Source organism: Phymastichus coffea, unplaced genomic scaffold (genome assembly GCF_024137745.1).
Source record: "Phymastichus coffea isolate CEN01 unplaced genomic scaffold, Cenicafe_Pcof_1.1 PCOF00008, whole genome shotgun sequence".
NCBI lineage: Eukaryota > Metazoa > Arthropoda > Insecta > Hymenoptera > Eulophidae > Phymastichus > Phymastichus coffea.
The window spans coordinates 790,251-1,897,500 of record NW_026706819.1 but is presented as its reverse complement, the minus strand read 5'-3'; the positions used below and the strand labels follow the sequence as shown (position 1 = coordinate 1,897,500).

At 40.9% G+C, this 1,107,250-nt stretch overlaps 5 protein-coding genes and 1 long non-coding RNA gene across 13 annotated transcripts in view; 5 read left to right on the top strand and 1 right to left on the bottom strand.

Moving 5' to 3' along the window:
* LOC131669597 (prefoldin subunit 2) overlaps nucleotides 1-124,616 on the top strand; it is a 136,566-nt gene extending 11,950 nt beyond the window's left edge. For 3 of the 5 annotated variants that reach the window (XM_058944599.1, XM_058944608.1, XM_058944616.1), the window contains exons 3-4: nucleotides 89,266-89,389; nucleotides 124,424-124,616. In XM_058944599.1, the coding sequence (XP_058800582.1) occupies nucleotides 89,266-89,389; nucleotides 124,424-124,585 (286 nt within the window). In that variant the 3' untranslated portion in view covers nucleotides 124,586-124,616. Of the gene's footprint in view, nucleotides 1-48,367; nucleotides 48,574-48,687; nucleotides 49,089-89,265; nucleotides 89,390-124,423 lie in introns of those variants that run through there. The other 2 variants (XM_058944621.1, XM_058944592.1) reach the window with 2 other exon arrangements.
* On the bottom strand, nucleotides 34,964-38,905 carry LOC131669587 (uncharacterized). Of its 2 annotated transcripts, XM_058944579.1 has the most exons (5): nucleotides 38,776-38,905; nucleotides 38,137-38,699; nucleotides 36,959-37,593; nucleotides 36,350-36,772; nucleotides 34,979-35,690 (listed from the first exon to the last, which is right to left on the bottom strand). In XM_058944579.1, exons 3-5 carry the CDS (start codon nucleotides 37,554-37,556, stop codon nucleotides 35,137-35,139), a joined length of 1,575 nt encoding a protein of 524 aa, XP_058800562.1. In that variant the 5' UTR covers nucleotides 37,557-37,593; nucleotides 38,137-38,699; nucleotides 38,776-38,905; the 3' UTR covers nucleotides 34,979-35,136. The 2 variants fall into 2 exon arrangements, with proteins under 2 accessions (XP_058800552.1, XP_058800562.1); XM_058944569.1 differs by lacking the exons at nucleotides 38,137-38,699; nucleotides 38,776-38,905 and having other exon boundaries at nucleotides 34,964-35,690; nucleotides 36,959-38,079.
* LOC131669578 (uncharacterized) lies at nucleotides 41,179-44,003 on the top strand. The gene is made up of 2 exons (XM_058944558.1): nucleotides 41,179-43,470; nucleotides 43,570-44,003. Exons 1-2 carry the CDS (start codon nucleotides 41,319-41,321, stop codon nucleotides 43,986-43,988), a joined length of 2,571 nt encoding a protein of 856 aa, XP_058800541.1. The 5' UTR covers nucleotides 41,179-41,318; the 3' UTR covers nucleotides 43,989-44,003.
* A 230,156-nt stretch (nucleotides 124,617-354,772) lies between the features above and the next one.
* LOC131670253 (uncharacterized) lies at nucleotides 354,773-355,360 on the top strand. Its single transcript, XR_009302433.1, has 3 exons — nucleotides 354,773-354,809; nucleotides 354,923-355,178; nucleotides 355,252-355,360. It is a non-coding gene; the product is annotated as an uncharacterized LOC131670253 (long non-coding RNA).
* Nucleotides 355,361-398,296: 42,936 nt separating this feature from the next.
* LOC131669972 (alkyldihydroxyacetonephosphate synthase) lies at nucleotides 398,297-945,790 on the top strand. Of its 3 annotated transcripts, XM_058945225.1 has the most exons (8): nucleotides 398,297-398,564; nucleotides 555,012-555,218; nucleotides 618,521-618,908; nucleotides 721,411-721,500; nucleotides 779,525-779,805; nucleotides 779,900-780,188; nucleotides 873,009-873,318; nucleotides 944,873-945,790. In XM_058945225.1, the coding sequence occupies exons 3-8, from the start codon at nucleotides 618,901-618,903 to the stop codon at nucleotides 945,644-945,646; spliced, it is 1,752 nt and encodes a 583-aa protein (XP_058801208.1). In that variant the 5' UTR covers nucleotides 398,297-398,564; nucleotides 555,012-555,218; nucleotides 618,521-618,900; the 3' UTR covers nucleotides 945,647-945,790. The 3 variants fall into 3 exon arrangements, with proteins under 3 accessions (XP_058801208.1, XP_058801217.1, XP_058801199.1); XM_058945234.1 differs by lacking the exon at nucleotides 555,012-555,218; XM_058945216.1 differs by lacking the exons at nucleotides 555,012-555,218; nucleotides 618,521-618,908.
* A 10,539-nt stretch (nucleotides 945,791-956,329) lies between these two features.
* On the top strand, nucleotides 956,330-960,175 carry LOC131670057 (piggyBac transposable element-derived protein 3-like). The gene is made up of 3 exons (XM_058945382.1): nucleotides 956,330-956,660; nucleotides 957,039-957,788; nucleotides 960,045-960,175. Exons 1-3 carry the CDS (start codon nucleotides 956,330-956,332, stop codon nucleotides 960,173-960,175), a joined length of 1,212 nt encoding a protein of 403 aa, XP_058801365.1.
* The last annotated feature ends 147,075 nt before the right edge of the window (nucleotides 960,176-1,107,250 follow it).

Genomic DNA, 1,107,250 nt, shown 5'->3' with positions numbered 1-1,107,250 from the left:
CTTACACTTCTCGAACATATAATCGAATACGAGCTTTACCGGACACCTTGGCGAAAAACGCGGCTGTTGATTGTCTACATACATCCGATGACTTCTTCCGATAATTTAGGTTGCCGAAACTCTATGTCACTTATGTTTAACCACATATGCCCATGTACCGGCTTTACTGGACACCACGATGGGATGATTCTTCGGTCTAGTAGAAAATTGACTTGCCTAGAGAATCCCGATAGTACAAGGAAATTGAATACTGTATGCCGCAGGGTTATAGGCTATGTAAAAAAAACAAAATTTATTAGACTTCTCGAACATATAGTCGAATACGGGCTTTACCGGACATCTTGGTGAGAAGAATTGCTTATGAATTGCATTATATATGCTTATGCTCGATCGCTGCGACCGAGATTTATGTCTATCGATACTTTCTTATATGAGTCTTGGCACTTGCGATTTAGAGGCTTTACCGGACACCTTGGTGAAAAACGCAACTGTTGATTGCCTACATGCATCCGATGTCTTCTTCCGATAATTTAGGTAGCCGAAACTCTATGTCACTTATGTTTAACGACATATGCCCTTGTACCGGCTTTACCGGACACCACGATGGTAACATATAATCGAATACGGGCTTTACCGGACACCTTGGTGAAAAACGCGGCTGTTGATTGTCTACATGCATCCGATAACTTCTTCCGATAATCTAGGTTGCCGAAACTCTATGTCACGTATGTTTAACCACATATGCCCATATACTGGCGTTACCGGACACCACGAAGCGATGATTCGACGGACTAGTAGAAAATTTATTTGCCTGGAGAATACCGATAGGACAAGGAAATTGAATAATGTATGCCGCACGGTTGTAATCTATGTAAGAAAAACAAAATCCTATACACTTCTCGAAAATGTAATCGAATACGGGCTTTACCGGACACCTTGGTGAAAAACGCGACTGTTGATTGTCTACATGTAGCCGATGTCTTCTTCCGATAATTTAAGTTGCCGAAACTCTGTGTCACTTATGTTTAACCACATATGCCCATTTACCGGCGTTACCGGACACCACGATGGTATGATTCTTCGGTCTAGTAGAAAATTGATTTGCTTAGAGAAGACCGATAGGACAAGGACATTGAATACTGTATGCCGTACGGTTGTAATCTATGTAAGAAAAACAAAATCCCTTACACTTCTCGAACATATAATCGAATACGAGCTTTACCGGAGACCTTGGCGAAAAACGCGGCTGTTGATTGTCTACATGCATCCGATGACTTCTTCCCATAATTTAGGTTGCCGAAACTCTATGTCACTTATGTTTAACGACTTATGCCCATGTACCGGCTTTACCGGAGACTACGATCGGATGATTCGCCGGACTAGTAAAAAATTTATTTGCCTGGAGAATACCAATAGGACAAGGACATTGACTACTGTATGCCGTACGATTGTAATCTATGTAAGAAAAACAAAATCCTCTACACTTCTCGAACATGTAATCGAATACGGGCTTTACCGGACACCTTGGTGAAAAGCTAGAATTTTGACTGTCTAAATGCACCCGATGCCTTCGTCCGATAAATCAGATCGCTGAAACTCTATGTCACTTATGTTTAACCACATATGCCCATTTACCGGCGTTACCGGACATCACGATGGTATGATTCTTCGGTCTAGTAGAAAATTGATTTGCTTAGAGAAGACCGATAGGACAAGGACATTGAATATTGTATGCCGTACGGTTGTAATCTATGTAAGAAAAACAAAATCCTATACACTTCTCGAACATGTAATCGAATACGGGCTGTACCGGACAACTTGGTTAAAAACGCGTCTGTTGATTGTCTACATGCATCCGATGACTTCTTCCGATAATTTAGGTTGCCGAAACTCTATGTCACTTATGTTTAACGACTTATGCCCATTTACCGGCGTTACCGGACACCACGATGGTATGATTCTTCGGTCTAGTAGAAAATTGATTTGCTTAGAGAAGACCGATAGGACAAGGACATTGAATACTGTATGCCGTACGGTTGTAGTCTATGTAAAAAAAAGAAAATCCCTTACACTTCTCGAACATATAATCGAATACGAGCTTTACCGGACACCTTGGCGAAAAACGCGGCTGTTGATTGTCTACATACATCCGATGACTTCTTCCGATAATTTAGGTTGCCGAAACTCTATGTCACTTATGTTTAACCACATATGCCCATGTACCGGCTTTACTGGACACCACGATGGGATGATTCTTCGGTCTAGTAGAAAATTGACTTGCCTAGAGAATCCCGATAGTACAAGGAAATTGAATACTGTATGCCGCAGGGTTATAGGCTATGTAAAAAAAAACAAAATTTATTAGACTTCTCGAACATATAGTCGAATACGGGCTTTACCGGACATCTTGGTGAGAAGAATTGCTTATGAATTGCATTATATATGCTTATGCTCGATCGCTGCGACCGAGATTTATGTCTATCGATACTTTCTTATATGAGTCTTGGCACTTGCGATTTAGAGGCTTTACCGGACACCTTGGTGAAAAAACGCAACTGTTGATTGCCTACATGCATCCGATGTCTTCTTCCGATAATTTAGGTAGCCGAAACTCTATGTCACTTATGTTTAACGACATATGCCCTTGTACCGGCTTTACCGGACACCACGATGGTAACATATAATCGAATACGGGCTTTACCGGACACCTTGGTGAAAAACGCGGCTGTTGATTGTCTACATGCATCCGATAACTTCTTCCGATAATCTAGGTTGCCGAAACTCTATGTCACGTATGTTTAACCACATATGCCCATATACTGGCGTTACCGGACACCACGAAGCGATGATTCGACGGACTAGTAGAAAATTTATTTGCCTGGAGAATACCGATAGGACAAGGAAATTGAATAATGTATGCCGCACGGTTGTAATCTATGTAAGAAAAACAAAATCCTATACACTTCTCGAAAATGTAATCGAATACGGGCTTTACCGGACACCTTGGTGAAAAACGCGACTGTTGATTGTCTACATGTAGCCGATGTCTTCTTCCGATAATTTAAGTTGCCGAAACTCTGTGTCACTTATGTTTAACCACATATGCCCATTTACCGGCGTTACCGGACACCACGATGGTATGATTCTTCGGTCTAGTAGAAAATTGATTTGCTTAGAGAAGACCGATAGGACAAGGACATTGAATACTGTATGCCGTACGGTTGTAATCTATGTAAGAAAAACAAAATCCCTTACACTTCTCGAACATATAATCGAATACGAGCTTTACCGGAGACCTTGGCGAAAAACGCGGCTGTTGATTGTCTACATGCATCCGATGACTTCTTCCCATAATTTAGGTTGCCGAAACTCTATGTCACTTATGTTTAACGACTTATGCCCATGTACCGGCTTTACCGGAGACTACGATCGGATGATTCGCCGGACTAGTAAAAAATTTATTTGCCTGGAGAATACCAATAGGACAAGGACATTGACTACTGTATGCCGTACGATTGTAATCTATGTAAGAAAAACAAAATCCTCTACACTTCTCGAACATGTAATCGAATACGGGCTTTACCGGACACCTTGGTGAAAAGCTAGAATTTTGACTGTCTAAATGCACCCGATGCCTTCGTCCGATAAATCAGATCGCTGAAACTCTATGTCACTTATGTTTAACCACATATGCCCATTTACCGGCGTTACCGGACATCACGATGGTATGATTCTTCGGTCTAGTAGAAAATTGATTTGCTTAGAGAAGACCGATAGGACAAGGACATTGAATATTGTATGCCGTACGGTTGTAATCTATGTAAGAAAAACAAAATCCTATACACTTCTCGAACATGTAATCGAATACGGGCTGTACCGGACAACTTGGTTAAAAACGCGTCTGTTGATTGTCTACATGCATCCGATGACTTCTTCCGATAATTTAGGTTGCCGAAACTCTATGTCACTTATGTTTAACGACTTATGCCCATTTACCGGCGTTACCGGACACCACGATGGTATGATTCTTCGGTCTAGTAGAAAATTGATTTGCTTAGAGAAGACCGATAGGACAAGGACATTGAATACTGTATGCCGTACGGTTGTAGTCTATGTAAAAAAAAGAAAATCCCTTACACTTCTCGAACATATAATCGAATACGGGCTTTACCGGACACCTTGGTGAAAATCGCGGCTGTATGTCACTTATGTTTAGCGACTTATGCCCATGTACCGGCTTTACCGTAGACTACGAGCGGATGATTCGCCGGACTAGTAAAAAATTTATTTGCCTGGAGAATACCGATAGGACAAGGAAATTGAATACTGTATGCCGCACGGTTATAGGCCATGTAAAAAAAAACAAAATTTATTAGACTTCTCGAACATATAGTCGAATACGGGCTTTACCGGACATCTTTGTGAGAAGAATTGCTTATGAATGTATCGGTGCAACCGAGATTTTGGTCTATCCATACTTTTTTATATAAGTCTTGGTACTTGCGATTTAGAGGCTTTACCGGACACCTTGGTGAAAAACGCGACTGTTGATTGTCTACATGCATCCGAGGTCTTCTTCCGATAATTTAGGTTGCCGAAACTCTATGTCACTTATGTTTAACGACATATGCCCTTGTACCGGCTTTACCGGACACCGCGATGGGATGATTCTTTGTTCTAATAGAAAATTGATTGCCTAGAGAATACCGATAGGACAAGGACATTGAATACTGTATGCCATACGGTTGTAGTCTATGTAAAAAAAAGAAAATCCCTTACACTTCTCGAACATATAATCGAATACGGGCTTTACCGGACACCTTGGTGAAAAACGCGGCTGTTGATTGTCTACATGCATCCGATGACTTCTTCTGATAATTTAGGTTGCCGAAACTCTATATCAATTATGTTTAACCACATATGCCCATGTACCGGCGTTACAGGACACCACGATGGTAACATATAATCGAATACGGGCTTTACCGGACACCTTGGTGAAAAACGCGGCTGTTGATTGTCTACATGGATCCGATGACTTCTTCCGATAATCTAGGTTGCCGAAACTCTATGTCACGTATGTTTAACCACATATGCCCATATACTGGCGTTACCGGACACCACGAAGCGATGATTCGACGGACTAGTAGAAAATTGATTTGTCTAGAGAAGACCGATAGGACAAGGACATTGACTACTGTATGCCGTACGGTTGTAGTCTATGTAAAAGAAAGAAATTCCCTTACACTTCTCGAACATATAATCGAATACGAGCTTTACCGGAGACCTTGGCGAAAAACGCGGCTGTTGATTGTCTACATGAATCCGATGACTTCTTCCGATAATTTAGGTTGCCGAAACTCTATGTCACTTATGTTTAACGACTTATGCCCATGTACCGGCTTTACCGGAGACTACGATCGGATGATTCGCCGAACTAGTAAAAAATTTATTTGCCTGGAGAATACCGATAGGACAAGGAAATTGAATACTGTATGCCGCACGGTTGTAATCTATGTAAGAAAAACAAAATCCTATACACTTCTCGAAAATGTAATCCAATACGGGCTTTACCGGACACCTTGGTGAAAAACGCGACTGTTGATTGTCTACATGTATCCGATGTCTTCTTCCGATAATTTAAGTTGCCGAAACTCTATGTCACTTATGTTTAACCACATATGCCCATTTACCGGCGTTACCGGACACCACGATGGTATGATTCTTCGGTCTAGTAGAAAATTGATTTGCTTAGAGAAGACCGATAGGACAAGGAAATTGAATACTGTATGCCGCACGGTTGTAATCTATGTAAGAAAAACAAAATCCTATACACTTCTCGAAAATGTAATCGAATACGGGCTTTACCGGACACCTTGGTGAAAAACGCGGCTGTTGATTGTCTACATGCATCCGATGACTTCTTCCGACAATTTAGGTTGCCGAAACTCTATATCAATTATGTTTAACCACATATGCCCATGTACCGGCGTTACAGGACACCACGATGGTATGATTCTTCGGTCTAGTAGAAAATTGATTTGCTTAGAGAAGACCGATATTACAAGGACATTGAATACTGTATGCCGTACGGTTGTAATCTATGTAAGAAAAACAAAATCCCTTACACTTCTCGAACATATAATCGAATACGGGCTTTACCCGACACCTTGGTGAAAAACGCGGCTGTTGATTGTCTACATGCATCCGATGACTTCTTCCGATAATCTAGGTTGCCGAAACTCTATGTCACGTATGTATAACCACATATGCCCATATACTGGCGTTACCGGACACCACGAAGCGATGATTCGACGGACTAGTAGAAAATTGATTTGCCTAGAGAAGACCGATAGGACAAGGAAATTGAATACTGTATGCCGCACGGTTGTAATCTATGTAAGAAAAACAAAATCCTATACACTTCTCGAAAATGTAATCCAATACGGGCTTTACCGGACACCTTGGTGAAAAACGCGGCTGTTGATTGTCTACATGAATCCGATGACTTCTACCGATAATTTAGGTTGCCGAAACTCTATGTCACTTATGTTTAACCACATATGCCCATTTACCGGCGTTACCGGACACCACGATGGTATGATTCTTCGGTCTAGTAGAAAATTGATTTGCCTGGAGAATACCGATAGGACAAGGAAATTGAATACTGTATGCCGTACGGTTGTAGTCTATGTAAAAGAAAGAAAATCCCTTACACTTCTCGAACATATAATCGAATACGAGCTTTACCGGAGACCTTGGCGAAAAACGCGGCTGTTGATTGTCTACATGCATCCGATGACTTCTTCCTATAATTTAAGTTGCCGAAACTCTATGTCACTTATATTTAACGACTTATGCCCATGTACCGGCTTTACCGGAGACTACGATCGGATGATTCGCCGGACTAGTAAAAAATTTATTTGCCTGGAGAATACCGATAGGACAAGGAAATTGAATACTGTATGCCGCACGGTTGCAATCTATGTTAGAAAAACAAAATCCTATACAATTCTCGAAAATGTAATCGAATACGGGCTTTACCGGACACCTTGGTGAAAAACGCGACTGTTGATTGTCTACATGTATCCGATGTCTTCTTCCGATAATTTAAGTTGCCGAAACTCTATGTCACTTATTTTTAACCACATATGCCCATATACTGGCGTTACCGGACACCACGATGGTATGATTCTTCAGTCTAGTAGAAAATTGATTTGCTTAGAGAAGACCGATAGGACAAGGAAATTGAATACTGTATGCCGCACGGTTGTAATCTATGTAAGAAAAACTAAATCCTATACACTTCTCGAAAATGTAATCGAATACGGGCTTTACCGGACACCTTGGTGAAAAACGCGACTGTTGATTGTCTACATGCATCCGATGTCTTCTTCCGATAATTTAGGTTGCCGAAACTCTATGTCAATTAAGTTTAACCACTTATGCCCATGTACCGGCTTTACCGGACACCACGATGGGATGATTCTTCGGTCTAGTAGAAAATTAATTCGCCTAGAGAATCCCGATAGTACAAGGACATTGACTACTGTATGCCGTACGGTTGTAATCTAAGTAAGAAAAACAAAATCCTCTACACTTCTCGAATATGTAATCGAATACGGGCGTTACCGGACACCTTGGTGAAAAACGCGACTGTTGATTGTCTACATGTATCCGATGTCTTCTTCCGATAATTTAAGTTGCCGAAACTCTATGTCACTTATGTTTAACGACTTATGCCCATGTACCGGCTTTACCGGAGACTACGATCGGATGATTCGCCGGACTAGTCAAAAATTTATTTGCCTGGAGAATACCGATAGGACAAGGAAATTGAATACTGTATGCCGCACGGTTGTAATCTATGTAAGAAAAACAAAATCCTATACAATTCTCGAAAATGTAATCGAATACGGGCTTTACCGGACACCTTGGTGAAAAACGCGACTGTTGATTGTCTACATGTATCCGATGTCTTCTTCCGATAATTTAAGTTGCCGAAACTCTGTGTCACTTATGTTTAACCACATATGCCCATTTACCGGCGTTACCGGACACCACGATGGTATGATTCTTCAGTCTAGTAGAAAATTGATTTGCTTAGAGAAGACCGATAGGACAAGGACATTGAATACTGTATGCCGTACGGTTGTAATCTATGTAAGAAAAACAAAATCCCTTACACTTCTCGAACATATAATCGAATACGAGCTTTACCGGAGACCTTGGCGAAAAACGCGGCTGTTGATTGTCTACATGCATCCGATGACTTCTTCCCATAATTTAGGTTGCCGAAACTCTGTGTCACTTATGTTTAACCACATATGCCCATTTACCGGCGTTGCCGGACACCACGATGGTATGATTCTTCGGTCTAGTAGAAAATTGATTTGCTTAGAGAAGACCGATAGGACAAGGACATTGAATACTGTATGCCGTACGGTTGTAATCTATGTAAGAAAAACAAAATCCTATACACTTCTCGAAAATGTAATCGAATACGGGCTTTACCGGACACCTTGGTGAAAAACGCGGCTGTATGTCACTTATGTTTAGCGACTTATGGCCATGTACCGGCTTTACCGTAGACTACGAGCGGATGATTCGCCGGACTAGTAAAAAATTTATTTGCCTGGAGAATACCGACAGGACAAGGAAATTGAATACTGTATGCCGCACGGTTATAGGCCATGTAAAAAAAACAAAATTTATTAGCCTTCTCGAACATATAGTCGAATACGGGCTTTACCGGACATCTTTGTGAGAAGAATTGCTTATGAATGTATCGGTGCGACCGAGATTTTGGTCTATCCATACTTTTTTATATAAGTCTTGGTACTTGCGATTTAGAGGCTTTACCGGACACCTTGGTGAAAAACGCGACTTTTGATTGTCTACATGCATCCGATGTCTTCTTCCGATAATTTAAGTTGCCGAAACTCTATGTCACTTATGTTTAACGACTTATGCCCATGTACCGGCTTTACCGGAGACTACGATCGGATGATTCGCCGGACTAGTAAAAAATTTATTTGCCTGGAGAATACCGATAGGACAAGGAAATTGAATACTGTATGCCGCACGGTTGTAATCTATGTAAGAAAAACAAAATCTTATACACTTCTCGAAAATGTAATCGAATACGGGCTTTACCGGACACCTTGGTGAAAAACGCGACTGTTGATTGTCTACATGTATCCGATGTCTTCTTCCGATAATTTAAGTTGCCGAAACTCTATGTCACTTATGTTTAACGACTTATGCCCATGTACCGGCTTTACCGGAGACTACGATCGGATGATTCGCCGGACTAGTAAAAAATTTATTTGCCTGGAGAATACCGATAGGACAAGGAAATTGAATACTGTATGCCGCACGGTTACAATCTATGTTAGAAAAACAAAATCCTATACAATTCTCGAAAATGTAATCGAATACGGGCTTTACCGGACACCTTGGTGAAAAACGCGACTGTTGATTGTCTACATGTATCCGATGTCTTCTTCCGATAATTTAAGTTGCCGAAACTCTATGTCACTTATTTTTAACCACATATGCCCATATACTGGCGTTACCGGACACCACGAAGCGATGATTCGACGGACTAGTAGAAAATTGATTTGCCTAGAGAAGACCGATAGGACAAGGACATTGAATACTGTATGCCGTACGGTTGTAGTCTATGTAAAAAAAAGAAAATCCCTTACACTTCTCGAACATATAATCGAATACGGGCTTTACCGGACACCTTGGTGAAAAACGCGGCTGTATGTCACTTATGTTTAGCGACTTATGGCCATGTACCGGCTTTACCGTAGACTACGAGCGGATGATTCGCCGGACTAGTAAAAAATTTATTTGCCTGGAGAATACCGATAGGACAAGGAAATTGAATACTGTATGCCGCACGGTTATAGGCCATGTAAAAAAAACAAAATTTATTAGACTTCTCGAACATATAGTCGAATACGGGCTTTACCGGACATCTTTGTGAGAAGAATTGCTTATGAATGTATCGGTGCGACCGAGATTTTGGTCTATCCATACTTTTTTATATAAGTCTTGGTACTTGCGATTTAGAGGCTTTACCGGGCACCTTGGTGAAAAACGCGACTTTTGATTGTCTACATGCATCCGATGTCTTCTTCCGATAATTTAAGTTGCCGAAACTCTGTGTCACTTATGTTTAACCACATATGCCCATTTACCGGCGTTGCCGGACACCACGATGGTATGATTCTTCGGTCTAGTAGAAAATTGATTTGCTTAGAGAAGACCGATAGGACAAGGACATTGAATACTGTATGCCGTACGGTTGTAATCTATGTAAGAAAAACAAAATCCTATACACTTCTCGAAAATGTAATCGAATACGGGCTTTACCGGACACCTTGGGGAAAAACGCGGCTGTATGTCACTTATGTTTAGCGACTTATGGCCATGTACCGGCTTTACCGTAGACTACGAGCGGATGATTCGCCGGACTAGTAAAAAATTTATTTGCCTGGAGAATACCGATAGGACAAGGAAATTGAATACTGTATGCCGCACGGTTATAGGCCATGTAAAAAAAACAAAATTTATTAGACTTCTCGAACATATAGTCGAATACGGGCTTTACCGGACATCTTTGTGAGAAGAATTGCTTATGAATGTATCGGTGCGACCGAGATTTTGGTCTATCCATACTTTTTTATATAAGTCTTGGTACTTGCGATTTAGAGGCTTTACCGGACACCTTGGTGAAAAACGCGACTTTTGATTGTCTACATGCATCCGATGTCTTCTTCCGATAATTTAAGTTGCCGAAACTCTATGTCACTTATGTTTAACGACTTATGCCCATGTACCGGCTTTACCGGAGACTACGATCGGATGATTCGCCGGACTAGTAAAAAATTTATTTGCCTGGAGAATACCGATAGGACAAGGAAATTGAATACTGTATGCCGCACGGTTGTAATCTATGTAAGAAAAACAAAATCCTATACACTTCTCGAAAATGTAATCGAATACGGGCTTTACCGGACACCTTGGTGAAAAACGCGACTGTTGATTGTCTACATGTATCCGATGTCTTCTTCCGATAATTTAAGTTGCCGAAACTCTGTGTCACTTATGTTTAACCACATATGCCCATTTACCGGCGTTACCGGACACCACGATGGTATGATTCTTCGGTCTAGTAGAAAATTGATTTGCTTAGAGAAGACCGATAGGACAAGGAAATTGAATACTGTATGCCGCACGGTTGTAATCTATGTAAGAAAAACAAAATCCTATACACTTTTCGAAAATGTAATCGAATACGGGCTTTACCGGACACCTTGGGGAAAAACGCGGCTGTATGTCACTTATGTTTAGCGACTTATGGCCATGTACCGGCATTACCGGAGACTACGATCGGATGATTCGCCGGACTAGTAAAAAATTTATTTGCCTGGAGAATACCGATAGGACAAGGAAATTGAATACTGTATGCCGCACGGTTGTAATCTATGTAAGAAAAACAAAATCCTATACACTTTTCGAAAATGTAATCGAATACGGGCTTTACCGGAGACCTTGGCGAAAAACGCGGCTGTTGATTGTCTACATGCATCCGATGACTTCTTCCCATAATTTAGGTTGCCGAAACTCTATGTCACTTATGTTTAACGACTTATGCCCATGTACCGGCTTTACCGGAGACTACGATCGGATGATTCGCCGGACTAGTCAAAAATTTATTTGCCTGGAGAATACCGATAGGACAAGGAAATTGAATACTGTATGCCGCACGGTTGTAATCTATGTAAGAAAAACAAAATCCTATACAATTCTCGAAAATGTAATCGAATACGGGCTTTACCGGACACCTTGGTGAAAAACGCGACTGTTGATTGTCTACATGTATCCGATGTCTTCTTCCGATAATTTAAGTTGCCGAAACTCTGTGTCACTTATGTTTAACCACATATGCCCATTTACCGGCGTTGCCGGACACCACGATGGTATGATTCTTCGGTCTAGTAAAAAATTTATTTGCCTGGAGAATACCGATAGGACAAGGAAATTGAATACTGTATGCCGTACGGTTGTAATCTATGTAAGAAAAACAAAATCCTATACACTTCTCGAAAATGTAATCGAATACGGGCTTTACCGGACACCTTGGGGAAAAACGCGGCTGTATGTCACTTATGTTTAGCGACTTATGGCCATGTACCGGCTTTACCGTAGACTACGAGCGGATGATTCGCCGGACTAGTAAAAAATTTATTTGCCTGGAGAATACCGATAGGACAAGGAAATTGAATACTGTATGCCGCACGGTTATAGGCCATGTAAAAAAAACAAAATTTATTAGACTTCTCGAACATATAGTCGAATACGGGCTTTACCGGACATCTTTGTGAGAAGAATTGCTTATGAATGTATCGGTGCGACCGAGATTTTGGTCTATCCATACTTTTTTATATAAGTCTTGGTACTTGCGATTTAGAGGCTTTACCGGACACCTTGGTGAAAAACGCGACTTTTGATTGTCTACATGCATCCGATGTCTTCTTCCGATAATTTAAGTTGCCGAAACTCTATGTCACTTATGTTTAACGACTTATGCCCATGTACCGGCTTTACCGGAGACTACGATCGGATGATTCGCCGGACTAGTAAAAAATTTATTTGCCTGGAGAATACCGATAGGACAAGGAAATTGAATACTGTATGCCGCACGGTTGTAATCTATGTAAGAAAAACAAAATCCTATACACTTCTCGAAAATGTAATCGAATACGGGCTTTACCGGACACCTTGGTGAAAAACGCGACTGTTGATTGTCTACATGTATCCGATGTCTTCTTCCGATAATTTAAGTTGCCGAAACTCTGTGTCACTTATGTTTAACCACATATGCCCATTTACCGGCGTTACCGGACACCACGATGGTATGATTCTTCGGTCTAGTCAAAAATTTATTTGCCTGGAGAATACCGATAGGACAAGGAAATTGAATACTGTATGCCGCACGGTTGTAATCTATGTAAGAAAAACAAAATCCTATACAATTCTCGAAAATGTAATCGAATACGGGCTTTACCGGACACCTTGGTGAAAAACGCGACTGTTGATTGTCTACATGTATCCGATGTCTTCTTCCGATAATTTAAGTTGCCGAAACTCTGTGTCACTTATGTTTAACCACATATGCCCATTTACCGGCGTTGCCGGACACCACGATGGTATGATTCTTCGGTCTAGTAAAAAATTTATTTGCCTGGAGAATACCGATAGGACAAGGAAATTGAATACTGTATGCCGTACGGTTGTAATCTATGTAAGAAAAACAAAATCCTATACACTTCTCGAAAATGTAATCGAATACGGGCTTTACCGGACACCTTGGGGAAAAACGCGGCTGTATGTCACTTATGTTTAGCGACTTATGGCCATGTACCGGCATTACCGGAGACTACGATCGGATGATTCGCCGGACTAGTAAAAAATTTATTTGCCTGGAGAATACCGATAGGACAAGGAAATTGAATACTGTATGCCGCACGGTTGTAATCTATGTAAGAAAAACAAAATCCTATACACTTTTCGAAAATGTAATCGAATACGGGCTTTACCGGAGACCTTGGCGAAAAACGCGGCTGTTGATTGTCTACATGCATCCGATGACTTCTTCCCATAATTTAGGTTGCCGAAACTCTATGTCACTTATGTTTAACGACTTATGCCCATGTACCGGCTTTACCGGAGACTACGATCGGATGATTCGCCGGACTAGTCAAAAATTTATTTGCCTGGAGAATACCGATAGGACAAGGAAATTGAATACTGTATGCCGCACGGTTGTAATCTATGTAAGAAAAACAAAATCCTATACAATTCTCGAAAATGTAATCGAATACGGGCTTTACCGGACACCTTGGTGAAAAACGCGACTGTTGATTGTCTACATGTATCCGATGTCTTCTTCCGATAATTTAAGTTGCCGAAACTCTGTGTCACTTATGTTTAACCACATATGCCCATTTACCGGCGTTGCCGGACACCACGATGGTATGATTCTTCGGTCTAGTAAAAAATTTATTTGCCTGGAGAATACCGATAGGACAAGGAAATTGAATACTGTATGCCGTACGGTTGTAATCTATGTAAGAAAAACAAAATCCTATACACTTCTCGAAAATGTAATCGAATACGGGCTTTACCGGACACCTTGGGGAAAAACGCGGCTGTATGTCACTTATGTTTAGCGACTTATGGCCATGTACCGGCTTTACCGTAGACTACGAGCGGATGATTCGCCGGACTAGTAAAAAATTTATTTGCCTGGAGAATACCGATAGGACAAGGAAATTGAATACTGTATGCCGCACGGTTATAGGCCATGTAAAAAAAACAAAATTTATTAGACTTCTCGAACATATAGTCGAATACGGGCTTTACCGGACATCTTTGTGAGAAGAATTGCTTATGAATGTATCGGTGCGACCGAGATTTTGGTCTATCCATACTTTTTTATATAAGTCTTGGTACTTGCGATTTAGAGGCTTTACCGGACACCTTGGTGAAAAACGCGACTTTTGATTGTCTACATGCATCCGATGTCTTCTTCCGATAATTTAAGTTGCCGAAACTCTATGTCACTTATGTTTAACGACTTATGCCCATGTACCGGCTTTACCGGAGACTACGATCGGATGATTCGCCGGACTAGTAAAAAATTTATTTGCCTGGAGAATACCGATAGGACAAGGAAATTGAATACTGTATGCCGCACGGTTGTAATCTATGTAAGAAAAACAAAATCCTATACACTTCTCGAAAATGTAATCGAATACGGGCTTTACCGGACACCTTGGTGAAAAACGCGACTGTTGATTGTCTACATGTATCCGATGTCTTCTTCCGATAATTTAAGTTGCCGAAACTCTGTGTCACTTATGTTTAACCACATATGCCCATTTACCGGCGTTACCGGACACCACGATGGTATGATTCTTCGGTCTAGTCAAAAATTTATTTGCCTGGAGAATACCGATAGGACAAGGAAATTGAATACTGTATGCCGCACGGTTGTAATCTATGTAAGAAAAACAAAATCCTATACAATTCTCGAAAATGTAATCGAATACGGGCTTTACCGGACACCTTGGTGAAAAACGCGACTGTTGATTGTCTACATGTATCCGATGTCTTCTTCCGATAATTTAAGTTGCCGAAACTCTGTGTCACTTATGTTTAACCACATATGCCCATTTACCGGCGTTGCCGGACACCACGATGGTATGATTCTTCGGTCTAGTAAAAAATTTATTTGCCTGGAGAATACCGATAGGACAAGGAAATTGAATACTGTATGCCGTACGGTTGTAATCTATGTAAGAAAAACAAAATCCTATACACTTCTCGAAAATGTAATCGAATACGGGCTTTACCGGACACCTTGGGGAAAAACGCGGCTGTATGTCACTTATGTTTAGCGACTTATGGCCATGTACCGGCTTTACCGTAGACTACGAGCGGATGATTCGCCGGACTAGTAAAAAATTTATTTGCCTGGAGAATACCGATAGGACAAGGAAATTGAATACTGTATGCCGCACGGTTATAGGCCATGTAAAAAAAACAAAATTTATTAGACTTCTCGAACATATAGTCGAATACGGGCTTTACCGGACATCTTTGTGAGAAGAATTGCTTATGAATGTATCGGTGCGACCGAGATTTTGGTCTATCCATACTTTTTTATATAAGTCTTGGTACTTGCGATTTAGAGGCTTTACCGGACACCTTGGTGAAAAACGCGACTTTTGATTGTCTACATGCATCCGATGTCTTCTTCCGATAATTTAAGTTGCCGAAACTCTATGTCACTTATGTTTAACGACTTATGCCCATGTACCGGCTTTACCGGAGACTACGATCGGATGATTCGCCGGACTAGTAAAAAATTTATTTGCCTGGAGAATACCGATAGGACAAGGAAATTGAATACTGTATGCCGCACGGTTGTAATCTATGTAAGAAAAACAAAATCTTATACACTTCTCGAAAATGTAATCGAATACGGGCTTTACCGGACACCTTGGTGAAAAACGCGACTGTTGATTGTCTACATGTATCCGATGTCTTCTTCCGATAATTTAAGTTGCCGAAACTCTATGTCACTTATGTTTAACGACTTATGCCCATGTACCGGCTTTACCGGAGACTACGATCGGATGATTCGCCGGACTAGTAAAAAATTTATTTGCCTGGAGAATACCGATAGGACAAGGAAATTGAATACTGTATGCCGCACGGTTACAATCTATGTTAGAAAAACAAAATCCTATACAATTCTCGAAAATGTAATCGAATACGGGCTTTACCGGACACCTTGGTGAAAAACGCGACTGTTGATTGTCTACATGTATCCGATGTCTTCTTCCGATAATTTAAGTTGCCGAAACTCTATGTCACTTATTTTTAACCACATATGCCCATATACTGGCGTTACCGGACACCACGAAGCGATGATTCGACGGACTAGTAGAAAATTGATTTGCCTAGAGAAGACCGATAGGACAAGGAAATTGAATACTGTATGCCGCACGGTTATAGGCCATGTAAAAAAAACAAAATTTATTAGACTTCTCGAACATATAGTCGAATACGGGCTTTACCGGACATCTTTGTGAGAAGAATTGCTTATGAATGTATCGGTGCGACCGAGATTTTGGTCTATCCATACTTTTTTATATAAGTCTTGGTACTTGCGATTTAGAGGCTTTACCGGGCACCTTGGTGAAAAACGCGACTTTTGATTGTCTACATGCATCCGATGTCTTCTTCCGATAATTTAAGTTGCCGAAACTCTGTGTCACTTATGTTTAACCACATATGCCCATTTACCGGCGTTGCCGGACACCACGATGGTATGATTCTTCGGTCTAGTAGAAAATTGATTTGCTTAGAGAAGACCGATAGGACAAGGACATTGAATACTGTATGCCGTACGGTTGTAATCTATGTAAGAAAAACAAAATCCTATACACTTCTCGAAAATGTAATCGAATACGGGCTTTACCGGACACCTTGGGGAAAAACGCGGCTGTATGTCACTTATGTTTAGCGACTTATGGCCATGTACCGGCTTTACCGTAGACTACGAGCGGATGATTCGCCGGACTAGTAAAAAATTTATTTGCCTGGAGAATACCGATAGGACAAGGAAATTGAATACTGTATGCCGCACGGTTATAGGCCATGTAAAAAAAACAAAATTTATTAGACTTCTCGAACATATAGTCGAATACGGGCTTTACCGGACATCTTTGTGAGAAGAATTGCTTATGAATGTATCGGTGCGACCGAGATTTTGGTCTATCCATACTTTTTTATATAAGTCTTGGTACTTGCGATTTAGAGGCTTTACCGGACACCTTGGTGAAAAACGCGACTTTTGATTGTCTACATGCATCCGATGTCTTCTTCCGATAATTTAAGTTGCCGAAACTCTATGTCACTTATGTTTAACGACTTATGCCCATGTACCGGCTTTCCCGGAGACTACGATCGGATGATTCGCCGGACTAGTAAAAAATTTATTTGCCTGGAGAATACCGATAGGACAAGGAAATTGAATACTGTATGCCGCACGGTTGTAATCTATGTAAGAAAAACAAAATCCTATACACTTCTCGAAAATGTAATCGAATACGGGCTTTACCGGACACCTTGGTGAAAAACGCGACTGTTGATTGTCTACATGTATCCGATGTCTTCTTCCGATAATTTAAGTTGCCGAAACTCTGTGTCACTTATGTTTAACCACATATGCCCATTTACCGGCGTTACCGGACACCACGATGGTATGATTCTTCGGTCTAGTAGAAAATTGATTTGCTTAGAGAAGACCGATAGGACAAGGAAATTGAATACTGTATGCCGCACGGTTGTAATCTATGTAAGAAAAACAAAATCCTATACACTTTTCGAAAATGTAATCGAATACGGGCTTTACCGGACACCTTGGGGAAAAACGCGGCTGTATGTCACTTATGTTTAGCGACTTATGGCCATGTACCGGCATTACCGGAGACTACGATCGGATGATTCGCCGGACTAGTAAAAAATTTATTTGCCTGGAGAATACCGATAGGACAAGGAAATTGAATACTGTATGCCGCACGGTTGTAATCTATGTAAGAAAAACAAAATCCTATACACTTTTCGAAAATGTAATCGAATACGGGCTTTACCGGAGACCTTGGCGAAAAACGCGGCTGTTGATTGTCTACATGCATCCGATGACTTCTTCCCATAATTTAGGTTGCCGAAACTCTATGTCACTTATGTTTAACGACTTATGCCCATGTACCGGCTTTACCGGAGACTACGATCGGATGATTCGCCGGACTAGTCAAAAATTTATTTGCCTGGAGAATACCGATAGGACAAGGAAATTGAATACTGTATGCCGCACGGTTGTAATCTATGTAAGAAAAACAAAATCCTATACAATTCTCGAAAATGTAATCGAATACGGGCTTTACCGGACACCTTGGTGAAAAACGCGACTGTTGATTGTCTACATGTATCCGATGTCTTCTTCCGATAATTTAAGTTGCCGAAACTCTGTGTCACTTATGTTTAACCACATATGCCCATTTACCGGCGTTGCCGGACACCACGATGGTATGATTCTTCGGTCTAGTAAAAAATTTATTTGCCTGGAGAATACCGATAGGACAAGGAAATTGAATACTGTATGCCGTACGGTTGTAATCTATGTAAGAAAAACAAAATCCTATACACTTCTCGAAAATGTAATCGAATACGGGCTTTACCGGACACCTTGGGGAAAAACGCGGCTGTATGTCACTTATGTTTAGCGACTTATGGCCATGTACCGGCTTTACCGTAGACTACGAGCGGATGATTCGCCGGACTAGTAAAAAATTTATTTGCCTGGAGAATACCGATAGGACAAGGAAATTGAATACTGTATGCCGCACGGTTATAGGCCATGTAAAAAAAACAAAATTTATTAGACTTCTCGAACATATAGTCGAATACGGGCTTTACCGGACATCTTTGTGAGAAGAATTGCTTATGAATGTATCGGTGCGACCGAGATTTTGGTCTATCCATACTTTTTTATATAAGTCTTGGTACTTGCGATTTAGAGGCTTTACCGGACACCTTGGTGAAAAACGCGACTTTTGATTGTCTACATGCATCCGATGTCTTCTTCCGATAATTTAAGTTGCCGAAACTCTATGTCACTTATGTTTAACGACTTATGCCCATGTACCGGCTTTACCGGAGACTACGATCGGATGATTCGCCGGACTAGTAAAAAATTTATTTGCCTGGAGAATACCGATAGGACAAGGAAATTGAATACTGTATGCCGCACGGTTGTAATCTATGTAAGAAAAACAAAATCCTATACACTTCTCGAAAATGTAATCGAATACGGGCTTTACCGGACACCTTGGTGAAAAACGCGACTGTTGATTGTCTACATGTATCCGATGTCTTCTTCCGATAATTTAAGTTGCCGAAACTCTGTGTCACTTATGTTTAACCACATATGCCCATTTACCGGCGTTACCGGACACCACGATGGTATGATTCTTCGGTCTAGTCAAAAATTTATTTGCCTGGAGAATACCGATAGGACAAGGAAATTGAATACTGTATGCCGCACGGTTGTAATCTATGTAAGAAAAACAAAATCCTATACAATTCTCGAAAATGTAATCGAATACGGGCTTTACCGGACACCTTGGTGAAAAACGCGACTGTTGATTGTCTACATGTATCCGATGTCTTCTTCCGATAATTTAAGTTGCCGAAACTCTGTGTCACTTATGTTTAACCACATATGCCCATTTACCGGCGTTGCCGGACACCACGATGGTATGATTCTTCGGTCTAGTAAAAAATTTATTTGCCTGGAGAATACCGATAGGACAAGGAAATTGAATACTGTATGCCGTACGGTTGTAATCTATGTAAGAAAAACAAAATCCTATACACTTCTCGAAAATGTAATCGAATACGGGCTTTACCGGACACCTTGGGGAAAAACGCGGCTGTATGTCACTTATGTTTAGCGACTTATGGCCATGTACCGGCTTTACCGTAGACTACGAGCGGATGATTCGCCGGACTAGTAAAAAATTTATTTGCCTGGAGAATACCGATAGGACAAGGAAATTGAATACTGTATGCCGCACGGTTATAGGCCATGTAAAAAAAACAAAATTTATTAGACTTCTCGAACATATAGTCGAATACGGGCTTTACCGGACATCTTTGTGAGAAGAATTGCTTATGAATGTATCGGTGCGACCGAGATTTTGGTCTATCCATACTTTTTTATATCAGTCTTGGTACTTGCGATTTAGAGGCTTTACCGGACACCTTGGTGAAAAACGCGACTTTTGATTGTCTACATGCATCCGATGTCTTCTTCCGATAATTTAAGTTGCCGAAACTCTATATCACTTATGTTTAACGACTTATGCCCATGTACCGGCTTTACCGGAGACTACGATCGGATGATTCGCCGGACTAGTAAAAAATTTATTTGCCTGGAGAATACCGATAGGACAAGGAAATTGAATACTGTATGCCGCACGGTTGTAATCTATGTAAGAAAAACAAAATCCTATACACTTCTCGAAAATGTAATCGAATACGGGCTTTACCGGACACCTTGGTGAAAAACGCGACTGTTGATTGTCTACATGTATCCGATGTCTTCTTCCGATAATTTAAGTTGCCGAAACTCTGTGTCACTTATGTTTAACCACATATGCCCATTTACCGGCGTTACCGGACACCACGATGGTATGATTCTTCGGTCTAGTAGAAAATTGATTTGCTTAGAGAAGACCGATAGGACAAGGAAATTGAATACTGTATGCCGCACGGTTGTAATCTATGTAAGAAGAACAAAATCCTATACACTTTTCGAAAATGTAATCGAATACGGGCTTTACCGGACACCTTGGTGAAAAACGCGACTGTTGATTGTCTACATGTATCCGATGTCTTCTTCCGATAATTTAAGTTGCCGAAACTCTGTGTCACTTATGTTTAACCACATATGCCCATTTACCGGCGTTGCCGGACACCACGATGGTATGATTCTTCGGTCTAGTAAAAAATTTATTTGCCTGGAGAAGACCGATAGGACAAGGACATTGAATACTGTATGCCGTACGGTTGTAATCTATGTAAGAAAAACAAAATCCCTTACACTTCTCGAACATATAATCGTATACGAGCTTTACCGGAGACCTTGGCGAAAAACGCGGCTGTTGATTGTCTACATGCATCCGATGACTTCTTCCCATAATTTAGGTTGCCGAAACTCTATGTCACTTATGTTTAACGACTTATGCCCATTTACCGGCGTTACCGGAGACTACGATCGGATGATTCGCCGGACTAGTCAAAAATTTATTTGCCTGGAGAATACCGATAGGACAAGGAAATTGAATACTGTATGCCGCACGGTTGTAATCTATGTAAGAAAAACAAAATCCTATACAATTCTCGAAAATGTAATCGAATACGGGCTTTACCGGACACCTTGGTGAAAAACGCGACTGTTGATTGTCTACATGTATCCGATGTCTTCTTCCGATAATTTAAGTTGCCGAAACTCTGTGTCACTTATGTTTAACCACATATGCCCATTTACCGGCGTTGCCGGACACCACGATGGTATGATTCTTCGGTCTAGTAAAAAATTTATTTGCCTGGAGAATACCGATAGGACAAGGAAATTGAATACTGTATGCCGTACGGTTGTAATCTATGTAAGAAAAACAAAATCCTATACACTTCTCGAAAATGTAATCGAATACGGGCTTTACCGGACACCTTGGGGAAAAACGCGGCTGTATGTCACTTATGTTTAGCGACTTATGGCCATGTACCGGCTTTACCGTAGACTACGAGCGGATGATTCGCCGGACTAGTAAAAAATTTATTTGCCTGGAGAATACCGATAGGACAAGGAAATTGAATACTGTATGCCGCACGGTTATAGGCCATGTAAAAAAAACAAAATTTATTAGACTTCTCGAACATATAGTCGAATACGGGCTTTACCGGACATCTTTGTGAGAAGAATTGCTTATGAATGTATCGGTGCGACCGAGATTTTGGTCTATCCATACTTTTTTATATAAGTCTTGGTACTTGCGATTTAGAGGCTTTACCGGACACCTTGGTGAAAAACGCGACTTTTGATTGTCTACATGCATCCGATGTCTTCTTCCGATAATTTAAGTTGCCGAAACTCTATGTCACTTATGTTTAACGACTTATGCCCATGTACCGGCTTTACCGGAGACTACGATCGGATGATTCGCCGGACTAGTAAAAAATTTATTTGCCTGGAGAATACCGATAGGACAAGGAAATTGAATACTGTATGCCGCACGGTTGTAATCTATGTAAGAAAAACAAAATCCTATACACTTCTCGAAAATGTAATCGAATACGGGCTTTACCGGACACCTTGGTGAAAAACGCGACTGTTGATTGTCTACATGTATCCGATGTCTTCTTCCGATAATTTAAGTTGCCGAAACTCTGTGTCACTTATGTTTAACCACATATGCCCATTTACCGGCGTTACCGGACACCACGATGGTATGATTCTTCGGTCTAGTCAAAAATTTATTTGCCTGGAGAATACCGATAGGACAAGGAAATTGAATACTGTATGCCGCACGGTTGTAATCTATGTAAGAAAAACAAAATCCTATACAATTCTCGAAAATGTAATCGAATACGGGCTTTACCGGACACCTTGGTGAAAAACGCGACTGTTGATTGTCTACATGTATCCGATGTCTTCTTCCGATAATTTAAGTTGCCGAAACTCTGTGTCACTTATGTTTAACCACATATGCCCATTTACCGGCGTTGCCGGACACCACGATGGTATGATTCTTCGGTCTAGTAAAAAATTTATTTGCCTGGAGAATACCGATAGGACAAGGAAATTGAATACTGTATGCCGTACGGTTGTAATCTATGTAAGAAAAACAAAATCCTATACACTTCTCGAAAATGTAATCGAATACGGGCTTTACCGGACACCTTGGGGAAAAACGCGGCTGTATGTCACTTATGTTTAGCGACTTATGGCCATGTACCGGCTTTACCGTAGACTACGAGCGGATGATTCGCCGGACTAGTAAAAAATTTATTTGCCTGGAGAATACCGATAGGACAAGGAAATTGAATACTGTATGCCGCACGGTTATAGGCCATGTAAAAAAAACAAAATTTATTAGACTTCTCGAACATATAGTCGAATACGGGCTTTACCGGACATCTTTGTGAGAAGAATTGCTTATGAATGTATCGGTGCGACCGAGATTTTGGTCTATCCATACTTTTTTATATAAGTCTTGGTACTTGCGATTTAGAGGCTTTACCGGACACCTTGGTGAAAAACGCGACTTTTGATTGTCTACATGCATCCGATGTCTTCTTCCGATAATTTAAGTTGCCGAAACTCTATATCACTTATGTTTAACGACTTATGCCCATGTACCGGCTTTACCGGAGACTACGATCGGAAGATTCGCCGGACTAGTAAAAAATTTATTTGCCTGGAGAATACCGATAGGACAAGGAAATTGAATACTGTATGCCGCACGGTTGTAATCTATGTAAGAAAAACAAAATCCTATACACTTCTCGAAAATGTAATCGAATACGGGCTTTACCGGACACCTTGGTGAAAAACGCGACTGTTGATTGTCTACATGCATCCGATGTCTTCTTCCGATAATTTAAGTTGCCGAAACTCTGTGTCACTTATGTTTAACCACATATGCCCATTTACCGGCGTTACCGGACACCACGATGGTATGATTCTTCGGTCTAGTAGAAAATTGATTTGCTTAGAGAAGACCGATAGGACAAGGAAATTGAATACTGTATGCCGCACGGTTGTAATCTATGTAAGAAAAACAAAATCCTATACACTTTTCGAAAATGTAATCGAATACGGGCGTTACCGGACACCTTGGTGAAAAACGCGGCTGTTGATTGTCTACATGCATCCGATGACTTCTTCCCATAATTTAGGTTGCCGAAACTCTATGTCACTTATGTTTAACGACTTATGCCCATGTACCGGCTTTACCGGAGACTACGATCGGATGATTCGCCGGACTAGTCAAAAATTTATTTGCCTGGAGAATACCGATAGGACAAGGAAATTGAATACTGTATGCCGCACGGTTGTAATCTATGTAAGAAAAACAAAATCCTATACAATTCTCGAAAATGTAATCGAATACGGGCTTTACCGGACACCTTGGTGAAAAACGCGACTGTTGATTGTCTACATGTATCCGATGTCTTCTTCCGATAATTTAAGTTGCCGAAACTCTGTGTCACTTATGTTTAACCACATATGCCCATTTACCGGCGTTGCCGGACACCACGATGGTATGATTCTTCGGTCTAGTAGAAAATTGATTTGCTTAGAGAAGACCGATAGGACAAGGACATTGAATACTGTATGCCGTACGGTTGTAATCTATGTAAGAAAAACAAAATCCTATACACTTTTCGAAAATGTAATCGAATACGGGCTTTACCGGACACCTTGGTGAAAAACGCGACTGTTGATTGTCTACATGCATCCGATGTCTTCTTCCGATAATTTAAGTTGCCGAAACTCTGTGTCACTTATGTTTAACCACATATGCCCATTTACCGGCGTTACCGGACACCACGATGGTATGATTCTTCGGTCTAGTAGAAAATTGATTTGCTTAGAGAAGACCGATAGGACAAGGAAATTGAATACTGTATGCCGCACGGTTGTAATCTATGTAAGAAAAACAAAATCCTATACACTTTTCGAAAATGTAATCGAATACGGGCTTTACCGGACACCTTGGTGAAAAACGCGACTGTTGATTGTCTACATGTATCCGATGTCTTCTTCCGATAATTTAAGTTGCCGAAACTCTGTGTCACTTATGTTTAACCACATATGCCCATTTACCGGCGTTGCCGGACACCACGATGGTATGATTCTTCGGTCTAGTAGAAAATTGATTTGCTTAGAGAAGACCGATAGGACAAGGACATTGAATACTGTATGCCGTACGGTTGTAATCTATGTAAGAAAAACAAAATCCTATACACTTCTCGAAAATGTAATGGAATACGGGCTTTACCGGACACCTTGGTGAAAAACGCGGCTGTATGTCACTTATGTTTAGCGACTTATGGCCATGTACCGGCTTTACCGTAGACTACGAGCGGATGATTCGCCGGACTAGTAAAAAATTTATTTGCCTGGAGAATACCGATAGGACAAGGAAATTGAATACTGTATGCCGCACGGTTATAGGCCATGTAAAAAAAACAAAATTTATTAGACTTCTCGAACATATAGTCGAATACGGGCTTTACCGGACATCTTTGTGAGAAGAATTGCTTATGAATGTATCGGTGCGACCGAGATTTTGGTCTATCCATACTTTTTTATATAAGTCTTGGTACTTGCGATTTAGAGGCTTTACCGGACACCTTGGTGAAAAACGCGACTTTTGATTGTCTACATGCATCCGATGTCTTCTTCCGATAATTTAAGTTGCCGAAACTCTATGTCACTTATGTTTAACGACTTATGCCCATGTACCGGCTTTACCGGAGACTACGATCGGATGATTCGCCGGACTAGTAAAAAATTTATTTGCCTGGAGAATACCGATAGGACAAGGAAATTGAATACTGTATGCCGCACGGTTGTAATCTATGTAAGAAAAACAAAATCCTATACACTTCTCGAAAATGTAATCGAATACGGGCTTTACCGGACACCTTGGTGAAAAACCCGACTGTTGATTGTCTACATGCATCCGATGTCTTCTTCCGATAATTTAGGTTGCCGAAACTCTATGTCAATTAAGTTTAACCACTTATGCCCATGTACCGGCTTTACCGGACACCACGATGGGATGATTCTTCGGTCTAGTAGAAAATTAATTCGCCTAGAGAATCCCGATAGTACAAGGACATTGACTACTATATGCCGTACGGTTGTAATCTAAGTAAGAAAAACAAAATCCTATACACTTTTCGAAAATGTAATCGAATACGGGCTTTACCGGACACCTTGGTGAAAAACGCGACTGTTGATTGTCTACATGCATCCGATGTCTTCTTCCGATAATTTAAGTTGCCGAAACTCTGTGTCACTTATGTTTAAGCACATATGCCCATTTAGCGGCGTTACCGGACACCACGATGGTATGATTCTTCGGTCTAGTAGAAAATTGATTTGCTTAGAGAAGACCGATAGGACAAGGAAATTGAATACTGTATGCCGCACGGTTGTAATCTATGTAAGAAAAACAAAATCCTATACACTTTTCGAAAATGTAATCGAATACGGGCTTTACCGGACACCTTGGTGAAAAACGCGACTGTTGATTGTCTACATGTATCCGATGTCTTCTTCCGATAATTTAAGTTGCCGAAACTCTGTGTCACATATGTTTAACCACATATGCCCATTTACCGGCGTTACCGGACACCACGATGGTATGATTCTTCGGTCTAGTAGAAAATTGATTTGCTTAGAGAAGACCGATAGGACAAGGACATTGAATACTGTATGCCGTACGGTTGTAATCTATGTAAGAAAAACAAAATCCCTTACACTTCTCGAACATATAATCGAATACGAGCTTTACCGGAGACCTTGGCGAAAAACGCGGCTGTTGATTGTCTACATGCATCCGATGACTTCTTCCCATAATTTAGGTTGCCGAAACTCTATGTCACTTATGTTTAACGACTTATGCCCATTTACCGGCGTTACCGGACACCACGATGGTATGATTCTTCGGTCTAGTAGAAAATTAATTCGCCTAGAGAATCCCGATAGGACAAGGACATTGAATACTGTATGCCGTACGGTTGTAGTCTATGTAAGAAAAACAAAATCCTCTACACTTCTCGAACATATAATCGAATACGAGCTTTACCGGAGACCTTGGCGAAAAACGCGGCTGTTGATTGTCTACATGTATCCGATGTCTTCTTCCGATAATTTAAGTTGCCGAAACTCTGTGTCACTTATGTTTAACCACATATGCCCATTTACCGGCGTTACCGGACACCACGATGGTATGATTCTTCGGTCTAGTAGAAAATTGATTTGCTTAGAGAAGACCGATAGGACAAGGAAATTGAATACTGTATGCCGCACGGTTGTAATCTATGTAAGAAAAACAAAATCCTATACACTTTTCGAAAATGTAATCGAATACGGGCTTTACCGGACACCTTGGTGAAAAACGCGACTGTTGATTGTCTACATGTATCCGATGTCTTCTTCCGATAATTTAAGTTGCCGAAACTCTGTGTCACATATGTTTAACCACATATGCCCATTTACCGGCGTTACCGGACACCACGATGGTATGATTCTTCGGTCTAGTAGAAAATTGATTTGCTTAGAGAAGACCGATAGGACAAGGACATTGAATACTGTATGCCGTACGGTTGTAATCTATGTAAGAAAAACAAAATCCCTTACACTTCTCGAACATATAATCGAATACGAGCTTTACCGGAGACCTTGGCGAAAAACGCGGCTGTTGATTGTCTACATGCATCCGATGACTTCTTCCCATAATTTAGGTTGCCGAAACTCTATGTCACTTATGTTTAACGACTTATGCCCATGTACCGGCTTTACCGGAGACTACGATGGTATGATTCTTCGGTCTAGTAGAAAATTGATTTGCTTAGAGAAGACCGATAGGACAAGGAAATTGAATACTGTATGCCGCACGGTTGTAATCTATGTAAGAAAAACAAAATCCTATACAATTCTCGAAAATGTAATCGAATACGGGCTTTACCGGACACCTTGGTGAAAAACGCGACTGTTGATTGTCTACATGTATCCGATGTCTTCTTCCGATAATTTAAGTTGCCGAAACTCTGTGTCACTTATGTTTAAGCACATATGCCCATTTACCGGCGTTACCGGACACCACGATGGTATGATTCTTCGGTCTAGTAGAAAATTGATTTGCTTAGAGAAGACCGATAGGACAAGGAAATTGAATACTGTATGCCGCACGGTTGTAATCTATGTAAGAAAAACAAAATCCTATACACTTCTCGAAAATGTAATCGAATACGGGCTTTACCGGACACCTTGGTGAAAAACGCGGCTGTATGTCACTTAAATTTAGCGACTTATGCCCATGTACCGGCTTTACCGTAGACTACGAGCGGATGATTCGCCGGACTAGTAAAAAATTTATTTGCCTGGAGAATACCGATAGGACAAGGAAATTGAATACTGTATGCCGCACGGTTATAGGCCATGTAAAAAAAACAAAATTTATTAGACTTCTCGAACATATAGTCGAATACGGGCTTTACCGGACATCTTTGTGAGAAGAATTGCTTATGAATGTATCGGTGCGACCGAGATTTTGGTCTATCCATACTTTTTTATATAAGTCTTGGTACTTGCGATTTAGAGGCTTTACCGGACACCTTGGTGAAAAACGCGACTTTTGATTGTTTACATGCATCCGATGTCTTCTTCCGATAATTTAAGTTGCCGAAACTCTATGTCACTTATGTTTAACGACTTATGCCCATGTACCGGCTTTACCGGAGACTACGATCGGATGATTCGCCGGACTAGTAAAAAATTTATTTGCCTGGAGAATACCGATAGGACAAGGAAATTGAATACTGTATGCCGCACGGTTGTAATCTATGTAAGAAAAACAAAATCCTATACACTTCTCGAAAATGTAATCGAATACGGGCTTTACCGGACACCTTGGTGAAAAACGCGGCTGTTGATTGTCTACATGCATCCGATGACTTCTTCCCATAATTTAGGTTGCCGAAACTCTATGTCACTTATGTTTAACGACTTATGCCCATGTACCGGCTTTACCGGACACCACGATGGGATGATTCTTCGGTCTAGTAGAAAATTAATTCGCCTAGAGAATCCCGATAGTACAAGGACATTGACTACTGTATGCCGTACGGTTGTAATCTAAGTAAGAAAAACAAAATCCTCTACACTTCTCGAATATGTAATCGAATACGGGCGTTACCGGACACCTTGGTGAAAAACGCGACTGTTGATTGTCTACATGTATCCGATGTCTTCTTCCGATAATTTAAGTTGCCGAAACTCTGTGTCACTTATGTTTAACCACATATGCCCATTTACCGGCGTTACCGGACACCACGATGGTATGATTCTTCGGTCTAGTAGAAAATTGATTTGCTTAGAGAAGACCGATAGGACAAGGACATTGAATACTGTATGCCGTACGGTTGTAATCTATGTAAGAAAAACAAAATCCCTTACACTTCTCGAACATATAATCGAATACGAGCTTTACCGGAGACCTTGGCGAAAAACGCGGCTGTTGATTGTCTACATGCATCCGATGACTTCTTCCCATAATTTAGGTTGCCGAAACTCTATGTCACTTATGTTTAACGACTTATGCCCATGTACCGGCTTTACCGGAGACTACGATCGGATGATTCGCCGGACTAGTCAAAAATTTATTTGCCTGGAGAATACCGATAGGACAAGGAAATTGAATACTGTATGCCGCACGGTTGTAATCTATGTAAGAAAAACAAAATCCTATACACTTCTCGAAAATGTAATCGAATACGGGCTTTACCGGACACCTTGGTGAAAAACGCGACTGTTGATTGTCTACATGCATCCGATGTCTTCTTCCGATAATTTAGGTTGCCGAAACTCTATGTCAATTAAGTTTAACCACTTATGCCCATGTACCGGCTTTACCGGACACCACGATGGGATGATTCTTCGGTCTAGTAGAAAATTAATTCGCCTAGAGAAGACCGATAGGACAAGGACATTGACTACTGTATGCCGTACGGTTGTAATCTAAGTAAGAAAAACAAAATCCTCTACACTTCTCGAATATGTAATCGAATACGGGCGTTACCGGACACCTTGGTGAAAAACGCGACTGTTGATTGTCTACATGTATCCGATGTCTTCTTCCGATAATTTAAGTTGCCGAAACTCTATGTCACTTATGTTTAACCACATATGCCCATGTACCGGCGTTACCGGACACCACGATGGTATGATTCTTCGGTCTAGTAGAAAATTGATTTGCCTAGAGAAGACCGATAGTACAAGGACATTGACTACTGTATGCCGTACGGTTGTAATCTATGTAAGAAAAACAAAATCCTCTACACTTCTCGAACATGTAATCGAATACGGGCGTTACCGGATACCTTGGTGAAAAACGCGACTGTTGATTGTCTACATGTATCCGATGTCTTCTTCTGATAATTTAAGTTGCCGAAACTCTATGTCACTTATGTTTAACGACTTATGCCCATGTACCGGCTTTACCGGAGACTACGATCGGATGATTCGCCGGACTAGTCAAAAATTTATTTGCCTGGAGAATACCGATAGGACAAGGAAATTGAATACTGTATGCCGCACGGTTGTAATCTATGTAAGAAAAACAAAATCCTATACAATTCTCGAAAATGTAATCGAATACGGGCTTTACCGGACACCTTGGTGAAAAACGCGACTGTTGATTGTCTACATGTATCCGATGTCTTCTTCCGATAATTTAAGTTGCCGAAACTCTGTGTCACTTATGTTTAACGACATATGCCCATGTACCGGCTTTACCGGAGACTACGAGCGGATGATTCGCCGGACTAGTAAAAAATTTATTTGCCTGGAGAATACCGATAGGACAAGGAAATTGAATACTGTATGCCGCACGGTTATAGGCTATGTAAAAAAAACAAAATTAACTAGACTTCTCGAACATATAGTCGAATACGGGCTTTACCGGACATCTTTGTGAGAAGAATTGCTTATGAATGTATCGCTGCGAACGAGATTTTGGTCTATCTATACTTTCTTATATGTGTCTTGGTACTTGCGATTTAGAGGCTTTACCGGACACCTTGGTGAAAAACGCGACTGTTGATTGTCTACATGCATCCGATGTCTTCTTCCGATAATTTAGGTTGCCGAAACTCTATGTCACTTATGTTTAACGACATATGCCCTTGTACCGGCTTTACCGGACACCGCGATGGAATCATTCTTTGTTCTAATAAAAAATTGATTGCCTAGAGAAGACCGATAGGACAAGGACATTGACTACTGTATGCCGTAGGGTTGTAATCTATGTAAGAAAAACAAAATCCTCTACCCTTCTCGAACATGTAATCGAATACGGGCTTTACTGGACATCTTGGTGAGAAGAATTGCTTATGAATGTATCGCTGCGACCGAGATTTTGGTCTATCCATACTTTCTTATATAAGTCTTGGCACTTGCGATTTAGAGGCTTTACCGGACACCTTGGTGAAAAACGCGACTGTTGATTGTCTACATGCATCCGATGTCTTCTTCCGATAATTTAGGTAGCCGAAACTCTATGTCAATTATGTTTAACCACTTATGCCCATGTACCGGCTTTACCGGACACCACGATGGGATGATTCTTCGGTCTAGTAGAAAATTAATTCGCCTAGAGAATCCCGATAGTACAAGGACATTGACTACTGTATGCCGTACGGTTATAGTCTATGTAAAAAAAAGAAAATCCCTTACACTTCTCGAACATATAATCGAATACGGTCTTTACCGGACACCTTGATGAAATGCTCGACTTTTAATTGTCTACATGCATCCGTTGTCTTGGTCCGATAATTCAGAACGCCGAAACTCTCTGCCACTTATGTTTAACCACAACAAGTTGTTGGCCAACTTTTCATAAGCATAATCCCATGTACCTAAAATATATAGAGCCATGTACCGGCGTTACCGGACTCCACGATGGGATGATTCTTCGGTCTAGTAGAAAATTGATTCGCCTAGAGAATCCCGATAGTACAAGGACATTGACTACTGTATGCCGTACGGTTATAGTCTATGTAAAAAAAAGAAAATCCCTTACACTTCTCGAACATATAATCGAATACGGTCTTTACCGGACACCTTGATGAAATGCTCGACTTTTAATTGTCTACATGCATCCGATGTCTTGGTCCGATAATTCAGGACGCCGAAACTCTCTGCCACTTATGTTTAACCACAACAAGTTTTTGGCCAACTTTTCATAAGCATAATCCCATGTACCTCAAGTATATAGAGCCATGTACCGGCGTTACCGGACACCACGATGTGATGATTCGACGGACTAGTAGAAAATTGATTTGCCTAGAGAAGATCGATAGGACAAGGACATTGTATACTGTATGGCGTACGATTGTCCCCTATGTAAGAAGACATAATCCCTCACATTTCTTGAACATATAAATGAATACGGTTAGGTATTTAGGCCACCGAATCTCTTTGTCTCTTTAGTTGAAGCACACATGACCATGTACCGGCTTTACCGGACACCACGATGGAAAGATCCATCGGACGAATAGAAATTTAATTTGATTAGAGAATACTACATGATAAGGAGATTCATTACTTTATGTCGTACGGATGTCCCCCTATCTAAGAAACCAAAATCCTTTTCACTTTTAGAACATGTGGTTATATAAGGTTTGGTCGGAGACCGGATTTATAGATGTCATAAGATTTTCGCTATGTGTTCATAAGCACGATGCCATTTACCTGATGTACATAGGGCCATGTATCGGCTTTACCGGACACGACGATGGGAAGATTCGTCTTGGAAGACGAGTAGAAAATTGATGTGCCTAGAGAATATCGATAGGTCAAGTAGATTGAATATTGTATGCCAAAACGGAGCGTCCCTATATATGAAAACAAAATGTTATATGCTTCTAGCACAGTAGGACATAGACCAGATGTACCGGACACCTTGGTTGTAAGCCCGACTTATGAATGTCTAACTGCGTTCGAACTTTTCATTCAATAATTCAGGTTGAGGCAATTCTGCTCCACCTTCCATCATCTATGAGAATACTAGATTCTTATTTGTATAACAAATCACGCCCAATAACCCAATATCCCAATAATTAACCTGGTTAACTTCATTCAAGCAAAATTATTTATAATGGCTATTTCTATTCATTGGGATTTTAGTTGAAACGAATCTAAGACTATTCCTGAATGTCATCCTACTCTGCCTATCCGTATTTGTGTAGATGTCGGTTTAGAATAGTTTCTAGTTTACAATAGATAATATTTTGAATTTTTTTATTTAACACGGACTGGATTCCTTAATACGTTGAAAATTATTCTTCAAGTTTTCAATACCATAACAATAAGCGCTGGAATTTTCTTTTTAACAATATATTCGGCGATCCCTAAATGAAAAAACGGCAAGTGCTACCACGTTTATTTTCAAAAATATATATCCCTCAAGCTCTAATCCCAATAACGCAACGTCGTTTCAAATGTTTTTCTCAAAGAAAAAAATAACACAAAGCGACGCCTGCGGATAATTATTTACGTATAAAATTAACAGCGCGTTTTTTTATTTGGTATAAAGCCAGAGTGATTTTTGATTCAGTGGTTTCGTTGAAGACCTCTTTGATTCAGTCCACCGCTGTATAATTACTTGATATTTCTATGGTCACAACTATATTACCTATAAAAGTAGAGAAAATTTTGAAAAAATAAATGCGCCAGGAAGCAGAGGTAAGCTAACATTTAATATATGTAATATAAAAAATATTTTTTTCTTTATTGAAAATCAATCGATTTTTCTAGTTTGGACAAGCACAGAAGGAAATATATTATTGAAATCATTTCCTATGTTTTTACATCATCAAGCCAGGTTATCCGCTGAACAACTCAATCAGATAATAGCATACCATGCACTCAATTTTGTTGTTGTAATGTACGTGTACAAAATTATTATATAGGCCCGTTATGCACATTGGTCGTGAGCTCCGTCCGTAATGATATCCGAATGTTTACTAACCGTATCGTTCCGTGATATATTACTCAATAAGAATCATTATTGGCTGTACCGCGCCCGCCATATTGTCTGGCTAATGACATTCGTATTCAGGAGAACTTGTCATGAGTACAAACCCGCCATATTTTTAAATTATTGGCCGGTCGATCAGCCGTGTCGGCCGTTTTTCAAATAGAATAAGCAAAAGTGCTCGTCGTGCCTAGCCTTTCAGAGAATGAGCGGAGATCACGGGTGGCCATGCTCCGCTGTGTTTGACATAAAAAGAAAATAAGGGCTCGCCGCGCCTGGCTGTTTTCAGCATGAATGAAGATAAATCAGAGCATAATTGTGTTGTTCGAGAAGCAATAAATAAATGTTTCCTTAAATATCAAATTATTTTACCTGAGTCAATTCAAAAATTTTTTCGTATGTTATGAAAATTTAAAAAAATAATTTTTATACCAAGATTTGCTTATTGAAGAAAATATTTTGCTAATAAACTTTTATTTACAGAACTCTAATTATTTACATAAATCTAAAAATAGTGAATGCAGATTTTATAAGATACATCAGTCTTTAAACATAGAATATTTAACTGATAAGGGGCCTCTCTACCCCTATATAGATATACAAACGAATGGGACAATCTTTGCTCCATAATTTTGACTTAAATACTGATTGAAATGATCTCAAAAAATATACATCGATAGATTTTGTCAATAAAAGTACGATGAACTCGTTTTGGATGATTCGGTCCGCGGATTTTGCTCACAACTCACAAACGTCAACAAAATATAGTTTGAGGTTTGTATACATTTTGAAACAAATGAAAAATTGCAAGCAGGTCAGTAAACGACGTTTGTGAGTTCATGTTCATAAATTTATTTTGAAAAAACCCGCAGACCGAATCATCCAAAATGAATTCATCGTACTTTTATTAACAAAATCTATCGATATATATTTTTAGAGATCATTTTAATTAGTATTCAAGTTAAAACTATGGAGCAAAGATTGTCCCATTCGTTTGTATATCTATATAGGGATAGGGGATCCTTAATGATATGTTTCTTGAAAGTTTTTAATTTTCTAATTTTAATTTTCTTGAATAAACTTTCAACATCAGCTTATTCATATATCATAATTTTTCTATTGATATGGCAATGAAAAGTTGTATGATATATTATGGCTGAGTAGAGCGAATTTCGGACAATAACAATTTTCTGCAGTATAATTTGTGCTTCCACATAGTTGCTCTTGAAAAAAACCCAAAGCAGTTATCACATTGAACTTTTTGAACTGGATTTAATGCATCTACTCTAATCTTCATTGCAGGCATTATCGTTCCCGTTATATCTTTGTATTTTGCAAGTCCTTGGTTCCTAATGAAATTTATCGCTAATCTTTTTGACGATTTGTTTTCATTCTCAATTAAAAACATTTTTACCACATCATTATCGATGTGCTTATTACTTAGGTGTCTGCTAAATTTTTTTACAAATTTCTGGCAGAATATGCAAAAAGTATTCCCATCTTTTGACTTTTTTTGATATCTTTTAATTACTAGCGGATGCAGTTTTTCTAACTTTATATATGCACGATCAATCTTTTGATCTAATTTCTTATACATGGAAAAACCACAAAATTCCTCTTCAAAGTCGAACATTATTGTATATTCCATATGAGGACTTAGGCAAACACTGGAAAATCCAATTGAATATGGATTTAACAAACTTTCTGAAAAAAACAATAAAATTATCAAAGCTGTTAACAAATAATAGTTAGCTAGATATTGTTATGTTACAAAATTAGATAATTATTCTATACCAATATTACCATGATAATTCTTTTAAGTTGTTACTAGTGGTAGGAGATCTAATTCTTCAATGTATATAGTAGATAGATTGATATTATGTAAAGTAAAATTATCAAATTGCTAAGGCTTTTAGTTTGAAATACATTAGATATCATTGCTTTATTTTTGGTATTTGCGTTCTCTAGTCATTCAATTTCTTTCATTCAAAGAGGCTTACAGATTCATAGTGAGAAATTTAATCTTAAAATTTTTTATCTGTAGCACAATATGTTTTTAGTAGTGTAATATTTCAATACGATTTGAATTGCAAATTCGATTTTTATAAATTTATCATTTATTAATATGTTGTGTTCTTTAAATATCTTGTACAATCTAAAATATTCACTCGGCATACTGATATAATTAGCTACAAGATGGAAATATTGATCTAGTATAAAGTACCTAATTTTACAGTATGACATATGTGGGATATAACATGTTATATGGTGGATTTTATAGCATGAAAAATGATTTGATGAGGGTATACATATTTCAACATAAATCCATTGCTTTTTAATATAATAAAATTGCATATACTTACTCAAATTTAATTGAATAGAAATATCATTCTCAACGCAGCATTGGATGAAGTCATGGAAATTTGGCTTATCAGTTTTCAGATAATTTTTAATAATTGATTCTAACCAATATAACTGTTCAATTTCAAACTTTAAATATAATTTATTAATTACTATTACAATATCTGTACCACTCTGAGATGATTTGAAAATAAATTGATCAGTAGAAAAATAATTACTCAAAGTTTGGCAAACTTGTAGTCGAATACTAGAAAGAATATTTTTTGAAAATATTCTAGAAACACTCAGCGCTATATAACTGCTGTGAATAGATATGGTATTTAGGTTCAATTTCAAGACCTGTTCTGATGACATCTCTGAGAAATTATTACTTATAATATTGCTTGGCTGAATATCATCATCCTTATTTTGACTCGTTATTTTTACTGAAATTATAAAAATTCAAACTTATTAATATAATTGCAGATTGATTATTCCAAAATTATCCACAAAATCTTATGTATTAAAAATGTATTAAAATTATCTTATCTATTAAAACTTATATGTTTTTAATTAAAAAATGTTAATTAAAATTATATGTTAAAATTATGTCACCATATAAACAGACGTACTTGAATTTTTCTTCATAAAATATCCTTTACCATTTTCTTGACAAGTTACACATTCGCAATATTTGTTTTCAGCACCAAAATAATTTGAAGAGTAGTTACATAAAATTTCTTCACCAGCTTGAATTTTTCTAATGGTTTTTATTTTCACAAAATTTCTGGATAATGATATATAACATGAATTTGCATTACAATCATGGTTGATAAATGCTACCGGACCAAGCAGGAGCATATCTAAATTTTTTCTTGAACTCTTCATCACAGAAAAATCTAATTTTTCTTTATCTAAATATACTTTGGTTTCAAAATCTAAATTCTGGTAAAATCCTACTATGCATTTTAATATTGTGTTTCTTGGAATGTCTCTTTTCGCTGTCACTTTTAAACCTTTGTGATTGTCCCCCTGGTACCTGTCACATTCGACAATATCAAATGGAGCCTCTGTTGAAAATGCCTCTAGGTAAGCAGTCATGACAGGATTAATCAAAGCTCTGTAAGGAATACTGAACGTGTACAGAAGCTTATACTTTATTGACAATTCTATGATTTTCTCTCTTAGTTCTTCTATTTGACTAGATTTTAGTGGTACATATCTGAGCATCAATTGGAAAACCTCCTTCAGAACATTACCTGAAATGCTAGTATTTCTACATATTTTTTTGGTTTCAAATCCAAGATACATATCCAGAATTAATGATTTACACAAATCATCTATTCTCATCATGGTCTGACAATTCATTTTTTTTGTTTATTTTCACACATATTTTAACTATTTATCCAATGTCATATTATCACATAATAATAACCCAAAACAATCTTATATAATCAAACTAAAATAAAAATTGTCAAAACTGAGAGTGCCTTTTCCAAAATATAAAAATTAGCAAATTTGCAAAAAATTCTGGCACTAATTGTTTTTTTTAATATTCAATTTCATAAGTAACCGAAAAGTTATTATAAAAAAATATTCAATTTAAAAATCCAAGAAAACTTGTTTGTTGCAATAAAATATTGGAAAGTATTTATTATATTCTATATTTTTTTATACCATCCATGAATCCATGGTATATAAGAAAGTCTTCTCTGTGTCAAATTTTGCTCGGTTCATCCGCAACCGGTCTAGTACGCTAGACTAATATATGTAAATAGTTAACGGACACTTTCAATAACAATTAACTTACAATATATCAAAAAGTTGCTCCTGAAATGCTCCCTACAAATATCAAATTGCTCCCAAAATTAATTTTTTTTTTCAAAAGTTACAAACAATTTTCCGAATTTGTTGAAGAATCTTGTTTCCTCATTGGATTCTCATCACTGTATGTAGCAAACTTCTAATTCTCATTCATTACAATTTCTATGACTTAATATATAGTTCGTGGTTGCATTTTGGCGGTTTTGATCGTTTTCTATGTCCATTTTTGGAGCATTATAAAACTTTTTTATTGCTCTTGAATGCTACTTCCATTTTGTTATAAAAGAACCACCTAATTCACGTATAGAAATGAATTGGGTTTCTTGAGAGACATAAATACTTAACCTGAGAAATATAGATAGTAATTCCATTGTTCTATCTGGTAAGATTTTTGTGCTGTTTATTCATAGAGGCAAAGGGCCTTAGATTACAATATTATTTTTTATTTTCCAGATGATTCAGCAGAAGATTTGTTATAAAAGAACCACCTGATCAACGTATAGAAATACTGAGAGGATTGGGTTTTATTGAGAAACATAAATACTTAACCTGAAAAATATGGATAGTAATTCCATTGTGCTATTTGGTAAGATTTTTGTGCTGTTTATTCATAAAGGCGCTTTACCTTAGATTACAATATTATTTTTTATTTTTCAGATGATTCAGCAGAATATTTGTTATAAAAGAACCACCTGATTAACGTATAGAAATACTGAGAGGATTGGGTTTCTTGAGAGACATAAATACTTAACGTGAGAAATATAGATAGTAATTCCATTGTTCTGTCTGGTAAGATTTTTGTGCTGTTTATTCATAGAGGCAAAGCGCCTTAGATTACAATATTATTTTTTATTTTCCAGATGATTCAGCAGAAGATTTGTTATAAAAGAACCACCTGATTAACGTATAGAAATCTGAGAGGATTGGGTTTCTTGAGAGACATAAATACTTAACCTGAAAAAAATGGATAGTAATTCCATTGTGCTATTTGGTAAGATTTTTGTGCTGTTTATTCATAAAGGCGCTTTACCTTAGATTACAATATTATTTTTTATTTTTCAGATAATTCAGCAGAAGATTTGTTATAAAAGTACCACCTGATTAACGTATAGAAATACTGAGAGGATTGGGTTTTATTGAGAGACATAAATACTTAACCTGAGAAATATAGATAGTAATTCCATTGTTCTATCTGGTAAGATTTTTGTGCTGTTTATTCATAGAGGCAAAGCGCCTTAGATTACAATATTATTTTTTATTTTCCAGATGATTCAGCAGAAGATTTGTTATAAAAGAACAACCTGATCAACGTATAGAAATACTGAGAGGATTGGGTTTTATTGAGAGACATAAATACTTAACCTGAAAAATATGGATAGTAATTCCATTGTGCTATTTGGTAAGATTTTTGTGCTGTTTATTCATAAAGACGCTTTACTTTAGATTACAATATTATTTTTTATTTTTCAGATGATTCAGCAGAATATTTGTTATAAAAGAACCACCTGATTAACGTATAGAAATACTGAGAGGATTGGGTTTCTTGAGAGACATAAATACTTAACCTGAGAAATATGGATAGTAATTCCATTGTTCTATCTGGTAAGATTTTTGTGCTGTTTATTCATAGAGGCAAAGCGCCTTAGATTACAATATTATTTTTTATTTTCCAGATGATTCAGCAGAATATTTGTTATAAAAGAACCCCCTGATTAACGTATAGAAATACTGAGAGGATTGGGTTTCTTGAGAGACATAAATGCTTAACCTGAAAAATATGGATAGTAATTCCATTGTGCTATCTGGTAAGATTTTTGTGCTGTTTATTCATAGAGGCAAAGCGCCTTAGATTACAATATTATTTTTTATTTTCCAGATGATTCAGCAGAATATTTGTTATAAAAGAACCCCCTGATTAACGTATAGAAATACTGAGAGGATTGGGTTTCTTGAGAGACATAAATGCTTAACCTGAAAAATATGGATAGTAATTCCATTGTGCTATTTGGTAAGATTTTTGTGCTGTTTATTCATAAAGGCGCTTTACCTTAGATTACAATATTATTTTTTATTTTTCAGATGATTCAACAGAATATTTGTTATAAAAGAACCACCTGATTAACGTATAGAAATACTGAGAGGATTGGGTTTCTTGAGAGACATAAATACTTAACCTGAGAAATATGGATAGTAATTCCATTGTTCTATCTGGTAAGATTTTTGTGCTGTTTATTCATAGAGGCGCTTTACCTTAGATTACAATATTAATTTTTATTTTATCAGAAGATTCAGCAGAAGATTATGTAAATTGTCAAGTAGACAATCAAATTGCTTCCTGTAATACTACAAATTATGATTTATATGATTCTGAATCCGAATCGGTCACAAGTGGTTCAGAATATGTACCTGATCCTGGAGATGAACAAATTTCCACTACTGATGATAACAGTGGATCTGAAATATCGTATATTGAAAAACGGAATCATACAAAGTTTGATCACAAGAAATATAAAATGTCTCTTAGCAGTGAATTGGATTTTTCAGATAATGAAGACCGTAATGACTTGATGAATATTCGTGAACCTCATTTAGCTGGAAAAGTAAAGAATTTCAAAACGAAGCCATGTATAAAAGTATCAAATAAGCATGAAACCAGTGAAGATTGTATATCTGAGTCATCATCAGATGATGATTCAATAAGTAGCAAAATTCTTAATTTACCAGCCAAGCAATCATGTAAAAATCAATCTGCAGCTGGGCATTATGATTTATCGTCAGATGCTGAATCAATAACTAGTAGTATTCTTAAATCGTCCACCATTTCGTCACCTATGCACCAAACAGTTGATGATACTGAACTATCATCAGATAATGATTCTGCAAATAGTAAACTTGATTCGTCTAAAACTATAATAGGTAGAGGAAAACCTTGTACAGGTAGAAAATTAGAAAGTTTGTTACCAGAATTAGTTATAAAACTTACACCTATAGATGCAGATATACCAAAGACTAAGATGTATACAGGTGAAGCTGCAGGAGGTAATATGAATATTTAATTTAGAACAAGGTAAGAAATGGACAGCAAGGAGTAAAACAAATAATGAAGCTTAATCTTTAACAGGTGAAAATTCTAAATGTTGTCCTATAGTAGCTTCTACAAAGAAGTTTATGATTGAGAATTCTTCTCTTAAATTAAACAAATCAAAAGCTGTGAAAAAAACTAAAAATTGTAAGAAAACTTCCAAGGTTACTTTTGCCAAATCAAGTACTGTTACAACAAATTTTCTTGAATATTCTGAGTTGCTTGATACAAATACAAATAATCATGTTGATAAAATTCAAAATGATAATGTGAATGTATCTTCAGACCTGAGTAGTTTAGAAAACTCTTTTGTAAATATTAATTTGAAGTCAGTTGGGCAAGCTCTAAGAAATAGAACATCTCAAGTTCTATTATGCAGCAACGATGGATGTAAAAAGAACTGTTGTTTTTATTGTGTAGTAAAACGCATAGAGGAAAATGATTCTAATCAACGTGTCTTGTACACAAAATTACCTGAACACTACGTATCAAAGCATTCAAATGAGAGAGTAGTGATAAAACTTAAAAGACTGAAAAAAAAGTTAGCTATTCATAAAGAAAATCCTTATACTGCTTCAAAAGAACAGCAACAAGGATGGATGAAAAAGCGAAAAAAAATTCTGGACTTGTTGAGAATAAAAGCAAATCATTTAAATAATTTAAATGCAGAGGATGGTAGTCAATATGTGGTTCGCCGTAGACCAAAGGTAGAAGGCAAATTATTGTCTAATTATCTTCCATGTTACAATTGTACCCAAGTATTTTCTGTAAGTTCTCTACGTAAACATACACAAAAATGCACTGGACTCTCATTCAAAAAAAAACATGTTATAAAGTCAAAAGGAAGAGAAACTAATGGTGCTTACCATGAGTTAGCCAATGAATCTGCTATTAAAATTATATCTAAAATGAGGGAAACTCAAGCAGTTGAACAAGTAAGGTTTGATGCAGCTTTTTTTATGTGGCTCAATGCAGAAGCTAATAGAACTGAAGTAAAAAAACACATTCATCCTAAAGTTAGAGCTAATATAAGCAGATTAGGCACATTAATGATGGAAATAAAAAAAATCAATGAAAATATAACAGAGCTTAGCGATATATTCAATGAAGAACATTATAATGATTTTATTGCAGTTGTTAAGATTATGGGGAAGCCACATCCAGATACTGCTTTCATGCAGTCACCAGCTACAGCAAATGATATGTTCAATTTAATAAATCATGTATGTGAAATCTATGAAGTTAACCTTGGTCCAAAGAATGAAAAAGAAAGATTGACAGTTCAAGCTTTTCAACGTAAATTAAAGAAAATGTGGCAATATGATATAGGCAGTACCATTTTGGAAACCCAAGCCAGAATACGAAGAAACAAAGTCATTGCCTTAACTATGCAATCTGATACTGCTAGTTTATACAAACATTTGCAAGAGGAAATGAGAACTGCAGATTATGAATTAAAAAACAAATACTCTGACCAAGCATATGAACGATTGAGAAATGCTACTCTTTGTTATTTGCAAGCAACTAATGGTAGGCGACCTGGGGAGACAGAGCGAATGGAAATTGTGGACTATCAACATATGCAAAGTGATAAAAAGGAGTGCTTGATAATTATACGTGGAAAAAGAAGCAGAGGTGTTCCTGTTGTTTTTGATATAAATATCAAAGAATATTTAAATACATTAGTATCGTGTAGAAAAAGAGCAAAGATATCAGAAATAAATCCATATATATTTGCCACTATCCATGATGTAGCATCGGAAGATTTTGGATATGTATCAGCATGCACTTTGATGAACAAATTTTCTGAGAGCTGCAAAGCAGAAAATCCTGAAACTCTGAGAGGCACTCGTATTCGTATGAAAATTGCAACAGATGGTATGGAAAAAGGAATTCCAGAACCTGAAGTGCAAAAATTGTGTGAATACTTGGGTCATACGCCAAATATACATAAACAAAACTATAGGCAGAGTGTTTTTAACACAGACATAGCTATATCAAGACAAATAAGAGAAGCTCAAGGTCTTAAAATTGATAAAAGTGCTACTTGTGATAAAAACGTTGATCTGACTTATCAAAAAAATCTTTCTTCCTTTAATGAAAATACTATTGATTCTTCAAGTGCTGACATGAATTTTGCAGATTCTATTGATTCTTTAAGTATTGAAACGAATGTTGAAGATCCTATTGAAGATCACAGCAGAGGCCATGGCAATACTAATGATAAATCAATTTCAGGTAATAAATGTTCCTTATGACTACCTTCATTCTAGAATACATTTTAGTTCAGTTATAAATTTTATTTTAATTTTCCAAATGTTCGTTCTTGATCAACAGAAGCATCTCGACCTGCACGATTAGCTTGGAGGCAGAAACAAATAGATGTCCTCTTAGCGGCTTTTCCAAATGCATTGGATTTGAAATATAAAGTTCCATCTGTTAAAGACATTAACACATTTATAAGCAAGACTAAAGATCCAATATTAAAAATGAGATCTCAAGGCCAAATAAGGTCTTGGATGCATCTTAAAAGAAATGAAAAAAAAACTGAATCAGATTTGCCAGAAAGAGATCATATACCGAGTTACATTTACAGTTACTTTGCAAAGTACATTGATGCAAACAAAGTTCCTTCACACAAAAAATGTGGAATATTCTTAGCCAGGTCTCCATCTAAATCCAATATTACCACAGCTAATATACAAAATTGGGTGAGTTTAGCTATCAGAAAGAAAACAAATGTTAAAAATAAATAAAAACTCTAACTTGATATTTTTCTTTAAATATTAAAAAAAAAATTTCTTTAAAAAATTGCTTTAAAGTTTCGTTTTTCTTATATTTAATTATATATTTTTATTTATTATTCCTTTAACTAGTGAGTTTCACTTTTTTATCTAATGCTTTTAGATACAATATTTATTAAAATAGTAGCAACATCTTAAGTCATTGTAAACTTTACATTAGATATAGTAATTTATTATATCTTTTAAGTTGTGATATTTAAAGAATATAAGTTACTTATAGTTTTATCTCTATTCATTATAAAATATTCTCTGGTAACCGTAGTTCATTACAAGTGTATTATGAAAACTTTATGTTTGAAAATTTATCACTATTGTATGGTTTTATATCAAAGTTGTTTATTATAAGCCTGTAGATCAATAAAGTTTCAAGAACAATTGCTTTTTAATCTATTCTTCACACAAATCCCTTTAAATAAATTAAGTTGGAAAAAACATCAGACGCTTAAATAATTAGTGAAGTATGTACATTGTTTACTTTCAAAATGTAATTTTGTGGCTCTTCAATTTTACACTTAAATTTCATTAATAAATTTTATACGTACAACTTTAATCTATACATGTAAATAATTTTAAATAAAATAAATTATTTTCAGTGAGAAAATTATCTTGATAATAAACTGTACAAAAATAAAATAGTAACATTTAGTATAAAATTCGAGAGAAAATTGCTAGCTACACATTGGAAACAAAATAAATCATATGAAGTTTATTAACATTAAAATGCTTGTAGCAGTCAATGAAAATTTTGTTTAGTTTTTTTTTCAATGTGTACAATACATGAAAAATCATATATTTATCTTTTGTTTATGCAAATTATTTATTATCAATTTAAATAATTATGTATAGAATATTAGCTATTTTTAGAATAAAATAATGAATATTCAAATAATTTAATATATAATATAAATGAAATTTAAGATAAAATGTATATAATATATAATAAAATATATATAATAAATTAAGTTATTTATTTAGTCAATAAAACGTGATTTTATTTAAAAGAACGAATTATTTATTTAGTCAATAGAACGTGATTTTATCTAAAAGAACGAACGATATGTACGTATATCTTACAATCATAACATGGAAACTAAGGATTTCCACACGTGAAATAATACAAATCTTGCAGGTCTTATAAGTTAGCGCCCAAAAATGAAAAATTTTGGAAAATCGAAAAAACAATTATACCATTAGATTAGTCGTCTTATAACTAATTGTTCCATGCAAATTGCATTCGATTGCATTTCGATTTTCCAAAATTTTCATTTTTGGGCGCTAACTTATAAGACGTTTATATTTAATCAAAAAATTGAAATAACACAACTTGTATTGTAAGCAATTTAAAACGAAAAAGACGATTTGCGCGTGCGCAAGCATACGGAGTTTACGCAACTGATTGGTATATGTGTGTCCATGTGTTTGTTATTAGATATTATTTAAATTTTTTCATAATAAATAATGTTTTTCGGACATATAACGAGGCAAATTTTTTTAAATAGTGAGCAATTTTTTAAGAGCTTAAAATAAAACATTTTATTTTTATAAATAAAGTTTTTTTTTTTAATAGTCAAAAAATTAATTTATTTACTTATTTTATTGTATATTGTTAGTCCGTTCGCTTGTATCCAGTATTTACCCATAATATTCACGGCATTGGTGAAATGTAGTTGACGGCTCACTTTCACCAGGATTATAGGAATAGAAATATTAATATTGTAATGTACAACAATCTAATTGGAGTTTCTTAAACAATAAGAGCAGGGGTACGTGGGGTAATTCGGGGAGCACGCGCGCTGCCCTGGCGGTTGGCCGCGGGCTGGCAAGCATAGGCCAAAATGGTATTTTATTTATAATTGCTTGATTAATTAAGTTATCCATGATTTCATCATGAGTGCCGTTAGTTCGTCTTATGAACTAACGATTAGGGTACAAATTATTTTTTTAAAACAATTTTTTATTTATTTTAGCGCCAATTATGATTTGGGTGCTTGACTCAACACCCAAGGGTTATTTTATTTTTTTAAGGGTCTTCTTTGAGGACTAATAAACAAAAGATAATGAAAAAAGTTGATCCTTTTTCGATAAACTATTTAACGGCATCATTAGTTTATCGATTATCTAAATAAAATTAATATGGGTGCTGTCTTTTAAGACCTGCAAACATTGAATATTTCGTGCCTTTGGGGATCTTCATATGAAATTAATATATATATTAAAACTTTGAGAACTCCATATTGACGAAAAGTTATTCAGGTATTAAGTTAACCTTGTTTACTCAAACTCCTACTAACTAGCGTTACCCCAAGTAAATTCCATCAGGTGTTAGTACTATTCGTTCCCTGCATGGTTCACAGTTGACACAGTTAGGTGCCCCTTAGGCAGTCGAGAATTTTTTATCATTATCCCGATAAAAAATTTAATTTCATTATTTGACAGGTTTTTAGCAAGTTCGCTAAACTGCCTGATTGGAATATTGGCACTTTGGGGAGCTCGCCAAACTGATCAATTGAATAATGGCAGTTTAAGGAGATCGTCAAACTGCCGAAAAAATCGCTGAACTGACCAATACTTGAAAAAATACTCGCTGAAGTGACCTTTTCCAATATATATATATATATATATATATATATATATATATATATATATATATAACTTTAATTTTTTAATCGACGGTCAGTTGAATTTTATACTTCAATGATTTTTCATTTTTAGTGATAAAGACTGAAAAAGAGTTTAAAGAATTTGAAGCTAAACGAGGAGTTTTTAGTACTGTTCATGACTCAGTTTTGGAACGATTTTATAACTCTGAAGAGAAAGATGCTGATGAAAATGTTTGCAAATTTAAAAGAAAAAAGAAATTGCTGGAGAACAAAGAAAAAAAGGCGCTTCGTGTGGTAATTTGAATATTTTTATAGCCTAGTTTTAAGCTATAGTTTTAAAACCTTAAACTAGTATAAGTAACATGAAGTTAAATAACATGTGCAAATTCTTTTTTTGTAAATATATTATCACATCTCATTCTAGGTACACGAAAATAAAATCCAAAAGAATTTAATAGAAGAGAAAATGAAAAAGTTTATGTCAACTAAAACTCTATTACTAAAGGAGTCTTCCATATCACATGACATTATCTCCATTTGTAATTCATCAGAAAAGAAAGAAGTATGTACAAAATTCAAATGAACAGTGTTTACAGATGAAGATAAGCCGATTAGAAAAAGAAAATTTCGATTTACAGAATGAAAATATTAAAATAAAAAATAATTATGATATTTTGCAAAAACGTTTAGAGACTTACAGAATCATTAACGAACGTTTACAAATTCAACTTCTTTGTTGCGAAAGAAAAATGTTTGAAATGGAAGGAAGTAAAAGGAAATGTAATTCAGTGTCACCAATGAAGGTAAAGATTTACCATAAACATATTCAAATTATTCAAGCTTAAATTACTCTATTATTCAATTTCAAATTATAAAATACAATATAAATTTTGAAAAACGATAATTGAATACTAATGATTTGTAATACGGATGAGCGCTCGTACAAATAATGTCAATGTGGTGATTCGATAGGAAGTTTATGCGCGCGCTACTTTAATTAGCCACTTGCCTATTGTATAGTTCCTATTGTACGTATAGCCTATTGTATAGTAGAGCGATCTGACAAGAAAAGTTATGTGCAAGAGTCGTTAAATTTTCTTTTTTCGCCTTTACTAAGCTCTTATACACAAGGCCCGAAGGTGTCACTTTCTCGCGGTAAATCCGACCGTGTCGGAACCTTTTTTGCCCCGTTTTTCCTTTGTTTTTTTATTTGGTAATGGTGAAGTTTTTAGGTTGAATTTCCATGTGGATATCCAACTGGATATCTATGTGGATTGATATGGATTATCAGGATGGGTTTTTCCTACAAAATCTAGGCGGATTTTTATTACACTATTTATAAAAAATCAACTCTTTTGTAAAATTATTGATTTAAATACCTTTTTTAACTATAAAATATTGATATTAATAAAAAAAGTTAGTGAACTAATCGTGTCTTGAGCTCAGAATCTTTTGTTTTCCAGCCTCATACTTTAGCGTCTGAGCTACCTATCTTAGATTAACTTGGTTACTTTAGAGTAGTTGGTGTACATTAAAGTGATTATCTAATTACATTATTTATATATCATGATGTTTCTGCGCAAAAAATAGAGACATACAGGAACAGAATAAAAACATGAAAATAAGCTTTGGACATTAATTAATTACACTATTCGCAAAAATTATAATTTCAAATATATAAATTCAAAATGGTTTATTCAAAATTAACATGAGTATATTATTCTTTTTAAGGACGACATTGCTACAATTCCTCTGACCTCTACTCCAAAGAAATCGCTATCTACTGAAGTATTAGTACATAAAGATAATTGCTTTGACAATAATTCACCACCTCCTATGGAAGATTTAGATATCGTTGATGACTGTGATGGTATTAACAAGCAACAACAGTATTTTTCGTATAGAATTGAATATAACGCCGAAGATACGAAAAAGAAGTAATATAAATATTTATAGTATTATACATAATTTGCTTGTAAATTATATCATAAACGTTCTATAAAATTGCCATGTTTAAAGTTACTCTATTATAATACTTAAATATCTTATAGGGAAATTGGATTTTGATCTGAATATTATTCCACAATCAAAAAAACTACCTGCTATTTCGGAATGTACAATTACTAATGATTCTGCTGTGGTTCATTTTGATAACACTGACAATGATTCACTACCTTGTCAATCTCCTCTTTCTTCACAAGTTCAGTCATCTCACAAAGAAATAGATATATTGTCGCATAATTTACTTCAGAAAAAGCAAAATCTCAAGCACAGGAATACTGGTATTGTAAAAAGTAATGTATGTTCTAACAAAAAAGAAGACTATCAAATTATTAGTGATTTGAGGAGCGATGATGATGATGATAAAAATGTTTCGGTATCTTCTACTGATTGCTTATACTTTTCTAAATTTGGGCATAAAGAAAGCTTTACGAATAATGACGGTGTTACGGTTGGTATAGATATTTTATTTATTCTGATGCTCACATGGTATTGTGAATGAGAATTATTATTAAAGTATATGTTATTATTATACTATTTCCATACTAGTTATATATGGTTAAATAATGATTTAAAAATTTTATATGCTGACTGGAAGAACTTCTTAAGCGTCAACAATGAAAGCAAGTTTACCAAGCAAATATTGAGAGCTATGCATAAAAATGAAAATGGGCAATACCATGAGGCATTAAGCAAGAGGTGCGTGTCCGATAAACTAGCATATATACGCCAAATGGCGTAAATCGAAGAAAACCCTTAACCAAATTAGAACATATAACAATCGAAAGTAGGGTTCTCAATTAAAATATTATCTCCTTTTCTAGATATTATAAGATTTTCTTTTGCAGAATGCTTATCTTACTATTGCCAAAAAATACTAAAGTTAGATAAAGATGCAGTGAGAAAAGTCTCAATAAAGAAAAATTCATTTATTACAGAAGATATCAATACGTCAATCAAACTAATCAAAAAACAAAATGAAAATTTCTAATTAATTAACATCAATCTATTATATTTATTTTAATATTTGCATATCAAAACTATTTTTTATTTTTTTAAAACTTATAAATATCTTTCTATGAAAGCTATTGTGATTTACTAATTTTTAAATTACTTTATGAGAGTTAATATATTAAAAATTTTAATATATTGCAATTTATTTTTATAAAAAAATAATTTTTGTTTGTAATTCCAAACATGTATTGATGGATAAACAATATTAGATTATCTTTTTTAATAAATTATCAAATAGTTTACATTCTAATTCAATTGTTATTATTAAAAAAAAAATATATATATACATTATTTATTACTTTCACTACTGTACGAATACTGTCTCCAAATTACAAACCTAATATAAATATTATTTTCTAATATCCATTTGGAAATCCACCTGGAAATTCTACGTGGGTTGCACATGAAATCTACCCAAAAATCCATACTAAAAATCTAAGTAAAATCTGTATGGAATCCACTTAACATCTATACGGAAAATATATGAAATCCACCTACATTCGGCGAGAAATCCATCTGTAATTTAGCTGGAAATCCACCTGGATTCGGCCAGAAATCCACCTAAAAATCCATCTGCATTCTAGCTGGAAATCCACCTAGATTCGGCGAGTAATCCACCTAGAAATCCACCTGCAATCTAGCTGGAAATCCACCTGGATTCGGCGAGAAGTCCACCTGGAAATCCACCTGGATTCGGCGAGAAATCCACCTGGAAATCCATCATGGAAATCCAGCTGAAATCCAGCTAAAATCCATATGGAATCCGGTTAAAATCTATATGGAATCTATATGGATTTCCACTTGGATTTCTATTATGGATTTCCAGCTGGATTTTTTCAACAGGGCATGGTAAAACATGGAAAAAAATTATTAATCGATTAAAAAGGAAATGTACCTCAAAGTACTCCAGAACCTAGAAAATGAGCTCCCGGAGGCTTCTATAGAATGAATACTTTCTTAGTAACAAAACTTTTAATTTTATGTAACTTTTTCTCTGGGTTGACAAATAAATATGGATGGCAGTGTACATCATCGGAACTTTACATCAGATGAATTCTCTTGTCAACTTATCTATTTGTCGATGGTGTACTTTTATTTTGAAAAATATGATCATATGGCATAAAAGGGCTTTGCGAAATATCTGAGTTTACAGTAGTTTTTTGTAAGGCAGTTCGTATCCTACTACTTCGCGTATTGAACGTAGAATAAGATGGGCTCAATACATTTGAAAGATTTATATTATTCTATGTACTAAAAGTCGCTAAATGTAAACGTTAAATTTTTTGTTATACAGCGCTCGATATTAAACTAAATAGCACAAGTCTACAAAATTTTAATGCTTGATTTAACGCAATAACATCAGATACGTATTCCGAAGGTTTTTGATGTACTAAATGAATCCAATTTTAAAATTGAGCCATTACGTCAGGATTCCGAGATATTGTAATCTAAAAACGAAAAAATCGCGATTTTCGACCATATTCAAGGTTATAATACAGTGCGAATTACATTTTTTTTCTCAAAACGGGTTACGCCATTTCAAAGTACTACTCTCGCCCTTCACAACTCATTTTTAATGTTTTAGATATACCTATTTTTCCTAAAAATATCGCAAATTGAAGATTAATAATTTATTGATTTCGTCACAGCCTTAATAACTTTTTCGTACTCATAAGGTTTATAGCTACGGTGCGGGAAAAATGTTGAAACTCTAAGGGGTCCCGACCCGCGTTGAATCAGAATTCAGTGTCAGATTTCGAAAATTAAAGATGGCGGATCCAATATGATGGACGATATATCGAAAAAGTCATTATTTTACAAAACGAAAAATGTTATCGTATTTCTCGTTTAAAACAAATGAAAACTGTTCCTAGTATTTTTCTGATTCGTCACATATAACATTAAATACCGATCAATGGTCATAGTTGTTAACTATCTAAAAATATTTAGTTCATTTTAAGTCTTAATCTTAATGATATGAAACATTAAAATACTCAAGTTTATTTCACAATATTTCTGAAGAAAAAAATCGCATTGAAAAGTAAAAATTGGATTTTGAAGGATAAGGATAGTATTTGAGGATGGCTTGACTCGTTTTTGGACAAGAAATGAATTTGCAGTGTATTATAACCTCGAATATAGTCAAAAATCGTGTATTTTTACTTTTAGGCTAGAATATCTTGGAATCCTGACGTGATAACCCAATTATAAAGTCGGATTTGAATTCAGTGCTCTATCAACCTTTGAAAAACATGACTAGTGTTCTTGCTTAAAAAACCTTGTTGACCTATGTAATTAATCATTCACTGCAGTAGTATAGCAATGTATGTTCCAGCACATCTGCGGGGGGTCCGTAACCCTTTGGTCCCTCCTGGCTTAACCCTTTCATGTTAATAATAATTGTTATTGTTAACAATTATTATTAACAATATTCGTGGGGTCCCTGGTTTAACCCTTCTATGTTAATTATTATTAATGTTAAAAATTGTTTATAATTTTTTGAGGAAGGTTTCTAGGGCTCCTAGTCCTTAGGGAGCCTACACCTAGTGCTTTCTGTCTAATTTAATTTAAATATTTTTTAAATAAAGTTATAAATATATTATTGACAATTTACTTGCTACATTGAAAATGAATGAAGTGAAAATGAAACGAATAGAAAATAACGACGATTGGAAAAAATGAAGAGACAGACCGGAGAATCGAACCGGAGTCCACTGGGTTGGTAGACTAGCGCTCTATCCCTAGAGCCAATGCCACATGTACCTTAGAGGATGCATATTGTATATATTAGCTACACGCGCATACATTTGGTATAGGGCCCGAGCGTGCGGAGGAGGGGGGAGTGCATGCTGTCTATAGTTCTGGCCTGATGGGGATGCGCTACTATAGTACTAGTAAACGTGTGCTCTTTCTCTCTAGCTCTGACTCAGCGTGGACCACAGAGCGAGGAGGGGAGCGCATGAGCAGCTATGCTTACTACTTACCCTCTTATCTTAAGTTGACTGTGTATCATAAATGTAGATCACAGCTGGTTTGAGGGTGATCAAGTTTCTCCACTACTTTCAGAAAGAGAGAAAGAGAGAGTATCTATGCTTACTACCTACCCTCTTATCTTATGTTACCTATGACTATCACAAATGCAGATCATAGACGGTTTAAGGATGATCAAACAAACTCATTAGCGCGGACGCGTGACCATCTGCGTTTAATGCGTTTATTGCGGATGACCATAAAGTCATCGGCACGTCGCTCAAGATTTATGAAGTTTTTAGAAAGTGGCGAACTTTCTAGCCCACATGGGGAGGAAAAAGGCACGCCAAACGTTCACTCAAAGAATGTCTACGTTTGTCTGTAGCGTTACGTAACTATAGCAAAAAATCGTACCTGATAATAGTGTGAGCGTTCGGTAGGATTTTCGTTGATCAGTCTTAAGGGAAACTTCAAGCTGTTCAAGTGAAGTGGTGATCCTTTATTATTTAAACATTTCAGTAAGTTTTTTTATATTTTTTATAAATTTATTTAATAAAAAAAATGGACATCATCAGAGCGTGTTAATTCTTAGAAAATGTAAGTATAATGTTTAAATAATTTAAAAATAATTTAAATAAATTTTAAAATGTTTTTTTAATAATAATGTTATTACTCAATTTCAGTTTACTAATCCTATCGTTCAAACTATAGGAAGAGAGCCGTTATATCGGCTATTAATTGTAATATTAATAACTGTAAGTATTTTTTCTCATTATATATTTATTAATTTCTTTATTTATTGTCATTTATTTTTCAGTTACAAAGATTTGTAGACGAGAGCAGTCCTCAAGCTCTGCAAATTCAACAAATAAAGGCTATTGTTCAACAAGTAAGTATTATTATAATATTATATCATTTTATATTTTTATTAATATTTAATTGTCTTTTCTCTTTTTTCAGTAGATCAAGGAATCCATTGCAGCCAGAATGATGGCGCAACAAGTCGCGTATCAAATTGACAAGATTGTCAATGATCGCGTGAAAGCGAAGTTGGAGCAGCGTAAACGTGCGGACGCTATGAGGAAGCATCAAGAATCCGCTCTATTAGAGCGGAAACGGAAAGCGGACTTAGCTAAAGCAGAGTAAGACGAACTTGCTGCGAAAGTTAAGCAAAGGCTTTCCAGCATAAATGAGAGAGCTGAACCATCAATAACCTCCATCATGGTGAATCAGGATAATGTACCATCTTCGATGATGTCAACATCATCAGCGTCGGTAACATTATCGTCATCATCAGCAACTTCAAGGTCAACATCACTAGCGACGTCATTGTCATCAACAGCAACCTCATCGTCATCATCTACAGCAACATCCGCAGGCTGTCAAAGAGAAGATGCACAAGTCGATATACCACTCGATTTGACTGCTACTGTAAGTACTTAAATTATAGAAATAAGTAAATATTTAATAAATATAAATTAAAAATAATAATTAAAAAATTTTTTTTACAGAGAAATATTCCTACAGTGAAGAATATCGTGTTCGACGAAAAGTTATTTTGATTCCGGTCCAACCAACAGTGAGGAAACCTACTCGCCCCTCGAAGGTCGTCGGATCCAAAAAATTGAAATAATAATAATATTAAAAAAAAATACTAAATTTTCTAAAATTTATAAAAAAAAACTAATAAAATAAACAAAATTAAAAAATCAATAATGCATTAATTTACTTTTGCGAGAACACATGCGATGTATATAGTAAGTAGCATACAGTGTAGAGCCCTATAGAGCTTGCGTGTAGCTATAGTTAGCTTGGAGTACAGTAGTTTACTTCTATACTAGAGATGTCAACTCCAGCGAAGAAGAGAGGGAGAGAGAGCATGCGTTTACTACTATAGTAGCACATCCCCAATCTAGAACTATAGACAGCATGCATACTATGGTTCACGTTGCGCCAGAACTAGAGAGAGAGTTACATGTACTGTTATGATTAGGTATTGAGTAAAGACATATTTAAAATTAAATGCTTTTATTCATAAAATTTAACATAATGTATAGTATGTTATACATTTTAATTTGTTTAGCTTATATTTAATTGTATTAATTACATTTTATTTAGAGAGTGATGGAAGCAGAGATAAATCTTGATGTTGAATTGCTATACGAGGTCTGTACGGAAAGTATCGGGCCTACCTTTATATTTTCTCTGTCCGGAAAGTATTGGGCCTACCTTTACATTTTCGTGCTAGCGTTATTCTTTATCATCTGGTGGCTGGCATCCTTGAAAGTAATTTCCACTTGATTGAATAACACGGTTCCATCGATATTTCCACTTTTCAAAACAGTCCTGGAACTCACTTTTAGGGATAGCCTTAAGTACACTCGTCGCATTATTTTCAACCGTTGTTTTGTCATCGAATCGGTGTCCTTTGAGTGGTTTTTTTAGTTTTGGAAACTGCCAAAAGTCACAAGGGGCTATGTCGGGACTGTATGGAGGTTGGCGAAGCACTGCGATATTGTGTTTGCTCAAAAACTGCTGCACAAGATTGGATGAATGCTCTGGCGCATTATCGTGATGGAGAAACCAGTCACCACTTTCCCAAAAGTGCGGCCGTTTTCTTCTTACTGCATCACGCAAACGTTTCAAAATTTGAACGTAGTATACTTTATTGATTGTCTGACCTGTTGGTGCATATTCGTGACGTACAACACCTTCACAATGGAAAAAAACAATCAACATTAACTTAACATTGCTCCGACTTTGACGTGCTTTTTTTGGTCTTGGCGATTCAGAATGCTTCCACTGTGAAGATTGTTGTTTTGTTTCAGAATCATAACCATAAACCCATGATTCATCACCTGTAATAACTTTTCTAAGCACATTATCATCATTATTGACCATTTCCAGATTGTCCAGAGCGATTTCTAAGCGAATGTACTTCTGCTCTGCTGTGAGCAATTTTGGGAGGAATTTCGCATACATGCATTTCATTCCTAAATTTTCGGTTAAAATTTCTGAAATGATAGTTTTTGGTATCCCAAGGTCTTCTTCTAGTTCTCGCACAATCATACGACGATCTTGTTCGATTGCAAGTGACACCCGCTCAATATTATCTGCGGTTTTTGTCGTCGAAGGTCGGCCGGAACGAGAATCACTATCGACAGAAGTGCGACCATGTTTGAACCGTTTAACCACTTTTTTACTCGTGTTTTGCTCACACACTCGCTTCTGAAGGCCTTTTGCATTATTTCACTAGTTTGCGAACTCGTTTTTCCGTGTTGAAAGCAAAATTTGATGCAAATTCGTTGATCTTGTTTTTCAGTCATTTTTGACAATATCAAAATCCGACGAACGCGAAAAAGGCACTGTAAACAAAGACACGTTGCGCATGAACTATACGTCCGGCAGGTGTCAGTAAGTAACTAATAGATTCGTGAGGCTTTACTGTTGACGTTTCTGTCCGGTAGAGGTCGCTCGAATACTACGGTGCGAAGATATAAACGTAGGGCCGATACTTTCCGGACAGACCTCGTATGGATTTCATCACTATTATTAAAATATGATAATGAATAAGGCTGATGCGCATGAACTTCATAATGAGCTATACTATAGACTCATCGAAAGAGACACCTGAATGAATGTCTAGAATTCTCTCAATTTTGTTGTTGTTTTATACAGCACACTAATATGCACAATATTTTCTTCCACGATTTTCGACGACTTTTTGTCTCAAGCTTTTCAGGAATTGAATGTTCTGAGATGTGAGCGGTCTGATAGCTCGCTGTTGACTGGTTGTTGATTGACATTTTTGTCTCTTAATATAGCCTCGACTGGTCTTTGTATTGTAAATAATGCCAATTAGTTATTATTATAGTCTTTATATGTGGGTAAAATTTAAAAAATTGCTAAAATGACATTTTTTTTTAAATGAAAAAAAATTTTTTTTAATTTTACTTTACATCTTTTTATATGTTTATATATATATCATAAATAAAAAGAAAACAAGAATGGGCGAGCTATTTTTGAATTTTTTTAAAAACGGCGGCGTAAAAAAGTCTTTTAATTTCTTTTTTTTTAGAGTTTCAAGTTTAAACTTAAATATCTCAGGAACGACTTGATGAATTTGAAGAAATCCAACGGCATTCGAAAGGTACGGGTAAATACTATTATTTTCTGCATTTTAAAATATTTTTAATACTTTTTACTTTATTTTTTTGCAGTTACAATTTTTTACTTAGAAATTTTTACCATAAATAAATAAAGTTAAAAAATTGTAAATTATACTATGTAATATTGAAATACATAAAATTGCAGTATTTGCTGTCGCCTTTAAAATGCCGTTCACATATTTCAAATTCATCAAACAGTTATTGAAATACTAAACTTTAAAATTGGACTGCTAAATTTAAAATTTACTGCCAATTTTTTATAGATTTTTCATAAATTAAAATTAAATATAAATGTTCTTGTTTATCGTAAATATGAGTAAAAAAGGTTTTCAAACACATTCATTTGATATAAATTTATATTTATTAATTATCTAATGAATGTATAATACATGATGTTCACATAAATTAATTATATTTTTCGCTTTTTAGAGCAGCTTTTCTTTACAACCATTTTTCTTTTCATGCACACTCTTTTCTTTGGTTGAAGGGTAATTTCTCCCTTTTCTACGGGAAAATGAATACAAACTTCTTCGCAAGAATAACAACTTAAAGATCTAATGAAAATTTTATCTGGAGAACTTTTTTTCCAAACTATTTGATGTACTTCAGTCAGATGTGGAACAGATTTAGCATGTTTAGTAGGAATTTCTTTTATTTTATCTATTTCCTCTTGAGATACTTTCAGCAAAAGTACGTTTGGGCATTTGGTACTTAAAACATTAACAAAGTCGTCACAAGAAGTAATATCATTACCATGACGTACATAAATATCTGCGAGTCTTTTTAATGTCCCTCCAACTCCATCCATAGGACCTTTACCATGTCCAGTCTCCGTAAAATTCCACGTGACCAATATTATGCTTGGACTTAATTTTGGAATCAATTTGGTAAGTAGATATAATGTGTACCGGTATTTATATTGACCGGAAATTCCATCAGATATTATATGTAATGTGTCAATTTCAGGACTATCGTTGATTTTAAGCAAAATTGGTTTCAAATGGGCTCAAATAGCATAAGACGCGTGATCTATACAGTCAGAAACCGTAGTAAAAGATTGTACAACAACTTTTTCATTCTCTTTTCTGTATTGGACTCCAGTGTGTAATGATAAAGGTACTTTCGAAGCTCCGAAATGAATTGATTGTATTTCTGTACCGTATTGACATAAATAATTTTCAGAAAAGTCTATCGTTAAGATAGTTTCATTATTTTGTAATAAATCTCGTTTGAAAATAATTTGACTTTGCTGATGATTATTATTAAACTCATGTTTTAAATAGGGCTCAAGTTGAATCATAAACTCAGATATTACTTCTTTGATAGGTTTACAAAACTGTTCTTTTCGGATTAAATTAACAATCTTTTCTTTACCCTTAATTAATCGTTTTTCTGATATTCTAACCCACTGAAAAAAAGTAAGTAAATCTCCGTTAATTTACCCGCTAATTGTTATATTTAGTTTATTTAAACAATTATCGCAATTTCTTAGCATATACTCAATATTTTCAATATCACAGCATATTAATTCTGATAGATCATCAATATTTTTACAACTAATCAATGATTTGTTATGCAAAGCATCAACGAGAAATTGCATATTTGAATGTTTAACACACGCACATGTTTCTCGATCTGAACGTTGTGAAAATGATATCCATGAGGGCCGTAAACGTGTGAAAGCTGTATACGAAATTTTAGACGAATATTTTATTTGGTATTTTTTATGCAAATCCTTCAAAGAAGCTGAAGGAATACGTTTTTGAACACCCAATTTATAATCTTTTTTTCCTGGACACATTCTCGTATTATCATCCTGTTCCAAAAATTTAAAAACTTGATTCGCTTCTCTTTTACTTAAGCTATCATTCACTTTTCTGTCAATGAACCATTTTTAAATTTCTTCATGTCTCTATAATTCACAATTCCTTTACATTCTTTGTAACTGGTCGCTCGATTAAGAGCCTTTTAAATAACTGCAGAATGGTCCAAAAAGCCAACGACAGCTCTCCGTACTCCGAATTGCACTAGCGCAGCGAATTGTAAAATAATTTACAACTAACAACTATTTATTTTAATTTTTTTCATATGCTGTTACGCGATGAGCACCAGCGTTACAAATTTACTAACTACTAATACCTGCTATTCTTCCACTGACTACTCCGAAAAGTCAATATATGAATTCAAGCACAGGAAAATAATCAACGCTGCTAAAGAAGGAAAAACCATCCTATGTACGCCTACATGATACAAGAAAAATAAGGAGTCATCAAATGCTGGACGTACACGATATGGAACTCCAAGATCTACGTCCGAAAATGCACATACCATGCCTCAAATAATTATTTTAATCTTACGTAAGCGTATCGGATATTTTCTTCATGTTGCCTACACACAGAAAATATTTTGTAATTTTGCCTATGGAAAGCAGCGATAACTTTCCTAATTTAATTAATATGCGCAATAATACTCGAAAATTTCGATAATAAAAATATGTAAAGATCGTCTTGATATTTATCTCGAATTTATATACCGAGAGATACAAATTAACCTCTCGCTATTATTTAATAAAATCCATATTAATATTCGTCTCAATTTAAATGCTGCTCGATATGCATATTCATATTCTACGCTAGCCACGCCCACTTACGTCTAAGCCTATGCGAAAAGAACGAGATAGCTTAATAGATAGAAAAGGACGGCGTATCACACTCGGCTTGCCTAGTAGATAGAGACAGAATAATATCTTGATCGATGCGATAGGGAAAGATAACGTCATGAGCGAAAATCATCGAAATCAAATTGTATTGCGACTATGAATATTCATGACTAGGAGAAAGTGGAGAGGGAAGAATTAGCAAGAGTTTGCCGATGGCTTTAGTCAAGTACAGACGTATAGTTCTGTCTCTTTGAATCATTTTGCAGATCTTTTCCTCGTGACTTTCCAAAGTTCAAGTGCCTGTGCACCATAGCTTGCTCGTGCTCACCGTGCCTAAATTTTGAGATTAATTGTCACATTATTGGATGGAATAGGCATTACTGGCGATAAGAGATTATTTTGAGCGTATTCCAGCTTTACATAAAATTAGAGTGAGTACCGCACGACTTATCGTTACCCAGACTTTTGCCAATTTCATTTTATTATTCATCTCGATCCGCATAAATGTGCCGTATACCAGCGAAATAACTGGCTTAATGAATAGTGCGAGGAGGAGTACGTAATAGCGCATTCGCGTTCGAAAACTCGTCGTGCCTATTTTTATATTACGAAATCTTGTCTATTTTGTTATTAATAGTTTTAAGATAGAGCCTATATCCTTAGACTAACATTTACGCAAAATACTATCGTCATTGTATGTTATCTACTCTTCACATTTACACAATCTCTTTGTTTAATAAATCGGCTCAATTAATTTTGAATCTAACTGTATGATATATTCTAAACCTCCCGCCTTGTCCTCTATCCATCCGACCTTGGGTTTCGCTCCAGCTTCGACAGAGAACCAGCGGAGTTAGTAAACATATAACCGATTTTGATCCGACTACTTGATATCAAGGTAAGCCACGACCAAGCATCGATTGAGCTAAGCCGCGGATAAATATCGCGGATAAACAAATCTGTACACCTATTGATTCGAGAATAATATTTTGTCAGCTTCATAGTTCAAGGGGATTAGCCTGATGAAATGCCAAATTACTCTCTATAAAATTATTTACAGTACGGGTTGAAAATTCCTAACGCCCGCCCTTACTACTCAGGGTGGCACTTCCCTGAAGAATTAATCCTGCTTAATTAGTAGTGCCTGGCGCCCAATAATCTAATAAATTAATTATCGCAATTTGTGCTTTTTTTCGATACTTTCGTCCACTATATAGGTTCCGCCATTTTAAATTTTCAAAATCTGATATCAGATTTATAAAGAGCGATCTCGAAAACCCGTATATACAAATCTTCTACAAAATATTATGGAGTGAAGTATACTTATAGTTATTTTGTGTTAGGGGTGGTTTGCCCACCCTTAGGGATAGTATCTATGAAAAAACCGAAAAACTTAATTTGTTTATTATAGATGTTTACAAATTTTTTCCAATTCTTTTAGTCGTTTAAAACTTTTTTATTATATAAGATTTTGTTTTCGATATTTCCGTCCGCCATAATGGTTCCGCCATTTTAGGTTTTCAAAATCTGATAACAGATTTGTAATCAGCGACCTCGAAAACCTCTATATACCTACTTTCTACAAAATATTATGTATTGAATTGCATATTTATAGATATTTTGTGTTAGGGGTGGTTTACCCCCCTTAGGTTTAATATTTATTAAATCACCGAAAGACGTCAACTAAATTTTGTTATTATGGATGTTTAAACCTTTTTTCCAATCTTTTTTAGTCTCTTTAAACTTTTTTATTATAAAATTATGCCAAAAACTATATGTTTTCAACCCCTAAAAAATAGGGAATGCTACCCTTACTCTTCAAATCACCATGAAATACTTGTTTCTTTTATAAGAAATAACCTCAAATTTGTTTCACTGAAAAATATTAATTTTAAGCCGAGATATTAAAAAAACGCTTTTTGGGGGTTAACTTTTAGGGGAGATTTTTACACCGTAAAAGTGAAAATTAGCCGATAAAAAAAAATACGTGTCTCTTATTTTTTTATGTTCTACAATATGTATCAAAATCGGTGAGTTCGGGTTGGGTACCTTTCCTTGTCGGTGTCGAAGGGCTTGTTACATACCAGTATGTGGCATTCTGTAGCATTAATAAAATTGAATGTCTTGTGAAAAGTTAAATTTCTCATAGACTTTGGATTTTTGTATAAATTCTGTAGGTACATAGCTAAGTCATAGAGATGATGTACGAACCGCTTGGCTGGACTAATGTCATCGATAGTTTTCTGCCTGTAGATTTGGTAATGTGAATTAGTCATCATAACTACACATAACGAAAAAACCAACACTATCCGGTTCGTGATGTTGATACACGCATTCATCATTAGGCACCGGCTTCAAGAGAATCTCGAAATCGGCATACACAACGTACGGCACAGGACACTCATTTTTCAAATTCTCAAATTGTAAAAATTTGTCTTTCTCACCAGAAAGCACAATTTTACATATATTCACATTTTTACAATCAATATCGTGTATTTTAAATCTTTCTTTAGTTCGAAAATAGTTGAGACAATGATCACAAATATGACTTACATCTTCTAGATATCAATTGTCGATACATCAGTCGAGAACAAGTCTTATCCATACATAGTTACTTTATAAGGCATATAAGGACGTTGTATTTGATTTTCATTCTTTTCAGCTTCTTATCAACGTAATAGTTCTCTACTGGAAGAAGGTTCACTTGTTTTTCCTTCTTTTCAGCGGTCAAATGCCGATGTAAAACTTCGTTGATGCCACTTTCCAAATTTAGAAAATACACATTTATTGAAATATCATTTTCTTTTTCAAATTTAACGACTTGCCTCGGATCCACAGGAAATGTAAAATTCCTAAAATTATACTAATATAATAATAATATGTGCTAATGCAACGTATCTTCGCTGACACGATTTAGATTCATTGCAATCGGATTGCTGAGAGGATAGCCCATTAGAAACACTCATCATCGTCATAGTTCTGCACATTTAGACAAGCCCTCCTTTTTCTAATAGGTTTTGGTAACTTACTGTAAGAACCAGCCTTAATAGGATTGTATTTACTGATATTGACACTTAAATTTAGTATAACGCAAAGAGACCACCATGAATCTTTTTCTTGAAATTCTTCCATACTGGTGCTAGTAGGCTCGAGTACATTCTTAATATACCATTTGTTTATATTCGTAGTTATGTATATCGGCATCATCTTAGTATTGAAATGCTTTACATCGAGTGTTTCCTCGTCATTCTTTGTAACTGCATACTCAGCATCTAATACAATATTAACTTTTACAGAATTACGAGGTGTGATCAAAAAGTAAGGTGAATTTTTATTTTTCTCAAAAAATATTTATTTATTCATCAATTTTTATTTTATCTCCTTCGAAGTAATCCTCCTCGGATATAATGCACTTGTGCCAACGCTTTTTCCAATCCTCAAAGCATTTCAAAAAATCATTTTTTGTGATCTTGTTTAGTTCATCCTTCGATGCCGTCTTTATCTCCTCAATCGTGGCAAAACGCCGTCCTTTCATGGGCCTCTTCAGTTTTGGGAACAAGAAGAAGTCACAGGGGGCCAGATCTGGGGAATACGGTGCCTGTGGCATCGTTACTGTGTTGGTTTTAGCCAAAAATTCGCGCACAAGCAACGATGTGTGAGCAGGGGCATTATCATGGTGCAAAAGCCAATTTTTATTTTTCCACAAATTCGGACGTTTCTGGCGGATTGCTTCGCGCAAATTGCGCATAACTTGCAGGTAATATTCCTTATTTACTGTTCTACCCTGTGGCAAGAACTCATGATGCACCACGCCCCTGCAGTCAAAGAAAACTGTAAGCAAAACCTTTACATTTGATCGAACTTGGCGTGCTTTTTTTGGTCTTGGTGATCCAGAATGCCTCCACTGGGACGATTGAGTCTTAGTCTCGACGTCATAACCGTATACCCATGTTTCGTCACCTATTATAACCCTGTTGAGTAAATCTGGATCATCGTTGACGTCATTCAGTAGCTTTTGGGCGATGCTCATGCGACGTTTCTTTTGGTCGAAATTGAGCAATTTCGGAACAAACTTCGCTGACACACGTCTCATGTCTAAAACACTCGTCAAAATTGATTGGCACGAACCAAATGAGATGCCAATATCATCAGCAATTTCTCTAATGGTAATTCGACGATTTCCCAACACTATTTTCTTCACTTCTTCAACATTCTCATCAGTTGTTGATGTGCTGGGGCGTCCAGAACGAGGTTCGTCGTCGGTGTCTTCTCGGTCTTCTTGGAAGAGTTTATACCACTTGTAAACATTTTTTTGGCTTAAAGTAGACTCACCGTATGCCACTTTCAGCATTTCAAGTGTTTTGGAACATTTGATTCCATTTTTCACACAAAATTTAATGCAAACTCTTTGATCCATGTTTTTAGACAGCAGCAAATCGTGGAGCACGCAAAACACTTCTAACCTTGATGCCTCTCACAAACAAACCAAACATACTACAAAGCTGAAATTTGGAACGTATGTTCTAGACGAGTGTACCGACATAACCAAATAAAAAAGTCGAAGATCGAACGGACGTAGCCCGCTAAATTTCAAAATTCACCTTACTTTTTGATCACACCTCGTATGTCGCTTCAAGACTTCATCGATTTGAGCATGAAACAGTTGTTTGGCATGTTTCAAAAGCATAGCCAAATCTAAATGCTTCAGATTAGTAATTACACCAGTCTTGATTCTAACTTTGAAATCACTGTTAATGTCACTCAAACGAACTGTTACATCTTTGGTTACATTGATCGTTGTACGTGAAGCATTGGATGGTTCCATACAAGTACCAATTCCACTTAGAAGTTCGTGTATTGGTGATGATGATAATGATGATGATGATGATTGCGAGGCCCCAGTTTCTTTACGCGATATTACAGCATTAAGTTGCGTAGTAATGGACTGCGTTACAAGTTTAATTTTATAAACATTGAGTAGATGCAAAATGCTTCTAATTGTACACATAGCTGCTTGAAATTTTTGTCTGCTAGCTATTGTTAAGTTTGACGTTTGAACAAGTTTCTCAGCTTTCTCCAAAGTCAACGAACCCAATTTCAACCTTCCGATATCTTCAACGGTAGCATCACCAGCCGTCGTAAAGGGATATGCGTGCAAAAGTATTAAAGCAATATCCTTAAAATACTGAGCCATGATGTGGAATTGTAACGACGCTTAAATAATATTTCATTGTAGTTCACGCTGATACAAACGAGGGACTCATCAAATTTAGCAAATTGATCACATTATATCCAACACTAGTCGAATCTGAATGGTTACAAAAACACTCTGGTGGGAGTCAGCGAATTAGATTGTTAAAAATTATGGGGGGGGGGGGAGGTATTAAGAAATATTATTTTAACAGGAACAAAGAAATTTTATTCATCAAAAAAGAAATGGTGGGAAATAGTAATTGCATGCTGTTTATAAAATGTTCTGATTCAAGTGTTTAATGGTTAATCAGTCAAGATGGAGTTTGTCGTAGACGTACAAGGCTTCAAGACGAATTTGTATTTAAGGAGGTCGTTATCGTTTCTATAGAAGAAAATGCAACTCCTTCAATCTTCCTATTAAACCTCTTTATCCGTGGAGCTGGTTATTGAAAAAAAATCGTTGGCTGCTGAAGAACTTTTATGGCATTCCATGGGAATGTGGTAATTTACCTTACGACAAACTTTGGAAAATAATGAGAAAAGTTCTCTTTGGAGCTACTATTTTTGTTAAGGGCATTCAAAAAGCAAATTGGTTAAGGTCTTTGCTGACCAATGTAATGTAAGTTTATTCTTTCTCACAAAGATAATTATAAAGTCATCTATATATGATATTATTATTTTATTTTTGTAACGAATAACTGTGATTGACATTGAAGATTTAGATTGTCCTTCACTCAAGAAACTATCAAACTGGAACGAAAGCTCGTTCCTTAACCATTTTTTTTTGGTGGGCAAGTGAGGCGCACTCGCTCATGGCAATTGAGGCGGGAAGGGGGAGAAGGCAAAGAAATGAAGGTGGTTAGGGAATTATACACAAACACAAATTTTGCATTTAAACAAATCTAATTAAATCAAATCAAATCAATTTACACTTATACCTCAAAACCGTACATGGATAACCAACCGCATAATAATAAACCGCATTACAAAATAAACTCTTAAAATCAGCTTTTACAAATTCTTAATCTAATAAACACAACGGTGTTGCGAACACGTCTTAACACTAAAGAATAATGGAGAACAAGTTAACTAACTAATCACGCTTACAAATCTATACAAAATATAACGCGCGTCGCCCGACAGATGACCACCTTCACGACAAATCGACTTAGGCTACTTAGCTAAAGGGGAACGTCGCCCGGCCAAGAATCGCTTGGACGATTTCTCCTTCAGCGATTTATGATACCGATCGTAATTAGGGCAGGTAGCCGGCGTGTGCTACCTACCTACTTAAAATTACGCACTGTGCCATCGTCGAAGAGAGAGAGAGAGAGAGAGAGAGAGAGAGAGAGAGAGAGAGAGAGAGAGAGAGAGAGAGAGAGAGCAATATTTTCCTTGGATTTTTTATTTTCCAAAATACGTTTTGGATGATAAATGTTGTAATAATGGAAAGAAGGGAAATAGAGTGTGACGTCGAAGTCACTCTCAGGTACGCTTGGAGTAAGCGTAGACTCAGGGTTGCTCCTATTTGGCTTGTGCGTAACACTTTAGCCGGGACGAGCAATATTGTTGCTCCAGAAACTCCTAATTATGGGGATAATAATAACCAAATGTTATTATGAGCACACCAGACTTCTAGCTTAATGTGCTCTTAAGGGAGCTTGAATGGAAATCCACCAGACTCAGGCTTAATGGATCTCAGAAAAGTGATAAATATTACAGAAGGAAAAGATAGCCAAATAAATTTTGTAACTTACTCTTTTTTATTTATTTCGAAGTAAGGAACGTACGTTTTAGATGTGTGAGTCTCTAAAGTGAAGAGAGAGAGAGAGAGAGAGAGAGAGAGAGAGAGAGAGAGAGAGAGAGAGAGAGAGAGAGAGAGAGTGAGAGAGAGAGAGAGATTAACTTGCGTGACTTGACTTATAATACTGGAACGGGAGGCCTGGCTGTGCCCTGCGCACGATGTTGCTGGTCGTCGCTGGGCAATTCCTGCCGGCTTCCCAAGTAGCGTCCCGAGCAGATGCAAGAATAAGTCGTCCTCTGTCCTCTCGGCCCTTGGCGGTGTGTGCGTTCGGCTGGCCCTTTGTCCTCAGCTGCACTTTGACTTTTTCACCGCTGGCCGTCTACCGTCTTACTTTGTTCGACTCGGAAAACCTTCTCTCTGGCCGTTCGACTTACTACCGTCTGTGTCGCTCGTTTTTCTCTCTCGCGATCGACAGCTTCTTCGTCGTTCTTCTCTTCCCACTTGACCTACTTATTAGGCGGCGCGCGACCAATGCGCTAATTGGTTCGCGACGTGCACCTGCCTAATCTTGCGTAGGGCATGCACGCTCCCAACTATCTCTCTCTCTCTTTCTAACACCTTTATACTGTCGTCAGCGTAACAGCTTCGGGCCTGCACGGCCTCGTTCGGCAATCTTCGTCGGCTGAAACAAAGACCATGCATTAGACGCATTCTTAAATGCCCCTAATGCTGGCCACCATGCTTTGCCGAGAAAGAGGGGAAATTGGGAAAAATTCCGACGAGAACAGGCGCAACGCTTGCTCTCGTCACAAAACCAAACTTTTTCTTTATGTAGTAACCATACCGACTGTCGCTTAAATCCATCGTGTGCCTACAAAAACGCACTTGCTATCAACGAATGGATGCTTGGTCGTCAAGTAAACAATTAGTTATCATTTATAATTACACTATTATTTTATGTATCAGAGTTTATGTAACTTAAAATAAAAACAAAATGAATATTGATTTATTAAAAAAAGTCTTTTCGACATGATTTTAATCGCGAATTTAATTTAATAATTAATAGCAGCCGTCAGCAGACTAGTGAGCGACGATCCCTTTATTCGGATATCTGTTTCTAGCTCGCGACGCGGATCTCGCGGACAGACAACCATCGCGGTGGGAGAAAAAGAGTAAGCCCGATAAGGCAGTGCGTATTAGACCGAGAACGAGTCGTTAGAGCAGCGGAAGTAGTTCTCGCGTTGGTGCTGTACCGAGTGACACGAAGCGAACGAGAACGACCAAGCTCGTAGATTAACCAAATGGATCCCCAGATACCCGAGCTATGGTCTGCAAGAGCGAAGTTGCCAGAACGAGCAGTGCGTTTACGCAGGAGTTAAGAGCTGTGCAACAGTGGTATGATGCAAAACGGTGCGTTTTTATCGGCGCCAAACATAGGAGTACTAGATCGATTCGTGTCTTTCTCTCTTCTACTTTCTTGATGATGCGTACGAGAATTGCGACCCGCTATAAGTGATATTGCGCCCGGCGATTGCGGCGTGGTTAAGCACGCTTACTAGCTTATGCGCATCCCGCGCGCCGGTTCAAGTAACACTCATTATTCGCTACATCTCACAACATGGCGTGAGTTAATATCGAGTTATCTCGTGCGGTGCGCGCATCATCCCGTTCGCTTCGCACACCTACCTTGTAATTCGAGTGCCTGCGCTGCTCCGATCTGTGCGACGCCTGTGTGTCATCTCATCTCTAAGCCGAGGCTTGACTGCTCCCGCCTATCCCTCAATAATTGATTATCTCTCCATTCTCTAAGTCAGTGTTATCCGTATGGTAATCTTAATATTGATATAAAAAATATCAGTTTTCAATGCCGTAATGACGTGTATGCTAATTTCTAACAGGCATACTATTTGCTCTAATCATAACGGCAAATACATAACTACGTACACATACGAGTAATAAAATGGTTAAATTAACTTTTTTGCTATATTTAACCACCTGTAACATGACGAAGGATTTTTTCTGCACAATTCTGACCACAGTTCCTAAAAGAGCAACTCTTAGGATGCAAAAATCACTATTCAAAATTAATTTTATAATTTTTGCAACAGAGATATGATTGTTTGAAAAATATTGGATTCGAATACTCTACTATAGGCTTATAATAATACGAAACTTAATATTACCGTGCTCTCGAAACTCGATGAGCAGTGCCCGACTGGGCGTCGGCATGATGTCGGCAAATTTTCTGGTTTGAGGATTTCTCAAGAATTGACATGTGAATTCCTACTGGTTTAGGAAATATCGAGTTTGAGGTTACGGGGTTCCAGCAGACTGAACTCTGTGCTATACGCGTACTCTCGTACTTCTGATGCTATTATACGTGTGCATTTATAGGCGTGAGAAGTGAATATTGAGTTTTGTGTTATTATAAGTCTGTAGTAGAATTTTCAGATCTAACATTTTTCAAACGACTCCGTTGAAAAAATTATAAAATTAATTTTGAATAGTACTTTTGTAGCCTAAGAGTTGCTCTATTAGGAACTGTGGTCAAAATGACGCAGAAAAAATCCTTTGTTACAGGTAGTCAATTATAGCAAAAATGCGTGTTTTTAACGCATTTAGGTTGACATCTGGAAAGCCAAGGGTGATTGAGTAATTCTGAGTCCAGATTCGGAATCAGCGCATGAAAATTTATTAAGGACTAATGCTGGTTTCAGTATCATTACTTTTGTAGTAAATTACGTATACGTGTAATGATGCCTGATCTTTATTCCAATGAGCGGATTGTATCGCATCCTGTACGTAAATCGAGTATTTTTCAGAAAAGTCCAAGGTCACCAAAAATTCTCCAGGTGCAAGTAAATTTTTTACTTCATTTAAATATTTTCTTTGGGATTTGGCAATAAAATCATGCTTCAAAATATTAGGTAATGTTTCTTTCAAGTTCTTCAAAAAAATATCAACATTTTTAGTTACACGAAGCAATTGACACCTGTAAATAAAATATTCGTATATTTCATAAAAGTAAAAAAAGACCATTGAAAAATTGCGTATGTATACATTTAAATGTTATAACAGGAAGAGAAATCGGACGGTGCAATACCCCGCTATAATTAATTTAAGATTAGTGTCCAATGGATGTTGTAGTAGCTGCGGAATGGGCTGCTGTAGTTAAGCGAAACCCGACCTGGTAGCTGCAGAAATTCCTCTTACACGGCCTTCTTGCCGTTGGGCCCACGGAGGCGTCGTGCATCGATTCGTTGCTGATGAAAACGCGGAATATAGAAACGGCCACGCAATAGAATAACACCAGGAGTGTGGAGGATTGGGCACAAGTAAATGAAGCACAAAATCGCAATAAAATAGATTTATATATGTGAAGAACAAAGGAAGATTGCACGCAGCGTAAGTGCGAGAGAGAGAAAATGCGCAAGCAAAAAGAAAAATAATGAGAGAGAGAGTGGTCGGACTGACACTTACATATAAGAGGCGCATTCGCTGGGGCTGTCGTAGCCGTCGCTCTCGTGCGACGACAATGCCGGCTCGCCCAAATGCACCTTAAGACACTTTTAACGAATACGCAAATTAAAGAAACAAAAGAAAAGCTTACAGTTTTGCGTTGACGCTTTCCATCAATCTTGACTGATTTAAAATCTTTGATACCTGGCATCACTCTGCTCACAATATCAGAAAGATAAAAGATTTTGACTTTTTCGATCAAAACTGAACTCATACATTTTTCTTTTTTCGTATCAGGATGACTGCAGTAATCTTTATCTTCTTTCAATTTTTTAGCTGTAGCAACTAAACGTCTACTCACGCCGAATTCTTCTGTAAACTCGTACTTTCTATATACTGATTCTGTTCAAGATGCGTTCCCTTTGGTTTATTTATATCTCTAAATTAACCAGAATCCTTCATTTCATACAACCGTATTTTATATGAAACACAAACAAATAAACCATACAGACAACTAAACCTTTTATCATATTTTTCAGATGTACAATATAACTTATTTGTAACACAATTATAATTTTTCTTTTTATAAGGATTGCAGCATTTATGAGGAGGCGTTATGATGAAAACAAAACAACTAATGCTCGCAAAATAACGAGCTCAGCTGAGCACGTGTCGCGCGAGATTTTCATTTGTTTTTGCGTCGACTGAAATATTGGCGCGTAGCAATAAGTGTAGTTTAAACTATGCGAGTTTGAAATACCTCTGTATTATTTACGAATATTAGAAATTATTGTTTGTGAGAAATAGTATGACAAAATTAAATTTTTTTATGATGCTTACATCTACAAATTAAAATAAATGCTTCACAAACTATAAAATTACAAAATATTTTTCCAAAAGTTTTGTGATTAAAGTAATGAAATTTGTTAAGAAAAAATTTACAAGTGCCAATAATTACCGAATAGACAGTAATTAATTTTATAAAGTTTCACTTGTTAGCTTGAAAAACTGTGTAGGGTAGAAGTGTGTCTGGAAGCTTAGCGCCAGGGGCTTCGCTGCGACAAGTACGTGCGTCGCGGCCGCCGCTTATCACAATAAAATGTTTATATCTTTTTTCCGGAGCGAGTGCACTAAAATTTGATTCCGCAGTCGTCTAGAAAATAGTTTAAGGAATATTTATGACAAAAATTTTTTTCTACAACACCGAGAAGTTAGTTAAATTGCAATTTGTTTATAACAAATTTGATTATTTATTAATAAATAATATTTTTTTGATATGCATTGAATTGTGTTATATTCTCCTACCATTACTTAATACACCATAAAAATTTCATATAATTTTATAAATTATTCACCGAGATATTGCAATTTGAAAAAAAAGCCTTTGAACATTTTAATTGTTTATAACATTTCGAAAAATCAAAATTTTCATAAACTGTTTTAGCTCATCATTGATGATATATAAACCTTCCGATATCTGCAAAACGATATATCAAAATTGACTGGTCGGTTGTAGGTGGTCCACTTGAGAAATTTTGACTCATGTATGGAAGATCATGGGTGTATATGAAGTATAATATAGGACTGAGAATGCTTCCTTGACGCACCCCGGATTTTATTGGGTATATTTCAGTTGTTCAATTGTTTATTATTACTTTAAAAGTTCTAGAACTAAAATAGGATTTTAGTAGTAAGTAGACATTTTTTGGTATAATTTTATTAAGTTTATATAAAACTCCTTTGTGCCATACTTTATCAAAATCTTAAGCTACATCAAGAAAGACTGAAATACAGTATTAATTATTTTCAAAATTTTTTCTTATTTTAGTAGTAACTTTATTTATTTGTTCTATTGTAGCATGATTATAACGGAAACCGAATTGATGTTGTGGTATTATTTAATCTTTTAAGTATTATTTTTTTCCCAAATTTTTAATTGTGTAAACAGTAGACTGATTGGCCTGTAGTAGCTGATATGTTGGAGCGGTTTATCTGGTTTGAGTATAAGTATTATTGATGCCATTTCCCATGCAGTAGGGAAGTATTGTAAACGAAGTGTTAAGTTTAACACGATAGTTATGTATCTTACTTTTTTAATAGGAGGTTCTTTTAGTAAGTTTATATTTATGTTACCATTTCTGGGGCTTTTTTATTTTTTCAACGACGTATGATGTGGTTTACTTTTTTTACTTTACTATTGCTGATGGTATGAATATTATTATTTTTATAACTTTGCGTGCAATTTAGTAAAGTTTTTTCTTCTTTTTTTGACGTTTTGGAGGATTAAGTACATTTTGTAAATGTTCAGCAACTGTGTTAACTTTAGCTACAGGGTGTCACAAAAGTAACGATATACTCAAAAAATTTTCCAGCTTACAATATTTTTATAAATACTGGAGGTCACTCTTATAGTAAAATTCAACGAGGAATCTAATGGTGACCTTGGATTTGACCTTGGGCTTGATCTTCAAAATCATTTCAAGGTTAACTTTTTTTTTAAATGGGAACTCCTAGTTTTTATTTCAGAAATGGAAAGAGCAAATAATTTTACGTTCAGATATGAACTTGACCTTGGGTCAAAGTAACCCCTGAGGGTTATTTCAAGGTCATATTTGATTTTAATGACGAATCTCGAAGTAAGTCGCATTACGATCTTGCAGATGGAAGTTATAGGGTTTGGTCCAAGAAATTAACTAATGATCTTGATCTTTTCCCCAGGGTCATTTTTTCAGGTCATTTCAAGATCAACTTTAAGCTTTTAAATGGGAACCCCTAATTTTTATTTCAGAAATGGAAAGAGCGGAATTTGGAAAACTTTTCTCGAGGTTTTCGGGGTTATTTAAAAGTAATCTGCTATCAAAATTTCGATATTAAAAATGGCAGCCGTGAACAGCTGATTTCATCAAAAAATGCACAAATCATTTTGAATATTTATTCTCGGAAATTTTTGAAGTCGCTGAAAATGAATAAACTATTGGACTTTAGAAATGAATGGAATATCAAAAAGCGGATTCAAAATAGCGATTATACACCCTAGATTTTACCAAAAAATTTAAGTAAAATTAAGAAACCTTGTCCACCCTAAATTTAGTATTGCTTGTGTGTAAAAAATAAGTTGATTAGTAAATCATGATAGCATTCAAAAGCTCAAATTTACATTTTATTTTCAATAAATGAATAATTCCCAAACCACGAGCTCCCGAACCTCCCAAACCCTATCCACCCCCAGTTAAATATTGTCTGTGTTTTTGAATATCAAAATTATGATAATTATTCATTTTCAGTATACTTAAAAACTCTGGAGTATGACTTTCTAACTTGATTTTAGCATTGTTTGATGAAATCAGATGTTCACGGCCGCAATTTAGTATTCGCCATTTTGAGCATCTAAATTTTGATAATAGATTCATTTTCTACAACCTCAAATTTTCAGTAAAATAAAATTTAAAGTTTCTTATTGTACTTAGTTTTTGTACTTGCCTTTAATTTCCAATAAAAAATGGCTTCTGTTTGTTTAAGTGAACGGTCTGTCTTGTTTAAGTAGAGCGGACACCTATTCTGATGATTCGGGGATGGGATGATAGGGAAAAATCTCTAAATCAAGTACGACAGCTTTTCAATGAAACTTTTTGCATAAATGCTACACTCATTTCTAAGATGACTGTATCAAGTTTAATAAGAAAATTCATGAACACAGGAAGTGTTAAAGATCTACCTAGAACAGGTAAGCCGCGATCGACAACCAACAAACAAACGCAACTTGATATTGCACTTTCTTTTGTAGTCTTTTGTAGAAGATCCCTATCTTTCTACTCGTGGAGCAGGATTGCAACATGACGTAAGTCATATGTCTGTGCAAAGAACTTTAAAATCAATACCTTTTCATCCTTATAAAATGCACTTACAAGGGAACCACCCCAATCCTCCGCCTCCGATTTTTCTGCAATTAAGGTATATTATAGTTCGTATAAAAATAAAAGACCCGTATTTTTTTTTATCGGCTGAAAAAGCTATCTAAGGGAAGAAAACCCACCCCCAAAAAACAGCCCCAAAATCAGTTCTATAGCAATATCTTTAGTTGTAATGAATATTTTTTTATGAAACAAAAAAACCCAATATAATTATAAAAAAAGTAACAGACACACATCAATTTGGTCCCCGGGAGTTGCAACCCCTACGTTGTATAAAGGAAAAACTGTATTTTTAAGTGTATTTTTACCTTACAAAATCAAAAAATTATGTTAAAAAAATTTTAAAAATGATATTCTAGTAGAAAATGATAACACAAAATTGACGTGTTTCGGGGTTTTCCTATTATCTATTGAATTCCGGTTGTAGGAGTTCGGGGTTAGAACGTGGCAGGGTAACCAGCTCGAGGATTGATGAAATTCGGGTGTAGAAGTTCGGGGTTAGAGCGTGGCAGGGTAACCAACTCGAGAGTTAAGTTAATTGGGGTTACAGCGTGGCAGGGTAACCAGCTCAAGGATTGATGAAATTCGGGTGTAGGAGTTCGGGGTTAGAGCGTGGCAGGGTAACCAGCTTGAGGATTGATGAAATTCGGGTGTAAGAGTTCGGGGTTAGAGCGTGGCAAGGTAACCAGCTCGAGGGTTAAGGAAATTGGGGTTAAGAGTTGAGGGTTACAGCGTGGCAAGGTAACCAGCTCGAGGGTTGATGAAATTGTGGTGTAGGAGTTACGGGTTATAGCGTGGCAGGGTAACCAGCTCGAGGGTTAAGGAAATTGGGATTAAGAGTTGGGGGTTACAGCGTGGCAAGGTAACCAGCTCGAGGGTTGATGAAATTGTGGTGTAGGAGTTACGGATTATAGCGTGGCAGGGTAAATACCTCGAGGTTTAAGGAAATTGGGTTCGGCGTGGTAGGGGATCAGGGTAACAAATGAATGCTCTGTTCACTCTCCAATCAAGGGGTAGCAGCCCCTGTCGACGGATACTGTATATTATTGTGTTAGATTTTAAACGGAATTTCATAAACTTCATTTCTTCTGATAAAAGTTTGCAAGAAAATATTTGAAAACATAGCTTTTCTTTCAGGCGACTTAGGGGGTTGCAACCCCTGTAAAAGAAATCCATATATTTAGCTGAAATTTTTTAAAAGAATTTTTTAGAGTTTGTTTCGTCGAAAACTGTGCATAAAATACGAAAATTTCGTTATAAAATGGTGTTGAGGGGTAACTTTCGGAAGTAGCTTTCACCCTCTAAATAGTTTATTTGGGAGAACAAAAGTATACATGTGTTTGGCTTTTTTGAGCGACATAGAACATGAAATAACCAGCATTATCTGCGATTAACAACTGCTTATATTGTATTAAAAACATTAAGGTGTAGTTCACCCTCGAAATAATATATAATAGGAAAACCCCGAAACACGTCAATTTTGTGTTATCATTTTCTACTAGAATATCATTTTAAAAATTTTTTTAACATAATTTTTTGATTTTGTAAGGTAAAAATACACTTAAAAATACAGTTTTTCCTTTATACAACGTAGGGGTTGCAACCCCCGGGGACCAAATTGATGTCTGTCTGTTACTTTTTTTATAAGTATCTTGTGTTTTTTTGTTTCATAAAAAAATATTCATTACAACTAAAGATATTGCTATAGAACTGCTTTTGGGGCTGTTTGTTGAAGGTGGGTTTCATCCCTTAGATAGCTTTTTCCGCCGATAAAAAAAATACGGGTCTTTTATTTTTTTATGAACTATAACATATCTCAATTTCAGAAAAATCGGAAGCAAAGGGTTGGGGTGGTTCCCTTGTTAATGCAAGAACTAAATGAAGATGATCCTGATCGGCTTATGGAATTTTGCGAAGAAAAAATGACGAATATTGATAATAATAATGGTTTTCTTTATAATACTGTTTTTTCGGATGTAGCTACTTTTAAATTAAATGGACATATAAATAGACATAATTTTCGTTACTATTCTGACGTTAACCCTCATTGGATGATGAAAGCACATACGCAATATCCTCAAAAACTAAATGTTTGGGCCGGTATTTTAAATAATAAATTAATTGGTCCTTTTTTTATTGATGGCAATCTAAATGTTGCAAGTTATGAAACAATGTTACGAAATGAAATATTACCGGAAATTAAACGAATATTAGATGAAAATTTTGAGAACATTTGGTTTCAACAAGATGGCGCTCCGGCCTATTATGAAAAAGACGTTGTAAGATTCTTGAATGAAACATTTCCTAATAGATGGATTGGTAGATGAGGAGAATTTGAGTGGCCATCGCGTTCATCAGATTTAGCTCCTTTTCGATTACTTCTTTTGGGGATATTTGAAAGAAACAGTTTACAGAACTGAACCAAGAAACTTAGAAGAATTGAGGCAGAGAATTATTCAAGAAGCAGCACTTATAGATGCTGAAATACTAAGGAAGGCGGTGGATCACTTTTATGATAGGATAGCTTTTTGCCAAGCAGCTGAAGGTAATGTTTTCGAACATATGCTCTAATGAAAATACACTATTTTAACATGAGAGGCAAGGGGACACATCATTAAATAATCATGAATTATTATTATTGAAATAATGAAATATTTCACTATTCATCTATTTGTACTCATCTATTGTATCTACTCATCTATTGTATCTATTCATCTATTGTATCTACTCATCTATTGTATCTACTCATCTATTGTATTTCCAACTATTCTATTGTATCTACTAACGCTTTTGAAGAATAAAATTGTGAATATAATGATGTTACATTTTTCTTTATTTCATCCTTAGTTTTAGCATAAGACATTATTTTATTCACTTAAATTACGTGCAGTTAAATATTTATTGTTTCTTACAACTTGTTGTTTAAACGTAGAATATTCTTTTTTTAATTTTTAATATCGTTCATCCATTTATTTAATTCGTCATTAAAATCAAATATGACCTTGATCTTACCCTCAGGGGTTACTTTGACCCAAGGTCAAGTTCATATCTGAACGTAAGATTATTTGCTCTTTCCATTTCTCAAATAAAAACTAGAAGTTCCCATTTGAAAAAAAAAAAGTTGACCTTGACATGACCTTGAAGGTCGAGCTCAAGTTTAAATCCAAGATCACCATTGGATTCCTTGTTGAATTTTACTACAAGAGTGACCTTCAGTATTTATAAAAATATTGTAAGCTGGAAAATTTTTTGGGTATATCTTTAATTTTGTTATACCCTGTATATTTGTTTTAGCCCGTATCATAATTTTGTGAGATAGGGGGAGACTATTTTTGTGGTTGTTTTATTTTTTAGTTGCTTTCTAGAGCGAAAAATCAGTGGCCTCACTAGCGCTTAAATTTTTTAAGTAGTTGTTTATATTTTAGTGTTTTTCTTCATAAAAAAATTTTTTTTAAGTTTTTTAATAGACATATTATATTTTTTTATGACTTCGTAACGTAGTTTGCTAGTATATTTTCCTTAATTTTCTTTTTTCTTTTATTTTGTTCGATACTATTTTAAAGTTAGCGAAATTTACGTTCTGATTTAATAAGTATATTGAAGTTGCATTTTTAATAGCTTTATAAATGTAGATAAGCTATGGCGGTTCTACGAGGGGGGGGGGGGGTTCAATAAGTCTTTACAAAATCCAAGAGGTGGCGCTCGTCACGCTTAAATTATGTTTTTGGCCAGGAATACTACTAACTAGATATCGTACAAAGTTTCAGCTCGATTCATTAAGTCGTTTTTTTGTCAGCGTTGGTTGAACAAAAAGTTATTGGTTTATTTGAAAAATGGAAAAAACAGAGTTTCGAGTGGTGATAAAACATTTTCATTTAAAAGGCCTTACACGAAAAGAAATCACAGTTGATTTGTATGCCGTTCATGGCAAGTGTTTAAGACTGTTTGTAACTGGGTAAATGAATTTAAACGCGGCTGTACAACAACTAAAGATTGACCTCGTTCAGGACGCCCCGTAGAAGTGACTACGTCCGAAATGGTCAACAAAATCCACGATATGGTGTTGAGTGATAGAAGATTAAAAATTGCGAGAATTAGTTGAGGCCACAGGGGTATCAATGGGTACAATCATTTCAATTTTGCATGAAAAATTAGGGATGAAAAAAATATCAGCAAGGTGGGTGCCACGTTTGCTCACTGTTGAAAACAAACGAACCCGCGTGTTCACCTCTGAGGATCTTTTGGCACGCATATGTCGTAATCCGGAAGACTTTTGGCGTCGGCTCGTAACTGTAGACGAAACATGGGTACACCACTACACTCCTAAAACCAAAGAACAGTCCAAACAATGGATTACCGCAGGAGAGTCAGCCCCAAAGAAAGCAAAGATAGTAAAGTCAGCTGGCAAGATTATGGCCACAGTTTTTTGGGATACGTATGGAATCATCTACATCGACTACTTGGAAACGGGCCAGACGATCACTGGACAATATTATGCGTCATTATGAGGTTAGCTGAAAGAAAAAATCAGAGAAAAACATCCTCACTTGAACAAAAAAAATGCCTCTTTCTTCAAGACAATGCTCGAGTTCACACGTGTACAGTTTCGATGGCAAAAATTAACGATTTAAAGTTCGAATTAATTGACCATCCATCATATTCGCCTGATTTGGCTCTCAGTGACTTTTTCTTTTTTCCTAACCTCAAAAAATGGCTTGCCGAACAACGATTCACGCCGAATAAAGAAGTCATCGGCTAAACAAATGCCTATTTTGAGGATTTTCCGAATTCATATTTTTGTGATGGCTTAAAAAAACTGGAAGGCCGTTTAATAAAATGTATCGACCTTCAAGGAGATTATGTTGAAAAATAAAAATAATTACATACGCAAAACTTTTTTTTCCTTCTTTTTGTAAAGACTTATTGACCCTCCCTCGTAAAACACTTGGAGCTCCCGATGACGCAATCCGTGTTTTAAAACCGTCACAGGGTTTTCACGAAGATGGATGCAGTTATTTGCAAAAAAATGTATTATTGTTAGTCAAGACACCGCTGCAGAGCAAACCGCCGGTCCGTTAAGTACGTATGATAGTACATGTATTCGCTTTAACGTCAGATGATTTATCCTAGTTGTCTTCTATCAAACGGAGTTGAACTCACCTTAAGTCACGTGTCATATGACACTCGACGAGTTTTAAGTTTGAGCGACTTTACTCCTAATCTTCTTAATCCCCTAGAGTTAATCAGATTAAAACCTAAGCCTTTTCCAATTACTTAAGCTACTAGGAAATCAAATGAAGTAAACGGCGAATAAATTTAATAAACTTTAATTAACAAAAATCACTACAGTCTTTGTAGGGCCGAAAGACTAACGCTCGCGAATAGGATTTTACAATTAACTATTTTCCGTGAGAAAGAGAGAGAGAGAAGATTCGAATATTACCGCGAACTAACGCTCGGCGCGAATACAAAAAATAACAATATCACGAATATACAAAATATCGAAAGTATTTTGTATCGCTTAATATGACGGGAGATGCACCTACCATGCGGTGCAATTACGGTGATCAGCCGTAATTGTTGTTGTAAAAATTTCAACTGCCGCTGCCCCTCTATTATCAACTGCGCTGCCTCGATCTGCCTCAATATATCTTTGTTGCTGCTTCTGTACTGCTGCTATTATCTGTCACGAAAATGCCGTTGCACTCACGCACGTAATTGACCCAAAGAAAACTTTACTGTTTGCGAAACAAAGTGCAAAACACAAAACGGCGGTAAACTCTCGTTAACAGCTGAGACGAAACTGCTTATTCAAAAGATCGCGCGCCCCCTCTCTCTCTTAACTATTAGAACTAACGCGCGAGAAGCAGAATCGCGAACGGTTCGATTAATTAAATCGACTACCGTTGCAAAATAACGCAATCCGTGTTTATGAACCGTCACAAGGTTTCAGCGAAGCCCAAGAGATGCTATGAAAATGACGTTCACGCTAATTTCCTCTTTTTTTATGTCTGTGTTAGTCTTTTCCAGGAAAAGGGCGGCTCGAAGAGTCACACTAGAGGTTCTGCGTCGTACTTGAGAGGAATGGTGGCTTGCTCCTTCAGGATGAAATCGCCTCCAGACTTCATTTTATTTCGAATAATCAATCCCTATGAGCGGCACTTTCTCAATGAAATTTTTCTTGTTGAGTATAGGCTCCGCATCTTGACTGTAGTAATAATTTTGAAAATTCGCAAACATATCGTAAAGCATGGTGTATTGATATTGATTGATGTTAAGATTAAGATTTCCATATGAGTAGTACTGCGAATTGAGAAACCGTTTGACGGTGCTGATATTGCAGTGATAAAATTCACTAGCATTGACAGATTTCTCATCCTTCCGTTTAGTTTGAAAAGCCAATACGACAAAGCGTGATTTTTCTAGTTGATTGGAAGTTTTGACGATACAAACGTGTCTCCTTGTGGCCGGTAACTTTGGATATTCCCAGGAACGGAATATATATAATAATATATACTCAAAGTGATTAACTCACTTGACTTGTGACACTCGATCTATCTTAGGTGTGAGTGACCTAATGCTTAATCCGACTAATCCCCTAGGCGAAATCGGATTAAGAATTAATCCTATATAGATCTGTTAAGCTAACAGAAAACGAAATGACGTAAACGGTGAATAAAATTAATTATGTATAATTAATAAAAAAACTAAAGTCATTTACGGGCCGAAACACTAACGCACGCGAAATAGGATTTACAATTATTTTTAATAATTCGGTGAGAGCGAGAGAGAGAATTCGAACTTTTGCCGTGAAACTAACGCTTGGCGCAAATACAAAAAAAATACGCTCGCGATTAACAAAATACTTTCGGAAGTATTTTGTCTCGCAATAATAAAGGGAGATGCACCTACCCTGCGGTACAATTCAACCGTAATTGTTGAAGAAAACCAACGGTCAATGCTCCTCAAATATCAGCTGCGCTGCCTTACTCAAAAATCTGCTGCTGCTTGCTGCTGCTGCTGTAATGCTGCTGCTGCTGCTGCTGCTTCATCGCTACACTCACACATGTTACAAAATCCCAAGACAACTTTGTATTAAAAAAACGGCGAATAACTGTGCAAACTAATTGGCGGTACTATTCCAGTAATAGCTGAGGCTTAACTGAATATTTAAACTCTTGCGTGCCCCCTCTCTCTCTTAGTCGTTCGAACTAACATAGCGAGTATACGAATCGCGAACGGATCGATTAGTCGTATCGACTAACGTTGCAATATATATTATTTTCAATAAGAAAATGTTTTAGTTCTATGCTTCTTTGCGCTAAACCATTAGCGCTTAAAATTGCTATTTTTATTTCTACGTGTATCAAACTTTGTTTATGAGCGTGATGAGCAGATTTAGCATCGTATCCATTCGGTTCATTATCTGTGTCATGTTTACTAATATATTGTTATTGTTATTGTTTACTTTTGATTGGGGTGTTTGAAGTATCTGTGTTCCTTTTGATTCCTCTTTCGTTGTAGTTACATTACCGTATGCGGCTTGCGTATATGAAACGCTTGGCCTAACAATGTTTTCCGTATTTATTATTTGTTTTGGTCTTAATGCCGGGAATAATTTTTGCTGCAAAATTTTTCTTGTACTGCATGTTTTATAGATAGCTACGTGATTATTAGCGCAGTCACCACATTTAACATCTTTTTTTTTCGTTTTAATTGGGCAAGCTAACGTGTAGTTATTGCATACTTCACGCAAACAGGTATTCTATAGCAGTAATTTTTTGTGTCCGTATTTCTGGCAACGCATGCATTCTGAGATTTTTTTATGTGGTTCTTCGAAAAATATTATTTGATTCATTAATTTGTTAATTTTGTATATTTTTTTATTGTTATTATTTGTTTTTATTTTTATGAAAAAAATTGGTAGTGGTTGATTTGTTATTTTATGTTTAATGTTAAAAATTCTTATTACATTGTGGTTTTAAGATTCTATTTCATTTTTTAGATCATTTACTTTAACTGACGGGTGCATATTTTTAAGTACAGCTTTGAAAGGTTTGTTTTCTTTATTTTGAAAGGTATAAAAATCCATTCTTTTATTTTTAAATTCAGTTATTGTATCAATAAATACTTCCGGGTTATTTATTTGAAATTTCATTTCATTATTGTTCAAAACTTTAATCGTTTACTAATTTTTTACGACTTTCCCAAGATCTTTTAGAGGAGTAATATTTAAGTGTTATAAATTTGTTGCTCACTTCTACATGTGTATTGCTCGAAGATCCTAGCCAGTAGCCTTTGATGTTTTGTTGTCTTTTTTTATTCTGTTTACTCGCATATCTCCTGATTAACCTCATTCTCTCATCAAGCCCACTTTTATATCCCCTGATTAATCCCAACAGCATACCTTCTGATCAATCTCACCTCCTGATTAACCTCACTCGCATATACCCTGATCAAGCCCACTCGCATACCCCCTGATCAACCTCACCCCCTTATCAACCCCACTAGCATACCCTCTGAATAACTCCACTCGTCTAGTTAACCCTTATAAACGTAAGCCCCCATTTCATCCCCAAAATAGTTTCACTTCCAGAAGGCTCAACCCAATAAATGGTTATCGGACGGCTTTACCCCCAAGTCGGTAACCACTTGACAAATATTTCCGTAGACAGAGTAACCCGCAGAAAAGTTCACCTCTATACAAGTTGATTCAGAACAAGTGATGTATGTTTATTTATTTTATTAATACAATATTAATACGTTTGATGGTATCATCATATTCTTCTTGAAATTCAATCAAATTTTTAAAGTTAATAATTGTATTGTATATAAGATCCGTCTTCTTCTCACTGTTGATATTGTGAATAACAATGATACTCTATAAACAAATGCTGCAGGCATAGTAGTGTCTTGCATCATGCACATTTCATATTTGCTATATTTTCACAAATCTTGCAGATAGGATCTTCTTCAATTGTAAAGCAATATTCTGCAGGATTATCGAATTTAACCCATAAAAGGACGGAGGTTTGGAACGATTGAGAAGACAAAGAAAAAATCGCGGGAAGAACTCAAGGCTATACCAGAAAGTGCTTACCAGAAGTGCTTCGAGGATTAGAAAAAACGTTGGCACAAGTGAGGTATGAGGCATATCTGAGGAGGATTATTTTGAAGGGGACAACATAAATATTGATGAATAAATAAATATTTTTTCATAAAAATAAAAACTCACCTTACTTTTTGACCACACCTCGTATGAGGTTTATATATAAGATTCACAATGCAGCTTAAATACAATTTTCATAGAACGTTTCGATGTACGTTTGTTCTAAATGAACATTTGAACAAGAATGAATGTTTATATGTATTTTAAAGAGTGAAAACAATCTTTACGAATTTTTTCTGAAAATTTATTTTTATGAATGTTGTAAAAAAATTGACTTGAATATTCAGTGCAACGGAAATCGATTAAAGGTATCGACTCGTTCGCGATGCGGTAGCGATCGAGGCGCGCGAGCTAACTATTTGGTGAGAGAGGGGGCGCTCGTGGAAAATAGTTTAATTTCATCCCAGCTGGTGACCAGTACGTTATTGTGTTTTTTCGTGCGTAAAGTTCTTGGTGTTTTGTGAATGATAGCAGCAAGAGCAGCCCAGAACTTAAGTAGCCCTTGCAATAATCTACAACAATAAAGACAGAAGCAGCAGTCTAAGCCAACAACGACAGCAGCGGCAGCGGCAACCATAATATTGTTGAATGAACGATTACAGCTGATCAACGAAGGGTAGATGAACCTACTTTATTCGTGAAATTATTTTAGATTAGTATTGCGTGATAAGTAGGGTTAACGCCGAGTAGTTTATTACAGAGCCGTTCGTTGGCGTCAATTTATTTATTTTGTGTTTTCTTTCTCTCTCTCTCTCTCTCTCTCTCTTTCTCCCCGCCTGAGTTTGTAAACCTATACGCGCCCGCGGAAGACTTTCGGCCTGCATTAGTGTATTCCGTACTCAACCTATTAAAAGGATTATAGTTTTAACTTGCCACATTGCGTTTTAACTTCACCTTTACCTATGGTAAGCTTGATTCCCAGAAATATTTGAACGATTTGGTCTAGAGGATTGTAGCAAGTAAATATTAACATCTACACACCATACGGAAGACAAGTATCACAAGCCAGGTGACTTAAGGTGAGTTTAGCTGAGGGAGATACATGAGGTTGGAGCTTGAGTCAGACGTAAAGGCGAGATCACGTATATCCTACACGTGCTTAACAGAGTGGCAGTTAGCTCTGCACCGAGGGATATTGTACAAATATTTTCCCCGTTTGCTTGGCTTATTCCCCCTCTGTTACATGGCACCCAACTAATATTAATACCTAAAATAGGCATGTAGATTTGTTCGTTGGAGGAAATCAACGCACGGGAGAGACAAACGATTGCGCGAGAGTTTAGGAAAGTTTAGGCAGGTGATAGCGTTAGGTTTGTATGGTACGTACTGTGTAAAAGGGAAAAGAAAGTCGCTCTGACTTTGATTTAATTGTAAAGAGTATTGTACGATAGGGCCGAAAGAGTGATTAACCTAAAGGTTAAAGCGATCCCAAATCGCCGTTAATTAGCAGGTGCTAACCCAATCCGTTTTAAGCCACATTGGATGAAAAAAAGGGGGGGGCGGAAGCACCTAAGAGACAATAGGAGCAGAGTACGAGAACCAGGCGTGCAGTCCATAAAATTACTAATCCGACGGAGCAAGCAAACAGCTGGATATAGGTAGGATTTTTTGATTATTTTTGCTATATTGGATTTTAAGGGGACTGCACGCGCTCATAAACCTCGCGAGTTTGCGCCTTGGAAATAAAGGTAGTTAAGGGAGTAACACTAATGAGTGTAGCACCCCGTTCATTCCTTGGGTGATAGGAGACGGTACAGGTCTATTAGGCCGAAATTTTTAACCTCGTTCACACCCTATACCCGTGCGGAAGCAGTATGGCTCTACTGACAGCCCAGGTGGACGCGTGGGCGTTAGAGCTGACCTCCGTACAACACGAGCATTACCTGGTGGAATTGGAGCTGGACAAGGATGGCAGCGTGATCCAGCAAACGGCCTGGTTAGGAAGATGGTTGCTGGGGGAGTATAGCGACTCAGACTTTGAGGAAACCACGCTAAGAAAGCAGGTGGCGGGACGCAGGATATCCACCCGTCAGGAGTGGCTCGACACGATCTGCGATGAGTTAGTAGCTGCAAGTGCAGAGGACCTGAACGAACATCATTTGAGGCACATTAACAGGGAGGGTATTGCCTTGGCGAATTTGTCAAGGACGTTCACTTACCTGGATGAGAACTCAAAAATGGAAGCCGGCCGCCAAAAAGAGGCCATCCACTTGGAAGGTTTCGACGCTCAGGACCAAGAGGAAGGGGGCAAAGTGTGGAGCAACCAAGAAAGAAGAGCGCAGAAGTCCTGTGCTCGGAAGGCGCTGCAAACGGAATTATCGTGAAGCAACGCCTTCCGGGAAATAGAGCATCTGAAGGAGGGGATCGACCGCAACCGAATGCTGGTGAATCGTATCCTCGAAGCGCTATAGACTCTTCAGAATATGCAGGTACGGTTCAGAATTGCGCAATCCTCCAATTCCGACAAGAAAATAGAGGAGTGACTGGAGGGTATAGAGCAAATCTTGCGAAAAATGACGTCAGAAATATGTGATAGCCCTTCAAAACAGCGCAAAAGTCGATGGCGTGAGAGAAGAAGGAGTTCACCTTCTCTCGGATCTTCAGGCGAGCGGCGAGAAGGTGTGAGGCGAAAGATAGACTTCACTAATACCTCTTCAGTGTTTCGCTTGTGGCAATCTGGGATCTAGCCGAACATTCAGCCCAGATTCCAGCAAGGAGAGCGAAGAAAAGAGGTCATCTTCGCGTCTTTAGTGAGTTCCACCTCTCGCCACCAGTCGTCGACAGAGAAAAGTACATTGTTGGTGACCTAGAGATCCGAATAAATCCTAAAAGGGTATCAAGGAAACCCGGGACCGAGCAGTTGGACAGAGCAGTTGACCAATAAGCCCGAAACCAGCTCTCGGCAGACCACTGGTGCGGTCGTTATCCTGGAATGACCAGGAGGCCGTATCCAGATAGTGGAGGAGGGGAACGACCCGATCCATAAAGGAAATGAGGGATCCGAGGATCCGAAAAAGTCGGGTAACATCACACAAGACGCTCTCATGCCGAAGCAGACCGCGGGTAAGTATAAATCCACCGCCGTAACGGCGGCTCAAGGAATACAGCCGCTAAACAGAGCGGCGGCCACAGGTAGAAAGGAGTCTCGCGGATATAACCTTGAGGATGAAACCAGATGGTGGTTGCGGGTAGACATAGGTGACTTTAGAATCAAAACACTCTATGATTTCGGAGCCTCATCTACGGTATGGGTCAGCTAGAACTTAGGTTGGTATCGGAAATGGAGCACGTTCGAATGTGTCCAGGGCAGGCGACGTAAGGCTCGCTGATAGACGTCAATGTCTCATCATCGGCTACATGGTTTTACCGTTTAAGGTGGGGAGGAATCACCAAGAATATAAGGGTCGCCACTGCTCACGGATGACTGCTATGTTGGCGCGAATTTCATACGAGAGTTCCGCGCAGTCTTGGATCCCGATGAGGACCATTTGTGGTTGAAAGACGCTCAGGTAAATTTAGCGATGGAAGTGATGAATATAGATGGTGCATGCCTCACAACGGTAGGACTGTAGGAAGCCACGTAGCAGCAGCTGGAAGAAGTTGAGAGCGTCGTTAATAGAATGATACTGAATGGAGGAGAGGCATTAGGCTGCGTCGTGGGGGTTGAGCACGAAATAGATGTAGGAGGTGCATTAAGCAGAAATATTATCTCGTATCCATCAGGGTGCGAGAGAAGATGCTCGTGCTGGTTAAAGATATGCTGGAGAAGAATGTGATTGAGCAGCGACCAGCGGGTGGTCAAGTCTAGTGGTAATAGTGAAAAAAGCTGATAGGAACTATAAGTTCTGCGTAAACTATCAAAAGATGAATGCAGTGACCAGACTAAATGCCTATTCCCTACCATTTATGAATCCTAAATTCCCCTTAAGGAAGAGTCAGGCCAATTTTAGCGTTTACAATACACGGTTGGAGCTTTTCTAATTCAGAAGGATGCCTCTTGGTCTGTCATATGCGGGAAAGATCTTCCAGAGGTTGATGGACAAGGTGATAGGCCCAAATATGGATCCATTGGCTTTCATATACATCGACGACGTGGTCGTCATTTCGTCGTTTTTTGAGGAGCATAAACGGCACCTTGAACAGGTATTGAAGCGGATTTTGGGTGCGGGCCTAATCATCAACAAAAGGAAGAGTCACTTCTGTAAAACGGAAGTAAGGTACTTGGATGTCCTCGTGAACCAGGACGGAGTAAGACCAGACATCGAAAAAGTAAGGCTGATATTGGAATATCCAACACCACGGACAGCGAGACAGTGAGACATTTTACCGCTGATCGTGAGCTACGCTACATGCAAATCCGTTACTAGCTCAGACCATCGAGAACTTTGTGACTTAACTGAATGAGTCTGCAGTTAGAATCTGTAAGGAGGCAAAGCGCCGCTCAGTAATAATAGTTAGGGGTGCTTTGCGTGATTTGTCGTGTTCATAATTTCATCGTGACGCGAGGATCTGTCGATGCCTGGAATAGAGAGCTCCGACCGATGTTTTATAGATGTTTTTTTTAGATGTTTTATACCCGATTTCGCCAAGATCGCTAAACGTATAAACCGCCTAATAAAAAAAATGTCTGCTTCGTCTGGGAGGAGGAGCAAGAGTGAGCTTTTGCGACGTTGCAGGCGATAACTTTCACCTCAATACTGCAACCTCCCAACTTATACGGTCAGTTTGTCATACAGACTGACACGAGTGATAGTGGGGTCGGAGCGGTCCTACCACAGGATGTCAATAGAGAGGAGCGCGTGATCGAGTATGCCAATCGATCCCTAAGCAGTACTGAGAGGAATTATACAGCCTCCGCGAAAGCGTGCCTAGCAGTGGTTGGGCCATCGGAAAATTCCGGCTCTACATTGAAGGGCATTACTTCAAGATCATTACTTATCATAGCTGCCTTAAATGACTCCACAGTACGAGAAATCCCATATGAAGGCTAACGCGTTAGGTATTAGCATTACACGGCAATGTTTTTGACATTGAATATCGAAGAGGGGATCTCAATTTAGTGCCAGACTTTTTATCTAGATTCTTTGAGGAGGAGGGGACTAAAGTGAGTGCCATGACTAGTCAGCCGAAAACAGCGGACACTTGGTACTTACAACAATACCAAAAGGACCCGCACTTGCATCCCATGTGGAAGGTGGTCGGTGGGAGACTGTACCATTATCAGCCTGACGAGGAGGGCACAGATTCTATCGACAATGAAGAGGCGTGGAAGCTAGCCATGCTTAGAGAGAAAAGGCACCAGATGCTCGAAGGAGTTCACGATGCTCCAACGGCGGGACACCAAAGACGTGAGCGAACGTTTTCCAGAGCTAGGCGTTTGTACTCTTCACTTAAAAAGTATGACCAGGTCAGGGAGTACATCAAGAGTTGTACGGTATTTCATCAATGCAAGGTGGAGCAAAGAGCACCCACGGGCTAATGGATCAAGTTCGCGTTAAACTCAGCAACTCATAGCGCCACCAGATATATAAGGATCTCAAATCTTATTATGGTCCAGGAGAGGAAGAAGATGAGGAACAAGAAGATCGGGAAGCAGCAGAATCACAGAAGATGGACTGGCGGAGGCGGATGATTCGGTTGAGACGTGTGTACATCCTAGTGAGGATTTATCGAGGGAGTGATTACCGTAATTGCACCGAAGGGTGGGCACACCTCCCTTTTTCTGCGCGACAAAATATTTGCGAAAGTATTTTGTCAATTGTGACCGTTTTTTGTTCGCGCCGAGCGTTAGTTTTCGCTGTAGAATTTTGATCTCTCTCTCTCTCTCTCTCTTATTTTGTTTCCTTTTAGTTTAACGGATCCGTCATCGGTTATTTTTTAAACTGATTCCATCTAGAGGATAGTTGGAGTAAACATTAGGTCACTTACACCTAAGATAAATCGAGTATCACAAGTCAGATGACTTAAGGTGTGTTCAACTCTGTTGGAAAAGAAGACAACGGAACAAAAGTATCAAACGTAAAGGCGAATACACGTATACTCATACGTAATTAACGGAGCGGCGGTTAGCTCTGCATCGTGGGAGTTTGTTCTTTAATAAACCCGTTTTATACCAGCTGATCTATCCCATTACAGTATATTATTTTGAAACTTAACGTGGCATATTGTAAGATTTGTCAATTAAGTAATGAATCTATTATGTATACATAACTATAGAATAATTGAAAATTTTCCCGTTTTTTTTATGACACAGATTTTCCCTGATCTTTTATAAGTTATCTTACATATTTTTTTAAAAATTGTTAGCAGTCTTATACTAATAGAATTAATGTTTTTTCAGAGTTGTTGTAGATACACTGAAAATTGTTGATCCTCATAGAAAATGTTACAGGATGGTAGGCGGAATATTATGTGAACGTACCGTACAAGAAATTATGCCTGTTCTTCTTGGAAATAAAGATCAGGTATGAAATTTTCACAATGTTATGTATGTGTGTACAAGTAAAGTGTCATCCTATGTATAATTAATTCCCTAGATTGTTTTATATTCGAGCTTACTAAAATGTAAAAGAAAATAATGGCACATCTAAGAAGTGTAGTTTTTCGTATAATAGGATACATAAGAACCCTAAAAAATATGGCGTACATAATTTGTTTTAATGTCATCATAGAAAAACAAATGAATAATAAGGTTTTATTTCGACTACGTAAATATAATTCAAAAGTTTATAAGTTAATAAAACTTATTTATTGAGTCAACAACTATATTTAAGAATATAATAAACTATTTTATATGTAATTATAATACAATCATAGAAATACATATAGCATTTTTATTGATAACTTGATCTTTATACATTAATTTTTTGTTTATAAAACTTTTTCTATTTTTACACTTTCTTTTAATTTAATATCATTTTTGGTTTTAACAAAGTTTTTGCAACAATAATTTTTTTTATGATTTGCCTCTTTCCTATTTATTAAAAATTTTCTTATTGATTCTCATGAAAGTTAATTTTATAATGTTGCTAAATAAAAATAAACGCATTTTGCTCATAAACGTTAGTAACTGCAGCATTTCAGTCATATATTTTTTTCATAACAGGCGCACCAGTATAACCAATATTGCTTGAAAGTATAATTATTCAATAAATTCCTATATGATTTTTAAAAAGGTAGAAACAAAGATATTTTTTTATCGATTTAGGAATTAAAATGTTCTGTATAAGTACCGTCAACAATTGCAACATTTTTACATAATTGTAGTAAATTTTGATTATTTATCATTAGCCATATGTACAAAATCTATGAAACTTTGCGACTGATTATATTTTAACGGGGATATGTCATCACTTAATAGGCCAAGCAACAGGGATTTGTTCGTGACATATATCTTTACAGATTACACAAGCCGACAAGGAAAAAAACCCAGAAACCAGACAGTACGTTCCCAAAGGTTTTTGGTGCGCTGAAACCGAATCTGACCTCAGAATTGCTCCATCACCCTAGGTTTTCGAGAAATCCTAACCTAAAAGTTCAAAAAACACGATTTTTCACTATATTTCGCGTAGTATTACGTCGTAAGCCAATTTTATTTTACAAAACGAGTCATGCTATCTCAAAGTACTACTCTTACCCTTCAAAACCCTTTTTTCAGATTTAACAATCTTTTTTTTCCATCGAGATATCGTAGATTTAATTTGAGTGATTTAGCGATTTCGTTAAGCACGAAATAGTGGCGAATTTCCGAATAAGGAGTTATAGTGTAATTATATGTTTTTTGGGTCACTGAATCCAAATTTAACGTCAGAATGACTCTATAATCTCAATTCCCTTAACCCTAGAGCCCCATAACCTGCGACGCTGTAACCCCTGACCGATATACCCCAATTTCCTTAACCCTCGAGCCTTTTAACCTGCTGCGGTATAACCCCCGACCCTCATATCCCAATTTCCTCAACCCTCGAGCCTTTAACCTGCGAAGATATAACCCACGACCCTCACACCCCAATTTCCTTAACCCTCGAGCCCTATTACCGCGACGCTATAACCCCCAACCCTCATACCGAAATTCGCTACGCAGAATACCTCAAGCCTCCAAATTATATTCAACCCCCGAGCCCTGCAAGTCTGCAACCTCAGACTCCTTTGCCAGAATTTCCTCAATCAGCATTTCAAGCTGCTATCGTATAACCGTATGTCTCTACATTTCAATCCCTTCAATATCCAAGCCTTGTATTCTACGCAGCTTTCAATTATGCGTGTTAAATCTCATTTATTCAGTTTGTGAGTTTTGCATCTGAATATCTGCAACCCTACAGTTTTTCACTTCTTTTTTTTATGAGAACGCTGTCGTTTATCTTGAAATGAACGTTTAAAAGATTTGCGTCTATGATGATCTGTCAATGTATCGTGTTGGTGTAGAGCCCAGCAATAGTCAGCCATCATGCTCTCATTCCATCTACCTCGATAATGTTCCTCTTTGTTTCTGAAATCTTGATGAAATCTTTCACCCATTTCTTCACTGAACGCCCCAACATTGTCCGGAAAGTATTCCAAATGTGAAAACAAAAAGTCTATTTTCAGGCTCATCAAACACCCTAATTTTTGAAAATTCTGTAGCATTGTCGACACAATAGTTTTGTATTTAGGGTCCCGGTGGTTTCCGAGAAAATTCTCGGTGACACTTTTGAGACTTATCCAAGCATGTCTCTCATTAGTCGTCATTGTCAAGAGGAATTCATCATCTTTCATAAGTGCTCGAATGTCTGGCCCTCCAAATATGCCTTCATTAATTTTCGCTTCAGACAATTTAGGAAATTTGCCGTGAAGATACTTGTCACATTCGCCTTCCTTATCTAGTGCCTTGACGAATCGCTTCATCAAGCCCAGTTTTATATGGAGTGGAGGTAACAAGATATGTTTAGTATCAACAAGGTTCTTATGGACGACATTGTGTGATCCAACAACCATTCCGATTCTTTTCGTCCATTCTTTCCGAACCCAATGTTCTTCTCGTGTACGACTGTCCCAGAGACACAAAAAACAGGGGTGCTTCGTATTTCCAGATTGCAAGCCAACTAATATATTGATCATCTTGAAATCGCCACAAACGAGCCATTTGTGTTCATTGTAATTGATTTTCTCAAGAAGGATTCGAAAGTTATCGTGAGACTCTTTCATCACAGTGGAATGAGCAATGGGAATAGCTGCATACTCATTCCCATTGTGCAGAAGTACTGCCTTGAGACTTTGTACAGATGCATCCATGAAGAGTCGCCAGTTCTCTGGATTATAACCTCCTTGCACTCCATATAAACTGATGAGATGCTTTATATCGTTGCAGTAAACAAGGTTATCCACGCAAGTAAAATATGGCCGAAATTTAATATCTCTCTTCCTGTAAATAGAAACTTTTGTCTCAGGTAATAAAAGATTTCTTTCTTTTAGTCTTGAAGCTAAGAGTTCTGAAGAATCTTTCGGAAGATTCAAATCACGGATCAGATCATCCAAAGAATTTTGGTCGAAAAGTTTAGGCTTTTCTGAGTCAGAAAAATCTTCTTCATCACTACTGCTGCTTTTGTCTGTTACCGGAACTTCTATTGGTTGAAGTTTTTTTGGCTCAGAATCAGAATTTTTTTTTCTTTCTATTTTTCCATACTGAACTGCTGTTACACTAGAAACGTTCGGATAAAGGAGAGAAGCTTTGTTATTATGATTAAAACCTAAAGTATCACATTTACAAAAGTAACAGTCATCATGGTGATTTTTAGGTTCACGCCATATTGTTGGTTGGAGAACAACTTCGGTTTTAGTTTTATTCCAGTTTTTCAAACTTCGGTGACAGTCTTCACAAATATATTTAGGAACCCTTTGTTTGTCTAAATTCTTCATAGGTGTCTCGTAACATTCTTCAAACTGATCTTTAATGATATCAGTGATTGATCGACGAAGTCGAGCTACCTCAAATTTACCGCAGATATTACAAAAGAAATCGATTTTTCCTTTGCATGGAATTCTACATGCCGACATCTTCAATAACTTATAAGTTAATTGGAAATCACGAGTAATATTATAAACTTATTCTAATAACGAAATGGGTAAATATAATTAAATTTCTAGAAGACAAAGTAATGATAAAGATCAGTAAAATTACTGCACGCAGTGTTGTACGAGAAATAATACAAAAAATTCAATTCCAGTGACTTATCCGTTAGCCTGCCGCTCAAACACGATCCCTAACACGGATGAAGAATGAAGCACAAAAATTTGTAGTTTTTGAGCAATGTCATACACGGTTATCCTCAAGTAAGGAAATGTAGGCCCTAAGTGAACCCGATATCTGCTAACGTAGATATTTTCTTCATCGTTAGTAGACCAGAAAAATGTAAGATTAAAAATCCTATCTGATCGATTTCGCAAGTTATAGACACTTGTATTTAAACGTAAATTATACTTGTATACGTAAGTTGGATATGAATTTTCCTATCACAGACACAAATTCTTCTACCTTCTTTTACCGCAGAAATGACGTCTATCGTTGTTCCATTGACCCAGCGGTATTCCCCGTCCACCAAACCCGAATTTCTTTAACCCTCGATAGGACCGGGGGTTATAGCTTCGCAGATTAAAGACTCGAGGGTTAAGGAAATTGGGGTGTGAGAGTCGGGGGTTATACCGCAGCAGGTTAAAGGGCTCGAGAGTTAAGGACTTTGGAGTATGTCGGTCAGGGGTTATAGCGTCGCAGGTTATGGGGCTCTAGGGTTAAGGGAATTGAGATTATAGAGTCATTCTGACGTTAAATTTGGATTCAGTGACCCAAAAAACATATAATTACACTATAACTCCTTATTCGGAAATTCGCCACTATTTCGTGCTTAACGAAATCGCTAAATCACTCAAATTAAATCTACGATATCTCGATGGAAAAAAAAGATTGTTAAATCTGAAAAAAGGGTTTTGAAGGGTAAGAGTAGTACTTTGAGATAGCATGACTCGTTTTGTAAAATAAAATTGGCTTACGACGTAATACTACGCGAAATATAGTGAAAAATCGTGTTTTTTGAACTTTTAGGTTAGGATTTCTCGAAAACCTAGGGTGATGGAGCAATTCTGAGGTCAGATTCGGTTTCAGCGCACCAAAAACCTTTGGGAACGTACTGTCTGGTTTCTGGGTTTTTCCATTTTTTAAATTTTGTCGGCCTGTGTTATCGATGGTATTATCGTGAAGAGTATGTCGCTTCCTTTAATTTGACATATTTATAAACGAAATTTTAGCAGGAAATTTTTTATTTATAGTTATAAGCAAAACATTACTTATTTTTTGTTTTTTTACTATAACTTTGCAAATAATGTAGCGATTGTACCTGTGCCAATAAAAAATATGTTGATAATTGAATAGCGAACATAATGAGCTGTCGCGCGATTTTGTGACATTATTAGAAGCCGAGAAATCTCGATAAAACCGGAAAATTTTGCACTTTTAAAAAATTTCGATCCGGCTCAATTGTCAATTTAAAGACCCGAGATTTGAAAAGATAGTAGCTGGATGTATTTGCTTTAAGTGCGCCAAATTCTGATTTTGTACAACAATTAGTTTTCACGCAATTAGCGTTTAAAGAAAGGGTTGGGTCTAGTGGGGTACCATAGTCGAATTCGCCCTCGGGAAAATTGGTATAAGTACGAGGGTCGTTTGAAAAGTCCGTGCAAAGTCAGAGAGGTGGCGCTACTAGTGTGTATCAAGGTTATTTTCAGTTAGTGGCATATCTTGGAAAAGCACACACCAAGTTTCAGCCAGATTGGCCAATTACTTTACGTTTTACATTCGTTTCAATCAAAGAAATCGAGTGGTTGTAAAAAAATGGACGAAAAAGAATTTCGTGTATTGATTAAACATTACTTTTTCAAAGGCAAAACGCCTCAGGAGATTAAACAGAAGCTTGACAAACATTATGGCGATTTGCACGTTCGATTAGAATGGTTTATAAGTGGTTTTAAAATTTTCGGAGTTGCCATATGAGCACAAAAAACGCTGAACGTTCTGGACGCCCTGTTGAGGTTACCACTTCAGAAATCATTGAAAAAATCCATGATATGGTGATGGCTGACAAAAGAGTGAAGGTGCGTGAGATTGCTAGTACTGTAGGCATCTCGAGCAAACGGGTACATAATATTTTGCACCAACATTTGGACATAAAAAAGCTATCCGCTATATGGGTGCCGCGATTGCTCACGATTGACCAAAAACGAGATCGTGTGAAGTGTTGCAAGAATGGTTTGCAGCTGTTCCAGCAAAATCCGCAAGACTTTAGGCGTCGTTTCATCACTGTAGATGAAACATGGATACATCACTACACTCCTGAGACCAGAGAATATTTTAAACAATGGGTTACCAAGGGGGAATCTGCTCCGAAAAAGGCGAAGACAATTCCTTCGGCCGGGAAGGTTATGGCGACTGTCTTTTGGGATTCGCAAGGAATAATCTTCATCGACTCGATTTGAAAACCGAGTTGCTAGAGAGACGTCCATGATTGGCCCACAAAAAAGTCCTCTTCCACCACGACAATGTGCCAGCTCACGCCTCAGCAGTTATGGCCACAAAACTAATGGAGATAGGGTTCCAACTCGTTTCACATCCCCCCTATTCTCCAGACTTGGCTCCGTCGGACTACTATTTGTTCCCTAATATGAAAAAATGGCTGGCGCCGAAAAGATTTTATTCAAACGAGGAAGTGATTGCAGAAACGAATGCCTATTTTACAGACTTGGACAAATCCTACTATTTGGAAGAGAATAACAAACTAGAGTAGCGTTTGATGAAGTGTATAAGCCTAAAAGGAGACTATGTTAAAAAATAAAAAAGATTTATTAAAAAAAATCAAACAGTTTTTATTTTTGCACGGACTTTTCAAACGACCCTCGTAGGTGTGTTTCTTATTCCATATGAAAAATGGTATTGCTTCATCAATTTTCGTCCTCAAAAATCCACGCGCATGCGCAGAATCTCAATTCTTCGTGTTTTCGATTTTTTAATCATATGTCCCTCAATTTTTGTCTCAAAAAACATTTTTTCTTTCAAATTACAGGGTTTTTTAAATACTACAAAATTGTCAGGCTTAAAAATATTTTGGTGTGAAATTTAAATTTTTTAAGCGGTTTGAACATTTTAAAAATAAATATCTGAAAAATGAAGAGAGACAAATCTCTAGAAAAAATATATTGCATGTATTTTTGCTCCATAAGTATGTATGAATTTTTTTAGATTTTTAAAATTGGTGGAAAGCGATCAAAAAATTTTAAAACCGTATTTTTACTTATTTTTGCATATACCTCAGCTCTATTTGATCTGTACTTCTTCCAAACAAGCCATTTAAACTTATTTTCACTTATTTAACCATTTTTCTATACTGTTAGTATGATATGAGCTGTATGCAACAAGGTAGGCCAATTTTCTAGAAATCTGGTTAGCAAAAGTAGCCTGTGATTCAAACTGCTAACGAAGGTAGTTTGCGTACAGAAATATTTACAACAAGAAGTAATTTTTGTTTAATTCTTATTAAAATAAAAGCATGCGATAAATTATTGCATTAAATCAGGTATCGATAATACTTTACACTTTCAATATCAATAAAAATCAAAATTTTATTACTAGTAATCAATCCGTCTTCATCACTATTTTCTTCAATAACTGGCATTACTTCCTCTCTTGCGTAAATTTTAGTGAGCTTTTCTACAGGTCTTACAATTTTCGCCAGATATCTGGTAAAATACGAGGGTGGGTCAATAAGTCCTTAGAAAATGATAGAAAAAAAATTTTTATTATTTATCAACATAATTTCCTTTTATCTCGTGCAACGGTTGTCTATTTAATTAATCGAACCGTTCGCGATTCTGCTTCTCGCGCGTTAGTTCTAACAGTTAAGAGAGAGGGGGGCGCGCGATCTTTTGAATAGGCAGTTACGCCTCAGCTGTGAACGCGAATTTACCGCCGATTTGTGTCGCACTTTGTTGTCCCCGAAAAATAAAGTTTCTCTGGGACAAATACGTGCGGGTGTGCAACGACGAAATTGAAGCAGCAAGCAGTGATACAGAAGCAGCAGATTGCAGCTGATAGAGGCAGTATAAGGCAGCGCAGCTGATAATCTAGGGGCAGCGGCAGTTGATATTTTTGCAACAACAATTACGGCTGATCACCGTAATTGCACCGCATGGTAGGTGCACCTTCCGTCATTATAAGCGATACAAAATACATTCGGTTGTTACGTCTCGTGCATCAACTACGAATAGCTAATGAATGAGACGTTCCAATATATTGACTAGTGGTCGGATATGTCTCACTTATAATAAATATATGTCGAAATGTATGTTTGATAAGTGTACTACCTTGATAACCGTAGCCTTTAATTGTTGATAAAATGTAGCAGGCTCTAACTGCTTGTTGAATTGTATGAATGTAGCAGGCTCTAACTGCTTGTTGAATTGAATAAATGTAGCAGGCTCTAACTGCTTGTTGAATTGAATAGGATAGGTTGTAGAATAATACTTGCACGAATATTACTTTGTAACAGTCGCGAGTTTATTAATTAAAATGATCACCAATTGTCGGACCGGTGTGTACGGAGTTGAGTCTTACAGGTACTTATTGACAGACTGACGGACTACTGATCAACTCTGCTTGTAATGATGTTCATTGCTTTTTATATGTTAATTTTCAGGTCAGTATCGAATTGTGACATTTTGTTTTTTGCTGAATATACATTCTTGTGCTCGGTGGCTTTATTTCGGAGTGCTATTTGTTTCGCGTTTTGTCAGCTTTCTGCTGACGTGTGAATATTTTAGCAGTTTTGAATTTCCTGAATATGCATTTGTTACAAAAGAGGATGTGTCGTAAGGTGTAACAACTTTATTTCGGAATATCATTTACCTCGCGTTTCGTCAGCTTTCTGCTGACGTGCGAATAGTTTTAGAAGCTTTGAATTTCACGAGTGTGCAGTTGTTACAAAAAGGATGCGTCGTAAGACGTAACACGGTATTTTGTCAAATCGTGTTAGCGTTATTTTTTGTATTCGCGTCGAGCGTTAGTTCGCAGTAGAATTCGAATCTTCTCTCTCTCTCTCTCTCTTTCTCACCGAACATAGTTAATTGTAACATCCTATTCGCGTGCGTTAGTCTTTCGGTCCTACAAAGACTGTAGTGATTTTTATTAATTAAAGTCTGTTAAATTTATTCGCCGTTTTCGTCATTTAATTTTCCTAGTAGCTTAAGTAATTGAAAAAGGCTTAGGTTTTAATCTGATTACCTCTAGGGGATTAAAAAGATTAGGAGTAAAGTCGCTCACACTTAAAACTCATCGAGTGTCACAAGACACGTGACTTAAGGTGAGTTCAACTCCGTTTGATAGAAGACAACTAGCATAAATCATCTGACGTTAAGGCGAATACACGTACTATCATACGTGTTTAACGGAGCGGCAGTTTGCTCTGCATCTTAAATAAATTTTTCATTTTTCAGATAACCACCCCCATTACATTCGATACACTTTTTTAAGCGTCCTTCAAGTTTTTTTAAGTCATCAGAAAAAAATAATTTTGGATGTTCCTCAAAATAGCCATTTGTTTGTGTTATGACCTCCTCGTTCGAGATAAATCTGACAACACTTTTTTAGGTTTGGGAAAGAAGTCACTAGGGGTCAAATCTGGCGAATACGGTGGATGGTCTACTAACTCGAACTTCAAATTCCTTAATTTTAGCCATTGAAACTTAGCAAGTGTGCACTCATGCATTGTCTTAATGAAACAGAACTTTTATTTTATTCAAATGAAGACATTTTCCTTTATTTTCTCACTCAACCGGTCCAACAACGACGCATAATACTCTTCGATGATTGTTTGTCCTTTTTCTAAATAGTTGAGGAAGATAATTCCACGTGCATCCCAAAAAACAATGGCCATAACCTTACCGGCTGATTTTACTGTCTTCGCCTTCTTTGGAGCTGGTTGATTTTTCACAATCCACTGTTTTGACTGTTCCTTCGTCTCAGAAATGTAGTGGTATATCCATGTTTCATCTACAGTTATGAACCAACGCAGAAAGTCGTCCGGATTACGGTGGATATGCGCCAAGAGGGCCTTAGCGACCACCACTTGACTGTGTCTGTTCTCGACTGAGAGCAAACGCGGCACCCATCTTGCTGAAATTTTTCTCATGTCCAATTTCTCATGCAAAATCAAAATGACTGTACCTTTTGAAGCCCTGTGGCCTCAACTATTTCGCGCAATTTTATTCTTCGGTCACTCAACACCATGTCGTAAATTTTATTTATCATTTCCGGAGTGCTCACGTCTATTGGACGACCTGAACGATGTTCATCTGTAGTCGATGTACGGCCACGTTTCAAGTCATTTATCCAATTATAAACAGTTGCAAATACAGGGACAGATACACCATGAACTGCATCTAACTCAGCTTCGATTTTTCGGTGTAAGGCCTTTTAAATAGAAATGTTTTATCTCTGCTCAGAACTCACTTGTTTCCATTGTTAACAAAAAACAAAAGTTCACTTTGATCGACGATAAAAACAGAACTACTCGATGGATTTGGCTAAAACTTCGGCAGCACTCTATTTAATAGTGACGCTTGCTGATGCTACATAAATTGGGATGCTTTGAGCGCCATCTCTTGGATTTTCTAAGGACTTAATGATCCACCCACGTATTATTGCAGCGACATGCGAGTAATATCTAATGGTTCTCAATGCATGCTCGCAGCAACACCTTTTTATATCATTACGACCAATAGTATTAGGTGTATATTCTATGAAACAACTTTAAGTCTTCCTAGAAATGTGTCGTCGAGATCGAACCTTTTATTATTTCTTCCATTGATTTGCTTGTTTGCTTAGTAGAATTCGCATCTGCTATTAAATATTGTACATCGATTTGGTTATCATCTATCATAATTTCAGATAGATATGAAATTGCTCGTTACATATGATATGTGCCTGTGAAAAAAATGTTCATATTCTGCTCAGTTATTTTAGGAAAGTCATTTAACTCATTTTATGTTAAATTTATGAATATCGTTTTCTTTCGACTCCATCCTTCATATTTCGCTTCCTTAGCTAAGCTGTTTTCGTGCATATTTTGTGATAGAATCGATCTATAACCAGATCTGATAAAGAGATTTTAGATACTATTATTTTTCCATTTTCATTTTATTCCAATTCATTTACCAAAAACATGCAATTTTACAATAAGTTCCAACTCGAGGGAGCAATCGATTATCTCATTGGTAATGTAATATCTTAAACTTTTGACTTATAATTCTATGACCAGCTTCAACAACAAAATGACAGATAGCAACTATTCGAAACCAATTTTCTTCTTAGAAAGTTAAGTGTTTACGTTGACCTTTCAGTGCAGGCATCAGTACTCAATATTTTTTTCTAATTTACTTACAACGTCGCAAAATCCTTTATCTAAGATAATAACTTCACCTTCTCAAAGCAAATTGTATAAGTCATTATTTTCATTAAATAAACAGCTGCATAATTCTCATAGTACGGCTCCGTAACATTAACAACAAACCCAACCCGTGCGTTCCACATATCGTGAAAGGCTTACAAAGAGGAACTTTCTTGTGAATTCTGGTGAACAGCTGCTAAGATGGTTATAACAGTAGGATCATGTTCTTTGTATTCGATCCGCGTTGACGATGAAGATGTCTATCACAAGCTCTTCGAACTAATCTGAGCAATGTGTCGTGAGTGCCTTTTAAAAGGAAAGCATTCAGCGTAGGGTCTTACCGCTGCTCTGGTGTTGTTTTGGCATTCGCCTAAGATCATTAGCATATTAACAATTTCATTGAACTGATAAGTTGAAAATTTTGTTTATAATAAGAAAAACTGTTTTCTTTACCTTGAATTTTTCTTTAAATTACAACTATACTAAAATAAGAAAATGACAACGAAAAAAGAAGGAATTCTTAAACATTGTGATTTAAATTGAAGACCACGTGAAATCAATTTAACTTCTGTAAAATCAAAAATGATAATTATGCATACTGGCGAGTTCAATTGTTAAATAATTTCTTTTAACTTTTCGAAAGTACGGCCCCGAATAAATTGACAACATTAATATTTAGCATTCAATTTCCCACTCCCATTGAGATCTGAGATGAAATTATCATATTTACTTCAAAATTCATTTTTGACCACTAAACATTCATTAACAGATGTTAAACAAGCACCCCAGTAAGGGTAAGAGGACTCATGAACCAAACACCCCAAAGGGAACATAATCCTAATACTTCGACGCCGTTGTTCTTAGGTAGCGCTAAAAATGGGAAATTATTTTTTCTTCAATATCAATATTTCCAAGGTCATTTCCACATTGGATTTGAATATTCATCACAAAAGTATACCAACTACGATTATTCTATTAGAAAATACAATAAAATAGCAACCACAGTATTTCTTCCATTTGACTTTAGAATAACCTTATATGGATCATGAAAAAAATTTTGAAATACCGTTTTGGACATAAAATTTTCTGCTCTTTTTGAATCCGTTTCGAAAAATAAGTGTTCCCATTTAAAAAAACACTCTAACCTTCACATGACCTTGATAGTTGAGTTCAAGGTAGAAAACCAATTACACAGAAAGATGGACTCCTGTGTCCTAGACAACAAAAATTGTAGGAACAATTTTTTCTGTTTATGGCTTAATTTACAGGTTTCTAAATTTGTTACATTCAAATGGTCGACCCTGTATAACTTTACGTTATATTTATATCATTAACATTTTTATAATGTATATTATAAGATAAGTGTAGTACATGAATTTAAGAAGATACGAGGGGGGTGGGGGGTCAATGAGTCTTTACAAAAAGAAGGAAAAAAAAGTTTTGCGTATGTAATCGATTGTCGATATTTTATTAAACGGCCTTCCAGCTTTTTTAAGCCATAAACAAAATATAATTTCTGAAAACCCTCAAAATAGGCATTTGTTTCGGCGATGACTTCGTCATTCGACGTGAATCGTTGTCCGGCAAGCCATTTTTTGAGGTTAGGAAATCAGAAAAAATTACTGGGACCCAAATCAGGCAAATATGGTGGATGGTCAATTAATTCGAACTTTAAATCGTGGATTTTTGCCATCGAAACTGCACACGTGTGAACTCGAGCATTGTCTTGAAGAAAACGGCATTTTTTTTTGTTCAAGTGAGGACGTTTTGCTCTGATTTTTTCTTTCAGCTAACCAAATAATGACGCATATTATTGTCCAGTGATCGTCTGGCCCTTTTCCAAGTAGTCGATGTAGATGATTCCATACGCATCCCAGAAAACCGTGGCCATAATCTTGCCAGCTGACTTTACTATCTTTGTTTTCTTTGGCGCTGGTTCTCCCGCGGTAATCCATTGTTTGGACTGTTCTTTGGTTTCAGCAGTGTAATGGCGTACTCATGTTTTATCTATAGTTACGAGTCGACGCCAAAAGTCTTCCGGATTACGACGTATGCGTGCCAAAAGAGCCTCAGAAGTAACCACGCGGGTTCGCTTGTTTTCAACAGTGAGCAAACGCGGCACCTATCTTGCTGATATTTTTTTCATCCCCGATTTTCCATGCAAAATTGAAATGATTGTACCCTTTGATACCCCTGTGGCCTCAACTAATTCTCGCAATTTTAATCTTCTATCACTCAACACCATATTGTGGATTTTGCTGACCATTTCGGGCGTACTCATTTCTACGGGGCGTCCTGAACTAGGTTCACCTTTTGTTGCAACTTTAGGGGCAGACTTGCCATGAACGGGGTTCAATTCAACTGTGATTTCTTTTGGTGTAAGGCCTTTTAAATGAAATTGTTTTATCACCGCTCGAAACTCTGTTTTTTCAATTTTTCAAATAAACCAATAACTTTTCGTTCAACCAATGCTCATAAAAAAACGACTTAATGAAATTTTCCTTGGATTTTTTATTTTTCAAAATACGTTTTGGATGATAAATGTTGTAATAATGGAAAAAAGGGAAATAGAGTGTGACGTCGAAGTCACTCAGGTACGCTTGGAGTAAGCGTAGACTCAGGGTTGCTCTGATTTGGCTTGTGCGTAATACTTTAGCCGGGACGAGCAATATTGTTGCTCCAGAAACTCCTAATTATGGAGATAATAATAACCAAATGTTATTATGAGCACACCAGACTTCTAGCTTAATGTGCTCTTAAGGGAGCTTGAATGGAAATCCACCAGACTCAGGCTTAATGGATCTCCGAAAAGTGATAAATATTACAGAAGGAAAAGATAGCCAAATAAATTTTGTAACTTACTCTTTTTTATTTATTTCGAAGTAAGGAACGTATGTTTTGGATGTGTGAGTCTCTAAAGTGAAGAGAGAGAGAGAGAGAGAGAGAGAGAGAGAGAGAGAGAGAGAGAGAGAGAGAGAGTGCGTCTTAAAGAATGCTAATTCACTTTGCAAAATAATTCCATATTATTCCTGACTTCTAATAATGCGACTCGTGACAAGATCAATTTTGCAATAATATTTTCGGTTAAGCCGCGAACGTAAGTTCATCCACCACTGTATTTCATAGCGCGTATGAGAACCTGTTGAATCGTCATTTCTAACCAAATTCCTGATCAAAATTGATTTAAACGTCTAATTGTGAAATATCCTTACTTACAAAATTTGTCGAATTCAATTATTTGCATAAGATTCTGTATCTCTAATTGGGCAGTAGGACTACGTTCTTCAATTTTGACATTAGCGGCAATAAATTTTGTTTCTATATTTGTCATCATTGTATTCGGTAAATAATTATTAATATTTTCTTCTCCAATTTTCTTGTGTGATGTTGGGGTCACTCTCAGGTACGCTTGGAGTAAGCGTAAACTCAGGGTTGCTTAACGACTTAACGATTTCGCTGAAACTTTGTACGATATCTAGTTAGTAGTATTGCTTGCCAAAAACATCATAATTTAAGCGTGACGAGCGCCATCTCTTGGATTTTGTAAAGACTTATTGACTCCCCCCCTGTAAATTAACGTAAATAGTTTAAAAGAATGCTTTTTTATCATTTCATTTCTAAAGTTCGATTTGCATAACATAGGTTGATTATAGATAAAACGAAATTTTCCTTGGATTTTTTATTTTTCAAAATACGTTTTGGATGATAAATTTTGTAATAATGGAAAGAAGGGAAATAGAGTGTGATGTCGGGGTCACTCTCAGGTACGCTTGTAGTAAGCGTAAACTCAGGGTTGCTCTTATTTGGCTATCGTGTAACACATAAGCCGGGACGAGCAATATTGTTGCGTGGAGAAAACTATATGCTAGCGCGGTATGTAATAACCAAATGTTATTACGAACACGCCAGACTCACGCTTAATGAATTTCCAAAAAACGGATTGCTTAACCTTTTGAGGACGGGGATTTTTACGTTAAAATTTGACTTTTTTTTGCACAATATTTGTGCATAAAATGAAAGAATATGTCACGTGGAGTGCCTGACAAAATTGGTGGCCGATATATCAACCAGTCCCGTCCTTAAAAGGTTAAAGAAAGAAAAGGATAGCCAGATATAAGGTTTTACTTACTTTTATTTTATTTAATTATTTATTATTAAGACTGCGCTCTCTCTAAATCCGGCTAGTTTCCTTCGGACTGACGATATTTCTTAAAATAGTTTTGGCTCCTTGAACTTGAATCTGAGTTTATTAATTTTCACTAAACTTCTCTAATAACTTGAACTTGAACTTGCTCTAATAACCTTTAGGACTTGAACTACCTCTCTGGGTCTTGTGCAGCCCTTTTTATATTAGGTGGGTGTTTGGGTGATGAGTCCCTCTCTCAGCCTCTCAGTTTTGGGAGGAGTGGAACAGGCAATGATGTGTTAATTGGTCCGTTCGTTTCTTCTGATTTTCCTAGTTGGATTTTCGGGCCCTGATTGGAGCGGGGGCGTGGACAAAATCTAGAGCGCGGACGCAAGATTTACAGGCCTTAGCTCGTAAGATGGCTCTTCAAGTATCATTCGGAGCCAAGATTAATTAAAAATTTCGTAATTATTAATTAATTGAAGTTGGAACAACCATAATCGACCAATACATAACTTATACACTACTTATATTAACAATCAATATTATAATTAAATTCGCCGATAAATACAGTTATCAATAATTATCTAATAATAAAATATAATAAAAATAGTGCGATACTTGTTATCTCGCACGCCATGTTGTAGAAATTCGTAGATTAATTTCTTATAATAAAAGTTCGCTAAATAACAGTGAATTCATTAAAATTAACATATTTTTTTATTTTTTTTCTATTTTCTGCTTAAACTAAGCTCCGGAGCGAAAACTCGATAAGAGGTTTTGAGAGGCCAAAATTAGTTTTGATTTATTGTTGAAATCAAAATATTCAAGTTCAAAAATATTATTTCATAATTTCTAATGCCTAATTTAATTGGAAAGAGAATTAAGTTTTAAGGGAAAGAGATTAGTTATGATGTGAATAGGATGCAGACGCCATCCCATGGCCCTCTTCTCTCATCGGCATGATAACGCTTCACGGTGTATACACCATGATCGTAGGCTCCTGTCAATACATGCGCGTGGGACAAAGCAGGATAGAGCGTCGATTGTAAGGCCGAGTACGCAGGCTTGGGCCACTATCAATGTTTATATAAACACTTTATTTCGAATGCGTCTTCATCGTGGGAAATCAGGAAGGTTCCCACTCCGTTCGTCATATTTTTTGCTTTGCTCCTGGATGCATATCCGAAGCTTTGTCCATTTATTAATTAAATTAAAAAATTAAAATAAAAGAGCAATACGTATTATAAAATATGCCGTGCGAATTACTTTGTTTCATTTTCTGAGTCGATTTCATTTTCTTTTGTTTTTGTTACCGGGTGTAAGTTTCTCGAAGTTTGCCGTATCAACGATAGCGTCTGAATTTTGTGTTTACGTTTCGGAATACATTTATGCTAATTATTTTCTTTTTGTTTAATTTTAATTATTATAATAAATTTTGTTAATGGTATTTTCTATCACGCTCAATGATAATTCATACATTGTCTTGCCTTGATTTCTCCTTGTAATTTTCTCTCTTAATATTTAGCGATAGTTGCCTAACAATTTAATTCTAAAATAACGATATTCAATGCCTGGCGCTCAAAAATTTGATTTTGCTACTTTGTACATAATAAAATATAATACCACATTACAGCCTTCTAATCACAAACTATCTAATTTGAACGGTCGATTACTTTTAAAGTTATTTAAGAAATTTCGATTTACTTGCATCATATTTGTTAAACCCAGCAATATTGGCAAATAAAAAGATCGTGGTCTAACAGACGACATTAAAATGTGCGTTGGTATACTAACTCTATTATCTCATTTTATCATTGAATTGACATGAGTTTTCTCCCGTTGCTGGAGAATACGACGAATTCTTTAGAAATTAGGGCCCGGAAGGCCAAGCTGCTTCGCGGGGGACGCGAAAGGCAACGTTTCGACGCACGCAGGAAGGAATAGGTAGGAATGGTCAACACAATTATCACTCACAAATTCGTTTAATACATATATTTATCTATACAGTCTAACAAGTCTAATCAGTAATTCGACGTGACAACAATCGCGCTCTCGCACCACCGCAGCCGCGAGTTCCTGCGGAAAATCGCATGGAACTCGGCTGGCGCGACGGTTACGAGCTATTCTCTACGTTCCTCTACAGGCCCTCAAGTGAAAGAACCGCTGAGCCTCCCTATCCTCCGCGGGTTGCCGGCGACGCGATCTTACGAAAGAGAGAGAGAAAAACTTGACCAACCTTGAGGGAAAACTGCTCGATGTCCCCTGGTTGTGCAGATGCTAATAGCTCGTTCAAGGATCTTCCAAGCTTCTCTCTTAAAAAAAACAGGTCTCGTGGCAAACACCTACACCACGTTGCACACGCGTCGCAGAATAAATCTCGCTCACGCTTTCACAAAGGCCATAAACCAAGCAATCAGACGGCGCGGACAAAGCGTGTCGCACTCACTCGTTGTCGCAGTCTACTGCCGGGCACCGAGCGCCCCCCACCAAAAACCCTTGAGTAGCGGGCAATTGGCGGCACCTCACGCGTGCCAACCCTGCCGGCGTCCAAGTCATATTCTTTCTTTTCTCTCTCGCTCTCTCTGTCACCGAGAAGGGAGAGACGTTGACGGAGCCAACGGCGCGACCCGTGGCTATCATCACAGAATCATTCTTTACTTTGCGTTTATGCGTTTTAATAGCTATATCTAAAAATAGCATGAGTGTTTCAGATATATAATCTGTTATACGTTATTTGGAAATTCAGACAGTGAATTGTATTTTGTCAAATCAAATTTCACTACGCGGATATCTTGAAGTATTATGTGAGCCGCCATTTCCACGATTCTTTTCTTTTTGTCTTTCTCATTATTTGGTTTTTAGTATGCCAATGATTTTCGATACATTGACGTAATATACTTATGAAACAAATAAACCGATCGTTATTTGTTTTTTTTTATTGCAATTTCATCACCAAAGTACTCAAATAGCTGATGTTCTATTAAGTGTAGTCGAGGAAAATTAGTTTTTTCATGGAATTCTGTGTAATTATTCAATATATATTTCAAAATAAATTAACACTATTTTCAATAATAATATCAATAACAAGTGAAATTAGACTAGACATATCCTCGCTAATTCATGCACCTCTGACATCGTTTGCGCTATATGCATAAAATGTAGCCTGACAGCTAGCATTGTAAAATACGTCGTTATTTAAATAATACTTATCTTCAAGACCTTTCAATTAACTTACCCTAGCGAGAATTATTTTGTTTGTTGTAGTTTCCGGATAAACTTTCAGTTGATCTAAAATATTATTAACTGTCGATTGTTTCAACAAGCGACTAACCTCAATTTTATTTTGAATACTATTAGAACAGAAAAAGCACTTCTTACAAGGGAAGGCAGGGAGGTGCCCGTCACCGATTTTCTTTAAACTTTGCATACGATTAGAGTATCAAAAAATATTAGACACGTATTTTTTTTTAGCGGCCCATACGGTAATTTAGGTGGTAAAAACAGGGTTGCCAATTATAATTATCTACATACGCTTGAAGTGCATAAGTTGGCGAGACGCTGAATTCAAATTATCATATCTCGGTGAAAGAAAAAGATACCTGAACGATTCAAAATTCATTTTGAAGGGAAAGACTCTTATTATCTTATGATCTTACATAACCTCAAATATGTATAAAAGTCGTGTTTTTTGAACTTGAAAAGATTTATAGCGTTTCTTTTGTAATGTTTTTCGTTCTTTCAAATGGGAAACTCAGTTTTTTGGGTCCAATTCCAAAAACTGGCCCAAATCTGGCTCAACTTGAATATTTCAAATGGAAACTACTGTTGCTTATGGCAGATTCAAATTATGGGGGAAATTACACGTTCAAACGTGATATCAAATTTTACCGAAAAAATTTGTATTTTGAGTCCCAAAGTGGCACCAAAAATAAAAACCTGTGGTTTTTGGGACTTTTTGAATTTCACAAACTTCGCTTGTTTTTGTTTCTTAATTTTTTTCTATTGTTTATTATAAATATTATGCAAATTTTTTTGAAAAATGATTTTTACGCAGTTTTTCTGTCTCAAAAAATAATTTTATTTTAGTTAAAAATTTTTCTGAAAAAACTATTATCAACCAGTTGACAGTTTATTATGATTTCTGTTATTATTATTATTATTATATTGCTATTATTAGGAGATGTATTATTATGAATTGTTATTGATTTTCTTATGTTCCTTATCGTATTGTATACTGTAACGGGGTAAAACCGTTTAATTATATTTTATTCGCGCAATTAAATCAAAGGGGCGAAAGTAATTATCTATGCTCAGAATGCAGTCCGGAGAGCATGTGAAGACAGGTGTCAGTCAACCAGTAATTCTTATTAACCTATAATAAATTGAGTGGAAGCTATGAGGTATGAGCGAGTCGAAAAACACTTGTTAGTAACAAGAGCTAAACCTTTTATTATTCCTCAAATACTACATAAGTTCGGCCCGCGCGTTTGTTTACATCGACACTCGCTCATCGACAACGTACAGTGTCGGGACGCTCGCTGTGCTTTGTTAATAACGCTATTACATGCACGCTTCGGGAACGACAATTTATTCGTTAACCATGCAACCGCGATCGCGGGATTAAGCTGGCCAGCTTACCTTATTATTGCAGGCGTACGGAAAAAACGACAGTCACACACTGCACGGAATTGTTTTTGTTCGTCTTTGTCGCCGGTCGCGAATGCGCGCACACACGGTTTCGCCCTCGATGGCGAAACCACACACACTCTGCCGATCTCCTGGGGGCCGGTGCTTCCTGGCTGGCTCGGGTCTCTCCCTTAGGCTGCTGAATGGCACCTCGACGACGGCAGTCACAGCTAACTGATACTCCTGTGCGTCCTTCTTTTTAATGAGTGGGCGATAACGGCACGTAAATTGTCGGTAGCGAAAAGAAAAGCGGGCGAACACAATGATGGTCTAAGCTTCACTAGTTCGGTTTCAATCGCGCGCGTTCCGTTTGCTCGCGTGCCGAATTCCTTCGTTACGAATTTCGTCCCCCCGGCAGGTGCTGCCCTCCCAGGCAGCAATTAAGTTAGGTTATCAGCGCTAATTTGACGTTTACCGTCACAATACCTATAATCCATATATTACGTTGATGTGCATATGAATATAAAATCTTATCACCAAATAAATAATTTTGTATTTTGACAGCATTACTTATATATATAACAATAATAGTAATAAAAATATGCAGACACTTTGTTGTTATTCTTTTATTGACCACTGCAAATGCGGAAACCGCGATTGATTAATCATATTGATACTAATATGCGGAAGCAGTGCCGCAATAGTTAATCCTTAGCCGACACACTTCTGGCGTCAATCATAGCCGACACACTAGGGCGTTTTTGACCCCAGCCACATAATCGTCTATTATAAGTGAACTAAGATATTTTTCACCGTAAAAAAATTCACAGTTGTACATTAACTACCCCTTTACAAGACTATATAAGTGCGATACAAAAAATTTCCAATTTAATTTGTTAAAAAAAATATAGATTACAAAAAACTCAGAAAAATGACCATTTTTACTTAAAAATTCATAACTTATTCAATTTTGCGAATTGGACGCTCAAATTTCAGCAAGATTCTCTCGAAACATGTTGCTTCATATATAAAAATATTGTGATATTGCCCGCTGAAAAAAAGGTATTTATTTTCAAGAATGAATATCAGAATTTCAGTCATTTTTCAAAAGTACATTTTTTCATTACAAACCTCATTTCATACTGAAAATTCACAAAAATAAATCGAGGGATAAAGAAAAATAGTTAAGGTAATTGAAAAAAATACTTTATTAGAACTCAGGCGATGAAAATATTATTAATTACATGCCCGAACACGTTTTGCAAAACATCAAACGGTGAACTTCGCAAATGGGGCGCTGACAACTTACGCAACCCTCATTCGTTTTTCTGTCGATTTTTCGCGAGCAGTCTGCACATCTCAGTCTCTTCGGGAATTTGACTCGTTCATATTCTCCTTCTTTGTGAACGTCTAAGCCCAGAATCCCGGCAATACCGACTTTCAAATCACGGCGTAAAGTAACCGTGTCGTTGTACTTTTTCATCAAATACGGTTTGATCAGGTATGATGAAAGTTTCTCAAGGCAACTTATAGCAGTACACTTGTCATTGGAATTATCAGCTTTGAGTTTGCACTTCAATAGAATACGCGAATTCACCGCAGCCTGGTCAAGCATGCCGAAAAAAATTCTCATTGGCCAGCGGTTCGTTCTTCTCGACACCGTATATGAATGACAAAGCTGGTCAAAAGTGTCTGTTCCTCCTTTTGTTTTGTTATAGTGATGAATAATTTTAGGCTTACTATCTATAACTTCTGTTGTGTGCAAATATGAAGAAAGTAGCAATACGATTTCATTTTTCTTTGGCGTAAAGCTGACCAGGGTAAGATTATCTGTGTAGCAGAACTTAGACTCTGGCGGTGACTTGGAAGCAACTCTCATTTCAGCTGGAATCTCTCTCTTATTCTTTCTCATCGTTCCAGTAATCGTCATGTGGTATGGTGCAGGCAGTATACGCTGAACTAAAGGTACCGACATGAACCAATTGTCACAAGTCACTGTTCGATGGGAGCCATGAATAGGAGTAGTAACGACACGGAAAAAGTACTCGTGGATCTTTTCTTCTCGCACGACAGCAGATCCCTTGCCTAAATAGGGTACTCCGTAAATCTGAAATAAATTATATTGATTCTAAAAAATTGCTTTATTGCTTTCTCAAAACGACGGCGAAATATGTTGTATAAAAGTATATTTACCAAATATGAGGTCTCTGCATCGTTTAGCGTAACTATTTTCAATCCATATTTATCTGGCTTATCCTTCATGTACATACGAAACACACATCTGCCTCGAAAACTCAACAACTGCTCGTCAACAGTGCATTTATTGCTCGGCGTATAATACTGTTGACAATTGGTCATGAATATATTCCATATTTTACGAACTGCAGAAAATCTATCATTCGCATCTCGCAATTTCTTGTCGTCAAACCGCAAACAAGATCCCAGAAATATAAATCTCAGCCTTGGAAAAACGCATCTGTAGAGCGTTATGCCGTTTTTTTTATCCCAAAGTCTGTCATTATCTACATCGGCAGATTTTCAAAGCCCTTGATAGTACAAGACGCCAATGTATGCTCGAATCTCATCACGATCAGTCAAGTGATGATAGCTTTCTGCTTTGTCTGCGACAACCAACTCCAAACAGATTTCTTCGATCTTTTTATTCGTGTGCTCCACAATGATATCAATCATTTCATTGTTGAAAAGAATATCCCAAAACTTTTCAATAGAATCAAGATTTTTTGCTTCACCATTAGGTCCAGGTACATGATCAGGTAAAACATCGCTTACTCGATCTGCAAAAACAAATTAAATTTTCAAACTGCGCCCCATTTTCCCTCTCTCTCACTCTGGCTTTCTCTCACTCTGGCTTTCTCTCATCCCACTTATATTCCGTTTCTTTTTCTTTTTACTTATGTCCCTTTAGTGTTCCCCTTCCCCCTCTACTCTCACAATGTCGCTTTCTCTTTTATTACCTGCCGCTCGCTCGCTCTTCGTTTCAGGCGCTTGTATACCCCCGCTACCTGCACCGCCCTTCTTTCTAATCTTCCCTACTATGCGTATTATATATCTATAGTACTAACCAGAACGACGCTCAAGAGCTCTTGTCTTCCATTTGAAGCCATCTTTGCCTTTTAAAGTGGAGCTCGGCCGTCCTCGAGCCCTTGACTCCAAAAGACGCTTGTCCAAAGTGGCGTTTTCCATGTCCACATCCAATTCCGAGGACGCATCCGTAGCGTTGGAATATTCCGATGCATGCTCAGAAACTTCACTTTCACTCCCTTCGTCCCCTTGAGCCTCTTCGTTCTCGGAAGGAACTTCTTGCGTCTCATCGAGCAGCTCTTGTCGAATCGTGCGACGTCGAAGATTATAGGCCATCTTAAAATATTCAAAATACTATTAGTTTATGAAGAAAAAAAAATCACACTTTCAAAACATAGTTTACTCACCTTGTTTGACAATTTGCAGCACAAAACAACGCGAAACAAAAATTAAAAGAAAAAATCAATTTCAGCCGTAGCCAACACTCTGGGGTCGTTGATGACCCCGCTCCAAATTACTCAGGTGTCACAGACAGACTAACGCACTTGACTGGAAACTATACTAAGTGAAAGAGCTACTCTCCAACTATAACTAGATGGCACTATGGACCAGGATTCGAACATTAAATGGGGGGAAATTTGAAAAGCATAAGGCCCGGTCGCGAACGACCCCAGTGTGTCGGCCAAGGGTTAACCACTGGATATTTTTGACAATGTTGTTCGGTTTTTGTTAACTTTATAATATTATTTTATTTTGCTCATAAGGAAAAATATAAAAACACGTTTTATGAAAGGTCGAGTTTAGTTTAAAATTGTACTTGTATCACATAACACCTGTATATATTCAGTAAGTGCCAATGCATTTAGATATACAATTCATATAAAAGATTGTTCATAAAATTGTTAAGACTACTTGAAAATAATTAGTTTTATATCATCGAAAATTCTGTGCTCAGGATTTGATTGCGTGACTTATCAAATCAGACTTTTCACTATTCGTACATATTGGATACTATATATATATTTAAAAAATGCCTGTTGATGCAAAAGTTGTAACAACCTTACTTTCAATGACATTTGATCGGAGCAATAATGGCGAACCAAAGTTTTTAATCAGTGACAAAGAAATGCAATTGCACAACATACTGGAGAAAATAATAAGACAGCATGCAGAAAATTCTGATGTTGATGTTCAAGAAGAAACGACATTGTATTTTTGCGATGAAAATGAAATTTATCCAGAAGCTATTGAGTACATGGAAAACGAATAATCTGAAGATTTTCTAGCAGAATTAAATAATCCATGTGAGTAAGACAAAATTGACTTTAAATATAAAGAAGAAGCAGTAAAGTTTTGGTTGAGTGGAAAAGGTAAGCCTTATTCATTTAATACTGTAAAGCACAAATACAAACAAGTAACTAGCGAGCGACAATTACGACGATGGAAATAACAAGTTGATCAGGAGGCAGTAGATATGATAAATTATTCAAGATATCAGAATATGTTTTTAATAATTTTAATGAAGCTATGATATCGAAGATGACTGTACATGATATTGATTTGAAAAAATGGGCTTTACAAAAAAAAGCTGAAATAGCTATGCCTTTGTTCAAAGCATCGAATTGGTGGATCTGGTAATTTAAAAAAAAACATAATATAGTATCTCGAAAAATCACTAAATTTGTTACAACAGATTCATTGAAAAATATTGATGAAATTGAAAATCAATGTGAAACTTTTAGAGTTGAAATTAAACAATTGCTTACAAGATACGGTGCAAGCAATGTATATAATTCTGATCAGAGCGGATTTAATTTGGAGATTCACAGTGGTAGAACATTAAATTATAGAGGACTGAAAGAAATTCAAAGTATACCACAATCACTGTCTTCCTTAACACACAGCTACACTATTCAACCTATTATATCAGCAGAGGGTAATTTGCTTTCACCTTTATTTTTAGTATTGAAAGAAGCAAGTGGAAACTTTGGGCCTAGAGTTAGACAGACATTATTTACACCAGAAAATGTATTAATACGAGCTTCTACATCTGGAAAGCTTTCTAAGCAACTGCTTCAGACGTGGATGCAAGAAGTATTTTTAAAAAATACTGGGAATTCATCGGTCTTACTTTTAGACACTTGAAGTGGGCAATGTAATAATACCGTACAAGAAGTTGTACCGGAACAAGTAAGTTTAGTGGTAATGACAATACCGTCTGGCACTACAGGTAAAATTCAGCCTTTGGGTGTTTATGATTTTCGATTCTGGAAGAATTTTGTAAGAAAGCTATCTGATTTTATTATTTTAATGTAATACAATATCAATTTACACGAAAGAAATTTTATCATAAAAATGCAATCCCTCGTATATAAGTAGTTATCTTCTCCGAGGTATCATAATACTTTTAAGTATGCATGGTTCAAAAGTGGTTATATTGATAGACCTCCAAAATTTGATAATCCCGTTGAATTTTGCTTTGCCATAAAAGAAGAACCTGTATGTACCTACGAAGATAATATTGTAATTATAATTTATAGTTGGTGTAAAAAAAAGTTATGCTTCAATCATTTTTTTACAGAGTATCATTATTGTAAGAATTATATACTATAATTATATAAAATAATTCTCAAAAATATCAAACATATGTACGGGATCAATAGAAAGTTGTATTTTATATATGTTAATATGTATATGAATGTAATTATTAAAAAAAATAAATAAATAATATTTATAACAAACAAAATATATAATAAAATGTTTTTTTATGGCCACTTTGGGACTCAAAATACAAATTTTTTCGGTAAAATTTGAGATCACGTTTGAATGTGTAATTTCCCCATAATTCGAATCTGCCATAAGCAACAGTAGTTTCCATTTGAAATATTCAAGTTGAGCCAGATTTGGGACAATTTTTGGAATTGGAACCAAAAAACTGAGTTTCCCATTTGAAAGCACGAAAAACATTACAAAAGAAACACTATAAATCTTTTCAAGTGCAAAAAACACGACTTTTATACATATTTGAGGTTATGTAAGATTATAAGATAATTTTTTTCGGTTAAACTAATTAATATATCTTAAAGTATGAGTCTTTCCCTTCAAAATAAATTTTGAATCGTTCAGATATCTTTCTTTCACCGAGATATGATAATTTGAATTTAGCGTCTCGCCAACTTATGCACTTCAAGCGTATGTAGATAATTATAATTGGCAACCCTATTTTTACCACCTAAATTACCGTATGGGCCGCTACAAAAAAATATGTGTCCAATATTTTTCGATACTCTAATCGTATGTAAAGTTTGAAGAAAATCGGTGACGAACACCTCCCCGCCTTCCCTCGTTAAATAATTATAAATTTCGCCCGTCTTCTTTGCTTTCTCGATTGTATCGCCGCGATTCTTTTGAGGCTTGCACAGCTAATTTGATATTAGCTTCTATCGCGTACAATACTCAAGAAACTTGATGAATAATTATATCCGTGAAATCCTTTAAAAGCTGAACTTTTTGATCATTTCTCTTGTTACTTGCCTGAATTAGAATCTCAATCCCACGTTTTTAGACAAGATATATTTTGCAAGATCCAGTGATTGGCTTGTCACACAATATAATATATAATTGTCATTCAATTGTTTCGCTTGTGTCTCGTTTCGTTCAGACGTGGACGCTTCTTGTATTCGGTTAATATCACCTTCGCCGAAAGATCCATCGTCATAACTAAGTAAAAGAACAATATTAATAGTAAAATTATAATTCAGTATGTATCGGTTATTTTTAAATTAAAACACATGTAAAATACTGTGCCTTATGTATCTGTCGTAGGACTTTTCTACAATACTGGTTTCATCCAATCCTTCTTCGTCACATGCCATATCCACAACTATTTGTAATTACTACTACAATAATATTTTTACTAAGAGATTTTTTATTCAACGATTTTAATAATTACTTTCGATGAAAATACTTATGAATACAGTTTGTTTGAAAATTAAATTTGGCACACTCAGCGTGATTGTAACATCTCCAACAACTCTCTAACGACTAAACAGTTAAGCAGTTCAAAATGACCGTTGGCATTAGTTTGTCTTTCGAATGTTGGAACACAGCTGGACCTGGCTCAGAGAGAAAGTGAAAGAGAGAGAGAGGAGATTGATTGATTGATTGATTAATCTTTATTAAACCATGGGGTAGGACCCCGTGTGGTTGGAAGAAATACACAGTTGACAATATATAATAGTAAAAGTGACAATAGCAGTATTGTAAGCGTACAAACGGCATGTTTTAGCAAGCGGATTGTTGCAAGACAGCAGTCGAATCTAGTTGATACATAGAAGTGCAAGGCAGCGCAAATGTACATGTAGAGACTAAAGCTAATTATATAATCTAAGAATACAAATAAGAGAACCTCAGAGAGGTGCGCACGAGCTTAATATATAAACTTAATTTAACGCAGTGGGAGGGGGGCATATTACAGTTTAGATTGGAGGGAGAGATTTGGTTCATCATTCAGGAATCGATAACGCAAATATCTGCCGCCCACCAGTAGATATGAAGGGTTAGGAGCGAACGCAGAGACGTTGTACGGGCGTGAGATATGGGGTAGGTAAGCGAGGGAAGCAGTACCTGTCATTTGCTCCTGTGCAACCCGGATAGCAAATCTGTCAATTTCAAGGAGGAAAAGAAGATCAAATAACCAGTATTTGAATTCAGTGAGTCGTTCCAAGGAAAAAGTGGTCACTGCAAGTTGGTTTAGGAGATCCATACCTCTAATTGCGAATGATCTCTTCCAGGACTCAGTGCGTGGAGCACGAAAGTGGAAGGCCGCGGGTATATTGCGAATAGAGCGGCGGGCGATAGTAAGTTGGTTCAGTAGTGATATGTGGCCAGTCAGATACGACGGACCATTGTTACAAACGACCTTATAAAATAGTTTTGCGAGGGCTAGTTGACGTGTCGATGAGAGTGTGAGCCAACGTAGTTTCAGACGGTGGAACGTAACATGAGAGGTGAGGTTATTATTTGGTAGGAATGGGATGTTACCAGAGACGAATCGGACACAGGCATTTTGCGCCACCTGGAGGTCACGAGTACGTGTCTTGTCAAGATCCATGAAGACGGTGGACGAGAAGTTTAGCAGAGGGAGTACCAGTGACTCAACCAAAGTCTTGCGGAGAGCAAGCGACAAAGAACGGCGATAGAATTTAAGAGAGCTGAGAGAGCCGTAAACTTTCCTCACTACGTCTGAAGTGTGTGACTTCCATTGGAGCGTGGGAGAGAGGGTGACCCCAAGGCTCCTTGCCGCCATCACGAAGGGGATCTTATGTCCGTTGACAGTGATGCAAGGCAAATTGGTGAGGTCAAGGGCAGTCACATACAATTCGCTGCCCAAGATCATAGCCTTCATTTTGGCAAGGTTGAGATCAAGGCCATTGCTCAAGGCCCCATCAGCCACCGCTTGTGCATCTCGCTGGGCCTCCACGATGCCACGCTCAATGTCCCGCGGGGAACAATGCACATATATTTGCGTGTCATCCGCATAGATGATATACTTGGCAGATAACAAGACCAACGGAAGGTCGTTGATGTAGATTGCAAAGAGTAGAGGGCCAAGGACACTCCCCTGCGGGACACCGGTGGAAGCGCGGAGCCACTCAGAGACAACGCCTCCCTCATCTACTACCGCCTGAAGGCGATCCGCCAAATAGTTGAAAAACCATTTGAGTGCTTTGTCGGAGAGGTTTATATTGCGCAGTTTGGTGATCAGTCGCAAGTGGCAGATGCGGTCAAAGGCTTTTGAGAAGTCAAAAAGGACGAGGATGGTGAGAAGCCTGTTTTCGGTAGCAAACCGAACATCGTCGAGAAGACCAAGGAGCGCGGTCTCGGTAGAATGTCCTCTTCTAAATCCGGCTTGGCGGGAGTCGAGCAGGTGATGCTGCTGAAGGTAGGCTGACAATTGACGATGGACGAGGCGCTCGAAGAGCTTCGAGGGCTCACATAGCTTAGCAATAGGTCGTGTGTCCGAAAGGGAGGTAGGAGACTTCACTTTGGAGAGCGGGACAATTTGCGTGCGCTTCCAGAGCGTGGGGAAAAGTGAGTTTGTAATTGAGTGATTAAAAAGCATGGTGTAGTACGGAAGGACAGTTTGCGAAACCATCGAGAGCATTCTCAGCGAGATCCCGTCCTCTCCTTTTGACTTTGAGTGGGCATCCGCGAGAACATCCTCCACGTCCTTGACTGACACCTGGTTTAGATTGAATTGGGGAAATGAGAATGAGCGAGAGAGTGGTATCGATGTGAGATTGTCGAAGCAGGAAAGAGTAATAGGCGGAAGCTGGTTAACGATTTTGGCGAAGTGAAAGTTTAACGCTGTGGGTGAGAAAAATGATAGTGGAGACGGCATGGATTTTTGTGCAATGTCGAGACAGCGAAGCTCTCTCCATTTGGTCTTGGGATCTGTGGCAGATGCAAGTTTGGCCGAGATGTGGTTATTTTTTGCAGTGTCAAGCTGATTTGAAACACGGTTTCGAAGGTCTTTGTACCTCCGAATGTCACCTGGAAGCGCAGTTATTTTTGCTCGCTTGTAAGCCGCCGTGCGAGCACGCATGAGGATGCGAATGTCGGCTGAAACCCACGGCTTAGCCTTGGCAGACAGTTTTGTCTGGCGAACCGGGGCAAGGGTGTCAAAGGCTTTCAGCACGGCGTTTGAGAGGAAGCGTTCGAGTGAATCCAGGGACATTTGAGTTGGATCAGTAAGAATAGTCTGCGGTGATGGATACTGTACGGCAACGCCCTCGGCAACCAGTAAATTTAGCTGCACTGTGTCAACACTTTTCAGTTTGCGAATGAGGATGGTTTTCGTGGCTGAGGGGGGAACCGTGGCGTAGATAGAAAGCTCGATAAGGTCGTGACAGTCAATAAATGGGGCCGGCGTTTTTGAAAAGGAGCGGATATCTGTGTCATTTTTAATTAAGAAGAGGTCCAGAAGAGTGTGAGAAGCATGACCATCCTGGAATCGATGACAAGTAGGCAGCATGGAGACGACTTTTAAGGCGTAGCACTCAATTTGTTCTCGGAGCACGTTGACGTAGTGTAGTGTGTGCGATAAGAGATTGCAGTTGAAATCCCCACAAATTATCACGTCATGATAATTTGGGAGAAGAGGGACAATAGTTTGGAAAAAATTCAGTGGAGCCAACGCAGACGGGCGACGATAGACTACAGCAAGTAGAAGTTTTGCATGTTGTTCTCGTAATTCCACCACCAAAAATTCCGACGCATTGTAGTCATCAGGATGCGATTTGGCAATTATGCGAACGGAGAAGTTGTCACGAATGTAGAGAGCAACACCACCACCTTCCATGGCTGAGCGATCATGTCGAAATAGGTTGAATCCAGAGAGAGAGAGGTGAGAGTCAGCCACAGTATCCTTTAGGAACGTTTCTGTGATGGCAACAGCGTCATAGTGTGAGTGGGATACTCTGTCCTCAAGAAGGGCGAAATGGCCGCCGTGGTTCAGGCGATTCACATTTGTGTGTGCTACACAGAAAATGGGAGGGGGGGCAACAATTGGGGGCTGTATTGATCCTGAGGGTCAATCAATGGTAGGTGGATTTCCCATAGTGCATTCAGTTGGAAGGGATGCATCTTCTGCAATGTGGGAAAGTTGACGGTAGTTCGTCCCACTTGAGAGTGAAGGCTCCACCGTATCCATTGCCAGTGAAGACATTCGTGGGGCAGCATCGGGACTGATGCTCGGATGATTTAGAAGTGGGGGTTGGCCAGTGTGAGAATTGGAGGATGCTGTAACAGCGGATGAGGGATGAACAGGCAGAACGGGGAGCAGATGCGGACCAGAGTTTTGCGCCGTTTTCCGGCCATGGTTTTTCTGCATGCATTTTTGTTGGTGCGTGGCTTGCAGGTGCGGTAGCTGGGGCTGTTGGAGTGGCTGATGCTGGGGTTGGGCATGGAGCGTATGGGGCTGGTGGTATTGTTGCTGCAGGGACGGGGGTTGTTGATGAAACTGTTGAGACAATTGGGGTGGCGGATGCTGTAGTTGCTGACCATGCAGAGGTTCCTGTTGTTACTGCCGTTGAGGTGGTTGCTGCTGCTGTTGCTGTGGTGGTTGTTGCGCTTGTTGGTATTGTAGTAGCGAAGGTAACTGATGCGGGTATTGATGCTGATTACTTTGTGGTTGCTGCAGTCGCTGGGACTTTCGTGGAATGAATGGTCGAGAGCCACGAGTAGGGGTAATAGCATTGAGTGAGAGGTTTGCTGAGCGGTTTTGATTTTGATTGGGGGGGAGAAGGTGTAAATCCTCCTCGCAGAGAATCGGCAAAAGCTCAGAATTAAATGTCGGTCGCACGAAGATACGCAGATTGCGGACTACAGGACGGAGATAGCCAAGAGATGTGCAGGCAGCTCTAGTTTTTGTGAGGATATCGTAGATGACTTTGGGGTAGACTGGGCGCACGTAGACAGGGGTGCTTCCACCGCACCCAAAAATGGATAGGGCGGTGAGCTCACGAATACGAGCTGTTGCAGCGATAACGCGATCGCGAGAGGAGGTTGATGAGAGGTAGAATGATAAGGTGATAAAAGGGGGGCGTGGGTGAGAGGACTCTGCGGGGGCGTCGACATTTTGTTGAGCATTTTGGTAGCGGTTTGGCTGATACCATTCTCGGGTGGCCTCGATAGCAGGCATGTCATGGCCGTGGCCAAAACCAAGGGCGCTTAATATATAGCGAGCGGCATCATACAGTGAGCCATTAAACTGCGAGGGGAGCCCGCGAACCATAACCTCTGGGGTATCAATGTGTGCAGCAAGTTTATTGTTGATCTCGTTTTGTTTGACGGAATGCTGGAGAGTGGAGCTGATAGAGTTGATGTCGCTTCTGAGGTCTTGGAATTCCTCGAGGAAGCCAACAAACCAAGTAGGTGGTTTATCAGACATGATTGGCTCTGATGTAGGCTCAACCTGTATAGTCTGGTGAGAGGCAGTAGAGGAATTTTCCAACGATGCAGGCGAGGATCTGTCTACAGTTGTAGAATTGCGGCGTAACAATGGAGGACCCAGGCAATGGAGTTTCGGTACGTGTAAGCTAGACAGAGTGGGCGAGGCGAGCCGCTTCTTGGAGAGATAAGGCAAGAGGGACGCACCAGTGGCCGGTGGACCTACTGGTGAAGACTGGGGAAGAGCCTCGACGACAGACGCCAACGACGAGTCACTACTACTTGTATGTTGATGACTCCTGCAGATGAATGGTTCAGATCCCCTGGGACGCAGTGACGGCGATACACAGTCGATATGAAGGAGCGCGTTACATTCAGTGCATAAAAGAGTATTGTCGATACGGCGCAGGGAAAACAGGCATTTAGCGCATTGACTGGACATAGAACCAGGCCGGTGTAGACAGACAGGGGAAAGCTACTTGAACGAGAGATGCTGGCAGAGGCAACAATTGATTGTCCGAACGTAGAGAGTTTGACGATTTTCGAATTTCGCGGGTGATTGCGTGCCAAGCAGACTCTAGCCAGCAACTTTTCCCAGCTGAGCAGGTATACAAACGTACAGGCTAAATGTAAACATAAACACAGTATATGGAAACTCAGCAATACTTATGAGAACGTATTATATGAAATGCACGATAACGCAAGGGAACGCAAGAGAATATAATAATGCAAATTTATGCAACGCATATAAGGATGCAGATAGGCATGCACGAGATTTGTGTTTTTTCTCTCTCTCTCACCAACATGTAGGTAGAATGCAGTCGAGAACAGCTACGGCAGGTTGGAGCAAAGTCGAGTGTGTTCAATGAGTGCAGCAGCAACGATATGCAGCTAATGCAGTGGACGCAGATGAGAGCGTAGTGTGTAGTAGCACAGATGAAACCGTAGTGTGTAGAAGCGTAGGTGTGCAGAAGCGTGTGTGTGTAAGGCGTTGTTGCTTAAGTTTGTAGGTTATGTTGTGTAGCCGGGTATTTAATCGCCTCCGTGGCTCGAAAAAGGCAATAAAAATTGCAATTTATTGCCCAGGCATGAGAGCCGCAGTTGGCGAATACCCTGCAAAGTGAGTTTTCACTCCAAGAAGGAAAACAAAATGAGTAAGGCAGAGTATTGACGGAGCAGAAGAAAGAGGTGTTGTACGTACCACAGAGAGAGAGAGAGAGAGAGAGAGAGACAGGGGCAGAGAGACAAACAAACGGAAAGATAGGGACATAGAGTATGAATGCTTATTGGATGCTCTAAATCTCGAGATAATTCAAGTACATTTATGCGTTTTATAGAACGTTGAATAATATTTCTTTAATACATAATTATAACTTACAATATGATCATATTCTTATAATACGCAAAATAAAAAAGAAATTAGTAAAATTGTTCAAATAGTTGAAAAAATAATCGTAGGTAATCCAGAATACGCTATAGTATAAGCTATGCATTGCAACGGTAGTCGATTTAATTAATCGAACCGTTCGCGATTCTGCTTCTCGCGCGTTAGTTCTAACAATTAAGAGAGAGAGGGAGCGCACGATCTTTTGAATGAGCAGTTACGCGAACTCAGCTGTGAACGCGAATTTACCGCCGATTTGTGTCGCACTTTGTTTTCGCCGAATACATAGTTTTCTGGAACAATTTCGTGCGTGAATGCAACGGTATTCCCGAGGTAAAAAGCAGCAGCAGTGCAGAAGAAGTATCGTAGCTAATTGGAGGCAGTACAAGGCAGCGCAGCTGATTAATCGAGGGGCAGCGGCAGTTGATAACTTTGCATCAACAATTACGGCTGATCACCGTAATTGCACCGCATGGTAGGTGCACCTTCCGTCATTATATGCGATACAAAATACATTCGGTATTTTGTCAAATCGTGTTAGCGTTATTTTTGTATTCGCGTCGAGCGTTAGTTCGCGGTAGAATTCGAATCTTCTCTCTCTCTCTCTTTCTCACCGAACATAGTTAATTGTAACATCCTATTCACGTGCGTTAGTCTTTCGGCCCTACAAAGATTGTAGTGATTTTTATTAATTAAAGTCTGTTAAATTTATTCGCCGTTTTCGTCATTTAATTTTTCTAGTAGCTTATGTAATTGAAAAAGGCTTAGGTTTTAATCTGATTACCTTTAGAGGATTAAGAAGATTAGGAGTAAAGTCGCTCACACTTAAAACTCATCGAGTGTCACAAGACACGTGACTTAAGGTGAGTTCAACTCCATTTGATAGAAGACAACTAGGATAAATCATCTGACGTTAAGGCGAATACACGTACTATCATTTTACGCTAAACGGAGTGACGGTTTGCTCTGTATCGTGGGAGTTTGTTCTTAAATAAATTTTCCATTTTTCAGATAACCTCCCCCGTTACAGCATGTATTATTATATATGCGCGGCTCGCCTCCGCCGCTGCTCTCCCTACCACTCGACTATATCGGTCCGTTCAGCCGAAAACGTTGGGCTTCCGCGTTATTTCTGGTCCATTTCTTATTTTTTTTTCTCAAAATCAGAATATATATTTTGAATCGAAAAATGTCTATCTTTCGATACCGATTTTGAATATAAAATTGAATTATCCGTATCGACTGGGGACGCCTTGGAAAATTTTGCATTAATTTGTTTAAATGCTAATTGCGCGAAAACTAATTGTTGCACAGAATCAGCATTTTTTCGCGCACTTTAGTAAATACACCTAGCAACTAGCATTTCAAATCTGGGGTCACCAAGATGACAATTGATAGAGAAACGAATTTTTTTTTAAGTGTCAAATTTCATGGTTTTTCTGAGTTATCTTTGATTGTAATAATATTACAAAGTCGCGCGACAGCTCATTTTGTTCATTACTCAATTATCTACAACTTTTGTATTGGCACTGGTAGAATCGCTACATTATTTGTAAAATTATAGTAGAAAACAAAAAAATAAACGATGTTTTTCTTCTGAATTTTTATAAAAAATTTCCTGTTAAAATTTAGGAGTTTAAAAATACATTTAATTGAAAAGGGTGACATATCCTACACGGTAGTACTATCAGTTACATGTAAAGATTTATGTCACAAAAGCATGTTATTGGTAGCTATTGTATGATCTCTAATACTCATAATGTTCAAACTACACTGAAAATCAAAAATATCTATTGTCTTGAAATATCTGGAGAATTACTTATATGCATAGAAAATATTTCATGTATTTATGTATGATTTTTCACCTGATATTTATAAATATAACTATTTTCTTATTTTTCAGCTCATGAATGTTATAAAATCTTTAAAAGAACAACTTTCTAAAAAAGGTTCAGAAATAAATGATTACAAAAAAAAATACAAGATACGTATAAAAATGCAAGACTATAAACAAAAACAAGAAAATTTTACTGAATCGAAGAGAAATGCTGTTGTAGTTTTATAAATAAGAATAAAATAAAAATATTCGAAACCTATATATTTAATTTCTATTTGAATTTAATAGTATTGTAATGACCCCCCCCCCCACCGCCACCAAAGTCATGAATTCAAACCTACGACGAAAAATGAGGGTTCCCATTCAAATAGTAAGGTTGTCCTTGAAATGACCTTGAGGGTGGGGTGGGGGGTTTTTCAGATCCCATAAATATCCCATCATCTGAACGTACAATTTCATGTAGAATTCAAACCTGCGACGAAAAATTAAGGGTCCTATTTAAAAAGTAAGTTTAACCTCGAAATGACTTTGGGGGTAGGGTGGGGGTCATTTGAACCCCACACCTATTACATGATTTGAACGTAAAATTTCCCGCCCTTTCCGAATCCGGGATAAAAAATAGGGGTTTCTATTTAGAACAACAAAGTTGACCTTCAAATAACCTTGAAAATCATTCTCAAGGTGAACATTGATCTGACAAGAAGAGGAACCCAACCCTACTGTCCTAAATAACTTTTATATGAACAATTTTTTCGTACACGTGAACTTTTCGAGATATTCAAGTCTGTCAATAAAAATGGGACACCTTGTATATATATATATAAATATGTATGATTTGAAATATAATCAAGGATGGACTTTACTCTAGTTTCTTTTGGCTCGAAGTTTTCCATAAGTAGAGCTTAAGTATTTTCGTTGAAAGGATGTGATTCATCCCAAGTTTCTCATAGCACTAAATGTTCTATGAATCGAGCGTAAATTATAATAGAAAAGGGAAGGATTACTTAGCTAATCACTAGAGAAAAACAACTTAGGTATAAGCCAAGTTTATTCAATCTCGAGTGCTCACTTTGCAAGGAGAGAATACCAGCCTGTACAAAATTCAGTGTATTTGTACACAAATTTTCTCGCTCATTTTAGCAAGGTAGCCCTCTTCATGCTATTTACGCAAATGTGGAAAATCATTTTCTCTTGTTTACAATAAAATAGACAGGGTTAAAGAAAATTTAATTCGTATAAAAAATACAGAAGGTGATACAGTGTAACAGGCTACCGTTTAGTCGCTAAACTCAAGCAATGGTAATTGCCGTAACGGCCAACCGGTGCTCTGCTAACTGCGTGCTTGGAGCACGCTAACTCACCTTATGCCGGTGTGCGCTTGCGCTGAATTCTCGTAGCGAACCAACTCCTATGCTCGTACTTGCTGCTAGAGGTGCTGGTGCACTCGCTTCCCAGCGCTCTGTCGACTGCAGCCGATAACTTGTTCGATGAACGACTCTATCTATTGCGCTCGCGATCTATGCTGAATTCTCGGCGCGCTCAAAACAAAACATAAACACCGGTGCAAGGTGAGACGAAATAATAAGGTTGTCTCGTATTACTCACAAACCACTTTATTACCTTAACCAAATCTCATACACGGGAAGAGTAGCCGAGAGTCTTGGCGATGTGTACAAGGATAATTGAATAGGGAGAGAGAGAATGAATTCCGCAGACGCCACGGACTAATCGCACGCACAACAATATCAACAAAATTCACCGCGCACGCTGCGCGGGATCGCACGCAAAATCAACACAAAAGTGCAGTGCACTTACCGCAAGGATGATTAGGATACGGTGGCCAACCGTATCCGCTTGCAAAAGCAAAGAGCTGCCGCTGCAACCTGCTTTGGCTACAGTTGTTGGGCTGCGCTGTGAATGCTGCTGTAGGGTTGTTGTTGCAGCCGTTGTTGCTGTGCAAGAGGTGCAGGACACGCACTCAACTCACAACACTCGGCGCAGAATATCTTTTAATAGCTCCTATAAGTCCCTTGACACTGCTGTGCAACAAAGTAACTCGGCGAAAGACAACGATGCAGCTAGGCTGACGAACTCCGCTATACTAACTCGCCAGCCCTCCCCTCCCGGTCGTTGCCCCTAACGCGTTCGATCTCTCTCTCTCTAACCTAAGCCGATCACGGCTATTTCACATAGCCACGCTTGACTGTACACGCGAGTCGTTACGATTTTCGATAATCGTTGCAACAGATAATTTTACATAATTTACATTTATCGCCAAAATCGGAGTTAAAAGTTATTAACTAATGAAGTTAGTTGATACAATAGCGCAAAATTTACAATAAAATAATAAAAAAATTTTACATATAAATATAGTTTATCGCTTGTAGACATAATTTCAAAAAAGAATTACTTAAATTAGTTAATATTTGAATAATAATGAATTTTCGTATTTTTTCATAATCTTATAATGTAAATATAAAATCGGTTAATTAAAATGAATAAATTATCACAATGTTGTCATTATATACTGAAGTAACGTTTTTGATTCATATACTCTTATTTTTTTACATAAATTATTAATTGTTTATTTATTGGTAATAGTTATAACTAAGTTATTATCAATGAAACGAACTCTTACTCATCTTTCTAAGATAGGAATCTTGAGTTTAGAGTATATGCTTTATTACAATAATTAACACACGGAAAAAAAAGTAAGCATAGAGCAAGTGCGTAATTTCGCATCCAACGGCAAGCACAGAAGCCTAGACCTCAGATAGGTAAAGGTTCGACTAATTGCTAGTCGGCACCCACTGTACTGTCGTTAGCTGCAGAACTATAGTATGGGCAGGTCACTATGCGGACGCAGGCCAACTCGAGCGCGCTAGACTTAAATTTGCTCCAGTACGGACTTGGCAAGACCCATGGCTGATACGCTTAGTATGGTCTAAAGTAGCCCGATTTTTACGATTCGAAAACGGAAATGTTTATTTTTTTATATAGAAGCTAACGTTTTATATTTAATTAAGAATAAATGATTCATTGAAGTAGTCAATTATTTCGATATTTCTTGATTGACCTTTTTGGAGAGCAGGTCAAAAACGCCCGACCGCTGGCCGGGTCCACAGCAGGGAGCCCGGCCGAGTGGCCGCTATCATTTGATCTTGAAATAATTGACTACTTCAATGAATCATTTATTCTTAATTAAATATAAAACGTTAGCTTCTATATAAAAAAATAAACATTTCCGTTTTCGAATCGTAAAAATCGGGCTACTTTAGACCATACTAAGCGTATCAGCCATGGGTCTTGCCAAGTCCGTACTGGAGCAAATTTAAGTCTAGCGCGCTCGAGTTGGCCTGCGTCCGCATAGTGACCTGCCCATACTATAGTTCTGCAGCTAACGACAGTACAGTGGGTGCCGACTAGCAATTAGTCGAACCTTTACCTATCTGAGGTCTAGGCTTCTGTGCTTGCCGTTGGATGCGAAATTACGCACTTGCTCTATGCTTACTTTTTTTTCCGTGCATTTACAAAGTTTATAAACGAATTAAGTTTACACATTAAAATTCAATACTATTCAATAGTTAAAAATACTTGAAAATATTATAATCTTATTCTATGCCCTGAAATCTCTATAAAAAATACTTTGTTTCATTGAAATTACTCTTAATAACGCATTTTAATTGAACAATAAAAATTAGCATATCTATATCTATAAGTAGAGTGACATCACGCTCCTTATGTGGTCATGAAATTTAGCTCTAGCTCTAATACAATCATATAATATATGAGGTGGCGCCGTTTAATATACTGATTGATAGATGTAGATTCATGAGTTTTGCGGGTTGCAGTAATATAGAGAAAATAAGAGAATAGTCTACTTAAGAGCTCATAGATAGAACCGTTACAGAAGTAATCCCCACTCAATTGAATAACATGGTTCCAGCGATGTTTCCACTTTTCAAAACAGTCCTGGAACTCATTTTTAGGAATAGCCTTGAGTATGTTTATCACATTATTTTCAACCGTCATTTTGTAATCGAATCGCTTTTCTTAGAATGGTTTTTTGAATTGTTGAAACAGCCAAAAGTCACAAGAGGCTATCTTGGGACTGTACGCAAGTTATCAAAACAATGTGATACTGTGTTTAATCAGAAACTACTGCAAAAGATTTGGAAAATACGCTAGCGCATTATTGTGATGAAAAAGCCCGTCATCACTTGACCATGAGCGAGCTACCTCAAGTAACCAACCTGCCTCTAACCCACCAAACCCCCATAAACCACCCTTACCGAACCACATGCAGGCTAACCCACCTAATCCTGGGAAAAGCAACTTTAGTCGTTTGTTATTTCTTATAATAATTGAATTTTACACCATAAGCGAGTTATCCCAGCTGAATCACATACCTTTTATCCACCTACCCCTAACCTATCTAACCCCCACCCTTATAAATCACCCTTACCGAACCACATACGGGCTAACCTTATATAAATAGCGAAAAATAAATGTATTTCTTGAATAACATTCATGTTGCATAACAATATGTGCCAAATATTACAAATTTTATGTAATAATTATTATTTTCTTTTCATTATAAATACGAAAAAGATAAAAATAATTAATAACGGCTTATTAGTATAAGATTTGAGACTAAAATAAATTGTAAATAATTATTAACTATTTTGTTTTTTCGAAATTAATAATAACAGTTATAGTATCAGTTTTTTAAAAATATTATTTGCATTGTATTACATATAGCTGTGTATAAAAGAGTAATAATGTAACACGTACGTTAATAATTTAAGCCCGAACAACGTTGCGTCACAAATTATTTAAGGGGAAAGGCTCGGAAGGCACACTCGCTTCGTTGCGGAAAATTAACGAGGGCTATGTCGTCCGGTAATATCGATAATCGTAATTTAACTAATTACGAGAGAGACAGGTTAAACAGAATAAACTCATCAGTTCAGCTATTTTACACTTAATTACAACAATAACGTACATACAGCGTTCGACGTGTGCGTCGGCCGAGTCCGGGCTAAGTTCGTTCCGTGCGAATTAACGCACAGAAGACAGAACATCACCTTACAACTTGTCCCGCGAATTCCGCGAGGGCGATGCGAGTTCACGCATGCAACCGCTCGTCCGCGTCCGGCTTATACGATGCTCGAAGAGAGAGAAATCGAGGCATGCCCCGAGAAACAAAAAAGGTACCAGACCTTGGGAGGGAGTGCTGCTGCAGAAGTCCGCGTCTTCTGGGCCAACGATGTCGTCCTCGAAATGCGGGTTTCTGGATGGATGCAGATGGTCCTGTCCTCCTCTTCTATTCTGTTCACTCAATATGCTTATCGCACACACTTCTCGGTCGCGAGGCTCAACTCTCCAAATTAATTGCTAGTCGAAGCCGCACTGACTGCGATCTCGCGCCTTCCGCGACGTCTTACTCGCCCCCCTCCCTATAGGTACTCAAAAACGGCCGAGCGCCGCCGGCTACGCACGCATGTGCGACTCATGCCGGCGACACTACTTCTCTCTCTCCTCCTCTGCTCTCCGCTCTTGCCCTATCCCTCCAACGCCAGGCATCTCCGCCGATCAGGAATCAAACCTACAACAAAGCCACATCGTGCGTCGATACTCGATTTTAATCAACCAAGACCGATGTGGCAGCGGCTCAGGGGAAGGCACGCGGAAGAGAGAGAGAGGCGGACAGGGCGATCGAACTCAACAATCGACTCGCCCGTCACAATAATAATAGTTATTATTTTTTAAACGTAAAGTCAATTCGTAATATAGAAAAATAACAAGTAATAATAGTTAAAAATTATTAATTTCAAAAGTAGAAGTTTAATATAGTTATTATTTCTTTTTTAATCATTCACAATTTGTCAATGAAAAAAGAAATTATAACAAATAATTGATTATATTAATAGTTATAAATAGTTATTATAGTCTTAATTCCTATACTTATAAACTGTTTACTTTTTTCAATTTTCACTTGTGGTTTAGTTTACTTTTTTTTGGTACTTTACTTTGCTGTACACTTTATCTTATTTACAATTTTGTCTTATCAATTGCTCGAAGAAGATAAGTTATATCAAATCTACGCCCCTTACGATAATAAGACATCCGATACATATTTCATTATTCATAGTAGTTAAAGAAAAGTCAAGTATTTAAATTTTTTTATAGTGCTGGATTTATAAATAAACTTATTTCTATATTTACATACAAATTTCCCGAACACAAAAATATAGTACACAACAAGAAGAAAAGTTTTTGTTTACTACGTAAGTATTTATGTCACTTATCATATATAATTTTATTCAAATATTTTGATTTGTAAACATGTGAAATATAACTGATAAAAACGTATGATCGAATTCTATCTATAGAGTAGGTTTTCTTTTGTCTTTTGTAAAATTATTCAACTGCAAAAAAGAATATTTATATCTTGATTTTGTTTTAGATTAAAACATGAAGATCAATCCTTTGAACATAGTCAATTTATTATTAGCATATTTTCAAAGTTTACAAAGACCAGATAGCGAGATTAATTTCAAAGAAATTAAATTGTCAGAAAAGTTGAAAGAAATATTAATAGATACCGTGTATGAGTTAATGATATTGATATGATTGTTGAAGAGACGTTAGATTTTCATGAAGATTATAAAAATACTGATGCTAAAATAATCGAAGATGAAGTTTAACATCACTTTCCTCATCCTGATTTTGCACCAACAAATTAGTGCACAAATGATGATGAAGAAATCACATTTTATTATAAACAAAGAGCCGTAGAATTTTAGAGGAGCGGAAAAAACCAAAACTTAAAACTGGATACTATACAACATAGATTCAAAAAAGTTTCATCTGTAAGTCAACTTAAACGTTGGGTGAAAACAATTAATAAAAATGGAACTTACCGAGAAAAAATTGCGCAAATTTGCCAATACACGTTTGATAATTTAAAAACCGCTATTGCAGCTGGCACGATAATGCATGATCGAGATATACGGAAATGGGCATTGCAAGCTTAAAAAATTGATGACCATGAAGATATAAGATTTAAGGCTTCTCAAAATTGGTTACTAAAATTTAAAAAAGCTTATAGAATAGTATCCAGAAAAATAAATAAATTTATCACCAAAAAAACATTAGAAAGTAAAAAACTACGAACTAATGCTGATGCTTTTGTAGCTGATGTTAAATCATGTATACCACAAATCGGCATTGCAAACTTTTATAATTGAGATCAGAATGGTTTCCAATTAGAAATGCACTCGGGAAGAACATTAGTAATTGAAGAAGAAAAGCAGGTGCAATGTCTGGTACAGTCGGTTTCATCGACAATGCACAGTTATACAATTTAGCCAACTATATCAGCAACCGGGAAACTTTTATCACCACTTCTTATAATATTAAAAGAAAAAAGTGGTCAATTCGGTCCCATAGTGGAATCTTCATTATTTAGACCAGAAAATGTGCATGTGGAAGCATCTAAATCTGGAAAATTAACGACAAGTTAGTATATTTTTGTTTATTATAATGCAATAACATAAAAAAATTTTGACATTTTTTTATTTTAGATCATTTTAAAATTTGGTTGAAAAAAGTTTTTTACCCAAATGTTGGACCTCAATCTGTACTTTTACTCGACTCTTGGAGTGTACATTAGGATAAAGCTGTAAGGGAAACGATGCCGACAAACAAAATTGTTAATATAAAAAAATTTCCACAGGAACGACAGGGAACACCGAACCACTCGATGTTTATGGATTTCGTATCTGGAAAAACTTCGTTCGACGTTAATCAGATCAAGTAATTTTGATGGATTATAAAATGAATCTACATTTAAGAAATAACATCATAAAAATGCAGTCTCTTGTCCATAACCAGCTTTCTTCACCAAGATATACAAATATTTTTAAATACGCTTGGTATAAAAGCGGCTACATCGTTGAAAAACCAGCTAAAACAGATAACCTTGTTGATTTTATTTTTGGAGATTCTTGCAATATACATTGCGAAATAGAAGCATGTTCAAATGTTGCTATGATACGGTGTGGTTGGTGTAAAAGATCATTATGTTTCAAACACTTTTTCAATGATTATCATTTCTGTAAGGAATTCGTTGAATGATACATTTTAATTTACCAATAAATAAAAAAAGAAAAAGATGAAAATTATTATGAAAAATCAAAATATATGTAGTATCGCGTACGATGGCTCTTAAGTAAATATATTTATGTATCTACATACGAATATAAATATATATGTATAGATCTATAAATGATAATTAGACCTCGTGTTATTCTCGTGTTTATTTTTAAGACATATTTCTCGCCATTTTGGTACTATTAAAATAAAATGTACTAAGCATATTTTTATTTGACATAAATTATATTTGAGCTATAGATATATTTTATCAAAAAAAATGGGATACCCCACGCACGGTGTAGAAATCAATTATTTTAAGAAAAAGCAACTGATAAACTCAATTCTCCCAAAGTTAGGTCTATTAGCCTACATTTGGTTGGGTAAAGGTGGTTTATGGGGGTTTGGTGAGTTAGGGGCAGGTTGGTTAGTGGAGGTAGCTCGCTCATGCATAGGATTAAATTATTTCAAGAAATAACAAACGACTAAACTTGTTTATCCCAGGGTTAGGTCGATTAACCTGCTGATAGTTTGACGGGGGTAGTTTCTAGGGGGTGAAACAACCCTTAAATATATTTTTTTTTAAATCCGGAAACACGTCAATTTAATTTTGTTATTTTCTTATTATCAGTGCGATTTTTAAATCACTCGAGCTGATTTACTATATTACGTGTCGTAAAACAGTACAAGAAATAGTGTATTTACCTCTATTAAAAAGGGGGTTGCAACTCTTTGGTATAAATGTTATGTCCTTAAAAGTGCCTTTTTATAAGAAATTTTTTAACGTTGAGATTACTGAAAAATATTCATTTGATGCTGAGAAATATTAAAAAACTGATTTTAGGGGTTGATTTTCAGGGTGGATTTCACCCCTTAAAAGCCCTTATGGGCCGATAAAAAAAAACACGTATCTAATTTTTTTTCAAGTACTACAACATATCCCAAAATCATTCAAATCGGTGAGGTAGGGTTGGGGTGGTTCCCTTGTAAGTTGTCCTGAGCGATGTTTAAGCTAAGTTTTTTTAGCTCTGCGCCGAGAAATTTTGAAATGAACTTCATATACACGCGTGTCATTCGTAAATTTGAGGTTGAAATTTCTCAAATTATAGTTTTTGATATTCCAAGGTCTTCTTCTAGTACCCGCATAGTCGTGCCATGATCTTGTTCGATTGCAAGTCGCATTTACTTAAAATTATCCAATGTTTTTGTCGTCGTAGGTCGACCAGAACGAAAATAACAATCAACAAATGTGCGGCCTCCTTTGAAACGATTATTCCACTCTTATATATGTGTTTTGCTCATACGCTTATTCCCAAAGATTTTCTGCATTATCTGAATAGTTTCGGAACTCGTTTTTCCGAGTTGAAAGCAAAATTTGATGCAGATTCATTAATCTAGGTTTTTCATTCATTGTTAACTGTCACAAAATCCGTCGAACTTAAATTAGCTTTGTAAACAAAGACACGCTGCGCAAACAATCCATTGGTTTTAGGCTTTACTATTGACGTTCGTGCCTCATAGAGGTCGCTGGAACACTATGGAGCAGAGGTATAAAGGTAGGTCCATTATTTTCCAGAAAGATCTCGTATAACAAGTGAGCTACTTCTTATTATGTCTCCCTTTCCCGTCTTCTCGTTATAGATTTATAATCCAAGTACTCTGCTTTACCTTATAACTTAAGTTCCTTCCTACATCATGGTGCCTAAAGTAAGTGAGAGCAGGCCAGAAAAAGTGATTAAATGTGCTCATATATACTCACTATTATCACGCAAGAAGGAGCTGCTCCTCGTTTCACTGTCATTCACCTGTTTGCGGATTGGACGGATATGCGCTGACTCGTGCGGTCTTGATGTTTGAAAGGCTTTACGTGCAGTTTGTTTTTTAGTCTTCATTTGCGGTAATTGAGTAACTTGGTGTGTGGTACGTTTTCGTTTCCATGTTCTCTCTCTCTCTCTCTCTCTCTCTCTCTCTCTCTCTCTCTCTCTCTCTCTATGTATCTATCTATCTGTCTTGCTACTACTAGAGTCTCCATTAACCTAACGCTTTATTTCTTTATTTATCAAATAAATTATTAGTTAACTACGCCTTTCTTGCTCCGACTTATATCGCCCTTCTTGTTTCCATGCTAACGCACATCCTGGGTTGTTCGACGTTATAACATTAGCATTGTACTTCTCGATGCTCTACGTCATGTAATGCGGCGCTAAGCCGAGACGGCGACAATCTGCGACTTTTCCCTAATGAAAAACCTTCAAATACTTTATAATAAAAGGTATTAGTTTTTTCAACAGCTAAAACCACGTTACAATATTAATTTATTTATCAGAAATACAATAGATGAAATGAAATTAGTTTAATATAAAGAATGAAAGAAAGAATGTCAGAAGACCTTGTGAGTACCTTATAAAGGTGAAATTTTCTGCTCTTTCCGAATGTGCGGTGAAAAAAAGGGTTTGCTATTTGAAAAAACAAAGTTGACCTATAAATGACCTTGACAATCAAAGTCAAGGTCAAAATAAGGTCAGTACGACATATCTCTTTAAGATTAGTAACTTTCATGTGAACCATTTTTTATGTTATCTAATATTTTATATTTTTAAACGAATAGACAGGTGATCTGAACTACCCTGTATATATGTATATATACACATACGTATATACATTTTATAACGGGTTTTATGATTCCTTCGCCGTTATAATCGAGAGGATTATTTGGTTGACTACTCGGCAAAAATTATCACTTAAACGCTACAAGGCAAGTGCAATGTCATGTGTGTGGCCAAGCCTCATAACTCGCACTTACAATATATTCGCCTTGTGGCCCGCGTAGAACGTCGTGGATTGGCGTAGCTGAAAGCGCTAAATATGTATACACAAGCGCAGTGAAACCGCTGGGAAATGGGAAAAGAATCAGACAATTGAGAAAGACGCATTAAATGCAAATAACATCGGCTTTATACAAAAGAAAATATTTAGAGGATACAAGGCATCATGCGTAAGCAGCGCAGCAAAGAGAGAGAAAATGGATAAGCGGAGAGAGAGAGCCTAATCACGAGATGGTACTTACATGCTCGTCAATCATGCCCTTTGTAAATAGCGATGCCCTAGTATCTACACTAAGTCTCCTCGCTGGCGTTCTTAGCTAAGTCTGTACAAAGCACTGCCGTACAATAAAGGAAAAGGCTAAAGTTATCCGTACTAGCAGAAACACGTGTTGTCGACCTCAAGTCCACCAGCTAATTGCCACTCGTGGTGTCCCTTCTTTCCCTCAGTCTTAGTCGCACACATCCTGACCTGTTCAAACACTCAGCGCGACGTATATGTTAGGGCATATTTCTCTCTCTCATTCTCTCTCTCATTTTCTCAAACGCGACTCTCTGTTGCTCTCTCTTACCTTTCGGCTGCATCGGCTGCTGCTATATATATTAAGTATAATATAGTATAATGTAATAATATAATATTTATATTAATACATAAGGGGGAGAGAGAGAGACATAACGAATGAAACTTAAATTCGTTATAATATATACGTGATTAAATATTCATAAAATAAATTACATCAACAAATGCAAAAGTCATGCAAATAATGATGATGAAAAGGATGGAAGAAGAATATTTTAAACGCCAAAACAGCTTGAGCGTTGAATTTTTTGTAGTACAAACCCTTAGTATCTGCTTATTTAACCAGGAGATAAACTAGGTGTTCAGGAGTCATATGAGAAAACAAGTATTATATGTAATTAATAAAAATCATTCATGTGTTTAGCTGTTTTGAAATTTTCGTTAGAGGAACTCCACGTGCTGGATAAAGCAATAACATTAAATAAGATTAAAAAAGATCTCGGTACTGTAACGGAGTGTGAATTCCGTTTTATTCCTGTGTCTCGCGCGATGCGCAGTCGTGCCGGAATGCGCGCGGCAAGATCGAAATATTCAAGTTTTGCTAACCGGAGAGCAGAAGGGGACAGGAGTCAGTCAACCAACTTACTACTAATGACAACAATACGTTAACGTTTAAATCATACACGGACTCGTTTATTCATCAAGTAATTCACAACACGTCTGGCTCGCGCATTTACGCTTGTACGGCGCGCGCGACAATATCATGCATCGCTAGTTTGTTCACAATCTTTCGTTCGTGACATTCGCTTGCATGCACGCTACCGATTTTCTCATAATTGCCGGTACGAGGGGAGAGCAATTAAGCGGGGTCGTTTAATAAAAATCGCGACGCAAAGCTGGCCAGTTTACCTTATTTAAATGGTCGCACTATCAGAGGGAGCAGGTTATTATCGCCTCCGGTATCTCAGGTTGCCATCTCTCTCTCTCAATAAAGTATTTATTCTATATGGTGGAGGGGTTCCATAACGTCGTGGCTGGCCTACGATGGTGGTGTCACCACTCACTTCAAACGACAACAACAATGTAAATTATCGGTAACCTCGCTTCCGCACTCTTTTTAAATGTTCGTGTTTGACTCCTTTGCGCTTCCTAACTCTTGGATGGCTAATCCTCGACTGGTTCTTTTACCTTCGCGCGCGTTCCGTCCCGTATCGTACCGAGTTCCCGTTTTCCGCTTTCCCCGGCCGATAGGTGCTGCCCTCGTAGGTAGCCGCGTGATCGAGACGGTAGCGCAAACAAGACGTTTACCGTCACAGTACACATCTACCTACTATTTAAAGAGGATTCTGATTTACCGTACGACAGCGAAACTGAAAAGGATAAGACAAAAAAAAAGAAACGAAAAGACGGCAAATAGAAATGCCAGCGTTAAATAAAAAAAAGGAGAGCAAAGGTAAAGTAATAAAAATAAAATCAAATATATATGCTCACTTCAATCTCAACAAATTTAAAGGTTCACCTTAACTATAGAAATTCAAACGCTAAACAAAAATTACACATATTCACAAAAAAAGTAGATAGTTCCAGGATAAAGACCATAATTTTCTTATGTATTTTTTCCTGCTGAATTAGAATTTGTCGTTAAAAATAGGAATTTGGCATCAAATTTTGAAGATAACCTCAAAAGTCTGTTAAAAATCCGTGTTTCTGTGGTAAGAATTTGAGAACAAAAAAATCACATCTAAAACACTTTTTTATTTATGTACTTTAGCCTGCTGAATCCGGAATTGTTGTGGAAAAAGTGGTTTATTCGTGGAATTTCGCAAACAACCTTAAAAAACTGCTTAAATGTCTCCTGCACAAGGACTGCTTGTGATTGAAGGACTTATGTAAAGGATTTCTACACCGTTTTTTATTATTAGAATGTACATCTTTTTTTACCATTCAGCAATAGTCCGCCATTATGTTCATGTTTCATTTTCCTTGTTACCTACGCTTAAATTGCTTCTTATCCTGATGAAATTTTTCACCTTGTTTGTCACTGAAATTCCCTAGGTTCGGTGGAAATTCATCAATGTGCGAATCGAGAAAGTGGAGTTTTTAATTCATTAAGCAACATAAATTTTTAGAATTTGCGAGAGGGGACAGCCACCGTGCGCCTTGGGCTGGTCTCTGCTAATTTTTCTGGGTTCTTTCTCGGTAATAAAGCCGGCGCTGACTTTCACAAGCCGAAATTCACTCTGGTTCGGGAGGTTAATATAAATAATCGAACATTTTAATTAACTTATATTACATATGGCGATCCCATTTATTGACGCCTTTTCACAAATATCGCTACAAGATCTACTTCACCGCAGTGAGCGCGCTCGCTCAACCTTTCCGCGACCAGAGTTCGCGAGATCACGCGAACGAGATCGCTCGGCGTGCGCGATAAATTTCTCACAATACGCTAATGTCTGTAATCGAGCGAGAGCTGGCGCGAGAGAGATTAACTGGCTTTAGACCCACCGGATGCCGACGGTCCGTCGACAGAGAGGCGACGCCGGCGAAAACGTAGACCCGCAGGAAACGGTGCCTTGGCGACGATGGAAGCTGCTGCAGGAAGGGCCACAGCACGGCCTTTGCCTCGTAGACGGCGAATGGTCGCTGCGTGTACTGGTTCTGCTTCGGATAACTGGCTTCCTGGCAAACGTGGCAGTCGCACCGATGGCAGTCGTTTCTTTCTAGCCAAAATCTCGTTTCGTCCAGTCTTCTCCTAGGCGGCCCTGATTACTCTGCCTCGCGCCACCGCGCTCCCACTTCTCTCGCTCTTCTCGCTCTCACTCGCACTCACGGCGACACCTCGCCGATCGTCGCGCGCTCCTCTCTCCATATCCTACAACGACACAAGTATGTAGTCGCTATATAGCGTACACTTGGTCACTGCGTTCACGCGAGGAGAGTGCCGCACACAGGGCTAGCGAACATCGCTATAGCCCTGTCACAGCCCCCCGCTAAGCCGCGGAAGCCGCAGGCACCCGTGGATTACCCAACGCAACCCTCCTCGCTCGAACACAGGACCAGCGAAAAAACGACTTAAAACTATAGTACAAAATGAAAATCATAAAACTTCAATAATTCAGCTCGCCAAAACCATCAAAATCAATAAAAAATAAAAATAAACAACCTTATATAAACATACCATACACAAAACAAAATAAAAAATAAAATAAAATAAAGCAACATAAAACCCTTTAAAGTGAACAGATTTGGTACCTCAAACGTCTCATGCTTTATCTGGAGCTGCGCCCTTGCCAATCGCCCTGGCAGCGAGCTCGCACGCCTGGCGTTGGATCCTGGTTACTTCTTCCCGTTATTCTGGCGTTAAACGTGCTAACTCTATCAATATTGCTGCTACCGGATCACGATTCACACCTTCCCTTAACTCATCCGTAAAAATAAAATAAACAATACGAACATCACACTCACACAAACATCACACAACAGACAAATCACTCTCGGCTGCTACCTTTCCTCGTACCTCGAGGAAGCACGTATCTTTTGAGTTCCGATACATGAGCCATTGGTTCCTGTTTGTTGTTATTCGTGGTCAACATATAAATTCCCGGAGAAACCACTCGCAAAATCTTATACGGACCGGTATATCGCGGATCCATTTTTGCGTTTTTCCCCGCACTCGCGCTTGACAGAGTGTGTGCTCGCCTCAAGACTAGATCGCCGACTGAAAATTCTACGTCTCGTCGTTTTTTATCGTAGTGTTTCTTCTGACGGTTTTGCGCTTCTTCAATATGTTTAATCACAAGATCGCGTAACGCATCAAGTCTCGCCATACGCTCGCTCCAATCCTCGATCGACGAGCGGATGATCGGCGTTCGCGTTTCTACCTCACGACGCAGGCTTTTAGCCTGCTGCGGTTCGCGGCCAAAATTCAAAAACGCCGGCGAGACTTTTGTGCTCGCCTGTGTCGTCGTATTCAGCGCCTGCCTGAATTCATGCAAATACTTATCCCAATTCCTGTGATCCTGATCGACGAACATCGCCACCATCAGATTCAGCGTCTTAATCGCTCGCTCGGTGAAATTCGCCTGCTGATGGTACGGTGGACAAAGTACGTGCTCAATCTTGTACTCGTCTAGCGTCGCTCGAAACTCATTCCCACAGAAATTCTTACCATTATCCGTGACAATATACCCCGGTATCTCCCATCGATAAGAAATAAGCTCTTCAAGAGCTTGCGCGAGAGCTTTCCCCGTAGCTAACACAAGAGGTTTAAACTCCACGTATTTCGTGAACAAGTCCTGAAACACGACTAAGTATCTGAACCTATTCTTACTCCTCGGAAGTTCAATCACGTCTTCCGCTTTTACCAACCACGGTTGCTCAACTACCCGCTTGCTCATGAGGCCCATCAGAAATTGTTGTTCTATTTTATACCGTTGGCATTTCTCGTACGATTGCACGAATTCCGTGATGTCATAATATATTCCGGGCCATGAATACTCTCTCGCGACTCTATCGTAGGTCTTATTCCTTCCTGCCGACGGCTCGCAGTGTGCATCTCGCATCACTCGAGCTCGGTGTCCTAACGGTACCACCAAGCGCCAACACTGCTCACGGTTTGTAACCGGATCAAGTAATCTATCAGACGAGAATCTATACAGCATTCCGTCCTCCACTCGCCAATTCCGAAATTTATCCGGTCTCGCAAGTACGTCCTTCATGCGCTGCAATTATTCAGGGTCTTTGATCGTCGCGAAAGCTGCTACTTCTTCGCCGTTCTCATACGCACAGGATAACGCGTCCGGCGTATGATGCAGGCGACCTTTCCTGTACACGATTTCAAAATCGTACTGTTGGAGTTCTAGAACCCACCGCGCCAACTACTCGCCGCACCAGACGTTCCACTAACTCGCGCTGCGAAGATCGCAACTCGGAAAGCCCCGCGACTTCGGCTCTAACGCGAACACGCGCAAACCCAGGATCACTCGGGAACTCTACTCTTTCACGCTTCAGCTCCACGAACCAGTGCCACAGGCCATCCTCTATATGCCATCTCCCATTCGCATGATCCGTGCCAATGCCGAACTCCTGAATGAAGTCCATCCCGATTATCATGTCGTATTGCACTGGTACATTCACGACTCGCGTCGCGATTATTTGTGACACTCCGTCGATTTCAACCCTGAGCCGAAGTTTTTCCACGATCCCGGTTTTCGCTCCCGAAAACCTGAAAAACGCGAAGTCGCACGGCTCAATCCTGTCTACGAAGTCGCCGCGTATCCGCGGGTCCACGATAGTCACCATCGCTCCTGAATCGTACAGCGCACTGTATGGCTTCCCCGCGATGTGGACTACCAGCAGCTCGCGATTTTCCACCGCGTCCACTTTTGGTTCGCCCACGCAAACACGAGCACAAGTCGCGAGAGACCCGTACCGGTCTCCGATGACTCACCTCGCTTCTCGCTTCCCCGACTATCCGTCAAATCTTTGCGTGTCGACTCGCATCCTGCGTCATCCGTCGCTCCCAATCCCGATGCGATCGGTGTCACCCTAACTGCTACCTCTCCGCTCAGCACCATAAACTCCCTGAACGAGGTGACGAATCGCGCCGACGTCTCGTCTACACCATTAAAGTCGTCAGTTTTTGAGTTTCCAGCCTGCTGAGGCGATCTCTCAGTCCGAGTTTGTTTCGGAACCGGCCGCACCCGCGCCGCATCCCCCTCTGAACTTCTCGAAGACCGCGCGGTCTCTGCAGTTTCCATCGAGTTCCTGTCCGGCTGATCCACCCCGCGCGTTCTCGTCGATTCACCTCTCGACCCACGCCCGGGCGTCGGGCTCCCTTGGCCATCTCCTCGATTTCGCTCTAATTCACGTGAATCCCCTGCCTCCAACGCTCGCTTTCCTCGCTCGCGCTCAGGACCTGCTTCACGCATTCTTAGCCATTGTTCGTTAAATTCGATCCAGTCGAACTCTTTCCTCGAACTCTCCTTGATTCTACCTTTCGCGCCTTAGCGTTGCATAGAGGCCTCTGTTTTCGCGTTATTCGCGCCCAATCTAGCTTCATTTCGCTCCACCTGCTGTTGAAACTCTACGGACTTGCTATAGAACAGCCTCATGAACGCGACTTTTGCCCCGTTGGGTGCCCTATTACGCATAACTAAGCGGAATCCGTCGGGCAACTGGATCCCGCTTTTAAGTTTTCCAGAGCTTTGAGCCACACTTGACATTGCGGACATGTTTCCAACGTCTTATTTTCCTTACCGCAGCCTTGGCACGTTAACCCCGCTCTACTTCCTTGTGAACACCGGTTCGCGTAATGTCCTAGCTGTTGGCATTTGTAGCAGCGCACTGGATTCTTTCCCCGATTACGACTCGCACTTTGGTCAGAAACCCCTCTGCCACTCGAGCCTCCAGCCCCCAACGGCTCCGAATTTGTTCGCGTCGACTTCAAGTTCTCTGGGCTTGGGCACTCGGCCTTCCGATGTCCCAGCCCCCCGCATTTGTGACATACGCCCTGAAAGGTCACGCGCCCTGCAGCGTTCCTCGCAACAGAGCTCGCATTTCCCCTGGGCGGGCCCCTCTGCGAATGAACTAGCTGTGATAACACGGCCACTATATCTCGCGACAACTTTTTTGACGAATCCACATCCTCTCGTTGAGCTACACCTTCACTATCCGGATTGCGGCTTCTGTCTACGGGTTTTGTTGCCGACTTCTGTGCACCGAACACTTGTCATTAGCAGACTTTGTCGTGCTCTGAAATGTTGGATCTGCCTTTACGTTTCCCACACATTAAATGTTCTTTGTTTCACGTATTGTTTACACTTAAAGATAGAGTCAGCTACGAAGTGGTTCATTTGTAGTAGAAACAAGTAGCAGCGGAGTTGTACGGTAGCCTTTCATACTGAGTGCCTCTGGCTGATTTTGATTTGCAATGGATTGTTGCATTGAGTTTGGCCGTAATGTCGCTCACGGGGCCAATTGTTGGAGCCAAGGGTTCTGCTGGTAATTTTTGTGATTGCGTTGTAGTTTGAACGTAGTCAGGTTTTATGGTTCGTCACTCTGTGCACATCTGTATTTTGTTTATTGTGCTGTATCTGCCTGCCTGCTTTTATAGCATTTTGGAGTTGGTATAAAGACCGTTGGAAAATCCCTCTATGGCTTCACTGTTTAATTTAGGTAATTTGACGATAGTCATATATGGATTTGTATGACCTTGGTAGTATCAATGATATTATCACGACTCCGTTGACTTGACTCCATTTATATAGTCTAAAATAGGTTCGTTACATCTACGAATTAGGGCAGTTAGTTCACCCCGGTATTTGCGTTGATGTTTGGAGCAAATACTCTTTTTCAGTGGTTAATACAATCGTCGAAGTCAACAAATTATAGCCCTTGGAAAGCTACGTATGCTTTGTTTTGAATTTTATTAGTAAGTAGCCTAACGAAATCTGCTAATATATACTCTGTTTGTATATGTACTAATGCTTTGGCACGACGGATGCTTGCAAAAATAGCGGCAAATTTGTACTGTCAAAAGTCGAGATGTACGAGAGTGCTTATTTCATTGCACAGGTGGATGGTAAAACGTTAAGGAGATCTCTAAGGCTACTTTTTTCTTATAAGAGAGATAGTCTTATGAGTTGAGCGCTTAGGTATCAAAAGGAGAGGAATTAGCAGGCTAACCACTGAATAAAGAAATTAGTCTCAGGAGATTGCTGAGCCTTTATTTCTAATCAATGCTCGCGCTGCTAAGCAAGGTAGGATAGTGAATCCTCTTGCCGCAGCGACGAGCGAATTTACACTTGCGAAATCGGCTCCTTTCTACACTTGGTAGCCTCTACAACGCTATTTTTGCAATTGATACAAACTTTGCACATGTTTTATCGCAAAATGGCTCGATCGAATTTGCAATTGTATGATTTGTAACGGGGGGGGAATCTTGCAAAAATGGGAAATTTATTTATGAGCAAACTCCCACGATGCAGAGCAAACCGCCGCTCCGTTAATCACGTATGTAAGTACGTGTATTCGCTTTAACGTCAGATGATTTCTCTTGGTTGTCTTCTATCAAACGGAGTTGAACTCACCTTAAGTCACATGTATCGTGACACTCGATGAGTTTGAAGTGTGAGCGACTTTACTCCTTCTCCGCTTAATCCCCTAGGCGTAATAGGATTAACACCTAAGCCTATTTCAATTTCTTAAACTATTAGGAAAATCATATGACGAAATCGGCGAATAAGTTAACAAAGTTTATTCATAAAAAATCTATACAGTCTTTGTCGGGCCGAAAGACTGACGCACGCGAATAGGATTTACAATTAAATAATTTTCCGGTGAGAAAGAGAGAGAGAAAAGATTCGAATATTGGCGCGATCTAACGCTCGGCGCGAATACAGAATTATCAACGCTAACGCGGCTGAGCAAAATAATAAGTATATTTTGACATGCAATAATAAAGGGAGGTGCACCTACCCTGCGGTGCAATTACGGTGATCAGCCGTAATTGTAGATGTCAGCAAAATATCAACTGCCTCCGGTCCTAGGTTATCCGATGTGCTGCCTCGTACCACCTATCAGCTCCAAATCTACTGCTACCGTAATGCTGCAATATGTTGACTACGTTGTTGCACTCGCGCACGTAATTGATCTAAAAAAAACTATCACTCGGCGAGAAAAATAGTGTAACCAAAATTCGGCAATATCCACACGTATCAACAGCTGAGACGTAACTGCTAATTTGAAAGATCGTGCGCCCCCTCTCTCTCTCAATACTTAGAACTAACGCGCGAAATTCAGAATCGCGAACGGTGCGATTAATTGAATCGACTACCGTTGCAGATTTAAAAAATTAAATATGAAATAACGAGTTTTTTAACATTAATCGTTTCTCAAGGAAAAATCGCCTTTCAGAGTTATAAGTAATACAATTTGATAATCAATTAACGCCAATTTTATAATAAATTTTCGGAAAATTTTTACATAAAAAAATCGCTTGTGATTAGTAGAACATTATTCAAATTAAAAACGATTAATATAGCTATCCAATTTTTAATAATAATTAAACAACGAATTTGCAAATTTATTTTTTAGCCATTTAAAAATCAGCAAATTAGTGACAATCATTGTCATTAAGTTTACAGATATATACAATCGACTCGCTATCTAACAATGCAATTTTAATTATTTAAATAAATTATAACTTTTTTATTTATTGATAATTCAGTGAATAATCAGTTACCAAAGTGTCAAATTCTTGCTTCTCTGTTTCAATACGTCACGGACGTAATCGCATATTCGAATTAACAATATAAATATTTATTGAAAAATAACTAGGAGGTTAGATTTCACTTGAGGGAAGTTGGAACGTGTCTTGGATGTGAGCGCGAGTTTTGGCGAGAAAGTCAAAGAGGAAAAGTGTTTGAGGAGAGAAATAGAGGCGAAAAGAGCGTGGAGGTGGAGGAGAAGTGGAGAGGAGAGAGAGAGGCCAGGAGAGGAGCAGGAAAAAGCAGAGAGAAAGGAATAAAGAAAAAAAATAAAAGTTGAGGTTAAGAGAGAAAACCAGAAAGCGGGAAAGACAAGCAGAGAGGAGGGGCGGTAAGAAGTAAAGGCAGAGACAGAAAAGGTAAGACAGGGAATAAAGGTGGGATCACGGGTAGTTATAGAGAATCGAATTAAGGCGTACGAGATAGGATGGAAGATTTGTGACAACAGAAAAATTAAGAGATAAAGGTGGAAGGTTGGATAAAAAAGGCCCAGAGGAGGAAAAGAAGAAAAGAGTAAAGGTGGCGAGGGGGAGAGAGAGCGGGGAGGGGCTGAGGGAGAATATTAGAGGAGAAATGAGGGAGGCAAAGAGATGCAAGTGTGAGAGCGAGGGAAGCGAGATGGACGGGGAGGGGGGAGAAGGACTGGACAACACGATAAGAGAAGGGGGAAATAGTAGTGGTGCAGAAGAAATAATGGAAAAGATACGGACAGACATAAGGGAATTAAGAGAGGTATGGGAGGAGGAAAGGAAAGAATGGACAGAAATGTTTAAAGAAATAATGGGAAATATGGAAAGAATGGACGCAGAGGGCAAAGAAGAGAAGAAAGGTGGGAGAAGGAAATAAGAAAAGTTAGGAAAGAACAAGAGAGAGAAAGAGAAGAAAGAAAGAAAGAAATGAAAAAAGAAAGAGAAAAAGCAGAACGTAAGGAAAAGAAACTGCAGGAAAAATGGGGAGAGAAGATGGACCAGTTGGAAGAGGAATGCGTGAAACTAAAAGAAAGCATAGAAGGAGCAAACAAGAAGCAAAGAGGTACAGAAGTAGGCAATAAGGAAGAATTAGAGCATATGAGAGAAAAAATGGATAGAGAAAGTAGGATAAACAATATAATAGTGACAGACCTAGAGGGGGAGTTAAGATGGGAAAAAAAGGGGGAGGCAGAGGTCTGGTTAAGGGAGGTACTAGAAATGAAAGGAGAGATAGTGAATCTGAGAAGAATAGGAGGAACAACGGAGAGAGATGAGCGGAGAGAAAGAAGAAAAAACATGTGGCAAATTAGATGCGCGTCATGGGAACAAAAAGAAGGAATTATGAAGAAGAAAAAGAATTTGGCACAGAAAAAGATATACATAGATCAGGACTGGACGTGGAAGCAGAGAAGGATAAGAGAGGAAGTAAGAAGGAAAGCGAAAGAAATAAGAAGTAAAGGTAAAGAGGTAAAGATGTGGCATAACGGGGTGAAATCAGATGAAGAAGAATGGTGGTGGAGCGAGAGAGAGGGAAAAATGGTAGGAAAAGGGATGGAAGAGTTTCGAAAGCAATGGGGATAAAGGAGAGAGAGAAAAGAGAGGGGAGAGAGGGGGGAGGAAGGCAGTAAAAATACTATTCTGGAACGTGGCGGGGGTGAGGAGCATGGAGGAAGATGACTGGGAATATGTTAGGGAATTTGACATAATAGGGCTAACGGAAACCTGGGTGAAGAGGCAAGGGGCAAGAACTGGTGTGGAGAAACAACTGAAAGGGTACAGTATAGAGTGGAGAGGTTCAAGAAGAGAAGGAAGAAGAGGGAGAAAAATAGGGGGAGGAATAATGGCGGTAAGAGAGAGGAAAGGTAAGGTTGAATGGAAGAAAGAAAGGACAAGTGAGGTAATAGTAGGAGAAATAAAGATCGGAAGGAAGGAATACATGATAGCATCGGTGTACACGCAACTATGAATACCTAAGTGAAGAGATAGAAGAGAACAGAGGAAAAACAATAATTATAGGAGGAGACTTCAACGCAAGATCAGGAACCGAAGGAAGGGAATGGGAGACAGAAGAAAAACTAGAAGAAATTAAGGCCAAGGATAAAGTGTTAAACGCAGAGGGAGAAGAAATGATAAAATGGCTAGGAGAAATGGGCTTAGTGATAACGAATGGGAGAAAAGAAGGAGATGAAGAGGGAGAAATAACATATATAGGAGCGAGAGGAATGTCAACGATAGACTATGTAGTAAGTAACGAGGAAGGTGATGAGGCGATAAAAAAGGTTCAAATAAAGGAGAGGGTAAAGTCGGACCACTTACCAATAGAGGTGGAATTGGGAGACAAAATAGCGGAAGAAAGAAAAGAAGAGGAAGAAAGAATGATAGACGACTGGAGTGAAGAAGGTATAAGGGAGTATCAGAGATGGATAGATGCAATAGAGGGAACAGATAAATGGAAAGATATAAAAAATAGAGTGAAGAACGCAGTTGTAAAAAAGAAGATAAGGAAAAAAAAAGGATAAAAAAAAAGCTGGTGGAGAAAAGAATGTAAGGCAAAAAGGGATAGGGTGATGGCAGAGTTAAATAAGGTAAGAAAGGGGGAAGGAGACAGAAGCAAATATTTAGAAGCAAAGAGAGAATACAGAGAGGAAATAAGAAAAGCAAAAGAAGAGGAAGGGAAAAGATTGGCAGAAGAAATAAGAACAGATAAGACGAGAAGAAAATTCTGGGATAAAGTGAATAGCAATAGGAAGAAAAGAATTGGATTAGATGAAAATATAGGAAAAGAAGAATGGATAAAGCACTTCAAGGAGCAACTGGGAGAGAAAGAACAGGAAGAAAGTAAAGGGGAAGAAACCGAAGACAGCGAAGGAGAGGAAGGTGAAGAAATCAAAAAAAGAGAAGTAAAAGAGGTAATAAGAAAAATGAAAAAGAAAAAGGCGACAGGAGAAGATGGTATAGCAAATGAAGCTTGGGTGGAAGGCACGGAAAGCTTGATAAAAGATATGACAAAATGCTTAAATGGAATATGGAACGGAGAAGGATATCCGGAAGAATGGAGAAAGGGAATAATAGTACCAATATATAAGAAAGGGAGGAAAGAAGAAGTAGGAAACTATAGAGGAATAACGCTGATGGACACGGGATATAAAATATATGCGGAAATACTGAGAAAAACGCTGGAAAGAGAACTAGAAGCTAAAGAAACGCTAAGTGATACGCAGATGGGATTTAGGAAGAAAAGAGGAACAATGGACGCGATATTTATGTTAAAAACAATAATAGGGAAGGAAATAAAGGAAAAAGGAGGAAAACTGTTCGTATTCGTTGCAGACATGAAGGCCGCTTTTGATAAAATAAAGAGGAAGAAAATATAGGAAACAATGAAAGAGAAAGGGATAAATAGAAAAATTAGGAAAAGAATAGAAGAAATATACAAGAAAACAGGGAGTAATGTAAAAGTTGGAGGAGAAATAATTGGGGAGTTTGAGACTTTCAAAGGCGTTAGGCAAGGGTGCCCTTTGAGCACCACGCTATTTAATCTTGCCTTCGCCGACCTGGAAGGGAAGATCAAGCAGGTGTAGGAAGGAGGGGTAGTGATAGGAAGGAAGAAAATATGGACATTAGGATACGCAGATGATATAGTGATGATGGCAAAGAGTGAAAGTGGAATGAAAGTAATGCTGAAAAAATTAAAAAGATACCTGGAGGAAAGGGGATTAGAGTTAAATGTAGGAAAATCAAAGATGATGAAATGCAGGAGAGGAGGAGGAAGGGGGAAGGAAGAAGAATTCGGATGGGAAGATGAGAAGATAGAGATGGTGAAAGAGTACAACTACTTAGGATATGTGATAAGCAGAAATAACGGAAACAAAAAGCAGATAAAGAAGGTAAAAGGGAAAATAAATATGGGACTCGGAAAGTTATGGGGGCTAGGAGAAAAGCTATTTAGAGAAAACTGGGAGCTAAGGATGAACCTGTTCGATGCTCTGGCGAAAAGCGTGATTATGTATGGAGCAGAAATCTGGGGATGGAAGAGATATGATGAAATAGAAAGACTACAACTAAAATACATAAAGTGGGTTTTAGGATTAGATAGAAACACGCCAAGTTACCTAATACGATGGGAAACAGGAAGACAAGAAATGAAAGAAACAGCATTAGAAAGAGCAATGAAGTATGAAAACAAAATAAGAGAAGAAATAGATGGCTTAATAAGAAAAGAAGCATGGAGAGAACTAAAGAAAAGGGAAAGAAATGAAAAAGATAAAAAGGGTAAAAAGGAGGAGAGAGAGGAAAGGCTGGTAAAAAGCAAAATTTACAGAGAGAGAGAAGAGGGAGATGAAATGAGGGAAGAGTTTTGGGAAGAAATAAGAGATGAACTGAAGAAAAAAGATGAAAAAGAACTAGAAGAAAAGCTAGAAAAATCAAGATACATAAACGAGTGGAAAGAGCTGAAAGAAGAAATGAAAAGGTATAGGTTAAAGGAAATTCAAGGAGAGGGAAGAATAAAAGGCCTGCAAATAAGGGAAAGGTTTAGGCTAGGTAGTGAAACGAGAGGAAGCAAGTATTGGGAAAAAGAAGAAAATAAGAGATGCAGAATGTGTATGAAAGAGGAAGAAAATTGGAAGCACATAGTAGAAAAATGTGAAAAAAGCAGAATGGAAGGGGAAGAATGGGAAAAAATAATAATAGGAAGCAAAGAAAAGATAGCGTGGATGATGGAGTTGAAATGGAAAAGAAGAAGAAATGAAGAGAAGAAAGAAAAAGAAAAGCAAGAAGACGAAGCTACAAGACCCTAAGGAGAGACGGAAACAGAAGACAGAGAAGCAAGACTCGCAGACACATCGACACACACACACTGATACACACAAAACACAAACATACGCGCAATCATAAACATACTCATGCACACACACACACACACAAGACACAAGTAACAGCAACTACATAAGCGAGAGAAAGCAGTATTGGAGGACGGAGCAAAATGGGAAAGAAGAAGATTCCAAGAAGAGAAAGAAAAAGGCAAATTATAAGATACTAAGGAAAAATAAGTGAGGTTGAGGAAAGGAAAGGCAGAGGGAGCAATAGGAAACAAGAAAAAGGTGTCAATGCCTTAATAACGAGAAAGATAGAGGAAATGATTAGCAGGAATGAGAGCAAAAGCAAAGGAAAGGCAAAGGTGAAAAGGCAAAAGAAAATATGCAAGAAAGAGAAAAACAGAAGAGAGGAAAAGGCAGATCTTGGAGAGAGAACGAGGAAGAGAAGAGTAATCAAAAGAAAAATGAGAAGAAAAGAGGAACAGGCAGGCGTAGAAGACGAGGCCACAAGAGTTGCAGACACACCTACAAAGGCACATATTTACACAACATATACACACACACACGCACGCACACATACATAATCAACTACACAAACTGGATACGAGACACAAATAGTAATATAAGAGATGTAAAGTAATGTAACATATAAGTTGTAAATAAATAAACTAACTAACTTGAAAAATAACTAACACTATTAACTTGTAATTTAAATTAAACCAATAAATACAGACTTGAAAATTATAACAACATGAAATTCAAGATCAGCGCATCAAAATTAATTAAAAAAATGCATTTGTTCATTTGAAAAACTTTATAATTGTCGATTTTCTATTGTAAATAATAAATTTCCCACGGTCGTGACGTCACGCTCCTTATATGGTAATGTTTTCGCATTTAACATATTTGCATATATGTGAGAAAAGCGCCTTCGTTCAATTACAGCTTTTCTTTGATTGTCTCGTGCACGACGGGTTGCTATTTTGCAGAGGGAAAAAAGGGACAAATCAGACTGGACCGTTACAGTATTAAAAACATAAACGTAAGATAAATAGAATCTAATGCCAAATATGAATTCAGCAACCCTTAAAATATAAAAAGAAATTAATTTGACCGTATGAATCATCGCAAAATATTGTTCTTTCGTTAATTTTATTTATTTTTTGAGGTTAGGATCGAACAGTGACTAAATGGAATCAATCTGAAATCTGATTTGAATTTAACATCTTCGAAAACATAGTAAAATATAAAATATAAACATAAAATAATGAAAATTTCGAGTTCTATAACTTTTAAATCAGTACATACGAATTCTGAGCAGCACGGTAGCATGTTTAACGCGATACGTCCAATATATATTATTTGCGTGAAGAGAAAAAAAATTAAGAAAAAGGGGAAAAAGGAGAAAAGAAAGAAAAAGAAATAGAACTATTAATTAGAACAATGTTAAAAATAGCCGTCTTTTAGTGTAGTTTATGATTAGTAGAAATCAATGATATTCTGCAACGGTTGTCGTCGATTCGATTAATCGATCCGTTCGCGATTCGGTTATACTCGCGACGCTAAACCGAACGACTAAGAGAGAGAGAGAGGGCGCGCGAGAATTCAAAAGTTTCAGTTAAGCCTCAGCTGTTACTTGTGTAATACCGCCAAATAGTTTTCCTGAGATTTGTGATACGTATACAATTGTTAGTGAGTAAGCAATCAAAAGCAGCAGCATCATAGCAGCAAGAGAGCAGCAGAATTGGTTGGAGCAACAATTGTTCGTGAGCGAGGCAGCGCAGCTTGTTCCCGCAGGGAGCACCTTTGAATTTGCTGGATAAACAATTACAGCTGATCACCGTAATTGCATCGCAGGGTAGATGCACCTCCCTTTTTATGCGCGATTGCTATTTTTGTATTATCGCCGAACGTTAGATTTCGTGGCAGAATTTCGAATTCTCTCTCTCTCTCTCTCTCCTCTCTCTCTCTCTCTCTCCCCGTATTACTGTTAATAATTGTAAATCCTATTTGCGTGTGTTAGTCTTTCGGCCTGTAAAAGACTGTAGTTTTTTAGAATTAAACGTCATTAATTTTATTCGCCGCATTACGTCATTTCGTTTCTTATTAGTTTAACGGATCTATTACGGATTAAATTTTAAGCCAATTTTATCTAGGAGATTAGTAGAAACAAGCATTAGTTCACTCACACGTAAGATAGATAGTATCACAAATCAGGTGGCTTAAGGTGAGTTCAGCTGTGTTTGAAAGAAGACAACTAAACGAAAGTAAGTAAGTACGCGGAGAGGTCAATAAGTCTTTACAAAAAGACGGAAAAAAAAGTTTTGCGTATGTAATTCTTTTTTATTTTTCAACATAATCTCATTGAAGGTCGATACATTTTATTAAACGGCCTTCCAGTTTTTTAAGCCATCAGAAAAATATGATTTCTGAAAACCCTCAAAATAGGCATTTGATTCGGCGATGACTTCTTCATTCGATGTGAATCGTTGTCCGGCATGCCATTTTTTGAGGTTAGGAAATAAGAAAAAGTCACTGGGAGCCAAATCAGGCGAATATGGTGGATTGTCAATTAATTCGAACTTTAAATCGTTAATTTTTGCCATCGAAACTGTACACGTGTGAACTCGAGCATTGTCTTGAAGAAAGAGGCATTTTTTTTGTTCAAGTGAGGACGTTTTTCTCTGATTTTTTCTTTCAGTTAACCTCATAATGACGCATAATATTGTCCAGTGATCGTCTGGCCCTTTTCCAAGTAGTCGATGTAGATGATTCCATACGTATCTCAAAAAACCGTGGCCATAATCTTGCCAGCTGACTTTACTATCTTTGCCTTCTTTGGGGCTGGTTCTCCTGCGGTAATCCATTGTTCGGACTGTTCTTTGGTTTCAGGAGTGTAGTGGTGTACCCATGTTTCGTCTACAGTTACGAGTCGACGCCAAAAGTCTTCCGGATTACGACATATACGTGCCAAAAGATCCTCAGAGATGACCACGCGGGTTCGTTGGTTTTCAACAGTGAACAAACGTGGCACCCATCTTGCTGATATTTTTTTCATCCCCAATTTTTCATACAAAATTGAAATGATTGTACCCTTTGATACCCCTGTGGCCTCAATTAATTCTCGAAATTTTAATCTTCTATCACTCAACACCATATCGTGGATTTTGTTGACCATTTCGGGCGTACTCACTTCTACGGGGCGTCCTGAACGAGGTTCATCTTTTGTTGTTGTTCGGCCACCTTTAAATATAAACAGTCTCAAACACAGGGGCAGATTTGCCATGAACGGCGTTCAACTCAACTGTGATTTCTTTTGGTGTAAGTCCTTTCAAATTAAAATGTTTTATCACCGCTCGAAACTCTGTTTTTTGTATTTTTCAAATAAACCAATAACTTTTAGTTCAACCAACGCTCACAAAAAAACGACTTAATGAATCAAGCTGAAACTTTGTATGATATCTAGTTAGTAGTATTGCTTGCCAAAAACATCATAATTTAAGCGAGACGAGCGCCATCTATTGGATTTTGTAATGACTTTTTGACCTCCTCGTATCAAACGTAAAGGCGAATACACGTATAATCATACGTGTTTAACGGAACGGCGATTAGCTCTGCACCGTGGGAGTTTGTGCTTTAATAAATTACACAGGCCCACAAAAAAAAATGAACTTGGATGTCCATCGACAAAACCGATGTACTCCTACGTATTTTTGCGCGCTGAGTCCGAATCTGGCATTCGTTTAACCTCAGCACGTCGGGTTCAAGGGCATTTGAAGGTCACATTGCAGAAATCAGCAATAACTAATACAAGACATCTGTCTGTTAAGTTTTTGGGGTCGCTGAGTTTAAATCCGGTATTTGTTTTTCTCCATGAGGTAAGTTTGAAAGTTAGTTCAAGGTCAAAGCTGTTTACTCTAGGAAAAATGAATTTTTGACTGCAGATTCTGAAAGAGCGGGAAATTTTACGTCCAGATACATATTCAATTTTTTTTAATATAACCCTCAAGGTCATGTGAAGGTCACTTAATCTTGTTGGATGGAGGATTCGTATGACAATAAGATAATGGAATTTCATGGGGCAAACTACCATGTCGTTATGTTTTCAGGGTCGCCGAATCCAAATCCGCGGTGTTCGTTTGTCTCCATCAGGCCGCATTGAAGGTCGTTTAAAGGTCAAATCCTCGACAATTAGTGAAATCGAGTCAAGTTATCATTCTAACATATTTTTTGAGCATCTGAACCCAAATATAAAGACCGCTTAATATCTCAGGGTCAAAATCAAGGTCATCCCAAGGTCAAATATACATTTTTTTTATTAAAAAAAGGAAATTTTGACCACAGTTGCATGAAAAATAGAAAATTTCACATATTAGTGAATTATGTGCCATAAATTAGTATTTGAGAAAAATACTGAAGCTGACTAATCGTCGCATGACAAACAGCCACATATGGAGACATGGGTATCATGTATTACAAAACTCATGATTTTCTTTTTTTTCTTGTTCTTTTATCTTCGAATGATCTATGTAGGGGATTCCGCTTTCGTTTCTTTCCGTCGATAATATGTTCTCTTTTCAATGTCCAACAAAAGTCCGCTATCATATTTATGTCCCACCGGCCCTGGTATCGCTGTTCCATTACTTTAATATCTTGGTGAAACCGTTCCCCTTGTTCTTCGCTATAATCTCCAAGATTTTGTGGAAAGTAGTCTAAGTGTGAATGAAGAAAGTGTAGCTTGTAATTCATCAAGCAACCCAAACTATTGTAATTTTTAAGTAAGTCTTCAACTAGTTTTTTGTAGTTCTCGCTCTTGTGATTCCCTAAGAAATTTTCCACTACATCCTTGAAGCTAATCCATGCTGCTTTCTCTTTATCGTCCATCTTGTCTATGAATGCTTCATCCTTTAACAATGTGCGGATTTGGGGACCGTCAAATATACCTTCTTTCAATTTAGCGTCAGATACTCTTGGAAATTTTGTTCCCAGGTACGAGAAACATAGCCCTTCTTTATTCAACGCTTTAACGAATTGTTTTATTAAACCAAGTTTAATATGGAGAGGAGGAAGAAGGACCTTGGATGGCTCTACTAATGGCTTGTTAATGATGTTATCCTTACGGGGTTCGAACGTTGATCTATCAGGCCATTCTGCTTTTACATAATGATTCTTACGATCCCTGCTATCCCACATACACAAGAAACATGGAAACTTTGTGAAGCCTGATTGCTGACCTAGCATGATGGTAAGAATCTTGAGATCACCACAGATTAGCCAGTTGTGTTTCTTGTACTGTATTTTATTTAATACCAACTCAACATTTTTGTAATCTTCTTTCAGGGTAACCGAATGAGCCAGAGGTATTGCAGAATATTTATTAGTGTTATGTAATAATACAGCCTTCAGGCTTCGCTTAGAAGAATCCAGAAATAATCTCCATTCCTCAGATTTATAAACATCCTTCTTAAATTCGTTCATCAGATCCTTAACATTGTTGCAAAATACGAGATCATTCTCCGTAGAGAAATATTTTCTGAAGTCTTTTTCTCTATTCCGATAGTAAGAACATTTAGTACCTTTCGCCAGTAAATTTTTTTCCTTCAACCTCGAAGCAAGCAACTCTGCTCCCTCCTTTGATAAGCCTAACTCTCTAACTAGGTCATTAAGTTCTTTCTGATCAAATTCTCCTTTTATCTTTGTTTGTGATCCAGATGGCACATACTCGTCATTACTCTCGTCCGTTTCTTCTCTTTCACTCTCGGCCTCATCAGAACTAGAAATCTCTAATTCAGTAAGTGCAGAAGAAAGGTCACTTTCTACATCTGTATCTCTTTCTTCTGTTGGAGCTATAAACGGCTTGATTACACTAGACACACTCGCGTATACAATTTTGTGGACATTAGATGAGTTAAAACCTATAGTTTTTGTCATACAAAAATAACAATTCTCTACATTTTCTGGCTCACTCCAAACCATAGGTTTGACAAATTTTAATGGAGTTTTGTCCTTTTTGTACCGGCTAAACATCAGCCTACAGCTATTGCATATCAATTGTGGCAGCCAATCTTGCTAACCATCAGTGACTTTACAACCGAAACACTCATCGTATACTAGTTTCAAATCATCTGTGAATTTGCGAAGATCCGACTTTTTCAAAAAGTATTTGCCACACACATAGCAAAAGGAATTCACTTTTTCCTTACAACTTTGAGAATTAGAGCGTATTCTTGTATTGTTGTACTCTACAGAGACCAAGTTTCCAACCACTGTAGAGCTGCAGTCGCATGATGACGACGATTGCGGACCTGCTTGCTCATACTGACCAATCGCCGATACTGGGCATCCGAAACCCTGCATCGTACCTCTTCGTGTGCCAACCATGACGGCATCATGCCTTCACCCCAGGGTTTTGCCGGAAAACAAAAAGCCAAAAAAAAAGCCGTTTTCCGCCGTCACCACGTGGAGGTACCCTGGGTTGCGGCACACGATTATTTCGGGAGTGTGATCAAAAAAATAAGTAACGATCACAGCTAGATGTAAGATTTTCCATTTTCTCTGAATCTGTGGTCAAAATTTTCTTTTTTTAATGAAAAAATGTATATTTGACCTTGGGATGACCTTGATTTTGACCCTGAGGTATTAAGCGGTCTTTATATTTGGGTTCAGATGCTCAAAAAATATGTTAGAATGATAACTTGACTCGATTTCACTAAATGTCGAGGATTTGACCTTCAAACGACCTTCAATGCGGCCTGATGGAGACAAACGAACACCGCGGATTTGGATTCGGCGACCCTGAAAACATAACGACATGGTAGTTTGCCCCATGAAATTCCATTATCTTATTGTCATACGAATCCTCCATCCAACAAGATTAAGTGACCTTCACATGACCTTGAGGGTTATATTAAAAAAAATTGAATATGTATCTGGACGTAAAATTTCCCGCTCTTTCAGAATCTGCAGTCAAAAATTCATTTTTCCTAGAGTAAACAGCTTTGACCTTGAACTATCCTTCAAACTTACCTCATGGAGAAAAACAAATACCGGATTTAAACTCAGCGACCCCAAAAACTTAACAGACAGATGTCTTGTATTAGTTATTGCTGATTTCTGCAATGTGACCTTCAAATGCCCTTGAACCCGACGTGCTGAGGTTAAACGAATGCCAGATTCGGACTCAGCGCGCAAAAATACGTAGGAGTACATGGGTTTTGTCGATGGACATCCAAGTTCATTTTTTTTTGTGGGCCTGTGTTACTCTTGTACTAGCTCATTCACCCCGTTATATGGCGCCCAACTGGTATTAAGACCCGTTACGTGCGAATAGGATTTTGCGTCGAAGGTAATCGACGCACGAGAGAGAGACGATTGCGCGAGCGCTTAGGAAGATTCGAGCGGGTGTTAGCGTGAGATTGTAGGGATCTACACAGTCGACCGATGCTAAGCGAGCATTTCCATTCGCCGCCGCGTTGCTGCGGCCGACTTGGATATTCAACCAGTACCGCTCTACCCGCCTGTTCGGCAGGTTGCTCCTTCCTACGCTCGTGTACCTGTGTTAAATAAAGTGTTAACCTTTTTCTGACCAAGTACTGGCTGTGGCTACATTCATTCCTCTCCGGAACACCTCAATCTCTATCTTTGGACGACGCTACCCAACAAGATTGTGAGCGGTACGCCCTCTGCAGGGAAAAAAGGGAATCACTTTGACCTTTTTTCTTATAAATTATTTAATTTATTCTAATAAGGTCTGAAAGTGGTAATAATTAATTAGTAGGTCGAAAAAATTTCAAATATTTGTTATTGATTATCAGGTGCTAGCCCGTTCGAGCCACAGTTTGGTGTATAAAGGGGGGCCGGAAGCACCTAAGCGACGATAAAGCAGAGAGCGCAACCCAGGCTTGCAATTTAGAAAATATTAGCCAGGCGGAGCAAGCAAACAGCAGGTTCCGACCTTAGGTAGGATATTTTATCTTATTATTAATAATTTGTGGAGACTGCACGCGCTCATAATCTCGCAAGTTTGGGCCTTGAAAAGCAGGTATTAAGGGTAGTTACACTAATTAGTGTATACCTCGCTCATGCTTTGAGTAATAGGAGACGGTAGTGGTCGAATACGCCGATAATTTTTAACCTCGACCGCATCCTACACCGGCAAGACGGCTCTGTTATCAGCCGATGTCGATACATGGGCATTAGAGCTGACCTCCGCACAGTGCGAACGCTACTATGTAGAATTGGAACTGCGTAAGGATGGAGGTGTCATCCATTCGCGGCTAGACTAGGGAGATAGTTGCTGGGTGAGTACAGCGTCGTAGATTTCAAGAAGACCACGCGCAGTAAAGAAGTGGCGGGACACAGGAGACGCACCCGACAAGCGTGATTTGACACAGTCTGTCACGAGTTGAAAATCCTCAGCGCAGAGGAAAACAGGGACCATCCTCTGAGACTCATGAATAGGGAGGGAATAACCTTGACAAGTATGTCAAGGACATTTGCCTACCTGTATAAGGACTCGGAGGTCGAAGCCAGCCGCCAAGAAGAGGATGAAAAAGGTACTCCACACCCAGGAACAGGAGCAGGGGAAGAGGAAACGGAGCAACCCGGATCTAAGGTCGCAGGAGTCCTGGATCCGGAAGGGGCCCCAAGGAGCATTATCCTTAAATAATGCCTTCCGGAAAATAGAGTACCTGAAGGAGGGAGTCAATCGTAACCACAAGTTGGTCGATCAGGTTCTAGAGACCTTTCAGACTCTCCAGGACAATACAGGTGTGTGCGGAGCACGAGGCGCAGGACTTGCGCCAATGAATACGAGAGCTGGAGGACGGAATGCATGAAATGGCCGATGCAGCCCGTTCTTCCCAGCGTGACTCGATTCAACCGCGCCCCAGACGCAATGTGGACTTCCAAGACACATTCAACTGACACTACGATTCTGAGATTCCGGAAAGCACACCGGCTCCTCCAAGACCCATCTCCAAAAGAAGAGATGTCACTCCACTAGAAGCCCTCCAATGAAGAGGAGTTGAAAAGGATCAAGAGAATTACGGGAAATCCGCAACGGATCGTCCGGCACCGGTCCTCATTTATCCTCAGAGCTCTCCACAACCCGAGATGTTGGAAAAATTATCCACGGATGGAAATTGAGGTTTGCGGGTAGTATAGCACAGAGCGTGGACACGTTTCTGTCACGGCTAGAAGACCTGCGTGTGGGCGCTGGATTAACCGATGACGAGGTGCTTTGTTCCGTATCAGAGATCCTCGAAGATAACAAGAGGATCTGGTATGATAACAATAAGCACCAATGGTTAAGTTATGCCGAATTCGTTGCCGACGCCTAAGAATGGTTCGGCACCAGTACGCAACAGAAACAAAGGCTGTTTCAGGAAGCGCAGAACCGATTTCATGGCGAGGACAAATTGGTGAGAGACTACGTATCCAACCTGGTGGCTCTTGTCAATAGAGTGGAACCACTAAGCCCTTGGAGAGGTTATTAGACGTGCTCCATGCAAACCTCCTTCCGAACATTCAGATTCAGCTGCGTCGTAGCGAGTTGACGTCAATACGCGAGTTTAATAGAAGGGCGACCGAAGTACAAAATACTTTGTCTTACGGTCGGCGTCCACGCATATTCACGGGCCTAAACTCGACGATCTTCCCTCAACACGCATACCAGCCCAGCAAAAAAACGGCTGGTAATAAATTCCAAACCGCTGCAATAGCCAACAAAGGGAAGGCACGTGCGAAAGAGGTAGATCCGCAACGCGGACAAGGCGTGACGAACCCTGCCAGGAGGGCTACCGAGCAAGCAACGGTATCGACTACGCAAACCTCCACTTCTGATAAGATAATAAAGGAGCGTCTGGAGGGCATGGAGAGAATCTTGCGCAAATTGGCCAAAGAAAGGCAGGATAGCCCTCCAGAACAGCGCAAAAGCCGATGGCGTGGGAGAAGGAGGAATTTTCCTCCTCCCAGGTCTCCTGGCGAGCGGCGAGAAGTACAAAGACGAAAAATCGACTTCACGGAGCCTCTCCAGTTTTCCGCTTGTCGCAAACTAGATTTCAGTCGTAAGTTCTGCCCATATTGCAACAAGGAAAACGGCAAGGAGAGCGAAGAGTAGAGGTCATCTTCGCGCTTTCAGTAAGTTCGACCTCTCGCCGCCGGTTGTCGACTGGAAAGAGCAAGTCCAAACAGGTCCTGGTAGGGCATCCAGAGAGCCCGGGACCTAGCAGTACATAGAAGCAGAAGGCAATTGAGCCTGATGCCAGCCCTCGGCAAAGTAAGGGGGTGGTCATTCTGGAAGGACCAGATGGCCACATACAAATTGTGGAGGAGGGAGAAGACTCAATAGATATGATGATCGAGCAACCCAAAAACCTGAAAGATTCGAGCCCCTCCGTACAAAAAGCTCCCCTGCCGAAAGAGTCCACAAGTAGGAGCAAGCCTATCGTCGTAGCAGCAGTGGAAGGGAAAAAGCCGCTGAGAAGTAAGACGAATGGAGGAGAGAATGTGTCTCGTGGATATAACCCAGAGGATGAGACCAGATAGTGGTTGCGGGTAGACATAGATGACTTTAAGATTAGAGCACTCTATGACACCGGTGCCTCATCTACGGTAATGGATCAGTTAGGGCTGAGATTGGCATCGAATCTGGAACTCGGACTTAATGTGATCAGGGCGGGCGATGTAAGACTCGTCGACGGGCGTCCATACTCCATCATTGGTCACTTGATGTTCCCCTTTAAGGTAGGGGGAATCATAAGAAAGATAAGAGTCGCCATTACACCACTGCTCACGGATGACTGCTATGCAGGCGCGAACTTTATAAGAGAGTTCCGCGCAGTTTTGGATCCCGATGAGAATGAATTATGGTTGAAGGACGCCCAGGTAAAAGTACCTATGGAAGTGACGGGAATTGATGGTACGGCAATTCTTGCACCGGTAGGACTGTGGGAGGCCACGGAAATACAGCTTGAGGAAATCAAAGACCTCGTTAGAAGATTGATTCCTGACGGAGGAGATGTTTTAGGCTGTGCTGTGGGGGTTCAGCACGAAATAGATATTGGAAGTGCTCAAACCATCAAACAGAAATACTATCTAGTTTCTAACAGGGTGCGAGAGGAAATGCCCGCGCTGGTCAAGGATATGCTGGAAAAAGATGTAATCGAACCAGCGACCAGCGGATGGCCAAGTTCAGTGATGATGGTAAAGAAGGCTGATGGAAAGTATAGGTTTTGCGTGAATTACCAAAAGGTAAACGCAATAACCAAACCAGACGTCTATGCCTTACCATATATGAACGACATCCTAAGACGGATGAGGGATCAAAGTTCATATCCACATTTGATTTGAGTAGCGCGTACCATCAGATTCTTCTAAAGGAAGAATCGCGCCCGATATCAGCGTTTGCAGTACCAGGGTTGGGGCATTTTCAATTCAAGAAAATGCCCTTCGGACTGTCTTACGCGGGAGCGACCTTCCAGAGGTTGATGGATAAGGTGATAGGCCCGGTTATGGATCCATTTGCTTTTGCCTACCTCGACGACGTAATTGTGGTTTCGTCGTCATTTCAGAAGTATAAGCGGCAACTGGAAATGCTATTAAAGAGAATTCTGAGTGCGATTCTAACCATCATCAAAACAAAAAACCACTTCCGAAGGATGGAAATAAGGCATTTGAGAGTTCTCGTAAACCAGGATGGCGTAAGACCAGATCTCGAGATGATACGACCGATACTAGAGTATCCAACACCCCGGACTGTCAAACAGGTTGAGTGATTCATGGGAATGATGTCGTGGTATAGACGTTATATACCCGATTTTGCCATGATCACTGAACCTATCAACCGCGTGACGAAAAAGATTGTACTACAAACTGACGCCAATGACAGTGGGATCGGAACAGTCCTCACGCAGGATGTCGATGGAGAGAAGCATGTGATAAAATACGCCAGCCGATCACTCAATAACGCTGAGAGGAATTATACGGTCTCCGAGAAAGAGTTCTTGGCAGTGGTATGGGCCATTGGAAAGTTCCGGCCGTACATTGAAGGGCATCACTTCAAGGTCATCACTGATCAAAGCACAGGTCTGCAAAAAAGAAGTTTTGTGTTATCGCAAGAACGCTATTCATGTATTCCGAAGGTTTTTGATGCGCTGAACAAGAACCATGCATCAGAAATGCTCTATCACGTCACGTTTTCAAGATATTCTAACCTAAAAGTGCGAAATACACGTATTTTCGCTGTTTTAGAAGCTATGTTACAGCGAAAAACATTTTTTTTTGCTAAAAACGAATCGAACCATCTCAAAGTACCGCTTCTGCCCTTTCCAATGCATTTCTCAAGTTTAACAAATCTTTTTTTTTCGCAGAGATATCATCGAATGAAGTTCACCACTTCAGCGATTTCATAACAGTCCCAACAATACAAATATGACAGCCCCACGAAAAAGTCATATGTGAACAAAAGTGCAAAAGGTAATACCATTACATTTATGTTTTTGGGGTCACTGAATCCGAATCCACGTTCATTTGACCCTATTAGCTCAAGGGTCAAATTCAGATCAAGGTCAAATCAAGATTATCCCATTAATCTTGGTCCAGGTACGGTTTCTATAGGTTTTTGAAGTCGCTGAATTCGAATCTGGGGTGCGTTTGACCTGGTCGGCTCAAAGTCAATGTTAGGTCAAGGTAAAATCCAAAAAATGCATTCAATGAACCCGAATTTAAGGTTTATCTGACCAATAACCCCCTAATATTTCTATGGCAATGTTAGCAACCCCCTAATAACCCTCTAATAACCCCCCTAATATAAACTATGCTATGAACCCCCTAATAACACAATTACGATTCTATAAACCCCCATTAACGTAATGACAGTGCTATCAACCCCGTAATAAACCTCTAATAACCCCCTGATATAAACTATGCTATGAACCCCCTAAAAACCCAATGGTAATCCTATCAACCCCTTAATAACCCCCTGATGACGCAATGACAGTGCTATCACCCCCCTAGTAACCCCCTAATAACCTCCCTAATATAAACGATTCTATGAACCCCTTAATAGCGTAATGGCAATGATAAAATGCCCCTAATGACTCAATGTAAATCCTATCAACCTCCTAATAGCCCCCCTATATACTTCCCCCCTAATAACTCTCGAATATGAACTAAGCTAATAAGCCCCTAATAACGCAATGAGAATGCTAGAAACCCCCTAATTACCCAATAGCAATGCTATTAACCACATTCTGTCAGATACTTCAATGTTATCAATTTTCTGATTTGTGAAATCGTTTCCTTTTTTCGTCTAGGCTTCTGGTTCCTGACTTTGTCTTATGCTGTAGACCATCATCTTCACGTTTAAGAGCCCAGCAGTAGCCAGCTAACATATTAACATTCCATCTACCTTGATACCTTCTTTCCATCTCTTGGATTTCTTGGTGGAATCTTTCTCCTTGCCCCTCACTTAGGGCTCCACGATTCTCAGGAAAAGAATCTAAATTAGAATTCAGGAAGTGTACTTTTAAGCTCATGTTACAACCCAACTCTTCGAAACTGGTAAGCATATTTTGAACGACTACGTGATATTTTTCTACTTTTCTATTTCCCAAAAATCCTTCTATAACCACTGCAAAATTCATCCATGCAGCCTTCTCTTTTCTTGTCATCGTTTGTTGAAAATCAGCCGATTTCATCATCTTTCTTATATCCGGACCTGTGATAATATTTTCCTTTATTTTTGCATCAGATAATCCTGGGAATTTATCCAATAAGTAGTGGAAGCATTTTCCATTCTGATCAAGGGCTTTGATGAATCGCTTAATCAATTCTAATTTTATGTGGAGGGGAGGTAAGAGTATTTTTTTTGGATCACACAAGGGTTTTTTGAGAACATTGTGTGATCCTGACTTCAGAAACGTGCGAAGTGGCCACTTAGATTCTTCCCAATGACGTGTAGTAGCTCTACTATCCCACAAACAAATGTAACATGGGTATTTGGTATACCCCGACTGCTGTCCAAAAAGTATAGTTATTACTTTCAAATCACCACATATGAGCCATTTATAATCTTCATATTTAATTTTCTCAAGAACTATCTGCATATTCTCGTAAGATTCTTTTAGATATACTGAATGGGCGAGTGGAATCGAAGCATATTTATTTCCATTGTGAAGGAGGACAGCCTTCAAACTTCTTTTAGAAGAATCAGTGAAGAGACGCCATTCAGTAGCGACGTATATCAAGTCTAATTTTGTCATTAAGCCAGTCACGTCATGACAGTAAATCAATCCATCTTTCTCTGCGAAATATCTGATATATTCTTGCTCTCTGTTTCTATACCAAGAAAAAGTCGTTTTTGGAGCCAACAGATTCATTTCTTTCAACCTAGAACCTAACAATTCTGATTTATTTTTTGGCAGGTCCAAATATTTAACCAAATTATTTAGAAGAGCTTGTATAAACAATTGAGGACTTTCGGTTGTATCGAAATGTGCACTATCATCTGACAGCGGATCTTCGTCGTACACCTCGATATCATTTATTTCGTCTGGGCTCCTGGAAGTAGTAGGTAAACATTCTGCTTTCTTTAGGGGTGATTTCTCACAGACAAGAGTCCCCCGTAAAACTGGTTTAGTAACAGATGAGACATTAGGATACAAAATTGCAGATTTATTCTTACTGTTAAAACCTTTCAGGTCAATAGAACAAAAGTAATAGTCATGATGATCACGTGGCTCACGCCAGATCATCAGAGAACTGAAAGGCAATTTTTGCGAAGAGTCGTCTTTATTCCAACGACTTAATATTGTATGGCAACTTACACAAATTGTGTTTGGCACCTAAGATTTGTCTACATTCACGATAAAATAGCCGAAATAGTTTTTGTAAGCAGTTTCGATTAAAGGCGTAATGTTTCTCCTTTGGTTTTTAGTAGCATAAAGTCCACATACGTTGCAGAACTTGGTAGGATCGTTCATGCAACTCCGGAGAGACATTATAAAATAGATCTTAGGAACACGAGGACGATGAAGATTACTAGAAACTTCAACTGGGATTCTCAACTATCCTGAAAGGGACTGTCGAGAAAATGCCGCTCGATCACAAGAAGTACGCCGAACCTTTCAACTATTCTGAAAAGGACTGTTGAAAAGATGCTCGTAACGTGGACCAAAGCAGAATTCTCAACTATCCTGAAAAGAACTGTCGAGAAAATGCCGCTCGATCACACGAAATACACCGAACCTTTCAACTATTCTGAAAAGGACTGTTGAAAAGATGCGCGTAAGGTGGACCAAAGCAGAATTCTCAACTATCCTGAAAAGGACTGTTGAAAAGAAGTGCGTATAATCAACCGAAACCGGACTCACAACTATCCTGTTGTGAAAATCCCGCTTGATCGAAAGGAGTAACGTTTGCCTTTGCACTATTAAGGGGTTGATAGGATTGCCATCGCGCTATTAGGGGGTTCATAGCATAGTTCTTATTAATGCGGTTATTAAGGGGTTCACAGCATAGTTCTTATTAATGCGGTTATTAAGGGGTTCACAGCATAGTTCTTATTAATGCGATTATTAGGAGGTTATTAGGGGTTGATGACACTGCCATTGCATTATTGGAGGTTGATAGGATTGCCATTGGGTTATTAGGATGTTTATAGAATAGTTTATATTAGGGGGGGTTATTAGAGGGTTATTAGGGGGTTGCTAACATTACCATAGAAATATTAGGGGGTTATTGGTCAGATTAACCTTAAATTCGGGTTCATTCAATGAAATTTTTTGGATTGTACCTTCACCTAACCTTGACTCTGAACCGACCAGGTCAAACGCACCCCAGATTCGAATTCAGCGTCCTCAAAAACCTATAGAAACAGTACCTGGACCAAGATTAATGGGATAATCTTGATTTGACCTTGATCTAACTTTGACCCCTGAGCTAATCGGGTCGAATGAATCGTGGATTCGGATTCAGTGACCCCAAAAACATAAATGTAATGGTATTACCTTTTGCACTTTTGTTCACATATGACTTTTTTTCGTGGGGCTGTCATATTTGTATTGTTGGTACTGTTGTTAGGAAATCGTTAAAGTGGTGAAATTCATTCGATGATATCTCCGCGAAAAAAAAAAAGATTTGTTAAATTTGAAAATTGTGTTGGAAAGGGCAGAAGCGGTACTTTGAGATGGTTAGATTCGTTTTTAGCAAAAAAAAAATGTTTTGCGGTTTAACATAGCTTCTGAAACAGCATAAATACGTGTTTTTCGCACTTTTAGGATAGAATATCTCGAAAATGTGACGTGATAGAGCATTTTTGATGCCAGGTTCGTGTTCAGCGCAGCAAAAACCTTCGTAATACATGAATAGTGTTCGTGCGATATAAATCATATTGACTTGTGTAGTTGCCTGAAATAGCTCCACAGTATGAAAAATCCCACCGGAAGACTAGCGCGGTGGACGCTAGCATTGCAAGGCAATATCTTCGATATTGAATATCGAAGGGGAGATCTGAATGTGTTGCCGGACACATTGTCTAGGGTCTATGAGGAGGAGGTGATTGAAGTGAGTGCTGTAAATATTCAGCCAGAGGCCACTGAAGCCTGGTATTTGCAACAATACTAGGACGTATGCGAAGACTCTCACTCACACCCCACATGAAAGGTAGTTGGAGAATGGCTGTATCACTATCAGCCTGATGAGGACGGTAAAGGATCTATCGACAACGAGGGTATGTGGAAGCTTGCGGAGCCTAGAGAGAAAAGGCACCAAGTGCTCCAGGAGGTTCATGATACTCCGACAGCAGGGCATCAAGGACGAGAGCGTACATTTTCCAGGGAAGGCGCTTGTACTACTGGCCTAAGATGTATGATCAGGTCAGGGAGTACGTAAACAGTTTCCCGGTATGTCAGCAGTGCAAGGTGGATCAAAGGGCACCTTGGGGAGTGATGGGTCGTAGACAAGTGTTACGACCCTGGCAGGTGGTGACCGTTGATATCACTGGCCCGTTCCCCAAAACCTCTCGAGGTTTAGAGTATGTCCTAGTCTTTGAGGACCTTTTTACTCGTTGGCTGGAGTGCGTTGTGATATGCAAGGCCAATGGGAAGACGATCGCAAGGGAATTACATGAGCGGGTTGTCACTAGGTTTGGCGCGCCAGAGGCATTCTTATCGGATAACGGAACCGAATTCAAGAATCAGGAAGTCGATTCATACCTCCAAATGAACGGCATTTAGCGCGCCTTGACTCTCGTGTACCATCTCCAAGCAAATCCCACAGAGTAAGTAAACAGGACGCTCAAAACAATGATCACGTCATACCTGAGCCGTGATCATAAGAGATGGGAAGAACACCGTTAGAGTTCAACTTCGCGTTGAGCTCGGCAACTCATAGTGCCACCGGATATAGTCCTGCGATGCTCATCTTTGGGAGTCAGCTGGTACCTCTTTTGACGTTCAGAAGATTCCAAAATCAGCAGGCCCTTGAGTGTTCGGAGAGTCAAGCTGTGGTAGATTGGGCTGAACATATGGAGAAGCTACTTAATTTATGTTAGCGGGCCAACTCCAATTCAAAAGAGGAAGCGGCGCGTCAGGCGGGTTATTACGACCGGAAGAGACGGTAACCCGAGTTTGAGGTCGGATATTGGTTATCGAAGAGGAACAAGATACTTTCTTCGGCTGCCCGAGGCATATCAGCCAAATTGCCGCCGAAATACGCCGGTCCGTACGTGTTTGAAGAGGTTTGCGGATCCAACACGTACAGACTGGATAATCAGTTGAAGATCCTGCCTGAACTCTTCCATGCCAAAGACCTTAACCCATTTCTTCCCAAGGCGCCATTTTATAGTCGATTTGTTTTTGACCGAGGAAAACCTCAAAATAATCAAAAATGTATACTAGAAGTCACTTTTCTATTGTAAAATTTCCCGCTCTTTACGAATCTGCAGTCAGAATTAGGATATTTTTCACGGAAAATTATAAAATGGCGTCTTGAATGTTGATGAAAATTTAGTATACATTAGAATTTTTCTTTCAGAAATTAGTTGCTGAAATTTATAGAATCAGGATGAAAATGTAGATTTACATTGAAAATGTTAGTTCTTTGATAAACCTAGGCATTACGAATTTTCCTGGAACATTTTTCCAAGATGGCGGCCAGCAACATGTTGACAAGCGGGGAAATCTAAAATTTTCTAAATAAAAGCCGATTTAGAGAATGAATATATACTACCTATACTTTCGATGTCGCTGAATACAATGCTAATGTCAATTTCAATTTTACAAAATGGCGGATCCAATATGGCGTCGGTAATACCAAAATCAGTTTGTGTTGATAAAATCGCAAATCTAAGTGCTACATTTTGTCTTGAATTTTTAGCACTTTTTCTAGTATTTTCCAAAATAATTGATGCAATAGTGGAAGAAATTATTCATCAAGCGTACCTGTTTTTTCAAGATGGTAAGAGTCAAAACAATTTGCACATAAATACTCTTGACATTGTTCGCAATAAATATTCGTACGTTTCTTGCAGTCATTGCTAGCTTTGCATATTCTTCGTGAAGATTTTGTGGATTTATTATGGATATGATGATACTCACTGAAACAAGTTTCACAGAAATGAGTTTTGCACTCATAGCAATAAAATATTGTTCTTATGGTACACTTTATACACATTCGTCTACGATCAGGTATTGTGAGTTTCAAATGCTTTGATAACTTTTCAATCGGTTGCTCTAAATAAGACTTTGCAACACTTTTTGCAAAATCTTTACTAGACATTCTCTTTTTGTTCACCATATTGTACAAAATCAAAGCATTTGTCAGTGAAGACTCGATCAATCTACATAAAATAACCCATGTCCATTTCTTTGAACCAATATTCGTTTTTAGATCACTGCAGTATTGATCATGAAGATCAACTCCTTCCATAAATTTGTTGTATGTCTTGAATGCTCCAGGGAATTCAATTGGTACTTTACGTTTAGCTGTTTTATCGAATCGTTCCATTGGAATAGTAGGTGTAACGCCAACGGCTGTAGATAATATGGACACTGGTTTCGAGTCCATTACCGTAATGTAATTTATACCACTGGTTTTATCATGACTTATAACATAAGATCCTCTAACAGCTTTCTTTTTATCTAGTTTATGTTTATCTATCAATGTCTTCTGTTCGGGATTTTTGATCAATGTTTTCGAGTTTTTACTTGATTTATCAAACACTTTTGGAAACATCTCCTTTGTAAAAACACGATCATCTCTAACCGTACCTGTTGCACGCAGGTTTTGTTTTTTCAAGTGTAGCAGTAAATCAGGGGATGTGAAAAATCTATCAAAATATAGATGATATTTAGCTACATCATTCTTATCGACCGATGTTAGAAAAACATGAACATATTCATCACTGCCCGAGATCCTAAGCTGCATTTAGAGAACTTCGTGTCACTTTGACTATCATTTTTTCCACAATAGATATCTATTTCTAAAACAAATCCATTAGAAGTACAAAGGGCCCATAATTTTATTCCAAAACGTATTGTTTGTCTTTGATGAATTGTTTTAGAAGCGTGCGACCGAAAAATTTAATCATCATTTTATCTATTGATAAAGAAGAGCAAAAAAATCCAAACTGTTTTACATTTTCTCTGAAAATGTTTAAAATTACACGAACTTTCCAAACTTTGTCATTATCAGTCTTATCCGAATTTTTCGAAGTTTTCAAATTAGACTTAATTTTTTCAAACAAATTTCTATTCATCGTTTCTGAAACAACATCGGAATGCCACATTTCATCAGTCGACCAGTAATCTCTATAGCTTTTACGAATATTGGAAGTGGAAAAAATGATAATACCTAAAAATTTGTTGAAATGATCTGGATCTAATTCAAATCCATTTTCAGTTATCGCTTCAATAATGTAATCTCTCATTCTATCACAAAAAAACATTTCAAATAATTCTCGAGGTTCCTTTCCTAGTACATTTTGTTTTATTGCTTCAAAATTATATATTTCTGATTCAAGTTGAACATCGTATGGTCTTTCTTGATCTATCCATTCGTATTTATGTGAGGCTTCTAACTTTTTCTCGTTCGCGGAAAAATTTTGACACACTTCTTCATAAGATAAGGCTACTGCATCAGCGAATCTAGAAGTTCCATCAGCTTCTACGTCAATATTATCATCATCGGGTACCCACATAACTTCATGATCATTTTCATCTTCATCACTATGATCATTGTTTTCTATAATACTGCTATCAACACTGGCATTCCTCATCGACTTACGTTTCGGCATGATTTTGCCAGTTTTATGAAACTTCTTTTAGAGTCCAACTCTGATAAATATTTATCTTGAAAAAATACTCGGTGAATAGTAAAGCTCGCCAATTATCCTGAAAAGGACTATTGGAGAGACAGCCGAAGAAAAGAGTGAATATGCTCTAACTATCTTAAAAAAGACCGTTATAAAATACACACTTTACAATACTCGAGAAGACAAAGGATTTATCCAACTGTAGCGACAAAGAATCCAGAAAAAAATATAGTAATTAGATTCGCAATTTTATCAACATTACCTGATTTTGGTACTACCGACGCCATATTAGATCCGCTATTTTGTAAAATTGAAAACGGACATTAGCATTGTATTCAGCGATATCGAAAACATAGGAATTGAGTACCCATTCACTGGTGCTTATCATTTTGGTATTAACGACACGATATTGGATCCGCCATTTTTAAAAATTGAAATTAAAATTTAAAATCGGATTTTATTTAGAAAATTTTAGATTTCCCCGCTTGTCAACATGTTGCTGGCCGCCATCTTGGAAAAATGTTCCAGGAAAATTCGTAATGCCTAGGTTTATCAAAGAACTAACATTTTCAATGTAAATCTACATTTTCATCCTGATTCTATAAATTTCAGCAACTAATTTCTGAAAGAAAAATTCTAATGTATACTAAATTTTCATCAACATTCAAGACGCCATTTTATAATTTTCCGTGAAAAATATGCTAATTCTGACTGCAGATTCGTAAAGAGCGGGAAATTTTACAATAAAAAAGTGACTTCTAGTATACATTTTCGATTATTTTGAGGTTTTCCTCGGTCAAAAACAAATCGACTATAAAATGGCGCCTTGGGAAGAAATGGGTTAAGCTATATTATGGTCCGGGTGAAAAGAAAAGTGAGGAACCGACCGTCAATGAACTTCGCGAGCCTCGCGAAGAAGGACCATTGGAGGCGAACGATTCTGCGAAAGCGTGCGAAAATCCAGGCGGGGATTTATCAAGCGAGATGATTGTTCTAACAGCCCCCACTGCCGTAGATAACAATCTCACCGAGGCGTCGGATTTACCAGTATCTGCCCCAACCAAGAGAGGTCGACGTCGACCTCGGAATGTTCCAGAGACGGTTAACGGTCAGACAAAAGGTGACAACTCTCCCTTAAAGGAATCTAGAGGGAGAGGTAGGCCTCGAAAGTCCGTGCCCGTCGTACAAAGGACGGTTGGGCCGATGATCTCGAATAAGAAACGAGAAGGGAGCGGTAACCGAGAAGGGTCAGGGCGTTTACACGAGAAATAGCGAGAGAACGCGTAACTCGGTGGGATCCGGGGTTTAATGGGATTTCTCTTCACGCAGGGAGTTTAGTCCAACATTTTTTGTTTGGGATATTACAGATAGACCGGCGAATCGTCGTGAAGTAAGAGACCTTCAAGGTGGGCACTCAGATGCTTTTACACTTGCAGCTAGGACCTGATTCAACGCAGGTAATTCAGGATCTGCGTAGCTTCGCCAGGGTTCAGTTGGAGGGGGTCACCCGAAGGGAGAGCCACCATTGATCGGTAGCAGACGTTCTCCGGGATGGCACATGAGTCACCCCGAAGAAAGCTTCCTGGGACGCCTCGACCCAGACAGACCAACCACTGGGGTGACCAACTTCCAGCGCTACACGAAGAAGGCTACACACTGGCGCTACCCAAAACATCGAGCGCCAAGTGTAGCCAAGATATGATGTAGGCCCTGGAGGGCAAACAATAAAGTAGCCCTAAATAAATGAGAAAAGCTATTAATCATTTGGTTCCTTTCCTCCCTTTCTTTCAAGTTCCTGATGACGGCAGATCGCGAGTTTGCGTCCTACCCGGGTAGTCAGGACTTGGAGGGAGCTGCAACGGTAGTTGATTAGATTAATCGATCCGTTCGCGATTCGGTTATACTCGCGACGCTAAAGCGAACCACTAAGAGAGAGAGAGAGAGAGAGAGAGAGAGGGCGCGCGAGAATTCAAAAGTTTCAGTTAAGCCTCAGCTGTTACTTGTGTAACACCGCCAAATATATTTCACTGTGTTTCACCGTTGTTAATAAAAAGTTTTCCTGGGATTTGTGATACGTATACAATTGTTAGCGAGTAAGTAATCAAAAGCAGCAGCATCATAGTAGTAAGAGAGCAGCAGAATTGGTTAGAACAACAATTGTTTGTGAGCGAGGCAGCGCAGCTTGTTCCCGCAGGGAGCACCTTTGAATTTGCTGGATAAACAATTACAGCTGATCACCGTGATTGTACCGCAGCCGTAATTACCCTGCCACGCTCTAACCCCGAACTCCTACACCCGAATTTCATCAATCCTCGAGCTGGTTAACCTGCCACGCTCTAACCACGAGCTCTTAACCCCAATTTCAACAATCCTCGCTCTGGTTACCCTGCCACGCTGTAACCCGTAACACTTGCACCATAATTTCCTCAACCCTCGAGCTTATACCCCAATTTCATCAACCCTTGAGCTGGTTACCCTGCCACGTTGTAACCCGTTACTCCTACATTCCAGTTTCATCAACCCTCGAGCTGGTTACCCTGCCACGCTGTAACCCGTAACTCCTACACCCCAATTTCATTAACCCTCGAGCTGGTTACCCAGCCACGCTCTAACCCCGATCTCCTGCATTCCAATTTTGTGAAATTCGGAACCCAGCTCCCTGTCATTCATAATCCCAATTTCGAAATATTTATAGTATCTTCAAATAAAAGGACATATGCTTATTTTTTATAGAAGATAATGTTTAATTAATTACGTATATTTATGTATAGGTAGGAAATAGCAAATGCAACGACGAAATCATGAAAATTTTTGAAGTTCGAAATAGCTACGGGGAATTTCATTTTTAAATCATTATGTTCAACCAATATTACTACTATCCCTGAGGAAAGTCGATTATTATGTTATTACGAAAAAATTCATTAGACAAACTAATTTTACCATACTAATAGTTTCATGTATGTATTTCGCGAGGCCGTTTTAGCCAGTATAAAAATACTGACATAAGATAATGGTACTCTCATTTTCCACCTTAAACACACTCGAGTATGTGCGTGGCAAAACAAAATCAAACTGTGGCATGACGTGGAAACCACAATCAACGAATGTGGTTCATGTGGTTCAAATAGCAAGATTGGAACTGCAACTGTTTTTTTCTTTAATAGAAACCACAATGAACGAATGTGGTTCATGTGGTTCAAATAGCAAGATTGGAACTACAACTATTTTTTTCCTTGATAGAAACCACAATCAACGAATGCGGTTCATGTGGTTCAAATAGTAAAATTGGAACTGCAACTGTTTTTTTCCTTGATAGAAATCGCAATCGTTGACATATGTGATAAGCCTAGATCTAACAGTGGAGGAACCTCGGGCACCTTGATTTGAAATCGGTTTGTGTGGTGCCAACTTCAAAACATGTTTTGTTCACTTACAGTATATATAAGCATATTCGATCAGCATACTTCAGTAAATTAGTAATAGAACTTTGCTTTACATCTACGTTTTTGAATATCAAAATTGTGTTAGAATGGCAATTGAAATTCAAAACGTCATTCAAAAATTACTGAAAACATTCCACATAAGTACAGTTATAGAAAGCATACCTATATTAAACGATGCAGAGAAGCAGCTACTCAATTATGTTGATGATATATTGAGAAAAAGCATTGAAACGAATTCAGGTATTGCATGTGAGACAAGTGAGAACTTATGTTTCCTAGATGATGATTTTGATATTAATCCAGAAATAATTGACGACCAATTTGAAGAATTACATAGTGTAGACTATGCCGAGGTACCTACTTGTACGGTAACAAATACGGTACTCGACGATGGATATAAATGAAAAGTTGTTGAATACTGGGAAAGTGGTAAGAAAAAGGAACTGTCTTAACGTTCCGTCCAGAGTAAATATAAACAACTTTCGTCAGAACGTCAGTTGAGAACATGGAAACAGCAAATTTTGACAGGCGGGACCTAAAGAGAGAGTCTGCTTAAAGTTTCAGAATATACTTTACAACAACTAAAAGATGTTTTAGATTGGAAGTTAACAGTGCATGATTTAGATCTTAAAAGATGGGCTTTACAAAAAAAGTATGAGTTATATATGCTTTGGGTTAAAGCTTCACCCAATTGAATATTACTATTCAATAAAAAGGATAAAATTGTTTCGCGTAAAATAACTGAATATGTGACTAAAGTATCTGTTGAAAATGAGGCTAGTTTAAAGTTAGATTGTCAACATTTTATCAACCTCATAAAAACAGAATTATCAACAAAAATTGCATATATAATTCCAATCAAAGTGGATTCAATTTAGAAATGCATACTGGCAGAACATTGAGCGAAAAAGGTAATAAGACAGTCGAGTCAGTAGTACAATCAGTATTATCGACTACGTATAGTTATACGATTTAACCGACAATATCTGCAGAAGGTACATTGCTATCACCCCTTTTTATGGTATTAAAAGAAACAAACGGAGAGTTTGGACCCATTGTTTCTAAAAAATTATTCAATGCACCTAATATATTTTTGCGAGCAAGTGCATCAGGAAAGCTGTCGAGAGAATTACTTCAAACATGGTTGCAACATGTATTTTTTCCTAACTGTGGGAAAACAGCAGTTTTATTACTAGACACATGGAGTGGACAGTGTGAACGAACTGTAAGAGAAGTGACACCAGCGGATACAAATTTTCGATGGATGACAATTCCTCAGGGTACGACAGGCAAAATTCAACCACTGTATGTATTCGGTTTTCGATTTTGAAAAAACTTTGTAAGAAAAATATCTGATGCCATTATTTTATTCGGATCAGACATCAGTTTATATGAGAGGAATAATATTATAAAATTACAGTCTTACACACATAATCAATTATCTTCACCTAGATTCAAAAGCGTATTTAAATATGCTTGGTACAAAAGTGGGTACTTGGATAAAAAACCTGATTCGTTCGACAATCCTGTTGAATATTGCTTCGAAATTTTAGAACAGCCTATCTGCGAGATTTATGAGAAAATCGCAATTATAAAATGTGCATGGTGCAAGAAACTAATATGTCTACAGTATTTTTTTCAGTATCATAATTGTTCACAATATGTACAGTGACAATGAGCGCGGATCGTCTTTTTATATTCAAAAAATGTAATCTCAATATCAGATGAAATGAAGAATTAATATAACGTAAATATAACATGAGAATAACATAAATTTAACATTATCCTCTACAAACATATCGCCTATGACCTTTTCTTGAGAGATATAACAAATATGTCAAAATTGGGATTATGAATAACAGAGAACCGAATTTCAAACTAGAAAATTGGAAAGAGCAGGGTAATCAGATCGAGAGTTAATTAAATTGGGGTGTAGGAGTTACGGGTTACAGCGTGACAGGGTAACCAGCTCGAGGGTTGATGAAATGAGGGTGCAAGAGTTACGGGTTACAGCGTGGCTGGGTAACCAGCTCGAGGGTTAATGAAATTGGGGTGTAGGAGTTACGGGTTACGGCGTTGCCGGGTAACCAGCTCGAGAGTTAAGAAAATTCGGGTGTAGGAGTTCGAGGTTAGAGAGTGGCAGGGTAAGAAGCTCGGCGGTAAATGAAATTGGGGTGTAGGAGTTACGGGTTACAGCGTGACAGGGTAACCAGCTGAAGGGTTGATGAAATTGGGGTTAAGAACTCGTGGTTAGAGCGTGGCTGATTGACCACCTCGAGGGTTGATGAAATGAGGGTGCAAGAGTTACGGGTTACAGCGTGGCTGGGTAACCAGCTCGAGGGTTAATTCAATTGAGGTGTAGGAGTTACGGGGTACAGCGTGGCAGGGTAAATACCTCGAGAGTTAAGGAAATTCGGGTGTAGGAGTTCCGGGTTCGAGAGTGGCAAGGTAAGCAGCTCGACGGTTAATGAAACTGGGGCGTAGGAGTTACGGGTTACAGCGTGGCAGGGTAACCATCTCGAGGGTTACGTAAATTCGGGTGTAGGAGTTCGGGGTTAGAGCGTGGCAGGGTAAGAAGGTCGAGGATTGTTGAAATAGGGGTGCAGGAGTTAAGGGTTATAGCGTGGCAGGGTAACCAGCTCAAGGGTTGATGACATTGGGGTTAAGAACTCGTGGTTAGAGCGTGGCAGGTTAACCAGCTCGAGGATTGATGAAATGAGGGTGCAAGAGTTACGGGTTACAGAGTGGCTGGGTAACCAGCTCGAGGGTTAATGAAATTGGGGTGTAGGAGTTACGGGTTACAGCGTGACAGGGTAACCAGCTGAAGGGTTGATGAAATTGGGGTTAAGAACTCGTGGTTAGAGCGTGGCAGATTGACCAGCTCGAGGGTTGATGAAATGAGGGTGCAAGAGTTACGGGTTACAGCGTGGCTGGGTCACCAGCTCGAGGATTAATGAAATGAGGGTGCAAGAGTTACGGGTTACAGAGTGGCTGGGTAACCAGCTCGAGGGTTGATGAAATTGGGGTTAAGAACTCGTGGTTAGAGCTTGGCTGGGTAACCAGCTCGAGGGTTGATGAAATGAGGGTGCAAGAGTTACGGGTTACGGCGTGGCAGCGTAACCAGCTCGAGAGTTAAGGAAATTCGGGTTTAGGAGTTACGGGTTACAGCGTGGCAGGGTAACCATCTCTAGGGTTAAGTAAATTCGGGTGTAGGAGTTCGGGGTTAGAGCGTGGCAGGGTAAGAGGCTCGAGGATTGTTGAAATTGGGGTGCAGGAGTTAAGGGTTATAGCGTGGCAGGGTAACCAGCTCAAGGGTTGATGACATTGGGGCTAAGAACTCGTGGTTAGAGCGTGGCAGGTTAACCAGCTCGAGGATTGATGAAATGAGGGTGCAAGAGTGACGGGTTACAGCGTGCCTAGGTAACCAGCTCGAGGGTCAATGAAATTGGGGTGTAGGAGTTACGGGTTACAGCGTGGCAGGGTAATCATCTCGAGGGTTAAGTTAATTCGGGTGTAGGAGTTACGGGTTATAGCGTGGCAGGGTAACCAACTCAAGGGTTGATGACATTGGTGTTAAGAACTCGTGGTTAGAGCGTGGCTGATTGACCACCTCGAGGGTTGATGAAATGAGGGTGCAAGAGTTACGGGTTACAGCGTGGCTGGGTCACCAGCTCGAGGTTTAATGAAATTGGGGTGTAGACGTTATGGGTTACGGTGTGGCAGGGTAACCAGCTCAAGGGTTAATGAAATTGGGGTTAAGAACTCGTGGTTAGAGCGTGGCAGGTTAACCAGCTCGAGGGTTGATGAAATGAGGGTGCAAGAGTTACGGGTTACGGCGTGGCAGCGTAACCAGCTCGAGAGTTAAGGAAATTCGGGTTTAGGAGTTACGGGTTACAGCGTGGCAGGGTAACCATCTCTAGGGTTAAGTAAATTCGGGTGTAGGAGTTCGGGGTTAGAGCGTGGCAGGGTAAGAGGCTCGAGGATTGTTGAAATTGGGGTGCAGGAGTTAAGGGATATAGCATGGCAGGGTAACCAGCTCAAGGGTTGATGAAATGAGGGTGCAAGAGTTACGGGTTACAGAGTGGCTGGGTAACCAGTTCGAGGGTTAATGAAATTGGGGTGTAGGAGTTACGGGTTATAGCGTGGCAGGGTAACCAGCTCAAGGGTTGATGACATTGGGGTTAAGAACTCGTGGTTAGAGCGTGGCAGGTTAACCAGCTCGAGGATTAATGAAATGAGGGTGCAAGAGTTACGGGTTACAGAGTGGCTGGGTAACCAGCTCGAGGGTTGATGAAATTGGGGTTAAAAACTCGTGGTTAGAGCTTGGCTGGGTAACCAGCTCGAGGGTTAATTAAATTGGGGTGTAGAAGTTACGGGTTACGGCGTGGCAGGGTAACCAGCTCGAGAGTTAAGGAAATTCGGGTGTAGAAGTTCGGGGTTAGAGAGTGGCAGGGTAAGAAGCTCGACGGTTAATGAAATTGGGGTGTAGGAGTTACGGGTTACAGCGTGGCAGTGTAATCATCTCGAGGGTTAAGTAAATTCGGGTGTAGGAGTTACGGGTTATAGCGTGGCAGGGTAACCAGCTCAAGGGTTGATGACATTGGAGTTATGAACTCGTGGTTAGAGCGTGGCAAATTAACCAGCTCGAGGATTGATGAAATGAGGGTGCAAGAGTTACGGGTTACAGAGTGGCTGGGTAACCAGCTCGAGGGTTAATGAAATTGGGGTGTAGAAGTTACGGGTTACGGCGTGGCAGGGTAACCAGCTCGAGGGTTAAGTTAATTCGGGTGTAGGAGTTCGGGGTTAGAGCGTGGCAGGGTAAGAGGCTCGAGGATTGTTGAAATTGGGGTGCAGGAGTTACGGGTTATAGCGTGGCAGGGTAACCAGCTCAAGGGTTGATGACATTGGGGCTAAGAACTCGTGGTTAGAGCGTGGCAGGTTAACCAGCTCGAGGATTGATGAAATGAGGGTGCAAGAGTGACGGGTTACAGCGTGCCTAGGTAACCAGCTCGAGGGTCAATGAAATTGGGGTGTAGGAGTTACGGGTTACAGCGTGGCAGGGTAATCATCTCGAGGGTTAAGTTAATTCGGGTGTAGGAGTTACGGGTTATAGCGTGGCAGGGTAACCAACTCAAGGGTTGATGACATTGGGGTTAAGAACTCGTGGTTAGAGCGTGGCAGGTTAACCAGCTCGAGGATTGATGAAATGAGGGTGCAAGAGTTACGTATATCAGCGTGGCTAGGTAACCAGCTCGAGGGTTAATGAAATTGGGGTGTAGGAGTTACGGGTTACGGCGTGGCAGGGTAACCAGCTAGAGAGTTACGGAAATTCGGGTGTAGGAGTTCGGGGTTAGAGAGTGGCAGGGTAAGAAGCTCGAGGGTTGATGGAATGAGGGTGCAAGAGTTACGGGTTACAGCGTGGCTGGGTAACCAGCTCGAGGATTGATGACATTGGGGTTAAGAACTCGTGGTTAGAGCGTGGCAGGTTAACCAGCTCGAGGGTTAAAGAAATTGGGGTGTAAGAGTTACGGGTTAGAGCGTGGCAGGGTAAGAAGCTCGAGGATTGTTGAAATTAGGGTGCAGGAGTTAAGGGATATAGCATGGCAGGGTAACCAGCTCAAGGGTTGATGACATTGGGGTTAAGAACTCGTGGTTAGAGCGTGGCAGGTTAACCAGCTCGAGGATTGATGAAATGAGGGTGCAAGAGTTACGGGTTACAGAGTGGCTGGGTAACCAGCTCGAGGGTTGATGAAATTGGGGTTAAGAACTCGTGGTTAGAGCTTGGCTGGGTAACCAGCTCGAGGGTTAATTAAATTGGGGTGTAGAAGTTACGGGTTACGGCGTGGCAGGGTAACCAGCTCGAGAGTTAAGGAAATTCGGGTGTAGGAGTTCGGGGTTAGAGAGTGGCAGGGTAAGAAGCTCGACGGTTAATGAAATTGGGGTGTAGGAGTTACGGGTTACAGCGTGGCAGTGTAATCATCTCGAGGGTTAAGTAAATTCGGGTGTAGGAGTTACGGGTTATAGCGTGGCAGGGTAACCAGCTCAAGGGTTGATGACATTGGGGCTAAGAACTCGTGGTTAGAGCGTGGCAGGTTAACCAGCTCGAGGATTGATGAAATGAGGGTGCAAGAGTGACGGGTTACAGCGTGCCTAGGTAACCAGCTCGAGGGTCAATGAAATTGGGGTGTAGGAGTTACGGGTTACAGCGTGGCAGGGTAATCATCTCGAGGGTTAAGTTAATTCGGGTGTAGGAGTTACGAATTATAGCGTGGCAGGGTAACCAACTCAAGGGATGATGACATTGGGGTTAAGAACTCGTGGTTAGAGCGTGGCAGGTTAACCAGCTCGAGGATTGATGAAATGAGGGTGCAAGAGTTACGTATATCAGCGTGGCTAGGTAACCAGCTCGAGGGTTAATGAAATTGGGGTGTAGGAGTTACGGGTTACGGCGTGGCAGGGTAACCAGCTCGAGAGTTACGGAAATTCGGGTGTAGGAGTTCGGGGTTAGAGAGTGGCAGGGTAAGAAGCTCGAGGGTTGATGGAATGAGGGTGCAAGAGTTACGGGTTACAGCGTGGCTGGGTAACCAGCTCGAGGATTGATGACATTGGGGTTAAGAACTCGTGGTTAGAGCGTGGCAGGTTAACCAGCTCGAGGGTTAAAGAAATTGGGGTGTAAGAGTTACGGGTTAGAGCGTGGCAGGGTAAGAAGCTCGAGGATTGTTGAAATTAGGGTGCAGGAGTTAAGGGATATAGCATGGCAGGGTAACCAGCTCAAGGGTTGATGAAATGAGGGTGCAAGAGTTACGGGTTACAGAGTGGCTATGTAACCAGCTCGAGGGTTAATGAAATTGGGGTGTAGGAGTTACGGGTTATAGCGTGGCAGGGTAACCAGCTCAAGGGTTGATGACATTGGGGTTAAGAACTCGTGGTTAGAGCGTGGCAGGTTAACCAGCTCGAGGATTGATGAAATGAGGGTGCAAGAGTTACGGGTTACAGAGTGCCTGGGTAACCAGCTCGAGGGTTGATGAAATTGGGGTTAAGAACTCGTGGTTAGAGCTTGGCTGGGTAACCAGCTCGAGGGTTAATTAAATTGGGGTGTAGAAGTTACGGGTTACGGCGTGGCAGGGTAACCAGCTCGAGAGTTAAGGAAATTCGGGTGTAGGAGTTCGGGGTTAGAGAGTGGCAGGGTAAGAAGCTCGACGGTTAATGAAATTGGGGTGTAGGAGTTACGGGTTACAGCGTGGCAGTGTAATCATCTCGAGGGTTAAGTAAATTCGGGTGTAGGAGTTACGGGTTATAGCGTGGCAGGGTAACCAGCTCAAGGGTTGATGACATTGGAGTTATGAACTCGTGGTTAGAGCGTGGCAGGTTAACCAGCTCGAGGATTGATGAAATGAGGGTGCAAGAGTTACGGGTTACAGAGTGGCTGGGTAACCAGCTCGAGGGTTAATGATATTGGGGTGTAGAAGTTACGGGTTACGGCGTGGCAGGGTAACCAGCTCGAGAGTTAAGGAAATTCGGGTGTAGGAGTTCGGGGTTACAGCGTGGCTGGGTAACCAGCTCGAGGAATAATTAAATTGGGGTGTAGGAGTTACGGGTTACAGCGTGGCAGGGTAACCAGCTCAAGGGTTGATGACATTGGGGTTAAGAACTCGTGGTTAGAGCGTGGCAGGTTAACCAGCTCGAGGATTGATGAAATGAGGGTGCAAGAGTTACGGGTTACAGAGTGGCTGGGTAACCAGATCGAGGGTTGATGAAATTGGGGTTAAGAACTCGTGGTTAGAGCTTGGCTGGGTAACCAGCTCGAGGATTAATTAAATTGGGGTGTAGGAGTTACGGGTTACAGCGTGGCAGGGTAACCAGCTTGAGGGTTGATGAAATGAGGGTGCAAGAGTTACGTATTACAGCGTGGCTAGGTAACCAGCTCGAGGGTTAATGAAATTGGGGTGTAGGAGTTACGGGTTACGGCGTGGCAGGGTAACCAGCTCGAGAGTTAAGGAAATTCGGGTGTAGGAGTTCGGGGTTAGAGAGTGGCAGGGTAAGAAGCTCGACGGTTGATGAAATTGGGGTGTAGGAGTTACGGGTTACAGCGTGACAGGGTAACCAGCTGAAGGGTTGATGAAATTGGGGTTAAGAACTCGTGGTTAGAGCGTGGCAGATTGACCAGCTCGAGGGTTGATGAAATGAGGGTGCAAGAGTTACGGGTTACAGCGTGGATGGGTAACCAGCCCGAGGGTTAATTAAATTGGGGTGTAGGAGTTACGGGTTACAACGTTGCAGGGTAACCAGCTCGAGGGTTGATGAAATGAGGGTGCAAGAGTTACGTGTTACAGCGTGGCTGGGTAACCAGCTCGAGGTTTAATGAAATTGGGGTGTAGGAGTTACGGGTTACGGCGTGGCAGGGTAACCAGCTCTAGATTTACGGAAATTCGGGTGTAGGAGTTCGGGGTTAGAGAGTGGCAGGGTAAGAAGCTCGAGGGTTGATGGAATGAGGGTGCAAGAGTTACGGGTTACAGCGTGGCTGGGTAACCAGCTCGAGGATTGATGACATTGGGGTTAAGAACTCGTGGTTAGAGCGTGGCAGGTTAACCAGCTCGAGGGTTAAAGAAATTGGGGTGTAAGAGTTACGGGTTAGAGCGTGGCAGGGTAAGAAGCTCGAGGATTGTTGAAATTAGGGTGCAGGAGTTAAGGGATATAGCATGGCAGGGTAACCAGCTCAAGGGTTGATGAAATGAGGGTGCAAGAGTTACGGGTTACAGAGTGGCTGGGTAACCAGCTCGAGGGTTAATGAAATTGGGGTGTAGGAGTTACGGGTTATAGCGTGGCAGGGTAACCAGCTCAAGGGTTGATGACATTGGGGTTAAGAACTCGTGGTTAGAACGTGGCAGGTTAAGAAGCTCGAGGGTTGATGGAATGAGGGAGCAAAAGTTACGGGTTACAGCGTGGCAGGGTAACCAGCTCGAGGGTTAAGTAAATTCGGTTGCAGGAGTTCGAGGTTAGAGAGTGGCAGAGTAAGAGGCTCGAGGATTATTGAAATTGGGGTGCAGGAGTTAAGGGTTATAGCGTGGCAGGGTAACCAGCTCAAAGGTTGATGACATTGGGGTTAAGAACTCGTGGTTAGAGCGTGGCAGGTTAACCAGCTCGAAGAGTGATGAAATGAGGGTGCAAAAGTTACGGGTTACAGCGTGCCTGGGTAACCAGCTCGAGGGTCAATGAAATTGGGGTGTAGGAGTTACGGGTTACAGCGTGGCAGTGTAATCATCTCGAGGGTTAAGTAAATTCGGGTGTAGGAGTTACGGGTTATAGCGTGGCAGGGTAACCAGCTCAAGGGTTGATGACATTGGAGTTATGAACTCGTGGTTAGAGCGTGGCAGGTTAACCAGCTCGAGGATTGATGAAATGAGGGTGCAAGAGTTACGGGTTACAGAGTGGCTGGGTAACCAGCTCGAGGGTTAATGAAATTGGGGTGTAGAAGTTACGGGTTACGGCGTGGCAGGGTAACCAGCTGAAGGGTTGATGAAATTGGGGTTAAGAACTCGTGGTTAGAGCGTGGCAGATTGACCAGCTCGAGGGTTGATGAAATGAGGGTGCAAGAGTTACGGGTTACAGGGTGGATGGGTAACCAGCCCGAGGGTTAATTAAATTGGGGTGTAGGAGTTACGGGTTACAACGTTGCAGGGTAACCAGCTCGAGGGTTGATGAAATGAGGGTGCAAGAGTTACGTGTTACAGCGTGGCTGGGTAACCAGCTCGAGGTTTAATGAAATTGGGGTGTAGGAGTTACGGGTTACGGCGTGGCAGGGTAACCAGCTCTAGATTTACGGAAATTCGGGTGTAGGAGTTCGGGGTTAGAGAGTGGCAGGGTAAGAAGCTCGAGGGTTGATGGAATGAGGGTGCAAGAGTTACGGGTTACAGCGTGGCTGGGTAACCAGCTCGAGGATTGATGACATTGGGGTTAAGAACTCGTGGTTAGAGCGTGGCAGGTTAACCAGCTCGAGGGTTAAAGAAATTGGGGTGTAAGAGTTACGGGTTAGAGCGTGGCAGGGTAAGAAGCTCGAGGATTGTTGAAATTAGGGTGCAGGAGTTAAGGGATATAGCATGGCAGGGTAACCAGCTCAAGGGTTGATGAAATGAGGGTGCAAGAGTTACGGGTTACAGAGTGGCTGGGTAACCAGCTCGAAGGTTAATGAAATTGGGGTGTAGGAGTTACGGGTTATAGCGTGGCAGGGTAACCAGCTCAAGGGTTGATGACATTGGGGTTAAGAACTCGTGGTTAGAACGTGGCAGGTTAAGAAGCTCGAGGGTTGATGGAATGAGGGAGCAAAAGGTACGGGTTACAGCGTGGCAGGGTAACCAGCTCGAGGGTTAAGTAAATTCGGTTGCAGGAGTTCGAGGTTAGAGAGTGGCAGAGTAAGAGGCTCGAGGATTATTGAAATTGGGGTGCAGGAGTTAAGGGTTATAGCGTGGCAGGGTAACCAGCTCAAGGGTTGATGACATTGGAGTTATGAACTCGTGGTTAGAGCGTGGCAGGTTAACCAGCTCGAGGATTGATGAAATGAGGGTGCAAGAGTTACGGGTTACAGAGTGGCTGGGTAACCAGCTCGAGGGTTAATGAAATTGGGGTGTAGAAGTTACGGGTTACGGCGTGGCAGGGTAACCAGCTCGAGAGTTAAGGAAATTCGGGTGTAGGAGTTCGGGGTTAGAGAGTGGCAGGGTAAGAAGCTCGACGGTTAATGAAATTGGGGTGTAGGAGTTACGGGTTACAGCGTGACAGGGTAACCAGCTGAAGGGTTGATGAAATTGGGGTTAAGAACTCGTGTTTAGAGCGTGGCAGATTTACCAGCTCGAGGGTTGATGAAATGAGGGTGCAAGAGTTACGGGTTACAGCGTGGCTGGGTAACCAGCTCGAGGATTAATTAAATTAGGGTGTAGGAGTTACGGGTTACAGCGTGGCAGGGTAACCAGCTCAAGGGTTGATGACATTGGGGTTAAGAACTCGTGGTTAGAGCGTGGCAGGTTAACCAGCTCGAGGATTGATGAAATGAGGGTGCAAGAGTTACGGGTTACAAAGTGGCTGGGTAACCAGCTCGAGGGTTCATGAAATTGGGGTTAAGAACTCGTGGTTAGAGCTTGGCTGGGTAACCAGCTCGAGGATTAATTAAATTGGGGTGTAGGAGTTACGGGTTACAGCGTGGCAGGGTAACCAGCTTGAGGGTTGATGAAATGAGGGTGCAATAGTTACGTATTACAGCGTGGCTAGGTAACCAGCTCGAGGGTTAATGAAATTGGGGTGTAGGAGTTACGGGTTACGGCGTGGCAGGGTAACCAGCTCGAGAGTTAAGGAAATTCGGGTGTAGGAGTTCGGGGTTAGAGAGTGGCAGGGTAAGAAGCTCGACGGTTGATGAAATTGGGGTGTAGGAGTTACGGGTTACAGCGAGACAGGGTAACCAGCTGAAGGGTTAATGAAATTGGGGTTAAGAACTCGTGGTTAGAGCGTGGCAGATTGACCAGCTCGAGGGTTGATGAAATGAGGGTGCAAGAGTTACGGGTTACAACGTTGCAGGGTAACCAGCTCGAGGGTTGATGAAATGAGGGTGCAAGAGTTACGTGTTACAGCGTGGCTGGGTAACCAGCTCGAGGTTTAATGAAATTGGGGTGTAGACGTTATGGGTTACGGTGTGGCAGGGTAACCAGCTCAAGGGTTAATGAAATTGGGGTTAAGAACTCGTGGTTAGAGCGTGGCAGGTTAACCAGCTCGAGGGTTGATGAAATTCGGGTTTAGGAGTTACGGGTTACAGCGTGGCAGGGTAACCAGCTTAAAGGTTGATGACATTGGGGTTAAGAACTCGTGGTTAGAGCGTGGCAGGTTAACCAGCTCGAGGGTTAATGAAATTGGGGTGTAGGAGTTACGGGTTACAGCGTGACAGGGTAACCAGCTGAAGGTTTGATGAAATTGGGGTTAAGAACTCGTGGTTAGAGCGTGGCTGATTGACCACCTCGAGGGTTGATGAAATGAGGGTGCAAGAGTTACGGGTTACAGCATGGCTGGGTAACCCGCTCGTGGGTTAATTAAATTGGGGTGTAGGAGTTACGGGTTACAGCGTGGCAGAGTAACCAGCTCGAGGGTTGATGAAATGAGCGTGCAAGAGTTACGTGTTACAGCGTGGCTGGGTAACCAGCTAGAGGGTTAATGAAATTGGGGAGTAGGAGTTACGGGTTACGACGTAGCAGCGTAACCAGCTCGAGAGTTAGGGAAATTCAGGTTTAGGAGTTACGGGTTACAGCGTGGCAGGGTAACCATCTCGAGGGTTAAGTAAATTCGGGTGTAGGAGTTCGGGGTTAGTGCGTGGCAGGGTAAGAGGCTCGAGGATTGTTGAAATTGGGGTGCAGGAGTTAAGGGTTATAGCGTGGCAGGGTAACCAGCTTAAAGGTTGATGACATTGGGGTTAAGAACTCGTGGTTAGAGCGTGGCAGGTTAACCAGCTCGAGGGTTGATGAAATGAGGGTGCAAGAGTTACGGGTTACAGCGTGGTTAGGTAACCAGCTCGAGGGTTAATGAAATTGGGGTGTAGGAGTTACGGGTTACGGCGTGGCCGGATAACCAGCTCGAGAGTTAAGAAAATTCGGGTGTAGGAGTTCGAGGTTAGAGAGTGGCTGGGTAAGAAGCTCGGCGGTAAATGAAATTGAGGTGTAGGAGTTACGGGTTACAGCGTGACAGGGTAACCAGCTGAAGGGTTGATGAAATTGGGGTTATGAACTCGTGGTTAGAGCGTGCTGATTGACCACCTCGAGGGTTGATGAAATGAGGGTGCAAGCGTAACGGGTTACAGCGTGGCTGGGTAACCAGCTCGAGGGTTAATTAAATTGGGGTGTAGGAGTTACGGGTTACAGCGTGGCAGGGTAACCAGCTCGAGGGTTGATGAAATGAGGGTGCAAGAGTTACGTGTTACAGCGTGGCTGGGTAACCAGCTAGAGGGTTAATGAAATTGGGGAGTAGGAGTTACGGGTTACGGCGTGGCAGCGTAACCAGCTCGAGGGTTAATGGAATTGGGGTGTAGAAGTTACGGGTTACGGCGTGGCAGGGTAACCAGCTCGAGAGTTAAGGAAATTCGGGTGTAGGAGTTCGGGGTTAGAGAGTGGCAGGGTAAGAAGCTCGACGGTTAATGAAATTGGGGTGTAGGAGTTACGGGTTACAGCGTGACAGGGTAACCAGCTTAAAGGTTGATGACATTGGGGTTAAGAACTCGTGGTTAGAGCGTGGCAGGTTAACCAGCTCGAGGGTTGATGAAATGAGGGTGCAAGAGTTACGGGTTACAGCGTGGCTGGGTAACCAGCTCGAGGGTTAATTCAATGGAGGTGTAGGAGTTACGGGGTACAGCGTGGCAGGTTAACCAGCTCGAGGATTGATGACATTGGGGTTAAGAACTCGTGGTTAGAGCGTGGCAGGTTAACCAGCTCGAGGGTTAAAGAAATTGGGGTGTAAGAGTTACGGGTTAGAGCGTGGCAGGGTAAGAAGCTCAAGGGTTGATGAAATGAGGGTGCAAGAGTTACGGGTTACAGAGTGGCTGGGTAACCAGCTCGAGGGTTAATGAAATTGGGGTGTAGGAGTTACGGGTTATAGCGTGGCAGGGTAACCAGCTCAAGGGTTGATGACATTGGGGTTAAGAACTCGTGGTTAGAGCGTGGCAGGTTAACCAGCTCGAGGGTTAAAGAAATTGGGGTGTAGGAGTTACGGGTTAGAGCGTGGCAGGGTAACCAGCTCGAGAGTTAAGGAAATTCGGGTGTAGGAGTTCGGGGTTAGAGAGTGGCAGGGTAAGAAGCTCGACGGTTAATGAAATTGGGGTGTAGGAGTTACGGGTTACAGCGTGGCAGTGTAATCATCTCGAGGGTTAAGTAAATTCGGGTGTAGGAGTTACGGGTTATAGCGTGGCAGGGTAACCAGCTCAAGGGTTGATGACATTGGGGTTAAGAACTCGTGGTTAGAGCGTGGCAGGTTAACCAGCTCGAGGATTGATGAAATGAGGGTGCAAGAGTTACGGGTTACAGAGTGGCTGGGTAACCAGCTCGAGGGTTGATGAAATTGGGGTTAAGAACTCGTGGTTAGAGCTTGGCTGGGTAACCAGCTCGAGGGTTAATGAAATTGGGGTGTAGAAGTTACGGGTTACGGCGTGGCTGGGTAACCAGCTCGAGGGTTAATGAAATTGGGGTGTAGGAGTTACGGGTTATAGCGTGGCAGGGTAACCAGCTCAAGGGTTGATGACATTGGAGTTATGAACTCGTGGTTAGAGTGTGGCAGGTTAACCAGCTCGAGGATTGATGAAATGAGGGTGCAAGAGTTACGGGTTACAGAGTGGCTGGGTAACCAGCTCGAGGGTTAATTAAATTGGGGGGAAGAAGTTACGGGTTACAACGTTGCAGGGTAACCAGCTCGAGGGTTGATGAAATGAGGGTGCATGAGTTACGTGTTACAGCGTGGCTGGGTAATCATCTCGAGGGTTAAGTTAATTCGGGTGTAGGAGTTACGGGTTATAGCGTGGCAGGGTAACCAACTCAAGGGTTGATGACATTGGGGTTAAGAACTCGTGGTTAGAGCGTGGCAGGTTAACCAGCTCGAGGATTGATGAAATGAGGGTGCAAGAGTTACGGGTTTCAGCGTGCCTTGGTAACCAGCTCGAGAGTCAATGAAATTGGGGTGTAGGAGTTACGGGTTACAGCGTGGCAGGTTAACCAGCTCAAGGGTTGATGAAATGAGGGTGCAAGAGTTACGGGTTACGGCGTGGCAGTGTAACCAGCTCGAGAGTTAAGGAAATTCGGGTTTAGTCGTTACGGGTTACAGCGTGGCAGGGTAACCATCTCGAGGGTTAAGTAAATTCGGGTGTAGGAGTTCGGGGTTAGTGCGTGGCAGGGTAAGAGGCTCGAGGATTGTTGAAATTGGGGTGCAGGAGTTAAGGGTTATAGCGTGGCAGGGTAACCAGCTTAAAGGTTGATGACATTGGGGTTAAGAACTCGTGGTTACAGCGTGGCAGGGTAACCAGCTCGAGGGTTGATGAAATGAGGGTGCAAGAGTTACGGGTTACAGCGTGGCTGGGTAACCAGCTCGAGGGTTAATGAAATTGGGGTGTAGGAGTTACGGGTTACGGCGTGGCCGGTTAACCAGCTCGAGGGTTGATGAAATGAGGGTGCAAGAGTTACGGGTTACAGCCTGGCAGGGTAACCATCTCGAGGGTTAAGTAAATTCGGGTGTAGGAGTTCGAGGTTAGAGAGTGGCAGGGTAAGAAGCTCGGCGGTAAATGAAATTGGGGTGTAGGAGTTACGGGTTACAGCGTGACAGGGTAACCAGCTGAAGGGTTGATGAAATTGGGGTTAAGAACTCGTGGTTAGAGCGTGGCAGGTTAACCAGCTCGAAGATTGATGAAATGAGGGTGCAAGAGTTACGGGTTACAGCGTGCCTGGGTAACCAGCTCGAGGGTCAATGAAATTGGGGTGTAGGAGTTACGGGTTACAGCGTGGCAGTGTAATCATCTGGAGGGTTAAGTAAATTCGGGTGTAGGAGTTACGGGTTATAGCGTGGCAGGGTAACCAGCTCAAGGGTTGATGACATTGGAGTTATGAACTCGTGGTTAGAGCGTGGCTGGTTAACCAGCTCGAGGATTGATGAAATGAGGGTGCAAGAGTTACGGGTTACAGAGTGGCTGGGTAACCAGCTCGAGGGTTAATGAAATTGGGGTGTAGTAGTTACGGGTTATAGCGTGGCAGGGTAACCAGCTCAAGGGTTGATGACATTGGGGTTAAGAACTCGTGGTTAGAGCGTGGCAGGTTAACCAGCTCGAGAGTTGACGGAATAAGGGTGCAAGCGTTACGGGTTACAGCGTGGCTGGGTAACCAGCTCGAGGGTTGATGAATTTGGGGTTAAGATCTCGTGGTTAGAGCTTGGCTGGGTAACCAGCTCGAGGATTAATTAAATTGGGGTGTAGGAGTTACGGGTTACAGCGTGGCAGGGTAACCAGCTTGAGGGTTGATGAAATGAGGGTGCAAGAGTTACGTATTACAGCGTGGCTAGCTAACCAGCTCGAGGGTTAATGAAATTGGGGTGTAGGAGTTACGGGTTACGGCGTGGCAGGGTAACCAGCTCGAGAGTTAAGGAAATTCGTGTGTAGGAGTTCGGGGTTAGAGAGTGGCAGGGTAAGAAGCTCGAGGGTTAATGAAATTGGGGTGTAGGAGTTATGCGTTACAGCGTGACATGGTAACCAGCTGAAGGGTTGATGAAATTGGGAATAAGAACTCGTGGTTAGAGCGTGGCTGATTGACCAGCTCGAGGGTTGATGAAATGAGGGTGCAAGAGTTACGGGTTACAGCGTGGCTGGGTAACCAGCTCGAGGGTTAATTAAATTGGGGTGTAGGAGTTACGGGTTACAACGTTGCAGGGTAACCAGCTCGAGGGTTGATGAAATGAGGGTGCAAGAGTTACGTGTTACAGCGTGGCTGGGTAACCAGCTCGAGGTTTAATGAAATTGGGGTGTAGACGTTATGGGTTACGGTGTGGCAGGGTAACCAGCTCAAGGGTTAATGAAATTGGGGTTAAGAACTCGTGGTTAGAGCGTGGCAGGTTAACCAGCTCGAGGGTTGATGAAATTCGGGTTTAGGAGTTACGGGTTACAGCGTGGCAGGGTAACCAGCTCAAGGGTTGATGACATTGGGGTTAAGAACTCGTGGTTAGAGCGTGGCAGGTTAACCAGCTCGAGGATTGATGAAATGAGGGTGCAAGAGTGACGGGTTACAGCGTGCCTAGGTAACCAGCTCGAGGGTCAATGAAATTGGGGTGTAGGAGTTACGGGTTACAGCGTGGCAGGGTAATCATCTCGAGGGTTAAGTAAATTCGGGTGTAGGAGTTACGGGTTATAGCGTGGCAGGGTAACCAACTCAAGGGTTGATGACATTGGGGTTATGAACTCGTGGTTAGAGCGTGGCAGGTTAACCAGCTCGAGGGTTAATGAAATTAGGGTGTAGGAGTTACGGGTTACAGCGTGACAGGGTAACCAGCTGAAGGGTTGATGAAATTGGGGTTAAGAACTCGTGGTTAGAGCGTGGCTGATTGACCACCTCGAGGGTTGATGAAATGAGGGTGCAAGAGTTACGGGTTACAGCATGGCTGGGTAACCCGCTCGAGGGTTAATTAAATTGGGGTGTAGGAGTTACGGGTTACAGCGTGGCAGAGTAACCAGCTCGAGGGTTGATGAAATGAGGGTGCAAGAGTTACGTGTTACAGCGTGGCTGGGTAACCAGCTAGAGGGTTAATGAAATTGGGGAGTAGGAGTTACGGGTTACGGCGTGGCAGCGTAACCAGCTCGAGAGTTAAGGAAATTCGGGTTTAGGAGTTACGGGTTACAGCGTGGCAGGGTAACCATCTCGAGGGTTAAGTAAATTCGGGTGTAGGAGTTCGGGGTTAGTGCGTGGCAGGGTAAGAGGCTCGAGGATTGTTGAAATTGGGGTGCAGGAGTTAAGGGTTATAGCGTGGCAGGGTAATCAGCTCAAAGGTTGATGACATTGGGGTTAAGAACTCGTGGTTAGAGCGTGGCAGGTTAACCAGCTCGAGGATTGATGAAATGAGGGTGCAAGAGTTACGGGTTACAGCGTGCCTTGGTAACCAGCTCGAGGGTCAATGAAATTGGGGTGTAGGAGTTACGGGTTACAGCGTGGCAGGGTAACCAGCTCGAAGGTTGATGAAATGAGGGTGCAAGAGTTACGGGTTACAGCGTGGCTGGGTAACCAGCTCGAGGGTTAATGAAATTGGGGAGTAGGAGTTCCGGGTTACGGCGTGGCAGTGTAACCAGCTCGAGAGTTAAGGAAATTCGGGTTTAGGAGTCACGGGTTACAGCGTGGCAGGTTAACCATCTCGAGGGTTAAGTAAATTCGGGTGTAGGAGTTCGGGGTTAGTGCGTGGCAGGGTAAGAGGCTCGAGGGTTGATGAAATGAGGGTGCAAGAGTTACGGGTTACAGCGTGGCTAGGTAACCAGCTCGAGGGTTAATGAAATTGGGGTGTAGGAGTTACGGGTTACGGCGTGGCCGGGTAACCAGCTCGAGAGTTAAGAAAATTCGGGTGTAGGAGTTCGAGGTTAGAGAGTGGCTGGGTAAGAAGCTCGGCGGTAAATGAAATTGAGGTGTAGGAGTTACGGGTTACAGCGTGACAGGGTAACCAGCTGAAGGGTTGATGAAATTGGGGTTATGAACTCGTGGTTAGAGCGTGCTGATTGACCACCTCGAGGGTTGATGAAATGAGGGTGCAAGCGTAACGGGTTACAGCGTGGCTGGGTAACCAGCTCGAGGGTTAATTAAATTGGGGTGTAGGAGTTACGGGTTACAGCGTGGCAGGGTAACCAGCTCGAGGGTTGATGAAATGAGGGTGCAAGAGTTACGTGTTACAGCGTGGCTGGGTAACCAGCTAGAGGGTTAATGAAATTGGGGAGTAGGAGTTACGGGTTACGGTGTGGCAGGGTAACCAGCTCAAGGGTTAATGAAATTGGGGTTAAGAACTCGTGGTTAGAGCGTGGCAGGTTAACCAGCTCGAGGGTTGATGAAATTCGGGTTTAGGAGTTACGGGTTACAGCGTGGCAGGGTAACCATCTCTAGGGTTAAGTAAATTCGGGTGTAGGAGTTCGGGGTTAGAGCGTGGCAGGGTAAGAGGCTCGAGGATTGTTGAAATTGGGGTGCAGGAGTTAAGGGTTATAGCGTGGCAGGGTAACCAGCTCAAGGGTTGATGACATTGGGGTTAAGAACTCGTGGTTAGAGCGTGGCAGGTTAACCAGCTCGAGGATTGATGAAATGAGGGTGCAAGAGTGACGGGTTACAGCGTGCCTAGGTAACCAGCTCGAGGGTCAATGAAATTGGGGTGTAGGAGTTACGGGTTACAGCGTGGCAGGGTAATCATCTCGAGGGTTAAGTAAATTCGGGTGTAGGAGTTACGGGTTATAGCGTGGCAGGGTAACCAACTCAAGGGTTGATGACATTGGGGTTATGAACTCGTGGTTAGAGCGTGGCAGGTTAACCAGCTCGAGGGTTAATGAAATTGGGGTGTAGGAGTGTTGGGTTACAGCGTGACAGGGTAACCAGCTGAAGGGTTGATGAAATTGGGGTTAAGAACTCGTGGTTAGAGCGTGGCTGATTGACCACCTCGAGGGTTGATGAAATGAGGGTGCAAGAGTTACGGGTTACAGCATGGCTGGGTAACCCGCTCGAGGGTTAATTAAATTGGGGTGTAGGAGTTACGGGTTACAGCGTGGCAGAGTAACCAGCTCGAGGGTTGATGAAATGAGGGTGCAAGAGTTACGTGTTACAGCGTGGCTGGGTAACCAGCTAGAGGGTTAATGAAATTGGGGAGTAGGAGTTACGGGTTACGGCGTGGCAGCGTAACCAGCTCGAGAGTTAAGGAAATTCGGGTTTAGGAGTTACGGATTACAGCGTGGCAGGGTAACCATCTCGAGGGTTAAGTAAATTCGGGTGTAGGAGTTCGGGGTTAGTGCGTGGCAGGGTAAGAGGCTCGAGGATTGTTGAAATTGGGGTGCAGGAGTTAAGGGTTATAGCGTGGCAGGGTAATCAGCTCAAAGGTTGATGACATTGGGGTTAAGAACTCGTGGTTAGAGCGTGGCAGGTTAACCAGCTCGAGGGTTGATGAAATGAGGGTGCAAGAGTTACGGGTTACAGCGTGGCTAGGTAACCAGCTCGAGGGTTAATGAAATTGGGGTGTAGGAGTTACGGGTTACGGCGTGGCCGGGTAACCAGCTCGAGAGTTAAGAAAATTCGGGTGTAGGAGTTCGAGGTTAGAGAGTGGCTGGGTAAGAAGCTCGGCGGTAAATGAAATTGAGGTGTAGGAGTTACGGGTTACAGCGTGACAGGGTAACCAGCTGAAGGGTTGATGAAATTGGGGTTATGAACTCGTGGTTAGAGCGTGCTGATTGACCACCTCGAGGGTTGATGAAATGAGGGTGCAAGCGTAACGGGTTACAGCGTGGCTGGGTAACCAGCTCGAGGGTTAATTAAATTGGGGTGTAGGAGTTACGGGTTACAGCGTGGCAGGGTAACCAGCTGGAGGGTTGATGAAATGAGGGTGCGAGAGTTACGTGTTACAGCGTGGCTGGGTAACCAGCTAGAGGGTTAATGAAATTGGGGAGTAGGAGTTACGGGTTACGGCGTGGCAGCGTAACCAGCTCGAGAGTTAAGGAAATTCGGGTTTAGGAGTTACGGATTAGAGCGTGGCAGGGTAACCATATCGAGGGTTAAGTAAATTCGGGTGTAGGAGTTCGGGGTTAGTGAGTGGCAGGGTAAGAGGATCGAGGATTGTTGAAATTGGGGTGCAGGAGTTAAGGGTTATAGCGTGGCAGGGTAACCAGCTTAAAGGTTGATGAGATTGGGGTTAAGAACTCGTGGTTAGAGCGTGGCAGGTTAACCAGCTCGAGGATTGATGAAATGAGGGTGCAAGAGTTACGGGTTACAGCGTGCCTTGGTAACCAGCTCGAGGGTCAATGAAATTGGGGTGCAGGAGTTAAGGGTTATAGCGTGGCAGGGTAACCAGCTTAAAGGTTGATGAGATTGGGGTTTAGAACTCGTGGTTAGAGCGTGGCAGGTTAACCAGCTCGAGGGTTAATGAAATTGGGGTGTAGGAGTTACGGGTTAGAGTGTGGCAGGTTAACCAGCTCGAGGATTGATGAAATGAGGGTGCAAGAGTTACGGGTTACAGAGTGGCTGGGTAACCAGCTCGGGGTTTAATGAAATTGGGGTGTAGCTGTTACGTGTTACAGCGTGGCTGGGTAACCAGCTCGAGGGTTAATGAAATTGGGGTGTAGGAGTTACGGGTTACGGCGTGGCAGGGTAACCAGCTCGAGAGTTAAGGAAATTCGGGTGTAGGAGTTCGGGGTTAGAGAGTGGCAGGGTAAGAAGCTCGACGGTTAATGAAATTGGTGTGTAGACGTTATGGGTTACGGCGTGGCAGGGTAACCAGCTGAAGGGTTGATGAAATTGGGGTTATGAACTCGTGGTTAGAGCGTGCTGATTGACCACCTCGAGGGTTGATGAAATGAGGGTGCAAGCGTAACGGGTTACAGCGTGGCTGGGTAACCAGCTCGAGGGTTAATTAAATTGGGGTGTAGGAGTTACGGGTTACAGCGTGGCAGGGTAACCAGCTCGAGGGTTGATGAAATGAGGGTGCAAGATTTACGTGTTACAGCGTGGCTGGGTAACCAGCTAGAGGGTTAATGAAATTGGGGAGTAGGAGTTACGGGTTACGGTCTGGCAGGGTAACCAGCTCAAGGGTTAATGAAATTGGGGTTAAGAACTCGTGGTTAGAGCGTGGCAGGTTAACCAGCTCGAGGGTTGATGAAATTCGGGTTTAGGAGTTACGGGTTACAGCGTGGCAGGGTAACCATCTCTAGGGTTAAGTAAATTCGGGTGTAGGAGTTCGGGGTTAGAGCGTGGCAGGGTAAGAGGCTCGAGGATTGTTGAAATTGGGGTGCAGGAGTTAAGGGTTATAGCGTGGCAGGGTAACCAGCTCAAGGGTTGATGACATTGGGGTTAAGAACTCGTGGTTAGAGCGTGGCAGGTTAACCAGCTCGAGGATTGATGAAATGAGGGTGCAAGAGTGACGGGTTACAGCGTGCCTAGGTAACCAGCTCGAGGGTCAATGAAATTGGGGTGTAGGAGTTACGGGTTACAGCGTGGCAGGGTAATCATCTCGAGGGTTAAGTAAATTCGGGTGTAGGAGTTACGGGTTATAGCGTGGCAGGGTAACCAACTCAAGGGTTGATGACATTGGGGTTATGAACTCGTGGTTAGAGCGTGGCAGGTTAACCAGCTCGAGGGTTAATGAAATTGGGGTGTAGGAGTTACGGGTTACAGCGTGACAGGGTAACCAGCTGAAGGGTTGATGAAATTGGTGTTAAGAACTCGTGGTTAGAGCGTGGCTGATTGAACACCTCGAGGGTTGATGAAATGAGGGTGCAAGAGTTACGGGTTACAGCATGGCTGGGTAACCCGCTCGAGCGTTAATTAAATTGGGGTGTAGGAGTTACGGGTTACAGCGTGGCAGAGTAACCAGCTCGAGGGTTGATGAAATGAGGGTGCAAGAGTTACGTGTTACAGCGTGGCTGGGTAACCAGCTAGAGGGTTAATGAAATTGGGGAGTAGGAGTTACGGGTTACGGCGTGGCAGCGTAACCAGCTCGAGAGTTAAGGAAATTCGGGTTTAGGAGTTCCGGGTTACAGCGTGGCAGGGTAACCATCACGAGGGTTAAGTAAATTCGGGTGTAGGAGTTCGGGGTTAGTGCGTGGCAGGGTAAGAGGCTCGAGGATTGTTGAAATTGGGGTGCAGGAGTTAAGGGTTATAGCGTGGCAGGGTAATCAGCTCAAAGGTTGATGACATTGGGGTTAAGAACTCGTGGTTAGAGCGTGGCAGGTTAACCAGCTCGAGGATTGATGAAATGAGGGTGCAAGAGTTACGGGTTACAGCGTGCCTTGGTAACCAGCTCGAGGGTCAATGAAATTGGGGTGTAGGAGTTACGGGTTACAGCGTGGCAGGGTAACCAGCTCGAAGGTTGATGAAATGAGGGTGCAAGAGTTACGGGTTACAGCGTGGCTGGGTAACCAGCTCGAGGGTTAATGAAATTGGGGAGTAGGAGTTCCGGGTTACGGCGTGGCAGTGTAACCAGCTCGAGAGTTAAGGAAATTCGGGTTTAGGAGTCACGGGTTACAGCGTGGCAGGGTAACCATCTCGAGGGTTAAGTAAATTCGGGTGTAGGAGTTCGGGGTTAGTGCGTGGCAGGGTAAGAGGCTCGAGGATTGTTGAAATTGGGGTGCAGGAGTTAAGGGTTATAGCGTGGCAGGGTAACCAGCTTAAAGGTTGATGACATTGGGGTTAAGAACTCGTGGTTAGAGCGTGGCAGGTTAACCAGCTCGAGGGTTGAAGAAATGAGGGTGCAAGAGTTACGGGTTACAGCGTGGCTAGGTAACCAGCTCGAGGGTTAATGAAATTGGGGTGTAGGAGTTACGGGTTACGGCGTGGCCGGGTAACCAGCTCGAGAGTTAAGAAAATTCGGGTGTAGGAGTTCGAGGTTAGAGAGTGGCTGGGTAAGAAGCTCGGCGGTAAATGAAATTGAGGTGTAGGAGTTACGGGTTACAGCGTGACAGGGTAACCAGCTGAAGGGTTGATGAAATTGGGGTTATGAACTCGTGGTTAGAGCGTGCTGATTGACCACCTCGAGGGTTGATGAAATGAGGGTGCAAGCGTAACGGGTTACAGCGTGGCTGGGTAACCAGCTCGAGGGTTAATTAAATTGGGGTGTAGGAGTTACGGGTTACAGCGTGGCAGGGTAACCAGCTCGAGGGTTGATGAAATGAGGGTGCAAGAGTTACGTGTTACAGCGTGGCTGGGTAACCAGCTAGAGGGTTAATGAAATTGGGGAGTAGGAGTTACGGGTTACGGCGTGGCAGCGTAACCAGCTCGAGAGTTAAGGAAATTCGGGTTTAGGAGTTACGGATTAGAGCGTGGCAGGGTAACCATATCGAGGGTTAAGTAAATTCGGGTGTAGGAGTTCGGGGTTAGTGAGTGGCAGGGTAAGAGGATCGAGGATTGTTGAAATTGGGGTGCAGGAGTTAAGGGTTATAGCGTGGCAGGGTAACCAGCTTAAAGGTTGATGACATTGGGGTTAAGAACTCGTGGTTAGAGCGTGGCAGGTTAACCAGCTCGAGGATTGATGAAATGAGGGTGCAAGAGTTACGGGTTACAGCGTGCCGTGGTAACCAGCTCGAGGGTCAATGAAATTGGGGTGTAGGAGTTACGGGTTACAGCGTGGCAGGGTAACCAGCTCGAGAGTTAAGGAAATTCGGGTGTAGGAGTTCCGGGTTCGAGAGTGGCAGGGTAAGCAGCTCGACGGTTAATGAAACTGGGGTGTAGGAGTTACGGGTTACAGCGTGGCAGGGTAACCATCTCGAGGGTTACGTAAATTCGGGTGTAGGAGTTCGGGATTAGAGCGTGGCAGGGTAAGAAGCTCGAGGATTGTTGAAATTGGGGTGCAGGAGTTAAGGGTTATAGCGTGGCAGGGTAACCAGCTCAAGGGTTGATGACATTGGGGTTAAGAACTCGAGGTTAGAGCGTGGCAGGTTAACCAGCTCGACGATTGATGAAATAAGGGTGCAAGAGTTACGGGTTACAGAGTGGCTGGGTAACCAGCTCGAGGGTTAATGAAATTGGGGTGTAGGAGTTACGGGTTATAGCGTGGCAAATTAACAAGCTCGAGGGTTGATGGAATGAGGGAGCAAAAGTTACGGGTTACAGCGCGGCAGGGTAACCAGCTCGAGGGTTAAGTAAATTCGGTTGCAGGAGTTCGAGGTTAGAGAGTGGCAGAGTAAGAGGCTCGAGGATTATTGAAATTGGGGTGCAGTAGTTAAGGGTTATAGCGTGGCATGGTAACCAGCTCAAAGGTTGATGACATTGGGGATAAGAACTCGTGGTTAGAGCGTGGCAGGTTAACCAGCTCGAAGATTGATGAAATGAGGGTGCAAGAGTTACGGGTTACAGCGTGCCTGGGTAACCAGCTCGAGGGTCAATGAAATTGGGGTGTAGGAGTTACGGGTTATAGCGTGGCAGGGTAACCAGCTCAAGGGTTGATGACATTGGGGTTAAGAACTCGTGGTTAGAGCGTGGCAGGTTAACCAGCTCAAGTGTTGATGACATTGAGGTTAAGAACTTGTGGTTATAGCGTGGCAGGGTAACCAGCTCAAGGGTTGATGACATTGGGGTTAAGAACTCGTGGTTAGAGCGTGGCAGGTTAACCAGCTCGAGGGTTGATGGAATGAGGGTGCAAGAGTTACAGGTTACAGCGTGGCTGGGTAACCAGCTCGAGGATTGATGACATTGGGGTTAAGAACTCGTGGTTAGAGCGTGGCAGGTTAACCAGCTCGAGGGTTAATGAAATTGGGGTGTAGGAGTTACGGGTTAGAGCGTGGCAGGGTAACAAGATCGAGGATTGTTGAAATTAGGGTGCAGGAGTTAAGGGTTATAGCATGGCAGGGTAACCAGCTCAAGGGTTGATGAAATGAGGGTGCAAGAGTTACGGGTTACAGAGTGGCTGGGTAACCAGCTCGAGGGTTAATGAAATTGGGGTGTAGGAGTTACGGGTTATAGCGTGGCAGGGTAACCAGCTCAAGGGTTGATGACATTGGAGTTATGAACTCGTGGTTAGAGTGTGGCAGGTTAACCAGCTCGAGGATTGATGAAATGAGGGTGCAAGAGTTACGGGTTACAGAGTGGCTGGGTAACCAGCTCGAGGGTTAATTAAATTGGGGTGTAGGAGTTACGGGTTACAACGTTGCAGGGTAACCAGCTCGAGGGTTGATGAAATGAGGGTGCAAGAATTACGTGTTACAGCGTGGCTGGGTAACCAGCTCGGGGTTTAATGAAATTGGGGTGTAGCTGTTACGTGTTACAGCGTGGCTGGGTAACCAGCTCGAGGGTTAATGAAATTGGGGTGTAGGAGTTACGGGTTACGGCGTGGCAGGGTAACCAGCTCGAGAGTTAAGGAAATTCGGGTGTAGGAGTTCGGGGTTAGAGAGTGGCAGGGTAAGAAGCTCGACGGTTAATGAAATTGGTGTGTAGACGTTATGGGTTACGGCGTGGCAGGGTAACCAGCTCAAGGGTTAATGAAATTGGGGTTAAGAACTCGTGGTTAGAGCGTGGCAGGTTAACCAGCTCAAGTGTTGATGACATTGAGGTTAAGAACTTGTGGTTATAGCGTGGCAGGGTAACCAGCTCAAGGGTTGATGACATTGGGGTTAAGAACTCGTGGTTAGAGCGTGGCAGGTTAACCAGCTCGAGGGTTGATGGAATGAGGGTGCAAGAGTTACAGGTTACAGCGTGGCTGGGTAACCAGCTCGAGGATTGATGACATTGGGGTTAAGAACTCGTGGTTAGAGCGTGGCAGGTTAACCAGCTCGAGGGTTAATGAAATTAGGGTGTAGGAGTTACGGGTTAGAGCGTGGCAGGGTAACAAGATCGAGGATTGTTGAAATTAGTGTGCAGGAGTTAAGGGTTATAGCATGGCAGGGTAACCAGCTCAAGGGTTGATGAAATGAGGGTGCAAGAGTTACGGGTTACAGAGTGGCTGGGTAACCAGCTCGAGGGTTAATGAAATTGGGGTGTAGGAGTTACGGGTTATAGCGTGGCAGGGTAACCAGCTCAAGGGTTGATGACATTGGAGTTATGAACTCGTGGTTAGAGTGTGGCAGGTTAACCAGCTCGAGGATTGATGAAATGAGGGTGCAAGAGTTACGGGTTACAGAGTGGCTGGGTAACCAGCTCGAGGGTTAATTAAATTGGGGTGTAGGAGTTACGGGTTACAACGTTGCAGGGTAACCAGCTCGAGGGTTGATGAAATGAGGGTGCAAGAATTACGTGTTACAGCGTGGCTGGGTAACCAGCTCGGGGTTTAATGAAATTGGGGTGTAGCTGTTACGTGTTACAGCGTGGCTGGGTAACCAGCTCGAGGGTTAATGAAATTGGGGTGTAGGAGTTACGGGTTACGGCGTGGCAGGGTAACCAGCTCGAGAGTTAAGGAAATTCGGGTGTAGGAGTTCGGGGTTAGAGAGTGGCAGGGTAAGAAGCTCGACGGTTAATGAAATTGGTGTGTAGACGTTATGGGTTACGGCGTGGCAGGGTAACCAGCTCAAGGGTTAATGAAATTGGGGTTAAGAACTCGTGGTTAGAGCGTGGTAGGTTAACCAGCTCAAGGGTTGATGACATTGAGGTTAAGAACTTGTGGTTAGAGCGTGGCAGGTTAACCAGCTCAAGGGTTGATGACATTGAGGTTAAGAACTCGTGGTTAGAGCGTGGCAGGTTAACCAGCTCGAGGGTTGATGGAATGAGGGTGCAAGAGTTACGGGTTAAAGCGTGGCTGAGTAACCAGCTCGAGGATTGATGACATTGGGGTTAAGTACTCGTGGTTAGAGCGTGGCAGGTTAACCAGCTCGAGGGTTAAAGAAATTGGGGTGTAGGAGTTACGGGTTAGAGCGTGGCAGGGTAAGAAGCTCGAGGATTGTTAAAATTAGGGTGCAGGAGTTAAGGGATATAGCATGGCAGGGTAACCAGCTCAAGGGTTGATGAAATGAGGGTGCAAGAGTTACGGGTTACAGAGTGGCTGGGTAACCAGCTCGAGGGTTGATGGAATGAGGGAGCAAAAGTTACGGGTTACAGCGCGGCAGGGTAACCAGCTCAAAGGTTGATGACATTGGGGATAAGAACTCGTGGTTAGAGCGTGGCAGGTTAACCAGCTCGAAGATTGATGAAATGAGGGTGCAAGAGTTACGGGTTACAGAGTGGCTGGGTAACCAGCTCGAGGGTTAATTAAATTGGGGTGTAGGAGTTACGGGTTACAACGTTGCAGGGTAACCAGCTCGAGGGTTGATGAAATGAGGGTGCAAGAATTACGTGTTACAGCGTGGCTGGGTAACCAGCTCGGGGTTTAATGAAATTGGGGTGTAGCTGTTACGTGTTACAGCGTGGCTGGGTAACCAACTCGAGGGTTAATGAAATTGGGGTGTAGGAGTTACGGGTTACGGCGTGGCAGGGTAACCAGCTCGAGAGTTAAGGAAATTCGGTTGCAGGAGTTCGAGGTTAGAGAGTGGCAGAGTAAGAGGCTCGAGGATTATTGAAATTGGGGTGCAGTAGTTAAGGGTTATAGCGTGGCAGGGTAACCAGCTCAAAGGTTGATGACATTGGGGATAAGAACTCGTGGTTAGAGCGTGGCAGGTTAACCAGCTCGAAGATTGATGAAATGAGGGTGCAAGAGTTACGGGTTACAGCGTGCCTGGGTAACCAGCTCGAGGGTCAATGAAATTGGGGTGTAGGAGTTACGGGTTATAGCGTGGCAGGGTAACCAGCTCAAGGGTTGATGACATTGGGGTTAAGAACTCGTGGTTAGAGCGTGGCAGGTTAACCAGCTCGAGGGTTGATGGAATGAGGGTGCAAGAGTTACAGGTTACAGCGTGGCTGGGTAACCAGCTCGAGGATTGATGACATTGGGGTTAAGAACTCGTGGTTAGAGCGTGGCAGGTTAACCAGCTCGAGGGTTAATGAAATTGGGGTGTAGGAGTTACGGGTTAGAGCGTGGCAGGGTAACAAGATCGAGGATTGTTGAAATTAGGGTGCAGGAGTTAAGGGTTATAGCATGGCAGGGTAACCAGCTCAAGGGTTGATGAAATGAGGGTGCAAGAGTTACGGGTTACAGAGTGGCTGGGTAACCAGCTCGAGGGTTAATGAAATTGGGGTGTAGGAGTTACGGGTTATAGCGTGGCAGGGTAACCAGCTCAAGGGTTGATGACATTGGAGTTATGAACTCGTGGTTAGAGTGTGGCAGGTTAACCAGCTCGAGGATTGATGAAATGAGGGTGCAAGAGTTACGGGTTACAGAGTGGCTGGGTAACCAGCTCGAGGGTCAATGAAATTGGGGTGTAGGAGTTACGGGTTATAGCGTGGCAGGGTAACCAGATCAAGGGTTGATGACATTGGGGTTAAGAACTCGTGGTTAGAGCGTGGCAGGTTAACCAGCTCGAGGATTGATGACATTGGGGTTAAGAACTCGTGGTTAGAGCGTGGCAGGTTAACCAGCTCGATGGTTAATGAAATTGGGGTGTAGGAGTTACGGGTTAGAGCGTGGCAGGGTAACAAGATCGAGGATTGTTGAAATTAGGGTGCAGGAGTTAAGGGTTGTAGCATGGCAGGGTAACCAGCTCAAGGGTTGATGAAATGAGGGTGCAAGAGTTACGGGTTACAGAGTGGCTGGGTAACCAGCTCGAGGGTTAATGAAATTGGGGTGTAGGAGTTACGGGTTATAGCGTGGCAGGGTAACCAACTCAAGGGTTGATGACATTGGAGTTATGAACTCGTGGTTAGAGTGTGGCAGGTTAACCAGCTCGAGGATTGATGAAATGAGGGTGCAAGAGTTACGGGTTACAGAGTGGCTGGGTAACCAGCTCGAGGGTTAATTAAATTGGGGTGTAGGAGTTACGGGTTACAACGTTGCAGGGTAACCAGCTCGAGGGTTGATGAAATGAGGGTGCAAGAATTACGTGTTACAGCGTGGCTGGGTAACCAGCTCGGGGTTTAATGAAATTGGGTTGTAGCTGTTACGTGTTACAGCGTGGCTGGGTAACCAGCTCGAGGGTTAATGAAATTGGGGTGTAGGAGTTACGGGTTACGGCGTGGCAGGGTAACCAGCTCGAGAGTTAAGGAAATTCGGGTGTAGGAGTTCGGGGTTAGAGAGTGGCAGGGTAAGAAGCTCGACGGTTAATGAAATTGGTGTGTAGACGTTATGGGTTACGGCGTGGCAGGGTAACCAGCTCAAGGGTTAATGAAATTGGGGTTAAGAACTCGTGGTTAGAGCGTGGCAGGTTAACCAGCTCAAGGGTTGATGACATTGAGGTTAAGAACTTGTGGTTAGAACGTGGCAGGTTAACCAGCTCAAGGGTTGATGACATTGAGGTTAAGAACTCGTGGTTAGAGCGTGGCAGGTTAACCAGCTCGAGGGTTGATGGAATGAGGGTGCAAGAGTTACGGGTTACAGCGTGGCTGAGTAACCAGCTCGAGGATTGATGACATTGGGGTTAAGTACTCGTGGTTAGAGCGTGGCAGGTTAACCAGCTCGAGGGTTAAAGAAATTGGGGTGCAAGAGTTACGGGTTACAGAGTGGCTGGGTAACCAGCTCGAGGGTTAATTAAATTGGGGTGTAGGAGTTACGGGTTACAACGTTGCAGGGTAACCAGCTCGAGGGTTGATGAAATGAGGGTGCAAGAATTACGTGTTACAGCGTGGCTGGGTAACCAGCTCGGGGTTTAATGAAATTGGGGTGTAGCTGTTACGTCTTACAGCGTGGCTGGGTAACCAGCTCGAGGGTTAATGAAATTGGGGTGTAAGAGTTACGGGTTACGGCGTGGCAGGGTAACCAGCTCGAGAGTTAAGGAAATTCGGGTGTAGGAGTTCGGGGTTAGAGAGTGGCAGGGTAAGAAGCTCGACGGTTAATGAAATTGGTGTGTAGACGTTATGGGTTCCGGCGTGGCAGGGTAACCAGCTCAAGGGTTAATGAAATTGGGGTTAAGAACTCGTGGTTAGAGCGTGGCAGGTTAACCAGCTCAAGGGTTGATGACATTGAGGTTAAGAACTTGTGGTTAGAGCGTGGCAGGTTAACTAGCTCAAGGGTTGATGACATTGAGGTTAAGAACTCGTGGTTAGAGCGTGGCAGGTTAACCAGCTCGAGGGTTGATGGAATGAGGGTGCAAGAGTTACGGGTTACAGCGTGGCTGAGTAACCAGCTCGAGGATTGATGACATTGGGGTTAAGTACTCGTGGTTAGAGCGTGGCAGGTTAACCAGCTCGAGGGTTAAAGAAATTGGGGTGTAGGAGTTACTGGTTAGAGCGTGGCAGGGTAAGAAGCTCGAGGATTGTTAAAATTAGGGTGCAGGAGTTAAGGGATATAGCATGGCAGGGTAACCAGCTCAAGAGTTGATGAAATGAGGGTGCAAGAGTTACGGGTTACAGAGTGGCTGGGTAACCAGCTCGAGGGTTGATGGAATGAGGGAGCAAAAGTTACGGGTTACAGCGCGGCAGGGTAACCAGCTCGAGGGTTAAGTAAATTCGGTTGCAGGAGTTCGAGGTTAGAGAGTGGCAGAGTAAGAGGCTCGAGGATTATTGAAATTGGGGTGCAGTAGTTAAGGGTTATAGCGTGGCAGGGTAACCAGCTCAAAGGTTGATGACATTGGGGATAAGAACTCGTGGTTAGAGCGTGGCAGGTTAACCAGCTCGAAGATTGATGAAATGAGGGTGCAAGAGTTACGGGTTACAGCGTGCCTGGGTAACCAGCTCGAGGGTCAATGAAATTGGGGTGTAGGAGTTACGGGTTATAGCGTGGCAGGGTAACCAGATCAAGGGTTGATGACATTGGGGTTAAGAACTCGTGGTTAGAGCGTGGCAGGTTAACCAGCTCGAGGATTGATGACATTGGGGTTAAGAACTCGTGGTTAGAGCGTGGCAGGTTAACCAGCTCGATGGTTAATGAAATTGGGGTGTAGGAGTTACGGGTTAGAGCGTGGCAGGGTAACAAGATCGAGGATTGTTGAAATTAGGGTGCAGGAGTTAAGGGTTGTAGCATGGCAGGGTAACCAGCTCAAGGGTTGATGAAATGAGGGTGCAAGAGTTACGGGTTACAGAGTGGCTGGGTAACCAGCTCGAGGGTTAATGAAATTGGGGTGTAGGAGTTACGGGTTATAGCGTGGCAGGGTAACCAACTCAAGGGTTGATGACATTGGAGTTATGAACTCGTGGTTAGAGTGTGGCAGGTTAACCAGCTCGAGGATTGATGAAATGAGGGTGCAAGAGTTACGGGTTACAGAGTGGCTGGGTAACCAGCTCGAGGGTTAATTAAATTGGGGTGTAGGAGTTACGGGTTACAACGTTGCAGGGTAACCAGCTCGAGGGTTGATGAAATGAGGGTGCAAGAATTACGTGTTACAGCGTGGCTGGGTAACCAGCTCGGGGTTTAATGAAATTGGGTTGTAGCTGTTACGTGTTACAGCGTGGCTGGGTAACCAGCTCGAGGGTTAATGAAATTGGGGTGTAGGAGTTACGGGTTACGGCGTGGCAGGGTAACCAGCTCGAGAGTTAAGGAAATTCGGGTGTAGGAGTTCGGGGTTAGAGAGTGGCAGGGTAAGAAGCTCGACGGTTAATGAAATTGGTGTGTAGACGTTATGGGTTACGGCGTGGCAGGGTAACCAGCTCAAGGGTTAATGAAATTGGGGTTAAGAACTCGTGGTTAGAGCGTGGCAGGTTAACCAGCTCAAGGGTTGATGACATTGAGGTTAAGAACTTGTGGTTAGAACGTGGCAGGTTAACCAGCTCAAGGGTTGATGACATTGAGGTTAAGAACTCGTGGTTAGAGCGTGGCAGGTTAACCAGCTCGAGGGTTGATGGAATGAGGGTGCAAGAGTTACGGGTTACAGCGTGGCTGAGTAACCAGCTCGAGGATTGATGACATTGGGGTTAAGTACTCGTGGTTAGAGCGTGGCAGGTTAACCAGCTCGAGGGTTAAAGAAATTGGGGTGCAAGAGTTACGGGTTACAGAGTGGCTGGGTAACCAGCTCGAGGGTTAATTAAATTGGGGTGTAGGAGTTACGGGTTACAACGTTGCAGGGTAACCAGCTCGAGGGTTGATTAAATGAGGGTGCAAGAATTACGTGTTACAGCGTGGCTGGGTAACCAGCTCGGGGTTTAATGAAATTGGGGTGTAGCTGTTACGTCTTACAGCGTGGCTGGGTAACCAGCTCGAGGGTTAATGAAATTGGGGTGTAAGAGTTACGGGTTACGGCGTGGCAGGGTAACCAGCTCGAGAGTTAAGGAAATTCGGGTGTAGGAGTTCGGGGTTAGAGAGTGGCAGGGTAAGAAGCTCGACGGTTAATAAAATTGGTGTGTAGACGTTATGGGTTCCGGCGTGGCAGGGTAACCAGCTCAAGGGTTAATGAAATTGGGGTTAAGAACTCGTGGTTAGAGCGTGGCAGGTTAACTAGCTCAAGGGTTGATGACATTGAGGTTAAGAACTTGTGGTTAGAGCGTGGCAGGTTAACCAGCTCAAGGGTTGATGGCATTGAGGTTAAGAACTCGTGGTTAGAGCGTGGCAGGTTAACCAGCTCGAGGGTTGATGGAATGAGGGTGCAAGAGTTACGGGTTACAGCGTGGCTGAGTAACCAGCTCGAGGATTGATGACATTGGGGTTAAGTACTCGTTGTTAGAGCGTGGCAGGTTAACCAGCTCGAGGGTTAAAGAAATTGGGGTGTAGGAGTTACGGGTTAGAGCGTGGCAGGGTAAGAAGCTCGAGGATTGTTAAAATTAGGGTGCAGGAGTTAAGGGATATAGCATGGCAGGGTAACCAGCTCAAGGGTTGATGAAATGAGGGTGCAAGAGTTACGGGTTACAGAGTGGCTGGGTAACCAGCTCGAGGGTTGATGGAATGAGGGAGCAAAAGTTACGGTTTACAGCGCGGCAGGGTAACCAGCTCAAAGGTTGATGACATTGGGGATAAGAACTCGTGGTTAGAGCGTGGCAGGTTAATCAGCTCGAAGATTGATGAAATGAGGGTGCAAGAGTTACGGGTTACAGAGTGGCTGGGTAACCAGCTCGAGGGTTAATTAAATTGGGGTGTAGGAGTTACGGGTTACAACGTTGCAGGGTAACCAGCTCGAGGGTTGATGAAATGAGGGTGCAAGAATTACGTGTTACAGCGTGGCTGGGTAACCAGCTCGGGGTTTAATGAAATTGGGGTGTAGCTGTTACGTGTTACAGCGTGGCTGGGTAACCAGCTCGAGGGTTAATGAAATTGGGGTGTAGGAGTTACGGGTTACGGCGTGGCAGGGTAACCAGCTCGAGAGTTAAGGAAATTCGGGTGTAGGAGTTCGGGGTTAGTGCGTGGCAGGGTAAGAGGCTCGAGGATTGTTGAAATTGGGGTGCAGGAGTTAAGGGTTATAGCGTGGCAGGGTAACCAGCTTAAAGGTTGATGACATTGGGGTTAAGAACTCGTGGTTAGAGCGTGGCAGGTTAACCAGCTCGATGGTTAATGAAATTGGGGTGTAGGAGTTACGGGTTAGAGCGTGGCAGGGTAACAAGATCGAGGATTGTTGAAATTAGGGTGCAGGAGTTAAGGGTTGTAGCATGGCAGGGTAACCAGCTCAAGGGTTGATGAAATGAGGGTGCAAGAGTTACGGGTTACAGAGTGGCTGGGTAACCAGCTCGAGGGTTAATGAAATTGGGGTGTAGGAGTTACGGGTTATAGCGTGGCAGGGTAACCAACTCAAGGGTTGATGACATTGGAGTTATGAACTCGTGGTTAGAGTGTGGCAGGTTAACCAGCTCGAGGATTGATGAAATGAGGGTGCAAGAGTTACGGGTTACAGAGTGGCTGGGTAACCAGCTCGAGGGTTAATTAAATTGGGGTGTAGGAGTTACGGGTTACAACGTTGCAGGGTAACCAGCTCGAGGGTTGATGAAATGAGGGTGCAAGAATTACGTGTTACAGCGTGGCTGGGTAACCAGCTCGGGGTTTAATGAAATTGGGTTGTAGCTGTTACGTGTTACAGCGTGGCTGGGTAACCAGCTCGAGGGTTAATGAAATTGGGGTGTAGGAGTTACGGGTTACGGCGTGGCAGGGTAACCAGCTCGAGAGTTAAGGAAATTCGGGTGTAGGAGTTCGGGGTTAGAGAGTGGCAGGGTAAGAAGCTCGACGGTTAATGAAATTGGTGTGTAGACGTTATGGGTTACGGCGTGGCAGGGTAACCAGCTCAAGGGTTAATGAAATTGGGGTTAAGAACTCGTGGTTAGAGCGTGGCAGGTTAACCAGCTCAAGGGTTGATGACATTGAGGTTAAGAACTTGTGGTTAGAACGTGGCAGGTTAACCAGCTCAAGGGTTGATGACATTGAGGTTAAGAACTCGTGGTTAGAGCGTGGCAGGTTAACCAGCTCGAGGGTTGATGGAATGAGGGTGCAAGAGTTACGGGTTACAGCGTGGCTGAGTAACCAGCTCGAGGATTGATGACATTGGGGTTAAGTACTCGTGGTTAGAGCGTGGCAGGTTAACCAGCTCGAGGGTTAAAGAAATTGGGGTGCAAGAGTTACGGGTTACAGAGTGGCTGGGTAACCAGCTCGAGGGTTAATTAAATTGGGGTGTAGGAGTTACGGGTTACAACGTTGCAGGGTAACCAGCTCGAGGGTTGATGAAATGAGGGTGCAAGAATTACGTGTTACAGCGTGGCTGGGTAACCAGCTCGGGGTTTAATGAAATTGGGGTGTAGCTGTTACGTCTTACAGCGTGGCTGGGTAACCAGCTCGAGGGTTAATGAAATTGGGGTGTAAGAGTTACGGGTTACGGCGTGGCAGGGTAACCAGCTCGAGAGTTAAGGAAATTCGGGTGTAGGAGTTCGGGGTTAGAGAGTGGCAGGGTAAGAAGCTCGACGGTTAATGAAATTGGTGTGTAGACGTTATGGGTTCCGGCGTGGCAGGGTAACCAGCTCAAGGGTTAATGAAATTGGGGTTAAGAACTCGTGGTTAGAGCGTGGCAGGTTAACCAGCTCAAGGGTTGATGACATTGAGGTTAAGAACTTGTGGTTAGAGCGTGGCAGGTTAACTAGCTCAAGGGTTGATGACATTGAGGTTAAGAACTCGTGGTTAGAGCGTGGCAGGTTAACCAGCTCGAGGGTTGATGGAATGAGGGTGCAAGAGTTACGGGTTACAGCGTGGCTGAGTAACCAGCTCGAGGATTGATGACATTGGGGTTAAGTACTCGTGGTTAGAGCGTGGCAGGTTAACCAGCTCGAGGGTTAAAGAAATTGGGGTGTAGGAGTTACTGGTTAGAGCGTGGCAGGGTAAGAAGCTCGAGGATTGTTAAAATTAGGGTGCAGGAGTTAAGGGATATAGCATGGCAGGGTAACCAGCTCAAGAGTTGATGAAATGAGGGTGCAAGAGTTACGGGTTACAGAGTGGCTGGGTAACCAGCTCGAGGGTTGATGGAATGAGGGAGCAAAAGTTACGGGTTACAGCGCGGCAGGGTAACCAGCTCGAGGGTTAAGTAAATTCGGTTGCAGGAGTTCGAGGTTAGAGAGTGGCAGAGTAAGAGGCTCGAGGATTATTGAAATTGGGGTGCAGTAGTTAAGGGTTATAGCGTGGCAGGGTAACCAGCTCAAAGGTTGATGACATTGGGGATAAGAACTCGTGGTTAGAGCGTGGCAGGTTAACCAGCTCGAAGATTGATGAAATGAGGGTGCAAGAGTTACGGGTTACAGCGTGCCTGGGTAACCAGCTCGAGGGTCAATGAAATTGGGGTGTAGGAGTTACGGGTTATAGCGTGGCAGGGTAACCAGATCAAGGGTTGATGACATTGGGGTTAAGAACTCGTGGTTAGAGCGTGGCAGGTTAACCAGCTCGAGGATTGATGACATTGGGGTTAAGAACTCGTGGTTAGAGCGTGGCAGGTTAACCAGCTCGATGGTTAATGAAATTGGGGTGTAGGAGTTACGGGTTAGAGCGTGGCAGGGTAACAAGATCGAGGATTGTTGAAATTAGGGTGCAGGAGTTAAGGGTTGTAGCATGGCAGGGTAACCAGCTCAAGGGTTGATGAAATGAGGGTGCAAGAGTTACGGGTTACAGAGTGGCTGGGTAACCAGCTCGAGGGTTAATGAAATTGGGGTGTAGGAGTTACGGGTTATAGCGTGGCAGGGTAACCAACTCAAGGGTTGATGACATTGGAGTTATGAACTCGTGGTTAGAGTGTGGCAGGTTAACCAGCTCGAGGATTGATGAAATGAGGGTGCAAGAGTTACGGGTTACAGAGTGGCTGGGTAACCAGCTCGAGGGTTAATTAAATTGGGGTGTAGGAGTTACGGGTTACAACGTTGCAGGGTAACCAGCTCGAGGGTTGATGAAATGAGGGTGCAAGAATTACGTGTTACAGCGTGGCTGGGTAACCAGCTCGGGGTTTAATGAAATTGGGTTGTAGCTGTTACGTGTTACAGCGTGGCTGGGTAACCAGCTCGAGGGTTAATGAAATTGGGGTGTAGGAGTTACGGGTTACGGCGTGGCAGGGTAACCAGCTCGAGAGTTAAGGAAATTCGGGTGTAGGAGTTCGGGGTTAGAGAGTGGCAGGGTAAGAAGCTCGACGGTTAATGAAATTGGTGTGTAGACGTTATGGGTTACGGCGTGGCAGGGTAACCAGCTCAAGGGTTAATGAAATTGGGGTTAAGAACTCGTGGTTAGAGCGTGGCAGGTTAACCAGCTCAAGGGTTGATGACATTGAGGTTAAGAACTTGTGGTTAGAACGTGGCAGGTTAACCAGCTCAAGGGTTGATGACATTGAGGTTAAGAACTCGTGGTTAGAGCGTGGCAGGTTAACCAGCTCGAGGGTTGATGGAATGAGGGTGCAAGAGTTACGGGTTACAGCGTGGCTGAGTAACCAGCTCGAGGATTGATGACATTGGGGTTAAGTACTCGTGGTTAGAGCGTGGCAGGTTAACCAGCTCGAGGGTTAAAGAAATTGGGGTGCAAGAGTTACGGGTTACAGAGTGGCTGGGTAACCAGCTCGAGGGTTAATTAAATTGGGGTGTAGGAGTTACGGGTTACAACGTTGCAGGGTAACCAGCTCGAGGGTTGATTAAATGAGGGTGCAAGAATTACGTGTTACAGCGTGGCTGGGTAACCAGCTCGGGGTTTAATGAAATTGGGGTGTAGCTGTTACGTCTTACAGCGTGGCTGGGTAACCAGCTCGAGGGTTAATGAAATTGGGGTGTAAGAGTTACGGGTTACGGCGTGGCAGGGTAACCAGCTCGAGAGTTAAGGAAATTCGGGTGTAGGAGTTCGGGGTTAGAGAGTGGCAGGGTAAGAAGCTCGACGGTTAATAAAATTGGTGTGTAGACGTTATGGGTTCCGGCGTGGCAGGGTAACCAGCTCAAGGGTTAATGAAATTGGGGTTAAGAACTCGTGGTTAGAGCGTGGCAGGTTAACTAGCTCAAGGGTTGATGACATTGAGGTTAAGAACTTGTGGTTAGAGCGTGGCAGGTTAACCAGCTCAAGGGTTGATGGCATTGAGGTTAAGAACTCGTGGTTAGAGCGTGGCAGGTTAACCAGCTCGAGGGTTGATGGAATGAGGGTGCAAGAGTTACGGGTTACAGCGTGGCTGAGTAACCAGCTCGAGGATTGATGACATTGGGGTTAAGTACTCGTTGTTAGAGCGTGGCAGGTTAACCAGCTCGAGGGTTAAAGAAATTGGGGTGTAGGAGTTACGGGTTAGAGCGTGGCAGGGTAAGAAGCTCGAGGATTGTTAAAATTAGGGTGCAGGAGTTAAGGGATATAGCATGGCAGGGTAACCAGCTCAAGGGTTGATGAAATGAGGGTGCAAGAGTTACGGGTTACAGAGTGGCTGGGTAACCAGCTCGAGGGTTGATGGAATGAGGGAGCAAAAGTTACGGTTTACAGCGCGGCAGGGTAACCAGCTCAAAGGTTGATGACATTGGGGATAAGAACTCGTGGTTAGAGCGTGGCAGGTTAATCAGCTCGAAGATTGATGAAATGAGGGTGCAAGAGTTACGGGTTACAGAGTGGCTGGGTAACCAGCTCGAGGGTTAATTAAATTGGGGTGTAGGAGTTACGGGTTACAACGTTGCAGGGTAACCAGCTCGAGGGTTGATGAAATGAGGGTGCAAGAATTACGTGTTACAGCGTGGCTGGGTAACCAGCTCGGGGTTTAATGAAATTGGGGTGTAGCTGTTACGTGTTACAGCGTGGCTGGGTAACCAGCTCGAGGGTTAATGAAATTGGGGTGTAGGAGTTACGGGTTACGGCGTGGCAGGGTAACCAGCTCGAGAGTTAAGGAAATTCGGGTGTAGGAGTTCGGGGTTAGTGCGTGGCAGGGTAAGAGGCTCGAGGATTGTTGAAATTGGGGTGCAGGAGTTAAGGGTTATAGCGTGGCAGGGTAACCAGCTTAAAGGTTGATGACATTGGGGTTAAGAACTCGTGGTTACAGCGTGGCAGGGTAACCAGCTCGAGGGTTGATGAAATGAGGGTGCAAGAGTTACGGGTTACAGCGTGGCTGGGTAACCATCTCGAGGGTTAAGTAAATTCGGGTGTAGGAGTTCGAGGTTAGAGAGTGGCAGGGTAAGAAGCTCGGCGGTAAATGAAATTGGGGTGTAGGAGTTACGGGTTACAGCGTGACAGGGTAACCAGCTGAAGGGTTGATGAAATTGGGGTTAAGAACTCGTGGTTAAAGCGTGGCAGGTTAACCAGCTCGAAGATTGATGAAATGAGGGTGCAAGAGTTACGGGTTACAGCGTGCCTGGGTAACCAGCTCGAGGGTCACTGAAATTAAGGTGTAGGAGTTACGGGTTACAGCGTGGCAGTGTAATCATCTCGAGGGTTAAGTAAATTCGGGTGTAGGAGTTACGGGTTATAGCGTGGCAGGGTAACCAGCTCAAGGGTTGATGACATTGGAGTTATGAACTCGTGGTTAGAGCGTGGCAGGTTAACCAGCTCGAGGATTGATGAAATGAGGGTGCAAGAGTTACGGGTTACAGAGTGGCTGGGTAACCAGCTCGAGGGTTAATGAAATTGGGGTGTAGAAGTTACGGGTTATAGCATGGCAGGGTAACCAGCTCAAGGGTTGATGACATTGGAGTTATGAACTCGTGGTTAGAGCGTGGCAGGTTAACCAGCTCGAGGATTGATGAAATGAGGGTGCAAGAGTTACGGGTTACAGAGTGGCTGGGTAACCAGCTCGAGGGTTAATGAAATTGGGGTGTAGAAGTTACGGGTTATAGCATGGCAGGTTAACCAGCTCAAGGGTTGATGACATTGAGGTTAAGAACTCGTGGTTAGAGCGTGGCAGGTTAACCAGCTCGAGGGTTGATGGAATGAGGGTGCAAGAGTTACGGGTTACAGCGTGGCTGGGTAACCAGCTCGAGGATTGATGACATTGGGGTTAAGAACTCGTGGTTACAGAGTGGCTTTGTAACCAGCTCGAGGGTTAATGAAATTGGGGTGTAGGAGTTACGGGTTATAGCGTGGCAGGGTAACCAGCTCAAGGGTTGATGACATTGGGGTTAAGAACTCGTGGTTAGAACGTGGCAGGTTAAGAAGCTCGAGGGTTGATGGAATGAGGGAGCAAAAGTTACGGGTTACAGCGCGGCAGGGTAACCAGCTCGAGGGTTAAGTAAATTCGGTTGCAGGAGTTCAAGGTTAGAGAGTGGCAGAGTAAGAGGCTCGAGGATTATTGAAATTGGGGTGCAGGAGTTAAGGGTTATAGCGTGGCAGGGTAACCAGCTCGAGGGTTAATGAAATTAGGGTGTAGGAGTTACGGGTTACAGCGTGGCAGGGTAACCATCTCTAGGGTTAAGTAAATTCGGGTGTAGGAGTTCGGGGTTAGGGCGTGGCAGGGTAAGAGGCTCGAGAATTGTTGAAATTGGGGTGCAGGAGTTAAGGGTTATAGCGTGGCAGGGTAACCAGCTCAAGGGTTGATGACATTGGGGCTAAGAACTCGTGGTTAGAGCGTGGCAGGTTAACCAGCTCGAGGATTGATGAAATGAGGGTGCAAGAGTGACGGGTTACAGCGTGCCTAGGTAACCAGTTCGAGGGTCAATGAAATTGGGGTGTAGGAGTTACGGGTTACAGCGTGGCAGGGTAATCATCTCGAGGGTTAAGTTAATTCGGGTGTAGGAGTTACGGGTTATAGCGTGGCAGGGTAACCAACTCAAGGGTTGATGACATTGGGGTTAAGAACTCGTGGTTAGAGCGTGGCAGGTTAACCAGCTCGAGGATTGATGAAATGAGGGTACAAGAGTTACGGGTTTCAGCGTGCCTTGGTAACCAGCTCGAGAGTCAATGAAATTGGGGTGTAGGAGTTACGGGTTACAGCGTGGCAGGTTAACCAGCTCGAGGATTGATGAAATGAGGGTGCAAGAGTTACGGGTTACCGCGTGCCTTGGTAACCAGCTCGAGGGACAAGGAAATTGGGGTGTAGGAGTTACGGGTTACAGCGTGGCAGGGTAACCATCTCGAGGGTTAAGTAAATTCGGGTGTAGGAGTTCGGGGTTAGTGCGTGGCAGGGTAAGAGGCTCGAGGATTGTTGAAATTGGGGTGCAGGAGTTAAGGGTTATAGCGTGGCAGGGTAACCAGCTTAAAGGTTGATGACATTGGGGTTAAGAACTCGTGGTTACAGCGTGGCAGGGTAACCAGCTCGAGGGTTGATGAAATGAGGGTGCAAGAGTTACGGGTTACAGCGTGGCTGGGTAACCAGCTCGAGGGTTAATGAAATTGGGGTGTAGGAGTTACGGGTTACGGCGTGGCCGGTTAACCAGCTCGAGGGTTGATGAAATGAGGGTGCAAGAGTTACGGGTTACAGCGTGGCAGGGTAACCATCTCGAGGGTTAAGTAAATTCGGGTGTAGGAGTTCGAGGTTAGAGAGTGGCAGGGTAAGAAGCTCGGCGGTAAATGAAATTGGGGTGTAGGAGTTACGGGTTACAGCGTGACAGGGTAACCAGCTGAAGGGTTGATGAAATTGGGGTTAAGAACTCGTGGTTAGAGCGTGGCAGGTTAACCAGCTCGAAGATTGATGAAATGAGGGTGCAAGAGTTACGGGTTACAGCGTGCCTGGGTAACCAGCTCGAGGGTCACTGAAATTAAGGTGTAGGAGTTACGGGTTACAGCGTGGCAGTGTAATCATCTCGAGGGTTAAGTAAATTCGGGTGTAGGAGTTACGGGTTATAGCGTGGCAGGGTAACCAGCTCAAGGGTTGATGACATTGGAGTTATGAACTCGTGGTTAGAGCGTGGCAGGTTAACCAGCTCGAGGATTGATGAAATGAGGGTGCAAGAGTTACGGGTTACAGAGTGGCTGGGTAACCAGCTCGAGGGTTAATGAAATTGGGGTGTAGAAGTTACGGGTTATAGCATGGCAGGGTAACCAGCTCAAGGGTTGATGACATTGGAGTTATGAACTCGTGGTTAGAGCGTGGCAGGTTAACCAGCTCGAGGATTGATGAAATGAGGGTGCAAGAGTTACGGGTTACAGAGTGGCTGGGTAACCAGCTCGAGGGTTAATGAAATTGGGGTGTAGAAGTTACGGGTTATAGCATGGCAGGGTAACCAGCTCAAGGGTTGATGACATTGGAGTTATGAACTCGTGGTTAGAGCGTGGCAGGTTAACCAGCTCGAGGATTGATGAAATGAGGGTGCAAGAGTTACGGGTTACAGAGTGGCTGGGTAACCAGCTCGAGGGTTAATGAAATTGGGGTGTAGAAGTTACGGGTTATAGCGTGGCAGGTTAACCAGCTCAAGGGTTGATGACATTGGGGTTAAGAACTCGTGGTTAGAGCGTGGCAGGTTAACCAGCTCGAAGATTGATGAAATGAGGGTGCAAGAGTTACGGGTTACAGAGTGGCTGGGTAACCAGCTCGAGGGTTAATGAAATTGGGGTGTAGAAGTTACGGGTTATAGCGTGGCAGGTTAACCAGCTCAAGGGTTGATGACATTGGGGTTAAGAACTCGTGGTTAGAGCGTGGCAGGTTAACCAGCTCGAGAGTTGACGGAATGAGGGTGCAAGCGTTACGGGTTACAGCGTGGCTGGGTAACCAGCTCGAGGGTTGATGAAATTGGGGTTAAGAACTCGTGGTTAGAACTTGGCTGGGTAACCAGCTCGAGGATTAATTAAATTGGGGTGTAGGAGTTACGGGTTACAGCGTGGCAGGGTAACCAGCTTGAGGGTTGATGAAATGAGGGTGCAAGAGTTACGTATTACAGCGTGGCTAGGTAACCAGCTCGAGGGTTAATGAAATAGGGGTGTAGGAGTTATGGGTTACGGCGTGGCAGGGTAACCAGCTCGAGAGTTAAGGAAATTCGGGTGTAGGAGTTCGGGGTTAGAGAGTGGCAGGGTATGAAGCTCGACGGTTAATGAAATTGGGGTGTAGGAGTTACGGGTTACAGCGTGACAGGGTAACCAGCTGAAGGGTTGATGAAATTGGGGTTAAGAACTCGTGGTTAGAGCGTGGCAGGTTAACCAGCTCGAGGATTGATGAAATGAGGGTGCAAGAGTTACGGGTTACAGAGTGGCTGGGTAACCAGCTCGAGGGTTAATGAAATTGGGGTGTAGAAGTTACGGGTTATAGCGTGGCAGGGTAACCAGCTCAAGGGTTGATGACATTGGGGTTAAGAACTCGTGGTTAGAGCGTGGCAGGTTAACCAGCTCGAGAGTTGACGGAATGAGGGTGCAAGCGTTACGGGTTACAGCGTGGCTGGGTAACCAGCTCGAGGGTTGATGAAATTGGGGTTAAGAACTCGTGGTTAGAGCTTGGCTGGGTAACCAGCTCGAGGATTAATTAAATTTGGGTGTAGGAGTTACGGGTTACAGCGTGGCAGGGTAACCAGCTTGAGGGTTGATGAAATGAGGGTGCAAGAGTTACGTATTACAGCGTGGCTAGGTAACCAGCTCGAGGGTTAATGAAATTGGGGTGTAGGAGTTACGGGTTACGGCGTGGCAGGGTAACCAGCTCGAGAGTTAAGGAAATTCGGGTGTAGGAGTTCCGGGTTCGAGAGTGGCAGGGTAAGCAGCTCGACGGCTAATGAAACTGGAGTGTAGGAGTTCGGGGTTAGAGCGTGGCAGGGTAAGAAGCTCGAGGATTGTTGACATTGGGGTGCAGGAGTTAAGGGTTATAGCGTGGCAGGGTAACCGGCTCAAGGGTTGATGACATTGGGGTTAAGAACTCGTGGTTAGAGCGTGGCAGGTTAACCAGCTCGAGGATTGATGAAATGAGGGTGCAAGAGTTACGGGTTACAGCGTGCCTTGGTAACCAGCTCGAGGGTCAATGAAATTGCGGTGTAGGAGTTACGGGTTACAGCGTGGCAGGGTAACCAGCTCGAGGGTTGATGAAATGAGGGTGCAAGAGTTACGGGTTACAGAGTGGCTGGGTAACCAGCTCGAGGGTTAATGAAATTGGGGTGTAGGAGTTACGGGTTATAGCGTGGCAGGTTAACAAGCTCGAGGGTTGATGGAATGAGGGAGCAAAAGTTACGGGTTACAGCGCGGCAGGTTAACCAGCTTGAGGGTTAAGTAAATTCGGTTGCAGGAGTTCGAGGTTAGAGATTAGCAGAGTAAGAGGCTCGAGGGTCAATGAAATTGGGGCGTAGGAGTTACGGGTTATAGCGTGGCAGGGTAACCAGCTCAAGGGTTGATGACATTGGGGTTAAGAACTCGTCGTTAGAGCGTGGCAGGTTAACCAGCTCGAGGGTTGATGGAATGAGGGTGCAAGAGTTACGGGTTACAGCGTGGCTGGGTAACCAGCTCGAGGGTTAATGAAATTCGGGTGTATGAGTTACGGGTTATAGCGTGGCAGGGTAACCAGCTCAAGGGTTGATGACATTGGGGTTAAGAACTCGTGGTTAGAGCGTGGCAGGGTAATCATCTCGAGGGTTAAGTTAATTCGGGTGTAGGAGTTACGGGTTATAGCGTGGCAGGGTAACCAACTCAAGGGTTGATGACATTGGGGTTAAGAACTCGTGGTTAGAGCGTGGCAGGTTAACCAGCTCGAGGATTGATGAAATGAGGGTACAAGAGTTACGGGTTTCAGCGTGCCTTGGTAACCAGCTCGAGAGTCAATGAAATTGGGGTGTAGGAGTTACGGGTTACAGCGTGGCAGGTTAACCAGCTCGAGGATTGATGAAATGAGGGTGCAAGAGTTACGGGTTACCGCGTGCCTTGGTAACCAGCTCGAGGGACAAGGAAATTGGGGTGTAGGAGTTACGGGTTACAGCGTGGCAGGGTAACCATCTCGAGGGTTAAGTAAATTCGGGTGTAGGAGTTCGGGGTTAGTGCGTGGCAGGGTAAGAGGCTCGAGGATTGTTGAAATTGGGGTGCAGGAGTTAAGGGTTATAGCGTGGCAGGGTAACCAGCTTAAAGGTTGATGACATTGGGGTTAAGAACTCGTGGTTACAGCGTGGCAGGGTAACCAGCTCGAGGGTTGATGAAATGAGGGTGCAAGAGTTACGGGTTACAGCGTGGCTGGGTAACCAGCTCGAGGGTTAATGAAATTGGGGTGTAGGAGTTACGGGTTACGGCGTGGCCGGTTAACCAGCTCGAGGGTTGATGAAATGAGGGTGCAAGAGTTACGGGTTACAGCGTGGCAGGGTAACCATCTCGAGGGTTAAGTAAATTCGGGTGTAGGAGTTCGAGGTTAGAGAGTGGCAGGGTAAGAAGCTCGGCGGTAAATGAAATTGGGGTGTAGGAGTTACGGGTTACAGCGTGACAGGGTAACCAGCTGAAGGGTTGATGAAATTGGGGTTAAGAACTCGTGGTTAGAGCGTGGCAGGTTAACCAGCTCGAAGATTGATGAAATGAGGGTGCAAGAGTTACGGGTTACAGCGTGCCTGGGTAACCAGCTCGAGGGTCACTGAAATTAAGGTGTAGGAGTTACGGGTTACAGCGTGGCAGTGTAATCATCTCGAGGGTTAAGTAAATTCGGGTGTAGGAGTTACGGGTTATAGCGTGGCAGGGTAACCAGCTCAAGGGTTGATGACATTGGAGTTATGAACTCGTGGTTAGAGCGTGGCAGGTTAACCAGCTCGAGGATTGATGAAATGAGGGTGCAAGAGTTACGGGTTACAGAGTGGCTGGGTAACCAGCTCGAGGGTTAATGAAATTGGGGTGTAGAAGTTACGGGTTATAGCATGGCAGGGTAACCAGCTCAAGGGTTGATGACATTGGAGTTATGAACTCGTGGTTAGAGCGTGGCAGGTTAACCAGCTCGAGGATTGATGAAATGAGGGTGCAAGAGTTACGGGTTACAGAGTGGCTGGGTAACCAGCTCGAGGGTTAATGAAATTGGGGTGTAGAAGTTACGGGTTATAGCATGGCAGGGTAACCAGCTCAAGGGTTGATGACATTGGAGTTATGAACTCGTGGTTAGAGCGTGGCAGGTTAACCAGCTCGAGGATTGATGAAATGAGGGTGCAAGAGTTACGGGTTACAGAGTGGCTGGGTAACCAGCTCGAGGGTTAATGAAATTGGGGTGTAGAAGTTACGGGTTATAGCGTGGCAGGTTAACCAGCTCAAGGGTTGATGACATTGGGGTTAAGAACTCGTGGTTAGAGCGTGGCAGGTTAACCAGCTCGAAGATTGATGAAATGAGGGTGCAAGAGTTACGGGTTACAGAGTGGCTGGGTAACCAGCTCGAGGGTTAATGAAATTGGGGTGTAGAAGTTACGGGTTATAGCGTGGCAGGTTAACCAGCTCAAGGGTTGATGACATTGGGGTTAAGAACTCGTGGTTAGAGCGTGGCAGGTTAACCAGCTCGAGAGTTGACGGAATGAGGGTGCAAGCGTTACGGGTTACAGCGTGGCTGGGTAACCAGCTCGAGGGTTGATGAAATTGGGGTTAAGAACTCGTGGTTAGAACTTGGCTGGGTAACCAGCTCGAGGATTAATTAAATTGGGGTGTAGGAGTTACGGGTTACAGCGTGGCAGGGTAACCAGCTTGAGGGTTGATGAAATGAGGGTGCAAGAGTTACGTATTACAGCGTGGCTAGGTAACCAGCTCGAGGGTTAATGAAATAGGGGTGTAGGAGTTATGGGTTACGGCGTGGCAGGGTAACCAGCTCGAGAGTTAAGGAAATTCGGGTGTAGGAGTTCGGGGTTAGAGAGTGGCAGGGTATGAAGCTCGACGGTTAATGAAATTGGGGTGTAGGAGTTACGGGTTACAGCGTGACAGGGTAACCAGCTGAAGGGTTGATGAAATTGGGGTTAAGAACTCGTGGTTAGAGCGTGGCAGGTTAACCAGCTCGAGGATTGATGAAATGAGGGTGCAAGAGTTACGGGTTACAGAGTGGCTGGGTAACCAGCTCGAGGGTTAATGAAATTGGGGTGTAGAAGTTACGGGTTATAGCGTGGCAGGGTAACCAGCTCAAGGGTTGATGACATTGGGGTTAAGAACTCGTGGTTAGAGCGTGGCAGGTTAACCAGCTCGAGAGTTGACGGAATGAGGGTGCAAGCGTTACGGGTTACAGCGTGGCTGGGTAACCAGCTCGAGGGTTGATGAAATTGGGGTTAAGAACTCGTGGTTAGAGCTTGGCTGGGTAACCAGCTCGAGGATTAATTAAATTTGGGTGTAGGAGTTACGGGTTACAGCGTGGCAGGGTAACCAGCTTGAGGGTTGATGAAATGAGGGTGCAAGAGTTACGTATTACAGCGTGGCTAGGTAACCAGCTCGAGGGTTAATGAAATTGGGGTGTAGGAGTTACGGGTTACGGCGTGGCAGGGTAACCAGCTCGAGAGTTAAGGAAATTCGGGTGTAGGAGTTCCGGGTTCGAGAGTGGCAGGGTAAGCAGCTCGACGGCTAATGAAACTGGAGTGTAGGAGTTCGGGGTTAGAGCGTGGCAGGGTAAGAAGCTCGAGGATTGTTGACATTGGGGTGCAGGAGTTAAGGGTTATAGCGTGGCAGGGTAACCGGCTCAAGGGTTGATGACATTGGGGTTAAGAACTCGTGGTTAGAGCGTGGCAGGTTAACCAGCTCGAGGATTGATGAAATGAGGGTGCAAGAGTTACGGGTTACAGCGTGCCTTGGTAACCAGCTCGAGGGTCAATGAAATTGCGGTGTAGGAGTTACGGGTTACAGCGTGGCAGGGTAACCAGCTCGAGGGTTGATGAAATGAGGGTGCAAGAGTTACGGGTTACAGAGTGGCTGGGTAACCAGCTCGAGGGTTAATGAAATTGGGGTGTAGGAGTTACGGGTTATAGCGTGGCAGGTTAACAAGCTCGAGGGTTGATGGAATGAGGGAGCAAAAGTTACGGGTTACAGCGCGGCAGGTTAACCAGCTTGAGGGTTAAGTAAATTCGGTTGCAGGAGTTCGAGGTTAGAGATTAGCAGAGTAAGAGGCTCGAGGGTCAATGAAATTGGGGCGTAGGAGTTACGGGTTATAGCGTGGCAGGGTAACCAGCTCAAGGGTTGATGACATTGGGGTTAAGAACTCGTCGTTAGAGCGTGGCAGGTTAACCAGCTCGAGGGTTGATGGAATGAGGGTGCAAGAGTTACGGGTTACAGCGTGGCTGGGTAACCAGCTCGAGGGTTAATGAAATTCGGGTGTATGAGTTACGGGTTATAGCGTGGCAGGGTAACCAGCTCAAGGGTTGATGACATTGGGGTTAAGAACTCGTGGTTAGAGCGTGGCAGGTTAACCAGCTCGTGGGTTGATGGAATGAGGGTGCAAGAGTTACGGGTTACAGCGTGGCAGGGTAACCAGCTCAAGGGTTGATGACTTTGGGGTTAAGCACTCGTGGTTAGAGCGTGGCAGGTTAACCAGCTCGAGAGTTGACGGAATGAGGGTGCAAGAGTTACGGGTTACAGCGTGGCTGGGTAACCAGCTCGAGGGTTAATGAAATTCGGGTGTATGAGTTACGGGTTATAGCGTGGCAGGGTAACCAGCTCAAGGGTTGATGACATTGGGGTTAAGAACTCGTGGTTAGAGCGTGGCAGGTTAACCAGCACGTGGGTTGATGGAATGAGGGTGCAAGAGTTACGGGTTACAGCGTCGCTGGGTAACCAGCTCGAGGGTTGATGAAATTGGGGTTAAGAACTCGTGGTTAGAGCTTGGCTGGGTAACCAGCTCGAGGGTTAATTAAATTGGGGTGTAGGAGTTACGGGTTACAGCGTGACAGGGTAACCAGCTGAAGGGTTGATGAAATTGGGGTTAAGAACTCGTGGTTAGAGCGTGGCAGGTTAACCAGCTCGAGGATTGATGAAATGAGGGTGCAAGAGTTACGGGTTACAGAGTGGCTGGGTAACCAGCTCGAGGGTTAATGAAATTGGGGTGTAGAAGTTACGGGTTATAGCGTGGCAGGGTAACCAGCTCAAGGGTTGATCACATTGGGGTTAAGAACTCGTGGTTAGAGCGTGGCAGGTTAACCAGCTCGAGAGTTGACGGAATGAGGGTGCAAGCGTTACGGGTTACAGCGTGGCTGGGTAACCAGCTCGAGGGTTGATGAAATTGGGGTTAAGAACTCGTGGTTAGAGCTTGGCTGGGTAACCAGCTCGAGGATTAATTAAATTTGGGTGTAGGAGTTACGGGTTACAGCGTGGCAGGGTAACCAGCTTGAGGGTTGATGAAATGAGGGTGCAAGAGTTACGTATTACAGCGTGGCTAGGTAACCAGCTCGAGGGTTAATGAAATTGGGGTGTAGGAGTTACGGGTTACGGCGTGGCAGGGTAACCAGCTCGAGAGTTAAGGAAATTCGGGTGTAGGAGTTCCGGGTTCGAGAGTGGCAGGGTAAGCAGCTCGACGGCTAATGAAACTGGAGTGTAGGAGTTCGGGGTTAGAGCGTGGCAGGGTAAGAAGCTCGAGGATTGTTGACATTGGCGTGCAGGAGTTAAGGGTTATAGCGTGGCTGGGTAACCAGCTCGAGGGTTAATGAAATTGGGGTGTAGGAGTTACGGGTTATAGCGTGGCAGGTTAACAAGCTCGAGGGTTGATGGAATGAGGGAGCAAAAGTTACGGGTTACAGCGCGGCAGGTTAACCAGCTTGAGGGTTAAGTAAATTCGGTTGCAGGAGTTCGAGGTTAGAGATTAGCAGAGTAAGAGGCTCGAGGGTCAATGAAATTGGGGCGTAGGAGTTACGGGTTATAGCGTGGCAGGGTAACCAGCTCAAGGGTTGATGACATTGGGGTTAAGAACTCGTCGTTAGAGCGTGGCAGGTTAACCAGCTCGAGGGTTGATGGAATGAGGGTGCAAGAGTTACGGGTTACAGCGTGGCTGGGTAACCAGCTCGAGGGTTAATGAAATTCGGGTGTATGAGTTACGGGTTATAGCGTGGCAGGGTAACCAGCTCAAGGGTTGATGACATTGGGGTTAAGAACTCGTGGTTAGAGCGTGGCAGGTTAACCAGCTCGTGGGTTGATGGAATGAGGGTGCAAGAGTTACGGGTTACAGCGTGGCAGGGTAACCAGCTCAAGGGTTGATGACATTGGGGTTAAGCACTCGTGGTTAGAGCGTGGCAGGTTAACCAGCTCGAGAGTTGACGGAATGAGGGTGCAAGAGTTACGGGTTACAGCGTGGCTGGGTAACCAGCTCGAGGGTTAATGAAATTCGGGTGTATGAGTTACGGGTTATAGCGTGGCAGGGTAACCAGCTCAAGGGTTGATGACATTGGGGTTAAGAACTCGTGGTTAGAGCGTGGCAGGTTAACCAGCTCGTGGGTTGATGGAATGAGGGTGCAAGAGTTACGGGTTACAGCGTCGCTGGGTAACCAGCTCGAGGGTTGATGAAATTGGGGTTAAGAACTCGTGGTTAGAGCTTGGCTGGGTAACCAGCTCGAGGGTTAATTAAATTGGGGTGTAGGAGTTACGGGTTACAGCGTGACAGGGTAACCAGCTGAAGGGTTGATGAAATTGGGGTTAAGAACTCGTGGTTAGAGCGTGGCAGGTTAACCAGCTCGAGGATTGATGAAATGAGGGTGCAAGAGTTACGGGTTACAGAGTGGCTGGGTAACTAGCTCGAGGGTTAATGAAATTGGGGTGTAGAAGTTACGGGTTATAGCGTGGCAGGGTAACCAGCTCAAGGGTTGATGACATTGGGGTTAAGAACTCGTGGTTAGAGCGTGGCAGGTTAACCAGCTCGAGAGTTGACGGAATGAGGGTGCAAGCGTTACGGGTTACAGCGTGGCTGGGTAACCAGCTCGAGGGTTGATGAAATTGGGGTTAAGAACTCGTGGTTAGAGCTTGGCTGGGTAACCAGCTCGAGGATTAATTAAATTTGGGTGTAGGAGTTACGGGTTACAGCGTGGCAGGGTAACCAGCTTGAGGGTTGATGAAATGAGGGTGCAAGAGTTACGTATTACAGCGTGGCTAGGTAACCAGCTCGAGGGTTAATGAAATTGGGGTGTAGGAGTTACGGGTTACGGCGTGGCAGGGTAACCAGCTCGAGAGTTAAGGAAATTCGGGTGTAGGAGTTCCGGGTTCGAGAGTGGCAGGGTAAGCAGCTCGACGGCTAATGAAACTGGAGTGTAGGAGTTCGGGGTTAGAGCGTGGCAGGGTAAGAAGCTCGAGGATTGTTGACATTGGGGTGCAGGAGTTAAGGGTTATAGCGTGGCAGGGTAACCGGCTCAAGGGTTGATGACATTGGGGTTAAGAACTCGTGGTTAGAGCGTGGCAGGTTAACCAGCTCGAGGATTGATGAAATGAGGGTGCAAGAGTTACGGGTTACAGCGTGCCTTGGTAACCAGCTCGAGGGTCAATGAAATTGCGGTGTAGGAGTTACGGGTTACAGCGTGGCAGGGTAACCAGCTCGAGGGTTGATGAAATGAGGGTGCAAGAGTTACGGGTTACAGAGTGGCTGGGTAACCAGCTCGAGGGTTAATGAAATTGGGGTGTAGGAGTTACGGGTTATAGCGTGGCAGGTTAACAAGCTCGAGGGTTGATGGAATGAGGGAGCAAAAGTTACGGGTTACAGCGCGGCAGGTTAACCAGCTTGAGGGTTAAGTAAATTCGGTTGCAGGAGTTCGAGGTTAGAGATTAGCAGAGTAAGAGGCTCGAGGGTCAATGAAATTGGGGCGTAGGAGTTACGGGTTATAGCGTGGCAGGGTAACCAGCTCAAGGGTTGATGACATTGGGGTTAAGAACTCGTCGTTAGAGCGTGGCAGGTTAACCAGCTCGAGGGTTGATGGAATGAGGGTGCAAGAGTTACGGGTTACAGCGTGGCTGGGTAACCAGCTCGAGGGTTAATGAAATTCGGGTTTATGAGTTACGGGTTATAGCGTGGCAGGGTAACCAGCTCAAGGGTTGATGACATTGGGGTTAAGAACTCGTGGTTAGAGCGTGGCAGGTTAACCAGCTCGTGGGTTGATGGAATGAGGGTGCAAGAGTTACGGGTTACAGCGTGGCAGGGTAACCAGCTCAAGGGTTGATGACATTGGGGTTAAGCACTCGTGGTTAGAGCGTGGCAGGTTAACCAGCTCGAGAGTTGACGGAATGAGGGTGCAAGAGTTACGGGTTACAGCGTGGCTGGGTAACCAGCTCGAGGGTTAATGAAATTCGGGTGTATGAGTTACGGGTTATAGCGTGGCAGGGTAACCAGCTCAAGGGTTGATGACATTGGGGTTAAGAACTCGTGGTTAGAGCGTGGCAGGTTAACCAGCTCGTGGGTTGATGGAATGAGGGTGCAAGAGTTACGGGTTACAGCGTCGCTGGGTAACCAGCTCGAGGGTTGATGAAATTGGGGTTAAGAACTCGTGGTTAGAGCTTGGCTGGGTAACCAGCTCGAGGGTTAATTAAATTGGGGTGTAGGAGTTACGGGTTAGAGCGTGGCAGGGTAACCAGCTCAAGGGTTGATGACATTGGGGTTAAGAACTCGTGGTTAGAGCGTGGCAGGTTAACCAGCTCGTGGGTTGATGGAATGAGGGTGCAAGAGTTACGGGTTACAGCGTCGCTGGGTAACCAGCTCGAGGGTTGATGAAATTGGGGTTAAGAACTCGTGGTTAGAGCTTGGCTGGGTAACCAGCTCGAGGGTTAATGAAATTGGGGTGTAGAAGTTACGGGTTATAGCGTGGCAGGTTAACCAGCTCAAGGGTTGATGACATTGGGGTTAAGAACTCGTGGTTAGAGCGTGGCAGGTTAACCAGCTCGAGAGTTGACGGAATGAGGGTGCAAGCGTTACGGGTTACAGCGTGGCTGGGTAACCAGCTCGAGGGTTGATGAAATTGGGGTTAAGAACTCGTGGTTAGAACTTGGCTGGGTAACCAGCTCGAGGATTAATTAAATTGGGGTGTAGGAGTTACGGGTTACAGCGTGGCAGGGTAACCAGCTTGAGGGTTGATGAAATGAGGGTGCAAGAGTTACGTATTACAGCGTGGCTAGGTAACCAGCTCGAGGGTTAATGAAATAGGGGTGTAGGAGTTACGGGTTACGGCGTGGCAGGGTAACCAGCTCGAGAGTTAAGGAAATTCGGGTGTAGGAGTTCGGGGTTAGAGAGTGGCAGGGTAAGAAGCTCGACGGTTAATGAAATTGGGGTGTAGGAGTTACGGGTTACAGCGTGACAGGGTAACCAGCTGAAGGGTTGATGAAATTGGGGTTAAGAACTCGTGGTTAGAGCGTGGCAGGTTAACCAGCTCGAGGATTGATGAAATGAGGGTGCAAGAGTTACGGGTTACAGAGTGGCTGGGTAACCAGCTCGAGGGTTAATGAAATTGGGGTGTAGAAGTTACGGGTTATAGCGTGGCAGGGTAACCAGCTCAAGGGTTGATGACATTGGGGTTAAGAACTCGTGGTTAGAGCGTGGCAGGTTAACCAGCTCGAGAGTTGACGGAATGAGGGTGCAAGCGTTACGGGTTACAGCGTGGCTGGGTAACCAGCTCGAGGGTTGATGAAATTGGGGTTAAGAACTCGTGGTTAGAGCTTGGCTGGGTAACCAGCTCGAGGATTAATTAAATTTGGGTGTAGGAGTTACGGGTTACAGCGTGGCAGGGTAACCAGCTTGAGGGTTGGTGAAATGAGGGTGCAAGAGTTACGTATTACAGCGTGGCTAGGTAACCAGCTCGAGGGTTAATGAAATTGGGGTGTAGGAGTTACGGGTTACGGCGTGGCAGGGTAACCAGCTCGAGAGTTAAGGAAATTCGGGTGTAGGAGTTCCGGGTTCGAGAGTGGCAGGGTAAGCAGCTCGACGGTTAATGAAACTGGAGTGTAGGAGTTCGGGGTTAGAGCGTGGCAGGGTAAGAAGCTCGAGGATTGTTGACATTGGGGTGCAGGAGTTAAGGGTTATAGCGTGGCAGGGTAACCGGCTCAAGGGTTGATGACATTGGGGTTAAGAACTCGTGGTTAGAGCGTGGCAGGTTAACCAGCTCGAGGATTGATGAAATGAGGGTGCAAGAGTTACGGGTTACAGCGTGCCTTGGTAACCAGCTCGAGGGTCAATGAAATTGCGGTGTAGGAGTTACGGGTTACAGCGTGGCAGGGTAACCAGCTCGAGGGTTGATGAAATGAGGGTGCAAGAGTTACGGGTTACAGAGTGGCTGGGTAACCAGCTCGAGGGTTAATGAAATTGGGGTGTAGGAGTTACGGGTTATAGCGTGGCAGGTTAACAAGCTCGAGGGTTGATGGAATGAGGGAGCAAAAGTTACGGGTTACAGCGCGGCAGGTTAACCAGCTTGAGGGTTAAGTAAATTCGGTTGCAGGAGTTCGAGGTTAGAGATAAGCAGAGTAAGAGGCTCGAGGGTCAATGAAATTGGGGCGTAGGAGTTACGGGTTATAGCGTGGCAGGGTAACCAGCTCAAGGGTTGATGACATTGGGGTTAAGAACTCGTCGTTAGAGCGTGGCAGGTTAACCAGCTCGAGGGTTGATGGAATGAGGGTGCAAGAGTTACGGGTTACAGCGTGGCTGGGTAACCAGCTCGAGGGTTAATGAAATTCGGGTGTATGAGTTACGGGTTATAGCGTGGCAGGGTAACCAGCTCAAGGGTTGATGACATTGGGGTTAAGAACTCGTGGTTAGAGCGTGGCAGGTTAACCAGCTCGTGGGTTGATGGAATGAGGGTGCAAGAGTTACGGGTTACAGCGTGGCAGGGTAACCAGCTCAAGGGTTGATGACATTGGGGTTAAGCACTCGTGGTTAGAGCGTGGCAGGTTAACCAGCTCGAGAGTTGACGGAATGAGGGTGCAAGAGTTACGGGTTACAGCGTGGCTGGGTAACCAGCTCGAGGGTTAATGAAATTCGGGTGTATGAGTTACGGGTTATAGCGTGGCAGGGTAACCAGCTCAAGGGTTGATGACATTGGGGTTAAGAACTCGTGGTTAGAGCGTGGCAGGTTAACCAGCTCGTGGGTTGATGGAATGAGGGTGCAAGAGTTACGGGTTACAGCGTCGCTGGGTAACCAGCTCGAGGGTTGATGAAATTGGGGTTAAGAACTCGTGGTTAGAGCTTGGCTGGGTAACCAGCTCGAGGGTTAATTAAATTGGGGTGTAGGAGTTACGGGTTAGAGCGTGGCAGGGTAAGAAGCTCGAGGATTGTTGAAATTAGGGTGCAGGAGTTAAGGGTTATAGCATGGCAGGGTAACAAGCTCAAGGGTTGATGAAATGAGGGTGCAAAAGTTACGGGTTACAGAGTGGCTTGGTAACCAGCTCGAGGGTTAATGAAATTGGGGTGTAGGAGTTACGGGTTATAGCGTGGCAGGTTAACAAGCTCGAGGGTTGATGGAATGAGGGAGCAAAACTTACGGGTTACAGCGCGGCAGGGTAACCAGCTCGAGGGTTAAGAAAATTCGGTTGCAGGAGTTCGAGGTTAGAGAATGGCAGAGTAAGAGGCTCGAGGATTATTGAAATTGGGGTGCAGGAGTTAAGGGTTATAGCGTGGCAGGGTAACCAGCTCAAAGGTTGATGACATAGGGGTTAAGAACTCGTGGTTAGAGCGTGGCAGGTTAACCAGCTCGAAGATTGATGAAATGAGTGTGCAAGAGTTACGGGTTACAGCGTGCCTGGGTAACCATCTCGAGAGTTAAGGAAATTCGGGTGTAGGAGTTCGGGGTTCGAGAGTGGAAGTGTAAGAAGATCGAGGATTGTTGAAATAGGGGTGCAAGAGTTACGGGTTACAGCGTGGCAGGGTAACCAGCTCAAGGGTTGATGACATTGGGGTTAAGCACTCGTGGTTAGAGCGTGGCAGGTTAACCAGCTCGAGAGTTGACGGAATGAGGGTGCAAGAGTTACGGGTTACAGCGTGGCTGGGTAACCAGCTCGAGGGTTAATGAAATTCGGGTGTATGAGTTACGGGTTATAGCGTGGCAGGGTAACCAGCTCAAGGGTTGATGACATTGGGGTTAAGAACTCGTGGTTAGAGCGTGGCAGGTTAACCAGCTCGTGGGTTGATGGAATGAGGGTGCAAGAGTTACGGGTTACAGCGTCGCTGGGTAACCAGCTCGAGGGTTGATGAAATTGGGGTTAAGAACTCGTGGTTAGAGCTTGGCTGGGTAACCAGCTCGAGGGTTAATTAAATTGGGGTGTAGGAGTTACGGGTTAGAGCGTGGCAGGGTAAGAAGCTCGAGGATTGTTGAAATTAGGGTGCAGGAGTTAAGGGTTATAGCATGGCAGGGTAACAAGCTCAAGGGTTGATGAAATGAGGGTGCAAAAGTTACGGGTTACAGAGTGGCTTGGTAACCAGCTCGAGGGTTAATGAAATTGGGGTGTAGGAGTTACGGGTTATAGCGTGGCAGGTTAACAAGCTCGAGGGTTGATGGAATGAGGGAGCAAAACTTACGGGTTACAGCGCGGCAGGGTAACCAGCTCGAGGGTTAAGAAAATTCGGTTGCAGGAGTTCGAGGTTAGAGAATGGCAGAGTAAGAGGCTCGAGGATTATTGAAATTGGGGTGCAGGAGTTAAGGGTTATAGCGTGGCAGGGTAACCAGCTCAAAGGTTGATGACATAGGGGTTAAGAACTCGTGGTTAGAGCGTGGCAGGTTAACCAGCTCGAAGATTGATGAAATGAGTGTGCAAGAGTTACGGGTTACAGCGTGCCTGGGTAACCATCTCGAGAGTTAAGGAAATTCGGGTGTAGGAGTTCGGGGTTCGAGAGTGGAAGTGTAAGAAGATCGAGGATTGTTGAAATAGGGGTGCAGGAGTTACGGGTTACAGCGTGGCAGGGTAACCAGCTGAAGGGTTGATGAAATTGGGGTTAAGAACTCGTGGTTAGAGCGTGGCAGATTGACCAGCTCGAGGGTTGATGAAATGAGGGTGCAAGAGTTACGGGTTACAGCGTGGATGGGTAACCAGCTCGAGGGTTAATTAAATTGGGGTGTAGGAGTAACGGGTTACAACGTTGCAGGGTAACCAGCTCGAGGGTTGATGAAATGAGGGTGCAAGAGTTACGGGTTACGGCGTGGCAGCGTAACCAGCTCGAGAGTTAAGGAAATTCGGGTTTAGGAGTTACGGGTTACAGCGTGGCAGGGTAACCAGCTCAAGGGTTGATGACATTGGGGTTAAGCACTCGTGGTTAGAGCGTGGCAGGTTAACCAGCTCGAGAGTTGACGGAATGAGGGTGCAAGAGTTACGGGTTACAGCGTGGCTGGGTAACCAGCTCGAGGGTTAATGAAATTCGGGTGTATGAGTTACGGGTTATAGCGTGGCAGGGTAACCAGCTCAAGGGTTGATGACATTGGGGTTAAGAACTCGTGGTTAGAGCGTGGCAGGTTAACCAGCTCGTGGGTTGATGGAATGAGGGTGCAAGAGTTACGGGTTACAGCGTCGCTGGGTAACCAGCTCGAGGGTTGATGAAATTGGGGTTAAGAACTCGTGGTTAGAGCTTGGCTGGGTAACCAGCTCGAGGGTTAATTAAATTGGGGTGTAGGAGTTACGGGTTAGAGCGCGGCAGGGTAAGAAGCTCGAGGATTGTTGAAATTAGGGTGCAGGAGTTAAGGGTTATAGCATGGCAGGGTAACAAGCTCAAGGGTTGATGAAATGAGGGTGCAAAAGTTACGGGTTACAGAGTGGCTTGGTAACCAGCTCGAGGGTTAATGAAATTGGGGTGTAGGAGTTACGGGTTATAGCGTGGCAGGTTAACAAGCTCGAGGGTTGATGGAATGAGGGAGCAAAACTTACGGGTTACAGCGCGGCAGGGTAACCAGCTCGAGGGTTAAGAAAATTCGGTTGCAGGAGTTCGAGGTTAGAGAATGGCAGAGTAAGAGGCTCGAGGATTATTGAAATTGGGGTGCAGGAGTTAAGGGTTATAGCGTGGCAGGGTAACCAGCTCAAAGGTTGATGACATAGGGGTTAAGAACTCGTGGTTAGAGCGTGGCAGGTTAACCAGCTCGAGGGTTGATGAAATGAGGGTGCAAGAGTTACGGGTTACAGCGTGGATGGGTAACCAGCTCGAGGGTTAATTAAATTGGGGTGTAGGAGTAACGGGTTACAACGTTGCAGGGTAACCAGCTCGAGGGTTGATGAAATGAGGGTGCAAGAGTTACGGGTTACGGCGTGGCAGCGTAACCAGCTCGAGAGTTAAGGAAATTCGGGTTTAGGAGTTACGGGTTACAGCGTGGCAGGGTAACCATCTCGAGGGTTAAGTAAATTCGGGTGTAAGAGTTCGGGGTTAGTGCGTGGCAGGGTAAGAGGCTCGAGGATTGTTGAAATTAGGGTGCAGGAGTTAAGGGTTATAGCATGGCAGGGTAACCAGCTCAAGGGTTGATGAAATGAGGGTGCAAGCGTTACGGGTTACAGCGTGGCTGGGTAACCAGCTCGAGGGTTGATGAAATTGGGGTTAAGAACTCGTGGTTAGAGCTTGGCTGGGTAACAAGCTCGAGGATTAATTAAATTTGGGTGTAGGAGTTACGGGTTACAGCGTGGCAGGGTAACCAGCTCGAGGGTTAATGAAATTGGGGTGTAGGAGTTACGGGTTACGGCGTGGCAGGGTAACCAGCTCGAGAGTTAAGGAAATTCGGGTGTAGGAGTTCCGGGTTCGAGAGTGGCAGGGTAAGCAGCTCGACGGTTAATGAAACTGGAGTGTAGGAGTTCGGGGTTAGAGCGTGGCAGGGTAAGAAGCTCGAGGATTGTTGACATTGGGGTGCAGGAGTTAAGGGTTATAGCGTGGCAGGGTAACCGGCTCAAGGGTTGATGACATTGGGGTTAAGAACTCGTGGTTAGAGCGTGGCAGGTTAACCAGCTCGAGGATTGATGAAATGAGGGTGCAAGAGTTACGGGTTACAGCGTGCCTTAGTAACCAGCTCGAGGGTCAATGAAATTGCGGTGTAGGAGTTACGGGTTACAGCGTGGCAGGGTAACCAGCTCGATGGTTGATGAAATGAGGGTGCAAGAGTTACGGGTTACAGAGTGGCTGGGTAACCAGCTCGAGGGTTAATGAAATTGGGGTGTAGGAGTTACGGGTTATAGCGTGGCAGGTTAACAAGCTCGAGGGTTGATGGAATGAGGGAGCAAAAGTTACGGGTTACAGCGCGGCAGGTTAACCAGCTTGAGGGTTAAGTAAATTCGGTTGCAGGAGTTCGAGGTTAGAGATTAGCAGAGTAAGAGGCTCGAGGGTCAATGAAATTGGGGTGTAGGAGTTACGGGTTATAGCGTGGCAGGGTAACCAGCTCAAGGGTTGATGGAATGAGGGTGCAAGAGTTACGGGTTATAGCGTGGCAGGGTAACCAGCTCAAGGGTTGATGACATTGGGGTTAAGAACTCGTGGTTAGAGCGTGGCAGGTTAACCAGCTCGTGGGTTGATGGAATGAGGGTGCAAGAGTTACGGGTTACAGCGTGGCAGGGTAACCAGCTCAAGGGTTGATGGAATGAGGGTGCAAGAGTTACGGGTTACAGCGTGGCTGGGTAACCAGCTCGAGGGTTAATGAAATTCGGGTGTATGAGTTACGGGTTATAGCGTGGCAGGGTAACCAGCTCAAGGGTTGATGACATTGGGGTTAAGAACTCGTGGTTAGAGCGTGGCAGGTTAACCAGCTCGAGGATTGATGAAATGAGGGTGCAAGAGTGACGGGTTACAGCGTGCCTAGGTAACCAGCTCGAGGGTCAATGAAATTGGGGTGTAGGAGTTACGGGTTACAGCGTGGCAGGTTAACCAGCTCGAGGGTTGATGAAATGAGGGTGCAAGAGTTACGGGTTACGGCGTGGCAGCGTAACCAGCTCGAGAGTTAAGGAAATTCGGGTTTAGGAGTTACGGGTTACAGCGTGGCAGGGTAACCATCTCGAGGGTTAAGTAAATTCGGGTGTAAGAGTTCGGGGTTAGTGCGTGGCAGGGTAAGAGGCTCGAGGATTGTTGAAATTGGGGTGCAGGAGTTAAGGGTTATAGCGTGGCAGGGTAACCAGCTTAAAGGTTGATGACATTGGGGTTAAGAACTCGTGGTTAGAGCGTGGCAGGTTAACCAGCTCTATGATTGATGAAATGTGGGTGCAAGAGTTACGGGTTACAGCGTGCCTTGGTAACCAGCACGAGGGTCAATGAAATTGTGGTGTAGGAGTTACGGGTTACAGCGTGGCAGGGTAACCAGCTCGAGGGTTGATGAAATGAGGGTGCAAGAATTACGGGTTACAGCGTGGCTGGGTAACCAGCTCGAGGGTTAATGAAATTGGGGTGTAGGAGTTACGGGTTACGGCGTGGCCGGTTAACCAGCTCGAGAGTTAAGAAAATTCGGGTGTAGGAATTCGAGGTTAGAGAGTGGCAGGGTAAGAAGCTCGGCGGTAAATGAAATTGGGGTGTAGGAGTTACGGGTTACAGCGTGACAGGGTAACCAGCTCAAGGGTTGATGACATTGGGGTTAAGAACTCGTGGTTAGAGCGTGGCAGGTTAACCAGCTCGAGAGTTGACGGAATGAGGGTGTAAGCGTTACGGGTTACAGCGTGGCTGGGTAACCAGCTCGAGGGTTGATGAAATTGGGGTTAAGAACTCGTGGTTAGAGCTTGGCTGGGTAACCAGCTCGAGGATTAATATAATTGGGGTGTAGGAGTTACGGGTTACGGCGTGGCAGGGTAACCAGCTCGAGAGTTAAGGAAATTCGGGTGTAGGAGTTCGGGGTTAGAGAGTGGCAGGGTAAGAAGCTCGACGGTTAATGAAATTGGGGTGTAGGAGTTACGGGTTACAGCGTGACAGGGTAACCAGCTGAAGGGTTGATGAAATTGGGGTTAAGAACTCGTGGTTAGAGCGTGGCAGGTTAACTAGCTCGAGGATTGATGAAATGAGGGTGCAAGAGTTACGTATTACAGCGTGGCTAGGTAACCAGCTCGAGGGTTAATGAAATTGGGGTGTAGGAGTTACGGGTTACGGCGTGGCAGGGTAACCAGCTCGAGAGTTAAGGAAATTCGGGTTTAGGAGTTACGGGTTACAGCGTGGCAGGCTAACCATCTCGAGGGTTAAGTAAATTCCGGTGTAGGAGTTCGGGGTTAGTGCGTGGCAGGGTAAGAGGCTCGAGGATTGTTGAAATTGGGGTGCAGGAGTTAAGGCTTATAGCGTGGCAGGGTAACCAGCTTAAAGGTTGATGACATTGGGGTTAAGAACTCGTGGTTAGAGCGTGGCAGGTTAACCAGCTCGATGATTGATGAAATGTGGGTGCAAGAGTTACGGGTTACAGCGTGCCTTGGTAACCAGCTCGAGGGTCAATGAAATTGGGGTGTAGGAGTTACGGGTTACAGCGTGGCAGGGTAACCAGCTCGAGGGTTGATGAAATGAGGGTGCAAGAGTTACGGGTTACAGCGTGGCTGGGTAACCAGCTCGAGGGTTAATGAAATTGGGGTGTAGGAGTTACGGGTTACGGCGTGGCCGGTTAACCAGCTCGAGAGTTAAGAAAATTCGGGTGTAGGAGTTCGAGGTTAGAGAGTGGCAGGGTAAGAAGCTCGGCGGTAAATGAAATTGGGGTGTAGGAGTTACGGGTTACAGCGTGACAGGGTAACCAGCTGAAGGGTTGATGAAATTGGGGTTAAGAACTCGTGGTTAGAGCGTGGCAGGTTAACGAGCTCGAAGATTGATGAAATGAGGGTGCAAGAGTTGCGGGTTACAGCGTGCCTGGGTAACCAGCTCGAGGGTCAATGAAATTGGGGTGTAGGAGTTACGGGTTACAGCGTGGCAGTGTAATAATCTCGAGGGTTAAGTAAATTCGGGTGTAGGAGTTACGGGTTATAGCGTGGCAGGGTAACCAGCTCAAGGGTTGATGAAATTGGGGTTAAGAACTCGTGGTTAGAGCTTGGCTGGGTAACCAGCTCGAGGATTAATTAAATTGGGGTGTAGGAGTTACGGGTTACAGCGTGGCAGGGTAACCAGCTTGAGGGTTGATGAAATGAGGGTGCAAGAGTTACGTATTACAGCGTGGCTAGGTAACCAGCTCGAGGGTTAATGAAATTGGGGTGTAGGAGTTACGAGTTACGGCGTGGCAGGGTAACCAGCTCGAGAGTTAAGGAAATTCGGGTGTAGGAGTTCGGGGTTAGAGAGTGGCAGGGTAAGAAGCTCGACGGTTAATGAAATTGGGGTGTAGGAGTTACGGGTTACAGCGTGACAGGGTAACCAGCTGAAGGGTTGATGAAATTGGGGTTAAGAACTCGTGGTTAGAGCGTGGCAGGTTAACCAGCTCGAGGATTGATGAAATGAGGGTGCAAGAGTTACGGGTTACAGAGTGGCTGGGTAACCAGCTCGAGGGTTAATGAAATTGGGGTGTAGAAGTTACGGGTTATAGCGTGGCAGGGTAACCAGCTCAAGGGTTGATGACATTGGGGTTAAGAACTCGTGGTTAGAGCGTGGCAGGTTAACCAGCTCGAGAGTTGACGGAATGAGGGTGCAAGCGTTACGGGTTACAGCGTGGCTGGGTAACCAGCTCGAGGGTTGATGAAATTGGGGTTAAGAACTCGTGGTTAGAGCTTGGCTGGGTAACCAGCTCGAGGATTAATTAAATTGGGGTGTAGGAGTTACGGGTTACAGCGTGGCAGGGTAACCAGCTTGCGGGTTGATGAAATGAGGGTGCAAGAGTTACGTATTACAGCGTGGCTAGGTAACCAGCTCGAGGGTTAATGAAATTGGGGTGTAGGAGTTACGGGTTACGGCGTGGCAGGGTAACCAGCTCGAGAGTTAAGGAAATTCGGGTGTAGGAGTTCCGGGTTCGAGAGTGGCAGGGTAAGCAGCTCGACGGTTAATGAAACTGGAGTGTAGGAGTTACGGGTTACAGCGTGGCAGGGTAACCATCTCGAGGGTTACGTAAATTCGGGTGTAGGAGTTCGGGGTTAGAGCGTGGCAGGGTAAAAAGCTCGAGGATTGTTGACATTGGGGTGCAGGAGTTAAGGGTTATAGCGTGGCAGGGTAACCAGCTCAAGGGTTGATGAAATTGGGGTTAAGAACTCGTGGTTAGAGCGTGGCAGGTTAACCAGCTCGAAGATTGATGAAATAAGGGTGCAAGAGTTACGGGTTACAGCGTGCCTGGGTAACCAGCTCGAGGGTCAATGAAATTGGGGTGTAGGAGTTACGGGTTACAGCGTGGCAGTGTAATAATCTCGAGGGTTAAGTAAATTCGGGTGTAGGAGTTACGGGTTACAGCGTGACAGGGTAACCAGCTGAAGGGTTGATGAAATTGGGGTTAAGAAATCGTGGTTAGAGCGTGGTAGGTTAACCAGCTCGAAGATTGATGAAATGAGGGTGCAAGAGTTACGGGTTACAGCGTGCCTGGGTAACCAGCTCGAGGGTCAATGAAATTGGGGTGTAGGAGTTACGGGTTACAGCGTGGCAGTGTAATACTCTCGAGGGTTAAGTAAATTCGGGTGTAGGAGTTACGGGTTATAGCGTGGCAGGTTAACCAGCTCAAGGGTTGATGACATTGGAGTTATGAACTCGTGGTTAGAGCGTGGCAGGTTAACCAGCTCGAGGATTGATGAAATGAGGGTGCAAGAGTTACGGGTTACAGAGTGTCTGGGTAACCAGCTCGAGGGTTAATGAAATTGGGGTGTAGAAGTTACGGGTTATAGCGTGGCAGGGTAACCAGCTCAAGGGTTGATGACATTGGGGTTAAGAACTCGTGGTTAGAGCGTGGCAGGTTAACCAGCTCGAGAGTTGACGGAATGAGGGTGTAAGCGTTACGGGTTACAGCGTGGCTGGGTAACCAGCTCGAGGGTTGATGAAATTGGGGTTAAGAACTCGTGGTTAGAGCTTGGCTGGGTAACCAGCTCGAGGATTAATATAATTGGGGTGTAGGAGTTACGGGTTACGGCGTGGCAGGGTAACCAGCTCGAGAGTTAAGGAAATTCGGGTGTAGGAGTTCGGGGTTAGAGAGTGGCAGGGTAAGAAGCTCGACGGTTAATGAAATTGGGGTGTAGGAGTTACGGGTTACAGCGTGACAGGGTAACCAGCTGAAGGGTTGATGAAATTGGGGTTAAGAACTCGTGGTTAGAGCGTGGCAGGTTAACTAGCTCGAGGATTGATGAAATGAGGGTGCAAGAGTTACGTATTACAGCGTGGCTAGGTAACCAGCTCGAGGGTTAATGAAATTGGGGTGTAGGAGTTACGGGTTACGGCGTGGCAGGGTAACCAGCTCGAGAGTTAAGGAAATTCGGGTTTAGGAGTTACGGGTTACAGCGTGGCAGGCTAACCATCTCGAGGGTTAAGTAAATTCCGGTGTAGGAGTTCGGGGTTAGTGCGTGGCAGGGTAAGAGGCTCGAGGATTGTTGAAATTGGGGTGCAGGAGTTAAGGCTTATAGCGTGGCAGGGTAACCAGCTTGAAGGTTGATGACATTGGGGTTAAGAACTCGTGGTTAGAGCGTGGCAGGTTAACCAGCTCGATGATTGATGAAATGTGGGTGCAAGAGTTACGGGTTACAGCGTGCCTTGGTAACCAGCTCGAGGGTCAATGAAATTGGGGTGTAGGAGTTACGGGTTACAGCGTGGCAGTGTAATAATCTCGAGGGTTAAGTAAATTCGGGTGTAGGAGTTACGGGTTACAGCGTGACAGGGTAACCAGCTGAAGGGTTGATGAAATTGGGGTTAAGAAATCGTGGTTAGAGCGTGGTAGGTTAACCAGCTCGAAGATTGATGAAATGAGGGTGCAAGAGTTACGGGTTACAGCGTGCCTGGGTAACCAGCTCGAGGGTCAATGAAATTGGGGTGTAGGAGTTACGGGTTACAGCGTGGCAGTGTAATACTCTCGAGGGTTAAGTAAATTCGGGTGTAGGAGTTACGGGTTATAGCGTGGCAGGTTAACCAGCTCAAGGGTTGATGACATTGGAGTTATGAACTCGTGGTTAGAGCGTGGCAGGTTAACCAGCTCGAGGATTGATGAAATGAGGGTGCAAGAGTTACGGGTTACAGAGTGTCTGGGTAACCAGCTCGAGGGTTAATGAAATTGGGGTGTAGAAGTTACGGGTTATAGCGTGGCAGGGTAACCAGCTCAAGGGTTGATGACATTGGGGTTAAGAACTCGTGGTTAGAGCGTGGCAGGTTAACCAGCTCGAGAGTTGACGGAATGAGGGTGTAAGCGTTACGGGTTACAGCGTGGCTGGGTAACCAGCTCGAGGGTTGATGAAATTGGGGTTAAGAACTCGTGGTTAGAGCTTGGCTGGGTAACCAGCTCGAGGATTAATATAATTGGGGTGTAGGAGTTACGGGTTACGGCGTGGCAGGGTAACCAGCTCGAGAGTTAAGGAAATTCGGGTGTAGGAGTTCGGGGTTAGAGAGTGGCAGGGTAAGAAGCTCGACGGTTAATGAAATTGGGGTGTAGGAGTTACGGGTTACAGCGTGACAGGGTAACCAGCTGAAGGGTTGATGAAATTGGGGTTAAGAACTCGTGGTTAGAGCGTGGCAGGTTAACTAGCTCGAGGATTGATGAAATGAGGGTGCAAGAGTTACGTATTACAGCGTGGCTAGGTAACCAGCTCGAGGGTTAATGAAATTGGGGTGTAGGAGTTACGGGTTACGGCGTGGCAGGGTAACCAGCTCGAGAGTTAAGGAAATTCGGGTTTAGGAGTTACGGGTTACAGCGTGGCAGGCTAACCATCTCGAGGGTTAAGTAAATTCCGGTGTAGGAGTTCGGGGTTAGTGCGTGGCAGGGTAAGAGGCTCGAGGATTGTTGAAATTGGGGTGCAGGAGTTAAGGCTTATAGCGTGGCAGGGTAACCAGCTTGAAGGTTGATGACATTGGGGTTAAGAACTCGTGGTTAGAGCGTGGCAGGTTAACCAGCTCGATGATTGATGAAATGTGGGTGCAAGAGTTACGGGTTACAGCGTGCCTTGGTAACCAGCTCGAGGGTCAATGAAATTGGGGTGTAGGAGTTACGGGTTACAGCGTGGCAGGGTAACCAGCTCGAGGGTTGATGAAATGAGGGTGCAAGAGTTACGGGTTACAGAGTGGCTGGGTAACCAGCTCGAGGGTTAATGAAATTGGGGTGTAGAAGTTACGGGTTATAGCGTGGCAGGGTAACCAGCTCAAGGGTTGATGACATTGGGGTTAAGAACTCGTCGTTAGAGCGTGGCAGGTTAACCAGCTCGAGGATTGATGAAATGAGGGTGCAAGAGTGACGGGTTACAGCGTGCCTAGGTAACCAGCTCGAGGGTCAATGAAATTGGGGTGTAGGAGTTACGGGTTACAGCGTGGCAGGTTAACCAGCTCGAGGGTTGATGAAATGAGGGTGCAAGAGTTACGGGTTACGGCGTGGCAGCGTAACCAGCTCGAGAGTTAAGGAAATTCGGGTTTAGGAGTTACGGGTTACAGCGTGGCAGGGTAACCATCTCGAGGGTTAAGTAAATTCGGGTGTAAGAGTTCGGGGTTAGTGCGTGGCAGGGTAAGAGGCTCGAGGATTGTTGAAATTGGGGTGCAGGAGTTAAGGGTTATAGCGTGGCAGGGTAACCAGCTTAAAGGTTGATGACATTGGGGTTAAGAACTCGTGGTTAGAGCGTGGCAGGTTAACCAGCTCGATGATTGATGAAATGTGGGTGCAAGAGTTACGGGTTACAGCGTGCCTTGGTAACCAGCTCGAGGGTCAATGAAATTGTGGTGTAGGAGTTACGGGTTACAGCGTGGCAGGGTAACCAGCTCGAGGGTTGATGAAATGAGGGTGCAAGAATTACGGGTTACAGCGTGGCTGGGTAACCAGCTCGAGGGTTAATGAAATTGGGGTGTAGGAGTTACGGGTTACGGCGTGGCCGGTTAACCAGCTCGAGAGTTAAGAAAATTCGGGTGTAGGAATTCGAGATTAGAGAGTGGCAGGGTAAGAAGCTCGGCGGTAAATGAAATTGGGGTGTAGGAGTTACGGGTTACAGCGTGACAGGGTAACCAGCTGAAGGGTTGATGAAATTGGGGTTAAGAAATCGTGGTTAGAGCGTGGTAGGTTAACCAGCTCGAAGATTGATGAAATGAGGGTGCAAGAGTTACGGGTTACAGCGTGCCTGGGTAACCAGCTCGAGGGTCAATGAAATTGGGGTGTAGGAGTTACGGGTTACAGCGTGGCAGTGTAATACTCTCGAGGGTTAAGTAAATTCGGGTGTAGGAGTTACGGGTTATAGCGTGGCAGGTTAACCAGCTCAAGGGTTGATGACATTGGAGTTATGAACTCGTGGTTAGAGCGTGGCAGGTTAACCAGCTCGAGGATTGATGAAATGAGGGTGCAAGAGTTACGGGTTACAGAGTGGCTGGGTAACCAGCTCGAGGGTTAATGAAATTGGGGTGTAGAAGTTACGGGTTATAGCGTGGCAGGGTAACCAGCTCAAGGGTTGATGACATTGGGGTTAAGAACTCGTGGTTAGAGCGTGGCAGGTTAACCAGCTCGAGAGTTGACGGAATGAGGGTGTAAGCGTTACGGGTTACAGCGTGGCTGGGTAACCAGCTCGAGGGTTGATGAAATTGGGGTTAAGAACTCGTGGTTAGAGCTTGGCTGGGTAACCAGCTCGAGGATTAATATAATTGGGGTGTAGGAGTTACGGGTTACGGCGTGGCAGGGTAACCAGCTCGAGAGTTAAGGAAATTCGGGTGTAGGAGTTCGGGGTTAGAGAGTGGCAGGGTAAGAAGCTCGACGGTTAATGAAATTGGGGTGTAGGAGTTACGGGTTACAGCGTGACAGGGTAACCAGCTGAAGGGTTGATGAAATTGGGGTTAAGAACTCGTGGTTAGAGCGTGGCAGGTTAACTAGCTCGAGGATTGATGAAATGAGGGTGCAAGAGTTACGTATTACAGCGTGGCTAGGTAACCAGCTCGAGGGTTAATGAAATTGGGGTGTAGGAGTTACGGGTTACGGCGTGGCAGGGTAACCAGCTCGAGAGTTAAGGAAATTCGGGTTTAGGAGTTACGGGTTACAGCGTGGCAGGCTAACCATCTCGAGGGTTAAGTAAATTCCGGTGTAGGAGTTCGGGGTTAGTGCGTGGCAGGGTAAGAGGCTCGAGGATTGTTGAAATTGGGGTGCAGGAGTTAAGGCTTATAGCGTGGCAGGGTAACCAGCTTAAAGGTTGATGACATTGGGGTTAAGAACTCGTGGTTAGAGCGTGGCAGGTTAACCAGCTCGATGATTGATGAAATGTGGGTGCAAGAGTTACGGGTTACAGCGTGCCTTGGTAACCAGCTCGAGGGTCAATGAAATTGGGGTGTAGGAGTTACGGGTTACAGCGTGGCAGGGTAACCAGCTCGAGGGTTGATGAAATGAGGGTGCAAGAGTTACGGGTTACAGCGTGGCTGGGTAACCAGCTCGAGGGTTAATGAAATTGGGGTGTAGGAGTTACGGGTTACGGCGTGGCCGGTTAACCAGCTCGAGAGTTAAGAAAATTCGGGTGTAGGAGTTCGAGGTTAGAGAGTGGCAGGGTAAGAAGCTCGGCGGTAAATGAAATTGGGGTGTAGGAGTTACGGGTTACAGCGTGACAGGGTAACCAGCTGAAGGGTTGATGAAATTGGGGTTAAGAACTCGTGGTTAGAGCGTGGCAGGTTAACCAGCTCGAAGAATGATGAAATGAGGGTGCAAGAGTTACGGGTTACAGCGTGCCTGGGTAACCAGCTCGAGGGTCAATGAAATTGGGGTGTAGGGGTTACGGGTTACAGCGTGGCAGTGTAATAATCTCGAGGGTTAAGTAAATTCGGGTGTAGGAGTTACGGGTTATAGCGTGGCAGGGTAACCAGCTCAAGGGTTGATGACATTGGAGTTATGAACTCGTGGTTAGAGCGTGGCAGGTTAACCAGCTCGAGGATTGATGAAATGAGGGTGCAAGAGTTACGGGTTACAGAGTGGCTGGGTAACCAGCTCGAGGGTTAATGAAATTGGGGTGTAGAAGTTACGGGTTATAGCGTGGCAGGGTAACCAGCTCAAGGGTTGATGACATTGGGGTTAAGAACTCGTGGTTAGAGCGTGGCAGGTTAACCAGCTCGAGAGTTGACGGAATGAGGGTGCAAGCGTTACGGGTTACAGCGTGGCTGGGTAACCAGCTCGAGGGTTGATGAAATTGGGGTTAAGAACTCGTGGTTAGAGCTTGGCTGGGTAACCAGCTCGAGGATTAATTAAATTGGGGGGTAGGAGTTACGGGTTACAGCGTGGCAGGGTAACCAGCTTGAGGGTTGATGAAATGAGGGTGCAAGAGTTACGTATTACAGCGTGGCTAGGTAACCAGCTCGAGGGTTAATGAAATTGGGGTGTAGGAGTTACGAGTTACGGCGTGGCAGGGTAACCAGCTCGAGAGTTAAGGAAATTCGGGTGTAGGAGTTCGGGGTTAGAGAGTGGCAGGGTAAGAAGCTCGACGGTTAATGAAATTGGGGTGTAGGAGTTACGGGTTACAGCGTGACAGGGTAACCAGCTGAAGGGTTGATGAAATTGGGGTTAAGAACTCGTGGTTAGAGCGTGGCAGGTTTACCAGCTGGAGGATTGATGAAATGAGGGTGCAAGAGTTACGGGTTACAGAGTGGCTGGGTAACCAGCTCGAGGGTTAATGAAATTGGGGTGTAGAAGTTACGGGTTATAGCGTGGCAGGGTAACCAGCTCAAGGGTTGATGACATTGGGGTTAAGAACTCGTGGTTAGAGCGTGGCAGGTTAACCAGCTCGAGAGTTGACGGAATGAGGGTGCAAGCGTTACGGGTTACAGCGTGGCTGGGTAACCAGCTCGAGGGTTGATGAAATTGGGGTTAAGAACTCGTGGTTAGAGCTTGGCTGGGTAACCAGCTCGAGGATTAATTAAATTGGGGTGTAGGAGTTACGGGTTACAGCGTGGCAGGGTAACCAGCTTGCGGGTTGATGAAATGAGGGTGCAAGAGTTACGTATTACAGCGTGGCTAGGTAACCAGCTCGAGGGTTAATGAAATTGGGGTGTAGGAGTTACGGGTTACGGCGTGGCAGGGTAACCAGCTCGAGAGTTAAGGAAATTCGGGTGTAGGAGTTCCGGGTTCGAGAGTGGCAGGGTAAGCAGCTCGACGGTTAATGAAACTGGAGTGTAGGAGTTACGGGTTACAGCGTGGCAGGGTAACCATCTCGAGGGTTACGTAAATTCGGGTGTAGGAGTTCGGGGTTAGAGCGTGGCAGGGTAAAAAGCTCGAGGATTGTTGACATTGGGGTGCAGGAGTTAAGGGTTATAGCGTGGCAGGGTAACCAGCTCAAGGGTTGATGACATTGGGGTTAAGAACTCGTGGTTAGAGCGTGGCAGGTTAACCAGCTCGAGGATTGATGAAATGAGGGTGCAAGAGTTACGGGTTACAGCGTGCCTTGGTAACCAGCTCGAGGGTTAATGAAATTGGGGTGTAGGAGTTACGGGTTATAGCGTGGCAGGTTAACAAGCTCGAGGGTTGATGGAATGAGGGAGCAAAAGTTACGGGTTACAGCGCGGCAGGTTAACCAGCTCGAGGGTTAAGTAAATTCGGTTGCAGGAGTTCGAGGTTAGAGATTAGCAGAGTAAGAGGCTCGAGGGTCAATGAAATTGGGGTGTAGGAGTTACGGGTTATAGCGTGGCAGGGTAACCAGCTCAAGGGTTGATGACATTGGGGTTAAGAACTCGTCGTTAGAGCGTGGCAGGTTAACCAGCTCGAGGGTTGATGGAATGAGGGTGCAAGAGTTACGGGTTACAGCGTGGCAGGGTAACCAGCTCGAGGGTTGATGAAATTGGGGTTAAGAACTCGTGGTTAGAGCTTGGCTGGGTAACCAGCTCGAGGATTAATATAATTGGGGTGTAGGAGTTACGGGTTACAGAGTGGCTGGGTAACCAGCTCGAGGGTTAATGAAATTGGGGTGTAGAAGTTACGGGTTATAGCGTGGCAGGGTAACCAGCTCAAGGGTTGATGACATTGGGGTTAAGAACTCGTGGTTAGAGCGTGGCAGGTTAACCAGCTCGAGAGTTGACGGAATGAGGGTGTAAGCGTTACGGGTTACAGCGTGGCTGGGTAACCAGCTCGAGGGTTGATGAAATTGGGGTTAAGAACTCGTGGTTAGAGCTTGGCTGGGTAACCAGCTCGAGGATTAATATAATTGGGGTGTAGGAGTTACGGGTTACGGCGTGGCAGGGTAACCAGCTCGAGAGTTAAGGAAATTCGGGTGTAGGAGTTCGGGGTTAGAGAGTGGCAGGGTAAGAAGCTCGACGGTTAATGAAATTGGGGTGTAGGAGTTACGGGTTACAGCGTGACAGGGTAACCAGCTGAAGGGTTGATGAAATTGGGGTTAAGAACTCGTGGTTAGAGCGTGGCAGGTTAACTAGCTCGAGGATTGATGAAATGAGGGTGCAAGAGTTACGTATTACAGCGTGGCTAGGTAACCAGCTCGAGGGTTAATGAAATTGGGGTGTAGGAGTTACGGGTTACGGCGTGGCAGGGTAACCAGCTCGAGAGTTAAGGAAATTCGGGTTTAGGAGTTACGGGTTACAGCGTGGCAGGCTAACCATCTCGAGGGTTAAGTAAATTCCGGTGTAGGAGTTCGGGGTTAGTGCGTGGCAGGGTAAGAGGCTCGAGGATTGTTGACATTGGGGTTAAGAACTCGTGGTTAGAGCGTGGCAGGTTAACCAGCTCGAGAGTTGACGGAATGAGGGTGTAAGCGTTACGGGTTACAGCGTGGCTGGGTAACCAGCTCGAGGGTTGATGAAATTGGGGTTAAGAACTCGTGGTTAGAGCTTGGCTGGGTAACCAGCTCGAGGATTAATATAATTGGGGTGTAGGAGTTACGGGTTACGGCGTGGCAGGGTAACCAGCTCGAGAGTTAAGGAAATTCGGGTGTAGGAGTTCGGGGTTAGAGAGTGGCAGGGTAAGAAGCTCGACGGTTAATGAAATTGGGGTGCAGGAGTTAAGGCTTATAGCGTGGCAGGGTAACCAGCTTAAAGGTTGATGACATTGGGGTTAAGAACTCGTGGTTAGAGCGTGGCAGGTTAACCAGCTCGATGATTGATGAAATGTGGGTGCAAGAGTTACGGGTTACAGCGTGCCTTGGTAACCAGCTCGAGGGTCAATGAAATTGGGGTGTAGGAGTTACGGGTTACAGCGTGGCAGGGTAACCAGCTCGAGGGTTGATGAAATGAGGGTGCAAGAGTTACGGGTTACAGCGTGGCTGGGTAACCAGCTCGAGGGTTAATGAAATTGGGGTGTAGGAGTTACGGGTTACGGCGTGGCCGGTTAACCAGCTCGAGAGTTAAGAAAATTCGGGTGTAGGAGTTCGAGGTTAGAGAGTGGCAGGGTAAGAAGCTCGGCGGTAAATGAAATTGGGGTGTAGGAGTTACGGGTTACAGCGTGACAGGGTAACCAGCTGAAGGGTTGATGAAATTGGGGTTAAGAACTCGTGGTTAGAGCGTGGCAGGTTAACCAGCTCGAAGAATGATGAAATGAGGGTGCAAGAGTTACGGGTTACAGCGTGCCTGGGTAACCAGCTCGAGGGTCAATGAAATTGGGGTGTAGGGGTTACGGGTTACAGCGTGGCAGTGTAATAATCTCGAGGGTTAAGTAAATTCGGGTGTAGGAGTTACGGGTTATAGCGTGGCAGGGTAACCAGCTCAAGGGTTGATGACATTGGAGTTATGAACTCGTGGTTAGAGCGTGGCAGGTTAACCAGCTCGAGGATTGATGAAATGAGGGTGCAAGAGTTACGGGTTACAGAGTGGCTGGGTAACCAGCTCGAGGGTTAATGAAATTGGGGTGTAGAAGTTACGGGTTATAGCGTGGCAGGGTAACCAGCTCAAGGGTTGATGACATTGGGGTTAAGAACTCGTGGTTAGAGCGTGGCAGGTTAACCAGCTCGAGAGTTGACGGAATGAGGGTGCAAGCGTTACGGGTTACAGCGTGGCTGGGTAACCAGCTCGAGGGTTGATGAAATTGGGGTTAAGAACTCGTGGTTAGAGCTTGGCTGGGTAACCAGCTCGAGGATTAATTAAATTGGGGTGTAGGAGTTACGGGTTACAGCGTGGCAGGGTAACCAGCTTGAGGGTTGATGAAATGAGGGTGCAAGAGTTACGTATTACAGCGTGGCTAGGTAACCAGCTCGAGGGTTAATGAAATTGGGGTGTAGGAGTTACGAGTTACGGCGTGGCAGGGTAACCAGCTCGAGAGTTAAGGAAATTCGGGTGTAGGAGTTCGGGGTTAGAGAGTGGCAGGGTAACCAGCTCAAGGGTTGATGAAATGAGGGTGCAAAAGTTACGGGTTACAGAGTGGCTTGGTAACCAGCTCGAGGGTTAATGAAATTGGGGTGTAGGAGTTACGGGTTACAGCGCGGCAGGGTAACCAGCTCGAGGGTTAAGAAAATTCGGTTGCAGGAGTTCGAGGTTAGAGAATGGCATAGTAAGAGGCTCGAGGATTATTGAAATTGGGGTGCAGGAGTTAAGGGTTATAGCGTGGCAGGGTAACCAGCTCAAAGGTTGATGACATTGGGGTTAAGAACTCGTGGTTAGAGCGTGGCAGGTTAACCAGCTCGAAGATTGATGAAATGAGTGTGCAAGAGTTACGGGTTACAGCGTGCCTGGGTAACCATCTCGAGAGTTAAGGAAATTCGGGTGTAGGAGTTCGGGGTTCGAGAGTGGAAGGGTAAGAAGATCGAGGATTGTTGAAATAGGGGTGCAGGAGTTACGGGTTACAGCGTGGCAGGGTAATCAACTCAAGGGTTGATGACATTGGGGTTATGAACTCGTGGTTAGAGCGTGGCAGGGTAAGAAGCTCGAGGATTGTTGAAATTAGGGTGCAGGAGTTAAGGGTTATAGCATGGCAGGGTAACCAGCTCAATGGTTGATGAAATTAGGGTGCAAGAGTTACGGGTTACAGCGTGTTTGGGTAACCAGCTCGAGGGTTAATGAAATTGGGTTGTAGGAGTTACGGGTTACAACATGGCAGGGTAACCAGCTCGAGGGTTAAGTAAAATCGGGTGTAGGAGTTCGGGGTTAGAGCGTGGCAGGGTAAGAAGCTCGAGGATTGTTGAAATTGGGCTGCAGGAGTTAAGGGTTATAGCGTGGCAGGGTAACCAGCTCAAGGGTTGATGAAATTGGGGTTAAGAACTCGTGGTTAGAGCGTGGCAGGTTAACCAGCTCGAGGATTGATGAAATGAGGGTGCAAGAGTTACGGGTTACAGAGTGGCTGGGTAACCAGCTCGAGGGTTAATGAAATTGGGGTGTAGAAGTTACGGGTTATAGCGTGGCAGGGTAACCAGCTCAAGGGTTGATGACATTGGGGTTAAGAACTCGTGGTTAGAGCGTGGCAGGTTAACCAGCTCGAGAGTTGACGGAATGAGGGTGCAAGCGTTACGGGTTACAGCGTGGCTGGGTAACCAGCTCGAGGGTTGATGAAATTGGGGTTAAGAACTCGTGGTTAGAGCTTGGCTGGGTAACCAGCTCGAGGATTAATTAAATTGGGGTGTAGGAGTTACGGGTTACAGCGTGGCAGGGTAACCAGCTTGCGGGTTGATGAAATGAGGGTGCAAGAGTTACGTATTACAGCGTGGCTAGGTAACCAGCTCGAGGGTTAATGAAATTGGGGTGTAGGAGTTACGGGTTACGGCGTGGCAGGGTAACCAGCTCGAGAGTTAAGGAAATTCGGGTGTAGGAGTTCCGGGTTCGAGAGTGGCAGGGTAAGCAGCTCGACGGTTAATGAAACTGGAGTGTAGGAGTTACGGGTTACAGCGTGGCAGGGTAACCATCTCGAGGGTTACGTAAATTCGGGTGTAGGAGTTCGGGGTTAGAGCGTGGCAGGGTAAAAAGCTCGAGGATTGTTGACATTGGGGTGCAGGAGTTAAGGGTTATAGCGTGGCAGGGTAACCAGCTCAAGGGTTGATGAAATTGGGGTTAAGAACTCGTGGTTAGAGCGTGGCAGGTTAACCAGCTCGAAGATTGATGAAATAAGGGTGCAAGAGTTACGGGTTACAGCGTGCCTGGGTAACCAGCTCGAGGGTCAATGAAATTGGGGTGTAGGAGTTACGGGTTACAGCGTGGCAGTGTAATAATCTCGAGGGTTAAGTAAATTCGGGTGTAGGAGTTACGGGTTACAGCGTGACAGGGTAACCAGCTGAAGGGTTGATGAAATTGGGGTTAAGAAATCGTGGTTAGAGCGTGGTAGGTTAACCAGCTCGAAGATTGATGAAATGAGGGTGCAAGAGTTACGGGTTACAGCGTGCCTGGGTAACCAGCTCGAGGGTCAATGAAATTGGGGTGTAGGAGTTACGGGTTACAGCGTGGCAGTGTAATACTCTCGAGGGTTAAGTAAATTCGGGTGTAGGAGTTACGGGTTATAGCGTGGCAGGTTAACCAGCTCAAGGGTTGATGACATTGGAGTTATGAACTCGTGGTTAGAGCGTGGCAGGTTAACCAGCTCGAGGATTGATGAAATGAGGGTGCAAGAGTTACGGGTTACAGAGTGTCTGGGTAACCAGCTCGAGGGTTAATGAAATTGGGGTGTAGAAGTTACGGGTTATAGCGTGGCAGGGTAACCAGCTCAAGGGTTGATGACATTGGGGTTAAGAACTCGTGGTTAGAGCGTGGCAGGTTAACCAGCTCGAGAGTTGACGGAATGAGGGTGTAAGCGTTACGGGTTACAGCGTGGCTGGGTAACCAGCTCGAGGGTTGATGAAATTGGGGTTAAGAACTCGTGGTTAGAGCTTGGCTGGGTAACCAGCTCGAGGATTAATATAATTGGGGTGTAGGAGTTACGGGTTACGGCGTGGCAGGGTAACCAGCTCGAGAGTTAAGGAAATTCGGGTGTAGGAGTTCGGGGTTAGAGAGTGGCAGGGTAAGAAGCTCGACGGTTAATGAAATTGGGGTGTAGGAGTTACGGGTTACAGCGTGACAGGGTAACCAGCTGAAGGGTTGATGAAATTGGGGTTAAGAACTCGTGGTTAGAGCGTGGCAGGTTAACTAGCTCGAGGATTGATGAAATGAGGGTGCAAGAGTTACGTATTACAGCGTGGCTAGGTAACCAGCTCGAGGGTTAATGAAATTGGGGTGTAGGAGTTACGGGTTACGGCGTGGCAGGGTAACCAGCTCGAGAGTTAAGGAAATTCGGGTTTAGGAGTTACGGGTTACAGCGTGGCAGGCTAACCATCTCGAGGGTTAAGTAAATTCCGGTGTAGGAGTTCGGGGTTAGTGCGTGGCAGGGTAAGAGGCTCGAGGATTGTTGAAATTGGGGTGCAGGAGTTAAGGCTTATAGCGTGGCAGGGTAACCAGCTTGAAGGTTGATGACATTGGGGTTAAGAACTCGTGGTTAGAGCGTGGCAGGTTAACCAGCTCGATGATTGATGAAATGTGGGTGCAAGAGTTACGGGTTACAGCGTGCCTTGGTAACCAGCTCGAGGGTCAATGAAATTGGGGTGTAGGAGTTACGGGTTACAGCGTGGCAGTGTAATAATCTCGAGGGTTAAGTAAATTCGGGTGTAGGAGTTACGGGTTACAGCGTGACAGGGTAACCAGCTGAAGGGTTGATGAAATTGGGGTTAAGAAATCGTGGTTAGAGCGTGGTAGGTTAACCAGCTCGAAGATTGATGAAATGAGGGTGCAAGAGTTACGGGTTACAGCGTGCCTGGGTAACCAGCTCGAGGGTCAATGAAATTGGGGTGTAGGAGTTACGGGTTACAGCGTGGCAGTGTAATACTCTCGAGGGTTAAGTAAATTCGGGTGTAGGAGTTACGGGTTATAGCGTGGCAGGTTAACCAGCTCAAGGGTTGATGACATTGGAGTTATGAACTCGTGGTTAGAGCGTGGCAGGTTAACCAGCTCGAGGATTGATGAAATGAGGGTGCAAGAGTTACGGGTTACAGAGTGTCTGGGTAACCAGCTCGAGGGTTAATGAAATTGGGGTGTAGAAGTTACGGGTTATAGCGTGGCAGGGTAACCAGCTCAAGGGTTGATGACATTGGGGTTAAGAACTCGTGGTTAGAGCGTGGCAGGTTAACCAGCTCGAGAGTTGACGGAATGAGGGTGTAAGCGTTACGGGTTACAGCGTGGCTGGGTAACCAGCTCGAGGGTTGATGAAATTGGGGTTAAGAACTCGTGGTTAGAGCTTGGCTGGGTAACCAGCTCGAGGATTAATATAATTGGGGTGTAGGAGTTACGGGTTACGGCGTGGCAGGGTAACCAGCTCGAGAGTTAAGGAAATTCGGGTGTAGGAGTTCGGGGTTAGAGAGTGGCAGGGTAAGAAGCTCGACGGTTAATGAAATTGGGGTGTAGGAGTTACGGGTTACAGCGTGACAGGGTAACCAGCTGAAGGGTTGATGAAATTGGGGTTAAGAACTCGTGGTTAGAGCGTGGCAGGTTAACTAGCTCGAGGATTGATGAAATGAGGGTGCAAGAGTTACGTATTACAGCGTGGCTAGGTAACCAGCTCGAGGGTTAATGAAATTGGGGTGTAGGAGTTACGGGTTACGGCGTGGCAGGGTAACCAGCTCGAGAGTTAAGGAAATTCGGGTTTAGGAGTTACGGGTTACAGCGTGGCAGGCTAACCATCTCGAGGGTTAAGTAAATTCCGGTGTAGGAGTTCGGGGTTAGTGCGTGGCAGGGTAAGAGGCTCGAGGATTGTTGAAATTGGGGTGCAGGAGTTAAGGCTTATAGCGTGGCAGGGTAACCAGCTTGAAGGTTGATGACATTGGGGTTAAGAACTCGTGGTTAGAGCGTGGCAGGTTAACCAGCTCGATGATTGATGAAATGTGGGTGCAAGAGTTACGGGTTACAGCGTGCCTTGGTAACCAGCTCGAGGGTCAATGAAATTGGGGTGTAGGAGTTACGGGTTACAGCGTGGCAGGGTAACCAGCTCGAGGGTTGATGAAATGAGGGTGCAAGAGTTACGGGTTACAGAGTGGCTGGGTAACCAGCTCGAGGGTTAATGAAATTGGGGTGTAGAAGTTACGGGTTATAGCGTGGCAGGGTAACCAGCTCAAGGGTTGATGACATTGGGGTTAAGAACTCGTCGTTAGAGCGTGGCAGGTTAACCAGCTCGAGGATTGATGAAATGAGGGTGCAAGAGTGACGGGTTACAGCGTGCCTAGGTAACCAGCTCGAGGGTCAATGAAATTGGGGTGTAGGAGTTACGGGTTACAGCGTGGCAGGTTAACCAGCTCGAGGGTTGATGAAATGAGGGTGCAAGAGTTACGGGTTACGGCGTGGCAGCGTAACCAGCTCGAGAGTTAAGGAAATTCGGGTTTAGGAGTTACGGGTTACAGCGTGGCAGGGTAACCATCTCGAGGGTTAAGTAAATTCGGGTGTAAGAGTTCGGGGTTAGTGCGTGGCAGGGTAAGAGGCTCGAGGATTGTTGAAATTGGGGTGCAGGAGTTAAGGGTTATAGCGTGGCAGGGTAACCAGCTTAAAGGTTGATGACATTGGGGTTAAGAACTCGTGGTTAGAGCGTGGCAGGTTAACCAGCTCGAGGATTGATGAAATGAGGGTGCAAGAGTTACGGGTTACAGAGTGTCTGGGTAACCAGCTCGAGGGTTAATGAAATTGGGGTGTAGAAGTTACGGGTTATAGCGTGGCAGGGTAACCAGCTCAAGGGTTGATGACATTGGGGTTAAGAACTCGTGGTTAGAGCGTGGCAGGTTAACCAGCTCGAGAGTTGACGGAATGAGGGTGTAAGCGTTACGGGTTACAGCGTGGCTGGGTAACCAGCTCGAGGGTTGATGAAATTGGGGTTAAGAACTCGTGGTTAGAGCTTGGCTGGGTAACCAGCTCGAGGATTAATATAATTGGGGTGTAGGAGTTACGGGTTACGGCGTGGCAGGGTAACCAGCTCGAGAGTTAAGGAAATTCGGGTGTAGGAGTTCGGGGTTAGAGAGTGGCAGGGTAAGAAGCTCGACGGTTAATGAAATTGGGGTGTAGGAGTTACGGGTTACAGCGTGACAGGGTAACCAGCTGAAGGGTTGATGAAATTGGGGTTAAGAACTCGTGGTTAGAGCGTGGCAGGTTAACTAGCTCGAGGATTGATGAAATGAGGGTGCAAGAGTTACGTATTACAGCGTGGCTAGGTAACCAGCTCGAGGGTTAATGAAATTGGGGTGTAGGAGTTACGGGTTACGGCGTGGCAGGGTAACCAGCTCGAGAGTTAAGGAAATTCGGGTTTAGGAGTTACGGGTTACAGCGTGGCAGGCTAACCATCTCGAGGGTTAAGTAAATTCCGGTGTAGGAGTTCGGGGTTAGTGCGTGGCAGGGTAAGAGGCTCGAGGATTGTTGAAATTGGGGTGCAGGAGTTAAGGCTTATAGCGTGGCAGGGTAACCAGCTTAAAGGTTGATGACATTGGGGTTAAGAACTCGTGGTTAGAGCGTGGCAGGTTAACCAGCTCGATGATTGATGAAATGTGGGTGCAAGAGTTACGGGTTACAGCGTGCCTTGGTAACCAGCTCGAGGGTCAATGAAATTGGGGTGTAGGAGTTACGGGTTACAGCGTGGCAGGGTAACCAGCTCGAGGGTTGATGAAATGAGGGTGCAAGAGTTACGGGTTACAGCGTGGCTGGGTAACCAGCTCGAGGGTTAATGAAATTGGGGTGTAGGAGTTACGGGTTACGGCGTGGCCGGTTAACCAGCTCGAGAGTTAAGAAAATTCGGGTGTAGGAGTTCGAGGTTAGAGAGTGGCAGGGTAAGAAGCTCGGCGGTAAATGAAATTGGGGTGTAGGAGTTACGGGTTACAGCGTGACAGGGTAACCAGCTGAAGGGTTGATGAAATTGGGGTTAAGAACTCGTGGTTAGAGCGTGGCAGGTTAACCAGCTCGAAGAATGATGAAATGAGGGTGCAAGAGTTACGGGTTACAGCGTGCCTGGGTAACCAGCTCGAGGGTCAATGAAATTGGGGTGTAGGGGTTACGGGTTACAGCGTGGCAGTGTAATAATCTCGAGGGTTAAGTAAATTCGGGTGTAGGAGTTACGGGTTATAGCGTGGCAGGGTAACCAGCTCAAGGGTTGATGACATTGGAGTTATGAACTCGTGGTTAGAGCGTGGCAGGTTAACCAGCTCGAGGATTGATGAAATGAGGGTGCAAGAGTTACGGGTTACAGAGTGGCTGGGTAACCAGCTCGAGGGTTAATGAAATTGGGGTGTAGAAGTTACGGGTTATAGCGTGGCAGGGTAACCAGCTCAAGGGTTGATGACATTGGGGTTAAGAACTCGTGGTTAGAGCGTGGCAGGTTAACCAGCTCGAGAGTTGACGGAATGAGGGTGCAAGCGTTACGGGTTACAGCGTGGCTGGGTAACCAGCTCGAGGGTTGATGAAATTGGGGTTAAGAACTCGTGGTTAGAGCTTGGCTGGGTAACCAGCTCGAGGATTAATTAAATTGGGGTGTAGGAGTTACGGGTTACAGCGTGGCAGGGTAACCAGCTTGAGGGTTGATGAAATGAGGGTGCAAGAGTTACGTATTACAGCGTGGCTAGGTAACCAGCTCGAGGGTTAATGAAATTGGGGTGTAGGAGTTACGAGTTACGGCGTGGCAGGGTAACCAGCTCGAGAGTTAAGGAAATTCGGGTGTAGGAGTTCGGGGTTAGAGAGTGGCAGGGTAAGAAGCTCGACGGTTAATGAAATTGGGGTGTAGGAGTTACGGGTTACAGCGTGACAGGGTAACCAGCTGAAGGGTTGATGAAATTGGGGTTAAGAACTCGTGGTTAGAGCGTGGCAGGTTTACCAGCTGGAGGATTGATGAAATGAGGGTGCAAGAGTTACGGGTTACAGAGTGGCTGGGTAACCAGCTCGAGGGTTAATGAAATTGGGGTGTAGAAGTTACGGGTTATAGCGTGGCAGGGTAACCAGCTCAAGGGTTGATGACATTGGGGTTAAGAACTCGTGGTTAGAGCGTGGCAGGTTAACCAGCTCGAGAGTTGACGGAATGAGGGTGCAAGCGTTACGGGTTACAGCGTGGCTGGGTAACCAGCTCGAGGGTTGATGAAATTGGGGTTAAGAACTCGTGGTTAGAGCTTGGCTGGGTAACCAGCTCGAGGATTAATTAAATTGGGGTGTAGGAGTTACGGGTTACAGCGTGGCAGGGTAACCAGCTTGCGGGTTGATGAAATGAGGGTGCAAGAGTTACGTATTACAGCGTGGCTAGGTAACCAGCTCGAGGGTTAATGAAATTGGGGTGTAGGAGTTACGGGTTACGGCGTGGCAGGGTAACCAGCTCGAGAGTTAAGGAAATTCGGGTGTAGGAGTTCCGGGTTCGAGAGTGGCAGGGTAAGCAGCTCGACGGTTAATGAAACTGGAGTGTAGGAGTTACGGGTTACAGCGTGGCAGGGTAACCATCTCGAGGGTTACGTAAATTCGGGTGTAGGAGTTCGGGGTTAGAGCGTGGCAGGGTAAAAAGCTCGAGGATTGTTGACATTGGGGTGCAGGAGTTAAGGGTTATAGCGTGGCAGGGTAACCAGCTCAAGGGTTGATGACATTGGGGTTAAGAACTCGTGGTTAGAGCGTGGCAGGTTAACCAGCTCGAGGATTGATGAAATGAGGGTGCAAGAGTTACGGGTTACAGCGTGCCTTGGTAACCAGCTCGAGGGTTAATGAAATTGGGGTGTAGGAGTTACGGGTTATAGCGTGGCAGGTTAACAAGCTCGAGGGTTGATGGAATGAGGGAGCAAAAGTTACGGGTTACAGCGCGGCAGGTTAACCAGCTCGAGGGTTAAGTAAATTCGGTTGCAGGAGTTCGAGGTTAGAGATTAGCAGAGTAAGAGGCTCGAGGGTCAATGAAATTGGGGTGTAGGAGTTACGGGTTATAGCGTGGCAGGGTAACCAGCTCAAGGGTTGATGACATTGGGGTTAAGAACTCGTCGTTAGAGCGTGGCAGGTTAACCAGCTCGAGGGTTGATGGAATGAGGGTGCAAGAGTTACGGGTTACAGCGTGGCAGGGTAACCAGCTCAAGGGTTGATGACATTGGGGTTAAGCACTCGTGGTTAGAGCGTGGCAGGTTAACCAGCTCGAGAGTTGACGGAATGAGGGTGCAAGAGTTACGGGTTACAGCGTCGCTGGGTAACCAGCTCGAGGGTTGATGAAATTGGGGTTAAGAACTCGTGGTTAGAGCTTGGCTGGGTAACCAGCTCGAGGGTTAATTAAATTGGGGTGTAGGAGTTACGGGTTAGAGCGTGGCAGGGTAAGAAGCTCGAGGATTGTTGAAATTAGGGTGCAGGAGTTAAGGGTTATAGCATGGCAGGGTAACCAGCTCAAGGGTTGATGAAATGAGGGTGCAAAAGTTACGGGTTACAGAGTGGCTTGGTAACCAGCTCGAGGGTTAATGAAATTGGGGTGTAGGAGTTACGGGTTACAGCGCGGCAGGGTAACCAGCTCGAGGGTTAAGAAAATTCGGTTGCAGGAGTTCGAGGTTAGAGAATGGCATAGTAAGAGGCTCGAGGATTATTGAAATTGGGGTGCAGGAGTTAAGGGTTATAGCGTGGCAGGGTAACCAGCTCAAAGGTTGATGACATTGGGGTTAAGAACTCGTGGTTAGAGCGTGGCAGGTTAACCAGCTCGAAGATTGATGAAATGAGTGTGCAAGAGTTACGGGTTACAGCGTGCCTGGGTAACCATCTCGAGAGTTAAGGAAATTCGGGTGTAGGAGTTCGGGGTTCGAGAGTGGAAGGGTAAGAAGATCGAGGATTGTTGAAATAGGGGTGCAGGAGTTACGGGTTACAGCGTGGCAGGGTAATCAACTCAAGGGTTGATGACATTGGGGTTATGAACTCGTGGTTAGAGCGTGGCAGGGTAAGAAGCTCGAGGATTGTTGAAATTAGGGTGCAGGAGTTAAGGGTTATAGCATGGCAGGGTAACCAGCTCAATGGTTGATGAAATTAGGGTGCAAGAGTTACGGGTTACAGCGTGTTTGGGTAACCAGCTCGAGGGTTAATGAAATTGGGTTGTAGGAGTTACGGGTTACAACATGGCAGGGTAACCAGCTCGAGGGTTAAGTAAAATCGGGTGTAGGAGTTCGGGGTTAGAGCGTGGCAGGGTAAGAAGCTCGAGGATTGTTGAAATTGGGCTGCAGGAGTTAAGGGTTATAGCGTGGCAGGGTAACCAGCTCAAGGGTTGATGAAATGAGGGTGCAAGAGTTACGGTTTACAGCGTGCCTAGGTAACCAGCTCGAGGGTCAATGAAATTGGGGTGTAGGAGTTACGGGTTACAGCGTGGCAGGATAATCATCTCGAGGGTTAAGTAAATTCGGGTGTAGGAGTTACGGGTCATAGCGTGGCAGGGTAACCAGCTCAAGGGATGATGACATTGGGGTTAAGAACTCGTGGTTAGAGCTTGGCAGGGTAACCAACTCAAGGGTTGATGACATTGGGGTTATGAACTCGTGGTTAGAGCATCGCAGGTTAACCAGCTCGAGAATTGATGAAATGAGGGTGCAAGAGTTAAGGGTTATAGCATGGCAAGGTAACCAGCTCAATGGTTGATGAAATTAGGGTGCAAGAGTTACGGGTTACAGCGTGTTTGGGTAACCAGCTCGAGGGTTAATGAAATTGGGTTGTAGGAGTTACGGGTTACATCATGGCAAGGTAACCAGCTCGAGGGTTAAGTAAATTCGGTTGCAGGAGTTCGGGGTTAGAGCGTGGCAGGGTAAGAAGCTCGAGGATTGTTGAAATTGGGTTGCAGGAGTTAAGGGTTATAGCGTGGCAGGGTAACCAGCTCAAGGGTTGATGACATTGGCGTTAAGAACTCGTGGTTAGAGCGTGGCAGGTTAAACAGCTCGAGGATTGATGAAATGAGGGTGCAAGAGTTACGATTTACAGCGTGCCTAGGTAACCAGCTCGAGGGTCAATGAAATTGGGGTGTAGGAGTTACGGGTTACAGCGTGGCAGGATAATCATCTCGAGGGTTAAGTAAATTCGGGTGTAGGAGTTACGGGTTATAGCGTGGCAGGGTAACCAGCTCAAGGGATGATGACATTGGGGTTAAGAACTCGTGGTTACAGCTTGGCAGGGTAACCAACTCAAGGGTTGATGACATTGGGGTTATGAACTCGTGGTTAGAGCATGGCAGGTTAACCAGCTCGAGAATTGATGAAATGAGGGTGCAAGAGTTAAGGGTTATAGCATGGCAAGGTAACCAGCTCAATGGTTGATGAAATTAGGGTGCAAGAGTTACGGGTTACAGCGTGTTTGGGTAACCAGCTCGAGGGTTAATGAAATTGGGTTGTAGGAGTTACGGGTTACAGCATGGCAGGGTAACCAGCTCGAGGGTTAAGTAAATTCGGTTGCAGGAGTTCGGGGTTAGAGCGTGGCAGGGTAAGAAGATCGAGGATTGTTGAAATAGGGGTGCAGGAGTTAAGGGTTATAGCGTGGCAGGGTAACCAGCTCAAGGGTTGATGATATCGGGGTTAAGAACTCGTGGTTAGAACGTGGCAGGTTAACCAGCACGAGGATTGATGAAATGAGGGTGTAAGAGTTACGGGTCACAGCGTGGCTGGGTAACCAGCTCGAGGGTTAATGAAATTGGGGTGTAGGAGTTACGGGTTACAGCGTGGCAGGGTAACCAGCTCGAGAGTTAAGGAAATTCGGGTGTAGGAGTTCGGGGTTCGAGAGTGGGAGGGTAAGAAGATCGAGGATTGTTGAAATAGGGGTGCAGGAGTTAAGGGTTATAGCGTGGCAGGGTAACCAGCTCAAGGGTTGATGATATCGGGGTTAAGAACTCGTGGTTAGAACGTGGCAGGTTAACCAGCACGAGGATTGATGAAATGAGGGTGTAAGAGTTACGGGTCACAGCGTGGCTGGGTAACCAGCTCAAGGGTTGATGAAATGAGGGTGCAAGAGTTACGGGTTACAGCGTGGCTGGGTTATCAGCTCGAGGGTTAATGAAATTGGGGTGTAGGGGTTACGGGTTAGAGCGTGGCAGGGTAAGAAGCTCGAGGATTGTTGAAATTAGGGTGCAGGAGTTAAGGGTTATAGCATGGCAGGGTAACCAGCTCAATGGTTGATGAAATTAGGGTGCAAGAGTTACGGGTTACAGCGTGTTTGGGTAACCAGCTCGAGGGTTAATGAAATTGGGTTGTAGGAGTTACGGGTTACAGCATGGCAGGGTAACCAGCTCGAGGGTTAAGTAAAATCGGGTGTAGGAGTTCGGGGTTAGAGCGTGGCAGGGTAAGAAGCTCGAGGATTGTTGAAATTGGGCTGCAGGAGTTAAGGGTTATAGCGTGGCAGGGTAACCAGCTCAAGGGTTGATGACATTGGCGTTAAGAACTCGTGGTTAGAGCGTGGCAGGTTAACCAGCTCGAGGATTGATGAAATGAGGGTGCAAGAGTTACGGTTTACAGCGTGCCTAGGTAACCAGCTCGAGGGTCAATGAAATTGGGGTGTAGGAGTTACGGGTTACAGCGTGGCAGGGTAACCAGCTCGAGGGTTGATGAAATGAGGGTGCAAGAGTTACGGGTTACAGCGTGGCTGGGTAACCAGCTCGAGGGTTAATGAAATTGGGGTGTAGGAGTTACGGGTTACGGCGTGGCCGGTTAACCAGCTCGAGAGTTAAGAAAATTCGGGTGTAGGAGTTCGAGGTTAGAGAGTGGCAGGGTAAGAAGCTCGGCGGTAAATGAAATTGGGGTGTAGGAGTTACGGGTTACAGCGTGACAGGGTAACCAGCTGAAGGGTTGATGACATTGGGGTTAAGAACTCGTGGTTAGAGCGTGGCAGGTTAACCAGCTCGAGAGTTGACGGAATGAGGGTGCAAGCGTTACGGGTTACAGCGTTGCTGGGTAACCAGCTCGAGGGTTGATGAAATTGGGGTTAAGAACTCGTGGTTAGAGCTTGGCTGGGTAACCAGCTCGAGGATTAATTAAATTGGGGTGTAGGAGTTACGGGTTACAGCGTGGCAGGGTAACCAGCTTGCGGGTTGATGAAATGAGGGTGCAAGAGTTACGTATTACAGCGTGGCTAGGTAACCAGCTCGAGGGTTAATGAAATTGGGGTGTAGGAGTTACGGGTTACGGCGTGGCAGGGTAACCAGCTCGAGAGTTAAGGAAATTCGGGTGTAGGAGTTCCGGGTTCGAGAGTGGCAGGGTAAGCAGCTCGACGGTTAATGAAACTGGAGTGTAGGAGTTACGGGTTACAGCGTGGCAGGGTAACCATCTCGAGGGTTTCGTAAATAAGCTCGAGGATTGATGAAATGAGGGTGCAAGAGTTACGTATTACAGCGTGGCTAGGTAACCAGCTCGAGGGTTAATGAAATTGGGGTGTAGGAGTTACGGGTTACAGCGTGGCAGGGTAATCATCTCAAGGGTTAAGTAAATTCGGGTGTAGGAGTTACGGGTTATAGCGTGGCAGGGTAACCAACTCAAGGGTTGATGACATTGGGGTTATGAACTCGTGGTTAGAGCGTGGCAGGTTAACCAGCTCAAGGGTTGATGAAATGAGGGTGCAAGAGTTACGGGTTACAGCGTGTTTGGGTAACCAGCTCGAGGGTTAATGAAATTGGGGTGTAGGATTTACGGGTTACAGCGTGGCAGGGTAACCAGCTCGAGGGTTAAGTAAATTCGGTTGCAGGAGTTCGGGGTTAGAGCGTGGCAGGGTAAGAAGCTCGAGGATTGTTGAAATTAGGGTGCAGGAGTTAAGGGTTATAGCATGGCAGGGTAACCAGCTCAATGGTTGATGAAATTAGGGTGCAAGATTTACGGGTTACAGCGTGTTTGGGTAACCAGCTCGAGGGTTAATGAAATTAGGTTGTAGGAGTTACGGGTTACAGCGTGGCAGGGTAACCAGCTCGAGAGTTAAGGAAATTCGGGTGTAGGAGTTCGGGGTTCGAGAGTGGCATGGTAAGAAGCTCAACGGTTAATGAAACTAAGGTGTAGGAGTTACGGGTTACAGCGTGGCAGGGTAACCATCTCGAGGGTTAAGTAAATTCGGGTGTAGGAGTTCGGGGTTAGAGCGTGTCAGGGTAAGAAGCTCGAGGATTGTTGATATTGGGGTGCAGGAGTTAAGCATGGCAGGGTAACCAGCTCAATGGTTGATGAAATGAGGGTGCAAGAGTTACGGGTTACAGCGTGTTTTGGTAACCATCTCGAGGGTTAATGAAATTGGGTTGTAGGAGTTACGGGTTACAGCGTGGCAGGGTAACCAGCTCGAGGGTTAAGTAAATTCGGTTGCAGGAGTTCGGGGTTAGAGCGTGGCAGGGTAAGAAGCTCGAGGATTGTTGAAATTGGTGTGCAGGAGTTAAGGGTTATAGCGTGGCAGGGTAACCAGCTGGAGGGTTAATGAAATTATGGTGTAGGAGTTACGGGCTACAGCGTGGCAGGGTAACCAGCTCGAGGGTTAAGTAAATTCGGGTGTAGGAGTTCGGGGTTAGAGCGTGGCAGGGTAAGAAGCTCGAGGATTGTTGAAATCGGGGTGCAGGAGTTAAGGGTTATAGCGTGGCAGGGTAACCAGCTCAAGGGTTGATGACGTTGGGGTTAAAAACTCGTGGTTAGAGCGTGGCAGGTTAACCAGCTCGAGGATTGATGAAATGAGGGTGCAAGAGTTACGGGTTACAGCGTTCCTAGGTAACCAGCTCGAGGGTCAATGAAATTGGGTGTAGGAGTTACGGGTTACAGCGTGGCAGGGTAATCATCTCAAGGGTTAAGTAAATTCGGGTGTAGGAGTTACGGGTTATAGCGTGGCAGGGTAACCAACTCAAGGGTTGATGACATTGGGGTTATGAACTCGTGGTTAGAGCGTGGCAGGTTAACCAGCTCAAGGGTTGATGAAATGAGGGTGCAAGAGTTACGGGTTACAGCGTGTTTGGGTAACCAGCTCGAGGGTTAATGAAATTGGGGTGTAGGAGTTACGGGTTACAGCGTGGCAGGGTAACCAGCTCGAGGGTTAAGTAAATTCGGTTGCAGGAGTTCGGGGTTAGAGCGTGGCAGGGTAAGAAGCTAGAGGATTGTTGAAATTAGGGTGCAGGAGTTAAGGGTTATAGCATGGCAGGGTAACCAGCTCAAGGGTTGATGAAATGAGGGTGCAAGAGTTACGGGTTACAGCGTGGCTGGGTTATCAGCTCGAGGGTTAATGAAATTGGGGTGTAGGGGTTACGGGTTAGAGCGTGGCAGGGTAAGAAGCTCGAGGATTGTTGAAATTAGGGTGCAGGAGTTAAGGGTTATAGCATGGCAGGGTAACCAGCTCAATGGTTGATGAAATTAGGGTGCAAGATTTACGGGTTACAGCGTGTTTGGGTAACCAGCTCGAGGGTTAATGAAATTGGGTTGTAGGAGTTACGGGTTACAGCATGGCAGGGTAACCAGCTCGAGGGTTAAGTAAAATCGGGTGTAGGAGTTCGGGGTTAGAGCGTGGCAGGGTAAGAAGCTCGAGGATTGTTGAAATTGGGCTGCAGGAGTTAAGGGTTATAGCGTGGCAGGGTAACCAGCTCAAGGGTTGATGACATTGGCGTTAAGAACTCGTGGTTAGAGCGTGGCAGGTTAACCAGCTCGAGGATTGATGAAATGAGGGTGCAAGAGTTACGGTTTACAGCGTGCCTAGGTAACCAGCTCGAGGGTCAATGAAATTGGGGTGTAGGAGTTACGGGTTACAGCGTGGCAGGATAATCATCTCGAGGGTTAAGTAAATTCGGGTGTAGGAGTTACGGGTTATAGCGTGGCAGGGTAACCAGCTCAAGGGATGATGACATTGGGGTTAAGAACTCGTGGTTACAGCTTGGCAGGGTAACCAACTCAAGGGTTGATGACATTGGGGTTATGAACTCGTGGTTAGAGCATGGCAGGTTAACCAGCTCGAGAATTGATGAAATGAGGGTGCAAGAGTTAAGGGTTATAGCATGGCAAGGTAACCAGCTCAATGGTTGATGAAATTAGGGTGCAAGAGTTACGGGTTACAGCGTGTTTGGGTAACCAGCTCGAGGGTTAATAAAATTGGGTTGTAGGAGTTACGGGTTACAGCATGGCAGGGTAACCAGCTCGAGGGTTAAGTAAATTCGGTTGCAGGAGTTCGGGGTTAGAGCGTGGCAGGGTAAGAAGATCGAGGATTGTTGAAATAGGGGTGCAGGAGTTAAGGGTTATAGCGTGGCAGGGTAACCAGCTCAAGGGTTGATGATATCGGGGTTAAGAACTCGTGGTTAGAACGTGGCAGGTTAACCAGCTCGAGGATTGATGAAATGAGGGTGTAAGAGTTACGGGTCACAGCGTGGCTGGGTAACCAGCTCGAGGGTTAATGAAATTGGGGTGTAGGAGTTACGGGTTACAGCGTGGCAGGGTAACCAGCTCGAGAGTTAAGGAAATTCGGGTGTAGGAGTTCGGGGTTCGAGAGTGGGAGGGTAAGAAGATCGAGGATTGTTGAAATAGGGGTGCAGGAGTTAAGGGTTATAGCGTGGCAGGGTAACCAGCTCAAGGGTTGATGATATTGGGGTTAAGAACTCGTGGTTAGAGCGTGGCAGGGTAATCAACTGAAGGGTTGATGACATTGGGGTTATGAACTCGTGGTTAGAGCGTGGCAGGGTAAGAAGCTCGAGGATTGTTGAAATTGGGGTGCAGGAGTTAAGGGTTATAGCGTGGCAGGGTAACCAGCTCGAGGGTTAATGAAATTAGGGTGTAGGAGTTACGGGTTACAGCGTGTTTGGGTAACCAGCTCGAGGGTTAAGGAAATTCGGGTGTAGGAGTTCGGGGTTCGAGAGTGGCGGGGTAAGAAGCTCGACGGTTAATGAAACTGGGATGTAGGAGTTACGGGTTACAGCGTGGCAGGGTAACCAGCTCGAGGGTTAAGTAAATTCGGTTGCAGGAGTTCGGGGTTAGAGCGTGGCAGGGTAAGAAGATCGAGGATTGTTGAAATAGGGGTGCAGGAGATCAGGGTTATAGCGTGGCAGGGTAACCAGCTCAAGGGTTGATGACGTTGGGGTTAAGAACTCGTGGTTAGAGCGTGGCAGCTTAACCAGCTCGAGGATTGATGAAATGAGGGTGTAAGAGTTACGGGTCTCAGCGTGGCTGGGTAACCAGCTCTAGGGTTAATGAAATTGAGGTGTAGGAGTTACGGGTTACAGCGTGGCAGGGTAATCATCTCGAGGGTTAAGTAAATTCGGGTGTAGGAGTTACGGGTTATAGCGTGGCAGGGTAACCAACTCAAGGGTTGATGACATTGGGGTTATGAACTCGTGGTTAGAGCGTGGCAGGTTAACCAGCTCGAGGGTTAATGAAATTGGGGTGTAGGAGTTACGGGTTACAGCGTGGCAGGGTAATCATCTCGAGGGTTAAGTAAATTCGGGTTTAGGAGTTAAGGGTTATAGCATGGCAGGGTAACCAGCTCAAGGGTTGATGAAATGAGGGTGCAAGAGTTACGGGTTACAGCGTGGCTGGGTTATCAGCTCGAGGGTTAATGAAATTGGGGTGTAGGGGTTACGGGTTAGAGCGTGGCAGGGTAAGAACCTCGAGGATTGTTGAAATCGGGGTGCAGGAGTTAAGGGTTATAGCGTGGCAGGGTAACCAGCTCAAGGGTTGATGACATTGGGGTTAAGAACTCGTGGTTAGAGCGTGGCAGGGTAACCAGCTCAAGGGTTGATGAAATGAATGTGCAAGAGTTACGGGTTACAGCGTGGCAGGGTAACCAGCTCGAGGGTTAATGAAATTGGGTTGTAGGAGTTACGGGTTACAGCGTGGCAGGGTAACCAGCTCGAGGGTTACGTAAATTCGGTTGCAGGAGTTCGGGGTTAGAGCGTGGCAGGGTAAGAGGCTCGAGGATTGTTGAAATTGGGGTGCAGGAGTTAAGGGTTATAGCGTGGCAGGGTAACCAGCTCAAGGGTTGATGACATTGGGGTTAAGAACTCGTGGTTAGAGCTTGGCAGGTTATCCAGCTCGAGGTTTGATGGAATGAGGGTGCAAGAGTTACGGGTTACAGCGTGGCTGGGTAACCAGCTCGAGGGTTGATGACATTGGGGTTAAGAACTCGTGGTTAGAGCTTGGCAGGTTAACCAGCTCGAGGGTTAATGAAATTAGGGTGCAGGAGTTAAGGGTTATAGCATGGCAAGGTAACCAGCTCAATGGTTGATGAAATTAGGGTGCAGGTGTTAAGGGTTATAGCATGGCAGGGTAACCAGCTCAATGGTTGATGAAATTAGGGTGCAAGAGTTACGGGTTACAGCGTGTTTGGGTAACCAGCTCGAGGGTTAATGAAATTGGGTTGTAGGAGTTACGGGTTACAGCATGGCAGGGTAACCAGCTCGAGGGTTAAGTAAATTCGGTTGCAGGAGTTCGGGGTTAGAGCGTGGCAGGGTAAGAAGATCGAGGATTGTTGAAATAGGGGTGCAGGAGTTACGGGTTATAGCGTGGCAGGGTAACCAACTCAAGGGTTGATGACATTGGGGTTATGAACTCGTGGTTAGAGCGTGGCAGGGTAAGAAGCTCGAGGATTGTTGAAATTGGGGTGCAGGAGTTAAGGGTTATAGCGTGGCAGGGTAACCAGCTCGAGGGTTAATGAAATTAGGGTGTAGGAGTTACGGGTTACAGCGTGTTTGGGTAACCAGCTCGAGGGTTAAGGAAATTCGGGTGTAGGAGTTCGGGGTTCGAGAGTGGCGGGGTAAGAAGCTCGACGGTTAATGAAACTGGGATGTAGGAGTTACGGGTTACAGCGTGGCAGGGTAACCAGCTCGAGGGTTAAGTAAATTCGGTTGCAGGAGTTCGGGGTTAGAGCGTGGCAGGGTAAGAAGATCGAGGATTGTTGAAATAGGGGTACAGGAGATCAGGGTTATAGCGTGGCAGGGTAACCAGCTCAAGGGTTGATGACGTTGGGGTTAAGAACTCGTGGTTAGAGCGTGGCAGCTTAACCAGCTCGAGGATTGATGAAATGAGGGTGTAAGAGTTACGGGTCTCAGCGTGGCTGGGTAACCAGCTCTAGGGTTAATGAAATTGAGGTGTAGGAGTTACGGGTTACAGCGTGGCAGGGTAATCATCTCGAGGGTTAAGTAAATTCGGGTGTAGGAGTTACGGGTTATAGCGTGGCAGGGTAACCAACTCAAGGGTTGATGACATTGGGGTTATGAACTTGTGGTTAGAGCGTGGCAGGTTAACCAGCTCGAGGGTTAATGAAATTGGGGTGTAGGAGTTACGGGTTACAGCGTGGCAGGGTAATCATCTCGAGGGTTAAGTAAATTCGGGTTTAGGAGTTAAGGGTTATAGCATGGCAGGGTAACCAGCTCAAGGGTTGATGAAATGAGGGTGCAAGAGTTACGGGTTACAGCGTGGCTGGGTTATCAGCTCGAGGGTTAATGAAATTGGGGTGTAGGGGTTACGGGTTAGAGCGTGGCAGGGTAAGAACCTCGAGGATTGTTGAAATCGGGGTGCAGGAGTTAAGGGTTATAGCGTGGCAGGGTAACCAGCTCAAGGGTTGATGACATTGGGGTTAAGAACTCGTGGTTAGAGCGTGGCAGGGTAACCAGCTCAAGGGTTGATGAAATGAATGTGCAAGAGTTACGGGTTACAGCGTGGCAGGGTAACCAGCTCGAGGGTTAATGAAATTGGGTTGTAGGAGTTACGGGTTACAGCGTGGCAGGGTAACCAGCTCGAGGGTTACGTAAATTCGGTTGCAGGAGTTCGGGGTTAGAGCGTGGCAGGGTAAGAGGCTCGAGGATTGTTGAAATTGGGGTGCAGGAGTTAAGGGTTATAGCGTGGCAGGGTAACCAGCTCAAGGGTTGATGACATTGGCGTTAAGAACTCGTGGTTAGAGCGTGGCAGGTTAACCAGCTCGAGGATTGATGAAATGAGGGTGCAAGAGTTACGGGTTACAGCGTGGCTGGGTTATCAGCTCGAGGGTTAATGAAATTGGGGTGTAGGGGTTACGGGTTAGAGCGTGGCAGGGTAAGAAGCTCGAGGATTGTTGAAATTAGGGTGCAGGAGTTAAGGGTTATAGCATGGCAGGGTAACCAGCTCAATGGTTGATGAAATTAGGGTGCAAGAGTTACGGGTTACAGCGTGTTTGGGTAACCAGCTCGAGGGTTAATGAAATTGGGTTGTAGGAGTTACGGGTTACAGCATGGCAGGGTAACCAGCTCGAGGGTTAAGTAAAATCGGGTGTAGGAGTTCGGGTTTACAGCGTGCCTAGGTAACCAGCTCGAGGGTCAATGAAATTGGGGTGTAGGAGTTACGGGTTACAGCGTGGCAGGATAATCATCTCGAGGGTTAAGTAAATTCTGGTGTAGGAGTTACGGGTTATAGCGTGGCAGGGTAACCAGCTCAAGGGATGATGACATTGGGGTTAAGAACTCGTGGTTAGAGCTTGGCAGGGTAACCAACTCAAGGGTTGATGACATTGGGGTTATGAACTCGTGGTTAGAGCATGGCAGGTTAACCAGCTCGAGAATTGATGAAATGAGGGTGCAAGAGTTAAGGGTTATAGCATGGCAAGGTAACCAGCTCAATGGTTGATGAAATTAGGGTGCAAGAGTTACGGGTTACAGCGTGTTTGGGTAACCAGCTCGAGGGTTAATGAAATTGGGTTGTAGGAGTTACGGGTTACAGCATGGCAGGGTAACCAGCTCGAGGGTTAAGTAAATTCGGTTGCAGGAGTTCGGGGTTAGAGCGTGGCAGGGTAAGAAGATCGAGGATTGTTGAAATAGGGGTGCAGGAGTTAAGGGTTATAGCGTGGCAGGGTAACCAGCTCAAGGGTTGATGATATCGGGGTTAAGAACTCGTGGTTAGAACGTGGCAGGTTAACCAGCTCGAGGATTGATGAAATGAGGGTGTAAGAGTTACGGGTCACAGCGTGGCTGGGTAACCAGCTCGAGGGTTAATGAAATTGGGGTGTAGGAGTTACGGGTTACAGCGTGGCAGGGTAACCAGCTCGAGAGTTAAGGAAATTCGGGTGTAGGAGTTCGGGGTTCGAGAGTGGGAGGGTAAGAAGATCGAGGATTGTTGAAATAGGGGTGCAGGAGTTAAGGGTTATAGCGTGGCAGGGTAACCAGCTCAAGGGTTGATGATATTGGGGTTAAGAACTCGTGGTTAGAGCGTGGCAGGGTAATCAACTGAAGGGTTGATGACATTGGGGTTATGAACTCGTGGTTAGAGCGTGGCAGGGTAAGAAGCTCGAGGATTGTTGAAATTAGGGTGCAGGAGTTAAGCATGGCAGGGTAACCAGCTCAATGGTTGATGAAATGAGGGTGCTAGAGTTACGGGTTACAGCGTGTTTGGGTAACCAGCTCGAGGGTTAATGAAATTGGGTTGTAGGAGTTACGGGTTACAGCGTGGCAGGGTAACCAGCTCGAGAGTTAAGGAAATTCGGGTGTAGGAGTTCGGGGTTCGAGAGTGGCAGGGTAAGAAGCTCAACGGTTAATGAAACTAAGGTGTAGGAGTTACGGGTTACAGCGTGGCAGGGTAACCATCTCGAGGGTTAAGTAAATTCGGGTGTAGGAGTTCGGGGTTAGAGCGTGTCAGGGTAAGAAGCTCGAGGATTGTTGATATTGGGGTGCAGGAGTTAAGCATGGCAGGGTAACCAGCTCAATGGTTGATGAAATGAGGGTGTAAGAGTTACGGGTCACAGCGTGGCTGGGTAACCAGCTCGAGGGTTAATGAAATTGGGGTGTAGGAGTTACGGGTTACAGCGTGGCAGGGTAATCAACTCAAGGGTTGATGACATTGGGGTTATGAACTCGTGGTTAGAGCGTGGCAGGGTAAGAAGCTCGAGGATTGTTGAAATTAGGGTGCAGGTGTTAAGAGTTATAGCATGGCAGGGTAACCAGCTCAATGGTTGATGAAATGAGGGTGCAAGAGTTACGGGTTACAGCGTGTTTTGGTAACCATCTCGAGGGTTAATGAAATTGGGTTGTAGGAGTTACGGGTTACAGCGTGGCAGGGTAACCAGCTCGAGGGTTAAGTAAATTCGGTTGCAGGAGTTCGGGGTTAGAGCGTGGCAGGGTAAGAAGCTCGAGGATTGTTGAAATTGGTGTGCAGGAGTTAAGGGTTATAGCGTGGCAGGATAACCAGCTCGAGGGTCAATGAAATTGGGGTGTAGGAGTTACGGGTTACAGCGTGGCAGGGTAACCAGCTCGAGGGTTAAGTAAATTCGGTTGCAGGAGTTCGGGGTTAGAGCGTGGCAGGGTAAGAAGCTAGAGGATTGTTGAAATTAGGGTGCAGGAGTTAAGGGTTATAGCATGGCAGGGTAACCAGCTCAAGGGTTGATGAAATGAGGGTGCAAGAGTTACGGGTTACAGCGTGGCTGGGTTATCAGCTCGAGGGTTAATGAAATTGGGGTGTAGGGGTTACGGGTTAGAGCGTGGCAGGGTAAGAAGCTCGAGGATTGTTGAAATCGGGGTGCAGGAGTTAAGGGTTATAGCGTGGCAGGGTAACCAGCTCAAGGGTTGATGACATTGGGGTTAAGAACTCGTGGTTAGAGCGTGGCAGGGTAACCAGCTCAAGGGTTGATGAAATGAATGTGCAAGAGTTACGGGTTACAGCGTGTTTGGGTAACCAGCTCGAGGGTTAATGAAATTGGGGTGTAGGAGTTACGGGTTACAGCGTGGCAGGGTGACCAGCTCGAGGGTTAAGTAAATTCGGTTGCAGGAGTTCGGGGTTAGAGCGTGGCAGGGTAAGAAGCTAGAGGATTGTTGAAATTAGGGTGCAGGAGTTAAGGGTTATAGCATGGCAGGGTAACCAGCTCAAGGGTTGATGACATTGGGGTTAAGAACTCGTGGTTAGAGCGTGGCAGGGTAACCAGCTCAAGGGTTGATGAAATGAATGTGCAAGAGTTACGGGTTACAGCGTGTTTGGGTATCCAGCTCGAGGGTTAATGAAATTGGGGTGTAGGAGTTACGGGTTACAGCGTGGCAGGGTAACCAGCTCGAGGGTTAAGTAAATTCGGTTGCAGGAGTTAAGGGTTATAGCGTGGCACGGTAACCAGCTCGAGGGTTAATGAAATTCGGGTGTAGGAGTTACGGGTTACAGCGTGGCAGGGTAATCATCTCGAGGGTTAAGTAAATTCGGGTGTAGGAGTTACGGGTTATAGCGTGGCAGGGTAACCAACTCAAGGGATGATGACATTGGGGTTATGAACTCGTGGTTAGATCGTGGCAGATTAACCAGCTCGAGGATTGATGAAATGAGGGTGCAAGAGTTACGGGTTACAGAGTGGCTGGGTAACCAGCTCGAAGGTTAATGAAATTGGGGTGTAGGAGTTACGGGTTATAGCGTGGCAGGGTAACCAGCTCGAGAGTTAAGGAAATTCGGGTGTAGGAGTTCGGGGTTCGAGAGTGGGAGGGTAAGAAGATCGAGGATTGTTGAAATAGGGGTGCAGGAGTTAAGGGTTATAGCGTGGCAGGGTAACCAGCTCAAGGGTTGATGATATTGGGGTTAAGAACTCGTGGTTAGAGCGTGGCAGGGTAATCAACTGAAGGGTTGATGACATTGGGGTTATGAACTCGTGGTTAGAGCGTGGCAGGGTAAGAAGCTCGAGGATTGTTGAAATTAGGGTGCAGGAGTTAAGCATGGCAGGGTAACCAGCTCAATGGTTGATGAAATGAGGGTGCTAGAGTTACGGGTTACAGCGTGTTTGGGTAACCAGCTCGAGGGTTAATGAAATTGGGTTGTAGGAGTTACGGGTTACAGCGTGGCAGGGTAATCAACTGAAGGGTTGATGACATTGGGGTTATGAACTCGTGGTTAGAGCGTGGCAGGGTAAGAAGCTCGAGGATTGTTGAAATTAGGGTGCAGGAGTTAAGCATGGCAGGGTAACCAGCTCAATGGTTGATGAAATGAGGGTGTAAGAGTTACGGGTCACAGCGTGGCTGGGTAACCAGCTCGAGGGTTAATGAAATTGGGGTGTAGGAGTTACGGGTTACAGCGTGGCAGGGTAATCAACTCAAGGGTTGATGACATTGGGGTTATGAACTCGTGGTTAGAGCGTGGCAGGGTAATCAACTGAAGGGTTGATGACATTGGGGTTATGAACTCGTGGTTAGAGCGTGGCAGGGTAAGAAGCTCGAGGATTGTTGAAATTAGGGTGCAGGAGTTAAGCATGGCAGGGTAACCAGCTCAATGGTTGATGAAATGAGGGTGCTAGAGTTACGGGTTACAGCGTGTTTGGGTAACCAGCTCGAGGGTTAATGAAATTGGGTTGTAGGAGTTACGGGTTACAGCGTGGCAGGGTAATCAACTGAAGGGTTGATGACATTGGGGTTATGAACTCGTGGTTAGAGCGTGGCAGGGTAAGAAGCTCGAGGATTGTTGAAATTAGGGTGCAGGAGTTAAGCATGGCAGGGTAACCAGCTCAATGGTTGATGAAATGAGGGTGTAAGAGTTACGGGTCACAGCGTGGCTGGGTAACCAGCTCGAGGGTTAATGAAATTGGGGTGTAGGAGTTACGGGTTACAGCGTGGCAGGGTAATCAACTCAAGGGTTGATGACATTGGGGTTATGAACTCGTGGTTAGAGCGTGGCAGGGTAAGAAGCTCGAGGATTGTTGAAATTAGTGTGCAGGTGTTAAGGGTTATAGCATGGCAGGGTAACCAGCTCAATGGTTGATGAAATGAGGGTGCAAGAGTTACGGGTTACAGCGTGTTTTGGTAACCATCTCGAGGGTTAATGAAATTGGGTTGTAGGAGTTACGGGTTACAGCGTGGCAGGGTAACCAGCTCGAGGGTTAAGTAAATTCGGTTGCAGGAGTTCGGGGTTAGAGCGTGGCAGGGTAAGAAGCTCGAGGATTGATGAAATGAGGGTGCAAGAGTTACGGGTTACAGCGTGCCTAGGTAACCAGCTCGAGGGTCAATGAAATTGGGGTGTAGGAGTTACGGGTTACAGCGTGGCAGGGTAACCAGCTCGAGGGTTAAGTAAATTCGGTTGCAGGAGTTCGGGGTTAGAGCGTGGCAGGGTAAGAAGCTAGAGGATTGTTGAAATTAGGGTGCAGGAGTTAAGGGTTATAGCATGGCAGGGTAACCAGCTCAAGGGTTGATGAAATGAGGGTGCAAGAGTTACGGGTTACAGCGTGGCTGGGTTATCAGCTCGAGGGTTAATGAAATTGGGGTGTAGGGGTTACGGGTTAGAGCGTGGCAGGGTAAGAAGCTCGAGGATTGTTGAAATCGGGGTGCAGGAGTTAAGGGTTATAGCGTGGCAGGGTAACCAGCTCAAGGGTTGATGACATTGGGGTTAAGAACTCGTGGTTAGAGCGTGGCAGGGTAACCAGCTCAAGGGTTGATGAAATGAATGTGCAAGAGTTACGGGTTACAGCGTGTTTGGGTAACCAGCTCGAGGGTTAATGAAATTGGGGTGTAGGAGTTACGGGTTACAGCGTGGCAGGGTGACCAGCTCGAGGGTTAAGTAAATTCGGTTGCAGGAGTTCGGGGTTAGAGCGTGGCAGGGTAAGAAGCTAGAGGATTGTTGAAATTAGGGTGCAGGAGTTAAGGGTTATAGCATGGCAGGGTAACCAGCTCAAGGGTTGATGACATTGGGGTTAAGAACTCGTGGTTAGAGCGTGGCAGGGTAACCAGCTCAAGGGTTGATGAAATGAATGTGCAAGAGTTACGGGTTACAGCGTGTTTGGGTATCCAGCTCGAGGGTTAATGAAATTGGGGTGTAGGAGTTACGGGTTACAGCGTGGCAGGGTAACCAGCTCGAGGGTTAAGTAAATTCGGTTGCAGGAGTTAAGGGTTATAGCGTGGCACGGTAACCAGCTCGAGGGTTAATGAAATTCGGGTGTAGGAGTTACGGGTTACAGCGTGGCAGGGTAATCATCTCGAGGGTTAAGTAAATTCGGGTGTAGGAGTTACGGGTTATAGCGTGGCAGGGTAACCAACTCAAGGGATGATGACATTGGGGTTATGAACTCGTGGTTAGATCGTGGCAGATTAACCAGCTCGAGGATTGATGAAATGAGGGTGCAAGAGTTACGGGTTACAGAGTGGCTGGGTAACCAGCTCGAAGGTTAATGAAATTGGGGTGTAGGAGTTCGGGGTTCGAGAGTGGGAGGGTAAGAAGATCGAGGATTGTTGAAATAGGGGTGCAGGAGTTAAGGGTTATAGCGTGGCAGGGTAACCAGCTCAAGGGTTGATGATATTGGGGTTAAGAACTCGTGGTTAGAGCGTGGCAGGGTAATCAACTGAAGGGTTGATGACATTGGGGTTATGAACTCGTGGTTAGAGCGTGGCAGGGTAAGAAGCTCGAGGATTGTTGAAATTAGGGTGCAGGAGTTAAGCATGGCAGGGTAACCAGCTCAATGGTTGATGAAATGAGGGTGCTAGAGTTACGGGTTACAGCGTGTTTGGGTAACCAGCTCGAGGGTTAATGAAATTGGGTTGTAGGAGTTACGGGTTACAGCGTGGCAGGGTAACCAGCTCGAGAGTTAAGGAAATTCGGGTGTAGGAGTTCGGGGTTCGAGAGTGGCAGGGTAAGAAGCTCAACGGTTAATGAAACTAAGGTGTAGGAGTTACGGGTTACAGCGTGGCAGGGTAACCATCTCGAGGGTTAAGTAAATTCGGGTGTAGGAGTTCGGGGTTAGAGCGTGTCAGGGTAAGAAGCTCGAGGATTGTTGATATTGGGGTGCAGGAGTTAAGCATGGCAGGGTAACCAGCTCAATGGTTGATGAAATGAGGGTGTAAGAGTTACGGGTCACAGCGTGGCTGGGTAACCAGCTCGAGGGTTAATGAAATTGGGGTGTAGGAGTTACGGGTTACAGCGTGGCAGGGTAATCAACTCAAGGGTTGATGACATTGGGGTTATGAACTCGTGGTTAGAGCGTGGCAGGGTAAGAAGCTCGAGGATTGTTGAAATTAGGGTGCAGGTGTTAAGAGTTATAGCATGGCAGGGTAACCAGCTCAATGGTTGATGAAATGAGGGTGCAAGAGTTACGGGTTACAGCGTGTTTTGGTAACCATCTCGAGGGTTAATGAAATTGGGTTGTAGGAGTTACGGGTTACAGCGTGGCAGGGTAACCAGCTCGAGGGTTAAGTAAATTCGGTTGCAGGAGTTCGGGGTTAGAGCGTGGCAGGGTAAGAAGCTCGAGGATTGTTGAAATTGGTGTGCAGGAGTTAAGGGTTATAGCGTGGCAGGATAACCAGCTCGAGGGTTAATGAAATTAGGGTGTAGGAGTTACGGGCTACAGCGTGGCAGGGTAACCAGCTCGAGGGTTAAGTAAATTCGGGTGTAGGAGTTCGGGGTTAGAGCGTGGCAGGGTAAGAAGCTCGAGGATTGTTGAAATCGGGGTGCAGGAGTTAAGGGTTATAGCGTGGCAGGGTAACCAGCTCAAGGGTTGATGACGTTGGGGTTAAAAACTCGGGGTTAGAGCGTGGCAGGTTAACCAGCTCGAGGATTGATGAAATGAGGGTGCAAGAGTTACGGGTTACAGCGTGCCTAGGTAACCAGCTCGAGGGTCAATGAAATTGGGTGTAGGAGTTACGGGTTACAGCGTGGCAGGGTAATCATCTCAAGGGTTAAGTAAATTCGGGTGTAGGAGTTACGGGTTATAGCGTGGCAGGGTAACCAACTCAAGGGTTGATGACATTGGGGTTATGAACTCGTGGTTAGAGCGTGGCAGGTTAACCAGCTCAAGGGTTGATGAAATGAGGGTGCAAGAGTTACGGGTTACAGCGTGTTTGGGTAACCAGCTCTAGGGTTAATGAAATTGGGGTGTAGGAGTTACGGGTTACAGCGTGGCAGGGTAACCAGCTCGAGGGTTAAGTAAATTCGGTTGCAGGAGTTCGGGGTTAGAGCGTGGCAGGGTAAGAAGCTAGAGGATTGTTGAAATTAGGGTGCAGGAGTTAAGGGTTATAGCATGGCAGGGTAACCAGCTCAAGGGTTGATGAAATGAGGGTGCAAGAGTTACGGGTTACAGCGTGGCTGGGTTATCAGCTCGAGGGTTAATGAAATTGGGGTGTAGGGGTTACGTGTTAGAGCGTGGCAGGGTAAGTAGCTCGAGGATTGTTGAAATTAGGGTGCAGGAGTTAAGGGTTATAGCATGGCAGGGTAACCAGCTCAATGGTTGATGAAATTAGGGTGCAAGAGTTACGGGTTACAGCGTGTTTGGGTAACCAGCTCGAGGGTTAATGAAATTGGGTTGTAGGAGTTACGGGTTACAGCATGGCAGGGTAACCAGCTCGAGGGTTAAGTAAAATCGGGTGTAGGAGTTCGGGGTTAGAGCGTGGCAGGGTAAGAAGCTCGAGGATTGTTGAAATTGGGCTGCAGGAGTTAAGGGTTATAGCGTGGCAGGGTAACCAGCTCAAGGGTTGATGACATTGGCGTTAAGAACTCGTGGTTAGAGCGTGGCAGGTTAACCAGCTCGAGGATTGATGAAATGAGGGTGCAAGAGTTACGGTTTACAGCGTGCCTAGGTAACCAGCTCGAGGGTCAATGAAATTGGGGTGTAGGAGTTACGGGTTACAGCGTGGCAGGATAATCATCTCGAGGGTTAAGTAAATTCGGGTGTAGGAGTTACGGGTTATAGCGTGGCAGGGTAACCAGCTCAAGGGATGATGACATTGGGGTTAAGAACTCGTGGTTACAGCTTGGCAGGGTAACCAACTCAAGGGTTGATGACATTGGGGTTATGAACTCGTGGTTAGAGCATGGCAGGTTAACCAGCTCGAGAATTGATGAAATGAGGGTGCAAGAGTTAAGGGTTATAGCATGGCAAGGTAACCAGCTCAATGGTTGATGAAATTAGGGTGCAAGAGTTACGGGTCACAGCGTGGCTGGGTAACCAGCTCGAGGGTTAATAAAATTGGGGTGTAGGAGTTACGGGTTACAGCGTGGCAGGGTAACCAGCTCGAGAGTTAAGGAAATTCGGGTGTAGGAGTTCGGGGTTCGAGAGTGGGAGGGTAAGAAGATCGAGGATTGTTGAAATAGGGGTGCAGGAGTTAAGGGTTATAGCGTGGCAGGGTAACCAGCTCAAGGGTTGATGATATTGGGGTTAAGAACTCGTGGTTAGAGCGTGGCAGGGTAATCAACTGAAGGGTTGATGACATTGGGGTGCAGGAGTTAAGCATGGCAGGGTAACCAGCTCAATGGTTGATGAAATGAGGGTGCTAGAGTTACGGGTGACAGCGTGTTTGGGTAACCAGCTCGAGGGTTAATGAAATTGGGTTGTAGGAGTTACGGGTTACAGCGTGGCAGGGTAACCAGCTCGAGAGTTAAGGAAATTCGGGTGTAGGAGTTCGGGGTTCGAGAGTGGCAGGGTAAGAAGCTCAACGGTTAATGAAACTAAGGTGTAGGAGTTACGGGTTACAGCGTGGCAGGGTAACCATCTCGAGGGTTAAGTAAATTCGGGTGTAGGAGTTCGGGGTTAGAGCGTGTCAGGGTAAGAAGCTCGAGGATTGTTGATATTGGGGTGCAGGAGTTAAGCATGGCAGGGTAACCAGCTCAATGGTTGATGAAATGAGGGTGTAAGAGTTACGGGTCACAGCGTGGCTGGGTAACCAGCTCGAGGGTTAATGAAATTGGGGTGTAGGAGTTACGGGTTACAGCGTGGCAGGGTAATCAACTCAAGGGTTGATGACATTGGGGTTATGAACTCGTGGTTAGAGCGTGGCAGGGTAAGAAGCTCGAGGATTGTTGAAATTAGGGTGCAGGTGTTAAGGGTTATAGCATGGCAGGGTAACCAGCTCAATGGTTGATGAAATGAGGGTGCAAGAGTTACGGGTTACAGCGTGTTTTGGTAACCATCTCGAGGGTTAATGAAATTGGGTTGTAGGAGTTACGGGTTACAGCGTGGCAGGGTAACCAGCTCGAGGGTTAAGTAAATTCGGTTGCAGGAGTTCGGGGTTAGAGCGTGGCAGGGTAAGAAGCTCGAGGATTGTTGAAATTGGTGTGCAGGAGTTAAGGGTTATAGCGTGGCAGGGTAACCAGCTCGAGGGTTAATGAAATTAGGGTGTAGGAGTTACGGGCTACAGCGTGGCAGGGTAACCAGCTCGAGGGTTAAGTAAATTCGGGTGTAGGAGTTCGGGGTTAGAGCGTGGCAGGGTAAGAAGCTCGAGGATTGTTGAAATCGGGGTGCAGGAGTTAAGGGTTATAGCATGGCAGGGTAACCAGCTCAATGGTTGATGAAATGAGGGTGTAAGAGTTACGGGTCACAGCGTGGCTGGGTAACCAGCTCGAGGGTTAATGAAATTGGGGTGTAGGAGTTACGGGTTACAGCGTGGCAGGGTAATCAACTCAAGGGTTGATGACATTGGGGTTATGAACTCGTGGTTAGAGCGTGGCAGGGTAAGAAGCTCGAGGATTGTTGAAATTAGGGTGCAGGTGTTAAGGGTTATAGCATGGCAGGGTAACCAGCTCAATGGTTGATGAAATGAGGGTGCAAGAGTTACGGGTTACAGCGTGTTTTGGTAACCATCTCGAGGGTTAATGAAATTGGGTTGTAGGAGTTACGGGTTACAGCGTGGCAGGGTAACCAGCTCGAGGGTTAAGTAAATTCGGTTGCAGGAGTTAAGGGTTATAGCGTGGCACGGTAACCAGCTCGAGGGTTAATGAAATTCGGGTGTAGGAGTTACGGGTTAGAGCGTGGCAGGGTAAGAAGCTCGAGGATTGTTGAAATCGGGGTGCAGGAGTTAAGGGTTATAGCGTGGCAGGGTAACCAGCTCAAGGGTTGATGACATTGGGGTTAAGAACTCGTGGTTAGAGCGTGGCAGGGTAACCAGCTCAAGGGTTGATGAAATGAATGTGCAAGAGTTACGGGTTACAGCGTGTTTTGGTAACCATCTCGAGGGTTAATGAAATTGGGTTGTAGGAGTTACGGGTTACAGCGTGGCAGGGTAACCAGCTCGAGGGTTAAGTAAATTCGGTTGCAGGAGTTCGGGGTTAGAGCGTGGCAGGGTAAGAAGCTAGAGGATTGTTGAAATTAGGGTGCAGGAGTTAAGGGTTATAGCATGGCAGGGTAACCAGCTCAAGGGTTGATGAAATGAGGGTGCAAGAGTTACGGGTTACAGCGTGGCTGGGTTATCAGCTCGAGGGTTAATGAAATTGGGGTGTAGGGGTTACGGGTTAGAGCGTGGCAGGGTAAGAAGCTCGAGGATTGTTGAAATCGGGGTGCAGGAGTTAAGGGTTATAGCGTGGCAGGGTAACCAGCTCAAGGGTTGATGACATTGGGGTTAAGAACTCGTGGTTAGAGCGTGGCAGGGTAACCAGCTCAAGGGTTGATGAAATGAATGTGCAAGAGTTACGGGTTACAGCGTGTTTGGGTAACCAGCTCGAGGGTTAATGAAATTGGGGTGTAGGAGTTACGGGTTACAGCGTGGCAGGGTGACCAGCTCGAGGGTTAAGTAAATTCGGTTGCAGGAGTTCGGGGTTAGAGCGTGGCAGGGTAAGAAGCTAGAGGATTGTTGAAATTAGGGTGCAGGAGTTAAGGGTTATAGCATGGCAGGGTAACCAGCTCAAGGGTTGATGACATTGGGGTTAAGAACTCGTGGTTAGAGCGTGGCAGGGTAACCAGCTCAAGGGTTGATGAAATGAATGTGCAAGAGTTACGGGTTACAGCGTGTTTGGGTATCCAGCTCGAGGGTTAATGAAATTGGGGTGTAGGAGTTACGGGTTACAGCGTGGCAGGGTAACCAGCTCGAGGGTTAAGTAAATTCGGTTGCAGGAGTTAAGGGTTATAGCGTGGCACGGTAACCAGCTCGAGGGTTAATGAAATTCGGGTGTAGGAGTTACGGGTTACAGCGTGGCAGGGTAATCATCTCGAGGGTTAAGTAAATTCGGGTGTAGGAGTTACGGGTTATAGCGTGGCAGGGTAACCAACTCAAGGGATGATGACATTGGGGTTATGAACTCGTGGTTAGATCGTGGCAGATTAACCAGCTCGAGGATTGATGAAATGAGGGTGCAAGAGTTACGGGTTACAGAGTGGCTGGGTAACCAGCTCGAAGGTTAATGAAATTGGGGTGTAGGAGTTACGGGTTATAGCGTGGCAGGGTAACCAGCTCAAGGGTTGTTGACATTGGGGTTAAGAACTCGTGGTTAGAGCTTGGCAGGTTAACCAGCTCGAGGGTTAATGAAATAAGGGTGCAGAAGTTAAGGGTTATAGCATGGCAAGGTAACCAGCTCAATGGTTGATGAAATTAGGGTGCAGGTGTTAAGGATTATAGCATGGCAGGGTAACCAGCTCAATGGTTGATGAAATGAGGGTGCAAGAGTTACGGGTTACAGCGTGTTTGAATAATCAGCTCGTGGGTTAATGAAATTGGGTTGTAGGAGTTACGGGTTACAGCGTGGCAGGGTAACCAGCTCGAGGGTTAAGTAAATTCGGTTGCAGGAGTTCGGGGTTAGAGCGTGGCAGGGTAAGAAGATCGAGGATTGTTGAAATAGGGGTGCAGGAGTTCAGGGTTATAGCGTGGCAGGGTAACCAGCTCAAGGGTTGATGACATTGGGGTTAAGAACTCGTGGTTAGAGCGTGGCAGCTTAACCAGCTCGAGGATTGATGAAATGAGGGTGTAAGAGTTACGGGTCTCAGCGTGGCTGGGTAACCAGCTCTAGGGTTAATGAAATTGGGGTGTAGGAGTTACGGGTTACAGCGTGGCAGGGTAACCAGCTCGAGAGTTAAGGAAATTCGTGTTTAGGAGTTCGGGGTTCGAGAGTGGCAGGGTAAGAAGCTGGAGGATTGTTGAAATTGGGGTGCAGGAGTTAAGGGTTATAGCGTGGCAGGGTAACCAGCTCAAGGGTTGATGACATTGGGGTTAAGAACTAGTGGTTAGAGCGTGGCAGGTTAACCAGCTCGAGGATTGATGAAATGAGGGTGCAAGAGTTACGGGTTACAGCGTGCCTAGCTAACCAGCTCGAGGGTCAATGAAATTGGGGTGTAGGAGTTACGGGTTACAGCGTGGCCGGGTAATCATCTCGAGGGTTAAGTAAATTCGGGTGTAGGAGTTACGGGTTATAGCGTGGCAGGGTAACCAACTCAAGGGTTGATGACATTGGGGTTATGAACTCGTGGTTAGAGCGTGGCAGGTTAACCAGCTCGAGGATTGTTGAAATTAGGGTGCAGGTGTTAAGGGTTATAGCATGGCAGGGTAACCAGCTCAATGGTTGATGAAATTGGGGTGTAGGAGTTACGGGTTACAGCGTGTTTGGGTAACCAGCTCGAGGGTTAAGTAAATTCGGTTGCAGGAGTTCGGGGTTAGAGCGTGGCAGGGTAAGAAGCTAGAGGATTGTTGAAATTAGGGTGCAGGAGTTAAGGGTTATAGCATGGCAGGGTAACCAGCTCAATGGTTGATGAAATGAGGGTGTAAGAGTTACGGGTCACAGCGTGGCTGGGTAACCAGCTCGAGGGTTAATGAAATTGGGGTGTAGGAGTTACGGGTTACAGCGTGGCAGGGTAATCAACTCAAGGGTTGATGACATTGGGGTTATGAACTCGTGGTTAGAGCGTGGCAGGGTAAGAAGCTCGAGGATTGTTGAAATTAGGGTGCAGGTGTTAAGAGTTATAGCATGGCAGGGTAACCAGCTCAATGGTTGATGAAATGAGGGTGCAAGAGTTACGGGTTACAGCGTGGCTGGGTTATCAGCTCGAGGGTTAATGAAATTGGGGTGTAGGGGTTACGGGTTAGAGCGTGGCAGGGTAAGAAGCTCGAGGATTGTTGAAATCGGGGTGCAGGAGTTAAGGGTTATAGCGTGGCAGGGTAACCAGCTCAAGGGTTGATGACATTGGGGTTAAGAACTCGTGGTTAGAGCGTGGCAGGGTAACCAGCTCAAGGGTTGATGAAATGAATGTGCAAGAGTTACGGGTTACAGCGTGTTTGGGTATCCAGCTCGAGGGTTAATGAAATTGGGGTGTAGGAGTTACGGGTTACAGCGTGGCAGGGTAACCAGCTCGAGGGTTAAGTAAATTCGGTTGCAGGAGTTAAGGGTTATAGCGTGGCACGGTAACCAGCTCGAGGGTTAATGAAATTCGGGTGTAGGAGTTACGGGTTACAGCGTGGCAGGGTAATCATCTCGAGGGTTAAGTAAATTCGGGTGTAGGAGTTACGGGTTATAGCGTGGCAGGGTAACCAACTCAAGGGTTGATGACATTGGGGTTATGAACTCGTGGTTAGATCGTGGCAGATTAACCAGCTCGAGGATTGATGAAATGAGGGTGCAAGAGTTACGGGTTACAGAGTGGCTGGGTAACCAGCTCGAGGGTTAATGAAATTGGGGTGTAGGAGTTACGGGTTATAGCGTGGCAGGGTAACCAGCTCAAGGGTTGATGACATTGGGGTTAAGAACTCGTGGTTAGAGCTTGGCAGGTTAACCAGCTCGAGGGTTAATGAAATAAGGGTGCAGGAGTTAAGGGTTATAGCATGGCAAGGTAACCAGCTCAATGGTTTATGAAATGAGGGTGCAAGAGTTACGGGTTACAGCGTGTTTGAATAATCAGCTCGTGGGTTAATGAAATTGGGTTGTAGGAGTTACGGGTTACAGCGTGGCAGGGTAACCAGCTCGAGGGTTAAGTAAATTCGGTTGCAGGAGTTCGGGGTTAGAGCGTGGCAGGGTAAGAAGATCGAGGATTGTTGAAATAGGGGTGCAGGAGTTCAGGGTTATAGCGTGGCAGGGTAACCAGCTCAAGGGTTGATGACATTGGGGTTAAGAACTCGTGGTTAGAGCGTGGCAGCTTAACCAGCTCGAGGATTGATGAAATGAGGGTGTAAGAGTTACGGGTCTCAGCGTGGCTGGGTAACCAGCTCTAGGGTTAATGAAATTGGGGTGTAGGAGTTACGGGTTACAGCGTGGCAGGGTAACCAGCTCGAGAGTTAAGGAAATTCGTGTTTAGGAGTTCGGGGTTCGAGAGTGGCAGGGTAAGAAGCTGGAGGATTGTTGAAATTGGGGTGCAGGAGTTAAGGGTTATAGCGTGGCAGGGTAACCAGCTCAAGGGTTGATGACATTGGGGTTAAGAACTAGTGGTTAGAGCGTGGCAGGTTAACCAGCTCGAGGATTGATGAAATTGGGGTGTAGGAGTTACGGGTTATAGCGTGGCAGGGTAACCAGCTCAAGGGTTGATGACATTGGGGTTAAGAACTCGTGGTTAGAGCGTGGCCGGGTAATCATCTCGAGGGTTAAGTAAATTCGGGTGTAGGAGTTACGGGTTATAGCGTGGCAGGGTAACCAACTCAAGGGTTGATGACATTGGGGTTATGAACTCGTGGTTAGAGCGTGGCAAGGTAAGAAGCTCGAGGATTGTTGAAATTAGGGTGCAGGTGTTAAGGGTTATAGCATGGCAGGGTAACCAGCTCAATGGTTGATGAAATGAGGGTGCAAGTGTTACGGGTTACAGCGTGTTTGGGTAACCAGCTCGAGGGTTAATGAAATTGGGTTGTAGGAGTTAGGGGTTACAGCGTGGCAGGGTAACCAGCTCGAGGGTTAAGTAAATTCGGTTGCAGGAGTTAGGGGTTAGAGCGTGGCAGGGTAAGAAGCTCGAGGATTGATGAAATGAGGGTGCAAGAGTTACGGGTTACAGCGTGCCTAGGTAACCAGCTCGAGGGTCAATGAAATTGGGTGTAGGAGTTACGGGTTACAGCGTGGCAGGGTAATCATCTCAAGGGTTAAGTAAATTCGGGTGTAGGAGTTAGGGGTTACAGCGTGGCAGGGTAACCAGCTCGAGGGTTAAGTAAATTCGGTTGCAGGAGTTAGGGGTTAAAGCGTGGCAGGGTAAGAAGCTCAAGGGTTGATGAAATGAGGGTGCAAGAGTTACGGGTTACAGCGTGTTTGGGTAACCAGCTCGAGGGTTAATGAAATTGGGGTGTAGGAGTTACGGGTTACAGCGTGGCAGGGTAACCAGCTCGAGGGTTAAGTAAATTCGGTTGCAGGAGTTCGGGGTTAGAGCGTGGCAGGGTAAGAAGCTAGAGGATTGTTGAAATTAGGGTGCAGGAGTTAAGGGTTATAGCATGGCAGGGTAACCAGCTCAAGGGTTGATGAAATGAGGGTGCAAGAGTTACGGGTTACAGCGTGGCTGGGTTATCAGCTCGAGGGTTAATGAAATTGGGGTGTAGGGGTTACGGGTTAGAGCGTGGCAGGGTAAGAAGCTCGAGGATTGTTGAAATCGGGGTGCAGGAGTTAAGGGTTATAGCGTGGCAGGGTAACCAGCTCAAGGGTTGATGACATTGGGGTTAAGAACTCGTGGTTAGAGCGTGGCAGGGTAACCAGCTCAAGGGTTGATGAAATGAATGTGCAAGAGTTACGGGTTACAGCGTGTTTGGGTAACCAGCTCGAGGGTTAATGAAATTGGGGTGTAGGAGTTACGGGTTACAGCGTGGCAGGGTGACCAGCTCGAGGGTTAAGTAAATTCGGTTGCAGGAGTTCGGGGTTAGAGCGTGGCAGGGTAAGAAGCTAGAGGATTGTTGAAATTAGGGTGCAGGAGTTAAGGGTTATAGCATGGCAGGGTAACCAGCTCAAGGGTTGATGACATTGGGGTTAAGAACTCGTGGTTAGAGCGTGGCAGGGTAACCAGCTCAAGGGTTGATGAAATGAATGTGCAAGAGTTACGGGTTACAGCGTGTTTGGGTATCCAGCTCGAGGGTTAATGAAATTCGGGTGTAGGAGTTACGGGTTACAGCGTGGCAGGGTAATCATCTCGAGGGTTAAGTAAATTCGGGTGTAGGAGTTACGGGTTATAGCGTGGCAGGGTAACCAACTCAAGGGATGATGACATTGGGGTTATGAACTCGTGGTTAGATCGTGGCAGATTAACCAGCTCGAGGATTGATGAAATGAGGGTGCAAGAGTTACGGGTTACAGAGTGGCAGGGTAATCATCTCGAGGGTTAAGTAAATTCGGGTGTAGGAGTTACGGGTTATAGCGTGGCAGGGTAACCAACTCAAGGGATGATGACATTGGGGTTATGAACTCGTGGTTAGATCGTGGCAGATTAACCAGCTCGAGGATTGATGAAATGAGGGTGCAAGAGTTACGGGTTACAGAGTGGCTGGGTAACCAGCTCGAGGGTTAATGAAATTGGGGTGTAGGAGTTACGGGTTATAGCGTGGCAGGGTAACCAGCTCAAGGGTTGATGACATTGGGGTTAAGAACTCGTGGTTAGAGCTTGGCAGGTTAACCAGCTCGAGGGTTAATGAAATAAGGGTGCAGAAGTTAAGGGTTATAGCATGGCAAGGTAACCAGCTCAATGGTTGATGAAATTAGGGTGCAGGTGTTAAGGATTATAGCATGGCAGGGTAACCAGCTCAATGGTTGATGAAATGAGGGTGCAAGAGTTACGGGTTACAGCGTGGCTGGGTAACCAGCTCTAGGGTTAATGAAATTGGGGTGTAGGAGTTACGGGTTACAGCGTGGCAGGGTAACCAGCTCGAGAGTTAAGGAAATTCGTGTTTAGGAGTTCGGGGTTCGAGAGTGGCAGGGTAAGAAGCTGGAGGATTGTTGAAATTGGGGTGCAGGAGTTACGGGTTATAGCGTGGCAGGGTAACCAACTCAAGGGTTGATGACATTGGGGTTATGAACTCGTGGTTAGAGCGTGGCAGGTTAACCAGCTCGAGGATTGTTGAAATTAGGTTGCAGGTGTTAAGGGTTATAGCATGGCAGGGTAACCAGCTCAATGGTTGATGAAATTGGGGTGTAGGAGTTACGGGTTACAGCGTGTTTGGGTAACCAGCTCGAGGGTTAAGTAAATTCGGTTGCAGGAGTTCGGGGTTAGAGCGTGGCAGGGTAAGAAGCTAGAGGATTGTTGAAATTAGGGTGCAGGAGTTAAGGGTTATAGCATGGCAGGGTAACCAGCTGAATGGTTGATGAAATGAGGGTGTAAGAGTTACGGGTCACAGCGTGGCTGGGTAACCAGCTCGAGGGTTAATGAAATTGGGGTGTAGGAGTTACGGGTTACAGCGTGGCAGGGTAATCAACTCAAGGGTTGATGACATTGGGGTTATGAACTCGTGGTTAGAGCGTGGCAGGGTAAGAAGCTCGAGGATTGTTGAAATTAGGGTGCAGGTGTTAAGAGTTATAGCATGGCAGGGTAACCAGCTCAATGGTTGATGAAATGAGGGTGCAAGAGTTACGGGTTACAGCGTGTTTTGGTAACCATCTCGAGGGTTAATGAAATTGGGTTGTAGGAGTTACGGGTTACAGCGTGGCAGGGTAACCAGCTCGAGGGTTAAGTAAATTCGGTTGCAGGAGTTCGGGGTTAGAGCGTGGCAGGGTAAGAAGCTCGAGGATTGTTGAAATTGGTGTGCAGGAGTTAAGGGTTATAGCGTGGCAGGGTAACCAGCTCGAGGGTTAATGAAATTAGGGTGTAGGAGTTACGGGCTACAGCGTGGCAGGGTAACCAGCTCGAGGGTTAAGTAAATTCGGGTGTAGGAGTTCGGGGTTAGAGCGTGGCAGGGTAAGAAGCTCGAGGATTGTTGAAATCGGGGTGCAGGAGTTAAGGGTTATAGCGTGGCAGGGTAACCAGCTCAAGGGTTGATGACGTTGGGGTTAAAAACTCGTGGTTAGAGCGTGGCAGGTTAACCAGCTCGAGGATTGATGAAATGAGGGTGCAAGAGTTACGGGTTACAGCGTGCCTAGGTAACCAGCTCGAGGGTCAATGAAATTGGGTGTAGGAGTTACGGGTTACAGCGTGGCAGGGTAATCATCTCAAGGGTTAAGTAAATTCGGGTGTAGGAGTTACGGGTTATAGCGTGGCAGGGTAACCAACTCAAGGGTTGATGACATTGGGGTTATGAACTCGTGGTTAGAGCGTGGCAGGTTAACCAGCTCAAGGGTTGATGAAATGAGGGTGCAAGAGTTACGGGTTACAGCGTGTTTGGGTAACCAGCTCGAGGGTTAATGAAATTGGGGTGTAGGAGTTACGGGTTACAGCGTGGCAGGGTAACCAGCTCGAGGGTTAAGTAAATTCGGTTGCAGGAGTTCGGGGTTAGAGCGTGGCAGGGTAAGAAGCTAGAGGATTGTTGAAATTAGGGTGCAGGAGTTAAGGGTTATAGCATGGCAGGGTAACCAGCTCAAGGGTTGATGAAATGAGGGTGCAAGAGTTACGGGTTACAGCGTGGCTGGGTTATCAGCTCGAGGGTTAATGAAATTGGGGTGTAGGGGTTACGGGTTAGAGCGTGGCAGGGTAAGAAGCTCGAGGATTGTTGAAATCGGGGTGCAGGAGTTAAGGGTTATAGCGTGGCAGGGTAACCAGCTCAAGGGTTGATGACATTGGGGTTAAGAACTAGTGGTTAGAGCGTGGCAGGTTAACCAGCTCGAGGATTGATGAAATGAGGGTGTAAGAGTTACGGGTCACAGCGTGGCTGGGTAACCAGCTCGAGGGTTAATGAAATTGGGGTGTAGGAGTTACGGGTTACAGCGTGGCAGGGTAATCAACTCAAGGGTTGATGACATTGGGGTTATGAACTCGTGGTTAGAGCGTGGCAGGGTAAGAAGCTCGAGGATTGTTGAAATTAGGGTGCAGGTGTTAAGAGTTATAGCATGGCAGGGTAACCAGCTCAATGGTTGATGAAATGAGGGTGCAAGAGTTACGGGTTACAGCGTGTTTTGGTAACCATCTCGAGGGTTAATGAAATTGGGTTGTAGGAGTTACGGGTTACAGCGTGGCAGGGTAACCAGCTCGAGGGTTAAGTAAATTCGGTTGCAGGAGTTCGGGGTTAGAGCGTGGCAGGGTAAGAAGCTCGAGGATTGTTGAAATTGGTGTGCAGGAGTTAAGGGTTATAGCGTGGCAGGGTAACCAGCTCGAGGGTTAATGAAATTAGGGTGTAGGAGTTACGGGCTACAGCGTGGCAGGGTAACCAGCTCAAGGGTTGATGACGTTGGGGTTAAAAACTCGTGGTTAGAGCGTGGCAGGTTAACCAGCTCGAGGATTGATGAAATGAGGGTGCAAGAGTTACGGGTTACAACGTGCCTAGGTAACCAGCTCGAGGGTCAATGAAATTGGGTGTAGGAGTTACGGGCTACAGCGTGGCAGGGTAACCAGCTCGAGGGTTAAGTAAATTCGGGTGTAGGAGTTCGGGGTTAGAGCGTGGCAGGGTAAGAAGCTCGAGGATTGTTGAAATCGGGGTGCAGGAATTACGGGTTATAGCGTGGCAGGGTAACCAACTCAAGGGTTGATGACATTGGGGTTATGAACTCGTGGTTAGAGCGTGGCAGGGTAAGAAGCTCGAGGATTGTTGAAATTAGGGTGCAGGTGTTAAGGGTTATAGCATGGCAGGGTAACCAGCTCAATGGTTGATGAAATGAGGGTGCAAGTGTTACGGGTTACAGCGTGTTTGGGTAACCAGCTCGAGGGTTAATGAAATTGGGTTGTAGGAGTTAGGGGTTACAGCGTGGCAGGGTAACCAGCTCGAGGGTTGATGACAATGGGGTTAAGAACTCGTGGTTAGAGCGTGGCAGGGTAACCAGCTCGAGGGTTAATGAAATTGGGGTGTAGGAGTTACGGGTTACAGCGTGGCAGGGTGACCAGCTCGAGGGTTAAGTAAATTCCGTTGCAGGAGTTCGGGGTTAGAGCGTGGCAGGGTAAGAAGCTAGAGGATTGTTGAAATTAGGGTGCAGGAGTTAAGGGTTATAGCATGGCAGGGTAACCAGCTCAAGGGTTGATGACATTGGGGTTAAGAACTCGTGGTTAGAGCGTGGCAGGGTAACCAGCTCAAGGGTTGATGAAATGAATGTGCAAGAGTTACGGGTTACAGCGTGTTTGGGTATCCAGCTCGAGGGTTAATGAAATTGGGGTGTAGGAGTTAAGGGTTATAGCGTGGCAGGGTAACCAGCTCGAGGGTTAAGTAAATTCGGTTGCAGGAGTTAAGGGTTATAGCGTGGCACGGTAACCAGCTCGAGGGTTAATGAAATTCGGGTGTAGGAGTTACGGGTTACAGCGTGGCAGGGTAATCATCTCGAGGGTTAAGTAAATTCGGGTGTAGGAGTTACGGGTTATAGCGTGGCAGGGTAACCAACTCAAGGGTTGATGACATTGGGGTTATGAACTCGTGGTTAGATCGTGGCAGATTAACCAGCTCGAGGATTGATGAAATGAGGGTGCAAGAGTTACGGGTTACAGAGTGGCTGGGTAACCAGCTCGAGGGTTAATGAAATTGGGGTGTAGGAGTTACGGGTTATAGCGTGGCAGGGTAACCAGCTCAAGGGTTGATGACATTGGGGTTAAGAACTCGTGGTTAGAGCTTGGCAGGTTAACCAGCTCGAGGGTTAATGAAATAAGGGTGCAGGAGTTAAGGGTTATAGCATGGCAAGGTAACCAGCTCAATGGTTGATGAAATTAGGGTGCAGGTGTTAAGGATTATAGCATGGCAGGGTAACCAGCTCAATGGTTGATGAAATGAGGGTGCAAGAGTTACGGGTTACAGCGTGTTTGAATAATCAGCTCGTGGGTTAATGAAATTGGGTTGTAGGAGTTACGGGTTACAGCGTGGCAGGGTAACCAGCTCGAGGGTTAAGTAAATTCGGTTGCAGGAGTTCGGGGTTAGAGCGTGGCAGGGTAAGAAGATCGAGGATTGTTGAAATAGGGGTGCAGGAGTTCAGGGTTATAGCGTGGCAGGGTAACCAGCTCAAGGGTTGATGACATTGGGGTTAAGAACTCGTGGTTAGAGCGTGGCAGCTTAACCAGCTCGAGGATTGATGAAATGAGGGTGTAAGAGTTACGGGTCTCAGCGTGGCTGGGTAACGAGCTCTAGGGTTAATGAAATTGGGGTGTAGGAGTTACGGGTTACAGCGTGGCAGGGTAACCAGCTCGAGAGTTAAGGAAATTCGTGTTTAGGAGTTCGGGGTTCGAGAGTGGCAGGGTAAGAAGCTGGAGGATTGTTGAAATTGGGGTGCAGGAGTTAAGGGTTATAGCGTGGCAGGGTAACCAGCTCAAGGGTTGATGACATTGGGGTTAAGAACTAGTGGTTAGAGCGTGGCAGGTTAACCAGCTCGAGGATTGATGAAATGAGGGTGCAAGAGTTACGGGTTACAGCGTGCCTAGGTAACCAGCTCGAGGGTCAATGAAATTGGGGTGTAGGAGTTACGGGTTACAGCGTGGCCGGGTAATCATCTCGAGGGTTAAGTAAATTCGGGTGTAGGAGTTACGGGTTATAGCGTGGCAGGGTAACCAACTCAAGGGTTGATGACATTGGGGTTATGAACTCGTGGTTAGAGCGTGGCAGGGTAAGAAGCTCGAGGATTGTTGAAATTAGGGTGCAGGTGTTAAGGGTTATAGCATGGCAGGGTAACCAGCTCAATGGTTGATGAAATGAGGGTGCAAGTGTTACGGGTTACAGCGTGTTTGGGTAACCAGCTCGAGGGTTAATGAAATTGGGTTGTAGGAGTTAGGGGTTACAGCGTGGCAGGGTAACCAGCTCGAGGGTTAAGTAAATTCGGTTGCAGGAGTTAGGGGTTAGAGCGTGGCAGGGTAAGAAGCTCGAGGATTGTTGAAATTGGGGTGCAGGAGTTAAGGGTTATAGCGTGGCACGGTAACCAACTCGAGGGTTAATGAAATTGGGTTGTAGGAGTTACGGGTTACAGCGTGGCAGGGTAACCAGCTCGAGAGTTAAGGAAATTCGGGTGTAGGAGTTACGGGTTATAGCGTGGCAGGGTAACCAACTCAAGGGTTGATGACATTGGGGTTATGAACTCGTGGTTAGAGCGTGGCAGGGTAAGAAGCTCGAGGATTGTTGAAATTAGGGTGCAGGTGTTAAGGGTTATAGCATGGCAGGGTAACCAGCTCAATGGTTGATGAAATGAGGGTGCAAGAGTTACGGGTTACAGCGTGTTTGGGTAACCAGCTCGAGGGTTAATGAAATTGGGTTGTAGGAGTTAGGGGTTACAGCGTGACAGGGTAACCAGCTCGAGGGTTAAGTAAATTCGGTTGCAGGAGTTAGGGGTTAGAGCGTGGCAGGGTAAGAAGCTCGAGGATTGTTGAAATTGGGGTGCAGGAGTTAAGGGTTATAGCGTGGCACGGTAACCAACTCGAGGGTTAATGAAATTGGGTTGTAGGAGTTACGGGTTACAGCGTGGCAGGGTAACCAGCTCGAGAGTTAAGGAAATTCGGGTGTAGGAGTTCGGGGTTCGAGAGTGGCGGGGTAAGAAGCTCGACGGTTAATAAAACTGGGGTGTAGGAGTTACGGGTTACAGCGTGGCAGGGTAATCATCTCGAGGGTTAAGTAAATTCGGGTGTAGGAGTTACGGGTTATAGTGTGGCAGGGTAACCAACTCAAGGGTTGATGACATTGGGGTTATGAACTCGTGGTTAGAGCGTGGCAGGTTAACCAGCTCGAGGATTGATGAATAGAGGGTGCAAGAGTTACGGGTTACAGCGTGCCTAGGTAACCAGCTCGAGGGTCAATGAAATTGGGGTGTAGGAGTTATGGGTTACAGCGTGGCAGGGTAATCATCTCGAGGGTTAAGTAAATTCGGGTGTAGGAGTTACGGGTTATAGCGTGGCAGGGTAACCAACTCAAGGGTTGATGACATTGGGGTTATGAACTCGAGGTTAGAGCGTGGCAGGGTAAGAAGCTCGAGGATTGTTGAAATTAGGGTGCAGGTGTTAAGGGTTATAGCATGGCAGGGTAACCAGCTCAATGGTTGATGAAATGAGGGTGCAAGAGTTACGGGTTACAGCGCGGCAGGGTAACCAGCTCGAGGGTTACGTAAATTCGGTTGCAGGAGTTCGGGGTTAAAGCGTGGCAGGGTAAGAAGCTCGAGGATTGTTGAAATTGGGGTGCAGGAGTTAAGGGTTATAGCGTGGCACGGTAACCAGCTCGAGGGTTAATGAAATTGGGGTGTAGGAGTTACGGGTTACATCGTGGCAGGGTAATCATCTCGAGGGTTAAGTAAATTCGGATGTAGGAGTTACGGGTTATAGCGTGGCAGGGTAACCAACTCAAGGGTTGATGACATTGGGGTTATGAACTCGTGGTTAGAGCGTGGCAGGTTAACCAGCTCGAGGATTGATGAAATGAGGGTGCAAAAGTTACGGGTTACAGAGTGGCTGGGTAACCAGCTCGAGAGTTAATGAAATTGGGGTGTAGGAGTTACGGGTTATAGCGTGGCAGGGTAACCAGCTCAAGGGTTGATGACATTGGGGTTAAGAACTCGTGGTTAGAGCTTGGCAGGTTATCCAGCTCGAGGTTTGATGGAATGAGGGTGCAAGAGTTACGGGTTACAGCGTGGCTGGGTAACCAGCTCGAGGGTTGATGACATTGGGGTTAAGAACTCGTGATTAGAGCTTGGCAGGTTAACCAGCTCGAGGGTTAATGAAATTAGGGTGCAGGAGTTAAGGGTTATAGCATGGCAAGGTAACCAGCTCAATGGTTGATGAAATTAGGGTGCAGGTGTTAAGGGTTATAGCATGGCAGGGTAACCAGCTCAATGGTTGATGAAATTACGGTGCAAGAGTTACGGGTTACAGCGTGTTTGGGTAACCAGCTCGAGGGTTAATGAAATTGGGTTGTAGGAGTTACGGGTTACAGCATGGCAGGGTAACCAGCTCGAGGGTTAAGTAAATTCGGTTGCAGGAGTTCGGGGTTAGAGCGTGGCAGGGTAAGAAGATCGAGGATTGTTGAAATAGGGGTGCAGGAGTTACGGGTTATAGCGTGGCAGGGTAACCAACTCAAGGGTTGATGACATTGGGGTTATGAACTCGTGGTTAGAGCGTGGCAGGGTAAGAAGCTCGAGGATTGTTGAAAATGGGGTGCAGGAGTTAAGGGTTATAGCGTGGCAGGGTAACCAGCTCGAGGGTTAATGAAATTAGGGTGTAGGAGTTACGGGTTACAGCGTGTTTGGGTAACCAGCTCGAGGGTTAAGTAAATTCGGTTGCAGGAGTTCGGGGTTAGAGCGTGGCAGGGTAAGAAGATCGAGGATTGTTGAAATAGGGGTGCAGGAGTTCAGGGTTATAGCGTGGCAGGGTAACCAGCTCAAGGGTTGATGACGTTGGGGTTAAGAACTCGTGGTTAGAGCGTGGCAGCTTAACCAGCTCGAGGATTGATGAAATGTGGGTGTAAGAGTTACGGGTCTCAGCGTGGCTGGGTAACCAGCTCTAGGGTTAATGAAATTGGGGTGTAGGAGTTACGGGTTACAGCGTGGCAGGGTAATCATCTCGAGGGTTAAGTAAATTCGGGTGTAGGAGTTAGGGGTTATAGCGTGGCAGGGTAACCAACTCAAGGGTTGATGACATTGGGGTTATGAACTCGTGGTTAGAGCGTGGCAGGTTAACCAGCTCGAGGGTTAATGAAATTGGGGTGTAGGAGTTACGGGTTACAGCGTGGCAGGGTAATCATCTCGAGGGTTAAGTAAATTCGGGTTTAGGAGTTAAGGGTTATAGCATGGCAGGGTAACCAGCTCAAGGGTTGATGAAATGAGGGTGCAAGAGTTACGGGTTACAGCGTGGCTGGGTTATCAGCTCGAGGGTTAATGAAATTGGGGTGTAGGGGTTACGGGTTAGAGCGTGGCAGGGTAAGAACCTCGAGGATTGTTGAAATCGGGGTGCAGGAGTTAAGGGTTATAGCGTGGCAGGGTAACCAGCTCAAGGGTTGATGACATTGGGGTTAAGAACTCGTGGTTAGAGCGTGGCAAGGTAACCAGCTCAATGGTTGATGAAATTAGGGTGCAAGAGTTACGGGTTACAGCGTGTTTGGGTAACCAGCTCGAGGGTTAATGAAATTGGGTTGTAGGAGTTACGGGTTACAGCATGGCAGGGTAACCAGCTCGAGGGTTAAGTAAATTCGGTTGCAGGAGTTCGGGGTTAGAGCGTGGCAGGGTAAGAAGATCGAGGATTGTTGAAATAGGGGTGCAGGAGTTAAGGGTTATAGCGTGGCAGGGTAACCAGCTCAAGGGTTGATGATATCGGGGTTAAGAACTCGTGGTTAGAACGTGGCAGGTTAACCAGCTCGAGGATTGATGAAATGAGGGTGTAAGAGTTACGGGTCACAGCGTGGCTGGGTAACCAGCTCGAGGGTTAATGAAATTGGGGTGTAGGAGTTACGGGTTACAGCGTGGCAGGGTAACCAGCTCGAGAGTTAAGGAAATTCGGGTGTAGGAGTTCGGGGTTCGAGAGTGGGAGGGTAAGAAGATCGAGGATTGTTGAAATAGGGGTGCAGGAGTTAAGGGTTATAGCGTGGCAGGGTAACCAGCTCAAGGGTTGATGATATTGGGGTTAAGAACTCGTGGTTAGAGCGTGGCAGGGTAATCAACTGAAGGGTTGATGACATTGGGGTTATGAACTCGTGGTTAGAGCGTGGCAGGGTAAGAAGCTCGAGGATTGTTGAAATTAGGGTGCAGGAGTTAAGCATGGCAGGGTAACCAGCTCAATGGTTGATGAAATGAGGGTGCAAGAGTTACGGGTTACAGAGTGGCTGGGTAACCAGCTCGAGGGTTAATGAAATTGGGGTGTAGGAGTTACGGGTTATAGCGTGGCAGGGTAACCAGCTCAAGGGTTGATGACATTGGGGTTAAGAACTCGTGGTTAGAGCTTGGCAGGTTAACCAGCTCGAGGGTTAATGAAATAAGGGTGCAGGAGTTAAGGGTTATAGCATGGCAAGGTAACCAGCTCAATGGTTGATGAAATTAGGGTGCAGGTGTTAAGGATTATAGCATGGCAGGGTAACCAGCTCAATGGTTGATGAAATGAGGGTGCAAGAGTTACGGGTTACAGCGTGTTTGAATAATCAGCTCGTGGGTTAATGAAATTGGGTTGTAGGAGTTACGGGTTACAGCGTGGCAGGGTAACCAGCTCGAGGGTTAAGTAAATTCGGTTGCAGGAGTTCGGGGTTAGAGCGTGGCAGGGTAAGAAGATCGAGGATTGTTGAAATAGGGGTGCAGGAGTTCAGGGTTATAGCGTGGCAGGGTAACCAGCTCAAGGGTTGATGACATTGGGGTTAAGAACTCGTGGTTAGAGCGTGGCAGCTTAACCAGCTCGAGGATTGATGAAATGAGGGTGTAAGAGTTACGGGTCTCAGCGTGGCTGGGTAACCAGCTCTAGGGTTAATGAAATTGGGGTGTAGGAGTTACGGGTTACAGCGTGGCAGGGTAACCAGCTCGAGAGTTAAGGAAATTCGTGTTTAGGAGTTCGGGGTTCGAGAGTGGCAGGGTAAGAAGCTGGAGGATTGTTGAAATTGGGGTGCAGGAGTTAAGGGTTATAGCGTGGCAGGGTAACCAGCTCAAGGGTTGATGACATTGGGGTTAAGAACTAGTGGTTAGAGCGTGGCAGGTTAACCAGCTCGAGGATTGATGAAATGAGGGTGCAAGAGTTACGGGTTACAGCGTGCCTAGGTAACCAGCTCGAGGGTCAATGAAATTGGGGTGTAGGAGTTACGGGTTACAGCGTGGCCGGGTAATCATCTCGAGGGTTAAGTAAATTCGGGTGTAGGAGTTACGGGTTATAGCGTGGCAGGGTAACCAACTCAAGGGTTGATGACATTGGGGTTATGAACTCGTGGTTAGAGCGTGGCAGGGTAAGAAGCTCGAGGATTGTTGAAATTAGGGTGCAGGTGTTAAGGGTTATAGCATGGCAGGGTAACCAGCTCAATGGTTGATGAAATGAGGGTGCAAGTGTTACGGGTTACAGCGTGTTTGGGTAACCAGCTCGAGGGTTAATGAAATTGGGTTGTAGGAGTTAGGGGTTACAGCGTGGCAGGGTAACCAGCTCGAGGGTTAAGTAAATTCGGTTGCAGGAGTTAGGGGTTAGAGCGTGGCAGGGTAAGAAGCTCGAGGATTGTTGAAATTGGGGTGCAGGAGTTAAGGGTTATAGCGTGGCACGGTAACCAACTCGAGGGTTAATGAAATTGGGTTGTAGGAGTTACGAGTTACAGCGTGGCAGGGTAACCAGCTCGAGAGTTAAGGAAATTCGGGTGTAGGAGTTACGGGTTATAGCGTGGCAGGGTAACCAACTCAAGGGTTGATGACATTGGGGTTATGAACTCGTGGTTAGAGCGTGGCAGGGTAAGAAGCTCGAGGATTGTTGAAATTAGGGTGCAGGTGTTAAGGGTTATAGCATGGCAGGGTAACCAGCTCAATGGTTGATGAAATGAGGGTGCAAGAGTTACGGGTTACAGCGTGTTTGGGTAACCAGCTCGAGGGTTAATGAAATTGGGTTGTAGGAGTTAGGGGTTACAGCGTGACAGGGTAACCAGCTCGAGGGTTAAGTAAATTCGGTTGCAGGAGTTAGGGGTTAGAGCGTGGCAGGGTAAGAAGCTCGAGGATTGTTGAAATTGGGGTGCAGGAGTTAAGGGTTATAGCGTGGCACGGTAACCAACTCGAGGGTTAATGAAATTGGGTTGTAGGAGTTACGGGTTACAGCGTGGCAGGGTAACCAGCTCGAGAGTTAAGGAAATTCGGGTGTAGGAGTTCGGGGTTCGAGAGTGGCGGGGTAAGAAGCTCGACGGTTAATAAAACTGGGGTGTAGGAGTTACGGGTTACAGCGTGGCAGGGTAATCATCTCGAGGGTTAAGTAAATTCGGGTGTAGGAGTTACGGGTTATAGTGTGGCAGGGTAACCAACTCAAGGGTTGATGACATTGGGGTTATGAACTCGTGGTTAGAGCGTGGCAGGTTAACCAGCTCGAGGATTGATGAAATGAGGGTGCAAGAGTTACGGGTTACAGCGTGCCTAGGTAACCAGCTCGAGGGTCAATGAAATTGGGGTGTAGGAGTTATGGGTTACAGCGTGGCAGGGTAATCATCTCGAGGGTTAAGTAAATTCGGGTGTAGGAGTTACGGGTTATAGCGTGGCAGGGTAACCAACTCAAGGGTTGATGACATTGGGGTTATGAACTCGAGGTTAGAGCGTGGCAGGGTAAGAAGCTCGAGGATTGTTGAAATTAGGGTGCAGGTGTTAAGGGTTATAGCATGGCAGGGTAACCAGCTCAATGGTTGATGAAATGAGGGTGCAAGAGTTACGGGTTACAGCGCGGCAGGGTAACCAGCTCGAGGGTTACGTAAATTCGGTTGCAGGAGTTCGGGGTTAGAGCGTGGCAGGGTAAGAAGCTCGAGGATTGTTGAAATTGGGGTGCAGGAGTTAAGGGTTATAGCGTGGCACGGTAACCAGCTCGAGGGTTAATGAAATTGGGGTGTAGGAGTTACGGGTTACATCGTGGCAGGGTAATCATCTCGAGGGTTAAGTAAATTCGGATGTAGGAGTTACGGGTTATAGCGTGGCAGGGTAACCAACTCAAGGGTTGATGACATTGGGGTTATGAACTCGTGGTTAGAGCGTGGCAGGTTAACCAGCTCGAGGATTGATGAAATGAGGGTGCAAAAGTTACGGGTTACAGAGTGGCTGGGTAACCAGCTCGAGAGTTAATGAAATTGGGGTGTAGGAGTTACGGGTTATAGCGTGGCACGGTAACCAGCTCGAGGGTTAATGAAATTGGGGTGTAGGAGTTACGGGTTACATCGTGGCAGGGTAATCATCTCGAGGGTTAAGTAAATTCGGATGTAGGAGTTACGGGTTATAGCGTGGCAGGGTAACCAACTCAAGGGTTGATGACATTGGGGTTATGAACTCGTGGTTAGAGCTTGGCAGGTTATCCAGCTCGAGGTTTGATGGAATGAGGGTGCAAGAGTTACGGGTTACAGCGTGGCTGGGTAACCAGCTCGAGGGTTGATGACATTGGGGTTAAGAACTCGTGATTAGAGCTTGGCAGGTTAACCAGCTCGAGGGTTAATGAAATTAGGGTGCAGGAGTTAAGGGTTATAGCATGGCAAGGTAACCAGCTCAATGGTTGATGAAATTAGGGTGCAGGTGTTAAGGGTTATAGCATGGCAGGGTAACCAGCTCAATGGTTGATGAAATTAGGGTGCAAGAGTTACGGGTTACAGCGTGTTTGGGTAACCAGCTCGAGGGTTAATGAAATTGGGTTGTAGGAGTTACGGGTTACAGCATGGCAGGGTAACCAGCTCGAGGGTTAAGTAAATTCGGTTGCAGGAGTTCGGGGTTAGAGCGTGGCAGGGTAAGAAGATCGAGGATTGTTGAAATAGGGGTGCAGGAGTTACGGGTTATAGCGTGGCAGGGTAACCAACTCAAGGGTTGATGACATTGGGGTTATGAACTCGTGGTTAGAGCGTGGCAGGGTAAGAAGCTCGAGGATTCTTGAAAATGGGGTGCAGGAGTTAAGGGTTATAGCGTGGCAGGGTAACCAGCTCGAGGGTTAATGAAATTAGGGTGTAGGAGTTACGGGTTACAGCGTGTTTGGGTAACCAGCTCGAGGGTTAAGGAAATTCGGGTGTAGGAGTTCGGGGTTCGAGAGTGGCGGGGTAAGAAGCTCGACGGTTAATGAAACTCGGATGTAGGAGTTACGGGTTACAGCGTGGCAGGGTAACCAGCTCGAGGGTTAAGTAAATTCGGTTGCAGGAGTTCGGGGTTAGAGCGTGGCAGGGTAAGAAGATCGAGGATTGTTGAAATAGGGGTGCAGGAGTTCAGGGTTATAGCGTGGCAGGGTAACCAGCTCAAGGGTTGATGACGTTGGGGTTAAGAACTCGTGGTTAGAGCGTGGCAGCTTAACCAGCTCGAGGATTGATGAAATGTGGGTGTAAGAGTTACGGGTCTCAGCGTGGCTGGGTAACCAGCTCTAGGGTTAATGAAATTGGGGTGTAGGAGTTACGGGTTACAGCGTGGCAGGGTAATCATCTCGAGGGTTAAGTAAATTCGGGTGTAGGAGTTACGGGTTATAGCGTGGCAGGGTAACCAACTCAAGGGTTGATGACATTGGGGTTATGAACTCGTGGTTAGAGCGTGGCAGGTTAACCAGCTCGAGGGTTAATGAAATTGGGGTGTAGGAGTTACGGGTTACAGCGTGGCAGGGTAATCATCTCGAGGGTTAAGTAAATTCGGGTTTAGGAGTTAAGGGTTATAGCATGGCAGGGTAACCAGCTCAAGGGTTGATGAAATGAGGGTGCAAGAGTTACGGGTTACAGCGTGGCTGGGTTATCAGCTCGAGGGTTAAGTAAATTCGGTTGCAGGAGTTCGGGGTTAGAGCGTGGCAGGGTAAGAAGATCGAGGATTGTTGAAATAGGGGTGCAGGAGTTAAGGGTTATAGCGTGGCAGGGTAACCAGCTCAAGGGTTGATGATATCGGGGTTAAGAACTCGTGGTTAGAACGTGGCAGGTTAACCAGCTCGAGGATTGATGAAATGAGGGTGTAAGAGTTACGGGTCACAGCGTGGCTGGGTAACCAGCTCGAGGGTTAATGAAATTGGGGTGTAGGAGTTACGGGTTACAGCGTGGCAGGGTAACCAGCTCGAGAGTTAAGGAAATTCGGGTGTAGGAGTTCGGGGTTCGAGAGTGGGAGGGTAAGAAGATCGAGGATTGTTGAAATAGGGGTGCAGGAGTTAAGGGTTATAGCGTGGCAGGGTAACCAGCTCAAGGGTTGATGATATTGGGGTTAAGAACTCGTGGTTAGAGCGTGGCAGGGTAATCAACTGAAGGGTTGATGACATTGGGGTTATGAACTCGTGGTTAGAGCGTGGCAGGGTAAGAAGCTCGAGGATTGTTGAAATTAGGGTGCAGGAGTTAAGCATGGCAGGGTAACCAGCTCAATGGTTGATGAAATGAGGGTGCAAGAGTTACGGGTTACAGAGTGGCTGGGTAACCAGCTCGAGGGTTAATGAAATTGGGGTGTAGGAGTTACGGGTTATAGCGTGGCAGGGTAACCAGCTCAAGGGTTGATGACATTGGGGTTAAGAACTCGTGGTTAGAGCTTGGCAGGTTAACCAGCTCGAGGGTTAATGAAATAAGGGTGCAGGAGTTAAGGGTTATAGCATGGCAAGGTAACCAGCTCAATGGTTGATGAAATTAGGGTGCAGGTGTTAAGGATTATAGCATGGCAGGGTAACCAGCTCAATGGTTGATGAAATGAGGGTGCAAGAGTTACGGGTTACAGCGTGTTTGAATAATCAGCTCGTGGGTTAATGAAATTGGGTTGTAGGAGTTACGGGTTACAGCGTGGCAGGGTAACCAGCTCGAGGGTTAAGTAAATTCGGTTGCAGGAGTTCGGGGTTAGAGCGTGGCAGGGTAAGAAGATCGAGGATTGTTGAAATAGGGGTGCAGGAGTTCAGGGTTATAGCGTGGCAGGGTAACCAGCTCAAGGGTTGATGACATTGGGGTTAAGAACTCGTGGTTAGAGCGTGGCAGCTTAACCAGCTCGAGGATTGATGAAATGAGGGTGTAAGAGTTACGGGTCTCAGCGTGGCTGGGTAACCAGCTCTAGGGTTAATGAAATTGGGGTGTAGGAGTTACGGGTTACAGCGTGGCAGGGTAACCAGCTCGAGAGTTAAGGAAATTCGTGTTTAGGAGTTCGGGGTTCGAGAGTGGCAGGGTAAGAAGCTGGAGGATTGTTGAAATTGGGGTGCAGGAGTTAAGGGTTATAGCGTGGCAGGGTAACCAGCTCAAGGGTTGATGACATTGGGGTTAAGAACTAGTGGTTAGAGCGTGGCAGGTTAACCAGCTCGAGGATTGATGAAATGAGGGTGCAAGAGTTACGGGTTACAGCGTGCCTAGGTAACCAGCTCGAGGGTCAATGAAATTGGGGTGTAGGAGTTACGGGTTACAGCGTGGCCGGGTAATCATCTCGAGGGTTAAGTAAATTCGGGTGTAGGAGTTACGGGTTATAGCGTGGCAGGGTAACCAACTCAAGGGTTGATGACATTGGGGTTATGAACTCGTGGTTAGAGCGTGGCAGGGTAAGAAGCTCGAGGATTGTTGAAATTAGGGTGCAGGTGTTAAGGGTTATAGCATGGCAGGGTAACCAGCTCAATGGTTGATGAAATGAGGGTGCAAGTGTTACGGGTTACAGCGTGTTTGGGTAACCAGCTCGAGGGTTAATGAAATTGGGTTGTAGGAGTTAGGGGTTACAGCGTGGCAGGGTAACCAGCTCGAGGGTTAAGTAAATTCGGTTGCAGGAGTTAGGGGTTAGAGCGTGGCAGGGTAAGAAGCTCGAGGATTGTTGAAATTGGGGTGCAGGAGTTAAGGGTTATAGCGTGGCACGGTAACCAACTCGAGGGTTAATGAAATTGGGTTGTAGGAGTTACGAGTTACAGCGTGGCAGGGTAACCAGCTCGAGAGTTAAGGAAATTCGGGTGTAGGAGTTACGGGTTATAGCGTGGCAGGGTAACCAACTCAAGGGTTGATGACATTGGGGTTATGAACTCGTGGTTAGAGCGTGGCAGGGTAAGAAGCTCGAGGATTGTTGAAATTAGGGTGCAGGTGTTAAGGGTTATAGCATGGCAGGGTAACCAGCTCAATGGTTGATGAAATGAGGGTGCAAGAGTTACGGGTTACAGCGTGTTTGGGTAACCAGCTCGAGGGTTAATGAAATTGGGTTGTAGGAGTTAGGGGTTACAGCGTGACAGGGTAACCAGCTCGAGGGTTAAGTAAATTCGGTTGCAGGAGTTAGGGGTTAGAGCGTGGCAGGGTAAGAAGCTCGAGGATTGTTGAAATTGGGGTGCAGGAGTTAAGGGTTATAGCGTGGCACGGTAACCAACTCGAGGGTTAATGAAATTGGGTTGTAGGAGTTACGGGTTACAGCGTGGCAGGGTAACCAGCTCGAGAGTTAAGGAAATTCGGGTGTAGGAGTTCGGGGTTCGAGAGTGGCGGGGTAAGAAGCTCGACGGTTAATAAAACTGGGGTGTAGGAGTTACGGGTTACAGCGTGGCAGGGTAATCATCTCGAGGGTTAAGTAAATTCGGGTGTAGGAGTTACGGGTTATAGTGTGGCAGGGTAACCAACTCAAGGGTTGATGACATTGGGGTTATGAACTCGTGGTTAGAGCGTGGCAGGTTAACCAGCTCGAGGATTGATGAAATGAGGGTGCAAGAGTTACGGGTTACAGCGTGCCTAGGTAACCAGCTCGAGGGTCAATGAAATTGGGGTGTAGGAGTTATGGGTTACAGCGTGGCAGGGTAATCATCTCGAGGGTTAAGTAAATTCGGGTGTAGGAGTTACGGGTTATAGCGTGGCAGGGTAACCAACTCAAGGGTTGATGACATTGGGGTTATGAACTCGAGGTTAGAGCGTGGCAGGGTAAGAAGCTCGAGGATTGTTGAAATTAGGGTGCAGGTGTTAAGGGTTATAGCATGGCAGGGTAACCAGCTCAATGGTTGATGAAATGAGGGTGCAAGAGTTACGGGTTACAGCGCGGCAGGGTAACCAGCTCGAGGGTTACGTAAATTCGGTTGCAGGAGTTCGGGGTTAGAGCGTGGCAGGGTAAGAAGCTCGAGGATTGTTGAAATTGGGGTGCAGGAGTTAAGGGTTATAGCGTGGCACGGTAACCAGCTCGAGGGTTAATGAAATTGGGGTGTAGGAGTTACGGGTTACATCGTGGCAGGGTAATCATCTCGAGGGTTAAGTAAATTCGGATGTAGGAGTTACGGGTTATAGCGTGGCAGGGTAACCAACTCAAGGGTTGATGACATTGGGGTTATGAACTCGTGGTTAGAGCGTGGCAGGTTAACCAGCTCGAGGATTGATGAAATGAGGGTGCAAAAGTTACGGGTTACAGAGTGGCTGGGTAACCAGCTCGAGAGTTAATGAAATTGGGGTGTAGGAGTTACGGGTTATAGCGTGGCACGGTAACCAGCTCGAGGGTTAATGAAATTGGGGTGTAGGAGTTACGGGTTACATCGTGGCAGGGTAATCATCTCGAGGGTTAAGTAAATTCGGATGTAGGAGTTACGGGTTATAGCGTGGCAGGGTAACCAACTCAAGGGTTGATGACATTGGGGTTATGAACTCGTGGTTAGAGCTTGGCAGGTTATCCAGCTCGAGGTTTGATGGAATGAGGGTGCAAGAGTTACGGGTTACAGCGTGGCTGGGTAACCAGCTCGAGGGTTGATGACATTGGGGTTAAGAACTCGTGATTAGAGCTTGGCAGGTTAACCAGCTCGAGGGTTAATGAAATTAGGGTGCAGGAGTTAAGGGTTATAGCATGGCAAGGTAACCAGCTCAATGGTTGATGAAATTAGGGTGCAGGTGTTAAGGGTTATAGCATGGCAGGGTAACCAGCTCAATGGTTGATGAAATTAGGGTGCAAGAGTTACGGGTTACAGCGTGTTTGGGTAACCAGCTCGAGGGTTAATGAAATTGGGTTGTAGGAGTTACGGGTTACAGCATGGCAGGGTAACCAGCTCGAGGGTTAAGTAAATTCGGTTGCAGGAGTTCGGGGTTAGAGCGTGGCAGGGTAAGAAGATCGAGGATTGTTGAAATAGGGGTGCAGGAGTTACGGGTTATAGCGTGGCAGGGTAACCAACTCAAGGGTTGATGACATTGGGGTTATGAACTCGTGGTTAGAGCGTGGCAGGGTAAGAAGCTCGAGGATTCTTGAAAATGGGGTGCAGGAGTTAAGGGTTATAGCGTGGCAGGGTAACCAGCTCGAGGGTTAATGAAATTAGGGTGTAGGAGTTACGGGTTACAGCGTGTTTGGGTAACCAGCTCGAGGGTTAAGGAAATTCGGGTGTAGGAGTTCGGGGTTCGAGAGTGGCGGGGTAAGAAGCTCGACGGTTAATGAAACTCGGATGTAGGAGTTACGGGTTACAGCGTGGCAGGGTAACCAGCTCGAGGGTTAAGTAAATTCGGTTGCAGGAGTTCGGGGTTAGAGCGTGGCAGGGTAAGAAGATCGAGGATTGTTGAAATAGGGGTGCAGGAGTTCAGGGTTATAGCGTGGCAGGGTAACCAGCTCAAGGGTTGATGACGTTGGGGTTAAGAACTCGTGGTTAGAGCGTGGCAGCTTAACCAGCTCGAGGATTGATGAAATGTGGGTGTAAGAGTTACGGGTCTCAGCGTGGCTGGGTAACCAGCTCTAGGGTTAATGAAATTGGGGTGTAGGAGTTACGGGTTACAGCGTGGCAGGGTAATCATCTCGAGGGTTAAGTAAATTCGGGTGTAGGAGTTACGGGTTATAGCGTGGCAGGGTAACCAACTCAAGGGTTGATGACATTGGGGTTATGAACTCGTGGTTAGAGCGTGGCAGGTTAACCAGCTCGAGGGTTAATGAAATTGGGGTGTAGGAGTTACGGGTTACAGCGTGGCAGGGTAATCATCTCGAGGGTTAAGTAAATTCGGGTTTAGGAGTTAAGGGTTATAGCATGGCAGGGTAACCAGCTCAAGGGTTGATGAAATGAGGGTGCAAGAGTTACGGGTTACAGCGTGGCTGGGTTATCAGCTCGAGGGTTAATGAAATTGGGGTGTAGGGGTTACGGGTTAGAGCGTGGCAGGGTAAGAACCTCGAGGATTGTTGAAATCGGGGTGCAGGAGTTAAGGGTTATAGCGTGGCAGGGTAACCAGCTCAAGGGTTGATGACATTGGGGTTAAGAACTCGTGGTTAGAGCGTGGCAAGGTAACCAGCTCAATGGTTGATGAAATTAGGGTGCAAGAGTTACGGGTTACAGCGTGTTTGGGTAACCAGCTCGAGGGTTAATGAAATTGGGTTGTAGGAGTTACGGGTTACAGCATGGCAGGGTAACCAGCTCGAGGGTTAAGTAAATTCGGTTGCAGGAGTTCGGGGTTAGAGCGTGGCAGGGTAAGAAGATCGAGGATTGTTGAAATAGGGGTGCAGGAGTTAAGGGTTATAGCGTGGCAGGGTAACCAGCTCAAGGGTTGATGATATCGGGGTTAAGAACTCGTGGTTAGAACGTGGCAGGTTAACCAGCTCGAGGATTGATGAAATGAGGGTGTAAGAGTTACGGGTCACAGCGTGGCTGGGTAACCAGCTCGAGGGTTAATGAAATTGGGGTGTAGGAGTTACGGGTTACAGCGTGGCAGGGTAACCAGCTCGAGAGTTAAGGAAATTCGGGTGTAGGAGTTCGGGGTTCGAGAGTGGGAGGGTAAGAAGATCGAGGATTGTTGAAATAGGGGTGCAGGAGTTAAGGGTTATAGCGTGGCAGGGTAACCAGCTCAAGGGTTGATGATATTGGGGTTAAGAACTCGTGGTTAGAGCGTGGCAGGGTAATCAACTGAAGGGTTGATGACATTGGGGTTATGAACTCGTGGTTAGAGCGTGGCAGGGTAAGAAGCTCGAGGATTGTTGAAATTAGGGTGCAGGAGTTAAGCATGGCAGGGTAACCAGCTCAATGGTTGATGAAATGAGGGTGCTAGAGTTACGGGTTACAGCGTGTTTGGGTAACCAGCTCGAGGGTTAATGAAATTGGGTTGTAGGAGTTACGGGTTACAGCGTGGCAGGGTAACCATCTCGAGGGTTAAGTAAATTCGGGTGTAGGAGTTCGGGGTTAGAGCGTGTCAGGGTAAGAAGCTCGAGGATTGTTGATATTGGGGTGCAGGAGTTAAGCATGGCAGGGTAACCAGCTCAATGGTTGATGAAATGAGGGTGTAAGAGTTACGGGTCACAGCGTGGCTGGGTAACCAGCTCGAGGGTTAATGAAATTGGGGTGTAGGAGTTACGGGTTACAGCGTGGCAGGGTAATCAACTCAAGGGTTGATGACATTGGGGTTATGAACTCGTGGTTAGAGCGTGGCAGGGTAAGAAGCTCGAGGATTGTTGAAATTAGGGTGCAGGTGTTAAGGGTTATAGCATGGCAGGGTAACCAGCTCAATGGTTGATGAAATGAGGGTGCAAGAGTTACGGGTTACAGCGTGTTTTGGTAACCATCTCGAGGGTTAATGAAATTGGGTTGTAGGAGTTACGGGTTACAGCGTGGCAGGGTAACCAGCTCGAGGGTTAAGTAAATTCGGTTGCAGGAGTTCGGGGTTAGAGCGTGGCAGGGTAAGAAGCTCGAGGATTGTTGAAATTGGTGTGCAGGAGTTAAGGGTTATAGCGTGGCAGGGTAACCAGCTCGAGGGTTAATGAAATTAGGGTGTAGGAGTTACGGGCTACAGCGTGGCAGGGTAACCAGCTCGAGGGTTAAGTAAATTCGGGTGTAGGAGTTCGGGGTTAGAGCGTGGCAGGGTAAGAAGCTCGAGGATTGTTGAAATCGGGGTGCAGGAGTTAAGGGTTATAGCGCGGCAGGGTAACCAGCTCAAGGGTTGATGACGTTGGGGTTAAAAACTCGTGGTTAGAGCGTGGCAGGTTAACCAGCTCGAGGATTGATGAAATGAGGGTGCAAGAGTTACGGGTTACAGCGTGCCTAGGTAACCAGCTCGAGGGTCAATGAAATTGGGTGTAGGAGTTACGGGTTACAGCGTGGCAGGGTAATCATCTCAAGGGTTAAGTAAATTCGGGTGTAGGAGTTACGGGTTATAGCGTGGCAGGGTAACCAACTCAAGGGTTGATGACATTGGGGTTATGAACTCGTGGTTAGAGCGTGGCAGGTTAACCAGCTCAAGGGTTGATGAAATGAGGGTGCAAGAGTTACGGGTTACAGCGTGTTTGGGTAACCAGCTCGAGGGTTAATGAAATTGGGGTGTAGGAGTTACGGGTTACAGCGTGGCAGGGTAACCAGCTCGAGGGTTAAGTAAATTCGGTTGCAGGAGTTCGGGGTTAGAGCGTGGCAGGGTAAGAAGCTAGAGGATTGTTGAAATTAGGGTGCAGGAGTTAAGGGTTATAGCATGGCAGGGTAACCAGCTCAAGGGTTGATGAAATGAGGGTGCAAGAGTTACGGGTTACAGCGTGGCTGGGTTATCAGCTCGAGGGTTAATGAAATTGGGGTGTAGGGGTTACGGGTTAGAGCGTGGCAGGGTAAGAAGCTCGAGGATTGTTGAAATCGGGGTGCAGGAGTTAAGGGTTATAGCGTGGCAGGGTAACCAGCTCAAGGGTTGATGACATTGGGGTTAAGAACTCGTGGTTAGAGCGTGGCAGGGTAACCAGCTCAAGGGTTGATGAAATGAATGTGCAAGAGTTACGGGTTACAGCGTGTTTGGGTAACCAGCTCGAGGGTTAATGAAATTGGGGTTTAGGAGTTACGGGTTACAGCGTGGCAGGGTGACCAGCTCGAGGGTTAAGTAAATTCCGTTGCAGGAGTTCGGGGTTAGAGCGTGGCAGGGTAAGAAGCTAGAGGATTGTTGAAATTAGGGTGCAGGAGTTAAGGGTTATAGCATGGCAGGGTAACCAGCTCAAGGGTTGATGACATTGGGGTTAACAACTCGTGGTTAGAGCGTGGCAGGGTAACCAGCTCAAGGGTTGATGAAATGAATGTGCAAGAGTTACGGGTTACAGCGTGTTTGGGTATCCAGCTCGAGGGTTAATGAAATTGGGGTGTAGGAGTTACGGGTTACAGCGTGGCAGGGTAACCAGCTCGAGGGTTAAGTAAATTAGGTTGCAGGAGTTAAGGGTTATAGCGTGGCACGGTAACCAGCTCGAGGGTTAATGAAATTCGGGTGTAGGAGTTACGGGTTACAGCGTGGCAGGGTAATCATCTCGAGGGTTAAGTAAATTCGGGTGTAGGAGTTACGGGTTATAGCGTGGCAGGGTAACCAACTCAAGGGTTGTCGACATTGGGGTTATGAACTCGTGGTTAGATCGTGGCAGATTAACCAGCTCGAGGATTGATGAAATGAGGGTGCAAGAGTTACGGGTTACAGAGTGGCTGGGTAACCAGCTCGAGGGTTAATGAAATTGGGGTGTAGGAGTTACGGGTTATAGCGTGGCAGGGTAACCAGCTCAAGGGTTGATGACATTGGGGTTAAGAACTCGTGGTTAGAGCTTGGCAGGTTAACCAGCTCGAGGGTTAATGAAATTGGGGTGTAGGAGTTACGGGTTATAGCATGGCAAGGTAACCAGCTCAATGGTTGATGAAATTAGGGTGCAGGTGTTAAGGATTATAGCATGGCAGGGTAACCAGCTCAATGGTTGATGAAATGAGGGTGCAAGAGTTACGGGTTACAGCGTGTTTGAATAATCAGCTCGTGGGTTAATGAAATTGGGTTGTAGGAGTTACGGGTTACAGCGTGGCAGGGTAACCAGCTCGAGGGTTAAGTAAATTCGGTTGCAGGAGTTCGGGGTTAGAGCGTGGCAGGGTAAGAAGATCGAGGATTGTTGAAATAGGGGTGCAGGAGTTCAGGGTTATAGCGTGGCAGGGTAACCAGCTCAAGGGTTGGTGACATTGGGGTTAAGAACTCGTGGTTAGAGCGTGGCAGCTTAACCAGCTCGAGGATTGATGAAATGAGGGTGTAAGAGTTACGGGTCTCAGCGTGGCTGGGTAACCAGCTCTAGGGTTAATGAAATTGGAGTGTAGGAGTTACGGGTTACAGCGTGGCAGGGTAACCAGCTCGAGAGTTAGCGAAATTCGTGTTTAGGAGTTCGGGGTTCGAGAGTGGCAGGGTAAGAAGCTGGAGGATTGTTGAAATTGGGGTGCAGGAGTTAAGGGTTATAGCGTGGCAGGGTAACCAGCTCAAGGGTTGATGACATTGGGGTTAAGAACTAGTGGTTAGAGCGTGGCAGGTTAACCAGCTCGAGGATTGATGAAATGAGGGTGCAAGAGTTACGGGTTACAGCGTGCCTAGGTAACCAGCTCGAGGGTCAATGAAATTGGGGTGTAGGAGTTACGGGTTACAGCGTGGCCGGGTAATCATCTCGAGGGTTAAGTAAATTCGGGTGTAGGAGTTACGGGTTATAGCGTGGCAGGGTAACCAACTCAAGGGTTGATGACATTGGGGTTATGAACTCGTGGTTAGAGCGTGGCAGGGTAAGAAGCTCGAGGATTGTTGAAATTAGGGTGCAGGTGTTAAGGGTTATAGCATGGCAGGGTAACCAGCTCAATGGTTGATGAAATGAGGGTGCAAGTGTTACGGGTTACAGCGTGTTTGGGTAACCAGCTCGAGGGTTAATGAAATTGGGTTGTAGGAGTTAGGGGTTACAGCGTGGCAGGGTAACCAGCTCGAGGGTTAAGTAAATTCGGTTGCAGGAGTTAGGGGTTAGAGCGTGGCAGGGTAAGAAGCTCGAGGATTGTTGAAATTGGGGTGCAGGAGTTAAGGGTTATAGCGTGGCACGGTAACCAACTCGAGGGTTAATGAAATTGGGTTGTAGGAGTTACGGGTTACAGCGTGGCAGGGTAACCAGCTCGAGAGTTAAGGAAATTCGGGTGTAGGAGTTACGGGTTATAGCGTGGCAGGGTAACCAACTCAAGGGTTGATGACATTGGGGTTATGAACTCGTGGTTAGAGCGTGGCAGGGTAAGAAGCTTGAGGATTGTTGAAATTAGGGTGCAGGTGTTAAGGGTTATAGCATGGCAGGGTAACCAGCTCAATGGTTGATGAAATGAGGGTGCAAGAGTTACGGGTTACAGCGTGTTTGGGTAACCAGCTCGAGGGCTAATGAAATTGGGTTGTAGGAGTTAGGGGTTACAGCGTGACAGGGTAACCAGCTCGAGGGTTAAGTAAATACGGTTGCAGGAGTTAGGGGTTAGAGCGTGGCAGGGTAAGAAGCTCGAGGATTGTTGAAATTGGGGTGCAGGAGTTAAGGGTTATAGCGTGGCACGGTAACCAACTCGAGGGTTAATGAAATTGGGTTGTAGTAGTTACGGGTTACAGCGTGGCAGGGTAACCAGCTCGAGAGTTAAGGAAATTCGGGTGTAGGAGTTCGGGGTTCGAGAGTGGCGGGGTAAGAAGCTCGACGGTTAATAAAACTGGGGTGTAGGAGTTACGGGTTACAGCGTGGCAGGGTAATCATCTCGAGGGTTAAGTAAATTCGGGTGTAGGAGTTACGGGTTATAGTGTGGCAGGGTAACCAACTCAAGGGTTGATGACATTGGGGTTATGAACTCGTGGTTAGAGCGTGGCAGGTTAACCAGCTCGAGGATTGATGAAATGAGGGTGCAAGAGTTACGGGTTACAGCGTGCCTAGGTAACCAGCTCGAGGGTCAATGAAATTGGGGTGTAGGAGTTATGGGTTACAGCGTGGCAGGGTAATCATCTCGAGGGTTAAGTAAATTCGGGTGTAGGAGTTACGGGTTATAGCGTGGCAGGGTAACCAACTCAAGGGTTGATGACATTGGGGTTATGAACTCGAGGTTAGAGCGTGGCAGGGTAAGAAGCTCGAGGATTGTTGAAATTAGGGTGCAGGTGTTAAGGGTTATAGCATGGCAGGGTAACCAGCTCAATGGTTGATGAAATGAGGGTGCAAGAGTTACGGGTTACAGCGTGGCAGGGTAATCATCTCGAGGGTTAAGTAAATTCGGATGTAGGAGTTACGGGTTATAGCGTGGCAGGGTAACCAACTCAAGGGTTGATGACATTGGGGTTATGAACTCGTGGTTAGAGCGTGGCAGGTTAACCAGCTCGAGGATTGATGAAATGAGGGTGCAAAAGTTACGGGTTACAGAGTGGCTGGGTAACCAGCTCGAGAGTTAATGAAATTGGGGTGTAGGAGTTACGGGTTATAGCGTGGCAGGGTAACCAGCTCAAGGGTTGATGACATTGGGGTTAAGAACTCGTGGTTAGAGCTTGGCAGGTTATCCAGCTCGAGGTTTGATGGAATGAGGGTGCAAGAGTTACGGGTTACAGCGTGGCTGGGTAACCAGCTCGAGGGTTGATGACATTGGTGTTAAGAACTCGTGATTAGAGCTTGGCAGATTAACCAGCTCGAGAGTTAAGGAAATTCGGGTGTAGGAGTTCGGGGTTCGAGAGTGGCGGGGTAAGAAGCTCGACGGTTAATAAAACTGGGGTGTAGGAGTTACGGGTTACAGCGTGGCAGGGTAATCATCTCGAGGGTTAAGTAAATTCGGGTGTAGGAGTTACGGGTTATAGTGTGGCAGGGTAACCAACTCAAGGGTTGATGACATTGGGGTTATGAACTCGTGGTTAGAGCGTGGCAGGTTAACCAGCTCGAGGATTGATGAAATGAGGGTGCAAGAGTTACGGGTTACAGCGTGCCTAGGTAACCAGCTCGAGGGTCAATGAAATTGGGGTGTAGGAGTTATGGGTTACAGCGTGGCAGGGTAATCATCTCGAGGGTTAAGTAAATTCGGGTGTAGGAGTTACGGGTTATAGCGTGGCAGGGTAACCAACTCAAGGGTTGATGACATTGGGGTTATGAACTCGAGGTTAGAGCGTGGCAGGGTAAGAAGCTCGAGGATTGTTGAAATTAGGGTGCAGGTGTTAAGGGTTATAGCATGGCAGGGTAACCAGCTCAATGGTTGATGAAATGAGGGTGCAAGAGTTACGGGTTACAGCGTGGCAGGGTAATCATCTCGAGGGTTAAGTAAATTCGGATGTAGGAGTTACGGGTTATAGCGTGGCAGGGTAACCAACTCAAGGGTTGATGACATTGGGGTTATGAACTCGTGGTTAGAGCGTGGCAGGTTAACCAGCTCGAGGATTGATGAAATGAGGGTGCAAAAGTTACGGGTTACAGAGTGGCTGGGTAACCAGCTCGAGAGTTAATGAAATTGGGGTGTAGGAGTTACGGGTTATAGCGTGGCAGGGTAACCAGCTCAAGGGTTGATGACATTGGGGTTAAGAACTCGTGGTTAGAGCTTGGCAGGTTATCCAGCTCGAGGTTTGATGGAATGAGGGTGCAAGAGTTACGGGTTACAGCGTGGCTGGGTAACCAGCTCGAGGGTTGATGACATTGGTGTTAAGAACTCGTGATTAGAGCTTGGCAGGTTAACCAGCTCGAGGGTTAATGAAATTAGGGTGCAGGAGTTAAGGGTTATAGCATGGCAAGGTAACCAGCTCAATGGTTGATGAAATTAGGGTGCAGGTGTTAAGGGTTATAGCATGGCAGGGTAACCAGCTCAATGGTTGATGAAATTAGGGTGCAAGAGTTACGGGTTACAGCGTGTTTGGGTAACCAGCTCGAGGGTTAATGAAATTGGGTTGTAGGAGTTACGGGTTACAGCATGGCAGGGTAACCAGCTCGAGGGTTAAGTAAATTCGGTTGCAGGAGTTCGGGGTTAGAGCGTGGCAGGGTAAGAAGATCGAGGATTGTTGAAATAGGGGTGCAGGAGTTACGGGTTATAGCGTGGCAGGGTAACCAACTCAAGTGTTGATGACATTGGGGTTATGAACTCGTGGTTAGAGCGTGGCAGGGTAAGAAGCTCGAGGATTGTTGAAATTGGGGTGCAGGAGTTAAGGGTTATAGCGTGGCAGGGTAACCAGCTCGAGGGTTAATGAAATTAGGGTGTAGGAGTTACGGGTTACAGCGTGTTTGGGTAACCAGCTCGAGGGTTAAGGAAATTCGGGTGTAGGAGTTCGGGGTTCGAGAGTGGCGGGGTAAGAAGCTCGACGGTTAATGAAACTGGGATGTAGGAGTTACGGGTTACAGCGTGGCAGGGTAACCAGCTCGAGGGTTAAGTAAATTCGGTTGCAGGAGTTCGGGGTTAGAGCGTGGCAGGGTAAGAAGATCGAGGATTGTTGAAATAGGGGTGCAGGAGTTCAGGGTTATAGCGTGGCAGGGTAACCAGCTCAAGGGTTGATGACGTTGGGGTTAAGAACTCGTGGTTAGAGCGTGGCAGCTTAACCAGCTCGAGGATTGGTGAAATGAGGGCGTAAGAGTTACGGGTCTCAGCGTGGCTGGGTAACCAGCTCTAGGGTTAATGAAATTGGGGTGTAGGAGTTACGGGTTACAGATTGGCAGGGTAATCATCTCGAGGGTTAAGTAAATTCGGGTGTAGGAGTTACGGGTTATAGCGTGGCAGGGTAACCAACTCAAGGGTTGATGACATTGGGGTTATGAACTCGTGGTTAGAGCGTGGCAGGTTAACCAGCTCGAGGGTTAATGAAATTGGGGTGTAGGAGTTACGGGTTACAGCGTGGCAGGGTAATCATCTCGAGGGTTAAGTAAATTCGGGTTTAGGAGTTAAGATTTATAGCATGGCAGGGTAACCAGCTCAAGGGTTGATGAAATGAGGGTGCAAGAGTTACGGGTTACAGCGTGGCTGGGTTATCAGCTCGAGGGTTAATGAAATTGGGGTGTAGGGGTTACGGGTTAGAGCGTGGCAGGGTAAGAACCTCGAGGATTGTTGAAATCGGGGTGCAGGAGTTAAGGGTTATAGCGTGGCAGGGTAACCAGCTCAAGGGTTGATGACATTGGGGTTAAGAACTCGTGGTTAGAGCGTGGCAGGGTAACCAGCTCAAGGGTTGATGAAATGAATGTGCAAGAGTTACGGGTTACAGCGTGGCAGGGTAACCAGCTCGAGGGTTAATGAAATTGGGTTGTAGGAGTTACGGGTTACAGCGTGGCAGGGTAACCAGCTCGAGGGTTAAGTAAATTCGGTTGCAGGAGTTCGGGGTTAGAGCGTGGCAGGGTAAGAAGCTCGAGGATTGTTGAAATTGGGGTGCAGGAGTTAAGGGTTATAGCGTGGCACGGTAACCAGCTCGAGGGTTAATGAAATTGGGGTTAAGAACTCGTGGTTAGAGCGTGGCAGGTTATCCAGCTCGAGGGTTGATGGAATGAGGGTGCAAGAGTTACGGGTTACAGCGTGGCTGGGTAACCAGCTCGAGGGTTGATGACATTGGGGTTAAGAACTCGTGGTTAGAGCTTGGCAGGTTAACCAGCTCGAGGGTTAATGAAATTAGGGTGCAGGAGTTAAGGGTTATAGCATGGCAGGGTAACCAGCTCAATGGTTGATGAAATGAGGGTGCAAGAGTTACGGGTTACAGCGTGTTTGAATAATCAGCTCGTGGGTTAATGAAATTGGGTTGTAGGATTTACGGGTTACAGCGTGGCAGGGTAACCAGCTCGAGGGTTAAGTAAATTCGGTTGCAGGAGTTCGGGGTTAGAGCGTGGCAGGGTAAGAAGATCGAGGATTGTTGAAATAGGGGTGCAGGAGTTCAGGGTTATAGCATGGCAGAGTAACCAGCTCAAGGGTTGATGACATTGGGGTTAAGAACTCGTGGTTAGAGCGTGGCAGCTTAACCAGCTCGAGGATTGATGAAATGAGGGTGTAAGAGTTACGGGTCTCAGCGTGGCTGGGTAACCAGCTCTAGGGTTAATGAAATTGGGGTGTAGGAGTTACGGGTTACAGCGTGGCAGGGTAACCAGCTCGAGAGTTAAGGAAATTCGGGTGTAGGAGTTCGGGGTTCGAGAGTGGCAGGGTAAGAAGCTGGAGGATTGTTGAAATTGGGGTGTAGGAGTTAAGGGTTATAGCGTGGCAGGGTAACCAGCTCAAGGGTTGATGACATTGGGGTTAAGAACTAGTGGTTAGAGCGTGGCAGGTTAACCAGCTCGAGGATAGATGAAATGAGGGTGCAAGAGTTACGGGTTACAGCGTGCCTAGGTAACCAGCTCGAGGGTCAATGAAATTGGGGTGTAGGAGTTACGGGTTACAGCGTGGCAGGGTAATCATCTCGAGGGTTAAGTAAATTCGGGTGTAGGAGTTACGGGTTATAGCGTGGCAGGGTAACCAACTCAAGGGTTGATGACATTGGGGTTATGAACTCGTGGTTAGAGCGTGGCAGGGTAAGAAGCTCGTGGATTGTTGAAATTAGGGTGCAGGTGTTAAGGGTTATAGCATGGCAGGGTAACCAGCTCAATGGTTGATGAAATGAGGGTGCAAGAGTTACGGGTTACAGGGTGTTTGGGTAACCAGCTCGAGGGTTAATGAAATTGGGTTGTAGGAGTTAGGGGTTACAGCGTGGCAGGGTAACCAGCTCGAGGGTTAAGTAAATTCGGTTGCAGGAGTTCGGGGTTAGAGCGTGGCAGGGTAAGAAGCTCGAGGATTGTTGAAATTGGGGTGCAGGAGTTAAGGGTTATAGCGTGGCACGGTAACGAACTCGAGGGTTAATGAAATTGGGTTGTAGGAGTTACGGGTTACAGCGAGGCAGGGTAACCAGCTCGAGAGTTAAGGAAATTCGGGTGTAGGATTTCGGGGTTCGAGAGTGGCGGGGTAAGAAGCTCGACGGTTAATGAAACTGGGGTGTAGGAGTTACGGGTTACAGCGTGGCATGGTAATCATCTCGAGGGTTAAGTAAATTCGGGTGTAGGAGTTACGGGTTATAGTGTGGCAGGGTAACCAACTCAAGGGTTGATGACATTGGGGTTATGAACTCGTGGTTAGAGCGTGGCAGGTTAACCAGCTCGAGGATTGATGAAATGAGGGTGCAAGAGTTACGGGTTACAGCGTGTTTGGGTAACCAACTCGAGGGTTAATGAAATTGGGTTGTAGGAGTTACGGGTTACAGCGTGGCAGGGTAAGAAGCTCGAGGATTGTTGAAATTGGGGTGCAGCAGTTAAGGGTTATAGCGTGGCACGGTAACCAGCTCGAGGGTTAAGTAAATTCGGGTTTAGGAGTTACGGGTTACAGCGTGGCAGGGTAACCAGCTCGAGGGTTAAGTAAATTCGGTTGCAGGAGTTCGGGGTTAGAGCGTGGCAGGGTAAGAAGATCGAGGATTGTTGAAATAGGGGTGCAGGAGTTCAGGGTTATAGTGTGGCAGGGTAACCAACTCAAGGGTTGATGACATTGGGGTTATGAACTCGTGGTTAGAGCGTGGCAGGTTAACCAGCTCGAGGATTGATGAAATGAGGGTGCAAGAGTTACGGGTTACAGCGTGTTTGGGTAACCAACTCGAGGGTTAATGAAATTGGGTTGTAGGAGTTACGGGTTACAGCGTGGCAGGGTAAGAAGCTCGAGGATTGTTGAAATTGGGGTGTAGGAGTTACGGGTTACAGCGTGGCAGGGTAATCATCTCGAGGGTTAAGTAAATTCGGGTTTAGGAGTTACGGGTTACAGCGTGGCAGGGTAACCAGCTCGAGGGTTAAGTAAATTCGGTTGCAGGAGTTCGGGGTTAGAGCGTGGCAGGGTAAGAAGATCGAGGATTGTTGAAATAGGGGTGCAGGAGTTCAGGGTTATAGCGTGGCAGGGTAACCAGCTCTAGGGTTGATGACATTGGTGTTAAGAACTCGTGGTTAGAGCGTGGCAGCTTAACCAGCTCGAGGATTGATGAAATGAGGGTGTAAGAGTTACGGGTCTCAGCGTGGCTGGGTAACCAGCTCTAGGGTTAAGGAAATTGGGGTGTAGGAGTTACGGGTTACAGCGTGGCAGGGTAACCAGCTCGAGAGTTAAGGAAATTCGGATGTAGGAGTTCGGGGTTCGAGAGTGGCAGGGTCAGAAGCTCGAGGATTGTTGAAATTGGGGTGCAGGAGTTAAGGGTTATAGCGTGGCAGGGTAACCAGCTCAAGGGTTGATGACATTGGGGTTAAGAACTAGTGGTTAGAGCGTGGCAGGTTAACCAGCTCGAGGATTGATGAAATGAGGGTGCAAGAGTTACGGGTTACAGCGTGCCTAGGTAACCAGCTCGAGGGTCAATGAAATTGGGGTGTAGGAGTTACGGGTTACAGCGTGGCAGGGTAATCATCTCGAGGGTTGAGTAAATTCGGGTGTAGGAGTTACGGGTTATAGCGTGGCAGGGTAAGAAGCTCGAGGATTGTTGAAATTGGGGTGCAGGAGTTAAGGGTTATAGCGTGGCACGGTAACCAGCTCGAGGGTTAATGAAATTGGGGTGTAGGAGTTACGGGTTACAGCGTGGCAGGGTAATCATCTCGAGGGTTAAGTAAATTCGGATGTAGGAGTTACGGGTTATAGCGTGGCAGGGTAACCAACTCAAGGGTTGATGACATTGGGGTTATGAACTCGTGGTTAGAGCGTGGCAGGTTAACCAGCTCGAGGATTGATGAAATGAGGGTGCAAAAGTTACGGGTTACAGAGTGGCTGGGTAACCAGCTCGAGAGTTAATGAAATTGGGGTGTAGGAGTTACGGGTTATAGCGTGGCAGGGTAACCAGCTCAAGGGTTGATGACATTGGGGTTAAGAACTCGTGGTTAGAGCTTGGCAGGTTATCCAGCTCGAGGTTTGATGGAATGAGGGTGCAAGAGTTACGGGTTACAGCGTGGCTGGGTAACCAGCTCGAGGGTTGATGACATTGGGGTTAAGAACTCGTGGTTAGAGCTTGGCAGGTTAACCAGCTCGAGGGTTAATGAAATTAGTGTGCAGGAGTTAAGGGTTATAGCATGGCAAGGTAACCAGCTCAATGGTTGATGAAATTAGGGTGCAGGTGTTAAGGGTTATAGCATGGCAGGGTAACCAGCTCAATGGTTGATGAAATTAGGGTGCAAGAGTTACGGGTTACAGCGTGTTTGGGTAACCAGCTCGAGGGTTAATGAAATTGGGTTGTAGGAGTTACGGGTTACAGCATGGCAGGGTAACCAGCTCGAGGGTTAAGTAAATTCGGTTGCAGGAGTTCGGGGTTAGAGCGTGGCAGGGTAAGAAGATCGAGGATTGTTGAAATAGGGGTGCAGGAGTTACGGGTTATAGCGTGGCAGGGTAACCAACTCAAGGGTTGATGACATTGGGGTTATGAACTCGTGGTTAGAGCGTGGCAGGGTAAGAAGCTCGAGGATTGTTGAAATTGGGGTGCAGGAGTTAAGGGTTATAGCGTGGCAGGGTAACCAGCTCGAGGGTTAATGAAATTAGGGTGTAGGAGTTACGGGTTACAGCGTGTTTGGGTAACCAGCTCGAGGGTTAAGGAAATTCGGGTGTAGGAGTTCGGGGTTCGAGAGTGGCGGGGTAAGAAGCTCGACGGTTAATGAAACTGGGATGTAGGAGTTACGGGTTACAGCGTGGCAGGGTAACCAGCTCGAGGGTTAAGTAAATTCGGTTGCAGGAGTTCGGGGTTAGAGCGTGGCAGGGTAAGAAGATCGAGGATTGTTGAAATAGGGGTGCAGGAGTTCAGGGTTATAGCGTGGCAGGGTAACCAGCTCAAGGGTTGATGACGTTGGGGTTAAGAACTCGTGGTTAGAGCGTGGCAGCTTAACCAGCTCGAGGATTGATGAAATGTGGGTGTAAGAGTTACGGGTCTCAGCGTGGCTGGGTAACCAGCCCTAGGGTTAATGAAATTGGGGTGTAGGAGTTACGGGTTACAGCGTGGCAGGGTAATCATCTCGAGGGTTAAGTAAATTCGGGTGTAGGAGTTACGGGTTATAGCGTGGCAGGGTAACCAACTCAAGGGTTGATGACATTGGGGTTATGAACTCGTGGTTAGAGCGTGGCAGGTTAACCAGCTCGAGGGTTAATGAAATTGGGGTGTAGGAGTTACGGGTTACAGCGTGGCAGGGTAATCATCTCGAGGGTTAAGTAAATTCGGGTTTAGGAGTTAAGGGTTATAGCATGGCAGGGTAACCAGCTCAAGGGTTGATGAAATGAGGGTGCAAGAGTTACGGGTTACAGCGTGGCTGGGTTATCAGCTCGAGGGTTAATGAAATTGGGGTGTAGGGGTTACGGGTTAGAGCGTGGCAGGGTAAGAACCTCGAGGATTGTTGAAATCGGGGTGCAGGATTTAAGGGTTATAGCGTGGCAGGGTAACCAGCTCAAGGGTTGATGACATTGGGGTTAAGAACTCGTGGTTAGAGCGTGGCAGGGTAACCAGCTCAAGGGTTGATGTAATGAATGTGCAAGAGTTACGGGTTACAGCGTGTTTGGGTAACCAGCTCGAGGGTTAATGAAATTGGGTTGTAGGAGTTACGGGTTACAGCGTGGCAGGGTAACCAGCTCGAGGGTTAATTAAATTCGGTTGCAGGAGTTCGGGGTTAGAGCGTGGCAGGGTAAGAAGCTCGAGGGTTGTTGAAATTGGGGTGCAGGAGTTAAGGGTTATAGCGTGGCACGGTAACCAGCTCGAGGGTTAATGAAATTGGGGTTAAGAACTCGTGGTTAGAGCGTGGCAGGTTATCCAGCTCGAGGGTTGATGGAATGAGGGTGCAAGAGTTACGGGTTACAGCGTGGCTGGGTAACCAGCTCGAGGGTTGATGACATTGGGGTTATGAACTCGTGGTTAGAGCGTGGCAGGTTAACCAGCTCGAGGATTGATGAAATGAGGGTGCAAAAGTTACGGGTTACAGAGTGGCTGGGTAACCAGCTCGAGAGTTAATGAAATTGGGGTGTAGGAGTTACGGGTTATAGCGTGGCAGGGTAACCAACTCAAGGGTTGATGACATTGGGGTTATGAACTCGTGGTTAGAGCGTGGCAGGTTAACCAGCTCGAGGGTTAATGAAATTGGGGTGTAGGAGTTACGGGTTACAGCGTGGCAGGGTAATCATCTCGAGGGTTGAGTAAATTCGGGTGTAGGAGTTACGGGTTATAGCGTGGCAGGGTAAGAAGCTCGAGGATTGTTGAAATTGGGGTGCAGTTGTTAAGGGTTATAGCGTGGCACGGTAACCAGCTCGAGGGTTAATGAAATTGGGGTGTAGGAGTTACGGGTTACAGCGTGGCAGGGTAATCATCTCGAGGGTTAAGTAAATTCGGATGTAGGAGTTACGGGTTATAGCGTGGCAGGGTAACCAACTCAAGGGTTGATGACATTGGGGTTATGAACTCGTGGTTAGAGCGTGGCAGGTTAACCAGCTCGAGGATTGATGAAATGAGGGTGCAAAAGTTACGGGTTACAGAGTGGCTGGGTAACCAGCTCGAGAGTTAATGAAATTGGGGTGTAGGAGTTACGGGTTATAGCGTGGCAGGGTAACCAGCTCAAGGGTTGATGACATTGGGGTTAAGAACTCGTGGTTAGAGCTTGGCAGGTTATCCAGCTCGAGGTTTGATGGAATGAGGGTGCAAGAGTTACGGGTTACAGCGTGGCTGGGTAACCAGCTCGAGGGTTGATGACATTGGGGTTAAGAACTCGTGGTTAGAGCTTGGCAGGTTAACCAGCTCGAGGGTTAATGAAATTAGTGTGCAGGAGTTAAGGGTTATAGCATGGCAAGGTAACCAGCTCAATGGTTGATGAAATTAGGGTGCAGGTGTTAAGGGTTATAGCATGGCAGGGTAACCAGCTCAATGGTTGATGAAATTAGGGTGCAAGAGTTACGGGTTACAGCGTGTTTGGGTAACCAGCTCGAGGGTTAATGAAATTGGGTTGTAGGAGTTACGGGTTACAGCATGGCAGGGTAACCAGCTCGAGGGTTAAGTAAATTCGGTTGCAGGAGTTCGGGGTTAGAGCGTGGCAGGGTAAGAAGATCGAGGATTGTTGAAATAGGGGTGCAGGAGTTACGGGTTATAGCGTGGCAGGGTAACCAACTCAAGGGTTGATGACATTGGGGTTATGAACTCGTGGTTAGAGCGTGGCAGGGTAAGAAGCTCGAGGATTGTTGAAATTGGGGTGCAGGAGTTAAGGGTTATAGCGTGGCAGGGTAACCAGCTCGAGGGTTAATGAAATTAGGGTGTAGGAGTTACGGGTTACAGCGTGTTTGGGTAACCAGCTCGAGGGTTAAGGAAATTCGGGTGTAGGAGTTCGGGGTTCGAGAGTGGCGGGGTAAGAAGCTCGACGGTTAATGAAACTGGGATGTAGGAGTTACGGGTTACAGCGTGGCAGGGTAACCAGCTCGAGGGTTAAGTAAATTCGGTTGCAGGAGTTCGGGGTTAGAGCGTGGCAGGGTAAGAAGATCGAGGATTGTTGAAATAGGGGTGCAGGAGTTCAGGGTTATAGCGTGGCAGGGTAACCAGCTCAAGGGTTGATGACGTTGGGGTTAAGAACTCGTGGTTAGAGCGTGGCAGCTTAACCAGCTCGAGGATTGATGAAATGTGGGTGTAAGAGTTACGGGTCTCAGCGTGGCTGGGTAACCAGCCCTAGGGTTAATGAAATTGGGGTGTAGGAGTTACGGGTTACAGCGTGGCAGGGTAATCATCTCGAGGGTTAAGTAAATTCGGGTGTAGGAGTTACGGGTTATAGCGTGGCAGGGTAACCAACTCAAGGGTTGATGACATTGGGGTTATGAACTCGTGGTTAGAGCGTGGCAGGTTAACCAGCTCGAGGGTTAATGAAATTGGGGTGTAGGAGTTACGGGTTACAGCGTGGCAGGGTAATCATCTCGAGGGTTAAGTAAATTCGGGTTTAGGAGTTAAGGGTTATAGCATGGCAGGGTAACCAGCTCAAGGGTTGATGAAATGAGGGTGCAAGAGTTACGGGTTACAGCGTGGCTGGGTTATCAGCTCGAGGGTTAATGAAATTGGGGTGTAGGGGTTACGGGTTAGAGCGTGGCAGGGTAAGAACCTCGAGGATTGTTGAAATCGGGGTGCAGGATTTAAGGGTTATAGCGTGGCAGGGTAACCAGCTCAAGGGTTGATGACATTGGGGTTAAGAACTCGTGGTTAGAGCGTGGCAGGGTAACCAGCTCAAGGGTTGATGTAATGAATGTGCAAGAGTTACGGGTTACAGCGTGTTTGGGTAACCAGCTCGAGGGTTAATGAAATTGGGTTGTAGGAGTTACGGGTTACAGCGTGGCAGGGTAACCAGCTCGAGGGTTAATTAAATTCGGTTGCAGGAGTTCGGGGTTAGAGCGTGGCAGGGTAAGAAGCTCGAGGATTGTTGAAATTGGGGTGCAGGAGTTAAGGGTTATAGCGTGGCACGGTAACCAGCTCGAGGGTTAATGAAATTGGGGTTAAGAACTCGTGGTTAGAGCGTGGCAGGTTATCCAGCTCGAGGGTTGATGGAATGAGGGTGCAAGAGTTACGGGTTACAGCGTGGCTGGGTAACCAGCTCGAGGGTTGATGACATTGGGGTTATGAACTCGTGGTTAGAGCGTGGCAGGTTAACCAGCTCGAGGATTGATGAAATGAGGGTGCAAAAGTTACGGGTTACAGAGTGGCTGGGTAACCAGCTCGAGAGTTAATGAAATTGGGGTGTAGGAGTTACGGGTTATAGCGTGGCAGGGTAACCAGCTCAAGGGTTGATGACATTGGGGTTAAGAACTCGTGGTTAGAGCTTGGCAGGTTATCCAGCTCGAGGTTTGATGGAATGAGGGTGCAAGAGTTACGGGTTACAGCGTGGCTGGGTAACCAGCTCGAGGGTTGTTGACATTGGGGTTAAGAACTCGTGGTTAGAGCTTGGCTGGTTAACCAGCTCGAGGGTTAATGAAATTAGGGTGCAGGAGTTAAGGGTTATAGCATGGCAAGGTAACCAGCTCAATGGTTGATGAAATTAGGGTGCAGGTGTTAAGGGTTATAGCATGGCAGGGTAACCAGCTCAATGGTTGATGAAATTAGGGTGCAAGAGTTACGGGTTACAGCGTGTTTGGGTAACCAGCTCGAGGGTTAATGAAATTGGGTTGTAGGAGTTACGGGTTACAGCATGGCAGGGTAACCAGCTCGAGGGTTAAGTAAATTCGGTTGCAGGAGTTCGGGGTTAGAGCGTGGCAGGGTAAGAAGATCGAGGATTGTTGAAATAGGGGTGCAGGAGTTACGGGTTATAGCGTGGCAGGGTAACCAACTCAAGGGTTGATGACATTGGGGTTATGAACTCGTGGTTAGAGCGTGGCAGGGTAAGAAGCTCGAGGATTGTTGAAATTGGGGTGCAGGAGTTAAGGGTTATAGCGTGGCAGGGTAACCAGCTCGAGGGTTAATGAAATTAGGGTGTAGGAGTTACGGGTTACAGCGTGTTTGGGTAACCAGCTCGAGGGTTAAGGAAATTCGGGTGTAGGAATTCGGGGTTCGAGAGTGGCGGGGTAAGAAGCTCGACGGTTAATGAAACTGGGATGTAGGAGTTACGGGTTACAGCGTGGCAGGGTAACCAGCTCGAGGGTTAAGTAAATTCGGTTGCAGGAGTTCGGGGTTAGAGCGTGGCAGGGTAAGAAGATCGAGGATTGTTGAAATAGGGGTGCAGGAGTTCAGGGTTATAGCGTGACAGGGTAACCAGCTCAAGGGTTGATGACGTTGGGGTTAAGAACTCGTGGTTAGAGCGTGGCAGCTTAACCAGCTCGAGGATTGATGAAATGAGGGTGTAAGAGTTACGGGTCTCAGCGTGGCTGGGTAACCAGCTCTAGGGTTAATGAAATTGGGGTGTAGGAGTTACGGGTTACAGCGTGGCAGGGTAATCATCTCTAGGGTTAAGTAAATTCGGGTGTAGGAGTTACGGGTTATAGCGTGGCAGGGTAACCAACTCAAGGGTTGATGACATTGGGGTTATGAACTCGTGGTTAGAGCGTGGCAGGTTAACCAGCTCGAGGGTTAATGAAATTGGGGTGTAGGAGTTACGGGTTACAGCGTGGCAGGGTAATCATCTCGAGGGTTAAGTAAATTCGGGTTTAGGAGTTAAGGGTTATAGCATGGCAGGGTAACCAGCTCAAGGGTTGATGAAATGAGGGTGCAAGAGGTACGGGTTACAGCGTGGCTGGGTTATCAGCTCGAGGGTTAATGAAATTGGGGTGTAGGGGTTACGGGTTAGAGCGTGGCAGGGTAAGAAACTCGAGGATTGTTGAAATCGGGGTGCAGGAGTTAAGGGTTATAGCGTGGCAGGGTAACCAGCTCAAGGGTTGATGAAATGAATGTGCAAGAGTTACGGGTTACAGCGTGGCAGGGTAACCAGCTCGAGGGTTAATGAAATTGGGTTGTAGGAGTTACGGGTTACAGCGTGGCAGGGTAACCAGCTCGAGGGTTAAGTAAATTCGGTTGCAGGAGTTCGGGGTTAGAGCGTGGCAGGGTAAGAAGCTCGAGGATTGTTGAAATTGGGGTGCAGGAGTTAAGGGTTATAGCGTGGCACGGTAACCAGCTCGAGGGTTAATGAAATTGGGGTTAAGAACTCCTGGTTAGAGCGTGGCAGGTTATCCAGCTCGAGGGTTGATGGAATGAGGGTGCAAGAGTTACGGGTTACAGCGTGGCTGGGTAACCAGCTCGAGGGTTGATGACATTGGGGTTAAGAACTCGTGGTTAGAGCTTGGCAGGTTAACCAGCTCGAGGGTTAATGAAATTAGGGTGCAGGAGTTAAGGGTTATAGCATGGCAGGGTAACCAGCTCAATGGTTGATGAAATGAGGGTGCAAGAGTTACGGGTTACAGCGTGTTTGAATAATCAGCTCGTGGGTTAATGAAATTGGGTTGTAGGAGTTACGGGTTACAGCGTGGCAGGGTAACCAGCTCGAGGGTTAAGTAAATTCGGTTGCAGGAGTTCGGGGTTAGAGCGTGGCAGGGTAAGAAGATCGAGGATTGTTGAAATAGGGGTGCAGGAGTTCAGGGTTATAGCATGGCAGAGTTACCAGCTCAAGGGTTGATGACATTGGGGTTAAGAACTCGTGGTTAGAGCGTGGCAGCTTAACCAGCTCGAGGATTGATGAAATGAGGGTGTAAGAGTTACGGGTCTCAGCGTGGCTGGGTAACCAGCTCTAGGGTTAATGAAATTGGGGTGTAGGAGTTACGGGTTACAGCGTGGCAGGGTAACCAGCTCGAGAGTTAAGGAAATTCGGGTGTAGGAGTTCGGGGTTCGAGAGTGGCAGGGTAAGAAGCTGGAGGATTGTTGAAATTGGGGTGTAGGAGTTAAGGGTTATAGCGTGGCAGGGTAACCAGCTCAAGGGTTGATGACATTGGGGTTAAGAACTAGTGGTTAGAGCGTGGCAGGTTAACCAGCTTGAGGATAGATGAAATGAGGGTGCAAGAGTTACGGGTTACAGCGTGCCTAGGTAACCAGCTCGAGGGTCAATGAAATTGGGGTGTAGGAGTTACGGGTTACAGCGTGGCAGGGTAATCATCTCGAGGGTTAAGTAAATTCGGGTGTAGGAGTTACGGGTTATAGCGTGGCAGGGTAACCAACTCAAGGGTTGATGACATTGGGGTTATGAACTCGTGGTTAGAGCGTGGCAGGGTAAGAAGCTCGAGGATTGTTGAAATTAGGGTGCAGGTGTTAAGGGTTATAGCATGGCAGGGTAACCAGCTCAATGGTTGATGAAATGAGGGTGCAAGAGTTACGGGTTACAGCGTGTTTGGGTAACCAGCTCGAGGGTTAATGAAATTGGGTTGTAGGAGTTAGGGGTTACAGCGTGACAGGGTAACCAGCTCGAGGGTTAAGTAAATTCGGTTGCAGGAGTTAGGGGTTAGAGCGTGGCAGGGTAAGAAGCTCGAGGATTGTTGAAATTGGGGTGCAGGAGTTAAGGGTTATAGCGTGGCACGGTAACCAACTCGAGGGTTAATGAAATTGGCTTGTAGGAGTTACGGGTTACAGCGTGGCAGGGTAACCAGCTCGAGAGTTAAGGAAATTCGGGTGTAGGAGTTCGGGGTTCGAGAGTGGCGGGGTAAGAAGCTCGACGGTTAATAAAACTGGGGTGTAGGAGTTACGGGTTACAGCGTGGCAGGGTAATCATCTCGAGGGTTAAGTAAATTCGGGTGTAGGAGTTACGGGTTATAGTGTGGCAGGGTAACCAACTCAAGGGTTGATGACATTGGGGTTATGAACTCGTGGTTAGAGCGTGGCAGGTTAACCAGCTCGAGGATTGATGAAATGAGGGTGCAAGAGTTACGGGTTACAGCGTGCCTAGGTAACCAGCTCGAGGGTCAATGAAATTGGGGTGTAGGAGTTATGGGTTACAGCGTGGCAGGGTAATCATCTCGAGGGTTAAGTAAATTCGGGTGTAGGAGTTACGGGTTATAGCGTGGCAGGGTAACCAACTCAAGGGTTGATGACATTGGGGTTATGAACTCGAGGTTAGAGCGTGGCAGGGTAAGAAGCTCGAGGATTGTTGAAATTAGGGTGCAGGTGTTAAGGGTTATAGCATGGCAGGGTAACCAGCTCAATGGTTGATGAAATGAGGGTGCAAGAGTTACGGGTTACAGCGCGGCAGGGTAACCAACTCGAGGGTTACGTAAATTCGGTTGCAGGAGTTCGGGGTTAGAGCGTGGCAGGGTAAGAAGCTCGAGGATTGTTGAAATTGGGGTGCAGGAGTTAAGGGTTATAGCGTGGCACGGTAACCAGCTCGAGGGTTAATGAAATTGGGGTGTAGGAGTTACGGGTTACAGCGTGGCAGGGTAATCATCTCGAGGGTTAAGTAAATTCGGATGTAGGAGTTACGGGTTATAGCGTGGCAGGGTAACCAACTCAAGGGTTGATGACATTGGGGTTATGAACTCGTGGTTAGAGCGTGGCAGGTTAACCAGCTCGAGGATTGATGAAATGAGGGTGCAAAAGTTACGGGTTACAGAGTGGCTGGGTAACAGCTCGAGAGTTAATGAAATTGGGGTGTAGGAGTTACGGGTTATAGCGTGGCAGGGTAACCAGCTCAAGGGTTGATGACATTGGGGTTAAGAACTCGTGGTTAGAGCTTGGCAGGTTATCCAGCTCGAGGTTTGATGGAATGAGGGTGCAAGAGTTACGGGTTACAGCGTGGCTGGGTAACCAGCTCGAGGGTTGATGACATTGGGGTTAAGAACTCGTGGTTAGAGCTTGGCTGGTTAACCAGCTCGAGGGTTAATGAAATTAGGGTGCAGGAGTTAAGGGTTATAGCATGGCAAGGTAACCAGCTCAATGGTTGATGAAATTAGGGTGCAGGTGTTAAGGGTTATAGCATGGCAGGGTAACCAGCTCAATGGTTGATGAAATTAGGGTGCGAGAGTTACGGGTTACAGCGTGTTTGGGTAACCAGCTCGAGGGTTAATGAAATTAGGTTGTAGGAGTTACGGGTTACAGCATGGCAGGGTAACCAGCTCGAGGGTTAAGTAAATTCGGTTGCAGGAGTTCGGGGTTAGAGCGTGGCAGGGTAAGAAGATCGAGGATTGTTGAAATAGGGGTGCAGGAGTTACGGGTTATAGCGTGGCAGGGTAACCAACTCAAGGGTTGATGACATTGGGGTTATGAACTCGTGGTTAGAGCGTGGCAGGGTAAGAAGCTCGAGGATTGTTGAAATTGGGGTGCAGGAGTTAAGGGTTATAGCGTGGCAGGGTAACCAGCTCGAGGGTTAATGAAATTAGGGTGTAGGAGTTACGGGTTACAGCGTGTTTGGGTAACCAGCTCGAGGGTTAAGGAAATTCGGGTGTAGGAGTTCGGGGTTCGAGAGTGGCGGGGTAAGAAGCTCGACGGTTAATGAAACTGGGATGTAGGAGTTACGGGTTACAGCGTGGCAGGGTAACCAGCTCGAGGGTTAAGTAAATTCGGTTGCAGGAGTTCGGGGTTAGAGCGTGGCAGGGTAAGAAGATCGAGGATTGTTGAAATAGGGGTGCAGGAGTTCAGGGTTATAGCGTGGCAGGGTAACCAGCTCAAGGGTTGATGACGTTGGGGTTAAGAACTCGTGGTTAGAGCGTGGCAGCTTAACCAGCTCGAGGATTGATGAAATGAGGGTGTAAGAGTTACGGGTCTCAGCGTGGCTGGGTAACCAGCTCTAGGGTTAATGAAATTGGGGTGTAGGAGTTACGGGTTACAGCGTGGCAGGGTAATCATCTCGAGGGTTAAGTAAATTCGGGTGTAGGAGTTACGGGTTATAGCGTGGCAGGGTAACCAACTCAAGGGTTGATGACATTGGGGTTATGAACTCGTGGTTAGAGCGTGGCAGGTTAACCAGCTCGAGGGTTAATGAAATTGGGGTGTAGGAGTTACGGGTTACAGCGTGGCAGGGTAATCATCTCGAGGGTTAAGTAAATTCGGGTTTAGGAGTTAAGGGTTATAGCATGGCAGGGTAACCAGCTCAAGGGTTGATGAAATGAGGGTGCAAGAGTTACGGGTTACAGCGTGGCTGGGTTATCAGCTCGAGGGTTAATGAAATTGGGGTGTAGGGGTTACGGGTTAGAGCGTGGCAGGGTAAGAACCTCGAGGATTGTTGAAATCGGGGTGCAGGAGTTAAGGGTTATAGCGTGGCAGGGTAACCAGCTCAAGGGTTGATGACATTGGGGTTAAGAACTCGTGGTTAGAGCGTGGCAGGGTAACCAGCTCAAGGGTTGATGAAATGAATGTGCAAGAGTTACGGGTTACAGCGTGGCAGGGTAACCAGCTCGAGGGTTAATGAAATTGGGTTGTAGGAGTTACGGGTTACAGCGTGGCAGGGTAACCAGCTCGAGGGTTAAGTAAATTCGGTTGCAGGAGTTCGGGGTTAGAGCGTGGCAGGGTAAGAAGCTCGAGGATTGTTGAAATTGGGGTGCAGGAGTTAAGGGTTATAGCGTGGCACGGTAACCAGCTCGAGGGTTAATGAAATTGGTGTTAAGAACTCGTGGTTAGAGCGTGGCAGGTTATCCAGCTCGAGGGTTGATGGAATGAGGGTGCAAGAGTTACGGGTTACAGCGTGGCTGGGTAACCAGCTCGAGGGTTGATGACATTGGGGTTAAGAACTCGTGGTTAGAGCTTGGCAGGTTAACCAGCTCGAGGGTTAATGAAATTAGGGTGCAGGAGTTAAGGGTTATAGCATGGCAGGGTAACCAGCTCAATGGTTGATGAAATGAGGGTGCAAGAGTTACGGGTTACAGCGTGTTTGGGTAACCAGCTCGAGGGTTAAGTAAATTCGGTTGCAGGAGTTCGGGGTTAGAGCGTGGCAGGGTAAGAAGCTCGAGGGTTAAGTAAATTCGGTTGCAGGAGTTCGGGGTTAGAGCGTGGCAGGGTAAGAAGATCGAGGATTGTTGAAATAGGGGTGCAGGAGTTACGGGTTATAGCGTGGCAGGGTAACCAACTCAAGGGTTGATGACATTGGGGTTATGAACTCGTGGTTAGAGCGTGGCAGGGTAAGAAGCTCGAGGATTGTTGAAATTGGGGTGCAGGAGTTAAGGGTTATAGCGTGGCAGGGTAACCAGCTCGAGGGTTAATGAAATTAGGGTGTAGGAGTTACGGGTTACAGCGTGTTTGGGTAACCAGCTCGAGGGTTAAGGAAATTCGGGTGTAGGAGTTCGGGGTTCGAGAGTGGCGGGGTAAGAAGCTTGACGGTTAATGAAACTGGGATGTAGGAGTTACGGGTTACAGCGTGGCAGGGTAACCAGCTCGAGGGTTAAGTAAATTCGGTTGCAGGAGTTCGGGGTTAGAGCGTGGCAGGGTAAGAAGATCGAGGATTGTTGAAATAGGGGTGCAGGAGTTCAGGGTTATAGCGTGGCAGGGTAACCAGCTCAAGGGTTGATGACGTTGGGGTTAAGAACTCGTGGTTAGAGCGTGGCAGCTTAACCAGCTCGAGGATTGATGAAATGAGGGTGTAAGAGTTACGGGTCTCAGCGTGGCTGGGTAACCAGCTCTAGGGTTAATGAAATTGGGGTGTAGGAGTTACGGGTTACAGCGTGGCAGGGTAATCATCTCGAGGGTTAAGTAAATTCGGGTGTAGGAGTTACGGGTTATAGCGTGGCAGGGTAACCAACTCAAGGGTTGATGACATTGGGGTTATGAACTCGTGGTTAGAGCGTGGCAGGTTAACCAGCTCGAGGGTTAATGAAATTGGGGTGTAGGAGTTACGGGTTACAGCGTGGCAGGGTAATCATCTCGAGGGTTAAGTAAATTCGGGTTTAGGAGTTAAGGGTTATAGCATGGCAGGGTAACCAGCTCAAGGGTTGATGAAATGAGGCTGCAAGAGTTACGGGTTACAGCGTGGCTGGGTTATCAGCTCGAGGGTTAATGAAATTGGGGTGTAGGGGTTACGGGTTAGAGCGTGGCAGGGTAAGAACCTCGAGGATTGTTGAAATCGGGGTGCAGGAGTTAAGGGTTATAGCGTGGCAGGGTAACCAGCTCAAGGGTTGATGACATTGGGGTTAAGAACTCGTGGTTAGAGCGTGGCAGGGTAACCAGCTCAAGGGTTGATGAAATGAATGTGCAAGAGTTACGGGTTACAGCGTGGCAGGGTAACCAGCTCGAGGGTTAATGAAATTGGGTTGTAGGAGTTACGGGTTACAGCGTGGCAGGGTAACCAGCTCGAGGGTTAAGTAAATTCGGTTGCAGGAGTTCGGGGTTAGAGCGTGGCAGGGTAAGAAGCTCGAGGATTGTTGAAATTGGGGTGCAGGAGTTAAGGGTTATAGCGTGGCACGGTAACCAGCTCGAGGGTTAATGAAATTGGTGTTAAGAACTCGTGGTTAGAGCGTGGCAGGTTATCCAGCTCGAGGGTTGATGGAATGAGGGTGCAAGAGTTACGGGTTACAGCGTGGCTGGGTAACCAGCTCGAGGGTTGATGACATTGGGGTTAAGAACTCGTGGTTAGAGCTTGGCAGGTTAACCAGCTCGAGGGTTAATGAAATTAGGGTGCAGGAGTTAAGGGTTATAGCATGGCAGGGTAACCAGCTCAATGGTTGATGAAATGAGGGTGCAAGAGTTACGGGTTACAGCGTGTTTGGGTAACCAGCTCGAGGGTTAAGTAAATTCGGTTGCAGGAGTTCGGGGTTAGAGCGTGGCAGGGTAAGAAGCTCGAGGATTGTTGAAATTGGGGTGCAGGAGTTAAGGGTTATAGCGTGGCACGGTAACGAACTCGAGGGTTAATGAAATTGGGTTGTAGGAGTTAGGGGTTACAGCGTGGCAGGGTAACCAGCTCGAGGGTTAAGTAAATTCGGTTGCAGGAGTTCGGGGTTAGAGCGTGGCAGGGTAAGAAGCTCGAGGATTGTTGAAATTGGGGTGCAGGAGTTAAGGGTTATAGCGTGGCACGGTAACGAACTCGAGGGTTAATGAAATTGGGTTGTAGGAGTTACGGGTTACAGCGTGGCAGGGTAACCAGCTCGAGAGTTAAGGAAATTCGGGTGTAGGAGTTCGGGGTTCGAGAGTGGCGGGGTAAGAAGCTCGACGGTTAATGAAACTGGGGTGTAGGAGTTACGGGTTACAGCGTGGCATGGTAATCATCTCGAGGGTTAAGTAAATTCGGGTGTAGGAGTTACGGGTTATAGTGTGGCAGGGTAACCAACTCAAGGGTTGATGACATTAGGGTTATGAACTCGTGGTTAGAGCGTGGCAGGTTAACCAGCTCGAGGATTGATGAAATGAGGGTGCAAGAGTTACGGGTTACAGCGTGTTTGGGTAACCAGCTCGAGGGTTAATGAAATTGGGTTGTAGGAGTTACGGGTTACAGCGTGGCAGGGTAAGAAGCTCGAGGATTGTTGAAATTGGGGTGCAGCAGTTAAGGGTTATAGCGTGGCACGGTAACCAGCTCGAGGGTTAATGAAATTGGGGTGTAGGAGTTACGGGTTACAGCGTGGCAGGGTAATCATCTCGAGGGTTAAGTAAATTCGGGTTTAGGAGTTACGGGTTACAGCGTGGCAGGGTAACCAGCTCGAGGGTTAAGTAAATTCGGTTGCAGGAGTTCGGGGTTAGAGCGTGGCAGGGTAAGAAGATCGAGGATTGTTGAAATAGGGGTGCAGGAGTTCAGGGTTATAGCGTGGCAGGGTAACCAGCTCTAGGGTTGATGACATTGGGGTTAAGAACTCGTGGTTAGAGCGTGGCAGGTTATCCAGCTCGAAGGTTGATGGAATGAGGGTGCAAGAGTTACGGGTTTCAGCGTTGCTGGGTAGCCAGCTCGAGGGTTGATGACATTGGGGTTAAGAACTCGTGGTTAGAGCTTGGCAGGTTAACCACCTCGAGGGTTAATGAAATTAGGGTGCAGGAGTTACGGGTTATAGCGTGGCAGGGTAACCAGCTCAAGGGTTGATTACATTGGGGTTAAGAACTCGTGGTTATAGCATGGCAGGGTCACCAGCTCAATGGTTGATGAAATTAGGGTGCAGGTGTTAAGGGTTATAGCATGGCAGGGTAACCAGCTCAATGGTTGATGAAATGAGGGTGAAAGAGTTACGGGTTACAGCGTGGCTGGGTAACCAGCTCGAGGGTTAAGAAAATTGGGATTAAGAGTTTGGGGTTACAGCGTGGCAGGGTAACCATCTCGAGGATTAATGAAATTCGGGTGTAAGTGTTCAGGGTTAGCGCGTGGCAGGGTGACTAGTTCGAGGTTTTAAGGAAATTGGTTTCGAGGTGGTAAGGAATCAGGGTAACAAATGAATGCTCTGTTGACTCTCCAATCAAGTGGTAGCAGCTCCTGGTGACCGATACTGTATACTTTTGTGTTAGATTTTAAACGGATTTTCATAAAGTTGATTTCTTCTGAAAAAATTTTGCAAGAAAATATTTGGAAACATAACTTTTCTTTCAGGCGACTTAGGGGGATGTAACCCGTGTAGACGAAATCCATATATTTAGCTGAAATTTTTTAAAAGAATTTTTTAGAGTTTTTTTCTTTTTAACTGTGCATAAAATACGAAAATTTCGCTATAAAATGGTGTTGAGTGGTAACTTTCGGAAATATCTTTCACCCTCTAAATAGTTTATTCGGCAGAACAAAAGTATACATGTGTTTGGCTTTTGTGAGCGTCATAGAACATGAAATAACCAGCATAATCTGCGATTAACAACTGCTTATATTGTATCAATAACATTAAGGGGTAGTTCACTCTCGAAATAATAAATAATAGAGAAACCCCGAAACATGTCAATTTTGTTTCTTCATTTTCTACTAGAATATAGTTTAAAAAATTTGTTTAACATAATTTTTTGATTTTGTAAGGTAAAAATTCACTCAAAAATACAGTTTTTCCTCTGTACAACGTAGGGGTTGCACCCTCCGGGGACCAAATTGATGTGTGTCTGTTACTTTTTTTATAAGTATCTTGTGTTTTTTGTTTCATAAAAAAATATTCATTACAACTAAAGATATTGCTATAGAATTGCTTTTGTGGCTGTTTTTTGGGGGTGGATTTCATCCCTTAGATAGCTTTTTTGCTGATAAAAAAAATACGGGTATTTTATTGTTTTACGACCTATAACATATCTTAATTGCAGAAAAATCGGAGGCGGAGGGTTGGTTTGGTTCCCTTGTAAGTAAGCTCATTTCCTTGAATTTTTTTTTTTTTAACCTCTTCCCGACCATAGTTTCAGATATACACCTAATCCCTTTTTTACGGTTTCTAGTATAAACCTTTACCCATAGTGATTGCTTCTATTTTCTGATTGTGTTGTTGAGTTTCATCCAGTTGTTTTCGTGCGACATTTATGTTACATCATTGATAGCCTTTGTTATACCAGCATGACCTCCACCGAGAGCGCCAGTCGCACTTAAACTAGCAAATAGTGAAATGAGAAATGATTGCGCACCACCAATTTTTGCTGAAACTGGTAATATTCGAGGTACGATAACACGAATTTTATCACCAACCATATTTACAGCTTCTTTTGCAGCTTTCAAAGCTGAGCGAATAACTATGATTTACCTATTAGTTGGTATTGCTGCAGCTTTCGAGGCAGTGCTCACAATTTTTTTTCAGTATAATACTCTTGTTCTTCCGTTTCAATCTAGTATCATTTTTTTTCTTTCTACAAACGGTCTTTTTTTCTTTTTAACTTCTTTCTTATTTTATTTTTCATAGTAGAGCCTCATTTCCTCTATGCATAGAGACCCATACCGAATGTATTTTTAATCTTTATAACGTTTACTACAACGTATGCTTTTTCACCAAAGTTGCTATCCGTTGCCAGCATTATTCAAAGCTTTATTAGCTAAAACTCTATCTACTTCGTTTCTGGCTGCAATGTCTTCTCGATTTCGCGAGTACGCAATATCGTGTTCCTTGTTCGCTGCGTCAATAGCATTAATACCCGGATCACCACGTGCTAGTCGTTCCTTTAATCACATTCCTTCCGTACAGTACTAATAATCTCCTAGCAAATAAAATTCGAAAGGAAGCGAGTTGATGACAGTGCCACGTCCTCGATGTTTGACATATCTGTATGACTGAGCTCTGCGATATATCATCCCACATATTTATGCTCATGGCTCAGTAGTAGTTGAGATAACGAACGATACACATGAATTTCGAGGAGCAGTCACTGAGACTCCCAGTCGCAAAGTTTGACGGAGTGGTGGATCAAGAGAAGCGACAAGTGGCATGGGGAGTTGCTGCCAAACAGTATATGAACAATATTCTGTGGTCCATCAAACTGTGAAAAAACAAACAGCTTACTCAGTCTGATTACTCATCCGAATGTCCTGCGGTTTTATAATATCTACGTCTACTCCAAGTCACTCAAAATTTCTTGAGAAACTTTTGAAGCCGATAGATGGAGTCAATTACTTTCCTTTCAGTGAACATGAGACACTCATCTCACCGGATAAAGCTAGACCTAACTCAATCATAATACTTGATCACATTGCCACTGAAAAACAAGATAAAGTTAGAGCATTCTTCTGTCCGGGTAGACATAAAAATGTAGATTTTTTTTTATCTGTGTCAACCGTACGCGAGAATTCCAAAACATTTGATCAGAGACAATGTTAATTTGTTGGTGATATTTCGTCAAGATGATGTCAATTTACGACACATTTACGATGATCACATAAATTCTGAAATGTCTTTTGTTAAATTCAAAGAAATTTGTGCAAGATGTTGGCAAGATGACAACTATGGTTTTATCGTTATCGATCGAGATAAAGCAATCAGTCATGGCAAATACAGGAAACTTTTTGACTGTTTTGCTATAAATATAACTTCCTAGTCGTTAATAGATCATTATACATTGTGACTTTCAAGAGTCAACATGGCTGAATTTGAGCAAGAAAAAAATATATTGATACAGTTGGCCAAAGCTCGTGGAGCCATCAGACGCAAGCAAAAATTGTTAAGTGAAGGAAAGGCCAATTCTAAGAAGACACTTGACGAGACCTTCAAACCGATCATTGATCCTTTAGAAAAACGTATTATAGCATAAATTCAAATTTATATATTTCCATATGTGAGTTTAACAAATAAAAAAAAGATCAATCACTGGAGAAATTATGCTATCTCGATATAAAGTCGCCAGAGTCAACACATCAATGGATTATGTTTATTCGAACGATACTAACGAGTTGATTGATCGGCTCAGATTGCTAATTGCAGAACAATCAGCTGGTAATCCAAGTCACGTAAACGAAATTCACTCGATCATAGAAAAACTACGCGAGGAAAGGTATATACGAAGTGTGTTCAAAAAGTAAGGTGACTTTTCAAATTTCACGGACAACGTACTTTCGATTATCGATTTTTTTATTTTGTTATGTTGGTACACTCTTCCCGAATATCTGTACCAAATTTCAAGTGTATAGCATTTTTTGTTTGGTTGTGAGAGGCGTATAGGTTATAAGTGTTTTGCGTGCTCGGCGATTTCTTGCTATCGAAAAATATGGATCAAAGGATTTGCATCAAATTTTGTGTCAAAAATAAAATAAAGTGCTCCGAAACACTTGAAATGTTGATGGTGGTATACGGTGAAACTGTTCTGAGTAAACAAAATGTTTACAAGTGGTACAAACTCTTCCAAGATGGCCGGGAAGATGCCAATGACGAGCCTCGCTCTGGACGCCCAAGCACGTCAACAACTGATGAAAACGTTCAAGCAGTGAAGAAAATTGTTCTGGAAAATCGTCGAATCACTATTAGAGAAGTTGCTGAGGATGTTGGTATATCGCTAGGCTCGCGCCATGAAATTTTTTCTAACGTTTTGGGCATGAAACGTGTGTCAGCGAAGTTTGTTCCGAAATTGCCAAATTTTGACCAAAAGAACCGTCGCATGAGCATCGCTCAAAAACTGTTGAATGACGTCAACGACGACCCACATTTACTCAAAAGGGTCATAACTGGTGACGAATCATGGGTATATGGTTATGATATCGAAATCAAAGTCCAATCGTCCCAATGGAAGAACCCAGATGAGCCAAGACCGAAAAAAGCACGCCAAGTTCGATCAAATGTCAAAGTTTTGCTCACTGTTTTCTTCGATTACCATGGCGTGGTGCATCAGGAGTTCTTACCATATGGACGTACGGTCAATAAACAGTATTATCTTGAAGTTATGCGCCGTTTGCGAGAAGCAATACGAAGAAAACGCCCAGAATTGTGGAAAAACAATTCATGGCTTTCGCATCACGATAATGACCCTGCTCACTCATCTTTGCTTGTGAGAGATTTTTTGCCCAAAAATAACACCACAATCATGCCTCAGCCACCATATTCACCGGATTTGGCCCGATGTGACTTTTGCTTGTTCCCAAAACTAAAGAGACCTATGAAAGGACGGAGATTTGCAACGATTGAAGAGATAAAGACTGGATCACTGGAAGAGCTCAAGGCTATACCGAAAAGTGCTTATGAGAAGTGCTTTGAGGATTGGAAAAACCGTTGGCATAAGTGTATTGTATCTGAGGGGGATCACTTTGAAGGGGACAACATAAATATTGATAAATAAATAAATATTTTTACTTAAAAATACAAAGTCACCTTACATTTTGAACACACCTTGTATACTGGACTTCGTAACATTCTAATCAATATCATAATGACCGTTGATATGTTCGGAAGGTTAGTTGAAACGAAAGGAAGGTACTCGAGATCCTCCAGGTGTTGATTTCAAGGTTCATACAGATGGACAGTATAATGTAGACAAAGGACTCTACAATACAGCTGATTCTAAAGAATTAAAAGATACAGTAAACTTGAATATATTCAATGAGTGATAAACATTACAATCAAGCAAATCGCTAATATTATAACAGCGTTACGTCAAGAATTGAACAAATTGGATACTTAAGAGGATTTTTATAGAGACGAGATTAATCAACAGATATTGAGACTCAGTATCGACATTACATCTATAAAAGAAAAATTGGATGGTGGTGGTGGTGGTAGTGGTAAAGTACTGAACGATGGAGCATCAAAGAGTAGTTGAAGAGTTACACAAGCTAATTTGCTGCAACTATCCACGTCGAAAACTTGATGTCCGGGGAATAAATGAGACTTAGCAAGCAGATCTCGTTGAAATGTAGTCATAATCTCGAGAAAACATGATATTCCGATATTTATTGACGATTACAGATATTTTTTCTAAGCATGCATGAGTAGTTCCAGTGAAGAGTAAAATAGGTCAAGACGTGTCGAAAGCATTTGAATCGATACTGAAAAAAGGTCGTACATCAAAGAATCTACATACCGATCGAGAAAAAGAGTTTTACAATAAACATTTCCGATAACACAGTCCAAGATTTTTGCACAAGCAAACCATACATGGTTCCCCGAAGAATTTTTGGCGCTGAAACCGAATCCGGCCTCAGAATTTCTCCAACACGTCAGAATTTTAAGATATCCTAACCTAAAAGTGCGAAAATAGCGATTTTTGCCTATATTTGAGGTTATGTAGCAGTACGACATTCTCTATAAACAAAAAACTATAAACGACATCTTAAAGTAGCAACCTAGTCCTTTCAAATGCCGTTGAGTTTGCTCAAATAGCTTATTTTTTCTTTGAGATATTGTATTTTAAAGTTTTTCGATTTCATAAATATTGTACCTCTCAGAACATATTCGTACAGCTTTGAAAGTTTCGACGTCGAATTTTATGTCAAACGACTTTAATCAACTACTGTTCTGCAAGAAAAGTAAGATATATACCATAGACAGGCTAACCTACCTTTAACCTAAATTATATCATTCCCACAAATCTTTACAACCCTCATAAACCGCCCTACCAACCCCCAAGCAGGCTAACCTACCTAACGCTGGTTAGAACGAGTTTAATCAATTGCTTTTCTATGAGGAACGTAAAATCTCAACCAGATAGGCTTACCTGTTGTCTCCTTGATGTACTCTATCATCAAAAAACCCTACAACCCTCAGAAACCCCCTCTACCAACCCCCAAGCAAACTAACCCATATAACCCTTGGTAGAGCGAGTTTAATCGACTGGTTTTCTGTAAAAAAATGAATATCTCATTGACATTGTCTCTGATATACCCCTCCTCAGGTAGGGGTGGTTTATAAGGGCTGTAAGGGTTTGTGGGGATGACGTAATTGAGGTTGAAGTTGGGTTAGCTTGTCCATGGTATATATCTTAATTTTGTTGTAGAACAGTAATTGATTGAAGACGCTTGATACAAAATTCGACGTCGAAACCTTCAAAGCTATATGTTCTGAAAGGTACAATATTCATGAAATGATAAACTTTGAAATTTAATATCTGAAAGAAAAAATAAGCAAACTGAGCAAACTCAACGGCATTTAAAAGGACTAGACTGCTTCTTTAATATGTCATTTGTAGTTTTTTACGTGTAGATAATGTCGTGGTGCTACATAACCTTAAATATAGGTAAAAATCGCTATCTTCACACTTTTAGATTAAGATATCTCAAAATCCTGACGTGCTGGAGCAATTCTGAGGCCGGATTTGGTTTCAGCGACAAAAATTTTTTGGGAAAACATATATGGTTTGCTTGTGCAAAAAATTAAGGTATTTTTGTAGGACTGTGTAATCGATGAAAAGGTATAACATGATTTTATATTCAACGTTCAGCAACCTCAAGTCAGCTATCTGTGAAAGATTTAATCGCATCCTCAAGAATAATATGTGAAAAAAGTTCAGTCTCCGCGGTAATTACAAGTGGTTGAATATACTACCCGACTTGATAGTAGCTTACAATAATAGAAAGCATCGAACGACAGGAATAAAACCATAGATGTCACTGTAAATAATGAAAATGAAGTGAAAAAAAAATTTTTAAGCGATAGACGCTTGTTTAGTGAAGTCAAATTCAAAATTGGCGACAAGGTTCTCGTGAGCAAGTCAAAACATGTATTTAAAAAAGGCTATAAACCTTATTGGTCTACCGAGATCTTCACTATCAATCGAGTCATCAAAATCAAGCCGACAATCATCTGAGAGATTATCAAGATACACCCATTGCTGGTGGGTTTTACGAACAGGAACTTCAAAAAGCCATTTATCAGGATGTGCACTTAGTTGAAAAAGTTTTCAAGAGGCGTGGAAATAAAGTCTATATGAAATGGCTTGGATTCGACAACTCTCACAATAGCTAGATCGCTAAAGAATTGAATCGCTGAAAAAAAATTTTTTTTTCGGTCAAATGAAAGCTCCAACCTTTGTTCTCAACAGTGAGGTACTGCCATTCTAAATAACGTCGCTTGTATTTTTTACAAATAATAATAAAGAAGATATAACGAACTAATACCTCTCCTCAGGGAAATTTTTCTTTATTAATAAAATCTTATTCTATATAGACATCTGCTATTTCTTGTTGACGTCGAGTTACATATTTGAGAGGTTTGCGTTTCTGATCCACTCTAAAATTGGAAAAAGAGCTATAATTAATACTAAGCTGATATTTAATAGAATGAAGGAGAGAGAGAGAACTGTATTACGATGTCTGTGATGAAGTTGTTTGTCCAAGGTACTTTTGAAATTGATTATACGAGAACTGTCCGAAAAGTATCGGGCCTGCGTTTATATGTCTGCACCATAGTGTTCGAGCGACCTCTACCGGACAGAAACGTCAACAGTAAAGCCTCACGAATCTATTGGTGACTTACTGACACCTACCGGACGTATAGTTCATGCGCAGCGTGTCTTTGTTTACAGTGCCTTTTTCGCGTTCGTCGGATTTTGATATTGTCAAAAATGACTGAAAAACAAGATCAACGAATTTGCATCAAATTTTGCTTTCAACTCGGAAAAACGAGTTCGGAAACTAATGAAATAATGCAAAGGGCCTTCAGAAGCGAGTGTATGAGCAAAAAACGAATAAAAGGGTGGTATAAACGGTTCAAGAATGGTCGCACTTCTGTCGATAGTGATTCTGGTTCCAGCCGACCTTCGACGACAAAAACCGCAGATAATATTGAGCGGGTGCGACTTGCAATCGAACAAGATCGTCGTATGACTGTGCGAGAACTAGGAGAAGCCCTTGGGATACCAAAAACTATCATTTCAGAAATTTTAACCGAAAATTTAGGAATGAAACGCGTGTATACGAAATTCATCCCAAAATTGCTCACAGCAGAGCAGAAGAACATTCGCTTAGAAATCGCTCTGGACCATCTGGAAATGGTCAATAATGATAATAATGTGTTTAGAAAAGTTATTACAGGTGATGAATCATGGGTTTATGGTTATGATCCTGAAACAAAACAACAATCTTGACAGTGGAAGCATTCTGAATCGCCAAGACCAAAAAAAGCACGTCAAAGTCGGAGCAATGTGAAGTCAATGTTGATTGTTTTTTTCGATTGTAAAGGTGTTGTACATCATGAATATGCACCAACAGGTCATACAATTAATAAAGAATGCTACGTTCAAGTTTTGAAATGTTTGCGTGATACAGTAAGAAGAAAACGGCCGCACTTTTGGGAAAGTGGTGACTGGCTTCTCCATCACGATAATGCGCCAGCGCATTCATCCAATCTTGTGCAGCAGTTTTTGAGCAAACACAATATCGCATTGCTTCGACAACCTCCATACAGTCCCGACATAGCCCCTTGTGATTTTTGGCTGTTTCCAAAACTAAAAAAAACACTCAAAGGACACCGATTCGATGACAAAACAACGGTTGAAACAATGCGACCAGTGTACTTAAGGCTATTCCTAAAAGTGAGTTCCAGGACTGTTTTGAAAAGTGGAAACATCGATGGAACCGTGTTATTCAATCAAGTGGGGATTACTTTGAAGGATGCCACCCACCAGATGATAAAGAATAACGCTAGCACGAAAATATAAAGGTAGGCCCGATACTTTCCGGACAGACCTCGTATGATGATTATGTCTCTATATCTCTGCTTTTTTTATCGTACACTCCTTTTTCCTATGTATCTTTGTTCTTTCAATCAAGGCATTCATGACTGCCGGAGTAGTTCGAGCAGTACAGTCTTCATTTCTGCATCTTTGTTTCAACTGTAACAATCTCTTTGCATTCAGTCTTTTCATCAATTGTCGGATAATCGATCTGATCAATATCTTTCAATTAATCAGATTTAGTTTCATATTTAAGTCTAGACAAAGCTTTTTGATTGGTTTGGAAGCACTTTGATAGTAACGTATTGAAGCCATAATGTAGAGACTGCTACTGCTGGTGCTGTTGCTGTTGAAAGAATTATGTTTGAGTGCATTTAAATTCGCTTATGTAGCCTAGTCCCTACTTTTTTCTTTTCACACCACCGAAAACGCTGCGTAGATGTAGTCCCCACTCTTGCTACATCGCCAAAAGCACACGCAGTTATTGCTATTATTCTTTAATGTTAATACGAAGAAATATTTCTTTATTAAAGTGATGAGAGCTGTAACCTCGCTCTCATCAGTGAAGCACTCCATTTATCATTGTTCCTCCAATCATTTATTTATAAGATTACAAAACTACTGTACACAGAATTTAAATTTGTCTCCTTCGATTTAATCGATAAAGAGCCTGTAGTGCTACATCTTGTCGAGTAGTTCATCATACAGATTGTTGTTCTCCACCAATGCTCTGGAAATACGGTTTGGGAAAAAGACTTGAAACTCTCCTTTGAGCTCCGCTACAACCTTAGTTCTAAATTGGGTAGTGACCTGTCTCAGCATGGTTATGATGTAGAGAGTATCATTCTCCACGTCACTAAAGTCCTTCATGGGAAGAAATGGACCCATAGTAACTTTTTTCAGGGTTTAGAAATCCATTTTATAACGAGAGAAATTTATTAGAGCTCTGCTTATTGCTTTGATAGCGTTCTCGTAGTCGACATTACCCTTACTCTAATTCAGAGTTAGTATTTACTTCTTGAATCTCTTGGTTGGAGGTTCTTTACTGCTGCTGCTGCTATTTCTACTGCAGCTGAAACTCGTCCTTATTGCTGAAATCAGAGCTAATAATGCTTTGGCCGGCCGCGCGTCGCTTTTCTAGCTAACTCCCCAGTCCTCGACATGGAACCACCGATTCTGTTTGTTCCTCGCCATCACTCTCTTTTATCTTGCATTAAAAGTGTGCGGTCATTCTATCTTTGAAATCAGCTGGTAAGCGACACCTACAATGTTTTCAGGGAAGTATATCTGAAGAACCGACCATTAAACAACGTTTGTCATCGCGTAGGCTTAACGCGACCTTTTCTTCCCGCTCCATCCGAACCCAATGGAGCTTACTACGAATGGTAAATTGCTCTCTTTTGATTATTTCTTCTTCCTCTAAACAGCGTCGGTAATCCTAGATGTTAATGGTGTTCTTTACGGTATGTGACTTGATCCCCTTAGCCTTCTTAATTGAATCCTGACCTTGTATGTTGGTAACATACATTTTACTGTGAAGGCCGATAAATTCAAGCATAAGTTTACCGGCACACTTATCCTTCATTACCCCAAGAACTTTCTTATTGACTAATGGAAGGCCACATAGATTATTTTTAAAATAATCTGACGTATCGAACTTGTAGAGATTATGTTTCATCATGTCGTAGACGTTCATTTTCTTCAATTCGTTGATGAGGCTGTCAATATCTGTATAGAGTAATTTACATTTATCGCCAAACGTCTCTTTCAGGAAACTGTAATAGAAATCATAGACTAGAACTTTACACAAGTTCAATACATAAAGTCCCACGTATATGTGTTAGTCAATGAAAATGCTTGTCCAGAACAGCTGAATCGCTACCAAGTTCTCATCGAAGATCGAGCTACTATGGAAGTTAGGTGCAGCGATACGAGCCTCAGCACCATAATGTTTCTCCCACTTACTAACGAGTCTGACGTCAACGCTTTTCTTCTCACACTTCATCGTCTTATCGTATACTGCTTTGATCATCGTCTTATAGAAAAATTTCTCGAACTCGTTCCGAGATTGCTTTCTCTTCTCTGTATTGAGATCAACGTAAGTCTTGAGCCAGGGACTCTGCTTGAGGCTGATCGCTCGATGTATTTTACGCAGCTTAAGTTTATTGGTAAGAATTTGTATGAGTGCTCGATAGTGGATGACACAGCGCTCCTTGTGATAGAGAGTAGTGAGAAGCTTCTGTGTGTATCCAGGAGAATCTCGATATTGCGGACATAGAGGAAGATTCTCGTGCGTATCGTGTAGTTCCTCGGGACATTTCAAATCAACTTCCAGGATGTAATCGATAGGACTGGATATGGAAAAGTCGAGTGTCTACTAATGCTTAATCCACTGAAAGTCTGCATAGGGTAGAAATTGCGTCATTGCCCAGACGTAAATTGTTCACGTGATAATACATCACATACTTTGTCTCCTTCTCTTCATTATAGTGTCTTCCCATATACGGATTGTTGGCTTTGGCGTAATTATTGGAACACTGACTGACTCCTCCTCGAATTTTCTTTTCGATAAACAATACCATATCGATGTCTGTTAGCAGTTTCAATTGAATATTGGTACACTCAAGCATAGCGTCTCAAGTTAGTCTAAGTGTTGTGCAATAGTGCGCAGGATCGAGGTTGTAAGCCTCGAGACAGATCTTGCGGAAACTCTCAAAAACGTCCACGAGGAGGAGTATTTTCGTCTTGAGATAGAGATCCGAATACTGTCAGAGATTCTTAATATTGCACATGTGCATATTCTGCATCGCTTACATCTCCGTTGGTGAGTCGACTATGAAAAGCTTCCATAATTGATAGGTGTTCCTGTTTCAGCTTGTCGAGACTACTCACGAACTCGTAAGGAACTCGTTTTTTTTCTGCGCAATAGTTGAATTTCATTAAGAGAATAGCCATCTTTCCCAAATTCTCGTTGACCAATAACCAATTTATTCAAGTAGGACCATAACTTGTCCAATGATGATGGCATGAATCGAAATGAATCGATAAATCTGAAGTGAACCGCCTTATATTCAATGTACTTGGAGAAATAAATATACTTTTCTTTATTTTCTGCGCGAGAAGTGTAATTCGACTCTTGAAATTATTTGCAGTTGCGACCTCTTTGATGATGAAGTCGTATCCGGTGAGATTGTGAAATACTATGGGGATGAATGATGCGTTTCAATAGTTGAGATTACAGAAATTGTGGGCAGCTCCCCTGTAACTGAAATAAAGAAGATGGGCAAATAAGTAATTAAGTAAGAATCAGGCGAGGGAGGCCTAAAAGTTTATTTCATTTTAAAACGGTTCATCTTTATATGATTCACTAAATGTTTACTAATGTTTATCTTCATTGAACTAATTGTTTTGAACTTAAATATGAATAAATCGAAAACATAAAATTCAGCAAAAAATAAACAAGTTTTTAAAAATAATACATTTTATTAATAGAATTGGAAGTCTATTTTAATCTTTTCTATGTATTTTATTTTTGAGCATATTTCTTAATTCAGTCTTCAAAGGATCTTTATTTTATATTCTTAGAATTATCTTCGAAGGCTACTTACTCTTCCATTCTTAAAATAGCCTTCGATGACTATTTACTTTTGTATTCTCAAAGTAGTTTTCGAAGACTTCATACTTTTGTGTATTTTTCTTAAAATAATTTTGAAGTCTTTGAATTTTTTTTCTTTATTCTTAAAATAAACAATATTATCAGTATTAATTTTTACTTTGAGATTTATATTACTTTACTTCAATATTTTGCAACAGTAGTCGATTCAATCAATCGATAAGTTCGCGATTCGACATACTCAAAGTTCGAGAGCCAATGATTAAGAGAGAGAGGGGCGTGCGCGAGTTTAATTTTCAGTTAAGCCTCAGCTGTTGTTCGGGAAACCATCAAAATTTTTACCTGGTTTGTTCTTCCGTTGTAAAGCCTAAGTAATAATACAGGTATCCCTCGTTATTCGCGGTTTTGGTATTCGCGATTAACCTTATTCACGATTGCTCGAAATGCGCCGTCTCTTGTTACGAGGGTGATCCGATAAGTATTTAGCCTCACCGCCCGATTGCGCCACTCTCGCAAAAGAAATATTCTATCACGTAGTACAACCTTCTCGATGGTGACTGTCAAGATTTCGAAGGAGTTTCTGCGTCGTTTTGTGACAGTCGACGAAACATGGATCCACTGGTATACACCAGAGACCAAGGAACAGTCGAAACAGTGGACTTTACCCGGCGAAAGTGCTCCGAAGAAGGCGAAGACTGCCCCATCGACCGGAAAGGTGATGGTCACCGTTTTTTGGGATTCACAAGGTGTAATATACATCGACTACCTGGAGAGGGGAAAAACGGTCACAGGGTTGTACTATGCCGAATTATTGGGCCGATTCGACGTCGAATTGCAGAAAAAACGGCCCCATTTGGCGAAGAAAAAAGTGCTCTTCCACCATGACAACGCACCGGCTCACACCTCCGCCGTCGCCATGGCCAAATTGGTCGAATTAGGCTACGAACTGCTATTCACATTCCTATTCACCGTATTCTCCAGATTTATCCCCGTACGATTTCTTTTTGTTTCCAAACTTGAAAAAGTCACTCGACGGGCAGAAATTTGAGTCGAATGAGGAGGTAATCACTGCCACGGAAGCCTACTTTTCAGACCTTGAGGCAACGTATTTTTCAGACGGGTCAAAGAAGTTGGAGCAGCGCTGAGCCAAGTGTATCGAACTAAAAGGAGACTATGTTGAAAAATAAAACGCCACTTTTCCAAAATTTTCATTTTTTTTTGTGGGCTAAGTACTTATCGGACCACCCTCGTATACACGGAAAACTGCCTTGCTATTCGCGGTTCGGATCGCAGCAAATTTCACTTACATTGTGAATTTTTGTAATCACAAAAGTTTGAAAATATTTTGTTCTGCACGTTTTTCATCTAAATTTTGTTGTAAAATGGCAACTATTCATAAAACACCTAAAACATCTAAAACACCTAGGAGTAAAAAAGTGATGTCTTTAGCAGATAATTTTAAAATTTTGAACCTTATCCGTGATGGTGAAAAAATTGCTTGTATTGCGAAAAAATTCAGTGTTAACGAATCAACTATTCCAAATGCGAATGCGATCTTGCATGTCTTCTCTAGTTGTAGGCTGTTGTTCAAGAACAACATTTTTTAAATAGCTCCACAAACAAAAGTCTTAGGATGTATGATTAGGTGAATTTTCAGATCAATTAACCGGACCACCTCGTTCAATCCATCTACCATTATAATTTTCATCCAAAAAAGCCTGTAGAATTCGAGCGAAATGTGGTGCTGCATTTCCTACTGAAGCCATATTTTTTGTCGTGTTTGTAAATCAATATCTCCCATCATTCCAGATAACTAATCTCATATTAACTGTAAATAGTGTTAACTTTTTCCTTAAAAAAATAAGAGCCGATCAAATAACCATTGATTTTTCGACATCAAACCGTCAAACTCCAACACCTCTTATGATTTACAGTTCTATGCCAATGAGGATTCACATTCGACTAGTCGTGGGAATTATGCTTATTAACTTTTCCGTCACTTTGTAATTTAACTTCATCAAAAAAAGAACAAAGTTAACACTAGATTTACCAGATTAGTCAAAATGACTGGTTTTAATTTTCTCACTAAAAATTTACATATTACAAATACATTTTTACTGGATCTAATATGATATTTTTTCCACGTTTTAGTTAGTAATAAATTTTATAAATAATTTTTTTTTCTATATTCATTTTCAAGAAAAATAATTCTGTGCTATACCAATTCATACTAAAACCAGTCAAAATGCCTGGTGCCAATAATAAAGGAGCGCGCGCAAATAAACATAAAAATTTTTATAATTTTGATATCAGTTGATACTATGCATCATATAAAAATTATTTAGCTATTCATTAATATTCATATGCAGTGGTTGTGCATAAATTATTACGTTTGAATACTCCGTGATTATTTTGCTATTGTACATTGTGCATTCAGGTAAGAAAAATAATACAGGCACCCAAAAAAAAATGTTAAGTCCCGCCAACGAGAATACTCATTCCTTATATATTTGTTGTCGCTGAATTCAAATTCGCCAGTTATTTTTGTCCATCAGGTCCCAAGTGTTTTTAAAAGTTATGTAACGGTCCTATCTATGAGCACTTCTCTTATTTTCACTGGATTACTGCAACCCGCTAAACTCATGAATCTACATATATCAATTAGTATATCAAACGGCGCCACCTCATATATTATATGATTGTATTAGTGCTAGAGTAAAATTTTATGACTTTATAAGGAGTGTGACGTCACTCTACTTCTTGATATAGATATGATAATTTTTATTACTTAATTAAAATGCGTTATTAAGAGTAATTTCAATGAATCAAAGTATTTTTTATATAGATTTTAGGGCATAGATTAAGATTATAATATTTTTAAGTACTTTTAACTATCAAATAGTATTGAATTTTAATGTGCAAATTTAATTTATTTATAACTTTGTAAATATTAACTATTGTAATGAAGCGGATACTCTGAACTCAAGATGACTATCTGAGAAACATGAGTAAGAATTCGTTTCATTGATAACAACTCAAATCATAAAATTTATAATAATAGAAAGAAGGGAAATAGTGAGAGTTGGAAATTCACTTAATTTTAATTATATTCAGCAACGTTTTGTCAGCACATTTGCTCATCTCTTTAGACTTTATTAACAGAAAAACAACAAATTATGAACCATAAAGTTACAAATGTAAATTTAATGACATATAATTATATGTACACTCCCGCCCAATAATCTTTGCTCACCTAAGAACAAAACGAATATAACTTTGAAACTCCATATCTCGGCTGGAAATACACCTACAGAGCTCTGCGGGGGCTCATTTGAAAGGGTTTTTCGAGCACTTTTCAATGTTGTATATTAAAATCATGCTTAGATATTTCCCTTGCAGATAGGACGGCGAATATCAAAACAAAAATTACGAAATTTTTGCTTTTTCTTTAACCGCTTGCCATTTCGAGAAAAAAAATCGTAGAAAAATTCTAAACATAGCATTTTTTAGCTCTTTTTCTGCATTATCCAAAACACTCATTCAAAAATAATTTTCGTCTAAATTCAGCGATTATATGAGCATTTCATTCAAAAACAGCATCTATATTCATTGCTCTGTATCTCGGAAAATTCGAATTGTAGAAAAAAATTTTCTTGGAAGAAAATGCTCTATTTTGTAAGTAGAATACGTGAACGAAATTTCATAATCATATGAAAACATTTTTTTTCAGTCGTAATATCAAGTAGTCTAATTTTTTCAATATTTCACTTTGGAATAATAAAACAGATCATTTATACTCGAAGCTATTCTATTAATTGTAGACAAATTTTAATTGTATGCAAATCTCGATCAACGAAAAATCTAAGTAGAAAAATTAATCTAATCTACCAAAACTGACATAACTAATGATTAGTGAAAAAAATTTTTTTTTAATGTTGTTCTAATCTTCTAAAAAATTGTTTACCATAGTAACATATTATTGAAGTATGGCACCGAGAGATTTTAGTAAACGTTATCAAGTTATTGGATTTCACATAAATGGTAAAAGCAATCGCAAGATTGCTAGTATTCTCAATATTCCTCGTCGAACCGTAGGGCCAATCGTATTTAATGCAATCGTATTTAGTGCATTTAAATGGGCGATTCAACAATTATTGACTAATAATACTTAATCGAATAGTTTTTTGTAGATTTCAATTTATAATGAGCCTAGAATGTATCTATTTTTGTAGTTTTATTATATTTCAAATGTTCTGATGATCCTTTCACAATTAATGTTGTGGTAGAATTTATATCAATAGCTTATTCTCGTGCAATTAAATGAAGTTAATACGTAATACCATGTTGCCATCATAATCAATTAATGATTAATTTCTCTTCCTTTGGCAAGCGCCTTTTTGAAGATAAAATAAATAAAATATTTTCCGTTCTGTATTCAAAGTTCGTCTGCATCAGATTAAAAGTTTGAGTCTGATATAAAAATTCAATACTACAATCTTATAAGTTTTGAATCAATTCAAAAGATTTCTAGTAACTTCTGAGTACTTAATTGCAATATCAGTCTATTGTAATTTAATTTTTTTCCTATAATTATTATTAACTGAACGCACAGTATTTAATAAGTTTGAATAGGAATCAATTGATGTAAATGAGAAAAACTATTTTTATTTACAGTCTATTGTACAGAAGAAGTTTATTATTAATCCTACAAGTAGACTTTTTACATAGAACTACATCATAACATACTTCTTATTATTAACATTTCATTACATTATTGAATTTCAATCATACTTGGCAAATGAGATACATAACGACCATTCCTTGCGTTAATTAACATAACTTTACATTTTAAATCAGTGATGGATCTAAGAGTTATCATATCATATTCAGAGTCAATTTTTTTATATTATTGATATTTTTGAATGGATTGTCTGGATACATGTGGAACAAACGCAAATGTAAAAATGCTTCACTGTTCCACTCTAAAATTTTCATAATACGGCCATACTATTGAAAATCATTCACATTGAATGGTAATCAATCCTTTCCTTTGAAATGAAGCATTCAATGTTGCAGTGACGATTAGAAATAAAATAGTTTTGAATGGTATCTAATGGCAATTGTAATTAACAGTAAAAATTCTTAATTAGTATCAATCATAATGAAACATTTTGAATGATCCTTATGATCAAAATCAATTCAATCGTTCTTTATCGAATCGTATTTTATTGTTTTTAAAAGTCTTGTAAGGAAAAAATTGACCAATCGTACTTAATAGAACAGTTTTTTTTATTGATTCCAATAAAGAATGAATAGGCGCTCTGTTTAATCTTATTTAATGATATTTAATATTCGATGCGACAGTGATTTCTTAACAATCTACAAATTGCGTTACAAAAATATCAAGTTTGTCTTACAAGTAAAAATAATACAAATATGTACATTACGAAGCTTACTACTCGTAATTATGAATGTTTTTATACATTATTGTATTTCAATATTATTTGCTAAGTGGGATAAGTATCGAGCATTCCTTGCATTTATTAACATAACTTTAGATTTTATATCAGTGATTGGTCTCAGAGTTACAAAACCATATTCAGATTTAATTTTTTTTATATGAGTTACAAATTTAAAAGGGTTTTCTGTGAACATGTGAAAAAAACGCAACTCTATATATGGTTCATAGTTCCAGTCCACAATATTTACAATGCGACCGTACTCTCCAGAGTGCATTTGTACGACAGTATTATTAGTCTTTTTCGTTTGATTATAAGTTTCACTGTGATAAACCGAACTTTTATAAATAAACTTTTTGTATGTGACACAGTTACCAATTCCAGATATATTTTTTATTGTGCTCTTACCACAATAGATAACGTCTTGGCTATGATGGAAAGATTTGCTAAATCTAGTTGGATGAAATAAGTTTGAACAGAAGCGGATAACTTCTTCCGATTTTGTCAATTTACTCGTATTATCTGTCTTGAAAATGAGAGTTTGTAAATGCTTTCTTGCTATTTGCCTATCCATACATCTTGGTCCACTGACATAGGTTTTCAAGGTGTAAATATTACTTTCGAAAGGGAACGCGGAGTTGCAAAATATTGGTCTAGTTTTGCGAACGGAGGCAATAATGTGTAGCATGATATGAATATTATATGTGATTTTATCGTTTCCGTAATGCTTGGCATAATTGACAACAAAAGTCATCAAATCAATTGCGCACTGATCTAGTTCTTCATCGGAAACACTTGCCTTTAATAAAGTATATGAAGCTTTGACAAACAAACTGAAATGATCTAAAGCGTCTGTATTTAAAACGTTGCACAAACAAGGAAGACTATAATGTACCAGCCAATGTTTGAGTTCTGCGCCTTTTGGTTTAGCTGTACCCTTTAAAATGCCACTTCTAGGCAATCTATGAATTTTGTCAGTCGGTGTAATGTTTAGAAAACGCTTCTCAATATATTCAATTTGAGCTTTGCTGAGTTTGAACTCTGAGTCGCCATTTTTCCACTCATTCCAAATTGTTAGGGTCGATCCCAATAACATAGCATGAAGCTCTTCGTATGGGAAAGACCAAACCATATCAACATATGGTTCATCTTGTAGTGCACATGGACCTTTAACTCCGTTACAAATGTTGCCATCTTTGGCCATCCGAACATCATTCAAGTGGCTGACATGGGTTCTTTCACCGCCAGCATCTTGATCAACAGGATATCTAACTCCGTGAACACTTTTAAAATATGTCCCCAACTGATAGCACCAACTGCACCCATAATAACCATTGAACTGTATTCGATTTTGTACGATAGCTCTGGCAACCGCCTCAACAATAAATGCATGAGTGACAAATTTGAATGTTATCATTTGACCATTATATTCTATGTCTATTCCTTCTTGAAATAATGTTTGCATTTGATTTACATACACCTGTTTCAAGTATAAATTTAATAGATGACTTTTTGGTTCAGTGCTGGTTAAAAATAGACCACAGACTAAGACGTTTTTGAATCTCAATTTCAAAGATAGGTCATTGAGTATCATTTGCAGAGGCCAGAATCCAGTTTTACCGCTTTTTGTTAATGGTGCACCATCGGTACTGACATTCAAAGTTAATAAGTACTCGGATTTGTTACACGAATTTCTCATGATAGTTTTATGGATAGATCCACTGTTAATATCTTCATAAATATTATTTTTACCATCTCTATTTCTTAATTTATTCATAATATCATTTTTCAGTTCAGAATTCGACAACAACAGCTTCATTTCATACTTTAAATTCATTGATAACAAATAATTGGACGATGCATTCGTTATTTGTTGTTTTTTTTACAATCATCACAGGAAGCTTCTTTATACCTTTTTGGTTTATCCGCCTCAACTGAATAAAGAACTTGTTTCGTGCAATTGCTGCAGTAATAATGATAAGTCATGTTTTGTGCTTGAGAAGAAAAACATTGATTCATCGTGTGCTTTGAAAGATTAATATTTCTAAATTGTTTACCAGCTAAGACTTTTATAAGTTCGGTTAATTTAACTTTGGCTCCGTCGTCTAGCTTCGCATCCAATGAAAATGCTGTTATTAGAATAATAACGTCACGGACTGTGAGCTGTGACTCTGCGAACATGATTTGATTGAACAAATTTTTATTTTTATCACTCAGCGGTACTTTTTCATCAAGACTTTCTATCTCAGATTCAGACTCTGATATGCCTGAACTATCATCAGATAAAGAGTATAGATTTTCCTCTTCTTCTTCTAATTTTTCTTCATGAAATTGACTTTGAAAAGGATAATAATCATTCACAGAACCATTTCCTTTTACTACTTTATCAGCAGATTCGTGAGAAATAGAACATGGAGAATATTCTCCATCAGATGCTGTTTTATTACTCATGCAATCATTATTATCTGTGTTTTCGTTCTCACCAGACACTCTATCCTCTTCGTGAAACGAAGGTTTATTCTGATAATTATTAACTGAATCATTATTAGAGGAGTTTTCCGTAGTAAAATTAATTTTCTCTGGTGACTTATTCACACTGACAGACGCATCAGCGTGGGCAGCAGAACTTGTAGTAGCCTTTGAAATATCTGTTGAATGAATTTATTATAATAAAATTAATTGATTTTTTTAATCTGTCACTATACCATTAAAAATTAATACTAAAAATAAATGTTAATATTCATTCGCATACAAGTTCATTCAGACTTATATAAAGTGCAACGATTACCGAAAATCGTTCGACTCGCGCGAGGTTAATTAGCGGCTGATCGAGAAACGCCGCGATCGGTTCGCGAGAGAGAGAGGGCGCGTAGGGGCAATGACCGGGAGGGAAGCGTTCAACAGGCAGTATGACTATGACACTCAGTCTGTCAGCGTCGAGCTAACCCTTTTCCCGAGCCGTGAGTGCGTTTTCTTTTGGTGGTGCGAGAGCGTAGCGAATTTGGGTGTGGTGCGTTGGGTGCAACAGCAGCAGCAATAGCTATAGCAGCAGCAGCAGCAACAGCAACAACACCAATAGCAGCAACCGCAGTAGCAACAGCAACAACAGCAACAATAGCGGAGGGCGGCGAGTAGCGGAGCAGCTAACTAGCGACGCGTGCTTCGGATACGGTTGGCCACCGTATCCTCATCGTCCTTGCGGTAGGTGCACCTTCCCCTATTCTCGTTAATAGCGTGCGATCCTGCGCAGCGTGCGCGAAGTAATTGTTTGTTGCGCGCGAGCGGTTAGTTCGCGGCGATCGCGGTTTTCTCTCTCTCTCTCTCTCATTTAGCATATATTGTCATTTGCGTCCGCATGCGCAAGACTCTCGGCAGATTCCCCGTGTATTTGATCTAATCGAATAAATCGATTAATAGTTTTACATAAACGAGTCATCGTTATTTGTTCTTTCCTTTGTCCGGAGGTCGTTTCTGTTTACATTCGATTCGAATTCGCCGGTAGCGTAGCACGGATCACGCGAATACCGGTAGGCGGGAATCGTCAACAGAGTTTCCAGCAGCGGCCGCGCGAGCGCCACTAAGCAAGGGCGACAGCGCCGCCAAGCGGCGAGTTGGGGGAGCCCAACTCGGAGTATCGAAGAGACTCTGCGCAGGCGCACTCCAAGACAAGGTAGGTTGATGTGCTTCGAGCACATAGATAACTAGGCGTCGTTTAGTCATTTTATAGGTACGTTCAAGAGATATTTTAGACTAAACGGCAGCCTGTTACAAAAGATATTAAATACTACTAATTACTAATATTAAAGCAAATTAAAGTGCCTAGTTGATTTGAGCTTTAAAATGCAATTTTGAATGATGAAAATCACCTGTTTTGAAAAAATTATAAAAAAAAAGTGTATTTAATTTGGTTTTTCTCAATGTTTACAGCCAAAATATAATTTTGAAAAAGTAACTAGTATTGGTAGAAAACACTGAACCACAAGTATAATAAGGAAACATTGAATTAATAATATAATATTTCATTGCAATCTGCTCATGTTTATTAGAAAAAATTATTGTTCATTAAAAGTAATTTACGACCATAGAAATAGATTTGATTTTTTTCATTTCTATTGGAATTCATCTGGATGAAAATAAGAGTTGCTGCAAATATTTAAAAATTGAATTTCAACTACATATAATGGATAGGAGCATGTTTCCATATACATTTCACAATATGGATCCATTATAATAGAACTTTTGATTACTAAGGTTTTTACATTAAAATAAAATTACATAATCAAAAAAGACAAGTCTAATGTAACGTTTGAGTATTTCTCACGTTAATAAAAGTTCGGACTCTTTACAGAAAATTCGCAATAACGTTTCCGAAAAAAGCAAGAATTTTACACGCGCGCAGTCTGAAAAATCAAAAGGAAATCTTTCGAGTGGCAAACCACGACGTTTGCCAACTCGATGAATCGTTTTCGAGATGTAATTGAGAGCAATTGCATCTATCGGGGAAAGGCCCGACAGCGCCGCAATTACTGCTCAATCTGATCTCTCAATAGCAAGTGTATTTAGAAGGGAAGATCTCTAAGGCTGCTTTTTTCTCATGAGAGATATGGTCTCATGAGTTGAGCTCTTAGAGATCTATAGGATGGGAAGTTAACAGGCTAACCACTGATTAAGAAATTCGTCTCAGGAGATAGCTGAGGCTTTATTTCCAACAGTGCTCGCGCTGCTAAGCAAGGTAGGAGAATGAGTCCTTTTGCCGCAGCGACGAGCGAATTTATACATGCGAAATGGGCTCCTTTCTACGCTTGGTAGCCCCTACAACGCTATTTTTGTTTTTGACGCAAATTTTATACACGTTTTATCGCAAAATGGCTCGAACGAATTTACAATTATGTGATTTAAAAAATGAAACTGGAAAAGATGAATTTTTTAATATAAATTGCATTTCTAGGAAAAATCGCCTTTTAAAGTTATAAGCTATACAATTTAACAATCAAATTACGCCATTTTTACAATAAAATTATGGAAAATTTTTACATGGAAAAATCGCTTGTTGTTAGAAGATTGTTATCCATATAAAAGATGATTAATTTTGCTCTTTAATTTTGAATAATAATTAAAAAACAAATTTGCAATTTTCTTTTTTAGCGGTTTAAAAATCAGCAAATGAGTAACAATCTCAATCATCAATTTTACAGATACTTATGATCGATTTTCTATCTAACCGTGTCATTTTAATTGTTTAAAAAAATTATAAATTGTTTATTTATTGATAACTCAGTTAATAATGGGTTATCAAAGTGTCAAATTCTTGCTTTTCTGTTTTAACACGTCGAGATTGTAATCGCATACTTGAAATAACAATATCGTTGTTTATTGCAAAATAACTAACAATGTTAACTTGTAAATTAGATTTGACTAATAAATATCTATTTGAGAGTTAAATTAACATGAAATTCAGGATCAGCGCATCAAATTTGACTAAGAAATACTTTTGTTCGTTTAAAAAACTTTATAATTAACGATTTTCGGTTGTAAACAATAAATTTTCCCACGGTCGTGACGTTACGCTCCTTATATGGTAATGTTTTCGCAGAGTTGCCCTAACACATTTGCATATACGTGTGAAAAGCGCCTACGCTCAATTACCGATTTTCTCTAATTGTTTCGTGTATGACGGGTTGCCGTTTTGCAGACGAAAATAGGAGACAAATCAGACAGGACCGTTACACTAAATTCAATTCTTCAAACTAATAATCAAGCAATCAAAAATAAAAAATAAACCTTGCTCTTTTCTGATTATAAACCAACCAATGATGGCTTAAGATATTAACTCTGACTAAAGACATTAATGACTTAAAATTAACATGCGTTCTTACGGGAAAGAGCCGTTTTTTATGTTTTCAAATGTATTAAAAATTCAGAACTTTATAGCAAAAACAATTAAAAAATACGTAGAAAATTGTTCCAGATCAATACGCATTATCAAAATCATGATTCAGAAGTTGCAACAAATAGAAATTAAATAAATAATGTCCCAAACATATGCTCGACTGTTGCTCCCGCGCAACGCCGACTGACTAAAGCGTTTCTATGATTTTTTCTAATAATTATTACCAGTTTAAAAATAATATGCATGATGCAACGATGTTAACATTTTTTTCGGATAAACGGAAATAAATATCGGATTCTGGTAAAGTCCGCAAGAAACTTGCACGAGTAATAAAACAGCATTTAAGTGATATGATGCTCCAAATGTTTTCGTTTTAAGGTATGAATGATTTTCTCAATACGACAAATTATAACACAATAATCGTTTATTCAATGCGCGAGAGCAGAAGTTGAGAACCCCAGGGCTTTGGTACTACTTTAATAGAGTTTAATTATCTTTTAAAAGGCGTTGAAGTGCGATTCACCAAAGTTTTGATTGGATTCACGTTTATTCATGCCTTTTAAATACTTATCAAACTTTTAGAATTCTACTCTTTACTATTTCTTATTATTACCATTGCAAATTTGTACATTAAATTACATTTGAAACTGATGAAATATTTTTTTCACGGCTAGATTTTCTTTGGCTTCCACTTATTGTATCGAAATTTTACAATTGTCAAGATAAGATATTTTGTTACTTTAACCAAGCCCCTACGTGTCGATTCAGAGAATTTATTTTTCATTTCTGACATAGTATGCAATAAGAGAAATATGATTTTGTTTCGTATAGGAAAGAAGTTGGGAGTCGACATTTGTTCCCACTAGCAAGTGAAATTTTGATTCAAAATTTCGTCGGAAGGGAAGAAAAGTTTTTCTTCATCCAAGAAAATAATACCTGAAATTGTAGATTTCTAGGCAAACAAAGTGGCTTTCTTAAGGAGTATTTAAATTATTCTTATCGCTAATATAAACAATCATTAAAAAGTAAAACTTGAATGAATTAAACCTATATGGATACCTTATTACCCTATGTTTGTCTACTAATTTATGCTGTAGAAAAATTTACATAAATCTATTATTTTCAAGCACATTTGATCTTTGTTAATAATGGACGGATTATCGATTTGACAGTCTAATAGTTTGTAATAAACTACTTTTATAGCATAGTTCTCGTGGTGAATTGCAGAATTTTTTCGAATTATACTTCTTTCCACAATCTAGAAATAGTTTTCTTTTATTATGCTTATTTCCAGCAATAAAAAAGCTTGCAAAACATGTCCTCTTCATTTCAGCTAACTTTCGACAGTCCAATTATTTTCATAACATACTCATATAATGTCATTTGTTTCTTTCTGTTAGTTTAATGCATTTAATCAAATAACATAATTTATATAAAAATTTATATAAAAATTTATATAAAAAAACAAATAAAAAAACTTTTTATACTATTAAATTTCATCCGATAGTCGCTAAGTATATAAATTTTTAGGTTAAACATTTTCCTATGATAATAACACATTAATTTTGGCTGAAATTTGTAGTTAACATTGTCCCTTTCAAAACATTATTGAACATGAAAAAATTATTATTATTATTATAACGTAGAAATACAAAAGATTTGTATTATAATTAAAGATATTTGAACGATTATTTGGGTATTGGTAGTATTGTTATAGATAAGCGTAATCGATTTTGAGTCAAATAAAAATTGTTGTTTTTTCATCGTTATTTCATAAAGCATTCCATATTCTTTTAATTATTGTTTTCTCCCTAGTACGTATAGCTAATATATTTTTAATTTTAGTTATTGATGAACAAGTGGAAAAATCAAGAACCGAACCAATAGCTAATGCAAAAGATCTTCCGACTGGATATACCAGAAAAACGGTGATGTATGTATATGAAATTAAAATGATCTACAACTAAAATAAAAAAAGGGGGTGATATTAATTAAAACAACTTAATTTGTACGTATAATGAATAAACAATTAACGTCCTTTGACAGGTTCACCTTGGTAACGGTCAATTCATATCAGCGACAACACTTAGTAATGTTCATAGTGATTCACATACCCCGGGGCGACTGGTTGGTAATTTAATTGTAGCTGTGTTCAGCGAGTCGGTATTGAAAGATAGTACAAAAACTGGGCGCCCCAGCAATCGAAGCAAAGGAAAAACCGCACTTTCAGAAAATGATGGCAAGGTCGCTGTTTCAAACAAATCAAAAAAAATAGATGCTACACTTCTGGAAGCATGCAGAGGTAAATAATGAGTTTATGTATATGCAAATAAATCTAATGATACGTCTAGCATGAATAATTGTATACTTTTCAGCGTATTATAAATTTTGGTTGGAGACTTCTTATAAGTCTTACTTGAGTCAAAAAGATCAACTTCGATTTGAACCGTCTGTAGAGTACAACAGATTCGACAAGTATGTCACAAATAGGATCTCGAATCTAAAAAAACCTAAAGAGCCTTCTAAAACTAAGGTAACAATATACAAAATTATATGAATTTCCTTTTAAAAACTTATATTTTAATATGATTAAACATAAAATTGGATTAATAGATTAAGGAATTAGATGAGTCTGGCGAGACGGAAGAAACTGTAGAGGAAATAAGTGATAGATTTACGGAAACGCTTCCACGATCCTCTGCTATACTTTTTGTTAGTCCTCCGAAGGATACTGGTTCTGAAAAAAATTCAGAAGTAGACGAGGAGGAGCTACATTCTGAAGAAGAAACCCTTGACCCGCTTCAGGACTGATATGGATCAATCACTGAATGTTTTTTTATTGTTCCTTATATACACCGTACATGTATGGTCACTTTAATTTAATAAAAACTAATGAAGTAAATCTACTGTTGGACGCTATAACGGGGTTTTGACCCAGCGCGGGTCACTCGTTATATAAATTACGAGGGGAATAAACAGCTCGGTGTGGGCCTCGTAATAGGCTGCGCAAAGCCTAGCCCAGCGGCAACAGGAACGTCGTGGTGCAGCGTCTGTTACTTTGGCCCGCGGAGAGCGTCGTGTAGTCCTATGGGCGCTTTGGAATAATCACGAAATTTAGGTGCGAAAGCCGGACGGAACGGGATTGATTACGATAGGTAAAAGGAAGCGCAAGAGAAGAAAACAGATATACAAATAGCATCGAGTTTACTACGGAAAGTAATACAAAATTAATACGCAGCGTAAGCGGGAGAGAGAGTGGCGAAAGCTAGCGAGAGAGACATGTATTCGAGAAGGTACTTACAATAATATCTCGGCGTTAGCCCTGCAGGCGATGTCCTCAGCCTCGCACGTGGCTCGCGATGACGCGCAGTGTATAGCTCGGGTGCAGTCAAGAAACGGGCGGCCTTAAAGGCTCGCACGCGTGGTCGCAGGAACTAGCCCGCCAAAGGCACTAGGGGCAATCTCGGCACCGGTATCTTACACCGAGTAGACACTCGCGTACTCGCAGGCAATCGAAATGTCAGTCACAAAAGTTAGCCGCGAAAAGTCGGATAACAAAGAGATCGCAAGCACGAGTATAGCCGCTCGTCACACGTCCACGTGCTTCGAAGTTGCCGGTACAAGAGCGAAGTCCTTATCGCGCGCCTCTCCGAACTCTTCTCTCGCACGCGTCGCGCCGGCCTCCCGAATTCTCTCTCTCTAGCTCGCCCTCTATTAGCGCTCTCTCTGACTTACCTTTGGCTGCCATACATGTGGGATAAATATAAGACAATTATATACATAAGAATAATTATAATTATGTATGGGGAGAGAGAGACATAACGAGGGTCTGGCCACTCGTTATAACGCTTCCCATAGCGTAATTTCAAAACATTGATTACATATTATTTTCTATTTTATGGATAAATAATATAGAATTTGATTCTATGCATGAAAAATATGGACTTCTATCTACATAAATTCACTGTGAGCGACTGATTATGATATTCAGTATCATTGAATGCAATTAAAAACGTTTGAAAACTAAGGTTATCGATTAAAAATGATTGAAATTCACTAATTCTGCAAACGCAAAAAAAAGTTGAATTCGATACAAATACGTTCACTCAATTATTTCCTTTCATATTCGCTATGATTGAAAACTATTTGATTGGCTATTATTTATTCGTTTAAATTAGATTTTACCATTAAATATTACAACGATATTGATTCTGTTACACCAATGAATTCCTATCTGCGATACAAAGACGAAAAAGTACGATTAATGACGATTGAACAATACACACATCAGTATTCTATTCAATTCTATTGAAAATCGTTTATTAAATAGCAACCTTTCGTATTCAAAATGATTCATAACCAAACATTTTCAATGGAAATTAATCTTAACCAATAGCCTCAATCATAAGCTATTGTAATCAATCGCATGATCATGAATAGATTTCAATAGTAGGGGTGATCGGCACAATCTTCCGCAAATAGGATTCAATAGTCATTTTTACGTTCCACATCGAGGATTGAAACTCATTGACTTATTTTTAATGGTTTCCAATGGAACTTTTTCAGCAATATATTCATGCCTTGCGTGGCACTTCTAGTTCATGCACTCAATAGAGAGCAATTAGTGCCAAGGAAATAAAAGATTCATTGAAAGATATAACTTTTCATTTCACACTATCATCATGCCCCTGCCTCCAAAAATATTTAAATAGAAAGTATAGAATTCTAAGCTTGCTTCGTTTATGAAAATGTTGTAAAGACGAGCAAGAAGGGAACGGAAGGGAATTATATTAAAAACGTTGATTTCTTTAAGAAACATTTTTGAAAGAAACCGAACTAGCAATATGATTCATATTGTAACACAATTGTGAATGTTTGGATTGCAAAAGATGGTTTCTAACCTTTTCAAAACTTTTTATCAGTTTATCACTCAACCATTTAATCTTTGATTTTGTTAATTAAACTAGATTTTAGCTGACATTATTTTGCAAAGCTAATAAAAAAGCTAACATACCAGATTCTTTGTTCTTTCATAGTTATCCATAACACGTGCTGGAAATATTAAATAACGATAACAAAAAAGAGTTATTATTACACTATACAATAAATAAATGTTCAAATCCAGAATGAATATACTATTTACTCATTTAGTTGAAAAAAGTCCCAGTGTCAACTACCAAAACTGATGGACACTGCACGGCGGGTGCACAATTGAACTGAACAAGAATGCTTTAGTTTACTTTAGTTAGAGATAGTCTAGTTAAGTTGACACAAAAAAAAATACGCCATCAATAATATGAAAATAAAACGATGCTAGATACGTTCGACACTACTACTTAAGCTTATGCTTTCAGCTTGATTTAGGCTTGAAAAATGTAAAGACGTGATTTTTCTAAATAGCGAAGTTCATCAATAAGAAGATTATTTTACTCTTATTAATTCGTAATACGAGCAGGACTGTTTAATTGTAACTTAATTTAATTTTATAACTAGAAGGGTGCAGTTTGAGTGATTATCATATTGTATTCGTATTACAGGTTGACAAGGTACTATATATGAAGCTGTTAATAAATTGATATTTTTTCGCACATTCAAATCTGCCTAGTTCTGTCACCTTCGTTTAGTGATTCACGCATGCGCTTTGATCATGACTGCTCCATAGTTAATAAAAGAATTGTTTTAATTGATTACACAGGTATACAAATAATAAGACATTTTCTGTATCACAAGGGAGCTATAGTGTTCCTAAAGAGTTTTGATGCGCTGAATCCAAACCTGGCCTCTGAATTATTGCATTATGTCAGATTTTTGAGATGTCCCAACCTATAAGTGCAAAAAGCACTTTTTTTTAACATATTTCAGGTTTTGTAGCATCGTAAATAAATTTTTTCACAGAAAACTATTTAAAGCATCTTAAAGTACTGATCTTTCCCTTTCGAATGTCGTTGAGTTTGCCTAAATATCTTTTATTTTTCGCCAGGTATCACATTTTGAAATATTTATATTTATGAATTTCTTTTCTCAAAATTTATTTGCTCGTAATTTTGAAAAATTGAAATTCTGATGGTAGATTCGTATTTAGCGACCTGAAAAAACCCCGAGTTCTATTTCTAGAACACAATTTATGATTTGAAAAATTTTTCATTCGGGCATTTTGAATTCGCCATCTTGGATCTTGCAAAAATGTGTGCTTCAAAGTATTAATGGATTGTCGAATTTTGAGAAATTCATAAATATATATTTCAAAATATGATATCTTGTCGAAAAAAAAATATTTGGTCAAAATCAACGGTATTTGAAAAGAAAAGATATGTACTTTAAAATGCTTTAAATAGTTTTCTGTAAAAAAATTTATTTACAAAGTTACATAACCTCAAATATGTCAAAAAAAATAGTGTTTACTTTAGTGTTGTACTTTAAGATTAGGCTATCTCAAAATCCTAACGGGATGGAACAATTCCCAGGCCAGATTTGGATTCAGCGCACCAAAATCTTTTAGGAATACTAATGCTCGCTTATAATACAGAAAATAACCTATTATTTGTATACCTGTGTAATTAGATAAGGGGTTGGAAGTTATGATTATTGATTTTCAAGGTCGTCTTATGTGGAGGAGTAACTATTCGATAGATAGATGTTGCAGACAGTTATTATTACAGTTATTAATTTTATTTTATATTTATAAGTATGCAGTCTCAGCCATTAGTATATTCTACTTATAACATCCTAGTCATTAGTATATCTACTTATTAGGTCCCCCTGCTAAAAAAGTTCCATTCATTCCTATTCGGGATCATTCATATTCAATGGTAATCAATGAACTGAATGGTTCAATGTTCCGATGACGATTGAAACTGAATGATTTTCAATAATACTTCATGGTAAGCATAACTAATAGTAAAACTTACCATTAAATTTAATAGAATTCAATCTTTCTGAATAATACTTTGTATAGGAATGGTTTCAATGATAATCTATCCAATTGCATTGAATGAATATCAATCACAGTTCAATAAAATAATTAATCAATGATATTTTATTGTATATCTTTCTATGAATTTTAATAATTTTTCGATACAATAATTGTCCAATCATATTTTATTGAATCATATTATATGGATATTAATTTTTATCCAATTACACGGTTGGTCAATAATATTTTATAGAATGGTTTTCCATATATGCCAATATGAGCAAAAGCAATACTGTAACTTTAGCAATATTTCATTTAATAGTTTTTTTTTTAATCTTAATGATTGGTCAATATAAAAATAACCCAATCGCATTCAATGAGGTATAGTATTCTATAATTTCTTATGAAAGGCAAACAAAAAAATTTCAAATATTTTCAATTGAATATTTTTTAATGAAATCTAATGATTGGTAAATGCAAGTAAAACTCAATCGTATTCTATTGAGAAGTTGTTTGTATAGTTTTGAATAATCCTTCATTCTACAAACTTATCAAATATAATTTTATTCTATAATTTTTCATTAGATGATGAAAGAAAAAATTTCCATAATTGAATGATTTTTTATAAATTTGAATAGTTGTTCGATACTATAATTGAAGAATCGTATCTTATGCTTTGGATATTATAATTTTATATAGGTCATGAATAAAAAAACTCCGTATATGATTTGATTGAATAAACTTTTATCAATTTTAATAGTTTTTAAGTAAAAACATATTCGAATATAATTTTTAATGGGTATTCGATTTTTTTTCAATTGTAAATAAATGGTTTTTTATGTACATCAACAAATTACAAAAATTGACATGAACATTATTATTGGATTTCAAATGAATTGGGCATTTTGCATAAATATCTAGCATTTCTAACGTCTACCAAAATTATTTTGCAATCTATTTCACCAATGGGTTTGATGAGATCAATCTCGTTTTCGCTTTGAATTTTTCGGATATGAGTCACTCCTTCAAAACTATTGATAATTATTCAACGCCACAAAAATCCTTGATTAAGCAATAACAAACTATTCATACCTATTCAATGAGATTAATTTCTGTTATTGCATAATATTGGATTGATGTGATCTTCACATTAAAAACTATTCAAAATTATTCAACGTCAGAAAAAAAGTTGATCATGCGATAAAAGACCATTAATACCCATTCAATTAGATTGATATTTTCTATTGCATATTATTGAAATGTTAGGACTTTCATATTCAAAACTATTGAAAATTATTCAACGATACGAGACTTGAATGTTGCAATAACAAACCATTGATATCAATTCAATCAAATTGATTATCGCATTCGAATGGTTTCAAATCTTCGATTTGACCACGAATTTTACCATTGAAATCGATTGGGTAACATACATGAGAAATTTCATTGAATCCTATTGAAAACCATTACTTTAATAGTATATTTTTCTATTGATAATGATTAATCTCGATTAGGAATCAATAGTAATCTATATTATTGGAACCAATAGTATTTAATATCTTGACATTTCTTGTTGGATGAGGAATCATATTCAATGGTCATTTGGAGTGTTCAGATCGAAGATTGAAAACCGTTCAGAAATTCTTCAATGGTTTTCAATGGAACTTTTATAGCAGGGCCTACATTTAAATTGGTAAATAAATATATGATATTTTATTGTAAATTCAAACTGCTTAGTTCTCCCATAATCGTGTAGTAATTTGCGCATGCGCTCTGACCATTTCTGTTGCATAGGTAGTGAAAGAATGGTTTTTATTAATTATTTGTTATTTTTATTAATAATTTCGAAAAAGTAAAAATGGTGCAGTTAAGATCAGCTGGGAAGCAATTTTCTGGTACATTTATAATGGGAAAATATAGATAATTAATGATGTTATCGCGTTGGCCTCAGCTTGTAGAATGTATCTTAGTTTTTATTTTTTTTGTTGATAATTATAAAAGTGCAGTTTGAGCTGTTAGCATATTTGGAGGATGCAGTTAGAGCATAGATGTTTTGACTGGTATTTTTGTTTAATTTTTAATGTGTTTGTCGGCTGGGGTAAAGTGGGTGAGGACAATGTTCGGTGAGGATTGGTTATTCGCTTCGTGCATGCGGTGGGAGGGGATAGAGGAATCTATGACAGCACCCGGGGTGGCGAAATTAGTCAGTTTCTCAGGACAATATCAATACTAAAGTAACTGTTGAAATTGTTTAATATGGGGCATGCAAGTTGTTGTATCGTTAACTGTAAGAATAATGGTAGAAATAGTAAGTGTAATTTTTACGCGTTTCCAAACAGTAGCTGGAAAGTAGAGCAAAGAATGCAATGGATAGCAGCAGTCAGAAGAATCAAGTATGTAACATAACCAAACGTTTTTCGTATGTTTTAGTTTGTTTTTTAATTTTTTTTTAATGTGTTTAGTGACATGTATACAATCATGTGATTATGAATTAATGTTGGTGACAATATTAATATTTATATATTTTTCAAAATTGTTGTAGCTCGGATGGATTATGTTGGAATCCAAAACCATGGGATTATATATGCAGTGAACATTTTGTTGATGGGAAAAAGTCGGATGATGAACTGAGTCCAAGTTATGTACCACAGATTTTTCCTGACGTTTATCAAAATAAATTAATTAATTCTACAGAAATGTCCGATAGGTAAGACGTCTACATTTGCATTTTATCAGTTGTAAATGTTTGTTGTATGAGTGTAGTGCTTAATATTTACTTTTTACAGGCATAGACGATACATTAACAGACAAAAATCCAGAAATTATGTCATTAGGTCTGAATCATGTAATGCTGTTTTATATGACAATAACGTAGATGTGAGTAATGTATTAATTGCTGATCCGATAGAAAATAATGAAACCACGCACATTGACCACGCATGCCAAGTATACATAGATTCTTTAAGCAGTGAATGTGAACCATATAAAACGTTTACATGCAACAGGTACATATATACACTACCGTCCATAAAGATTTGCCATCCCCTTGCTGAAATCATCAAAACTTTAGAGTTTTATGGCTCAGTTTCTATAAGAGCTAGAAAATCCTGCGGGGTCTCATTTGAAAGGTCTTGCCAAGACCTTTCAAATGTTGTAAAACATAATTGATTTTATTTGTTTTTTGTACAACTTGTGACGTCATAAACAAATTGTTTTTTTTTAATTTTTTCATATCAACTTCGACCCCGATTATACTAGTTACTTACTAATTTTATTAAATATATGTAATTTCAGTTTTTTTCTAAAAAAATTTCAATTCTAAAAAACGTGAAAAAAAAAATTTTTTTTTTTAAATTCTGAGTGGCGCATTTGATAGATCTTGCAAAATACTACATTTTTTCTTCTGAGAGTTTTTTCTTTAGAGTTGAAAATACAAAAAATACAGCCCATTTTTTGAAAATCTTTGTTTTTGTATAAAACACCATATAGCTCATAAAAAATAAAGGTAAAAACATTTACCGGATGTGGATTTTGTAGCTTTTTGAAAGCTCTATCGAATGGCTTATACAGTTTTTCTATCGTAGAATCCGTTATATAAATAAATCGGGGTCGAAGTTGATGTGAAAAAATTTAAAAAAAACAATTTGTTTATGACGTCACAAGTTGTACAAAAAACAAATAAAATCAATTATGTTTTCCAACATTTGAAAGGTCTTGGCGTTCTTATCACAAGGTCGTACGGTTAATAAGGAGTATTACCTTGAAGTTATGCGACGTTTGTGTGAAGCAATCCGATAAAAACGCCCCGATTTATGGAAAAACAATTCATGGCTTTGGCATCACGATAACGCACCTGCTCACTCGTCGTTGCTTGTTCGTAATTTTTTGGCCAAAAACAATACCGTAGTCGTGCCCCAACCTCCATATTCACCAGATATGGCTCCGTGTGACTTTTTCCTGTTCCCAAAGTTGAAGAGACCCATGAAAGGACGGCGTTTTTCCTCGATTCAAGAAATAAAGGCCGAATCGCTGAGAGTGCTCAAGGACATACCAAAAAGTGAATATCAAGAGTGCTTCGAAGATTGGAAAAAACGCTGGTATAAGTATATTATATCTGGGGGGGATTACTTTGAAGGGGACCACATTGATGTAAACGAATAAATAAATATTTTTTTGGAAAAACGACAATTCCGGGTACTTTTTGAACGCACTTCGTATATGTTTTGCAAGTGCAATTAGAGCTTGAAATTGTTTTTTTACATTGTCAATATGAACACCAAGATAATTAATCTCATAAATTATTCTATATTTGTTTATTTTACTTAAAATACTAGTTTATAATTGTGTAATTTCAATGAAGTGGTTAAATTTTATTACTTTAGATTGTAGGTTTCAGATTCAACGTTGATTGGCCTCTTAATTGGTTTATTAACCCTGCATATTAATCATCAGATTTAAAAAATTCTTTTTTCAATTAGTATACCAATGCATGGCATTAATTTTTATTAAAACGTCTAATGACATTTGAATCTGAAAAATAAAATGTACAAATATCGAATAAATTATACCATCAATTATTTTAATTTACAAAGGCAATCTATTGACAAATTTGAACTTTTATTTGTAGTTGTAAATCACATATTCAAAATTATATGATTTTTCTCAACCCATTGCACTTAAAAACAAACTTGTCTATATTACAATTATGATGTTAAATATAAGTTGTAAGTTTTATAGTAAATAGCATAGTATATTAAATAAATATGATCATGTCTTTTTTCAGATTTTTTCATTTAAAGCTAAATTTGTATTTAATTATAGTAACTTTAATTTAAATTTATTTAATAATAAAACTGACTGTTATTATAATAAATATAATGATAAAACAGGCAAATTTTATGATAACTGTGAGTGTCATTATTAAATAACACACAGTATATAAAATAAATCTGCTTCTGTCTTTTTACAGCTCATTAAAGATTGATCAAATATTTGTATCATATTATTTTAATATAATTTATTAAAATATAAAATTATATTTGTATATAATAAAGTAATTATATGGATTAAGAAAAGCCATATAATGGTGAATATATGATTTAGAAGTATGAATAGAGATTAAAATTACTTTTTTCATAGCCACTGTAAAATTGAGAATAATTAGTGTGATATATTTGATATTTATGCATTTTACTTAAAGTAGTAATTTATTACAGTATGATTTCAATAAACTGATTAAGTTTTATTTCTTTAGATTGTAGATTTCAGATTTAAAGTTGATTGGCTTCTTAAGTGACTCATTAAATTTGCATATTGATCAGAACATTGACATAAATCTTTTTTAAACAGTAATATACCATCAATTTTTATTAAAAAGTTCAATCAAAGTTTAATATAAAACCTTTAATCTGAAGTTATAAAATTCAACAACTTAATAAAAAATATATAGTTATAGTCTTGTACCATTTAAATAAAATTTATAAATATGAAATTTGATTTTTTGGATATTTTTCATTTTTATGCTAATATGTATCTGTGGAATTGTTTGTGACGGTAAACGTCAGATTAGCGCCAACAATATAACCTAATTGCTGCCTGGGAGGGCAGCACCTACCGGGGGGACGAAAAACGTAACGAAGGAATTCGGCGCGCGAGCAAACGGAACGCGCGCGATTGAAACCGAACCAGTGAAGCACTGACCATCATCACGTTCGTCCGCTTTTCTTTTCGCTATTGTCGATCCGTGTGCCGTTAAAGCCAATTATTAAGAGAAGAACGCTCAGATTAGTACCAGCTAGCAGTGATCGCTGTCACCAAGGTGCCATTCAACCACCAAGGGGAGAGACCCGAGCCGACGGAGAAACGTCACCCGCGAAGAGATCGAGAGAGTGTGTGTGAGGTTTCGCCATCGAGGGCGAAACCACGTGTGCGCGAACTCGCGATCCGCGACATAAACAATAAGACAGTTTTCTCGCTGTGCGACTCGTCAGTGCCACCTGCGTACGCCTGCGATATTAAGGTAAGCTGGCCAGAAAAAATATTGATTTATTTATTAATACCATCAACCACAACCAAAATTATTTTTTTATTTTTTTTGTTTGATAAAAATTTTTAAAAATCGATTTTTTCAAAAAGGGCTCAGGGATTTTTTTTAATTCTTTCTGGGATCTTCTAATTATTAGTATTTTTACCGAAATATGCAAAAAAATTGGAACCTGCTTTCACTTTTATTTAAATGTCGCTCAGACCCACCGTGACCTCACAAGATCAGGTGATGCTTCAGGATGGTACATACTCATTTCACGTTGTGCTGCTGCTAAGAGTGTTCTTGTATTCTGGCATTTCATATCTTTGTGTTGAACAGTAAAATGACGAGCATATGTATTTGAAGAGTAATACCCTCTACAAACGAAACAAATCACTCTCTTTTTTAAATTCACATATCTTATCGAAACCTTTGATTTACTATCTTGATTCAATTTTTCACAGTTTTTCTTTTTTGTCAATTTGTTATCTTGATTCGACTTTTTATAGATTTTTTTTTTTTAGCATCTTCCGTTTTTTTTACTTTTTAAGAAAGTATTAAATGTTGGAGTCGGTTGTTTCATGTTTTTTAAATAGTTGACGTCATTTCCAATATTTTTGGCTAATCTTCTTTTAACAATCCATACTTTGTCGGGATTTCTCTCTTCATCGTTATTGTATCGTTCATTTCCAATATTTGTTAACAAATTGAATAAATCTTTTCTAAGTTTTGTCTGTGCTGGCAAGCCTTTTATTTTCTAAATAGTTTGCTTATCTCCATGTACACGTATTAAATGCCTATCTAGTCGTCGGAAACGTTTATCACAATAACAGCAGTAATTATCCTTATAAAAATAGTCACCACCTTCTGAAGAGCAAGGAATAGAAGGCTCAGCTTTCCGAAATGCTGCAGATGATTGTGGTGGCGTTTTGTTATAAGAATGATTTTTGAAAGATAGATTTTCTTTATTTTGATCTGTTTCTGATTCACTTTCTTCATTACTTTCTTCATCTTCAGCTTCAGCTTCGCTATCATCTTCATAATTATCATCGTCACTCTTTTCCTCTTTGCTAATTTCATTCACTGATTCATTTCAAATCATTCATTTCAAATCACAAAAGCTCAAAACGAGCAAAGATGACAGATATCGCTGAGGAAAAATTTAATTAATAAATCTGATAGTGCTACGTATATGGAATTTATGACAAAAGAAAGAAATGATCGTGTAATGTTACTTTAAAAAGATGGATTCAAGTCAAATGTATACTACGAACTAATGGAACTTCAAATGATTTTAACAATGATTTTTAATGGGCGTCGTCCAGGAGAAACAGAGCGCACAAGACTGTGGAGTTTTCAACGCTATTTATATGTTGATAAAGAAGACGACTACTTCCAATCACTCAACCCGTCTGAACAGTTACAAGCTACTAAATATTCTGTAATTATTGGTCAAGGGAAAAAAATTGATGACATCGATTGTACTTTTTATTTAATTAGTGAAGATGTACAAGCTCTGAAATTATTAGAAAAATTTAGAAAAGAAGCAAAAATCCATCCTAAAAATCGCTACCTTTTTACTATGAAAAATGACTCTGATGATGTACGGATGAAGTATATGAAAGCCAATCAAACTAACAAGAAATTAGTTAATCTTTGCAATAAAACGTACGAGAAATTAAAAAATCCTGAAATAATATTAGCTACAAACAATCGTAAAACTATTGTGACTGACTTCGCTAATAATCAGAAAGCTGAAGATTTGGCTTTAATAACAAGCCATTTGGCGCATACTGACAAGATTCATAAAGGTACTTATCGCCAAACAACAGTTAATCGTCGAGTTAAGGTAACGACTATTTTAGAAAGACGAAGTCAACAGCCGCAAAATGAATATTTTACTGCTTCAAATGGTTCATTCCCTGAAAATGATGATCTATACGAGAACAATAACGAATCAACTGTAACGTCGGGCCGTTTATTAGAAATAAATTTTTTTTTCCTCATGTACTTTTGTGTAGCTTAAATTTTAACTCGGTAAACTAGCGAAGGAGAGCCTTCAGCTGAAGCAGCTGGAGGACACGTGAAAATAGTCGTCCCTTTATCGCGCGCTTTCCGATGTTTACCTTGCACGATCATAAAGTTTTTGAGTAGGTTTAGATAAAGAGTAAAGGAGCCGCGGAATTCCACCTGCATCCTGTTACTCGATTTCACCCAAAAGATTTCCACTTTTAGAAGTCAAAACTTTTGCTATATAAAAAAACCTTAATAACTAATTTTACATAAATGAATCGGGAAAATAACAGCATGATAGAAAAATTTCGCAGCTTCTTGAAACCTCCCACACGCTTTTTGATTGGAAGCATAGTTGCCGCGCAATCATTGAAAATAACTCGAAGTTTTTAAATTACAAATTAGAAAAATGAGGTAAATAGTCGAAAACAGTTACTTGAACGAATTTTAGCAAATCAGTTATACAGTCCACAATTAAATAATACCCTTTTTTCGTTCGAATTTATTTAAACAACGAAGTGAGTTAATTAATTAAGTTACTAATTGTAAACATGTAGGATCAACAGATTTTCGCGTAAAATATGTTAAATAATAAGGAACTTACGTTATTTTTAAGAATTAATTGTAATAATTTTATATAATAAATAACTTAATAATTATAAGAGAAACTGTACTAAAAATGGTACTTGGAGAGTCATCTAGCGAGATAAGGCCCAAACTCTTGAACGCGCGCCCCCAATTCTCACCACGCCCCCGAACCAATTAGGGCCCGAAATCCGAAAGAGAAAAGGAGGGAAAATCTCGGTTAGCCAATTAGAATTCACTGGCATTTCCACTCTTCCCAAATTTCGAGGGACTGAAAGAGGGATTTTCCTCCCAACCACCCCCAGGGTTTAAAAGGGCATGCGCAAGCGAAAATCGCTCTCTCACGCTCTCACGCTCCACACAAGCTTTTAAGTGCATCTCATTGACCAAGTGCCAGGTCCAGATTGACTTCTCCAGTACCAGTTAACTAAATAAAAGAAAAGTAAGTTGAAACAAAATTTTATTCACTATCTCTCCTTTTCCTCTTCTTGTTAGAGTAGCTGATCGAAACTCGTGAAAAATAGGTCTTCGAAAAAGTATTTCAGCAGGAATTGGGATACTTTTTCAATAAGACAGTCGCGCCGTTAAACTAAAATAAAATACTTTTATGTGATAATTCCGGCAAGGTTTGGGATTTTCGCATCCAAGTCCCGATTCCATTGGACCCTGGTGTTTGATGGAAGGCTTGTAGTCCAGTTTAATTTTTTCACTCTTTCTACGCGAAACGCGAAGTAGAAAAGCTCTAATTCTCCAATCGCTCGTCCCGGTTTAAGCGTACGCACGCAAACCAAATAGAGCGCCTGAGATTACGTCCACCTCAGACGTACCTGAGATAGTGACCCGGACGTCACACAACTAAAGACTTGGTTGTGAAAAGCACAGATAAACAGCCAGCAAACTTTTCTAAGTCAAAGGACAGAAAACGAATACTTAAATTTGAATCTTCATCTGAAGATGAAACTCTTGTAGGACAAGATAATAAAGTATTAATTACAGAAAAATCAAATGAAGATCCCAAAAAAAGCACAAAGGTAAAGGAAACTAATTTTTGTTATAATTTAGTTAGTTGCTTATTGTAGTTTATTTTTAACAAAAATATCTGTAATAATATTAAAATAATTATGGTACTTTAATAATCTGTTATTTCATCAATGATATTTTCATTTCAGGAGACAAAAGGTACTCGTTCTGGACTAATGATCAACAGCAAGATTTTGCAATGGCTTTTACAAAGCAATTGAAACAAGGGAAATATGCAAGCGCTACTAAAATGCGAATCGCATTTAAAAAGTTCCCCAGATTAAAAGAAAAAGGTGAAGGAGCAGTTAGGACCCGTTTTAGCAATATTTTCAAAAGAAAATCTGTGAAAATTCAAAAAGAAATACGCGATTAAATTTAAAATGTTTAGACGCTGTTAAAGCAAATTTAGCAGAATTTGTATTCGAAAAAAAACGAAAGGTTTAATTATAGTTTTAAATTCTTTCTTAGAACATTGTTATATTTATGTTTATTGAAGAAAAAAGTTATCTTATGTTTATAAAACCTATCAGTGAAAAAAACACTGAAGCAATCATAAAAAATTAAAATTTTATTTTTATATTTTAAAGATTCTTAAATGGAATACATGTTGTTTCATTTCTTTAAATTTGCACCATGTACAGTTAGTACTTACTTATTAAAAAAAATTATTTATTTTATTTTAGCATTACAAAAACATTTGCTATAAAGAATATATCTATAGTAGATAAGCAATGTATGTTCTGGGACACAAAGGAACCGACAAAGGATGCCGCCAATGTATAAGGATACGTGTATGTTCTGGGACACAAAGGAGCCGCCCGATGAAGGTGTGAAGGTAGTGACACCTTTTAATTTATGGTCAGACCCCATGGTGAGTGTCTAAAAGGCATTTGATGTACCTTTGACACCTTCCGCGTGCCAGTGGGCCCCATGCTGAGTGTTAAGGGGCATTTGATGTTGGTTTGACACCTCGCGCGCACCGCCAATGTATAAGGGATATGTGTATGTTCTGGGACACAAAGAGGCCGCCCGATGAAGGTGTCGCGACAGTGACACCTTTTAATCGTGATAAGGTGAGACCCATGCCTAATGATCGATGCATTTGATGTTCGTTCGACACCTCCCGCGTGCCAGTGGGCCCCTTCGAGGGGGGCCAGTGCCCCCCCCCCCGCTCTCCTTCGATAGTAGGACGCTTCACCCACCCACCCACCCACAGAGGTTGTTAAGGTAGGAAGCTGTAGAAGTCGATAGGGTGTTTGGTAAACTATATGCTTGTGCTGGCTGAGTGTGGACCCTCGGAGAGGGGGTAGTGTCTCTAGCTTGCTAGGCGCGTACGCCGTATAGTGTGGATGCTGTTCTCTCTCTCTCTCGCTCTCCTTAGTAAGCTTATGCTGACTAAGTGTGGGCCCTCAGAGAGGGGGTAGCGACTCTAGCTTGCTAGACGCGTACATCGTATAGTGTGGATGCCGTTCTCTCTCTCTCTCTCGCTCTCCTATAGTAGGGCGCTTAGTAAGCTTATGCTAGCTGAGTGTGGGCCCTCGGAGAGGGGGTAGCGTCTCTAGCTTGCTAGGCGCAGCCACCACCTACCCACCCGCCCACCCACCTCCTAGCTTTCGTCTGACTACTCCCTCTTCAACCTACAGCGCCGAAACCGCTGCTTTCAGCGCCACCATAGTGCTTAAAAGCCGTGCTCGATTGGAAAAGAGCGCAGTCTTTCGAGACAGCCCGCTTCACTAGCTTTCTTAGCAGTGACAAGCAGTAGTAGTAGTAGTAGTAGTAGTAGTAGTAGTAGTAGTAGTAGTAGTAGTAGTAGTAGTAGTAGTAGTAGTAGTAGTAGTAGTAGTAGTACTAGTAGTAGTATACTAGTTATCCCACGTGCATTTTCATTACAATGGCTTCTATTTCTTATTTTGAAAATACAGTACGCGATTTATGGAAAGCCTATTACAACTCAGACGCTAATAAGGATGATTTTATTAGATGGAAAAATATAATAATTACCGCTTTGCATTCTCTTGAAGAATATATGTTACGGCCTAACTTAAGTAGAGCAATACGACAGAGATGTCAAACATCCGCCACTCATTTGAATTCAATCGAAATTAATTTAAATAATTCCATAAAAGTCGGAGGAAATGTTAATTCATTATCAGTCATTCCATACTAAATTGAAGGACAGTGACATCTGTAGCAGTTTTCTGTTTTACTGGAACTCCCCAAGCATATTTAGAGAACGTATCTATAATACTAATCTCATATATAAACAATGGTTAAGGAAAATCCCTCATGTAATTAAAACAACACTCTTGAAATTTCAACGTTTCGCCATAAATTCATGGCCTCTTCAGGAAAACTTTATTAAAAAAAAAAAAAAAAAAAATTATGAACAATTAAAAACTTTTTTTTAAGCAATTCGACATGATCATAACACTACAGTACACATCTAACAATAATAATAAAATCATTCGTACTCACAACTATAGAAAACCTAAGTCATAGTAATGTTAATTAATAAAATATTTTTACTATTCAGAAACAAACCGAAAAGTCAGAGATATAAAATGAACTGTGAATTTCAAAGTGGTACAACTGTCTATATACTAGAAATGTCAATATAGTAAGCAATTAAACAACCAATCAGAGTCAAGCACGAAACGGAGATGCCCGAACAATTCGAATCACACAAATAAAAGTCAATGACAAGAGCACATCTCTTTTACAACATTTACAATCCGATAGTATTGTTTATTGAGAAGCTTCACATCTTCTTTTCTGTTAATCGCGTTATCACTAATATTAATATTAATCATCTCAGATGTAATTCTTTTTTGTAATTTGATTATCTATCCAAAATAACTGTGTTTTCCCAATCAAATTCATGGTTAGGAAAATTCTCTATGTGAGAAGATACTGGTAACTTATTTTTTCCTATTGAATCTTTGTGTTCTTTAATTCTCTTTTTTAAACTACGTTTTGTTTCCCCCACATAATTCGCAGGGCATGATTTACAATTGAATTTGTAAACGACTCCAGTTTCATCCCACTTTGACAATTTGTCCTTGCCTAGTTTAATTATATTATTGAGTTTTTTGCTTAAAATAGGAACACATGTGATTTTAAATTTCTTAAAGATAGAATTACAATTATAATAAAAATTCTCACATAACGGCAGTGGTAGTATAGTGTCTTGATTATATTGTTTATTATTGTGAACTGATTCAATAATACCTTTGATTTGTTTGTATCTATGTTGTCTTAGTCTACGATTGATATTTGAGTTTATGAATTTAATCGGATAATTATTTTGTAAGAATGTTTTTTTTATTTGTTTTTTTTATCACAATTCTATTTATACTAATTGCTATCAGAAACCACTTTCGGCAGGCAGACTATTGAATTACAATTCTAATCACACTATTCAACAGAAGGAAAATATTATTTCTAATTCAGTTGATAGAGCAGTACGTTTATCAGATCCGACCTTTCATGATGCTAATATTGAACAAATAAAAAAAACATTCTTACAAAATAATTATCCGATTAAATTCATAAACTCAAATATCAATCGTAGACTAAGACAACATAGATACAAACAAATCAAAGGTATTATTGAATCAGTTCACAATAATAAACAATATAATCAAGACACTATACTACCACTGCCGTTATGTGAGAATTTTTATTATAATTGTAATTCTATCTTTAAGAAATTTAAAATCACATGTGTTCCTATTTTAAGCAAAAAACTCAATAATATAATTAAACTAGGCAAGGACAAATTGTCAAAGTGGGATGAAATTGGAGTCGTTTACAAATTCAATTGTAAATCATGCCCTGCGAATTATGTGGGGGAAACAAAACGTAGTTTAAAAAAGAGAATTAAAGAACACAAAGATTCAATGGGAAAAAATAAGTTACCAGTATCTTCTCATATAGAGAATTTTCCTAACCATGAATTTGATTGAGAAAACACAGTTATTTTGGATAGAGAATCAAATTACAAAAAAAGAATTACATCTGAGATGATTAATATTAATATTAGTGATAACACGATTAACAGAAAAGAAGATGTGAAGCTTCTCAATAAACAATACTATCGGATTGTAAATGTTGTAAAAGAGATGCGCTCTTGTCATTGAAATTTATTTGTGTGATTCGAATTGTTCGGGCATCTCCGTTTCGTGCTTGACTCTGATTGGTTGTTTAATTGCTTACTATATTGACATTTCTAGTATATAGACAGTTGTACCACTTTGAAATTCACAGTTCATTTTATATCTCTGACTTTTCGGTTTGTTTCTGAATAGTAAAAATATTTTATTAATTAACATTACTATGACTTAGGTTTTCTATAGTTGTGAGTACGAATGATTTTATTATTATTGTTAGATGTGTACTGTAGTGTTATGATCATGTCGAATTGCTTAAAAAAAAGTTTTTAATTGTTCATAATTTTTTTTTTTTTTTTTTTTAATAAAGTTTTCCTGAAGAGGCCATGAATTTATGGCGAAACGTTGAAATTTCAAGAGTGTTGTTTTAATTACATGAGGGATTTTCCTTAACCATTGTTTATATATGAGATTAGTAATATTTCGAAGGAAAATAAAATAGATTATAACGTATCTATAATAGTTAATAGATAGAGAAAACCTTCATTCTCTCTAGAACAGCTTTGCATCTCAACAAGATCAGCTTGCCACGTCTCATCTATTCCGCGTATATCGATTTTTCGACGAGGATAGTTTCGACGTGCTGGTTTATGTAACTCATCCACCACTCTTTGATGTTTCTTTTTTTCAATCTATTTGTTATAATTGAATGAAAAGTCAGACGGCGTAATCCTTATTTCTTTCTCCTTATTATTATCATTATTTGTTTGTAAATATTGAATCGCTTCTCCATACGATCGTAATTGTATTCTTATTATATTTAAAGATTTTTTAAGATTATTTATTGTAGTCGTAAGCGTATCAACGTTAGCTTCACTAGTTTTTTGCCGATTATTTATTGTAGTCGTAAGCGTAGCGACGTTAGCTTCAATAGTTTTTTGCAACGTTCGTAAGTTTACAGCATCGTTACTCTCCTGAGGATCGGCTATATAACAAATTCTTTTGTCATTCGCGGCGTATTGTCCGTCTTTAGTGATGTTATACCCTATACCAGGAGGACCTTGATTACCCTCCTTTTTTTTCAATATACGTCCAAACACATCAACACTCATTTTATTACTGAGGAATATTTAGGATTCTCTTAATATATATAGCCAGCTTCGCGTAATTCTTCAATGATTGAATGAATTTCATTAATATGACTAGGATTACCAGCGGTTTGTTCGGCGATAAGCAATCTCAATCGATCAACGAGCTCGTTTGGATCATCCCAATATACATAATCAAATAATGTTCCTTTTCTTGCTATTTTATAGTTAGGAAAAAGACCTCTTCCATCAATAGTCAATTTTCGCTTCTTAGCACTACCACTTAAAGATAAATTTGGACCAATATACTTTTTGAATTTATTTACATGCTTATTGCGATATTGTCCATTTGTTTCATATCTCTTACGATGAGCGTTAGTGATTTCAAGAATTTTCATATAATTTTCAATATCCGATGAACTGATTAATTTAGAATTAGGTTCTTTACGAAAGAGAAGTTCCATTAATCCAGGCGTCTTGCTGAATGCTTTATCATTCACAGTCACATTATCGTTTTGGAAAGAAATTGGAGAATTGCCTATGACATATGTATTTTCATGCAAGCGAACGTCAAATGTCTTGTCTAAATTACTTTTCTGTTGCGGTTCATGCAATAGTCGAATATAGTTTCCTACAATCGAGTCATCCAATAGCTGTTTTTGTTGTTTTGTAGTTACATTTGAACTAACATTGTCTAAATTTATTGCAGTTCTATCAAGTGTTGATTCATTAGTCTTACTAAATTCGTCTTCATCACCATCATCAGTAGCATCATCAATAGACATAGCGGATTCAAATGTAAAATCAAGCGGATGTAATGTTGAATTTAAGTCATTAACAGTACTATTGAAATATCGAGATTTATAGGGAGTGTCAGCTGTTGTTTTTGACTTGAAAACTTTATCGAACGTAATTTTCTTCTCCTTGTTCGTTTCCTGTTCAGTATTATCGTTAGTTTTATCAATAGCTACCTCCACAAGTTTCTTCAATGGATCAACCATAGGTTTAAAAGTTTGATTCAATGTATTTTCTAAATCAGCTTTGTCACGTTTTATTAGTTGATACTTACGTCTGATGGTATCACGAGCCTCAGATAATTGCTCGAGCATCTTCTTTTCTTTTTCAAAATTAGCCATGTTGACGCTTGCAATTTCTAAAGTTAAATAATCTTCATTCGTTCACTCCGTTATATTTATAGCAAAAGAATCGAATCCTTTTCTATGCCGTCCATGATTGATTGGTCTATCTCTATCAATAACTATAAATCCATGATTATCGTCTCTCCAACATTTTGAACAAATTGCTTTAAACTTCTCAAAAGTCATATCTGAGTTAACATGATCGTTGTAAATATATTTAATATTCACGTCATCTTGTCGAAACAAAACTAGTAAACTCACATTATCTCGAATGAGATGCTTCGGTATGCGAGCGTATGATTGACAGAGATAGAAACTATCTACTTTTTTATGTCTTCCTTTACAGAAGAATGCTCTCACGTTGTCCTGCTTTTCAGTGGCTATATCGTCAAAAATCATGATGGAATTTGGATTAGCTTTATCCAGTGAAACAACTGCCTCATGCTCGCTGAATGCATAATACTGTATACCATCAATCGGTTCCAATAAATCTTTTAAAAACTTATACTTTGGTTGGTTGAGAGACTTTGAATAAACATAAATGTTTTCAAATCTAAGTCCATTAGGATGTGTGATTAGTGTTAGCAAACAGTTAGTTTTCCCACAGTTACTAGGACCACAGAAAACTGCTCGTATACTGTCAGGCAGTAGTTCACCATGTTTTTTTCTCGTTTTTCCGTCTCAACCACATTATCAAAATTTATGACTTGCAACTTAAGTGGTTGCTCTTTGAAGTCCATATTGTTTTCTAATCACCGATCGAACGACGAATGAGACTACTAACTATAAAAAGACTGTTTATATATTTTTAGTTTCATTAAGACTTTGTCTTCTGATGAGGTATGATCATTTGTTACAAAAGAAAGACTGGTGGTGCTGGCTTAGTGAATAAGTTCATTAATAACTTACCATTCGAAGCTCATTTGCCTGGTTATCAGTATTGCGGGCCGGGAACTAAATTGAAAAAACGACTTGCTTGTGGTGATCCTGGAAAAAATCCGCTAGACGCTGCTTGTAAAGACCACGATATTGCTTAATCTCAAAATCGAGAGAACATTGAGGCGAGAAACGAAGCCGACAAAATTCTAGCTAAACAAGCCTGGGGGCCAGGTACTCATTGGGTAGCATATAAAAAGAAAGGCGATGAGGTTATGTATTTTGATAGTTTTGGTAATCTACAGCCGCCTATAGATCTATTGTTTTATCTCAAAGTTAATAGAATCATGTATAATTATATTAGATATCAAGATTTTGATACATATAATTGCGGCCATCTTTGTCTCAAATTTCTTTTAAACAAACTATAGAAAAGACAACTAGTATAAAAAGTACTCATTCGACAAATGACTGTTATTTGATATGAATCTGTCATGGAGAATACACTAACATTGAGTCTCTCGGGAACATCATCCGTACTCGAATCATATTATTTTCCACCGATCGAATTGATAGCAAACAAAAAATACGTTCTTGGTCTAGTTGAGCTATTGACGTTTAATTCAATACCAAACATTGACGTTGGTTGTAATAAATTTTACATTGAAGGTCAAGAAGCTATCACTTTACCGACTGGTAGCCACGAAATAGAAGATATTGAAAGCTTTCTCATAGACGAATTAGCACCTAAAGGTATATCGCTTAGCCTAAAACCAAATAATAATACTTTACGTAGTGTCATTCAGTGCAGTCAAAAAATACATTTTGAACCAGAAGATTCTATTGGATCAATTTTAGGCTTCACTAAACGCACGCTCGTTGAAAACGAAACACATAGTTCTGACTTACCCGTCACTATACTCAAAGTCAATGCTTTACGTGTAGAGTGTAATATTACTACAGGCTCTTACATAAACGATCGCAAAGTACAAACTATACATGAATTTTTCCCAGCAGTCCCACCTGGATATAAGATTAAAGAAGTTCCCTCTCACGTCATTTACCTTTCAGTTACTGTAAGGAGCATTGATCATTTTCAAATTCGTATAGTTGATCAAGACGGAAACCTAGTTAACTTTCGAGGAGAAGTCATCACAGTGCGAGTACATATAAAGACCATATCTTAGTAATGGGTATCATTTACAATATAAAGAGCGGCCGAGGCTATATTAAAAGACAAAAATATCGAACAGCAACCAGTCAACAGCGAGCTATCAGACCGCTCACACCTCAGAACATTCAATTCCTGAAAAGCTTGAGACTAGAAGTCGTCGAAAATCGTGGAAGAAAATATTGTGCATATTAGTGTGTTTATAAAACAACAACAACAATATGGAGGGAATTCTAGACATTCATTCAGCTGTCGCTTTCGATGAGTCTATAGCTTATTATGAAGTTCATGCGCATCAGCCTTATTCATTATCATATTTCAATAATAGCGATGAAATTCATATAGCAATTCAACATCAAGATTTATCTCTGCTTCCATCGCGCAGTATGATTCATATTTGTGGTAGGTTAACCAAGCCGGATGGTACTACGCCAGTGGAGAACACTTTATTAGTCAACAACGCCCTCTGTCATTTGTTCGAGGAAATACGATATGAAATAAATGCTATTGAAATTGATAAAGTGAAAAATGTAGGCTTAACAACTCTCATGAAAAATTGGCTTTCACTCAATCCATGTCAGAGCTCTATCGCTGAAAATGCCGGTTGGAATGGTGATAACAATGAAGTTTTAATATGTAATGCTCTAGGTTTTTTTGATGTTACTATACCTCTCAGTATGTTGATGGGCTTTGCTGAAGATTATCGGAAAATTGTAGTCAATGTCAAGCATGAACTTATTCTCACAAGATCAAGAGATGATTTGAATGCTATTTTGTGTGCTCCAATAGGGAATCCTGCTGCTTCAGAAAAAACAAAAATTACTTTAACTAAGGTTGAATGGTTGATGCCATATGTGATGGTTGCAGACAAAGAAAAAATCAAATTACTCAATCAGATCGGACGAGATCGTGCAATTACAATGAGTTATCGTACTTGGGAAATGTATGAGTATCCAAAATTACCACGTACATCAAAGCATGTTTGGAATGTTAAGACTTCCAATCAATTGGAAAAGCCTCGCTTTGTTATTTTAGCTTTTCAAACTAAACGTAAAAGTTCGGCGAGTGTTAATTCTAGTAATTTTGATGATTGTAATATTAGTAATGTGAAGCTATTCCTCAATTCACAATGCTATCCGTATGGAAATCTCAATTTGAATATCAATCAAAATCAGTATGCTGTTCTCTACGATATGTATACTAATTTTCAAAACGCTTATTATGGTAAAGAAAACGAGCCGTTACTCAATAAAAAAGATTTCATTAATAAAGTGCCGCTAATAGTTATAGACTGCTCCAAACAAAATGAAACATTAAAAAGCGCGCCAGTCGATGTTCGTCTAGAATTTGAAACTCGGACTGATTTTCCTGAAGATACTGCAGCCTACTGCTTAATATTACACGATCGTATTGTACAATATAACCCGATTAGTGGTGATGTTAAAAAATTAGTTTGAAATTAACAAGACATTATGTAATGAATGTATACAATGCTTTTCAATAAAAGAGAAAATAAATTATATATATTGTTGGAATTTAATAAAAACTACCTATAACCAAACTATATAGTGACTATGACGCCCTATACTTTCAATTGGTGAGGTATGGTGACTATGGCGCCCTCTACTTCCGAATAGTGAGGTATAGGCTTTATATAGAACAAACACGTGCCTCTACTCTCATAACGGTTTTAGGAACTACTAGAGTTCACATTAACTTCAGCATCTTTTCAAATGGATTTCGTAATAGATTTTCAAGGCTTTCAAAGTTTAAACGAGACTTTTGTTTGTAAAGAACTTGCATATCTACCATTAGATGTAGATATTGTTCCAACTGTGTTTTTCTTCGAACCACCATATCATTGGTTTCAACTTCCTTTCAAGTATCCAAAAGTGAATCATTTCTTAGAAACGTGTCATCATGGTTTATTATGGAGATCCGGTCTTATTCCATATAAAAATTTAGCACGTGTACTAAACAATCATTTAAATAATTCTAGAAATATTTATGTAAAAGGATTAACAAAGAAACAATGGTTACAAAAAATTTTACCTGAAAAGTAAGTATTTTTATTTATTTATTTTTTTGTTAGAAATTAAAATCATTATTAATTACAAATTTTTTTCCTTTTTTAGAAAAATTTTAGAACTTGAAAGCGAGATGAGATGTCCACCAATGAGCGCATTACCTTACTCTTTAGAAACAATATTCAGTACATATCATTATAATAAACCAGCTAACTTTGTATGTGCCGTTACAAATGCACAAAGATTGTTTTCATGGATAAAAGCTAGACTGAAGCAATCTGAAATGGAAGGTATTGATGAAGTTGACAATATTACATATAAAAATTCAACTCAATATTTCAATATAGCGATGTCAACTACTGAAAATAAAGATTATAGACAGACTGTATTATATTCAATGTATAATTGAATGAACAATAAATTAATAATTAAACGAAAATTCTATAAGTTTTATTAATTAATATTCGAATTAAAATCAACTGTGAGGTTGAAAGGTTCCCGAAATCTAATGAAAATACTATAGCGCTTGCTTAGAGAAAGAGAGAGAGAGCAGCATATAGTTTACCAAGCTATATGCTACCCTCTCTCCAAGGGCCCAAATACCCTACTATTAAAGGAGAGCGAGAGAGAGAGAGAGAGAGAGCAGCATCTACACTATATAGCGTATGCGTCTAGTAAGCTAGAGACGCTACCCCCTCTCCTAGGACATGCATCTAGTCAGCATGTTTACTGTTGAAGGAGAGTGAGAGAGGAAGGGAGAGAGAGAGAGAGATATTTTTTTTAAATTTAAATCAATTTATTTAATTTTATTATATTACATTAAATTTAAGTAAATTACAAAAATTTTTTAATTTTTTAATTATTTTTCCTACCACATGGTTTGGCAGCTCGTGTAGGTTTCCTGTTAAAACAAGAAAATACACTAGGGTCCTGGATTATTTTAATATATTTTACCTTAGGTACCACTTTCTGCTTGCTCGTGGTAGGTAAAATTATGCAGTTGCTGCTGCTGCTGCTGCTGCTGCTGCTGCTGGTAGCGATGACTGCCGGTGGAAGGGCATTTTCGATGCTGCTCATGGGGCATCTCGATGGTTCACTTCGATCCACAGCATCAGTAGCAACATTCATCTAAAAAATAATATTCATTTTAAAAAAATTTAGTTATTAAATAAAAATGTATTTATCTATAATAATAATAAATAATCTTACCTTAAGAAATTTCTTCTTTGGTGGAAGAGATGTAAACGCTGCTAACGGAACAGCGTTTACACATCTTTTTTTGGCTGCTTTCACGGCTGTTGTTTCGCTCGCAGCCCTCGCAGCCTTTTCGGCTGCAGACTTTGCAGCCCTCGCCGTCTTCTCGGCCGCAGCTTTAGCAGCCCTTTCAGCCCTTTCAGCTGAATATTTTGCAGCCTTTGCTGTTCTTTCAGCCACGGCCCTTTCGAGCTCAACGGCCCTCTCGCTTGCGGCCCTTTCAGTTGCAGCTTTTTTGGCTGCAGCTCTTTCGGCCGCAGCTCTTTCGACCGCAGCTCTTTCGGCCACAGCTCTCTCGACCGCAGCCCTTTCTATTCTCTCAACATCGCTCTGTAACTAAGAAAACAATATATATATATATATATATATATATATACTTATTTAAAAATACTTATTTAAATATAATTATTTATATACATACCTTTATAACTACTTCTAATATATGTTGAATATGTCGCCTATGCGACGGCTCCGTCACGATTATATTTAGCTGAAAAGAAAAAATAAAAAGATTAAAAATAAATATATTTGATAAATAAAAAATACTTACCACTCTTAAAATGGCAATCATTAAACAATAAAATATGCTAGTTGGTAAACTAGCTAGCAGGATCGGAGGAGTCTGAAAAAATAAAAAATTTATTATAAAAACTATCTTAAATAATTAATAGAATATATAGATAAAATACTTACATTAACCATGAAAATAATCATGGCATTTATTGTACTTATTATTTGTACACTATCCATTTTAATATTTTTATAAAAAGCAAAGAATAGTTTTTAAAAATATTAAATGCTTCGTCGATGTATACTTCTTGAGCACTACCGAACGATTGACTCCGGAAAAGATTTTCAGAAAAATCAGGATGATTCCTACTCTCCAAAGGAAACTCTAGTTAAATTGATAAAAATCTTTAAAGGAAGAAGAACATTGATTTCGCTTTAGACGCTTAGCATGTTGGAGGATGTTAACGCAACTAAACAAGGCTAACTCAAAAACCTTATCTCTAAGGCAAAAAAAAAGCAATAAAATGACTAACAGACAATTCGTCATTAAGATAACTCTATCTCCAATCACCTGCTGCGTACATACTTTCGAACGCATCTTCAATGAAAAAGGAACATCGAATACGTTTTAACCCTCAGCATGAAGTAAAGCGTTATTGGAGAAAGTGCAAGCTGGTGTGGGTGGTCGAAAGTTTCCTAAATTATAGATGTGGCCCTGAAAAGGGACAGTGCACGCTGCTAGAACGCATCTTCATTTAAAAAGTAACATCGGTTATACTTTAGACTCTTAGCAACGACTTCTACAGCAACCTACCTTAACAACCTCTGTAGGTGGGTGGGAGAGTGGGTGAATGGGGGGGGGGGGGGGCACTGTCGAAGGACTCACTGGCTTCTGTCTCAGGACATACGCATATACCTTATGCATTGGCGGTGCATCTTCAATGCATAAGCTACATCCATTACCTTTTAGGTATTCAGCGGCAGGTGTCAAAGGTACATCAAATGCCTTTTAGACACTCAGCATGGGGTCTCACTCTGTCGAAGGAGCCCCATAGCGCCCTACTATCGAAGGAGAGCGAGGGAGAGAGAGAGAGAGAGAGAGAGAACAGCATCCGCACTATACGACGTACGAGCCTAGCAAGCTAGAGACGCTACCCTCTCTCCGAGGGTCCACACTCAGCCAGCATAAGCATATAGTTTACCAAACACCCTACCGACTTCTACAGCATCCTACCTTAACAACCTCTGTGGGTGGGTGGGTGAAGCGTCCTACTATCGAAGGAGAGCGGGGGGGGGGCACTGGCCCCCTTGAAGGGGCCCACTGGCACGCGGGAGGTGTCGAACGAACATCAAATGCAACACTCAGCATGGGGTCTCACCTTATCGCGATTAAAAGGTGTCACTATCGCGACACCTTCATCGGGCGGCCTCTTTGTGTCCCAGAACATACACATATCCCTTATACATTGGCGGCGCGCGCGAGGTGTCAAACCAACATCAAATGCCCCTTAACACTCAGCATGGGGCCCACTATGGCTATTATCTATAATTTGATGTACGATGTAATAAAAATAAAAAATATAGAATTACTTATAACATTTTAATATCATTTCAATTTATTTACTTATAAAAATAATATACAAGTTCCAATTTTACTAACTTTTATATGACAATATACAAGATTTACAGTCAATAAATATAACCACTTGGAAACATAAATTATGTTTTTATTCTATAATCTGTATTATAATTTTCTATTATAGTAAATTAAAACAGTCGAATGCATAAATATTTGAATCCATCTTTTCAAACACGATAAGTAATTGCTTAAAATCATTTATATATTTTTGATAAACTCATCTCTCGACAATACTTACGGTGATGCCATAAGGTTTTTTTTAGAAAAATAGGCCCAGCAATTATTACATTAAACTTTATCAACCTGCTGAATTGCATCAATTCTAACCGTCATTGCTGGAATCACTATTCTAGTTAATTGTTGGTAGTGTGCAAGGCCTTGATTGCGTATGAAGCTTATAACTAACGTTTGAAATTTGCTGTTATGACTATTCATCAACTTATCTACAAGGTCCATTTCTTGATGTGAAGTTTTCAAATGTCTTGTGAATTTTGTGACAAACTTTTCACAAAACAAACAAAATATATATCCATTTCTATATTTTATCTTATAATAATCAACTATTAATTGGTTAATTCTAACTATTTTCACATATGCACTATTTAGTTTATAATCTGTCATGACAATTAGCAAGTTATTATTTTGTAAAGAGCTGAGTTTCAAACAACAAATAGTTTCCATACTACTGCCATTATTTATATCTTTATCTATCATTTTAAAATGTTCCAATTTTGTTTTCTCGTATGTAAGAGGCAATGCAACATCTAATCTATTATTGTATATATTGGAGCTGTCCCCATTTACATTATTACTATGAGAAATCAAACTTACACCAGCTGTAACCAATCAAAAAGTTTATAAGTTTTTTAAGTCACATTTAAAAGGAATAAAAAACAATGAACATGCACTCACATGGACTAGTCAATTCTTTAATACTTGTAGAGGCTTGGAAATTAATTTTTTTATCGTTCAAATTAGATTGTCTTGGTGTTAATAAATCTTTAGTAACTATTAGGTTGAGAGGCTCATTGTTAACATTATTTACAATTTCTGATTCTTAAAAATATTAAAATAATATCATGTTTTTGGTTATAGTTACAATATTAAATCTGATAGTTACAATAGAAATACCTTCTGCAAAAAATCCATTTCCATTCTTTTCACATGTGTAACATTCACAGTTTTTCAAAAAAAATTTTTTAATCCAATTTTAGAGCCAACCCGTTGTAAAAAAATAATCAAACAATCATCTCAGGTGGTAACACACGTGTGTTTCGTTGGTAAATATCCAACCTCATCAGATCTCAATTCGCCAGTCACAATCAAATCAAATATCACAATAAAGTCAAAAATACATTATTAAACTCATCTTATAACTTAACATTCGTTCAAATACTCAAAATTCAAATCAGACAACGACTATGAAATAATTATTATTATTATTTAATAATTAATAATTATTTGCTATTTAATTTAATTATTTATTTATTAATTATTTAATTATTTATTATTAATAATTATTATTTCATAGTCGTTGTCTGATTTGAATTTTGAGTATTTGAACGAATGTTAAGTTATAAGATGAGTTTAACAATGTATTTTTGACTTTATTGTGATATTTGATTTGATTGTGACTTGCGAATTGAGATCTGATGAGGTTGGATATTTACCAACGAAACACACGTGTGTTACCACCTGGGATGATTGTTTGATTATTTTTTTACAACGGGTTGGCTCTAAAATTGGATTAAAAAATTTTTTGCTGAACAAAATGGAGAGTGCTAAGAATAACATAATTCACAGTTTTTATTCTTTTGTCCAAAATAATTCTCACCATAGTAGCAAAATAGTTCTTGTCCTTTATTGATATCCGTGATTGTTTTGATTATAAGTAATTTCTTTGAACATACTAAATAAGTGTATTTAGGTTGACAATCGTGATTCAAAAAGGCTGCTGTTCCTAACATGAGAACAGGATTTTTCAATCTTGAACATTCAATGATTGAGAAATTAAAATTTTTCTTTTTCAATAACTCTTCTCTTACAGGATTCATTACTTCACATACTCGTATACCTGATAAATCTTAGTTGAACACCTTTTAATATATCATTTTTAGCAACAACTTTGAGCCCATTATTCTCACTCTTATATGTGCTACATTTTTCAATTCTTACTGGAGATTAAATTGAAATTGTTTGAAGGTAAAATCGTATAGGCTCATTAACCCAAGTAGAATATTTTATATTGAAATGGTAATATAAATTGTGCTGACTGAGTAATGTTTTTAGAGATTGTGAAACATTATTATAATCTCCTTTTCATTCAATGACATATTCTTAAAAATGATCTTTTCAACTGCTATTTTATTATGTTGTGTGAAATTATTAATTGGGTGGATTTTACGAGTCGTAAAACCCAAATATGGATCTAAAATTAAAAACTTCATCAAGTCATCGACTTGCATTAGCGACCAACTATTCATCCCAATTTTTTTTTGCGATTCAGTTTTTAGTTGTACTTCTGATATTATAACTATTTTTAAAAAACTTATAACAATCGTATAGCAAAGGTATATCTGAATAAAAAAATATGAAACTAAATAAATAGTTCATGATATTAATTTAATTACAATTAAAAATTATTAACTCCTTCAGGTTATACCTTTCAAATCTCAGGATAGATTAAATCAACATATGCAAAAAAAATTATATCATCACGGTGAAATTGAAAAATTTAGTTTGAGGCTACTATTACTGATAGTTATTTCTAAAAATATAATTACGATCAAAATAACATTGATTGAAAATGACTCATACCTATAAAACGTAGGTAAAAATGAATGCTTACCCTAGTAAATTGTAGTGTATTATACAGTCTACTAAAAAGCTCAAGACTATATTTTATTTCAACTAAGTTTATATATAGCGACAGATACGTGAGCGTAGCTGGAACATAATAAAAATCTACGAAAAAAAAATACAAAAGGATTATGCATCGTTAGCATATTAACGAACACTCATGTTTTTGGTTCTAAAATTTAAGTATCATTAACAAAAACACGGAGCCAAATGATTTGGCACAATGCTTCCTTGAAAAATGAAAAATGTAAGGACAACACTTATTTGTCGACACTGTTATATGAACTGTGGGGCAATCTGTCAATTCATTTTGCCTCCAAGCAGTCTCATTGACGATTCATTTCTCTCTAATTGTCAGAAACTAGAAGATATGAATAAAAAACAAGGTAGCATTGAAACCGATAATTCCAACTTGCTATAACCTATTTATTGTTACATCAACATCAATTTTTCAAAATGGGTGAGTTGGCTAAAATTGAGTTACAATTGAGAGACATTGAGAAATATTCGCTATATTTTTTGCTTCAATTATCGCGTACTTTCATTAATTGTTTCATCAAATACTTTTTTTGTGATGAACCGTTAATCAAAATAGGGAAAGAGAATCTGTTAACGCGAGTGGGTCCATCTGAACTGTTTTGCAAGTCTCATGTCGACAAAAAAGTACCAGATGATATAAATCATGTAGATAACAATATTCCAAAAAAATCAGCTAGAAAAAAATCATATTCGTCGAACGATCTTTCCGATCTTGCATCTACCAACGTTAATTCGTTAAAGCAACTTCAACCATCCAAACGTTTGAGAAAGTCGAAAGTCATGCAACGAGTAAACTTGAAAAAGAAATTATCAACTGTTGTTGCTAATTTTGAAAATTACGATGACAAGTATTTGGTAAAAATTGGTAAAAAGAGATTTCAACAGTTAATAAAACGACATCACAACGTTCGTTCGAAGCAATCAAAACGTTGCAGTGAAAGTGCGCTTAAGCAATTACAAACTGGAACTAGTAATTCAGGAAAGTCGCTGATTACTGATCAAACTCATGCGTTCGATCAAGATGCATGCAAAAATTTATGTGATGAACCGTTAATCAAAATAGGGAAAGTGAAGCAGTCATCAAAGACTGCTGTCGATAAAAAAGTCAAATTGAAATCATCAACTTTTATCGAAAATTCAGATGATGGGAATTTGAAAAAAGTTGGCAATAATAATGTGCGACAATTGGTAAAAAAAACATAGCAATATTCGAAATAATCGAGTAAAACGTCAACCAGAAATGTGCAGTGTTAACAAAAAATTGACTAGGACAATCTCCTTTGAAACGACTTCGAAAAGTCATAATCTAACTGATCAGAATACAATTGATTATGCAGTAGAAAAAAGCGATGGTAATCAGCCTGATGACGGTAGTATGATTTGTTGTTCAGTCGCAAGTAAATGTAAAAAAAATACAGATAAATTGAGAAAAGAAAAATTAAGAATGAATGATTTATATCGATTCCTTGAAAATCTCCGTCATTCAATTTCTAGAAAGATCCTGAGCAATATTCATCGTAAGAGAAATTCATTGTTATTAAAATATTATCAAGAATGTGAAGATGGTCCTGATTCGTTATGTGTTTGTTGTGATAATTTGTTTTTTAAAAAGAGTTTGGTTGCATTTAATCGTGAGAAAATCATTAGTTGTGTCGAACAAAAAAATGTAGACGTCGATGCATTTATGAAAGCAATTTCGAATAATTCATCCGATTTAGTTTGCTCGACGTGCAAGAAATATATTTTCCAAGGAAAAATTCCTGCAATGTCTACCAATGACAATAATTTGTCATTTCCAGTATTACCTAATTACATTCGTGATTTGTCCAATATTGAAGAAAGAATGGTGTCGCCGTATCTCTGTTTTATGCAAATTATAGCTTTGCAACCATATGCTGTTCAATCCTAGTTATCATTGAAAGGGAGTATAATCAATATAGAAATTAATGTCAATGAAATGGTTCATGTCCTGCCACGAAAATTCAATGATTTATCAGTCATTCAAATAAAATTGAAACGGCATTTAGAGCATAAAAGTAACTATATGTATGAAACCATTCGTCCAGCAATCATATGTCAAGCTTTACGATTTCTACTTAGTTCTCCTCTTTACATCGAAAACAATATTCAAGTTGATCAAAGTTTTTTTACCAGATATGAAAATTCAATAGATGATCGAATCGAATTTATAGTTGATGAAAACGATATCAAGAACAGTGATAGGGATGATTTGTCATCATTACCGCAAGCAGAAATAGACGGATCAGTAAATAACAGTCAACCAATGTTGAATAGTGCAAAATCTTTGCTAACAGAAACTTTCGATTCAGATAATCATGATTGCAGCAATGATGAAGTTTTGATTGTTGATCATAATAAGCAATTAACAACCGATATTCAAATTATCGCACCTGGTCAACATAAAATTCCTTCTTCCTGGCACAATATAATGAACTTCGATGAATTATGTTTTCCCAATATTTTCGGTGGATATAAATATGATAAGAATAACATTTTGAGTTATACGCAACGAATCAAATCGGAAATAAGGCGAGATGATCGACGATCATGTATTCCTCGACGATTATTATTTATGGCAAAGAAAAAATTAGAACTTTCTGTGAAATCATCGATGTATACTTGTTTGCGAAAAATCAATAAAAACCGAAAATTAACTTGTAAAAACATCAAGGAAAAAACGTTTATTGATGATATAATTAGACAAGATGAAGGATATAAATTTTTGAAAACTGTCAGATCATCACCAGCTTACTGGGAAGAAAGTAAAAAAAATGTGTTTGCATTAATTCGTCAGTTGGATACACCAAGTTTATTTTTGACATTATCTGCTACTGAAAATAAAGATTTTGTCCTACTCAAAATGTTACATAAAATTAAATTTAAAAAAAATATCAGTTACGAGAAAATCATTGATATGGATAAGTCTGCACGTGAGGAATATATTAGAAATGATCCAGTTACATGTGTTAGATATTTGCAAAACAAATTCATCAAAATAATCGAACTTCTACATAATTCTGACGGTCCTTTCGGTGAACATCACGTTATCGATTATTATTATCGAGTTGAATTTCAGGGTCGTGGTACTCCTCATATTCATTCATTATTGTGGTGTAATAACGCCCCTATTTTTGTTCCTTATGATAAAGAATCGGAAAAAATGTGATTCTATTTATTAAAAAGATTATCACTTGTTCCTTTGACAAATCGAATCCATTAATGATGTTTCAATTTCATAAACATACCTTCACTTGTAACAAAGGACGTAAAAATTTAAAAGATATTTGTCGATTCAATATTCCAGTTTTTGTTATGGATGACGATGTTATTCTTTATCCCTTTGAGACACAAACCAAGGAACAACGATCTAAAAACAGTGATAATCTTTCTAAAATAAAATTATTGATGAATGAGTATTTCTCAGCAACAATTGAAGATACATTTGAAGAAACGTTAACGAAATTGAATATGTCAAAAATCGAGTACGTCAACGCTATTAGGTCGTCGCTTATCACTGAAAAAATTTTTTTAAAACGTTCCAGTCGTGAAGTTGGTCTGAATAACTATAATCAAATTATACTAGCTTTAATTATGTCTAACATGGATATTCAATTTGTCCTGAATCCATATAGCTGTGCTTCATATATGGTTAATTATCTAACCAAGATTGACGCTTGTGTTTCAAAATTATTAAAGGAAACTTGGAAAGATATCGATTCTGGTAATCTCACCATTGCTGAAAAATTACGCAAAATAGCTAATGTTTTCATCAATAGTAATATTATGTCAGTTCAAGAAGCAGTATATCATATACTATCTTTACCTTTGCAAAACAGTTCAAGAAAAACAGTATTCATTAATACAATGCCCAAAGAAAATCGTACTAGAATTATAAAAACGAAAAAAGAACTTTCACTATTGGTAGACGATTCTGAAGATATTTTTGCTCCCAGTATCATTGACAAATACGAAAATCGATCTACTATACTTGAAAATGTTTGTTTAGCTGATTTTGTTGCAAAATTTAATACGCATGGTAATCAGAATCAATCAACTAATGATGATGATATGAATGAAGATGATATGCTTGATGGCAATGAATGTATGACATCTACTTTGCGAAAACGAACACAAGTGATTCGTTATCGTAATTATAAGTTGGAACAAGATTCGTTGAATTTCTATCGCGAACAAATTTTACTGTATGTACCATTTAGAAATGAAGATAAAGAAATTATTGCAGTTGATGTAGAGAAATCTTATGAGATTAACAGGTCCATTATTGAAATTAATCGCAAAACATACGTAAAAATTGATGATCATATAATCGAAAAGGCAAGTACAGTTGTAGAACAAACGATCGAGTCGGAGAGTATTATTACCCATGATCCTGAAGCTGATTTAACCGAAACTGATATTTTCTCAAAAAAACGGAAACCTGATAAGAAAACTGGAAAATCATATTGACTTAAAGTGCCTAAAAAAATTGAAAAAATGTCAATTAACAATCTTATGTTACTACTTAATGATCAACAACGGATAATAGTTATGCATGTTTTAAATAGCTTCAAAACAAACAAGTTACCATTGAAGATATTTTTGAGTGGATCGGCAGGGGTCGGGAAAACATTAGTGATTAATATATTGTACAATATTTTGAATGCATATTTCGACACGGTACCGGGTGAAAAAAACGATAATGTAAAAGTACTATTATGTGCATTTTCTGGTTTAGCTGCCTATTTAATAGATGGTATGACCTTACATTCAGCATTTTCACTTCCATTCAATCAACATGGACAAATTCCCGCATTATCGAATGAAATAGCCAATACTATTCGATGTAATTTAATTCACTTGAAATTATTGATTATCGATGAAATTTCAATGGTTGGTTGTAATATTTTGGCAAAAGTTGATTCAAGATTGAAACAGATTACAGGCAGAAATGAATCATTTGGAGGTATTAGTGTAATATTAGTGGGTGATTTAAATCAACTACCACCAGTACAAGATGGGATGATTTATAGTTCACCTAAGATATCTTTATTATCGAAGTTTGCTGGCAACGTTTTGTGGGATGAATTTCAGTTGTTTGAATTGACGCAAATAATGAGGCAAAAAGATGACATGGCATTCATTACAGCTTTAAATAATCTTGCTAATTGCTCGATGTCAGTAGAAGATATTCGATTACTTCAATCACGAATGATTGACGAAGCCCAAGTACCTACATATGCTATCCGATTGTTCTATGAAAATGCAAAAGTTGATGCTTACAATATTAAAAAAATTAAAGCAACTCAAGGAGAAACATATTTTTCCAAGTGTCTCGACTACGTTTGTAATAGCGTCAATATGCAGAAAAAAGAAGCTATCATCGAATCATTGAAAAACAAAAAAAGGAAAGATACGGGTGGATTACTCCACACAGTTTTATTGAAAATCGGGATAAAGTATATGATTACAACAAATATTGATATTGACGATGGTTTAGTTAATGGAGCATGTGGTACTCTCTGTCACATTACTTTCGATGAAAATTCGTCGGAACCGGTTATCGTTTGGTTAGAATTTCATGACACAAAAATTGGAATGAAATCTCGATCTAAATATGCTTCTTATATAAAATTAAATAAGTTGAATGTGACTTGGGTACCTTTAAAAAAAATTGATGTTAGAATTACTAATAGAGGAAGCGTTGATTGTTTTCGTCAACAACTACCCATTGTTCCTGCTGAAGCTATGACCATTCATAAATCTCAAGGGCAAACTTATGATGCAGTATGCATTCATCTTGATGAGAAAAAAAAATTGAGTAAATCATTATTATACGTTGCATTGAGCAGGGTACGAAAAATCACTGATTTATTCATTGTAGGAACATTTAGTCCTTCGATAAACCAAGAAACAGAAAGTCATAAGAATCGTCGACAATCAGCTGATGGTAGCCAATTTGTATTATCGCCTCAAGAAGTTATGAAGAGCATGCGTTTAGCAAAAAAATTGCAGTTGGCTTATTCACTTGAAATAGCAGGTGAAAAAATAACAATAATTTACCAAAATGTGCGTTCGTTGAATAAAAATTTTAATAATATTTTATCGGACAATTGGTACAAACAAGCTGATTTATTGATCTTCGTAGAAACTGGCTGTTTATGTACTGATAGATTTCAAATTAATGGTTATAAAATCGCTTTTAGATTTGATAACAAGATTAATCGAAAACCACGCGGAATTATCTGTTTCGTCAAAGAGCATTTGATTTTGAAAGTCCTCAAACATTCTTTCCAAGATTTGAAAAATAAGCAATATAACGCTAGTTTGGATTTAGTATTATTACAAATTAATGATTATCAAATTTTGACTGGTTACAAGTCGCCGTCAATTAATGAAGATATTTTATTCACGGAGATGATGAAATTCAATATGAATGATTCAAGAAAAAATTCCATTTTTTTGGGTGACTTTAACAGTGACGTATTTAGAAAGGATAGTTCATTTGAAAATTGGTTGAATCAACAACACTATCAACGAGCGATAGAGCCAGGTATTTCAACGACTAATTTCAACACTCAGATAGATGTGATTTTTGTTAATAATAATGTGAAGTATTATCAAGCTGGTGTCTACGAAACATTTTTCTCTGATCATAAACCAATTTTTATCGGCGTTAATGAAAATGAATTATCTGTCAACAACAGTCAAAATTCCTCTGTAATTATCCCAACTGGAAAATTAATACCAACCGTCACTTTACCAACGGACGAAATATCATCATCTATGCGTTCTTCATTAATCGAAATACAAGAAAATAATTGTTATGCTACAAGAAATTCCGAGTTTTGTTATAGTGGATTAATTAATCGTGACGGTATCTCGTGTTATGCGATCTCAGCAATCTTGGCGCTTTTAAATTGCCATAATTTGAATAAACATTATGTGGCGCATCAAGATGATGTTTTCACACAGATAATGAATCGTTATAAAACAAGTCAATTAGACATCAGAGATATTCGTTGTTCCATAGGTTCAAAATATGCAGAGAATATTCAACAAGATGTTGCTGAATTTTTAACAGATTTTCATCCGTGTTCAATGCTTCTTCAAAAGGTGGCATTGCATAAATTAAAAATTATGAAAAAGTGTTACAATTGCAATCGAATTAATCACTCAGAACTTATTGATAATTTTATTGCGCCTTTAATATTACCATCAGTTATATCTATAAACTATAATGATGCTCATTCTTTGAATTGGCGGGATTTATTTGATATCAACTATTGCTCTGAAAAAAGAATAAATCAGCAATGTTCATTGTGTAACAACAAACTATCTGAAATAAATACCATCGATATTAGTGATGACAATGAACTGATCATTCTACAATTGATGAGTTTTATTTATTGTCATCAATCTAATTTGGTGCAAAAAATTAAAAATTTGGATGTGTATAATATCGATCAAGTGATCCCAATAGGCAATTTTCAATATAAAATTACTAGTATTATTGTGCATGAAGGCAACTTATCACATGAAGGTCATTATTACCTTTTGGTTAACAATGATGTAGATTGGATTAAAATTAATGATGCTACTGTAGATCGACAATTAATTAGTGGTGCTGTTAAAAATCCTTACGTGATAATACTGGAAAAAATCACATGAAGATAAAGCGGTTGATTAATGAAAATAGCGTAATGAAACTATAGCAATCAGAAATGCAACATGGAATACAGAAGTGATCAAAGACATATTTGCGCATTAATGAGTAAGCAGAAATGAAAAAGAAAGTAAATTGGCACGAAGAGTATTCAATTGTCGAAAATAAAAGGTATGCAACGAACATCGAAATGTCAAACACAAAATTGTTATGCTTCGTTTCCAAATACTATGATGATCGTATTAGTATCAAAAAAGTACAGATCAACGGCACGATCAGTATACAATTGACGGAGAAAATAAAGGAATTCATAATCACTAGTAAGATCGACTGAAAAAGCGTTCATGGAGCAGGAAGCGTTCAACGAATTTTAAGGCATTGATGATATCAGAAGAAATGATTACATTGCTCAACGGATTTTACGGCATTGATGATATCAGAAGTAATGATTACATGATAATCATGAAGAAGTTCATTTTCATTTACGAACGAGAAAAATCAGATTGGTACTGGAGCTTTTTCAAACGTAGTACATCAGAGATATCTCATTCAGATAGCGTATATTTCAGCATTACCTACTGAAGGTGGCAGGCCCCATCGAAGTGTCACCCTTACCGATCTGTGAACGTAGACTCTTGGGTAAAAATATACACTCTGGAGTTAACGACGCTTACGACACAGAAGCGGCGAGGCTATCGATACTGATTCACCCTGCAGTCATGATAGACTGGCAGAGAAAATTGGGTTCAATCTTATACTCCCTTAACAAAACAAAGGAAAAAAAATTGGTATCGTGGTGAAGTCTGTTCAGAAGATAACCGGAAGATGCCAATAAAAGAAAACGATCGGACAATGCAGTAAGAGAAGACGAGACTGATCGTGAAACACTAATCACCGTATGATGGATGGGGAATGTACGGTAATGGCAGAGGCCAGAGAGCAGCCAATCGACTGGGCAACGGCCACCATCAAAGTAATGTCTAGCGACGGTGCCGGTGGTGGTTGATTTCACAGGGCCACTTGACAGAGGGAACTCTGTCTACGTCCATTAAAAAAAAAAGGGATCTCGAACGTTCGTAAAAAAGCGAAATTTCGGTATTAAGTTTGTAATGCGAAAAAAAAACTGTAGCGCGCGGACCGTTCGGCCGATCGTTCAGAAAAAAAAGCCATGTATCTCGGTCGTGTCTCGAAAATGTGTGCAAAGTTTCAGGGACTTAGTCCAAAAACCGACGAAACGCCGAAGGGATCTCGAACGTTCGTAAAAAAGCGAAATTTCGGTAATAAGTTTGTAATGCGGAAAAAAAATTGTAGCGCGCAGACCGTTCGGCCGATCGTTGAGAAAAAAAAAGCCATGTATCTCGGTCGTGTCTCGAAAATGTGTGCAAAGTTTCAGGGACCTAGTCCAAAAACCGACGAAACGCCGAAGGGATCTCGAACGTTCGTAAAAAAGCGAAATTTCGGTAATAAGTTTGTAATGCGGAAAAAAAACTGTAGCGCGCGGACCGTTCGGCCGATCGTTGAGAAAAAAAAAGCCATGTATCTCGGTCGTGTCTCGAAAATGTGTGCAAAATTTCAGGGACCTAGTCCGAAAACTGACGAAACGCCGAAGGGATCTCTAACGTAACGCCGAAGGGATCTCGAAAATTTGAAAAAAGCGACGCCACAAAAATGAGACTTTGTAAGCTTGTCAAAAATTCAAAAAAAAAGTTTTCAATAAAATACATTATGATATACTTAAAACTAATTTATATGTATTAAAAGCAAAAAAATCTAGAAGGTTTGAAGCAAAAATGAAAAAATTGAAGCGAAAATGGTGATTTCTAGCCAAAAAACCGAAACAATGCTTCCTTTTCAAGGAAGCAAAATCATAAAAATGGTTGTAATTATTTTTTTACGTACATTTTCCATCCATTTTGTAAACAGGGTAGTATCAATTATTGAGAAAAATCATGTGCAAATTTTCTATGTAACAAATTTTCAGTTTTGAGAATTGTTAACATTAAAAATTAATAGATTACTATGACTTACTTTTATTATAGTAGCAGCGGAGGTACAAAAGCGGAAATGACTGAGAATAGATCCCTTCTCCGAAGATTTCCGGGACGTCCCGGAAATAACAGTTGCATCTAGAAAAAGTCCTCGAAGTAACTGTTATGCATATATATGCACACACACACATATATTTTCGCTGATATTGAATTTACATGCAACTGAACTTTATACGGCTCAAGAGTAACAGATGTTTGTCTTAAAACAATACATTTAATGAGATAACTATGGCCATTCCTTCTATATTCCTCAACTTGACGTACGTGTTCACTTTCAACTAATTTTCTTCCTTTTTCTTCAGTACAGGGTTTAAATTTAATTCTATGTAAAATGCTCTCAAGATCAGTCCTTATAACAATTATATCTATGTCCATAACCTTAACCTTCAAATTAATATAAATATTATTAACCTCTATTACATATTTATCCACTTTTATTTTACGCCGCTTACTTATAAACAATTACTTACTTTTATCGTATCCACGTATATCTAACAAGTTCAGTAACAGCAACAAATAAATATATCTTTACATTTTAGTATCGTGAATATTAGTACTGGTGAATGTAATCGTGTAGCAGATGACAAATGGTTAACGAAGCCCGACATCAACTTTCAAATCAAGATAAATTCAAATTTATAGGCATATCAAGCCAACCAAAAGGAATAACTCAATAAGTTATTGTTTTGTCTTTATATAATACTATGTTTTTTATTCGATTATTTTGTTCAATATTTATTATAATTACTTTTTCGTAAAAGCCTATAGTAATCGTATATGAAGTGTCCTGAAAAAATGACATATCCAGATGGCGCTACCAGCATGCACGAAGCGAATACCGATATTCCACAATGTAAGAGCATTTAGGGTCTGTGCACGAAAGAAGGAATAAAAGGAACAGAGAGGAACAAAAAGGAACAGATAGCTATTTGTACTTTTTTGTTCCACTCTGTGTGTATTTTTGTGTAATGCTATCTCACGTCTCCTATATAAACTTTGTAATTTCAGGTTTTATTATTGTTAATTATTAGTGTTAATAAATTCTATAATATTTAAATAAAATTTCTGTACATAATTAATTGTAAGTAATACACTAAATAGATTCAAATTAATATCGTCGCTAATTTTTTTTAAGTAAATAATGCAAAAAGTGTTAAAATTATATTTTTTTTGTGATTTTTTTAGCATCAAAAAAATGAATGAGCAAGAATTATTAACAAATTTAAAAGATTCAATGGAAAAACTTTTTAATGTATGGCAAATGGAAAAAAGAAAACGTTGGATAAGGAGAAAGTGGCTTGTAAGCACCTTTTAACAAACGGAGGTTAAGTTTAGGATTTTTTAACACTATTTGCATTATTTACTTAAAAAAAATTATCGACAAAATTAATTTGAATATATTTAGTGTATTACTTACAATTAATTATGCACAGAAATTTAATTTAAATATTATAGAATTAAAAAATCAACAATAATAAAAACAAATTACAAACCCGATTAGCACCAAATGTTTTAAAAATGTCTTAAAAACGTTTTCTGGTAAATTTTGAAACGTTGATGACTTTTAGTGAAAAAAAACATTTTTAAAACGTTTTTAAAACGTAATATATGTCCGCGACTAATACGTTTTGAAAACGCTTCAAAAACGTTTTAAAAATGTTTTTCATGAAATTTATACAATAAGCCGGTATCACAATACATTTTGAAAACGATTTAAAAACGTTTTTAAACGTTTTAAAATAGGTGTTACAACGTTTTATCGAAAATGTTCTATAATAGGCTGGTATCAGAGTACGTTTTAAAAACGTTTTGAAAAAGTTTTAAGAATGTTTTTCAGAAAAATATATATAATAGGCTGGTATCAAAATACGTTTTAAAAACGATTTTAAAACGTTTTCCAGAAAAACGTATACAATGAACTATTAGAATACGTTTTGAAAACGTTTTAAAAACATTTTCCCAAAAAAATGTATACCGTAGGCTGATAACACAATACGTTTTGAAAACGTTTGGAAAAGGTTATTAAACTGTTTTTCAGAAAAATTTATACAGCAGGCTGGTATCAAAACGTTTTCAAAACGTATTGTGATACCGATCTACTGTATAAATTTTTATAATAAACGTTTTTAAAACTTTTGTAAAACGTATTCAAAATGTATTACTCGCGGACATATATTACGTTTTAAAAACATTTTAATAACGTTTTTTTCACTAAAAGTCATCAACGTTTAAAAGTTATCCAGAAAACGTTTTTAAAACGTTTTTGTGTTATTGGGGAAGTTTATATAGCAGACGAGAGATAGCATTACACAAATACACACAGAGTGGAATAAAAAAGCACAAATAATTATCTGTTCCTTCTATTCCTTCTTTCGTGCACAGACCCTTACTCTCGTTCATGCATTTCCATGTAACTTGGAACACAAGTTGGTTTATTAGTCGTTATTTGTAGTAGCTTTTTTTTGTTAATTTTTAACCGGTGTTAGACAATTGTCACACCGTAGCACTAGTAAATACACAAACAATATAAGTGTATATACGCAGATATATACATATACGCGCACGCAAGCACGTGCTATTGCCTACGTATTTGCGTTCATTAAGTCGATAGCATAGTATTCCATTCCAATATGAAAGATGATCATCCTTATCAACCAACTCAGGTGCAAAGCGTAGTGCCAAAGTTCAGGTTAGTGTATTTTTTGTTTTGTTTACGATTTCCTTTTCTTTATTTTCAAAATAGGTTAAGTTAGTTCCAGTTAAGGTCACATCGTTGTTCTTTTAGTTTTTGATACGCTATTTTTCTCTTAGTTGTGATATATTTTTATCAGTAAAGGAAGATTCGTTTTATAAACATATTATATTTCTCTTTCTCATGGCGAGTTTTATTTAAATGTATTTTAGAATCTAACACATTTGATTTTACTTTTTCTTTGTGTTTTTTATTTTTCTCTAAAATAGTTATACTTAATTAATGCAACATTTTTATGATTTGATAAATGATTAAATTTGTATAAAAGAATATGTGAATCTACTAATGTTATTTTCAATTATTAATATGTGTAATTTTAAGTAGATGTAATTTTACATATGACTAGAAAATGAATGCAATCAATGAAAAAAAATTTTAAGTACCTGTATTAATATTCCTTTAATATACCAAGTAAACCAACTTAAAAAAAATATCAAATCATCATATGTCCTAACTTTCTCATCGCACAGATAAAAAATACAGAATATGTTTGTTGTATTGAATTTTTATAATTATTAATAAATTTTGAAGAAATTAAAAATATTCAGGAACAATGTTAAAGTCAAAGATTAATCTTTTTTCAATGTTTTACTGATGGGTTTTCAACCTCCTCAGAAAATATTCTATAATTAAATTTTATTATGTCAAAAGTTTTGTTTTATATTATTGAGAATGTAGTTTGTACAAAAATTATTAATATAACAATTTAATTATAATACATTTGCTGAAGAGGCTGAGAACCTATCAGTAAAAAACTTGCAGTGTTTGATTTAAGGGTGTATTACTTTAAAGTTTTTAAAAAAATACATAGATGTTATTGTGTTATTTTTAAACTTTAATGAGTATTTTATAAATCTCATTGAATTATTCTATTTATTAAAACTTAAATTTCAATTGTATCTTGTATAAAAAAATGATTGAAAAGATATAATTCTATGTTTATGTTGGTAGGTTTTAAATTAAGTATCATTTCCTTCTTTTAGTTTATTTTTGACAGGATGCTTACATTCAATTTATTCTATACTTGCTGGATCTTTTCATTATAACACTAAATAAATATGTTTCAAGACATTTTATAAAAAGGAATGAATATGCAATTTTATAATGTAAAATTTAAAGGATGCAGAATAAATTCAGTATATTCCCTGTAAATAATTCCAATACAATCTATATAGAGTTCTTAAAATTTATTTTCATTTTATAGAAAAATTATATCATTAAACTAATTTGAACAATGTGGATTAAGACATCTTGAATTCTATATAGTATGCAAATTCTATGACAACAAATATGTAGTTATTAAACAATTTTGTTTGATTGTTCAAAATGATTGAGATTTGTTGAAAAAAAAAGTTCCGTATAGATTTATCTAGTTTATGAAAATGTCCAAATTACTCAGTTTTATTTTACCCTAAGGACACATTGTACAGGTATATCCCATTTAAAAACCTGTACTGATTCTGCTCTAAATCCGATGACTGATCTAATTTTGATAAGAATGATAAGATTGAATTAGAATAAAATCGAAGCAGATTTTAATTAAATTATAGTATATTTCCCTTTGAAAATATTTAAGATAATTTTTTGCAATAATTATATGGAAAAATTGAAATTTTCATAGATTTCTTTGAACGTTAATGGAAATTTTGTAATGATACATATTTTTGTAATACTTCTTTTACAAGTTTTAAAAAATAAACTAACAATAACAACTTAACAACTATTCAGCATAATTTCAACAATAGCTGATATTTTTTCACCAGAATACATAAAAAATTTGTATTTTATATTTTATAAGAATAAAAATTTTTTGTACGACTATATTGATAATGATAGTAGATCTATGCAATTCGTTTAAATGTGGAATTTTACCTCAATCCTATTTCCTGTGAAGTCTGAAATATATCAGCAAAATTTTGAAATAATGTGGAGTAGTTATTAACTGTTTTATTATAGGAATATGTTCAATGACAAATATTTATACAATTTACCTTTTGCTTTTAATGAAAAATTGTTAAGAATCACCTAAATTACTATGTATTCTTAATCAATTTTATTCAATAATTTATTTTATCAGTGTTGCACCATAGACCATTTTTTTTAGTGTGAAAAAATCAAATATCTCAACTCAGAGTGAAGCCAAAAGTATGAGACGAAAAGCAAATGAAACCGACACTGATGTGCAATCCGAGAAAAATACTATAGAGACGATAGTTCTATTATATGACCTTTGAAACTTGGTGCAACCAAGGATTCTTTTTTACTTCTACCAGTCTCAACAGTTTCAAAATTAATTTCAAAGCGGAGTATTTTATGCAATGTGCTACTACAAATCCAAATCTGGTATCAAAAATTATCTAACATTTTTTTAGTGCTGAAAAAACGCCTACAAAGCCTAACTTATATTTACGCTTATTTCAATATTGTTGACTTCGGAAATTTTAGAAAAATAAGAGATAATTTATTGAAATGTAACTTTTAATACTCCCGACAATTCAATTTTGAAAAAACACTGTAGAAAGTGCAGTGAAATGTAGAAATAGTACATTATGATACAAGTGCGGGAAAATAGATTCTGGTCTCGTGTGGCGTTTACGCCCGAGCGAAGCGAGGGTAGAAAAGTACATGAGATGAGAAACTCTTTTCCGAACATGTGCCGTACCGTATTTTTTGATACGACGTGTGGAAAGTGCGATGTTCAACGTACATTTTTTACTGAGCGTGTGGAAAAAACGCACTTTCCGCATGGAGTGTCGAAAAATGATTATAGGCGAAATAAAAAAATTCTAAACTACATTATACATACATGGAAAATTCTACATATCCTTTAAAATGCTTACCATACGTTGATATTAATTGGTAAAAAAATCTGATCATGTTTATATTTGCCTATAATTTCGAATCTAATAACGTTACAGATTTTTAGGTGTTAAGCTATATAGGTAATGGGCAGCGCACGATATTAGTTTTTCTTATCCAAATAAATAGAGTCGTCAGCTGCACCTATCCGATTCATTTCTTTATTTTTCAAATTAATATTGGTATATTTAAAGCTTTTCATAAGATATTCAATATCAACAGATATGTGATTTTAACTATTTTTCAACTATTGTTTTTTTCAGTTATTTATGCCCAACAATTTAGAGAGTTTGTTAAAATTTGTAAATTAAATTTTAACTATTTTTTAAAATGTATTGACGGTACCGAATGTACCGAAATCAATTCATAAAATTTGATATAAAATATTAATGTATTATTCTTTTTATTGTTGATAGTATTTATTCAAATTTATAATCTTGTCTAATTTATAATGGCTCATAACAGTAGCCAATCAAATCCAGTGCCGTCTTTACGCAAAGGTAAAGTACGCTATCGCCTAAAGCCCCAGGTCCTTTGAGGTCCCTAGCGAGACGAAAATTTGACATTTTTTTATTGCAAAATATTTAAATAGCAGGAAATTTTTGAAGAACTGCTAAAAATTATGTGGAATGAATTTTATTTCTAAAAAGGTATAAAAAATTATTTGATCAAATAATTAATTTTTTTATTGTTTATAATTTTGTCCTCGACGTTTTATTAGCAAAAGTTTCAATGATGTCATTGAAATCGATTAAATCCAAAATATCTGACTCTATGTACATCAATGTTAGTGCATTTAAGCGTGTATCTGACATTGTACTACGGTGATCATTTTTCAAATGTTTGAGAGCTGAAAAGGACCTTTTCCCGCTACAGTTTGTCACCATCACGCACAAAAATATCCGCAAAATTATCTCTAAAATAGGAAATATAAATCTCAGGCAGCCTTCATTGATTTTAACATATAAATCTTTAAAGGATAAATTTTTGTTGCACCTGTCTCAATCAAATAATGTTTAAATTGAATGCAGTTATTTATTAAATTTTTTTCACATACATCTTTTTGGTATTTGCCCGCAAGTTTCACGGAGTTGTCTTTAATTTCATTATCATTCAACATTTACAATTTCCAGAAAAAGCTAAAGTTTCCATGCAATTTATTGTACGCTTCCATTCTTTGGTTCAAATTGACGGTCAAACTGTCAATGATTTGATAAAATATTTCTATTTCTAGTTTGTCAATTTGTGAAAAAGTTTTGTCTGCGCTCGACTCTTCAAGTCGTCTTGAGCCGCACACTACGTGTTCTAACACAAGAGCTTTTAAAGTTGAAGAGCTTATTCTTTTGAAGGAGAGCAAGATTTTTTGCTTTTTGTAAAAACTTCAAATTTATTACGTAAACTCGTATACCTTACCAAACTCTTCAATATATTGACAACTGTTATCAAATCAATATGATGTATATTGATTACGTTATCAAACCTTCTGTATGGTTAAATTGTTTATATGAATTCTGGATAAAATATCGTTCCAAACTATTAGCAGAAAAATATTTTGAAATTGAGTGAGTTTATTGTATAATCTTAACGCTTCAGCGCGGTATTCATCTTTTGCCGATTCGTCCCCCGATAACAAAACGAGAACCGATAAAATTTCATGATGACTATCATGTACAGCAGATACGGCATCATGACGAGCCTGATCATCATGTTTTAGAGAGTGACTTCCATATTTTCAAAATTGATCCTAAAGAATTTGTTAGCTTTTTCCATCTGCGAGTTGAACCCGATAAAAAACATATAATTCCTGAATCAAAGCGAAAAATAGTATTACTGTTAAATTACAAGCTGCTGCTGAAGATCCTACTGAATTCAAGCTATGTCTGCGCATGGAACGTAATCAGCAGTATTATTACATTTCTTTATTCTAGCGTGAATCCGGAATACTCCTGACATATTTTTTGCATTATCGTAAGATTGCCCTCGACAATCGACTACAGGTACCTTTTCCTTATCTAAAAAATCTATAACAGTTTTCTCTAAATATTCGGAATCGTGACTCTTAATTTTAATAAATTGAAGAAAACGTTCTATTGGACCTTCATTCGTAACAAATCTTATTATAAAAGGTAGTTGATTTCTTTTCGACTTATCAGGTGTTGAATCTACAGAACATACTGTAATACTTTGCCTCCTTGAGTTCGGTTAGAATATACTCCAAAACTCTATCTCCTATAAGTTGTATCAATTTCTCACAAATATTTTCAGATAAATAAGATGTATTTCCGTGGCCTTTATTCCCATAAGTCTCTAAATATTAAAGGGCTGTAATCACTGAGTAGTTCTATTATTCGTAAATAATTGTCACTTTTTTAACCTAAATCTTGATTTTCCCCTTGAAAAACTAAGCCTCTGGATGCTCAAAACTTAATAGTTTTGATGAGATGCTGTCAAAACTCTCTCCAGTATAATGCTTTATGTTTTGCTTGATGCATAATTTGATCATCAATACAACCTGCTGCACTTTTACGCTGACTATAGGATATCAAGTATTCTTTGTGTTTATTACCGTCTTCTTGTTTGACACGTCTCAAGCCATTTTTCTAATCGAAGAATCCGGAAAAGCTAAATTGACTATTTTTTGATGAAAAGAGCCTACATAAAAAACAATATACCGGATGTTCCAGACCATCCGTACAGCCATTTTAAAATCGAAAATTCGTGTTTTTGTGAAAAATGTTTCAGATGAAAATTGTTTACGACAAAGGGGGCCATCTATCTGTATAATTAGTTTTGACCTTGAACATCGTTTTCAAGGTCATTTGAAGGTCGAATTGTTTTTTTAAATGGGAACCCCTATTTTTGACATCGGATTCGAAAAGAGCGGCAAATTTTACGTCCACAAAGATATTTAAAAATTTTTTTTCATGGCCTTGAGAAGGTCGATTTAAGGTCAAATGCTTGAAAATCTGCCTAAAAGCGTTTTTTTAATTTTTAAGATATCGAAAAATGACCTCTACAAAATTTGTTCAGAACAGAGTGGGCCACCCAATGCACCAATAACCATTGACCTTTAACCTCATTTTGAAGGTCATTTCAAGGTCGAAGTGTTTTTTGTAATGGAAACCCCTCTTTTTGACCCCAGATTCGCACATAGCGCGAAATCCGACGTTTGGATAAGGTATTATTATGTTGAGTTTCGATTGATCCACGACGTTTATCGCTAAGGTCATGTGAAATTTAGATCCAATATTATTCGCGAAACATTTACAAAATGTTTTTGACTTCCAAGATCATTTCAAGGTTGCAAAAAGTAGTACATAAATTTTAGTGATTAAACATTTATTTTCTTTTTATTGAATTACAATGACGTTACCTTTTTTGTCAACATGAACAAGAATAACAGAAAAGTAACCATAAATGAAAAATTTAAACGACAATGTTTAATCTGATCCCTAGCTAGATGTAGTGCTCAAAAATACCTCCATTCTGTTGGATACAGGCCCTTACTCCTGTCGGAAAGCAATCAAATGCTCGAAGAACTTCATCGTTGTTTAAGGATCGAATGGCTTCAGTGATCCTATAGATCATATTATCTCTTGTCGTTGGCCGTTAGCCGTAAACTAAATCCTTTATTCTCCCCCACAAGTAATAATCGAGTACAGTAACGTCAGGTGATCGGGGTGGATACTCCACAGGACCACCAATACCAATCCATCTATTCGGAAACATATTATTCAGTAATCTTCGAGCGGTCATCGAAGTATGCGCTGGGCATCCATCCTGTTGGAACCACATTCCAAGACGTTCTTGCAATGGAATATCTTCTAAATTTGCAGGAAGATTCCTTCTAATTAATTGTCTGTACCGTGGACCCTTTAAATTCTGATCAAAGAATACGGGACCCACAATGTGTCCTAGGTAAATACCGCACCAAACATTCACTTTCCACACATGTTGATGATCAACTTGTCTTAACCCATTAACGACCAAAATGCTCAATTTTGTTGTCGAGTTTTAATGCGTTTTTTTCGGTAGTCATAGGCCTAAGAAATTTTTGCAAACACGTATTTGGATGGGAAATTTAACGCTCTTTCAGAATCTTTTTTCAAAATTGCGATTGATTGCGTTATAAAAAAGTTATAGCCAATTAAACAATAAAAACCTGAAAAATTTTGCGAAAAATCAAGTTTGCGATTTTTTTTAGCAATGTTACCGCTAAAAAATCATCAAACAAATATGATCAGAGGTGATCACGACTATCAAAGTATCTCCAGGAATTTTGGTGGAATTTTTGAACCATTTCTTCCAACAAAATGGTGGCAAAATAAAAAAAAATCCATAAAAAACATTTCTCATTTTTTATCTCGGAAACCATTAAGTTCAGATAAAAAGTTCAATGAACAAAAAGTCTTAGAATTAAACGAGAAATACGCCTGAATTTTTTCAGAATTTTCTAAAGCGGTTTTGAATTTTCGGAAAATACGGAAAATCCATTTTTCGAAAATCATCTCCAAAAATTCTGAAAAAATTCAGGCATGTTCCTTGATGAATTCTAAGACTTTTTGTTCTATAAACTTTTTCTCCAAACTCAATAGTTTTCGAGATAATAAGTGAGTTAGGTTATAATCCTAGCAGCGTTAATATTTTTGATACAGAATAAAGAACAGCCATTCAACAATAATATAATAATGTTTTGCCTTTTTATGTGTATACAAGTGCAGTTTGTATAGCGTATACTAATATACACATATCAAAAAAGCAATTCAGAAAATTGTATGTGAGCTCATTTTTATTACTTACTAGTCTCTTGTTATTTTGAGACCATAGAGTAAATCGAATCGAAAAGATTATTTTCGCTTTCTAAAGTCTAGGTTTGACAAGAAGCATTGAAAACTGTAGTAATTATTTTCATTAGGTATTTTTATTATTTTATATAATATGTCGCAAAAACGTAAAAGACGTTCCACTCGCTCCCATGAAATGTACGAAATTGATACTTCAAAGAACTCTTACGATGATATAGTTACCTTTCCAAATCCTGACAATTCTGGTTCTGATGGATCAGATTTCGATACTGATTCGGATGATGAAATTTATAATATAACGTACACAGAAGCTTGTAAAACATATACTGAAACTCAAACTAAATTAGAAAGAACGCATGAACTCCAGTGGATGGAAGGAGAAAAAAAGTATAATGATAATTTGAAAGACAAAATTTTATTGAAAGACTCGGTAAAAAATAAAATACAAGAAATGGAGCCAGTAGAACTGTTTGAAACATTTTTCTTAACTTAAATGAAGCAATATATTATAGATGCTTGCAAAGAAAATAATTTTGATTTAAAGTTAAAAGACTCAAATACATTCGTGGGAATAATCATTTTGGCTTCATTCAACAAAAGGAAATCTCAGAAGGATTACTGGTCACGTGATCCCTTTTTATCTTGTAACGTTGTTTCTTCTGCTATGTCACGTAATAAGTTTGAAGAGATCAGATCAAAATTAAAATATTCACAAATGAAAGATAAAAATCCAACTGACTATGCTTGGCATGTCCGTTCACTATTAAACCTATTTGAAATTAATATTATGAAGTTCGGTGTGTGGAGAACTGCTCTTTCCATCGATGAAATGATGGCTAAGTCTTATGTGAGGACGGTTCTAAAACAATTCATTCGAGAAACACCCATACGATTTGGTCTCAAATTCTGGGGTCTTTGTACTTCCGATCGTTTTGTATTAGGTCTTGACTTATACTGCGGAAAAAATTCGACAACGGGAAGTAAATTTAGTAAGTGTGCATTAGGTTCTCGCGTTGTCATGATTTTACTAGAAACGTTTTTTCGTGTTATACCTCCGGGCAAAATATCTATGTTCCATCTTTATTTTGATAATTATTTCACAAGCTTAGATCTCGCTGTGCATTTGAAGAAGCTTGGGCTAAAATGTACAGGTACTATTAGAGAAGATAGAGTCAAAGATAAAAATGTTTAAATAAAAAAGCTCAAAGAGGTGAGTATGCCGTGAAGCACTATAAGAACAGTGATATAAATTACATCACTGATGGATTCAAAACCAGTTTCGATTATTTCTACTGCTGCAGGGGTAACTCCATTATCCTTTTCAAATAGATACAGTAAGCAAGAAGGAAAAAAAGTTGAAATACCTTTTCCGAGGGCTATTAGCGTCTATAACAGTTTTATGGGTGGCAATGATGTCCACGACAGACATTGTAACAATTTACTTCCGAGTATTCGTTTAAAAAAGTGGACGTGGGTAGTTTTTTTAAGACTAAATCAAGCTTCGATTGTAAGTGCTACTGTACTATTCAATGCTGTCAATGATGAGAAAAAAAGGGTTGGAACAAAAGATGTTGCACTTTTAATAGCTAAATATTACATTGCGCAGAGACAATGCAAAAAAGAGAAACACAATATGTCCAAACAAACAAAACTCAAACTTTGTTCTTATTGTCCCGTAAGAATGAGAATTATCTGTGAAAAATGTGATTTATCGATTTGTGTTGAATGTTTAAAAAAAAAATTCGTATTGCAGTGAGAGGCAAGCGGACTCACTCAAATCAAGCACCCCAAAGGAGACAAAATTCTACCACGTCCTCCTCGTTATCTCTGGGTCATGCTAAGAGTAGAACGTTTTTTATCTTGAAAACTATTGAGTTTGGAGAAAAAGTTTATAGAACAAAAAGTCTTAGAATTCATCAAGAAACATGCCTGAATTTTTTCAGAATTTTTGGAGATGATTTTCGAAAACTGGATTTTCCGTATTCTCCGAAAATTCAAAACCGCTTTGGAAAATTCTGAAAAAATTCAGGCGTATTTCTCGTTTAATTCTAAGACTTTTTGTTCAATGAACTTTTTATCTGAACTTAATGGTTTCCGAGATAAAAAATGAGAAATGTTTTATATGGATTTTTTTTTATTTTGCCATCACTTTGTTGGAAGAAGTGGTTCAAAAATTCCACCAAAATTCCTGGAGATACTTTGATAGTCGTGATCACCTCTGATCATATTTGTTTGATGATTTTTTAGCGGTAACATTGCTAAAAAAAATCGCAAACTTGATTTTTCGCAAAATTTTTCAGGTTTTTATTGTTTAATTGGCTATAACTTTTTTATAACGCAATCAATCGCAATTTTGAAAAAAGATTCTGAAAGAGCGTTAAATTTCCCATCCAAATACGTGTTTGCAAAAATTTCTTAGGCCTATGACTACCGAAAAAAACGCATTAAAACTCGACAACAAAATTGAGCATTTTGGTCGTTAATGGGTTAAGACAAGTTGATCATCAACATGTGTGGAAAGTGAATGTTTGGTGCGGTATTTACCTAGGACACATTGTGGGTCCCGTATTCTTTGATCAGAATTTAAAGGGTCCACGGTACAGACAATTAATTAGAAGGAATCTTCCTGCAAATTTAGAAGATATTCCATTGCAAGAACGTCTTGGAATGTGGTTCCAACAGGATGGATGCCCAGCGCATACTTCGATGACCGCTCGAAGATTACTGAATAATATGTTTCCGAATAGATGGATTGGTATTGGTGGTCCTGTGGAGTATCCACCCCGATCACCTGACGTTACTGTACTCGATTATTACTTGTGGGGGAGAATAAAGGATTTAGTTTACGGCTAACAGCCAATCGCAATTTTGAAAAAAGTTTCTGAAAGAGCGTTAAATTTCCCATCCAAATACGTGTTTGCAAAAATTTCTTAGGCCTATGACTACCGAAAAAAACGCATTAAAACTCGACAACAAAATTGAGCATTTTGGTCGTTAATGGGTTAACCATTGAGGATTAGTTTGTGACCAATATCGAAAGTTCCAAGTGTTCACCTCTGCGTTACTTTTGAATGTACACTCATCAGAAAACAAAATGCTTCTGTGAAAGTTGTGTGGTTGTTGTTCAATCCAATTACAAAAATCAAGTCTACGTTGCATGTCTTTTACATCTAAATTTTGGTGAAGGATCATTCTGTAAGGGTGAAATTTATTCTCTTTTAAAATACGATAAATTGTCGTTTTACCAATCCCTGAATCAATTGATCGACGAGTTAAAGAATCATGAGGATTCACGTTAAATGATGCAATAACATCTGGTGTTTTTTCATCTCTGATTCGACGTCTAATCTGTCTTCCTTTATTGTGATGAGGTTGGATGATACCTTCGTTTCTTATTCGCCTAGATAACTGTGAATAAACGTTTCTTGAGTGAGCCGTCCGATGAGGATATCGATCGTGCCACACTCTGGCAGCTTCAGAAAAGATACCTCCACATTCACCCAAAATTAGCATTATATCATGCGCTTCCTGATTCGAATACACCATGGCTTAAATGAAAATGAATTGTACGTAAATAAATAACAAAATTCATAACTTTCGTAACTTCAAGAACTGCTTACTTGAAAATAAGTAAATATCATATCATGTCACTTGTAATTCCTTTTTTTCACAAAACTTCAAAAGTTTAAGATGCACTAATTTGCATTCTCCCTAATCAATTTTTTTTTTATTATCGTCGAATCAATAATAAGAAACATTGTTTCTTATTTCAGGAGCAAACAATCTCGAAAAATCAGGATTTTTTTTTATTCAAAAAAATTGTGTGGCAAAATTTTGAATTTCAAACTTAAAAATTTTCAACTATTTCATTTCAATTATTTCAACCAAAACGTTCGTAAATACGTGGAGAAGTTTTTCCAAAAAGAAATGATTCGATATCTTTTATTTGTAAATAGATACAATGACTTACAAATACCTTAAAGAATATTCTCCTAAATTTTTATTAAGATATATCGAAGAAATGAGATTTGTCGACGATAAGTAGGTACAGCGAGTTGAAAAACTTTATGTTCACGTTATTCTCGAAAAATTTTGTTTTTCGTACATAATTCCAAAACTACCAACGATATGAATTGGCTTCAATGCAAAAAAGATGAACAATAAAATAATATAATGAAATAATAATAATTTTTTATTCGTTTGCTTTATTTAAGAAACATTCAAAACGCAGTGAGTGGAAAAAACTGTACCTATGTCTCTGCTTGCTCCTCATTTAAAACAACTTGACTTTCGGTTTGGATAACCCGTTGCTTTATTATTCAAACAATCAAAGGTGACCTTGAAATAACCTTAAAATGATTTAGAAGGTCAAAGATAAGGTCACTGTAACATGCTCCCAGTAGAATTTAATAAATTTAGCCCGAAACATTTTGTAAATGTTTCGTAAATACTATTGGATTTAAATTTCACATGATCTTAGCGATGAACATCGTGGATTAATCGAAACTCAACATAATACCTTATCCAAACGTCGGATTTCGCGCTATGTGCGAATCTGGGGTCAAAAAGAGGGGTTTCCATTTAAAAAAACACTTCGACCTTGAAATAATCTTCAAAATGAGGTTAAAGGTCAAAGGTTTTTGGTGCATTGGGTGGCCCACTCTGTTCTGAACAAATTTTGTAGAGGTCATTTTTCGATATCTTAAAAATTAAAAAAAACGCTTTTAGGCCGTTTTTCAAGCATTTGACCTTAAATCGACCTTCTCAAGGCCATGAAAAAAAATTTTTAAATATCTTTGTGGACGTAAAATTTGCCGCTCTTTTCGAATCCGATGTCAAAAATAGGGGTTCCCACTTAAAAAAACAATTCGACCTTCAAATGACCTTGAAAACGATGTTCAAGGTTAAAACTAATTATACAGATAGATGGCCCCCTTTGTCGTAAACAATTTTCATCTGAAACATTTTTCACAAAAACACGAATTTTCGATTTTAAAATGGCTCTACGGATGGTCTGGAAACCCGGTATACAATCTGTAGATAGCGGATACAGTAACCGATCAATTTTTTCATCATTTGTTAATTAACGATAAAATAAAGGCGATGGTAAATATCTAGTTAGTTTTTTCTCTTCACTCCCGGCATATTCACATGCAAATTTTTCAAATTTTCCATCTATTTTGACAAAATGTAGAACCATTACTCAAACAATACAGAATTAAATTATTCTTCATGTTCCAAAGAGCTGGGTCAGTCTCAGAAATTTCTATTCCGTTTTTATTTTCCAAGTTTCCTGTTTAAAAACAAATATTCAATGTAACAACACGAGTAATTCCCATTCAACTAATTATTTATAAATAATTATTGTCTAAAATATTTTCATAAATTATTTGATAATAAAATAATAAAATTTTTAATTTACAGGAACTGTTTCCTGTGTTGAAACGAAGCTTTGATTCTAGACTTGACTCTCGACATGGTCTTTTGGGCAAGATCTTCTTCAAAGTAGCATTTTGTGAAAGATCTTTCTCAATCCCGGCTGTTTGTTCGTCTTGATGTTGTTCGAAACTTTGCTGCTCAGTGTGATTTTCTATTCAATGACATTCATATGATCACTTTTATTATCAATTGTATCCACATTCTGATACTGATCATTTTCATTACTGTTATTATCGTTTTTTGGTTCAGTTCTACAAAATTGCGATATCTTAGGTAGTTTTGCTATTTCACGTTGCAATTGTTTTGCTTTCTTCGCTTCTCGTGACTACTTAAACATTTTCGCTAACTGCTCATTTAGTATGAAATAAAAGACTCATTTTAAATCAAATACTTAAACTGTTGTTTCAAATATTAACCAATACTCTCGCAGAAAAAAAGAAAAGAATAGAGGTACTTGGCATGACTAGCCGGCTGTCATACCAAATCTTTACATGGTCGAGTTTGTGTGGGGTCCTTCTCTAACTCCCCACTCGTGCCATGTGGGTTCTTGCGCCACCTTCTTGGTTGAGCGCCCAGCAGCGAGGAGAAAAGCAAGTGCGCAGGCGTAAACGAGACGAAGCGGAAGCACATGACGACGTTTCTTCTTTTTATGATTCTTCTTCCGGACGCCGTCGAGCTCGTTTCAGCTCCGATAGAGAGACGCAAATTTTCTCTCTTTCCGTCCGTCGAATTTACTTCTCCGCGCTGTGCTTTTTTCGCTGTCACCGTCACTGGGGATTCTGATAAACTATTCTTTGTTCACTGTGAATAAAAAGGGCGTTCATAGTTCCAGCATATCTGAAGTTTCGTTTATAACCTCGCCTTCCTTCCCGCGCGAGTAGATTAGTTGAATTACTAAACGTGTTTTGGTTTTCACGTGTCAACGTGCTACCGCTTGAGCCTGCGCAATGAATAACCTAAATGCGGTGGACTCATTTGAAATGATATGTAGACTGCGTAAACGTTCAAAAAATGAAATATTATTGTAAATAAAATGAAAATTAGTAAAATAAAAAATCCTTAATACTTGTTTAAACAAAATTTTATATGTTTTTTATTAAACATTTAATATTTTAATGCTGCTATTTAGTATTGTCATTCAGAAATGCAGGCTCAAAGAAAATATAAAATAAAATAATTAAGTTATAAATTCAAATCTATTATATAAATATACAAGTAATTTATGAAAAATTGTAAAACCTATACTTTAGTATGATTTCCGTCGCCTTAAGAGAGCCTCATTTCGATCATGCCTAGAACCCGACAGGCTTAAAAGACCGCACTAATTAGATCACGAATGAAATTACTTCATTTCGCAAGTCATTACTTTTTTATGTTGGAATTGAATGTAATTAAAACTATGTTAAATTTCGATGCAGTGAACAAAAAATATAAATGCTATCCTGAAAATATCGAGTAATAAATTGAATAAGAACTGAATTAAGAATCCTGATAAAAATGTGTTATTGAATATTAATCAATAAAATTAGCATAAGTTTCAATAATTTTCAATAGTGAAACTTAATCCCATATAACCCAATTAAAATCTATTGAGATCGTATCAAGGAACACAATTATTAAACATTATTTAAATTGATTATATTGAAAACTATTCAATTGATACGATTATCAATAATGAATTGAGTGAAAATCAACCTAAAAAATTATTGAATAAGTCATTCATCTCCAATTAACCCTAATAAAAATTGTAAAAATGAAGAAAAAGGTATTCGAACTTTTCTCTTAATCTTGATTTTCAGCGTATGTACTTGGTTTCGAACCCTCAATCTTCTACATATAAAGTTAAAACTTAACTGCTACTACGTTGGTGACTTTCAGAATCAGTTTGGATCGGAATCATATTTCACAACAGGACTAATGAAATAATACACTATATTATCAAATAATTTTCTTGTAAATTTATATCTTCTTAAATATAAATATTTATAAGTGATTCCAGATTTCAGGTTTTAAAAGCTTGCTGCGCAGACGGATCAACCAATTTTTGCCAACGATTTTTTTTTACAGTAAATATATATACGAGGTGTGATCAAAAAGTAAGGTGAATTTTTATTTTTCTCAAAAAATATTTATTTATTCATCAATTTTTATTTTATCTCCTTCAAAGTAATTCCCCTCGGATATAATGCACTTGAACCAACGCTTTTTCCAATCCTCAAAGCATTTCAAAAAATCATTTTTTGTGATCTTGTTTAGTTCATCCTTTGATGCCGTCTTTATCTCCTCAATCGTGGCAAAACGCCGTTCTTTCATGGGCCTCTTCAGTTTTGGGAACAAGAAGAAGTCACAGGGGGCCAGATCTGGGGAATACGGTGCCTGTGGCATCGTTACTGTGTTGGTTTTAGCCAAAAATTCGCGCACAAGCAACGATGTGTGAGCAGGGGCGTTATCATGGTGCAAAAGCCAATTTTTATTTTTCCACAAATTCGGACGTTTCTGGCGGATTGCTTCGCGCAAATTGCGCATAACTTGCAGGTAATATTCCTTATTTACTGTTCTACCCTGTGGCAAGAACTCATGATGCACCACGCCCCTGCAGTCAAAGAAAACTGTAAGCAAAACCTTTACATTTGATCGAACTTGGCGTACTTTTTTTGGTCTTGGTGATCCAGAATGCCTCCACTGGGACGATTGAGTCTTAGTCTCGACGTCATAACCGTATACCCATGTTTCGTCACCTGTTATAACCCTGTTGAGTAAATCTGGATCATCGTTGACGTCATTCAGTAGCTCTTGGGCGATGCTCATGCGACGTTTCTTTTGGTCGAAATTGAGCAATTTCGGAACAAACTTCGCTGACACACGTCTCATGTCTAAAACACTCGTCAAAATTGATTGGCACGAACCAAATGAGATGCCAATATCATCAGCAATTTCTCTAATGGTAATTCGACGATTTCCCAACACTATTTTCTTCACTTCTTCAACATTCTCATCAGTTGTTGATGTGCTGGGGCGTCCAGAACGAGGTTCGTCGTCGGTGTCTTCTCGGCCTTCTTGGAAGAGTTTATACCACTTGTAAACATTTTTTTGGCTTAAAGTAGACTCACCGTATGCCACTTTCAGCATTTCAAGTGTTTTGGAACATTTGATTCCATTTTTCACACAAAATTTAATGCAAACTCTTTGATCCATGTTTTTAGACAGCAGCAAATCGTGGAGCACGCAAAACACTTCTAACCTTGATGCCTCTCACAAACAAACCAAACATACTACAAAGCTGAAATTTGGAACGTGTGTTCTAGACGAGTGTACCGACATAACCAAATAAAAAAGTCGAAGATCGAACGGACGTAGCCCGCTAAATTTCAAAATTCACCTTACTTTTTGATCACACCTCGTACTAGGGAGGTATCCTCTTGCTTGTTCCGCTCGCCAACCTCCTGGACTGATGAAATAACAAATTTATAAATAAATATTCATATATTTATAATATTCATTTGTAAATTATACATAAATTTAGTAATAATATTCCATTGCAAACAATTTTGACGTTATTCATCATCATGTATTGATTGTTTGAAAGACATCCCCCATCATGGAAGTTTCCAGACTTGTATATAACACCGTGCTTATAGTGTAGAAGCTAAAATATAAATTTAATTTTTTTATAATAATAAACATTAATGAAGCAATTACGATATTAATAGAAAGGTATTATTATTACGATATTAATAAAAAAGTAGGTCATATACGTAGGTTACTGGCACCAGGAAACGACCAAAGTTGAATTTTATTACGATCCTCATTAAATAATAAATAAAAAATGAATGTAACGTTCACCTGTAGTTGAAATTATCCTGCTGATGCAGGCATATTTTTTCAATATTATTATTAAAACGGTCCAGTCTGATCTGTTCTTTTCTTTCGCTTTTCACTGCACAATGGCAACCCGCATCCGAGACTGAGAAAAAGCGCTATCAAAACTAAAGCGTCACCTCACATACGCTCTTAGATGTGTTAAGGTACTTGATAAAAATCAAGACCATATAAGGAGCGTGGCGTCACAGGCGTGGGAAATTTATTGTTTACTATGTAACGGAGAATACCGGCCGTACCCGTCTGGGTTGCTCGCGACCGTCCGCACAAATTATTTATTCGGGGATTCGGGAAGCAACAGACGTTCCCACGACTGAATAACGCGTCGAGCATAAACACGTTAAACGCACAGATTCGAAGTCGGGATGAGGAGTGATACAGCGGCGAATAAACACAACAGCGGATTAACACTAATCCTTTAATCGTCAACAATGAGTTACAAGACAGCGATCTCGCGCTTATACACTACGAGCGGCACAACAATGAATCCGAACGCAAAAGGTGAATCGGTGGCTGATCAGCCTGCCGATTCTCTTTATAAATTAAATCGCTACAATAATGCCCGACAGAATACTTTCCGCTGTTAAACTACCAACGGGATAGCCAGCAGATCTGCCGTGCTACCACCTATAAGCTGGCGCCCAAACATGCAAGAGAGAGAGATAAGAGGAAAACACGGCACCGACCTCGACCTTCAGCCTTTCTGACGGCTAGAACGCTCCACCGCGTGACGTCACTGGTGCGCTCCTCGCTGACCGTCTCGCTGATGTTTGTTGTCGTCGCTATCTATCTCCTCGCTCGTTCTCTCGCTTGCTCTACGATGGTGCTCTCTCAATCCGGAACTCGCTCGTTGATTGCTGCTGTTGTTGTCTCCGCCTCCTCCCTGTTGCTCGGTGCTGCAGCACGTCAAGTTCCTCGCGCGCTCGCCCGCGCACCTCGCCGGTTACCCGCACGCACCGGTGCCGGGTATCTTGTGGGACACGGCTGGGCGCGACCCAGCCTCACGCTCTATCACTCGTCCGCGCACCAGGCGTGTCTCCGGAATGAACAAGACGTCGGCGAGGTCGCGAGGCCAACTCGGAAAAAAAACGTGACCTTTCGGTTTATCCGCGCGCGCGACTTTCTCCGCTCATTGCCTAGCAGAGACTCTCCGAATTTTCCGCGGCGATCCGCAATTCGAGCGCTCCCTCTCTCTCTCTCTCTTTCTCTCTTTTCCTCTTCTTCTGCGCCATCTCTATCGCTCCAGTCGTCAGCTCAGCCCGTGTTCAGCACCTCGCAAACAAAAGGTCCAAGCATGAGTGTGTGTACCAAACGTACACACTCTCAGCCTGGCGCGGCGCACGGACATTTGCGAGAGCTAAACGGACGAGATCGGCCTAGCCGAGATTCTCCGTCACAATTATTTAAAATTAACAATTGCAAGCTTAAAAACTGAACAAAAATACTTTTTCAGTAAACTTCAATGTGCTAATCTCGAATTTAAATTTATTATGTTCATTTATTGAGTAATACTTAGTGTAATTTAATTTCCAAGTAAATATCACGAATAATTTTGTAATAAACGAATACAATGCGAATTGAAAAATGATACACCAAAACTAGCACCTTAAGGATGCTCACTCGGGTAAGAGAGAGAAAGATAGATCTGTGCGAGAAAGAGAGAAAATACGCGTTTACATTTGGCAACGTTGCATCGTTGTACGTATATAGCGTTATATATAACCGATACATAACTGTATACATATCGCTAATAGCAGTAGATTACGTAAAATCTAAATGTTATAAAATAATATTATAAGTGCTATATGTTTATTAATAATGCCAAAAGACGTGGAGAAATTTTTTTGGAAAGGCAAAAGAGTGTCTGAAAAAGTTTATCGACACCGAATGAAGCAAACAGGAATTAGGAAAAAATCTTCGTAATGTTTATAGGACGAAAAATCGTTCAGATAACCTCCAAAGATTTTCACTTTATAATTTAGATGGTCGTCGTATTGTTCATTTAGAAACTCTTGCAAAACAGTTAAACTGTCGAAAATGTAATAATGTGCTGTCTCTGTTAGATATTCAGGAAAAAAAGTTTGGCTTAGCCTTTAAAATTCATGTTTTGTGTCGTAATTGTCAGAGCATCAACGAAGTTTATTCTGACAAATAACACATTATAACTGAACGATCGTACCAAAAAGTGCACTTTGACTGTAATACGAAATCAACCATTGGTAATTATATAAATAATAATCCTTAATATATTAATATTAATAATAATAATAATAATAATAAACAATAATTTTTTATATAGATGTTTTAAATGGAGGTATGGACTACACTCATCTAAATACAATTTTTTTTTTTTTTTTTTTTTATGGTGGTAAAAAAACAGGATAAATCCTCATGGACCAGAACGGTTGGAGTGTGACGGCAGTTTACCGAAGCTACCCACCTACACTCTCCCACCCGCCGTGTGACGTGACTCGCTGATCCTCTCAGACCGGGCTGTTTCAAGCGATCTATCAATCGAGCGCAAGGAGCCTCCAGGTCGTCGAAGACCAGCTGACCGCCCAAATCCCGCTTCTCTTCAACCGGAGGGTAAACCGTCCGGGGAAGAGTAGTAAAGTCCACCTACACCATACTCCAGCGGGGAACCGCGTAAGCATTACTTCCCGCTGGAGAACCGCGTCAAGTCCTCTCATTGTCCACGGGTCCTGTATCGTTTCATTACGTCCGTTTATTCACATTCATCCATTTGTTCATACCATTTACTCTCGCATTCTTCTCGTCTAACACTCGACTTCCAGGCAACCGTCCGCCTTTTTCCCTCGTAGGATAGTCTCAACGTACGTTGCCGTTACCGTCCAGTAGTCTTTGTCTTGTAGCATCTTTGCCACAATGTTGTTGGGCGTGATGTTTCCAAGTGTCGTCTCCAGTCTTTGCCTTTCGTCGTTCCAGTGTGAGCATTTGAAAAATGTATGCTCTGCGTCATCACTTTTGTGTCCACAGTATTTACAGTCGGCGCTGTTAACTTTGTCTCTGTCAAACAGATATTTCCTGAAGTACCCGTGGCCGGTAAGAAACTGGGTCAGGTAAAAATTCACTTCCCCAAATTGCCTCTCCGTCCACGGTCTCAGGTCGTCGATGAGTCGTCTAGTCCATGCTCCGTTCGTGCTTATCCTCCATTGTTTGTTCCAGTCCGTCATCGTCCTAGTTCTTTCGTCCTGGGCGGCTTCCGTTCTGGTCATGTCACTGTTTCGTTCGTACACGCGTTTCCGCTCTCTGGCGAGCATGTTTATCGGGATAACCCCCGCCACCACCAGGACAACCTCAGCCGAGACTGTCCTGTAGGCGCAGGCTATCCTCAGTGCTCCCTGTCTTTGTACGTTTGTCAGTCGTTTGCAGTATTTCTTGACCCCCAACGCGTTGGCCCACACCTCCGCCCCGTAGAGCATGATCGAGTGGGTCGTTGTCATCAGTAGTCGTCTCTTCCATTGTCTCGGTCCAAATGTATTTGCCATAAGACGACTGAGAGCGAAAGTCCTCTCTGTCGCCTTCCTCGCTGTCTGTTGTATGTGCGGCCAGAAGGTCATCTTCGTATCTAGGGTCACCCCCAGATACTCGACCGCCCTACTGGTCCGCAGCGATACCTGTCCGACTGTCATGGGAATCAGGGTATTAATCCTGCTTCCCGTCAGAAGGATGAGTTCTGTCTTGGCCAGGGCAAGGCTAAGTCCGCGTTCAGTCATCCATCTATTGATTCGTAACATCGCGCGGTTCAGAAGCATTTGCGCCAGCTCCGGGGTACGGGCTATTATCACCACAGCCACATCATCGGCGTAGGCAACCAGCTCCACCCCCGGTGGCATCGGTAGTCTTAGTAGTGCGTCGTACAGTATGTTTCAGAAGTCGGGTCCAAGGATTGAACCTTGGGCGACTCCTGCTGTGATTCGTCTGGTCACTGTTCTGTCGGTCGTCTCGTATCGAATCCATCTGTCGTGTAGGTACTCCCTCATCACCCGCATCAGGTATTCGGGAACCCTGAAAGTTTGTAGGGCCTCCAGAATATCCCCCCACCGAGCGGAGTTGAAGGCATTCCTGACATCGAGAGTCGCGAGAAGTACTATTGGCCTCGCTCCGTAGCACACGCGCCCCGTCCGCCGAAAGGCGTCGGTCACTTGTCGAATCGCCCCTATAGTTGAGCAGCCCCGTCTGAATCCGTACTGGTTTCCTGCAAGTCCTCGGTTTGCAGTTACCGCGTTCGTCAGTCTTGGTTTCAATAACGCTTCGTAAAGTTTACCCGCTGTGTCTAGAAGACTCAGGGGCCTATAGGAAGACGGACTATTCGGCTCTCCTTTTCCTTTATGCAGGAGAACCAGTCTAGCAGTCTTCCATCGTCTGGGAAAGATGCCCGCACGTAAGACCGCGTTATACTTATCCAGGAGGAGTCCTGGACGTACGCCCACGATCTGCTGGAGGATCTCTCCCGGGATACCGTCTGGTCCGGGTGCCTTACCAGGCTTGATCGTGGACACAGCCTTGGTGAGCTCTGCCCCGACAAACTCTGGCACTGTCGTCTCTTGTTCGTTCGTCATTTCTTCCGTCTCTGGTTGGTTTGGGAAAAGTCCATCTACTATTGCTTTCATGGTGTCTTTGTCTTTTGGTTCAGAAGGGCCAAGGGCCCCCAGTTTCTTGGTCACAATCTTGTAGCTAAGTCCCCAAGGGTCCCGCTCCACTTCTTCACACAACTGTCTAGCGCATCGGTTTTTACTGTCCTTTATTTTAGTAGTCAGTCTCTTACGTGCCATCTTGTACGCTGTCGATAGTTCGTCCGCGTCTGGTCTGCTCTTTTTGCGTGCGCGGTTCATCCTCCGGCGGCAGGCAATGCATTCCCCACGGAGGAGGCCAATCTCGTCCGTCCACCAGTACATTGCTCGTTTGTACGTTCGGCCCTTGCGTCGAGTCATCGTGGCGTCGCACAGTTCCGTTATCAGTTCCATTGTCTTGTCCGTTATCCATTCGGCACGCTCCCGCAGACCAAGCTCTGCCGGGACAGACTCGGCGGGTAACGGTGCCTCCCTTAGCAGTTTGTCAAACAGCTCTGTATCTTGTCGTCGTAGGTTCCAATACGTTGAAGTCCTGTCTCTAGTTTGTCCGTTTCGTACGTTCGTCGATTGATCTGTCACCTCAAAGACGATGTGCTGATGATCGCTGGCTGTATAGTCCTCGGTCACCCGCCATCCTCTTATCCGTGACGAGATCCTGTCTGACGTCATCGTCACATCGGGTATTGAGTATCCGAAGCCCGGTCGTCTATAGGTCATTGTCGTCCCTTGGTTGACCACTACCAGATCAAGCCTTGCGGCCATCTCCAGAAGCAGCCTTCCTCGTTTGTCCGTCGTTGTCATACCCCACTCGACCGCTCTCACGTTCATGTCTCCCGCGACGACAAAGTCACCCGGGAGACCTGTGAGGGCGTCTTCCAACTTACCGACTTTTTCCTCGTACACTGCCATCGTGCAGTTTGGGGTCAAATATACGCTGACGTAGGTGACGGAATCAACCCTCACCCACGCGTAATCTTCCCCTCTGCCAGACGCTTGTATTCTCCTAGCCGGTTTGCCTTTGACCCATATGGCCGACGTACCGAGGGTATTCGAGAACCAGCCGTTCTGCTCTCGTAAGTCCCACAGTTGCTCGCTCAGTATCAGTATGTCTACGTTTCGTTCCTTCGCTGTCTGTGATACAAGCAGCTGAGCTGCCTCACACCTACGCAGGTTTCCTTGTAAGATTCCTGTCATTGTCGTGTCTGCTTCCGGCACTCCTCCAGCGCTGCCCGGTAGGCCGCGCACGCTCCCGTTCCCGGGACGTGCGCCCTCTCCGTTGCACGCGCCTCGGAACATAGGAAGCACGTCTGTTGTTTGGTGGGGCAGGCTCTCCCGACATGGCCGGTCCCCCCGCACCTCCAACAGCACTGTCCTCTGTCAGGTCCTGTGCAGTCCGTTCGTCTATGTCCGTATCCGAGGCACCGGTAGCACCTCGGGACCGTCAATCTTTCTCTCAGCCGACAGTTGACCCAGCCGATCTTGATTCTGCCCTTCTTGAGCAGTTTGTGGGCCGTGTCTCTGTCTGCTTCGAATACTGCCATACAAACGTCGTGTTTATTCGGTCCGAAAATGTGGATCTTATAGTCCGCATCTTGTCCTGTTTCTCGTTTCAATGCGTTCTGTACATCATTCGTGTCTGTAACACAGTCGAGGTCTAGTATCTCTAGCGTCTGTCCGTGTGTCATGTCTCGTACATTACCCTCATTTCCAAGAGTAACCTGGAGTTTCTCCTGGAACTTCCGTCTTGCGTCTGCGTTACAGCGAAAACGCATGAGGAGTCCTCCGTCCTTAGTCTTTCGATATCCCGAGATACTCACTTTAGAGCCCTCGGGATTAATCTCCGTCTTTAGTCGGCGCAAGGTATCCGCGTACGTTCGTCCGTCGTTTGGCCGCACCAGTATAACGTTGGTCCCCCCCTTCCGGCGAGGACCAGCCGCCCTGGGCCGGTTCTTGTCTAGTTCGGACCGTTTGTTCCCGTGGGTAGGCGTCGCCGCTGCGGATGTCGAAGCTAGTGGCCTCTCCCTCCGCGCGCCCAGCGCCACCACAGGGGTAGTCTTTTGCGTCTTCTGTTTGAGAGAAGTCGTCTCCGTCGTTTGATCATTAGTCTTCTGTTTAGACTTCCTCTTTTTTCTGTTCGCGGAGTTCACCGTGGTCCAGCCCGACTCGTCCGCAACCCTTTGATAGGCCACGGCTTGCTCAGGGCTGGCCCCCGTGTCCTCCCTCTTTCTTTTCTGTCTTTCTGTCCTCCTATCGTTTACGGACTCCAGGAGGGAATTTAGGCGGTCGCATTCACTCCATGCAATCTCCACCGCCTCCCTTATTACAGCCATACCAGTCGTTATGTCCGTACTAATATTTCTCTGTATCTTAGTCCGTGCCTCCATCTTTCCGAGCGCGGCATCAATGCGCCTGAGCTGCGTGCGAAACAGCTGGAGGTTTTCTGTCATATGTACGTTGTCATTGTCCACGTCTTTCATGTCGGCGTCAGTGTTGGAGGTCTGCTTTTCGGAGCCCTCGTTTTTCCGCGCAGGTGGCACTTGTATGCGCCGCAGCGGTACCGTCACGTCTCGTGTATCATTAGTTCTTGTCGGTGTTCGTCCTGTCGTCGGTTCTTGGCCCTCAGCGGCAGAGACGTAGCTCACCCCGCTGCCGCCGCTTGACCCACTGTCCGTCCTCTGTCGTCTCGGTATGTTCAGTAGGTTCGTGTCGTTTTTTCCTGTCTTTCTCCCCATTCCCGTGCACAAAGTGCGGCCCTCAAAATCCGTGCCGCTGCCCGTGGCCACCGGGGCTTTCACCCGATCGGAACCCGGGGTGGATTCCTCCTGAGAAGGAGTTACCACTTGAGGTACATCATTGTTTTCATTGTGCATATTCATGTTGTTGGTTTTGTCCCGTTGTGCTGAAGGTCCCTCGTGGTCGCGACTCCACGAACCGCGCTGGGACAACGCACGGTCCCTGAGGTCCCCCCCCTGTATGTATACCCTGTGTGTTCAGCGTTCCCCCCTTGTGGTGTGTGCGTGTATGTGAAAGCACCATAGGCGAAACCGGGCTTCATTCACGGGGAGAGTCCGTTTAGAGATATCCCCTTCTCTCGCTTTCGGGCGGCTTCGTTTATAGGAGTCCCCGACCATTCGCTTTTCGGTAAGACCCGTTTATAGGGTCACCGAGCATTCACTTCTCCGGTTTGCCAGAAGGCGTGTGTGTGTGAGTGTTTGCGTAGTGTGTGTGTGTGTATGTGTATGAGTGATTAATGGTTGGACACATCGGCAGAATACCATTATCTTTTGCGTCATTTGTGAGCCATATCTTCCTCTTGGCCGTGTCCGTTATAGCGTTGCTGCTCAGAGCATTGACGCGACGGACAACGTTTCCACCGGGCACGTCGTGGACGTTGGAAGCTAGCATTTGCCCAGTGAGGTGTTACCACTCACTGGACCAGCCCGGCCATCTAAATACAATTTTACCCTCATTGCATATATCACCAATGAACTGGAACACTTTTGAAACGCATCAAGAAGAAATTGGACCTATCATTGAAAGCATGGTTATAGAGAGCTGCACGAAAGCTACACAAGGAGAAAGGCAGCTGATGATTGAAAGTTCAGAAGATCTGAAAAAGTTATTGTGAGTTGATTTGATATGGAAATAATAACTTCATTAAAATTTATATTAAACTTTTTATGATTTCTTAGTAACAATTTTTCAAAAAATAAATTATTTTTAATCAAAATTGTTACTATTAATTCTACAAAAAAGAAACAAATTACTTAGAAACAAGTTAATTATAATGCATTTTTTAATAATTTATAAAAATAAAGAAAATTTGTTACAGCATTTTAAATTTGAAATGCATTAGATAAATTATTGTTATTGCATAATTTATTACTAGCTCAGAAATTGTAATAATTATTACATTGTTAAAATTGAATTGTATATAAAACAGGTAAATGAAGCATTTTAAAATTGTATGTACTGCTGTTCATTTATATTGTGACGGCTAGCCGTAACTTAATTTTTTTTAAAATTTAATTATTAAATATGACGAACGGAGTGGGAACCTTCCTGATTTCCCACGATGAAAACGCGTTCGAGATAAAGTGTTTAAACTTTGATAGTGGCCCGAGCCTGCGTACTCGGCCTTACAATCAACGCTCTATCCTACTTTGTCCCACGCGCATGTGTTGACAGGAGCCTACGATCATCGCGTATACATCGTGAAGTGCTATCACGCTGATAATGGAAGGGGACCATAAAAATGCAATCTATCTTTTTTTCCCACCGAATTTTAAGAAAATATCCGTAATATTAAATAGATTTTCATCAATTTTGTAAGTTATTATAATGCGCATCTTTTTGTCACCGAATAACCAATAAATAATTTTATATTAGAACAATAATGTATTTTATAATAAATCGTAAAAGGTTTGGATTTAAATGTTTATAATAATCACTATGTATAGTTAAAATTAATTAAGTTTTGTACGATTTTGTATAAGTAATTATAAACTATAGCGTTACTCTTGCTCTTAAAAGTGGCACTCCTAGAGCCATCTCTGGAAAAAAGGGCCCAAGTTAAAAAGGGACCGCCCTTTCTCTCTCTGAAAAGTCACGCCCACAGACCAATAAAGAAATCCTAGATATGATTAGAAAATTTCCCACCAATACAAAATTTGGCCGTTATCGCTTCATGGGCCTGAGGAAAGGGATTTCCACCCTACCACCCACTGCTTATAATAAGCTCTGTACAAGACTGGAGGGCAGTAGTGGAGTGGGCACCAGGAAGTGCCTAACAAGAAGTGATTACCAGTGAGTGAGTGCTGGAGGAAGCATTAAAGAAGAAAAAGTCAGCCAAAATTCAATTAAGAAGCCACCCAAGTATATTGAGAATATATAGAGAGAGAAAGAGGCCAAAGAGCAGAGAGAGCGCAGCCTTAATAATAAGTAATTAGAAAAAATAAAAGTAAGTAAAATCTTATATCTGGCTATCCTTTTCTTTCTTTAAGCAATCCGCCCTTTTTTTGGAAATTCATTAAGCGTGAGTCTGGTGAATTTTCATTAAAGTCCCTTAAGAACACATTAAGCGTGAGTCTGGTGTGTTCGTAATAACATTTGGTTATTACATTCCGCGCTAGCATACAGTTTTCTTAACGCAACAATATTGCTCGTCCCGGCTTATGTGTTACACGATAGCCAAATCAGAGCAACCCTGAGTTTACGCTTACTCCAAGCGTACCTGAGAGTGACCCCGACGTCACAATATTATATGATTATTGATAGACAGTCTTTATAATGTCTTTCATTTTTAAATTGCAAATGTATGTATGAATGAATCCATAACTTATGAATTTGAGAAAAATTAATGATATTTAACAGGTTTTTAATATTCATTTCATAATAACTTTTTTTTAAATAATTTATAAAATGTTATTTACTTATATTATGTACAAAATGTTGTTTATTTATATTGTATACTTGTTGATAGACAGTCAATTGTAATGTCTTTCATTTTTAAATTGTAAATGTATGTATGAATGTATGCATAAATTATGAATTATGATGTTATGTGGCATCCCACACACTTAAAGAGGAGGAGACGCGAGAGTGTCAGGAGACACACACACGCGTGAAACTAGCGTAGCCGCGAAAGAGGGCCGCGTTTCCCCGAAAATAGCCGAATCAACGACACGTGACTCGAAGCGAAATGAAGTGGACCTCGCGGCAACCGACGAGCGAAAGCTCGAGGCTTTTATGTACGTGCGTTCGACTAGTGCGTATCGCTGCATCACTTCGGTTATCCAGCGAAACTGCACTACGAAGCGTTAAGGATTGGCATTCTCGTGAAGGACCAATCCAGCAGGCCTGCTCCCGGGTTTCGTGCGGCGACGAGCCTCTCCTGCGAAAGCGATCTCCAGGAGATAAAATATTTCGTGCGGATTCGAGAGTCCCACGGCGACAGAGCTCTACTTGTACGGCTACACGAGTAAGCCTCCCGTAAGTATCATATCTTGTTGCTCTCTCTCACTACGCACGGCGATTTCCTCGTGACCTTCTCGCGAAGCTCACTTGTGGCCTAGCGCATTGGCCATATGTACAAGTTGTCGAGACTGCGAATAAATTGCAGAAGTTACTGAGAGTACTTCATCCGCCTTGTTATTCCTCGACCTAAGACCTTGTGCCAACTCTCTCATTCCTTGCCCGGAAGCTGACGGGACTATCCACGCCGCCTCCGCGGGTCGACCAGCCTTCTGCTGATCGGCATTATCTGAGCTAGTCTGGTGCTAGCTAAAGCCCGTCGTCGTTATAAGGTGGCCAAACTTCTCCGGCAAAAGAAGTTACGGGTTTCAGTGGCCGACAGCCTTATTTCACTGGCGCCCAACGTGTGTGTAACAATTTAAATTGCCAAAGATTTTCATACTTTTCACATTTTCATACCAAAATTCAAAATTCAAAAGTTCGATATTTAACAAAAGTAATAAATAGTAAATCAGATAAAAGTAATTTCGAAATTACTCCACATTTTTTTCTGCTTTCAAAAAGAATAATTACATTTTTTTTTCTCAAACAGAACCATTCCACATTTTTTTTTTGAAAAATAATTCTCTTTCTGAAAAATAATTCCAACAGACAAAGTCAACTTGAACGAATAGCACACAGGGCTGTACGATCGGAAACACGTAGCGTTCACGCGACTCGAGGTTTAACCGAGAAAAGGAATTATATAATAGAGACTTCCATGCAAATGAGAAAGTAAATAAGACGAATAACAATTCCTCGAGTCACGAGAACAACACGTGTGACGTAATATCATACGATCGCTCAGCTCAAAATCTTCACTGTATATATATTGTTAGATGTAAAGTGGATTGCGGACGATCAAAATATAGTCGCGCAAAGCGCGTGGTGCGAAGCTTTGAGAAACGACGTGTGAAGGTAGAAAGGTTGTGACAAAGATTTCAAAAGAGTATTTTTTGGAGCATTGCTTATTGAGAGAAAGAAGGGTTCAACGATATAAGATTGATTTCCTTTAGTCGAGCGCAACATTGCTACCCAAACACGAACGAAGCAAAGTAGCTATCTCACCGAAGAAAGCCCCCAAATTGCCGAATCGGACGATATCACGTGTGGAAAAAAAAAAAAACGAATACATTGAACGACGTACGTCGAAAGTCGAAAGTATAGCGTACTTACACGGTCAAGGTCTTAGCCCGTGTATTGCGCATTAGTCCAACAAACATTTTTTCTATTATTCCCCAATTTAGTTAACCGGCCGAATTTTTATTTACCGTTTGGATAAACGGAACTATTATTAACTTGTATTTTAATGCGTATCGGATAATTGAGTTACGTATCGAATTTAACCATTTTTTTCTCATTGTCTCCTTTTACAAGCTAACACATTGTAAAGTTGAGTGCATATCGATATAGTCTGATAATAATATCATATATTGTAAGGTAAATAAGAATATTTTCGTTTGGTGTGTGGTGGTGCATGCTTCTGCCGCCGAGCACAACATACAGTTCGATCTTATATGCATCGCCCAATCACTCAAACACACACATACATATATACACTATACCTGGATACACTACACTTCGCTTACACAAACGAAGTATCCCCCACCGTTCTCAAGCACTTGCTTCGCTGCAAGCACACAACGAAGAAGAGACCGAGCAGTGCGCGCGAAGAGTCGCGCACTGCGAACGTGCCCCTTATAAACACATATAAGTGGAGCAGTCCGTACTATTTTTTTTCTTCTTTCCTCGGTCCCCGAGGGTACGAAAATATAAAGGCGGTAAATGGTGCAACCACCGTAATTGCCATATAGATTCCCCTTCTCAGTAAGAAAGATTATTCATTGGAAGAAAGAGATAGGAAAATAGGAAGCAAAATGGCAAACTACCTGGACGAGGCAACAGCGACGACACTCGCTAAAAATCTAATAGGTAACCCTTTGACTAACGCACTGAATGCTCTCGGTTTACGACACGACGGTGGGTTAGCCGCGAAGCGCGCTAGAATCACGAATCGCGTGCAAGGGAACTACAACGACGATGATTTCGAGGTAGGATCAAAAGGTGATAAAGCACACCTAGAGGACTTGCTGAAGAATTATTTAGAAAGCGTAAAGCAAACAGGGGGGCAATCGAAACAAGCAACACAGTTGAGATTAACAGCTTCGATGATAGAAAGTTTCGTCGCGAATATCCCCGACAGCGAATTAATTGACCACTTGACAGAACTCGACCTTTTGACGGCAGGACCGGCTAAAACACAAAGACTAAGACTTACTAAGAGAATGAAAGGGACGTACGAAGTCGACGACTTCGATACGGAGAGCGCACTTACGGAGAAGGATAGGAATACAAAGCGCAAATTTTACTTATCAACCCAGTTCGGTGAGTCAGAAAAATCAGAAGGCAATACAAAAACTGATCCAACAACACAAACAACAGTCGCGAGTTCTTACGACCGCGCATCATCGCCGCATCAAGCAGACGAACAAACGTACAAGGTGACAGACGCGAGCGGAAACGAAATCACGCTTGCACGAGACGAATACGAATTATCTTTCGGTACTGCTGATCAAAAACGAGACGCTTTGGCGCGCATTCTGGCAGCAACGCAACAACACGACCTAAATTTGGAGAATTTATAAATAACAAGCGATAACACACAGAAAGAACCGCAGGAAAATGATCCGGTAATAGTGATCGAAACCGCCGATCATTCCCCAGCAACCACGGCACGTTTACCACCTTATGCTTCACCACATTTCGGCCGATGGCCTGCGGCGAACAATACTTACCAGCCGAAACCGCGCGACCTTTCAAAAATAATGCCAGGGTGGGGTTTAAAATTTAAAGGTACATGTAACGAAGACGTAAGAACGTTTTTCCGAGACATTGCGCGAATGCAAAAATCAGCTGACCTGACAGACGCAGATTTAGCACGCGGCTTTCATATGCTACTTGACCAAGGAGCGGCGCGGCACTTCGAAAATAACGATCAGCAATGGAAAACGTGGTCAGTAATAAAAGAGAAAATGATTAGACAGTACACAGACGAGCTATACACAGAAAAGAAAAATGACGAGGCGCGTGCGCGCATGCAAGGCACAAATGAACCTGTGCAAGAGTATATAGACGCACTGCTACTAATTTTTAACGAAATGGACGAGAAAATTTCGGATGACAAACAAAAAGAACGAATTTATCGAAATATCCTCCCTCAGTATATGCCTCACCTTCGCGGCCACATGTCCAAGTCACTCACGGATTTTATCGAAGTAGCCGTAAGCATTGGAAAAGCATTCGAAGCGGGAGAACAGTCGAAAACAAAAGCTTCTACGGATGAAGCATGCGCGACCGAAGCTGACCCGTTAAAAACAGTACAAACAGAATTACAAACGATAAAAGACCAATTGGCAGCAGTTACTTTCGGGAATTATCGCGATAGAAGCAAAGAGAACCGAAATTACAAAAAGATCTCCCACAAGTGCAACAAGCAATGCTTTCACCACATGGTTTTTTTCGGGAGACACGGAAAAAAAGGCGAAAATCGCAAACGAAGTCAATCTCGCGATAGTTTATTGAGCGATCGTAGCAGTAGACGCGGAAGTTTTTCCGGCAGCGAAAGCGGCTGGTCAAGCGTGTCCGAAAGTATCCATCGTAGTCGCGATAAGGAGAGAACCTCTAGGAAAAGTAGACACGACAAACCACCTAAGGAGAACCGGGATGGGGAGAAGAAGGAACATCGAGACCCCAAACCTAAAGACGATCGCGAGAATAGGAGCAAAGAGAAACCCCGCGACAAAATCGAGGATCGCAGAAAGGACAAGCGCGACCGCGGCGATAAGAAAGATCGAAAATCAAAAAACTAAGTGCAGATGACGACACTGCGAGCGTCGCGTCATCAACTGCTACAAATAAAGCTCGCATCAAAAAAGCAAAAGTTCGTTATCGTGACGAGCCGCAAAAAGGCGAAAAATTGAAAATTTATCCCCGGTATTGGCTAACAGTGCAAATCGGAAAATCGGAAATAAAAACCTTATTTGATCCGGGGGCGACTCGCACGATTATGGGAGAAATAGCCGCCGAAGTATGCGAAACTAATAAAATTAATATTGACAATAACACTGTTAATTTCGTCAAAATGCCCAACGGTAAACTGGAAAAAACACAAGGCGAAATCAGAACCACAATAACAATCGACAAATTAAAAGCAAAGACAAGAATTTTAGTAGTGCCAACGTTACCGTACGGTATGATTTTGGGGATGGATGTTATACGGCCACATAAAATCAACATGAAAACGGAAAATGATTCGTATAATTATAAAATCGACGGCAAAACGATTGAACAGAAATTCGAGTTATGTACATTAGACGTTTTACCTAACCCCGACATAAATTTTGACGCTTGTACATTAGACGTAAAACGCGAAGAACTACCGCAAGCGAGCGGTCTATCTAGATTAACCGATAGTCAAAATTTAAAATTGAAAAATTTATTAGACAAATTGCTACCCACCCCAACCAAAAAGCAAAAGGAAAAATTACCTTACACGAACTTAGTCGAACACGAAATTAAACTACGCCCGGGGGTAAAACCCGTTAAGCAAAGATACTTCCCCTTGTCACCGAAATTAGAGAAAGCATTGCACGACATAATCGACGAGCAAGCAGCTCAAGGTATAATAGAACCGTCGGAGTCTGAATGGTCATCACCGGTAGTGATGGTTAAGAAAAACGAAAACGCTTACCGCATGTGTGTAGACTTGCGAAAAGTCAATGAAGCGTCGGAAGGAGACGCCTACCCATTACCATATATGGATGTAATTTTAAACAAACTGCGGTCAGCGCGTTATATAACATCGATCGATTTATCATCAGCTTACCATCAGATAAGATTAGCCAAACACAGCCGCCCTATTACCGCTTTCACGGTAGCAGGGCGAGGATTATGGCAATATAAAAGACTTCCAATGGGTCTCAAGGGCGCGGGCGCAGCCTTTCAGAGACTTATAGATCGCGTAATCAGCAATCTCGAACCCTACGCTTATGCATACCTCGACGACATTGTCTTAATTTCGGAAACGTTCGAGGAACATTTGGAGCGGTTGGAAATATTAATTTCGAGAATTAACGATGCAGGATTAACAATAAATCGTGGTAAGAGTCACTTCTGCCAATCAGAAATTAAATACTTAGGGTTTATTGTGAACGAACACGGGATAAAAATCGACCCAGACAAAACTGCATCAGTCGAAAACTACCCCCGTCCTAAAACTCTGCGCCAACTGCGAAGGTTCCTTGGTACGGCCAGTTGGTATAGAAAATTTATACGCGATTATGCGAAAATAGCACATCCACTCACGCAGTTAACAAAACAAAACGTAAAATTCGAGCGGAAAAATGAACACCAACAGGCGTTCTCGAAATTGAAATGCCTCTTGGTAAATGCACCTATGCTACATAGACCAGACCCGAACGGTGAATATTTCTTACATTGCGACGCGAGTAACGTCGGAATTGGATATGTTCTAACACAAAAAATAAACGGCGTGGAATATGTTATCGCCTTCGGTAGCAGAGCATTGAGAAAATGCGAATTAAATTATTCCAAGACCGAGAAAGAATGCCTTGCCGTTCGAGTAGGAATCGAGAAGTTTAGGTGTTACCTAGAAGGCGAGAGTTTCACAGTAATTACGGATTACAGCGCGCTGAAGTGGCTTTTCGAAAGGAAGCAGCCAACAGGCCGCATAGGCCGCTGGATAGACGACCTTCTCGGCTCAGATTTTAAGATCGTTCACCGCAAAGGGGTTTGCAACGTAGTCCCGGATGCATTAAGCCGTATATACGAAAATACCGATATAACTGCAACTCATGCCGTCGCAGCAATCGATTTAACGAACTATACGACAGACAAATGGTATATTCGACGATTCAATGACGTTACTGTTAAGCCGAAATTTTTCAAAGACTGGAAAACGATAGGAAACAAATTATACGTGTACAAACCCAAGCACGACATCGAAAATAATCTCCCAGATTTTAAACCTTGGAAAATCGTCGTGCCACGCGAACATAGATTACAAATTTTACGCGAGAATCACGACAGCCCGTATGCAGGACACCTGGGAACCGAGAAAACATACGCCCGAATACGAAATGATTATTTTTGGCCAGGGTACTACCGAGACACGCGACGTTACGTCAAATATTGCCAGATCTGCCAAAAATGCAAAGCAGACCAGCAAGGGAAAATCGGACCTATGAACACACGGACAATAACATATCCATGGCAAGCCGTTGCTACAGATTTACAAGGCCCTTTCCCCGCGAGCCCGGAAGGTTACATGTATTTATCAGTTTTCATTGACTTATTTTCGAGATATGTGATTTGCAAACCACTAAAGGATAAGACAGCCGAATCTGTCAAAGACGCAATCGAAAATACGGTAATAGCCAACCACGGGTGCATGCAAACACTAATTTCAGACAATGGTAAAGAATATGACAATAACACTATCGACGAATTCCTACACGAGAGCGGAATAATACACGAGAAAACAGGCGTACAAGCTCCCAAGAATAACCCAACGGAAAGAGCAAATAGAACAATTAAAACAATGATAAGATCGTATGTCGAGAAAAACCACTCTCAATGGAGCAAATTTATTCCTCAATTTCAATTCGCCTATAACAGCAGTAAAAATATAACAACGAACAAGACTCCCAACTTTTTAGTATACGGACGCGAACTAACACCTCCGCAGTCGTGGCGACAAAACATCGAAAATATACGTGATTCACTCCCTCAGCTTAAAAACATAAACGATTCCCCAACCACTCAACCACCCACACAAAACACAACAGCTAACACACAAATCAGCAACACAAATCAATCGGCGAAACGTATGAGTGATTTACAAAAGTCCCACAAAGACACAGCCGAGAAAACTTTGGCAAAACAGAAAAAGACAAGCATATACCACGACAGTAACAAGCGCGAGTATACATTTAAAATCGGACAAAAAGTATTACGCGAGAATATGCAGTTATCCGATAGCGCGAAAAATATAAGCGCGAAACTAAACACTAAATTTGTTGGACCATGCATAATAACGGGTATAGTAGGTAGGAACTTATATAAATTAAAACAAGACGGCGTAGAACTACGTAACGCATGGCATTCGATGCACCTGAAGAAATATGAAATAGAGAAATCATCGAGCGACGAAGACGAAAAAGAAGGCAAGAAAGAAGATACTCCACCTGCCAAGTGCCCAAGAGGTCGTCCACGTAAATCTCCGGACAGAAACAGCGATTCCGGCAACGGAATAAAGCCCAAGCGGGCACGCGGACGTCCGAAGAAAAGAGTCACCGAAAATAACAAAACGCTCGCCTCCACAACAAAAAGAAAACGAGGTAGACCTCGAAAGGTAATTTCGAGCGCGGTGGCAAGCTTAAAGTTACATAGACTATACACCAGCCGTACCTGTACAATTCTCCAAACGACACAAAATTAAATTCGATCCAAAATTCTGCAAATATTAAGCGTCCGAAAGGAAAAATCGAGCTTAGTTCATTTATTTCACGGCCAAGAAGCGAATATTTTCGGAAAAGCCGCAGCAATAGACATCAAACACAGGCAATGCAAACAGAGAATTTTCCCCTCCTACTCTAGTATACAAGCAGTGAGAAGAAAAAGGCGCATGCGCTACTCAGACAGGCAGCCTCGCGGAGCAGAGTAGCGGGCATCACCGGCTCACAGCAACGTGGACCGCCGCATCAGTTTTTTTTTCTCTCTACCAGAACGTAACCTCGGTAGTGCGCAAGTGCTCAAAAAAAAAGAAGGAAAAAGAACAGTTGAACAATAAAACAGTTCGCGAGTGCGCGGGTGTCACGTAAGTAAAACACGAGAGTGCACGTAAAAGAACAAGTGAGAGGTTAGGAAATGGCGTCGCCTAGCAACAACAACGATAGCGACGCTACCCTTTTCAACACGTCAACTGCGTCAGACGAATTCGAAAATAGATTTCCTGGCAGACGCCAGATAGGCAGAGCCGCTGCTTATTACAGTCCACGCCGTCCAGGAACGGCAAGCACGCACTCGCAGAATGAAACCGGTGCACGCCAAGGTCAGTTCGAAAATGTCGACGAAGCCGGCTACAGCGGAGAGGATATCAACAGGCACACACATGAACAAACCACGAGGGGATACGGGTGCGCAGTCTGTTACATTGGTAGAAAAGGATACAAGCTTCTGACGTCACGCGGCAAAGCATATGTCGTACCGATGCGAGGCACCGTCGATTTCATCGAACTTCCAGAGACGACAGACATCAATGTCTTGGAAGATTTCATCACACAACTCCCAAGTTTACTTGGTATGAGCGAGGCTGAGGCACGCACCCCTGGCCATTGCTTACAAGAGCACGACGACACCGGTGACACTCACACCGTCGAGCCAGAGACCGACACCGTTACAGTCGACACCGAAAATAACACCCTCACGACAGACGAAGTCAATCAAGACGCAACAGACCGCGAGCTGCCGAGAGTACGCTGGTCGGTGATTCCCACGGCTCAAAGAGAGAACCACCCGGTCCTCCGAATGCTTCGCCAATTAGACATCAATTCACTATCAAGAAGCGCTAGAGAAGCTGCCGACTTGGCCGTCAGAGCACCACCAGCAAGAGCAGATATAAATCCGGTGAATTACATCCGAACAGCAGTATACCGTGACCCATTTCGACAAGAGCAATACAAGCAAGATTATAACAATAATCCAGCAAAACGGGCACGCACGATCAGAAATCTACTGACTGGTCGTTTCCAACATGCAAGAGGAGCAGTACAAAAGGAATTGCTGGCAGAAGGGAAGAGAAGGTATGATACAGACGCAGGTTTCCGGCGCTCAATCGACGAGGAACGTCAGCGCGTGCAAGAAGAGAGGGCAGCTCGACGTATTAATGCGAACTAAGAGTGCAGTGCCATGTGTGCGAGTTTGCGAGCGATACGTCCTAGTGACGATTACGAAAATAAGTTCCTTTTTTTTTGCAAATTTTTTTAGTTCTGTAATAGATTATAAAAGACGTTTTCCTTTCAGTTTCAAAAAAAAACAAAAAAAAAAAGAGAATTTTTAGTTCAAAAAAAAAGTAATAGAAAAATAATTATATAAGTAGCTTGTAAACCGAAATTACATATATACTTGAGTGCATCGAATGCGTGTGTAATGGGCAATGGCCTCGAAAAGGCAAGAGTGTGGGCTATGGCCATAAGAGGAAAAATTAAAGAGGAATGAAATAAAAATTTTCCCCAGTCCCTCAGTATGAAAGCGTGACACAAACAACACACACACAATAACGCGCATCCGAAATTATCTTTGGCACTCGACAATATTTTTTTAATTATTTATTTCCAATACCCAGCGTTTCATTCGAAATTATACCATGTAAGCGTTGGAAGAGCGGGAAAAGAGAGAGAGAGCAACACCGTCGGTGCTGCAATAAATATATAAAAATTACTCGATTTTTCCTTTCAACATATACTTGCCTTATTTATTTTCCTTTCAGTACCGCAAATTGTGATAAATAATTTCGTCCGCTATCAACATAACATTTTTTTTGGAAAAATAAAAAAAAAAAAGAGAATAGAGTTATACAGAGTTCCTTTTTTTGTTAGTTTCAAATCCCAAGTTGCGGGCAATCAAATACATCTTCACAGATGCAAGCATAAAGCAGCACGGGGACATATCACGAGCGACACGCGTGTGGGAAAAGCCGCCGTTTTTCCCCAAGTGAGGGGGCCTTGTTATGTGGCATCCCACACACTTAAAGAGGAGGAGACGCGAGAGTGTCAGGAGACACACACACGCGTGAAACTAGCGTAGCCGCGAAAGAGGGCCGCGTTTCCCCGAAAATAGCCGAATCAACGACACGTGACTCGAAGCGAAACGAAGTGGACCTCGCGGCAACCGACGAGCGAAAGCTCGAGGCTTTTATGTACGTGCGTTCGACTAGTGCGTATCGCTGCATCACTTCGGTTATCCAGCGAAACTGCACTACGAAGCGTTAAGGATTGGCATTCTCGTGAAGGACCAATCCAGCAGGCCTGCTCCCGGGTTTCGTGCGGCGACGAGCCTCTCCTGCGAAAGCGATCTCCAGGAGATAAAATATTTCGTGCGGATTCGAGAGTCCCACGGCGACAGAGCTCTACTTGTACGGCTACACGAGTAAGCCTCCCGTAAGTATCATATCTTGTTGCTCTCTCTCACTACGCACGGCGATTTCCTCGTGACCTTCTCGCGAAGCTCACTTGTGGCCTAGCGCATTGGCCATATGTACAAGTTGTCGAGACTGCGAATAACTTGCAGAAGGTACTGAGAGTACTTCATCCGCCTTGTTATTCCTCGACCTAAGACCTTGTGCCAACTCTCTCATTCCTTGCCCGGAAGCTGACGGGACTATCCACGCCGCCTCCGCGGGTCGACCAGCCTTCTGCTGATCGGCATTATCTGAGCTAGTCCGGTGCTAGCTAAAGCCCGTCGTCGTTATAAGGTGGCCAAACTTCTCCGGCAAAAGAAGTTACGGGTTTCAGTGGCCGACAGCCTTATTTCAATGAGAAAAAAATGAATTATTTTTTTAAAGATTTTTAATATTCAATTTTATAAAAAAAATAATTCATTTCATAATACATTTTTTTTTAATAATTGACAAAATGTGAATGATCTTTTTAAATAATTTTGTATATTTTATATAAGAAATTATGCAATATTTTGTATCAATTTCAAATCTATAAATAAAATATTTACTTATTGAAAGATTGAAATGTTACACGTTTTTTGAACCTCCTCTTTTCAGACCAGAGAATTTACAGAATGATTTTATTTTCCGTGATACTTCAACTGCATCCGCTATTATGTCAGGTATTGTGTCGTCAAAAAGTGCAGTTCGTATTGCCGCTTCATTCGACATGGGGTGGACAATTAAAGTCTCTGGAAGGAGCTATGACAGCCTATCTGGAACAGGAGGTTTCATAGGACATTTCTCAAAAAAAAATGATATCCCAAGTTATTCTAAATCGGAAGTGACTTATATGTGATCGTGGCCATCCAAAAAGTGACCATGATTGCAAATTAAATTTCGAAGGCAGTGCAAAGGCAATGGAGCCTAAAGCTGCTGCCATGCTTGTTGCTCTAATACAATTTTCAAAAATGCATTGTTGAAATTGGTATATTCGTGGGCGATAATGACTCAAGTGCTATTTCTGCCGCTCGAAATTCAGTAGAAGATGAATTCGTCAAACACGATGATATTAACCACACCGGCAAAGGGATTGTATCTGAATTGTACAAGATTATAAAAAGCCATAAAGAATTAAATTTTAAAAGTATCAAATACGAGTAAAATAAATATCTTGACAGATGTTGTAAGTACTGTGTATCACAGAATGCAGGGGATAAATTAGCATTAGAACAAGCTATTAAAAATATTCCAAATCACTGCTTAAATAACCACGAGAACTGCAGAGGATGGTGCAGGTATGATGCAGATAATCCAGACTCGTATGAGCATTCTGTTATTAGACAAGGTTTCTCTGATCCATGTTTATACGAAACTTTAACTAATATATTTAATTCATTGGCAAATAAAGCTAGTGGATTTTCTGCGGGAGTTTCTAACAACCCTAATCAAAGCTTCAATGCAATATTCGATAGCAAAGCTCCTAAATCTCGACTTTATGGAATGACCAACTCGTATAATATTCGTGTTGGTTTAGCTGTAAACAAAAAAAATGACGGAGAAAAAAGTATTGTTGATTTGAACAAAAAATGTAATTTATCTCCCGGTAATAAAACTATGAGGTACACGGACACAACAGATAAAAAACGTAGTCGCAGATACAGGAAAATTATTTTTAACACAAAAAAAGTGATCTTCGCAATAAAAAAGAATCGAGTGAAGGCCCAATGTACGAATCAAATATGACTTTGTTGACTTCGCCATTTGACGTATTAAAGTAGCATTTATAGATGGAAACGCCGAGACAATTGTTATTTTTTTTTTATTTAAAGACAGGAGGTCTCGTTAGCGATGCTGATATTCTTTAGATAGCATTGAAACATAAAGAATATGAATTTTCTATATACGAGGTGTGTTCAAAAAATACCCGGAATTTTTAAATTTCGCGGGTCTGGAGAGTCCAGTTATCAAAATTTTTTTTATTGTGTTGGTATACATGCCCCTGAAGTATGATAAAATTTTCAGCTATATTCACTCTTTACTTTGTCTACGGTAGTCGCTAAGGTTTGACGTGTTTTTATGAGCTCGGCGATTTTCGTTTTTTAAAAGAAGTGGATCAAAGAATTTGTATTAAATTTTGCGTAAAAAATGAAATAAAGTGTAACAAAGTGTGTGAAATGTTACAAAAAGTCTATGGTGAGTCTTCTATGAAAAAAACAAGTGTTTACGAGTGGTATAAGCGTTTCCAAGATGGCCGCGAAGACGTTGAAGATGACGAACGCTCCGGTCGACCCAGCACGTCAATAATCGATGAAAATGTGAAAAAAGTAGAAAAAATGGTTCTGAATGATCGCCGAATCATAATTAGAGAAGTTACTGATGAAGTTGGCATATCAATTGGCTCATGTCATAACATTTTTTCAAATGTTTTGGGCATAAAACGGGTGGCAGCAAAATTTATTTCAAAACTGCTGAACTTTTATGATGTCGAAACCAAAGCACAATCGTCCACCTGGAAGCATTCAACGTCACCAAGAGCGAAAAAAGTACGTCAAGTTTGATCAAATGTGAAGGTTTTGCTTACAGTTTTCTTTGACTGTAGGGGCGTGGTGCATCATGAGTTCTTATCACAAGGTCGTATGGTTAATAAGGAGTATTACCTTGAAGTTATGCGACGTTTGCGTGAAGCAATCCAAAAAAAATGCCCCGATTTATGGAAAAATAATTCATGGCTTTTGCATCACGATAACGCACCTGCTCACTCGTCGTTGCTTGTTCGTAATTTTTTGGCCAAAAACAATACCGTAGTCGTGCCCCAACCTCCATATTCACCAGATATGGCTCCGTGTGACTTTTTCCTGTTCCCAAAGTTGAAGAGACCCATGAAAGGACGGCGTTTTTCCTCGATTGAAGAAATAAAGGCCGAATCGCTGAGAGTGCTCAAGGACATACCAAAAAGTGAATATCAAGAGTGCTTGGAAGATTGGAAAAAACGCTGGCATAAATGTATTATATCTGGGGGGGATTACTTTGAAGCGGACTACATTGATATAAACGAATAAATAAATATTTTTTTGGAAAAACGATAATTCCGGATACTTTTTGAACATACCTCGTATATAAGGCTTTCCAAAAAAATCTCAGATAAATTTAGTCAAATACATGGACTGAGACTTAGTAATAATAATTTGCAGTTACATGTAAAGTCAGTATCTACTGTTGATTCATAAGAGGGATTAATTAGTGTATACGAGTTTTTAGATTTATTTAATAGAAAATGTGTATTGGCTGCTCATAATTATTCTTTTGATTATCCAAGATTAATGAGAGCTATTGAAAAAACGTACACTGATAAATATTTTTCGTCAATAATTTACTGATTTATAGACATAATACCTGCTATTAAAATGGTTACTGGTTTTAAAACACAAGGATAAAACAAATTAGAATATGTTGCTCAACATCTTCAAATACGAGGGGGGTCAATAAGTCTTTACAATATCCAAGAGATGGCGCTCGTTAGCTTAAATTACGATGTTTTTGGCAAGCAACTCTACTAACTAGATATCGTACAAAGTTTCAGCTCGATTCATTAAGTCGTTTTTTTTTGTGAGCGTTGGTTGAACAAAAAGTTATTGGTTTATTTGAAAAATGTAAAAAACAGAGTTTCAAGCGGTGACAAAACATTTTCATTTAAAAGGCCTTACACCAAAAGAAATAACAGTTGAGTTGAACGCCGTTCATGGCAAATCTGCCCTTGTGTTTAAGACTGTTTATAACTGGGTAAATGAATTTAAACGCTGCCGTACAACAAAAAATGAACCTCGTTCAGGACGTCCCGTAGAAGTGAGTACGTTCGAAGTGGTCAACAAAATCCACGATATGGTGTTGAGTAATAGAAGATTAAAATTGCGAGAATTAGTTGAGGCTACAGAGGTATCAAAGGATACAATCACTTCAATTTTGCATGAAAAATTGGGGATGAAAAAAATATCAGCAAGATGGGTGCCGCGTTTGCTCACTGTTGAAAACAAACGAACCCGCGTGGTCACCTCTGAGGCTCTTTTGGCACGAATACGTCGTAATCCGGAAGACTTTTGCCGTCGACTCGTAACTGTAGGCGAAACATTGGTACACCACTACTCTCCTAAAACCAAAGAATAGTCCAAAAATGGATTACCGCAGGAAAACCAGCCCCAAAGAAGGCAAAGACAGAAAAGTCAGCTGGCAAGATTATGGCCACGGTTTTCTGGGATGCGTATGGAATCATTTACATCGACTACTTGGAAAGGACCATACGATCACTGGACAATATTATGCGTCATTATTAGGTCAGCTGTAACAAAAAATCAGAGAAAAACGTCCTCACTTGAATAGAAAAAATGCCTCTTTCTTCAAGGCAATGCTCGAGTTCACACGTGTGCAGTTTCGATGGCAAAAATTAACGATTTAAAGTTAGAATTAATTGACCATCCACTATATTCGCCTAATTTGGCTCCCAGTGACTTTTTCTTAATTGCTAACCTCAAAAAATGGCTTACCCGACAACGATTCACGTCGAATGAAGAAGTCATTGCCGAAACAAATGCCTATTTTGAGGGTTGCAGAAATAATTTTTATTTGATGGCTTAAAAAAACTGGAAGGCCGTTTAATAAAATGTATCGACCTTCAAGGAGATTATGTTGAAAAATAAAAAATTACATACTGTAACAGGCTACCGTTTAGTCGCTAAACTCAAGCAATGGTAATTGCCGTAACGGCCTATCGGTGCTCTGCTAACTGCGTGCTTGGAGCACGCTAACTCCCCTTATGCCGGTGTGCGCTTGCGCTGAGTTCTCGTAGCGAACCAACTCCTATGCTCGTACTTGCCGCTAGAGGTGTTCGTGCGCTCGCTTGCCAGCGCTCCGTCGACTGCAGCCGATAACTTGTTCAATGAACGACTCTATCTATCGCGCTTGCGATCTATGCTGAATTCTCGGCGCGCTCAAAACAAAACATAAGCACCGGTGCAAGGTGAGATGAAATGATAAGGTCGTCTTGTATTACTCACGAACTACTTTATTACAATAAACAATTCTCATACACGAGACGGGTAGCCGAGAGTCTTGGACGCACGCGATGTGTACAAGTATAATCAAATGGGGAGAGAGAGAATGAACTCCGCGGACGCCACGGACCTATCGCACGCACAGCAATGTCAACAAAATTCACCGCGCACGCTGCGCGGGATCGCACGCAAAATCAACGCAAAAGTGCAATGCACTTACCGCAAGGATGATTAGGATACGGTGGCCAACCGTATCCGCTTACACAAGCAAAGAGCTGCCGCTGCAACCTGCTTTGGCTAATGTTGTTGGCCTGCGCTGCGAATGCTGCTGCGGGGTTGTTGTTACAGCCGTTGTTGCTGTGCATGAGATGCTTGCTTTACATCTACGTTTTTGCGCAATTGAAATTCACAACGTCATTCAAAAATTACTGAAAACATTCCACATAAGTGTGGTTGTAGGAAGCATACCTATATTAAACGATGCAGAGAAGCAGCTACACGATTATGTTGAAGATATATTGAAAAAAAGCATTGATACGAATTCAGATATTGAATGTGAGACAAGTGAGAACTTATGTTTTCTGGATGATGATTTTGATATTAATCCAGAAGTAATTGACGATTAATTTGAAGAAATACATGGTGTAGACTATGCCGAGGTACCTACTTGTACGGTAACAAATACGGTACTCGACGATGGATATAAAAGAAAAGCTGTTGAATACTGGGAAAGTGGTAAGAAAAAGAAACTGTCTTTAAGTTCCGTCCAGAGTAAATATAAACAAGTTTCGTCAGAACGTTAGTTGAGAACATGGAAACAGCAAATTTTTACAGGCAGGACCAAAAGAGAGAATCTGTTTAAAGTTTAAGAATATACTTTACAATAACTAAAAGATGTTTTAGATTGGAAGTTAACAGTGCATGATTTAGATCTTAAAAGATGGGCTTTACAAAAAAAGTATGAGTTAGATATGCCTTGGGTTAAAGCTTCACCCAACTGAATATTATTATTTAAAAAAAAGCATAAAATTGTTTCGAGTAAAATAACTGAATATGTGACTAAAGTATCTGTTGAAAATGAGGCTAGTTTAAAGTTAGATTGTCAACATTTTATCAACCTCATAAAAACAGAATTATCAACCAAAATTGCAAATAACATATATAATTTCAATCAAAGTGCATTCAATTTAGAAATGCATACTGGCAGAACATTGAGCGAAAAAGGTAATAAGACAGTCGAGTCAGTAGTAGTGATGGGCGATTATAATCGATTGTTCGATAATCGGTCGATTATTCTGCTCGAGAATCGATTTTTTTGTCGATTATTTAGCAGTTCGATTAATCGTCAATCGATTCTTTCGAAGTGATAATCGTTTCGTGATATCGCGCATGCGCAAGTTACTAGCAAAGTGAAAGTGTAAAAAAGACTAGCAATAAGCAAAGACTAGTACTAGAATAGACGACGCCACGCCGGCCGACTCCAATTTTCCATTGTTGTAATGATTCAACCAGAAGAAAATAATTATCGCTTTTTTTTTAAATTTGATGGAGACGTAGAAGATTCTCCATTCATTGTCAATGGATTGTCGCGTCGAGAATACGTTTGGTTCAAAAGTAAGTACACCATAAAATTGAAAATTACAAATTAACCTCAAAATATTTCACTTTTACATTTCAGATAAAAATGATTACGTACTTGACTACGTCAAACGGAACTTTTACAGCCCAGGTGAAGGCCCACAAACATTATACAAATCATGTGATGATGTAGACTAGTATGTACATACAATTAGATTTTTGATATCTTGTTAGCCTACATCTATTTGAAATACAGTACCTAATTAATTATTTATAGTATAAGAGTCCCCGTTGGAAATCCTGAATTTGATCCTGATGACACAATGTTAAATCGAACACCAAAAGATGTAGTTAAACAAAAGCCATCGGTGCCATCACTGGGAATCAAAGCATCATCTGTGACTGAATCTGAAAAATCTGTGCCAACTGGAGATAAATCTAACTCTGGCAATGTAAATGCTGTACTCAAAGAGTGTTCAAATGTCGATGAGCTACAACCAAAGTCACAGTAAGTTAACTTTAACTTTTTTAATACTTGAATATTACTCAAACATATACATTTTTTTTCTTTTAGAATGACTGGACGAAAAAGTATTATTTGGCAACATGTTTATACAAGCAAACAAGAGAAAGATAATGTCATCTGCAAATACTGCGAGAAACCTTTGAAAACATGTGGAAACACAGCAAATGTAATGAATCATTTAAAAAATCAGCATCCATCGGTGTTCAAGGAAAATGTTTTTAAAAAAGGAGCTAATAAAAGAGCTATTGACGTATCTGAACCTCATTCTCAGCCAAAGCAAAAATGTCTGTGAGTATAGTTCATAGATTTGAACATTTACTGTTCATCTTATACATACTTGCTTTACAAAATTTTAGTGACAGTTGGTTACAAAGTTTTTTTTATTTTAATTCTTAAATGCTTGCAGGATTCCATCAAAATCTGTTGGAATAAAAGATGCTTTCGACAAAATCAACTCCATTCAAGGTACGTAGAATATATTATAACGGGGTTCCTGCTCAGCTTCGCTCGAGCGGGACACGCTATATAAAAGTAACCCCGGAAAAGTAGATGAATGGCTCTCCAGAGCTGATCGGCACTCCTGTACCGAACGTCCTGGGTCCAGCAGCTCAGTTGCCTCCTTCTCGAGTCGAAAACTTGGCCCGCGGAGAGTGTCGTAAGCTTTCGTATGACAAGGCGCGACAGCCAAGGAGAAGCTAAAGCGCATAATCGCATGTACGACTAGGAATCGAGGGAAAATGACACATAGCAAAGGAGTGAATTGAATTCATTTATTTACAACACAAGCATAGAATAGCGTAGTTCGCGCGCAGTACAAATAGCAGCGTGGATAGCCTCGCGTCAGATTTCAGTGCAGCCGACGAGCTGCGCACACGCTACGCAGCGAGGACTTGCACGCGCACGCCCTGTTAAGAGCGGCTAGACACAATGGCGACGGCCAACCGGCGCGCACCGTTTGAACGAGAAACCTACATCGCTTATTCGTGTCGGCTCTTTAGCCGGTCGAAATGTCTCGGTCACTCGACTTAGATGAAAACGGCAACCGCACTTGCTCGTTGTAAATCGGACGAAGCGACAATACGCGTATAACGGAAGCCTGTTCGTAGGCCGAACGAAAACAGAAAAGAAATAAGCAACTATGCGGTAAGGTATCAACAAGGATATGCAATTTAAGCAACGCAGGAGGAGAGAGCCATAGAGAGAGAAGCCAAGTTAACAGACTGGTACTTACAATGCTGGAACTGACGAGTCGCTCTACAGTAGATTCGCAAGTAGTTCTCGGCGCGCTCGCTTACAAAGGATTTGTTAATCGCGTTATCGCTTCTTGCGTTTACGCTTTTTCTCTCTGCTTCTATCACCGAGTGTTCGCTGGGCTTTTCGGGAACAGCGTCGATGGTTGTCACGTGTGTGGCTATTAAACCTAATTGCTCTCTCTAGTAATTAGCGAGCTCGCGTTGCCGGTTGCTTGTTCGTTGCCGGTCGGAAGCAGACTTACTTTTTGTCCCTACTCTCTCTCTCTCCTCGAAGGGCTCGCCTCTCCGCGAGGTTCGCGCCGCGAGTCGATATCGATAATCGAACTATAATCGCGTCACTTACCGGTTCGCTGACGTCCACGCTGCAATTATTTAAACATGCTTACATGATAATTAATTATTATAGATAATTATTATTTGATGGCTTCCTGGGGAGAGAGAGACATAACGAACTTACATGCCGTTCGTTATAATATAAAATATGATTTATTTATATTTCACACGTATGTTTTTTTTTTGTAGAAGGCGGCTCAGACGCTAAACGCGTTACATATGCTATTTGCTTTATGATATGTAAAGACACGATGCCACCATCTATAGTGGAGAAAGAAGGCTTTAGAACGCTGATGCAGGTTACGAAGCCATTATACCACGTTCCTTCAAAAAAAACCATTATGAATATCCTTCAAGTCAAATATCTACAAAAGAAAGAACAATTTATTGAAGAAATAAAGAATGAAAAGATCATGCCGTGGTACTGCATAACGACAGATAAATGGACTGACAACTCTAATCAGAACTATATCGGTGTTACTATTCACTATTTGGATCAAAAAAGCTTAGAGTTGAAAAGTAGATGTGTAACGTGTGAACCTATATCGTGTCGTTCAGATGCTGCGAGTCTCGAAAAATTATTACGGCAAATATTTGACGAATACAGTATTAACATTGAAAGAATTTCTTCAATCATCACTGATGGAGAAGCTGCACTTGTCAAGGCCGTTTGTAATATAGTTAGTTCAGAACGACATGTAGTTTGTGGCGGTCATGTTGCTGCCCACTTAATACCAGACGCTACGAAGAGTAACATTCAAGTAAAAAATGCTATTGAAAAAGTGAAGACGATTGTAACGTTGATAAGAAGGAGCAATCTTGCATCAAAGAAGTTGAAAGAACTCCAGATGAAGGATGGCACAGATGAAAAAGATGTCAAGAAATTGAAACAAGACTGCCCCACTCGATGTACATCTACATATGATATGCTCCAATGTTACAATGAACTCGAGCCATTTTTATACTCAGCTATAGCTGAATGTGATAATCCCGTAGATGTACTCAATCGAACTGAGTTGAAAATTCTCGATGATGTCTTGCCGATGATGAAAGCTATTACTACTGCTATCACTGAAATTAGTGGGGACAATTATCCAACAGCAAGTATAATAATACCTATATTTAGGTGCTTGGAACAAGAAATCGAAGATTACATCCCTCAAACAGAAGCAGGAAAACAGCTAAAAAAGGATCTCAAAGCTTCAATGGCTAAACGGTTTGGAGCAATCAAATCCGTTCCCAGTTTAGTAGATGCTACGTTACTTGATCCTAGATTTAAAAAGTTGCACTTCAAGAATTATTAAACTGTTTCTCGAGGACTTGATAGGATCAAGGAGAAACTCGAGAAAATTTCTTCTTCACACTCGACAAACAAAACTGCAGATTCACAAGCAGATGAAAATAAAGTAAATCGAAAAAAGTCGCTTTGGGATCACCATGATGCAGTGAAAAACGCTTCTCAAGTACATAGTAATTCAGCGTCATCTGAACCAACCGACCTTGAAGTGACCAGATATATTTCAGCCCCGTATCTTGATAGAAAGGAAAATCCTCTTTTACATTGGCATGCTAACAAAAAGCTCAGTCCATTTTTAGCTGATTTAGCTTTAAGAAAAGTATCTGCTTTGGGAACAAGTGTACCATCGGAACGGTTATTTTCCAAAGCTGGAAACATTAAAAGAGATAGAAGGAATAGACTCTCCGGTAAAAACTTGAAAATATTACTATTTTTGGGGTGCTTATCTCGTTGTGAATGGTTCTAAGTAAATTGTGACTATCATTGCTTTTTTTGTGCATGTATGATTGTTTTATTTATTCTTGTTCGATGAATCTATTCATTCTATAATAAAAATTTAATTTATTTTATTTATCTGTAATAAAATTGGATGGTTGGTTGGTACTTTTACTCTATACCATTCTTTTTTTGATTTTTATGATGATTTTCTTGCATCAACCTATTTTCTTCTCAATTAAAATTGGTTTGAAAATCTAGAGTGCCAATGAGTGGAAATACGTATAGCATAGAATTCTATCAATGAAAAAGATTAACGGAAAAAAAGATTTTATTTTCAGTTTTATGCCCTGAACGTGTGAAAACCCTCCACACTCATATCACATTGTAATCGAGGAAATTATCTATTCGACCTTTCGAGGTAAGTTACAACTCATTTTTTAATATTAAACTAAGTAAATTAAACTCTTTGAATTACATTATTGACTTGAATATGTAATCAATAAAATTTTAAATTTGAATTCTTGCGCTCTTTCTTGCGCGTGCGCATGCGTATGCACCTATATCTTCGTCTATCTTCGTTGCTAAAACTAAACACTTACCCCTTCTTTTCATACATTTCAAATTTACCGGTTAACAATTGAACGATAGAATTAAACTGCATCATTGAATCTTTATAATTGTTGATTATTTGAGGACTGCACTGAAAATGGAAGGAGCCAAACATCATAAGCACGTTGTTCTTGATAATGGTAAATGAATGAGCATTTTTATTATTGTTTTTAACAAAATTTTGAAAAAGCATGTATAACCTCAAATATCTTTCCAGAGTCTGACGGCCCTCCAAGGGAATACATAATCTATTTTAGTATTAACATCGAAACTAATATTAAAGTAATAATTCCATATGTCCGGGAGTATTTGCAGTTGAAACACAATAATGAATTGGCAATAGAATATTGTAAAAAGAACTTCATGCCTCGTGAAGGAATTAGATCAATTCACAGATCAATTGACAACGTAGAATATCATTCACTGTACGCTGATGAAGACGCTTCAATATAAAGTGTGCAATTCGTTAATTTTGTCTTTATTGTATGCTGGCAAATAAAATGTAAAGATAAATGCCTTTGTTTTTATTATTTGACTTGAAATTTCCGCCGATTAATCGATTATCTTCGATTTTTTTTTAATCGATTACCCGACATCGATTAATTTCAAGTCTCGATTTTAATCGATCGATTATTTTTCGTATAATCGCCCATCTCTAGTCAGTAGTACAATCAGTATTATCGACTACGTATAGTTATACGATTTAACCGACAATATCTGCAGAAAGTACATTGCTACCACCCCTTTTTATGGCATTAAAAGAAACAAACGGAGAGTTTGGACCCATTATTTCTAAAAAACTATTCGATGCACCTAATATATTTTTGCGAGCAAGTGCATCAGGAAAACTGTCGAGTGTCTTACTTTAAACATGGTTGCAACATGTATTTTTTCCTAACTGTGGGAAAACAACAGTTTTATTACTAGATACATGGAATGGACAGTGTGAACGAACTGTAAGAGAAGTGACACCAGCAGATACAAATTTTCGATGGATGACAATTCCTCAGGGTACGACAGGCAAAATTCAACCACTGGATGTATTCGGTTTTCGATTTTGGAAAAACTTTGTAAGAAAAATATCTGATGCCATTATTTTATTCGGATCAGACATCAGTTTACATGAGAAGCATAATATTATAAAATTAGTCTATCACACATAATCAATTATCTTCACCTAGATTCAACAGTGTATTTAAATATGCTTAGTACAAAAGTGGGTACTTGGATAAAAAACCTGATTCGTTCAACAATCCTGTTGAATATTGCTTCGAAATTTCAGAACAGCCTGTCTGCGAGATTTGTGAGAAAATAGCAATTATAAAATGTGCATGGTGCAAGAAACTAATATGTCTATAGCATTTATTCATAGAGTATCATTATTGTTCACAATATGTACAGTGATAATAAGCGCGGATCGTCTTTTTATATTCAAAAAATGTAATCTCGAAATCAGATGAAATGACGAATTAATATAACGTAAATATAACATAAAAATAAAATAAATTTAATGTTATCTTCTACAATTATTTCGCTTATGTCCTTTTCTTCAGAGCTATTACAAATATGTCGAAATTGGGATTATGAATAACAGAGAACCGAGTTACGAACTAAAAAATTGGAAAGGGCAGGGTAACCAGCTCGAGGGTTGATGAAATTCGGGTGTAGGAGTTCGAGGTTAGAGCGTGGCAGCGTAACCAGCTCGAGGCTTAAGGGAATTGGGGTTAAGAGTTCGGGGTTAAAGCGTGGCAGGGTAACCAGCTCGAGGGTTAAGGAAATTGGGGTTTAGAGTTTGGGGTTACAGCGTGGCAGGGTAATCAGCTCGAGGATTGATGAAATTCGGGTGTAGGAGTTCGGGGTTAGAGCGTTGCAGGGTAACCAGCTGGAGGGTTAAGGAAATTGGGGTTAAGAGTTCGGGCTTACAGCGTGGCAGGGTAACCAGCTCGAGGGATGATGAAATTCGGGTGTAGGAGTTCATGGTTAGAGCGTCGCAGGGTAACCAGCTCGAGGGTTGATGAAATTCGGATGTAAGAGTTCGAGGTTAGAGCGTGGCGGCGTAACCAGCTCGAGGCTTAAGGGAATTGGGGTTAAGAGTTTGGGCTTACAGCGTGGCAGGGTAACCAGCTCGAGGGTTGATGAAATTCGGGTGTAGGAGTTCATGGTTAGAGCGTCGCAGGGTAACCAGCTCGAGGGTTGATGAAATTCGGGTGTAGGCGTCAGGCGTAAGATCGTGGCAGGGTAACCAGCTCGAAGGTTGACGAAATTGGGGTGTAGGAGTTCATGGTTAGAGCGTCGCAGGGTAACCAGCTCGAGGGTTGATGAAATTCGGGTGTAGGCGTCAGGCGTAAGATCGTGGCAGGGTAACCAGCTCGAAGGTTGACGAAATTGGGGTGTAGGAGTTACGGGTTATAGCGTGGCAGGGTAACTAGCTCGAGATTTAAAGAATTTGTATTTGGGGTGGTAGGGGATCAGGGTAACAAATGGATGCTCAGTTCACTGTCCAATGAAGGGATAGCAGCCCCTCGTGATGGATACTGTATACTTTTGTGTTAGATTTTAAACGGAATTTCATAAACTTCATTTCTTCTGAAAAAATTTTGCAAGAAAATATTTGAAAACATAGTTTTTCGTTCAGGCAACTTAAGAAGTTGCAACCCCTGTAGACGAAATCTATATATTTAGCTGAAATTTTTGAAAAGAATTTTTTAGAGTTTGTTTTGTCGAAGACTGTGCATAAAATACGAAACGTTCGCTATAAAATGGTGTTGAGGGGTAACTTTCGGGGGTAGCTTTCACCCTCTAAATAGATTGTTCGGCAGAATAAAAGTATACATGTGATTGGCTTTTTTCAGTGTCATAGAACATGAAATAACCAGCATAATGTGCGATTAACAGCTGCTTATATTGTATTAATAACAGTAAGCGGTAGTTCACCCTCGAAATAATAAATAATAGGAAAACCCCGAAACACATCAATTTTGTTTTATTATTTTCTACTAGAATATCATTTTTTAAATTTTTTCACCATAATTTTTTTAATTTGGAAGGTAAAAATACACTTAAAAATACAGTTTTTCCTCTATATAACGTAGGGGTTGCAACCCCCGGTGACCAATTTGATGTGTGTCTGTTACTTTTTTTATAAGTATCTTGTGTTTTTTTGTATCATAAAAAATTATTCATTACAACTAAAAATATTGCTATAGAACTGTTTTTGGGGCTGGGTTATGGGTATAAAAAAAATACTGGTCTTTTATTTTTTTACGAACTATAACATATCTCAATTGCAGAAAAATCGAAGGCGGACGGTTGGGGTGGTTCCCTTGTTAGTTTGATATAATGATATTGACGTATTATTTAATAGTTTAGACATTATCAAATATTTTTAGTTAATTTTTTCTGTTTACTTTTACACTCTTTACTACTCATTCATACGAATCTGAAAAATTATAATAAAATTTATTTTTGTAGCATTCTGCTCATTTACTTTTTAATTTTTTGTTCATTTGCTGTTTTATTTTTTCTTGCTGATTGTATTTATATTTTTCCCGTAAAATAAGTTGTCTTAATGAATTTCATTCACTTCATCAATTCTATATTTTCGTCAAGATCTTAGAAAATGTTATATCTGGTTTTAGATTTACTTTTCTGGCGGTATCAAATATGCTTTCTGTACCGTGTCTTTTGTATAATAACTGCCCCTATTCCATCACAAGGCCTTTTACCGTGACTTGTGGCAAAGAGATGATAGGATTCAACAGTGATTCTAAAATCTTTTTCATTGTGACAAATATTTGCAAAATTATTTCTATGAAATAAAATATGTCATTTTCATTTTTTAGAATTCGAATATTTGATTAATTATTATTGTATAAAAATTTTTGAAAGTCCACTTGTTTTTAAGTAAATAATCTTTTTCAAATGTGGATAGCTATTTTTTGTAATTGCAAAGACTTTTTTCTAGAAATCGTTTACTTTATATGCATTGTGTTTTAAGTAATCACTTATAACACAAAAAATCGCTTTTTTTATTCCATCGTCGCTTCGGTAATACAAAATAAATGGATGTAGTATCGCATGCATCTTGTTGTAATAAAATGCTGCTACTGAATCTTGAATTACAAAGGTGTAATCTTTCGCGAAATCCATGTTTAAAAGGATATCTATATATCCAAATTATCTCTGAAATACGTATAATAATTTTTCTGAGTTTTGCTCACATAATGATGCTTTCTTGATTGTAAAATGAGGCTTTCTTGATTATAAAGAAAACCGACTTGAGCGAATTTTAAGAATGCGCCTAATGTGATTTCTTTTCTTTCACCGCTTAATAATGATCGATGAGCCGACAGAGGAGCTAGCGAGGGTGACAACGAGTAAGAAAAGGAGAGAGCGAAGAAAGAGAGAGATAAGGGATGAAGTACCGGTATTGGGCAACGGTTCACGGTAGGCGCGTGACTGATTAGCCGATGGTCGATTAACCGATTAGAGAATGCCACGAGTGTTGAGAGAAGAAAGAGTTGAGCGGCAATTAAGGACTAGTTGTGTGAGGGAATAATTACTCGTAAGTACGAGGTGTGTGAAGAGTTAGAAATCAGCGATTGAGCGAGAGCAAAGACAGTCAGTCAGGTTGGAGTCAGTCAGGAGAGGTCATCCGAAGTAGAATCAAGCACGAGGAGTGAGAAGAAAAAGACAAGAGGCAGCGAAGAACATGAAGTCCAGGAGGAAGCTGCTCACCGGGAAGGTGATAACGCACCTTCAAGGAATGGTGGCCAGCCACTTCACGCTCACCGAGGAGTCCTGCTGCGAAACTACGGTCAAGTGTCCTTCCAGATTTTTCTCTCCCTCTCTCTCAGACGTGGCGGTCGTCCTCGCCCGTATCCAGGTGCCGTGATAGTAAGGCGTCCACCCGCCAACTATTGCGACGGTTCTCCGTGCCGGTATTCGCGTCGTTGTTGTGGTGATATTACGCCAGGCAACGTGCTGACTGATTGTTGGGCTTTCACTTGTACAGTAGGTTAAGTTAATGCGTAGAATATAAAATTGAGATTTGGAATTAACGGGTCTACCTCTTTATTTTTTTTTCTTACTCTAATCCTCTCTCAATTACTTAGAGCAATATTGCCTCTCTTCCCTGCTTCAAATAATTGGTGACGTGTCGTACTTTCTCGTTACATGGCATCCCTTGTGGAGAAAGGTAGTTGAGAGAAAAAGAGAGAGATAAAAATCGCGGAAACAAGTCCGGTAGTAAGGCAGTTTGAGCAACGAGTTACAACGGAAAACAACATTCAATAACCGATTGTTGGTAGTGAATCTGCAATAGCTGCCACATCCTTGGAAGCTCAAACGCTGCATTAGAGAGAGTAGGCAACACAGGCGAGAGCTGATGTTACTGCTTCCCTCGTGTAAGCGCAGCCGCCGGGTGATCAGGTAGCCGAGCCCGGTAGAGCAAACGCATCTTCAACGGCAGTAAGCAGGCCGTCGGAGATTGCGAATGGGCAAGCAGATAGAAGGAATGCTATCCACCCGTGCGAGCGTAGTGCGGGAACGCTAAGCTGGTTATGGGAGACAATGACAACTGTACCGCGATGGATGTACAGTAGAGAGGTTAGTCAAGAAATTACAGACGGCGAAAACACTGTCTATAGGGTAGAAAAGGAGGCAATGCACCGCAGAGCGACTCAGGTCGAGGTACAGGCTTCATTGCCGCCTCATGCCGAGCCACCGGCTGATCATGCGGCTTTAAATGCTCCAACGATTGTACTCGGAGAATCGATACTCGATAGTGCGCGAGCGAACTCAAATAACTGCGCGTTTTACAAAGAGGAGTTGAGTAGATCGGGAAGCACAACCTACCAAGTTCCGAGAGTTAACTCGTGGGTTGAAGATTGGGAGTGCGGAGTACGTCGAAAGAAAGTGAAATGGAAGGTAAGACCGTTAAAAATCGTGTAGCGTAACCGAAACATGCCGATAACCAAGCACGTTCAGGTATTAGCGACACAAGTACGTGTTGCTCGGACACGGAAAGTTGCGCTACGGAAAATGATATATTACGAAAGAAGAAGGTAGTTAAGAGGAAAAAACCAAACATGGTTAGCGACCTTTCTAAAGTAAAATACATCAACGGTATACCCGCTGACGGAGTGAGCGCTCTTAATCCTTGGTCTTTACGTTTCTCGAACAAAGACGATCTTAACGCTTTGAATTTCCTAGTAGGTATAGACGATTGCCAGCGGTATTATGGCATACCTGACGCGGAAATGCTAATGGCAATAGGCACTGCGTTTCGTAATAGACCTCGCATATGGTACGAGATGAATCGCGCGAACTGGTTCTTATTCAAAGACTTCCGGAAAAGTTTTTCCAGCGAATTTTGCCGTCGCTTCAATAGAGAGCAGCTCTACCTAGAGCTTAGGTAAAGGAAACAGGGTGAAAAGTAAAAAATCGCTGATTATATAGGAGCCTACCAGACAATACTTCGGCGTTTCGACCCACCGGTATCGAATAGGTGGCAGTTAGCGATGATCATCGAAGGTCTCCAGAGTAGAAGTGCTACTTGGAAACAAAAATATTTGTGAACCTAAACGATTTGAAAAAAACAGGTATGGTGCTGAAAGCTGGTGCTGGTGCTGAAAAATTTTAGAACATTTTTGATACCAGATTTGAATTTGTAGTAGCAAATTGTACAAAATACTGTGCTTTGAAATTAATTTTGAAACGGTTGAGACTGGTAGAAGTAAAAAAGAATCCTAAAAATTTGGTTGCACCGAGTTTCAAAGGTCATATAATAGGGCTATCGTCTCTATAGTATTTTTCTCGGATTGCATATCAGTCTCGGTTTCATTTACTTCCCGGCTTATATGTTTGGCTTCACACTGAGCCGAGATATTTGATTTTTTCACACTCAAAAAAAATTGGTCCATAGTGCGTCGTCTCCGCGGGGACCGGAGCAATCACCTTCTGCATCGCAATCTCTTCCCACGAACTTTGACTGGCTTCCCTGATCAACGCGCGAAAATACTTCTCGCGCTTTCTCTTACCGGGGCAGTGGCAAGATTTTTTCCTCTTTGGCTCATCAGTCGTAGATCCAAGGTTTTTCTTTGCCGTTGAACGTGCAACACCCTTGTCTTCGGGCACCTCTCCAACTACCGAAAGCACCCGGACTACCGGAGCCACCTGCGGAACCTCCGAAACCTTTCGTCATTTGCTGCCCTGTGGTATGCCTACCGCGAAGGAAGAGCCATCGTAGCGCAAATAAAAGGATCGCGGAAAATCAGGGCGCGTAACTACCGGCACCTCTGTTAATGCGCGTTTCAACCTTTTGAATGCTATCTACTGTTCGTTCCCCCACTACCACGGTTGGTCCTTGCGAATGAGTTTAGTCAACAGAACTTTAGTCTCGCTTTCATGTTTGATAAAACGCGCGTACCATGCTACTATATCGAGGAAACGACGCAACTGAACGATATTAAGCGGCGAAAGATATTCGACGATTAGCTTAACCTTTTCGTCGTTCGGACGTAAGCCTTTGACATCTAGCCGGTATTCTAAATATGTTATCACTGTGACCAGTCTGATTTTTTTTAATTTCAATATTCAACTTGAGGTCGCCTAACATTCGCGGTCTTCCACCTGAGATACCTGGTACGAATATTGTCGGCAACTTTAAATGGTCTTTAAAGCGCAAATTTAAACGTGGCCCTGCTACCAATACGTGTACACCGCACTCTAGCAGCGCTGTCTAGACCTGTCCGCCTATACTCACGTTAATGAAAAATCTGTTTTCAACTAATAAGATTAATGCTTCATCTGATTTTCTCTTGGAAGGCTTAGCTAACCCTGAGCAACGCTCGGGCTCTCCCCTCATCAAAACGAACGGTGCGTTGGTAACGACGACCGTACGACTTCCCAACAAACGACTCTCATCCCCAATTATATCTCTATAAAATATCGTCGCGGACTAAAGCGATGCCTGCTCCTACGGGAGCGTGGCACTTTTCCCCGTTTTGTCGCGCATCAAACTAACAAAATCGGCAGGTCTATCTTTATTTTCTTAGGCGAGAGCCCTGGCTTAAGCCTACCCCGCTGTGCGCGAAACACACCTGCTTCTCAAAAACTCATTTTCGGACGCGGTATGTTTTGCATCGGGCTTTCCCATTGCAGGTTACGTCGCGTACCATCCTCGGCGGGCGAACTTACCGCTACACACGAATCGTCGAACCTAGCCGGTTACCGCGCGCCATTTGGTTCCGACCTTTCGCGTATTGTCGCGTCTCGGTGCTCGCGATTTGCCTCGGCGTTATGCTGTCTCGTAGCGCGATCATTTACCTGTTCGATCCTATTTTCAGTCATACTGAGGAAATTTTCGCGAATAAAACCTAACGTTCGAAGCTTATCAAACACCTGAGAAGTGACTTCTCTGTTCTTACAAACTTTGTTTCGCACGTATCCGAATCTTCATATTCGACAAAAATAACATGTTTAATCCTACGCCTTTTACCTAAGCGTTCCCTATCAGCTTTTGCTACGAGAAGTGCCGCATAACTGGCAACTTGTGCTGAGTTGTCGTCTTCCTCTGTAGCTAGTTTTCTCTTTAAAGTGCTGTTCCTCGTTAGCACTCTTTCTACCTCTAAAGCCTGCTTGATCCTTTTTAAGTAGGAGTTCTCGAGCGGTCGACGGCCACCGCGAAAGGGATCCCTATCTTACTTGATTGCAAGTCGGACGGTCCCTAAAAATAAAACCGACGGTTACACAAACTTGACATTCTAGTGTAGCCTCTGCCGAACGCCTAGGATAATTGTTTGCATAATGCTCGGGTTACCGACATTTATAGCAAACTACGTTCTGCCCTACTCTAGCTACTGTACAATAGGTCCTCTTATGCCCTACCTAGTTGCAGTGGAAACACGTAACTGCAAACGGACGACTGCGGTTGCTTCTGTACATGTCCGACCTCAGGTCACGATGCTGAGGAATCGGGCTCGGGACTACCATGGTAGCCGGGGCTTCTACGGCAGCCGGGGCCTGTACCCCCTGTTGAAGAGGTGCGGCTTCAATTGCAAGTTGGTTCGTCGCTGGCGGCTGCTGCTTTTCGGCTGTTGCCGCAGCAGTTTCGCATCTCTGCTTTCCGCCCCTTTTACCTGCCTTCTTCTTCGGCTACGCTTTCCTCTTTACCGGATCTAGCGCGAGTATCTCCTCTATTGAATCACTCATATTCTCCACTGCGTCCACCGATTTTTGCTTACCGGAAAGCTTTGTCGATTCCGAATAAGCTGATTCTGGAATCAACATTTCGTCGACTGCCGATGGCCGTTGCCACCTTTTCCAGCCAGCCATACGGTTTTTTCTAATGCTTAAAAAACGTCTACAAAGCCTAACTTATATTTACGCTTATTTCAATATTGTTGACTTCGGAAATTTTAGAAAACTAAGAGATAATTTATTGAAATATAACTTTTAATACTCCTGACAATTTAATTTTGAAAAAATGCTGTAGAAAGTGCATATATATATATATATATATATATATATATAAATCCACACACACACACACACACACACACACACACACACACACACACACACACACACACACACACACACACACACACACACACACACACACACATTGGAGCTGGAAATCGCTAACTCAGGGACGACTCCAACCTATACAAAGGCCGGTAAATCGTCAATAGTCGACCTTACTTTCGTTGATCCTAGATTAATGGGCGCGGGGATCGACTGGAAAGTTGGCGATCGCTACACGGGCAGCGACCATCATGCCATCGTGTACCGGCTCCATACGATGACCGGCAGGAGAGTGGGAGGGGTTACACGACAGAAAGAAAGGAGATGGGCAACAACAACCTTCGACCAAGAGACCTTTCTCTATTCTTTAGAAGGGACAATGGTCGACGGAACGTCGGAAGAAAGGGCTCAGGTACTCACCAAAGCCCTAACAGCGGCTTGCGATGCCTCCATGGTCACACGAGTCAACTCTCGTGGCCGTCCACCGGTGTACTGGTGGAACGAGGACATCGCCCAAATAAGGCGTGAGTGCCTGAAGACCCGAAGGCTGCATCAGAGAACTCGAAACGGGCCGCGACACGAACAGCTATCCGCGGCCTATGAGAGTAAGCGAAAGGAGCTGAAAGCCGCCATCAAAATAGCCAAGAGAAGGTGCTGGCAGAGCTTCTGTGAAGAAGTGGACCGTGATCCGTGGGGCAGACCATACAAGGCGGTCATGCACCGGATCAAGCCCAGGGGACAGGTTCCACCTTCCTGTCCACTACTGCTGGACAGGATCGTGCAGCACTTGTTCCCCAATCATGAACAGCGGGTACCTGGCACTGGACTGAGGCTGATGGCGGTAGGCGATGAAGCCGAACTGCCAGAGGTTAGCGAAGCCGAGTTGAGAGAGGCGGCCTCTAGGATATCCGTGCAAAAAGCGCCAGGACTAGACGGGATCCCGGGGCTGGCCATTAAGACCGCGGCGCTGAACGCCTCCAGTTTATTTCGGCACACGTTCAGCGCTTGTCTGGCAGAAGGGTTTTTCCCACTACAGTGGAAGGCTCAGAGGTTGGTTCTTCTCCCTAAGGGAAATAAGCCTCCGGAGGAGTCATCCTCGTACCGACCGCTGTGTATGCTAGACATAGTGGGAAAGCTCCTGGAGCGGGTAATCTATGCCAGACTGGAGGCGGCTATACAGCGGGCAGGTGATCTGTCCGACAACCAGTTCGGCTTTAGGAAGGGTCGCTCAACTACGGATGCCATAGGCAGGGTGGTGGCCGTTGCCACAAATGCCATCAACAGTGGCCGGAGCGCAAGGCGTATGTGTGCGATCATCGCTTTGGACATTCCAAATGCGTTCAACTCGGCAAGATGGGACAACATCATGATGTCCCTAGAGTGTTTCAGGGTGCCACTCTACTTGAGGAAGATCATCTCGAGCTACCTGACTGATCGGACCCTGTTCTTTAACACCGATGAGGGCATGCACTCCTATAACATCTCAGGAGGCGTGCCACAGGGCTCGGTCCTCGGGCCACTACTGTGGAACATCGTGTATGATGGACTGCTGAGACAGCAACTGCCAGAGGGAGTTTCGATGGTGGCTTTTGCTGACGACGTGGCGCTAGTCATCGTCGGGAAAAGCATCGAAGAGATAGAATATCTCGGAGATGTTTCTACCGAGGCAGTAGCCGGTTGGTTGAGAGGCCAGGGTTTACATCTGGCAGCGGAGAAGACGGAAGCGTTGCTCATCTCTAGGACAAAAGCAAGGAGGTACGCCACCTTCATGGTAGAAGGAAGACAAATACGGTTGGTAGACACTTTAAAATACCTAGGTGTTACTCTGGACGCGCGCCTATCGTTCAAGGAACATTTGGTGAATGCGGGCTCTAAAGCCGTAAACGTCGCCCGGGCGCTAGCGGGCATCATGCCCAATATAGGAGGACCAAAGCAGCCGCGTCGGTTGCTTCTTGCGTCGGTGGTGAGTTCCGCCATTTTATACGGAGCTCCAATTTGGGCAGATGCTCTGCACAAGTACAAAAGCTATTGCGACCCATGCCGGGGAGCCTGCAGGGTGGTCGCGCTGAGGGTTGCACGTGCCTATCGAACCGTGTCCGATATTGCCTTATCCGTTGTTGCAGGAATCCCACCAGTGGACCTGCTAGCAGCCGATAGGGCTGAAAGATACCGTGGAGAATGGCGTACAGGCGGAGACCGACGAGACGTACGATGGACAGAGAGGACGATGATAAAGTGGCAGGGTAGATGGGACCTAGCCGCGGAGGGTCGCTGGACCCATCGCATCATCCCAGACGTGAGAAAGTGGACGAGCAGAATCTATGGCTTTGTCACTTTCCAGCTAACGCAGGCGCTAATAGGCCATGGCAACTTCCGCAGCTACCGTCACCGTATTAGGGTGATAGATAGCCCGGAATGCCCGGCCTGTCCTGGCGCAGACGAGGACGTGGAACACGTGTTGCTTCAGTGCCCTCGGTTTGGGAATGAACGGAGTCGATTCCAGGCACTGTGGAAAGGACCTCAGACTCCTGAGGGTGTTGGCACGTGCCTCCTGGAGTCCCAGGATGGATGGAATGCGGTGACGACCCTCGTAACGACCATCGTCGATCGGCTGGGTCTCATCAGGAAGGAGGAAGAAAGAAGAAGACGATGAAGAAGAAAGAAGAAGCCATCGAAATTAGATAGGTGTCGAGATGTGCGGTAGATGCCCCGACTTAGGAGGGGCTGCTACAGCCGATGCCGTCCCTCGCGAAGTAATGCCTCACGGCGGTTCCCGTGGGGGACAGGTAAAATAAGAGTTGGGAGTTTAGTGGGTATGCCAGTCCTTGTACAGGCTGGAGAGTCCCACACACGGTGAGTCCCGATGGCTCACTATGGTGCGTAACGCATTCTCCAACTCTTCGGAAAAAAGAAAAAAAAACACACACACACACAGAGAGGTAATTCTTGGCTATTTCGATTGACTTGTAACCCTTAGGTTACGGATTTTTTTTTAATTTGGCAGAATTGTTGTACACATAAAAGTGAGATTTTTCCCAAATTTTGAAGGCGATACATTAATTATATTAAAAGTAATTAACAATTAAACAAAAATGATAAAAAATTTAAAACGGCTATATTTTAAAAACTAATAAAGATATCGAAGTCGGATTTTTTTGAAATATTTATAATGCCTGAAAATTTCGAAATAATTATAACAATGAACAATAAAAAATTTTTTTCGCGAGTTATTAACTTTTTGTTTAAACAATTGCTAATATCTTAAAAAGTATTTTTTTTTTAAATTCTTGCTCCTCCGTGTTCCTGAGGATTTTTGCTATCGAAAACAATCATAAAATTCAAGGGCCCGATATATCAGAAAGCGTAGCCTTAATCAAAAGAAGACGCCTCGGCGTAAGGCTGCGGTAGCGCTCCAGCGGATTCACGGTCGAAAGGCACTTTAGCTTTAATCTAAAAAATTAATAAAGATACCGAAGTCGGATTTTTTCCAAAATACTTATAATACCTTAAACTTTCGAAGTAAGTACAACAATAAACAATAAAAATTTTTTTTCGAAAGTTATTAACTTTTTGTTTAAACAATTGCTAATATCTCAAAAAGTATATATTTTTTGAAAAATTCTTGCTCCTGCGTGTTCCTGAGGATTTTTGCTATCAAAATCAATCATAAAATTCAAGGGCCCGACATATCGGAAAGTGTAGCCCTAATTAGAAGAAAACGCCTCAGCGTAAGACTACGAAGACGTCCCGCTGCCACTGTGACGTACACCGAGGCATCTTTTTTTGATTAGGGCTATGCCTTCCGATATGTCGGGCCCTTGAATTTTATGATTGATTTCGATAGCAAAAATCCTCAGGAACACGCAGGAGCAAGAATTTTTCAAAAAGAAATATACTTTTTGAGATATTAGCAATTGTTAAAACAAAAAGTTAATAACTTTCGAAAAAAATTTTTTCTTGTTTATTGTTGTAATTATTTCGTAATTTTAAGGCATTATAAGTATTTTCAAAAAAATCCGACTTCGATATCTTTATTAGTTTTTAAAATATAGCCGTTTGAAAATTTTTTATCATTTTTCCTTAATTGTTAATAACTTTTGATATAATTAGGACATCGTCTTCAAAATTTGGGAAAAATCTCACTTTTATGTGTACAATTGCGCCAAATTAAAAAAAAAATCCGTAACCTAAGGGTTACAAGTCAATCGAAATAGCCAAGAATTACCCATATATATATTGTGACGGTAAACGTCAAATTAGCGCTAATAGTCCAACCTAAGTATTGCCTGCGGGGGCAGCACTTACTGGGAGACGAAAAATGTAACGAGGGAATTCGGCACACGACGAGGCGGAACGCGCGCGATTGAAAACGAACCAGTGAAGAATCAGCTACCGATACGGAGGCCATAAAAGTTGAGGTTCGCGACCTAATGCCCGTACGTGTCCCAGAGATCAACAAATAAATGTTACTGAGCTATACGGAGTGCCGACCTGAGCCAGCGGAAGCAGCGTCGTTCCCTGCGGAATCCAGTGTGTGTGTGTGAGGTTTCGCCATCGAGGGCGAAACCACGTGCGTGCGAATTCGTGATCCGCGAAAAGAACAGACAAACTTTACCTCTACGAGAGTACGAGTTGCTCATCCGTTCACCGCAAGACTGCTAAAAGGTAAACTGGCCAGCTTAATCTCGCGATCGCGATTGCATGCATGATAACTAATTTTCCGTACTCGAAGCGAAGCGTGCATGTAATAGCTCTGCTAACAAAGAGCGGCGAGCGATCCGACTCTGTTTGTCGTCGTCGTGCGAGCGCCACTGTAAACATAAACACGCGGGCCAATTCTAGTGTAGCATTTGAGAGATAATAAATGATAGGCGACAACTCGCGCGAGGCGAGTTTGTCCCGTAGGAAGGCTCTCTTAACAGCCGAGCGGCCTCGGACTCGGGTGGTAGTCGGGCTTTCGGGCTCCCCGGCCCGTTCGCGTTTCAATAATAAGTTTACGTTAACTTCGAATCGATACTCAATATCGTTCTCGTAAAACAAATAATTAAACGTTTATAACATTTCTCGGTTATTTACTTTAAGCAAAATCGTAATGGCTACTCTCTCCGATATAGCGGGGAAGCATATGAATACACTTAAACTTGTTTTACAATCATAATATTTATTCTAATTTCTTTCGCAACATAAGTAGGTTGAACAAAATAGTAGTAGCATATAAATTCGCAGACGCGTAATTTTTGTCTCGCGCTGTCTAGGATTTTTCCCGTTACATAAAATTATAATAGTATTACTTACTATATATTAGTACAATCAATGCAATTTGGTCCAAGTTATTAGTTGGTTTGTGATATGGCCAATCACCTTTCCGTTTTATCTGGTCAAATTCAATCGGTCCAATGAGTTTTTACTATGGTGTGGTAATGTGCAGGACAATGATAGTCGCTATAACTTTATTTCTCTAGTATCCTCTTGATCCGACAACACGCAGGAAAATAATGATTTCCGTGATTTTCTATTTATACAAAATTATTAAAACAATCGTGCTTGATACTTCTAATACACTCAGACTTCTATTACAGTTTTAATTTCCGTAGAAAAATATGCGGCCTTCTTAATCGAGCGCTCGCTTCTAACTGACTAATCGTACCATTCTGCTTTCGCCGGTTTATTATATAGCCTTTGTCCTTAGTATGCTGTCTCTCTCCGAAGCGTATACGCTTCGGACGTTTACGCTTCTCATGGCGGGTCGTCTTACCTAGCTAAGCACGCAGACTGCAGCGTGCAGTCTCAGCATGCCGGCTCAGCGCGAATCAGCCTCCGCCGCACATTCCCACCGAGTTGTGCACATGAGTAGCGTCAGCTATACTATGTCCGAACGGAAGTCTCGGGTCCGAAGTAATTTTAAGCAAAATACAACTATAATGCAACGAAGCATCACGTAACAATAAAAGATTCCGTCAGCGATATTAACCTTATACACGCCGTGTTGATTTCACTCCTGTAGTTAGTTGGTTGACTGACACCCATTCCCTCAGAAAAGTTATATTTCAATAAATGATCCCTTATTTTTCTAAAATTTCCGTAGTCAACAATATTGAAATAAGTGTAAGTAGAAGTTAGGCTTTGTAGGCGTTTTTTCAGCATTAGAAAAATGTTAGACAATTTTTTATGCCAAATTTGGATTTGTAGTAGCAAATTGTACAAAATACTGTGTTTTGAAATTAATTTTGAAACGGTTGAGACTGGTAGAAGTAAAAAAGAATCCTAAACATTTGGTTGCATCAAGTTTCAAAGGTCATATAATAGAACTATCGTCTCTATAGTATTTTTATCAAATTGTACATCAGTCTTGATTTTATTTGCTTCCCGGCTCATATTTTTCGCTTCACTCTGAGCTGAGATATTTGGTTTTTTCACACTCAAAAAAAAAAAAATAGTCCATAGTTCGACGGTGGACGAAGTGGCCGAGGCCGCACAACCGGTAGCCATGAAAGATCAGGGCTCTTAGACTCCGGTAATTAGAAGCTGCAGAGCAGGAGAAGAAAAGGTGCGGTCTCTCTTTAACTAATCTATATGCGGTAATGGTACTTCGCATTTATGTCCTGAGAATTTCGGTTAATTCTGTCTAGCCCGGTTATTCTTTCATTAACTTACCTTTAATTACGTTCTAATTGTTACCAAGGGTAGACATCAGTAGTAAATAAGATATTTTTAAGAAATTTAGTTAAGGATGATAGCGTCTGTGCCGAGTTGCTGATCGCCAGTCGAGAGGGAAGAGTTGAGAGAGAGTCAGGCTGTTTGCAGGTGTGAATTTTAGCCTTGCGAGGAGGTGTGACGGGAGCAGGCGACAACGTTTTGTCGTGCGCCGCTCTCTTCCTTTCCTCTACTATTGGCTGGCCTAGCAACGGACGTTAGGCGCATTTTCAGAATGCGTCTAATGCAGTTTGTTTTCTTTCAACGGCCAATAATGGTCGAGGAGGCGAAAGAGGGGCTAGCGAGAGCGACAACGAGCAAGAAAAGGATTGAGCGAAGAAAGAAAAAGAGATAAGGGATCAAGTGTCGGTATTGAGCAACGGTTCACGGTAGGCGCGCGACCGATTAGCGGTTTCGCGTGCTGCCGTGAAATTATGTAAAGAGGGGATGCGACGAGCGTTGAAAGAAGAAAAAATTGAGCGGCAGGAGGTCAAGAGGGGATTTACAAGTAAAAAACACTTTTTCAAATGGATATATTTAAAAGAATTTATTATATAACTTATTACATGCGCTGTACTCAAAAATTAAAATCGTCAGTTAATCAGAAAAAGTGACAGTTAATCCAAATAAATTTCTCAACGTTATAATAACAATGGAATAAAGGCCAAATGGCCACACAAGTAGAGGACACAATGTTTACACCCACACAAAACAATATAGAAAAATGGACAATTGCAAGTGGAAAATGACAAAGAAGTAGCCCAGACATTCAAATACCAAACAGAAAACGGTAAGCCCAGCTATCAGATTACTGGCTCAGTCAAACCACCAATAGATTCGAGGTTCTTGAAGAAAATCTAAAAACAGAAGAAAACATGGTAAATAGTGATATAAACTCCCTAAAAATTAAATCACCTGCAATTTTTGTCTACAATATATAAGACACGTCCACTTGAAAATCTCTTAAATGAAATAGCAAAAGATAACTACACAATAAAAGTTATAGGACAAAACAAAATAAAAATCCAACCCTCAACAGCTGAAAAATATCTGCCTATAGTTAATGAATTAAAAGAATAAAACACTCAATTTTACACCTAGCAACGAAAAGAAGATAATGGGCTTAAAGTAATTTTGAGAAGTATGCATTCTTACGTGAACATTGAATATTTAAAAACTGCCATTGAGGAGTTCGAACATAAGATAATAAGCATCCGGAATATTAGGCACCGGGTGACAAAAATACTGTTACCACTATTTACTGTAGAAATTAAATATGACTACAAAAGCCAAGACATCTATAAAGTTGTAACACGTACGTTAATAATTTTTTAATTCCGCGTAGAAAATAAGCCCAAACAACGTCGCGTTACAAATTATTTTAAGGGGAGAGGCTCGGAAGGCGTATTCACTTCGTCGTGGAAAATTAACGAGGGCTTAGGTCATCCGGTAGTGTCAATAATCGCGGTTTACCTAATTACGAGAGAGACAGGTTATACAAAGAAACACATCGTTTCGAATAGTTATTTACATTTTCTTACAACTCTTATCCTACATGCGGCGTTCGACATATGCGTCGGCCAACTCCGGGCTAGTCTGTTCCGTGCAAATTAACGCACAGGAGACAGAACATTGCCTTACAATTTTCCCGCGAGTTCCCGCGAGTGCGTTACGAATTCACGCACGCAGCTACTCGTTCGCGTCCGGCCGATACGATGCTCAGAGAGAGAGAGAGAGAGAGAGAGAGAGAGAGAGAGTTCACGTCCGCTGGGTCAACTAGTCCTCGAAAAGGTGGATATCTATGGAGGCGCAGCTGGTCTTCCTCTTCGATACTATACACTCGATAGAAATTAACTGAATGTCAAAAGAGAAATTCCACAATGTCATAACTGTCAAGAATATAGGCACACCAAAAACTATTGCTTCAAGAGTGTAATATGTGTAAAATGTGCAAAGTAGCACGCAACAGAAAACTGTATTATCAAAGAAAAAATTAAAGAAGTAAGATGTGCAAATTGCCAAGGAAACCACACTGCAAGCTATAAAGGATGTCCAATCGTCAAACAACTGCAACAAAAATTATTTTCCAGGCTGAGAGAAAAAAGTTACATTAAAAACAGTAATCAAGAGCAACGAAACATAAACACTAATACTAATTCAAATTTAAATGCCAACAATATCAGACCAAACATAACATATGCCTAAGTAACATCAAAACAAAACAATCAAAACATTACAACAGCAGAAACACAAGATTTTAATTCACAGGTAGAGCCAAATATTAACTCAAACGACTATAATAACACAAACATACTTATGATGGAACAGCTGATGGGAAGAATAGACACAATGTTAAATCTTTTAACTCGCTATTTGGAATGCAAATAAACTTATGCAGAGGCCTCTGGAATTAAAAACATTTCTAATCTACGAAAACCTAAACATCATGTTGATTTTAGAAACGCACTTTACAATTAAGAACTATCTTAACATACCAAACTATACTGTACGTAAAACAAATCACCCGTTAAATAAAGCACACGAAGGTACTGCGATCATAATCAAAACAAAAATAAATCACTATATCTATTCACACATTAGCGAAATCAACCTACAAGCAACCAGTGTAAACATTACAAATAAAAACTGACCGATAACAATATCAGCTGTTTACTGTCCTCTAAACAAAACAATTACTACAGAAAACTGGACAGACTTTTTCAAAACTTTAGGAAAGCAGATGGCAATTACAATGCAAAGCATCCGTGGTGGGGATTTAGATCATCAACTCTAACATTTAGAAGCAAAGTACTCTATGAAATAGTACGAAAAAATAATTTCATTCCAACATCAACTGGCAACAACAATAATAATCAACAATAATAATAATAATAATAATAATCAACTTCAACATACTGGCCTACAGACATAAACAAGCTTTAATTGACTTTGCTATAGTAAAGAGTATAAACAAGAATTATTTTGAAGTGTCGTCATGCTTAGACTTGTCATCAGAATACTCGCTGGTACTAATTACATTACACCAATAAGTGTTTAAAAATGAACACAAATAAACTAAAGTTGATTGGAAAAATATGCCTCCTATATAGAGGAACGCATAACGTGCAACGTTCATCTTAAAACAGCTACAAATATTGAGGACAGTATAAATTCACTCAATCTGCTACTAACTGAATCAATAAGTAAATGCTCTACAGAAATAATTAAAAATAAAACACAACAAAACACGTCTAATAAAATAGCCCAAAAAATAAAATAAAAAAGATCGTTAAGAAAAAGATATCAAATAACCAGATCAAGCCAAGATAAAACAAGAGTATATAAAGCATCTAAAGATCTAAAAAAATTGTTATATGAAGAAAAAAATATACAAACGCAAAACTATCTCAGAACACTGAGTCCAACAGAAGCAACAGACTACTCTTTATGGAAAGCTACTAAACGTCTTAAAAGACCAACCACATTTATATCACCTCTCAGAAAACCTGGCAGAAACTTGGCAATATCGAACGAGGAAAAAGCTGAAACGTTTGCAAATCATTGAAGTATATATTCACGCCTAACCAAAGAATAATCTCCAAACATGAAGAAGAAATCTTACTGAAATTTTCTGACGTCCAAGATAGTTCATTGATCGAATCGATAAAAATAAAGGAAGTATTGCAAATAATTAAAATTATTAAAAGTATAAAAGCTCCGGGATTAGATAATGACATAGGAAAAATGATTAAAACTTTACCTAAAATTGCAATAAGATACTTAACAATTGTTCAATGCATGCTTGCGTCTCTGCTTTCCTTCTCAGTGGAAAGTAGCAGAGATTGTCTTAATACTTAAACCTGGTAAAGAACCAGAAATGGTGACTTCATATAAACCGATTAGCCTTTTGTCAGTAGTCTCTAAAATTTTTCTATAATTAATAGTAACTAGAATTAACCCAATAATAATAAATGGAAAACTTATCCTCGATCATCAATTCGGTTTCAGGTGTAATCACTCTACGATCGAGCAAGTAAACAATAGTATCTGTTGCGAGGAAAGCCATCGAAGATAAACAACACTGCATTGGTATATTCCTGGATGTTGCACAATCTTTCGACAAGGTTTGGCATAAAGGACTACTTCATATGTTGAAGACTTTTTTTCCGAAGCCCTACTACAAATTGTGTCAGTCATATCTACAAAATAAAAAGTTCTAAGTTAAAATAAATACATACATATCAAAACGTCAGTTAATAAAACGTGGAGTACCATCAGGCAGTGTTCTAGGCCCAACATAATATTTATTGTACACATCAGATCTACCAAAGTCTACAAATATCTTGACAGCAACTTACGCACACGATACTGCAATATAAACAGTTCACTCAGAGGCTAAAATAGCATCCAAAACGTAAATTAAAGTAAATTAAAGTAAATTAATGCATACATTTACACTTCAAAAAGATGTCTGTTGTAACGGTCCTATCTATGAGCTATTTTCTTATTTCATTGAATCACTGCAACCCGCTAAACTCATCAATCTGTTCACATTAATTAGCATATTAATCGGCGCTACCTCACGTATTATTTGATTGTCTTAGTACTAGAGTCAAATTTCATGACCATATAAGGAGCGCGCGTCACATACTTATAGATATAATAGTTTTTGATGTATAGATATAATGTTATTTGAATAAAATATGTTAATTAAGAGTAATTTTGATGATACGAAGCATTTTTTATATAGATTTTAGAACATATATTTAGATTATAATAATTTTAATTGCGTTTAATTATTAAATTATATTGAATTTTAATATGCAAAATTAATTTTTTTAATACATTGTAAATATTAATTATTAGAAACATGCTAATACTCTAAATTTATAATGAATATCTTAAAAACATGAGTAAGAAGTGGTTTCATTGATAACAGTTTAATTATAACTGTTATCAATAAATAAATAATTAATAATTTATTTAAACATAAAGTTGTATATAGATCGAAAGCGTTAATTTTTTACATAATAATGACAGCTTTATAATTTATAAATCTTAATTAATTAATCTAGTAATTACATTATAATATTATAGAAAAAACCGTTACAAGTATGAAACTTTATTATAATTCAAATGTTATTAACTAATTTTAGTATTAATTTTTATAAATTACTTCTACAATGAATAAACTATTAATTTATGTAAAATTTTATTATTTTTTTATTGTAAATATTGTGATATTACATTAATTAACTTTATTAGTTAATAACTCTTGACGATACTATTTGTGATAATTATAAATTATACTAAAACGATCAATAACTAATTTTGTAAAGTTTACATATTTTAAAATTTTAGTATTAATGTTTACTCACTTGTAAATTTAGAAAATTCATTTCTCAAAATTGCGAATAATTCTCGAAGATTCGAAGAGAGCTGTCCTGCGAAAATAGACGGGAAAATCTATGTATAAATACGCTGATTTTTGCAGAGGCTAGCATTCACTCCTAGCCTTCCAAAGTGAGCGCATGAGATTGAATAAACTTCGCTAATACCTAAGTTCTTTCTCTCATTGTGATTAACCGAGCAAATCCTCTCTCTTCCTATTGTAATTCATGCTAGACTTATAGAACATTTCGCGCCATAAGAAACTTGAACTGAATTATATCCTTTATAAGAAAGACTTTAGCTCTGCTAATGGGACAATTCGCACCATAAGAAACTAGGGCAAAGTCTGTCTTTTCCTTGAAATTTTACTTACATACTTATATACATTATTTGTTGATTTATTTCATATTAATAATTAGAGTAAAATTGAAAGAAACGAATTTTTACTCATTAACGCGACAAGACCACGAGAGTACGAACTATAAAATAAATTATAAATGATACGAAAATCACACTGCCTCCGTATTAAATTAAACGAAAAATTGATTCCGTAAAGTAATCAAGTAAAATATTTCACGATAATGTCCCTGCTCACTCATCTTTGCTTGTGAGAGATTTTTTGGCCAAAAACAACACCACAATCATGCCTCATCCACCATATTCACCGGATTTGGCCCCATGTGACTTTTTCTTGTTCCCAAAACTAAAGAGACCTATGAAAGGACGGAGATTTGCAACGATTGAAGAGATAAAGACTGCATCGCTGAAAAAGCTCAAGGCTATACCGAAAACTGCTTATGAGAAGTGCTTTGAGGATTGGAAAAACCGTTGGCATAAGTGTATTGTATCTAAGGGGGATTTCTTTGAAGGGGACAACATAAATATTGATAAATAAATAAATATTTTTTCTTAAAAATACAAAGTCACCTTACTTTTTGAACACACCTCGTATAAAGCTATGCTTAAACCAGTCTGGACTTGTGGCATTTAGCTATGAGAAGCTGCTTCAAGTTCGAATAATGAAATCTTGGAAAGATTTCAATCGAAAGTTTTACGCAATATAATACGGGCCGAATGGTTTGTATCGAACGAAATTATCCGAAACAATCTACAGGTTACAATAGTCAAAGAAGAAATTAAAAATTTCTACGCAAATTATAACTACAGACTTCAAAACCACCCAAACAAACTTGTCAACAGACTCCTGAAGACATCTATCACAAACACCAGACTTAAAAAACATAAACTTATGATACGCAAATAAAATAAATTAAACTGAACTGTTAAAATCCATTGTAAAACAAAGTCAGAATACACGTTGGAGTATACTGGCTAAATGTTAATATACAGGGTGACCCATTTTAATCGCTACACCTGGATTTTTCGAATTCCAAGACAGATAGGAAAAAATGGTTCAGACAAAAGTTGTAGGGGACGAAAGGGGCCAAACAATGGTTCTATCAAATTTGACCTTGAACTTGACCTTCAAGGTTATTTCAAGGTCAAGTGGTTTTTTTGAATAGGAACACCTATTTTTGACCCCGGATTCGGAAAGAGCGGAAAATTTCACGTTCAAAACCATATTGAGACATTTTATTCACGGTCATTTCAAGGTCAAATCAATGTCAAACTCCGAAAAATCCATTTTAAGTCGTTTTTCCAGGAGTGACAGGCTTAAGTGGTTCAAATTGATCGTTGATTGAAAACGGAAACCCATACACCCAAAACTTTCACATCCTAGTAAACAAAAATCGAACTTGCACATCCGAACCCCACTCTCTTCATAGCCTCACATGCTAAAGTGTTACACCAGACATCCTCCAGTCCCACACATCTCTATCCCATGTATGATGTTTGTTTAACGGAAACTTCATGATCATTGAAGCTTCTGTTGTAAATGTGTCAACCTTACGTTTAGTGCTACCCAGAAACAATGACGTGGACGTAGTAAGCTCTGTTTCCTTTGGGGTGCTTGAGTGAGTCCCCGTGCCTCTCACTGTTCAGGGTGCTTGATTTAAGTGAGTCCCCGTGCCTCTCACTGTTCGGGGTGCTTGATTTAAGTGAGTCCCTTCGCCTCTCACTTATGTGTTTATCTAGTCTCGAAGCAAATGTTTGAAACTACGACCATTTGCTTCCAGGCACATAGTCAAACGCCTTTGGAAGTGTCGAACGGTGTTTAGCAAAGTTTGCCTTGGAATGGCATCGCAAGCTCGACGAATTCTGTCCATCATGTCTAATCTTGTAGTGGGCCTTTCCGCAAAAACGGCATTTTTTAAGTACCCCCATAAGTAAAAATCTGGTGATATAAGCTCGGGTGAGCAAGCAGGCCATTCAACCGGACCACCTGGACCAATCCATCTGTTACCGTACTGATTATTCAAAAAAGTCCTGACAATTCGAGCGAAATGTGGTGCTGCGCCGTCCTGCTGGAGCCACATTCTCCGTCGCGTTTCTAAGTCAACATCTTCCATCAATACAGGTAGTTCATCTCTTATTAGCGTTAAATACGTGTGTTGATTAACATTTCCTTCGAAAAAGTAAGGGCCAATCAAATATCTATTAATAATCCCACACCATACCATAATACGTCTTTGATGGTTTACAGTTCTGACTCAATGAGGATTAACATCAGACCAGTAATGACAATTATGTCTATTCAATTCCCCATCACTTTGAAATTTTGCCTCATCAGAAAAAAGAACAAAATTAAAAAAGTTTGGATCATTTTCTATCATTTGTAAAGCCCATTGGCAAAACACAATACGCTGTTGAAAATGAGCAAACTGTAGCTCTTGGACCAGAGTAATATGATATGCATGATATCTAAGCACCTTCATAATTCTTAAAAATGTACTTTTTGGAATACCGATTCCCTTTCGACTCGACGAGCGCTTATCTGTGGGTCAAGATGAATTATTGCCAGAATAGTCACAACCCGATTATCATTTTCATCATATTGATGGCGCCCACGTTGACGAACCATGTGTCCACCACGAGCTCTTTGAGTTAAACGTCTGATAGCTATAGCGTCGGGGTGTCGTCTGTCTTGATAGCGTTCAGCATAATTTCTTGCCGCAGCACGATAATTATTTCGGCTTTCTCCTAAAGCCAACGTCATGTCAACGATCTCGTTGGGCGCGTAGTCAGCCATTTCAGAGGCAGCTATTAATTATTATTAAATTTGAATAGTGAAATGGTATAAAAAATAATAATAATTATAATATTTACCCGTATACGGTCGCGACCAAAAAAGAAAAATGTTCCTAGATTACGGTAACTTTATCTGACTAAGTGTATTTGCCACAAGTGTTCCGATTGTCACACTTTTGTAATTGTAAGTTTTATAATAAAGTAATAATCATTAAATTATTTCTAATTTAAATTGCACATAATACTAAAACTTGCTTTTATTTTAAATATTGTGAATTATTTCTGTTCAAACTTAAAAAATACTAATATTGATAATGTAATCATTAAAAGCACATTTACAAATAAATTCTGTTCAGTCAAAGATTCTTGTAATAATATCTGAACTGCTTACCGATTTTAATTTTTTCCGCACATTTTTAATATTAAACTTTATTTTTAATAGTTTGATTCTAGAAAAAATAGCTTGGATGCTTTTTGTACAAAAAAGAAATGTTGCATATTTATTGTTTCGAAAGTTATGACTATTCTTTTTCAACAATCACATTATTTACAGCTCATATTTTCAATTTTCTCATAACTTTCGAAAAAATAAATAAAGATACAACATTTCTGTTTTTTACAAAAAGCATCAAATTAGTTTTTTATAAAATTTACAATTAATAAAGTGTGACAAACGTTTTTCTTTTTTAGTCGCAACCACATACAGGCGAATATTATAATTATTAATATTTTTGATACCATTTTACTATTTAAATTTAATAGTAATTAATGGCTGGCTCTTAAATGGTTGACTATCAACCTAAAAAGATTATTGACACGACGTTACTTTTAGGAGAAAGCTGAAGTAATTATCGTAGTGCGACAATCGGAAATCAGTATTTCAAGGTAGGGGCGAAGGGACTCACTTAAATCAAGCACGCCGTACAGTGTGAGGCGAAGGGACTTACTTTAATTAAGTGATGTAACTAAATCTACGATCAGTTTGAACCACTTAAGCCTGTGACTCGTGGAAAAACGACTTAAAATGGATTTTTCGGAGTTTGACCTTGATTTGACCTTGAAATGACCGTGAAAAAAATGTCTCAATATGGTTTTGAACGTGAAATTTTCCGCTCTTTCCGAATCCGGGATCAAAAATAGGTGTTCCTATTCAAAAAAACAACTTGACCTTGAAATAACCTTGAATGTCAAGTTCAAGGTCAAATTTGTTAGGACCATTGTTTGGCCCCCTTCGTCCCCTACAACTTTTGTCTGAACCATTTTTTCCTATCTGTCTTGGAATTCGAAAAATCCAGGTGTAGCGATTAAAATGGGTCACCTTGTATATACGTCTAACAGTACGGTTTGAACAGTCGTGCGAGTAAGACGTGTTGTTGTTTGCTCCGACTGGTGACTCTACTGCTTGTGTGTGCGTCTGCCGCGGCCTGTCTGCGGCGCTCTTTGCTTGCCTAATCTCTTAATATAATACTATTAGTGCTGATATCAAAAACCACGAGTACGAAAAGTTAAATAACCTAATTGTTATAATTCCACAATGAGTAGTACACAAGACTCGAATAGAGTTAGTGACTCCAACATTACACTAGTACAAAGTTCTAACAATCAACAAAAAAAATAAAAGTCCAATTTGATTCTCCAAAGTTGTCTCTAACAGCAACATGTTTCCTAAAAAGAATCTCGCGATAATCATTGACACAGTAGAAGGTATAGAAATCCATAAGTATTTGAAGGCTATAGCTATTAAAACGTCACCGATGAATATAATTGCTGCGTCAAAGATTTCACAAAACCGATTTTGTTGCTACTTGAATCAAGAAAAACTAGTCGAAGAATTAACAGCTGGTGGAAATGGTACTATTAAAATAGATAATCACATATTGAAAATTCGAGTCTATGTCACCAAAACCACAAGAGTAATCTTATCAAATGTCCATCCCAGCATTCCACATAACGTAATCACCTCAGCTTTAGAAGACAAAGGAATTTCCCCAAAGTCCAGCATGAGCAGCATCAGGCTTGGATTCTCGGAAATCGGTTACACGCACATATTAAGCTTTCGGAGACAACTTTACATCGACCCAAACGATGTAAATAAACTTCCTAAGGAGCTTATTCTCAATCACGATGACTCGATACACCACATTTATATCACCACCGAGAAGATTACTTGTTTCACCTGCCACGAAGAAGGACATATTACTAAATACTGTCCAAAAAACAAAGGTACACAAAAAGTTAATAATGTGCAGCCACCTCATAATAACGAAGAACTGTCATCGACAACGGTAAATTCGACTGCTGCCGATGGAAACGAAAGGAATGTGGCTAAAGTTAATAATGATGATAAATCGGAAGAAATACATACACAGGAAGCCAATGAATTCAGTAAACAAGCACAACAACAGCAGCAACAGCCAGAGTTCAATGGCCAACAGCTGTTCGCCAAACCTCACCTATTTAACAACACTCTCGTGACCAAACGGCCGTTATCCACAAGCTCCAAGTCGAACGATGGATCTGAACGGAATAACGAACAAGCAACACTTAAACCAGACGCACTGAAGATCACAACACCGAAGAAGAAAAAAAAGAAAATAATCAACACCAAAGAGTCACCAAGTAATCTACAAACCCTTATAGACACTGCCGCCACTAACTTCACTGAAACAGAAATGGAAACATATCAGATCACAACTGCTGAACTTGGAAAATTTTTGTCTCAGACCTTTGGCTTGGAGTATAAAGAGGTACCTACTTTAGCAGAAAATCTCACCACGAATACTAATGCTCTAATAATAATGCTCACCAATATACATAAATACATCTCCGGAAGAAATATTAAAAGAAGAATCACTAACATCATCAAGCAGTTAAATGATAAACTTGAAGACATGGAGTTAGACGATGAAGAGTCAACGAATAGTGAATTCTAAAGTCCAGTAGACTGAAACCTCCTTTTCTTCTTGCATTTATATACACAATGACTGTAAACGACAACAAAAAAACTTTTTCAACGAAACTCAGGATCCTTTATTGGAACCCACGTAGAGCGTGCAACAAGAAAGAAGAGATAGAGAAAATTATTCAAAACGTGGATGTTTTTGTTTGTGTCGAGTCGTGGCTGAAAGATAGTGATGACTTCTTGTTCGCAAAATTCAACACCTTTCGTAAAGACAGAGAATATACAGCCGGTGGAGGTATTTTATTTCTTATACGGAAAACTTATAATTACGTCGAAGCTAAAAATATTATAAATGTTAACGATTACACTGAACTTTGCGGGATTGAGATCACCAACATCCATGAACCAATCTTAATAATAGCATGTTATAAACCACCACACATTGTGTTGAATGATCAGGAGTGGAAAACTCTACTTGATTACATGTGTACGCTATGTGCGATCAATTATAGATTATGACTCGTTTATTTATTATCCTACTCAAAAAGGAAAAAGAGAAAAGCTTGAAAAAATTCAGTTTTCAGCCATCAGAATGGCAGTTGGAGCTAGGTTGAGCACGCCCACCAATGTCTTGCTAGCTGAATCTAAGTTAACAATGTTACAACACAGATCAAAAATTCTTTGTATTAACTTTCTCCTGAAAGTATTTAGTGTCAAGCGCTCAATAACAAGAAAAACTATTGAAAAATATATTATAAATGTTGGCACCGATACAAAGAAGAAAATAAACGTCCTGAATGAGTGTATTAAACATGTTGTTTGTATCAGTCACTTAATACATGATGATAATTTTTCTAGCCTTTATAATTATGATAATAGAATCATGGAAATTCAAATCAATACCAATGATCAATTCGGAAACGAACTTAAGAATAGTGATAACCCAGACAACATTTTTAAACACACCTTTGACAATGTTCCGTCTATCAAAATATTCACAGATGGTAGCAAACAGGAAGGCCGCCCGTCAGTTGGCAGTGCTTGCTTCTGCCCTGACTTAAATGTTATCAAAACGAAAAGTGTCATCAACAAAGCATCTACTAGTATATTCACCGCTGAGTGCATGGCACTATCGGATGCTATGGATATTGCTCTTGAATTTATAAATTACGATATAGACATTTTTACTGACTCTCTGAGTGCTATACAAGCGTTAAAAAATCCGAAAAACAAAGTTGACATTAATTACCATATTCTCGAAATAAGGGAAAAATACCTTACGTTTAACAACAAAAGTAACGGAAAATTTACGGTCACCTTTTATTGGATTCCAGCGCATGTTAGAATCAGTGGCAACGAGCTCGCTGATCAACAGGCCAGAAAAGCCACAGAAGCATTGCTATTTATCAAGAGCATACTGTATAGCGATTTCAGACCATTCTTTAAAGCTCTGATAAATAAATCAACCATCAAAAAAATTAAGGAAGATAGCTTACACAAAGGCAAAACTTATTTCGAAAATTATTACGATGAATGTAGTAAACCCTGGTTTACCAAATACACATTAAAAAGAGATTTCATAGTAACACTTTGTAGATGTCGTAGTAACCACCATAGTTTACGCGAATCTCTTTATAAAATTAAGGTAATAGAAGATAATATATGTGAATGCAAATGGGGGGTACAAACCCTCAACCACGTAGTATGGCAATGTCCATTGTTTGAAACACAGAGAAGCAGCTTAATTAAATCATTGGCAAAGGCCAAGATGTACCTCCTATTTGACATAAAAACTTATTTGAGCAAACCCAATATTAAAGTTATGTACTTAGTTTATAATTTTATTGAAAAATGTAAAATAAAAATCTAAGGCTTCAGATATATGTACAAAAACAAATGTATACTCGTACATATTTATTGTATAAGTATGTAATCCACTCCTTTTTACATTTATATCATAAATATTCCTGTATTAAGCTAAATAACTATGTATATATTAGTTAATAAAGCTACGAATTAAAAAAAAAAAAAAAAAAAAACAGTAATATCATTTGCTTATTGTCTCAATCTATGAGACAGATTGTAAATATTTTTGGAGTAAATAAAAAAGAAGAAAAAAAGGTTTATACATGAATGGTTTTAGAACAAATACATGCTTGTTCCGGAAAATACTAATATATATATATATATATGTGTGTGAAAAATTTTAGCTTGATCGGATGACTAGTTTTTGAGTTATCTTTCCCACTAGTTCGAAAAATGGTGTTTTGAGAAAAACGTGATTGAAAGAAGAAATACGTTTTACACACAACTAATATGATTTACCGACTAATAAGCGATACCCGCGCTATACGAGGTGTGATCAAAAAGTAAGGTGAATTTTGAAATTTAGCGGTCTACGTCCGTTCGATCTTCGACTTTTTTATTTGGTTATGTCGGTACACTCGTCTAGAACATACGTTCCAAATTTCAGCTTTGTAGTATGTTTGGTTTGTTTGTGAGAGGCATCAAGGTTAGAAGTGTTTTGCGTGCTCCACGATTTGCTGCTGTCTAAAAACATGGATCAAAGAGTTTGCATTAAATTTTGTGTGAAAAATGGAATCAAATGTTCCAAAACACTTGAAATGCTGAAAGTGGCATACGGTGAGTCTACTTTAAGCCAAAAAAATGTTTACAAGTGGTATAAACTCTTCCAAGAAGGCCGAGAAGACACCGACGACGAACCTCGTTCTGGACGCCCCAGCACATCAACAACTGATGAGAATGTTGAAGAAGTGAAGAAAATAGTGTTGGGAAATCGTCGAATTACCATTAGAGAAATTGCTGATAATATTGGTATCTCATTTGGTTCGTGCCAATCAATTTTGACGAGTATTTTAGACATGAGACGTGTGTCAGCAAAGTTTGTTCCGAAATTGCTCAATTTCGACCAAAAGAAACGTCGCATGAGCATCGCCCAAGAGCTACTGAATGACGTCAACGATGATCCAGATTTACTCAACAGGGTTATAACAGGTGACGAAACATGGGTATACGGTTGTGACGTCGAGACTAAGACTCAATCGTCCCTGTGGAGGCATTCTGGATCACCAAGACCAAAAAAAGCACGCCAAGTTCGATCAAATGTAAAGGTTTTGCTTGCAGTTTTCTTTGACTGCAGGGGCGTGGTGCATCATGAGTTCTTGCCACAGGGTAGAACAGTAAATAAGGAATATTACCTGCAAGTTATGCGCAATTTGCACGAAGCAATCCGCCAGAAACGTCCGAATTTGTGGAAAAATAAAAATTAACATTTGCACCATGATAACGCCCTTGCTCACACATCGTTGCTTGTGCGCGAATTTTTGGCTAAAACCAACACAGTAACGATGCCACAGGCACCGTATTCCCCAGTCTGGCCCCCTGTGACTTCTTCTTGTTCCCAAAACTGAAGAGGCCCATGAAAGGACGGCGTTTTGCCACGATTGAGGAGATAAAGACGGCATCGAAGGATGAACTAAACAAGATCACAAAAAATGATTTTTTGAAATGCTTTGAGGATTGGAAAAAGCGTTGGCACAAGTGCATTATATCCGAGGGGGATTACTTTGAAGGAGATAAAATAAAAATTGATGAATAAATAAATATTTTTTGAGAAAAATAAAAATTCACCTTACTTTTTGATCACACCTCGTACATAAGTCCATTCTACAGTCTGTTGTATCTCTATATTTAAAAATAAGAGTGGTAGGGATGAATAGGTAGCTTAATTCTTCAATTACGCAAGAGAATCAAAATACCGCTGGAGACTACAGAGTAGCTGCCGTGGCGGGGTGACGCATCTCTTGCTATAACTCGAAAAGTATATTGAATATCATTTCCAAATCTTTTCTAACGTATTCTACAAGACATTTGAAACATTTTAAGTCAAAACAAACGATTTTGTAAAATTTTACTTGTACATCCCTTCTTAATCCATTAACGACTAAAACCGTCAATTTTACATAATGATTTCGATGCAAAATTTCATGCATGTAATCGGGTCATAAATGGGTTTCATACATGATTTTTTATGTATTTTTGTCTGCGGAATTTGAATATGTGGTCAAAATTGAAAAATTTTGCCTTTAAAAAAAATATGCTCGTTTTTTTTGCAAAAAATAACAAAAAATTTGTCATTCTAAAAGTTTACGATTTTTTTCAGACATAAAACGCGACGATATATGAAGTTGCGTTCAACCATTGATGCACAAAATTACTGAAGTTTAAAGGGTAATTTTTATAATTACGATTTTTTTACAAAATGGCAGCTACAGGGCCAAAACTACATAAACGTCACGGCAAAACTTTACCATTTTTTCTCTCGAAAATTATTTACTTTAGTAAAAATTTTCAAAAAGTTAAAATGACTTAGAATTGATGAAAGAACATAGAAAATTTTTCCAAAGTGATTTGAGAAAAATTTTTTAAATTTCGATTTTTCAGATTTTTGAAAAAAAAAAACAATTTTTTTCCAAAAATTCTAAAAAAATTTTCTAGTATTCTTTGATCGATTCTAAGACATTTTTATTCTTTATAATTTTTTATAAAAATTCATAGTTTTCGAAAAAAAAAACAGATTTTAAGCATTCACTTTTAGCACTAGTAAGAAATGAAATTTTACAAATTGCTTACATGAGATTTATATTGTAACGGGAGTAATTTTCTTCGTAAGCGAATCACTGTCCGTTAACAAAATATCTATGTCGTCGTTGTTTCCTTCTTTTCGGCTAGCTCCGTGCCGGCAGCGCAACCTGAAAACGAGCGCGAAAGCACGGGAAAACGAAGAAGAGCGACGGTTGCAGGTTCTCAGAAAACGTTACGAAGGAGAAGAGAACGTAGAGAAAGATTTGGTGTAATCGAATAATCTCGCCGTCTTACTCAGTACAACCAGAACGGATTTTATTCGTTATTTTATTTACACACTAGTGCGCATTCCGCATCGACCGAGAGGTTCACGGCGTACGGTCTACTTAACGTACGCGTGAGAGAGAGACAGGTGGTACATTTTCAAGTGGCGCGCGGTCGGCGCAGTTCGTGTACGCTTAATAGGACTCGCACTCGCAATCACGTTACAACAGAGGGGGACTTACTCGGTCGGTCGCAGTCGTAGGTAGCTTTTCCCTGTAACCCGAATCTAGTTGTGCGAAGATCGTCGCCCAATACTGTTGAGATCGGGAGGCCTCCGGGTTGATCCCCGTGTGTTGTGGGCGACGGGTCGAGACTCCTCGCTCTGCTGGTAGCTTTCGGTTCGGTCGCCCCCGTATGCTGATCGTAGCAGGATGTCGATCCCGATCACAGTAATCCTTCCGCACAATTGCTTAACCTCAATCAATGATGACACTACTCCACTCGATTCTCTACACCCAAAAGGTCAAATCTACAATCGATCCCCGAACACGTGCAGGTCGCTTGCCGGTCTCACGTGTACTCTCTCGAATCGGCGCGTCCTAGCTATCTCTCTCTCTTTATCGCTGCGCGGGTCTATTGCGCATGGCGCGCTATTTTAAATCTCGCTCATCTACCCCTTAACGAGCCTACTCGTTACAGCCCCCCTCTAGTCCAGACTTATCGGAAGTTTGGATGATACCGATGAGGCGAAGATGAGCGATGGATGGCTATGGATGATTCTGGGGTATAATAATACTGCGATTTTTCGTGATCGAATGGAATTGCTTTATTCAGGAGGGGAGGCTAAAGGGGTCGACTTGGTTTCCCCATGGGCGGGTGGTTCAATATGTTTGGGCATCTGCTGGATCGGGTCACGCCCGGATGTCCACACCGGGTACACCCCTGTGCCTGTGAGAAGGAGAGCCCCTCCCTCCTGTTATTGGGGTCGCAATGGTTTGGATTCGGCTTCCGGTCTGGATCGCGGTTACGCCGACTCCGCTTCCTTTGGAAGTCTTCGGGCAACGCCCGTCCGCGTTGCCCACTCTGGCTCCATTCTCTGTCAGGGGCGATGGTGATATTCACCGTCCCTCCCCTGGATGAAGATGCCTCCACGTTGATGTTGGCGCTGGAGGTTGGCCCGGAATGATGGTGGTGGGTCTCGTCCGAGGCCCCTCTGTGGTCTCCACGAGCCCGATCCTCTTGTTCCTGGGCTCGGTCGGCTCGAACCTTCCTAATGGCCGCGGTGTAGGATCTCCAGATGGCGACCTTCTCCACCCATTCCCCGGCCATTTGGATAGCGCCGGCATAATCCCGGAACTCGGCGAACCTCACGGTGGTGTTGTGAGTGAGGAGTCGCACAAAGTTCCAGGCGCTGTCCACTTCTTGGAGGGCATTGTGGAGGATCCTCCACTTTTCCTCCAGGGAGGATTCCATTGGCCAGGCTAATGGGGAGGTAGGCCAGTCGTCCCGATTATATGGGCGGCCTCTCCTGGGGTGCCACGGCCTCTCTGGTTGTGTGGTAACGGAGTCCTCCGATCCCGTGCTTGTTGGTTGTCGGCCCGGTGTTACGGCCGCCGCGCGGGGATCGTTGGTGGGCTCCCGATCGACCGCGGAGCCCATGGAGGAGGAAGGAGCCCCTGCGTAACCAGATGCCTCGAAGGAGGGGGCAGCCTCTGTGTTGGTCGCTGCCTCTGCCGTCCCCGTTCGCCTCATCCCCATTGGTGGAAGTGGGCGTTTAGGAGCTAGTTTTCCCCTGCTGGCAGGCATCGGCAGGAACTTCTCCCACAGTTCCTTCAAGCCGTCTGATGGAGGCGGCGGGGCCAATCCTGGTCTGTGCGTGACCACAGGGATTCCCGGAGCGGGGTCCCTCACCTCGATGATGTGGATTGGGCGACCTTTCGTCCGACCGCCTGGAGCGAGCATCGACTCCCCTTGGTCGTGGGCGCGTCCGAGTTGGGCGAGGAACCGTACTTGCGTGTGTACGATGAGTTCCCTCGCGACGCGCCCAAGGTTGACTTCGCCCAGTTCGTTGAGGGCCGTGTCGGCCACGCTCACCATCGTTTCCTCCACGCAGACCGCGTCCTCGAGATCTCGGGCCCTGACCAGCCTTCTCTTCATCCGGCCCAGGATCTCTGTAATCCTTGTCTGCGCCGAGTCCGATAGGTGGAGGTATCGGAGTTTTTCCTCCATCCAATCCGCATTCCTCCTGATCGTGGTTTCCATCCTAGGGTTGGGGGAGGAGGAGGACATCGGGTTGAGGTAAATGAATGATATTTGATATGAGTATGATTCATGATATGGTGTGTCTGAAAATGGTAAATGGTTACATTATACCGATCGCCGGTACCCCGGGGTGGGTATCACAATTACGAGTTCATGCTACGATTTCCGAGGTCGTCCGCGTTTTCGTATGGGAGGCGCGTCTCCCCGCTTTTCGCTCGACGCCGCGCGCTCGACTACCCGACGCACCACCGATACGGCTTTCCTTGGGCGACCCCTGCCCCTCTTTTCAGGGATTGGGGCGCCCTGACTCCGTGGTCCTTTAGGAGGTCGCCCACGTCGTCGCCGTCTGGGTGTATTCCCCACCTCGGAATCCTCGGCTTCCGGTCGTGGAAGTACGTCGGCTGAATCCGGAGTGCGTTCGGAGCCATCCCCTTCGCGATTTCCATCATTCGATTCGTCGCATGTCGCTGGCGGGTCGCACTTCGCCTCGACGTCCCTCGGAGGTCGAATGTCCTCGTCTTCTTCTTCCTTGGTCGCCTCGTGGAATGGTTTAAGATCTTCGGCGTGAACCGTACCCTCGATAGTCTCCTGGTGATTGGCTATTCGGAAGGTATTTGCCCCCGGTTTTTCGATGATGACGTATGGGCCTTTATAAAACGGCGCCAAGCTAGCCGAGATCCCCTTCGCCGCGGATGAAAGGACGCGGTTACGGTACCACACCCAGTCGCCTTGAACGGGACTTGGCGTCGCTTCTGATCGAACATTTTCGCCTGGCGTTCCTGTTCTTGCCGCCCCCTTTCCGTAACCGTTTCGAATAACTCGGGTAGATGACTCAGGTGATCCGCCCAGTCTTCCCGCGACTGATCTTCTTCGTTTTCTGCCCTTATTGCTTCCCGTTCACACCGGATCGTCGCGGGCGGCACCGGCTGCCTCCCATAATTCAACATGGCGGGGCTAACCTTGGTCGAGCTGTGGACGGCAGTGTTAAGAGCAAAGCAGAGATCGCGAAGCTTCTCGTCCCAATCCTTGTGCTGCTCCTCGAGGTATGACCTGATCATAGTCTTGAGGGTACGGTTGTATCTCTCCGTCGGATTCGCTCGTGGACAGTAAATTGGCGTCAGGCCCCGCGAGATGCCGCTTCTATTAAGGTATTCTTCCACCAATTTATTTTTAAACTCGGTGCCGTTGTCTGATAGGAAGACCTCTGGCGCGCCATACCGTGTAACTATTTGATCGTGGAATTCTCGTATGATATTCTTAGCCGTGGCCTTTCGAAGGGGTATACATTCTACCCATCGAGTGAATAGATCTACGGACACCAAGATGTATTCGTGCCCTCTTGAGCTTCGAGGAAAGGGTCCAGCTATATCTGCGGCTACGATCTGCCATGGTTTTTCCATTTGGCGGCGCCCCATGGTGCCGTAGGGCGGGCGCTGCTCCACCTTACATTGTTGGCACACCATACAGTTCTTCACGTATTTGGCGGTATCATCTGTGAGGGTTGGCCAGAAGTAAAAGCGGCGTATCCGGGCGAGAGTCTTTTCTCGCCCAAGATGCCCAGCCGCCGGGGCGTCGTGGCACTCAGCCATGATGGATTTCCTCTGTTCCTTGGGCACGGCTAGCTTCCATGCCTCTTCCTCGTCGCTCAATTCGCCGAGTTGTGCGTCTGGGCGGTAGGTATACAAATTTCCCCCCATGACCTTCCATGTCGGGTTCTTCTCCGGCTCGTCCGTCACTGCCTGCAGGGTCTCCAGAAACCACTTATCCTGGGTACATTCACTCCAGGTCAATGCGCACAGAGTCGAGCCTTCCTCGCCATCTTCTTCGTAAGCTCTTGAGAGGCAGTCGGGTACGTGATGCAGGGCGCCTTTGCGATGTTCTACCTCAAAGGTGTATCCCTGTAGTTTAAGCGCCCAACGAGCCAAGCGGCTTGTCGGATTCTTCATGCTCCTCAGCCACTTGAGACAACTGTGGTCGGTTATCACTTTGAAGTGATAACCCTCTATGTACGGCCGGAACTTCTCGATGGCCCATACGACTCCGAGACATTCGCGTTCAGAGACCGAGAAATTCCTCTCTGGTTGGCTCAACGTACGGCTGGCGAATTCGATGACTCTCTCACTTCCTTCCACTATCTAAGTCAGCACCGCTCCCAAGCCTGTATCGCTCGCGTCGGTGTGTAATACGAAGTCCCCCTTCGGGTCAGGCGGTTGGAGTACAGGTGCCGTCGTCATCAATCTTTTTATTAGCTCAAATGACGCTTGTTGCTCGGTACCCCACTCGAATGGGTATTTCTTTCTCAGGAGCCTGTTGAGGGGTTCTACGATCGTGGCGAAGTCGTCCACAAATTTCCGGTACCATGAGGCCATGCCCATGAAGCTACGGAGTTTCCTTATGTTCCTGGGGACAGAAAACTCTAGGATTGGGCGTACCTTCTCGGGATCGGGGCGTATCCCGTCTCGATTCACTAATACGCCCAAGTATCGTACCTCCGACTTGCAGAAGGCACTCTTCTCCAAGCTTACGCACATGCCGGCTTCCTTGAGCGCCTCTAATACCTTTCGCAAGTGCTCCTTGTGCTCTTCGAATGTCGATGAGACAATAATAATGTCGTCGAGATACGCGAAGGCGAAAGGATCCATGTTAGGGCCAATTACTGAGTCTATGGCCCGTTGAAAGGTCGCTCCGGCGTATGAGAGGCCAAATGGCATCCTCACAAATTGGAAGTGGCCCATGCCTGGTACTGTGAACGCCGTCATTGGGCGGGATTCCTTTTTCAGGTTGATTTGATGGTAGGCCGAATTGAGGTCGAGGGTCGATATGAACTTGGCGTCTTTTAGCCTGCGTAAAATATCTTGCATGAAAGGGATGGGGTACACGTCCGGTTTCGTGACTGCGTTTACCTCCCTTAGATCCACGCAGAACCTCCAGGCTCCGTCCCCTTTCTTGACCATCACCACGGGGCTTGACCATCCGCTCTTGGATGGCTCGATGACCCCCGCCTTCAGCATCTCGTTAACCTGCCGATGCATTTCCTGTTCGACGTTCGGCGAAACCGGATAATACCTCTGCTTAATCGGCCGAGCGCTTCCGACGTTGATTTCGTGCTCTACCCCGATAACACAGCCTAGGAATTTCCCTGGCTTTGGCAAGATCTTGGAGACCATCTGGCTAATCTCGTCTCGCTGGGCGTCCGTTACTTCCGCGATGCTCACCGATGCTAGTTGAGCCAGTCCTTCGATGCTCGCCATCTCCATGCGTATCTTGACCTTTTCGTCTTTGAGGAAAAGTTCATTTTCTTCCGAGTCTATCACGGCTTTGAACGCTTTGATGAAGTTGACTCCAGTGTAACACTCGTCCGCTAATCTTGGGACGATCGCCACACGGATTTCCCTTGTCACTCCACCTACTGTCATGGATATGAGAATGTAACCCGTTATGGATACCTTCGTGCCATCCGGCAAACGGCAGGAACCCGCATCTTTCACCTCTAGTCTCAAACCCAAGTGCGAAGCGATTTCCAGTCCTAAATTACCCATCGCAGTGCAAGATGCTCCCGAATCGAATAATGCTCTGATCCGGAACCCCCCTATTTTGATGGGCAAATACCATCTCGTCTCATCTTCGGGTTCGTATTCTTTGTTCCTAGGTCTCCCTCGACTGTCGCCTTTGGCCGATCCGATAGCCGGTGGGGGCGGTCCTTTCTCCCTGGGCGCGCATTGGTTGGCTTGCTTCTTGCAAATTCCTTCCTCCGTGGCGCCCAAGGACTCTTGGCCATCCTTCCCCTCCTCCGGGTTCTCCTGTGGACCTGCTCTCGCGACGTCTAAGTCCCTATCCGTGGAACTCGATACCTCCATACCCTTAGATGGTCGATTTATTAACTTGGATTCGCTCTCCTCGCTCGTTCCCTGCGTGCTGATCTCGGTCGAATAATCACCTCTCACTCCTGATACTTTCGCCAGCGCCTCGGCAGGGGTAACTGCCTGGTTCGCCTGCGGGATATCCTCGTCCCGCTGACTATCGGAGTGAGGGATCCTCTCTGTTTCTGGAACGGTAGGGACCCCCTCTAACCGTCCCTTGTCTCGTTTCCCGACTTTGGGCTCTCTTTGCAGTCTGGGCAATGCTTGATGCTGAAGCCCAACCTGCCACACTTTATACACGTAAGTGGTTTTGAGAAATCGATCTCTCGTCGGGGCCCCTTTGATTTCATCTTTGGGCTTCCGTTTTTCTCGGGGGTTTTCGGTTTCTCAGCAGGTGGGACCGGGCGTTGACTCCTCCGGTCTACTATCTTCGAGATTAGACTCTCCAATCCCTGCATCATCGCGGACAGGAAGGCTTGCTCCATCAGGCCCGCTATTTCCGGTACTGTTGGTTCTTTCTTCCCCTCCTCGTCCTCTTTCCCACCCGACATGCCCGCTACCTTCGGCCTACGGTTACTCGCCGTTGCTTCTCCGCTCGTGGGTTGATACGCCCACTCAGGGAAGAGGGAGGCCTTGGGCTCCAGCAGCGTCCGTTTTTGTCGGGCAAAAGTGATGTCGTTCTGCGCTTCCGTCGCTAACTGGCATAGTTCCCTAACAGATACGGCGTCTCTTCTCTTCACGTGAATCTTTATCTCGGGAAGTAGGTTGGAGTACATTAGCTCGAGTATCTCTGCCGGTGGCATCGGTGGATGTAGCTTACTCACCATGGCCTGTAGTTTCGTGAGGTAGACCTTAGCTGGCTCGTTTTCACCCTGGTATCTCGATTGAGCTTCTCTTTTGAGTCTCTGCTGCTGTTGGATGCTAGTACCGAACCATTCTCTCGCATCCGAAATAAAGTCCTGGTAGTCTATCCAATCCTTGTTGTTATTCAGGTACCAGGTGTGGGCTACCCCGGTAAGTACATCGGGTAGCCCGAGGAGCATCTCTTCCTCTGAGAGACCAGCTGTCAATCTTTGGGCTTCGAGTTTTTCCAGGAAGACGTCGACGCTCTGGTCGTCTCCTCCGGAGAACTTGACTCACCAGCCTTTCACGATCCTTCCCACGTCTCGTGTAGTTGACAGGCCCATCGTCGTGTTTTGCCCGTAGCTGCCTGTATGTCTTGCGAAGCCACCTTCAGCAGAATTATTCACTGTATTCTGCTGTCCACTCCCCCCCGAGGGTTGTATTTGGGGGTCTCCCGGTATTCTGGGGTTCCATCGTGGTTGTTCCGTTGGTAGTGGTCTTTGCGGAGTGCTTCCTGGTATTATGGTGTCATAGTGTAGTGTCACCGTGTCCTGGAAGTTCACTGTTTTGCTGGGCTGCTGTTCCGTTTCTTTGCTTGGTGACGATGGTTGGTTTTCCTGGAGTAAGTATATCTCGTTTTCGATATTGCCTATCCTTTGCAGAGCCCTAGTCATCCTTGATGTTTCCGTGGCTTGGGTAGCGCATATAGTTTGTGCCATTTGTGCTATTGATAACACGTACTGACGCTCTCTTTCCATAGCCTTTTCGACTCTTCTAAGTCGATTTATCCATTCGTGCATAACTTCCTTGATCTCTACGGGGATTGTAACGGGCTTGCCCTTTTCATTATATAGCGTGGGCATCTCCGTGTCTGACGCTATCGAAGCTTGGTCTTCTTCGTGTTCCTCGCTTCTTGAGATCCTTTCTGCCCCTTTTGATAGGGATTGGCTCGTTGATAGATTGAGCTTGATTGCAATCTCATCATCGGTGAGTAGCCTATATAGAGGGTGGTTTTCGCGATCGGTTGCTCCTGTGTCTTCCAGTGTTTTGCATTCCTTGGAGATGTAGGCGTATCTCAATTCATTTCTTCGGATAGGGTCTTGGGCGATTTCTTGAGCTGTTGTTTCGTCAAAGTCAGCCGCTGTATAGTCGCCCATTAACCAACGCTGGAGTCTCTGTGCCCTGGTTGTCTTTTCACCGTCGCTTCTTAATTCTAAAGTTGCCAGAGTCTGATGTAGTCGATCATCATCTAGGTTATTTATCCACTCCTCTATTTCTGTTTCTGTGTCGTCCATGTCCTTCATGTTTGACATTCTTCTATCTATTATTATCGGTGGGTGTACGTTGAGTTAGATTGCGATGTTTGTTGTGTGTGTGTGCTTTTATTTTTCTGATTTTCGGTATTATTTGCCGAAATAACAAAAAAAATTTTATCCGAAGTAAGAAAAAAAAAATTTTAATCTGTTATGGTAATCAAACTTTTATTATTACTGTGGTATTCACCATGAGGTTTCTTACTTCGCCTTTTCTACGCTGATTTTACAATTATCCTACCTATTAATTTTCACTTACTGTTTGTAGGTGAGAATTTGTTAGTTTTTCTTGGCGTAATTATTTATATAAATTTTGTCGTCGTACAGTGAGCAGTTTTCTATTTTTAGATTTTCTATTTATAATTTTAAATGAAAATTTTAATATTTTTGAAAAGGAAATTTTATTGAAGCGAACAATTTTTCGCGCCGTGATATTTCTGCCGAGAGAGCGTGCTTAATTTAATTCAGTTTGTTTTTCAATGAGGGTTAATTAGGTATCAAATAATTGATCTTAATATTATTAAATCTTATTCATTAAATGATAACTAATAATCACTATTTCTTATTGAATACGAATGTATTTATCTAGATATTATTTGCTGCTCTATGCTATGCGGCTAGCCTGTTGCCGCTGTGTTTTGCTCGCTCTCTCTCTTCGTGGCTTGTGACGTCACGGCGTTGGAGTTTCTTGAGCACGATGTCGCGGTATAAGTTTGCGCGCTCGCTTTTCGTGCTCACTGTATCCTTCTCTGGCCTCGGAATTTTGTTTGGGTTAGTAAACACTCTCGGTCTTACAATCGTTTGTATATACACTGTGTTTATTTCGTGGCCAGAGTACGCTCGACAAATTTTATTGCTCTGAAACCTCGTGGTGTTTCTTTTTACACACACACACACTATTTATTTAATTTAGCGCGAGTCTCTCTCTCTCGGAATTTTTGTCGCGCACGCCTTATCAATTCTCTTGTCGGGGTTCGTCCTTTTTCTTCTGCTTTGTTTTCGTTTAGTTGGGCGCCACTGTAACGGAAGTAATTTTTTTCGTAAGCGAATCACTGTCCGTTAACGAAATATCTATGTCGTCGTTGTTTCCTTCTTTTCGGCTAGCTCCGTGCCGGCAGCGCAACCTGAAAACGAGCGCGAAAGCACGGGAAAACGAAGAAGAGCGACGGTTGCAGGTTCTCAGAAAACGTTACGAAGGAGAAGGGAACGTAGAGAAAGATTTGGTGTAATCGAATAATCTCGCCGTCTTACTCAGTACAACCAGAACGGATTTTATTCGTTATTTTATTTACACACTAGTGCGCATTCCGCATCGACCGAGAGGTTCACGGCGCACGGTCTACTTAACGTACGCGTGAGAGAGAGACAGGTGGTACATTTTCAAGTGGCGCGCGGTCGGCGCAGTTCGTGTACGCTTAATAGGACTCGCACTCGCAATCACGTTACAACAGAGGAGGACTTACTCGGTCGGTCGCAGTCGTAGGTAGCTTTTCCCTGTAACCCGAATCTAGTTGTGCGAAGATCGTCGCCCAATACTGTTGAGATCGGGAGGCCTCCAGGTTGATCCCCGTGTGTTGTGGGCGACGGGTCGAGACTCCTCGCTCTGCTGGTAGCTTTCGGTTCGGTCGCCCCCGTATGCTGATCGTAGCAGGATGTCGATCCCGATCACAGTAATCCTTCCGCACAATTGCTTAACCTCAATCAATGATGACACTACTCCACTCGATTCTCTACACCCAAAAGGTCAAATCTACAATCGATCCCCGAACACGTGCTGCTCGCTTGCCGGTCTCACGTGTACTCTCTCGAATCGGCGCGTCTAGCTATCTCTCTCTCTTTATCGCTGCGCGGGTCTATTGCGCATGGCGCGCTATTTTAAATCTCGCTCATCTACCCCTTAACGAGCCTACTCGTTACAATATATAATGTGTATAAATAATCTTTCCACAACATTTTTACATAATCTTTTCGAATAAATTATTTTTAAGCAATTAAATACTTTTTTAAGTATATCGTTGTGTATCGGTCTTATCTATGAGCTAGTTTATTATATCACCGAATCACTGCAACCAGTCTAACGCATCTATCTGTTTATTCAAATTAATACATTAAGCGGCGCTACCTCACTGTTTACTCGATTGTATTCATATAAGAGTCAAATCAAAATAAATAGCGTGACGTCACAAAGTAATAGATATAGATATAGTGATTTTTGTTATTAAGAAAAATTTATTAATCATAGATAATTTTAATATAACAAAGTATTTATTATATAGATTTTAGTACGTAGATTCAGAATATAATAACACAAATTGCATTTAATTATTAAATAATAATGAATTTCAATATGCAAAGTTGATTTATTTATTACGCTAACAATATGAAGTATTAGAAAAGTGTAAATAATACATATGCAAAATGAATAAGTATAGAACATGAGTAAGAATTGGTTTCATTAATAACAGCTGAATAATAACTGTTATTAGTAACTAAACAATTAATAATTTATTTAAACAATAAGCTGTATATAAAACGAAAGTATTAATTTTATACTTAATAATGATAACTTTATGATTTAGGAATCTTAGATAATTAATCTAATAATTGCATTAGAAGATTAGAAAAAACCGTTACAAATATGAAAAATTAGTTATAATTCAAATGTTATTAACTAATTTAAATATTTACTTTTAGAAAATACTTCCTAAATTAATCAACTATAAAGTTATATAAAAATTTAATAATTTTCTATTGTAAATATTGTAATATCACGTTAATTAACTTTATTGGTTAATAACTTTTGACGACACTATTTGCGGTAATTGTATATTGTATAAAATCAACAAATAACAAATGATGTAAAGTTTACATGTATTAAAAGCTTACTATTAATGGTTATTTACTTGTAAATCAGAAAACTCATTTCTCGAAATTAGCGAATGTCTCTCGAATGTTTGATGACACCTCTCCTACAAAAATAAGCGGGAAAATCTGTGTATAAATACGCCCACCTCTGCACAGGCTAGCATTCACTTCTAGCCTTGCAAAGTGACCGCATGAGTCTGAATAAACTTGGTTAATACCTAAGTTCTTTCTCTCATTGTGATTAACTGAGCAAGACTGTTCTTTCCTTATAATTCGAGCTCGACTTATAGAACATCTCGCGCTATAAGAAACTTTGGCCGAATTATATCCTATCCAAGAAAGACTTTAGCTCTGCTTATGGGACAATTAGCACCATAAGAGACTAGGGCATCGTCTGACTTTCCCAGAAACATTATACTTATTTATATATATTTGATTTGTTTATTATTATTAGAGTATATTTGATTTATTTATTTATCGACAAGTAGAGTAAAATTATTAAAAACAAATTCTTACTCATTGGCTAGATACGAGAGTTCGAATTATTATTATTTATAAGTGATACGAACATCACAGTTGTAAAGTTGTTAACTTTCGTAAAATTTTACTTACAGTTTCAGCTCTGCTGTTTTAGAAATAAATTCTCATATTAAGTTTTTATGTGTAGAAATTAAGTTCAATCATTATTATCTCTTACTTATTATATTTACACCTTTAAATGTCACGAAAACGAACTAAAGGGGCTGTCCCTTCTGATTTTGAAAAAGACTCTTTAGAGGACGAAAACGATTTGATACCAAATGCAGATAATTCTGGATCTTCAGATGATTCTCATTCTGATACTTACTGTGACGTAAATTTACCGTCGATCACTTATAAAAAAGTTTCAAAAATTTATCAAGCGAATCAAGCTATGCTTAAAAATGATCACAGATATGTTTGGAAAAATGGTGAAAGGAAATATTCTAATGAAATTTCACACGAAATTTTATTGTCTAAATTTGTGATAGATGAAATATAAAAAAGTGTGCCAGTAAAATTTTTTAACACTTTTGTTTCAATTGAAATGAAACAATACATTATAAATGCATGTAAGGAAAATGGCTTAGAGTTATTAATGGCTGATTGGAATACGTTTATTGGGATCATTATAATAACTTTGTTCAATAAAAGAAAGTCTGAAAAAAATTATTGGTCGGCTGATCCTTTTTTATCTTGCGATATAATTTCTTCAGCAATGTCACGAAATAAGTTTGAACTTATTAAGTCTAAATTGAAGTACTCAAAAACCAAAGATAATGTTCTAAGTGACAAAGGGTGGTATGTTCGTGAATTGATGAATTTGTTTTAAAAAAATATCCTGAAGTTTGGCTTTTGGCGAACTGCTCTGTCAGTAGATGAAATGATGACTAAATCCTATGCTAAAACGTCGTTGAATCAGTTTATACGTGGAAAACCTACGCGATTTGGACTTAAGTTTTAGGGTCTTTGCACTTCAGATGGATATTTATTAAATTTTAACTTATATTGTGGAAAAAATTCCTCTGTAAGAGATTAATTAGCTTCATGCACATTAGGTTCTCGTGTCGTATTACATTTATTAAAACCTTTTTTTGAAATGACAGCTCCTGGGAAAATTTCTCAGTATCACTTTTATTTTGATAATTATTTTACAAATTTAGATCTTATTGTACACTTGAAGACACTAACATTGAGGTCTACTGGCACTATTCGAGAGATTCGTGGAAAGGAGAAAAATGCTATTGACAAAAAGGCTCTGCGTGGAACATATGCAGTGAAGCATGAACAAAACAGTGGTATCAATTACATTACCGTAATGAATTCAAAATTAATGTCTATATTATCTACGACTGCAGGAGTAACGCCATTACAGCCACTGAAAAGATAAAATTCAATTCAAAAAGCAAGAATTGAGACACCAATTCCGCAAGCATTTCACCTTTATAACCAGTTCATGGGTGGTGTTGATGTACACGATGCGCACTGTAACAATTTATTGCCAAGCATTCGATCAAATAAATGAACCTGGGTAGTTTTTATAAAACTAATCCAGGCTGCTATTAAAAATTCTGTTGTACTATTCAATGCTGCTGCAAGTTATCAACAAAAAGTTGAAACCAAAGAATTTGCAATGTCAATAACACAAAGCTACATTTGCGACACACGTCAAAAACAAAAAAATCATTCAACAAGACGAGAAAAACAACAACAGAAATATTCTAATTGTCCAATCAGAACATATATTTTCTGCAATGATGCGATATGTTTTTTTGCAGTCTATGTATGAAAACATATCACGAAAACGTCTGAGTGAGAAGCAAGGGAAATAACTATAAAAAATCACCCCGATTAGTGACAGGCAAGGGGACTCACTATAAAAAAGCACCCCGATTAGTGAGAGCCAAGGGGACTCACTATAAAAAAGCACCCCGATTAGTGAGGGGCAAGGGGACTCACTATAAAAAAGTCATTTTAACTTTTTGAAAATTTTTACTAAAGTAAATAGTTTGCAAGAAAAAAAATGGTAAAGATATACCGTGACGTTTATGTGGTTTTGGCCCTGTAGCTGCCATTTTGTAAAAAAAAATCGTACTTATAAAAATTACCCATTAAACTTCAGTAATTTTGTGCACCAATGGTTGAACGCAACTTCATATATCGTCGCGTTTTATGTCTGAAAAAAAATCGTAAACTTTTAGAATGACAGATTTTTTGCTATTTTTTTAAAAAAGAAACCGGCATATTTTTTTTAAAGGCAAAATTTTTAAATTTTGACCACATATTCGGATTCCGCAGATAAAAATATATAAGAAATCATGTCTGAGACCCATTTATGACTCGATTACATGAATGAAATTTCGCATCGAAATCATGATGTAAAATTGACGGTTTTGGTCGTTAATGGGTTAAGTTAATGCGTAGAATATAAGATTAAGATTTAGAATTAACGAGTCTACTCCTTTATTTTTCCTTTCTCTTTTCGTAAGCACTAACTATATTGGCCATTACTAGTTTAAGTGCTTTGTTATCACTTTTTAAATGTGAAATTTTATTAACATCTAATGAGGTTACAAAAGAATGATTGATTTGATCATTAATTTTCTAATACACTATTCAGCTAATTTTTCATAATATTTTAGGAAACGATCTTCATCTAATTTTTATTTTTTTATATGTGTATAAGAAGTTTAACAAAATCAAAAAATTTTTCAGACCTCTTTTTCCAAAATGTTTTCGTGACTTTTTGTCATAAAACCTGCAGTCCTACTATTCGATGTTGATTGATCACTAATACTTATCGTAGTGAGCTGTTCATTCAGTATTTACTAAATTATCAATATTTTCTGAATTAATGGAGACATAAAATTCTATTTTTTTTGTTGACTCGATCAACTTTGATACTCATTTTGATTTTTTTGTAACGTTTTCAACTATCCTGGTATTTTTAAGTGACAATCAATACGTACCTTTTGATCTGATCGTGTTAGAATCTAGAAATGATTGTACAAGTTATCACATATCTGAAGACTTATAATGTTTAGTCCTTTTCTTACTGGACAAGATTTAATCACAACAATTTTTCTGATATTGAGTATATTCTACTGAATAATATATATTTATAGAATGCACAGATATGCCTAATAGTTTTGACCAGCAAGTTTTTTTTCTATATTTATGGTTTTTTTCATTTTGATGTAAATTATTCATATAAAAAATATTTACTTTAAAAAATATGTCATCACGACATTATCTGTTAATTAAATAACCAATTAAACATTTTTGGAAACTCATATTAAACGAATACAATGTATTTTCTGTAATAAAATATAGTAAAGATCTGATATTGATCGATAAAGACTTTTGAGCCATTAAAATTATTAGTCATCACTCACATCTGTACGTTGTAGTTTTCAAGCTAAATAAATCGTATTAGAATATTTATTCTCGTAAAGATTATTTAAACACTGCTTACGAAAACAAATTAAATTTTAAGAGATTCAAATTATGAAGAACTTCGGATTATTTCAAATTAATGCTCAGCTTCATTTAAAGATAGCAATAAGGTGTAACGATGAACATTATATTCGCGCTCTATCTCGTCAGGACGACTGCCCGCGAGGGGCAACACCTGCCGAACATGAGTTCAGGGTACGCTCTGCGCGGGAAGAGTGAGATAGAGCTAGTGAAAAGAGCAGAGACTAGGATAGTTATCTGCGGCGGACGGTTGTGGCCCTTACGAAGTGCGAACGTTTTGTCCCGTCTTAAAAATGTACAGTTGTTTTGTTAGGGACTATAGCTGAGAGAAGAAAAAGGCATTCTAAGAAGACGCACGCAAAGGATACGGCGGACGCTTGAATCGACATCGGCAACTTCCTCAGTGAGACCGGAATACGAGTAAGGTTAATCTGAGCGTCGGCGTAGATAAGAGTCGTAGTAATAAGGTAAGCTGGCCAGGTTCGCGTTAATATTTTTGCGCATTTAGACGAAGTCGCCGACGATCTCACGTGAGATTGTGAAACGATAAAAGACGATCGCGCGTATTGCGTAGCGAAAGTGAGCAAGCATGACTCACATGCGGTAACGAATAAAATGGCGGCGCTCATATATACCATGTGTGGAAAATCGCGGTAGTAGCGCAGGTCCTAAACTTATACGCGAATAGTAAATGATAAAGAACGCCTTCGAGACAAGTAAATTATGTATGTGATGAAATCATTGACTGACCCAATATTCGAATCCCTTTCCCTCGTCGGTGCGTTTGTGTTGGCAAAACGACTCCGCGCTTTCGCGCCCATTTCTAGCTAGCCGAGTTCTAACCCAAATACCTCCGAGCGAGGCACAGCCTACTGAATAAAGTAGCGGTGGCAAACAACGGGAACTTCGCCCGGAAACGAGCGTCTGCGACCGAGGTAAGGTAGCAGCGAGACAATTGCTGCAGAGAAGATGCTCGAGATTGCCCGAGGGGGCAATCTCCTACAAGTTCGTCAATCACCGTTGAAACCTGCGCCATTGTATGGCGCAGTGGCAACGTTCGCGCAGCTCGCGCTTATTTGCGCATATATACACGCGAACGCGCAACCCGTGCCCGGAGTAGCACGCACATTAAATGAGCATCCCGTTACAAAGGATTCATCAAATATATCGATTTGTTCCACTTCATAGTTCCTTTCTGGTATACAAGTCTCATTGGGGCTAGAAATATTATTTAACACATCAAGTTCTGATGAATCCTTCAAGTTTCAATGTTTGATTTCTCTTCATCAAACTCGTCAGTTTTCTTAAATGATAAATTTTGTAATAATGGAAAGAAGGGAAATAGTGAGAGATGGAAATTCACTTAATTTTAATTATATTCAGCAACGTTTCGTCAGAACATTTGCTGACCTCTTGAGGCTCATTTCTCTCGTAGTCAAATTATTATAGGTCAGCAAATATGCTGACAAAACGTTGCTGAATATAATTAAAATTAAGTGAATTTCCATCTCTCATTATTTCCCTTCTTTCCATTATTACAAAATTTATCATTTAAAAAAACTATAAGGGAATCAAGACAGTATGTTACTCGTCAGTTGTCTTTACATTTTTCTTAGACTTGTTTGATCTTTTTGAATTTTTTAAATATGCAATTTTTTGTAGCGTGATCTCGGAAACTGGAGATTTCTATACTTCGGTCATTATTTGTTTTTGGGCCTTAGTCAATTTTTATTTGTAATAGATTCTCAACCAATAGCTCAAGTATTCTGAAAATATAAATCAATATTTTAATAATTGTAAATATTTTCAAATAATGTCATAGTTTGTGCCCTTTCTAGTGACTATATTAGCCCTAAACTATATATTATATTATAGCCCTAAATATATCACGGTGCGCTGGAAGTGCCTTTAAATCGAAGGTGAAGAGCACATCCAATTTTATTGCATAAATAGATTCTACGGTACTTACTGAGTAACTCTCTGCAAAAATTAAAATAATCCCCAGGGCCGTTTTTATTTTTTTTTAGTTTTAAGCTTAGAAAATCAAATATTGAGACGTACACAAAAATTTGACGGAGCGTGGTCGGTGAAATAATTCGATGATGTAGAAAAAAATCGTATAACATTTTATTAACTGAATAATTAACATCTGCGGACTGTATGTGCACATCTATATCAAATCTATACATATATACATATGTGTGTATATTTGAAATATATACATTAAATATCCAATAACAAACTATAACAAACAAAGAATAACGAACTATATATGTTGACTATTATATTCTTGCACCGCTTTGAGTAAATTGGCAGCATAATTTTCGTGGGATTTATTCAACTTATATTTCTTCCAAGTGTTTTCAAAATCAGAGTGAACAGACTCCACTGCTTGTTCACTGAAATAACCGAGTCCTCTTTGAGCTTTATCACAAAAATATTTGACATGAAAGAACACTGCGTGTACTTTTGGAATGATACTTATATTTAAATCTTCGTAACTTTTTTTAAAATTATCGATGTATAAACTGAAATTTGGATCAAGTTCAACTGTAAAACAAGAATCGACTACTTTGCAAAAATCTTCGAAGCACTTAACAAATTTCAAACAACCAATGTCTGCAATCGAGCGCAAAATGTCTACCTTCTTTAATAGACTGTGACACGCATTTCCAGCAAAACTAGAAACTCGAGTTCATTGGTTGTTTGAAATTTGTTAAGTGCTTCGAAGATTTTTGCATAGTAGTCGATTCTTGTTTTACAGTTGAACTTGATCCAAATTTCAGTTTATACATCGATAATTTTAAAAAAAGTTACGAAGATTTAAATATAAGTATCATTCCAAAAGTACACGCAGTGTTCTTTCATGTCAAATATTTTTGTGATAAAGCTCAAAGAGGACTCGGTTATTTCAGTGAACAAGCAGTGGAGTCTGTTCACTCTGATTTTGAAAACACTTGGAAGAAATATAAGTTGAATAAATCCCACGAAAATTATGCTGCCAATTTACTCAAAGCGGTGCAAGAATATAATAGTCAACATATATAGTTCGTTATTCTTTGTTTGTTATAGTTTGTTATTGGATATTTAATGTATATATTTCAAATATACACACATATGTATATATGTATAGATTTGATATAGATGTGCACATACAGTCCGCAGATGTTAATTATTCAGTTAATAAAATGTTATACGATTTTTTCTACATCATCGAATTATTTCACCGACCACGCTCCGTCAAATTTTTGTGTACGTCTCAATATTTGATTTTCTAAGCTTAAAACTAAAAAAAAATAAAAACGGCCCTGGGGATTATTTTAATTTTTGCAGAGAGTTACTCAGTAAGTACCGTAGAATCTATTTATGCAATAAAATTGGATGTGCTCTTCACCTTCGATTTAAAGGCACTTCCAGCGCACCGTGATATATATTATAAGCAGCTGTTTAGTATTTATTGTTTCATCTTTTTCTATTTCTTAATCCTTATTTTCACCATCAGCAAAATTAGTTTTTTCGTCTTTTCCTTCTTTTTTCTATTACTAGTACGACCTGTAATGCTACTTTTCATCAAAACAGTAGGCTCAAATAGTCCAAGTAAAATGTTTAGAAAATTGTAAGACTTATAAGACGATACTACAGTATCATTAATACTGCTTCATAGATACTTATTTTAACATGAATCTGTGAAGAAAATAATAATATTAATAGATAAATAATTGCAATAAAGTATATGACGTAATAGTGAACAGTTGATGATGTAAATACTTACGTTATCATCCTTTTTAATAAATTAAATGGGTAGATTTTTTAGTTTTGGATCGAGAGTATTTTTTCTTGAAGCATAAAATTTGTTTTTTCGATCCACTAATACTCAAAAATTGATAAAGTGATTAACCCTTTCAGGGGCACATTTTTCTGCTGCACTTATCCTAGACATGAAAGTGTATATATATATAAAGGTTTTTGGGGTCGTTGATTACGAATCTGAACTCCTATTTTCAAAATGGAAAATGGCGGATCCAATATGGCGTACATAATTTTCAGACATTAGCTTGTATAAATTAAAATTTGTATACTTAGATTTTTGGAGTCGCTGATTACGAATCTGAATTCCTATTTTCAAAATGGAAAATGGCGGATGCAATATGGCTGGTGAAACATTTGAAATTAGAAAATAATTTTTTTTATATGATAGTCTGAGGAGTCGCTAATTCTGATTTCAGCATTCTAGAAAATTTTCTACTAGTTACATATATTTGTAATTATTTTTTAGTTTTGCAATGTAGAGTAACTGATGACGGGTGTAGTCCCGAATTTTCAAAATAAAGATTATGAATCTAAAGTAGTGAATAAATATTTGGAAAATTCTACCAACAGACTCTAATTGTAGCTTTGCTCAATATGAATTTGATATTCAGTACCATGCTGCAGTAATTTTTTATTTATAATATTCAGCAAAGCAATTTTTCTTCGCATTGATGCATAAAGTCACATTGCATGTTGTGCAGTAGAATTGGGATCGAACTCGACTGTTTTTAGTACTACAAAACTCACAATTTTTGTAGAGTCCTTCATAAACACCAGGCAAATGTTTCTGTACTGACGTCCTGATACTTTCAGGTGTTTTGATTTTTTTTGAAGCAGGAGTTTTGGGATTATTTGAACATGGTCGTCCTCGCTTTTTTTGACAATTTAGCTCTATCAACTCATTTACAACTAATAAACGAAACTCTTCCAATTTCAAATCTTTATCAGGATTGAGTAATTTGAAAATTATAAAAGAGTTGACAAGAGTGACATCTATGAAGTGCCATAGTAGCAGTGCCACCATTTTCTACTTTTTCTTGTGCTTTCATAGAATGATTTCATCTGATCTGAATTGTCAACACATCCCATATGATATAACGGGCTTATTACGTTGTATCTCGAGAGACGGAGGCCGTTATAACGTCGGAACACTTGCCGGCTCCGACTTTACATCCGCTCTGCTGCACGGCTAGGTGTCATTCAGGGAGCGGGAATCGAAAGAATAACGCGAGGGAGATCGGGTAGAATTTCTCGTATATTATCACCAAGCAGAACAAAGGAGAATTACCGAGGTTGAGCCGCAAACGCTAGCGTGGACAAACGAACGAGGAGAGCTTGGATTACTCTTGCAAACAATCTTACGCGCGCACACACTCACTCCTCACTCTCGGCGTAAGTCCTGTCGTGTGCCTCGGCGAGGGTGCGGACACGACGGACGACGGTGTACACAAAGGGGAGTACTCACGGCGCTCAGTCTAGTCGCAATTGCGTATACGCTAACCGTGGCTTCTGGACATTCGGTGCCGGTGCTCGCCTACTGCGATGATCCGGCGACGAGAGGGTGGATCGGGCTGTTGCTGGCAGAGATCGACTAAATAACGGGTCGGCCAAGAGCTTCGTCGTAGGCGGAGAAACACTTGTTGCGCGAGCGCGGGAGCGAAGCCTAGGTTAGGTTTAGCGGTGTCAATGCTAAGGCAGACGACTCGGTAGTGGAGCCGGCCTGCTCTTGCGGGGGGTCATGTCGGTTCGTTACCGACTGATGGGGCCTTACGCATCCCGTTACCCCCCCCCCCCCCCCCTCCCTAGACGTCGCTTAATTATAAGTGACTCAATAACTAAATGGGAGGCGTAAAGAAAACGCATGTAGATTGTTGGCAGTGGGAGAAAATAGCGCTTTATTTTATATTTTCGTCGCTCAGTAGAAGTGGCGCCTAGGGTATTTATAATGGTTGCTCCGATTCGGGCACATTCTGCCGGTCGCTACTTGTGGCTCGCCGCAGATGATGCAGCTGCGTTGCGTTATCCTCGGCGTGCGCCATCGCTGCTGGTTCGGTGAAACTTCTTCTGCTCCTGTTTGATCTTGGAACTGGGCTTGGAGTTGCTGCTCCTGTCTGGCCAGCTGTTCCGCTCGTTCTTTGGCCTGTCTGGCCATTTCCTCAGCCCGCGCTCTCTTTGCTTGGAACGCTTCGATCTCCCGTCGGCGCTCCTCTTCCCTACGCTGTCGTTCTTCCTCTCTTTTGCGCTGCTTTTCTCTTCGCTGGCGCTCGTTCTCGCGGTCGACTTCTTCATAGTACGCGTCGATGGCCGAGATCTCGTTTTCCGTGTGGAACACGATGTCGTCCCACGCGCCGAGGGCCTCCGCGGCGTCAGCGTTCGCCGTTAGCTGGCGGAATTGACGGAGCGCCGAGCGCTCCAGGGTTTTTGTCTGCCTGTACATCACCTCCAGGCGGCGTAACTTGGCGTCCATCTCCTTTATACGTTGTTGGAGATCCGCGGTGAGGTGTGAGATGTCCGGTAGTGGGACGACCTCATTTTGGAAGGTGGTAGTCTCCTCCCATTGCGTCGCCTGGTTCTTCTTCCCTGATGGGGAAGCCGGGGCGGCGATGAGCTCGCCTGTAGCGAGGGCTGGGAGCTCTTTGGCTCCAGCTGCGATTGCGATCGAACTCGCTGTCGATGGGCCGGTCGCTCCCTCGTCGTCGGAGATTTCCTCGATGACGATGGAGCTTCGAGTTCGCTCCATCTCCTCCTTTTCCGCCTTTTTGTCGGCCTCGTCCCATGCCGTCATCGACATGGTCAGCAAGGCGTTGACCTCCTCGCTGATCTGGTAATTGAGGAGCTTCTTGCAGAGCTCCTCGAACATTAGTCTGGCCTTCCTCGTATCTTGTTGTTGCATCTACGGAAAGAACTCTCAGGTTAGGTCACAATATGGGATTTAGATCTTGTGATGTGCCTGTATGGTGCATCGTCGCTCGTGGTTTTTGGGTCAGTGGTTTCGTCTGGCCGTTTGCTTTTCGCTTTGCGCGCTTGTGTTTGAATGGGGCGCCTGACGATGTATTATACTTTACGGGGCCGGCCCCTTTTACGTTTCGCGGATACCGGGATCGTGGTTTCATTCATACCGGGCTCTTCGGGAGCCGCTACGCGTTCGCTTATTGTTTGTTCTTCCTGAGTCGCTGTTTCATTCGGCGGGTCGCGCTTCGCCTGATTGTCCCTCGGTGGTTGTGGCTGTTCAGCATCCTGGTGCTGGTCTTCGATTTCTTTGTATTTTGGTTGGGGATCTTCTTCTCCGAAATCGTAGATTTCGTTGAACTTTTTCAGATCTTTGGCCGGAATTAAGTCTTCTATTTTTCCTTCAGCGTCCTGTAGTTTGTACGTGTTTACCCCACGTACTTGAATAATTAAGTAGGGGCCACGGTACGATGGGGCTAGTTTGGCCGATATGGCTTTTCCAGCTGAGGATTGTACTCTATTTACGAGCCATACTACGTCGCCTTCTTTCAGCGGTGGGTCGCGTCTTCTTGCGTTGTAGTAATTTTCTTGTCTCTCTTTTTCTTCGTTAGACTTTTGTGCTGCTTCTTGTAGCGTTTGTGTTAGCCCCTGCATGTGCTCGTACCAGCGGTCTGCGAGTGATCGCTGTAGCTCGTCTTGGGCTAGACGGTCTTGTTGCCTACGGAATTGTTTAGTCGCCCATACGACTCCGAGGCATTCCCTCTCCGTCACGCTGTAGTTGCGTTCGGCTGGGTTTAACTTTCGACTCGCGTATTCTATAACGAATAGTTGGTTGCCGACTTCCTGGAGCAGTACTACTCCTAGCCCTGTGTCGCATGCATCTGTGTGGATGGCAAACGTACCGCCAGGTCTCGGGCGTTGCAAGACTGGGGCTGAAATCATTATTGCTTTCAGCCTGTCGAACGCGGTTTGTTGGGATTCGGTCAATTCGAATTTCCTACCTTTCTTTTTTAGTGCCGTGAGTGGTTCTGCTATTGCCGCGTAGTCTTTTATGAACCTACGGTACCAGGAGGTCATACCTATGAACTGTTCTAGTTGGTGAAGGGTTTTAGGGGCCGGATAGTTGACGACTGGTGCAACTTTCTCAGGATCCGGCCTGATCCCGTCCCTATTCACCAACAGTCCTAGGTATCTGACCTCCGATTTGCAGAACTCGCATTTTTCGCGGTTTACTGTGATGTTGGCGTTTTTTAATTTTCGAAGGACTATTTCGAGGTATTTTTTGTGGTCCTCGAAATTCTCGGTGACTATTATAACGTCATCTAGGTATCGAAAGACGTTAGGTTCGAGTTTGAATCCTATTATGCTGTCTATTATTCTCTGGAATGTTGCTCCCGCATTGCACAGCCCGAATGGCATCTTATTGTATTGGAAAAGGCCCATTCCTGGTACGGGGAATGCTGTTATGGGACATGATTCTAGAGACAGTGGGACCTGGTGGTATGCTGAGCTTAGGTCAATCGTGGAGATGAATTTGGGTTGACTTAGCTTCTTTAGTATGTCGTCCATAAACGGGATGGGGTAGGCATCCTTTTTGGTGACGGCGTTAACTTTGCGAAAATCTATACAGAGGCGGTACTTTCCTTCTACTCGCTTGATTAATACGATTGGGCTAGCCTATCCGCTTTTGGATGGTTCTACTATCCCTTTTAATTGTAGATCCATCACTATTTGATGGATGATCTCCTCAATTTTCTTGAATACTTGGTATCCTCTCTGCCTTATAGGCTTTGCATCGCCGACGTCAATGACGTGCTCGAAACCTTTCACACAGCCCAGTTCTACGTCTGCTTCTCCTAGAATGCATACTAGCAGCTCCTGCAGTTCCTTCCTTTGATCATTGGTGGTATTTGCTGTACCGATGGCTGCTAGTGATGCTGTATTTGCTTCTAAGGTTGAGATTTCTAGGTCGACTTTTTCGTCTGAGTTTTTGGATCTTAATTGGTCCGAGTCTGGGTCTATGTATGAGCAAAAGGCTTTGATAAAGTTAACGCCGAGTAAGCAGTGTTCGTTTATGTCCGGTACTATTCCTACCCGGATTTGTTCGGTAACGCCAGCCACTGTAAAGGGTAAGCAGACGTACCCTAGCAATGTACACTGGCTGCCGTCTGCCACTTGGACTGTGGACAATTGTTCGTGTTGGAGTCGTAGACCGAGATGCGATGCGATGAGGAGCCCCATGCTGCCCATGGCTTTGCTGGAGGCTCCGGTATCGTACAACGTCCTAATTTTGAAATCGCGTATTTTTACGGGGAGCCACCATCGAGTGTGATCCTCGGGATTGTATAGCCGGCTAAGTTTTTTTTCCCATTTTCTGTTTTTTCCTGAGTCGCTGATAGCTTTAATTATTTTGTCTTCGAGGATGATTTTTTCCTGTGTGACTGTATCAGCTTCAGAAGAGAAAATATTTGATGGGAGAGTCTTTGTAGCCGTTGGCTTCTCCTTGGTTGGCTGATTATCTGGGACCTCGGTCGGAGTGAGAGCGCTAGGGGTCCTGTCTAGTCGCTCTTCTTTTCGTTTTTTGACTCCCTACAATCTGGGCATGAATATTTGCTGTAGCCCAGATTTCCGCAATTGTCACCTTTGAGGGGTCCGTTGAAGCGTCTTCTTGGCGCAAGTCCTGTCGTGTGCCTCGGCGAGGGTGCGAACACGGCGGACGACGGTGTACACAAAGGGGAATAAAACACTCGGTAGTGGAGCCGGCCGGCGGCTCCTGCTCTTGCGGGGGGTAATGTCGGTTCGTTACCGACTGATAGGGCCTTACGCATCCCATTACAATGAGCATTATAATCCTTCGCCATTTGAAGACAAGCTATAGTCTTCAGTGAACTATCTTGTTGTCTTCTCTCTACCTCAGACAAATCAGATGGATCATGAAAATTTGATAAAAAATGAACTGGTTTTTTGTCTACCCATTTCAAATATCTGATGCCCTTATTTGACGTACGATATTCGCTGTCACCCATCTTCATGTCTTTATCTTTTCCTTGATTTTTAGGAAGATCTTTTCTGTCCTTTCGAATTGTCCCCCAGGCAGAAATTTCATCTTTCAATAATGTTATCATCAAATTAGGACTTGTAAAGTAATTGTTAAAATAGATATGGTAATTTTTATTTTTCAGAGTTTGAGATAAACTCATGATAACTCTTTCTCCTAAATTTTTCTCAGTAACATTATTAATTTTTCCCGTGTAAATTTGAAATTCACATACGTAGCCATTCACATCTGACCTTACCCCTATCTTATATCCTCGTTTTATGGATTTCTGAGGCATGTATTGTTTCATAGTATTTCTGCCTTTGAACTTTACCATCCTCTCATCTATAGATTGCTCTCTGGTTGGATCATAATATTGCATATAAGTTTCAAAAATTTTGTCAATAAATGGCCTTATTTTGTATAATTTGTCGAAATTAGCTTCTCTTTATTTAGGTTCTTTAGTTTGATCATTCAAATGCAAATTACTAAGCAGAAAACAAAATCTTTTAACCGGCATTCACGAGCTTATGTAAGCATCATTGAACTTACGATTTAAAGACCAATAATCACGATAAGACGGTAAACGTTTGACACTCATCATTATCTTCACTCCAATAAATTTCTTTATCTTATCTGCAGTCACGAGAACGTCATTCTTAATTTTATTCTGTGGATAATATAGATTTGTTTGTTGAACCATGTTTTAGATATTTTCTACTGATAAGAGCATCAAGAAAATATCCCCAGGTGTTCTGACAGTATCAGGAATATTCTTTGGCCCAACGTTCTGTGTGAAAGGTAAGTTATAGAAAGGTAAAGATTGGTTTGACCAAGTTTCATCTGATGAAATTTTACTGTTTTCGAACCTAGGAGAATCATTCTCATAATGTTTTCCAGAGTCTACGTTCAGGTCACAACCTTCTTCATCGCTTATTTCATTTCCATCGACAGATTCATCGTCTGATGGGATTTGATCTCCTTCATATTCTTCTTCAGAATCACTCATTTTTTTTCAAAATTATTTGTTTTTTTTTATTCGACTAATCAATAAGAAAATTCAATACAAAGTTAAAACTAGGATCACACTATTTTGACCGTTAGCCTGCCACTCAAACGTGATCTCTAACACGGCCAAAATTTCTTGACTCATCGAAATTGCTTGCCTCTTTTATTCAACTAATCAAATAGGAATATATGACAAACTGAAAACTATTATCACACTATTATGACCGTTAGCCTGCCACTCAAACGTGATCTCTAACACGGACAAAATTTCACATACATGAAAGCTTGTTTTTTCTTTCTCAGATATTTTTTTTCTAGTATACTAAAAATCATCATAAAAAAAATTTTATCCATCCTATTGGGATAATTCGGATGCAATCAAATATCTAGCCGAAAAGAAATACATAATAATAAGTACATTTTATGAAAACTTTACCACCATATTTGAACCACCGTTTTGAGTTTTCTACGCCCAAGACTCATTTCATCATTAGCGACCTCAAAATCAAGTGATAACAGCTAAGATAACACAATTTTGTGAATTTTCCTTACAATCAGGCTGTAATCAGCACCTTCAAAAACCCCTATATAGACACCAGCTCAAATAATTAAATTTTTTAGATTTTCCTTACAATCAGGCTGCCATATTAGATCCGCCATTTTAAATTTCCAAAATCTGATACTGAATTCGTAATTAGCGACCTCGAAAACGCATGTGCAGGCAATACTAGCTGAAAGAATTGAATTTTATGAACTTTTCTTGCAACGAAGCTGCCATATTGGATCCGCCGTTTTAAATTTTCAAAATCTGATACTGGATTCGTAATCAGCGACCTTGAAAACCCCCTTATACCAAATATTAGCGAATTTAGTCGTAAAATGAGATCAAACCCAAATTTCATTAAAAATCTCTCCTTTTTTTGTTTGTTAATTGTTTATAATGAATTATACAGGGTGGACCATTTTAAGTGAGCCAGTACGTTTTCTCGGAAACTAGTGGGGATAGCGAAAAATGTTTCAAACAAAAGTTGTCCAACTTGGAGGGGGACATACCCTCATGACCTTACCTCTGTCCTTGGATATAAGGTTCAAGGTCATTTCAAGGTCAACTTTGTTTTCTTAAACGGGACCCCCTATTTTTGACCCTGGATTTGGAAAGAACGGGAAATTCTACGTTCAGATGACCTATTATACATGGGGTCTGGGGTGACCCTCAAGGTTATTTGAAGGTCATTTTTATTTTTTTACGAGTGTAAGATTTACGAAAAATTGTTTCATACAAAAGTTGCTCAACTTTAGGACATACCCTTATGACCTTGCCTGTGACCTTGGAGGTCAGGTTCAAGATTATTTCAAGGTCAACTTTGTTTTTTTAAACGGGGCCCTTTATTTTGACCCCGGATTCGGAAAGACCGGAAATTCTACTCAACGTCTTGTTTAGCCGTCACGTGTGCGGTCTATGTTGCCCTGTTTATTCATGGTCGTAATGTGATGAAGAAGATAAGTGATTAAAGTATTTTGAATTTACTATTTATTTACCAAATTAATCAATTGTTAATTACATGTGAAATATTTTACAGTAAGTGTTCAAAGACATTTCCTTCTCTTTGAATGCATAATTCAATTCTCCGATGAAAATTATCTACTGTCCTTAGTAGTACATCCTGCGGTATGTTCTGACATGCGATCCTGATCCTATCCATCATGTCTTCTCGGGTAGTTTGTTGTTCTTGATAAACGACATTCTTCAAGTATCCCCATAAGTAAAAGTCAGGAGATGTCAAGTTGGGAGATCGTGGTGGCCATGCAACTGGTCCACCGCGACCGATCCATCTACCATTGAATCTGTTGTCCAGGTAAGCTCTAACATTTCTGTGGAAATGCGCAGGAGCTCCATCTAACTGCATCCACATTCTCAGTCTTGTTTGGAGGTCAACTTCTTCCAGTAGTGCATCTACTTCATTTTGTAAAAATCGAGAAAAGTTTTCCCCATTGACATTTCCCTCAAAAAAGTAAGGTCCAATCACATGTCCATTGATAATGCCACACCACACGTTGACGCTCCAACGATGCTGATGATCTATGTGTCGATGCCAATGAGGATTTTCAGCTGACCAATAATGACAGTTGTGCCTGTTGAGTTCCCCATTATTTTTGAGTGTAGCTTCGTCAGAGAACATGACATTACGGAAAAAAGTTCTGTCGTTTTGAATCATTTCTCTTGCCCAACGACAAAACTCCAGTCGTCTTTCCATGTCATCTGGTGTGATGGCTTGAGTGAGAGTGATGTGATATGGTCGGAATTATTGGCTTCTCAAAATTCTCAAGACAGTTTGTTTTGGTATGCCAGTTTCTCTTTGAATTTGTAATGTACTAATATGGGGATTGTCATGAATAATTGCCAATATCACAAGCACGCGAACATCATTCTCATCGTAAGTATGATGTCTTCGCGTACGAAATAAATGTCCTTGTTGAGCTTTCACATGAACCCTTCGAATGGTGTTACGATTAGGGTGTCTTCGATACGGGAAACGTTCTTGATAAAGTCTTGCAGCTCTACGATAATTCCCTCCGGCTAGACCAAGAATAATAATCATGTCAACACGTTCACGCGCAGTATAATCCGGCATACTCCGAAACAAAAAGCTTTTGATTTAATTTTTAATAAAAATTTGTAACAAAAAATTCTCTTCAATTCACGGTAAATGTTACTTTTATAGGGTAAAATGGATGGTTAAGCTAGAAAAGCATACGGTCTTGCGCTAGCAAGACGCTTAAAAAAACAAAGTTGACCTTGAAATAATCTTGATCCTGACCTCCAAGGTCACAGGCAAGGTCATAAGGGTATGTCCTCAAGTTGAGCAACTTTTGTATGAAACTATTTTTCGTAAATCTTACACTCGTAAAAAAATAAAAATGACCTTCAAATAACCTTGAGGGTCACCCCAGACCCCACGTATAATAGGTCATCTGAACGTAGAATTTCCCGTTCTTTCCAAATCCAGGGTCAAAAATAGAGGGTCCCGTTTAAGAAAACGAAGTTGACCTTGAAATGACCTTGAACCTTACATCCAAGGACACAGGCAAGGTCATGAGGGTATGTCCCCCTCCAAGTTGGACAACTTTTGTTTGAAACATTTTTCGCTATCCCCACTAGTTTCCGAGAAAACGTACTGGCTCACTTAAAATGGTCCACCCTGTATATAGTGCTATTCTGAATTTTGACCTAAGAAACCTGTTCCCCAAGCATCCAGTGTTCAAACATAAAAGATTAAAGCGATCTAGAGCTCAGATTATTTAATCTATAAAGAAAAAACTGAGGAAAAATAGTAATCTGGCACCCGCCCCTGAAAGGGTTAATGCATATGTTAATTATTACTACGAAAAAGGATAATTATAGATAACATATAGACAAACCCTCGGAGCCTTTAATTTTTTTATTACTCGAGGTTTTGTCGTCGAAAAAATTTTTTTTTCGTGGCTGTAAAATATATAAATCTTTGTTCTAACTGTATAAGTAGCCAACTAAATCATATTTGTGAGTTAAAATATTATTTAGACATATCTGAAAAGATTTTAAACATAAAATTACTATTAAATTGCACATCTTTGAGCGTTACTCTTAATTTTTTGTTTCCTTTTCCTCCCATAACTTTTCAAGGAAGATTCGATACGTTATGAAAACTTAACAAAATGTTATTTTTATTAATAACTTTGAAGTCATTACAATTATATAAGTGTGCTCATAAATGTCGTGACGAGGTACGCCCTGTAAGTAGTGTTATTCTGTCTTGGTTTGTTGACTTTTTTTTACATTTTCGCTTATAAGTTTTTGAGAGATGTAAAAATTATAATTTTGATTTTGATTTTGATTGAATAATTTGTTTGCAAATAAATAAAAGTGCATCTTCAATATCATTGTTAAATTCAACTTTTTTATATATTCATGCTTTTTGGTAGACATAGCTTCAATTTTGAATTCAACTCACTAAAACATCTTGAAATCGATAAAGCTTCATTGTAGAATTATATTACCAAAATCCTGTGATAGGTGTTAATTCGCGTGAAGCAAATTTTCCCCGTAATTCATATACCTTTTCAATAGCCGAGCCGCCTCAGACTCGGGCGGTCTCCAAGCTTTACTAGCACCCCGGCCCGTACACGCGTCAATAGTAAAATTTTTATTAATTAAAAACGGAACGCATGATATCATGATTCACCCACTTAAATTTTATTGTTAATTAATCGCCCTAATTACATCTCAATGGTGATCGGATTTGCCTATCGCGATGGAGAATTAGTATATTGACATGGTGAGCGTGAGAAAAGAAAATAACGCTCGGTGTATTTCACCGATTTTCTTCATTTTTGATATGTTGTAGTACATCGAACAATACTTGACCCATGTCTTTTCATTTGTGCTAATTTAGCAGTTCAAGGAGTGAAAACCACCTTTTATGTTAACCCCTAATAACTGTTTTTCTTAAATCTCTAGGAAACTCTTTCGAATTTCTCGATGAAATAAAATAAATATTATTTGTTATTCAAAAGCAAGTATATGTGTATTATTTTCAGCAACAAAGTTTACATTCTCTTGTTTTTATAAGAAAAAATGATATATTTTGACACTTTTTCCTATATAACAATTCTAAAATTTGTCAAATATGAAAAAAAAATCATTGAATTATAAATAAAATCAAGAAATGAAATAAATATAACTGAAAATTTATCCAAACTATCTCTTAAAAAAAGTGAATTATCCCTAACTAAGCTATATTAATGAATTAATGTGTAACAGAGAGGCGCGTCGTCGCCGCGCTTTTGCTATCAATTCTTTATAAGGGTACTTATAAGGAATTGGTAGCAAGTATCTTAAAAGAGGTACTTTCGCTGTAAGTAATCGAAGAGAAAAGAGAGGAAAAGGTCCATAAATAATTACACCCACCGTTTATCAGAATGCAAAATCTTATTAATAATCATTAACAAACAACGAACGAACAAACTCAATGTAGACCTCTTGCCACTAACAATAAGAAAGAACAGAAACAAACGCATACGAATACAATATTCGTGACGAACAAATTAGGTGTGGATTGCCCTACGGGTGAACGCCTTGGCAGTCCATTACCTGTCGTTCGCATTTGAACTACTAAGCCGCTGCTCGGAACAGAAAGAAATATCTGGTAGCATGAACGCCTGGGTATCGAATGTTACCGGACTTCAGTCTACCGCGATCGCAAGTCTGCCATTGCGAGAGAGATTAGAGGGAGAAAATGAAAACCTGACCTTGGTTTCTTTCGAGTGGGCTGACGTGATAAAGTAAGCGACCGTGTGAAACTACGTTAGTGGTACCTCTTTTTCTCTAGTCAGCAGGTGTTCAAACCGCGAACCTTGAGGCAAAGGGGCAAATTCCCTTGTATTTTGTGGGAAGCTGGACGAAAACTTCTATTGCGTGCGATCACTATTCTTTGATTGGCTTTTTTCTGCAGGGATACACTCATTGTTTTTCTACCTCTCGCAGCGGGGGCTCCACATACAATGTCAGCGGCTCTCAATCACTCACTCTTTCGCAGCTTTCCTACTTAGTGTACTTTTTAGGCGGCATGTGACGCAATGCTTATCGGTCGTGCGTCATGCGCATGCCTAGACCTCCATCGTGCGTGCACTCTCTTTCTCTCTCTCTCTCTGGCTCGCTCTCTCTTATTCTTTCATGCTCCCACTACTAGAGCCCTTCGAGTCTCTTCCGATGCTCCTCGGCAATCATCGACGCTGAAACTAAAGGCCAAGTGTTAGGCGTATTTCAAATATACGCCCAAAGCTGGTCACTGTGCCTTGCCGAAAAAATAAGGGGGAAGAGGGAGAAAGACAAGGACACTCCTTGTTCCGTTACAAATGTTCCGAATGAATATCGTTAAAATCAACGTATTATTCAAGTTCTTATTAAAATTTATGTGATCTGGAATTTTCCAGAAAAATGCCCGTGTAGGAGTAACACACTCCCAAAATTAGAACACCAATTATATATTTTTGTAATTTCTCAGAAAACTCTTCAAGTTTCTAAATAAAACAAAATGGATAATAATTGATATTGGATGGCAAGCATTTATGCAATATTTTTTAAAAGACTTTTCCCATGACCATGGACAGGTAAATTTTATTTTAAATTGTGTGTTGTGTGCGTATATGCGCGTGTGCGCGCGCGCGCGTGTGTGTGTGTGTGTGTTTATAATTTCATGATTTCTCTTTAAAATTGTTATAGCGAAAAAGCTGACGAAATATTTATTAAGAAACTCTTTGTTTCTTTGTAATTATAATGTCAAAGTAGTTATTTTTAATAGAAACTGTATATATTGCAACGGTATTCGATTCAATCAATCGATACGTTCGCGATTCGGTAGCACTCGCGATGCTAGAGCGAACATCTAAGAGAGATAGAGGGGGCGCGCGAGAGTTTAACTTTCAGTTAAGCCTCAGCTATTGATTAGAATACCGTCAAAATATTCTATTGTGTTTTCGCCGTTTTCCGATCCAAAGTTTTTCTGATTTTGATTCGTGCGTGAGTGATAGCTATGTAACGAAAGATCGTTCGTTATCAATTTTTGAAGGTGGGCAAGTGAGGCATACTCGCTTATAGCAATCGAGGAGGGGGGAAAGAGGGTGGGCGAGGTAAGAAGTGAAAGTAATCAAAAATCACATAAAATCACATCAAATTGAAATCTAATCTAATCAAAATCAAATCAAGTTAAATCACACTTAAACTTAAAATACCGCAAATAAACAAACCGTATAACTATACTTATAACGAGTTTTACAAGCCCTTAACTTCTAATGAACATAATGGTGTTACAAACACGTCTTAACACTACAGAACACAACGGTGTTCTTAACACCTATTACAATAAAAGAACAAAGAACAAATTACCTAATTATCGCGCTTACAAATCTAACCGACTTATAGATATGTCGCCCGGCAGTGACCGCCATGATGACGAACCGACTTAGCCTACTTAAACTAAAAGAGAAAGTCGCCCGGCGAAAGGATCGCCTGGACGGTACGCTACCTTAACTAACAACTTTACTGCCGACCGTAGTTAAGGCAGGTAGCCGGCGCGTGCACGCCTTACTACCTACCTGACTCTTACTACCGCTCGCTTACTACCTGACTCGACTACCTGCTGTGCCATACCGCTGAAGAGAGAGAGGAGAGAGAGAAAGAAATATTACGAGCCTTGACCTTATCTATGCAGGAACGGGATGCCTGGCTGCGCCCTGCGGATGGTGTTGCTGGCCGCCGCTGGGCAACTCTTTGCCGGCCTCTCCGGGTAGCGTGCCAACCAGATGCTGGAAAAGGCACTTGTCCTCTTTTTCTTCTCAGCTCCTTGGCAGCGTGTGCGTTCGGCTGATCTTTTGCACTCTCAACTACTCTGCTGACCGACTAACGATCGTCTAGCTGCTCGTTCGACATTGCTTCCGCAATCGACAGCTTCTTCGCTCGCTCTTTCTCTCTCCACTTGACTTACTTATTATGCGGCGCGCAACCAATGCGGCAATAGGTTACGTATCGCGCGCCTTCCTAATCCTATGCGGGGCACGCACGCCTCTAACTCTCTCTCTCTCTCTCTTTCTAATACTTATACTTTGTCGTCCACTTGATGACTTCGGGCCGGCTCGGCCTCGCTCAGCAATCTCCGTCGGCTGAAACAAAGACCATGCATTAGGCGCATTCTTAAATGCGCCTAACGCTGGTCACCGTGCTTTGCCGAGAGAGGGGGAATTGGGGAAAAATACCGACAAGAACAAGCGCATCGCTTTCTCTCGTCACAGCTAGGTGCGAAAAAAGCAGCAGCCTATCACAGAAGCAGCAATTCACAGCAGCAGCGGAACAGCAGCATTCTAGCAGAGCAGCAACCGATCTTCGTGACTGAGACAGCGCAGCAAGCTCTCCAAGAGCACCAGTAGTTTTGCTGATTAACAAGTACGGCTGATCACCATAATTGCACCGCAGGGTAGGTGCACCTCCCTTTTTCTGCACAACAAAATACTTGCGAAAGTATTTCGTCATTTGCGAACGTTTGGCACCCATCGCGCCGACAGCTTTCTCATGCCCAAAAGAGATCGATTAGTCTTTTGCCCGCAATATCAAACATTTTTTAAATAAGAATTTTAGCCAGAGTTGACCCAATAATAATTAATAGAAAGCTTATTTTAGCTCATCAATTTGCTTTAGATGCAACCACTCCACAAGAGATCAGGTTAACAGAATAGTTTCAACTGCAATAAAATCTATAGAAGAAAAAGAATATCGCATCTGCATATTCCTAGACGTCGCACAAGCCTTTGATAGGTCTTATAACGGGGTTTCTGCTCAGCTTCGCCTGGACAGGAACAGTTATATAATATCTAAGTCGCGGGAAATAAATTAGGTTGCTCTCCAGAGCGGCACGGTGCTCCTGCACCGGGTGTCCTGGGTCCAGCAGCTCAGTTGCCTCCTTTTCAGTCAGAAAGCTTGGCCCGCGGAGAGTGTCGTAGGCTACGCGTGAAGATGCGCGACGGTCAAAGAGAGAGAGTCGCGCGTGTACAGTCGCATACACAATCGCAATTCAAGGAACGGGGAGTCGGCGGACAATAAGCACTCGAATAGAATTAAAAGTAGAGGCGTATAAATTTTAATCAGCAACAAAGGAATACATAGTATCGAAACGCGTTGATATAAACAATATTAATCGCAACGCAACAAACTCGCAATAGTTTGACAGTGAAGCGAACGGAACTGCGCACGCGCTACGCGGTTAGGGTTACGCAAGCACTCGCTCTGTTGTGAGCTGTGCACACTGGCGACAGCGAACCGGCGCGCACCGTTCGAACGTGGAAGCGACAGCGCTTAACCTCGTCGAAGCAAGTAACAGCGAAATCGCCTCGTAGGAGCCGGGTGTTCGCGAACGGCAAACCGCACTTATTCGTCTCAGATACGAAGAATATATAAAAGCGACAGCACGTTCGCGGAGAGAGAGGAATTGCCGGTACCAACCGTGGCCGCGGCGCAACGTGTATAAAAGAAAAGGCGAGCGTAAACGCGCGGCTTAGTTAACGCAAAAAGGGAGAGAGCGGTATAGAGAGAGAAGCCAGGTACTAGATCTGGTATTTACAGTATAGCCGCTTGTACGCCTACTCTAACCCGCAAACCGAGGGCACACGATAGCGGGCTCGCTTCTGCTGCGTATTCGCTTCCGCTGGTCGGCTGACTCGCAATAACGCCTCTCTTCTGGTGTATGCAGCGTACGTAGGCGCGTGTAAGGCTGGATGTCCGCGGTAGGCCTCGGCTCGCCAGAAGGAAGTCGAAGAATACTCCTGATGACTCGCGCGAGGAACGTTAACCCGTCAATCGTCGAAAACGGACTATATCGATTTTCGAAACTCTCTCTCTCTCCTCGCAAGGAAGCGTCTCTCCGCGAGGTCCGCGCCGCGAGTCGACATCGATTATCGTACGCAAGTCGCGTCGCTTACCAGTTCGCTGAAGTCCGTAATGCTGTAACTATTCAAAGAATATGGTAATTTATAATGATTATTAAATATATTAGTTACTGGCTTCTTGGGGGGAGAGAGACATAACGAATATACAAACGATTCGTTATAGTCTGGCATGAAGGTCTTTTACATAAATTAAAAAGATTTTTTCTAGAATATCCCTACGAACTACTCAAGTCATATCTTCAGAATAGAAAATTTCAAATGAAAATAAAACAAAAAAAAAACATTAAAAAAAGTAGAAAATAAAAACAGGAGTATCGCAAGGTAGTATACTAGGATCAACTTTGTATTTGTTATTCATTGCTGATTTGTCAATTTTATTTAATTTTGTATCTGTACGTAATGATAAATTTCTTGTAGATATATAGTATAGATGAATGCTTTTATTAAATATTGGAAAATAGTAATATTATTCCCAGATATCAATTTTTAATAAAATAAATTGTTCTGATTGTGAATAGCACTTTTCTAACTCAAATACAAATTTCAATTCTACTCGTATTAGCATAAAATTAATTGACCAGTAGTAGATATGCTTATATTGTTGACATAATTGGTTCTTTTTTATCAGATAAGAAACAAAAACAAAGTATTTTTAATTGACCTTTGTCCCAAATTCTAACAAATGTAGACTATTTTTATCAATCAGCTTACTTTCGTTTCTTTGAAACAGTTGTATTTAAAATTTATCGCCAGTTTACAACCACTTAGAGCCAATATCTTTTTTTTTACAATATAGCACAGTGTGAGCTAGACCATTTGAAAATTGTTTAAATTTATTTAAACAATTGTTAAATTGTTTAAATAGATTAATAATTTAACGAATAGTAATATTATTACAATAATAATATTATATTAATAGAATAATAATAATACAGGGTGACCCATTTTAAAGGAACCACCCCGAATTTTTGTACGGTTGGCATTCTACAAAAAAAAAATTGTTCAGACAAACGTTGTTTAGAGTAATGAGGGACAACTTTCCCAGAAATCGGATTTAACCTTGAGATTTATTTTCAAGGTCATTTAAAGGTCAAATTCATTTTTTGAATAGGAACCTATAATTTTTATCCCGGATTCGGAAAGAGTGAAAAATTTTACGTTCAGATAAGGTATTATGTGTGGGGTGTGGTTAACCCCCCCTCCCGCGTAAGGTCTTGTAGGGGTCAAATTTATTATTTTCTTCATCTACGCACAGGGACGACCGGGCTAGTGTAAGATTAATTTTAATAACCCAAAAACTCAAATAACCCAATAAACCAACCCCAATAAACCCAATAACCAAATAACCAAGTGATTTTTTAAATAAGAACCCCCATTACTTATCATGGATTCGGAAAGAGCGAAAAATTCTACGTTCAGGTTAGGTATTATGTGTGGGGTGCGGTCAACCCCCCCTCCTATCCCACCGGAGCAAGGGTGAGGTTAATAATAATAATAATAATAATAATAATAATAATAATCGGCTGGGTCAACTGTCGGCTGAGAGAAAGATTGACGGTCCCGAGGTGCTACCGGTGCCTCGGATACGGACATAGACGAACGGACTGCACAGGACCTGACAGAGGACAGTGCTGTTGGAGGTGCGGGGGGACCGGCCATGTCGGGAGAGCCTGCCCCACCAAACAGCCGACGTGCTTCCTATGTTCCGAGGCGCGTGCAACGGAGAGGGCGCACGTCCCGGGAACGGGAGCGTGCGCGGCCTACCGGGCAGCGCTGGAGGAGTGCCGGAAGCAGACACGACAATGACAGGAATCTTACAAGGAAACCTGCGTAGGTGCGAGGCAGCCCAGCTGCTTATATCACAGACAGCGAAGGAACGAAACGTAGACATACTGATACTGAGCGAGCAACTGTGGGACTTACGAGAACAGGACGGCTGGTTCTCGAATACCCTCGGTACGTCGGCCATATGGGTCAAAGGCAAACCGGCTAGGAGAATACAAGCGTCTGGCAGGGGGGAAGATTACGCGTGGGTGAGGGTAGATTCCGTCACCTACGTTAGCGTATATTTGACCCCAAACTGCACGATGGCAGTGTACGAGGAAAAAGTCGGTAAGCTGGAAGACGCCCTCACAGGTCTCCCGGGTGACTTTGTCGTCGCGGGAGACATGAACGCGAGAGCGGTCGAGTGGGGTATGACAACGACGGACAAACGAGGAAGACTGCTTCTGGAAATGGCCGCAAGGCTTGATCTGGTAGTGGTCAACCAAGGGACGACAACGACCTATAGACGACCGGGCTTCAGATACTCAATACCCGATGTGACGATGACGTCAGACAGGATCTCGTCGCGGATAAGAGGATGGCGGGTGACCGAGGACTATACAGCCAGCGATCATCAGCACATCGTCTTTGAGGTGACAAATCAATCGACGAACATACGAAACGGACAAACTAGAGACAGGACTTCAACGTATTGGAACTTACGACGACAAGATAGAGAGCTGTTTGACAAACTGCTAAGGGAGGCACCGTTACCCGCCGAGTCTGTCCCGGCAGAGCTTGGTCTGCGGGAGCGTGCCGAATGGATAACGGACAAGACAACGGAACTGATAACGGAACTGTGCGACGCCACGATGACTCGACGCAAGGGCCGAACACACAAACGAGCAATGTACTGGTGGACGGACGAGATTGGCCTCCTCCGTGGGGAATGCATTGCCTGCCGCCGGAGGATGAACCGCGCACGGAAAAAGAGCAGACCAGACGCGGACGAACTATCGACAGCGTACAAGATGGCACGTAAGAGACTGACCACTAAAATAAAGGACAGTAAAAACCGATGCGCTAGACAGTTGTGTGAAGAAGTGGAGCGGGACCCCTGGGGACTTGGCTACAAGATTGTGACCAAGAAATTGGGGGCCCTTGGCCCTTCTGAACCAAAAGACAAAGACACCATGAAAGCAATAGTAGATGGACTTTTCCCAAACCAACCAGAGACGGAAGAAATGACGAACGAACAAGAGACGACAGTGCCAGAGTTTGTCGGGGCAGAGCTTATTAAGGCTGTGTCCACGATCAAGCCTGGTAAGGCACCCGGACCAGACGGTATACCGGGAGAGATCCTCCAGCAGATCGTGAGCGTACGTCCAGGACTCCTCCTGGATAAGTATAACGCGGTCTTACGTGCGGGCATCTTTCCCAGACGATGGAAGACTGCTAGACTGGTTCTCCTGCATAAAGGAAAAGGAGAGCCGAATAGTCCGTCTTCCTATAGACCCCTGAGTCTTCTAGACACAGCGGGTAAACTTTACGAAGCGTTATTGAAACCAAGACTGACGAACGCGGTAACTGCAAACGGAGGACTTGCAGGAAACCAGTACGGATTCAGACGGGGCTGCTCAACTATAGGGGCGATTCGACAAGTGACCGACGCCTTTCGGCGGACGAGGCTCGTGTGCTACGGAGCGAGGCCAATAGTACTTCTCGCGACTCTTGATGTCAGGAATGCCTTCAACTCCGCTCGGTGGGGGGATATTCTGGAGGCCCTACAAACTTTCAGGGTTCCCGAATACCTGATGCGGGTGATGAGGGAGTACCTACACGACAGATGGATTCGATACGAGACGACCGACAGAACAGTGACCAGACGAATCACAGCAGGAGTCGCCCAAGGCTCAATCCTTGGACCCGACTTCTGGAACATACTGTACGACGCACTACTAAGACTACCGATGCCACCGGGGGTGGAGCTGGTTGCCTACGCCGATGATGTGGCTGTGGTGATAATAGCCCGTACCCCGGAGCTGGCGCAAATGCTTCTGAACCGCGCGATGTTACGAATCAATAGATGGATGACTGAACGCGGACTTAGCCTTGCCCTGGCCAAGACAGAACTCATCCTTCTGACGGGAAGCAGGATTAATACCCTGATTCCCATGACAGTCGGAGAGGTATCGCTGCGGACCAGTGGGGCGGTCGAGTATCTGGGGGTGACCCTAGATACGAAGATGACCTTCTGGCCGCACATACAACAGACAGCGAGGAAGGCGGCAGAGAGGACTTCCGCTCTCAGTCGTCTTATGGCAAATACATTTGGACCGAGACAATGGAAGAGACGACTACTGATGACAACGACCCACTCGATCATGCTCTACGGGGCGGAGGTGTGGGCCGACGCGTTGGGGGTCAAGAAATACTGCAAACGACTGACAAACGTACAAAGACAGGGAGCACTGAGGATAGCCTGCGCCTACAGGACAGTCTCGGCTGAGGCTGTCCTGGTGGTGGCGGGGGTTATCCCGATAAACATGCTCGCCAGAGAGCGGAAACGCGTGTACGAACGAAACAGCGACATGACCAGAACGGAAGCTGCCCAGGACGAAAGAACTAGGACGATGACGGACTGGAACAAACAATGGAGGATGAGCACGAACGGAGCATGGACTAGACGACTCATTGACGACCTGAGACCGTGGACGGAGAGGCAATTTGGGGAAGTGAATTTTTACCTGACCCAGTTTCTTACCGGCCACGGGTACTTCAGGAAATATCTGTTTGACAGAAACAAAGTTAACAGCGCCGACTGTAAATACTGTGGATACAAATGTGATGACGCAGAGCATACATTTTTCAAATGCTCACACTGGAACGACGAAAGGCAAAGACTGGAGACGACGCTTGGAAACATCACGCCCAACAACATTGTGGCAAAGATGCTACAAGACAAAGACTACTGGACGGTAACGGCAACGTACGTTGAGACTATCCTACGAGGGAAAAAGGCGGACGGTTGCCTGGAAGTCGAGTGTTAGACGAGAAGAATGCGGGAGTAAATGGTATGAACAAATGGATGAATGTGAATAAACGGACGTAACGAAACGATACAGGACCCGTGGACAACGAGAGGACTTGACGCGGTTCTCCAGCGGGAAGTAATGCTTACGCGGTTCCCCGCTGGAGAATGGTGTAGGTGGACTTTACTACTCTTCCCCGGATGGTTTACCCTCCGGTTGAAGAGAAGCGGGATTTGGGCGGTCAGCTGGTCTTCGACGACCCGGAGGCTCCTTGCGTTCGATTGATAGATCGCTTGAAACAGCCCGGTCTGAGAGGATCAGCGAGTCACGTCACACGGCGGGTGGGAGAGTGTAGGTGGGTAGCTTCGGTGAACTGCCGTCACACTCCAACCGTTATGGTCCATGAGGATTTATCCTGTTTTTTTACCACCATAAAAAAAAAAAAAAAAAAAAAATAATAATAATAATAATAATAATAATAATAATAATAATAATAATAATAATAATAATAATAATAATAATAATAATAATAATCGCTGTCCTCGTTAAACCGGGGACACACGCGTCGTACTCCGATATCGTCCGAAAAATCCGGACAACGATCGATCCGAAGGAGAGTCACGTACAGGTGACGACCCTGAGGAAGACTAAGAACGGTCTGTGCCTATTGAAGCTGCAGGTAGACGCAGACAAACCAGACGGACGCGACGTGTTTGAGCGACAGATCCAGGAGGCCATCGGGGAAGCGGGCAGTGTCAGGGCTATGACTTCCAAGGTACAATTGGAGATCATGGATCTGGACTGCGTTGCGACTCCGGAAGACGTGACGGACGCGCTCAGACGAGAGTCTGGGCGAGACACAGACTTTCGGGTCCACATTTTCGGTCCTAACCGCGCTGAGCAGTATATGGCGGTCTGCGAAATGGAATCGCGAGAGGCCGAGGCGCTGCTGCGGCGCGGTCGGATCGGAATTGGCTGGGTGCACTGCCGCGTCCGAAAAAGACTGACGGTGACGAAATGTTACAGGTGCCTGGGCTTCGGCCACGTGAAGGCCGAATGTACGGGCAAGGACAGGACAAAATGCTGCCGCAAATGCGGCGCATCCGGACATTACGCGACGGAATGCAAAGGAGAACCGGTCTGCCCACTGTGCTCCGAGGCCGGGCATGGGGACGTCGCCCACCTCGCCGGAAACGGCAGGTGTGCCGTGTTCCGGGCCGCGCTGGAGGAGTGCAGGAGGCGTGCCGGAAGACGGACAGAGTAGTACAAGGAAACTTGAATAGAAGTAGGACTGCAGACATGCTCCTACCGCAGATAGCCGACGAACATGACGCGGATATTCTGATCCTGTGTGAACCATACAGGAAAAGGATGTCCCAGACATACATTACAAACAGGACAGAGACCACTGCTATCTGGGTAAGGGGCGCCGCTCAATTTAGAGTCTCCAACCGCGGAGTCGGGGACGACTACGTCTGGGCTACAGTCGGCGCTGTCACTTATGTCAGCGTCTACTTGACACCCAACTGCACCGCGGCGGAGTTCGAAAGGAAGGCGATGCTGTTAGAGGACGAGATCAGGGACCTGCCCGGAGATGTCATCGTTGCGGGGGATCTTAATGCGAGGGTGATCGAGTGGGGAATGAACGAAACGAACCGACGTGGACGACTGCTGCTGGAAATGGCCGCAAGGTTGGACCTAGCAGTAGTAAATACGGGACACACGCCGACGTACAGACGACCAGGGATTGGAGACTCCATCCCTGACGTGACGATGACGTCGGACAGAATCCTGTCACGGCTGAGGGGGTGGCGGGTGGTCGAGGACTATACAGCCAGCGACCATCAATACATCATCTTCGAAGTGGCGGGACGGACAGAAACGAGAAAAACGAGAATCCACCAACCCCCGCGGTGGAACCTTAACAAACTTGACCGACAAAAATTTTCGGAGGAGTTGACGGCGGCATCAGCCCCGGGGTCGAAGATTCCTCCTGAGCTAACGGGCCGGCGAAGAACGGAAAGACTGACAGACGAGACGGCGAAATTAATAAACAACTTGTGCACCAGCACAATGACGAAACGACGACAGATACAAAAAAGACGACCACAATACTGGTGGACGGACGAAATAGCCGAGCTACGCAAGATATGCCTGGCAAATCGGCGACGTGCGACGAGGGCTGGAGGTGGACCCGAAAGGGAAAACCTTCAGGCCATATACAAAACAGCACGGAAGACGCTGACGAAAGCAATACGGGACAGCAAGACGCGATGCTGGAGGAAGCTCTGCGAGGAGGTGAATGAGGATCCCTGGGGAACCGGCTACAAGATTGTGACCGGGAAACTAGGGGCCCGAGTCTCACCGGAACTTAAAGATGCCGAAACAGCAGGACGGATTGTTGACGGATTGTTTCCGACGCACTCGATTAGGACAAACGTGATGGATGACGTGGACGCACAAATGCCTCCCGCTTTTACCGCTGAGGAGCTCATCAGAGCAACGAATGCGATGAAGACGGGTAAGGCACCGGGACCGGACGGAGTACCATCCGAGATCCTCCGGCTCGTGGCTCGTCTACGGCCGGAGATACTTCTCGACCTGTACAATACGTGCTTGACGACAGGAACGTTCAGCGATCGGTGGAAGGAGGCGAGGCTCGTTCTTATTCCAAAAGGTAGGGGCGACCCTGGCACTCCTTCGGCCTACCGGCCGTTGAGTTTACTTGACACTACTGGTAAACTCTTTGAACAATTACTCAGACCGAGACTGACGGACGCGATACAGGCGGGAGGGGGTCTCTCAGGTTTGCAATTCGGCTTCAGGAAGGGTCGGTCGACGATTGGAGCGATCCAAAAGGTGATTGATTCTTTCCTGGAACTAGACAGACACTGCCATGCGGCGCGACCCATTGGGCTGCTAGCGACGCTCGACATCAGAAATGCTTTTAACTCGGCCAGGTGGGTGGATATCTTGGAGGCGCTGAAAAGCAACTTTCGGATTCCACCGTACCTGGTTCGGGTTGTGGAGGATTATCTGAGAAACAGACGAATAACGTACGAGACGATCGAAGGACAGGTAACGAGACAGGTCACCGCTGGGGTGGCTCAGGGCTCGATACTGGGACCCGACTTTTGGAATGGTCTATACGATAGTCTGCTTCGGCTTGGGATGCCACTCGGAGTGACCCTCGTCGCCTACGCTGATGACGTGGCGGCGGTGATCACGGAGAGATCTCCCGAGCTGGCGCAGCTGACGTTGAACCAGACCATGAGACGAGTTGGACGATGGATGACAGAACACGGACTGCAACTCGCAACAGAAAAGACGGAACTTATGCTTCTCACGAGAAGACGCATACAGACGATACTACCCATGAGAGTGGGTACATACGAAACGGAGACCAAAGGGGAAGTCAAGTACCTTGGGGTAACCCTCGATACGAAGATGACCTTCTGGCCTCACATACAGAAGACAGCCCGAAAAGCGGCAGAGAGGATAACATCCTTGAGCCGCCTGATGGCAAACACGACGGGTCCGAGACCAGGAAAGCGGCGACTGCTAATGGCGACAGCTCACTCGATCCTCTTATACGGCGCGGAAATATGGGCAGATTCCTTGAAGACAAAGAAGAACTGTAAGACAATGACGATGGTACAGAGACAGGGCGCTCTGCGAATCGCTTGCTCCTACCGAACAGTCTCTGCGCAGGCTGTCCTGGTGGTGGCGAGCGTAATACCCGTGGATCTTCTTGCCTCGGAACGCAAAAGGATCTATGGCAGCAGCGCAGACATAGGACGAAAGAACGCGGCAATCGTTGAACGCGAAAGGACGATCGACATGTGGCAAGACCGATGGACAGAAGAACGAGGTAGCAAATGGACGAGACGACTGATACGGGACGTGAGACCGTGGCTTGGAAGGAATTTTGGTGATGTGAATTTTCACGTCACCCATCTCTTGACGGGCCACGGGTACTTTCGACGGTACCTCCACAATATGAACCGAGTACGAACACCCGACTGCAAGTATTGTGGACACGAACGAGACGACGCGGAACACACGTTTTTCGGGTGCGACCGCTGGACAAGACTCAGACGAGAACTAGAGACAACAGTTGGCAACATCACCCCCGATAACATTGTAGAGGTGATGCTGCATAAACCCGAATGGTGGCGTTTAGTCGCTACCTATACGGAAACCATACTAAGACGTAAGAACGCGGACGACTGTCTGAAGGACGACTGAGCAGACGGATTGACGCGACGTAACGACGCACGGAAAAACGATACGAACGAAGGAACACAGACAGAACTCCCAATCAGAAGTAATATCAACATAGTCCCTGGCTGGGGGAAGGACAACAAGGAGATGGCGGTTTAGTGGGTAGGCCTGTCTTTTTTTTTTTTTTTTGGGGAGTCCCACATACCTCCTTAGATCAAGACTAAGGGGAATCCGCAAAAAGGATTCCGCAACTCCTTGTAAAAAAAAAAAAAAAAAAAAAAAATAATAATAATAATAATAATAATAATAATAATAATAATAATAATAATAATACAGACGATACTACCCATGAGAGTGGGTACATACGAAACGGAGACCAAAGGGGAAGTCAAGTACCTTGGGGTAACCCTCGATACGAAGATGACCTTCTGGCCTCACATACAGAAAACAACCCGGAAAGCGGCAGAGAGGATAGCATCCTTAAGTCGCTTGATGGCAAATACGACGGGACCGAGATCGGGAAAACGACGACTGCTAATGGCGACAGCTCACTCGATCCTCTTATACGGCGCGGAAATATGGGCAGATTCCTTGAAGACAAAGAAGTACTGTAAGATAATGATGATGGTACAGAGATAGGGCGCACTGCGAATCGCTTGCTCCTACCAAACAGTCTCTGCGCAGGCTGTTTTGGTGGTGGCTGGCGTAATACCCGTGGATCTTCTGGCCTTTGAACGCAAAAGGATCTACGAGAGCAGCGCGGACATAGGACGAAAGAGCGTGGCAATCGCTGAGCGCGACAGGACAATTGACATTTGGCAAAGCCGATGGACAGAGGAACGAGGTGGTAACTGGACGAGACGATTGATACGGGACTTGAGGCTGTGGCTCGGAAGGAAATTTGGTGATGTAAATTTCTATGTCACCCAGCTCTTGACGGGCCACGGATACTTCCGACGGTACCTCTACAATATGAACAGACTACGAACACCCAATTGTAAGTACTGAGGACACGAACGAGATGACGTGGAACACAGGTTTTTGCACTGAATGCACAGGCAAGGACAGGACGAAATGCTGCCGCAAGTGTGGCACATCCGGACACTACGCGACGGAATGCCAAAACAAGCCGGTCTGCCCACTGTGCTCCGAGGCCGGGCACGGCGACGTCGCCCACCTTGCCGGAGGCGGCAGATGTGCCGTGTTCCGGGCCGCGCTGGAGGAGTGCAGGGGGCGGATCAGAGGATGGACAAAATAATTCAGGGAAACCTGAATCGAAGTAGGACTGCAGACATGCTCCTACCTTAGATGGCCGACGAATATGATGCGGACATCCTGATTCTGAGTGAACCATTCAGGAGAAGGACGACCCAGACATACTTACATTACAAACGAGACAGAGACCACTGCTATCTGGGTACGGGGCGGCACCCAATCTGGAGTCTCCATCCAATCCTATCTGACATCCAACTGCACCGCGATGGAGTTCGAAAGGAAGGTGGCACTCCTAGAAGACGGGATCAGGGACCTGCCCGGGGATGTCATCGTTGCGGGGGATTTTAACGCGAGGGTGACCGAGTGGGGAATGAACGAAACGAATCGACGCGGATGACTACTGCTGGAAATGGCCGCAAGGCTTGATCTAGCAGTGGTAAATACGGGACATACGCTGACGTATAGACGGCCAGGTGTTGGTGACTCTATCCCCGACGTTACGATGACATCGGACAGAATTCTGCCACGGCTGAGAGGATGGCGGGTGAACGAAGACTACACAGCCAGCGATCACCAATACATCGTCTTTGAAGTGGTGGATCGGACGGGAACGAGACGAACGAGAACCCTTCAACCCCCGCGGTGAAACCTACGTAAACTCGACGGACGAAAATTTTCGAAAGAGCTAATGGCTGCACCGGCTCCAGGGGAGAGAATTCCCCCAGAACTGACGGGCCGGCAAAGAGCGGAAAGACTGACAGACGAGACAGCCAAATTAATAGACAGCTTGTGCAGAGGCACAATGCCGAAACGTCGACAGATACAACAAAGACAACCACAATATTGGTGGACGAACGAAATAGCCGAGTTACGCAGGATATGCCTGACAAATCGGCGACGAATGACAAGGGCAGGGGGCGGAGCCGAAAGGGAAAACCTCCAAGCCATATACAAAATAGCACGGAAGACGCTGACGAAAGCAATACGGAACAGCAAGACGCGATGCTGGAGGAAGCTCTGTGAGGAGGTGAACTAGGATCCCTGGGGAACCGGCTACAAGATTGTGACCGGGAAACTAGGGGCCCGAGTCTCACCGGAACTTAAAGATGCTGAAACAGCAGGACGGATTGTTGACGGATTGTTTCCGACGCACCCGATTAGGACAAACGTGATGGATGACGTGGACGCACAAATGCCCCCCGCTTTTGCCGCTGAGGAACTCATCAGAGCAACGAATGCGGTGAAGACGGGTAAGGCACCGGGACCGGACGGAGTACCATCCGAGATCCTCCGGCTTGTGGCTCGTCTAAGTATATTTGGTGTCCCTTTTGTTTTATTAAAGAGAATGCTTTGTTGTAATAAATAAATTAATTTTTATGAAAATATGAGATATATTAAATTGACTGCTTCTATAGATTACTTATTTACTTACAGAAATTTCTTTATTTGTACTTACAATTTTCAAAATAAAATTATTAAATATGAATGCTAAACCAAAATTTACAAGATTATAATTAATCTCACACATATTAATTTATTTCATTTTAATGTTCTGTAACGAAAATTGTTAATCGTGCAGATCGGTCGATTCGGTGAGCATGCTCGCGAGGGTAGCACCAACCTGCACGCATGTGTGACGAGAATATTTCTAGACGGTATGGTGCAGCGTCATGCGTGCGGGCATGTCTGATGAGAGAGAAAGAGAGCCCAACGATTTCGTCGATTTTCGAGCTAGCTTCGAGCAAGACGATGTGACCGGTACGACACCGTACTAACAGCTTTGGTGTCGAGAGAAAGAAGAAAAGAACATTCCTAGGGACTACGACTTAGAGGACGAAAGGTACACCTGGATCCCGCAGGACTTTCTTTTTCGTTACCCCTTAGAGAGTATCTGGCGCAGAAAAATCAGAAAATTTTATTCATCCGGTTGAATTTGGATTCAGAGCCAAATTTAACGCGAAATACGAAGTCGAAGGCTGTTCAAATATAGGAATAATCAGACGTTTGTGGTGCAAAAAAAATTAGGCGTATAGCATTTTGTTGAAGATTATCATTATTATACAAAATATGAAAAGTAAATATAGAAAATGTAAATAAAATTTCAATAAAAATGACTACAAAAAGAAACTATTCTTAAATATTTAAATATAATAAGTTGTTATAAATATAATAAGTTATAAATATTTAAGTATGTTATAAATATTTAAGTATGTTATAAATATATAAGTTAAATAAAGTAAATATATATGTTTCAATATATAAGTTGTAACGGGGTTAGATATTAATGTGTGTGCTACGCTGGGCACGGGTTGCGGGTTCGCGTGTATGTGCGCAAATGAGCGCGTGCTGCGCGAACATTGCCGCTGCGCTACACAATGGCCTAGGTTTCAGCAGTGCTCGACGAACTTTTAGAAGATTGCCCGCTCGGGCAATCTCGAGCACCTTCTCTGCAGCAATCCTTCCGCTATTACCTTATTTAATTATACCTTATTTTATTTTATTGCATACATAAATTACTTGTCTCTAAGGTGTTCTTTATTGTGCACTGTCCGCGTATAAATTTTAGGCCTGTGCTGCTACCGTAATTTACTGCACATGGTGTATACGGACGGCGCCATCTTCTCCGCTGTCGCACTTGAGTGACGCTAATTCACTTTCACTATGTAATACACGCGATCGCCGTTTATTGGCTTGCGATCTCACGTGAGATCGCCGGCGACTTCGTCTATACACGCGAAACTAATAACGCGAAGCTGGCCAGCTTACCTTATTACTACGGCTCTTATCTACGCCGACGCTCGGATTAGCCTCGCTCGTATTTCAGTCTCACTGGGGAAGCTGCCGGTGTTGATTCAGGCGTCTGCCGTATTCTTTGCGTGCGTCTTCTCGGAATATCCTTTTCTTTTCTCAGCTATAGTCCCTCACAAAACAGCTGCACACTTTTAAGACGGGACGAATCGTTCGCACTTCGTAAGGGCCACAACCGTCCGCCGCAGATAACTATCCTAGATTCTGCTCTTTTCGCTATCTCTATCTCACTTTTCCCGCGCAGAGCGTACTCTGAACTCATGTTCGGCAGGTGTTACCCCTCGCGGGCAGGCGTCCTGACGAGATAGAGCGCGAATATAACGTTCACCGTTACAAAGTATGTTATAAATATATAAGTTGTTTTAATGTAATAAGTTGTTGATAAGTGATTACTTTTATTTTTGAAATTGATAAATTTTGAATTTATTAAATTTATTAATTTTAAGTAATTAATGTATATAACAAAAAATTAATTTTAACCTATTTGAAATAATTTAAAAATGTTAAAAAACTTAATGTTTTGTTTAACTTTATTTTATTTATAATGCAATAAATTTTTTTTATATATCGAATTTTAAAATTGTCATAGCGTAAAAACTGACGAAATTTTTTTTTTATAAAAAAAGGGGTTTGCTGTCTTTAGATGTAGAAATATTGCATAAATGCTTGCATTAAACATAAACTATTATCCATTTTGTTTTACTTAGAAACTCGAAGCGGTTTCTGAGAAATTAAAAAATACATAATTAGATTTATAATTTTGGGGTTGTGTTGTTCATGTGGGTTTTTTTTCTGAAAAATTCCGGATCACATAAATTTTAATTATAAACTTGTATATAATACGTTGATTTTGATGATATTAACCTGAAAAATTAAATTATTAAAATAGCTTAGTTAGGTTCACCCTTCTTAGTGATGTTTTAGATACATTTTTAATTATATTTATTTTATTTCTTATTTTTTATATAATTTCTTTTCAGATTCGATAAATTTTATAATTGTTATATAAGAAAAAATGTCATAATATATAATTTTTCTCTTATAAAAACAAGGGAATGCAAATCTTATTAGTGAAAATAATACACACATACTTGCGTTTGAATAACAAATAATATTTACTTTGTTTCACCGAGAAATTCCAGAAAAAAAGTTTTCGAGAAACGTAAAAAAAATAGTTTTTGGGGGTTAACTTTAGAAGTAGTTTGCACCCCTTAAATCGCCGAATTAGCAACGTATATATACGTATTATTCATATTTTATATTGAAGCGATTTAGTATGCGTGAAAAGACTGACAATGAAATGAAATAAAATAAAAACAACAAATTGATCAGTTATTGACTGTGGACATATATATATATATATATTTATTGCAACGGTAGTCGATTCAATTAATCGAACCGTTCGCGATTCTGAATTTCGCGCGTTAGTTCTAAGTTTTGAGAGAGAGAGGGGGCGCGCGATCTTTCAAATTAGCAGTTACGCCTCAGCTGTTGTTACGAGAGGATATCGCCGGATTTTTATTTGCAAAGTTTTTCTCGCCTAGTGATAGTTTTACCAAGAGTAATTACACGCGCGAGTGCAACAAAGTGATCGGCAAATTACAGCATCACGGTAGCAGCATATTTGCAGCTGATAGGCGGTACGAGACAGCGCAGCCGATATAACAGTTCCGGAGGCAGTTGATACATTTTATTGGCATCAACAATTATGGCTGATCACCGTAATTGCACCGCAGGGTAGGAGCACCTCCCTTTATTATCGCGTGTCAAAATATATTTATTATTTTGCTCAGCCGCGTTAGCGTTGATAATTTTGTATTCGCGCCGAGCGTTAGATCGCGCCAATTTTCGTATCTTCTCTCTCTCTCTCTTTATCATCGAAAGTGAATTAATTGTAAATCCTATTCGCGTGCGTCAGTCTTTCGGCCCGACAAAGACTGTATAGATTTTTTTATGAATAAACTTTGTTAAACTTATTCGCCGATTTCGTCATACGATTTTCCTAATAGTTTAAGAAATTGAGATAGGCTTAGGTGTTAATCCTATTACGTCTAGGGGATTAAGCGGAGAAGGAGTAAAGTCGCTCACACTTCAAACTCATCGTGTGTCACAAAGCACGTGACTTAAGGTGAGTTCAACTCTGCTTGATCGAAGACAACCAAGTTAAGTCAGCTGACGTTAAGGCGAATACACGTACTAACATACGTGTTAACGGAGCGGCGGTTTGCTCTGCATCGTGGGAGTTTGCTCTTATATAAATTTCCCATTTTTGCAGATTAATCCCCCCGTTACATTATATATATATATATATATTGAATGATAAATGCTTACTGAAATGTTTTATAATTACATCGCAGATGCGAATAACATGGATATGGAAATAATGGAACAAAATCAAATTATACGTTTGCGAAAATATTTGAAATAGGATAATCATGTATATCGAGATACTAGAGTTATACGATTTATAAATAGAATGAATTATACTATATCACATAAAAAACTAGACCTATTATATAGCGAAACTGCTCATACCGACAGTAATTACACGAATATAAAAAATATACGAATAGTGCCAGCCGTTATACGAGGTGTGTTCAAAAAGTAAGGTGTCTTTGTATTTTTAAGAAAAAATATTTATTTATTTATTAATATTTATGTTGTCCCCTTCAAAGTAATCCCCCTCAGATACAATACACTTATGCCATCGGTTTTTCCAATCCTCAAAGCACTTCTCATAATCACTTTTCGGTATAGCCTTGAGCTCTTCCAGCGATGCAGTCTTTATCTCTTCAATCGTTGCAAATCTCCGTCCTTTCATAGGTCTCTTTAGTTTTGGGAACAAGAAAAAGTAACATGGGGTCAAATCCGGTGAATATGGTGGCTGAGGCATGATTCTGGTGTTGTTTTTGGCCAAAAAATCTCTCACAAGCAAAGATGAGTGAGCAGGGGCATTATCGTGATGCAAAAGCCATGAATTGTTTTTCCACAATTCTGGGCGTTTTCTTCGTATTGCTTCTCGCAAACGGCGCATAACTTCAAGATAATACTGTTTATTGACCGTACGTCCATATGGTAAGAACCCCTGATGCACCACGCCATGGTAATCGAAGAAAACAGTGAACAAAACTTTGACATTTGATCGAACTTGGCGTGCTTTTTTCGATCTTGGCTCATCTGGGCTCTTCCATTGGGACGATTGGACTTTGGTTTCGATATCATAACCATATATCCATGATTCGTCACCAGTTATGACCCTTTTGAGTAAATCTGGGTCGTCTTTGACGCCATTCAACAGTTCTTGAGCGATGCTCATGCGACGGTTCTTTTGGTAAAAATTTAGCAATTTCGGAACAAACTTCGCTGACACACGTCTGATGCCCAAAACGTTAGAAAAAATTTCATGGCACGAGCCAAGCGATATACCAACATCCTCAGCAACTTCTCTGATAGTGATTCGACGATTTTCCAGAACAATTTTCTTCACTGCTTGAACGTTTTCATCAGTTGTTGACGTGCTTGGGCATCCAGAGCGAGGCTCGTCATTGGCATCTTCCTGGCCATCTTGGAAGAGTTTGTACCACTTGTAAACATTTTTTTTACTCAGAACAGTTTCACCGTATGCCACCATCAACATTTCAAGTGTTTCGGAGCACTTTATTTTATTTTTTACACAAAATTTGATGCAAATCCTTTGATTCATATTTTTCGATAGCAAGAAATCGCCGAGCACGCAAAACACTTATAACCTTTACACCTCTCACAACCAAACAAAAAATGCTATACACTTGAAACTTGGTACAGATGTTCGGGAAGAGTGTACCAACATAACAGAACAAAAAAATCGATAATCGAAAGTACGTTGCCCGTGAAATTTGAAAAGTCACCTTACTTTTTGAACACACCTCGTATATTAGATAAGCCAATAATAGGGTAGTTTCTTGGAACCGATTTCTGTCTTCATCAATGATGCGCTTGGATATGGAAGTAGATGCTGAACAAAAGATGAAACATATTCATAAATCAAGTGGGGCTTAAGGATAAAAAAATATCACGAAATTAGTAGTTATGAGAGGGCGCATCAGATATTTGATTTGAGCCGGGAAGCGTGGATCCATCACCGACTATTACTAAGTTTCCGAGAACAGAGAATTCGTCGTGTTAACCTATGGCCACTACTTGAGGCACCGACCAGCGTAATTTTAGGAAGTGAAATAAAGTGTAAAATATTAATTTAATTTATTCTGTGACCAGAGCCACCCACCTTTTCCTTACATGCTGTTATGTATTTTCAGCCACAATCATGAAAATAGTGCGATTTCTAACCTCGGTACGAGTTTAAAAGTTAACGGAGTTTTTTGTGAATTTTTAGACGGATCCAAAATTTCCAATTGACCCGATGTATGTTCTCGATAATTCGAAGAAAATTAAAGGTCAATTAAAATTCTATTTTCGCTAACATTTCCTCGTGCCATGCTCTGGGAGAAAAGTTACTTACAAGAGTTAGATCAACCAACCTCTACCTACACACGAGAGTAAGGACGAACGGTTGAAGCTGCGTCGCCATTTTTGAGCACACTGTTTGGAAAACGTAAAACTCTGCGCCGGTCACAGTCAATAGACGCCTTTAGTTTTATCAAGTTTCCCGATTCGAATCCTTGACGAATACTGCAACCTAACGAGAGCAGTCTAGCGCCCATTATAAATCGGGGAAACAAGTCACTCGGAGTGAGCCGTGACGCAATATTTTATCGATTAAACTCCAAAAATTCGTTTGTCAAAAAGTTTAGTTCAATTTTTCAAATTAAATTTTACTCCAATTTCTTTACATAAACATATGTTCTTTTGTAAGTGACATTAGTATTGATCAAAAGTTAGTGTAGAGTAATTATGATTGGACAATTTTTTAATTTCAAATTCGTACGAACATTTACCATTTTATTTTTAATAATAAATAATATATTTATCTCCTTATAAAAAAGTAATGGATGCCATATAGAAGTATTTTATTTGTAATCTGGCTGACTGAGATATGTTTCCGTGATATATTGTTGTGTGCAAAAAACGCATAATGCATAATGCTTAACGTGACACAAATAAGTATGTATGTGGGCTTTCGAGTTGAGATTGTAGTAATAAAATTTCAATTTACCATAATAATTCATACTGATCATTTTAAACGCGATGAATATAAAAGAAATAGATTGCAGTTTAACACTCATTTTATGAAACTACTATAAGTAAGTAAATTATTTTGTAAATATAAGAAGCTATGTTTTGAATTTTTTCTAATTATTTTCTATTATTTTTTATTACTAACAGATGATCTGATTTTTGAATATGTAAGGTTGAAATAAATCTAATGCCGTAATATTTATTAAAAGAGTGAAATAAACATTTAAGAATAATTTGACCCGCATAATTGAAAAAAACTAAAAAATTATTATTTCTTGCAGTTTTGTAGATGATAAATCATGAATTTGGAAACGTGAAACTATTTTAATATTACGAAATTTTTCGCTATAATATGTGTTTTGTAAAAAAAATTTGAAATATCCACCTTTAGAAAAGTATATTGGTACTAAATATTTTAATCAATATAACCAGAAATAAAAAATAAGATAAAGAGCGTGCGAAGCGTGTTTGATATCATTAGTAGAATAAAAAACTAATAATTGAAGTAAAAACTTTCATTCAACCAAATTCTAACTTTTTTTATGAACTTTTATTGTGAAAATTATGTTTATCAAGTACTATAAGCAAATACTCGATAATTGAAACCAATAAATATATATTATTTAATGGGACTTCCGGTCGAAAGCTCGGACGGAAAAGACATGTGTGGTGTAGTATAGCAATTCAGGTGGTGATATTAAGATAAAGGAGAGAATAAACAATCGAAAAGTGGACTAGCAGGACGAATGAGAGGGTAGGTTGCGAAGGAGTGATAAAGAAGTGAAAGATAAGGGCGAGTAAGAAGAACATGAGTGAAAGTACAAAGATCAGCAAAAGTAGCGGTAGCGAGCAGGAAGGAGGAGGCGAGTAATGGAGAGCAAGAGTGGACAAAGCGGGGTCGGGGCAGACCAAAGAAAGTAGGAAACGAGAAGAAGGAAAACAGTGGGAAAAAGGATATAAGAAAGTTCATGCAAAGGGAGAAAAATAGTAAGGAAATAGGTTTTGCAAAAAGCGTTAAATTAGTGCATACACCACCGGGGAAGCCAGATGAAAAGTCATACGGTAACGTAGGGAAAAATTACAGTGAAATAATTGAGCAGGCAGAGAAAATAGAGGCCGACGATGATGAGGTAGCTGAGGAAAACGAACAAGATGAGGTGGGGAAGGAGAAGGATGGTGAGTGAAGGCGAGAAGAAAATTCGGCGAAAGAAAAAAGTGAGGAAATACGGAAGGAGCTGGAGGTAAGAGACGCTTAGGAGTTGAATGGAAAAGAATGTGAGGCCAATAAAGAAGAAAATGAAGCAAGGATAATAGGAGACCGAAGGACAGATGTAAACACAGACAAGAGTACGGATACAAGCGAGGATGAGAGAAGCAGAGTAGGAGAGAAATTGAAGAAACTACAGGATAGAATGGGGGAGATGGAAGAACAAAGAAGAATTGATGTACAAACAGTAGAAATGGCGAAAAAAATGAGAAGTTGGATAGAAAAAGGTCAGAATTGATAAAACAAATGGGAGAAAAAGAGAGAGTACAAAAAGAGAGGTTGAAGGAAGAAATAAGAAAAATGGTTAGATGTGGCAAGTGTAGGAGGGAGGAAGAAAAGCAGGCAAACGAGAGCGCAGAAAACAAGAGCTGCGAAAAGCAAGAAGAGGATGCGGCATAATGAGCAGACGAAGGGCAACAAGTAAACGCGGACAAGAACGGCGTGGAGGGAGAGAGAGAGCTGGAAGTGAATAAGCCGGACGCGATGAAGAAATCGGAATACGAGTTTGAGATGAAAAAGAGGAGAGATAGGAAGAATAATGTGTTTATCAGAGAAGTAAGGACATCGGGAAGAAGATGGAAGGAAGAAGCAGAAGAAATAATAATGGGCACTACAAGAAGACAGTTCGAGGAGGATTCGGCCGTTGAGAGGAGGACTACTTTTGACATTTGAAAACTGGAGAAAAATTGCATTTACGGAGCAGGAGGATATTTTTGAAAAAATAGGAATAAGCGTAGAGAAAGATAGAACATGCAGAGAATTAGAAGTGCAAAAATGGATTGAGATGGTAGCAGATGAAGAAAGGAAAAAACAAAAACAAGTGCAGGTGGGCTACTTAAAAATAAGAATCAACGGAAGAATTAGCTTATGGGATGAAAGAACAGGAGGTCTCGTAGAGGCAAAAGAGATAATGTTTTTTCAGGGCAGAAGATAAAAAGAGAAGCAGCGAGAACGGAGAGGGATACCGCGGCGGGCAATCACGGAACAGTTCTACGACAGGTTTTAGAACGAGTAAGAAAACAGCAATCGAGGAAAAGGAAAAGGCAGCTTGGAGATCCGGGAAGATGACAAAACGACGGAGGGAACAATGAGAGAAGCAACGACGAGCGGAGAGATCGGCGAACAACGAGAGGTAGGTTATAAATGCGTATCATGGAATGTAGTCGGGAGTAAAAATATATTAAAATGCAAAGATTTTTTTAATAAGTTTGACAATATTTTATCACAGTAGACGTGTTTAGAAAAAATTAAAGAACTAAATTTAATTAAAAAATTGAACAAAAAATATAGGTGGGAAATGAAGGCGGCGATCAAAGTGAAAACGAGAGAGCGCGCTAGTGGGGGGTTATGGTAGGAATTAAGAGGGATATAGGTAAAAACGCGGAAATAGAATAGGAATATGGAATAGTAATATGGAATATTTAGATGGAGAAAGAAAAAATTGATGTTATAACGATTTATAACAATGCGAAAACGAGCAGAATGGTCAGCAAACTGAAAGGGGTAATAGAGATGAGTTTAGTTGAAGGGAAGAAATTTATTATAGCAGAGGATTTCAATGTAAGAGAGGGAAGCGAACAGATAAGTAAGGGTAGAAAGAGGAATTCGGAGGATAAAAAAACGACGTAGGAGAGAATAAAACTGATAGAAAGTCTGAAGTACTGTAACGCGGAAATAAAAAACGGATGTATAAATGGAGACGAAAGGGGGAGAATTACTTTTATTGGAGATGCGGGCTCATCGGTCCTCGATTTGGTAATAGAAGGAGGAATTGGATTGACAAAGATAGTGACGGGGATAGAAATAGTAACATTGATAGAATCTTACCACTTACCAGTAATTTTCGAGTTGGGGAAAAGCGAAAAAAGGGAGGAGGAAGGGGAAGGAGAAGCTAGAGAAAGACTTTTATGGAGGAAAGAAAAGGCAGTGGAATATGACGTTTTGATGGAGAAAAAATTGAGGATAGAAAAACTGAGGGGCAAAACACTGCATGATAAGTAGAATAATTTGGTAATGAAAATAAAAGTAACAGCTGAAGAATTGAAAATGAAATGTAGGGATGCATAAAAGAGAGTATGGTAAGAGTTGAATATATGGAGAGCAGACAGAACGGTGAAGAAGAGAGAGATTTGGAAAAGAGATAAAAACAAATTAAAAGAGATGATAGCGAAAAAAGTAAGAAAGACAAACGAAAAAAAAATCGAAGTCATGGCAACGAGCAGGAACATGGGAGAATTCTGGAGGATAGTAAATAAAGAAAGACCGAAGAGAAGCAGAAACAATTAAAAGAGAGGAATGGGCTGAACACTGTAAGAATTTACTAGGAATAACAGGGGAAGGAAGGAGGAACCCGAATAAGGAGGGAAACATGAACAAGGGGGGGGGGGCGAGAATGAGAGGGGAAGCGTGAACCAGGTGAGAGAAGCGAACGAGGAGACAGAAGAGGGGGAGGTTGAGGACATGTTATATAGGAGAATAAGTGAGAAAGAATTTAGAGATATCTTGAAACAACTGAAAAACGGAAAAGCAACGGGTCAGGACAGACTCTCCATTGAATTCATAAAGGGACTACTAGATATTTGGATAAAAACAATAGTAGAAATTTTTAATGAATTATGGGACAGGAGTGAGATTTTACAGGGATGGGAAATAGCACGAGTTTACCCAATATTTAAAAGTAGTAAAGAGAAGGAGGCTTGAAATTATAGGGGGGTCTCTCTGCTAGACGTGAGCTATAAATTAATGGCGAAAATAATGGCCGAAGAATCAGTGAATGGGCAGAGAGCAATAAGGTATATAGGGAAAGTCAAGCAGGATTCAGAGGAAGAAGAGGGACGAGAGAGCACATTTTTGTAATGAACTCGATTATAGGCAATAAACTAAAAAGGAAAGGAGGGACATTGTATTTAGGATTCATTGATTTCAAAAATGCGTTTGATAGAATAAACAGAGATAAAATGTTGAAAAAATTACAAAAGAAGGGGATAAGAGGGAAAATGCTACAGATGATAAAAACAATTTAAAAATCAACAATGAATGAGGTAATAGCTAATGAGGGGTTATCAGAGAGTTTCGTGACGCACCAGGGGGTAAGGCAGGGGTGCCCATTGAGCCCAAACCTATTCTGTTTGTTCATGGACGATATGGATGATATTTGGGAAAAGAAAGAAATCGGAGGAACGGTAGTGGGAGGGAAAAAATTCTATTGTTTAAAGTTCACGGACAATATTGTAATTGTGGCGGATAATAAGGAAGGAATGAGGGAAATGTTGTAAGAAACAGAGATTTACAGTGATGGGATAGGAATAGAAGTTAATACAGAGAAAACTAAGATAATGATTTGTTGTGAAGGAAAAATAAGTAAAGAGAGAGTCTTCTCATACAAAGGCAGAAAAGTGGAGGTAGTTAGGGAATTCAAATACTTGGGGTACTGGTTTACTCAAAAAAATGTGAATACGATAAATATAAATAAAATAACAGAGAAAGCAAGTAGGGCAATTAATGTGGTGTGGGGTATGAAAAAAGGACAAAAATAGAAAATCTAAGGAAAAGGCTATATCTGCTGGACAGTATAATAAAAGCGGGATGTTTATATGGGGTAGAGATTTGTAGGTGGCAGATATGGGATAATCTTGAGAAGGTACAAAGGAAATTTATAAAAATGGCTATGGGATTAAATAGTAACACGCCAAATTATATAGTTGCCATGGAAGCAGGTAGGGCGACAATGGAGTTGCAGACAACTACGAGGGCAATGGATTATTTGGTTGAGATAAAAAAAATGGAAGAAGGGAGATGGCTAAAAATTTGTTTGAGGGAGGAAGTGAGGAGCATACTAAATAAGAATCCGACGAAATGGGGGAAGAATGTACTAATGTTATTGGAAGGGGTAGGGAATGGGGAAATTCTAAAAATGATCTGGGACAAAAAACAAGTTCTAAAAATAAAGGGCAAAATAGCGAGAGGAACAGAAAGAAAAGCAGAACAAGAACTACAAAGCCTGTGGGGCAAAATAGACGGATTAACATATAGCGAACTTTATAAAAAACTGAAAGAGACGGTGGGGGAAGAGGCTTATTGGAGGGACAGGAAGATTCCGGGATGGATAAAAGAACAATGGGCTAGAATAAGATGTGGGAACGTAGGCAGAGAACGGGCGAAAGGGTTTAAAAAAAGTGAGTGCAGATTCTGTGGAAGAAAAGAAGAGAGCTTGGAACATATGCTAGAATGTAAGAGGGCAAAAGCGGAAATAGGGGGTAGATGGGTAAGGGCGTTTGAGAAGCAGGAAATTACTGGTGGGGGAAGGGAAAACAACAATAAACTGATTGAAATATTAAAAGAGAGTCCCAATAGAGTAATTTGTAACTATGTATTTATTTTCGAGAAGTTGGCTAAATCGAGGAGAGATAGTGAGCATCCTGAATAAGAGCAGAGGTAATAGGGTAAAGAGCAAATAATAGAGAGGGAAGGTATTCATGTACAGATATTTATATTGTTAAAGCGTATTATAAGCGGATTATATTGTAGCGAAGCGGTTGCGCGAAGGTAGTTTTTAAGCGTTTAGACTTTAAGAGATATTGTAAAAGAAAAAATTTTGTAAACGACCGCAAAGGCTATACATGAGCAATAGATACTATTACTACTACTATATATTATTTAATGAAATATTGTGATAAATATATAGATTTTACGTTCAATTATTTATGAAAAAAAATTTAAGGTTATAATAATGGTATTCGAATTACCTCTAAGTAAACAATTAAATTTAAGATAATAAAATATAATTTTAAAAATATAATTTTAAGAATTTATGATTTGTACTAATTTCCTAAATGCAAAATTAGTAATGGATAGTAAATACAGTGTTTGTGATTTTCAGTACAGAATTGACGGCAGTTTCATCATTTCACTCTATACACAGTTTTTTTTATCGAAGTTATGGCAATGCTTTGGATCATAGTTAGCCAAGATAGCTTTTCCCATATGATTACAACATAAACTTTTTTATCCTAATATCAGGTACATAAGGATAAAACATTTTGACTTTTGTGTCACTGAATCGTACAGCAGTAAATTTTGGCTTTTGAAAATCTGCTATTGATGAACTGGCATTTTTATTTCCACTTCCACTCATGTTATTCAAATTTTCAGTAGATCTATAAAAAAATATATCTATGTACTACTTTTCACTATGCGCTACACAGTTTTTTTTGATACGTTGAATAAGTATAATCAAATGGTCGATATTTACAATAAGTGAACGGGTCAGATATAATCTCTGCAAGTTTAAACTTGCGCCTGCGGTGTACCTAATACCATGTGTAGCTATTACCATGGGGATGCGCTGCAATGGTGCAGCCATGAATCTTCGAGAAAATAAACATAATAATAAATACGAAAATAACATAGTCATTTTGTCTTTCAGGAAGTGCATGTATTACATGCGCGTGTTTGGATATTCGTACAAAAGAATATAAATTTTTTTATAACCAAGCATCGTTTTTTAATTAAAAGTTAACCTACTTACCATCGCCAAGTTATTTAGAAATAATAAGAGATATTTTGTTTCAAAATGTGTAGACGATTTATCAAATTATGTTATGCTAGGTTGTTCAATAAGTTCGCGGAACGACATCTATACGTCAATAATTGAAGGAAAACTTTAACGTCATTTTGAACGTTTATCTATTATAAGATCACACCAAAAATTTCAATACGATCTGTTGATTAATTATTTGCGTACAGTCATTTGAAGTAATCGCGTCGTGCTTTTGTAAAAATAGAAAAACTTGAACATCGTGTTGTTGTTAAATTCTTCGTAAAAAATGGGTTAAAGCCAATGGAAAATTATTCTGAAATGGTTGAAGTGTTAAGAGACTCGGTACTTTTCGAAACAATGGTTTGTAAATGGGCCGGTTTAGTTAAACATGGCCGTATGACCCGTGTGAAGGACGACCGAAATGGCCTCAACACCAGAAAGCGTCTCAAAATTCACGATATAATTTGGAAAAATCGTCAATTGACAGAAAGAGATTTAGTAAAAACCTTAGATATTTTATTAGACATAGTAAGCAACATTTTAAGTGGAATGTTGGGTTTCAAAAAGCTGTTAGCACAATGGGTGCCACATTCCCTAACAATGCAACAAAAATACGTGCGACTTGGACTCAGCTACAGTTGGATGAGTTTAGAAAAGATAAAAAGGGTTTTGTTCATCGTTTCATTGATGTGAATGAGACTAGGATAACTAACTTAGGACTACCACTATGATCCTAAATCAAAACAAGAGGCTAAGGAGAGGTATGGACCCGGTTCTTCGGCCTCGAAAAGAGTTCGTACTCAAACATTGGCTGAAAAGTTGTTAGCTTCTGTTTTTTTGGATGTAAAACACATTTTTGTTTATGGATTACCTTCAAACGGGTAAAACAATAATCTCGGATAATTATTGTTACCTTTTGGACCAATTGGATATATAAATTAATGAAAACACTAAGATTACAGCTCAAAAAAATTGTTTCCATCAGAATAATGACCTGCTCAAATAGCCTAAAATATCATCCCAAAAATGAGCACATTTTCAAGGAACGAAAAGGTAATAGCTGCCGTAGAATGGTATTATGCAGATCTACCAGAAAGCCTCTATAAGGATGAGACTCATAAATGGGAGGATCGTTGAAATACATGTATCCAAGTTCAGGCAGGTTATACTGAAATATAAAAATATATTTACAAGTAAAAATTCGTTTTTCCATTTCCATTCTATGAACTTATTAAACAACCTAGTAGAATTGAAAAAGTTGAAGATTTTAACCTGTTAACGTACACAGGGTGGTTTTTCGAAACTTGAGCTCAAATTATTTCTATGTGATGAATTTGAACGAAAAAAATTCAGAAGGGTATTGAATATCTAATCATATTGGTTAAAAATCTTGGCAGAAAAAAAAACAAAAAATGCTAAATTTTTTAATTGAATTATTTTAAATAGACTTTTCGATCGTTTAATATTTTTCTATATGTCTAAAATCTCTTTATATAGCGGCTTCCATTACTAAAATAATTATTAGGAAGTTTACCTTACAAGGAAAGGTACCCAACCCGAACTCACCGTTATTGATAATCTTGATACATATTGCAGAACATAAAAAAATAAGAGACAAGTATTTTTTTCGGCTAATTTTCACTTTTAAGGGGTAAAAACCTCCCCTAAAGTTAACCCCAAAATCGTTTTTTTTAATATCTCGGCTTAAAATTAATATTTTTCAGTGAAATAAATTAGAGGTTATTTCTTACAAAAGGAGCAAGTATTTCATGGTGATTGGAAGAGTAAGGGTAGCATCCCCTATTTCTTAGGAGTTGAAAACATATATTTTTTGGCATAATTTTATAATAAAACAATTTAAATCGACTAAAAAAAATTCGAAAAAATGTTTAAACATCCATATTAACAAAATTTAGTTGACGTTTTTCGGTGATTTAATAAATATTACCCCTAAGGGGGGTCAATCACCCCTAACACAAAATAACTGTAAATATGTAATTCAATACATAATATTTTGTAGAAAGTTTGAATATAGAGGTTTTCGAGGTCGCTGATTACAAATCTGTTACGGGATTTTGAAAATTTAAAATGGCGGAACCAATATGGCGGACAGAAATATCGAAAAAAAATTTTATATAATAACGTCTTAAATAACTAAAAAAATTGGAATGAATTTGTAAACATCTATAATAAACAAATTAAGTTTTTTGGTTTTTTCATAAATACTACCCCTAAGGGGGGGGGGGGGGTAAACCACCCGTAACACAAAATAATTATAAGTATACATTCCCGCCCAATAATCTTTGCCCACCTGAGAACAAAACGACTATAACTTTTAAACTCCATATCTCGGCTGGAAATACACCTACAGAGCTCTGCGGGGGCTCATTTGAAAGGGTTTTTCGAGCACTTTTTAATGGTGTATATTAAAATCATGCTTAGATATTTCCCTTGCAGATAGGACGGCGAATATCAAAACAAAAATTACGAAATTTTTGCTTTTTCTTTAACCGCTTGCCATTTCGAGAAAAAAAATCGTAGAAAAATTCTAAACATAGCATTTTTTAGCTCTTTTTTTGCACTATCCAAAACACTCATTCAAAAATAATTTTCGTCTAAATTCAGCGATTATATGAGCATTTCATTCAAAAACAGCATCTATATTCATTGCTCTGTATCTCGGAAAATTCGAATTGTAGAAAAAAATTTTCTGGGAAGAAAATGCTCTATTTTGTAAGTAGAATACGTGAACGAAATTTCATAATCATATGAAAACATTTTTTTTTCAGTCGTAATATCAAGTAGTCTAATTTTTTAATATTTCACTTTGGAATAATAAAACAGATCATTTATACTCGAAGATATTCTATTAATTGTAGACAAATTTTAATTGTATGCAAATCTCGATCAACGAAAAATCTAAGTAGAAAAATTAATCTAATCTACCAAAACTAACATAACTAATGATTAGTGAAAAAAATTTTTTTTTAATGTTCTAATCTTCTAAAAAATTGTTTACCATAGTAACATATTATTGAAGTATGGCACCGAGAGATTTTAGTAAACGTTATCAAGTTATTGGATTTCACATAAATGGTAAAAGCAATCGTCAGATTGCTAGTATTCTCAATATTCCTCGTCGAACCGTAGACTACAATGTAAATAAATTTAAAAGTAGCGGCAGTGTTGAAGACAAGAAGCGCTCTGGTAGACCGCGGAAACGATTGCTTTTACCATTTAATAATAATAATAATAATAATAATACCCGTGGATCTTCTTGCCTCTGAACGCAAAAGGATCTACGGGAGCAGCGCAGGCATAGGACGAAAGAACGCGGCAATCGTTGAACGCGAAAGGACGATCGACATGTGGCAAGACCGATGGACAGAAGAACGAGGTAGCAAATGGACGAGACGACTGATACGGGACGTGAGACCGTGGCTTGGAAGGAATTTTGGTGATGTGAATTTTCACGTCACCCAGCTCTTGACGGGCCACGGGTACTTTCGACGGTACCTCCACAATATGAACCGAGTACGAAAACCCGACTGCAAGTATTGTGGACACGAACGAGACGACGCGGAACACATGTTTTTCGGGTGCGACCGCTGGATAAGACTCAGACGAGAACTAGAGACAACAGTTGGCAACATCACCCCCGATAACATTGTAGAGGTGATGCTGCACAAACCCGAATGGTGGCGTTTAGTCGCTACCTATACGGAAACCATACTGAGATGTAAGGACGACTGAGCAGATGGATTGACGCGACGTAACGACGCACGGTGAAACGATACGAACGAACGAACACAGACAGAACCCCCCAGTCAGAAGTAATATCAACATAGTCCCTGGCTGGGGGAAGGACAACAAGGAGATGGCGGTTTAGTGTAGGCCTGTCTTTTTTTTGGGGAGTCCCACATACCCCCTTAGATATCAAGACTAAGGGGAATCCGCAAAAAGGATTCCGCAACTCCTTGTAAAAAAAAAAAAAAAAAAATAATAATAATAATAATAATCATAATAATAATAATCAATAACAAACGATATACGAGATGTGACGGAACTGCTGCGGCTCATACAAGAGACGGCAACGAAAATGGCCAAGGCAGCAAACATACAAAAGAACATGAACATGACAGTGAAGACGGGAATTAAGACAATTCTTGAGACTGTGGACATCGCGCTGCACAAGCGATCGGACACAGTTTCGGAAAGACGTTTCCAAGACAACAACAATACAGACAGGACAGCGGCGAATAACGAAGAAACGCTACGGACGAAACGAAAACGTTCGCCGGTTGGAACCACGCCGGAGCCCTCACAAAAAAGGCCACCAACGATCGAACCGACCAAGGACTGGCAGACGGTAACACGAAAACGATCAGACAAGACAAAAAAGAAAACGGACGTAAAGAATCGGCCTGACAGAGGGATACCAGCCCACCGGAAAAGGGGTCTGGCTGTCCTGATCAGGCTGGGCACGGACGCGACGTACTCTGACATAGTACGGAAAATACGGACGACGATCGACCCGAAGGAGAGCCACGTGCAGGTGACAACCCTGAGGAAGACAAGAACGGCTTATGTCTTCTGAAGCTACAGGTAGACGCAGACAAGCCGGACGGACGTGAGATGTTTGGACGACAGATCCAAGACACGATCGGGGAAGCGGGCAGTGTCAGGGTCGTGACCTCCAAGGTCCAATTGGAGATTATGGATCTGGACTGCGTTGCGACTCCGAAAGACGTGACGGACGCGCTCAGACGAGAGACGGGACGAGACACGGACTTTCGAGTCCACATTTTCGGTCTAAACCGCGCTGAGCAGTATTTGGCGGTCTGCGAATTAGAATCGCGGGTAGCCGATGCATTGCTTCGGCGTGGTCGGATCGGAATTGGCTGGGTGCATTGCCGCGTTCGGAAACGACTGGCGGTGACAAAATGTTACAGATGCCTGGGTTTCGGCCATGTAAAAGCTGAATGCACAGGCAAGGATAGGACGAAATGCTGCCGCAAGTGTGGCACATCCGCACACTACGCGACGGAATGTTAAAACAAGCCGGTCTGCCCACTGTGCTCCGAGGCCGGAGGCGGCAGGTGTGCCGTGTTTCGGGCCGCGCTGGAGGAGTGCAGGGGGCAGATCAGAGGATGGACAAAATAATTCAGGGAAACCTGAATCGAAGTTGGACTGCAGACATGCTCCTACCTTAGATGGCCGACGAATATGACGCGGACATCCTGATTTTGAGTGAACCATACAGAAGAAAGACGACCCAGACATACATTAAACGAGACAGAGACCACTGCTATCTGGGTACGGGGCGGCACCCAATCTAGAGTCTTCAATCGCGATGTCGGGGACGACTACGTCTGGGTCACAGTTGGCGCTGTCACTTATCTCAGCGTCTACCTGACTCCCAACTGCACCGCGATGGAGTTCGAAAGGAAGGTGGCACTCCTAGAAGACGGGATCAAGGACCTGCCCGAGGATGTCATCGTTGCGGGGGATTTTAACGCGAGGGCGACCGAGTGGGGAATGAACGAAACGAATCGACGTGGACGACTACTGCTGGAAATGGCCGCAAGACTTGATCTAGCAGTGGTAAATACGGGTCATACGCTGACGTATAGACGGCCAGGTGTTGGTGACTCTATCCCCAACGTCACGATGACATCGGACAGAATTCTGCCACGGCTGAGAGGATGGCGGGTGAACGAAGACTACACAGCCAGCGATCACCAATACATCGTCTTTGAAGTGGTGGATCGGACGGGAACGAGACGAACGAGAACCCATCAACCCCCGCGGTGGAACCTACGTAAACTCGACGGACGAAAATTTTCGAAAGAGCTAATGGCTGCACCGGCTCCAGGGAAGAGAATTCCCCCAGAACTGACGGGCCGGCAAAGAGCGGAAAGACTGACAGACGAGACAGCCAAATTAATAGACAGCTTGTGCAGAGGCACAATGCCGAAACGTCGACAGACACAACAAAAACAACCACAATATTGGTGGACGAACGAAATAGCTGAGTTACGCAGGATATTCCTGACAAATCGGCGACGAATGACAAGGGCAGGGGGCGGACCCGAAAGGGAAAACCTCCAAGCCATATACAAAACAGCATGGAAGACGCTGACGTAAGCAATACGGGACAGCAAGACGCGATGCTGGAGGAAGCTCTGCGAGGAGGTGAACGAGGATCCCTGGGGAACCGGGTACAAGATTGTGACCGGGAAACTAGGGGCCCGAGTCTCACCGGAACTTAAAGATGCCGAAACAGCAGGACGGATTGTTGATGGATTGTTTCCGACGCACCCGATTAAGACAAACGTGATGGATGACGTGGACGCACAAATGCCCCCCGCTTTGCCGCTGAGGAGCTCATCAGAGCAACGAATGCGATGAAGACGGGTAAGGCACAGGGACCGGACGGAGTACCATCCGAGATCCTCCGGCTTGTGGTTCGTCTACGGCCAGATACTCCTCGACCTGTACAACACGTGTTTGACGACAGGTACGTTCAGCAACCGGTGGAAGGTGGCAAGGTTCGTTCTTATCCCAAAAGGTAGGGGCGATCCTGGCACGCCTTCGGCTTACCGACCGTTGAGTTTACTTGACACGACTGGTAAACTCTTTGAACAACTACTGAGACCGAGACTGATGGATGTGATACAGACCGGAGGAGGTTTATCAGATTTGTAGTTCGGTTTCAGGAGGGGTCGACCGGCGATTGGAGCGATCCAAAAGGTGGTCGATTCTTTTCTGGAACTAGACAGACACTCCCACGCTGCGCGACCTATAGTGTTGCTGGCGACGCTCGACATTAGGAATGCTTTTAATTCGGCTAGGTGATAGGATATCTTGGAGGCGCTGAAAAGCAACTTCGGGATCCAGCCATACCTGCTTCGGGTTGTGGAGGATTACCTAAAAAACAGACGGATAACGTACGAGACGATCGAAGGACAAGTAACGAGACAGGTCACCGTTGGGGTGGCACAGGGGTCGACACTGGGACCTGACTTCTGGAATGGCTTATACGATAGCTTGCTTCGGCTTGGGATGCCGCTTTTGAAATTATGCTAATTTATAAAAGCAGAAAAATAAATAATCTTTGATTGAAACATAAAACGAAACGTTATTTGTTACATACAAAATGATTGAATAAAATATCGGTAATATGTCTATACTCGTGTCTACGGTAAAGTATAGGCCTTCGGCCTGTCTGGAGTCGTTTGGTTAAAAAACACAACCATTTAACCTGTTTGTTGTTTAGAGATTTAGGGTTTGAGGCTCTTTAGTTCACATGTACAGGCTACAAAGATCACACATTTGTAAACAAGTTTTTATGAAAGTTAAAGTTTTTTTTCGACATTTTCGTCCACCACATTGGTTCCGCCATTTGGAATTTTCAAAATCTGATATCACATTTGTAAAGAGCCATCTCGAAACCCCTATATACAAACCTTCTACAGAATATTATGGATTGAAGTATACTTAGTTATTTTGTGTTAGGTGTGGTTTACCACCCCCCCGCTAGGGGTAGTATCTATGAAAAATCCAAAAAACTTAATTTGTTTATTATAGATGTTTACAAATTTTTTCCGATTTTTTTAGTCGTTTAAAACTTTTTTATTATATAAAATGTTTTTTTCGATATTTCCATCCGCAATATTGGTTCCGCCATTTTAAATTTTCAAAATCCCGTAACAGATTTGTAATCAGCGACCTCGAAAACCTCTATATACAAACTTTCTACGAAATATTATGTATTGAATTACATATTTACAGTTATTTTGTGTTAGGCGTGGTTTACTCCCCTTAGGGGTATTATTTATTAAAACACCGAAAAACGTCAACTAAATTTTGTTAATATGGATGTTTAAACATTTTTTCGAATTTTTTTTAGTCGATTTAAATTGTTTTATTATAAAATTATGCCAAAAAATATATGTTTTCAACTCCTAAGAAATAGGGGATGCTACCCTTACTCTTCCAATCACCATGAAATACTTGCTCCTTTTGTGAGAAATAACCTCCAATTTGTTTCACTGAAAAATATTAATTTTAAGCCGAGATATTAAAAAAAACGCTTTTTAGGGGTTAACTTTAGGGGAGGTTTTTACCCCTTAAAAGTGAAAATTAGCCGAAAAAAAATACTTGTCTCTTATTTTTTTATGTTCTGCAATATGTATCAAAATCATCAAAATCGGTGACTTCGGGTTGGGTACCTTTCCTAGTTAGTATGAAAATTTATTATTTGAACAAACTGATGACTGATAAGAAAATTCCGTTTTGAAAATTGCACGAATTTTTTCCTCGAAAATTATAAATTTTTGAAAAAATTCCTAAGATCAAAAGTTTCTTCAAATTGATTAAAGAATATCCTCCAATTTTTTTAGAGTGGTCCAAGAAAATTTTTGAATTTATGAAAAGTAATGGATTGAAAAGTTCAAAATTTGATAAAATTTTCAAATTAGCCGAGGATATTTTTTGACTTATTCTAAAATATTTGGGTTCCTAGAAAATTTTCTGTTCCTGAATAATTTTCGAGCAAAAAATTTACGTTGAGTAAACTTCAAGAATTTTTTAATCAATTTGAAGATAATTGGTGAAAAATTATTCTAGAATTATTTTAGAATTTTATTATAAAATTATAAAACTTTCAAATCCGTGACTTTTCAAACTTCGAAAAACTTTCTCGGGCCACTCTGAAAAAATTTGAGAATAATCTTTAATTAGATTGTAACGGGACTTCTGTACAAGGTATTTTGAATAAAAGCCGAAACATAAGATTGTAGTTATTCGCGGAAGAAAATTGTGTATAGTGGGCATTGACACTATCCTGCGCAGCACTATGCTGAAGCATAGTGCCGTGAACTACGCGAAAATTAGCAGGAAAATAACGAAAAGGGAACGAGGCGCTATCCAATAATTCGATCGAATATTACGGGAAAAACAGGAGCAGTATGATTAATAACTCGGCATAAATTCCGGGTAACCAGTGTTCTGGATCGACAAAAGGAAAATTAATACGAGAAAAATGTAGAGATTCGGCGCAAAGCAAGGTTAGTATTACTTGAGCACTCGCAAACGCGCGCTCAAAATAAATAGGCATTGCGCACGCGCCGCACAAGCCAACAGAATTCAGGCTCATGCCGCTTTGTGAACTGCCGCCGATAGAAAGCGAACTAGCGCGTCGTATACGTACGGGTAGGCGGACGCGCTTACTCCATCGCCCTCACGAAGGCAATCGCCTTGACGATAGTCAATCGGCGCAACAAATGTCGATACGTAGCGCAAAGGAAATATATTGGGTGTCCCATTTTAATTTTCACAGCTGAATATCTCAGAAACAAGCCCTGAAAGTTAAAAAATGATTCATATGAAGGTTGTTCAGGATCGAAAGGGCCATGTGCTGATAAACTTGGATTTGATCTTGAAAGCGACCCGTCAAGGTCATTTCAAGGTTAATGTTGTTTTTGAATAGGAACCCCTATTTTTAACCACGGATTCGGATTTCTCGTGAAATTCTACGTTCAGATCATGTAATACGAGGGTGGTCCGATAAGTACTTAGCCTACAAAAGAAAAACGAAAATTTTGGAAAAGTGGCGTTTTATTTTTCAACATAGTCTCCTTTTAGTTCGATACACTTGTCCCAGCAATGCTCCAACTTCTTTAACCCGTCTGAAAAGTACGTTTCCTCGAGGTCTGCAAAGTAGGCTTCCGTGACAGCGATTACCTTCTCATTCGACTCAAATTTCTGCCCGGCGAGTGACTTTTTCAAGTTTGGAAACAAAAAGAAGTCGCACGGGGCTAAATCTGGAGAATACGGTGGATGGGGCAGCAGTTCGTAGCTTAATACAACCAATTTAGCGATGGCGACGGCGGAGGTGTGAGCCGGTGCGTTGTCATGGTGGAAGAGCACTTTTTTCTTCGCCAAATGGGGCCGTTTTTTCTGCAATTCAACGTCGAATCGGCCCAATAATTCGGCTTAGTAGAGCCCTGTGACCGTTTCGACCCTCTCCAGGTAGTCGATGTAGATCACACCTTGTGAATCCCAGAAAACGGTGGCCATCACCTTTCCGGCCGATGGGGCAGTCTTCGCCTTCTTCGGAGCACTTTCACCGGGTAAAGTCCACTGTTTCGACTGTTCCTTGGTCTCTGGTGTATACCAGTGGATCCATGTTTCGTCGACTATCACGAAGCGACGCAGAAACTCCTTCGGATTGCGCTTAAACAGCGTCAGACATTGCTCTGAAGTTGTCTCACGGTTGCGCTTGTTGTCCGGAGTGAGCAAACGCGGCACTCATCGCGCCGACAGCTTTCTCATGCCCAAAATTTCATGCAGGACATGACCCACACGGTCTTTTGAGATGCCTACGATCTTAGCTATCTCGCCCACCTTCAATCGTCGATCTGCCAATACGAGATCGTGAATTTTTGTCACGTTATCCTCCGTGGTAGCCGTTTTCGGAGCACCTGGACGTGGCTCTTCAAAAATCGACGTGCGACCACGTTGAAACTCGTTAAACCAATTTTTGACGATCGCCATTGAAGGAGAAGAGTCACCGTACACAGCATCCAAGCGCTTTTTGATTTTGCTGCGCGATTTCCCTTCCAAAAACAAGAATCGAATCACCGACCGATACTGCTCTTTTTCCATTTTTCAAAAATCAACGGACACACTTGCTTTCACACGCTCCCAAAAGTAAACTACAACTCCGATCCGGCTGAAATCTTGACAATAACCATCGAGAAGGTTGTACTACGTGATAGAATATTTCTTTTGCGAGAGTGGCGCCATCGGGCGGTGAGGCTAAGTACTTATCGGACCACCCTCGTATGTGTGGGGTCCTGGGGCCGCCCACCCGCCAATTTCCTTTCCCTCAGAAGGTTATTTTCAGGTCAATGTTGTTTTTTCAATGAAAACCCCTATTTTTTACTAACAATTTAGGTTCCTTGTCAAAATCTACGTTCAGATAAAGCTACATGTATGGGGTACGGACAATCTCTCCAATAACCCCCTCTCCCAGATCATTTCAAGGTCAGTTGCGTTTTCAATTGGAATCCGTATCTTTGTCTGGAGATTCAAATTCTGCATACAATTCTACGTTCAGACGATGCTTCGTAAATAAATGATGAATCTTTGATACCCTTATTTTCAACTTTCTAGTATATTTTAGGCTGTTTTTTGGTCTACACTGATTTAAGCGTCTACGTGGCTCGATAACGTACTCGTATGAACTCACATAGTTAAAACTGGCCCTTAGCTACTTAAATTTATAGCTTAAGCATACCCCCCATCTGTAAGGTCTTACAGCTCCTAGGAAAGGGTTTGTATGTTTAAAGACCTAGCTAGTTAAGGCAGGATCGTGTAGAGATCCAGCCAGTTAAGGCAAGATCGTGTAGAGATCCAACCAGTTAAGGCAAGATTGTATAGGGATCCAATCAGTTAAAGCAAGTCAATAAAGCTTTTACTAGTAGCTGGCCTATTCCATCTCACATTATGCAGAGCTTCATGCAGACCTGTCACGAAGCTACTGCAAAGTATTATTTTATTATTCTAGGTCAAAAATAAGAACACCCATATTTTTTATTTTTCTCTCAGATTCATATTTGCGTCAATTATGCAATCGGAAAATGCATTGCTGAAAAGAGAAACTTGAGTAAAATTTTTTGATTGTATTTTGGTTATTCAATATTTCTTTTATTATTCGGAACGGTAAAATAATTTTTATGTTACTTATAGCGGAAATGAAGCTCTTTAAGTCTACATTATTAAAAATGTGCATAAATGCATTTTTCGGCATAAAATGTATTTTTTCAAACAGTGCATCTTTAAAAAAAACTGTTTATCTCAAAAAGGCCATCTTTTTTTTCTTTTAAATTTTTTTTGTAGATTCTTTGTACCAGGACCTATAAATCTATGTATTCTAAATTTGGTGTTTTTCCCTCAGATCGCTTAAAAAATTAAAATAAAGAAAAAATTCATTTTCGCGTCAAACACAATAAATTATTCAGCAATTCATATTAGCGCCTATGTAAGTAAATTGGAAAACAATTATTTCGATGTTAATATCTGCTTAATCAAAAAGACATTCTTTCATTCGGTCATTTGTTAATTACTTACGTACGTACTTCATAAACACAGATGACCGAATACATAACCGAATAGAGACCCCGACGTATGTAAATATTCACCGCTTCTATAGAATTCAGCGTTAGTGTAAGCTTGATTGTCTTGTTGTCAACATGGCAGGTCTTTATTCTGCAATGAGATTGAAGTACCCAGACTATTTCAATATTCACGAAAAGAACGTGTATCAGTGTAGAAGTGTAAAATTTCAAAAAATTGGTGATTATGCTAACTATTTGCAAATAAAGCTCCAGAATGATGAAATTTATGCGACTGTTAGTGTATGTAGCAATTGCTACAAACGTATTGTGAATGACCACAACTCAACAGAGCTAGATGATTACAATGAACAACAAGCAGATCAACCCGAAGAAATGCAAGTTGATGATACTGATTGTGATTTTCTACTAGATACATCGGCCTGTATTGAAGAATTTAACAATGAAATCATCTGCCAGTTAAAATATCCAGTGTCGCTCTTACATAAAACGCATTATCTGTCAAATACTAATGTTGTAAGGTATGTTCTTCAAAAAAAGAGACAACTTATCTATTCTTATACTGAAGCAAAAACAAGCGAAAAATTACAAAATATACGGTTTGAAAATTGAAGAGACAACAAGTGATACGAATAATTTTTCTAATGAACTACAAGAAAACTTTTCCAAAGCTTTTAATAACTGTTCAACGATCTCTAAAAAAAATAAGACTTCTGACAATTGTAGCATCTGTATTATCGAAGTTTCTAAACTAAATGAGTAACTAAAATTTAACTAAACTAAATTTACTAAAGGAGCCCAAATCCGTAATAAAAAATGGGGGTTTCCATTGAAGAAACAACATCGACCTGGAAATAACCTTTGGGGGGGGGGGGCAATTGGCGGATGGGCGGCCCCAGGACCCCACACATGATCTAAACGTAGAATTTCACGAGAAATCCGAATCCGTGGTCAAAAATAGGGGTTCCTATTCAAAAACAACATTGATTTTGAAATGACCTTGACGGGTCCTGTTCAAGGTCAAATCCAAGTTCATCAGCACATGGCCCCCTCGATCCTGAACAACCTTCATATGAATCATTTTTTAACTTTCAGAGCTTGTTTCCGAGATATTCAGCTGTGAAAGTTAAAATGGGACACCCTGTATAATGCGGTAGACGTAGTAACAGGCAAATAAAAAAAATAAACAAAGCAAGCGTGAGAAGAAAGAAAGTGAGAGAGAGAGAGAGAGAGAGAGAGAGAGAAAGAGAGAGAGGGAGAGAGAGAAAGAGAGAAAGCCAAATAATAAGCTAGTACTTACAGTGCTGATCGCCCGCTAAATTCGCAGAAATACAACAGTGTACTCGCTTCACGAGAATAGCCTCGCCTGCGTATACGTTTCCTCTCTTGCGATTTTGTCTATTAGCGCATGCTGGGGTTCCCGATGATCACTGCTAATGTTGCTAGTTGCGCGCGTGGCTGTTTTTCACCTGTCATCGCTTCTATGCATTAGCGTCACTCTTCAACCATCCGCCGTCCTGACAAGGTGTACGCCTGTTGCCGATTGAAAACTAATTAATTCTGATCGCGCCTATTATCTCTTTCTCTCTCCTCGAGACAATCGCATTTCTGCGAGCTCCGCATCGTGCGTTCACAATCGACTACGGAACGATTGACGTGTCACTTACCAGCTTGGTGACACATGTACTGTAAACATCTTATATGAAGAAATACTCGTACATCGTAATATTATAAATATAGTTATTATTGGTTTTGTAGAGAGAAAGAGAGACATAACGAACTACAAGCCTTTCGTTATAAGGTTTAAGATAAATTTGTTCCTAGGAAAGTTCTACACAAATCTATAGTTTTTGAGGAAAAAATTCGTAACATTTCCAAAAAAAAATTTCATATTTACCGACACTTTCATTTAACAATAAATTTTTCTGTTCAGGCAAATTTATTAATATTTATTTTAGACATCGAGGTCATGATATAAAGATGTTTTAAGCATTTAAAAAATGTTATGGGATCGAAAATTCTATTTGAAAAAAAATTCAATCGAACAATTAAACTTTATTTAATTATTTTTGATTTTTCGATGGCGAAACTTTTTTGCCGAGATTTTTATCTAATGCTATAGGAAAGAATACCCTTGAAAACTTCGGGAACATTGATTCCTGGATTTTTTCTCTTCAAATTTATTACGCGATAATAATTTGAACTCAGCTCTCAACAAATCGTTCTTTAAGCGTTAATGGGTTAATCGAAAAAGTTGAAAATAATTTAAAGGTAAATATTGGAATATTTTTGGTCTATTTAACTTACTTTTGAAGTACATTATTTTTTTATGAATATAAAACTTATATTTCATTTTCAGCAAGCATTGGAAGATACTTGTTTTGTGATCAATTTATATAATGATTCAACTGCTATTAAAAGTATTTAGATGCCAATGAAACTGATAATTCATCCTATTCATTAATAACTCACGACGTGAGCAACGCAGATGAATATACAGTAATCAAGATAAACGTCTATGCTCATTGATAATAATATAATCTATAAAATCCGTCTTCAACAAAATGTAAGTTATAATCAATATTGCCATTTAGTAATAATGTATAATAGTTTTTATTAGCTGTTTGAATTTTATAAATTACCATTTTCGTTAATTATTTTGTTAATGAATAATACAATGTCGAGGGTTGTTCTATAAATCCGTGACTTTAAATAAAAAAAATACTATTTATTTAAATTATTCCAATTTATTTTTTAACGTAGTTTCTTTTTAAATCTATATATTTAATAAAGTGGTGCTCAAGCTTTTTAATGACCTCTGAAAAGTAATTTTGTTAAATATTGTTATGCAGGATCGATAAATAAATCTTAATTAATTTAATGTTTCATACTTTAAATAATAAACGATTTAGAATTTATTATATAACTACAATGTTAAGTATTTTTATTTTAAGTTACGTTTCATTACGTAATGTATATATATATATATATATATATATATATATATATATAAGAGCCATTACGAGATGCGCTCGCTCTAGGGCAACGTGGCAGACTAACTAAACTGCTCGCGCTCTATTTACACATACATACGTCGCTGCGTGCGCATCCTCATACTCATACTCGCTTGTATACAATATATAGATACACTCTTTATATAGCATACACAATTACTTCAAAACCAACAAATTTCATCAAGCTTCTGAAAACGCTCATTTGTCTCAGCAATTACCTCTTCGTTGGATGAAAATCTTTTACCCGCAAGCCAAATTTTCATTTCAGAAAACAAAATAAATCGGAAAAGGCCAGATCTGGAGAGTAAGATGGATGAGAAAGTATTTCGTAGTAAATCAAATAATTTAGCCATTGCAATGGAACTTGTGTGAGCTGGTGCATTGTTGTGGTGGAAAAGAACGTTTTTTTAACCAGATGGGGCTGCTTTTCCTTCAGTAAGGGATTAAATTGGTCTAATAATAAGGCATAATATTTTCCTGTAATAGTTCTGCTACTTTATAAGTAATCGATTAATATTATACCACTTGAGTCTTAAAAAATTGTAGCCATGATTTTTCTGGCTGATCATATCGTCTTTGCTTTTTTCGGCATAGATTCATCTGGCTCAGTCCAGATTTTCGACTAATTTTTTGTTTCTAGCGTATAATAATGATTCCATGATTTATCAAGAGTAACGTAGCGTCGTACAAACTCCTTTAGATTACATTGAAACTTGCTCAAACATTACTCAGATGCAACCACACGAGCTCGCTTGTTATCAGCTGTAAGCAAGCGCAGCACTTATCTTGCAGACAACTTTCTCATATCAAAACATTCACATAAAATGTTCCACGTGCATCCGACTGAAATGTTAAGAACCTCACGAATATTATGCACTTTCAATCGACGATCGGCGAGTGCAATATCATGAACTTTATCGATTATGTTTGAAGTAGTCACCTCTTTTAGACGGCAAGGGCGATCAGCATCGTTTGTGCTCTTACGGACACGACGAAATATAGTATACCCTTTTCTGAACCATGTCATGCGATTGAGCAGAGTCTCCATAATATTTCTTAAACTTTTCTTCGGTTCTTTTGATTAATTTTTACCGTAGAAAATAATGTTTAATAAGCATATGAAACTATTTTTTCTCAATGATTTTGTCTACACTATGAACAACTAAATTCAAACGACTGTAAAAAATTTCCAAACCAACATAATGACTTCAAACTTTGTGTACGTATTTATACTTGATGGCACTATCTTAAAGTGTATAATACGTTATGATAGTATCATCATCTTCCGAAAAGTCACAAACTTATTGAACGACCCTTGTATGAGTGATTGAATGCTGAGTAGATGGAGTATGCCGTGTATTAAATTTGTTATGGAGATACCATACGGCGTTTGAAGTGTATGTATTATTGTGAATGTAAGATTCAAAAGACCAGCAAATCTAAAAATAGAGACGTTAAAAATTATATTTGATAAACTGGAATTTATGTCAGTAATATTTTACAATTATTATCTCTTTCCTAACAAGTTGGCTGTTCAAACTATTGTTTTTTTAACCTCAAATATGTGAAATTATCTTGCCGATAGCTAGAATAGCTTTATGCGCACTGAGTGTTTTGAAATCCTTCAATCTATTTGCGTTAAACTGTTTTGGACGAAGAAAATCTGTTATTTTTTTATATTCGACCACTCGAACAGATCACTGCATTCTTGAAAAATATCACTCACTTTCAATAAGTTTATTTTTTTAAAGTTAATAATTATATTTAATCAATTCTTGTTATAGTCAATTCAACAACTGCAAGTTTGGTCATGTGTATTACAAGATAGAAATACAAATACATGAAATGTCTTACATTTTTGGCAGTGAAAAAAGCTTACATATCAGCAGCGTATAAGAGAGAATATGCACTGCGAAAACAGAGAGAGCTAAGTAACGGGCTGATTCTTATAGTGATAGCGAAAACACAGCCTTGAGGAAAATAATCTCACCGACCGGTCCACGATGTAGGTGACCGGTCGCGGTGTCGAGTACAAGCTGAAGGGTGAACGACACGAGAGCTAGCACGCACGTAGCAATATTCACAAGCTCTCACCAGCGACAATTACCAAGATCTCAAGCGAAGTACTAGCGAGAAAACAAAAGTTGTCTGTAAAACGTAACTCAGCTTTTTCGATACAAAAAAATTGCATATAGCGCGGACAACTACGGATGCGTGCTCAAGGCTCAACTTAACAACTTCAATTGACGTGGAAAGAATTATCTTCTTTTCTTCAACCAGTCGCGCTCTGTCTCTCCCTGTCTCTCTCTCTCCCTCTCTCTCTCTCTCTCTCTCTCTCTCTCTCTTCCCTTCAACGTCTCCGCCTTCACTTCATCATCAGAGTACGTCCTATCACCTGGTCGTTACCTGGTCTGCAATTTTCCCCCATTCATTTCCTCGATGTAACACCCACCCTTACTTCCTCTTTTGATCCACAATCTACTTTCACTGTCACTTTTTCATTTCTCTAGGCTTTACGAATTAATTCTTAATTTGAATTTACTTGACCACCATGTTTATTAATTTGTTCGCTGGCTCCAGTTACCCTCTTTGACCGGTGATCTTATTTAGCACTTATTCTGGCCTCTTGAGCATAATGTATTGTATTATGTTTGCCTGTTCACAACTAGTCACTTAAACTCATCCTATTCCATCTTATACGCCTCGACTTGTGATCTAACCTATCTTGTCTCTTAACCTGTTCTAAATCAATTTATTTCTATCCTTTCCACCTCATGCGAATATTGTATCATTTTTATTTCTATGTATGCGTCATAATCTCACACTCATACTCTTTAATTGTTATGCTTAACCTATGTTCATCTTAAATTAATATTTAGTTGTATAATCTCATCGCCTATTACTGCGCTCTAACTTATTGTATCTGCTTTGTATTCTGCTCATAGCCTACGGGGTTATACCCCACGGCTCAATAAAGCTTATCTATCTATCTCTCTCTCTCTCTCTTATTTACCTTATCGACTGTTCATGAAAGAAAAAGATGTAAATACATATATCATGTAATAATACATGTATAATATGCAGGTTATTGGAAGAGAGAGACAAATGAGATTAAACCTCTTATTATGTATATGGATATTGAGAAACTTATGGTTAGTTGATTTTGTTTTCAATCTGACATAACAGTATACAATTTTTGCGTGTTTTTATATTGTATGATGATATTTGCTTAAATAATGGAAACACAGGCTTAACAATTAGCAACTCATAAGGAGTTGTGCGTTTCCTCCGTGCTCTTGCTCGTCATGACCAGCATGGCTGCTGCATAGTTGCAGCCAGGGCGGTGAGCCCCGCAACTCGGAGATCATCTCCGAGGCTGAATTGACTTCAGACCCCTGGAGATGGTCGCACAGCTCGGAAATTGCATAAGGCATAACCGAGGTTGTTTGGGCAGCTCACGAGCAAGCCTGGAGGAGAGAACGCGACAGATGACGTTAAAAGGAGAAAGATGAGCACACGTGGGTGCGTACTGTCCATTCGGTTCTATGGCCACACCTACGACTGTGAAGGAAAAGGGGAGAGGAAATGGATAAGCTAGGACGAGAAAAAGTAAAGAAAAAATTGGTCACTCTGAGCTCAGCTTCGGTTCAGGCAACTTTGCTTGACTGGCTTGAGCGCGCGTGCGGTCTTCATCCGTGTATCCATAATAAAGCATTTGTCATAAAATTGAATAATTATCTTGCTTACTCCCGCTCACCCAACCTCCACAAGGTAACTACTCAAGACATTATTGAGAAAGTTCATGATATTGTACTCACCAATTATCGATTGTAAGTGCGTGAGATTAGTAAGTCTCTTAACATTTCAGTATGATGCACATGGAACATTTTACATGAATGTTTGGGCATGAAGCAGTTGTTTGCAAGATAGGTTCCACGCTTCCTCACAACTGATAGCAAAGGAACTCGTCTAAGCAATGTTTGAGCAGGTTTCAACGTAATCCAGAGGAGTTTTTGCGATGCTACGTTACTGTTTTGAAACATGGATTCGTTATTATCCACCTACATGGCATCTATTATACCATCATGGCTACAATTTGTTAGGACTCAAGTGGTATAATATTAATCGATTATTTTCAGAGTGGAAGAACTATTACAGGAAAATAATTAACCTTATTGCTCAAAGTTGTTATCTTTTATACTGAGTTGAATATTTGAGAAGATGAAGGAAAGGGATGAGGCTACTGCAGACAGGTGCGCTCTAAAGGCAATAACAACAACAGGAGTTTTATTATAATAAATTAGGCTTATTTAATCATTCAGCCGGCATAAAAACCCCAGCGTGGAAAAAGCCATTTGAACTTTACAATAGTATTGCAAATAAATTAACTACAAACAGAGTAAAATACCAAATTGAAATGAACGCGCGGTGAATAAATGGTGTGCAACACTTATAATTTGTCGCACAGAAATGAGTGGCCAATCTTTATCTTACCGTTTGATTGCAAATCACACTCCGATTATTGGGGAGGGTACCTTCAGAGGAAAGGCACGGTATAGCGCCAACGTCTTTGGAACGGGTACAGCCCTTGCCACATCGTCGCCTGAGACTAAGCATAGGCCAGAAGGCCGCAGGATTGAAGGTTATCCCGGAGAATATAGCGGATTCTCCGCTTGAAGGGACGGCACTTCCGCCCTCAGCCCCTAGCGACGTCGTATTCGGCTAACAGCGACAATTGACGAAGACACGCGCGTGGACACACACATGCACACACCGTCCAATAGCGCACAAAACAGTTAATCTTCGGGCCGCGCACAGAAACGGTCTATCGTTCGATAGTGCACGAAATAATTACACACGGAACTCTTGAATTCGACGGACGACCGTTCGCAGCGACTTCCTTACTAGAACTGCCCAGCACTTCCAAGTTTGACGGATGTCATAGCTGCTCCTACGAAGCACTGGCCCATTAGTGCAGCGTGGAGGGGGTTGGGGTGCAGATTTCAACTAGTCTTAGAACCTTTCGCTGCCTTTTCTCTTCCCCATCCTTTTAATGGCGGTTTTTCTCTGAATTTTCCCCAAATGACCAGCTGAAGACAATGTGAGCTACACGTATCTCGTGCGCTTACAGTCTTCCATATTAAGCAGATGGAAATCACATGCAGACCGCCTATAGTGCGAACACTTATTATTGGATAGACTCGATGCCATACTGAAGGGAAAACAGTTCCGTTTAGCGAAAAGAGTTCTTTTCCACCACGACAATGCATCAGCTCACACGAGTTCCATTTTAATAGCCAAATTATTTGATTTACACTACGAAATGAGGCCTGCAATGGCTCGCCGGTAGGGCGACGGACTCGCACCCGGTAGGCCCGGGTTCGATTCCCAGTCCCTGCTGATTGATACAAGCATCACTGAAAAAAGTTTCATGTGCTTTGTTCTCAAACACATTGCAAGCCTTCGTCGCTGATTAGCACTGATGGAGCATAAATAGAGCGACGTTAAATAAAAAAAAAAAAAAACACTACGAAATACTTTTTCATCCATCTTACTCTACAGATCAGTCCTTTTCCGATTATTTTTTGTATTCTGGCATGAAAATTTGGCTTGCAAGTAAAAGATTTTCATCCAATGAAGAGGTAATTACTCCGACAAACGGCATAGAAAATCTTGACCACCGCTATAACAAATGTATAGAGTTAAAAGGGAACTATGTTAAAAAATAAATTGAAATTATTTAAATAAATAGTGTTTTTTATTTAAAGTCACAGACTTATTGAACAATCCGCGTAGTACTCTACTACAATATTTTATAACGGTTTATAAATTTCATTACGTTATAGAGAGGAAATTACTATGAATTATTATAAGATATTAGTATATTATAAGGTACTTACATTTTCCTCAGCCATGCCTTCTTCAAAGGCTCAAGCTTTGAAATTCGTTAATGCAACCCGCGTTAGTTGTACTCTAGGCACAGCGCACACGCACACTCTATCCACTTAGATGCTGTCGGGAACCGATATCGATGGCAAGGCTAAAATCGCTATTCTTCTTAATAAAAAAACCACACGAAATCGACAAGGCCTCAAATGCAGCGCGTCAATCGACACTTGTTCGCGGCTTCGAGTAGAACGGCTAATTGTCGCTCGCGGTGTCCCTTCTCTCACCTCAGTCTCAGTCGTGCGTGTCCTGACCTGTCAAAACGCTCTCAGCGCAACATATATGTTAGGGTATATGGCTCTCTCTCTCTCTCTTTCTCGTCGAATACCTTATGTGATTGCATATAAAGGATATTGACATCATTTATATAAATGATATTGGATGATATGAAGGTAGAGAGAGACGTAACGAGTTTAGAAATGAACTCGTTATAGTTTTTTCCATGAAAATTACCTATATGTATAAATTTTAATATAGTGATATGTTTTAAAAATTTTCGCTATATTTAAAACATAAAATAATTTAATTAAAATTGAAGTCAAAATAATCTCATCTTAAAATTACTTTGACGAGTATGCAACTACGTAATAAACATCACTTTTCTCTCATTCTAAAAGTTTAACTGAAATTGGAATTGACCTAGTTGTAAGAGTTGACAGTTTTGATTCCATCTCTATTTTTGGTTTCTATAATATTGTAAATCAAGGTATTATTCATATATGCAAGATAAATATTCATTTTTTTTATCTTTATACATTAATTTTTTTAGAAAAATATGTGACATCTAACATTTTATACTTCATTTTGCTTTTAAATTTGCACCATATAAAAATATATTTTGGAAACGAACTTGTGGAAATAGTTTCAAAAGAACTCTGCTTTTCGCCTTCTATAAATCTTGTTCTAGTAAACGGTATTTTATTAGAAATTATGATATACAGAGTCAATAATAATAACGTATACTCTAACACACAGCACTTTATTATTATTTATTTTCACCTAGAGTTTTATAAGACACTATCTATTAATAAACCGAGTGGCGAATTCATCATAAAAAGATATGCAAAGAGTTGCTGAAATAATGTTACATTACGAGGTCTCTGGAAAGTATGGGGTCCACTTTTATATCCGCCTGCTGGCGTTATGCTTCGTCATCGGGCAGGTGGCATTCTTTAAAATAGTCCCCATTTGATTAAATAACACCGTATCAAAGATATTGCCTTGAGTACGCTAGTTGCACTATTTTCAACGGTCGTCACAGGGGCTATATCGGGACTATAAGTAGGTTGTCCAAGCAATGTGATACTGTGTTTACTCAGAAACTGTTGCGCAAGATTCGATGAATGCGTCGACGCATTATCGTAATGGAAAAGCCCAGTCACCACTTAACCAAAAGTGCGGGCGTTATCTTCTTACTGCTTCACACAAACATTTCAAATTTTCAACGTAATGTTCTTCATTGATTGTTGTAGATGTATATTCGTGGTATACAACACCTTTACAATCGAAAAAAACAATCAACATTGACTTAATATTGTTCCGACTTTGACGTGCTTATCTTCGTCTTGACACCAGAGTTCTTCCACTGTGAAGATTGTTGTTTTGTTTCCCATGATTCATCACCAGTAATTACCTTTGTAAGCACAGTATCATGGTTATTTACCATTGATAAGTTGTCTTAAACGATTTGGAAGCGAAGCTTTTTTTGCTCTGCACTAAGCAAACTTTGTATACACGCGGTTCATTTGTTAAATTATTGTTGAAATTCCTTAAATTATAGTTTTTGATATTCCAAGATTTTCTTCTAATTCCTGCACAGTCTTACGACGATCTTGTTCGATCGTAACTCGCATCCCTCAATAGTATCCAATGTTTTTATCGTCGAAGATCGGCTACAATAAGAATCACTGTCAACAAAAATGTGGCTTTTTTTGAAACGATTATACCACTCTTTTCAGATCTTCTACGTTATCTGAATAGTTTCCGAACTCATTTTTCTGAGTTAAAAGCAGTAATTGATGCAAATACGTTGATGTTGTTTTTCAGTCAATTTTAACAATCACAAAATTCGCTGAACTCAAAAAATAACTTTGTAAATAAAGACATATCCGGCAGATGTCAGCAAGCAAACAATAGGTTCGTGAGGCTTTACTGTTAACGTCCATACTCTGCAGAGGTCATTCGAACACTATGGTGCGGAAATATAAAGGTAGGCCCGATATTTCCCGAACAGATCTTGTATAATAATGGCTGTTTACATACAAATCTGTTTAATTCTTGATGGTTTGACTCAAGACTCAAGATGACTAAAATGGCTTTGATTAATGCATTTACTGAATCTAAAGGCGCAATTACCATAATGTATACTTTTTACATGTATAGGCGCTGATGCAATTAGGTGGCGACATATACACTGCAGTGCAACTGCATAGGCAACTTGCAAACATATATACATAACATGGATACACACGTGCACTGTTGCTGTAGATTATATTACATCACTGTATGTCATACCGCATGATTAAAATGGTTTCTATTATTGAAAGTTCCAGGAATATCAATGGAAAAGAAATTAAAAATCATAATTATGCTGTACGTAAAAAAAGATTAAATTACTTATTAAGACTAAAAAATATTTTAGACCTTTTATATATAAGCAGAGTAACAATTATGGAAAGCAGTAGTACTAGTAGCAATAATACAAAAGAAGAAAAAAGCACTCCCTTTAAAATATATGAATTGTCTTGACATGTGAATTATCAATCTAACGATAACTGACAAAGCAACTGCTAAGCACGAAAAAAATAGGAGAAAAGAATAATTCACTTAAAATTGTGTGTGGAGTTAGATATATATTATTGTTGAAATATCGATCATACACAGCTCATATACACTATAGCTAAGACGCGCAAGGCTTATGTCTGCACGTATGTGAGTGGGGGGAGAGAGCCGCTTCCACTGCGCCTCTTGGCTAATATAGTTCCGGCCTTCTAACCGTTCACCTCGTGTTTTCGCTCCGAGACTGAAGACGTGCTTTTGATCTTCAATAAATACTTTTGATAACAAATACTCACGAGATTATTTCCGAACCTGACTACCAATAATCCCAAAAGGTTATGGGCCCAGCACGTTTCCACCGCGCGGAAACTCGGCTGAAGTAGTCGCGGGAAAGTGATTTGACGAGTTGACGAGAGTGAGGTGCAGTGACTGTGACTACATTGCTGGGAGCTGAGGTGTGTGCGAGTGGGTAACGAGAGAAAAGGACGAGAGAGCCTCACACACACGCTGCCACAGGCTCGAAAATGGCAGAGTCACAGGAGATGCAGCAAGAGAGAGAAAGAGAAGAGACGGCTCAAATTGCAAAAGGTAAGAAAGTGAAAAGACGCGTAGAAAATAAAAACAGTGACGCGAATATTAAAGAAAGGTTTACGATCGATCGAGAGACGCAAAATTTGACGAGTGACAACGATGCGAACAAATCGAAAAGTCTCCGTGGAATTTGAAATTCCAAGAAGCGAGAAAAGCCGGTAGGCAAAATGGCGCACAACAAAGGGACACGCGGTCGACAGGCGGCAGCCTGTTAGAGTCGGACAAGATGTGCGCGCGCACCCAGTGAAGAAAGACAAGACGAGATTTGAAATACTAATGCATGCATTGACTTTGAAATTGAAATAGAAATAGAAAGTGAAATTTGAAATTTGAAATTGAAATTGAAACTGAAAATATTGACGTGATTAATAAAAGTGCACTTAAAAGTTATTCATGAATAATAATAATATATATATTGAATGTGATTCTCAACCAGACAAAACGACTTATCTGCTGTTGACTCGCACAGCTGACATAGAGCATGGTTGGAAAGAAAAAGGGTATAGAAAGGTCAAAGTAACAATGACAGAAACGACCATCATATTTACTACACCCGACTTTGAAGAGATAGAAACAGGTGTGTAACTAAATATATATACAAATATACTACTATTTAAATATAAAACTAGCTAGAAATTAAAATTTGAAAGTGGCTGTACATAAATAAATTATGTACAATATGTTCCGTTTAGTTTAAAGCTGCGCAGCGCGGAACATTTTGAATTTGTCGCGATGTGAACAATACTGTGTGCGTACGCTCATGCCGTGGCAAGAGTAAATGCTTCGAAAAACTTGTTGTACGGATTTCGTGCTTTTACTCATTCTTTCATTTAACATACTCGATGTTCGAGATATCAAATTGAAGAATACTAGACATTGAATTTGTTAACTAATTGAATTTTAATTATTCAGATATCCATAGATACACTAATGATGAGATTAGAGTACTGACTGAAATGATCCGAGCTGAAGAAGAGCATCACCGATCACTTCTAATCAACATCGAGGAAATAAACTCTGCCTCTATTAAAAGAATGAATGATGTTGACGAGAAAAGAGACGAGCAAAAGAGAGACGTGATTGATGTGAGAGACGGAGACGAGAAAAACAATGACGAGGAGAATAATGATTTGAGATTGACGAGGGATCAAAATGACGAGGAGAAAAGTAATAAAAGGAAAGGTATACCTAAAATCAAATCAAATGAAAAATGCCACTTAAATATAACTAACAAATGTTCAATGTCACTAAATACTAACACCACAGAGAAAGTGAAAAGAAACGAGGTAAAATTTGACGAGAAAACACTTGATCAGTTGCCAAAAGAATTGGCAAATGAGATTAAAAAATTATGTCAAAATGTAAACTCAGGATTATACGCCCATGACCTCAGACTCCTAGAGTTGAGACTTGACATCAACAAAGTGGAAGATGACATGGAACGAAAGTACCGAGAAGCTAATAAAATGAACAACAAGATTAACCAAATAAGAGATAGACTGGAAGAGTGTGAGGAGAATGTGAGGAGAATAAACCTAGAGGTAAACGATTTTTCCAACGATTATGACGAGGCAAATCTAAATGAAAAAGAGACTAGTGGTGAAAAAGAACCATATTTTAGAAATGTAGCAAGTAGTTCGAGACGTGACGGGGATTTATCAGAAGCTATCAAAGACGAGTTGGTGAGACTAGGAATATCCAGCATTAATAACGCGAATACTAGTATAAATGATTCGAATTTAATAAAGGTAGAAGTCTCGAATAAAGACGTGAATACGCGACGAGATTATAAATTGACGAGTAAAATTAAATTTGAACATTTCAAGGATTACTTCACATCTGAATTAAGATCTAAAGATCTATTATATATTATTGACGAAAAGGTTGGAACCAAACATAATAATGACGCGGATACGAGAGAAAAAGATGAGTTTAAAGTACGTGACATTCTGATAAATCATTTAGATCAAAGTTACCATGAAAGGACAATTGATATTAAAGACCCTGTAGAATTATTGAAAAGAATTGAAGAAATTAAAAGATGCGAAAATAATACAACAACAATTTCTATGAGAAAGAGAATGTATGCTATTAGATACGATCCTAGCAAAGATTCGGCTACAGACTTATGGGATAGATTTGAGAATCTATTCAGAGAATATAATAATGTTCAGGGCGCTCAGCCATAAATCGAAGACGAGAAAAGAGACGCGTTTTATACTGCAATCGTGACGGGTTTACCAGAGATTAGAACGGCTGATTTCATGAATCAAAGAACGACGGGAAAGAAAATGTCTTATGAAGACTTGAAATTGTATCTCATGCAGGCTGAAGCAGAGAGAGGAGGAGTGCCAACTAGAGGCGGCGGAGCAATGTCAGCCTCTGTAAAAAAGGACTACTGCTACAGGTGCCACGACAGAGGGCATACTATATGTGTGAAACTTGTCCCCATAAAAACGACAGTAGGTTTGACGGTCCAGATGGACTACGAAAATGCTACTGCTGCAACAAATTCGTGCACCACAAATATGAGACGTGCCCTCAAAATCCACGCAAACAAAGACGTGATACGAGACGCGACAACGAAGGAAATGGAAATTATTCCAGGTACAGTAGCCAAAATAATTACAATAATAGAGGCAGAGGTCACAATAAATACAACGGTTTCAAACGTAAATTTGATGATGACGAGAGTTATGACGAGAACAATAAGAAAAGAAAATTTGACTCATCATCAAATAGAGGTAGAGGTAACAACAATTTTAGGGGACGAGGACTCAGTCGAGGCCGTGGAGGACGAGGAAGAGGTCGATCGCAAAACAATTCAAACTCTCAAAAACAAAACGAAGCTCAAGGTAAGAGCTTCTCTGCCTATAAAGTGACCTTTGCCAGTGATCAAAATTTAGAAATTGTTGATAACCATATGAATAAAATAGAAAAATTTATTGTTGATTCTGGTGCTACTGAGCACCTTGCGAAATCAAAATTGATTTTTAAGACTTTAGACGAGAATGTAGTACATACAGTTAAATGTGCGAATAAAAACGAAAATGCGAACTTGAGAACGGAGGGAGTAGGTTTGATTGAAACAAGTAATGAAAGAGATGAGATTATACTCGTACAAATAGATAATGTAATATATGCAGAGTCATTATCAGAAAACCTACTTTCTCTTCGCAAGTTCACTGATCAAGGACTTAGTGTTTATTTAGACAATAAGATAATTGATATATATGACCCTATATTAAATAAAACATTTATCTCGGGAATCTATCAGAAACCATATTGGATAATAGAGTTTGAAATTAATAAAAATGACCTGGTAGAAAATTGTGACGAGAATAGAGATAGGTACAAACAAATTGTTGCATTCTTGGCGACAGATAGCAATGGAGGACTCCTACATATGACTAGAAGCGTGACGAGAAACTTAAAACAATTAAAAAGCATAGATTCTAAAGATGATGAAAATAATGATAGTGAACTTAGAAAGGACAAGACTACACCCGAAAATGAGAACGAAAGAGAACAAATAATAGAGAATGTCCCAAGATTTTCAACGACAATTTGTGACAGGAAAATAGAGGAGATGGACGTTGAAAATGAAGATGAAAACGAGATAATAGAAATAGAAAAGGATCTCAATCACATAGAAATGACTAATTGCTATAAAGATAAAGCCAAGCTTTGGCATGCGAAATTAGGTCATGCGTCTTTAAACTATTTAAAGGCAATACAAAATCAATTCCCAGAAGTAAAAGAATTAAAAGACGTGATATTTGACGAGAAAATATTAGACTGCGAAATTTGTATGATAGCAAAAATGAATAGATTACCTTTTCAAATGACGAGACAAAGAGCAACTCAACCACTAGAAATCATCCACGCAGACACTATGGGCATGATAAGTCCTGCCTCTTATCCAAAGGGATACAAATATATATCTGTGTTTGTAGATGACTATTCGAGATTAGCATTGACTTTTCCAATGAAAGCAAAAGATGAGACAGGTACTTGTTTTGAAGAGTTTGTGAGAAGTGCAAGAAACTTGTTAGGATACGATGCTAAAGTATGCTATTTGAGAACTGATCAGGGAACAGAATTTGTAGGAGGTTACACCAAAGAGGTTATGGACAAAATAGGAACAGAGTATCAATTAGCTTGTCTAGACACTCCATAACAGAATGGAGTTTCAGAAAGATTTAACCAAACAATTCAAAAGAAAGTTAGATCTTATATGTTTGACGCGAAGATTCCGGAAAATATGTGGGATTTGGCATTGGGAGCCGCAACGTATGCGTATAATAGGATACCACACAAGTCAAATGATATGAAACCACCTTTGAAAACATTTGCACCCAAATACAATATTGATTTTAACCAAATTAAACGATTTGGATGTCTGGCTTATAGCAAAGTACATAGAAAGAAAGGTCCAAAATGGAGACCAGAAGGGAGACGAGTTGTATTAGTAGGATACAAAGAAACTGGGTATATTTTCTTGAAACCAGAAGATGGAAAACTGTACAAAAATAGAAATGTGAGATTTAATGAGAAATTAGTTTATGGAGATAAGTATAGTATAATCTGCGTAAAAAATTGGTTGACAGATTATGAAGAAATAAATAAAGAAAAATGGTTTGTTGAATTTGAGAAAGAAATTGAAAATGAGACGGGAAAGGCCTTAGAAACGGAGGGAGAGCAGAAAAGAAAAAGGGGAAGACCAAGAAAAGAAAAAATTAGCAAAGACGTGGCGATAAAAGAAATACCAATAAATGACGTGAGCTTTACCTATTTCACAACAATAGAGAAGACTGATACAATCGACTTGAAAAGCACTGAAAAGGATAAGAACAAGACGATGAATAGCTGCACAATGGACGAGGCATTTCATGCGCTGTTAGCAAAGATTAACAAAGATCCAGCTACCTACAAAGACGCCATGTCAACACCAGACAGAGACGAGTGGTAAAAGGCAATTGATGTAGAATTAAATGCAATGAGGAATAAGAATGTCTGGAAAATAGTTCCAAGACCAATAAAATCACAAGAAGGAGGAAAACCGAATATTATAGATTCGAAATGGGTCTTCAAAATCAAATCAAATCCTGATTTGAGTCCGTTGTTCAGAGCAAGATTAGTGACGAGAGGATTCAAAGATCACAACCAGTATGATTTCAGAGAGACTTACGCCCCAGTATCAAGATTATCGTTAGTGAGAGGTGTGCTAGCGATAATTAACAAACACAATTTACATGCTATACAATTAGACGTGAAAACAGCATTCCTGAATGGAGAAATTAAAGAAGAAATATATATGGAAATACCAGAAGGTTTAAGATATGATACAAGAAACAAATCAAATTATGTGTGCAAGTTGATGAGAGCACTTTACGGCTTAAAGATTAGTCCAAAGAGATGGAATAAAAAAATTGAGAGAATCACTCGAAAGTATAGGATTAAATGGTAATGACTTAGAACCTTGCCTATTTACATGGTCAGATGGAAATTCCTTTTTGATGCTGTTAGTCTATGTCGATGACATTTTGGCTGCTAGCAACAATATTGATAAACTGACGGAAGTAAAAGAGAAAATGCTAAAAGAATTTGAAATGACAGATCTAGGAGAACCCCAAAAGTTCTTGGGAATAAGAATTAGACGAGATAAGGAAAAGAAAATTATGCAACTGGATCAAACAGAATATATAGACAATATGTTGAGAAAATTTGGATTTGAAAACATGCATCCAACAAGGACTCCAATGGTCACCAACCAAGTAAATAACTTGAAAAGAAAGCTGAGAGAAGAAGAAATTGACGAAACAATATTATTAAGCACAAAGAGTGCGGAAAATGTACCATATAGAGAAATGGTTGGAAGTCTCTTGTACTTAGCAAATGCAAGCAGACCAGATATATCATATGCAGTTAATGTTGCCAGTAGACATCAAATAAATCCTACAATTACTGATTATGAGATGGTAAAAAGAATTTTTAGATATTTAAAGGGGACGAGACACTATAGCTTGACTTATAGAGGAGAAGAAAATGACATGCAAGCCTATGCTGATGCAAGCTATGCCGACTGTAAAGGCTCTTTAACCACTTGTGGCTTCGTTATTAAATTATATGGTGATCCTATAAGTTGGAGAACACACAAACAACCTCACGTAACTCTGTCTACATGTGAAGCAGAATATATCACTATGAGCGATACGTGTCAAGAATTGGTTGGTTTGGACAACTCTTTAAAGTTGATTTTGAATAAATCACTTGCTCCCATGACACTGTGGTGTGACAACAGAGCAGCAGGAAAGAATACTGAGATGGACGGGGGAAACAAATTAAGACATGTAGTTGAGATTAAAGAACATTATGTTAAAGAATGCGTTGAGAAAGATTTAGTTAAAGTAAAATGGGTCGAGAACAAGAAGCAACTTGCTGATATATTCACTAAGTCCTTACCCTTTCAGTCTCACATTGATTTAACGTATAAAATAATGAATCTGAAAGAATGAAACCTAACATGTTTTCTTTTGATTTGTTATAGAAAATAACCATAAGAAGGAGACTAGATAAAATCCAGAGACGAGATTAAGCGAGATGAGAAGAAAGGACGAGCCAAGATATTTTTATATTCAGATTAGAGCAATGGCCTAGATTACTTGTTTATTTAATTGATAATAATTTATTTAGTTTCATTTTGCTTTATAAGACAATATTCTTTCAAATAAGATCGAGACGAGTAAATGAATGATTTTGATAAGCTTGATATATTGTGATAAAGACTTGTGATTTCTAGATTTAACTTTGACAAGCTGTGATGTTCGGGAGGGAGTGTTGAAATATCGATCATACACAGCTCATATACACTATAGCTAAGACGCGCAAGGCTTATCTCTGCACGTATGTGAGTGGGAGGGAGAGAGCCGCTTCCACTGCGCCTCTTGGCTAATATAGTTCCGGCCTTCTAACCGTTCGCCTCGTGTTTTCGCTCCGAGACTAAAGACGTGCTTTTGATCTTCAATAAATACTTTTGATAACAAATACTCACGAGATTATTTCCGAACCTGACTACCAATAATCCCAAAAATTATACATAAAATATAATTGATGTTACATATTTTAGCAGAGAAATTGAAATGTCATAATCACGATAACCCGCAATTATTTTAACTTTCTCATATAAAGCACTATATTATTATAAGTATGAAATAAGTAATGAAATCGCATAAGAATTAAAAGTTTTACACTCACTTAAACATGATTAGTCATTTGAGTGCATATACTCGTAAACTGTGAAGTATTATTCATATATGATAGTTCTCTTGAAAAATTGTAGATAATATCGATTAAAATCGTACAAATGCGCTGTGATAATTAATCGTCGAAAAAATTATAAAAATGTCATGTACGAAAAATAATTTTTTATGAATGAAACTAATAAAACTTGTGCATTTAATGAAATACGTTAAAAGAAAACTGATGAATGCAAGTAGTAGTTAGCTATGCTGATTCAAAAACATGATTACCCAACCTAAGAAACTGCCGATTCTAAAATATTTTCCCTTCTGAGCCGTAATTTCTATTTTAGTGGAATCTACTCCTATATGGAAAAATATAGCAGCCATTTCGACGCGCAATGATGGCAAACCTCCCATTTATGGATGTTTAAGACCAGTCAATATCGAAAACATTCAACGCATTGCTTGACTATTTTTCGTACTTGAATCTTTCCATCACAAATTCAATATTAATTTCTAATTGTCTACAACGTTAATGATATACCGGCATGGTACTATTACGGTGCACATCTCTAATTATAAGATATCTCACGTGATTATTCGAAGGGAGTAAAGTATTTTCCATCGAAAGTTAGTTTTGATTTTTCCGGTTGTCTTCCTCTACAAATGAGCCAGAATTCATCAATAAATGAACTAAGTTAGGAAAACATGATATTTTTTAATTTTGTAAGCTCCTTAGAAATATTACTTAGTTCACGAAGTCGTTTGAGTTACTTCACGAAGGATTGTTCTTGGATTAATAATAAAATTTTGTATTCCGCCTCGACTCATTCTAATATACTAACTTCTCGTTCATGATATTTATTAGTAGAGCGAACATATAATAAATATGTGATCGTATTTATCAAAGTCCAAAATGAAGAAAATCTAGCAAAAAGATCATTAACAAAGGTGTTCAACAATAAACATGTATTTTACCTTAATCCAGCTCAATTTTGAATCTCGGAATTCAAGACATGTAAAGGCCATTCATTTTTGGATAGAGCGAGCTATGAAGGACCCTCGAATCACATATTATTTTACAAAATTTCGATCGGAACTTGACCTCGAGAAAGAATGTTGCTGCATTTACTCTCAATCTTCCGTGTCTTCAAACAATAGCATCACACAATGCTCGAATTTTTGACACTTTATTTGTTTCATCAACTTTCAAGGTCTTAAATTGATTTTTAAGCCAATGGAAAACGATCATAAAGTCAGACCAGGTAATACTTTACCAGTAATTTAAATAAGTTTACATAGTTTATATAAAGTCGGTGCACCACAGTATTCAAGCCTAGAAGTAGTCGTTGTGTCATGTATTTTTGTGATGTAACTTGTAATTTCGCACAAGCGAGACGAACGATCATTTACCCATTGAAAACTATGCAACAAACAACACCATAACCGTTGATGATAGCATTGCAACATCGGTGTAATTTGATGCTAATCGTATTAATCGATAGAAGTCATCTCTGAATCATCACTTCATGAATACTATTCAATTGATTAATGAATGACATCCACATTAAACGCAAGCTTTAGAGTATTATATTCGACCCTGGTGACCTTGCTCTTCCAGCACTCTTACATAATGCACTTTGCGAACAAAATTAAGTCTTAGTAAGCCAAGCAAATCAAAAGTTGTTGCAACTTCGAATAGTTATTTTTGTAATCGTAATGGTTACATTTATTTTCTTATTGGAATACGTAAATTTATCTTATTTGGTATCTCAAATTATTCCTAAAGTTTTTATCAAAGTTTCACTCTCAATGACGTGATCATTGTTATAAATTTTTTCATCAATATTATAGAGAGCATGTTGATGATTAAATGCCTACTGGCGTATGTTGAATCCGCCATGCTTCAATAACTCAATTATATCATTCCATATTTTCAAAATGTTTTTTATGGCATCGACACCGTTAATAGATCGTTGACGTACAAATCAGGTTTCAAAACTGTAGTAACGAGTAAAAAATCAAAATCTTTGTCGTCAACTAATTGTTTTAAAATATGAATTACCATGAACGTAGCAAATGATATTGTAATGCTACGGTGTTTAGTTAACATGTTTGTGTTCTATTTTCATGGTTCCAAAATAAGCACTGGAAAAGTCGATCATCCAGGTGTATTAAAACTTGTCGAAAAATTTTTTCAATATCGGCACTAAGTATAAAATAATGCATGCGAAATCTATAAAAGAGTTTGAAAATTTTATTTTGAATTGTAGGTCCGATAAACAGGGTATCATTTATTTTTCGCTTATATCTTCAAGGTTAATTTTATCTGCTGCTGTTTTTTCTAAGCAACCGATTAAATTTGTAAATTTCACTTGCGTAGGTATGTTGCTTTGTATATCGGTTACAGCTTTTCATACATTTTTAAAGGTGTGCCAATTACTGTAATCGCTTCCGAATGTAAGAAGATCCGCTGGATGTTCTTAATCTCGCCATCTTTACCCACGGAAATCCTCAAGAAATGATCCACGCACTTACTTTGGTTTCTCAGGTCGGCTTTTGTTATTAAGGTTCGTCAGTTGACATCCTGCTGGACATATTTACGAGGGTGGTACGATAAGTACTTAGCCTACAAAAGAAAAACGAAAATTGTGGAAAAGTGGCGTTTTATTTTTGAACAGAGTCTCCTTTTAGTTCGATATACTTGGCCCAGCGATACTCCAACTTCTTTAACCCGTCTGAAAAATACGTTTCCTCGAGGTCTGAAAAGTAGGCTTCCGTGGCAGCGATTATCTCCTCATTCAACTCAAATTTCTGCCCGGCGAGTGACTTTTTCAAGTTTGGAAACAAAAAGAAGTCGCACGGGGCTAAATCTGGAGAATACGGTGGATGGGGCAGCAGTTCGTAGCCTAATTCGACCAATTTGGCCATGGCGACGGCGGAGGTGTGAGCCGGTGCGTTGTCATGATGGAAAACACTTTTTTCTTCGCCAAATGGGGCCGTTTTTTCTGCAATTCGATGTCGAATCGGCCCAATAATTCGATATAGTACAGCCCTGTGACCGTTTTGCCCCTCTCCAGGTAGTCGATGTAGATCACACCTTGTGAATCCCAGAAAACGGTGGCCATCACCTTTCCGGCCGATGGGGCAGACTTCGCCTTCTTCGGAGCACTTCCGCCGGGTAAAGTCCACTGTTTCGACTGTTCCTTGGTCTCTGGTGTATACTAGTGGATCCATATTTCGTTGACTGTCACGAAACGACGCAGAAACTCCTTTGGATTGCGCTTAAACAGCGTCAGACATTGCTTTGAAGTTGCGCTTGTTGTTCGGAGTGCGCAAACCCGGCACCCATCAGCTTTCTCATGCTCAAAATTTCATGCAGAACATGACCCACGCGGTCTTTTGAGATGCCTATGATCTTAGCTATCTCGCGCACCTTCAATCGTCGATCTGCCAATACGAGATCTTGAATTTTTGTCACGTTATCCTCCGTGGTAGCCGTTTTCGGAGCACCTGGACGTGGCTCTTCAAAAATCGACGTGCGACCACGTTGAAACTCGTTAAACCAATTTTTGACGGTCGCCATCGAAGGAAAAGAGTCACCGAACACAGCATCCAAGCGCTTTTTGATTTCCCTGCGCGATTTCCCTTCCAAGAACAAGAATCGAATCACCGACCGATACTGCTCTTTTTCCATTTTTCATAAATCAACGGACACACTTGCTTTCACACGCTCTCAAAAATAAACTACAACTCCGATCCGACTAAAATCTTGACAGTAACCATCGAGAAGGTTGTACTACGTGATAGAATATTTCTTTTGCGAGAATGGCACCATCGGGCGGTGAGGCTAAGTACTTAGCGGACCACCCTCGTACGAGGGTCGTTTGAAAAATCCGTGCAAAAATAAAAACTGCTTGATTTTTTTTTATTTTATCTTTTTTATTCTTCAACATAGTCTCCTTTTAGGCTTATACACTTCATCCAACGCTGCTCTAGTTTGTTAATCCCTTCCAAATAATAGGATTTGTCCAAATCTGTAAAATAGTCATTCGTTTCTGCAATCACCTCCTCGTTTGAATAAAATCTTTTCCCCGCCAGCCATTTTTTCATATTAGGGAACAAATAGTAGTCCGACGGAGCCAAGTCTGGTGAATAGGGGGGACGTGAAACGAGTTGGAACCCTATCTCCATCAGTTTTGCGACCACTACTGCTGAGGCGTGAGCTGGCGCATTGTCGTGGTGGAAGAGGACATTTTTGTGGGCCAATCGTGGACGTTTCTCTAGCAACTCGGTTTTCAAACGATCCAATAACGATGAATAATATTCGCCTGTAATGATTTTACCCTTTTCCAGATAGTCGATGAAGATTATTCCGTGCGAATCCCAAAAGATAGTCGCCATAACCTTCCCGGCCGAAGGAATTGTCTTCGCCTTTTTCGGAGCATTCACCCTTGGTAACCCATTGTTTAGACTATTCTTTGGTCTCAGGAGTGTAGTGATGATTCCATGTTTCATCTACAGTGATGAAACGACGCTTAAAGTCTTGGAGATTTTGCTGGAACAGTTGCAAATCATTCTTGCAACACTTCACACGATCTCGTTTTTGGTCAATCGTGAGCAATCGCGGTACCCATCTAGCGGATAGCTTTTTCATGTCCAAATGTTCGTGCAAAATATTATGTACCCGTTCGCTCGAGATGCCTACAGTACTAGTAATCTCACGCACCTTCAATCTTCTGTCAGCCATCACCATGGATTTTATCAATGATTTCTGAAGTGGTAACCTCAACAGGGCGTCCAGAACGTTCAACGTCTTTTGTACTCATATGACCACTCCGAAAATTTTGAAACCGCTTATAAACCATTCTAATCGAAGGTGCACAATCACCATAATGTTTATCAAGCTTCTGTTTAATCTCCTGAGGCGTTTTGCCTTTGAAAAAGTAATATTTAATCAATACACGAAATTCTTTTTCGTCCATTTTTTTACAACCACTCGATTTCTTTGATTGAAACGAATGTAAAACGCAAAGTAATTGGCCCATCTGGATGAAACTTGGTGTGTGCTCTTCCAAGATGCCACTAACTGAAAATAACCTTGATACATACTAGTAACGCCATCTCTCTGACTTTGCACGGACTTTTCAAACGACTCTCGTACTTCTTCACTGAAGAAGAAGGAGAAGAACCATCACCGTTACTTTATCAGTGAATTCTGCGTCACTGGTCATTTGTTTATTGAGGTTTGTTTCTCTCGCTATTTCTCTCTTTCATCATGCCAGACTAGTGTCCGTATTAGATTTAAATTCGGTTAATATTAGGTCGCACGGCGGTTATTTGTCGGCTACCTAGTACCTTCCTCTATTGTTCGAGCAGCGGTTCATTAAATTATGTTGCAGCCGAGAGGTTGCAACTACCATGGCGCAGACTCGCCGGACAGTTCTAGTACTGCCATCTATTGTACCCGACAGTATATATTATTGTTAGTCATTGTCTAGAATTTAATAAAATCAATATCGTTTATCCCTAAAAACTACAGTCTTCGTTGGGTCGAAAGACTTGCGCACGCGTATAGGATTTACAATTTTACAATAATACGGGGAGAGAGAGAATTAAAAATTCTACCGCGGAAACTAACGCTCGGTGCGAATACACAAACGGTCGCGATTGAGAAAATACTTGCGAAAGTATTTTGTTACGTAGAAAAAAGGAGATGCATCTACCCTGCGGTGCAATTACGGTGATCAGCCGTAAGTGTTATTGACAAACGAATTCCCCTAGAAAGGCTGCGCTGATTCTCCTTGCTACTAAATCGGCTGTTGCTGCACAATGCTGCTGCTTACTTGCTGCTGCTGTGATTGCTGCTGCTTTTATTCTGTTTCCTAGCTATCACTCGCGCACGTATCAAAAACCAGAAAAACAACTTTTGGAAAACGGCAAGAACAAGAAAACTTGACGGTCCTATCGACAACAGCTGAAGCTTAACTGAAAATTTGGAGTATCGCGCACCCCTTTTCTCTCTTAGACGTTTGCTGTAGCATCGCGAGTGCTACCGAATCGCGAACGTATCGATTAATCGAATCGACTACCGTTGCACAATCTTAAAAAATTTCTACTATTCATTATATAAAAAATTACAAGAGATCTTTCCTTCTTAACATGGATCATGTTTAAAAAAAAATTTTTAGCTTGGAAAAACTTGTTTTTTTAATTATTATTTTAAACAAATGCAATTTTAAACATGAGGCTCCACTTTTCTAAAAAATAAACTATATTCGTGTTCAACATTCTCAAAAATTATTATTAACTTGTTTTTAGTGACTAGATAGAAGTTGGTCAATAAAATCGGAAATTTTTCTCTTCTCTATGAACTGCATACCGTGCGGTCATCTTGAGGACTCCAAGAAAATTATAACTCGTGAAAAATAATAATCTTGTATAGGATACATACGTATATAACATTGAAATTTGATTGCTTTGAAAATTCGAAAGACATAATTAACTAGTCACAATTTTATATTTTAATCAATATTAGTATGTAATTTGTCAGTAATATACATGTATTCAATTTTCCAATAATGTTTCATATTTTAATATATATTATTTATGTATTTTTGATACCAAACTTAAAAACGATAATAAGTGCTACTTGTTAACTGTAAGTTTAAGTACATAAGTCTTATACTTTACTCCACCATTAAATTAATAAAAATATAACCCATAAAAAAAATTTTAAGTACTAAAAACAAGACTAAAGACAAGGTTCCTATATGTTTTTGAGATGGCTAATTCCGAATCCGAGGTCGTATTAATCTGATGAGGTCAGATTCAAGGTCATTTCAAGATCAAATACGTAGAATTCATGAAAACTAACTTGAAATAAAGTGTCTGTATGATTTTTAGGGCGCTAAATCCAAATCTAAGTTCAATTTAACTTTATCAAGACATGTTCAAGAGCATTTCATGGTCAAATACACAAAATTCATTAAATATTACTTGAAATAACGGGTCTACAGGTTTTTCGAATAGCTGATTTCATATTTGAGGTCGTTTTGACTATTAGGTAAGTTTTAAGTTCATTTTAATTTCTCATTAAGCTCTTTATTGTAGTACATGTACTTTTCATTTATACGCATATAAGTTTTACAGAATTTCTAGTAGGTTAGCTTTTAAAGGCTAAAACGGGGTTGTTACTAGCCCGCGTTATTTCGCGAGAGAACAGAAAATATTAAATGCAGCTCGAGGCTATGCTCGGATACTCAGTTATACCTTAAGGCCCGCGGGAGCGTCGTGGATCCAGCAGCTAATCTTCGTATCAATTCGTCGACGGGAAAACGTGGAAGGTTGTAGAGATAGGTGTAAATAAGAGGAAGGCGTACATAAGATAAAATGACGTTTATATAATATAAGGGTTTACAAGGAATGCAGCGTAGCGTTAAACAGGAAGAGAATAACAAGCCAGCGAGAGAGAGACAGAAGACACGAGAAGGTACTTATATAGGACGACAGAACCACAGACTAGTCCTACTTGACGCTCAATCACTGCGAATCTGGCGACTGCCTAGTACCCGCTTACTCCCACGCTCACTCTCTCACACTGCACTCTCGATACGCAAATTGCGATTGATAGTTTCTCCTCTGATCTGCCACAAGGCCAAGTAGAGAGTCGGAAAAAGTAGTTGTCAGTCTTCAATACGAAAGCCGGCCGGCGAGAACACGTGTACTTTCGGACGCGGTCAACAAGCTAGTGTCGCGGAAGAGCCCCCCCCACTCTCTCTCCTTCTCTGCCGAGCATATGTCGGTTCTTATCGCTTCACAGTCTCTGCTCTCGCACATGAACATACCTTCCGTTTGAGCCTACGCAAGTCTATCCTCCCTCTCGCTAGTTCGCGTTGTATTGTATGTATTCTCTCTCTCCTACCTTATACTCTATTGCCCGCTGCTGCTGCGACTTCTAGACATCGTACGTAAATTAATGCTATATCAAATAAAGAAGTATGTGTAAGCATATAGGTACATAAATAAATATAGTCGTCTGAGAAAGAGAGACATAACGAGCGATTTATCACACGTTATAAGGCAATAAAAGAAACATCAATCTTGGTATTAAAAATGACTAAAAAAATTGTTTGGATTTGAAATAAAATGTGAGAAACATAATTACGTACTAAATATTGAATGTACTCCTGTAGGAAAATGTTTAAAATGTTCAAGAATAGTAACATTGCAACAAAAATGTGAGGTCCTACTATATGGAAGAAATCAATCGACAAAGAAGATAGTTATTTTTGTAATACCAATATTCATAAGATAAATAGCAAAAAAGTGGCAAATTAATTACGTTAATGTTGAGAGTGAAGTGAAGCCAATATATATAGCACTGAATAATGTAGAAAAAGAAACGTTGCAATAGACTCAACTGAGGCTATGGATATTCAGCCTATTTTTAAAGAAGATGGAAATTTAGAGACCTATAAGAAGAAAATAATGAAGTTCCTCATAAAAAAGATAGAGAAGAGAAGATTGAAGTGACAAAGATGTATACAAGAGTCGTTTGAAAAGTCTTTGCAACAATGAAAATTATTTGATTATTTTAATAAATATTCTTTTATTTTTTAACATAATATCCATTTTTTTCTAATCCCGATTTTCACCGTGTTATCGTTATATATTTTTATTAAAAATGATATTAACGCGTCCACGATTGTTATACTTTCGATCTATGTGCTCATTTTTTTTACCGTTGTATACATTTGCAGAAACGTAGTCGAAGCAGTGACAAATTCTTGCAAATTTTAGAATACCCCGAATCTTTCATTAGAGCTTACTTTTTACAACCATCATACAATATATATAAGGTTTCCAACATTTTTTTGAATGCTAATTACGAACTTATTATTATTTTTGTAAAATTAATTTATTTAAACAATTGGTTTGAACAATTTTTCTAAAAAAATCGAATTTATGCAAAATTTCAATCAGAATCGTAATCTACGGGAAAAAATGCATATAAGACATACATAATCGATACCCATTGTTTAAATAGTTATGCAACAAATAATAACATTAACCTGTTAACCAAGCGGGACGTATAAATACGTCCAAAGTAAACAATATCGTGTCCGGATAGGACATATGAATACATCCTCGATATTTATATTGCGCCCTGGAACGGGCGGGACGTATATTTTACTACAACTATGGTAATACGTCATTCATACACGTCTTAGTGGAAAAGGACGCACCCGTTATATGTTGCGTAATTAGAAAGGGATTTCCCTGGTTAATAGGTTAACAAATAATAATAATAACAAAAACGAAACTTTTTACTTTTTATTTAATGTGCATGTTTTTTATTTAATGTGCATGTTACACATAGTTTCCAAGGTTTCTGCGGTCATTGATGTCGAATTTCACATTATTTTATGCAAAAATAATTTTTAAGCTGTATGTTTAAACAAAATTTGAACAAAAATCTAATTTTTGAAATTCCGTACGAGTTTGGAATTCACGTAAAGAACTGTAAAAAAATGTCTATTGTTTACCATTTTAACTTGACAATATAATAATAAACTTTTATATTTATATAATCAGCTCAGGTGAAGAATTTTATGTAATATTCCATGATAACTGAATCTCGATGTACGAGATCTGTCCGGAAAGTATCGGGCCTACGTTTATATCTTCGCGCCATAGTGTTCGAGCGACCTCTACCAGACAGAAACGTCAACAGTAAAGCCTCACGAATCTATTGGTTACTTACTGACACCTGCCGGACGTATAGTCCATGCGCAGCGTGTCTTTGTTTACAGTACCTTTTTCGCGTTCGTCGGATTTTGATATTGTCAAAAATGACTGAAAAACAAGATCAACGAATTTGCATCAAATTTTGCTTTCAACTCGGAAAAACGAGTTCGAAAACTATTGAAATGATGCAAAAGGCCTTCGGAAGCGAGTGTATGAGCAAAACACGAATAAAAGAGTGGTATAAACGGTTCAATGATGGTCGCAATTCTGTCGATAGTGATTTTCGTTCCGGCCGAACTTTGACGACAAAAACCGCAGGTAATATTGAGCGGATGCGACTTGCAATCGAACAAGATCATTGTATGACCGTGCGAGAACTAGAAGAAGACCTTGGGATACCAAAAACTATCATTTCAGAAATTTCAACCGAAAATTTAGGAATGAAACGCGTGTGTGCGAAATTCATCCCAAAATTGCTCACAGCAGAGCAGAAGAACATTCGCTTAGAAATCGCTCTGGACCATCTGGAAATGGTCAATAATGATAATAATGTGTTTAGAAAAGTTATTACAGGTGATGAATCATGGGTTTATGGTTATGATCCTGAAACAAAACAACAATCTTGACAGTGGAAGCATTCTGAATCGCCAAGACCAAAAAAAGCACGTCAAAGTCGGAGCAATGTGAAGTCAATGTTGATTGTTTTTTTCGATTGTAAAGATGTTGTACATCATGAATATGCACCAACAGGTCATACAATTAATAAAGAATACTACGTTCAAATTTTGAAATGTTTGCGTGATGCAGTAAGAAGAAAACGGCCGCACTTTTGGGAAAGTGGTGACTGGCTTCTCCATCACGATAATGCGCCAGCGCATTCATCCAATCTTGTACAGCAGTTTTTGAGCAAACACAAAATCGCATTGCTTCGACAACCTTCATACAGTCCCGACATAGCCCCTTGTGACTTTTGGCTGTTTCCAAAACTAAAAAAACCACTCAAAGAACATCGTTCGATGACAAAACAACGGTTGAAAACAATGCGACAAGTGTACTTAAGGCTATCCCTAAAAGTGAGTTCCAGGACTTTTTTGAAAAGTGGAAACATCGATGGAACAATGTTATTCAATCAAGTGGGGATTACTTTGAAGGTTGCCATTCACCAGATGATAAAGAATAACGCTAGCACGAAAATATAAAGGTTGGCCCGATACTTTCCGGACAGACCTCGTATGGACCACTGGATTAAAAATAATTTTATAAAATAATTTGTCATGAAAATGAGTGAAAACAGTGAATTCCAAAATTTCATACTTTTGTAAGACTATAATTGGACAACATTGGGCCTTCAAAAAACTGTTAATCCAAAACTTCTAAATTTTGAATTCTATAGAGTTTTCAGTTTTATTCTATCAAAATGTCAAAACGTAAAAATTCAACACCACGAACTGCTACAAAAAAACGTCGAATAAGTACGATTGAAAATACTGACAAAGAAAATCTTGTTGAGTCAGTGTTTATCCCGAATCCGGACGATTCCGGTGAATCTGATCGCAGTGATGATTAAGATGTATCCTCCACTTATTCTGAAAGTAGTGCATGTACGACATGTAGTGCATGTGAGACGAAATGGACATCGATTTTTAAGAAGTTCATCCCATTTAGTCTTACCAAAGAGTTTCAGAAAATTACTCTTCAATGCAAAAAAAGTTAGAAGAAGAACATGAGTATCGTTGGGTTAATGGATAAGCTAAATATCATGATCATTTACATAATGGTAATTTGTTATCCCAATATCCCAAAATGATAAAGTAACAATACTGTTCAGTCTCTTCACAGAATTGTTTGAAATGTTTTTTACTAAATATCTAAAGAAATACATTATTGATTCGACTATTGAACAAGGATACGAGCTAACTCTCAATCGTTTCGAAACATTTCTAGATGTCATATTTACAATGTTCAACAAGAGATTGTCACAACGAGATTATTGGTCTACAAATGCCTTATTGAGATCTGACGTAGTAGCATCAGCTATAGGGCGTCGTGAATTTCAAAATATAAAATCTTATATAAAATTTCATACATTTACTGATCAATATACAAATGACAAAGCTTGGCGTGTTCGCCAAATTATGAACATATTCAATAAAAATATCAAGCGCTTTGGTTATTTCTGTACTGCTCTTAGTATTGATGAAATGATTATTAAGTTCTATGGTGAAATTAGTTTCAAACAATTCATCAAGGCTAAACCGATACGATTTGGTATAAAAAAAGTGGACATTGTATGGTTCAAATAATTATTTGTTCAATTTTGATATATATTGTGGTAAAAATTCTAAAGATGAATTATGCAGATGCTTCATGACTTCTTGAAAAAGACATCACCTCATCATAGATTCAAGTACCATATCTATTTTGATAAATTATTTTGCTGTCGTAACCTACTTGTACATTTGAAGAAACAGAACTTGAGAACGACGGGTATTGTGAGAATAGACAGAATCAAAGATACTAACAATATCAATGCAAAAGCACCTCGAGGAATCCACAATGCAAAACACGAAAAGAATAAAGGCATGAATTTCATACAGTTGTTGATTTAAAACCAGTGTCGATTCTTTTTACAGCTGCAGATGTTACACCTGTGTCAAATGTAAAACGCTACAACAAGGACAAAAAAGAAAAAGTTACAGTAACTTTTCCCAATATAGTTATAAGATATAACAATTAAATATTTTTATACTCTCCACCACTATAGGTTCAATAAACTAAATTACAAAGTTATTGAGACTGACACCCAAACTCCAACTAAATAATCATATACAATTAATTATGGCGACGTTTCGCTGGTTTGCCTTCCAGCCTCCTCAGGTCATTTTATTAAATTGTGAACTGATACAAAAATATACATTATGATAACTCAGATAAATAAACATTAAAAATCAATAGAACAGCAAAATCAACATACCAACGACACGTGGAAATTCAAATTCTCAAAATTCATACTATCATTGCTAATAGTCCAAACATTAAAGTAATTATTGTCATTAAATTTAAAAATTAGAGACATGTTAAACATCATAGTGTTATACTTAGCAAAAAGATAATATAAACTTATTCAACAACCAAGGTATTCAAAGTCACAAATCATACTGAGAATTTTAATATATCACGTGTAATTAATTAATTAATTTACCACTCGACGTAGATATTATTCGTTGACAAGCTACGCCACTAAAACAACTCCGCACAACTTCGCCGACATTGACATGGAATCAGACCAATGAAGTGGAACCAGGTAATAATAATAGACATACAGCCAGGAATAGAGAATCGAAAATAGCACAAGTCACTTCAGACGATGACTATTCCTGAGCTCAGGCGCCACGTTCGCTGTCATACAGCAAACCTCGTAAAATGCGTACTAGACAGTCAAAATGATCCGACAGCAACTCCGAATCACCATCAGAAATTGAATGAAAGACTTGCAGGCGACCGAAACCACTACTCAAGGAGCGAGTAACCTGAGGTGTAACCAGGAAAATACATTGATCAGAGCGGATACAGTTCTGACTTCGCCACAGTCAAGCCGACCAGAGCTAAGTTTGCGGCGATAGATGAGCCCGTAAAAAGGAACATACCGGACAATACAGACAAGACAAGTTTAGACAAGAGTTACATTCTTGCTGCAAAACCCTCAAAGGACACTGCAGAGATAAACAGAGCTCAACCAGTTTGGCATAAAAAGCAGTATTTAGACGAAAAAGAATGTTCCAATGACGTTGAGAAAGACATAGAAACTCATAATCAACAACGGAAAATAGTACGATCAGACCGAATGAGTGGGGAACATAGAGTGAAAAGACATACAAAAGTAAGAGAACCTCACAAAAGTTATTCACGTCGACCATCTAGCTCCTTTAGCTCATCAAGGGAAACTCATAGTGATAATGATTACCACCGACGAGCTAGACAATCAGAAAGGATAAGTCGCGTAAATAAATACTTAGAATCATACAGTGAAGATGATACATCTGACGACAGTCATTACTCTAGAGCGACACAACGATCAGATCGCTCAGACCGTAGCTGATCACGAAATACTCGTCAACATAGAAAAAACAGAAGATACTCGTCGGAAAGCGAATCTGACATTGAACAACGGAACAGACGTTCAAAACACCGAGTAAACTATCGCTCTCGATCACGGTCACGGTCACAATCCAGACACAGGAATAGACATACAGGCTACCAATATTCTCGTGAACAATGGTGAGAACCGACACGATACTACTCTGACACCGAAAGCTCGGACTCATCTTCACAAACAGAATATGAGTCAAGACACTGCTCGCTCAGGTTAAGAAAACGTGACTATGATACTACCCGACAAGACCTCCGCAATATTAAATTCCTAGAAAGCCGTAAAATAAGGTTGAATGGCACAGATGGACCTGAAAAATTCATTAGCCAGATCGAAGACCAGAAAAGACGCGTTAGAATGTCAAGTGATGATTTATTGCAAGCAATAACGGCCGTGTTCTCTAAGGAGGTTAACTCATGATATCGAGGAATCTCAAAGAAAATCTATTCATGGCAAGATCTTAAAAGAGCCTTACGGGATCACTACGGCAGACGAATGATTGATGATGACATTGAAGAAGAACTCAGACGCCGAACACAAAACGAAGGCAAATCAATAACAGGTTACCTGAATGCCTTCTGATATATAGCCATCCATTTTAAACATCCTATTTCCCTGCGACAACAAATAAAAATCGCTAGACGAGGACTTTTTCCGGTATACCGGAAATACATGTCAAACAAACAGATAGAGAGATTCAGTGATCTGACATATTATGACCGAAAATGGGAAGATTTGAAAGAAATGGATGAAAAATATCATCCACCCTCGACCAAGACACATTTTTTAGTGGCAGCATCAAAAACAAATAAAAAATCAAGTAAAGCCTCAGCTGTACAAAAAATTGGGATAAAACCTGAAATAACACATGAAAACACTCAAAACAGTAATGGAAAAGACAATATAGGTAAAACAAAACAAAATTTGAGAGCAACAAAATTTGACGAGTCCGCTGCTTCCTCCCGATTCCTAATAATAGGCCAAAATGACCAAAAAGGGGAAACCGCCGTAAAAATGGCCTCCCACATAGAGATTGACACAGACTCGGAAGAAAACACTTGTCCAATATGGGAAATATCATCATATGCTGATAGAAGAAGAACTGACCATTCATGAGACGAAGATGAAGACATTATCGAAAGAAGTACCGCTAAAATGAATAGACAGGAACTGTCCTGGATTGATGAAGAACCGTTTAACTAATTGCTAAAGCGTTTTAAGGATCATGAAATGTTATTATTTAACATTAATGGGGAGATACTAAAGAGTGAACATTTAGTGGAAAATCTAGCATTTCCGTCGGTCGAACAAATGATATTGACAGAAAAAACTGACCATCAAACCCCAGCAATGGCAAAAGAAATAATGAAAATTCCGAACAGCAAAGTAAATACTGACACACTTGAAATAAAACCTGAAGGTGCGTTTATAGGAATACCAAAAGGAATATTAAAAACTGTTAAATTTTTAGACAATGAAGAAATGAAACAAACAAGAGATGAAGTACCGACGATAACTTCAGAATCAGACCTGCAAACAACTAACGTACCTGATAAGGGACTACAGGAAACCGTAGATGATAATAAAGTCAAAAACATGACAATTATATTGACCGTACCCCCACAGTCGATAGGAGGATTGAGTTCGGACAGTAAATGTTTCATACCAATTATTATTGGTAATGTAGCGTATGACACCTTAGTTGACTCAGGGGCGGAACTCTCACTAGTAGGACCGGAAATATTGGATAGATTTAAAGAGAGACTAATCCCGAATTATATAACAATACAAGGAATTGCTGAAAAAACAGAAAAAACTATAGGCGAACTTCTCTTACAAATTGACTTTGACGGACACACGCAGAAATTCAGGTTTAAGGCAATTAAGACAGATGTCACAACGGGAAGCTTTCTTTGCAGAATGCGCTAGCCTCACGAAAATCACACCTGACCAAACTAAATGTATTAAAGAGATAACAGATCGTTTAATACCACCAATGACTGACAAACTAGGAAGAACACCAATAGTGAAACATTTAATAGATGTAGGTGATAGCTAACCAATAAGACAAGGATTACGACGAATGTCACTAGCAATACAGAAAATAGTGTAAACTGAAATCCGAAAAATGTACGAAATGGGCATTATCCGACCATCCAAAATCGCTTGGCGTAGTGCCCCAGTAATGATAAGAAAGCCTGACAGTTCCTGGAAATTTTACATTGACTTTCGCGACTTAAATAAGGTCACAAGGAAAGATGCATATCCACTACCTAATATGGATTCGATACTAGACAAATTACGACACGCCAAATTATTATATTAGTAAGATTGACCTTAAACAGGTCTACTTCCAAGTGGTCCTAGATAAAAATAGCTGCGAATATACGGCTTTCGCAAGCCCAGGAGAAGGATTGTGGGAGTTCGTAGTTATACCATTTGGACTCGTCAATGCCCCAGCGACCTTTCAACGATTAGCTGATGCATTATTTGGTCCTGGCTTGGAACCTCAAGTATTTCCTTACCTTAACGACATCATATAGCTACTGAGACCTTTGAAGAACATACGAAATACTTAAAATGAGTATCACGGCGAGTTAATGAAGCTGGATTACAGATAAATGCAAAGAAATATGAATTCGGCTGTACTCGCCTAAACTATCTAGGTTTTCTACTAGACCAAGAAAGATTACGATCTGACCCAAACCGGACTAAAACAGTACTAGAATTTTCAGTACCTAAAACAGTTAAGCAACTACGTAGCTTCCTAGGGATGGTCGAGTGGTACTCTAGATTCATAAAAAATTGTTCGGAAATAACGATACCGTTGCAAAAACTTCTGAAGAAGCATCAAGTATTTAACTGGGAAGCTGACAAGCTGACCAACAAGAAGCGTTTGACAAGCTGAAACGAGCATTAACAGAAGCCCCAGTATTAGTAAGACCAGACTTCGCCCAGCCATTTACGGTTTAAACAGATGCGAGCGATTTTACAATTGGGGCCGTATTGACTCAAAACTTTGACGATGACGAAGACCCGATAGCATATATTAGCAGAACACTGACTGGACCAGAAAGAAACTACTCTGTAACAGAGAAAGAATTATTGTTAATCGTATATGCCATTAAGAAACTAAGACCTTATCTTGAAGGATATGACTATACAGTTATTACTGACCACTCAGTCCTATTATACCTGTTCAATATAAAAGAACCGAAAGGTAGATTAGGAAGATGTGACCTAATGTAAGAACGTGTGACCTTTAAACACTGTAAAGGCACAATGCATAAGGTACCAGACGCCCTGTCACGAATCCATAAAGAGACTAATAAAATCGCAACCTTCAGAACAGTACAAGACAATTGGTATCTGGAAAGACGTAAAGACGTAAAAAAAAACCGGACAAATACCCTGACTCTAAAATCAAAGATAACATGCTATTTATAATAGACCAGACCCAATTATGGTCTCTAACAAACGGAGAGACGAAATGGAAACTAGTGGTACCTGACGAATACCGAATAGATGTCATGAAAAACGCACACTGCCTTCCTGTAGCGGAACATCTGGGCATAGAGAAGACATATATGAGAATCACTACTGAATATTATTGGCGAACAATGTATACTGATACTGGTACCTACAACTTCGTCATAAAGTGCCCATTATGTCAAAGACTTAAAGCCAACCAATTAGATCAACAAGGCCTTATGGGACGACGAAATATAGACCAACAATGGGCAATAGTAGCGGCTGATACTATACAATTCCCTCGAAGCAAGTCGCAGAATAAATACCTTCTAGTTTTCCAAGATCCTTTCACACGTTGGATAGAATTGAAACCGGTACGCTCCGCGGACGGAAAAACCGTCGCGAAAGCGCTAGAAGAACTCATATTCAGATGAGAAACACCTGACTACCTACTGACCGACAACGGGAAAGAATACGTCAATAAACACTTAGACAGCATGTTACAGGAATATGGCATCAAACATAACACGACGGTACCATATCATTCACAGGCCAAACCGATTGAAAGAAGTAATAGGACGATGATAGCGATGTATGTAGAAAATGACCACCGAAATTGGGATAAACACTTTAATGAGTTCCGACACGCTATAAACTCAGCAGTACAATCAGCCACACAAGCGTCCCCAGCATTCCTAAATTACGGCAGACAACCGAGACCAGTAAGAAGTTTACGAAGAAAAGTAGAATCAACCGAACTAGAACTGACACTGAAACCAGGAGAGTGGACGGAATGGCTGGAAAGATTGAAAGACCTGCATGAAATGGTTGAAAGGAATCAAGAGAAAACACACGATAAATCGGCTGACCGATTCAATATAGGGAGAAAAGAGACTAAATATAAAACCGGTGACCTAGTTTTGGTGAAAACGCATTACTTATCAAATGTAGCAAATAAATTTTTGATTAAATTAGGTCAAAAATAGTAAGGACTTTTCAAATTACTAGATAAACTCTCAAACACTGTATTCACCATTGAGACACTGACAAAGAAAAAGGTCCGTAAAGTTCATGTCGAACAACTGAAATCATTTAGAAGCTCCGACAAAAACAATTATGACCTTAGATTGAACCAATCAAACAACTAAGTAACCAAGATCAAGCTAAATGAATAGGAAACTAACACGTACAACCTCAAAACTAGAGGAAGTACAAATATAAAAAGAAAATAGAACCAATCTGACCAATCTAACCATACCCTGTGTCGTCCGATTCATGAGGGTTTTATCTCGTGTATAACAAGGTTACGGCGTTGGGATCAATTACGTGCATGTCGGTAACTGACTTCCTTGTGTACTATCCTGTAAGGACAGGCTAGCCTCTCCAGGCTAAGGGGGTGGTGGTCTAGTCGTTGACTAAGCTGCACCCCTCGCCCTACCAGCAGATAAGTGCATGCACTGTGCTGTCCTGACCTTGACCAGTGACCCTCGTACTAATTTGACTTGTTTTAAGATTTACCATGGCTCCAACAACTCTCGTCGCCAAGAAAAAGGGTCTGAGCCTGATGGTGACCATCATGAGGACCAGAACGCGGAAACCCAGACCGGCTCAGACCCGGGCTGCCTCGGAGGAGTCTTAGGCGAGCCTGCGTTTGAAAGCTCTTTCGACTATGCCTGGAGGCCAGAGAAGAGTGGGGGCTCAGACCACCAACGAGCCCCACCCGACAGAAGATCCGTCGGCCTGGTACATCCAGGACATGGTCGAGGATATCAAGCAAGAAAAGGCTCGCCTCTGGGAGACCGAGACAGCAGCTGAGGAGGATGTGGGTCCAACACCATCTGGTGAGGAGCGCGAACGCCTCATCCGCTGGGCCCAGATATTTAGGGCTCGGGTCCCAGAACCTGATTGAAGACCCGAGGAGAGAAAGCGGATGTGGATAGTTCGAGCCATTGAGGAGGAAGAGGCGTCGACACCAACAAGAACGACGGACGGCGCGACCGCGGAAGGCCCCTCGGGGTGTGGATCACCAAAGTCCTACAGCCTGACCACTAGCTCGGGAGGTTCCCAGCTGTCGCTTGATGGGCAAGCGGAGGATGAGTTGGCGGAGTACTTGGGTGACCAAGGTGGATGGCCAGCGGTAGCAAGCAAAGCGGAAACCTCCACCGCCAGACCACTCCGACCGGTAACACCACCGCCGGTGCTGCGACGTCCTGGCCAGGCAGGAACAATACCACCGGTCACTCCTGCCACACCACCGGTCACCCCTACACCACCGCCGATCACCTCCGCCGACACCGCCCAGCCGTCCGGACCCAGGCTAGCTGCCTGTGACCTCGACACCTGCCCCACAACCGCTAACCAACTGACCAACGATCACCCAGCTACTGACCACCCCCAGGAAGGATCCCGTTGACCATCCGCAGGTCCAGGGCCTCCATTACAGGACGGCCAGCAACAAACGCCGCAAATACAATCCGCGGCACCATTTGCAGCTGGATGACCTGGTAGGGACAGGGGATCCCTCGGAGGAGGGGTCCGACGACGATCTACCCGGACCTCTGACTAGCCGCGCAGCAACACGACCAGCTTCTGCGGCCAGGATGCCATCCTGGGACCGACTCCCTCGCCGGACCGGAGCTGGGTTCGGGCAACTACGGGAGATTCTAACCGACCCGACGGTTGATCCCTCCCTCCGAGCCTGCTTCAATTGCTGGCAGACCGACCACAATTTTGGGGGCTGTCCTCGTCCCAAAAAAGGACAGTTTTGTGGAAATTGTAGTTGACGGGGAGTCGAGGTTTTCGACTACCCGAGGTGTGCCGACACATACCATCGTTGGCACGGTTCTTCGAGCTCGAATAACCCAGTGGAGACGGTCATCACTTTACCGAGACCTCGACCGACCTCCAGCCGCCGGAGTGGGTAGGATGACGTGGAGAGACCAGCGTCCACTTCGTCCGGGTCCCGTTGGGATTGGAATCCCGAACAAGAGCCTCGCCATCGAAACCAGACAGCCCAGCAGTGCTCGCGCCCTCGGGAGACGGAAGACCCTCCCCCGTCATACCAGAAGACAACCCGAAGCCGGGCTCAATACCGTGAGGGGTTGAAGCGGGAGAGTTCAACCGCCAGCACCAGACCTCCCGCTTCATCTGCCAGACTATCGGTGAAGGAGCGGGCGAAGAACCTGTCGTGAAGGCCCCAAATCAGGGCCTCCGAGGATGAGGCCGACGCCGACCTGCGCCTGAGGGAGTTTCAACAAACAGCTCTAGCGTGCCCTCCAGGAAATGGAGGCTATGGAGAAGCGCGATCGCTCCCGCAGGCGTGGATACCAGTAACTGGCCAACGTCAACCATCACAGTTTTTTTGTTTTGTTTATTGTTTTTTTTTATAACAAATGCCAGGGCCAAGCCCTTGTTTATAATGACCGACCTGCCTTTTATTTTGATATTGTTTATAGTATTGAGTTGTGTCGAGTTACGCTGACCATCCGCTAATTAAACCGCCAATGTATACGTATTTTGGAACAAATGAAAATTAAGAGTGACTAATTTGCATAATTTCACGCCTCGCTACCCTCCCTTCCCTGCATGCTGATATTATTTTCAGCCTCGGTCGGCTAATAACGGGAAGTACTTGTTCGCCATTTTCGGTTCCGACATTAGGTAACATACGCGCGAATTCGAACGAATCTCCGACCCGAGATAAAAAGTCACAACCTAAGTTGCTGGTATTTCAAGGACACGAGAGGACGGAAAGAAACGATCTGTTGGACGCTAACGCCCTGATACCAAGGAAATCGCGAGTCGACGTACACCCGCCCACTCTGTGCTGTTGCACCGTGGGCGAAAATAAATGCGTCGCGATATTCTGGCCCTATCCGCCGATCCGACGATCGCCCTAATTAGGTACGGTGGTCCGGCGCCCTAATAATTAATCGGGGAAAAAGGACCAATCAGGCCTTGTGGTGAAAGCGCTTCGAGTGTGTGGCTGAGACCCCCCGAAATTCCCCGCCACACACGCACATAATAATATTTCTGAACTGGATAGAGAATATTTTAATAAAAACAGAGTAATAGGGACCAAATTATAAAGGAAACATATATTGAAAAGATAAATGGAATTAGTAATAAGTATATTAAGTTATTAAGAATGTAAAGTTATTTAAGAAATTTTAAAATGGTATTGTATTGTTTGCTAAGCATTTGAGTATCTTCTTATCTATTAATAGTATTATCATGTGCATTTATGAATATCATTTCAGAAGTAAGTCTTTTTTTCTTTTTAATCTCTTTGTCTAAAATTTTTACATTATTAAAATCAAAACTATGGGTCAGATTAGTGTGTTTCAAGGCCTCCTTCGCATATCAGCAGTAGTTTACAATTAATAGATAAACTAAAATCTCTATTTATTCCATATGATCACATTTTCGTTTCTCTTGATATTTCATCCTTGTTTATTAATATTCCAGAAAGTCTGACTATCAAAAGTTTAGATAAACGATTTAACCAAATCCATTTTAACTCTAAGATTTCGTTTACTGATATTGTTGATGATGTGAAGTTTTTGTTTCAAAATACATTTTTTCAATTTAATAATGTCATTTATCAACAAATTTTTAAAACACCTATGGGATCTCCAATTTCTCCCTATTTGCTGACATAGTGATGAAAGATTTAGAAACTTATTGTCTTGAAAGGTTGAAAGTGAATTATGACTGCATCCCTGTTTTTTACTTCAGATATGTAGACGATACAATTATGTGTATAAAAGAAGAGCATCTAAAAGTTTTTTTAGTCGTTTCTAATGAGTATGATAAAAATCTTAAGTTTACACATGAAATAGCAGTAAACAATAAAATTGCGTTTTTAAATGTATCAATGTCAATTATAAATAATAGAATTTTAACTAACTAGTATCATAAACTAACTAGTTCTGGCAAAGTATAGAATTTTAATTCCAATCATACTATACAGCAAAAACGTAATATTGTACACAATATGGTTGACAGAGCAATAATGTTGTCTCACAAAGAATTTCACACAATTAATATCAAGATAGTTAAAACATTTTAATTGATAATAATTATCAGCAGGATTTTGTTGATTTAACAATCTCGCAGCGCATTCGAAAATTAAAATTTAAGAACATGAATTTATACAGTTCGTTAGAAAATAAGAACTACAGTTCTACATTCACAATTTCCATACCGTATAATAAACTATTTTTCAATTCTTTGAAATTTACTCTAAAAAAATATAATATACGTGTATTTTCACTTATGAGCGAAAAAATTGAATAATCTTGTAAAACTAGTTAAGGATCGTAATTACAAATGGTCTGAGACTTGCATTGTACTCGTATACAAATTCCAATGTAATCAGTGTCCGGCTATTTACAGACAAAAAGAAAATTGAAGCATAGAATTAGCGAGCATGAAAATACCTCTACAAAAATAATGTTACAAATTCGAAAACACCTTGTTGATTAGATTAATAAGAGATTAAAAAGAAAAAAAGATTTATTTCTGAAATGATATTCATTAATGCACATGATAATACTATAGTAGACAAGAAGATACTCAAATGCTTAGCAAACAACACAATAGCATGTTTGAATTTCTTAAATAACTTTACACTCTTAATAACTTAATATACTTATTACTAATTCCATTCATCTTTTCAATGCATGTTTCCTTTACGAGGAATAATTTGGTACCTATTACTCTGTTTTTGTTAACATATTCTCTGTCTAGTTCAGAAATATTATTATGTGCGTGATATATTAAAATTCTCAGTATTTGTAACTTTGAATCCCTTGGTTGTTAAATAAGTTTATATTGTCTTATTGCTAAGTATAACACTATGATGTTTAACATGTCTATAATTTTAAAATGTAATGACAATAAATATTAAAAATGACGAGAAATACACTCAACATCATACTGGAAAGGAAAAAGATCCAATATCACAAGAGGTTGTTAGTGATTAGCATTTAGCATCATAGCTAAAGAAAAAGGCTAAGGAAGCTAAAAAAATGAAATGTTCGTGCTGCCGCGACGGAGATAAGAAATATCGTAAATATTTTTATAATAAAATTTATATATATAAAAAAGGTTCATTTTCGTTAATATACTGCAATGATGTATTTGGATTGATGAATGAGCTCAAACGAAGATATTACAAACCAAATGAATGGAGGATTTTGATTGATTTGTTGACAAGAAATAGAGGTTGGGTTTTGGATCATAATTTTTCGTTAAGTGCATATTTTTTGGACATATGCGTATTTATGAAAAGCTAAAGACCTTAGCTAACTATTAATGACATAACAAAATCGATTCCGTGAAAGAGATTAATTTTTTTTTATTAATTCTTGGACATGGTCATTTTTAGCCAAAATCTATTTTGGTTCAGTTGCGGAGACCCTTGCAAAATAGTAGTTGGTGTTCGTCAATTTATGTGACAAAAGCTCAAAATAAATCAGGCAGAAGTTCGCATTGTCATCAGATGGTTGGAGCCTCGTTTGGCTTGGCTTGGCGCGCTTAGCCGATGGTTTAGCCGGAGTTGGATTGGCGCTCTTAACTGGTGGTTTTCGCTGGAGTTGGATTGACGCACTTGGCTAGAGTTAGTGTGGCGCACTTAGCTGCTGTCGCTTCCTCGGCTACATTGATCAGTTGTTTAGCATTTCACTTATCTGCTTTCTTCTTTAAATCAGAAAGAATGTCTGGAGAAGTCAGGTCGAGCTCTCCATTGATTTTCGGCCGCAATTTAATGGTTTCTTCAGTATCACACCGCGTAATGGACTGATGTCATTCAAGATTGAAAGATTGTTCACTGACGTAGCACGAGAACCCGAAGTAGATGGCTTTGAAGTTACCGGCTCTGGGATTTATCCGACAGTTTCAACATAATCTACTTCACTGAAAATGTTTGAATTGATAACTGCTGTGCGGAAATCAAACTTGATTCTCTTTGATGTCAACGTCAGATCGTGCGCTTTGTAGATAAAGGTAAATTTCCATTAGCGTCGACTGTCAACGTCATGATAATCATGGTGCCTCGTTCAGCGGTCTGTACCTTACCAACACGCCGTATGCCCTTCAAGGTGATCACTCGGCCAGTTTTTGTTGGAACGGTAAAAAACCCCGATTCATCCATATTGTAGACGTGCATAGCTGGAAAATGATACTTGCGTCGATTATATGTATAATGGCGTCGAATTGATCGAAAAAATTCTGTACCTTGGCTTTGCAAAAAGTCTTTACGCAATTCAATGATATGTGTTCCGAAATGGGTAAAATCAGTTGAGGGTGTCGGCGCATGAACTTTTTGGTACATGCCATTCCATGCCCGCTTTTTGATCCTCTTTCCAACTGTTGAGAAAATAAACGCCAAGCTTAACAGAAAACTGATATGCTGACTAACGGTACTTCATTTAAGAGAAGTCCATAGTAGTGAGCGGAACATTTCAAAATGTATATGACCAAGTCGTTCTTTTCGGCTGTCGAGAAGAGCTGATTCGATGGTACGTGCTTGTTACACGAGGGTGGTCCGATAAGTACTTAGCCTCACCGCCCGATAGCGTCACTCTCGCAAGAGAAATATACTACCATGTAGTACAACCTTGTCGATGGTTACTGTCAAAATTTCAGCCGAACCGGACTTATAGTTCAGTTGTGACCACGTGTGGAAGCGGGTGTGTTAGAAAAATGGAAAAAGAGCAGTATCGGTCGGTGATTCGATTCTTATTTTTGGAAGAGAAATCGCGCAGCGAAATCAAAAAGCGCTTGCATGCTATGTACGGTGACTCTTTAACCTTCCATGGCGACCGTCAAAAATTGGTTGAACGAGTTTCAACTTGGTCATACGTCGGTTTTTGATGAGCCATGTCCAGGTGCTCCGGAAACGGCTACCACGGAGGATAACGTGACAAAAATTCAAGATCTCGTATTGGCAGATCGACGATTGAAGGTGCGCGAGATAGCTGAGATCGTAGGTATTTCAAAAGACCGCGTGGGTCATATCCTGCGTGAAATTTTGGGCATGAGAAAGCTGTCGGCGCGATGGGTGCCGCGTTTGCTCACTCCGGACAACAAGCGCAACTTCAGAGCAGTGTCTGATGATGTTTAAGCGCAATCCGAAGGAGTTTCTGCGTCGTTTCATGACCGTCGACGAAACATGGATCCACTGGTATACACCAGAGACCAAGGAATAGTCGAAACATTGGATTTTACCCAATGAAAGTGTTCCGAAAAAGGCGAAGACTACCCCATCGGCCGGTAAGGTGATGGCCACCGTTTTCTGGGATTCACAAGATGTGATCTACATCGACTGCCTCGAGACGGGCAAAACGGTTACAAAGCCGTACTATGTCGAATTGCAGAAAAACGGCCTCATTTGGCGAAGAAAAAAGTGCTCTTCCACCATGACAACGCACCGGCTCACACCTCCGCCGTCGCCATGGCCAAATTGATCGAATTAGGCTACGAACTGCTGCCCCATCCATCGCATTCTCCAGATTTGGCCCCGTGCGACTTCTTTTTGTTTCCAAACTTGAAAAAGTCACTCGCCGGACAGAAATTTGAGTCGAATGAGGAGGTAATCGCTGCCACGGAAGCCTACTTTTCAGACCTCGAGGAAACGTATTTTTCAGACGGGTTAAAGAAGTTGGAGCATCGCTGAGCCAAGTGTATTGAACTAAAAGGAGACTATGTTGAAAAATAAAACGCCAATTTTCCAAAATTTTCGTTTTTCTTTTGTAGGCTAAGTACTTATCGGACCACCCTCGTATATTCGAAGAAAATCCAATTAAACGCCATTTTAAATGGTTTCGATATCTTAAAAATGTTATTCCACTTTCTTTACGTAGCATTGAAGAGTGGTTCAGGAAATCGCATACTTTGGGGCAGTTAATTTTGTGAACAGCTTATTCCCAGAACAACGTTTAATGGCATCAAGCAGCTTATGAAAACCCATATGAGACAATTTTTTTCGAACCTCGTTTTAAGAATGTAATAAAGGAACCACTTGTTGATCCATCAAAAATTTTTATACCACCTGTGTATATTGAATTGAAACGTATGAAAAAATGGATAAAATCTTTAAACAAAGATGGAAGATGCTATAAACATCTCCGAAATCAGTTTTCCAAATTGAGTGATGCTAAAACAAATGAAGGGAGTTTTGATATACTTTATATTTATAAGGTGATAAATGATGATAATTTTGTTATAAAAATGAATATAAAAAAGAAAATATCGTGGTTGTGTTTCAAGGATGTAGTAAAAAACTTTCTGGGAAATCATAACAGTTCAAACTACAAAGAAATAGTGTCGAATTTGTTAAAAAGCTATTAAAATTAAGGCTGTTTAATAAGTCTGAAACTACACTTTTTACATTCCACGTGGACAATTTTCCTGAAAATTTAAGTGATTACAGCGATGACCAAGGAGAGGAATTCTACCTGAATATCAAGGAAATGAAGCTTAGTATGTATTAAGGAAGATGGGATATCAAAATGTTAGGAGATTACTGCTGGTTCTCGAAAAGATATTTATCACTAAAACAAAAAAAAAATAGAAGAAAAATTCACTTCGTAGGTTATTTGACATCAAAGGTATTCAATATCATAAAAAAAGAATAATAAATTTGAAACCATTTTTTATAATTCCTGAAGGTGCGAATCCTCTTTACCGCTTAAAATACAGCAGATTATGATATATTTTGAATATATAAATTTTATTTTTTTGTTATTACTTTTTTGATTCTGTATTTTTACTTTGTACATATCCATGTTAACGTGTGAAAATATATTTTATACTATATCATAGCTTATGTAAGCGCGTGTCCAACTATGTCGGTCTATTTATATCGGAGACATTAAAATGAACTTGAAACTTACCTTATAGTCAAAATGACCCCAAATACGAAATCAGCTATTCGAAAAACCTATAGACTCGTTATTTCAAGTAATATTTAATGAATTTTGTGTATTTGACCATGAAATGACCTTGAACATGTCCTGATAAAGTTACGTTGATCCCGGATTTGGATTCAACGCCTTCACACAGTTTGATTGCTGTTAATAGTTCTCGTAGACTTTTTACTGATTTGCAATTTCTAGGCTTCTAGTTTTATAATATCACATGATCAATTATATATATAAGTCCAGAAATTGCAAGCCCGAAGCATCTTGAAAATTAACAAGAAAATTATAGCGACGACAGAGATTTCATCTCAAAGTTCCATTACGCATCGATGAAAAAAATATCTAGATTGATTGGAACTCAAATGTTATCCCATCAACATAAACACTATAGTTGCTTTGTTTACTTTTGAAGGAATGAAAAGTTGCAATCACTTGAAAAGTACTGTTGACAATTAATTTTCCCACGGAGAAAAACAAGATCTTACATTTTCAAAATCATAATCGCAATGAATTAGCGCCATTTATTACACAGTCCTACAAAAATACCTTAATTTTTTGCACAAGCAAACCATATATGTTTTCCCAAAGAATTTTTGGCGCTGAAACCAAATCCGGGTAGGTTAGCCTGTTTGAGGGTTGGCAGGGGTGGTTTTTAAGGGTTGTAAGGATTTGTGGGAATGATATAATTTAGGTTAAAGGTAGGTTAGCCTGTCTATGGTATATATCTTAATTTTCTTGCAGAACAGTAGTTGATTGAAGTCGTTTGACATAAAATTCGACGTCGAAACTTTCAAAGCTGTACGAGTATGTTCTGAGAGGTACAAAATTTATGAAATCGAAAAACTTTAAAATACAATATCTCAAAGAAAAAATAAGCTATTTGAGCAAACTCAACGGTATTTGAAAGGACTAGGCTGCTACTTTAAGATGTCGTTTATAGTTTTTTGTGTATAGGGAATGTCGTAGTGCTACATAACCTCAAATATAGGCAAATATCGCTATTTTCGCACTTTTAGGTTAGGATATCTCAAAATCCTAACGTGTTGGAGAAATTCTGAGGCCGGATTCGGTTTCAGCGCCAAAAATTCTTCGGGGAACCATGTATGGTTTGCTTGTGCAAAAATCTTGTCGGACTGTGTTATTTATGTCGACGTAAAGAGTGTCTTGAAATCAGTGGAAGATGAACACATTATTGAAAAGGATGAAACTTACAGTATTGGTTTATACGTCAAGTGCAGCTTTGACGACAATCGATTCATTTACAAGATCCATATAAAGGTGACAGATGACGCTTATCACCTGCAGAATGGTTCATTCTGTAGCAACCTCAGATTTATTGACTGATTTGGACGAGAGATACAAGAATGCCAAAGAGATGCAACTTTTAGATCGAGAGGCATTTTGATTCTTTATAGATAAAACCTATCACATTTTTCATAAATTTTTCAAAGAGGGTGGATGAAAAATCAGAGATCATTGCCATCTAACGGGCCAGTAAGTAGAAAAAGAAAAAAAAATGCTTAACTATTTTCCTTGTATTATTTACCTACTTTTTTATTTTAGTAAGGTAGAGCGTGTAAATAAAGCACGAAAGATAATACACAGAAATTTAAGAATTATGAGCAATTGATCAATCATTTCATTTTCATGATTGAATCCTACAACACAATTTCCTACTAATAAGAGATAATTAGACGGGCGGTAACGTAGTCTCCGTCGAAGTCATGTTTTCGTAGTCCATGTCCGTTCCATGGGTGCCTTATCTACCACTAATACTACCTCCAGTAGACACTCAGTGACCCTCGGCCGAGGCAGTGATAGTAGATACAACGGTGGAATGTGGGCACCTCCTTTTGTCCAATCAAGAACGGTCCGATCCGCTGGGTTCGTTCTGCTCGTCTCACGGCTATCACATAAGATCCGGCTCTCTCGCGCGCCACGTATGTGCGTTACACGATAATTATTCGTCTCTCTTCTTTCTCAACTATACTGACCTTGCTCCGTCGACCACTCGGCTTCTACTGCAACGAGCAAGAAAATTTTTACTCGTATAGGATTGTCTATCAGAAAAAGATCGTGACATGAAAACTAACTCGTCATAATACAGAATCATCTAATGTTGAATATTAAGATTTCTCTAACATTCAGGGTTATCAAATGTATTATAATAATAGTAAAGTAAATAGAGCAGATGGTGTAGTTATCTACACAAGCATCGACATCATGGAAATAACGGAAATAAAAGAAACAAATAGTACAAAAACATTAATATTGTCATTACACTTGAAAATAAAAAAGAAATAGTTATACTAGCAGTTTATAGATCACACTATATACATAAAATAGAATTCTTAACGAATCTATAAGGAACTAATTATAAATAATAAATGATATAAAAATAATATAATAACAGGTGACTTCAATTGCAATATATTAAAAGACGAAGTACTAGATCAAGAATTCCTTTAAATATTACGTGAACACGGCTATGGACTAGGAATTTACAATGTAACTAGATTCTTTAATGATATTCACAGTAAAGTTTCGTGCAATGATAATTTTTTCTTAAAACGTTCTTAACATAATTGAATACAAAACATATTTACTCATAATACCTTTCAATGATCATTACCCAATAATGTTCATACACCAAAATGTGCATATAGAAAGTAGAAGAAAAATTCATAGCACTAAGCAATAGACCATGCAACCAAGAAAAAATTGGATAACTACAGCTCAGCTACTTGCATATAGAAAAAATAGAAAAGTTATGTTAAATATGGACAAATAATTGTGATAACAAAATAGAGAAAAATAATTACAATGATTATGCTATATTACTCAATAAAGAAATAAATAAAGCCTAGGAAGAATAATATAAAAACTTTTTAAAAGAAAACAAAAATAATACTAGGAATATAAATTACATAATAAATAATAAGAACAAGATTACAGACACCAATGTAATAGTTGAACACATGAACGAATTTTTTTGTTACATTAGCAAAAAGTTAAGTAAAAAATATATAAAGCTCACCGATTTTCGGTTTGATGGCGCCTCGTTGCATATTGTAATATAGCAGTAAAGACAGTTGAAAATTAATGGGAAAGTAGAAAAAAAAGTTAAATAGGAAGAGTTAAATAGGAAGTAGGAAAAAGGTAAAAAGAAGAAGTGGTTGTCTAAAGAAGTTAAGGACAGCGTGAGAGAAAGGCAAGGAGAGGCGGGAGAAATGGTGAAAAAAAAGAAATATGAGCAAAGACGTTTAGGAGGAAAAGAGGAAGACCGGCGGAGAAAATACAAGAAAAGGACGAAATGGAATCGGAACAATGTATTAAGAAATTTTGGTAATAGCGGAGAGAGATATAAACGAAGAAGGAAAAATAGACAAAGAAATGATGACGATAAGGTAATGGGACAAGAGGGGGGGGAGGAAAAAAATTAAGGAAGAGAGCTATGGAACAGAAGAGAAGGCAAATATGGTCGAGAAATCGAAGAAGCAGAGAAGATGTCAGTTAGTAAAGAAAAGAAGTTTGGTAAGGAAGAGAGCTTCATGGATGATTAGCATGGAATCAAGAAAAAATAGAAAATTTTAGGGAAGAACTGAAGATGAGAGGAGAGGCCGGAAAATAGCTGAGAAAAAATAAGAAAGACACTGGTGGAAGTTGAAGAGAAAATAGGAATGACAAAAATAATAGGAAGAAAGCAAGAAAAAAGATGAGCGGACAAGGAATGGAAAGACAGAAAATATAAAAAGCAGAGTAAACTACCATGAAAGTGATTAAACAGCTATTTGATAACAAAAGGAGCGAAAGAAAGGGATAGATACAGTGAAAAAGAAAAAAACATGAAAAAATATTAAAAGGTAAAAAGAAAGAATTCGCTAAAGAAAAGTGGTAAAGAATAGAGAAAAGTAAGAAAAAGGCCCAGTTTTAGAAGGCTTTGAAGAACTTCAGGGGAAAAAGAGAGAGAAAAGGGAACGAACTTTGAAAGAAAAATAACTGAAACACTTCAAGCTTAAAAAGGAGAAGAAAAAAAAGGACACCAAAACAGACAGAGAAATTAAGGAGAGGTCAGGCAAGGAAAAGAAGCAAAAGAGGAAAAAGAGAATACGAGGAATTGTAGTCAGTAGGCTCTGCAACGATTACCGAAAATCGTTTGACTCGCGCGTGTAATTAGCGGTTAAGCGAGGTGAGCCGCGTTCGGTTCGCGAGAGAGAGAGAGCGCGTAAGGGGCAACGACCGGAAGGGGAGGCTCCGAGCGCCAGTACGACTGTGTCACTCAGTCAGTTAGCGCGCCTAACCTCCGTCCGTGTTCCGGAGTTTTTTTTGTGTTTGCCATTGACATTGTTCCTGGTGATACTGCGAACTTGCGTGGGTGAGTGCTAGCAGCAGCAGCAGCAGCAACAGCAGCAGTAGCAGCGGTGACAACTGCAGTAGCAGCAACAACAGCAATAACAGCAGCACCAGTAGCAGCAACAACAACAGCAGTCGTAGAAATCGAGGCAGGGCAGCAAGCAGCAGAGCAGTCTAATAACAGCGTGTTATTCGGATACGGTTGGCCACCGTATCCACGCCGTCGTTGCGGTAGGTGCACCTTCCCTGTTTCTAATTGTTGTTAATTTGGCGTGCGAATCCGCGCAGCGAGCGCGAAGAATAGATATATTGCGTGCGAACAGGTAGTTCGCGGCAATCGCGGTTTTTTTCTCTCTCTCTCGATTAGCGTGTATTGTCATTCACGCGTGCGCGCGTCAGTCTCTCGGCATACCCTCCGTGTAATTGATTTGAGTAAATAAATCACCCTTTGTTCCGTATAAACGAATTTATTAGTCGTTATTTCGTCATTCCCTTGTCCGAAGGTCGCGCCTCGCATTGTTTACATTGGTATTCGAATTCGCCGGTAACGCAGCACGAAGTGTGCGAAACGTTAGGCGGGAATCCTCAATTTAGGTTCCGATAGCGGCCGCACGAGCGCTACGAGCAAGCAGCGACAGCGCCGCCAAGTGGCGAGTTGGGGGAACCCAACTCGGAACTTTGAAGAGACCCTGCGCAGGCGCACTCCTAGGCAAGGTAGGTTAATGCGCATCGAGCGCATAGATAACAAGGCTTCATATAGTTAGAGTACGGGCACTTTCAGGAGATTACCGACTAAATGACAGCCTGTTACATGGCGCCCAACTAGAATTAGGACTCACACACGAGGGAATTTGCACGAAAAAAAGAGAGCAACGCGCGCGAGAGAGAGACGTTTGCGCGCGTGCGTAATAAGGTGCGAGCGGGTAAAATAACGCGTGGCTCGTTCGGTACGTGCTCTGCGGTAGGGGAAAGACGCCTCTCCGACCCAATAATAACTGCTTTTGTGAGCCGAGAGCACACTAACCCCAGGGGTCGAAGAGACATCCGTAGTCGCTTTAACTTGAAAACAAAAGGTGACTAATTGTATTTAGGTTAACTTTTTGCCTTTTTAAGTGTTTCATTACACATTAAAGTAGTTAAGTGGGGGTTAGTCACCGAGCGACAGTACCAGCAGAGCGCGCAATAAGGGTGTGTGTAGGGTTAGACTAACTAACCCGGTGGAGCTAACAAACAGTTAGCCTCCACCTATAGGCAGGTAGCTGCGAAGCGGAAGTTAGTACTTCCTTAGACTACGCGATACCTGCACACACCCACAAGCCACGCGTATTGTTGCCTTGTAAATAAAGGCGTAACTGGGTAGTTAGCGATAAAAATCGCAACACCCCGCTCGCGCCTTGGGCGATAGGAGGCGGTAGCGGTCGAGTACGAAAACTAACCTCAACCGTCACCTACGCCCTAACATAAGCGTTATGGAGGATACCGCCGACGCGATAACCCGGTGGGCTTCGGAACTGCCTTCGACACAGCTGGACAGATACCTGACGCAACTGGAGTTGCGCACAGATGGTCCCAGGCTGATGCAGGCAGTCCGATTAGCGTATTGGTTGCTAGGCGAGTACATCGACCTAGACTTCCAAGGAGCGGCGTTGGATAGGGAGGCCACACAACGCAGGCGACGGAGCCGAGAGAGGTGGCTGGAAACCAAGCGACGGGAGTTGGAAGCAGCCGACGCCGAGGATCTGGTCGCCCACCCACTCATGCTGCTATATAGGGATGAGGCGGTGGAGGCGAACCTAACGCGGACTCTCGCCGTCTACGAGAACTTGGAAGAGGAGAGCCAGAGCGAGATGGGGGAGCGAGAGCCCGCAGAGGAAGGGGGGACCGGCGAGGTCAAGGGGCCCACGGAGGGGGTCGGTAGTGAGCACAAGGGCTCCACCGGATCGCCGGATAGGCGAAGAGCCCGTCGCTTCGAGAACGCGGAGCTACAACCTCCAGAGGAAGAGGAAGAGCGGTGCGTGAACGAGCGACTAAAGGAGGAAATCGAGTGCAACCGGGTCGGGATAAACCGCATATTGGAGATGCTGGAAAAGCACGACCAGGTATGCGCTCGGTGGAGCGACCAGTTGACCGCTCTGCAGGTGGAGTTCCAGCAGTTTAGAAGCAGGGACCCCACCAATCGACGAACGGTCATACCAGAGCGGCCCCGGAGGACCGTGGACTTCCAGTCCACATATACGTGCCACTACGACCCAAGGGTACCAGGTAGTACCCCGGAACCCCAGCGACCGACCCCTGGCGAACCTCGAGCGGCTCCCCAAAGGCAGGTGCCTTCAAGGACGGAGCAGCCACCGAGAAGAGGTCCAAGAGACTCCGACGCTGATGAAGAGCAGATGATTCCAGAAGGATCCGCCTGGTACGACGCCAATGCGGCGTCGGGGTACTACGCGACTCGGGACGCGGGTAGGATTGTGAGAGGGTGGAAGCTGCGATACTCTGGTACGGCTTCAGAGTGCGTAGACACCTTCTTGTCTAGGCTAGAAGATCTGCGCGCGGGTTCCGGGCTAACTGACGGCGAAATCTTGTGCTCGGTATCAGAGCTCCTCGAAGGCGTTGCGAGGACCTGGTACGAGCTTAACAAGCTTAAATGGAGAAACTACGCCGACTTCGTGGCAGGCGCTCGACGTTGGTTTGGGTCGAGTGAGCTTCAGCAACAGAGGTTGCTGCAAGAGGCCCAAGCTCGGTACCAGGAGAAAGGAGAGCTGGTACGAGAATATGCCTGCCACCTTCTCTTCATGTTAGCCCAGCTGCGTCCGCCGTTACCAGAGCAGAGGCAGTTAGATTTGTTATATGCAAATCTCCTACCCGCCATCCGGATGCAACTGCGAAGGAACGCGTTCTCCAACGTGGACGAGTTTCACGCCCGGGCGACCGAGATCGAAACCGCTTTGCGGGACGACGAGCGCCCGAGGACCAGGTTGGAGCCAACATCCACGTTATACCCCGAGCACATGGGGGTGTCAGCTAAGGCACCACCGCCCCGGGCAGGACCCCGAACGGCGGCCATGTCCAGCAAGTCTCGGGGTAGGGAGCAGCGGCAACCCGAGTCGCCGGTTAAAACCCCGGCCAAGAGACCCGAGGACCGGCCCACCATCGCTGCAACGCAGGCAACAGACCCTATTGAGGATCTGTCGTCGCAAATTGCGACCCTGCGGCGCGATATGGACCGGTACTTTAAGGAGAGGAAGGCTAACTCTCCCAGGCGGCCGAGAGGTCGGCCACAAGAGAAGGGGAGGAATAAAACCCCCCCAGGGTCTCCTGGCCAGCGACGAGAGGGTCAGCGGAGGAAGATAGATTACTCCCAACCCATCAGGTGCTCGTCTTGTGGCAAACTGGGCTTTACCAGAAGGTACTGCCCGGATTGCAACAAGGGAAACGGGCAGGGAAGCGGAGGACGGAGGTCCCCTCCGCGTCCCCAGTAAAGGTGACCTCTCGTCGCAGGTCGTTTGGACGTGGCAGGGGCCCGTCAACGACCTCAGGGTTCAAGGAGGTCTCGACAGGGGTATCGGACCCCACGAGACCCAGCAGTGCAGCGGCGTTAGAAGCGACAGCGACCGAACCGATGCCTGATCTGGGTAACCGGGCATTTTGTATCCTCGAAGGGTACGGAGGCCGGATTCAGGTGGTGGAGCAGGGGTTTGAGTGGGCCGGAGAGGAGACCACCAGACCCAAAAGCTCCAGGAGACCACCTGACACTCCGGAGGATACGCCGGCGACCCAGACACCTGCGGGCGAGAGCACGTCGACGCGAGTAGCGGCTGCCCAAGGCAAGAAGAGCCGTGAAAGCCTCCCGTCCACAGAGGGGAGAGAGACGGCGAAAGCTCCCCGCAGGTACAGACCCGAGGATGAGACCAGGTGGTGGCTTCAGGTGGGAATAGGTGCCTATAAATTAAGGGCACTCTGCGACACCGGGGCCTCATCAACGGTAATGGGTCAACTCGGGCTTAGGTTGGCATCCGATATGGGGCTGGGCCTGGACGTCACGCGAGCGGGAGAGGCGAAGCTCGCTGACGGTCGCCCATGTCCCATCTTGGGTCATGTGATTTTCCCCTTCACAGTAGGGGGAATCACAAAAGATGTAAGGGTCGCTATAACGCCATTGCTGTCTGACGACTGCTACGTCGGCGCGAATTTCGTGAGGGAATTCAGCGCCAACCTGAACCCTGACACGGACCAGCTGTACTTGGCGAAAGCCAAAGTGGCGGTACCGTTAGAAGTGGCAAGCGTCACTGGTACGTCGTGCCTCGCACCCGTAGGCCTGGTAGAAGCCACGGAAGCACAGCGTCAAGGAGTGGCTAGCCTCGTCGATGGATTAATTCCAGACGGAGGCGAGTGTTTAGGCTGTGCTGTGGGGGTCGAGCATGAGATAGACATCGGAGACGCTCGACCCTGTAAACAGAAATACTACCCGGTCTCCGACAGGGTGCGAGACGAAATGCACGCGCTGGTCAAGGCCATGCTGGACAACGACGTCATTGAACCAGCAACCAGCGGGTGGTCAAGTCCAGTGGTGATGGTTAAGAAGGCAGACGGCAAATATCGGTTCTGCGTAAATTACCAGAAGGTAAACGCAGTAACCAAGCCAGACGCCTACCCATTACCCTTCATGAGTGACATCCTACGAAGGATCAGAGATGCTAAGTTCATCTCGACACTGGACTTGAGTAGCGCGTACCACCAGATACCTCTTAAAAAGGAGTCGCGCCCAATTACGGCGTTTACAGTCCCCGGCCTGGGGCATTTTCAGTTCAAGAGAATGCCCTTCGGATTGTCCTACGCCGGCGCGACTTTCCAGAGGTTGATGGACAGAGTGATTGGCCCGGATTTAGATCCTTTCGCTTTTGCGTACCTCGACGACGTGATTATTATCTCGCCGTCTTTTGAGGAGCATAAGCGACACCTGGGATTGGTTTTACAACGAATCCTGGGTGCGGGCCTCACTGTGAATAAGACCAAAAGCCACTTCTGTAAGTCGGAAGTCAAGTACCTGGGGGTCCTGGTGAACCGTGAAGGGGTAAGGCCAGATCCAGAGAAGATCAAGCCCATCATGGAGTACCCAGTACCACGGACGATCAGACAGGTGAAGCGATTCATGGGGATGATGTCGTGGTATCGTCGCTTCATACCCGACTTCGCAACAATCGCTGAACCGATAAACCGCCTGACGAAGAAGAGCATCCCGTTTGCTTGGCAGCAGGAACAGGAACAGGCTTTCGCACGGTTGCGAGACGCAATGGTCTCGGCACCGATCTTGCAGTCGCCAGATCCCAACGCGCAGTTCGTGCTACAAACGGACGCGAGCGATAGTGGGATAGGCGCGGTATTGACGCAAGAAGTCGATGGACAGGAGCGCGTAATCGAGTACGCCAGTCGCTCCTTAAACAGTGCGGAGAGGAATTATACAGTCTCCGAAAGAGAATGCCTGGCAGTTGTATGGGCTATCGGGAAGTTCCGGCCCTATGTTGAGGGGCACCACTTCAAAGTCATCACCGATCATAGTTGCCTTAAGTGGCTCCACAGTATGAGGAATCCTACAGGAAGGCTAGCGCGTTGGGCGTTAGCATTACAAGGGCACGTGTTCGATATAGAGTATCGAAAAGGAGACCTCAACGTGGTGCCAGACGCTTTATCTAGGGCCTATGAGGAGGGGGTGGTAGAAGTGGGTGCCATGACTCATCTGCCGGAAACTGCCGATGCCTGGTACCTTCAGAGATACAGGGAGGTATGCCAGGACCCACATTCTCAGCCTACCTGGAAGGTAGTGGGTGGGAGACTGTACCATTACCATCCAACTGAGGAGAGCGAAGGGTCCATCGACAACGAGGAAGCCTGGAAGCTAGTGGTTCCTGCCGAGAAGAGGCATCAAGTACTTGAGGAGGTGCACGATGCGCCAGCAGCGGGACACCAGGGGAGAGAACGAACGTTCTCCCGGGCTAGGCACCTGTATTTCTGGCCAAAGATGTACGATCAGGTCAGAGAGTACGTGCGGAGTTGCCCGGTATGTCAGCAATGCAAGGCAGAGCAAAGGCCGCCTTGCGGGCTGATGGGTCGTCGAGAGGTCTCGCGACCCTGGCAGGTGGTGGCCAGTGACATCACTGGCCCCTTCCCAAAGAGCTCACGAGGGTTCGAGTATATTTTGGTCTTTTTAGACCTGTTCACTCGGTGGGTGGAGTGCGTGCCCGTGCGCAAGGCCAACGGAAGGACCATCGTACGGGAATTGCACGAGAGGGTGGTCACCAGGTTTGGGGCGCCAGGGATTTTTCTTTCGGACAACGGGACCGAATTTAAAAATCAAGAGGTCGATGCCTACCTGTCAAGGAACGGCATCCAGCGCGCCCTTACCCCAGTTTACCATCCCCAGGCAAACCCCACGGAGCGAGTGAACCGAACCCTCAAGGCCATGCTCATATCGTATGTGGAGCGGGACCATAAGAGCTGGGACGAGCACCTGCCTGAGTTCAACTTTGCGTTGAACTCGGCAACTCACAGCGCGACAGGGTATAGCCCGGCCATGCTGGTCTTCGGTAGACAGCCCACTCCCCCCTCGACCTTTAGAAGGGCCCAGGATCGGTTGGCTCGGGAAGCGTCCGAGGGCCAAGAACTGACCGAATGGGGAGAGCACATGCGCCAGTTACCAAACTTGTGGGAACGCGCTGGCTCTAAGTCTAGGGAGGAGGCGGCTCGTCAGGCGGTCTACTACAATCGGAGGAGACGTCAGGCCGACTTTAGGGTTGGGGACTGGGTGTGGAAGCGGAACCGCATCTTGTCTTCCGCAGCTCAGGGCATTTCGGCGAAGTTGGCACCGAAGTATGCTGGCCCCTACGTGATTCTGGAGGTATGTGGGACGAATACCTACCGCCTAGGTAACCAGCAGGAAGAGTTGCCTGAGCTGATCCACGCCAAGGATCTCAAGCCCTATTTCGGTCCATACTCTGATGAGGACGACGAGGAACCAGGAGGCGGAGACTCAGCACCGTTGGACGAAGAGGAGGGCGTAGGCGACCCGCCAGCGAAGATCGAGGAATCCAGCGAGGATCCGATACGCGAGCGCGTCGCGAATGCAGCCCCCTCGAACGAGCGTGAGAAACCCGCGGCGGCTCCGGAAGTACCGACCGAGGCGCCGGTTAAGCGAGTACGAGGAAGGCCGCGCAAGGACCCCACGCGCGAACCTCGGGAACCAGGTAGAGACGACCTGGATGGCAATGCGGTAAGGGGAAGGGGCAGGCCACGTAAAACCGCTCAGCACGTGCGGAAGGTGGTGCTGCCAGCTGCCCCCGCAAATGGGCCATGTTCTCGAGGAAAGCGCCGGGGACCGGGACGTCCTCGTAAAGAATAGCGTCGAGCGTTACACGGCGACGGGTAGGTTAAGGGCTGAGCCTGAGAAATCCCTTGACCCCACTTCTTCTCTTTTACAGATGGAGAGGAAGCTGGTCATCAGTGAGGAGGCCCTCGAGACGGCCACCCAGCTGCTGCTCGACCTGGGGTTGGGCCCGGGCGCCGATCGGCTGATTGGCGATCTAAGAAGATTCGTCCGGGCCCAGGTCGAGGCGACCGCTCGAGAGGGCCGCTCACGTCAGCGGGTGGATGACTTCCTCCGGGAAGGCATGAGGGCCCAAACCTCGAGGCCTACAACCCGGGAAGCATCCACCCAGACCGACGGTCCATCCGAAGAGGGCCGTCGGTCTCAGTCCACTACGGACCAGGGTGTGCAGACCCAAGGGTCGAGCACGGCCACCGTGGAGAGCTCGACCCAGTGCCCCGGGCCAAGGGAGGCCTGCGGCCGTCAGCACTGGGTCTGCACCCACCCACGAGTTCCCCAGCAGGTAGGTCTCGAGAACACCTGGAGGCACGTGAGATTGGGCCTCCAGGAGCTCGAGAACGCCTGGGAGTTCGTCGGGGAACTCCAGCGCCAGGTGCACGCGCACCTGGGAGAGTTCCTCGACTTCCGAGGTGCCCAGGAACTGCTGGGGGAATGGGCTCCGGTAGTCCGGCGGCAGAGGGCCTACGGTGAGGCCCTCCTGCACGTCGACCGGGGGCTGGAGTCCCCAGAGGCCGCGGGCCCGCCGGCAGTGTTGCCGCCGGCGGCCCCGACAAATAGGGACGCGGCCAGGGCTCCGGCCAAGCCCCCGACAAAGACCCAACCGAAGAGGGTCTCGGGGGCCCCCGGCGCCGGACAGGAGTTTGTGGTCCGAGTGGACGGGTCGGTTTCCGACCCGACCGTGGTAGTGCGAACCGTAGGGGGACGCACATCCGCCACGGTGGGCGGCGTTACCTTCATCGCCGCCCCGGCGTCAGCAGCCACGCCGCCCCAACAACCGTCCGGAAGCCAGGGCCACGGGGCGGAGCCCAGCCTCGCCAGGAGACCGGGCCGGGGCTGCTACATTTGCGGCCATCCCGGCATCACCACAACATCAAAGTGCCCCAACAAGGCGGAGCACTGGCGCTACCCCAGACATAAGGCGCCAGGGGGCTCCGGCAGGTGACGGGGGGGCATTGGTGGCCCGGGATGGGCCAATAAAATGTGTAAATTGAGGATAGTTGATATTGATTTCTCTCCTTTTCCAATCCTATCCTTGGGGCGCGAGTCAATAGGGTAGTTCGATCCGGTAGTTCGAAGCTAGGAGGGGGCTGCAACGATTACCGAAAATCGTTTGACTCGCGCGTGTAATTAGCGGTTAAGCGAGGTGAGCCGCGTTCGGTTCGCGAGAGAGAGAGAGCGCGTAAGGGGCAACGACCGGAAGGGGAGGCTCCGAGCGCCAGTACGACTGTGTCACTCAGTCAGTTAGCGCGCCTAACCTCCGTCCGTGTTCCTGAGTTTTTTTTGTGTTTGCCATTGACATTGTTCCTGGTGATACTGCGAACTTGCGTGGGTGAGTGCTAGCAGCAGCAGCAGCAGCAACAGCAGCAGTAGCAGCGGTGACAACTGCAGTAGCAGCAACAACAGCAATAACAGCAGCACCAGTAGCAGCAACAACAACAGCAGTCGTAGAAATCGAGGCAGGGCAGCAAGCAGCAGAGCAGTCTAATAACAGCGTGTTATTCGGATACGGTTGGCCACCGTATCCACGCCGTCGTTGCGGTAGGTGCACCTTCCCTGTTTCTAATTGTTGTTAATTTGGCGTGCGAATCCGCGCAGCGAGCGCGAAGAATAGATATATTGCGTGCGAACAGGTAGTTCGCGGCAATCGCGGTTTTTTTCTCTCTCTCTCGATTAGCGTGTATTGTCATTCACGCGTGCGCGCGTCAGTCTCTCGGCATACCCTCCGTGTAATTGATTTGAGTAAATAAATCACCCTTTGTTCCGTATAAACGAATTTATTAGTCGTTATTTCGTCATTCCCTTGTCCGAAGGTCGCGCCTCGCATTGTTTACATTGGTATTCGAATTCGCCGGTAACGCAGCACGAAGTGTGCGAAACGTTAGGCGGGAATCCTCAATTTAGGTTCCGATAGCGGCCGCACGAGCGCTACGAGCAAGCAGCGACAGCGCCGCCAAGTGGCGAGTTGGGGGAACCCAACTCGGAACTTTGAAGAGACCCTGCGCAGGCGCACTCCTAGGCAAGGTAGGTTAATGCGCATCGAGCGCATAGATAACAAGGCTTCATATAGTTAGAGTACGGGCACTTTCAGGAGATTACCGACTAAATGACAGCCTGTTACAGCTCATAATCAGAAAAATAATAGACGAAGTGATCAATAGATTGAAAAAGGAGAAGGCAGCTATGCAGAATGAGATACCACGGGAGATATTCAAGAATTTAACGAAGGGATGACTTTAACGAAACTTTAAGAATTAACGAAAATGATGAATGAAGTGTGGAAGAAGAGAGAACTACTTGACGAAAGGAAAAAGGTTCACATTTTTTTTTATCTGCAAGGCAGGAATAATTGAGAGGGATATCATCACTATAGATATATACATCAGGGATATCATTACTATAGATATATACATAGGGTATATTAACTGGTATGGATACTAAACAACAGACTGAGAGTATGCATCGAAGAAGAAGGTATACTGAAGGAGAGTCAGGCGGACTTCGGAGCGGGAAAAAGGGTAAGAGATGACTTATTCAATAATAGCATTATAGGAAACGAATTAAAGAAGGAAGGAAGAGAGTTTGCCTGATATTCATAGATTTCAAGAGAGCGTTTATATTGCAACATAGCCAACAAGATTTTTTTGAACTGAATTCCAAATACATCACCTAAAAGTAGAATTCTTATACTTGAAAATCTATCTTTCTGATTTAAAAATTTTTTTTTTTGTCAATTTATCCTTAATTGAAAATTATAATCTCAACTAACTTCTTATACCATGATCTCATTGAACAAATGATTAGACAATAAATCATACTATGATTCTGATTTTGAGGATGTTGAACACTTATAAACCATCAATATTTGGGGAAGGCCGTCAATTTATTGTGTTTTTCAACCCAACTCTAAATTAAACATTTTGTCAATAAACCCCACGCAAGTTAACTAGAGTAATGCTGAGGGCCAAACATGAAATTCCACACAGGTTAACCCCGAATATATGTAGAACCTCAAAAGCGATACAATTGTCCTAGTCTACAAACCTTGTACTCACGATATCCGGTTACATTCATCTATACATTCCGAAATCTTATAGTCTTTTATCTTCTTATGACTACGTTTTCGTTTTCATTTAAATAACTGTACGAAAGATACGAGGGTGGTCCGATAAGTACTTAGCCTCACCGCCCGATGGCGCCACTCTCGCAAAAGAAATATTCTATCACGTAGTACAACCTTCTCAATGGTTACTGTTATGATTTTAGCTGGATCGGAGTTGTAGTTTATTTTTGAGAGCGTGTGAAAGCAAGTGTGTCCGTTGATTTTTGAAAAATGGAAAAAGAGCAGTATCGGTTGTTGATTCGATTCTTGTTTTTGGAAGGGAAATCGCGCAGCGAAATCAAAAAGCGCTTGGATGCTGTGTACGGTGACTCTTCTCCTTTGATGGCTACTGTCAAAAATTGGTTTAACGAGTTTCAACGTGGTCGCACGTCGATTTTTGAAGAGCTCGTTACCTCATGTTACCTCGTTACCTCACGTTACCACAGAGGATAACGTGACAAAAATTCACGATCTCGTATTGGCAGATCGACGATTGAAGGTGGACGAGATAGCTAAGATCGTAGGCATCTCAAAAGTCCGCGTGGGTCATGTCCTGCATGAAATTTTGGGCATGAGAAAGCTGTCGGCGCGATGAGTGCCGCGTTTGCTCATTCCGGACAACAAGCGCAACCGTGAGACAACTTCAGAGCAATGTCTGACGCTGTTTAAGCGCAATCCGAAGGAGTTTCTGCGTCGTTTCGTGATAGTCGACGAAACATGGATCCACTGGTATACACCAGAGACCAAGGAACAGTCGAAACAGTGGACTTTATCCGGCAAAAGTGCTCCGAAGAAGGCGAAGACTGCCCCATCAGCTGGAAAGGTGATGGCCACCGTTTTCTGGGATTCACAAGGTGTGATCTACATCGACTACCTGGAGAGGAGCAAAATGGTCTCAGGGCTGTACTATGCCGTATTATTGGGCCGATTCGACGACGAATTGCAGAAAAAGCGACCCCATTTGGCGAAGAAAAAAGTGCTCTTCCACCATGACAACGCACCGGCTCACACCTCCGCCGTCGCCATGGCCAAATTGGTCGAATTAGGCTACGAACTGCTGTCCCATCCACCGTATTCTCCAGATTTAGCCCCGTGCGACTTCTTTTTGTGTCCAAACTTGAAATAGTCACTCGCCGGGCAGAAATTTGAGTCGAATGAGGAGGTAATCGCTGCCACGGAAGCCTACTTTTCAGACGTCGAGGAAACATATTTTTCAGACGGGTTGAAGAAGTTGGAGCATCGCTGGGCCAAGTGTATCGAACTAAAAGGAGACTATGTTGAAAAATAAAACGCCACTTTTCCAAAATTTTCGTTTTTCTTTTGTAGGCTAAGTACTTATCGGACCACCCTCGTATGTACAATTGTTATCTAATCGTGACATAGTCTTTCTAGGTAAGAAAGCTAATTTTGTAATCTTATTGATTGATGAAAAATCCATTCTATAAAAAAACAAATCAATAATTAATTGAATATATAACTATATGCTACTACTAGCATATAGTTAGAGAGCTATATAAGAGCGCCCTACTGTCGAAGGAAAGAGCGAGAGAGAGAGAGAGAGAGATCGAGAATGCAGCATCCACGCTATACAGTGTACGTGCCTAGCCAGCATATAGCTTACCAAACGCCCTACCAACTTCTATAGCGTTCTACCTTAATAACCTCTAGGGTGGCTGGGGGGGGGGGGGGGTCGTGACTAGGTCAAGGAACGACTCTGGAAGGTCGTCGGGAGTCACCATCCACTCCCTAACCACAGCAGCATCCACGCTATAAGGTGTACGCACCTAGCAAGTTGGAGGCGCTACCCCCTCTCCGAGGGTCCACACCTAGCTAGCATATAGCTTACCAAGCTAGAGACGCTAGCCCCTCTTCACCAAAACGCAATACCTTTATCGGGTGGTCTCAGGACATACACATATCCCTTATACATTGGCACTGCTATAACGCATTTTCAATGCAAAAGATATATCAATTGCGTTTTAGACGCTCAGCATGAGGTCTCAAAATTTAGACGCCTACCATGAGGTGTCACCTTATCACGATATCGCGATACCTTCATCGGGTTGCCTCTTTGTGTCCCAGAACATACATATATTCCTTATACATTGGCGCATCCTTTGGTAGCTCCTTTGTGTCCCAAAACATACATTGCTTATCTACTCAATTTGTTAATTTATTTTATGTTCGCGATATGTATTATTATTTAAATAAAAATTAATATTTATTACAGACAAACAAACATTATAAGCAAGTAGCAGAGCAGGTTTACGAAAATTGAAAACATTAGACTTAGAGGGCGCGTGACGTCACACGTATATAGTCGCCGATTTGCATATATGTACTCGTAAACAACTCTAGGTCTTTAGGGGATTTAAGCTACAGCATGTTTTGATTTTCGTCTTTTAACATTGTTTTGTACATGATACTTTTTATAAAATGTATCTCGAACTAGCAAGACAGTTTAAATGTTAGCCATGCTATATTAACTGTATTAATTGCAGGATATGTGCAAATATATACAATTAAAGCGAAAAAGAGAAATAACTATAAAATTATATCTAAAATGTAGCGCAAGAACAATGAAATTTTAAAGGATAACCAATTTCAATAAAATAAACAATTACATTGGCTTATCAACCGTAAGAAATATTAAAATAGTAGAAATTAATAGCAAATTAATAAACTATATGCGAGAACTAAGAATAAGCAAGGCGATATCCGCAATTCTAGAAAGTTCTCATGCGAACTATGAAAATTTTGTATAAATTTGGTGGGGCGTAGCGGCGAACCCTCGCTCGTGTGTAAATATGCCTGCGTTTGCCGCAACAAGGACTCTATCCTATCCTTGCACGCGACGCGGACGGTGACTGGTGATTTAATAAATTCTTGGAGCATGCTCTGATCTAAAATTTAATTGTCACTATGTTATTATTAGCACTCTCCATTTTGTTCAGCAAAAAATTTTTTTAATCCAATTTTAGAGCCAACCCGTTGTAAAAAAATAATCAAACAATCATATCATTAATTGTCACTACTTCGCCTAACGACCATCCTTTCCTAAAAGCATCACAAGGACAACTCGTGGGGAAATATACTTCTCTACGAGATAGATCCTTTCAGTGTTTTCTTACGAAATATATTTAATAATTTGATAGTCGAGAGAATCTGCATAAGAATTCTCGGCATATGTTCAGGTGCCTCGCCTGACGTTAGGCCGGATCTTGTGTGGATTCTTGTAAGACGTTACGAGAGTATATTTTGTTTGCCTAAACCCGAGATTGCTCTCGTCAAATCGAATAAATAAGGTAGAGAATGACCCTAAATCAATGTTACGGTACTACCTAGGCTTCTTTTCCTGCGAGTGTTAATATTGTCTGGGACATACGTCCTACCATTGTTAAGAGTTTCTCACGTTTATATTAACGTGGGGACCTATTAGCTAAACTTGGTTTATTAACTATAGACCGTATCAAATATCATAAGATAAACTCGATGAAAATATTCTTTTTTTTTTAATGTTATTATTCATTATACAAAAGTAAATATGTTGAAGCGCGAAAACTCAAATTCTCACTTAACACCATATCAATTAATATCGGGTATGAACTATTAAAGAAGATGTGTAAGTTGTAGTCACTTAGGTGAAACTTTTACAACATTCAATAGTTGTTTGCAGATTTGTCTTTGTATGTACATTGAGACAGGTTTTTTAACTTTCAATCGCCTAGGCTCCGTACAAATCTGCCTTAAACGTATACAAATCAACGTATTGTACAGTAGATCATGTAACTGTCTCCTAACCAAGTCTTTTTTTTGCAAGGGGATATCTTAATTAATTTAAACCTGTTATACGTTGATAAAGTTAAATTATATTTGATTTGATTAATTATTAATTATAACTTTGATAATTATATTTATATCAAGTACAATAATTTTTTGCCTTTCCAGGTTTATTCAATTCCTAAAGTATAGATACCGGAAAAGAGTAATGACAATATTTTAAATAACGAAAGCTGTCAAAAAGATGTTCCGAAGATTGAAAGTACTAAATCATTTAGTGAAGTACTGATGCCTGAAATTTTTTTTGACATTATCCAGACGCCAGTCCTGGCTGAATTATTACTAATGATTCTTCGATATTACAAGAGTCAATCACATAACTACTTTAAATATGTCATAATTTATAATCATTGTTTATAGCATGTTTGAAGATCCAATTTTTCTGCAATTAAGATACGAGTTCGATCAAATTGTTAATCATATGGCAGATGTTAAATTTGATGTAACGTATCTGAGTTGTACTGAATACGTAGAAAAAATTGAAAATCATGAACAGGTAAAAAATGTTCTATTAATTTAATAATATTAATCAAAGTAAAATATTTAAACTTTATATGCCTATATATCTGATGTAGTGCATCAATATTTGGATCATACGTTGAAGTCCTAGGCACAGAAAAGCATAAAATTGAACAAAATACCGTACTTTAGTAAAAGTCTCATAATTGATACAGACATTATTAAACAGTTTCTAATACCTGTTACAAGTATAATCTTTAAGTGCGTAGTAAAAACTAGCTGTCTGTCTCAAAATAAATCTGCAATGAGATAATTCGTATGCAGTGGAAGATTTATTAAAATATATGCGTTTATTTGATTGATAAAACAAAATTGACACTTTCACGAAATAAATGTCGCCAATCATGGGATAAACTAATATTTTAATATGTTACGTAAAATTCTTAATATCAAACTTTCATTAGATAACATTAAAACAGAGAACATTGAAGGTATTTCAATTTATATAGAAATAATTAGCCATAATTATATTTCTTCAACGCCTAATTAATTTTTTATTAATCATAAATATGTATAACTGTAAAAACTTGTCATTGAAAGAAATTAAAATTCTTTAGTCTTAAAAAATATTTTGAGTCTTCGAAAGTAATATATTCACAAAGGTGAGCAATCAAATTGTATTATTATATCAATTTAATATGTATTAATCTTACGTTAAATATTATGAAATAAATTTGTAAACAATATGAAACAATAAATAAAAATGTGGATAACTGTGTTACTCTACATCTTCAATATTTTTAAAACATATTTGATTTTATTATTTGTTTAACAAATATTTTTGTAAACGTTACCCCAAATATTTATTACTACTAATTTATTTTTATTAATATTAATTCGTTATACGAGGTGTGTTCAGTAAGGTGAATTTTTAAATTGGACGGGCTGTGTCAATTCGATCATCGATATTTTTTTTTTATTATGTTGGTATATACGAGGTGTGATCAAAAAGTAAGGTGAATTTTGAATTTTAGCGGGCTACGTCAGTTCGATCTTCGACTTTTTTATTTGGTTATGTCGGTACACTCGTCTAGAACATACGTTCCAAATTTCAGCTTTGTAGTATGTTTGGTTTGTTTGTGAGAGGCATCAAGGTTAGAAGTGTTTTGCGTGCTCCACGATTTGCTGCTGTCTAAAAACATGGATCAAAGAGTTTGCATTAAATTTTGTGTGAAAAATGGAATCAAATGTTCATCTCATTTGGTTCGTGCCAATCAATTTTGACGAGTGTTTTAGACATGAGACGTGTGTCAGCGAAGTTTGTTCCGAAATTGCTCAATTTCGACCAAAAGAAACGTCGCATGGGCATCACCTAAGAGCTACTGAATGACGTCAACGATGATCCAGATTTACTCAACAGGGTTATAATAGGTAACGAAACATGGGTATACGGTTATGACGTCGAGACTAAGACTCAATCGTCCCAGTGGAGGCATTCTGGATCAACAAGACCAAAAAAAGCACGCCAAGTTCGATCAAATGAAAAGGTTTTGCTTACAGTTTTCTTTAACTGCAGGGGCGTGGTGCATCATGAGTTCTTGCCACAGGATAGAACAGTAAATAAGGAATATTACCTGCAAGTTATGCGCAATTTGCGCGAAGCAATCCGCCAGAAACGTCCGAATTTGTGGAAAAATAAAAATTGGCTTTTGCACCATAATAACGCCCCTGCTCACACATCGTTGCTTGTGCGCGAATTTTTGGCTAAAACCAACACAGGAACGATGCCACAGGCACCGTATTCCCCAGATCTGGCCCCCTGTGACTTCTTCTTGTTCCGAAAACTGAAGAGGCCCATGAAAGGACGGCGTTTTGCCACGATTGAGGAGATAAAGACGGCATCGAAGGATGAACTAAACAAGATCACAAAAAATGATTTTTTGAGATGCTTTGAGGATTGGAAAAAGCGTTGGCACAAGTGCATTATATCCGAGAGGGATTACTTTGAAGGAGATAAAATAAAAATTGATGAACAAATAAATATTTTTTGAGAAAAATGAAAATTCACCTTACTTTTTGATCACACCTCGTATGTCCCTCACTATGCTCAGTTTCAGATAGTTTGTATGTTTATTTTTTTTTTGCTAGACAGAAACATTAGACATATTTTTTGTGCTGGATGAAAAGTAGCCTTAGAATATCTCCTCTCTATAAAATTATTAATTGCCTAGAAATAGTATTGAATATTCGTTGCGGCGCTGTCGGGCTTTTCCCGATAGATGCAACAATACTCAATTATATTTTAAAACGGCTTATCGAAACAACGAATATTGTGTTTGCTATTCGGTGAATATTGAAATTTCAATTTATATAGAATATACGAGGTCTGTCCGGAAAGTATGGGGCCTACCTTTATATTTTTGTGCTAGCGTTATTCTTTATCATCTGGTGGGTGGCATCCTTCAAAGTAATCCCCACTTGATTGAATAACACGGTTCCATCGATGTTTCCACTTTTCAAAACAGTCCTGGAACTCACTTTTAGGGATAGCCTTAAGTACACTCGTCGCATTGTTTTCAACTGTTGTTTTGTCATCGAATCGGTGTCCTTTGAGTGGTTTTTTAAGTTTTGGAAACAGCCAAAAGTCACAAGGGGCTATGTCGGGACTGTATGGAGGTTGTCCAAGCAATGCGATATTGTGTTTGCTCAAAAACTGCTGCACAAGATTGGATGATTGCGCTGGCGCATTATCGTGATGGAGAAGCCAGTCACCCCTTTCCCAAAAGTGCGGCCGTTTTCTTCTTACTGCATCACGCAAATGTTTCAAAATTTGAACGTAGTATTCTTTATTGATTGTCTGACTTCTTGGTACATATTCATGATGTACAACACCTTCACAATCGAAAAAAACAATCAACATTGACTTAACATTACTCCGACTTTGACGTGCTTTTTTGGTTTTGGCGATTCAGAATGCTTCCACTGTGAAGATTGTTGTTTTGTTTCAGGACCATATCCATAAACCCATGATTCATCACCTGTAATAACTTTTCTAAGGACATTATCATCATTATTGACCATTTCCAGATTGTCCAGAGCGATTTCTAAGCGAATGTTCTTCTGCTCAGCTGTGAGTAATTTTGGGATGAATTTCGCACACACGCATTTCATTCCTAAGTTTTCGGTTAAAATTTCTGAAATAATAGTTTTTGGTATCCCAAGGTCATCTTCTAGTTCTCGCACAGTCATACGATGATCTTGTTCAATTGCAAGTCGTATCCGCTCAATATTATCTACGGTTTTTATCGTCGAAGGTCGACCGGAACGAGAATCACTAGCGACAGAAGTACGACCATTCTTGAACCGTTTATACCACTCTTTTATCCGTGTTTTGCTCATACACTCGCTTCCGAAGGCCTTTAGCATCATTTCAATAGTTTCCGAACGCGTTTTTCCGAGTTAAAAACAAAATTTAATGCAAATTCGTTGATCTTGTTTTTCAGTCATTTTTGACAATATCAAAATCCGACGGACGCGAAAAAGGCACTGTAAACAAAGACACGCTGCGCATGAACTATACGTCCGGCAGTTGTCAGTAAGTAACCAATAGATTCGTGAGGCTTTACTGTTGACGTTTCCGTCCTGTAGAGGTGGTTTGAACACTATGGCGCGAAGATATAAAGGTAGGCCCGATACTTTCGGGACAGACCTCGTATGCGTGTCAACTTCTTGCTACTCTCGAAAACGCGATTACAAATATAACAGAAAGAGTCCAAATTATTTACTTGACTAATGCGAGATAGAATCAAACGTTACAGTATGTTTAGTTTTTTTTGCGAGATAGAAACGTTAGACGTGTTTTTTATGCTTGGCGATTTTCTGCTGTCGAAAACAATGGATCAAAGAGTTTGCATAAAATTTTGTGTAAAAAATGGAATTAAGTGCTCCAAAATAAGTGGTATAAGCTCTTTCAAGTTGTCCTAGAAGATACCGATGACAAACCTTGCTCTGGACGCCCCAGCACTTCAATAACTGATGAAAGTTTTGAAGAAGTGAAACAAATGGTGTTAAAAAATCGTCGAATCACTATTTGAGAAGTGATTGAAGACATCGGTATCTCTGTTGGCTCGTGCCATGCAATTTTTCCTGAAGTTTTGGGCATGAAACGTGTAGCAGTAAAATTTGTTCCAAAACTACTTAATTTTGAACAAAAGGACCGTCAAAGGAGCATCGTTCAAGAGCTGTTAAACGACGTCAATGATGATCCTGATATGCTCAAAAGAGTCATAACTGATGACGAATCATGGGTTTATGGTTTACAACGTCGAAACCAAAGCCCAATCGTCCCAATGAAAGACTTCAAAAGAGCCAAGACCGAAAAAAGCACGTCAAATTCAATCAAATGTCAAGGTCGTGCTCATTGTTTTCTTTGATTATCGTAGCGTAGTAAATCAAGAGTTTTATCACAAGGCGATACGGTTAATAAAGAGTATTACCTTGAAGTTATATACCGTTTGCGAGAAGCAATAAGAAAAAAACGTCCAGAATTGTGGAAAAGCAATTCATGGATTTTGAATCACGATAATGCACCTGTTCATCGTTGCTTGTGTCGAACTTTTTGGCCAAAAACAAAACCACAATCATGCCTCAAGCACTATATTTATCGGATATGGCCCCTTGCGACTTTTTGCTGTTCCCGAAACTCAAGAAATCCATGAATGGATGGAGGTTTGGAACAATTGAGGAGATAAAGAAAAAATCACTGGAAAAACTCAAGACTATACCAGAAAGTGCTTACCAGAAATGCTTTGAGGATTGGAAAAAACGTTGGTACAAGTGTATTATATCGGAGGGGGATTACTTTGAAGGGGACAACATAAATATTGATGAATAAATAAATATTTTTTCATAAAAATAAAAATTCACCTTACTTTTTGAACACACCTCGTACATTGAGATACATATTACATATTCGATCATTTTTTATAATAAACATTGTTTTTATAATAAATAAGTAGGACTGATAAAGGTAATTGTTTTCAGTCTATCAATTGGTGGATATGCATTAGTTCAGTTGTGACAAGTAAATTTTCTCTGCTAGACAAAATTGTATAAAAAAGTATATCTCTGTAGCATTGTAGCAATTAAACTGACTTCTGGAGAGAGTGAGAGAGAGAGAGAATGGACAGAAACCTTAGAGAACACTGCCCGTGGCCAAGAATGGTTTTCTGTACGGGATATAAATGTGTGTGTGAGGAGACTAGGGCATTTTCGGTAACCTATGTAATTTAGTAGAGTACATGCCACAATCTTAATGTCGCTACGATTACATCGTAGCCTTTCCTTTGTTACGGACTCTGCTTGCGGGACCGCATCAATTGTCCGTTTGCGTGCTGCCGAGTCGACATGTTTGTAAGTGTTGGTTTTTGCCTCTCTCTTGCTCTTTCTATTTATCGTTTAGCTGCTCTTACTTTCAGATAACTTTATTGCCAATGACTATATTGCGTGGCACTTTTATACATTTCTTCAATCTGAAAATATATACTACTACTTTATTTACATCAATGCCCGTGCTTATTTAGGTAACAATCCACTCTCTTTATTTTCATCATTTTCCCACTCTGGCGTGCGCACATTAATTTACGAATATCGACAAAACTCTCGGGCGCTAGCACGAATGAGAAAGCAAGGAGTAGTGGCTGTTAAGTATTAATCTTCGGACTATGATTACCGTTACAAAGTATTTATAAATTTATTCTTATATGATTGATGCGTTCTATATTTCCTTACACGATAAAATGTTTTATAATAAAATGATTGGTTTATTAACTAAAAAGGAATTTTTTCTGTTACCTTAAAGATTTATTTGTAATAAACCATGAGAAAGAGATTTATTTATTAAAGTTTTTTGAATCGAATAGTACTATTTTTAATTTTATATCATATGGGTTTTCAGGCAAAAACTTGCATAAGAGTTTACCCATAGTCAATTAATCAATCATCACATCATATTTTTTTTTTTTTTTTTTTTTTTTTTTTAACGTCGCTTTATTTATGCTCCATCAGTGCTAATTAGCGACGGAGGCTTGCAATGTGTTTGAGAACAAAGCACATGAAACTTTTTTCAGAGGTGCTTGTATCAGCAGGAACTGGGAATCGAACCCGGGCCTACCGGGTGCGAGTCCGTCGCCCTACCGACCGAGCCATTACATATATAATTATATATATATTATAATATATATATAATATATATATTATAATATATATATAATATATATATATAATATATATTATATATATATATTATATATATTATAATATATATATATATTACATTATATAATCATCACATCATAAGAATGTCTGAACCTGATTAAGATTTTATTCGAAATACGTTAGCTAGGACTTACTTAAAAATTTACATCAATTATTATGTAATATCTTTTGTAAGTTCTTACTTTAATTCTTACTCAAGTTCTTACTCAAGTTCGATATTTTCAGTACTGTGATCAAAACGTAACTTATGTATTATATTGTTATAGCAAATTAAAGATCTTATGCGCCAGATATTCAATATTTCCAAGTTATAAAAATAATGAAACAATGCCACTTCACTGTTATACGAGGTGTGATCAAAAAGTAAGGTGAATTTTTATTTTTCTCAAAAAATATTTATTTATTCATCAATTTTTATTTTATCTCCTTCAAAGTAATCCCCCTCGGATATAATGCACTTGTGCCAACGCTTTTTCCAATCCTCAAAGCATTTCAAAAAATCATTTTTTGTGATATTGTTTAGTTCATCCTTCGATGCCGTCTTTATCTCCTCAATCGTGGCAAAACGCCGTCCTTTCATGGGCCTCTTCAGTTTTGGGAACAAGAAGAAGTCACAGGGGCCAGACTGGGGAATACGGTGCCTGTTGCATCGTTACTGTGTTGGTTTTAGCCAAAAATTCGCGCACAAGCAACGATGTGTGAGCAAGGGCGTTATCATGGTGCAAAAGCCAATTTTTATTTTTCCACAAATTGGGACGTTTCTGGCGGATTGCTTCGTGCAAATTGCGCATAACTTGCAGGTAATATTCCTTATTTACTGTTCTACCCTGTGGCAAGAACTCATGATGCACCACGCCCCTGCAGTTAAAGAAAACTTTTTTTGGTCTTGGTGATCCAGAATGCCTCCACTGGGACGATTGAGTCTTAGTCTCGACGTCATAACCGTATACCCATGTTTTGTCACCTGTTATAACCCTGTTGAGTAAATCTGGATCATCGTTGACGTCATTCAGTAGCTCTTGGGCGATGCTCATGCGACGTTTCTTTTGGTCGAAATTGAGCAATTTCGGAACAAACTTCGCTGACACACGTCTCATGTCTAAAACACTCGTCAAAATTGATTGGCACGAACCAAATGAGATGCCAATATCATCAGCAATTTCTCTAATGGTAATTCGACGATTTCCCAACGCTATTTTCTTCACTTCTTCAACATTCTCATCAGTTGTTGATGTGCTGGGGCGTCCAGAACGAGGTTCGTCGTCGGTGTCTTCTCGGCCTTCTTGGAAGAGTTTATACCACTTGTAAACATTTTTTTGGCTTAAAGTAGACTCACCGTATGCTACTTTTAGCATTTCAAGTGTTTTGGAACATTTGATTCCATTTTTCACACAAAATTTAATGCAAACTCTTTGATCCATGTTTTTAGACAGCAGCAAATCGTGGAGCACGCAAAACACTTCTAACCTTGATGCCTCTCACAAACAAACCAAACATACTACAAAGCTGAAATTTGGAACGTATGTTCTAGACGAGTGTACCGACATAACCAAATAAAAAAGTCGAATATTGAACGGACGTAGCCCGCTAAATTTCAAAATTCACCTTACTTTTTGATCACACCTCGTATGTCAGCTAGAGAATAAGAAAAAGAGGGGATTTCTGGTTATTTTAATAGGAATTGGAGGGAAGAAGAAGAAAGGTCAGTTCGATATTTCGAGATTATCGTAATTAAATGTATTATCTGATTTATTTGCTTAACAATTATACAAGCTGACAGCCAAAAGAACCTAGAATATATTGACGCGATGAATCCAGGTTACATGACACCTTGAATACAATTTTTTTTTCTAAACCAGTCAAACTATCTTAAACAAGCACTCTTACCCTACATAATCCATTTTTTTAATTAAGAATATTTTTCTTCTTCACGAAGTTATCATTGTTTGAAATTAAGCATTTTGTTCATTTCCAGATAGCATTATGACACTGTCTATTTTCCAAATACGTATATATATAGCAATGCGAAGTTATACCTTGAGACCTTTATACCCTAATTTTCATAACCATTGAGCTCCGTAATTTGTGTTGCTGCTATCCTGGACCTTAAAACCCTCAACTCTTGAACTCCCGAGCCCTATAACCTGCAATCATATAACCCACATACCCTCATTTTCATGTCCCTCAAGCCCTGCTTCTATGCTATAACGTACGATCCTTATACTCTAAATCTCTTAACACCCGAACTCTGTAACCTATAACCATATAACTTCTAACCCTTCAACCCTTCAAATTTATAATCCTCGACCCTTATACCATAATTTCGTTATTTTCGACATCTGACGTTGAATACGTGATCCGCAACTCCTAAAACTCATGTATACATTTTTTAGGTCAAATTCAGTTAGTTATGAATTTTTTGGTCCGGCATATTGGATCTGCTATTTTGAATTTTCAAAATCTGATTTCATTTTCATGACCAGCATTCCGAAAAAGCTGAAATCATGTATTATTTTTTCGAATGAATATTATACTTTTTCATCAAAACAGTGTACAGTGGTTGAATAAAATACGAAGTATATTGAATATCCAGTTGTGTATTAATCAAAATTGTTCTGAAGATAATGCTTCTGTATTCCTAGTTATACGACTAGGTACGAACTGTAGATATTACTATCCATGTTAGAGATCGTGCTTAAGCAGCGAGTTAATGGTTAAGTATAAAAAATGGCGAGAATTCCTTGCAAAGATAAAGTAATGTGCTTCTGTTAATCTTGCATTCGATTTAAAATTATCAAATATCGTAAAGAAATGAATGATACCACTAAAAAAAAATAAAAAATCCAATAAGATTTCTTTAAAATATCAAGGAAAATCGTGGATCTCTAACTCTATTTGTGAGAACTGTCGGTGAATACTAAGTAGGATACGATATTGTGATAATTAAGACAACAGTAAAAATATAACTTATCCCGCAGTTTTTAATATTTTGGGTTGAAAATTTTTTTACATGTTCTTTGAATTATTTTGAACAACAATACATATAGATTAAGCTGTAGTTGGTATAGGTCAGAAATTAAAAATTTTAAACAAAAATTTTACATATAAAACCATATCAATCACTCCCATATCGATATATTATCACCAGGCTGGAATTGAACTTGGGGCTCCCTTGAACGCTATTTGGAAGTTAAGAAAATGCCTAATTTCAATGAATGATTACTTCATAAAATAAAAGAGATATTCATAATCGAAAACATGCGTTTTCTTGGACAAGAGTGCTTCTTTAAGATGGTTTGACCCGTTAGAAAAAAAAATATATTCAAGATGGTACGTAACCTAAAATATAGTTTAATATCGTGTTTTGGTTCTTTTAAATTAGAACACATGGTGTCTCATTTTAATCTGTACAACCAAATATTTCCGAATGCAAGTCAGATGTAAAAAAATGGTTTAATTGAGTATTGTTCATGCCGATGCGGGTCAACTTTTGGTCACCTTCAATTTGATCTTGAGATAATTTTTTAAAGTCATTTTAAGATTAAGATCATTTTTCAAAACAGGAATCCCTATTTCTAATGTTGGAATTGCATAGAGCGGGAAATTTATGTCCAAAACCGTTCTTAAAATATTTTTTTATGCGACTTCACAAGGTTCAATCAAGATTGAATGCTTAAAAAATGGTTTCTGTGGGGTGCGACGCAATGGTACCGCATGAAAGCTGAATCGCTTTAAGTAAGATCAATTTTTCAATTTCCATGAAAATCACTAAATAAAATACTGTCTTGGGAGTTTTCGCGGTCATTTATCTACAGAAGTTCCAGCAACATTTTTTTATTGGCTTTAAACTCTTTCTGATAATACTGGGTCCGTTTTTTTAGCGTCACAGAAAGAACGACGCAGATGTAATAAGGTGTGTTTCCTTTGAGGTGTTTTTTTAACGAATTTTTTTTTGTGAGTTCCCTTACAATTACTGCGGTTGACGTTATTTTTCTGCGGAGTAAATGCTCAAAGTTACCACGTTGGCTTCCAGGCACAGGTGTAATCGCCTCTGGAAATTATCCACAGTCCTGAGCAATGTTGATCTAGCAATAGATGCGTAAGCTCTACGAATTCTATGCATAAAATCTTTCCTTGTTGTAGATCATCGAGCAAAAACTACATTTTTTAGGTACCCCTACAAGAAACATTCTGGCGAATTAGCAGGTCAGTTAACTGGACGTTCTTGTCCAATCATACAAAATATAATGCTACACCATCTTATTGAAGCCACATTCTTTGTCTTATAGCTATATCGACATTTTCCAAAGATACTGGCAAGTGATCTGTTAGTAACTCTAAATACCTGTTTCTATCAACATTTTGCTTAAAGAAATATGGATGTATCAAATAACCATTAACTATTCTACATTATAGTATGATGCTCCACCGATTATAATCATCCATCGTTCTTTGCCAGTGAGAGTTCAGATCTGATCAATAATGGCAATTTTGCCTGATTATTCGCCCATCGCTATAAAAAATTTGGCCTCATCCGAAAAACAGACGTATTTTAAAAATTCTAGATCATTCTCTATCATTTTTAAAGCCCAGTGATAAAATTCAATACGTAATTGAATATGGTTCGCCCTTGATTCGTGAACTAAAGTTATAAGATAGGCATGATTATTAAGAATTCTCAGAATCCTTGAAACCGTCGCACGTGTAATACCCATATTGCTTTCAATTTGGCTTGTGTTAATATGCGAACCAGGGTGAACAATTGCTAAAATAGTCACGATATTAGCGTCGTTTTTATCCTATTCATGGTGCCTGCACTGAAAAATAAGATTGCCAGCGCAAGCTCTTTGAGTTATAGTTCTAATTGTCATATCAGAAGGATGTCTCCTTTGTGAATACAACTCAGAATATCGTCTAACTGCTACACGATAATTACCATTACATTGCCCTAAACCCATTGTCATGTCATATATTTGATCCGCTGGATAATCAGCTATAATATAATTTTATATATAAACGAGACAATTGATAGAGATGTAATTTTTTACATATTGAGAACAAGTAGCCCTTAGTTTCTTGGAAATTTAACTTAAGTTAAAAATTCAATATAAATTTTTAAAAATTCAATTTTTGTTTATTTTCAACAATGTAATAGTTAACATTTATATTTAAAACTTTTATTTTGTTAATCTTCTTAACACTTATTAGATTTTAATCCAAAGTTTTTTAACATTGTTATTCCGGTAAAATTGTAAATACTTCAAAATACTTTATATTTGGAAAAAATAAATCCAAATGAGCTACATTGGTATAATTATGTTGATTTTACAATATTTAGTAAGCAACAAAAATCACTTATATGTTTTAGTAAGTACATAATAATTAAGAACAAATAAAGAAAATAAAATTGATTTAAAAAATTTTTGTACATATGTTTTGTGGTACGCTAGAAATCTGACGAGTTTGTCATTTGAAACTTATAAAATCAAATATATATAAAAATATATATAAAATCAAATATACTTATAAAATTAAATAGCAAAATACTTGGAAATGGTGGGCTTTGGATGTGCATTGCTAAAAATTGCCAAAATTTTGTTGTCTATAAGCTAAAAATACATGACTAATGAATTTGGGGATTAGTGGGTACTAGTTTGGGGCGTGGAAGCTTACTCATTTGAGAATATTTGTGATAAAAATAAAAATCTTTTACTTTATTTTTTTAATGTAACGTTTAATCTCATAAAATTATAAATTTGCGGATGTGCAAGGGTGATTTTTTGAGTTTTAATAAAAAAATGGAGGGTGATGGCCCCGAATTATGTTTTAGTACATCAATATTCATGAGTTGACGGGTCTGCTCTTAGGTACAGACTTCTTTTTTATTGTGTCTGTGAATTATTCATCTAATCCAATAGTTGAAATGATAATGGTTTTAGGGCAATGTAATGGTAATTATCGTGCAGCAGCTAGATGACATACTGAGTTGTATCTATGAAAAAGACATCCTTTAAATGGTTGGATTTATCAAGATTGTTCTGCTTGGGACAACTATGACATTTCACGTTCAGACCATTTTTTAAACATACGACCTTGATTGAACCTTTTAGAGGTCACAAAAAAATGTTTGAATAACGGTTTTGGACGTAAAATTTTCCATTCCTATCCGATTCCAACATCAGAAATAATGATTCCTATTAAAAAAAATTATCTTAACTTTGGAAAAACCTCAAAAAATTATTGTATCTGGCTTGCATTCGGCGATATTTGACTGTATAGATTAAAATGAGACAGCGTGTATATCGTGAACCTTAGGTTTTGGAACAATTCTAAGGCCATATTCGGATTCAGCGCATCAAAATACTTTGGAAATATGTTGTCGCGTTTCTGGGTGTTTCCCTTCTTGAAATTTTATCGGCCTGTGTTATTTAACAAATCACATTGGATATCTTACTGATTCAAATAAAATTTGAAACTTATAAATAAAATAAATAACATAAAAATGAAACTATGCTGGCTTTTTATAATCACCTGTGGCATTGTATAACATTTGTTGTGCTTATTGTAGTAACATCATCTGGGAACGTAGAAGAGGTTTTTGTCTAATTATTCGCAACGCTGGCCGAGTATGATTTTGTGTTGTTTTGGCATTCCGCACATATACTAACAGGGAAATAAATGATTGACAACATCGTTGACGTCATTACTAAATGCAGTTGACTCCGTAACATCACTAGGGTTTGCCTCCTACGTGATATTTTGCTCTTCACCAATGTCAAGATCCTTGGGAAAATGATAACTAACAACATGAAACTACCCATTATAGAAGTTGCTTCGTCGCCTAATTCTAGTCAGTTGTTCGAGTTGCTCCATCGCCTCCGACTCTTGCGAACAGAAACTAAGAAAAAAAAGGTAACCACCGCCTCGATCAGCTCCTGATATGCCTGATGCTAGAGCGCATATGTTTCACGCGGCTGAAAATGAGCGCAAAAGCATGAAGCAAATTAAGAGAAAATAAAAAAAAATCAAGAAAAAAGACCAAATCAATTTTTGGTCCTCTACTGCGAGCTTTCATTAGTAAGATGTTAAATAGACGAACATAAAGTGTAACACGAATTAGAATAAAAACTGCGATCTTCATTTTGTCTTTCGATAACAACATAAAATAAAATAATATTCGATAGATTAAAGATTACGCAAAAACATAAATATTACCAGGTAGTTGCACTTGTTGATTATGGCGAGAGAGAGAGAGAGAAACAGTGTGTTTGCGAGCTAACGACGGTTGTATCGCACCATGAAACCAAATGCTCGAGAAAAAATAAAAACATCTCCTACCTGGCGTCCAACATCGTTTCTGTAGATAGTGATGCTGCTTCAGCTTGGTAGGCGTGCAAAAGTTGTAGGTGGTATTAAATGACTCACCGGTTTCCTCCTATTCATAGCATCCGGAGAGCGACGGTTTAAACAACGTGTTTCTTACTCCTGAGAGTACCGGATATCTAGCTCTCGATGGACGCACAATCATTCAACCAGTCACTTTACGAACTCGGCAACATCATGCATGAACAGGATTGCACCATAAAAAAAGTTTTCTTCGAACAAGAAAAAAAAGTAAACGGCGAGAGAAACCGAAAAATGGTTAAGAAAAATCGATGCGGGTTAGTTGCTTATTACACGTGCAAGTCTTAATAAACGCACACGTCCATGTGTACATATGTGTGTGTATATGTATGTATGTATATGTGTATGGATTATAGATTTATCATATCAGAAAAAGAAAAATACGTTTTCGCATATAAGCTAAATTCAACAAATTTATCAACTAATAATTGAATAAGAACGTTTTTTACTGAATAGTTGTTAAAGAGGGCTCCGGGCAATTTAAAAAGCGTTTCATATTATTGTAACTCGCTCACATTTTGAAAATTACAGATGGATTAAAGTGAAAAACTTTGGAATACTTTTTTACCCCACTGAAAATAAATATACAAATTTTGTTTAAATCTTAGATAAAAATTGTAGAAATTTCCTTCGAATTTTTCTTAAAAATTGATTAAATAAATATACATCCATATATATAAAATAACCCAAGCAACTTCTATGTAAAAGGAAATGTATATGGAAAATTAATAAAAAATAAAAGAAAATAACTGACCTTATCGAGACTAGAACCGGAGACCCTCGTGTTATCAGACTTGTATTTTATCACTTTGAGACGAGGGAGGGATCGGGGAAAATAATTCGTTAATTTCTCTCTTTACTCGCCGCTGTCACCAGCGGCGCAACCAGCCTATTGTACTGTACGGCTTTTCTTTGTTGTTGGGCACCAGCTAACGTTCTCGCATTAGGGGGACTGTTAGCGCCGCAAGATGGCTGGTTTCACATCTTTTTTTGTTCATGTATTGAACATTATTCCCGTGACTTTTTTTGAAAGCTTGAGAAAAGGCATTGGCATAGGAAACGTCTAAGAATATAATTAATAAAAAGCATGATAAATACACGTACCTGCAAAGTGATATACGAGGTCTGTCCAAAAAGTATCAGGCCTACTCCTGCGGGGTATGATTAGTGAAGCCTCAGTAAACCTATCGGTTGCTTGCTGACATGACGTATGAACTATACACCTGCCTGACGTTTAGTTCATGCGTAGCGTATCTTTGTCAAAAAAGCTATTTTTGAATTCGACGGATTTTATGATTGATAAAAATGATTAAAAAATAAAATCAACTCATCTGCATCAAATTTAGTTTTCATTTTGGAAAAACGAGGTCTAAAACTATTCGGATAATGCAGAAGACTTTCGGAAATGAGTGCGTGAGTAAAACACGAATAAAAGAATGGTATAATCGTTTCAAATAAGGTCGTACATCTGTTGATAGTATTCTCAATCTGGCCGACCTTCGATGACAAAAACATTGGATAATATTGAGTGAGTCCGACTTGCGATCGAATAAGATCGTCGTATGGCTATGCAAGAACTAAAAGAAAATCTTAGTATACTAAAAACTGTAATTTAAGAAATTTTAACCTCAAATTTACAAATGACACACGTATGTGCGAAGTTCATTTCATAATTGCTCAAAAAAAACTTCGCTTCGGAATCGCTTAGGATAACTTAGTAATAGTCAATAACTGTGATACTGTTCTTGAAAACCTAATTACTGGTGATAAATTATGGGTTTATGGTTATGATCCTGAAACCAAATAATAGTGGAAGTACTCTGAATCGCCAAGATCAAAATAAAAAATACGTCAGTGCAATGTTAAGTCAATGTTAATTATCTTTTCGTTTGTGATGATATTGTGCATCACGAATATGCACCGACAGATCAAACAATCAATAAAGAATGTTACGTTCAAGTTTTGAAATATTTATACGAAGCAGTGAAAAGAGAATTCGCGTACTTAAGATCAAGTGGTGACTAGCTTCTCTATCGCGATAATGCGCCATCGCATTCACTGAATCTTGTGCAACAGTTTCGGAATAAACACAGTATGGCATTGCTTCGACAACATTCGTATTGTCCCGACATAGCCCCCTGTGACTTTTGGCTGTTTCCTAAATTCGAAAAAACCATTTGGAAGACAGCGATCCGATAACAAAATGATGATTGAAAATAATGTGACGTGTGTAGTTAAGACCATCCCTGAAAGTGAGTTCCAGGACCATCACTTAGTTCTAAAAATTTTAATTATTGATTAGACCTATGTACAACTTCCTTGTTGAACTAATATGATGATTGAACAATTTCTTTTCCATTTCGTATTTTTCATTTCCATTCTATAAGCTTCTTTTTCACAGTCAAAATTGTAACAGTTATCACCTCCAGAAAATTTTGAGTCATCAACGTCGTACGTTGTTTAGTAAAAGCAGATTTGGAGTAACTGCTTATTTCTTCTATCATTTTCCAGAAAGTTTTACGGTAATTAATACCTACGTAATCATTTAATTTATTTAACGCGTAATTGACAACACAATTCGAAAGAACAAGTTTTCCTTTCGGACTGAAAGCTATAAGAAATCAAAACATTGCCGCTATGAAAAAAATCGTGCGCTATTACATATCATTTACTATCAGTATACTGTAAACATTTTTGAAAAGCTACATAGGCTTTCCACTTATATTTCGTATTTCCTTTATTAACAAGTAAATTACAAAGCGTTCGGTGGCTTGGTACGCGAAGATTGGTTAGTGCATCGCTAAGCTCTGTAAAAGATAAGATGAGCTTTTGCTTGTAAAACGTACGTTAATAATTTAAGCCCGAACAACGTTGCGTCACAAATTATTTAAGGGGAAAGGCTCGGAAGGCGCACTCGCTTCGTCGCGGAAAATTAACGAGAGCTATGTCGTCCAGTAATATTGATAATCGCGGTTTGACTTGTTACGAGAGAGACAGGTTGCATAAATAAACTTATCGGTTCGGATATTTTACTCTTTATTAAAATAACAATATACATATGGCGTTGACGTGTGCGTCGGCCAAGTCCGGGCTAAGTCCATTCCGTGCAAATTAACGCACAGGAAACAGACCTTCGCCTTACAACTATCCCGCGAATTCCACGAAGGTGATGCGAATTCACGCATACAGCCACTCATCCGCGTCCGGCCGATACGATGCTTGGAGAGAGAGAAATCGAGGCGCGCACCGAAAAACAAAAAGGGTACCTGACCTTGGGAGGGAGCGCTACTGCGGAAGTCCGCGTCCACTGGGCCAACGATGTCGTCCTCAAAGGTGGATTTAGATGGATGCAGCTGGTCTTCCTCCTTGATGCTGGTCGCTCGATGGCAATCAACTACAAACACTCGTTTTTGTCGCGAGGCTCAACTAGCTAATAATTAGTTGCCGGTCAAAACCCTACTACTGTCCGATCTCGCGCCTTTCCCAACGGCCGAGCGCCGCCGGCTACGCACACATGTGCGACTCATGCCGGCGACACTACTTCTCTCTCTCCTCCTCTGCTCTCCGCTCTTGCCCTATCCCTCCAACGCCAGGCATCTCCGCCGATCAGGAATCAAACCTGCAACAAAGCCACATCGTGCCTCGATACTCGGTTTTAATCAACCAAGACCGATGTGGCAGCGGCTCAGGGGAAGGCACGCGGAAGAGAGAGAGAAGCGAACAGGGCGATCAAACTCAACGATCGATTCACCCGTCACACCCCCTCCCAAGTCCAACGATATCCCCGATCATCGGTGGACGACCACCTCGACCTCCCCAGCACCGCCGCCACCGGTCCCGGGAATTCAGAGGGACATAAAACGGAAATATAACGAAAGGGTAACACTCGCACACGTCAACCATCAGACTCAACATTTACTCTAATTAAAATTAACTTTCACCACTACTCACTCCATTTGCCTTAGTCGGTACTCCGGCCATCAGGTGTGCTGGCTTGCAACGCAAAGCGTGGCAGCCGCACCATCCTGATGTACTCGGCCGTGGTGGGGTGGCTAGGATTAACCGCTCCAGCCAGTCTACCTAACTCTTCGGCCTGTTCGTCCGTCCATGGCTCCCCAAGCGTCGATCCTAACACCTCCGCTCGGGGTTGAAAAGGCTCCTCAGAGGGACCAGGGGCAGGATCAGCCCTCTCCGCATCATCGCCGGATCCTTGCGGAGTGCGCCGCAGGGCAATCTCGGCGTCTCGCTGAAGAGAACTCGCAGCCTGGTGTTCTTGCCGCGCATCCTCTCGCAGCCTTAAGACTGCAGCGTCCGGACCGGCCTGCTCAGCTTCGAGAGCTCGTTTCCTCTCTATTTTCTCTCGTCGGAGACGGCCACCACATCGCTGCCTCTTCCTACGCGGCTCGGTTCCAGTCCCATCTTCGGCCTCCTCGCCACGAGCCCCTCCACTCTTCTCACTCGGCGGTCGAGGTCCATCCGCCTCCCTGGGCTACTGCTCCCCAGACGCCCTCGCTACACCGTCGGCCCCCGCCTGAGTCCGCAAATACTTGGCGTAAGCGGCAGCGCATCGCACGTTATGAGCGACCGTCACGTCCAGGCGCCCACAATTCCGACAGCAATCTCTTGGGCTCAGCGGCTCCGGGCACCTCGAGCGGCGATGCTCCTCAGTCCTGCAGTTGAAGCAGGTGAACGGCCGCACGTCCAGCTCTCGGTCGAACGGCACCGAGCTCAGGCCGGCCAGAAAAGTGGCCGTCAATCGGCCCATCACCACGTCCTCTTCCCCGGTCCTTACAGCTGGAGTTCCGACGGAAAAGGCGTCCCGCAATTGGGGCCGCGAGCTCTCCCCCGAAGCGATCGGCCTCTCTTCCCCGCCTCGCCCAGGCTCGGGCCGGACAGCAGCGGGCAAACACGGAGTCCCCGGCGGAGGCGACCTCTCCTCATGCGTCTCCCAAATCAGTCGGCGGTGATGGGGAAAAACCCCCAACATCGGCTGGGCCCCGTCCGTCTCTCGGATCCACCGTCCAGCCCGGAACACCAGACGCGGTGGCTCGACCACCGACATCTGACCAGCTAATCCACGAGGCTCCAGGGTAGGCTCCGCGGAGACCCCTCCACCACGGCCACCACGGCCATTCGCCACCGCCGTCTCAACGGAACGTGGAGTCGAAACGCGCACCTCTCTGGGGCGACGGGGGCAGTGCAGTCCACGGGCTCGTCCTATCTCCAGCCAACGCGGGCGCCTCCCCAACGCCATCGCTTCCGCGGACGCCTCGCCATGGAAACGGTGCGAATTTACGCCCACATCTCCCGGTCTAGCGTCCTCGGTACGGTGGTGGCCGATCCTAGCCTCCGGGCTACTTCTTAACGGCCGCTCCGATCCCTCCACGTCGGCCTCAGTCAGAGGCGAGACCCAGTTGCTCGCCGAGAAATCCGGGCCCTTACTCTTCTTCTTCTTCTTTTTGCTGCTGCCTCGTTGCTCCTCCGCGGTCCTCCTCCGCTCGTCCTCCAGGTACCCGGAAGGCGGGATGTTCGACGGCGGCCCCTGCCGGCGGAAGCCGAATCTAGGGTCCAGCCGTTGCTGGTGCACCGGTACCCACTCCATAGGCTCATGGACATGCTTCACCGGTCGCACCACCGCCTTCGCCGTTGCCGAGTTTGCTCCAATTCCCGGAGCCAGCTCCCCCGCCAACTGCAGCCGTCCGTTGGTGAAACCCAACTCCTGGGGCCGGTCCGTCGCTGTGGCCGATGATAGGCCAGGCAGGTCCGCAGAGCCTCTGGGGCTCGACGGACGTGCGAATTCACGCACAGGCGTCTCGCCCCCCAGCTCCTGTGGCTGCGCCGGAGAGCTCCTTAGCAGGAGCTCCTCTAGTTCCATTTCCGCCGCGTTACTATCGACGACCAAGCCGGCCGCCTCTCCTCTATCGGTATCCGGTTTCTCAGGCAACCCCGGACCCACGCTCAGGACGCGATAGGTCGAGAGCTCCGCGACCATGGCCACGGCCCGCCTCAGCACCCGCGTACCCCGCGTTTCTCGGGTCCTGAGAGCCACCTCTCCGGTCGTGCGCTCCAAGTCGCACGGATCCGGGAGCACTTCTTCTTCGCCACCCTCCGTGGGACCGGCAAGCGACTGCTCGGGCCGAGCCAAAGGCAACGAAGACTCGGCCACGCTTGCCTCCGTATTCTCGGGCTCCGGGTCCGCCGTCCTATCTCGTCCGGGGGAAGGCTCGCTCCCGACGCCTATTTCGGCCGTCAGAGCGGCCAACGCCGTGATTTCGTTCTCCATCCTGTAAATTTAAGGCTTATTAGTTATTTGGTCTTTCTTCGTTTCTCTTCTTCGGTCAAAATCAGTAATAAAAAAAAACAATTAAAAGAAAAAAAACGAAAATACAATCTAACCCGTCCACTTCATTACCCGACGGCGGTCGGTCGCCGTTCGTTGCCCATACCGCGCGGCGGAATGTAACGCTTCAAGTCCTTCACATGGACCATCGGGATCCGATAGTTATTATCAGTCTCCAACTCGTATATTACGTTCGAGACTTTCCTTACTATTTTATACGGTCCGGTGTATTCGGGGTCCAGTTTCGCGTTCCTGCCCATCGTAGCACACGACAACGAGTAGTTCCTCCACCAAACTAAATCACCTACGCCAAATACTACGTCCCTTCGCCTCTTGTCATACTCTCTCTTCAGTTTTTCCTGCGGTTTCTCGATATGACGTCCCACCAAGTCTCGCAAAGCATTGAGTCTTTCTAATCGGTCCTGCCAAATTTCGGGTTTGATCCTCATCACGGGAGAACGTCGCTGTATTTTCCTCCTTAAACTTTTCACCGGCCGAAGATTCCGACCGAAGTTCAGGAACGTCGGCGTAACCCTCGTAGAAGACTGGGTCGCGGTGTTAATCGTGTGCCTGAATTCGTGCAGGTAGCGGTCCCAAGTCCGGTGATCGTTGTCCACGAACATAGCTATCATAGTCTTCAGCGTCCAATTAACTCTCTCTATTGGATCACTCTGCTGATGGTAAGGGGGACAGAACACATGTTCAACGCCGTATTCTCGGAGCGTATCCTGAAACGCCTTGCTCTGATAAGCTTTCGCGTTATCACTAACCAAGTACTCTGGCGTTTCGCATCGGAACAGGATCATTTCCTCAAACGCGTGCGAGAGCGACTTTCCGTCCGCAGAGCTCAACGGTTTGAGCTCAACCCATTTAGTAAAGAGATCCTGGAAAACTACCATGTACCGAAATCGGTTTTTACTTCGCGGCAACTCTATCACGTCCGTCGCAACTACCACCCACGGCCGCTCAATCATCCGTCTTCCCATCAATCCCTTCGGTACTTTCTGCTCGACCTTATATTTTTGGCAAACCTGACACTGATTTACGAACGTCCGCACGTCATATCGCACCCCTGGCCAATAATATTCCCTTATTACCCGATCGCACGTCTTGTCCTGTCCAAAATGTCCGGCCGAAGGCGCACAATGGGCATCCTGCAAAACCTTTTCCCGATACTCGAGCGGAACAACCATTCGCCAGCTCTCCTCACGATTGGTAACTGGATCAAGCAGATAGTCTGTCATATAGCGATACAACAGGCCGTCCTCTACCTTCCAATTTTTATATTTCTCCGGCCACTCCTGGACTTCTTGGCATCTTCGCTGGTACCAAGAGTCCTTGATTGTCGTAAATTCGCCGATCTCTGCCTCGTCCTCAAACTCGCGCGAGAGTGCATCCGGGACATGGTGCAAGGCACCCTTCCTATGCACTATCTCGCAATCGAGCTGTTGAAAATCCAGCACCCAACGCTCGAGTCGGCCGGTCAAATCTCGCTTGCTTAACAGCCTCGTCAACGCGCTATGATCCGTTACTACTACAAAGTGAAATCCCTCGATATAGGGCCAAAACTTCTTAACTGCGAATCGAACCGTCAAGAATTCAATCTCGCTTACCGTATATCGTTTCTCATGCGCGTTTAACATACGACTCGCATAGCCAATAGGGTGCTCCCCATCCTCAAAAATCTGCACCAAACACGCTCCCACCGCGTATGACGAACCATCGCAATGCAGATAAAACGTCCGCTCAAAGTCCGGTCTCGCCAGCACAGGAGCCTCAGTGAGCGCTCTTTTCAGTCGCTCAAAGGCCTCCCGTTACTCCTCGCCCCAAACCCACGACTGATCTTTCCTCAATAATTTCGTGAGCGGTACCTTTATATCGCTTTCGTTTTCGATAAATCGCGCGTACCAACCCACCATACCCAGGAATCTACGAAGCTGCTCTATCGAACGAGGCGCCGGGTAGTCCATAATCGGCTGAATCCGATCCGGGTCCGGGCGCAGGCCCTCACCGTCCAACCTATAGCCAAGATAGGTCACCTGCGTACAAAAGAAGTCCGACTTTTCGAGGTTGATTTCCAAACCTACCTCAACTAAACGCCGCAGTACTCTTTCTAACCACTGCATGTGGTCCTCGAAATTCGCGCTCACCACCAATAAGTCATCCATATACCAGAAAACGTGATGCGCAAACTTCGGTCCGATTAGAGCGTCCATGAAGCGCATAAACGTCGCGGGCGCGTTTACCAGGCCGAAGGGCATTCTTTCGAACTCCCACAGCCCCAACCCGGGAACCGCAAATGCCGTAGTTTGCTTACTTTTTTCGTCCAAAGGGATCTGCCAAAACGCCGACCTAAGATCAACCTTCGACAAAAATACGGCGCCACGCAATCGATCCAGAATCGAGTCGAGACTAGGCATCGGGTACGCATCGATCTTTGTCACTTTATTCACTGGACGGAAGTCCAGACAAAATCGATACGTCCCGTCTGACTATCTGACGGCCGGATTATCCCTGCATGCCCAAGATCGGTGGCAACATCCGGCGTATAGGCGTTTTAATCGGTCTCGCATCCCCCACATCTATCACGTGTTTAATCAAATTCGTCACAGCCGGAGCAATTCCGGGTTCCGGCACGATGCGGTGCACCAACGCCAACACCCGCTCACGTTACGCGCTTACGTAACTCACGAGTCCCGCACACTCAGCGAATACGTGCGCCGTCCCGTCCTCATTATTTGCGAAGGAAATCCATTCTCGCGAGCCCCTAGGTCGCCATTCCCATCTCTCGATGCTGATATCCTGCATCCACGCATTCCAAAAATCCGCGCCCAAGATTAGGTCATGCGCACACTGCGCCACAGCACACGCGATCAACGTCCCGTTCTTTCCCCCTATCTCGAGGTACAATTTCAGATCGCCCAACGGGTCCGGTTCCTCACCCGACACTCCTCTTACAAATATCGTTGGCGGCCTCAACCGCGACCTAAACCTATTTGCCAATCCTGGGCCCACAACCGTCACCTGCGCACCTGAATCCAACAAGGCAAGATAATTGTTCCCATTTATCTTGATGGCTAGAAAAAATCTATTCTCCACTACGGCCACCTGGGCTACGTCATCATCTTCACGCGGGCTCGCGAACCGAACATCCGAGCCTGCCTCGGCTCTTCCCTCCGCTACGACGGAAGGCGTCTCCGCCACCCTCGCACAGCTCGCCGGATCCTCGCCCACCGATCCCCGTCGCATCGCTCCACTGCCCCGCTCACCGAGAGCCTTGGCGAGGCTCGCGGTGATTCCATTTCCCCGCGCTCCCCTCGCGCTCCATCCGACCCCTCTTTTACCTGAGGCGCACCCGAGGGCCCCAGGGAGCGTCGCGGCGACTTGTCGGCCACGCGCTCAACCCGCGCTCGCTCGGATCGCTCACTCATCTTTAACGTATCCGAGAGCAGCGGGGAGCGTCGTGGTGACTCCTCAGCCACGCGCTCAACCTGCGGTCGATCGGTTCGCTCACTCTCTACTCCGAACTTCCCTTTTCCGACAGTACGATCTTCCCCTCCTTCGCTTCCTACCGCTTTCCTGAACTAAACATCCTCGAGATCCGACACGTTCAACCGCTCATAACGGTGCGACAGACTATCCCAAAATTCCTCTCACCTACCTTTAGCTATTTCTGGATGTGCGCCTCCAGCTCCGCGCGCCGGCCTCTCAATCGCGCCATTTTTATTCTGGTCCTTCGCCTCGGCCGCAAACAACAACGCAGCCTCCCCGGGCTCGACCTCCTTACTACCATTGATTTCCCCGTTACCGGTTCTCGTTGCGCGAGCCACCCTGTTCCGGTGCAACTCAAGCGCCAGCCGCGCTTGCCCGAGCAGACTCAAGCAGGGGTCGACGAGCGAGTTTCGGCCCCCGCCTGCGAGTTTCCCTGTTGCGCCAGACCATCCGCACACGTGGGGCAGTTCTGGAAGACCACCCCCGCGGTCCCGCAAACCTGGCAGCTAACCACGGCCCCCGGACACGCATTAGCAAAGTGTCCGGCCTGCCTACATCGATAACAGGTGGGGGGCGGCTTACCTCCCTCTCGATTAACGCGATTCGGACACAGCGAGTTCCTATGTCCCCTGCCTCCACACGAGAAACAATTACCTCCGAACGCGCGCGAACTCACGCCAGCGCCCTCACCGCCTCGCTGCGCGCCCCTCTGCTGGGGAACCAAACTTGGCGGAACCGAAGGTGCGGAATTATTCGCACTGATTCCCCCGCCAGCTCCGGAACCCGAGGTCGGCCCCCCACCCTCGCCGGGCTGCGCTGTAGCCGTGAGCACCTCGCTCTTGGACGCGTCGCTACTCTTCCCTTTTGACCGCCTCCTAGAACGTCGCGCACCCGATCCGTCCTCCGGTGTCACCTCGGCGCCCTTTTCCGCCTCTAACACAACGGATCTTGCCACCTTTCTCGCTGATCCCGCCGAGCTTCGATACGCCGCGTCCTGAACCAGCTTGCTGTCGGCCGCTGGAGATGGCCGCCACCTCTTCTCCCTTGCCCGCTGACGCTCGAATTCGCAGCCTACCCTCTTCAGTTCCTTGAGCGTAGCGAACGACTTCCCGTACAAGTACCTCGCGAAGGTGGGATGCAAACCTTTTTTGCAAATCGCCACCTGCCTTCTCTCCGAAGGAGGTCTATCAAAACGGCGAACGATACATTGGAAGGCGGTCAGGTAATCACCCAGCGTCTCTCCCTCAGCCTGTGTCCTTAACCGTAACTCCTGGTATAAATCCTCCCGCTTATAATGCCTTCCGAATTCCTCCTTTAAATCGGCGAGAAACTCCCCGAGGGTTCGCCAAGTATTTTCATTATTCTGGTACCAGAGCGCCGCCTTTCCTGTTAATATTATGCCCACCGCCCGGAGTACTTCCTCATTTCTCAACCTGTAAAAATCCTGACATTTCCTAATATCGCTTGCGAAACCGTCCACATCCGCTCCCCCGTCGCCCAAAAACTTCAGCGACCAAGAGCGAAAGGCCTTCACCGCGTCCACCGGCTTATAACGTCGGGGCAAACGCAGGCCTGAGCGCCTGCATGTACTCCGGCGCTTCGGTCTGCGACTGACCAACCCCGCCTCATCCGGCCCGTCCTCATCCGAACTCGGGGACTCGCTCCAACTATCTTCCCATTCGCTTGCCGATGGGCACCTCGGCCTGTACTTCTCCCTAGATTCCCCTGGGTCGGCAAACCGTGGCCTGTCCCGCGGCGACGCTCCCTCGGTTTTCACCGCGTGATTCTCTCGCGCGCCGCCCTTCGACAGTTTCCTAACTAAGTCTTCCCAATTCTTCATGGCCTCCCCAACCTCGCGTGGCAATGCCGGGGTGCACGTTCTCCGGTCGAACGACCCCAATACTCCCTCCTCGGTGGCGTCGTTTTCCACTTCGGAGAAAAATTCGTTCTCCGAACCCGGCTCACGCGAGCTACCTTCCCACCGCCGGCGCGACGCAGAGCGAGACCGTCGCTCCTCTCGCGCCCGTCTACGTGGCGTCCGAGTCGCCGTCATATCCTCGGCGCGCGGCGCATCCCGCCTACCCGCCTGCATCCCCAACGCGGCCTCTTCCACGCGCTCTCTGATAATGCTGCACGCACTTCCCTTCGCATAACTAAGCCAGGCAGGTTCGCGACGATATTCCACGCCTGTCCGAGAACGTTCGGCCCTCCCGCGACACCCTGGTACGCCACCTCTCCGTGAGACGCCAACTCTTTCCTCGCATCGGCGAGAGCCGTCGCCCCATCATGTGACTTAATTTGGGCATTATCCTGCCCGACCTCGCTCCTATACTCTGGCCCGCTTCTCTACGCCGCTACCGGCGGAGGCCGCTCGTCCGAGGACGCCAAGCTCTCTCGCCTGCGAATTAACGCAGGCTCGATCTCGCCTTTCAGATGTCCGTTACTCCCCTCGCCTCTATCAGGCTGCAGGTCCATGTTAACCTCACGCGATTCCTCCCGCAGAATGGCCTCCGGCGGGCCCGGCATAACGCCCGACTCGAAGTCACTAGGACTCAGGGACGGATTAAACTCCGGCCGTTCACGCGAGATCATGTAGCGCAGCATGCGCTCCTGAAGTTCTCCGAAGCCACCCATCACGCTAAGGCCATAGCTCTTAAGGAGACTCAGTAACTCCGCGGGCGGCGTTTCATTGATTCGCCGCTTAAGAGCCCGTACCAATCTATCCTTTAATATTTCGCGCATAATCGGGTCCGCCGTCCCGCTTGGCGGCATCCTGACAAGCCCCCTGCTTCTCGCACCGCCCGAACACCCAATCCACTATCACGCTCGCGATGTGGGCACAACCGACGACCGCGTCGCGCAACTGTCCAATTATAAAAACGAAATTAAACAAAAAGAAACACTAATAACCAACACTAACTTACCCCAAATTATCGTCCGGCCTACTCTCATCAACGGCGGATGCGACTTCTACGCATTCGCTTTCTCTCGTTTGTCCGTTACACTCGATCAATAATATAAAATAATTTTTCAAGCAGTGCGAATTATGCGCACTGCTCTGCGTCCTTAATCTCAAAATATAAACACAAATACTAACTACTCTCTCTCGCCGCGGCTCCCAGGCAAGGGCGCACCTTTTATAATCCGCTAATCAAAACAGATTAATACCCCATGGCCATACCGTTCAAGTATCTAACTAACCGCGCTGACAACAACCGCTTCTTAAATAGACTCGTCTATCCGTCCTTTTACTGGCCGTATACTATGGGTATGATGAATAGTGGCCTTCGACACGTTAGGTCGATGACTCACTCGCCCGTGCCTGCGTGTAGCGACGACAACACAACCATGCTACATTTTCGACCTCGTATCTCTCTCTCGATCGGCGCTCTCTGTGAACTCGAGATGGGGAATGTAAACAAACACCGTTCGAGCCGTGACTAAACGCAGCTCGGCCGATCGTTCGGTCACCTCTCCTCTCGGCCTCAACCGACCTTTTCAAATTCCTTTGTCTCCTCGAATTACTTTTCTACTTTATAAATTCACGTCCTGTCTCTCTTTCTCGCGATCATCTCAATCCCGATTTCCGCACTTTTCCCACAAGGGATGCCATGTAACACGTACGTTAATAATTTAAGCCCGAACAACGTTGCGTCACAAATTATTTAAGGGGAAAAATAATCGCGGTTTGACTAGTTACGAGAGAGACAGGTTGCATAAATAAACTTATCGGTTCGGATATTTTACTCTTTATTAAAATAACAATATACATATGGCGTTGACGTGTGCGTCGGCCAAGTCCGGGCTAAGTCAACTAGTGCAAATTAACGCACAGGAAACAGACCGTCGCCTTACAACTATCCCGCGAATTCCACGAGGGTGATGCGAATTCACGCATACAGCCACTCATCCGCGTCCGGCCGATACGATGCTTGGAGAGAGAGAAATCGAGGCGCGCACCGAAAAACAAAAAGGGTACCTGACCTTGGGAGGGAGCGCTACTGCGGAAGTCCGCGTCCACTGGGCCAACGATGTCGTCCTCAAAGGTGGATTTAGATGGATGCAGCTGGTCTTCCTCCTTGATGCTGGTCGCTCGATGGCAATCAACTACAAACACTCGTTTTTGTCGCGAGGCTCAACTAGCTAATAATTAGTTGCCGGTCAAAACCCTACTACTGTCCGATCTCGCGCCTTTCCCAACGGCCGAGCGCCGCCGGCTACGCACACATGTGCGACTCATGCCGGCGACACTACTTCTCTCTCTCCTCCTCTGCTCTCCGCTCTTGCCCTATCCCTCCAACGCCAGGCATCTCCGCCGATCAGGAATCAAACCTGCAACAAAGCCACATCGTGCCTCGATACTCGGTTTTAATCAACCAAGACCGATGTGGCAGCGGCTCAGGGGAAGGCACGCGGAAGAGAGAGAGAAGCGAACAGGGCGATCAAACTCAACGATCGATTCGCCCGTCACATGCTTAAAAGGGACCGATTGCCCGAGAGAATATATTAGCTGAGCAGTTTGCTCGACTTTGGGCAAGATCGGTGATTTGTCGTCTTTTTATATCCAGTTGCTGGTGATGATATCCCTCCGTTCGTATAGGCCAGGAATCCTTAGGGAGCTTAGAGAGATGATGGAAATCCGCTTTCCTCAGCTCCCATGCCTATGCTCATTCCCCTAAGTTTAGTTTAAATTGCAGGCTTTATTTTTTGTTTGCGTCAGTGGGTAAAGAGAGATCTACGCTCAGGGGGGATAGGCTCAGTGGGAAGGAGGGAGGCATGTGTATCAGCTCAGTAATTTGAAGTACGTGCATTTTAAGAAGAGCACTTTGAAATGATGCTTAATCTGACCTTGTACATTATATGCTTCATGTACCGCAGTTTGTCATTCGTTACCACTGACGAACGCGACAAAGTTAAGCGTGTCCGCTAGCGCATCTGGTTTCAGCGCGTCGCTTATCGTTTGGCGTAACTCACGATGCAATGCGAGTGGGCATCAAGTCTACTTGCGCGTAGCGCGTTTTATATGTGCTTTAACGGGCCACATACTATGTGGTAAATTTAACGCCTATTCTGTACCAAGAACGAGACACACGTATGTCGTACATTGTAAAATATATCGATCATCCGCCGCAATTTACACGTATTGTCATTTTGGTTACCACCCCGCCTTTTTCTCTTTTTTCTCTTACTTTGTTCCTGGAGCCCAATCCCTCTAGGTTTTTATCCCGAGTCATCACGTAGCTTACGACACTCTCCGCAGGCCGACTCCGCGCAGCTGGAGGAGGACTGAAGGAGTTACACTGTAGCTGCTGGACTAGGACAACCTTCGCACAGAAGTGCGTGTCGCTCCGGAGACTATCTCATCTACATTGTCTACGAACCCAAATCAACACCACTAATATATCGGATTCTGTCCATGCGACCCGACGGTAATAACCTTACCGCTGAATTATAGTTATATTTAATTACTATAAGATAATCACGCAACCGATTTAATTACCTATAAATTATATATATCGCGCTAATATATTCATAAAACGCTTAAATAATTTATAAAAATAAACATTAAAATTTAACAAAATAAGATGAAAGACATTTTGGATTTAACGATTTTCAAAGAAGTTGATGACAGAATCAAGGACTGGATTAAATTACTTCCCAGTGGATACATTAAATAGTATCATAGATGACTTAAAACTAAATCATGATAAAACAATGTATAAACGCGTGAATAAATGATATAATAGATTAAAAGGTAATTACGCACATGATAATTTCAATAAAACGATCGATAACTTGATGCTACAAGTGAAAGTAAGATACGATAAGCTATGTATAACTCTTGTACAATCAGATATAACCATAACCATTGCACGACGATTTTGTAATTGCGATTTTGTAAACACAATTTCATTGAAGCATTGAAGGACACAAAGGATGTAAACGATGAAGGGGATATTGAACAAGAAGACATGGTTTTAACGCCAATTTCAAATATAACAGGAATAGCAATAAAAAAATTCCACAACAAACAATATAAACCCAGTGATAATACACACGGTACAAATGATGACGACGACAAGCTTCGTCAACACGCCGCCAAGAATGACAACAACACAAATGCCCGAAAGAATGATCTGATGTAGACTATTATCCAGAAAGGAGCAGTATATATCAGAATCAACGGCAAGAGAACTCAAAAAAGGTCATATTAAAGCGAATATGTTCGAAAGGAAAATCAATGAATTGCAAAATAATATGTCGAGCTACAAAACGAAAACGCAAAGCTTGAAAGCCCAATTGAAAGCTTGCATCAAGAAATAAAATCACAATCGAAAATCAATAATGATGGGAAAATAACAGAACAAGACAAAAATGTCAATTTCAGAAAAACTTAGAGCCTCATCAACCCAGAGTTCGATTTAAATACAATAATGGAAAGACCGGTATTGAATCCAAACATAACTTTATTTTACCAAACAGCATAAATAATATACGAGCCCAGACAAGAAATCTAAGAAAAACAGTTAGAGACTGGAAAATTAATTTTTCCAATGGCGCAACTTAGTATCGAAGAGTTCTTGGAGCGAGAGGAGAAAAATTGCTGTTTGGATCGCATAACTAAGGACAACATTCTAGATTCATTATCAAAGCTCTTCAGAGGCCAAGCGCTTCATTGGTATTGCTTCTTAACCCATTAACGTCCAAAATGTCAAAATTTCTTGCACGTTTTCAAAGTGATTTTTCCTATGTAATTGGCGTTCCTATGTAATAAAGTGAACATAGCGGCCGAAACGAATTTTTATTTTTTCAACTTTATCAATTTTTTTCTCGAAATCTATGGACTTTAGAAAAAAATTCATAAGAACAAAAATGTCTTAGAATCACTCGAGAAATATCCTAAAATTTTTTCAGAATTTTTGGAGACATTTTTGAAAATTCCATTTCCCAAGTTTCCCGGAAAATCAAAAATTGTCTCAAAAAATTCTGAAAAAATTTGAGAATGTTCCTCGAGCAATTCTAAGGCATTTTTGCTTTTATGAATTTTTTTCTAAAGACCATAGATTTTGAGAAAAAAGTTGATGAAGATTGAAAAAAAAAAATTCGTTTTTTCCGCCATTTTGTAAAGAAGCGATGGTTCAAGGTAAACAAAAAAATTCCCTGTTAAACTTCAAATCCCATGATCACCTTTGATCACGGTCGCAAGGTGATATCTTCACCGTAACACTTCGAAAAAAAATCCTAAAAATTTTTTTTTTCGAAAATTTAGGTGTTTTTTATGTTTCAATCGAGCATATCTCTTTTCCTGTGAGTTTTATCATGATTCTGGCAACGGATTCTGAAAGAGCATGCAATTTTACATCAGAATATGTGGTTCAAGAATTTTTTCAACGCCAATTACATAGGAAAAAATCACTTTGAAAACGTGCAAGAAATTTTGACATTTTGGACGTTAATGGGTTAAGGCCAACTTGAAATACGTACCAGGATTTTCGAGACGCAATGCTAACTGCTTATAGCAAGTCACGCCGTTATAACCGAAATTTATCCGTGGAAGCGTACTTGTGGACCCAGGGGTTTGATGAGCCAGTCAGAGATTATCTCGTAGCTATGAATACGATTTTCAGCCGTTTTGAGATACCTTATAGGGTTTCCGACCAAATTCATTTGGCAATTGACAACATGATTCCTAGACTAAAGAAAAAGCTGAAAAAGCAGCAATACATCATCGTGTCGCTAATTCAGCTCTTCAGCCGAGCTCAAGAGGTGGAAATCGCCGAGTCGGACAAACATTGGAAGCCGCCATCGTCTCCCGAGCAAAGTTTGCTGCCGGAAGCGGCCTAGAAGCCTAAGGCAAAGGTAATGGCAAGACTTTGCCTATTGCAAGCACGGATACCACGCCCACCTCAACGAAAAGTGCAGCGCCATTGAGTAGCCAAGGAAGAGGTTACAATAGTACTTGTGGTCGAGGAGGTCGGGCTAGAGGACGAGGGAACCCTAAGGATGGACGGGGGAGTGAACGGTGATCCGAGAATCATGCGGAGGTTGTAACCTTGTGCTCGGATAACAACAAAAATAAGACTCCAGATCCAGACACTGATAAGTTACTCTGCTGGAATTGCAGCTGACTCGGCCGCATAAAAATACCTGCCCGAAATGTTCAAAAGTTAAACAGCAGAAAATCGCCAACAGGAGCGAGTAGACGAAGTCCCAATTGCTCCCCTAATTCTAAGGTCAGCGATCAGTAGAAACCGACGGTAAGCCGACACGGACTGTTGAAGCGATTTCGCTGTCGTCAGACTAAATTACTGCGACGTGATCCTTGGTTGAGGCTTATCCTCGATGGTGGCTGACCTTACAAATAGGCCATTTCGCTTTTAAAGCCCTTTACGATATCGCAGCTTCTTGAACAATGATGAGCCCGATTGACCTTCAAATAACTACGGCCCTGAACTTTCTGCTCACAATGTACGACGGCCTAGGAGCTCGCACGATAGATGGACATTACATGCCGATCATTAGTACAATTACCTTTCTCGGTTGGAGGGGTATCCCATGTGATATATGCCCTCATATCAAGAGAAACAGAATTCGAATATACTCTGGGTGGAGATTTCATTCGTGTATTTTCCGCCTGTCTTGACCTAGAGACGAATACCTTACGGGTAAAAGGGTATGAGCACCAAGTGCCACTCAGTCTCTCGTTCTTGTGTCTACCCACGTCGCATGCTCTATCATTCTTAGGGATTGAAGAGATTACTCCGGAACACCGCGAAAAAATCGACTAAATCATGGAAAAAGTCCTGCCAGAAAAAGAAAACGGCCATATTGAAAACATGATGGATCACCCACGACATCGATGTTGGAAACGCCCGACAGATTAAGCAGAAATATCCCGTTTCTTATGTTATCGAGATGAAAATGCATGCGCTAATATACCAGACGCTAAAGATGAAAATACTTCGACGCTCAAGAAGCGAATGATCGAGCCCAGTCGTCATGGTCAAGAAATCCGACGGCTTGTATCACTTTTGCGTGGATTATCGTAAGGTCAACACAGCGTCTAAGGTTAGCGTTTATCTACTTCCCTATATGGATGCAATACTGACGAAATTGCAACACGCTAATCCTCGACTGTTCAGGAGTCTTCTATCAGATCCCTCTTTCGGAGCGATCGATGCTAATCGCCGCCTTTACCGTCCCAGGCCTAGGATTATTGGAATTTGTGTGAATGCCCAAGGGAGTAGCGGTTGAACCTGCGATCTTCCAAATGTTGGCAGATAGGCTGATTCCGGGATTGAGTCTTACGCCTTTGCCTCTATCAATGACTTAATCATAGCAACGGAAATCTATGAAGATCATCTCAAATAGTTAACTTGTATTCCCATAAACATCAAAAAGGCAGGCTTGTTCATCAGTCATAAGAAATTACGCATCTGTATGTACGCTACTTAGATGTCTTAGTCAATAAGAGCGGGACTCATTCCGATCCCGAAAAGATTCGGCCCATTATAGACTATCCGCTGTCTAAAAACCTTAAGCAGTTGCGTAGGTTCTTAGGCATGGCATCACGATATCGGAAATTTCTGCTCGATTTCGCAAGCATAGCTAATAGCTAATAATAATAATAATAATAATAGCATAATAATAGTGGTGAGGGCTCTATTATGTGGATCACACCCACAATAGAGAAACGCTAACTTCTGGCGTTCACGTCGCGTCCGCTGGAAACGTCAATATTGCGTCGATGCTCTCTGCAGCAGCGCTATAATAGAGATGGCTAACGGAAGCACCGGCTACAGCCGCCAATAGTGGTCGGCAGTAAGGCTGTACACAACCACTCATCACACAAAATCTACACATCTGATTGACTGTCCGAAAATTCTCTGGGAGCATGAATGAAGGGCCCTATAAACGGATATTTTTTCCAAGCGGGTTATAAATGAGTGGGCTCTATAAACGGGCATCTCCCGAATGGATGTGAAACCAGAGGAATGACGGATTAGTCGATCAGACACAAAGCAGAAATTTACCAGACGGTGGCGAGAGCAATCACGAGAGAGTTTACCCTAGATAGTGTGTGTGCCGACTCTGGAGGGTACAATCGTAAAACCAATCTTTAACTCCTGGGTCGCCAGTAGTTGGAGGGGGTTGGACCCAGCTCAGCCAGCATGGGAGGCTCGCCCTACACAATAAAAAAAACGCCTAATAAGCGCCAAATCTCGCTCTCTGTAGTAATGCCGATTGACGATCGGAAGGGCCCTTGCTGCAGGGAGGGGGGAGGGGAGGAACGGTCGAGGCCACCGGACCCTAGGCACGCTCGGTCAGAGGGTCTACTCAGGAAAGATTGCAGGACCCACTATACCTGGTAATTAGTTCTGACCACTGACACATTATACACATAGTAGATGGAAGGAGATGAAAATGAAATGAAAGGTAAAGAAAATTTTGCAGGTACTAGAGTGCCACCTGCGCCCATCGACTCAGGAGAGTCACTGGAGCTGCCCGGCTCCCCCGTTACACCAATAGGAAACCTGGCTGGTGGACAGGTAATTGCGACAGGAAAAAGGACAGGGTCGACGTCACCAGAATCCTGGGACGCTGTGGAGAGTACGAAGGTGGTCCGATGAGTACTTAACCTACAAAGAAAAAACGAAAATTTTGGAAAAGTGGCGTTTTATTTTTCAACATAGTCTCCTTTTAGTTCGATACACTTGGCCCAGCGATGCTCCAACTTCCTCAACCCGTCTGAAAAATATGTTTCCTCGAGGTCTGAAAAGTAGGCTTCCGTGGCAGCGATTACCTCCTCATTCGACTCAAATTTCTGCCCGGCGAGTGACTATTTCAAGTTTGGACACAAAAAGAAGTCGCACGGGGCTAAATCTGGAGAATACGGTGGATGGGACAGCAGTTCGTAGCCTAATTCGACCAATTTGGCCATGGTGCTTTGTCATGGTGGAAGAGCACTTTCTTCTTCGCCAAATGGGGCCGCTTTTTCTGCAATTCGACGTCGAATCGGCCAAATAATTCGGCATAGTACAGCCCTGTGACCATTTTGCCCCTCTCCAGGTAGTCGATGTAGATCACACCTTGTGAATCCCAGAAAACGGTGGCCATCACCTTTCCGGCCGATGGGGCAGTCTTCGCCTTCTTCGGAGCACTTTCGCCGGGTAAAGTCCACTGTTTCGACTGTTCCTTGGTCTCTGGTGTATACCAGTGGATCCATGTTTCTTCGACTATCACGAAACGACGCAGAAACAGCGTCAGACGTTGCTCTGAAGTTGTCTCACGGTTGCGCTTGTTGTCCGGAATGAGCAAACGCGGCACTCATCGCGCCGACAGCTTTCTCATGCCCAAAATTTCATGCAAGACATAACCCACGCGGTCTTTTGAGATGCCTACGATCTTAGCTATCTCGCCCACCTTCAATCGTCGATCTGCCAATACGAGATCGTGAATTTTTGTCACGTTATCCTCTGTGGTAGCCGTTTTCGGAGCACCTGGATGTGGCTCTTCAAAAATCGACGTGCGACCACGTTAAAACTCGTTAAACCAATCTTTGACGGTCGCCATCGAAGGAGAAGAGTCACCGTACACAGCATCCAAGCGCTTTTTAATTTCGCTGCGCGATTTCCCTTCCAAAAACAAGAATCTAATCACTGACCGATACTGCTCTTTTTCCATTTTTCAAAAATCAACGGACACACTTGCTTTCACACGTTCTCAAAAATAAACTACAACTCCGATCCGACTAAAATCATGACAGTAACCATCGAGAAGGTTGTACTACGCGATAGAATATTTCTTTTGCGAGAGTGGCGCCATCGGTGAGGCTAAGTACTTATTGGACCACCCTCGTAAGATGCGAGAGCAACTGCTCACTATACACAGCGTCCTAGGTCAAATGACGGAGAAGACGAACGTCCAAAGAAACGTGTGCGGCGTGATTACGAACGGTATGGCCGAGATATATGAGGCTGTATAAGTTTGTATGTATGAACTGAAGCGAATGCGACAGATCAGACAAAAGACGAACGTAACGGAAAGATGAGCGAATGTAATGGAGGAAACTCCAGGACATAAAAGGCGACGGCTAAAACAGACCCCAAACCCAGACCAAGTGATAACGAAAGACGGAGAACGCTCCTAGACGTTGCTGCCACACAGCAAACGCCGAGGGTGAATGCCGGAAACCAACAGACACCTGACGAGGGGCATACCACTCAACAGACTCCTTCGGAGGATGTTGAGATGAGAGCGGAGGTGTCAGAGAACTGGGCCACCGTCGTAAAAAAGAAAAAGAAAAGAAACAAGAAAAAGACCGACAAAGAGACGGTACAAAAGACGACAGACAGACACAGAAGCCGAGGATCGGAGTGTCCCAATCTGAAAACCAGGCGCGGGACCATTCTGGTCAAGCCGGCGGAAGGACAACTGTACGCCGATGTCTTACGGACTATCAGACAGAAGGTAGACTCCAAGACAGAGAAGGTAAACGTTCGGACGATTAGAAAAACCAAGGATGGTGCTGTATTAATGCGGCTGGAAAAATCGCAAGGACAGGACCTCCGAAGGACACTTCAGAAAGTATTAGGACATACTGCGACAGTAAAAGACTTAACTTCCAGGGTGAAGCTGGAGTTTGCTGACTTGGACTGCGTCACGACGATACAGGACTAACTAAATATGGACTCGGAGCGGAAAGTGCATCTCTTTGCACCAAACGCATATGGGAATGCACGAGCGATTTGCGAGTTCGACACGACGGAAGCAACGAAACTGATGGGCAGGGAACGCATCAAAATAGGATGGATGAATTGTCGAGTTGGACTACGCATTCATCCTCAAAGATGTTTCAACTGCCTCGGGTACGGACATTCGTGGAGAGAATGTAAAGGGCCGGACAGAAAGAACTGCTGCATGAAATGCGGAAAGACGGGTCACGTGGGCAAGTAGTGTAAAAACACTACTGACTGCTTCCTCTGTAAAAGGATAGAAGGACAGAACCTGGCCCACGTGCCTGGATCAGGCGGGTGCGCCGTATACAGAGCAGCACTGATGGAACTGAAGACGAAACAGAAAAAATGACCCTGACGATACTACAATGCAATGTGAACAGGAGTAGCGTAGCACACATGCTCCTCCCTCAAATTGCGATGGAGATGAACACAGACGTGCTTGTTATAAGCAAACAATACAGGAACAGACCTGAGCCATCGTGGTTCGCTAGCAAATCGAACACGACGGCGGTGTGGGTACGCGGAAACGAAGCGATGCGAGTCTCGGCAAGCGGGTCCGGGCGGACTATGTTTGGGTGAGGGTGGGCACTGTCGTTATCGTCAGTTTATATCTGTCACCGAACTATTCCGCGTTGGAGTATGCCAACAGACTCACAGATATCAAAAACGCAATGAGGAATATATCCGGAAATACGATCGTGGTGGACGATTTTAACGCGCGGGCGATTGAGTGGGGTATGCCCACGACAAACAGATGCGAACGGCTACTACTAGAGATAGCCGCGAGACTGGAACTAGTAGTGGTAAACGAGGGAAAGACGGCGACATTTAGACGACCGGGGTGGGGTCAATCTATACCAGACGTGACCTTGGCCACAGACAGACTACGAGTACTGACGCGAAGAAGAGGATGGAAAGTGATCGAGGAATATACAGCCAGTGATCACCAATACATCATCTTTGAAGTAACAGACGAAAATACGACTAGACGAAGAGGTAACGTGTTACCCCCTCTACGATGGAACACGAAACACCCGGACAGAAAAGAACTCGACAGACTACTGCAAAATGCAGAGCCTTTTACGAAAACCACTCGAAGTGGTATGGACCGTGACACGGTGGAGAAGTTAGCTGAGGAGGCGGAAAAATACCCCCGTCACCTATGCGACGCTACGATGCCGAAAAAACGATACGGACGCGACCGGCGACAGATGTACTGGTGAACGCAAGAAATCGCAGACATCAGACGCGAATGTCACCGGCGACGTAGACAGGCACAAAGACAAAGAAACAGACATGACGAAGAAGCCTCAGAGGCATACAAACTTGCCAGAAAAAGGCTGAGATAAGTTATAACGGCCAGCAAACGACAATGCTGGACACGATTGACAGACGAGGTGGACTCGGACTCGTGGGGGATGGGTTACAAAATTGTGACCCGGAAACTAGGCGTCCGAGCTCCATCGGAGACAAAAGACGCTTGGATAATGGAAAAGATAGTTGAGAATCTTTTTCCAACGCATCCTGACAGAATCGATGACACGAACACGGACGAAGAAATTGCTTCACAAGGGAAGAGCTCATACGAGCGACAACCTTGCTGAAGATGAACAAGGCTCCTGGACCAGACGGTATATCGGGTGAACTGCCACGGTATGTAGCGACTCGACGGCCCGACATACTCTTGCTGTTGTACAGCGGGTGTTTTCAGTAAACTCTGGAAGAACGCGAGATTGGTACTCATTGGCAAAGGCAAGGGAGACCCCGATAAGCCGAATTCATATAGGCCCTTGAACCTCCCCAACACGACCGGCAAATTATACGAACTGCTACTGAGACCAAGAATGACCGCGGCGGTGCAAGCCGCTGGCGACCTATCAGACTGACAACATAGCTTCCGAAAAGCACGCTCAACGATAGGAGCAATCACAGACGTGAGACAGGTAGTTGACAGAATGAACGAGATTTGCTACGGAGCCAGACCTATAACGCTCCTAGTAACATTAGACGTTAAGAACGCCTTCAACTCTGCTAGGTGGGTGGATATTCTGAGAGCACTAAACGGCTTTCAGATGCCCACCTACCTTCTAAGAGTCTTGAAGGATTACTTAAATACCGAAGACTGACGTATGAAACGACGGAAGGACGGAAGTACCGGAAAATTACAGCGTGGGTTGCACAAGGATCCATATTGGGTCTCGGCCTCTGGAACGTACTGTACGACGGACTAATAAAGCTCGACATGCACCCGGACACGCGTCTGGTCGCCTACGCTGACGACATAGCAGTCGTAATAACAGCCCGCGACACACATTTGGCTCAGCTCAAGCTGAGCCAGGTGATGAGGCGTTTGGATGGGTGGATGACAGAACATGGACTGAGCCTGGTTCTTTTTAAGACAGGCTTACCTATACTGACGAGACAGAGAATAGACACGATAATACCGATGACCATAGGTACGGAACGACTGGAAACCAAAAGTGAGGTAAAGTACCTGGGGGTGACTCTAGATATGAAACTGAACTTTTGGCCCCACATACGAGACGCGACCGCCAGAGCCAGCAAAAGGACCAAGGCCTTGAATTAGCTGATGGCAAACACGAAAGGACCGAGACCGAGTATACGAAGACTGTTGATGGGCGTAACCCACTCCATTATGCTTTACGGAGCAGAGGTATGGGCCAACTCGTTACGGGTGAGGAGACGCGCAAAGACTATGATGAGCGTACAAAGAACGGGAGCGCTAAGAATCGCGTGCGCGTACCGAACAGTCTCGGAAAACGCGATATTTGCGATCGCGGGCGTTATCCCGATCAACCTCTTGGCAGGCGAGAGGAAACGTATTTACGACCGAAGTGCGACCGCAGGGAGGGTCGATGCTGCAACAGAGGAACAAACGAAAACGACAGAACAATGGCAGACAAGATGGACGACAGACGTTCAAGGACGATGGACCCAAAGACTGATACCAGACGTTGGTCCGTGGAAAGACAGAAAACACGGAGAGGTGGATTTCTATCTCACTCAGTTTCTGTTTCACGTTTTTCGTGTGCGACCGTTGGGCCGAGCAAAGATTGAGACTGGAGACAGAATTAGGGACGATTACGCCAGAAAACGTGACGAACGTAATGTTGACAACAGCTGACGCATGGCGCAAGATCGCGCTGTACGTTTCGAATGTGTTACGAAACAATGAGACGGATGGATACTTGGAAAATTGAATGAATGAGAACATTCAGAGCCTACTCGGAAATGAATGAGTATTAAAGGGATGAATGTGTGCTTGGGCACGCAATGACAGCCGCCCAGTCTGAAGTAATGTGATAAACAGTTCCGGGCTGATTGTGGTGCGAACAAGGAGAGATATGTTTGGTGGGTATTGGTGGCCTAAGCTACTGAGTCCCACACTTGGCGGGCTTCCGTCAGTTGTCCGTAAATGGATTCAGACTCTCCTCAAAAAAAAAAAAAAAAATAGCATAATAATAACATAGTACACCTCCGCTTACTGGGTTAATCAAGAAAAATGCACAGTATTTGTGGACTGAAGCACAGTAAGAAACTTTCAATTGCATAAACAGAAGTAGAGCCAACCATTATAATCTTACCGAATCATTATTTTCAAAAAATATAGTCAATGATCCTAAATCTAAATGTTTGTCGGAAAAAGATAATCTCATCCATGTGATTTGGCAGTGCAATCTGTACAAAGAAACTCGGAAAACTAATTAAATCATAATATAAACTTAAGTTATCACTTTATTTATATATCGAAATGATTATTGCAATACCTTACATTGAAACCTGTAAAAGTATCTGTGAATATCTTAAAAGCTGTTCAGTCAAATTTTGAAGTATTCTACAGCCTACTTCAATTTTAGCAAAGCCGATTACTCTTCTATAAACTCTGCGCTCTCATCAATAGATTAGGATATTTTTTTGCAAATAGTCAGCATCACATTGACACCTTACTGGATCAATTTTACGTGAAATTATTTGAAATTATTAGTTGCAATACTCCGTTAAAATGATCGTCTGTCTCTAGTTTTCCAAAATAAATGTCGGAGGAATTGAGATGTTATTTTTCAAAAAAAAGAAGTCGCATCATCATTTCAAATCAACGGGCTGTGGACATGCATTGCAGGAATTTAGATTGCTGAGAGCCTCGTGTAAGCGTCTCTTGTTGCGAGATTATGGTCTGTACATTAAGAACACCGAGAACTCATTGACATCGGATCCTAGTTTATTCTAGAAATATGCCAACAACAAGGGAAAGCGCAATGATTATCCGGCTAGCATGTCTTTGGATGATTTCACGGCTACATCTGGTTTGGATATTGCCAATTTATTTACGAAGCGATTCTCTTCAGTGTTTGTGGCTTCAACTGTCGATGGTGATCTCTCGGGACCTGCTTTTGATTTAGAATCTTCCTCTAGTTTTGCCCTTACTCATGAAGATGTGAAGACAGAGCTCTCTCAAATCAGGCCTTCAGGTGGAGCTGGTCCGTCAACATTTGTCGTCAACTGTTTGGAAAATCTGGCTCAACCATTACTGATTATTTTTAATTCTTCCCTCCGTACAGGTACTTTTCCCTCCTCCTGGAAGCATTCCTTCATTATTCCTATATATAAAAAACGTGGCGATAGAATGATTGTTTCCAATGATCGCCCGATACCTAAATTGAATGTTTTTTCAAAGTAGTTTGATTACTTGGTATCCCTTAAATTATCATATTTTCTTTCCCGCTCCATTAATGTCTCCCAACATGGATTCATTCTATCTCGCTCGCCTATTACCAACCTTGCTCAGTTTGTCGAATTTTTGACAGACGCCTTTGATTTTGATATGCAGGTGGATACAGTCTATACAGACCTTAGCAATGCATTTGACTGTGTCAATCATGCCTTATTATTATTCAAGCTATCTTTCTATGGGGTTCATGGTACATTACTTGCATGGTGTTCTTTTTACTTGATAGATCGTGTTTACTCTATCACGCTTTAGCAATTTATCTCATCCGCGTTTACGGCTGTATCTGGTGTACCCCAAGGCTCTCACCTTGGTCCGTTATTCTTTATCATATCCATTAATGATATTTTTTCAGTCATCAAATCTTCTAAGATACAATCTACTTCTACTTCTACTTCTAATTCTACTTCTACGCGGATGATACAAAGTTGTTTAAGCCAATCTGTTCCATGAGTGATGCAGACGAGGTACAGTCTGATCTTGAGATGTTTCGGGTTTGGAGTGAGTCGAATAATCTGACTCTGAACATTAAAAAGTGTGCAACTCTCTCCTTTTGTCGCAGCAAACCAGCTATATTATTTAATTATCATTTTGATTCTGTTTCCATAGGTAGAGTAGCGGAGTTTAAGGAGTTTTATTCGATCCTAAACTTTGTTTCGAGGCTCATATTAATCATACTTGTCTTTCGGCGTCTCGTGCGTCATCTCTTATTTTCAGACAGTGTCGTGGCTTCAGGCAGCCTGGTTCGCTTGTCATACTATATAATTCTCTTGTTCGCTCCAGGCTAACATTCGCGTCAATAATTTGGTCTCCACGTTATGATATTCACACTAAATCTTGAGAGATCATTCAACACCGCTTTTTGCGCTTTTTGTCGAATAGATTTGGTCATGACATGGACCCTTACTCCCAAGATTATACGGAACCAGTGAAATCTTTTAATCTTAGCTCGATCTCTTCCTTTATCAAATATTAATCTGCTCTGTTTTTATATAAATTGTAACGGGGGGATAAATCTGCAAAATGAGAAATTTATTTAAGAGTAAACTCCCACGATGCAGAGCAAACCGCCGCTCCGTTAACACGTATGTTAATACGTGTATTCGCCTTAACGTCAGCTGACTTAACTTAGTTGTCTTCGATCAAGCAGAGTTGAACTCACCTTAAGTCACGTTCCTTGTGATACTCGATGAGTTTTAAGTGTAATCGACTTTGCTCCTAATCCACTTAATCCCCTAGCTATAATCGGATTAAAACCTAAGCCTTTTTCAATTGCTTAAACTATTAGGAAAAATTATATGACGAAATCGGCGAATAAGTTTAATAGATTTTATTAATAAAAAAATCTCTACAGTCTTTGTCGGGCCGAAAGACTGACGCACGCGAATATGATTTACAATTAAATAACTTTCGGTGAGAAAGAGAGAGAGAGAAGATACGAATATTGGCGCGATCTAACGTTCGGCGCGAATACAAAAAATTAACGCTAACACGGTCGGACAAAATACCAAATGTATTTTGTCACGCGATAATTAAGGGAGGTGCACCTACCCTGCGGTGCAATTGCGGTGATCAGCCGTAATTGTTAAAGCAAATTTAAGGTGCTCCTCAAATCAGAATCACCTGTGCTGCCTCGATCGCAAATCTGCTATATAATAGCTGTTGCTTTTGCTGCTGCTTCCGTGATGCTGCTACTATCGCTACTTCCTCGCTCACCCTTGCACACGTATCCAAAATCCAAGTAAACTATTTATTGGCAAATCGGTGAATCACTGCTAAACTATTTTGGCGGTACTACACAAGTAACAGCTGAGACGTAACTGCTAATTCAAAAGATCGCGCGCCCCCTCTCTCTCTCAATACTTAGAAGTAACGCGCGAAAATCAGAATCGCGAACGGTTCGATTAATTGAATCGACTACCGTTGCAGCCCCCTCCAAGTCCTGACTATCCGGGCAGGACGAATACCCGCGATTCGCTGCCATCAGGAACCTGAAAGTAATAAAGAAGGAAAGGAAACAAAATAATAAGTCCCTTCTTTATTTCGGCTAATTTATTTGCCCTCCAGGGCCTATATCATCGTTTGGCTACACCTGGCGCGCGATGTTTCAGGTAGCGCCAGTGTGTAGCCTTCATCGGGCACCGCTGGGAGTTGGTCACCCCAGGCTCCCCACAGATGTAGCAACCCCTCAGCTGCGACCGAGATTGAGCAGCCTCCCGATCTTGTGATGGCTGCTCAGCAGCCAGAGGGGATTGCTGGGCACTGACTCCCTGTGAGGAGGTGATGGTCACGCCTCCCACCGTGGCGGTCGCACGTCCATCCTGCGACCTGACCACGATGGTAGTATCAGGAGCCATGCGCCCGTCCACATGGACCGTGAGCGTCGGTCCAGCGTCAGTAGCTCCCGGGGCTCTCTTCTCTTGAGCCGGCGCCGGGAGCGCTGCGGAGGACTCTTGTCCGTTATCCACCTGCAGCAGGGCCTCTCCACAGGCCCTCTGACGCTGAGCCATCCCTGCCCACTCCCCGAGCAGCTCTTCTGCGCCCTGGTGGCTCAAAAAGCGTCTCAGGTGCTCCTGAACCTGAGACTGGAGTTCCTGAGTGAACCGCCATGCACTCTCCACCTCGTTGATCCCCAGACGCACGTGTCTGAAGTCGAGGAGGAGAGTAGGTTGCTCAGGGATCCGGGGATGATTGCAGACCCAGTGCGAGGCCCCACAGGTTTCCCTGGGTCCTGGGCATTGGTTCGCACTGTCCGACGTAAGGGTTACGCCGGACTTGAGGGTCTGCACCCCCTGGTCCACTGTAGACTTGGGACGTTCGACACTGTCCTGGTCCTCGGTCTGTGTCGAAGCGTCCCGAGAAGCCTTCTTCGGGGCGACCCACGACGAATCCCGGAGAACCTCTGCCACCGAGGCATTGCGTTGCTCCCTTCGGGTGGTCCTTTCCAACTGGACCCTGGCGAAGCTCCGCAGATCTTCAATTAGCTGCGTCGCATCAGGGCCCAGTTGCAGATCTAACAGCATCTGCGTGACCACCTCGAAGGTCTCCTCTTCGACGACGATTCTCCGGTCCATCTGAAACATCCAAAAACAACAAATTTCGGATAAATCTTCCTGCGCGAAGAAAAACCCTAAAATAAGCCGCATCCCACCGAGTTATACGCTCCCTCGCGATTCTTTGTGGGACCATCCTGGCCCTCGTCGGTTACCGCTCGGTTTTATCGGCCCAACTGTCCTTTATACGACGGGCACGGTCTTTCGATGCTTACCTCTCCCTCTATTCTCTTTCACGGGAGAGTTGTTGCCCCTCGCTAGACCGGTGACCGTCTCTGGAACCTTTCGAGGTCGACCTCGACCTCTCTTAGTTGGGGCAGATACCGGCAAATCCGACGTCTCGGTGGGAACTATATCTACGGCCGTGGGGGCTGCTAATTGGATCCGCTCGCTATCCGATAAATCCCCTCCCGGATTTTCGCGCGCATTCGCGGAATCGTTCGCTTCCTCCGACGGCAGTTCATCTGGCGGCTCGCGAGGTTCGATGACCTCCTCGCTTTCCCCATCCTCACCCGGACCGTAGTGTGGTTTAAGGTCCTTGGCATGGAAGAGTTCAGACAGGATCTCCAGCTGGTTGCTTAGCCTGTACGTGTTGGAACCACAAACCTCTTCAATCACGTACGGGCCGGCATATTTCGGCGCTAATTTAGCTGAAATACCTCGAGCAGCTGAAGATAGAATCCTGTTCCTCTTCCAAACCCAATCTCCGACCTTAAACTCGGGTTGCCGTCTCTTCCGGTCATAATAAGCCGCCTGACGCGCAGCTTCCTCCTTTGACTTGAAGTTAGCTCTCTCCCATAAATTAGGAAGCTTCTCCATATGTTCGGCCCAATCTTCCACAGCCTGACCCTCCGAACATTCAAGGGCCTGCTGATCTTGGGTTCTTCTGAACGTCAAAGGAGGTACCGGCTGACGCCCAAACATGAGCATCGCAGGACTATATCCGGTGGCGCTATGAGTTGCCGAGTTCAACGTGAAGTTGAACTCTGACAGGTGTTCATCCCAGCTCTTATGATCACGGCTTACGTAAGACGTGATCATGGTCTTGATTGTCCTGTTTACTCGCTCTGTGGGATTCGCTTGGGGATGATACACGGGAGTCAAAGCGCGTTGGATTCCGTTCATCTGCAGGTATGAATCGACCTCCTGATTCTTAAATTCGGTTCCATTATCCGACAAGAATACCTCTGGCGCACCAAACCTAGTGACGATCCTCTCGTGTAATTCCCTTGCGATTGTCTTCCCATTGGCCTTGCGTATCGCAACACACTCTACCCAGCGAGTAAACAAGTCTACAAATACTAAGATATACTCAAAACCTCGAGAGCTTTTGGAAAATGGACCAGTGATATCACCGGCCACTACCTGCCAGGGTCGTGATACTTGTGTACGACCCATCAGCCCGCAAGGTGCTCTTTGTTCCACCTTGCACTGCTGACATACCGGGCAACTCTTTACGTACTCCCTGACCTGATCATACATTTTAGGCCAGTAGTACAAGCGCTTAGCCCTGGAGAACGTACGCTCTCGTACTTGATGTCCTGCAGTAGGAGCATCATGGACTTCCTGGAGCACCTGGTACCTTTTCTCCCTAGGCACCGCAAGCTTCCACGCTTCATCGTTGTCGATGGACCCTTCACCATCCTCATCAGGCTCATAATGATACAGTCTCCCTCCCACCACCTTCCAAGTGAGGTGAGAGTGTGGGTCTTGGCATACTTCCTGGTATTGTTGCAAATACCAGGCGTCAGTGGTCTCCGGCCGACCATTTATAGCACTCACTTCAATCCCCTCCTCCTCATAGGCCCTAGATAAAGCGTCTGGCACCACATTGTGATCCCCTCTTCGATATTCGATATCGAAGACATTGCCTTGCAATGCTAGCGCCCATCGCGCTAATCTTCCCGTGGGATTTCTCATATTGTGGAGCCATTTCAGGCAACTATGATCCGTGATGACCCTGAGGTGATGCCCTTCAATATACGGCCGGAACTTTCCAATGGCCCATACCACTGCCAAGCACTCTTTCTCGGAGACCGTATAATTTCTCTCGGCACTGTTGAGTGATCGGCTGGCGTATTCTATTACACGCTCCTCTCCATCGACATCCTGTGCGAGAACTGCCCCGATTCCACTGTCACTGGCATCAGTTTGCAGTACAAACTAACCGTTCGAATCGGGTGATTGCAGTATTGGGGCAAAAGTCATCGCCTCCTGCAATCTCGTGAAAGCTCGTTCTTGCTCCTCCTCCCAAGAGAAACGTACATTCTTCTTTGTCAGGCGGTTTATAGGTTCAGCGATCATGGCAAAGTCGGGTATAAAACGTCTATACCACGAGGTCATTCCCATGAACCGCTTCACCTGTTTGACAGTCCGGGGTGTTGGATATTCTAATATCCGGCGTATTTTCTCGGGATCTGGTCTTACTCCGTCCTGGTTCACAAGAACTCCCAAGTACCTGACTTCCGTCTTACAGAAGTGACTTTTATCTTTGTTGATGGTTAGGCCCGCACCTAGAATTCTTTTTAATACCCTTTCCAGGTGCCGCTTATGCTCCTCAAAGGACGACGAAACCACAATTACGTCGTCAAGGTAAGCAAAAGCGAATGGATCCATATCCGGGCCTATCACCTTGTCCATCAACCTCTGGAAGGTCGCTCCTGCGTATGACAGTCCGAAGGGCATTCTCTTAAATTGAAAGTGCCCTAATCCAGGAACTGTAAACGCTGATATTGGACGCGATTCTTCCTTTAAGGGAATTTGATGGTACGCACTGCTCAAGTCCAAAGTAGATATGAACTTTGCATCCCTTATTCGTCTTAGGATGTCGTTCATATATGGTAAAGGATAGGCATCAGGTTTGGTAATTGCATTTACCTTTTGATAATTCACACAAAACCTATATTTTCCATCTGCCTTCTTTACCATTACTACTGGACTTGACCATCCGCTGGTCGCTGGTTCGATAACATCCTTTTCCAGCATATCTTTGACCAGCGTGTGCATTTCCTCTCGCACTCTATCTGAGACTGGGTAGTACTTCTGTTTGATGGGTCGAGTATTTCCAAGATCTATTTCATGCTCAACCCCCACGGCACAACCTAAAGCCTGACCCCCGTCAGGAATCAATCTTCTGACGAGGTCTTCAATTTCTTCAAGCTGTGACTCCGTGGCTTCCCATAGTCCTACCGGTGCGAGAAATGCCGTACCATCAATTCCAGCCACTTCCATTGGTACTTTCACTTGGGCGTCCTTAAGCCATAATTCATCCTCATCGGGATCCAAAATTCGGCGGAACTCTCTTATAAAGTTCGCGCCTACATAGCAGTCATCTGTGAGCAGCGGCGTAATGGCGACCCTGATTGTCTTCGTGATTCCCCCTACTTTAAAAGGGAACATCACGTGACCAACTATAGGGCACGGGCGTCCATTAGCAAGCCTTGCATCGCCCGCCCTGGTCACATTCAACCCGAGTCCCATCTCCGATGCCAATCTCAGCCCTAATTGACCCATGACCGTGGATGAGGCGCCTGTATCATAGAGTGCTCTAATTTTAAAGTCACCTATGTCTACCCGCAACCACCACCTGGTCTCATCATCTGGGTCATATCCACGAGTCCCATCTTCGCCTCCTTTCATCGTGCTTTTCAGCGGCTTTTTTCCTTCCGCTGCCGCGACGACGGTGGGCTGGCTTCTACTCGTGAATCCCTTCGGCAGAGGAGCTTTTTGTGTGGAGAGGCTCTCCCTGGAGTCTTCCCCCTCCTCCACAACCTGTATGTGGCCATCTGGTCCTTTCAGGATAACCACTCCCCTATTCTGCCGAGGGCTGACATCGGGTTCAATTGCCTTCCGCTCTAATATACTGCTAGGTCCTGGGCTCTCTTGATGCCCTTCCAGGACTTGTTTGGATCCCTGGGTCGCCGATAACTTGCTGTTTCCCATCGGCGACCCGCAGCGAGAGGTCGAATTTACTGGAGGCGCGAAGATGACCTCTTCTCTTCGCTCTCCTTGCCGTTTCCCTTGTTGCAATCTGGGCAAAACTTGCGACTAAAACCCAGTTTGCCACAAGCGGAACACTGGAGAGGCTTAGTAAAGTCTATCTTCCGCCTCTGCCCTTCTTGCCGCTCGCCAGGAGACCTGGAAGAAGGAGAATTTTTCCTTCCTCCACGCCATCGGCTCTTGCGCTGTTTTGGAGGGCTGCCTTGCTTGTCAGTGGCCAACTTGCGCAATATCCGCTCGATGCCCTCCAGACGTTCTTCCATCTTCTTATCAGAAGTGAAAGCTTGCGTAGCCGATACCGATGCTTGTTCGGTAGGCATCCTGGTGGGGTTCTCCACGCCCAGTCCGCGCTGCGGATCTCCCTCCTTCTTCGCACGCGCCTTCCCTTCGCTTGCCATTGCCGCGGTTTGGGATTTACTACCAGCCGTTCTTTTGCTCGGCTGGTAGGCATGCTGAGGGAAGATCGTCGAGTTGGGGTCAGCAAATACACGTGGACGGCGACCATAAGATAAGGTATTCTGTACCTCGGTCGCCCTCCTGTTGAATTCGCGTATCGACGTCATCTCGCTCCGACGCAGCTGGATTTGGATGCTTGGAAGGAGGTTTGCATGGAGTAGGTCTAATAACCTCTCCAAGGGCATGGGTGGTTCTAGTCTATTGACAAGAGCCACCAGGTAGGACACGTAGTCTCGCACTAGTTCGTCCTCACCCTGGAACCGGTTCTGGGCTTCCTGCAACAGCCTTTGTTGCTGTTGCGTACTTGTGCCAAACCAATCCCGGGCGTCCGCGACGAACTCGTCATAACTGAGCCACTGGTACTTGTTGTTATCGTACCAGGTCCTCGCGTTACCTTCGAGGATCTCTGATACGGAACAAAGCACTTCGTCGTCAGTTAGTCCTGCACCTACGCGCAGATCCTCCAACCTCGACAGAAACGTATCTACGCTCTGTGCCCTACTGCCCGCAAACCTCAATTTCCATCCGCGGACAATTTTCCCAACATCTCGGGTTGTGGAGAGCCCTGAGAATATCTGATGTCCGGTGCCAGATGATCCCCTTCGACTCCTCTGTCGAACGGGTGCGGATCTCCCATAAACTTCCGGATCCTCTTCACCTCCTCTTCGTTGGAGGACTTCCGGTGTGGTGACGTCCCTTCTCCTAGGTATTGGTTTTGGAGGTGCCGGTGTACTCCCGGAATCCCCGAGTCGTAGTGACAGGTTAATGTGTCCTGAAAGTCCACATTACGTTCGGAGCGCGGTTGAACTGAGTCACGCTGAGAAGCACGGTTAGCACTGGCCATGTCATGCATTGCGTCTTCCAGCTCTCGAATTCGTATGCGTATGTCCTGCGCCTCGCGCTCCGCACACACCTGTAATCCCTGTAGAGTCTGAAGGGTTTCTAGGATTCGACCTACCAACTTTTGGTTATGGTCTACTCCCTCCTTCAGATACTCTATTTCCCGGAAGGCTTCACTCAAGGATAATTCTTCCTGAGGTTCCTTCCGAGTGCAGGATTCGTGCGACCTGGAATCCGGATTGCTCTGTCTCCTCTTCCCCTCCTCCTGCTCTTGCATGCGGAGGGCCTTCTGAATGAGTTCATTCTCTTCTTGGCGGCTGGCTTCACCCTCAGAGTCCTCGTCCGAGCAGGTGAATGTTCTTGACATATCAGTCAATGATATTCCCTCCCTATTGATGATCCTGAGGGGATGGTCGCTGTTATCATTCGCGTTGGAGTTTTCCAACTCGTCACAGACTGTGTCGAGCCACGCTTGTCGGGCTCGCCTCCTGCGCCCCGCCACCTCTTTGCTGTGCGTGGTCTCTTGAAAATCTGTGGCGGTGTACTCACCCAGCAACCATCTCCCAAGCCTAGCCGCCTGTTGGATGACACTTCATTCCTTGCGCAGTTCCAAATCTGCTAAATAGTGTTCGCGCTGTGCGGAGGTCAGCTCTAATGCCCAATTGTCGATTTGAGCTGACAACAGAGCCATCTTGCCTCGGCACGGGTGTAGGATGCGGTTGAGGTTTAAAATTTCGGCCTAATCGACCACTACCGCTTCCTATCACCCAAGGTATGAGCGGGGTGTACACTACTTAGTGTTACTACTTTTAATGCCTCCTTTTCTAAGGCCTTTTAAAAGGAGATTATGAGCGCGTGCAGTCTCCGCAAACTTTCTATAAATATTATAAAAATATCCTACCTAAGGTCGGAGCCTGCTGTTTGCTTGCTCCGCCTGGCTAATATTTGAACTGCACGCTTGGGTCGCGCTCTCTGCTTTATCGTTGCTTAGGTGCTACCAACCCCCCTTTATCCACCAAACTGTGACTGAAATGGGTTAACACCTGATTATCCCGTACGATCTGAAATCACTTCGACCTATCAATAATTATCGCTTTCGGCCCTTTTTACAATAATCTTAACAATTTTTAACAAAAGGTTCGAAGTGGTTTCGTTTTTTCCCAACAGAGGGCGTACCGCTCACGATCTCGCTCTACTACCCGCTCAAACCTTCCTAAGCGCTCGCGCAATCGTCTCTCTCTCTCGTGCGTCGATTACCTTCGACGCACAATCCCATTCGCACGACACGGGTCTTAATACCAGTTGGGCGCCATGTAACGGGGGAGATATCTATAAAATGAGAAATTTATTTAAGAGTAAACTCCCACGATGCAGAGCAAACCGCCGCTCCGTTAACACGTATGTTAATAAGTGTATTCGCCTTAACGTCAGCTGACTTAACTTAGTTGTCTTCGATCAAGCAGAGTTGAACTCACCTTAAGTCACGTGCCTTGTGATACTCGATGAGTTTTAAGTGTAATCGACTTTGCTCCTAATCCACTTAATCCCCTAGCTATAATCGGATTAAAACCTAAGCCTTTTTCAATTGTTTAAACTATTAGGAAAAATTATATGACGAAATCGGCGAATAAGTTTAATAGATTTTATTAATAAAAAAATCTCTACAGTCTTTGTCGGGCCGAAAGACTGACGCACGCGAATAGGATTTACAATTAAATAACTTTCGGTGAGAAAGAGAGAGAGAGAGAAGATACGAATATTGGCGCGATCTAACGTTCGGCGCGAATACAAAAAATTAACGCTAACACGGTTGGACAAAATACCAAATGTATTTTGGTATTTTGTCGATTAACGGTTCGATTAATTGAATCGACTACCGTTGCAAAATTATGCCACAACTTTGTTGACTCCGCTTTCTCTTCAAACCGGATTTTATATACTGTCCCATCGCGTTTCCTTTCTTGAACGCCCATATTCATTTTATATCCGTCCTCAAAAGTCTACTCTCAATCATACCTCAGTCATGGATCGTTCCTGTAACATTATTAACCTTCTGTCTACTCCCGTTAACATTCATTTTACTTCCATTGGTGCATTCAAGAAAGCTGTTGGGTTGGAGCTTTTTAAGTATTGCTAATGTTTTATATTTTTTCTTCTTTTCATATTTTCTTCCGTTATGTTTTCTAATTTATTAACTGCCTCTTCTTCCTTTTATACTGTAATACTCTTAAGTTTTTATTAATTTCTATTATTTGTTAATTTTGTTTTTATAATTTCAATTTATGTTCTTTTTGTACTTTTTTTGTTTATTAATTGTATTGTTAATTTCTTTTTATTCATTATTCTCTTGTTATCTTTTATTAAAATTTTTTTGTTTCTTTTTCTTAATTCTATGTATGGTTTTATATATTTGTTAAATGGAGTTTCTTCCGTATAATAAAATATTAAAAAAAGAAAAAAATATAGTACCTGCACGCATACCTAGCTGAAAAATTTTTATGAAATATATATAATTTTTCTAGCAAAAATATATCTTAAAATGTATTAACTGTTTACTAAATAAAAAAACATGTAATCCCTTGATGTTTATTCCAGCATACTCGTATATTTTTACTTTTAAAAATTAGCATTTTTAAATTTTCGAAATAAACATGATTTTTATTTTTTGTTTTCTTTTTGCATTATACTTTGAAGATTTTACAATATTTTTTCAATCTCACTATCAAAACTTTTTTATTCAAACACTATAATTCTTTTATAACATTATTTAGAAAACGAAAGTTCAAATAAATCCCAAATATTATGGTTGTAAAATTTACCTGAAAAAATTTCTGGGTTACACAGGATCATGAGATACTGACAAAAAAATATTTAATTTACAAGAAACTTTTAACAAAACAGTAGAACCTAATGTAATTGTATGTTCAAAATGTTTCCTGATAATTATAACATTCTTGTATCGAAAGAAACAGAATGCTCAATGTATATCGATACCATGTGACGGTAAACGTCGGGGTTGCGCTACCGTCTCGATCGCGTGGCTGCCTGCGAGGGCTGCACCTACAGGCCAGGGGAAATAAAAACGGGAACTCGATCCGAAATGGTGCGGAACACGTGCGAAGAAGGAAGGACTAGTGGAGGAATAACTCTAGCACCGATAGCAGCGTGAGTGCGTGCGGCAGTTATAGCAAAGAGTGTAAATATACGAATTCGTGGATGGCCAATAGGTTTTATTGTTGCTGCTGTCGTGATAACGCAGCTAACACGCCATCGTAACGAGCTGGTCCGACGGAAGCAGCAGGGCGACAGAGAAAGCCTCGTGTTTTATTTAAAAAAGCGGCAACCTGAGCTACATGTTGAGAGGCAACGCTGAATTGCTCTCCCTGATAGTGCGACTAATCGTATAAGGTAAGCTAGCCAGCTTTGCGTTATTTTTGCTAAACGACCGCGCGTAATATATTAACTCTCTTCTCACGTCTGCGAACGTAAAGAAACCGGTAGCAAACGAGCGTGCGAGCGAGTAATTCGAACGAACGACTGAACGAAAAGGCGACGCGTAAGATTGTCGCGCACATCGAATAAACGTTAATGCGCGGGCCAAATATGTTGTAGATATTATAGTAAATAAATTAGTCTAAGTGTGATTGAAACATTAATTTACTCTTGTCTTTTGCTATTAGTAAGTTGGTTGACTGATACCCGTCCTTCCCGACTCCTCGGTTAGTTAACAAAATAGATTATTTCGATCTCATCGCGCGCATTCCAGAACGACTGCGCATTAGGTGAGACAAAGAAATTAACACGAAACTATACCCCGTTACAACCAGTACTGGAGAACTTGTGAAAATTATTTTCTAAAACTTCTCCTTTTGATTCTCAATCATCTGAAATATCCATAATTAGTCCAGGATACGTTTATGAAGAACTCTAACCAAAGAAAAAAGTTAAATTAGTTAATTGAAAATATGCTATCCACTTATAAGTATTGTTGCATATGTAGGACTAGAAGAACATACTTTCCTGTCGGCAATAAATATTGTAGTAAAATCTTATTAAAAAAATATTTTATCAAGAACTGAAGAGTATCGAGGTTTATTTTTCCACTTCCAGACTACTTGAACAACTGTCTATCCGAGTCGATTCTAAAATTCACGACAAAATTCACGACAGTGGCGCAAGCACGAAATATCTTTTTGTTCAAATTAGCGAATAGTAATTCAAATAAAATTATTTATACAGTTCTAGGCCTTCAACGTCAGCAACAAGTTTTAGATTTCTCTTGGTCTATTTTGACAACTTTAAAAAAATATGTGCTTCTATGCGTTTTGATGTTAATGTATTAAGTAAAGAAGAATTATTAAATTATCATACTCCTTTTTCTAACGTATTACATAATATTTAAGATGATCAATTGGCTTTAATTGTGGCTCAAGCTTATCTTCGGTATGAAGAGGGAGTTAGTAACAAAAATAATAGTAATATATCCCGAAGGTTTTTGATGCGCTGAATCCAAATCCGGCTTCAAAATTCCTCTATTACGTTCTTGAGATATCCTAACCTAAAAAATAAAAAAACATCGTTTTTCGTTTTGTTTGAATTTATATTACAACCCGAATTAATTTCTTTTCTTAAAAACGGGTTTTACCGCATGATAGTATCGCTCTTATTCTTCTAAATCCTTTCTTAATGTTTTAACAATTTTTTCTTCTTTAAAGATATTGTTAATTGAAATTTCGCATTTTGTTGATTTCGTTAAAATCTTTTAATGAATGAGATTTTTCTAGAAAATAGATAACATTACGTTTTTTAAGATACTTCGAAGAATTTTAGCTTGAGATTCTCAGAGAGAATTCTATGTCTTTGAGAATTCTACCATAATTTAAACGTTTGGAGATTTTCCAACCTAAAATTTTCCTAACCTAAAATGTGTAAAACACTATCTTTTGGTTAGTTAAGAATTATACTTTATAGAGACTAACACAAGTATAAATAGACACTGTTACCTACGGGAGCTAACCCGACAACGGGTTAACCTAAGTCCGCTCTAACTTACACGTGTAATGCGGTACATTACAAGGCTTTGTCTGAGAGTGTTGGATTATTCGCAACACCTCAGAAAAGCCATCCCCGTCCCTTAGTGGCGGGGTAGATCTTTCTCATCAATCAATGCTAGCCGACTTAGTGGGGGGGGGGGGGGGTAAATAGCGACGAAAGTAAAAGATAAAATGAGGGCGCTGTACTTTTCTAATTTACATTGTAAGTACAGTAGTAAATACAATACTAGGATTTCTTCTCGGAAAGAGAAGAGGAATAATGATCTTTGACCGCGAAAAGACGTTTCTCGTCCATTTTGCCGTTGATCGCTAGATTGAGAGGAAGCAATTTTCCCAGATTCGCTGCCACAGTTCCCGTTTGTCGAGTTCTTCAGCAGAAATCTGTAAGTAGGCAAAGTACCACTCACTAATACTAATTGTGAAGTGCGGTACGTGACTGTTCTTGTGCAAATAATACCATCGAGAAGCATGGATCCGTTGACGCCGGGAATTTAGTGCTCCGATCAAGTTGCGCTGACCATCCGTTATTTTCCGAATTAGCGTGAGTGATAGGTTCGAAAAAAGTAGGAATTTAGATATTGAGGTAGTAAATTACAGTTATGAATTTGGGGATCGAGAGTGTTAGACTGTCGCAGATTTAATTCGCCGGGACATGTGGCTCTGTTTCACTGCGCATTGAGTCGTGTCAAGTCGCGCTGACCATCCGCCATTCCGACCGTTACTGTACTTTAATTTGAGAATAAAGGTAAGTCAAATGTGACCGATTTTCCTAATTTTTATGCCTCGTTAACCCTTCCTCGCCTGCATGCTGATATTATTTTCAGCCGCGGACGGTTGATAACGTGAATTCTTTGTTTGCAATTTCTGGTTCCGAAATTAACTAACTTACGCGCGAAATCGAACGAATTTCCGACCCGAGACGAAGAGTCATATCCTGAGCTGCCGGCACTTTAAGGACGCGAGAGGACGAATATAAATCGAAAATTGTTAGGGACCATCGGCCTAATACCAGGAAAATCGCTGTGACAACGTCAAGTTGCCCATGCTACGCAGTTGCATCGTGGGTGAACAAAGCCAAGCCTTACGATATTCAGGCCCTACCCCGACAATCGCCCTATTTTAGAAACGGCGGTCTGGCGCCCTTATAATTAGTCGGGGGGAAAGGGCCAATCAGGCTTGTGACGGAAGTGCTCCAAATGTACTTACTCTAAATATACTCTAAATATTTTAACTCAAATATGCTTGAAACCACAAATATTAAATTTCAGACAAGTTCAGGTAAACTCGCTGTAACCTGCGAGGGCTAAACCCACGACAGATTAACCTAACTATGCTGCAGCCTGCAAGGGCTAAGTCCGTGGTATTTTCAGGTTTCTTATTTCGTTTTATCATTAATTTTCGGACTTGTTAAACCTTTTCCTCTTCATATCCAAGCTTTTTGTTCCTGACATTCTCTTGTGCTCTACTCCATCATCATAACATTTCATCGACTTTGATACATCCTTTCCAACTCCTGGATGTCTTGGTGAAATCTTCCTCCTTGCTCTTTGCTCAGATCATCAAGTTTTTCAGGAAAAGAATCTAAATGAGTGTTTAGAAAGTATATTTACAAACTGGTGTTATATTCTAACTTTTTGAACTGTACATTCAAAATCTTCCAATTTTATCAGCTTTCTTATGTCTAGGCCTTTGAAGGTTCCTTCTTTTATCTTTGCATTAAATAATCCTAGGAATGTATTTAAAAGGTACTCAAAGCATTTTCCATTAAGATCTAGCGCTTTGACGAATTACTTCATCAATCCTAATTTTATATGCAAGAGAGATAAAAGTATCTTTAATCGCGTGTGTGCGTATGTGCGGGTTCGGACGCTCGCCAGTGGTCAGCAGCAGTGTGTATGGTGCCCAGGATGTCATTGATGGTGCACAGTAGCCTGGAACAGCTGATTGCTGGCTTCCTCCGATTTCCTGGTCACCCCATTATGTGACAGCTTACCCGGAATATCTATTGCATCACTGCAAGAGGATACCAACATAAATAACTTTGCATCATCCGTGTAAAAAGAGATTTTAGAGGATTTTATGACAAAATAAGCGTCATTAATAAAAATGATAAATAATAATGGACCCAGGTGAGAGCCTTGCAGCTTTACTAAGTACACACTACTAGAAAGATAAGAATTATATCATGCAAGCAATATACCATTAACACCATAATACGAGAGTTTAGCTGACAGCAGGGCATGGTTAACGCAATCAAATGCACTGCTGAGATCAGTATATGCCACGTTCACCTGAGCATCCACCTGAAATGCATCCGTGACATACTCAACAAACTCAGCCAGGTTAATAGTAGTTGAGCGATTAGGGACAAATCCATGCTAAGAAGTATTTATGGAACGCAGAAGAAAAGACGACAATTTCAATGTTACCAAACTATCAAACAACTTAGAAAGAACATTAAGCTTAGATATCAGACGATTGCTTGCTATGTTACTTTTATCACCACGTTTCTTATAAACAGGAATAGCATATGTTTGCTTCCAACAAGAAGAAAAGATGCCCGTACGAAGGGATAGGTTAAATATAAAAAGTCTTGATTCCAACAGATTATCTGAGCAGTTCACAATAAATGCAGAATGGACATCATCTGAGCCCGCACTAAACGAAGGTTTAATTTGAAACAGCTCCTGCTGAACATCATCAGTGGTAAAAATCAGATGAGAGAGTGAGAAGCTATAGTACGCCACATCGGAGAAGTTATTACAACTAGGAGTGACATTGTATACAGAAGAGTAGCGCCTAGCAAATAGATTAGCAATATCTTGACCATTGCTAGCCGTGTAATTATCCAAAAACGTGGTATCCGAAAAGTCGCCACAACCACTTTTTCGACCGGCAAATTTTCAAAATATGCCTGGATCAGACAATAAAGACTCCTCCATCGACTTTATGTACAGTTTATGATCACTTCAAGTCAACCACTTACAAGCCGCTCTATGCAATCTAAATTCTGTCAGAGACTGAGCACATCCTGTTGTTTTGAATTCAAGGTGAGCCTTCTTCTTCTCAAAAATAGTGTCTCTCAATTCACTAGACATCCATGTCGGAGAAAATGACTTGAGCAGCGTATTGCAGCTGATTATTTCAAAAATTTTATTATGAAAATTCTTAACAAATGCGTCGATGTGTGACCGATCACTGAATACTAAATTCCAACCTAAGTTAGACAGCGTACTATGTATGATCTGATAGTTTGCTTTTTTAAAGTTGAATGAAGTAGAAGATCTGTATAATAAAGTAGAGGGCGATAGAGCAGTAGAATATTGAATGTCCACTATATGTGGCTCATGAAATCTGTCAGAGTGTGCTAGTGGATCCAGCGGTGAATAAGATGAAGCCTTATAGTTGCCAAATGCCAGATCTAAGTTATTACTGAAACTATTAGCTGACAGCACCTGTTGCGGATGGCATTGCCACAAGCAACCGAAGAGAGAGCGAAGCATGGGTCGCGTGCTTCCTATCTGCCAAACAAATGCGGCCGCGACGATCACGGCAGGAAACCTTTCGGTTTTTTGCTAAACTGCGATCCTTGTCGGTCGTAAACTGGCGGGCAGAGGTATCAGGTGTGCCCGTCAGGAGGTCGACATCTGTACGCGACAAACGGCGATCCTTGTCGGTCGTAAACTGGCGGGCAGAGGCATCAGGCGTGCCCGTCAGGAGGTCGTCATATGTACGGGACAAACGGTCGCGACTTCTCGGGTACTTAGTTTTAAAAAAAAAAAAAGGAAACAACGTGCTATGCGCACCAGATACTGAGGGTCTCCTCGCAAACTCGGGCAAAAGTTTGATTGAAGTATGTTTAATAAAATTAGAGAAATTGTAGGGAAAATTGAATGTTGCGCGCAGCTTGCCTGGCGGAGTGGAGTGGGGTCTGATTAAAGCATCGTCTGGTCGGGAGTCTGGGGTCAGCTGGGGATTCGCCCTTCAATGGTTAAGTAAAGCGTTGTTGTATCGAGGGGAAATTGTTGTCGCCAGCGTCGTGACCGTGATGGCACCTTTAGCCATGGACACCTCGGCGCGCGAGAGCTCTGATCTACTCTCTGCTTGACTCGTTTAACGTGCCTGGTTGATGCTTCGCAGTGGCCAGGGCCGTACACGCTAGCAGCTCAAAACAATTGTTGTTTTGAGGCTGTCATAAGACTACTACCGATGGAAATTCAGTCTAACGGCTCGGACATAACACGTGGGTTAATCCGAGGCTATTCAGCGCCCCGCGAGTAAAGGCAGAGAGAAAGAGAAAGAGATAAAACAAAAATGAGCCACCGATATTTAGCAACGGGCCCTATAGGTCGCACCTACTTCCGACCGCACGGAAAAGCGTGGGAGAAAGGGTAGGGGTGCGGCCTCTACTAGAAAATTTTTGGAGCAACGTCAGACGGACCTCAGGACTTGACCAGGCAAGTCTTTAGCTTTGGCTAATTAGCGCGCGTACGAATTAAAGATTACCCGAGTTTTTTGTACCGTTCGTTTTGTAAAACCAAGTGTATGCATGTGTGAATGTTTACTTTTTATTGTTTAATTAGTTTGTATTGGTAATTTGTGTTGTCATCTATCTACAATTAAAGTGTATTTGATATATAAATTTTGTAGTTAAATTCAATTCCTTGTTACTTTGCCCATCTGTCCCCAACAGCATCACTTGAGAACACTGAAGAGAACACAGCTCTCAAGACAATGCGCCGTTGAACGAATTGCATAACTTGCAAGTGTACCATCGGCGTGAAGGAGACCATTAATGTCAGACCATGTGTACAACATGGAAGGTTGGATTCACCTATGACTAGCAACGGTGCAGTAGAATACAGCTGTAAGAGGTCTTGCAAGGTCGTTATCCATAGAAGGTGAGAAGATAGTAGGAGACAGAGACGATATCGGTGGCAAATAAGTAACAGAGAGAAGAAAAGTAGATCCAACGTCAAGCTTGAGAGTCACATACTCCAAATTGTAGTTACGAAGATGTATAGTATTGTGTGCGTATTTATGGATAGCCAAATCAGTATATCTCCACCTCTAGCCTTACGTGTTTGAATCGATAATCGATTACTCCTAACAAAGGTGTACCCAGGTATCTGCAAATCCTTATCATCAACTGTGCCATCAAGCCATGATTTTGTCAATATAATTATGTTGAATTTATGAGCGTTAGTTAGAACATTCTGAACAAATAAAGAAATTTTAGACTTAATACTGCATATATTTTGGTAGAAAACAGATATATTGAAAGGTGAATTGACTGCATTTACACGTTTTTTGATGATAATATCTTCGGTATGCCATTGATATACTTGATTTTACGTAACATTTCATCAGCCTGAGAACAAGCATTCAGCTCCGTGATAGTATCACGTATCTGCTAACGCTGCTTCGTCGACTTATCAAGACTGCATTTAACGCCCGCAAGACCCTCAAATAAACTCGATGTATGTCTAAAAATCCAGTAAGCATCATCATGAGAACGCAAAACAACTTTCAATGGTCTAATACGTAACATACTGTCTTGATTCCCTTATAGTTTTCTTAAATGATAAAATTTGTAATAATGGAAAGAAGGGAAATAGTAAAAGCTGGAAATCCACTTAATTTTAATTGTATTCAGTTACGTTTCGTCAGCAAATTTGCTGACCTCTTCAGGCTTTATTAACAGAAAAACAACAAATTATTAACAATAATGTTACAAATATAATTTTAATGGCATATAATTATATGTACATGTGTGTATCTGATTTCTCTCGTAGTTAAATTATTATAGGCTAAAATGAATAGCTCGTAGCCTGTCATGTTACAATACAGTAGGAAATAAAGTATTTCAACATACATATATATGTATTCTTCGTCTATCATCCCTTCCTCATCGATCTTAATAAAGGCTTATAAATATGACTAAGATATTGTATATCCTTTTTTCTATTTAAAGTGTTTTTATGTAAGCCGATGTGTAATATTTCGGATATTCTGCGTTTCTTATAATTCTTTTCATAATCAAATATCTTAGCTTTGTCCTAGTCAAATTCGTGTGAGAGAGTTCTTCTATGTGTTGCTACTACTGTGTCTGAGTTAATGTTTTTTTTGTGCTCATTTAATCTAATTTTTAAGGATCGCTTACTTTCACCTATATAGACCGCTGAACATTGTTTGCAGTTAAAACTGTAGACAATACCACTGTTGTCTAATAAATCAGATTTGGCTTTTCCTAAACGAATGAACTCTTGTAATGGTTTTTGTAATAAAGAGTTTGGAGTAATGTCATGTTTTTTTACACAGAAGAACATTTTTTAAAGATTTTGCAATTATTTGAAATAGCGACTATGGGTAGTTTTTGATTTTTTAATTTTTTAAAATTATTCTTCCCCTTTTTATACTTGTTAATCCATTTGTGTATATATTTTTTGATAAATTCAGATGGATATTTATTCTTTTTCAGGTTATTAGTAATTATTTTTAAATTGCGCGAACGAAAGATTTTGTCAGCAAGTAAAAACACCCATTAAAATTACATTTGTAACTTTATTGTTAATAACTTGTTGTTTTTCTGTTAATAAAGCCTGAAGAGGTCAGCAAATTTGCTGATGAGACGTTGCTGAATATAATTAAAATTAAATGAATTTCCAGCTCTCACTATTTCCGTTCTTTCTATTATTACAAATTTTATCATTTTCAATGGTTTAATTCCATCACCAGTCCGCTTGCCAAGACGTAGCGTAGTTATTTTAGCTGTGTCATATTCCGCTCCCATGAGAAGGGATGCCAAATCGGATGTGTCCAAAAATGTCAAGGAACGCTCCGAAAAATTGTAGATTATGCAATTACACTCTCTCTTTCGCTGGTCATTGAGCTCTGCAAGAGTATCATCCTCGATGCGCGAAGGAAGATTGCTAATATCACTCTCAATTGAAATAACTCTGCCCTCCAAATCATTAACACAAATAGTCTGCTCTACTATGGCCGAATTTATTGAACTTATCTGTTCAGATAAAGTATTAGTGGTAGTAACCAATTCACACTGTAAAGCTGAAATCTTTGAGTCGTTAAAATTAGATCGTTATTATTCATTATTGCTTCGTTATTACTTCATTATTGAGTACTTTTAAAGTGTATTCATTTTTAGATAGCTTGTCCAATAAATTTTTCAGAGCACTAATATTTAATACACCGCTAAAAAAAATCGGTAGAGTTTTAGTTGTTTTAATAGTAGTTGTTGTTAATAAAGAGTTTTTTTACCTGTGCTTTCATTAACTTTTTCCTCTGTTTTTGTTTCTCACAATATTTTATATTGGTTGCTTACTTCCAGTTTGTTACATGCATTACCTAACCAGTAGTCAATGATTTGTATTTGTCGTTTGATTTCTATTTCATTTTCGTCTAGGCTATTCCTTGCTCGTTTGTTTCTCATGATTTTCCATTTTTCAGTTTGCAAATCTTTAGATTCTTCTGGATTCGTTGCTATTGATGTCTTCACTGTTTTTGTTGGTGTAGCCATAACGGATATATTAATTATAACTGTTTGTATATGTTTTTGTTTAGTTTGCTTTAATCTGTTTACTTTAAACCTAACTATGTACCCTAATGTTCACTCGAATTTTGGAGAGCATCAATCTCACGTCCTAACTAATTGAGCTGTCATTTACAAATGCATAGGGAAATGGATTACTAATCCATTAACTTATATAAAATCAAAACTCTGTGATTAAGGCGCTTGCAGAAGAGATTCAATTGTTTGGGTTTAGCCCTCAGAATTTATAGTACGCTTAGATTAACCTGTAAAGGGTTTAGCTCTTGATGGATACAACGCACCTAGGTTAATCTATCTCGAGTTTAACGTTTGTAGGTTATAGCGCTCTTACATTAGCATGTTTCGGATTTAACGTTTGTACGTTACAGCGGACTTAACTTAACCAGTCTCAGGTTCAAGGTTCGTAGATTGCAGTGAACTTAGGTTAACCTATCATGGGTTTATTTTTAAGTTAGGAGATCTCAAAAACTTGACGTGGTAGAGAAATTCTGAGACTAGATATGGATTTAGCGTATCAAAATTATACAGGATATGTTATTAGTATTCTTGTGATATGCTAAACCATTTCTTTTGTAGAGCTGTGTAATGAGTATCAAAGAAAATCATTTTCCGGTCAATAGAAAGTACCTTTATGCAAGCCATTCATGATTTGTGCTTTGGATGGATATATTCATCCATTCATGGATATGGATTCAGCAGAACATTCAAAAGCTAACTTTACTGATGCTCAAATCATGGATTACCAAATAAAAAATCAAGAAGATTTAAGAAACTTGATGATTAATGGAGATATTTGTGTCGTAGGTTGAGGTTTTTGTGAAGTAAAAAAACGTGAAAATATAGGATATAAAGTCTTAATATCAGCTCTAAAAGAAAAAGAAATCAATTAACAACTAAAGAGTCTAATGATTCTCGTTTTGCTACCATGATGCGGTGAAAAGTTGGATATAGTACGCGGTGTCATTGGCAATAAGTATAAGTCATTTCGTTATAAATTTTACAACAGATTGTTACCAAAAGCTGTCATATACTATAAAGTAACATATTTCTTAAAAAATAACTTTGTAATAGATCCTTCTTTGATAACCAAAATTATTACCCGTATGATTCAACAGAAAATCGCTGAGAATATTCTAGCTCTTAAAATTACTGAGGGCTGATGTAATAGAAGAAAAATACCTTTTCAAAAATTGACTTCAAAAGAATACTTCATTTTCCAGATTTCATATCAAGAAAATGAGTAGCATCATCGTGTTCTACATGAAAAAGTAAAATGAAAAAATATATTATATTTTTCAAATAATGCTGAGTCGTATTCGAAGTGGAATGAAACAAAAATTTTAGAACATTACTATGTACTCTGTCGATCGGGGCATGTTGCTGAATTTTCGAAAGACTGCCAAAAATTAATTTGTAAAACGTCATACAGTTTTTCGATCTATTTTTTGTGTAAAATATAATGGTGCTATTGGTTTTATCGTAGGATACACCTAAAAAGCGCTAGAAGCAATAAATCGAGTGATTTAGTGGTTTTTATAGTTGTTCCACCACTTCAAAAGATCTCGTAAAAATCACACATGTTTTTTAGTACACAAAGAATATTTCAAAAATTGCACATAAAATCCAAAAAAAGACGGCAAATTGAAGTTGCAGAATGACTGTAAAAATTTGAATTTCACGCCAACATTTTTTTTGACTTAATAGATTTGTATGGCTTAAAAAACCCTAGAATTTAATTTTTTCAATCTACGTTTAACACTTAAGGAGACCAGACGTGTTATTGCACTCTGTTCTTTTGAAATCAAAGTGTAGTGACAGTTGAAAATTAAGTGTGATATTTATCCTAATTCAAACCTCATAATAAAGTAGCATAATAAATAGTAACGGCCAAAAATGGCCACATAATCAGGGGCCGATATGTCAACATAAGCAATAATAAGCAATAACAATAAGTGGAAACGCGCAAACTACTAAAGATTACGTACTAGTCCAGGAGATCAAAATCCTTGTAGAAAGCTAGCAAAACTAAGGAATTATTGACTGAGCCAATCAGTTAACAGATTTTCAGTACTTCAACAAGATGGCAATGAAACTCCAAGCCAGAAAGAGAATCCAGCAAAACCTAAGGAAGCAAATTTCATACAAACCAGAGCACAGCTGATATTTGTTTATTATATGACGAATATACGCCTCCTGGAAAATGTTCTTCATAGAGTAGCCAAAGTCGGTTACACTTTGAAAGTGCTAGCATCCAAAAAAGTTAAAATGCAACTTTCAACGTTTGAGAAATAATTGCCGATTGTAAGTGCACTAAAAGAAAAAAACACTCAATTCTACACTTATCAGCGCAAAGGTCAAAGTCATCTTAAGAAGTATGCACCCATCAGACGACATTGAAGACATTAAAAAAGCTATTGAACAATATGGACACTAAGTGATAAGTATTCGCAATATGCTACACCGAGTCATAAGACTTTCGATTTCTTTATTTACAGTTAAAATAGAACATGACCACAAGAGCCAAGATATATACAAAACTAACAGATTACTGAACATAGTAATTAAATTTGAATCGCCTAACGTAGAAAGAGACATCTCTCAATGTAAAAATTGCCAAGAATTTGGGCACATAAAACATAATGCTATATAAGAGCAGTTTGTGTCAAATGTGCACAAAACGATAAAACTAAGGAATGTCCAATTAAAGAAAAAAGGAAAGAAGTAACATATACAAAAACACGGCGAGCTATTTGTTCCCGCCTGTGTAAGGATGCCCATTTCGTAAAGAGTTGCAAGAAAAATTATTTCTTAGACTAACAAGTAAAATCAATCAATCTAAACAACACTCAAGTTCAGCCTAATTTAAATCCAAATGAAAACAGAGTTAGAGCAAACATATCATATGCCAAAGTAATGACTAATCAAAACGTACAGAGTATGATAGAAGAATCAAAACAAACAAATAATCAGCCATGAACAATTAAACACTTAAAAGAGTAAGTACAAATAAACTCGAACATATGATGGAAAAATTAATGCAAAGAATTGACACCATGCTAAATCTGCTAACGACATTAGTGAGCAAAATAACTTAATGAATACATTAAAAATAAGTATCTGGAACGCAAATGGACTTATGCAAAAACATCTTGAGCTAAGAGCATTTCTAATCCACGAAAATATTGGCATCATGTTAGTAACAGAAACTCATTTCACTAACAAAAACTTTCTTCGCATTCCTAATTAGGTAGTAACAAATCATCCGCTAGATAAAGCACACGAAGGTGTTGCTATTATTATCAAAAGAAAAATAAATCATTACATTCACAAATACACTAGTTAAACTTTTGGGTAAGCAACTAGTGTAATCATAAACGTCAACAAAGGCCTGATTACAATGTCAGCTGTTTACTTTTTTCCAAATAAAACAATAACAAAAGGAAATTGGACAGATTTCTTCTGTAGGTAATAGTTTCACAACAGGTGGCTACTATAATGCGAAGCACCCATGGTGTGGATCAAGATCACAAACTAACCCCAAGAGGAAAAATATTGTATAAAATTCCACGTAAAAACTACTACATTCCAATATCTACTGGAGAACCGACATATTAGCCAACAGATTTAAATAAAATACCAGATCTGATAGACTTTGCTATTGTAAAAGGTATAAATAAAAAACTCTTCGAAGTATCATGTTTGGACTTAACTTCAGACCACTCCCCAGTACTAATAAATTTACAAACTCAAGTGATTACGACAGTTAATAGCTACACGCAAACTGACCGCATAAAATATTCTTCTTTTATTGATGAAATTCTTACATGTAAAATAATTCTCAAGTTAGATACTGAAATAGTAAATGGTATTAAAACTTTTAATTTACTTTTAAATAAAGCTCTTGATAAAAGGTCCACAATTGTAAATATTATAAAATCTCAACAGTTTACGTCGCATAAAATTGCTGAAAAAATAAAAGAAAAAATATTACTTAGAAAAAGATATCACACAACTAGATCAAGTAAAGACAAAGTAATTCTAAATAACGCACTTAAAGAATTTAATAAAATACTGTATCAGAAAAAAACTTTCAAATGCAAAAGAAACTGGAAAGCCACCAGGACACTCAAGTGAACAACAGCATTTATCCCACCTATCAGAAAACCATATGGTAGGTGGGCAAAATCTAATGAGGATAAAATTGATAATTTCGCCAACCATTTATATACAGTATTCAATCCTTAACAAGGAATAATCACCGAACAAGAAGAGGACGTCTCCTTGAAGACATATGCGCCCAAAACAATACACCCATTGCAGCAATCAAAATAAAGGAAGTATTACGTATAATCAAAAATATAAAGAATAAAAAAGCACCTAGCTTTGATAACATTACAGGATGGTCAAAAAATTACCTAATATCGCAATAAGATATTTATCAGTTATCTTTAATGTCTTGTAACGGGGATTTAGACCGCTACAATATATTAATTTAACCGAGATCAAGTAGTTGCTGGCATAATTGCAACTCTTCGCGGGATTACGTTATGCTACGTAAGACCGGCCCGGTAGGTCAGATCGCCAACTGGCCCGCGGAGAGCGTCGTGGGTCGCGCAGCTTAATTCGCGAAAGTTGAGGGAAGCGATAGGAAGGAAAGGTAGTCCGAAAGAAAAGCCATGCAGTTATAAAAGTATAGTTTAGTTTATTTATTTACAACTTATATGTTACATTACTTTACATCTCTTATATTACTATTTGTGTCTCGTATCCAGTTTGTGTAGTTGATTATGTGTTTTTTTTTTTTTTTTTTTTTTTTTTTTTATTTTTTTTTTTTTTTTATTAAAGAGAGTTGGAGAATGCTTTATGCACGTAACGGCCTTCCGGCTCGTCCTGTGTGGGAATCCCTAAGCATGGTATACCCACTAAACTCCCATCTCTCTATGTCCTGCCTGTATCCCCCGCGGGAACCGCCGCTAGGCATTACTTCGCGGGGGGGCTTCTGCTATATTAGCCTTGTCTTCTTCATTACCTTTCGGCTGTGTCGTTTTCTTCGATCTTCATCGTCTTCGGCTATGTTAGCCTCGTCTTCTTCTTACGGCATCGATTTACACGTCTTCTTCCAACGGCATCGTCCGGTCGTCTTCTTCTATCGGCATCGTCCGGTCATCCTCTGGACAGACTCCACCTCGACACCTACGTTCCTCTGCATCGGGTGAAGGAGTCTGGGCTCAACCCAATGTCCTTTACTCTCCCGCAAAGGCAGGGGAGCGCTTAGGATAGGCTGGCGCCTTGTTATCCTATGGACATAGGTGACCCCAGAGCCTACGTTCCTCTGCATCGGATGGGGTGACCGCGCTCTACCAACTACTCTGTGGTAGTTTAGGAGCGCTTTTTAGTCCCATAGTCTGGCACCTCGCTCTATCTATGCATGATAGACCTGTCGCGTCTTCTCTCTTCCTCCTTTCTTACTTCGGTCAGCCGGTTTACCACTGACGTGGCAAAGGTCACTACCGTTTCCTATCCCTCTGGCGAACCAAGCAGGCAAGCTCCGAGCCCTTCGGGACTCATTGGATCATTCCACTCCATGCGGAAATTCATCCGTTCTTCAGCGAAGCGGGGACACACAAATAGGACATGTTCTACGTCCTCGTCAGTGCCTGGACAGGCTGGGCATTCGGCACTCGCATAGACACCGATGCGTTGGAGATAACTGCGGAAGCAGCCATGACCGGTGAGCACCTGTGTCAGTTGGAAGGTGAGGTGTCCGTGGCGCCTGCCTGTCCACTTGTCAATGTTCGGGATGATGCGATGAGTCCAGCGACCTTTCACTGCGTTGTCCCATTTTCTCTGCCATTCTCGCATTAAATTTTGCGTCCATCGTTTGCTGTGGACATGTCTATCAGCATTGTTCTCTTCGTTACGACCTCCTTCACGGTATATTTCTGCTCTGTCGCATGCTAGTAGGGCGATAGGCGCTATTCCAGCGATTACCGAGACTGCAATGTCCGATACAGTTCGGTATGCACGGGCAACTCGTAGCGCTGCTGCTCTGCAGGCTCTTCGACACGTCCCTCCGTAGCTTGCATTATTTCTTAGCGCATCTGCCCATATAGGAGCTCCGTAGAGAATTACCGAGCTTACGACCGACGATAGGAGGGTTCTGCGTGGTTGCTTTGGCCCCCCGACGTTTGGCATGATACCTGCCAACGCCCTAGCAACGTTAGTGGCTTTGACACCTGTTTTCGAGAGGTGTTCCTTAAACGATAGCCGCGCATCTAGTATAACTCCCAGGTACCTCACCGTGTCAGTCGACTGTACTCGCTTATTTTCCACCGTGAATGTGGCATACTTCCGAGCTTTCGTGCGGGAGATGAGCACCGCTTCCGTCTTTTCCGCAGCGAGACTGAGCCCATGCTCTTTTAGCCATCGGGCCACCACCTCGATGGAGGCGTTTCCTATATATTCTATTTCCTCAACGCTCTTTGCCGTGACCACTAGTGCTACATCATCGGCAAAAGCTATTATCTCTGTTCCCCTTGGGAACTGCTGTCTTATTAGGCCGTCGTATAGGACGTTCCATAGCAAGGGGCAAAGCACCGATCCCTGCGGCACTCCTCCCGTGATGTTGTATGAGTGTGTGCCATCGTCGGTGTTATAGTGCAGGATTCGGTTGCTTAGATAGGTAGCTTAGGTAGCTTAGATAGTAGCTCGATAGGGCTCTACGCAAATACAGCGGCACCCTCAGTCCTTCCATGGCTGAAGTTGATTATGTGTGTGTGTGTGTGTGCGCGCGTGTGTGTGTGTGCGCGCGTGCGTATGTGTGTATATGTTGTGTAAATATGTGCCTTTGTAGGTGTGTCTGCAACTCTTGTGGCCTCGTCTTCTACGCCTGCCTGTTCCTCTTTTCTTCTCATTTTTCTTCTGATTACTCTTCTCTTCCTCTTTCTCTCTCCAAGATCTGCCTTTTCCTCTCTTTTGTTTTTCTCTTTCTTGCATATTTTCTTTTGCCTTTTCACCTTTGCCTTTCCTTTGCTTTTGCTCTCATTCCTGCTAATCATTTCCTCTATCTTTCTCGTTATTAAGGCATTGACACCTTTTTCTTGTTTCCTATTGCTCCCTCTGCCTTTCCTTTCCTCAACCTCACTTATTTTTCCTTAGTATCTTATAATTTGCCTTTTTCTTTCTCTTCTTCGAATCTTCTTCTTTCCCATTTTGCTCCGTCCTCCAATACTGCTTTCTCTCGCTTATGTAGTTGCTGTTACTTGTGTCTTGTGTGTGTGTGTGTGTGTGCATGAGTATGTTTATGATTGCGCGTATGTTTGTGTTTTGTGTGTGTGTGTGTATGTGTGTGTATGTGTGTCGATGTGTCTGCGAGTCTTGCTTCTCTGTCTTCTGTTTCCGTCTCTCCTTAGGGTCTTGTAGCTTCGTCTTTTTGTTTTTTTTTTTTCTTTCTTCTCTTCATTTCTTCTTCTTTTCCATTTCAACTCCATCATCCACGCTATCTTTTCTTTGCTTCCTATTATTATTTTTTCCCATTCTTCCCCTTCCATTCTGCTTTTTTCACATTTTTCTACTATGTGCTTCCAATTTTCTTCCTCTTTCATACACATTCTGCATCTCTTATTTTCTTCTTTTTCCCAATACTTGCTTCCTCTCGTTTCATTACCTAGCCTAAACCTTTCCCTTATTTGCAGGCCTTTTATTCTTCCCTCTCCTTGAATTTCCTTTAACCTATACCTTTTCATTTCTTCTTTCAGCTCTTTCCACTCGTTTATGTATCTTGATTTTTCTAGCTTTTCTTCTAGTTCTTTTTCATCTTTTTTCTTCAGCTCATCTCTTATTTCTTCCCAAAACTCTTCCCTCATTTCATCTCCCTCTTCTCTCTCTCTGTAAATTTTACTTTTTTCCAGCCTTTCCTCTCTCTCCTCCTTCTTACCCTTTTTATCTTTTTCATTTCTTTTCCTTTTCTTTAGTTCTCTCCATACTTTTTTTCTTATTGAGCCATCTATTTCTTCTCTTATTTTGTTTTCATACTTCATTGCTATTTCTAATGCTGTTTCTTTCATTTCTTGTCTTCCTGTTTCCCATCGTATTAGGTAACATGGCGTGTTTCTATCTGATCCTAAAACCCACTTTATGTATTTTAGTTGTAGTCTTTCTATTTCATCATATCTCTTCCATCCCCAGATTTCTGCTCCATACATAATCACGCTTTTCGCCAGAGCATCGAACAGGTTCATCCTTAGCTCCCAGTTTTCTCTAAATAGCTTTTCTCCTAGCCCCCATAACTTTCCGAGTCCCATATTTATTTTCCCTTCTACCTTCTTTATCTGCTTTTTGTTTCCATTATTTCTGCTTATCACATATCCTAAGTAGTTGTACTCTTTCACCATCTCTATCTTCTCATCTTCCCATTCGAATTCTTCTTCCTTCCCCCTTCCTCCTCCTCTCCTGCATTTCATCATCTTTGATTTTCCTACATTTAACTCTAATCCCCTTTCTTCCAGGTATCTTTTTAATTTTTTCAGCATTACTTTCATTCCACTTTCACTCTTTGCCATCATCACTACATCATCTGCGTATCCAAATGTCCATATTTTCTTCCTTCCTATCACTACCCCTCCTTCCTGCACCTGCTTGATCGTCCCTTCCAGATCGGCGAAGGCAAGATTAAATAGCGTGGTACTCAAAGGGCACCCTTGCCTTACGCCTTTGAAAGTCTCAAACTCCCCAATTATTTCTCATCCAACTTTTACTGTACTCCCTGTTTTCTTGTATATTTCTTCTATTCTTTTCCTAATTTTTCTATTTATCCCTTTCTCTTTCATTGTTTCCCATATTTTCTTCCTCTTTATTTTATCAAAAGCGGCCTTCATGTCTGCAAAGAATACGAACAGTTTTCCTCCTTTTTCCCTTATTTCCTTCCCTATTATTGTTTTTAATATAAATATCGCTTCCATTGTTCCTCTTTTCTTCATAAATCCCATCTGTGTATCACTTAGCGTTTCTTTAGCTTCTAGTTCTCTTTCCAGCTTTTTTCTCAGTATTTCCGCATATATTTTATATCCCGTGTCCATCAGCGTTATTCCTCTATAGTTTCCTACTTCTTCTTTCCTCCCTTTCTTATATATTGGTACTATTATTCCCTTTCTCCATTCTTCCGGATATCCTTCTCCGTTCCATATTCCATTTAAGCATTTTGTCATATCTTTTATCAAACCTTCCGTGCCTTCCACCCAGTTATAAAAGTATATAAATATATATAGTTTATGTACGTGACAGTGTACAGGGCGGTTCAGAGAGAGTGGCAAGATAGGCAAAGCAAGAGTGAAATTCAAGGAACGGTCAGTACTTACATTAATCGGTGCCTCTCGATTACAATTCGGCAAGATTGCTTGATTCGCCTGTTTGACTAGTCGCCTGTCACGAAGGGGAGAAGGTGTCGCACGCACAGTTACACCTCACGAACTAGTCACAATCGAAGGATACTCTCCTTCAATTCACGAGGCGATTCACAAAAAAAAACTAAAACGAGTATACGCACGACCAAATGCCTCTGCACGGCTCACGAGCTATCGGTTAATTGCCGGCCCTTCGTCACGCGGCACGCGGCGCGCGGCTTGTCACACATATAGTTATGCCTACACGCGCACGCGGTCTCTCTCTGCTGGCACTCTCGCTTACCTTGTTCTCCGCAGTCGTCGTCTGCTGCTGCTAAGGAGAAACATAATTCAAATAATATAACCTTATAGATATATGATATTCTTAATATTATCGCCGTAGAGAGAGAGAGAGAGAGAGAGACATAACGAGTTGACATCAAACTCATTATAGTATGTCTTCGTCTATGTTATTTCCCAATTTAATTAAGAGTGGCTCAGATTATTTTTATTCATAAATCCGGTAAAGAAACCGGACTGGTAATATTTTACAGACCGATTAGTCTTATGCCCGTAATATCAAAAATTTTTGAAAAAATATTTGTAGCAAAAATTAACTCAATAATAATTAATAGAAAGTTTATCCTTGATCATTAATTTGGCCTTAGATGCAACCACTCCACAGTAGAACAGGTTAACAGAATAGCGACAAATGCAAAAAAATCTATAGAAGAAATAGAATATTGCACCTGCATATTCCTAGATGTCGCACAAGCCTTTGATAGGTACTTTACTAGGTAAATTTATAACTTTTGAAGATGAAAAAGTGTATTGAACGTGTTGATGTGTCGCGAAGCAATCGGTCACATTAAGAGGCCCGCAAAACCTACAGGAATTCGTGCACTCCTGATCAAGATATATGTCTCACAGTCGATCTTTGTAATGTGTCACCCTCTCTTTTCTCTCACTTTTCCTGCTTCCTTTGGCACAACACACAAAAGTAGACTATCTTTTCTTCTTGTATCTCCTCGGCTCGAACATAGGATGGTTCTGGCTGGCGCTCTATCCGAGGATCGTCCGGGTTCGTTTGCTGCTTCTGAAAGAATAAGCCGCGTGTAGCGCGGCATCGTATCACATCTCTTTCGTTTCCCTTTCTTTTGGATCCGAACTTTTGTCTTATTAGGCAATTATGTCGTCAAATCGGTCATCAGCGCCGTCTATTTTATTAATTTTTATTAATTTAGTCCGCGTAATTTTTTAACTGGTTGATTAGTTAACGTATGTTTATCCTATTTGTCGGCTTGCCCCTAGCTCTGTTACCATTAGCTGGTCTTGAATGCACGCTCCGGTTGGTCAAGCTTTATCTGTATCGTTATCATCTTTCCTTTGATCTCTCAAGCTCATCAGTTCTACCGGTCGCCCGTACTAGCATATCGGTATCCCCTCTCGCGCCTGCTCTATCGGTAATTGCACTCGCACCCACGCTCTCTCTTAGCTCCCGCTCGTGCCTACTCATACCCTTCCTCCGTCGGCTCCATCGCACTTATGTTCTCGCTCCCCCTGTTTTCTCTGGCTCACGCTCGTTGCCGGTCGCATCACAATATGGCCGCCGCTTGGCTTCCGCATCAACGTTGCGTCCTGTCGCCACTCTTCACGATTGCCTCTCGGTGTTCGCAAAGTCGGTCGGTGCGTGTATCATATATGTGCGTTGAGCTGTCTTTTCGAATGCGTTGATTAGGTGTCGTCCAGTGTCAGTGTGTGTGCGATGGTCCTCCCTGCGTGACCATCTACCAGGATCTGCTGATCTCGACGGCAATCTTCCTCGTCGTCTAGTGTCCTGAAGAAGCATTGGTCTAGGTTCCTGTGTGTGAGAGTGTATGTAAGCGGGTGTAAAGATGGTGCGCATTAATCGGGTGGGTTGGGTTGGGTCCTGAGAGGTATTATTTTCGCGAGGTCTCGACATGGTAGTTAGACATAGGTGTATGAGCTACAACGGCATTAGCTGATCAGTCATTCATGTCCTCTTGTCGGAACCGGATTTTCCATAAGTTGCGCGAGTTTTGTAAATGTGAAATTTTCGTGTGACGATGTATCATCACAGCTACAAAGGGAATAATTATGGACAAACAAGCTGAAAGCTGCAACTTTGCAGCCTTTTTATGAGTAATAAATATTCAAGTAAAATACTTTAATATGTTTTTAATTTTTCTTATTTTTTGGGTTTTAAATGAAAACTTAAAACATAAATAAAGCTCAATAAGATGAATAAAGAAAACTTTCGATACTATTTCATTATTTTTCGCACTATTTCTGTACTAAATAATCTATCAACACTATCGACACCACCTATATTTTGATACTCGCGGACACACTTTAGCTTCATAATGTCTTCATTTGTTAAATTCCTTTTTTCTCTAGTTAGTTACACAGAAGAAGTTTTCTCTGGTTCTTAATCCAAAATCAAATTTCGAAAAGTCTAGTAATTTTATTTTAGAATAATTAAAATTTATATTTTTTTATATCAAGATAAATATTTCTTTTGCATGAAATACACAAAACTGCTGGTAAGCTAAGGTCGTTTCAATAATGATTCAAGTTAAATTTAAAAATTCTTTCTAGATAATGTGAGATTCTTTGTAGATGCGGTAATATATCCTAATTACATAATAATGTATATCCTAATTACTGCTTGCCATGCATAGGTTTTCCATTTAAACAAATTTACTTAAAAAAAATAAAAATTATCATGATATTTGATGACCTCATATATATTCAATTATTAAAAACTGCAACGGTAGTCGATTCGATCAATCGATACGTTCGCAATTCGGTAGCACTCGCGATGCTAGAGCTAACGTCTACGAGAGAGAGAGAGAGGGGGGGCGCGCGAGAGTTCAAAGTTCAGTTAAACTTCGCTGTTGTCGATAGAACCGCCAAAAGTTTTCTACTGTATTTTCGCCGTTTACCGATCAAAAGTTTTTCTGGTTTTGATTCGTGCGTGATTGATAGCTAGGTGCGTTAAAAGCCGCAGCGAAATAGCAGCATTGTGCAGCAACAGCCGATTTGGTAGCGAGGAGAAACTGCGCCTTTCCAGGGAAAGAACTCGTTGGCCAACAATGATTTTGCTGAACAATTACGGCTGATCACCGTAATTGCACCGCAGGATAGGTGCACCTCCCTTTTTTTGTTCTACAAAATACTTGCGAAAGTATTTTGTCAATCGCGACCGTTTGTGAATTCGCGCCAAGTGTTAGTTTTCGCGGTAGGATTTTGAATTCTCTCTCTCTCTCCCCGTATTATTGGAAATCCTATACACTATCTATTTATAATTGTATATCCTACACGCGTACGCAAGTCTTTCGGCCCAACGAAGACTATAGTTTTTTTAGTGATAAACGATCTTGATTTTATTTGCCGCATTACGTTATTTCGTTCCCTTTTAGTTTAACGGATCGGTAATTTTTTCAAGCCGATTTCATCTAGGAAATAGTTGGAGTAAACATTAGTTCACTCACACCTATGATAAATCGAGTGTTACAAGTCAGGTGACTTAAAGAGAGTTCAACTCTGTTGGAAAAGGAGACATTGGAACGAAAGTATCAAACCTAAAGGCGAATACACGTATACTCATACATGATTAACGGAGCGGCAGTTAGCTCTGCATCGTGGGAGTTTGTTTTTTAATAAACCTAATTTGTACCAGCTAATCCACTCCGTTACAAAACATTACAAAAAAACAAAACGCTAGACATTCTTTTTTGTAATATTTATTAAAATATAGAAGAAAACTATACATTACTTAAACTTAAATATCGTTTTTTATTAAAAATCAAAAATTTTCTTTAACTCAACTAATTTTATATGCTCACCGACTATCGAGGAGCATGAACTCGCTCGTTTTCACCTATAATTAGGTTTGTCTATTGGAGTGTTAAGAATTGGTTGTAGTGTGAGTATCATTCCATTTGGATGAGTTTGTTTTTATGTATGAGTCAAGTTTATTTTTTTTATATCATAAGTATTTGAGTTCAAGGAACTGGTGGAGTCTGAAGTAAAGCTTGAGCTTGAGAATTGTTTAATCTCTTCTATTTTGGTAAAGACGTTTTTTAAAATCTTTTAGAAGTGGAGAAGTATACTCGTATAGTGCTTATTATTGATTGGGAACCGTAGTTTTTCTCTGTCTGATTTTAGATCGTGACTTATGTTCAGAGGTCTATATACCATCTATTATTCAATGTGTCAGTCAATAAGTTATTATTGTTTTGATTTTGTATATCTGTTTTACAATACAAACAGTTAAGTATATTTTTGCGTAACTGTATTAAATTTATATTTATTTTTTTGAGTTTTGTCTTTATGAATATCTTTTTCAAATGTATCTGTCTTGTTCTTATGAGTATCTTCTTTAGAATTGCCTGTCTCTGGCTTATTTGGGATATTGTTAACTTTGCATTTGTCTATTGTTGAGTTTTTTTTCAAGTATCTTTCTATTCGTTACTTTATTTAAATTTAATTTCGGTTTTTTATTTGAGGTTTTCTTAAGATTTCGTTTGTCAGTTATTGAATTTTTATCAAGTTTTTGTTTATTAATTGTTGAATATTTATTAATTTTTTGTTTCTCTGCTGTTAAGTAACTGTTTATTTGTTTCTATCTTGAATTTTTTAGGTATACGTGGTATAACATTTTCGATATAATATATATATTGTTAAAAAGATCTTCATCGCTCGTGGATAATAGCAAAAAACTAATATATTTATTTAATAAAATTTTATTTTTATCTGTTTATTAGTAGTAGTTTGTTAATGTTTTTTTACATAGCAAGTATTGTTCTTACTGTTTATCCTGCAAATATTACATTTTGAATAAAAAACATATAGTTCAATAAATATTACTGACTGATGAAATAGTTTATATTTTTAAGAAAATAACATACGAGGAGTGATCAAAAAGTAAGGTGAATTTTGAAATTTAGCGGGCTACGTCCGTTCGATCTTCGACTTTTTTATTTGGTTATGTCGGTACACTCGTCTAGAACATACGTTCCAAATTTCAGCTTTGTAGTATGTTTGGTTTGTTTGTGAGAGGCATCAAGGTTAGAAGTGTTTTGCGTGCTCCACGATTTGCTGCTGTCTAAAAACATGGATCAAAGAGTTTGCATTAAATTTTGTGTGAAAAATGGAATCAAATGTTCCAAAACACTTGAAATGCTGAAAGTGGCATACGGTGAGTCTACTTTAAGCCAAAAAAATGTTTACAAGTGGTATAAACTCTTCCAAGAAGGCCGAGAAGACACCGACGACGAACCTCGTTCTGGACGCCCCAGCACATCAACAACTGATGAGAATGTTGAAGAAGTGAAGAAAATAGTGTTGGGAAATCGTCGAATTACCATTAGAGAAATTGCTGATGATATTGGCATCTCATTTGGTTCGTGCCAATCAATTTTGACGAGTGTTTTAGACATGAGACGTGTGTCAGCGAAGTTTGTTCCGAAATTGCTCAATTTCGACCAAAAGAAACGTCGCATGAGCATCGCCCAAGAGCTACTGAATGACGTCAACGATGATCCAGATTTACTCAACAGGGTTATAATAGGTGACGAAACATGGGTATACGGTTATGACGTCGAGACTAAGACTCAATCGTCCCAGTGGAGGCATTCTGGATCACCAAGACCAAAAAAAGCACGCCAAGTTCGATCAAATGTAAAGGTTTTGCTTACAGTTTTCTTTGACTGCAGGGGCGTGGTGCATCATGAGTTCTTGCCACAGGGTAGAACAGTAAATAAGGAATATTAACTGCAAGTTATGCACAATTTGCGCGAAGCAATCCGCCAGAAACGTCCGAATTTGTGGAAAAATAAAAATTGGCTTTTGCACCATGATAACGCCCCTGCTCACACATCGTTGCTTGTGCGCGAAGTTTTGGCTAAAACCAACACAGTAACGATGCCACAGGCACCGTATTCCCCAGATCTGGCCCCCTGTGACTTCTTCTTGTTCCCAAAACTGAAGAGGCCCATGAAAGGACGGCGTTTTGCCACGATTGAGGAGATAAAGACGGCATCGAAGGATGAACTAAACAAGATCACAAAATATGATTTTTTGAAATGCTTTGAGGATTGGAAAAAGCATTGGCACAAGTGCATTATATCCGAGGGGGATTACTTTGAAGGAGATAAAATAAAAATTGATGAATAAATAAATATTTTTTGAGAAAAATAAAAATTCACCTTACTTTTTGATCACACCTCTTACCTGTGATAAAGGTATATAATCACTCTTTCCAGCTTCCCAAACTGCATTAAATTCATTCTACCAAATAAAAATTACATTGCATTATTAATAGGTCAATATTCTCTTATTATCTTAATATTTACTTTTTCAAATGTGTTTACATTTTCTGTTAAAGCACACAATTCTATTCCAAAATTTTCCAATAAAAACGACAATTTTGTTTAAAACTTGTAAATAAAAATTCTCAAAAATTATCTTTTCGAACGTGATATAAGATATGACTTTGTTAAATACAGACAAAGTGGTTTCTAATGGAATTTAAGATATAACTTAGTTAGAAACAGATAGAGTGGTGCAGAGTTTGTAATTTGACTCTCAACACAAAGCAAAGAAATGACAAAAAAATCATGAAATTTTAAGAAATAAAACAAAGTAGACAAATATTTCAAAATTAGAGGTTTCTAAGACCTACATTTTGATCAGGAGGTACAGGATTTGAGAACAAAACTTTAACTCAAGAGCGGTTATTACATATCAAAACTGTAGATGATCAGAAGTCGAATTAGTGGTATAGAACTTACTACAATTTTATGCATTGGTGAAACCGTGAGACCTATTAAAAATATCATTTCATGTGTTTACATTCATTGGTTACTTTTACTTGAAATCACTCTCTCACAAGATTCACTGACTACACAAATTTTATAACATATGTATCACGACTTATGATTCGATTTTTTTCAGACACTGATTCAGAAAGGTAGTTACAAGAACTACGACGTATACTAAACGAATGCTGATTGTTTTCTTGTTAAATGAAATGTATAGGTTTTATTTATATATATATATATATTTACAACTTATGTTACAATTATGGTCAAAGGTTTTTGGTGCATTGGGTGGCCCACTCTGTTCTGAACAAATTTTGTAGAGGTCATTTTTCGATATCTTAAAAATTAAAAAAACGCTTTTAGGCAGTTTTTCAAGCATTTGACCTTAAATCGACCTTCTCAAGGCCATGAAAAAAAATTAAAAAATACCGTTTTGGACGTAAAATTTCCCGCTCTTTCAGAATTCGGTGTCAAAAATAGGGGTTCCCATTTAAAAAAAACATTTCGACCTTCAAATGACCTTGAAAACGATGTTCAAGGTCAAAACTAATTATACAGATAGATGGCCCCCTTTGTCGTAAACAATTTTCATCTGAAACATTTTTTACAAAAACACGAATTTTCGATTTTAAAATGGCTGTACAGATGGTCTGGAACACCCGGTATATTTCTTCTATTCTTTTTCTGATTTTCCCATTTATCCCTTATTCCCACATTTTTTTCTTCTTTATCTTGTCAAAAGCGGCCTTCATGTCGACAAAGAATACGTACAGTTTTCCTCCTTTTTCTCTTATTTCCTTCCCTATTATTGTTTTTAATATATATATTGCGTCCATTGTTCCTCTTTTCTTCCTGAATCCCAACTGCGTATTGCTTAGCGTTTCTTTTGCATCTAGTACTCTTTTCAGCTTTTTCCTCAGTATTTCCGCATATATTTTATATCCCTTGTCCATCAGCGTTATTCCTCTGTAGTTTTTTACTTCTTCTTTCCTCCCTTTCTTATATATTGGTACTATTATTCCCTTCCTCCATTCTTCCGGATATCCTTTTCCGTTCCATATTCCGTTTAAGCATTTTGTCATATCTTTTAACAAGCCTTCTGTGCCTTCCATCTACGCTTAATTGCTATACCATCTTCTCCTGTTGCCTTTTTCTTTTTCATTTTTCTTATTACCTCTTTTACTTCTTTTACTTTGATTTCCTTACCTTCCTCTCCTTCGCTGTCTTCGGTTTCTTTCCCTTTGCTTTCTTCCTTTTCTTTCTCTCCCAGTTGTCCCTTGAAGTACTTTAACCATTCTTCTTTTCCTATATTTTCATCTAATCCAATTCTTTTCTTCCTATTGCAATTCACTTTATTCCAGAATTTTCTTCTCGTCTTATCTTTTCTTGTTTCTTTTGCCACTCTTTTCCCCTCAGCTTCTTTCGCTTTTCTTATTTCCTCTCTGTATTCTCTCTTTGCTTCTAGGTATTTGCCTCTGTGTTCTTCCCCTTTTCTTACCTTATTTAACTCTACCATCACTCTAGCTCTTTTTATCCTACATTCTACTCTCCACCAGCTTTTCTTCGATGCTTTTTTTCCTTATCTTCTTTTTTACGACTGCGTTCATCACTCTATTTTTTATCTCTTTCCATTTTCCTGTTCCCTCTATTGCGTCTATCCATCTCTGATACTCTCTTATACCTTCTTCACTCCAGTCGTCTATCATTCTTTCTTCCTCTTCTTTTTTTTCTTCCTCTTCTTTTTTTTCTTCTGCTATTTTGTCTCCCAATTCTACTTCTACTGGTAAGTGGTCCGACTTTACCCTCTCATTTATTTGAACCCTTTTTTTTGCCTCATCACCTTCCTCGTTACCTACTACATAATCTATCGTTGATATTCCTCTTGCTCCTATATGTGTTATTTCTCCCTCTTCATCTCCTTCTTTTCTCCCATTCGTTATCACTAAACCCATTTCTCCTAGCCATTTTATCATTTTTTCTCCCTCTGCGTTTAACACTTTATCCTTGGCCTTTATTTCTTCTAGGTTTTCTTCTATCTCCCATTCTCTCCCTTCATTTCCTGTTCTTGCGTTGAAGTATCCTCCTATAATTATTGTTTTTCCTCTGTTAAACCCTTCCGTCCTTTTTCCTATCATTTTTCCCTCTTTCTTGCTCCACCACCATTTTTCTTCCTCTGACTTCACCCCGTTATGCCACATAATTACCTCTTTACCTTTACTTTTTATTTCTCTCGCTTTCGTTCTTACTTCCTCTTTTGTCTTCCTCGGCTTCCACGTCCAGCCCTGATCTATGTAGATATTTTTCTATCACAGCTTTTTATCCATCTTCATAATTCCTTCTTTTTGTTCTCATGAAGCGCATCTAATTTGCTACATCTTTTTTCCTCTTTCTCTCCGATCATCCCTCCCCGCTGTCCATCCTATTCTTCTCAGATTCACTATCTCCGCTTTCATTTGTAGTTCCTCCCTTAACCAGTCCTCTGCCTCTCCCTTCTTTTCCCATCTTAACCCACCCTTTAAGTCTGTCACTATTATATTTTTTATCCTACTTTCTCTATCCATTTTTTCTCTCATATGCTCTATTTCTTCCTTATTGCCTACTTCTGTTCCTCTTTGTTTCTCGTTTCCTCCTTCTGTACTTTCTTTTAGTTTCACGCACTCTTCTTCCAACTAGTTCATCCTCTTTTCCTATTTTTTCTGCAGTTTCTTTTCTCTAAGTTTTGCTTTTTCCCTTTCTTCTTTCGTCTCTTTTCTCTCTCTCTCTCTCTCTCTCTCTCTCTCTCTCTCTCTCTCTCTCTCTCTTGTTCTTTCCTAACTTTTCCTATTTCTTTCTTCCATCTGTCTTCTCTTCTTTTCCTATCTGCCTCCATTCTTTCCATTTTTTTCATTATTTCTTTAAACATTTCTGTCCATTCTCTCTTTTCTTCCTCCCATGCGTCTCTTAAATCCCTTATATCTGTCCGTATCTTTTCCATTATATCTTCTGCGCCACTACTTTTTCCCACATCTCTTATCGTGTTGTCTAATTCGTCTCCCCCCCTCCCCTTCCATCTCGTTTCCCTCACTTTCACTCTTGCATCTTTTGCCTCTCTCATTTCTCCTCTAATATTCTCCCTCAGCCCCTCTCTGCTCTCTCTCCCCCTCACCACCTTTACTCTTTTTTTTTCCTTCTCTGAGCCTTTCTTATCCATCCGTCCACCCTAATCTCTTAATTTTGTTGTTGTCACAAATCTTTCCATCACTAACCCGTACGCCTTTATTCGTCTCTCTAAATCTGCTCGTGATCCCACCTTTATTCCCTGTCTTACCTTTTTTTATAGAACGACTGCGGTTAACGTTGAAGACTTGGGTTGTCCATCCCTCAAGAAACTTTTAAACGATAATATTTTCGTATACAGTAACTACAACGCGTATCTATCAAATCCACCATGTGCCTTTAAAAACGCGCTGGCTATTAGTAAATGGATGCTTGCTCGCAAAAATCATGATATGTAATTTGTAATTTTATATCAAAGTTTGAAATAAATAAAAAAACAAAAATTAACGTATCAATCAATCCTTGTTTATTTTTACTCACTCACATTAGTCGTGCCAAAGGTAAAAATTATAGTTGTGACAGGGCTGATAGCGATGTTCGCTAGCCCTGTGCGCGACACTCTCCCCGCACGGATGTAGCGGCCGAGCGTGGCTATGGTTGACATAGCATTCACGCGCTCATGTCGTTGCAGGGCCTGGAGAGGGGAGAGCATAGCCAGCGGAGAAGAGCGCGAGAAAGAGCGAGAGCGTGAAGAGCGTGAGAGAAAGCGAGAGAGGAAGAGGAACAAGCGAGAACGCGGAAAGCGCGGCTCGCGCCGCGAGAACTAGGAGAGCGCAGACGAGTATTGAGGGCAGTTGAGAAGTGACCGTACGCTATTGAGGTCACGGCGGGAAGTGAGCTTGGACGACGCGCCGACGGGGAGCAAGCCCAGGACGAGCGAGAGAGTCTTTGTGTGGCGAATCTCCGGCTGCTGTTTGAGCAGCCCCACAGCGAATACAATTAGACGATCAAGGAGCCGATTCCGGCCGCCAGCTGCCAACCAGCCGCCGCCGGTGATCCAGCGATCGCCGCTGCCAGCAGGACTACGATCTCGCCGACGCCGCCTCTCTACCAGCGAGCCGCGGGAGGAGTCACTCGGTGGGTTTGTTTCTGCATTGTTCCGCGATCTCTCTCACGTGCCAACTCTCGCCCGGCGCAACGCCGCGAATTGAATTGTCACGCTTTTGAGGTGTAACTTCAACTCGATGATGACGTGGAGATTGTGTGCGAAGTTATTGCGAAGTTATTGTCACGTGTCCACTACGACGTGTGACACATGTAGATCTATTGACGCCTCCTGCGCACTTGTTCAACCTCAGGATGCCTCCTCAATCGCTCTTGGTGAACTTAGTTTTATCAGAGCAGTAAGAGTAACGAGAAACATCACACCAACAAGGACAGGTATGAATTTCTTTTTCAATACAAATAATACTCTTGTTTGCTAATCGAGGTAGTTTATTATAAGTTTCTTTTGTTTCTTTGATGCAGGTCGACGATCACGACGATACGATGCCTGTCTGCGAGGGCTGCGAGTGCGTCTACTGCATTGATGGTCGTTGCAGTCGGCGACCGCAATGGGTGGAGTCTCCGCCACAGCGTGGAACTTGGAGACACGTTGACAGGAGACCCGTCAGACACGTTGTGCGTCGGTTGTTCTGGCCCGACCAAGATATCCGACGGAAATGAATAGCCAGCAACCCTCGACATCGTTTGGCGTTACCACCACCATTCAACCACTACGTACCATCATCGCCGGCAAAAAGCGGCTGACTTTTATAAGTGATTGGCTGGACCATGGACTGCGCTATAAAATAGCGAAATTCTTCGCTAATGACGATAGCAGCAGCAGCAGTTAGTAATTATAATAAATTTTATTACATTTTTTATAAATTTTGTATTTTCATAAATACAAAAAAATTTATTATTTTATCTTTGTAGTTGCAGTTTTTTATTAAATCATCTTTGGTACGTGACACACACATATGTGCGTGCGCACACACACACACACACACACACACGTTGAACTACAAAACAATTTATTATATACTAATTATAATAAATATATACATAATAGCATTATTATTTATATATATTAGCGCTTGGGCCCTATACCAATCGTATAGCTAATATACATAATAAGAATTGTCCGTGGTACTAGTGGCAGTCTAGTGGTAAAGCATTGGCATGCGGATCCAGAGGACGCAGATTCGATCCCCTGACCTGTCCATTCGTTTTTTTTTGAATTAATAACAAAGCCTTCTTTCGATACGTTATTATAATTCAATACGTCATTTAACGATATAAATAATTATTAATCAAATAAAATTTACATTTATATTTACATTATGGCTAAAAACTTAACACACACACAGCAAACAATAAACTGAAAGTGTGGTACAGAGAACACTAAGCATCAGTTCAGGGAGCACATCAGCTTAGTACGGGGGGGGAGAAGGCAATTGACAGTGTCTAAGTCAAAATGCACGGGTATCAACTCAGGGAGGACATTAGCTCAGTAAGCTGATACTCCCCAGAACTAACAAAGGAACCACCCCAACCCGACCTCACAGATTTGAATGATTTTGGGATATGGTATAGTACTTGAAAAAAAATTAGATACGTGTTTTTTTTTATCGGCCCATAAGGGCTTTTAAGAAGTGAAATCCACCCTGAAAATCAACTCCTAAAATCAGTTTTTTTAATATTTCTCAGCATTGAATGAATATTTTTCAGTAAACTCAACGTTAAAAAATTTCTTATAAAAAGGCGCTTTTAAGGACATAACATTCATACCGAAGGGTTGCACCCCTTTATAATAGGGGTAAATACTCTATTTTTTGTACTGTTTTACGACATGTAATATAGTAAATCAGTTCGAGTGATTTAATAATCGCACTGATAATGAGAAAATACCAAAATTAAATTGACGTGGTTCCAAATTTAAAAAAAAATATATTTAAGAGGTGTTTCACCCCCTAGAAACCACCCCCATCAAACTATCAGGTTAATCCACCTAACCCTGGGATAAACAAGTTTAGTCGTTTGTTATTTCTTGAAATAATTTAATCCTATGCATGAGCGAGCTACCTCAACTAACCAACCTGCCTCTAACCCACCAAACACCATAAACCACCCTTACCGAACCACATGTGGGCTAACATTATATAAATAGCGAAAAATAAATGTACGAGTATTTCTTGAATAACATTCATGTTGCATAACAATATGTCCCAAGTATTACAAATTTTATGTAATAATTATTCTTTTCTTTTTATTATAAATACAAAAAAGATAAAAATAATTAATAACGGCTTATAAATATAAGATTTGGGACTAAAATAAATTATAAATAATTATTAACTATTTTATTTTTTCGAAATTAATAATAACAGTTATAATATCAGTTTTTTTTTAAATATTATACATATTACTTATTATTAATATTATACGTATTACATATAGCTGTGTATAAAAGAGTAATAATAATAGTTATTATTTTCTAAACGTAAAGTTAATTCGTAATAAAGAAAAATAACAAGTAATAACAGTTAAAAGTTATTAATTTCAAAAGTTGAAGTTTAATATAGTTATTATTTCTTTTTTACTCATTTACAATTTGTCAATGAGAAGAGAAATTATAACAAATAATTGATTATATTAATAGTTATAAATAGTTATTATAGTCTCAATTCCTATACTTATAAACTGTTTATTTTTTTCAATTTTCACTTGTGGTTTAGTTTACTTTTTGTTGGTACTTTACTTTGCTGTACACTTTATCTTATTTACAATTTTGTCTTATCAATGTCTGGAAGAAGATAAGTTATATCAAATCTACGCCCCTTACGATAATAAGATGTCCGATACATATTTCATTATTCATAGTAGTTGAAGTAAAGTAAGTATTTAAAAAGTTAAAGTTTTTTTATAGTGCTGGTTTTATAAATAAACTTATTTCTATATTTACATACAAATTTCCCGAACACGAAAATATAGTACATAACAAGAAGAAAAGTTTTTGTCTACTACGTAAGTATTTATGTCACTTATCATACGAGGTGTGTTCGAAAAGTAAGGTAACTTTTCAAATTTCACGGGCAACGTACTTTCGATTATCGATTTTTTTGTTTTGTTATGTTGGTACACTCTTCCCGAACATCTGTACCAAGTTTCAAGTGTATAGCATTTTTTGTTTGGTTGTGAGAGGCGTAAAGGTTATAAGTGTTTTGCGTGCTCGGCGATTTCTTGCTATCGAAAAATATGGATCAAAGGATTTGCATCAAATTTTGCGTAAAAAATAAAATAAAGTGCTCCGAAACACTTGAAATGTTGACGGTGGTATACGGTGAAACTGTTCTGAGTAAAAAAAATGTTTACAAGTGGTACAAACTCTTCCAAGATAGCCGGAAAGATGCCAATGACGAGCCTCGCTCTGGACGCCCAAGCACGTCAACAACTGATGAAAACGTTCAAGCAGTGAAGAAAATTGTTCTGGAAAATCGTCGAATCACTATCAGAGAAGTTGCTGAGGATGTTGGTATATCGCTTGGCTCGTGCCATGAAATTTTTTCTAACGTTTTGGGCATGAGACGTGTGTCAGCGAAGTTTGTTCCGAAATTGCTAAATTTTGACCAAAAGAACCGTCGCATGAGCATCGCTCAAGAACTGTTGAATGACGTCAACGACGACCCAGATTTACTCAAAAGGGTCATAACTGGTGACGAATCACGGGTATATGGTTATGATATCGAAACCAAAGTCCAATCGTCCCAATGGAAGAGCCCAGATGAGCCAAGACCGAAAAAAACACGCCAAGTTCGATCAAATGTCAAAGTTTTGCTCACTGTTTTCTTCGATTACCATGACGTGGTGCATCAGGAGTTCTTACCATATGGATGTACGGTCAATAAACAGTATTATCTTGAAGTTATGCGCCGTTTGCGAGAAGCAATACGAAGAAAACGCCCAGAATTGTAGAAAAACAATTCATGGCTTTTGCATCACGATAATGCCCCTGCTCACTCATCTTTGCTTGTGAGAGATTTTTTGGCCAAAAACAACACCACAATCATGCCTCAGCCACCATATTCACCGGATTTGGCCCCTTGTGACTTTTTCTTGTTCCCAAAACTAAAGAGACCTATGAAAGAACGGAGATTTGCAACGATTGAAGAGATAAAGACTGCATCGCTGGAAGAGCTCACGGCTATACCGAAAAGTGCTTATGAGAAGTGCTTTGAGGATTGGAAAAACCGTTGGCATAAGTATATTGTATCTGAGGGGGATTACTTTCAAGGGGACAACATAAATATTGATAAATAAATAAATATTTTTTCTTAAAAATACAAAGTCACCTTACTTTTTGAACACACCTCGTATATAATTTTATTCAAATATTTTGATTTGTAAACATGTGAAATATAACTGTTAAAAACTTATGATCGAATTCTATCTATAGACTAGTTTTTCTTTTGTCTTTTGTAAAATTATTCAACTACAAAATAGAGTATTTATATCTTGATTTTGATTTAGATTAAAACATGAAGATCAATCCTTTGAACGTAGTCAATTTATTATTAGCATATTTTCAAAGTTTACAAATACCAGATAGTGAGATTAATTTCAAAGAAATTAAATTGTCAGAAAATGTGAAAGAAATATTAATAGATGCCGTGTATGAGTTTAATGATATTGATATGATTGTTGAAGAGACGTTAGATTTTCATGAAGATTATAAAGATACTGATGCTAAAATAATCGAAGATGAAGTTCAACATTACTTTCCTGATCCTGATTTTGCACCAACAAATCAGTGAAGAAATGATGATGAAGAAATCACATTTGATTATAAATAAAGAGCCGTAGAATTTTGGAGGAGCGGAAAAAACAAAAACTTAAAACTGGATACTGTACAACATAGATTCAAAAAAGTTTCATCTATAAGTCAACTTAAACGTTGGGCGAAAACAATTAATAAAAATGGAACTTACCGAGAAAAAATTGCACAAATTTGCCAATACACGGTTAATAATTTAAAAGCCGCTGTTGCAGCTGGTACGATAGTGCATGATCGAGATATACGAAAATGGGCATTGCAAGCTCAAAAAATTGTTGGCCATGAAGATATAAGATTTAAGGCTTCTCAAAATTGGTTACTAAAATTTAAACAAGCTCATAGAATAGTATCTAGAAAAATTAATAAATTTATCACCAAAAAACATTAGAAAATAAAGAAGAACTACAAACTAATGCTGATGCTTTTGTAGCTGATATTATATCATATATACCAGTATAACGTGTGATAAATCACTCGTTATGTCTCTCTTTCTCAGACGACCATATTTATTTATGTACCTATATGCTTATACATATCTATATTCTTTATTTGGTATAATATTAATTTATGTACGATGTCTAGAAGTAGCAGCAGCAGCGGGCAATAGAGTACAAGGTAAGAGAGAGAGAGAGAGAATATATACAATGCAACGCGAACTAGCGAGAGGGAGGATAGACTCGCGTAGGCTTAAACTGAAGGTATGCTCATGTGCGAGAGCAGAGACTGTCGCGCGATAAGAACCGATATATGTTCGGCAGAGAAGGAGAGAGAATGGAGAGCTCTTCCGTAGCACTAGCTTGTTGATCGTGTCCGAACGCGCACGTGTTCTCGCCGGCCGGCTTTCGCATTGCAGTTTGACAACCCTTTTCCAACCTCGACTTGGCCTTGAGCTAACTTGAAGAAGAAACAATCGACTGCAAATCGTGCATCGAGAGTGTTGTGTGAGAGGGCGTGTTGAGTTGAGTGAGTGTAAGGCCGTCGCCAGGTTCGCTACGTTCGAGAGCCAGGTGGGGTTCATCCGAGGCTCCGTCATTCTTTGTAAGTACCTTCTCGTACCTACTGTCTCTCTCGCTAGCTTGTTACTCTCTCTCTCTTTATCGCTGCGCTGCACTCCTTGTAAACTCCTGCGTTATATAAACACCATTTTATCATATATGTGCCTTCCTCTTATTTACACCTGACTCTGCTGCCTCTCACGTTCCCCCATCGATATATTAATACGAAGATTAACTACTTGACCCACGACGCTCCCGCGGGCCTTAAGGCATAACTGGACATCCGGGCATAGCCTCGTGCGGCTACTGCATGCCCGCAACGAGTTGCATATTATATCCTTCGTTCTCTCGCGAAATAGCGCGGGCAAGTAACAACCCCGTTATACCAGAAATCGGCATTGCAAACTTTTATAATTCAGATCAGAGTGGTTTCCAATTAGAAATGCACTCGGGAAGAACATTAGTATTTGACGGAGAAAAGCAGGTGCAATGTCTGGTACAGTCGGTTTCATCGACACACAGTTATACAATTCAGCCAACTATATCAGCAACCGGGAAACTTTTATCACCAATTTTTATAGTATTAAAAAAAAAAGTGGTCAATTCGGTCCCATAGTGGAATCTTCATTATTTAGACCAGAAAATGTGCATGTGGAAGCTTCTAAATCTGGAAAATTAACGACAAGTTAGTATATTTTTGTTTATTATAATGGAATGACATAAAAAAATTGTGGCATTTTTTTATTTTAGATCATTTTAAAAGTTGGTTGAAAGAAGTTTTTTACACAAATGTTGGACCTCAATCCTTACTTTTACTCGACTCTTGGAGTGGACATTGCGATATAGCTGTAAGCGAAACGATGCCGACAAATAAAATTGTTAATATAAAAGAAATTCCCACAGGAACGACAGAGAACCACTCAATGTTTATGGATTTCGTATCTGGAAAAACTTCGTTCAACGTTTATTAGATCAAGTAATTTTGATGAACTATGAAATGAATCTACATTTAAGAAATAACATCATAAAAATGCAGTCTCTTGTCCATAACCAGCTTTCTCCACCAATATATACAAATATTTTTAAATACGCTTGGTATAAAAGCGGCTATATTGCTGAAAAACCAGCTAAAACAGATAACCCTGTTGATTTTAGTTTTGGAGATTCTTGCAATATACATTGCGAAGTAGAAGCATGTAAAAATGTTGCTATAATACGGTGTGTTTGGTGTAAAAGATCATTATGTTTCAAACCCTTTTTCGATGATTATCATTTCTGTAAGAAATTTGTTGAATGATACATTTTAATTTACCAATAAATAAAAAAAGAAAAAGATGAAAATTATTTTGAAAAATCAAAATATATGTAGTATCGCGTACGATGGCTCTTAAGTAAATATATTTATGTATCTACATACGAATATAAATATATATGTTTAGATCTATAAATGATAATTAGACCTCATGTTATTCTCGTGTTTATTTTTAAGAGATATTTCTCGCCATTTTGGTACTATTAAAATAAAATGTATTAAACATATTTTTATTTGTCATAAATTATGTTTGAGCTACAGATATATTTTATCAATAAAAAATGGGATACCCCACGTACGGTGTAGAAATCAATTATTTTAAGAAAAAGCAACTGATAAACTCAATTCTCTCAAAGTTAGTCTATTAGCCTATATTTGGTTGGGTAAGGGTAGTTTATGGGGGTTTGGTGGATTAGAGGCAGGTTGGTTAGTTGAGGTAGCTCGCTCATGCATAGGATTACATTATTTCAAGAAATAACAAACAACTAAACTTGTTTATCCCAGGGTTAGGTAGATTAACCTGCTGATAGTTTGACGGGGGTGGTTTCTAGGGGGTGAAAAACCCCTTAGATATTTTTTTTTTAAATCCGGAAACCCGTCAATCTAATTTTGGTATTTTCTCATTATCAGTGCGATTTTTAAATCATTCGAGCTGATTTACTATATTACATATCGTCAAACAGTATAAAAAATAGTGTATTTACCCCTATTAAAAAGGGGGTTGCAACCCTTCAGTATAAATGTTACGTCCTTAAAAGCGCCTTTTTATAAGAAATTTTTTAACGTTGAGTTTACTGAAAAATATTCATTGGATGCTGAGAAATATTAAAAAAACTGATTTTAGAGGTTGATTTTCAGGGTGGATTTCACCCCTTAAAAGCCCCTATGGGCCAATAAAAAAAACGCGTATCTATTTTTTTTTCAAGTACTACAACATATCCCAAAATCATTCAAATCGGTGAGGTCGGATTGGGGTGGTTCCCTTGTAAGGCCTCTCTAGTTTACTTACTTATAAGTATTGTGATATTCTTGTTTATAGTATATAAGCATTAAAACACTTATGTAACATTTAGAAGGGGGTCAATATTTAAAAACTTAGTTATAAAAGTATGAATGAGATGTACAATTTTCGTAGTTTCGACGTGAAGAAGTGTCAGCGTTAAGTATGCATGGGTGTGCGTCTCAACTGATGCAGCTCGTATACATGAGCGCCGTGTCACTTAACGGCATCCGCTTCCCGGCGCTCTCACTGTATAGTTCATTAGCAACGTTTGAGCCATTTTAACGCATCTTATTATAGCTTAATTAAAGATTAATATAATATATTACATTAATCTGTTACTGAAATATTTTTTGCTTCTCTTATTCTGCATGCTCCTATAAAAAAATTAATAAAATTACACGAAACATTAACGGATAATTATTCATTGATTGCTATATTAATTTCATCAAATTGAAAGTATATAATAGTGATAAAATATAAAAAATTACCCAAAATATAAAAAATAATACGAGAAGTGTAAGGGTAAAAAATTCAGTTGTGAACATGGTTTGATTATGGATACCCCTATATTTCTGTTGACAGAGCGCAGATGAGGTTTTTCTGACAAATGTCATTTACGTATATTTACCAGATATCGAAGCAAACAAACGAGCCTGCTTTGTGGTGTGTATATATTAATTTTTCTGTATTTGAAAAAAAATCGCAAAAATTTATTTAAACTTGTTCAACAATATTACAATTCAAAGTAAACCAATGACGATAAGTATAATATATATTTATTTAGTAGGAATTTATTCCTACTTTGTAATGCCATATCGATAACAACCAAATGTTCCGCTCACTACTATGGACTTAGCATAAATAAGGTGCTTGAGTTGGCATATTTGTTTGCTGTTAAGATTGGCGTTGATTTTCTCAGCATTGGAACGAAGATCAAAAAGCAGGCATGAAATGGTACAAAAAATTTTTGCGCCGACACCCTCAACTGATATGCATTTCGGAGAAAACATCATTGAATAGCGTAAAGGTTTTCTGTAAAACCAAGGTACAGAAGTTTTTAGATCAACTCAGCGTAATGTATAATAACTATCATTTTCCGGCTACACACGTCTACAATATAGACGAATCGAGATTTTCTACTGTTCCAGCAAAAATTGGCCGAGTGGTCACCTTGAAGGGCATACGGCCTGTTAGTAAGGTGCAGGCCGCTAAACGTGGCACCATGATTACCATGACGTTGACAGTCGACGCTAATGGAAATAGTTTTCCGTCTTTTGTCTTATATCCAAGGAAAAATATGCAAAGCTGCTATCTTAATAATGCCTCTTCATGTACGGCTGCTTTTGTAAACAGATCTGGGTGGATGGATCAGCCGGTATTCGGTCGCTACTTGCAGCATTTCATTTTGTTTGCCAAACCAACGCCACCTTCTGCTGGTTTTCTGCTTCTGGATAATCACACCAGCCACCTGTTGGTAGAAGCGCTAGACTTAGCCATCACAAATATCGTGCACATACTTTTATTTCCACCTTGATCTACAAAACTCATGATTTGGCATTCACATCGAAAACGATCAAGTCTGGCTTCCATGCAACAGGTATCATGTCATTCAATTCAGACATTTTCAGTGAATCAGATTATGTTGAAGCTGTCGGATAAACTGCAGAGCCGTTAACTTCAAAGCCATCTACTTCGGGTGCTAAGTCAGTGAGTAATCTTTCGATCTTGGATGACGTCGGTACGTTGCGCGCTGAGACATTGAAGAAACCATTAAATTGCGGCTACAAACCAATGGAAAGCTCGATCTGACTTCTCCGGACGTTCTTTCCGGTTTATAGAAGAAAGTAGATATGCGACATGCTAAACAATCAGTCAATGTACCCAAGGAAGCGATAGCAACTAAGTGCGTCAAACCAACTCCGGCCAAACCATCGGTTAAATACGCTAAGCCAAACGAATCTCCGCTAACTGACGACAATGTGAACTTCTGCCTGATTTATTGTGAGCTTTTACCACATAAATTGACGAACACCAACTACATCAACTGTAACAAATACGAAAAAAAATGTTTTTATAAAATGTTGTTCTAAAATAGTTCGTTCTAAAATGTTAAATAGTTTTTCTAAATTGTAAAATAGTTGTTCAAAAATAGATGAACATTCATTTTGTCTTGGTGATTTTTCTTCAAATTATCCCATTTTCAATAGATGTTGCAAAGGTGTTCACAACCGAACCAAAATAGATTTTGGCTCAAAATGACCAGGTCAAAAAATTAAGAAAAAAGAATTATTTTCTTTGACGGAATCGATTTTGTCCCGTCGTTGGTAGTTAGCTAAGGTATCTAGCTTCTTATGGATACCTATACGAGTATGTCCAAAAAATATGCACTTGGTGAAAAATTACGATCCAAAAATAAATGGGTAACCATAACCAAACTCTTTCCCCTACGATATAAAAATATTAAAAATTTTTGTTTATTCAAGTATAATATCTATACTTGAATATACTTCAAATTTATGCATTTATACAGCAATATGGCTTTCAGTCTTAAAAATAGGAGAAATAATAGCAATACACGAAGCTGAAGATCAAATATTACAAAACATTTATAGACCTATATAATTAATATCAAGTATTGCAAAAATTTTACGTTGTGCTATCACAGTGTCAATCTTTCCACCGTTTGGGCTTCATATATATATTCGTTTCCTTTCTAACGCAAGAAAGTCGATTGTAATTACGCCAACGAGTATTGCATTCTGGGATACCTTCTGGTACGCACACGTGATTCTCAACGCTCCGGTTTACTACACGCTACAGGCTCATCAAGGCTTACGCTCATTTCTTTACTCTTAATGCACCCACCTATATCTTGGCTCCGTAGAGTGTAATCGGATGAGAAACGCTCATGAATAATCTTCGATTATACGATCTTAGTCCTCGCCTGTAGGCCATAAGTTTACTCAGAGCCTTTGTTGTCCATGTTACTGTAGGCGTAGCGTTATTTATATGGGCAATTCTTGGCTATTTCGATTGACTTGTAACCCTTAGGTTACGGATTTATTTTTAATATGGCACAATTGTTGTATACATAAAAGTGAGATTTTTTCCAAATTTTGAAAACGATACATTAATTATATCAAAAGTTACTAACAATTAAAGAAAAATGATAAAAAATTTTCAAACGGCTGTATTTTAAAAACTAATAAAGATATCGAAATCGGATTTTTTTGAAAATACTTATATTGCCTTAAAATTTCGTAATAATTACAACAATAAACAATAAAATTTTTTTTTGAAAGTTATTAACTTTTTGTTAAAACAATTGCTGATATCTCAAAAAGTATATTGTTTTTTTTAATTCTTGCTCTTACATGTTCCTGAGGATTTTTGCTATCGAAAACAATCATAAAATTCAAGGGCCCGACATATTGGAAAGCGTAGCCTTAATCAAAAGAAGACGCCTCAGCATAAGACCACGAAGACGTCCCGCTGCTGTTGCAACGTACACCAGGGCATCTTCTTTTGATTAGGGCTACGCCTTCCGATATGTCGGGCCCTTGAATTTTATGATTGATTTCGATAGCAAAAATCCTCAGGAACACGCAGGAGTAAGAATTAAAAAATATATATATATACTATTTGAGATATTAGCAATTGTTTAAACAAAAAGTTAATAACTTTCGAAAAATAATTTTTATTGTTTAATGTTGTAATTATTTCGAAATTTTAAGGCATTATAAGTATTTTCGAAAAAATCCGACTTCGATATCTTTATTAGTTTTTAAAATACAGCCGTTTGAAAATTTTTTTATCATTTTTCTTTAATTGTTAATATTTTTTGATATAATTATCGTATCGTCTTCAAAATTTGGGAAAAATTTCACTTTTATATGTACAACAATTGTGTCAAATTAAAAAAAATCCGTAACCTAAGGGTTACAAGTCAATCGAAATAGCCAAGAATTACCCATATGTATCTAGAAGGTCAGTTTTGCATCTTTTCCATACCAATAATTATTGCTTTAACAGTCTCGATCCGTAATAAATTATTATTTTTTTTGGTGGTTAAAAACATACTAATCCTCATGGACCTGGGGCGATCGAATATACCAGCGGGCGAACCCGTTGACCCGCTGTCGAACTCTTTCGCCGTGTGACGGATTGGTCGGCCGCCTCTGGCTGATGCTGTTATGAATAACAGCCGAATCATCAGAGCTCACCTCTTACCGTCTAAATCTGCTTTCTCCTGACCCGGCCATTCATTGCCGGGCCAGGAGAAAGCAATATCCACCGTCATCCGTTCTTCAGCGGCGAACTGCGTTAGTATTACTTCTCTCTTTGTTGTCAGGAGCCTCTGTCGTATTCCGTTACGTACCTGTAGGTCTTAGCGTTCGTCACTATACATTCATCCATTCTCTTTCATATGCATTCACGCTCACATTTACTCATAATTTACTTGACTTTCTTGGCCACTATTTTGTAGCCAAGTCCCCAAGAATCTTTCTTCACTTCATCGCATAATTATCTCTAGCAACGACTTTTACTGTCTTTAATTGCAATAGTCAATGCCTTTCGCTTCGTCTTATACGTCCGAGCGAGTTCGCCTGAGTCAGGTTTACCCCTTTTTCGGGTTTGGTGTGCTCTCCTGCGACAAGCGATATAGTTACCACGGAGGTTACTAATTTCGTCCGTCCTCCAGTATAGCTTTCTTTTGTCTCATCTCTTTTTATGCCTGGGCACCGTGACTTCATACAGGTGAGATATCAGTTCCATTGTCTTGTCAGTTACCCATTTCGCTAAGTGCCAACCTTGAAGCTGTATTGGGGCGGCACTTAGCGATGCAAAAGTCTTCAGAAGCATACCCTCGAAACGTGTTGTCTTGTTTGCGTATGTTCCAGTACTTCGGGATCTTACTCTGTTTATTCGTCTCCGTCATGCCTCACTCGACTTCCCTAGCATTTAGGTCATCCACGACCATTAGATCTCTCTGGAGGTCCCTGAGTGCATCCTCTAATGCTTCTGCCTTTTGTTCGAACTGGCGTACCATGCAGTTTGGGCTAACATAAGTGATAACATTCACCTTTGCCCAGACGTAGTTCTCGCCATATAAGAACCCTTCCATACGCTTATTCTTTACCCAAATGGCTGACGTATCAGAGGTGTTCAAATACCATCCGTCCTTTACGTTCAGGTTCTTATACTGCTCGCTAATTATCAGGATCCATGCGTCTCCTTCTTTTGCTATTTGCGAGAGCAGCAATTGAGCTGTCTCGGGGCCTAGGCAAGTTTTCCTATAGCACTTCAATCGTCCTCGTGTCGGCTTCCTACGCTCCTGCAGCGCAGCCCGGTAGACGGCACACGCCTCGGAGCCCGGATTGTGCTTCCCTCCGACATCTGCATCTCAGAGCACAGGAAGCAGTAATGTCACCCATTATATGATATGCAGCTTTTCCTGATATGGCCAGTCGGACCGCACCTTCAGGAGTATCGTCCTCTGTCTATCTCTTTACACTCACATTGCACTCTGCCCATTTGTGTCCGTATCAGAGGCACCAATAGCACTTGCTGACCATCAGTCTTGGGCGACTCGGCAGTTGACCCAGTCGATTTTGATTTGGCCTTTCTTGAATAGCTTCTTCGCGCTGCCCGGGTCCGTTTCGCACACTGCTATACAAATGCTCTTATTGGAACCAGTAATGTGAACTTTGAAAATTCCGGTCCCCCCTGTCTTTCGTTTCAGTGTGTCCGTCACCTCTCGTTCGTCCGTGACGCAGTCCAGGTCCATAATGTTTAGAGCCATGTGCCAATCTCCGACTTCAGTCGTCTCAACGTCTCTGTGTACGTCTTAGATCTTATGGACGTCCGGATCAAGATGGCTCTCTGGGGATCAGGATGGTCCCCGGGGGCCGCCATCCTTACGTTCGGCGGGAGCAGGCACCGCAGTGTGGGCTGCCTCTGTGCGCGCATCTCCGCCTTGTGGAGGCGTCGCCGTAATGTCTGTCACTGTTCATGTCCGTTCCTTTTCCCCCTCTTTCTTTAAGAACACACTACTTCAGCCCGTTCCTTCAACTACCTTCTTAAAGACCGCGGAATAGTTTCGATTTTATTTGTGTGTACAAAAAGTGTTGTGTTGTGGGTAGAAGTAAGTCCTCGAGATTGACGGGACCAATGATCCGTCCCCAAACTCCTCAGTACCAGAGCTCCCCGACAATTCAGTGGCCTTGACAGTTCCTAGCCTCCTCCCTCTTGCAGCAGAGACTCATCCGGTCGCCAATCGGTACTACTACGAGCGGCGAGATTTCGGGCTTTTGCCCTACCAATGTGCTGGGCTGGCTCCCGTGTCAGCTGCGCAGGGTTCCCATTCTATTGACGGTCCAGTAGTGCGTACTGGTATTAACAATTGTACCATCCAGAGTGGAGACACGTACTGGCATGAAAAGGTCGACCATTGACCATCTTTGCCCCGCTTTCTCGATTTTTATCTGCTAGGTCTCATCTGCTTGCTCTATTCTCACCCGGAAGATTCTCGTTTATAGAGTCCCCGGTAAAACGCATCCATGTAGGAGGTTAACCGTTTATAGATCGCCCCTCTTTTCACTCTCGGGCGGTATCGGTTTATAGAACCCCTATTCACCCTGCGGGATATACTTGGACCCGTGTGTGTAAGTGATTAGTGGTTGAAACACATTAGCAAGGTGTTACTATTTTTGCATCATATGTTAGCCGTTTCTACCTCTTAGCTGTGTCCATTATAGCGTTGCTGCTAAGAGCATTGACGCGACGGACAGCGTTTCCAACGGGCACGTTCATGGACGTTGGAAGTTAGCATTTGCCCAGTAAAGTGTAACCGCTCACTAAACCAATCCGGCTATTATTACTATTTTTACCATTATTATTATTATTATTATTATTATTATTATTATTATTATTATTATTATTATTTTCTTTTTTTTCTTTTTACAAGGAGTTGCGGAATCCTTCTTGCGGATCCCCCTTAGTCTTGCTGACTGAGGGATTATGTGGGACTCCCCGAAAAAAAACAGGCCTACCCACTAAACCGCCATCTCCTCGATGTCCTTCCCACAGCCAGGGACTATTTTGATATTACTTCTAACTGGAGATTCTGTCTGTGTTCGTCCGTTCGTGTCGTTCCTTCGTATCTCGTTACGTCGCGTTATTTCGTCTGCTCAGTCATCTGTCATATAGTTTCCGTATAGGTAGCGACTAAGCGCCACCATTCGGGTTCACGCAGCATCACGACCACAATGTTATCAGAGGTGATGCTGCCGACCGTTCCTTCCAGTTCCTGTCTGAGTCTTGTCCAGCGGTCACACGCGAAAAACGTGTGTTCCGCGTCGTCTCGTTCGCGTCCACAGTACTTACAGCCGGGTGTTCGTAGTCTGTTCATATTGTAAAAGTACTGTCGGAAGTACCCGTGGCCCAACAAGAGCAGGGTGACGTAGAAATTTACATCATCAAATTTCCTTCCGAGCCACAGCTTCAAGTCCCGTATCAATTGTCTCGTCCAGTTACCACCTCGTTCCTCTGTCCATCGGCCTTACCAAATGTCGATTGTTCTGTCGCGCTCAGCGATTGCCGCGTTCTTTCGTCCTATGTCCGCGCTACTCCCGTAAATCCTTTTGCGTTCAAAGGCCAGAAGATCCACGGGTATTACGCCAGCCACCACCAAAACAGCTTGCGCAGAGACTGTTCGGTAGAAGCAAGCGATTCGCAGTGCACTCTGTCTCTGTACCATCATCATCGACTTACAGTATTTCTTTGTCTTCAGGAAGTCGGCTCATATTTCCACGCCGTATAGAAGGATCGAATGAGCTATCGCTATTAACAGTCGTCGTTTTCCCGATCTCTATCCCGTCGTATTTGCCATCAGGCGACTCAAGGATTCTCAATCCTCTCTGCCGCTTTCCGGGTTATTTTCTGTATATGAGGCCAGAAGGTCATCTTCGTATATCGAGGGTAACTCCAAGGTACTTGACTTCCCTCCTGGTCTCCATCTCGCATGTCCCCACCCTCATGTGCAGTATCGTCTGTATGCGCCTTCTCGTGAGAAACATCAGTTCCATTTTTTCTGTCCGTGGTCTGTCATCCATCATCCTACTCATCTCATGGTCTTGTTCGACGCCAGCTGCGCCAGTTCGGAGAACCTCTCCGTAATCACCGCTGCCACGTTATCAGCGTAGGCGACGAGGGTCACTGCGAGCGGCATCCCAAGCCGAAGCAAGCTATCATACAAGCCATTCCAGAAGTCAGGTCTCAGTATCGACCCCTGTGCCACCCGAGCGGTGATCTGTCTCGTTACTTGTCCTTCGATCGTCTCATACGTTATCCGTCTGTTTTTTAGGTAATCCTGCACAACCCCAAGCAGGTATGGCGGGATCCCAAAATTGCTTTTCAGCGCCTCCAAGATATTTTTCCTCCTGGCCGAGTTAAAAGTATTCCTAATGTCGAGCGTCATCAGCAACACTATAGGTCGCGCTGCGTGGCAGTATCTGTCTAGTTCCAGGAAAGAGTCGACCACCTTTTGGATCGCTCCAATCGTCGATCGACCCCTCCTGAAACCCAACTGCAAATCTGATAAGCCCTCTCCGGTCTGTATCGCATCCATCAGTCTCGGTATCAGTAATTGTTCAAGAGTTTACCAGTCGTGTCAAGTAAACTCAACGGTCGGTAAGCCGAATGCGTGCCAGGATCGCCCTACCTTTTGGGATAAGAACGAGCCTTGCCACCTTTCACCGGTCGCTGAACGTTCCTGTCGTCAAGCACGTGTACAGGTACAGGTACAGGTCGAGGAGTATCTCCGGTCGTAGACAAGCCACAAGCCGGAGGATCTCGGTACTCCGTTCGGTACCCGTCTTCATCGCATTCGTTGCTCATCAACCATAAAAACGGGGGTCATTTGTGCATCCACGTCATCCATCACGTTTGTCCTAATCGGGTGCGTCGGAAACAATCCGTGGACAATCCGTCCTGCTGTTTCGGCATCTTTAAGTTCCGGTGAGACACGGGCCCCTAGTTTCCCGGTCACGATCTTGTAACCGGTTTCCGAGTGATCCTCGATCACATCCTCGCAGAGCTTCTTCCAGCATCGCGTCTTGCTGTCCCGTATTGCTTTCGTCAGCGTCTTCCGTGATGTTTTGTATATGGCTTGGACGTTTTCCCTTTCGGGTCTGCCCCCTGCCCTTGTCACTCGTCGCCAATTTGTCAGGCATATCCTGCGTAGCTTGGTTATCTCGTTCGTCCACCAGTATTGTGATTGTCTTTGTTGTATCTGTCGACGTTTCGGCATTGTGCTTCTACACAAGATGTCTACTAATTTGGCCGTCTTGTCTGTCAGTCTTTCCGCTCTTTGCCGGCCCGTCAGTTCGGGGGGAATTCGCTCCCCTGGAGCCGGTGCTGCCATTAGCTCTTCCGAAAATTTTCGTCCGTCGAGTCTACGTAGATTCCACCGCGGGGGTTGATGGGTTCTCGTTCGTCTCGTTCCCGTCCGTCCCACCACTTCAAAGACGATATACTGGTGATCGCTGGCTGTGTAGTCTTCGATCACCCGCCATCCCCTCAGCCGTGGCAGGATTCTGTCCGATGTCATCGTTACGTCGGGGATAGAGTCTCCGACACCTCGCCGTCTATATGTCGGCGTATGTCTCGTATTTACCACTACTAGATCGAGCCTTGCGGCCATTTCCAGCAGTAGTCGTCGCGTTGATTCATTTCATTCATTCCCCACTCGGTCGCCCTCACGTTAATATCCCCCGCAACGATGACATCCTCGGGCATGTCCCTGATCCCGTCTTCTAGGAGTGCCGCCTTTCTTTTGAACTCCATCACGGTGCAGTTGGGTGTCAGGTAGACGCTGAGGTCAGTGACAGCGCCAACTGTGACCCAAACGTAGTTGTCCTCGATGCCGCGATTGGAGACTCTAGATTGGATGCCACCCCTTACCCAGATAGCCGTGGTCTCTGTCTCGTTTGTGATGTATGTCTGGGTCGTCCTTCTCCTGTATGGTTCACTCAGGATCAGGATGTCCGCGTCATATTCGTCGGCTATCTAAGGTAGGAGCATGTCTGCTGTCCTAGTTCGATTCAGGTTTCCCTGAATTATTCTGTCCGTCCTCCAACCCGTCCCCTGTACTCCTCCAGCGCGGCCCGGAACGCGGCACACCTGTGGGCAGACCGGCTTGTTTTTACATTCCGTCGCGTAGAGTCCGTATGTGCCACACTTGCGACAGCATTTCGTCCTGTCCTCTCCTGTGCATTCAGCTTTCACATGGCCGAAGCCCAGGCATCTGTAACATTTTGTTACCGTCAGTCGTTTCCGAACGCGGCAATGCATCCAGCCAATTCCGATCCGACCATACCGAAGCAATGCATCGGCTTTCCGCGATTCCAATTCGCAGACCGTCATATATTGCTAAGCGCGGTTCGGACCGAAAATTTGGACTCGGAAGTCCGCGTCTCGTCCCGTCTCTCGTCTGAGCGCGTCCGTCACGTCTTTCGGAGTCGCAACGCAGTCCAGATCCATGATCTCCAATTGGACCTTGGAGGTCATGGCCTTGACTTTGCCCGCTTCTCCGATCGTATCTTGGATCTGTCGTCCAAACATCTCTCGTCCGTCCGGCTTGTCTGCGTCTACCTACCGTACTATATCAGAGTACGTCGTGTCCGTACCCGGCTTGATCAAGACAGCCAGACCCCTTTTCTGGTAGGCCGGTCCGCTTCTGTCAGACCGATTCTTTGCGTCCGTTTTCTTTTTTGTCTTGTCTGATCTTTTTCGTGTTACCGTCTGCCAGTCCTTGGTCGGTTCCGTCGTCGGTGGCCTCTTTTGTGAGGGCTCTGGCGTGGTTCCGATCGACGAATGTTTTCATTTCATCCGTGGCGTTTCTTCGTTATTCTCCACTGTCGTGTCTGTATTATTGTTGTCTTGGGGACGTCTTCCTGAAACTGTGTCCGGTCGTTTGTGCAACGCAATATCCACAGTCTCGAGAAATGTCTTAATTCCCATCTTCACTGTCATGTTCATGTTCTTTAGTACGTTTACTGCTTTGGCCATTTTCGTCGCCGTCTCTTGTATGAGCCACAGTAGTTCCATCATGTCTCGTGTGGTATCATTTGTCATTGTGGATGTTTGTTCTGTCGTCGGTTCTTGGCTGTCAGCGGCAGAGGCGTAGCTCACCCTGCTGCCGCCGTTCGACACGCTGTCCGTCCTCTGTCGTCTTGGTAGGTTCAGTAGGCTCTGGTTCGTATTGTTGTGTCGTGTCGTCCTCCTCTTCCACGTGTACAAAGTGCATTATTATTATTATTATTATTAATTGTTACTAATACGCTAATGTATTCTTTCAATTTATTTTCCTTTTCACTTGCATGTAGTCCTGATTTTCTTTCATATATTCAATTGATATCTTCACGCGGCACAAGAGTTATTGAAGCATTTGTACCTCTCTTTTTTTATTTATATAATTGAAGTGAAAATAAAAAGTAGAGAAATGTCTTAAGCTGTCTATGTATTTGTTTTAGCTATCTATGAGTATGAATAATCATGAGGTTATTTGTTACAAGAGTAAAATGAATTAGAAATTCAAAATGATTAATTGTTCATTAAATGGAATCGTTGTTATCGAGATTTAATAAAATGAACCAAAGAGATGCAAAATTTTATATCTTGGTAAAAATATCAAATAAATAACTAAATATTTAATATTTTTAATAATTTAAATAAATAAAACAAAAATATGAAGTTTACATAAGATAATACAGTCTCATTTAATAATATTTCAACTATTAATATGGAATTATATTTTTCCAACCTATACTTAACAAGCCCCCTACATATTAATATAATCTTCGTAAAATATTGTCTAATGTATTGATATTATAATTATTCATTGTATGATTTTATTACCTTCTTATAACCGGTTTGAGAAGATTCTTAAAATTCTAACAAGACATTGTGTTTTATAATTTCGTCTGAGCTCTGAACTCATCGCTTAAATTATAAAAAGGTGCCTTGAACTATTTTTGTTAGTTATTTGAACAAACATTTTATACATTTCATCTTGTAATTCTTCAAATAAATTACATTCAAATAATTTTTATTTACAGACAAGAACTTCTCAAATGGAATGGATGGGGTTATAAAGATTCTGCCTTTATACTCAATGAGAAAGATATTATAAAATTTACAGGCAACAGGTTAGTTGAAAATTTAAATATTGTTTCCTTAAAAAGAAGTTTTGTTTGCACTTTTTTGAACATTTTTGTTTTTTCACTATAGTCTTTGTTTTTACCATCTTAGGCTTCAATCTTGGTTATTTTGTAAGATTTATGTATTTTAAATGTAGACAATAAATATTTGTTGAATTATTATTCATTAAAAATTAAGGAAAGAAGATAAAGTTACATATGTATGATGTTATCGTCTGTATATGTGGAATATATTCGTATATATTCCTTTATATATTCGTGCTAGCGTTATTCTTTATTATCTCGTGGGTGGCATCCTTCAAAGTAATCCCCACTTGATTGAATAACACGGTTCCATCGATGTTTCCACTTTTCACTTCAATTTGATTATATCAAACAATTTATTGTAGTTATATTAATCCCTGTATATTTATACTCATGTTTCTACATGAGATAAGTGAGAGTGGAGAGACATGCGAATACGCAGGAACTCACTTGACTTGCGCGAGTAAGACGAAAAGAGAGAGACAAGGATAGCCGCGTCATAGCGACTAGCCGCTCATGCTGATTGGTTGATACGAGACGAAAATGCGAAAGCGAGCTTGCGAAGCGGCAGAGTAGCTTTTTCGATACGATGACGAGCTGACGTCTGTGTTTTTTGTTTGTCCTTTTTTCCACGACACACCGGCTACAAAGAGAAGGGAAGGAAGTTATCTGTTCAAGTACGAATTCTGAGTTAGAGCTTCAGAGTGACTATTGTTGCGACGACGCATCGGTGTCAAGCACGAAAAAGATGATTCAGGGGTGTAGTGGCAGTGAATCAGTGGTGTAGTAAGAGACGATTTATCACATGAGACATCACACCTGCGCTTTAGGAGAAGACCGTACGTGCGTATTTAATCCTGCGTGGATACTCACAACGAAGTCCTCGACAAACATAACTCGAATACTTGCGTTAACGCACAATTTGTAAGTACCGACCCGATAGTTCTCTTTCTCTCTCTCTCGCCCCGCTTGTCTTAATGCTCCTTTATTAAAGAATCTTTGTCGATTACCGATCTGCGCATACGTTGTTGTTTTATTTCGAATGCCTTATCTTTTTGCGCCGATCTTTATTAACGTACCATCGAAATTCGCGCTTTTCAACTGTCACAGCGAATCCACGCCGTTTCAGCCATCCAGTAGACGACGCAAATCTACCCTAGGTTTCCAGCTGTATTTGTGCCTTTCGTATTTAACGCTTTCTGTTATGTTAACGGGGTAAACCGGGCTTACCCCGTTATAATATTTTACAAAGAAATAAATTTTATTTCACTTCTCATATACATATACAATTAGTTCATACAGTTTTGACCATAAGGCTTGTAATCTTTATTTTTTTATAGACGATTCTACCATTTCTATGCCTGTTTTTATAAAAAATATTTTAAACAAGTCAAAAATAGTACGAAAAATATTTTTCCTAATAGAATACTAAAATAAAGTTGATGTTATCAAAATTATCTTCCAAACTAACATCCAGAATTAAAAAATTTCCCCCAAAAAAAGTTTTCTAATATTCTACAGGTTTTAATTAATAATTAATTATGGATTACACTGTGCATTATTTGTAGTATAAAAATACAACTACTACGTATAGTTCCAACAGCGAGGTTTGGAACCTTTATTTTTATCATTGAACATTATACTTTTTTCGTACTTATTTTTATAAAAAATAATTCAGAATCAATCTAAAAAAAGTGAGCAATATTGTATAAAATGTAACGGACTGCGCAATTAATAAATATAATATTTCTGGAGTCTCAGCCTGTTGAGCTCCAAATCGCGGCGCGTGCGCAGAAGCGCAATCGACTATCGTTGAGTGCATCGATTATAGAAGAAAAAGAGAGTAAACCGACATAGTCAGTATAGCTGACGCGCTCATTCGATCGGACACATTTACTAACCTCGGAAAAACATACAAAATTAAAAGTTCGTTGTGAGTGAGAGATTTCGAGGGAGACATCAACAGTAAGAGTAACAACTGCAACAGTAACTAAGCAGAGGCATCATCGTCGGCAGCAGAGCCAGCAAGTGTCAGCAGCAGAGCCGACGTCATCCAGCAAAAGGCGGCTTCTGACGATCGAACGACCAGCCGGCGCTCGAAGCCACGGCATCACATCCAGGCAGATCTTTGCTGACGTGCCAGATACACACCTTCTCCCAGGAGATGTTTAGAGTCACGGCTAGTTATCGTGACCCATTGCACAAGTAAATTTCGCGATTTGATAAATGTAACGCGTTGCGAATAGCGAAATTTCTGCCCTTAGTCCGCATTGAATTGTTTCCCTCTCTCAATCAGATTTAGTTTGTTAAGTTTATTATCTTCATTGTTATTGCGAACAAATCTCTCGGCCACACTTTCCTTTGTTATCTGATTTCATTTGAGACAATATATACGTTTTTTGTACCAGATTCTAAGTTGTTCTTTGTGTAGCACATGTTGGCTCGATTTACCTAACTTTCCTCTTTTCACGACTTTCAGCACACTTAGCTAGCCAGAACAAGCTGCTGGACTCCGAGTTGGCGTAAACTCGGCAATGAAAAACATTTAAATAAATAGCTGACGGCGGGTGAATTTCACCCAATATTCACCCCGTTACATGGCGCCCTACGGTCAGTAAAACCCACACCGCCGAGAAAGTCGAGAAAATTCTCAAAACAAAGTATTTTTGCCGAGAATCGCGTGCGCGGAGAAAGAAGCTCACGCTTTGTTTATGTTTTGGTTCAGGTGAGAGTGAGTTAACGCGCGGAGATCGGAGCGAAAGACAGGCTCACTCCAAAGTATTGACTCTGTCGCATTATATACAAGTGTGTATAATACATATGCTTTCCGGTCGAGAGCAATAATAGTAGGCGACATAGTCCAAGGAAAAGATTGCAGTAACGGCTAGCGCGGCTAGAAGTGCGAACAGCCGAAATTTGTTTTTTGTAAAGCTGCGCGCATAATAAGTAGCGAGCTAAGGGCTTAAGGCCGGCACACACCGAGCGGCGACTTTAGGCCCAATCCACACAAGGGATTGGAATTTTAACTTTTATTGCTAATTTCTGATTTTTACGAGGAAATTTTTCTAAGCGAAAATTAGTGATACTAGCGGTTTGAAAAAAATTGTTTTTTATTATTTTTTAATTTTTTTGTTGACGTGTTAATTTATCGAGATTTATTTTTTTTTGCTGCATGCTACGAGCCAAAATTTTAATTTAGATTAATTTTTTAGAAAATCCGCTGCAATAAATACGCGTGATATTTTTTGTTTGTTTCTTTTATTTATACAAAATTTTTTATTTTTACATACGAAAAATATTTTATTGTATTTAATTGTTTTCCCGTGAGTGCTATTGCGGAGTTTAATTGTACATTATTTTTTTTTTTTTTATTAATTTGAGAACTGGCATGTTCGATGTTGCTACAATAGACTAAGCGAACTGGACTAGCAAAGAGTGCGCACAATTGAGACTAGAACGGCCGGGCCAGCAAACAGCTGATGCCGGGCGATAGATAGGCTACATTGTATAATTTGTGGCAGAAATAAGGTCGTACTCACGAGCTCCGCGTTCAAGGTTAGCAAAAAGATCGCTAAGGCGCACATTAAATTGAAAAGCCGAAAGATTTCATTTAGCGTTTGCTCCCACTTGGGGTAATAGGAGACGTCTAGTGTCGATTAGGCCAAAAATAACAAGCGCCTCTTATACCCAGCGGCATCGAAAATGGCGACACGAAAGGAAAAATTGGACGAGTGGGCATCGCAGCTCATACAAAATAACGTATCTCGGTCAATACAAGTCTTCGAGGAGATAATGCACGCCGCTCCAGCAAGGGCCAACAAAGGACCCAAAGTCACCAGCTAGACCATACCAGCCTCGATGTTAATGAAATAGAGATGGAGACCACAGACGGCGTCAGGTTCAAGGTCATCAGTGAAGTGGCACAGTTGATGCAAGATCTGATCAGAAGGATCAGAGACTCGTCGTAAGTCGTCCAAGAATTCAGAAAAGGATCGTGAGAACCTGGCTGAGGTCCTGAATGTAGTCGAGCGGCTACAGAAGTTATACGGTATACGAGTCTCGGGAACGCGCCATTAATGAGGTGGTCTACAGAATAGGGGTTATTGAAAATGACGTCGACTTTGTCGTGGTATATACGATGCTCAAACTTGTACTGCTGGTACTTCGGACACGACATGATTCTAGATACAAACCTCCACTATCTAACAGGTAATCTAAGAACCTAATACTTGAATATCGAAATTCGCCCTTTGTAATGTGATTTTCAAATCATCATCAATCATCTGTTAGAAAATCTTTTAAATAAGGCATTTCTCATTTACCATAATCACATAACTCAAGTACTCTAACGCGTGTGGCTCGTATTCGGAACCAAACAACGTATTCATCAGACGTATAAATGTTGCGGGTGCATTCACTAACTCGAAGATCATTTAGTTGCATTTTCACAGGCCGCATCAGTGCACTGAAAGCCGTATGCTATTTGCTCTTTTCCGCCATAGATAGCTGCAGGTGTACACTTTTTCGTTCTTGCACCTTGAACTTCAATCATATGTACAATTAGATTTATCTGCGCTGAGAATTTCTTCGATACCATGCGTTCCACTAACGGCTCCATCCGATTCCATTCTAGGTCCTGCAGGACTGACGGTCTTGCCATCTGTGCCATCAGCTTTGCCACTCCGTAGTTCGACCCGATAAGAAAAGCGATTTGACAGTGCTTCTTTTGCACAAACGCATGTCAATCACCTCGTCCTAAACTTAGTTAGTTAGCAGCTCCTATTAGCAGCTCCGACATCGACAAAAGTTTACGTTCTTTCATGAGGTCAGCCCCGTTTCATATGTTCTCGAGCCAAATTAAATCTGTGCTCGCGTTGCCTTCACCGCCATCTTCCTTTCTCTGACTATCCTTCTAATGTCTCACGTTATAGATTATAGATTCATCGAAATTTGACTTTTCCATGCGATAGACTGTTAATTAAATCTAGTCGCTTCAGTATTAGGCCTGAAAAGTTGTTTTTGTCCACTTCCGCTCAAAGACAATGTCGGCTCAGGGATTATGTGATCTGCGCGGCAGCTCACGAAGCCTGCTGATAGCCTGATGTTAGCGTACTTTACATTAATACTTTTCAAGTGATGTTTGCGTTTTCTGTGTCGATCGATATTTCTATCATTTTTAATCTTTGATTGATGATAGTATATCGGCGTTAGATTGTCTAATTTGTTGAGCATAAATTTCCAACTAGTTGTGTCATACTTGAGACATTCTCGCTTGAACTCAACAGTTCTAGATTTATCACGAACCCTCTTATTCATAAAATTAAATTTTAAACTAGTATTACAAATTCAAATCAACGAGTATTTCAAATGTTGTTTCACCATTGAAATTGCTGTATTGCTGGAATTATAACTATAATATATAATGGAACTATAATAATATATAATATAATGGAATATATAATATATATAATTATAACTATAATATATAATATATAATATATATTATATATATATATATATTATATATAATGGAATTATCTATTGCTGGAATTGTAACTACGAAGTATGTTCAAAAAGTAAGGTGAATTTTTAAATTGGACAGGCTACGTAGATTCGATCATCGATATATTTTTTATTATGTTGGTATACATGTTCCTCAGATATGCTCACAGTTTCAGCCAGTTTGTCAGTTTACTATTTTTTTTGCGAGACAGAAACGTTAGACGTGTTTTCTGTGCTCTGCGATTTTCTGCTGCCGAAAACAATGCATCAAAGAGTTTGCATAAAATCTGAGAATCAGAATTTTTTTTTATTTCTGGTACAGATCTGAGCTGTTGTTACACTAGAAACTTACGAATAAAGAAGAGAAGTTTTTTTATTATGATTAAAACTTAAAGTATCAAATTTACAAAAGTAACAGTCATTATGGTGATTTCTAGGTTCACGCCATATTGTTGGTTGAAGAACAACTTCGGTTTTAGTTTTATTCCAGTTTTTCAAACTTCGGCGACAGTCTTCACAAATATATTTAGGAACTAATGGTTTGTCTAAATTCTTCATAGGTGTCTCGTAACATTCTTCAAACTGATCTTTAATGATATCAGTGATTGATCGACGAAGTCGAACTACCTCAAATTTACCGCAGGTATTATAAAAGGAATCGATTTTTCCTTTACATAGAATTCTATATGCTGACATTTTCAATAACTTATAAGTTAACTAGGAAATCATGAATAATATTATAAACTTATTCTTATAACGAAATGGGTAAATATAATTGAATTTCTAGAAGACAAAGTAATAATAAAGATCAGTAAAAGTACTGCACTTAGTGTTACATGAGAAATAATAGAAAGTATTTAATTCCAGTGATTTTACTATTAGCCTGCCGCTTAAACACGATCTCTAACACGGATGAAAAGTAAAACACAAAAACTTGGAGTTTTCAAGCAGTGTTAAAACACGAACAATATTATAACGAATGTAACGGGGTGTATTAGCTAGTAAAATAAGAATTTATTAAAGCACAAACTCCCACAATGCAGAGCTAACCGCTGCTCCGTTAAATAAGTATGAGTACACGTGTATTGGCAGTTACGTTTGATACTGTCGTTTCAGTATCTTCTTTTCAACAAAGTTGAACTCACCTTAAGTCACCTGACTTGTGACACTCGATCTATCTTAAGTGTGAGTAACCTAATGCTTATTCTACCTAATCCCCTAGATAAAATCAGTTTAAAATTTAATCCGTAATAGATCCGTTAAACTACTTGGAAACGAAATGACGTAATGCGGCGAATAAAATTAATATCGTTTATGATTAGAAAATTTACAGTCTTCGAAAGACGTAAACGTATGATCAGCCGTAATTGTTTATCCAGTAAAGTCAAAGGTGCTCCTGCGGGAACAAGCTGTGCTACCTCGCTCACGAACAATTGTTGCTCCAACAAATTCTGCTGCTCGCTTGCTGCTGTGATACTGCTGCGTTTGATTACTTCCTCGTTAACACTTACACACGTATCAAAAATTCTAAGAAAACTTTTTATTGAAAACGGTGAAACACAGTGAAATCTATTTGGCGGTATTATCTAAGTAACAGCTGAGGCTTATAAAAACTTTTAAACTCTCGTGCGCCCTCTCTCTATCTTAGTCGTTCGCTCTAGCATCGCGAGTGTACCGAATCGCGAACGGATCGATTAATCGAATCTACTACCGTGGCACGAATAATATTATTTTGTGTAAAAAATGGAATGAAGTCCTTCAAAATACTTGAAATATTACCAGTGGTATACGGTGACTCTACTTTAAGTCAAAAAAATGTTCACAAGTTGTATAAGCTCTTTCAAGATGGCCGAGAAGATACTGACGAAGAACCTCGCTCTGGACGCCCCAACACTTCAATAACTGATGAAAAAGTTGACGAAGTGGTACAAACGGTGTTAAAAAATCATCGAATCACTATTAGAGAAGTGGCTGAAGACGTCAGCATCCGAATTCTAATCTAAAAAGAATTAGAAGCTAAATCCGGTGATATAATAGAATGGAAAATATGGAGGCTCAGGCATAACTGTGATGTTGGTTTTGGTCTATAAATCTCTCACAAGCAATGATGAATGAGCAGGTGCATTATTGTGATGCAAAATTCACGAATTGTTTTTCCAAAGTTACGGACGTTTCTTACGTATCGCCTCTCGCAAACGATCATAACTTCAAGGTAATACTCTTTATTGACCGTACGATCTTATAGTAAGAACTCTTGATGTACTACGCCACGATAATCAAAGAAACAGCGAGCAAAACCTTGACATTTGATCGAACTTGACGTGCTTTTTTTGTCTTGGCTCTTCTGGAGTCTTCCATGGGGACGATTGGGCTTTAGTTTCAACGCTATGATTCGTCACCAGTTATGACTCCTTTAAGTATATTAGTATCATCATTAATATCGTTTAACAGCTCTTGAGCAACGCTCCTTCGACGATCCTTTTGTTCAAAATTAAACAGTTTCGGAACAAATTTTGCTAGTACACGTTTTATTCCCAAAACTTCGGAAAAAATTGCATGGCACGAGCCAACAAAGATGCTGACGTCTTCAGCCACTTCTCTAATAGTGATTCGACGATTTTTAACACCATTTGTTTCACTTCTTCAATACTTTCATCAGTTGTTTTGGGACGTCCAGAGCGAGGTTTCGTCGTCGATGTCTTCTCGGCCATCTTGAAAGAGCTTATAACACTTGTAAACATTTTTTTAACTTAAAGCAGACTAACCGTATGCCACTGTCAACATTTCAAATGTTTTGGAGCACTTAATTCCATTTTTTACACAAAGTTTTATGCAAACTCTTTGATGCATTGTTTTCGGCAGCAGAAAATTGCCGAGCACAAAAAAGACGTCTAACGTTTCTGTCTCGCAAAAAAAAATAGTAAACTGACAAACTGACTGAAACTGTGAGCATATCTGAGGAACATGTATACTCACATAATAAAAAAAATATCGATGATCGAATATACGTAGCCTGCCCAATTTAAAAATTCACCTTACTTTTTGAACACACCTCGTAAGTTATTTATTTTAAATTAAGATATAGACTGAACTTTTGAAGACACAGAAAAGAATGGTAGGGGAGTAGTGGTGGGCAACGGTGGAGGGGGACCTGAGGAATTATCTAAAACTTCAAAATAACGTTCATAATGAACGAATTTTACGTAAAAATGTAGACGGGCAAGTGAAAGCTGAAGTGAAAGGAGCGTAGAGGTTTTCCTTACACACACACTCACATATATATATATACTTGTTTTTTTATATATATATTTTTTTTTTGATTTTGAAGTTTAGCGACATTATTGTGCTGTTACGTCTCGTGCATCAACTACGAATAGCTAATGAATGAGACGTTCCAATATGTTGACTAGTGGTCAGATATGTCTCACTTATAATAAATATATGTAGAAATGTATGTCTGATGATTGTACTACCTTGATAATTGTAGCTTTTAATTGTGGATAAAATGTAGCAGGCTCTAACTGCTTGTTGGATTGTATGAGTGTAGCAGGCTCTAACTGCTTGTTGAATTGAATAGGATAGGTTGTTGAATAATACTTGCACGATATTGCTTTGTAACAGTCGTGAGTTTATTAAGTAAAATGATCACCAATTGTCGGACCAGTGTGTACGGAGTTGAGTCTTACAGGTACTTATTGACTGACTGACTACTGATCAACTGACTCGTAATGATGTTCATTGCTTTTTATATGTTAATTTTCAGGTCAGTATTGAATTGTGACATTTTGTTTTTTGCTGAATATACATTCTTGTGCTCGGTGGCTTTATTTCGGAGTGCTATTTGTTTTGCGTTTTGTCAGCTTTCTGCTGACGTGTGAATATTTTAGCAGTTTTGAATTTCCTGAATATGCATTTGTTACAAAAGAGGATGTGTCGCAAGGTGTAACAACTTTATTTCGGAGTGTCATTTACCTCGCGTTTCGTCAGCTTTCTGCTGACGTGCGAATAGTTTTAGAAGCTTTGAATTTCACGAGTGTGCAGTTGTTACAAAAAGGATGCGTCGTAAGACGTAACAGTGCCGTGAAACGTGCTAACAGAAAAGTTCTGCCTATACTCGCTGCACCTAAATTCGGGACCAGAAAACATCTTAGAATATGTGTAAGTACATTTAATATATTATTTAATTAATTTAATATATTTATCTTTGAACTTATTGTGTTTGTGTGTGTATGTGTGTGTGTGTCTGTATATATATTCTTTCTTTTCCATTGTTAATTTCAGGACTGGGCTATTTGGCGAACTTTAAGGAAGTGTGACCACTTAACTTGCAGTTCTTATTATCTAGGAAAGTATGGACCTGATGTAGATACTTGGGAGCTTCGTAATTTATTTTTTCATGAATTGCGCGTAATTTTAGTGGATTTCGTAGGTTGTATATAGAGATATTTAATAATTATTATTATGTATTTATAGTTTATAGGTATAATTGTAATTGAATTTAAGACATTTGTAGTGAGGTATATTATAAGTGTTTAGCGTCTTTACGTTAGAATAATAATAATAATAACCTATAAAATAATTTGCTCATAATTATAAACATATCAAATAAAATGGTTTTTTTTTAATATTAAAATACTAATAGATATTTATGTTAAAAATAATTATAAATGTCTCGCGACGTTACGCCTCGGGGACCAAGTTTATTATAAGGAGTAAATTTGTGAGAAAAGAGAGAGAAAAAAAGATATAAACAAATAAATACAGGATGTTCCAGACCACCCGTACACCCCCTCTAGAATCCAAAATAATGGATTAATCAAAAACTGCTTCAGACAAAAGTTGCTGGGCTTCGAGGGGGACATATCCGTACGACCTTGGCTTTGACCTTGGAGGTCATGTTCAAGGTCAACTTTGTTTTTTTAAATAGGAACCCCCATTTTTGACCCCGGATTCGGAAAGAGCGGGAAATTTTACGTCCAAAACGGTATTTTAAAATTTTTTTTCATGGCCTTGAGAAGGTCGATTTAAGGTCAAATGCTTGAAAAACTGCCTAAAAGCGTTTTTTTAATTTTTAAGATATCGAAAAATGACCTCTACAAAATTTGTTCAGAATAGAGTGGGCCACCCAATGCACCAAAAACCTTTGACCTTTAACCTCATTTTGAAGGTCATTTCAAGGTCGAAGTGTTTTTTGTAATGGAAACCCCTCTTTTTGACCCCGGATACGCACATAGCGCGAAATCCGACGTTTGGATAAGGTATTGTGTTGAGTTTCGCGCTATGTGCGATGATATTGATCCATACGTGATTAGTTTGTCGCTGATCATGTTGCATGTGCTTTCTGTTAGATGTTTCAAAGAGGTTTTCTGAGAAGATGCTTTCAGTTTTTTCTTCCCCTGATCTCTTTTGCTATGACGTTTGGAAATGATGCTTGTTTCCGATGGAACATTATCTGTTATTGTAATTGATCTAGTTCGTCTTGAGAATACAAGTCCCTCGTTGCTAGTCATTCAATAAGATTCGAAAGTTCATCCTATCTTTGTATAAGGTTTTAAAGTATAAGGTTCTATTATTTTAATTGGCCTGGCTGTAAATTTTATCCACTTTTTCTTATAATAATTTGGTACAATTGCAGTTTACATTCCTTTTGTTTTTCAAAATGTGTGTTCTCGAAATTAGAAACCAGGGTTCTATAATGTTCGTATCACTTATAAATAACTCGTACTCTCGTATCTAGTTGCGCTAATGAGTAAGAATTCGTTTCTAATAAATCTACTCTACTTGTCAATAAAATAAATAGATAAATCAAATATAGGCTAATAATAATAAATTGAAAAATCAAATATATGCGAATATGAATGTGGTTTCCAGGAAAGTCAAACTATGCCCTAGTTTCTTATGATGCAAATTGTCCCATAAGCAAAGCTAAAGTCTTCCTTGGATAGAATATAATTCGGCTCAAGTTTCTTATAGCGCGAGATATTCTATAAGTTGAGCTCGAATTATAGGAAAGGGAAAGTCTTGCTCAGTTAATCACAATGAGAGAAAGAACTTAGGTATCAGCCAAGTTTATTCAGACTCATGCGCTCACTTTGCAAGGCTAGAAGTGAATGCCAGTCTGTGCAATAGTGGGCGTATTTATACACAAATTTTCCCGCCTATTTTAGCAGGAGCGTTTTCTTCGAGAAGTTTTCGAATATTCGAGAAACATTCGCGAATTTTGAGAAATGAGTTTTCTTAATTTACAAGTAAATAAACATTAATAATGAGCTTTTAACAGATGTGAACTTTACAGAATTCGTTATTTGTTGATTTAGTGTAATTTATAATTATCGCAAATAGTGTCGTCAAAAGTTATTAATTAATAAAGTTAATTAATGTAATATTACAATATTTGCAATAGAAAATTATTAAATTTTTACATAACTTTATCGTTTATTAATTTTAGAAGCAATTTCCAAAAATAAATATCCAAATTAGTTAATAACATTTAAATTATAGCCAATTTTCATATTTGTAACGGTTTTTTCTATAATCTTATAACGCAATTATTAGATTAATTATCTAAGATTCATAAATTATAGAGCTGTCATTATTAAGTATAAAATGAACGCTTTCGTTTTATATACAGCTTATTGTTTAAATAAATTATTAATTGTTTATTTATTAATAACAGTTATTATTAAACTGTTATTAATGAAACCAATTCTTACTCATGTTCTTTAGTTATTCATTTTACATATGGATTAATTATATTTTTCTAATAATTCATATTTTTAGCGTAATAAATAAATTAAGTTTGCATATTAAAATTCATTATTATTTAATAATTAAACGCGATTCGTATTACTATATTATAAATCTACGTACTAAAATCTATATAAGAAATACTTTGTTATATCAAAATTACATCTAATTAACATATTTTTCTCCAATCACAAAAATCATTATATCTATATCTATTACTTCGTGACGTCACGCTCCTTATTTGGTTCTCCTGTACTAATTCAATCGAATAATTGGTGAGGTGGCGCCGTTTAATGTGTCGATTTGAGTAAACAGATAGATGCGTTTGACGGGTTGCGGTGATTCAGTGATATAATAAACTAGCTCATAGATAGGACCGTTATAGTTCATTTCCCGAAACGACTGAAAGTTCATTGTAGTACTTTTTGAGATGTATGATTTTGACCGTTTGGATACACATTTTAACAGGTGTACTACATTTCCCACAATTCTAGCAATATATCCAGGTTTCTTCATGATGTGTGCAAATTCTTTGGGAAAGGGGTATTAAATAATATTGAATTTTGGATTACCTTTCTTTCAACTTCACATTTTTCTGTTATTAGATTCGAATATAGGTTATGAAATAGCCTTCTTGAGTGTTTCTCGAAATATACAAGCTTTGAATTAACATACGTACATAAAAAAACTAAGTTTATGCTACTCGTAGTATTAACTATATAGTTATTGAATTGGTATAAATTTAGGAACGAAGGTAACTATAACTAATAATTTTAAGTGCTCTGTTCATATAAGTTCTCTATTACAATATTTTATTTTATCCCTAGCAGTTAGGGCAAATGTTACCTCACTAAAGTTTAATACGTAGATGACTTCGTGATCACAATAACTAGAGTACTATATTGCTATTCTTCTAAACAGAATATCAAATGAATTTCTAAAACATTCTCCATGTGGCAAAATTTCCCAAAACATAAAACCTCCCTCTATATCAATACATAATTTATCTGAAAAACTGTTCCTGAATTTAACCTTAACTTATCATTATTTAAATTAATTCTAGTTTTATTTTAAATCAGCGTTATTTTGATTGAGCCATGAACAAATACCTTATTTCGTGATCCAAAACTATTAGCGTAAAAAACGCCAGAGCAAGATTTACTTTGCATTATCCGCAAAATCAATACTTTCTGTTGTTCTTAAATTTATTTTCAAGTTTGCAATAGTATAAATTTAAAAAATTTCCATTTCATGAGTAAATTTATGTTGTTCATGACTTATCTCATATATACGAGTATATCCTTATTCTCCTATCGGTGTGGGTATTAGATGTCCAAATATTCCGTAGTTAGACACTGTTTGATGTATTTCTATTTAGCATTGATTTATGGGAATTACTCGGAATTCAGCTATTTGTATCAGTTCTATATCTACGTTGGTAGAATTTACAGGTATATTGTGGAAATCATACTCCCCGTAGTTCAATAATAACTATAGCAGTCATAATCAATGACTGCTATAGTTATTTTAAAAGCTGTAGCCAGTAAAAACAATTGAAAAATCATGATTGTAAATGCCTAAACCAACAAAAATTTTAATTTTTCTTTTTATGCATAATTAATTCATTTGCATGAATGGTACTTGCTTTCCCATCTATATTAATAATGATATTGTTTTTTTCAGTGATATCTAGGACTTTAGAAGGTCCTGGACTTCAATTCTTTTCTTCATTAAAGATTCTGGTTCTTTAATGAGCCAAACTTGGTCTCCTTTATTAAAATTTTCTGGATTTATAAAACGATCATAATATTTTTCTTTAGAGACTATTAAATTTTCTTGTGTGAAATTAGCGATTTCTTTTATATTTGAAATTAATTGTGATAAGTAATTGTTAAAGGTTATAAGTTTTTCAAATACATATTTTCAAAGATACCCTTGATGACAATCGAGATGGGTAAGCGAAAACTAGTTCAAGTGGGGTAAACTTATTGGCACTATGTACACTTGAGTTATAATGAAATTGTGCTAACTATATGAACTTATCCCATACAATTTTTTTAGTTGTTACGTCCCGAGACGTAACTATTTCTTCATTTTGATTTCATCAGCAATCAATTGAAAAACGAAATAATGTATAAACAACGAACGGCATTTTTACAAAATACAAACTCAGCGAAATTAAAAGATGAGTAGTCCGAAAATCTGGGGCGCCCGACATTTTGATTTTTTGATTACTCAACACATTAATATGGGCCGAAGAGTGAATATAAAAACAGAAGACTCGACTATTCGGCAGTTGATTCGCGACGCGCGACTACTCAATAACATTAAAATTTGTTAAAGTTCTTACGGGCTGATTCGCGACGCGCGACAGCCGAACAACGTATAATTCACCTACTGTTATTTTTGAGAAACCATTTCTGTCATTGAATAAATAAATAATTACTTGAATCGAGTGTTCGTGCATCATTACCGACCGACCTCATATATACTTTATCAAGATAAAGCTAAACAGCCAACTTAACTCGAAATAATAACCCAGGTAAGTTCCTGTCACTATAATATTTACTAATAAATGAATGATCATACATATTTTAAAAATACACGTCACGGCTACGTAGTCGCGACATAACAAATTGGTTCCGGTACTAAATGGGTGTTTGTTTTATATAAAATAACATTCTAAATGAAATCACATTTTAATGAGTATGTAACGGGGGCAGCGCCTTATTCGGCACTGACGTCACTAATTTATTAAGGGGAGAGTAAGAGAGGCACTTACGCTCTTTAACAATCGGGGAACGAGAGAATAGGTCGAACGAATAAATAATTTTCTTTGCTTGGAACGTACAACTTAAATCTATTCAGACAAACAAATACAAAATCAGTTACAATAACGTTTACATCACGCGCACATATACAGAACAACTTAAACTAACGCGGGAGGACGAATGGCCCGGCGACTAAATCGCCTTGGCCATTTACCTCCTTACAAAGGAAAGAATACGTTGAAACCTCTCTACCGCATTACGATGAGCGTAGCCGGCAAGTGATCGCCTGGCTACCTATCGTTCCTACGCGGCCACGCATCACCATGAGAGAGAGAAACACCGGGGGAGAGAGATAACCTGACCTTTGTCCTTGGCGATGAGCCGGCAACGGGGAGTTGACCTGGCCGCTGGCTGGATGTCTTCCTCGGCATAGCCCGTGGTGAATCCCCTGGAAGTCATGCCGTGCATGGCGGCGAGGGCGACACTGAATGCCCTGCTGCAGGTGTTGCCTCCACACGTTGCCTCGGCTCGCCCTGGTCTGGTCACTGCTGCTCGTGTACTTCTTCTCTCATTGCGCTGCTACTTCCAACTTCTCTCCTCAACTTTCTTTCGGGAACTACCTCACTCTAGTAAGGCTCGGCTGCGACTCTCTCACGCACTAATTCTTGCGCGCATCTTGCAGTCGCTCAGCGGCGCTCGCTCCTCTCCCTACCTTGACCTATTAGTTAGGCGGCACGCGACGCGTCGCTTATCGGTCACGCGTTGCGCGCCTGCCAATCCCTGCATAGGCCTAATACTCTCTTTCTCTCTCTCTCTCTCTTTCTCACTCTCTCTCTCTGTCTCTCTCTCTCTCTCTCTGTCTCTCTCTACCTCATAGTCGCTGCGCTCTTGTTTCTTCGGGCGCTCTCAATCTTGCTCGGCAATCTTCGGCGGCTGGAAAAACATAAAGGCCAGTGGTTAGGCGCAATAAATATATGCGCCGAACGCTGACCACGTCGCCATGCCGAGCGATAAGAGGGAGAGAGAGAAGAAGGGCAGACGAAGAGCAAGCGTACTGCTTGCTCTCGTCACAAGTAACAAAAACCTCTCTAGCTCTATTGAAGCAAAACGACTGACGCGGCTTCAGGTAAAAAATAAACCAGAGTTGGAAAGTGATATAGTGCAACCGAGCACATCCGTTATAGATCCTTTTAAACGATCAAGGAAATTAGTACACTCTCCTCCTAAAGGAATTAGTAGGGAAAATACGGAAAAAGCATTAAATAATATAGTAACACCTAACGAAAACACGGTACAAGAAGTACAAGTATTTAATACATTGGACGTAAACAACTCTGTAGAAAATCCACTTAAACGATTAACACAAAATTTTGAACACTCAAATTCATTATTAGATTTGGACTTTACTCTTGATCAGAATTACGAATTTTCATTTAATAATAACGAATACACAGACATTGGTGGTATTTGTAACGAAGAGAGTATTTGCAAAGACGCGGAACGTACAATAGATACGAACGGAACGACCAGACAAATAGCACTCTATAATCCAATCATCCAAACAAATAACTTTGAACAAGTCGATAACGACGGTATAAAAACAGGCAACAAAATGACGCAACCGTTACGTTTACCACTTAAATACGTTGCAGATTTAGTTCCAAAGTTCGATGGAAAAAATATGACAACCAATGATTATAATAGATACACCTTTCAAAACTTTTGATAAAGTTGCCATGGATATAATGGGGCCATTCGATATTACAAAAAGTAATAATCGGTACATACTTTCAATTCAAGACCAACTTTCAAAATTTATCACATTAGTAGCATTAAAAGACCAAACAGCGGAAGCTGTAAGCGAAGCTTTTATAAAAAGGTTTATTTGTACTTTCGGAACTCCAAAAATAGTACTAACGGACAGAGCACAAAACTTTAGAAGCAAAATGTTAAAGCAAATTGCCAAAAGATTTCATTTCGAAAAAATTGAAACAACGTCATTTTCACCTCAATCTAATGGATCTGTCGAAAGGGCTAACCATCCGCTTTGCGAATACATCAAACAATTTACATCAAAAAAATGTGATTGGGACGAACTCCTAGAGTTGGCCCAATTCAATTACAACACCAGCATACACACTAGTCACAATTTCACACCACATGAATTAGTTTTTGCTTTTCCAGCTAAATTACCATCTAGCGTACCATTAAAAAAATCCGAACAATTACCAACTTTTAATGGATACCTAGAGAATTTAATAAAAAACATGAATATAATATCACACATGGCTAGAGAAAATCTAATAATCTCAAAACAAAAATCAAAAAATTATTATGACCGATTTACAAATCCAGTAAATTTAAAAATTGGAGATAAAGTATGGTTCATGAAAGAACCAAAACCGGGGAAATTAGAGAAAAATAAATATTTAGGACCTTTTGAAGTATTAAAAATAACTGAAAAAGGCAGTGTTGTAATCGATTACAATGGAAAACCAAAAACAATTCATGCCAATAAATTAAGAGTAGCAAAACAAGCATAGTAATCTTATTCTATTTCCAGGAAACACAATGGCGCAACAATCAATGACTATCTTAATCATAATCACCTTCTTTTCAACAAGCAAAGGACTTATTGGTTTCAATTGCGGCTCAACGAACCCTACCACTACAACATACTCACTCTTGGATGCAGGGGAATGCAATTTTCAAGAAATTCAAGTAAATAACACACAAGCCACTATCGAACTATTACAAAAAACGGAATTCAAATCAATGAAAATTATACAATGTAAAATAGAAATAAGGCGAACAATTTTTCATTGCGGTATGTTTAGTCATTTAGGCCCAACCGAAAATGCAATCCAAGAATACATTTACGAAATATCACACAACAACTGTAAAGCTATACATGATACGGGTATTTTTAAATATGATAACGCACACACAATAGCCGACCTAAGGATTAACTCGACAAAAAGTGTAGGTTTAGATCTAGCAGGAAACGTTAAGGGTAAAACTTGTTCAGGGGCAGCCTACGCCGACCGATTTGGTACGTGGAGCGATGTTCTCGTACAAGGACTTATAAAAATAAGCTTGTTAGAAAGCTATGCAGCAGTCGAATTAAATAACGATAGATTAAGATTAAATTCGGGTACAGTATGTAAGTTTTCGGACCAACATTGTATCGATATGGAAGGAGGTTACACCTTTTGGTCATTACTACCGCACGAAGACTGTTTCAAAAATCAATACGATATACTGTATAGGGGAACGGTCACTAAAATAAGCTCACCCGATCATGAAACCATTTTTAGCATAAGTACGAACGAAGTATCCTTTGCATTGTCAACTAGAGGGAACATGAGTTTTTGCAACAGAATCTTAATAACAACTGAACATCCAAAACTTTTTATATATGAACGAACCCAATTCAATATTTTGTACGACAATGATATTCAAACGAAGCAAGGGATACTTAGCTATGATCTATTCACGTACTTCAATAGCAAATTTGTGTATGTAGAAAAGCATTTCAGGGTCGAAATAAAAAGCCTCTATATAGATATATTGCAACAAAAATGTGAATTGGAAAGGAAAGTCCTATATAACTCTTTATCCCTGGCATCCCTCTCACCAGATGAATTTGCGTACAACATCATGGAGAAGCCCGGGTACATAGCTCGCCTGGCAGGGGAAGCCGTACATATTATACAATTTACGCCTACAGAAGTTCAACTACTTCATACAGACAAATGTTTCTCGCAACTTCCAGTCATTTCAAGAAAGGAAACATTTTACCTCACACCAAAAACACACATCTTAATGAAAACAGGAACAGAAATAAACTGCAACACAATCATTCCCCAATACTACAAAATAGGAAACGAATGGATAAATTTGACACCAACTCCGAGAAGAACAACCAACGTAGTTCTAACCTTGAAACCGACCACCAAAATAACATGGAAACCGACGGAACTAGAATCATTGGCAACCAGTGGGATCTACTCCCAAGAAGACCTACAAAAACTACAAAATCATATCCTCTTTCCCATGGAGAAAGCATCACTCCTCAACGTAATCGCGAGAAGTATGCGAGGCGACGAAAGTGTAGAGGGAGGATTAGTATCAAACCTAATACTGACAGAACAAACATTAACCAACATCGCTGGAAGCACATGGAATAAATTCATCACCAAACTAACTAAATTTGGTTCTATAAGTTCTGCCATCATAATGACCGCCATTATATTTCAATGCGGTAAAAGTCTAATCAATGTAATAATCAGAGGCTATACTCTACACTCTATATATGGAATTTCTGCATACTTGCTAGGAGCCATATTTAGTTCAATAACACAATTACTGGTGGCACTGAACAAACCGCTGCTCAAACAGAGAAACCAAACTCCGTCAAAAGAGGAAGAATATGCATTGGATGAAATAGTAATAGACAAACAAAAAAATGAGAACCCACAAGCAATAACCCCATTCACGAATCAGACCTTAAACACCACATCCCCCGTCCCTACTCCTAAAGAAATTTCCACCAGGAAGAAGCAACATATCCCAATTTTCACATTAGAATCACATTAGTTAAAAACACAAATCTGTTATATATATACATATCGAACCCTGAAATGAAGCTCTACTATACCGTGATACGGAGTATTATTGTCCGCGTAACATTAAAAGTACTATTAAGGTAAAATTAAAGCATATTCAATCGATTGCCGAATAACTAAGAGTAACGCACATTTATTTACTTATTTATTTATTTATTTTTTTTTTCTCTCTCTCATTTCTCTCTGTTTATTTTGCGTTGATATCACACCGATATACAACGATCTAGCCAAGGAGGTGTTACGTCCCGAGACGTAACTATTTCTTCATTTTGATTTCATCAGCAATCAATTAAAAAACGAAATAATGTATAAACAACGAACGGCATTTTTACAAAATACAAACTCAGCGAAATTAAAAGATGAGTAGTCCGAAAATCTGGGGCGCCCGACATTTTGATTTTTTGATTACTCAACACATTAATATGGGCCGAAGAGTGAATATAAAAACAGAAGACTCGACTATTCGGCAGTTGATTCGCGACGCGCGACTACTCAATAACATTAAAATTTGTTAAAGTTCTTACGGGCTGATTCGCGACGCGCGACAGCCGAACAACGTATAATTCACCTACTGTTATTTTTGAGAAACCATTTCTGTCATTGAATAAATAAATAATTACTTGAATCGAGTGTTCGTGCATCATTACCGACCGACCTCATATATACTTTATCAAGATAAAGCTAAACAGCCAACTTAACTCGAAATAATAACCCAGGTAAGTTCCTGTCACTATAATATTTACTAATAAATGAATGATCATACATATTTTAAAAATACACGTCACGGCTACGTAGTCGCGACATAACAAGTACAAAAATTTTTTAGATATTCACAAAGCGGATGATGAGCTCTTTCTAGTAATACATTTGACAGTGATGTAAAAGCTATTGTTTCTATTTTCGTAAATTTAAATGTACGGGCTGTAGACTTTAATAATTTTCTCGTAAAATTTGCTCCACTATCAGTAAGGACAATTTTTCGTGAGCTAAAAATGCATATTAATCTAGTTATGAATGCCTCTGCAATCGATTCTGCGGTTTGATCTTGCAAGGGTACCACAATCAGAAATTTTTACAATGAATCTTTCATTGAAAGAATATATTTATCATGATTTTTGATAATATTTTACGGACTCACTACGAATTATAACGGGGTGGATTAGCTGATATAAATAAGGGTTTATTAAAGAATAAACTCCCACGATGCAGAGCTAACCGTCGCTCCGTTCATCACGTATAAGTATACGTGTATTCGCCTTTACGTTTGATACTTCCGTTCCACTATCTCCTTTTCCAACAGAGTTAAACTCACCTTAAGTCACCTGACTTTGACACTTGATCTGTCTTAGGTATGAGTGACCTAATGTTTACTCCAACTATTCCCTAGATGAAATCGGTTTAAAAAAATAACTGGTGACGGATCCGTTAAACTAAAAGGGAACGAAATAACGTAATAAGGCAAATAAAATCAAGATCTTTTATGACTAAAAAACTACAGTCTTCGTTAGGCCGAAAGACTTACGCACGCGAATACGATTTACAAATTGTTACAATAATACGAGAAGAGAGAGAGATTTCAAAATTTTACCGCGAATAACTAACGCTCGACGCTAACTCATATCGGTCGCGATTGACAAAATACTATCGTAAGTATTTTGTCACGCAGAAAAAGGGAGGTGCACCTACCCTGCGGTGCAATTACGGTGATCAGCCGTAATTGTTGTTCAGCAAAATAATTGGTGCACCTGTGGAACCAGCTGCGCTGCCTCGGTCACGAAGATCGGTGACTGCTGCACTTAATGCTGCTGTTCGCTGCTGCTGTAGTTTACTGTTACTTTTATTGTCTATTTGCGATCACTAGTGTACGTATCCAAAAAAAACAAGAAAACTTTCGATTGAAAAACGGCAAAACACAATAGAAAACTTTTGGTGGTTCTATCGACAACAGCTGAGGCTTAACTGAAAAATTGGGTTTTCGCGCGCCCCCTCTCTATCTTAGACGTTCGCTCTAGCATCGCGAGCGCTACGGAATCGCGAACGTATCGATTGATCGAATCAACTACCGTTGCAGTATTTAGTAATTTTGTAAGACTAGTTTTTGTTATATCCATGAGTTGTTTTGTTTTTACTCTTTTTAACTTATTTCTTTCACAATCATCGGAAGTTTACATTCGCTTCTCAACATCGAGTTTTAAACTTTCTTAAAAATATTTATCTTTTATATGATTCAATATTTCATTTATTCCCGAATGTCCTCCTAAGGTAGCTGTATGGTTTAAATAAAATATCTTGTCTCAATCTTTTATTTCTACGTATTTAATATAATTTAAGCAAGTCACAATATTAATTTCAGAATTTTGTAAATCTTTATACAGCATTTCCACTAGTTTTATACAATTTATATTATTTATTTGTAAGTTCCTTCAAATGCTAAATGTACTCAATTTTTAACGAGTCATAATTTCTCTCAAAACTTTAAAAATATTTATAATATTATGTTTCATAATAATTGCGGATTGACTTGAGTTGATTCATAATACAAATAATTTTTTCGAGTGCATATTTATAACTTCAATTTCATGTATACCTACATTTGTATTGAAATTTACTTTTCTACTAATTACTAAACGATCTATTTTCCTATCCAATATCTGTCTTAAATGACTCACGAAGAGTACAGTATTATCATTTCTCAATTCTATGAATTTTTTTATAAATACGATATTCTTTTTGCTTCCTCGGTTTGATTTTGTACTTATTTATCTCTGCCAACTAATCTTCGGCTTTTTCTTTTACCGTATTTTTTTATCACTTTTCTTGTATCCTTTTTTCTTCATATGAGCTTTAATTTTCATTTTTACTCGTTCGTCATTTGACTGTTGAATTTCAGCATCATTACTAGATTTTTTTTTATTTTTAATTTTCCTGTTTCTTTAGCTCTTTAAACTCTGGTTTCAACGATTATCTTACTACTCTCTACTGGATTTCTTGACAGTGCATCTGCATTTGTATTAATTTTTCCAGACTCATAAATAATGTCATAGTTATAATCTAATAGTTTTAATCTCCATTTTTACATTCTTGAATTATTGTCTGCTGATTTAAATGATAGTAGTGGCTTATGGTCACTTACTATCATAAATTTATTTCTGTAGATGTAGTTTCTGAATGTTTTTATGGCAAATACAATTTCCAATGCTTCTCGTTCATAAGTATTGTACCATTTCTTTACCGATTTTAAGACTTTTGATGTAAATACAATTGGACTATCTTCGCCTATTTTGCTTTATCTACCTACTACTAATGCAAAGTTCCATGCATCGGTTGTTATGATAAATGATTTTTCCATATCTAGAAAATGTAAAATCGGAGTACAGCACAAAACCCTCTTCAGATTCTCAAATGAATTCTGTTTGTCATTGTTCAAAATAAAATCGATTTCTTTTTGAAATAATTATATAAGGGGTTTGGCTATTTCGGAAAAATTTTGTATGAAACACTTATAATAGCTAGTTAGTCCTAAAAATTCTCTGATGTTTTTGACGGTTTTCGGAATAGAAAATTTATTTATGGCTTCAATTTTCTTCGAACCGGTTTTTATGCCCTCCTCGCTTATAATATGGTCTAAAAATAAAATTTTTTTTTGAAAAACCTTGCACTCACTTTTTAGTTTCAATTCTACATTTCTAAACTTCTAAGCTACCAGTTAAAATGTTTTATTATACTCTTGCACTGTATTTGAAACTGTAATAATATTGTCTATGTATTCATAACAAAATACTTTTTCCAATAAGTTTCTAAAGCGTTCTAAACCGGTTATGTTGAATGCTGTTTTCTGAATATCGGTTTTCTATACTTTCACTTGATGAAAACCTGACACTATATCAATAGTTATAAAAAATTTATTTTTTTCAGCTCCGTCAAAGATTTCTATTATGTTTGGTAATAAGTATTGATCTAATATAGTTTTAGCATTTAATTTACGAAAATCAATTACTAATCTTGTTTTGTTCTCCATCTTTTATTAAACTTTTTTTGTATAGTTCATGCAGGTGCGTTGAATGTACTTGTTAATGGTTTAACTAAATCAATTTCAATCAATTATTTTGTTTCGTCGATAGCGATTTGTTTTCGAGCGTAAAGTAAAGAAATTGTTTAACGTAAACTGGTATCTCTTCTGTTAAATTAATTTTGTATTCTTCTACACTGCATACACCAACTTTTTCTCCGTCTAGCCAGTATATGTTTTCGTACATTAATATCAACTCTTTAATAAGTTTCCTCTTTTTTCTTCCTAAATAAGTCATATTTACCATATCTAATTATCATGGTGAATAAAACAAAATATAATTTGCGGTTTATACTTATTTACTGATTGATTAAACTACAATTTCTTGGTTTGCGCTCATTTATTGTGAAGCTAAGGATTCTTGATTTACGCTTATTTATCTTTATTATTTGATGCTACAAACATTACTCAATTATTTGTTCAAAACTTTGTTTAAATACTTAGAAACCGAAATAAACTTTTACAAGTTGTTTACTTAATTACTGAACGTAATGGCGAATAAATTCTGACAGATTGAAATGCAGATAGATTAAATAAATGTAATAGATAATTGTTTATTACTATACCTTTGAGAACATTTGTTAAATACGTCTACAAACTCTAATAGCTAATGTTGAAATAAGTCGTTAAAACAAGTCTCACTTTGTAACTGCTTATTGTATTTATTAAATAAATAATAAACAGGTTTTTAATACAGTGCCTTTGCAATAAAAGTTTTACTAGTTAAGCAAAAGTGAAAGTAATCCCTATCAAAAAAATCCAGCTGGAAATCCAGGCTGGATTTCCACATGGATATCTAGGCAGATATCCATGTAGATTTATATGGGTTCTATATGGATTTGAGTTGGATTTCCACGATGGATTTCCAGGTGGAATCTAGATGGTTTTCTCTTTAACCCTTTCAGGGGCACATTTTTCTGCTGCACTTATTCTAGACATGAAAGTATATATAAGGGTTTCCGAGGTCGCTGATTACGACTCTAAAGTCTGACTTTCAAAATTTAAAATGATGGATCCAATATGGCGTACATAATTTTCAAACATTAGCTTATATAAATTAAAATTTGTATACTTAGGTTTTTGGGGTGGTTGATTACGAATCTGAACTCCTATTTTCAAAATTGAAAATGGCGGATGCAATATGGCTGGTGAAACATTTGAAATTAGAAAATAATTTTTTTTTATATGAGAGTCTGAGGAGTCGCTAATTCTGATTTCAGCATTCTAGAAAATCTTCTACTAGTTACATATGTTTGTAATTATTTTTTAGTTTTCAATTAGTTCATCATGGGTATAGTCCCGAATTTTCAAAATAAAGATTATGAATCTAAAGTAGTGAATAAATATTTGGAAAATTCTACCAACAGAATCTAATTGTAGCTTTGCTCAATATGAATTTGATATTCAGTACCATGCTGCAGTAATTTTTTATTTATGATATTGAGCAAAGCAATTTTTCTTCGCATTGATGCATAAAGTCACATTGCACGTTGTGCAGTAGAATTGGGATCGAACTCGATTGCTTTTAGTACTACAAAACTCACAATTTTTGTAGAGGCCTTCATAAACACCAGGCAAATGTTTCTGTACTGACGTCCTGATACTTTCAGGTGTTTTGATTTTTTTTGAAGCAGGAGTTTTGGGATTAATTGAACATGGCCTTCCTCGCTTCTTTGGCAATTTAGTTCTATCAACTCATCTACAACTAATAAACGAAACTCTTTCAATTTCAAATCTTTATCTGGATTGAGTAATTTGAAAATTATAAAAGAGTTGACAAGAGTGACATCTATGAAGTGCCATAGTAAGCGGTGCCACCATTTTCTACTTTTTCTTGTGATTTCATAGAATGAGTTCATCTTATTTGATTTGTCAACACATCTCATATGAGCATTATAATCCCTCGCCATTTGAGGGCAAGCTATAGTCTTCAATAAACCATCTTTTTGTCTTCTCTTTACCTCAGACAAATCAGATGGATCATTAAAATTTGATAAAAAATGAACTGGTTTTTTGTTTACCCATGTCAAATATCTGATACCCTCATTTGACATACGGTATTCGCTGTCACCCATCTTCATGTCTTTATCTTTTCCTTGATTTTTAGGAAGACCTTTTCTGCCCTTTCAAATTGTCCGACAGGCAGAAATTTGATCTTTCAATAATGTTATCATCAAATTAGTACTTGTAAAGTAATTGTCAAAATAGATATGGTCATTTTTATTTTTCAGAGTTTGAGTTATCCTCATGATAACTCTTTCTTCTAAATTTTTCTCAGTAACATTATTAATTTTTCCCGTCTAAATTTCAAATCCACATACGTAGCCATTCATATCTGATCTTACCCATATCTGATCTTACCCATATCTTATATCCTCGTTTTATAGGTTTCTGAGGCATCTATTGTTTCATAGTATTTCTACCTTTGAACTTTACCATGCTCTCATCTATAGATTGCTCTCTGGTTGGGTCATAATATTGCACATAAGTTTCAGAAATTCTGGCAATAAATGGCCTTATTTTGTATAGTTTGTCGAAATTAGCTTCTCCTTTTTTAGATTCTTTAGTTTGATCATTCAAATGCAAATTACTAAGCAGAAAAGAGAATCTTTTGACCGGCATTGACGAGTTTATGTAAGCATCATTCAACTAAGGATTTGAAGACCAATAATCACGATAAGACGGTAAACGTTTGACACCCATCATTATGTTCACTCCAATAAATTTCTTTATCTCATCTGCAGTCACGGGAACGTCATTCTTAATTTTATTCTGTTGATAATATAGATTTGTTTGTTGAACCATGTTTTCGATATTTTCTACCGATAAGAACATCAAGAAAATATCCCCTGTTTTTTTTGTCAGTATCAAGAATATTCTTTGGCCCAACGTTCTGCGTGAAAGGTAAGTTATAGAAAGATAAAGATTGGTTTAACCAAGTTTCATCTGATGAAATTTTACTGTTTTCGAACCTACAAGAATCATTCTCATAATGTTATCCAGAGTCTACATTCAGGTCACAATCTTCTTCATCGCTTATGTCATTTCCATCGACAGATTCATCGTCTGATGGGATTCGATCTCCTTCATATTCTTCTTCAGAATCACTCATTTTTTGTTTAAAATTATTTGTTTTTTGTTATTCAACTAATCAATAAGAAAATTCAATACAAAGTTAAAACTAGGATCACACTATTTTGACCGTTAGCCTGCCACTCAAACATGATCTCTAACACGGTCAAAATTTCTTGATTTATCGAAACTACTTGCCTCTTTTATTCAACTAATAAAATAGGAATATATCACCAAATGAAAACTATGATCACACTATTTTGACCGTTAGCCGCCACTCAAACTTGATCTCTAACACGGACAAAATTTTACATACATGAAAGCTTGTTTTTTCTTTCTCAGATATTCTTTTTCTAGTATACTAATAATCGTCATAAAAATAATTTTATCCACCCTATTGGGAAATAATCCTCAAATAATTAAATTTTTTTAGATTTTTCTTACAATCAGGCTGCCATATTAGATCCGTCATTTTGAATTTTTAAAATCTGATACTGGATTCGTAATCAGCGACCTCGAAAACCCATGTGCAGGCAATGCCAGCTGAAATAATTGAATTTTGTGAATTTTTCTTGCTACGAAGCCGCCATATTGGATCCGCCATTTTAAATTTTCAAAATCTGATACTGGATTCGTAATCAGCGACCTTGAAAACCCCCGTATACCAAATATTAGCGAATTTAGTCGTAAAATGAGCTCAAAACCGAATTTCATTAAAAATCTCTCCTTTTTTTATTTGTTAATTGTTTATAAAGAATTATATATAGTGCTATACTGAATTTTGACCTAAGAAATCTGTTCCCCAAGCATGCAGTGCTCAAACAAAAAAGATTAAAGCGATCTAGATCTCAGATTATTCAAGCTATTGTGACAGGGCTGATAGCGATGTTCGCTAGCCTTGTGCGCGGCACTCTCCTCGCACGGATGTAGCGGCCGAGCGTGGCTATGGTTGACATAGCATTCACGCGCTCGTGTCGTTGCAGGGCCTGGAGAGGGGAGAGCGCGGCTGGCGGAGAAGACGGTGCGAGAAGGAGCGAGAGCGCGAAGAGCGTGAGAGAGAGCGAGAGAGGAAGAGGAATGGGCGAGAACGCGGAAAGCGCGGCTCGCGCCGCGAGAACTGAGAGAGCGGGAGAGATTGAGGACAGTTGGAGAGTGACCGTACGCTAAAGAGGTCACGAAGCGAGAGAAGTTAGAACACGCGCCAGGAGAGAGAAACCCCAGGACAAGAGTACGTCTTTGTGTGGCAAGTCTCCGGCTGCGGTTTGAGCAGCCCTCCAGGCGATCACCATAAGACGATCGAGGAGCCGATCCCGGCCGCCAGCTGCCAACCAGCCGCCGCCGGTGATCCAGCGAGCCCCACTGCCGGCTGAACTGCGATTCCGCCGTCGCCGGCTCTCCACCAGCGAGCCGCAGGAGGAGCCACCCGGTGGGTTTGTTACATCTCTATTCCGCGACTCTCTCTCACGTACCAGCTCTCGCCCGGTACGACGCCGCGAATTGACTTGTCGCGATCATTAGTTGAGCGAATCCGCTCCTATATATTATATATTAGTCGCGTATGATAGTTGAGCGTTTACGCTCCTAGCCGCCGCCTGCTGTCGCGTTTGGAGGATTGAGCGAACGCGCTCACCACCTTTGTACTTATATTCGTAGATGTACTTTCGTTGGCGTAAATAAAAGGGATCGCCTCATTGTATTCATACCGATTCTTTCTGTTCACCTTAGCCGTCATCGCGGTAGGTTCGCTCCCGTGGAAGTCAACGCCGGCTTCCTTCACCGGAAAAGGACCCTTTATTAACTCGTAAGGGGCATAGCAGTGGCGCACTTGGCTATGTTTCGAGGATAAATCCCCCCCCCCTGCACTATAAAGAAAATACTAAGGAAAAATAAGGTGCCAGAATAGTGGCACCCACCCCTTAAAGGGTTAAATCCAGGTGAATTTCTTGTCCAATCCAGGTGGATTTCTTGGCCAATCGAGGCGGATTTCTTGATCAATCCAGGTGGATTTGACGGAAAATTGTCGTGGATTTTTCAGTCGATTTAGGTAGATTTTTTGGTGGAGCAAAATGGATTTTACGGAAAATCCTCGTCGATTTTTTAGCCGATCCAGGTGGATTTTTTGGTCGATCGTAATGGATTTTACGGAAAATTTTAGTGGATTTTTTAGCCGATCCAGGTAAATCTTTTGGTGGGTCGAAATGTATTTCATGGAAAATCCTCGTGGATTTTTTGATGGATTGAAATGGATTTTATGAATAATCCTCGTGGATTTTGTAGCCAGGTGGATCGAAATAGATTTTACGGAAAATCCTCCTGGATTTCTCAACTGATCCAGGCGAATTTTCTAGTGATTTCGATATGAATATTATGGAGTATCCAAATGGATTTTACAGGAAAGCTTAGTGAATTTATTAACCGATGAAGGTTATAACGAGCCGAGGCTCGTTATATCTCTCTCTCCCCTTAAGTTAATCATAATCCGTTGATAATCCATGTACTCTTCTCCTTATGTATTTTGGCCTTGCCGTAGCTGTGGACGCGGCACGAGGTAAATCAGGGAGCACCGAGTAGAGAGAGAGAGAGAGAGATCCGCGAGTACGCGTGTAAGCGTGGACGCCCGAGTGTTGCGCGCGTAGCCTAATTGGCTGAGATGCGCCGCTGCCGAATAGCTAACGCGAGAGAGGGGGACCACGTCCGCGTGCGAGTCAGAGAATCGGCTGCCCGTCTTGGCGAAAGGAAGCAAGTTCAGCGATCGACGCAAGGAAGAAGTGCTTTGTGCTGCACAGCCCGGGTTTTTCTACTGATAAAGACGAAGCGTGCGTGCGATCGCGGGTGCGTGCGTGAGTGTGTATTTGCTGATCTCAGCCAGTCAGCCCGAGAGAGCTGCCTCGTGGCCGAACACCTGCGCGTGTCAAGTCCATTGCCGAGGCCACTGCGAACTTGTCATGTAAGTGCCCGTTCGATTTTAAGACTCTCTCTCTCGCTTGCTTCTCGCTTGCCTCTCTCACTGCGAATGCTATCTGTATGCTTTCTTTGTCATCCTAGTCTTAATAAATATTCATCCTGCTAATCACTGCGTCTTTGCTCTCGGCACTTCCTCCCTCCCGTGTTGCGCGCACACCGGCTTGCACCGTCCGCTGCTACCTGACCTACGACGCTCTCCGCGGGCCGAAGGCTAGAGCGCCTTCGAGGGGCATGTCTGAGCCGCTGGGCTGAATCCCGCGTGTTCCCCGCACGAGTTACCCGCAGGCCGAGTAGCCACTTAGCATCACCCTTAACGGGGTAGCAGAAACCCCGTTACATATTGGCGCCCAACAGATATTGGGTCTGTGGCAGTTAAATACGCAAGCCAAAATATATATCCAAGCGTAAACGTGCACGGCAGAAGGCAAATCGAGTAGAGACTAGTACGCGAGCCGCCGTGTTTACATTCCAAGAGCGACGCGCGACGTAAACACAACAGCAGCTACAAAGCATCGGACACACTACGGAGCGACGTAAACAGCGTCGCAACTTACAAGAGGCCGTACTGCGAAGAAGGCAACAGCAGAACTAAATAAAACGCGCGTATACAAATACTACGCGCAACATTAAGAACCGTAAATTCAACACCCAAAAACACGTAAGCGTCAGCGAAACGTACGTTACGTAGCTCATTAGATAGAATACTTATAATCCGTGTTTAGAGTCACTCAATGTAACTGCCCAGCGTCGGTTGAGAAGTTAATCAATTTACAAAGTTCCATTAATCGCCAAATCCATTTATTAGTTTATTTTTCTTTCAATTCTCCTTGGCTCGTGGTCTGTATAAAACTTTCTTTGGCTATTTGACTTTTTTTTCTACAAACTCCACGAGCGAACGACATGGCAACCGACAGCTGGACAATCGAAAACTTAACAATTTTCAAAGATAACATCAACGCTCGTTTAAAATCATGGATTCAGGGACTGCCAAGCGATGTAATGGCAGACGCGTTAGACCGTTTAGAGCTGCGAAACGACGGGTCAATACACGAAAAAGGTAACAGATTGTACCGACGACTAAACGCCGACTACACCAGAAGCGACTTCATACAAACGCGCTTCGATAATCCCACACTAGCGGAAGAAAGGCGAAACGATTTGGCGCGCACCTTCTTCCAGTCAGAATTCCTACCGGACGATATAGCAAACGATATTCGTACGGCGCTAGAGGCAGAAATGACACTAGTTGCCAACGAAGAGATAGAAGACGACAAAGAGCAATCAGGCTTCGCGACAAGCTCGCCACAAGGAGCCGCAGGGCCGACCGACATGTCGCTCACCTTAGAAGAAAATCCGCAAACAGCACCGATTATTCAAAACAAGGCTCACGCGCAGACGCTAGCCAACGAAAGTTGGAAACCTAACCATCTCTTAAACTCACCGAACGTCACACAGAGCGAGCCGATCGTGACCTCCAGCATGCAATCGGAGCCTCAGGTTACAGCAAGCGCAATGAGCTTAAAGCATAGCAGCGAGACGTACACTGCACAACATTACGTCACGCCGACAGCCGAACCGACCGCTTTTTCAGCTACAAACCGAAAAATGCGCGTAATGTTCCCCGATCAAAGCGAACACTGGCTGAGTATGGCGGCAGCTGCAGAGCTAAAACGGGCGTGGCAAGCAGAGTTCCAGACACGTGCTTTAAAAGAAAATTTGAACGACCTCTGGGCTACGCAGCAAGCAGAAATGCAAGAATTAATGCTGCGTAATACAAAATAAGAAAGACGAATAGAGGAACTACTGCAAACCATCGCCACATTACGATCGGAAAAGAACAATGCAGAGAGAATAAACAGCGATCTACAGGCGCAAATGAAAAGCGTAGTCGCTAATGCTCAACAGCAAACGGCCGAAAACCAAGCACGTTGGAACGCGACACGATCGAGCAAAGAAGTCCATTTCCAAGACACGTTCGATTTGAACTACTACGAGCTGTCAAGCCAGTTCGATGGCTCAATACGACCGTCGCCCTCAACACTGAACCCACGAGCGCCGATATTTCACTCAACCACGAGACCGTCCACGCAAAATCAGTACGAGAGGCCGCAAACGGCAACTATAGCGGCACGTACGCATGCACTGCCGTTTGGCCATTTGATCCCCGCAAGCTCGAGCTGGGGAAGGGGGGTTGCGCCGAAGACGGCGGACGATCCGCTCGCGCTCCCGGTGTCGAGACAGGCAGCAAGCCAAAGCACGGGGGGGCCCTCACCTCACACTCTTAACACGACGGAGATGTCGCGCTTTATGAGCAAGCACCTCGGAAAGACGGTCCGGGAGTGGAAGATAAAATTCTCGGGCGAAAAAGGAGTTAGTATTGAGGAGTTCCTGGAGCAGGTAGAGGAGAATCGCCGGCTAGACCGAGTTCCGGAAGACGAACTGCTGGGCTCGATGACGCCGCTGTTTGAGAAGCCTGCGCTGTTCTGGTTTCGAGCTTTGAGGCCCGCATGGAAGACGTACCAAGAGTTCAAGGACGCGGCACTCAAGACATACAGTAAGACGAAAAGGAACAGAAGGAGCCTGATCGTGGAAGCTCAACTACGCACCCAGGGGGAAGATGAGCCTGTGAGAGACTACGTCGTCTCTTTGCTCACCATTCTCGGCCGGTTCGAGGAGCCTTGGGAGGCGCAGGATCAAGTGAACCTGGTGATAGATAACATGCTTCCACGGCTGCAACGACGACTAAAGCGGTGCAAAGATTGCCTGTCCGACTTTCAAGAGCTGCTGGAAAGAGCTCAAGAAGCAGAGGACGATGAGGTAGGCCAATGGAGGCCCCCTCCCCCGGCAGAACAAAGCATGCTGCCAGAAGCGGCTTACAAGCTCAGGTCGAGGGCTGCCAGGATAAAGCCAACCGGCATTGCCTCGGTCAGCGAACATGCTGCGGAGCTGAATTGGGAAGCGTGCCTCAGGGAGTTTTTGGAGCAAAAACTCAAGTCGACCATTGGGGCAACGGCCCAGACGTCGTCTACCCGAAGCCAAGGAGCCGCAGCAAAGCCTCAACAGGGTGCTCAGGCGGCGGCAAAAGCCGAGGCTGGCGCAGCGCCCAGAGGACCGCCGGGCGGCGGCCGAGGCGGAAAAGGTGGAAACCGTGGAGGCAGAGGCGGTGACCGTCCCGGAGGCAATCAAGCCCAGATCGTCACCCCAAAGTCCGACAAGAATAAGGACAAAGAAATTGGCCCCAGTGGCGACAAGGTTCTCTGCTGGAACTGCAGCTGGCCCGGCCATACCCGGTTTTCCTGCCCGGAGTGCTCGGTCAAACCGGCAGAGCCAAAAAACGAGAGGGGGAGCGCGTAGTAGGGGTCCCTACCGCTCCTCGGGAAGACCGGACCTTCGCCATGGACGGCGTTACAGGAATGGCGCAGGCGCTTCGCAACCCGGCGGACGACTCCAGGCTACCCTGGAGTGATCCGACCGACGCGCAGTCGCCATGCGATGGAGGTACTGTAGCCAGCGCCGTCGTGGAGAAGTCACCCCGGTGGTGGCTGATGGTAGACGTCGGCGGCTATCCACTTAGGGGGCTGTACGATACCGGAGCTTCCCGCACTGTCCTCGGCTCAAATGCGTTACAAATTGCCTTGGCGCTCAACCGCCGAGTACATTCGTACGTAGGCCCCGGGGCAAAAGCTGTCGATGGACACTACGTGCCAGTTTTGGGCAACGTAAGCCTACCTTTCACTTTAGGGGGGCTAACGCATTGGCTCGATGTTCTGATCCTGTCCGAAGTCGACACAGAGTGCACTTTAGGTGCCGACTTCACCCGCGCTTTTTCAGCGGTGCTCGACCCGGAGGCGAACACGCTGAAGGTCAGGGGCTGTGACGAGCCAATCCCGGCCACGCTTTCTTCAATGCGGGCCGAGGAACTCATCTCACTGGCCTCGCTCGGTATAAAGGAAATTACCGAAAGTTAGCGCAGAGAAATCGACGAGCTAATGCACAGTTTGCTACCCGATCTACCCTGTGAACAGCTTGGCTGTACGAGCTGGATCGAACACGATATCGACTTGAAATGCGCACGTCCTATCAAGCAACGGTACTACCCCGTATCAAAGAAGATTGAGGACGAGATGCACGAGCAGGTGCAGAAGATGCTGCGCATGGGAATCATCCGGAAGTCGAAAAGTGAGTGGTCGAGCCCCGTCGTCATGACCCCGAAACAAGACGGTACCTACCGTTTCTGCATAGATTACAGGAAGGTGAACGCGCAGATGAGAGTTCCCGCATATCCACTGCCCTATATGGACGTGATACTGCGAAAGATCCAACACGCCAAGTTCATAAGCGCGTTAGATTGCTCCGGAGCTTTTTGGCAGATCCCTCTCACAGAGAGGTCTATACCAATCACCGCGTTCACCGTTCCAGGACTCGGCTTGTTCGAGTTTGTCAGGATGCCCTATGGCCTGTCAGGTGGGCCCGCAACATTCCAGATGCTGGCCGACAAAATCATAACGCCGGAGATGGAGCCCTGAGCTTTTGCGTATTTGGACGACCTCCTCATCGCAACGGAAACCTTCTCAGAACACATTAAGTGGCTGACGTGCATCGTAAAGCGGCTAAACGAGGCGGGCCTAACGATAAACCGAAAAAAGTCGAAGATTTGCATGACAGAAGTGCGATATCTTGGCTTGTTGGTGAACCGAGATGGTTGCCGTCCCGACCCAGAGAGAGTCCGACCAATCCTCGAGTACCCCGCGCCGAGAAACCTGAAGCAGCTGAGACGTTTCCTAGGGATGGCCTCTTGGTACCGGAAGTTCCTAGAGGGCTACGCTTCCATGAGCGAGCCGCTCACCGCACTCACCCGCAAAGATTGCAAGTACACGTGGACAGCGAAGCAGGAGACAGCTTTTGAGCAGGTGAAAGCTTTGCTGGCCTCCGCACCGGTGCTCGCAAGGCCAGATTTCTCCGCTCCATTCATTGTTTAATGTGATGCCAGCGACACGGGGCTGGACAGCGTCCTCTTACAACACGTTGAGGGGGCGGATCGCGTACTCTGTTTCGCGAGTCGAGCTCTGAATGCTCCCGAGCGAAGGTTGTCAGTGACAGAGAGAGAGTGCCTCGCCGTAATCTGGTCGATCGAGAAGTTCCGACCTTACATCGAGGGTTACCATTTTACGGTGGTGACAGACCACCACAGCCTGGTGTGGCTGCGAAACTTGCGGAGCCCCAATGGGAAGTTAGGTCGCTGGTCCTTGCGTCTGCAAGCCTATGACTTCGACATCGTGCATCGGAGCGGCAAGGATAATGTAGTGCCGGACGCACTTTTCCGCATGTACGAGACAGACGAAGACGCGATAGCCGCCACGGCTTCTCTCAGCGTTGGAGAAGGCACCAAGGACCCTTGGTACCGGAATAAGATTAAGAAGGTCCTGGCCGACCCAAGGGCCCACCCGTATTGGAAGGTCGTTGGAGGATGCCTGTATGTGTGCCGCCCCGACCCGGTCATTGACGACGCGATGGGACGAGACGACGATGCTTGGAAGCTGGTGGTACCGCGGGAGCGACGTGGACTGGTCCTCGCGGAATGCCATGACGAGCCGACGGCGGGACATCTCGGCCGTTACAAGACTCACCAGAGGGCGATCCTGCGCTATTACTGGCCGAACATTTATAGGGATGTAGCTCATTTCGTGCGCAACTGTCACGTGTGCCAACAGGTGAAAGTCGAGCAGGTGGCCCCGGCGGGACTAATGGGGAAGCATGTAGTTTCACGACCATGGGAAATAGTTTGCGGAGACTCGATGGGTCCGTTCCCGAAATCGCCACAAGGCCACGAGTATCTGCTGATTTTCATGGACATGTTCACCCGGTGGATCGAGTGCATCCCCATACGAAAGGCGAACGGCAAGATCATCAAGAGAGAGCTAAATCAGCGAGTTTTCTTGCGATTTGGCGTCCCCGAGAAATTCTTGTCGGATAATGGCACGCCCTTCAAGAACAAGCTCGTGGACGACTTCCTGGAGTCCCACGGCGTTTATCATGCGACGTGCGCGCCCTACTCTCCGAAATCTAATCCAACGGAGCGCGTGAACCGGACCGTAAAGACGATGATGGCGGCATTTATTCAAGAAAAACACACTAAGTGGGACGAACACATCGCAGAATTCGCTTTCGCGTACAATACGGCCATCCACGAGGCGATTCGCTCGAGCCCGGCGTTCCTGAATTACGGGCGGAACCCAGAGCCGCCCCACACAACGAGGCGCGAAGAAACACTTGAGGCCGCGCGGAGACAGGAGGCCGCCGCGCTCGGAAGCTGGCAGGCAAAGATGGGAAATCTCGGCAAGCTCCACGCGCATGCCTCAGAAAGCTCCCAAGCTGCACAAGCCCGCCAAGAGAAATACTACAATAAGGGACACCGCGACGTTCGCTATGACGTTGGCGACAAGGTATGGGCGAAAAATCGCGTGCTTTCCTCGCCTGCCCGGGCTATCGCCGCGAAGCTCTGTCCCAAGTATGCGGGACCGTTTGTTGTCATAGCTCGATTAGGCCCGAATTCTTACCAGCTTCAAAACGAAAGCGGAGTCGATGTAGGTAAAGTGGCTGTGTGCGACCTGAAACCCTGCCACGACGCGGAGCAGTTCCCGGAGGAGAGCGAGTGTGAAGGCCAACTAGTCTCAGACGGGGAGTAAGAGATGGCTCCTGATAGCGACGAACCCAAGCTTTCGGGCGATCAGGCTCCCGCGTGCGAAACGTCGCCTCGACCGCCACTCAGCCAGGACGCCACCAAGCTGGAGCTAGCGCAAAAGGGGCGGTCCCCTCGAAAAAGGGGTAGGCCGCCCGGCTCGAAAAAGAGTGCTCCGCCGCCGGTAGAAACGTCACTGAGACGCCTCCGCCCAAAGAACACCCGAGCGGGCGAACCGCCCGCCTAACCAGCCACCCTTCGCGGCCCTTACGCTCCCGGAGTGCCTCCTTTCTTACCTTCGCTCCTCCGCTAACCAGCTTGCTTCGCTAACCAACTTGCTTATCTCAATCGCCTTCTGCTGCTAACCCGCTTGGACGACAACTCGTCTCGAGTATCGCTCCTCATATAATCTTACTCATATAACCCCAGAACTCTACGGGGATGTTGCCAGCAAGGACCGATAGAACGGTCAGGCTCGACGTGCCCGTGGAAGAGCTGCGCAGGATGCAGCTGCTTATCAGCCACATCCTCGAGGCACACGCCTCTTCCGTTCCTCCCAGTTCATCGGGAGTGAGCCTGACGGAGCTACTGGGGGAGACCAGCGTCCTCCACATCGCTGCGCAGCCACCATCTGCTGCCCTTCCGGCGCTGCCAGCCTCGGATGCCGCTCAGACCGCAGCCCAGAAAGCAACCGACGCGCTCCCGCTGGGACGGCCTGTGGGCGCCCCAAATGAAGCCACTAGGCACCGGCCGGCACTGCCAGCCATTACGGCGCCGCCCGCCAAGCCTTCGCGGGCTGAGTATTCGGGGCCCTCAGACCTCCCCTTGGAAACCCAGTGGACGCAGCTCGAAGGCCGGGCTAGGCAGTGGCGTAAGATTCGCCAGCAGGCTGCTAAGGAGGAGCAGCAAGCCTACCGGGAGGTATTAGCTTTCGCCGACCACCCCGACGCTCGTGCCAGAGCCTTGGTGCCCCAGGAGTTTCTACAGCGGGTCGAGAGAGCCACCAGGCTGCGCGACTACCTGGACGCCGCGGAGGCCCAATTCGTGGCCAACGAAGAGACCGACAAGACCAGGGCGGACCTAATGGCCCTTCAGCGGCAAAAGCTCCAAGAGCTGGAGGCCCTCCGAGCGGAACTGGCCGCTGTGGAGCAGGAGCGCCAAAACGCCCCAAGACTGCTTTCGGCGGAGCTGCCCCGTCGCGGGCCAGGGCCGACCGCGCTGCAGTACCAGGGAGCCACCGAGCCATGCGGCAGATTCGATGGCCCAAGGGTCGACCTCCGGTACAAGAGGTACTGTTGGGTGTGCAACCTGACGCTAGTGTCCAGAACGGACAACTGCCCCAACTACGCCCTGCACCCGCTGTTCCGGAACGGGAGATACCCGAAATACGAGTACCCGGAGGCCTGCGGCCCGGTACCGACCACGGGACGGCGCGGAAGCTCTACCAGGGAATGAGGAACGGCAGCGCGATTCGCCCGCTGGGCTGCCAGCGCCCTCGCCGCTTCAGCCTCTCTCCCCTCTTTTTTCCTTCACCATCGCTTCGGAGCATCCCAAGGCTGGATTGTGTTTCGTTTTGTTTTTTTTTTCTTTTTCGATTGTATCGGCACCAACGCCCCTTTTTCGTTTTTAAAGATTCACTCTTATTTGTTTAAGATTGTAGAGAGAGACAAGGCCTCGAAGCTACCTCTCCCCAAAAATTGTATTTTCGTTCCATAGTCTGTTCACCTTCCTAATAAAGAATGTATTCTCCTACACATTGATGCATTTATTATCTGGTCGAGAGAGAGAGTGGGTCGAGCTGGTACCAACCTCGCTACCAGCGTCTGGGGAAGGGGAATATAACTAGCCGAGGCTCGTTATATCTCTCTCTCCCCTTAAGTTAATCATAATCCGTTGATAATCCATGTACTCTTCTCCTTATGTATTTTCGCCTTGCCGTAGCTGTGGACGCGGCACGAGATAAATCAGGGAGCACCGAGTAGAGAGAGAGAGAGAGAGATCCGCGAGTACGCGTGTAAGCGTGGACGCCCGAGTGTTGCGCGCGTAGCCTAATTGGCTGAGATGCGCCGCTGCCGAATAGCTAACGCGAGAGAGGGGGACCACGTCCGCGTGCGAGTCAGAGAATCGGCTGCCCGTCTTGGCGAAAGGAAGCAAGTTCAGCGATCGACGCAAGGAAGAAGTGCTTTGTGCTGCACAGCCCGGGTTTTTCTACTGATAAAGACGAAGCGTGCGTGCGATCACGGGTGCGTGCGTGAGTGTGTATTTGCTGATCTCAGCCGGTCAGCCCGAAAGAGCTGCCTCGTGGCCGAACACCTGCGCGTGTCAAGTCCACTGCCGAGACCACTGCGAACTTGTCATGTAAGTGCCCGTTCGATCTTAAGACTCTCTCTCTCGCTTGCTTCTCGCTTGCCTCTCTCACTGCGTATGCTATCTGTATGCTTTCTTTGTCATCCTAGTCTTAATAAATATTCATCCTGCTAATCACTGCGTCTTTGCTCTCGGCACTTCCTCCCTCCCGTGTTGCGCGCACACCGGCTTGCACCGTCCGCTGCTACCTGACCTACGACGCTCTCCGCGGGCCGAAGGCTAGAGCGCCTTCGAGGGGTATGTCTGAGCTGCTGGGCTGAATCCCGCGTGTTCCCCGCACGAGTTACCCGCAGGCCGAGTAGCCACTTAGCATCACCCTTAACGGGGTAGCAGAAACCCCGTTACAAGGTGGATTTCTTTGCCAATCCAGGTTGATTTTTGGTGGATCCAGATGGATTTTACGAAAAATGCAGATTTTCGTCAATTTTTTAGAAAATTAGGCAGATTTTACAACCATTTCAAGGATTAACTCATAACCCACTGGATTTTCTGGTAAATATGAGGGGGAATATTCAGCATTAATTAGGATATTTTCGATACATATAATACGGTAATCATGTAAACGTTTTGAGAAGGATTGCTGGTTCAGTACGAAAAAAATACATATAAATTTTATGACCCTTATTACAAAGAATTCATTGGCATTGATATAGGAAATAAGTTAGAAAAGAATCATTTATTATTATTACTTCACCTTATTATATACCTTATTTCATAATCATGTTATTTTTTTATGAAAACTAAACATAACTAACTTTTTTATATATTAATTTAACATTATTAAGAATAAATAAAATAATGTAGGGTTAGTTGTGGAAGATCTTTTTCCATTAACCCTATTGGTTTCTATCTTGTATTTATATGAAGCTCATTACGGATTAAATTTTTTCTTTTGATTTTTCATGCACTTATTGATCTTTTCTGTTATTATAGCGTTTTTTTTAGCGACAATCTTTCTTATTTCTTCTAAACTCAATTTAATGGTTTTTTTCAGATAAGTCTTCAAACACTATGTAATAAAATAGTGATTAATTAGATTACAATATTTGATAATTTGCAATGTAATGAACAAATACATATACTTGTAAGCGTTGAATGCTCACCTAAACTGATAGGAACTCAATGATGAACGCCTCTGGGCGTATATGATGGCCTACCATTTGAAATGCACCTTTTACTGAGGTTTTTCTCATAACTTCCATTCTCATCTGTGTGTATTAACCGTAAAATGATCTTTGTAAATTTGCTTACATCTTTCATTTTTAAACCATTGTTCCATTCGTCATACAAAATTTTCATGTCCTTATTAAGCCATACGTATGTGGTCTCAAATAAAATATATATAATTTCATAATTACTGCCAACAATATAACGATGAAAAGTGGTATAATGAAAATTGTATACTCACTGATACATTATCTGCATTTGTTACAGTTTCTTTGCTTCCAAAATTAGCAAAATACGATGATTCGTTTACCGAATCGTCCGTATTTGCATTATTATCGATATTTCCTTTTTTATGAGCCTTCTTCAAAAGGCCAGTCGATATTTGCATGAAATCTTGAGAAGATAATTTACTTTGAGAAACATTTCTTGAGCTGCTGGCAAGGAATTCTACGCTACTTGAATGAGATGTTAGGATCGGGAGATTGCAGTATTGGGGCGGAAGTCATCACCTCCTGCAACCTCGTGAAAGCTCGCTCTTGCTCCTCCTCCCAAGAAAAACGTACATTCTTCTTTGTCAGGTGGTTTATAGGTTCAGCGATCATGGCAAAGTCGGGCATAAAACGTCTATACCGCGAGGTCATTCCCATGAATCGCTTCACCTGTTTGACAGTCCGGGGTGTTGGATATTCCAATATCGGTCGTATTTTCTCTGGATCTGGTCTTACTCCGTCCTGGTTTAAGAACTCCCAAGTACTTGACTTCCGTCTTGCAGAAGTGACTTTTGGCTTTGTTGATGGTTAGGCCCGCATCTAGAATTCTCTTTAATACCATTTCTAGGTGCCGCTTATGCTCCTCAAAGGACGACGAAACCACAATTAAGTCGTCAAGGTAAGCAAAAGCAAATGGATCCATATCCGGACTTATCACCTTGTCCATCAAACTCTGGAATGTCGCTCCTGCGTATGACAGTCCGAGGGGCATTCTCTTGAATTGAAAGTGCCCTAATCCAGGTACTGTAAACGCTGATATCGGATGCGATTCTTCCTTTAGGGGAATTTGATGGTACGCATTGCTCAAGTCCAGAGTAGATATGAACTTTGCATCCCTTATCCGTCTTAGGATGTCGTTCATATATGGTAAAGGGTAGTCATCAGGTTTGGTAATCGCATTTACCTTTTGGTAATTCACGCAAAACCTATATTTTCCATCAGCCTTCTTTACCATTACTATTGGACTTGACCATCCGCTGGTCGCCGGTTCGATTACTTCTTTTTCTAGCATATCTTTGACCAGCGCATGCATTTCCTCTCGCACTCTATCAGAGACTGGGTAGTATTTCTGTTTGATGGGTCGAGCATTTCCAACATCTATCTCCTACTCAACCCCCACGGCACAGCCTAAAGCCTGACCTCCGTCAGGAATCAATCTATTAACAAGGTCTTCTATTTCCTCCAGCTGTGTCTCCGTGGCCTCCCATAGTCCTATAGTTGCGATAAATGCCGTACCATCAATTCCAGCCACTTCCATTGGTACTTTCACCTGGGCGTCTTTAAGCCATAATTCATCCTCGTCGGGATCCTAAACTGTGCGGAACTCTCTTATAAAGTTCGCGCCAACGTAGCAGTCATCCGTGAGCAGTGGCGTAATGGCGACTCTAATTTCCTTCGTGATTCCTCCTACTTTAAAGGGGAACATCACGTGACCAATTATAGGGCATGGGCGCCCATCAGTGAGCCTTGCATCGCTCGCTCTGGTCACATTCAATCCGAGTCCCATCTCCGATGCCAATCTCAGCCCTAATTGACCCATGACCGTGGATGAGGCGCCGGTATCATAGAGTGCTCTAATTTTAAAGTCATCTATGTCTACCCGCAACCACCACCTGGTCTCATCCTCAGGGTCATATCCACGAGTCGCATCTTTGCCTCCCTTCGTCGAATTTTGCAGCGGCTTTTTCTCTTCCGCTGCTGTGAGGACGGTAGGCTTGCTTCTACTCGTGGATTTCTTCGGCAGAGGAACTTTTTGTGTGCAGAGTCTTTCCCTGGAGTCTTTCCACTCCTCTACAACCTGTATGTGTGGCTACCTGGTCCTTCCAGAATGACCACCCCTCTATTCTTCCAAGGGCTGGCATCGGGTTCGATCGCCTTCTGCTCCAACATACCGCTAGGCCCTGGGCTCTCTTGATGCCCTTCCAGGACCTGTTTGGATCCCTGGGTCGCCGAGAACTTGCTGTTTCCCATCGGCGACCCGCAGCGAGAGGTTGAATCTACTGGAGGCGCGAAGATGACCTCTTTTCTTCGCTTTACTTGCCGTTTCCCTTATTGCAATCTGTCAGAATTTACGACTAAATCCCAGTTTGCTACAAGCGGAACATTGGAGAGACTTGGTGAAATCAATCTTCCGCCTCTGTCCTTGTCGCCGCTCGCTAGGAGACCTGGGAGAAGGAGAATTTTTCCTTCCCCCACGCCATCGGCTCTTACGCTGTTCTGGAGGGCTGCCTTGCTTCTCATTGGCCAACTTGCGCAATATCCGCTCGATGCCCTCCAGACGCTCTTCTATCTTCTTAACAGAAGTGGAAGCTTACGTAGCCGATATCGATGCTTGTTCGATAGGCCTCCTGGCAGGGTTCTCCACGCCCTGTCCGCGCTGCCGATCTTCCTCCTTCTTCGCACGCGCCTTCCCTTCGCTGGCCAATGCAGCGGTTTGGAATTTATTACCAGCCGTTCTTTTGCTCGGCTGGTAGGCGTGCTGAAGGAAGATTACGCGTGGACAACGACAGTAAGATATGGTGTTTTGTACTTCGGTCGCCCTCCTGATGAATTCGCGTATCGCCGTTAACTCGCTCCGACGCAGCTGAATTTGGATGTTTGTAAGGAGGTTTGCATGGAGTAGGTCTAATAACCTCTCTAAGGGCATTGGTGGTTCCAGTCTATTGACAAGAGCCACCAAGTTGGACACGTAGTCTCGCACTAGTTCGTCCTTATCTTGGAACCGGTTCTGGGCTTTCTGCAACAGCCTTTGTTGCTGTTGCGTACTAGTGCTGAACCAATCCCGGGCGTCAGCGACGAATTCGGCATAACTGAGCCACTGGTACTTGTTGTTATCGTACCAGATCCTCGCGTTACCTTCAAGGATCTCTGATACGGAATAAAGCACTTCGTCATCAGTTATCCCTGCGCCCACGCGCAGATCTTCCAACCTTGAAAGAAACATATCTACGCTCTGTGCCCTACTGCCTGTAAACCTCAATTTCCATCCGCGGACAATTTTCCCAACATCTCGGATTGTGGAGAGCCCTGAGGATAGTTGAGGACCGGTGCCAGATGATCCGCTTCTACTCCTCTGTCGAACAGGTGCGGATCTCCCATACTCTTCCGGATCCTCTTCACCTCCTCTTCTTTGGAGGGCTTTCGGTGGGGTGACGTCCCTTCTCCTGGGTAGTGGTCTTGGAGGAGCTGGTGTGCTTCCCGGAATCCCAGAATCGTAGTGACAGGTGAATGTGTCCTGAAAGTCCACATTACGTTTGGAGCGCGGTTGAACTGAGTCGCGCTGAGGAGAACGGCTAGCATTGGCCATCTTATGCATTGCGTCATCCAGTTCTCGTATTCCTAGGCGCATGTCTTGTGCCTCGCGCTCCGCACACACCTGTATTTCCTGCAGAGTCTGAAGGGTTTATAGGATTCGACCTACCAGCTTGCGATTGCGGTCGACTCCCTCCTTCAGGTACTCTATTTCCTGGAAGGCTTCACTCAAGGATAATTCTTCCTGAGCTTCCTTCCGAGTGCAGGATTCCCGCGACCTGAGATCCGGATTGCTCCGTTTCCTCTCCCCCTCCTCCAGCTCCTGAGTGTGGAGGGCCTTATGGATGAGTTCATCCTCTTCTTGGCGGCTGGCTTCACCTTTAGAGTTCTCATCTGGGCTGGCGAATGTCCTTGACATATCTGTCAAGCATATTCTCTCCCCTATTGATGATTCTCAGGGGATGGTCGCTGTTCTCATCTGCGCTGAGGTCTTCCAACTCGTCACAGACTGTATCGAGCCACGCTTGTCGGATGCGCCTCCTGCGCCCCGCCACCTCTTTACTACGCGTGGTCTCTTCGAAATCTGTAACGGTGTACTCTCCTAGCAACCATCTCCCAAGCCTAGCCGCCTGCTAGATGACACTTCCATCCTTGCGCAGCTCTAAATCCGCTAAGTAGCGTTCGCGCTGTGCGGAGGTCAGCTCTAATGCCCAATTGTCGATTTGTGCTGACAACAGAGCCATCTTGCCTTCGCACGGGTGTAGGATGCGGTCGAGGTTTAAAATTATCGACCTGATCGACCACTACCGCTTCCTATCACCCAAGGTATGAGCGGGATATACACTATTTAGTGTAACTACCCTTAATGCCTCCTTCTTATAAGGCACAAACTCGCGAGATTATGAGCGCGTGCAGTCTCCGCAAACTATCTATTAATATTATAAGTATATCCTACCTAAGGTCGCAGCCTGCTGTTTGCTTGCTCCGCCTGGCTAATATTTTCTGGACTGCACGCTTGGGTCGCGTGGCTGAAATGGGTTAACACCTGATTACTCCGAACTATCTGAAATCACTTCGACCTACTAACAATTATCGCTTTCGGCCCTTTTTACAACAAACTTAACAATTTATAAGCAAAAAGTTCGAAGTGATTTCGTTTTTTCCCCAGCAGAGGGCGTACCGCGATTACCTTCGACGCACAATCCTATTCGTACTAAATGGGTCTTAATACCAGTTGGGCGCCATGTAACGGGGGAGGTTATCTGAAAAATGGAAAATTTATTTAAGAACAAACTGCTACGATGTAGAGCAGACCGCCGCTCCGTTAAACACGTGTGATTGTACGTGTATTCGCCTTTACATCAGATGATTTTGTTTAATTGTCTTCTATTGAACGGAGTTGAACTCACCTTAAGTCACGTAAAAATCACTACAGTCTTTGTTTGGCCGAGAGACTAACGCACGCGAATAGGATTTTACAATGAATAATGTTCGGAGAGAGAGAGAGAGAGGGGAAATTCGAATTTTACCGCGAACTAACGCTCGGCGCGAATACAAAAAAATAACGCTAACACGATTAGACAAATTACCGAATGTATTTTGTATCGCATATAATGACGGAAGGTGCACCTACCATGCGGTTCAATTACGGTGATCAGCCGTAATTGTTGATGCAAAATATTAACTGCCGCTGCCCCTCGATTAATCAGCTGCGCTACCTCGATCTGCCGTTATCCGCTGCAATCTGCTGCTTCCGTACCACTGCTTGCTACTGCAATACTGTCGTTGTACACACGCACGTAATTGTCTCAAGGAAATTTTATTTTGGCGAAACTAAGTGCGAAACACAAATCGGCGGTAAACTCGCGTGAGCAGCTGAGGTGTAACTGCTTATTTAAAAGATCGCGCGCCCCCTCTCTCTCTCTTGATTGTTCGAACTAACGCGCGAGAAGCAGAATCGTGAACGGATCGATTAATTAAATCGACTACCGTTGCAATATAGGAATTAAAAAATGAAAAAAATACATAAATATTTACAAATTTGGGTACAGGTCAACGTTACTGTTTTTTCATTCATTCGCATATTCCTGCTATAGATTCATCAAATTGTGTACAATGTTCAACTAAATACACTCGTTCTAAATAATTATGTTCACTTATTAGAGATTTGTGCCCAATCAATATTACGCAGTATAATATACAATGTAATGGGGTGATTGCTCCGTTTTAATCCGATTATTCGTTCGGTACGCAGGAGTGTCGAGATGCGCGCGGTATTATCGAAATGCTCAAATTTAATAGTCGGAGAGCAGGAGGGAATGGGAGTCAGTCAACCAACTTGCTATTCGTTGGAAGTAATAATAGCGAAATTATAATCAATATCACAGTTAGTTTATTTCCCTTTTCTCTACAGTACACTTGGCCCGCGTGTTTATGTTTACAACGTACGCGCGTATCAATAACATGCAGCGTTGGAGCGATCGTAGCTCTTTGTTCGCCGGGTTAGCACATGCACGCTACCGATGCTTACCGAGTACGATGTATTAGTAATTAATCCCGCGCAATCGTGAGAAAAACAAAGCACAGTCGCGATATAAAGCTGGCCAGCTTACCTTTGTATTGAGCGCACTACTCGCAACGAGAAAGGAGGCAAATTCGCTAACGTTCGTCCTTCATGAGCACAGTCTACTCTCGGTTTTCGCCCTCGATGGCAAAAACACCCACTTACACACACTCAGTTGTCGCGAGCGGGGAAATGTCACACCTATTGTTCGTAAGATCGGCGGGCTCACTGCTTATTTCCCTTGGAGATTTTTTTTTGGCGGAGAACTCTGACTTGCTGTTAAACGGCTGAATGATCGGATAGCTAATCTTTGACTGGTTCATTTATATTCGCACGCGTTCCGTCGCGTCTCGTGCCGAATTCCCTCATTACATTTTCCCCAACCAGTAGGTTCTGCCCTCGCAGGCAGCCGCACGGTTGGGCTGCTAGCGCTAATAGGACGTTTACCGTCACAACAATAATCTCATTTCTTTTATAAACTAAGTATCTACAAGTCCCATCGCTTGCGAGTTATTCGCTTCTATTCAAAATCAGTGTACCAACTGATAAAACGTCAACTGCGTATGCATCAACGGATTAATATTGTTGGATTCGCGACGGAGGCAAGATGTTCGAATACTTGGCAGATGACGTTTTATCAATTGGTACACTGATTTTGAATAGTAGTGGGTAACTCGCAAGCCGCTGGACTTATAGGTACATACTATATAAGAGAAGCGACACTATTATGTATTCTACTTCGTTAACCCATTACCGACCAAAATGCTCAATTTTTTTGTCGATTGTCAACGCGTTTTTTTTCGGTAGTCATAGGCCTAAGAAATTTTTGCAAACATGTATTTGAATGGGGAATTTAACGCTCTTTCAGAATATTTTTTCGAAATTGCGATTGATTGCGTTATAAAAAAATTATAGCCAATTAAACAATAAAAACCTGAAAAATTTTGCGGAAAATCAAGTTTGCGACTTTTTTTAGCAATGTTACCGCTAAAAAATCATCAAACAAATATGATCAGAGGTGATCACGACTATCAAAGTATCTTCAGGAATTTTGGTGGAATTTTTGAACCACTTTTTCCAACAAAATGGTGTCAAAATAAAAAAAAATCCATAAAAAACATTTCTCATTTTTTATCTCGGAAACCATTAAGTTTAGATGAAAAGTTCATTGAACAAAAAAGTCTTAGAATTAAACGAGAAATATGCCTGAATTTTTTTAGAATTTTCCGAGGCGATTTTTGAATTTTCGGAGAATACGGAAAATCCATTTTTCGAAAATCATCTCCAAAAATTCTGAAAAAATTCAGGCATTTTCCTTGATGAATTCTAAGACTTTTTGTTCTATAAACTTTTCCTCTAAACTTAATATCGAGATAAAAAGTGAGTTAGGTTATAATCCTAGCAGCGTTAATATTTTTTATACAGAATAAAGAACAGTCATTCAACAATAATATAATAATGTTTTGCCTTTTTATGTGTATACAAGTGCAGTTTGTATAGCGTATTCTAATATACTGTGACGGAGAATTTCGGCTTGCCGGCATCTCCTTTGTCTCTCTCTCGTCCGTTCGTTGCGCCCGGGTTGAGGGTGTATTTGTATACACTCTCATGCCTACATTTTCTCTGTTTGAGGTGCGGCGAACGGGCATTGGCGGAGCTGGAGGCGGCCGACGAGGCGACGATCCGTTGCCAGGATCGTCATGCGGGAGAGCGAGCGGGATGGGGAGAGCGCGGGCTACGCACGCATCTGACTCGTGCGCGGCCGGGGGGGGGGGGAAGGTCGGCAGTATCGTTTGGGCTGGCCGATCGCGTGCGCGCGTTGTTTTCGTTCATCGCCGATTTTGTTGGTTTTCCGTTGGTTTTGGAAGCGGTGCGGTGCTTCGTCGTCGTTTTGTTTGTGGATGCGCATCCGGTGTGTGGGCGCGCATCGGTGGTAATTTTTCTCGTGCGTGGAGTGAGTGGCTGGGTCGCGCCCAGCCAAGCCTTGCCGCCCAGCACCGGTGTGCGCGGGTAACGGCGAAGCCCGTACCGCCGGCGCGCGCGCGTTCGGCGAGCGGCTGGGGAACAGCCGACGGCAACGGCAGCAGCGAGTGGCAGCGGCCGGTTGGCAACAGCGGTTGGCGGCGGCAGCAACCAGGGGTGGCAGCAGTCGGTTGCCAACAACAGCAACAACAGCGAGTAGCAGCAGTGGCAGCAGTAGCGAGCGGTAGCCGGTGGCCGGGCGCGGCCAGCTTTGTTGCAGTCTCCGTCGGCGAGGTCGGTGCCGGTTTTCTCTCTCTCTCTCTCTTTCCCTCGCTCTCTTGCATGTCCGGGGGTGTTCGCGGGTGCAACGGTGCAGGTCGGGCAGTGATGCCGGCCCCCGTTGCCGGGTTTTGAGGTCGCGGGTGCGTTCGCGAGCGAATCGGCTTAGTCGGATTATCGGGCAGTGATTGCCGATAATCCGATTGAGCGGATTAACGAATTTTGTGTTGGGCCGGTTTGCGAGACGGAGCGTGCGAGCTCCGTCTACCTATTAAGTTGTGTTTCTTTCTTTTATTTTCTTTTATTGTATTGTATTAATAAATTTTGTTATATATATATACATGTGTCATATGTTACTGCGTCAACCCGTTCGTTTTCCGACTGTCCTTTAATTCGTGCGCGATTGGTACACACGCTCGGTGTGCCATTCAGTCGTGGGAGCATTCGTGCCTCCCGAGCCCCCCTTTTGATAAAAACTGTGCGGACGGCCGCGAGCAAAATATTCCCTTGAATAGTCGGCTTAAATAATTCCGTTACAATACACATCAAAAAAGCAATTCAGAAAATTGTATGTGAGCTCATTTTTATTACTTACTAGTCTCTTGTTATTTTGAGACCATACAGTAAATCGAATCGAAAAGATTATTTTCGCTTTCTAAAGTCTAGGTTTGACAAGAAGCATTGAAAACTGTAGTAATTATTTTTATTAGATATTTTTATTATTTTATATAACATGTCGCAAAAACGTAAAAGACGTTCTACTCGCTCCCATGAAATGTACGAAATTGATACTTCAAAAAACACTTACGATGATATAGTTACTCTTCCAAATCCTGACAATTCTGGTTCTGATGGATAAGATTTCGATACTGATTCGGATAATGAAATTTATAATATAACGTACACAGAAGCTTGTAAAACATATACTGAAACTCAAACTAAATTAGAAAGAACGCATGAACTCCGGTGGATGGAAGGAGAAAAAAAGTATAATGATAATTTGATAGACAAAATTTTATTGAAAGACTCGGTAAAATATAATACAGTTTGGATCTTGAACCATTTACACACGTCAATATATTAATTTTTTTTCGTCCGCATAAGTATGAATTTATAGACACACACACACACACACACACACACACACACACACACACACACACACCCAGCAGAGCTGGTTCGGTGAGTGCTAGCCCCCTCGCTGGGCAAATGCCAACTTCTTACGTCCTCGTCGTGCTCTGCGGAAACATGTCCGTCGCGTCAATGCTCCTAGCAGCAACGCCGTAACGGACACGGCTAAAAGGAAGCACTTGCTCACATATGACGCAAGAATAGTGGTGACTTGCGGATGTGATCAACCACTCATCACGTCACACACACACATACACACACGCGCGCGCACACACACACTGCGCCACTGCCGGTCCCTAGTCCGGGGCCCCGCTACGTAAGAAGTAGGGTAGGAGGAGGGGGAGGAGTATCAACCTCGTTAAAAAACGAAGGCTCACCTGGCCCGGATGATAGCACCTTGTTAAAGGGCCCCCGTCCAGGGTAACGTGCCCCCCAAGCTGAAGGTGTGAAGCGACCCGTGCCGATGTAGCCTGGTTGGCTCTCGGAGGTAACAGAGAGTCACAAACGGAACCTTGGGAGCACCTGGCGAAACTCCCTCGTATCTAGCTTTACTTGGGCAACCGGGGTTCTGCCGAAGCGGACCGAAAGTTCCCTAGGTACTCGTGGGAACAACAATGAACGAAAATAATTTTTTAAACATGGAAGTAGAAGAAGGAGTTACAGCGCAAGAAGCCGACAAAAGCTTCAAGAGCTTGGAAAAGAAGGTCATTTTGACTTCATTCAACAAAAGGAAATCTCAGAGGGATTACTAGTCACGTGATCCCTTTTTATCTTGTAACGTTGTTTCTTCTGCTATGTCACGTAATAAATTTGAAGAGATCAAATCAAAATTAAAATATTCACAAACGAAAGATAAAAATCCAACTGACTATGCTTGGCGTATCCGTTATGAAGTTCGGTGTGTGGAGAACTGCTCTTTCCATCGATGAAATGATGGTTAAGTATTATGCAAGGACGGTTCTAAAACAATTCATTCGAGGAAAACCCATACGATTTGGTCTCAAATTCTGGGATCTTTGTACTTTCGATGGTTTTGTATTAGGTCTTGACTTATACTGCGGAAAAAATTATACAACGGGAAGGAAATTTAGTAAGTGTGCATTAGGTTCTCGCGTTGTCATGTATTTACTAGAAAAGTTTTTTCGTGTTATACCTCCGAGCAAAATATCTATGTTCCATCTTTATTTTGATAATTATTTCACAAGCATAGATCTCGCTGTGCATTTGAAGAAGCTTGGGCTAAAATGTACAGGTACTATTAGAGAAGATAGAGTCAAAGATAAAAATGTTCTAAATAAAATAGCTCAAAGAGGTGAGTATGCCCTGAAGCACGATAAGAACAGTGATATAAATTACATAACTGTGATGGATTCAAAACCAATTTCGATTATTTCTACTGCTGCAGGGGTAACTCCATTATCCTTTTTGAAAGAGATACATTAAGCAAGAAGGAAAAAAAGTTGAGATACCTTTTCCGAGGGCTATTAGCGTCTATAACAGTTTTATGAGTGGCAATGATGTCCACGACAGACATTGTAACAATTTACTTCCGAGTATTCGTTCAAAAAAGTGGACATGGGTAGTTTTTTTAAGACTAATTCAAGCTTCGATTGTAAATGCTACTGTACTATTCAATGCTGTCAATGATGAGAAAAAAAGTATTGGAACAAAAGATTTTGCACTTTCAATAGCTAAAAATTACATGACGCAGAGACAATGCAAAAAAGAGAAACACAATATGTCCGAACAAACAAAACTCAAACTTTGTTCTTATTATCTCGTAAGAACGAGAATTATCTGTGAAAAATGTGGTTTATCGATTTGTGTTGAATGTTTCAAAGAAAAACACTGAAAAATTCATATTGCAGTGAGAGGCAAGGGGACTCACTCAAATCAAGCACCTCAAAGGAGACAAAATTCTACTAAGTCCTCGTCGTTGTCTCTGAGTCATGCTAACAGTAGAACGTTTTTTATCTCGAAAACTATTGAGTTTGGAGAAAAAGTTTATGGAACAAAAAGTCTTAGAATTTATCAAGGAACACGCATGAATTTTTTCAGAATTTTTGGAGATGATTTTGGAAAAATGGATTTTCCGTATTCTCCGAAAATTCAAAAATCGCCTTGGCAAATTCTGAAAAAATTCAGGCGTATTTCTCGTTTAATTTGAAGACTTTTTTATTCAATGAACTTTTAATCTAAACTTAATGGTTTCCGAGATAAAAAATGAGAAATGTTTTTTATGGATTTTTTTTTATTTTGCCACCATTTTGTTGGAAGAAGTGGTTCAAAAGTCCACCAAAATTCCTGGAGATAGTTTGATAGTCGTGATCACCTCTGATCATATTTGTTTGATGATTTTTTAGCGGTAACATTGCTAAAAAAAATCGCAAACTTGATTTTTCGTAAAAGTTTTCAAGTTTTTATTGTTTAATTAGTTATAACTTTTTTATAACACAATCAATCGCAATTTTGAAAAAAGATTCTAAAAGAACGTTAAATTCCCCATCCAAATACGTGTTTGCAAAAATTTTTTAGGCCTATGACTACCGAAAAAAACGCGTTGAAAATCGACAAAAAAATTGAGCATTTTGGTCGTTAATGGGTTGATATGGGTTCGATGCGAATACCTAATAATAATCTCATGAGAAAAATGTGCACATAAGCTCACAGAGCTTCTTCCCGTCATATGTATACTCTTTTATGTACAAAATCTCAACAACCATTACAGCCGAGCGTTTTCAAAAACTTTGCAGGATTTTTTACAGCCTTTACTGCAGGAATACTTTAAGAAATCCTACGGAATGCTGCACGTTTACCTGCAGGTTTCTCTGCATATTTCGCTGTAGAATTTTCTACATTCTTTTGTACATATTGTTGGAAAAATGGTGGTCTTTTAATAAACTTAGAAAGTGAAAATATATAATTATGAATTTTTTATAAATCATGTAAATATGGTTTGCTTAGAAATGTAATGTTGAATAATTTGCTTAATATAACGATGAAGATAGTAACGAGTGTCTTATGACTCATGTAAGCGTTAGGAAAATAGAAATATTGTTAAATTATTAAATTATGTTAACTGTAATGAAATTTTGCAGTAAATATCATGTACTAACAAAGGGAATAATTGATTTGTTCAAAATGCTAAATATTTTTCCCGACAATCCTTATCAAGTTGATAGTATCTTCAATCCAGAAGTCTGTAAGGAATATCACGCTATTTGTCATGTATGTCAAATCTATCTCGGAACGTTTACTAAACAACACCGAACAATATTTTGTGAAACATGTGATGAATACATTAACTTGAAAGATCCTTCGTACACTAACTATTTTGTTCTTCTCGATGTAGAAAGTGACATTCGAACTCATATCGAAAGTAATGAGCACTTTTATATTGATATTGTCTCCCAACGAAACAAGGAATTCAACGGTACTTTTCAAGATATTTATGATGACCAGAGACATAAACAATTTGTGGCATCATTACCGGTTGATAGGAAAGACTGTTATATTACTGTTACTTTCAATAGTGACGGAAGCCCAGTGTTTAAAAGTTTTAAATATTCTATATGGCCTTTACAAATAGTTATAAATGAGACTCCCCAAAATTTTCGTGCCACGAAAACAATAATATGTGAATTGTGGTTCGGGCGTAATAAACCAAATCTGAAGTATTTTCGACGTTCCTTTGCCGAGCAAATGAATAAACTTTCGGAAAATGGGATTGAAGTTCAACTATACAATGAAACAAGAAAATTATATGTATATGCATTGTGTTGTTGTGTGGATTCCATCGCACGAGCACTCATGCAGGGTCTTGTTTAGTTTAATGGTTATTATAGATGTAACTGGTGCTTGCATCCAGATTCCTCGGTTCGTCATGATAGTGGTTATTCTATGATGTATCCTATACTGGATGAATTCCCTGAAAAACGAACGGCAAATGCTACATTTGCATTAATGCAGAGATCGGTTGAATCAAATACTCCTCTTTTTGGTATAAAGAATGTTAGTCCTTTATTGCTTTTACATTATTTCAATATAATTGATGGATTCGATCCATGTCCATTGCACTGTGTTGATCGAGGCGTTAGTAATCAATTTATCAACTATTGGTTAACTTCATCTAATAAGCCTTATTCAATTCCTAAGAATAAAATAAAAGATATTGATAAATTACTGAAAAACATCAAAGTGCCTACACAATTAACGCAATTGTCACGCTCTTTATGTGATCGAGCGTATTGGAAAGCAATAGAATGGCGTAATTGGATTCTATATTATAGCATATCAATATTAAAATATATATCTGAAGAAATTCCAGCGTTTGAACAGTATATGAATCAGTGGTCATTGTTAGTAGAAGCCTATTATATACTATTGCAAACTGAAATAACGATAATGGAATTACAAAGAGCAGATTTTCTTTTGAAAGACTTTGTGTATAGTACGGAAAAGCTATATACTGTTGATGCGATGACGTAGAACGTAAATCAATTACTGCACTTATCACAGAGTGTTGCAGACTGAGGTCCCTTATACGCACATAGCGTATACGATGTATGTGTTTGAATCAGGAAATAGAAGAATAAAAAAAACTATTTATGCAGCCAAAAGTGTCTTGAGTCAAGTGTGTCGTTATTTATCTTTCGAAGGAAGTATCAGAAAATACGACAACACGCGGAAAAGAAAAAAACAAGATCACCATGTTTAGAATATGTAAGATATTTAGATAATAATTTGATTCAGAATAGTGTTAAGTTTACATATAGGTATTTTGGAAGAACCAAAGTCAATGAAGATATTGTTAGGCAATTTCAACTTCCATTAGAGAATGTAAGATCTTATAAAAAAATGGTAAAGGACGGATGTCCATTTAAATCATCTGAAAAAGTGTTATACAGATCGAACAATTCCTTTGCATCTTTAAAAAGTGGAGATTACATAGAGATTCAACAATTTCTTGTAGATGTGTCACATGGACAAGAGTATATCACATACAATAAGGTTGAAATGATGAGTGATGATAATGTAATCAGTAACGAGTTACACTGCTTAAAACAAGTTATACAAATAAATCAAAACATTCAAATGACATATACGAAAAATATTGATAAAACTTGTGTATACTTTGAGTATGATAGCAAAATGTACATTTCTAGCGTTTGTAATATGTATTGGAATTAAAATGATATTATAATATCATACATGCATGAAAATAAAAAGTCATCTTACCTTTTGATTACACCTCGTATATATAAAAAAAAGTATTTAATATATATCCCTTTTCTGTGGTTTGACAGTAATCGAGGTTTTCACCCCAATTATCTACTACTTTGTATTGATTTATAAATAAATAAGTAAATATTGAACCCTTATGATTTTGTACAAATAATAATTACTTATTACTTTCATTACAAAAGTCGTAGTTTTATAACAGGGTTTTGGCTCAAGAAACAACACCCGATATAAATACATTAATAATTAATAAATTAATACTATATGCGAGAGAGGAAATAAAGCAGCAAGCCCCGTAGAAGGCTACACGAAGCCTGGCCTGGTCAACCAGTATAAGTCGCTTATTAGGCGTACCAGCCCAATCGACATCAGTCAAAAGCCTATGCTGCACCTACGAAGTAACAATAGAATAACGAAAGCGAAGTCGCGAACAAAAAAAATTGAAAAAGCCTATAATGGCGCGCTTGACCGCAGTTAACAACAGCGTGTGTCTCTCACTACAACGTAGCTCTGATTGCCGGTCGGCGTCGTCTCTCTCGCGCGTGATATGCGTGTCGCGCGTTTTAACCAATAAAATGGCTTGTGACATATCGCGCGAGGCCGTCTCTCTCTCTTTCAACTAATTTTTAATTGGTGGCGCTCTCTCTCTCTCTCTCTCTCACTTATCTTTGCCTTCAGGCTGCGAAAAAAAGTACATGGTATATATAGACTATAGAATACATGCATATATATTGTATTATATTAAATAGATTAAATAAATGTTTATATATTGAGGCGAAAAATATATCCATATTCTTGGTGGGGGAGAGAGACGTGACGAGTAAACTAATACTCGTTACAGTTTCTCTAAGATAATAAATTTTTTATTTGGTGTCCTATTTTTGATATCGCATTATGATTATACATTCAATGATCGAGTTAGGCTAGATTGTTTATTTAAAAATGACTCATGAACTTTTCATGTCATTAATCATATCCATAATACGATGAACAAAAACACTAGTTAAAATTCAAAAATTCAACAAAATTTTCTCTGATAGTGGACTTCGATCTTCACCCATTTTTATGTTATATTCAATTTCATTGCCAAATACAGATGGAAAGCCATAAAAACCATCAGGATTTGCGAAAATATCTACATGGAATTCCGAAGAAAGTTTATTTGTGTTTGAGAGACACCTGATTGTTTGTTCATTGCAAGTTCAATGATTTTCTGCTGTCATATATATAATTTTGATCTCTGTAAGAATTTGAAAGTTGGAATTGTATGTGCATTATTAAAAAATATAAGACTCTGCAAAACTACATTGTGAGACGTAACAACACACTACTACATTGTCCCAAACATCAAAATGAACGTCAAAAGTATAAGTTTCCAAATAACCTAGGCTTTTTCCTTAACAATTTACAACAATATGTAGGTGTCATCAAATTCTTAGAAGAAATAAAATTTACAAATATTCTATAATTTATTAATTGACACTGCAACTCTTGTCGTACATAGCATATTAGTACTAACTATAGTACTTTGTTATTAATTTCATGTAATTTCTTATTCCACGTAACACCTAGCAAATTTTTTATCAGCAAGTTTATGTAATAAATACTTTGTATCACTGTTGGTAATACCCATCCAGAGGATTGCTACAATGAAAATAATTATTCAGCCAAAAAACTCTAGATGTTTGTATCTTTTTTCTCCACTCTGTATAAATATGTTATTTAAGTCAACGTAACTTATAAAAATGTTGAGAATTAATTAGGAGTTGTCATCAGAATTAGCACGCAATGGTAACCATGGTTTAGTCGTAAGGACGTCACACTTGCAAGTTCGACGTCGATTGTTAATAAGGATTTATATGCACGTAACATAATTTGTTTTTAATAATTTGCATAAATATTTAGAGATTCACGAATTTTATTATATGAAAATATATTTTCCATGCGTCTGTGAAATTCATGATCAAAAAGAAATTGTTTGATTCCATTAATCTCATAAGATATAGAACTATAATATTTACTGAAATTCTCATTAGATGAAAATCATCCATGTATATTAATTGTAACAGGCTGCCGATTAGTCGCTAAACCCCAGCAATTATTATTGCCGCAACGGCCGATCGGTGCTCTGCTAACTGCGTGCTTGGAGCATGCTAACTCACCTTATGCCGGTATGCGCTTACGCCGAGTCCTCGTAGCGATCCAACTCCGATATTCGTACTAACCGCTAGAGGTGCTGGTGCGCTCGCTTACCAGCGCTCCGTCGGCCGCAGCAGATAACTCGATTGACGAACGACTCTACCAGTCGCACTCGCGATCTATGATGAGTTCTCGGGGCGTTCAAATCCAAATATAAATATAAACATAGACACCGGTGCAAGGCGAGACGAAATAACAAGGTCGTCTCTTATTATTCGTGAACCACTTTATTAGACTAACTAAATCTTATACACGGGATGAGTTGCCGAGAGTCTTGGACGCACGCCGTGTATACAAAATTAATCTAACAGGGAGAGAGAGAGAGAATTAATTTCGCGGACACCGCTAACTAACCGCATGCGCAACAATGTTAACGAAATTCACCGCGCACGCTGCGCGGGATCGCACGCAATATCTACACAAAAGTGCAGTGCACTTACCGCAAAGGCGATTCGGATACGGTGGCCAACCGTATCCGCTTACAAAAACGATGAGCTGCCGCTGCAACCTACTCTTGCTGCTGTTGCTGGGCTGCGCTGCAGATGCTGCTGCAAAGGTGTTGTTGCAGTCATTGATACTGTGCACGAGGTGCAGGAAACATGCTCACTCACAACACTCGGCACAGAATATCTCTAAATAGTTCCTATATGACTTTTCCTAACAACAAAATGACTGGGCGAAAGATACGATGCATCTAAGCTGACGAACTCTGCTATACTAACTCACTAGCCCTCCCCTCTCGGTCGTTGCCCTTAATGTGCGCCCTCTCTCTCTCTCTAACCTAAGCCGATCACGGCTATTTCGCATAGCCACGCTTGACGGTCCGCGCGAGTCATAACGATTTTCGGCAATCGTTGCATAATATAATAATAATACTAAACTATTCATGACTGAACTTTTTGATAGTATATATTTTAAAAATTAATATCCTCCGTCAATAAATTATATCTTTAAAGAATTTCAACAATAGGTTAACCAGTTAGACAATAAAGTAAAATTGAACATATTTCAATTATTTTGATATGTAACAGCTTAAAGTTAGTTAAAATCAAATTAGATTGATATTCATTAATGTATAGTATTGAAGGAATATAGGTCATCTTAATTGCTGGTAATAATGTTTCAGATATTCAATAGGCAATAAAGAATTACCCTATCTTACATCATGGGTGAAAGAAACATTTCAAGTCGATTTGAATTGTCGCATGGAATCCAAGCCTCTTCCAAAGAAGTTACCGGATACTTTGATTAGTCAACCATTCCTTGATGCAATCAAAACTTTAGATATTGAGTATTCTGTACAGGGAGTCGATCGCTTAATCAGGTCTCACGGCCATTCACTTCGCGAGATTTATAACTTGAAACAGGGATTCATTACTCGCATACCTGACATTGTTGTTTGGCCTAGTACGTAAGCACAACTGATCATAGTAATAAATATTATTTTCTAAAGTAAACAGTGCAATATTTCAATTCATAAAAAATAAATATTACATTATAGAATCTCATGAGGAAGCACAAAAAACCGTGGAAGTCTGTTTGGATCATGGAGTTGTTTGTATTCCCTTTGGTGGAGGTACGTCGGTAAGTGGAGCAGCACAGTGTCCGATAAATGAATACCGAGCTATTCTATGTCTCGATACTAGCCAGATGAATCGTATACTTTGGATTGATCCAAATAACCTACTTGCTTGCTGCGAAGCTGGTATTATAGGGCAAGATCTTGAACGAGAACTTAGAATTAAGGGGTTTACCTCAGGGCACGAACCAGACTCTTATGAATTTTCCAGGTAGTACATTTATTACACTCATTATTTTTTTAAGCATAATATTAAAAAATAAAGTCGATGATCACATCTGACAACGACTATGTTACATCATCGATTTTAACTAAATTGATCGAACTGTAAAATTAAACTACCATCAGAAAGAAAACTGTATTACTTTTAAACTCTATACAAAATTGAAAATTAATCGAACCATAATTTATTGAAGATAAATAGAGTTCTGTTCTGAATGAAGAAAAAATTCTATTTAGATAATTTTATTTATTTTGATCCACTGAAATCAAATTTGACTTCGTTAGTTTCCACGCTAAGGGGATTTGATGGTCAAATTTTCAATTTCCGTATAATCGAATTTAGACTGCAGATTCACAAATAGCGGAATTCGGAAGTTTAGATATATTTTTTTCTATTTTTTAGATTGATTTTCAAGGTCATATTAATTTCAAATATTACAGATATTGTACAGACATATCAACAAAAGTGCTCCGTGTTGTACGAAACTTATACATTGCATACGTATATTTCGACAAGCTTAAATCAAGCACGATTTTCATTTGACACAATCTCCTTTAGTTCTAGATCATTAGAAAGTCAAACAGGAAAAAAAAATTTTTTTAATTAATAAATGAAATAAAAGAAAACAAAAAGATGAATTAGAAAGATAAAAAAACGATACATATTTTGAGTACAAACGCATTTTACTTTTAGGTCATTGAAAAAATAGACATACTTCATATGTATTTATATCGGTTATGTCCTGAAATAATATCTTAATGAGAATGGTCATTTGGAAAAAGAAATATGTTTAAAAATTTTGAGAAAGTGGATGTTTAATTTGAAGTAATTAATGAACATATATAACATAAGTTGAATACTATAACGGGGATTTAGCCCGGTTAGCCCCGTCAATATAAAGAAAGGAAATAACTAAGGTTAGATTAGGAATGTCCGGGCGAAGTCTGAAGCCTCCAGGACTGTCCGTCTTCTCAGGTCCGGTGTTCGTTACGCCGGTGACAGGACGGCCGGATCCGCGCAGATTCGTGGTGTTGACTGAAGGACGCGAAAGCCGATGATTCGAAAGCGGGTGTAGGCGCGAAAGGGGGAAGCGTTTGAATAAGGCGTCGGTGTACGATTAAATAAAAAAAAGAGGCTAATGGTAAACAGTGTTTTTAATCAATAGAGGTTAACAAAAAGCGGTCGGGAGGAGGGAGAGAGTACGCCGAGAGAACGGATAGAGAGAGAGTAAACCAACTAGCAGGTACTTACAATGACGGTACTCGTCCTCTAGGTACGTAAACGAGTCGCACAGTTTGCGTAAACGCGCGCGCACAAGTTATCGGGCACCACGTGCACTCCGCGGCTCGTTTCCTCTTGACGATCTCCCGCTTTAACAGCTACAGCGCACAAGCGTAGATCTTCTGCAGGGCCGGGCGACGTCGCAACTCCTCTCCGGATAAAGGCCACAGCTTCGAGATTGCAGAAGAGGGAAACACTAGGTCACAACCAAGATCTCAGCAAGGAAAGTCGTCGAGACAAAAGAATCCACTCGTCCGCTGACAAATCCGCACGATGACAACTCTTTAGCGTGATACTTGCTCGACTCTCGATTTCGTTCTGCTCTGCCTCTCGTCGATTAGTGCCCGCGGTCACTCGCTAAAGCGCGACTATGTCTCTCTCTCTCTCTCTCTCTCCGCGCCTCGTGGTCGCGCGCGGAAGTATCCCTGCGTACTCGCATCTCTCTCTCTCTCTTACCTTATATTCGAGCCGAAAAGTGACTACATATACAAATATATTAATAATAATTGATAGATGAATATAAACATAATAAATTCATAAATATATATAGGATAAGTTCGGAGAAATAGGTTACATTTACATATCATTACTAGGGAGAGAGAGATATAACGGGTTGGCAATCTCCCTCGTTATATCCCCCCGGCCCAGACGCTGAGTACGGGGTACCAGCTCGAAAGGAAGACTCTCTCTCTCTCGGTAATAAGGAAAAGCCGAAACTTATTATAAGACTTTATTATCGTCAACGTCAAAGAAAAGGGAAATATCGTGATACAAAAAAAGGTTAAACAAAGAAACATTAAGTGGGCGCCTCTCTTCCTCCGTACAAAGTCGAGGTCCAGCTAATCATCTGCTCGCGATGAGGATGCGTCGACGCAGGTGGGCATCGAGGACCCTCCTACTCATCGTAGGAATATGGGGCCAAGAGTCCCTGGGCCCATTTCCAATGCTGGGTGTAGTTGGGGCAGTCCCTTCCCCTTGACACTCCTGTCAGGCCACAGTGCGGGCAGCTCCGGATCAACCGAAGGTCCAGGCGGGGGCCATCCCACTTGCCGCACGGGCGAGTAGCGGCTGCTCCCTGCCTCGCATGGTGACCTGGTTCGTTCCTCGCCCTGTTGGACACGTGCGGGTTGGGAACCAGGAGAGGACGGCTGGCGTTCTCCTCTTCCAAGGCCGCCAGCTGGGCCCGCAGAGCGTGCAATTCCTGGAGCTTCTTGGCCTGCTCCGCTATAATGCGCTCCCTTTCCTGCTCTGCCTCCAGTCTCCTCTTCCTCTCGGTGAGCCAGGCCGAGCGCGTCTCCTCGAGGTAGGCAGCCAGATCAATGGCCTCCTGCACCTTGGGGAGCCATTCTTTTGCCAGCTCTGTTGCCTGAGGGCATGGACGGCCGGCGAAGTCGAGGACCGCCTGGTAGGCCTCTTGTTCCTGCTTGGTGGCTTCGATGCGGGCCTTCCTGGCTGCCTTGGCTCGAGTCAGGATCTCGCCCCATTCGGCGGACAGGTCCTTGGTCACCGTTGATCCGGGTAATGGACTCGGGGCTACCTCGTCCTCAAAGACTGCCCCGGTGGCCGTTGGAGAGGCCTGGGCATGCGTTGACGCAGGTGGGTCCTTTGGACCAGATAGCAGGATCGGTGCCCGTTTGCCCTCAGAGGCGAGTTCAACGGCCCCTGGGAGGGCTCCCTCGTGCGTGGACGCTATTTGGTGAGCTGGTCCTTCCGGCGGCGCGGCTGAAGCGGTTGCCTCGAGGGTGTGCGGTGACGCCTCCGGTGGTGCGCCAATAGCCAGTCGGCTAGAGGTACTTGGCAGTCGTGCCAAGTCGGCCGTGGCTGGGGTGACCAGGCCCACCAGGGTGGGTGAGGCTCCTGCTGCCAACAGTTCGTGCGTCAGTCGCGCAATCCCCTCTATCAGCTCCTGGGACACCCACAGCTGTCTGTCCGCCGACATTATCTGTAATTAAGTCAGGTACAATCAGATAAGATTCCAGGGGCTAACAGGAAGGAAGGGAGTAGGGGTGAGGAAAGAAGCCTGTTCCCGTCAGTGATTCCTAGGGCGCAGACGTCGAGGGGATGCGGCCACCGGGATTAACGGAGGTTTTTTCGATCCTCGAGGGCGTCCTCTCCTCTTAGACACTACGGCCGGCGTAGGTTCCATCTCGGTGATTCCCTCTCAACTTACTTCCGCCGTATCATCCCGCGTAATCGCTACCGACCGGCTTAACTGAGGCTGAGCTTCGTCGGGCTCGTCGTTGAATTCGACATCATCACTCTCCTCATCGTCGGGGAGCTGCGCTCGATCGAAGCAGGGCTTCAGGCCTTCTAAGGCGACCTTACCGAAGTCCATACCGTTCTCATCCCTAAGCTGGTAGGAGCTGGGACCATTCCGACGCGTTATTATAAAGGGTCCGCAGTATTTCGGACCTAATTTGGCTGCGACGGCCTTGGCTGACGACGACAGTAAGTGATTCTTCGCCCACACTTTGTCGCCTACGTCGAAAGTCACATCGCGATGTCTCCTGTTATAATAGGCCTCTTGGCGATCTTGGGCGGCTCTCGAGTTCTGTGACGCCTTTGCTCTGTACTCCTCGAGCCTTTCCATGCGAGAGCGCCAGTCTTCTAGGGCTTCTCCTTGAAGCTCGTTCTCCGCTTTCCTTTCCTCGTCCCTCTTCGTGGAGTTAGGCAACTCAGGGTTCCTTCCATAATTCAGGAATGCGGGGCTAGAGCGAGTAGCTTCCTGCACGGCCGTGTTATATGCGAAGGCGAACTCTGCCACGTGCTTATCCCAGGTACTGTGACGCTCTTCGATGAAGGCCGAAATCATGGTCTTAATAGTCCGGTTAGCTCTTTCCGTGGGATTAGACTTCGGGGAGTAAGGTGCGCATGTCGCATGAACCACTCCCTTAGACTCCAGGAAGCTATCCACAAGCTTATTCTTAAACGGTGTCCCATTATCCGACAGGAATTTATCGGGGACACCATACCGGAGAAATATGCGCTCGTTGAGCTCCCTTTTAATGGTCTTGGCATTCGCCTTCCTAATCGGGATACACTCGATCCAACGAGTGAAAAGATCTACAAATACGAGTAGATATTCGTGGCCCTGTGGCGATCTAGGAAACGGCCCCATCGTATCTCCTGAGACTATCTCCCAGGGGCGGTGAACTATATGCCGACCCATAAGTCCCGCAGGAGCCCTTTGCTCGACCTTCACCTGCTGGCTGGTGGTGCAATTCCTGACGTAATGGGCCACATCCTTATATATCTTGGGCCAAAAATACTGTGTGACCGCCCGCTGATGAGTTTTAAAACGCCCTAAGTGTCCGGCCGTCGGTTCATCGTGGCATTCCGCGAGGATGCGTTCACGCAACTCTCGAGGGATCACGAGTTTCCACGCTTCGTAATCTTGACCCAACACGTCGTCGACGGCAGGGTCCGGCCTATAAGCGAACAGTCTACCGCCGGTGACCTTCCAGTGCGGGTGCTCACTCGGACTTTCAAGGACTTTTAGTACCATTTTCCTGTACCATGGGTCCTTGATATTCTCATCAACTTTTAGCGAAGCCGCGGCGGCTGTCACATCCTCTTCAGTCTCATACATGCGAGACAGGGCGTCTGGCACAACGTTATCCTTCCCTTTCCGGTGTACGATATCGAAATCGTACGATTGTAGGCGCAATGACCAGCGACCTAGCTTACCGTTCGGGTTCTTCAAGTTGCGCAGCCAGACCAAGCTATGATGGTCAGTCACGACGGTAAAGTGGTAGCCTTCGATGTACGGCCTATATTTTTCTATTGACCATATCACGCTTAGGCATTCCCGCTCCGTGACTGACAGCTTTCGTTCTGAGGTAGAGAGGGTGCGGCTCGCGAAGCATAGGACCTTATCCTCCCCATCGATGTGCTGCAGCAAAACACTGCCTAAACCAGTATCGCTCGCGTCACACTCGATGACGAACGGGGCTCGATAGTCCGGACGGGCTAATACAGGCGCAGTAGCAACTAACGCTTTAACCCTTTCGAAAGCCGCTTCTTGCTCGTCTCCCCACTCAAACTTGGCGTCTTTACGCGTTAACGCCGTGAGGGGTTCACAGATCGTTGCGTAATCGCCTAAAAACTTCCGGTACCACGCGGCCATCCCAAGGAACCTACGTAACTGCTTGAGATTCCTTGGCGCGGGGTACTCAAGGATGGGGCGAGTCCTCTCAGGATCGGGGCGACAACCTTCGCGATTGACCAGTACTCCGAGGTAACGTACCTCAGTCATACATATCCGCGATTTCTTGCGGTTTATCATTAGACCGGCTTCTTTAATCCGATGCAGGATCATCTTAAGCCATTTGACGTGGTCCTTGAACGTTTCAGTCGCGATAATCAGATCGTCTAAGTATGCAAACGCATAGGGTTCCATCTCTGGAGTGATCACTTTATCTGCCAACGATTGGAAGGTTGCTGGTCCACCTGCGAGTCCATACGGCATCCTGACAAACTCGAACAACCCCATACCCGGAACAGTAAACGCTGTGATCGGGATCGACCGTTGGGTCAAGGGAATTTGCAAAAATGCACCTGAGCAGTCCAGGGCCGTGATATACCTCGCGTGCTGCAGCTTGCGCAAAATCACGTCCATGTAGGGCAAAGGGTATGCGCTAACGCGTGACACTGCGTTCACCTTCCGGTAGTCAATACAGAACCTGTACGAACCATCGGGCTTACGTACCATGACTACCGGGCTGGACCATTCACTGGTTGATTTACGAATTATGCCGTCCTCCAGCATCTTACTCACCTGTACGTGCATCTCTTTCTCTATCTTGGGAGAAACAGGGTAGTAACGTTGCTTTATAGGGATTGCTTCCCCGACGTCAATGTCGTGCTGAATCCAACCAGTACACCCTACTCGCTCGCACAAAGACTCAGGCAGCAGTTCTTCAATCACCTTCCGTATCTCTTCGCGCTGGTCTTCCGAAACATCTTCTATTCCTAGAGAGGCCAACGACAGGGACTTCTCCGTACGTAACGAAGAAAGGATGGCAGGAATCTCCTTGCCTTCCCTCCCCATTCGAAATGTATTCGTCTCGGGGTCCAATACTGCTGTGAAAGCTCGAATAAAGTCGCCCCCTAGAGTACACTCCGCATCGGCCTCCTTTAAGATAAGAGTGTCGATGAGGTGTGTCATCTCCGCGACTGTAAAGGGTAATTTTACGTGGCCTAGTATGGGTACCCTATGACCGTCGACGGCCCGCGCGACCTGGCCCGCACTATAGTTCACTCGGCAGTTCAACGCTGCTGCTATTTGTAGACCTAAAGAGTTAAGGACCGTGCGTGAAGCGCCAGTGTCATATAAGGCTCGGAAAGTGAAAGATCCGATGCGTACCGTCAGCCACCACCTGGGATACTTTTCAACCGAGGCGCTTGCCACAGTACCTCCATCGACCTGCGTCTGCGCATCCTTCGAACTGCTCGTGGCTTGCGTTGAGTCAGCTACTTCGATACGCAGAGCTTGCGCTACTCCTGTGACGCCATCAGCTTCCAAGGTCCGGGTGTGTAGTGGGGCAGTAGGGACCTCATCTACTTGCCCCCTTCCTCGTTTTTTATCTTCGAGCATTCCGGACAGTCGCGCTTAGTGTAGCCTGGCCAACTACATCCCCAGCATAAGAGCTTCTCTGCGGGACCGGGTACCTGGTCCTTATTCTTGCTACTCTTGGGTATGCGTGCCTTATTAGATAGGCCCCGCTGCCATCCGCCACTTCGGCCACCCTTGGGTGTCTCCGCCAAAGTTCCCTGCGGTGACGCTACTGCCCTTCTTCCGGAATCTCGTTGCGGCGCGCGGCCTGTCGGGGGCTCCTTCTTTCTTGGCGGAGAGCCTTTGCCAGGAGTAGGGTCCATTTCCTTCATCTTCTTCTCGAAAAACTGCTGAAACAGCTTCTCCCACACCGCTTCGGGGCCCTTGTTCGGCTCTTCGGCGAGAGATGCCAAGGCTGGCTTACCCTTCTGCGTCTTCGCTTTGGGCTGCCAGGCGGCCTCCGGTAGCAAGCATTTCTCCGCAGGTGGAGGCGGCGTGTAATTTTCTTCGGACTCTTCGTCCTCAGCCTCCTGGGCCTTAAGCACCAACTGCTGGAGATCAGAGATTCCCCCGCGGTATCTGCGTACCCTCCAGCGCAGCTTCGGGAGCAAGTTTTCGATGATGAGTTCTATTTGGTCAGTCATTGGCCAGGGACGCTCAAACCGGTTCAAAATGGTATAAAGGGAGGAGATGTAATCTCGCACGGGCTCCCCGAGTCCTTGAGTGCGTCGGTGCGCCTCCACAACCAGGTTACTTTTGTTTCTGCGCGACTTGCTATACGTTTCCATTGCCGCTTTCCTGAAGTCTTGGTACGTACACCAGGTCGGCCTGAGCATCCGGTACCAAAATAAAGCTGGTTTAGCAAACAGTGGAGTCAGTGAGTCCAACAACTCCTCATCTGACACATGGTCTACACGTCGGTTCTCTTCGACCTGTTCCAAAAACTCCTCGATACTTACGCCGGATTCACCTGAGAACTTAAGTTTCCATTCTCGTATCGTTTTGCCTAGGTGTCTACCTCCGAAGCCTGTCCGCACTGTGTCCGAATAGCTATGCATGTTTGTTGTGAGGCTCGTTGTTTCATCTGTCGCGCCCGCCCGCGTACCGCGCGCTTGCGAGAGCGAGGACTGTGGCCTTGGAGCCAGGACCCCCCTCCCCCAGCTCGAGCATGCGGGGGCGTCAGCCAACGAGGAGGCTGCATAGGCCATAGACGAAGACGACGGGTGTTGTGCCGGGGGCGACGGCTGTAGGGCTCGTGATACGGGCGGTTTCGTCGTCGAGTGAAAAAATTGCGCGTGCGGGTTTAACTTTGAGTCCGGTTGCAATAGTGACAGGTCTTCTATTTGGTTTACTTCGTTTTCAATTAAATCGTAAGTATCTTGAAACTGCACTGTTCTTGAGTCTCTGTTTGCGTTCGTACGGTATTGTGCTTCTGACGGTAACGTTTGCGCGTTTGTCACAATTATTTGCATTTGCTTTAGCAAGTCCCGATTTGTGGTCCTTAGGGCGTTTATTTCTAAATTTTTGTTTGCTACCTCTATTCCTAACCGTTTAACTTCATCTGTTAATTTATCGCAGGATAATATTAAATTTATTTCTGCTTTTAAAGCACGTCGTAATTCATCTGCGGCGGGTTTGGGAATTGATTGGATAATACCGTTCGGCAGACGCATTTTAATAAGGGGGTCCTGTCGTTGTGTGGACGATCTCGGAGCTACATAGCTTGACCATTTAGGTAGTGTTCCCGTATACATTGCAGAGAAGAAGTCCGACGTCGTAGAGGCCATCGTTGTTGGTTGCGTGTACGCGTCGGTCATTGTTGTAGTTGTTACTACGTTTTTCGTTGTTACTTGCGTTGGCGCATCTGTTTGACCTATATCAAATTCGTTCATATTTAAATTGTCTGTGGCACTAGTTGAGTGCGTATTGCTGGTTAGTGCCGCGTTTGTGTCTGCTATTGTTGTAAGTGACATATCAGATTGTGCTGTATTACGCGTAGAGCTGGCCAGTAATTCTTCCGTGACTGGCATATTATCGTCGTTATTTTCATGTCCAGCTGTATCCATGATTGAATTGATAAAGTCGTTCTTAAGGTCAACAGGTATTGTGTCTCCGTTAATGAATGTTAAACACAGGTCAGCTCTTCTACTATGGGCTATATTATCTGGTTCTCTTGTTTCTATAAAATCTTCTGCCGTATAGTCTCCGATTAGCCTGTTATATAGTCGTGTCGCACGCGCAAATAAGGACCCTTCTGTATGTAACTCGAGCTGGTCTAATACGGCATCTAGCTTATCGCTCGGTAGGCTGCGTATCCAGTCGTACATACGTCTATCGACATCTGCCTTGAAAATCTCTAGTTTGCTGTCCCATGTATTTGACATTATATTAATTGATGTATGGTAGCTAAGCATTATTTAGTTAGCAAACTTTTATAAAATTGTGAGCTTGAGAATTATACAAATATTAAATTAATCTATAAGTAATATTATGTATATATATATAACGCTTATATATAAAAAAAATGCGTAATAGTATTGTTGAAATTATGTAATTATTAATGAAAGATTTATTGCATTTGATTTCCCTTGTTATAGCGTCAGCGCCTTTGCTTAGTGTCTACGTCGCTTAATTTCCAGAATCTATATATGTAAAATATAAACAGTCTTCTTCGCTTCGCATTCGTATATAATATTTCGGTACGCACGCCTTCGATTTATAGAGTGTCAACAAACCGGCGAGTAACTGTGAGCTTGACACCATGCGAGCGAGCGTCTTGTTATGGTATGCGCTTGCTCGACTCTGGAATGTCAACAAAGCGGCCTCGCGCGAGCTGTTGAGTTTTCGGCGCGCGGACGAAATTTTTATCGCACTTTCAGCCACACATTCCTTTGTTGGGCGCCAAATTATATAACGGGGATTTAGCCCGGTTAGCCCCGTCAATATAAAGAAAGGAAATAACTAAGGTTAGATTAGGAATGTCCGGGCGAAGTCTGAAGCCTCCAGGACTGTCCGTCTTCTCAGGTCCGGTGTTCGTTACGCCGGTGACAGGACGGCCGGATCCGCGCAGATTCGTGGTGTTGACTGAAGGACGCGAAAGCCGATGATTCGAAAGCGGGTGTAGGCGCGAAAGGGGGAAGCGTTTGAATAAGGCGTCGGTGTACGATTAAATAAAAAAAAGAGGCTAATGGTAAACAGTGTTTTTAATCAATAGAGGTTAACAAAAAGCGGTCGGGAGGAGGGAGAGAGTACGCCGAGAGAACGGATAGAGAGAGAGTAAACCAACTAGCAGGTACTTACAATGACGGTACTCGTCCTCTAGGTACGTAAACGAGTCGCACAGTTTGCGTAAACGCGCGCGCACAAGTTATCGGGCACCACGTGCACTCCGCGGCTCGTTTCCTCTTGACGATCTCCCGCTTTAACAGCTACAGCGCACAAGCGTAGATCTTCTGCAGGGCCGGGCGACGTCGCAACTCCTCTCCGGATAAAGGCCACAGCTTCGAGATTGCAGAAGAGGGAAACACTAGGTCACAACCAAGATCTCAGCAAGGAAAGTCGTCGAGACAAAAGAATCCACTCGTCCGCTGACAAATCCGCACGATGACAACTCTTTAGCGTGATACTTGCTCGACTCTCGATTTCGTTCTGCTCTGCCTCTCGTCGATTAGTGCCCGCGGTCACTCGCTAAAGCGCGACTATGTCTCTCTCTCTCTCTCTCTCTCCGCGCCTCGTGGTCGCGCGCGGAAGTATCCCTGCGTACTCGCATCTCTCTCTCTCTCTTACCTTATATTCGAGCCGAAAAGTGACTACATATACAAATATATTAATAATAATTGATAGATGAATATAAACATAATAAATTCATAAATATATATAGGATAAGTTCGGAGAAATAGGTTACATTTACATATCATTACTAGGGAGAGAGAGATATAACGGGTTGGCAATCTCCCTCGTTATAATACTTATTTTATGAACAGCTTATATATCATAAATGGCAGGCTATGTAGATTCATTGAATAGAATTCTAATATTAAGATATTCAATAACAATTAAACATTTATTAGTTGCGTACTTTTTTTGTTGCAATACCTCTACGAGTAGTCTTCCTTTTGTGTTTTCCTACAGCATTTCTCTCTTTAAATTCCATCAATAGTCAAATAACATAAGCTCTTCCCATACTACTTAAAATTAATTCACAATGTCTTTCATATCTTGGCGAAATCTTTCGCCTTGCTCTTCGCTGAAATGCCTGAGAATTTTAGCAAAGCAATCTAAGTGAAAGTCTAAGAAATGGAGTTTCAATTTTATCAAGCAACCGACATCTTTAAATGTAGATACCATATTTTCTACAATATTTGAATAGATCCTTTTTGTTGTGTAACGGTCCTATTTATGAGTTCTTTTCTTATTTACAACTGGATTACTGCAACCCGCTTAACTCATGAATCAATTAGTATATTAAACATCACCACCTCTCATATTATGTGATTGTATTAGTGCTAGAGTCAAATTTCATGACTATCTAAGGAGCGTGACGTCACTCTACTTATAGATATAGATATTATAATTTTTATTGTTCAATTAAAATGCATTATTAAGAGTAATTTGTAACGGGGTGGGTACCGTTTAATTACTTTATTCGCGCAATTCCACCGAAGGGCGCGCGTAATTACCTATGCTCGATACGTTAGTCGGAAAGCAAGAGGGAAACAGATGTCAGTCAACCAATTAACTACAAATGTGAGTGGAAGCAATACGGAATAAACGAGCCGAAAGCATTTGTTAAATATCACGAACGAAAGCCTTTATTGTCTTCTCAAATACTACATCAGAATCGGCCCGCGTGTTTACGTTCACATCGGCGCTCGCTCGACAACAACATGCAGTGTCGGGACGCTCGCTGCTCTTTGTTAACAGAGCTATTACATGCACGCTTTGAGCACGAGGAATTAATTATTACGCATGCAATCGCGATCGCGAGATTGAGCTGGCCAGCTTACTTTTATTTAGCAGACGTTCGAAGACAAGAATGCACGATTTGCACTGCGGAAAAGTTTGTCTGTTCTTTCGTCGCGGCTCGCGAATTCGCGCGCACGTGGTTCCACCCTCGATGGCGAACCTCACATACACTCTCGCTGTCGCGGGGAATGACGCTCTCCTCTGGCTCAGGTCCGCACTCGTTCAGGCACTTCAATCCTGGATCGCGATCTTGGCGGTTTCTGTATCGGCAGCTGACGACGTGGCTACCGGCGAATACCTTAATGGTTAGTGCTCCACTGGTTCAATTTCAATCGCGGGCGTTCCGTCTGCTCGCGTGCCGAATTCCTTCGTTACGTTTTTCGTCTCCCCGGTAGGTGCTGCCCCCCGCAGACAGCAATTAGGTTATATTATTAGCGCTTATTTGACGTTTACCGTCACAAATTTTAATAAAACAAAGTATTTTTTATATAGATTTTAGGGCATAGATTCAAATTATAATATTTTTAATTACTTTTAACTACTAAAATCGAATTTTAATGTGCAAATTTAATTTGTTTATAACGTTATAAATGTTAATTATTATAATAAAGCGGGTACTTTGAACTCAAAGATGACTATCTGAGAAACATGAGGAAGAATTTGTTTCATTGATAACAACTTATTTATTACTGTTATCAATAAATAAACAATTAATAATTTATTTAAATAAATAATAGTATATGAATTGAAAGCGTGAATTTTGTACATAATGACAACATTATTATAATTTATTAATCTTAGTTAACCGATTTTATATTTACATTATAAGATTTTGCAAAAATACGAAAATTGATTATTACTTAAATGTTATTAACTAATTTAAGTAGTTCTTTTTTGGAATTACTTCTGTAAGCGATAAACTATTTTTATATGTAAAATTTTCTTATTATTTTATTGTAAATGTTGGGTTTTTGTATTAAATAACTTCATTAGTTAATAACTTTTAACTCCACTTTTTGCGATAAGCGTAAATTATACTTAAATTATCTATATCAACTTCTGTATACTTTACATGATTTAGATTTTCGTTGTACTGTCTATTCTATTGTAAACAAGAGAAAATGATTTTGCATACTTGCGTAAATAGCATGAAGAGGGCTGTCCTGTGAAAATAGGCAGAAATATTTGTGTATAAATACGCTGGATTTTACACAGGCTGGTATTCTCTCTTAGCCTTGCAAAGTGAGCGCTCAAGATTGAATAAATTTGGCTTATACCTAAGTTATTTCTCTCTAGGGATAAACTAAACAATTCTTTCTTTCTTATTGTGATTTACGCTCGACTCATAGAACATTTCACGCTATGAGAAATTTGGGCTGAATTACATCCTTTTTCCAAGAGAGACTTAAGCTCTGCTTATAAGACACTTCGCACCACAAGAAACTAGGGTAAAGTCTATCTTTCCGTAAGTCCAATCCTAACAATTATAGATATTTCATAATATAAATTTATTTCAAATTCAATATTCATATATATTTTTCAAAGTCAAACGAATTCTTACTCATTAACGCGACAGACCACGAGTGTACGAACAAAATAATAAATAATAGGTGATATTAACATTGCAGTTGCTTATAAATTTTCAGTCATTGTTCTAAAATTTTGTCTTTAATATTTTTCTATGTAAGTCGTTTTTTTTCAAAGTTCGCTTCAGTTAAATAAGCTCTTATTTATGGAACGTCAAGTACTGCTTCACTTATTTTTCTTTGGAGAATTTCGGAAATCTTACAAAAATGTATTTGAATTCTTTGCAGTCTCATTTTTAATAGCTTTTTTAAATTTATTGACCAATTCTAATTTAATTTGGAGTAGTCGTAGTAATACTCTACTTTGAGGAATCAAACTATTATATAGAATTTTCTTAGGATTTGGTCTTTAATAGTGTCTGTGAAGACCACTTCGTGTGAATTTATCGGAGAGCCGTTATGTTCTTCAGCTCCCATTTTCCACCCAACCCTGGCAGCTACGAACACATAGTGCAAAGCGTCGAGCACATCGAAGGCCCAGAAAGCGTCTGACTTTTGCAGCTTTTCTGAGGAAATATGAAAACTTACAGCATATGGAGAGAATAGAGGAGCCGGATGTGGATATCACTAGAGGTTATTATATCTCTTATCACACGAAAGTGATCCTGATCAAGTCCATCAGCAGTCCCCGGTTGGAACTTTGTATAACCTTGTTATGAGGCAGGTTGACGGTTGTAATGATCTCAGAACTGAGCCCTGATCTCAGTATGATCTTCTGCTGAGAGAACATCCCTCTTGATGGCATACTTTTGTGGCCATTCGAGGCAGCACAATCTACAGCTTTGTCCCCGAGACAATGCGAAGTCACGTTAGCTCGGAGAATGATTCTGAATATGCAGATTCTTGAGGCCTCTCACCCAGCCAGTTGAGAAATTCTAAACTCTGGTGGTCTAGGCCCATATGGTGTCATAAGAACTGGTCAGTTTGGACCCCCCGGAAGCAGGTCTCCTCAATATGTTCTGCTCTACAACACGCATAAAAATGAGAGTCTGCCACTTTCCCGGTTCTCATCATTGTCCAGGATGATTCGCCTATGTGCTTTGATGGCTCAAACAATGCAGATGACCCATGCCCAGCACTCTGACTAAATATTCTGACAAGATTCTGGCTGCTACCCAATCGCTCCTGCGAATGATTCAAAGAAAAAGGTACACTGAGAAGATCAGATACTTCTCTAGCAACAGGTCGCTTCCTAAAAGCACGATAATTCGACGTTGCCTCCCTTTCTGGATGAACACGGATTTTTGAGAGTGAGAGATTGCCTTCATAATTCGAGATTCCTGTATGAGGAACGATACTCCGGGATTGTGCCTCGAGAGAATCATCTCGTGACCCTAACCATAAGGAATATCCACCTGCATACCCTTCACGAAGGTCCCCAGCTTAGCCACGTGCTACGACGGTTCTGGATCCATCAGATGCACAGAGATGTATGCAAGACGGTATGTGACTGTTCATAATGCACAAGATCCCAGGGACGGGTGTTGGAGTAACAAATAGCCCCCTTCTTACATTACGGCTTAACTCTTGTCGGCCCTTTTCCACGATCGGATTATGAAAGATAGTTTCCAATTCGCGCCAATAAGTGTCAAAGATTGATAGCTACGAAGAAGTAGGTGTGCTTTGCAACCCGCGCTGTGCGTCTAAAGGTGGTCTTAGAACTCAACACCCTAACCATTCTGTGCGCCTTTCGACGTTCACAGAACATAGCGGGCTATGCATTTGGTCTACTCTGACAATAACAGCTTTTCAGTGAACAGCCCAGGAGTTGAAGAAGCTTTTCCCTGAAACCTCTTTTTTCAACAAGTTTCCTGCATCTCAAGCAGGCGGTCCTCCTCAAGTACTACTAAGGCCAGATGGAGCGAGTTACGAAACTTGGGAGTCACTAAGCGCGCTTTTATATCTCCGTTTTGATTTTTTCCTCAGCCGCACTAAACACCCACTTTGCCAACATAGTTAACTCGTCTCCTCCCATGACATGTGACTTTTTTGACGCCGTTTTAGCGAGTCCCTCAAATGTTCCTTATGCCCACTCATCATTTGAATTTCGTGAGGTTACTAGCCAGGAGGTTATGGATGCACTAAACTCGTCCTCATCCAGAACATTCGGCCCCGAACATAGCCCCCGGCTTGTCTGTCAAGATGCTTAAACTTGTCTCTTCTACTTGTCTCTCGTCTCTCATGTATCTTGTCAACAAATCATTATCGTGCGGCGTTTTTCCGACCTCCTGGAAACGGTCTTTCATCACCCCTCTTGCCAAAGTACCATCGCCCACTCTTTTATCGGATATCAGACCGATAGCAAGGTTATTCGAGGTATCAAAGGTGCTTGAGAGGCTCGTTCATGCACAACTTTCGTCCTATCTGGACCGTTGCAAATTGCGTGATCCACAGCAGGCCAGTTTCGTGAGGTTTCACAGCACTCAGACTGCATTCCTAGGTGTCCTTGATGACATCCATAGGGCCATTGAGGAGCGTAAAATCACAATCTTCGTCCTGCTGGATTTTTCCAAGGCTTTTGACGTTATCTCCCATGGTCGTTTGATGTTCAGGCTTAGTGACTTAAGCCTATCTGATACTGTTTTGAGATGGTTTTTTAGCTATCTGACTGACAGGTTTCAGGCTGTTGTGGGGGAGGACGGCAAGGTATCGGACTGACTCAGAGCCGCTACTGGAGTACCGCAGGGTAGTATTCTGGGACCATTGCTATTTGCAATTTATATCTCAGACCTGCCCTCTGTCCTCTCCTTCATGAATTATATGCTTTATGCTGACGTCATGCAGGTCTACCTTCACTGTCATCCCGGCAGCCTTGCAGAGGCTTTGGAGAGGGTGCAGCTTGATGTACAGGCTATACCGGACTGGGCCCTAAATAATGGTATCTCTCTCAACCTCACCAAGACCAAGGTACTATAAGGACCATGATACTAGGCAGTGAACAGTATGTTAGGGCTATCAACTAGAACGACATCGTGAAGATCACTATTAACGAGGTTCCACTCGACTATGTTACCAGTGCTCGCAACTTGGGTGTGACACTTACTCCCACGTTAAATTGGTCCGAACATGTGAGAAGCGTGACGAGGAGGGCATACAGCTCTCTGGCTTCACTTCGCTTCCATAGGAAATCTCTCTCGACTACCCTCAGAAAAGTTCTTGTCGAGCAGCTCATTTTCCCACATTTCGATTACCTCTGAGTGGTCTGTATTCAGCTTGATGGAGAGCGCTCGTCTAAGCTTCATGTTGCCCAAAACGCCTGCTTACGCTTCGTAATAGGATGGATCCCTTATATACATACTCTATTCCTAAACAGCCACATCACCCACCATAGATTAGCCCTGGGCTGGCTATCTTTTACCCCAATTAGGTATAGAGCCCTCGCCGTTCTAGCCTACTCTGTTGTGTCCAGAAAATCGCCGCACTATCTAGTTAAAAACCTGTTTGTCCTGCTTGATAGTTTCATTATCCGGCGCTCGAGTCGCCATCCACCGTCGGCGTTTGAATACAAGGCCCTTGAACTGAGGCCTGAAATCATTTTTTTGCGATCCTTGCTCAGAGAATACTCAATTCATTGAGCGTGACCCTGTTCTCCACCGATCGGATCTCTGACTTCAAGAATAGGACACGTGATCTATTTTTAAATTATGGCCAATTCTGGGCTATTTTAAACAGTTTAAAACATCAAATCACCAATTTTGTTCAAAATTGGTAGACTTGTTACCTATACAGAGGTCAACATCTGTGCAAAGTTTTAGATCAAAATATTGATAAGGGGCCGACTTAACAACTGTTGAAAAAATATTGAACTTTTTTTTTATTAATTCGATTTCTCGGAGACTAATAAAGATATGGACATGATTCTTTTCTTAAAAGACGCGGAGAGATTTTCACTTTTAAAATGTAAATAGTAAAATACCAAATCATTTATTTATGCCATTGTTATAAACAATTTAAAAAAAAAATCGACGATATCTCAAAAAATGATATTTTTTTTAAATTTTGCATCATCGTGTTCCTTGTCATTTTTTACATGAGAAACCGTTGAGAAAATCAAGTGCCCGCTATTAGGATTAAGACAGCACTAAAATGAAACGAACCGCGCGCTAGCCGCTCGGCCGGCCGCTACTCCTGCGGTTCCAACGTTGCTTGCGGCAAATACCTTTAACGAATAAATAATTTAATGTTATGATTGTTAATTTTTTAATTGTTTATATCTTTTGATGTCATTATTAAAATGATGTAATAAGGACTTAGTTAGGTGACGTGAATGCGAGTGGTCGCATGTAAGGGAGTTCCGTGGTATTTGTTTTTGTAATTAGATATTTCAGTGTTTGGTGTAACAATTTTGGTGTTTTATTGTAAAGTTGCATGCGTTGATTGTATAACGTGGCCGCATGTGCCATTGCGCGTGGCGTGGATTTGATTTGTAGTGAAAAAGAGTTGTGTGTCTGTAGAAGTTAGGGCAGTTGGTAAGGCAGGCAGGAGCAGGGAATTGCGTGAATTGGCAAAGATGTTTGGAAAAGTCAAGGAATTGGAAGATAGGAAAGTTATGGACACTAAGAGAAGTAGCGATAGAGGTGAAAAAAGTGAGATGATTGCGTGTGAATAAAACATTGACGGCATTGTGGAATTCGGGGGGGGGGAAGGAGGAACTAAAAGGCCCTAGAAAGTCAAAGCGTGAAAAAGCCGGTAGCCGAAAATAAACAGGTGCCGATCACGGAGAGTTTTGCGAAGATAGTGAAATTTGATAATAAAGGAAAGGTGTTGGAATGCCGAGGATGCGAAGGTTTAAGGTTAAAGATAGGAGAATTGGGAGAATTTGTGAATAAGGAGAGGGAGGCGCTTATTGTAGAAAGGGCAAGTATTGAAGATAGGATGGAAACGGAACTTAAAAAAATTAGGCAAGAAAATGTTACGGAAGAAAAAAATAAAGTAAAAATTAAAGCATTGGAAATAGATCTGAATGAAAAAATTGAGAGATTGGAAAATGAATGGTTGAAATTTAGGCTAAAAATATACACTAGATTAGATGAGTTCGAAAAGCTAGTCGGTAATGCAGTTTCCTCGCGCGAAACAAATAATTTAAGAAACGAAGGCAGTATAGCTAGTAGTATAGGGACGATAGGAGTACAAGGTGGGTCGGTAAATGGGGATAAGAAATCGGTGGCCGGTATAAGTTATTTCTCGGAATTCGAGATAGGTACAATGGTTAGTTAAATGGTAGGATGGGATGGATAGGCAAGATAACGTGGTTTTTAGAGGTCTGTCTCTAACCAGGGAATGGCGTATTGGCTTAAATATGTTTATTAAATAAATGTTGGGCGTTGAGGTGAAAATAGTACAGCTAAGGAAAAGCGGTAGTGTATATATAGCTAGGTGTGGAAATAAGGAAGACAGAGATTTGATTTGAAAGAACAAATACAATCTAAAGGGTTCGAAGATTTTCATCGAAAATGACTTCAGCTCAGGATAGGAAAAGAAAAGAAAATGTAGCAAGATGGGTAAAAAGTAAGAAAGTGACTGGTGCGCAAATAAGGTGCAGTCTTGGAGGTTTGTGGATCAACAATAGATGGTAAAGTGGCTTAGTGAGGAGGCGACAAAGACAATATGCGATAAGATCCTGGGCAGCGTTGCACTTCCAAGGGATGGCAGTATTCGGACGAATGGACTGAGGGCAAGGCATGTAAATGAAGAGGAAGGCGAAGAAACCGAGCATAGGAAGAAGGTGAATATGCAACAAGAAGTCAACGAGAACATAGAAAAATCTTTTCAATAGGGCCTAGAAAGAGGTTACAGACTTCAGAATAGCAGCTGGTAGGTAAGAGAAGCGTTTATAATGATAGTAGTATAAATAGAAAGCTAATTTTTTGGAATTGCGCAGGCGTTTTAAATAAAGACACAGGCTTTTGGAACTATATAAATAGGTGTGATTTTGTTAGCTTATGCGAAACATGGTTAGAAGAAAAGAATTGGGAAAGCTTCCACCGTAAGCTGTCAAAAAAATTTACATGGAAATGTATAACAGTAGTGAGGGAGAATAAAGAAGGCATAGCAAAAGGCGGTTTTTTGTTAGGTGTAAGTAAGAACTGGTTGGATGAGGAAGGTATATGGAATGTAACATTTAAAAATAATATTGTAATTGGTAGTTTCAGGATAAAAGACGGCAGCTATAATAATTATAATGAATATTATAAATGTATGGTCGGTGTACCATTCCGGTAATTTAAAGGAGGTCTTAGAATTTATAAAGAAGTATGAGTTTGTAGAAGGGGAAAAGGTTCTAATAGGTGGAGATTTTAATGTCAGAACGGGTAATTTAGGTAGTTTTGTAGGGGGGGGGGGGTCATGGCGAGTTGATTGAAAGTAAAAGTAAGGACACGGTAATTGGAAACGAAGGAAGACAATTCCTGAAGGTAATAGAAAGTAGGGGTCTATATATGCTTAATGGCTGGTTTGAGGGAGATGAGTGGGAAAATTCACATATAGAGGAGGTTGAGGAAATCTGGTATGGTATTAGACATATTGTCAAAAACGCTGTCGTTAAAAAGGAAATCAAGTGCAAAAAATATAGGTTAGGGGATAAAAAGTGGTGGAACAAGAAATATAAAAAAAAGAAAAGAAGAGTTAAAAAAATATATTTTAAAATGAAAAAAATATGGTAGAAAGAAACACTTAAAAAAAAGAGGTGACTGGAGGGAGCTGTGTAAAGTGAAAGAGGAGAGTTTTAAGGAAATGGAAGGGGCATAATTAAGGAGCATTAAACATGAGAAAGATGTATGGAAGTTTTTGGGATGAGGTAAGAAGAGGAATACAATTGAAAATGACATCAAATTAGATGAGTTGAAAAATCATTTTAGAAAGCTTATGCAGGAAATAAGGAAAGATTAGTTGATAAAAAAAGAAAAATTGAAGACTCGGAATCGGAAAATTTAACGGAGAGGGACATACTACAGGCTGTTAAATCGCTAAAATGGAGGGAAGCCGCTGGTTTTGATGAGATTCCTAATGAAGTGTGGAAATTTTACGGACAACAGTTGTTCAACAGACTGGTTTCCTTGATTAGGAAGATATAGGCAGGTGAAGATATGGCAGAGGATTGGAAAGTTGCAGTTATCGTACCACTACATAAAAAAGGAGATTCAAAGAATGTAAAGAATTATATAGGGATATCTTTATTATCGACGGCATATAAAGTTTATACAGAAATTTTAAGGGATAAACTAGTGAAGGAGGTGGAAGAGAAAGGAATCCTCCCAGGAGGACAAGCTGGATTTAGGAAAGGCCGGTCAACAACGAACAATATTTATATACTGAATAGTGCAAGTAGCTAAAGCGAGGAAAAGATTGATTTACGCATACTTCATGAATCTCGGCTGCATTTGATACTGTGCATAGAGCAAAACTATGAAAGGTGCCGGAGGAAGAAGGAGTTAGTGAATACCTGATTGAAAGGCTAAAGGAAATCTATGAAGAAACGGTTATTACGGTGAAGGTTGACAATAATTACTCGAGTCGGTTCTAGAGTGCGCATGGTGTGAGGCAAGGGTGCGTTCTGAGTCCGAACCTGTTTTGTTTATATATCGCAGCATTGGAGAAAGATTTTGAAAATAAAAATATAGCAGGTATAGGTATTGGAGGAAAGAGGATATGGTTGTTGGCATACGCTGATGACCTTGTTCTTATAGGACTAAACAAGGAAGCAATAATAGATAATTTAGAACATGAAAAAATTTTTGGAAGTAAGGGTCCAAATCTAATCTTGAGTGTAGGGAAGTCGAAAATGATAGTCTTTAATAAAGGTAGAAATATCACAAAAAAAATTTGTCGTATAAGGGTGAGGAGATAAAAGAACTAAATTCTTTTAAATATTTACGGTCTACTTTTCACAGTGATACTAATTATAAAACTCACATAGAGAAAATAAAAAAAAGGGGATTGTGGCAGCAAAGAGAGTGTGGGGACTGGGGGAGAGAAGATGTAAAAATGACTTTAAAAGTAGGAAAATGTTATTTGATTACATAGTCAAAAGTGTTATGGATTATGGTGCTGATATATGGGGGTGGGAAGAACGGACGTTTCTGGCGGATTTCTTCGCGAAAATTGCTCATAACTTGCAGGTAATATTCCTTATTGACCGTACTACCCAATGGAAGGAACTCATGATACACCACGCCCCTGTATGGAAGAAAACTGTGAGCAAAACCTTCACGTTCAACCAAACTTGGTGCGCTTTTTTCGGTCTTGGCTCATGCGGTAGCTTCTATTGGGATGATTGAGCTTTGGTTTCCACATTATAACCATAAACCCATGATCCCAGTTATGATCCCATTCATCACCAGTTATGATCCTCTGGAGCACATTTGGGTCGTCATGGATCGAGTCCAACATTTCCTGAGCAATGTTAACGCGATGCTGTTTTTGGACGAAATTGATCAGCTTTAGCACGAATTTCGCGGTGACTTGACTCATGCCCAAATCATTTGGTAAAATCAAATAGCATGAGTCAATCCATATGTTTAGATCCTCAGAAACTTCTCTAATGGTGATTCGACGATTGGCCAATACTATTTTCTTTACTTTCTCAATGTTTTCGTCTGTTGTTGACGTGCTCGGGCGTCCGGCATGTTGTTCGTCATTCACATATTCTCGGCCCTTTGAGAACATTTTGTACCACCGATAAACGTTGCTTTGGTCCAAGGTAGCTTCACCATATGCCATAGTCAACATTTGGAATGCGTCCGCGCACTTTATTTTGTTTTTCATACAAAATTTGATACGAATTCTTTAGATCCATTTTTTAGAAGAGTCAAAAATCGAAGACGATCCAAAACACATCCAAGCAAAACAGCTGTCAAAAATTAACTAAACATTCGAATGACCTACCTTGTCAGCATAAGTAAGGGACAGGAGTACAAACATAACCTTATAAAAAATCAAAAATAAAATTTACGTAGCCAGCGGAAATTTAAAATTCGCGATAGTTTTTAAACAGGCCTCGTATAATAACACGAAACTCAATATTACCGTGCTCTCGAAACTCGGCAAACAGTGCCCGACTGGGCGTCGGCTTGATGTGATTCTGTCAAACGTTTTAGTTTGAGGATTACTCAAGAAATAACATGTAAATTCCTATTTGCTTAGGAAATATCGAGTTTAAGGTTATGGGATTTCATCAAACTGAAAACTGTGCTATACGCCCACTCTCGTACTTCTGGTGCTATTATGCGTGTGCATTTATAGGCATGAGAAGTGTGCGACGGGGGAGAGAGAGGGGAAAAATAAATGACAATTCTTTTCCGGTCTCGCACTGCCGCCAGCGGCGCAGTTAGCCGATGATGTGTATGCAGCTCTATTTTTGTTCGTTGGGCGCCAGCTCTCGCGTTAGGAGAGCGGGTAGCGCTGCAACATCGGCTGTCGGGTCCTGGGCCCTGTTGGTCGCTGTGATTGTCGGGTGGTTTCCCCGTTGTCTCCTTCCTCGCTGGAGTCGTCGTCGTATGCCGATTTCGCGCGGCTATCACCTATGGAAGAGAAGAATGGGAGCGCGAAATCCTATTCACGGGTTCGTTCGAGACCTAGAGTACCGAATCGAAAGAGAGAAGGGACAACGGGTGGTTTTTACAGGCCACCCACGGCTGCAGCTCGTTCGGCTAGTCAGGTGTGGTCCGGGGCACGGTGGCTCTTAGCTTAGAAGCGGGTATATCGAGTGGGGCGTCACAGGGGCGCCCCGACTAACGGATCAGTAGTCTGGAAAGAGGTTCCCTCCGGTCCTTCGTCGACTGGTAGCGTGGTTCCCGCGACAAAGGCTATCTAATGGAATGGCGATTAAATCGCTCGCGTACGCGCTTGCTAATCTCGAACCGATCACGGTGACTATGGGGGATGAGGTGATCAAAAGGGCAAAGTCAATAAATAAACCGTAGTTAATAAGGACTCGTTTTTATTAAATCAGCTATTCCCCTGGTCAGCCCAGTAGTCAACCCCTCGCGATGGTCAGCCTGATCTAGGTTAACAAGGGCACGAGTGGCGCACCGCGACGCAACGTCGACTTAGGCGGGTGATCGTTGATACAAGCGGTCTCGATAGATCGCGAACGCGTGGTTATGCCGTATTCAGCCGTTTACTTTGCATGCTAGCTCAGGAATTAGCTCGAGTAAACACACACGCACGGAATCGGTTGGTCGCACGAAGGTCGGGCTACTCGATCGGCAATGCTAACATTTCGAAGCGATAATCCTACAGTGAAAACAAACTAGTAATACGCACACAAAACTCGTCGGTCGAACAAAGGTCAGACGCGGCTCGCGAAGTATCCGATCGGTTTCAGAAAAGGAATTTGTCAACGCGCGTAAGACTTATCGCCCGTGCGAAGATCATACGGTACTCGACAATCTTATTTAACAAGAACGTCACATAAAGGGAATCAACGACACTGATGCGCGTACGGGGAGTTCGTGCCCGCGCGAAAGCCAGAAACTCGTCAAGTCTAATAACTTAGTCGGGGAAATTTGTGTAAGAGAAAATCGGCGGTCAACCTACGTACGCGCGAAGAATTCACGGATGTGTGCGCGCGCGTGAAGAATTGGTCGTTCAAACGATGCTCAACGTAGCGGAGAGAAAAGCGTCCGAGAGGTCCATGGCAAAGGTGCGCGCTCGAGAAAATCGTATCGAACGCGCGAAGATCATGCGGCACTCCCGAGAACGCGGATATTCAACAATCACGCGACTCATAAACGGAAAAGCTCGTTTCCAAATCGATGACTCGTTAAGGTTAAGCGGGGATTCTGCGGCACGTAGACGCGCGCACGCGAAAACTTGTCTTTCGGGCGATGGACAACGTAACAGCGCGACAAGGAAATTGCTCGGAAGGTCGATGACGAAGATTCGTACAAAAGGATCGGTCTGACGCGCGAAGGTCATACGGCACTTCCGAAAATCTAGCGTTTAAGTAATTGCGGAGGTCGCGCGGCACTCCCGAGAACGCGGACACGGGCAATCACGCGATCTATTAAAAGGAGAGCGTACTCACTCGGGCGCTTCCTTAGTACGGTCGCGAGCCATTGAGGTCGTCGTTTGTGGCTTGCGGGCGTTGCTGCTGCTCCGCTTCTGTTGTTGCTGTTCTGATTCTGTTACTGCTGCTGCTCTGCTCTGCTTTTATTGCTGCTCTGCTCAATTGCTGCTCTGCTTTATCGCTGCTGCACTCACGGCACTCGCGCTCTTAAGTCTCGCTCGTCTGGTCGACACCACGGCTGAACGGGTACTGGCACGCCGTTTTTCGGCGACGCGCCGCTTCTCTTAACTCACCTCCCCTTAGTCGTTAGTTGATTGGTTGGCTTGTTGCTAAGCCGGTGTCAGCGCCGTCTATACCGGTATTTCTAGCCCACGTAATTTGTTTATTGGTCGTGCGTAGGCGCCAATATTTGCCTTCTGGCTACAGAGATAGCGTCGGTTTCATCCTATTAGTCTAGCTACCCCTAAGCCGATAACGATTGGTTGGTCAGTTAGCGTCGCTTGTCTATCCTTGTCTATCCGTTGCTCGTTGGTCTTGCCGATTCCCCTCATTCGCGTCCGATCGGTCTCGTATCGGCGGTCTCGCTTACCCTCACGCGCTCGGTTGCCCCTACTTTAGTCTAGCTAAGTCTGCCTCAGTTAACGGGGGCTTGCGATCAGTTGATCACGGCTGGAAACTTTAAGGGCTTCCAGCTTCCCGAGGGAGTGTCGGACCGGGTCGTGAGTGCGCGAGGGGTTGTACGCGGGCGTAAGGGTCGTGCGCATTGGTCATGGAGACTTCGGGGAACCATAGGTCGCGAGATCTGAGCGTGCGTTGGCGGGTGCATGCGGCCGTAGCTGTTCGGTCGCATTTTCTAGCCGGAGCGGAGCTAGCACAGATAGTGTGTTTTTCGCGTGATGACGCATCATCACAAGTGAATATTGAGTTTCGTGCTATTATACACCTGTAGTAGAATGTTCAGATTCAACATTTTTTAAATGCCTATATCTCCGTTGAAAAAATTATAAAATTAATTTCGAATAGTGCTTTTTGTAGCCGAAGGGTTGCTCTTTTAGGAAATATCGCCAGAATTGCGCAGAAAAAATCTTTTATCATGTTGGAGGTGGTCAAATATAGTAGAAAATCGTGTTTTTGACACATTTATCAAGATGTCTGGAAAATCAAGGGTGATGGAGTCATTCTGAACCCAGATTCGATATCAGCGCATGAAAATCTATTAAGTATACTATATCACCTTCAGTAAAAGGATTAAAACCGATTAAGGAAAAGAAACGAAAAGAGAGAGTATGACCTGTTAATTGGCGAAGTCCTCTGGGCTGGCGAATCGATCGTCTTTCTGCCGGCCGGTGACCTCCTTCGATATGGCATGACTCGTGGACAAAGGGCCGCTCTCCAGAATACTTTGCTGGTGCGTTAGCTGGTATGCTCTCGCTCGCGGGGTCACTTCCTTAATGCTTGCGAGGAGCGACGTAATAGTACGTGAGAGACTGCTTCTCACGCCCTTCCCACTCACTTGTCTAATCGGCGGCACGCGGCACCGCCAAGCGTGGCCAGTGTCTCGCGTCTAGCCGCACTATAGCAACACTTTTTCTCTCTCTCTCTTTCTTTCTCACTCTCTCTTTCTCTCTCTCTCTTTCTCTCTCTCTCTCGATAACTAACGAGAGCGCATGTTGTTGCGCGCTCCTGGCCATTAATACTGCTGCTGCTCTCTTTTTCTTTCTTGATGAAGAGAGAAACCGATACTAAAACAAAAGACTGCCATCAGGCACGAAACATACGTGCGCCAGATACCCGCCATGAGCCCTTGCCGATGTCGGAGAGAGAGAGAGAGAGAGAAGGGACGCACGGTGTAGGCCATGACCAACCTACACCGTTACAGACCCTCCGAAGACCGAAGTTCTCCCTAGGATAACAAGGCCTTACTCCAACCTCAAGTCTCTCTCTCACCCTTTCGGCATAGACTCACGACTTGGCCTGACACAACAATAGATAACTTATTCAATAACTTAATAGGCTTATGATGAGCTTAATTCTAAGTTAGAATAAGAACAAAACTGAAGTTTAGCTTAATAACAACAACTAAATTTAGAAGGGTTAATTACAAGGGCAAACGCGTGGTCCATGCACTGTAAAAGAAAATATACTCAACCATCGGGTCGACAACGCATCAAGACGCCCTGCGTGTGTATTCACCCTTAAAATCAGCTAGGTTACTAATGAGAATACCATACCTTAAGGCTCGACGACTAATGGTTACCCTCCAGGTACTTGAGCCTGAGGGTCCTAAGCTCCTCGGCTACAAGTGTAAGGGCGCCAGCACCGTTGAGCTGATGACCAACCATAGCAGTCACTAACACCGGGGGTGCCTCCGACGTATCCATCGGGGCAGCCTCCGATGTATCCATCGGGGCAGCCTCCGATGTATCCATCCGGGCGACCTCCGTCGAGGGCGAATGGGATTCGTCTCGCGACCGCGCCTCCGCATTTTTTGTCTGTTGACAAGCGCTTTTGCGTGCCAGCCTCTTTCGATACACCTTACGCGATCGATGGCGCGGTTTTCTTATAACCTCCGGAGTGGCGACCAGAGAAACCGTCTGTCCCGTTGTCACTGGTCCCTGACCTTGAGGAGCCTGCTGTGGCGCCGGTCTGTCCTGTGGGACAGGCGACACGCTGGACAGTGGCTTACTCAACACCAGAGCCGGGGCATCTCGGCCGGATGGCATCTGGCCGGACATGCCCAGCTGTCGCCACGGGGAGAATGGACAACGAGGCCAGAGTAGACGACGGACGAAGCAGCGGCTCCTCCGCCTCCATAGGTCCGTTGACGCGCTCACGGGGTCTAAGCCTTCGAGTCAACGGTTGACTCGCCGCTCGACCCGTAGTGGCCACAGGACGCTGGTCGGTTTCCACCGATACAGCGTCCGCAACCACCCGAACTGATAGCGGCGGCTCTGGGTCCCCAGAGCGCAACGGCGACTCTATGTTACAGGAAGACAAGTCAAGCCGCGCCCGCCATCGCCTCCGCCCTGCGTTAACGCGCTCTTCATGTTCTCGCCTTCGCTCATTAGCCAAGTTGCCAGCCGGCGCGTAACTTTCCGGTCCACTAGTCCTCACAAATTGATAAGCGGAATCAAGCCTCTGGAGTCGAAGAGGCTTCCACGGCAAAGGTTCATGTACGTGCCTCTGAGGCACCACTCGATGCCCTTCAGGAGCTTGTGAAATCTCCTTCGCCACATTGCCGTCTTCGTCGAGGATCTCCACACTCCGTTAGTACTCGCAGAACACAATACCATACTCTCGCGACCGACGCCTCGTCCTCACGAATTCACGCGCGTCCTCATGACTCTCCCGAAATTCGGCCTTGGGGAACGACCGATCGAGATACGTCGCCGATCTGGTGACGATCCTAAGCAGGTATCTGGATCAACCGTGGGCTGATATAGGCCCTCCGCGGCGGAAGCCACACGCGACCTCTCCGCCGCTTCATGTATTGCGAGAGACGTCAGACGGTAGGACGCACATTTGCGTACGGCCTCTGCCCAGTACCAACGTCGCGGATGGGACCTTCTCCTTTTTAAGGCTCACCAAACCCGACGTTTCGTAGGGAACCGAACCCACCGGTAACGGTGGAGGAGTCGGCATTCCTCGCGATCCGAGACTGGCACTATCAAACGTCTCGTTCGAGGTGCCAGGAAGCTGTGATGGAGCTTCGACCCGAGTAGCCGCCTGCTCTTCTTGTGAAGAAAGAGCGGCGAGCCCCTCAGTCTGGCTCAATCCCTCAGCTTCTGGCGCCATCGGCTGGTGTGATACGTCTGGGACACTCATCCCGATCACGGCAGACGACTGCGCGGTACGGTCGGGCTCAAAGGGTGCGGCGGCATCCAAATCTGTCGCTCTATTATCCATTGTCGTTACCAACACCTTAAAAATAAAATAATAGACATCCAAGTTATCACACCGATAGACTGCATGCCTCCTTGCTTTCAACTAATATCCCTTAACCTTTCGAGGTGCAAGGTATCGCTTTAATTCCGATACATGTCGTCGCGCACTACCATGTTTGCTGTCCGTCTGCAAATCGTATACTTCCGGTGACAATACTTTAACGATTTTGAACGGGCCGTCATACTTAGGATCCAATTTCGCGTTCTTACCCGCGGCAGCGTTAGAGAGCGAATGAACTTTTCGCCAGACTAAGTCTCCTACTTAGAAAAGTACTTGCTTCCTGCCTCGGTCATATTGCTGCTTCTGTTTTTTCTGAGTTTCCTCAATATGCTTCGCTACTAGTTCTCTAAGCACATTGAGTCGAATTAAACGGTCCGTCCACGCTTGCGTATCAATTTTCGTAATAGGCACTTTTTTTTCTAACTCCCTCCTAAGACTTTTAACCGGCCCAGGAATTCTACCAAAGTTTTAAAACGCCGGCGACACTTTCGTGGACGATTGCGTCGCAGTATTTAATGCGTGCCTAAACTCGTGCAAGTAACGGTCCCAGCTTCTATGGTCTTTGTCGACAAATATTGCGATCATAGTTTTCAGTGTCTTATTAACACGTTGAACTGGATCGCTCTGCTGGTGATAGGCAGGGCATAACACGTGCTCGATACCATGCTCCCGCAACACGCCCTGGAAGACCAGACTCTTATATGCTTTCGCATTGTCACTAATTAAATACTCTGGCGTCTTCCATCTGTATAAAATTAATTCCTCCAAGGCAGTGGCCAGAGCAGGCCCATCTGCCGACCTGAGCGGTTTCAATTCTACCCACTTGGTGAATAGATCTTGAAACACGACCGTATACCGAAACCTATTCTTGCTATGTGGTAGCTCGACTACATCCGTGGCTACTACGGCCCATGGGCGCTCTACTGCACGTTTTCCCATTAAACCGAGCGGCGCCTGTTGTACAGTTTTGTACTCCTGGCACTTTTTACACTCGGAAATGAAGGTACTAACGTCGTACCAAACGCCCGGCCAGTAGTATTCACGTGCTACTCTATCATAAGTCTTTTCCCTACCCAAATGTCCAGAAGAAGGCTCGCAATGAGCGTAGCGCAACACATGTTCCCTATGCTCAACTGGATCTACCATGCGCCAACACTCTTCTCTGTTTGAGATCGGATCAAGCAAGTGATTCTGCATAAACTTATAGAGCGTGCTACCTTCTACTCTCCAAGTTCTATACTTTTTCGGCCTAGGTAATACATCCTGAATCTGTTGCAAATACTTTATCGCTCGTATCCTCGAACGCGCATACCTCGCACTCATCCTCAAATTCTCTAGATAGCGCGTCTGGCACATGATGTAATGCCCCTTTCCTGTGTATTATCTCACAATCATGCTGCTGAAACTCAAGTACCCATCTTTCTAACCGACCTGTAAGTTCTCTTTTATTCAGAATTTTCGTAAGCGCGCTATGATCAGTAACTACAATAAAGTGTGATCCTTCTATGTACGGTCTAAACTTCTTTACAGCGAATAGAACGGCTAGAAACTCGATCTCACTAACTGTGTAATTACGCTCATGAGTGTTAAGCATTCGACTGGCGTAGCATATTGGATGCTCGCCGTCCTCGAATATTTGTACTAAGCACGCGCCAACCGCAAAAGATGATCCGTCGCAATGCAAATAGAAAGGGAGCGCGAAGTCCGGGCGCGCAAGAACAGGCGTCTCAGTCAATGCGAGCTTCAACCTTTCAAATGCTACTTGCTGTACTTCACCCCAATCCCACGGTTGATCTTTACGAATTAATTTCGTTAGAGGGACTTTGATATCACTTTCGTGTTCAATTAACCTCGCATACCAACCTATCATCCCGAGAAAGCGGCGCAACTGAGCTACGTTGCTTGGAACCGGATAATCTACAATCGGTTGCACTTTATTGTCATCCGGTCGCAAACCTTCGCTGTCCAAGCGATAGCCCAAGTACGTTGTTTCAGTACAGAAGAAGTCCGATTTCTCGAGGTTAATCTCTAGGCCTGCACTTACTAACCTATTTAAGACTTTTTCTAACCAAACGACATGACTATCGAAATCAGCACTAACTACCAATAAATCATCAAGATACCAGAAAACATGCGGTTCGTATTCAGGTCCGAAAAGTGCGTCCATGACTCTCATGAACGTTGCCGGCGCGTTTACCAAACCGAATGGCATTCTTTCAAACTCCCAAAGACCTAATCCCGGTACTGCAAAAGCTGTGTACTACTTGCTCGATTCCGAGAGCGGAATTTGCCAGAATGCTGACTTTAAATCGATTTTTGAAAGATGAACCGCGCCACGCAACCTATCTACGAGTAAGATTGAGTCCATGCTCGGCATTGAATACGCATCAATCTTCGTCACTTTGTTTACCGGCCTAAAATCTAGACAGAGCCTATAACCTCCGTCTTGTTTCCGTACAACTACCGGCGCACTACTCCATTGGCTGTTCGACGGCCTGATTATCTTTGCTTTCCACAGGCGCATCGTTTCCTCTTGTGTGAAAGCCAAGATTTTCGGCGACATTTGACGCATTGGTGTTTTAATCGGGCGCGCATCACCGACATCGATGACATGCTCGATAACACTCGTGACAGTCGGCGAGTCTCCGCGCTCAGGGACGATCCGGTGAACGAACGCCATGATCGTCTCGCGCTGAGTTTCCTCGTATCTATTCAAGCCTGCACATTCTGCGTACACATCAACTGCCTCGCTATTCGTGTCGGCCAGTTGACACCAATCGGTTTGATCGTCTGACCGCCAGACACGATTCCCGAAATTAATGTTAATGTCCCATTTATTCCAAAAATCCGCGCCTAATATAAGGTCGTGTTTCAAAGTTGACATGGCCGTCGCGGTAAGCCAAGCGAATCTACCACCGATCTCAAAACACAGTCTAAGATCGCCCAATATTCGCGGCTTTTCACCGGAAATACCTTGAATGTACAAGGTGCGCGCACTGCCCTTTCTCATTCTCGAATCCATGTCTCTGTTTCAGGTAACGGGGGCCATCTATAAATAGTCTCCAGAGAACTATTCTGAAAGAGTATCTGATCCACCTGTATTTCTCCGCGCTGGGGAACGCTTGAGCGAACCTGATGGACAGGACCGGTAAACGCTGGCACATTGAGCGCCTTGCGGCCAGCCGACGGATCGGCTTGCAACTGCTGTTGAGCCTGTTGCGCAGCCTGATTCGTTCCGCCCTGCATTGCTTCTCTTTCTACCCTATAGACATTGGTACCGTCAGTGGGACCCTGTTGCACTGTCCGTCAGTAAATCCATCGCGGGACCGCTGATATCGCGCCGCAAACCTGGCTAAATGTACCATTGCTACGCTTTTCTAGTTCAGGCGCAGCCGGTGTACGTACATCTACCCCTGGTATTACTACATCAACGACGCTGGTTACTGGTAAAATTTTCTCCTCAGGAATGGGAGTAATAACCCTATCGCCCGGCGGCCGAATTGGCTCAGGCAGGACGGCAACGCTTTCTGTTGATCACGTCGCCTGTCCTGGTGATCGCCACTCTGCCGCCCTTACCGATACGATCCTAACCGGTTCGACTGTCCTATTCTCGCTTTCATCACTGCTAATTGCCGTATGCGTCGGCTCATTGCGCGATAGATCAGGCACGCGACCCAACGTAAAATCGCTCGGCTGTAAGGATGACCCAAGCTCTGGCCTCTCTAACGCGATCATGAAACGCAAGTACCTTTCCTTAAGTTCATCCATCTTGCCGTGCAACGCTAACCTACAGTAACGCATTAATTCAAGCAAGGCGGCCGGCTCTATAGAATCGATGCGGCGCTTGACTTCCTTAACGCGGAGATCGTGAAGCAACCTACGCATCGTAAGCCGATTTTTGCATGCGAGCGGGATATTGAAAAAAAAAAAAATTTTTTTTAACAGCGCAGTTGCAGTGGTGACGGACAGTCAAACAAGCGCATAGAACGCGATAACCAACACGCTAAGAATTTAACAACACAACACAAAAAAAAGAAACGAGAGAAAACAAAACAAAAACTAAGCTAACCGTGCCTTCCCCGCGTCATATGCTGGCAAGTTATCGCCTAGCATAAGACGACAAAGAAATGCGTCACGCGGTTGTAAGCGAATACCTCCACTAGCCGAATTCCTCAACACGAACACGTTACGACGCGAATGACCCCGCCATGTCTTTTTGCTCTTGTTCATACACAAAAAAAAATCACTTACGTTCGCTAATTTGCCCTGTTCAAATAATTTGCGCACTGATGATCGTCCTCTCTTACTGTCACGCCTCTCCCCACAAGGGATGCCATGTAATAGCGTCGGCCGTCCTTGGCCAATAACCCTTTCCTGCTATCACCAAATTCTTCAAGGAGGAGATAAGGGAGGCGGTATATCGCTCCCAGCAAGGCAGAAGAGGAAAGGCGATCGCAATAAACATTCAAACATTTTACCAACTAAATACGTTTATTATAAAATCGCTACCTTGAGCGATGACGAACAAAACAATCTATCAAACCTTAACCTAATACACAATAACATCTTACCACTATATGAGATGACCGGCACGTGAGCGCCTTGCCATTTCACAACCGACTTGATACACAATAAAGAAAGAAAACTTAATCACTAATTCAGCTGTACGGGAGAAGAGAGAGTATGGCCTGCTAATTGGCGAAGTCCTCTGGGCTGGCGAATCGATCGTCTTTCTACCGGCCGGTGACCTCCTTCGATATGGCATGACTCGTGGACAAAGGGCCGCTCTCCAGAATACTTTGCTGGTGCGTTAGCTGGTATGCTCTCGCTCGCGAGGTCACTTCCTTAATGCTTGCGAGGAGCGACTTAATAGTGCGTGAGAGACTGCTTCTCACGCCCTCCTCACTCACTTGCCTAATCGGCGCACGTGGCACCGCCAAGCGTAGCCAGTGTCGCGCGCCTAGCCGCACTATAGTTGCACTATAGCAACACTGTTTCTCTCTCTCTCTTTCTCTCTCTCTCTCTCTCTCTCTCGATAACTAACGAGAGCGCATGTTGTTACGCGCTCCTGGCCACTAATACTGCTGCTGCTCTCTTTTTCTTTCTTGATGAAGAGAGAAACCGATACTAAAACAAAAGACTGGCATCAGGCACGAAACATACGTGCGCCAGATGCCCACCATGAGCCCTTGCCGATGTCGGAGAGAGAAGGGACGCACGGTGTAGGCCGTGACCAACCTACACCGTTACAATGTTCATATCGGATCATTTAAAACGTTTGAAGTCAAAAATTAAATGTTCTTTATGCTGAAAATTTTACAAAGGAATCAAAAAGTTATTATGATTGTTTATCATCTGGCAATGTACGAAATATTTAACGGTACAATACGATGAATTAATGTAACCAATTTTATGTAACAATCCAAATGAGATTTTATCAATAGATTTTTACCTATATTGACCAGTGGAGTAAAATATACCCTATCAACTATTAATGTTTTCTGAAAATACGTCGCATTGCCCAAGGTTAAAAAAGCGAATATGATAGCTGTAATTAATAAAATATTCAAGTATTACTTTTTCAAATTTAGCAAACCGTTAGCAATAATGTCAGATCTTGGCACGCAATTTACTTTCAAGAAATGGAAAAAAATATTCGGGTATTAATTTAATGTTCTCGTCGATACCTCATCCGCAATCAAATATAGTGCGGCGCATCTGCAGGGAAATTAGTATATTCTTTCGTTTTTGCGCAAGAGTTACATAAAAGCTGGACACGTTATACGGACGTAATTACTCAAATTACACAGCCCGACATAACACTTACTCATTAGATGAGACTAGTTATTTCCGGTAGATTTTGGATTGCTGAATTCAAATCTGACCTTAGAATTATCTATCACATTAAGTTTCTTAAATGTCCTAACCTAAAAGTAGAAAAAATCCTGTTTTCCGCTGTTTTTGAGGTACAATAAAATCTTTTCTGTCCAAGATATCGTCATTTGAAGTTCTTTCAGAATATGGCTTCAGAATTTGTCTAAAGTCACTGCTAAAAAAGTTATAATTAAATATTAGCAAAAGAAAGCGATTTTTTCAACTTAAAAAGATTTTTTTTGAAAAATTTTTTCAGAAATTGATAAAGATGCACATCTTTTTACAGCTAGAAACGTGTCCTCGAGTCCTAAATTTTAAGACATATGGGGTACAAAATCGAAAATCCAACATGGCGGTTCTCAAAATGGCGTCCGAAGTGATAATTTTTTTGAAAAATTTCAGGATGTTATAACTTGAAAACTATGAGCTTTTCTGAAAAAATGCTTAGAATGAAGTTCTTAGAATTCATCAAGAAATACACTGGAATTTTTTCAGAATTTTTTTCATGAAATTTTGAAAATTTTTTTTTTTGGATTTTTAAAAATTTTTAAAAATTTATAAAAAATTCTGGAAAAATTCCAGTGTATTTTTTGATGAATTCTAAGTATTTTTTGTTCTTTCTAATTTTTTCCAAAAGTTGATATTGAATTTTTTCCAAAAATCATAAACATGTTATATATATGCATGTATATACATATATATATATACATTGTAACAGGCTGCCGTTTAGTCGACAATCTCTTAAAAGTACCTTTATTACGACTAGACGACGCCTTGTTATCTCTGTGCTCAAAGCATAGCAACCTACCTTGTCTCGGAGTGCGCCTGCGCAGAGTCTCCTTGCTATTCCGAGTTGGGTTCCCCCAACTCGCCGCTTGGCGGCGCTGTCGCCCTTGCTAGTAGCGCTCGTGCGGCCGCCGCTGGAACCCAAGTTGAAGATTCCCGCCTATCGATATTTTCGTGATTCGTGCTACGCTACCGGCGAATTCGAATCTACTGTAAACAAATACTGACGCGACCTCCGGACAAAGGAATGACACAATAACGACTATTTAACTCGAAGATGACGATCAATGTTCACTTTATTTATGCAACTTAGTTACACGAGGGTTTTGCCGAGAGACTTACGCACGCTTGCGCGAATGACAACACACGCAGATTGAGAGAGAGAGAAAACCGCGATTACCGCGAACTAACCGCTCGCACGCAACAACTAATTTTCCTCGCGCGCGCTGCGCGGGATCGCACGCAAATTACAACGGTAAAAAGGGGAAGGTGCACCTACCGCGAGAACGATGAGGATACGGTGGCCAACCGTATCCGAATAGCAAATCGCTGAAACGCCGCTTCGCTGCTCGCCGCACCGCCGCGATTACTGTTGCTGCTGTAGTTGTTGCTGCTGTCGCTGCTACTACTGTTGTTGTTGCTGCTGCTGCTGCTGCACTTACTGCTGCTACCCCTGCTGCTGCTGCTGCACTCAGCACACCGCACCAAAGTTCGTAATGTCACCAGGAAAACGCACGAAAACTTCGAAGGACTTGGGAACAGGTTAGACGCACGATATAAGCGGACTGAGTAACACAGTCATACTGCCGGTCGGAGCCTCCCCTCCCGGTCATTGCCCCTACACGCTCTCTCTCTCTCGCGAACCGAACGCGGCTCCTCTCGTTTAGCCGCTCATTAACCTCGCGCGAGTCTGACGATTTTCGGTAATCGTTGCAACATGTTTATGATTTTTGGAAAAAATTCAATATCAACTTTTGGAAAAAATTAGAAAGAACAAAAAATACTTAGAATTCATCAAAAAATACACTGGAATTTTTCCAGAATTTTTTATAAATTTTTAAAAATTTTCAAAAATCCAAAAAAAAAAATTTTCAAAATTTCATGAAAAAAATTCTGAAAAAATTCCAGTGTATTTCTTGATGAATTCAAAGCAGTGCAAGAGGCTCTTACAACTCAATTTCCTTGATTCACGAGCCCGGTAAATTCCAGGTAGGCGCTAATCTAACAAGTTTATCTTCATGCACTAGGTGGCTACCATCTTCGTTTAGTGGAATAGCAGAGTTTGCTCTATTTCACTGGAGAGCTTAAGGGATGCAGTCGAACGATATAATTTTAACTTAATATTAGAAGTGCAAATATTACTATCCGTGTTAAAGATCGTGTTTGAGGGATGGGCTAACGTGTTACGTCTTACGACGCATCCTTTTTGTAACAAATGCACATTCGTGAAATTCAAAGCTGCTAACCTACTCGCACGTCAGCTGACGAAATGCGAGGTGAATGACACTCCGAAATAAAGTGTTACCGCTTACGACGCATCCTTTTTTGTAACAAATGCACATTCATGAAATTCAAAGCTGCTAAACTACTCGCACGTCAGCAAAAAGCAAACGCAAAAATTTATATTCAGCAAAAACAAAATGTCACACAATATCGCAATACTGACCTGAAAAGAGCTATAAAAGATATAAAAAGGATTGAACAAATTACTCAGGCAGTTGATCAGTAGTCCGTCAGTCAGTCAATAAGTACCTGTAAGACTCAACTCCGTACACACTGGTCCGACAATTGGTGATTACTTTACTTAATAAACTCGCGACTGTTACAAAGTAATATCGTGCAAGTAATTATTCAACGACCTATCCAAAACAATTCAACAAGCAGTTAGAGCCTGCTACATTTAAACAATTCAACAAGCAGTTAGAGCCTGCTACATTTATACAATTCAACAAGCAGTTAGAGCCTGCTACATTTATACAATTCAACAAGCAGTTAGAGCCTGCTACATTTATACAATTCTACAAGCAGTTAGAGCCTGCTGCATTTCTGTCAACAATTAAAAACTACGATTATCAAGGTAGTGCAATTATCAAACATACATTTCCACATACATTTATTATAAGTGAGACATATCCAACCACTAGTCAACATATTGAAACGTCTCATTCATTAGCTATTTGTAGTTGATGCACGAGACGTAACAAACGAATAAGTATTCAAAATATCGAGAAATCTTTGCAAATAAAGACAATTGTTTTTGTTTTACAGTACATTTCAAGCGTTTATTTATTTATTTTCTATTTCTGTTTCTTACTTAATTATGTTTATTTATTTTTCATTTTTCTTTCTTAATTATTTTTATTTACTTATTTTTACTTCATATTTATATTCACTTCATAAAGTAGTAAAGTTGCTATTGTTCAATTAGATATTTATTTTCAATAAAATTGGAAGTTGTATTTTTCGTTATATCAAATATTTGTATCTTTGTGAACGGCAAAACTTCTTTATTTATATTAAGTTAGTTTGAAAACTGAAAATACTAGCTCTGTTTCTATCAATACAATAAACTGAAAATCTTCAGATAACATTAACGTAATCAAGGCATTTACTTAGCACTTCATATTAAACAGCTTTTTAGATATTATTTTAAGTCAAAAACTTAAATTTTCATAAAAAAGTCTTGACGACATTGTGTGAATAACTCACAGAAGTTTTGTTATGTCTGTGGTGATTTTGTTCCAACTAAATAAGGTAAATCTATAACAAGTCTATTAAATTATTGTACAAGGAATATTTTAATAACGAATTGACCAATTTAATAAAACTTAGGTTCCTAACATGATTTGCGATACGTACAGAGTAGGTTTGACATACTGGGAAAATGGAAAAAGAAATTGCATGCCATTTTGCACTCTCACAACATGGCGAGAACTTAAAAATTACGTTGATGATTGCTATTTTTGTTTATGCCACGGTCGTAAATAAATCAGTACCTTCAATTGTAAAAATAAATACATTATTAAATATGTTAACGTACAATCTGTTACAAGACCTTCTTCTCATATGCCTAAAAATTCCATTTCTGTTCTAAAAATTAAAGTAGAAGCAGAAGAAGAAGAAGAAGAAGAAAGAGAACAAAGATAGAAAGATAACGAAGATGAAAATGAATTTGAAGTTATTTATGTAGCAACGAACTGCGCTCATAGTTTGGTAAACCTTGTACGTTTAATTAGGCTGAGTTGAATTACTTAAATTGAGATTTTGAGAATTGGAAAGAAGAGTCGATGCTGTTAGTTTCAAGAGTGTAAGAAAAAAGTGCGTTTTCTCCCGAGATAACTTTTACTTGGTACTAAAATCGCGAGGAAGAATTTCTGAAATATTTTATGCGGGCGGAATCATCAACTTTTTGCAACGATGTTTCAGGTTTATAACTGCTTTAGGCCTTGAAACTTATAATCCAGATGTGTGGAGACTTTTTATAGATTCCTCTACCACCAGTTTGAAAACAGCTCTCCTTTATAATGGAAATCTGTGTGCGTTCGTTCATATTGGATATTCAACAATGTTAGATGAGAAATATGAAAACATGAAACTGTTTCTTGGAAAAATAGTTTATAAAAACATAAATGGAAGATATGCGGTGATTTTAGTCATATCTATTCTTTTAGACCAACAAAGTGGTTACACCAATTATCCATGTTTCATCTGCGAGTGGGATAGCAAAGCTTATAAAGAGCACAAGGTAAAAAAGAACTGGCCTAGTAGGAAGAGTCTGATAGCCGGATGCATGAACATCCTTCACGAAGCGTTAGTTGACCCAATTCTCTTACCTCCACTGCGTATAAAATTAGGTCTAATGAAGCAATTCGTAAAAGCGCATCAATCAAGTGCATGTTTTCAGTATTTATATAAAAAATTTCCAAAAGTTAGTGACACAAAAATAAAATCAGGAATTTTTATTGGACCTCAAATTAAATTGCTGTGTAAAGATGACGATTTCCAGAAAATTATGTCTATCAAAGAAAAAAATGCCTGATTTGCATTTGAAGAAGTCATAAATTGTTTCTTAGAAAATAAAAACGAAAACAATTACAAAGAACTTGTAAAAAATATGTTAGAAAAATTTTAACGATCTAGGATGCCGTATGAGTCAAAAACTACATTTTTTGAATGACTATCTTCATTTCTTTCCGGATGGAAATTTAGGTGAGGTGAGTGATGAGCAGGGAAAGAGATTTCGCCAGGACCTACTAGCGATTGAATCTAGGTATCCAGGATGATGGAATCTATCGTGATAGCTGACTACTGTTGGTTACTCAAACGTGATGATGTAATAACTGTGTATAAACGGTAGACTAGTAAGTTTAGATTTTTGCCTATATAAAAATCTAAAATACTGATTTTTTTAAATAGTAACTTTTCACTCAAATATTTTCAAGAACAATAAAATTACAATAACCGTATGTAATACTAAAAGTATATTGTTTAAAACTTTAAAAATAATAATAGTAGAATTTTTTTAATTTTAATAAAATTTTAATTATAATATTATATAATATTATATATAATTATATAATTTTTAATTTTAATAAAATTAAAAAAAATAACAAAAATAAAACAAAAAGGACTCAGTAATCGATACCTTCTCGCGGTTAGTTCTGGAAACGCACGTTGTTGCTACAAACATTTGACATTTGTTCATAGTTTGAGGGTTGGGTTAAGAATTTATGATTTGGTGAGTTTAGGGTTCGTAGATTAAGTGTTGTATGAAAAATCGTGTTTTCACTGCATTCTCACCCCTCTTATAAGGGTCGTAAAGTTTTTCGAACGACAAATTTGGTAAATGGTTTCTTATCATCACTATGAACATTACCGATAATATATTATGTTACTATAAATTATACCGTTAATATAAATTATATTAACTTTTTTCTTGAAAAATAATGTAATTAGATTTTATGCAATTTGGTTCAGTCATATTGTATTTTCGCTCCCTTTGTATGGGTTGTAATTTTTTCCAGCAGGCAAAACATGGTTATTGTATTCTTCTTATCGTGAGGGTCGGAAGTTGGAAACCAGCAGGTTTCCGGACTCATGAGTCAAGGAAATTGGGTTGTAAGAGTCTCTTGCACCGCTTTAGGTTAAAGTATTCATCGTTGACCGATGTCTGATCAAATGTCTACGGTATCAGTGAATATAGGTTAGGTATTTAAAGGTGTCCAGTAATGCTTTCTCTTACAAAAAATACTATTTCAATCATCTAGACTAGCTTTATATCTATAGAAAAAACGATTCTGAGATTATGGTGCAGTTTTGATAGTGAGTATCTATTCGGCGATCAAAATGACAATAAAATACGTTACATCAATTTTTTAAAAACTTATTCTATTTTCAGGTTATAACGAGATTGCTTAACAGTAAACTTCAAATAACGATATCTTGGACAGAAAAGATTTTATTGTACCTTAAAAACAGCGGAAAACAGGATTTTTTCTACTTTTAGGTTAGGACATTTAAGAAACTTAATGTGATAGATAATTCTAAGGTCAGATTTGAACTCAGCAATCCAAAATCTACCGGAAATAACTAGTCTCATCTAATGAGTAAGTTTCATGTTGGGCTGTGTTATCAAGGAAACGCATCATGACACGATGGGTTATAAGCCTACAGATTTGTATTTCAATAAAAAACTGATAAGAGTATGGGAGAAATTCATAAAAAATAATAACGTTGATAACATACTATATGAAAGGAAAATATTTTTAGGAAAATCGAAGATGCATGATAAGTTAATTAAAAGATGAAATCGAAAAAACCAGAATAAAATACATAAAACATACGATTAGATGAGAATATAATGTTGAAAATTGAAAGCACATCTAGTGCAGAAGACGGATAGATACATAAGTTCTTTGAGGTTTACCTCGGACAATTCATAATAAAGAATACCATAAACTCGGATACATACATATTGGCTGATGAATAAGATTGCCAAATAGGCCAGTTTTACGTGAAAAGCTTAAAACCATATTTTACGGACAAAAAAGTAGTGAAATTAACGTTAAAAAATGAATAACGTAAATAAATTGTAATATTATATTATGATAATAAAATAATCAAAGCATAATAAATTCATAGGGCCAAGGTTGGAAATAGGAAAATGTTGGATAATGTAAATAGTGAAGAAGTGCTCGCAGTTTGTAAACAAGGATTACACACAGTAATAGAGTAAAATGTAAACGTATCTACAAGCCTTGTCTCAGATCGCGGAGTTATTTAGGTGGTTGCTCGGTTGCTTAATATAAAAGAAGCCGGCTTGGAGTTATTTAGTTACTGGCCAAAAATTATTCTGCAATGCCGAGTCAAGAGTCCGCAACTCAAACTATGATCTTGGTGTGAACGCGTGATGTGGCAATACAAGCTACCTCAATGAGAAGTTGTGTGATATCTGCCGAGTATGCGATAATGCCAGTGCAACAGATAAATACTTACAACCGTCATCTGAGACATTCTACTCGGACGCACTAGGATTCTAGAAGGTGGCACTTACACGCAGATATCATCATTAGTGTGCAAAAGCATGCGATGCCAAAATAGAAAAACTAGAATGATCGTTTCAAGAATACTCCGGCGGTGATGACAATGAATCAGTCTTGGAAGGTCAAGCGGTTTAATCCATATAAAATTTATAGGATATCATCAAATCACGAAAATTTATACGATTGGCGTAATCTGGAGGTGTAGAAGAAACATGTAAAACGTGAAAATATGAAAAATGAAAAACAGTAAAAAAGTTTTTAAAATTGTATATGATTATTCCATCGTATAATTCTTGTCGGTAGTAAATGATAATGTTGTAAATAGGGAGGCAGTTTATAAATTTGTAGATTGTTATGTCCGGAATCGGTCTTCATTTTTTTGGGTGAATCAAAGAAAATTTTATTGTTATATGCAATTTTATTTGAGGGGGCAGTTATAACATCCGCAATGTTACGCGCCAAAAGCTGTGAGTCAATTTGGCCGTAGTTTCGAGGCTTTTTTTTTAGCAGCGGCTTCTAGCTCCGGGAATAATAAAAGGCTAAAATGGCGCTCCAACCACGTGCGTCAGCAAAGCGTTTATTTAAAACAGGCACTCTCATCCTTTTTTAATACCCTTTCTGCAGTTGATCGAGCTTTTGACACGCTGCTTATAAGTTTAATATTGTAATACGTAGTAATTTTATGAAGGAAAAGGAATATGATCTTTACGGATTATTAATTCATTAAGAGCATTCTATAGTTAACTAACACTTTATTTAAATGAACACAAAGCACTAAGAAGCAGAGGTATATTTTATTAATTTTAACAATAATTATACACTGCCGTCCATTTATTTGCTCACCCAGAGAAAAAATTACATAAAATTGAAAGTTTTGTTACTAAGGAAGTCTTCATCCTATAGAAGCCTCCGGGACCTCATTTTGTAGGATCGAGCGAGTACTTTCAGGTATATTTCCTTTCAAATCAATTAATAATTTTTTTCCCCAAACCATCATAGATTCTCCAGCGTATTTAACAGAAGGTATAATGCACTTCCGAGAATGACTCTCATTCTTACGTCTCCTTACATAAACTTTTCTTTTCGAACCAAAAACTTCAAATTTCGATTCGTCACTCCACAATACTTTCCTCCAGTCTTTCGCAGTCCATTTCTTATGCTCTTTGACCCATTTCAATCTCTTAGCCACATTTACTGTGCTCAAAAGTAGTTTTTTGACTGCTATCCTTCCATGAAGCCCTTCTTCTGCGAGTTTTCGTTTGACTGTAGTGATTTTAATTTACCAATACTTTTACTTACTTCTGGTGGTAATTCTATAGCTGTCAGACGGCAATTTCGAATACTCAAACGAACTATATTATCATCTTGTTTCTTCGTCGTCTTTCTCGGTCTGCCTGCATTTTTTCTTGTGGTCACTGTGCCAAATTTTGAAAACTTTTTTACGTTATAATCAACAATATGCCGTGATAACTTGAGCGTTTTAGCTATATCCCCATTGCTCTTACCGATTTTGTGAAGAGTAAAGATGTAAACATTATATGTTTATAAACAAAGCTGAATTACGCTTGAATTTAAGTGACCAATTCTTAGAGTCTATCTTATTTTGATGATTCCAAAAAAATTCAACGTTATTGATTCATTGGATATGTCTTTATGTACTACTTATACTTTATAATTTAGAGAGAGTAGGTTTCGACTCGTGAAAGTGAGTAGACGTGTCTTGACTGTGAATGCGGGTTTTGGCGAGAAAGTTTGAGAGGAAAAGTGTTTGAAGAGAGAGATTAAGGTGAAAAGAGCGTGGAGACGGAAGAGAAGTGGAGTAGAGAGAGAGAGAGAGGCTTGGAGAAGAGCAGGAAAGAGCAGAAAGAGAAGAATAAAGAAAAAAGAAAAGTTGAGGTTAATAGGGAAAACCGAAACCTGGGTGAAGAGGCAAGGGGCAAATGCTGTGGTGGAGAAGCAACTGAAAGGGTATAACATAGAGTGGAGAGACTCAAGAAGAGAAGGAAGAAGAGGGAGAGAAATTGGGAGAGGAATAATGGCGGTAAGAGAGAGGTAAGGGATGAGTAAGGTTGAATGGAAGAAAGAAAGGACATGTAAGTTAATAGCAGGAAAAATAAAGATCGGAGGGAGGAAATACATGATAGAAACGGTGTATATGCAACATGAGAAAAAGGAAAACTATGAATACCTAAGCGAAGAGATAGAGGAGAACATAGGAAAAACAATAATTATAGGAGGAGACTTCAACGCAAGAACAGGAAATGAAGGGAGAGAATGGGAGACAAAAGAAAACCTAGAAGAAATGAAGGCCAAGGATACAGTGTTGAACGCAAAGGGAGATGAAATGGTAAAATGATTAGTGGAAATGGGGTCAGTGATCACGAATGGGAGAAAAGAAGTAGATAAAGAGGGAGAAATTACATATATAGAGGCGAGAGGAATGTCAACGATAGATTATATAGTAGGTAACGAGGAAGGTGATGAGGCAATACAAAGGGTTTAAATAAGAGAGAGGGTACAGTCCGACCACTTACCAGTAGAAGTGGAATAGGGAGATAAAATAGCAGAAGAAAGAAAAGAAGAGGAAGAAAGAATGATAGATAATTGGAGCGAAGAAGATATAAGAGAGTATTAGAGATGGATTAACGCAATAGAGGGAACAGAAGGGGAAGGAGACAAGCAAATACCTACAAGCAAAACAAGAATACAGAGAGGAAATAAGAAAAGAGAAAGAAGCTGAAGGGAAGAGAGTGGTATATTGTGTTTGCTCAAAAACTGCTGCACTAGATTAGATGAATGCGCTGGTGCATTATCGTGATGGAGAAGCCAGTCACCACTTTCCCAAAAGTGCGGCGGTTTTCTTCTTACTGCATCACGCAAACGTTTCAAAATTTGAACGTAGTATTCTTTATTGATTGTCTGACCTGTTGGTGCATATTCGTGATGTACAACACCTTCACAATCGAAAAAAACAATCAACATTGACTTAACATTGCTCCGACTTTGACGTGCTTTTTTTGGTTTTGGCGATTCAGAATACTTCCACTGTAAAGATTGTTCTTTTGTTTCAGGATAATAACCATAAACCTATGTTTCATCACCTGTAATAACTTTTCTAAGCACATTATCATCATTATTGACCATTTCCAGATTGTCCAGAGCGATTTCTAAGCGAATGTTCTTCTGCTCTGCTGTGAGCAATTTTCGGATGAATTTCGCACACACGCGTTTCATTCCTAAATTTTCGTTTAAAATTTCTGAAATGACAATTTTTGGTATCCCAAGGTCTTCTTCTAGTTCTCGCACAGTTATACGACGATCTTGTTCGATTGCAAGTCGCACCCGCTCAATATTATTTGCGGTTTTTGTCGTCGAAGGTCGGCCGCAACGAGAATCACTATCGACAGAAGTGCGACCATCCTTGAACCGTTTATACCACTGTTTTATTCGTGTTTTGCTCATACACTCGCTTCCGAAGGCCTTTTGCATCATTTCAATAGTTTCCGAACACGTTTTTCCGAGTTGAAAGCAAAATTTGATGCAAATTCGTTGATCTTGTTTTTCAGTCATTTTTGACAATATCAAAATCTGACGAACGCGAAAAAGGCACTATAAACAAAGACACGCTGCACATGAACTATACGTTCGGCAGGTGTCAGTAAGTAACCAATAGATTCGTGAGGCTTTATTGTTGACGTTTCTGTCCCGTAGAGGTCGCTCGAACACTATGGCGTGAAGATATAAACATAGGCCCGATACTTTCCGGATAGATCTCGTATGTGTAAAGAACTTTTAGCATGCGCTGATGGATGACAATGCCATTCTGCCTTGACACCAAAATGTCCTTCGTGATTGACAAAATTATCAATTTGATATTTATTTTGAAAATGTTATTTAGTACCATCACTAAAGTAAATTAGTTTTTTTTTTTGGCTTATGATTCTGTTTAAGATAGGAAACGAATAATTATTGCATAATGCAACCAGTGGCTGTGTTATACTTTTTAGACTCAGAAAGAAATATCAAACTTTTATGATTAAGTTCAGAATTTTCAACATAATAATAAACTATTGGAAATACGATAGTCTGGTCATTATTAAAATGAAATGCTTGTACAGCATTCTATGCCACAAATTTATAATTTTCAGAAAAATCTAAAACAAGTAACAGATCTCCAGATTTCAAATTACTTTTCTTTGACTCAGAAAATTCCGCTTGTTTTTTGGTTATAAATGAATCAGTTTTCAAAGTAATCAGTTCTTACATTAGAAGTTCCACGAAATCGTCTAAAGGAAGAATTTGAGTTAATAATGTACATGTATCGGTTGCTATTCATGATAAAAATTCCACCTCGAACTTATTTTTTTCACTTAATCTTATTTGTAAGCAATTAGTTAATTTTTCTACATTTCTGTACTTTTTTGCAAACATTGAAATAACATTTTTCATCAGGACTTTAACAGGTAATTTTTTCTAAGCAATCTTTATAATCCGATAATCCAAGTTCTGAATCAGCTGTTAATTTTTTTAGGTCAATGACATGAATCATTAATTTACAATTCTCATGTATCGTGTATACACTGTAACGGGATGGATTAGCTAGTACAAACGGGGTTTATTGAAGAACAAACTCTCACGATGCAGAGCTAACCGCCGCTCCGAAACCAGGAAACTTTTGATTTTAAAAGTAAAACGGCAGGAACACAGTGGAAAAACTATTTGGCGGTACTTTCGCAAGTAACAGCTGAGCCTTAACTGAAACTTTGAACTCTCGGACCCTCTCTCTCTCTCACTCTGTCTCTCTCTTATTCCCTCTAGCTTCGCGAGTGCTACCGAATCGCGGACGTATCGATTGATCGAATCGATTACCGTTACGACATAAACGGTGTGGTTTTCCACAATTCTGGGCATTTTCTTCGTATTGCTTCTCGCAAACGGCGCATAACTTCAAGATAATACTGTTTATTGACCGTACGTCCATATGGTAAGAACTCCTGATGCATCACGCCATGGTCATTGAAGAAAACAGTGAGCAAAACTTTGACATTTGATCGAACTTGGCGTGCTTTTTTCGGTCTTGGCTCATCTGGGCTCTTCCATTGGGACGATTGGACTTTGGTTTCGATATCATAAGCATATACCCATGATTCGTCACCAGTTATGACCCTTTTGAGTAAATCTGGGTCGTCGTTGACGTCATTCAACAGTTCTTGAGCGATGCTCATGCGACGGTTCTTTTAGTCAAAATTTAGCAATTTCGGAACAAACTTCGCTGACACACGTCTCATGCCCAAAACGTTAGAACAAATTTCATGGCACCAGCCAAGCGATATACCAACATCCTCAGCAACTTCTGTGATAGTGATTTGACGATTTTCCAGAATAGTTTTCTTCACTGCTTGAACGTTTTCATCAGTTGTTGAAGTGCTTGGACGTCCAGAGCGAGGCTCGTCATTGGCATCTTTCCGGCCATCTTGGAAGAGTTTGTACCACTTGTAAACATTTTTTTCACTCAGAACAGTTTCACCGTATGCCACCGTCAATATTTCAAGTGTTTCGGAGCACTTTATTTTATTTTGTACACAAAATTTGATGCAAATCCTTTGATCCATATTTTTCGATAGCAAGAAATCGCCGAGCACGCAAAACACTTGTAACCTTTACGCCTCTCACAACCAAACAAAAAATGCTATACACTTGAAACTTGATACAGATGTTCGGGAAGAGTGTACCAACATAACAAAACAAAAAAATCGATATTTGAAAATACGTTACCCGTGAAATTTGAAAAGTCACCTTACTTTTTGAACACACTTCGTATATTAGTACTGTCATCAACAATATCATGATGAAGTTGATGCTTAGCCCTCCATAAATTAATCCAGAGTAATAATCTGTAATTTCTTTATATCATATCATTTCTGCTTTTTCCATAATATCATCTAGAGCCTTTTCTCGGCTAGTCCAAGTTCCGAATTGTGAAACCCATTTTTGTAATTTGTTGTCTGTTTCCGACAAGTGAGTTAACATAGGGTACAATATGGTCAAATTAAGATTTATGTTCGATTCGTATAGATAGATGGTTATGTTATTTTTAATAGCTTCCGTCAGCAGGGTTGCATCATTGGTGTACTCAAACCAACCGGGTGCCATTTTTAGTATTCTCGTGCCTTGTATATGGATCATTTAGTACATTTGCTTGGGATATGCAAACCATATCTTGTTGACAGGTGGAAAATATCCAGGACAGTTCATTCATATGTAATTTAAATTTGTAATTTATTGATTCTGTATAATTATATTACAGTGATATAGATCATGATTCGAAGGTTGTAACAATATTTTCAGTTCACAATTTCTATTGAGATTGATGTCGAGTAGAGGTTCTTTTATTAAATATTTGAAGGTACGAGGGGAGGTCAATAAGTCTTTACAAAAAGAAGCAAAAAAAAGTTTTGCGTATGTAATTTTTCTTTATTTTTCAACATAATCTCCTTGAAGGTCGATACGTTTTATTAAATGGCTTTTCAGTTTTTTTAAGCCATCAGAAAAATATGGTTTCTGAAAACCCTCAAAATAGGCATTTGTTTTGGCGATGACTTCTTCATTCGACGTGAATCGTTGTCCAGCAAGCCGTTTTTTGAGGTTAGGAAATAAGAAAACGTCACTGGGAGCCAAATCAGGCGAATATGATGGATGGTCAATTAATTTGAACTTTAAATCGTTAATTTTTACCATCGAAACTGCACACGTGTGAACTCGAGCATTGTCTTGAAGAAAGAGGCATTTTTTTTTGTTCAAGTGAGGACGTTTTCCTCTGATTTTTTCTTTCAGCTAACCTAATAATGACGCATAATATTGTCCAGTGATCGTCTGACTCTTTTCCAAGTAGTCGATGTAGATGATTCCATATGCATCCCAGAAAACCGTGGCCATAATCTTGCCAGTTGACTTTACTGTCTTTGCCTTTTTTGGGGCTGGTTCTCCTGCGGTAATTCATTGTTTGGACTATTCTTTGGTTTCAGAACTGTAGTGGTGTACCCATGTTTTGTCTACCGTTACAAGTCGACGCCGAAATTCTTCCGGATTACGACGTATGCGTGCCAAAAGAGCCTCAGAGGTGGTGATCACGCGGGTTTGTTTGTTTTCAACAATGAACAAACGCGGCACCCATCTTGCTGATATTTTCTTCATCCCCAATTTTTCATGCAAAATTGAAATGATTGTACCCTTTGATAACCCTGTGGCTTCAACTAATTCTCGCAATTTTAATCTTCTATCACTCAACACTATATCGTGGATTTTGTTGACACTTTTCGGCACACGACTCACTTCTACGGAGCGTCCTGAACGAGTTTCATCTTTTGTTGTTGTACGGCCGCGTTTAAATTCATTTACCCAGTTATAAATAGTCTTAAACATAGGGGCAGACTTGCCATGAATGGCGTTCAACTCAACTGTGATTTCTTTTGGTGTAAGGCCTTTTAAATGAAAATGTTTTATCACCGCTCGAAACTCTGTTTTTTCATTTTTTTCAAATAAACCAATAACTTTTTATTCAACTAACGCTCACAAAAAAACAACTTAATGAATCAAGCTGAAACTTTGTACGATATCTAGTTAGTAGGATTGATTGCCAAAAACATCATAATTTAAACGTGACGAGCGCAATCTCTTGGATTTTGTAAAGACTTATTGACTCCCCTTGTATAATAAGTCCTTATGCAATCCCCTAAGGAATGATGATCTATTTGCATTTATTGTTTCTGGTCCGAACGTAGGACTAAATATGGATATTTATATTTTATATATGTAGATATACTGGCTGACATTGGCGATTGTGGTACCAAGACTGAGTGTATTTTATACAGATTATAGTAATTCCTGCCAACAAAAGGTAAATGCACAATAATGTATGTTCTCTCATTTCAATGTAGCGCATGAACCTCTGAAACTTTAACAATTTCTTTCATTCTTAAGTGCTATTTGGGCATTCTCATTCTCTAACTTTTTAAATTTTTGTTGCAGTTGGATTCCTAGTTCGTAAATCTTTTCTCCATAAGTGTCCATCATATTGTATAATTTATCCATTCCAGTAGTAACGATGTAGGTCCTTTCATTGAAGAGTTTGAAAATTGATTTTTGGTCATGGTACAGTTGTTTAATATTAGAATTAATCTTTTTCGTCTCGTCGACGGTTACTAGGCCTAACAGACTGTGACTTAAACTTCTTACACTTCCAAACGGTATCATTCTTTTGGTCCTTGTACTCCTAGATCCGTGGACTTTAGGAAGCTGAGTGTATTCTATTTTGTCGATATTTTCTTGAATTACCACTTGAATTCTTTCGAGCGGAGAAATCACTGCAGATCATTTCTCATAGATGCTTAGTGCAGTTTTGAATTACTGACCGAAGGTCATGTATGACCGTGGTTCTCGCAAAGAAAAGATTGGTGCCCATCATGGTATATATTCTCCAATCCGACCTTTTAATCTTTATGGGGTCCATTCTTTAATATAGTCCTAGGTTACGATCTAATTTTAATATATTGTAAAGTCCGTGATGGATAAAGCCAATAGAGAAAATAATTAATATAAGAAAAATAATAAGAAGAAGAGGCTACACTCGTTGTCAAAAAGACAAAGAGACCTAAAAGATTAAAAGATTATACAAGGTAATAAGACAGGTCATAACAAAAATAATAATGTAATAATAAGTAATACAATAATAATAGTAATGTAAGTTCAGTATTTTTTACCTTAATTTATCCACATGTTTGCGTATATTTTTTACCATTTGGTTGTTCTAAAAAATATTTTTATGATTCAAAATTTCAATAATTTTCAAGGATTTTTTTATAATAACTATCAGATTTACCTATGCGGATTTCATTAAGAATCCAAGCATAATCTCCAACCTTTACATCAAATGGTTTTACATACTTGTTACATCGGCCTTTGAATTTCTCCTTTTCACGAATTTCACTTTCTCCCGCCGCTATTTTTAGTTCAGTAAGTCGTAAGACTACATCCTGTAGGTATTGATTATACGGTAAGTCCCAAGTTTCTTTTCTCGCGGTATTTTTATTGGAAACCGAACAATTCGTCCACATATTAGTTTAAAGTTATATCCATTAGCATTGTGTATACTCTTATTATGTGTAAAAACGGCAAAGGGTATTAACCGATTCCAGTCATTGAATCATTTCGAATATATTCGTATAAAATCAATTAAGGGGGCATGACTCTTCTCGAGAGACCCATTAGTTTTGGGTCTATATCCTGAAGTAGATAAATGATGAACTTTAAATAGGTGTGATAAAGATTCGACAACTTCTAAAAGGAAAGTGGTCCCACTATCCGACAGTATGGCTCTTGAAGCTTCAAACTGACAAATTAAATGTCTCGCTAACATATCAGCTATGGTAATCATCTTCAAGCCTTTTATTGGGATCATGATCAGGTACTTCGTGAAATTACATTACATAGTTAGCAATTGACAATGCCCACTAGAGGTAGTCTGCAGTTTCCCTACAGTATCTATTGATACTTTGCCAAATGCCTGGATCGGCGTATCTGTGATTATCATAGGTTTCTTAGTTTTATACCGGTAGATGTTATTTTCTAAACAACTCGGGCGTTTCCTAACATAATTTAAAATGTAGTTCCACAAACCAAGCAATAATATCTAGCTCTGATCTTTTGATATGTTTGACTTTCTCCCTTATGTCCCCCAGTCAGGCAAATCATGTAAGGTCTGAATTATTTCCAATCGTTCTTCTTGCAGCGGAACGACAGTTATATCGTTAGTAACCATAGCAGATTTTTCCAGGTGTCCTTCAAGTTTTTTTAAACTATCAGTAAAAAATAATTTTGGAAGTTCTTCAAAATAGTCATTTGTTTGTGTTATAACCTCCTTGTTCGAGATGAATCATTATCAAGCAAGCCACTTTTATAGGTTTAGAAATAAAACAAGTCACTAGGGATCAAATCTGGTGACTATGATGGATGGTCTACTAATCGTACTTCAATTCCTTAATTTTCGCCATTAAAACTAAGCAAGTGTGCACTCGTCATTGTCTTGATAAAACAGAATTTTTTTTGTTTAAATGAAGACGTTTTTCCTTTCTTTTCTGGCTTAACCGGTCCAACAACGGCGCATAATACTCTCCGATGATTGTTTGTCCTTTTCCTAAATAGTTGACGAAGATCCACGTGCATTCCAAAAAACAGTGGCCATAACCTTGCCGGCCGATTTCACTGTCTTTGCCTTTTTAGGAGCTGGTTGATCTTTTATAATCCACTGTTTTGACTTTTCCTTCATCTCAGGAGTGTAGTGCTATATTTACATTTCATCTACAGTTGTGAATCGACGCAGAAAGTTGTCCGGATCACGGTGAATACGCGCTAAGGGGGCCACCACTCGACTGCGTCTGTTCTCGACTGAGAGCAAACACGGCACCCATCTTGCCGAAATTTTTCTCATGTCCAATTTCTCATGAAAAATCGAAATGACTGTACTTTTGGATACCCCTGTAGCCTCAATTATTTCGCGCAATTTTATTCTTCGGTCACTCAATACCATGTCGTGGATTTTATTGATCATTTCCGGAGTGCTCACGTCTACAGGACGGCCTGAACGATGTTCATCTGTAATCGATATACGGCTACGTTTAAATTCATTCATCCAATTGTAAACAGTTGCAAATACAGGGGCAGATACACCATGAGCCGTATCTAACTGAGTTTGGTTTCCTTCGGTATCAGGTCTTTTAAATAGAAATGTTTTCACCACTCGGAACTCACTTTTTTTATTATTAACAAGAAACAAAAGTTGTTCACTTTGAACGACAATAAAAACGGAATAACTCGATGGATCTGGCTGAAATTTCGGTAGTACTCTATTTAATAGTGACGCTTGCTGGTGCAATATAAGTTGGGATGCTTTGAACGTTATTTCTTTGATTTTCTAAGGACTTATTGACCTACCATCGTACTTTAATAGAACTTTTATCGAAAATCTTAGTCAGAATTGCGGTCAATAATCCGAGTTCCAGACCATCAGCGTAATCATCCCTTCTTGCTATGCGGAAGCTCGTACGTTTCTTTTGAATAAGTAACCTTGTGAAAATCAACAGTCCAACCTTAAAAGCTTTTATGCTAGTAGAGTTATGATACTTGTCTTTAATAACTTGTAAGGCTAGAGATAGACATGCAGTAGACGTGGCGTGTCTAATACAGCGTATTTTACGGGTAACCCCCCATAGCTGTGAGTCCACTCCGATTGATATCAGCTCTGTAAAAATAATTCGGATTTGATTAAATGATAAGGTAGAATTTATGTGAACAGGAATTAATACTTTATTAATGCATAAGTCAAATAGTTTCTCATAAATCATTTTTTATTCTTCTGGTGCGTCACGGTAACAAAGAAAAGAAATCGGTTTTTACACAATTGAGAAATCGGTAAAGCGCGCCTAATTACGAGAGCGTGACCACACCGAGGATCGATTCGTACCGATCGTCGGCAACGGCTCGCGGTAGCTGAGAGGACGAAATCATCCAGTCATCTTGGCTTGGAGTATCGTGTTCCCTAGAAGAGATGTCGTAATGCTCTGGCCTACCTTCCCTAGGAGGCATCGGCCGGGTATATTAAATGCGGATGATTATCCTGGATGAGGGCGTATGTGGCCGTCTGGCGAACATTTGTGAAACCGATGGATAGTAACGGTGGCGTTACTAACTACAAAGAAGATAACGAAATTTTTGTAAACGGTCGTCAATATTTGTCCAATTTTTGGACATAAACTTTTCAATTTCGTAAGTCTATCGCTCTAATTTCGCTAAATAATTTTGAAACAGAATTTTTATCGTAGTATGTTATCTTTTTTATAACTTAAACATGTTTGACTAGTGTTTATGTTATTTTGCAACACATATTTAGCAGGTCCTAGCGATCGGTTTCCACTATTGCTTTCACTACTAGAAGTAAGGTTTCAATAACCCTTCGACCTTTTGTATTGATTAATTGATCCAGACTGTGGTGTCAACATGAGAAATATTTTATCGTCCGTTAGCGTACTCGAAAAATGTAAATCCACCGATGGATCGTTTTTCATCTCAGGTTTTTCGACTTTATCATCTAAGCGTAGAACAGTAATCTTTGACTATTGGAATACTTTGACTGTTGGTAATCCCACTTTTACATTTAGAGTAACTGGTATCTCCCAATGACGTGTAGTGTCAGAGTCGTGCAATAATTGGCGTCAGCCGTTCTTGTCCCGCTCAGGTATATAATTCAATGTCAAGAAGTTCGTGAGAGTTTTTTGGAAGCATTTCGAATAATTTTTTAATTTTGTAAAAATTTGCTATTTATAAAAACAAAAAATTTCCTCCTAACTCTCCCAAATAATTCAGGTGCATTCTTCGATTGATTCTAGGAAATTTTTATCTTTTGGCACTTTTCCGAAAGTTGATAATTTTTGAGTGAAAAATTCGTGAGCTATTTGGGAAAATTTCGCGGTTAGGACGCCATTTTGAAAATATTAGCGCAAAAAATTGAACTCTGAACTACGGGTTCTTTAAGTTCAGGCATTTACGAGGTGTGATCAAAAAGTAAGGTGAATTTTGAAATTTAGCGGGCTACGTCCGTTCGATCTTCGACTTTTTTATTTGGTTATGTCGGTACACTCGTCTAGAACATACGTTCCAAATTTCAGCTTTGTAGTATGTTTGGTTTGTTTGTGAGAGGCATCAAGGTTAAAAGTGTTTTGCGTGCTCCACGATTTGCTGCTGTCTAAAAACATGGATCAAAGAGTTTGCATTAAATTTTGTGTGAAAAATGGAATCAAATGTTCCAAAACACTTGAAATGCTGAAAGTGGCATACGGTGAGTCTACTTTAAGCCAAAAAAATGTTTACAAGTGGTATAAACTCTTCCAAGAAGGCCGAGAAGACACCGACGACGAACCTCGTTCTGGACGCCCCAGCACATCAACAACTGATGAGAATGTTGAAGAAGTGAAGAAAATAGTGTTGGGAAATCGTCGAATTCCCATTAGAGAAATTGCTGATGATATTGGCATATCATTTGGTTCGTGCCAATCAATTTTGACGAGTGTTTTAGACATGAGTCGTGTGTCAGCGAAGTTTGTTCCGAAATTGCTCAAATTCGACCAAAAGAAACGTCGCATGAGCATCGCCCAAGAGCTACTGAATGACGTCAACGATGATCCAGATTTACTCAACAGGGTTATAACAGGTGACGAAACATGGGTATACGGTTATGACGTCGAGACTAAGACTCAATCGTCCCAGTGGAGGCATTCTGGATCACCAAGACCAAAAAAAGCACGCCAAGTTCGATCAAATGTAAAGGTTTTGCTTACAGTTTTCTTTGACTGCAGGGGCGTGGTGCATCGTGAGTTCTTGCCACAGGGTAGAACAGTAAATAAGGAATATTACCTGCAAGTTATGCGCAATTTGCGCGAAGCAATGCGCCAGAAACGTCCGAATTTGTGGAAAAATAAAAATTGGCTTTTGCACCATGATAACGCCCCTGCTCACACATCGTTGCTTGTGCGCGAATTTTTGGCTAAAAACAACACAGTAACGATGCCACAGGCACCGTATTCCCCAGATCTGGCCCCCTGTGACTTCTTCTTGTTCCCAAAACTGAAGAGGCCCATGAAAGGACGGCGTTTTGCCACGATTGAGGAGATAAAGACGGCATCGAAGGATGAACTAAACAAGATCACAAAAAATGATTTTTTGAAATGCTTTGAGGATTGGAAAAAGCGTTGGCACAAGTGCATTATATCCGAGGGGGATTACTTTGAAGGAGATAAAATAAAAATTGATGAATAAATAAATATTTTTTGAGAAAAATAAAAATTCACCTTACTTTTTGATCACACCTCGTATTCCATCATTTGAAAAGGTTTTAGATCGGTTCCAAATGCTGAAGGTTTTAAAAATTGAATTGGAAAAAAAAGATAGTTGAAAATCTCTATTTTTTGTGCTTAAACGCAATTTTTTCATAAATAATGAGGATTAAGATCTATTTTGAATACACCATCAGGAAGGGCTTACTTTAAGCTTTCTAAATATCTCCCTCTTAAATTTTTTGAACGTTTACTGAATTAGTTATAACGTTCCAATCACTAGTGTCTCGCGAGTGGCGTTTCCGGCCGTATTTTAAGAAGTCAACGATATTGCAGATGTGGTAATGGTGTTATTTACAGGCATAATGTAATATATTACTTAGGCTTAGACATATATGTGAATAAGGTGCGCCTATTGGAAGAAATATATATAAGATAGAGCGAACTTGGTCGCGAACTCTCAGTCTGATCGTCCTTCCCGTTCGGCGTAATTCTCTCCGCTAGTGAACAAATTTATCTTGTCTTTAAACGAAAGAAATTGTACGAGGGTTCCCAAAAACTTATCCTTGTAGCTAGAGTGGAGTCAGGTAGGAAGTTGGTACATCGTAGTTCTTTCTTGATCGTTAAAGCAAACAAATTGAATAATAATAACCATAAAAGTGATCAAAACTCCGAATTCCTTACCTAGAAACCTCCGTGGATAAAGTTCCTGCGGTGTTGTAACTAGGCTGTTTACACGCACAACGGAACTTATTCCCGGGGTCCTATCATAGCCTCTTTCACATGTAATGCTCATCGGGTCTATAAACATCGACCTATAGCGTAGGTTACAGATTATTTGATACACATATTGTATAGACTAATGAAGTTTGTAAGCCTGATGTCAATTTAAAATTCATAATCCAATTGACGCTCAACGCAACTTATTAATCAATTTATTATAAACATTAATGGATTTATTGAAATTGTAAAATTTATTTCATTTGAATTTTTAATAGTGTTCTTCCACAAAAACACACATTTGCCTTTAAATTATATTGAAAATTTCTAAATATCAAATTTCATGTCATTATTAGATTCTTATTTTAAAATTATCATGTTAGTTATCGTGATATTAATTTAAAAAATATAATTTTTTGAAGAGAAAACATTAGCTGTTTCTTTACTAGTTTATTACCACTCATTACATAGTCAAGGAGTAGCTTATACCATTAGAAGTCACTTACGGCCGCTGAAAAACTGACTAATACATCTTTATCAATGGTTGACAGCAATTAAATCTATATCCTTATAAGGAAAATGTCGTTACAATGAAACACAGTTATTGATATATTAATCAGGAAAATTTTTTAATCAACAATATTACTAGTTTTTAAATAATACAAATGATTGTTTATAGCAAATGTGATAACGAACAATACTTACCTATAATTATGTACGAAATTTTACTTACTATTATGAATTAATATTGGCAATAAAGATCGTTAATCTAATAATGTTGCAAACAAACATTCAAACTATAATACAAGGTGAACCAGACCACCCATACATCCTTTTTAATATATAAAATACGAGTTTACGTGAAAAATGGTTCAGATGAAAGTTGCTAATCTTAAAAAGATACATGTCATGATGACCTTGTGTTTGATCTTGAATTTCATTGCCATAGTCTTTTGAAGGTTAATTTTCAAACAAACAGTTCTATTTTTTACCTCGGATTCGGAAATATTAAGAAAAAATATTTATATTATGAGATAAGGTCCGTGGAAGGTTATCCACAAGGTCATTCAATGTTTAGTTTTATTTTGTTTTCATCATCTTTCTACCTGAGTTTATACTTAATGTAAAATATTTTTTTAAAAATTGTTAAACATCAAACGTGATATGGTTTGATCATCTAACTTCTGAATTTAAAGGTTATTTTTAAGATTATTTCAGTTACTAAAAAGTAATATGCTGATTTTACTTAGGTTCAGGTATTTACTTTATTTTACGTTTTTGATATTTTAATAAATCATTTAACCGGCGATTACCCGATACAGACTAAAATAAAACAAGTAATGTGTGCGAATTGCAATGGTAATGATTTAGCAAGCTATAAAAAATGAAACCCGAGATAACTGCTGCAACTAAAACTATTTTCATCACTAAGATCGAAACAAATAATAGAAGAAATTCAAATTAACGAAAATAACATTAGCTTACACTTTACGTAGGAGATCTGTCCGGAAAGTATCGGGCCTACGTTTATATCTTCGCGCCATAGTGTTCGAGCGACCTCTACCGGACAGAAACGTCAACAGTAAAGCCTCACAAATCTATTGGTTACTTACTGACACCTGCCGAACGTATAGTTCATGCGCAGCGTGTTTTTGTTTACAGTGCCTTTTTCGCGTTCATCGGATTTAGATATTGTCAAAAATGACTGAAAAACAAGATCAACGAATTTACATCAAATTTTGCTTCCAACTCGGAAAAACGAGTTCGGAAACTATTGAAATGATGCAAAAGGCCTTCGGAAGCGAGTGTACGAGGGTGGTCCGGTAAGTACTTAGCCTCACCGCTCGATGGTGCCACTCTCGCAAAAGAAATATTCTGTCACGTAGTACAACCTTCTCGATGGTTACTGTCAAGATTTCAGACGGATCGGAGTTGTAGTTTATTTTTGAGAGCGTGTGAAAGCAAGTGTGTCCGTTGATTTTTGGAAAAATGGAAAAAGAGCAGTATCGGTCGGTGATTTGATTCTTGTTTTTGGAAGGGAAATCGCGCAGCGAAATCAAAAAGCGCTTGGATGCTGTGTACGGTGACTCTTCTCCTTCGATGGCGACCGTCAAAAATTGGTTTAACGAGTGTCAACGTGGTCGCACGTCGATTTTTGAAGAGCCACGTCCAGGTGCTCCGAAAACGGCTACCACGGAGGATAACGTGACAAAAATTCACGATCTCGTATTGGCAGATCGACAATTGAAGGTACGCGAGATAGCTAAGATCGTAGGCATCTCAAAAGACCGCGTGGGTCATGTCCTGCATGAAATTTTGGGCATGAGAAAGCTGTCGGCGCGATGGGTGCCGCGTTTGCTCACTCCAGACAACAAGCGCAACCGTGAGACAACTTCAGAGCAATGTCTGACGCTGTTTAAGCGCAATCCGAAGGAGTTTCTACGTTGTTTCGTGTCAGTCGACGAAACATGGATCCACTGGTATACACCAGAGACCAAGGAATAGTCGAAACAGTGGACTATACACGGTGAAAGTGCTCCGAAGAAGGCGAAGACTGCCCCATCGGCCGGAAAGGTGATGGCCATCGTTTTCTGGGATTCACAAGGTGTGATCTACATCGACTACCTGAAGAGGGGTAAAACGGTCACAGGGCTGTACTATGCCGAATTATTCGACGTCGAATTGCAGAAAAAACGGCCCCTTTTAAGCTAAAGCGTAAAATCTCTACCATAAGATGTATTCAATCATTTTTCGATTAAATATAATCCTGAATTACAAGACTTTGAAATATGTATGTGCTTATGTAGCTAAGACTGTTTCACTATAAATTATAGTAATTCGAATCTTTATTTTGCAAAACTTAATTTGCCTTTTGAAGAATTTATATTTTTGTTATTTAATTAAAATTTATCTTTAATTTTAGCGATTATCATCGGTATCACTGTTACATCGGTTTAAAAATGATATTGTTGTTTTTACTTATTCTTATGTATCAATTTAGAATAATCTGGACGTAGGCTTATCGTTAAAGGTTTGATTCTTATGAAAATGCCTCCATTGGTAGAAACTTGACATGTGCTAATTATTGCGCTGATTCGTAAAGGTTTCTCTCGACGTCATGTAGGTCGGCGATTAGGTATCAACCAATCCACTGTCTTAGAAATATGGTCTCGATATAAAACTATGGGTTCATTACTACCACAACCTGTACAATGTAGACCTCTCATAATATCTATATGAGAAGATCGTAGATACATTAACATCATAATTAGAGACCCTATAAATACAACTAGATAAATTGCAAATGCAGCTTTGCAAAAGCAAATAAGCGACAAAATTTTTAGGAATCGTTTAATGAGGTAGGTTAAGATCTCGAGTTTGTGCTCGTATGCCAATGCTCAATAATAAACATTGATGAAATCGATTGCAATACTCAAGAATCACATAAACTGAACAATACGTCAATGGGAAAGTTTTATTTACAGATGATTTTTGATTACTAGGCAATGATAATCGAACTCGAGTTTGGCATCGTAGAGGTCATAGGAATGACAAAGCGTGTATTGCTCTAATGAGAGCACATTAAGGAGGACCAATAATAGTCTGGGATAAAAGTACTATTCATCATCGTATGGATTTAATAGTTCCGCTACCACCGCATGTAAAAGCAGTAAGCTATTTAAATGCTTGATATAATCATTGATAAAATCCATAATATGATAAAATCCATGATATGATGATGGCTGACAGAAGAGTGAAGGTGCGTGAGATTGCTAGTACTGTAGACATCTCGGGCGAACGGGTATATAATATTTTGCACCAATATTTGGACATGAAAAAGCTATTCGCTAGATGGGTGCCGCGATTGCTCACGATTGACCAAAAACGAGATCGTGTGAAGTGTTGCAAGAATGGTTTGCAGCTGTTCCAGCAAAATCCCCAAGACTTTAATCGTCGCTTCATCACTGTAGATGAAACATGGATACATCACTACACTCCTGAGACCAAAGAACAATTTAAACAATGGGTTACCAAGGGGGAATCTGCTCCGAAAAAGGCGAAGACAATTTCTTCGGCCGGGAAGGTTATGGCGACTGTCTTTTGGGATTCGCAAGGAATAATATTCATCAACTATCTGGAAAAGGGTAAAACCATTACAGGCAAATATTATTCATCGTTATTGGATCGTTTGAAAACTGAGTAGCTAGAGAAACGTTCACGATTGGACGACAAAAAAGTCCTCTTCCACCACGATAATGCGCCAGTTCACGCCTCAGCAGTTGTGGCCGCAAAACTGATGGAGATTGGAGGGTTCCAACTTGTTTCACATCCTCCCTATTCTCTAGACTTGGCTCCGTCGGACTACTATTTGTTCCCTAATATGAAAAAATGGCTGGAGGGGAAAAGATTTTATTCAAACGAGGAGGTGATTGCAGAAACGAATGCCTATTTTACAGACTTGGACAAATCCTATTATTTGGAAGGGATTAACAAACTAGAGAAGCGTTGGATGAAGTGTATAAGCCTAAAAGGAGACTATGTTGAAAAATAAAAACGATTTATTAAAAAAAATCAAGCAGTTTTTATTTTTGCACGGACTTTTCAAACGACCCTCGTATACCGCAAATCATACCTTCACGTTGTCGAGTAGATCCAAATTTTGTATCAATGCATGAGAGTTCACGATCTCACATTACTACTGTAACATCAAAGTTTTCGAGGAGCAACAGAACCTTAGTTCTTGGCCATCCTTCACAAAGTCCAGATTTTAATCTAATCGAACATGTGTGGAACATAATGGGATAGATAATTTGCCAAGACAAAGAACCACATTACAAGATTTATCTGAAACACTTGTACAGATATGAAATGATATTCCACAAGTAGAAATCAGCTCCTCTATTACAATGCAAACAACACACAATATTAAAAAATACACATTTGCCAATATTTGCAAGACTGCACGCACATTTATACAAACACATACACACATACTTGCGTGCGTATATACACAAGAGTATCAGAGAGGCTTTGAATTATAAAATACTACGAAATTAATGAATTACAGAGTTTTTTTCTTTAATATCACTACATTTAAATATATACACAAATTCATACACACATACTTGTGAAAAAAGTTAACTGCCATTCAACTACCTTCTTATAGTGATTATCGAGTAAAACTAAAATCGTAGGTAAGCCTCATATAGTTTACATTCAAATACTTCTTTATACCCGTACAAAAGCATTTTTTTTTAACTTTTTTAAAACACTAAAAATGGCTAGAAATATCATAGCGAGGCGATTTTTTTTTAAATGAAAGAAAAGAGTTGTGTTTTAAGATGCCTTATTCAGAATTGTTAAAAAATATTATCCATGCGTAGGCGTATTGCAAAATATTGTGAATTTTTATATTATTATTTTCTCAAATATTTCCTTGAATTTAAAGGTCACATAACTCAGGATTATGCTAAATCAAAAAATGGTTGAATAGATCTGGAACTAGAGACTTCAAGCTTTAATTAAAAAAAGATATCGTCTCTCTGATATTCTGAAGCTGAATAATTGTTTTTCAATGTTCGGTAATTTTCGACGATAAATTTTCTATACCATACTTTTTTTGAGTAGTGTATTTAGCGTTAACATTAGAAAATTTCTAAATAATTATATATTATTCTCCAGAAATAAAATCTCATACAAAAAATTATTCTCTTTATAATAAAAAACAAATAAACAAACAACAAACAGAAAACTAGTAAACGAAAACTTAACGTGTAAAATACTATTTAAATTTTAGATATAAATACTGCAATTAAAAATTTAAATAAAAATATTTATAAAGCAATCAATAGAGTCACCCCTAAATATTTCACTTATTACCCAATAAATTTATTTCGTAAAAATTTATGGAAAATAAAAAAAAATGATTAAGAAACATATGGCAACAAAATAGCTCAAAATTTGATAAAACAAATCATAATCGATCACTAAATAACTAGGAAAAATTGTCTATGAAGAAACAAAAAACAGAAATAAAATTTGATTTAGAGAATTTAACAGCCACGTAAACAAAAGAAAAAAAAATTAAATTACTTTGAAGAGTAACACAAATTAATAAATCGCCCCAATGGTTTTCTCCTATACTGAAAAATGACATGATGTGGGTAAGAATAGTTATAGAAAAGCTACTTCTATTGCTAAGCGATTAGAAAACGTATTTAAACTGTGATACTATATTGACGTTAACAAAAGACAAGCAACTTACTGTGATGATTATATAGTTAATAATGCAAAAAAAGAGAAATAAGCTGTAAAAGTGAATCCTTAAAAATAATTAAATATAATAATTAAATAATTAATTAATTATTAATTAATTAATTAATAATTAAAAATGATAATAACCCGGGACAATAACTATAACGAGAACTAAGAAAAATCCTCGTGTTTGTCTAATTATGCTAGAGAAGACAGATAGCAGCTCAAACCCGGCGGTAACGCGAGTTATTCGACATTCGGCTCGGTAGCGTAGCCCAACGGAGACCGTTGTTAATAATAGTAGCTGAAAACGCGAAAGTGACACAAAGAGAGTATTAGTGGTAAGAGTTTGTCGCAAAAATAAACTTAGGGAGTAGGTTCCAAAATAAAAGGTGTAACGCAGCAAGAATATATAGTAAAGATGTTAGCAGTGTAGAGGCCCGTCGCTCGCGATTCTCTCTTACTCGAACATGCAATACACGCACACTCTCATGCACTTAAGCTGCGTGGCTTTCTCTCTCTCTCTCTTTCTTTCTCTCTCGGATTAATTTTTAAAATCAAAACGTGTTACCTTCATGCTACTGAAATGTAAATACATAGTGATAATATGACAAAAAAAAAATAAGAAAAATAAAAATGTGTTGGAGATGAGTGAGCAAGAAACTTCTTATATTTTTTGAATTTACAATTTTATTGACATACTAAAACAACAATATCAATCAAACATTACTACACTGCTTATTACATAAACTGAACATACAATGTCACTCACTCTCGACAATTACTTGAGCGGCGAGGTCTGACTGACTATTCGTCCTCCGTGTTAACCCTTATAAAGCTGGATGTACAATCTTATCTCGCTTTCAAACTCTACTTCCCTCGTGGTCCGCCTAATGATCTTAGGAAAACTCTATTGCCTTCACCAAATCGTGACCATTGTCCGTGATCGGGGCAACCTCAAGAGAGTGCATGGTATACCTGCGCTGCCTTGAGTCGCAGCGTACGGTCGTGGGTCTAACGTTGGTAGTCATATCGCCAGATGAGAAGCGCTTTCGAGGAGAGGGTTTTCCCGCATATTTCCCACAACTTTCCATATTTTTATTTATCTGATCGTACGCATTACCCTAATGACGCGACAAACGAGATACGTCGCTTGTTTGCATGCTATTCCTAACAATATGTGGGGAGAGAGATGCAATGAATTGAGCCTCAATTCGTTACATAAAATAAATAAAAAATTACTTAAGGAATTACCTCTTAAAGTTCAGACTCATTACCATTATAATTAATAAAATAATACTATGTGGCGGAGAATTTCGGAAGGTCTTAGCCGCACTCTCAAAGTTCTTCCGCCACAAGGCCTGATTGGCCCTTTTTCCCCGATTAATTATTAGGGCGCCAGACCGCCGTATCTGATTAGGGTGATCGTCGGGGATAGGGCCTAGATATCGCGACGTATCCCTGTTTGCTCACAGTGCGACTGCGCAGAGTGGACAGGTGTACGTTGACCCGCGATTTCCTCTGATTCAGGCCATTAGTGTCCAACAATTTGTTTTCATTCCGTCCTCTCGTGTCCGTAAAATGCCGGCAGCTCAGGTTGTAACTCTTTACCTCGGGTCGAAGATTTGTTCGAATTCGCGCGTATGTTACCTAACGTCGGAACTGAAAATGACGAACAAGTACTTTCCGATTATAACCGTCCGCGGCTGAAAATAATCAGCATGCAGGGAAGGGAGGATAATAAGGCGCAAAATTATAAAATTGATCACTCTTAATTGCATTTATTTCAAACTACATGTACAAAGGCACTCTAATTAGCGGATAGTCAGTATAACTCGACACAACTCTACACGCAGTGGTACGGATCTACAGTCTCGGCGAGTTATATCTGACGATCTATACTGTCGATTCCTGCCTTGGAAACCATGATCCCCTAGTCCACTATCTAAATACTGTTACTCTCTCCTAACACTCACGACAAATTTGGAAGAAACGGCGAAAAGGTCAGCGCGACTTAACTGAGACTAGAATTCTCTTCGTGCGATCTTAACATTTACTCAATTCAAAAAAATGGTGAAATGGTCAGTGCGACGTAGTTGAATTACTAAAATACCTTTCGATTAGATCTAGCACACAGGTTAAATTCTAATAAACGGGCAAATGATCAATGCGACTTAACTCAAACATTAATTTTCTTCCAATTAATCCAATCACATAAACGGCGAAAGGTCAGCGCGGATTAACTCGAGCACTAATATTTTTCCCGTTTAATCCTATCACTCACGTTTAATTCGAATAACAGCGAATGGTCATCGCGAATGAATCTAAGCACTAATTTTCTTTTCGCTTAACTCTACCACTCACGTTAAATTCGAATAACGGCGAATGGTCAGCGCGAATGAAACTAAGCACTAATATTCTTTTTGCTTAACTCTATTACTCACGTTAAATTCGAATAACGGTGAATGGTCAGCACGAATTATCTAAAACACTGATATTCTGTCCACTTAATTCTAGCACTCACGTTTAATTCGGGGAGATAACGAAAGGTCAGCACGAATTATCTGAAACACTGATATACTTTTCAATTACTCTTTGCTACTCCCGTCAATTCGGAGAAATGGTGGAATGGTCAGCGCGAATTACTTGAAGCACTAAAATATATCGGCATCGACGGATCCACGCATCGCGACCGTATTAGGCCGAGAAAATTCACGCCCGCATTCCGTAACTACTATTAGTGAGTGGCACTTTGCCTACTTACGATTTTTTGCTGATGACTTGACGAGCAAAAATTTGAGAAAAAATGTCTACCACAAATCACTCCTTCAGGCTTGAAGAATAGTGGAAAATGGACGAGAAACGACTTTTCGTCAAAGATCACCCTTCCTCTCCTCTTTCTGAGAAGAAATCCTATGATTGGCCGATATGCTAATTCGGATATCGGTAGCGCCCTCCGAATATTTCATCATTGGTCAGTATGTAAATTAGAAAGATACAGCGCCCTCATTTTATCTCCTGCTTTCGTCGCTATTTACCCTCTCTTATCCTCTACTAAGTTAGTTAGCATTGATTGATGAGAAAGATCTACCCCTACTCTTATCTATTTTTCAATGCGGACGGAAATCAAGTTTTATTTTAATTCGCTTATTGGTCGTGACGTTACCAGTGAGTTTTGTTAGAGGTTCGAATTTTGTCAATCAATTTGTCAGATTGTTTGACGCTTATCATTACATAAAAAAGGGTTGTAACGGTCGCATACAAATTTTTCTAATTATGTATTTTCAATATTTTATACTTAAGTTACATCTTTAAATTATTTGTAAATGATAAAATAATTAAAGTCGGTTTTATTCGTATTGCCCTCATCATCGCATTTACATTTAAATCTATAATACTTATCAGTTCGCTCGCTTCATATGGTCTATCTCGCTCGCTCTCGTTTAGTCTGTCTCGCTCGCTCTCACTTAGTCTGTCTCGCTCGCTCGCGCTCTGTCTGTCTTGCTCACTCTCGCTTAGTCTGTCTCGCTCGCTCATGTTTAGTCTAACTCGGCGCTTCTCGGCTAAAATGGCCGCCCGCTCTCTCGCGCATGTACTTCGTGTCTCGGTACCGGTCTTTGGAGCGCTTCCTGGGGTGCTCCTTTTTCAGTTATGTGGAGTGTGTGCGTGTGTCTCCGAGCGCCACTAGTAGTCAACAGTAGTGTATGTGAGTGTGGTCTTCAGGGTGTCGCCGATGGTGCGCAGCAGCCTGACACAGCTGATTGCCAGCTGCCGCTTCATCGGCGATTTTCTGCTCACCCCAGATGTGCCAGCGTTCTCCAGGTGTCAGTGTTAGTGTCTGGGAATGTAACGGACCTGTATGTGTCATCAACGTGCATTTTCGCTACATTTTCCGGTCAAGTTTAACGTGTTTCCTCTCCGGTCGGCAACACGTGGTCGTGAGTGTGTGTATGCGTGCGCTGTCTTTTTTCATATAGTGCGCTCCATTTTTCGAGCATCCGTAGAATCGCGTTCGTCAACTTGTTTCGTCGATTTCTCCGGTTTAGGTGAACGGATATAAAAAACAATGAGTGCTTGCATTAGGGCGCGTATAGGTTAGTATTATACGGCTAGTTACGGGGCGGCAAAGGACGGGGATGGCTTTCTTGAGGTATTGCAAATAATGCAACACTCTCAGGCAAAGCCTTGTAATGTACCGCATTACAACCGTTATAATTAATAAAATAATCCGATTATTAAGCTTTACTATTTAATGACACATAGCAACAATGTTATTAGTTGCAAAGGAAAAAAATGAACTTGTTTCATACTACAAAGATATTTATCTCCTATTACTCTATTCTCTATCCTGTCGGAAGTATATGAAAAAATAATAATTAAAAGATAAAATATAATATTGATAAAATAGAATATAATCTGAGCACTAATTTTGATTTTGTAATAAACTAGCAACAACTGAAGACTTTAATAAATTTTAATAGATTTTAAAAGTATTAAAAGAATTTAATAGAATGTAAAATAAGAAAGATCTTTAAATAAAATGAATATTGTTCTACAGTATTCCTTGATGTTGCCCAAGTCTTCAACAAAGTTTGCTTACTGTTCAAACTCGATGAAATTTTACTTTAAAGTTATTACTTACTCTTAGCTTCATACTTAAGCTATAGGACTTTTAACGCAAAAAGAAATAATAAAATCACTTTTAACGGAGATTGTGGCTAGGCCGATTTCATCTGTTTGGCTCTCGCCAATGTTCGCGTACCGCACTGAGCTGAGAGTGTGTGCATACGACGCGCACACTCATACTTGGTTTTTATGTTCGAGATACGGTGTACGAGTTCAACAGATGGATGGAGCTGGCACGGAAGATAGAAGAGGAGAGAGAGAGAGAGAGAGAGAGAGAGAGAGAGAGAGTGCGAGTTGTGTGGATCCCCACGTCGATGAAGAGGAGAGTATCTGCTTGATATTAGCAGAGATCGTCACGCGCGTGGATTTAACCGAGTTTTGAACAGTTTTCGCGAGACGTCCCCGCGACCTCGCCAACGACTTTTGTTTTCGGAGGCATATCCGATGCGCAAACGAGAAGCAGGGTGTAGTGGCTGAGTCGTACCCAGCGGTGTCTCGAAGGATACCCGGCACCGGTGCGTATAGGTAACCGATGAGGTGCGCGGGTGCGTATGTGAGTGGTTATCGTCGCTACAGTAGCCAATCAGCGGGTGAACGACAGCGGAAAGAGCAACAGCTACAGTAACAGCAACAGCAGCAACAATAACGAGGACAACAACAATGTTGATTGTCGGTATTTATGGATCGAGCAAAAGGTCGAGCGAGGGAGTGAAACGCAGTAACAGCAACACCAACCAAGCGCTCATCGAGAAGGAGCATACCAGTGACGTCATCCAGCGACGTGTTCCAGCCGTCTAATAGCCTGACGACCAAGGTTGGTGCTGTGTTATCTGCGGCAGATCTACCAGCTACCCTGATTGTAACGAATTCAATGTAACGAGTAGGTTAAAAGGGAATCGGTAGGCAGACTAGCCACCGATTCAACTTTGCGCTCGCGATTTTTTGTGCTGCTCGTAGAGTCTATCGGCTTGAGATCGCCGTCTTGTAAGTATGTTATTATTGATTAAAGGATTAGTGAGTTAATCCGCTGTTGTGTTCATTCGTCACCGTATCGCGTCTTATCGCGAATCCTAATCCATGCGTTTAATGCGATTTGCTCTACACGTTATTCAGACGTGGGAGCCTTGGTGCCTTCCGAATTCCCCCCTTTCTAATTGAAATAAATAATTTGTGCGGACGGCCGCAAGGTACCCAGGCGATATCGGTTGTTTCACCGTTACACACTAAATGTATCCAATCAAAATCGGTATTCCAAAGGTAGTGTTCTCCGTGTCCATTATTACATTTAATTTACACTTATGGCCTTCTACCATGAACGGTATTAAAATCACTATTTGCACGTGTGACACAGCAACATTCCTAAAACAACACAAAGCTCTAAAAATATGCAGAAATATCTCGAAATGGCTCAACTTTGGTTAAAAAAATATAGGATAACAAAATAAAATTTATGCAGATAATTTATACCTTAAAAAAGGAACCGACTCTCTAGATCACATAAGAAATGAACCAATACCGTAAGAAGACTAAATAAAGGGATGTATTTAAATCACAGATGGACACCCAAAATCATATTCGGGCCAATTGAAAGCAATTTAATTTACAATTACAAATTTTTGTAACTGTAATTAATTATATGTAATTAATTATGTTAATTATTGTGATGTTCGTATCACCTTTTATTTATATTATTGTTCGTACTCTGGTGGTCTGTCGCGGTAATGAATAGGAATTTGTTTCGATTTTCAAAATGCATCTACATATTAACTTTGAAATAAAATAATAAATAATATATATGATTCTATGAGTGAGATTTCAAGGAAAGATAGACTTAACCCTAGTTTCTTATGGTGCGAAGTGTTCCATAAGCTGAGCTTAAGTCTTTCTTATAAAAGGATGTAATTCAGCCCAAGTTTCTCATAGCACGAAGTGTTCTATGAGTCGAGCACAAATTACAATAGGAAAGAGAGGATTTGCTCAATTAATCACTTGAAAGAAAGAACTTAGGTATTAGCCAAGTTTATTCAATCTTATGCGCTCACTTTGCAAGGCTAGGAGTGAACGCTAGCCTTTGCAAAAATCAGCTTATTTATACACAGATTTTCCCGCCTATTTTCGCAGGACAGCTCTCTTCAAGTTATTTACGCAGTTGTGCGAGATCATTTTTTCAAATTTACAAGCGAATAAACAGTTACAATGAAATTTTAAAACATGTAAATTTTACAGTGTTAAGTGACAACTTTTAAATTTTCTTAATCCTGATTAATATTGTGTATTACTATTATTTATAATTGCGCCGCGCGTATTAGTTGTACGCATTGGGCGCGCGTGGTGGCGCTCCCGCACTGCATTACTGTAACACCCACGCCCAATAATTCATTCCCGTGCGAGAGTTAATCACGGACAGTCGTGCCACAACTTTGTTCTCTTCAGAATTACGTTATACAGATTATATTCAGTTCTTTTGTAAATTTGTCTTTCTTGTTTATAATCGGTTTTCATCTCAGTTTTCTTATCAATTAGTTTTTGTCATTAATTTCTAATATATATATTGTAACGGGGGGTAAAGCTGCAAAAATGAGAAATTTATTTAAGAACAAACTCCCACGATGCAGAGCAAACCGCCGCTCCGTTAACACGTATGTTAATACGTGTATTCACATTAACGTCAGCTGATTTAACTTAGTTGTCTTCGATCAAGTGGAGTTGAACTCACCTTAAGTCACGTGCCTTGTGACACACGATGAGTTTTAAGTGTAAACGACTTTACTCCTAATCCACTTAATCCCCTAGCTATAATAGGATTAAAACCTAAGCTTTTTCCAATTGTTTCAACTACTAGGAAAAATTATATGACGAAATCGACGAATAAGTTTAAATGATTTTATTAATAAAAATCTCTACAGTCTTTGTCGGGCCGAAAGACTGACGCACGCGAATAGGATTTACAATTAAATAACTTTCGGTGAGAAAGAGAGAGAGAGAAGATACGAATATTGGCGCGATCTAACGCTCGGCGCGAATACAAAAAATTAACGCTAACACGGTTGGACAAAATACCAAATGTATTTTGTCGCGCGATAATTAAGGGAGGTGCACCTACCCTGCGGTGCAATTACGGTGATCAGCCGTAATTGTTGAAGCAAATTAAAGGTGCTCCTCAGATCAGAATCAGCTGTGCTGCCTCGTTCGCAAATCTACTGTATAATTGCTGTTGATTTTGCTGCTGCTTCCGTGATGCTGCTACTGTTGCTGCTTCCTCGCTCACCCTTGCACACGTATCCAAAATCCAAATAAACTTTTTTATTGGCAAATCGTTGGAACACTGTGCTAAACTGTTTTGGCGGTACTACACAAGTAACAGCTGAGACGTAACTGTTAATTTAAAAGATCGCGCGCCCCCTCTCTCTCTCAATACTTAGAACTAACGCGCGAAAATCAGAATCGCGAACGGTTCGATTAATTGAATCGACTACCGTTGCAGCCCCCTCCAAGTCCTGTCTACCCGGGCAGGACGAATACCCGCGATTCGTTGCCATCAGGAACCTGAAAGTAATAAAGAAGGAAAGGAAACAAAATAATAAACTCCCTTCTTTATTTCGGCTAATTTATTTGCCCTCCAGGGCCTACATCATCGTTTGGCTACACCTGGCGCGCGATGTTTCGGGTAGCGCCAGTGTGTAGCCTTCTTCGGGCACCGCTGGGAGTTGGTCGCCCCAGGCTCCCCACAGATGTAGCAGCCCCTCAGCTGCGACCGAGATTGAGCAGCCTCCCGATCTTGTGATGGCTGCTCAGCAGCCAGAGGGGACTGCTGGGCACTGACTCCCTGTGAGGCGGTGATGGTCACGCCTCCCACCGTGGCGGTCGCACGTCCATATATATATTGTATATATATGTATGTATATACATGGCCGTAGATAAAGTTCCCACCGAGACGTCGGTGGAGAGTGCCTGGCGGTTCACTCAAGAACTCCAGTCTCAGGTGCAGGAGCATCTGAGACGCTTTTTGAGAAGCCAGGGCGCAGAAGAGCTGCTCGGGGAGTGGGCAGGGATGGCTCAGCGTCAGAGGGCCTACGGAGTGCTATATATATGTATAGGCTAAGAGAGGTCATTATTATCAGCTATATAGGCCTAGCTGAGCCATGTACGGCCGTGGGGGCTGCTAATTGGATCCGCTCGCTATCCGATAAATCCCCTCCCGGATTTTTGCGCGCATTCGAGGAATCGTTCGCATCCTCCGACGGCAGTTCATCTGGCGGCTCGCGAGGTTCGATGACCTACTCGCTTTCCCCATCCTCACCCGGACCGTAATATGGTTTAAGGTCCTTGGCATGGAAGAGCTCAGACAGGATCTCCAGCTGATTGCATAGCCTGTACGTGTTGGACCCACAAACCTCTTCAATCAGGTACGGGCCGGCATATTTCGGTGCTAATTTAGCTGAAATACCTCGAGCAGCTGAAGATAGAATCCTGTTCCTCTTCCAAACCCAATCTCCGACCTTAAACTCGGGTTGCCGTCTCTTCCGGTCATAATAAGCCGCCTGACGCGCAGCTTCCTCCTTTGACTTGGAGTTAGCTCTCTTCCACAAATTAGGAAGCTTCTCCATATGTTCGGCCCAATCTTCCACAGCCTGACCCTCCGAACATTCAAGGGCCTGCTGATCTTGGGTTCTTCTGAACGTCAAAGGAGGTACCGGCTGACGCCCAAACATGAGCATCGCAGGGCTATACCCGGTGGCGCTATGAGTTGTCGAGTTCAACGCGAAGTTGAACTCTGACAGGTGTTCATCCCAGCTCTTATGATCACGGCTTGCGTAAGACGTGATCATGGTGTTGAGTGTCCTGTTTACTCGCTCTGTGGGATTCGCTTGGGGATGATACACGGGAGTTAAAGCGCGCTGGATGCCGTTCATCTGTAGGTATGAATCAACCTCCTGATTCTTAAATTCGGTTCCATTATCCGACAAGAATACCTCTGGCGCACCAAACCTAGTGACGATCCTCTCGTGTAATTCCCTTGCGATTGTCTTCCCATTGGTCTTGCGTATCGCAACACACTCTACCCAGCGAGTAAACAAGTCTACAAATACTAAGATATACTCAAAACCTCGAGAGCTTTTGGGAAATGGACCAGTGATATCACCGGCCACCACCTGCCAGGGTCGTGATACTTGTCTACGACCCATCAGCCCGCAAGGTGCTCTTTGTTCCACCTTGCACTGCTGACATACCGGGCAACTCTTTACGTACTCCCTGACCTGATCATACATTTTAGGCCAGTAGTACAAGCGCCTAGCCCTGGAGAACGTACGCTCTCGTCCTTGATGTGCTGCAGTAGGAGCATCATGGACTCCCTGGAGCACCTGGTACCTTTTCTCCCTAGGCACCGCAAGCTTCCACGCTTCATCGTTGTCGATGGACCCTTCACCATCCTCATCAGGCTGATAATGATACAGTCTCCCTCCCACCACCTTCCAAGTAGGGTGAGAGTGTTGGCCCTGGCATACTTCCTGGTATTGTTGCAAATACCAGGCGTCAGTGGTCTCCGGCCGACTATTTATAGCACTCACTTCAATCCCCTCCTCCTTATAGGCCCTAGATAAAGCGTCTGGCACCACATTGAGATCCCCTCTTCGATATTCGATATCGAAGACATTGCCTTGCAATGCTAGCGCCCATCGCTTTAATCTTCCCGTGGGATTTCTCATATTGTGGAGTCATTTCAGGCAACTATGATCAGTGATGACCTTGAAGTGATGCCCTTCAATATACGGCCGGAACTTTCCAATGGCCCATACCACTGCCAAGCACTCTTTCTCGGAGACCGTATAATTTCTCTCAGCACTGTTGAGTGATCGGCTGGCGTATTCTATTACACGCTCCTCTCCATCGACATCCTGTGCGAGAACTGCCCCGATCCCACTGTCACTAACATCAGTTTGCAGTACAAACTGACCGTTCGGATCGAGTGATTGCAGTATTGGGGCGGAAGTCATCGCCTCCTGCAATCTCGTGAAAGCTCGCTCTTGCTCCTCCTCCCAAGAGAAACGTACATTCTTCTTTGTCAGGCGGATTATAGGTTCAGCGATCATGGCAAAGTCGGGTATAAAAGTCTATACCACGAGGTCTTTCCCATGAACCGCTTCACCTGTTTGACAGTCCGGGGTGTTGGATATTCTAATATCGGGCGTATTTTCTCGGGATCTGGTCTTACTCCGTCCTGGTTCACAAGAACTCCCAAGTACCTGACTTCCGTCTTACAGAAGTGACTTTTATCTTTGTTGATGGTTAGGCCCGCACCTAGAATTCTTTTCAATACCCTTTCTAGGTGCCGCTTATGCTCCTCAAAGGACGACGAAACCACAATTACGTCGTCGAGGTAAGCAAAAGCGAATGGATCCATATCCGGGCCTATCACCTTGTCCATCAACCTCTGGAAGGTCGCTCCTGCGTATGACAGTCCGAAGGGCATTCTCTTAAATTGAAAGTGCCCTAATCCAGGAACTGTAAACGCTGATATTGGACGCGATTCTTCCTTTAAGGGAATTGGATGGTACGCACTGCTCAAGTCCAAAGTAGATATGAACTTTGCATCCCTTATTCGTCTTAGGATGTCGTTCATATATGGTAAAGGATAGGCATCAGGTTTGGTAATTGCATTTACCTTTTGATAATTCACGGAAAACCTATATTTTCCATCTGCCTTCTTTACCATTACTACTGGACTTGACCATCCGCTAGTCGCTGGTTCGATAACATCCTTTTCCAGCATATCTTTGACCAGCGTGTGCATTTCCTCTCGCACTCTATCTGAGACTGGGTAGTACTTCTGTTTGATGGGTCGAGCATTTCCAACATCTATTTCATGCTCAACCCCCACGGCACAACCTAAAGCCTGACCCCCGTCAGGAATCAATCTTCTGACGAGGTCTTCAATTTCTTCAAGCTGTGACTCCGTGGCTTCCCATAGTCCTACCGGTGTGAGAAATGCCGTACCATCAATTCCAGCCACTTCCATTGGTACTTTCACTTGGGCGTCCTTAAGCCATAATTCATCCTCATCGGGATCCAAAATTGCGCGGAACTCTCTTATAAAGTTCGCGCCTACATAGCAGTCATCTGTGAGCAGCGGCGTAATGGCGACTCTGATTGTCTTCGTGATTCCCCCTACTTTAAAAGGGAACATCACGTGACCAATTATAGGGCACGGGCGTCCATCAGCAAGCCTTGCATCGCCCGCCCTGGTCACATTCAACCCGAGTCCCATCTCCGATGCCAATCTTAGCCCTAATTGACCCATGACCGTGGATAAAGCGCCGGTATCATAGAGTGCTCTAATTTTAAAGTCACCTATGTCTACCCGCAACCACCACCTGGTCTCATCCTCTGGGTCATATCCACGAGTCCCATCTTCGCCTCCTTTCATCGTGCTTTTCAGCGGCTTTTTTCCTTCCGCTGCCGCGACGACGATGGGCTGGCTTCTACTCGTGGATCCCTTCGGCAGAGGAGCTTTTTGTGTGGAGAGGCTCCCCCTGGAGTCTTCCCCCTCCTCCACAACCTGTATGTGGCCATCTGGTCCTTTCAGGATAACCACTCCACTATTCTGCCTAGGGCTGTCATCGGGTTCAATTGCCTTCCGCTCTAATATACTGCTATGTCCTGGGCTCTCCTGATGCCCTCCCAGGACTTGTTTGGATCCCTGGGTCGCTGACAACTTGCTGTTTTCCATCGGTGACCCGCAGCGAGAGGTCGAATTTATTGGAGGCGCGAAGATGACCTCTTCTCTTCGCTCTCCTTGTCGTTTCCCTTGTTGCAATCTGGGCAGAACTTGCGACTAAAACCCAGCTTGCCACAAGCGGAACACTGGAGAGGCTTAGTAAAGTCTATCTTCCGCCTCTGCCCTTCTCGCCGCTCGCCAGGAGACCTGGAAGAAGGAGAATTTTTCCTTCCTCCACGCCATCGGCTCTTACGCTGTTCTGGAGGGCTGCCTTGCTTGTCAGTGGCCAACTTGCGCAATATCCGCTCGATGCCCTCCAGACGTTCTTCCATCTTCTTATCAGAAGTGAAAGCTTGCGTAGCCGATATCGATGCTTGTTCGGTAGGCCTCCTGGCGGGGTTCTCCACGCCCAGTCCGCGCTGCGGATCTCCCTCCTTCTTCGCACGCGCCTTCCCTTTGTTTGCCATTGCAGCGGTTTGGGATTTACTACCAGCCGTTCTTTTGCTCGGCTGGTAGGCATGCTGCGGTAAGATCGTCGAGTTGGGGTCAGCGAATACACGTGGACGGCGACCATAAGATAAGGTGTTCTGTACCTCGGTCGCCCTCCTGTTGAATTCGCGTATCGACGTCATCTCGCTCGGACGCAGCTGGATTTGGATGCTTGGAAGGAGGTTTGCATGGAGTAGGTCTAATAACCTCTCCAAGGGCATGGGCGGTTCTAATTTATTGACAAGAGCCACCAGGTTGGACACGTAGTCTCGCACTAGTTCGTCCTCACCCTGGAACCGGTTCTGGGCTTCCAGCAACAGCCTTTGTTGCTGTTGCGTACTTGTGCCAAACCAATCCCGGGCGTCCACGACGAACTCGTCATAACTGAGCCACTGGTACTTGTTGTTATCGTACCAGGTCCTCGCGTTACCTTCGAGGATCTCTGATACGGAACAAAGCACTTCGTCGTCAGTTAGTCCTGCACCTACGCGCAGATCCTCCAACCTCGATAGAAACGTATCTGCGCTCTGTGCCCTACTGCCCGCAAACCTCAATTTCCATCCGCGGACAATTTTCCTAACATCTCAGGTTGTGGAGAGCCCTGAGAATATCTGATGTCCGGTGCCAGATGATCCGCTTCGACTCCTCTATCGAACGGGTGCGGATCTCCCATAAACTTCCGGATCCTCTTCACCTCCTCTTCGTTGGAGGACTTCCGGTGTGGTGACGTCCCTTCTCCTAGGTGTTGGTCTTGGAGGAGCTGGTGTACTCCCCGGAATCCCCGAGTCGTAGTGACAGGTGAATGTGTCCTGAAAGTCCACATTACGTCCGGAGCGCGGTTGAACCGAGTCAATCTGAGAAGCACGGTTAGCACTGGCCATATCATGCATTGCGTCTTCCTGCTCTCGAATTCGTATGCGCATGTCCTGCGCCTCGCGCTCCGCACACACCTGTAATCCCTGCAGAGTCTGAAGGGTTTCGAGGATTCGACCTACCAACTTTTGGTTATGGTCTACTCCCTCCTTCAGATACCCTATTTCCCGGAAGGCTTCACTCAAGGATAATTCTTCCTGAGGTTCCTTCCGAGTGCAAGATTCCTGCGACCTGGGATCCGGATTGCTCTGTCTCCTCTCCCCCTCCTTCTGCTCTTGCGTGCGGAGGGCCTTCTGGATGAGTTCATCCTCTTCTTGGCGGCTGGCTTCACCTTCAGAATCCTCGTCCGGGCAGGTGAATGTCCTTGACATATCAGTCAATGATATTCCCTCCCTATTGATGATCCTGAGGGGATGGTCGCTGTTATCATCCGCGTTGGAATTTTCCAACTCGTCACAGACTGTGTCGAGCCACGCTTGTCGGGTTCGCCTCCTGCGCCCCGCCACCTCTTTGCTGTGCATGGTCTTTTGAAAATCTGTGGCGGTGTACTCACCCAGCAACCATCTCCCAAGCCTAGCCGCCTGTTGGATGACATTTCCATCCTTGCGCAGTTCCAAATCCGCTAAATAGTGTTCGCGCTGTGCGGAGGTCAGCTCTAATGCCCAATTGTCGATTTGAGCTGATAACAGAGCCATCTTGCCTCCGCACGGGTGTAGGATGCGGTTGAGGTTTAAAATTTCGGCCTAATCGACCACTACCGCTTCCTATCACCCAAGATATGAGCGGGGTGTACACTACTTAGTGTTACTACTTTTAATGCCTCCTTTTCTAAGGCCTTTTAAAAGGAGATTATGAGTGCGTGCAGTCCCCGCAAACTTTCTATAAATATTATAAAAATATCCTACCTAAGGTCGGAGCCTGCTGTTTGCTTGCTCCGCCTGGCTAATATTTGGACTGCACGCTTGGGTCGCGCTCTCTGCTTTATCGTTGATCAGGTGCTACCAACCCCCCTTTATCCACCAAACAGTGGCTGAAATGGGTTAACACCTGATTATCCCGTTCGATCTGAAATCACTTCGACCTACCAATAATTATCGCTTTCGGCCCTTTTTACAATAATCTTAACAATTTTTAACAAAAAGTTCGAAGTGGTTTCGTTTTTTCCCCAGCAGAGGGCGTACCGCTCACGATCTCGCTCTACTACCCGCTCAAATCTTCCTAAGCGCTCGCGCAATCGTCTCTCTCTCTCGTGCGTCGATTACCTTCGACGCACAATCCTATTCGCACGACACGGGTCTTAATACCAGTTGGGCGCCATGTAACGGGGGGTAAAGCTGCAAAAATGAGAAATTTATTTAAGAACAAACTCCCACGATGCAGAGCTAACCGCCGCTCCGTTAACACGTATGTTAATACGTGTATTCACCTTAACGTCAGCTGATGTAACTTAGTTGTCTTCGATCAAGAGGAGTTGAACTCGCCTTAAGTCACGTGCCTTGTGACACACGATGAGTTTTAAGTGTAAACGACTTTACTCCTAATCCACTTAATCCCCTAGCTATAATAGGATTAAAACCTAAGCTTTTTCCAATTGTTTCAACTACTAGGAAAAATTATATGACGAAATCGGCGAATAAGTTTAAATGATTTTATTAATAAAAATCTCTACAGTCTTTGTCGGGCCGAAAGACTGACGCACGCGAATAGGATTTACAATTAAATAACTTTCGGTGAGAAAGAGAGAGAGAGAAGATACGAATATTGGCGCGATCTAACGCTCGGCGCGAACACAAAAAATTTTTGGTTGGACAAAATACCAAATGTATTTTGTCACGCGATAATTAAGGGAGGTGCACCTACCCTGCGGTGCAATTACGGTGATCAGCCGTAATTGTTGAAGCAAATTAAAGGTGCTCCTCAGATCAGAATCAGCTGTGCTGCCTCGTTCGCAAATCTACTGTATAATTGCTGTTGATTTTGCTGCTGCTTCCGTGATGCTGCTACTGTTGCTGCTTCCTCGCTCACCCTTGCACACGTATCCAAAATCCAAATAAACTTTTTTATTGGCAAATGTTGGAACACTGTGCTAAACTATTTTGGCGGTACTACACAAGTAACAGCTGAGACGTAACTGCTAATTTAAAAGATCGCGCGCCCCCTCTCTCTCAATACTTAGAACTAACGCGCGAAAATCAGAATCGCGAACGGTTCGATTAATTGAATCGACTACCGTTGCAATATACATATATATACATATACGGCTTACGTGCGGCAAAAATCAAGCATAATTACTTATTGTAAGGACAAGAATTATTATAAGGACCAGTCGAGATAAATGGTTATACCTTTGTACAAACATTCTAACAACATATACACATATATAGCAATATAAATCCAAGGACAAGTCCATTAATACATATATAAACATAGCGATATAATTGACACCAATTAATAATAACAAATACACATTTAACAAGTAAGTAACTCAAGGTTTATTATATAAAACTGTCTTCTTCTTACTTATTTTTCTATAATAATATTTATTCTTGGAGTAATTACCATTTGGCAAATTCCACGTATTCATTTTGTGTATAACTACATATATACAAGGTGTCAAATAAGTAACGGAACAAGGCTGTAGCTTTTTAGGTACAGATTATTAGACCAAGGTCAAGGTTATTCCTTTAGTAACTTTCAACGCGGAATCCGATGGTGACCTTGGATTTGACCTTGAGATTGACCTTCAAGGTTATTTCAAGGTCAACTTTGTTTATTTAAATGGGAACCCCTATTTTTGACAACGGCAATCGAAAGAGCGGAAAATTTTACGTCCAAAACGGTATTTTCAAATTTTTTTTCATGGCCTTGAGAAGGTCGATTTAAGGTCAAATGCTTGAAAAACTGCCTAAAAGCGTTTTTTTAATTTTTAAGATATCGAAAAATGACCTCTACAAAATTTGTTCAGAACAGAGTGGGCCACCCAATGCACCAAAAACCTTTGACCTTTAACCTCATTTTGAAGGTCATTTCAAGGTCGAAGTGTTTTTTGTAATGGAAACCCCTATTTTTGACCCCGGATTCGCATATAGCGCGAAATCAGAAAGAAACATTCAAAACGCAGTGAGTGGAAAAAACTTATCCGGCAAAAAAACTGTACCTATGTCTCTGCTTGCTCCTCATTTAAAACAACTTGACTTTCGGTTTGGATAACCCGTTACTTTATTATTCAAACAATCAAAGGTCAAAAATAAGGTCACTGTAACATGCTCTCAGTAGAATTTAATAAATTTAGCCCGAAACATTTTGTAAATGTTTCGCGAATAATATTGGATCTAAATTTCACATGACCTTAGCGATGAACGTCGTGGATCAATCGAAACTCAACATAATACCTTATCCAAACGTCGGATTTCGCGCTATGTGCTAATCCGGGGTCAAAAAGAGGGGTTTCCATTACAAAAAACACTTCGACCTTGAAATGACCTTCAAAATGAGGTTAAAGGTCAAAGGTTTTTGGTGCATTGGGTGGCCCACTCTGTTCTGAACAAATTTTGTAGAGGTCATTTTTCGATATCTTAAAAATTAAAAAAACGCTTTTAGGCAGTTTTTCAAGCATTTGACCTTAAATCGACCTTCTCAAGGCCATGAAAAAAAATTAAAAAATACCGTTTTGGACGTAAAATTTTCCGCTCTTTCGATTGCCGTTGTCAAAAATAGGGGTTCCCATTTAAAAAAACAAAGTTGACCTTGAAATAACCTTGAAGGTCAATCTCAAGGTCAAATCCAAGGTCAACATCGGATTCCGCGTTGAAAGTTACTAAAGGAATGACCTTGACCTTGGTCTAATAATCTGTACCTAAAAAGCTACAGCCTTGTTCCGTTACTTATTTGACACCTTGTATATATGTGAATGCATATATATATATGCGTGATTGATAAATTCTTAACTCTTTTGGCTTTGGCATTTTGTTCTCGCGACTCTTTTTATTTTATTGTTATAAATACCGCTCGCGCCGACCAGTCGGATTAGCGTCATACGACCTCTACGAAAACGTCGTATAATAGCTTACGCTGACGAAGTGTTTAACAATTAAGCGCGTTGCCGGATAATATGATATGCATGTGTATAGGATAAATAGTATGTCTGCAATATTTTGATTGTATTTAAAAGAACTTAATTTCAAATCGCTCGTCAAACGCAGCCATTACTACCTTTTATATCTTTGTCTTTAAGCAGTGCAGTCGAGACTAATAAGAGTTTCGATCTATATCATTATTTTATTATATATATATGAATAATTGTGCCTATATTTGCGATAGTCATAGAAGGACCCCTATATAAATATATTTTATTTATTTGATTTTATTTAATTACTATTTATGTCCCATAAATATACATATATATACGTTATATTTATCAAATAACTTGCGAGCGTTAAGTGGGCGGGGTCTCATACATGCAGCAATTCACCACAACGAGTTGTAGTGTCACTCGTTTGCTAGAAGTACACTAACGACGTGTGTGTCTACTCGAAAACACGTCTCATACAGAAGTAAATATAGATCATTTTAGTATAATTTATAATTATCGCAAAAAGTATCGTCAAAAATTATTAACTAATAAAGTTAATTAATGTCTTAGCGCAATATTCACAATAAAATAATAATAATTTTTTGCACAGATTAATAGTTAATCACTCGTAGAAATAATTTCAAAGAGAATTACTTAAATTAGTTAATAACATTTCAATTATAATCAATTTTCGAATTTGTAACGGTTTTTTGTAAAATCTTATAATACAAATACTAGATAAGTTGATTAATATCAATAAATTATAAAGTTGTCATTGTTATGTACAAAATTAACGCTTTCGATCTATATACAATTATATGTTTAAATAAATTATTTATTGTTTATGTATTGATAACAGTAATAACTAAGCTGTTATCACTGAAACAACTTCTAATTCATGTTACTTAGATAGTCATCACGAATTTAGAGTATCCGCATTATTCTAACAATTAATATTTTCAATGTAGTAAACAAATTAACTTTGCATATTAAAATTCAATATAATTTAGAAGTTAAACGCAATCAAAATTATTATAATGTAAATCTATGCCCTAAAAATCTATAAAAAAAATGCTCTGTTTAATTGAAATTACTCTTAATTAACATATTTTAATAAAACAACAAAAACTATTATATCTATAAGAAGGTGACGTCACGCTCCTTATATGGTCATGAAATTTGACTCTGGTACTAAGACAATCATATAATATATGAGGTGGCGCCGTTTAATATGCTAATTGATGTAAACAGATTGATGAGTTTACGGGTTGCAGTAATTCAGTGAAATAAGAGAATAGCTCATAGATAGGACCGTTACATTATATAATATAATTATATGTTAATTATATTAATGGTTGTTAATTAAATCTAACAGATTTGATGCGGTGCTATCAATTTGAACGAAGAAGGCAAGAGAGGCACTTTTGCTATAAATGTAATCGGAAGAGTAGGCGAGAAAATAAACCATATTCAATAATTTCAAAATAACAAACCTTATTATTACTTCACCATCAAAACGCGCGCTTAAACTAATCACAAACTAAACCTATTAGTTGAACACCTATAACATTATGTGTGCTAATCGAACAACAAACGCGACTTATTCTTACATAAAAATCCGCACAAAATAGTCGGCAAGTAAACGCCGGGTTACTTTACCTTTACAATAAATTACACGGTAAAAAATAATGCAAATGTTGAATGAGTCGAACAAAGATAGCCGACGAGAGATTGCCAGGCTACCTATAAGTTGGCGCGATTATAAATTACCTTGAAAATGAGAATAAACGGGAGAGAGAGATGACGTGACCTTTCTTTGGCGATCCCCGTAAGACGGAAGTGACAGAGATGAAAGTCTGTCGCCGGGCTTCTTGACATCGCTGTTGCTGCCGGCGTGGAAAGGAGTCGAGCCGCGTTTGATGTTGACCTGACCCGGGGAATCTGTGTCGCACAGGATGACACACAGTCTAGCGACTCGCAAGAAATAGATAGACATGAGTACTTTATTATGCTTACTTGTGTGTGATCGAATCTCTCAGCCAATACCTTTTTATTTTGTTGTCGTAAGGCGCCATAATCTTTCCATCCTTTTTCATTTTATGTTACGCGTAGCGAGGGATAATTCATTTCTTAACGATGCTAAATATAATTTATTTAGTCCACCGTTAGAACTAATATAAAGTTAGGTAATCTACTTATAGGGCATGGCAACAAAATCAAATATTGATTTTATTGAATGATTTTAAACAAAGCTATAAGATCCTTCCTCAACGCCCCGTGATTCATTATAAATGTGATAATTAGAAAAGACATTAAGAAGACAACTGTAAAGAAGAAATTAAAGTTGCATGTAGAAGATACGAGGTGTGTTCAAAAAATAACGAGAATTTTCGTTTTATGAAAAAAATATTTATTTATTCATCTACATTAATGTTGTCGCCTTCAAAGTAGTCCCCTTCGGATACAATACACTTATACCAACGCTTTTTCCAATCCTCGAAACACTTTTGAAACTCGATCTTTGTAATAGCTTTTAGCTCTTTCAGCGATTCGCTTTTAATGTCATCTATGCTTGTAAAACGACGGCCTTTTAATGTTCTCTTTATTTTTGGAAATAGAAAAAAGTCACATGGAGCCATATCTGGCGAATATGGAGGCTGAGGCATCGTTACAGTTTCGTTTTTGGCCAAAAATTCACGAACAAGCAATGAAGTGTGAGCAGACGCATTATCGTGGTGCAAAAGCCATGAATTCTTTTGCCACAAATCCGGGCGTTTTTTTCGGATTGCTTCACGCAAACGACGTTGAACTTGTAGGTAGTACTGCTTATTGATTGTTTGACCTTGTGGCAAGAATTCATAATGCACTATGCCATTAAAATCGAAGAACACAGTGAGCATAACCTTCACATTCGACCGCACTTGTCGAGCCTTTTTCGGTCTTGGCGATCCAGAATGCCTCCACTGGGACGATTGAGCCTTAGTTTCGACATCATATCCGTAAACCCATGTTTCGTCACCTGTTATAACATGTTTTAGTAGTTCTGCATCGTTATTGACTTCATTTAGCGACTCCTGAGCAACTTCCATTCGCCGCTGTTTTTGTTCGAAATTCAACAATTTTGGAACGAATTTTGCTGCCACACGTTTCATACCCAAAACATTCGAAAAAATTTGATGGCATGAGCCAACTGATATGCAAACATCATCAGCGACTTCTCTGATTGTGATTCGGCGATCGTTCATAACCATTTCTTTCACTTTTTTCACGTTTTCATCGGTTGTTGATGTGCTTGGGCGTCCGGGTCGTTCGTCATCTTCAACGTTTTCGTGGCCATCTTGGAAACGCTTATACCACTCATAAATCCTTGCTTTACTCATAGCAGACTCACTATATGCCTTTGTTAACATTTGACAAACTTTACTACACTTTATTTCATTTTTTACGCAAAATTTAATACAAATTCTTTGATCCATTTTTTTTCACAAACGAAAATCGCCGAGCTCGAAAAACACGTCTAACGTTAGCGGCTGCCACTTAAAAAGTAAGCAATGAATATTGCTAAAAATTTTATCGTACTTCAGGGGCATGTGTACCAACATAATAAAAAAAAATTTTATACAAGCGTACTCTCCAAACCCGCGAAATTTAAAAATTCTCGTTACTTTTTGAACACACCTCGTATATGTTACAAACAGAATATCTGAATATTCAAATTGTTTAGCGAAGAATTTACTTCATACAATACCTAGTTTTTCAAGATTCAAAAAATATAAAACATCTTTTTGGATTCTTATTTTACTCGTATTTGTAAATATCATTATGTTCACAAATATGTATATACGAGGGTAGTCAGATAAGTACTTAGCCTCACCGCCCGATGACGCCATTCTCGCAAAAGAAATATTCTATCACGTAGTACAACTTTCTCGATGGTTACTGTCAAGATTTCAGCCGGATCGGAGTTGTAGTTTATTTTTGAGAGCGTGTCAAAGCAAGTGTGTCCGTTGATTTTTGAAAAATGGAAAAAGAGCAGTATCGGTCGGTGATTCGATTCTTGTTTTTGGAAGGCAAATCGCGCAGCGAAATCAAAAAGCGCTTGGATGCTGTGTACGGTGACTCTTCTCCTTCGATGGCGACCGTCAAAAATTGGTTTAACGAGTGTCAACGTGGTCGCACATCGATTTTTGAAGAGCCACGTCCAGGTGCTCCGAAAACGGCTACCACGGAGGATAACGTGACAAAAATTCACGATCTCGTATTGGCAGATCGACAATTGAAGGTGCGCGAGATAGCTAAGATCGTAGGCATCTCAAAAGACCGCATGGGTCATGTCCTGCATGAAATTTTGGGCATGAGAAAGCTGTCGGCGCGATGGGTGCCGCGTTTGCTCACTCCAGACAACAAGCGCAACCGTGAGACAACTTCAGAGCAATGTCTGACGCTGTTTAAGCGCAATCCGAAGGAGTTTCTACGTTGTTTCGTGTCAGTCGACGAAACATGGATCCACTGGTATACACCAGAGACCAAGGAATAGTCGAAACAGTGGACTATACACGGTGAAAGTGCTCCGAAGAAGGCGAAGACTGACCCATCGGCCGGAAAGGTGATGGCCATCATTTTCTGGGATTCACAAGGTGTGATCTACATCGACTACCTGGAGAGGGGCAAGACGGTCACAGTGCTGTACTATGCCGAATTATTGGGTCGATTCAACGTCGAATTATAGAAAAAACAGCCCCATTTGGCGAAGAAAAAAGTGCTCTTCCACCATGACAACGCATGTAGTGCACCGGCTCACACCTCCGCCGTCGCCATGGCCAAATTGGTCGAATTAGGCTACGAACTGCTACCCCATCCACCGTATTCTCCAGATTTAGCCCCGTGCGACTTCTTTTTGTTGCCAAACTTGAAAAAGTCACTCGCCGGGCAGAAATTTGAGTCGAATGAGGAGGTAATCGCTGCCACGGAAGCCTACTTTTCAGACCTCGAGGAAACGTATTTTTCAGACGGGTTAAAGAAGTGGGAGCATCGCTGGGCCAAGTGTATCGAACTAAAAGGAGACTATGTTGAAAAATAAAACGCCACTTTTCCAAAATTTTCGTTTTTCTTTTGTAGGCTAAGTACTTATTGGGCCACCCTCGTATATGTCGATATGTTATGGATCACTATAGAAATACCTTTGTATGTACTTTTGACACTAATGATATTCTTATAAAATGTATTTGTTGTCGTTTCATAGATAAATTATAAATAAAGATGATTAAGAATATTTCATAATTTAATAATGATGATTAGATCTTCTCATAAAATTATCAGAGAAAATTATCTAGAAACCTTGTCTTTGCATTTAGGATAGTTAGATTATGTAAAACTGAATCAGCTGTAATCAGAACAAGTGACTATTTTCTACTGTTCTAACAATTTATCCTTATTGTGATCTTTCGTTAACTATCGAAGGTACTTATGTAAAGGTTCTTTCTATTTTTGTTTCTAGCATGGGGCACTTTGCTGAAGTCACAACTATAGATTCGATTCAGGCACAGCTTCTAAGATCATATTTTTATTAGGTTAACCAACGTTGTCGTAAACTTCGTCTTGATTATTTTGTTGGTTTTATTTGGAAGATCTTATTGACTCCAAAACATCTTTGTGTAATCTTGCAAAAATTTTTTCAAGTGGTGTACATACAATAGAATTAATGCAATGCATTGCCTTTGGGAATCTCAGTCATTGTGATTAACAGAGACGGTATTCTTCAATGTGTCAGATAACTCGCTCAATGGTCGTCCTTATTCTTTCGTAAAGTTTATTTTCTAGTTATGTATTTCTAGATAATCTTTCCCCCTGAAGTAATAGCTGATTACTTGATCAAGTACAACGTACAGTAGCGGACCTTCTTCCCCTAGAATGGATTACGAGTTTATAACATATTTTGCGATAGAATTAAAAATTCTCACGCTTACCTGAATAATGATTACAGAGTAGGAAGGATAGTAATTCGCAATCATTTTATGCGAATCATAACAATACAAAATGCTTAAGATTATATAAATTCTTTTTAAAGAAGAAATTTTCACTGAAAAAAGATTACAGGCTGTAATATTAAAAAAAAATAATTAACTGAAAGGAAAAGTAAAAAATTTATATAGACGCTGAAAAAAATGTTTAAAAATAATACAATTTTAGATTGAAAAACTTATGTCCGGTGACCAATATCAAAATAATGCACCCCCGTTTCGGCTCCTAGAAATGAATTCATTTTTAAATATCACATGAGACGATGTTCAGGTTGATATTCAAGTGCATATATTTACAAATATGTTAGACTAAACGCGAATACATCATTCTTAAGCTCGACGCGAGTAATTCGTCCGCTACGATAATTAATCGTTTGATTATTTGAGAGTATGTCTAGTTGAATTTTGTAGCATCAAATATTAATAATGATAGTTTTAGCTTAATGAGCGAATGTACAAATAGTTGTCAAGTATATACATAAAAATTTGTTTATTAAATGATGTAATATTTAACAGAAATACGAATTCAAAATTGTATAAATTATTTTTAAATCAAATTTTATAGACGATTATTTATTCTTGAACAAGAAACAAGAAAAAGCGATAAACTATATACGATATTATATATACCGTGTTTATGTATAAAATGAATACCCACGCTAATGTAATAAAGCCATTCGTAGCCTACAATGAAATATGGAGCGATTCCCATAAAAACAAAACGCGTACAAAGTTACATAAAGTCTTTCTAACGAAGACACCTGAAAGGCGTCATTTATAATGATAAAAATGATAAATGCGACAAAATACAATATACACGTTAGTAATTACTTGTTTGATATTGTCTTTGTACTAGGTGTGTATGTCAGAGTATTTTCATCGTTGATAGAGTAGTATAATATTAGTATTATCAAAAGCAAAACAGTCCAACACTGATTCGGCATTTCGCACGGACAGGGATCTTCGAATATGCGAACGAAAGAGAAGTTTCTTTCTACTCTGTGCACGTATTATCTATTTATGTCGCTCTCTTAACTAACCATTTATCTATGTAGCTTTATTCATAGTTCAATTTTCGCTGCTGTGAACAACAAGATCATTTTTCATTCACGGTTGTCTATCAGAGAGAGAGAGACTGACAAGAAAACTCATCATTCATATAAATCAATGAAAATATTATAATAATATAAAGAAATTAGATGAGAAATCAAAACACCTTTAAGTAACCAATTTTTCTACGATCATAAGGAGCTAAGATAATTTTGAAATGGAAGAGATAAATTAAAAATGAACAAACATAAAAATTTTAGTAGCGAGTTCAAAAATGTTATTTTTTGCTTTTCTTACAAATGTAAAATAATCATATCTCCATATCAGGAGCACTTAAAATCTTTTATAATTTTTTTTATTGAGTCAATGCTTGATTTGGGAAAATTTTTATTTCATCGTATTACTAGAACGTAAAAATGAGTAATTAACTTTCTTGAAGCTTAAAAAAATTATTTGCAGTAAACGACAAGTTTAAACGATATACCCGCGGAAACGGTGCGTTTACATTTAACTGTGCTAGCTTCGCGCAGATGGTATACGGAAAGCCTTGGTTATCGTTCACTGCAGACTATTTTATTAGATTGGGATAAGCTGCAACGGTAGTCGATTCGATTAATCGGTCCGTTCGCGATTCGTACACTCGCGATGTTAGTTCGAACGACTAACAGAGGGAGAGAGGGCGCGCGAGGGTTTAAATATTCAGTTAAGCCTCAGCTGCTTTCGTAATAGAACCGCTAATTAGTTTGCACAGTTATTCGCCGTTTTTTATACAAAGTATTCCTGGTATTTGATACGTGCGTGAGTGTAGCGAGGAAACATCGCAATAGCAGTATTCGAAGTAGCAGCAGCTAAAGCAGCAAATATTTGGAATCGAGCGAGGCAGCGACTTTTTTTTTACGCTTAGTTTTAGTTTTTTTGTGATTTACTACGTCCCTAGACATTTTAAAACGAAGCGTAAAAAAAAAGTTAAATTCCTTTATTTTTTTAATGCGCTAAAAAACCGAAAAAAAATTTTTTTTTCTATTTCTTTATTTTGACTTTATTTTCGTATTCTTGGGCACAAAATGAAACTTTTTTCTCCTTGGCATTGTTTTCCAAAACGTACGCAAGCCGAAGTAATTGAGGATTGAAAAAAAAGGTTATTTTTTTACTAAAACGCCGTAACTCGGTTAAAAAACATCGGATAGAACCCCGCGGGGGCTATTCTTAAAGAGAAAGACATTACCCTCCGACCCCCTCCGGTCGATTTGCCCTCCACCGCCTGGTTCTAAATTGGCATTGATTTAAGTCGAGGTTAAAAAAATTGAAATTTTTTTAATCAGTTTTTTTACTGTAAACAACACATATTTTCATTTTTAAGTCTCTGCACGTCTTAAATGGAAGCTTTTGCAATTACCTTTAAAATGCCCTGCTGTTTTTTGTGATACGATGATTTCCGACCGAGATACAAAACTTTCAAGTTTGCCTAATTTTGAGGTAAGCATGGCAAAAGTGATTGACGGGCAGTGTATATGTGATAAAATTATAGTGTATATGATTAATAAATAATTTATTTAAAATTTTTATGTTCTGTAGGTATAAGGATATAAAGATAACACTGGCACACAAAAAAAGTGCTCTGTACTTTTGGCAAAATATGTAATGTTACGTATTTTGACTCGTTGAATCCGAATCTGTCGTCAGATATGCTAATATACGTCCAAAATCTTGCGCCAAATCGAAAAATAGCTCAAAATCGTGAAAAAACGTGGAAAACCTACATTTTTTACTGAGACATCAAGCACTTGAATTTTTTTACATGTAGAATAGACATGTTTTTTATGTATTCTGATGCACTGAATTCGAATCTGTCATCAGAATTAATTGGACACCGCCAGTTTCTCGAAAAAGTCGAAAAATAGCTTCAAATCATTGAAAAATGCAGAATATCGATATTTTTCACTTTGAAATCGAGTCATACAATTTTTCCACCTAGAATAAGCATATTTCTCAAATATTTTGACCCGTCCAATCTAATTCTGCTATCAGAATTGACCAGACATTCCCAAGTCTTTTAGAAAATTCGAAAAACTTCTTGAAATAATGAAAAAATGGGGAAAATTCGACATCATTTAGCGTAAAAGCATCATGAATATGAGATCGTTTCTACACAGAATAAGCACATTTCTTACGTAACTTGACTTACTGAATCTAAATATGAGCTCCTCTCAGCTCTATTACCCTTCCAAATTAGAAAAAATTTGAAATACTGCATAAAAAATCGATAATTTTAAATGTAACATAGACAAGAGTTAGAAATATTCTGATTTAACTGTTTCGATCTGGTCAAACTTATTTCTCAAGTATTTCAACGCGCTCAACCTGCCTATAGAATCATTTCATTGAATATACGATCTTATAAAATATAAAAAAATAAACAAATACTCGAAAAGAAAAGGAGTTTACAGTTACTCTCTTTTTCTCTTGTAACATAATTTTTTCTCGTCGAACGATCTATGGAGTAGGTTTCTCTTTCTCTTCTCAGTCTCTCGATCTGTTTTTCTTTTTAGCCTCCAACAGAAATCTGCCACTATGTTGTCATCCCATCTACCTTGATATCATTTTTCCTTTTCACTTATATCTTGGTGGAATCGCTCACCTTGTTCTTCACTCAAATTTCCCAGATTTTCAGGAAAGTAATCAATGTGCCAGTGTAAAAATTGCAGTTTGAGGTTCATTATCCCACGTCTCTGTAATTTTTCAACCCTTCGACCAAATTCTGGTAATTTTCATCCTTTTTGCTTCATAGAAATTTTTGACATACATCTATGAAACTCAACCAAGTAGCCTTCTCCTTGTCATTCATCTTTGTCATGAAGTTTTCATCTTTAATAATAGTTCGAATTTGGGGATCAAAAACACCTGCTTTCAACTTTGTATCACTAATCAGTGAAAATTTTTTGCCTAAGCATCGAAAATAGTCGCTGCGTGTTTGATATTCTTCGATCTTAGATTAAACTCGATTCTCTTTGGCCAGTCTTTTTTAACATAATGATTAGTTTGGTTTCTGCTATCCCACAAGCATAAGAAGCAGAGATTTTCTGTATAACCTGATTGTTGGCCTAGAATTAAGGTTGCGATATTGATACCATCGCAAAGTTTTTACTGATGATCTGAGTAGTTTATTTTATTCAAAACTATTTTGAGGTTTTCATAAGTCTTTTCAGCTTTATAGAATGAACTATAGGAATTGATGCGAAATTATTTCCGTTATGAAGCAATACACCTTTGAAACTTCTTTTTGATGAGTCGATGAAGAGTTTCCACTCTTCGTTTTTATAAATATCTGGCTTTAACCTTTTCAGGGGCAGCGTATCATACATGTTACACCTAAATTTTTTCAGTTTTTTATCAATACCGCGACCGTTTTGAGCTCAATCGCTCTCGAATAAATTTCTATACTATCATTAGTATTTAGGCTTCGTAATGCTTTGATTAAAAATTTGAAAATTTATTTATTCAATTATTCATAAACAATCAAAGACAAAAAATTTTCAGTTTTTTTGAATAAACTCGGCGTTGAACAGAGCTTTCAAGATAATTACATGAAAGTTTGTATAAAAGGGTTTTTGAAGGCTCTGATCAGAATATACGAATACGAATCATAATACGAATCCGATATCAGAATTTGAAAAATCCAATATCCAATATGGCGGCTATTTTAGGTTAGAATTGCGGTTTTCTGAGTATTTCACTTGAAAGATGGTATAAGAATATTTATAGGCTTGCTCATTATGAATATGAATTTGTAATTCAAAAATTTAAAATGGCGGACCCAACATGGTGACTAATTTCATTTATAACGAAAACCTAATTATATAAATTTTAATTCATATAAGCTTCAGTTTGAAAATTATGTTCGCCATATTGGATTCGCCATTTTGAATTTTGAAAATCATACTTCAGATTCGAAATTAGCAACCCCGAAAACCTGTATATACACTTTCGGGTTCGGGATCAGTGCAACAGAAGAAAGTGCCCTTAAAAGGGTTAATTCATCAATCAGTTTTTCACATTTGAACAGTACACCAATGAATTCTCTTCGTCTCTTGTGAAAAATTTCCGAGAGTCTTTCTCTCTGTTTATATAAACATAAGTTTTTGTTTTTTCAGCCAGTAAATTTTTCTTCGTAAGTGCTGCTGCCAGATATTCTGCTTCATCTTCTGCTAATCCCAAGTTCCGTATGAAATCATTTAACTCAATTTGATTGAAAGTTTGAGCAATATTACTTGATTCACCCGTTGTTGATTATTCATCTTCCGCGTCGATATCATTTTCGTCTTCTTCCCTGGTGGATTCGAAAATATCCTTCTCTTCATATTCGCAGCAGTCTACATCCATAGGTGCCCGAGCATTCAGATCTTTTTCTAATCCCTTTTTTTTTGGTTTTGTAACCGAAAGAAGATTTCAGGGAAGAACAAGGAGAGCGATTCCACCGAGATATAAGCCAAATAGGAAAACGATATCAAGGTAGAAAGGATGACAACATAGTGGCAGATTTCTGTTGGAGGCTAAAAAGAAAAACAGATCGAGAGACTGATAAGAGAAAGAGAAACCTACTCCATAGATCGTTCAAAGAGAAAAAATTATGTTACAAGAGAAAAAGAGAGTAACTGTAAACTCTTTTTCTTTTCGAGTATTTGTTTATTTTTTTATATTTTATAAGATCGTATATTCAATGAAATGATTCTATAGGCAGGTTGAGCGCGTTGAAATACTTGAGAAATATGTTTGACCAGATCGAAACAGTTAAATCAGAATATTTCTAACTCTTGTCTATGTTACATTTAAAATTATCGATTTTTTATGCAGTATTTCAAATTTTTTCTAATTTGGAAGGGTAATAGAGCTGAGAGGAGCTCATATTTAGATTCAGTAAGTCAAGTTACGTAAGAAATGTGCTTATTCTGTGTAGAAACGATCTCATATTCATGATGCTTTTACGCTAAATGATGTCGAATTTTCCCCATTTTTTCACTATTTCAAGAAGTTTTTCGAATTTTCTAAAAGACTTGGGAATGTCCGGTCAATTCTGATAGCAGAATTAGATTGTACGGGTCAAAATACTTGAGAAATATGCTTATTCTAGGTGGAAAAATTGTATGGCTCGATCTCAAATTGAAAAACATCGATTTTCCGTATTTTTCAATGATTTTGAGCTGTTTTTCGACTTTTTCGAGAAACTGGCTGTGTCCGATCAATTCTAATGACAGAATCGAATTCATTGCATCAAAATACATAAGAAATATGTCTATTCTACATGTAAAAAAATTTAAGTGCTCGATGTCTCAGTAAAAAACGTCGGTTTTCCTCGTTTTTTCACGATTTTGAGCTATTTTTCGATTTGGCGCAAGATTTTGGACGTATATTGGCATATCTGACGACAGATTGGGATTCAGCAGATCAAAATACGTAAAAGTACATATCTTTCCAAAAGTACAGACCACTTTTTTTTTGTGTGTCGGTGTAATAAATAGATGTAAGTAATGAAATAAGATTTAATATTAAATGTGAATATTGTAGCTTTGGTGGATGGATAGCTACACGAGCGAGCGGTATGAAGAAAAATGTATATGGCAATATTGAAGATCTTGTGGTGCGAGCACGCATGGTAACTGGTAGATTAGATGATCGACAGATGACTTTAGAATATAAAACCCAAGTACCACGTAAATCTAGTGGACCAGACTTTGATCACATCATTCTTGGTAGTGAGGGTACTCTCGGTATTATTACTGAAATAGTATTTAAAATCAGACCCATGCCAAACATAATCAAGTATGGCAGCATCGTTTTTCCAGACCTTGAAAGTGGCATATATGCTCTTCGACAGGTAAATTTCATATAAATGTATGATACGTATTGAGAAGATTTATTTATGTGTTGCTATATGTTAAAAACGGCATGAAGAATAAGAGAATATAATGAATATAATACATATTCATTCTTATAAATTCTAAGTTAAAAGTTCCTCTATATTATAGGTTATTTCATTTATATAGCTTACGAAAAATTCCAAGCCCTTTCGTCTAAGTACGTTTTTCTTGTAAATCCTATCTTTTAACCTCGCAAACTTAGATGGCAGATAGGTTGTAATGTATATCATTACATTTTTTATATAGCTTGTGATACTGAAAACTGCATTCCTTATCGCATAAACATGACAGCGAGTACAATAATTTTCGAATGCCATTGGTGATTGGATTAAATTATATGACACTAAAGAACTTATAATTCTTCGACAGAAGTAATCGCGGTCTGTCTAGAAAGTTGGTATATGACGATCTGCCTCCAACGTGTTGCAGCTAGACGTTTGAGAGAGGTCGTCAGATCCTTATTAAGGAGTCCAATCTTAGGTGCTTAGACAAAACGCCTTTTTTTGTAAATCATGTCTCCTAACCTCTAATCTGCTGAGTAGACAAGATAATAAATATTATTGCGTAATGAATATATTGTACAGCTCATTATATCTATAATAGCATTCTTTAACAGATAACACCCACGGCTGCGGCTCGTCGGCTAGTCGGTGATACTCAGGGCATGAGGCTCTTCTCTCAGAAGCGGGTACATCGGGTGGCGTCTCTGGACGCCTCGTTGACAGTCTAATAGGTAGGAGAGGCTCCCGATCGTCGACTGATGGCGTGGCTTGCGATAACGATTGTCGGAATGGCAATTAAATTATATGAACGCGCTCGTTAATCTCGGAACCGACCGCGAAAGCTACGGGGGATGAGGTAGTTCAACGGGCGAAGTCAATAAGAACAGTAAATTAATACAGACTCGAGTATATTAACCAATTCTAAGATCCCCGGGTCAACCCAAGGTCAATCGCTCGCGAGGGTCTACCTGATTTAATCCAGTAGGAGCACGAGTGGCACACCACGACGCGACTTCGACTTGGGCAGACGATAGTTGATGCGGACGATCTCGAGGATTGCGAACGTGATTGGGCGAACGTCGAGTTATTTACTTCGCGCACTAAAGCTCAGAGGTTTGTTCGAGACAAACACACGCGCGGGATCGGTCGGTCGCGCGAAGGTCAGTTGCTGCTCGATCAACGTTGTTAGTATCTCAAAGCAATAATCACATAACGAAAAACAGCGGCTAGTGATGCGCACATGGAAAAACTTGTCGGTCGAGCGAAGGTCAGACGTGACTCGCTTAATATATATATCCGATCGACTTCACAAAGGAATTCGTCAACACGCGTATGAGACTCATCGCCCGCGCGAAGGTCGTTCGGCAATCAACGAAAAATTACACAAAGAAACCTACAACAACTAGCGTACGTGGGGGAATCGGCCGGTCACGCGAAGGTCAGGCTTTGTCTAATCGTAACTTACGGGGAAAATCGTTTCGAGAAAATCAGCAATAACTACGCGCACACGGATAATTTACTTTCCGCGCGAAAACGGGGAAAGCTCGTTATCAATAGGCAAATCGGTAAGGTTCGGCGAAGAATTTACGGCATATAGATGCTGCTGCTGCTGCTTATCACTGCTGTTGCTGAGACTGCTGCTCGCTGCTTACTGGGGCTGCTGTTTGCTGCTGCTGCTACTCGTGGCTTGCTCTGCTTCGCTGCTTGCCCCGCTTTGCTGCTGTTTGCTCACTTTGCTGCTCTGCTTGCTCACTTTGCTGCTCTTTGTTCACTCCGCTGCTCTTTGTTCACTCGCGGATTCAGGTGGCTGGTCGGCTCCAGCACTCAGCGAGTACTGGCGCGGCGGTTTTTGGCGACGCGACGCTTCTCTTTGCTCACCTCCCCTTAACGATTATGCGATTGGTCGGCTTGTTGCTAAGCCGGATGTCAGCGCCGTCTATTTCATTATTTATTGCCCGCGTAATTTCGTTATTGGTCGAGTCTTGGCGCCTAATTTCCCTACTGGTTGCAAAGATAGCGTCGGTTTTGTTTTATTCGTTTAACTACCCCTAAGCTGGTACCGATTGGCTAATCCACTAGCGTCGTTCACCTATCCTTGTCTATCGACCGCCCGTTAGTCTTACTGATTCCCCTCACTCGCGTCCGATCGGTCTCGTATCGGTTGTTTCGCTCGCTCTTACGCGCTCGGTTGCTCCTACTTCGGTCTAGCCAGGTCTGCCTTAGTTAAACGATGGCTGAACAGCTGTTTTAAGAGACAAATTTCGTTTTCCTTTTCCGCTCCTCCAAAACTCCACAACTTTTTTCTTCTATTTAAAACTCAATGGATCACTTTGGCTCTTGCAATCGTCTGTCGAAAATTCAGGATCAACAGGAAGTGTATGTAGATCAATATCCTCGACAATAATATCATTAGGTTAGAAATCTAAAGTAGTTTCTACAATCGAATTGACGTTATTATTTAAAACCATCAAATCTAATAATATTGACTGAAAAAGATCTGTAATTTCCACTTCCTTAATATTGTAATTACTTTCTTCAATAACTAGTTGTTGAAAATAAGCGAGTAGCATATTTATCATGTTTCGAGGATTGATTTTCATTTTGAATGCTAAAATAAACATGAAATGCTGGTAAAAATAATTATAAATACAAGAAAAATTTTCAACTTATCTTATCTAGGCTCATAATTAGTCGATGAATAATATTATATTTAAGCATGTGCTCCATAAAGCATTTAACTAGAAAATAACTTGAAGAGACAATATAAAAAATAAACTTATATTATATATAAATTAAGAAAAAATTCACACAAACAGAGAAAAACAAAAATTTTTTGAGAAAAAGATTGTTGAAAAGCAAAGATGAATACGAAAGTTATTTTCAATACGGACATGTAGAATGTCTGATTCAGTTCATTTATTTCTACACATATTTCAATTCAAAATCCATATGTAGCATTCTCGCATCAATATAATATTTTTTACATGACTGAAATATATGACTTCAAACTTACATGCTTTACTATTGTTGAAATTTTTTTGAGACTTGAAATAATATAAATTATAACGAACGGCATGTAAGTTCGTTATGTCTCTCTCTCTCCAGGAAGCCATCAAATAATAATTATCTATAATAATTAAGTATCATGTAAACATGTTTAAGTAATTACAGCGTGGACGTCAGCGAACGGGTAAGTGACGCGACTATCGATCGATCATCGATATCGACTCGCGGCGCGGACCTCGCCGAAAGGCGGCCCCCTTCGAGGAGAGAGAGAGAGGGTAACAAAAAAAAGTAAGTCTGCTTCCGACCGGCAACGGAGAAGCAACCGGCAACGCGAGCTCGCGAATTTCTAGAGAGAGAGCAATTAAGTTAAGCAGATATCCAGGTGACAACCGCCAACGCTGTTCCTGAGGAGTCTTGTGAGCACCCGGTGGTAGCGCCAGTCTGAAAAAGCGTGAACGCAGGAAGCGGTAACGCGAATACCCAATCCTTTATAAGCGAGCGCGCCGTGAGTTACTCACGAGTTAACCATAGAGCGACTCGTCCGTTTCTGCACTGTAAGTACCAGTTTGTTAACTTGGCTTCTCTCTCTCTATGGCTCTCTCCTCCTGCGTTGCTTAAACTGTGTATCCTCATCGCTACTTTTCCGCATAGTTGATTACTTCTTGCCTGTTTTCGTTCGGCCTACGAATAGGATTCCGTTACACGCATACTGTCGCTTCGCCCGGTTTACAACGAGCAAGTGCGGTTGCCGTTTCTATCTCAGTCGAGTTACCGAGATATTTCGACCGGCTAAAGAGCCGACACGAGCAAGCGACGTTACTTTTTCGTTCGAACGGTGTGCGCCGGTTAGCCGTCGCCATGGTGCCTAACCGCTCTTAACATGGCGTGCGCGCGCAAGTCCTCGCTGCGTAGCGTGTGCGTAGCTCGTCGGCTGCAGCGAAGTTCGACGCGAGACCGTCCACGCTGCCGCTTATACTGCGTGCGAATTACGCTACCGTTTGTTTGTTAAATAAATGAATTGAACTCATCCCTTTTGCTGTCTATCATTTTCTTCGATCCCTAGTCGTACATGCGATTACGCGTTTTAGCTTCTCTTTGGCTGTCGCGCCTTGTCACACGAAAGCTTACGACACTCTCCGCGGGCCAAGTTTTCGACTCGAGAAGGAGGCAACTGAGCTGCTGGACCCAGGACGTTCGGTGCAGGAGTGCCGATCTGCTCTGGAGAGCCATTCACCTACTTTTCCGCGGTTACTTTTATATAGCGTGTCCCGCTCGAGCGAAGCTGAGCAGGAACCCCGTTATAAAATATGTATATATTTTTTTCGAACGTTTCGCAAGAATTTCTTTCGCAGAATAGCACCGACTCACAATAAAACATTCGGTTGACTGGCACCAAATAAAAATATACGTGGTAAGCACATGATGATGAAACCTGCTCATTTTTAACAGATAAACAAGTTGAAAACATTTCAGTGACTCACACCAGAAAACTCGTTTCTTCCGAATATAAAACTTATATTAATAATAATATTAATGTAATGCAACTTATGGTCATAATAATGTTGGAGTAATTAATTGTTCGCGTAAATAATTGTAAACGTAATTATTATCAACTTTACTGCTTTTTACAATTACAATATTTAAATAATGTAGCATATTGTTGGCAACAAAATGAGACCTTTTTTTAATATTTAATTTAAAGAAATTAATAACTATTTAAGTAATCAAAAACATATTTTTATTATATTGGAATATGTTTAATGATACGAATAACTAATTTTTATGTATTGTTTCAATTCAAGAAAGCTTCGCTTTGATGGAAGAAATTTTTTAGAAAAGCATCATCGTACAAGTATTGTGTATTTAAAGGTTTATAAAATATTCTATAAAAATGGAGTAATCTTATGAAAATCTAATTTTAGAAGTGAAATTTGATGGTAGTTTTTACCGCTTTGAATATGCTATTGACATATAACGATGTACATTTCTCATTATTTTAGCCCTTCTTTAGATTGAAATTTCATTCAAAGCGGTTATCATAGCTATTTGTTAAAAAGAAACTATATATTTAACTGAAGAAGGGCTTACCCTCTTATACATAATGTAAAAAGAAAATTCGTAATAGTACCTGTAGTTTTCAATGTCGTTCCGAATAAAAGAAGTTTCATTTAGTTTGCAAGAATAAATTAAAAAAAAAAATTTTCACACTTGTGAAAAATAAGAGATGCAACCCCCTGAATCCGTGGTATAACTTATAACATTAAGATATGGTAACAAATAATTTTCAGTTGGTTTCAAGAAAAAAATGTTTTATAGAAAAGAAGATATACCGAAAGAACGGTTCATAGGGGTGAACGTGATGAGTAGTTTCCACCTCTTAAATGGTTTCTTCGCCTCACGAATGAATACTTCTGGCTTTTTTTTAGTCGTGCATAGTATATTGAACAGATTCAATGTTAGTTACATCAATTTCATTTATACAATTAACTCAAAGCGCTTAGTTTCCATGAAAAAAAAATTAATTTAAGGGTAGTTTAACCTTAAATTAGAAAAAAATAAAAAACACGTTAACTTCGATTCTTAATACCTTTCTAAATAAAAAAAAGTTAGAAGAGGATTGAATTAAATTCACAATTTTGGCAGACAAAAATGTAGGAAAACAATCATTTCCACCCTTATAAAAAATAAGGGTTGCAAGCCTCTGGAGCTTTGGTACGCTACGTGACACTGTTATTGAGTAACAATGAATATCCAGTTAGTTCCAAGAAAATGTCTCATTTAGAAGAAGAGATATATAAAAAAAACCATTTTCGGGGATGAACTTTAGGGGCAGTTTTCACCACTTTGAACCACATATTAGCACATAAAAATAATACATGTCGACTATTTTTCAGTCCTCTACCACATATCAAAGTTTCATCGAAATCGGTTACTTACACTTGGTATACCTTCCTTGTAAGTAACATACTGCTTGCCATAATTGATATGTACCGGTAAAATGTATTTGTAATCCTCTTACAGTTCGTTCTGGAAAGTCTTGCAAATCGTTTAATGGCACTGCACCGAAAGGAGTAGTTTTCCTATTCCAGTTATTTTTTTCAACAAATACTGCCAGAGTATTTTTTACATTGTTCATTTCATTGATTCTGTCAATCATCAAATCAATTTTACCGATATCAGAATTAAGATGTTTCCCGAATAAATTAATGAGTAAACATGCGATTCGGTAGTATAATCTAGCATTGAGCAACTAAGAATTATGGAATTGATTATGAAGAAGTTTAAACTTTTGTCCAACTATCCCATGGATTGTCTCAACAATCCATCTAACTTTGGTTACCAATCGTAATTCATTTGATTCTTCTACCGTCAGTTGGTTTTGTTTTCCCTTTAAAGCTGGTATAAGTACCTTGTAGCCTTTACTAATAAAAAATGGAACTATATCACGAAAACCTCTATCTAAAATGAAATAATATCCTTCTTCTAAGAGGTTGTTAAGACCTCTAGAAGAGTTCAATATTTGCTCTAAAATTTTAGCATCGTTAAGGTTGGCATTAAGTTGTCCACCGGCATTATCTGCAAAGCAATTTGTAGTTGCGATTGTAAAGGGCTTGCATAAGGGTGTTTCTTTCTGTCCAGAATAAAATTTTCTTTGATACAGATAAAAACTGCTTTTATAATGATGTAAATACCTACCGTCACATTCTATAGCCAGGCTATTTCCTAAATTAATTTTGTTTTTTAGTACATAATTATCAAGTGGAAAAATATCAAATTTAAGATAAAGAAAAAATATCAACACTGTTTTCTTGTTAGGCTAATCAGCATAGCATATGATTTTATTTGCTGCGTATATTAAAAACCTTGAAAATTTATTTTCAGTAATATCAGGATATGTTTTCGATATATTTTATTACGCATAATGTGATGCTGCTATTGGATTTACCTTATTCTACTTAAAAACATACATCGGAAACGTGATACTGAAAATAATATTTGAATACCTTTGATATACTTAACAAATAAAACAATATCCTATACTGATTGGCCCAATAAAAAAAATGTTGACATTTATTTCTTCAATCTTTCAGCACAATTCAAAATTATTTTCAAGACTTGTGACCTATAATGTTGGCTTGTTTTATTGCGTAGAATATGATAAGACTATATGACAGGTTTTATAATAGGAACTAAATTAAAATCACTAGAACTAAAGAGCTACTGTAACGTCGCTGAAAACTGGAGAAAAAAATCTTACTTTGCCGATTATTGAAAAAATTGTAAGTTGTTGTTTGTATATTTATATTTTTCCACTTTATACACACTTTAAAAATGAAAACAATAATAATCAATGTTTAAGCTCCTTTCATCTAATTCAAGTTTTGTGATTAAACATTTAGAGGGCCGGAGAATCAATATATTGACGCTACCCTCAATTAACACTTTCCCTATGATCAGTCAATGATATAAGATACTTTTTATACCAGTTTTCTGAGAACGATATACCCCTTGAAATCCCGGCCCTCTCAAGATTAATGAATCAAGTTAACACCATGTTTAGGCACAAACAATAAAATTTTTGTGTGTGCCTACATTGTTTTTATTAAAATTAAGGTAATCAATACATAACACTAATTTTTCGCATGATGTACTAGTTAGAAACATGACAAGCGAAAGTTTTAAAAGTATTGTGAATGATTCGAAACGGCGGTTTTTCTGTTGTGCAGGAAAACCGCCAAATTTTTCTATTATGTTTTGCCGTTTGCCAAAAAGAAGTTTATTGGTTTTGATACTTGCGCGAGTGATAGCGAGCTGCGAGAAAAAAGCAACTGAGCCATTTGTAATGGGATCCCTAAATCTGTTAAAGTGACCAAGTTTGCTGATGACATTGTAGTTTATCGTAACAGGCGTCCGTTATCATCTTCTAAAAGGCTTCTTGAGAAAGCCATAAATTCTATCTACAATAAACTCTAATTAATTGGACTTAATCACGCTTCGCTCAAAACTGTTCTTCTCCACTTCAACCAATCGAACATCAAACCAGGTGAAACTTCCATCACAGTCAAAGACAATATAATTCCATCCAGTGAATCTGCTAAATTTCTCGGTGTGATGTTTGATTATCGTCTTTCGTTCAAACCACACATTGGTGCGCTCAGCAAAAAAACTCTCAAAGCCATTAACATTGTCAAATATTTACGTGGAGTCACTTGGGGTTCCAGCCCGGAAACTCTATTACTTTTATATAAAAGCTACGCTCGTTCTATACTAGACTATGGTTGTTTTGTTTACCACCACACTACTATGCAATACTCCGAAATGATTGAAAAAATACAATATACTGCCATCAGACTTGCTCTTGGCTACCGCAAAAGTACGCCCACCAATGTGCTACTCTCAGAATCTAAACTCATACTACCATCTTAGATCCGCGATTTTAAATTAAAAATTTGACAATTTTGATGTTAGATTTATGATCGGCAATCTTAAAAACCCCAAGTAGAGATTTTCAAGTTGATACATTTATTTTTTTTTAATTTCTGCCGCCATCTTAAATACGCCATTTTGAATTGAAAACTTCGGAATTCCGACTTAATTTTTGTAATCAGCGACCCCAAAACCCCCGAGTAGAGATTTTTAAGCTGATATATATATTTTTTTCAAAATTTTGGAACCGCCATTTTGAATACACCATTTTGAATTGAAAATTTTGGGATTTGGACTTCATATTCGTAATCAGTGACCTCGAAAACCTCCGAGTACAGATTTTCAAGTTAATACACTGATTATGTTTTTCAATAATGAATTTCTCCGAAAACAATGACATTTTTTCATGTTTGTTTATTTATATAACAATTATAATAAACAATTTTGCCAAATAAACCATTTTCCTATATTCTCTTACTAATAAATTAGTATATGAACAAAAAAAACCGGATGTAAATACGTTAACAATTGATTAAATAGCGAAAATGTGAAGTCAAGTTGGTGCTAACCCACGTTACCACAGTGCAACAAAGGGTTAATTGATAATAAGTTAATAGTTATTGCATATGCTAATAGAAAAAAAAACTTTTGTTCCGATAAGGCCCTATCAAAAAATTTTTATCAGCAGCGACTACAAGTTTGGTTATATCATCACAAGAATTATTTATTATTCGTCTAAACTTTATATTGAAATATCTATTGCAACTTCTTCAACTTTTAGGTTGTGACGAGAGCTCTTTTTTGAATTTTGATGTAATTATTAAAATATTGTAAACAATGTGACGGTAAACGTCAAATTAGCGCTAATAATCTAACCTAATTGCTGCCTGCGGGAGCAACACCTACCGGGGAGACGAAAAACGTAACGAAGGAATTCGGCACGCGAGCAGACAGAACACGCGCGATTGAAATTGAACCAGTGAAGCACTGACCATCATCATGCTCACCCGCAATTACGACGCTGGTTACCGATACGCGAGCCAGAGATCGAACTATACAATCGGAGTGTCCGAATTAGAGCCGAACACCAGCGACCGTTGCCACCGAGTGCTGACTGGAGCCAGCTGAAGGCCATTTTACCGGCGACATCGAACAGTGTGTGTGAGGTTTCGCCATCGAGGGCGAAGCCACGTGCGCGCGAGTTCGCAATCCGCGACACGAACTAACGAACAGATCGCTTTCACGTAGTGTGACTTGTCACCGAGATCTTCGTGCGTCTGCCGAATAAAGGTAAGCTGGCCAGCTTAATCTCGCGATCGCGATTGCATGTGTAACAATTAATTTTCCGTGTTCAAAGCGTACATGCAGTAGCTCTACGAACAAAGAGCAGCGAGCGTCCCGACATTGCATGTTGTCGTTGAGCGAGCGCCGATGCCAACATAAACACGCGGGCCGATCTAATATAGCATTTGATAGGTAATAAAAGGTTCTGTTCGTGATATCAACAAATGCTCTCAGCGTGTTTATTTCGTAATAACTCCACTCCTCGTAGATTCGTAGATTTATTGGTTGACTGACACTCATTTCCTCTTGCTCTCCGATTTTCTCATTTGACATAGGTGATAGTGAACGCGTTTACGCGATCACCGTAATTAAAATAATAAAACGGTAAGCAACCCCGTTACAACAAATTAAATACAATCACAGCTAATATATTTTTCAAGCTTTTTTGGCATCTTGAAAAAAACAAAGACTTTCTTCAAGCATATATATACTATAAATGCTATTTGTAATTATCCGTGATTATTTAATAATGATCTTTGCAAATGTCAAAATGTAATAAAAAAGTTGCATAAAATATTTATTATATTATGTATTTTGGATTAAATACTTTAACATCCCAATGGTTGCTGAGATTTGTATATAAAATCGAAGGCTTTTCTAAATCTTTTTTTTTCTTGAATAACGTAGAGTCGGTTAATTGACAATATATGTTTTACAATTGATCTATTTAATTATCCAGAGTAGCTTACAAAATATTAGTGTGATAAGTTGTTGTATTTAATTAAGCATAATAGAATAATTAATAAAAAAAGAAATAATGAAAATTGTGTTAACCATGTTAGAAATAAAAAAGTTTGTTGTAATTAATACATTTACTTTTTGGTGTGTGCAATTGTATTTTAGAATTTCCCTGTTTGCATGCCATTGATATCTTCATATAAATATAGAAATATATGAATTCTACGAACTTAAAAACTCCAATAAATATTCATCTGTTTCCAGTAATGTCACATTTTCATTCATTTTTGCACCTATCTCCAGCCCCATAGTTTAAATATTGCCAATTTTCCTTGAATAATTTTTTTTAATGAATATTTCAGCGATGACCTTATATTATTGATGAAAGTGTGATATATATGTTTTCAATGTATTTCTTTCTGTAAAATTTATTGCTGCTATCAGTTTTGTTATAGAAGAGGTATACAAAGCAGTAGCATCAAAGAACCACCAAAAAATTTGAAAAAAATGCAGTTTTTTTGATTTTTTCAAGGGCCTACTAACATCGTCGACTTTCTAACCACATCAATGAATTTCTCATAAAAAAATGAACAATTTGAAAAAACAATTCTGTACAGGTCTTTTAGAAACTAAAAATTTTTCACTTTGAATATTTTCGGAATTTTTTAAAGGCAGAACTACTCGATATTATTACTCCAAAAAAATCACCTATTTTTGTGTTATTACAAAGAATATGCTTGATTTTTTCCGAACCCCGATCATGCACGGTTTCGAAGATAAAAAATATTCTTGAAAAACATCATTTTTTGGCCGTATAGAGACTTGGGGGGGGTCTAAGAACCTCGGGTTTGTAGTAAACGTATTTTTTTTACATTGTAACGAGCAGGCTCGTTAAGGGGTAGATGAGCGAGATTTGAAGTAGCGCGCCATGCGCAAAAGACCCGCGCAGCGAGAGAGAGAGAGAGAGAGAGAGAGAGACAAACAGATACGACACGCGGATTAGAGCAGAACACGTGAAACCGGCGAGCAGATAGCACGCGTCCGAAGACCCATTGTCCTTTTTTTCTGGTTTTTGTGTGTGAAACAATCGAGTGAGGTGGAACAGTTGTCGAAAAGAGGAAGCGCTGTGATTGAGGTTGGTGTTCTGCGGCGACTAACGTGTCAGGGCGACCGAATTGGAAGACACCATCCGAGCGAGGGGACCCGGCTCGTCGTCCACAATACACGGGAAACGAATCGTAGTTTTTCCGGCTTCGACGATCCTGGGCGACGACCTTCGGACAGTCAGGCCCGAATTATAAGGCGAAGCTGTCTGCAGCAGCGTTCGTCCGAGTAAGTCCATCTAGATGTAATAATATTTGCGTGCGGAAGACTGCGCAGGCTACGCGCCACCCGAAATTGTATCGTCCGTCTCTCTCTCACGCGTACGTTTGAGTAGGCCGTGCGTCGCGAATCTCTCGGTCAACGTGGGACGTACGCTATTATGGAAACAAATAATGAATAAAATCCGCTGTGATTGCCTTGAATAAGCCGGTGAATTCATTTGATAATACCAGATTTTCTTTACGTTCCCTTCTTCTTCGCAACGTTTTCTGAGAACCTACAACCATCGCTCTTCTTTGTTGTTTCGTGCTTTCGCGCTCGTTTTCAGGCTGCGCGTCCAGCACAGAGCTAGCCAAAAGAGGGAAATAGCGGTGACAGAAATTTTGTTAACGGACGGCGATTCATCTACGAAGAAATCAACAACCGTTACAGTGGTGCCCAACCCAACGAAAACAAAACATAAGGAAAAGGACGAACTCCGACAAGAGAATTGATAAGGCGCGCGCGACAAAAATTCCGAGAGAGAGGGACTCGCGCTAAATTAAATAGAAAGTGTGTACGTGTGTAGAAAAGAAAACACCACGAGGTTTCAAAGCGCTAGAATTTGTCGAGCGTACTCTGGCCACGAAATAAACACATTATATAAACAAACGATTGTAAGGCCGAGAGTGTTTACTAACCCAAACAAAATTTTGAGGCCAGAGAAGTATACAGTGAGCCCGAAAAGTGAGCGCTCAAACTTATACCGCGACAACGCGCTCAAGAAACTCCGACGCCGTGACGTCACAAGCCACGAAGAGAGAGAGCGAGCAAAACACAGCGGCAACAAGCTAGCCGCATAGCATAAAGCAGCATATAATACCGATACAAATACATTAGTATTTAAAAATAAATATTGATCATTATCCATTATTTAATTAATAACATCTAATAATATTAAAATTAATTATTTAATATCTAATTCCTCCTCTTTGGAAAATAAACCAAATCAAATTAAGTACGCTCTCTCGGCAAAAACATCACGACGCGAGAAAATTGTCCGATTAAATTTTCTTTTCAAAATATTCAAATTTTCGTTGAAAATCATCGATAGAAAATCTAAAAATAGAAAACTGCTCACTATACGACGACAAATTTACACAATTAATTACGCCGAGAAAAAACAAATTTTCACCTACAAACAGTAAGTGAAAATTAATAGGTAGGATAATTGTAAAATCAGCGTAGAAAAGGCGAATTAAGAAACCTCATGGTGAATACCGCAGTAATAATAAAAATTTAATTACCCTAACGGATTAAAATTTTTTTTACTTTGGATAAAATTTTTTTTGATATTTCTGCAAATAATACCGAAAATCAGAAAAATAAAAGCACACACACACACAACAAACATCACAGAATCTAACTCAGCGTATACCCACCGAGAATAATAGATAGAAGAATGTCAAACATGAAGGACATGGACGACACAGAAACAGAAATAGAGGAATGGATAAGTAACCTAGATGACGATCGACTACATCAGACTCTGGTAACTTTGGAATTAAGAAGCGACGGTGAAAAAACAACCAGGGCAAAGAGACTCCAGCGTTGGTTGATGGGCGACTATACATCGGCTGACTTCGATGAAACGACAGCCCAAGAAATCGCCCAAGACCCGATTCGAAGAAACGAACTAAGATACGCCTACATCTTCAAGGTATGCAAAACACTGGAAGACACAGGAGCAACCGATCGCGAAAACCACCCCTATATAGACTACTCACTGATGATGAAATCGCAATCAAGTTCAACCTATCAGTGAGCCAATCCCTATCAAAAGGGGCAGAAAGGATCTCAAGAAGCGACGAGCACGAAGAAGACCAAGCTTCGATAGCGTCAGACACGGAGATGCCCGCGCTATATAATGAAAAGGGCAACCCCGTTACAATCCCTGCAGAGATCAAGGAAGTGATGAACGAATGGATAAATCGACTTAGAAGAGTCGAAAAAGCTATGAAAAGAGAGCGCCAGTACGTGTTATCAATAGCACAAATGGCACAAACTATATGCGCTACTCAAGCCACTAAACATCCAGGATGACTAGGGCTCTGCAAAGGATAGGTAATATAGAAAACGAGATATACTTACTCCAGGAAAACCAACCACCGTCACCAAGCAAAGAAACAGAACAGCTACCCAGCAAAACAGTGAACTTTCAAGACACGGTGACACTGCACTATGACACCATGATCCCAGGAAGCACCCCACAGAGACCAACACCAACGGAACAACCACGGTGGAACCCCAGAATATCGGGAGACCCCCTAATACAGCCCTCGGGGGGGAGTGGACAGCAGAATACGGTGAATAATTCTGCTGAAGGTGGCTCTGCGAGACATACAGGCAGCTATGGGCAAAACATGACGATGAGCCTATCAACCACACGGGACGTGGGAAGGATCGTGAGAGGCTGGCGAGTCAAGTTCTCGGGAGGAGACGACCAGAGCGTAGACGTCTTCCTGGAAAATCTCGAAGCCCAAAGATTGGCAGCTGGTCTCTCAGAGGAAGAAATGCTCCTCGGGCTACCCGACGTACTTACCGGGGTAGCCCACACCTGGTATCTAAATAACAACAAGGATTGGATAGACTACCAGGACTTTGTTTCGGATGCGAGAGAATGGTTCGGTACTAGCATCCAACAGCAGCAGAGACTCAAAAGAGAAGCTCAATCGAGAAACCAGGGCGATAACGAGCCAGCTAAGGTCTACCTCACGAAACTACAGGCCATGGTGAGTAAGCTACATCCACCGATGCCACCGGCAGAGATACTCGAGCTAATGTACTCCAACCTACTTCCCGAGATAAAGATTCACGTGAAGAGGAGAGACGCAGTATCCGTTAGGGAGCTATGCCGGTTGGCGACGGAGGCACAGAACGACATTACGTTCGCCCGACAAAAACGGACGTTGTTAGAACCCAAGGCCTCCCTCTTCCCTGAGTGGGCGTATCAACCCACGGGCGGAGAGGCAACAGCAAGCAACCGCCGGCCGAAGGTAGCGAACATGTCGAGCGAGAAAGAGGATGAAGAGGGAAAGAAAGAACCAACAATACCGGAGATAGCGGGATTGATGGAGCACGCCTTCCCATCCGCAATGATACAGGGATTGGAGGGTCTAATCTCGAAAATAGTAGACCGGAGAAGTCAACGCCCGGTCCCACCTGCTGAGAAACCGAAAACTCCCGAGAAAAACGCAAGCCCAAAGATGAAACCAAAGGGGTGAACCAACCCCGACGAGAGATCGATTTCTCAAAACAAACCACTTACGTGTATAAAGTGTGGCAGGTTGGGCTTCAGCGTTAGACACTGCCCCGACTGTAAGGAGAGCCCACCGTCGGGAAACGGGACGCGGGACGGTTAGAGGGGGTCCCTACCGTTCCCAAAACAGAGAGGATTCCTCACTCCGATAGTCAGTGGGACGAGGATACCCCGCGGACGAACCAGGCGGTTGCCCCTGCTGAGGCGCTGGTGAATGTATCAGGAGTGAGAGGTGAATATTCGACCGAGATCAGCACGCAAGAAATGAGCGAGGATAGCGAATCCAAGGTGATAAATCGACCACCTGAGGGCATGGAGGTATCAAGTTCCACGGATAGGGACTTCGACATCGCGAGCGCAGGTCTACAGGAGAACCCGGAGGAGGGGAAGGATGGCCAAGAGTCCTTGGGCGCCACGGAGGAAGGAATTTGCAAGGAGCAAGCCAACCAGTGCGCGCCCAGGGAGAAAGGACCGCCCCCACCGGCTATCGGATCGGCCAAAGGCGACAGTCGAGGTCGACCTAGGAGTAAAGAATACGAACCCGAAGATGAGACGAGATGGTATTTGCCCATCAAAATAGGGGGGTTCCGGATCAGAGCATTATTCGATTCGGGGGCATCTTGTACTGCGATGGGTAATTTAGGATTGGAAATCGCTTCGCACTTGGGCTTGAGACTAGAAGTGAAAGATGCGGGTTCCTACCGTTTGCCGGATGGCACGAAGGTATCCGTAACAGGTCACGTTCTCATGCCCATGACGGTAGGTGGAGTGACAAAGGTAATCCGTGTGGCAATCGTCCCAAGATTAGCGGACGAGTGTTACACTGGAGTCAACTTCATCAAAGCGTTCAAAGCCGTGATAGACTCGGAAGAAAATGAACTTTTCCTCAAAGACGAAAAGGTCAGGATACGCATGGAGATGGCGAGCATCGAAGGACTGGCTCAACTAGCATCGGTGGGCATCGCGGAAGCAACGGATGCCCAACGAGAAGAGATTAGCCAGATGATCTCCAAGATCTTGCCAAAGCCAGGGAAATTCCTAGGTTGTGTTGTCAGGGTAGAGCACGAAATCAACGTCGGAAGCGCTCGGCCGATTAAGTAAAGGTACTATCCGGTTTCGCCGAAGGTCGAACAGGAAATGCATCGGCTGGTCAACGAGATGCTGAAGGGGGGGGGGGGGGGTCATTGAGCCATCCAAGAGTGGATGGTCAAGCCCCGTAGTGATGGTCAAGAAGGGGGACGGAACCTGGAGGTTTTGCGTAGATTTAAGGGAGGTGAACGCGGTCACGGAACCAGACGCTTACCCCATTCCCTTCATGCAGGACATTTTACGCAGACTAAGGGATGCCAAGTTCATATCGACCCTCGACCTCAATTTGGCCTACCATCAAATCAACCTGAAAAAGGAATCCCGCCCAGTGACGGCGTTCACAGTACCAGCCATGGGTCACTTCCAGTTCGTGAGAATGCCCTTCGGGCTCTCATACGCCGGTGCGACCTTTCAACGGGCCATAGACTCAGTAATTGGCCCTAACATGGACCCTTTCGCCTTCGCGTACCTCGATGACATAATAATTGTCTCATCGGCATTCGAAGAACATAAGGAACACCTGCGAAAGGTGTTAGAGGCGCTCAAGGAAGCCGGCATGTCCGTAAGCTTGGAGAAAAGTGCCTTCTGCAAATCGGAGGTGCGTTACTTGGGCGTGTTAGTGAATCGAGACGGGATACGCCCCGATCCCGAGAAGGTATGCCCAATCCTAGAGTTCCCTGTCCCCAGGAACGTACGAAAACTCCGTAGCTTCATGGGTATGGCCTCATGGTACAGAAAATTCGTAGATGACTTCGCCACCGTCGCAGAACCCCTCAACAGGCTCTTGAGAAAGAAGTTTCCATTCGAATGGGGACCCGAGCAACAGGCGTTGTTCGATTTGATAAAAAGATTGATGACGACGGCACCTATACTACAACCACTTGACCCGAAGGGAGACTTCGTATTACACACCGACGCGAGTGATACAGGCTTGGGAGCGGTGCTGACGTAGATAGTGGAAGAAAGTGAGAGGGTCATCGAATTCGCCAGCCGTATGTTGAGCCAACCAGAGAGGAATTTCTTAGTTTCCGAACGCAAGTGCCTCGGAGTCGTATGGGCCATCGAGAAGTTTCGGCCATACATAGAAGGTTATCACTTCAAAGTGATAACCGATCATAGTTGCCTCAAGTGGCTGAGGAACATGAAGAATCCGACAAGCCGCTTAGCTCGATGGGCGCTTAAGCTGCAGGGGTACACCTTTGAGATAGAACATCGTAAAGGTGCCCTACATCACGTGCCCGACTGCCTCTCAAGAGCTTACGAAGAGGATGGCGAGGAAGACTCAACCCTGTGTGCCATGACCTGGGGTGAGTGCACTCAGGATAAATGGTTTCTGGAAACCTTGCAGGCAGTGACGGATGAGCCGGAGAAGAATCCGACATGGAAAGTCATGGGGGGAAATTTATATACCTACCGCCCGGACGCATAACTCGGTGAATTGGGCGATGAGGAAGAGGCATGGAAGCTAGCGGTACCCAAGGAACAGAGGAAATCAATCATGGCTGAGTGCCACGACGCCCCGGCGGCTGGGCATCTTGGGCGAGAAAAGACTCTCGCCTGGATACGCCGCTTTTACTTCTGGTCAACCCTCATAGACGACGCCGCCAAATACGTGAAGAACTGTACGGTGTGCCAACAATGTAAGGTGGAGCAGCGCCCACCCTACGGCACGATGGGGCGCCGCCAAATGGAAAAACCATGGCAGGTCGTAGCCGCGGATATAGCTGGACCCTTTCCTCGAAGCCCGAGAGGGCACGAATACATCTTGGTGTTCGTGGATCTATTCACTCGATGGGTAGAATGTATACCCCTTCGAAAGGCCACGGCTAAGAATATCATACGAGAATTCCACGATCAAATAGTCACACGGTACGGCACGCCAGAGGTCTTCCTATCAGACAATGGCACTGAGTTTAAAAATAAATTGGTGGAAGAATACCTCAATAGAAATGGCATCTCGCGGGGCCTGACACCAGTTTACTGTCCACGGGCGAATCCGACGGAGAGATACAACCGTACCCTAAAGACCATGATCAGATCATACCTCGAGGAGCAGCACAAGAATTGGGACGAGAAGCTTCGCGATCTCTGCTTCGCTCTTAACACCGCCGTCCATAGCTCGACCAAGGTTAGCCCCGCCATGTTGAATTATGGGAGACAGCCGGTGCCGCCTGCGACGATCCGGCGCGAACAGGAAGCAATAAGAGCAGAAAACGAAGAAAACCAGTCGCGGGAAGATTGGGCGGATCACCTGAGTCACCTACCCGAGTTATTCGAAACGGCTACGGAAAGGGGGCGGCAAGAACAGGAACGCCAGGCGAAAATATTCGACCAGAAGCGACGCCAAGTCCCGTTCAAGGTCGGCGACTGGGTATGGTACCGTAACCGCGTCCTTTCATCCGCGGCAAAGGGAATCTCGGCTAGCTTGGCGCCGTTTTATAAAGGCCCGTACGTCATCATCGAAAAACTGGGGGCAGATACCTTTCGAATAGCCAACCACCAGTAGACTATCGAAGGCTCGGTACATGCCGAAGATCTTAAACCATTCTACGAAGCGACCAAGGAAGAAGAAGACGGGGACACTCGACCTCCGAGGGACATCGAGGCGAAGCACGACCCGCCAGCGACATGCGACGAATCGAACGATGCCGGCACTGCTTAGATGGCCGGGGGATGGGTGGAGAAGGTCGCCACCTGGCGATCCTACACCGCGGCCATTAGGAAGGTCCGAGGCGACCGAACCTACGAACAAGAGGGTCGGGTTCGCGGAGGCCACATAGGGGCCTCGGACGAGACCCACTACCATCATTCCTGGCCAACCTCCAGCGCCAACATCAGCGTGGAGGCCTCCTCCTCCAGAGGAGGGACGGTGAACATCACCATCGCCCCCGACAGAGAAAAGGACCAGAGTGGGCAGCGCGGACGAGCGCTGCCCGAGGACTTCCATAGGAAGAGGAGTCGGCGCAACCGTGATCCAGACCGGAAGCCGAACCCAAACCAATGCGACCCTAATAACAAGAGGGAAGGGCTCTCCTTCTCACAAGCGCAGGGATGCGCTCGGTGTGGACATCCGGGAGTGACCCGGTCTAGCAGGTGTCCAAATATCTTGAATCACCCGCCGATGGGAAAACCAAACCGACCCCCTTTATTCCTTTTCCTAAATAAAAAGGCCTCGTTTTACAAAAAAAATCGTATATTCATTTCACCTCATGATAACCCCTGGTCATCCATCGCTCATCATCACGCCATCGAGAGGTCCGTCCAAACCTTCAGTAAGTTTGGACTAGAGGGGGGCTGTAACGAGCAGGCTCGTTAAGGGGTAGATGAGCGAGATTTGAAGTAGCGCGCCATGCGCAAAAGACCCGCGCAGCGAGAGAGAGAGAGAGAGACAGCTACGACACGCGGATTAGAGCAGAACACGTGAAACCGGCGAGCAGATAGCACGCGTCCGAAGACCCATTGTCCTTTTTTTCTGGTTTTTGTGTGTGAAACAATCGAGTGAGGTGGAATAGTTGTCGAAAAGAGGAAGCGCTGTGATTGAGGTTGGTGTTCTGCGGCGACTAACGTGTCAGGGCGACCGAATTGGAAGACACTATCCGAGCGAGGGGACCCGGCTCGTCGCCCACAATACACGGGAAACGAATCGTAGTTCTTCCGGCCTCGACAATCCTGGGCGACGACCTTCGGACAATCAGGCCCGAATTATAAGGCGAAGCTGTCTGCAGCAGCGTTCGTCCGAGTAAGTCCATCTAGATGTAATAATATTTGCGTGCGGAAGACTGCGCAGGCTACGCGCCACCCGAAATTGTATCGTCCGTCTCTCTCTCACGCGTACGTTTGAGTAGGCCGTGCGTCGCGAATCTCTCGGTCAACGTGGGACGTACGCTATTATGGAAACAAATAACGAAGAAAATCCGCTGTGATTGCCTTGAATAAGCCGGTGAATTAATTTGATAATACCAGATTTTCTTTACGTTCCCTGCTCCTTCGCAACGTTTTCTGAGAACCTACAACCATCGCTCTTCTTTGTTGTTTCGTGCTTTCGCGCTCGTTTTTAGGCTGCGCGTCCAGCACAGAGCTAGCCAATAGAGGGAAATAGCGGTGACAGAAATTTTGTTAACGGACGGCGATTCATCTACGAAGAAATCAACAACCGTTACAACATGTAAAATATGCCTATAAATTTAGTTTTCCAATTCCGGGAAGGGGGTATTTTGACTATACGATACTAACGGGGGGTACCCTTTGAAAATTCATTTTCGAATTCAAATTTCAAATTTGAAAATTCTGACTTCAGAAGCGGAAAGAGGGGTACCCTTTTCATTACCAAATTTCAAAATGATCGTTTGAATTTGATGAAAAATGAAAAATACATTTTTGATATGCTTTGACATGCTTTTGTTTAGAATAAAACGGATTCAATGTAGATTTTGATATGGATTCATGTTACAAATGATATTAATATTTAAACATTTGATGTTTCCGAATTTTTCTGAAAATTTTTACAAGATGGCGTCTGTAACATCATGATATGATCGGAAACTTCATATTTGTTTTCAAAAATTTGTTATTTTATACTACATTTTAAATGCAGAGGGTTTCGAAGTCGCAGATGGTGAATATAACATTAAATTTAAAATTTGAAAATGGCGTATCTAATATCGTGGATATTTTTTACAAACCTTAACCGAAGAGGATTCAGTTTTGTATATTTACTTTAAAATAATGGTTGAAGAAATTATTCATTTTTTCAATGTGGTAAGAATCCAAACAACTTGAACATATATACTCCTCACATTCATTACCATAAATATTTGTACGTTTTCTGCTATGATTATGAGCTTTACAAATTCTTTGTAATAGTTTGCTGGATTTTTCATGGATATGATGGATTTGTCTAACACAAGTATTACCCAAAACTTTTTTCCACTGAAAGCAATAAAGTACTGTTCTTAGTCTATACTTTATGCAAACTCTTCGATGATCAGGTATTGCAAGTTTCAAATGCTTCGATAACTTCTCTGTAGATGACTCTAAATAAGAATTCTCAATACTTTCTGCGAAATCTTTACTTAAACTTTTCTTTTCGTTCACCATGTTTTTATCGGTTAACAATGATGAGCGAAAGAATCCAATTTAGACTTGAATTTTGCAAAAAATTTCTAATCATCGTATTTCAAATAATATCAGAGTGCAAAATTTCATCTATTACTCAATAACTTCTATATGTTACAGGTGGTTCTGTCGTTCGAAAGCTCCTCTTTCTCACAGTGATGAGCTTTGCTCAAACTTGTGTACCGGCACTTGCGTTATAACTTAAGATTTATGTTTGTTTTTTTTCGGCAATCCTGGAGATATTCGAGCAAGCCAGACAAACAGACCAGAGCTCGCCACTAAGTCACTCGTCAACACAAATAATCAACGTTGCTATCTGCGTAGTTCAACTATTAACAAACATACATACACACGCACACATGCTTGCCTCGGCCCACTCTAATCTATGCAAATTCAAAAGAGGAGATTAGGAGCGGCTTGAGCTGGGTGATGAAAGAGGGAAAATCGAGGAGAGAGTCACCAGTTACAGTGAAATACGAATGTCTTTGCTTGCGTCGCGTAGCAGGATTGCGTTTCTTGCCAAGTCTTTATCACTCGATTTTACTTGTTTCGTTGACGATTCCATGGTTTTTACTCAATAATTTACCGTTACGATCAAATCTGCGAATTTTCTGGTAAAGCGGAATTTATTGACTGTTGAGCTGTGCAGCCACCGGTAGTACCTGTGCTAAAGTAAGTAACGACAAGAGTTCATATATAAACAAAACTATTTATCTGCGCTTATCATTTGTCTTTGGTTTGCAAACATTCTTTTCGTCTGGTTGCGTATCGGAAACCTTGTCCATGAATTAACTAGTCTATCGGAATGCCATTACAGTCGCGGTTGTTTGTAATTATACCGTGCGAATTGGTTTGTTTCGTTTTCTGAGTTGATTGCATTTTATTTTGGTTTTCGTTACCTAGTGTAAGTTTTACGAAGTTTACCGTATGCGCGGAAGCGACTGATTTGTATTTGCGTTTTGGGATACAGTTATACTAATTTTTTTCTTCTATTTGATTGGTACCATTGTAATAAATTTTGTTATTGATATTATCTCTCATGACCAACGATAATTCATACCTTGTCTTGCCTTGATTTTTTCCTGTAAATTTTTTTTCTTTCTTCTTAATATTTAGTGACAATAGTCTAACAGAACTACGCTGAACTAGGACAACGACGTAAGTAATTATATCCGGTGAAATTCGGAGAAGCATTGCTCCGATATGATTACATTTTGAATAAAGATTTTCAATGCCTGGCGCTAGAGAATTTAATTTTGTCACTTTGTATGTGATAAAATATAATACCATGTTACGAATTCTTACAAATATTAAAAATAAAAAATATAATTGTACCTAAAAATTAGTTGAAATTATTAAATCCAAATAAAAATTATTTTCATTCATAGCATTAATAATGCGATTTTTCATTTCATTACAAGAAAATATTTCAAATAATTGTCGAGGACTTTTATCTAGTATTTTCTGTTTTATTACATCAAAATAAAATATCTCTGAGTAAAGTTGAGAATTCTGTATTTTTTATTATCTAACCATTTATAAGACGGTGACTCTTATATCTTTTTATCATTTGTGAAAAAATTTCGATAAGCTTCTTCATATGAAGAGACTATTGAATCAGTGAGAGTATGAGGTTGATCAATTTTGTCATCACTGTTCAAATCTTCTATGCCACTGTTGCCATTGTTTGGTATAAATAAAACTTCTTCATCGATATGTTCATCTTCATTATCATAAATATTATTATCATCTTCAATGTTTCTATTAAAATTGTCATTCTTTGTAAACTTACGTCTCGACATATTTACAAAAATGTTGTAACAATTATTTATGACAAACCGATGAAAAAATTATCTGATAACCTTGGCAAAATTGCTACAAGAGTAAACAATTAATTATGAGAAACAGGTAACTTCTCATCCTGAATAGGATAGTTGCAAATAGCCCAATAAAGCAAATATCTTCTGACTATCTTGAGACAGACTGTTAGAGATGTTACGTCTCGTGCATAAACTAACGAATAGCGAATGTGCGAAACGTACCAATGTAGTACTAGTGGCTGATTGAGGCTCACAAGTAATGAGGAATATACGATATATGAATAAGAATGAATGTGTTTTATTATTTTGTTGTACTTACAGTTTCTAGAGTACTTTCAGTATCGTAGATCTCGGTATTTGGATAGGTTCAATAATGAAGTTGCACGTTCTCACTTTTAATGGATCGCGTATTTATTGAGATCAAATAATATAGTTTGACAGGTAATAATTGAATAGTTAGCCAAATTGTCGAACAGGCTTGCACGCGACTGTAGCGTCGATACGTAGAGTTTATTCGTCAATTGTCGAACTGACGTGTACGGAGTAACAATAAAAGATGACTGACTCTTTACAGGTGGTTTGTCTTATATACATAGATTTGTGCTCAATTAATCGCTGATGTTTCTGTGTAGTTGGGTAATTTTTCCATTTGAGTTCAATGTGTGTTGTGAAATGCTGAGTATGGTCTTTGTATTTTGCTGCCGTGTAGTTTTCTGGTGGATGTGTACATAGTTTTGATTTTACGAAATTCGGGATTGCACTTTTTAAAGAATGTGAATGAGTAAAGATACGTCTTGAGACGTAACACCTCGGGGCATAAGATATTGCAATTAATATGTATTGATTGCAATGGTTGGTTTTCGGTGGAAAAGATTATTTCATTATGTGCATTTCCGAGTTTCGGAAGTTTTGGAATTTGATTGCGTCGGTGGGATCATTTTTCTGCAAGGTGTATAAATTATTTGGTATATAAAGGCTGCGTCGCTTCAATAGTTTACAAAGTGTTCTCTGCGCTTGTGACGAGAATATAGAATTTAACATGTATGGTTTCCCGAGAAAACGTCGTTCGATGGTTTGCGTAAGTATTTTGCTTATTTACAGTATGTATGTGTATATGTAAATGCTGTATGTAGGTGTCTATAGTGTATATATATAATTTTGGTTTTTCTTTCCTTTAGTTTGAAGACTGGAAGTATACTCGTGCTGTCAGGCGTGCCAGGAGGGAGGGTTTATCCATGCCCGTTGCGCCGAAGCCTGGAACGAGGAACTATCGTAGGATAAAGGAAAATGTTTCTATTTTCCAATTCTTGCTTGATTGTTGGTTTTATTCTGTTTTCTTGTTAATAGTTTCAGGATTGGACTGTTATCCGGGCCCTAAGGTAATGTGACCGGGTGACACGTACTTTATACTACCTTGGGGAGTATGGACCGGACGAAGACACTTGGGGTCTTCGTGATATGTTTTTTTATGAATTGCGTGTATATTGTAACGGATTTCGTAGAGTTTATATGGAAGTGTTTGACGATGATTATAAGGTTTTTATCGGGCCAAGTATATCGCATCGGTATGATTGTAACTGTATCTAGTATGTATGGCGAGTCATTATTCCCGTTTTCCTGGCTTTTTACAATTTGTATAAAAAGGATTGTTTGTGTTTTATAAATACAGAAATTGAATTTGAAGAATTTTTTTTTTTTATTGTCGTAAACCTATAGCGAATATTTCGCTTCCCTACCCGCTTAAAATTGGGCTACATTTGAGGAGTGTGATGTTTGTATTAGTTTAATTCTAGTGAAAACAAATGTTTATTTGTAGTTGAAAGAGTGGTTTGATTGTTGAAGGTAAAAGGTGGTCTGTTTGGTAGAGGAGGTGGCGTTATGCATCTAGGTGTTGAGATAGGCATTGTAGGGATAATCTTGATTTCTTGCAGTTCTATGTGTTTTTCTTTGTCGTTGTCTGTTCTGTTTTTGCTTGGTTTCTCGAGTTTGATGAGGAGGTGTGTAATAGAGCTGAAGATGGCTCCGAGTAGGTGGAGCGACCAGCCGTAGATTGCGTGTAGTGTGTATCCTCTAATTATTGTATATATTATTAATTTTATTGTGTTTATTAAGATCAATATCATAATTATAACTGAAGAGATTGATCCGCAAGTGATCATTGTGTTTATGATCATATTCCAGGTGTTGACTGCAATGTTTTTGATGGTATTTTCTGAGAAGATGCTTCCACTCGTTGTCACGTCTCCCGTTATTTCTCTTGCTATGTCATTGAGTATTGATGTTCTCTCCATAGGGAACATTATTTGTTGTTGTAGTTCGTCTAGTTCGTCTTGAGAATATACTCCACTTGTTGCTAATGAATTTATTGATTTGAAGTTCCATCCTATTTTTGTGTTAGGTCTAAGTGTGTTTGGTGCTGCGCATGGTTGGGGTTTGGGTGTGAGTCTTACCCATTCTTCTTCGAGTTTGTAGTACATTGGGACGAGTGCGTTGCAGTTTACCTGTACCCCTTCCTTTTTGAGGATGTGTGTTTTTGGTGTCAGGAACCATGTTTCGTTTCCAGAGGTTACTGGGAGTTCGTTGTAACATTCTTCTAATTTAATTATTTTTACTGTTTTTGGTACACATTTTATTAAGTGTACTGCTTCTCCTGCAACTCTTGCGATGTATCCCGGTTTTTTCATGATGTCATATGCAAATTCGTCAGGGGAGAGGGTGGCAATGGATAGGGCATTTTGTATTACCTTTCTTTCAACTTCGCATCTTTCTGTTATTAAATTCAAGTATAGTTTGTTCAATTGACTCCTTAAATGTTTTTCTACGTATACGAATTTTGAATTGACATATGTAAATAGGTCTAGGTTTACGTTGCTTCTTGTGCCTACTAAGTCATTTTCTAGTTGGTATGCGTTTAGGTAATTGTCTTTTTCTACGATAAATAGTTTCGGGTGTTCCGTTCTTACAAATTCTCTGTTGCAGCGTTGTATTTTGTTTCTGGCGCTTAGAGCAAATGTTATTTCACTAGAATTTAATGCGTAAATTATTTCGTGATCGTAGTCACTAGAATATTTCGTTGCTATGCCTTTAAATAGTACATCGAATTCGTTTTTGAAGCATTCTTCTCCTGGTAAAATATCCCAGAAGGTATAGCCTGCTTCCATGTCTATACATGTTTTGTCAGAGAACTTGCATACGGTCCCTGTGTTTAGTCTTAATTTATCGTTATCTAAGTTTACTTTAGCCCTACTTTGTATTAGTGTTATTTTGATAAAGCCATGAACAAATACCTTATTCCATGATCCGAAGCTATCAGCGTAGGCTGCTCCATAGCAGGAGTTTCCTTCTGCGCTACCCGCGAAATCGATACTTTTTGAAGTAGTTGCGTTTATTTTTAGATTAACAATTTTATGAATATTGTCATATACGAAAGTTCCCGTTTCATGGATAAATTTACATTGTTCATGACTTATTTCGTAAATGTATTCCAGTTGGTGTGGGTATTAAGTGCCCGAATATTCCACATGTGGAGACAGTTCTATGTATTTCTATTTTACATTGTAGTACGGAAATTTCGCGGAATTCCGCGGTTTGTATTAATTCTATATATACATTTGATTTATTTACGGGAGTGTTGTGAAAGTCGCATTCTCCCGTGTCTACTAATGAGTACGTCGTGATGTTTGGCGTTGTTGTCCCGCAGTTGTATCCAATGATGGCTGATGTTGTTTTGATAATTGTAATTATTATTAAGAATTGTTGATACATATTGAAATGGTCCTAGAACATAAATTATTGTTAGATTTTTTTCTTATGCATAATTAATTTATTTGCATGGACTGTATTTGCTTTTCCACCTTTATTTATGATGACATTATTTTTGTCTGTAACCTTTAAGATTTCAAATGGTCCCAGGTTTTGGTTCTTTTCGAGTTTGCCTGGTTTAGGTTCTTTTATGAACCAGACCTGGTCTCCAATTTTGAAATCTGTTGGGTTTATGAAGCGATCATAATACTTTTTTGATCTTTCCTTAGTAGTTATTAGGTTTTCTCTTGCAAAATTTGCAATATCTTTCATATAAAAAAATTCTTATGTTTTCACTCCTGATATTTGATGATTTTATTTTATTAAATTTCTGATCTTAGGAGTTATCCCTGTTAACAGGGATAACTCCTAAGATCAAAAATGTGGAGTTGGAGGAGTCTGTTAACAGGGATAACTCCTAAGATCAAAAATTGAATAAAATAAAATATCTTTCATATTTGTGATTAAATGTGACAGGTAATTATTGAAAGTGGGTAATTGTTCTGAAGCTTTTAAAGTTTCACTTGAAGGTAATCGTGGTGGATAAGCAAAAACTAGTTCATGTGGTGTGAATCTGTGGGCGCTGTGTACGCTTGTGTTATAATGGAATTGTGCTAGTTCTAGTAATTCGTCCCATTCAATTGTTTTAGTTGAAAAATTTTTTAAGTATTCGCACAATGGGTGATGGGCTCTTTCTAATGAACCGCTTGATTGTGACGAAAAGGCTGTTGTTTCTATTTTCGTGAATTTAAATCTGCGCGCTATGCATTTCAAGAGTTTGCTTGTAAAGTTTGCTCCTCTGTCTGTGAGCACGATTTTTGGTGAACTGAAAACGCATATAAATTTTTTTATGAACGCGTCTGCGATTGATTCGGCAGTTTGATCGGGTAGAGGTATTACTATTAGAAATTTTGATAATAAATCTTGACTGGAGAGGATGTATTTATTTTGATTTTTGGTAATATTTAGTGGACCTACTATATCTATAGCAATTTTGTCGAAAGTTTTAAACGGTGTTTCCGTTATAACCATTGGTTGTCTTGTCTTTACTCTTTTTAATTTATTTCTCTGGCAGTCTTCGCAATTTTTTATTCTTTGTTCTATGTCTGTTTTTAAATTTTCCCAATAATACTTGAGTTTGATGCGATTTAATGTTCTATTTACTCCTGAGTGTCCTCCTAAGGTGGATGAGTGGTTCAGATTGAATATTCTATCTCGGTCTTCGATTTCGATATATTCTATATAGTTTAAGCAAATAACTATGTTAATTCCTGAGTTCTGAAAGGTTTTTGCGATTATTTCTTCTATTTCTTGCCAATGGATATTGTTTATCTGTAGGTCTTTTGAAATGCTGAATCTATTTTCTTTTTGTTGTGTCATAATTTCTTTCAGAGTTCCTAGGATGTGGGTGATATTTTGTTTTATTGTTATTGCTGATTGGCCTGAGTCTATGCATAGAATGAATAATTTTTTTGAATTTATTTTTATAATTTCGATTTCATTTGTGCGAAGGTCTTTATTGATATTGATTTTCTTTGACTTTATAAATTGTTCCATTTTTTTGTCTAATATTTGTCGTGATTGGTTTACAAATATTGCAACGTTGTCGTTCTGTGATTCTATGGATTTTTTTGTGAAGACTACATGTTTCTGTTTTTCTAGATCTGCTTTGCTTGTCGTGATTTCTGGTGGGTAATCTTGAATGTTTACTATTGTTTTTTCCTTTGGGCTTGTTTTTTGTTTTCTTTTTTTCTTAATTGTTCTTTTTATTGTTGTATTGTTATTTTGTATGTCTGTTGTTTGTGTTTTTCCTGTTTCTTTAGCTTTTTGTGCTCTGGTTACGACTGTTACCATGGTATTTTCTACGGGATTTCTTGATAGTGCGTCTGCGTTTGTGTTTATCTTCCCAGGTTTGTAGATGATATCATAATCGTAATCCAGTAAGTTGAGTCTCCATTTTTGTACTCTGGAGTTATTGTCGGCAGATTTGAAAGATAGCAGTGGTTTGTGGTCACTTACTATTGTGAATTGATTTCCATATATGTAATTTCTGAATGTTTTCACGGCGAATACAATTCCTAATGCTTCGCGTTCATATGTGTGGTACTTCTTTTCTGCTGGTTTTAGCACTCGTGATGCAAATGCAATTGGTTTGTCCTCGCCTATTTTGCCTTGTGAGAGTACACACCCTAATACGAAATTTGATGCGTCTGTTGTTATTATGAAGGGTTTTATCATGTCTGGATATTGCAGTATTGGTGCAGAGCATAGAGCTTTCTTTAAGTTTTCGAATGATTTTTGTCTCTCTGTATTCCAGACAAATTCTATGTCTTTTTGTAATAGCTGTATTAATGGTTTGGCTATATCTGAAAAGTTATCTATAAAGCGTCTGTAATAGCTAGTAAGTCCCAAGAATTCTCTAATATTTTTAACTGTTTTAGGGATAGGAAATTTCTGTATTGCTTCGATTTTCTTTGGGTCAGTTTTTACGCCTTCTTCATTTATGATATGTCCTAGAAATTCTACTTCTTTTTGAAAGAATTTGCATTTGCTGGTTTTTAATTTGAGTCCTGCTTCCCTTAGCTTTTGTGCTATGAGCTTGAATCTTGCGTTGTGTTCTTCTACTGTATTTGCCAGAATAATTACGTCGTCAATGTATACATAGCAGAAGCCTTTTTCTCTTAAATCTCCGAGTACTGTTGTTAGTGCTCTTTGAAAAATTCTTGGCGAATTGATTAGTCCAAAAGGTAGCACTTTAAATTCGAAGCGTCCTAAGCCAGGTATGCTGAAGACGGTTTTGTGAATGTCTGATTCATTCATTTTTATTTGATGGAATCCAGAAACCATGTCAATAGTTGTAAAAAATTTGTTTTTTCCTATACAATCAAAGATTTCCAATATGTTAGGTATCAGGTAAGGGTCTGGTATTGTTTTAGCATCCAATTTTCTGTAATCTATGACTAATCTCCATTTTTTTTCCCTCTTTGGTGAGTCCTTTTTTTGGAACGACCCATACTGGTGCATTAAGGACGTTTCCCTGTCTTAACCAAAGTATAACAGAACTTCACGAAACTTTTTAGTATGATACTTTAGAGTATTCCGAACCCACACGCGTTTTTTGGAGATACGTTATAATCCAAAAACTAGAGAAATTTAATAATTATGATGAGCATTTTAACACGTGGTCTTATGGAAGCGCGATTGAAATGGCCAATAAATCTTGCCAGAAATAACACAGGCGAATAAATTTTTGATGACTAATAAGAAAAACATATTATTATTAAACACTCAAAGTTTCAAACCATCTTATAACAGTTATTATTACGAAATTAATATAAATAACAAGAAAATAGTACATTTGAGATAAACTTGGCAACGCCGCATCGTGCAGTTCTGCATGTAAGTATATCACGCATAGCAGTACACATATATAAGTATCTCATGCGCGACGTTGCCAAGTTTCAACTCAACGTCGATAATCAAGACAACTACTGTGGAATGGTTAAGGCAGGGAAACGTCCTTAAAGGCGCTTGTTGAAGGTCTAACTAATTTGTTTGCGATTAGTTTTTTTGTTTCGTCTAATGCCACTTGTTTCAGTGTGTAGGGTAAAGAAAATTGTTTGATATATACTGGCTTTTCGTCTGTTAAGTTGATCTCATGTTCTTCGATATTGCACATGCCGAGTTCATCTCCTTCTAGCCAGCATATGTCTTCGAATGATATGATCAAGTTCTTTATTGCTCGTTTTTTATTGTGGGTTAAGTGATCTAGCTTTACTGTCTCAATCAGTCGGTTTCGTCTTTCTTTCGTGTCTTGAGTTTCTGGGGCTCTTTCTTGTGTGATTTCCCTTTGTATTTCTTTTTGTGTATCTATAGTTTCATTACCTGATAATTCTGCTTCTTGTATATGTATATTTTGTTTTGTATTGTTCTCTATTTTTATTTTTTGTTCTAATATCGAACAAAAGGTATAATAGTTGTCCATGATGTATTCTTCTTCTGTTTGCTCTTTTTTATTTTCGAGAGCTTCGTTTATATTTTCCATGAATTTTGCTAAATTTTCTTGATACGTTTGTTCGTTGCCTTCCTCTTGTGCTTGCTCTGTTTTTTCTTTTTCTTGCGTGTTTATTTCGTTTACTGTCGTTAATATTTTTTCTAGATCTTGATATAATGATATGTCCTCATCTTTTGATGTAATGTCATATTTTCTTGTAATTTCTTCTGTATTGTTGGCTTCTTGGTTTGAAGTAACAATCGATTTTTCTTGTAATGTAGTAATTGTGGGAGTTGTATGTTTATCTTTTGTAGATTTTACGAGTATTTTTTCTCCATTGATTTCTAGGTATCCTTCATCTAGTCTCACCTTGTAGTCTAAGAAAATGTTTATTCCTAGAATTCCATCGTATGGAATAGAGAAAGTGTCCGGGGCTACATGGAAATCAAAGTATGTGTTTTGTATTGGTATCTTTGTAGATCCTAGGGTTTTGATAGACTTGTCGGTTATTCCGGAGATCAATATCCGTTCATTGCTATTTATGTCTCGTTTTGAAATACTGTTATTTTGTATGATGTTTAGTTGAGCTCCGCTATCGATCAACAATTTGAGTTTTTTGTGTGAATATGGATCATCGACTTCAATATATTGCAGTAAATTTTCCATTTTCAATACGTATGTTTTTGCTTCTATGTTGGCTGTGTTTTTGTATCTTTTTGTTGTGGGAGCGCTTTTTCGTTGTGTTCCCTTTCTAGGCGTTCCCTCCAGAAAGGGCCTCGAAGTTTCCCGCTCTTCCTTTATTTCTAAAGCAATTTTGTGTTGTGTGACCGGCTATTTTACATTTTTCGCAGAATTCGCCGACTTGTTTTTGTCGTGACAAAATTATTTTGCATTCATCGATTACGTGGCCGTGTTTCTTGCAAAATTCGCATATCTTTTCTTGATTTGTTGGTGTGTTGTTCATTAATGCGCTTAGTTTCCTACACTCGTTTATATTATGTCCTGGACTTTTGCAGTAGGCACAACCTTTCCTTTGGAATCCATTATGATTTGAATTATATGATAGGTGTTGGGTTTGTTGAACTTGCTGCGATTGCGTTTTTAGAAGTGGGCAATACTTAGCTGTGTGGCCTGTGTCTTCGCAATACTGGCACTTAAATTTCTGTTTAGCTTTGAATTCTGTGAACATGATTTTTACTTGGTCGCAGGTGTCTTGTTCGTGGCCTACTTCTTCACAGATAGCACATATTTTGTATAGAGACTTTTTTATTTCTCCTGCTTTACAATCTTTTACGAGGTGGCCCATATTATTGCACTTTCTGCATATCACTTCCGGGCACTGCTGCATTGTATGTCCAATCTTGTCACAATTTTCACATTTGTTTTGTTTTGAAGTTTGGTCGTTCTTACAATTTATTGGGTTGTGTCCTGTTTCGTTGCATTTCCAGCATGCTTCGTAGTTACTGATGTGTGGGCATTGATCTACTTCATGTTCCATTTCTTGACAATATTGGCAGTGTATATTTTGTCTTTTGTTTAAACGACAGACACTTATTGAAGGGCTTGGTTGGCTACAGAATTTGCATATTAGATTAATTTTCTTTGGCACTTTCTTGCAACTATTCGAGAAATGATCTGTTCCTTTACAGTACACGCAGGCTGCCGTGCGACAAAATAGAGCTTCATGTGAAAATTCTCTGCATATTTGACATGTGAGAATTTTTGTTTCCTGAAATTCTTCTTTATTGTTCGAATATGTATAGTTTCTACTTGGTTTTGTTGTGTATTTCCTTTTTTCTATGTCGCTTTCGATGTCTATTGCCCTTGTCGACATTTCTTGTACTGTAGTTCCTGGGCCTATTTCATATCTAATTTCTGCTTTTAGTCCTTTTCTATAGCTTTTAGCTGCTTCTTTGTCTAGTGTAGCTTCGAATTGTTTTCGTTCTATAGCTGTAGTGTCTTCCTATTTATTTAGTTCCTTTATTCTCAATACTAACTGTCGTATTCTGTTAGTATAGTGTACAACTGATTCGTCTTCTTCTTGTGATATCTGACGAACTTTTGCATATAGTGCGTGTATGTCTTCTTTGATGGGGTATAGAGTTCTGATTGCATTGATTAGGTCTGTTATATTTTCCACTTTGCTTCCTCTTATTGCCTCTTTTACTTCACCTTTAATTTTTATTTTTAATAATTTTGTAAGGTTTCTCTCATCGATGTCGTCTATAATATCCTTTACTTCTTTTAACATGGAGATGTATTCCATAGGTGATATGTTTTTGCCATCGAACTCCGCGACGAAGGCTGCTACGTCTTTCAATTGTAATTTCATTGGTTTTTCTTGGTTATCCATATTTGTAGGTATTTTATTAATTGATGGCGTAGAATTTTCTCTAATGATTTTTGTTTTTTGCTTTGTGGTAGACGAGTCTTCGATGAGTGTGTCGATGTTTACTAATGCTAGAAAATCGCTTTTCCGTGGGTTTTCCTTCTGTAGATTATTTTCAAAATTTTTTTGAATTATGATTTCTTGTTTATCTTTTTCGGCAAATGTTTTTCCTTCCTCTTGACTTTGTAGTTCGAGATTTAAAAATATATCTTTTGAAGTTCCTAAGATCAGGCTTTGTTCGTTGTAAATTCTTCCAAAGTCTGAGTATCGTTGATTTCTATCAAGGTCTATTGTGGTATTTATTGTTGAAAAGTTGTTTTCTTGTAAAACTGAATCTTGTTCTTCTGTTTGAGTTGCTGGTGAATCTTCGGTTCTTGAAATTTCTGCTTGTGTTTCCTTGGTTTTCTTTGTAGGTGAGTATTGTATCTTACTGCTTCTTCTGAATGCGTTTTTTTCTAACTCTTTATGAAGGAGGCTTTTCAGTTGGGGATTGCTGCGCGTTTGGGATCGCGTAAGCTTCGAGTCGTTTGAAATTATTCTGCTAGTTGGGATAATTTTTTTACTCATTTGGGCATTTTATTCGAGAAAAGAAAAGGAAAAGTAAATGTATTGAATTTAGATTGTATTGAACATTATAAGAAAGTTCGAAAGAAAATAATGTGGACTTAAAAAAAAACTAAAAATCGATAGTTAAAATTTGTTCTGTTATTAGGAGGGAGTCACGAAAAATGATTCGTATATTGTTTGATTTATAATATTATGGCATTCATATAATTATATAAGCATGCATATATATATATAAGTAATAAATTCGTATATGAGTAAGTAAGGAATTGTTGTTTTGACCTACTTTTTCTCTACTCTTTCCTTATTTCAATTCGAGTTCCAAAAAAAAAAATTTTTTGTTGAGTTGTAGATTCTACCAGGTCATTTACTCGCGATGATCAAGTTACTACACTGTTTTCGCTTATGAAATGACACAATTTACGAATTTGATATTATGTGTTTTCAGTTCAAGAGAAGACGATTGAAATGTAATTTGTTTGTAAGAAAAATTCTTTCAAAATTAGAAATTATTAATTTGTTGTTAATTAATGCCTTGAAGATTGTATTGAAAAGTTTGAATTGGTAAGATAAAGTAATTTATTCCGATTTTGCACTTTGAATTGATAGAATAGAATGATTTTTCTAATTTTGTACCGGAACCAATTGTTACGTCTCGTGCATAAACTACGAATAGCGAATGTGCGAAACGTACCAATATAGTACTAGTGGCTGATTGAGGCTCACAAGTAATGAGGAATATACGATATATGAATAAGAATGAATGTGTTTTATTATTTTGTTGTACTTACAGTTTCTAGAGTACTTTCAGTATCGTAGATCTCGGTATTTGGATAGGTTCAATAATGAAGTTGCACGTTCTCACTTTTAATGGATCGCGTACTTATTGAGATCAAATAATATAGTTTGACAGGTAATAATTGAATAGTTAGCCAAATTGTCGAACAGGCTTGCACGCGACTGTAGCGTCGATACGTAGAGTTTATTCGTCAATTGTCGAACTGACGTGTACGGAGTAACAATAAAAGATGACTGACTCTTTACAGGTGGTTTGTCTTATATACATAGATTTGTGCTCAATTAATCGCTGATGTTTCTATGTAGTTGGGTAATTTTTCCATTTGAGTTCAATGTGTGTTGTGAAATGCTGAGTATGGTCTTTGTATTTTGCTGCCGTGTAGTTTTCTGGTGGATGTGTACATAGTTTTGATTTTACGAAATTCGGGATTACACTTTTTAAAGAATGTGAATGAGTAAAGATAGGTCTTGAGACGTAACAGAGAAATACACACTTTGCAGGAATGGACTTGCCAAGGACAGAACTTGCCAACTACTTTAAAAAGACTGTTAGGAAGACAATTATTTCACAGTCTATTGATTTTTTTATCTGTACAAGACGTAGAATTAACTAAATATTATAAAGCACAACATATTCTTATATAAAAGCCCTATTATTTTCGATTCTAAGCTCAGATCTGAAAAATGTTACAGCAAAAATAAAACTTTTTATACTCGTACACTATATATTAATTTATTCTTAAATATGTCCTTCTAAAGTTTCTCATATTGCATCGCTGGAAAGTACAATAATAACAGAGTAAATAAAAGTTCTAATAACAAATATATTCATGATGATGAATCAATATGGCCGCTCTTACAAAAAAAACTTTTTCTAATTTCAAAACTTGCGAGTAGTCGGTTTATATATTTTTGGGGTTACTGAAATCAACTTTTATATTAGATTGTTATTTTACAAAATGACGGATCCAATAAGTTGACCGTCATTACTACAAATACATTTTTTTTCGAGTTCATAGCATTGGGTTATTGGGTTATTGTACATGTTTTTGAAGTCGTTGCATTCAAATTTTACATCAAATTTTGTGACGGAGAAGGGATTGGAGAAAGTTATTTAGTCAGCTCCTGTTTATTTATTTATCTAGTGCTCTCTGTCATCAGCGGCGTGATCGATCAGTTTGCAGCTTTTTGTTTATCGGGGTGAGCGCCAGTTAATGTCTCCACGTTAGGAAGACGCTAGCGCTGTAAACCAGTGGGTTTGGTCGCTGTAATGTCGGGAATCGAATGCCTTACTCTGCTTGCAATGGCCGCTTTGGCCACCTTAAGCAGAAATAGAGCACGAAAATCCTACCTCCTGCGTTTCAAAATGTGGGCGTGTGGCTAGTCAGAGTATTCCATGAACAGACTCTCTTCAGGAGCAGGTAATCGGAGTGGGCTCCTTTAGCAACCTCGGTAGTGAATAGCAATGAGTTACTTGATCAGGCCCGAAACGATCGACATACGATCAAGATGGTTTCGTCTTCACATGTTAATCAATCCATTACAACCCGGCCGTGATAGCTGCGGAGAACGGATGGGTCACAGGTAAATTCAAAAGATTAAGTGGTTATAGGAAAAAAGTGATTTATTGATATCGCATTTGGTTCCCCGGTTCGCCCAGGGTCAACGATCTCTGTCGTCTAATAAGCCTATCGGTTGCCCATCCATTATCACGCAGCCGAAATTCAGCTCGCAACTCGTTTTACATCTACTTAATCGATGCACTTGCTAATCCTATTCAGCCCATCCAAGCTAATTTTTAGGTGCTAACTTCTGGCCCCAACCTATGACTATTCCAGTGATCGGCGTACAACGACGCGATTGCAATCCATACCTGCGATCTTCGCACGTTTGGTCGGACAGTCGGTCGAAGGCGATCTCACAGGGTCAAAGCATAAGTGGATCGGTTTTGTCGACCTATCGTCGGTGAGGTCGGTCGGTAGGACCGTGGCGATCAATACAGTCACATTGCACACTCCCGGTCGTAACAAATTTAGAATGTACTCGCACATAAATAATATATATGATTATATGAGTGAGATTTCAAGGAAAGATAGACTTTACCCTAGTTTCTTATGGTGCAAAGTGTCCCATAAGCAGAGCTTAAGTCTTTCTTACAAAAAGATGTAATTCAGCCCAAGTTTCTCATAGCGCGAAGTGATGAGTCGAGCACAAATTACAATAAGAAAGAGAGGATTTGCTCAGTTAATCACTCGAGAGAAAGAACTTAGGTATTAGCCAAGTTTATTCAATCTCATGCGCCTCCTTTGTAAGGATAGGAGTGAATGCTAACCTGTGCAAAAATCAGCTTATTTATACACATATTTTCCCGTCTATTTTCGCAGGACAGTTCTCTTCGAGTTGTTTACGCAATTGTGCGAGATCATTTTTTTTAATTTACAAGAGAATAAACAGTTATAATGAAATTTATTTAAGCTCAAACTTCCAAGATGCAGAGCTAACCGCCGTTCCGTTAATCACGTAGAGTTATACGTTTATTCGCCTTTACGTTTGATGATTTCGTTTAAGTGTCTTCTTTCCAACCGAGTTAAACTCACCTTAAGTCACTTGTCTTGTGACACTCGATCTATCTTCAGTATGAATGACTTAATGCCTAATCCGCCTAATCCCCTATACGAAATCAGATTAAGACTTAAGCCTTTATAGATCTATTAAGCTAATAGGAAACGAAATGACGTAAACGGCGAATAAAATTAACAAAGTTTAATTAACAAAAAAACTTCAAGTCTTTTACGGGCCGAAAGACTAACGCACGCGATTAGGATTCCTAATTATTTATTATAATCCGGTGAGAGAGAGATAGAGAGAGAATTCAAAAATTGCCGCGAAATCTGACGCTCGGCGCGAATACAAAAGAATATGATCGCGATTGACAAAATACTTTCGAAAGTATTTTGTCGCGCAATAATAAAGGGAAGTGCATCTACCCTGCGGTGCAATCACGGTGATGAGCCGTAATTGTTGATGATAATCAATGGTCGATGCTCCTTGAATATCAGCTGCGCTGCCTCCCTCGTAATATCTACTATTACTCTGTTGTTGCTGTTGTGATGCTGCTTGCTGTGATGCTGCTCGCTTTCACTCGTACAAGTCCAAGAAATCCAGGAAACAATTTTTAGCAAAACGGCAAAACACTATGCAAACTAAATTGGCAGCACTCTCTCAAAAGCATCTGAGGCTTAACTGAATATTCAAACCCTCGCGCGCCCTCTCTCTCTCTCTCTTACTAGGGAACCACCCCAACCCTCCGCCTCCGATTTTTCTGTAATTAAGATATGTTATAGTTCGTAAAAAAATAAAAGACCCGTATTTTTTTTATCGGCGGAAAAAGCTATCTAAGGGATGAAACCCACCCCTGAAAAACAGCCCCAAAAGCAGTTTGTGACGGTAAACGTCTTATTAGCGCTAACGGCCCAACTATGCGGCTGCCCACGAGGGTAGCACCTACCGGTTTGGGAAAATATGACGAGGGAATTCGGCACGCGACGAGACGGAACGCGCGCGTATGAAAATGGGGCAGTCGACGATCTGCTATCGATATCGCCTGAGAGGAGTCGAAGATTAGCACCCGGTCGCTAAGCTGTGCAAGGTGGGATAGTCGATAATTCCTGAGCTTTCCCGAGTGCCGAGACGAGCTGATCCAAGCCACCAGGAACCGTACCTGATACTAAACACTACGAGTGCGTGCAAGAGTGTGCGAGTAAGGAGTTTCGCCATCGAGGGCGAAACCGTGAATGCAAGTTTTCTCGTCGCAAACAAAAAAGCAATAGACTTTGCCGGAACTCGATTGTGAACTACATTCTCTCGTGTCGCCGTGCAACTGTTAATAAGGTAAGCTGGCCAGCTTAATTTCGCGATCGCGGCAGAATTGCTAAATAACTAATCTTTCGTACTCGCTAGAAAACGTGCATGTATTATCTCGGCGAACAAAGAGCGGCGAGCGATCCGATTCCGCATGTTATTGTCGCGCGAGCGTCTTGTAAACATAAACACACGGGCCGAACAGAGTGTAATAATAAGAAATAATAAAAGTTCTCGCTTGCGATACTGAAAAGATCTCCGACGTATTTATTTCACGATATTAGATAGTTGGTTGACTGACATCCGTTCCCTCCTGCTCTCCGATTTTCGTGTTTGACGTAGGTAATTATGCGCGCCCTTCAGTATGACCGCGCGAATAAATTAATTAAACGGTATCCACTCCGTTACAAGTTCTATAGCAATATCTTTAGTTGTAATGAATATTTTTTTATGAAACAAAAAACACAAGATACTTATAAAAAAAGTAACAGACACACATCAATTTGGTCCCCAGGGGTTGCAATCCCTACGTTATATAGAAGAAAAACTGTATTTTTAAGTGTATTTTTACCTTACAAAATCAAAAAATTATGTTAAAAAAATTTTAAAAATGATATTCTAGTAGAAAATAAAAAAACAAAATTGACGTGTTTCGGGGTTTTCCTATTATCTATTATTTCGAGGGTGAACTACCCCTTAATGTTATTAATACAATATAAGCAGTTGTTAATCGCAGATTATGCTGGTTATTTCATGTTCTATGACGCTCAAAAAAGCCAAACACATGTATACTTTTGTTCTGCCGAATAAACTATTTAGAGGGTGAAAGCTACCTCCGAAAGTTACCCCTCAACACCATTTTATAGCGAAATTTTCGTATTTTATGCACAGTTTTCGACGAAACAAACTCTAAAAAATTCTTTTAAAAAACTTCAGGTAAATATATGAATTTCGTCTACAGGGGTTGGAACCCCCTAAGTAGCCTGAAAAAAAGCTGTTTTTAAATATTTTCTTGCAAAATTTTTTCAGAAGAAATGAAGTTTATGAAATTCCGTTTAAAATATAACATAAAAGTATACAGTATCCGTCACCAGGGGCTGCTACCCCTTCATTGGAGAGTGAACAGATCATTCATTTGTTACCCTGATCCCCTGCCACCCCGAACCTAATTTCCTTAAGACTCGAGCTTAAACCCTGCCACGCTATAACCCGTAACTCCTACACCCCAATTCTATCAACCCTCGAGCTGGTTACCCTGCCACGCTGTAACCCTAAACTCTTAATTCCAATTTCCTTAATCCTCGAGCTGGTTATCATGCCACGCTCTAACCCCGAACTCCTACACCCCAATTTTATCAACCCTCGAGCTGGATACCCTGCCACGCTATAACCCATCACTCCTACATCCCAATTTCATCAACCCTCGAGCTGGTTACCCTGCCACGCTATAACCCCAAACTCTTAACCCTAATTTCTTTAACCCTTGAGCTGGTTACCCTGCCATGCTTTAACGTCGAACACCTACACCCGAATTTCATCAACCCTCGAGCTGGTTACCCCGGCACGTTCTAACCCCGAACTCATATACCCGAATTTCATCAACCCTCGAGCTGGTTACCCTACCCTTTCCAATTTTCTAGTCCGAAACCTGGTTCTCTGTTATTCATAATCCCAATTTCGATATATTTGTAATATCTTTCAAGAAAAAGACATAGGCGAAATAATTGTAGAAGAACACATTAAATTTATTTTATCTTTATGTTATATTTACGTTATATTAATTCGTCATTTCATCCGATATTGAGATTACATTTTTTGAGTATAAATAGACGATCCGCGCTCATTATTACTGTACATATTGTGAACAATAATGATACTCTATAAATAAATGCTGTAGACATATTAGTTTCTTGCACCATGCATATTTTATAATTGCTATATTCTCACAAATCTCGCAGATAGGCTGTTCTGAAATTTCGAAGCAATATTCAACAGGATTGTCGAACGAATCAGGTTTTTTATCCAAGTACCCACTTTTGTACCAAGCATATTTAAATACGCTTTTGAATCTAGGTGAAGATAATTGATTATGTGTGATAGACTGTAATTTAATAATATTATTCCTCTCATGTAAACTGATATCTGATCCGAATAAAATAATGGCATCAGATATTTTTCTTACAAAGTTTTTCCAAAATCAAAAACCGAATACATCCAGTGGTTGAATTTTGCCTGTCGTACCCTTAGGCATTTTCATCCATCGAAAATTTGTATCTGCTGGTGTCTCTTGCAGTTCGTTCACACTGTCCACTCCATGTGTCTAGTAATAAAATGCTGTTTACTACAGTTAGGAAAAAATACATGTTGCAACCATGTTTGAAGTAATTCAGTCGACAGCTTTCCTGATGCACTGGCTGGCAAAAATATATTAGGTGCATTGAATAGTTTTTTTGAAACAATAGGTCCAAACTCTCCGTTTGTTTCTTTTAATACCATAAAAAGGGGTGATAGCAATGGACCTTCTGCAGATATTGTCGGTTAAATCGTATAACTATACGTAGTCGATGATACTGATTGTACTATTGATTCGACTGATTGTTTTTATGAGGTTGATAAAATTTTGACAATCTAACTGTAAACTAGCCTCATTTTCAACAGATACTTTAGTCACATATTTAGTTATGTAACGCGATACAATTTTATGCTTTTTTTTAATAGTAATATTCAATTGAATGAAGCTTTAACCCAAGGCATATCTAACTCATACTTTTTTTGTAAAGCCCATCTTGTAAGATCTAAATCATGCACTGTTAACTTCCGATCTAAAGCATCTTTGAGTTGTTGTAAAGTATATTTCGAAACATTAAACAGATTCTCTCTTTTGGTCCCGCCTGTCAAAACTTGCTGTTTCCATGTTCTCAACTGACGTTCTAACGAAACTTGTTTATATTTACTCTGGACGGAACTTAAAGACAGTTTCTTTTTCTTACCTCTTTCCCAGTATTCAACAGCTTTTCTTTTATATCCATCGTCGAGTACCGTAATTGTTACCATACAAGTAGATACCTCGGCATAGTCTACACCATGTATTTCTTCAAATTAATCGTCAATTACTTCTGGATTAATATCAAAATCATCATCCAGAAAACATAAGTTCTCACTTGTCTCACATTCAATACCTGAATTCGTTTCAATGCTTTTTCTAAATATATCTTAAACATAATCGTGCACCTGCTTCTCTGCATCGTTTAATATAGGTATGCTTTCTACAACCGCACTTATGTGGAATGTTTTCAGTAATTTTTGAATGACGCTGTGAATTTCAATTGCGCAAAAACGTAGATGTAAAGCAAAGTTCTATTACTAATTTACTGAAGTATGCTGATCGAATATGCGTAGTTTTGAAGTTGGCACCACACAAACCGATATCAAATCAAGTTGCCCGAGGTTCCTCCACTGTTAGATCTTGGCTTATCGCATACGTCAACGATTGCGATTTCTATCAAAGAAAAAAACAGTTGCAGTTCCAATCTTACTATTTGAACCACATGAACCGCATTCGTTGATTGTGGTTTCTATTAAGGAAAAAAACAGTTGTAGTTCCAATCTTGCTATTTGAACCACATGAACCGCATTCGTTGATTGTGGTTTCTATCAAGGAAAAAAACATTTGCAGTTCCAATCTTGCTATTTGAACCACATGAACTGCATTCGTTGATTGTGGTTTCCACGTCACGCCACAGTTTGATTTTGTTTTTCCACTTACATACTCGAGTGTATTTAAGGTGGAAAATAAGAGTAACATTTTCTCATGTCAGTATTTTTATATTGGCTAAAACCGTCTCGCGAAATACGTACATATACCTATTAGTATGGTAAAATCAGTTTGTCTAATGAATTGTTTCGTAATAACATAATAATCGAATTTCCTCAGAGATAGTAGTAATATTTGTTGAACATAATGATTTAAAAATGAAATTCCCCGTAGCTATTTCGAACTTCAAAAATTTGCATGATTTCGTAGTTGCATTTGCTATTTCCTACTGATACATAAATATACGTAATTAATTAAACGTTATCTTCTACAAAAAATGTGCATATGTCCTTTTATTTGAAGATACAAATATTTCGAAATCGGGATTATGAATGAAAGGGAGTTGGGTTTCGGATTTTAGAAAATTGGAATGCAGGAGTTCGGGGTTAGAGCGTGGCAGGGTAAACTGCTCGAGGGTTGATGAAACTGGGATGTAGGAGTGATGGATTACAGCGTGTTAGGGTATCCAGCTCGAGGGTTGATGAAATTGGGGTGTAGGAGTTCGGGGCTAGAGCGTGGTAGGAAAACCAGCTCTAGAATTAAGGAAATTGGAATTAAGAGTTTGGGGTTACAGCGTGGCAGGGTAACCAGCTCGAGGGTTGATGGAATTGGGGTGTAGGAGTTACGGGTTATAGCGTGGCAGGGTTTAAGCTCGAGGCTTAAGGAAATTGGGTTCGGGGTGGCAGGGGATCAGGGTAATAAATGAATGATCTGTTCACTCTCCAATGAAGGGGTAGCAGCCCCTGGTGACGGATACTGTATACTTTTTTGTTATATTTTAAACGGAATTTCATCAACTTCATTTCTTCTGAAAAAATTTTGCAAGAAAATATTTAAAAACAGCTTTTTTTTCAGGCGACTTAGGGGGTTCCAACCCCTGTAGACGAAATCCATATATTTATCTGAAATTTTTTAAAAGAATTTTTTAGAGTATGTTTCGTCGTAAACTGTGCATAAAATACGAAAATTTCGCTATAAAATGGTGTTGAGGGGTAACTTTCGGGGGTAGTTTTCACCCTCTAAATAGTTTATGTCCTGACTTCCTGGGCAGGACGAATACTCCCGATTCGCAGCCATCAGGAACCTAAAAAGGAAAGGGAGGAAAGGAACCAAAATAATTAAATTTTCCTCCTTTATGAAGGGCCACTTTATTTTTCGCCCTTCAGGGCCTACATCACTTTTTGGCTACACTTGGCGCTGGATGTTTCGGGTAGCACCAGTGAGTAGCCTTATTCGGGCACCGCTGGAAGTTGGTCACCCCAGGCTCCCCGCATATGTAACAGCCCCTCAGTTACGATCAGGACTGAGCAGCCTCCCGATTCTGTATGGTCTGTACAGCAGTCTGCTGGGCGCTGACTCCCTGGGAAGCGATAATGGTTATGCCTCCCACCGTGGTGGTCGCACGTCCATCCTGCGACCTTTCCTGCGACCACGATTGTGGTGTCAGGAGCCATACGCCCGTCCACGTGGACCGTGAGCATCGGCCCAGCACCAGTAGCTCCCGAGGCTCTCTTCTCATGAGCCGTTGCTGGGAGCACTGCAGGGGACTCCTGTCCTTTTTCCACCCGCAGCAGGGCCTCTCTGTAGGCCCTCTGGCGTTGTGCCACATCTGCCCACTCCACGAGCAATTCTTCTGCGCCCTGGCGGTTCATGAAGCGCCTCAGGTGCTCCTGCACCCGAGACTGGAGGTCCGCTGCGAATCGCCAGGCACTCTCCACCTCGTTAAACCCCAGGCGTACGTGTCTGAAGTCGAGAAGAAGAGTTGGCTGTTCCGAGATACGGGGATGGTTGCAGACCCAGTGCGATGCCCCACAGGTTTTCCTGGATTCTGGGCACTGGCTCGCACTGTCCAACGTCTGGGGTACGCCGGACTTGAGGATCTGCACCCCCTGGTCCTGTCTGGTCCACGATGGACTTAGGACGCTTCACCTCTTCCTGGTCATCCGTTTGCATACAAGCGTCCCGGGAAGCCTTCTTCGGCGCAACCCACGATGCGTCCCGGAGAACGTTCGTCACCGATGTGTTGTGGCACTCCCTTCGGGTGGCCCCCTCTAACTGGACCACGGCGAAGCTACGCAGATCTTCTATTAACTACGTCGCATCAGGGCCCAGCTGCAAATCTAATAGCATCTGAGTGACCACTACGAAGGTCTCTTCCTCCACGACGATTCTCCAGTCCATCTGTAACATCCAAAACAAAAAAATTTCGGCTGAAATTCCCTGCGCGAAAAAAAACCTTATCAAATGCCGCATCTCACCGAGTTATGCGTTCCCTTGCTATTCATTGCGGGAACGCCCTGGCCCTCGTCGGTTACCATTCGGGTTTATCGGCCCAACCGTCCTTTGCACGACGGGCACGGTCTTTCGAGGCCTACCTCTCCCTCTAGATTCCTTTCAGGGAGAGTTGTTGCCACTTGCTTGACCGATGACCGTCTTCGGGACCTTTCGAGGTCGATCTCAACCTCTCTTGGTTGGGGCAGATACCGGCAGATCCGACGTCTCGGTGGGATCATTACCTATGGCCGTTGGGGCTGCTAATTCAATCCGCTCGCTCGATAAATCCTCCCTCGGATCTTCGCACGCGTTCGCGGATTCGTTCGCCTCCAATGGCTGTTCCTCTGGCGGCTTACGAGGATCGATGACTTCCTCACTTTTCTCTTCATCCCCGGACATAAATACAGTTTAATGTCTTTGGCATGGAAGAGTTCGGGCAGGATCTCCAGCTGATTGCCCAGTTTGTAATTATTGGAACCGCAAACCTCTTCAATCACATACGGACCAGCGTATTTCGGCGCCAATTTGGCTGAAATACCTTAAGGAGCTGAGGAGAAAATTCTGTTCCTCTTCCAAACCCAATCTCCGACCTTAAACTCCGGTTGCCGACTCTTCCGGTTGTAATAAGCCGCATGACGTGCAGCTTCCACTTTTGACTTGGAGTTGGACCGCTCCCATAAATTAGGGAGTTTCTCCATATGTTCAGCCCAATCTACCACAGCTTGACCCTCTGAACACTCAAAGGCCTGCTGATCTTGGGATCTTCTGAACATCAAAGGAGGTACCGGCTGACGCCCAAAGATGAGCATCGCAGGACTATAGCGTCCTGTTTACTCGCTCTGTGGGATTCGCTTGAGGATGATACACGGGAGTCAAGGCGCGCTGGATGCCGTTCATCTGGAGGTATGAATCGACTTCCTGATTCTTGAACTTGGTTCCATTATCCGACAAGAATACCTCTGGCGCGCCAAATCTAGTGATAATCCTCTCGTGTAATTCCCTTGCGATTGTCCTTCAATTGGCTTTACGTATCGCAACACGAATGTGTTACCCAGCGAGTAAATAGGACCACAAAGACTAAGGCGTACTCATAACCTCGAGAGCTTTTAGGAAATGGACCAGTGATATTACCGGCAACCACCTGCCAGGGTCGTGACGCTCTCTATGATCCATCAGCCCGCAAGGTGCCCTTTGTTCCACGTTACATTGCTGACATACCGGGCAACTCTTTACGTACTCTCTGACCTGATAGTATCTCTTAGGCCAGTAGTACAAGGGCCTAGCCCTGGAGAACATACGCTTGATGTACGCTGAACGTCCTTGATGCCCTGCCGTAGGTTCATCATGGACCTCCTGGAGCACCTGGTGCCTTTTCTTCCGAAGCACCGCAAGCTTCCACGCTCCATCGCTGTCGATGGACCCTTCACCGTCCTCATCAAGCTAATAGTGATACAGACTTCCTCCCATTACCTTCCATGTGGGGTGTGAGTGTGGGTTTTGGCATACTTCCTGATATTATTGTAAATACCTAGCGTCAGTGGTCTTCAGCCGACTATTTATGGCACTCATTTCAATCTCCTCCTCATAGGCCCTAGACAATGCGTCCAGCACCACATTGAGATCCACCTTCGATATTCAATATCGAAGACATTGCCTTACAATGCTAGCGTCCACTGCGCTAGTCTTCCCGTGGAATTTCTCATACTGTAGAGCCATTTCAGGCAACTATGATCAGTGATGACCCTGAAGTGATGCCTTTCAATGTATGGCCGGAACTTTCCAATAGCTCATACCACTGCCAAGCACTCTTTCTCGGAGACCGTATAATTCCTCTCAGTACTGTTGAGCGATCGGCTGGCGTATTCTATCACACGCTCCTCTCTATCGACATCCTGCGTGAGGACTGCCCCGATCCCACTGTCACTGGCATCAGTTTCTAGTACAAACTGACCGCTAGGATCGGGCGGTTGTAGTATTGGGGAGGAAGTCATAGCATCCTGCAACCTCGTGAAAGCTCACTCTTGCTCCTCCTCCCAAGAGAAACGTACGTACTTCTTTATCAGGCGATTTAGAGGTTCAGCAATTATGGTAAAGTCGGGTATAAAACATCTATACCACGACATCATTCCCATGAATTGCTTCACCTGTTTGATAGTCCGGGGTGTTGGATACTCTAGTATCGATCGTATCTTCTCGGGATATGGTCTTACTCCATCCTGGTTCACAAGAACTCCCAAGTACCTGACTTCCGTCTTGTAGAAGTGGCTTTTAGCTTTGTTGATGGTTAGGCCCGCACCTAGAATTCTCTTTAATACCATTTCTAGGTGCCGCTTATGCTCCTCAAAGGACGACGAAACCACGATTCCGTCGTCGAGGTAAGCAAAAGCCAATGGATCCATATCCGGACCTTCTTCATCAACCTCTGGAAGGTCGCTCCTGCATAAGACAGTCCGAAGGGCATTCTCTTGAATTGAAAGTGCCCTAATCCAGGTACTGTAAACGCTGATATCGAACGCGATTCTTCCTTTAGGGGAATCTGATGGTACTGAATGCTCAAGTCCAGCGTAGATATGAACTTTGCATCCCTTATCCGTCTTAGGATGTCGTTCATATATGGTAAAGGGTAGGCATCAGGTTTGGTAATCGCATTTACCTTTTGGTAATTCACGCAAAACCTATATTTTCCATCGCCTTTTTTACCATTACGATTGGACTTGACCATCCGCTGGTCGCTGGTTCGATTACATCTTTTTCCAGTAGATCTTTGACCAGCGCGTGCATTTCCTTTCGCACTCTATCAGAAACTTGGTAATACTTCTGTTTGATGGGTCAAGCACCTCCAACATCTATTTCGTGCTCAACCCCCACGGCACAACCTAAAGCCTGACCTTCGTCAGGAATCAATCTTCTAACGAGGTCTTCTATTTCCTCCAGCTGTGTCTCCGTGGTCTCCCATAGTTCTACCGGTGCGAGAAATGCTGTACCATCAATTCCAGCCACTCCCATTGGTAATTTCACCTTGGCGTCCTTAAGCCATAATTCATTCTTATCGGGATCCAAAACTGCACAGAACTCTCTTATAAAGTTCGCGCCTACGTAGCAGTCATCCGTGAGCAGTGGCGTAATAGCGTCTCTGATTTTTTTCGTGATTCCTCCTACCTTAAAGGGGAATATCACGTGACCAATTATAGGGCATGGGTGTCCATCAACGAGCCTTGCATCGCTTGCCCTGGTCACATTCAATCTAAGTCCTATCTCCGATGCCAATCTTAGTCCTAATTGACCCATGACCGTGGATGAGGCGCTGGTATCATAGAGTGCTCTAATTTTAAAGTCACCTATGTCTATCCGCAACCACCACCTGATATCATCCTCTGGATGATATGCACGAGTCGCATCTTTGCCTCTCGTCGTCGTGCTTTTCAGCGGCTTTTTTCCTTCCGCTGCTGCAACGACGATAGGCTTGTTTCTACTCGTGGATTCCTTCGGCAGAGGAGCTTTTTATGTGGAGAGGCCCGAACCTTTCAGGTCTTGGGGTTGTTCGATCCTCACATCAATCGAGTCTTCCCCCTCCTCCACAACCTGTATGTGGCCACCTGGTCTTTCCAAGATGACCACTCTCATATTCTGCCGAGGACTGGCATTGGGCTCGATCGCCTTCTGCTCCAACGTACCGCGAGGTCCTGGGCTTCTTTGATGCCCTACCAGGACCTGTTTGGATCCCTGGATCGCTGACAACTTACTGTTTCCCATCGACGACCCGCAGCGAGAGGTCGAATCTACATCTTCTTATCAGAAATGGAAGCTTGCGTAGCCGATACCATCGCTTGTTCGGTAGGCCTCCTGGCAGAGTTCTCCACGCCCTGTCCGCACTGCGGATCTCCCTCCTTCTTCGCACGCGTCTTTCCTTCGCTGGCCATTGCAGCGGTTTGGGATTTATTACCAGCCGTTCTCTTGCTCGGCTGGTAGGCGTGCTGAGGAAAGATCGTTGAGTTTGGATCTGCGAATACGCGTGGGCAACGACACTAAGATAAGGTGTTTTGTACTTCGGTCGCCCTCCTGATGAATTCGCGTATCGATGTTAACTCGGTCCGACGCAACTGAATTTAGATGTTGGGAAGGAGGTTTGCATGGAGTAGGTCTAATAACCTCTCCAAGGGCATTGGTGGTTCCAGTCTATTGACAAGAGCCACCAGGTTAGACACGTAGTATCGCACTAATTCGTCCTCACCCTGGAATCGGTTCTGTGCTTCCTGCAACAGCGCTTGTTGCTGTTGCGTACTTGTGCCGAACCAATCTCGGCGAATTCTGCATAACTACCCACTGGTACTTATTGTTATCGTACCGGGTCCTCGCGTTACCTTCGAGGATCTCTGATAAGGAACAAAGTACTTCGTCATTAGTCAGCCCTGCGCCCACGCGCAGATCTTCAAACCTTGACAGAAACGTATCTACGCTCTGTGCCATTCTGCCCGCATACCTCAATTTCCATCTACGGACGATTTTCCTAACGTCTCTGGTTGTAGAGAGCCCTGAGGATAATTGAGAACCAGTGTCAGACGATCCGCTTCGACTCCTCTGTCGAACAGGTGCAGATCTCCCGTACTCCTCCGTGGTGGAGTAACGTCCCTTCACCGGGGTACTGATCTTGGAGGAGCTGGTGTGCTTCCCGGAATCCCAGAATCGTAGTGACAGGTGAATGTGTCCTGAAAGTCCACATTACGTCTGGCGCGCGGTTGAACCGAGTCGCGCTGTGACGAACGGTTTGCATTGGCCATTTCATGCATTCCATCTTCCAGCTCTCTTATTCGTTAGCGCATGTCCTGTGTCTCGCGCTCTGCACACACCTATATTCCCTGCAGAGTTTGAAGGGTTTCTAGGATTCGACCTACTAGCTTGCGGTCGACGCCCTCCTTCAGGTACTCTATTTCCCGGAAGGCTTCACTCAAGGATAATTCTTCCTGAGGTTCCTTCCGGGTGCAGGATTCCCGCGACCTGAGATCCGGATTGCTCTGTCTCCTCTCCCCCTCCTCCTGCTCCTGGGTACGGAGGGCCTTCTGGATGAGCTCATCCTCTTCTTGGCGGCTGGCTTCATCCTCAAAGTCCTCATCCGGGCAGGCGATTGCCCTTGACATATCTGTCAAGGATATTCCCTCCCTGTTGATGAGCCTCAGGGGATGGTCACTGCTCATCTGCGCTGAGGTTTTCCAACTCGTCACAGACTGTGTCGAGCCACGCTTGTCGGGTGCGCCTCTTTACTGCGGTTGGTCTCTTCAAAATCCGTAATAGTGTACTCTTCTAGCAACCATCTCCCAAGCCTAGCCGCCTGCTGGATGACACTTCCATCCTTGCGCAGCTCTAGATCCGCCAACTAACGCGCGAGGAACAGAATCGCGAACGGATCGATTAATTGAATCGACTACCGTTGCAGTAGCTACAGGTCAAAAATCAGTAAGATTGAAAAAAAAAATTATTTAAATGTAAAATGGGATAATCAATATATTAATATTATCTTCATAATCGTTTGTAAATTAATGAAATATTGCATTATTGGATATGATACAATGAAAAATATAAAGCTCAAACTTGATACATATAATGAACAAATTTATTTTGAAATTAAAAATACTTTATAAAACTGAAAATATAACGATACATTTTTAGATGAAAGAACTTTTCAAAGCTTAACTATTCAGTATGATACTGTCTCGGAATTTGGTAATGATCTGTCATCGCTGATTGATCTAACTTGAAATGATATAGACGCAGGAATCGCAAAAGACGATTTTATGAATCTAACTCGAGGGGAAATTAGGTAGAAAATAGATGAAAGCTCAAGCCTAACCGATGCTCAAAAAAATGAGATAGCTTCGCTTATGTACGAATTTAGAGATGTATTTCGTTAAAAATTAGGTTTATTAAAAGTATATACTCATAAATTAATTCTAAAAGATAAAGAGCCTTATTTTTCAAAACAGTATCCTATATCGTTAAATTACACAGGCCGACAGAATTTGACAAAAATATCTTACCAAGAACCCGAGTATAGTTTTCCGAATGATTTTTGCGCGCTGAATCCGAATCCGAGGTCAGAATTATTCTGGTGGCTCCGGTTTTCGAGATATCCTAACCTTAAAGTGCAAAAAACGCGATTTTTGCCTGTATTTGAGGTTATGTAGCAAAGAAAAGAAATTTTTTTTCAAAAAACTGTATACATCAAATTAAAGTATGAGTTTTCTTCTTTCAAATGCCGTTGAGTATGCTCGGATATCTTTTTTTTTCACGAAGTTACACAAATTTGAAAATTTCAAATTTTAGGAATTTAAAAAGCACCACACCATTCAGCCCAAGCTATCTAACAAGTAACCATATTAAAGAGCCACTCACCAATTTAAACCAAACTTGGAAAATTGTCAAAACACTAAAAAATATTGTGAGCATCGTGCTTCTATTTACAAAATGCTCTCTTACGGGTAGAAACCACCCCTGCCAACCCCTAAACAGGCTCACCCATATAACTCTGGGTAGAGCAAGTTTAATTAACTGCTGTTCGATAAAAAAAACTCATTTTCCAATCACAGGTATGCGTACTAATCTCGACCTAGATAAGCCTCATCCCCAAATACCTGCTGAACTCTTTAAAACCACCCCTACCAACCCCTAAGCTGGCACACCCACATGACGCTGGGTAGAGCAAGTGGTTAAAAATTTACTTTGTTTATCAAAAAGTACTTAATTAAACATGCTCTACCCAAGTTTACGTGGGTTAGCCTGCTTAGGAGAAGGTAAAGGTGGGTTTAAGGGTCGAAAATAAAACTAGGATGAGGAATATCTAGGTAAAGATGTGTGCGCCCATTTTTGATTGAAAAATTAAATTTTTTCATTAAAAAGCACTTGGCTAACTTGCTCTACCCAGCGTCATGTGGGTGTGCCTGCTTAGGGGTTGGGAGGGCTGGTTTTAAAGGGTTGAGGAGGTATTTGGGGATGAGGCCTATCTAGATCATATTAGTACACATACCTGTGATTAGAAAATGAGTTTTTTTATCAAAAAGCAGTTAATTAAACTTGCTCTACCCAGGGTTATGTGGGTGAGCCTGTTTAGGGGTTGGCAGGGGTGGTTTCTACCCGTAAGAGAGCATTTTGTAAATAGAAGCACGATGCTCACAATATTTTTTAGTATTTTGTCATATTTCCAAGTTTGGTTTAAATTGGTGAGTGGCTCTTTAATATGGTTAATTGTTAGATAGCTTGGGCTGAATGGTGTGGTGCTTTTTAAATTCATAAAATTTGAAATTTTCAAATTTGTGTAACTTCGTGAAAAAAAAAGATATCCGAGCATACTCAACGGCATTTGAAAGAAGAAAACTCATACTTTAATTTGATGTATACAGTTTTTTGAAAAAAAATTTCTTTTCTTTGCTACATAACCTCAAATATAGGCAAAAATCGCGTTTTTTGCACTTTAAGGTTAGGATATCTCGAAAACCGGAGCCACCAGAGTAATTCTGACCTCGGATTCGGATTCAGCGCAGCAAAAAACCTTCGGAAAACTATACTCGGGTTCTTGGTAAAATTTTTTGTTATAGAGAAAATGTTTGCATTGCAATCAAAGAAATGCTAAAAGATGGCATTATTCGTCGATCAGTTAGTAATTATATTAACCCATTAACGCTCACAGGACGGTTTTTCGAGACCTGAGTTTGAACTATTCTCATGTCATGAATTCTCGTGGAAAAAATTCAGGAACCATTTTTCTTATGTTTTCGAGTGTCCTCTTTCCAATGATGCTAGTGAAAATTGTCGCTGAAAAACTTTTACGATCCAAAAATCAAAAATAAATAAAAAAAATGATTTTCTGATTTCATTTTTTTTTTAAATCTACTTTTCGTTCCCTGAGCATTTTTTTTAATGCCTAAAACCTCTATAGATCGCGGCCTCAAGGTTTTAACTACAAATTAGTATGGTTCTCCGGATATGAAAATTTTTCGTATAAATAAAATGGCGGCCGAAGTGGAAATTTTTTATCTTAAACTTTACAAATTTTTTTCTCGAATACTATAGATTTTCATGAAAATTTTCGAAGAACAAAAATATCTTAGAATTAGTTATAAAATACTCTCATATTTTTTCAGAATCATCCGAGAAAATTTTGGGATTTCGGAAAAGTCTGAATTGAAAATTCAAAAATTGTCGGAAAATTCTGAAAGAATTTGAGAGCGTTCTGTTTGTTTTTAAGACATTTCTATTCTCAGAAAAACTTTCGTAAAGTGTATGGTTTTTGAGAAAAAATTTCAAGTTTCAAACCGCAAGGTACCTTGATGTATTCTTGTATTTATATGATGCCAGTTAATGATTTCACGTATTGTACGAGTATATCAATAGCTTTTGGGAATACTCCTGAATAATAAAATTATTGAATTTGTCAATCACCTTTAGAGTATCTGCATTATTTAGAGTATCTATATAGAATTTAGAGATCTGCATTATTGCAATAATTAATATTTAAATAAACAAATTAATTTTGGATATTAAAATTTGTAACAGGCTGCCGTATAACCGCTTATCCCTAGTAAATATACTTATCACGACGGCCAAACGGTGCTCTGTTAGCTGTGTGCTTCAAGCACACTCACTCACCTCTCTCCGGTGTACGCATGCGCCGAGTTCTCTCAGTGATCCAACTTAGATGCGCGAACTCTCCGCTAGGGGTGCTGATGCGCTTGCTTACCAGCGCTCCGTCGGCCACTGCTGGCAACTCGGTTGACGAACAGCTCCTTCTATGCTTTCGCGATCAGTGCTGGATTACCGGCGCGTTCGAATCGAATGTAAACAATAACACCGACACCGGACAAAGGGTAGACGAAATAATAAGAACGTCTCTTATTGATCTCTAACCACTTTATTAAACCAATACTAAACCTGTACAAGGGACGATTTGCCGAGAGTCTAACGCACGCTATTTCGACACAATAATTCGAATGGGGAGAGAGAGAGTAGATCTCGCGGACGTCGCGGACTATTCGCGCGTTCGCTACCTAAAACTCACCGCGCACGCTGTACGGGACCGCACGCAAACTATATGATAAAGTGCAGCGCACTTACCGCTAATTCGATGAGGATACGGTGGCTAACCGTATCCACTCACGCAAATCGCGAGCCTCCTCTGCAACACCTTCTGCGGTGGTTGCTACGCCGTGCAGTGGATGCTGCTCGGGTGGTTGTAGCTGCTGCCGGTGCAACACACGTTGTGCAGTGTGCGCACCCGTCACCCCACTCTGACTGTCGTCCCCACTATTGGTGCACACGTTTCACAGTGTGCACACTCTCCTCGCCACTCACTAATTATCCACCTGACCTTCCCGTGTATCACTCGGATGGAAAACACGTCGTTGCTTCTGACTCGATAAGCTACGATGTAGGCAGACTGAAGGACACAGTCATTCTGGCTCGCTAGCTCTCCCCTCCCGGTCATTGCCCCTAACGCGCCCTCTCTCTCTCTCTCTCTAACCCAAACCGATCACGGCTATTACGCTTAGCCACGCTCAGCAGTTCACGCGAGTCCCAACGATTTTCGGCAATCGTTGCAAATTCAATATAATTTAATAGTTGAATGCAATTAAAATTATTATAATCTAAATCTATGCCCTAAAATCTATATAAAAAATGGTTTGTTTAATCGAAATTACTCTTAATTAACATATTTTAATAAAACAACAAATATTATTATATCTATATCTATAAGTAGGTGACGTCGTGCTCCTTATATGATCATGAAATTTGACTCTGGTACTAAGACAATTATATAATATATAAGGTGGCGCCGTTTAATATGGTAATTGATGTAAACAGATTGACGAGTTTAACATTGGTTGCAGTAATCCAGTAAAAATAAGAGAATAGCTCATAGATAGAAGCGTTTCATAGCCCCCTCTTGAGACTGAATGATCCATGTGAAATAAGTCTCATAAATCCAGTTCGCTATGAACTTTTTATTATTATTTTCTTTAAAAATTTTAGATTGAGGGAAAGAGATAAAGTCCCTCAGATATGATAAATCGGTTTAGGTCGATTTATATTTCCCTATCTCAAAATCGTTAGCTTACTTTCTCCAGTGTTCGCATATATTGAATCAATATGTAAATTTGCTTGGAGAGAGAATGAGTCCCCTAGTGGCTAGAATTGGTACGGCTGTAATAGAGATGTATGAAATTGAAACCTTCAATCACAAAGTAATAAGAATTTAGAATATTAAACACAAAATAACAAAACAACCTTTACCAATATTTTTTGTAGAAATAAAAATAAATGACAACAATAAAGAAATATATAAAACTAACAAACTAATGAACCAAATAATCTATTTTGAAGAAACATAAAAAAAGAAAAATACCCCAATGCATGAGTTGTCAAGAATATGGCGATACAAAAAACTATTGTCATAAAACACCAGTTTGCATTAAATACGCAAATAATCATCTTTGAAGAGAGTGTCCCATTCAATAAAAAATAAAAGAAGTTAAATGTGCAAATTGTGGAGGAAACCACGTAGCTAGTTATAAAGGCTGCAGTGCAAGAATATTACTTCATTAAAAATTATTTCCAACTCTAAGACCAAAACAAATAACAAGTACAGAAAATATCGTTAGATCAAACGTCTCTTCTGCGCGGGCGCAGCCGGCAATTTAAATACAGCACAAGAAGAATCAAAACAAATGCAGCCACATCAATCGATAGTAAACAATAACAATGAGAATCAGCTGGTAAATATGATGATTCAACTGATGTCTCAATTAATAAACAAGACGGACACAATGCTAAATCTGCTTACCACGCTCATAAATAAGACATAAACACAAAAATAAAAATAGTAATTTGGAATGCTAACGGTTTAGCGCAAAGAAATATAGAAATAAAACCTTTTCTTATAGAAAACAATATAGACATCATGTTAATATCAGAAACAAATTTTATTAATAAAAACTTTTTAAAAATACCGCAATACACATTATATAATACAAACCATCCTGACGGTAAGACTCATGGAGGAACGGCAATATTAATAAAAAGCACTATTAAACACCACGAAATAGAACCACATAAATACGACTACATATAAGCAACAAATGTAGCGATTACAGACAGCAACGGTCAATTTATTCTCTCTGCATTATCTGCCCTCCAAAACATACAATAAAAAAGGAACAGTACAAAAAATATTTTAATAGCCTTTTTCTCGCAGGAGGAGACGAGGAGACTATAATGCAAAGCATCCATCGTGGGGATCAAGATCAATAACTTCAAATCCAAAACGAGCAACTGTATATGCAGTAATGAAAAAGGAAAACTTAACGCCAATATCAACTTGCAAACCTACCTACTGACCTTCAGATATAAATAAACTACCGGATTTAATAGATTTCGCTATTATAAAAGGATTATGCCCTAAATACCTTACAGCTGAATCGTGTTTTGACCTAACCTCAGATCATTCCCCAATTATTATAAACCTTAACTCAACAATAAAAATAGACCAAAAAACAGCTTTTTGTATAATAAAAAAAACAAATTGGGATCTTTACCGAATAATAATTAATGATAAAATTACATGTAACATACGAGGTTTTTTCGGAAAGTATCGGGCCTACCTTTATATTTTCATGCTAGCGTTATTCTTTATCATCTGGTGGGTGGCATCTTTCAAAGTAATCCCCACTTGATTGAATAACACGGTTCCATCGATGTTTCCACTTTTCAAAACAGTCCTCGAACTCACTTTTAGGCATAGCCTGAAGTACACTCGTCGCATTGTTTTCAACAGTTGTTTTGTCATCGAATCGGTGTCCTTTGAGTGATTTTCTTAGTTTTGGAAACAGCCAAAAGTCATAAGGAGCTATGTCGGGACTGTATGGAGGTTGTCGAAGCAATGCGATATTGTGTTTGCTCAAAAACTGCTGCACAAGATTGGATAAATGTGATGGCGCATTAACGTGATGGAGAAGCCAGTCACCACTTTCCCAAAAGTGCGGCCGTTTTCTTCTTACTGCATCACGCAAATGTTTCAAAATTTGAACGTAGTATTCTTTATTGATTGTCTGACCTGTTGGTGCATATTCGTGATGTACAACACCTTCACATTTGAAAAAAACAATCAACATTGACTTAACATTGCTCCGACTTTGAAGTGCTTTTTTGGTCTTGGCGATTCAGAAAGCTTCCACTGTGAAGATTGTTGTTTTGTTTCAGGATGATAACCATAAACCCATGATTCATCACCTGTAATAACTTTTCTAAGCACATTATCATCATTATTGACCATTTCCAGATTGTCCAGAGCGATTTCTAAGCGAATGTTCTTCTGCTCTGGTGTGAGCAATTTTGGGATGAATTTCGCACACACGCGTTTCATACCTAAATTTTCGGTTATAATTTCTGAAATGATATTTTTTGGTATCCCAAGGTCTTCTTCTAGTTCTCGCACAGTCATACGACGATCTTCTTCGATTGCAAGTCGCACCCGCTCAATATTATCTGCGGTTTTTGTCGTCGAAGGTCGGCCGGAACGAGAATCAGTATCGACAGATGTGCGACCATCCTTGAACCGTTTATACCACTCTTTTATTCGTGTTTTGCTCATACACTCGCTTCCGAAGGCCTTTTGCATCATTTCAATAGTTTCCGAACACGTTTTTCCGAGTTGAAAGCAAAATTTGATGCAAATTCGTTGATCTTGTTTTTCAGTCATTTTTGACAATATCAAAATCCGACGAACGCGAAAAAGGCACTGTAAACAAAGACACGCTGCACATGAACTATACGTCCGGCAGGTGTCAGTAAGTAACCAATAGATTCGTGAGGCTTTACTGTTGACGTTTCTGTCCGGTAGAGGTCGCTCGAACACTATGGCGCGAAGATATAAACGTAGGCCCGATACTTTCCGAACAGACCTCGTACCACTAAAAACAGAACAGGATATAGATACTGCGATTGAAAATTTAAATAACAACATGTAGATAGCTATTAAATATGCAACCCCTACGTACTCTATAAAACAAAATAAAAGACAAATAAATTCTAAAGTAGTAACAGATAAAATAACAGAAAAAAGAAAGTTGAGAAAAATTTGGTAACAGACTAGATTATCAACAGATAAAACAAAATATAATAAGTTTCTTAAAGAACTTAAAAAACTTCTTTACGGCGAAAAAAATGAAAATATAAACAATTATCCAATTAACTTAACTGCAACTAAGGCTACTGATTATTCGCTCTGGAAAGCTACTAAAAAAATTAATCAACCACAAAAATTCTCTCCTATATTAAAAAATGATATGACTTGGGCTAAAACAAGCATTGAAAAAGCAAACACATTTGCTAAACATTTACAAAATGTTTTCAATCCCTCAGAATGTAAAATAACAGAAGTAGAAGAACAAAATCTACTGAAAACCATGCAATACAACAACAATAAAAATTAACTAACTACAATACCAAAGTAAATCAAATAAACCACATAATACGTCATTTAAAAAATAAAAAGAGCCCCAGACATGATAATATAAATGCAAAATTACTGAAAGAACTTCCAATAAAAGAAATGAGATTTATAACCATTGTAATAAATTCAATATTTCGTTTACAATACTTTCTTGTTGCATGGAAAATAGCAACAATAATACTCATACCAAATTCGGAAAAACCGCTCCAACATGTTACGTCCTGCAGACCTATTAGTATACTGCCTACTTTATCAAAAATTTGCGAAAAAATAATAATTAAAAGGTTGAACAAAATTTTAATTGAGCAAAACATAATTCCTGAACACCAATTCGGTTTCCGTAATAATCACGCCACAATCGAACAAATAAATAGAGTAACTATGCGACGGAGAAAGGACAAGGGAAAAATAATTAGTATTTTTTTCACGGCCTCAATTGCCACCAGCGGCGCAGTTAGCCCATAATTGCAGCTTTTATTATTGTCGATTATTTATCGTTGGGCGCTAGCTACCGTCCTCGCGTTAGGAGGGCGGGTAGCGCTGTAGATCGGCTGGGTTCTGGTCGCTGTGATTCGAGCGGTCCCGTTGTTTTCTCCGCACGCTGGCCTCGTTGGCTACCTATAGGATGTTGGAAATAAAAGGGAGCGCGAAGTCCTAATCAAACGTGCGAAGAGAATCAAACGGGGGTATCAACCACCCACGGCTACTGCTCGACGGCTAGTCAATATGTCGGGGCAAGGACTCTTGTCTCAGCAGCGGGTAATCGGAGCAGTGTCTCAGAACGCCACATTAACGATCCAAGGGCAGTAGAGGGTTCAGATCAACCGGTCACGTGGACTGAAGCGGCGTCGAGGTGTTGACGCATTAGCTAATTTCGTGCACCCGATCGCGATAGCTACGGAGGATATGGAAAAATCAAACGGAGTTAAATCAATGACAACAATAGTTCAAGCTAGAATTCATTTTATTAATAATTAATCAAACTTATTTTACCCGAGTCAGCCCAAGGTCAGTTATCTCGCACTTCTTTCTATACTCAATCGTAATTGGCTGTTCGCGGCGGTCTACTTCGCCTAAGTTTCCTAAAGACGCGGATGGCGCACCGCGATGCGATTGCGAACCGCTTTCGGGTGATCGTGCGGAGGTTAGGTGACCTGGACTAATACGCGGGCGATCTCGGAGATTGCGTGGCGGTCATATAGAATCCTATCGATACATGAATATTTACGACGGCACAAAAAGCATCGACGGCAATCTAATATTTATGCGAGGAACTTGGCGATCACGAAGGGCAAGCGGTATTTTTATTTACGCGAGGGTTTATACGATCACACAAACGAAATTCGTGTCAATCTAACGCATGCGTTAGGAATTCGTCGGTCACGCGAAGGTCAGAAGGCTCTCGTTCAATGCGCGAAAACTCAAAAGATCGCACAAAGGAATTCGATGGCAATCTAACGCGCGCGCGAGGAGTTTGTCGGTCGCACGAAGGTCAGACGACACTTGTTCAATGCGTGAGGTCTAAACGATCACGTGTAATAAAAAGGGGTGAGAGAAAAGTACTCAGTTTTTCGTTATTTCAATGTTGCCTCTTTGCTATTCTGCTGCTACTGCTGCTGCTGTATGCTATGCTTCTACCTCTATGCTATGCTGCTGCCTCTATGCTATGCTGCTGCCTCTATGCTATGCTGCTGCTGTATGCTATGCTGCTGCTGTATGCTATGCTGTTGCTGTATGCTATGCTGCTGCCGTGTTATGCTACTTCTTTGTTCTGCGGCTCACTCACTCGCGTACTCCGGACTTCCGTGCGGCTCCAGAGTCACACGGCTACTGGCGCGGCGTTTTGCGGCATCACGTCGCTTCTCATAATTTTCTTCCCCTTACAGTCGCGAGATTTTACCTTATTGGTCGGTTTTGTTGCTAGGTCGGATGTCAGCGCCGTTTATTTTCCTAATTTGGCCCGCGCAATTTCTACGACTGGTCGGTTCTTGGCGCCTAATTTCCCTATTTATTAATCAAATAGCGTCGGTTTTATCCTATTTGCTAAACCATTCCTAGTTTATTACCGATTGGTTGGTTAAGTAGCATCGTTTTAGCTCATTTGGCAATCTATCCCTACCTATTACCGATTGGCTGGTCGAGTCGTGCGCGTCGGTCAGTTTCTATTATCAACAAGCTCACGTCTATCGCACGTGACCATGACCCTTGTCGCTGCCCGCTCCGACGGGAGCGCAGCGCCTGAGCTCGCTTTCTCACAAACAAATTCTACCACAGGTTCGCCCTAATTTCCTAAAGCAACGACCTTTTCCAAAGCCTGCCCAACCGTGGGCGAAATACTCGAACCTTCCTCACTAGTGTTCGTGCGCAACGATGGCAACTCATTTTGCTTCGCTGGGAACTTCTCGGGCGAGCTAACTATCGCGCAAAATTTGTTAAACCCGATCGCATTATGCGCAGCCTTATCGGGCAAAATTTCCCGCGTATTAGTGTGTCGACCTTTTTGAAGACTTTCCGCGTCTTGTTGTAACGAGTCGCGTTTATTTACCTCTTCAGATTCATTGCTGATCCTACTAGGGAAACTCACGCCCTCGTCACTCTGCGTCCGAAACTCTTTCAATGTCGAACTACTAAACTTGCCTTTAAACACGTTTTTAAACTCTACAATTTCCTTACTACCTTTTTCAGGGTCCTCATATTCTACAAATACTGCACGCTTGACTTTAGCCTTGACTTTCAAATATAACCCTATTACCTCGTCTAAGAGAGGAGGTGCAGAACTGGCAGTTCTTATCTTGTTCTCGCTTTCCTCTTTTACTAAATCCAAGAGAGGAGGCACAGAACTAGCAATTTATGCCTTGTTCTCGCCTTCCCTTTTTGCCTCAACGCTATTCCTTTCTTCCACGGTGTCTTCGCTCCTTGCGCGAAGCACCTTCTGTACCTCAATGGCCCGGTCGATCCATCTTAGGTAGGAGTCGTCGAGGAGTCGACGGCACCCGCACTGAGGTTTTCCTGCTTTACCTGGTTGCAAGTAGGGCAATCTCTATACACGTAGCCGATTGCCCCACAAACCTGACAGTAAAGCGCCGGCTCCGAAATTCGCGTCGGGCAATTGTTGGCATAATGCCCTGGTTGTCGGTATTTGTAGCAAACTACCCGCAGATTAACCTGAGCTACTGGGCATTGAGCCTTCCTATTCCCTAACGCGTTGCAATTGAAACAAGCCCCCGTAAATAGCCTATTTGAATTGCTACCTCTTTGATTGCACTGCTGCGGAACCAAGCTAGCTACACCTGCAGCCCGGGCCCACGGAGCCTGCGCGCTCTGACGAGCAAGCGCGGTTCCGTTCGCAAGCTGGTTCGTCGCCTGTGGCTGTTGCTTATCAGCTGTAGCCACAGCAATTTCACCATATTTGCTTCTTGCCCTTCTTTCCTAGCTTCTTACTTTGCTGCTTCGCTTTCTTTTTAGAGGGTTTAACCGTTAGGACCTCATCAATCGCGTCGTTTAAACTGTCTATAGTTTCGACCGATTTCTGTTTACCGGTAGACTTCTTCGTGTCTGTATACGCCGATTCGGGAATTAATGTCGCGTCGGTCGCTGGCGGCTTTTGCCACCTTTTCCAACCGGCCATACGATCTTCGAGTGCCAAACCTGCCTCTTTAAAACTATTTAGATCAGAGAAGGTCTTAGTTTCAAGATATCCCTTATATCTTGGATGTAGACCCTCTATGATCATCGTTAGTTGGCGTTTTACCGATACCGGTGGGTCAAAACGACGCAAAATCGTCTGAAAAGCCGCGACGTAATCCGTTATCTTTTCGTTTTCACACTGTGTCCGTTGAAGCAACTCGCTGTAAAGTTGCTCTCTATTTAATCGCCGGCAGAATTCGCTAGAAAAACTTCTTTTAAATTCTTTCAGCGTCTTCCACATACCGCGATTAACCTCATATCACGAGCGTGCTTTATCACGAACGTAGGGCCTATTGCGATAAGTAACTCTTCGTCGGGAATACCGTAATAGCGCCGACAATCGCTTAAGCCCGATATAGAAAACTTAACGCGTTCATACCATCTTTACCCGAAAAGCGAAGAGACCATGCATTGAGTACGCTTACCCCGTCCGCAGGTATACCATTGATATACTTTATTCGCGGAGGGCCGCTCTCTCTGCTTGGGTTCTCTATCTTTTTTCTAAGCGATTTTTCTGTACGCGTATCACAACTTCCAGAATCCAACGGGCATGTGCTCGTATCGCTAACACCTAAAGTTTCTATTTTTCTAGCTTGTCTTCTCTTAGACCGCTTCACGCTGGCTACGCTACTTTTGCCTAACGAGGCTGACACCCGCACTTCATTTGCCATAGTTGTCCGTACTCCGCGCTCCCAGTCTTCTACCCAAGAACTTACCCTAGGCGCGTGGTACTTCGTACTCACCGATCTATCTGAATCGGCGTAGATGGACGCACTACCTGCTAAATTATTTCGCGCACTCGCGTGAGCCGGTGACTCAATCGCAACCGCTGGCACGTTTAGCGCCGCGCGATCGCTGAGCGGCTTGGCCTAAGGCGGCAAGGGAGCCTGCTGTTCGGCCTGAGTCGCTCCACTGTGTACCGTCTTACTCTCTACCCTAAAAACTGCATTCGCGCCATCCGAGATACCCTGTCTCACTTCGCGCTTATAAATCCACCGCAGTACTGACATAAGGGCCCCCAGATTTGGCTCAGTGCATCAGTACCGCTTTCGCCCTAGTTTCGGCGTTCCTGCTTGCGCGCGCGTAAGTTCGCGCCATCCAACGCAACCGAGCTGCCGACGGTGGCTGGACCGCCGAAGATAGCACATCTCTGTTGACAGCCGCATCTGTGCCTCTGCCCGGTGACTGGGTTTGCCTGCGTGGAGCGGCGACGCTTGACACTTGCGTTGCCTGCTTTTATTCGCGCGGCAATTCAGCCGCCAAGGGCGCAGCAGCTGTTGCGGGCTCGTCGCTGAAATTTGCGCATCGCGCGCTATGCATTGCTGCATCACGCGATTCGTCATGCAGCAAATCCGGGATCCGACCAAACGGAAAGTCGCTCGGATATACCGTTGACTGCAAATCTGGTCGCTTTTTTCTTAGTAAAAACCGCAAGTATCGATCACGCAGCTCTTCTAAGTCACCGCGCAGAGTAAGTCCGCGATAGCTCGTTAACTCAAGCAATACGGCCGGTTCTGTTGAGACAATTTCGCGTTTAAGGCTTTTCGCGTGCGCGTTGCGTAATATTCTGCGCTTTATAATCCTGTCTCTACAAGCTAGTGACATTTGCCGTGGGAAGTTAAAATTCAAAATATCGAGGCAGCGTATCTTTATCGCGTGTTATGCAGTTCGACACCACCGACATTTTATCTCGAATTTTCTTTCAGGCTTTAAGCCGGCGAGCGATCGCCTTGCATAAGCCTAACAAAGAAAACTCGATATATGCCCAATTCCACTTCTTAAGTTCGGGTCCGATGTCAAAACAACCAAATGACGCAATCGCGGCCACTTGACTCCTCCACCGAGAAAAGGTCACTGGTAATCCAAGACAAAATACTCTTAGAAGATTAAACATGGAACTAAAGGTTTTTTTCTTTGTGCGCGCGTTTTTCTTTTAGTATACAACGAAAAATTCCAATTCACCATTCATTAATTTACCGTTTCCGATCCCGTTACCTCAATTGCTAGGCCCACAAGGGATACCATGTAAAAAAAGCTCGTTCGTTAACTATTTTTAAGGTGGCAAGTGAGGCGCACTCGTTCATAGCAATCGAGGCGGGAGGTGAGGAAAAGGCAAAGAAATAAAAATGGCTAGGGAATTATACACACAACAAAAATTCGCATTCAAACAAATCTAATTCAAATCAAATCAAAGTTAAATTACACTTAAACTTCGCAAGTACTGTACATGAACAACCGCAAAAGAATAAACCGCATTATAATACGAACTCTTATAATCAACTTTTATAAACTCTTAGCCTAACGAACACAACAGTGTTGCTAACTCGTCTTAACACTATAGAACAATAGAGAACAAAGAACAAGTTAACTATCTAATCGCGCTTACAAATCTAAACTATATACAGCACGCGTCGCCCGGCAGATGACCGCCTTGACGACGAACCGTCTTACAAGGAAACCCCCCCAACCCGACCTCACCGATTTCAATAATCTTTTGATATGTTATAGTTCATCAAAAAATAAGACATACGTATTTTTTTTTATCGGCGGAAAAACACTTTGAGGGGGTGAAATCAACCCTCAAAGTTCACCCCCAAAAATAGATTTTCCAATGTATCTCAGCATCTAATTGATATTTTACGACCAAACAAATTTCATATCACTTCTCATGTGAAAAGCAAACTAGCACATGCAATTCCGACCACAAGGGATGCAACCCTTATTTTTTTTATTTAAAATACTATCTATTTCATGGCTATTTTTATGAAAAAAATTAAAATAACCCGAAAAAAATTGGAAAAAATATTACCCTACATAAAATACAAAAATAAAGTTAATCTATTCAAGCTTTTTTTCAAACTACTACCTTAAAGTTGAAAAACCACCCCTAAAAAATTGTTTTCAATACATTACAGGTGGTGTTGATAATTTAGTGTAAAATACGTTAAGCATCATTTATACTGTACAAACACAACTATCTCGTGCAGTTTCGACCACAAGGGTTGCAACCCCTAATTTCTGTCATCGAAATTTTTACCTTCTTTGTACCTATTTTTGAAGAAAAGTTCATAATGAGCTTAAAAAAATTAGAAAAAATATTACCATGGATAGAATAAGAAAAAAAAATTTACTTCTCATTTTTAAAACCGCCCCTAATTTCGAAAAACCACCCCCAAAAAATTGTTTCCAATACATTACAGGTCCTGTTGATAATTTACTGTAAAATACGTTGCTCATCACTTATAATGCACAAACACATTTATCTCGTGCAGTTTCGACCACGAGGGTTGCAACCCCTAATTTATGTCATCGAAATTTTTACCTTCTCCATTCCTATTTTTGAAAAAAAGTTCATAATGAGCATAAAAAATTGGAAAAATTATTATCGTGGATAGAATACGAAAAATATGTACCAATTCAAGATTATATCACCCAACAAGACCCAGAACTGGGACAACGTTTTTCCAAAGTATTTTGTTGCGCCGATTCCGAATCTGTCCGGAAAAATAATCCATCACCCAGTAGCAATTTCTAAAACTCCCCTTATATCCCAATGGCAATTTCCCGCACTAACCCGCACTATCAAAATGCTTACAACCCCCCTAATAACCCCCTAAAAACCTCCAATGAAAATGCCGTTAGCCCCCCACTAATAGCCCGAAGACATAGCTGAGCCCCCTTGCAACCTTATGGCAATGCTTGCAACCCACCGAATAACATAATGGCAACGTTATCAACCCTGCTAACTACTGGGGTTATTAGGGGGTTATTAGGGGGAGGGTCTTATTGGGGGGGGGGAGTTATTAGGAGGTTAATGGGGGGTTGTAAGCAATGTCATTGGGGGATATTAGGAGGGTTATTAGGGGGAGGTTTATTACCATCGCCATTCGGTGATTAGGAGGGTTGATAGCATTGCCATTGTCTTTGTTGGTTGAGTTTTTCTCCTTTCTTGTGACTAAAATTGTAAACTGCCAAGTAATATATATTTAATTGATTTTTATATGCGTTACTATAATTCATTCAGTTACCAATTAAAAACAATAAAAAAAATTAGGACGGATTTATTGTTCATACTTCTTACAATAATGATATTCTTCATAGAAGTGCTCGAAACATAATGATTTTTTGCACCAACCGCAACGTATAATAGCCACATTTTTGCATCCTTCTATGTCACAATGTGTATTGCAGGAATCTCCAAAACTGTAAGCAACAGGATTGTCAAAATTTTCTGGTTTTTTAGTGAGGTAACCACTCTTGAACCAGGAATATTTAAAAAGATTAGTATATCTTGGTGAAGATAATTGATTGTGGACTAACGACTGAAGTTTAATGATGTTGTTTCTTTTATGTAAATCCAAATCATAATTCATCAAAATTACGGTATCTGAAAATTGGCGGACAAAGTTCTTCCATATGCGAAATCCAAAATCATCAAGTGGCTGAATTTTTCCCGTTGTGCCAGTGGTATTTTTTTAAAATTTATAATTTTATCACGTGGAGTTACAGTTTCTATGGCACTGTCACAATGACCGCTCCAGGAGTCAAGCAACAGCATCGTATTGGAACCTACATTAGGGAAATATACTTTTTGCAGCCATATTTTAAAGAGATCTAAAATCAAAAATCTTATTTGTAAAATCATTTATAATGACATTAATTGTAACTAGATGGGATTATGTATACCTGTAGTCAACTTTCCAGATTTAGATGCTTCTACGTAAACATTTTCGGGTCTAAATAAAGTGGTTTCAACAATGGGTCCAAACTCACCGCTAGATTCCTTCAAAACTAAAAAGAGTGGTGACAGTAATTCTCCTGCGGCTGATATGAGTGGCTGTATAGTATAACTGTGGGTTGTTGAAGAAACTGACTGTACTAAACACTGTACCTGCTTTTCTCCTTCAACCGCTAGCGTTCTTCCGGAGTGCATTTCCAGTTGGAATCCGCTCTGATCAGAATTAAACACATTATGAATTCCAATTATTCTTATGCCTGCTTTAACATCAGCAATAAAAGTATTTGCTTTAATCGTTAGTTCTGAATTACTTTCTAGTGTTTTCTTGGTTATATAAACTTATTTATTTTCCGGGATACTATTCTATGAGCTTTCTTGAATTTACAAAGCCAGTTATCCGAAGCTTTGAATCTTACATCTTCTGATCCTATAATCTTTTGAGCATGCAATGCCCATCGACGTATGTCACGATCATGAATGATGTAACCAGCGTCTACTGCTGCTTTAAAATTATCAAAAGTGTACTGACAAATTCTTGCAATTTTTTCTCTATAAGTACCACCTTTGTTGACTGTATGAGCCCAACGTTTCAACTGACTCACAGATGAAACTTTCTTAAATTTTTGACGTACACTTTCAACACTTAAATTTTTTTTTTTGCCACTTCTCCAGTATTCTACGGCTCTTTGCTTATATTCAAAACTGACATCTTCATTGTCTTTGGTACAATGGTCGGTTGGTGCTTCGAAATCGTCAGGAAAATGGTGTTGAACTTCATCTTCTACTATTTTTGCAGCATGATCTTTGTAATCTTCTTGAAAATCTAATGTATCTTCAACGATCATATCTACTTCATTGAAATCATTCACGGAATCTATTAAAATGCTTTTAATTCTTTCCGACAATTGAATCTCTTTATAATTTGTCTCACTTTCAGGTATTTGTAGAGTTTGAAAGTAAGCTAATAATAAATTTAAAACGTTCAGAGCGTTAATTTTCATTTTTTAATCTGAAATAAAAAAAAATATATATTTATATATCTTATATATCTTCTATTATATTAAACAGAAGGCGCGAAATTCTCCGTGCGTCCGTCCATCCATCCGTCCCCTTTTTTTCCTTATTTTTCCTCTGTATAGGTCTCTCCTGATATCGCTGGGGAATAAGAAATAAACTGAATAACAAATAAATAAATTAGGATAAAAACAAATAAATAAACAAATTGATAAGTAAACAATAATGATAAACAAACTTATAGAAAACATTCATGAAAAAAATTAATTAATAAATTAAAAAGTAAACATATTAATTAATAAACAATAATAATAAACAAATCAATAAGTAAACAATAATTATAAACATCATTAATTAATAAATCCTCATAATCAGTGTAATTTAAATTTTTTTAATAACAAATATTAAAAAGCCGTAAAATTATTTGCATATAAAAAATAATTTTATAGTTATACTTACGTAGCAGGTACTATGAAATACGAATTAACGAAATAGTATCTTATTATTATTTGTACTTATAATCTTATATTCTTATTACTATTTATTATGCTGTTAGTTCAATAGTCGATACAATACGTCCAACAACAAGAAAGTTGTGTTGGCTACTGATGAAGAATTACTTACTCATATTTATCAATCATGAAAATAACAGACAATCGTCAGAGACGCTGATAGTAGGACGTAAATAAAATTCTGATAATACTATCATTCATATACCAAAATTTTTGCGCATCCGAGAAACTATACTTATCTTCTAGGTATACTTATAATATTATATTATTCTTGACTTGTTTTTTTATATAATAAAAGTTATTTATTTTTTGATAGAATTAATAAACGATAGAACGTAAAAAATTTAAAAGAGAGCAACAAAATAGCTATGGAATCATAGCTTATTTGATTTAGAAAAGATTGCAACGATATGTCAGAAACTTTTTTTAGGATGGTTTTTCAACATTGAGGGTGGTTTTGAAAATAAGTTTGAACAGGTAAATTTTTTATTCTTATTCTATCCACGGTAATATTTTTTCCAATTTTTTTAAGCTCATTATGAACTTTTTTTCAAAAATAGGAATGGAGAAGGTAAAAATTTCGATGACATAAATTAGGGGTTCCAACCCTCGTGGTCGAAACTGCACGAGATAAATGTGTTTGTACATTATAAGTGATGAGCAACGTATTTTACAGTAAATTATCAACAGGACCTGTAATGTATTGGAAACAATTATTTGGGGGTGGTTTTTCAACATTAGGGGTGGTTTTAAAAATGAGAAGTAAATTTTTTTTTCTTATTCTATCCATGGTAATATTTTTTCTAATTTTTTTAAGCTCATTATGAACTTTTCTTCAAAAATAGGTACAAAGAAGGTAAAAATTTCGATGACAGAAATTAGGGGTTGCAACCCTTGTGGTCGAAACTGCACGAGATAGTTGTGTTTGTATAGTATAAATGATGCTTAACGTATTTTACACTAAATTATCAACACCACCTGTAATGTATTGAAAACAATTTTTTAGGGGTGGTTTTTCAACTTTAAGAGGGTAATTTGAAAAAAAGCTTGACTAGATTAACTTTATTTTTGTATTTTATGTAGGGTAATATTTTTTCCAATTTTTTTCGGGTTATTTTAATTTTTTTCATAAAAATAGCCATGAAATAGATAGTATTTTAAATAAAAAAAATAAGGGTTGCATCCCTTGTGGTCGGAATTGCATGTGCTAGTTTGCTTTTCACATGAGAAGTGATATGAAATTTGGTTGGTCGTAAAATATCAATTAGATGCTGAGATACATTGGAAAATCTATTTTTGGGGGTGAACTTTGAGGGTTGTTTTCACCCCCTCAAAGTGTTTTTCCGCCGATAAAAAAAAATACGTATGTCTTATTTTTTGATGAACTATAACATATCAAAAGATTATTGAAATCGGTGAGGTCGGGTTGGGGGGGTTTCCTTGTTAGTCTACTTAATTAAAAGAGAAAGTCGCCGAGCAAGGGATCGCCTGGACGATTTTCTATGTGAACAATTTATGACGCGCACCGTAATTAGGGCAGGTAGCCGACGTGTGCACGCCTTGCTACCTACCTGACGCTTACAATTACGCACTGTGCCATACCGCTGAAGAGAGAGAGAGAGAGAGAGAGAGAGATCAACTTGCGAGACTTGACCTTCAATGCGGGAACGGGAGGCCTGGCTGCGCCCTGCGCACGATGTTGCTGGCCGTCGCTGGGCAATTTCTGCCGGCTTCTCCGGGTAGCGTTCTGAGCAGATGCTGGAACAAGGCAGTTGTCTTCTGTCTTCTCGGTTCTCCTCGGCCCTTGGCGGCGTGTGTGTTTGGCTGACCCTTTGTCCTCAACTGCACTTCGACTTTGCACCGCTGACCGTCTACCGTCTTAAAAATAACTGGTCGACTGGAAAACCTTCTGACTGTGCTCTCGACTCATTACCGTCTTTGTCGATCGTTTTCTCTTCCGTGATCGACAGCTTCTTCTTCGTTCTTTTTCTCTCCCCACTTGACATACTTATTAGGCGGGGCGTGACCAATGCGCTAATTGGTTCACGACGAGCGTCTGCCTAATCTTACGTAGGGCACGCATGCCCCCAACTCTCTCTCTCTCTCTCTCTTTCTAAAACTTGTATATCTGTTATAGACGTAACAATGTATGTGTATGATTTATTTTTGTTACCCGTTGTTACCTATTTGTTTTGCTTTGTTGTTGTTTATAAAAGTAAAGTAAAGTGTTTATAATTGTGATAGAGATAAGTATATATATTTATTTGAACATAAAAAAAATTGTTAGTAAAATCTAAGGAATATTATTTAGATAACCAATTTTAAAAAAAAGCTCGATGCAGATTTCTTTCTAATTTCATGCTTTTTCAAAATAAGAAAATTTTATTTATTCAAAAAGTTTGTTAGAGATTTTTTGTAAAATGCTTATATAATATGCTTATGTAAAAGATTGAATAATATTTTTTTTCAAAACTCATTCTAATGTTATTTTTATATATTTTGTGTAGAAACAAACATTTTTTCCTTAAAATGTTTTTGTAGGGTACGTAGTTTTTAAGATTTTAGTTACTGAAAAAAATACATTTTTTTCTTAAAAATATTCATAGCCATGATAAAAATTATTGTATAAAAAATGTCGGGGTACCGTTTTTAAAAGGATGTATTCATCTTTCAATTCCGATAAGTCTTTTCAGATCCAATATTCGGAACTAAAATAAATATTTTATTTTTCGTTTTTTATATCTGGAAATATCAGTTTTTGTTTTCTTTTCATCAAATTCAGCTTATTTTTAAGCTTCTCTAATGAACTTTAAAATCTGATTGAGTTCTTGAAGCTGCAACTAATTTTGGCCGAGAGATAAAACTTTGAATATCTTCTAATATGAAGCTTATATGGGGAAAAGCATGTGCAGATGAGTGTATATCTCTAGAGAGAACTGAAAAGATTAAAATAATCTATCAAAATCAATCCCGATGAAACATAAAGATTCATAGACTGAATTTTATTTTCATACTATTGAGTCGTGTACGAAGCATAATGAGCCTACCATCAATATTTTCGAAATTAAAATTCTAGAGCACGATCAAAATATATTTAGTTAGGCGCTTGTTCTACAATTTCTAAGATATATCGACCAAATTAAACCCTTCACTTAAGCTTAAGCGTCTATCTTCTTTGGGTATTAAGTATACATATTATAAAAAATTATATATTCACTTATTCCTACAAGGAATACTATTTATTTCATTTGAATACAGTTATATCAGGACATTCTGTTAGAAGTATTCTATGTGGATAATCTTAATTCATAAGAACAATGGCGAGAGGAAAGGTAAAAAAATTGATAAAGGGATGCATTAAGGATTTAGCAAGGATGTGTAGGGCACGAAATTATTGCAACTGTTTTATGAATAATATATTTTCTCTGTCTTTCATTTTATGTCTCTAAAATAATTGTTCAATTACAGATTGCAAAAGAGCGATGTCAACCAGCTAGCATTCGATTGATGGATAACGACCAATTCAAATTCGGACAAGCATTGCGGCCAGAAGAAAGCTGGGGCGGACTGTTATTACAAGGACTCAAGCACATTTACATAACGCGCATCAAAGGTTTTTGTTGGGACAAATTATGTGTAGCTACGCTTCTTTTTGAAGGTAATTCTCATAAAGAAGTGTTTATGCAAGAAGCACGAATTTATGAAATTGCCAAAGATTACGGAGGTGTACCTTCGGGAGAAAGTAATGGAGAACGTGGTTACACCCTCACTTTTGTCATTGCATATATCCGGGATCTTGGCCTTGATTACAACGTGCTTGCTGAAAGTTTTGAGACGTCAGTTTCTTGGAGTCGAGCTTCTGCTCTTTGTCGTAGTGTCAAAGCACGTGTCGCTCAAGAGTGTCACTCATATGGTATTCGAAATTTTCTTATCTCGTGTCGCATCACTCAGACTTATGATGATGGTTGCTGCATTTATTTCTATATGGGCTTCAATTATGATATGCTTTTTGATCCCGTCAGGACATATGAGGCTATAGAAGAGGCTGCACGTCATGAAATTCTAGCTTGTGGAGGCAGTCTCTCCCATCATCATGGTATTGGTAAGATGCGCGCGAAGTTTTATCCAGCAGCTGTAGGTGAAGCTGGTATTGCACTCTATCGTGCTATGAAAAAACATCTTGATCCAAATAATATCTTTGCTGCTGGTAATTTAGATCCTTTATATCAATCGAAGCTCTAAAACTTGTATTTGAGCTGTACAATTCTCATTAATGAGTGCTAAAACTCTTTATACACTGTATTTTAAATATATAAAAATAGTTATTATCTAAATACATTTTTCTATTATTTTCTTTATCTATGTAAATATAACTATTAAAATAAATAATGCAGTGAGTACAATTTTTTTAAGATAAATATTGACCTAAATATGAACTTCAATTCGTTTCCTCTTTTTATAATGATTATTAAATAAGCTGTTACTCAAAAACATTTCAATAAATATATCATGAACATCTTAGAACTTTCCATAAATTTTGATAGCTAATTATAAATTTCATTTCGAACCAAAACAGGTTTCTCAGCTCTTGAAGTATTTGTGACAATATAACTTGTTTTAATTAAAAACGCATTATTTCGCTTCTACGAAACAATTAAATCAACGACCTAAGTTTTTCTGTATATAATAATAACTTCTAAAAGTAAATACAAATACATTGCATAGAAAAATGACAACCCATAAATTTTAGAGAAATAATATTTTCTCTTTTTAAGAAATTAATAAAATTTCTGTTAATAGTTATTTTTGATGTAAAAAATTAAAATGACTCATTATTTCGAAAATATTTTCAATCGAAATAAGGAAATAGGAATTAAAAAATGAATGTATACTGGTACTATAATTTAAATAAAATTAAAATACAAATATATTTTGTAACGGGAGAGATATTTAATTAATTTCCAACCGTTAACAAATTTCCGTTGTGCGGCTACCGTTGCCTCGTTCTGTTTCCAAAATTGGTGTAAGGTACCAGCTGAAAGCGCAAATATATTTTCATCACGCCAATTTCATTTATCTAAGCGATTAGTGCATGTAGGGTTAGACTACTCAAATCAAGCTGTTGATAAACACAACGATTATACAGGGTGATTCAAAAGTATTATAGTTCCTGAAAATCTCATGTAGAAAAATATATAGGCGTTTTGAAAAAATTAATTTTAAATTTTAAAAATTTTTTAAAAATTTTAATCTGAAATAGTTACCGAAATAATGAATAATGAAAATTAAATATTTCGACTAATCAGAGGCGTTCTCTGAGAGATGTTAGTTCTCTCCGCTCAATCACTGCTCTCCCTTCCACTCGGCCAAAACAACGAAAGTAGCTTGTCGTATTATTTGTCTCCTTCTTACATTAATAATTTTTTGTTCCCAACATCAATACTTCTACTATTAACCCATTAACGCTCACAGGACGGTTTTTCGAGACCTGAGTTTGAACTATTCTCATGTCATGAATTCTCGTGGAAAAAATTCAGGAACCATTGTTTCTTATGTTTTCGAGTGTCCTCTTTCCAATGATTCCAAGAAAAATGTTCCTAAAGAGTATACTTTTCGAGAAAAAAAATGTTAAAGTTTGCTAAACAAATATTTTGTTTACCAAAAACCATGCACTTTACGAAAGTTTTTCTGAGAATAGAAATGTCTTAAAAACAAACATAATTTTGACATAATTTTTAAATTTTCAATTCAGAGACTTTTCCGAAATCCCAAAATTTTCTCGGATGATTCTGAAAAAATTTGAGAGTATTTTATAACTAATTCTAAGACATTTTTGTTCTTTAAAAATTTTCATGAAAATCTATAGTATTCGAGAAAAAAATTTGTAAAGTTTTAGATAAATATTTTCACTTCGGCCGCCATTTTGTTTATACGAAAAATTTTCATATCCGGAGAACCATAGTAACTTGTAGTTAAAACCTCGAGGCCGCGATCTATAAGGGTTTTAGGCATTAAAAAAAATGCTTAGGGAACGAAAAGTCGATTTAAAAAAAAAATTAAATCAGAAAATCATGTTTTTTTTATTTATTTTTGATTTTTGGACCGTAAAAGTTTTTCAGCGACAATTTTAACCAGCATCATTGGAAAGAGGACACTCGAAAACATAAGAAACAATGGTTCCTGAATTTTTTCCAAGAGAATTCATGACATGAGAATAGTTCAAACTCAGGTCTCGAAAAACCGTCCTGTGAGCGTTAATGGGTTAATATGGAGCTTTCATCGCATTTCATATCAACGAATAATTAATGATAATGGCTCTTTTTTGAATAAGCACGAAACATTTTTTTTATCCGATTTCCAGCTATTTCTTCGCTGATGCGAACGACCCGTGCTTACTAATTAAATTTTTTTAAAGGGAATACTTAAATAATACTTAATAATACTTAATACTTACTTTTTTCTTTTTCTAATGAATTTATGATTATATTTTTGTAATCACTTTCCTTCCAATTTGGTCAGTTTCATTAATGGTAAGTGTTCCATTAATAGTCTACACTGCAGTTTTATTTATATGAAGCAAAAATAGTTATTTTACACTGTAACATTCGAATGAAAAATTTACAAGATCGACGTATTTTGTCATCGGACTTATGTGGACTATTTAATTGTTTATACGAAGTAATTCGCTGTATATTTCAACAACAATCGCACTTCTACCCTACGTGTTATTTTTTGTAAACTTTAAGTTGTTTATTATATTTGTTGTACTATGATTCATTGCAATCAAGGCGCACCCTATATTGCTGCCGTGTATATCGACATGATCATTTTATATGGCTGGTCAGAAAACAACGCCACTGCAGCCTATAGGCTATATGCCGAGATATTCCCCAATTAAAGACTGTCTGGCCTCATGTCATTTTAGCTACTATACAATTACCTCAAGAAGATGGCAATGTTATGCCTGTTCAACACCGAGACCCTGGGCAGGGAGTAGTCGGAAGGGTTTCTCTCAGGGTGAGGAACGTCGTAGATGAAGCTATGTTAGATTGTTTCGAAGAAGATCCAAGAAGAAGAATATCGACTGTCAATCACGATCATTTCTACCTTTTTACTATTGTTAAGGGTGAAGTGAACAAGAATAATTTGTGACGGGGCCCTGGCCAGGATGGTCATGTTTGTTGTTATCTTGAGTTTCTATTTCAATGAAAAAACGCTGCCAGCTGCTCTAGCGGTGTGCTTCCTTGGAATTTTTGTTATTTACGTTTGTGTTTACGTTATCACACACATACGAAATGTTATCATCGATCGAATTTCATAAGTTTAAAATTATCGTATTTCTTAAATATTAAAAACCAGGTCATCAACTATTTGAAAAAAAAAATATGCTTTAAGATAAAATTCTCCACCTATCCCGATGAAAAGTTACACATATGTAAAAAAATATGTTTTTTATAAAATTTTTGAAAATAGGTTTCTTCTAAGTACTATATCTTTTGATATACATCGATTATTCAATCATGCCATGATTCATTTAAAAGCTACTTGTAAAAGCTTTAAAACAAGCTGTAATATAACGAAAAATACGTTCTCAATCAAAAGTTATAGCAATTTTACAGAAAAATCACTTTTTAAAAATTGACAACTTTTTCCTAAAAATGGGTATAAAATATTTTTTAAGTCGGTTATTGGCCTTAAAAAATATTTTCCCACCTACCTTCCATCATAACAAAACATATGAAAAAAGTCTCATCAAAATCTATCGACTGGAATAGTCATTGCGATTGACAGAACACACACACACATACACTCATACATCCCCACGGACAGACGTCATCAAAATATGACTTTGACGATGATTCTGAGCTTCTGACAATAATTCTATGGTAAAATATCAATTTACACAGTTTCAGGACGTGTAGATTTATCAAAAAAAATAAGAATGGAACCGCGAATGATAAAATTAAAAAAATTACAGCGAAAAAGGAAAAATTATTGAAAAAACCGAAAACAAAGCTTCCTTTCCAAGGAAGAAAAAGTAATAGTGGTATGTTTGTTTAGCTGTGTCTAATATTGGTAATGTTTTTTTACTTTCTGGTTATAGCTTTCTAATTCTATTTTCAGTTCCTCCGTATTAACAGAATGTGTAACACGTACGTTAATAATTTAAGCCCGAACAATGTTGCGTCACAAATTATTTAAGGGGAAAGGCTCGGAAGGCGCATTCGCTTCGCCGCGAAAATTTAACGAGGGCTATGTCGTCCGGTAATATCGATAATCGCAATTTAATCAATTACAAGAGAGACAGGTTTACACAGAATAAACTCATCAATTCAACTACTTTACTCTTTATTGCTACAATAATATACATTCGGCGTTGACGTGTGCGTCGGCCGATTCCGGGCTAAGTTCGTTCCGTGCGAATTAACGCACAGGAAACAGAACGTCACCTTACAACGTATCTCACGAATTCCGCGAGGGCGATGCGAATTCACGCATGCAACCGCTCGTCCGCGTCCGGCCTATACGATGCTAGGAGAGAGAGAAATCGAGGTGCGCACCGAGAAACGAAAAGGGTACCTGACCTTGAGAGGGAGCGCTGCTGCGGAAGTCCGCGTCCCCTGAGCAAACGATGTTATCTTCGAAAGGCGGGACTCTGGATGCAGCCGGTCTTCCTTCTTACTGATGGTCGTTCAATGGCAATCAACCACTCGAACACTCACTGAGGCTCGTTCGATGGCAATCAGCTACTCGAATACTCACTGAGGCTAGTCACAAGGCTCGAATAGCTAGCAATTAGTCACTGGTCGAAACCCTACTGCCCGCGATCTCGCGGCTTCCGCGCTTTCTTACGCGCCCCTCCCTATAGGTACTCAAAACGGCCGAGCGCCGCTGGCTACGCACACATGTGCGGCTCATGCCGGCAACACTATTTCTCTCTCTCCTCCTCTGCTCCCCGCTCACGCCTATCCCTCCAACGCCAGGCATCTCCGCCGATCAGGAATCAGACCTGTAACAAAGCCACATCGTGCGTCGATATTCGGTTTTACTCAACCAAGACCGATGTGGCAGCGGCTCAGGGGAAGGCACGCGGAAGAGAGAGAGAGGCGAACAGGGCGATCGAATCCAACGATCGATTCGCCCGTCACAAATGATAGATATTTTTTAGCACTACTCTGTAATTTCTGTACTGTTTTCTTTGATAAGTATAAAATACAGCATTTTTCTCTTTTAGTAATTTTATTATTGGATTGTAATATTGAGATAACACTGGTTGTATTCTGACTTCATTTTTGTTCTGGATTTTAAATGTATAACTGTCTTTTGCTATACGATCAAATTCTTTTAACGGTCTTATGTTTTCTACTCCTATCACGAATATTGAAGGATATTTGGATAGTCTGTCTTGGCTCGACGATTTGTTAAATTCTGATACATTTTCCGACTCTAACTATCCGAATAGTTTTTTAATTCTACTGGCTTGCTTAGCCAATAGTCTTTTAATGTCGTTTTCTTATTTTTACTTTAAACTATTGTTTCTGGACTATTTCTGTTTCTCTTCCATTCTTTTACTTCAATGCAAGCCTCGTTATATTGATTTTTGTTATCTATTACATTTTCGCAATTTGCAAAGTTTCAAGTCGCGGGTTTTTATCCTATTGATCCAAGTTGTTGCTAAGCCGATTATCAGCGCCGTCTATGTTTATATTCTAGCCCGCGCAATTTTATTGATCGGATCTTGGCGCCTAATTTTCCTATTAGTCGGTTAGATAGTGTCGGTTTTACCTTATTTGTCAATCTACCCCTATTCAACTCGTCATTGGTCAGTCTAGTCGCGCGCGCTTGTAAGTTTCGCTTCGTGATCATTTATCCTTTGTGCACATACGCTCGTTAGCCCTACCGATCGCCCCTACGTGAATATCGGTATCGACTGTCTCGCTTGTACGCACGCTCTATGCTATACCTCCGTTCGCGCCCGATCGCTCTCCTATCGGTCATCTCATTCACACTCATACGCTCGGTTACCCCTCTCTCGGTCTAGCTCAAGCGCGTTACAACATGGCCGCCGCTCGGCTCACGCGTTAACATCGCGTTCCATTGCCGCTGTTCCTGTTGTTTCCCGGGGCGCGTTGGTCAATCATGCGTGTGTGTGTGTTTCCGACAGTCCTTCGGGTGTGCTAAATGGTCGGCCAGTGGTGTTACTGTATATGTACGGTGTTCCCCTTATGCGTTAATTAACGGGATCAGTTGATCTCAGCTGCGACCATTTTCGTCATCTGGCTTCCTGAAGGAGTGTCGGTCCGGGTTGCTGTGTATGATAGTGTGTGTCCGGGAGTGTAAGGATCGTGCGCATCGATTTGGGCGGGTCCTGAGAGGTTTTTTTTCGCGAGGTCTCGGGGTTAATCACATGTCTTATGTGAGCTAATGAGATCAGCTGATCGGCGTTCGCGTCCTCTTGTCGAAAGAGGATTTTTCATCAACCCTGTAGGTCGGACTTTTTGCGTGATGACGCATCATCACAGCTATTATAACAGTTGTTTCTCGTATGCCTAAATTCTTGACAGTTTTGGCACTATGAGATGTCTCTCTTCATATTCGGAGTTAAATTTTATTATTGTATTCATTGAATGGTTTACTTTGTAAATATCGTGATTATTACTACTGTGTTCAAGTTCAACGGTAAATAGTGGGAACAGTATTTTTGTAACTTGATGACGAATATCATGTATTCATATTACTTTGTGTCCTATTTCTTCTGTAGCTCTTTTCAGTTCATCAAAAAACTACTAGAATTACTTTCAATCCTTTATCTTCTTTACGTTGATACGTGTAAAATTGCGTTTTTTTTTTCTTTCAGTGCATTTACAATCTGTAAATATTTTTCAGAATCTAATGGCTGAATTTTGATTCTATTTTGTCTTAAAATTTTGATGACGATACTTTCCTTGGCTATTCTGATTAATAATTCTTATAATGAACTAATGTTTTCCACGTTATAAACAAATATCGATAGTGATTTAATTGTCACGGCTTTCTCTTCTTGTAATTTTCTGTTTGTTTTATTTTCAGTATATTTACGGTTATCTTATTAATTTTGAACAATTTCAAATTTGTTGTGTGTTTTATTTAGCCAGTAATCTGATATTCTGGTCTGTTTTTTTGTAACCCTTTAACGTGCAAATGGCCAAAATTTTAAGGTCAACGTCAAGCTCGTGCCTTTCAATTATAACTCGTGTGGAAAAAATATTGGGATACATATTCTTGTGTATAAAAGTCTCATCTTTGAAATGGCATTGTCAGATTTATCAATAAATGAGCACGAATTGTTTATTGTTTATTGTTTAACAATAAACAAAACAAAAAATGGAGATTTTCGATTTTTTTTTTAAAGAACTTTTTTAACTATGTTCTCGGCACTCAAGAACATTTTAACCCATTAGGATGCAGGACCCAAAAGTTGTATTTCAAAAATATACTTTGAAAAACATTGATTTTTATTGTTAACCAATCAAAAATGGCGCCCGAATACCTGAAATTATTGCTAAATCACAGTAATATGCACTTTTGAAGTATAATCAAAGTTTTAGCGTCAAAAATGCCTTTTATGAGTCCTGTGACAATAAATTGGATGCATATTAGCAAAATTAGCTCAGAAAATTGATTTTCAAGATAGCGGCCGTCATGAGTCAGCTAAAATATCGTATGTACACAGTTTTATAGACACTGTATAGTCTTCAATCCTCTTTATTCAATAGTTTTATAAACTCTCAGCACCATTAGATCTAAATTCATTATTATCTTATCAAAATTTAAAATGGCGGATCCAAAATAGCGGATTGCAAACTCAAAACTAGCAATTCAGGAAAAATAAAAAATACAATCGTATTCTACGTGAAATTAAGAATCAAAATTCTTCTATTTACTTCCTCGATCAGAGCCTCCATTCTCGAGTATAAAATTATCAAAATACTGGAAATCGAAAATTCGCCTCCAAACTTTGCAACCACGCATTCTTGATCGGAGTTTTTCGCTTCTCACTACAAGGAGATAAATGCTCTTGAAGATCATAGTTTTCATATAAATTTTCTTTCAAATTTTTCGAACACCTTGCGTTTGTGAATGTCGAACTTCGAAGAATATCTGGTCACGAAATTATATCAGTAGCTGTAACGACAATTCTATTTTCATGAGTTTATTCCTAAAGAAACTGTATTCAAGTTTGTATTTATGGTACAATCGCTGAAAGGTGATCTTATCCTAGAGTGGAAAATAAAAGTTCCACAAACTCAGAAAGCATGGTTGCAATTCAATTTTTTTCCGATTCCGAATCTTTTCCACGATTGTGATGGTCGATTCCAGGAAAATATTTGGTCATGGAATCATTCGGATAACTTTTGATTGCAACTTTTGATAACTTTGTATTGGATTAGATAACTGCTTAGATTCTCATAACTTAATTCCCTACAAATATTGTATCTGCATTCGTATATAAGGCACAATGTCGAAAAGGAAATCTAATTATAGATGTGAAAATTCAGAAAGACCCAGTCGATGGAACTCAGTTGCACATGGGTCTATTAAATATGACCAACATGGAGAGTTCATCAATGCTAATGTTATACCAAATGCTGATGATTCTGGTGAATCTGATTCAGATATTTCACTAAATGAACATTCTGAAGATTCTTGAGAAGACAATTCAGACTCAGAGCAAGTTGATAATTTCACGTCCACGTTTATTGTCAATTCTTACGATAATGTTTACAACAGTTATAGTACTTCACAAAAGAAATTAGAGAATGATCACCATTACAAATGGCTCGATGGAGAACATAATTATAATAGGACTTTCACAAATGAGATATTCTTGAAAGAGTCGGATAATGAAAGCATATTGAAAAGTACTCCATCAAATTTATTTGAAAACTTCTTTCCTCTCGAATTGAAGAATCACATCATTGAATGCACAAAAATAAATGGCTGTGAAATATCGAGAACTGAACTTGATGTATTCATTGGTATTATTATATTTACCACATACAAAAAAAAACTATCTCAAAGGAATTATTGGTCTGCGGACCCATATTTGAGAGCTGAACCAGTAGTATCTATAATGTCATGTAGAAGATTTGAACAGATCAAGTCAAAAATCAAATTTCAAATTTATTACAAAAGGAGAGAAACAAACTAAAAGCTGAACCTCAACATGCCACCCGTTCATCAGATACGGTACTGTTTAATTTTAGTGATCTTTGTTTATATTGCGGAAATAAAAGAGTGGTATAATCGTTTTAAAGAAGACCACACTTCTGTTGAGAGTGATTTTTGTTCTGACCGACCTTCGACGATAAAAACGATAATATTAGGCTGGTGCGACTTGCTATTGAACAAGATCATCGCATGACTGTGCGAGAACTAGAAGATCCAGGAATACCAAAAACTATATTTCAGGAAGTTTTAAACTCAAATTTATAAATGACACGCATAAAGTTTATTCCGAAATTGGAGCAATGTTAAGCCAATATTGATTGTCTTTTTCGATTGTGAAGGTGTTACGTCTTACGGCGCTTGCTAAATTCCTTTATAAAATTCCGAAACTCAAGCTCTTACAGAAACTCAAATTCTGTATACTTCAGCAAGTCATTGTACTCTCATGAACTTTCGGACAGGTGGCAAAATAAAAAGTCTTAAGCAAAACCCACTTAAAATTGCAAATATCGATAATTTAACAAATTCGGCAGCTATAAAAGCCCGCGAAATCTCACAGCGAGCAGTTCGTAAGAGTCCAAGTCAAAGACTATATCTTAGACCTCCGTTTTCACACCTATACGTAAAAATGGTGTATTTAATAGTTACAAACGTGCCTAACACATTTTGTTAAACCATTTAAATAAACTCTACTTGGTTAGAAAATATTAACCCGTTAACGTCCACAGGACACATTTTTTAAGTTTGAGTTTGAATTGTTACCTCGCAATGAATTCGAACTCAAATAACTTAAAACTAACCGTACCCTATGTTTTCGAGGGTGCTCTTTCGAATGGTGATGATCAGAAGTCGAAAAAAAGAGTTCTAACCTCTAAAAAATCAAAATTAAAAAAAAAAAACGTGATTTTGAAAAGAAAAATTTTTTTTTAAACTAATTTTCTGGAGCCTATACATTTTTGTATCGGTCTAAAACCGGTTAGAAAGGTGTCCTCGATATCTGAACTAAATGTTAGGATGATGACATTTATTTGAATAATTTTTCATCTAAGCAAAATGGCGGCCGAAATAAAAAAATTTTGTTCTAAACTTGATAAATTTTTTTCTCAGAAAGTATAGGTGTTAGCAAAAAATTTATAAGAATAAAAATATCTTAAAATCGGCTAAGAAAAACTCTTAAATTTTTTCAAAACGTTTTGAAACAATTTTTGATTTTTGAAAAATTCAAAAAAATGAAATTTCAAAAAAGTTAAAAAAACATTTTGAAAAAATTCAAGAGCATTCCCTGATTAATTCTAAGATATTTTTGTTCTAATAAATTTTTAGTTAAACTGCATAGTTTTGAAGAAAAAATTACGTGAATTTGTAAAAAAGCACTTCTTATTTGTATAGTTGGATACAATTTAATCTTCATGCATTTCAAATCAGTTTTTTAAATTATTATTTTGATAATTAACTGTCAACGTATTGTCAGCTTCACATAATATTATACTACTTTCAGAAAATATATAAAAGAATCTTTGTATAAAATGTAAAAATATGTTATCTTTACACTAAGTAGTTTGATGATTACTAAAGCTCTAAAAATTTTTTTTATTTCTTCATTGAGCTCGGAAACAATTTTTAGTTGTTTAGATAACTTAAATAATAATTTTTTATTGCATTATTACATATTCTTATAAGAAAATAGTAGAATTATTTTATTGTGAAGTCGGAAAAATGCCACCCAAAAAACGATCCAAAAATTCTGATCAACAATATGATATTGAAACCGAAGAAAATGACGAGAATTTTGATGTCATTATGATTCCCAGTTTAGACGATTCTCAAGATTCTGAGTCTGATTCAAATTCAGAAAATGAAAATGATCACATTGATGTATGCTCATTCCTTGAAAATCTTATACCTACTACTTTATACAATCAAGTTCTTGATAGCTACTCGGAAAATCAAAAGAAGTTAGAACCAAACCATGTTTATAAGTGGTTGGATGGCGAAAAAGTTTATGGGGAAAAGTTAACAAGTGAAGTTTTTCTTTCAGAATCTGATCGTAAAAAGATCCTCGATTAATCTCTGACTGATTTGTTTGAATTATTTTTTTCTGATGAATTAAAGGCATTTATAGTAGAAGCAACAGTATGCAATGGTGGTGATCTTACTCTACAAGACTTGAACACATTTTTAGAAATTATTATTTTATCGATCTTTAATTCAAGAAAAAGTCAGAGAGATTACTGGTCAAATAATCCTTTTCTAGTCTGCGAATTAGTAAAATTAGCCACGAGTCGTCAAAAATTTGAAAAAATAAAATCAGAAATAAAGCTATCAAAAAATGAAGACAAAAATGCAAATGATAGAGCTTGGCGTATACGTGTTCCTTTAGATATTTTTCGAAAAAACTGCCAACAATTTGCGATTTTTTCCACAGCTTTATCAATTGATGAATGTATGATCAAATTTTATGGTAGGACAGTCTTGAAGCAGTTTATGAAAGGTAAACCTGTACGTTTTGGTATGAAACTGTGGGCTATTTGCAATAAAGAAGGATTTATTTTTGATTTTGATATATATTGTGGGAAAGGATCAAACCATCTCCCTTCGAAGCAGTTAGAGAATTTAAGAAATTGTGCTTTGGGTAGCCGCGTTGTTCTACAAATGCTCCAGAGGCTCTTAACAACTGTGTCACTAAGAAAGATCAGTCGTTATCACATTTATTTCGATAACTTTTTCAGTTCACCAGATCTTTTCGTTCATCTACGAAAAATTGGTCTTCGAGCTACAGGTACTGTGAGAGCAAATAGAGTAAGCGGAGTCACTATTGATCTTAATAATAAATCAAAGAGAGGAACATATTTTGTGAAACATGACAAAAATAGTGGTGTCAACTACATATCAGTCATGGACTCTAAAATTGTCTCATTGCTCTCGACGGCTGCTGGCATTACTCCATTGTCTTCAGCAAAACGATATTCTAAAGATGAACATGGTAAAGTTGAAATACCTTGTCCTTATGCTTTCAATTTGTACAACAATTTTATGGGTGGAGTAGACCAACATGATTATTACTGTAGCAGTCTGTTGCCGTGTATTAGGTCGAAAAAGTGGACTTGGGTAGTTTTAATGAGAATTATTCAAGGATCAATTACAAATGCCGCCGTACTCAAGAATTTGGTGTGTGGTAAAAAAGTTGTAACCATAAAAGACATTGCACTAGCTGTAGCATCAAAATACTTGAATGAAACCAATAATCGACAATCTCACACACACGAAAAAGTCATGGCAAAAAAGAAATGTTTCAACTTCACAAAATGTTCTAAAAGAACACAACAATTTTGCGTTGATTGCCAAAAATATTTTTGTTCTACATGTTTCCTTGATTTTCATAAAAAATAATTTTATAAGTTTCAATTAAATCTAGTTATCAGATTTTATCCAAAACATTTAAGTATAAAAAAAATTTGAATAAGGCGAGAAACAAAAAAAAATTTAAAAAAAAGTAAAAAAACAAGGCAAAAAACAAAAAAAAAGAAAATGTCTCTTTCTATTGTCGACCTCCCCGTGGTAAGAGATGGACAATGGTGATGTACCATCGCCGGCTAACAGGCATAACAATTAGAGAACCGAAAATCCCGTTGGTTCGGCCTTTTTATTTATTTGTTGCTCATTATTTTGAATATACAAATAAGTTTTTTTACAATTTCACACATTTTTTCTTCAAAACTATGCAGTTTAACTAAAAATTTATTAGAACAAAAATATCTTAGAATTAATCAGGGAATGCTCTTGAATTTTTTCAAAATGTTTTTTCAACTTTTTTGAAATTTCATTTTTTTGAATTTTTCAAAAATCAAAAATTGTTTCAAAACGTTTTGAAAAAATTTAAGAGTATTTCTTAGCTGATTTTAAGATATTTTTATTCCTATAAATTTTTTGCTAACACCTATACTTTCTGAGAAAAAAATTTATCAAGTTTAGAACAAAATTTTTTTATTTCGGCCGCCATTTTGCTTAGATGAAAAATTATTCAAATAAATGTCATCATCCTAACATTTAGTTCAGATATCGAGGACACCTTTCTAACCGGTTTTAGACCGATACAAAAATGTATAGGCTCCAGAAAATCAGTTTAAAAAAAAATTCTTTTTTTCAAAATCACGTTTTTTTTTTTTAATTTTGATTTTTTAGAGGTTAGAAATCTTTTTTTCGACTTCTGATCATCACCATTCGAAAGAGCACCCTCGAAAACATAGGGTACGGTTAGTTTTAAGTTATTTGAGTTCGAATTCATTGCGAGGTAACAATTCAAACTCAAACTTAAAAAATGTGTCCTGTGGACGTTAACGGGTTAAAACCAACCTATTTCTGTATCTTTCTTTAAACCTGATTTACAAGACGTCTCTACGATAAGAGTCCAGGTACCATAACACTCATTCATTCATCTCTTTGTTTTCTCTTTGCTCATATTTCTACACCATATATAAAATATGTATGAAAAATAATAAGTGAGCCTTGCCCACTAGATTATATATTGGTAAGTCTTATATGTTAGGTTTAACGGGTAGCTAACGCTCAGGACGTAGCAAAAGTATTGCATGTTATGTTTTGATAAGGCTACCACAGGCAAGGTTAACATAAGAACACCGTAAATTCGTATGTCTTTGTTGCTGACTCTGTGGGAGAGCTCTTAAAAAATTCTTTCCACGAAGTCGAACGGTAGAAGTAGACAAAAATAGTTAATACTGCAAAAATCACAACTGATTTGTGAGCACACGCTAGACGTAAAATGAATCCGCTTGCACGAACGTCACTAAGAGCAGAGTGCACTACCTCCACGTGCTAAATATCAAATTTCCTTAACTCGCAACGAGCCAAGGTGGGGAAATTACTAAGTATGATTGGCTGAGAATTGCCCATTCATTCACGTTACCTTGTAGTTTGCCTTTTATTCTCACGATTCAAGAAGCTGTAGCTAACATTCTCGGTTTTGACGGTACTAATTTACAGACGTTCATACGACCATACCGCCGAGCAAAAGCTCTAATACCACAAGAAGTTAAGTCTCAAGCTGCTTATTAACTAATTAGAAGATAGAATGTACGCAACTATACATGGGTTGACCTTCACGGACCTTGACAACTTTACAAGACAACTCAAACAAGTGTTTTTTCAAATTCAATTGCAAATCTCCAACGAGGAAAGTTAGCGACCCTCATATAGTGAAAAAATAAACCCATACTGAAGTTCATTGAATAAGTAATGAATATCCAAGACAGTATTGCTAACACTACGTGACTAGAAAATTACAGAGAAATAACTTTGATGGAAACGGCTAAGCCTGATAGTAAGACCGGCTAAAACATAGAATGCCGGACAGAATGCCAAATAACACGATGAATACAGCATCAGATTACGCGAACCATTCAAACACACCCAGAACACAACGCGAGAACCTACCCTCAACAGCATAAACGTCAAGACGTACCGTCAACTCAGCCTAACTACGGTCCAACACATCAATTAAGACCAATGAATCCTAATCAGCCGCAGTTCAAACTGGCTCCATAAGACCCATAAGCATCTTGCAACTATTTCAAGAGGAATGGGCATAGCGTCAATGACTGCTTGGGCCTCAATTGTAAACAATGGCGCGAATCCAATAATATTTAGTCGCCGAGAAACGCGCGACCAGCTCCAGCAGCACAGGGCGCGTCGGAATCGGCCAGAAAACAACGCCCAATAAATCTCATCCTAACGGCAAGGGACACAAAACCTATCTACCGCGTCCCTCTAGAAAGCTCTGACCACATTCCTATTGTCGAAATCTCATATAATGATTTTAATCATGGGTATGTTAACCCCGTGATAGACTCCAATGCCGAACCAAATTTAATAAAAATTTCGGCATTGCACGGACTGCCATAAAACTGCTTTCTCAATCCCATATGGTCATATTCATTTTATAAGGATGCCTTTCGGTCTAAAAAATTTTCCGAGTACATTTCAATGCATAATTGATAATGTATTCAGAGACATACAAGGAAAAAGAACCCAAGCCTATGTCGATGAGCTGAATATTTTTGCCAAAAATATTGACAAACACGATGAGTGATAGAACTTTGTATTGATGCAGGATTAAAATTTTACCCTAAAAAATATATATTATACAGAAGTGAGGCCAAATATTTGGGCATGTTTTAACTCCAAACAGCATGAAACAGGAACCAACCAAGGTTCGAGCCGTCAATCAATTCCCGACACTAAGAACTCCCAAAAATATACAAAATTTTATTGGTGTTTCCGATTATTATGGCCGACTCATCCCTGGCTTCTCAAAGATATCCAATTCCCTGACCGCACTTACGAAAAAAAATATGCCATTTATCTGGCAAGTTACTCAAAAAGATGTATTTGAAACCCTAAAAACTTGCCTAAGCCCATACATTCCAATTTCAACGAAAGATTCTTTGTGACGACGAACGCTTTATAAATCGCCAACCTCTCATTTGGCTTCAGAATCTTAAAACGCCCAATGCTTAAGCGTTGGTACTATAAGCTACTAGAATACGTGGAAAGGTGTTATTAAGCAACCGTTTCCTTTTCGGGTACCTGATGGCCGTCTGTATATTTATTTAAAGAAAAGGATTCAGGAAGCACAAATTATATCAATAATAACAAACTTAACAAATAAACACATCAATCAAAGAAACAAACAACAATATCACCGGTAGGTCTACGCTTCACAAGCAATCCGTGCTCACGACAAAGCGCGAATCGGTGACAGGACTGCTACCCGATCCGCCTTCTCTACTCCTTCCGCACTCGGCAATATAATTAAAATATACGCCCGTAACAAAAACTGTCAATGATCACGGTCAGCGAGGTAGCTGGCAGATTTTCCACTCTACCCGCGTAGCAACGGCGCCTGGAACATGCGAAAGAGAAAATTATAACACCGACTTCATCCACCTAATCCACTCCTCTCTGATGCTGTCCTCCAAATCGTTGTTGTTGCCATTGATGCTCTTGTTGTTGTTGTGTATATGTAAATGGGTGTTTTTGTTGCCGTTATCAGTGTAAATGTTGATGTTGTGATTGTTACTATTGTTGACGCTGTTGTTATTGTTGTCTTTGTCCTCCCTCACTTCGACTGCTCTCTTCAGCAGGTGCTCGGCACAATATCTCCGCTCGGCAACAACCGCTCACGTGCACACACCAGCGTCACCTCGCCGGAACCTCACGCGCACTGGTGTTGGCTTTTCAGTCCATGGTTAGCGCGATCCAGCCAATATTCACAAACCAACTCCCGCATACTAAGTGCATATCCACGAAATTACGAAAAACGTCGACGAGAATGCAGAAAAACTTTTAACTAACAAAATCGGCGTTAAATATAGCGCGCAAGACGGTCCGTACTAGATCGTAGTACATACTACAAATTAATCGGCGTGAGTGTGCGCGTGCAACTTCTATCTTCTTCTTCAACTCTACTTCTCTCTCTTTTTTCTTTTGTCTCTTTCTCTCCTCGCTTCTCTCCAACTGCCACCTGTGCCCTCCTTCGCCATTCGTTCTAGCACCGTACCGCGACAAGGAAAAAGGCTAGCGTGAGTATGTGCTTTCAGCGCACACACTCGCAGCCTAGCACAGCGCGTGGATCTTGGCAGAGCCCAACGGCAGAAACAACGGCCATGCCGTGATTCTCCGTCATAAACGACTTTAAAGTTCGCTATAGCCCACGAAAAACAAACTACGTAGCAGATGCCCTTTCACTAAACTCAGCAATAAATATAAAGAAAGTAATGCCCATCAGGAGATACAACGAACGTACAATACTCTTGTCTACCAATGATCTTCAAATCACAAAACGTCCAAGATTAAGTAACCAAAGACATACTCTGCCTTTCATATTTATTTACCCACCAAGAGAAAAAATTACATAAAATTAAAAGTTTTGTTACTAAGGAAGAATTCATTCTGTAGAAGCCTCCGGAAGCTTATTTTGGAGGTTCTGGTAAATACTTTGAGGTATATTTCCTTTCGAATCGATTAATAATGTTTTTCCATGTTTTCTCAATACATAAAGGTAAGTAAAAACTTAATAATTTTTTGCCCATTTTTAAGTCCGAACATTTTTGTGGAAAAAATTCCCGCGATAAATCTAAAAGGAGGATTTGGAAGCTTGTTTAAAGAGCATTCAAATGCAAGGTAGCAGAATGTTTTTCCATTATTAGTTTAAAAGTTGCAGACGTTTGAAAGAAAAAAAAATCAGTTTTTTTTCGAGAATTATTATTTTGGTACCATCGACTCGTACGGAAGAATTTTACTCGAAAAAAATGTGGTTTGTAGCGTAGAATCAACCTAAATTTTCTCTGATTTATTACGGAAAATTTTGTTTCTACATGTTGAAGTCGATTATTGTACGACTTCTTAGTATTCCATGAATGAAAAAATCGTTATTTTTATTTTCTACGGTTTTTCAGTTCTTTGAAGCTGAAATTAATCTAGGAGTTTTCATAAATACAGCAAAAAAACTATGACAAAAGGTTTTTATCGTCTCTAAATTACAAAGTATGAGTAATATAAAGTCATATCCAATGAAACAACAACGTTGAATTCTTTCGTAATCATCAAAATAAGATAAACTCTAAGAATTGGTCACTTCACACGTAATTGAGCTTTGTTTATAAATATACGATGACACCGAGATACTCTAGGTAAACTCAGTTAATAAACTGCCAGTTCATTCATACAATCTTTTTAGTCGCCAGTATGGGAAAGACTGCAAATTTAGCAATAGACAGAGCTGTAGTAAGATAGTGGTTCTTCACAAAATCGATAAGAGCAATAAGAATGTAGCTAAAACGCTCTAGTTATCCCGGTGTATTGTTGATAATAACGTAAAAAAGTTTTCTAAATTTGGCACAGTGACCATGAGAAAAAATGCATCTCTTTGGTGTTCTTCCCCTAGCCAGGGACTATGTTGATATTACTTCTGACTGGAGGTTCTGTGTGTGTTCGTCCGCTCGTGTCGTTCCTCCGTATCTTGTTACGTCGCGTCACTTCATCTGCTCAGTCATCTGTCAGGCAGCCGTCCGCATTCTTACATCTCAGTATAGTTTCCGTATAGGTAGCGACTAAGCACCACCATTCGGGTTCACGCAGCATCACGACCACAATGTTATCGGGAGTGATGCTGCCGACCGTTCCTTCGAGTTCCTGTGTGAGTCTTGTCCAGCGGTCACACGCGAAAAACATGTGTTCCACGTCGTCTCGTTCGTGTCCACAGTACTTACGGTCGGATGTTCGAAGTCTGTTTATGTTGTAAAGGTACCGTCGGAAGTACCTGTGACCCATCAAGAGCTGGGTGACGTAAAAATTTACATCGCCAAATTTCCTTCCGAGCCACAGCTCAAGTCCCGTATCAATTGTCTCGTCCAGTTACCACTTCGTTCCTCTGTTCATCGGCCTTGCCAAATGACAATTGTCCTATCACGCTCAGCGATTGCTGCGTTCTTTCGTCCTATGTCCGCGCTGCTCCCGTAGATCCTTTTGCGTTCAAAGGCCAGAAGATCCACGGGTATTATGCCAGCCACCACCAAAACAGCCAGCGCAGAGACTGTTCGGTAGAAGCAAGCGATTCGCAGTGTGCCCTGTCTCTGTACCATCATCATCGACTTACAGTATTTCTTTTGGCAATGTACCCAGCTATATATTATTATTATTGTTATCATTATTATTACTACGACCAAAAAACATGAATTTCTAAAGCTATTGAAACGTATGGATTGATAAATTATTTATTTATTATATTTATTTCGACTACTTTTTGACTGTCACCGGAGGTCAGAATATTTATTATTTATTTCGATAATGGACTAATAAAAACTGATTATTTGATATTTTCTACATTATTTTCTACATGGTTCCTTATTAAGAAAATGATCATTTCCATCTATAATAAAGTATTCTAGTTATTAAAGAATACCATAAAGTCATACAATAATCGACTCCAAAATTTATGAAAAAAAATTTTCCGAAATAAATCAGAGAAAATTTAGGTTGATTCTACGCTACAAATCACACGTTTTTTTGAAGTAAAATTCTTCCATACGAGTCGATAATACCAAAATAATAACTCTTGAAAAAAAGTGTTTTTTTTTCAAACATCTGTAACTTTTAAGCTAATCATAAAAAAATATCCTGCTATCTTGCATTCGGAAGCTTGTAACGGTAAACGTCTTGTTAGCGCTATCACCTCAACCATGCGGCTGTCTGCGAGGGCAGCACCTACTGGTTGGGGAAAATCGAAAAAGGGAATTCGGTACGAGACGGGACGGAACGCGCGCTAATATAAACGAACTAGTCGAGGATTGGTTATCCGAGCATCCAGCCGAAGTCCATAGTAGCCGGTGTTTTCCCAAAGTTTTCCAAGAGATACGAAGTAAGCCAGCCGAGTTACCAGAACGTCGAGTGGAAGTGACACCTCCGCCGATATCGAGATATCTGCTATCGTCGCTGCTGTAGCGAGTGTGTGTGAGTGTGCGTGGGTGCAGAGTTTCGCCATCGAGGGGGAAACCGGGAGCGAACTGTTTCCTGCAAAAGACTGATAACAAACTTGTCTCCTTTCCCCTCATTGATAGTACGACCGCTAATAAGGTAAGCTGGTCAGCTTAGTATCGCGACTTTTTGTATGACTACGCAGAGCGAATTATTAATCCCTCGTACTCTATAAAAATCAGTAGCGTGCATGTATTAACTCCTCGAACAAAGAGCTACGGACGCTCCGGCACTGTATGCTATTGACGCGAGCATGCTTCGTAAACATAAACACGCGGGCCAAGTATATTGTAGAGAATAGGTAAATAAACTAACTCGCATGTGATACAGATCATAATTTCGCTGTTGTTATTTCTAACGAGTAGCAAGTTGGTTACCTGACTCCTGTCCCCTCCTGCTCTCCGATTAGCGAATTTGAATATTTCGATAACACCGCGCGTATCTCGATATGATTGCGCGACACATGAATAATCGGAATAAAAACGGAGTATTCACCCCGTTGCAAGCTCTTTAAACAAGCTTCCAAAGCCTCCTTTTAGATTTATCGTCGAATTTTTTTTTCCCATAAAAATGTTCGGACAAATGTACCTCAAAGTACTTGCCAGAATCTACAAAATGAGCTCCCGGAGGCTTCTATAGAATGAATACTTCCTTAGTAACAAAAATTTAATTTTATGTAATTTTTTTTCTGTGTGGGCAAATAAATATATACGGCAGTGTATATATATAACTCAGAGACGTACGCTCAGAGACATACCAAAACTATGGAAGCTACGCTATAGGTAACGATTTTTATCTGAAGCCTTATAGTAGATATAATATGAGTTTCCTACAAGAAACGCTAACACTTAATGGAATATCATTTAGTTTAAAACCAAACAGTAATACGCTACGTACTGTTATTCAGTATAGTTATAAAATAAATTTCAAACCAGAAGATTCTATTGATTCAATTTTAGGCTTTACTAGACTTGAGCTTTCTGCAAAGGAAACTCATAGCTCTGATTTATCTCTAACTATACTCAAAGTGAACGCTTTACGTATAAGGTGTAATATTATTACAGGTTCTTACATACACGAACATAAAGTGTATACTATATAAGATTTTTTCCAGCAGTAAGATCTGGATATAAAATCATTGAAGTACCTTAACATATAATTTATTTGTCAGTCGTCTCGGGGAGTATTGATCATTTAGAAATACGAATTGTTGATCAAGACGAAAACCTAGTTAATTTTCGAGAAGTAGTTACAGTACGTGTTCACATCAAAGCAAAATCGTAATGAGAATCATATAATAGAAAATTGGACGAAGTCATATCAACAGAATGAAATGTTAATCAGTGATTAGTCGACTGTGAGTTACCATAGCATTCATACGCCAGAATTTTCAGTTTCTGAAAAATTTATGAAAAGTCTAAAGTAACACTAATCGGTAATACATCTTTTAGCGGAAACTATCGTACATATTAGTGTGCTTCTTACAACAACGAAATGAAGGGAATTCGAAATATTTATTCAGGTATCGCTTTCGATGAGTCACTAGCTCATTATGAGGTTCACGCCCATCAACTTTAATCATTATCACGTTTCAATAATCATGATGAAGTTCGTATCTCAATTCAACATCAGGATTTATTCATACTTCTATATCGCAGTATGATTCATATTTGTGACAGATTAACTCAAGATAATGGAAATTTAGTTGTTAAATTTAATATAGTCCATAAAGCTATATGTTATTTGTTCAAGAAGATACGATACAAGATAAATGGTATTGAAATAGATAAAGCAAAGAATGTCGGTTTGAAAAATCTTATGAAGAACTGGTTATCACTTAATCCAAGTCAAAGTGTTTCGTCGAAAGACGAAAGTGTTTCCTATATAGTAAAGGGGAAGTATAAGGTTGTAGCATAGTCGCGCTTTCTCCTCTCTCCTAGTGACAACGTACTATTTCATTCTCTCTCTTTTATCTTTTCCTTTATCGATATACTCGTACTTACTCAGCATGCCTAACTACGATCTAACTATATGACTTTTCTTTCTTTCTTACTTAAGGAGAGAAGGGGAAAGTATTCGTTTCGGGTGACAGCGCGTTATCGGTTAGTTGTGGAGGTCAGTCAGTATAAATCATTCGTCCGAACTAATCGCACGTTTTGAATTTTACATTCGTTAAACAGAATTTCATTAACTTATTTAATTTGTTAATGTAGTAGGGTTAAGCTTAATTAGTTTCAATTAAAATAATATTTAATAGACGCGTATTTATTCTAGTTTCTAAAAATTCTTCCAATCAGTTCTCTTTGTTTGAATCATGCTATTTTAACAATCGCCGCGAGACAAATCCTCCTCGAACTTAGGTAACACAAACATAATTTACACAAACACTCATACGTATCATTGGTTGACTTGCTACAAAATAGTTAACCAAGCCCAGTGACTAAAAAACTATAAATTCATTACGTACATTATATTGGTCAACTAGCCACAAAGTAGTCAATCAATATCACAACGCCACGTGTTTCATTTCACATATCATTTGATCGGTTAGCTATAAATTAACCAATTTCAATTTCTTTTACATCCGACATATATATGCATACCTTTAAGTATCAATTGTAATAAATAAATCATAACACGTTTTTATTTCTTTACACAACGATTGAACGCATGACTGCATGTTATCACAATATCAGTTTGTATTTTATCAATGTAAATCAACCAAGGGTTTTTCTCTATTTAGGCGGTTTCCGTTTGCGCTTACGTGCAAATATAGTTTGCACGCAAGATCAAACCTAACCGAACCATGTGGAGTTTTTTCCCAATTTTTTAGGCTTATAATATATCGATCATATTGGCCTAAACTACGCATTCATTATTTCATATCCTTTCATAAACTACACATACATACACGAACAATCCTTTCAGGCTAAGAAATTTATTGCTAACACAAAGTTTAATTGCCGAAAAAGCTGAAACTAGTAACAAAAAATAACGCTTACAAATAATGGAGAATATTTAAATATTACTATACCCCTTAATATGCTACTAGGATTTGCAGAAGATTATCGAAAAATCTTTGTAAATATCAAACATGAGCTTATCAAAATATTGAGAAATGATTTGAATACTGCCATTGTACCTACCAATTTGTAAGAAGTAATTACTTATGAAAAAATTTAAATTACTTTCAATAAAATTGAATGGGTAATGTTATATGTAGTTGCAGTCGATAGAGAAAAAATCAAATTCTAAAATCAAATTATTCATGATAGAGCAATCACAATGAGTTATCGCACTTGAGAGTTATACGAGTATTCGAAATTACCTTGCACATTGAAGCATGTTTGAAATGTGAAGACCTCAAATCAATTGGAAAAATCTCGTTTCAATATTTTAGCCTTTCGAACTCAAAGAAAAAATGAAGCAAGCGTTTTTGCTACTCGCTTTTATCATTATAACATTTGCAATATTGAATTATTTCTAAACTCTTAATTCTATCCATGTAGAAATCTTAATTTAAGCATTAGTCAGAATCAGTATGCAGTACTTTATGATATGTACGCTAACTTTCAAAGCTCATATTATGGAAAATAAAATTGACCATTGCTTAATAAAAAAGATTTCATCGAAAAATCATAATGGATTGTTCGAAATAAAAAGAATCTGTCAAAAGTGATTCGGCAGGTGTTCGCTTCGAGTTTACCAAGAGAGAAGATTTACTGATAATATTATCGCCTATGTTAATTCTACACGATCAAATTATGCAATATAATCCAATCAGCGGTAATGTGAAGAAATTAGTTTAATATAGTTTACTTTCTAAATAAAATGTAACTAATGACTGTTCAAAACAGAATGAATCTGTGGCGGTTGCTCCACGTCGCGCTGAGCCAACGTCACGTGACGCCACACTCGGTTCCGAGAGACGGCGAGCACGAAAGCAAATAATTGTGCCGCGAGAAGAATTCAAATAATCTTGCGCTAGCTCTCCGACCTTCAACAAGTAAACATTTTCGGTCTGAAGCTCGAGAAAGCGCTTTTCCCGCATTCCTGTGCAGTACTGTGCCTCAGCTCTGGCGTTCCGAGTCATTCACGCAACTTATTATATTCCTGCGTTCTGTAAAACAAAGATTGCCATTAAATTGATACAGTCAATCTCGTGAGTGATTTATTATGCCTTATTCACGCAACTACGAAGAGAGCTAGGCCTTGTGCGCGTGGCGACAGAATACCCAAGCTCATCGTATCTTCGAACATTTTAACAAATCAACCAAGAATATTACAGTAGTGTAACAGGCTGTCATTTAGTCGGTAATCTCCTGAAAGTGCCCGTACTCTAACTATATGAAGCCTTGTTATCTATGCGCTCGATGCGCATTAACCTACCTTGCCTAGGAGTGCGCCTGCGCAGGGTCTCTTCAAAGTTCCGAGTTGGGTTCCCCCAACTCGCCACCTGGCGGCGCTGTCACTGCTTGCTCGTAGCGCTCGTGCGGCCGCTATCGGAACCTAAATTGAGGATTCCCGCCTAACGTTTCGCACACTTCGTGCTGCGTTACCGGCGAATTCGAATACCAATGTAAACAATGCGAGGCGCGACCTTCGGACAAGGGAATGACGAAATAACGACTAATAAATTCGTTTATACGGAACAAAGGGTGATTTATTTACTCAAATCAATTACACGGAGGGTATGCCGAGAGACTGACGCGCGCACGCGTGAATGACAATACACGCTAATCGAGAGAGAGAGAAAAAAACCGCGATTGCCGCGAACTACCTGTTCGCACGCAATATATCTATTCTTCGCGCTCGCTGCGCGGATTCGCACGCCAAATTAACAACAATTAGAAACAGGGAAGGTGCACCTACCGCAACGACGGCGTGGATACGGTGGCCAACCGTATCCGAATAACACGCTGTTATTAGACTGCTCTGCTGCTTGCTGCCCTGCCTCGATTTCTACGACTGCTGTTGTTGTTGCTGCTACTGGTGCTGCTGTTATTGCTGTTGTTGCTGCTACTGCAGTTGTCACCGCTGCTACTGCTGCTGTTGCTGCTGCTGCTGCTGCTAGCACTCACCCACGCAAGTTCGCAGTATCACCAGGAACAATGTCAATGGCAAACACAAAAAAAACTCAGGAACACGGACGGAGGTTAGGCGCGCTAACTGACTGAGTGACACAGTCGTACTGGCGCTCGGAGCCTCCCCTTCCGGTCGTTGCCCCTTACGCGCTCTCTCTCTCTCGCGAACCGAACGCGGCTCACCTCGCTTAACCGCTAATTACACGCGCGAGTCAAACGATTTTCGGTAATCGTTGCAGCCCCCTCCTAGCTTCGAACTACCGGATCGAACTACCCTATTGACTCGCGCCCCAAGGATAGGATTGGAAAAGGAGAGAAATCAATATCAACTATCCTCAATTTACACATTTTATTGGCCCATCCCGGGCCACCAATGCCCCCCCGTCACCTGCCGGAGCCACCTGGCGCCTTATGTCTGGGGTAGCGCCAGTGCTCCGCCTTGTTGGGGCACTTTGATGTTGTGGTGATGCCGGGATGGCCGCAAATGTAGCAGCCCCGGCCCGGTCTCCTGGCGAGGCTGGGCTCCGCCCCGTGGCCCTGGCTTCCGGACGGTTGTTGGGGCGGCGTGGCTGCTGACGCCGGGGCGGCGATGAAGGTAACGCCGCCCACCGTGGCGGATGTGCGTCCCCCTACGGTTCGCACCACCACGGTCGGGTCGGAAACCGACCCGTCCACTCGGACCACAAACTCCTGTCCGGCGCCGGGGGCCCCCGAGACCCTCTTCGGTTGGGTCTTTGTCGGGGGCTTGGCCGGAGCCCTGGCCGCGTCCCTATTTGTCGGGGCCGCCGGCGGCAACACTGCCGGCGGGCCCGCGGCCTCTGGGGACTCCAGCCCCTGGTCGACGTGCAGGAGGGCCTCACCGTAGGCCCTCTGCCGCCGGACTACCGGAGCCCATTCCCCCAGCAGTTCCTGGGCACCTCGGAAGTCGAGGAACTCTCCCAGGTGCGCGTGCACCTGGCGCTGGAGTTCCCCGACGAACTCCCAGGCGTTCTCGAGCTCCTGGAGGCCCAATCTCACGTGCCTCCAGGTGTTCTCGAGACCTACCTGCTGGGGAACTCGTGGGTGGGTGCAGACCCAGTGCTGACGGCCGCAGGCCTCCCTTGGCCCGGGGCACTGGGTCGAGCTCTCCACGGTGGCCGTGCTCGACCCTTGGGTCTGCACACCCTGGTCCGTAGTGGACTGAGACCGACGGCCCTCTTCGGATGGACCGTCGGTCTGGGTGGATGCTTCCCGGGTTGTAGGCCTCGAGGTTTGGGCCCTCATGCCTTCCCGGAGGAAGTCATCCACCCGCTGACGTGAGCGGCCCTCTCGAGCGGTCGCCTCGACCTGGGCCCGGACGAATCTTCTTAGATCGCCAATCAGCCGATCGGCGCCCGGGCCCAACCCCAGGTCGAGCAGCAGCTGGGTGGCCGTCTCGAGGGCCTCCTCACTGATGACCAGCTTCCTCTCCATCTGTAAAAGAGAAGAAGTGGGGTCAAGGGATTTCTCAGGCTCAGCCCTTAACCTACCCGTCGCCGTGTAACGCTCGACGCTATTCTTTACGAGGACGTCCCGGTCCCCGGCGCTTTCCTCGAGAACATGGCCCATTTGCGGGGGCAGCTGGCAGCACCACCTTCCGCACGTGCTGAGCGGTTTTACGTGGCCTGCCCCTTCCCCTTACCGCATTGCCATCCAGGTCGTCTCTACCTGGTTCCCGAGGTTCGCGCGTGGGGTCCTTGCGCGGCCTTCCTCGTACTCGCTTAACCGGCGCCTCGGTCGGTACTTCCGGAGCCACCGCGGGTTTCTCACGCTCGTTCGAGGGGGCTGCATTCGCGACGCGCTCGCGTATCGGATCCTCGCTAGATTCCTCGATCTTCGCTGGCGGGTCGCCTACGCCCTCCTCTTCGTCCAACGGTGCTGAGTCTCCGCCTCCTGGTTCCTCGTCGTCCTCATCAGAGTATGGACCGAAATAGGGCTTGAGATCCTTGGCGTGGATCAGCTCAGGCAACTCTTCCTGCTGGTTACCTAGGCGGTAGGTATTCGTCCCACATACCTCCAGAATCACGTAGGGGCCAGCATACTTCGGTGCCAACTTCGCCGAAATGCCCTGAGCTGCGGAAGACAAGATGCGGTTCCGCTTCCACACCCAGTCCCCAACCCTAAAGTCGGCCTGACGTCTCCTCCGATTGTAGTAGACCGCCTGACGAGCCGCCTCCTCCCTAGACTTAGAGCCAGCGCGTTCCCACAAGTTTGGTAACTGGCGCATGTGCTCTCCCCATTCGGTCAGTTCTTGGCCCTCGGACGCTTCCCGAGCCAACCGATCCTGGGCCCTTCTAAAGGTCGAGGGGGGAGTGGGCTGTCTACCGAAGACCAGCATGGCCGGGCTATACCCTGTCGCGCTGTGAGTTGCCGAGTTCAACGCAAAGTTGAACTCAGGCAGGTGCTCGTCCCAGCTCTTATGGTCCCGCTCCACATACGATATGAGCATGGCCTTGAGGGTTCGGTTCACTCGCTCCGTGGGGTTTGCCTGGGGATGGTAAACTGGGGTAAGGGCGCGCTGGATGCCGTTCCTTGACAGGTAGGCATCGACCTCTTGATTTTTAAATTCGGTCCCGTTGTCCGAAAGAAAAATCCCTGGCGCCCCAAACCTGGTGACCACCCTCTCGTGCAATTCCCGTACGATGGTCCTTCCGTTGGCCTTGCGCACGGGCACGCACTCCACCCACCGAGTGAACAGGTCTAAAAAGACCAAAATATACTCGAACCCTCGTGAGCTCTTTGGGAAGGGGCCAGTGATGTCACTGGCCACCACCTGCCAGGGTCGCGAGACCTCTCGACGACCCATCAGCCCGCAAGGCGGCCTTTGCTCTGCCTTGCATTGCTGACATACCGGGCAACTCCGCACGTACTCTCTGACCTGACCTGATCGTGCCTAGCCCGGGAGAACGTTCGTTCTCTCCCCTGGTGTCCCGCTGCTGGCGCATCGTGCACCTCCTCAAGTACTTGATGCCTCTTCTCGGCAGGAACCACTAGCTTCCAGGCTTCCTCGTTGTCGATGGACCCTTCGCTCTCCTCAGTTGGATGGTAATGGTACAGTCTCCCACCCACTACCTTCCAGGTAGGCTGAGAATGTGGGTCCTGGCATACCTCCCTGTATCTCTGAAGGTACCAGGCATCGGCAGTTTCCGGCAGATGAGTCATGGCACCCACTTCTACCACCCCCTCCTCATAGGCCCTAGATAAAGCGTCTGGCACCACGTTGAGGTCTCCTTTTCGATACTCTATATCGAACACGTGCCCTTGTAATGCTAACGCCCAACGCGCTAGCCTTCCTGTAGGATTCCTCATACTGTGGAGCCACTTAAGGCAACTATGATCGGTGATGACTTTGAAGTGGTGCCCCTCAACATAGGGCCGGAACTTCCCGATAGCCCATACAACTGCCAGGCATTCTCTTTCGGAGACTGTATAATTCCTCTCCGCACTGTTTAAGGAGCGACTGGCGTACTCGATTACGCGCTCCTGTCCATCGACTTCTTGCGTCAATACCGCGCCTATCCCACTATCGCTCGCGTCCGTTTGTAGCACGAACTGCGCGTTGGGATCTGGCGACTGCAAGATCGGTGCCGAGACCATTGCGTCTCGCAACCGTGCGAAAGCCTGTTCCTGTTCCTGCTGCCAAGCAAACGGGATGCTCTTCTTCGTCAGGCGGTTTATCGGTTCAGCGATTGTTGCGAAGTCGGGTATGAAGCGACGATACCACGACATCATCCCCATGAATCGCTTCACCTGTCTGATCGTCCGTGGTACTGGGTACTCCATGATGGGCTTGATCTTCTCTGGATCTGGCCTTACCCCTTCACGGTTCACCAGGACCCCCAGGTACTTGACTTCCGACTTACAGAAGTGGCTTTTGGTCTTATTCACAGTGAGGCCCGCACCCAGGATTCGTTGTAAAACCAATCCCAGGTGTCGCTTATGCTCCTCAAAAGACGGCGAGATAATAATCACGTCGTCGAGGTACGCAAAAGCGAAAGGATCTAAATCCGGGCCAATCACTCTGTCCATCAACCTCTGGAAAGTCGCGCCGGCGTAGGACAATCCGAAGGGCATTCTCTTGAACTGAAAATGCCCCAGGCCGGGGACTGTAAACGCCGTAATTGGGCGCGACTCCTTTTTAAGAGGTATCTGGTGGTACGCGCTACTCAAGTCCAGTGTCGAGATGAACTTAGCATCTCTGATCCTTCGTAGGATGTCACTCATGAAGGGTAATGGGTAGGCGTCTGGCTTGGTTACTGCGTTTACCTTCTGGTAATTTACGCAGAACCGATATTTGCCGTCTGCCTTCTTAACCATCACCACTGGACTTGACCACCCGCTGGTTGCTGGTTCAATGACGTCGTTGTCCAGCATGGCCTTGACCAGCGCGTGCATTTCGTCTCGCACCCTGTCGGAGACCGGGTAGTATTTCTGTTTACAGGGTCGAGCGTCTCCGATGTCTATCTCATGCTCGACCCCCACAGCACAGCCTAAACACTCGCCTCCGTCTGGAATTAATCCATCGACGAGGCTAGCCACTTCTTGACGCTGTGCTTCCGTGGCTTCTACCAGGCCTACGGGTGCGAGGCACGACGTACCAGTGACGCTTGCCACTTCTAACGGTACCGCCACTTTGGCTTTCGCCAAGTACAGCTGGTCCGTGTCAGGGTTCAGGTTGGCGCTGAATTCCCTCACGAAATTCGCGCCGACGTAGCAGTCGTCAGACAGCAATGGCGTTATAGCGACCCTTACATCTTTTGTGATTCCCCCTACTGTGAAGGGGAAAATCACATGACCCAAGATGGGACATGGGCGACCGTCAGCGAGCTTCGCCTCTCCCGCTCGCGTGACGTCCAGGCCCAGCCCCATATCGGATGCCAACCTAAGCCCGAGTTGACCCATTACCGTTGATGAGGCCCCGGTGTCGTAGAGTGCCCTTAATTTATAGGCACCTATTCCCACCTGAAGCCACCACCTGGTCTCATCCTCGGGTCTGTACCTGCGGGGAGCTTTCGCCGTCTCTCTCCCCTCTGTGGACGGGAGGCTTTCACGGCTCTTCTTGCCTTGGGCAGCCGCTACTCGCGTCGACGTGCTCTCGCCCGCAGGTGTCTGGGTCGCCGGCGTATCCTCCGGAGTGTCAGGTGGTCTCCTGGAGCTTTTGGGTCTGGTGGTCTCCTCTCCGGCCCACTCAAACCCCTGCTCCACCACCTGAATCCGGCCTCCGTACCCTTCGAGGATACAAAATGCCCGGTTACCCAGATCAGGCATCGGTTCGGTCGCTGTCGCTTCTAACGCCGCTGCACTGCTGGGTCTCGTGGGGTCCGATACCCCTGTCGAGACCTCCTTGAACCCTGAGGTCGTTGACGGGCCCCTGCCACGTCCAAACGACCTGCGACGAGAGGTCACCTTTACTGGGGACGCGGAGGGGACCTCCGTCCTCCGCTTCCCTGCCCGTTTCCCTTGTTGCAATCCGGGCAGTACCTTCTGGTAAAGCCCAGTTTGCCACAAGACGAGCACCTGATGGGTTGGGAGTAATCTATCTTCCTCCGCTGACCCTCTCGTCGCTGGCCAGGAGACCCTGGGGGGGTTTTATTCCTCCCCTTCTCTTGTGGCCGACCTCTCGGCCGCCTGGGAGAGTTAGCCTTCCTCTCCTTAAAGTACCGGTCCATATCGCGCCGCAGGGTCGCAATTTGCGACGACAGATCCTCAATAGGGTCTGTTGCCTGCGTTGCAGCGATGGTGGGCCGGTCCTCGGGTCTCTTGGCCGGGGTTTTAACCGGCGACTCGGGTTGCCGCTGCTCCCTACCCCGAGACTTGCTGGACATGGCCGCCGTTCGGGGTCCTGCCCGGGGCGGTGGTGCCTTAGCTGACACCCCCATGTGCTCGGGGTATAACGTGGACGTTGGCTCCAACCTGGTCCTCGGGCGCTCGTCGTCCCGCAAAGCGGTTTCGATCTCGGTCGCCCGGGCGTGAAACTCGTCCACGTTGGAGAACGCGTTCCTTCGCAGTTGCATCCGGATGGCGGGTAGGAGATTTGCATATAACAAATCTAACTGCCTCTGCTCTGGTAACGGCGGACGCAGCTGGGCTAACATGAAGAGAAGGTGGCAGGCATATTCTCGTACCAGCTCTCCTTTCTCCTGGTACCGAGCTTGGGCCTCTTGCAGCAACCTCTGTTGCTGAAGCTCACTCGACCCAAACCAACGTCGAGCGCCTGCCACGAAGTCGGCGTAGTTTCTCCATTTAAGCTTGTTAAGCTCGTACCAGGTCCTCGCAACGCCTTCGAGGAGCTCTGATACCGAGCACAAGATTTCGCCGTCAGTTAGCCCGGAACCCGCGCGCAGATCTTCTAGCCTAGACAAGAAGGTGTCTACGCACTCTGAAGCCGTACCAGAGTATCGCAGCTTCCACCCTCTCACAATCCTACCCGCGTCCCGAGTCGCGTAGTACCCCGACGCCGCATTGGCGTCGTACCAGGCGGATCCTTCTGGAATCATCTGCTCTTCATCAGCGTCGGAGTCTCTTGGACCTCTTCTCGGTGGCTGCTCCGTCCTTGAAGGCACCTGCCTTTGGGGAGCCGCTCGAGGTTCGCCAGGGGTCGGTCGCTGGGGTTCCGGGGTACTACCTGGTACCCTTGGGTCGTAGTGGCACGTATATGTGGACTGGAAGTCCACGGTCCTCCGGGGCCGCTCTGGTATGACCGTTCGTCGATTGGTGGGGTCCCTGCTTCTAAACTGCTGGAACTCCACCTGCAGAGCGGTCAACTGGTCGCTCCACCGAGCGCATACCTGGTCGTGCTTTTCCAGCATCTCCAATATGCGGTTTATCCCGACCCGGTTGCACTCGATTTCCTCCTTTAGTCGCTCGGTCACGCACCGCTCTTCCTCTTCCTCTGGAGGTTGTAGCTCCGCGTTCTCGAAGCGACGGGCTCTTCGCCTATCCGGCGATCCGGTGGAGCCCTTGTGCTCACTACCGACCCCCTCCGTGGGCCCCTTGACCTCGCCGGTCCCCCCTTCCTCTGCGGGCTCTCGCTCCCCCATCTCGCTCTGGCTCTCCTCTTCCAAGTTCTCGTAGACGGCGAGAGTCCGCGTTAGGTTCGCCTCCACCGCCTCATCCCTATATAGCAGCATGAGTGGGTGGGCGACCAGATCCTCGGCATCGGCTGCTTCCAACTCCCGTCGCTTGGTTTCCAGCCACCTCTCTCGGCTCCGTCGCCTGCGTTGTGTGGCCTCCCTATCCAACGCCGCTCCTTGGAAGTCTAGGTCGATGTACTCGCCTAGCAACCAATACGCTAATCGGACTGCCTGCATCAGCCTGGGACCATCTGTGCGCAACTCCAGTTGCGTCAGGTATCTGTCCAGCTGTGTCGAAGGCAGTTCCGAAGCCCACCGGGTTATCGCGTCGGCGGTATCCTCCATAACGCTTATGTTAGGGCGTAGGTGACGGTTGAGGTTAGTTTTCGTACTCGATCGCTACCGCCTCCTATCGCCCAAGGCGCGAGCGGGGTGTTGCGATTTTTATCGCTAACTACCCAGTTACGCCTTTATTTACAAGGCAACAATACGCGTGGCTTGTGGGTGTGTGCAGGTATCGCGTAGTCTAAGGAAGTACTAACTTCCGCTTCGCAGCTACCTGCCTATAGGTGGAGGCTAACTGTTTGTTAGCTCCACCGGGTTAGTTAGTCTAACCCTACACACACCCTTATTGCGCGCTCTGCTGGTACTGTCGCTCGGTGACTAACCCCCACTTAACTACTTTAATGTGTAATGAAACACTTAAAAAGGCAAAAAGTTAACCTAAATACAATTAGTCACCTTTTGTTTTCAAGTTAGAGCGACTACGGATGTCTCTTCGACCCCTGGGGTTAGTGTGCTCTCGGCTCACAAAAGCAGTTATTATTGGGTCGGAGAGGCGTCTTTCCCCTACCGCAGAGCACGTACCGAACGAGCCACGCGTTATTTTACCCGCTCGCACCTTATTACGCACGCGCGCAAACGTCTCTCTCTCGCGCGCGTTGCTCTCTTTTTTTCGTGCAAATTCCCTCGTGTGTGAGTCCTAATTCTAGTTGGGCGCCATGTAACAGGCTGTCATTTAGTCGGTAATCTCCTGAAAGTGCCCGTACTCTAACTATATGAAGCCTTGTTATCTATGCGCTCGATGCGCATTAACCTACCTTGCCTAGGAGTGCGCCTGCGCAGGGTCTCTTCAAAGTTCCGAGTTGGGTTCCCCCAACTCGCCACTTGGCGGCGCTGTCACTGCTTGCTCGTAGCGCTCGTGCGGCCGCTATCGGAACCTAAATTGAGGATTCCCGCCTAACGTTTCGCACACTTCGTGCTGCGTTACCGGCGAATTCGAATACCAATGTAAACAATGCGAGGCGCGACCTTCGGACAAGGGAATGACGAAATAACGACTAATAAATTCGTTTATACGGAACAAAGGGTGATTTATTTACTCAAATCAATTACACGGAGGGTATGCCGAGAGACTGACGCGCGCACGCGTGAATGACAATACACGCTAATCGAGAGAGAGAGAAAAAAACCGCGATTGCCGCGAACTACCTGTTCGCACGCAATATATCTATTCTTCGCGCTCGCTGCGCGGATTCGCACGCCAAATTAACAACAATTAGAAACAGGGAAGGTGCACCTACCGCAACGACGGCGTGGATACGGTGGCCAACCGTATCCGAATAACACGCTGTTATTAGACTGCTCTGCTGCTTGCTGCCCTGCCTCGATTTCTACGACTGCTGTTGTTGTTGCTGCTACTGGTGCTGCTGTTATTGCTGTTGTTGCTGCTACTGCAGTTGTCACCGCTGCTACTGCTGCTGTTGCTGCTGCTGCTGCTGCTAGCACTCACCCACGCAAGTTCGCAGTATCACCAGGAACAATGTCAATGGCAAACACAAAAAAAACTCAGGAACACGGACGGAGGTTAGGCGCGCTAACTGACTGAGTGACACAGTCGTACTGGCGCTCGGAGCCTCCCCTTCCGGTCGTTGCCCCTTACGCGCTCTCTCTCTCTCGCGAACCGAACGCGGCTCACCTCGCTTAACCGCTAATTACACGCGCGAGTCAAACGATTTTCGGTAATCGTTGCAGTAGATATTAAATTTTAATTTGAGGCGATAACCAATTTTTCGGATGATACTGCTGCCTACTGTGTAATTTTTCATGATCAAATTGTATAATGCCGTGAAAAAACTAATGCCGTACATAACTAGTAAAAAAAGGTATATAAAATAAAATGTATATTATATTATTTCATAAATTTTCGATGAATACAAATCAAATTTGCAAATAGGATTGGCTGTTTTTCTTTTTTTCTACAACGCCCTATAAACATGACCCTTATAAAAAGGAGGTTGTAAAAATTGAGTTATAATATAGCTAGTATTACCCAAAGCAAACTTTTGATAATCAGTGTCTGAACCACTGTAAACAATAAAACCCAATACGAATTCCATCTCGCAGGCTACAGTTATGAAAAGATTGATGTCAAAGTGATTTTTCTTCCAAGGTATTTATTACTTAAATGGAAGCCTACCTTTCCATAATAAATAAACTTTCATCCATGCTCAGAATTTTTCCTGGAGTAAGAACTGCCAAAAATTTATTTTGTACGTGTTCTGTTACTGACATTATTTTCACTAAAAGATGATTTACGATGTCTTCATTATTGAGACGTCATGGCAACGACACATCTAAGGTGCACCTAAGGCGCAGTCTCAGGGTTCTGTTGTTGCTAGTAGTACGATTTCTCGCATAAACTAGCGGGATCGCCAATCGAAAATTATTTTAACCGAGGGGGACAGTACCACTGAACCTATACTTCTGCCCTTGGATTTCAATCAATAGTTGTAATTCGAGAGCGCGAAGTACCCTGGGTCCTATCAATAGTAGAACCCGGTTTTCCTATTAAAATTTTACTTGGAGCCTATCAAAAGTAGTCTCCAAATACGGAAAAAGGGAAAAATTTTGAGTCACGAGCTATTTCTAAGATAGTGAAAAGATAGATAAATTACAAAATAAAATTTTTGTTTGCTTACTCTTTTTTTTTTATTCTATAATTCACACTTTTAGCCTGCGCTTCCTTATTTTGTATTAATCAATTTTTCGTCTTTCTTGTTCCGCTTCTTGGGCTTCTTGGCTGCTTGGTTGCTTGGCTGCTTGGCTGACTTTTTGTCTAAGTTCTTAGCTAACTTCTTGGTTGGATTCTGACTTCTTGGCTGACTTATTGTGCTTCCTTCAGCACTCACTCACTGGTACTCAACCTCTCTGCCCTTTGGGTCTTGTACAGCCCTTTTTATATCAGGTGGATGGTTGGGTGGTGCGTGCCTCTCTCAGCCTCTTGGTTTCGAGAGGAGTGGAGCAGGCAATGATGCGTTAATTGACCTGTTTGTCTCTTCTGATTTTCGTCGCTGAGTTTTCGGGCCCTAATTGAAGCGAGAGCATGAAGAAAATCGGGGGCGCAGACGCAAGGATACAGGCCTTAGCTCGTGAGATGGCTCCCCAAGTATCGTTCGCAGCCAAGATTTTTTCAAAATTTTGTAATTATTAAACAACCGCAGTCGGAATAAATTTAATCGACCGTACATACCTTATACACTACTTAATACTAATAACAATATTACAATTAAATCCGCCGCAAAATATAATTATTAATAATTATGTAATAATAAAATATCATAAAAATAGAGCAATGCTTGTTATCTCGCCTATCTTCATTTCTCCGCATTGGTGTTATTCTTTATCATCCGATGAGTGACATCCTTCAAAGTAGTTCCCATTTGATTGAATAATTACCAGCGATATTTTCACTTTCTGAAGCAGTACTCGAAGTCAGTTTTTCAGAATTGCCTTTAGTGCACTCGTTGCATTCGTTTCAACCGTCTCTTTGTAATCAAACCGATGTCCTTTAACCGGCATTTATATAATCTGAGAAAGAGCCAAAAATTGTAGGAAGCTACATCAGGGCTATACGGAGGCTGTACGACTTGGTACTGCACACAGTGCGATCAATGCGCTGGTGCATTGTCTTGGTAAAGCAACTAATCACCAATTGACTGAAGCTGTGGCAATTTTTTTCTGACTGCATCACGCAATCTTTTCAATACTTCAACGTAGTATTTTTTATGATCGTGTAACCTCTCGGAGCATATTCGTGATGCATAACACGTACATAATCAAAGAAAATAGTCAACATTGTTTTCATCTTGCTCCGACTTTGACGTGCTTTTTTTAGTCTTGGCGATTCAGAATGCTTCCATTGTGAAGATTGTCGCTTTGTTTCTGGATCATAGCCATAAACCCATAACTCATTACCAGTAATAATCTTCTTGAGTACATTTTCATCGTTAGAAACCATTTCCAAATTGTTTTGAGCGATTTCAACGCAAAGATTCTTTTGATCTCCCGTTAACAATTTTGGTATGCATTTCGCACACACGTGAGCCATTGCCTAATCCTCGGTTAAAATTCTTCAAACAGTAGTTTTTGATATTCCAAGATCACTTTCTAGTTCGCGTACAGTCAATAGACAATTTTCTTCAATTGCAAATAACACACACTTGACATTTTCTGGCGTTATTGCGTTCGATGGTCGGACAGAACAAGAATCACTGTCAACTGTCGTGTGGCCATCTATAAATCGTATGTACCAATTTTTTATTCTTGCTTTGTTCATGCATTCCTATCCAAATGACTTATTCATCCTATTAATTATTTCTGAACTAGTTTTTCCAAGGTTAAAACAAAATTTTATGTAAATTCGTTGATTTAATTTTTCCGTCATTTTTTCGAATAATGAAATGCAAAGGCAAAAGACACACTATAAACAAACGCACGCTGTTCACGAACTAATATGTTTAGTCGTAACTGCGCACACCAATGAGATTGTGATAATTTACTGGCGATGCCCATGCTCCAAAGAGGTCGCTTAGAAGTTTTGACGTGGAAATATGAAGGTAAGTTCGATACTTTTGGAACAAACATTGTATATACTGTAGATAATAAAAATCATTTAATTTTTTGACATTTAAGTATTTTTGAAGATGGGATGACTTTCTTCGACATGTCATGATATTTTTTTCGTACTTAGTGTATCAACAACATAAATGTACCAATTGTCAAACCGAAATAGCAAAACAAATTTCGCGTTGACGTTGTTGATCTAAGATTATGCTGAGAACGAATACCGCAGTATTTTATATAACCTGCAAATATGAGATTAAAGTTCACTGCGTTTGTGCTCGAAACTAAAATGTCACCTCGAAAAAGATATTATCAATGGCAAAGATGCTTTGAGATTTTTTTACTAATTTTTTTCATTTTTATCTGGTCAATGACACTGAATAGCCATCTCCAATTTACGTTTATTCAAAAATGTAATATTAGCTTGACTGTAGATTTTCGAGGTCAAGAATACTACAACAATTTGTCTAGTATTTTTTCGTATTCTGTCCATCAAATTAAATAGGAAAATATTCTGAAATCCTCGTTTTTACTAAAAATTTGTCCTTGAAAAGCGGATTTTCAAGGACAACAACGTTTCGACAAGTTTTAAAACTATTTTCTAAGTATTCAAGATATAAAATTTTGCCTAAAAACATTAAATACTTTCTACTGGTTGAGTGATCGATATATCTAGCACTCCGCATCCTGAAGGTTTACGAAAACCACAAGCATCATATTACTTTTGATTCAATAAATAATAACATCATTTTCATAACTATCTAATCGACAATGAAAAACGATGCTTTTTGCTTATTTTTATCATTATTTTTCAATAACCAGTTATCCATAAAAAAATAACGTATAACACTGGCGTTATATTTTTTATTATCGCTACTTCAAAATAATATTACTGAATTCGGCTCCCATCATCCAACAATACTTCTATGCTGCGCGTAGCTTATTACCTATGTTATGTCCTGATACGTAAATTCTACTTATTTTGAGATAAGCGGCAGTGAAGCAAGCTCAAAGTAGCAAAATAAGCACTAAAATGTATTAAACCTTTACGAAACACAAAATTGCCAAACTTACTGAACTCAGCCGAATTCCAACCCTGAATTTGTAACACTGACATATTAACTTGTTGATTACTCGACAAATCAAATGTAGGCTAATTAGTCAATATTCAATATATAAAAGAGCGTGCCGATTTCTTTCGGCAGTTGATTCGCGATGCGCGACAATTTCATTGTATTAGTTCAATTACCACTCACGGAGTGAATTTTATTTATGAAATAAAAGTGAAATCTATTTATTAAATAAAGTGAAATTTTTACTGTGTTCTTAAGTATTGTGTTTGAAATTCATTGCTACCACTTCCATTAGAATTAATAGAAAGACATCCAACAACGAGGATAAGAATCGAAAACAAGATTCCTCTCATAGAGGACGATTCAGATTATCCAGCAATAAAATAAGAATTGGAATATAATAATTCTTGATAATTAACAACCCAAATAAGTTGTGACGAGAGCAGGCCGTGTGCCGGTCTCTCGTCTGTGTTTCTCCCTCCTTCACTCGGCAAGGCGTGTTGGCCAACGTTAGGCGCATTAAAGTATGCGCCTAACACTTGGTCTTTCTGTTTGAGCGCCAAGGACGGGCCAGCGCAGTTGAGCGCAAGAAAAAGTTGAGGAGCGCGGAGAGAGTGAGAAAAAGAGAGAGAGAGAGAGAGAGAGTACTAGGCCCATGCAGGGATAGGCAGGCGCGCAACGCGTAACCGATAAGCGGTGCGTCGCGTGCCGCCTAACTAATAGGTCAAGGTAGGAAGAGGAGCGAGCACCGCTGAGCGACTGCAAGACGAGCGCGAGAAAAAGTGCGTGCAGAGAGTCGAAGCCTAATCCTGCTAGAGTGCAGAGAGTCGAAGCCTAGTCCTGCTAGAGTGCAGAGAGTGTAGTTTGGGATAGCTGAGAGGAAAGTCAACCCTACCGGCAAGAGCTTTGTCTGCGACTACAGCCAGCTCCACCTGCAAGGAGAGTCAACGTCGCCTGCGGATACCTGGTCAGCGACAGTAGCCAGCAGCTAGCAACGATCTGACCAGCAACGATGACCGGTACTTCCTGCGTCAGCACATCGCTCAAAATTCTCGACGTTGCGAGGAGCAGTGAATAAAGGTTAAGCCTTCTTTTTCTTTCTCTCTACACTCTCTCTGGTGATGCGACGACCGGTGCGCGTTGAATAAGATAGCCTGGCATTCACGTGCCGGCTATCTAAAGGTTCGCGCTTAAGTTTAATTTATAGTAGTGTAAGTTGCGACCGGCGAATTGTCCAGGCGCCGACGTGCCGGGCAATTCACCCGGTATTGGTTTGCGTAGTTTTTAAGTAAGTTTGTAATAGGTTAAGTGCGTGATTAGGTATTAGGATGAAATGCGAAATATTTATTTGTGAATATTATTAGTAGTTTACTGTTCTATTTGGTAGTTAGTTGGTTAATAATTTAGACTATGTTATGCGCGCGTATGTTTAGTTTGAATAATGATTAATAATAATAGGTTGTAAGTTTAATTTGATTCATGTCATTGTATAATTTATTTATGACCTATCCTCTCATTTCCCCCTCAATTACCTTGAGCGAAAGTGCCTCACTTATCCCGCAAAATAATTGGTGACAAAGGAAGAGTGATTCTTGTCACAAAGTCCTACCATTATCTGTATATCTCGACCATACTATCTTAAATTGAGATTCATTGATTTAAATCAATACATGTCATGGCTACGGAGTCGCGACATAACACCTAATTCAATATTTCTCAAAAATTCAAAATTTATTTTCAAAATTTATATTAAACTTGTAATAAATTCTTGTATTGTCTTGAACACATTGTTACGTCTCACGTAACGGCCACGAATTGACAAGAATTACTTAAACGCGACTGTCTCTTTTCGGTCAACGCGTAAGCGCTTTACTACGGATGCGAGACTCAAACGAAAGCAGGTTGGCAACGTATCTAAAGTACCGAGTGAATAAGTAATAATTAAATAATTTACCTGTAGTTTAACTGGTCCAGAAACTCGTACCTCAGAACCCAGAGATGAAAGTGGATTAGGTATAACTCTCAAATAAGTTATTATAGAAATAGATTTATAATATTTATTGATGAAATTACAAAAGGTGCGTAGTGTCACAGAGTGTGTGTTACAATTGTTTTGCGTTCTCTTTTATAGCACAAAATACATAAAAACTAATCGATAAAGGGTTAATCCCAGAAGGGGTAAGTGCGTCACGGAGATTAAAGTCAGCTATTAAATGACTATTGCTTTTAATCACGAGAACTCTCCTTTCATAAAAAATTCAAATTTTACCGCCATAAAATAGTCTGACTCATCCTCGACGTAACAACATATTAAAATAATGTTGAGTACAATGGTCGTAGAAAATCGAATCTGGTATACGAAAATTAATATGCGATTTCTAAAGAATTTATGTAAATTCATGAAAAAACATACAAATTTCTCACAAAATTTTTATACTAATTGTTAGACAATCAATACGTGTTATTTGTACAAATTTTACGTGAATTTCAAATGAATATTTACGCGAACTTCGGATAAAATTCACATGGACTTTTTCTATATTATATAGTATATTGTTGGCTATTTCGTGGCAATATGTTACTGAATAAAAGAGTAAAATGGATATTATATACCATTGATTACACAGATCTGTAAAATACGGGGTTATGATTATTCTTGGTTAACTGAGAAAGAGTTATTGACGAAGTAATTCTTTGTGCATAATTCGAATTCGAAGTAAGAATTTATCTATCACGTTATATTTTTTAAATATCCTAACCTAAAGAGGTGAAAAAGGTCGTTTCCTGCTATATTTGTAACATCGCAAAAAAATTTTTCTTAAACGAGGGAAACCATCTGAAAAGTCTATTTTTAATCTTAAAATATTATTTAAAAAATTTGATATATCATTTTTTCCTATCGAGATATCGTTAATTCAAGTCAAGTATTTTACATTTTACTTCAAATTCGAAATCGACGTACGAAACTACTTCGGGAGTGATCCTCTATTAACCCTTTAACGTGCAAATGGCCAAAATTTTATAGTCAACTTCAAGCTCGTGCCTTTCAATTATAACCCGTGTGGAAAAAATATTGGGTGTATAAAAGTTTCATCTTTCGGATGGCATCATCAGATGTATCGATAAATGAGTACAAATTGTTTATTTTTATTGTTGATTGAATTGTTCGATTTTTTTTTTTTTAAAGAATTTTTTTAACGATGTTATCGGCACTTAAGAACATTCTAACCCATTAGAATGCAGGACCCGAAAGTTGTACTTCAAAACTGTACTTTGATAAACTTTGATTTTTATTGTTAACCAATCCAAAATGGCGCCCAAATGCCTGACATTATTGCAATATCACAGTAATATGCACTTTTGAAGTATAATCAAAGTTTTAGCGGGAAAAATGACTTTTTTGGGCCCTCGTTCACTGCCCAGTCATATAGAGAGGGCCTATTGAATTTGATCTCAGAAAAGTGGTTCCGTATAATTAGGAATTCAGTTTGACTTGTTAAACCAAGACTTTTCCCACAGGGTATACGTATCCAGCCATCCTGGAAATATGTTCCGTCCGTACGGACTACCCCAATTTCACTAAATTTGCTACTCTACTGGACAATATCTTGGTTTTATATATCTAGATTATCATAACTTTATATATTTCTTACATTTTAAGCTTTCAACTGTATTCCATTTTATATATACATAAATTCAGAATTTTATTGTATATATAAAATCATATTATTGAATTAGCACATTAATTCTTAATATTATTTCACAAAAAGAGTCCATATGATTGGAAATAAAAAATTCAAACTACGGATATTCCATCAATTCATATCACTTCATATTACTTTGAAAAATTGTATATTACTATGATTCTAATTAATACAAAAAACAAGTAGTTTGAAAAATATTAATAGTATCAAATAAATAATGTTCATCGCAAACATGGCAAATAACTCATTTTTTTTTCATATTAAATCATTGACTGCATATTAGTATGAGAAATTGTCCATATTCTCAAGGTACTAATAACAAAAAGTAATCTGATTGTACTTATAATTTTATTAGTTCATATCAATTCAATGGTAAAGAAAGTATATTGTTTCATCATATAGAATGTGAGGATAGTTGATCCATTAAATAAAAGGGAATTTTTCAAGTAAATTTAAAAAATCAATTGTGAGCTGCTATCGTTATTATTAATTATACTACTATTTTTTTTCAAGTAAATTTGAAAAATAATTTGTAAGTTGCTACCATTTTTTATTATTTATACTACTATTTTGTACGGTCATTATAAATGATAACAATATTTAACTAAAACTCACTTAATTTCTTAATTAATGTTTTAATGTTTATAATCAAATGGCAAATCATAATAACTCATGTTTAAAATTATTTTCATATTAAAATCTTTGACTGCATATTAATTTGAGAAATTTTCCATATTCTCAAGGTTCTAATTACAAAAAGTAATCAGAATGTACTTATAATTTTATTAATTCATATCAATTCAGTGGTAAAGAAAGTATATTGTTTCATCATATAGAATGTGAGGATAGTTGATCCATTAAATTAAAATGTAAGGGAATTTTTCAAGTAAATTTAAGAAATAATTTGAGAGCTACTATCGTTATTATTATTTATACTACTATTTTTTTTCAAGTAAATTTGAAAAATAATTTCTAAGCTGCTACCATTATTATTATTTATATTAATATTTTGTACAGTCATTATAAATGATAACAATATTTAACTAAAACCTCCTTAATTTCTAATTTAATGTTTATAATCAAATGGCAAATATACCTCAATAAATGTCGATCACCGAAAAAATGACTTACCAACTTTAACTACGTGTTTTGTGAATAAACTATATACATCTGACAATGGATTCACTTTATTTATAGGTATAAACGTAGGCAATATCAGTATTATAACACTGTACAAATCACCGAAATATGAAATAACAATTTTTAAATCAAATATTGAAGAAATTATGTATTTAGTTAATAAAGAAAAAACAAAAGAATGCATATTAATAGGTGACTTTAACATAAATATAAAAAGTAAAAATACTTTAACTAATAAAAATTTCATCCAATTTATGTCACAGTTCAAGCTACACTTAGTTACACCAACAAATATTTCCACCACCGATTATAACACAACAATTGACTTATGCTTCAGTACAATAGATATCGACGTAAATGTATACGAAAGTATATTTAGTGATCATAAACCACTATGGTTTACAATTCCATAAAACATAAAATATTGCCAATCATTCCATAACTTATATCACTTTTCAGAATACAATACTATATATAATTTGGCTTGTACATAGATCTAATCAAATTTATAATTTCATATCAAAACAGAAAGTCATTTTTTATTACCAATTGTTTTTATATTAATGAAACATGTCTTACAAATTTTAAATATAGAAAGATAACATGAACTGTATTTGTTTTAGAATCACTATTCATTTCAAATAAAAATAGACTAAACTCAGCCTGTCATTAGTTACATTACTTTTTTGAAAAAATGAATACGTAGCAAATATGATATATAGATATAGAACATATAATTCACAAAAAAAGTAAAACAAATACAGTTAATTTATGTAGTAAAAAATGACTTTTTTGAAAAAAATGCAAAAACGGTATTTCTTATGAAAATGAATAAAAAAAGAATTTTTATAAATGGATCAAAATGATATTAGATTAAAAAATCAATATATGAATATTACAATGGTAAATGAAGACTTTAATTTTTTAATTATTGTATAAAAAATATTTTTTCCAAGAATGGCAGAACAAACAATGAAAAATATTCAAATTTATTATGTCAAAACATGAAAATAATGAATCAGTCCAATGTAAACATATAAACAGTAATGTAACAATGTCAGGAGTAGTTTAGTCTATTTTATTTGAATTGAATGGTGTATTATCAGCAGTAACATATTCCACATTTACTCGTAATACGATAATGAAACATAAAATGAAATTGAACTTTCATAAATAATTAACAATGACTATTCTTAATATTATAGTATAAGTTATGGAATGATCAACGATTTCAATAATCAATTCAAAGTACTAATTACAAAAAAAACATAATCTACAATGATTTAATATATTATTTATAAAAAATTTTCAGATAAAATAAGTACTATCGTGAATCAGATTTATTTCTATCAAACGGTGCAATTGATAGTTTGATGATATTAATTTAATTCATGAATAGTACAAAATCAACAACAGTGCATGGGAACACACCAATACTCGACAAACTACATTTAATGATTAATTGACATATCATTTTTTTATTATTCTATAGCCTATAATGTTTCTTGATATGAAAATTAGTTATAATATAATTAAAAATATATCGATACCCTAAATTTTACTTCAATATTATTATTTTAACATTTCTCTTTGAGATTTTTACATGTACAATGAATGAAAAAAACGTTATTATACAAAATTGATTGTATATATGCAAATTTTACCTTAACATTGTATACATAATAAATTATAATTTATCGAAATTCAACATGCATTCCAACAAGTAAAAAAATAAATCCTGAGAAAATGAAATAACATTGAACAAATACATGTTTCATCAATAAAAAATATAATGATAAAAGGAATGTCAGAACGAGGGCCCTATGCGAAAAGTAAAACGTTTCGCTTTTGCGATTTTTGAGTCTTGTGACAATAAAATGGATGCATATTAGCAAAATTAGCTCAGAAAATAAATTTTCAAGAGAGCGGCCGTGATGAGTCAACTAACATAACGTACTTACACAGTTTTATTAACACTGTATAGTCTTCAATCCTCTTTATTCAATAGTTTTATAAACTCTCAGCATCATTAGATCCAAATATTCATCATTATCTTATCAAAATTTAAAATGGTGAATCCAAGATGGCGGACTGCAAACTCAAAAATAGCAATTCAAGAAAAATAAAAAATACAGTCATATTCTACGTGAAATTAAGAATCAAAATTCTTCCATTCACTTTCTCGGTCAGAGCTGCCATTCTTGAGTAAAAAATTATCAAAATACCGGAAATCGAAAATTCGCCTCCAAACTTACCAACCATGCTTTCAAAAGGATGTACAATGGCTTTACAATGGCAGTTCTGCGTTTGTTGCCTCTGATTTTTTCGTAATTAAGAAATGCTCGATTCTCACCACGAGGGGGTAAACGTTTTTGAGAATCATATTTTTTTTATTTTTTGTTGTTGTATTTTTTATAAATTTATATGAAAATTTATATAAAGACAATGATCTACAAGAGTATTTATCTTCTTGCAGTGAGAACCGGAAAACTCCGATCAAGAATGCGTGGTTGCAAAGTTTGAAGGCGAATTTTCGATTTCTGGTATTTTGATAATTTTTCACTCGAGAATAGCGGCTCTGACCGAGAAAGAGTATAGAAGAGTTTTGATTCCAAATTTCACGTAGAATACGATTGTATTTTTTATTTTTACTGAATTGCTATTTCTGAGTTTACAGTCCGCCATCTTGGATCCGCTATTTTGAACTTTTATAAGATAATAATGAATTTGGATCTAATGGTTCTCAGAGTTTATAAAACTATTAAATAAAGAGGATTGAAGACTATACAGTGTTAATAAAACTGTGTAAGTACGTTATTTTAGCTGACTCATCACGGCCGCCATCTTGAAAATCAATTTTCTGAGCTAATTTTGCTAATATGCATCTATTTTATTGTCACAAGACTCAGAAAAGTCATTTTTCCCGCTAAAACATTTAATATACTTCAAAATTGCATATTACTGTGATTTTGCAATAATTTCAGTCATTCGGGCGACTTTTTGGATTGGTTAACAATAAAAATCAAAGTTTGTCAAAGTATATTTTAAAGCACAACTTTCGGGTCCCACATCCTAATAGGTTAGAATGTTCTTGAGTACCGAGAACATAGTTTAAAAAAAAAACGAAAATCTCCATTTTTTTTTGTTTATTGTTAAAAATAAACAATTTGTACTCATTTATTGATATATCTGACAATACCATTCGAAAGATGAGACTTTTATACACAAGAATATGTATCCCAATATTTTTTCCACATGGGTTATAATTGAAAGGAACGAGCTTGAAGTTGACGTTCAAATTTTGGCCATTTGCACGTTAAAGAGTTTACCAAGAACAACATTATACATTTTTGTGTTATTTAATAATTTCTATGATTATTTTAGGAATTTTTCGAACTTCAACATGGTGATTTTCAATTAGCTATCCTCTACGTAGAGTAAATAACAATGTCATAATTATATCTATTCGAAAGTACAATTATATAGCCCCACAAAAAAAATTTTAAGTACTAAAAACTAGACCAAAATAACTATATATCTTTGAGGACCCTGTCGCTGATTCCGAATTCGAGGTTGTTGTAATAATAATAGGTTTTCTGTATTCGAATTCGGAATTAGTTTAACCCTTCGTGGTCATGTTCAAGATCATTTCAAGGTTAAATCCGTAGAATTCATCAAAACTAACTTGAAATAGTGAGGTCTATAGAGTTCTGGTGACGCTGAATTCAAATTCGAGGTCAGCTTAACGTTATCGTATAGCTAATTTCGTATTTGGAGTAGGTTAAACTATTAGGTAAATTTGAAGTTAATTTGCATGTTTCCAATATAAATATGCAATACAACGGTAGTCGATTCGATCAATCGATACGTTCGTGATTTGGCAGTACTCGCGATGCTAGAGCGAACGATTAAGAGAGAGAAGGGGCACGCGAGAGTTTAATTTTCAGTTAAGCCTCAGCTGGTGTGCAGGAAAACTGCCAAATTTTTCAATTGCGTTTTGCCGTTTGCCGGAAAAAAGTTTATTGGTTTTGGTACGTACGCGAGTGATAGCAAGGTGCGAGAAAAAAGCAACTGAGCCAGAAGCAGCGAGGAATTGGACGCGCAACAACCGATTCGAGAGCTAAGGACAGCATTGTTGCAGCATCACTTTGGTAAAGAAGTCGTTTGCCAACAACAATTACGACTAATCACCATGATTGCACCGCAGGGTAGGTGCACCTCAAACGGCATTTTTACGAAATACAAACTCAGCGAAATTAAAAGATGAGTAGTCCGACAATTTGGGGCGCCCGACATTTTGATTTTCTGATTACTCAACACATTAATACGGGCCGAAAAGTCAATGTCCAAACAGAGACTCGACTTTTCGGCAGTTGATTCGCGACGCGCGACTACTCAATAGCATGAAAATTTATTAAAGTTCTTACGAGCTGATTCGCGACGGGCGACGGCCGAATAACGTACATTTTATCTATTGTTATTTTTGAGAAATCATTTCTGTTCTTGAATAAATAAATAGTTACTTAAATCGAGTGTTCGTGCATCATTACCGACCGACCTCACATATACTTCATCAAGATAGAGCTAAGCAGCCAATTTAACTCGAAATAATAACCCAGGTAAGTTCCTGTCACTACAATAATTATTAATAAATGAATGATCATACATACTCTAAAACTATACGTCACGGCTACGTAGTCGCGACAGAACAGTTGCATGACCATCGCTCAGGAGATAATGAATGAAGTCAATGAAGATCCTGATTTTCTCAAAAAGGTTATAATTGGTGATGAATCGTGGTTATATGGTTATGATGTCAAAACTAAAGTCCAATCGTCCCCAAAAAAGTATGCCAAATTCAATCAAATGTGAAGGTTTTGCTCACTATCTTCATTGTTTGCAATAGCGTAGTTCATAATGAATTCTTCACACAAGGTCGTACGGTCAATAAGGACTATTGCCTCGAAGTTATGCGTCGTTTGCGAGAGGTAATAGTAGTAGTAGCAGTAGTATTAGTAGCAGTAGTAGTAGTAGCAGTAGTAGTAGTAGTAGCAGTAGTAGCAGTAGTAGTAGCAGTAGCAGTTGTAGTAGCAGTAGCAGTAGTAGTAGTAGTAGCAGTACTAGTATTAGCAGTAGTAGTAGCAGTAGTAGTAGTAGTATCAGTAGTAGTAGTAGTAGTAGTAGTAGTAGTAGTAGTAGCAGTAGTAGTAGTAGTAGTAGTAGTAGTAGTAGTAGTAGCAGTAGTAGTAGTAGTAGTAATAGTAGTCCTTATTTTAGAAGAAGAATTCTTATTTTATACCAGTCGTCTTCCATAACCTTACTAGCTATGATTCTCATTTTATTCTACAAGAAATAGCTACTAGCTTTGATCTTGAGGGAAATGTGACTGTTTTAGCTGAAACTAAGGAAATATATATAGCTTTCACAAAACACATGGACGGTAGTAACGTTAATTTCCGATTTATTGATTCTTTTCGTTTTATGCCATTATCTCACGAAAAAATGGCTTCATATTTTACCAAACTGAATATCGTAGAGTATGAGTTTAAGAAAGATATATATACAAAAACATAAATAGAATTATTGAAGAGAGAAGGCGTTTTTCCATATAAGTATGTTAATAGTTTTGAAAGATTAAAACAGACTCAACTACCACGAATTGAAGATTTTCATAGTTAATTGATAGATAGCAACATCTCTGAAGCTGATTATGAGCATGCAAAAAAAGTGTGGAATGCTTTTGACATAATCGATTTCGGACAGTAATCTGATCTATACTTAAAAACTGACGTATTACTCTTGGCTGATATTTTTGAGAATTTTCGTAAAACTTGTATGGATGTGTAAACTCCTGGATTAACATGGGATGCTATATTAAAGTGTACAAATATTGAGCTATAACTCTTAACCGATATAGACATGGTTTTAATCATTTAAAACGGTATTCGAGGAGATATTAGCTAATGTTGTAATAGATATTCAAAAGCTAATAATCGATATATGGGTTCAGAATACAATGAAAAAAAAACCAAGCAAGACTTTAATGTATTTTGATGTTAACAATTTATATGGATGGGCGATGACGCAATCATTATCATATAAAAATTTGAAGTGGGTCTCTAACATTGATGAGCCTAATTTTTTCGAGGTTTCTGATAATAATGAGGTTGTATATATTATAGAAGTTGATCTAGAGTATCCAAAAGAGCTAGATGATGAACATAAGGACCTTCCTCTTTGTCCTGAACCTAGCACACCTCCCGGATCAACACAGAAAAAACTTTTAACAACGCTGTATAATAAAGAACGGTATGTCGTTCACTATAGAGCGCTAAAGCAGGCTATCAAATACGGACTCAAACTAAAACAAATACATAGAGCACTAAAGTTTAATCAAAAGCCGTAGCTTAAAACTTATGTAGATTTGAATACTGAAAAAAGAAAACGAGCTAAAAATGGAAAGTTATTCTATAAACTCATGGTTAATGCAGTATATGAAAAGACTATGGAGGATGAAAGGAAGCAAAAAGACGTCAAATTAATTAGTGGATGGGGTGGTAGATATGGAGCAGAAGCACGGATTTCTCAACCTAACTTTCATAGTAGTTGCATCTTTGATGAAAATTTAGTAGTAATACCGTTATCATGGACGTCTATTAGTATTAAGAAACCAATACATATTGGACTTTGTGTACTCGATCTCTCAAAAACATTAGTATACGACTTCCACTATGGGTACATAAAAGAAAGACTAGCTCATAAAGGAAAATTACTCTATACTGATACAGATAGCCTAGTGTATAAATTTCAAGATGTTGATATACGAGGGTGGTCCGATAAGTACTTAGCCTACAAAAGAAAAACGAAAATTTTGGAAAAGTGGCGTTTTATTTTTCAACATAGTCTCCTTTTAGTTCGATACACTTGGCCCAGCGATGCTCCAATTTCTTTAACCCGTCTGAAAAATACGTTTCCTCGAGGTCTGAAAAGTAGGCTTCCGTGGCAGCGATTACCTCCTCATTCGACTCAAATTTCTGCCCTGCAAGTGACTTTCTCAAGTTTGGAAACAAAAAGAAGTCGCACGGGGCTAAATCTGGAGAATACGGAGGATGGGGCAGCAGTTCGTAGCCTAATTCGACCAATTTGGCCATGGCGACGGCGGAGGTGTGAGCCGGTGCGTTGTCATGGTGGAAGAGCACTTTTTTCTTCGCCAAATGGGGACGCTTTTTCTGCAATTCGACGTCGAATCGGCCCAATAATTCGGCATAGTACAGCCCTGTGACCGTTTTGCTCCTCTCCAGGTAGTCGATGTAGATCACACCTTGTGAATCCCAGAAAACGGTGGCCATCACTTTCGCCGAGTAAAGTCCACTGTTTCGACTGTTCCTTGGTCTCTGGTGTATACCAGTGGATCCATGTTTCGTCGACTGTCACGAAACGACGCAGAAACTCCTTCGGATTGCTCTTAAACAGCGTCAGACATTGCTCTGTAGTTGTCTCACGGTTGCGCTTGTTGTTCGGAGTGAGCAAACGCGGCACCCATCGTGCCGACGGCTTTCTCATGCCCAAAATTTCATGCAGGACATGACCCACGCGGTCTTTTGAGATACCTACGATTTTAGCTATCTCGCGCACCTTCAATCGTCGATCTGCCAATACGAGATCGTGAATTTTTGTCACGTTATCCTCCGTGGTGGCCGTTTTCGGAGCACCTGGACGTGGCTCTTCAAAAATCGACGTGCGACCACGTTGAAACTCGTTAAACCAATTTTTAACGGCCGCCATCGAAGGAGATGAGTCACCGTACACAGCATCCAAGCGCTTTTTGATTCCGCTGCGCGATTTCCCTTCCAAAAACAAGAATCGAATCACCGACCGATACTGCTCTTTTTCCATTTTTCAAAAATCAACGAACACACTTGCTTTCACACGCTCTCAAAAATAAACTACAACTCCGATCCGGCTGAAATCTTGACAGTAACCATCGAGAAGGTTGTACTACGTGATAGAATATTTCTTTTGCGAGAGTGGCGCCATCGGGCGGTGAGGCTAAGTACTTATCGAACCACCCTCGTACTGTCAGGTAGTAGTTTGCCATGTGTTTTTTCTCGTTTTTTTCATCTCAACCACACTATCAAAATTTATGACTTACAACTTAAGTGCTTGCTCTTTGAAGTCCATATTGTTTTCTAGTCACCGATCGAACGGCGAATGAGACTACTAACTATAAAAGGACTGCTTATATACTTTTTAGTTTCATTAAGACTTTGCGACGAGAACAAGTGTTGCGCTTGTTCTCGTCGGTATTTTCCCCCAACTCCCCCTCTCTCGGCAAGGCACGGTGACCAGCGTTGGGTGTCTTTAAGAATGCGTCTAATGCATGGTCTTTGTTTCAGCCGACGGAGATTGCCGAGCGAGACCGAGCCGGCCCGAAGTCGTTAAGTGGACGACAAGTATAGGTGTTAGAAAAAGAGAGAGCGAGCGTAAGGGGGCATGAGCGCCCCACACAGAATGAAGCAAGCGCGCGATGCGTAACCAATTAGCGCATACGTCGCACGTCGCCTAATAAGTAGGCCAAGTGGGGAGAGAAAGAGCGAGCGAAGAACTGTCGATTGCAGAAGCGAACGAGCGGAGAGATGGTTCTAAGTCGATCAGCAGTGAAGACGGTTTTTAGTCGGTCAGCGGTGCAGAGTTGAAAGTGTAATTGAGAGTGCAAAGGTCAGCCGAACGCACATGCCGCCAAGGAACTGAGACAAGAAGCCGAGAAGAAATAAAGGACAAATGCCTTTTCCAGCATCTGCTAGGGACTCTACCCAAGGGAGCTGGCAAAGAGTTGCCCAGCGACGGCCAGAAACACCTTTTCACACGCAAAAAAGCCTTACTCGAGATGATCCTGGAAAAAATCCGCTAGACGCTGCTTGTAAAGATCACGATATTGCTTATTCTCAGAATCGAAAGAACATTGACGCTAGAAATGAAGCCGACAAAATTCTAGCGAAAAAGGCCTGAGATATAATGTAAGTGAAAGATAGTAGTTTTGGTGAGAAAATTGCTGCGTTTACTGTAGTCAACATAATGAAAGTTAAAAGTAAATTTGGTATGGGTGTCAAAATTTTAAAACGAAGAAAAAAACGAGGCACGGGATTAAAAAATCCTCAAAAACAACGACGACGACGACGAAAGACACATGTAAAAAGTAAAAAGCTATTAATCGCATTGAAAAAAATTATTAAAGCTGCCTCGAGAAGTGTTGTTCCTAGTAATAAATCACTCTTCGTCATTCGTTCGGCTATAAAAGGCGCTAAGAAGCTGTAAAGAAGGCTCGAGAAAGAAGAAAAATAAATATGCCTCGTATTCTACCAATTCCTAGTAAAGTGGGTGGAGCTTTTCCTTTTTCTATTATTTGCTGCTTTGAGCGCCACTGCAGCTCTAGCTGGAGGAGCTGCTTCAATAGAAAAAGCCGTGAACAGTGCTAAGGCCGCTCAAAATTAATTGAAAGAAGCTCATAGATACAATAAAACTATGGAAGCTATTGCTATTGGTAAAGGACTTTATTTAAAACCACATCACAAAGGTTATGGTCTTCATCTGAAATCATATTCAAGTGGAAAAGGTTTAAAAAAAAGCTCAGCTCGAAGTTACTTTACCTAATCGAGCACTGACAGATCATGATATGAAAAAATATGCTAAAATACTAAAAATTGCAAATCTTCGAGGTGTTTTCATGTGTAATGCTCTACCAGCCGATGGACCGCGATATCAAGAGACAGCTATTGTAAATTTGGATGATGAAAGTGGACCAGGTACTCATTGGGTAGCATATAAAAAGAAAGGTTATGTATTTTGATAGTTTTGGTAATCTACAACCGCCTATAGATCTATTGCTTTATCTCAAAGTTAAAAGAATTATGTATTATTATATTAGATATCAAGATTTTGATACATACAATGGCGGCCATCTTTGTCTTAAAATTCTTTTGAACAAACTATAGATAAGGCGACTAGTATGAAAAATACTCATTCAAAGAATGACTATCATTTGATATGAATCTGTCATGGAGAATACAGTGACATTGAGTCTCTCGAGATCATCATCTATACTAGAAACATATTATTTTCCACCGATCGAACTGATACCAAACAAAAAATACATTCTTGGTCTAGTTAAGCTATTAACATTTAATTTAATACCAAACATTGACTTTGGTTATAATAAATTTTAGATTCAAGGTCAAGAAGCTATCACTTTACCAACTGGTAGTTACGAAATAGAAGATATTGAAAAGTTTCTCAAAGAAGCATTAGCACCTAAAGGTATATCATTTAGTCTAAAACCAAATAATAATACATTACGTAGTGTTATTCAGTACAGTCAAAAAATACGTTTTGAATCAGAGGATTCTATTTGATCAATTTTAGGCTTCACTAGATGGATGCTTGTTGAAAACGAAACGCATAGTTCTGACTTACCCGTAACTATTCTCAAAGTCATCGCTTTATATGTAGATTGTATGTAGATAGTAATATTACTACAGGCTCTTACATAAACGATTGCAGAGTTCATACTATACATGAATTTTTCCCAGTAGTATCACCTGGATATAAGATTATAGAAGTTCCCCCTCACGTCATTTACCTTCCAGTCGCTGTGAGGAGCATTGATCATTTTCAAATTCGTATAGTTGATCAAGACATAAACCCACTTAATTTTCAATGAGAAGTCATTACAGTGCGAGTACATATAAAAGCCATATTTTAGTAATGGGTATCATTTACAATATAAAGAGCGGTCGAGACTATATTAAAAGACAAAAATGTCAATCAGCAGCCAGTCAACAGCGAGCTATCAGACCGCTCACACCTCAGAACATTCAGTTCCTTATGATAAGAGCGAGTGTTGCGCTTGTTCTCGTCAGTATTTTTTCCCATTTCTCCCTCTCTCGGTAAGGCATAGTGGTCAGCGTTGGGCGCATTTTGAATGTGCCTAATGCGTGGCCTTTGTTTTTCAGCCGACGAAGATCGCCGAGCGAGGCTGATCCGACCCGAAGTCGCTGGAGTGTACGACGCTAATTGTGAGAAAGAGAGAGAGGGGCGTGCGTACCACACGCAGGTTTAGGCAGGCGCGCGACGCATAATCAATTAGCACTTTAGTCGCGCGCCACATAATATGTAGGTCAAGTGAGGAAAAAGAAAGAAAGGTCGTAGGAAGCTGTCGATTACGGTTAAGCAATTAGTGGGTAGAAGTCAGTCAGCAGTGTAGGCAGGCAGAAGTCAATCAGCCGAGTACACATACGCCACCCCAAGGAGCTGAGTCGAGAGCTAAAAAGACAAAGGAAAGCACGCCAAATACTTGTGCCCTTTGTCAGCACATCTACGAGGAACGCTGCCCGAAGAAGCCGGCTAGGAGTTACCCAGTGACTGCCAGCAACACCATCCGCAGGGCGCAGCCAGGCCTCTCCATCGTCCCGCACCGCAAAGGTCAAGGCCATTTTATTTTATTTTTTCTCTCTTTCTCTTTGGTGGTATGGCACATGGTGTAAGAGTCAAGTAGGTGGCAAGGCGTTAGCGCGCCAGCTACATGCTGGTAATTATACGACCAGCGTAGTAATGTAAAGTAACAATTCGTCAAGGCGATCCATTGCCGGGCGATTTCGTTTAGCGTAATTAGGCTAAGTCGGTTTGTCGTCAAGGCGGTTACCTGCCGGGCGACACGTCCGTTGATCGTTAATATTTTGTAAGAGCGGATAATGTTAGTTTATTTATGTCTCCATTCCTTTGTGTGTTGTATGCTATAATAATTTAGTTGTAAAGTTTTGTATTGTTTGTGTTAATAATTAGATAGAGCGATTTAATGGTTTTCTAAGACGCGATTGCAATTTATTTCTTGACCCTTCCTTTCCCCTCCCCGATTGCTATGAGCGAATGCACCTCCCTTGCCCACCCAAAAATTTGGTAACGATGCAGAATTCGTTACATCATGAAAAGCTTGAGACTAAAAATCGTCGAAAATCGTGGAAAAAAATATTGTGCATATTAGTGTACTGTATACAACAACAACAATATGGACGTAATTCCAGACATTCATTCAAGTGTCGCTTTCGATGAGTCTATAGCTTATTATGAAGTTCATGCTCATCAGCCTTATTCATTATCATATTTCAATAATAGCGATGAAATCCATATAGAAATTCAACATCAAGATTTATCTCTGCTTCCATCACGCAGTATGATTCATATTTGTGGTCGGTTGACCAAGCCAGACGGTACTACGCCAGTGGAGAACACTTTATTAGTCAACAACGCCCTCTGTCATTTGTTTGAGGAAATACGATATGAAATAAATGGTATTGAAATTGATAAAGTAAAAATTTGGGTTTAACGAGCCTCATGAAAAATTGGCTTTCACTCAATAAATGTCAAAGCTCTATCGCTGAAAATTCCGAATGGAATGGTGATAACAATGAAGTTTTGATATGTAATGCTCTAGGTTATTTTGATGTGACTATCCCTCTCAGTATGTTAATGGACTTTGCTAAAGATTATCGGAAAATTGTAGTCAATATCAAGCATGAATTTATTCTCACAAGATCAAGAGATGATTTGAATGCTATTTTAAGTACACCAGTAGGGAATCCTGCTGCTTCAGAAAACTAAAAAATTACTTTAACTAAGGTTGAATATTTGATGCCATATCTGATGGTTGCGACAAAAAGAAAAAATCAAATTACTCAGATTGAATAAGATCGTACAATTACAACGAGTTATCGTACTTGGGAAATGTATGAGTATCCAAAATTACCTCGTACATCAAAGCATGTTTGGAGTGTTAAGACTTCCAATCAATTGGAAAATCTCTTTGTTATTTTAGCTTTTCAAACTAAACGTAAAAATTCAGCGAATGTTAATTATAGTAATTTTGATCATTGTAATATTAGTAATGTGAAGCTATTTCTCAATTCACAATGCTATCCATATGGAAATCTCAATTTGAATATCAATCAAAATCAGTATGCTGTTCTCTACGATATGTATACTAATTATCAAAACGCTTACTATGGTAAAGAAAACGAGCCGTTACTCAATAAAAAAGATTTCATTAATAAAGTACCGCTAATAGTTATAGACTGCTCCAAACAAAATGAAACATTAAAAAGCGCACCAGTCAATGTTCGCCTAGAATTTGAAACTCGGACCGATTTTCCTGAAGATACTGCGACCTACTGCTTAATATTACACTGTCGTATTGTACAATATAATCCAATTAGTGGTGATGTTAAAAAATTAGTTTAAAATTAACAAGACATTATGTAATCAATGTACACAATGCTTTTCAATAAAAAAGAAAATAAAATATATACAGTGCCGCTCACGCACTTTTACCCCCCCCCCCCCCCCCCCACGGGCAAAATCAGTCTAACTTCAAAGTTTTATATCTCTGGTAGAAATTAACGTACAGAGACGCGCGTGAGTGCGTTTGAAAGGTCTTTCGGAGAGCTTTCAAATGATATGATTCACGGTTGCCATCGATTGTTTTTTTAAATTTTGCAACAATTATGCAGAATTGAAAATTCTGAAATTTTTTTATTATTTTTGACAATTAGCCAATTTTGGAAAAAAAATCGTACGAAAATTTGAAGTACACCATTTTTTAGCTATTACCAAGCCCTATCTGAATCACTCATCAAAAATTTATTTTCGTCAAATATGACGCGCGCACGGGCATTTTTTCCTGGAAGTGACAGTTTTTTTCAACATTTTTTATCTCCGTCAAATTGTAACAATCGAAAAAAATTTATAGGAGAAAAAATGTTTGTTGTTTCACGTAGAATACTGCAATAATTTTTTTTTTGGTTTTTCGAAAAATTTTTTTTTTCGGTTTAAATTATTTTTCAAGATCGAAAAAAAAAAGAGTTTTTTTTTTATGTAATTTACGATACTTGTTATGTAGTATTATTGAATGGGTGGAAAAAAATTTTTTTTTGTGGTTTCTCATCTTTTTAGCGTACCGACTGTGAGAAAAAAAAATTGAAAAAAACCGAAAAAAAAAATTTTTCGAAAAACCAAAAAAAAAATTATTGCAGTATTCTACGTGAAAAAACAAACATTTTTTCTCCTATAAATTTTTTTCGATTGTTACAATTTGATGGAGATAAAAAATGTTGAAAAAAACTGTCACTTCCAGGAAAAAATGCCCGTGCGCGCGTCATATTTGACGAAAATAAATTTTTGATGAGTGATTCAGATAGGGCTTGGTAATAGCTAAAAAATGGTGTACTTCAAATTTTCGTAATATTTTTTTTCCAAAATTGGCTAATTGTCAAAAATAATAAAAAAGTTTCAGAATTTTCAATTTTGCATAATTGTTGCAAAATTTAAAAAAACAATCGATGGCAACCGTGAGTCATATAATTTGAAAGCTCTCCGAAAGACCTTTCAAACGCACCCACGCGCGTCTCTGTACGTTAATTTCTACCAGAGATATAAAACTTTGAAGTTAGACTGATTTTGCCCGTGGGGGGGTAAAAGTGCGTAAGCGGCACTGTACATTGTTGGAATTGAATACAAACTACCTATAATCATACTATATAACTGGGAAGGGGGGGGTGACTATGACGTCCTCTACTTTCGAATGGTGAGGTATAGGCTTTATATAGAACAAACAAATGCATATACTCTTATATCTGGTATCTCGTAGAGTTCACATTAACTTCTTTATCTTTTCAAATGGATTACGTATTAAATATTCAAGGCTTTGAAGGCTCAAACGAGTCTTTTGTATCTAAAGAACTCGCCTATTTGTCTTTATATATTGATATTTTTCCAACTATGCTTTTCTTTGAATCACCGTACATTGGCTTAAATTTCCTATCACATATCGTAAAGTAAAAAAATTATTAGAAATGTTTCGTCATGGTATATTATGGAGATCTGGCATTATACTATATAAAATTTTACCACGTGTATTGAACAATCATTTACATAATTCTAGAAATATTTATGTCAAAGAATTGCAAAAGAAACAATGGTCAGAAAAAATATTACCTAAAAAGTAAGTATAAAAATTATTTTTGTCAGAAATTAAAATCATTATTAATTAGAAACTTTTTTTTTTCCTTTAATAGAAAAATTTTGGATCTTGAAAGCAACATGAGATATCCACCTATGAGAGAATTACCTTTGCCATTAAAAACGCTGTGTATATATTACGATAATCGAGCTAACTTTGTATGTGCCGTTACAAATGTACCAAAATTGTTTACATGGATTAAAGATAGACAGAAGCAATCTGAACTCGAAGGTATCGATGAACTTGATAGTAATACATATAAAAATTCATCTAAATATTTCGAAATAGCTATGTCGACTACTGAAAATAAAGATTATAGACAGACTCTTCTATATTCAATGTATAATTGAACAATCAATTAATAATTAAACGAAAATTTTATAAGTTTTACTAATAAATATTTAAATAAAATTAACTATAGGGTCAAAAGGTTCCCGAAATCGAATGAGACTACTGTAGCACTTGCTTAGCGAGAGAGAGAGAGAGAGAGAGAGAGAGAGAGAGAGAGCAGTAACCATGTGTTTGGACGAAACTTCTCATCTAGCGCAGCTCCCTCCTTTGTACACTCCGGGCCTCCTTTTTGCGCCGTTATTCTATGACCATTCGAATTCGCTGGTTGCATGAACTTCGAGAGGAGGCGCTTTTCCTGATGACGCGATCTTCCTTTCAGCGCTTGTTTCGCGGCAGTATTCGTCAGGACGGATAGCCTTACTCATCACGCTTCTCATTCATCGCACCAGAACTGTCCTCTGAATTCAATAAAAGAACATTGTATCTTCTTGTGGGCTATTTTCTTTCACTCTTTCTCTTCTAGATCCTTTCATCCTTCATCACGAATTCACGTAGGAGCCCTTAACACCACGCTATACGCTGTACGCAAATTCCCTTTACTTTATAGGTATAGCCTGTTGAAGGAGAGAGAGAGAGAGAGAGAGAGAGAGAGAAGTATTTACACTATTAGGAACGCACCTAGCCACCATATAGCTTAGTAAGCTAGAGACGCTACCCCTCTTCATAGCGAGCGCACCTCAAACTAGAAATGCTACTAGAGCGAGAGGGAGAGATAGAGAGCGAGAGAGAGAGAGAGAGAGAGAGAGAGAGAGAGAGAGCGAGAGAGAGAGAGAGAGCAGCATCCATACTAGATGGCATACGCACCTTGCAAGCTAGAGACGCTACCCCCTCTCCAAGGGTCCACACTTACGTAGTCAGCATAACCTTACTAAGCGCCCTACTGTCGAAGTAGAGCGAGAGAAAGAGAGAGAGAGAATAGCATCCACACTATAAAATATATCCATATTCAGGAAAAGCCTCTGGAAAGTCCTCTGTAAGACTTTGGAAATCCACTGGAAATGCTTCTGAAAACTCTCTTAATTTGGCAGCAGGTACCGGTAGTTGAAAGTGATCTTTTATCCCTGATATAAGGTAGACCACTAAAAAAACTTCTGGAAGAGCTTCTGGAAATGTCTCTGAAAAAGCCCCTAGAAATGCTTCTGAAAACTCTCTTAGTTTGGCAGCAGGCACTGGTAGTTGAAGGTAAGCCTCTATCCCTGATAAAAGACTGTAAGGCTTCAAAGAGATCCGAAGCTGGTTGATTCACGAAATAATGGCTTGGATGAGCCGATGCACTAATCTTTATACCATTATTCAGAGAGCTCAGAGCGTGCTCTCCCATTATGTCATTTGTTGGAAGAAAGAACAAAATGGTCCATAAGAAATTGCCTTCTGGTAAGTTATGAGATCAGTTTTAGGTGAATTTGTGACATCAGAAAAATTTGATTCCAGTTTCTATATGTAATCCAAAATATAAAACAAGTATCATGAACAATCGTGTTGTGAGTTAACAAGAAGCAAGACTCGACCTGTCTTGATTATATGGTACATGGGCAAGATTGGAGGCGAGGCCAAACATTTACTTTTAATGTTTGTAAAGCCATAAAGTCATAACAATTTACCATGAATTCCTTAATTTGAGCGGAACAGAAGCCAGCCACACAAAAACCATATATTGAGGGGAAAATTGAAAAATACAGGCCGAGGCCTGAACACTTTGTAAGAAAAGATGTCTGATTGATGCACAAGAACCGCGCAGCAAAATTCGTTATCACAATGTACTCACATCGTACGCCACCAGATCATTGTTTTCATGTAACTTGCATTTCTCTGGAGCTAATTAAGATCTAGTATATTTTTTTTAATGATGCATTTATCATGAGATATTAAATCATTTCGTATCGAGCTGATATGATAAACAGGCATAGGGAAAAAATTATGGATTTATAATATATTATTTAGGCGAAAAAAAAATTCATTTAAATTACTTGTGAGAATTTTTTTTATTAGTATTTTAAAAAATTATCACTCATTACTTTGTTACGTCTCGTGCAACTACGAATAGCTAATGAATGAGACGTTCCAATATGTTGACTAGTGGCTGATTGAGGCTCACAAGTAATGAATAATATACGATGTATGAATAAGAATGAATGTATTTATTTATTATGTTGTACTTACAGTTTCTAGAGTACTTTCAGTATCGTAGATCTCGGTATTTGGATAGGTTCAATAATGAATTTGCACGTTCTCACTTTTAATGGATCGCGTATTTATTGAGATCAAATAATGTAGTTTGACAGGTAATAGTTGAATAATTAGCCAAATTGTCGAACAGGCTTGCACGCGACTGTAGCGTCGATATGTAGAGTTTATTCGTCAATTGTCAAACTGACGTGTACGGAGTAACGATAATTGCTGATCACCTTTCGGGTGGTTCATCTTATATACATAAATTTGTGCTCAATAAATCGCTGATGTTTCTTGTGTAGTTGAGTAATTTTTTTTTGAGTTCATTGTGTGTTGTGTAATGCTGAGTATGGTCTTTGTGTTTTGCTGCCGTATCGTTTTCTGGTGGACGTGTATATAGTTTTGATTTTACGAAATTCGGGATTGCACTTTTAAAGAATGTAAATGAGTAAAGATACGTCTTGAGACGTAACACCTCGGGGCATAAGATATTGCAATTAATATGTATTGATTGCAATGGTTGGTTGTCGGTGGAAAAGATTATTTCGTTATGTGCATTTCCGAGTTTCGGAAGTGTTGGAATTTGATTGCGTCGGTGGGATCATTTTTCTGCAAGGTGTACAAATTATTTGGTATATAAAGGCTGCGTCGTTTCAATAGTTTACAAAGTGTTCTCTGCGCTTGTGACGAAAATACAGAATTCAACATGTATGGTTTCTCGAGAAAACGCCCTTTGATGGTTTGCGTAAGTATTTTACAATTTGATTTCTTATTCATTGTTATTATTATCATTATATTTCTTTATTCTAGTTTGCGGATTGGCAGTATTCCCGTGCGGTAAAGAAGGCCAGACGGGAGGGTTTGCCTTTACCGGTCGTACCTAAGCCCGGGACCCGAAAATATGTGAGAATAGATGTAAGTGTTTTATAATGTATGTTTGTATATTGGTATATTGATATGTCTAATTTGTTTCCTATTTGTTTGTTAGTTTCAGAAATGGCAGTTAGTGCGTACTCTGAGGCATTGTGATCGAGTGACGCAGACAGCTTTCTTCTTGGGGGAGTATGGTCCAGATGAAGATACTTGGAATCTGCGCGAACTATTTTTTTATGACTTATTAGTGTATTGTAATGGTTTTCGTCGAGTATGCGTGGAGGTTTTTAGTCAGTTTTACAATGTAATCATAGGTCCAAGTGTAGATCATCGATACAATTGTAATTGTATATAAGTGTAATTGTATTTGTAAACATAATTGTAATTTGGTAAAAATATATTTTTCTTTTGTTTTTAGATAAGGAATTTGTTTTTAATTTAGATTCCTAAAGCGAACATCTCGCTTCCCTCCCCGCTTAAAATGTAGCAACATTTGAGGAGTGTCATGTTTGTATTAGTTTAATTCTAGTGAAAACAAATGTTTATGTGTAGTTGAAAGAGCGGTTTGATTGTTGAAGGTAAAAGGTGGTCTGTTTGGTAGAGGAGGTGGTGTTATGCATCTAGGTGTTGAGATAGGTATTGTGGGGATAATCTTGAATTCTTGCAGTTCTATGTGTTTTTCTTTGTCGTTGTCTGTTCTGTTTTTGCTGGGTTTCTCGAGTTTGATGAGGAGGTGTGTAATAGAGCTGAAGATGGCTCCGAGTAGGTGGAGTGACCAGCCGTAGATTGCGTGTAGTGCATATCCTCTAATTATTGTATCTATTATTAATTTCATTGTGTTTATTAAGATCAATGTCATAATTATAACTGAAGAGATTTATCCGCAAGTGATCATTTTGTTTATGATCATATTCCAGGTGCTGACTGCAATGTTTTTTATGGTATTTTCTGAGAAGATGCTCCCACTCGTTGTCACGTCTCCCGTTATTTTTCTTGCTATGTCATTGAGTATTGATGTTCTCTCCATAGGGAACATTATTTGTTGTTGTAGTTCGTCTAGTTCGTCTTGAGAGTATACTCCGCTTGTTGCTAATGAATTTATTGATTTGAAATTCCATCCTATTTTTGTGTTAGGTCTGAGTGTGTTTGGTGCTACGCATGGTTGAGGTTTGGGTGTGAGTCTTACCCATTCTTCTTCGAGTTTGTAGTATGTTGGGACGAGTGCGTTACAGTTTATCTGTTCCCCTTTCTTTTTGAGGATGTGTGTTTTTGGTGTCAGGAACCATGTTTCATTTCCAGAGGTTACTGGGAGTTCGTTGTAGCATTCTTCTAATTTAATTATTTTTACTGTCTTTGGTACACATTTTATTAAGTGTACTGCTTCTCCTGCAACTCTTGCGATGTATCCTGGTTTTTTCAAGATGTCGTATGCGAATTCGTCAGGGGAGAGGGTGGCAATGGATAGGGCATTTTGTATTACCTTTCTTTCAACTTCGCATCTTTCTGTTATTAAATTCAGGTATAGTTTGTTCAATTGACTCCTTAAATGTTTTTCTACGTATACAAATTTTGAATTGACATATGTAAATAGGTCTAGGTTTATGGTGCTTCTTGTGCTTACTAAATCATTTTCTAGTTGGTATGCGTTTATGTAATTGTCTTTTTCTACGATGAATAGTTTCGGGTGTTCCGTTCTTACAAGTTCTCTGTTGCAGCGTTGTATTTTGTTTCTGGCACTTAGAGCAAATGTTATTTCACTATGATTTAATGCGTAGATTATTTCATGGTCATAGTCACTAGAATATTTCGTTGCTATGCCTTTAAATAGTACATCGAATTCGTTTTTGAAGCATTCTTCTCCTGGTAAAATATCCCAGAAGGTATAGCCTGCTTCCATGTCTATACATGTTTTGTCAGAGAACTTGCAAACGGTCCCTGTGTTTAATCTTAATTTATCGTTATCTAAGTTTACTTTAGCTCTACTTTGTATTAATGTTATTTTGATAAAGCCATGAACAAATACCTTATTCCATGATCCGAAGCTATCAGCGTAGGCTGCTCCATAGCAGGAGTTTCCTTCTGCGCTACCCGCGAAATCGATACTTTTTGAAGTAGTTGCGTTTATTTTTAGATTAACAATTTTATGAATATTGTCATATACGAAAGTTCCCGTTTCATGGATAAATTTACATTGTTCATGACTTATTTCGTAAATGTACTCCTGTTCTCCAGTTGGTGTGGGTATTAAGTGCCCGAATATTCCACATGTGGAGACAGTTCTATGTATCTCTATTTTACATTGTAGTACGGAAATTTCGCGGAATTCCGCGGTTTGTATTAATTCTATATATACATTTGATTTATTTACGGGAGTGTTGTGGAAGTCGCATTCTCCCGTGTCTACTAAGGAGTACGTCGTGATGTTTGGCGTTGTTGTCCCGCAGTCGTATCCAATGATGGCTGATGTTGTTTTGATAATTGTAATTATTATTAAGAATTGTTGATACATATTGGAGTGGTCCTAGAACATAAATTATTGTTAGATTTTTTTCTTGTGCATAATTAATTTATTTGCATGGACTGTATTTGCTTTTCCACCTTTATTTATGATAACATTATTTTTGTCTGTAACCTTTAAGATTTCAAATGGTCCCAGGTTTTGATTCTTTTCAAGTTTGCCTGGTTTAGGTTCTTTTATGCTTTATTGGAGCCAGACCTGGTCTCCAATTTTGAAATCTGTTGGGTTTATGAAACGATCGTAATATTTTTTTGATCTTTCTTTAGCTATTATGAGGTTTTCCCGCGCTAAGCATGCAATATTCTGCATGTTTTGTATAAGTGTGGATAGATAATTATTAAATGTTGGCAATTGTTCTGAAGTTTTTAACGGTTCACTAGATGATAATCGTGGTGGATAAGCGAAGACCAGTTCATGCGGAGTAAATCTATGTGCGCTGTGAATGCTTGTATTGTAATGAAATTGGGCTAATTCTAATAAATTGTCCCATTCAATTTTTTTACTAGAAAAATTTTTTAAATATTCACAAAGGGGGTGATATGCTCTTTCTAGGGAGCCGTTTGATTGTGGTGAAAATGCGGTGGTTTCTATTTTTGCAAATTTAAATCTACGAGCAATGGCTTTTAAAATTTTACTTGTGAAGTTTGCTCCTCTGTCGGTGAGGACTACTTTTGGTGAACTGAAAATACATATAAATCTTTTAATTAGGGCATCTGCAATTGTTTCTGCCGTTTGATCACTGAGTGGAACAACTATTATGAATTTTGAGAGGAGGTCTTGGATAGAAAGAATGTATTTGTTTTGATTATTAGTAACGTTTAGAGGTCCTACTATGTCCACTGCGATTTTGTCGAATGTTTTCATGGGAGTATCCGTTATTATCATTGGTTGTCTAGTTTTTATTCTTTTTAGTTTATTTCTTTGACAAATTTCACAATTTTTAATACGGTTCTCTATATCAGTTTTCAGGTTTTCCCAATAGTATTTGTTCTTTATTCTGTTCCATGTTCTGTTGATTCCCGAATGTCTTCCTAGTGCGCTTGAGTGATATTGGTTGAATATATTGTCTCGGTCTGTGAGTTTTACGTAGTCGATGTAATTTAGGCAAATGATAATTTTAGTTTTAGAATTTTCGAATGTTGTCGCTAGAATGTTTTCTATTTCGGTCCAGTGTATGTTTTTTAATTGTAGGTCTTTTGAGATGCTGAATGTTTTTATTCTCTTGCGAATTATTAATGTTCTTAATAATTTGAAGAGACTTTTGAGATTTTCCTTTATCCTCATAGCCGACTGTCTTGTGTCAAGACAGGCTATGAAGATGTTTTTTGTTCTTGACTGTATTATTTCAATTTCTTGGTGCTGTAGATTTTTGTCTGGTTGTATATGTTTGATTTTCAGTAGACTTTCTGTTGCGTTATCTAATGATTGATGTTTGTAATCGATAAAATGTATAATGTTGTCTTTTCTTGATTCGATGGGTTTTTTCGTAAATCGAATGTTATGTTGTTTCTGTGTTGTATTTTCGTCATTTTCCATATGTACTTGTGTTTGTGTAATATTTTTATTTTTATTTCTTTTTTCTTTGTCTTGTTTTCTTATTATTTTGATTTGTTCCTCTTGTTTTTCTTGTTCATTTGTTACTATTTCTTTTGATTCTTGTTTTGCTTTTTGTGCTCTGGTAACTGCATTTATTTTTATATCTTCTATCGGATTTCGTGATAGTGCATAGGCATTTGTATTTATTTTGCCAGGTTTGTAGATAATGTCATAATCATAATCTGCTAGTTTTAGTCTCCATTTTTGTACTCTTGAATTGTTGTCTGCTGATTTAAAGGATAACAATGGTTTGTGATCACTAACGACGGTAAATTTGTTTCCATATATGTAATTCTTAAATGTTTTTATTGCGAATACTATGCCAAGTGCTTCTTTTTCGTATGTATGGTATTTTTTTTCTGCTGATTTTAAGATTCTTGATGCGAATGCTATTGGTTTGTCGTCACCGATCTCTCCTTGAGAGAGTACACAACCCAGCGCGTAGTTTGAAGCGTCTGTTGTAATGATGAATGGTTTTTCCATATCTGGGTATTGAAGAACTGGAGTTGTGCATAGGGCGTTTTTTAATTTTTCAAAAGCTTCTTGTCTTTCTTCAGTCCAAATAAATGGTTGTTCTTTTTGCAGTAAATCTATCATAGGTTTTGCTATTTGTGAAAAGTGTCCAATAAAGCGTCTGTAATAGCTTGTTAGGCCTAAAAATTCTCTGATATTTTTGATAGTTTTTGGGATAGGAAATTTTTTTATTGCTTCTATTTTCTTTGGGTCTGTTTTGATACCTTCTTCACTTATAATGTGGCCTAAGAATTCTACTTCCTTTTGGAAAAATTTGCATTTACTCGTTTCAATTTTTAATCCTGCTATTCTTAATTTTTCTGCTATGAGTTTGAATCTTTCATTATGTTCTTCAACCGTATTTGCAACGATAATTATATTATCGATGTATAGGTAGCAGAACCCTTTTTCCAATAGGTCTCCGAGTACTTTTGTTAGTGCTCTTTGGAAGACTCTAGGTGAGTTTATTAGTCCGAAAGGTAATACTTTGAATTCAAAACGTCCCATGCCAGGGATACTAAATGCCGTTTTATGTATATCTGACTCTTTCATTTTTAGTTGATGAAATCCGGAAACCATATCGATAGTGGTAAAAACTTTGTTTTTTCCTATGCAGTCGAAAATTTCCAATATATTAGGTATAAGATATGGATCTGGAATAGTTTTTGCATTCAATTTTCGATAATCTATCACCATTCTCCATTTTTTCTTTCCGTCTTTTGTTAATCCCTTTTTTGGCACAATCCATACTGGCGCGTTAAACGCACTTGTTGAAGGTCTAATTAAGTTATTTGTAATTAGCTTTTTTGTCTCATCACATGCGATTTGCTTGAGTGTATATGGCAGAGGAAATTGTTTAACATATACTGGTTTATCATCAGTTAAATTAATTTCGTGTTCTTCTATGTTGCATTGGCCAAGTTTATCTCCTTCTAACCAGCATATGTCTTCAAATGACAGTATTAAATTTTTTATGTTTTCTTTTTTTCGTTGAGTCAGGTGTTCTAAATTTATTGTATCTATCAGTTGCTTTCGTCGTATTGTTATTTCATGTTCTTGTGTCTCTTTTTGTGTAATTTCGTTGTGCGTAGTTGTAAATATATGTGTCGGTTTTAAATTAGTTTCTTTAGGTGTGAATTTTTCATTGATGTTTTTGAAGTTATTTTCTATATCATTTATAATGTGAAGGTTCGTCATTTTGTCATATTTTCTATCGATCTCTCCTGCAACGTTATCTCTCAATGTGTCGCAAAAATTTGAATAATCATTAATAGTATAGTTCTCCTTGGTTTCATTGGATTCGTCTTCCAGGGCTTTATTAATGTTTCCAATGAATTGTGTTAAGCTTGAGTTATAGTTAGGTTGAGATATTTTTGTTTCTGGGTTCCCATATATTTGATCATTCGTACTATTTTTCGTTTCTTCTTGTATGTCGCTTATTATGTTTAGGATTTGAATTACATCTTTATGTATTGATACTTCTTTGCTGTGTGTAATCGTATTTATTTCAATATCATTTTTGCTTACTATGTATCTTTTATCAAATGCTATGGGTTTCCATGTGTCATGATGTTCATTAATTTCTTTTGAGGTTTGTACTGTAAATGTGATTGTTTGATTTCTGCTAGTGATTTCTTTTAATGGCACTTTTTGATTATTTATTTCCAAGTATCCTTTGTCTAATCTTAATTTGTGTTTGGATAAGGCATTTATTCCTATTATTCCATCGTAAGGAATAGAGAAGTTATCCGGTGCTACATGGAAATCGAATGGTTCATCTGCAATATACATTTGTGTTGAACCTATTGTTCTTATTGCGTCTTCGATGATTCCTGATATAGATATTTGTTCATTTCTATTTAACTGCTTTTGTGGAATGCTGCTATTTTTGATAATATTTAGTTGTGCTCCACTGTCTACTAGTAGTTGCAGTTTATTATTCGAATTTGGTTCGTCTATTTCTATGTACTTGAGCAGGTTTTTTAGTTTGATAATGTATATTTTGGTACAGTCATTTGTAATTTGTTGGTTAATATCAGTACTATTTTTAGCTATATCTGTCTGTAGCATGGTACTCTCTATTTCCTTTATATTTTCTTTGAATTTGCTGTATGTATCTATGTGATGTTTTGTTTGTGTTGGGAGAGTGAGTGTTTTGTCGTGGAACGTTTTTATTGTCTGCTCATTCTTTAGGCGTTCCTTCCCAAAGGAGCTCCAGAGTTTTCCGAGTTTGTCCCACGTTTGCGACATTGTTCTGTTGTATGACCGATACCTTTACAGATTCTGCAAAATATTCTTTCTTCTTGTAATCTTTTAATTTTTTCACAGTTATCTATGTTATGTCCAGTTTCGTTGCAACCTTCGTATGTGATTGAAATATTTTGAGTTGGATAATTTTTTAGTGCTTGTAATTTCCTACATTCACTTGCTATGTGACCTATATTTTTGCAATAAGCGCAGAATTTTTTCCTTTGATCATTGTTAAAATTGTTTCTGTATCCGTTGTTGTGGTTTCTATTGTAAGTGTTATAGTTTTGCTGATTTTGCTGTGGGTTTGCAGATTGTTGTGTATTCGCGATTTTTCTGCAGTACTTTGCTGTGTGACCTAATTGATCACATAATTGGCATTTGTAACTTGATTTATTTCTTTGTTCTGTGAAATATATTCGCGCTTCTTCACAATCTTGTTCTTGGTGTCCCTGTTCTTGGCGTAGGGTGCATATTCTATAAGGTGATCTATTTTTACCTGTTGTGCAAAATTTGATAGAGTGACCTTTTTTATTGCATTTTTTACAAAAGACCTCAGGGCATTCTTGCGTTGAATGATTTCCTTCGTCACAAATATCGCATTTATTTACCTTTTGTGTGATCTTATTTTTACACTTAATGGCTTCATGTCCTGTTTCTCCACATTTCCAGCATTTTATGTAGTCGGCAATGTAGGGGCATTGACCTACCTCATGTCCTAATTCTTGACAGTATTGGCAATGGATATTTCTTCGTTTATTCAGTGGGCAAGCGCTTATTGAGTGTCCTTTTTGGCTGCAGTATTTGCATATCAAATTGATTTTGTCTAATGAATTTTTACAATTATTAGAAAAGTGATCTGATCCTTTACAATAGACGCATGCTGCAGAATGGCAAAATAGTGCTTCGTGTTGGGGGTCATGGCAAATTTGACATATCATGATTTTTTTTGGTAATTCAGGTCTATAATAATCATTGTATTCGGCATATGTGTTATTAATTGTTACATTGTCTGTTGTTTTTCTAATATTTAGGTCATTTTCAATTTCTATGGCTTTTTTGGACATTTCTTGTAATGTTGTCTCATTGCCCAGTTCGTATTTTATTTCCGTTCGCATTCCTTTTTTAAAACATTTTGCTGCGTCCGCATTTAATTCTTCGTAGAAATTCTTCCTGGCTATTTCATTTGTTTCTTGTATTCTATATATTTCTTTTATTTATAAGACTAATTGACATAATCTATTTGTGTATTGGACAACTGATTCTGTAGTTCCTTGTGTTATTTTGCGTATCCTAGCACGCAGTTCGTGTATGTCTTCTTGAATTGGGTATAGACTTCGTATTGCTGTAATTAATTCGTCTATTGTTTCTACACAGCTGTTTCCTAAAGCTTCTTCTGCCTCTCCCTTCATTCTCACTTTCAATAATTCTACTACATTATGTTCATCTCCGTCTTCTACTAAATTTTTTACTCGTCGTAATCTTCTGATGTACTTTGCGGGTGGCATATTTTTGCCATCGAAGTCCGGAACATAATTTACCAATTCTTTGAGTGATAATTTGATTGGGTGTGAATTTGCCATGTTTATTGGGTTTGTTGCTGGACTTGTGATACGTTGGTTTTCTTGAATTTGTCTTTAAATTTGCTGAGTGTTTCTTTCACTCTCCTTTTCGTTTATGTATTGTGTTTTGTTTATTTTTCTAATGTCTTTTTTTGAATCTTCGATGTTCTGTTGTTGGTTAATAGGTTCGTCAGAGTTTTTTGGTAATGCGTATTTTGTGTAGACAGATTCTTCGTTTGTGTTTATGCTGAATAATATATCTTTTGGTGTCCCTAATATTAGGCTTTGTTCACCTAAAAATCCTCCAATGTCTGAATATCTATCGTGTTTTTCTGAGTCAAATGTGTCAAACGTCTGGTTTAATAGTGAATATTTGTCTGAATCAGTGTAGTCGGTTTTATTTGTTTGTTTTTCTGTTAAATCAACTAATTGGTCAACTGTTGGTATGATTTTCTTTATTGCTCCTGTGTTTTTCTCTTTTCTTACGATTTCTTCTTGGGTCTTGGTCTTAATAGGCGATCTTTGTAGCTTGTTACTCTTTTTAAAAGCTATCTCATCCAGTCCTTTTTCTAAAAGGTCTTCTAATTTTGGATTCTTGTCGATTTGTGATCGCGTAAGTTTCCTAATTATGGATGATGTGTCCTTCGTTGTGCTGGACTTCTTGCTCATTTATTGCACTTTCGTAATAAACGGAATAAACAAAGGGAATTCGACAAAATCAAAATAGATGAAGTAGGAAAAATATATAAAATAAGATAAATTATTGTTAGCAAAAAATTATGGTAGAAGTATATGGAAACACAATTGCTTATTGAGATGACAAAAATAAAAGGAGAAAAAGAAAAGAAAAAAGGAAATTCTATCTACGTATGGTATTTGACGTACTGGCTGAAAATTATTCCTCGGTCATTTATTTCTGCTGTTGTCTTAGTTTCATAATTTTGCAAGATTGCAATTTTGAAATTCGGTCACTATGAAAGAAAGTGACGTGTGCCGTTTACTTCTGTAATACAACGCCTACTCATATATCCGCGGTTTTCGAACTCTTTCTTTTATGTTTGATGCGTTAATTCATTAATAAGAACTAAGTTTTAATATGTATAAAAATAATTTCCTTTATCTCAATCGAATGTATTTTTCGTACCGGAACCAATCGTTACGTCTCGTGCATCAACTACGAATAGCTAATGAATGAGACGTTCCAATATGTTGACTAGTGGCTGATTGAGGCTCACAAGTAATGAATAATATAAGAGATATGGATAGAAATGAATATGTTTTATTATTTTGTTGTATTTACGGTCTCTGGAGTACTTTCAGTATTGTAAGTCTCAGTATTTGGATAGGTTGAATAATGAGGTTGCACGTTTTTACTTTTAATGGATCGCGTATTTATTTAGATCAAATAATATGGTTTGACAAGTAATAATCGAATGGTTAGCCAGATTGTCGAACAGGCTTGCACGCGACTGTAACGTCGATATGTAAGGTTTATTCGTCAATTGTCGAACTGACGTGTACGGAGTAACGATAATTGCTGATCACCTTTCAGGTGGTTCATCTTATATACATAAATTTGTGCTCAATTAATCGCTGATGTTTCTGTGTAGTTGGGTAATTTTCCTTTTGAGTTCAATGTGTGTTGTGTAATGCTGAGTACGGTCTTTGTGTTTTGCTGCCGTATTGTTTTCTGGCGGACGTGTACATAGTTTTGATTTTACGAAATTCGGGATTGCACTTTTAAAGAATGTAAATGAATAGAGATACGTCTTGAGACGTAACACCTCGGGGCATAAGATATTGCAATTAATACTACTGTGGGCAAAAAGTAAGGTGAATTTTCAATTTAAACTTTGCGGGCTTAACATTTCGGGCTAGTTCTTTTTTTCTTGAGTTGGTAGGACTGCAAATGACATTTGGGACAAATTTCATGTCAATGTCATCATCAGTAATATATTTACGCTTGTGTTTACCAAACGACCAAGAGTGCATGTTTCGATTTTTACAATGTCTGATTTAATTGAGCAAAGAAGTGCCATCAAATTTTGTTTGCGGAATGAAATTTCGGCTGCGGAAACGTTGAGGATGTTGCGGAAGGCCTTTGGTGATTCTACCATGTCGCAGAAAAATGTTTATAAGTGGTACAAAGACTTCGAAGAGGGTCGAGAACGTGTTGATGACTTGGAGCGCTCCGGACGACCATCGACGTCAACAGATGACCAACACGTCAATAAAGTGAAGGAATTAGTGCTCGAAAATCGTCGGTTGACTGTTAGAGACCTTACTGATATGATCGGAATATCAGAAGGATCTGTGAAAACAATTTTGAAAGACCATTTGAGCCTACGAGAAGTCAAATCTCGTTTGGTACCGAAAACGCTCAATTTCTTGCAAAAAAGTCGCCGCGTTGATGTGTGTGAAACAATGCTTTCTGACTATCAGGACAAGCTCAAATGCATGATTACGGGAGATGAGACTTGGATTTATGCTTACGACCCTGAAACAACCGACCAATCAAGCGAATATCGTGCTAAAGGCGAGGCCAGACCGAAAAGAGCACGTCAAAGTCGTTCAAAAATCAAGGTCATGATGACAGTTTTCTTCGATTTTCGTGGTGTGGTGCACTATGAATTCCTTCCACCCGGCCAAACTGTTAATAAGGAATATTATTTGAGCGTTATGCGTCGTTTGCGTGAAGCAATTCGTCTAAAAAGACCAGAATTATGGGCCAACAACTCTTGGTTTTTGCATCACGATAATGCACCATCTCACACTGCACTCGTTCTTCGTGACCATTTCGCCAAAAATTCGACGCATATCGTTCCGCAACCACCGTATTCGCCTGATTTGGCTCCGTGTGACTTCTGGCTATTCCCAAAACTCAAGAGACCACTCCGGGGAACGCGTTTCGAGTCGATTGAGGAGATAAGAGCTGAATCGAAGAAGGCGCTGATGGCTATACCGGAAAGGGACTATTTGGCATGTTTCGAGGATTGGAAAAAACGTTGGCATAAGTGTATTTTATCGGGAGGGGATTACTTCGAAGGGGATGACATTGATGTAGAAGAATAAATAAAGATTTTTCATTTTACAAACAAATTCACCTTACTTTTTGCCCACAGTAGTATGTATTGATTGCAATGATTGGTTTTTGATGGAAAAGATTATTTTATTATGTGCATTTCCGAGTTTCGGAAGTTTTGGAATTTGATTACGTTGGTGGATCATTTTTCTGCAAGGTGTACAAATTAGTTGGTATATAAAGGCTGCATCGCTTCGATAGTTTACAAAGTAGTCTCTGTGCTTGTGACGAGAATATAAAATTTAACATGTATGGTTTCCCGAGAAAACGTCGTTCGATGGTTTGCGTAAGTATTTTGCTTATTTTCAGTATGTATGTGTATATGTAAATGCTGTGTGTAGGTGTCTATAGTGTATATATAATTTTGGTTTTTCTTCCCTTTAGTTTGAAGACTGGAAGTACACTCGTGCCGTCAGGCGTGCCAGGAGGGAGGGTTTGTCCATGCCCGTTGCGCCGAAGCCTGGAACGAGGAACTATCGTAGGATAGAGGTAGGTGTTTTTTTTTCCAATTTTTGCTTGATTGTTGATTTTATTTTGTTTTCTTGTTGTTAGTTTCAGGATTGGACTGTTATCCGGGCTCTAAGGCAATGTGACCGGCTGACACGTACTTCCTACTACCTTGGGGAGTATGGACCGGACGAGGATACTTGGGGTCTTCGTGATATGTTTTTTTATGAATTGCGTGTGTATTGTAACGGATTTCATAGAGTTTATATGGAAGTGTTCGACGATGATTATGAGGTTTTTATCGGGCCAAGTATATCGCATCGGTATGATTGTAACTGTATCTAGTATGTATGGTGAGCTTTTTACAATTTGTATAAAAGGGTTGTTTGTGTTTTTATAAATATAGAAATTGAATTTGAAGAAATTTTTTTTTTTCATTGTCGTAGACCTATAGCGAATATTTCGCTTCCCTTCCCGCTTAAAATTAGGCTACATTTGAGGAGTGTCATGTTTGTATTAGTTTAATTCTAGTGAAAACAAATGTTTGTTTGTAGTTGAAAGAGTGGTTTGATCGTTGAAGGTAAAAGGTGGTCTGTTTGGTAGAGGAGGTGGCGTTATGCATCTAGGTGTTGAGATAGGTATTGTGGGGATAATCTTGAATTCTTGCAGTTCTATGTGTTTTTCTTTGTCGTTGTCTGTTCTGTTTTTGCTTGGTTTCTCGAGTTTGATGAGGAGGTGTGTAATAGAGCTGAAGATGGCTCCGAGTAGGTGAAGCGACCAGCCGTAGATTGCGTGTAGTGCGTATCCTCTAATTATTGTATCTATTATTAATTTTATTGTGTTTATTAAGATCATTGTCATAATTATAACTGAAGAGATTGATCCGCAAGTGATCATTTTGTTTATGATCATATTCCAGGTGCTGACTGCAATGTTTTTTATGGTATTTTCTGAGAAGATGCTTCCACTCGTTGTCACGTCTCCCGTTATTTCTCTTGCTATGTCATTGAGTATTGATGTTCTCTCCATAGGGAACATTATTTGTTGTTCTAGTTCGTCTAGTTCGTCTTGAGAGTATACTCCACTTGTTGCTAATGAATTTATTGATTTGAAGTTCCATCCTATTTTTGTGTTAGGTCTGAGTGTGTTTGGTGCTGCGCATGGTTGAGGTTTGGGTGTGAGTCTTACCCATTCGTCTTCGAGTTTGTAGTACGTTGGGACGAGTGCGTTACAGTTTATCTGTTCCCCTTTCTTTTTGAGGATGTGTGTTTTTGGTGTCAGGAACCATGTTTCGTTTCCAGAGGTTACTGGGAGTTCGTTGTAACATTCTTCTAATTTAATTATTTTTACTGTCTTTGGTACACATTTTATTAAATGTACTGCTTCTCCTGCAACTCTTGCGATGTATCCTGATTTTTTCATGATGTCGTATGCAAATTCGTCAGGGGAGAGGGTGGCAATGGATAGGGCATTTTGTATTACCTTTCTTTCAACTTCGCATCTTTCTGTTATTAAATTCAAGTATAGTTTGTTCAATTGACTCCTTAAATGGTTTTTCTACGTATACAAATTTTGAATTGACATATGTAAATAGGTCTAGGTTTACGGTGCTTCTTGTGCTTACTAAGTCATTTTCTAGTTGGTATGCGTTTATGTAATTGTCTTTTTCTACGATGAATATTTTCGAGTGTTCCGTTCTTACAAGTTCTCTGTTGCAGCGTTGTATTTTGTTTCTGGCGCTTAGAGCAAATGTTATTTCACTATGATTTAATGCGTAGATTATTTCGTGATCGTAGTCACTAGAATATTTCGTTGCTATGCCTTTAAATAGTATATCGAATTCATTTTTGAAGCATTCTTCTACTGGTAAAATATCCCAGAAGGTATAGCCTGCTTCCATGTCTATACATGTTTTGTCAGAGAACTTGCATACGGTCCCTGTGTTTAATTTCTGCTTTTAATCCTTTTCTATAGCTTTTAGCTGCTTCTTTGTCTAGTGTAGCTTCGAATTGTGTTCGTTCTATTGCTGTAGTGTCTTCCCATTTATTTAGTTCTTTTATTCTCAATACTAATTGTCGTATTCTGTTAGTATAGTGTACAACTGATTCATCTTCTTCTTGTGATATCTGACGAACTTTTGCATATAATGCGTGTATGTCTTCTTTGATGGGGTATAGAGTTCTGATTGCATTGATTAGGTCTGTTATATTTTCCACTTTGCTTCCTCTTTTGGCTTCTTTTACTTCACCTTTAATTTTTATTTTTAATAGTTTTGTAAGATTTCTCTCATCGATGTCGTCTATAATATCATTTACTTCTTTTAACATGGAGATGTATTCCATAGGTGATATGTTTTTGCCATCGAACTCTGCGACGAAGGCTGCTACGTCTTTCAATTGTAATTTCATTGGTTTTTCTTGGTTATCCATATTTGTAGGTATTTTATTAATTGATGGCGTAGAATTTTCTCTAATGATTTTTGTTTTTTGCTTTGTGGTAGACGGGTCTTCGATGAGTGTGTCGATGTTTACTAATGCTAGAAAATCGCTTTTCCGTGGGTTTTCCTTCTATAGATTATTTTCAAAATTTTTTTGAATTATGATTTCTTGTTTATCTTTTTCGGGAAATGTTTTTCCTTCCTCTTGACTTTGTAGTTCGAGATTTAAAAATATATCTTTTGAAGTTCCTAAGATCAGGCTTTGTTCGTTGCAAATTCCTCCAAAGTCTGAGTATCGTTGATTTTTATTAAGGTCTATTGTAGTATTTGCTGTTGAAAAGTTGTTTTCTTGTAAAACTGAATCTTGTTCTTCTGTTTGAGTTGCTGGTGAATCTTCGGTTCTTAAAATTTCTGCTTGTGTTTTCTTGGTTTTCTTTGTAGGTGAGTATTGTATCTTGCTGCTCCTTCTGAATGCGCTTTTTTCTAACTCTTTATGTAGGAGGCTTTTTAATTGGGGATTGCTGCGCGTTTGGGATCGCGTAAGCTTCGAGTCGTTTGAAATTACTCTGCTAGTTGGGATAAATTTTTTACTCATTTGGGCATTTTATTCGAGAGAGGAAAAGGAAAAGTAAATGTATTGAATTTAGATTGTATTGAATAATTATAAGATATAAGAAAGTTCAAAAGGAAATAATGTGGACTAAAAATCGATAGTTAAAATTTGTTCGTTTGTTGGGAGGGAGTCGCATAAAAAGATTTGTATGTTGTTCGATTAATATTATTGTAGCATTCATATAAGTATAATTATATAAGCATGTATATATATATATGTATACAAGTAACAGATTCGTATATGAGTAAGTAGGGAATTGGTGTTTTGACCTACTTTTTCTCTACTCTTTCCTTATATCGACTCAAGATCAAAAATTTTTGCTGAGTTTTAGATTCTACCAGGTTATTTAGTCGCGGCGCGCGATGGTCAAGTTACTATGCGAAAGCACGGTTCGCGCTTATGAAGTGACACAATTTATGAATTTGATATTATGCGTTTTCAGTTTGAAAGAAATTGGTTGAAATGCAATTTATTGTAAAGAGAAAAGAAAAAAAAAAATTTCTTTCAAAATTAGAAATTATTAATTTGTTATTAATTGATGCTTTGAAGATTGTATTAAAAAGTTTGAATTGATAAAATAAAATGATTTGTCTAATTTTGTACCGGAACCAATTGTTACGTCTCGTGTAGAAACTACGAATAGCGAATGTGCGAAACGTACCAATATAATACTAGTAGCTGGTTAGGGCTCACAAGTAATGAATAATATAAGAGATATGGATAGAAATGAATATGTTTTATTATTTTGTTGTATTTACGGTCTCTGGAGTACTTTCAGTATTGTAAGTCTCAGTATTTGGATAGGTTGAATAATGAGGTTGCACGTTTTTACTTTTAATGGATCGCGTATTTATTTAGATCAAATAATATGGTTTGACAAGTAATAATCGAATGGTTAGCCAGATTGTCGAACAGGCTTGCACGCGACTGTAACGTCGATATGTAAGGTTTATTCGTCAATTGTTGAACTGACGTGTACGGAGTAATGATAATTGCTGCTCACCTTTAAGGTGGTTCATCTTATATACATAAATTTGTGCTCAATTAATCGCTGATGTTTCTGTGTAGTTGGGTAATTTTCCTTTCGAGTTCAATGTGTGTTGTGTAATGCTGAGTACGGTCTTTGTGTTTTGCTGCCGTATTGTTTTCTGGCGGACGTGTACATAGTTTTGATTTTACGAAATTCGGGATTGCACTTTTAAAGAATGTAAATGAATAGAGATACGTCTTGAGACGTAACATTAACATAATAATGTTTTTTATTATTTAAATTAAAAATGAAAAATAAAATAATAAGAACGCTATATTTGAATAAAATAGTACATTGTGTGTATAGGAAGGGAACATTTTGGCAATCCAGAGTTCGTGTAAGCCGCCCCTGTATTTCTTCAAATAACAGTTCACAGTCTCGCAAAAAAAATTTAACATAGCATAGTTTTGTTCTTTCCGTCCAATCCAGAAAACTCATTGAAATTTGAATTTAATTTATCATAGTTAAAAGTAGAAATATTTTATTTCATGTATCAACTAAGAAAATCGGCAAAAGTAAGTGGCATTTTTAAGGTATTTGCATTGGAGCATAAGGTTTTTGCATTGAAGTCTCCTCCTATAATTATTAATTTTCCTCTGTTTTCCTCTATCTCTTCACTTAGGTATTCATAGTTTTCCTTTTTCTCATGTTGCATACTATATATGAGGGTGGTCCAATTAGTACTTAGCCTACAAAAGAAAAACGAAAATTTTGGAAAAGTGGCGTTTTATTTTTCAACATAGTCTCCTTTTAGTTCGATACACTTGGCCCAGCGATGCTCCAACTTCTTTAACCTGTCTGAAAAATGCGTTACCTCGAGGTCTGAAAAATAGGCTTCCGTGGCAGCAATTACCTCCTCATTCGACTCAAATTTCTGCCCGGCGAGTGACTTTTTCAAGATTGGACACAAAAAGAAGTCGCACGGGGCTAAATCTGGAGAATACGGAGGATGGTGCAGCAGTTCGTAGCCTAATTCGACAATTTGGCCATGGCGACGGCGGAGGTGTGAGCCGGTGCGTTGTCGTGGTCGAAGAGCACTTTTTTCTTCGCCAAATGGGGCCGCTTTTACTGCAATTCGACGTCGAATCGGCCCAATAATTCGGCATAGTACAGCCCTGTGACCGTTTTGCTTTGCTCCTCTCCAGGTAGTCGATGTAGATCACACCTTGTGAATCCCAGAAAACGGTGGCCATCACCTTTCCGGCCGATGGGGCAGTCCTCGCCTTCTTCGGAGCACTTTCGCCGAGTAAAGTCCACTGTTTCGACTGTTCCTTGGTCTCTGGTGTATACCAGTGGATGCATGTTTCGTCGACTGTCACGAAACGACGCAGAATTCCTTCGGATTGCGCTTAAACAGCGTCAGACATTGTTCTGAAGTTCTCTCACGGTTGCGCTTGTTGTCCGGAGTGAGCAAACGCGGCACCCATCGCGCCGACAGCTTTCTCATGCCCAAAATTTCATGCAGGACATGACCCACGCGGTATTTTGAGATGCCTACGATTTTAGCTATCTCGCGCACCTTCAATCGTCGATCTGCCAATACGAGATCGTGAATTTTTGTCACGTTATCCTCCGTGGTGGCCGTTTTCGGAGTACCTGGACGTGGCTCTTCAAAAATATAGGTATAATCCAAGTTTATTCAGACTCATGCGCTCACCTTGCAAGGCTAGAAGTGAATCCTAGCCTGTGCAAACGTGGGCCTATTTATACACCGATTTTCCCGCTTATTTTTGCAGGAGAGATGTCATCGAAAATTCAAGAGACATTCGCGAATTTTGAGAAATGAGTTTTCTTAATTTACAAGTAAATGACCATTAATATTAAGCTTTTAATACATGTAAATTTTACAGAATTTGTTATTTGTTGATTTTATTCAATATACAATTATCGCAAATCGTGTCGTCAAAAGTTATTAACTAATAAAGTTAATTAACGTGATATTACAATATTTACAATAGAAAATTATTAAATTTTCATATAACTTTATAGTTGATTAATTTTGGAAGTATTCTCTAAAAATAAATATTTAAATTAGTTAATAAAATTTGAATTGTGACTAATTTTTCATATTTGTAACATTTTTTTCTAATCTTATAATGCAATTATTAGATTAATTATCTAAGATTTCTAAATCATAAAGTTATCATTATCAAGTATAAACTTAATACTTTCATTTTATATACAGCTTATTGTTTAAATAAATTATTGATTGTTTATTTACTAATAACAGTTATTATTCAGCTGTTATTAATGAAACCAATTCTTACTCGTGTTCTAGACTTATTCACTTTGCATATAAATTATTTACATTTTTCTAATATTTCATATTGTTAACGTAATAAATAAATCAACTTTGCATATTGATATTCATTATTATTTCATAATTGAATGTAATTTTTGTTATTATATTATGAATCTACATGCTAAAATCTATATAATCAATACTTTGTTATATTAAAATTATCTCTAATTAACATATTTTTCTTAATATCCAAAATCATTATATCTATATCTATTACTTGGTGACGTCACGCTGTTTATTTTGATTCGACTCTTATTTGTATACAATCGCGTAAACAGTAAGGTAGCGCCGCTTAATGTATTGATTTGAACAAACAGATAGATACGTTAGACTAGTTGCAGTAATTCAGTGATTTAATAAATAGCTCATAAATAGGACCGTTACACTCTATTTCTTCCTTATTGCCTATTTCTGTTCCTCTATGCTTCTCGTTTCCTCCTTCTATACTTTCTTTTAGTTTCACGCACTCTTCTTCCAACTAGTTTATCTTCTCTCCCCATTTTTCCTTCAGTTTCATTTCTCTGCGTTCTGCTTTTTCCCTTTCTTCTTTCGTCTCTTTCTTTCTTTCTTCTCTCTCTCTCTCTCTCTCCCTCTTGTACTCTCCTAACTTTTATTATTTTTTTCTTCCATCTTTCTTCTCTTCTTTTCCCCTCTGTCTCCATTCTTTCCATTTTTTCCATTATTTCTTTAAACATTTCTGTTCATTCTTTTCTTTCATCCTCCCATGCCTCTCTTAAATCCTTTATATCTGCCCGTATCCTTTCCATTATCTCTCCTACACCACTACTTTTTCTCACTTCTCTTATCGTGTTGTCCAATCCTTCTCTTCCCTGCCCTTCCACCTCGCTCACTCCCCTCACTTTCACTCTTGCATTTTTTTGCCTCTCTCATTTCTCTAATATTCTCCCTCAGCCCCTCTCCGCTCTCTCTCCCCCTCACCCACCTTTACTCTTTTCTTTTTTTCCTCCTCTGGGCCTTTCTTATCGATCCTTCCACCTTTATTTCTTAATTTTTCTGTTATCACAAATCTTTCCATCACGATCCCGTATGCCTTAATTCGACTCTCTAATTCTGCTCGTGATCCCACCTTTATTCCCTCTCTTACCTTTTCTGTCTCCGCCTTTACTTCTTCCCCTCCTCCCTTAACCTCAACTTTTCTTTTTCCTTTATTCCTCTCTCTCTCTGCCTTTTCCTGCTCTTTTCCAAGCCTCTCTCTCTCTCTACTCAACTTCTCTTCCACCTCCACGCTCTTTTCACCTCTATCTCTCTCCTCAAAAACTTTTCTTTTTTAACTTTCTCACCAAAACTCGCACTCACAGCCAAGATACGTTCACTTCCTTTCATGAGTCGAAACCCACTCCAACAAAATTAAATAATACACATACATATTTAATACGTGTACATAATATGTTTTGTAAATATAAATAATTTATAAATAAATTTTAGTTTTATATTTTTTTTCTTCGAAATGATGTCCTTTAGATTTTTTAACAGTTTTGCAAAGTTTCGGTATCCTATTAATTAATTAATTATTCTAAAGTTTTAGGTTAATTTTTTTTCCATTCTTCTTGTAAAATGCTTTATAAGCGTGAAGTAGAAGTACGATGATATTTTGTATTGATCGATGAAGTTGTTACTAAACTGATTCTAGTAGGTTCAAATCAAGAAAAAACTAAATCACGCGCCGAGTGAAACGCATGAATCGGGCGTAGATAACTTCTAAATGAGGAGTGAGTGAGGCGGCAAGCAACTGCGACAGCGAGTTAACAATAATAAAAATAACTTTATTATAAGGAAATAAGAAAGAACAACGTAACAATGTAAAATGGTGCGCCCGTCTTCATCGCCTCTACAATTGTCAACAAGTTTTGCACTCGCGAAAATAAATTGATGGTAGGGCTGCTACCTGACTCGCTTTATTTTATCCTACCCTTACAACAAACACAATAGAAACGACGACGTCCGTATAAAATTCAATCGATGATCGCGGCTGAGGGAATAGCTGGCAGATTGCCACGTTACCCGCGAGATACAAAAGTCCGTAACATGTGAAACAAAGAGAGAGATAGAGAGAGAGAGAGAGAGAGAGAAATGCGGCACCGACCTCGTCCGTCAATCCCCTGCTCTAATTCGATCTCCATCGTTGTTGGCTGTTGCTACCGGTCACCACTCTATGTACGGCAATGGCCGCTCACGCGTGCACTCGCATCGCCTCGCCAGAATCACATGCGTGCCAAGAAACTAAGATAACTTTGACTCTGTAGCTAGACGCAACCCAGCCAATAATACACTCATTCCGTATACCGGGCACGTTTCCACTTATATACTCGTCAGCGAGGGCGCGAGGAAAACTCAAAATCGATTTTAACATAAACGGCGTGTGTTACGGCCACTGCTAAAACTCTGCAGATACTACTGAAAAATCGGCACAAAGTTACGCACGCAACTTACAGTCTCTTTCTCTTTCTTCTCTCACTCTGTCTCTTTCTTCTCTTTCTACCCTCCTTCGCCGCTCGTTCTAGCGCCGCACCTCAACAAAAAGAGATACAAGCATGAGTGTGTGCTCTCAACGCACACACTCGCTTAACCGTTTCAAAATTAATTTCAAAGCACAGTATTTTATACAATGTACAACTATAAATCCAAATCTGGCATCAAAAACTATCTAAAATTTTTCTATTGCTGAAAAAATGCCTACAAAGCCTAGCTTCTACTGACACTTATTTGGATATTGTTGACTACGGAAACTTTATAAAAATAAAGGATCATTTATTGAAATGTAACTTTTAATACTCGTGATAATTAAAATTTGAAAAAACGCTGTACAAAGTGCAGTGAAATGCAGAAAAAATTATTTGCTACATGAGGTTTATGTGCGTGATGAGTGTAGCCAAGTGGAGACGCGGGATGTTGAGAGCAAGTGTGTTTGTTCATTTAGGACTGACGTTTGTGCTTCAGAGCTTGCATGTATTATATGTGGGTGTGTTATGTATAATTAAATGTGTTAGGAGTATGTATGCATGTGCATGTATGATTACTGTTTATGCATATGAGTGTGTTTATCTATTTGTATGTGTATGTGAGCACGCGTGCAATTGTAAGTAGCTTGAGAAAAACTTAATACATAATTATTTTTTTCGACGTAGATTATTGCATATTTTCATGAGTGTTTTTTTATATTCTTCTATCAATCTTTTTTTCCTTTGATATCTTCTTGTTTATAAATCCTGAAAGATCGAATAAATCCATGTTATTCAGATTATTTAAGAAATTTTATTTGACATCTTATGTAATACATCTTTATAGATAGAAAAAAAGTCGTCTTTGTTCCAGCTTTTTCAATTTTATAACGGTCATTCTTACATGTATTTTCAATATTATCTAGTTCCATCTGTAAAATACGAGGGATGTTCAAATCAACAAAATTATTTACTGGTCAATATTTATGTTACTCTTCAAAGTAATTCCCGTTAGATATGCCAGTACTTTTTCCAATCATCGAAGCACTTTTGATAATCATTTTGAGATATAGCATTGAGCTCTTTCAGCGATGTAGTTTTCATCTTCTCAATCGTTGAAAATTGGTGTCCTTTCATGGGTTTCTTATTTTAAGAAAAGAAAAAAGTCACTAGAAGCCAAATCCGGTGAATATGGAGACTAAGGCATGACTGTGGTATTGGTTTTGGCCACAAAATCTCTCATAAGTAACAATGACTGAGCAGGCATTATCGTGATTCAAAATCCACGAATTGTTTTTCCAATGTTCTGGACGTTTGTTGCGTACTACCTCTCATAAACGACGCATAACTTTAAGGTAATACTCCTTATTGGCCGTACGATCTTGTAGTAAGAATTCCTGAGGAACTACGCCACGGTAATCAAAGAAGACAGTGAGCAAAACCTTGATATTTAATTAAACTTGGCGTGCTTTTTAGGGTGTTGGCTCTTCTGCGGTCTTCCATTGAGACGATTGGACTTTAGTTTCGACATCATAACCATATACCCACGATTCAGCACCAGTTATAACCCTTTTGAGAAAATCAGGATCTTCATTGACTTCATTCAACATCTTCTGAGCGATTCTTTTGATCAAAATTAAGAATTTTGGAACGAATTTCGCAGACACACGTCTCATGCTCAAAACATCCGAAAGAATATTATGACGTGAGCTTATCGATATAACAACATCTTCTGCAACTTCTCTGATAGTGTTTCGACGATTTTTCAACACAATTTCATTACAATTCTGACACAAATTTTTCAACGTTTTCATCTATTGATGTGCTGGGACGTCCAGGACGAGGTTCGTCTTCGACATTCTCTCGACCTTCTTGGAACAGCTTATAACACTTATTCACATTTTTCTTACTCAGAGTAGACTCACCGTATGGAATTATCAACATTTCAAGAGCTCTAGAGCACTGGATTTCATTTTTTACACAAAATTTAATAAAAACTATTTGCTCCATTCTTTTCGATAGAAGAAAATCGCCGAGCATACCAAACATTTTTAACCTTTGACGCTTCTACCAGAAAAACAACACGTGCTATATAGTCAAAATTATGAATATATGATCGTGGCAAGTATATCAACACAACAACAACAAAAATTCAAAACTTGAATGTACGTAGACCGCGAAAATTGAAAAGTCACCTTATTTTTGAACACATCCGTATAAATATAACTTCCTTAAGCTAATGATATCCATGAATATTATAATTTATATTTCCCAAAAAGTAGTATATTATATTACAAGCAGCTAAAATAGAAAATGGACGGTCCGCGTGTGTGTAAATTTTTTTAGTGGCATAAGCAAAGCAAGCTTTACGTAAGTGATTATACAACACCAACACCCCGACGGGACCATCGTTAGATATTACTTCGACAGGAATTCTTAAATAGTCTCGTAAATTATCTGCGATTGTTTGGCCTTGCCCTACATCCTCCTCCACCTAGATGATTAGGGGTTCAGGATCAAACTCGTCTTTAACTTACTTCATCATTTTGTTAGCTTCTTGCTGGAAGGATCAACACTAAAACTTACTTTAGTCTGCTTTGGAGTAGAAATTCTACACTTCCGTCATATGCAGGGACCTTGCACTATCAGCAGTTCTTTATTTCTTCATCACGGCGTTAGGAAATTCCTAAACCGCGTATTTGCATCTGTGTGTGTGTGACTGTCTGGAACTGTAGCATGTGTCTATAGACATTAATGTGTGATTCTGTGTGGGTGGTAGGTATGTTTGTGTACGTATACGATATGCGTATATTTGTTTGTCCGTGTGTGTAGTGTGAGTGTATCGTTTGTATGTTGCTGAATGTCTATGAGAGTCTGTATATGAATGTGTGAATATGTATGTCTGTGGGCATTATTGTGTGAATGTGTACGTCTATCGGCATTGGTGCGTGCGTGTGTGTGTATGTGTGTGTGCGGTACGTGTATGTTTGAGTGCGTGCATTTGATGCTCATGGATGTTTGTATGTGTTTATGTGCATGTAGTGTAAGAAGTATTCCTCGTTTCACGAATTGAATAGCGCGGGTAAAGTGGCACCAGCTACGAGAGGAACAAAGCGGAGAGCAAACGAGCGCGAGGTAGAGAGAGAGTGAGAGAGAGAGAGAATAGAATAGAATAAGCTTTATTAAGCCGTGGGGTATAACCCCGTAGGCTATGAGCAGAATACAATGCAGATACATTAAATTAGAGCGCAGTAATAAGCGATAAAGTAATACAAATAAATATTAATTTCAAAATTTCATCCGAATCGAGCTCATAGTTTTGTTATGACCGCGTGCAGAAGCGGGCGTGTTAGAAAAATGGAAAAAGAGCAGTATCGATCGGTGATTAGATTCTTATTTTTGGAAATGAAATCGCGTAGAGAAATCAAAAAGCGCTTGGATGCTGTGTACGGACCTCCCTTACCCCAGCCTGCAAAATGTAATAGACAGCGAAAATAAAAAATAACATTCGAAATATCTCTAATTGAACCCTCCAAAAATGCTCATTATTTTAATTGAACCCTTTCAGTTGTCCCAAAAAAAATTAAAAACTATGATAATTTTTTCGTTTCTTGCAACTGCGATATCTTTAGTAATACTTAATATTTTTGCAAAGAAACAAGACAAAAACATTGAACACTTGCTCGTATAATTGCACCCCTCTTATTTTTTCAAAATTATTAATATATATGTCAAAAACAGCAATAATTTTATTGTATGTTCTTTCAAAATAACCCAATAATCCAATAATCTATTTGGAAAGAATATGGCCGGAAAGGTGATGGCCTCTTCAACCTTCGATGGCGACCGTCAAAAATTGGTTTAATGAGTTTCATCTTGGTCGCACGTTGGTTTTTGATGAGCCATGCCCAGGTGCTCCGAAAACGGCTACCACGGAGGATAACGTGACAAAAATTCACAATCTTGTATTGGCAGATAGACGATCGAAGGTGCGCGAGATAGCTGAGATCGTAAGTATTTCAAAAGACCGCGTAGGTCATATTTTGCAAGAAATTTTGGGCACGAGATAGCTGTCGGCGCGATGGGTGCTGCGTTTGTTTACTCCGGACAACAAGCGCAACCGTAGGACAACTTCAGAGCAGTGTCTGACGCTGTTCAAGCGCAATCCGTAGGAGTTTCTGCATCATTTCGTGACCGTCGACAAAATATGGATCCACTGATATACACCAGAAATTAAGAAACAGTCGAAACAGTGGACTTTATCCGGCGAAAGTACTCCGAAGAAGGCGAAGACTGCCTCATCGGCTGGAAAGGTTATGGCCACTGTTTTCTGGGATTTACAAGGTGTGATCTACATCGACTACCTGGAGACGGGCAAAACGATCACAGGGCCGTATAATGCCGAATTATAGGCCGATTCGACGTCGAATTACAAAAAAAACGGCTCCATTTGGCGAAGAAAAAAGTGCTCTTTCACCATGACAATGCACTGGCTCAAACCTCCGCCGTCGCCATAGCCAAATTGGTCGAATTAGGCTACGAACTGCTGCCCCATTCACCGTATTCTCCAGATTTGGCCCCGTGTGACTTCGTTTTGTTTCCAAACTTGAAAAAGTCGTTCGCCGAGCAGAAATTTGAGTCGAATGAGGAGGTAATCGCCGCCACGGAGGCCTACTTTGCGGACCTCGATGAAACGTATTTTTCAGATGGGTTAAAGAAGTTGGAGTATCGCTGGGCCAGGTGTATCAAACTAAAAGGAGACTATGTTGAAAAATAAAACGCCACTTTTCTAAAATTTTGGTTTTTCTTTTGTAGACTTAGTACTTATCGGACCACATTCATACATCAAAGATTATGAAGCATGCTGGAAATACCACGGAATAGGCCACGATCCAAACATTTGTGCAAAGAAACCAAATACGAATTTTATGATAATTTTGGCCATACAAATCACCATAAAATAGTCATAGAGCCAGCGCCTGAGCTCTACATAGCGAGTAATATCAAACTCAGTTGTGGCTAGCTGGTTGAGAAGATACATGCCATAGGCCGCCGCCGAGAACCTCCAAGCCTCAGTTCTTGGAGCGGGATAGGAGAAGGCCATCGGGGGATTGCGGGAGGAGTGCTTAAGATTAGGAGGATTTGGGGTTTTGACATAAGTCGTAAGGTAGCACGGGTGTTGACAGCATACGGTTTTGTATGTACGAAGGATGAGAGAGATGTTGCGCTGACTCTCAAGAGATAGCCAGCCCAGACGCAATCTATGGAAGGACACATGGGAGTCAATGTTTGGTGTGGGGATGAAAGGAATAAAGCCTGTGATAAATCGGACGCAGGCATTGAAAGCTGTTTGAAGGGCTAGGGTTCTGGACTTATCAAGGTGCATGAAGGCTATGGAGGCTTAAGAAAAGTGGGGAAAGATCAAAGTTTGAACCAGGTATTTCCTTGTTTCAATGGTGAGTGATTTTCTGTAAAATTTAAGGGAATTTAGACCAAGGTGAACTCTCTTAACAATGTCGGAGATGTGGGGTTTCCATTGAAGGGTCGAGGTGATAGTAAATCCAAGGCTTTTGACCGATGATGAGAATGGAATCTCAACATCATCAATCTTGAGCCTGGACAACGAGTTTAGGTCAATAGCGAGGACTTGAAGTTCGCTACCAACGATCATGACCTTTGTTTTGGCGACGTTGAGTTGGAGACCGTTCGCTCGCGCCCAGTCCGCCACCGCCTGTGCATCTAATTGGACCTTCTCAAGCCCCTCAACAATCTGGGAAGGGAGCGTGCCCCGTCCGGGCACGCTCCCACCGCGAAACAGTGTCCCCATGGTCAATGACAGCTTGCACCCTGTCGACAAGATAGCTAAAGAACCATCGTAAGACGGAGTCACCAACGTGACAAGCTCTGATCTTATTAATAAGCAAGTCATGTGGAATTCCGTCGAAGGCCTTTGAGAAATCAAAAAGGACAAGGATGGTAATTTGCCTCCTATCAATGGCAAACCTCATGTCGTCAAGGACGCCCACTAAAGCAGTCTCAGTAGAGTGTCCCTTACGGAAACCAGCCTGTCTGGGATCCAGAAGGTCATTAGCTTCCAAGTGGTCAGAGAATTGTCGGTGCAGTATTCGTTCAAGGATTTTTGAACGTTCAGACAACTGTGCTATGGGCCTAGTATCAGAAGGAGACTGGGGTGATCTGACCTTAGAAAGAGGACGAATAAGGGTGCGCTTCCACGTGGCTGGGAAAGTAGACGTTTCAATGGACTTGTTATATATATCAGTAAGGTTGCAAGCTACGGTGTCAAGTCCAAGGAGAAGCATCCCTCCCCTAAGTCCATCACAACCCCTGCCCCTAGAACGCAACACCCTGATCTCGCTCTCAACATCAGCTTGTTTAATTTTTGAGAAGACAAAAGGAGGAAAAGTAAAGGTCAAATGCAAGGGGGAACTGCAGATATTGTCAAATGTAGTGAGGGTTAGGGCTGGAGATCTGTTGACAACTGTAGCAAAGTATTTATTGAGTTCGTCAGCTGAGAAAAAGAGCAGTGGTGACGGCAGAAGTCGATTGGTTAGGCCGATGTCATGGAGAGTCCTCCACTTGGATTTGGAGCTATTGGCGTGTTCAATATTATGACGGATATGGTTATTTTTCCCAGTATCGAGCTCGTTTGAAATGGCAGTTCTTAGGGAGCGATATTGTTGAAGGGCTAAGGATGAGTTGGAGGCTCGAAAGCGTTTGTAGGCTGCGTCACGGATCCGCATTTGGACACGCAGCTTATCAGTCACCCACGGCTTCTTTTTGGAGGAGATGGTAACCAGACGAGAAGGGGCTAGTTCGTCAAAAGCTCCACAAACCGCAAGGGTGAAAGTTCGCTCAAGTTGATCGACTGAGGGAGTGTCTCGACGAAGAGAATCACCCAGGTAATCCTGGGAGACCGAGAGCTTGGTGGTGATAAGAGAGTTCAGGACAGATTTATCAAGACGATAGAGAGAGCGGGAGGCAAAGGTTTTAGGTTGTTCTTGGGGCGAGTCAAAAAGTATTGAAAGCTCAATTAGGTCATGATAAGGTACAAATGGGGAGAGAGATTTGTTGAAACTAAGGATGTGAGTTGAGAGATTTGTTATGAAAAGATCCAGCGCTGTATGCGTGGTCACTCCACTCTCAGTAATGGGATGGTGTGTAGGCTCGGTGGAGACAACCCTAAGTGCGTGTGAATCGATGAGATCGCGCAATGCCAGGACGTGTGAAGATGTGATGTAAGGTCGGAGTTGAAATCACCAGTGATAATGACATCGTTGAAGAGAGGAAGAAAGGAAGAGATGGTGTTGAAGAAAAATGATGGGATTTTAGCGGATGGACGGCGGTAGACAATTGCAAATAAAAGTTTTAGGTGGCTTTTATTTTGGATTTCGGCTATCATGAATTCAGGAGAGTTGTTAAACGTGGGATCAGAGGCAGCGAGTAATTTTACTATCAAACTATTGCGGCAATAGAAGCCAACTCCACCACCCTCCTTGCCCTCGCGATCCAGTCGGAAAAAATTGTAATTGGCTAGTACGAGGTGGTATCAGAGATGACATTACAAAGTTTGGTTTCGGAGATGGCAATAATGTCATATGAACTTGTATGTGCCTGTGCTTCTAGGAGAGAGAAATGCTACGGTACGTTTAGGCCGTTTATGTTAATGTGCGCAACGGTGAGGGAAGATCGAGATGAGATGGAGGTGGTAACAGAATTATTTAGTGGGACCGTTGAATGTCATGAAGTTTGAGCTGGGTTACGGGTTGGCGACTGAGAAGAAGGGGCAGATAAAGTGAAGCTTGGTGTATTTGCAGCCGGTCGGATATGAAGATCAGAGCGAGGGAGTCGGAGATCGTGACGGGCACCGGTAAGAGGAGCGGAAGGCGCGGCCGAAGGGTGAGGGTGGCCTGGAGCTCCCGCCGAGCATGCGACTGGTTGGCGAGATGCCAGCCTCGGCAATCCACGTAGGTCAGCCTCAGACACAATAGGAATGAGCTCCGATTGCGGCGTGGCGCGGCAGAAGACCCGCAAGTTTCGCACCACAGGCCACGCGTATCCGAGGTCATCACTCACTTTTCTGGCCTTGGATAGCAGCTCGAAGACAGGCTTGGGGTAGATTGGATGCAGTAGTACCCGTAAACCACCTCCACAGCCAAAGATCGTCTGGGCAGTATGCCCCTTCAGTCTGGACGAAAGCTTGATTATTCTGTCCCGAGAGGATGGCGAATCCAGCAGGAAGGTGAAGGACTTCCTTCGTGCACCTTGGGTCGAGTGAGAGAAGGACTGCGACTGATCCGTGGGCGCAGTAGAGCGAGAGGCAGCGGTGGGATTCCACTCCCTTGTCGCAATAATCGCAGGGAGGTTGTGCTCTCCACCAAAGCCGAGCGCAATGAGGACAGAAGTAGCGGCCTGGAAGAGGGAACCTTGAAATTCCGCTGGTAATCCATGGACCAAGATTTCAGGCTCGTCGACTATTGCGAAATGGACGTCACGCTCGCGAAACTCATCCTGCGTTTTAGTCCAGAGTCCGCAAAGTTTCTCAAAGCGCTCAGAATTGAGTTGGGCTTCCCTCGCATGCCGCTCTGCGTTAAGCTGCGACTCCCTGCGGAACCACTCAGGTGCCTCAGACATTGCCGAATAATCGGAGTTCCGACCTGTAGTCGGAGGTAGCTCAGATCTGCAGACTTTGGTGATCGGCAGCGGTGATGGCTGAGTTGGTGAGGCTAGACGTTTCCTGGCGTGTGTGATAATGGAGGGGGAGTGTCCTTTTGGCGTAACGAAGATATCCAAGATGGTATTGGCTGAAGTAGTATCAACGTTCGGCGAGCGGTTGAGGCAGCAGTTAAATTCTGCAGAGTTGTGATTGGCTGGTCTTGAGTTGGGTGAAATGCAACAGTTGTGGTACAGGGAATTACAGGAGTTGCAGAGGAGGAGTTGATCAGGTCGTCGCACGATCAATCCGCACTTGGCACACATGCGGCTTGACTTAAATAGGCGAGATAGGTTTAGAAAGAAATGAAGTGTCTATAATAATTTGAATGTTCGCGCGCAATTTCAAGTGGCGCGGATGCGCACGCAACCAACCAGCTATGATAAACTCGGTAGAGTGACCTCTACCGAAGAAAAGCGAATTATCACAGAGGGTGTGGCGGGAAATTCAAAATGCGCGCGAAGATGATGCTCACAGTAATGCGGAACGCGAAATAGAAATTAGGGGGAAAATTTGGCGCGGAAAATTCGCAAGATGACGCAACCCAACTTAAATATACGTTACAACTTAAGATTAAAATGAATGATTATGAAAATAACAATAAAGATGAAGATGTGAATTACACTAGATGAATCGAGGTGAGATGTAGTCTTAACAATTAAAATGATCGATTACAGGTTCGCAGTAATAACAAATAATAAAAGAAAAATGAACAATACAGAGTAGTGGCAAAATGTAGGTAGGACAAAATATTCCTCACTTAACCGACGAGAAAATAGTTGTTCTAGCGATGATATTCGTTGTTGGTAGAGCTAGAACGGCCAGGTAAGTGATGAGATGTCCTGGTGCAATTGTGATTCAGCAATTGATTCTGTTAGTAGAGAGACGTATGCAGTGTTGATCCAGGTGAAAGAGGTTAGGTGATGCTGGTTGCACAAGTAATGCAAATTCCAGGGCAGAATGCAAATAATTATGCATGAAACAGCGTACACTTGTTAGCCCCGTGGAAGATGCATTACCTGGAACAGTTTGCTCGAAGGTGTGATGCCAGATGATTAGTTAAACTGAATTTGTTGAAGAGCCGTTGAAAAGATGCTGTGATGCTTACCAGAGAGAGAGAGAAAGAGAGAGAGAGAGAGACGGCGCGCACATGTACCGATAGTCTTTTCCTGTTTGATCTAGTTACTGTACCTAATCTCAAAACCAATAAAATGTTTCAAAAATTTCGGTGTGTTAACTAATAGAGTGGGCAAGAGAAGACAGGTTTAGTGCGATATTCGTATGACGAACAGTGTGGAACCTCCAGCGAATCCTTGCAGCAAATCTTCCGGGCGATCTCTAGAGTATAATTCTGTGTGACGACTTACTGGCGAATCCGAAATTCACCTCAAGTATCTAAGTTGAACCCCAAGCTCGACCAGCTCGAGATTCAGCGCCGTGTAGAGGATGAAGTCTTCGACATGAGGCGGTCGTACCAGCGTCATCGTGTAGCAACAAGAGCGAGGCGATAAAGCTTTGTCGGCTGGTCAGCGTCAAAGCTAAGGTAGCGTCTAATTTATAATGTTTACGAGCGAAAGCGTTTGCGCGATTTTTCTTAGCGTCGCATATATTCTCTCTCGCGCATGCAATGGTTTATCGGTTGCGTGCTTCCGGCCTAACTTTATCACTGTTGTTAAGCCTTCTGTATTGATCGTCCGAAAGGCGATTCGCGCTGTCGACCTTGCGGCTCAATAAAGCCGAGGTATTTGAAGTAAAATACCAGCTAGCCATTTTTTGTCGATCATTTTCCGAGAGTTCCTCGCCGAACGAACCCACGAGCAAAGAGTTCATCAGCTGCGATAGCGGGAGTTTGAGCGATCTCTCCCCCTTTTAACACTCTTCATTCACCCGCCCCTTGATTTTTCACGTCGAGAGAGAAATTAACGGGGCAGCAGCTATGCTGACCAGCTTCACCAAGGCCCAGCTATCGGGTGAAGATCTGGCATCCTCCCCGCGTGTGTGACCTTGCATGCGAACGCAGCGTCCTTCAGGCGCAAGCACGCATTCGCGGTCATGTACGCTGCAGCGTTTCTACGCCCGAATATGGGGGCTCCGTCAATTTTCATCTTATTGAGTTAATTTTTGTTTCATTTGAAAGGAAATTATCTGTAATGTCATACAAAGAATATGTAAAATATATGCGAGTTAATGCCTCATTTCTATGTCGTAATCAGGCCTAGTAACTATGCTTTCTTAAAAAACTTGATAGTTTTTATATTTACCTGGATTACTCCACTTTATTTATTATATTACACATAGTTTATCGTAAAGTACTCTCTTCACGAGTAATTAAAAAAAATTGATTTTTTAAAATATATTTCGACGGAGTTATGCCATTTTTAAGCTAATCCTGTGTTTTTTATAAATACCGCTCACATTATCATACTTCGATGTGTACCGCAACGAGGTTGCTGGTCGGATTTACGTAACATTTCGGCCCTGAAAAGGGACGATTGTGTGAACCTTTTGTCTTTGGCAAAATTGCTCTTAACATAGATACTCTAGCACGCATTTGTAATCTTAAATCTCTTTCGTGAAGGAATCTCCTTATCATTTGAGTGCTAATTTGTCTGCCTGGTAAAGCATTATTCCCAATTTGTCGCGCAACCTGTAATGGATTGCGCATGGCTTCCTTAACAATGTTACGATTTTCCCGATTTGTAGTTATTCTACGTCAATTTTTGCCTGATCTTTAGCAATAATAATCTGTTTTTTGATACCGATACTAAAAATACGTGATACCATCGCACGATGAATCCCCATTCTTCGTAATATTTCGCTTGGACTTAGTCCGGCTTGTAGCAAAGCATTGAACAGATTCAATTGCAGTTAGCTGGGACATTTTGATTAAGAATGTTTTTAGATTTTCCTTGCCCACTAGATTTTAGTTTGTACGTCTTAAATGTTAGGTTTAACGAGTAACTATCGCCCAGACGTAACAATTGGTTCCGGTACCTAACTATCTAAAAACGAATTTTTGAACAGATCATTCGGATCAAAATGAATAACGGTTGCAGTACCAAATAAAATAAATAAATGAGTATGAACCGAAGAATCGTAGCTCCTGAAATAATGCAAGCATAAACCGTAAATCGTAGCTTCTGAAATAATATAAGCATAAACCGAAAAAATCGTAGCTTCCAAAATAACATAAGCATAAACAGAAAAAATCGTAGATTTTAAAATAATATAAGCTTAAATTGAAATATCGTAACTTTCAAAATAACATAAGACAAGCATAAATCAAAATATCACAGCTTCATTATTCTATATACAGTATAATTATGCAGCAAGCTCAATAAACTAAAAGATTACAGCAACACCTACAAGTTACACAATCAACAGAAACGATAACGTTCACAAGCAACAGCTGTAGAGGTAAATGACCCACATAAAACGACAACGCTATCAGAAAAAGATACAAGCTATACTCCTGAGAAATATAATAACTAGATTATCAGAAATATAAGCTCAACATTTAAAGAGCAACTTTTATTTATTCGAGAAATGTTTAAATGAGCAATAACAGAAAACAAGACAACAAATCAGCAAGTCAAATCAAACTCACGGGTCAACAAGTAAAAAAAAATCCAAAACATAAAAGTCAACTTAGTAATGCACTAGAAAAAAATATATTCAGGAAAAGTTCAAAAATACAAAGATCACCAGTAAAATCTCAGCACAATCAAACAAACGATACTGAATTAATTGATCAAGAAGATAAAGAAGTCATTCAAAAAACCGTAATAAGGAAAAACCTAAAAACAAGTATATTGCATCTTTTGATGCAAATACAACAATCGATTTCGAAATCAGCGGAAAATATTCAAAAACCAAAGGATATAAAACGAAACATAACTTAATTTCGGGAAATTCGAGAGATCACTATTGCAACTTAGAAAAAAACTTAATAGATAACTAAATATTTTCGTCTTACCCAAGACAAAAATAAAACACATATCTTTAGGAAAAACACAATTAGAGTTAACAAGACACTATACACCAACATGGCAGAAAAATCATTATCAATAAAAGCAATGAAATTACACTTAAATGATGTTGCAAATTACGTCTCTGAGTACGAAAAAAAAATATGTCAACAACAGAATATATAAAAAAATTGAACACCGTGTAAGAAACCTGATTGATGACATAAAAGACCTCACAAATTTGTTAAAAGTAAGAATGAAAGGAGAGGTAGGTGATGCACTCAACTGCACAAGCATAAATACCATAGATGATATAATAACTAAAATAAGGTCTCTATACCCAATAGAAGATAACATTCACGAACTATATGCAAAACTTTGAAGGATTATTCAAAGAGAAAATGAAATAGTAGTACTGTAACGGGACTTTTTTTCGAGGTATTTCGAACAGAAGCCGAAACAAAAATTAGTTATTATTCGCGGATGAAAATTATATATATCGGACGTTGTCGCTATCCTGTACAATCCTATGTTCTTGCATAGGCGCGTCCAGGGTCTAGCTGCTTCAGGTTGCCTCCTTCGTCAAGAGAGAGAAGTCAGTCCGCGGAGAGTGTCGTGAGCCACGCGAAAATTGACCAGTGAATAACCGAGGGAACGGGGCGCGAATCAATAAAGCAACTGACTGTTATAAGAAGAGCGGTAGCGGTTAGGTTAACAACTCGACACGAATTTCAGGTAAACAGCAGTTTATATTGGCAAGAGGAAAGTTAATACAAGATTAAAATTGTAGAGTGTAAAACTCGGCGCAAATCGGATGACGCGCCTGTATCACATAGGCCGATACAACACAAACATTCGTAGATATGCACTCAAGAGAAATGAGTATAGCCCATGGGCCACGTGAGTGAACCAAACGCGGGCTCATGCCACGTTATGAGCTGCCGCCAATAGAAAGTGAACTGATGCACCATATACAAAAGTGTAAGTTGACACGCTTACTCAGTCACATTCGCAGGCGAATGACAGTCGGCGCGACAAAGCGTCAATACGCAGCACAAAGAAATGATAATATGCACCCGACGCAGTAGATGCAGTAGCCAGCGGATCAAACCAAAAGATATACAAAGGGAGCGTGAGGAGAGAGAGCGTAAAAGAGAGAGAAAGCCAAATGACGAGCCAGTACTTACAGTGCTGATCGCTCGCTTATCCTTCAGGATTTGGTAGTGCACTCGCTTCGCAAACCTAGCTTAGATATTCGCTTTTCCACTAGTGGGTGATCGCCTTAATGTTCTTGCTCGGGTCCTAGATTATTTCTGCTGATACTGCTAGTCATGTGAGAGGCTGCCTTGTTTCTCTCCTCGCTACAAATCTCCGTGTCGCACTCCTATCGTTTACTTTCTCATGAGTTGTGCACTTGTTGCCGGTTCGAAGCCAATGGTTCTGATCGCGTCTATTCTCTCTCTCTACTCTGGATAATAATGGCATCTCCTAGAAGTCCGCGTCGTGCGCTTACTATCGACTATCGAAGGATTTATGTATCAGTTACCGGTTTGCTGATATCTGCGCTGCAAATATCTCATATAAATAAATATATAGCAATATTAGTCGCGATGTCGCCGTCAAGCGGTGCGGAGGTGCAACCGCCTGACGCATCATCGCTACATAAGCATTTCAAGTGTCACCCAAATACAAAAGTAGGAGCAGTTGTGTGTCTAGTATGTGGAAATTTCTATCATACGAGTGAAATAGTAACAAAAATCAATGCAGGAAATGCAATTAAATTGATAAATAGTTCGTTCATAATATGCCAGGAACATCCAAATTTTGCACTAACTTCAAACTTACCATATGGTAACTTGAGTGAACAAGCAAGTGCTTTCATAGCACAGTTCAAACTTGTAAGCAGAGAGGAAATAAAACAAGAAATACTAAATGAACTCGTGCATGAGAAACAAATAATGAATGATAACGATGAACATATGGATTTAACACAAGTAAGTGAATTAGATGAAATACAACAACTAAAAGCTGAAAATAACTTATTAATAAAAGAACTCTACAAAGAATCAAAGGAAAAAAATGAATTACTAAATGAATTACTCATCAAAGAAAAGCAAAATAGGAATGAGTTATTAACAAAAGAAAAGAAAAATAAACCAAATAACATATTTAAAAATTCATATGCTGAAACATTGAGTTTACCAAAGCCTAAGCCACAAAAAGTACCAAGACTTATTATCAAACGAACTAATAAAAATGATACCACTAATTTAGAAAATACCGTAGCTCATTATCTGATCAAAGATAAAACAATACAAACAAAAAAAATTAAAATAGTAAATAATGATACTATCATAATTAACTGCATGAATGAAGAGAGTATTAACAATATAGAAAAAACATTACACAAAAAAATACACACGTTTGCTAAAATTGAAAAAGAGCAAATTAGGAAACCAACTGTTAAAATTACTGGCATCAGCAAATCTTTCACTCAAAATATGCGAGACATTGAGTCAGATATAAACCAAAGAAATTTCCACAATTATGATGACAAAGGTAAAGTAATACACTCATACACTAATGAGAAATTGCAAACTATGACAGTTATAATGGAGGTATCAGCTAATTTGTACAAACACATTAGAGAGAATAAAAGCAGACTTTTTGTTGGTTGCCAAAACTGCAAAGTCTATGACATTATAAATACAAGCCCTTGTTATAACTGTGCTAGGTTTGGACATAGTGGAAGCCGATGTAAAAATGAAGCCACGTGTTACAAATGCGGCGGTAATCACACTGGTAGTCAATGTAATAATAAAACACAAACATGTCCTAATTGCACATACCACAATACTAAATACAAAACTAAATTTGATACTCAACACAGTGCAATTGACAGCCAATCTTGTGAAATTTTAAAAACAAAAATAAACAAATACATTGAAATGACAGACTATCCGATAATGCCAACGCACCAACGCTACTTCGGAAAAATAGAACGCTCGGCTGCAGAAAAACCAACAATTAACGCGCGTCCTGCTCTATCAAGCGGCGCATCATTAGCGTCATTAGCCTCCATATCCTCGCTCAACTTACATGGTAACAACAATACGAAATACAAATAAAAATGCATCCCATCGATGAAAATATTAGCAACGAAATTATTATTAATAACACTGACGAATTAAATAAGCACATAATAACAGAAAAGGAAATTATTATCTGTGTCAATATCAGAAGTTTGAATGCCAATTACACCAAACTTCTAACATTTATAAACAACCTACAAAAAAAACCAAGTGTTATAATATGTACTGAAACATGGAATTTACAACATTTCCTAGTCTTCAATATTGAAGGATACAGTATATACTATAACAATAGTAGTATTAACAAGGCTGATGGCGTTGTGACCTACATCAGAGACGACATAATTGAATCAACAGAAATAATTCAAATACAAAATTTAAAAATTTTACAAACTACAATACAGTTAGAAAATGAAAAAACTATACTGTTAGCGGCTATATACAGATCACATGACCTACACAAACCACAATTCATACAATCAATCAAAACATACATAACTCAACACATAAAGAAAAAAAATTCAATACTAATAGGCGATTTCAACTGCGACATTTTAAGTCAAGACCCTTGGGATCAAGAATTCTTGCAAATGTTAATGGAAAAAGGACACCATCCAGGATTTAATACAATTACCAGACCTTCGCTGGACAACAACAACAGTGGAACATGCATAGATAATTTTTTTATAAAAATGGAAAATCACGCATACAAAACTTTCAACGTCAACACCCCGTTCAATGACCATTATCCTCTAATAATGGCGTTGCAGAACAAAACAAAAAGCATAAATCACTCACATAATAAAAAACAAATTAATTACCAAAAACTTCAACATATAGCTCAAACTATAAACTGGAATAAAAATAGTGAAACTAATGATACAAATAAATCTATCAATAACTTAATCATGAAAATTCAATATTGCCTTAAACAGGCAGAAAAGAAAAATGTCAAAAGCAAAACTATTAATAGCTTGAAGCCAAGAAAAAAATGGATCACCAAAGGCATAATAAACTCATGTAAAACTAAAGAAAACCTATATATTGAATGGAAAAATAATCCTCACGATACAATTAAAAAAAATAATTATAAAAATTTTATCAAAATTTTAGATAAGATAATTGCAATAGCAAAAGAAAAATACGATAAAAAAATCATAGAAATGGTGCAACATGATCCTAAGAAATTATGGTCAGTTGTCAACAACAAACTAGGGAGAAATACTCAGAATAACAAAACTATTGATTACATCACGGACAAAAATAATAGAATCACCAACCCAGAAGAAATTGCAAACAAAATGAACACATTTTTTTGTGAAATCGGAACGGAACTTAGCAATAATATAATACAACCGCGAAATGCAACGCTCAACCTTCCAAAAATAAACCCGAAAACAATATTTTTAAATTATACAAATGAACAAGAAGTAAAAAAAATAATTGGCAGACTAAAAAACAAAAAAGGAGGAGTTGATGGAATTAATTCATTATTATGAAAATCATTAATCCACTACGTATCTAAACCACTTGCACTTGCTATAAATAAGTGCATTATTAATGAAACTTGGCCTGATGCATTGAAAGAAGCGGATATTATACCAATCCACAAATCAAAAGAAAAACATTTAGTAAATAACTACAGACCTATTTCTCTAATCTCCAACATAGCTAAAATCTTTGAAAAAATAATACATAGAAGAATTCAATCTTTCATTGACAACTGTAATTTGCTTTCCACAAATCAATTTGGCTTTCGAAAAAACAGAAGCACAAAACATGCACTAAATTATATTTCAAACAACATTTATGAACAATTAGATGCAAGTAAACCTATAACAATAACTTTTCTGGATCTTGCCAAAGCCTTCGACACGGTTGACCACAAGATACTGTTACAAAAATTATACAACTATGGTATTAGGGGTAGTACCTATAACCTTATCAAAAGCTACCTAACAAATAGAAAACAATGTGTGAAGGTAAATAATGCAAGTAGCGATAAACAAATAATAAAAATGGGTGTACCTCAAGGAACTATACTGGGTCCGCTACTCTTCCTGCTATACATAAATGATCTACTAACGATTCTACCAGAAAAATCCATACTATCTTTTGCAGATGATACAGTAATCATAGCTAAAGGTAAGAATTGGAAAGAAGCTGAAACTGATATGAACAGTTATCTAAAAAAAGTGGGAATTTGGCTTGCTCTTAATAAACTATCTTTGAATATAGACAAGACATCGTACATGGAATTTGGAAATTATCATGACAGTACGCCAAAAAATCTGAAAATTGAAATCTTAGGACATCCAATGCACCGAGTCGAAAACATAAAATATCTTGGAGTTACTTTTGACAGTAATATGAAATGGGATTTACATCTACAAATCCTATACCAAAAAACAAAATATCTAACTTTTGTCCTATATAAGCTATCAAAAATAATGAATACTAGTACATTAAAAATGATCTATTACGCACTCTTTCACAGCATAATGACCTATGGAATTATAGCATGGGGAGGAGCGTACACAGGTCGAATTAAAGTAATACAAAACTTACAAAACAAATTACTAAAAATAATCTATAAAAACCAATTTGTGATACATGAATACCCACTTAACTTAGATCAATGCTTTTCGTTGGAATCTCTACTATTCCACTATGATACTTTTAAGGACAAATATATTGGAAAAGAAAGAAAAACAAGATTCGCCTCAATCCAACACCCAAAAAGAACACTAACTATCAGCATAAAAAACAGTTATGTAAGAGCAATTATGTTATACAATAAACTACCTAATGACTTAAAAACAATTAGCAACACGACAACAAGGAAAAACAAACTTAAAAAATGGATCAAAGGAAACCCAATATGGCAAATAGATTAAACTGCAAAAATATAAAACAATTAATTGATCTCTATGGTACTCTGTATCCGACATCGGAAGTCCATGAGGATGCAGTAGACCATAACAAATTAATACTAGATATTAGAACATTTATTTGTGCAAATAACAATTGCAATTTATCTCATATAAGATCACACAAAAGAATCACTCAGTATAACTATGAAAAAATGCTGAAAGGATCAACACAAGACATCAACAGGATCACAAAGCTAGCTAACAGCCTCTTGAATAATATGAAAACAACGACAGCTACACAAATTAACAGAATAAAATTTACCAAGTCCACACTCGAAGAACATAACATAAACAGTAATAACAAAATGTCCATAGAAACAGTTTTCGATGCCATTGATGAGATGGCATATGAAAATAACTATAGAGCACTGTCAAGAAAACCGATGCCAGCCCCTGGAAAACTGATAGAACAACCAAATTGTATCAGAATGACCTATGGAGACATAAACTATCTAGGCAACAATAAAGCCCTGTTAAACTTTGACAGAGGTATTCAAGGAACACAAATTTTCAGGAACTCAGCATCACCTCTAAAATATCAACCTCAATACCTAGACATTGTAGTTGTCGATGACATAGTGTTCACCTCAACTTGCAAATGTGTCTCGAGCAAACAACACAAAGAAATTTTTCCACACTATAGAGAAACTTGCGCAATAGGACTAACATGTCCAGCAAGATTAACAAGCACAGAACGTGTCATCTACAGAAGAACCAAGAATGCAACACCAGGATATTTCACTACAGCTAGACAGATGCTAAACAGAACATGGGATTAGAACAACAAATTAGGAATATCTTTATACAAATTATTAATTAGTTTTAAGTATTAGTTTTAGTTTATTAAACATGCCAGACCAGCGTACAGGAAGAAATTCCTCTGCTGGATTACATGTAATGTAATGTATTTGTATATCATTAATTATTATTAATGTATATTTACTCTGGATATAAATAAATAAATAAATAAATAAATTACAAATATATTTATTACTGTCTTCGTGGAGGTAGAGAGACATAACGAACTACAAGCCTTTCGTTATAGTACAATATAACAACAGATTAAGAGAATTGGTAATGAATAGAAAAGAACAACAAAAACATCAGAATGTAAATCAATAGAAGATTAAAAAACATTTTTTGATAATTTAAATGAGGATGCTACTAAAAGTTTCGAAAAAGGACTTATACCAGAAATAAAATATAAACTCGGTCAAGAAAACACAGTTAATGCAATATCACTTAGAGCTATTGAAATAAAAAATAATATCAAAAGAAGGAAAGCACTGGACAAAGTCGCAATTAGCAACACCTATACGAGGTGAGTTCAAAAAGTAAGGTGGCTTTTCAAATTTCACGGGCAACGTACTTTCGATTATCGATTTTTTTGTTTTGTTATGTTGGTACACTCTTCCCGAACATCTGTACCAAGTTTCAAGTGTATAGCATTTTTTGCTTTGTTGTGAGAGGCGTAAAGGTTATAAGTGTTTTGCGTGCTCGACGATTTCTTGCTATCGAAAAATATGGATCAAAGGATTTGCATCAAATTTTGTGTAAAACATAAAATAAAGTGCTCCGAAACACTTGAAATGTTGACGGTGGCATACGGTGAAACTGTTCTGAGTAAAAAAAATATTTACAAGTGGTACAAACTCTTCCAAGATGGCCGGGAAGATGCCAATGACGAGCCTCGCTCTGGACGCCCAAGCACGTAAACAACTGATGAAAACGTTCAAGCAGTGAAGAAAATTGTTCTGGAAAATCGTCGAATCACTATCAGAGAAGTTGCTGAGGATGATGGTATATCGCTTGGCTCGTGCCATGAAATTTTTTCTAACGTTTTGGGCATGAGACGTGTGTCAGCGAAGTTTGTTCCGAAATTGCTAAATTTTGACCAAAAGAACCGTCGCATGAGCATCGCTCAAGAACTGTTGAATGACATCAACGACGACCCAGATTTACTCAAAAGGGTCATAACTGGTGACGAATCATGGGTATATGGTTATGATATCGAAACCAAAGTCCAATCGTCCCAAAGGAAGAGCCCATATGAGCCAAGACCGAAAAAAGCACGCCAAGTTCGATCGAATGTCAAAGTTTTTCTCACTGTTTTCTTCGATTACCATGGCGTGGTGCATCAAGAGTTCTTACCATATGGACGTACGGTCAATATACAGAATTATCTTGAAGTTATGCGCCGTTTGCGAGAAGCAATACGAAGAAAACGCCCAGAATTGTGGAAAAACAATTCATGGCTTTTGCATCACGATAATGCCCCTGCTCACTCATCTTTGCTTGTGAGAGATTTTTTGGCTAAAAACAACACCACAATCATGCCTCAGCCACCATATTCACCGAATTTGGCCCCATGTGACTTTTTCTTGTTCCCAAAACTAAAGAGACCTATGAAAGGACGGAGATTTGCAACGATTGAAGAGATAAAGACTGCATCGCTAGAAGAGTGAAAAGTGCTTATGAGAAGTGCTTCGAGGATTGGAAAAACCGTTGGCATAAGTGTATTGTATCTGAGGGGGATTACTTTGAAGGGGACAACATAAATATTGATAAATAAATAAATATTTTTTCTTAAAAATACAAAGTCACCTTACTTTTTGAACACACCTCGTATATACAGCAGAGACAGACAAGAAGAATGAACTCGAATATTGATCTATCAAATTTATAGGGATTTTCAACATGAAGCACTGTTTTGTAAAAAGGCAGATTGTGTATACTGTAAAAAGCAAGATCATCTTTCCAATAACTGCAAAAAATCAAAAAAATAAAATAAAATTGATTTTTAAATTCTGCAGTCAACGTAGTCATTCAATTAGCGCATGTAGACTAAATAAAAAACAAAACATGCACTGTCAAGATCTAGGACACAAGGTAGACCAATGCCCATACGAGGGTGGTCCGATAAATACTTAGCCTCACCGCCCGATGGCGCCACTCTCGCAAGAGAAATATACTATCATGTAGAGCATCTTGATCAACCTTCTTGATGAATACTGTCAAAATTTCATCCGAATCGAGCTCATAGTTTTGTTATGACCCCGTGCAGAAGCGGGCGTGTTAGAAAAATGGAAAAAGAGCAGTATCGATCGGTGATTATATTCTTATTTTTGGAAATGAAATCGCGTAGAGAAATCAAAAAGCGCTTGGATGCTGTGTACGGACCTCCCTTACCCCAGCCTGCAAAATGTAATAGACAGCGAAAATAAAAAATAACATTCGAAATATCTCTAATTGAACCCTCCAAAAATGCTCATTATTTTAATTGAACCCTTTCAGTTGTCCCAAAAAAAATTAAAAACTATGATAATTTTTTCGTTTCTTACAACTGCGATATCTTTAGTAATACTTAATATTTTTGCAAAGAAACAAGACAAAAAAATTGAACACTTGCTCGTATAATTGCACCCCTCTTATTTTTTCAAAATTATTAATATATATGTCAAAAACAGCAATAATTTTATTGTATGTTCTTTCCAAATAACCCAATAATCCAATAATCTATTTGGAAAGAATATGGCCGGAAAGGTGATGGCCTCTTTAACCTTCGATGGCGACCGTCAAAAATTGGTTTAACGAGTTTCAACTTGGTCGCACGTTGGTTTTTGATGAGCCATGCCCAGGTGCTCCGAAAACGGCTACCACGGAGGATAACGTGACAAAAATTCACAATCTTGTATTGGCAGATAGACGATCGAAGGTGCGCGAGATAGCTGAGATCGTAAGTATTTCAAAAGACCGCGTAGGTCATATTTTGCAAGAAATTTTGGGCACGAGATAGCTGTCGGCGCGATGGGTGCTGCGTTTGTTTACTCCGGACAACCGTAGGACAACTTCAGAGCAGTGTTTGACGCTGTTCAAGCGCAATCCGTAGGAGTTTCTGCATCGTTTCGTGACCGTCGACAAAACATGGATCCACTGATATACACCAGAAATTAAGAAACAGCGAAACAGTGGACTTTATCCGGCGAAAGTACTCCGAAGAAGGCGAAGACTGCCTCATCGGCTGGAAAGGTTATGGCCACTGTTTTCTGGGATTTACAAGGTGTGATCTACATCGACTACCTGGAGACGGGCAAAACGATCACAGGGCCGTATAATGCCGAATTATAGGCCGATTCGACGTCGAATTACAGAAAAAACGGCTCCATTTGGCGAAGAAAAAAGTGCTCTTTCACCATGACAATGCACTGGCTCAAACCTCCGCCGTCGCCATAGCCAAATTGGTCGAATTAGGCTACGAACTGCTGCCCCATTCACCGTATTCTCCAGATTTGGCCCCGTGTGACTTCGTTTTGTTTCCAAACTTGAAAAAGTCTTTCGCCGAGCAGAAATTTGAGTCGAATGAGGAGGTAATCGCCGCCACGGAGGCCTACTTTGCGGACCTCGATGAAACGTATTTTTCAGATGGGTTAAAGAAGTTGGAGTATCGCTGGGCCAGGTGTATCAAACTAAAAGGAGACTATGTTGAAAAATAAAACGCCACTTTTCTAAAATTTTCGTTTTTCTTTTGTAGACTTAGTACTTATCGGACCACATTCATACATCAAAGATTATGATGCATGCTGGAAATACCACGGAATAGGCCACGATCCAAACATTTGTGCAAAGAAACCAAATACGAATTTTATGATAATTTTGGCCATACAAATCTAAATTATCCAGATGTGATCTGTGACAAATGCAATAACAGAAGACATACAATAAAAAACTTTAAAGTAAATGAACGATAAGTAACACTCAAAGTCTGCACAATCTGTAAAAACATAAGATACATGGAAAAAAATTGAGAACATGCTAAAATATTAATAGCAGAGTATAAAACCAAACAGCAATACAAATGCCGATTGTGCAAAGAATCCGGCTATATAGCAAAATTCTGCTTAACTTTAAAATAAATGCCAACAATGCAATCACACATAAATAACATAAATTTAAATAGGTTTCAGAAAAAATTTTGCGAATATTGTAAAAATTTTGGACACATAGTAGAAAATTGTAGGAAATTAGAAGCATTGATTAATTTTAAATCAGAAAATAAAAAAAATTTTGCAAGTTCTGCAACATTCAAAGGCATTGAATTGCCATCTTCAGTAAGTTACTAGAAAAACAACTTTTGCAAAATCTGCAAAGCTGTGGGATATATAGCAGACAGAAGCTTTAAAAATAGATCGGGAAACGGCGAAACTCTTTCTGAGGGGAACGTCTAGAAAGAGAAAAAATAATAACAAGCCGTTCCCATAACAGACTACCCTAACAACTGATAATACTCAAAAACAGCCACATAACAATAAAAATCGCATGAAAATATCTCACACACATTACAAGAAAACAAAAATACAACAACTTTAATAGTAATGAACGAATACTCATTTCAGGAATTACAGATAAATTTATAAAAACCCTCGGGTGTACACAGATATCTATTCATGATATTTATTTTGACTTTCACGTTAAAATAAAGATCCCAAAATATTTTTTTATACATTTCGATGGAATATTATGTATAAAAGTATTACTAGATCATAAAATAAAATTAAATGAAGGATATTTAGAGATAAACGGAAAAAATTACTATTAAAATCAACCGACACTAAATATCGTGCAAACGCTTTAATAAATAAAAAGGAAGAGTTCGGTTCGCGCAGTTGTGCAAGTAAGACGTGTTTATATTGCGCTCCGACTAGAGCAACAATTATTTAACTTACGTGTACACCGCGGCCTGACCGCGGCGTAATTATTATACATATAAATTACTATCCTGTAGTCTTGAATCTGCTCTCCTAATAGTGAACAGTATACGTTTGCATAGAGACGCAATGCTTCATCAACAACAAGAAGTGGATGTTACAATTGAGCAAGGGCGGCAAAGTCAAAGCTCAAGTACAACTACAAGGCCAAAAAGTATAAACCTAACAGATAAAAGTAATAGTTTAAACGTAAGTCAAAGTGAAATGAGTAAAAACTTAACATTTTCCAGAGTGCTCAGCGATAGTATGCTGCCGAAAAAAGAACAAGTGATTATAATTGATACCGTAGATGGTCTTGAAATCAAAGACTATCTGAGAGCCATAGCTATTAAAACTACGCCTGTGAATATTATTGCTGCATCGAAAATCTCACAGAACAGATTTTATTACTAAAAACTATCATTTCAGAAATTTTAGGAATGAAACGCGTGTGTGCGAAATTCATCCCAAAATTGCTCACAGCAGAGCAGAAGAACATTCGCTTAGAAATCTCTCTGGACAATCTGGAAATGGTCAATAATGATGATAATGTGCTTAGAAAAGTTATTACAGGTGATGAATCATGGGTTTATGGTTATGATCCTGAAACAAAACAACAATCTTCACGGTGGAAGCATTCTGAATCGACAAGACCAAAAAAAGCACGTCAAAGTCGGAGCAATGTTAAGTCAACGTTGATTGTTTTTTTCGATTGTGAAGGTGTTGTACATCACGAATATGCACCAACAGGTCAGACAATCAATAAAGAATATTACGATCATATTTTGAAACGTTTGCGTGATGCAGTAAGAAGAAAATGGCCGCACTTTTAGGAAAGTGGTGACTGGCTTCTCCATCACGATACTGCGCCAGCGCATTCATCCAATCTTGTGCAGCAGTTTTTGAGCAAACACAATATCGCATTGCTTCGATAACCTCCATACAGTCCCGATATAGCCCCTTGTGACTTTTGGCCGTTTCCAAAACTAAAAAAATCACTCTAAGGACACCGATTCGATGACAAAACAACGGTTGAAAACAATGCGACGAGTGTACTTAAGGCTATCCCTAAAAGTGAGTTCCAGGACTGTTTTGAAAAGTGGAAACATCGATGGAACCGTGTTATTCAATCAAGTGGGGATTACTTTGAAGGATTCCATCCACCAAATGATAAAGAATAACGCTAGAACGAAAATATAAAGGTAGACCCGATTCTTTCCGAACCGACCTTGTATGTTTATGTGCCCATGATTTTTGCAACTTATACAATAGAGCCGCATATAACTTATACAATAGATGAACTTTGTACAACAATACTAAAATGCATCAGAAAAGTGATAAAGTCCACTAGTTATAACAGACTTAGCTAATACATTTTTGGAATGATTTAACAGACACTGTGAAAATCGATCTAAAATTAGATATACGAGTAAAACCCCACACTAAGAAAAATATATAATAAGAAAGTAGCAGTATTTTAAGCAACAGTGACAGCGTTGATGTTTTTGAACGAGAATTGAAGGGCTCTCAGAGTTATAAACTCACTATAAACGGTCAATATGGCATTAATAACAAAAACATTTGTAATCTAGCTGATCCTCAGGAGAATAACGATGCCGTAAACTTACGAAACGCTGTGAAAAACTAATGAACTTGAGGTTACTGCGGTCATGAGTGTAATTGATAATCTTGAAAAATCTATAAATAAAATAAGAGTATAATTGAAAATACACCAACATGTCGTAACTATCCACATCGAAAAGTCAATTTACGCGGACTAGATAAGATGTGGCAAGCTGATCTTATCGAGATGCAAGATTTTTCGAGAGACCACAAGGGCTTTTGTTATCTATTAACTAACATATATATATTCTCAAAATTTGCTTGGGCCGTTCCGGTAAAACCGAAAACTGGTACAAATTTCGCTAAAGCAATAGAAATTGTGTTAAAAAAGGAACATTTTTCGAGAAATTTCCACGTAGACAGCGGCAAAAAGTTCTACAATTCACATTTCCGAAATCAAATTATACAATATAAATTAAATATATATTCTACCTGTAGTAATCTCAAAGCATGTATTTGTGAACGTTCCAATCGTACACCTAAAAATATTATGTGGGAAAAATTTAGTGTAAGAGGAAATTATAAGTGGATTAATATTCTTCCTGATTTAATGGAATTTTACAATGATTGAAAAAACCGAACAATAAACATGAAGTCTAAAGATCTTAATAAAGAGAATAAAATGCAAGTGTTGAGACGATTCTCTTACAACTAACGGCTTTTTATCAAGAAACCAAAATTCTGAATAGGTGATGAAGTGCGATTGAGTAAGTCTAAACATGTTTTCGAAAAAGGATATACATCTAATTGAACAACTGAAATTTTTACTATTCAGTATATTTGAAGAACAAAACCCATAACATATGATCTAATAGATTACAAAGAAAAACCTATTGGAGGTTTTTACAAAAAGTACTACAAGAAGTTATAAATCATGTCTATCTTGTAGAAAAAGTTCTCAGAAGACGTGATAATGAAGTCTTCGAAAAATAGCTTGGCTTTAAAAATACCCACAATTCTTGAATAAACAAGGAAACTGTAAATTAATGAATTACAAAATATAAATTTATACGTATCTAGTTTTTATTGAAATAAATAGATCTTTTATACTACACAGTTTTATTATTTTAAGGATAAGAGCCCCAACCTTCCCTCTCATCCATGAGGCACTTCCATTTTATCTTCGTCACTTGTGAGCCCATTAAGACAAGTTAAAACTTGCTAATAGAAACACATATAACTCATTTACTTCTTCATAAAATAAATTTATATAATATAATCTTTATAGAAATATAAGAAGACTTTTTATACATTTAAATAATAAATTTAAATCTATCACATCCATGATATTGTATAAATAATGCATATCTTTCAATTCTTTCTGAAAGATCAATAAAAAATCGAAATAATGGATTACTGCTTTTCAAATTCGATCTGGTAGAATGATTTGGAACTCACAATTAAGTTCAAGAATATTTCGTGAATCATCTTGCTTCATACATGTTATTAGGTAATTCTGATCTTTATACAATTCATGATGACTCTTTTCAGGAAATACTTCGAAGAGCTTCATTACAATGTTATTCAGCATTTCAAAATCCATCTTGCTATAGGTTTAGAGATAGAGTATGTTAGCTCTGCTATTACTGCTGGAATAGCTCCTACTTTATTTTTGAGACAGAATAAAACTCTTCGAGGCTTGCTGCTTTTTTAAGACCTATCCCCACTTCGTTGATTTTCAAGCTAACACAACCCCCTTCCTCTACTTAAAATTAGATTCTATTTTATTTAACATATTTATCGTATAATGATTTTCTAATATAGACTAAGTATTAGATTCATCATTAATATACGTTTCATGAACAATACTTGTGATATAACTTTATTCAATTTGTCAATACGTCTTTGAAAGCACACGCGATCTCGTGCTATCTGCTCCCAAATACCTTTTCTAGAGTTTTTCTCTTCGTATGGAAGATGATATATTCTAACTCTCTTCGTAAATTATACATGTTTAGAAGAGGAGCAAGATCTCTTGTTGTCTCTTATAATCGACATGGTTAAGATTCTACTACTTCTTACCGCTGCTTCTAACAGAATAGGTTTACTATGAGCTTTTCAGCTATTTTAAGACTTAACCCCACTACTATGCTTTTTTGAGACGCTGCAACCGCTTCCAACTTTTCTAGATATGCGGGTAATGCAGGTAAAGAATCCGGGCTCGGTTAGGCAGGAACAGCTTGGCTCGTCAGGTGTTGCCGGGGCGTCGTGGCTTCAATGCCAGATCGCGGCGCTAGACCCGCACGCCTAAACGCGAAATTAAAAGGTTGAGAAGATAGGCGGAAGGACGGAATAATGCAGACGCGCGTTAAGAAAACAAGCGTGTTATTTATTAGTATAACGGATAAATGATAACAAAAAAATAATATAAGAGCAACGAAGCAAAAGAACAGAGAGAGAAAGCAAGAAGCTGAATTGGGAGAGAGTAAGGTACGCAGCAGTACTTACAAGTTGCTGGCCTGTGAAGGTCGGCTCGCAGTAGGCGCTCGATTGACAGATTATAATTAATAAACTATAAGCCCGAATAGGCTGGCGCCGGTGGCAGGAGGCCATCAGTCCACATACTCCACACTTGCACGTCTATTCAGTTCGATAACTCTCTCTCACACTGCACACTCTTAATCACGCTGTCACGGATTTTCTGTCTCTAGGCACGAGTGACGCGTTGATGGCTAAACACCTGCGCTCATGTTGAAGAACGGTTACCGAATCTGCCACACCAAGAAGATCAAGCGCCCTCCTCGCGTTCCGCGCATTCGATAGTCGAACCGTCTCTCTCTCTCTCTCTCTCTCTCTCTCTCTCCGTCCGACTCTCTCTCTCTCTCTCTCTCTCTCTCTCTCTGTCCGACTCTCTCTCTCTCTCTCTCTCTCTCTCTTACCTACCTTGCTTCAGCCCACTGAAATTAAAATGACATGTAATATACATTTGGCTTATATAGATAAATTAGAATATGGGAGAGAGAGACATAACGAGTATCATTCACACTCGTTATAAAATAAATTAAAAAGTATCTTCGATTAGAGTATGTATAAACATTATTTTATAACACTTAAATTATAGTAGCATTATTCCATTAGTTTTATAATTTTAAATAAATTTGAAGGTATTGGCTTTGATGTGGCGAATCTGTAAATCGCCTTCCTCAGCTTTCTTAATCAGATTGATGAGTCTTGGTTTATCTGCTTCCAATATTGAGCAGATTCGTTCAGGCATGAATACTTAAAATTGATTATTAAGCATCAGCACTACGCTTAATCCATATCTGGTAATGATTGAACATTTATAACTTTATATTAGTAATAATTATCTAAATCCGATATTGTTGTCTTTGGGAGGAAGGACCCCTTCGCCATTCCCTTCTCAAGCCATTCCATTAACAAGCAATACCCCACTTCTAGATCTTAAGTCGTCACCGTTACCGCTGTTACTCCCACCATATCTAATCTTCATTTCTCATGTACAGAGCTTTTTCCTCCACTACAGAAACTTTTATCTGAACGACATCTATCTGTATCTTGAAGAACTTCTAGACTCTCTTGTTGCTTGTGGCCACATAAATTTAGTTATCTATGGAAAAAAATTTTAACTATGACACTTACTGAAAATGTAAGAGTTAACCAAGATGATGATGATTTTAAAGAATGGCTTTTACATGTCGGAGAAGCGGAAAATTTAAATTCATATGAGGAAAAGAATGAATTAATTGAAATTCCCAATCACATAATCACAGAGGTAAAAATATTTTAAAAATAAAATTCGGGAATAGAATAACAATTGATAATTTAGATTTAGATGACAAAGTAATTTTGGCACCAACGAACAGTGATGTGATCATTACACAAACCGACAAGGAAAAAAACCCAGAAACCCGACAGTACGTTCCCAAAGGTTTTTGGTGCGCTGAAACCGGATCTGACCTCAGAATTGCTCCATCACCCTAGGTTTTTGAGAAATCCTAACCTAAAAGTTCAAAAAACACGATTTTTCACTATATTTCGCGTAGTATTACGTCGTAAGCCAATTTTATTATAAAAAACGAGTAATGCTATCTCAAAGTACTACTCTTACCCTTCAAAACCCTTTTTCAGATTTAAAAAATCTTGTTTTTCCATCGAGAAATCGTAGATTGAATTTGAGTGATTTAGCGATTTCGTTACAGCACGAAATAGTGGCGAATTTCCGAATAAGGAGTTGTAGTGTAATTATATGTCTTTTGGGTCACTGAATACAAATTTAACGTCAGAATGACTCTATAATCTCGATTCCCTTAACCCTAGAGCCCCATAACCTGCGACGCTGTAACCCCTGACCGACTTACTTCAAAGTCCTTAACTCTCGAGCCCTTTAACCTGCTGCGGTATAACCCCCGACCCTCACACCCCAATTTCCTTAACCCTCGAGCCTTTAACTCCGCCACCGCCTGTCCCAAGCCCGGAACCCTGCTACTCAAGAAGCACGGAAGGAGGAGGGGGAGGAGTAGCAACCTCGTTAAAAAACCAAGGTTCATCTGACCCGGATGATGGCACCTTGTCAAAGGGTCCCCGTCCAGGGAACGGACCCCCCCAAGCTGAAGGTGTGAAGCGACCCGTGCCGATGTAGCCTGGTTGGCTCTCGGGGGTAACGGAGAATCTCATACGGAGCCTTGGAAGCACCTGGCGAAACTCCCTCGTAACTAGCCTTGTCCCACGCATGCGGGGCTCTGCGTGGGATCGACGACATCTTCCCTAGCTGCTCGTGGGATCAGAATGGAGGATAAAAATGAAAAACAAACAACAAAGGAAGACCGTGCCAACGATAACGGTAGTAAGGGTACCCTTAGCCCAGATAAAGATGCTGGAAATGACGCGACCTTGCAGAGTGGTGGCGGCAATGATTGTAGAGGCGAAGCAGCTGCTTCTACAGGTAAGTTGTGGCTGGATGAGTCAGCGGTGATGGGTATCGTCACCAACATCGACGATGCTCTCAGAATCATGAAGGTCGCCCTTGAAGGTTTCGATGAGGTAAAGAAATCTAAAGGAAATCTGGCTAAGGACGCCGTGAGCGAGGTATTAAAAATCCGAGGAGCCAGAGCAAGATTGGTCACAGAGAGCAATCGACTCAAAGCTCTGCCGAAAATTCCATCAAGTTCGGAAACAGGCGAATGGCTCACTGTCGGTAGGAAAAGAAGTAGGGAACCCACTAGCAGTAGCCCGGAGCAAAGTCCGGCGTACGCTAAGGTAGAGGGCCCAGGAGGGAAAAATAGGAAACTGTCCGCAAAAAAGGGTCGCGGGTTGGACCCATCGTCCTTAGCAAAACTGGCGTCTCCGTCAAGTGCTAAGGTAGGTACTGCTGCAATAACGAGTCAGCCAAGAAAGGTACCTCAGGTGCCAGTGGAAAAGAAGAAAAGAGCAAAAATGAAAGGTAATGGATGGAAGGCTAACACGGGAGCGATACTAATAAGACCAGAAAAAGGTAAAACGTATGCTGACGTGATAAAGGCCATAAAGGAGAAGGTGGATCCGGCAGCCCAGAGTCAGGTAAGCGGGCATAGAAAGACGAAGGATGGAAGCGTATTACTCCGGTTGAAGGGCAATGTGAGAGAGAGGCAGTCATTTCAGACATCTCTCGAAGAAAAGTTGGGAACCGGGGCAAATATGAGAGACATGACTACACGGGTACACCTGCAGATCATGGATCTCGATTGCACTGACACCAAACAGGATGTAGAGGCGGCGTTGGTTAGAGCTACAGGAGATCTCCGAGATCCGAAGGTTTACATTTTTGGCCCTAACAGCTGGGAACAGTATATGGCAGTGTGTGAGATGGAAAAAGGAGCAGCCAAGAAGCTTCTTAAGAATAGGACCATCAGGATAGGCTTACAGAACTGCCACGTTAAGGAGAGGTACATGCCTCTAAGGTGCTTCCGCTGTTTGGAGTATGGGCACAAACGGACAGACTGCAGAGGTACGGATAGAGGCAACGCCTGTTGGAAGTGCGGAAAAGATGGGCATAAGAGCAGGGAGTGCTCCGAGGAGAATCTGGCATGTTTCCTTTGTTCTGACAAGGGTCACCGGGACACGAAGCATGCGCAGGGCTCAGGAGCGTGTGCTGTTTTCAGGGAGGCGCTGGAGGAGCGCAAAGCAGCGATAAAACGCGATGTCCAAGGTCCTTCAGGGTAATGTCCGCCACTGTCAGGAGGCACAGCTATTGTTGACCCAGATAGCCACTGAAAGGGAAACAGACATATTGATAATTAGCGAGCAGCACAGAGATTGGACAGTAAATAAGACGTGGTTCGCTAGCGCCTCCGGCACGTCGGCCATCTGGATAAGGGGCTCTGAAAGAGGCCGGGTTAGAGAGTCGGGCGTGGGGGAAGACTTTGTTTGGGTTAAGGTGGGTAACGTGACGTACGTCAGCGTCTATCTCTCCCCGAACGGGCTTATAGCTGACTTTGAAGGTAAAGTTGGTAGATTGGAGGACGCATTGCGGGACATCCCGGGGGAACTAGTTGTAGCAGGAGACTTTAATGCTAGGGCGATAGATTGGGGAATGGATAGAACCTAAACGAGAGGGCGGATACTGCTAGACATGGCCGCGAGGCTGGATCTGACAGTGGCGAATCAGGGACGAAAATCGACATACCTTAGACCGGGATTCGGAGAGTCAATACCGGACGTGACTTTCGTGTCGGAAAGGCTTCAGCAGAGGACGGAGGGATGGCAGGTGATCGATGACTATAACGGCAGCGATCACCGGTACATCGTCTTTGAGGTTGTAGACAGCGTAGGGCGAGGCCAGACGGCTCCACCAAGACTCCCGAGGTGGAGTCTGAAGAAACTCGACAAGGAGCGTTTCTCGGACCTACTGCAGGAGACTCCGGCACCTAAAGACAGTCTGTCAGAGCTTTTAACAGCTAGACAAGCAGCGGAGTTCCTGATAAACGAGACGATGGGGCTGATAGTAAGGGTCTGCGATGCCTCCATGCCCAGGAAGAAGGGGCGTCCGGACGGTAAGCGGGCTAACCACTGGTGGACGAAGGAGCTGAGTGAGCTGCGAAAAGAATGCATAAAATGCAGACGTAGGACGTACAGGGCGGTTAAGAGACATAGGCCAAACGCACTTGCACTCGCTGTGGAGTATAAAGCAGCTAGGAAACGGATGACGACGGAAATAAAAAGGAGTAAGGACGACAGCATTAGACAATTATGTGACGACGTAGAAAACGACCCCTGGGGACTCGGCTACCAGATAGTCACAGAGAAATTAAGGACAGGTGGTGGGATGGAAAGAAGAAGTACGGAGACGATGGAAAAAATCGTGGACGTACTTTTCACGACACATTCGACCAGAGAGGAAAACGAAGACGAAGGAACACTGGAGGCCCCAGTTTTCACGGAGGAGGAGCTCAAGAGAGCAATATCCCGCTTGAAGATTAGGAAGGCCCCGGGACCTGATGGAATCCCAGGAGAGATCCTGCGGCTGATATTCTGTATTAGGCCGGGGATCCTCCTGGATATGTATAACGGATGCCTCAAGGGAGGAGTGTTCGGGAAAACGTGGAAAATAGCGCGATTGGTATTATTATGCAAGGGGAAGGGTGATCCGGACGAGCCATCGTCGAACAGACCACTGAGCCTACTTGATACGACAGGGAAATTATTTGGATTGCTAATAAAAACAAGACTTACGGTAGCAATTGACGCGGCGGGTGGTCTGAGTGAAAACAGCCTGGTTTTCGTAAGGGGCGGTCGACAATAGGCGCGTTACGTAAGATTACGGACAAGGTATTTGAGACGAGACAGGAAAAAAATCGAGATAAGCCTATAATCTTGACTGCTACGCTTGATATTAAGAACGCCTTCAACTTCGTCAGATGGACGGACATTCTAGAAGCCTTGCAAGCTCGCGGGTTGCCCGACTATCTGGTACGCGTATTGAGGGACTATTTAAGAGATAGGAAAATTACGTATGATACGGCGGACGGTAGGGTCATAAGGGATATCACAGCAGGGGTGGCTCAGGGCTCGATTCTTGGTCCACTCCTCTGGAATCTCACTTACGATGGCTTGCTCGGGCTACAAATGCCCGACGGTGTATCGTTGGTCGCGTACGCGGACGACGTGGCTATAGTGATAGAAACGCGAAATACTTGTTTAGCAAAACAGACACTAGATACCGTCATGGTGATAATAGGGGACTGGATGAGAGAGCACGGGCTAGAACTTGCGATACACAAGACGGAACTGCTAATTATGACGACTCGGAAGATAGAGACCATAGTTACAATGACGGTAGCAGGGACTCAGATAAAGACTAAGAGGGAGCTCAGGCAGTTGGGGATCCTGCTAGACACTAAGTTGACTTTTTGGCCACATATAGATAAGGTAGCAGACAGAGCTGCGGAGAGAGTTGCTGCTCTTGGTAGGTTAATGGCCAACCTCTACGGGCCCAGGCAGAAGACGAGAAGATTATTAATGTCAACCACAAACTCAATCCTGTTATACGGGGCGGAGGTATGGGCCGACGCAATGGAAGTGAAAAGGTATCGCGAAAGACTTTTGAGCGTACAGAGGCGAGCGGCGCTCAGGGTGGCGAGCGCCTATCGGACAGTCTCGATGGAGGCCATACTGGTGGTCGCTGGCGTAATCCCAGTGGATCTTCTTGCTAGGGAGCGTAAGATGATCTACAACAGAAGCTCGAACGAGGGTAAGGCAGAAGTGGTAAAAGAGGAGAGAGGTAGGACAGTCGAGGCGTGGCAGGAGCGCTGGTCGAAGGACGGTAAAGGAGCGTGGACAAAAAGACTGATTCGGGATCTAGGGCCGTGGATAGGAAGAACTTTCGGAGAGGTTAATTTTTATCTTACGCAGATGCTCACGGGCCACGGGTACTTCAGATGCTACTTGTATAGAATGGGAAGGATGGGGTCGCCAGACTGTGATTTGTGTGGAAAAGAGAGAGACAGCGTGGAACATACCTTCTTTGAATGCCCGCACTGGAATGACGATAGGCAAGAGCTTGCGATTGACATAGGTATAGAAATAACACCTGAAAATGTGATAGAGATAATGATCAGGACTAAAGAAGACTGGGACAGCATAGCAAGATTTGTAGAAAGAGTTCTTAGACGCAAGAAGGCAGCCGGCTGCCTGGAAGTTTAGGTTAGGCAAGACAAGAAAAAGGGGTAGACGATCAATAACAAAGTGGAAAACGGAGTCTTGGACAGGATGTATATACGACATGTGTAGGGATATACGGCTCGGTCCCCCAACGGTGAAGTAATGCTAACGCGGTTCCACATTGACGGGTAAATGGTAGGTGGATATTATCTCCTCCGAGTCCTAGCACTCTAAGCTAAGGCCGGGCGGAGCAGGTTTACTGGGTAGGTGCCGCATCGGATGGTACTGCTGTCATTTATGACGGCCATACCTGAAGTAGGAGGCAAGTCCCACGTCCTAGCGGAGGACCAAGCCGGTCAGCTACTGGTTAACTTAACCGCTAGGTGCAATGAGCATTTGCCTGTTGTTTTACTACCTTTAAAAAAAAAAAAAAAATAAAAAAACCCTCGAGCCTTTAACCTGCTGCTGTATAACCCCCGACCCTCATACCCCAATTTCCTCAACCCTCGAGCCTTTAACCTGCGAAGCTATAACCCCCGACCCTCACACCCCAATTTCCTCAACCCTCGAGCCCTATTACCGCGACGCTATAACCCCCAACCCTCATACCGAAATTCGCTACGCAGAATACCTCAAGCCTCCAAATTATATTCCACCCCCGAGCCCTGCAAGTCTGCAACCTCAGACTCCTTTGCCAGAATTTCGTCAATCAGCACTTCAAGCTGCTATCGAATAATGTCTCTACATTTCAATCCCTTCGAATATCCAAGCCTTGTATTCTACGCAGCTTTCAATTACGCGTTTTAAATCTCATTTATTCAGTTTGTGAGTGTTGCATCTGAATATCTGCAACCCTACAGTTTATCACTTCTTTTTTTTATGAAAACGCTGTCGTTTATCTCGAAATGAACGTTTAAGAGTTTTGCGTCTATGATGATCTGTCAATGTATCGTGTCGGTGTAGAGCCCAGCAATAGTCAGCCATCGTGCTCTCATTCCATCTACCTTGATAATGTTCCTCTTTGTTTCTGAAATCTTGATGAAATCTTTCACCCATTTCTTCACTGAACGCCCCAACATTGTCCGGAAAGTATTCCAAATGTGAAAACAAAAAGTGTATTTTCAGGCTCATCAAACACCCTAATTTTTAAAAATTCTGTAGCATTGTCGACACAATAGTTTTGTATTTAGGGTCCCGGTGGTTTCCGATAAAATTCTCGGTGACACTTTTGAAACTTATCCGAGCATTTCCCTCATTAGTCGTCATTGTCAAGAGGAATTCATCATCTTTCATAAGTGCTCGAATGTCTGGCCCTACAAATATGCCTTCCTTAATTTTCGCTTCAGACAATTTAGGAAATTTGCCCTGAAGATACTTGTAACATTCGCCTTCCTTATCTAGTGCCTTGCATTCTTTCCGAACCCAATGTTCTTCTCGTGCACGACTGTCCCAGAGACACAAAAAACAGGAGTGCTTCGTATTTCCAGATTACAAGCCAACTAATATATTTATCATCTTGAAATCCCCACAAACGAGCCATTTGTATTCATTGTAATTGATTTTCTCAAGAAGGAATCGAAAGTTATCGTGAGACTCTTTCATCACAGTGGAATGAGCAATGGGAATAGCTGCATACTCACTCCCATTGTGCAGAAGTACTGCCTTGAGACTTTGTACAGATGCATCCATAAAGTGTCGCCAGTTTTCTGGATTATAACCTCCTTGCACTCCATATAAACTGATGAGATACTTTATATCGTTGCAGTAAACAAGGTTATCCACGCAAGTAAAATATGGCCGAAATTTAATATCTCTCTTCCTGTAAATAGAAACTTTTGTCTCAGGTAATAAAAGATTTCTTTCTTTTAGTCTTGAAGCTAAGAGTTCTGAAGAATCTTTCGGAAGATTCAAATCACGGATCAGATCATCCAAAGAATTTTGGTCGAAAAGTTTGGGCTTTTCTGAGTCAGAAAAATCTTCTTCATCACTACTGCTGCTTTTGTCTGTTACCGGAACTTCTATTGGTTGAAGTTTTTTTGGCTCAGAATCAGAAATTTTTTTTCTTTCTATTTTTCCAACTGAGCTGCTGTTACACTAGAAACGTTCGGATAAAGGAGAGAAGCTTTGTTATTATGATTAAAACCTAAAGTATCACATTTACAAAAGTAACAGTCATCATAGTGATTTTTAGGTTCACGCCATATTGTTGGTTGGAGAACAACTTCGGTTTTAGAAGTGAAGACTGTCGCCGAAGTTTTTCAAACTTCGGCGACAGTCTTCACAAATATATTTAGGAACCCATGGTTTGTATAAATTCTTCATAGGTGTCTCGTAACATTCTTCAAACTGATCTTTAATGATATCAGTGATTGATCGAAGAAGTCGAGCTACCTCAAATTTACCGCAGATATTACAAAAGGAATCGATTTTTCCTTTGCATGGAATTCAACATGCCGACATCTTTAATAACTTATAAGTTAATTGGAAATCACGAGTAATATTATCAACTTATTCTAATAACGAAATGGGTAAATATAATTAAATTTCTAGAAGACAAAGTAATAATAAAGATCAGTAAAAGTACTGCACGCAGTGTTATATGAAAAATAATAGAAATTATTTAATTCCAGTGACTTCTCCGTTAGCCTGCCGCTCAAACACGATCTCTAGCACGGATGAATATTAGAACACAAAAACTTGGAGTTTTCGAGCAGTGTTAAAACACGAATAATATTATAAACTTATTCTAATGCCGGAATGGGGTAATGATAAAATTTCTGAAAAATGAAGTTATAATAAAAATCAATGAAAGTACTGCACGCAGTGTTGTACGAGAAATAATACCAAAAATTCAATTCCAGTGACTTATCCGTTAGCCTGCCGCTCAAACACCATTCCTAACACGGATGAAGAACGAAGCACAAAAATTTGTAGTTTTGAGCAATGTCATACACGGTTATCCTCAAGTAAGGAAATGTAGGCCCTAAGTGAATCCGATATCTGCTAACGTAGATACTTTCTTCATCGTTAGTAGACCAGAAAAATGTAATTTTCCTATCACAGACACAAATTCTTCTAAGTACCTTCTTTTACCGCAGAAATGACGTCTATCATTGTTTCATTGACCCCGTCCACCAAACCCGAATTTCTTTAACCCTCGATAGGGCCGAGGGTTATAGCTTCGCAGGTTAAAGGCTCGAGGGTTAAGGAAATTGGAGTGTGAGGATCGGGGGTTATACCGCAGCAGGTTAAAGGGCTCAAGAGTTAAGGACTTTGGAGTATGTCGGTCAGGGGTTACAGTGTCGCAGGTTATCGGGCTCTAGGGTTAAGGGAATTGAGATTATAGAGTCATTCTGACGTTAAATTTGGATTCAGTGACCCAAAAAACATATAATTACACTATAACTCCTTATTCGGAAATTCGCCACTATTTCGTGCTGTAACTAAATCGCTAAATCACTCAAATTCAATCTACGATATCTCGATGGAAAAAAAAGATTTTTTAAATCTGAAAAAAGGGTTTTGAAGGGTAAGAGTAGTACTTTGAGATAGCATTACTCGTTTTTTAAAATAAAATTTGCTTACGACGTAATACCACGCGAAATATAGTGAAAAATCGTGTTTTTTGAACTTTTAGGTTAGGATTTCTCGAAAACCTAGGGTGATGGAGCAATTCTGAGGTCATATTCGGTTTCAGCGCACCAAAAACGTTTGGGAACGTACTGTCTGGTTTCTGGGTTTTTCCATTTTTAAAATTTTGCCGGCCTGTGTTATTAATAATGACATTTTAGATATAATGGAGGGCGATTGCCATCAATATTAAAATTTAGATACAGTGAAGATGATAACGGAGAAAATTTAGATATCATGTTATCAACTGGATTTCTAAATTCATTAACACCAAATGGATTACCACCGCCCAGATTGAAACTGAATGTTGGTGCTGCTATAATACTGTTAGGAAATTTGAAATTTAATGAAGGACTTTACCACGGCACGCGATCGATAATAAGCAATCTGTACAAATATACTATCGAAGAACAAATTACTTGTGGAAAAAATATCGAAAAAATCGTTCTTATTCCTAGAATATCTCTATCACTTTCTAAAGAAGATATGCCATTCAATATGTAACGTAGAAAATTCTCAGTTCGATTAGGTTTCGCAATGACAATTGATAAATTACAAAGACAATTATATGGCCGAGTTGGAGTTTATCTACCATCTCTTGTGTTCAGTCATAGACAATTATATGTCGCTTTATCTAGAGCGAAAAATAAAAATAATTTAAAGATTATATTATTGAACCAAGCTCTCATAAAAAGAAATGACAAATAAATAACAATAAAATGTTCACTAGAAATATCATTGTCAGAGAAGTTTTATAATTGAAAACCATAACAGTACGATACATGCATTTTAACGGGGTTTCGACTCAGCGCGGGTCGCTCGTTATATAATTTACGAGGGAGTCATGAACAGCTCGGAGTGGTCCTCGTAATAGGCTGTGCGAAGCCTAATCCAGCAGCAACAGGAACGTCGTGGTGCAGCGCCCGTTACCTTAGCCCTCAGAGAGCGTCGTGCAGTCCTATGGGCGCTTTGGAGCGATCACGAAATTCAGGTGCGAAAGCCGGACGGAACGGGATTGTTTACGATAGGTAAAAAAAGAGGCGCAGAGGAAGAAAACAGATATACGAGCAGCATTGAGTTTACTACAGAAAATAGTACAGAGTTAGGACGCAGCGTAAGCGAGAGAGAGAAAGAGCGGCGCAAAGCTAGCGAGAGAGACACGTATTCGAGGTGGTACTTACAATGACGTCTCGGAGTAAGCCCTGGAGGCGGTGTTCTCGGCTTCGCGCGTGGCCCGCGAGGACGCGCAGTGCGCAACTCGAATGCGGTCAAGAGGCGGGCGGCTTTAAAGGCTCGCACGCGTAGGCGCTAGAATGAGCTCGCCAAAACACTGGGGCAATCTCGGCACCAAACCTTACACCGAGTGGGCACTCGCGTGCTCGCCAGAAACACAAAAAAAAACAGTCGCAGATCACAAAAGGTCGCGGGCACGTATATCCACTCGAAATACGTCCGCGTGCGTCGAAGTCGCCGATACAAATCCTCGTCTTCCCTCTCGTCCGAATCCTCTCTCTCTAACTCGCCCTCTATTGGCGCTCTCTCTGACTTACCTTTGGCTGCCATACAAGTGAGATAATTATATGACAAATATATATATAAAAATAATTATAATTATGTGTGGGGAGAGAGAGACATAACGAGGGTCTGGCCGCTCGTTATAACACTTAATTATGGACTTTACGTTGTATGCAGCGCCAGAACCACAGCAGCAGCAACAAAAATATGCAGCGCTAGAAACACGACAGCAGAACACAAAAATATGTTGCGCTGAAAACACACAGCATCGTATTAAAATATTAAAACATCGGGTAATTTTTGCATAACATTATTACTGATGAGATCCTTACTCATGAGTTCAATCTGACAGAAAAATTTAGAAAAAGACGTCTAAGGAAGCTATCACAAATATGATAGGCTCGGACGAAACGCTTAAAACGACACGTCCGTGGTGTCAGGGTTACCCTCCAGGTCGACGATACACCATCACCGACAACGTGTAGACATCGAAAAATCATGACTCACCAAGGAGAAGCTGTCCAGGTACCAGGGTGATCTCTGGGTCGACTGGACACTGTCAACGAGGATGAGTACTTAGTGTGCAACAACATGGCGAAAAATTTTTTTTAATTCCTTGAAGATGATGTTCAAGTGCCAGGGTGACCGCCAGGTCAATGGTACACCATCCCCGACAACGTACGCCAGGCATATAGCGTTCCCATCTAAAAATTATGAGTCATCTAAGAGATTATGACCAGGTGCCAGGGTAACCCCCAAGTCGACGAGATACCATCCATGAGAACGTACGCCAGGTATATGGTGTTGCTATCAAAAATATCCGATCGACCCTGATGGCGATGTCCAGGTGCCAGGGTGACGCTTAAATTTTCCATGAGTTCTCGGTTTTTCTAAATGATTTAAATTTATTGTATTTAGAAATGCGGATTTTCTTTTTTGATTTGTAATATCTTTATTGTTTGGAATTGTTTGCATTTCTTTTTTTGTTAAATATATAAAACTATAATGCAAGATTTCTGATTCTTCAAGTACAAGTTCTACCGTAGTACCTTCAAGTCTTTTAGGCATATCTTCAATGTCGAATGTCAGATAATTTTTTTTTATCTCCATTATTACGAGTATATTTATCTTGTTTCATAGTGTCAGAATTATTTTGTAATATTTTACAAAATATAGAGTAATTTTGTATGTTATTTTCATCATTTACGACGCTGTTTTTACTCTCTTGTGCATTATTCAAATTTTCCAAGAAATGCCCTATATGAAGCTGATTCGAGGTCTGTCCGGAAAGTATCGGGCCTATTTATATTTTCGTTCTAGCGTTATTCTTTATCATTTGGTGGATGGAATCCTTCAAAGTAATCCCCACTTGATTGAATAACACGGTTCCATCGATGTTTCCACTTTTCAAAACAGTCCTGGAACTCACTTTTAGGGATAGCCTTAAGTACACTCGTCGCATTGTTTTCAACCGTTGTTTTGTCATCGAATCGGTGTCCTTAGAGTGATTTTTTTAGTTTTGGAAACGGCCAAAAGTCACAAGGGGCTATATCGGGACTGTATGGAGGTTATCGAAGCAATGCGATATTGTGTTTGCTCAAAAACTGCTGCACAAGATTGGATGAATGCGCTGGCGCAGTATCGTGATGGAGAAGCCAGTCACCACTTTCCCAAAAGTGCGGCCATTTTCTTCTTACTGCATCACGAAAACGTTTCAAAATATGATCGTAATATTCTTTATTGATTGTCTGACCTGTTGGTGCATATTCGTAACGTACAACACCTTCACAATCCAAAAAAACAATCAACATGAACTTAACATTGCTCCGACTTTGACTTACTTTTTTTGGTCTTGGCGATTCAGAATGCTTCCACTGAGAAGATTGTTGTTTTGTTTCCGGATCATAACCATAAATCCATGATTCATCACCTGTAATAACTTTTCTAAGCACATTATCAGCATTATTGACCATTTCCAGATTATCCAGAGCGATTTTTAAGCGAACTTTCTTCTGCTCTGCTGTGAGCAAATTTGCGATGAATTTCGCACACACGCGTTTCATTCCTAAATTTTCGGTTAAAATTTCTGAAATGATAGATTTTGGTATCCCAAGGTCTTCTTCTAGTTCTCGCACAGTCATACGACGATCTTGTTCGATTGCAAGTCGTACCCGCTCAATATTATCTGCGGTTTTTGTCGTCGAAGGTCGGCCGTAACGAGAATCACTATCGACAGAAGTGCGACCATCCTTGAACCGTTTATACCACTCTTTTATTCGTGTTTTGCTCATACACTCGCTTCCGAAGGCCTTTTGCATCATTTCAATAGTTTCCGAACACGTTTTCCGAGTTGAAAGCAAAATTTGATGCAAATTCGTTGATCTTGTTTTTCAGTCATTTTTGACAATATCAAAATCCGACGAACGCGAAAAAGGCACTGTAAACAAAGACACGCTGCGCATGAACTATACGTCCGGCAGGTGTCAGTAAGTAATAAATAGATTCGTGAGGCTTTACTGTTGACATTTCTGTCCGGTAGAGGTCGCTCGAACACTATAGCGCGAAGATATAAACGTAGGTCCGATACTTTCCGGACAGACCTCGTATTCTAGTAAAATCTTAAGGAGATTTATTTTCTCATGGACATCCAAAGTAGGATATAAAAAATCTTTGAGCATAGTGATTAATGAGTGATTGATTTCTTTATAATCGATTTTATGCACCGCGGTTTTCAAAGACTCTAATTCCAAAGATTTCTTTTGATCCATTGTTTTAATCTCTTTTTAATACTATTTTTTGACTATTGTTTTCAAATTATTTGGTGGATTGTTGAAGAGTGTAATAGTTTTGTTAAAGCAGTTTTTTATACTAATTCTTTTTATTCTTTTAGGTAGTTGTATAATATTATATCTAGTTTTTTTATTTTTTCGCTATACATATGAGATAAAACTTCATAGTGGAATAACAGTGATTTCCGTTATGAAATAGTTTCGGTTAATTATTCTCAATTATCTAGTTTGTAGGTTCTATAATCCTGTAATTGATCCTGAATAAACTCGTCCTCATGCAATTATCCCATAGGAGCAAATGCTGTGAAAGCGTGCATAGTAAAGGATCCTTAGTATATCGGAATTCATTATTCTTGATAATTTGTAAAAGACAAAAGTAAAATATTTAGTCCTTTTATAAATATTTTACTAGTGAATTTCCTGTTTCATGTTACTATCAAAAATCACTTCTAGATATTAATGTATTCAACTCTGTATATTGTCATACCTTGTATTTTTATTTCTAAATTTTTAGGTGTGCTATTACAGGAGGTAACGAATTCAATATAAGCTGTTTTATCAATATTGAGTGACAAATTATTAAAGGCTAATCATTTTCCCACTATATCCAATTGATTGTTCATATTTGTTTCTGTGTCTTTTCAATTTTTACCAGTTGAGATGACTGCCGTATCATCAGCAAAAGAAAGAATTATATTATTTGGCGAGGCATGTAAAATATAAATTTCCACACGGCGTTCGGGAAGTTCGATTTCCCGCACGCTTTTCTGGACGGGAAGTGTAGCATTCCTGCAGGGTTATTCGGAGTGCAGGAAGAGCTACGAAAGCGTGCGAGAAGTAAAAGTAGGTAGGGTGCGGGAAGTAAAAATAGGTAAAGATAAGCGTGCGGGAAGTAAAAATACGTATGGGTAAGCGTGTGGAAAGTAAAAGTAGGTAAAGGTACACGCAGATCTACTGTATGTACTGACACTGTTCGCGCTTATCGCGCTCCTTAACATTAAAATACGTAGATCGTGTCTATTCCACGTGTTGTCCTCCTGGCAGCAAGATGTTACACGATTTCCTCTTTGGGTAGTAAAAAATAAAAAAAGGTGCGCTAAACTAGGCATATTTTCGCAACATGTTTTTTACTACGATTTGGAAAAAACCCACTTCGAATCTTTAGCTGGGAATTAGTTTATGGTTTAAGATGCGCCGCTTTAGTGTGCGTCATAAATCACATGCAGCACTATCAGCGCTATTAGCGAGGATGGTCCAGGTGGGTTATACTACGTGTGGCTCAGCCAAAACTCCCCTTGTCCTTCGCTAAGGGTCTAAAAACGGGAGTAGAGATGTACTCGGCGAGTTTTCCTGTTAAGGGGAACTCGGTGACGAAGTTAGTTCTGTATAGGAAATCGTTCAATGAGTCTCGCTTTACTCATCTGTCTTTCGACTCCTCCCGCTACCGTTAAGTCTAGCAATCCGGTTGATCTGCGATAACCAACGGCTGGAGACGATATTTGCGTGTACCATACGAAGAATTTGAGCGGCTTTGTGTGTGTACAACAGTGCATACGTGCATTTACGTTCATTGCTTGAGGGAACCGTCGAGGAGCACAGGGCTAAGGATAGGACTGCCTGCTGCCTTAGTAGAGGAAGAGCTACTTCCTCTGGAGTGTGCCCCACGTTACCAACCTCATCAACTGCGGAACGCTAGCTAGGGCTGTCCTCGATGGAGCTACGTTCTCGCTATCCGTGGAGGCACTTCTCTCTTCAATCTCACCTTGAAGCGTCGTCTGGTAAGCGAAATACATCGAATGGCCATTCAATAACGAAGGGTTTCATATAAGTAATCGAGACCAATATCTTTCCGCCACTTTTAAGGCATTTTTGTTATAATTAATTTTGTCTTATATATCTAACGCTATATGTACGTATGAATATATCTTCAGTGTATTAAAAAATTATTGTTGTATTAAACCCTGATACTTCTTTTGTACATCACGCACCTGGCGCTCTCGGACTTAATAATTGATTGTGAGACTTATCAAAATAATATACTTGGTTTTAAATTTGACTATCTAACTTCCAAATCTTCCTTAATTTGTTGAATTAAACAGACGCTTAATAGCCTGTCATAAAAGATGGGACGAGTATGAGTTTCCCCAATTTAAGCACTATTATTTTCCGCACGGAGTGTTAGAAAACGTAATCAGCATGGTGATGGAATGCGGGAAAATCTATAGGGTTTCTCAAAGAAATATTATTAAGAAATAAGTCGCAAGAAATAATTATTCATTTTGTAACTAATAATTTAAAAGTTTTTCATATTTTTTTACGAACGAGGGAATGCACCAGCCGAAACTTCCTTTCCTTCTCTTCCTACTCACATAAATCTACTACACTCAAACTTCCCGCTCTTGTGTGAAAAAATAGTGTACATAACTTGTGCGTGAAGTATGTGATCGTCGCACGGGCGTTGTTGTGACAAACTTCGCCCGTGCGGGTATCATCTACTTCCCACACGCGTTACGTAATGTACTATTATATAAATTATTAAGAGCAGTGGTCCTAGGAATGTACCTTAAGGAATTTCCATCCGAACTTCCTCAATGTTGCTGAGTATATTGTTGATTTTGACTCTTTGACTTTGTTTACTTAGATAGCTTTTAATTGGATTGAAGATACTTCCTCTTAAACATAATTATATAATTTATCAAGTAAAATTTCATGATCAACCAAGTCCTAAGCTTTGGTTAGATTGAGAAAGGCTATGGGATCACTAGAGTCAGTTGTTTATAAATCAAATTTGATATATACTGGAGAGCATCTTTAGTTCCTTCATTTTTTTTTTTTTTGGAAACCAAATAGTTTGCTTGATATTAAGTTGCAATGGTATATAAATTTCGTAAGTCTTTTATAAATCATTTTTTCAAAAATCTTAGCTACGTTGGAGATGAGAGATATTGATCTGTAGTTTGTTGGTAGATTTTTTTCTTTTGCTTTGTGGATCGGTATAATTACCGCTTCTTTTATGCGTTTGGCTTAATTTCTGTTTCAATGCTGGTATTTATTATATTATGTAACGGGGTTCTTGATACCCCGTTAAGGGTGATGCTAAGTGGCTACTCGGCTTGCGGGTAACTCGTTATGGGGAACACGCGGGACTCAGCCCAGCGGCTCAGTTATGCCCCTCGAAGGCACCCATGCCTTCGGCCCGCGGAGAGCGTCGTAGGTCAGGTAGCAGCGGACGGTGCAAGTCGGCGTGCGCGTGATACGGGAGGGAGGAAGTGCCGAGAGGAAAGACGCAGCGGTTAGCAGAAAGAGTATTTATTAAGACGAAGATAACAAAGGAAGCATACAAATAGCATTCGCAGTGAGAGAGGCAAGCGAGAAGCAAGCGAGAGAGATAGTCTTAAGATTGAACGGGCACTTACATGACAAGTTCGCAGTGGCCTCGGCTTTAGACTTGACACGCGCAGGTGTTCAGCCACGAGGCAGCTCTCTCGGGCTGACCGGCTAAGTTCGGCAAGCACACACCCACGCACGCACGCACGCACGCTGCACCCTTCGTCTTTATCGGCAAGAAAACCCGAGCTGCGTAGCACAAAGCACTTCTTCCTCGCGCTGATCGCCGAACTTGCTTGCTTTCGCGAAGGCAGGCAGCCGACTCTGTCTCGCACGCGGACGTGGTCCCCCTCTCTCGCGCTAGCTATTCGGCAGCGGCGCGTCTCAGCCAATTAGGCAACGTGCGCGACACTCGGGCGAATAAGGCAACAGCGGGAACTAAATCAAACGCCCGTATACAAATACTACGCGGAACATTAAAAACCGTAAATCCAACACCCAAAAACATGTAAGCGCCAGCGAAATGTGTGTTACGCGGCTCATTAGATAGAACACTTACAATTCGTGTTTAAAGTCACTCGATGTAACTGCCCAGCGTCGCACTATGGGCTAAAATGAAAAATGTTGTGACAAAATAAAATTGCATGCGATAGAAACACGATATGGAAATGAATCAAAGGCTGTTTTAAAGCTGAAGTGATGCTGAATACAGGAAAATTATTCCGATTCAAAAATATTCAATTTGACCTTGAAAATTTCAAGGTCAAAGTCACAACTTTCACAAAAAAAAACCACTTTAACGTTTTTTAACACACTCAGCGATTTTCTTTTGAAAAAGTAAGACAGCCATTGTGTAGGCCTTGAAAAACTACATCTAAAAACGCTCTTCAAAAAATTTTTTTCAATTATTGGTCATCGAGGTACGTATCCTGAAAGGTACACATTTTTTCAAGTAGAAAAACTCGGAAACAATCTGGGAAAGCGAAAAAATGTCTCATACAAAAGTTCTTTAACCCCTTAGCCTACACGATATCTACCAATTGCGCGAGCTATAATACGCAAGAAATTCGTTCGCGCGCCGTGCCATTCAACTGTCTGACTCGTGGCTTTTGTTTATGACACAAATTTTTTACCACGAGTCAGACTCGTGGTTTTCACTTATGGCACAAAGTCTTTACCACGAGTCAGACTCGTTGTTTTCGCTTATGGCACAAATTCTTTACCACGAGTCAGACTCGTGGCTATAGGCTAAAGGGTTAACATTGAAGGGGCCATATTTCTGTAACATTTATATTGACCTTGAACATGTTTCGTCAAGGTCATTTCTAGGTTAAGGGGTTTTTTCGACAGAAACACCTACTTTTTATCGTGGATTCGAATTCTCCATGAAATTCTACGTATAAAAAAATGCTGTCACCCCCTACTAATCCATTAATATACCCATAATAACCCTACGGCAATGGTAATAACCCCCAAATAAGAACTTCCCCCCTAATAATCCAATGGCAATACTATGAATTCCCGAAAAACCCAATAGCAGTACTAGCAACCCTTAATGACCGGATGAAAAGTACGAATTTCGCGTACACACACACATTCACACCTATAGTGGTAGTTTTAGTAAGAGTATGTCACAATTAAAAGAAAAAAAAAATAATAGAAATGAAAAGATTCTTGTTTATACAACACATACTTACAATCTAATGTAATACATTTAAATGTCTATAACAATATCACAGTCTAATTCATCGATCGAATATATTTCAGTTTCTTCTTGTTCATTACATTCTTCATCCGACTGTGTATTTTGACTATCTTCGGATACATTGCTATTTGCATTTGGTCTGTAAATATTAAATAGCAATATAATATTGATTGATAATGAATCAGAATATAAAACCATTTCTAACCATTTCCGAGTTTTTCTACTTGAAAAAATGTGTACCTTTCAGGATACGTACCTCGATGACCAATAATTGAAAAAAATTTTTTGAAGAGCGTTTTTAGATGTAGTTTTTCAAGGCCTACACAATGGCTGTCTTACTTTTTCAAAAGAAAATCGCTGAGTGTGTTAAAAAACGTTAAAGTGGTTTTTTTTTGTGAAAGTTGTGACTTTGACCTTGAAATTTTCAAGGTCAAATTGAATATTTTTGAATCGGAATAATTTTCCTGTATTCAGCATCACTTCAGCTTTAAAACAGCCTTTGATTCATTTCCATATCGTGTTTCTATCGCATGCAATTTTAATTTGTCACAACATTTTTCATTTTAGCCTATAGTGCGTCGGTTGAGAAGTTAGACAATTCACAAAGTTCTGTTAATCGCTAAATCCACTTATTTGTTTATTTTTCTTTCCATTCTCCTTTGCTCGTGGTCTGTATAAAACTTCCCTTTCCCTTGGCTATTTGACTTTTTTTTTACAAACCCCACGAGCGGACGAAATGGCAACCGACAGCTGGACAATCGAAAACTTAACAATTTTCAAAGATAACATCAATACTCGTTTAAAATCATGGATTCAAGGGCTACCAAGCGATGTAATGGCAGACGCGTTAAACCGTTTAGAGCTGCGAAACGACGGTTCGATATACGAATAGAGGAACTACTGCAAACCATCGCCACATTACGATCGGAAAAAAACAATGCAGAGCGAGTAAACAGCGATCTACAGGCGTAAATGAAAAGCGTAGTCGCTAACGCTCAACAGCAGACGGCCGAAAACCAAGCGCGTTGGAACGCGACACGATCGAGCAAAGGAGTTCATTTCCAGGACACGTTCGATTTAAACTACTACGAGCTGTCAAGCCAGTTCGATGGCTCGATACGACCGTCGCCCTCAAGACTGAACCCACAAGCGCCCATATTTCACTCAACCACGAGACCGTCCACGCAAAATCAGTACGAGAGGCCGCAAATGGCAACTATAGTGGCAAGTACGCACTCACTGCCGTTTGGTCATTTCATCCCCGCAAGCTCGAGCTGGGGAAGGGGGGTTACGCCGAAGACGGCGGACGATTCGCTCGCGCTCCCGGTGTCGAGACAGGCAGCAAGCCACAGCACGGGGGGGCCCTCGCCTCACACTCTTAACACGATAGAGATGTCGCGCTTTATGAGCAAACACCTCGGAAAGACTGTCCGGGAGTGGAAGATAAAATTCTCGGGCGAAAAAGGAGTTAGTATTGAGGAGTTCCTGGAGCAGGTAGAGGAGAATCGCCGGCTAGACCGAGTTGCGGAAGACGAACTGCTGGACTCGATGACGCCGCTGTTCGAGAAGCCTACGCTGTTCTGGTTTCGAGCTTTGAGGCCCGCATGGAAAACGTACCAAGAATTCAAGGACGCGGCACTCAAGACGTACAGCAAGACGAAAAGGAACAGAAGGAGCCTGATCGTGGAAGCTCAACTGCGCACTCAGGGGGAAGATGAGCCCGTGAGAGACTACGTCGTCTCTCTTCTCACCATTCTCGGCCGGTTCGAGGAGCCTTGGGAGGCACAGGATCAAGTGAACCTGGTCATAGATAATATGCTTCCACGGCTGCAACGACGACTAAAGCGGTGCAAAGATAGCCTGACCGAATTTCAAGAGCTGCTGGAAAGAGCTCAAGAAGCAGAGGACGATGAGGTAGGCCAATGGAGACCTCCTCCTCCGGCGGAACAAAGTATGCTGCCAGAAGCGGCTTATAAGCCCAGGTCGAGGGCGGCCAAGATAAAGCCAACCGGCATCGCCTCGGTCAGCGAACATGCTGCGGAGCTGAACTGGGAAGCGTGCCTCAGGGAATTCTTGGAGCAAAAACTCAAGCCGACCAGCGGGGCAACAGCCCAGACGTCGTCGACCCGAAGCCAAGGTGCTGCAGCAAAGCCCCAGCAGGGTGCTCAGGCGGCGGCAAAGGCCGAGGCCGGCGCAGCGCCCAGAGGACCGCCAGGCGGTGGCCGAGGCGGGAAAGGTGGAAACCGTGGAGGCAGAAGCGGTGGCCGTTCCGGAGGCAATCAAGCCCAGATCATCACCCCAAAGTCCGATAAGAATAAGGACAAAGAAATTGGCCCCAGTGGCGACAAAGTTCTCTGCTGGAATTGCAGCTGGCCCGGTCATACCCGGTTCTCCTGCCCGGAGTGCTCAGCCAAACTGGCAGAGCCAAAAAACGAGAGGGGGAGCGCGTAGTAGGGGTCCCTACCGCTCCTCGGGAAGACCGGACCTTCGCTACGGACGGCGTTACAGGAATAGCGCAGGCGCTTCGCAGCCCGGCGGATGACTCCATGCTAGCCTTGAGTAATCCGACCGACGCGCAGCCGCCATGTGATGGAGGTACTGTAGTCAGCGCCGTCGTAGAGAAGTCACCCCGGTGGTGGCTGACGGTAGACGTCGGCGGCTATCCATTTAGGGGGCTGTACGACACCGGAGCTTCCCGCACTGTCCTCGGCCCAAACGCGTTACAAATCGCCTCGGCGCTTAAACGCCGAGTACATCCGTACGTAGGCCCCGGGGCAAAAGCCATCGATGGACACTACGTGCCAATTTTGGGCAACGTAAGCCTACCTTTCACTTTAGGGGGGCTAACGCATTGGCTCGATGTTCTGATTCTATCCGAAGTCGACACAGAGTGCACTTTAGGTGCCGACTTCACCCGCGCTTTTTCAGCGATGCTCGACCCGGAGACGAACACGCTGAAGGTCAAGGGCTGTGACGAGCCAATCCCGGCCGCGCTTTCTTCAATGCGGGCTGAGGAACTCATCTCACTGGCCTCGCTCGGTATAAAGGAAATTACCGAAAGTCAGCGCAGAGAAATCGACGAGCTAATGCACAGTTTGCTACCAAATCCACCCTGTGAACAGCTTGGCTGTACGTGCTGGATCGAGCACGATATCGATTTGAAATGCACACGTCCTATCAAGCAACGGTACTACCCCGTATCAAAGAAGATTGAGGACGAGATGCACGAGCAGGTGCAGAAGATGCTGCGCATGGGAATCATCCGGAAGTCGAAAAGTGAGTGGTCGAGCCCCGTCGTCATGACCCCGAAACAAGACGGCACTTACCGTTTCTGCATAGATTACAGGAAGGTGAACGCGCAGACGAGAGTCCCCACGTATCCGCTGCCTTATATGGACGTGATGCTGCGGAAGATTCAACACGCCAAGTTCATAAGCGCGTTAGATTGCTCCGGAGCTTTTTGGCAGAACCCTCTTACAGAGAGGTCTATACAAATCACCGCGTTCACCGTCCCAGGACTCGAGTTTGTCAGGATGCCCTATGGCCTGTCGGGGGGCCCGCAACATTCCAGATGCTGGCCGACAAAATCATAACACCTGAGATGGAGCCCTAGGCTTTCGCGTATTTGGACGACCTCCTTATCGCAACGGAAACCTTCTCAGAGCACATTAAGTGGTTGACGTGTATCGTAAAGCGGCTAAACGAGGCGGGCCTAACGATAAACCGAAAAAAGTCGAAGATTTGCATGACAGAGGTGCGATACCTTGGCTTGTTGGTGATCCGCGATGGTTGTCGTCCCGACCCAGAGAGGGTTCGGCCAATCCTTGAGTACCCCGCGCCGAGAAACCTGAAGCAGCTGAGACGTTTCCTAGGGATGGCTTCTTGGTACAGGAAGTTCCTAGAGGGCTACGCTTCCTTGAGTGAGCCGCTCACCGCACTCACCCGCAAGGATTGCAAGTACACGTGGACAGCAAAGCAGGAGACAGCTTTTGAGCAGGTGAAAGCTTTGCTGGCCTCCGCACCGGTGCTCGCAAGGCCAGACTTCTCCGCTCCATTCATCGTTGAATGTGATGCTAGCGACACGGGGCTGGGCAGTGTCCTCTTACAACACGTCGAGGGAGCGGATCGCGTACTCTGTTTCGCGAGTCGAGCTCTGACTGCTCCAGAGCGAAGGTTGTCAGTGACAGAGAGAGAGTGCCTCGCTGTAATTTGGTCGATCGAGAAGTTTCGACCTTACATCGAGGGTTACCATTTCACGGTGGTGACAGACCACCACAGCCTGGTGTGGCTGCGAAACTTGCGGAGCCCCAACGGGAAGTTAGGTCGATGGTCCTTGCGTCTGCAAGCCTACAACTTCGACATCGTGCATCGGAGCGGCAAGGATAATGTAGTGCCGGACGCGCTTTCCCGCATGTACGAGACAGACGAAGACGAGATAGCCACCGCAGCTTCTCTCAGCGTTAGCGAAGGCACGAAGGACCCTTGGTACCGAAATAAGATTAAGAAGGTCCTGGCCGACCCAAGGGCCCACCCGTATTGGAAGGTCGTCGGGAGATGCCTGTACGTGTGTCGCCCCGACTCGGTCATTGACGACGCGATGGGGCGAGACGACGATGCTTGGAAGCTGGTAGTACCGCGGGAGCGACGTGGACTAGTCCTCGCAGAATGCCATGACGAACCGACGGCGGGACATCTCGGCCGTTACAAGACTCACCAGAGGGCGATCCTGCGCTATTACTGGCCAAACATTTATAGGGATGTAGCTAATTTCGTGCGCAACTGTCACGTGTTCCAACAGGTGAAAGTCGAGCAGGTGGCCCCGGCGGGACTAATGGGGAAGCATGTAGTTTCGCGACCATGGGAAATAGTTTGCGGAGACTCGATGGGTCCGTTCCCGAAATCGCCACAAGGCCACGAGTACCTGCTGATTTTCATGGACATGTTCACCCGGTGGATCGAGTGCATCCCCATACGAAAGGCGAACGGCAAGACCATCAAGAGAGAGCTAAATCAGCGAGTTTTCTTGCGATTTGGCGTCCCCGAGAAATTCTTGTCGGATAATGGCACGCCCTTCAAGAACAAGCTCGTGGACGACTTCCTGGAGTCCCACGGCATTTATCATGCGACGTGCGCGCCCTACTCTCCGAAATCTAATCCAACGGAGCACGTGAACCGGACCGTAAAGACGATGATGGCGGCATTTATTCAAGAAAAACACACTAAGTGGGACGAACATATCACAGAATTCGCTTTCGCGTACAATACGGCCATCCACGAGGCGATTCGCTCGAGCCCGGCGTTCCTGAATTATGGGCGGAACCCAGAGCCGCCCCACACGGCGAGGCGCGAAGAAACGCTTGAGGCCACGCGGAGACAGGAGGCCGTCAAAGGCAGGCAAAGATGGGAAATCTCGGCAAGCTCCACGCGCATGCCTCAGAAAGCTCCCAAGCTGCACAAGCCCGCCAAGAGAAATACTACAATAAGGGACACCGCGACGTTCGCTATGACGTTGGTGACAAGGTATGGGCGAAAAATCGCGTGCTTTCCTCGGCTGCCCGGGCTATCGCCGCGAAGCTCTGTCCCAAGTATGCGGGACCGTTTGTTGTCACCGCTCGATTAGGCCCGAATTCTTACCAGCTTCAAAACGAAAGCGGAGTCGACGTAGGTAAAGTGGCTGTGTGCGACCTGAAACCCTGCCACGATGCGGAACAGTTCCCGGAGAAGAGCGGGTGTGAAGACCAACTAGCCTCGGACGGGGAGCAAGAGATGGCTCCCGATAGCGACGAACCCAAGCTTTCGGGCGATCAGGCTCCCGCGTGCGAAACGTTGCCTCAACCGCCACACAGACAGGCCGCCACCAAGCTGGAGCTAGCGCCAAAGGGGCGGCCCCCTCGAAAAAGGGGTAGGCCGCCCGGGTCGAAAAAGAGCGCTCTGCCGCCGGTAGAAACGTCACCGAGACGCCTGCGCCCAAAGAACACCCGAGCGGGCGGACCGCGCGCTTAACCAGCCACCCTTCGCGGCCCTTACGTTCATGGAGTGCCTCCTTCCTTACTTTTGCTCCTCCGCTTTGCTTCGCTAACCAGCTGCTTATCTCAGTCGCCTTCTGCTGCTAACCCGCTTGGACGACAACTCATCTCGAGTATCGCTCCTCATATAACCTTGCCCATATAACCCCAGAACTCTACGAAAATGCTGCCAGCGAGGACCGATAGAACGGTCAGGCTTGACGTGCCCGTGGAAGAGCTGCGCAGGATGCAGCAACTTATCAGCCAGATCCTCGAGGCACACGCCTCCTCCGTTCCTCCCAGTCCATCGAGAGTGAGCCTGACGGAGCTACTGGGGGAGACCAGCCTCCTCCACATCGCTGCGCAGCCACCATCCGCTGCCCTCCCGTCACTGCCAGCCATTACGGCGCCGCCCACCAAGCCTTGGCGGGCTGAGGATTCGGGGCCCTCAGACCTCCCCTTGGAAACCCAGTGGGCGCAGCTCGAAAGCCGGGCTATTAGGGAGGTATTAGCCTTCGCCGACCACCCCGACGCTCGTGCCAGAGCCTTGGTGCCCCAGGAGTTCCTGCAGCGGGTCAAGAGAGCCACCAAGCTGCGCGACTACCTGGACGCTGCAGAGGCCCAATTCGTGGCCAACGAAGAGGCCGACAAGACCAGGGCGGACCTAATGGCCCTTCAGTAGCAAAAGCTCCAAGAGCTGGAGGCCCTCCGAGCGGAATTGGCCGCTGTGGAGCTGGAGCGCCAAAACGCCCCAAGGCTGCTTTCAGCGGAGCTGCCCCGTCGCGGGCCAGGGCCGACCGCACTGCAGTACCAGGGAGCCACCGAGCCATGCGGCAAATTCGATGGCCCAAGAGTCAACCTCCGGTACAAGAGGTACTGCTGGGTGTGCAACCTGACCCAGGTGTCCAGAACGGACAACTGCCCCAACTACGCCCTGCACCAGCTGTTCCGGAACGGGAGGTACCCGAAGTACGAATATCCGGAGGCCTGCAGCGCGTTACCGATCCCAGGACGGCGCGGAAGCTCTACCAGGGAATGAGGAACGGCAGCGCGATTCGCCCGCTGGCCTGCCAGCGCCCTCGCTGCTTCAGCCCCTCTCCCTTTTTTTCTTCACCATCGCTTCGAAGCATCCCAAGGCTGGATTATGTTTCGTTTTGTTTTTTTTTATTGTATCGGCACCGACGCCCCTTTTTGTTTTTAAAGATTCACTCTTATTCGTTTAAAATTGTAGAGAGAGACAAGGCCTCGAAGCTACCTCTCCTCAAAAACTATTTTTATTCTGTAATCTGTTCACCTTTCTATTAAAAACGTATTCTCCCACATATTGGTTGTATTTATTACCTGGTCGAGAGAGAGAGTGGGTCGAGCTGGTACCAACCTCGCTACCAGCGTCTGGGGGGGGGGGGAATATAACGAGCCGAGGCTCGTTATGTCTCTCTCTCCCCTTAAGTTAATCATAATCTGTTGATAACCCGTGTATTCTTTTCTTTATGTATTTTTGCCTTGCCGTAGCTGTGGACGCGGCACGAGGTAAGTCAGGGAGCACCGAGTAGAGAGAGAGATCCGCGTGTACGCGTGTAAGCGTGGACGCCCGAGTGTCGCGCACGTTGCCTAATTGGCTGAGACGCGCCGCTGCCGAATAGCTAGCGCGAGAGAGGGGGACCACGTCCGCGTGCGAGACAGAGTCGGCTGCCCGCCTTCGCGAAAGCAAGCAAGTTCGGCGATCAGCGCGAGGAAGAAGTGCTTTGTGCTACGCAGCTCGGGTTTCCTTGCCGATAAAGACGAAGACGGCTCGTTATAATTAACAATTAGTGGAGTTTATTAAAATTTTTAGGACAGTGGCATTGATGTTATTTATTCCTCCATTTTTTTAATTCTTTTTACTAATTGTTTCACGAATTTCATAGTTGTCTGTTGGATTTAAAAATAAACTTGTAGGGTTCATAGTAGACATTGTAATATTATTATTTTCTGGAGCAGAAATTCTATTAGTTATTGTTAAATCTTTACCTATATTACAAAAAAAATTGTTCATTTTATCTGCAATTTCTTTTAAATCTGTTATTTTTGTGTTGTTATCAATTATATGAATAATAGTTTTGGTTTTCATTGTACTTTTACCTGATGTATTATTTATTATTGACCATAAACTTGGGTTATTTACAGATTATTCGATTAGTTTTGTATCAAAATTTTCTTTAGCTTTGTTGATAGCTTTGTTCAGGAGTTTGACATACTGTTTATAATTTTCTTTTTTATCTATATTATTGGAATCATTACGCCAAAATTTGTAGAGTTTTTCCTGTAGTTTTACACGAAAGAAATATTGCTTTAGTAATCCATGATTTTCTTGGTTTTATCTGCTTGTTACTTTTTGGAGTGGTGCTGTTTATTTTGGCTTTGTTAATACAATATTGTATGTTGTCTATTAATTTATTGGTTGCTATCTTCGGATCAGTTATAGATAAATTATCATTTTAATGAATAGTCTTGGCGGTAGTTATCAGTTTTTGAAAATTAATATTGTTCTTGTGTTTTGGTGGGTCAATATTTTTACTAAAGTAATCCAGAGACATTAAAAGTGAATAATAATCATTGAAGGAAATGGTTAGTCGATAAGTCCTGTGATTCGAGTTTTCCGATTTTATGTATATGTTGTCAATATATACCTATATTATAGAATATATTTATATACAGAATATATGACAGAATATATTACAGAATATATTGTTGTTATGATCTATGAACAGTCGAGTAATGCTACTAAATCCTGGACTATATCCATTTTCTCACGAGACTTTTAGAAATTCTTTATCAATTATGTCATGTTCACTTAAGATGTTAAAGTTAAAATCGCGAGCAATAATTGTACTTTTATTTAGTGATATCGAAGGTGGGCCTTGTGATTGTAGGCATTGCTGTTGGTTCGACTGCAGTATTGAATATTCCCATAAGGCAATTAACAATAATGCACAGGTCAGATGCACCCCGACATTGGTAGATGATTTGGTGATGGGGGGGGGGGGGGGTGGAGGGCGTGTCGAGAACTATCAGTTTGTAAAATTTTCAAAAAAATTGGCTGGAACCTATTTTCCATAACGATTGTACGAGGTCCTTTGCACTGCTGGATAAGATTTATGTATTATTTACTTTATATTACTTATAAATTAGACGGCGATACCAGAATTTATTAAAGAAAAACAGATAAAATAAATCAGAAAATGTCATTCAGCAAGGAAAAAACAGAATTTATTAAAATAACAAATAAAGAAAAGGAAAAAGTTCATACAAAGAAAATTCACATAGAATTAAGATTAACGTTGAATCTTACAATCAATGTTGTAAAATAAGGTGCAGGGACAATAAACACTGGAAATGTAGGAAGAACAATTTTAGAAGTTGTAATGCGGTACATTACAAGGCCTTTCCTGATCGTTGCATTATTTGCAACACCTCAGGAAAGCCATTCCCGTCCCTTGCCGCCCCGTAACCAGTTGCACAAAATAAAAACAAACACGCCCTATAAAAAACGATTACCCTTTTTCATGCCCAAACAACCACACCGGAGATATTGGCGAAACAAACTCGATGAACGCGATCCGACGGACATTCAAAAGAAAGAAAAAGGAGCGCATGCACACACTCACAACCACGTGTTGCCGATCGGCGAAAGAAACACGGAAACTTCACTGGGAAGTGCAACGGAAATGCATATTGATGACACATGCAGATCCATTACATTCCCAGGTACTAACACCGACACTCACGAAACACCGAAACACCTGGGACGAGCAGAAAATCGCCGATGAAGTGGCAGCCGGCAATCAGCTGTGTCGGGCTGCCGAACACCATCGGCGACATCCTGAGCGCCACACACACTCACAACGGTGAACACACATAAACACCCGGGAAAACGTCACTTGACCGACACGGGAGCAACCTAGGTGGCGTTCCAACGACTGTTACGGGAACACGAGGTGTACACGCGAGAGACCGAGCGGCCATTTTGAAGCGCCGAGATGAACTGAGCATGGGCGAGCGAGACCTACTAAGGGCGAGCGAAACAGACTGAGAGCAAGCGAGCAAGACAGAGCGAGCGAGATAGACTAAACAAGAGCGAGCGTGACAGACTGAGAACGAGCGAGCGAGACAGAGCGAGCGAAATAGACTAAACAAGAGCGAGCGAGACAGATTATATGAAATGATGAATAGAATTATGTGTAAATGCGAAGATGGGGCGATACAATTGAGACGACGAACATTATATATTTATTCACAAAGAACTAAAATTAAAAATTAAAAATGAACATGAAAGAAATATCGATTTATAAAAATTCGTACCCCCTATTATAATAGCGAGCGACAAATACCCCGTTAAATTTAATCGATAAATTAACCGACAGAATTCGAACCTCTGACGGAATTCGCTGATGACGTCACCACCAATATGCGAATTAGAATAAAATTTGATTTCCGTCCGGATAGAAAAATAGATAAGAGTGAGGGTAGACCTTTCCCATCAATTAATGCTAACTAACTTAGTGGGGGGTGAGAGAGGGTAAATACCGACGAAAGTAGAAGTGTCAAGGAGAGCGCTGTATCCTTCTAATTTACATACGGACCAATGATGAAATATTTGGAGGGTGCTACCGATACCCGAATTAGCATACCGACCAATAATAATATTTCTTCTCGGAAAGAGGAGAAGAAAAGCGATTATTGACCGCGAAAAGCCGATTCTCGTCCATTTTAACGCTGTTCTTCGAGCCAGAAGGAGTGATTGCGCCAACAGACTTCTCGTTACGCAGGATTAATTGCGCTAACACTTTCTTTTCACGCTAATTTCGTTCGCCGAATCTCAGCAGGAAAACCGTAAGTAGGCAAAGTGCCACTCATTAGTAATAATCGCGGAGTGCGGGAGTGGATTTTTCGGTGCAGTAGGTCGTCGCGACGCGTGGATCCGTCGATGCCGGTGCTTATTGATTGGCGCTGACCTTTCCGCCATTTCGTAGAATCGAACGTGAGTATTAAGACCGGACGAAGAAAACCAGTGATTAGTTGATTCGCGCTGACCTTTCGCTAATATAGTAGTTATTGTGAATGTAAAATAAATCAATAAAAGTGATTAATTGTTCTTTATATAAAATTTTACTTTTGTTACCCTGCCTTATTTTCATGCTGATTATTTTCAGCCGCGAGCGGTTATAATCGGGTAACGCTGATTCGTTATATTTTCGGTTCCCTTTATAGGTAACATACGCGCGAATTCGAACGGACTTCCGACCTGAAACAAGGAGTCATCATCTGAGCTGCCGGCATACCATAAACGAAGGGACAAAGTGGAATCGAATTGTAGGACACCGAGGCCTGGAGCAGAGGAGATCGCGAATACCCATCCGTTTGCTCATCATGCGCAGTCGCCGTGATAACAAACCGGGATACGCGACGACCGATAGGCCCTACCCCCGACGATCGCCTTAGTTAGATGGCGGTCTGGCGCCCTAAATAATCGGGGATAGGGAGCCTAGACCAGGCCTTGTGGTGGAAGAGATTCGGTAGAGCGGTTAAGACCCCCGAAATTTTCCGCCACAAAGTTATCAAAAGTTATTCAAAAATTACAGGCATTGAAATCGAAATTATGAAAAAAATGTATTGTATTTTAAAAATTATTTCATGTAATAAAAATATTGATTATGATACGTTCATGGATTACTGTGTGAATAGTAGTAAAATATGTATCGACATATACTGGTGGTATTATATGCCACCGTCATTAATAAAATATTAATCCACGGAAGTAATATCTTAAGAATTTTGGTTTCTTCTCTAAAATAGTTTTCTGAGGAGCCACATGAAGCATCTTATACAATTTTTTATGTGATTAGTTGGAAATTTAGTAGTTTAGTTTTACCATAAAAATAAAACGACTAATCTGTTTACACGGTCGACATCCGATGTTCACTTAATTAACATCTATTCTTCACTTAAATCTTTTACCATTTTTTTTTAATGATTGGATCGAGAAAAGACTACAACAGTCGTATTTTGTAGGTAGAATATCATTGAAAGAGAGTATAAAATCTTAATTATGCTAATTTGTTATTTATTGTTCATTTAAATTATTTATATTTGTCAATGTTAAATATTGTTATGCAGGATCGATAAATAAATCTTCATTAATTTAATGTTTCATACCTTAAGTAATAAACAATTTGGAATTTATTATATAACTACAATGTTAAGTATTTTTAAATTATGTTACGTTTCATTACGTAATATATATATAAGAGCCATTACGAGATGCGCTCGCTCTAGGGCAACGTGCAGACTAACAAAACTGCTCGCGCTCTATTTACACATACATACGTCGCTGCGTGCGCATCCTCATACTCATACTCGCTTGTATACAATATATAGATACACTCTTTATACAGCATACACAATTACTTCAAAACCAACACACCTCCTTAATTATATATGCTGTAATAAACTTAGTACAGTTATTTTTCTGACTATATGAATTGCAATAATAATATTTGATTTTTATAATAATAGTAATAATATTTTTCTCTTAATAATAATAAATTGTTTTTCAAACAACATTAATAATTCAAATCTTCTTTCATAATCAATCTTAAATAAATAATTTCAATAAATCATAAACTTTAGACTTTCAAATTTAAAAGTGATCTCAGCTTTTCAAATTTGAATCTACCAAGAGCTTTTGTGAATATATCTGCTAATTTATTTTCAGAGTCTATTTTTACAATATCAATTTCTTTGCACTCATAACGTTCATTGACGAAGTGATAATGTATTTCTATTTTGATTTTTTAGTTAAATTTCCAAATTTTGCAATTTCTATTGCACTTGAATTATCTTCATAAATTTTAATGGGTATATTTATTTCAATTTCGAAATAATTTAATAAGAGTTTTATAAATTTAATTTCGCTTACAGCTTCTGACAGAGCTACATATTCTGCAGAAGTCGACGACTTTGTGATGCTACTTTGTTTCTTTGTTTTCCAGTATATTATATTTCCAAAAAAACTTATTACATAACCAGATGTAGAACGACGATTTATCGAATCGTCAGCCCAATCAGCATCAACATAGCACTCTAAAGTATCTGCTTTCAAATTCCTCATGTATGTTAATTTTAAATTTTTTGTTAAATATAAATATTTTAATACTCTCAGAGCATATTTGTAATGAGTTTCATTGTAGCAGTTTTGAAATCTACTCAGATAATTCACACTATAACTAATATCCAATCTTGTACACGTACTGATATATAATAATGCTACAATGAAATTACGATACTTTATTATTTGACGCTGATTGTGCTATTTCTAAATTCAAATTTTTTTTTTTTTTTTTTTTTTTTTTTTTTATTTAACGTCGCTCTATTTATGCTACATCAGTGCTAATCAGCGACGGAGGCTTGCAATGTGTTTGAGAACAAAGCACATGAAACTTTTTTTTTTTTTTTCAGTGGTGCTTGTATCAATCAGCAGGAACTGGGAATCGAACCCGGGTCTACCGGGTGCGAGTCCGTCGCCCTACCGACCGAGCCATTGCAGGCCTCTAAATTCAAATTTTGTTCCATAGGAGTGTTATACAATTTACTATCTTTTATCTTGTAATTTTCTGTTAAGGAATCAATATATTCACATTGGTCTAATGTCATTCTATTTTCTTCAAAATTGTATTCAATATTTATGCCAAGATAAGTTTTCAGTTTACCTAAGTCTTTCATTGCAAATCTATTCTGTAATTTAATTTTAATTTCGTTTATTTTTTCAATTTTCTTGCCACATATTAGCAAATCATCAACAAACAATATTAAATAAATCTTTTTTCCATCTTTTCCATGGAAAATATATAAACAGTAATCGCTGATACTTCTTACAAAACCTAGACTTCTTATATATTTATCAAAACATTCATACCACGCTCGTGGACTCTCTCTCAAACCATACAAAGCTTTTATTAACTTATAAACTCGACCAGATTTATCATCATAACCATTTGGTTGTTTAACGTAAATTTCAGATTTAATGTTTCCATTTAGGAATGCTGTCTCAACGTTCATTTGCTCAATTTGATATTTATTTTGAACACAAAAGGCTAACAATAATTTTAAGGTTTGAATTCTCGCAACAGGTGAATAAATATCATTTACAATTTCTTTTTGTTGAAAACCTCTTACAACTAATCTCGCTTTTTTAATATTATTTGCTTTGTTTGTAAATACCCATTTTACATCAATTACTTTTTTATCTTTAGGTTTCTCGACTAGTTTCCAAGTTTTATTTTTATTAATACAATTTATTTCTTTTTGCATAGCATTTTTCCACAAATCCGATTCATTACTGCTTGAAGCTTCTTCATATGTTTTTGGACTATTAGCATTAACTGTAACGAGCAGACTCGTTAAAGGGCAGATGAGCGGAATTCGAAATAGCGCGCCATGCGCAATGGGCCCGCGCAGCGAGAAAGAGAGAGAGATAGTCGCGACACGCGAGGGCAGTACACGTGAGACCGGCAAGTAGGCAACAGGCGGATAGCGATTCTTTGTTCCGGCTTGAGCTTTTTGAGTTGATTCTTCTCTTTGGTGCGAGAGCCAATTAAGTGAGACGAATCGGATATCGAGAAAGAGAGAGTGTCGAAATTAAGGTTGGTGCCCGGCGCAGCAGAAGTGTGTGACGGTGACAGGATCGAAGTTCATCATCCGAGCGGGGAAATCCGACCCGTCGCGAATCGTCGCCCACGATAAGGAAGGACACAACCGCAATCCACCTGGCTTCAGCGATTTTGGGCGACGACCTTCGCAAGGCTGAGTTAGAGTAACTAGGCGAAGCTGTCTGCAGCAGTATTCGCTCGCGTAAGTCCTCCCCAATATTGTGATACTAGCGTGCGGAAAATTGCGCGACCTGCGCGCCGATCGAAGCCGTATCTCCCGTCTCTCTCTCACGAGTACGTCTAAGCGAACCGTGCGACCCGAATCTCTCGGTCGATGCAGAATGTGCGCGAGTGTATAAGCGAACGACAAATAAATCCGTCCTGATTATTTAGAGTAAGACGGCGAATTCATTTGGCGACACCTAATATTCTCTGCGTCCTCTCCTCCTTCGCAACGTTTTCGGAGAACCTGCAACCGTCGCTCCTTTGCGTTCTCCCGTGCTTTCGCGCCCGTTTACAGATCGCGCTTTCAGCACGGAGCTAGCCGGAAGAGAGAAACAACGGCGGCATATATACTTTGTCAACGGACAGCGATTTGCAACAACGAGCAGATAGCTACCGTTACAGTGGCGCCCAACTAAACGAAAACAAAGCAGAAGGAAAAGGACGAACCCGGACAAGAGAATTAATAAGGCGCGCGCGACAAGAATTCCGAGAGAGAGAGACTCGCGCTAAACTAAATAAACAGTGTGTGTGTGTGTAAAAAGAAACACCACGAGGTTTCAGAGCAATAAAATTTGTCGAACGTACTCTGGCCACGAAGTAAATACAGTGTATATACAAACGATTGTAAGACCGAGAGTATTTACTAACCTAGACAAAATTTCGAGGCCAGAGAACCATACAGTGAACGCGAAAAATTGTTCGCTTCATTAAAATTTCCTCTTCATAAATATTAAAAACTTCACTTAAAATTATAAATGCTCACTATACGACGACAAAATTTATATAATTAATTAAGCCAACAAAAACTAACAAATTTTCACCTACAAACAGTAAGTGAAAATTAATAGGTAGGATTATTGTAAAATTAGCGTAGAAAAGGCGAACTAAGAAACCTCATGGTGAATACCACCGTAATAATAAAAGTTGAATTAACCTAAAATATTAAAATTTTCTTTACTTCAAATAAAATTTTTTTTTGTTATTTCGGTAAATAATACCGAAAATCAAAAACACACACACACACACAACAAGCATCACAAGATCAAACTCAGCGCACACCCACGCATAATAATAGATAAAAGAATGGCAACCATGAAGGACATGGACGACACAGAAACAGAAATAGAGGAGTGGATAAATAACCTAGATGATGATCGACTACATCAGACTCTGGCAACCTTAGAATTAAGAAGCGACGGCGAAAAGACAACCAGGGCACAGAGACTCCAGCGTTGGTTGATGGGCGACTACACATCGGCTGACTTTGACGAAACTACAGCACAAGAAATCGCCCAAGACCCAATTCGAAGAAATGAATTGAGATACGCCTACATCTCCAAGGAGTGCAAAACACTGGAAGACACAGGAGCAACCGATCGCGAAAACCACCCTCTATATAGACTACTCACTGATGACGAAATCGCAATCAAGCTAAACCTATCGGTGAGCCAATCCCTATCTAAAAGAGCGGAAAGAATGTCAAGAAGCGACGAGTACGCAGACGAGCAAGCTTCAACAACGTCAGATAACGAGATGCCCATCATATATAACGAAAAGGGCAAACCCGTTACAATCCCCACAGAAATCAAGGAAGTCATGCACGAATGGATAAATCGACTTAGAAGAGTCGAAAAGGCCATGGAAAGGGAACGCCAGTACGTGTTGTCAATAGCACAAATGGCACAAACTATATGCGCTACCCAGGCCACGGAAACATCAAGGATGACTAGGGCTCTGCAAAGGATAGGCAATATCGAAAACGAGATATACCTACTCCAGGAAAACCAACCATCGTCACCAACCCCAGAAACAGAACAGCTGCCCAGCAAAACAGTAAACTTCCAGGACACGGTGACACTACACTATGACACCATAATACCAGGAAGCACCCCACAAAGACCACCACCAACGGAACAACCACGATGGAACCCCCCAATACAGCCCTCGGGGGGGAGTGGACAGCAGAATTCAGTAAATAATTCTGCTGAAGGTGGCACCACAAGACACACAGGCAGCTATGGGCAAAACACGACGACGGGCCTGTCAACTACACGAGACGTAGGAAGGATCGTGAGGGGCTGGCGAGTCAAGTTCTCCGGAGGAGACGACCAGAGCGTTGACGTCTTCCTCGAAAAGCTCGAAGCCCAAAGATTGGCAGCCGGTCTCTCTGAGGAAGAGATGCTCCTCGGGCTACCCGATGTACTTACCGGGGTAGCCCACACCTGGTACCTGAATAATAATAAGGATTGGATAGACTACCAGGACTTTATTTCGGATGCGAGAGAATGGTTCGGTACTAGCATCCAACAGCAGCAGAGGCTCAAGAGAGAAGCTCAATCGAGGTACCAGGGTGAAAACGAGCCAGCTAAGGTCTACCTCACGAAACTACAGGCCATGGTGAGTAAGCTACATCCGCCGATGCCACCGGCGGAGATACTCGAGCTGATGTACTCCAACCTACTTCCCGAGATAAAAATTCACGTGAAGAGAAGAGATGCGGTATCCATCCGGGAGTTATGCCGGTTAGCGACGGAAGCGCAGAACGACATCACTTTCGCCCGACAAAAACGGACGCTGCTGGAACCCAAGGCCTCCCTCTTCCCTGAGTGGGCGTACCAACCCACGAGCGGAGAAACAACGGCGAGTAACCGTCGGCCGAAGGTAGCGGGCATGTCGGGTGGGAAGGAGGACGAGGAGGGAAAGAAAGAACCAACAGCACCGGAAATAGCGGGCCTGATGGAGCAAGCCTTCCCGTCCACGATGATACAGGGATTGGAGAGTCTGATCTCGAAGATAGTAGACCGAAGGAATCAACGCCCGGTCCCAACTGCTGAGAAACCGAAAATCTCCGAGAAAAACGGAAGCCCAAAGATGAAGTCAAAGGGTTCCCGACGAGAGATCGATTTCTCAAAACCACTGACGTGTGTAAAGTGCGGCAGGTTGGGCTTCAGCATCAGACATTGCCCCGACTGCAAGGAAAGCCCAAAGTCGGGAAACGAGGCGAGGGACGGTTAGAGGGGGTCCCTACCGTCCCAAAAACAGAGAGGATCCCTCACTCCGATAGTCAGCGGGACGGGGACATCCCGCAGGCGAACCAGGCGATTACCCCGACTGAGGCGCTGGCGAAAGTATCAGGAGTGAGAGATGAATATTCTACCGAGATCAGCACGCAGGGAACGAGCGAGGAGAGCGAATCCAGGCCGATAAATCGACCATCCGAAGGTATGGAGGTATCGAGTTCCACGGATAGGGATTTGGACGCCGCAGGAGCAGATCCACGGGAAAACCCGGAGGAGGGGAAGGATGGCCAAGAGTCCTTGGGCGCCACGGAGGAAGGAACTTGCGAGAGGCAAGCCGACCAATGCGCGCCCAGGGAGAGAGGACCGCCCCCACCGGCTATCGGATCCGCCAAAGGCGACGGTCGAGGTCGACCTAGGAACAAAGAATACGAACCCGAGGATGAGACGAGATGGTATTTGCCCATCAGAATAGGGGGATTCCGGATCAGAGCATTATTCGATTCGGGAGCATCTTGCACTGCGATGGGTAATTTAGGACTGGAAATCGCTTCGCACTTGGGTTTGAGACTAGAGGTGAAAGATGCGGGTTCCTGCCGTTTGCCGGATGGCACGAAGGTATCCATAACGGGTTACATTCTCATATCCATGACAGTAGGTGGAGTGACAAGGGAAATCCGTGTGGCGATCGTCCCAAGATTAGCGGACGAGTGTTACACTGGAGTCAACTTCATCAAAGCGTTCAAAGCCGTGATAGACTCGGAAGAAAATGAACTTTTCCTCAAAGACGAAAAGGTCAAGATACGCATGGAGATGGCGAGCATCGAAGGACTGGCTCAACTAGCATCGGTGAGCATCGCGGAAGTAACGGACGCCCAGCGAGACGAGATTAGCCAGATGGTCTCCAAGATCTTGCCAAAGCCAGGGAAATTCCTAGGTTGCGTTATTGGGGTAGAGCACGAGATCAACGTCGGAAGCGCTCGGCCGATTAAACAGAGGTATTATCCGGTTTCGCCGAAGGTCGAACAGGAAATGCATCGGCAGGTTAACGAGATGCTGAGGGCGGGGGTCATCGAGCCATCCAAGAGCGGATGGTCAAGCCCCGTGGTGATGGTCAAGAAAGGGGACGGAGCCTGGAGGTTCTGCGTAGATCTAAGGGAGGTAAACGCAGTCACGGAACCGGACGCGTACCCCATCCCTTTCATGCAAGATATTTTACGCAGGCTAAGAGACGCCAAGTTCATATCGACCCTCGACCTCAATTCGGCCTACCATCAAATCAACCTGAAAAAGGAATCCCGCCCAATGACGGCGTTCACGGTACCAGGTATGGGGCACTTCCAATTTGTGAGGATGCCATTTGGCCTCTCATACGCCGGAGCGACCTTTCAGCGGGCCATAGATTCAGTAATTGGCCCCAACATGGATCCTTTCGCCTTCGCGTATCTCGACGACATTATTGTTGTCTCATCGACATTCGAAGAGCACAAGGAGCACTTGCGAAAGGTATTAGAGGCGCTCAAGGAAGCCGGCATGTCCGTAAGCTTGGAGAAGAGTGCCTTCTGCAAATCGGAGGTACGATATTTGGGCGTACTAGTGAATCGAGACGGGATACGCCCCGATCCCGAGAAGGTACGCCCAATCCTAGAATTTCCTGTCCCTAGGAATATAAGGAAACTCCGCAGCTTCCTGGGTATGGCCTCATGGTACCGGAAATTCGTGGACGACTTTGCCACAATCGCAGAACCCCTCAACAGGCTCCTGAGGAAGAAATGCCCATTCGAGTGGGGTGCTGAGCAACAAGCATCATTCGACCTAATAAAAAGGCTGATGACAACGGCACCTATACTCCAACCGCCTAACCCGAAGGGAGACTTCGTACTACACACCGACGCGAGCGACACAGGCTTGGGAGCAGTGCTAACGCAGATAGTAGAAGGAAACGAGAGAGTCATCGAGTTCGCCAGCCGCACGTTGAGCCAACCGGAGAGGAATTTCTCAGTCTCCGAACGCGAATGCCTCGGAGTAGTATGGGCCATTGAGAAGTTCCGGCCATACATAGAAGGTTATCACTTCAAAGTGATAACCGATCACAGTTGCCTCAAATGGCTGAGGAGCATGAAGAATCCGACAAGCCGCTTGGCTCGTTGGGCGCTGAAACTACAGGGATACACCTTTGAGGTAGAACATCGCAAAGGCGCCCTGCATCACGTGCCCGACTGCCTCTCGAGAGCTTACGAAGAAGACGGCGAGGAAGACTCGACCCTGTGTGCATTGGCCTGGAGTGAATGTACTCAGGATAGGTGGTTCCTGGAAACCCTGCAGGCGGTGACGGACGAGCCAGAGAAGAACCCGACATGGAAGGTCATGGGGGGAAACTTGTATACCTACCGCCCGGACGCACGACTCGGTGAGTTGGGCGATGAGGAAGAGGCGTGGAAGCTAGCGGTGCCCAAGGAACAGAGGAAGTCCATCATGGCCGAGTGCCACGACGCCCCGGTGGCGGGGCACCTTGGGCGAGAGAAGACTCTCGCCCGGATACGCCGCTTCTACTTCTGGCCAACCCTCACGGATGACGCCGCCAAATACGTGAAGAGCTGTGTGGTGTGCCAACAATGTAAGGTGGAGCAGCGCCCACCCTACGGTACGATGGGGCGCCGCCAAATGGAAAAGCCGTGGCAGATCGTAGCCGCGGATATAGCCGGACCCTTTCCTCGGAGTCCGAGAGGACACGAGTATATCTTAGTGTTCGTGGATCTATTCACTCGATGGGTAGAGTGTATCCCCCTTCGAAAGGCCACGGCTAAAAATATCATCCGGGAATTCCACGATCAAATAGTTACACGGTATGGCGCGCCGGAGGTCTTCCTATCAGACAACGGCACTGAGTTCAAGAACAGAGTGGTGGAAGAATACCTTAGCAGGAGCGGAATCTCGCGGGGTCTGACACCAATTTATTGTCCACGAGCGAATCCGACGGAAAGATACAACCGTACCCTCAAGACCATGATCAGATCATATCTCGAGGAGCAACACAAGAATTGGGATGAGAAGCTTCGTGATCTCTGCTTTGCGCTCAACACCGCCGTCCATAGCTCGACCAAGGTTAGCCCCGCCATACTAAACTATGGGAGACAGCCGGTGCCACCCGCGACAATCCGGCGAGAACGGGAAGCAATAGGGGCAGAAAACGAAGAAAATCGGTCGCGGGAAGGCTGGGCGGATCACCTGAGTCACCTACCCGAATTGTTCGAAACGGTTACGGAAAGGGGGCGGCAAGAACAGGAACGCCAGGCGAAGATATTCGATCAGAGGCGACGCCAAGTCCCGTTCAAGGTCGACGATTGGGTGTGGTATCGTAACCGCGTCCTTTCGTCCGCGGCAAAGGGTATCTCGGCTGGCTTGGCACCGTCCTACAAAGGCCCATACGTCATCGTCGAAAAACTGGGGGCTAACACCTTCCGAATAGCTAATCACCAGGAGACTGTCGAGGGTACGGTTCACGCCGAAGATCTTAAACCGTTCCACGAGGCGACCAAGGAAGAAGAAGACGAGGACACTCGACCTCCGAGGGATATCGAGGCGAAGCGCGACCCGCCAACCAAATGCGACGAATCGAATGACGGAAACCACGAGGGGAGAAGCTCCGAATGCACTCCGGATTCAACCGACGAGCCTCCACATTCGGAAGCGGAGGATCCCGAGGTGGGGATCACACCCATACGGCGACGACGTGGGCGACCTCCTAGAGGGCCACGGAGTCAGGGCGCCCCAATCCCTGAGAAGAGGGGCAGGGGCCGCCCAAGGAAAGCCGTATCGGTGGTGCGTCGGGTAATCGAGCGCTCGGCGTCAAACGAAAAGCGGGGAGACGAGCCTCCCATACGGAAACGCGGGCGACCTCGGAAATCGTAACGCGAACTCATCAATTGTAATACCCGCCCCGGGGTAATATATATTATGTAATCATTTACCATTTTCAGACATATATCACGCACCATACTCATATTACATATCATTCGTCCACCTTAACCTGACGCCCTCCTCCTTCCCCAACCTTAGGATGGAGACCACAATCAGGAAAAACGCCGAATGGATGGAGGAAAAACTCCGTTACCTCCACCTATCGGATTCAGCGCAGGCAAGAGTCAGGGAGATCCTGGACCGGATGAAGAGGAGACTCATCAGGGCCCGAGACCTCGAGGACCCAGTCTGCGTGGAGGAGACTATGGTGAGCGTGGCCGACGCGGCCCTCAACGAGTTGGGCGAAGTCAACCTTGGGCGCGTGGCGAGGGAACTCATCGTGCACACGCAAGTGCGGTTCCTCGCCCAACTTGGACGCGCCCATGACCAGGGGGAATCGATGCTCGCCCCAGGCGATCGAACGAAGGGTCGCCCAATCCACATCATCGAGGTGAGGGACCCCGACTCGAGAATCCCGGTAGTCACTCACAGGCCGGGATTGGCCCCTCCACCTCCATCGGACGGCCTGAAGGAACTGTGGGAGAAGTTCCTGCCGATGCCGACTAGCAGAGGAAGACCATCTCCGAAAGGCCCACTCCCACCAGTAGGAATGAGGCGAGTGCGGACCGCAGAGGCAGCGACCAACACCGAGGCTGCTCCCCCCTCCGAGACATCTGGCCACGCAAGGGCTCCTTCCTCCTCCATGGGCTCCTTGGTCGACCGGGAGCCCACCAACGATCCCCGTGCGACGGCCGCGGTACCGGACCGACCGTCCACGAGCACGGGATCGGAGGACTCCACCACCGCACGTCCAGATGGGCCGGGACATACCAACAGAGGTCGACCATACAACCGGGACGACTGGCCCACTTCCCCGTTGGCCTGGCCGATGGAATCCTCCTTGGAGGAAAAGTGGAAGATCCTCCATAACGCCCTCCAAGAGGTGGACAGCGCCTGGAACTTCGTGCGACTCCTCACTCACAACACCACGGTGAGGTTCGCCGAGTTCCAGGATTACGCGGGCGCTGCCCGGATGGCCGGAGCATGGACGGAGAAGGTCGCCACCTGGCTGTCCTACACCGCGGCCATTAGGAGGGTGCGGGCTGACCGAGCCCAGGAACAAGGGGACCGGGCCGGTGGAGACCACGGAGGGGCCTCGGGTGAGACCCGCCGCCATCGTTCCGGACCGACCTCCAGCGCCAACATCAGCGTGGAGGCGTCTTCATCCAGGGGCGGGACGGTGAATATCACCATCGCCCCTGATAGAGAAAGAGACCAGAGTGGGCAACGCGGACCAGCGTTGCCCGAAAATTTCCAAAGGAAACGGAGTCGGCGCAACCACGATCCGAACCGGAAGCCGAACCCAAACCTTTGCGACCCCAACAACAGGAGAGAGGGGCTCTCCTTCTCGCAGGCACAAGGATGTGCCCGGTGTGGACATCCGGGCGTCACCCGATCCAGCAGATGTCCGAACATCCTGAACCATCCGCCGATGGGGAAGCCCAGTCAACCCCGTTAGCCCCTCCTCCCAAATAAAGCATTCAATCATGAAAAATCGTATTGTTATTGCACCCCATAACCATTCGCAGTCATCCATCGCTCATCTTCGCCTCATCGATATCGCCCAAACTTTCGGTAAGTCTGGACTGGGAGGGGGCTGTAACGAGCAGACTCGTTAAAGGGCAGATGAGCGGAATTCGAAATAGCGCGCCATGCGCAATGGGCCCGCGCAGCGAGAAAGAGAGAGAGATAGTCGCGACACGCGAGGGCAGTACACGTGAGACCGGCAAGTAGGCAACAGGCGGATAGCGATTCTTTGTTCCGGCTTGAGCTTTTTGAGTTGATTCTTCTCTTTGGTGCGAGAGCCAATTAAGTGAGACGAATCGGATATCGAGAAAGAGAGAGTGTCGAAATTGAGGTTGGTGCCCGGCGCAGCAGAAGTGTGTGACGGTGACAGGATCGAAGTTCATCATCCGAGCGGGGAAATCCGACTCGTCGCGAATCGTCGCCCACGATAAGGAAGGACACAACCGCAATCCACCTGGCTTCAGCGATTTTGGGCGACGACCTTCGCAAGGCTGAGTTAGAGTAACTAGGCGAAGCTGTCTGCAGCAGTATTCGCTCGCGTAAGTCCTCCCCAATATTGTGATACTAGCGTGCGGAAAATTGCGCGACCTGCGCGCCGATCGAAGCCGTATCTCCCGTCTCTCTCTCACGAGTACGTCTAAGCGGACCGTGCGACCCGAATCTCTCGGTCGATGCAGAATGTGCGCGAGTGTATAAGCGAACGACAAATAAATCCGTCCTGATTATTTAGAGTAAGACAGCGAATTCATTTGGCGACACCTAATATTCTCTGCGTCCTCTCCTCCTTCGCAACGTTTTCGGAGAACCTGCAACCGTCGCTCCTTTGCGTTCTCCCGTGCTTTCGCGCCCGTTTACAGATCGCGCTTTCAGCACGGAGCTAGCCGGAAGAGAGAAACAACGGCGGCATATATACTTTGTCAACGGACAGCGATTTGCAACAACGAACAGATAGCTACCGTTACATAACATAATTTACGTAAATATAGTATGTTTGGCTTTCGCCGTATCTGTCGGGTTTTTTTTACTCTTGTTGACCTACGAGGTGTAATTTGCTCATCACACTCAACATACTCATCGGATTCATTATCAATACTTTTATCTTTTTCAACTTTTGAACTTAGACTTTCTTTCAAATTTTTATTTTTACTTGGACTTTCGAATACTTCATCGTTATCTGTTTCATTTTCGCTTTCATTATCTCCTTTAAAACCAACTAAAACTTCATCGTCTTTTACAAAATCTACATGTCTTTGAACTGTTATTCTATTACCTATTAATACTCTATAATCAACTTTCTCGTAACCAAGAAGTATACCAAAATCTGATTTCCGATCCCATTTTAAATCTCTTTTAATTTCGGGCGTTCTTATAAAAACTTTACTTCCATACAATTTTAAATTTTCAATATTTGGCCTTTTACCACAAAATATTTCGTAAGGACTTTTATTCTCAATAGTGTTCGCAATTGTTCTATTTTTAAGATAGCTAGCTGTTAAAACTACTTCAGGCCAATATCGTTTATTTAAATTTGCTTCTGACATTAAACAACGAGCCGAATCCATAATCGTTCTATTAAAGTGTTCCGCCGTACCGTTTAACTCATGTACATAAGGTGGACAATTGTCTATTATGATTCCTTTTTCTCTAATCAAGTTAAAAATATCTTTATTTAAATACTCTTTTCCATGATCACATCTTAGATATTTTATTTTATTACCTGTATGATTTTCAACTTTATTTATGTAATCTAGAAAACAGGTATAAACTTTATTCTTTGTTTTTATCGTATAGACAATAGAAAATTTGCTGTAATCATCGAGAAATGTCAAAAAATAACTTTAGCCATCATAACCAGTAGTTCTATGTGGCCCATTTAAATCTGTATGTACTATCTCTAGAATTCTACCTGCTCTACTACGATTATTGTTAAATAGCAAATTATGCATTTTATTCTGTAAACGTGTTCCACATTTTAGGTGAATATTTTCTAAAATTTTCGGTAATCCATCAACTAAATTGTCTTCACACATTTTATTTAAATAATTAAAATTTATATGGCCAAGCATTCTATGAAATTTTTCTTTTTCAGTCATTTTGTTTGTATTATAAGAAAATGAATTTTGAATTTCTATTTGACTCTCAAGTATGATATTGATAATTATAGTCAAAACTATAATTGTCAATGTTTTGAGCAAAAAAAAAACGAAAAGTCGATATTTTATCACTAAAACTTAAAAGTACGCGATCACTCCTATACTAATTTAAAGGTCTTGTAATGCTTAATCTATCATAAAAATTTGAAAAAAAACGATGGCTTTTTTGAGAAAATTGAGTTTGAAATTTTTTCGAAAAATTGAGTTTTTCCCACCAATTTTCAATATTTTTTTATTCTGCATGGCGCATTCGAAAGAGTATAAGAAATACAGTAAAATAAGCTATAAATAACATATTAAGTAAAAAAATTAGAAAATATAGAGCATTTTTTTAAATTTTAATATTTGATTTTTAGAAAATTTATTTTTTAACCACTTTTTTAAAATACTCGTAAAAAATGATGTAGAGGTCTAATCGAAAAAAAAAAAAAATACGTGTCGGCTTATTTTTGAAGTAGAATAACATACTCCACAGCCGAGTCAATCGTAGATATCATTGCCGTAGGCCTGCCCGATCTGAAATGGATCCGGTCATATAGACCATTTGCCTTTTTTGCTATACCAATAATGTCATTCGTTTTATTGTAAATTAATGACTGTTCTCGAATTGATACGATTTTATAATTATCTCTTATTCTCGCGTAACTGAGTAAATTTTTGTCCATTTCTTTAACTAAAAATACATTGGATACTTTTACTTCATGTTCTATACCATATACATTTAAGTACATTAAAACTTTTCCAATCTCTGTAACCTTTAAGAGTCTGCCATCACCTACTTTAACATATACAGGTTTATCTAATTTTGAGCATTCAATAAAATATGATTTATTATTAATAATGTGGTCTGAATAACCACTGTTAAGTATCCAATTTACCTTTTGAAAACCATTCACACAAACATTATTGCAATTCTTATCTTTACTCACACATTCAAACTCATTCTCTCTATTCATTTCTATTCGTGTAAAGAACGTCTCACTTGATCGATTTTCTTCTTGATCGCTGTACATATACCTTGCGTTGGGTTGATACCAACCTCGACCACGTCCTCTGGATCCATTACCTCTGAAACCATAACTTCTTCCTCTGTTGAAATTTTGTTGATTTTGTTGATTGTTGTCGTACCCTCGGCCGACGTTATTGAAAAACTCTCTTGCTTGGTAATTGCCGTAATTGCCGTCGTACTGACGCCGTTGGAATTGTTGTTGTTGATGCTGAGAAGACTGTTGTTGTTGTTGACTATATTGTTGTTGTTGATTGTACTGGCCACCTCCTGGCCATTGTGCTCTTGCACCTCCTCGACTACGACACTCTCTTGCATAGTGTCCTCTCTTGTGACATTTGTTGCATTCTACGTTACGAGCTTCCATTTTAAACACACTAGATTTTATATTATTGTTATTTGAATTTTTATACTTAGTTTCACTCATAAATATTTTGTTTTTCACATATTCACATGTTTTATCTCCATCCTTTAAAATGTCAATTAAATCACCAAGATAACTTAAAGAGTCAGGAAGAGTTTTTAGCAAATAATCAAGTTTTTCAGGTTCATTTAAAGTTGCACCGGCACCTTTTAGTTCATTAATTAATTTTTCACAAACTCTAGGAAAAAGGTTTCTGAATTTTCAATGTTTTTCAATTTAAGTCTATCAAGATTGTTTCTCACAATAATTTGTAAAGCAGTTGATGTTTTTAAATACATATTATCAAATTTTTGCATGATTTTAAACGCACTGGTTTCATCACCCACGAACTCCAATTGTTTGTTAGATATACTCGAATATATATAGTTCATCGCTTTAATGTTCGATTCATTCCACGCTACTGCATCAGTGTCTTTCTCTGTTTTCTCACGCGTCGCTTGGTCCTTACATTTTTTCCACTCTAAATATAATAAAATTCGTTTTTTCCATAAGGCGTAGTCTTGACCGTCAAACACCGGTACTTTAACATCTTCTGATTTAATCAATTTTATTTTGTTATCGTAACACGTGTTCTTTTATAAGTTCGTTTTGGAATTTTTAATCCGAGCGCATCTCGTTCAATTTTTGTTTAAATGAAAAAAATTCTTTTGAGTAATTTATCTTCGTTGTTTTTACTTTTATTTATCGTTAATATTTTCCAGTTTTCAATTGTTCATAAATTTATTTTTTCACTTCAAAAGTTTTTCACCACGTTCCCTTTTTATTTCATCTCGTTCAATTTTTGTTTAATCTTTAATTTTAAATCGCACTTTTGTTTATAGTCTTTTTTGATTGGTTACTATTTTATTACTTTTCACTTACTTCATAACCACGTGTTATCTTAACAGCACTTTTATCGTAACCACGTGTTGCTACCATGTTAAATATTGTTATGCAGGATCGATAAATAAATCTTCATTAATTTAATGTTTCATACTTTAAGTAATAAACAATTTAGAATTTATTATATAACTACAATGTTAAGTATTTTTAAATTATGTTACGTTTCATTACGTAATGTATATATATATATATATATATATATATATATATATATATATATATATATATGAGAGCCATTATGAGATGCGCTCGCTCTAGGGCAACGTGGCAGACTAACAAAACTGCTCGCGCTCTATTTACACATACATACGTCGCTGCGTGCGCATCCTCATACTCATACTCGCTTGTATACAATATATAGATACACTCTTTATACAGCATACACAATTACTTCAAAAGCAACAATCAATAATAATCAAGCAAGTACATAGTAGTTAATATAGATTCTGTGAGTAGGAAAAGTTAAAAATATTTATTTACACGCTATACAGATATTATTGACGTGCCCGACAGCTTACAGTTTATTATGACTATTTGAATTATAAATAGTTTCAAAATATTGATTTAGAAAGATAATATTGCAATGTTTATTTATTATTGTCCTTACAACTAACATTGCGTATCCGGAAAGTTTGTCTAGAAAGTTTCAAATGAAAAAATATAAGGTAACCTAGCTTAAAGTACTATTTATTTACTTATATTGTTAATAATAATTAGAATAATATTATATGCAGTAAGGTGCTAGAATATAAATAAAATAATTTGGAGTAATTTTAAAATCAACGTCACTTCAGAACTAGTGATAAGAGGATAAATATGTTAACAGAGTTCAACAGCTAGTCTCTTCCCTTTACGAATACCACCCGCGGATTTTCGTGCGACATTTTATACAAGAGCTACAGTCATTTTGGTAAAAAAATAGCCTTTTTTTTAAATCTGTCATTACCTCAAGTTCTATTCATTTTAGTTAAACATGTCATAGAGAAAAAAGTTTGGTTTTATGCCTCAAAATAGGGAAATAAAGTTAAAATAAAGAGATGGAAAAAAAAAAATTTTTTTTTTCGGTTTTTTAGCATTGTAACGCATCGATTTGAATTAGTCAAATCATGTTTAAATGAGTAAGTAGGGAGTCGTTTCATGTATGTTAGACCCTAACTGAGTGACGGGTTCTGCTATATAACCCCCACTCTAACGTTGCTCGCTCTCCTTTGCTCGGCTGCCACTCAGCGGGAAGCACCTCTGAAGGCGGGATCTTCTCACTAGCAACTATTTTTGTGACTGCATTCTGGCGACTGCTTTCTGCGACTGAATACGTTCCGGGATCAAGATGATTTTTAGTATTGTGTTGCAAAGAGATTCAGTGCAATTTAGTGATTGTCGTCTATATCGAGAACTATGACGAGGCCAGCCACGTTCCGCTTTTCTTCTCGGATTCGAGATTACTTGGCGGCTGTATCTATACAAGATTCATCAAACGATATGTGGCGTAGAAGAACCGAGCATCGTGAGCGAAGATCATCTAGCATCTCAAATATGAGCTAATCCTTTGTTGTGTATCCGTGTTGACGAGTCGTAGTTTGGATTTTAATTTAAAGTAATATATTGATTTCAAATCTATACACCTCAGGTTTCATATAGGAGAGTGTAAGCATGTTTGTTTATTGACTATAACCGAATAAACCGTTTATATATGTTCTTATTTGAATTATAGCGAACTTCCTTTCCTGTTGCTTAGTTCAACTTAATCGCCCAGAGTCTCGCTCTACTGACTTAGCCGTTTTTATCCTTTATGTCGTTTTTAATATTTATAACAACAATAAAATATTACAGCATATAAAAAAATAATAATTTCTCTCTGTTTTTCAATATTTGGTTTTCAAATATCGAGAGCTGCAGTGAATTACAAAAAAGAGGAACGGTATTAAGTTTTCTTATTTTTAACATTTTTTTAAAATTATTAATTGTAAAGCTATGATTATAATCTATTTTATTTTCCTTCGAAATATTACTAATCTCATATATAAACAATGGTTAAGGAAAATCCCTCATGTAATTAAAACAACACTCTTGAAAATTTCAACGTTTCGCCATAAATTCATGGCCTCTTCAGGAAAACTTTATTAAAAAAAAAATTATGAACAATTAAAAACTTTTTTATAAACAAATCGACATGATCATAACACTACAGTAATTGGCCAGATCATATCGAAACTTCGTCCACCTTTTTACAATATTAGCCTGTTGATAACCATATCTAATGTTAACATATTTGAAAAAATTAATTCTCCCCTGTGGAGACTGACTATAATTCCATTGTAAGTCGTAATACATTATAATCTATTTTATTTTCCTTCGAAATATTACTAATCTCATATATAAACAATGGTTAAGGAAAATCCCTCATGTAATTAAAACAACACTCTTGAAAATTTCAACGTTTCGCCATAAATTCATGGCCTCTTCAGGAAAACTTTATTAAAAAAAACATTATGAACAATTAAAAACTTTTTCATAAACAAATCGACATCCACAGGGGAGAATTAATTTTTTCAAATATGTTAACATTAGATATGGTTATCAACAGGCTAATATTGTAAAAAGGTGGACGAAGTTTCGATATGATCTGTCCAATTACTGTAGTGTTATGATCATGTCGATTTGTTTATAAAAAAGTTTTTAATTGTTCATAATTTTTTTTTAATAAAGTTTTCCTGAAGAGGCCATGAATTTATGGCGAAACGTTGAAATTTTCAAGAGCGTTGTTTTAATTACATGAGGGATTTTCCTTAACCATTGTTTATATATGAGATTAGTAAAGCTATGATGTTTGGTGGGCTACGCGGTGCAAAGGTTTTCAGACAAGCCACTTGGTGTGCACACGGATCAGCATAGATTGTGCAAATGCCGTGCCGTGTACGATGGCGTTCACTTCGACGGCGCTTTGTGTGCTTACCGTAGGCTGCTCTCGCTGACAATCGCATGCGCTTCTTATGTGCTGAACCTTGTACCAAGATCTTATCTTGGGCGCGTGCTCTTGTTTTCGAGCGAATTCCCATTAATTGCAGCCATTACTTTTACTGGGCAGCATCAGCCCCGCTCGGAAAAATTGCTAGTTTCCGCTAACTGAAAAGGGACGCGAATGCACGAAGACGAACGACAGAAACGAACATCGAGTATAGGAATGGGCGCTTCTGAAGGGTCAGTCAATGACTAAGATAAGCCGTTCTTAATTATCACGACGGTATCCCTTATTAGTCAATGGTTCAGTTACAAATTGAGGCCTGACACCACCATCTTGTCCGCTATCACATGCATGCAGTGATCATTCGCCTACGGATGAGCTATAATACGCGCACAATTAAATCGCCGTGATTCCCGAGCTCCCATCAGATCGGTCAGCGATCCATCTCAGATTATGCCTTATGAGGGTGGCCCGATAAGTACTTAGCCTCACGGCCCGATGGCGCCACTCTCACAAAAGAAATATTCTATCACGTAGTACAACTTTCTCAATGGTTCCTGTCAAGATTTTAGCCGGATCGGAGTTGTAGTTTATTTTTGAGAGCGTGTGAAAGCAAGTGTGTCCGTTGATTTTTGAAAAATGGAAAAAGAACAGTATCGGTCGGTGATTCGATTATTGTTTTTGGAAGGAAAATCGCGCAGCGAAATCAAAAACCGCTTGATGCTGTATACGGTGACTCTTCTCCTTCCATGGTGACCGTCA

Bases quoted from the DNA above. Each gene is read 5' to 3' on its own strand.
- LOC131669578 (XM_058944558.1), top strand. From the start codon at position 41,319: ATGATTGAGAATTCTTCTCTTAAATTAAACAAATCAAAAGCTGTGAAA. The intron at 43,471-43,569 runs GTAATAAATGTT...CTTGATCAACAG, and splicing joins TAATGATAAATCAATTTCAG to AAGCATCTCGACCTGCACGA.
- LOC131669587 (XM_058944569.1), bottom strand. From the start codon at position 37,694: ATGAATTGTCAGACCATGATGAGAATAGATGATTTGTGTAAATCATTA. The intron at 36,773-36,958 runs GTACGTCTGTTT...TTATAATTTCAG, and splicing joins TTTTATGAAGAAAAATTCAA to TAAAAATAACGAGTCAAAAT. The intron at 35,691-36,349 runs GTAAGTATATGC...TGTTTTTTTCAG, and splicing joins TTCTATTCAATTAAATTTGA to AAAGTTTGTTAAATCCATAT.
- LOC131669972 (XM_058945216.1), top strand. From the start codon at position 398,506: ATGAAAGATGATCATCCTTATCAACCAACTCAGGTGCAAAGCGTAGTG. The intron at 780,189-873,008 runs GTAGTACATTTA...TGAATATTGTAG, and splicing joins GACTCTTATGAATTTTCCAG to CTTTGGTGGATGGATAGCTA. The intron at 873,319-944,872 runs GTAAATTTCATA...GTTCAATTACAG, and splicing joins GCATATATGCTCTTCGACAG to ATTGCAAAAGAGCGATGTCA.
- LOC131670057 (XM_058945382.1), top strand. From the start codon at position 956,330: ATGCCACCCAAAAAACGATCCAAAAATTCTGATCAACAATATGATATT. The intron at 956,661-957,038 runs GTAAAAAGATCC...TTTTTTCCACAG, and splicing joins TTTTCTTTCAGAATCTGATC to CTTTATCAATTGATGAATGT. The intron at 957,789-960,044 runs GTAAAAAAGTTG...AAACACACCCAG, and splicing joins ACTCAAGAATTTGGTGTGTG to AACACAACGCGAGAACCTAC.